Source organism: Haematobia irritans, chromosome 5, assembly GCF_050003625.1.
Source record: "Haematobia irritans isolate KBUSLIRL chromosome 5, ASM5000362v1, whole genome shotgun sequence".
NCBI classification, from domain to species: Eukaryota; Metazoa; Arthropoda; class Insecta; order Diptera; family Muscidae; genus Haematobia; species Haematobia irritans.
In genome coordinates, this window is record NC_134401.1 from 79,320,169 (window position 1) to 80,413,682 (window position 1,093,514).

The following is a 1,093,514-nucleotide window of genomic DNA, read 5'->3' on the forward strand; positions in this document are numbered from 1 at the left end:
GGTATATAGACGGCGCTTCTTTTATCCGGTTCTCATGAAATTGGAGACCTAGAGGTATTTTAGGTCCATAAACAGCTGTTTCAAATTTGGTAAATAGCGATTCATGTTTTGCTATAGCCTCCATATAGACCCAATGTTTAATGTCGTTTCCTGCAAATCTAAAATCTGATGTTATAAATTCCAAATTTGACTTCGGAAATCGTACCGTTTTAACAGATTGTCTCGACTGACAAGTATGGTCCGTCAAATGCACTAAAATTTCTAATATTAAATTTATGGCTACAGGCCCGATATCAACCGAGTTTGCACCAATATCCGCAGCAAAATTCGTGATGTTCTACATGTACTATATACACTGAAAAAATATTGAAATAATATGAACGATTATGCAACCTAAAGTTTAGGATGTACAATTTACACAATATTGAGGACAAATTTCTTTAAATTAATTTTAATCTATGCTTCATTTGTTTTCATTGAATTTAGGACATTAATTTACGACTCTCCGTTGGAGTCATATGTCTTTGATGCAAGGCAAAAATTCCTCAAAATAAAGTACTAAAGTAAATTGCCTTTGTTTAAAGAAATCGTCTTTAAATTAACTGATGTATTGAATCTTTAGATTTAAGAAAAAATCTTCAATTATATGCTATGATTTTGTATCTTTGGTTTAAAGTTTTTGTTTTTGGAATTAAGAAAACATGTTTTTTTTTTAAGTATTTGTTATAATGAGGATTTTTAAACTGACATTTGTTTGTACGTGAACGACTTATATGTGTATGGGAATATTAACCTTCATGTAAAGCACCTAACAAATTTGAAGGATTTGGGATGATAGATTATCAAAGTGGTGCACGGTCGACCTCGCCCGACTTTAGACGACTTTCCTTACTTGTTTCCTTGATTTTAATGAATATTTCGTCACTCAAAAATTTCGTTCCCCAGAAAAGAAAACTCTTCGTTCAGTTTATCAATTATAGAGCTTCCTTAAGAAGTAGTCTTCAAAGACGTCTTCCAATTGTTTATGCTTTTAAGCTATAGGGATAAAAGTCATAAACATTAAGGACGATTTCTGTATTTTTTAAGAATTAGTCTTCTTTCGACCCGCACTAATAAACCCACATGCACACAATACTATCCGATGGCAGGCAAACAATACATTGGCACTTTGCCATGCCATACCAGCCATCGGCAATGGACAACGGCATAGAGCAAGAAAATAAGCGCAGCTTAGGGCCTTTCTGTTGCTGGCAACAGAATTGGTCTTTATTATGATTTTGGTTGCCGGCGAAGCAAGAAGCAGTAGCGGTTGTAGTGCATAGAACAACGAATGAAGTGCGAACGTGCGTGTGAGGAACGAGAACGAAACGCAAGAACTACAACAACAAGAACAAAAAGATAAATATATAAAAATAAGAACGCACACACATATACTCACTCCCTCGCGCACAAAAAAAAAAGAAAAACATCCAAAAGATACGGCATCCATCCACCCAATAAGATAGGAGTGAATATTAACGCAATGAATCCAAACAGTAGTAGTGCTGTGTCCCACTGCGTGTGAACGACAACAATTACAGTGAGCACAAACAACAACCCAACATCTGAAGAGTGAAAATAAAATACCCCACAATAACAATAACAACAAAGAACTGGAGAGAGAAGAAGAAGACAAAAAAGAATAATAATCCACATCCGATTCGAGTTTAAGAAAGCGCGATGAAAAAAATTTAAATCCATATCTCATACGACAAATACGCGATATATCGAACGAAACAAAACGATCTGCACCGTGAACGGGCGCGCGCACACATTCACATTGAAGTGTACTACACAACATTATATCCCCCCCAACAACAAGAAAAATAAGAAATGTGCTGTAAGTGATGAAGTGCAACATGGAATTGGGGAGCAACAAAATATCATTGCATTTACAACTACAACAAAAGCAAATAATCCAGTAGCCTAGCTGTAGTCAGAGTAGTTAGTGGATAGTGAATGTGATAAATACGAAAAATTTGAAAGAAACAAGCAAACATATGACAAAAAAGGCTAAACGAGGAGTGCGTGTGTCTCTCTAAATTGAAGAGTTCTAAAGTCCAATACAAAGTGCATAAATCACAAAGGCAGAGTCAGTCGTACATCGATCGATCGATCAGTGTTAGTATAGAGTGGCAATAGAAAGTGAAAAAGAAGAAGAAAAAACAAAAAATCATAAATGGAATACAAATATCTAAATCAATAAAAACGTTGTTCACCCCTCCCCCCATTTTGGGGACTATTTGCATTCCTTATCGTAGAGTAAACCTGAAAGAAAAAATCGAAAAAAAAAAATAATTTTTAGTGGTTATCAGTCAATAACATCCAAAATGTCTTCCAAAATGTTACCAATACAGTGTCTAGTACTAAGTGCCCTCTGTGGAAGTTTTTTAACCCTAGTGGCTGGATTCAACTTTGCACCCAAACCTCAGGTTGTTATTGGAGAGCCACAATTGAAGTTCTTCAAATCAAAAGTGAGAAGTTCATACTTTGGATATACAATGGTCATAAGACCCACTAGGTAAGTTTTGTCATTGCTAAGTTAACAGCGCCTATGTTATAACTCTTGCAGTTCAATTAACGCTGAGTGATAACTGCTGCAGTAGTTTGCATTCAAACAAAGTACTTAACATGTCGTAAAATTCCAATAAATCCATTAACGAGACGTTTGTACGTGAAGCGGCAAAAGGAATATTTAAGCAACTCATTATCACCTCAATGTGTGTTGGAGACAGTCTGAAACCTAACCACAGAAACTCAACTTTACAATGAAAGCATTGTAAAGTTTCGACAAACTTTATTCAAATGAGTTGGAGAACCATTTGTTATAACCTCACGGTACACGGAGCCATAAGTTGTGCTTGAGACAAGTTTACTTTTCGAAATTCAAAGTCCATTTGTTTGTCAGTCTAGCTGGCTTGAGAAGAAGCTTATATCGAATACATTTAAACTAGCAATTGTAATGAGAATCGAAAAGTCGTCTTTATGACTTCTTCAAAATTTAAACAAGTCAATTTTCATTTAATCGTCTTTTTTACATTTTGAGAAATTAGACTTTTACAAAGTCGAATGACGTTCGTTTTTTTTACACCGAAAAAATTCCATAGTTAAACTAAAGTGTAATGTATTCTTATTGCAAAAAACTATTCGATTGTGTGTTTCGAAAATTTCTATAGCCCAATGAAATTTTCCTTTTTTAAGTATGTCTCAAACATTTTATGAACCAAACGTGTGTATAAAGTTCAATGGCCGTTTAATATGAACTAAAGCAAAAGAAAATTTTCGTAAGATTCCCAAAAATAGTAAGAATGGGAATGATCATGATTTGGTACCAATGATTTTTTCTTTACTTTTAGTTCATCTTTTCTTCTATGAGAGGGTGTAATTTTGTGAATTGTAGTTAAAAAGTATACCAGGGCATTACATTTTTCTGGTTTTAACAACGTTTTATGGAAATATCAAAATGTGGAGTATACTTCAGTTCAATTTTCGCAAGATGTAGTTCATAAAGCAGTTTCTGTGTATAGATTACTTAACCTAACCATGGTTACACAAAGTATCCAGATTTGATCTATGGAGCTAGCTTTACCAAACTATAAGATCATTGTATTCCAACTAAAAAATCAATCGTCGCCAAAACAAAGACAGCAATGAAAATTTCCTTTTCGAATTCCGAAGTGTTGCGACAACGGCTCAGACGCAATGAATTTTACATGACCTTTCCATAGACCGTCATTTATCTCCCCCTGGTAAGAAATGGTTCGCTCTGTCCCCATATGAGGACACCTGTTTAAAGTCAAACAACTAAGAGCTACTCCTTATTTTTATAATTTTTAATACACGTATGACAGCTTTATACTGCATCTGATCTATTAACATAGACACTTGGTCGCATTTGGTAAACAAGTGTCATATTCAGTGCGTTATGTTCTTGTTATTATTCGGATAAAATACTTTCAATAGTTTAAAATACTTTCAATAGTTTTAAGTGATCTAAAATCTATAATTCTTCGCTTATAATATCTCTATTGAGTGTAGATAAAACTGTTAAGTTTATTATAATAAAACTGTTCAAAATTGTACTATCAGGTGGTGAATTTTGAAATATTTCATACTTAATCTGCCCAATGTCCCCACATGAGTTAATGAAAACCCATAAAATCAATTTTTGTCCGGCAGTTTCATTTTGGTCGTTAATGGGTTTATATCTATAAATAATTTATTAATATCTATATTCTACGGATATTAAAATATTATTAGATTTACAATTTACTTAAATACAATCATTAGGATATTACATTGTTTAACATATTTCAAAAGTTGGTCCTGTCTGGTGAGATTAGGATTCTCAAACTGAAACAGGTTCTGAAGAACTTGTCCAAAATTAGTAGAACGAGTTGTGATGAGTCCAAGTTGTGTCCTAATTGGAAATTTACCCTGTCAATGGCAAACCCATTTTAAAGTGACCGAACTGATCTGATACGTTTTGACAAGAACTGGGACTGGACCATAAACACCAGGGATTACCTAGTTCTGTGCCGTGCCTGGGTTTCATTCATTTCCCTAGATACCCAGCAAAAAAATTTGGAAGTTCTTCTTAAGACACAACTTTAAAAGCACTTCCAAAAATGTCCTCCCAAAGATGTTCTGTATTTTAACTGCACAGGAAGTTCATTTGAGTCTTTTTTTTATAACTCGCTTTTTTTCATATTTTTAATGGGAAATTTGAAGTTGTGTTGTTTCAAATGAGTTAAAAACCGATTAAAAATTAATAAAATAGTGAAAATTATTTAAATTTTGCCGAAAAAATTCCAAATTCTTTCTAGAAAAATTGCGAATTTTTGAAAATAGTTCATGTTAAACGTTCCAGACAAGCGTTATAATACATTAAAAATCATAAAAAAAAATTTAAAAGTTATTTATTCATCAAAATATCACAAAATTTCTTTATTCACATCCATATCACTGGATTCGCATCACACCTTAAGAAGTGATGCAAATTCACTGCAACGGCTGTTGAAGTGGTGGACATCCGTCCTATGACAAGCCCATGTTAAAATCATCCCTTCTGCGCCAATTTTGCACCACTTCCGGATCCAAAAAGAACATTTTCACTACTTTTTTGGCGACGCTTTTTTTGCTGGGTACCTATTCATGTACTACCCCAAGGAACTTCTTTTGCAGAGAAAATTAAGTATAAATACATTTCCAGGTGTACCTTAAAAGTTCTTCTTCATTAGAAAAAAGAGCAAATTTTCTATGGTATTAATAGTAGAAATATTTTTGCATCTATTTGGAGCCAAAATCCGTACACAAAACAATTGTTCCAGCCTTTCTTTTACGATATGAACCATGATACAACTACTAATTGTAGTTTCGGAACATTTTTGCAACAAACTATTTTTTTCTATGATATTTAATTTTCTCTTCCATTTGTTTGTTCAATAGGCGTATCATTATATATGATAGACCTTGCAAAAGTTGCAAGCTTCGTAGACATACCATTACAATTTTTGAAATGAGTAAGCTTATTATTCCCTTCAACTCTTTGATTTTTTAGCTATTCCCGTATTTAATTTGAAATTTAACGACAATAAATACAATTATTTACGATTTGGGTAATAACAATAAAAGTTAAAAGGCTATTGATTGGTTTTAATAGTGTCATTCTTCAGTTATGACTCTACGCTATTACTTGCACGATAGACATCGTTAAAATCTATAATATTTTAGATACCAGTACCATGAACTGAGTAATAATGGTTGCAATTTGAATATGGCTTCTTGGAGCCATATAAATATCTTTCTTTGAAGTGTTTCAAAGTGCAGCATATTAATGATTACATAAATATCGTATAATTGAATTAAGTGTTTATTACTACGAAGTTTTTCTTTTTGCCTGGGTGAGTATACATAAACGAAAATGGATTTTCCAAAATGAATCACTCAATATGATGTTATATCTTTAGGATACAATTCAATCTAATATTTAATTTAGAATATTAACCCTCTAACGCCCAAGCCCACCTTTAGGCGCGCTTCATTTAATAAGGAAGCATTTAGTAAACACACACTTTAAGACAACAAAAATGGGCAAAATAAAAAGAAAACTTATTTGAAACTATTCAAGAGGCTTTGCAGCATATGCTGAATTTGACGGTATAAAATTTTCTTGCTTAGTTCTCTTGCTTTTGTGTCGTTAACATTGAAATTGATTTAATCAGCTGGCAAAAAATTTGGGGCATTAGAGGGTTAATATGTAATTAAAAATGGTATATATTTGATATACGAATTATTACATATTTCCATAATGGAATTGGTTACAACAGTTATGCGCACATGGACGAAAAAACTGTTTTTCATATGCTGCATTGAAAAAAAGCACGCCCGGTGCTAAAAATTTTGTCTTTACTTTAAAAATTTTGATATTGATTCCGAGCCCAAGAAGTGGAGAATACCTTACTTGTATACTTTTAAGACACAAATCTCTTTTATATTTGGGTTTTGTGTACTTGCTTCTAGGCAGCACATTTTAATTTTTCGTTTTTTTCAAGTTTTTTCTTCATATGCTATCCAGGTCCTTTAAAACCTAGTTAACGACAACTTTATTTTCCAAATTCAGACTCGACTTCCAGTAGAAATTATGCTATGCTTCAAGTAAAAACGTCTTTAAAATAAAGTGTTGAAAAACATGTCCTATATTTGAACGATTTTTTGCTTTGTAGTCAAGATGCAAAACGACAACAAATTTAAAGACAATTTCATTAATTTTAAAGATTTTTTTTCTGAATTATTAAAGCCAAGTTGGCCTTAGCCCAAAATTTTTTTCTTTCATGTTATAATACCCATTTTTAAGTCAAACACTTAATTATAAGGACAATACGACTTCATTGAAAAGTTTTTTTTTGGACAAGGAAAAAAACTTTATGTTTTAGAAATGCGGCTTCTACGCTAAGCAAAATTTGAATTCGTATTTTAAAGACATGAAATCTTTGACCTCACAACAATATTTTTTCCAGTGTTCGGTGTAAAAATTATATATTTGGAACTCAAATAATGTTCATAAACTAGCATTAATACGTTAGAACATATTATGTTTGGGACATAACATTTTCTTAAATAATATATATGTGGATGCAATCATGTATTAATTTAGAATTTTCTATAAACATACATGTTTTTAGAAGGAGAGACCGAGTGTGTATAAAGAAAAAGTAAAAGATGACGAATGGGAGATATAACGAAAGACATCAACACAACACAGTGAGGCTAAAAGTCCAACATGAAGGTATATGTGAATCGTAAATATTCGTGATTGCTTGTTGACTTTTATATTTTGTTTATAAATAAATATTTAATTTTAATTTAATTTATTTATTTTCATATGTAACTAAGCCTTACAAAGGCCTTATACAGTTACTTAAAACAACATTTTAAATACTACTCAAAACAATTCTCTTATTTCTAACATTAATATACTAACAATAATACAACAATAGGATACTACTCTATATTAAATATTTGGGGTATAACATTCAAATAAATTATAAAGTATTTATTTTTATTATTCCACACAAGTTATATTTATTTATCCCACACAAGTACTGCATTTTGCTACAGGTAAAAAAAAAATGAAAGTAACCAATTGGCACCGTAAATTATATATGCCTAAAGTGAAACATACCCTGTTTGAACAATACAAACAATATATTGTTTGGTCATATCCTGAAAATATGTATGATTGAAGCAGATTGTGTTTGGGAGTATATGTTATAGACTCGATTTTTTCTGAGGATGCATTGGGGAGCAATTGCATCTGTGATATCAGAAGTGACTCCACTGGAGTCTTTAGTCATACGATATACCATCATGCTGGCATGCTTTTTCTATTCCTGGAAAAATTTTTTATAATTTTCTGGTATTCCGCTCAAATATCAAATTATTTTGATAGTATGTTATATTATAAATTATAGTCATTTGAGACATAAGGTCAAACTTTTAAGGCGCTATGTGGAACGTAAAAAAGGTGTCTTATTTAAGCCGTGAAATCAGAAAAGAACAGTGCTTGATATATATGATGTTGTGTGCGATTTTAGAATAAAAACGTATTTTTTATTGCAAAAATAAAAATTTGGTAACAAGAATTTAAGAGAGGAAGAGTTCTCCCAAAATTCAAGGCTTCTGTTGATTCTGCAAATATATTGACACAATGAATCTACTTAATTCTATTGGGAGGCTATATATATATCAGAATCTATTATTTTTGTTGTACAGGATTTTAATAAATGGAGAAACAATGCATGTCACTCCCACCCCTAATAGTCCACTGTCCATTTAATCGCAAAACAAAAATGTTGGATTACTGTACATGGAACAATCAGTGCTGACGAAAGGAAACAATTTGCAAATATGTATTACAAATACCTTTTTCGATATAAAATTCATTCCTTTCTTACCCACATTCAATTTAGGATTATACTCAACAAGGACAGGGTCAGTATGTATGATTTAACCCTCAGAGTGAGAGAGAGCCTGGCATATCCGGTGTGCATTTGTTATGGGCTAGGGCTATAGGACAGTGAAATTGGTTCATATACAGACACATACACGTACTCCCACCCTAAAGGTGGTGCAGACAGGGTATGCCATGAAATTAAAACATCCCTCTATTTTTGGCACAAACTGCGATGGGAGACGTTGTACTACACATTGTCATGCCATGTGTTTCTGTGGATACCGAAAACTAGGAATTTTGTTTTTTGAGTGCTCCCTTTCGAGTAAACAATGAATGCAACCGGGAACCGCCACCACTGCCAAACTCGTCTTCGTTGATTGCCATAGAAATGAATTGCGTTTAAATAGTCAGGCGTTTTATCATCCTACACTTCATGTTGGCTTCCCATAAAGACAATCCACAATCCATTAACAAAAAGAATTTTAAAATAAATATTCGTTGGACTCGTTGAAATTTTTGAATATACCGGCTGTTGGATTGCTGCCTACTCTCTCACAGGCTGTAACTGTAAGGGAACCGATCGATGGTTGTGGTGGATCCGCCGTTTGGCCACAAATGTGCTGCTCCTCGCTCCAATAGTAATAACAACAATAACAATGCAATTAATTGTTTTTAAATTTGATTACATTTTATTGCGACGTGCGTCCGTGGTGGCTCCGTAAGTCTGTCCGTCTGCCCTTTTATCGCCTTTGATGTTCGCCAGTGGTGTTTGATTCTGGTCTTTCTTACATTTTATTTTTCATTCAATTAATTTAAAATGCGCGTGTTGCAAACAGTGTCCGAGGGGGTTGGGTATCAGGGGTTCCCACACACATACATAATGGTGTTCTTTTGTTGAATTAACATTAATAAATAAAATTAACCACTCGTTCATACGTACGCCGGTAGATCTGTGCTTTCATGAAACCTCCAATTAATTATAATAAAAATTCCATGTATAAAAAAAGTTATTGCAAAAAATCTTTCACTTTTTGTGAATGAATTTATGGTGCGAGATGGTCAAGCGAAAAACAGATCCAAATTGAAGAAGTTGTTGAACACGTAAAAAAATTGTACTATGTATGGCCATGAGTAAAAACTCAGCTATCTGTCCACATTTATTTTCACTACAACAGAATAACATGTGGTTGATATGAACATGTTAAGAAACATTTTTTTTGCTTATTAATTTTCACTCTGTAATTGAAGAAAAAATCAAAGCGAAAACGGTGATAACAAACTACTGGGCATGGAATTTTCTTTGTTAGAGTCTTGTTTGATACCATGAATGTATTTTTTTACGTTAAATGAAACTGAAAGAAAAACAATTAAACACATATCAAAGGGGTAGACTGATTTAATAATAAATTTACTTTTGTTTTCAAATTGAATTGAATTTATTTTAATTGAAATACAACTAATATAGTGTTCTTTAATATATATATTTTTTAAATTAATTAACTAAAAAATATAATATAAAGTTAAAATTGTTATTTTTGATTTAAATAACGAAAGTGCATGAAAACCGGTTAAAATACTAAAAATCTATGAAAATGACTTTTAAAGATTTATTTTATTGTAAAAAAATCAACATATTAAAAATTCATCATGAAGAATGAACATATATTTCAGAACCCATGCGCTTTTGCTCGATATGACCACATTTTGCCTTCACAATTGTTGAGTCAGTCCAAAACCTGAGTTTCAAATAGCGTGTCCAAATAACCGGGGGCTTGTTTTGTAACGGGTCTCGGTTTATCCGAGAACCCAAATTTTTATTTTCCCCAAATTTACTAGTCGATTAAAAGCGAAAAAGAAAAGTCAGTGAAAATGAGTTTTAACGTAATAATAACAAGTATGTACGGCCGTAAGTTCGGCCAGGCCGAAGCTTATGTACCCTCCACCATGGATTGCGTAGAAACTTCTTCTAAACACTGCCATCCACAATCGAATTACTTAAGTTGCGGTAACGCTTTCCGATGGCAAGGTATCTTAAAACCTCCTAACACCGTCTTCTAAATTGTATGTAAGTCCATACGTGGTTATATTAAATCAAAAAAGATCGATCAAATACGTATATAATTCAGTTTGACAAAATTTTCTATAGAAATAAAATTTTGACAAAATTTTCTATAGAAATAAAATTTTAACAAAATTTTCTATAGAAATAAACTTTTCACAAAATTTTCTATAGAAAGAAAATTTTGACAAAATTTTCTACAGAAATAAAATATTAACAAACTTTTCTATAGAAACAAAATTTTAACAAAATTTTCTATAGAAATTAAAATTTTGACTAGATTTTCTATAGAAATAAAATTTTGACAAAATTTTCTATAGAAATAAAATTTTAACAAAATTTTCTATAGAAATAAAATTTTGACAAAATTTTCTATAGAAATAAAATTTTGACAAAATTTTCTATAGAAATAAAATTTTAACAAAATTTTCTATAGAAATAAAATTTTGACAAAATTTTCTATAGAAATAAAAATTTGGTAGATTATTTTTGGCTCGAGTGGCAATCATGATTATGACCGATATGTATGGATATATAACTATAGACCGATATGGACCAATTTTGGTATGGTTGTTAGCGGCCATATACTAACACCAAGTTCCAAATTTGAACCGGATCGGATGAATTTTGCTCCTACAAGAGGCTCCGGAGGTCAAATCTGGAGAACGTTTTATATGGGGGCTATATATAATTATGGACCGATGTGGACTAATTTTTGCATGGTTGTTAGAGACCATATACCAACATTATGTACCAAATTTCAGCCGGATAGGATGAAATTTGCTTCTCTTAGAGGCTCCGCAAGCCAAATCTGGGGATTGGTTTATATGGGGACTATATATAATTATGGACCGATATGGACCAATTTCTGCAGGGTTGTTGAAGACCATATACTAACAAAATGTACCAAATTTCAGCCGGATCGGATGAAATTTGCTTCTCTCAGAGGCTCCGAAAGCCAAATCGGGGGATCGGTTTATATGGGGGCTATATATAATTATGGACCGATGTGGACCAATTTTTGCGTGGTTGTTAGAGACCATATACCAAGACCATGTACCAAATTTCAGCCGGATGGGATGAAATATGCTTCTGTTAGAGGCTCCGCAAGCCAAATCTGGGGATCGGTTTATATGGGGGCTATATATAATTATGGACCAATGTAGACCAATTTTTGCATGGTTGTTAGAGACCATATACCAACACCATGTACCAAATTTCAGCCGGATCGGATGAAATATGCTTCTGTTAGAGGCTCCACAAGCCAAATCTGAGGGTCCCTTTATATGGGGGCTATACGTAAAAGTGGACCGATATGGCCCATTTTCAATACCATCCGACCTACATCAATAACAACTACTTGTGCGAAGTTTGAAGTCGATAGCTTGTTTTGTTCGGAAGTTAGCGTGATTTCAACAGACGGACGGACGGACGGACATGCTTAGATCGACTCAGAATTTCACCACGACCCAGAATATATATACTTTATGGCAATAGAGCAATATTTCGATGTGTTACAAACGGAATGACAAAGTTAATATATCCCTATCCTATGGTGGTGGGTATAAAAATATGGGAAATATGAAGCGAGAGAAATTTTGAGGCAATTGTACAAAAGAGCATTTGCGATTTATCAGGCGATACTTATGTATTCGAGATATAGGACAATTTGAGTAACATTTACAATTTTTACTACTCAGCAGTGACGATTTTACAAGGATATTGGTTAGATCTTGCCAAGATATGTGGTCAAGTGTGGGTTGTGATATATTATTTGGTAAAGTCGGGCGACTTGGGGCCTTATTTAAAACTCAACCATTCTGTGGAAAGTCTGGCATTACGGTGTGTAGGATATGACTAAGATATGGGGAAATTATCACAGACTTTTGTGTAAAGTGTGGGAATTTTGGCCATATTTGTATAAACCGGAAAAACGAATATGTGGAGGCTTTGTCTAATTCTGAACCAAATTAGATCAAACTTGACACACTTAAATATCATATTAAATATATTCTCCGTGGAAACTATGCAGTCAATTGGAGGAAAATCCCATTGAAAATGGGTCTAAAATATGAAATAGTCTACCATATTTTCCCAACTCTAGTGTACATATAACGGGAGCTATATATAATCTGAACCGATTTCGACTAAATTTGACATGCATAGTTAGAATAATAATTCTGTTATCTCTGCAAATTTCACGTAAATGGGAGTTTAACTTTGGCCCCGTAGTCATTTGAGTATAAATCGGGCGAAAGATATATATGGGAGCTATATCTAAATCTGAACCGATTTCAATCAAATTTACCAAGCATTGGTAGAATGTCAATTCTACTCTTTATGCAAAATTTCTCGAAAATCGGTAGTAACCTTTGGCCTCTGTGGTCATATGAGTCCAAATCGGACGCAATATATATATGGGAGCTATATCTAAATCTGAACCGATTTAGTTGATATTTTGCAAGTTTTTTGAGACTCATAAAATATTCGGATGTACTGAATTTGAAGAACATCGGTTGATAAACAGCCAATTATGATCAGATCGGGGATAAATATATATGGCAGCTATATCTAAATCTGAACTGATTTTTTCCAAAATCAATAGCGATTGTCTTTGTCCCAAAAAACGACCCTACGCTAAATTTGAGGACGATCGGACTTAAATTGCGACCTGTACTTTGCACACAAAAATACATGAACAGACATACAGACAGACGGACGGACAGACCGACAGACATCCAGACATCCAGGCGGACATCGCTAAATTGACTCAGAATTTAATTCTAAGACGATCGGTATACTAAACGATGGGTCTCAGACTTTTCCTTCTTGGCGTTACATACAAATGCACAAACTTATTATACCCTGTACCACAGTAGTGGTGAAGGGTATAATAAAATTAACATTTGAAAATAAACTAAGGAGTAATTCGTGATGTATAGTGTGATAGTCTGAAGTGAGATGTCGGGCTATAAGTCATCGGTACAGTGTTCGCATTTTTTTCGGTTTTATCAAACAAATATTAAGTTCACATTAGAGCTCTCCGTCATTAGCGGATTCTGAATTTCCTGCCAGATATAAAGGAATCACGCTATTAAGCTTGAATTATATTTTGAATAACTTTCTTTTTCAATGTACTAATAATTTTCAAAAATCGAATAAATAAATCTATAAAGCAAAGATTCGGTTCGACTGATATATTGTTTGGCAGATATCCTAGTAATACCGTTCTGTTCTTGAACAGAATATTGAACTGAAACCTCTTAGTGGCAAACCTCAGAGATAAAGAGACTTAGAATACTATTCATCGATCGGAGCAATTTTGACCATTCTTTAACATTATTATTTTATTTTGTATTTTTGTTTCTTGCATTTGCTTTATGGTTCCAATGCCTCTTTGAAGAGTTCAATGTTCGTTAAACATTTAAGTTCAGAAATGATTTATTTAGAACAATTTTTTTATTTTCCAACTTCACTTGTCTGGTGTCATGTTATCGATGTTTTCAGTTTCAGCCTTCCGAATATAACGACATGCATGTTCGATATGGGGTAGGGAAGAAAGGCCTACATTTTTCATTTTAAATGAAAATCTATCAATATTTCTTGTACAAATTCTAGTCCTATTATAAATTCCGTTTATTTTGTTTACAATCGAATATTTGGCCAATCCACACTTCATCCATTTAACGAATGGGAAATTTCATCCCCTTTGTTGTAAAAGAATATCTGTCACTATTCTTGATGGGATCGAAACCATAAATAAGGCGTCCTAAAGATTTTTTATTGTCTCCGTTGAAATGCATTTTCCATGAAATAGAAATATATGTATGGGTGGTTCCATATTAAATTAATTTAAAACAATAATCTGCTCAATATTACTAAAATGTGAGAATAATCACTAAAAATGTGAGTTTAATCCAAATTATTAATCTTCCAAAAAATCGAGTTAAATATATATCGCCTTATTTTCTAATAAAATATTAAATATCCCTAATTTATTAACTGATCTCCTTAAATTTTGCAAAAGGTACTCCTCAAAACTGCACAACACAAGGGTGTCCAACAAAACTACAACAAACAAAATATTTCGAAAATCATAGATTTCCTCGAGGTAAGGCATGAAAACGTCATATTGAAGTATTTTAGAATTTTTTTATAAAATAATATTTTAACATTTTTACTCAAAAGCAATTTGCATGCATATGAAAAACTTTTGAATGCAAAGCGTTTTCAAATTGTTGAAACTGTGAAAATTGCTATGGCAAAAATCGGATGAACCTACATCGTATGAGCATCAGGGTTGGCCTGTCGAAAACTGTGACTTTTGCGATATACATTTACGACCAGGGATCCGGAGCGGTCCATTTTTTTCGCTCCGCTCCGCTCCCGCTCCGGAGAAAAAAAAAAACCGCTCCGCTCCGAGAAAAAAAAATCGCTCCGCTCCTCTTCGAGAAAATTATAGTACAAAAATTGTATTATTTGTTCAATTGAGTTTAATTTTATTTAGAAAAATCGGGCGGTACATATATGGGAGCTATAGCTAAATTTGAACCGATTTCGATGATTTTTTGCACATATAGTTAGTGCTATAGAAGATTACATTTCGCCAACTTTGAGTAAGATCAGTTGATAAATAAGGGTTTTATGACCTAATTTTACAAAATCGGGCTATACATATATATGGGACCTATATCTAAATCTGAACCGATTTCGATGAAATTTTCAGACATAAAGGGTGATACAGAAGATTATTTTGTGCTAAATTTGACGACGATCGGTTAGTAAAAAAAGTGCAACGTGACCCCATTTGTCGAAATCGGGCAATACATATATATGGGAGCTATATCTAAATTTGATCCGATTTCTTCCAAATTCAATAACGTTCGTCCTTGTGCCCAAAAAACTCCCTGTACCAAATTTCATCAAGCTCGGTTAATAATTGCGACCGAAATCCTGTGAACAACAAATACATGGACAGACGGACGGATGGACGGACGGACACCAAGCGCTAGATCGACTCAGGAGGTGATTCTGAGTCGATCGGTATATATTTTATGGGGTCTAAAATCAATATTTCTTGTAGGCACATTTTTTGGCAGATCAAACTTATTATACCCTAACCACTATGTGGTTTAGGGTATAATGACTTTAAAACAATGTGTTGAAATATTTTATTAATTTTGAAGATTTTTTCAGAAATATTAAATCCATTTTGACTTCATTAAAACGAAATTTGCATTCATGTTAGGATACACATTTTTATGTCGAATCACTTAGCTATAAGGACAAACAGACTTCATTAAAAAGTTTAGAGACTTTTAGACAAGGAAAAACTTTTTTTCAGAGAAATACGTCTTCTATTCTAAGCAAAATTCGTATTCGTATTTTAAGCATGTGAAATATTTGGCCTCCCGACAATATTCTTTGCGGTGCACCATCTACTATTTAATATGTGATAGAAACCAAATTTATGAAAATGGACAAAAATGGACCAAATTCTGTTTGGTCTGACCATCGGACCAAATTTAAAAATTAGAAATCTTTTGGACCAATTTTGGTCCGATCGGACCAAAACGGCAACGCTGATTGGAATTGAAAGTCTATACACAGAGTAGAAGTAACTACTCTCCGAAAGTTTTTTTTTTGTTTTGCAACAGACGTAGAGAAGAGGCTTTGTTATATTTGTAATGTGTGTGTGTATGTTTATGTTTGCAACAACCTCCATCGACATCAGTCCGTGGTATACCTACGAATATTCTTACTCAGATCTAGTGTTACCTAATTTCGCTTTTTTTCCCCTTTATTGTATAATAAATGTATATGCGCACATTTTTCAACCAAAATTGAAACTATCCATAATTTTAATTAAATTTTCGAGAACTAATATCAGAAATAAGAGAATGCTAGGATATAGTACAATAGTAAAGCAAATATGAATGTCCTTACACTGAAAAAAAGCATGCCCAGTTCCGAAGATTTTGTCTTTACTTTAACAGTTTGGGTATTAATTCCGAGCCAAAGAAGCGGAGAATACAAGTAAGGATACTTTAAAGACGTAATTCTCTTTTAAATTTGGGGGTTATGTACTTGCTTCTAGGAAGCAAATGTTAATTTTTCATTTTTTTAGATTTTTTTCGTCAGTTGTTATCAAAATCCTTTAAAAACGAGTTAACGAGTTATTTTTTTCCATATTAAGACTCGACTTCCAGTAGAAATTATGCTCTGTTTCAAGTAAAAAGCGTCTTTAAAATAAAGTGTTGAAAAACATGTCTTATTTTTTAACGATTTTTTGCTTTGTAGGCAAGATGCAAAAAGGATACAAATTTAAAGACAATTTTATTAATTTTAAAGAATTTTTCTTAATTATTAAAGTCACGTTGACCTTACCTCAAAAATTTTATCTTTCATGTTATGATACACATTTTTAAGTAAAATCACTTAATTATAAGGACATTACAACTTCATTCAAAAGTTTATTACCTTTTGGACAAGAAAAAAAAACTTTATTTTAGAGAAATGCGTCTTCCATGTTAAGCAAATTTGCATTCTTATTCTAAGGACATGGAATCTTTGACTTCACGACAATATTTTTTTCAGTGTAGAAAACTAAAAAATTAAATATAAATAAGATCGCTTAATATTTTGACATTTGCCGTTTTTGAAAACAATTACTAAAAAAACACGTTGTGTTTTCCCCAATGTACGTACGTACAAAAATACATATCGTACATTTTAAACGTTTACTCACACTACGCTAAGTACTAGCTAAATTTGAAATTACCTACACAGTGTAATTTCAAAGTTACACATTTCATTCAAGTAATTTATTCGGAGCGGAGCGGTTTTTCATTTGGAAACCGCTCCGCTCGCGCTCCGCTCCGGATTTTAGAAATGCCGCTCCCGCTCCGGCAAAAAAGGGCTTGCTCCGCTCCGCTCCACGCTCCGCTCCGGATCCCTGTTTACGACGATATAATATATATGTCGCAAACGTCGTAAACCTAAAGTAGAGAACCTAATTTTGAACAAAAGAAATTTTTAATTTAATTTAGTTTGGCTCTCCGAAAGAAAGGTATGTAAAAATATGCTTCTACATCATATTTATTGAAAACCTAACTAATTTTATGTCTCGCATTCGCAACTTCAAACTACTCGGATTTTGCGTTGTCCATAATTTACATCCAAGCTGCACCAGCGAATGACTAGCTACAGTTTTGACAATGTTTAATTAGTATGGAAATTGGCTCTAATAAGTGAAATAGTGAATTTATAAAATTCACTCTTACGAGGGCGGTTCGGAAACTTCTTAGCCTATCAATGAAAGAGAATAGCTAGTTTTTCAAAAATATTTTTATTTTTCAATATAATCTCCTGAAACTTCAATACACTTAGTCCAACGCTTTCTAAAAATTCTATCCCTTGATTAAAACAGTTTTCCTCAAGGTTTTCAAAATAGTGGTTTAACATTGCCTCTTCATTTGAGGTAAAACGCTTGCCAGCAAGGATTTTTTTTAGATTTGAGAACAAGTAAAAGTCACTGGGAGCTAAATCAGGAGAATAAGGTGGGCGCTCAAGCAACTCGTACTTTAATTCTTTGTCTTGATGAAAAATTATTTTTTTGTGTTGAAAGCCAGGACGTTTTTCTCGAATTTGTACACTTAATTGATTCCAAAAGTTGCAATAGTACTCTGAATTTATTGTTTTACCCTTTTGCAGATAGTCAATCAGTAAAATACCTTTGAAGTCCCAAAAACCCGCTGCCATAACCTTACCAGCCGATTGAATTGTTTTTGCCTTCTTTGGGGCACTTCCTCCAGCTTCAGTCCATTGTTTTTATTGTTCCTTTGTCTCTGGAGTATAGTGGTGGATCCATGTCTCATCAACAGTTATGTCATTATATCGTTATGAATTTCTTGTCCCGATAAACCTTTTTTATGTAAATATTTGATGACAGCACGCATTTCTAATTTTTCCATTGTAAAAAAATTGCGGATGCGTCTTTCTTGGACACCTGTTTCTATATGAAGGAGCCACCGTGGTGCAATGGTTAGCATGTCCGCCTACACATACACAAGGTCGTGGGTTCGATTCCTGCTTCGACCGAACACCAAAAAGTTTTTCAGCGGTGGATTATCCCACCTCAGTAATGCTGGTGACATTTCTGAGGGTTTCAAAGCTTCTCTAAGTGGTTTCACTGCAATGTGGAATGCCGTTCGGACTCGGCTATAAAAAGGAGGTCCCTTGTGATTGAGCTTAACATGGAATCGGGCAGCACTCAGTGATAAGAGAGAAGTTCACCAATGTGGTATCACAATGGACTGAATAGTCTAAGTGAGCCTGATACATCGGGCTGCCACCTAACCTAACCTAATATGAAGGAGTTGCCAGATCGAAACAAAATGTAACATGTGTTCATAACAGAGATGGAAGTTTCCAAAACACTTAACTTTTTTCTGTTTATACCGCGCTTTTTGTGCTAGGCTAAGAAGTTTCCGAACTGCCCTCCTTAGTAGTGGTTTTTCTTCGCTGTCAGTGTCTTCAGAAGTTTGTGGAAGGCTAATGTGAACGTGTACATTCATAAGAACTGAAACTTGAACATGCCATTATCATGGATATCATCGAATTCGCCGCCCAGCCGACGCAACTGAAGTATTTTGAATTTGCGACGTTTGTTATTTTTTCTACATTTACGACACGAATGTGACGTTTACAACTTTCCGATAGTCGCAAACCTAAAAAAGTTTGATACAGACCATCTCTGATGCTCGCATGCAAAATACCAACCACTCCGATTTAAATTTGTAAATAGCCCTGATTTTAATATGCTTATGTGAAATCAAACTGGCAATAGTACGTACGCCTATAAAATTTTACACAACGTTTGCCTTTGTATGATTCAATACTCTGTTCTGGCCGATACAAGCATTTTCTTTTTATGTTTTTTTTTATAAGGAAATAAAAAAATTGTACAAATTATTATATTTTCTAAAACTAAGTAGTTAACGACTTTTGATGTCGCAACTTTCGACGTTTTGATGAATTTTTCGCATAATAAGATCCCATTCGACTAACATCAAATTTCAATTAGTCGATTTGACTCGATTTGATTAGTGGAATTTGAAAATTTAAAATAGTCGACTCCCGATAAAAAGTCAATTAGTTGAAAGGTCGATATTCTGCACAACTCATACTATACAGAAAAAATCCATCGTTAAACTAATGCTAAGTTTCATTTATTTTTATTAGATAAATTTTGTTATTTTTTCGAAATTTGTCGCAAATTTTTTCTTAAACTAAAAGTGGGTATAAAGCCCAATCACCGTACACATAAGCACAATGTGAATTAAAGCAAAAGAAAATATGTATGCAGTTCCCAAGAATAGTAAGAATGAACTACTGTACAGAGAATGAAGCCGCCGAGTCGCGCCGCCGATTTTAGCCGTCGCCGACCTGTTTTTAGCAGTCGACGCCGCCGCCGAATATGTCGACTCATCTCGACTCAAATTTAGCCGCCAATTAATCTAAAATATTGATTTATATCAGAAAAATTTAATAATATTTGTTATAGTTTTTGCCTAAATTTTGAACTTTCCACTTTCAATCAATTAGTATCAAGTTGCTATAATAGTTTTACAAAATTTTAGCTCAAAAAATTTGAATGAAATGTAAATTTGATTGTAAGATTGGTTGTACAACTAATCTCATTACAATTCGGAAAACTTCAAATTGATTTTTTAAAAGATAATTTTGCGCCGCCGAAGAGACAATTTTTTTTCGGCTTAGCCGTCAAGCCGCCGCCGCCGGAGGCAAAAATGTAGTGTTAGCCGCCGCCGACAAAAATGGGTCGGCTTCATTCTCTGCTACTGTATGGTTAAAATGACCATCATTTGCCACCACATGATATTTTTCTTTACTTTCAGTTCATTTTACTTCTATGAAGGGTGTAATTTTGTAAATTGTAGCTAATAAGGTTACCAGATCATTACTTTTTTCTTGTTGTGGAAATATCAAAAAGTGTAAAAGTGAAACAGTTTACTTTAAAATTTTTATTTTAATGATAAAATTGAAATAACGTTTAGTTATCCTTCTAGTCTTTTCTTAAAATATCATTGTATATTTGTCAAAAAAGATTTCTCCGAAGTGAGAAATGGAAAAAAAATTCACTTGAATAGAGCTGGAATGACTCATATGGTGCGTTGGATACTTAACAACCAGTACATTTATTTATACACATTTTTATGTTTTCCTGGGTTATTAAATTTCCAACATCTCGTGATGTCTAGTCATTGTAGCTTGTCACATTTGGGACAAATGCTTTTGGGTGATATGGAAAGATTTGCCCTCAAATTGATGAAGTTCAAACCGAAATTCGGTTTGACATTCTTAATGTTGAAGTTTCATTTGGAAATACATTTTAACGAATTAACAGACCATTCAGCAGATGGTATTTCATAAATTAGGAAAATCATGAAGAATGCATGTGTGAAAATAAATACATGGACTATTTTTTTGTTTAGATGCTAGTAAATGTTTTAGTATTCCCCAATGTTATATATATACACACACGTACCTAATATTTGATTTTTAATCAATTTGTATTTGATGATGGACTATTTTTTTTTTATTTTATAAAATAGGACAAATCGTAAACATTTGTTATAAATCAAAAGTGTTGACATCGTCTTACAATTAACGATTTGCTAAGAATAAATTATTGATATATTAACTATAGGGAATGGAATCCACCGTGGTGCAATGGTTCGCATCTCAGCCTGCCATGCAAATACTAAATTTAGGTTTTGCCTAATTCATACTAAGCAGCGTTGCCTAAATCATTTCACCAAAAACCGTTAGACTTGCCCAAAAAAAGCTAGAAAAAAGCTAAACCTTTTTGTATCAAAAGTCACAGTTTTCATTGAAATTGAACAAACTTGAAAACGTTATTTCACTTAAAAGGCTGGTCCAACGTGCAAATCATTTAAACTAAAAATTATTACAATATTTATTCGAGCTTATTGGACAGGAAGATTAAGGGAATTGACATTATTAAGTTACTGAAAAGAAAATGCCAGATACCCATCTCGCAAGCCTGACTATACATATATGTTTCAGTGTTGGCCACTACACATTTCCATAGTCTTAAGCGAGATCTGGCAGGGTGAGATGATTTAATTTGGTTCTTTTGTGTCAATTTCTTATGAAATTCTAATTCTGTGAGACTACAACAATATCTAATTCATATCATTAGAAAATATCAGCTTTTTCTTCGAGTTTCGTTTTAATTGGCTTAAATTCGCTGAAATTATGATAAATTCGTGAACGTGTACATTTTTTCTAATTTTACCTAAGAGAGTAAAACCCATTAACCCATACTGAATAACTTTTATTGGAAAATTACCCAAACAAATCTATTGTCGTCCAATTTTTGTAAATGTAATTCTATTCCATTAATAAATAGCAGATTTCATTTTATCGCACATTTAATAATGTTTTGATCGGATCAAGACGATATTTTTTATTGTATTTTTTTGATGTTAAAAATATAATACCACATTCAAAACTTGCATACACTGAGGAAAAGCATGCCCGGTTTCAAAGAGTTTGTACACTAACGATTTTAGTATTGATTCCGCGTCAAATTTTAATGTATTCGTTTTTTCAGCTTTTTCTTCATGAGCTATCAAAGTACTTTAAAAACGTACTAACGACAATTTAAATTTCCAAATTCGACTCGACTTCAATTAGAAATCATTCTATGTATCAAGTAAAATACGTCTTTAAAATAAAGTGTTGAAAAATATCTTCTATTTTTTAACGCCTTTTTGGATTGTGGTCAAGATACAAAAACTCCACAAATTTAAAGACATTTCATTTCCATTTAAATTTTTTCAGAATTGTCTAAGGAAATTTTCTTTCATGTGAAGACACACATTTTTAAGTTGAATCACTTAACTATAGGACACTGACAAAAATACTTTGTCGACTTTTGGACAAGGAAAACAGTTTATATAAGAGAAATTCACAAATGCCATTATAAGCAAAATTCGCGTTCGTATTTTAAGGATATGAAATCGTTGGCTTCACGACAATATTTCTTTCAGTGTACAAAGCAATTCGGATCTACTATTTTAACATAGTAATAACATAATAACTTGAGAATATTATACTCGTAATAACATAAAAAAGGACACCATAAACGAGTCAAATGCTAATATTCCTAATAATTTACTGACAGTTTTTCTAAGGAATTTGTATGGTAATAATAGATTTAAAGTTTACGTTAAGCAAGGCTTAGATAAAAACTCCGTTTTATCTCTATTTCAGTAGAAACATAAAAAAAGCTAAAAATAGCTAAGAATTCATAAAATGGTACAAATCACTTAAATTTTGTCGAAAAAAATGCAAAATCCAATCTGAAAAAATTGTGCATTTTTGAAAATATTTGAGGTCAAACGTTTCCGACAAGCGTTACAATCCATTAAAAATTATAAAAAATTATAAAAAATATTTATTTGACAAAATATCACAGAATTTTTTAATTTACATCCAAAACATTGAATTCGGATCACACCTAAAGAAGTGATGCAAATTCAGTGCAACGGCTATTGAAATGGAGAACTTCCGTCCTATGACAAGCCCATGTTAAATTCATCGCTTCTGTGTCAATTTTGTACCACTTCCGGATCCAAAAAGAACATTTTCATTACTTTTTTGGCGACGCTTTTTTGCCGGGTAATTATAAATCAATCAATTTATGTAGTTTAAATAGTTTAACATTAACGCTGCTTCGAAATCTTTATGGGCCATATATATTTTTTTACATTTGTTTTTTGAATTTTTAGAACACAACCCAATGTATTGCGGATATTGATCTGTGATTACTATTAAATATAATATAAACAAAAATATATTTTTTGTTCTCAAAGATCCAAGCATTTCGCACTGTCGTCATAATTCCGACGATTAAGTGAAAGACATATGCCATCAGAGTTTGATGACCCCGCAAGAAATTGTTTAAAAATATAAATGGCAGGTAGTGATAGATGATCTCTACCATAATTTATCTGCACAAAATGTGTTAATTTTCGTAAACAGTTTCTTTGCTGGTGTTAATTTTTATTTATTTAAATCTTTGAGAGAAATGAATGACAAAAAAATGGAAATGTGTGTGTCACGGACAAAACCAACTTGTCAGTCATTTCAGATAGAACTTCCGTCAAAACATTATAATGTGACTGTCAATGCAACGATTTATCTATCCACTCGATACGGTAGTGAAAAGTTCTTTCTGACATAATATCCCACATTGCATGGATTCTGGTAGTAGTGATTCATACTTTGGATATGACGACGACAATCCGCGTTCAAAGTTGTTCCAATTCAATTTTGGCACATGTTTCGATAACATACATATGTAAGTGTGCAATATTTCCAAATGCATATCACTCGTCCGACCATCCATCCGTCCGTCCATTCTTTTCCAAAGGAACGAAATACTTCAGATATGCTTGTAAAAAGTATGATATGGGATTCCAGAAAATCTAAAAATTTATGATTTACAGCAGTCAAACAAAGAATTCCTTCCAAAATTCTGCAGCGATGAGTCAAAGATTATTTTGGGCCAAATATAAGACAAGCCGGTAAGGTTTCCTCATTATTACATTACTTAACCTCTTTATTCTGAGTGGTTCTTCTTTGAGGAGAGGTTTTTGCATTGTTTTGCTCATAAAACAAAAGGCAAGAAAACAAAGCGTTCGTTTGTTGTGGTCTGTCCGTTTAGTTGTGGTCAAAAAATTAAGGGAAATCAATGCAACTTAAATGCGGTTAGTGTTAGGGATGTCATTCGCGATATTCAGAAATCCCTTGATTGACATTATTTGGGAATCCAAAACAAAAGATATCGCATTTTTAAAATTTAAACAAAAGACAAGAGTCCGATGGTCATGCATTAACTACACAAGAGAATAAAATTGAACTTTTTGTGTTGATTTCAAATTAATAGCACATTTGTACTAATTTGAGTTTGCTGAATTCAAGTATGCACTTGGTTTTTTTTATCATCTCGACTTTTTCTATTGAATTCATTATGTAAAGGGTGGTTAAAATTTCAAGGGCCGATGTTGATTTTGAATAAAACACAAACTATTTAGGAAATTATTGTAATTTTATTTTATAATGATATATTGGTATTACTCAATTATGTATGGAACAAAATATCGGCCAAATGGGCGCCGCGACCTCGGTGACACACCTTCATCCGATGGTCCAAATTTTCGATGACGCTGAGGCATAATGCCGTTAATGTGACGAATTATCTCATCCTTTAGCTCTTGAGTTGTTGCTGGCTTATCGACGTACACCTTTTCTTTCAAATAACCCCAAAGAAAAAAGTCCAACGGTGTCAAATCACATGATCTTGGCGGCCAATTGACATCGCCATTACGTGAGATAACACGGCCATTGAATTTGTTGCGCAAAAGAGCCATTGTTTCGTTAGCTGTGTGGCAAGTGGCACCGTCCTGCTGAAACCACATATCGTCCACATCCATATCTTCCAATTCGGGCCATAAAAAGTTCGTTATCATCTCACGATAGCGAACACCATTCACAGTAACTGTCTGACCGGCCTCATTTTGGAAAAAGTAAGGCCGGATGATGCCGCCAGCCCATAAACCGCACCAAACAGTCACTCTTTGTGGGTGCATTGGTTTTTCGACAATCACTCTTGGATTCTCATTCGCCCAAATGCGGCAATTCTGTTTATTGACGAATCCACTGAGGTGAAAATATGCCTCATCACTAAAGATGATTTTCTTCGAAAATTGATCATCCACTGTTGCCATTTCTTCGAACCATTTAACACGTTGTTGGATTGTGCATCTCACCATGGTTCATATTGAGTAAGTCTGAAATAGAGAAATGTCAAATAAAATTAGGAAAAAAACTTGGCGTTTAGGTGTGGTTCACATTCAACATCGGCCCTTACAATTTAACCACCCTTTACAAAAATAAATGTGCCCCAGCGGCCTCAAGGCGTTTTTGAGACAATCTATCTTTTCGAGATATATCGTTATGTTCGAAAGTAACGAATTTCCGCTATATATATTGGAATGACTTGAAAACGGTTCACCATATTAAATTAAAAAAAACAACCGAAACTCCCAAACAATATTCTCTTTAAGCCGTACTTATATTGTTTTGAAATTTTCCAAGTAGTTTTCGAGATATCGTTCAAGTTTTGAAAAAAAAAAATTAAAAAAAAATTTTTGTTTTTTAAAAATTTCTAAAAACATGGGACAAAATCACAGTTTTTTTCCTAGAAACACTTAGGGCGTTTTCGTTTTGCAAAAAAATGTTGCCTTTGTGTTATACTACTTTTTCCTTCATTATATTTTCGCCCTAAATGATAGCGTCGTTCCAATGTTATTGTTAATTCATAATATTGTGATGGATACGGGACCCAAAAGCTATGACAGCGTCCTTCATATTTTGCAATCAATTTCGAGTATGTTGCACCTCTTTCCTAATCGAAATGGCTATTAGTTAAATATATTTCGAATAAAATGAGACAATCGGTGCACAACTTTTGATCATGGTGTAAAGATTAGCATGCCCCACTCGCATACAAAGAGTCATGGGTTAAACCCTATTTTCGACCAAACACCGAACAAATGTTTGAGCGATGGATTATGAGTGTTTCAAAGGTTCCCTAATAGCTTTTACCGTAATGGCGTTCGGACCAGTCTACAAAAAGGAGATCTCTTATAAATGAGGAAAAACATAGAATCGGACAGCATAAGAGAGAAGATCACCGCCTGTGTAATCACAATGGGCTAAGTGAGCCTAAAATAACGAGCTGTCATTCGCGATGTGACAAATCGGAACATAGATAACACTAGTTTACAAAATAAATTTTTTTCATGTACATTTGATGAAATGTGAGTTTTCTTATGTATTTTAATCTCCTGAATTTGAAAAATTTTGTTTTTATGGAACAGGTTTTGAGATATCCCGTTTAGTTTTTCGCTCTTTTTTCACTAAACAAATTTTATCTCGAGTTAGTAATGTCCGATTATATCTTAGTTGATACTTAAATGGAAGGTATTGAGATGACGAATAAAAATGTATATTTGGATCTGTGATAAGTTAAGTGGTTCAAAAAATATCGATGCAAAAATTGTTAAAAAAAACAATCATGTTTTACAGTGGCCCTTTTCCGCCAGAAAAGTACAAATAAAAGAATAAAAAGGACTACATCATAATCCCAAACATTATTATTATTACCTTTTTATTCCAAACCTACATTTAATTCTGTTTACGACAAGTGCTGTTCTGGAAAACGAAGGACTTAATACTAGGAATAGAATACTTATTATTAAAAATGAAATCGCACAAGTGTTTTTATTGGTGCAAAAATTATTTTGCGAGAAATATTTTCTTTGCGTATAAAGTAGTTCGATAAAAGACGTCGACTATTCCATGTAAATGACATGATAAATTTTCTTCTTAGATAAATACTTTACACCACAAAGAAAATAACAAACATATGTAAATTAATTTCTCGAAAACTTCATTTACAAAAAAAAAAAAAAAATATATAAATTGGTTTTTATTAGACTTTCATCCAATATCCAATATTTTCACCTTTCCTATAATTGTAAAAGGCACCTCGTATATAATCACTTTTGTTATGTGCATTCATTTCAAGTGAATTTTAAACGTTTATACATGAATCTCGGAGCAGTCGTCTCAATAGCATGACTCACTTAAGACGACGCGTCATTTTTGTCTTTGTTGTAAGTTTTTATGGAGTTTCCCCCTCTTCCGGCATTGGCATATAATGCTTTTGACAAAGAAATAGACAACAGCTCACTGCCAATGTCAGGGGGCTACGAATGTATCTGGGATGAGATAGTCTACGATAGCAATTCGACTGCATCTCTTTGTTGTCGCAGTAATAAAAACTTCAATCTTAAAGTCAACACCAACGGTCGCAAACAGTCACCATATCAACACTACAGATTAATAAGCTTTAAATATATGCTCGTATCCAGATGGGAGGAGTGACATATTGACAAACCGGATAGACGGACATTGCATTCAAGAACGTCAAATTGTGTGTGTTTATCGACATTTCTTATCCAGACCCAGTCTTTATCTCAAGCATCTAAGTATGTGTGGCTCCTAGAAGTCAGTAAATCTCGAGTTAAGATGCTAAAGATATTGGACCTTGAAATGGCTGAGGTTATTGTTCATGACAGCAGATAGTTTTTTGTAATTAATTAAAATTTTTCATAAGCTATGTTTGCTAGACATACAAAATAGAATGCATTGTGGATATTGCAAGTAAGTAAAAACTGAATAATAGACATCAACCCTGAAAAGTTGCTTTTAGTTTGTCGACACGAGACCAAAAGCTAAATTGAGCATCTGTTATAAGCCCATAATGTTTTTTTTTTATGAAGTATTCAATCGTTAAGAGAAATAAGCTAATCGATTATAATCCATTTAGAATGGGAAGTCTACCATGTATTTTTCATTTGTACAATAAAATTATTTTTATGTTTTAAAGTCATCCAAATGCGTACACTCAAAAAAAAGTGAACTCTCTATTTCACTAAAGCCAATTTAACTTTATTTTAGTTCATGGAATTATAATGTTTGGAGAAAGTTTCCTTTACTCTAATAATTTTTTGCGTACGTTAGTTAAATTAATTAAAACCGAGGAAAAAAATATACACAAATGAAGCATAAAGATTAACTAAATTCGTGTCTTCCACAAAATAGTTCAGTGTTTCTTTAAATTTGCAAATTTTACTACAAATGCGTTATCATGAACTTCGTATGTCACTAAAGACATTCTTGCAATTTTGAACTCCAAATCTTTCCTTGAAACTACAAATTTTTCTTTAACAAGTGAAAAAACTTATGTCAAATAAATTTTCTTGAATTTGTCGAAAAATATTTACTTATTTTAATGACATCAGTGTGATGCCAGCGTTTGTAATACTGTTTAATTAAAATTTTCTAAAAATATTCAAATTTTTCTAAATTTTTCTTCCTGGTGGGTTCGCTGTTTTTTCAGTGTAGTAATATTCTGCATTAACGAGATCATCCCGCTATTTGTCGAAAAAATTATACTTTTCTTCTCATGATTCAATTTTTGAAACAAATTATGAATCTTTCGGGGTGTGGTGTTTTTTGTTTATTTTTTATTTTTTATAATTCTCCGAAAACTATAATAAACACGTTTTTATTATTTTTGAATAATAGTGAACTAAAATCTAGTTACCCCAAACAGGAACCAAAATTCCGTGACCGCTTTAGCATTACTTCGAGGTGGGGTTAATTTTCTGCATCCGTTAATATCTTTTTTTCTATTCCCTCCCCCTATATATTCTCTCAATATATTAGAGACTAGCCGTTCGTAATTTTTTGATAATTTCTCTATGGCAATGTCGCAGATATTCCTTCGCTTCTGTTGCTCATGAAAACTCATCTCGAGAGTGTGTGTTCCATGTTATCTTCCTTAAAGTGGTCACATATATTTGTCTCTTGTATCTTGTATTTGCGGAGATAGTTACCGAAATTCCGATGGCCAGTCCATCTCCTTTGCCATTTATTCAGTAATCTTTTATATAATTGACTAATATTCACAAAAATAGCTTATATGTTGTAGAAAGGTTTTGGCTATAAAACATATACAATATGATGATATATTTGTTACTATTTCTTTTATGAAGTATGTGTAGATATACTAAATTTGTCATTTCATAAGTAACGTATCAAAAAATATTCTTGATTGTCGAAAAGTTCAATCCCATATTCTTGATTGTCATGTTCCGTCATGCTGGCTTCGGAAGATCGGCTTACAACTTTATTATATTACATTTTATTGCTGTATGTTTTGCGGGTTAACATAAAGGCCCATATGAAAGTATGCCAACTCTCATAGATATATTCCTGAACGGTGTTCATGAAAGTGAATCAATAAACATATGGTGTCAAATCGAAAACAGACGGTGTCAATTTGACAACGATAAAATGACACCATACCTTGTCAAAACATTGTCTGAAGACGTAATGGTTACGAATTTATAATCAGGGACGCACGATTTAATTTTTAATGGCAAACAAGATGACACAGTTTCGGATCCCATATGGGACAATTTTCTTATTATAGTATTTTTATACCCTCCACCATAGGATGGGGGGTATATTAACTTTGTCATTCCGTTTGTAACACATCGAAATATTGCTCTAATACCCCATAAAGTATATATATATTCTGGGTCGTGGTGAAATTCTGAGTCGATCTGAGCATGTCCGTCCGTCCGCCCGTCCGTCTGTTGAAATCACGCTAACTTCCGAACGAAACAAGCTATCGACTTGAAACTTGGCACAAGTAGTTGTTATTGATGTAGGTCGGATGGTATTGCAAATGGGCCATATCGGTCCACTTTTACGTATAGCCCCCATATAAACGGACCCCCAAATTTGGCTTGCGAGGCCTCTAAGAGAAGCAAATTTCATCCGATTCGGCTGAAATTTGGTACATGGTGTTAGTATATGGTCTCTAACATGCAACAATTGGTCCACATCGGTCCATAATTATATATAGCCCCCATATAAACCGATCCCCCGATTTGGCTTGCAGAGCCTCTAAGAGGAACAATTTTCATCCGATCCGGCTGAAATTTGGTACATGGTGTTAGTATATGGTCTCTAACATCCATGCAAAAATTGGTCCATATCGGTCCATAATTATATATAGCCCCCATATAAACCGATCCCCCGATTTGGCTTGGGGAGCCTCTAAGAGAAGCAAATTTCATCCGATCCGGCTGAAATTTGGTACATGGTGTTAGTATGTGGTCTCTAACATCCATGCAAAAATTGGTCCATATCGGTCCATAATTATATATAGCCCCCATATAAACCGATCCCCCGATTTGGCTTGGGGAGCCTCTAAGAGAAGCAAATTTCATCCGATCCGGCTGAAATTTGGTACATGGTGATAGTATATGGCCTCAAACACCCATGTAAAAATTGGTCGATATCGGTCCATAATTATATATAGGCCCCATATAAACCGATCCCCAGATTTGACTTCCGGAGCCCCTTGGAAGAGCAAAATTCATCCGATTCGGTTGAAATTTGGTACCTGATGTTAGTATATGGTATCCAACAACCATATAGGAATTGGTTCATATCAGCCCATAATTATATATAGCCCCCATATAAACCGATCCCCAGATTTGACCTCCAGTGCCTTTTGGAGAAGCAAAATTCATCCGATCTGGTTGAAATTTGGTACGTGGTGGTAGTATATGATATTTAACAACCATGTGAGTTGAAATTTGTGGATGACAGTCTTTCGTAGAAGTTTCACCGCAATCCATGGTGGAGGGTACATAAGATTCGGCCTGGCCGAACTTACGGCCGTATACACTTGTTTTATTTAAAATTGTATCCGCTGACTTAGCTCTTTAAATACAACAAATAATTTGGTAAAACTATTTTATAACACACGTTTTTTTGTTTTTTTTTTTTTTAAATAAGATCTCATTAAAATTGGACGTTAAAAGAAATTCTATTTATTAATCTTCTAATTAAATATCAATTAAAAATTTACCTTATCCCACTAATTTTTGAATTAAAACCAAAATCACAAAATTCTAAAGTATTATCTTTAAGAGTACGTAAACCCGAATTCATTCGAATAAGCGATGGGACTATTGTATGTATGTGTTTTAAAGAAAATAATTTAGCGTCAAAAGAAAACTACGTTTGTCTAAAATTTAGTTCTCCAAAAAGAAAATCTTCTTTCATCGTCGACAATAAATTTCACATATTCTCAATTTTTATTGCGTATTTCCGATATGGCATAATTTGGCCTTCAAACTCTAAAGTTAACATTAATTATGAAAAAAAAACAAAACAAAACAAAATTAAGAATCTTAAATTTATTTTTTATTATTAGGAATATACATCCAGACTGAAAAATGGCCTTCAAAGTGTATGTAGCATAATGTCTCGTCCTTTTGGTACGGAAGACCTATCAAAGCCCAAATCTTTGGATTCGTGCTTTCATTGTCGGCGATCAAATTTAATATAAATTTGTTGTTATACCCAACTTAGTTGGCTTTTCGCGTCAAATGAAATGGTGGTTTTCAAAATTTGCGAAATATTCAAAAATGTTATTGAGGGAATTACATTGAAGACCATAGAGAGACACTAATTAATATTTAAAGTTAATAATGACTTCACATCATTTTATTTGGATTTATTGTTTTCTTAGAAGCCGCCTCAATAATCAGCATCAGTCTCATTCATACAAAATTGGCTGCGGTCTCCATGATTGAGTGATTTTTTTAAGGAATTCTTTTGTCTCCATACTACTATGATCGTGGGTCAAAGATCACATTTGCATATCTTCAGATCACTTGGGAAACTAAGTACATTCATATGTCCCATTTCGTATATTAGGGTGGTATACGCATTAGGAAAACGGAAACTACGTTTAGTTCTTTGTTACAGGTCTTTTTGGATTGCTTCAATAACTTCAAATTTTTTTTCTTCCATAACTATTCTCAAAGAAGGACTATTATCCGAGGGAATGAAATTTTAGACAAAGTAATTTCCTTTTTTTTAATTTATGAAGCGGTGCATCGTTTTTTTTTTTGTTTTAAAGAAAAAACTATTTTATTTTATTGTCTAAAATTTCGTGTAGTTTTGTATTTTACAAAACACCTTCATGATTGAAAATGTATTAATTTATTTTATCAGTTATATACGATATAAATGGCTGCATTCCAGTCTTAAAATAAATAAAATTAAATAAATTAATAATTACTATTAAATTATTTCTGCTTCCAGTCTATACACAAATTGTGTTTGGTACATCGTTTGTAAAAAACGGCGCACAAGATATTTACATCATTGTTTTCTTCCACTGAAAACATTTTAAATCTGCTTGTGGCACATAGCTACATGGCCCAGTGGATAGTGTGTTTACAAAGCATATAGTCCATGGTGCGTTTCTCCGTCACAGCAAAATGTAAAAATTAAAAAAAATTATACAATCGAGTATTTGTGTTTACATTCTTTGTACTGTAGGGAAATTTGTCACTTTACATACAAGATTTTTTACAAAAAGTCTGCATTCTTCTTCCAAACGAAAATTGCATATTATGTTCGTAACTCAAGAATTTCAATCAATCGTGTTAGTCGTGAGACTCAATACTAGTAAGTCCGAATTTTTCGTTTCAAACCATAACGTTCCAAATCGTCGTTTGTATTTCGCTCCACCCTAACATTTATATGTTTGTACTCATAGAATGGTGTTGATTGAATATTCCTTCGTCATTCTTCTCCGGCGAGATGTTTTTTTTTTTTTTTTTCAATATAGTACCATATGTGATCCATTAAGAATGCAGTCCCATCCATTCCATGAAAAATGTGTTATACATAAATTCTATGATAATTGATGACAATATTGCATGTAGTATATGTTATATGGCCATGGTAATTATTTCCCTTTGTAAAGGTACTTATGTAGATCTAATAAGGAAATTAAATATCTCTACATACGGAAAAATTTATGTATTTGGTGTCATGCTTGCACTATTTTGTATTCCAATCAGAGATGACGTAACTTTGCGACAGTCGCAAACTTTTTTAGGTATGCGACTGTCGCAAAGTTGTAAACGTCACATACACGTCGTAAATGTAGAAAACATAACAAACGTCGCAAACTCAAAAAAACTGAAGCGACTCAGCTGGATAGGGAATTCGATGATATCAAAAATGTTGATATCTGTGAAGGAGTTTAAATTCTCAGGAATTTTCATAAAATTATTAATGAGTTAAAAAAACTTGAAAATAGACTTATTTCAACCGCAAACTCCAAGCCAAAATTACTATGAACTACTCGATGGTGCAGTAAACGTGATGGTCGGTGCTCACACATAATTAACCTTTCACAAATTTCTGCAAAAACTGGAAGGAAGAAAAAATACTTAAGTCATAAATGAACTGCTATTTAGAGAGAATTTTATACAATCACTTATTGGCTTATTAGAGCCAATTTGCATACTAATTAAAAATTTTCAAAATTGTTGATACCCCCTAAAAATCGCTTCTGTAACATCCCAACACAAAATATTTCAGCAGTAAAATTTAGGTGCGCTTTGTGGTATACAATAAAGTAGACAGTGCATTTACACTGCATGTATCGGTGGTAATAACGTAAACGAGTAATCAAATAAGTTTATGATCATTCGTTTACGTTATTGCAACCAATTCATGCAGTATAGATGCACGAAAAGTAGTGCTGTTTTTCTTCATACCAATAACAATATTGCTCACTTCTGAGCAATATTTTTATTGAAATGAGCAATTATATCAGCGCTATGTAGAAGCTGCTCTAAATCGGGACATCGCGCACAAAAATCAGCGATGATTCGGTTGTTTTGTAAGCAGTTGGTACTGCCTCTCTCCCTTACAATCCTGCTGAAAAAGTGCTCCATTTTTTGCTGGGTATATACCCCAAACACATTTTGCATCAAGCATACATATTTTCTGGATTGGTGCAAACAAAATATTGTTTGTATTGTTCAAACATATTATGTTTCACCTTAGAGCATACACTGGTAGTAAAAAATTTTAATGAAATTTCCTTGTGTGGATATATTTTTAAGGCGCCAATTGGTTACTTCCATTATTTTACTTGCAGCATTCTCTCTAGGCCTCTCTTTCTAAACACATATATTTTTATAGGATATTTCCAAATTAATATATTTTTGCACCTAAGCATATTATATTTACAAACATTTTATGTCCCAAGCATAATATGTTCTAACATATTAACATATATTTCCCAAACAGGTTATGCTGGCTTATGAACATTATATGCTTGCACTTAAAAATATTGTGTTAAAAAATTTGAGTTCCACACATATAATTTTTACACCCAAACATATGAAAAACAGTCGTTTTCGTTCGTGTAGCCATTCGATGGTGCAAATCCAGAATAGGTCGAAATTGCGAATGAGAGATTGAAAACTTGTAAAGTAAATAATAAATAATGTAAATAGTAAATACAATATAAAAGCATTTTTGCATCCCCTTTATCGGGGAGCCAAACTAAATTAAATTAAAAAATATTCACAATTTCGTTTATCCAAAATTTTTTATACATTGTGTTTACGACTTTTGCAACATACGAGTTATACCGTCGTAAACGTATGTCGCAAATTTCACAGTTTGCGACAGGCTAACCCTGATTCCACATCGAGATTTGTGGTTAAAGCCAATACAACTTTGACGATTCTGTTATACTTTAAATGATAAAAACATTAACCTCATTCGATCTGTTTTAATCCTGGTAGTACGAATTGGGAAACCTCTTGGAAGTGGGAAATATTAGCTTTGATTTTGCTATACTCCTATAATAAATAAATAATTTTTTTATTTAAATGTGTTTTAATAGTAAAAATTATAATAAATCTATAAAACAAAAGAACTAGCAAAATACAAAGAAATATGAAATATCAAATTGACACATGGTGGTAAATTGGAAGGATTTCTCTTCGTATGAAATATTTTATATTTATGTTCTACACTGACATATTTTTTCTAGGTGTGCCATATACCATTGACTTTAACATTTAGATCATTAACAATAATATCGTAATAACTGTCACTTATCCGACAGTTGAAGAAAAAAATTGCAAGAAATTGTGGTGAAGATGATTTATTTTATTTGTTTTTGTGGTCGATCTTTTTGGGTTGTTCACCACGAATATGATTGCTATGACATCACCACATCTGAAATAAAAAAAAACAATTATTTAACAAACTCTTCAAGCAAACTTTTTCTTGTACCTCCAGTACAAGTACTAATTTTTGAATCACACATTCAGAATGAGGATGCCGTGTCTAAGTGTCTGGCGAGCTAATTTAGAAGAAAGATCAAAATGTGTGTCATATTGTTCAGTTCGAAAGCATAGCTGATGTTGATGTGTGGAGCACGTAAAATTCCAAATGAAGACGAAATAATTGAAGTGTTGAGCTTGAAACGAAGTAAATTAAACTATGCATGAAATCGTGCTAAAAGTAATTATGGACATCGAGAAAAGAATCACTCTGTACAATATGAGAACAATAATCTAATCCAATATTAAGTAAATGTAGCAGTTAAACACAAAAAAAATATTGTTTTCCTCGAAACAAAATTTTAGACCAACATGTTCTCTATTGTTGCCAAAAGTTTCTTTAAAGGCGAATAAATCATTATCTATGGCAACTGTTGCTACTTTTATCCACAACAAACTTCAGTTGACAAAGAAAAAATTCGTTACCAAGAAAATAAATTTATTTCTTGTGGATAGAATTTTGGTTTAGCTTATCAAAACTATTAATTTCAAATCCAAACTATGTTTATAGTAAATCATATTTGTAAAATGTGTGGAATATAATATACAGTGAAACCTCTGAAAGGTGGACACCCCCGGTCCACATTCGGGAGGTGTGAGAGGTTAATTTTAATGTGTTAATATATCAAACGACAACTGTCCACATTTGGAAGGTGTCCACTTTTCAGAGTGTCCAAGTTAGAGAGGTTTCACTGCAATTTATTAATCAAATTAAAAATAATGGCAGTTATGAAAATTATAGAAAATGTTTATACTTTCAATTAAAATATTAATTATCCGTTGTTATTTTCTATAACAACGTTTTTTGACAATTTTCTGTAAAAAAAAACTGGATGATATAAACTAATTTGCGTTTATATTAATTTTTGCAAACATAACTACAATGCATTTGAATTACGAAATTGCTCCTTAATAATCGAAACATTAATTCAATATCTTCAAAAATCTTAACATTGGTTTTTGGTCAGTTTCTCTATGTTTCAAAAAAAAAAAAAAAAAAACTGTCCATTGTTGGCCCAAATTACGATGCATTTGCAATTCAAGGAATGTTTATATATAATATATAATCTTAAAATTTAAGGTAACCTTGAAAAGTGATGCAAATTCAGTCCATAGGCTGTTGAAATGGTGGATATCCGTCCTATGACAAGTCCATGTTAAATTCATCCCTTCTGTGCCAATTTTGCACCACTTCCGGATCCAAGAAGAACATTTTCACTATTTTATTTGTTAACGCTTTTTTGCTGGGACAGTACTATTAATTTTTAAAATGCTTGATTTCATAATAAAATATTTCTTTGAAGGAAAACTATTTTCCATATCAACAACAAAAATACTCTTCACAAATGAAATAAAATATGAGAAAATATGGGAATCTTGGTAAATAATTCTAATGTTGACGTGAAATAAATGCCAAAGACCTAAAAATAGAATCTATAGATGTGAGTAAGTATGTTTGTGTGAATACATAATGTGATTTATCTACTCGCAAAAAAACGAAATTTTAGACAAACAAAGTTCGTTTCTAATTTGCTTTTCGCTGTAAGGAAGTTTATTTAGAAGAAAAGTATATACTGTTTGTGATAAACGTTTACTCTTTTCCAGGATGTAAAAACAATTTCATAAAGACTAACTCAACAAAACAATCTTTTCTGGCTAATTGCATTTTCCCTCATATCTTTCTCACTTCCACAAACAATGTAGAAGAAATTATACGATTTTATAAATTTTTAAAATTTTACCTTTCGCCTGGACGGAGAATCGAACCGCGGACCATGCAGTTTGTAAGCCAGCACACTATCCACTGAGCTACGTAGCTGTTTTTGGCATCAATACACTGTTAGAAAAATATGTTTTTCATATGTTCCGATATAAACAAAATGTGTTTCGGGCACGATTTTAAACCACAATATATTTAAGTGCGAACATGTAATTTTCCTAAACTAACACTAAATGTTTGGGACATCTATGTTAATATGTTAGAATATATTATGTTTGGGGCATGAATGTTTCATAAAAATCATATGTGTGAATACAAACATATATAAATTTACAAATTTCAACTAAACATACATATGTTGTGATATTTTATTCAAAGCGACAGAGAGAGTATAGAGAGAAATAGAGATGGAAACCGGGAGAGTTGACGAAAGATATCAATATAACACAGCAAAAGAGTCAAAAGAGAACAATTTCTGTGAAACCGCTTGTATGTTGTTTCGGAAAACTGTTTTATGATAAGGCCAAAAATTTGATATGTTTAAGTCTAAATATTATTTAATTTGAATAAAGAGAATATACATTCTGAACCAAGAGAATAGACATTTGAAAAACAAACAGCATATGTTTTCGCCTTGAGAGCAGCATTTTATGTATGTGTGGACATGTGTTTTGTTTATCATTTTGGCATTATTTTTTTCTTGGTTCGTTAAAAGAAATCAGGGGTCTTCATAAAAATAACGAAAGGGCACTATACTCTTTTTAGAGTTGGGACGGTAAAATGAAATAAGGAGGAAATAGTGAAAAATTACACAGTAAAATGTAAAAAAACAAAGTTTAGTTTCTCTTTATTAAAAAGTAGTCCACGAGGAGTTGACGGACACCATCAAATATAAAAGCGGGCATTAAGTTCGACTTTTACAGCTAAAACAATTTAAAAAGTTTATTTTCTTTAAAATGAATTATTAAAGAAAAATAAAAGGAATTTTAGAGCGATGGTGTTAAATGCTAGTAAAAAACTGTTCACTCCTAAATAAATTTATGTTTATATTATAAAATTATGTATGTATGTTTATACTCGACTCCACGTTCTTCTTTTGTTAGTTTTTGAATTCCTTCCAAATTTTAAAGTTATGTACAAAAACAGTTTTTTATTACAAGATTGTTATTTTTGCAATAAAAAATAATATTTTATCCAAAAATCATTCAATTTCGTTTATATCAAGCACTGTTACTGACTATAAATCTTTAATAACGCACATTTCGATGTTTCATTTAAAAAAATTAATATAGTATAAATATAAATGTGTAAATTAAAAAAAAAAAAAAAACAAAAAAAATGTTCGGTCGGAGCAGGGATTGAACCCACGACCCTTTGCATGCAAGGCAGACATGCTAACCACTGCTCCACGTGGCAAACAAATGTATGTTTCTGTTAAATAATGTTATGTTTGCATGGGCTCGTGGGCGCTGCAAACTATGCTATATAAATGTAACTTAAAACGATAATTATCTACTGGTGACTATAACAGCTACGTAGCCCAGTGGATAGTGTGTTGGCTTACAAACTGTATGGTCCTCGGTTCGATTCTCCGTGCAGGCGAAAGGTAAAATTTAAAAAATTTATAAAAGTGAATAATTTCTTCAACATTATTTGTATTACAGAGAAAGGTGCCAATAACTAAAAAATTTCGTGGAAGTGAAAATTACGAGTATGTTAGGGAATGAGCACAATCGTGTTTGGGAAAAATTCTTCCAAGCATATAATATTTTTGGCTCAAAATGCTTCCAAACATATAATATGTTCACATAAAACAAACATATTAATGTTTCGGCAGTATGCAATAATATATGTGCTTCCTGCAAAATATGTTTGGAACATATGTTAAAGAAGCGATTTTTTTTGAGGGTGTAGCTAACTATCCATATAAGTTATATTAATATAGCATAGCTTGCGACGCCCACGAGCCGATTAAACAAACTTTATTTAACAGAAACAAACATTTAGTTGGGCACCGTGAAGCAGCGGTTGCTACGTCCGCAGTGCATGCCAAGGGTCGTGGGTTCGAGCCCTGCTTCGACCGAACTCCAAAAAGTTTTTTTGTTTTTTTTTTTACATATATTCCAGATATGTTCGAAAGATTCCGAAAAGATGTTCAACATTTCATACTACTATATTAAATTTTTACTATAACTGTAAGAAAAGAACAGTGCTTGATATAAACGAAATGGACTGTGTTGTTGGTTCAAAAATATTTTTTATTGAAAAAAATAAAAATTTTGTAACAAACGAATTTTTTGGGTGATAAAAGTTTAAAATTTTCGAAGAAATTCAAAAAACTCTAACAAAAGAAAAACATTTTCGATACACGTTTTCCAAACGTTTTTTTTTCTTTGTGTGTATTTATAGTTCATGTATACGCAATTGAGTGACCATAAAATTGATTGAAATACACCATAGAGATAATAAGAACTTTTTTTGCAATTGAAACGTTGTAAATCTTCAACGAATATTAAAAACTGGTTTCAGGAAGAAGTTTCTTAATTGTTTTTAGCCTCATTTCTAAGCTATTGTTTGCTGTCTAGATAACATTTTATTTTATTGTTATTTTTTGTTCATGCTCTCACGTTATAGGTGACTCATTTGCCACTCAATGAAGTAAATTTTATTGCTATTTTACTGCGGTTGAGATTCAATCTGGTGACCCCATCCAAATATTTTCCCATCTCACCGCAGTCATTAAAAGCAGAAGCAATGATTCGAGATGTCTCAAATAAGCAGACTCATTTCTAAACTTTCATTTGAATCGCCATTTCAAATCAAATCATCGAAATGGTTATCATTTGTCATCGGCACATATTTGAATTTTCAGTTGCTTTATTAGCCATTTGGCGCTGATATCAAATTTGGGGACCTAGAAGCGAGCTACTTGACTACTTCTTTAATTGTGTTTTCACAATGGTCTGCAATAGTAGCGTGGAATTACCGAGTCATATTGATTGAAACCACAAATCACTACTTTCACCCAAAATTTTGCCTTGTTTTTTGAGAGTTATTTTTTTGTTCGCGTTTGTGAAATTTTATTATAATTTTTAATTGAAACTGCGAATGACTTGCGCTGTTTTGACAATCTCACGACTATATCTGTTGGTATGTTTTTGGAAAGGGAAGTTAAAAGATAAGAGCTATAATTTATGTCAATTTTATGAAGTAACCCAAATGAGAACATTTCACAGTAGCTAGTGGTGTTTAAAAATCCATTAGAAATATTCAAATAGAAGATTTATGGTTGTCGAGTCGAGTTTGTTTTTGTCAAATTTAGGTCTGTTAAGCCAGGTCTAATGTTAGGTTAGGGATTGCACAAACACACCGTCAACATATGTTGTAGGTGAGACAATTATAATACTTAACATAGAAACAAACATACTAATGATTGCCATAAGATTTACTTCCAATCGAGGGAACAACCTTCATTGTCTTAAATTACTGTACGAAAGAAAAATTTTTTCTGGGTGGAATCAAAAACTCTACTTTTTTAAGTTACTTCCAATATGAATAAAGAAGCGCGACTGTTATAATTATAATATCAAACTCATTATAATAATAAGTTTTCCTTCTCAAGTGAAATTTTATACAAACGAACATCGTTTACAATTCCCTTTTTGTTCAGTAAAAACACTCAAACAATTTTTATTGAATTTTCTCGTTAATTGCATTCTTCCCTAATTTAGTTCCCTCCACTTTCTCTTGTGTAAAAGAAACAATGATGAATTCTATATAATATTTGGAAAACAAATCACATTTGTCCGGCCAGAAAATTGAACCACGAGTCATCCGTTTTCAAGACCGACATGTACTTTTTATAGTTATCAATACATAAAAGTGCACACACGAACACATGTTTCTGTACCTGCCGTGAGTAGCAAATGTCATGATAATATCTCTCTCGAACTTAAGGATCATTTCCATAATATTGAAAAGTTCCTTCAGCTTTGTTGCTTCACTTTAACAACGAAAGTTTATATTATCTTGTCATATTAATTATACCCTAAACCACATAGTGGTTTGGGTATAATAAGTTTGATCGGCCAAAAAATGTGCCTACCAGAAATATTGATTTTAGACCCCATAAAATATATACCGATCGACTCAGAATCACCTTCTGAGTCGATCTGGCGCTTGGTGTCCGTCCGTCCGTCTGTCCATGTATTTGTTGTTCACAGGATTCCGGTCGCAATTATTAACCGATTTTGATGAAATTTGGTACAGGCAGTTTTTTGGGCACAAGGACGAACGCTACTGAATTTGGAAGACATTGGATCAAATTTTGATATAGCTCCCATATATATGTATCGCCCGATTTCGACAAATGGGGTCACGTTGCGTTTGCAAACGCATCGTCACCAAATATGGCAAAAGGTAATCTTTTCCATCACCCTTCAAGTCTGCAAAATTTCATCCAAATCGGTTCAGATTTAGCTATAGCTCCCATATATATATACTGCCCGCTTTTTCTAAATTTGGCCATAAAACCCTTATTTATCAACCGATCTGGCTAGATATAGTCTTCTATAGCACTTACTATATATGCAAAAAATCATCGAAATCGGTTCAGATTTAGATATAGCCCCCATATATATGTATAGCCCGATTTTCCCAAATTTGGCCATAGAACCCTTATTTATTAACCGATCTTACTAAAAGTTTGCTAGATTCAGTCCTCTATAGTACTAACTATATGTGCAAAATTTCATCGAAATCGGTTCAGATGTAGATATAGCTCCCATATATGTATCACCCGATTTTGAAAAATTCGCCTCTAATAACCTTATGTTTGACCATACAGGCCTCATTTCTTAACTGATCTTACTCAAATCTTGCACAAGGTAAACTTTTGTGGTATTAATCAAACCCGCAAAATATTATGCAATTTGGTTCAGATTTAGATATAGCTTCCATATATATGCATCGCTCTATTTTCCCAAATTTGGCCATAATACTCTTATTTATTAACCAATGTTACTCAAATTTCAAATTTTGATGTACTAGCCGATCGTATTTATACGTACCCAGCAAAAAAAGCGTCGCCAAAAAAGTAATGGAAATGTTCCTTTTGGATCCGGAAGTGGTGCAAAATTGACGCAGAAGCGATGAATTAACATGGGCTTGTCATAGGACGGAAGTCCTCCATTTCAACATCCGTTGCACTGAGTTTGCATCACTTCTTTAGGTGTGATCCGAATTCAATGTTTTGGATGTAAATTAAACAATTCTGTGAAAATTTGTCAAATAAATAATTTTTATAATTTTTAATGGATTCTAACGCTTGTCGGAAACGTTTGAACTCAAATATTTTCAAAATTCACAATTTTTTGAAATTGGATTTATCATTTTTTTCGACAAAATTTTAATGATTGGTAAGATTTTATGAATTCATACTCTTTTTTTAACTTATTTGAAACAAAAAAAGTTAAAATTACCCATTAAAAGTATGAAAAATCCAAGTTATAAAAAATTGAATTAAAAGAACTTCCTGGGTAGTTAAAATAAAGAACATCATTGGGAGTGCATCTTCTGGAGGTGCTTTTAAAGTTATGCCTTTGGAAGTACTTCCAAATTTTTTTGCTGGGTACTTGTAGCTTTTACATAAGAATATTGCTCGATTTTTACAAATTTTGATTTATTACCCACACTAATTTAACGATTTTCTCTTTTTTAATAATTGGCTCAATATTAGTTGCATACTAACTCCGTAGGTGCAATATCAACACAGCTAGTGTTGCTAGAAGTAGGGGAAATTCCCTATATGTAGGGTTTTTCTAATATTTAGCGTCTTGTAGGGACGTAGGGCCACGATGTAGGACATTTTCACTCAACATAATTTGTAATAATTTTTACATTTTGGTGGCTCTAGAGGAGGAAATTAGAAGCCGGCAAGGCTTGATCTTTAATAATGTGTGGTAAACTTTATTCCTGTAGAAAATTTTGTCAACATTTTATTTCTATAGAACATTTTGTCAAAATTGTATTTCTATAGAAATTTTTTTCAAAATATTATTTCTATAAAAAATTTTCTCAAAATTTTATTTCTATAGAAAAATTTCTCACAAAAATTTGTTTATAGAAACTTTTTTCAAACTTTTATTTTTATAGAGATTTAACAAAAAAGGTTACTAATTTGGATAGAATTCTACCAACTGTGGCAACCGTGGTGGTAATACAAATTTATATTCTAAGTTATATACGTTGCATATTCATAATAAAGTACTTAGAACCATTTTTGTTTTGTAAAATTTTTTAAATTTAACGAAAAATATAGTGGGGAAAATTGTTTGGGAATGTATGGGAAAGTAGGGAACTTTTTTTGTCCTTGTAGGGTAATCCGAACATTTTCCCTGGCAACATTGACTATGAGCTACAGTCAGATTGACACAAAGCACCCATAGACATGTACCCCTTAATTTTCTTAAATTTGTAACTGCGGTTTATCTCCCAGACCTATATGTTACCCCACAAATGCTTATGATTACTAATTCTGTAATGGCGGTTTAGGGTATGATATAGTCGGCCCCGCCCGACTTTCTACTTTACTTACTTGTTTTTTTTTTTTTAATTTGTCAACATTTAATTTTTAGTTTTTCAAATATCACTTAAACGATATTATCAATGGATTATTTGTAAAAACTGTGTTTCGTTCGTAACGAAAAAGTCATTTGGCATCAATGATAATCAGAAGGTACTGCGTCTTGAAAATGTAGATTTGTTGATCTTTTAAATATCCATTATGAAATATCGTAAAATTGGCATACAAAGAAGATGGATAAACAAAGTAAGATAATCACATACATCTTTAGTGGCTTAAACCATTTTTTCAGTCATTATAAGAGGCTGCTGTATCTCTTATGTATATGGGATACACTCAAGACAAAGTTATCAGGGTCAACAACAGACACCATCCCCTCATGGTTTTACATAATTTCTTCTGTTGTTCCATTTGTTTATGGTAATCAAAAAGTTCATAAATTAATCGACTTTAACTAATATCAATGAAATTGTACGAAGACCATTACAAATACAGTTAAATACCATAATCCACTGAGAAAAAAACTTACAAAGAATCAAGTAATTTTAAGTAATATTGACCCGCCTACAGAAAGGTATATAACGCCCAAAACGAGGCGTCTGATAGGTTCAGTATACTAAAGAGTTAATGAAATTAAATTAAACATAAATGATTGCAATTAAAATTATAAAATTTGTTTCAATACTATAGTCCAATACTTTTTGTACAGCCGGATTTCTGCACCCTCAAAAAAAATCTGTAACATATACTTCCAAACAAATGTTCAAATAAAACATTGTTTGGACTGTGCAAACATATTATGTTTCATCCTTAGCATATTTTTCAAGGCCCCCATATTTCTAAATATATATATATATATATATATATATGTTTATACGAAATTTCTAAATAAATATATGTTTATATCCAGAGACATTATTTTTAGGAAAAACGTTTTATACACAAAATATTTCAGAATATCTTAAAATTTGTAAAATTCACCATAAATGCCCACTCATGAACTTCGTAAGTCGCTAAAGACATTTTTGAATTCCAATTTTTCGGCGCTATGGACAAACCTAAATGAATTAGGACCCCAAAAAATTATATGAAAAAGAACAACACCAATTTTAACGTTTTTTGGGAGTAAATTAATTTTATTCTTTGGGCCGGTTTGCATTATGAAAATCAACACCATTATTTCAAATGAAAATGAACCCCAAGTTCCAATTTTTCGGCGTTATGAACAAATCTAAATGAAGTAGGACCCAAAAAAATTATATGGAAAATAAAAACACGAATTTTTACTTAAATTTATTGTTGGGCCCGTTCTCATTATGAAAATTAACCCCAATATTTACAATGAAAATGAATCCCAATTTCCTTTTTGGGATTGATAATGCCAACTAAATACCGGCCTTAAAGTTAAAAATGAGATTAAGTACAAAATCATTCGTTAATAAAAATTCATATTTATTTGTATTTAGCGTCTAAATGTATGTGTACATTGTACAATTATTTATGTTTATACTCGACTCCACGTTCTTCTTTTGTTAGAGTTTTTGAATTCCTTCCAAAATTTCAAACATTTATATCAGTTACAAAATTGTTATTTTTGCAATAAAAAAAAATAATATTTTGTCCAAAAGCTCAGAGCATTTCGTTTATGTGAAGCACTATTTTTTCTTGACTGTAAATCTTTAATACCCACATTTCGAAGTTTCATTATAAAAATTTAATATAGTATAAATATAAATGTGTAAATTAAAAAAAAAAAACTTTTTTTTGGTGTTCGGTCGGAGCCGGGATTGAACCCACGACTCTTTGCATGCAAGGTGGACATGCTAACCATTGCTCCACGTTGCAAACAAATGTATGTTTCTGTTAAACAATGTTTTGTTTGCATCGGCTCGTGGCCGCCGCAGACTATGCTATATAAATATAACTTATAACGATTATTGTCTATTGATGACCATAACAGCTACGTAGTCCAGTGGATAGGATAAACTGTATGGTCCTCGGTTCAATTCTCCATGCAGTCGAAAGGTAAAATTTCTAAAATTGAATAATTTCTTCAACATTATTTGTATTGCAGAAAAAGGTGCCATGAACTAAAAAAATTGGTGGAAATGACAATTAAGTGAGGGAATCCGCACAATCTTCTTTGGGAGAGTATTCTTCCAATCATATAATATTTATGGGCTCAAAATGCTTTAAAACATATAATATGTTCACATAAAACAAATATAATAATGTTTCGGCAGTATCCAATAATATATGTGCTTCCTGCAAAACATGTTTGGAACATATGTTAGAGAAGCGTTTTTGTTTTTGAGGGTGTACTAAAAAGATGTCCTTAATTTGTCGAAATACATTTACTTATTTTTGTGATATCGGCAATTGTAATACAATTTAGTTAAAATTTTCTAAAATCAACCCACATTTTTCTGCCCGGTGGGTTCACTGTTTTTTAGTGCAAGATTTTTTAATTTAACCTATAGGTATTAAGTTCGAGTTTAGCCGCTAAAATCGTCATGTTTTCACGATTACTTTTCTTTAATAATCCATTTTAAGGAATACAAACTTTGTGAAAATGTGCTTTGGGCTATCCCCCATCAAATTATAATGCAATCTGCAACAAATATGTATAATTTTTGTCTTTATACCCTGCTCCACACTGTGGAACAGGGTATTATAAGTTGGTGCATATGTTTGCAACACCCAGAAGGAGACGAGATAGACACATGGTGTCTTTGGCAAAAATGCTAAGGGTGGGCTCCTGAGTCGATATAGCGATGTCCGTCTGTCCGTGAACACATTTTTGTAATCAAAGTCTAGGTCGCAGTTTTAGTCCAATCGACTTCAAATTTGGCACAAGTATGTGTTTTGGCTCAGAATAGATCCCTATTGATTTTATTGAAATCGGTTCAGATTTAGATATAGCTCCCATATATATCTTTCGCCCGATATGGACTTATACGGTCCTAGAAGCCAGAGTTTTATCCCAATTTGGTTGAAATTTTGCACAGGGAGTAGAATTAGCATTGTAGCTACACCCTCAAAAAAAATCGCTTCTTTAACATATGTTCCAAACATATTTTGCAGGAAGCACATATATTATTGCATACTGCCGAAACATTAATATGTTTGTTTTATGTGAACATATTATATGTTTGGAAGCATTTTGAGCCAAAAATATTATATGCTTGGAAGAATTTTTCCCAAACACGATTGTGCTCATTCCCTAACATACTCGAAATTTTCACTTCCACGAATTTTTTTAGTTATTGGCACCTTTCTCTGTAATACAAATAATGTTGAAGAAATTATTCACTTTTATAAATTTTTTAAATTTTACCTTTCGCCTGCACGGAGAATCGAACCGAGGACCATACAGTTTGTAAGCCAACACACTATCCACTGGGCTACGTAGCTGTTATAGTCACCAGTAGATAATTATCGTTTTAAGTTACATTTATATAGCATAGTTTGCAGCGCCCACGAGCCAATGCAAACATAACATTATTTAACAGAAACATACATTTGTTTGCCACGTGGAGCAGTGGTTAGCATGTCTGCCTTGCATGCAAAGGGTCGTGGGTTCAATCCCTGCTCCGACCGAAAATTTTTTTTGTTTTTTTTTTTTTAATTTACACATTTATATTTATACTATATTAATTTTTTTAAATGAAACATCGAAATGTGCGTTATTAAAGATTTATAGTCAGTAACAGTGCTTGATATAAACGAAATTGAATGATTTTTGGATAAAATATTATTTTTTATTGCAAAAATAACAATCTTGTAATAAAAACTGTTTTTGTACAAAACTTTAAAATTTGGAAGGAATTCAAAAACTAACAAAAGAAGAACGTGGAGTCGAGTATAAACATACATACATAATTTTATAATATAAACATAAATTTATTTAGGAGTGAACAGTTTTTTACTAGCATTTAACACCATCGCTCTAAAATTCCTTTTATTTTTCTTTAATAATTCATTTTAAAAAAAATAAACTTTTTAAATTGTTTTAGCTGTAAAAGTCGAACTTAATGCCCGCTTTTATATTTGATGGTGTCCGTCAACTCCTCGTGGACTACTTTTTAATAAAGAGAAACTAAACTTTGTTTTTTTACATTTTACTGTGTAATTTTTCACTATTTCCTCCTTATTTCATTTTACCGTCCCAACTCTAAAAAGAGTATAGTGCCCTTTCGTTATTTTTATGAAGACCCCTGATTTCTTTTAACGAACCAAGAAAAAAATAATGCCAAAATGATAAACAAAACACATGTCCACACATACATAAAATGCTGCTCTCAAGGCGAAAACATAAGCTGTTTGTTTTTCAAGTGTCTATTCTCTTGGTTCCGAATGTCCATTCTCTTTATTCAAATTAAATAATATTTAGACTTAAGCATATCAAATTTTTGGCCTTATCATAAAACAGTTTTCCGAAACAACATACCAGCGGTTTCACAGAAATTATTCTCTTTTGATTCTTCCGCTGTGTTATGTTGATATCTTTCGTCAACTCTCCCGGTTTCCATCTCTATTTCTTTCTCTATACTCTCTCTGTCGCTTTGGATAAAATATCACAACATATGTATGTTTAGTTGAAATTTGTAAATTTATATATGTTTGTATTCACACATATGATTTTTATGAAACATTCATGCCCCAAACATAATATATTCTAACATATTAACATAGATGTCCCAAACATTTAGTGTTAGTTTAGGAAAATTACATGTTCGCACTTAAATATATTGTGGTTTAAAATCGTGCCCGAAACACATTTTGTTTATATCGGAACATATGAAAAACATATTTTTCTAACAGTGTATGCGTGCCAAATTTTGTTGAAATCGGTTAAGATTTAGATATAGCTCCCATATATAGCTTTCGCCCGATTTAAACTCATATGACCACAGAGGTTAATTTTTTGCTCCGATTTAGTTGAAATTTTGCACAGGGAGTAGAATTAGCATTGTAGCTATGCGTGCAAAATTTGGTTGAAATCGGTTCAGATTTAGATATAGCTCCAATATATAGCTTTCGGCCGATTTACACTCATATGACCACAGAGACCAATTTTTTGCTCAGATTTAGTTGAAATTTAGCACAGGAAGTAGAATTAGCGTTGTAGCTATGCCTGCCAAATTTTGTTGAAATCGGTTCAGATTTAGATATAGCTCCCATAAATAGCTTTCGCCCGATTTAAACTCATATGACCACAGAGGCAAATTTTTAGCTCCGATTTGGTTGAAATTTTGCACAGGAAGTAGAATTAGCATTGTTGCTAAGCGTGCCAAATTTGTTTGAAATCGGTTCAGATTTAGATATAGCTCCCATATATATGTTTTTCTGATTTCGACAAAAATGGTCAAAATACCAACATTTTCCTTGTAAAATCGCCACTGCTTAGTCGTAAAGTTGTAAAAATGACTCTAATTTTATTAAACTTCTAATACATATAAAGGGTGATTTGTTAAGAGCTTGATAACTTTAAAAAAAAAAAAAACGCATAAAATTTGCAAAATCTCATCGGTTCTTTATTTGAAACGTTAGATTGGTCCATGACATTTACTTTTTGAAGATAATTTCATTTAAATGTTGACCGCGGCTGCGTCTTAGGTGGTCCATTCGGAAAGTCCAATTTTGGGCAACTTTTTCGAGCATTTCGGCCGGAATAGCCCGAATTTCTTCGGAAATGTTGTCTTCCAAAGCTGGAATAGTTGCTGGCTTATTTCTGTAGACTTTAGACTTGACGTAGCCCCACAAAAAATAGTCTAAAGGCGTCAAATCGCATGATCTTGGTGGCCAACTTACCGGTCCATTTCTTGAGATGAATTGTTCTCCGAAGTTTTCCCTCAAAATGGCCATAGAATCGCGAGCTGTGTGGCATGTAGCGCCATCTTGTTGAAACCACATGTCAACCAAGTTCAGTTCTTCCATTTTTGGCAACAAAAAGTTTGTTAGCATCGAACGATAGCGATCGCCATTCACCGTAACGTTGCGTCCAACAGCATCTTTGAAAAAATACGGTCCAATGATTCCACCAGCGTACAAACCACACCAAACAGTGCATTTTTCGGGATGCATGGGCAGTTCTTGAACGGCTTCTGGTTGCTCTTCACTCCAAATGCGGCAATTTTGCTTATTTACGTAGCCATTCAACCAGAAATGAGCCTCATCGCTGAACAAAATTTGTCGATAAAAAAGCGGATTTTCTGCCAACTTTTCTAGGGCCCATTCACTGAAAATTCGACGTTGTGGCAGATCGTTCGGCTTCAGTTCTTGCACGAGCTGTATTTTATACGGTTTTACACCAAGATCTTTGCGTAAAATCTTCCATGTGGTCGAATAACACAAACCCAATTGCTGCGAACGGCGACGAATCGACATTTCACGGTCTTCAGCAACACTCTCAGAAACAGACGCAATATTCTCTTCTGTACGCACTGTACGCATTCGTGTGGTTGGTTTAATGTCCAATAAAGTAAACTGAGTGCGAAACTTGGTCACAATCGCATTAATTGTTTGCTCACTTGGTCGATTATGTAGACCATAAATCGGACGTAAAGCGCGAAACACATTTCGAACCGAACACTGATTTTGGTAATAAAATTCAATGATTTGCAAGCGTTGCTCGTTAGTAAGTCTATTCATGATGAAATGTCAAAGCATACTGAGCATCTTTCTCTTTGACACCATGTCTGAAATCCCACGTGATCTGTCAAATACTAATGCATGAAAATCCTAACCTCAAAAGAATCACCCTTTATATCGAGCGATAAATCATAAATAAACTTTTTCGAAGTTTCCTTAAAATTGCTTCAGATTTAAACGTTTCCCGTATTTATCCCCTTCACCACTACTGTGGCACAGGGTATAATATGTTCGTGCATTTGTATGTAACGCCAAGAAGGAGTAATCATAGACCCATCTTTTAGTATACCGATCGGCTTAGAATTAAATTCTGAGTCGATTTAGCGATGTCCGTCTGTCTGTCTGTCTGTCCGTCTGTCTGTCTGTTGATGTATTTTTGTGTGCAAAGTACAGCTCGCAGTTTTAGTCCGATTGTCCTAAAATTTGGTATAGGGTCCTGTTTCGGCTCAAAGACGATCCCTATTGATTTTGGAAAAAATCGGTTCAGATTTAGATATAGCTGCCATATATATTTTTCACCGATCTGGTCATAATTGGCGTGTATATCAACCGATCTTCCTCAAATTCCGTACATCCGAATATTTGATGAGTCTCGAAAAACATGCAAAATATCAGCCAAATCGGTTCAGATTTAGATATAGCTCCCATATATAGCTTTCGCCCGATTTACACTCAATTGCCCACAGAGGCCAAGTTTTTGCTCCGATTTAGTTGAAATTTCGCATAGGGAGTAGAATTAGCATTGTAGCTATGCGTGCCAAATTTGGTTGATATCGGTTCAGATTTGGATATATCTCCCATTATAGCTTTCGCCCGATTTACACTCATATGACCACAGAGGCCAATTTTTAACTCCTATTTAGTTGAAATTTTGCACAGGGAGTAGAATTAGCATTGTAGCTATGCGTGTCAAATTTGGTTGACATCGGTTCAGATTTAGATATAGCTCCCATATATATGTTTTTCTGATTTCGACAAAAATGGTCAAAATACCAACATTTTCCTTGTTAAATCGCCACTGCTTAGTCGCAAAGTTGTAAAAATGACTCTAATTTTCCTAAACTTCTAATACATATATATCGAGCGATAAATCATAAATAAACTTTTGCGAAGTTTCCTTAAAATTGCTTCAGATTTAAATGTTTCCCATATTTTTTTACTAACCTTGTGTTCCACCCTAGTGCATTAGCCGACATAAATTTTGAGTCTATAGATTTTGTAGAAGTCTATCAAATTCTGTCCAGATCGATTGATATTTAAATGTATGTATTTGGGACAAACCTTTATATATAGCCCCCAACACGTTTGACGAATGTGATATGGTATCGAAAATTTAGATCTACTAAGTGGTGCAGGGTATAATATAGTCGGCCTCGCCCGACTTTAGACTTTCCTTACTTGTTTTTTACTAACATTGTGTTCCACCCTAGTGCATTAGCCGACTTAAATTTTGAGTCTATAGATTTTGTAGAAGTCTATCAAATTCTTCCAGATCGAGTGATATTTAAATGTATGCATTTGGGAGAAACCTTTATATATAGCCCCCAACACAGATGTGATATTGTATCGAAAATTTAGATCTACAAAGTGGTGCAGGGTATAATATAGTCGGCCCCGCCCGACTCTAGACTTTTCTTACTTGTTTTTCACTAATTTAGTTTTCACTAGTGAAAAAATGACGATTTTAGCGGCTAAACTCGGACTTAATACTCACCTTATCATGATAAAACTTCGTTGAGTTGGAAAACTAGTTTCCAAACTGGAATAAGTTAGTCTGTGAATATATATTTGATTAAAATTACAAAATGCATTTTTGTATTTATTCTACTCCAGGATCAAGTTAGAAAAATTCTTCAAATCTTAGAACTACTTCAGTAACATTTACGAATAGTTTCCCTCGTATAATTGAATTTCCATTGAATTTTGATTAATTTGATTAGAACTAAGAAATTACTGACAAAAAAATAATTTGAGGCAATACTTTCTTCAGTGTACGGAGGTCACAATCCACTCTTTACAAGTTGCTCGTTGTTCTTTGACATTGAATCCATCCAACTTTTTAGCAGAAGATATTTAATTTTTTCAATTCGTAATACCCATATTGACAATATATAAATTTTATTTTTTTTTTTTTGTGTATGCAGGTAAATTTAATTTTAAAATTGAATCAAAACATTTCGAATGTAACATTAAACGAACAAAAGATGAAGACAGTGATGATTCATGCCAAATTCCCAGTACGCGTGCATGAGAAATCTTTGAAATGCTTCCATCGCATTGACCAAAAACCAAAACAAATGCAAACAACAAACAAAGCAAAACCGAAAATGGGAATGAGGGGTGTCCGGCACTTGTAAACAAAAAACAAACACAAAAACCCATAACACCCAAACACCAGTGAAATATCTGTCTTCAGTTATGAATAGCTGCTACACGAACTGGGTTTCTTGTTTATATTGTGTGGGAGGAAGGGGGTGGATTGATGATCAGCTTAGAGAGAGAGAGTGAGTGTTTTAAGCCTCATTTGGCCTACTACTAACTTAAGTAAGAGCTTTAATTGATGACTCTCTAAGCATCGCAACAGAAAATGAGTAAGAGTAGTGTTGCCAGACGAACAGAATGGGTAGAGCCTGAATGCTATATAATATGCAAAATCAGCGATGGGAAAAATTATCATTTAATAATTATGCTATATAGCAATATAAGCACAATATAATTTTTTTTATTCTCATTAAATTTATTAGTCTCTAAAATTCTTCAAATAGAATTGGAAAGAATTATCGCATGGTGGTTGTGGTCAAAGACAATAAACTCTAGAAAGATAGGAAATTGGCTACTGAGGAGATCAAACCATTTACCGTGTTAGTTTCATACTCGAACCAAGCGCGTATATGACAAGTATTGACATAGCATTTAAATGCAAATAAAAAGAAATTAAGTACACGAAATAAATTTCCATAAAGGGGAAAATAATTTTTTTTGTTGTTGCCTAAAATTGCACATTGTTTCATTAAGGAAATTAAGTTTTTCATTTAAAAAATAAAAAAAATACAAACATGTATGGAACTAACATGGTAAATTCAACATTTGGTATGACGCAAGCCTATTTCCTATCTTCCTCAAGTTTATTGTATTTGGTTGTGGTTATATCCACAGTATATCACATAATTGTTTGCGTGTGTTTCCCGCCACTATTGATGAAAACGATTGTAGAGCGGTCACACACTGAAACAAATATTGTCGTAAGCACAAAGATTTCATGTCCATTACCTGACAGACAAAATAACTAATTAAGTATGATTTGTCTCCAAACCCTTAATTTAAAATTGAATTGTGTCTTAACAGCCGTATTCATAAAAAGTTAATTGACGTATATAAACGATTGATAAACTATTTCGTGAAAAATAGCATTCATAAACGATTAATAGCTTACCAAACCTTTAACAAGTCTTTGGTAAATTGTAAAAATTGATTGTAGGATGTACCCTTCTTTAACTCTTTGATAAAATTGCAAAATGCTTTTTTTTTGGCAATACCTATTAATTTATAGCTGTTTTATGCTGTTTTGTATATCATTATATGCCAATGCGTATAAAATGGGCGATCTTTTCTTATAAAAACCTATTTTGATGCCATTTTTCAAAATACTAATCCAAATAAGAGAACTGCAGAAATAGACATACAAAATTCATACCTACCAATATATGTAAATTTAACGTCATCTTAAACTTCCTTTTGTTACTTTAATGAAAAATGCGTCGAACATTAGCTCGAAAAATTAAATAGATGGATTCCATTAGATTAGTGATGTGTTTTTAATAACAATAGACTTTATATTCGACTACAATCCGGTTCGATTAATACTAATATTGATACTAACATATTGACTAATTATAAAATGATTGTATATTGTGAGTAATGCATTCTGTATAAATTAATTTAGCCTGGAAAATTATGTTTCGCCACAAAATCATTAAAATGTTGAGACTTTATTTTTATTAAGATCAACCGGTTATAATTCGATCTTCATCACTACGATGAATATGACAAGATGTAACGACATGTGTTGCCACCTGATCACTAAAAACGCATGATAACTATAATAGTGTTATTAATGATTAATGAATACCTATTTTTATATAAGGCTTATAGAATAAAAAGAGCGTGATAGCTATCACTGGTTTAGAGTGCACGTTAATGATATTTTATGAATAAGGCCGTAAATCTTTAGTGTGATTACTGGCTTCTTTGGCTCGGAATCAATGCCCCCTCAGTGTAAGCTTGCACACTATCAGCTTATAAAACCATTATAAAGGGTGATATCAAAAGTATGGTCCATCTTTGAACTAGATTCAGTATTAGTAAATTGTTAGGTGGCAACATTGTTTACTATTGTGTCACAAAGATCTGAGATAACTGAGAGTACCGTAATCACAGCCGGTGTTACCGGTTTTTGTTGAGCTTTTACTACAACCAACCCAATATCCCATGTGAGACGTTAGTCACTCATGTGTTATTGTTACTTATACGACCATTGGCACTTTTTCCGTTGAGAGCCAGAGAGCGTTGGCTAGGTAATAATACAAGTCAATGAATCGAATGAGTACCATGTTTGCCGCATTCAAATTGACAATGGGCTGGACAGCAAATACAAAGCCCAGCATCTTTAGTATGTTTTACGCTATTCATGGGTTGGGTTGGTGAAGAACGCTTGCCGGATTAAGATCACGTCTAGTTGGCGCTATAAATCGAACAACGTTATTGGAACACTTAACAGCGCGTGTAATTGTACTTGTTTTTTTGGCTCTCAGCTTATGTTCGATTGTGAGTGTCGCGTTAGCCAGTGTTTCAATTGTGTAACTAAAACGTTAAGTTGTCAGAAAAAAAAAATATACAAAATAAAGTTAACTAAAGAGAAGTTTAAAATGGTGCCGCTGAAAACCAGCTCACCGCTGGCAATTGGTATCGTGAGTGTGTTCCTAGCACTATTGTGCAATGTCAGTGTGGAGTGTTATAATTTGTCCCCAAAACCAAATGCCATCATCAATGATCCCCAATTACCAACGGTTATGCCGAAACATGAAGCTTCTTATTTTGGATTTACTTTGAATCTTCGTAAACTGGGGTAAGTTCCAGCCACATCTTAATGACGCCAGTGATCAGTGACAAATATACAGCTACAATTAGTCACGATAGTAAATGCTAATGCCCCAACTTGGGCTTAGTCAGCAGAATGAGCAGCTTTGCCAAGAAAAGTAGACAAACAGGGCAATCAAAAAAGTGACACAAACTTTAATAGCACACACCCAATTCATGACTGTTACTGCTGGGATTTTGTAATTTCGGATCAATGAAATCATAAGAGTGCAAATCGGGTAAAAGATTAATGTGGTAGCTATATCTAAATCTGAACCGATTTGGCTGGTATTTTACAAGATTTACGGGACTCACGAAATTTGAAGAAGATCTGATCGGTATACTAAACGATGGACCTCAGACTGATCCTACTTATCACAGTAATAGTGAAGAGCATACAAAGAACCCACTCTATGAGTTGACGCTTGCTTGTATTTGTTAAATCACCCATCTGTATTCATGCATTATATTCCGATTTTCCACAAAGTGACGTGACAGCTTAATACTTTTAAGCACACTTAGTCACCGTCTTTACAGAAACCTTTTTGGCAATTCCAAATATTCCGATATAAATTTATTGCTTACTTTTAAAAGATTAATTAACGTATTCTGAATACTAATCAATCACTTCCATAAATTTAAAGATTCAACAATATGACAGTAAAATACTACTTGAGAACAAAGACACACTTTTGTCAGCAAATGGCTTAGTCAGAAAATCTAAGAGATAACTAAAAATTGCAAATCAATCTTTATGTGGAATTCTGATTTATCACATATCAAATTAGACACAAACAAAACGGGTTCCAGTGCAAAGAAATGTTGTTTTATATACCCCTGTAGGCTTAGAAATTTCTATAGGAGGAATAATCATGATTCAAATATTACACATATGTCTTGTATTTTATCACTTCAGTTGTTAATATAAGCACCACAATGTCCGATTATATTATATACTTAAAATATTGTGATTTACTTGATATAAATTTGGATAGAGGATCGGTAAATACATGGTAATTCATTTTTCGAAATGCGAATCGATTCAAATAATAATGAATATTTTTAGTGCTATTATTTTTTATTCGATTTCATCTAACTTGTTAAACATAGAATCGGGCAGCACTCAGTGATAAGAGAGAAGTTGTGGTATTACAATGGGCTGCCACTATACCTAAACTAACCTATCTTATTTGACAAATAAATCTCAATAAATTGCTATTGTGAGTCGATGAAACGTCACTCAATCAAAATTCAATCTAACAGTACTGGTGAGGTTTGTACTGATGAGTGGCTCTGAACAGAAAAACGCAGTCCTACCAATTAGTATATAGAAAAAACATGCTCGGTTTTTACACTAATGATTTTGGTATTGATTCTGATCCAAAGAAGCGAAGAATTGAAGAAGGGATAACTTTAAGACACAGTTCTCTTTTAAATTTGAGTTTACGTACTTGATATTAGGAAACAAATTCGAATTTATACATTTTTTCTAATTTTTTTCAAGTATAAATTATGCTACGTTTCAAGTAAACAGCGTCTTTAAAATAAAGTTTCAAACAGCATCTCCTACTTTGAATGATATTTTGCTTTGTAGTTGAGATACAAAAAGTCAACAAATTCAAAGACGATTTCATTAATATTGAATAATTTTTCAGAATTATTAAAGTCAAGTTGACCCCAGTCAAACCAAATTTTCTTTCATGTAAAGGTACCCATTTTTAAGTCAAATCACTTAATAACATATAAAGTCAAAACGACTTCATTGAAAAGTTTATCGACTTTTGGACAAGCAAAAAATTTACAGTAGAAAAATGAAATCTATGCTAAACAAAATTCGCATTCGTATTTTAAGAATATGAAATCTTTGGCCTCACGGCAATATTTTTTTCAGTGTGTGCGTAAGCCGTAAAAGTAAAATTTTCGCTGTGAAAAAGTGTCACGGAAAAAATATGCGATCTTCCCAAACTATGTAATAAATTAAAAATCTATCATTCATGTATATACTATAATATACGGCCATTGTATTGTCACCATATTTGCTTATTTGCCAGAAAAAATTCTACATGGACAACCAATGCTCCAAATAAGCATAAAGTTGCTTCGTTTAATATGACCATGTTTTTTTGCTAATTGCAATTTTACCATGTATTATACTTTTGGAGTTTGAAATATGGGTTATATAATTGCTGTCTTAAATACTTAAAAAACAAAAATACAACTCCTACCAGTATAACTGTACTCGTACTAAAACATTTACATAATGTTGTACTAATCGCCCACTATTCCGTAAATAGGTCATACAAATTAATTAAAATTTGAGCTCAGTTGATATGCCAAGTACCTTACTTGTATTTGTCGTTGTTCATCAAGGTCGAGATTGTGCTGTGATGAAACACTAAATCTGTGTTGGTGTTGAGCTTCGAAGCCAATTTAAACTTTCCTTGAAATAAGGCAATGTTATCTATGAAGAAAAGGAAAAAGTCGCATTTATCTAAAGTTAAAAGTTTGAATTTTCATAAAATCGATGCAATATTTCCATAATAAAAGTCGACCTATCGTTTCTTAAGTATGTTGTCTTATATCCAAAGCTCAAAACTGTAAATAATTTAAATATTATTTATTTAAATTTTGGTTTTGCCTTACATTAGTGATCAGAAGTAGTCAAATTTCAATGATGAATATGCAAAGTTTACTGAAAACTCCTTTAGAATATTTATTTTAATTAAACTAGCATTGCGTTAAAAATATTTGTTCTTCATTATATTAAAAAATGTAAATTGGTACATTTGTATTGAAAACAAGTAAGGAAAGTCTAAAGTCGGGCGGGGCCGACTATATTATACCCCGCACCACTTTGTAGATCTAAATTTTCGATACCATATCACATCCGTCAAATGTGTTGGGTGCTATATATAAAGGTTTGTCCCAAATACATACATATAAATCACTCGATTTGGACAGAATTTGATAGACTTTTACAAAATCTATAGACTCAAAATTTAAGTTGGCTAATGCACTAGGGTGGAACACAATTTTAGTAAAAAAATATGGGAAACATTTAAATCTGAAGCAATTTTAAGGAAACTTCGCAAAAGTTTATTTATGATTTATCGCTCGATATATATGTATTAGAAGTTTAGGAAAATTAGAGGCATTTTTACAACTTTTCGATTAAGCAGTGGCGATTTAACAAGGAAAATGTTGGTATTTTGAAAAACTCTGGCTTTTTGCACACTTAACTATACTACCAATTGTACTCCTTGTGCAAAATTTCAAGCTAATCGGAATAAAACTCAGGCTTCTGGGTCCATATAAGTGCATATCGGGCGAAAGATATATATGGGAGCTATATCTAAATCTGAATCGATTTCAACCAAATTTGGCACTCATAGTTACAATGCTAAATCTACTCCCTGTGCAAAATTTCAACCAAATTGGGCCAAAACTCTGGCTTTTAGGACCATATTAGTCCATATCGGGCGAAAGATATATATGGGAGCTATATCTAAATCTGAACTGATTTCAATCAAATTTTGCACACTTGACTGTACTACTAATTGTACTCCTAGTGCAAAATTTCAACCAAATTCGGCCAAAAATCTGGCTTCTGGGGCCATATAAGTCCATATCGGGCGAAAGATATATATGGGAGCTATATCTAAATCTGAACCGATTTCAATCAAATTTTGAACACTTGACTATACGACTAAGTGTTATATTTGTACAAAATTGCTGGGACTATATTAGTGCATATCGGGCGAAAGATATATATGGGAGCTATATCTAAATCTGAACCGATTTCTTCCAAAATCAATAGGGTTCTATTCTGACCCAAATTAGGAACATGTGCCAAATTTAAAGGTGATTGGACTTAAATTGCGACCTAGACTTTGATCACAAAAATGTGTTCACAGACAGGCGGACGGACAGACGGACATGGTTATATCGACTCAGGGATCCACCCTGAGCATTATTGCCAAAGACACCATGTGTCTATCTCGTCTCCTTCTGGGTGTTACAAACATATGCACTAACTTATAATACCCTGTTCCACAGTGTGGCGCAGGGTATAAAAATATTGTGACGAGCGCAAAGATTTAACGTTTAATAATTCTCAAAAATTCTATAATAAAAAATTAAATTTAAATTTTTTGATCTTTTATATCATAACTACAAACCAAATGTGCGTTCAAAAATATGGTTTATATTGACTTGGCTATATTGACTTTTGGCTGCTTGGACTTACATCGGACGAAGCATGGAGTTTCATCTTGAATAAATGTCATATTTGGATAATTACTGGGCTACCAATAATACTATATATAATCATTGATAGCTTAGAATTCATCAGCATCTGAGGTTAAATACCAGAGTATCTGTCTGTAAATGAATATTTTCTTGTTGTGGTTTATAGAGTACTTAAATAAAGCAAATGTCAATATGTTATATTCGATAAAATATACCACTATTATAATGAGAATACGGATTATGAGATTACAAATGGCGTTATCTAAAACATGAGTAGGCGCTTAGATGGAAGACAATTCTACTCACAAAGAACGAAATACAGAACGAAATTGTGCATGATCTATATTTTTCTTCTTGGTTAATAATGTTTTTCTTTGAGAGCAAATAAGCCCGAATTGATGACAAGCGATCTTTCTCATATATCTGAGGAGCAGCAATTTAAGTTTTATTGTTACTCGTAATTTGTTATTAATTTATTTTAACGATAGGTTAGGTTAAGTAAGGTTAGGTATAGTGGCATCCCGATATTTCAGGTTCACTTAGATTATTCAGTCCATTCTTATACCGCAGTGGAGAACTTCTCTGAGTGCTGCCCGATTCTATTCTAAGCTCAATGACAGACGATAGCCGAGTCCGAACGGCGTTCTACATTGCGGTGAAACCACTTAGACAAGCCATAAACACTCAGAAATATCACCAGCATTACTGAGGTGGAATAATCCCAAACAATAATATTGCGCATTTTATGGATAGATTTGCATTGTTTTCAACACTCTTGGACCTGCATTTATTTCGTAAATCGAACGTCGCATATATTATTCTCCTTCCAGTAGTCTTAACTTCTGCCGATAGAAGACAATAATAAAAAAGATCGGTTTGAGCTTAATGTTACCAACATTTGGAATATGCCTATGGCAATTGTTAAAGCCTAGCTACCTATTGTAACATATAGTTGGATGTCGTACCTTTATAATTTTGATTAATATTTGTTCGTATTCATTATCTTCCATAACATATGTTTACTTATTTTTTCTTTTCTCTGTTTCTGTATTTCAGTATTATTATTGGAGCGCCACGAGCCCAATCTACTTTGGAATCTCAACGTCATATCAATGAAACCGGTGCCATATACCGTTGTTCTTTCAGGGGTACACCAGAGTGTCGCCCGTATATATTCGAAAATCGTGGCAACATTAACATTGAACACAGTGAATATTCTTATGATTCGGAAAAAAGAGATTTCCAGTGGCTGGGAGGTGCCATGGATGGTGGTACCCGGGATACCGATAAATTGATTGTATGTGCTCCTAGATTCTTAACACCATCGATTTCGGATTATCTGATGCATGGCAAATGCTACTGGATCAATGATACGTTGACAGATGTGCCCATGAATGTTATACCGATATCACCTCTGCGTGGTGTGCACGATCAAATCAGAGATTATGAAGATGGCGAAAGGGTCTACTATTACATGTTGGCCGAACAGGGTCTAAGTGTACATGTTACTCCAGACAATGAGCAATTCCTAATCGGCGCCCCTGGTATTCATACATGGAAGGGTTCTGTAATTCGCTACCGTAGGAAAGAAATAAATGATGAACCAAGTCTAAGTCGGCGTGACACAAGTAGCGTTTCCCGGGTTACTCGACAAACTCGAGCCATCTATGAAACAGATATTCCAAATCCCAGAAATTTCAAACAGGCCAGTGATTCTTACTTTGGCTACTCGGTTAGTTCTGGCTACTTCGATTCGGAGAATCTCAATAGACTGATGTATGTTGCCTCAGCTCCTCAGGCTGATGAACAATCTGGTGAGGTAGGTACACCATAGGGATCATATACAGGACCAGAAGTTACTAATCTTTCTATAACTTTCGTCGTAGGCTTACATTTTCGATTATGTCACCAAATACAAAATAGCAAAACACTTCGTCTGCCGTGGTCTTCAGTTTGGAGAATATTTCGGTTATGCTGTCTTAGCCGAAGATATTAATGGGGATAATCTCACCGATGTTATTGTATCGGCACCCCAGTACACGATAAGTGGATCCTACGATGATGGGGCAATCTATGTTTTCATCAATCAAGGAAGAGTAAGTTGGGGATTACTTTTTAGTGGAATATTTTCATGGACTAATTGGTGCTTTTCATATTCTAGTTTAACTTTGAGCGCAAGTTGATGCCTTCCCCAATACATGGAAAGGCCAGGTTTGGAACCACTCTCACCAAACTGGGTGACATCAACTATGATGGCTTCAATGATATTGCGGTGGGAGCTCCTTTTGCTGGTGATGGCGCCGTTTTCGTTTATATGGGCAGTGAACATGGCTTGCGGGAACAACCTAGCCAACGCTTGGATTATCCAAAAACAGTAAAATCTCCCTATGGTACAGCAATGTTTGGTCATGGCCTCTCTAAGGGTTCGGATATCGATGACAATGGCTTCAATGATTTGGCCATTGGTGCGCCAAATGCCGAATCTGTGTTTGTATATCATGCCTATCCAGTGGTAACCATTAAGGCCACCATTTCCTCTCAGACTCGTGAAATTAAGCCCGGACAAACATCATTCCCAGTCACCGTTTGCTACAGCATTGCCACTAATTCACGTAAGGTACAGAGCCAGGATCTAGCCATGCATGTGATTATCGATCCACAAGTGAAACGTGTGCGCATAGCTTCCACACACAGCAATGAATTGCAGTTCAATGCTACCGCCACAACACAAACCCAATGCCGGGTGTTAGATTGCAATGTGGAATTTAGAGAAGCTGACATTTTCAAGCCTGTTGAATTGGAACTGCACTACCATCTTGTCCATGCCATACCGGATTCAGAAGGTAAGAAGCGAAGCAAAGAGAAAATCCACTTTTTAGCTGATAAGCATTCTCTCTTTATAGTATTCTGTGATACCTGTGCTGCCGTGGATCCTGCCGAACCCAAAGTATATACTGAGAAAATTATCTTCAGCACAGGATGTGCAACAGAGATTTGTGTAGCTGATTTGCAAGTGACAAGTAAATTGGAGTAAGTCCATCTGTAGCTGCTTTCCATAGTTCTATGAGGTTTATTTTGTTTTGTTTCCCATTTTATTGCAGCCGCACTTTTGTCTTGGGTAGCAGTCGAACCTTCAAGGTATCTTACGAGGTTATAAACCGAGGGGAGACCGCCTATTTGCCACAAATCAATATCACTTCATCGAACCGTATGCCTTTCGCCAAGATTCCTTCGAATTGTAAACACAATAATCAGGATTCAATGTTGCTCTGTGATCTCAATCATGGTCAACCAATGACGGAAGGTACCTCGGATACTATTACCGTCATCTACGATACCAGCAGCATATCCGGCGAGAATATGCAGGTGATGGCAAAAGTATTTAGTACAGGAAAAGAATCTACTGCCAGTGATAATATTGCCTCGGATATTATTACCTTGACTGTATTTACAGAAATAGCTGTTGTTGGGTAAGCTAATAGAGGGAAACCTACTTAAAATTGAGTATGCTCACTGCATTATTTTCATTTTATAGAGAACCGAGGACACCCCACATCAATTTGGAGGAAATTTCCAATACTGCTGAAATTATTAATTTCTATGAGGTGAGTGTACAATATTTCTTCATTATTCCGGACACGTGTCTTTAAACGCTGAGCAAGTGGCTAGGGAAAATATAATTTGTCCTCAACCTCGAAATTTATTGATTCAATTAACATAAATTTGCTTCAATTTAGAAATGACACTTTAGCCGACACTGCCAATTAAAAAATTAATTGCTCCGATTAAACATTTAATTGCCTTTCCGTTTTAGTTTATGGTCAGTGTAGATAAGACGATTTTATATCTTTCCTCTCCTTTCTTCGAGGATCATATATTTTGTCGACTCATTACCACCATAAAAAGGATATTGACGGAAAGCTGCTCCTACGCTTTAGGAGGAGACTGCAACCACTATACACCAGGGTCTTCATGCATATCACCGACCATGAAAAAGTACCCTTTGAATTTTCGCAGTTCATTATCTGCACGACTGCGCAAGTCGTAGTTGACTTGCGCTTCTTCCTGGATCTTGTGCCGATCTTGCCGCTTTCTATACACGCAGAGAAGGAATATGATCACCTCAAACATGTTTCAAGAGCAAAATGTTATTTTTGTATGGTGACCATGTAACATGTTTGTCACTAAAATGTTATTTTCTCGTCAAATATAACCTGCTTGCCGAAATCAGATACATGATTTCCGAGAAAATAACATGGTTGCGAAAACCATGTTACATGGTCACCACCCAAAAATAACATTTTGCTCTTAAAACATGTTTGAGGTGATCATATTCCTTTTCTGGGTGTAGGTTAGGTTAGGTTAGGTTATGTGGCAGCCCGATGTATCAGGCTCACTTAGACTATTCAGTCCATTGTGATACCACTGTGGTGAACTTCTCTCTTATCACTGAGTGCTGCCCGATTCCATGTTAAGCTCAATGACAAGGGACCTCCTTTTTATAGCCGAGTCCGAACGGCGTTCCAGATTCCAGTGAAACCACTTAGAGAAGCTTTGAAACCCTCAGAAATGTCACCAGCATTACTGAGGTGGGATAATCCACCGCTGAAAAACTTTTTGGTGTTCGGTCGTAGCAGGAATCGAACCCACGACCTTGTGTATGCAAGGCGGGCATGCTAACCATTGCACCACGGTGGCTCTGGGTGTAGGATTCTAGATAGTTGAGATTTTCTAAATAAGTCCAATAAATGGATCATTGTCCCAAATATATCTTCTATTCCACGATGTTATCGCTGACCTCATAGGACACCTTATTGAACCAGATCTTTCATTTGTGTTAACCTAAAAGTTTGTCAATTTGTGGTGATTACGACAAATGGTTTTCCATGAATATTGATATTATTTATAAATCGGCAGCTGCAATTTAGTCGGTGCGATCCGGCGACTTCATTCTCTGACTGGAATAAACAAGAACATTTTTCTTGATGCTTTGAAATTCTTTGGGTTAATTTTTAAAGTAAAAAAATCTTCATTTTTAAAGCAGGCTGTGACATGGAGACAACTATGTGATTTACAGAATTTGTTCTTCAAACACCCAAAAATCTTTTTCTGGGAAACGAGATTTTAGACTAACGCAATTTTCATTCGTTGTTAAAAATGTTTAATTTAAAGTTCCTTGCGAATCAAGGTGTCACAAACAAAAATTTATTTGCCTTTAGAGAAACAACTTTACTAATAAAAAAGTAAGGAAAGTCTAAAGTCGGACGGTGCCGACTGTATTATACCCTGCACCACTTTGTGGATCCACATTTTCGATACCATATCAAATCCATCAAATGTGTTGGATTCTATATATAAAAATTTATGTTCCCATATACATATATTTAAATCTGACCCGATCTGGACAAAATTTGTTATACTCCTACAAAATCTATAGACTTAAAATTTTAGTCGGCTAATGCCCTGGGGTGGAACACAATGTTAGTAAAAAGGCGAAAATATATGGGAGCTATATCTAAATCTGAACCGATTTCAATGAAATTTAGCAAAAGTTCAAGTAAATCAGGATAAAACTCTGGGTTTTGGGACCATATAAGTGCATATCGGGCGAAAGATATATATGGGAGCTGTATCTAAATCTGAACCGATTTCTTCGAAAATTAATAGGGTCCTATTCTGAACCAAAACAGAGACTTGTGACAAATTTGAAGTTGATTGGACGAAAACTGCGACTTGGACTTTGATTACAAAAAATGTGTTCACAGACAGACGGATGGACAGATGGAGATGGCTATATCGACTCAGGGAACGATCCTGAGCAGAAGATGCCAAAAACACCATGTATCGTCTCCTTCTGGGTGTTGCAAACATATGTACTAACTTATATACCCTGTTCTACAGTATGGCGCAGGGTATAAAAAGTTCATTGATTCATAACATTTCGTTTCGAAAGACAGAACAAATTTTTTGTGTGAATGAAAAGTAAAAATTATGAATTAGTGTGAAAAAGGACTCGTTTAAATGGAATATGCTTCACATTATCCCGAATATGACGACAAAGTAAAAGTAGGGCATATCCTTACCGTGGGCAAAACGATATTCTTCTTAAGACCATGCTGAGGTTTTCTTTCGAATTTGCCAGCCATTTATTCTTATATTAACATTTAATTGGTTTACTAATTCCAGATCAAAAGCAATGGACCCAGTACTATCGGAGCTATGCAACTGGTCTTTGACATTCCTGTGGCATATACAATTCCCGGAACCACAAAATCTATACCCATTGTGGATATGAGCAATATAACGATGCATGCCAAGTACGATTCACAAATCAAGGATGTTAGCTTCTATCAGAACAACACCCAGATACTCATGAATGCCATTGAAAAAATGTCCAGTTTCTCTAGCCAATTCACTACCAAAGTAATGACAGAGAGTAGCAGTTCACACTTTAAGACAATGGAAGTTCAGCATGGTAGTGAATTCACGGTCAAAGAGGAATCTTTTGGGGGTAAGTTCAAAAATATGGCATACTTGGAGCTTTTGTGTAATCGAAGTAATGTAATTTCAGAATCTGTAATGGCCTCCACCATGTCCCATAGACGGAGAAGGAGAGAAGCTGCCGCCCTAACCGCTAATAAGGATCAATATGCCCTAATTGCTAATACCAAATCTTATGATTTGCTGGGCGAAGACTTGAAGGGTACCCTACCTGTCAATCGGACTATAGTGTTTAACTGCAACGACCCCGCATTGACTGTGTGCGTACGTGCAGTTATTCCTCTTTATGACTTCAAGCCAAATAAACCTGTGACTGTTACAATGAAATACCATGTCGATCTGCAGGAAGTCAATGAAGTCCTTATCGAACCTTGGGAATTCTTTGTGCTTTTGGTGGGAGTGAGTGTTCAAAAACCCGTGGATCCTTTGGGAACATCATTGGCCATCATCAAGAAAATCGAATACAATATCATATCGAAACATCAGCTGTATGGAACTCCGATATGGGTCATAATTCTAGCCATTATAGGAGGCTTGCTGGCCTTGGCTCTAATAACCTATGGCATGTATAAAGCTGGTTTCTTTAAACGTGCCACCAAAGAGGAAATGGACAAATTGGTACATCAGGCACAACTTTCGAACGATGGTGTCACCGAGGCATCGAATCTAAACTCCGAACACAATTGATGGCACTCCATATGCCAAGGAAGAGAAAAAGTCAGCCATCATTATTGTGATCTTGTTTCGAGTCCAAAAAGCTGTGAATACACCTCCCGCTGTTTTTGTTTTACAAAAATGACAGCATTTGTTTTAGTCGTTTTTTATTAACTTTTTTTTTAAATGATTTTTGTTTTTGAAACAAACTCAATTTGTGTGTACAAACACCAGAACATACATTAGCCAGAATACGAGACATCACCGATTATAACCCAGTGGCAAAGACGGCGCAAGTTTATCATCTAATATCCGATCGAAAATGGGTCTCATTATTGTGCAGGAAAAAGACTTTTAACATCGGCAATGCATACATACATTTGGCTTAATCAATGAATATGAGAACCTAGGTATATATTGGGATCAGTACTATCATTTTATGTTATTTTAGTACCGATTTCAATCAAGTAATGGTACATTTTGCCCCTAAATTGTTATACATATTATTTTTTTTTTTATAGTAAAATTTTCCCAACAACGTCCTCTGGAGTAGGAGTATAATCCATTATTAATTTTTGTTTCCAGTAGTAAAAATGTTTTTATTATAATGTATATGCCAGTGTCCGCCTGAAAGTATGCAATCATCTCGAATATAAAGCAAACAAATTTTCTATTATGAACTAGGACAAAGTGGAGAGAAATTGATAAATAATTAAGCCATTTGTATGTGAAAGACTTTCCGCGTCAAATTCATATGACTTACATTCTTAATGGATCCAAGACTCAAAATATGGCCTCATATTTATTCTGGCATAATTTTTATGGGATCCAATTCCATTGGGCAACCACCAACCGTCTTTGCCTTTAGGGGGGTAATGAGTTTTAGGACGATTTCGATACCAAATGTTACTATTTTTTTGTGTGCATATATAATTAAGTTAATTTATTTGTTTTAGGTTTTCCCTCTCCCTGTGTAGTTTGTTCAAAGTTATTTGTGTATTTTTTAGTATTTTTTTTTTGTTTGAATTTTATATTAAGTATACACTAGAATTGTGTTCAGACATAAGCTAGATTTTTAGTTGCCATCTGTAAATAAGTTAACAAAAACACAACAACAAAGACAAAATTCTTTGTGAATTTTGTTTTATTGAGTATAGTTTTAATTGTAAATTCTATTGAAAGAAAAGTCTGCTGCAAGTCGTATTTTTTCAAGACAAAAAACAAAAAACTATACGTAGCGTTTAGTTCTAAGGTTTTATAAGTATTATACATTTTATATGAGATATAAACAAATACAAACTCGAAACGAAACTCAAGCAAACCAATTATTTTTACTTTGAAAATCGAGCAAACACATCATTTAAAATTTGCATTCTTTCTTTTGATATTTCACCAAAAGCCTCGCCATCTGTTAATTTATCTTAAATATTTTAGTTAAATTAACCTTCTAATGCCCAAATCCACCTTTTATTCCACAGTGCAACACAAAAAATCCAAACAAAAAGCCACTTATCCCAGCCGAAAGTACTCGAAGAGAGAAAAAAGTAATTTCTGGATTTTGCCAGATTGGTTGCCGTTTGTCTTTTATGAGCCTCTAAAGTTTTGTCGCCAAATTCGATTTTGAGCTCTTTTTGCAATTTTCGTAAGACCATAGCTCGAAAAATGCAGTGAATTCATTTTAGAGGTATTCAGTAAAGTTGAAGCTCTTTACTCGGTCAACAAAAATGCTGAATATATTAAATTTTAATATTCATGCTCAAAACTGCAAAAATCTCGATAAAATTACTACTTTTATCACCGATTTTTTTTCAGTTTTTCGACTACAGCTCCTGAACTGTAGTACATGCCAAATTCATATGGCCACTCCTTGATACGGATCTTGCCATACAAATGTGATTAATTTTCATTTTTAACAAAAACAATAAAAATAACGATTTTACAACTACGCATTTGTTTTGTTGTTTCGTGTACAAAACACGAAAAATAAAAAATAAAATGGCAAAAGGAGTATCAAGGAGTTGTCATATGAATTTTGCATGTACTATAAAATTTTCAAAATTTTATATGCTACATTTCTTCCACCAACTGTTTGGTAAAATTTTCAGTTCAGGAGCTGTAATCGAAAAACTGAAAAAATCGGTGATAAAAGTGGTAATTTTATCGACATTTTTGCGATTTTGAACATGAAGATGAATATTTAATATATTCAGCATTTTTGTTGTTGGCCGAGTCAAGAGCTACAACTTTGATACCTCAAAAATAAATTCAGAGCATATTTTTTGAGCTATGGCCATACGAAAATTACAAAAAAGTGCTCAAATTCGAATTTGGCGACAAAACTTTAGAGGCTCATAAAAGACAAACGGCAACCAATCTGGCAAAATCAAGAAATTACTTTTCTACTTTCATCGAGTACTTTCGGCTGGGATAAGTGATTTTTTGTTTGGAGACAAAAAGTTGAATTTTGAGTCACAGTCACATTTCTATCCATTCAAAAGTAGCAGAATTCTGCTACTTTTGAATGGATAGAGACGTTGACACCATGCGTGTGCGAACATTTCTAATAGTTCCCGAGATATGGGCCGTACAATTTGTTTTCTGTGTGTGGGGTTAGTATTTTGGGCTTAGAAGGACCGGTTTTGGGTACAATTTGTAATATAGTCAAGAGTGCGAAATTTGGTTGGAATCGGTTCACATTTAGGTATAGCCCTCATATAAGCGTATATTAACAGAAATGCACTATTTCACCAGAGTTAGTGATATTGGCGTATTTTACAAAGCAAGGGGTTAATATAATATGTATATCGTTGGAAAGGTATTTGATAGTATTTTCTTTTTATGTGAACGAAAAAGTGGACATATAAGCATTAGCGTATCTAGACAATTTTCCTAGGCGGGGCTTTAGCCCCCCCCCCCCCCTAGCTAAAAGATTATAGACTGAAGTTATGGGGTCAATTAATATTTCATTTTATAAAAAATTAACAAAAAATCAGACTTCAACATATCTAGACAATTAATTTATAATAAAGCAACTAAAATTAGTTATACACTTTTTCATATATTCCCAGCAAACCAAAATTCACCCAGAGAAAGAGTAGTTTGAAATTCGATCACGACAATAAAAAAGTAGTTGAGACGCATTAGTTTTAGTTGTGTGAATCATATGTAATTTATTTATTTATTTTATTTAATGATTACTATAACAAATAAAATATCAATACAATCAAATGCTAGTACATCAAATGTTATAAACTTATTCATTTATTTTTTGTTATAAATTAAGAGATTTATTTTTTCAAAGCGTCTCCAAAACCATCAGAAAGTTTGTATAACAAATAAATTGGTTGTGGTAACAAATTTGGTAGTTATTAATAGGACATGTTGCTGCAACATGTATTTGGAAAAAGTGACATTTCTAAAAATATTTTTAAGGCAAGAGGAATTTGTTTGAAAAAGTTTGGCAATTATGGAGAAGCCATGAGTTTGCGCACAGCCAGAAAGCACATAAGCCATCGCTATGACCAAATATTCCAAAATGCTCCAAGGACAATCCATTAGATAGTATCTTCTGTACCAAAAGTAATGTCCTTGAAAACGTTACAGTTTAATCCAAACTGCCTAAATCTGTCATTGTGATTCCAACTTATAAACAACAGCAATAAGATGACCGCTTTCCTACGTCAATGTTGCTATCTCGGTGTCCGTTTCAAAGGGAACTTATTAATATTTATAAAAAATGTAGGAAAAATAATTGTTCAAAACATCTGTGATATAATCTAATTATTGCATTCCAGTTCACCCATCATCGTATGACCTGCAAAAATCCATATATGATAAAAGGAACAGTCGACAACGCCACTTCCTTTAGTTGAAGCTTATTATTCTAGAAAATACAGGTAAATGTTCGGCAGGAGAACACTTACCAACTCAGGATGTGAATCAAACCAGATCAGAGAATTCAACATGGAACCAAGAAGTAGGCACGCAAATTTAAATTATTATAGCCTGTCGAAATAGTAGTTGGTAAACCAACTAATTTCAACACAAGTAGTTGCAAATAAACACTAAATATATTAACGAAAAATGAATGCGTTTAATTTTTGGTGTAAAGTGAATTTTAAAATATTGGTTGTTGTAATAATCCGACAGACTGACCTAACTAACTAAAAAATGGAATAGTTGTGATACCCAATTTCAGTTGGTTGTAATAATAAATAATGTAGGTTAAATTCTGGTAGTAGATGGAACCAAATAATATGCACGAATGAAAAAGACTGTTTTTCATATGTTTGGCTATAAACATTATATGTTTGGAACACAAATTTTTAAACACAATATTTTTGAGTGCAAGCATATAATGTTCATAAACTAGCATAACATGTTTGGGACATATATGTTAATATGTTAGAACATATTATGTTTGGGACATAAAATGTTTGTAAATATAATATGCTTGGATGCAAACATATATTAATTTAGAAATAGCCTATAAACATATATGTGTTTAGTAGCTTGGAGCGCTATTTAACAGGGAGCGATATTGAATTAAGTTGGTGGTTGTTGCTTGTTATTACAAAATTAACATTTTATTTTTCCTTGGGCAATTGATCAGCTACTTCTTTGATCCTTACAAACTGTGTGGTCTGCTGTTCAAATCCCCGTCCGGCAAAAGGTAAAATTAAAATAAAAAAATCATAAAATTGAATAATTTCTTCTACAATGTTTGTATTACAGAAAAAGGTGCTAAGAACTAAAAAATCTCGTGGAAGTGAGAAAGATGTGAGGGAATATACAATTAGGCAGAAACAAAATTTTGAGCATTCAGGTCGAAAACCTATGTTGTTACCACCTATATTACCTGTTTATTTTCATAATTCATTATGATTGTAAATATATAAATAAATAAATAAAATTTTGAGCACAATATTGTTTGGGAGAATTTTTTTTAAGCATATAATATTTTTGGGTGCAAAATGCTTCCAAACATATTATATGTTCACATAATAACATATAGTTTTTTGGAAGACAACATTATTGAATTTGGATGCAAAAATACAAAATGTTTGGAACTTAGACTACCCAAACATATTATATTGTTTAGACCAATATGCTTTCAAACATATTATATATTGGAAGAGATCAAACATATAAATGTTTGGGCAATACCCAAAAATGTATATGCTTGAAGCAAAATATGTTTGGGAGTATATGTTACAGAAGCGATTTTTTGTGAGGGTGTGGTTGGCAAAAAAATTGGTTGAAACTACAGATTTGTTTTCTGTGTGTTTGGAAGTTGTTCCAAAGGCAAAACTTAAAAACCACTTCCAAAAATGCCCTCAGAAAGAAGTTCATTATTTCAACTACACAGGAAGTTCTTTAATTCAATTCTTTATAACATGTTTTGTTCATATTTTTAATGGGTTTAAAAACAGAGTGGAAATTAATAAAATGGTACAAATTATTCAAATTTTGCCGCACAAGTGATAAATATATTTTAGAAAAGTCGAACATTTTTGAAAATATACGAGGTCAACAGTTTCAGAAAAGCGCTAGAATGCATAAAAATCTTACAAAAATTTTAAAAAGTATCTGTTTGGCGAATTATCAAACATTTTTTAATTCACATCTAAAAACTGAATTCGAATCTTGAATAGGTTTTTTCAAATCCTGGGGGTGGGGTGGCTAAAATTTTTCTGGGGGTCTAAGCCCCCCATAGGGGAATGTCAGATTAACAATTGGATCTTTGCCATACTACTTGACCAAAATGACCGATATAAATGTTAAAACGTATCATTAATTATATTAAGAAACAAGCAAACAATATTGGTAGAAGTCTATAGAAAAATTTTACCTTCGTACCTTTGTCAAAACAATTGGTCTAAATTCGGTATTTTGTTGAGTTCTTCTGAAATGCGAACAATTTCTTAAAGGATGTATAAGAAAAGAAAACAAAACTTCGCTTTCTGAATCCAACAATTTCTATCCAGTAAAACTTATGGATATTTGTTCATAATTGCGGATTTGGCAGCTAAAACAAAATTTCATACACCCGAGGTGATGAACTTCCCACATCAGCTTTCACACAAAGATGTTTTTGAAATATGTTGATATCTTTATCCATTCAAAAGATTCAGAATGATTTCCTAATAAAAAGCGATTTGAAACCACTAAGCGGCGTTCCACCTCTTACGAAATTTAAAGGTAGCTAAAATCTATAGATTAGCGGAATCTTATATGCCTTCTCATTTACGCTGCAATTATTAGTGCTTCTAGAAGATCCGATAGTCATGCACATTTCGCTTCTACAAGCAGGCAATTTTACATGCCTCAAAGAGAGCATTTTTACAAATACGCAAAATGTTGCTGCGCATGCTATTAATAATATCAAAACATATTAAAATGCGTAAAATGTATACCCCATGATTGCATTAGAAAAAGCTTACTTTTTTATTAATTTATTAAAAATGTGTATGAAAAGTTTGGCCCATATGTTCTTAGCATGTAAAACATTAAAATGTCCCTATGTTTCTTGCCTATAAAATTAGGAAGAAATATAGATAGCCACCTCAGTATGCTGTGACATTTCTGAGGGTTTCAAAACTTCTCTAAGTGGTTTCACTGCAAAGTGGAACGCCGTTCGGACTCGGCTATAAAAAGGAGGTCCCTTGTCATTGAGCTTAACATGGAATCGGGCAGCACTCAGTGATAAGAGAGAAGTTCACCACTGTGGTATCACAATGGACTGAATAGTCTAAGTGAGCCTGATACATCGGGCTGCCACATAACCTAACCTAACCATAGATAGACACAGAAAACATCAGCAAAATCTTTTATTTTTTTCCTTCTCACAATTATATTTGATTAGTCGACTTTTCGATCGTTCAGCTTTCATCAAAATTGGGAAAACTTTACTTTTCGAGTTTTCGACTTTTTCAAAATATAAGAATGGAGATTCAGAGTATGTATGTATATACATATCTATGTCGAATTTTCGACGCTTTTCTTTAAAATTCGATTTTGCAAATTTCCAAAATGATCAAAAGTCGACTTCGACATTTCGATTAATCGAAAAGATCGCATACTATGTGGTTTTTCCCTTATCTGTATATAAGAAAATTAAGGGTTGCATGTTTACGGGAGCTTTATATAAATCTGAACCGATTTCAGTCAAATTTTGCATCAATAGCTAGAATGTATCCCCTGTTCAAAATTTCACGTATATTGGTGTAAAACTTTGGTCTCTGTAGTCATATGAGGGTATATGAAAAATAAATATCTGAACCGATTTCTTCCAACATAAATAGGGTCTCACTCTGACCGAAAATACATATTTGTACCGAATAGGACTAAAACTGCGACTTAGAATTTGATTACAAAAATGTGTTCACAGGCAGACGGACATGGACCGTACGAAAGAGATACACTGCAAAAATATTGTTTTGAGACCAATGATTTCTCTGATATAAAGTTTTTTTCCTTACCCTAAAGTCGATAAACTTGTCAATGTTATAATTAAGTGATTCAACTTTAAAATGGGTATCTTTGCATTAAAGAAACTTTTGTTTGAACAAGGCCAAGTGACTAAAGAAATGAGCCACAGTGGTGCAATGATTAGCATGCCCTCCTTGCATACACAAAATCGTGGGTTTGATTCCTGCTTCGACCGAACACCAAAAGTTTTCAGCGGTGGATTATACCACCTCAGTAATGCTGGTGACATTTCTGAGTGGTTCAAAGCTTCTCTAAGTGGTTTCACTGCAATATGGAACGCCGTTCGGACTCGGCTATAAAAAGGAGGTTCCTTGTCATTGAGCTTAACATGGAATCGGGCAGCACTTAGTGATAAGAGAGAAGTTCAGCACTGTGGTATCACAATTGACTGAATAGTCTATGTGAGCCTGATACATCAGGCTGCCGTAATTTCTACTTGAATTCGAGTCTGCACTTAGAAAGAAGACAACTCTTCTTTCTAAGTTAACACGTTTCTAAAGGACTACGATAGCACACGAAGAGAAAACAGAAAAACGAATACATTCAAATTTGTTTTTTAGTGTCAATTACGCAAAATTCAAATTTTAAAGAGAATTATGGTTTAAACGTATCCTTACTTGAATTGTCCGCTTCCCTGGGTCGGAACCAATACCAAAATTATTAGTGTAAAGATAAAATCTTTGGAACCGAACAAGCATTTTCTCTGTGTAGAATGTAGATCCTCTCAATACGACAATAATTCATAATTTGAGTAGAAACAAACCCCATTAAAAATGTTGAGTTCTTAAAAATACTTTGAGTAAGAGTCCATCACATGTAAACTTGCATGCTAAGAGTAGTCATCATATCATAACTAATCGTAGAATGCAAATGTGCTGTTGTTTGTTCTATAAATAGACATTAGCTTATGTGGAGGTTTTAGCATCAACATATTATACCAGGCGATGGATGAGTGAGTAGAACACAGGACTAGCAAGAATGAGACCCAGGCTCGAAACCGGCGGCGGTAAAAATCAAGTAAGTAAAAACAAGTATATACGGCCGCAAGTTCGGGCAGGCCGAATCTTATGTACCCTCCACCATGGATTACGTAGAAACTTCTACGAAAGACTGTCATCCACAATCGAATTACTTGGGTTGTGGTATCTTAAAACTTCTTAACATCGTTTTCTAAATTGTGAGTTAGCCCATACGTGGAATATATATATTAGACAAAAAAGGTATGTATAGGTACGTCCACAAATAATTACGGATCGATATGGACTTTTGCACGGTTCGTAGAGAGCCAGAATTGAAATATGGGGTCGCTTATATCGGGCTATATACAATTATGAACTTGATATGGACCAATTTTTGTATGATTGGGGATCGATTTATCTGAGGGCTATATATAACTATAGACCGATATGGACCTAGTTAGGCATTGTTGTTAACGACCATATACTAGCACGGACTCGGATGAAATTTGCTCCTCCAAGAGGCTCCAAAACCAAACCTCGGGATCGGTTTATATGGGGGCCTTCTACATCACACTGAAAGCTGCATGCCCTAGAGGGAAGCCAAGGGGGAAAATCGACCACCATGGTGGTCTACGGAATTAAATAATATGAGAAAATCTTGCAGGAAACTCTTTAACAAGGCAAAGTCCACTAGAGCCCCTGAGGATTGGGACGCTTACAAGAAGAATCTGAGAGGATACAAGCGAGAACTGAGAAATGCTCAGCATAACACTTGGAATGATTACTGCAGTAGTATTGAGAATACGTCCGAGGCTTCCAGACTACGGAAGGTTCTAGCATCCACCACCAACTCCGCTCCAGGTTTCATTAAAACATCGGAGGGCAATTGTACAACGTCCAGTGAGGAGACGCTGGAGGTACTAGAGGAACCAGGTTCTGGCGGTGCCACAGTGGCTCAGCGGTCGTTCCCTATCGAGGAAATTGTATCGGAATCTAGAATAAGATGGGCGTTAAATAGCTTTGGACCATTCAAATCCCCCGGACCTGATGGAATTAGGTTAGGTTAGGTGGCAGCCCGATGTATCAGGCTCACTTAAACTATTCAGTCCATTGTGATACCACATTGATGAACTTCCCTCTTATCACTGAGTGCTGCCCGATTCCATGTTAAGCTCAATGACAAGGGACCTCCTTTTTATAGCAGAGTCCGAACGGCGTTCCACATTGCAGTGAAACCACTTAGAGAAGTTTTTGAGACTCTCAGAAATGTCACCAGCATTACTGAGGTGGGATAATCCACCGCTGAAAAATTTTTGGTGTTCGGTCGAAGCAGGAATCGAACCCACGACCTTGTGTGTGCAGGGCGGGCATGCTAACCATTGCACCACGGTGGCTCCCAACCTGATGGAATTACTCCGGCGGAGTTACAAGCAGTGACTGACAAAATTATCCCCTGGTTGTCGGAGATATATAAAGGATGTATCAACTTATCGATATTAAATGGACTGACAACTCTGAATGTTGATCCAGGTATACTTAGGCTGTTAGACGAACTTCTAATAAAGAGACGTATTTCAGCCACACTAGGACAAGCAAACAGACAAAGGTATGTGAACAGAGGCACTCCCCAAGGAGGAGTTCTATCACCTCTTCTTTGGAATGTTGCTATAAATAACCATCTGATTACGCTAGAAAAAGAAAGGATAAAAGTGGTGGCATACGCAGACGATGTGGCTCTAGCAGTCAGGGGAAAATTCCCATCCACAATCAGAGATATTATTCAGAGGGCCCTCCGGATGACTGAGAAATGGGCGAAACACAATGGTCTTGGGGTAAATCCTGCAAAGACAGAACTAATCATGTACTGCAAAGATCGCAAAACTCCCACGGTTAGGCCCGTTTCCTTAGGTGGTATTGAAATTCCCTTTGGTGAGTGTGCAAAATACCTGGGCGTTATTTTCGACAGGAAGCTGAACTTTAAGCTTAATATTGAAGAAAGGGCGAGAAAAGCAACGGTAGCTTTGTATTCGTGCAAAAAGGCAATAGGAAAAAAGTGGGGACTAAAACCAAAAATTGTGCATTGGCTATACACGGCAGTGGTTACTAGAATCTGTTGGTATGCCCCTGGCTACATGCAAGCTCTTACTGCGTGAGAAGGCTGTTATGATGGCAAATGTTCGATGGGAGAATTGCAAGGGCTGTAACGACACCAAGCAAATATGACCCCATTTAAACTTCAACCGCACACTAGATATGCTAGTGTTCTCGAGACGTCAGATATTACTCCTGATATCTGCAACAATTGGAACAATCTGGTTGGTTCAACAAAGAAAAATAATCAAGAAGGTTCAGCGGTTAAAACTAGAAGTGCCCATATGTAATAGGTACTTTTAACATAGTTAATGTGGTATCACAATGGACTGAATAGTCTAAGTGAGCCTGAATCTTAATCGGGCTGCCACTTTAACCTAACCTATGGGGGCTATATATGATCATGGACTGATATGGACCGCTTTTGGCATGGTTGTTAAATATCAAATACTACCACCACGTACCAAATTTCAACCAGATCAGATGAATTTTGCTTCTCCAAAAGGCACCGGAGGTCAAATCTGGGGATCGGCTGATATGAACCAATTCCTGCATGGTTGTTCGATACCATATACTAACATCACGTACCAAATTTCAATCGAATCGGATGAATTTTGCTCTTCCAAGTGGCTCCGGAGGTCAAACCTGGGGATCTATATATAATTATGGACCGATTTCGACCAATTTTGGCATGGGTGTTTGAGGCCATATATTAACATCACGTGCCAAATTTCAACTGAATCAGATGAATTTTGGTCTTCCTAGTGCCTCCGTAGGTCAAATCTGGTGATCGGTTTATATTGGGGCTATATATAATTATGGACCGATGTGGTGCATGGTCATTAGAGACCATATACTTACACCATATACCAAATTTCAGCCGGATCGGATGAAATTTGCTTCTCTTAGAGGCTCTGCAAGCCAAATCGGGGGATCGGTTTATACGGGGGCTATATATAATTATTGACCGATGTGGAGCAATTTCCGCATGGTTGTTAGAGACCATAAACTAACACCATGTACCAAATTTCAGTCGGATCGGATTAAATTTGCTTCTCTTAGAGGATCCGCATGCTAAATTCAATAACAACTACTTGTGCCAAGTTTGAAGTCGATAGCTTGTTTCGTTCGGAAGTTAGCATGATTTCAACAGACGGACGGGCGGACATGCTCAGATCGACACAGAATTTCACCACGACCCAGAATATATATACTTTATGGTGTCTTAGAGCAATGTTTCGATGTGTTACAAACGGAATGACAAAGTTAATATACCCCCATCCTATGGTGGAGGGTATAAAAAATAAAATATAATGGTAGGAATGTTTAATTAATGTCAGATACGTACGAAAAATTATATGAAATGTAAAAAATAAAGAAGTTTTTTTTTACTTTTTTTGTCTGAGCACATTCCAAAATAACACTTTTGTATGTCTTATTAAATGCTTGCATTTGCAGGGAATTTTCCATGCCTGTCAAATGAGGCATTATAATAGCGCTTTGCATGCCTACTGCATGTGTTGGGAATCACGTGAGTCGTGAACAAAATCTAAAGCAACTCTCGTGAATGTGCGTGAATGGGACTAAAATAAATATGTCGTGCGTGAGCGTGCGTGAGAAATAAAATAGGTTCGTGAATGTGCGTGAATAAATTTTCTGCAAAATCACGCTCACGAAAATAATCAAGATTTAATTCACGCTCGTATGTTAACTGAAATTAATTTAACTCTCAAACTGTATTCTATTTTTGAATTTTGTTACCTTGGTTGATTTCCGTTTGGAAAATATCTTGAGTCTCGTGAATTTGTCGTGAATCGTGCGTGAACGTGAGTCTTTAAAAGTAGTTCGTTCGTGAGTGTGCGTCAGTACTGGTTTTCATTTCGTGAATGTGCGTGAATGGGATTGGCTACCACACGTATTGTGCGTGAGCGTGCGTGAATAAATATTTTGCTTCGTGAATGTGCGTGAGTGTGAGATAAATTTCAGTCACGCGCACACTTCTAGTAGAGATACATAATGTACCCAAATTGTAAACCAGCTAATCGCTATTTAAAATGTTTAATATTTGTTCCGATTATTCCTCCAATAATTTGTTAATTTTTTACAAACCTCTGTAAAAGTTTTACACGCACAACAATCTGAACATATGCTTTTGGCAACTCTGTAATGGCAAAAAATTTCATTAAATGCGAAAAAAAAACATAACTACTAAATGGGGAAACCAAAAAGACTGCGTTCAGTCAAACAAAATTGTAGAAAAACATTAAAAATATATAAACAAATTCTATATAAACGAAAGTTTAGATTTGATGGGACAACATCGTTGTTTTAGAACTTCACTTAGTCTGTTTGGCATAGTATTTACCAATTTTTCTGTTTCCCCCGCTGTTATTTTGGCCCACTCATATTCTTTTCTCCAGTACACGCAAAAAATAACTCTTTCCTCTCAAACGAAATTTTAGACAAACAAAGTTCGTTTCTCATTTGCTTTTCGTTGAAAGGAAGTGTATTTGGAAGAAAAGTATATACTTTTTGTGATAAACGTTTACTCTTTTCCAGGATGTAAAAACAATTTCATAAAGACTAACTAAAAAAAAAAAATTTTCTGGCTAATTGCATTTTCCCTCACATCTTTCTCACTTCCACGAAGTTTTTTAATTCTTAGCACCATTTTCTGTAATACAAACAATGTAGAAGAAATTATACGATTTTATAAATTTTTAAATTTTTTTTTACCTTTCGCCTGGACGGAGAATCGAACCGCGAACCATTCAATTTGTACGCCAACACACTATCCACTGAGCTATGTAGCCGTTATTGTCATCAATAGACATTTACCCATATAAGTTATATTTATATAGCATAGCTTGCGGCGCCCACGAGCCGATTAAACAAAGTTTATTTAACAGAAAAATACATTTAGTTGGGCACCGGGAACAGTGGTTGCTACGTCCGACTTGCATGCCAAGGGTCGTGGGTTCGATCCCTGCTTCGACCAAAGTTTTTTTTACTTTAAAATGTTCAACATTACATTCTACTATATTAAATTTTTACTATGAACTGTAAAATGTGTCTTATTAAAGACCTAAAGTCAGAAAAGAACAGTGTTTCATATAAACGAAATGGACTGTGTTGTTGGTTCAAAAATAACTCTTTTTATTGAAAAAATAAAAATTTTGTAACAAACGATTTTTTTTTGTGATAAAAGTGTATACTTTTCGAAGCAATTCAAAAAACTCTAACAAAAGAAAAACGTTTTCGGTACACGTTTTCCACGATATGTGTGGTTTTCGACGGGCTTACCTACAGGGGTACCCAGCGTTTTGCAATACTTTTCTGGATGTTTCTGCAGAAATATTTTTTTAATGACACTTTGCATTTTCCACAATTTTGGAAGAGGTTATCCAGTGATTAGCCTTCGCCATATTAATAATTTTACGCTCTTCCTGTATTGATAATACTTTTGGGCGACCAGATCTGGACTTTGGTGTTCCAATTCAGGTTTCTTTAAAGTTGTTTATAACCATTTGTACAGATGAATATGATCTACCTATGTTACAGTTTTACAAATATTTCGAAAATTTTTGCTTTTTTCCATAATTTAATTATTATTTTTCTTTCGTCAACGCTAAATTCTTTACCCATAAATTCCATTTTTTAATTTTTCTACTTTTGTGATCGATTCTACGATTCTACGATCTCGCAAAACGATCAAATGTAATAACAAAGATAAATAATAAGAGAAAACTTAAAGAAAAAAACTCAAAAATGTAAGGGTAAAATTTGAATAGATATAGTGAACGCAGACTTTTTGGTAGCAGTTAGCACTTGTTGATTCGATTACATGGCGCTGTTATTAATTTAAAAAGAAGAATCTGCATTTTGTCGTATATTTATGAACTAACGGATGCAAATAATAAATTCACCATAAACATTTTTTGGTTTGTTATAACAATGTTGTGTGTTTTTAGATAAATATTAAACGCAATTGAAGTGAACGCAGACTTTGTGGGTTATGTGTATATCTTGTGATATATGTCCTTCATGCTAAACAAATTATTATGCTATCCATCTGTCCGCAGAATAGTCCCCAAGAAATATTTTGCTGTTTTCTAGTAAAACCCAACATTCTATCTTCGTTTTACTACAAAAGGAGACGAATCACCCCGTCAACATAGGTATGTCTTGGGGAGATTACTTGAGAGAATAAACTAGGTTAGGTTTTTTTAATTCATCGTGATGGAAATCAAGCGCAATAGAGTGCTTGCTCTAGTTTCGACTTTCGTTAGAGCGCTCCAGCATTTAAATATTGTATCATTGCTCGTTACCGTGATATGTTACTGTAAGAGTTGCGTTCAAAAAGTCAGCAAAAAACACTAGAAATTATCCGAAAAGTGTAGCACCAATTTGATCGGAACCCACGCCGCGGTGGTAGAAGGCTTGCTTGTAAGCTCAATATTGCAACACATGTACACCCTCATAAAAAATCGCTTCTGTAACATATACTCCCAAACACATTTTGCTTCAAGCATACACATTTTTGGGTATTGCCCAGGCATTCATATATTTGATTTCTCCCAATATATAATATGTTTGAAAGCATATTGGTCTAAACAATATAATATGTTTGGGTAGTCTAAGTTCCAAACATTATGTATATTTCCATCCAAATTCAATAATGTTGTCTTCCAAAAAACTATATGTTATTATGTGAACATATAATATGTTTGGAAACATTTTGAACCCAAAAATATTATATGCTTAGAAGAATTTTCTCCCAAAGAAGATTGTGCTCAAAAATTTTTTTCTGCTTAATTGCATTTTCCCTGACATTTTTCTCACTTCCACGATTTTTTTTTATTTCTTAGCACCTTTGTCTGTAGTACAAACATTGTAGAAGAAATTATTCAATTTTATAATTTTTTTAAATTTTACCTTTTGCCGGACGGGGATTCGAACAGCGGACCACACAGTTTGTAAGCCAGCACACTATCCACTGGGCTACGTAGCTGTTATGGTCATCAAGAGATAATTATCGTTATAAGTTACATTTATATAGCATAGCTTTCGGCGCCCACGAGCCGATGCAAACATAACATTGTTTAACAACATAACATTGTTAAACATACATTTGTTGGCGACGTGGAGCAGTGGTTGGTACGTCCGCCTTGCATGCCTGGGTTCGATCCCTGGTTCGACCGACACCAATTTTTTTTATTTGTTACATATATTCCAGATACGTTCGGAACATCCCGAAAAGGTGTTCAACATAACATTACATAAACTGTAAAGTGTGTTTTATAAAAGACTTAAAGTCAGAAAGAACAGTGCTTGATATAAACGAAATGGACTGAGTTCAAATCATATATTATTTTTTTTATTGCAAAAATAAAAATTTTGTAACAAAAAAAGGTTTTTGTATACAAGTTTGAAATTTTGGAAGAATTTCAAAAACTCTTACAAAAGAAGAACTTGAAGTCGAGTATATATAAAGGGTGGTTAAATTGTAAGGGCCGATGTTGAGTGTGAACCACACCTAAACGCCAAGTTTTTTTCCGAATTTTATTTGACATTTCTCTATTTCAGACTTACTCAATTTGAACCATGGAGAGATACACAATCCAACAACGTGTTAAAGTTATCCAGACTTATTATGAAAATGGACGTTCAAATCAAAATGCATATCGTGCACTTCGTGATTTTTTTGGTCAATTTGATCGTCCAAATGTGCGTACAATGACAAAAATTGTGGAAAATTTCGAGCAAACCGGGTCTGTAGAAGATGTAAGAACACCAGTGCATGCTCGTACAGCTCGTACTGCAGAAAATATTGTGCTGTTCGCGATAGTGTGGCTGAAGAGCCGTCCACCTCAACTCGTCGTCGTGCCCAACAATTGCACCTCTCACGCTGAACATTATGCATAAAGACTTGCATTTACACGCTTACAAGGTGCAATTGGCTCAAGAACTAAAGCCGCTTGACCATTCCAAACGTCGTGAATGGGCAGAATGGTTCCAAGAAATGGCAACAGTGGATGATCAATTTTCGAAGAAAATCATCTTCAGTGATGAGGAACATTTTCACCTCAGTGGATTCGTCAATAAACAGAATTGCCGCATTTGGGCGAATGAGAATCCAAGAGTGATTGTCGAAAAACCAATGCACCCACAAAGAGTGACTGTTTGGTGCGGTTTATGGACTGGCGGCATCATCAGGCCGTATTTTTTCCAAAATGAGGCCGGTCAGGCTGTTACTGTGAACGGTGTTCGCTATCGTGAGATGATAACGAACTTTTTATGGCCCGAATTGGAAGATATGGATGTGGACGATATGTGGTTTCAGCAGGACGGTGCCACTTGCCACACAGCTAACGAAACAATGGCTCTTTTGCGCAACAAATTCAATGGCCGTGTTATCTCACGTAATGGCGATGTCAATTGGCCGCCAAGATCATGTGATTTGACACCGTTGGACTTTTTTCTTTGGGGTTATTTCAAAGAAAAGGTGTACGTCGATAAGCCAGCAACAATTCAAGAGCTAAAGGATGAGATAATTCGGCACATTAACGGCATAGAACCTCCATTATGCCTCAGCGTCATCGAAAATTTGGACCATCGGATGAAGGTGTGCCACCGAGGTCGCGGCGCCCACTTGGCCGATATTTTGTTCCATACATAATTGAGTAATACCAATATATAATAATAAAATAAAATTACAATAATTTCCTAAATAGTTTGTTTTATAAATTATAAAGGGTGATTCTTTTGAGGTTAGGATTTTCATGCATTAGTATTTGACAGATCACGTGGGATTTCAGACATGGTGTCAAAGAGAAAGATGCTCAGTATGCTTTGACATTTCATCATGAATAGACTTACGATCTGCCACAACGTCGAATTTTCAGTGAATGGGCCCTAGAAAAGTTGGCAGAAAATCCGCTTTTTTATCGACAAATTTTGTTCAGCGATGAGGCTCATTTCTGGTTGAATGGCTACGTAAATAAGCAAAATTGCCGCATTTGGAGTGAAGAGCAACCAGAAGCCGTTCAAGAACTGCCCATGCATCCCGAAAAATGCACTGTTTGGTGTGGTTTGTACGCTGGTGGAATCATTGGACCGTATTTTTTCAAAGATGCTGTTGGACGCAACGTTACGGTGAATGGCGATCGCTATCGTTCGATGCTAACAAACTTTTTGTTGCCAAAAATGGAAGAACTGAACTTGGTTGACATGTGGTTTCAACAAGATGGCGCTACATGCCACACAGCTCGCGATTCTATGGCCATTTTGAGGGAAAACTTCGGAGAACAATTCATCTCAAGAAATGGACCGGTAAGTTGGCCACCAAGATCATGCGATTTGACGCCTTTAGACTATTTTTTGTGGGGCTACGTCAAGTCTAAAGTCTACAGAAATAATCCAGCAACTATTCCAGCTTTGGAAGACAACATTTCCGAAGAAATTCGGGCTATTCCGGCCGAAATGCTCGAAAAAGTTGCCCAAAATTGGACTTTCCGAATGGACCACCTAAGACGCAGCCGCGGTCAACATTTAAATGAAATTATCTTCAAAAAGTAAATGTCATGGACCAATCTAACGTTTCAAATAAAGAACCGATGAGATTTTGCAAATTTTATGTTTTTTTTTTAAAAAAAGTTATCAAGCTCTTAACAAATCACCCTTTAAATATTTTTCCATCGAATCCTAAAGTTAACGATAACCATTCAAAAGCACATTATATTTAAATTCGAAACAATAATTTTACAACCAACACACAAATTTATTTAGGTGTGAACAATTATTTGCTTTCTTTAATAATTTATTTTAAAGAAACTAAAGTTATTCAATTGTTGCTTTGGACCATTCTCCACCAAGTTATAGTACAATTTGCCGAAAAAAAGTTATAATGTTATTCTGGTTTTACCGATTCGAGTTTTGCCGCTAAAATGATAAATAATTTTAGTGTCCAAACTCGAAATCAATGTCCGCTTTTATTTTCGAAAGTATCCATCAACTCCTCTTGGACTACTTATTAATTAATAAAGAGGAACTAAACTTTGTTTTTATAGATCGTACTGTTTAATTTTTCACTGTTTCCCAATGTTTTCATTTTACTGTCACAACTCTAAAAAGAGTACACTGAAAAAAAAAATATTAACGTGAGGCCAAAGATTTCATGTCCTTAAAATAAGAATACAAATTTTGCTTAGCTTAGAAGACGCATTTCTCTAACATAAAGTTTTTTTCCATGTTCAAAAGTCGATAAACTGTTCAATGAAGTCGTGTTGTCTTTATAATTAAGTGATTTGACTTGAAAATGGGTATCATAACATGAAAGAACAAATTTTTGGACTAAGGTCAACTTGACTTTAATAATTAAGAAAAATTCTTTAAAATTAAAGAAATTGTCTATACATTTGTTGCATTTTTGCATCTTGACTACAAAGCAAAAATCGTTAAAAAATAGGACATGTTTTTCAACTCTTTTTTTAAAGGCGTTTTTCTTTTGAAATATAGCATAATTTCTACTGGAAGTCTTGTTTTTAACGGACTTTTTAGAGCATATGAAAAAAGCAGAAAGCGCAAAATTAAAATTTGCTTCATAGAGTCAAATACCCAAAACCCACATTTAGAATTGTGTCTTAAAAGTATCCTTACTTGAATTCTCCGCTTCATTGGCTCGGAATCAATACCAAAATTGTTGAAGTAGAGACACAATTTTTGGAACCGGGAATGCTTTTTTTCAGTGTATAGTGCCCTTTCGTTAGTTTTTATGAAGATCCCTTTAATTACCTTTGTTTGAATATTTTGACTTACTCGTCCTACGTTCCGATTTGTTTTGACGAAACAAAAAAATTGTGCCCGTAATGCGAAAATGATAAACAAAACTCATGCTCTTTTTATACCCTTCACCGCTACTGTGGTACAGGGTATAATAAGTTTGTGCATTTGTATGTAACGCCCAGAAGGAGTAATCATAGACCAACCCGTTTAATATACGGATCGGCTTAGAATTAAATTCTGAGTCGATTTAGCGATGTCCGTCTGTCTGTCTGTCTGTTGATGTATTTTTGTGTGCAAAGTACAGCTCGCAGTTTTAGTCCGATTGTCCTAAAATTTGGTATAGGGTCGTGTTTCGGCTCAAAGACGATCCCTATTGATTTTGGAAAAAATCGGTTCAGATTTAGATATAGCTGCCATATATATTTTTCACCGATCTGGTTATAATTGGCGTGTATATGAACCGATCTTCCACAAATTCCGTACATCCGAATATTCTATGAGTCTCGAAAAACTTGCAAAATATCAGCCAAGTCGGTTCAGATTTAGATATAGCTCCGATATATAGCTTTCGGCCGAGTTACACTCATTTGCCTACAGAGGCCAATTTTTTGCTCCGATTTAGTTGAAATTTTGCATAGGGAGTAAAATTAGCATTGTAACTATGCGTGCCAAATTTGGTTGAAATCGGTTCAGATTTGGATATATCTCCCATATATAGCTTTCGCCCGGTTTACACTCATATGACCACAGAGGCCAATTTTTAACTCCGATTTAGTTGAAATTTTGCACAGGGAGTAGAATTAGCATTGCTCGGTTCGGATTTAGATATAGCTCCCAAATATATGTGTTTCTGATTTCGACAAAAAAGGTAAAATACCAACATTTTCCTTGTTAAATCGCCACTGCTTAGTCTTTGTAAAAATTACTCTAATTTTCCTAAACTTCTCATACATATATATCGAGCGATAAATCATAAATAAACTTTTGCGAAGTTTCCTTAAAATTGCTTCAGATTTAAATGTTTCCCATATTTTTTTACTAACATTGTGTTCCAACATTAGCCAACTTAGATTTTGAGTCTATAGATTTTGTAAAAGTCTATCAAATTCTGTCCAAATAGAGTGATATTTAAATGTATGTATTTGGGACAAACCTTTTATGTGATATGGTATCGAAAATTTAGATCTACAAAGTGGTGCAAGGTATAATATAGTCGGCCACGCCCGACTTTAGATTTTCCTTACTTGAAAGTACTTTCTCTTGGTTCCGAATGAATTTTCTCTCCGAATACTCATTTTAATATTTTTACTTAAGTATATACAATTTTTGGCGAAGTCTTATATCACAATATATATATGTTTACTCCAAATTTGTAAATTTATACTTGTTTATATTCACACGTAGTATTTTTGCAATCTTTAATGAAATTTTCTTTGTGTATATATATTTCTAAGGCGCCAATTGGTTACTTTCATTATTTTACTTCCAGCATACACTTTATGTCTCTCTTTCTAAACACATATATGTTTATAATCTATTTCTAAATTAATATATGTTTGCATCCAAGCATATTTTATGTCCCAAACATAATATGTTCTAACATATTAACATATATGTCCCAAACATGTTATGCTAGTTTATGAACATTATATGCTTGCACTTAAAAATATTGTATTTAAAAATTTGTGTTCCAAACATATAATTTTTTACACCCAAACATATGAAAAACTGTCTTTTTCGTCCGTGTAGAAAAATTAGCTGCGACTAATGCCATTGCATTTCAAGAAAGACCTTTCGCTTCATTTATTTGGCACAATGGCCACCAAATCTACGGATTTCAATCCGTTGGTTGAATCTCAATGTCAAAAAATACCAAAGCGGCGAGAATGGGCCAACGTACCGCCAACGAGCCACTTTAGTGCAGCGTTATTAACATCTTAACATCCTAGGTGTCACTAAAATTGTAAAATGAACTCAACTTTCGTGAGTCACGACAATTTCGTGTTACGTGCACACCCCTGAGTCGATCTAGCCATGTTCGTTTGTCTGTGAACATATTTTTGTGAGTTTTGTTAAGTCTAGGTCGCAGTCTTAGTCCAATTCAAATTTGACACAAGTATTCATTTTTGTGTCAGAATGGAAACCTGTCGATTTTTAAACAAATCGGTTCAGATTTAATATAGCTCCCATATACATATTTCACCCGATTTACACACATATCATCATAACATAGAGGCTCAGATTTAGACTCAAATTTAGACAAAGCTCCCATCTATATATTTTTCCGATTTGATAAATGATAAATCATAAATTCACTTTTGCGAAGTTGCCTTTAGATTTGAATATATTCCATTTTTAGCTAATTTGGTAATACGGCCAGGGCATTCGGCGATTTAAATTTTAAGAAATTTTGTGAAGACCAAAATAATTTGTCTATATCGAAAAATATCATTAAATATTTCCAATTTTATTGATACAATTAACAGTTTAATCAAACTCAAAAGATTAAGTCAGTTAAAATAAGTGATAGATTTTTTTCGATATTAATTAAAAATTTATTTCAAACAATCAATCTTTTAATTCAACTAAAAACACAAAGTCAGTTAAGAAATTATTTGAAAATAGTTACGTTTTAAATTAAAAAATTTATTGAGTTTTGCAATCAACATCAATTAAATTTTTAATTGAATAAATAAGAACTTAATTAAAATTTGCTCAATTAATTTTTTAATCAAGTATTTTTAGCCTTTCGTAACATGTTGATTATAAGTTGATATAATGAATTATAATCTCAATCTGATTAAACTGTTCTTAACTATATACTATATATATAAAAATTCAGTTGTAGAGGTTAACAATCTCTCCTTACGAGACATTGGCTTTGGGACTTTTTATTTATCCTACGTGGAGAATAGTTAAGAGTTGTAATTCTCCTGCTGGAATAAAACTGTAGCACTATTAATAGTATGACCATTATTTATAGTGATTTTGTTGCAGTTGTATAAGTCTCATTAATATTACAGTCACACTTTCGGTTTGTGGTCATTACTCACATTACCGATGGAGGATAGACTTTTTGTATGCGATTATATTCATTCGACTGTTTTTTATCTAAATTATATTAAATCTCAAGAAATATTCCACATCAAAAGTAGTAGTCAGTTGGCCATAGAAGGCGAATGAAGTCCGAATATCAGTTATCATCTAAAATGCTTAAGGCTACATTTTGTGCTATTCTAATACTTGTGGTGCATCCTAATATCGAGGCTTACAACTTGTCTCCGAAACCTAATGTCATTATCAATGATCCTCAACTGCCTACAGTTATGCCAAAATATGAATCATCGTATTTTGGATTTACTTTGAATTTGAGAAAGCAATGGTAAGTAATTTGTATTTTTATGTGAACCCAGGTCTGCGTAGTCGGAGTCTGAAAATGTTAAATACAATTAATATTTTTGTTACCAAACAAATATTTACTGAAATTAGATTCCAGAAAACAAAGTCGTGGAATAAAGCATTTGTTACTGCTCATATAAAAAAGGGTGAAATTACAAAAATCATGGGTTCATCCTAACTTCCTATCAGTGTTGGCATAAATCGGGCAATTCACTAACCCAAGGTGAATTACACTCGAACCTCCCGAAAAAATGTTTCGATAGTCGGCTTTGCCTAAATAAATTTTGTAGAAATATTTCACTTTTCCTTTGCCAAAGTCAAATCATCGATCTGAGTGCAGTTGGCTGGGTTTATTTTGAGCGTGCTTCCTCTACCTTCATTTGTTTTGTTTTTTATTGTTGATTTGTTCTTCAATAATTTTTGTTGTTTTGATTTTAGCTTAAAACCATACGTTGCCACAACAGTAGCCTACCCAACAGAGGGATAGATTATTTGTCAATTGTGAATTACACTCGAACGCCCGAGTGTAATTCAATTTGGGGTTTGTGAATTACCCGAATTTATTCTGACAATTGGTTGATAGTTTCGCTGCAATTAGTTGATGCTGATGAGGAATGTGGTAGTTCCGAAACGGCCGTCCATCCAACCATCTTGTAGTCTATACGGCTTTGCCAAAATAAATTTGACAAATATAATTTTCCTCTGTTGGTAAAGCTACTCTTGTGGCATTGTCAACGTATGGTTTTAAGCTGAAATCAAAAAACTAAAATGATTGAAGAACAAACCAACAATAAAAAAAAAAAAAAAAAAACAATTTTTTTTTTACATTTTTGCGACAGTTTACTTAGTATTAAGTCTATTTTGAATATGAATCCGCAAGAAAAACTTACTTTTATCGAGCGGTTAATCCTTCGTTGTCAAAGGGTTAAATGTATGGCCTTTGATGTTAATAGCACCAGTTTACAAAATAAAATGTTTTATGTATATTCGATGAGAGCTGAATTTTTTTTTTCAAAAAAAAAAATCATGTTTTACAGTGATTCTCTGCCGGCAGAGAAGTACAAACTGTTAAATAAACGTCTGATTATTCTTCATGCTCGTAAAGAGGATACTTTAGCGTAAGACTTAAGAAAAACTACACCCTCAAAAAAAAAATGCTTCTGTAACATATACCCCAACACACATTTTGCTTCAAGCATATATATTTTCAGGATTGGTCCAAACAAAATATTGTTTGTATTGTTCAAGCATATAATGTTTCACCTTAGAGCATACACTGGTAGAAAAAAATGTTAATGAAATTTTCTGTGTGTGGGTATATTTTTACGGCGTCAATTGGTTACTTCCATTATTTTATTTGCAGCATACTCTCTAGGTCTCTCTTTCTAATCACATATATGTATATAGGCTATTTCTAAATTAATATATGTTTGCATTTCAGCATATTATATTTACAAACATAATATGTCCTAAAATATTAACATATATGTCCCAAACATGTTATGCTAGTTTATGAACATTATATGCTTGTACTTAAAAATATTGTTTTAAAAATGTGAGTTACAAACATATAATTTTTACATCCATACATATGAAAAACAGTCTTTTTCGTCCGTACAAAAGAAAAATATTTGTTTGTAGTTCAATTTTATTTTTTTTTTTTTTGGAATTTTCCACAGCCCAATGATATTTTCCTTTCTTTAAGTATGTCTCAAACTTTTTATGAACTAAACTTGGCTATAAAGTTCAATGACCGCACACATAAGTTTAATATGAACTAAAGCAAAATTCCCAAAAATGAACAACAGCATGGTTAAAATGGTCATGATTTGGCGCCAATGATTTTTTTCTTTACTTTTCATTAATTTTTTCTTCTATGAAAGAGTGCAATTTTGTGATTTTTAGTTAAAAAAACACACCAGTAGTGGGATTATGTATTCAATTTTAACGATAAATCGCATCGTTAAGAACGGATAACAAGAAAAATAACATCCAAGCTATCCGGTAGTCGTTTTAAACTACATTTCCAATCGTTTAAAATCAACTGTGTTGTTTTCTTTGCAGATAACAGTTAATACATCGTTGAGTAAACAACGAATAATTTTTGGTTGTTTATTTTTTGAAATGCATTAATGATGTAGGTTACTTTTAATAGGAAAAACTGGATCCCTTTTCTATTACAAAAGAGTTTTCTGCAATATTTTAAAAATCGAAAGGTTCTAAGGCTTTCTAAGGATTTCGTCGGGCGGAACTGCTTTAAATGGCCTCAAATTAAAAGAAACTTCCCAGCAAAAAAATTTGGAAGTTCTTCCAAAGGCACAACTTTAAAAGCACTTCCAGAAGATGCACTCCCAATGATGTTCTTTATTTTAAGTTCTTTTAATTCAATTTTTATAACTTGTTTTTTCATACTTTTAATGTGTAATTTTAACTTTTTTGTTTCAAATAGGTTAAAAAGTAAGAATTCATAAAGTGGTACAAATCATTTAAATTTTGTCGAAAAAAATGTTAACCCCAATCTGACCAAATTGTGAATTTTTTGAAAATATTGGAGCTCAGACGTTTCCGACAAGGTTTGAATCCATGAAAAATTATAAAAAAAAAAATATAAAAATTATTTATTTGACAAAATATCACATAATTTGTTAATTTACATCCAAAACATTGAATTCGGATCACACCTAAAGAAGTGATGCAAATTCAGTGCAACGGCTTTTGAAATGGAGGACTTCCGTCCTATGACAAGCCCATGTTAAATTCATCGCTTCTGCGTCAATTTTGCACCACTTCCGGATCCAAAAAGAACATTTTCATTACTTTTTTGGCGACGCTTTTTTTGCTGGGTTTATATAGATTGTAAATATCGCCCATTTTTTTCTTCCAATTTCCCATTTGGCAAACTGTTTTTGGGCAGGGTTGCCAAGCGAAAAGCAGCTTAAACAAAAATTCTCAATGATTACTTGCAGAATGACCCAATCGTTAGTGCAAGCAATTTTTTCGTAGACAACATTAACAATGCGATTATCGTAAAGAAATACAGAATCCCATTACAGGACATTAAATTTTCCTGGTTTTAACAACGCTTTGTGGAATTCCCGAAATGTTAGTTCAATTTTCACATGACGTAGTTTATTCGTGCTATAAAATAGTTTACTTTTTTTTCTGTGAACATACAATTTACTTGATTCAGTAAAAATTTCCTAAATAGTTAGAAAAATAGTATGAAGTTTTACTAATACTCATTTCTCCTCGGGGAATAAAAATTTACCACAAATAAAGATCTTTTCTTTCACTTAAAATAACGTATTCATAAAAATAAACCGTATGTTACGTAAATGAATGTAAATGTTTTTCGAAAAATTCAAGAAAATGTATTAGACATAATAATTGTTTCCCCTCGTTAAAGAAAATTTCGTACTTTGAAGAAAAAATTGTAGTTCAAAAATTCAATAATGCCTTTAGTGCAACGAATTTAGTAAATCTGCATGTTTCTTTTGTGTATAATTTTCCCCCACTTTTTTAGATAATTTAACTAACGTATGCAAAATATTATTAATAGTCATAGAAATCATAATAATCTCAAGTGCTTAAGTAGAACTAAATTGGCTTTAGTGTCTTTATTTTTTTAAGTATTCCTCGAGTTTTGTTGTTGTTGTTGTTTTTTAATTAATAATCAAATACTATAAACCTATCAATATGCGTGATGATATAAAAGGAAGCCATATATTGATAAATGCCGAATATTGTCGGGACAATGTTCCAAAGACAGCATTGTGAGCCCTGGGTAGACAAACATTGGACTGCAAGACCATGAAACTGACTCAGCACGCATCAACCAAGAATGTCTTAAAAAGGAGGTTCCTACTGCGCAATGGCAATCAATATCCCGTATCTCAACCCGTTAGGCTTTTTATTTTATTAAGTCTGTAGATACAAAAATACTTACAGATTAAAATCTGTATTAGGAACATTACAATTTCTCGTTTTTTTTATACCCTCCACCATAGGAGGTATAGTTAATATACCCCCAATATTAACTTTGTCATTCCGTTTGTAACACATGGAAATATTGCTCTAAGACCCCATAAAGTATATATATTCTGGGTCGTGGTGAAATTCCGAGTCGGTCTGTTGAAATCACGCTAACTTCCGAACGAAACAAGCTATCGACTTCAAACTTGGCACAAGCAGGGCTGTGGAGTCGAGCCAATTTTGCTCGACTACGACTCCGACTCCATCATTTTTCATCAGCTCGACTCCGACTCCGGAGTCGACCCCGGGTAATAAAACTAAATCTCATTTTAATACCAATAATTTGTAGTTCTATTGTGGGGGTACCGTAAGTGGATCGATATAAAGTATCGTGTTTATTTATGTGTGCAAAAAAAGGTCTTAATTTCACATTAGATGCCAATTGAACTCTATATTTCAAATTTAGGGCAATAAATAAAATAATGATATGAGAAGATACCAACAGTATATGTATTTGTGGACCAAAATTATTGACACTATCTCAAATCCTTTAAATTTGTTGAGAGCTATATAATGGTTTATATTCCCATATGCATAAATTTGAATCTGAATCGATTTAGACAAAATTGTATGTACTTCTACAAAATCTATGTACTTTAAATTTAAATCTAACGTTATGAGACGTACACAATTTTAACAAAAAATAAAAATGTAAGGAAAGTTTAAAGTCGGGCGGGTCGATTATAATATACTCTGCACAACTTTGTATTTAGATCTACATTTTGATAAAATCTCAAATCAGACTTCTACAAAATCTCGGGCAATATTTGGGAAATATTTTTAATTGTTTAGTCAATTTCGCAAAAATGCATTTACGATTCATTCATTGAAACATTTGAAAATTTGAGTCATTTCTACAAGTTTTCGACTCAGCAGTGAGTATCAGTGAGCATACAATTTTGGAAAAATTTTTGTTTAGTAAATAAAATTTTGCAATATTTTCTACAGAAACAAAATTTTGACCAAATTTTCTATAGAAATAAAATTTGGCCAAATTTTTTGTAGAAATAAAAGTTTGAAAAAATTATCAATAGAAATACAATTAAAAAAAAAAAATAGTGTAGCAAACAAAATTTTGCAAAATTTTCTATAGAAATAAAATTTTGCAAAATAACATATTCTATAGAAACAACATTTTGACTAAATTTTCTATAGAAATAAAATTTTTACTAAATTTTATATAGAAAAAAATATTTCTATAGTAATCAAATTTTGAATAAATTTTTTATAGCAGTGAGTACCAGTGAGCATCAGTAAGAAAAAAAAATTTGAGAAAATTTGCTATAGAAATGAAATTTTTACTAAATTTTATATAGAAAAAAATATTTCTATAGTAATAAAATTTTGAATAAATTTTTTATAGCAGTGAGTACCAGTGAGCATCAGTAAGAAAAAAAATTTGAGAAAATTTGCTATAGAAATAAAATTTGACAATTTTTTCCTATAGAAATAAAATTTTGAAAAAGTTATCAATAAAAATACAATTTTAGAAAAATTTTTGTGTACACGGATGAAAAAGACTGTTTTTCATATGTTTGGCTATAAACATTATATGTTTGGAACACAAATTTTTAAACACAATATTTTTGAGTGCAAGCATATAATGTTCATAAACTAGCATAACATGTTTGGGACATATATGTTAATATGTTAGACCATATTATGTTTGGGACATAAAATGTTTGTAAATATAATATGCTTGGATGCAAACATATATTAATTTAGAAATAGCCTATAAACATATATGTGCTTAGTAGCTTGGAGCGCTATTTAACAGGGAGCGATATTGAATTAAGTTGGTGGTTGTTGCTTGTTATTACAAAATTAACATTTTATTTTTCCTTGGGCAATTGATCAGCTACTTCTTTGATCCTTACAAATTGTGTGGTCCGCTGTTGAATCCCCGTCCGGCAAAAGGTAAAATTAAAATAACAAAAAATCATACAATTGAATAATTTCTTCTACAATGTTTGTATTACAGAAAAAGGTGCTAAGAACTAAAAAATCTCGTGGAAGTGAGAAAGATGTGGGGGAATATACAATTGGGCAGAAACAAAATTTTGAACATTCAGGTGGAAAACCTATGTTGTTAGCACCTATATTACCTGTTTATTTTCATAATTCGTTATGATTGTAAATATATAAATAAATAAAATTTTGAGCACAATATTGTTTGGGAGAATTTTTTTAAGCATATAATATTTTTGGGTGCAAAATGCTTCCAAACATATTATATGTTCACATAATAACATATTGTTTTTTGGAAGACAACATTATTGAATTTGGATGCAAAAATACAAAATGTTTGGAACTTAGACTACCCAAACATATATTGTTTAGACTAATATGCTTTCAAACATATTATATATTGGAAGAGATCAAACATATAAATGTTTGGGCAATACCCAAAAATGTATATTCTTGAAGCAAAATATGTTTGGGAGTATATGTTACAGAAGCGATTTTTTATGAGCGTGTAGTAAATAAAATTCTGCAAAATATTCTACAGAAACAAAATTTTGACTAAATTTTCTACAGAAATAAAATTTTGACAAAATTTTCTAATAAAAAAAATCTATTACTATAAAATCTTGGCAAAATTTTCTATAGAAATAAAATGTTGACCAAATTTTCTAATGAAAAATCTATTACTATAAAATTTTGGCAAAAATTTCTATAGAAATAACATTTTGCAAAATCTTCTATAAAAACAAAATTTTGACTCAATTTTCTATAGAAATAAAATTTTTGCTAAATTTTCTATAAAATATTTCTATAGTAATAAAATTTTGAATAAATTTTTTATAGAAATAAAATTTTGACAAAATTTGCTATGGAAATAAAATGTTGACAAAACTTTTTATAGAAATAACATTTTGACAAAATTTTCTATAAAAAACAACTTTGAAAAAATTTTCTATCAATATTCCACATATGTATTTGGCCTTAAAATAAAATTAAAAATAAATAATAATTTCGGCCATTAAAATGAATCGATCCAGCCCATCTGCTAGTCTAACATTCTAGGAAACATCAAAAGATAGCCGTAATTGGAAGTTGATTTTCATTTACAATCATGCTGTACATTGATCGAATGAATAACGCAATGGAAACTAATTTGCGTAAAAACTTGCTTAGTTACAAAAATGTGAAGTGTTTTAAAAAATTTGGTTTAGCCGGAGTCGGAGTCGAACAAAATTTTTGCGACTCCGACTCCAGCAAAATCCTCAGACTCCGACTCCGGCTCCACAGCCCTGGGCACAAGTAGTTGTTATTGGTGTAGGTCGGATTGTATTGCATATGGGTCATATCGGTCCACTTTTACGTATAGCCCCCATGTAAACGGACCCCAAAATTTAACTTACGAATCCTCTAAGAGAAGCAAATTTCATCCGATCCTGCTGAAATTTGGTACATGGTGTTAGTATATGGTCTCTAATGACCATGCAAAAATTGGTCCACATCGGTCCATAATTATATATAGCCCCAATATAAACCGATCACCAGATTTGAACTACGGAGCCATTTGGAAGAGCAAAATTCATCCGATTCGGTTGAAATTTGGTACGTGATGTTAGTATTTGGTATCCAAAAACCATGCAGGAATTGGTTCATATCAGTCCATAATTATATAGAACACCCATATAAACCGATCTCCAGATTTGACCTCCGGTGCCTTTTGGAGAAGCAAAATTCATCCGATCTGGTTGAAATTTGGTACGTGGTGGTAGTATTTGATATTTAACAACCGTGCCAAAAGGTGTCCATATCAGTCCATAATCATATATAGCGCCCATATAAACCGATCCCGAGGTTTGGTTTTGGAGCCTCTTGGAGGAGCAAATTTCATCCGAGTTTGTTGAAATTTGGTACATTGTGCTAGTATATGGCCGTTAACAACCATGCCTAACTAGGTCCATATCGGTCTATAGTTATATATAGCCCTCAAATAAATCGATCCCCAATCATACAAAAATTGGTCCATAGCAAGTTCGTAATTGTATATAGCCCCCATATACGCGACCCCCATATTTCAATTCTGGCTCTCTACGAACCTTGCAAAAGTCCATATCGATTCGTAATTATTTGTGGACGTACCTATACATACCTTTTTGTCTAATATAAACCACGTATGGGCTAACTAACAATTTAGAAAACGATGTTAAGAAGTTTTAAGATACCACAACCCAAGTAATTCGATTGTGGATAACAGTCTTTCGTAGAAGTTTCTACGTAATCCATGGTGGAGGGTACATAAGATTCGGCCTGGCCGAACTTGAGGCCCTATATACTTGTTTTTCTTTATTTTCTAATAGATCAATGACGTGACGAAGCGGGTCGTTGTTTGTGTAATTTAATTGAAAATAGTCGATATTTAATATTTCCGGTAGGTCGAATAAGACCATTAGATTTTACTTGTCCTTGTAATACAAGGAATTTCTGCACAGATTCAATCATGTTTAAATAAATATTATAAGATGGGTCCCATACCAGGGTTGGCCTGTCACAAACTGCGACTTTTGCGACATACATTTGCGACGGTATAATACGTATGTCGCAAAAGTCGTAAACCTACTGTAGAAAACCAAATTTTGAATAGAAGAAATCCTGAACATTTTTTAATTTAGTTTGACAGCATTGGCTGTGAGTTTCTGCAGAAATTTGTGAAAGTTTTCCCATGGTCAAGCCTATTTTCTTAGCTGGTATCGAAATTCTCGTTGGTGAGTGTGCAAAATACCTTGGGGTTATATTAGACAGGAGACTGAACTTAAAGCTAAGAAAGGACGAGAAAATCCACGGTTACCCTGTACTCGTACAAAAGGCAATAGGGAAAATGTGGGGACTAAAGCCGAAAATTGTGGACATTCCTAAGAATTGAAACTTCTTCGCACATACCATCGTCTTGGATATCATCGAATTCGCTGCCTAGCTGACGCGACTAAAGTATTTTTTAGTTTGCGACTTTTGTTACTTTTTCTACATTTACGACGCGTATGTGACGTTTACGACGTTTACAACTTTGCGACAATCGCAAACCTAAAAACGTTTGATACAGACCATCTCTGTCCCATACAATAGATCCGTATTCTAAGATACCTCGTAGTAACGATATGTAAAGTTGTTTAATAATATAAGTATCTTGGAAATCGTTTCATGAAATCAAGTACCCCATAATATTTATGGTTTTTATTTATTTATTTATTTATGCGAATTTCCTATACAACAATATATAAATCTTATAATTATAGCATAGGAATTGAATATTGATTAAGTTACATGGTTCAGCAAAATTAGGTATATAATTTGTAAAACTAAAGCAATTTATATAATATCAAAGCAAATTAAACGTAGCAGTAAAATTCTGCGTATTCAAAAAGTAGTTATATATTTTGGTTTGAATTGATAGGTGTTACTGATGGTTTGTAGTGTTGATGGTAGAGCATTCCAGAGCAGAGAATGAAGCCGACCCATTTTTGTCGGCGGCGGCTAACACTAAATTTTTTCCTACGGCGGCGGCGGCTTGACGGCTAAGCCGATAAAAAATTGTTTGTTCGGCGGCGCAAAATTATCTATTATAAAATCAATTTGAAATTTTCCGAATTGTAATGAGATTAGTTGTACAACCAATCCTACAATCAAATTTACATTTCATTCAAATTTTTTGAGCTAAATTTTTGTAAAACTATTGTAGCAACTTGATACTAATTGATTGAAGGTGGAAAGTTCAAAATTTTGGCAAAAACTATAACAAATATTATTAAATTTTTCTGATATAAATCAATATTTTAGATTAATTGGCGGCTAAATTTGAGTCGAGATGAGTCGACATATTCGGCGGCGGCGTCGACTGCGAAAAACGGGTCGGCGACGGCTAAAATCGGCGGCGCGACTCGGCGGCTTCATTCTCTGTTCCAGAGACGCACAGCGTGAATAAAGAACTGCCACTCTGATGTTAAACTTTGGTGTCGAAATGGTATCTGTTTGACCTACAGAAAATCAATCTTTCGTATAGGTAATCTGGTTCATTGAGATATATAATCTTGTGCAAGCAACACAAGGCTTTACTTTTTAAAAGTGTTTCAAAGGATACACCATAAAGGGTGATACGGTCAAAATTAGGTCAAGGGAAAACGCGTGTAAATCGGTGAAATCGTTTATTTAAAAAATCAAATTAAATTTCTTTTTCAAGTTCAATTAGTATAAAATTGAGGGAAAATATTCAGTTAGGCTTTGCTTTTCCAAATCCGAATTGCCGGGCCTCACGCTTGACACCTGCCATCAGATTTTGTACAGCCACCTTGTCCACCTTCTTCGCCGCAGAAAGCCAGTTTGCCTTGAACTGCTGCTCGTTCTTAGCAGTTTTTTAGTCTTCTTTAGGTTCCGCTTGACAATAGCCCAGTATTTCTCAATTGGGCGGAGCTCTGGCGTGTTGGGAGGGTTCTTGTCCTTGGGAACCACCTGCACGTTGTTGGCGGCGTACCACTCCATGGCCTTTTTACCGTAATGGCAAGATGCCAAATACGGCCAAAACAGTACGGAACAACCGTGTTTCTTCAGGAAAGGCAGCAGACGTTTATTCAAACATTCTTTCACGTAAATTTCTTGGTTGACAGTCCCGGAAGCTATGAAAATGCTGCTTGCCAAACCAGATATTTCTTTGCGAACTTTGACAGTTTTATGTGCTTGAAAATATCTGCTACCTTTCCCCTTCCTTTTGCCGTATAAAACTCCTGTCCCGGAAGCTGCTTGTAGTCGGCTTTGACGTAGGTTTCGTCGTCCATTACCACGCAGTCAAACTTCGTCAGCATCGTCGTGTACAGCCTCCGGGATCGCGCTTTGGCCGTCGTATTTTGTTTATCATCGCGATTTGGAGTCACTACCTTCTTGTAAGTCGATAGTCCGACTCGTTTTTTGGCTCGATGCACGGTTGTAGACGATACACACAGCTTATTTGCGGCATCTCGGAGAGAGAGGTTAGGGTTTCGCTTGAAACTACCGGCAACTCTCTTTGTCGTCTCAGCGGCTTCCGGTTTTCGATTTCCCCCCGATCCAGACTTCCTGGCTGTCGACAAACGTTCCCCAAACACTTTAATTACATTTGTAACTGTTGATTTGGCAACTTTTAGCGATTTTGCCAGCTTTGCGTTCGAGTAGCTCGGATTTTCGCGATGCGCGAGCAAAATTTTGATACGCTGCTGTTCTTGCTTGGACGGCATTTTGACAACTGAAGAGTGAATTCCAAAATCAAAATAGGAGCAACATTCTACACACACACACCTTCAAAATGAGGGGTGTTCAGGTTTTTTAAATGCAAAATTGAAAGAAATACGTCAAGTTTATATTGACCAAATTTTGACCGTATCACCCTTTATATTTTAGTTTTGAAATTAGATATGTGACTGGGCATTTTGGATAGTAAGGTTGGCACTAAAAGATACGAAGGTTAGGCTGGTTAGGTATAGTGGCCGCCTGTTATTTGTGCTCACTTAAGCTATTCAGTCCAGGTGGTGAGCTTCACCCTTATCAATATGTGCCGCCTGATTCCAAGCCAAGTCCGAACGTTGCCTCACATTACAGTGAAACCACTTAGTCTATGTTAGATATAAAAAGGCAGAATAAATACCAATATACCAGGTATACCGGTATAAAATGAGAGTTTTTTGGAAAATAAAACAAAAAAATCTTTCCCATAGCTCTTAAACGGTCAGAAATTGTTTGTTGTGCAACATTTAACATTCCATACGCTTTTGACTCAAAGTGTCATCTGCAATTCGGCGTCTTCAATTTTTTTGGTGGTCTTGTACGTTCTTCATTTCTCACATCAAAATCATTATTTCTGAACTGTTGAAACCATCTTTTGCATAGAGCATGATTCTTCTTCATGATCTTTTGATAGAGCATGATCACCATATGCTTCGAGAATTATTCGATGCGACTCTGCACCACTTTTCTTCAAATGATAACAAAAAATTAATGCATTCCGCAAATCATCACTATCTGGTACAAAATTCGACATTTTTAACACGATGAAAAAATTTGATGTTGTCTGTTCAATGACTTGATGTATACTAAATATTTTTCACAGCAAGGGCTCGTTCCCTATCATGGTACAATTATTTATGAGAACAAAAATAGCAACAAAAACATAAAAGCAAACTAATTTTCAATAAAAAGTAAATAAACAAATACAAATATGTTTGTTGTGATTTTGTGTTACACATGAGAAATGTTTCTTATTTATATGGAGAGGCAATCCAATATATTCCAAACCACCTTCCACTACACGCAAAAAAATAATTCTTTCCTCCCAAACGAAATTTTAGACAAACAAAGTTCGTTTCTCATTTGCTTTTCGCTGTCAGGAAGTGTATTTGGAAGAAAAGTATATCCTTTTTGTGATAAACGTTTATTCTTTTCCAGGATGTAAAAACAATTTCATAAAGACTAGCTCAAAAAAAAACATTATTTTCTTGCTAATTGCATTGTCCCTCACATCTTTCTCACATCCACGAGGATTTTTAGTTCTTAACACCTTTTCGTGTAATACCAACAATGTAGAAGAAATTATACGATTTTATAAATTTTTAAATTTTTTTTACCTTTCGCCTGGACGGAGAATCGAACCGCGGACCATGCACTTTGTAAGCCAACACACTAACCACTGAGCTATGTACCTGTTATGGTCATCAATAGATAATTATCCATATAAGTTATATTTATATAGCATATCTTGCGGCGCCCACGAACCGAATAAACAAAGTTTATTTAACAGAAACAAACATTTAGTTTGGCACCGTGGAGCAGTGGTAGCTACGTCCGACTCTCATGCCAAGGGTCGTGGGTTCGATCCCTGCTTCGACCAAAGTTTTTTTTTGCTTTTGTTTTTTTTACATATATTCCAGATATATTCGGAAGATTCCGAAAAAATGTTCAACATTACATTGTACTATATTAAATTTTGAACTGTAAAATGTGTCTTATTAAAGACCTAAAGTCAGAAAAGAACAGTGTTTGATATAAACGAAATGGACTGTGTTGTTGTTTCAAAAATAATTTTTTTTGTTGAAAAAATAAAAATTTTGTAACAAACGAATTTTTTTGGTGATAAAAGTTTAAAATTTTCGAAGCAATTCAAAAAACTCTAACAAAAGAAAAACGTTTTCGGTACACGTTTTCCAAACGTTTTTTTTTCTTTGCGTGTAGCTCTCCACAGTCTTCACTCATATATGTAGGGTCAAATTCCTTCGCGTTAGAGTCCTGCTCGTCAAATGGATGTTCGTTCTCAACAGGGTCCAAGGCTATAACAGCGTCTGATTGCATTGGCTGTTGTATTTGAAAAAAGTTGAGAGGCTAATTTAACTGTTTGTCTCCCTATAGATTAATAAAAACGATAATTTTCGTGATTAAGTAATATTTTAAAGTTATACCGGTACCAGTGAGCGTGATATGATCACTTTAAATGATATTGAAATATCATTGTTGGATGTCAATTGCAATACATCAGTTATTGTTCGTGTTGTGAGTAGCTTATTGTTATATTCAATGACTCATTTTAAGTTTTACTAAATAGGGCTCATCCGCAAACACAAAACCTTTTGAATTTTCGTCTACAGGATTTGGAAACCAGGTTTATCTATTGCAAATGTTATTACGGTGCATAAATATTTATGGAATTGTACATATTACCTCTTGGTATGCCTAAACTTGAATGTAATTTCTAATTTTTTGGGTCAAGGCCGATTACCATACCCATTAAAGCGTATCCGCCGCCGGATAGAATAGTTATTGTAGTAATTAAAACATCAATATTGGTATCAAAGACGAAGAAAATTGACTGCTTCCAGGACTATTATAATCCCCGTACCATAACAACATGAGCCGGTTTTCGTACCAAATCTTCCGATGCATCATGTTCAAATGTCTCAGCTACTGTCATTTCATACATTAATAAAACGCAGACTTTTTCTTCTCCGTTGAGTTCCGTGTTATAATTCGTAAAGTCAATGACCGGGTTTATTATGCCTTCTTTAATATCAAGTTTATTACTCCATCGTTGTAGTGATTTAATCAAGGGAAGGGGAAAACTTTTTCAATAAATTATTGTAACATCGTGGGCCTGCCGCTTGCACACAAGTGGCATTAGATATAACGCTCCAATTCCACTTTAGGTTCCCTGGCGACATCATTTTACCGATTTGCTCTTAGGTAAAAGTGATTTTTAGATATTAACAGCCCTATTGTCTCGAGACAGTTTGGTCGTGATTGCATTTCGATTCCATCACTCTAAATGAAGTTGAAAACAAAATCATTGCGAAACATGTAAGGAACGTCTAAAGTCAACAAAGCCAACTATTTTACACCATACGTCACTCTTGGTGCTATTATTACTTTTAACATTTTATTGAATCGCATTTTTTTTTTTTTTTTTTTTTTTTTTTTATTTTCATCTATGGATTAAACCCTTACAGACTAACAGTAATATATTACATTATATACATATTGTTTGTTAATATATCAAGTATTTAATAATAATGTTATCTTTTTCTTTACATTGTATTTCTCTTCTGACAAATCAAGATAATAATAAAATTTATTGAATTCTTTACAAAGACGGCGAAGTGGATCGTTGTTTTCAAAGTTCGTTCGAAAGTATTCAATGTGGAGCAGTTCAAAGTTGCGGGTAGGTCTAAAGGGTACATTGAATGATATGCTGTTAATAAGGAAGTCAGATTTAAATCTTCCGTTAATTAAATCAACCATAAAACAGATATTCAGCATGGTACGTCTACTTTTCAGTGTAGGTAATTTGATGAGCGATAGTCTTTCTTTGTAAGACGGCAAGGTTTGAGGTGTCCAGTTATTCCGACGTAAACAAAACAGTAAAAATTGTTTCTGAACAGATTCAATACGATTGCAATGAATTTGGTACTGTGGGTCCCAAATTACAGATCCATATTCCAGGATAGGACGCACAAGTGAAGTATATAAGTTTCTTGTAACAAATGGGTCAGAAAATTCCTTACTCCAGCGCTTGACAAATCCAAATGATCCATAGGCCTTATTTACAGTCATAGAAATGTGAGATCTAAAATTTAGCATGCGATCCAAAAGTATTCCAAGATCTTTAAAGGATTCAACAGTTTCAAGCATTGTGCCATTCAAGTTATAATTCGTGTCGATATAATTTAATCTATAAAAAGAGATATGCTTGCATTTCCTTATGTTCAGTTCCATCATATTTGATGAGCACCATCTGTACATGCTATTCAGATCAGATTGGAGTAAGGATTGGTCATCACTATTCCGAATAACCTTTATAATTTTAACATCGTCAGCATACATGAGAGTGTAACCATATTTAATGGCTGATGGAAGGTCATTTATAAATAGGCAGAACAATAGAGGGCCAAGATGACTGCCTTGTGGAACACCAGAAGGCACATGTATTGATTTTGAAATAATGTTATCAAATACCACAAATTGTGTACGATTCTTTAGATAACTTTCAAACCAGGATACCATTAATTCACTGAAGCCCATGCGATGCAGTTTGTACAGTAAAAGTGAATGGTTTACTTTGTCAAACGCCTTACTAAAATCAGTATAAATGACATCAGTCTGTAAACGATCTCTAAAGCCTTCATTAACCATTGTAGTCAATTCCAAGATATTTGTTATGGTCGAACAAGATTTACGGAAGCCGTGTTGTTTAGGCGATAGAAGAGAGGAGACTTGATGATTCAAACTATCAGAAATAATTTTCTCCAACAGTTTTGGAATAGCACTTAATTTAGCAATGCCTCTATAATTCGTAATATCTGACTTGCTTCCATTTTTAAATAGCGGAATGATAAATGAATTCTTCCACAATGAATTCTACGACATGGCTTACGCAAAATGGAATCTTAAATGAATTCCAGGCAGGATTTAGAAGGAATTATTCAACAGTAGATAACGTCTTCAACCTCGTGAATACTGTTCATCTTAACTGGCTAAACAAGAAGTCCACATATGCATTTTTTGTTGACTTTTCAACTGCGTTCGATACATTTCCTAGGAATATTTTTTAAATTATCTCGTGCTGGCCTATCATCAAAGATTGTTAGAATTCTCCAGGGGTTGTATGAAGGAACCGAGGGTAACATCTGAGATGGAGGAAATATGTCTGAGGGATTTGAAATGGAGACGGATGTAAAACAGGGATGTATACTTAGTCCGCTACTCTTCTCCCTTTACCTGAATGATTTACCAGAACTTTTACCTGGTGGAGTAACCGTTGCGGAAACGAACATTAGGGTTTTGTTATATGCTGACGAAATAGTCCTGTTGGCCGATAGCCCTCATGAACTACAACATATGATTAATACTCTGCAAGACTATTGTTATACATGGGGACTAACGGCCAACTTGACAACTTGTGTTCCGTAAGGGACCAAGAATTTCAGTACGCTTGAACTGGGCATTTAACGGACAACATATAGAAGTGGTTAACAGTTACTCATACCTAGGAGTTGAGATTACATACAATCTGTCTTTCAGAAAACACTTAAGGAATAAACTCGCCTCTTCTAAAATGGCAGTCGCCTCGACTTGGTCCCGATACATCAATAATTGGAAAATATTGAAAGCCAATAAACCTAAAATTTTTGACTCTTGCTGTAGATCTGTAATGTTTTATGCAGCACAAGTGTGGGGATATGCCAAGTACGATGATGTAGAAAAAATTGCTACGATTCTTTGTTAAGAAAATGTTGTGCCTACCGGAGAATACACCCAACTACATGTTACACCTTGAGAGCTCGATGTTTGTAGCAACGCTGAGACTGCATTTTGGTTACATCCAGAAGGTGCTAAAACTTACCCCTGATAGACCGCCGCGTAGACTAGCCGAAGAAGTAATAACACTGGGAACGTACTGGGCAGGAGAATGGAATAATTTGTGCGACTCTATTCAATATAACCCTCCAACTGACAATCAACCGGTATGCATGTTCTCGAAAGAGGTTATTGAGAGGCTTACAATAAAAGAGAATCATGATTTTACGGAAAATGCTCTAAGCTCTCAGTTCCGCGATATGTACCCAACATTAAATTATGAACAGACCCCATTACTGACAACAAATCTTTCCGCTCATGCTATTGTTTTAATTATAAGAGCTAGAGGCGGTCTGCTAGATCTATACGCGAGGAGTTTTAGGAATAACAGTGATGGTATTTGTACGTTTTGTAATCTAGATGAACCGGAAAACACATTACACTTTATTGGTGTCTGTCCTATGTATCGAGATTTAAGAATAATACACTTTGCAAAAAGCATATTAAATGTATTTGAAGTACGGCAAATATTAAACGGCACGAATTACATAAGTCTATATTGGTATTTAAAATCATCTACTAAATATAGAAGGATAATCGTAAATGAATTTAGTTAAATAGCTAGCCACTTTTACAATTGTATTAAATAAATATATGAACTATAAAAATGTATGTAATAATAAACATTCAAAGAAATTGGTCACAGCATTTTTCTGCTACACCAACTATAGATTACAAATAGTGTATATTGAATAATTTTGTTACAACACTTGAAAAATCGATTACTAAATAATAATATAATTATTACTTTGTGTAGCTAAAAAATTTTAAAAATTGGAAGCTATATCTAAAACGTAAAACAATTTGGATGAAACCTTTAATATTCATTGAGAATGCCATAAAAATCGGAACGAAATTGGCCATTCTACCCCATATAAGAGAAGACTGTAAAAAAAGTAGTACATAGTCATAGTCTTACTCTATTTGCACTTGTTCATGTATCTCTTCGAATTCTCTAAAAAATAGGTATACAATAATAATATAATGTTTGCATACCCCATCACCGCATCAGTCTCTTTCAAGTAAGTTCCACGCACATATTTGGATTCATCAACCATTGGTACACAAACATTATTATTGTTTTCATCGATAGAACTCCGAATTACTTACACTTTCGCTGAAATACTTTCCACAATGAATGGCTCTGCCATTGGCAGAAGTAAACAATTATTGGTGCGTTTTATAAAGTGGTCAGATAAAATATTTTCTTTTTAATCTTCCTTTGATCGTCTCTGGGAATAGAAGAAAATGGACAATTTTCACCATTTATCCGCTTGTTACACAGACAACATTTTGGCACTTTTCCGTTTTATTTATGTTTTTTCTGAATTTCAAATACAATTTAAATTTTAAACGTTAAGCACCAAATTAATCATAAGAGCACGTTTGGACATGGAGGGAATTGTTATCCTTTACCAAATGTGCACCTGAGGCGAATTAGAGACGACTGCGTGTCTGTCTTAAAATATAGTTTGCAATCAGTATCTAAGTCGCAGTTATAAACCCAAAGAAAAAAATTCTTTCCTCTGTAACAAAAACTTACACAAACGATATAGCACTTTATCGATCGAATAAACCCGAATTAACGAGAAGCAATGTAAGGTTTTTTTTTTAGAATCAATAGAAAATTTTGTTTTGTCTAAAATCTCGTTCCTCAGAAAAGAATACTGTTCTTTCATTGTAGTACAGTCGACTTGAACTTTTGAATAAACAGTTACCTTGGAGATTTTATCTTTTTATGCCGAATAGAACTCGATTTATTTTCTTTGCTCGTAATTCTGCAGAAACGAAATTTCACTGCCGAACAGAGAGTGAAATTGATATTCTATTGATAAAAATCTGCTAAGATTTTGATATAGCCCCCAGAATTTTTAATGACTCTGGATTGATACCCCTTTATGATACCCGTTGCCACGTTTGTCTTCAACGAACTTTGTTTAGCCTGAAAGAAAAAATTTTAAAAACAAAAACACCAAAATTTTGTTTCTCATAAAAGAAATTTATTTTTTTTGCGTGTAGATTTGGTCCATTGGTGAAGTTTATAATAAAGTCAGTCTTATAAGAATTTAGGCTTTCCTTACCTTTTTATTTACCTCTCTGATTACAGCATTATAGTGGGTGCCCCTCGTGCTCAGTCCACATTGAAGTCACAAAGTCATATCAATGAAACCGGTGCTATATATCGCTGCTCCTTCCAATCTCCAACCAATTGTTTTCCATATGTATTTGAGCCTAGTAGCAACATAGTGAAGGACAATGCCGTTATCTCGGAACAGCGAGACTTCCAATGGCTTGGCGCATCGATGGACGGCGGCAATAAGGACACCGATAAACTTGTTGTATGTGCTCCAAGGCTTATGTCCCATACAATAGATTACCAGTACATTCGGGGAATATGCTATTGGATCAATGACACGATGACTGAGATCCCATACAATGTAACTCGTATTTCACCAATGACTAACATAAACTATCAGATCCTCAGGAATAAGAATGGACATAGGGTCTTCTACTTCATGTTAGCCCAACAAGGTATAAGTGTTCAAGTGAGTCCGAATAGAGAGGAATTCGTGATTGGGGCACCCGGTATTAACTCATGGAGTGGATCAGTGATACGATATCATACTGCAACCCATAAAAGTGACATTCCAAATCCGAAAACATTCGAACAGGGTCAAGGCTCCTACTTGGGATACTCAGTTGATTCTGGATACTTTGACTCAAATAATCGCAGTAGATTGATGTATCTAGCTTCAGCTCCACGAGCCAACAAACAGTCTGGCGAGGTAATCGCAGTCGATGCCACAATGCATTTCACTTGAACTGTGTTTTTTTTTTTTCAACTATAGACTTATATTTACGATTATAACATCAAACATGGGATATCAAAGTACTTTGTGTGTCGTGGTCTGCAATTCGGAGAGTATTTCGGTTATGCTGTTTTAGCAGAGGACATCAATGGCGATGGTCTCACTGATGTTATAGTATCTGCACCACACCATGCCCTAACGGAGTCATACGAAGATGGAGCTATCTATGTTTTCATCAATCTTGGCAGAGTGAGTACAATGTTGTACGGTATCCACATTTCATCTTATATGGCAACAAATCCATATGCTTGCAGTTTAGATTTGAACGTAAATTGATTGTCTCACCACGAGCGGATAAGGGTAGATTTGGAACCACCCTCTCAAAGCTGGGTGATATTGATCTCGATGGATTTAATGATATCGCTGTAGGTGCACCTTTCGCCCAAGATGGCTGCGTATTTGTTTATATGGGCAGCAGACAAGGATTACGCATGCAACCCAGTCAACGTTTAGATTATCCCAAGAGTCGGGAAACGAAATATGGGCAGACCATCTTTGGCCACGGTCTATCTCGAGGTTCAGATATTGACGGTAATGGCTACAATGATTTAGCTGTGGGTGCTCCAAATGCTGAGGAGGTTTTTGTCTATAAAAGTTATCCCGTGGTATCCATTGTGGCTACTATAGCTCCAGATACGAGGGAAATCATTCAAGAACAAACATCCTTCCAGGTGTTATTGTGTTACCAAATTGCCACAAATTCTCCCTTGGTAAGAGAACAAAAAGTGGCCCTACATCTGGTTATTGATCCACAAGTGAAGCGTGTGTATCGCATCGAGTCTATCAAATCCAATCAAGTAAAAATGAATGTCACTGCTTCGCAACAAAAGCAATGTCGTAATCTGAATTGCTACGTCCGCTTTAGTCCGGCAAATATCTTTAAGCCAATACAGTTGGAGTTAACCTACGAACTTGTCCACCAGATAACCGATTCTGAAAGTATGAGTACTGTTAGAAAATCTTCTTTCTTTGAATGCCTTTCAATTTCTTTTTCAGTCTTTTGTGAACATTGTGCTGTTGTCGATCCCTATCAACCCAAGAAACAAGTCGAGAGAGTTATTTTCAATACCGGCTGTAAATCTGAGGTTTGTGTAGCCGATATACGGGTGACAAGCAAGTTGAAGTATGCTTCAATTTTCCACCATTCTATTGGGAGTAACTCATTCGGCATTACCAATTCCACTTTTAGCCACACCTATATCTTGGGAAGCAGTCGGTTTTTGAGTATTACCTATGATGTATTCAACAATGGAGAAACTGCTTACTTACCCCAAATCAATATAACCTCCTCAAATCGAATGCCTTTTGCCAAGGTACCTTCACATTGCAAGCATAATAAAGACGAGTCCATTCTATTGTGTGATCTAAATCAAGGTCAGTCTATGAAACGACGAGGAAATGATAGTATAACAGTTACCTATGATACCAGTGGCTTATCTAGAGAGAGTATTCATGTAATGGCCAATGTGTTTAGTACTGGAAAGGAATCAAATTCGGCTGATAATTCGGTCACCGACACCATAGCACTTCAAGAGTTGGCAGAAGTTAATGTTGTGGGGTATGTAGCAAAGAAATGATTTGATAAAGAATTGATTAAAAAGTGTTTCCTTTTTTCAGAGAGGTAATGACATCGAACATTAATCTGGACGATCGAAATACTTCGGAGATTATAAATATGTACAAGGTAAGCAACCAGCATTGGTATCATCTGAGCAAGTATCACACCCTCAAAAAAAAATCGCTTCTGTAACATATACCCCAAACTCATTTTGCTTCAAGCAAATATATTTTCCCGATTGGTCCAAACAAAATATTGTTCAAACATATTATGTTTCACTTTAGAGCATATACTGGTAGAAAAAAAAATTAATGAAATTTTCTTTGTGTGGCGCCAATTGGTTACTTCCATTATTTTACTTGCAGCATACTCTCTAGGTCTCTCTTTCTAAACACATATCAGAGAATGAAGCCGACCCACTTTTGTCGGCCGCGGCTAATACTAATTTTTGCTTCCGGCGGCGGCGGCTTGACGGCTAAGCCGATATAAATTTGTCTTATCGACGGCGGACAATTATCCATAATAAAAATAATTTGATGTTATCCGAATGGTAATGAGATTAGTTGTACAACTTATCTTACAATCACATTTACACATAATTCAAATGTTCTGAGTCAAATTTTTGCAAAATTATTATAGCAACTCGATACTGAGGGATTTTGGGTGGAAAGTTAAACATTTTGACAAAAAATGCAACCACCCGGCAAAAACTCTCATTACCCGGTAATCTTGTAGGTAAGCCTATTTAAAAATTAATAACCACTTATTAATTGGTATCGCTTCGGATTACATTTACATACGCATGTCCTAGGAGGAAAGTACTTCTCCCCAGGCATACTTTCGGCCATAAACTAAGTAGTGCATTTAAAGCATATAATCATCTAATATGTAATGACTTATTCGTAGATACACCAAAGCTTGCAAAATAGCCACTTGTTGTCTCAGACAACCAAATCTCGAAAATATTGATTTCTATCGCCGATTACAATGGATCAAAATATGGCGAGTGGTGCTGTAATAGGAGAACTACTTGAATAGAAATAGAATATTGTATAAATAAACAAAAAATCGAACAAATAATCTAAATAAGATTACACTCAAATTAATGTCAACACTTAAAATTGAAATAAATGTAGGTTGTTTAAGGGAGTTGGATTCGTGAATTACGTTATAATATATCCAATAGCCAATTCACATAAGGTTCGAAATCTACTAAAAGTGGATTTTAAGTCTCTTTTTTATAAGGCAAATGGCATTTGAAATTTAGTTTAAGCGCATTTTGGAAGTGTAATGTCAATGAGGTATAAGAAAGCATTTATTTAAAACATAATATGATAATGTCAATCTGGTTGGTTCAGCGAAGAAAAATAATCGAGAAGGTTCAGCGGTTAAAACTAGAAGTGCCCATATATAATAGGTACTTTTAGTTAATGTGGTATCACAATGGACTGAATAGTCTAAGTGATCCTGAATCTTAATCGGGCTGCCACTTTAACCTAACCTAATGTCATTAAACACAATTATTATGAAATATTTGTGATAAAAATTCTTAACGGAAAAATCTTCAGAATTACCGTTACATTACATATTCTTTTTGATTTTTTATGTAAGTGCTCGATTATTTGAATAATTATATTAAATACAACTGCCTACAAATTTGAGAATGACAATTCGAAAATTACCGAGAAGTATATATTTTTGTCATTACAAGTTAGTCATTATAACTCGCCGAAATGTAATGCAACGTGTAATGACAGCGTTACTCCTGGTAATGTCAATTGTAATGAGATGTCCATTCATTTTTGACTATTACTTTGCCTTATTTGGATTAGCTTTTCATTTCACTTGTCTTTTCCAGAAAATTATTTACTTTTGAGTTAAATAATGTATGTCATTAATATGAATTATAGACTTTATTTTGCTTTTCAATAAATATATTTCTTAAATTTACCATGGAACATAAAAAAACTCGAATGTATTTATTAATTTGACCACATGTGTATATGTCCCAAACATGTTATGCTAGTTTATGAACATTATATGCTTGCACTTAAAAATATTGTGTTAAAAATGTGAGTTCCAAACATATAATTTTTTTTATCCGTCAACGTTTTTGGCACAGATTTTAGATTTCAAATCTAGGCGTTATTTCATCATGTTTTGTAATGTACACGAACAAAATTGAAATTGAAATTTTCGATATGATTAAAGCATCATTGAACTCGAACGGAATGAGGACCACGGGAGCCATTATTGAAACTAGCAACAGTCTTGGGTGGGGTTCTTGTCCCTTTCCCTACGAGCCGGGTTCACAAAACAGTTATTATTATAGACTCCCTAGTTCGAAGTACCCACAATTTTAAATGATGGAAAAAAAAAATAAATTTAAAAAAAATGGACCGGAAGATGGTAAATTTTTAATTTCATAAAAACGAGAGACTAGTGAACATGCGATATAAAACTAACTTTCGAAAACTTACAAATTGGAAAAGATTTCTCCGATGTTTTTGAGAAATCAAACTCACAACCCTCACCATCCGTAATCCTAAGTGGTAATATTTTTTAGGATCCCTAACTAATTTCACTCCAAATTTATTTGAACATCCCTATAGTAGAAAACGTAAATCAATATTTACCAATTCATTATCATTAATTATGTTTTATTCACATTATAGAAAATTCATACATAGCTCAAAAATATATTTAGAAATTAATTATATACGAATATTTAAGTTATTTTAAACATTATTTAAGAATTATATATTAAGAAATTTTTTTTGAAAGGTTTCCTATATAGCAAAATTCAAATCAATTCTAAATAGCATAGCCCTTAATGGGTTATTGATTTCATTACAATAAAAAAAAAGACATAGCAAAAACAAGGGAAATAATCAAAACAACAGAAATCTATCCAAATTTCAGATACTATGAGGCAGAGTGAAGAAGAACTTAGGTGAGGGCTATAGTAAACAAAGAGTGACTTACATTATGCGCGAATAAATGAGAGTCTTAAATCATCAATGAAAAATATTTATGTAAATAAGTATGTACGAGTGATGTACTCTCCTCACTATAGGCTCTCTTGACTCAGCTCGTTTTGTTTTCTTTTCTTTATAGTATAAATAGTAAAAATATCACCATGTGTTTCACTTACCAGCGGCGTCCAGTCATGATGAAGGCCTTCTGCATGCTCTGCGTAGTTGCTGGCTTTATGGAACAATGTATGTTAGCTTATGGTTTTTGTTTAGGAAGTAGAATTTCTGTTTTTATAGCATGAGAGATTTTTTTGTTTTTGAATTTTGCTTCGGATAGGATATACACTTGTGATTAAATATTTAGTAGATAGGCAAACATTATAAAAATTATTTTAAAATTTAGGATTTAGATAAATTATTTTTGTTACATAATTAAATTGTAGATTTAAGGAAATGGAAGTGAAATTGTGATCAAATATTTAGAATCTGGTAAACATTAGAAAAATTATTTAAAAATTTACGATTTAGGTAAATTATTGTTTAAATTTTTATTTTAAAGAAATGAAATTAAATTTGTGATGACATATTCAGTAGTTATGCCAACATTAGGAAAATTATTTTAAAAATTAGTATTTAGCTAAATTATCTTAAGTATATAATTGAATTGCTATTTTAAAGAAATGAAGGTTTCATTTTTCAATAGCGATACAACCAAAAATTGTTAATTCTGTTTCAAACTTTTGCTTTTGATTTAATTGAACTAAAGTACGGCAAACAAAATAACATTACGTTTCATTAAATTTAGTTCATATCCGAAGAAAAAAATGGTATTATTAAAGATTAAAAAAGCCCTTAACGATCACGTTTGGGTGATTTTGAGATTATCGGGACTCATGAAATCAGCACGAAACCAGCTAACTCATTAATATTAAATAATGTGCACCATATGATTCAAGGTGGAGTTCACGATGGAAGTCTTGAAAGAAAATTGCAAATACGATGAGATTTGATTGATGTTGTCTGTGCCCTTTTTTACGCAACTTCTCGAACAATGCTGGAGGGATATTTTCACTCTGGATTAGTGGCAGATAGATTGTCTTGAAGCTCCTTACCCTGTGGGTAAGAAGATCTCAAATTGTCTCTGGTGTAGTAAGGATATTTTCAGTCTGGCGCGTGTTGTGGGACCCTTTTGGGAATTTTCCTTGTGCTCTTCGACTACAGCACCACAGACTCAACGTTTGGGAAGTCTTATCGAAAAAGGGTATAATCACGTTGGATCTAAAATCACAAGGTCTCGTCAAAATCTCATAATTACCGAAATAATTTAGAAATTTACCTTATAAAATGTTATTGCCAAGTTTTTACATATGCTTTTCAGATTCTTTTAAATATTCAATTTAAAATGTATGACGCAGGATTGGGATTTTTAAATCGGATCACTATTTCGATTATTTTTATAGGCTGACTGGAATAAACTATTTGATCTCGTTTGCCGGAAGTTTGAAGAAAGAAGAATTTTCGCTATTCTTGGTTCAGCTTGAAGCATGAAATTTTTTGACAATCGCGTGTAAAGACAAAACGTCAAATATGCTTGAATATTTTTTAAGTTGGCTAATTCACTCTGGCAACATATAATCCACTTGGTACTAAAAATACCATAAAATCCCACTTTTATATTAAAAATTATCAACTTCAATTTGTTACACGATGACCGATTTATTTATTATTTTAATTATATTTTTCCACAAAATATTTGAATAAATCTATTAAGAGTTTGCCACGTAACTTCTCACTAGAGCAATTGATGTAAGAGACGATCAAAAATTAACTAAAGTCAGCTGCACGGACGGACGACGAAACGGTGTCATTCATGAATGGAAAGAAAGAAAAAAAATGCAAATGCATCGTAACAAAAACAAAATTAATGGATGAATGAAATGAATCAATAAGAAAACATAGTCTCCAAAAATTCTCACGCATAGCACAATTCTAGTTTCTTTTTCTCATTGACAAATTTACGATTAGCCCATGTCTGTCGCTGTGTAAAAATACAACTAATATTGAAAATCAATGAATTGAGTATAAGGCCTATCCAGGAATTAACACAAAGTAAAGCTCAGGTGCAAAGTTTACACAGTAATATTTTTGATGAGCTTATGGCATTATAGAAAATAAATGAAAAATAATAATTTTAAATTAACTGATAAATAAAATTTATATTGAGTATAAAACGTTCCACTACAAACCGGATAATTAAGAAAGATATTCGCATCTTAATTAGATGGAAAAATGAACGCTAACTCCGAATATCTTTTGCGTGGTATGTTCCAGTGTTCTTGCCATTTTCGTCTTCAAGAATATAATAATGCCGTCCTAGTCTCTCTTTAACCTTCGCCTTTATAAAAACGGGAGCTAATTTTGCATTGAATGACTTTTCAAAATTGCTCTGTGCAAAATTTCTACGATATACCATTTGACCAACTTGAAATGCTTGAGGTCTAGTGCGAAGGTCGTAGTTATTTCGATTCGTGTCAAATGCTTTTTTGATATATCCTTTTATATCGTTTCGAAGAAGTTGAAGACGGTCGCCATGATCGATAGCTACTTTAGGTTCATCTAATATTTTCAAATCCTTTAAAAGTCGATATGATGACGCATGGGTCACCATATTGAACCCAAATAAAGCATGATAGGGCGAGCATTGAATCGATTGATGCACCGAATTTCGTAGCGCACAACTGATGTGACTTAACTTCTCATCCCATTCTTTGTGGCTGTCTCTCAAATACGCCCTTATACCTGCAATCAACGAACGGTTTACCCGCTCGGACGCATTGGCTTGTGGCGAGTATAGGGCCGTATAAATATGTTTCACCCCATAGGTCGTAAGAAAAGCGTTCAGGTCGTTCGATCGAAACTGACTCCCGTTGTCACTAACTAATGTTTCGGGAACACCATACACATGAAATATGTGTTTCAAAAGGAAATCCTGGATGGGCGAGGAAGTAAATCTTCGCAATGGACAGAGCCAATGGAATTTTGAAAAATGGTCCAGGACAATAAGGATTCCTATATATCCCCCTTTACTCCTTGGATATGGACCAAGGATGTCCACATATAGCCTCTGGAATGGGCGGACGGTTTCCGGCAAGTTACTTAATGGTGGTTTCAATACCATGTTGGGTGCTTTTGTGGTCTTACACACTTCGCAATTGCGGACATAATTCCTCACGTCTCGCACCATTCCTGGCCAATAGAAGGTCCGTCGTAATAATTCAAGGGTTTTCCCCATACCCCCATGGGCTGTTTCCGGCAAGTCGTGAGCCCTCGCTATAGTCTCGTTTTGTAATTTCGTAGGAATCCACAATTTCCAACTATTCTCCTCTTGGGATTCATCCCCAGAATAATGTTCCGTTCGACAATAAACAAATTTGTCAACCACTTTTATGTCCGGATATTTATTCTGGTTCATACTAATTTTATTTCTCAAATCTTGGTAGTCAATATCATTGAAGTGTGGCGAATCCAAATCTATGCCAGGATTTATGTGTTCCAAGGCCGATATTTCATCAACGGGTATTCGGGAGAGTGCATCTGGAACTATGTGGTCTTTCCCCCTTCTGTGACTGATGGTAAACTTGTATGGTTGTAGCTTAAAGACCCACCGTGCAAGTCGACCACTTAAATCTGTTTGCCGCATCAGCCACAGAAGGCTGGAATGATCAGTCACCACCTCAAATTCTTGTAATTCCAGATAACACCTGAAACGCTTTATAGCCTCCAGAGCCGCCAAACATTCCCGCTCAGTAACACTATAGTTACGTTGGGCGGTGTTCAGTTTTTTGCTCATGAAGGCTATAGGGCGTTCATTGCCCTCATCGTCATGTTGCACTAGGACCGCGCCAATGCCAAAGTCACTTGCATCACAGTGTAAGTAAAATTTCTTTGTGAAATCCGGATTACATAACACTGGTGCAGAGGTGAGCAGTGACTTGACATGATCAAAAGCTCTTTGAGCCTCATCAGTCCACTTAAATTTCCGCTTTGTAGACACCACCTCGGTTATAGGGAATGTTTCGGACGAAAAGTTCCGAATAAACCGCCTATACCAACCAGCTAGGCCCAGGAATCCACGAACTTGTTTCAAGTTTTTGGGCACTGGCCAGTTGGTTATAGCTGTGAATTTTTCGGGATCGGTTGTTATGCCCCCTCCGCCTATAACGTAGCCCAAATAGTTAACGCGGGTAACGCAAAATTTACTTTTCGACACATTTAGGGTCAAATTTGCTTTGCGGAATTGGCTAGACAATCTCATTAGTATTTCAATATGGGTACCAAAATTTTCAGATACAATAATAAGATCGTCTAAGTAGCCGAAGACGGAATGTCTGAGGTCTGGTGGAATCAAAGCGTCCATGAGACGGCACATTGTCTGCGGGGCATTACACGGCCCGAACGGCATTACTGTAAACTGGTACAGTGGCCTGCCTGGGACTGTGAATGCCGTGAGACTCTTTGACCGCTCATCTAGGCCAATTTGCCAGAAGGCATCTTTAAGGTCAAGCTTAGTGATGATGTTGGCCTTAGGCAACCTGGAAAATATCCCCTCTATGTTTGGAAGCGGATAAGCGTCTTTCTTTGTTACCGCATTTAACCGTCGCGCATCCAAACATAGCCGGACTTTGTTAGGTTTCACCACTAAGCGCATCGGCGAACTCCAAGGTGAAGTTGAAGGTTCGATGACACCCAAATCTAACATTCTATCAATTTCTTTAAACATTAGTTTCTCCACTGCCGGTGAAACAGGGTAAAATCTCTGTTTCACTGGTGTGGAGTCCCCAACATCAATAGAATGTTTGATTAAGTCTGTCCGTCCCAAACCTTGAACTTCAAAATTGGGGAAAAGAGCGATTACAGAATCCAATTGCCTACGCTCTAAATGGGTTAATTTATAAAAACTGTCTTCAATCTCTGCCATCTCTTTTCCAACATTAGGTGAAATTTCTGGTGTACAAATGCCTTCACTATTCATAGCAAGAATGTCTGCAGATTTAAAAACGTCCTGAATTAGGTCGAATGTTTTCCAAAAATCAATGCCAAGGATTAGGCGTTGAGAAATGGTGGGGACTACATAAAGTCTTACACTTTTGACTTTATCTCTAAATGATATATTGGCATCAATCCAACCAAGGACTTTTTGTCCCTTGCCATCGGCAGTATTAACATAGGATTTTATCATAAAATAATTAGGGAATTTAGTAAAATCTTGTTTGGCTAAATCGCCACCTATGCAACTTACATTTGCCCCACTATCTAAAAGTCCAAATTCACGAAAATCTAAAAAAGAAACTTGGGCATAATATCTCATGTCCTTTGGGTTCGATATTATTGTAGAAACACGAATTTTCCTAGAAATTTTTTTCATTCTATAAAAATTTCTAAATCGAATCGTAGACCTCTTCGGCTTTTTCCGATTGGTGATCGAAGATACGTTGAATATTTCGTTTCGTTTTTTCATATACAATTCCCATCGTTTATGATAAGGTAATTTAGGAAATATTAAAGGACTGGTGTCATCGTGTGAAAAATTCTGTAATTTGTCGGTCCGTTTTAAAATTGAAATACTCTTCAATTTGGAATCTGTCGCGATTGGGTTACAGTCAACGTTTTCTTTATCCTCAATATGGCTGCCATTGCAATCTAGAGGTGGTCCGTTTTCGGACCAATCAATTACAAGTTTTTTGGAAGTTGGCTACGAGAATTGCATTTAGCACATTTCGGTTTGTACACATTTTTTGTGCCACAACCATAACAAAAGATGGTCCTTGTCTCAAGACAATCTTGCCAGTGATGGCCAACGCTGTCACAATTCCAGCAATTACCATTAAATTCTTTTTTAACAAGGGCATCAACTGAATATTTAAGTTCCTCGGCAGGAGGAGATTCATGGTCTAATTCTGAAATATGACGACGTGTAGGAAAAGTTTGATTAAGATTACGTGGGGTCAAGGTTTTCCGTACGTGCTCATCGCTCCACAAATTTTCTCGCATTTGCACTAATTTTCGTAAATGTGAAAGGGAATGAATGGGCACGTATAGCAAATCTTGCCTAATTTCCGGTCTCAAATTTCTGGCAATTATTTCAATAAATTCTTCCTCTGCCATTTGTCTCGGCAATCTATCGGCTATCATGCAAATAGCATCGAAAAAACTATCGTAAGACTCTCCCGGTCTTTGTCTACGGTTACGAACTTCTTCGATAATATCGAAAGAGGATTTCATATCTTTATATTGTTCCTTAATGGCAACACAAAAATTATCCCACGTAATAGCTGGTACCTGCTTGTGGTAGCGCCAATACCAGTCGCGCGCTTTACCAGTTAAAAGGGTGTTCAAATTTCTACAAATGACTGAAAAGTCATCGTTAAAAGTCTCTTTCGTGAGGGTTTTGATCCTGTATAAAAACTCGTCTATATTAAGGCCGGTTGACGAACCATCGAACTTAAGGTTCCAATTTTGTATAATTGATGTCACCTTGTCGGCCTGTACATTTGAGCTATATATGCTAGAAAAACCATTGGGTGAACCATTAGCATTCTGAAAGCCAGAGGAACGTGGTACCTCATTTGGGCCTATGTTGAATTGTAAATTCGAAAAATTTGCCTCAGGTGGTCGGTTGCGGTTTACGTTAACATTTGGAAAATTATTGGGTGGATTGTGTATAGGTAAATTATTATTGTTTCCAAGGACGTTGTTTTCACGCCCTTGAGTAGGAACATTTAAATTAGAATCTGGTATATCTGAATTATTTGTGCCATGTGCAGGCTGTTGTGGCGAAAGTTGCATATTTTGTAGTATACGAGTTACACTCGTTTCAATCAACCTACTTATTTCTGTATAGTCAATGCCTGGTGGATTCGCGGCTCGAACGTGGTGCTGAAAAGGGGAAATTGAAAAATTCTGATTTCTTGTACCGGTATTTCTGTTAGGCGTTTGGATAGCGTCCGCTGCCTCATTAGTGCTTATATCTAAAGGAGGATTTTCTGGCGCTTGAAATAAATTTCTAATAGCACTACGAGTGTTATAACTCTTAGACATTGCCCCTCTACCTTTACCTCGCTTTGCATGAACCTTTGGAGGCGGTTTCGATGAAACCGTAAAGGTTCTAAGTTCATTAAGTTGGCATGCCCGTTTGCACATGGGACATTCCGCTGTTGAAGCTAAATGAGTTTCGATGCATGGCCTATGAAAGGGATGCGAACATTGGCTCAGCACTAAGCAGTCCTGACCCTCAATTAAAGGCTCATTGCATATCCGACAAATAGAAAAAGTCATGTTAGTGTCTTCCGGCGAAGGAACAGGAAGATCACCAACGCCTTGTGATTGCTCCTGAGAAGCCATTTCAAAGCATTTAATTATAGTCAAAATGTCAACTCAAATAAAGTACCGCTCACACAATCGTGTTATTCAACAAAAAGTGTGTCAATGTCAAAACAAACAGAAAAAAATCTTCGAAAAAAAAAACAATATATATTCGAGACTTTGTGTTTCTAAATCATAAAAAATTCAACGTCTTCTACCAGGTGATGATCATAAATAGGTGTGAAATGTATGATTTTCGAAAAATAAAATATGCAAATGAATCAATTATTAGTCTATAGGTACGGATATCCTAAAATTAATTCTAATAGACAAACCAGCTTGGAAATTGTTTCGGACATAGATCTCCCGTCTACACAACAATAGTCATTAAAATGCATCTGCTAAATTAATGAGATCCGGTCGCTGAGCAGGTGCTGATATCTAAGCCTTGTTACAACAAGATTTTAGAATACCAAGTTCTAGGAAAATTTATGATTCTCATTAAACTAGGACATTATGTAATGAAAAATCTCACATTAACACCGACGGTCAGATAAGTTGAAGTAAACTTCGAGCTCCTGAAATATCCAGAAGGGTTCCTGTAAGTATTTACCACATAAAGTCTCTAGGATAAAGAGTCAAAATTTCCCTTTTTTATATGAAATAAAAAGATGGAAAAATAATGAAAATTTATGTAATAAAACTCTTCCGGCCCCACGTTGGGCGCCAAATACTGTAATGTACACGAACAAAATTGAAATTGAAATTTTCGATATGATTAAAGCATCATTGAACTCGAACGGAATGAGGACCACGGGAGCCATTATTGAAACTAGCAACAGTCTTGGGTGGGGTTCTTGTCCCTTTCCCTACGAGCCGGGTTCACAAAACAGTTATTATTATAGACTCCCTAGTTCGAAGTACCCACAATTTTAAATGATGGAAAAAAAAAATAAATTTAAAAAAAAATGGACCGGAAGATGGTAAATTTTTAATTTCATAAAAACGAGAGACTAATGAACATGCGATATAAAACTAACTTTCGAAAACTTACAAATTGGAAAAGATTTCTCCGATGTTTTTGAGAAATCAAACTCACAACCCTCACCATCCGTAATCCTAAGTGGTAATATTTTTTAGGATCCCTAACTAATTTCACTCCAAATTTATTTGAACATCCCTATAGTAGAAAACGTAAATCAATATTTACCAATTCATTATCATTAATTATGTTTTATTCACATTATAGAAAATTCATACATAGCTCAAAAATATATTTAGAAATTAATTATATACGAATATTTAAGTTATTTTAAACATTATTTAAGAATTATATATTAAGAAATTTTTTTTTGAAAGGTTTCCTATATAGCAAAATTCAAATCAATTCTAAATAGCATAGCCCTTAATGGGTTATTGATTTCATTACAATAAAAAAAAAGACATAGCAAAAACAAGGGAAATAATCAAAACAACAGAAATCTATCCAAATTTCAGATACTATGAGGCAGAGTGAAGAAGAACTTAGGTGAGGGCTATAGTAAACAAAGAGTGACTTACATTATGCGCGAATAAATGAGAGTCTTAAATCATCAATGAAAAATATTTATGTAAATAAGTATGTACGAGTGATGTACTCTCCTCACTATAGGCTCTCTTGACTCAGCTCGTTTTGTTTTCTTTTCTTTATAGTATAAATAGTAAAAATATCACCATGTGTTTCACTTACCAGCGGCGTCCAGTCATGATGAAGGCCTTCTGCATGCTCTGCGTAGTTGCTGGCTTTATGGAACAATGTATGTTAGCTTATGGTTTTTGTTTAGGAAGTAGAATTTCTGTTTTTATAGCATGAGAGATTTTTTTGTTTTTGAATTTTGCTTCGGATAGGATATACACTTGTGATTAAATATTTAGTAGATAGGCAAACATTATAAAAATTATTTTAAAATTTAGGATTTAGATAAATTATTTTTGTTACATAATTAAATTGTAGATTTAAGGAAATGGAAGTGAAATTGTGATCAAATATTTAGAATCTGGTAAACATTAGAAAAATTATTTAAAAATTTACGATTTAGGTAAATTATTGTTTAAATTTTTATTTTAAAGAAATGAAATTAAATTTGTGATGACATATTCAGTAGTTATGCCAACATTAGGAAAATTATTTTAAAAATTAGTATTTAGCTAAATTATCTTAAGTATATAATTGAATTGCTATTTTAAAGAAATGAAGGTTTCATTTTTCAATAGCGATACAACCAAAAATTGTTAATTCTGTTTCAAACTTTTGCTTTTGATTTAATTGAACTAAAGTACGGCAAACAAAATAACATTACGTTTCATTAAATTTAGTTCATATCCGAAGAAAAAAATGGTATTATTAAAGATTAAAAAAGCCCTTAACGATCACGTTTGGGTGATTTTGAGATTATCGGGACTCATGAAATCAGCACGAAACCAGCTAACTCATTAATATTAAATAATGTGCACCATATGATTCAAGGTGGAGTTCACGATGGAAGTCTTGAAAGAAAATTGCAAATACGATGAGATTTGATTGATGTTGTCTGTGCCCTTTTTTACGCAACTTCTCGAACAATGCTGGAGGGATATTTTCACTCTGGATTAGTGGCAGATAGATTGTCTTGAAGCTCCTTACCCTGTGGGTAAGAAGATCTCAAATTGTCTCTGGTGTAGTAAGGATATTTTCAGTCTGGCGCGTGTTGTGGGACCCTTTTGGGAATTTTCCTTGTGCTCTTCGACTACAGCACCACAGACTCAACGTTTGGGAAGTCTTATCGAAAAAGGGTATAATCACGTTGGATCTAAAATCACAAGGTCTCGTCAAAATCTCATAATTACCGAAATAATTTAGAAATTTACCTTATAAAATGTTATTGCCAAGTTTTTACATATGCTTTTCAGATTCTTTTAAATATTCAATTTAAAATGTATGACGCAGGATTGGGATTTTTAAATCGGATCACTATTTCGATTATTTTTATAGGCTGACTGGAATAAACTATTTGATCTCGTTTGCCGGAAGTTTGAAGAAAGAAGAATTTTCGCTATTCTTGGTTCAGCTTGAAGCATGAAATTTTTTGACAATCGCGTGTAAAGACAAAACGTCAAATATGCTTGAATATTTTTTAAGTTGGCTAATTCACTCTGGCAACATATAATCCACTTGGTACTAAAAATACCATAAAATCCCACTTTTATATTAAAAATTATCAACTTCAATTTGTTACACGATGACCGATTTATTTATTATTTTAATTATATTTTTCCACAAAATATTTGAATAAATCTATTAAGAGTTTGCCACGTAACTTCTCACTAGAGCAATTGTTGTAAGAGACGATCAAAAATTAACTAAAGTCAGCTGCACGGACGGACGACGAAACGGTGTCATTCATGAATGGAAAGAAAGAAAAAAAATGCAAATGCATCGTAACAAAAACAAAATTAATGGATGAATGAAATGAATCAATAAGAAAACATAGTCTCCAAAAATTCTCACGCATAGCACAATTCTAGTTTCTTTTTCTCATTGACAAATTTACGATTAGCCCATGTCTGTCGCTGTGTAAAAATACAACTAATATTGAAAATCAATGAACTGAGTATAAGGCCTATCCAGGAATTAACACAAAGTAAAGCTCAGGTGCAAAGTTTACACAGTAATATTTTTGATGAGCTTATGGCATTATAGAAAATAAATGAAAAATAATAATTTTAAATTAACTGATAAATAAAATTTATATTGAGTATAAAACGTTCCACTACAGTTTATGATTCCGTTAAAACTCAAACAAAACAAGTATATACAGCAGTAAGTTCGGCCGGGCCGAATCTTAAATACCCACCACCATGAATAAATATTAGGGTTTCCTTTGAAATTTCAGGGGGGTTTGATGACAGATATTCTCCCAAGCAGAGCAGATCAACTAGTGCACTTCCCCAAGATAATTTTCAAGATTTTACCTATGAAGACTATATCAGATCCTGGATTTATGGAGGCATTACCAAACCGATAAAAAACTAATCCGATACACGTTTTTGTGAGCCTAAAATACCAGAATATTTACCATTTCCGGCAAATCGGATAAAAACTACGGTTCTAGAAACCCAAGAAGTTAAATCGGGAGATCGTTCTTATGGGGGGCTATACTAAAGTATGGACCGATACTCACCATTTTAGGCACACATTTTTATGGTTCTAAAGTACCTCTCGATTTCCAATTTCAGGACAATTCAATAAAAACTGCGGATTCTAGAAGCCCAAGAAATAAAATCGGGAGATCGGTCTATATGAGGGTTATACAAAAACATGGGCCGTTACTCACAATTTTCGGCACACCTCTTTATGGTCCGAAAATATCTCTAGATTTCCAATTTCAGGCAAATTGAATGAAAACTACGGTTTCTATAAGCCCAAGAAGTAAAATCGGCAGATCGGTCTATATGGGGCCTATACCAAAACATTGACCGATACTCACCATTTTTGGCACACCTCTTTATGGTCATACAATACCTCTAGATTTCAAAAACTACTATTTCTATAAGCCCAAGACCCCAAATCGGGAGGTCAGTTTATATGGGGACTATATCAATTCCTGGACCGATATAGCCCATCTTCGAACTTGATCAGCCTGCAGACAAAAGACGAGTTTGTGCAAAATTTCAGCACGATTGCTCCATCATTGAAGACTGTAGCGTGATTACAACATATCGTCATATATCATATATCGTCTTAGAATTTCTCCCTGATCAAGAATATATATATACTTTATATAGTCGGAAATCGATATTTCGATGTGTTACAAACGGAATGATAAACCTCCGTCACCATTCTATGGTAGTGGTTATAAAAAGGTTCTTATAAATCGAGAAAGGTTCTTATAATCGAGAAAAACGTACAGCTTCGTTTGTCAGGATATAAAGTATAAATGAAATATAGTTTCTAGCAATTAGACTCAATAGACGTCTTTCATTAAGCAAATAAATCATACTCCTAAGTTGTAAACACACTGTTAGAAAAATATGTTTTTCATATGTTCCGATATAATCAAAATGTGTTTCGGGCACAATTTTTAAACACAATATATTTAAGTGCAAACATGTAATGTTCCTAAACTAACACTAAATGTTTAGGACACATATGTTAATATGTTAGAATATATTATGTTTGGGACATGAATGTTTTATAAAAATAATGTGTGTGAATGTAAACATATAAATTTACAAATTTCGAGTAAACATATATATGTTGTGATATTTTATTCAGAGAGCGACAGGGAGAGAGAGTATAGAGAAAGAAATGGAGATGGAAACCGGGAGGGTTGACGAAAGATATCAACATAACACAGTGAGAGAATGGAAAGAGAGCAAATTCTGTGAAACCGCTTGTATGTTGTATCGAAAAACTGTTTTATGATAAGTCCAAAAATTTTATATGCTTAAGTCTAAAAATTATTTAATTTAAATATTAGAATGAGTATTCGGAGTAAAGAGTAATTCGGAACCAAGAGAATAGACATTTGAAAAAAAAAAAACAGCATGTGTTTTCGCCTTGAGAGCAGCATTTTATGTACACTGAAAAAAAAGCATACCCGGTTCCAAAGATTTTGTCTTTACTTTAAAAAATTTGGTATTGATTCCGAGCAAAAGAAGCGGAGAATACAAGTAAGGATACTTTTAAGACACAATTCTCTTTTAAAATCGGGTTTTGTGTACTTGCTTCTAGGAAGCAAATTTTAATTTTTCGCTTTTTAGCTTTTTTTCTTCATATGCTATCAAAGTCCTTTAAAAACTAGTTAACGACGACTTTATTTTCCAAATTAAGACTCGACTTCTTGTAGAAATTATACAGTGTTTCAAGTAAAAAACGTCTTTAAAATAAAGTGTTGGAAACATGTCCTATATTTGAACGATTTTTTTCTTTGTAGTCAAGATGCAAAAAGACAACAAATTTAAAGACAATTTCATTAAATTTAAAGATTTTTTCTAAATTATTAAAGTAAAGTTGACCTTAGCCCAAAAATTTTTTCTTTCATGTTATGATATCCATTTTTAAATCAAATCACTTAATTATAAGGACAATACGCCTTCATTGAAAAGTTTATCGACCTTTGGTCAAGGCAAAAAACTTTATACTAGAGAAATGCGTCTTCTATGCTAAGCAAAATTTGCATTCGTATTTTAAAGACATGAAATCTTTGACCTCACGACAATATTTTTTTCAGTGTATGTGTGGACATGTGTTTTGTTTATCATTTTGGCATTATGGGCAAAATTGTTTTCTTGGTTCGTTAAAAGAAATCGGAACGTATGCTAACCACTACTCCACGTGGCCAACAAATGTATGTATCTGTTAAATAATGTTATGTTTGCATGGGCTCGTGGGCGTTGCAAGCTATGCTATATAAATGTAACTTATAACGATAATTGTCTATTGGTGACTATAACAGCTACGTAGCCCAGTGGTAGTGTGTTGGCTTACAAATTGCATGGTTCCCGGTTCAATTCTCTGTCCAAGCGAAAGGTAAAATTTAAAAAAATTATAAAATTGAATAATTTCTTCAACATTATTTGTATTACAGAAAAAGGTGCCGAGAACTAAAAATTTCGTGGAAGTGAAAATTATGTGAGGGAATGAGCACAATCTTCTTGGGGAGAAAATTTTTCTAAGCATATAATATTTTTGGGCTCAAAATGCTTCCAAACATATAATATGTTCACATAAAACAAATATAATAATGTTTCGGCAATATCCAATAATATATGTGCTTCCTGCAAAATATGTTTGGAACATATGTTAGAGAAGCGATTTTTGTTGAAGAAGAAGTTGTTGACATACCAGACGCTCATATATAAATACTGAGATGGGCAACCTATATTTTGGAAAACTTTTATTTAAAAAAAAAAACCAAAATGTTTATTTCCAGATAAAAAGTGGAGGACCAAGCACCATTAGCTCTATATATATTGTATTCGATATTCCAGTAAATTACACATATCCCGATTCCGAAGAAGTTCTTCCAATTGTGAACACTTCAAGCATTTCTATGCTGTCAACTTACGATTCTCAAATAATACCTTTATCCGATCCCCATTTTGAAGAGTCCCATGCACAAGAAGAATTATTCGGTAATACATACGATGAACTGTCATAAAAATTTTATAACATTTTAAATTCTAGATATTGACATAAGATCATCAACATCTCGTCGAAGAAAACGCAGAGACGCAATTTCCTACGAGAATCATCAGAACGCTTCCAAATTGCTGCAAAATTTCGATGGAACTTTTCTGCCAAATCGAACCATTGTCTTAAACTGTAATAACACGGCCAGAGTTCAATGTGTACGGACCCGCATTAACATCCTCGATTTTAAGCCAGATATTCCCCTAGAGGTTGAGATGAAATATCAAGTCTACATGTCAGCAATCGAAAATCTTCTGAAAATTCCCGAGAGTTTCTTGTGATACAAGTCGATGTTGATATTCAAACACCCAAAGACCGTTTGGACTCGACTGTATTAAAAATAAAGAAGTTACCATACAACTTAATAACGAAGCATCAAAAACATCGAAATACTCCGTTTTGGGTTTATGCTCTTGCTGCTACTGGCGGTCTGCTGATTTTGACTCTTGTAACCTATGTTCTTTACATAGCTGGCTTCTTCAAGCGCACGAAGAAGGAAGAAATGGAAAAGTTGATACAAGCTTCAAAGAATTCCAAAAATGTTAATCCTGAAGATGGTGAAACATGTGCGCAACAACAATGATGTACTCAAAAAACTGAACCTTCTACCAAAGCCAATTTAACTCAATTTTAGTGTCATGTTTATTTAGATCATTTTTTGAGAAAGTTTCCTTGACTTTAATAATTTTTTGCGTACGTTAGTTAAATGAACTAAAAACGCTAAAAAAAATTATACACAAATCAAGCGTATAGATTTACTAAATTTGTATTTCCTTCAAACAAGATGAGGACATTTTTGGAATTCCAATTTTTTTCCTTCAAACTTCGAAATTTCCTTTAACAAGTTAAAAATTTAATTATGTCTAATAAAATTTCTTGAATTTATCGGAAAATGTTTACTTTTTACGTCTGGTACACTCTTAGAAAAATATGTTTTTCATATGTTCCGATATAAACAAAATGTGTTTCGGGTACAATTTTAAAACACAATATATTTAAGTGCAAACATGTAATGTTCTTAAACTAACACTAAATGTTTGGGACATCTATGTTAATATGTTAGAATATATTATGTTTGGGGCATGAATGTTTCATAAAAATCATATGTGTGAATGCAAACATATATAAATTTACAAATTTCGACTAAACATACATATGTTGTGATATTTTATTCAAAGCGACAGAGAGAGTAGAGAAAGAAATAGAGATGGGAACCGGGAGAGTTGACAAAAGATATCAACATAACACAGCGAAAGAATGTTGTATGTTGTTTTGGAAAACTGTTTTATGATAAGGCCAAAAATTTGATATGCTTAAGTCTAAATATTATGTAATTTGAATAAAGAGAATGGACATTCGGAACCAAGAGAATAGACATTTGAAAAACAAACAGCATATGTTTTCGCCTTGAGAGCAGCATTTTATGTATGTGTGGACATGTGTTTTGTTTATCATTTTGGCAGTATGGGCACAATTTTTTTCTTGGTTCGTTAAAAGAAATCAGGGGTCTTCATAAAAATAACGAAAGGGCACTATACTCTTTTTAGAGTTGGGAGAGTAAAATAAAATAAGGAGGAAATAGTGAAAAATTACACAGTAAAATATATAAAAACAAAGTTTAGTTCCTCTTTATTAATAAGTAGTCCACGAGGAGTTGACGGACACCTTCAAATATAAAAGCGGGCATTAAGTTCGAGTTTTGCAGCTAAAACAATTTAAAAAGTTTATTTTCTTTAAAATGAATTATTAACGAAAAATAAAAGGCATTTTAGAGCGATGGTGTTAAATGCTAGTAAAAAACTGTTCACGCCTAAATAAATTTATGTTTATATTATAAAATTACTTACACCCAGAAAAAAGTGACCCCTTCTTTAAGTTAAAATGAACTCATTGTTAAGAAAGTTGAACTTCGTATAGCGCCAAAGACATTTTTATTTGTTTGAACGATGTGATTTTCGTAGAAATTAGGTATGATGCATTCCATATATTAGTTAACATTTTCCTATATTTATGTACCACTATACTACAGAATGAAAAAATTTAACTGATTTGAATTCATATATGGAATGATTTTATTGAAATATTTCATTCATTTGGACAAATCTTACACATTTGTGGTAAAACTTTTACTTCATAATTAGAACTGCTTACCTTCGTTTTTAAATACAATTTTATTTATTTATATAAGCAATTTTATCTTCAATAAAAGACATGTTTTATTAATATATTGAATATATTTATTAAGAATCAACCATGTGATATTATCAACTGTAAAACGCACTTTTTCTTCTTCTTGTACTTTTCACTTTTAGTAAGTTGCTGCCCAACGATTTTGTCCTCCTTTTACAATTTCAATACCTACAAATATAAAAAATCATAAACCATTTTTGTTACAAAAGGTTTGCGTCACTGAATATTACCTGATAATTGAATTCCAAATTATTCCAAATAATTGAAGATTCCAAAATGAATACAAATGAAAGGGTTGTTATTCTGCTGGTGTTTTCTTTCTTTATACACCATCACGAACATTGATAGATTTATTTTCAAAAAACGAAAATTTTCCTCACTAATTTAAAATAACAAATATTTAATTATACAATTATTATTCGAGCTTTATGGACAGATATAGATTAAGGAACATGGTTAATAGAGCCATTGAAAAGAAAACGCCAGATACCAATCTATACACGCCTGGACTGTACATGTTTCGGTTCGGGCGAATGAACCTTTCCACAGCCTTTAGTATAGATCTGGCTGGGAGAGATAACTCAATTTTGGGCCCTTTATGCTAACTCCTTATGGAGAAAACATTTGGGAAATTTCCTCTTACAAATTGAATCATCTTTTCTCCCACTGTACATCATCTTTTCATATAACTTACAAGTCCCTTAATCTTATTTTTATTTCGTTTTGTTACATAGTAATGCAACAACACGAAATTTATTTTTAGAAAGCTTATTTGTTAGAATTCACCTAAGTGGTGAACAGTCGAACAATGCTTATTGTTTCTACAGTCAACTACAACATATGACAATTAACAGAAACTGGTTTCCAGGAAACAACAACAATTCTAACACGTACATTAGTCGTGTTTTTCCTAGTTTTACGACGGGCTCATCGTTGCTTATTATATTACATGTTAGCCTGATACCGAAACAGGCAATTGACGTCCAAATGCATTATATCTAATTATACAATTATTATTCGAGCTTTATGGACAGATATAGATTAAGGAACATGGTTAATAGAGCCATTGAAAAGAAAACGCCAGATACCAATCTATACACGCCTGGACTGTACATGTTTCGGTTCGGGCGAATGAACCTTTCCACAGCCTTTAGTATAGATCTGGCTGGGAGAGATAACTCAATTTTGGGCCCTTTATGCTAACTCCTTATGGAGAAAACATTTGGGAAATTTCCTCTTACAAATTGAATCATCTTTTCTCCCACTGTACATCATCTTTTCATATAACTTACAAGTCCCTTAATCTTATTTTTATTTCGTTTTGTTACATAGTAATGCAACAACACGAAATTTATTTTTAGAAAGCTTATTTGTTAGAATTCACCTAAGTGGTGAACAGTCGAACAATGCTTATTGTTTCTACAGTCAACTACAACATATGACAATTAACAGAAACTGGTTTCCAGGAAACAACAACAATTCTAACACGTACATTAGTCGTGTTTTTCCTAGTTTTACGACGGGCTCATCGTTGCTTATTATATTACATGTTAGCCTGATACCGAAACAGGCAATTGACGTCCAAATGCATTATATCTAAATAAATTTCGTGTTGTTGCATTACTATGTAACAAAACGAAATAAAAATAAGATTAAGGGACTTGTAAGTTATATGAAAAGATGATGTACAGTGGGAGAAAAGATGATTCAATTTGTAAGAGGAAATTTCCCAAATGTTTTCTCCATAAGGAGTTAGCATAAAGGGCCCAAAATTGAGTTATCTCTCCCAGCCAGATCTATACTAAAGGCTGTGGAAAGGTTCATTCGCCCGAACCGAAACATGTACAGTCCAGGCGTGTATAGATTGGTATCTGGCGTTTTCTTTTCAATGGCTCTATTAACCATGTTCCTTAATCTATATCTGTCCATAAAGCTCGAATAATAATTGTATAATTAGATATAATGCATTTGGACGTCAATTGCCTGTTTCGGTATCAGGCTAACATGTAATATAATAAGCAACGATGAGCCCGTCGTAAAACTAGGAAAAACACGACTAATGTACGTGTTAGAATTGTTGTTGTTTCCTGGAAACCAGTTTCTGTTAATTGTCATATGTTGTAGTTGACTGTAGAAACAATAAGCATTGTTCGACTGTTCACCACTTAGGTGAATTCTAACAAATAAGCTTTCTAAAAATAAATTTCGTGTTGTTGCATTACTATGTAACAAAACGAAATAAAAATAAGATTAAGGGACTTGTAAGTTATATGAAAAGATGATGTACAGTGGGAGAAAAGATGATTCAATTTGTAAGAGGAAATTTCCCAAATGTTTTCTCCATAAGGAGTTAGCATAAAGGGCCCAAAATTGAGTTATCTCTCCCAGCCAGATCTATACTAAAGGCTGTGGAAAGGTTCATTCGCCCGAACCGAAACATGTACAGTCCAGGCGTGTATAGATTGGTATCTGGCGTTTTCTTTTCAATGGCTCTATTAACCATGTTCCTTAATCTATATCTGTCCATAAAGCTCGAATAATAATTGTATAATTAGATATAATGCATTTGGACGTCAATTGCCTGTTTCGGTATCAGGCTAACATGTAATATAATAAGCAACGATGAGCCCGTCGTAAAACTAGGAAAAACACGACTAATGTACGTGTTAGAATTGTTGTTGTTTCCTGGAAACCAGTTTCTGTTAATTGTCATATGTTGTAGTTGACTGTAGAAACAATAAGCATTGTTCGACTGTTCACCACTTAGGTGAATTCTAACAAATAAGCTTTCTAAAAATAAATTTCGTGTTGTTGCATTACTATGTAACAAAACGAAATAAAAATAAGATTAAGGGACTTGTAAGTTATATGAAAAGATGATGTACAGTGGGAGAAAAGATGATTCAATTTGTAAGAGGAAATTTCCCAAATGTTTTCTCCATAAGGAGTTAGCATAAAGGGCCCAAAATTGAGTTATCTCTCCCAGCCAGATCTATACTAAAGGCTGTGGAAAGGTTCATTCGCCCGAACCGAAACATGTACAGTCCAGGCGTGTATAGATTGGTATCTGGCGTTTTCTTTTCAATGGCTCTATTAACCATGTTCCTTAATCTATATCTGTCCATAAAGCTCGAATAATAATTGTATAATTAGATATAATGCATTTGGACGTCAATTGCCTGTTTCGGTATCAGGCTAACATGTAATATAATAACAAATATTTTATATATTTTATTTGTTATTTATTATATTATTTTTTAACAATCTCTCCGTATACCACAACAACGCGATTCCAACTAAAAAAACAACCCACGCGCAAACATATCGATTACACCCACGCGCAAACACATCGATTACGATGACAGGTATCGATTACAGGTAGACAAGTGTTGTTCGTATGTATGAAAAACTTTTTATTATAAAGGAAGTCGCAATTATCATTTTATAAGAAATTTTACTAATTTTGAGGAAACTTGGGTTTAGTTCGGGTTTTGTTTATTTTTACGAATGCTTTGTTATCGGTGAATAAAATTTTCTGGTTCAGTAGTAAATTCTTATACCCAGCGAAGAAAACAGTATGAGTAAAATTCCATGCCTTATTCTAGTTAATGAACTATTCCTAACTGCTTACAGTTTAGGATTTTTTTACTGAAACCAGTAAATTTTATTATTTCTCACAAAATTTTACCTTAATGGAAATAAAATGGATAAACTATATTGATGAAAAAATTTTCCTTTAGTTTCGAAGGCACTTTTTTCTGGGTGTATGTATGTTTATACTCGACTCCACGTTCTTCTTTTGTTAGAGTTTTTGAATACCAAATTTTAAAGTTTTGTACCAAAAACAGTTTTTTGTTACAAATTTGTTATTTTTGCTTTAAAAAAATAATATTTTATCCAAAAATCAGTCAATTTCGTTTATATCAAGCACTGTTACTGACTATAAATCTTTAAAAACCCACATTTCAAAGTTTTAAAGTTAAATTAAAAAAAGTGTTCGGTCGGAGCAGGGATTGAACCCACGACCCTTTGCATGCAAGGCAGACATGCTAACCACTGCTCCACGTGGCCAACAAATGTATGTTTCTGTTAAATAATGTTATGTTTGCATGGGCTCGTGGGCGCTGCAAACTATGCTATATAAATGTAACTTATAACGATAATTATTTGCTGGTGACTATAACAGCTACGTAGCCCAGTGGATAGTGTGTTGGCTTACAAACTGTATGGTCCTCGGTTCGATTCTCCGTGCAGACGGGAGGTAAAATTTAAAAAATGTATAAAAGTGAATAATTTCTTCAACATTATTTGTATTACAGAAAAAGGTGCCAAGAATTAAAATATTTCGTGGAAGTGAAAATAACGAGTATGTTAGGGAATGAGCACAATCGTCTTTGGGAAAAATTCTTCCAAGCATACAATATTTTTGGGCTCAAAATGCTTCCAAACATATAGTATGTTCACATAAAACAAACATATTAATGTTTCGGCAGTATCCAATAATATATATGCTTCCTGCAAAATATGTTTGGAACATATGTTAAAGAAGCGATTTTTTTTGAGGGTGTATTTGTCGAAATATATTTACTTTTTTTGTGATATCGGCGTGTAATCAACGTTTGTTATTTATCATGTTAAGTTAAAATTAGAGGATAAGTGTAAAATAGCCACTTCTATGTACCAAAATTATGTAAATGTCTAAAATTTAGTACATATGTATTGACAAATAAATCATAAATGCACTTTTGCGAAATTGGATAACAATGAATTAGCTTTAAATATATCCCATATCTATTTACTAACATTGTGATTCATCGTGAAGTCTACACGCAAAAAACAATTCTTTCCTCCCAAACGAAATTTTGGACAAACAAAGTAGCTTTAAGGAAGTTTATTTGGAAGAAAAGTATATACTTGATAAACGTTTATTCTTTTCCAGGATGTAAAAACAATTTCATAAAAACTAACTGAAAAAAAAAAACAAAAAGCAATCTTTTCTGGCTAATTGCATTAACCTAATTTGATGAAATTTGGTAAGTGGCGTTTGTTTGGTACAGTGACGAACGCTATTCAATTTGGAAAAAATCTGATCAAATTTAGATATAGCTCCAATGTACACGCAAAAAAATAATTCTTTCCTCCCAAACGAAATTTTAGACAAACAAAGTTCGTTTCTCATTTTCTTTTCGCTGTAAGGAAGTGTATTTGGAAGAAAAGTATATACTTTTTGTGATAAACGTTTATTCTTTTCCAGGATGTAAAAACAATTTCATAAAGACTAGCTCAAAAAAAAAAAACATTATTTTCTTGCTAATTGCATTGTCCCTCACATCTTTCTCACATCCACGAGGATTTTTAGTTCTTAACACCTTTTCCTGTAATACCAACAATGTAGAAGAAATTGTACGATTTTATAAATTTTTAAATTTGTTTTACCTTTCGCCTGGACGGAGAATCGAACCGCGGACCATGCACTTTGTAAGCCAACACACTAACCACTGAGCTATGTACCTGTTATGGTCATCAATAGATAATTATCCATATAAGTTATATTTATATAGCATAGCTTGCGGCGCCCACGAACCGAATAAACAAAGTTTATTTAACAGAAACAAACATTTAGTTTGGCACCGTGGAGCAGTGGTAGCTACGTCCGACTCTCATGTCAAGGATCGTGGGTTCGATCCCTGCTTCGACCAAAGTTTTTTTTTGCTTTTGTTTTTTTTTACATATATTCCAGATATATTCGGAAGATTCCGAAAAAATGTTCAACATTACATTGTAGTATATTAAATTTTGAACTGTAAAATGTGTCTTATTAAAGACCTAAAGTCAGAAAAGAACAGTGTTTGATATAAACGAAATGGACTGTGTTGTTGTTTCAAAAATAACTTTTTTTATTGAAAAAATAAAAATTTTGTAACAAACGAATTTTTTTGGTGATAAAAGTTTAAAATTTTCGAAGCAATTCAAAAAACTCTAACAAAAGAAAAACGTTTTCGGTACACGTTTTCCAAACGTTTTTTTCTTTGCGTGTATATGCATCGCCCGATTTGGATAAATGGGGTCGGATTGCGTTCATTTACTAACCGATCGGCGTCAAATTTGCCACAAAGGAATCCTATTGACCACCCTTTAAGTGTGCCATATTTCATCGAAATCGGTTCAGATTTAGCTACAGCTCCCATATATATGTATTGCCCGATTTTCACAAATTTGGCCATAAAACCCTTATTTATCAACCGATCTTACTCAAATTTTGCTTACTCTAATCCTATACAGCACTGACTATATGTGCTAAATATCATCCAAATCAGTTCAGATTTAGATATAGCTCCCATATATCTATAGCGCCCGTTTTTCAAAAATGTCCCCTTATAACCTTATTTTTTACTAAGTGGCCTCATTTATTAACCGATCTTACTCAAACTCAGCGCAAGGTAATCTCCTGTAATATGAACTAAACCTCCAAAATATAATCCAAATCGGTTAAGATTTAGATATAGCTCCCTTATATATTTATCACCCGCTTTTGAAAAACTTACCCCTTATAACTTTATTTCTGACCATAATAGCCTTATTTAGTAACCGATCAAACTTAAATTTAGCACAAGGTAACCTGTGGTACCAATGTAACCAAAAAAGCGTCGCCCAAAAAGTAATGAAAATGTTATTTTTAGATCCGGAAGTGGTGCAAAATTGAGGCAGAAGCGATGAATTTAACATGGGCTTGTCATAGGACGGAAGTCCTCCTTTTCAACAGCTGTTGCACTGAATTTGCACTACCTTTTTAGGTGTGATCCGAATTCAATGTTTTGGATGTAAATTAAAAAATTCTGTGATATTTTGTCAAATAACTAATTTTTATATTTTTTTATAATTTTTAATGGATTCTAACGCTTGTTGGAAACGCTTTACCTCAAATATTTTTAAAAATTCACAATTTTTTCAGATTGGATTTAGCATTTTTTTCTACAAAATTTAAATGATTTGTACCACTTTATGAATTCTTACTCTGTTTTTAACCTATTTGAAACAAAAAAACTTAAAATTAACCATTAAATTTATATTTTACATATTATGAGTAAACGTATATATGTTGTGATATAAGACTTCGCCAAAAATTGTATATGCTTAAGTAAAATATTAAACTGAGTATTCGGAGAGAAAATTCATTCGGAACCAAGATAAAATATATTTGAAAATAAGTAAAGTATAAAGTCGGGCGGGGCCGACTATATCATACCCTAAACCACCATTACAGAATTAGTAATCATAAGCATTTGTGGGGTAACATATAAGTCTGGGAGATAAACCGCAGTGGCATATTTAAGAAAATTAAGGGGTACATGTCTATGGGTGCTTTGTGTCAATCTGACTATAGCTCATAGTCAATGTTGCCAGGGAAAATGTTCGGTTTACCCTACAAGGACAAAAAAGTTCCCTACTTTCCCATACATTCCCAAACAATTTTCCCTACTATATTTTTCGTTAAATTTAAAAAATTTTACAAAACAAAAATGGTTCTATGTACTTTATTATCTTAAAACATGAATATGCAACGTATATAACTTAGAATATAAATTTGTATTACCACCACGGTTGCCACAGTTGGTAGAATTCTACCCAAATTAGTAATCTTTTTTGTTAGATCTCTATAAAAATCAAATTGTGGAAAAGGTTTCTATAAACAAATTATTGTGAGAAATTTTTCTATAGAAATAAAATTTTGACAATAAATTCTATAGAAATAAAATTTTGAGAAAAAATTCCACAGAATAAAATTTTGAGAAAAATTTTTATAGAAATAATATTTTGAAAAAAATTTCTATAGAAATACATTTTTGACAAAATGTTCTATAGAAATAAAATGTTGACAAAATTTTCTACGGGAATAAAGTTTACCACACTTTGTTAAAGATCAAGCCTTGCCGGCTTCTAATTTCCTCCTCTAGAGCCACCAAAATGTAAAAATTATTACAAATTGTGTTGAGTGAAAATATCCTACATTGTGGCCCTATGTCCCTACAAGACGCTAAATATTAGAAAACCCCTACATTTAGGGAATTTCCCCTACTTCTAGCAACACTGGCTGTGTTGATATTGTGCCTACGGAGTTAGTATGCCACTAATATTGAGCCCATTATTAAAAAAGAGAAAATCGTTAAATTAGTGTGGGTAATAAATACAAATTTGTAAAAATCAAGATTATATTTAGCCAACTTTGAGTAAAATCGGTTGATAAATAAAGGTTTTGTGGCCAAATTTGGGAAAATCGGGTGATACATATATATGAGAGCTATATCTAAATCTGAACCGATTTGGATGAAATTTTGCAGACTTGAAGGGCGATAGAAAAGATTACCTTTTGCCAAATTTGGTGACGATCCGTTGGATAAAACGCGCAACGTGACCCCATTTGTCGAAATCGGGCGATACATATATATGGGAGCTATATCTAAATTTGATCCGATTTCTTCCAAATTCAATAGCGTTCGTCCTTGTGCTCAAAAAAACTCCCTGTACCAAATTTCATCAAAATCGGTTAATAATTGCGACCGGAATCCTGTGAACAACAAATACATGGACAGACGGACGGACGGACACCAAGCGCTAGATCGACTCAGGAGGTGATTCTGAGTCGATCGGTATATATTTTATGGGGTCTAAAATGGGAGCCACCGTGGTGCAATGGTTAGCATGCCCGCCTTGCATACACAAGGTCGTGGGTTCGATTCCTGCTACGACCGAACACCAAAAAGTTTTTCAGCGGTGGATTATCCCACCTCAGTAATGCTGGTGACATTTCTGAGGGTTTCAAAGCTTCTCTAAGTGGTTTCACTGGAATGTGGAACGCCGTTCGGACTCGGCTATAAAAAGGAGGTCCCTTGTCATTGAGCTTAACATGGAATCGGGCAGCACTCAGTGATAAGAGAGAAGTTCACCACTGTGGTATCACAATGGACTGAATAGTCTAAGTGAGCCTGATACATCGGGCTGCCACATAACCTAACCTAACCATGGGGTCTAAAATCAATATTTCTGGTAGGCACATTTTTTGGCCGATCAAACTTATTATACCCTGACCACTATGTGGTTTAGGGTATAAAAATATGAAAAAACCAAGTTATACAAAATTGAATTAAAAGAACCTCCTGGGTAGTTAAATGAAAGACCATCATTGGGAGTGCATTTTCTGAAAGTGCTTTTAAAGTTGTGCCTTTGGAAGAACTTCCAATTTTTTTTGCTGGACTGGCAAATATCATCCACATCGGTTCAGATTTAGATATAGATAGATTATGCAAATAAAAATTTAGCACATGTACTTTACACAATATTAAAGACAATTTTTTTCAAACAAAAAAAAATTAATGAAAGATAGGATCATAATCTTTGCACTAAAATTTTATTTCATTAAATTTAGCACACGTCATATTAAAGTCATATTTCTTTGAAGTAGGGCATATTTTCGTTAGAGCCATGAAATGCTTTTTTGATTTAACGAAATAATGCACAAGAACACCGATTCCTCCAAAAACATATATAATATGAAAAATGGTAAAAACAAACATCTGCATACCACTTTAAAAAATGTGTTATTTTGAAAAAAAAATAGTGATTGTGTCTTCAAAAATACAGTGCGCATTAAACTAAGTTTTTATTAACAACTAAACAATTTGATTTTTGTAGAGAATAGATTTTTTACACTACACGGTTTTCTTAGCAACTTTACATTCATCTCTTGTAAATATTATTTAATATCCAATTTGAAGTTTTTTGAATTGTTGGCCAAAATTTGTGTTTTAATTTTGACTGCAGATTACTTAGAAGTACTACAACTTTTTAGAAAAACATATTTTTAAAAATAGCGTTATGATGTTTTAAATGCAACAAACATTATTTTATATAATTTGATCAACATTTTAAGACATACGAATTTTTTTCTGGGTGTATCTTAAAAGATACAGTGCGCATTTAAGTGTTAAAGTTAACTAACATGTGGAATCTTTGGATTAAGTTTCTAATATAGCCCAGCAAAAAAAAAAAGCTTAGCCAAAAAAGTAGTGAAAATGTTTTTTTTTTTTTTTTTTTGGATCTGGAAGTGGTGCAAAATAGGCTTATCATAGGGCGGATGTCCACCATTACAACAGCCGGTCCACTGAATTCGCATCACTTCTTAAGGTGTGGTGCGAATTCAATGGCGTGGATGTGAATTAAGAAATTTTCTGATATTTTGACAAATTAATTAATTTTTTTTTTTAATTTTATGATCTTAATGCAGTCTAACGCTTGTCTGGAACGTTTGACATCAAATATTTTCAGAATGGATTTTTCTAGAATGGATTTAGCCTGTTTTTCGGCAAAATTATAATAATTTGTACCATTTTCTTAATTATTAATCTATTTTTAACCTATTTGAAACATAAATAAAATTAAATTTGCCATTAAAAACATTAAAAAAGCCACTTATAAAAAATTGACTCAAATGAACTTCCTTTGCAGTTAAAACAAAGAACATCTTTAGGAGGACATTATTGGAAGTGCTATTAAAATTGTGGCTTTAGAAGAACTTCCAAATTTTTTGCTGGGAGGTTAATCTATTTTGAAGATTTTGCAACTTTGGTTTAGAGATTTTTTTGAAACTAAGAAAACGTTTTTATACCCTCCACCATAGGTTAGATTAAAGTGGCAGCCATCACTTTACACATAACCTCCACCATACTTACATATAACTTTGTCATTTTTCGGTCGTTTTTTCTACTTGGTCTTATTACTTACGTTAAAGTGTCATCTATACGGCCACGAAGAGAACAAAATTTTATATTGTAAACTAGTGTTACTTAGGGTTTTTTGTAGAAATTTCGTATTATTCAACATAATATTTAACTTTGAATATAAGTTACTTAGCCTTGTTAATTTTTTTCCTTATTGGCTGAGTCGGGGTAAATTTACCAGACTGCAAAATGTAATGGGTTTTGTATACCAATCCGTAGTTTGTTTGTCTTTCTCTCTATAAATTTAATTGTATCAAGTAATACATTAATTGATTACGCTTTAAAATTCATTGGAAACATTTTGGTGATAATATTCCAATTCCGGAATATCTTACGCCCTCTAAGTGTGTTGATGTTTTGTGGCTGACAGTATTCTTGTTGGCATTTTGATGATATTTCATCATCGTTCTCCATTTTTTACACCCGTTTGCCGCATATAAGTTTTAAAATGAGTAGAATTGTGGTAGGTTGGAAAGCATGATTTCTTAAGGCAATAATAATAATAACCCAACAATAAATATATTTGAAAGTTGTTTCAACATCATAACCGATAACCACTCATATGAGCCAAATTTAGACTATACAAACTATCAAGTACAGATTGGGCGGTATGAAAGATTTGTCATTCTGTTTGTAACGGAATAAAATATTAGCTTGGAGCCCCATAACGTAAAGGATGATACGGTCAAAATTTGGTCAAGGGAAAACGCGTGTAAATCGGTGAAATCGTTTATTTAAAAAATCAAATTAGGTCTTCTTTAGGTTCCGCTTGACAATAGCCCAGTATTTCTCAATTGGGCGGAGCTCTGGCGTGTTGGGAGGGTTCTTGTCCTTGGGAACCACCTGCACGTTGTTGGCGGCGTACCACTCCATGGCCTTTTACCCGTAATGGCAAGATGCCAAATCCGGCCAAAACAGTACGGAACAACCGTGTTTCTTCAGGAAAGGCAGCAGACGTTTATTCAAACACTCTTTCACGTAAATTTCTTGGTTGACAGTCCCGGAAGCTATGAAAATGCTACTTTTCAAGCCACAGGTACAGATGGCTTGCCAAACCAGATATTTCTTTGCGAACTTTGACAGTTTTATGTGCTTGAAAATATCTGCTACCTTTCCCCTTCCTTTTGCCGTATAAAACTCCTGTCCCGGAAGCTGCTTGTAGTCGGCTTTGACGTAGGTTTCGTCGTCCAATACCACGCAGTCAAACTTCGTCAGCATCGTCGTGTACAGCCTCCGGGATCGCGGTTTGGTCGTCGTATTTTGTTTATCATCGCGATTTGGAGTCACTACCTTCTTGTAAGTCGATAGTCCGGCTCGTTTTTTGGCTCGATGCACGGTTGTAGACGATACACCCAGCTTATTTGCGGCATCTCGGAGAGAGAGGTTAGGGTTTCGCTTGAAACTACCGGCAAATCTCTTTGTCGTCTCAGCGGCTTCCGGTTTTCGATTTCCCCCCGATCCAGACTTCCTGGCTGTCGACAAACGTTCCCCAAACACTTTAATTACATTTGTAACGGTTGTTTTGGCAACTTTTAGCGATTTTGCCAGTTTTGCGTGCGAGTAGCTCGGATTTTCGTGATGCGCGAGCAAAATTTTGAAAGAAATACGTCAAGTTTATATTGACCAAATTATGACCGTATCACCCTTTAGATATGCTTGTTATTATAGGGTACATATGAGAGGTCCATACAACAGTGAGTTGAATTAGATTTCTGCACCCAACTTCTTGGTATTTTAGTCACATTTGTGGTTTGTGGTCATTTCCAATGCGTCATATCGAAGTTATGTTCATTATGCTGATGTTCATTTTACGGTATAATATAATTCTTCCGTTAGTTTAACGCGGTCTATGGACCAGGGCTGATTTAATGCTATTTCGGAATTCAAGTACACTATAATAAACATATACATTTTTATATATGCGCGGAAAATTTCTTCGAAACATATAAAAATGATAAAATTCTCCCTTAAATTTCGTACAATTAATTTTGTGAGTGTGTTTTTAGCAATTTGTTCGTATGTTGAAGGCTACAACTTGTCCCCAACACCAGACGCCATTATCAAAGACCCACAATTGATTACTGAACTACCAAAATATCGATCATCATATTTTGGTTTAACTCTGAACTTAAGAAAGCAAGGGTAAGCCATTGTGTAATGCGGTAAAAGCTGTAAGCGTGTACACATAAAAACAAGTAAGGAAAGTCTAAAGTCGGGCGGGGCCGACTATATTATACCCTGCACCACTTTGTAGATCTAAATTTTCGATACCATATCACACCCGTCAAATGTGTTGGGTGCTATATATAAAGGTTTGTCCCAAATAAATACATTTAAATATCACTCGATTTGGACAGAATTTGATAGACTTTTACAAAATCTATAGACTCAAAATTTAAGTTGGCTAGTGCACTAGGGTGGAACACAATTTTAGTAAAAAAAATATGGGAAACATTTAAATCTGAAGCAATTTTAAGGAAACTTCGCAAAAGTTTATTTATGATTTATCGCTCGATATATATGTATTAAAAGTTTAGGAAAATTAGAGTCATTTATACAACTTTTCGACTAAGCAGTGGTGATTTAACAAGGAAAATGTTGGTATTTTGACCATTCCTGTGCAAAATTTCAACTAAATCGGAGTTAAAAATTGGCCTCCGTGGTCATATGAGTGTAGATCGGGCGAAAGCTATATATGGGAGATATATCCAAATCTGAACCGATTTCAACCAAATTTGGCACGCATAGTTACAATGCTAATTCTACTCCCTATGCAAAATTTCAACTAAATCGGAGCAAAAAATTGGCCTCTGTGGGCAAATGAGTGTAAATCGGGCGAAAGCTATATATGGGAGCTATATCTAAATCTGAACCGATTTGGCTGATATTTTGCAAGTTTTCCGAGACTCATAAAATATTCGGATGTACAGAATTTGAGGAAGATCGGTTGATATACACGCCAATTATGACCAGATCGGTGAAAAATATATATGGCAGCTATACTTAAATCTGAACCGATTTTTTCCAAAATCAATAGGGATCGTGTTTGAGCCGAAACAGGACCCTATACCAAATTTTAGGACAATCGGACTAAAACTGCGAGCTGTACTTTACACACAAAAATACACCAACAGACAGACAGACGGACATCGCTAAATCGACTCAGAATTTAATTATAAGACGATCGGTATACTAAACGATGGGTCTCAGACTTTTCCTTCTTGGCGTTACATACAAATGCACAAACTTATTATACCCTGTACCACAGTAGTGGTGAAGGGTATAAATAGATTTTTCTTCTCAACCAAAATTTGAGACAAACGACCATTGAGATTTTCTATTCATGATTGAAAATTTTGTCGAGAATTTTTTACATTAAAAGGAGACGTTTTTCTAGAGGACGTGAATATAGTTTGCCTATAAATGTACTTTCGGATTCCAGTGTGTGTGTGTGTCCGTTATACTACTTGCGTAAGTGAACAATTCTGCTACACAATTTCTTAAGAAATCATATCTCTCTTTCAAGTGATAAATGTAAAGTATCTTTCTAATGAACTTTTACGTTTTTAAGGGGTAATTTTATAAAAACTCAAAAATTTTGTTTTCGCACTAAACCAGCATCCCGGTTCCAACGATTTTGGCTTTATACTAATGATTTGGATATTGATTCCAAAGAAGCGGAGAATATTAGTAAAACTTCCTTTAAGGAAAAATTCTCTTAAATTTGAGTTTTGCGTACCTAGGAAACAAATTTGTGCTATAAAAGCCCATATTAACGACAATTAAAATTTCCAAATTCAGACCCAACTTTCAAGTTTTGATATGCTTCAAGTAAAAAGGTCTCTAAAAAGTCTTGAAAGATATCTTCTATTATTGAACCCTTTCTAAGCTTTGTAGATAAGATAGAAGAAGTCAACAAATTTAAAGACAATATCACTAAAAAAGAACTTTTCCGAACTATTAAAGCCAAGGTGACCTTTTCTGCTTAGTTGCCTGTATTTTTATGGCTCTTTCTTGCACGCAGAGAAAAAACATGATTGTCACAATCATATTCGGAGAGCAAAATAATATGATAGGAGCTATTTCTGCGGCGACTACGTAACATTTTAACCTGCAACCATGTTGGCTCGGTGAACATGGTTCTAAGAAAAATATAATTGTCCTCATCTAAAATGTTATTATATTGATAAAAAGAATTTTGTTTGAATGGAAAGACAATGGTCACGATTTAAAATGTTATGGTATTCATTAAAAATGTTTTTCTCCTAGTTAAAAGAACATGCTCAACCTAAAATGGTTTGAACTTTATGAAAAAGCTTTTTTCATCGTCGAAAAAAGGACGCCACTTGAGAAAAGACAAACACAAAATTAACTTTATTTATTTGTTTTTATTTATTTATAAATTAATTCATTGCTTATTTGTATGTATAATGTCGTGCAAGCAAACTTCACATATTTTTACACACTCCATTTTGGTTCAATTTCAACAATAAGTAATCATTCAATATTTACTTTGTACCCATCAAATGTACCAACGCAGACATGTTGTAACCAGGGTTCCGGAGCGGTCCATTTTTTTCGCTCCGCTCCGCTCCCGCTCCGGAGAAAAAAAAACCGCTCCGCTCCTCGCTCCGCTCCGAGAAAAAAAATCGCTCCGCTCCGCTCCTCTTCGAGAAAATTATAGTACAAACATTGTATTATTTGTTCAATTGAGTTTTATTTTATTTAGAAAAATCGGGCGGTACATATATGGGAGCTATAGCTAAATCTGAACCGATTTCGATGATTTTTTGCACATATAGTTAGTGCTATAGAAGATAACATTTCGCCAACTTTGAGTAAGATCGGTTGATAAATAAGGGTTTTATAACCTAATTTGACAAAATCGGGCGATACATATATATGGGACCTATATCTAAATCTGAACCGATTTCGATGAAATTTTCAGACTTAAAGGGTGATACAGAAGATTATTTTGTGCTAAATTTGACGACGATCGGTTAGTAAAAAAAGTGCAACGTGACCCCATTTGTCGAAATCGGGCAATACATATATATGGAAGCTATATCTAAATTTGATCCGATTTCTTCCAAATTCAATAACTTTCGTCCTTGTGCCCAAAAAAACTCCCCGTACCAAATTTCATCAAAATCGGTTAATAATTGCGACCGAAATCCTGTGAACAACAAATACATGGACAGACGGACGGATGGGCGGACGGATGCCAAGCGCTAGATCGACTCAGGAGGTGATTCTGAGTCGATCGGTATATATTTTATGGGGTCTAAAATCAATATTTCTTGTAGGCACATTTTTTGGCAGATCAAACTTATTATACCCTAACCATTATGTGGTTTAGGGTATAATGACTTTACAACAATGTGTTGAAATATTTTATTAATTTTAAAGATTTTTTCAGAAATATTAAATCCATTTTGACTTCATTAAAACGAAATTTGCATTCATGTTAGGATACACATTTTTATGTCGAATCACTTAGCTATGAGGACAAACAGACTTCATTGAAAAGTTTAGAGACTTTTAGACAAGGAAAAACTTTTTTCAGAGAAATACGTCTTCTATTCTAAGAAAATTCGTATTCGTATTTTAAGCATGTGAAATATTTGGCCTCCCGACAATATTCTTTGCGGTGCACCTTCTACTATTTAATATGTGATAGAAACCAAATTTATGAAAATGGACCAAATTTAAAAATTAGAAATCTTTTGGACCAATTTTGGTCCGATCGGACCAAAACGGCAACGCTGATTGGAATTGAAAGTCTATACACAGAGTAGAAGTACTACTCTCCGAAAGTTTTTTTTTTGTTTTGCAACAGACGTAGAGAAGAGGTTTTGTTATATTTGTAATGTGTGTGTGTATGTTTATGTTTGCAACAACCTCCATCGACATCAGTCCGTGGTATACCTACGAATATTCTTACTCAGATCTACACTGAAAAAACAGTGAACCCACCAGGAAGAAAACTTTTGGTTAATTTTAGAAAATTTTGTATATTTTTAGAAAATTTTAACTAAACAGTATTACAAACGCTGACATCACGCCGATATCACAAAAATAAGTAAATATTTTTCGACAAATTCAAGAAAATTTATTACACATAAATAATTTTTTTCACTTGATAAAGAAAATTTTGTAGTTTGAAGGAAAAAATTGTAGTTCAAAATTGCAAGAATGTCTTTAGTGACATACGAAGTTCATGATGGACGCTTTTGTAGTAAAATTTACAAATTTGAAGAAATAATGAACTATTTTATGAGAAATACGAATTTAGTAAATCTCTATGCTTAATTTCTGTATATTTTTCCCCGTCTTTTAGTTCATTTAACTAACGTTCGCAAAAAGTTATTAGAGTAAATGAAACTTTCTCCAAATATAATAATTTCATGAACTAAAATATAGTTAAATTGGCTTTAGTGAAATAGTGAGTTCACTTTTTTTTGAGTGTAGTGTTACCTAATTTCGCTTTTTTCCCCTTTATTGTATAATAAATGTATATGCGCACATTTTTCAACCAAAATTGAAACTATCCATAATTTTAATTAAATTTTCGAGAACTAATATCAGAAATAAGAGAATGCTAGGATATAGTACAATAGTAAAGCAAATGTGAATGAAAAAAAGCATGCCCGGTTCCAAAGATTTTGTCTTTACTTTAACAGTTTGGGTATTGATTCCGAGCCAAAGAAGCGGAGAATACAAGTAAGGATACTTTAAAGACGTAATTCTCTTTTAAATTTGGGGGTTATGTACTTGCTTCTAGGAAGCAAATGTTAATTTTTAATTTTTTTAGATTTTTTTTCGTCAGTTGTTATCAAAATCCTTTAAAAACGAGTTAACGAGTTATTTTTTTTTTCCATATTAGGTTAGGTTAGGTTAGGTTATGTGGCTGCCCGATGTATCAGGCTCACTTAGACCATTCAGTCCATTGTGATACCACAGCGGTGAACTTCTCTCTTATCACTGAGTGCTGCCCGATTCCATGTTAAGCTCAATGACAAGGGACCTCCTTTTTATAGCCGAGTCCGAACGGCGTTCCACATTCCAGTGAAACCACTTAGAGAAGCTTTGAAACCCTCAGAAATGTCACCAGCATTACTGAGGTGGGATAATCCACCGCTGAAAAACATTTTGGTGTTCGGTCGTAGCAGGAATCGAACCCACGACCTTGTGTATGCAAGGCGGGCATGCTAACCATTGCACCACGGTGGCTCCCTTTTTCCATATTAAGACTCGACTTCCAGTAGAAATTATGATATGTTTCAAGTAAAAAGCGTCTTTAAAATAAAGTGTTGAAAAACATGTCTTATTTTTTAACGATTTTTTGCTTTGTAGGCAAGATGCAAAAAGGAAACAAATTTAAAGACAATTTTATTAATTTTAAAGAATTTTTCTTAATTATTAAAGTCACGTTGACCTTACCTCAAAAATGTTATCTTTCATGTTATGATACACATTTTTAAGTAAAACCTCTTAATTATAAGGACATTACAACTTCATTCAAAAGTTTATTGCCTTTTGGACAAGAAAAAAAAAACTTTATTTTAGAGAAATGCGTCTTCCATGTTAAGCAAAATTTGCATTCTTATTCTAAGGACATGGAATCTTTGACTTCACGACAATATTTTTTTCAGTGTAGAAAACTAAAAAATTAAATATAAATAAGATCGTTTAATTGCATTTATTTGACGTTCATTACAAACATCTTTGTAGTAATACGGGATGAAATTGATCGAAAGTACTGTTGTTACTTTTACAACACATACTAGATATATATTTTGACATTTGCCGTTTTTGAAAACAATTACTAAAAAACACGTTGTGTTTTCCCCAATGTACGTACGTACAAAAATACATATCGTACATTTTAAACGTTTACTCACACTACGCTAAGTACTAGCTATATTTGAAATTACCTACACAGTGTAATTTCAAAGTTACACATTTCATTCAAGTAATATTTTATTCGGAGCGGAGCGGTTTTTCATTTGGAAACCGCTCCGCTCCGGATTTTAGAAATGCCGCTCCCGCTCCGGCAAAAAAAGGGCTTGCTCCGCTCCGCTCCACGCTCCGCTCCACGCTCCGCTCCACGCTCCGCTCCGGATCCCTGGTTGTAACTGCAAATAAAAATAAATGATACCATATAGCAAAATGCAGAACAAAAATCAGGTACATTTTTTTCAATTACACTTTCCATTTTTGTGTTCACATAAAACCACGTGCCACTTCTGAATAAATAAATTAACACAAAACACAATAATTCCGTATTCTCCGTCCATTCCAAGAAACAATCAACACACGACTGACGCGCAAAATGAAAATCGTGTGTACCTGCTCAATGTTTTTATAAAATTCTTTTCGCTGCAAACAAGTTAAAAAACTAAATGGTCTTTATGGCCATGTAATGGTTCTAGACATGTCTATACTTAACCTATAAAAATACTTTTTTCCCTGTAAAAAAAGTAAAAAAAAATTGAATGGTCAGGTACATGATTTTCTCGACCATTTAATGGTCTCAAATTCTATTATTTAAATGATAGAACATGTTTGCGGTATTTGAGAACCATTCAAATGCTTATTGCCACCATACATTTTTCTCCGCTCGAAAACTATTTTTACAAAGACAAAATACATGGTTTTCGCGACAATTACATGCTCTAGATAAGTATTAAATGGATGCGGCAACCATGTCCAAACATGGTTTTTGTGTGCGTGTGGGACGTTTAAAAATCCCCAATTTAAATTGAAATTCCCTACAAAAGTCCCCTATATATTATTGAAGAGTTTTTTGAAAAAAGTCAAGGAATAGGCTCTGCTGTAGAAAATCCGTTATAATTTTAAATATGCAGCTTTTGTTATGCCTGTTTACGAGTTATAATAAGGTGAAGATTTCAAAACACAAACAAGAGGACGCGAGTTCAAAATATCATTCGATACAAACCCCATCAAAATTAATTATGGGTATAGTCATCGAATTATTGTCTTATGAAAGTCATCTTCTAAATGTTCGAGAAAGAAAACTGGGAGTTCGATCACACTGAAACAAATATCGTCGTGAGACCAAAGATTTCATGTCCTTAAAATACGAATTCGTTTTTGTTTAGCATAACAGACGCATTTCTTTCATATAAAGTTGTATTCGTTGTCCAAAAGAGGTTAAACTTTTCTATAAAGTCGTTATTTCCTTATAATTAAGTGATACAACTTAAAAATGAGAATCTTTTGCATGTTGACAAACAAAGCAAAACAGCGTTTAAAAATAGCTAATGTTTTTCAACACTTTAGTTTTAAGACGATTTTTACATGAAACATTGCAGAATTTCTACTTGGAGTTGAGCCTCAATTTGAAAATTTAAGTTGTCGTATACCTGTATAATACCCTGTTCCACAGTGTGGCGCAGGGTATAATTATGTCCAAATTTTATTTCTGTGAAAAATGTTGGCAAACTTTTATTTCTATAGAAAATTTTATTTCTTTAGCAATATTTTGTCAAAAATTCTATTTCTATACAATGTTTTGTCAAAATTTCATTTCTATAGAAAATTTTGTCAAAATTTTATTTCTGTAGAACATTTTGTCAAAATTGTATATCTATAAAAAAATTTTGTCAAAATTTTCTTTCTATAGAAAATTTTGTCAAAATTTTCTTTCTATAGAAAATTTTCTCAAAATTTTATTTCTATAGAAAATTTAGTCAATGTTTTATTTCTATAGAAAATTTTGTCAAAATTTTATTTCTGTAGAAATTTTCTTAAAATTTTATTTCTATCGAAAGTATTGTTAAAATTTTATTTCTATTTGTCAAAATTTTATTTCTGTAGAAAACTTTGTCAAAATTTTATTTCTATAGAAAATGTTGTCAACATTTTATTTCTATTGAAAATTTTGACAAAATTTTACTTCTATAGAAAATGTTGTCAAAATTTTATTTATACAGAAAATTATTTCTATAGAAAATTTTTGCAAAATTTTATTTCTATAGACAATTTTTGCTAAGTTTCATTTCTATAGACAATTTTGCAAAATTTTATTTTTTTATAGAAAAATTTGTCAAAATTTTAATTCTATAGCAAATTTTGTTTACATTTTATTTCTATAGACAATTTTGTCAAAATTTTATTTCTATAGAAAATTTTGTCATAATTTTATTTCTGTAGAAAATTTTGTTGAAATTTTATTTCTATAGACAATTTTGTCAAAATTTTATTGCTATAGAATGTTCACAAAAATTTCTATAGAAATAAAATTATGAAAAAATTTTTTATAGAAATAAAATTTTTAGAAGAAATACAATTTTGCCAACATTGTCTATAGAAATAAAATTTGGTTGAAATTTTTTATAGAAATAAAATTTGTTGAAATTTTCTAAAGAAATAAGATTTTTTTTTTAATTTGCTATGGAAATAAAATTTTGAGAAAATTTTCTTTAGAAATTTAATTTTGACAAATTTTTCTATAGAAATAAAATTTTAACAACATTTTTCATAGAAATAAAATTTTGAGAAAAGTGCCAATAGAAATAAAATTTTTGAGAAAAGTGTCTATAAAAATAAAATTTTTGAGAAAATTTTCTATAGATATAAAAATTTTGACAAAATTTTTTTATGGAAATAAAATTGTGAAAAAATTTTCTATAGAAATAAAATTTTGACAAAATTTCCTATAGAAATAAAATTTTGTTGAAGTTTTCTATAGAAAAAACAAATTTGACAAAATAGTCTATAGAAATAAGATTTGTACAAAATTTTGCTATAGAAATTTTCGACAATAATTTTGCTATAGAAATTAAATTTTCGATAGATATAAAATTTAAAACAATTTTGTTGAAATTTTTAATAGAAATAAAATTTTGTTGAAATTTTCTATAGAAATAAATTTTTGACAAAATTTTGATATAGAAATAAATTTTTCGATAGAAATAAAATTTAAACAATTTAAACAGCAAAAAAAGCGTCGCCAAAAAAGTAGTAAAAATGTTCTTTTTGGATCCGGAAGTGGTGCAAAATTGGAGCAGAAGCGCTGAATTTAAGATGGGCTTATCATAGGACGGATGTCCACTATTTCAATAGCCGTTGCACTGAATTTGCATCACTTCTTAAGGTGTGATTCGAATTCAGTGTTTTGGATGTGAATTAAAAAATTTTGCAATATTTTGCCAAATAAATGATTTTTATATATATTTTTTACGATTTTAATGCTTTCTATTGCTTGTCTGCAACGTTTGACGTTAAATTTTTTCAAAAATTTGCAAATTTTCTAGACTAGGATTTAGCATTTGTTTCGACAAAATTTTAATATTTTTGTACCATTTTATTAATTCGTAATCTGTTTTTACCCTATTTGAGAAAAAAAGTCAAAATTACTCATTAAAAATATGAAAAAAGCGAGCTAAAAAAATTGAATTAAAAGAATTTCCTGTGTATTTAAAATAAAGAACGTCTTTGGGAGGACATTTTTGGAAGTGTTTTTAAAGTTGTGCCTTTGGAAAAACTTCCATATTTTTTTGCTGGGACGTTTTTAAATTACTCTAATTGCGCATGAAGAAAAAAAAAACAGACAAAACTAATAGGTTAACATTTTCTACCTAAAATCAAGTACGCAAAACTTACATTTAAAAGGCAAGTTTGTCTTACAAGTATCCTTACTTCAATTCTCCGCTTCTTTGGCTCGGAATCAAAACCAAAATCATTAGTGTAAAGACAAAATCTTTGGAACCGGGCATGATTTTTTTCAGCATAATTTCACAGTAGTAGAACAATTCCTTAGGAAGCAGAGTAAATTCTAAATTAGCTCTTGGGCCCCAAAGAAATGTCGTGGAATAAATAGAAGGAACGTTTGTATTTTTATTTTGAAGATTCCCTGTACTTTTCTAAGCAAGTAGAAGAATTTCATATAAAATAACTCTAAACCTGATTTAATATACTGAACAGACTTTGAAATTTTCCCATTAAAACCACCCATTCATGGGAAACTATCCCCGATTTGGGGGAAAATAGCCAATACTGGCAATACTGCATATAAGGAGAAAACTAATTGATTGAAAAGTTCGATTTTTGGACAAGAAAAAACTTGTCTTTTTTACACAAGCAAACATTAATTTCTTTTTTCGGAAACGAAATTTTTGAAAAATGAAGTTTACTTTTATTGTTGGGGTAATAGCCAGCTTTCAGTGGTTTGGTTGCCTGTTCGTTGGTGCAGATCGTGAGAATGCGTCAATAAAAATTTTCCACTAGTGAGTGTGATTCTTTAAAAGGTTTTCGTAATTGATTGTGTTCATCTCGTGAGTTTGCGTAAATGCGGATTTTTCATTTCGTAGATGTGCGTGAACGTCAGTCCTGCCAAAAATACGGGCCGTGAGTCAAATATTGCTTACGTGCACACCTCTATTTGGAATTTGTTACGTTTTCTTGTTTTTTATATATACAAAATTCAATTACACTGAAAAAAATATTGTCGTGAGGCCAAAGATTTCATGTGCTTAAAATTCGAATGCAAATTTTGCTTAGCATAGAAGACGCATTTCTCTAATATAAAGTTTTTTCCCTTGTCTAAAAGTCGATAAACTTTTCAATGAAGTCGTATTGTCCTTATAATTAAGTGATTTGATTTAAAAATGGGTATCATAACACGAAAGTAATTTTTTTGGGGTAAGGTCAACTTGACTTTAATAATTCAGAAAAAATCTTTGTCTTTAAGTCTGTTGTATTTTTGCATCTTGACTACAAAGCTAAAAATCGTTCAAAACTAGAACATATTTTCTACACTGTATTTTAAAGACTTTTTTATTTGAGACATAGCATAATTTCTACTGGAAGTCGAGTCTTAATTTGGAAAATAAAGTTGTCGTTTACTCCTTTTTAACGGACTTTGATAGCATATGAAGAAACAAAGCTGAAAAAACGAAAAATTAAAATTTTCTTCCTAGAAGCAAGTACACAAAACCCAAATTTAAAAGAGAATTGTGTCTTAAAAGTATCCTTACTTGTATTCTCCGCTTCTTTGGCTCGGAATCAATACCGAAATTGTTAAAGTAAAGACAAAATCTTTGGGACCGGGCATCGTTTTTTTAGTGTAACCATTAAATATTGGTGAAGATTTACAATTACTATTAAAAAAATGGACAATTTGTTCATTTCCATGTAGGAAGCAATTTCAATTAAAAATTATTTGGAACAATTAATTTTGTGATTGAAGCTAAAAACTTATTACCAAATTTAGTCCATTACAATTACTCTTAAACTTGATTACTTTTGCAAAAGCATGTCCGATGAAGCATTAAAAGGAAGTAAATTGTAAGCGTGGGCGAGATATGAATAAACAATATCCAAATTGTTCACTTTCCTCTTGAATTCTTTTAATGGGTCATTTTAATAAAAAATATTGGCAACACTGTAGATAGCTATAACGATAGTTGTATGTTGTTGACAATAAGAGCTACATGGACCAGTCGGTAGTTTGTTTGCTTACAAGCTGTATGGTCTACGATTCGATTCACCATCTGGACAAAAGGTAAAATTTGAGGAATTATAAAATCAACATTGTTTGTATTACAGAAAAATGCTGAGAACTGAATACAACCAAAAGAGTTAAAAAAAGGTTGTTTTTTTGAGTTAGTTTTTATTAAACTGCTTTCAATTTCTGTAAAAGAGTCAACTTCGTACAGCGAAAAGGAAATTGTGAACATTCCGTTTGTGAGTAACGATTTTGGAATTAAGATTCAGTCCGGCCGAACTTACAGCCGTATATACAGACAGAGAATAAATATTTTCCTCTGCAATGAATTTCTTCTTTTGTATTTTCTTACAGCAATAACCCCGAATTTATGATAAACGGATCGTCGATTGTATCTAGAATATTGTTCTTTCAGTGTACTTTTAGTCCATAATTGTTGTCTTCGTGAGAAGAGTATTGTTACGAATTTGATAATTATAGATTTAAGTTTATTTAAATTAGTTTCCGTTCACACAAAGAATTTTTTTTCTGATTCAATAACGAAATTAATTGATTCAATTAATTTTTTTAATTGAAATGTCTTCAATCACAGAAATTATAGTATCAATTAAAAAATTAATTGACAGTCAATTAAAAATTAATTTTAATTTAAATAAATTTTTAATTAATTTGTGTGATTGATTTTTATTTCAATTAAAAAAATTGTTAAATCAATTAAATTTTTAATTGAATATTTTTTAAAACTCAATTAAGATTTTAATTGGAAAAATTTTCGTGAAAATTTTTTCTGTGTTAATTTAAAATTTCAAATTATAACGATAAAATTTCGTTATCACTTGTTGGAATCATCTATTCATTTTCTGGTACTTTCCTAAATTTCTTTTGTTTGCTTATCTTCATATCGAAATGTTAGTTCTTACTCTCTCATAGTATAACAATCCCTTTGCTTTGTTATTTTGCATTCTCATTTCATCTCATTGCCTATTGTCATTGTTATTGTTGTTGTAGTAATGCGAGCATATATCTATGTGAGTGTATATGTGTTCGGCAGCCACCAGGTCAGTGTTGCCAGGTAATTTTTGATTCTTCCCCCAAATCTTAAGAAAAAAACCCTAAATTGGTCTAGACTTTTTACAAAACCCCCAAAAATGTTTAAGTATGTAAATAATACAAAAAGAGGCCCAAAATTTCGTTAAAAATTCTGTAGATTTAACACAAATATATAAACTGAAAGACGATTTTTCTGAGGAACAAAATTTTAGACAAAATAAGTTTTTTTATGCTAAAAATTTTCTTTTGAAGTAAATAAAAATCATTAGATAAAATCATTACACCACTTGTCACAAATTCCGGTGCGATTCCTGCTTCGACCGAACACCAAAAAGTTTTTCAGCGGTGGATTACCCCACCTCAGTAATGCTGATGACATTTCTGAGGGTTTCAAAGCTTCTCTAGGTGGTTGCACTGCAATGTGGAACGCCGTTCGGACTCGTCTATAAAAAGGAGATCCCTTTACATTGAGCTTAACATGGAATCGGGCAGTGAAACGAGAGAAGTTCGCCAGTGTGGTATCACAATGGACTGAATAGTCTAAGTGAGCTTGATACATCGGGCTGCCACCTAACCTAACCTAACCTAACCTAACCTTGTTTTTAATTGTATCAAATATTAAAAATGCCCCTTCAACAGATGCGTTTGAAAAAGAATGTCACTGCATACTTGCTTGTAAAGGGTGATTTGTTAAGAGCTTGATAACTTTTTAAAAAAAAAAAAAACGCATAAAATTTGCAAAATCTCATCGGTTCTTTATTTGAAACGTTAGATTGGTCCATGACATTTACTTTTTGAAGATAATTTCATTTAAATGTTGACCGCGGCTGCGTCTTAGGTGGTCCATTCGGAAAGTCCAATTTTGGGCAACTTTTTCGAGCATTTCGGCCGGAATAGCCCGAATTTCTTCGGAAATGTTGTCTTCCAAAGCTGGAATAGTTGCTGGCTTATTTCTGTAGACTTTAGACTTGACGTAGCCCCACAAAAAATAGTCTAAAGGCGTCAAATCGCATGATCTTGGTGGCCAACTTACCGGTCCATTTCTTGAGATGAATTGTTCTCCGAAGTTTTCCCTCAAAATGGCCATAGAATCGCGAGCTGTGTGGCATGTAGCGCCATCTTGTTGAAACCACATGTCAACCAAGTTCAGTTCTTCCATTTTTGGCAACAAAAAGTTTGTTAGCATCGAACGATAGCGATCGCCATTCACCGTAACGTTGCGTCCAACAGCATCTTTGAAAAAATACGGTCCAATGATTCCACCAGCGTACAAACCACACCAAACAGTGCATTTTTCGGGATGCATGGGCAGTTCTTGAACGGCTTCTGGTTGCTCTTCACTCCAAATGCGGCAATTTTGCTTATTTACGTAGCCATTCAACCAGAAATGAGCCTCATCGCTGAACAAAATTTGTCGATAAAAAAGCGGATTTTCTGCCAACTTTTCTAGGGCCCATTCACTGAAAATTCGACGTTGTGGCAGATCGTTCGGCTATTCATGATGAAATGTCAAAGCATACTGAGCATCTTTCTCTTTGACACCATGTCTGAAATCCCACATGATCTGTCAAATACTAATGCATGAAAATCCTAACCTCAAAAGAATCACCCTTTATATAGGAACATGGGTTGACTTCCTTTATTTTTTCTCAAAATTCATGCCAGAATTGTTCCAAATTTTGTTGAGAATTGCTCCACTTTATAAGATCTAAAATATTTTTTTACCCCCAAAAATCCCCCCAAATAAATGTTACACCTAAAAATCCCCCTAAACGTGTAAAAAATCCCTAAATTTGGGGGAAACCCCCAACCTGGCAACACTGCACCAGGTGAATAACTTAATGCTCGTAGATTCTTCTAGCGTTGTCAAAGAATGTTCTGGCGTTGCCAGAATATTGTAGTGCTGCCAGAATATTCTCGCATTGCCAAACCGTCATATATAAAAGCGCTCACATGCTGCTAACGAGTCAGTCTTGATCAAAGCGTCAAACGAATAACATCAGTGTGAACGAATTGTAAAGTGAATTAGTGTAAAGTCATAGTAAATAAATTGTAGATAAACGTTATTGAAAGGAATAGTATTTTAATTGAGGGGTAATTAAAAACGTCTAAATATAAAAACGTAACAATATTATACCCGTGATGGTCTTAATAAGCATTAAATGAGTGCTCTGGTCATATCCAAATATATAATTCTTTTTCAGGGTGCAAATATTCCTTAGAGTTTTTAAGAAAAAGTCTATTCCAAAGTGATAGAGTGATTCAACGTAGACTGTTGCTTGAAAATCAATATGAAGTTATTGTTGATTTTTAATTTTGTTATTTTTTCGTTTGCAGCATAATCGTTGGGGCACCACGTGCTCAGTCCAATTTAATTTTACAAAATGGAATTAATGAAACTGGTGCTATATACCGGTGTCCTATTCGAAGTGCAAGCAATTGTATTCCCTATGTATTCGAGCAACGAGACGATATAAATACACATAGGAATGCCCTATACTACCTTTCTGAAAAGCGGGAATACCAATGGCTGGGAGCATCTATGGATGGAGGTAACAAAGATACCGATAAATTAATTGTCTGTGCCCCAAGACTTTTGTCCTCAACGGGGAATGCTTACCATATGCGTGGCATATGCTATTGGATACCTAATACCTTGGCTGAGTTACCTACCAATGTTGAGCCAATTTCCCCACTGAGAGTAGTGAATGATCAGATTAGAACGTACGATGATGGTGAAGGTACCTATCATTACATGTTTGCTGAATTAGGGTTTAGTGCTCATATCGCAGCCGACGGGGAACAATTCGTCATTGGCGCCCCGGGAATCAGCAACTGGAGAGGCTCTGTGATACGCTATCATACCGATAAAAAAATTCTACGACAAATTCTCACACCAAATCCGAAATTCTTTATAAAGGCGGCCGACTCTTATTTCGGTTACGCTGTGGGCTCTGGATATTTTGATTTTAAAAATCGTGACAGATTGATGTATGTGGCGTCTGCCCCTCGAGGCAATGAACAATCTGGAGAGGTATCGCCAATCTATAGCAATTTTTGAAGGGTTTTTATAATTATTTTTTTTTCACCTAAAAGGCTTATATTTATGATTATCACTTTCCAAGTAAAATTGATAAGCACTATGTGTGTCGTGGTCTTCAGTTTGGAGAGTATTTTGGATATGCTGTACTTGCGGAGGACATTAATGGAGATGGAGTGACCGATGTTATAATTTCGGCTCCACAATATGCTACAGACGAATCACACGATGATGGAGCTATCTATGTGTTTATCAATCTGGGAAATGTGAGTAACATCTGTCGAAAATACCATAATAACGATAATTGAACTATCCCCAATATTTGCAGTTTAATTTCGATCGAAAACTCATTGTCTCTCCAATCTTGGGTGGCGGAAGGTTCGGCACCACTCTCACCAGTTTGGGTGACATTGATCTGGATGGTTTCAATGACATCGCTGTGGGAGCGCCCTTTGCAGATGGTGGTTCGGTATTCATTTATATGGGCAGCAAAAGGGGTCTACGAGACAAGCCGAGTCAACGTTTGGATTATCCCAAGTCTATGGAATCGGAATACCGCAGCGCGCCAATGTTTGGTCATGGTCTATCCAAAGGTTCCGATATAGATGATAATGGCTACAATGATTTTGCCATTGGAGCACCAAATGCGGAGACTGTGTTTGTATATCGAACCTATCCAGTCGTTTCCATTGAAGCTACTATCGCTGTAGAGTCTAGAGAAATACCCCCAACTCAATCCTCGTTCCAGGTTACAGTCTGTTACCAAATTTCAACAAATTCCCCAAAAATTAAAACTCAAGATTTGTTCTTGAGGGTGATTATGGATCCACAATTCAAACGTATTGCAATAGACTCTACCAGTTCACATTATATCCAATTGAATGTCACTGCCTCCACTGAGAAGCAATGCCGAAATTTGAACTGTGAAGTTAGCTTTCGTCATGCCGATGTGTATAAGCCAATGCCATTGGAGCTTAATTATCATCTCATTAATGGCATCCCCCAATCAGGAGGTAGGATTGATTGAAAACCTTCAGAAAAGGGAAAAAGTATCACCAATAATTGTTATAATTGCAAACTTAATTGAAGAAGAAAAAATATTCAATTAAATAGTTAATTGAGATCAATCAATAATCAACTTTCAATTGGGCCAATTAATTTTTCAACAGGCTAGGATGATTGATCATATACAGTGCTGTTCAAAACATTGACAACTACTCTACCATAGTCCTAGTCTAAGTAATTACTCACATAATGAGAATTTTATAGTTTAAATCCAATTGCCAAATAGTCATAATGGAGTGAAGTCAGTGGAGTGGAGTCATATTTTGAACTAACTTTGTAAATTATCAAAAATTTTTTGTTGTTAGCAGTGTTAACGTTTTGCAAAATGTAGTGGCAAATTGGCCACTTTTTTCAAGCGGAGATACTTTTGTGTCACTTTTTTGTTGTGCCACTTTTAAATAGGGTTTATTTTATACATTTTCATCTCAAAAGCCATTAAAATTAAGCATATGATCCGTGTTTTTACAAATAATCGAGATTTCCAGTCGAATACAAAATTTGGAGTACAATTTCCACTTAGCGTCATAATGTTCTCAGTGGATGATTGTTTCACCTAAAAGTATGCAAAGAAAATTTTCTAGTGCAGAAAAAAATGAGATAATCTTCTTTATATTAAATTTCAAGGAATGGCTTTAAGCAAAATTGAGATAAAGTAATTCATAGTTTTATGAGGATCTAAAATAAAAATTTACTTCAAATTTCTATATAAAAAAGTGGCATAAATGCGTTTAATTGTCACTTCTTTTCATATAAAAAGTGTGCCACTTGTTTGAAATGAGTTTGTCACTTTTTATTGCGAATGCCACTTTTTGTGCCACTTTTCAGAAATTCTCAACGATAACGCTGGTTGGTAGTTTCCTTATTCTCTAAGATCCTTAAAACTGATGCAGTAAGCAGGGCTGTGTAGTCGAGCCAATTTTGCTCGACTCCGACTCCAGCATTTTACATCAGCCTCGACTAGAGGTGTGCACGTGACACGAAATTCTCGTGACTCACGAAAATTTTCGTGACTCACGTGTGAGTCGTGAAAGTGTGATTGAGTGAGTAACGAATATCGGAAAACACGTTCACGAAAATAATTCCGCGGACAAACATGAAACACCCAAAAAAAAGTGAACTCACCGTGGAAGAAAATGTGGGTTTATTTTAGAAAATTTTAACTAAAATAGTTTTCTAATTGCAACATGTTACAAATAAGTTGATACTTTTTGTCAAATTGAAGAAAATTTATTAAAAATATTTAATTTTTTTCTCTTGTTTAAGAAAATTTCATATGTTGAAAGAAAAAATTGGATTTAAAAATTGGTAAAATGTCTTTAGCGCTACACTGTTAGAAAAATATGTTTTTCATATGCTCCGATATAAACAAAAAGTGTTTCGGACACGATTTTAAACCACAATATATTTAAGTGCGAACATGTAATGTTCCTAAACTAACACTAAATGTTTGGGACATCTATGTTAATATGTTAGAATATATTATGTTTGGGGCATGAATGTTTCATAAAAATAATATGTGTGAATGTAAACATATATAAATTAACAAATTTCGAGTAAACATATATATGTTGTGATATTTTATTCAGAGAGCGACAAAAAGAGAGTATAGAGAAAGAAATAGAGATGGAAACCGGGAGGGTTGACGAAAGATATCAACAGAACAAAGCGAGAGAATGAAAAAAGAACAATTTCTGTGAAACCGCTTGTATGTTGTTTCGGAAAACTGTTTTATGATAAGGCTAAATATTTGATATGCTTAAGTCTAAATATTATTTAATTTGAATAAAGAGAATAGACATTCGGAACCAAGAGAATAGACATTTGAAAAACAAACTGCATATGTTTTCGCCTTGAGAGCAGCATTTTATGCATGTGTGAACATGTGTTTTGTTTATCATTTTGGCATTATGGGCACAATTTTTCGTTAAAATAAATCAGGGGTCTTCATAAAAATAACGAAAGGGCACTATACTCTTTTTAGAGTTGGGACAGTAAAATGAAATAAGGAGGAAATAGTGAAAAATTACACAGTAAAATGTAAAAAAACAAACTTTAGTTCCTCTTTATTAAAAAGTAGTCCACGAGGAGTTGACGGACACCATCAAATATAAAAGCGGGCATTAAGTTCGAGTTTTACAGCTAAAACAATTTAAAAAGTTTATTTTCTTTAAAATGAATTATTAAAGAAAAATAAAAGGAATTTTAGAGCAATGGTGTTAAATGCTAGTAAAAAACTGTTCACTCCTAAATAAATTTATGTTTATATTATAAAATTATGTATAAATGTTTATACTCGACTCCACATTCTTCTTTTGTTAGTTTTTGAATTCCTTCCAAATTTTAAAGTTTTGTACAAAAACAGGTTTTTATTAAAAAATTTTTATTTTTGCAATAAAAAATAATATTTTATCCAAAAATCAGTCAATTTCGTTTATATCAAGCACTGTTACTGACTATAAATCTTTAATAACACACATTTCGAAGTTTCATTTAAAAAAATTTAATATAGTATAAATATAAATGTGTAAATTACAAAAAAAAAACAAAAAAAATGTTCTGTCGGAGCAGGGATTGAACCCACGACCCTTTGTATGCAAGACAGACATGCTAACCACTGCTCCACGTGCCAAACAAATGTATGTTTCTGTTAAATAATGTTATGTTTGCATGGGCTCGTGGGCGCTGCAAACTATGCTATATAAATGTAAGTTATAACGATATTTATCTGCTGGTTACTATAACAGCTACGTAGCCCAGTGGATAGTGTGTTGGCTTACAAACTGTATGGTCCTCGGTTCGATTCTCCGTGCAGGCGAAAGGTAAAATTTAAAAAATTTATAAAAGTGAATAATTTCTTCAACATTATTTGTATTACAGAAAAAGGTGCCAATAACTAAAAAATTTCGTGGAAGTGAAAATTACGAGTATGTTTGGGAAAAATTCTTCCAAGCATATAATATTTTTGGCTCAAAATGCTTCCAAACATATAATATGTTTACATAAAACAAACATATTAATGTTTCGGCAGTATGCAATAATATATGTGCTTCCTGCAAAATATGTTTGGAACATATGTTAAAGAAGAGATTTTTTTTGAGGGTGTATACGCTATATGACATTCACAAGTTTAGTAAAATTTACTCATTTGAGAGACTTATGAACTCAATTCCAGCAAACTTCTGCCATTTTAGGAAAATATGAACTATTTTATTTTTTAGTAAAATTGTGCATTATATTTTTATACAACTTTTTTTCTTATTTTTAGTTCACGCCATTAAAGTTAGCAAAAAAATTATTCAAATAAGGAACATTTACTCATATTGTACAAAATTAAACTAAAATCAAATAATCTTCATGAACTAAAATAAAGTTCAGTTGGCATTAGAGCCCCTTTTTTCTGGGTGAAATTCTTTTCCAGGATGTAAAAACAATTTCATAAGGACAAACTCAAAAAAAAAACATTGTTTTCTTGCTAATTGCATTTTCCCTCACACCTTTCTCACTTCCACGAGGTTTTTTAGGTCTTAGCGCCATTTTCTGTAATACAAACAATGTAGAAAAAATTATTTGATTTTATAACTTTTTTTTTTAATTTTACCTTCGCCAGGGCGGAGAATCATACCGCGGACCATGCACTTTGTAAGCCAACACACTAACCACTGAGCTATGTACCTGTTATGGTCATCAATAGATAAATATCCATATACGTTACATTTATATAGCATAGCTTGCGGCGCCCACGAACCGAATAAAGTTTATTTAACAGAAACAAATAAAGTTTATTTAACAGAAAAAAATATTTAGTTTGGCACCGTGGTGCAGTGGTTGCTACGTCCGACTTGCATGCCAAGGGTCGTGGGTTCGATCCCTGCTTCGACTAAAGTTTTTTTTATTTTAAACATATATTCCAGATATGTTCGGAAGATTCCGAAAAAATGTTCAACATTACATTGTAGTATATTAAATTTTGAACTGTAAAATGTGTCTTATTAAAGACCTAAAGTCAGAAAATAACAGCGTTTGATATAAACGAAATGGACTGTGTTGTTGTTTCAAACATAACTATTTTTTGTTGAAAAAATAAAAATTTTGTAACAAACGAATTTTTTTGTTGATAAAAGTTTAAAATTTTCGAAGCAATTCAAAAAACTCTAACAAAAGAAAAACGTTTTCGGTACACGTTTTCCAAACGTTTTTTTTTCTTTGCGTGTACCGACAAATCTTCGAATTTTAGAGGTCTAAAAGAAATTTAGGCCAATTGGCTTCTATTATTAATAAATAAAAATTATGACATAAACCTACATTGACGCCCCGTTATAAAAACACAAAATTTTGAACAAATAATTCGGCTTCAAGAAGTAAAAAACAAAAACAAATAAGGAAAGTCTAATGGGAGCTATATCTATATCTGAATATATGGGAGCTATATCTATATCTGAATTGATTTCTTCCAAACTCAATAGGGTTCTATTCTGACCAAAACACATTCTTGTGGATTAGACTAAAATAAAACTGCGACCTAGACTTTGATCACAAAAATGCGTTGACAGACAGACAGACATGGCTACATCGATTCAGAAGCACGGTTGCATAACATTTTGACAAAATTTTCTATAGAAATAAATTTTTAACAAAATTTCCCATAGAAATAATTTGTTGACAAAATTTTCTATAGAAATAAAAATTTGACAGTGGGAGAAAAGATGATTCAATTTGTAAGAAGAAATCTCCCAAATGTTTTCTCCATAAGGAGTTAGCATAAAGGGCCCAAAATTGAGTTATCTCTCCCAGCCAGATCTATACTAAAGGCTGTGGAAAGGTTCATTCGCCCGAACCGAAACATGTACAGTCCAGGCGTGTATAGATTTGTATCTGGCGTTTTCTTTTCAATGGCTCTATTAACCATGTTCCTTAATCTATATCTGTCCATAAAGCTCGAAAAATAATTGTATAATTAGATATAATGCATTTGGACGTCAATTGCCTGTTTCGGTATCAGGCTAAAATGAAATATAACAAAATTTTCTTTAAGAATAAAATTTTGCCAAAATTTTCTATAGAAATTAAAGTTTGAAAAAATTTTCTATAGAACTAAAATTTTGACAAAATTTTCTATAGAACTAAAATTTTGACAAAATTTTCTATAGAAATAAAATTTGGAAAAAATTTTCTATAGAACTAAAATTTTGGCAACATTTTCTATAGAACTAAAATTTTGACAAAATTTTCTATAGAAATAAAATTTTGAAAAAAAAAATTCTATACATATTCAATATCTTTAAAAACTTTAATTTTCGTGTTGGTCCATTTCGCCAAAGTCCATTGTAATTAAGTTCTCCCTTTTTAGGGAAGTAGTAACTTAACAAAAAAATTCTTTCAAAGAAAACAATCTTTATCTAACAACCAAGGTGATAAAAAGTTTTCAGATTAAGATTTGTTTTTAAATTTGAAAGATTTTTGGTAAAATTTTCTCCAAATGGTAGTAGATTTTTTTTGCGACGGTGGCAACCGTGATCAAAAGCTCTGAGCATTATTGACAAGGAGGCCATGTAACGATCTCGTCTCCTTTTGGGTGTTGAAAACATATGCACTAACTTATAATACCCTGTTCCACACTGAAAAAATATTGTCATGAGGTCAAAAATTCCATGTCTTTAAAATACGAATGCAAATTTTGCTTAGCGTAGAAGACGCATTTCTCTAATATAAAGTTTTTTCCCTTGTTCTAAAATCGATAAACTTTTCAATGATCATTATTGTTATTATTATCATGATATTGAAACGTGAAAACGTTAACTTAAGCAGTCTGCTAATGTTTTTTGGAACAATCTGGTTGGTTCAACAAAGAAAAATAATCAAGAAGGTTCAGCGGTTAAAACTAGAAGTGCCCATATGTAATAGGTACTTTTAGTTAATGTGGTATCACAATGGACTGAATAGTCTAAGTGACCCTGAATCTTAATCTGCCACTTTAACCTAACCTAACCTAACCATCATGATATTATTATTATTATCATTATAATTCAGTGATTTCACTTAAAAATGGGTATCATAACTTGAAAGAAAAAATGTTTGGGCTAAGGTCAACTTGACTTTAATAATTCAGAAAAATTCTTTAAATTTAAAGAAATTCTCGTTAAATTGGTTGTCTTTTGGCATCTTGATTACAAAGCAAAAAATTGTTCAAATATAGGACATATTTTTCAAAACTTTATTTTAAAGACGTTTTTTTACTTGAAACATAGCATAATTTCTACTGGAAGTCGAGTATTAATTGTAAAATAAAGTTGTCGTTAACTAGTTTTTAAAGGACTTTGATAGCATATGAAGAAAAAAAGCTGAAAAAGTGAAAGGTTAAATTTGCTTCCTAGAAGCAAGTACACAAAACCCAAATTTGAAAGAGAATTGTGTCTTAAAAGTATCTTTACTTGTATTCTCCGCTTCTTTGCCTCGGAATCAATACCAACATTTTTAAAGTAAAGACAAAATCTTTGGAACCGGACATGCTTTTTTCCAGTGCACATTGGGGCGCAGTGTAGGTTTATTTTGTGGCACCAAAATAAATCTACGTGTGTTTGAAGTCTACAAATAAAATCAATAACACATAAAAATTAAGATCGATATTTAGAAATGTTACAAATAGAACACAAATGTTACAATTGATTCAACCCATCTTCCAGTCTAACCTTTTATAAAACATAGAATAATCTCTATTACTGGAAGTTTCACCGCAATTACAGTTATTGATCGATTGAAGAACTCAATGGTATCAAATTTTCGTATATGTTAGTTATAGTTAAATTTATGTTTTTAAAATTTAGGTTTGGCCGGAGTCGGAGTCGAACAAAATCTTCAGACTCCGACTCCACAGCCTTGGTAGTAAGCAACAATATTTTATTAAAGCCTCGGTCTTGATATTTTTATTTTCATTGCGATTACGGTTTATTTTCAACAGGCGATGTGATTTTAGATGTTTTGGACAGCACTGTACGCGATTTAAGCAATTTCAATTGGATCAATTAATTTAGTGACCAAAGATAAAACAAATATTTTTTGTGTGTATTTTAGGCTTCTGTGAACATTGTGCTGCCCTCGATCCTGCCCAACCCACAAAACATACGGAGAAAATTATCTTCAATACTGGTTGTAAATCGGAAATGTGTGTTGCTGATTTAAAAGTAACAAGCTATTTAAAGTAGGTATTTTGCATGCCCCAGATTTTAGTAGATGTGATTCGTTTTATGTGTTTTCCCTTAGCCACACCTATGTTTTGGGCAGCAGCCAAGTGATAAGTGTTACCTATGAAATATCTAACCGGGGCGAAACCGCCTATTTACCGCAATTAAGTGTCAGCTCCTCGAATCACATGACATTCGCCAAAATACCTCCGAATTGCAAATTTAATATAAAGGACTCAAGTATGTTGTGTGATCTGAATAGAGGTCAACAAATGGACGACGGAATGACTGACAGTCTTGAAATTGCCTATGATGCAAGTAGCATATCGGGTGAGATCATACATCTATTCGCTAAAGTTTTCAGTACAGGCAAGGAATTGAACCTAGGAGATAATGAGGTTTCCGATACTATCACCTTGAAAGAATTTGCTGAGATTTATGCCGTTGGGTGTGTAGAATCTCTACAGGAGATATTCGATTTAGTATAACTAATTGATATCCTCATTGCAGCGAGTCGAAAACATCGAATGTGAATTTGGAAGACCCTAACGAAGCTGAAATCGTCAATGTCTACAATGTAAGTTTATGAATTTTTGGTTAGTGATGTCTGAGAAAATGAGGCAATTCTAATTGGTGGACCGATTATATTGTATTATAACTAGCTCCACTAGCTCCAGTGGGGAATGTTATCAATCAGTGCTGCCTGATTCTGTGTTAAATACACAAATAAAGAACCTCCTTTTTATAGCCGAGCCCGAACGGCGTTTCACATTGCGATGAGAAAAGTAGAAGCCACCGCGATGTAATGGTTAGCGTGCCCGCCTTGCATACAAAGGGCATGGGTTCAACCCTGTTTCGTCTAAACAGTAGAGACTGAATTTGGAAACTTGAGTTGTCGTTAACATGGTTTTAAAGAGACTTTGATAGCACATGAAGAAACTAGCAGGAATAATGCATACATTAAAATTTTTTTCCTAGTATCAATATCGCAAAACTCAAACTGAAAAAAAAAGATTTATGTGTTAAAGATATCCTCCAAACATCCGCTTCTTTGTCTAGGAATAAATATCAAAATCATTAGTGTAAGGACTAAATCTTTTAAACCGTGCTAGCTTTTCCTCTGTGAGGAAAGTGGAAAGAGACAAAAGTCGATTTCATCCCTAAAGCGGGAGAATCTTTGCACTCAGATGCGAATGATTTCCGATCTATTAGCATATCCTCCTTCCTTCATAAGACTCCGGAAAGGCTGGTAGAAATTTATCTTAAAACTAGCATCGATTCAATATAGCTCTCAAAATGGTATTGCATGAACTTGTCAGCTGAGATATTGCGAAACTTTGATTCACAATTGCGAGAATGTTTTTCAAGACCTGGATATTTTTTGTCTAATATTCCTGTGTTAGAATTAGCACAACAAATTATGAAACATAGTTGAAATTTATGCAATTTGGTGAGGTTTATTTAAATATTATTTCCTTCAATCAACACTGTGTTTCTTTACTTTATTGGAAGGGAGCCACCGTGGTGCAATGGTTAACATACCCGCCTTGCATACACAAGGTCGTGGGTTCGATTCCTTCTTCGACCGAACACCAAAAAGTTTTGCAGCGGTGGATTATCCTACCTCAGTAATGCTGGTGACATTTCTGGGGGTTTCAAAACTTCTCTAAGTGATGTGGAACGCCGTTCGGACTCGGCTATAAAAAGGAGGTCCCTTGTCATTGAGCTTAACATGGAATCAGGCAGCACTCAGTGATAAGAGAGAAGTTCACCAATGTGGTATCACAATCAGCGTTGCCAGAATTGTTTCACCAAAAACCGCTAGATTTGCCCAAAAAAATATCTAAAAAAATCTAAAAAATGCTAAAAAATAGCTAGAAAAAAAGCTAATTTTTTTTGTATCAAAAGTCACATTTTTGATTGAAATTTAACAAACTTAAAGGCTTTATTTCACTTACAATGCATATTATTTTCATTTTAATTTCACTTCTGTGAGACTGTAACAATATCTAAGGCATTTAGCTCTGTTTGCGTATTCGATACATTTTGATTACTATCACAAATTTTTTACTGCACGGATGAAAAAGACTGTTTTTCATATGTTTGGCTATAAACATTATATGTTTGGAACACAAATTTTTAAACACAATATTTTTGAGTGCAAGCATATAATGTTCATAAACTAGCATAACATGTTTGGGACATATATGTTAGAACATATTTTGTTTGGGACATAAAATGTTTGTAAATATAATATGCTTGGATGCAAACATATATTAATTTAGAAATAGCCTATAAACATATATGTGTTTAGTAGCTTGGAGCGCTATTTAACAGGGAGCGATATTGAATTAAGTTGGTGGTTGTGGCTTGTTATTACAAAATTAACATTTTATTTTTCCTTGGGCAATTGATCGGCTACTTCTTTGATCCTTACAAACTGTGTGGTTCGCTGTTCGAATTCCCTTCCGGCAAAAGGTAAAATTAAAATAAAATAAAAATCATAAAATTGAATAATTTCTTCTAAAATGTTTGTATTACAGAAAAAGGTGCTAAGAACTAAAAAATCTCGTGGAAGTGAGAAAGATGTGGGGGAATATACAATTAGGCAGAAACAAAATTTTGAGCATTCAGGTCGAAAACCTATGTTGTTAGCACCTATATTACCTGTTTATTTTCATAATTCATTATGATTGTAAATATATAAATAAATAAATAAAATTTTGAGCACAATATTGTTTGGGAGATTTTTTTAAGCATATAATATTTTTGGGTGCAAAATGCTTCCAAACATATTATATGTTCACATAATAACATATTGTTTTTTGGAAGACAACATTATTGAATTTGGATGCAAAAATACAAAATGTTTGGAACTTAGACTACCCAAACATATATTGTTTAGACCAATATGCTTTCAAACATATTATATATTGGAAGAGATCAAACATATAAATGTTTGGGCAATACCCAAAAATGTATATGCTTGAAGCAAAATATGTTTGGGAGTATATGTTACAGAAGCGATTTTTTGTGAGGGTGTGGAAGTCCTTCGTTTTGTGGGAGCTACCTTCCCAACACCTCTATTTTATTTACTTGTTATTTTAAAATATTAAATGATCTAAGCATGCTTTGGATTTGGTAAAAAAATGATTTGTCATTTTTTTAAATAAAATTTTAGTTTGGTTTTGAAATTGTGAAAAATTCGAAATACATTACTTTTATTTAAATTGTAGAAAATACCTATAGTTTACATTTCCCAGTAAAAACATTTTCCTTTTCTTCATGAGCTATCAAAGTGCTTTAAAAACGTGCTAACGCCAACTTAAATTTCCAAATTCACCCTCGACTTCAAGTAGAAATTATTGTATATATACGTTTTTAAAATAAAGTGTTGAAAAACATATTCTCTTTTTGAACGCTATTTTGGTTTGTGGTTAAGATGCAAAAACTCCTCACATTTAAAGACTATTTCATTAATTCTTCCTTCTTTCATGAAAACATACCCATTTTTAAGTTGAATCACTTAATTATAAGGACAAAAAGACATTATCGTCTTTTGGACAAGGAAAACAGTTTATATAAAAGAAATTCACAAATGCTATTATAACCAAAATTCGCGTTCGTATTTTTTCAGTGCACAAAGCTATTCACATCTACTATTTTAATTTAGTAATATCGTAATAACTTTAGAATATTATAATAACATAAAAAGGATAAACGAGTCAAATGATAATATTCCCAATAATTTACTGACAGTTTATCTAACAAATTTGTATGGTAATAGTAGATTTAAAGTTTACGATAACTTTTATGTATATAATGAAAAAACTTTACAAGGTGTATTTGCTATAAGAATGCCCGCATAATGGCTGGACTCATTATTGTTTCAACTGAGCTTTGAAATATGTGGAAACCCTTATACTTGCAGCAAGGCTTAGATAAAAAAGCCGATTTATCCATATTTCAATAGAAACATGTCGAAAATAAAAAAAGCCAAAAATAGCTAAAAGGGTCATGAAAAAAAGCCAGAAAAAAAGGTAAAAGCTAAATGCATTTTTTTCCCGCTAAACGTCTTCAAAAAAAGCCAAATCTAGCGGGAAAAAAGCTAAATTGGCAACGCTGATCACAATGGACTGAATAGTCTAAGGGAGCCTGATACATCGGACTGCCACCTAACCTAACCTTCTTTATTGGAAATCTATACGAAAATTGTCGTGAATCGGGCATGAGCGTGACCCTTCAAAAGTTGTACGTGCGTGAGTATGACTATCCATTTCGTGGATCGGCGTGTAGTGCGCGAGTAAAATATTTCTTCGTGAAAGTGCATGAGCGTGAGTGAAATGTCTAGAAACTGGTATTAACTATTTTGGACTTTAAAAAATATATGCTTGGGATAAAACCAGGGATCCGGAGCGGTCCATTTTTTTCGCTCCGCTCCGCTCCCGCTCCGGAGAAAAAAAAACCGCTCCGCTCCGAGAAAAAAAAAATCGCTCCGCTCCGCTCCTCTTCGAGAAAATTATAGTACAAACATTGTATTCAATTGAGTTTTATTTTATTTAGAAAAATCGGGCGGTACATATATGGGAGCTATAGCTAAATCTGAACCGATTTCGATGATTTTTTGCACATATAGTTAGTGCTATAGAAGATTACATTTCGCCAACTTTGAGTAAGATCGCTTGATAAATAAGGGTTTTATGACCTAATTTGACAAAATCGGGCGATACATATATATGGGACCTATATCTAAATCTGAACCGATTTCGATGAAATTTTCAGACTTAAAGGGTGATACAGAAGATTATTTTGTGCTAAATTTGACGACGATCGGTTAGTAAAAAAAGTGCAACGTGACCCCATTTGTCGAAATCGGGAAATACATATATATGGGAGCTATATCTAAATTTGATCCGATTTCTTCCAAATTCAATAACGTTCGTCCTTGTGCCCAAAAAAAACTCCCTGTACCAAATTTCATCAAAATCGGTTAATAATTGCGACCGAAATCCTGTGAACAACAAATACATGGACAGACGGACGGATGGACGGACGGACGCCAAGCGCTAGATCGACTCAGGAGGTGATTCTGAGTCGATCGGTATATATTTTATGGGGTCTAAAATCAAAATTTCTTGTAGGCACATTTTTTGGCAGATCAAACTTGTTATACCCTAACCACTATGTGGTTTAGGGTACAATGACTTTAAAACAATGTGTTGAAATATTTTATTAATTTTGAAGATTTTTTCAGAAATATTAAATCCATTTTGACTTCACTAAAGGAAGCATTCTAGGAAGCATATGTTAATTTTATATTTTTTTATATTTTTTTCGTCAGTTGTTAACAAAATCCTTTAAAAACGAGTTAACGAGTTATTTTTTTCCATATTAAGACTTGACTTCCAGTAGAAATTATGCTATGTTTCAAGTAAAAAGCGTCTTTAAAATAAAGTGTTGAAAAACATGTCTTATTTTTTAACGATTTTTTGCTTTGTAGGCAAGATGCAAAAAGGAAACAAATTTAAAGACAATTTTATTAATTTTAAAGAATTTTTCTTAATTATTAAAGTCACGTTGACCTTACCTCAAAAATTTTATCTTTCATGTTATGATACACATTTTTAAGTAAAATCACTTAATTATAAGGACATTACAACTTCATTCAAAAGTTTATTGCCTTTTGGACAAGAAAACAAGTATATACAGAACTAAGTTCGGCCGGGCCGAACCTTAAATACCCACCACCATGAACCAAATATTAGGGTTTCCTTTGAAATTTTAGGAGGGCTTGAGGACACTTCCCGAAGATAAATTTAAAGATTTCACCTATGAGGACTATATCAGATTCTGGATTTATAAGAACCATTTTTGTTTGAGTTTTAGAGGAATCATTAACATCTCTTGTAAGTGTGCAAGAAAATTATAAAATAACGTCTTGATTTGAAATCTTAAATATGTAGAAGTCAAATCTGGAAATTTTACATTGAGTTTCAAGCAATTCAAGTGAAGTCGGTCTATATGGAGGCATAACCAAATGGACCGAGCCTAAAATACCAGAATATTTACAATTTCAGGCAAATCAGATAAAAATTACGGTTTCTAGAAACCCAAGGAGTTAAATCGGGAGATCGTTCTTATGGGGGCTATACTAAAACATGGACCGCAACTCACCGTTTTCGGCACACCTCTTTATGACCCGAAAATATCTCTAGATTTCCAATTTCAGGCAAATAGGATAAAAACTTCGGATTCTAGAAGCCCAAGAAGTAAAATCGGGAAATCGGTCTATATGGGGACTATACCAAAATATGGACCGATACTCACCATTTTCAGCACACCTCTTTATGGTCCGAAAATATCCCTAGATTTCCAATTTCAGACAAATTGGATAAAAAATACGCTTTCTATAAGCCCAAGACCCCAAATCGGGAGGTCGTTTTATATGGGGACCATACCAAAACATGGACCGATACTCACAATTTTTGGCACACGTATTTGTGGTCCTACAATACCTCTAGATTTCCAATTTCAGGTAAATTGAATAAAAACTGCGGTTTCTATAAGAAGTAAAATCGGGAGATCGGTCTATATGGGGGCTATACCAAAACATGGACCGATACTCACCATTTTTGGCACACCTCTTTATGGTCATAAAATACCTCCAGATTTCAAATTTCAAGCAAATTGGATAAAAAATATGATTTCTATAAGCCCAAGACCCCAAATCGGGAGGTCGGTTTATATGGGGACTATATCAAAACCTGGACCGATATAACCCATCTTCGAACTTGACCTGCCTGCAGACAAAAGACGAGGTTGTGCAAAATTTCAGCACGATTGCTTCATTATTGAATACTGTAGCGTGATTACAACAGACAGACAGACGGACATCGTTATATCGTCTTAGAATTTCTCCCTGATCAAGAATATATATACTTTATATAGTCGGAAATCGATATTTCGATGTGTTACAAACGGAATGACAAACTTATTATACCCCCGTCACCATTCTATGGTGATGGGTATAAAAAACTTTATTTTAGAGAAATGCGTCTTCCATGTTAAGCAAAATTTGCATTCTTATTCTAAGGACATGGAATCTTTGACTTCACGACAATATTTTTTTCAGTGTAGAAAACTAAAAAATTAAATATAAATAAGATCGTTTAATTACATTTATTTGACGTTCATTACAAACATCTTTGTAGTAATACGGGATGAAATTGATCGAAAGTACTGTTGTTACTTTTACATCACATACTAGATATATATTTTGACATTTGCCGTTTTTGAAAACAATTACTAAACAAGTAAGGAAAGTCTAAAGTCGGGCTGGGCCGACTATATTATACCCTGCACCACTTTGTAGATCTAAATTTTCGATACCATATCACATTCGTCAAATGTGTTGGGTGCTATATATAAAGGTTTGTCCCAAATACATACATTTAAATATCACTCGATCTGGAAGAATTTGATAGACTTCTACAAAATCTATAGACTCAAAAAAAATTAAGTTGCCCAATGCACTAGGGTGGAACACAATTTTAGTAAAAAAATATGGGAAACATTTAAATCTGAAGCAATTTTAAGGAAACTTCGCAAAAGTTTGTTTATGATTTATCGCTCGATATATTTGTATTAGAAGTTTAGGAAAATTAGAGTCATTTTTACAACTTTTCGACTAAGCAGTGGCGATTTTACAAGGAAAATGTTGGTATTTTGACCATTTTTGTCGAAATCAGAAAAACATATATATGGGAGCTATATCTAAATCTGAACCGATTTCAATCAAATTTGGCACACATGACTATATTACGAATTGTACTCCTAGTGCAAAATTTCAACCAAATTGGGCCAAAACTCTGGCTTCTGGGGCCATATAAGTCCATATCGGGCGAAAAATATATATGGAAGCTATATCTAAATCTGAACCGATTTCAACCAAATTTGACACGCATAGCAACAATGCTAATTCTACTCCCTGTGCAAAATTTCAACTAAATGTGAGTTAAAAATTGGCCTCTGTGCTCATATGAGTGTAAATCGGCCGAAAGCCTCTGTGGTCATATGAGTGTAAATCGGCCGAAAGCTATATATTGGAGCTATATCTAAATCTGAACCGATTTCAACCAAATTTGGCACGCATAGCAAAACTGTGCTAATTCTACTCCCTGTGCAAAATTTCAACTAAATCGGAGCAAAAAATTGGTCTCTGTGGTCATATGAGTGTAAATCGGGCGAAAGCTATATATGGGAGCTATATCTAAATCTGAACCGATTTCTACCAAATTTGGCACGCTTAGCTACAAAGATAATTCTACTCCCTGTGCAAAATTTCAACCAAATTGGGGTAAAACTCTGGCTTCTGGGACCGTATTAGTCCATATCGGGCGAAAGATATATATGGGAGCTATATCTAAATCTGAACCGATTTCAATAAAATTTGGCACACTTGACTATAGTACTAATTGTTCTTCTTGTGCAAAATGTTAAGCAAATTAGGTTAAAACTCTGGCTTCTGGGGCCATATAAGTCCATATCGGGCGAAATATATATATGGGAGCTATATCTAAATCTGAACCGATTTCTTCCAAAATCAATAGGGATCTATTCTGAGCCAAAACACATACTTGTGCCAAGTTTGAAGTCGACTGGACTAAAACTGCGACCTAGACTTTGATTACAAAAATGTATTCACGGACAGACGGACATCGCTATATCAGGAGCCCACCCTGAGCATTTTTGCCAAAGACACCATGTGCCTCCTTCTGGGTGTTGCAAACATATGCACTAACTTATAATACCCTGTTCCACAGTGTGGAGCAGGGTATAAAAACACGTTGTGTTTTCCCCAATGTACGTACGTACAAAAATACATATCGTACATTTTAAACGTTTACTCACACTACGCTAAGTACTAGCTAAATTTGAAATTACCTACACAGTGTAATTTCAAAGTTACACACTTTGAAATTACAAGTAATATTTTATTCGGAGCGGAGCGGTTTTTCATTTGGAAACCGCTCCGCTCCCGCTCCGCTCCGGATTTTAGAAATGCCGCTCCCGCTCCGGCAAAAAAAGGGCTTGCTCCGCTCCGCTCCGGATCCCTGGATAAAACATAATATTTTTGCAGTACAAACAATTTTTTGTTTGAACAAATTCTGAAATATATAGGCTTGAAGCAGAATATATTACAGAGGCAATTTTTGTGAAAGTGTACTTATTTTTATTTGTATTTTCGTTTCTACTACCACTTTCTTAATGAGTACAGTGGGTCACTATTTAACTAATTCTAAACCCTCCAATTCTTAGATAAAAAGCAGCGGACCTAGTACTATCAGTGCTGTGCAGATCGTATTCGACATACCTGTAAATTACACAATTGCTGGTACCACACAATCCCTTTCCATTGTGGATGACAAGAGTATTTCTATGCGTGCAATTTATGATTCTCAAATGAAGGATGTTCTATTCTTTCAAAATAACACTCAGATATTTCTGTCCGATGATGAAGGTGATGAATATGTCAATGAGGAGGGAATATCAGAAGGTACGAAAATTCGCTGTAACACATTTCATATATCATGAAAATTAAAATAAATATATTTCCAGGATCCAATGACACTTCTTCAACATTCGAGTCGAGAAGTCGAAGAGATGCTGTTCTTTCAAAACTCGCAGAAGCTGAAAGTAATTCTATGACTAATTCTCAAAACGATGACTCATTAAGTGACGACTTGAAGGGAACATTACCCCTGAATCGTACAATTGTTGTAAGCTGCAACAATACGGCAGCAGTGCAATGTGTTCGAGCTGTCATCACGTTATACGATTTCAAACCAGAGATGCCTCTAGATGTAGCCATGAAATATGAAGTTAATATGAAGGCCATAGCCAATGTCCTAAACAAACATTGGGAATTCCTTGTCCTTCAAGTTGCTGCAGATGTAAGATCGCTAAACAATGCGTCAAGTTCTACTTTGGTCGTGACAAGGAAAATTCAAAATAATATTGTCTCAAAGCATCAACTCTACGGCACACCCACTTGGATATATATTCTAGGTGCACTTGGAGGTCTCTTGGTTTTAGTTATAATAACCTACATCCTCTACAAGATTGGCTTTTTCAAACGCACCAAAAGAGAGGAAATGGAGAGATTGATACTACATGCAAAACTAACAAAACATGTGGATAATGAAGAGTGTGCTTTGTACGAGGAGTAGGAGTATTAATCAAATCATAAAATTATAGTAATTAATCTAATGAATAATATACACAAATATTTTCAAATGTGGGCTCACCAATGGGTGAACACCATGGTCAAAATATATTATAGTAATAACATCCAGAATGTTATTACTATAATACCAAAATAGTGATAGAAGGCATCAATAAATTTGAATTAAAAAAAAAAAATAAATCTAAAGCCTTTTTTGCAATTTTGCAAAAGCGCATTTATGATTTATCGGGGCATAGATATGAATTAGAGGTAAAGATAAGTCTGAGGCATTTTTACAAATTTTCCGACTTAGTAGTGGTGATTTTATAAGGAAATAAGCTAGATCTCGTCAAGATAGGTGGTAGATTGTGGGCTGTTGGACAATATTTGGCATATTTGTGGAATTCGGAGGCTTAACTTAATCTTAACCGATTCTTGGAAAGTAATAGTGATCGAAATCGGTGCATTTATCCAGAATGTTAAATATACTCCCTATGTCAAATATCAAGTCAATGGGATTAAATCTCGGGGGCAAAGTTTGGGTATCCGATTTTGAACAAATTTGACACACAGTGCAAAATTTCAGAATATTAGGCCTCCGCTTTCAAGGCCTTCAACATTTCACTGAAAGCTGCATGCCCTAGAGGGAAGCCAAGGGGGGAAAATCGACCACCATGAAATATGAGGAAATCGTGCAGGAAGCTCTTTAACAAAGCAAAGTCCACCAGAGCTCCTGTGGATTGGGACGCTTACCAGAAGAATCTGAGAGGATACAAGCGAGAACTGAGAAAGGCTCAGCATAACTCTTGGAATGATTACTGCAGCAGCATTGAGTATACGTCCGAAGCTTCCAGACTACGAAAGGTGCTAGCATCCAAGAACTCCGCTCCAGGTTTCATTAAAACATCGGAGGGCAATTGCACAACGTCCAGTGAGGAGACGCTGGAGGTACTATTGGACACACATTTTCCCGGAAATCAGACGGTTGTACCATGTACTGGTGGTGCCACAGTGGCTCAGCGGTCGTTTCCTATCGAGGATATTGTATCGGAATCTAGAATAAAATGGGCGTTAAATAGCATTGGACCATTCAAATCCCCCGGACCTGATGGAATTACTCCGGCGGAGTTACAAGCTGTAACTGACAAAATTATCCCCTGGTTGTCGGTGATATATAAAGGATGTATCAACTTAACATATATCCCAGGAAAGTGGAGGGAAACAAAAGTCGTTTTCATACCTAAAGCGGGAAAAGCCTCCCACTCGAATGCGAAGGATTTCCGACCAATCAGCTTATCATCATTCCTACTTAAGACTCTGGAGAGGATGATAGATATTTATCTTAGAACTAGCGTCGATTCAAGTTTGTTCTCGAAACGACAGCATGCATACTCGAAGGGCAGGTCTACTGAGACCGCATTACATGAACTAGTCAACTTTATTGAAAGCTCACTATCTGTCAAAGAATACACAATCGTGACGTTTCTAGACATCGAAGGGGCGTTCAATAATGTCCATCCGAGCTCGATATTAAATGGACTGACAACTCTGAATGTTGATCCCCGTATACTTAGGCTGTTAGACGAACTTCTAAGGAAGAGACGCATTTCGGCCACACTAGGACAAGCAAACATACTAAGGTATTTGAACAGAGGCACTCCCCAAAGAGGAGTTCTATCACCTCTTCTTTGGAATGTTGCTATAAATAACCTTCTGGTTACCTTAGAAAAAGAAAGGATAAAATTGGTGGCATACGCAGATGATGTGGCTCTGGTAGTCAGGGAAAAATTCCCATCCACAATCAGAGATATTATTCAGAGGGCCCTCCGGATGACTGAGAAATGGGAGACAATGGTCTTGGGGTAAATCCTGCAAAGACAGAATTAGTCATGTACTGCAATGATCGCAAAACTCCCACGGTTAGGCCCATTTCCTTAGGGGGTATTGAAATTCCCTTTGGCGAGTGTGCAAAATACCTTGGCGTTATTTTGGACAGGAAGCTGAACTTTAAGCTTAATATTGAAGAAAGGGCGAGAAAAGCAACGGTAGCTTTATACTCGTCCAAAAAGGCAATAGGGAAAAAGTGGGGACTAAAACCAAAAATTGGCATGCTTGTGTAGCTCAGGTGCATTCAGCAAGACAGGAACAAATTCCCTTAATGTCATACTGCATCTATTGCCTTTAGACGTTTTGGCCAAACGGTCAGCTGCAACAACGGCTGTGCGGTTGCGCGAGCTATCGCTGTGGTCGGAAAAAAGTTACGGTCACAGTTCGGTACTCAAAATAATGGCAGATGTGCCTAACGTGGTGGATTACACTTTGGCGAGACCACTTTTTGACAAAAAGTTTGAGACTCTAATTCTCAACAGTGAGGCGTGGTGTACACGGACCCCGGGAAATAAAAGATATATAGATTTCTAAACTGATGACTCCAAATTGGATGGACAAGTGGGTTTCGGAGTATATTCTAAAGATCTGGAACTTCGAATAGCGAAAAGATTACCTGATCACTGTAGTGTTTTCAGACTGAAATATTAGCAATAACACGCACAGAAAAAACATTTTTGGAGATGGTTGCCGCATCCATTTAATGCTTATCTAGAGCATGTAATTGCCGCGACAACCATGTATTTTGTCTTTGTAAAAATAGTTTTCGAGCGGAGAAAAATGTATGGTGGCAATAAGCATTTGAATGGTTCTCAAATACCGCAAACATGTTCTATCATTTAAATGATAGAATTTGAGACCATTAAATGGTCGGGAAAATCATGTACCTGACCATTCAATTTTTTTACTTTTTTACAGGGAAAAAAGTATTTTTATAGGTTAAGTATAGACATATCTAGTACCACTACATGACCATAAAGACCATTTACATTTTTTGCGTGACCATTTAATTTTTTAACTTTTTTGCAGCGAAAAGAAATTTATCAAAACATTGAACAGGTACACACGATTTTCATTTTGAGCGTCAGTCGTGTGTTGATTGTTTCTTGGAATGGACGGAGAATACGGATTTACTGTGTTTTGTGTTAATTTATTTATTCAGAAGTGGCACGTGGTTTTACGGTAAAGGAAGTGTAATTGAAAAAATGTATCTGTTTTGTTCTGCATTTTGCTATGTGATATCATTTATTTTTATTTGCAGTTACATGATGTCTGCGTTTGTACATTTGATGGGCACGATGTAAATATGGAATAATTACTTATTGTTGAAATTGAAAAATGAGTGTGTAAAAATATGTGATGTTTGCTTGAACGGCATTATAAATACAAATAAGCAATGAATTAGTTTATAAATAAATAAAAACAAATAAAGTTAATTTTGTGTTTTTTCTCAAGTGGCGTCCTTTTTTCGACGATGAAAAAAGTTTTTTTATAAAGATCAAAACATTTTAGGTTAACATTTTAAATCGTGACCATTGTATTTTCATTCAAACAAAATTCTTTTTATCAATATAATAACATTTTAGATGAGGACAATTATATTTTTCTTAGAACCATGTGCACTGAGCCAACATGGTTGCAGGTGAACATGTTACAGGGTGGCCGCAAAAATAGCTCCTATCATATTATTTTGCTCTTCAAATATGATTGTGACAATCATGTTTCTTCTCTACGTGAAGAGAAGTGATGAATTGGCTGAGAAGTAATGCTCCAAGCAATATTGGCATTAATATATACTCAGACAGTCAACCTGCAATAAAATCCTTGGACTCTGTGTTCCTCAACTCGAAAACGGCCATCGACTGCCGCAAATATCTCAATGAGATGGCTGAGCAGCACAATATTCACCTAATATGGGTGCCTGGCCATACGAACATACCGGGGAACTGCGAAACAGATGAGCTAGCAAGGCTAGTAACTACCATACATATTCCAGGGGAACTAGAATCTGTTGGTATGCCTCTGACTACCTGCAAGCTCTTACTGCGTGCGAAGGCTGTCATGATGGAAAATGTTCGATGGGAGAATTGCAAGGGTTGTAACGACACCAAGCAAATATGGCCCCATTTAAACTTAAACCGCACACTATATATGCTAATGTTCTCGAGACGCCAGATATCACTCCTGATATCTGCTATAACGGGCCGAAGTATAATGACTATTGTATGAGCTGTCATGATGCGGAGGAAAAGGAATCAATAAAGCACCTCTTGTGTGAGTGTCCTGCATTTTGTGTAAAGCGTAAGCAAATTTTAAGGGCATATAGCTTCAGATTACTGGCAGACCTGGAAATCGTTAACTTAAGCAGTCTGCTAATGTTTTTGGAACAATCTGGTTGGTTCAATAGTAGAAAATAATCGAGAAGATTCTGCGGTTAAAACTAGAAGTGCCCATATGTAATAGGTACTTTTAACATAGTTAATGTGGTATCACAATGGACTGAATAGTCTAGGTGAGCCTGAATCTTAATCGGGCTGCCACTTTAACCTAACCTAACCTTGGCCTCCGTGGTCATATAAAACTATATATATACTATACAACACTATAAATGATGGCCTCTGTGGTCATATGAGTGCACTCATTTAAATGTAAATTTGTGGGAAGATATGTTTTGGAGCTATATCTAAATTTGAACAAATTCCAAACAAATTTGGCCACATTACCACATTATCAATTGTACTCCTTGTGCAAAATGTATAGCAGAGCAAACGAAATAAAAAGAAAATATCATCGCATTTCATTAAAACTAGTATTTGTTTTTCAGAGCGGAGTGGTTTTTCATTTGGAAAACGCTCCGCTCCCGTTCCGAATCCCTGTTTAGAAGTAAGGTTCATAAATTCATAAATAAATATATTCACCGAAAAAACTATCACCAAAATATTTCCAGTTAAAAAAGTAATTGAACCTGAAAATTTTTTCAATTAATAAATTAATCGATACAATTAACTTTTTAATCAAGATAGAAACAATAAGTCAATGATTGAAAATTTTAAAAGTTTTAATTAAAAAGTTAATTGATACAATTAATTTTTAATGGAATTCGGAAGACTAAATTGATGAATATTTTTTAAATTTTTATTTAAAAATTTATTTCAAACAATCAATTGTTAATCAAACTAAAACCACTAATCCAATTCAGAAAGTAATTGTAAATTGTTACCTAAAAAATTAATTGAGTTTTATAATCAACTTCAATTAAATTTTTAATTGAATCAATAAAAAATTAATTTAAATTTGCTAATGAAAACAATTTTTTTATCTTGTATATTTTTATGCCCAATTAAAACTATGATTGATACTATCATTTTCGTGATTGAAAACATTTCAATTACTAAATTAATTGGATCCATTAAATTGTGATTGTGATGTTTTTTTGTGATGGAACCGAACTTCCAGTTTCATCTCTCGAGCATTTAAGGGACGATCACCGGGATCCTCGTTTTGTGTTTCGAAATCTTGATCTTATTGCTCGACTTAAAAATGGGTACGATAACATGAAACAAAATGTTGCTTGACTAAGGTCAACTTGGCTTTTATAATTCTTTAAAATGTTTTGTCTTTTTGCAACTTCACTACAAAGCAAAACAGTGTTCAAAAATAAATCATGCCCTTGAACACTTTTCTTTAAAGATAATTTTACTTGAATCTTAGAGGAGAAAATAGCAGAAAAGACAATTAAATTAAATTTTTTTCTTTGTATCAATTACGCAAAACTCAAATTTAAAAGAGAAATTTGTCTTAAAGGTATCCTTAATTTAATTTTCCGCTTCTTTGGCTCGGAATCAATACCAAAATCATAAGTGTAAAGTGCAATTAAAAAATTATTACACAGAAAGGCAACGGTGTACCTCGCCTATTCATGGTAGGCATATTTTCATGCAGTACCATCAAAATTACCCAGAGACAAAAATACTCTGAAACAACAGTATTCGCAATCGACTTTTTTGAAGCATGACAAATTTTTGATATTTTCGTATGAATTTAACTTTGGCCCAGTGTTGCCAGGAATTTTTTCACGTTTGGGGGGTGTTTTAGGGGTAACATTTATATACACCCTCAAAAAAAATCGCTTCTTTAACATATGTTCCAAACATATTTTGCAGGAAGCACATATATTATTGGATACTGCCGAAATATTAATATGTTTGTTTTATGTGAACATATTATATGTTTGGAAGCATTTTGAGCCCAAAAATTTTATATACTTGGAAGAATTTTTCCCAAAGACGATTGTGCTCATTCCCTAACATACTCGTAATTTCCACGAAATATTTTAGTTCTTGGCACCTTTTTCTGTAATACAAATAATGTTGAAGAAATTATTCACTAATGTTATGTTTGCACGAGCCCATGCAAACATAACATTAGTTAACAGAAACATACATTTCTTTGCCACGTGGAGCAGTGGTTAGCATGTCTGCCTTGCATGCAAAGGGTCGTGGGTTCAATCCCTGCTCCTACCGAACACTTTTTTTTTAATTTACACATTTATATTTATACTATATTAAATTTTTATAATGAAACTTCGAAATGTGGGTTATTAAAGATTTATAGTCAGTAACAGTGCTCGACATAAACGAAATTGACTGATTTTTGGATAAAATATTATTTTTTATTGCAAAAATAACAATTTTGTAACAAAAAACTTTTTTTGGTACAAAACTTTAAAATTTGGAAGGAATTCAAAAACTAACAAAAGAAGAACGTGGAGTCGAGTATAAACATACATAAATAATTTTATAATATAAACATAAATTTATTTAGGCGTGAACAGTTTTTTACTAGCATTTAACACCATCGGTCTAAAATGCCTTTTATTTTTCTTTAATAATTAATTCATTTTAAAGAAAATAAACTTTTTAAATTGTTTTAGCTGCAAAACTCGAACTTAATGCCCGCTTTTATATTTCATGGTGTCCGTCAACTCCTCGTGGACTACTTATTAATAAAGATGAACTAAACTTTGTTTTTATAAATTTTACTGTGTAATTTTTCACTATTTCCTCCTTATTTCATTTTACTGTCCCAACTCTAAAAAGAGTATAGTGCCCTTTCGTTATTTTTATGAAGACCCCTGATTTCTTTTAACGAACCAAGAAAAAAATTGTGCCCATAATGCCAAAATGATAAACAAAACACATGTCCACACATACATAAAATGCTGCTCTCAAGGCGAAAACATATGCTGTTTGTTTTTCAAATGTCTATTCTCTTGGTTCCGAATGTCCATTCTCTTTATTCAAATTAAATAATATTTAGACTTAAGCATATCAAATTTTTGGCCTTATCATAAAACAGTTTTCCGAAACAACATACAAGCGGTTTCACAGAAATTGTTCTCTTTTGATTCTTTCGCTCTGTTATGTTGATATCTTTTGTCAACTCTCCCGGTTTCCATCTCTATTTCTTTCTCTATACTCTCTCTGTCGCTTTGAATAAAATATCACAACATATATATGTTTAGTCGAAATTTGTAAATTTATATATGTTTGCATTCACACATATGATTTTTATGAAACATTCATGTCCCAAACATAATATATTCTAACATATTAACATAGATGTCCCAAACATTTAGTGTTAGTTTAGGAACATTACATGTTTGCACTTAAATATATTGTGTTTTAAAATTGTGCCCGAAACACATTTTGTTTATATCGGAACATATGAAAAACATATTTTTCTAAGAGTGTAGGGTTAAAAAATGTCGTACATTTCTCCACCAAATTCTGAACAATTCTGCAATGAATTGGGTGAAAAACAGACGGGGAATGTCAATCCGAGATTCTAAATATAAGCAATATTGCATTAGCATTTTAAGAGTTAATTATTATTTTAAGCATGGGTGTCAAATTTTTATACCTACAAGGGAAAGGATTACATTATTTACATTCCAGAATTTGAACACTGGAACTGCAGAATATGTAGCAATTTGTTATATATTTACTGAATTTTATTTTTGTTTATTTTTCTACTTTATTTTGAATAGTGTTGTTTTAACTACGTTTTAAATTAAATTTTTTGAAGTTTATCACTACAGGAGTTTTTCTTAATATTTGTATGGAAGGCTCAAACAACTCCTGGCAACACTGCTTTGGCTTATCATAGCTGGGAATTCTAAATTCTTTACTCTAGTTTAGTTAAGAGGTTTTTTATTCTTTCTGGAAAGGGATTTTTCTCGGACCGTTTGTACCACAGCACTACGGGCGGAAATTGAAAATTTGCGGCAAAAATTATTTACAATCAATCTAGTATCTCCAAACATGGTATATGTGTATTTCTTATCAAAATAAAATGTTACCAACACACCTTATCCCAGGTGTGTCACTACACTGAAAAAACAGTGAACCAACCAGGAAAGATAACTTTCGATTAATTTTAGAAAATTTGGAACTTTTTTAGAAAATTTTAACTAAACGGTATTACTAGCGCTGACATCACTCCGATATGGCAAAAATAAGTAAATATTTTTCGACAAATTCAAAAAATTTATTAGACATAACTAAATTTTTTCAGTAGTTAAAGAAAATTTGGTAGTTTTAAGAGAAATCTTGGAGTTCAAAATTGCAAGAATGTCTTTAGTGACATACGAAGTTCACGATGGACACATTTTTGGTAAAATTTACAAATTTAAAGAAATAGTGAACTATTTTGTAAGAAATACGAAATTAGGAAATCTTTATGCTTTATTTGTGTATAACTTTTTCCCGTATTTTAGTTAATTTAACTAACATACGCAAAAAATTATTTGACTAAAATAAACTTTTTCCAAACATAATGATTCTATGAACTAATATAAAGTTAATATGGCTTTAGTGAAATAGAGAGTTCACTTTTTTTTTGAGTGTATAGAGGGGTCGAAATTTTAATTCCACTTCTAATACTATAGAATATACTAATATAGGGGGTTTAATTTATACTTGATAAGGTTCTTTCTTAATAAGGAAAATATCTTTATTAAGAAAGCGCCTTATCCCCAGAACTAGATGTTAATAGTATAAACCAGTTGTCATTTTATTAAATTCATTTTATTAATTAAGATTAAACAAACATTAACCATCAAAATCTCTTTCTCGGCATCTAATTCCGTCCTTCTGTGTTGGTTGTTCGCAGGATTCCGGTCGCAATTATTAGTCGATAAAATTTGGTATAACGTGGTTTCTTGGTAAAAGGACAAATACTGTTGAATTTGGAAAACATTTGATCAAAGTTAGATATAGCCCCCATATGAATGTATCGCCCGATTTCGACAAATGAGATCATACTGCGCTTTTTATACCCTTCACCACTACTGTGGTACAGGGTATAATAAGTTTGTGCATTTGTATGTAACGCCAAGAAGGAGTAATCATAGACCAACCTTTTAGTATACGGATCGGCTTAGAATTAAATTCTGAGTCGATTTAGCGATGTCCGTCTGTCTGTCTGTCCGTCTGTCTGTCCGTCTGTCTGTCTGTCTGTCTGTTGATGTATTTTTGTGTGCAAAGTACAGCTCGCAGTTTTAGTCCGATTGTCCTAAAATTTGGTATAGGGTCCTGTTTCGGCTCAAAGACGATCCCTATTGATTTTGGAAAAAATCGGTTCAGATTTAGATATAGCTGCCATATATATTTTTCACCGATCTGGTCATAATTGGCGTGTATATCAACCGATCTTCCTCAAATTCCGTACATCCGAATATTTTATGAGTCTCGAAAAACTTGCAAAATATCAGCAAAATCGGTTCAGATTTAGATATAGCTCCCATATATAGCTTTCGCCCGATTTACACTCATTTGCCCACAGAGGCCAATTTTTTGCTCCGATTTAGTTGAAATTTTGCATAGGGAGTAGAATTAGCATTGTAACTATGCGTGCCAAATTTGCTTGAAATCGGTTCAGATTTGGATATATCTCCCATATAAAGCTTTCGCCCGATTTACACTCATATGACCACAGAGGCCAATTTTTAACTCCGATTTAGTTGAAATTTTGCACAGGGAGTAGAATTAGCATTGTAGCTATGCGTGCCAAATTTGGTTGAAATCGGTTCAGATTTAGATATAGCTCCCATATATATGTTTTTCTGATTTCGACAAAAATGGTCAAAATACCAACATTTTCTTTGTAAAATCGCCACTGCTTAGTCGAAAAGTTGTAAAAATGACTATAATTTTCCTAAACTTCTAATACATATATATCGAGCGATAAATCATAAATAAACTTTTTCGAAGTTTCCTTAAAATTGCTTCAGATTTAAACGTTTCCCATATTTTTTTACTAACATTGTGTTCCACCCTACACCCTCAAAAAAATCGCTTCTTTAACATATGTTCCAAACATATTTTGCAGGAAGCACATATATTATTGGATACTGCCGAAACATTAATATGTTTGTTTTATGTGAACATATTATATGTTTGGAAGCATTTTGAGCCCAAAAATATTATATGCTTGGAAGAATTTTTCCCAAAGACGATTGTGCTCATTCCCTAACATACTCGTTATTTTCACTTCCACGAAATATTTTAATTCTTGGCACCTTTTTCTGTAATACAAATAATGTTGAAGAAATTATTCACTTTTATAATTTTTTTAAATTTTACCTTTCGCCTGCACGGAGAATCGAACCGAGTACCATACAGTTTGTAAGCCAACACACTATCCACTGGGCTACGTAGCTGTCATGGTCACCAGCAGATAATTATCGTTATAAGTTACATTTATATAGCATAGTTTGCAGCGCCCACGAGCCCATGCAAACATAACATTATTTAACAGAAACATACATTTGTTTGCCACGTGGAGCAGTGGTTAGCATGTCTGCCTTGCATGCAAAGGGTCGTGGGTTCAATCCCTGCTCCGACCGAACACTTTTTTTTTTTTTTTTTAATTTACACATTTATATTTATACAATTAAATGTTTATAATGAAACTTCGAAATGTGGGTTATTAAAGATTTATAGTCATTAACAGTGCTTGATATAAACGAAATTGACTGATTTTTGGATAAAATATTATTTTTTTATTGCAAAAATAACAATTTTGTAACAAAAAACTGTTTTTGGTACAAAACTTTAAAATTTGGAAGGGATTCAAAAACTAACAAAAGAAGAACGTGGAGTCGAGTATAAACATACATAAATAATTTTATAATATAAACATAAATTTATTTAGGCGTGAACAGTTTTTTACTAGCATTTAACACCATCGGTCTAAAATGCCTTTTATTTTTCTTTAATAATTAATTCATTTTAAAGAAAATAAACTTTTTAAATTGTTTTAGCTGCAAAACTCGAACTTAATGCCCGCTTTTATATTTGAAGGTGTCCGTCAACTCCTCTTGGACTACTTATTAATAAAGAGGAACTAAACTTTGTTTTTATACATTTTACTGTGTACTTTTTCACTATTTCCTCCTTATTTCATTTTACTGTCCCAACTCTAAAAAGAGTATAGTGCCCTTTCGTTATTTTTATGAAGACCCCTGATTTCTTTTAACGAACCAAGAAAAAAATTGTGCCCATAATGCCAAAATGATAAACAAAACACATGTCCACATACATAAAATGCTGCTCTCAAGGCGAAAACACAGGCTTTTTTTTCAAATGTCTATTCTCTTGGTTCCGAATGTCCATTCTCTTTATTCAAATTAAATAATATTTAGACTTAGCATATCAAATTTTTGGCCTTATCATAAAACAGTTTTCCGAAACAACATACCAGCGGTTTCACAGAAATTATTCTCTTTTGATTCTTCCGCTGTGTTATGTTGATATCTTTCGTCAACTCTCCCGGTTTCCATCTCTATTTCTTTCTCTATACTCTCTCTGTCGCTTTGGATAAAATATCACAACATATGTATGTTTAGTCGAAATTTGTAAATTTATATATGTTTGCATTCACACATATGATTTTTATGAAACATTTATGCTCCAAACATAATATATTCTAACATATTAACATAGATGTCCCAAACATTTAGTGTTAGTTTAGGAACATTACATGTTTGCACTTAAATATATTGTGTTTTAAAATTGTGCCCGAAACACACTTTGTTTATATCGGAACATATGAAAAACATATTTTTCTAAGAGTGTAGTGCATTAGCCGACTTAAATTTTGAGTCTATAGATTTTGTAGAAGTCTATCAAATTCTTCCAGATCGAGTGATATTTAAATGTATGTATTTGGGACAAACCTTTATATATAGCCCCCAACCCATTTGACGGATGTGATATGGTATCGAAAATTTAGATCTACATAGTGGTGCAGGGTATAATATAGTCGGCCCCGCCCGACTTTAGACTTTCCTTACTGGTTTTACTTCCCGATTGTCTTCAAATTTAACACAAAGTAATAATTTTGTATGGTACCCTTAAAGTATGCAAACTTTCATCAAATTCGGTTCAGATTTAGATATAGCTCCCATATATATGTATCGCCGATTTTCCCAAATTTAACCTTATTTATTAATCGATGTTACTCAAATTTGGCAGAATATAATCTTCTATAGTTCTAACTATACCTGCCAAAAATCATCGAAATCGGATTTAGATATAACTCCCATTATATGTATCGCCTAATTTTCTCAATTTTGGCCATAAGACCCTTTTTTGGTCCTCTTTTGGCTTTCACACATCCTTTTAATATAATTATTTGTGTTTTAATTAATTTGCTTAATTCTTCGTCAGTTTTATGTGGTATTTTACTTTTCCAGAAGTCAAGATAGCCACCGTGGTGCAATGGTTATTAGCATGCCCGCCTTGCATAAACAAGGTCGTACGTTCGATTCCTGTTATTTCAACCGTCGAACGGAACGGACGTATTTTTTAATAGCGGATAAAATCATCGTAATAAGTACCTACTACGAATTTCAAGTGTGGTGGGATATTAGGCCACCATGCAGAGAAATTCAAAGACATCCACTGGATTGCTAACTTCTGGGCCCAGTGGACGAGTATCGACTGGAGTTATAGATTTGGGCAATGACCAAGAGTTAGGCCCAATTAGTCGACCTGTAGACGGGTCGACAGGTGGCGACAATTTCACAAGTCGGACCTTTTCCAAGGTAACGGCATCAAAAGGAGGTAATCCCTCACGAAAGAGATTCAAAGAACGCAGAAATGCTTTGTTTATCCTAAAGAAATTAGGATCAGTCGACCCAAGCACGTTGTCGGCTAAACAAAGCGATTCCTTAAAATGGGCTCAAGGAATTCTTGAGGCTGGAAAAAGGGAACGATCACCGGATGAGCTGCCATCCTCCAAAAGGGATCAACGATCGTTTGCCTCAGTTGCTAAAGACAGCCTTGTGATGGCTATCATTAATAAAGGAGCATTGGACGGTATGGTTCCAAAGCAAAAATGGGGGGAAATTGAGAATGCTTTGTCTGGCGTCTACTCACAGGTGCTGGAAAAGTTTCCCGGCCCAGATCCTCGACACCAAGAGGCTGGTTGGTATCAAGGACGATTTAAGCTAGTCGCATTTGAGGACCAGAGGTCTATAGAATGTTTTAAAGCTGCTCTGATACTAATTGGTGAAGTTTGGGAAGGAGCTGCTCTAGAGTTAGTCGAGAAGAAAGACATACCGGCTAGACCAAGAGCACATGCGTGGATACCTGCAAACCCTCCAGACCCTGAATCTATTTTAAATAGACTGAAACAATGCAATCCAGATCTTCCAACAGCTGATTGGAAGGTTGGCCGTTTGGATGAAGTGGATGGGCCAAGACGGCATGCAGTGTTTATATTGAACACTCAGTCTTTTGCCACATCTAGCAAAGTCCCAGGGCCGTGTATGTATGGCTTTCATTATATCCAAATGAAGGTGTATAAAAACGATCAGCTAAAGGATTCAGAAATGGACAAGCCTCTGTCTGAATCAGAAGTAAGCGGATCCTCTTGCGAAGTCGAGGGGGATACCAAGACATTTGAAGACATGGATAGATACCGTATGCGTGAGGAGGCTTCTACTGCCTCCAGAACTCACCAAAGTTGAACCTATGGTTATTGCGAGAGTCACCGATATCTCTGAAGAGGACATTCTTGATGACTCGATTGAAGCGGCTGATGTGACGGTTGTTGAAAATCTCGATGGTCCTACGGATCCTCCAGATAAATCTTCATCATTGTAAGGCTGCATGTGCTGCCTTAAAAGTTCTCCTGATGAAAGGGGACATAGATATAGTTCTTATTCAAGAACCATATGTTTATAAAAACAAAATATGTGAATTAAGTACTCCGGGGTTCAAACTATTGCAGTATAGTGGTAATGATGTAAATCGAGCCTGTATAATTGCTAAAAACGAGCTCAACTTGTTTCTGCTTCCTTCAATGTGCAATACAGACACTGTCGTTGCCAGTTTAGAAATAGCCAAATGCAAATATTGGGTATCTTCGGTCTACATGAGACATGACAGGGAGATGCCTCCATATGCCGTTAAGACCTTAGTGGAGGAGTCACGGAAAACAAAGACGAAACTCATTATGGGATGCGATGCGAATGCACATCATAGTATATGGGGAAGTAGTGATACTAATGCAAGGGGAGAGTCGCTAATAGAGTTTATTTTGCGTACTAATCTGGTAGTTTGCAACAAGGGAGATGTCCCAACCTTTGTCACTAAAAACAGGCAAGAGGTTTTGGACATCACCTTGGCCTCGCAAGAACTGAATGAAATGATATCTGAGTGGCAGGTTTTAAGTGAACACAGCTTCTCAGATCATCGCTACATCAGTTTCAAATTTGATGTTCATATCACCAAGATCATATTTCCGCCAAATGTTAGGAAAGCTGACTGGAATAGGTATAGGGAATCGTTCAATATGATGATACCGGAAATAACAGAGACAAATATGAGAAATGTGCAAGATATCGAATACGCAGTGGGGCGGATTACTAAGGCCTTCAACATCTCACTGAAAGCTGCATGCCCTAGAGGAAAGCCAAGGGGGAAACATCGACCACCATGGTGGTCTACGGAATTAAGTAATATGAGAAATCCTGCAGGAAGCTCTTTAACAAGGCAAAGTCCACCAGAGCTTCTGAGGACTGGGACGCTTACAAGAAGATTCTGAGAGGATACAAGCGAGAACTGAGAAAGGCTCAGCATAACTCTTGGAATGATTACTGCAGCAGTATTGAGAATACGTCCGAGGCTTCCAGATTACGGAAGGTTCTAGCATCCACCAACTCCGCTCCAGGTTTCATTAAAACATCGGAGGGCAATTGGACAACGTCCAGTGAGGAGACGCTGGAGGTACTATTGGACACACATTTTCCTGGAAATCAGACGGTTGAACCATGTACTGGCGGTGCCACAGTTGCTCAGCGGTCGTTTCCTGTCGAGGAAATTGTATCGGAAACTAGAATAAGATGGGCGCTAAATAGCTTTGGACCATTCAAATCCCCTGGACCTGATGGAATTACTCCGGCGGAGTTACAAGCTGTAACTGACAAAATTATCCCCTGGTTGTCGGTGATATATAAAGGATGTATCAACTTATCATATATCCCAGGAAAGTGGAGGGAAACAAAAGTCGTCTTCATACCTAAAGCGGGAAAAGCCTCTCACTCGAGGGCGAAGGATTTCCGACCAATCAGCTTATCCTCATTCCTACTTAAGACTCTGGAGAGGATGATAGATATTTATCTTAGAACTAGCATCGATTCAAGTTTGTTCTCGAAACGACAGCATGCATACTCGAAGGGCAGGTCTACTGAGACCGCACTACATGAACTAGTCAGCTTTATTGAAAGCTCACTATCTGTCAAAGAATACACAATCGTGGCGTTTCTAGACATCGAAGGGGCGTTCAATAATGTCCATCCGAGCTCGATATTAAATGGACTGACAACTCTGAATGTTGATCCATGTATACTCAGGCTGTTAGACGAACTGCTAATGAAGAGACGTATTTCAGCCACACTAGGACAAGCAAACATACAAAAGTATGTGAACAGAGGCACTCCCCAAGGAGGAGTTCTATCACCTCTTCTTTGGAATGTTGCTATAAATAGCCTTCTGGTTACTCTAGAAAAAGAAAGGATAAAAGTGGTGGCATACGCAGATGATGTAGCTCTGGCAGTCAGGGGAAAATTCCCATCCACAATCAGAGATATTATTCAGAGGGCCCTCCGGATGACTGAAAAATGGGCGAAAGACAATGGTCTTGGGGTAAATCCCGCAAAGACAGAATTAGTCATGTACTGCAAAGATCGCAAAACTCCCACGGTTAGGCCTATTTCCTTAGGGGGTATTGAAATTCCCTTTGGTGATTGTGCAAAATACCTTGGCGTTATTTTGGACAGGAAGCTGAACTTTAAGCTTAATATTGAAGAAAGGGCGAGGAAGGCAACTGTAGCTTTGTACTCGTGCAAAAAGGCAATAGGAAAAAAGTGGGGACTAAAACCAAAAATTGTGCATTGGCTATACACGGCAGTGGTTAGACCTATAATGCTATATGGTGTTGTAGTCTGGTGGCCGGCACTTCAGAAACCGACTGGTTTAGATAAAGTTCAGCGTATGGCGTGTTTGTGTATTTCAGGCGCATTCAGCAAGACAGGAACAAATTCCCTTAATGTCATGCTGCATCTATTGCCTTTAGACATTTTGGCCAAACAGTCAGCTGCAACAACGGCTGTGCGGTTGCGCGAACTATCGCTGTGGTCGGAAAAAGGTTACGGTCACAGTTCTGTCCTCAAAACAATGTCAGATGTGCCTAACGTAGTGGATTACACTTTGGCGAGTCCACTTTTCGACAAAAAGTTTGAGATTCTAATCCCCAACAGTGAGGCGTGGTGCACACTAGATAGGGTCGCGAAAAAAAGTTCATGCAGTCACCCCCCAGTTTTGTAGCATATTTGAAGACAATTTCAGAACACTAAAACTTTTTTTTTTCCGTGCACCCTACGACCCCCCGAAATGCAATTTACTGTACTGTGTCGTCATTTGAAGTCCGATCGAAAAGAAACGCATATCGTTGTTCATGGTTGATCAGGGGCTATATTTCGTGCATTGGTCATTTTTGACTCCGACGTCAAATTTGATTTTTAATTTTTTTATTTCGCTTCGTATACCCCTATGATGCCCATTTCTTATAACCATTATAAAGATCTTATCAAAATATGAAACTTTTGCTTTGGAAGTATTTAATTATATTCATAAACAAAAATGTTACAGAGATTTTAAAAAGTCAATAGGTCACCCTACACCATCAAATAGCTTTTGCTGTGTTGTCATGATATCCGATCGAAACCACATGCACATCGTTATTCACATCTACGAAATTAATTTGAAAGGTATTTAATATACACAAACTGTTTATCTGTAAATTTCTAACCGTATCATTGTATACATACTCGTTGTGTGCACTACGACATTTTCTGCGTTATGCAAAGTTCTTGTGTTTTTGCTTGAACAACTTGAGAGCCTACTGTTTTAAAATCTAACAATCAATCTAACAATAAAAGTAAGTGGTAACGGAATTGTGGAAAATTACGAAGATCGTTATGCTGCTTACACATTGGTTAAATTTCTGCCTTTCAACATCTGACTACGCCGTATTTTTTTTTGCGTTTTCTTGTCATCTTCACAATGGTGAGCAATGTTGTCACATGAGTAAATACTTTAAACAAGAAAATATTAGATTAGATTTGTATTTGATTTGAGTACATTTCATGTTTATTAATTGTACAATTTTATTATGCGGCTAACAACTTTTTAGAATTAATTTATAACAAATCCTGTCTAGAATCAAGTTTACTATGTTGTTGGCGACTTTTAATTTTGGATATTATATAACGCAATCGTTTATCGTCTGTAACATGACTAGTAGATTCATTTTTAACCTGCTTTCTTTAAATATAAAAGGAATTCAATAACTTGATGATTTGTTGGTAATTTAGTTTTGTCGATAACCCGAGCTTCGAATTTCATTTTGTTTTCACTTTTTTCAAATACTATCAACAGCCTTCTCTCACAAAAATATGGACAGACTTAAGAAATCATGTAGCGAAAGTGTTTGTTAGATTTTTTGCTAGAACAATTTGAGAGCCTACTGTTCTCAAATTGTTCTAGCAAAAACACATGCACTTTGCATAACGCTGAAAATGCCATAGTGCACACAACGAGTATGTATACAATGATACGGTTAGAAATTTACAGATAAACAGTTTGTGTGTATTAAATACCTTTCAAATTAATTTCGTAGATATGAATAACGATGTGCATGTGCTTTCGATCGGATATCATGACAACACAGCAAAAGCTATTTGATGGTGTAGGGTGACCTATTGACTTTTTAAAATCTCTGTAACTTTTTTGTTTATGAATATAATTAAATACTTCCAAAGCAAAAGTTTCATATTTTGATAAGATCTTTATAATGGTTATAAGAAATGGGCATAATAGGGGTATACGAAGCGAAATAAAAAAATTAAAAATCAAATTTGACGTCGGAGTCAAAAATGACCAATGCACGAAATATAGCCCCTGATCAACCATGAACAACGATATGCGTTTCTTTTCGATCGGACTTCAAATGACGACACAGCACAGTAAATTGTATTTCGGGGGGTCGTAGGGTGCACGGAAAAACAAAAGTTTTCGTGTTCTGAAATTGTCTTCAAATATGGTACAAAACTGGGGGGTGACTGCATCAACTTTTTTTTTGCCTTAGGCCGTGACCCTACCTAGTGCACACAGACCCCGGGGAATAAAGAATATATAGATTTCTACACTGATGGCTCCAAATTGGATGGACAAGTGGGTTTCGGAGTATATTCTAATGATTTGGAACTTCAAATAGCGAAAAGATTACCTAATCACTGTAGTGTTTTTCAGGCTGAAATATTAGCAATAAGAGAGGTGGCGAATTGGCTGAGAAGTAATGTTCCAAAAAATGTGGGCATTAATATATACTCAGACAGTCAACCTGCAATAAAATCCTTGGACTCTGTGTTCCTCAACTCGAAAACGGCCATCGATTGCCGCAAATCTCTCAATGAGATGGCTGAGCAGTACAATATTCACCTAATATGGGTGCCTGGCCATAGGAACATACCGGGGAACTGCGAAGCCGATGAGTTGGCAAGGCTAGGGACTACCTTACATATTCCAGGGGAACTAGAATTTGTTGGTATGCCCCTAGCTACCTGCAAGCTCATGCTGCGTGAGAAGGCTGTTATGATGGCAAATGTTCGATGGGAGAATTGCAAGGGTTGTAACGACACCAAGCAAATATGGCCCCATTTCAACTTAAACCGCACACTAGATATGCTAATGTTCTCGAGACGTCAGATATCACTCCTGATATCTGCTATAACGGGTCGCTGCCTGATAGGAGATTTTGCAAAAACTATTGGCGCGAAGTATAATGACTATTGTATGAGCTGTCATGATGCGGAGGAAAAAGAATCAATTAAACACCTCTTGTGTGAGTGTCCTGCATTTTGTGTAAAGCGCAAGCAACTTTTAGGAGCATATAGCTTCAGATTACTGGCGGATCTGGAAAACGTTAACTTAAGCAGTCTGCTAATGTTTTTGGAACAATCTGGTTGGTTCAACAAAGAAAAATAATCAAGAAGGTTCAGCGGTTAAAACTAGAAGTGCCCATATGTAATAGGTACTTTTAGTTAATGTGGTATCACAATGGACTGAATAGTCTAAGTGAGCCTGAATCTTAATCGGGCTGCCACTTTAACCTAACCTTCGATTCCTGCTTCGACCGAACACCAAAAAGTTTTTTAGCGGTAGATCATCCCACCTCAGTAATGCTGGTGACATTTCTGACGGTTTCAAAGCTTCTCCGCCGTTCGGACTCGGTTATAAAAAGGAGGTCCCTTGTCATTGAGCTTAACATGGAATCGGGCAGCACTCAGTGATAAGAGAAGTTCACCGCTGTGGTATCACAATGGACTGAATAGTCTAAGTGAGCCTGATACATCGGGCTGCCACCTAACAGAACCTAACCTAGCCTAACCATAGCATTTTTAAATTTTTTGTTTTCCAGTCCAAATGAGAATAATTCGCTATTTCTCTCTTCACTGTTTCTAGAAATATTACATTTATTTTATATGGGCAAGTTTGGGCAGACAAACTTTATATAACATAAAAGTATACTTCCTCACGAACAATAACAAGTAAGGAAAGTCTAAAGTCGGGCGGGGCCGACTATATTATACCCTGCACCCCTTTGTAGATCTAAATTTTCGATACCATATCACATCCGTCAAATGTGTTGGGGGCTATATATAAAGGTTTGTCCCAAATACATACATTTAAATATCACTCGATTTGGACAGAATTTGATAGATTTTTACAAAATCTATAGACTCAAAATTTAAGTTGGCTAATGCACTAGGGTGGAACACAATTTTAGTAAAAAAAATATGGGAAAAATTTAATCTGAAGCAATTTTAAGGAAACTTCGCAAAAGTTTATTTATGCACTGAAAAAACAGTGAACCCTTTTCCATTGCAAAATGAACTAAACTGTAGTAATATTGACCATGATTTAGACCTTAAGATTTTTTTCAACTTGTCTAGTTTATAATTCTCTTAAATTTTAGTTCATCTATAACATTGTAGTTTAGTTCATTTTTACAACACCATAAGATTTATATACCCCTACCAAGTTAAGAAGTCAGTATTATTTTGTTTTACTTGCTTATTTTGTGGGAAACCCGATAATAAAAATTGGTTAACAGTCTCTTTAAAATGTCGACGATTAAACTATTTTTAAATCAATCATTCCACAGTACAGAGAAATTAAATAATTAAAGGAACAACAAACCGTTTTACTATTATGAAAATTTTCATACATTAAAATTAAACTTTCTTTAAGCAAAAGTACTTTATTATAAAAACTTATGATGAAAGTTCTTAATACAATGTTTTTTGTGAATAAAAATTATGACCACGTGGAACAGAGAGTAGTTCATTTGAACCCGCTGTTTGGACATTTTGACTTATCCTTTTTTTATTCATCGCAGGTAATTTTTTCACATATCTTGCTGGAAAAAAATGGAAACAATAATGAAAATTGTTAAAAATTAACACCATGTAATGAAATATAATTTTAATTCTTCATTTTAGCTTGTAACTTACCATATTTGGGGGCATTTTATCGAATGGTGTAAGGAATTCAACTTTTCTTTGGAAAACGTATCTCATAAAATTGGTACCTGAAACAATTAGAGAAATAATGAAGTATTCTATATAAACTCATAAAACTGTGTTGTTATCGATGTGAAGGATATAATAAAATAAATATTCTAGTTGAAAGAAAGCCAGAGTTTTAATATAAAACTTACCAATTCTCTATTAAATTGTACGCTGAGGGGAAATATAAAAAGTTGTCCAAATTTATTTGGGCTATTCTGAAATTAAATATTTATTTTTTACATTAAATAAAATTATTAAATAGGTTTCCAAAAAATCTAATGAAAAAAATAATATTATGCATAAAAAAACAAATATTCTGGTTAAAAGAAAGTTAAAGAATCCTTACCAATTCACTATTAAATTACAAGCAAAGGAGTACTAACATTTTTTTCAAATTTTTAAGGGGTTATTCTGAAATTAAATATTTGTTTTTTTACATTAAAATATTACATTGGTTTCCAAAAAAATTAATTAAAGAAATACTAAAATAAGGTATTGAAAACCTATAATTTTGATGATAAAAAGGTCATAAAAACGTAAATATTCTACACGGTTGAAAAAGACTGTTTTTCATATGTTTGGCTATAAACATTATATGTTTGGAACACAAATTTTTAAACACAATATTTTTGAGTGCAAGCATATAATGTTCATAAACTAGCATAACATGTTTGGGACATATATGTTAATATGTTAGAACATATTATGTTTGGGACATAAAATGTTTGTAAATATAATATGCTTGGATGCAAACATATATTAATTTAGAAATAGCCTATAAACATATATGTGTTTAGTAGCTTGGAGCGCTATTTAACAGGGAGCGATATTGAATTAAGTTGGTGGTTGTGGCTTGTTATTACAAAATTAACATTTTATTTTTCCTTGGGCAATTTATCAGCTACTTCTTTGATCCTTACAAACTGTGTGGTCCGCTGTTCGAATCCCCGTCCGGCAAAAAGTAAAATTAAAAAAAATTATAAAATATAACAATTTCTTCTACAATGTTTGCATTACAGAAAAAGGTGCTAAGAACTAAAAAATCTCGTGGAAGTGAGAAAGATGTGGAGGAATATACAATTAGGCAGAAACAACATTTTGAGCATTCAGATCGAAAACCTATGTTGTTAGCACCTATATTACCTGTTTATTTTCATAAGACTTGCATGGTCTGTTATGATCTTGAACTCCTGTCCTTCCACGTATGGCCTAAATTTCTTAATTGCCATTAATACCGAAAAACACTCCAGCTCTGTTATCGAGTAGTTTCGTTGGCTCTTATTTAATTTGTGCGACATGTAGGCTATGGGCCTTTCATTACCTTCTTCGTCCTCCTGTGCCAATACCGCTCCTAAGCCAATTGTGCTTGCATCGCATTGTATAATAAAAGGCTTGTTGTAGTTTGGGTGAATTAAGACGGGAGCTGAAGTCAGCCGTTCTTTCAGAGCATCAAAAGCTTTTTGGGCATCCGGGTTCCATTGAAACCGTGTCTTTTTTGACAACAGCTCGGTCAATGGACATGCAATAGCAGAAAAATCGTGTATGAAACGCCGATACCAGCTTGTCATTCCAATGAACCGTCTGACTTGTTTAATAGTTTTAGGGACGGGAAAATCTCGAATTGCTTTTATCTTATCTTCATCCACACTTAACGTACCATTTCCGACTACGTACCCTAAATATTTCACTTTGTTCAACCCGAAACTGCTTTTCTTAATATTTATCGTGAGACCCGCCTTTCTCAATTGCATCGACACTTCCATTAAATGTGACAAGTGTTGCTCAAAATTCTGAGAGACTACCAACAAGTCATCTAAATACACGAAGACGTGTGTCTTCAATTGGTAAGGAATTACCATGTCCATCAGTCTACACAGCGTCTGAGGAGCGTTGCATAGACCGAATGGCATCCGCGTGAATTGATACAACGGCCTGTTGGGAACCGTAAATGCAGTTTTCTGTTTCGACGACTCCTCCAGTCTAATTTGCCAAAAGGCGTCTTTTAAATCTATTTTTGATATGCAATAGACTGGAGGCAACCTTGAAATTATACCATCTATATTAGGGATTGGATACGCATCTTTTTCCGTAACTGAATTCAATTTCCGGCTATCCAGGCACATCCTCACTTTTCCGTGCTTGACCACCACCACCGTTGGTGATGACCATGGTGAATTCGGCGATACCTCTATTACACCCAATGATATCATTCCATCCAATTCCCCACCCAGTTGCTTCTCAATTGCAGGTGATATGGGATAGTACCTTTGTTTAATTGGTTTCGCTGTCCCAGTATCTATTCGATGTTCAATAAGAGAGGTACATCCTAACCCTTCGGTTTCTGAATCGGGAAATGTGGCTACAACACTTTCTAATTTTCGTTTCTGGTCTTGGGTAAGTTCAAGCTTATCAGGATCTATTATCTCCGTATCCAAGACATTAATGCAATTTGGTATAGTAATCGCTAATCCAAACTTCTCCCAAAAATCAATACCACATATAACCTCTTGTTGTATGCTCGGAACGATTAAAAATGTAAAAGGCTTCGTACAATCTTGAAATGTCACATCTATTGTGATTGAACCTAGTACACTCTGCCTCTGTCCATCTGCCGTCTTTACGTTGCCTGTACACTTTCGGAATTCCTGTTTCTTAATAACAGTCTGACTTAGAGTTCCCCCCAAAACACTCTTGTTGGCCCCGCTATCTAACAGAGCGAAGACGGAATTTCCATCAATGCTTATCCTTATGTAGGGTCTGCCGTCACCTCCTCTGTTTTCTATAGACGACAACCGATAAGAATTATAAATTCTTAATTTTCTATAGTATTCTTTTATACGCCTTGCAGACCTTTGTTTCTTCCTGCTATTTTCTCCTATATTGTAATTATATCTTTGCGTATTTTGGGACATTTTCAAATGATATGGTCTAATCAGGGTTTCACTACTTGGTATTTGGTCTATATCTTCTGTGCTAATCAGGGTTTTACTAGTTTTTAATTGGGGACTATCTATTGGAGTATTATCAGTTATTGTGCTGCCGGATGTCCGGCTTGCTTCGAGCGGACATCCGCCTTTCCGTTACATTTTGGACATAATGGCTTGTACATATCTCGCATCCCGCAACCATAACAGAAAACCTTCCTTGGTCCGGTGCAGTCTATGTAGGTATGTCCAATCTCATTACAATTCCAACACTTTATAGTATTTATTCCGCATATATCGAATTCTTCTTCACTATCTTTTGGGCCATCATCTAAATCTTCTACTTCAGCAATGCGAACCTTAGATATCTTAGTCTCTTTTTGGTGAATTTCTCGCATAAATTGTTCATGCTTTCTCACCTCTCTCCTAAGTTGCGCGACACCACTTATATCCAAATTATGTAACGACCCACTCTCCGACCGATCATACCCTTCTTCTGGACTTTGCTACCTATTATACCAGCCGTGCTCAGTTCAAAATGGGGGGTGTTCTTGCCTAAAAAGGTATATCCGGGTCCGGTTACAAAACATAAAAGATTTTAGGTAGCTTAAAAAAATTTGAAGGACACGAACTGCTTAAACTAAAAAAAAATAAAAGAACTAAGGTGTCGTCGCGTAACTGAATTTATTTTATTTAGTTGAGGAAAATTATGGTGTTACTCAACGTTCCTCTAGTAGTCTTACCACCCTTCCTGCCATAGCTGACCACCGTACACTTTTGGCAGCCCACAAAACTATCCTTCCACATATTCACTTTCGAGAAAACTAAACAAAAGGAATTTAGAACTTCATGATAAAATCGATTGTATTACAATTTTAAATCCATTCAAAATAAATGTTGGTCAAGATAATTATGTCTCTAGGTTTTATAAATGAGTAGTTAAACTAAGTATAATATTATAATGATATGTGAATTAATAAAATATTTAATGATGTGTACAAAACTCTCTTCTAATGATAATAAATTAAATTAATACTTACATAATAATCCAACGATGACAAGCGCTTGATATCGTGGTTCAAATAAAAAAAAAATTAGAATATTAAAGACTAATGGAGTAAGAAATTTCTATAAATTAAGCTAGATAAAACCCAGCATCCAAATTTCCAATTATATTATATTTAGAGGTCCAATTTTAGACAATGCATTATGATTGTAAATGTATTTATATATAAATAAATAAAATTTTGAGCACAATATTGTTTGGGAGAAATTTTTTTAAGCATATAATATTTTTGGGTGCAAAATGCTACCAAACATATTATATGTTCACATAATAACATATTGTTTTTTTGGAAGACAACATTATTGAATTTGGATGCAAAAATACAAAATGTTTGGAACTTAGACTACCCAAACATATATTGTTTAGACCAATATGCTTTCAAACATATTATATATTGGAAGTGATCAAACAAATAAATGTTTGGGCAATACCCAAAAATGTATATGCTTGAAGCAAAATATGTTTGGGAGTATATGTTACAGAAGCGATTTTTTGTGAGGGTGTAGTTGAAAGAAAGCCAAATTTTAAAAAAAAGCTTACCAATTCTCTATTTTCGAACCCATCTGGAGTTGCTCTGAAATTAAATATTGCTTTTACAACAAAGAAAAACATTAAACTGGTTTCCAAAAAAAAAAAAAAAATAATTAACAAATAATAATATACATAAAAAATATTATTTTTAAAAGAAAGCCATATTGAAAAAATACTTACCAATTTATGACTAAACTATACGCTGAGATATAACAAAAATTTTCCAAATTCATCTGGAATTAAATATTAATTTTTTACATTGAATAATAAAAATTTCAATACACTTTCAATTTCAACATATTTTCCTAAATATTCGTAATAACTTTTTTCTAAACTACCGATAAAATATTAATAACTTTCATTTGAAGGTTTAATAAACAAACACCAATATATGTCTCAAAAATCCAAAATATTCCATGCCTTTATACTCCCTTGTTGCATACCTACTTAAAAGATGCAACAGCCCACGCCAACGCCAACTATACAACTGAAGCATGCCAAACAAAACCAAGCAAAGCCAAAACATTCCTACAACAACAAAAACACATGCGCCTTTATTGAAAACAACACCTCATGCAGCCAATAAACCATCCAAGAATAACAAACACTCACACAAACCACTAAATGAACCAAAATAAAAACAACCCCACGCTCATGTATACACAACAAAACTCAAGTAACATCATCTTTACATTAATCACATTCCACTATGCCGATAAAGATCTCTGTACTATGCATTAGTTCATCGCATCTGCTGACAATTTACTCTGAGAATAATATTCGTAAAGGCACACCAGTTTATGAACGATGAAACGTTTAACTTAAAATTTTCATGAAATGTTATCTACCATTTTTGACGAAAATGTCTATAAATTTAATTACATGTGAACTAAAAATATTTCATTGGGTAATTTTTTACCAACAATTATTAACTATAGGAATTGTCAGTAAGAAATTGCTATCCACTTTCAAGTTCATTTTTCGTAAAAAAATATTTTCTCATACAAAAAAATCTTATAGTAAATTGCACTTATTATTTAGAAAATACTTTACATTTCACAAGTAGTTTTATAGCATAACAAACGAATTTTTAACTACCAGTTAAGAAATTTTTTAAGGAAATTTCCATCGTATTTTGTAGGCCATGAACTAAACGATTGCTACTTAGAATTTGTAAAATTTCCTTTCGAGTAGTTAATTTTCGTTGAAGATACGAAAAATGAACTAAAATTCTGGAAAATTCTTGTAATAAATTATTGTAAAAATCTTCTTAAATTTACGAGACACTTTTTTTCTGTGTGATTTATCGCTCGACATATATGTATTAGAAGTTTAGGAAAATTAGAGTTATTTTTACAACTTTTCGACTAAACAGTGGCGATTTGACAAGGAAAATGTTGGTATTTTGACCATTTTTGTGGTCAAAAGCTAAATCTGAACCGATTTCAATAAAATTTGGCACACTTGACTATAGTACTAATTGTTCTTCTTGTGCAAATTTTAAGCAAATTAGGGTAAAACTCTGGCTTCTGGAGCCATATAAGTGCATATCGGGCGAAATATATATATATATATATATATATATATATATATATATATATATATATATATATATATATATATATATATATATATATATATATATATATATATATATATATATATATATATATATATATATATATATATATATATATATATATATATATATATATATATATATATATATATATATATATATATATATATATATATATATATATATATATATATATATATATATATATATATATATATATATATATATGGGAGCAATATCTAAATCTGAACCGATTTCTTCCAAAATCAATAGGTATCTATTCTGAGCCAAAACACATACTTGTGCCAAATTTGAAGTCGATTGGACTAAAACTGCGACCTCGACTTTGATTACAAAAATGTGTTCACGGACAGACGGCTATATCGACTCAGGAGCCCACCCTGAGCATTTTTGCCAAAGACACCATGTGTCTATCTCGTCTCCTTCTGGGTGTTCCAAACATATGAACTAACTTATAATACCCTGCTCCACAGTGTGGCGCAGGTATAACAAGCAAAGATGTTCATTAATAATCGTTAACAACTCTAGTTCTATTCCTCGCAAATATTTTTAAAATTTACACAAATAAACAGAAATGCTGAACCCACAAATTCATGTTCATAAATATCATAAATAAATACATAAATATTTTTTAAAGTGCTTACATCATTTTGAACTACTAATCCTCCTCGTAGAATCCACATGTAAAAGTTTTCTTTATTCACTTTTATCGTGAAAAAATTAAGCAAGACATTTTTCAAATTTTGCTCTCCTTGATTACACGCAACTTGCTAAGTTTTAAATTAACTTTTGATTTGTACTTTCCATGATGTTCTAAAGTAATTTCAATTGGAACATCCAATAATTTTTCATTTTGAAAATTTGACATTTTTCCGCCCATATTGCACAGGTAAAGCCATACATCACGAAACAGCAAGCGCCATATAATATGATCCATTTGAAAGATGAAAAGGCAATTAGTCAATTTAGAATGTCGTACTAATAGACCTGATCGACTTCAATAGTGGACCGAAATAGTCCAAATTATCGTCGTAAAAATCCGCTGAATTTTTTTTTTCAATTATTGTAAATCCACTATACTTAGGTTGCTATTGATATACTCAAAGAATCTGGCAACTACATTATAACGGTTATAGCTATGACTACTTACTCTCTGTTTACAACTGCAGTACGTAGTTCGTAGCATTACTCATACGTCACAACGAATAGGAGCACACAGAAACCTCTCAAAAGGCATTCTCTATTGTCAACCCAAACACACTGCCCTATACAGTTAGTTTTAAGCGAACCACCGTAAGAATAGAACGTTCAGTGCGATCTACACGCCTCACAAGTGGGGTGGTACGAAATACTTTAGCAAACAACAACAAACGAAACTGTTACCGGGTGTCGTAAATATCGCGAGTGTTTTGTGTTAGAATAGAAAAAAAACAAAGAAAGGAAATTGGCAAATTTATTTTCAAAAATGTCATTAATTGGCACCTTCATTGTGTTGTGGTGTTACAGTGTCAGTGTTGAGTGTTTCAATCTATCACCGAAACCAAATGTGATCATTAAAGATCCTGGATTTGTCACCGATATGAAAAAATATGAATCTTCGTATTTTGGATTTGCCTTAAATTTGAGGCCCATGGGGTGAGTAGGTGGCATTTCCCATGCGAGATTATCCCCATAAAAGATATTGCCGAAGAAGGAATATGAATCATAGTACTTGAATTATTGAAAAATAATTTGTCATCGATATCGGGTTGGATTGTTTTTCTTTCATTATATATTTTTTAAGAAATAATAACTCAATATTGTTATACAAACAGAATGAAGTCATACCGAGGAAGGTTGAAATACGGACAGGCATGCATATCTTGATTTCTTTATCTTTGCATGAGTCTATGATAATGTGAGGACTTGTATGTGTGTGTGTGCGTATATGTTTCGTGATAATGCTGGCGCGCAAATACCAACAACATGTCAACATTTATTCAGCAAATACAAAAGCATTTACTGTATAAAAAATATCGTTCTTTTCAAAACTTTGCCAATTGTATTAGCCACTAATTTTGACTTAGGAGATATATGTACTCAATTTGTATTTTGTCTAAAGAACACAATCAGCACCTGTATTGATCCCTCCACCCCTTCCTTCCGATACGATGTTTAATTATTCTTGGCTGAATTGACATAATGAGCTGTCTACCAAGGTGTGACAGATGTGGTATAACCCAAATCATTTGTTTTCATTGAATCCAACATTTGAGAAATACCTTAATATATTAATAAACGATAATTGGATATTGTCCATTCCCCGCACTGAAAAAAATATTGTCGTGAGGTCAAAGATTTCACGTCTTTAAAATGCAAATGCGAATTTTGCTTAGCATAGAAGACGCATTTCTCTAATATAAAGATTTTTTCCTTGACCACACTGAAAAAACAGTGAACCCACCAGGAAAGATAACTTTCGATTAATTTTAGAAAATTTTGAACTTTTTTAGAAAATTTTAACTAAACGGTATTACAAGCGCTGGCATCACTCCGATATGGCAAAAATAAGTAAATATTTTTCTACAAACTCAAGAAAATTTATTAGACACTAGCGTAACCCGGCCCGCTTCGCTGCGCCTTCCGAAGCATATTTGGAGGAATATTTTGCGTTAACTTAATCAACTATATCCTTTGTGCTGAAAACAAATTCGAAAAGATTTGAATTCTTTTAAACAAATCGGACTACTTGATTTTTCGTTTATAGGTACAAATAAGGCGGGAGAGGGTGTACCTTCTTCTATATTTCTTGTGAATTTTAAGTGTGGTTTGTCAAGGAAAGGTATCCTTCTCCTCAATATATCTGAAAATTAAGCACTATATTATAATAATATAATAATATAATAAATCGGAAAAAGCAAAAATAGTAAAAAATTTTACCACATTAACATTTGCTAAAATTTTGGAAAATGATGCACCCTCTACGTTGGCTGCCAATTTCATGTAAATTTAAGTTCTTTATTAAACAGAAGTCTGGCAGAAGCCTGTGCAAAAATCATAAAATTATGTACCGAGTTCCCATTTACGGACAACCCTCTACTTTAAATTTAAGAAAAAACAAACGGACAAAAGGGAACCCTCCCCCAACCTTCACACCACTCCGACCTGATATCAGACTATCACGTACCCTATATTAATTTCGCAACTACTCAATGGGCCCTATAAATTCTATCGAAGTAAATCGACAAAGTTTATTTCAATTTTCCCCTTCCCCAACCAGATATCGAAAAATCATATACTAATTTAAAAATCATGTATAAATTTAATCACCTCCTCCCACGTTCCCTGTAAATTTCAAGTAGATCGGCGATGTTTAAATTTTGCTCTATTGTTTTAAAGGGACGTCACTTTCCCCGATACAATATTGACAAACACCGTAGTGAATATCACCCCTAACCTTCCCTGAAAATTCTTGAAACTTTCCTTCAAGTGTGGGGCAAGGAAGGTTACCTCTTCGTTAATAACATTCCCCCACTGCCTTTGTAAATTTCAAGAAAACTTAAGAATTTTTGTTTTTCTTCCAGTTTTAGAGGAGGACCTCCTCCCCGACCAAATGTCGAAAAGTGATGTAGCGTATCTTTTGTAAACGTCCCAGAAAATGTCAAGCAAATTATAAGCCTAAAGGGTCGACCTCTCTTCCATTCAAATATCACAAAATCAGGTATCAACTATTACGGTTGACGGAGGTTACGATCTCTCCCCAGTCCTCTGTAAATTTCAAGTAACTCGGTAAAGTTTAAAATTTCAAGCAAATCGCATAATTTTGTTCCAAGTTTCAAAAAGTAGGGCAAGGGGGAGGTCCCCCTCCCCATCCACATATGAAATCATCGGGTACCCCATATTAATTCCATAACCTCACATGTTCTCTGTAAATCTCAGATAATTTAGAGAATTTTAGTTTTTTCACTGTACTTTAAAAAAAGTCGAACAAAGGAGAGGCCCCCCTCCGCCACCAAATATCGAAATAAAAAGTAGCGGATCTTTGTCTAGATGCCAACCCCAATCTTCAACGAAAATTTCAACCAAATCGGTCAACTTTGGTCCAATTTTCAAAAAGTCCGACAAAGGGGAGGTCCCCCTCCCCGACCAGGTATCAAAAAATGAGGTACCCTATTTTCACCACATGAACGCCCCCTACGATCTCTGAAAGTTTCAAGTAAATCGGTTGATCCGTTTCGGAGCCAACTCGGTACATACAAACAAACAAACAAACAAATAAACAAACATAGATTGAATTTTATATATATAGATAACTAAATTTTTTCAGTAGTTAAAGAAAATTTTGTAGTTTTAAGAGAAATCTTGGAGTTCAAAATTGCAAGAATGTCTTTAGTGACGTACGAAGTTCATGATGGACACATTTTTGGTAAAATTTACAAATTTAAAGAAATAATGAACTATTTTGTAAGAAATACGAAATTAGGAAATCTTTATGATTTATTTGTGTATAACATTTTCCTGTTTTTTAGTTCATTTAACTAACATACGCAAAAAATTATTTGAATAAAATAAACTTTTTCCAAACATAATGATTCTATGAACTAATATAAAGTTAATATGGCTTTAGTGAAATAGAGAGTTCACTTTTTTTTGAGTGCAAAAGTCGGTAAACTTTTCAATGAAGTCGTATTGTCCTTATAATTAAGTGATTTGAATTAAAAATGGGTATCATAACATGAAAGAAAAAATGTTTGGTCTAAGGTCAACTTGACTTTAATAATTCAGAAAAATTCTTTAAATTTAATGAAATTGCCTTTAAATTTGCTGGCTTTTTGCATCTTGACCACAAAGCAAAAAATCGTTCAAATATAGGACATGTTTTTAAACACTTTATTTTAAAGACGTTTTTTACTTGAAACATAGCATAATTTCTACTGGAAATCGAGTCTTAATTTAAAAAATAAAGTTGTCGTTAACTCGTTTTTAAAGCACTTTGATAGCATATGATGAAAAGAAGCTTAAAAAGCGAAAAATTAAAATTTGCTTCCTAGAAGCAAGTACACAAAACCCAAATTTAAAAGAGAATTGTGTCTTAAAAGTATCCTTACTTGTATTCTCCGCTTCTTTGGCTCGGAATCAATACCAAAATTTTTAAAGTAAAGACAAAATCTTTGAAAATCGGGCATGCTTTTTTTCAGTACGGACAAATTTAAGCCAATCTACTCCTGAATTTTCAGCAAAATTTTTAAATTTTAATAAATCCATATGACCAAATTCAAACTCGACCACAGTGTTGAGAGACATCTTCTATTTTTGAACATATTTTAGTTTTGTTGTCAATATACAAAAAGTCAACAAATTTAATGACAAAATTCAATTATTTTGAATTCTTCAGAATTTTTAAAGTTGAGCTTAATAAATAAAATTTTCTTTCATGTAAAGAAACCCTTTTAAAGTTGAATAACTTAACTATAAAACCAAAACCACTTCATTAAGAAGTTGTCGAATTTTGATAAGAAAGAATCGCATTTGTTTTTAAGGACAATCTTTGCCCCCACGGCGATAAAACAGAATGATGCTCTTAAAACTCCATACCATTGTCTTCTATATTCAGCATGCCCGGTTTCAAAGATTTTGTTTTTACACTTTGTCTTCCGAGCCAAAAAGCGGAGAATAGATGTAAGGAAACAAATTTTAATTTATTAGTTTTTAAATTTTTTTCTTCATGTACTATCAAAGTCCTTTAAAAACGTGTTAGCGACAACTTAAATTTCCAATGGCGGTTGTAGGAGCAACACAACTCTAACATTTACACTTTGATTAAAACTAATTTGTGTTTTTATTAGATTAGACTTTTCTTCACTTTGCTTAAAAATAATTTTTCAAATTGAGGTACCTTTGGCATTTTATTCTGAGATATAGAAAATGAAAAATGTGAATTGTCATTCGAAAAACATTTACTTGAAAAAGCCTTTGTGAAATAAAATATTAAATACTCTCCTTTTTTATACCTAAGTTTTCAAGTAAAACATGTCTTTAAAATAAAGTGTTGAGAAACATCTTTTTTGGAAGCTCTTTTTTTGCTGGGTAATTATGAAGCGATATGTACGATTTATGTATGGTAGTTAGAGCCTATATTCGGATATGGTACATCAAATGTCAACCGACTCGAACGAAATTTTTATTGGATGTACATATATGTATAGAATATGAAAACTAATTTTTAAGATACGCAATAGAAACTAAATAAAAGTGCGTGAACTTGCTAATATCATGGACATCTCAAATGATCGAATCCATTTAATTTTGCATGAAGAACTATAAATGAAAAAGCTTTCTGCAAGATGGATGCCGCATTTGTTAACAGTCGATCAAAAACGCATAAGAATGAACATTTCTCAAGCCTGTTTGGATCGTTTTAAGCGAAATAAAATTGATTTTAAGCGTCGTTTGTTGATGAGACATGGATCCACCAATATACTCCAGAGACGAAAGAACAATCCAAACAATGGACTGAAGCTGGAGGAAGTGACCCAAAGAAGGCAAAAGCAATTCAATCGGTTGGTAAGGGTATGGCAACGGTTTTTTGGGACTTCAAAGGTATTTTATTGATTGACTATCTGCAAAGGGATAAAACAATAAATTCAGAGTACTATTGCAAGCTTTTGGATCAATTAAATGTACAAATTCGAGAAAAACGTCTTGGCTTACAACACAAAAAAATAATTTTTCATCAAGACAACGCACCAGCGCACAAGAGTGTTTTAACAATTGCTAAAATCAATGAATTAAAGTACGAGTTGCTTGACCACCCACCTTATTCTCCTGATTTAGCTCCCAGTGACTTTTACTTGTTCCCAAATCTAAAAAAATTCCGTGCTGGCAAGCGTTTTACCTCAAATGAAGATGCAATTACAGTTGCAAACCACTATTTTGAAGACCTTGAGGAAAACTATTTTAATCAAGGGATAGAATTGCTAGAAAAGCGTTGGACTAAGTGTATTGAAGTTTCAGGCGATTATATTGAAAAATAAAAATATTTTTGAAAAACTAACTATTCTCTTTCATTGATAGGCTAAGAAGTTTCCGAACCGTCCTCGTATATCCGACATTTTTGCTTTTGAACAACCTTTGTTGCACTATATATCAGCCACCCTGCAGACAAAAAATGCAAATAAAAAATAGTGAAGTCAGATGTGGAAGTCTTTAATATCACTGTCTAAAATTTCTATACATGCAAAGAAAAAAAAAAAACGTTTGGAAAACGTGTACCGAAAACGTTTTTCTTTTGTTAGAGTTTTTTGAATTTATTCAAAAATTTTAAATTTTTGTCACTAAAAAAATTCGTTTGCTACGCAATTTTTATTTTATCAATCAAAAAAATATTTCTGAACCAACAACACAGTCAATTTCGTTTACATCAAGCACTGTTCTTTTCTGACTTTAAGTCTTTAATAAGGCACATTTTACAGTTTCATAGAAAAATTTAATATAGTAGTATGAAAGTTGAACACCTTTTCAGAATCTTCCGAACATATCTGGAATATATGTAAAAAAAAAAAAACACAACAAAAAAACTTTTTGGTGTTCGGTCGAAGCAGCGATCGGACCCAGGATACTTGGTATGCAAGGCGGACCTACCAACCACTGCACCACTGTGCCCAACTAAATGTATGTTTCTGTTAAATAAAGTTTGTTTAATCGGCGTGGGCGCCGAAAGCTGTGCTATATAAATACAACTTATATGGATAATTTTCTATTGATGACAATAACAGCTATTTACATAGCCCAGTGGATAGTATGTTGACTTACAAATAGCATGGTCCGCGGTATGATTCTCCGTCCTGGCGAATGTAAAATTTAAAAAAAATTATAAAATCAAATAATTTCTTCTACATTGTTTGTATTACAGAAAAAGGTGCTAAGAACTAAGGAACTGTGTTTGTCTAAAATATCGTTTGGGAGGAAAGAATTATTTTCTTTGCGTGTACAAGTTAACCATGTAGTAATACTACCCACACAGTATACAATATTCATAGTTAAATCATTATTTCCAAATGATGGTAATCGAATAATTATGACCCTTAACCAAATTTTTGATCAACGCCAGCACAACAGTGTTAAATTAATTGGCCATCAAAGTTTCTATGGAATTCATAGAGAGTTCACAAGTCCAAAAGAAACTGAGTACTTAGGATAAATAGGTGATATTTCTTATAATTCAACGAATTAAAATTAGTCATTTGACCATTCACTGATAAACAATTGCTCCTATGATTAAGGCAATTGAATTGAAGACTTTAGTTCTTGGCACATTCAATAAGCACACCCAATAAACTGATAAGCGTCAGCTGTAACTTTTATGTTCAGGGACGAGTTCTTTTCGTATATCGGCAACTAAAACTCAATTCATTGTGTTTGGCAGAAAACTAAAATAAAATCCTTATGTTATATTAAACGCTATTCATGCCACAGTTGTTAAAGTGCCTACATTGGTATTTAACATAGTTGTAGAATTTTGCCCTTATTTGTAAATTAGGTAGATTCAAATTAGTTATAACCGTTTCAGAAAATATGTTTTTTATGCATTCTGGGTCAATGTGTTATACCGCAATGCTTTTGACGATTATAGTTACAATCTCAGATTTTTATTAGGTTTTATATCGGATGAATATCAACACCTACACGCAAAAAAAAATAATTCTTTCCTCCCAAACGAAATTTTAAACAAACAAATGTCGTTTCCCATTTGCTTATTGCTGCAAGGAAGGTTTGTTTTGGAAGAATAGAATATATATTTTGTGATAAACGTTGATTCTATTACACACTGAAAAAAAAGCATGCCCGGTTCCAAAGATTTTGTCTTTACTTTAAAAAATTTGGTATTGATTGCGAGCCAAAGAAGCGGAGAATACAAGTAAAGATACTTTTAAGACACAATTCTCTTTTAAATTTGGGTTTTATGTACTTGCTTCTAGGAAGCAAATTTTAATTTTTCGCTTTCTCATCTTTTTTTCTTCATATGCTATCAAAGTCCTTTAAAAACGAGTTAACGACAACTTTATTTTCTAAATTAGGACTCGACTTCCAGTAGAAATTATGCTATGTTTCAAGTAAAAAACTTCTTTAAAATAAGGTTTTGAAAAACATGTCCTATATTTGAACGATTTTTTGCTTTGTAGTCAAGATACATAAAGACAACTAATGTAAAGACAATTTCATTAAATTTAAAGAATATTTCTGAATTATTAAAGTCAAGTTGACCTTAGCCCAAACATTTTTTCTTTCATGTTATGATACCCATTTTTAATTCAAATCACTTAATTATAAGGACAATACGACTTCATTGAAAAGTTTTTCGACTTTTGGACAAGAAAAAAAAATTTATATTAGAGAAATGCGTCTTCTATGCTAAGCAAAATTTGCATTCGAATTTTAAAGACACGAAATCTTTGACCTCGCGACAATATTTTTTTTCAGTGCAGTATACAAACACAATTTCATAAAGACTAACTCCAAAAAATTGTCTTCTCTGGCTAATGCATCTTTCCTCTTACATGTATTCCAAAAATGTTCGGAACATTCCGAAAATATGTTCGACATTTTTGCTATGAAACTTCAAAATGTGCATTAATGTAAAATTATATTATGACATCGAAAAACTTTTTTAAGAACTGCAAAACTTCTTAAATGGATATATTAATAAAGTTATGAATGAATATTCGATAAATGTGATCTGTATCCTAATTTTAATTCTATTGATCTTACATTAGAGCATGGAATCAATTTTTACCAAGAAATTTCTTTCAAATCAATACCTTACACATTTGAGGTGTGCACGTGAGTAATATTTTACTCATGCTCACGCAACTAACGCATGATATCTTTTTGTAGGACTCACGCTCACGCACACTCACGAAAAGAAAATTTTTACTCATGCATGAAAATCTTTTAAATCTTTCGTAAGCGGATTATTTTCGTGTGCGTATTTTCCGAAATTCGTCAGTCACTCATACTCACGAAGATATTTTTTTGTCACTCACGCTCACGCACGACATTTGGTTGGTTAATCACGCTTACGTACGCTCACGCCGTTGCCATCAGCGTGTCTCACGCGTGAGTCACAACAATTTCGTGTCACGTGCACACCTCCACCTTACATAAAAGAAAATTGCGTTGAACGTGGAACTTGGCTTTAATAAATCTGAAATAATTCATTATTAGTAATGAAGACGTCTTCTTCGCTTTATAGTCATAATATAACTATGACCATAAAGCGATAAAGCATTTAAAAATATGGGACGCGTTTCCAGGTATAAGACTGATTTTACTTGAATGGCAAAATTTATTTTAATTTTAAGCTGCGGTTAAAAAAGCTCCTTCAAGCGTCTTATGTTAAATATTTTCTTAGTGTAATTATTCGCTTCTTTCGCTCAAAATCAATACCAAAATAGCTCCAATAAACATCAAATCCAAATTGTTTACCTTTCCTTAAGGATGTTGGTACCAATTCTGAGCCAAAGATACGGTTTCTTCAAAATGAAGGCATATTTTGGAGCAATATCTGGCTTTAAATATATGATCGGTAAAACTAAAATTGGGATACAGATCTCATTTATCCACCCAGAAAAAAGTGACCCCATAGAATATATACCGATCGACTCAGAATCACCTCCTAAGTCGATCTAGGTGTCCGTCCGTCCGTCTGTCCATGTTGTTGTTCACATGATTCCAGTCGCAATTTTTAAAAATTTTGATAATATTTGGAAGAAATAGGATCAAATTTAGATACAGCTCCCATATATATGTATCACCCGATTTCGACCAATGGGGTCACGTTGCGCTTTTTTACAAACGGATCGTCGCCAAAATCGACCCTTCAAGTCTGCAAAATTTTACCCAAATCGGTTCAGATTTAGATATAACTCCCATATATACTCGTATGTATAGCCCGATTTTCCCAAATTTGACCATAGAACCCTTATTTATTAACTGATCTTACTCAAAGTTCGGTAGATCCAGTCCTCAATAGTACCAACTGTATGTGCAAAATTTCATTGAAATTGGTTCTGCACTCAAAAAAAGTGAACTCTCTATTTCACTAAAGCCAATTTAACTTTATTTTAGTTCATGGAATTATTATGTTTGGAGAAAGTTTCCTTTACTCTAATAATTTTTTGTGTACGTTAGTTAAATTAACTAAAACCGAGGAAAAAAATATACTCAAATGAAGCATAAAGATTAACTAAATTCGTGTCATCCACAAAATAGTTCAGAATTTCTTTAAATTTTAAATTTTACCAAATATGCCTCCATCATGAACTTCGTATGTCACTAAAGACATTCTTGCAATTTTGAACTCCAAGTTTTTCCTTCAAACTACAAAATTTTCTTTAACAAGCGAAAAAACTTAGTTATGTCTAATAAATTTTCTTGAATTTGTCGAAAAATATTAACTTATTTTTATGACATCGGCGTGATACCAACGTTTGTAATACTGTTTAGTTAAAATTTTCTACAAATATTCAAAATTTTCTAAAATTAACCGAAAGTTTCCTTCCTGGTCGGTTCACTGTTTTTTAGTGTGATGCAGGATTTTGAAAAATTTGCCCCTAATAATCTTATGTTTGACCATAGAGGCCTCATTTCTTAACTGATTCTTAACAAGGTCACCTTCTGTGGTTTCAATTAAACCTGGAAAATATCATCTAAATAGGTTCAGATTTAGATATAGCTCCCATATATATACGTCGCTCGATTTTCCCAAATTTGGTCATAATACTCTTATTTATTAACCAATGCTATTCAAGTTTTTATGTATTATTTAATAATGGACTCAATATTAGTTACGAGGGCGGTTCGGAAACTTCTTAGCCTCTCAATGAAAGAGAACAGTTAGTTTTTCAAAAATATTTTTATTTTTCAATATAATCTCCTGATACTTCAATACACTTAGTCCAACGCTTTTCTAGGAATTCTATCCCTTGATTAAAATAGTTTTCCTCAAGGTTTTCAAAATAACGGTTTCCAACTGTAATTACATCTTCATTTGAGGTAAAACGCCAGCAAGGAATTTATTTAGATTTGGGAACAAGAACAAGGTGGTTGAATATGTTGAATATCTTTTCAGAATCTTCCGAACATATCTGGAATATATGTAAAAAAAAACAAAATAAAACAAAAATTAACTTGTTGGTGTTCGGTCGAAGCAGAGATCGAACCCACGACACTTAGGTTAAGTTAAGTATAGTGGCAGCCCGATATTTCAGGCTCACTTAGACTATTCAGTCCATTGTGATACCACAGTAGTGAACTTCTCTCTTAGCACTGAGTACTGCCCGATTCTATGTTAAGCTCAATGGCAAGGGACCTCCATTTTATATCTGAGTCCGAACGGCATTCCACATTGCAGTGAAACCACTTAGAGAAGCTTTGAAACCCTCAGAAATGTCACCAGTATTACTGAGGTGGGATAATCCACCGCTGAAAAACTTTTTGGTGTTCGGTGGAAGTAGGAATCGAACCCACGACCTTGTGTATGCAAGGCGGGCATGCTAACCATTGCACCACGGTAGAATCAACTAAATTAGAAGATAGTTGAACTTCGTATAGCGCCAAAGACATTTTTATTTCTTTTAACGATGTGCTTTTTGTAGAAATTAGGAATATTGCATTCTATATATTAGTTAACATTTTCCTATATTTATGTACCACTTTACTACAGAATAAAAAAATTAACTGAATTGTATGGAATGGTTTCATTGACTTTTTTTTCATTCATGTGGACAAATCTTACATATTTGTAGTAACATTTTTACTTCGAAATTAGAAATGCTTCTTAGATTTTAAATACAGCTTTATTTATTTAAATAGGCGCATATTTTCTTCAAAAAAGTTGTGTTATATTAATAATATATTAAATATATTTAGTACGAATCAAATATTAGTTTATTATAAATACACTTGAAATCTTAGTTTATTAATACACTATTTTCAATTTCCATGCAACTGTAAAAAGTAATTTTTGGAATTTCCAGTCTTACTAAGTTGCTGTTATTCTCCTAGTGTTTTCTTCCTATACCAACACGCACATTGTATATTCGTGTATTATTGGTTTTCACAAATTTCAAAAAAAAAAAAGTTGATTAACATTTTTCCTTTAGTTTGGAAGGCTCTGTTGAATTATTATTCTCCGTTGCTATATACATGTCAGTCTCAAAATCGAAGCAAAATATGTTTTTTTTTTTATTAAAAAAAAAAAAAAAAACTTGAACAAAAACTGAAAGATACTAAAAATAAGTTTTAGTCCATTACTATGTATTCTGCTAATTTAAAGATAAAAAATGTCAAAGATTCATGTCCTAAATTTCATTTTTAAAAATTAAGGTTGAAAAAATGTCTTGTAAATTTAAGGACCATTTTAACTTCCACATAGTTCAACAAATTTACTGTAATATAGTTCATTTTTCGTAACCATAACGAAAATTAACTTAGCTAAAGGGAAACTTATAAAAGGTCAGTAAATGTTTTTTAGTTCACTAACTAGGAAATGGGAAGGATTTTTCCTTAAATAAATTTCCAACACAGTAGTTAATGCATCGTTGATTCTATTATAAAATACATGGGCAATATAAAAATCTTACTACGAAATGTGGACAATTTACTAAGAAAAAATTTTGTATGGAAAAAAATTTTTGTAGTAAAAATTAACTTAACGACATTACCGATTCGTATGATGGCTACCTACAGATTATTTCCCTTTTTATTATAAGTTGGAGTTTTTTTCCTCACATTGAAAATTGTAGATAAAGTAGAATAAAAAGTAGTTAATATAATCCTTGACGGGTGTATATCATTTTTTATAGATTCCTCATAAATTTGGTATATATTTTACCTTAACTTATAGATATAATTCCAACTAATTAATAAACGTGCTACTGGAAAATGTAGTGAGAAGAGAGTAATGAAATCATTGCATCATGTGAGGGAGTTTTTAGAGACATTTTGTATATAACATATCTCGTATGATTGTTTGTGTTTGTTATTGCGTCATTTATGATGTTGTTGGTTGTTTTGATTCTAGAGACAATGGAATGTTCCTTGGTATCTTTTGTGGTGAGAGTTGTTTTCTTGCAATAGCGTGACCAGAAGGGGATCGTGTGTGTGTGGAGTTGTTTTTCTTTACGGCAGGTGTGTATCCTTTATGACTATTTGTGTCTTTGAGTTTTATTGCTTCATTCAGTTCTGTTGATGCATTTATGAAGTGCACACGTGGATTTAATTTTGCAAAATTGTACGTGCGGTATTGGTGTTTATTAATGAAAATACATTTATTTAGAAACTGAGAAGTGAATGATGTGGTGTTAGAGAAATCAAAAACGCTTTTTATTGATTAAAAAAAAAAAACAAATAACAATAACAAATTAAATAGTTTAAAATTAGTGCGGATTTTTAATTGATTTACATAAAAATATACAACATGAGTGGTAATAGGATAATCTATATTTATTCTACATCCGGATCACAGGTTGGAGATGCAACCATTTCTTTGAATCAATATTTTTGATGTTACAGCAATTCCTACAGGTGAGTACTAAGTTCGAGTTTAGCCGCTAAAATTAAAAATAAATCACTAAGAAAAGTATAAAATTATACGTCTTGGATACAAATTTAAATATAACTTGATGGAGAATAGCCCAAACCAATTTTTTTATAAAGATTATTTTTTTATAATGGATTGTTAAAGAAAACTTATCATGAAAATTCCAATTTAACCGCTAAACTCGAACTTAATATCCACCTTAAATACTAAATGCTGTACTGACAAGTGGAAATTATGTCTAATTTTATAATATCTTTTATTTCAAATATATTCTGAGAATAATTGCAATAACGTCCCATTAGTCCATGGATATGATTCCAATAATGCACCTACTGGATGGATTTTTCAATGTGATAAGTTTTTCTATAAACGGTATTTTGTCCGTTTTTAATAAAACCAAAATTTTAATTTATTAAAAATAATTATCTTTACTTGCAGGTATACAGGCCTTGTAATGGTATTTTTTTGGAATATTCTTACTGTTTAATGCTAACTAAGCTGATATCCTTATTGGCTCTAGGAAATAATCTTGAAAACCGTAAGTTAAAAATCAAAATATACGATAGAATTTGATAATATTTTGTATAACTTTGCAATTTCAGATGCTTATAAGACAAATCCGCCCAACAAAAGTTAGCCAAAATCGATGAAATTGGACAACAATTCAATGAATATAGCAACTTATGCCACATATATCTTTGATATGGATGGAAAACATGGAAATTTAAATTAGTTAGTTTAGTCCTAATAACATAGAATATTACTCTTTTGAAGAAGCAATTACTAACTCCCGACAAGTAACTGCATCCAACGTATGAATAAAAATATTTATTGTATATCATAAGCCATAGTTTTGTGTAATATAATAATAATTTTTTGAAATAAAATACTGGTGGTTATAGAAAATTGACTTGTTTTGTACGAAAAATTTCTTAGTTGTATACAGGGTTGTTGTACCTTTGATTCCTCAATTTCTCTACTTTTTTGAAAATTATACTGACAAACAGTTTATTTGATACCAATTTCTTAATACAGGTTTCCCAAAAAAATTTTCATTTTTCCGGATAGCAGGAATATTTTGAATGAGTTTATGTATATTCTTCCCACAGCATAGTAATAATGAACTAAAATACGATGCAAAACATGAACTAATTTATAAGAAAATCATGAACTTATCTAGATGAAAAAAATCTTTGGCGCCAAATCATGGCCATTCTTACTATGGGTTAGTTCATTTTTAATAAAAAATAGTAAACTTTTTTTTTGGTGTAGTATACCTTAATGATTCAGTTATATTTGGGTTAATTGAAAAATATGCCTCAAACAACTCAAGGATCGATTTCAATGAAATGCTCACGGAGTCTCCTTTTAGTCAAATATTAAAATTTGTGAATTATCTAAAAACGCCGATTTAATTCTAAAATGTGGAGAAATTGTTCAGCAATACTTAGGTGGGTAACAGTATACAGCCACTATACCAAACCTAACAAGATATCAATGAAATTGATGCTTAAATAGGTATAGCTACCTGACTGTGTTCGCAAATCTAGCATTAATTAACTTAATAATTAAGTCGGCTTACTGACTGAGACTTTAAGGATGTCATCATGATTGACATAAAACACTCAGCGATTAATACGAAAGTGAATCGTAAGATTAACCTGCTTTGGAGGTGGAGGCTTTGTTACATCCATACCATAAAATTTGACTAACAATCAAAGACATAAAAATACAGCCAAATGTCAGTACTTGTCTTAATGGAGGCAATAAAAGCGACACTCTCTCCATACTATAAATAAATAATTTTGCATTTTCAATATTCAATGTACAAATGCAATTATTCATAGAATTTGTTCTTATTATTAACTACAAAAGCACAATGTAAAATTCCCTGCGCGAGGGTACAACACAAATGTTGAGTTGTTCTTTCAGAAGCTACTCCCATTACGTATGAATGAACGTGACTGACCATCAATAAAGACAGCACAAGTTATAGTATTTCACTATAATTAACCCTATTTGGGTAAACACCTTAAATGACAAATTAAACATTGATATTTAATCCACACCCAAATATACACTGAAACATTCTCAATGCAATTTACAATAGAAGATACTGAGTGATATCGATTTCATGATAACTGACAATGAATATCTTTTTCAAGGTGACGACAACAAAAGTGTATGGAGTATTTACATACATTTTTGTCTTCTTCTACCCAAAAAAAAAAGCAGTGAAATATGTAATCTTATCAATATTCATAATCATAATCTTATAAATACTAGGGAACAGTGGTTCAAGCAGTTGAAAATTGTTCATAACTTTAAATACAAAATATGTCGTATTTCGAAAAAGAATGTTTCGGTGTAAAAATTATATGTTTAGAACTCAAATTTTTAGCACATTATTTTTAAGTGCAGGCAAATATATGTAAATGAGCTTGCATCATAAAATGCAAAATTAAGTCAATTGTGTATTCGAAGCCTTAAAACGATATGCTTATGGTGAAACATAATATGTGTGCATAGTACAAACAATTAAATATTTGTTAGCACAAATTCAGGAAATATATATGCTTGAAGCGATGTTTTAAGGGTGTAGTTGTTACATTGAGAGAATTCACACACAAAAGTGAACCCTTCAGGGCTCTGAACCTAATTTAAATCTATTTTAATTCATAGACATTATTACATTTTAGTTAAAAATTCTCAAATATATGAAAGTTTGCTGTACTTTAATAATTTTTTTGTACTTTAGTTAAATGAACCAAAAAATAGGGGAAAAATTATGCACAAATATGTTAAACAACACAGTTTACAACATTCGTATTTCCCAGAAAATAAAGAACTGTTCACCGAACTTTCCTCAAAATAACTCCATTATTACGCGTGTTCTGTGGCATGTTGCACCTCATGTCATGCAAGTCAAGCTATTGCATTTTTGGAAAACAAAAAATTGGATACCATCTCACGGTAGCAGTCACCAATCATAGTTACGTTGCGATTCGCATCATCTTTGAAGGACCATAAGCCATAAACTTCACCAAACTTTGACTTTTTTGCATGCATTGGTAGCTTTTGCAATGCTCCTGTCTGGTCTTCACTCCAAAATCGAATATTCCGTTTGTTGACGTATCGATTGAGCCAAAAATGAGCTTTGTCCTTAAAAACAAATTTTCGATAAAAAAAGTGAAGCACGCATTTCATTAATAAAATGCAATAATTTGCAAAAGTTGCACAGTGGATCCAAATCGTTTTTTTTTGTAACTTTTGAACGGATAAAGATGTCAACATAATTTTTTCTGTGTGTGAAAGCTGAAATGTTTTCCTCTAACTGCTGGCTTCTGGGTCCATAATACAGTAACATCGGATTTTGTATGGCACAGGTAGCCTAATTAACATTCTAGCTACGCATGCCGAGTTTGGTTGAAATCGGTTCAGATTTAGATATAGCCCCCATATATACATATATCTTACGCCCGATATACATACGTAAGAGCAATATTTACATATATATGTAAGAGCAATATTTAAGTATAAATGAGATCGGCTAATACATCAAAATTTGAAATATGAGTAATATTGGTAAAGAATTAAGAGTATTATGGCCAAATATGGGATGCATACACGCAAAAAAATAATTCTTTCCTCCCAAACGAAATTTTAGACAAACAAAGTTCTTTTCTCATTTGCTTTTCCCTGTAAGGAAGTGTATTTGGAAGAAAAGTATATACTTTTTGTGATAGACGTTTATTCTTTTCCAGGATGTAAAAACAATTTCATAAAGACAAACTAAAAAAAAAAAAACATTGTTTTCTTGCTAATTGCATTTTCCCTCATATCTTTCTCACATCCACGAGGTTTTTTAGTTCTTAACACCTTTTCCTGTAATACCAACAATGTAGAAGAAATTATACGATTTTATAAATTTTTAAATTTTTTTTTTACCTTTCGCCTGGACGGAGAATCGAACCGCGGACCATGCACTTTGTAAGCCAACACACTAACCACTGAGCTATGTACCTGTTATGGTCATCAATAGATAAATATCCATATAAGTTATATTTATATAGCATAGCTTGCGGCGCCCACGAACCGAATCAACAAAGTTTATTTAACAGAAACAAACATTTAGTTTGGCACCGTGGAGCAGTGGTTGCTACGTCCGACTTGCATGCCAAGGGTCGTGGGTTCGATCCCTGCTTCGACCAAAGTTTTTTTTGTTTTTGTTTTTTTTTTTTTTAACATATATTCCAGATATGTTCGGCAGATTTCGAATAAATGTTCAATATTACATTGTAGTATATTAAATTTTGAACTGTAAAATGTGTCTTATTAAAGACCTAAATTCAGAAAAGAACAGTGTTTGATATAAACGAAATGGACTGTGTTGTTGTTTCAAAAATAACTTTTTTTATTGAAAAAATAAGAATTTTGTAACAAACGAATTTTTTTGATGATAAAAGTTTAAATTTTTCGAAGCAATTCAAAAAACTCTAACAAAAGAAAAACGTTTTCGGTACACGTTTTCCAAACGTTTTTTTTCTTTGCGTGTACATATGGGAGCTATATCTAAATAGGAACTGATTCGATAAAATTTTGCAGGGTTGGTTTATCTTTTCATTATTCAAAGTAGATCGTTAACGTATCTCAGTAAGAGGGTACTTACTAAGTTGTGTTCATTCTATGTTTACAGTATTATTGTTGGAGCCCCTCGAGCCCAATCGACGCTAGAAGCCCAACGCAAAATCAATGAGACTGGCGCCATTTACCGTTGTTCTGTAAGCGGTACTGTCAAGTGTAATACGTACGTATTTGAAGATCGCGGTAATTTGGACCTGCCATCAAGTGATTACTCCTATGATTCAGAGAAACGTGACTTTCAGTGGCTGGGAGGTGCCATAGATGGAGGTCCCCAAGATTCCGATAAGCTCATAGTATGTGCACCTCGCTTCATAACTCCCCTGACAAATGAATACCTAATGCATGGTGTTTGTTATTGGATCAAAGACACTCTTGCCGAGAATCCAGTAAATGTGACAAAAATTTCACCTCTACGTGGAAAAAAAGATCAAATTATTGATGAAGATGGTGAACGCATCTACAATTACATGTTGGGTGAACAGGGCCTTAGTGTCCATGTTACTCCGGACAATGAGGAGTTTTTAATAGGTGCTCCTGGCATACACACCTGGAAGGGATCGGTGATACGTTACCGCAAAAGTCAGGAAACCGATGAACCCGGTTTAAGTCGCCGTGATACCAGCAGTCTATCCCGTATCCCTAGGCAGGCAGATGTTGAACCAGGAATTATGAGCAAATATGAGACAGATATTCCGAATCCTGGCAAATTTGGGCAAACCGATGATTCCTATTTTGGTTATTCGGTTAGTTCTGGTTACTTCGATTCGAACGATCTCCATAAACTGTCCTATTTAGCTTCGGCGCCCCAGGCTAATCATCAATCTGGAGAAGTATGAATACCTCTAAGAAAGCAAAATGGAATTTTATTCAAATTTGTCTATTCCCCTATCTAGGCTTACATATTCGATTTTACCAGAGATACAATAACGAAACTCTTCGTTTTCCGGGGTCTTCAATTTGGAGAATATTTCGGATATGCTGCTATTGCCGAGGACATAAACAACGATGGTCTAACGGATGTGATAGTATCGGCTCCACAGCATTCAATATCGGGTTCATTTGATGATGGTGCCATCTATGTATTCCTCAATCAAGGAAATGTAAGTTCCACTTCAATAATTAGCCAAGATTTCAGTTAATCACCAATCGCCATTTTCTTGTAGCTTAACTTCGATCGCAAGCTAATCGTATCTCCAGTGAAAGGAAAGGCCAGATTTGGTAGCACGCTAGCTTCTTTGGGTGACATCAACCACGATGGTTTCAATGACATTGCAGTGGGTGCTCCTTTTGCCAATGATGGTTCGGTGTTTGTGTTCATGGGTGGTGAACGTGGATTGCGAGATCATTACAGTCAACGTTTTGATTTCACTGGAAGTGCTATACACTCCTATGGATCTGCAATGTTTGGACATGGCATTTCAAAGGGTTCCGATATTGATGGCAATGGCTTCAACGATTTCGCCATTGGTGCACCCAATGCTGAAACAGTTTTCCTTTATCGCTCATACCCGGTAGTGTCCATCAAGGCAACCATTTCCTCGCAAACGCGTGAGATTAAACCAGAGCAGACCTCGTTTCCGGTAACCGTGTGTTACAGCATTGACACAACATCGACGAAAATAACATCGCAAGACTTGGTCATGCATGTCGTGCTGGATCCCCAGGTCAAGCGAGTTACAATTGCCTCAACAAATAGCAATGAAATGAAATTCACTGTTTCGGCAACGACTCGTACCCAATGTAGGGTTTTGGACTGTAATGTACGCTTCAGTGTTAGCGATATCTTCAAGCCAATCGAAATGGAACTGCATTATCAGCTCGCCCAGGGAATACCTAATTCAGAAGGTAATAGCGTGTCAGTACGATGGTAAAAAATATAAAATTTCGGTATTCTCTTTTATAGTATTCTGTGAAACCTGTGCTGCCGTCGATCCCACTGATCCCAAATCACACACTGAAAAAATAATATTTAGTACAGGATGTGCCACAGAGATTTGTGTAGCCGATTTGCAGGTCAAGAGTAATTTGGAGTAAGTAATCGGAAACAATCAGTAATGTATCTATCTCTAGTCCCGAAATATTGTGCATTTTTTAGGCAATCATTTATCCTGGGCAGCAGCCGAACTTTCAGTGTTTCCTATGATGTTGCGAATAACGGTGAAACAGCGTATTTACCACAAATCAATATCACTTCCTCCAATCACATGCCTTTTGCTAAGATTCCTTCAAATTGTAAAATGAACAATCAGGATTCCTCACTCTTGTGTGATCTAAATCATGGTCAACCCATGTCAAAGGGCTCCAAGGATACCATCGCTGTCATATACGACACCAGCTCGATTACTGGTAATAGTATGACTTTAGTTGCCAAGGTTTTCAGTACGGGTAAGGAATTGAATGCATCGGATAACGTAGCCTCCGATATAGTTGCTCTAAAGGAATTCACAGAGATCGTGGCCGTTGGGTATGTGTTACATTGTTCAGAGCTTATGGATTTTTTTCTCATAGATTTTTTGTTATGAATTTCAGAAAACCATCAACAGATCCTATTAATCTTGAGAAAATGTCCGGCTTTGCGGAAATTATTAATGTTTATGATGTAAGTTCAAGTATTATTAAAATTCTTCTAATTTAAATGTGTACATATCGGAAAATAATTCAGGGTTTGGTAGGTCTTAAACTCATATAACCTGCGCAATTGATTTGGACCACTGCACAGGAAAACAGACTCATGTAAATTTAATATCCCAGAAAAAAAGAGCTTCCAAAAAAGTAGTTCGGATCACCAACTTGTGTTCCAGAAGTAGTGTAAAGTTTTGCAATGAATTTTACATGGACTTGTCATAGGACGGAAGTATTTCGTTTTCCGAACCTTTGCATTGCTTTAGAAGTTGTGCTTGGAAGTTCATTTGAATGGAGAGATTTAAAAACCTAAAAAACTAATTTTATCACTTTTTTATGAACATTTTTATATTCTAATTATCTAATATTTAGAATTTGGAAAAATTCCTCCGAGCGAGGATTGACCTGGTTTTAATTGCCCCATAACATAAAGAAATGTAAAAAATTTAAATTTTGACTTTAAACCGCCATATAGCGTATCTTCTAAGATTGATCCAAAAGAACTTCACCAGAAGTGGAAAAATTATGGGATGCTGTTAAAAAGAAATGTTTGTGGAAGGTTCGTGGCCGACTACGAATCACAATCTATTTTTGGGTCCGGGTTCGAATCCAAATATGCGTGTATATTGAGGACGGAGTCGATAAACTTTTGAATGGAATCGTTTTGTCTTTATAATTAAGCGATTTAACTTACAAATGGGTATTTTGTTTGACAAAGGTCAATTTGGTTTTAATAATTGTAAAAAATTCTTCTAAATGAAATTGTCATTAGGTTTGTTGTTGTTGTTGTTTTTTTATCTTGACTATAAAGTAAAAAAGCGTTCAAAAATAGGAGACGTTTTCCAATACTTTATTTTAAAGTTTTCTTTTAACATAATTTCTATTGAAGTAGAGTTTGAATTTGAAAATGTAAGTTGTCATTAACACATTTTTAAAGAACTTGAAGAAAAACTAATAAACTAAATTTTTTCATAGAATCAACTACGAAAAACTCAAAATTAAGAGAGAATTGTGTCTTAAATGTATCCTTACCTCAATTCTCAGGTTTTTTGGCGGGCATGCTTTTTTCAATGTGAGCAAAGTTATATTGAGAACTACCAGTTGGTGGTCCATAGTAAAACATCCATCCATTCATATATATCCATTTCATATAGTAAAAAATATTAGAATTTACTATCAGTTAAATCTAATAAAACGTTGGGCTGATATTTTTTCAAGTAACAAGATTGATCTATATAGGAAAAAACAGATAACGAGCACTTTCACATATACTTTCTAAAGTGACTTCTATTCGCAACTTCAAGCAAATAAGATAAAAATTACATTACATTTTCAATTTGAATAAAAAGTCTTTAAAAAGAAATGAAACCTTTTCCTTTTTTTATTTTCATTCGATTTATTTTTTTTTAATATCCGATATTTTTAAAAATATTATCAAAAAATATTATTATTATTAAAATGCCTTATGCCTTTCGTTTGTCTCAAATTTTGTTTCACACAAAAAAACAAAAATAATACATTTATGTTATTTTATGAAAAGTGTGCACAAAAATTTTCCAAACACGGAATTCACAAATTGTATGAAAACAAATAAAATCATAGATTAAAAATACTGGTTTTCATTGGCTACGAATTTATACATAATGTTGATGAAATTTTTAATATTATAAATGAAATATACATATTTTTCGACATTGAAAAATATGTACCTTTACATAACATATACTAAAAACGACATGCATTAAGCGTAGCCTTTCATTTGGATTTTTTCCAAAATTCTTAATGCCTGCATAAATGTATGATCCCATTTATAAAAAGTCCAGCAAGTAAAGAATATAATTTTATAATTTTTTATATTACTTAAAAACAGCTCCAACGCTAACAGTTAATATTGTTTTTTCGTCAACCTTATCCAGCAATAAAATATCTTCGAATCACGACAGAGACTCAAGCTATACTGAAGAGCAGTGTTGCCAGGTTGGGTTGGGTTTCCCCTTCCCATCCAAATTTAGCGGTTTTTATCACGTTTAGGGGGATTTTTATTGGATACAATGATTATAACGACCTTCCAATTTATTGATACCATTTTGGTAGTACTCCTTCGGTTTTGCCTCAAAATAGGCCTCAGTTTCGGCGATCACCTCTTCATTGCAGCCAAGTTTTTTCCCTGCGAGCATCCTTTTGAGGTCTGAGAACAAGAAAAAGTCGCTGGGGGCCAGATCTGGAGAATACAGTGAGTGGGGAAGTAATTTGAAGCCCAATTCATGAATTTTTGCCATCGTTCTCAATGACTTGTGGCACGGTTGGCTTGGTGGAAAAACACTTTTTTCTTCTTCATATGGGGCCGTTTTGCCGCAATTTCGACCTTCAAGCGCTCCAATAACGCCATATAATAGTCACTGTTGATGGTTTTTCCCTTCTCAAGATAATCGATAAAAATTATTCCATGCGCATCCCAAAAACACAGTCCATTACTTTGCCAGCGGATTTTTGAGTCTTTCCACGCTTCGAAAATTGTTCACCGGTCACTGTCCACTCAGCCGACTGTCGATTGGACTCAGGAGTGTAGTGATGGAGCCATGTTTCATCCATTGTCTCATCCATTGGAAAAACTCGGGTGTATTACGAGTTAACAGCTGCAAACTCCGCTCAGAATCATCAACACGTTGTTGTTTTTGGTCAAATGTGAGCTCGCGCGGCACCCATTTTGCACAGAGCTTCCGCATATCCAAGTTCCTTTGATATCTTTAAGGCCTCTGCTATCTCGATCAACTTCATTTTACGGTCATTCAAAATCATTTTGTGGATTGTTTTTGATGTTTTCGTCGGAAACCACCTCTTTCGGGCGTCCACTGCGTTCACAGTCCTCCGTGCTCATTTCACCACGCTTGAATTTTTCATACCAATCAATTATTGTTGATTTCCCTGGGGCACAGTCCGGAAACTCATTATCAAGCCAAGTATTTGCTTCCACCGTATTTTTCCCCTTCAGAAAACAGTATTTTTTGTCAAAACATGAAATTCCTTTTTGTCCATTTTTTCACAATAACAAAAGTTGCTTCACAAAAGACGCTCTATCTCACAAACTAATTGACTAACAGACGTAAAATTTGACACGAATCATTTGAAGGGTGGTACACTATAAAAATAATATGCATTTAATACTATCGACGCCATCTATGTGTCAGACCGGGGACCAACCTGTTATCTTTGTTATATTTTTCAAACGCTTCTGTCGAAAGGGCATTTTTAATATTATATATATATATATATATATATATATATATATATATATATATATATATATATATATATATATATATATATATATATATATATATATATATATATATATATATATATATATATATATATATATATATATATATATATATATATATATATATATATATATATATATATATATATATATATATATATATATATATATATATATATATATATATATATATATATATATATATATATATATATATATATATATATATATATATATATATATATACTTTAATTTTTGTTTCCTTGTTTATTTTTATTATTTATACATTATAAACCTTTTTTAATTAATTTGATTTAAAAGATTTATACGAAATTTTGAAGAAACAGTAAAGGGCAAATTTTATTTTTTCTTTACTTCAAAAGAAAACTTTGTCTGTCAAAAATTTCGTTTCTCTATCTAAATTTAATTTCTAAAGTGAACCACTACAGGATTTTTCCACGAAATTTGGGACCTCTTTTTGTACTGTTTACCTTCTTAATTTTTTTGGGAGTTTTTGAAAAAATCTAGACCATTTTTGGGGTTTTCTTCTTAAGATTTGGGAGGGAATCAAAAATCGCCTGCCAACACTGTTGAAGAGTAACTTTATATTGTGGCTCTCTCACGCTAAGGGAAAACCAGTATTTTCGGATATGTTATATAAAGTTTCATTGACTTTATTTTAACCAGTATTTTAGAATATGTTATATAAAGTTTCATTAACTTTATGAAAATGTCCATGCACATTATTAAAATTATCATAATTTAATAACATGTATTTTCGAAAGAATATATTACGTAAACGTACATCTATTTTATGGAAGAGTCCATATGTTTTTAAAAATGTACACATTTATGTACAAATTCATATTTTATTTTTTGTGTGTTCGATGCATGAAATTGTTTTTGCTTTACAATGTATATCGTCATTGTATATAATTATCAAAAATATTTTATCTACTATATTTACATAGGTGAAAAGTATTGGGCCCAGCAATATTGGATCAATGCGTATTATCTTCGATATACCAGTTGCCTATACAATACCTGGAAGCACGAAAAATGTTCAAATCGTTGACATGAACAATATTACCATGCAGGCTGTTCATGACTCTCAAATCAAGGATGTCCAATTCTATCAGAACTCAACACAAATTCTCATGAATGCTGTTACGAAAACCTCTAGTTTTTCAACTCAGTTCACAACAAAAACTGCAAAAGATGCTGGCAACAATGGCATGAAATACGATGCCATTAATATGGGCCATGTGAATGAATTCCATGTCAAGGAGGAGTCTTTTGGAGGTACGTTTACTTTTTTTGTAATGTAACCTACATTATTGAACAATTTGTTTTGGTTTCATTTGTATTTCTCCAATTGATAGTTTGTAATTGAACCACTTCCTTCGTTGTATCTATAAAATTACAATTCCAAATCCAAAAAGGGAAACATAATCATTATGTTCACACCGAAAAGGCAAACTGGGTATTATAAGATAGTGCATATATTGCAACACTCAGAAGGAGACGAGATAGACACATGGTATATTTGGTAATATTGCTCAGGGCCGGCCCCAGATTCGATCTAGCCATGGGGGAAATACGGCTAGAATTCCAACGTTTTACGACCGAGATTCAACGAGATTTTGTACATCGTACATACATTGCAAATAATATTTACGTGTATTAAAAACTACGCAACCTAAATTGTAAGGTGCGGAATTTACACTAAATTAAGGGCAAATTTTTTTAAAATAATCAAATTTTCATTTTGTTTGTTATTGTTAGTTTCTCTTCAATCAATATTGTTGTTTTTGATCTCAGCTTAAAACCATGCATTGACTAAACTACAAGTGTAGTAACCAACAGAGGAAAAGTATGCTTGTCAAATTGGGCAAAGCCCTATAGACTGCAAGATGGTTGGATGTACAGCTGTTTCGGAATTACCACATTCCTCATCAGCATCCTCTACTTGCAGCAAAACTATCAACCAATTATCAGAATAAATTCGTGTAATTCACTCAACCCAAAGTGAACTACACTTGAACCTTCCGACAAAAGGTTTGATAGTCGGCTACTGCCTAAACAATTTTGGTTAAGCTACACTTGTATGTTAGTTTAGTCAATGCATGGTTTTAAGCTGAGATCAAAAATAACCATAATCAAATTTTAATTAAAAGAAAGTTTATAATCATTATTTAAAAAATTGTTTTATTAAATGTAATACGCTAAATTTGGAAATTTGTGTTCCCCCGTTGAAGTCGTATGTCTTTAAACTAACACCAATTTTCCTTAAAGTAAAGAAGTACATTTTTGTGTTAAAGAAATGGCACTTAAATTAACTAAAATAAATCTTTTGATTTAAGATAAAAACGCTTCAAATATAGGCTAAAATTTATTTTGAGTATTCTGCATCTTAGGTTTGAAGTTTTTTTTTTTTTTTTGAATTAAGAAAATCTTTTTTTACTTTGAAGGATCCGTTATAATTTTGATTTTGAAACTGAGATCTTTTTTTTCAATGCACTGAAATTTTGAAAATGAACAGGCACGCTTTTCAAATATGTTTTGGAAATTTTTAACTTGACTAAAATTTTTAATTTGAATTTTATATGTTACCTCTTCTTAAATCCTATCTCTAGATAAGAATTTGTGAATATATACATATGTATTAAAAGTAATTGGGAAGAACTTGAATATAATAATAAAAAATACTTCCTCCTTCCATTTCAGATTCCATAATGTCGAGTATGACATCATATAGCCGCAGACGCCGCGATGCATCTGCCTTCACGGCAAATAAAGAGAATTACGCTCGAATTGCCAATTCCAAATCATACGAATTGCTTGGGGAAGATTTGAAAGGTACGCTTCCGGTTAATCGTACAATTGTCTTCAACTGTAATGATCCTGAGACAACATTGTGTGTTCGCGCCGTCATTTCCTTGTACGATTTCAAACCCAATAAACCAGTGACGGTAACAATGAAATTTCATGTGGATTTGAAGGAAGTGAATCAGATTCTCATCGAACCTTGGGAATTCTTTGTTATTGTTGTGGGCCTGGATGTAGAGAAGAGTGGAGATCCCTTGGGTACTACTTTGTCCGTTGCCAAAAAGATTGAATACAATATCATCTCAAAGCATCAACTGTATGGTACTCCTATATGGGTTATAATTCTAGCAGTGCTAGGAGGTTTACTAGCCTTGGCATTGATAACCTATGGCATGTACAAGGCCGGATTTTTCAAACGTGCCACCAAGGAGGAAATGGACAAATTGATGCACCAAGCTCAATTGAACAGTGATGGCATTACTGAAGCATCGAATTTAAATACCGAAGCCGCGCAAGGTTCATAAATTTGTCAATGAGCATCCCTATGACACTGCTGTGATTCCTTTTAACGCCATTGTTGTCAAAGGCAATAAAAATATTTGTTTTTTGTTTTATAATTTATTGTTAATTTGATATATTTAAGCTCTTCTATTTCTTTTTTAATTTTGTATACATCACTGCTAGAGAATATGTATTTGAAATTATCGAGTATTTAAAAAGAAACAACACCTAATATCTTTCGTATTCCACATAGGCAAAATTAAGTCTTAAGTAAATATTAAGAATTTTATACTGAAAATTAATAGAACTTCATTGATTGATTATATAAAGAGAGTTACTACTACCGAGTATGAAGTAAATTTTAATGCCATACATTAGTGAAATATTAAACAAGAGACAAAATACCTTTTGGTATTGTACTTAATATTTGTAAGCGCTGGTCCCAAGTAATACGAGTAAAGTGATTTTAAATTAAAACAAAAATTGATCTTAAGAGTGAGCAGCTAAATTTGTTAATGCAAGATATGCTGGTACGCATTATAATATTTAAAGTATTTTAAATTTTGTAAAAATTATATACAAAATATCATAAAGTATTTGACATAAAAAAAAACTTTAAAAACACGTAACTTAATTGTTTTATTGTGTTGCAAGAACTGAAAAAAGGCTCCGAAATTTTAACATTCGAATTAATTGCAAGAAAGATTTATTCAAAGAAAACCAAAAACTTTATTTGAAAAAGTAAGTTTTCATTTTAAGCCATGTATCATACTACGTGAAAAACAAGTCGAATAAACACGAAGAAAATGATTTTTGAACCTTCCCCCCAAAACACTTGTGCCGGGACCTACTGGAGCGTAAAGGCAAATGAGCTGGCGATAAAAGCTAGGACACATAGTGATGTGAACTTAGAGAACGCAACGCAATGCCGGCCGAGTTGGATGAATGAGCACGGGATCACATGGATGTGATGTGAAAAAAAAACTGTAAAACTACTCAAGGAGAGTAGGACGACTGTCAGGAGGACATCTTGAATTCAGAGCACATCTGCACCGATTAGCAGCAGCAGAGAAAGGTGTATGTAGGGCGTGTTCTGAGGATGATGAGGTCTTGGAACACTACCTTTGTCACCACCCAAAGAATTAACCATATTGGGAGCCACCGTGGTGCAATGGTTAGCATGCCCGCCTTGCATACACAAGGTCGTGAGTTCGATTCCTGCTTCGACCGAACACCAAAAAGTTTTTTCCGCGGTGGATTATCCCACCTCAGTAATGCTGGTGACATTTCTGAGGGTTTCAAAACTTCTCTAAGTGGGTTCGCTGCAATATGGAACGCCGTTCGGATTCGGCTATAAAAAGGAGGTCCCTTGTCATTGAGCTTAACATGGAATCGGGCAGCACTCAGTGATAAGAGAGAAGTTCACCAATGTGGTATCACAATGGACTGAATAGTCTAAGTGAGCCTGATACATCGGGCTTTAATTTTAAGTAAAGATATTGTTGATAGTCGAATCAGCTATCTCCTTAATTACAAAACTCCTTAAATTAAAATAATTATAAAGAGGCGTTTTCTACAATAGCTAGATAAAAATCGTATTCGTACATTCAAAAAAAAGTTTACTTGGATCCAAAGATTTTGACCTTCCTTTAAGTATTTTGGTATTGATTCCGAGCCAAAGATGCGGCTTCTTCAAAATAAAGACATTTTTTAGGGACCTCCCTGTCTTTAAATCTAGGATCGATAAAATTAAAATTGGATACAGATCTCATTCATCGAATTTTTATTCTCTGTTTGCGATATATTAATAAAGGTATTCCTGTACAAACAAATTCCAGTTTCAAAATCCAAATTATGCCATGTACTTCAAAGTAAAAACTGTTTTCTTAATGCTAAAAAAAACTTTAAACCAAAGATGCAAATCCTTAAAAAAATCTTAGCCAATATGTCAGTTGAGTTAAAGACGATTTCTTTAAATTAAAAATGTGTTTCTTTATTTTAAGGAACATTTGCCTTACTTCAAAGATCTATAACTTCAATATAGGGACGCAAAACTTCAAGATTTGTGTCCAAAATTTAATGAAAAACAATTTTGAAGCAAGGATTATAAACTTTCTTTTAATTAAAATGTCATTATTTTAAAGAAATTTGTCCTTAGAACTGCGTAAATTTCGGGTCCTAAAATTTAAGTTGCATAATCTTCCATGTTAGGTCAATATTTTTTTCAGTGTATTTTAAAGAGAGTAAATATTTTTTTGATTAAATCATTACTACAGCAATCCCTCGATTTACATTGTTTCGATTAACGTCGTCAAATTTTTGGTTCCATCCAACTTCGATTTACGTCGTCGATTTTGTTTTTTTGCCAACTTTATCAGAAACGTCTTCCATAAGTGAAATAGTAAGTACCAACGATGATGACATCGAAACATTTATTTCTGAAATTCTTACCGAAATTTCGTCAAATTCTTATTGATATTGTAGGGAGTATAACCAGCATTGTAGCTATGCGTGCCAAATTTGGTTGAAATCGATTCAGATTTAGATATATCTCCCATATATATGTTTTTCTGATTTCGCAAAAAATGGTCAAAATACCAACATTTTCCTCGTAAAATCGCCACTGCTTAGTCGAAAAGTTGTAAAAATTACTCTCATTTTCCTAAACTTCTAATGCATATATATCGAGCGATAAATCATAAATAAACTTTTTCGAAGTTTCCTTAAAATTGCTTCAGATTTAAACGTTTCCCATATTTATACCCTTCACCACTACTGTGGTACAGGGTATAATAAGTTTGTGCATTTGTATGTAACGCCAAGAAGGAGTAATCATAGACCAACCTTTTAGTATACGGATCGGCTTAGAATTAAATTCTGAGTCGATTTAGCGATGTCCGTCTGTCTGTATGTCTGTCTGTCTGTCTGTCTGTCCGTCTGTCTGTTGATGTATTTTTGTGTGCAAAGTACAGCTCGCAGTTTTAGTCCGATTGTCTTAAAATTTGGTATAGGGTCCTGTTTCGGCTCAAAGACGATCCCTATTGATTTTGGAAAAAATCGGTTCAGATTTAGATATAGCTGCCATATATATTTTTCACCGATCTGGTCATAATTGGCGTGTATATCAACCGATCTTCCTCAAATTCCGTACATCCGAATATTTTATGGGTCTCGAAAAATTTGCAAAATATCAGCCAAATCGGTTTAGATTTAGATATAGCTCCCATATATAGCTTTCGCCCGATTTACACTCATTTGACCACAGAGGCCAATTTTTAACTCCGATTTAGTTGAAATTTTGCACAGGGAGTAAAATTAGCATTGTAACTATGCGCGCCAAATTTGGGTGAAATCGGTTCAGATTTGGATATATTTCCCATTTCGCCCGATTTACACTCATATGACCACAGAGGCCAATTTTTTGCTCCGATTTAGTTGAAATTTTGCACAGGGAGTAGAATTAGCATTGTAGCTATGCGTGCCAAATTTGGTTGAAATCGGTTCAGATTTAGATATAGCTCCCATATATATGTTTTTCTGATTTCGACAAAAATGGTCAAAATACCAACATTTTCCTCGTAAAATCGCCACTGCTTAGTCGAAAAGTTGTAAAAATTACTCTCATTTTCCTAAACTTCTAATGCATATATATCGAGCGATAAATCATAAATAAACTTTTGCGAAGTTTCCTTAAAATTGCTTCAGATTTAAATGTTTCCCATATGTATACCCTTCACCACTACTGTGGTACAGGGTATAATAAGTTTGTGCATTTGTATGTAACGCCAAGAAGGAAAAGTCTGAGACCCATCGTTTAGTATACCGATCGTCTAAGAATTAAATTCTGAGTCGATTTAGCGATGTCCGTCTGTCTGTCTGTCTGTCTGTCTGTCTGTCTGTCTGTCTGTCTGTTGATGTATTTTTGTGTGCAAAGTACAGCTCGCAGTTTTAGTCCGATTGTCCTAAAATTTGGTATAGGGTCCTCTTTCGGCTCAAAGATGATCCCTATTGATTTTGGAAAAAATCGGTTCAGATTTAGATATAGCTGCCATATATATTTTTCACCGATCTGGTCATAATTGGCGTGTATATCAACCGATCTTCCTCAAATTCCGTACATCCGAATATTTTATGAGTCTCGAAAAACTTGCAAAATATCAGCCAAATCGGTTCAGATTTAGATATAGCTCCCATATATAGCTTTCGCCCGATTTACACTCATTTGCCCACAGAGGCCAATTTTTTGCTCTGATTTAGTTGAAATTTTGCACAGGGAGTAGAATTAGCATTATAGCTATGCGTGTCAAATTTGGTTGAAATCGGTTCAGATTTAGATATAGCTCCCATATATTGCTTTCGCCCGATTTACACTCATATGACCACAGAGGCCAATTTTTTGCTCCGATTTAGTTGAAATTTTACACAGGGAGTAGAATTAGTATTGTAGCTATGCGTGCCAAATTTGGTTGAAATCGGTTCAGATTTAGATATATCTCCCATATATAGCTTTCGCCCAATTTACACTCATATGACCGTAGAGGCCAATTTTTAACTCCGATTTAGTTGAAATTTTACACAGGGAGTAGAATTAGCATTGTAGCTATGCGTGCCAAATTTGGTTGAAATCGGTTCAGATTTAGATATAGCTCCCATATATATGTTTTTCTGATTTCGACAAAAATGGTCAAAATACCAACATTTTCCTTGTAAAATCGCCACTGCTTAGTCGAAAAGTTGTAAAAATGACTCTAATTTTCCTAAACTTCTAATGCATATATATCGAGCGATAAATCATTAATAAACTTTTGCGAAGTTTTCTTAAAATTGCTCCAGATTTAAATGTTTCCCATATTTTTATACCCACCACCATAGAATGGTGACGGGGGTATAATAAGTTTGTCATTCCGTTTGTAACACATCGAAATATCGATTTCCGACTATATAAAGAATATATATTCTTGATCAGGGAGAAATTCTAAGACTATATAACGATGTCCGTCTGTCTGCCTGTCTCACGCTACAGTCTTCAATAATGAAGCGATCGTGCTGAAATTTTGCATATAATCGTCTTTTGTCTGCAGGCAGGTCAAGTTCGAAGATGGGCTATATCGGTCCAGGTTTTGATATAGTCCCCATATAAACCGACCTCCCGATTTGGGGTCTTGGGCTTATAGAAATCGTAGTTTTTATCCAATTTGCCTGAAATTGGAAATCTATGGAAATCTATGTTTTATGACCATAAAGAGGTGTGCCAAAAATGGTGAGTATCGGTCCATGTTTTGGTATAGCCCCCATATATACCGATCTCCCGATTTTACTTCTTGGGCTTATAGAAACCGCAGTTTTTATTAAATTTACCTGAAATTGGAAATCTAGAGGTATTGTAGGACCACAAATACGTGTGCCAAAAATTGTGAGTATCGGTCAATATTTTGGTATAGCCCCCATATATACCGATCTCCCGATTTTATTTCTTGGGCTTATAGAAACCGCAGTTTTTATTCAATTTACCTGAAATTGGAAATCTAGAGGTATTGTAGGACCACAAATACGGGAGCCAAAAATTGTGAGTATCGGTCCATGTTTTGGTATGGTCCCCATATAAAACGACCTCCCGATTTGGGGTCTTGGGCTTATAGAAACCGTAGTTTTTATCCAATTTGTCTGAAATTGGAAATCTAGAGGTATTTTAGGACCATAAAGATGTGTGCCGAATATGGTGAGTATCGGTCCATATTTTGGTATAGCCCCTATATAGACCGATCTCCTGATTTTACTTCTTGGGCTTATAGCAACCGCAGTTTTTATTCAATTTACCTGAAATTGGAAATCTAGAGGTATTGTAGGAACACAAATTCGTGTGCCAAAAATTGTGAGTATCGGTCCATATTTTTGTATAGCCCCCATATAGACCGATTTCCCGATTTTAATTCTTGGGCTTATAGAAACCGCAGTTTTTATTCAATTTACCTGAAATTGGAAATCTAGAGGTATTGTAGGACCACAAATGCGTGTGCCAAAAATTGTGAGTATCGGTCCATGTTTTGGTATGGTCCCCATATAAAACGATCTCCCGATTTGGGGTCTTGGGCTTATAGAAACCGTAGTTTTTATCCAATTTGTCTCAAATTAGAAATCTAGAGGTTTTTTAGGATCATAAAGAGGTGTGCCGAAAATGGTGAGTATCGGTCCATATTTTGGTAGTTTTTATCTGATTTGCCTGAAATTGTAAATATTCTGATAGTTTAGGCTCACAAAAACGTGTATCGGATTAAGCTGTTATCGGTCCATTTGGTAATGCCTCCATATAGACCGACTTCACTTCTTGAGGGTGAAGAAGGCGCTCTGATCATGAAAATTGCTTGAAACTCAATGTAAAATTTCCAGATTTTACTTCTACAGATTTAAGATTTCAAATCAAGACGTTATTTTATAATTTTCTTGCACACTTACAAGAGATGTTAATGATTCCTCTAAAACTCAAACAAAAATGGCTCTTATAAATCCAGAATCTGATATAGTCCTCATAGGTGAAATCTTTAAATTTATCTTCGGGAAGTGTCCTCAAGTCCTCTAGCCCTCCTGAAATTTCAAAGGAAACCCTAACATTCAAAACACTGATTTGGATCTCACCTTAAGAAGTGATGCAAATTCTTTGCAACGGCTGTTGAAACGGTGGACATTTGTCCTATGACAAGCTCATTCTACATTCATTGCTTCTCCGCCAATTTTGCACCACTTCTAGACCCAAAAAGAACATTTTCACTACTTTTTTGGCGACGCTTTTTCGCAGCATTATTAAGATATTAATTTATGATATTTATTAATTATCTGACTTTAATTTATTATATCTGACTTCAAGCATTGCCATCGGCAACTGCTACCACAACCCAAATAATTCGATTGTTCATGAAAGTTTTTAGCGGAACTTTGTGCGATTGTATATACTTGTTTAATTATTATAAAAATTAAAAAACTATTGACATTTATTGAAAAATGGAAAATCATAAAGAGTTTCAAATTCTGGGGGGGGGGCTAAATTTTTTCTAGGGGGGTCTAAGCCCCCTCCCCAGAGGCCTTCCTACGCTTATGCCTCTGAACCGATTTCAATAATGTCGAACAGATAATGTTAAAAAACAACAATATTTTTTTCTGTAGCGAATATCAGAATACAAAACAAACATAAACAAGTATATACAGCAGTAAGTTCGGCCGGGCCGAATCCTAAATACCCACCACCATGAACAAAATATTGAAATTTCAGGATGGCTTGAGGATTTGAGGACACTTCCCGAAGATAAATTTAAGATTTCACCTATGAATACTATATCAGATTCTGGATTTATAAGAACCATTTTTGTTTGAGTTTTAGAGGAATCATTAACATATTTTGTAAGTGTGAAAGAAAATTATAAAATAACGTCTTGATTTGAAATCTTAAATCTGTAGATTTTCACCCGAGAAGTAAAATCTGGAAATTTTACATTGAGTTTCAAGCAATTTTCTACACCCTCAAGAAGTGAAGTCGATCTATATGGAGGCAATACCAAATGGACCGATAAAAACTTAATCCGATACACGTTTTTGTGAGCCTAAAATACCAGAATATTTACAATTTCAGGCAAATCAGATAAAAACTACGGCTTCTAGAAACCTAAGGATTTAAATCGGGAGATCTGTCTAATGGGGGCTATACTAAAGCATGGACCGATACTCACCATTTTCGGCACACCTCTTTATGGCCCGAAAATACCTCTAGGTTTCCAATTTCAGGCAAATTGGATAAAAACTTCGGATTCCAGAAGCCCAAGAAGTAAAATCGGGAAATCGGACTATATGGGGGCTATACTAAAATATGGACCGATACTCACCATTTTCGGCACACCTCTTTAGGTCCTAAAATACCTCTAGATTTCCATTTTCAGGCAAATTGGATAAAAACTACGATTTCTATAAGCACAAGAACCCAAATCGGGAGGTCGGTTTATATGGGGACTATATTAAAACCTGGACCGATATAGCCCATCTTCGAACTTGACCTGCCTGCAGACAAAAGACGAGTTTGTGCAAAATTTCAGCACGATTGCTTCATTATTGAAGACTGTAGCGTGAGACAGGCAGACAGACGGACATCGTTATATAGTCTTAGAATTTCTCCCTGATCAAGAATATATATTCTTTATATAGTCGGAAATCGATATTTCGATGTGTTACAAACGGAATGACAAACTTATTATACCCGCTTCACCATTCTTTGGTGGTGGGTATAAACACGGTTACGAAGTTAAAAATAACAAAGGAAAACAAGTATATACGGCCGTAAGTTCGGCCAGGCCGAAGCTTATCATGAATTGCGTAGAAACTTCATCTAAACACTGCCATCCACAATCGAATTACTTAAGTTGCGGTAACGCTTGCCGATGGCAAGGTATCTTCAAACCTCCTAACACCATCTTCTAAATTATGGTATATATTAAATCAAAAAAGATCGATCCAATACGTATATAATTCAGTTTGACAAAGTAGACATAAAATTTTGTCAAAATTTTCTACAGAAATAAAATTTTAACAAAATGTTCTATAGAAATAAAATTTTCACAAAATTGTCTATAGAAATAAAAGTTTTGACAAAATTTTCTATAGAAAGAAAATTTTGACAAAAATTTCTACAGAAATAACATTTTAACAAAATTTTCTATAGAAATAAACTTTTGACAAAATTTTCTATAGAAATAAAATCTTGGTAGATTATTTTTGGCTCGAGTGGCAACCATGATTATGAACCGAATAAAATTTGAACAAAATTTACTATAGAAATAAAATTTTGACAAAATTTTCTATAGAAATACAATTTTGACAATGATGAAAATTTTATTATGAACCGAATAACATTTTAACAACATTTTCTCTAGAAATAAAATTTTGACAAAATTTTCTATAGAAATAAAATTTTGGTAGATTATTTTTGGCTATAGTGACAACCATGATTATGAACCGATATGGACCAATTTTTGTGTGATTGGACCACTTTTGGTATGGTTGTTAGCGACCATATACTAACACCACGTGCCTAATTTGAACCGGATCGGATGAATTTTGCTCCTCCAAGAGGTTCCGGAGGTCAAATCTGGTGATCGGTTTATATGGGGGCTATATATAATTATGGACCGATATGGACCAATTCTGGCACGGTTGTTAAATATCATATACTAACACCATGTTCCAAATTACAACCGGATTGGATGAAATTTGCTTCTCTTGGAGACTTCGCAAGCCAAATCTGGGGATCGGTTTATATGGGGGCTATATATAATTATGAACCGATGTGGACCAATTTTTGCATGATTGTTAGAGACCATATACCAATACCATGTACCAAATTTCAGCCGGATCGGATGCAATTTGCTCCTCTTTGAGGCTTCGCAAGCCTAATCTGGAGATCGGTTTATATGGGGTCTATATATAATTATGGACCGATGTGGACCACTTTTTGCATGGTTGTTAGAGACCATATACCAACATCATGTACCAAATTTCAGCCGGATCGGATGAAATTTGCTTCTATTTGAGGCTCCGCAAGCCAAATCTGGGGATCGGTTTATATGGGGTCTATATATAATTATGGACCGATGTGGACCAATTTTTGCATGGTTGTTAGAGACCATATACCAACACCATATACCAAATTTCAGCCGGATCGGATGAAATATGCTTCTTTTAGAGGCTCCACAAGCCAAATCTGAGGGTCCCTTTATATGGGGGCTATACGTAAAAGTGGACCGATATGGCCCAATTTCAATACCTTCCGACCTACATCGATAACAACTACTTGTGCCAAGTTTCAAGTCGATAGTTTGTTTCGTTCGGAAGTTAGCGTGATTTCAGCAGACGGACGGACGGACGGACGGACGGACATGCTTAGATCGACTCAGAATTTCACCACGACTCAGAATATATATACTTTATGGGGTCTTAGAGCAATATTTCGATGTGTTACAAACGGAATGACAAAGTTAATATACCCCCATCCTATGATGGAGGGTATAAAAATATTTACATATGTAAATAGTGGCAGATAATATAGAAAAACATTGGGGCCTAAGTTAGGGTTAAAAAAATTATTTCTAAATAAAAATAATAAGTTTTAACGTTAGCCCGATATCAATGCAAGTTGGTTCAATGTCCAAATTATTTAAACTACATATATTACAATATTTATTCGGGCAATATTGGACAATAAGAATAAGGGAATTGATACTATTAAATTACTGAAAAGAAAATACCAAATATCAACCTCACAAGCCTGACTATACACGAAAAAAAAATCTTTCCTCCCAAACGAAATTTTAGACATATAAAGTTCGTTTCTCACTTGCTTTAAGGAAGTTTATTTGGAAGAAAAGTATATATTTTTTGTGATAAACGTTTATGATTTTCTAGGATGTAAAAACAATTCCATGACGACTAACTCAAAAAACAATCTATTCTGGCTAATTGCATTTTCCCTCACATCTTTCTCACTTCCACGAGGTTTTTTAGTTCTTAGCACCTTTTTCTGTAATACAAACAATGTAGAAGAAATTATTTGATTTTGTAAATTTTTAAATTTTACATTTCGCGTGGACGGAGAATCGAACTGCGGACCATGCAATTTGTAAGTCAACACACTATCCACTGAGCTATGTAGCTGTTACTGTCATCAATAGACAATTATCCATATAAGTTATATTTATATAGCACAGCTTGCGGCGCCAACGAGCCGATTAAACAAACTTTATTTAACGGAAACAGTACGTCCGCCTTGCATACCAAGGGTCCTGGGTTGGATCCCTGCTTCTACCGAACACCAAAAAGTTTTTTTTGTCTTTGCATATATTCCAGCTATGTTCGGAAGATTCCGAAGAGGTGTTCAACAGTACATACTACTATATTAAATTTTTACTATGAAACTGTAAAATTTGTCTTATTAAAGACTTAAAGTCAGAAAAGAACAGTGCTTGATATAAACGAAATGGAAATTTTTATTGAAACAAGTAAGGAAAGTCTAAAGTCGGGCGGGGCCGACTATATTATACCCTGAACCACTTTGTAGATCTAAATTTTCGATACCATATCACATCCGTCAAATGTATAAAGGTTTGTACCAAATACATACATTTAAATATCACTCGATCTGGACAGAATTTGATAGACTTCTACAAAATCTATAGACTCAAAATTTAAGTCGGCTAATGCACTAGGGTGGAACACAATGTTAGTAAAAAAAAATATGGGAAACATTTAAATCTGGAGCAATTTTAAGAAAACTTCGCAAAAGTTTGTTTATGATTTATCGCTCGATATATATGCATTAGAAGTTTAGGAAAATTAGAGTCAGTTTTACAACTTTTCGACTAAGCAGTGGCGATTTTACAAGGAAAATGTTGGTATTTTGACCATTTTTGTCGAAATCAGAAAAACATATATATATGGGAGCTATATCTAAATCTGAACCGATTTCAACCAAATTTGGCACGCATAGCTACAATGCTAATTCTACTCCCTGTGTAAAATTTCAACTAAATCGGAGTTAAAAATTGGCCTCTACGGTCATATGAGTGTAAATCGGGCGAAAGCTATATATGGGAGATATATCTAAATCTGAACCGATTTCAACCAAATTTGACACGCATAGCTATAATGCTAATTCTACTCCCTGTGCAAAATTTCAACTAAATCAGAGCAAAAAATTGGCCTCTGTGGGCAAATGAGTGTAAATCGGGCGAAAGCTATATATGGGAGCTATATCTAAATCTGAACCGATTTTGCTGATATTTTGCAAGCTTTTCGAGACTCATAAAATATTCGAATGTACGGAATTTGAAGAAGATCGGTTGATATACACGCCAATTATAACCAGATCGGTGAAAAATATATCTGGCAGCTATATCTAAATCTGAACCGATTTTTTCCAAAATCAATAGGGATCGTCTTTGAGCCGAAATATACCAAATTTTAGGACAATCGGACTAAAACTGCGAGCTCTACTTTGCACACAAAAATACATCAACAGACGGACAGACAGACAGACAGACGGACAGACAGACAGACGGACTGACAGACAGACGGACATCGCTAAATCGACTCAGAATTTAATTCTAAGCCGATCCGTATACTAAAAGGTTGGTCTATGATTACTCCTTCTTGGCGTTACATACAAATGCACAAACTTATTATACCCTGTACCACAGTAGTGGTGAAGGGTATAAATATGGGAAACATTTAAATCTGGAGCAATTTTAAGAAAACTTCGCAAAAGTTTGTTTATGATTTATCGCTCGATATATATGCATTAGAAGTTTAGGAAAATTAGAGTCAGTTTTACAACTTTTCGACTAAGCAGTGGCGATTTTACAAGGAAAATGTTGGTATTTTGACCATTTTTGTCGAAATCAGAAAAACATATATATATGGGAGCTATATCTAAATCTGAACCGATTTCAACCAAATTTGGCACGCATAGCTACAATGCAAATTCTACTCCCTGCGCAAAATTTCAATTAAATCGGAGTAAAAAATTGGCCTCTGTGGTCATATGAGTGTAAATCGGACCAAAGTTATATATGAGTGATATATCTAAATCTGAACCGATTTCAACCAAATTTGGCATGCATAACTACAATGCTAATTTCAACTAAATCGGAGCAAAAAATTGGCCTCTGTGGTCATATGAGTGTAAATCGGGCGAAAGCTATATATGGGATCTATATCTAAATCTGAACCGATTTCAACAAAATTTGGCACGCTTAGCCACAATGCTAATTCTATTCCCTGTGCAAAATTTCAATTAAATCGGAGTAAAAGATTGGGCACTGTGGTCATATGAGGGTAAATCGGGCGAACGATATATATGGGAGCTATATCTAAATCTAAACCGATTTCAATAAAATTTGGCACACTTGACTACACTACTAATTGTATCCCTAGTGCAAAATTTCAACCAAATTGGGGTAAAATTCTGGCTTCTGGGAGCTGTGTCTACATCTGAACCGATTTCTTCCAAAATCAATAGGGTTCTATTCTGAGCCAAAACACATACTTGTGCCAATTTGAAGTCGATTGGACTAAAACTTCGACCTAGACTTTGATTACAAAAATGTGTTCACGGACAGATGGACATGGCTATATCGACTCTGGAGCACACCCTGAGCATTTTTGCCAAAGACACCATATGCACTAACTTATAATACCCTGTTCTACAGTGTGGCGCAGGGTATAAAAATAAAAATTTTGTAGCAAACGAATTCTTTTGGTGATAAAAGTTTAAAATTTTCAAAGATATTCAAAAAACTCTAACAAAAGAAAAACGTTTTTGGTACACGTTTTCCAAACGGTTTTTTTTTCTTTGCGTGTACATATGTTTTTAGGGTTGGCTAATACACATATTAGAATATTTCTCTGCATTTCCAAAAACTAATAGTTCCTAAATGTTTGTCAAGTTAATGTTTACTCTGTAGCTTCGCCCAGTTTGTAAACGAAGAAGAAATAAAATAATTTTTTCTGGTTTCTCTCTGGATGCCACAAGTTAATGCGCAGGTGTACGAGTATGTATGTATGGATAAGTGCATTATTTGAAGCATAACTACTGAACCACATACGGCATTTTTTCAATTGGTGGTTTTTTAGCGACCAACAATTTGATAAAAGCATAACAATATCTTCATCAAAACTTATTAATTAAATTCTAGTATATTTGGTTGTTCATATTCCAACTTTGTTTTATCAGAAAGTATTTTCAAATACTATTGACGAAATACTTGTATATTTTGTGTTTGATTTTGTTGACTTTGTTATCAACTACAAAATCGATAAAGAAATACAAACTATCAACGTAAAACTTTATCAAATTTTGAATAATTTTCTTGTTAAATATTTTTATAAAAAATTTAACAAGGCATTGTTTTTCTGTGTACTTAGATGAAACGCATATGTTAATGACGTGGTGGAATGAAACACCATGGTGCCTTTTTAAAATTTCTTTATTAAAATCTCGATTAAAATCTTAACGAAAATAAAGTAAAATATGTTCGGTATGACGAGATAAGATTTGGTTTGTGATACAATTCAATGCATTTAACATTCAATATAGTTTATCCTAAAATACAAATTCACAATGTAATCTGCATATACTCTTTTATAATTACTATTATTATTTTGTTATAAGGTTATATCTATAAGATATTACAAAACATTTTTATGCATTAGAATCACGGATGCAAATAGGTATGGCGTTTTCTTCTGCTCAAATTTTAATGGACTATTCAAATTTTCTTAAAACTAAATAGCTGGTTTTCTATAACAATATATGCATAAATATTTTGATTTTAATTTAAAATATATTTTTTTAATTTTTTTTGTATGTGTTTGTTTTTGTTTTTCTGTAACAACTATCTAAAAAATGCTAAAAAATACAGATAGATTTCATATTTATTTTTTTTATTTTAATTTAAAGATAGGGCGACAGAGTGACGGAGTGAGGTATGATATAGTTTGTGATGTTGAAGTTTTGATTCAGATATGTGGTACAATTTCTGTTTTAATATCTTGGTCTATTAACACTGTGTCTATAACAATTGAATTGTATTGCAAATATTTGAGACTTGCTAGGTACATATGTATCAACTATAATGCTAAAATATCATTTTAATGCTAATTTCAAGTCGAGCAAACTAAAGAAAAAGTTTTAAGAAAATGGAGAAAAAATTTTAATCGGAAAATTTGGTCAGTATTATTAAAATGTGTTTTATTAACGTAATCAATGAGCTTACTCACCGAAACCAATTTGTTTTTAACTACATATTCTAAAAATTATTTTTACAATAAATTTTTTGTATATTAACTTGTATAAACTCATTATTTATTTATTGGCGTCAATTTGGGTATTGTCGAAAATTGTATTTTCTCTATATAATTCGCATAGTTGTTGGTATAGTCCAATGGCCAAAGCCAAATAAATTATTAATTGTCTCTATTGAGATGTAAGTATGATGAGTATATGTTTAGAATCAATTAATACAATGTATTATATTTTTTATATATTTTTTTAAAAAACATAAAAATAAACAAAATACCATAAAAGACGAGTATAAAAAATAAAAAAGATAGCATAAAGAAATACTTGATGCGAACATTTTGAAAACTAGGTGTAACAGAAACACACACCCAGAGAGGAATATGATCGCCTCAAATATGTTTCGAGAGCAAAATATTGTTTTTGGACAGCAAAAATGAACATGTGTGTCTTCACTATGTTATTTTTTGGAAAATATGTACCATAATTTAGCAACCATGTACGTTTGGCGAGAAATCAAAATTTTTGTGACAAGCATGTTCCAAGTTTGCCGACCAAAAATACCATTTTGCTTTTGAAACATGTTTGAGGTGATCATAACATATTCCTCTCTGCGTGCAGTTGTTACAAATTGGTCGATCCATAAATTATTAAGTATTCCTATCTTAAGAGGTGTCGAAAACTGAGTGGATCCTAAATAAATCCAGTTAGTGGAAACATGTCCAACAATAAAACATGATCACATCATATCAGTTTACCACTAAAGATAATACCAAAATTCTTCGTTGAGTTGAGAAATTCAAAAATTCTAATTTTGGAAATTTTTAATTCTTAGGTTTTCGAACTTTTTTTTTTTAATATTTCGGTGATTTGCACCGAATCTGCTTGTGATAGAAACTTGACGTTAACGGCTCAAATTAGAACTAACCTAGCACAAATTCGAAATTCGAACTGCGAACTCTAATCATACTAGAATATATTTTGCTTGGAAACGGCTTGTTGTAGAAACTCAACGCACTAATGAGTAGTAACATAGCCCAAATTGGTACAACATTCAAATTTCTGAAACGGCTTGATAGCAAATGGCAAATCGAACTTCCAGGTCTTGCGACATTTACATTTTCGAATGTCTTAAGACTTTACTAGGTAGGCGCAAGCCTAGCAGAATTAACTTAAAAAATTTGAAAAAAAAACAGAACCATAATTAATAAAGAATTGACGTCAACGCACAAATGAGCAAAAACCTAGCACGATTCAATACAAAATTAAAATTTTTGAAATTCGAAAATGGCAATTTTGGAAAACTATATTTAAACGGCACAAGTTATTCGGCGCATAGCTCTAAAATTTTCAAATATCCAAAATGGTGATTGTAGAAAAAAGTATATTTTTCCAAAATATCTCGATCAGTTGATACAATTAAAAACAAGTATATACGGCCGTAAGTTCGGCCAGGCCGAATCTTATGTACCCTCCACCATGGATTGCGTAGGAACTTCTACTAAAGGCTGTCATCCACAATCGAATTACTTGGGTTGCGATAACACTTGCCGATGGCAAGGTATCGTAAAACTTTTTAACACTGTCTTCTAAATTGTAAGTTAGTCCATAAGGGGTATATATTAAACAAAAAAAAGGCCGATTAAATACGTATATAATTCAGTTTAAAAAATTTTTCTATAGAAATAAAATTTTGACAAAATTTTCTATAGAAATAAAAACTTGACAAAATTTTCTATAGAAATAAAATGTTGACAAAATTTTCTATGGAAGTAAAATGTTAAAAAAATTTTCTATAGCAATAAAATTTTGACAAAATTGTCTATAGAAATAAAATGTTGACAAAATTTTCTACAGAAATAATTTTTTTACAAAATTTTCTATAGAAATAAAATTTTGACAAAATTTTCTATGGAAATAAAATGTTGACAAACATTGCTATAGAAATAAACTTTTTACAAAACTTTCTATAGAAATGAAATTTTGACAAAACTTTCTATAGTAGTAAAATTTGACAATTTTTACATGGCTGTTAGAGGCCATATACTAACGAAATGTACCAAATTTCAACCGCATCGGATGACTTTTGCTCCTCCAAGAGGCTCCGGAGGTCAAATCTGGGGATCGGTTTATATGGGAGCTATATATAATTATGGACCGATATGGACCAATTTTTGCATGGTTGTTAGAGACCATATACTAACACCACGTACTAAATTTCAATTGGATCGGATGAATTTTGCTCATCCAAGAGGCTCCAGAGTTCAAATCTGGGGATCGGTTTATATGGGAGCTATATATAATTATGGACCGATATGGACCAATTTTTGCATGCTTGTTAGAGACCGTATACTAACATCAGGTACCCAATTTCAAACGGATCGGATGAATTTTGCCCCTCCAAGAGGATCCGGAGGTCAAATCTGGGGATCGGTTTATATGGGAGCTATATATAATTATGGACCGATATGGACCAGTTTATGCATGGTTGTTAAAGACCATATACTAACACCACGTACCAAATTTCAATCGGGTAGGATGAAGTTTGCTCCTCCAAGAGGCTCCGGAGGTCAAATCTGGGGATCGGTTTATATGGGAGCTATATATATTTATGGACCGATATGGACCAATTTTTGCATGGTTGTTAGAGACCGTATACTAACATCAGGTACCAAATTTCAACCGGATCGGATGAATTTTGCCCCTCCAAGAGGATCCGGAGGTCAAATCTGGGGATCGGTTTATATGGGAGCTATATATAATTATGGACCGATATGGACCAGTTTATGCATGGTTGTTAGAGACCATATACTAACACCACGTACCAAATTTCAATCGGGTAGGATGAAGTTTGCTCCTCCAAGAGGCTCCGGAGGTCAAATCTGGGGATCGGTTTATATGGGGGCTATATATAATTATGGACCGATATGGACCAATTTTTGCATGGTTGTTAGAGACCGTATACTTAGACCACGTACCAAATTTCAACCGGATCGGATGAATTTTGCTGCTCCGGAAGGCTCCGCAGGCCAAATTTGGGGATCGGTTTATATGGGGGCTATACGGAAACGTGGGCCGATATGGCCCATTTTCAATACCATCCGACCTACATCAATAACAACTACTTGTGCCAAGTTTCAAGTCGATAGCTTTAGTTTCGTTCGGAAATTAGCGTGATTTCCACAGACGGACGGACAGACGGACGGACGGACATGCTTAGATCGACTCAGAATTTCACCACGACCCAGAATATATATACTTTATGGGGTCTTAGAGCAATATTTCGATGTGTTACAAACGGAATGACAAAGTTAATATACCCCCATCCTATGGTGGAGGGTATAAAAATATATAAAGGGTGATTCTTTTGAGGTTAGGATTTTCATGCATTAGTATTTGACAGATCACGTGGGATTTCAGACATGGTGTCAAAGAGAAAGATGCTCAGTATGCTTTGACATTTCATCATGAATAGACTTACTAACGAGCAACGCTTGCAAATCATTGAATTTTATTACCAAAATCAGTGGCAGAAAATCCGCTTTTTTATCGACAAATTTTGTTCAGCGATGAGGCTCATTTCTGGTTGAATGGCTACGTAAATAAGCAAAATTGCCGCATTTGGAGTGAAGAGCAACCAGAAGCCGTTCAAGAACTGCCCATGCATCCCGAAAAATGCACTGTTTGGTGTGGTTTGTACGCTGGTGGATTAATGGGCCGTATTTTTCAAAGATGCTGTTGGACGCAACGTTACGGTGAATGGCGATCGCTATCGTTCGATGCTAACAAACTTTTTGTTGCCAAAAATGGAAGAACTGAACTTGGTTGACATGTGGTTTCAACAAGATGGCGCTACATGCCGCACAGCTCGCGATTCTATGGCCATTTTGAGGGAAAACTTCGGAGAACAATTCATCTCAAGAAATGGACCGGTAAGTTGGCCACCAAGATCATGCGATTTGACGCCTTTAGACTATTTTTTGTGGGGCTACGTCAAGTCTAAAGTCTACAGAAATAAGCCAGCAACTATTCCAGCTTTGGAAGACAACATTTCCGAAGAAATTCGGGCTATTCCGGCCGAAATGCTCGAAAAAGTTGCCCAAAATTGGACTTTCCGAATGGACCACCTAAGACGCAGCCGCGGTCAACATTTAAATGAAATTATCTTCAAAAAGTAAATGTCATGGACCAATCTAACGTTTCAAATAAAGAACCGATGAGATTTTGCAAATTTTATGCGTTTTTTTTAAAAAAAAAGTTATCAAGCTCTTAACAAATCACCCTTTATATATATTGCGCCACAAACCTATCACAATTGAGCACAACTTTCGTGGACATACAAATGAGAACAAATTTTTTAAAATGAAATTTTCGAAAATTGAGAATTTATGGACAACTATAAGAGATTGTATTTTTATTTAAAAGGCACAATAACGTACTCGGCTACCACGATTTAGCCAGCGATTCTGACAAAAACTTGTTCGAAAAAGTTTTTTTCAAATATCTCGGTCATTTCATAAAATTTTTCAACAAAAATCGACACAAACCTAGAGCATTCAGGATAACTTAAATTTTCGATAAATTTTCGAGTTTCGATAACGCCAATCCTAACTATTTCCCAGGGATGGGAAATGCAGTACTATAGTACTTTTTCACCCTGGTCAGTACCGAGGTACCCCCGCGAAAGATTTAGTACCTTTTGTGCAAACATTTTTGAGCCGATATAAGATTTATGATACAATAGGTGTGTTCCTTTACTTTACTCGTAGTAAAAATTAGTAAAAGAGAGAAATATTGAAAATCCTCTCAGATTTCTATATTTGTTAAATGTACAGGAACGAAAATATAGTAAAAATTGTAAAAATGTCAAATAAAAAACAAAAGAAGCATTGTGATTTGAATAAATATTTTCAAAACATGTAGGTAAATTAAATATTTTATATCGAATTTTTTTGACAAATGGCAGATTTTTTGCAGGAAACTTTGAAATCCTTATTACGATAGAAAGAAGCTATGGTTTTTACTTTGTTATAAAAAGTACTCCTTTTGCAAAATTTTGAATCAAAGTAAAACTCTGGCTTCTGGGCCATAAAGTAGAGTAATAGCGCATATTATCAGTATCTTATAAGCTGGGGTTTTTCATTCCGTTTGTAACACATACAAATAACGAATTCTGACTCTTGATCAGGGAGAAATTATAAGACGATGTCTCTCTGTCTGGCTATCTGTTGTAATCAGGCTACTTCCTTCAATAATGAACCTATAGTGCTGAAATTTTAACAGACATGTTTTTCTTCTACATGCAGGTCAATTTTGAAGATGGGACTACTTCGGCCTAAGTTTCGATTTTGCTTCCATATGAACCGACCCCCGAATTGGGGTCTTCATGACATAGACATTAAAACTTTTATCCGATTTGCATGAAATTCACAACGTAGAGGTACTTTTGGTCCATTAAAGGGTGTGCCGAATTTGGTGTGAGTCGGTCTATGTTTTGGTACTTTTTTCGAAACAAGTGGTATTGGTTCGGCATTGTTTTGAAATTCCAAATTGTGGAGTCTACACGTTAAATCTAAAGCACAAAGGTGCACAAAATTTTCCCCCAGAATACGTAGAATTTTATAAGGAATGTAGTCCTTCTAGACTCAAAATACAGACCCCACTTTGTTCAAATTTTGCAAAAAAATAAATTGTAAGGCCCTATCTCGCAAATATTAGATATATTCGCACACATACACAATCTATTTATGGTAGTTTATAAGTTCTATCCAGCAAAGCAAAAATCATGAAAATCGGTGCATAATTGCGCGTTTGCCAAGTAACACTAAATTGCATACATCCGAGGTGTCCAACTTCCAACGTCTATAGACCAGCCCGTGAATCCACTAGGGACCTACAAACCTCTAAATATAGAGAAAAACATTTCAGCTTTGGCACAAAGAAAAAATTATGATGATATCTTAATCCATTAAAAAGTTACAGATTTATTTCCAAAAAAAGCGATTTGGAACTACTTTAGTTTGGAAAATTTGAAAACAAATAATTATTTTTGTCATGACATATCTACAACTTTTACTCGAAAGAATTTGTCGAGTAACTTGTAGTAAAAAAATTTTAAAAGAGACATGCATTTTGACATTGTTCTCTTAAAATTGTTTACTACTTTTACTATTTTTTGGGGTTGAGGAACGGTTTCTAGTAAAAACTAGTAAAAGTAGTAACTAGTAGTACGTAAAGGAACACAACTAATATTTTTGATAACATATTTTAATATTTTGAGAAAGTCTGTGGGAAGGAAATCTCGATTTTGTAAAAACCATAATCAAAAACACGATTTTCTTGAATTTCAAGAATGATTTAGTCGAAAAAAGCAAGTGTTTCATTATTACGCTTCCACACGAACACTTACTAGACGAAAAGCTATCGATCACGTACTAAAATAATGCGTAACATTACAGTCACAGCCGAAACTTGAGACAAACTACCAACATTTGGAGAAAATCTTACCAAAAACTACCAAAAAATATTATTTTACAAAATTTTGTCAACATTTTATTTCTATAGAAAATTTTGTCAAAATTTTATTTCTTGTAGTTGTTGTATGGTTGACCTTTTTAGTATAATTATTTGTAGAGTTTGTAAGGTTTGAGGTCATGTTGTAATAAAACAAAATAAAATATTATGCCCTGTTCCTGTATATCGAACGAAAACCAGTTCGAAAGAAAGGCAGTCACTCGAATTCGAATGAATTTGGGTTTTTCTATTTTTGAAAGTTCGATTCGTTTGTATGACAATACATTGATTATTAAAAATGAGTATTTTTAAATTTTTGGCCTGAGAATTCATTCAAATGTTAACAATGCTTTTACTTTCTTCGTTTATTACTCGACAACAAAATATGAAGTGACTTGCCTTTCGAAATAAAAGAACAAAAATCAATTTTCTTTCGTTTGGAATACGAAAGAAAGTTTTCGTTCGATATACAGGAACAAGCCATTACTTTTTTATAGTGTTTTATTTTTAATTCTTTCCAATATTTCGAACACCATCGTTGTCCGTCCTCAGGGAAATTAAATTTTTTAATAAGACACAGTGACTTACTCGACCCTGCGTTTGAGTTTTGAGTGTAAACTCAAACGAGGACGGACAACGATGGTGTTCGAAATATTGGAAAGAATTAAAACACTATAAAAAACTAAGATTTTATTTTGTTTTATTACAACATGACCTCAAGCCTTACAAACTCTACAAAAAAATTCTATAGAAAAATTTGTCAAAATTTAATTTCTGTAGGAAATGTTGTCAAAATTTTATTTCTATAGAAAATTTTGTCAAAATTTTATTTCTATCGAAAATGTTGACAAAAAATTATTTTTATTTATAAGCGCATATAAAACCAAAAAAAATATTTAAAATTGAGGGAGTTGACAAACAAAATTTTATTTTCTTTAAAATTCAGTCTAAATAAGCCCTTGACAATATAATCTCCCATTGGAATTTTTGTTGAAATTTTGCGAAAAATACTTTTTCGCTCACAAAAAATTCCTTTTTTGTACTTTCTTAAAAATTGTATTTTCCATCCCTGCTATTTCCTAGTTTAATTCGCTGGTTTTGATTGGTCCATGCGGTTTGTACATCCCTAAGGTATGCTGTAGAATGATCCATAATAACCATATTTTTGTATAGATTAATAGTTAGCATACTTTTAGGCTGTATTGTCCAATTAGCACGGCTAAAACCTGTAGTGGGATTCTGTATTTCTTCACGATAATCGCATCGTTTACGTTGTCTACGAAAAAACGTGTTTGCACTAACGATCGTGTCATTCTGTAACTAATATGTAGCAACTGTTGTTTAAGCTGCGCTGCGCTTGGCAACCCTGCTACGAAAAACGGTGGAATGACAAAAAAAGTTTGCAAAATTGGAAATTGTATGGAAATTTAAAAGAAATACACAAATCCGGAAGAGAAAAATGGGTGATATTCTCAACTTATATTAAATTCCCTTTAATTTAAGACCATTTAAGGCAGTTCCGCCCGATAAAATTCTTAGAACGGCTTAGAACCTTCAGATTTTTAAAATATTGCAGAAAACTCTTTTTGTAATAGAGAAGGGATCAATATTTTTCCTATTAAAAGTAGCGTACATAATTAAAGACCCTATTTTGCATGAATGACATTTTCTGCTGATAACGTGAATTCATTAGAGAAAATAAACAACCAAGAAATCTTCGTTGTTTACTTAATGAAGTATTTATTGTTATCTGCACAGAAAACAACACAGCTGATTTTAAACGATTGTAAATGTAGTTTAAAACGTCTACCGAATACCTTGGATGTTATTTTTCTTGTTATCCCATCTTAACGATGCGATTCATCATTAAAATTGAATACAGAATCCCACTACTGATTAGAAAAAATGTTTTTGACTGGCGTGCATTTTAATGATACTTAACATTTTCACCACAGTCGTGTTCGAATAGGTACGATGGTGGCCAAACAACATAATAAACAAACAAGTAAAGAAAGTCTAAAGTCGGGTGGGGCCGACTATATTATACCCTGCACCACTTTGTAGATCTAAATTTTCGATACCATATCACATCCGTCAAATGTGTTGGGGGCTATATATAAAAGTTTGTCTCAAATACATACATTTAAATATTACTTGATCTGGACAGAATTTGATAGACTTCTACAAAATCTGAAAATTTAAGTCGGCTAATGCACTAGGGTGGAACACAATTTTAGTAAAAAAAATATGGTAAACATTTAAATCTGAAGCAATTTTAAGGAAACTTCGCAAAAGTTTATTTATGATTTATCGCTCGATATATATGTATTCGAATTTTAGGAAAATTAGAGTCATTTTTACAACTTTTGGACTAAGCAGTGGCGATTTAACAAGGAAAATGTTGGTATTTTGACCATTTTTGTCGAAATCAGAAAAACATATATATGGGAGCTATATCTAAATCTGAAACGATTTCAATCAAATTTGGCACACATGACTATATTACTAATTGTACTCCTAGTGCAAAATTTCAAACAAATTGGGCCAAAACTCTGGCTTCTGGGGCCATATAAGTCCATATCGGGCGAAAAATATATATCGAAGCTATATCTAAATCTGAACCGATTTCAATCCAATTCGGCACACATGAATACACTACCAATTGTACTCTTTGTGCAAAATTTCAAGCTAATCGGGATAAAACTCTGGCTTCTGGGTCCATATAAGTGCATATCGGGCGAAAGATATATATGGGAGGTATATCTAAATCTGAATCGATTTCAACCAAATTTGGCACACATAGCTACAATGCTAAATCTACTCCCTGTGCAAAATTTCAACCAAATTGGGCCAAAACTCTGGCTTTTAGGACCATATTAGTTCATATCGGGCGAAAGATATATATGGGCGCTATATCTAAATCTGAACCGATTTCAATCAAATTTTGCACACTTGACTATACTACAAATTGTACTCCTAGTGCAAAATTTCAACCAAATTCGGCCAAAAATCTGGCTTCTGGGGCCATATAAGTCTATATCGGGCGAAAGATATATATGGGAGCTATATCTAAATCTGATCCGATTTCAATCAAATTTTACATGCATAGCTATAATGCTAATTCTACTCCCTGTGCAAAATTTCAACTAAATCGGAGCAAAAAATTGGCCTCTGTGGGCAAATGAGTGTAAATCGGGCGAAAGCTATATATGGGAGCTATGTCTAAATCTGAACCGATTTGGCTGATATTTTGCAAGTTTTTCGAGACTCATAAAATATTCGGATGTACGGAATTTTAGGAAGATCGGTTGATATACACGCCAATTATGACCAGATCGGTGAAAAATATATATGGCAGCTATATCTAAATCTGAACCGATTTTTTCCAAAATCAATAGGGATCGTCTTTGAGCCGAAACAGGACCCTATACCAAATTTTAGGACAATCGGACTAAAACTGCGAGCTGTACTTTGCACACAAAAATACATCAACAGACAGACAGACAGACGGACATCGCTAAATCGACTCAGAATTTAATTCTAAGACGATCGGTATACTAAACGATGGGTCTCAGACTTTTCCTTCTTGGCGTTACATACAAATGCACAAACTTATTATACCTTGTACCACAGTAGTGGTGAAGGGTATAAAAATTTGCACTTCATAAAGAAAATAATATGAAAATATACACACAGAGAAGAGATTGGGTGTATATCGGTTGTAGTTATGAAAATTCTACTTTAGTAATTATTCATCAGTTGTGTCAACCTTATTGCTATATTCAAAATCATTTTGCAATCTTCCCTACCATTTGGCGAACATATCAATAGATTATCTATTCTCATAATAATCAAATAGTTGTAGCAACCAAATGTCTCACCTATAAAAAATTTTAGTTTAAATCGGTTGATACGACCAACCATAAATAAATTCCACAACAGTCATTCAGTAGTCATCAGGTACATACGGTCTTCATTACCGAATGACATGTGAAATATTTTTCAAATGTCATTTTGTTATTTCCAATTTATAGTAGTTGAAGAAGACGTGTAGACATTACACATTTTAATTTAAATAAAAAAATACGGCCAGAGGTACAGACAGGAAGAACATAATGCGCAGAAGAAATCAAATCCTCAAATCGTGGTATGGTATATATCACCCGTGCCCACTTAAATAAGGAATTAAATTAGCTTGGCTGTTATCCCGTTTGTTTATTGCTCAATGGACAACATTCAATAGGAGTGTTGAACAAATCGCTCGGAATTTATAAGCTGCACTTTCCTTATTTGATAAATAATATGTATGTGTATATTAATATATTTAAACATATTTAAATAAAATATATATTCTGAGGAAAAAAAATTATTTTAATACGGTTTCCAGTATTAATAAGGTTGGATAACACAACTGAAGTATGAAGGTAGCAGCAGCCTATGCCATCGGTTTACACAACCAATAGCTTATGTTGTATTAGTTGTATTGCCCGAATAGTTGGGAGACACGACTGCCTTTTGGTAGTTGCTGTAACTGCCAAAAGGAGGTTGGCTATAAATTCGGTTGCTACAACCAATCTGTACTCTCTGTGTAATTAAGGTTGAATTACATACCATGCGTTGGTGGAAGAGTTGATTTTTTAGCTTGAATCACTTTAATCAAGCTGTTGCTTTCAATTCTCAATTATCGCATTATATTAAAAAATCGAAGAAAAATGTTTACATCCTCTCCATGGTATACTAACTTTCTGAATCTGTATGTAACGCATAGAAATATTGGCCCAATAAAGTATCATATTTGCGTAATTATTTCTTTATTTACAAATATATGAAGCGGTTTAAAAATTTGATTTTGCCAGAGTCAGAGTAGAGCACAATTCTGGCTCCGACTCCAGCAAAATCTTCAGACTCCGACTCCACAGCCCTGGGGGTTACTAAGTAATTCGTTTCGATAATTAATTTCATTCGAGTATTGTTTTCGATACGAATTTTCTTTGATACTACAGATCGTCGAAGGAAGCATTCAACTAAGTAATGGACAAAATATAAAATGTGCTAGCTTCGACAATGCGTCATACAGCGGTAGGGCCCGAAAAAAAGTTAGCTGCCACATTAAAATGGATATTAACATCAAATTGGCCAAGATCGTTTTGCTGGATTGGCGCAACAAAATACACGTACAGGTCGATCCATCATATTAAGATCGCCTTCCAATATTTTCCACAGATTATGGGAATTTGCATCGGGCGACTTCAAAAAACCTTTTGCCAAATCAGGATGCTTTGACATAAAATCCACCATTACCTCAAAGTGGAACTGTTTAGTGTATAGGTGTTTGCAGTTGATGATCTTAAAAAAATAAATTTTACACAATTTTGGATAAGAAATAACAAAAATTACATACATTTTTCGCCTTTTTGCTAACTCAAATAGAATCGAATGATATTTTTACGAAACGAACACTTTTGACATTTACAACCGTGATTCATAGTTGCCACATTTTCGAAAATCGAACAGAATTTCCGATTATAGAAGATTTACATCTCGAATTCGAAATACATAGTGGCACCAACTCGTTTTCGATTGATGTTGTTATCGAAACGATTTACAGAGTAACCCACCTTGTTTGAAGAAGAGAATTGTAGGAACTGTGAATAAATTATTGTGTTTGTAATTCCTGAAAATCTTAAATCTACTCATGGAATAACAGTGGCCGTACAAATTTATTCTGCCGGATAAAGTGATAGCATTTTTAGGTTGCTGGTAGCATTTTAAAAATGTACACTCTATATAGCCTTAATGAAGGCAAGCAAAATAAATATATAACATAAATATTTATCAACTTGTTAAATAACGAAGGTACCATTTGTAAAGGTTTTGTGCTCAAAGGAAGCCGGAAGAAATCAAAACACAGTCGTAGGATTACCCTTAGTACTACTTACTACCAATATTTTTGAAAATTTAAGTTTGAGAACTTCACAATCAGGATACCTCATATTGGCTGGCACCTCGCTAAGATTTGGCTAACTTGGCTTGAAATAACGAGTCAAACTTCTATTTGTTGTCAAAACCTTATTTTTTCGTATGGAAATATTCAGTCAGACACGCAAAATTGGAGATTTGAACACGAGCGATTCTTGAAATATCAATACATGCAATTTGGGCGCAAAAAGGCATTCAATATTGTGCATTAATTGAGTGAAACAATTTTTCACACAATATTTGTCCTTGATCTAGCAGAAATTTCAACATGACCTCAGTATCAAGGCTAAAGTTCCATGGAAATACTTCATTGAATCCCAAACATATTTTATTTTAATCCATTTCAGGATATAGAAAAAATGGTCCATGTTGATGTCTTAAATAGTTTGTATATGCATTTTGCATTTAATCTTCCGAAATGTTGTATTTTGTTATCTGATAGGGGATATTACAGTCTTCTTGGCGCCCTACACGTTAACTCCAAATTTTAGATGGACAATTTTATCCCATTTGACTGTTATTTGGTCAGTACCTAATAGATGTGAACAAGATAATTTATATTGGACAAAATTCTTATTATTAAAAATAGTCGCTTGGATTTCTAGAACATTTTGAAGATGGGCTAAATAATCCAAATTGTACCAAATAGGTTATTGTAGTACAATTGTACAAAATTAGAAGAATTGTACCAACTTTAATATCCATGCTTTAGAATATACCAAAAAGCTTCTGAACAGTGGCAAATTTCAATTAATATTCAATAGATTTTATAGATTATCTGTAAGTGTCCACCGGACAACATAAAATTGTATGTAAAAGCCTTCGATAATATTATCTGAAATGGATGTGATCAGCCTAATTTATTGAATCAAATGTACGAAATCTAATAATTTCGATCGTTTTGTATTGTGCTCAAGACCTGTTAGGATTATTGGAATGGAAGTAAAATTTGCTATAATGCGATAACTAAAGCTTATTGCATCAAAATAAAATAAAGTAAAGTGAAATTGGTTTTATTCATAATCGTAATTTATCGTAATCTTAAAATAATTAAATGGCAATAAAAAGCTTTTGAGACAATTTCTAGAATAAGTACAGCGGGCATTATAACATATATGCTAAAAATTTCTTTGTTTTTCTTACTTACAATTGTAGAAATTATATATAATATTTTTGTATATATAAATAGCACAAGTACGAGGTTACATTCATACGAACAGACATACATAGATAATTTGTGGACACACACATATATCTACATTCATACCATACATTATAGATAATACAATTTACGATTATTAACTAAATTTAAATGGTCTTTTGAACAATAATTTCATATTCTAATACATAATTAATGTTTTTTACATTGAACGCTAATTCACACGCATGGGCGAATTTAAAACAATGGCAGATAATGGCTATCGATGTAATTTCACACCATGCGGCGGTAGTGGATGGGTTAATTTTCAATGTGTGTTGCTCCCATATAAACTAATCAACGCATGCCCCACCTCTGATGCGAATGCGTTTTTCTTTTATAACAACCGAAATATTCTTAGTTTTGTGTTGTATTGTTTATGCACATCATTGGGATTTTGTACAAAATTGAAAAACAAAATTTGAATACTTATAAGTATTTGAGAAACAATTACGGGATTTTTTTTTTTTTGAAATTGAAAGTAACAGAGAATTAGCCTAGAATTTATTTACAATCGATAAAAATTGGTTAGTTGTTTGTGGTGCACTCGCCGCTGAAGCGGTGGAAGAAAAGGAATTGCTTGTGATTGCGCTACTGGTCGAGGAGGGATTTGGAGAGGCTGCAAGACCCAATACGCTAGTAAGTTTCATCAAAAATCAGCACATTGTCTCATTGTAGGGAGGATCCTTCTCAGATTCGGTACTGCTCTTGATATTCGATGACAACTTGGCGATCTCGTCTTGCACCAGTTCCGTACTAATTTGGGGGATTTGAGGAATTGGGGTGGTGGAGCCAGCGGCAGAGTCTCCATCTTTGGACTCTTCAGTGCTCGAGCTACTCTCCTTGAGTATGTTCATGCCGAGTTTACTGGTAAGCGGTGGTTTAAGTGAGGAAAGCAATTTGGCGGGAACCGTGGGAGGCAATGCAACACCACCACTGCCACTTGGTGTTACCACTTTGGGCGGCACCTGAATGGACGAAGTGGATGTGGGTGGTTCTGTGGTGGGCTTTTCGACTTGTGATATGCGTGTTGTAGGTGGTATCGGTGGAGGCTGTGGCTGTTTGCCCTGGTCCAAGCTAAACTGTTTCTTCAGCTGCATAGCTCGTGGAGGCGGTTGCACCTGCCCAGATATCGTCGTTGTTCCAAAATCAACGGAAGTGGAAACATCCTCGGTAGGCCGTTTCATATCTGAAGCTCCTACCGAGGATGTTCGCAACGGTTGATAACGTGCAGTGGTGCTCAATCCGCCACCTCCACTTTGGCTCGCACCGCTCTCGAGCACTGTTCCCGAACCAGGTGTTTGAGTAGTGTCTACAACATCAAGCGATGGTTCAGCCGTCAGTGAAGGAGTATCAATATTGTAGGAACCAGTCATTGAGGTGGTGGTTTCGTTTGAGCTTTGCTTGATGAATCGATACGGATGAGCCGAGTAGTCTGTGTCAGTACTGGAGTTTTTCTGTAAACTTTCACTGGATTTCTTGAAGAGACGGCCAGAACTTTCGTATGGTGGATTCAAGAATTCGCTTGTGGCTCGTTGGGGAACAACGGGAGAGTGATAGGTTTGTTGTTGGTCCATTGATGAATTGCGTTGCCAGGGTCGTTCATTTTTGACCAGAAATCCTGAACCGGCGGCTGGGCCGCTAGTGTCGCTACTGTCACCACCAATCACTCCGCCTCCCGTCGGAGGTTTGGACGGTGAAAGTTCGACAGCTGTTTCCCGCCTTAGAGGATAACGATGGCTGTAGTCAATAGAAACGGCAGCCTGCAAAAGGAAATCAATTTAAATATTCCACTATAACATAGTCATGATTCAAGTCACATACCTCATAGGAATCATCAGTGTCATCTATGGATGCACGGGCCTGGAATAGGCCTTCTAGAATTCTATAATCACTTTCTTCGCACTCCTTCAAATGTTGTTTTTCAAGCAAAGCGGCTGCTTCGGCCTTAGACATTTCTGTTTTGGGACGATCCAATGACGCTACAAGAGATATTAGAAAAATTTCAGTACATCTTTGTGAATTACTCTCATGTTCGTTGTTTATATGTATATCCTACAATTGGTGAGAGTACAACAAATACACCATATTTATTATATACAGAATTGAAAATACAATATTTACATTAAATTATAATTTTATTTAAATTTTTAATTACTTTAAAGCGTGTTAGACTTCGCGTAAATATTCCCTTTCAATTAATATAACTTAATTGTTTTCCCTTGACTCAAAAAAACCAGAATACGCATTTTGGTACATTTTCTGTATTAAAAATAAGTAGAATAGGCCGAAATCTTAAATATCTCCATATATACGCAAAACCTTGTTCTTTGTTTATCATCACAATATTTTGCTTGTTTTGTCTAAATAAAAAACCCTGATTTACACTAAAGTCCATGGAAATACGACTTAGCCAGCGATGAAACATGTGTACAGTTAGGCTTTTGGATATTTGTATCTGGTAGTTTCTCTTCAAAAACCTAATAATACCAATTCCGTAATTTGTATGCCCAATGATCTCGTATTAAAATTATAATAATATGTAAAGTAATTAATTTGGACGAAGAATCAGTGTACATTGGTACCAGTCTCTCATAAAAATATTGAATAAAAGACTTTATTCTAAATAGTCGATTTGGTTAATATCATGCGTTGTTCTTTTCTGAATGGCTTTACGGCGCAAATATGATTCGTCTTTATATTTCGTGTTAAAAATGTTATACCACCCAATACCACATATCCTAATTTGTAACAAGTATATACGGCCGTAAGTTCGGCCAGGCCGAAGCTTATGTACCCTCCACCATGGATTGCGTAGAAACTTCTACTGAAGACTGTCATCCACAATCGAATTACTTGGGATGCGCTAACACTTGCCGATGGCAAGGTATCCTAAAACTTCCTAACACCGTAATATATACCACATAGTCATACGTGGTACAATTAAGTTTAAAGTTTCTATAGAAATAAAAATTGGAAAACATTTTCTATAGAAATAAAATTTTGACAAAATTTTCTATAGAAATAAAATTTTAACAAAATTTTCTATAGAAATAAAATTTTGACAAAATTTTCTATAGAAATAAAATTTTGACAAAAATTTCTATAGAAATAACATTTTGACAATGTTTTCTATAAAAATAAAATTTTGGTAGATTATTTTTGGCTCGAGTGGCAACCATGATTATGAACCGATATGGACCAATTTTTGTGTGATTGGGGATCGGCCATATATAACTATAGACCGATATGAACCAATTTTGGCATGGTTATTAGCGGCCTTATACTAACACCACGTTGCAAATTTCAACCGGATCGGATGAATTTTGCTCCTCCAAGAGGCTCCGGAGATCAAATCTGGGGAACGGATCGGATGTAATTTGCCAAATCGGGGGGTCGGTTTATATGGAGGCTATATATAATTATGGACCGATGTGGACCAATTTTTGCATGGTTGTTAGAGACCATATACTAACACCATGTATCAAATTTCAGCCGGATCGGATGAAATTTGGTTTTCTTAGAAGCTCCGCAAACCAAATCGGGGATCGGTTTATATGGGGGCTATATGTAATTATGGACCGATATGGACCAATTTCTGCATGGTTGTTGGAGACCATATACTAACACCATGTACCAAATTTCAGCCGGATCGGATGAAATTTGCTTCTCTTAGAGCAATCGCAAGCCAAATTTGGGGGTCCGTTTGTATGGGGGCTATACGTAAAAGTGGACCGCAAATGGGCCATTTGCAATACCATCCGACCTACATCAATAACAACTATTTGTGCCAAGTTTCAAGTCGATAGCTTGTTTCGTTCGGAAGTTAGCGTGATTTCAACAGACGGACGGACGGACGGACATGCTCAGATCAACTCAGAATTTCACCACGACCTAGAATATATATACTTTATGGGGTCTTAGAGGAATATTTCGATGTGTTACAAACGGAATGACAAAGTTAATATACCCCCATCCTATGGTGGAGGGTATAAAACCAGAGCACCAGATGTTTTCAACCAAAAATGGATTGTTTCCTTTAAACGAAGTTTCTTTAAATGCGCTTGTGTGTGGATTATACACATGTCTAAAAATATATGTATATGCTTGGCTATATGCATTATTTGTTTATGTTATTTATGTGTTGATGAGTATAATTGCAACATGGCCAGTGGAAAATCTGTTGCCTTTTGCATTTTAGTAATTTAGAATATTTCTAGATTTAGGTTTTCAGTTAATCATATAAAATTTGCGGTTTTATGTCATGGAGAAGTCAAATCGGGGGGTCGGTTTAAACCATGAATAAAGAATTTTCTTTACTGAGAAACGCAATATTAGACAAGCGAAGTTGTTTTTGACGCTAAAAAATGTTTTTGAATTGAATTGAATGAAATTATGAACATTTATTGATTTAATTTAGTTTGGCTTCCAGGTACAAGGGTCGTACAAAATATACCGTTATATTACATTTATTTAAAAGATCTGCTGATTTTATATCTCTCATTCATAACTTCAAACTATTCTGGGTTTGCGTGGTCCACAATGTCCGCCCAAGCTTTTGTTGCATCTGCGAATGACTAGCTAGAGTTTTGACAATTTTTAATTAGTGTGGAAATTGGCTCTAATAAGTCAAAAAGTATTTTTATACCCACCACCATAAAATGGTGACGGGGGTATAATAAGTTTGTCATTCCGTTGGTAACACATCGAAATATCGATTTCCGACTATACAAAGTATATATATTCTTGATCAGGTAGAAATTCTAAGACGATATATGCATGTCCGTCTGTCCATTGTAATCACGCTAAAGCCTTCAATAATGCGCTATCATCCTGAAATTTGGCACAGATTCGTTTTCTGTTTACAGGCAGGTCAAGTTCGAAGATGGGCTATATCGGTCCAAGTTTTCATATAGTCCCCATATAAACCGACCTCCCGATTTGGGGTCGTGGGCTTATAAAAACAGTAGTTTTTATCCAATTTGCCTGAAATTGGAAATCTAGAGGTATTCTAGGACCACAAATAGGTGTGGCGGATCGGTCCATATTTTGGTATAGCCCCCATATAGAGCGATCTCACGATTTTACTTCTTGGGCTTCTAGAAACTGTAAAATTGAAAATCTAGAGGTATTTTAGAACCACAAAAAGGTGGTGTCTTTCGGCCCATGTTTGGGTATAGCCCTAATATAGACCGATCTCCCGAAACCATAGTTTTTATCCGATTTGTCTGAAATTGGAAATTTAGAGGTATGTTAAGACCACAAATAGGTGTGTCGAAAATGGGGCGTATCCGCCAATCTTTTGGTATAGCCCCCATATACACCGATTACTATCCAATTTGCCTGAAATCTACCCAATTTGTCTGAAATTTTAATTCTAGAGGTATTTGAGGACCATTAAGAGGTGTGTCGAAAATGGTGAGTATTGGTCCATGTTTTGGTATAGCCTCCATATAGACCTACCTTTAAATTTATTTATTTCTAGCACTTCTAGAATCCGGCTGACCTCAAAAAGGTCAGCTAAATATGGTGTGTGTCGACCCATGTTTTGGTATAGCCCCCACGTAGACCGATCCCCCGATTTAACTCCTTGGGCTGCTAGAAACCGTAGGTTTATCCGATTTGCTCGAAATGTAAATATACTGGTATTGTAGACTCTCAAAAATCGGTATCGCATTTATTTTTATCGGACATTTCGGTAAGGTATCGATATAGACCGATTTCTCTTCTTGATGCTACACCCATAGAAAAAATATTTTCCTCCGGAATGAAATTTTAGACAAACGAAATTCCCCATTCGTATAAAGTATTTTCGTTTAGAGCAAACTAATCTGAATGTTTGATAAACGATTCAACGATTGTCTCTAAAACTTGTATCAAAAGGAAACTTTGCTTATCTAAAAATCCGCTCCTCATAAAAAAAAACTCATGAAAATTGCTTGAAATTGAAAGTACAATTTTCAGATTTTACTACTCGTAACCATTTAAATAATGGCGGTAAACATCTACAGATTTAAGATTCCAAATCAATGCGTCATTTCATCATTTCATCATACTACTCAAACAATATTGCTTCTTATAAATCCAGAATCTGATGTAGTCTTCATAGGTAGAATCTTTAAATTTATCTTCGGGAAGCGTACTGGATGAACTGATTTGCTTGGGAGACTATTTGTCATCAAACTCCCTGAAATTCTCTATATAGTATCAACTAACCCGCTACGACGAAGAGTTTTCAAAGTAAACTATTATATTTGATTCATGGTGGTGAGTATTTAAGATTCGGCCCGGCCGAACTTACTGCTGTATATACTTGTTTTTAATTCTGTTCACTTATGCAAGATATGTAGTGGTTTTTCTACGCTGTCAGATTCTGCAGAAATTTGTTAATTTGAGAAAGGTTAATTAGGAGTGGTTTGGAGTCTTCCATTGGAATATGTTTTTCTCCAATTTACTTTTTTAAATTCGCTAACAATCTTATGAACATTCCTGAGAATTGCAACTTCTTCACACATATTATGACTGTGGATATCATCGAAATCTCCTGCCTGAAGTATTTTGAGTTTGCGACGTTTGTTACTTTTTTCTACATTTACGACAGACGCAAACCTACACTGGAAAAAATATTTATGTGATATTAAAGATCTAATGCTGTTGCTACTGATAATATAGACCCTAGATTCATGCGCTTGTTGTTACCATTTTTGGTACCATTCATCACGTTCATATATAATAAGATAATTACAGAGAGCTCATATCCTGAATCTTGGAAACATTCAAAGGTTATACCCATTGCTAAGTCTCATGGTGAATATCGCCCTATTACGATTCTTGGATTTATTCCAAAAGTTCTTGAAAAGATTTTGCATAGGCAGATTACCAACCACTTGCAGGACAATGCTCTATTGACCGATGTGCAGTCAGGATTTCGTCTAAATCACAGTTGCACAACCGCATTAGTAAATGTAACGGAGGCTATAAGAGATAATTTGGACAATAATAAGGATACACTTCTATTGGATCACTCGAAAACCTTCGATACAGTTAATCATTCTGTGCTCTGTTCAAAGTTACGTCATTTTTTTAAGCTTTCGTCCTCTGTTTCACGACTTATTCGCAGCTATGTTTCGTACAGGGCACAAAATGTCTACTCTGAGGTTTCTTCTCCTCGGCATATTTCACAAGGGGTGCCACAAGGGTCAATATTAGGTTCGCTGCTCTTCACTGTGTATACAAACGATCTCCCACGGATTATACGACACTATCAGTTACACATGTATGCGGATGATGTCCAGCTCTATATTGGCTACGATGTGGGCAATATTGAGGGGACTGTTGACATGGTTAATGATGATTTGGCTAACGTTTGGACTTGGGCCATGGCCAATGGTCTCTGTTTGAATCCAAACAAGACAAGTTCCTGAGAATTAGGAAGAGGACTTATAGGGATACAACAGATGTGGTCATTCATATAAATAACCAGCCTACACGGATGAAAAAGACTGTTTTTCATATGTTTGGCTATAAACATTATATGTTTGGAACACAAACTTTTAAACACAATATTTTTGAGTGCAAGCATATAATGTTCATAAACTAGCATAACATGTTTGGGACATATATGTTAATATGTTAGAACATATTATGTTTGGGACATAAAATGTTTGTAAATATAATATGCTTGGATGCAAACATATATTAATTTAGAAATAGCCTATAAACATATATCCCAATAAACACAAACGTTTGAAAAATGCTAAATTTCAACAATTTTTCAAACATTTTTTCAAAGGATTAGGGTAATATTCAAGTTGAGAAATTGTTGAGAAAATCGCGTTCTCAACAAAAAACAGACATTACCCTCAACAGTGAAATTCAACACATTAGCAATAATATCTCAAGTGTTATCCTCAAATTGAAATGCATCGCTACTCAATAATTTGTCAAACAATTTTCGATGCGAGTCAAATTCAAAATTAACATCGTTGCAAATACTTTTCAATCTAAATTTGTATGAATGATATCCCCACTTCAAATTGAAAGTCAAAGCCAAAATTCTATGAATTTTGTATAATTTATTCATTTTCATCAAAATAAAATATATAATAATACACTACACTACATAATACACTACAATACCAATTGATAAATAATAATCTTATTAAACATACCAACAAATAAGAACAAAAAAAAAAAAAAAAACAAACAACAAAACTTTAAATATCTTAAACATTATTAGTAAACACTTTTGCATTGATAATTCGTTTTCCTTCCTTTTGGTGTCATAAAACAGCATTAAAATTTATTAACATGCGGGCAATTTGAAATTAGGAACGTACTGGACCGCGTGTTAGAATTGATTTCCAGCAGAAGGAATTCACAAAATATCCATTTTAAACTGATAATAGCATATGAATTAAACTGACGATGTGATCCCCTTTTTCATCCAGAAGTTGTTGATTTCAACAATTTGTTGTTTTTAACAATTTTAATTGGTTGCACTTGTAATGTTTCTGGAAAATTTTTCTTGTCGATAAGCCACTCATTTTTCATTGGTCAGCTTCTTAATGTTTGCAAGAATGTAGCATCCAAAGATTTTGGTTTTCTGCAAAGAGATTTAAATTTAGTGACTTCTCTAAAGTGTTGATTTAATTTTTCATATTGACGTACCAATTATTATAAACTATTTGAAGCAGTTCCAGTTAATTGTCCACCATTTTTTCATCGGTCAGCTTTTTAATGTTTTCAAGAACGTAGAATCCATAATTTTAGTTTTCTGCAAAGAGATATACATTTAGTGACTTCCTTAAAGTTTTATTTCATTTTTTATTTTCACTTACCTATTTTTATAAACTATTTGGTTATTTGTCTAAAATTTTCCATTTTTTTATTTCTTGCAATTGACCACGAACTTCGTTGCACAAATAAGTATTGAAAACCACATGGTTTTTTCGTTGCATTTTAGGGTAGTGTTTTGTCAAAGTTTTCTCATATTATCTTCAACAACTTTTCAAAGATTTCGTCAACATTTTGGCAAATTGAAAGTAATTCGCAAACAATTTGAAGATGAGCTATTTCAAGTCAAGTTGAATTTATGTTGAAAATTATATTTACCCTCAAACTGAAAAGTTGTTGCATTTGAAAAACGCTCATCCTGTGTTTATTGGGATGTGTTTAGTAGCTTGGAGCGCTATTTAACAGGGAGCGATATTGAATTAAGTTGGTGGTTGTTGCTTGTTATTACAAAATTAACATTTTATTTTTCCTTGGACAAAGAAGTAGCTGATCACTTCTTTGATCCTTACAAACTGTGTGGTCCGCTGTTCGAATCCCCGTCCGGCAAAAGGTAAAATTAAAATAAATAAAAATAAAATCATACAATTGAATAATTTCTTCTACAATGTTTGTATTACAGAAAAAGGCGCTAAGAACTAAAAAATCTCGTGGAAGTGAGAAAGATGTGGAGGAATATACAATTGGGCAGAAACAAAATTTTGAGCATTCAGGTCGAAAACCTATGTTGTTAGCACCTATATTACCTGTTTATTTTCATAATTCATTATGATTGTAAATATATAAACAAGTATATACGGCCGTAAGTTCGGCCAGGCCGAAGCTTATGTACCCTCCATCATGGATTGCGTAGAAACTTCTTCTAAACACTGCCACCCACAATCGAATTACTTAAGTTGCGGTAACGCTTGCCGATGGCAAGGTATCTTAAAACCTCCTAACACCATCTTCTAAATTGTATGTAAGTCCATACGTGGTATATATTAAATCAAAACAGATCGATCCAATACGTATATAATTCAGTTTGACAAAGTAGACATAAAATTTTGACAAAATTTTCTACAGAGATAAAATTTTAACAAAATTTTCTATAGAAATAAAATTTTCACAAACTTTTCTATAGAAATAAAAATTTTCACAAAATTTTCTATAGAAAGAAAATTTTGACAAAAATGTCTACAGAAATAAAATTTTAACAAAATTTTCTATAGAAATAAACTTTTGACAAAATTTTCTATAGAAATAAAATCTTGGTAGATTATTTTTGGCTCGATTTTCTATACAAAGAAAATTTTGACAAAAATGGCTACAGAAATAAAATTTTAACAACATTTTCTATATAAATAAACTTTTGAACAAAATTTTCTATAGAAATAAAATTTTGACAATGATGAAAATTTTATTATGAACCAAATAAAATTTTAACAAAATTTTCTCTAGAAATAAAATTTTGACAAAATTTTCTATAGAAATAAAATTTTGGTAGATTATTTTTGGCTCTAGTGGCAACCATGATTATGAACCGATATGGACCAATTTTTGTGTGATTGGACCAATTTTGATATGTTTGTTAGCGACCATATACTAACACCACGTTCCTAATTCGAACCGGATCGGATGAATTTTGCTCCTCCAAGAGGCTCCGGAGGTCAAATCTGGAGAACGTTTTATATGGGGGCTATATATAATTATGGACCGATATGGACCAATTTTTGAACGGTTGCTAGAGACCATATACCAATACCATGTACCAAATTTGAGCCAGATCGGATGAAATTTGCTTCTCTTAGAGGCTCCGCAACCCAAATCAGGGGATCGGTTTATATGTGCGCTATATATAATTATGGACCGATGTGGACCAATTTTTGCACGGTTGCTAGAGACCATATACCAATACCATGTACCAAATTTCAGCCGGATCGGATGCAATTTGCTTCTCTTTGAAGCTTCGCAAGCCAAATCTGGAGATCGGTTTATATGGGGGCTATATATAATTATGGACCGATGTGGACCAATTTTTGCATGATTGTTAGAGACCATATACCAACACCATGTACCAAATTTCAGCCGGATCGGATGAAATATGCTTCTCTTAGAGGCTCCACAAGCCAAATCTGGGGATCGGTTTATATGGGGGCAATATATAATTAAGGACCGATATGGACCAATTTCTGCATGGTTGTTAGAGACCATATACCAACACCATGTACCAAATTTCAGCCGAATCGGATGAAATATGCTTCTCTTAGAGGCTCCACAAACCAAATCTGGGGATCGGTTTATATGGGGGCTATATATAATTATGAACCGATGTGGACCAATTTTTGCATGGTTGTTAGAGACCATATACCAACATCATGTACCAAATTTCAGCCGGATCGGATGAAATTTGCTTCTCTTTGAGGCTCCGCAAGCCAAATCTGGGGATCGGTTTATATGGGGGCTATATATAATTATGGACCGATGTCGACCTATTTTTGCATGATTGTTAGAGACCATATACTAACACCATGTACCAAATTTCAGCCGGATCGGATCAAATATGCTTCTCTTAGAGGCTCCACAAGCCAAATCTGGGGATCGGTTTATATGGGGGCTATATATAATTATGGACCGATATGGACCAATTTTTGCATGGTTGTTAGAGACCATATACCAACACCATGTACCAAATTTCAGCCGGATCGGATGAAATATGCTTCTGTTAGAGGCTCCACAAGCCAAATCTGAGGGTCCCTTTATATGGGGGCTATACGTAAAAGTGGACCGATATGGCCCATTTTCAATACCATCCAACCTACATCGATAACAACTACTTGTGCCAAGTTTCAAGTCGATAGCTTGTTTCGTTCGGAAGTTAGCGTGATTTCAACAGACGGACGGACGGACGGACGGACGGACGGACGGACGGACGGACGGACATGCTTAGATCGACTCAGAATTTCACCACGACCCAGAATATATATACTTTATGGGGTCTTAGAGCAATATTTCGATGTGTTACAAACGGAATGACAAAGTTAATATACCCCCATCCTATGATGGAGGGTATAATAAATAAATAAAATTTTGAGCACAATATTGTTTGGGAGAAGTTTTTTAAGCATATAATATTTTTGGGTGCAAAATGCTTCCAAACATATTATATGTTCACATAATAACATATTGTTTTTTGGAAGACAACATTATTGAATTTGGATGCAAAAATACAAAATGTTTGGAAATTGACTACCCAAACATATATTGTTTAGACTAATATGCTTTCAAACATATTATATATTGGAAGAGATCAAACATATAAATGTTTGGGCAATACCCAAAAATGTATATGCTTGAAGCAAAATATGTTTGGGAGTATATGTTACAGAAGCGATTTTTTGTGGCTCAAGCTAAGAATCTCGGTGCGATTTTCAATGACAGGCTTACATGGTCAAATCATATAAACGCTGTTATTGACCAATCTTATCAGAAACTGCGTACGTCAGGTTATTCGGTCGCTTCTGGTCAAGTCATATATTATGCCGGGACTGCTTTATGGATGTGAACTGTTCTCGAATTGTGATGCTAACAGTAAGTCTAAATTGAATAGGCTTTATAATAACATCATACGATATGTTTATGGTTTGCGACGCTATGACTCGGTTTCAGAATACAGGGATGCATTGTTTGGGGTATCGCTTGAGGAATTAATATCTATTAGAACTCTGATGTTTTTACACAAGAACATATATACGGGACGTCCCTCATACTTGTATCAAAGGTTGGTTTTTGCTAGGTCGAACAGGGGAAGGAGAATTATACCTTTTAGACGTACGAGCTTAGTCTCGGAATGGCAATTATTTATAAATAGTGTCCGTCTCTGGAATTCACTACCAAACAGTTTACAACTAACCAGCAGCGTAGTAAATTTCAAGTTTTCGTTATTCAACATTTTTAGTGCTTCTCGATAGTGAATAGTAGAGGTCTGCACAATTCCATTTGTAAATGCAGAGTACACGTGTACTTGCTAAATGAGTACATCTATTTGGGAGAGTCGCAAAACAATTGGTACACATTTTAATGAACACCAAAAGCCACGAGTAACTTCTTGTTGCTACTCTGATGTCTTCATTACCAACAAACACATATTCCTCTTTCTCTCTTATTGAAGTGTACTCAGAGTGATCACGTCGAGTATGTTGCGAGAACAAAACTTCATAGAGTACTCCATGTACCACGTGCAGTTTCAGAAATACAAAAAACAGTTACTCTCCACAATATATGTTTTCGGTTAATATAAAGAACGGCAAACGTTAAGATACGTGTGTGACATACATAAATATATGAAATATGTGACATACATACATATCTATGATTAATAATAATGGAAAGTTTTGCTTCGCACATAACTGAGAAATACTTGTAGTACCACGTGAAGTGAAGAGAATCCATGATGTACTTTTTCTCAAGTACTTACATTTTTATTGTTCCTTTTTTTCGGAACACATATTGTTTCAGATAAGTACTTGGTGGTATTTGACAAGCAAGTCTTCTCTTCACTTCACTACATGCGTTCTGAGAGAAAGACAGTGTATATACTATATTCGACAGCGAATTGCATACATGTAACGAAAAGTTATTCGATGCAGACCTCTAGTGAATAGCCAAAGATATTTATTGATTTATTTTTTTTTTCGGAGAAAATTACGATCAATTTGTTTTTATATTTTTATTTTCCCAATTGTCTTTATTGTTTTTCATGTTATGTTACATTGTTTTGCATTCAATTTTCCTATCACATTGTTAGTTCTAATTTAGTACTTTTTTGTAATTTGAATGTTTTTATGTTAAACCCCATATAATATGTTTTACGTTTTCTTACTTTAAAATACCTTACTTATTTTAAAATACCTCATCATGGAAACGTTTCCTGCACTTTTAATTATAAGATATTGTTCTTGTTGTGCAGGGCATAATAAATAAATAAATAATAAAGATTACGCTACCTAAATTTTAGGATGCGAAATTTACAAAATATTAAGGACAAATTTCTTTAAAATAATGAATTTTTAATTAAAATAAAGTTTATAATTATTAAAAACACATTTTTTTCTTTTAATTTAGGATACAAATTTTGTAAATTTGCGTCCCTCCGTTAAAGTCCAATGTCTTCGAACTAATTTTAATTTCATTGGTTCTAGATTTAAAGCCAGATAGGTCGCTAAAAATTTCTTTATTTTATAGAATCCGCATCTTTGGCTTTAAATCAATACCAAAATCCTTAAGGGAAGGTCAAAATCTCTGATCCGTATAGGGTCCATAGTATATTTGATTTTTAATGGACCATCTCGTTTATGGAACTTAGCGACCATAAATTTTATGTATAGAACGGATTTGATTAAGCACATTCCTTTAAGAGGATTGCCTCAAATGTTACAATTCCAGAAGCTAAAATTGAAATTTAATTTTTTTCATTAAATTCTGGCCTTAATTTTTAACCTATGAATATAAAAACGTTGGTTCTTTGGACAGAAGGATCACTCACACAAATAAGAAATACTTTCCTCGGGAATGAAATTTTAGACAAACGAAGTTCCTTTTAATAAGTATTTCTGACCGTGCGTTTCAATTTTGATTCTAGTTGTTTAAACTGCGCCTTTTGTTCCAAAAACCCAATTTGAAAACAACTATAATAGAATCAAAATTCGCGTTTGTTAAAAAGTATTTTCTTAAAGAGCAAATAAACCCGAATTTGTGAGACGTGTTGCTACGGGTTTGTCTAATGATTTATATTTACTTCAATAGAATTTTTTCTTAGCATCAAAAGAAAACTTAGTTTGTCTAAAATTTCGTTCCTCAGAAAAGAAACCCCTCTTTCAGTGTATCCATAATCACCTCAATTGATCCGCCCAAATGTTTTGCTGTTCATATCACAATGACGAACACTATTGGAATTGGGCAAAATGGAACCAACATATATATGCACCGATTTACACACACTCAAAATGAGTTTATTTCGATCCAAAGATTATTTTTGTATTGACTCAGAGACAAATATTCGGCTTCAAATGCAAAGTCCCTAATATAAATGTTATTATCTTTAATCCAATGATTCCTTTAAATCAAAAATGTTTTTTACTTTAAGAAAATTTTGTCTTACTTCAAAGACATGCGATTTTGACAGAGGAACGCGAATTTCAAAGATTCGTGTCCTAAACTTAAAGAAGGAAATATTTAAATCTAAATAAACTGTCTTTTAATTAAAACTTCTTTATTTTAAAGAAAATTTTCCTTAATATTGTATAAAATGCGTGACCTTACATTTAGGTTGCATAATCATTTTTATTAGGTCAATCTTTTTTTCAATACAAGAGCCATTCGTATGAGAACGGATATATGCCTAACTTAGCGTAGCAAATCATGAGAAGTAAAAGTTTCGGCGTCTATATATGCTATGAAATAAAATCGGGAGATCGGTTATATCAAAACATGAACCGATTTAGCCTATTTTTTAACTTTACCTACTTACAAATAAAAACGAATAAGCACCTTATATTCATTAGTGAAGGCTGTAGAATCCTTCCATGAATGCGATTGACAAATTTTGTCTTAGTCCTGCGAAATGGATACCGTATTTTCAGTTCAGATGTATAGAACCTTTCCATCTGGGCTATCAAATCAATAATACATGATACATTGAAATCAATATTGAATACTTACTCTTGTGACTCGGTAAGGACACCGTGGGTGAGGCAATCATATGGCAAACACTCTCTAATTCATCCGTAATTGAAGTATATTCGCTATGCAATTTCAGGAGAATATTTCTCGAAGGTTTTGCATGCAGTAAAGATTTTCCTAAATTGCATTGGATTTTGAATTTACGAAAGTGGTGAAATTTCAATTTGAAAAAATAAAATGTAAATTTCAGAAACAAAAAAATATTTTACATAATTACAAGAAAATTTTGATCGAAATTAATGTAGAGGAGCATGAGGAAATGAATGAAACAGTAAGGACAACAGAGGAAATACAACACGACACAAAACATCGATTTAGGAAGAGGAATCGTATCCAGTTGTGTAGAATTCCCTCGGAACTATAGTGGTTTACAAATGGGAATTCACATACAATTGGATTTATGTAGAAAGGAGTGTGAGAGGGGAAACTAATACAGATGGAAGGATTTTCAATATACGCATACCTGCGGCATTTGGCGTGTCTTTGTCACTTTCTGGCTCTGAAGCGGTTAAACTCATTTGACGTCTCGATAGATGCAATTGGTTCAGACTTATATGAGATCGACTTATGTCGCCTATTATTGAGCATGTCTCAGAATTTCTGCGACATAAAGAAACCGTGCGTTGGCGCATAGCTCGATGTCTGGCAGCTGTAATGTGAGAAATAGATGAAGCTATTAGAAGTGATTTCAATAGTTGGAGAGCAAACGTACCTTCAAAGTTGATATCTGGTCCCGTTTCATCGGAAGTTTCTCCAACCAGTGTCTGGTCATCGTCTTGTCCCAGTGGTGTCAATGTGTCCTTACTCTCAGTGCTTGCTCCCGTATCTTGTCTCACCGTTACATAGGGTGTGCGTTTAACCGTCTCGCATGTTGAGGGACGTTGCGAGAGTGGCACGTATATATCCGAATCCGATTCGGACTGGACTGATACCTTACGCACAACCTGTTCATTCAGAGCTTCTCTGGATTTTACAACTTCATCAGGTTCTTCTGGTACAGGTACAACTTCAAAATGTGTACCATCGTCAAAGATGTATGCATCGGGTCGGACTTCAGTGAGGGAACGGTTAAAACGTCTCTTGGTAGTTACCTAAAATTAAAATAAAACGCCTTGTAGATAAATAAGCCATCAAAGTCATAGTGCATACTTGAAGATTTTGTGTAGTCGGTGGCAAACCTCCAGCAGAACTGAGACCACCGCCACCACCGCCGCCACCGCTACCCGCACCACCACTTCCACCTTCATTGTCGGATATTGAAACTGTACGTATACGTTGCAAATCACCAGGTCCAATATTCAAATTCGATGCATGCAATTCATCTGTGCCCATGGTATGCATTGCCATAAAACGGTGGATGACGGCTAGGTGACTCAATATTTGTTCAGATGATTCTTCCATTTTGCGCAGCCGAAATTCGATATTCTGTAATGTGAATAAAAATGTTGCTCCAGCATAAATATTCTAGTATAATTATTAGGTTTCAAAATAATCCTCAAATCCGTTAGTATATTTGCAATTTGTAAGAAAATTTAAAGTTACAAAGATAATTAATGCTATGTCGAGTAAAGTAGATCACTATGGTGTGTTACTACACTCAAAAAAAGTGTTATTGAAGCGCATACATTTAATCAGTCCATAAGGGGGCCATATCAAAATATTAGTGGTATTTAGTGTTCTTTATGTGGCCAAAATTAATTTAGAAAATGTCAGATACAAATTAGTTTTCCTATTGGTCCACGAAGTCGAATCGGAAGATTGGGCTATGAAGAAGTTATAAATTGTATTTGGCATAGCTTCTTTTGGATCGAAAATATCTCCAGAAGTAAAATCTGGAATATTATGTCCTGTTCCTGTATATTGAACGAAACCCCATTTGAAAGAATGGCAGTCACTCGTATTGGAAAGAATTTGGGTTTTTCTATTTTTGAAAGTTCGTTTCGTTTGTATGATAATACCTTGATTTTCTAAAATGAGAATTTTCAAATTTTTGACCTGAGAATTCATTCAAATGTCAAAATGTCTTGCCACCTATTGTATGTGTTCGTTTATCAATCAGCAACAAAATATGAAGTGGCTTGCCTTTGGAAATAGAGGAACCAAAATCAATTTTCTTCCATTTGGAATACGAAAGAAAGCTTTCGTTCGATATACAGGAACAGGACATTAGATTTCAAATTTCAAGCAATCCAGATGAAAATTGAGGCTTCCATGCAACCAAGAAGTTAATTGGGAGATTGGTCTGATGGGCGTTAAATCAAAACATGGACCAATTTTGGCACAGTTCTTGACGAACATCATTCCTCTAGGTTTAAAATTTCAAGCAAATCGGATAAGAGTTGCGTCTTCTATGCCCTCAGAAAATCAAATCGGAGATCGGTCTATATTGGGGCTATGGACCAATGTATACCAAATTTGTTCACAGCTTTTTACCAACCCAAAATACATCTAAAGTTTAAATTTCAAGCAAATCGAATAAAAATTGCGGCTTCCATGCCCCCAAGAAATCAGGAGACCGGTCTCTACATAAAAATATGCACCGATATTTTCGAAATTTTACACAGCTCTTTTCGACATACAATAATCTATATTTTCCAATTTCATGCAAATCGGATAAAAGTTGCGGTTTATATATGCTCAAGAAGTCCAATCCAAGGATCAGTTTATATGAGGGGCTATATCGAACCGTAGACTAATACAGCCCATCTTCGAATTTGACTTGTCTGCAGACAGAACTATACGTGGGTAGTAGTAGGTTATGTGGCAGCCCGATGTATCAGGCTCACTTAGACTATTCAGTCCATTGTGATACCACATTGGTGAACTTCTCTCTTATCACTGAGTGCTGCTCGATTCCATGTTAAGCTCAATGACAAGGGACCTCCCTTTTATAGCCGGGTCCGAACGGCGTTCCACATTGCAGTGAAACCACTTAGAGAAGCTTTGAAACCCTCAGAAATGTCACCAGCAACATTACTGAGGTGAAAAACTGAAAAACTTTTTGGTGTTCGGTCGAAGCAGGAATCGAACCCACGACCTTGTGCATGCAAGGCGGGCATGCTAACCATTGCACCACGGTGGCTCCCAGAACTATAACTTCATGTGTTCATATCAATAGTTCAAAACCACATTTACCACAATTGGCAAATACACAGCAAACAAAGTCCATCGTTAAATTGATTCAAAATTTATCTTATATTTTTTATGAGAGGATGTGAACTAGCTCCTTCTACGCTGAAAATTCATCAAAATATCGAAAGTTTCGACATAAAAAGTCGACTTTTCAATAACCGGAAAAATTAGGACAATTCTAAAGGATAATCGTTTCAGTAATACTTAAGAATAATCAGTAATACTGAGTGATTTAATCCAAAGGCACTTGGGGTTGGGTCCATTTTATTTCATCATTGGTACTGCATATTTCGCACAAACTTATAATGCCCTGACTAATGGGCCAGGGTACAGTACAATAGAAAAAAAATTATAAAAACAAAGTTTTCTTTTGATGTTAAAAAATAATCTTTAAAAACACATAAAATAAATGAGGGACGGTCGTTACCAGGGCTATGGATTCGGAGCCGGAGTCGGAGTCTGAAGATTTTGCTGGCGTCGGAGCCGGAGTCGTAGAAATTTTACTCGACTCCGACTCCGGCGAAACAAAATTTGAAAAACACTTCATATCTTTGTAATTAAGGAAATAAATATTTCGACAATGCAGATTCCATTAGGGGTTTTAATCGAAAAACGAAGTCCTGGGTTTCAGGCCATTCAAAGTGTATTTATATGGGTAAAATTTCACGGTGTTATAAAAAGTAAGGTTTTACTAGAATATGGGCTGAATTGTATTGTCCATTTTTAACACATAAAAATATCGATTTTTGACCCAATATACTCTTGATAATGGTACAATTTTAAGACAATACAGCAGTAGAACCTAGCGTTCTGATTTTTGCCAAGCATGTCGAGTTCGAAGATGGGTCATATCGGAAAATTTTGTGATATAGCACCTACATATAAACCCAACTTCCGATTTGTTTTAAGAAATTTTTCCAGTCTAAATTTTCATAAGATTTGTCAGAAATTTTGAATTTAGAGTTATTTGAGATCCATAAATAAATGCGGAAATTTCCCGTCGGCCCAAATTTTGAGATAGCCCTACATATACACCCGATGTCCTTGGAAGGTGTAATAACCTCTGCCAACGTGCCATCTGAGCCGGTCTTTTCGGAGAAAGTTTGTTTCATCAAAGCCACTCGAAATTCTTTACATTAAATTAACGGCTTCTAATGTCCATAACTGATAGACTATTTATAAATCGATGTTTCACCATTTTACTTTTATAGAAACAACATTCGTAACTGTCCAGCTATTCTTGTCATCTGTTGTATGGTAGTAGTTATTAAAAATTCCGTCTGTCCTAATTTTTGGCAGTTTATGTTTGTTTTATATATCCGACGCATTACATTTTTTAGCATTTAAACTTTCAATCTGATTAGCCCGGCATTTTGTTTTTGTGTATTTTTCTTTTTTATATAGATTTATTTTTTTTAATGCCTATATAGACCAATGCCAGGATTTTACTTCTCAAGCTTCTGGAATTTATTTTTGTAATTTTGTGTTTTTATAAATATGTACATATTCTGGAGATGGTTATTATCTGCCCTTACTTTGATGTGGTCTCTATATAGTCTTGTGTCGTATTTAAAATGTAGGGCTTTTACATCCCTAGAGTCGTATCAAAATTTAAAATTAGAGTTCTTTTGGACAAATAGAATACTAAAATCGGTCTTTCTTTGAAACCTTAAAGATACCATAGGAATACTGTTAAAATGAGATTTAGGTACACCACCTGGAGTCGACTCCGGAGTCGGAGTCGAGGCTTATAAGAAATGCTGGAGTCGGAGCCGGAGTCGAGCAAAATTAACTCGACTCAACAGCCCCGGTCGTTACATCTTTGTCATAAATTCGAGTTTGTTTGCTCTGAATTTCTTAAGCCTGTTCTGAAAATCTTATCGATGTTTAGTGTTAGGAGATAATTCGATTTGTTTGAAATTTGGATTTTGATGTTGCTAATATCGCTCCATTTTAGTAAATTTATTGCTCATGAATTTAGGCCAAAGAGTAAATTTCTCCTGTACCTACGATTTTATATGCTAATAAAGTCAGAATACGCCCTTAGTGGATCTACGCCTGGCTGGCCGCCAGTCTTTCCACATAGTTATTTGAATATGTTAATTGGACAAAGGTACTGTGTATTTTCTTTTGATTTCGAAACCCATTTCAAAGATGTTGACACTTTACAACTGACTCATGGCATTATAACATAATACAACGAATTAACCTAGCATACGAACTGTGTTCAAATGCAAAAATATTTTGCTTATGGTTACAAGTTTTAACACTCATATTTAGGGTTTTTTTCCCGGGAACGGGATCCCGGGAATTCTTGGGAAATTGCTATTTTTCGCTCCCACTTTCCCGGGAATGAAGTGCGGGAATTCCCGGGAAATTTTCTTTACAATATTTTATGTATAATAGAGGGTTTTATTTGGCAAATGACAGTCGAAATCTAGTTAATGTGGATTTTTCGAAGAGTAATGTGAATGCCGTATTACATGGTAGTGTTTCCCTTTTGGGAATATTGACTGAACATGTGCATTTAGTGATCCCGTTTAACGATGTTGAAATCGAAATAAATTTCCAAACAGTTTTTTAGTGCTACAAAAAATCCCACTATACCGAAAGAGACTGCCTAAACCATTGTCAAAATTTTTTCTATTACAAAATATTTCGTATTTTAGTATGATTTATGGCTGATGTAAGAGAACAACATAATATATATTGTTAGTTGTCCAGAGACCGCTTTATAACAGTAGCTTTAGGCGATTTCTAATTTATTCAAATGTCTAAATGTATTCCACATCAAAGAAGGTTTCCCTTTGGCCGGGATCCCGGGAAATCCGAAAAAAATTCCCGCTTTCCCGGGAATGCAAAAAGTCTGGGAAAAAGAAAACCCTACTCATATTAGAACTCACCTGAACTGTGGCAGTTTGTAGATTTTCCTTTTGATTGATGTCTTCAATTTTCTGCACCATTGTCTCTACACGTTCTGTGGTATTTTTAACACGTTCTTCAGTCGATTGATTCAGAATGATTTCCTGCTCATGGAAGAAGCCCTCAACGCATTCCTCCTCGAAATCATACAAACGTTCCAGATCATCCTTTTCAAGGAACAATTTTAGACCGTTGTCACGTTGTACTTCCAATCCTGTGTTTTATTTTCGTAATGTGATGACAATCGAGGTACACGAGCCCAAGCACACACACATACAAACACACACACACGAATATGGTCCAGGAAATGGCACAAAATTGATGATGGGAGAAAAGGTATCAGAAGACAACATTGAATGAGTGGGCATTGATTTGGCAAAGGACATGGGCCATACACAACATCAAGACGCAAAAAATGACCACACATTCATACACAATAAAAAGAAAGAAAATAATTTGTTTAAACATTTATGAAAAATATCAAAGGGCATTTTTGTTTGTATGGTATACGATTTAGTAGACATTGGTCGCATTGATCGAAACCATCATTGGAATTTTCATTCGAATTCAGGTGTCATGAGATCGTTAATGAGATCGCCAGTGTTAGTTAATTTTGAAGAGTTACGTTAATGGTTAGTGAAGTACGTATGAGTTGCGCATGAACGCATCACATCACACGACGCAATGCAACGTATCGCAAGGTAACACATTCGAATATCAAAACGAACGAACGACAACCACACAACAAGTGCAACAAAATGCAGACATAAAAAGTAAAAGTGGAAAAAGGAAACATTATTGGTTAAATATATTTAGGAGCTGATATTGAAAACTCACAGGGAATAAAACTTAATTTTCTCATCCCTCTCTCACCTTTGGCTTTGCGTATACAGTACTTGAGCAGCGAATAGAAATGGCAGAAGGCAATAAAGGGCGGAGGTAGCACCGGTTTTTGCTGATACTCCATAACGACAGTGAAACGTTGAAACATCCATACCTGTAAGAGAAAACGAATTAACATTTGCAAGATTTTACTTGAAAAAAATCGCAACTTACTTGATGTGAAACGGAATTGACTTCGTTGAATATATTATTGAAGACAGCAATCAAGAGATTGATAAGCAAAATATTTGCTATCAAAAGATACATTGACATTGTAATTGGAGTCACCCAATGTCCTATAAATAAAAAAATATAGTTAAATTATTTTACCATCCATTCCCTCTTAAGTTTACGACATTAAGTACCTGTCACACATTCATTTTGACCTGGATTTTCACCACATGGAGGATCAATGTCATCTGCAAACACTTCACCATATAACATGAAATATGGTTGATATGTGACCTGTAATAATACAAATAGAAAAATAATTGAATAAAATCCTAAAACAAATGTCAGCTAGAAGTTACACCCACAAATACAGTCATACGCACATCTATACATACACACATTGATTGAAATTTTAAAACACCTATATATTAGGATTCTGTTCACAAGCATAATTTATTTCATTATTATAAAAAATATATCGTAATAAATTAATTATTTTAATATTAGTATAGTTTACTAAAAGCTATGGTAGAGTAGGTAGGAGCTAAGCAGTTATAGTAGTTTTGTTTTGCAGACCTAAAGGCTCAGTCATTGCAAAACTTCTATATTGACCTCTCTATTCATCTCTGATGTTGGATAAGGACATTCTTTAAATACAAAAAAAAAAAAAATACAAGTACACCATACAGCATATATATAAGGACATTTATTTACATATCAATATATACATATTTCTCACATACATTTTAGACGTTAGATCATGCATATACATCTAATCGTTCTCGATGTAACTCTTACTTAATTCTCATATATTTGGATTAATTATTTGCAACAAGTGTTTGTCTTTAAACTGTATATCCTCCACCATTGTTTTCACATCTCTAGCTTGTTATTAAAATATCTGCATATATCCTAGACCATTATGTGGTCACTATCAAAAATAGCATATGTCTAAAGAATTACTATTCTTCAGTTTTTCACAAAATAACGAAGGAAATTTATGTCCGATCTCAGGGAAATTAGACACTGCACACAGAAAAGAAATTGGTTGGAAATCGGTTATAATAATGAACATTCTAATTATGGAACGAATTATCAAGTGTATCAACAAATATTCTGCATTTACAACATGGGTTCTATTCCTGAGGCCATCTGGGAGCGGTATCAAGAAAATGTCAATCTAAAATAAATATATTTATAAATAAAGTAGAATATTTTTCGGAAAAACATTAATTTTCAATTCGGTTACGACCAATTCCATAGGTTAATACAATCAATACCATATGGAGTATTAGTTGCATCTCCCATAATTCGATTGAGTCGACCGAATTAGTCAGGTGACACAACTGCCAACATATAGTTGCTATAACTGCCAAAATGAGGTTGGTAATAAATTCGGTTATCACAACCAATCTGTATTCTCTGTGTGCGAAAGCTTTTAAGTTTTTGGGGAATCGGAAAAAAATCAAATGTAGGTTCCATTTGTATACATTATGACATATATGATGAAGTGGCCTCGTTTCTCAACCGGTCATCTTAAAAATTTCGCACATGATATTCTCATATGAGGTCAGTTTAAATGTTAGTAGAGCTTAGATGTCCATTAAACATCACCATTCTGACAAAGTAGGATAAAATCATCGGTGAAGTTAGCCCAAACTTTCAGATTACGCGAGTATAAATTTGACAGCTGTCTAGTTAATTAATGATAATAAGTACTAGCCGAACCCGGTTCGCTTTTTGAACTGGGAGACCATTTGTTAAAAAAAATCGCATTTCTAAGGAACAAGTCAACATTCACAAAATATTTCGCTGGGTAAGAGCTTTCATCTGTGGTTTCTTTCATATCTTTATTAGTTTCACGTATTGTGTTTTTTAAATTTCTTTGACCGACATTTTATAAAATTTTGATAAAAAAATGCAATAAAATTTGATGAAATGTGAAGTAACATTTTTTATCTCTGTATCATATTCAATGTATATTTAAATTTCTTGACCCAATATTAAAAGATACGCAGTATTATTAACACGGACTGCTCGTGATGTTATCAAACCAAAAAATAAACCGGCGTAGGACATCCCAGCAAAAAAATTTGGAAGTTCTTCCAAAGGCATAACATTAAAAGCACTTCCAGAAGGTGCACTCCCAATGATGTTCTTTATTTCAACTACCCAGGAAGTTCGTTTAATTCAATTTTTTATGACTTGGTATTTTCATAAATTTAATGGGTAATTTCAACTTTTTTTGTTTAAAATAGGTTAAAAACAGAGTAAGAATTCATAAAATGGTACAAATCATTTAAATTTTGTCGAAAAAAATGCTAAATCCAATCTGAAAAAATTGTGAATTTTTGAAAATATTTGAAGTTAAACGCTTCCGACAAGCGTTAGAATCTATTAAAAATTATAAAATTTATTTATTTGACCAAATATAACAGAATTTTTTTAATTTACATCAAAAACATTGAATTCGGATCACACCTAAAGAATTGATGCAAATTCAGTGCAACGGCTGTTGAAATGAAGGACTTCCGTCCTATGACAAGCCCATGTTAAATTCGCCGCGTCTGCGTCAATTTTGCACTACTTCCGGATCCAAAAAGAACATTTTCATTACTTTTTTGTCGACACTTTTTTTGCTGGGCCCCTTACTGGCACAAAAAATTAAGTATTTATTTTTCTCCTCATGACTTAAACACAGATATTCTTTATATTTCAAAGAAATCCGAAAACTTTGAAGTCAATCGGAGAAGTTTACATGTTTTCTACTGTTTTAAAAAACATCAAATATCGATAACAAATTAAGCATTTTTTGTCCAGTGGCAACCCTAAACCTCACTGAAATTTCAAGAAAATCGGGGAGCTCTTCTACAAGTTTCAAGGCTGGCAAGGAAGATCCCTCTCCCCGACCAAATATTGAAAAATAAAATAGCTGATCTTTGTCTAGACGCCACCCCCAAACTTTCCTAAAGATTGTAAGCAAATCGGAGAAGATTAGATTTTCACTGCACTTTACAAAAATTAAGGCAAGGAAGAAGTCTCCCTCCAATTTTCAAAAAGCCGGACAAAGGATCCCGTCAAAAAATTAAAAACTCAGGTACCCCATATTAACTTCATAAACTCCCTTAATGTACTTTAAATATTCTGGCGAAGGGGAGGTTCTCCTCTCCGACCAAATATCGAAAAATAAAATAGCGGATCTTTGTCTAAACACCACCCAATCCCTCCCTTAAAATTACGAACTAAGGAGTCCAATTTCAAAAATTCGGGACTCCTCCCCGAACGGACATCACAAAATTGGGTACCCTATTTTCACCATATGATCACCCTCCGTTCAGACGTTTCCAAGCGTACTCGGAACATGCAAACAATCATAACTCGGATTTGGAGTAAGTGAACTCTTGTTATCTGGAAGGGATAAAATACAGTTGAAGCAAAAACTTGGCGGGACACTGCCACAAGGAAGCCTCGATATTTGATTACGGATGAAACAAGGTACCATCATTGAAATTCGACATCCAATGGACCTCCCTAAATCGCAAAAAAATTCAATACTCGACTGGAAAAGTTATATAGCTTCTGTACTTAGTGATGCGCTGTTGTTTACAACTGTTGGGATATAATCACCGCAAATATTTCACTTATTTACCCTTGTTACTACAATTCCCCCTTCTTTTGAGGTACCACATATCTATTGATATAAAAATGCATTATTGACAAATATCAGAATATAATTTTTAGGTTAGTTATAGGCAGCCCGTAATTCCAGGCTCACTTATAGTGATTTCGATTGATAAAATATGTGTTGTCTATTTTAAACCTTATCCACATTGGAAAATCCAGTGCAGTCTACCCAAAATGTGCACGTTCGATTGACCGGGTGTTACCCACCGCAAGACCCATTCTGCACTGTAGCTAGTCTACAGCTGATTAATTTAACAAGAAGAAACATTTCAATTGTTTAGTGCCGCGACAACAAATTTGATATTAAATATTTTTTTTTAAAGCATAAAATAAATATTTTTGCAAATTTTCGTTTGTTTGCAAACCGTTGTTTTTGGGGATTTTGCATCAGTGTTGCACATTTTTGTTCGTTTTCAAACGCAAGCGGTATGGTTTTTGCAGGGGGTTTCGGCGACATTGGGGTAACACAATAAAATGATGTATCATTTCCATGCAACACATTTTTCCCAAACGAAACCACCATTAGACTATACAGTTCACTGCGATACCACCGTGTTAAACTTCTCTCTTATCAAGTGCTGCCCGATTCCATGTTTAGCTCAATGACAAAGGACCTCTTTTTTATATCCGGGTGCTAACGGCATATCACAATACGGCGAAACCACAGACAGAAACTTTGGAGCACGCAGAAATGTAACTAGCTATACTGAGGGGTGATCCGCTGAAAACTTATTTGTGTTCTGTCGAAATTGGGATTGAACATAATAACATTTGTGTGTTTTTATCAAGTTTTTTACAATTGTAGGCGCCAGTAAGTCGAGTTTTAGCCGGAATTAGTTAATTTCGAATTAGATTTCTATTAGACTCGTTAGACATGTATCGGCAGCTTTCATATTTTAATTCTTTTTTAGTATGCTATTTCAATAGCTGGATATATTGGTCCTTAAATCGACTTGGACGAAATTGTCCACACATATTTATTTGTTTATCTTCTTAACTTTTTTAAAATGTCTAAATTTTATTCAAACCTAAAATCCAAAGAGCTTAACAATTTCTAATAATGGTGGAGAGTACACAAGCATTTCTGTTTATTTATAGGCAATTTATAGTAAATAAAATAGACAAAATAAAATGAAAGTTACAAATTTGTTAAACAGAGAGATAGGGACGAAGGCAAACATATGAGAACATTCGAAAGCGTCAAAGGAAATTAACTTAGAAAGTCAAGAGAAAATAAATCGGTGTCAAAACAAAAATGGGGTAAACAACTGCTATTGGGAAGAAGGTCGCAGCACAGCCACACAGGGCGAAAATGGAAAGGAAAACAATTTAAAAAATAATTAAGGATAACGGAAGTTGACAACGAGAGGATTTCAAGATGCGATCACAACATTTAATTGTCTGCTGGTTTGCATTCCAAAAACAAACTTTCGACCGTTAAGACTTTACATTCGATATTGGTTGGCCGGTCAGGTTATTAAAAAGTTCAGATCTCTGAAGTATCTGGCCAGATGTGGTGGCATGGTGTGTGGATGATGGTGTGGAATGGGAGTTTGTTGTTGTTGTTGTGGATGTTGTCAGCGTAGGTGTAGGAATACTATGGCTCCGATGGTAATTAGCCATATATCCACTAATTCCGCCTGATGGATCCCGGGCATTGTGAGATCGACTTCCATGTCCTATAGCTCCCAGAAACCCAGGCGCCACTATGGAACCTGCTATAACCTATAGGCATACGTTACGTTTACATACATACATTCATATATACATAAGTTGGCCGTATAAGTGTGTGTGCGTTTGAGGAAATACATTTCGCAGACCCGATATGGACCGGTTCGCCCGGTTTCACATTGAAGAGCACATTCATTCAACAGTCACACAGGGGTTATGTTTTTGTTTTGTACGTTTGAGCAAAGAAATGGGTTAATGAAGGCGAGCATTTGTGATAATGGACATGAGGATGATTAAATACCACAAGACAGAAAAAAGAGATATAAAAGACAAAAATATTATAGATTAATTAACGTCAATCAATGTGAGAATATATGTATGTACTAATATGTCTAACACATTAACCATCCGGTTTAGGTAGCTACGTTAAGTTTTAATTGCCAGTTTGCAGTTAATTTCCTAACTGACATATGGTCACATCAAATATTTAATTGTTAGAAAGTAAATGTTACTCCAACAGAGCTACCTGAAAACTGAAATTATGAAACTATGGTTCAGTTTCTCATCCCACAAATTTATTATTTTCGATGAAGCCGGTGATCCCATAAAGCATTTTACAAACCAGTAGTAGATAAAGGCTCATCAAGGTTGAGAAACCGTCCTTAACCCTTTCGACCCTAAAGTTGCCTGTGTGCAACTTTTTGTGTTTTGAGACTCACTGTCAGCGTTGTTTTTGTTTTTGTTCATAAAGCTGTAATGGTATCGAAAGCTACAAGTGTTTTCTTCAAGTTGAATTCTAATTCAAAAATCAGCTAATTTGATTGTCAATTAGCAAAAAAAAATTCATTAATACTCATATACCTCAAAAAAAAAAAATATTTGCGAATTTAAAAAGAGGTTTTTATACATGTGACTTTTTCAAAAATTACAACTTAAATGTTGAAAGTTTTTATTAAATCTGTTGTAGTTAGTGTTTTCTTTTTCCCGGACTTTTTTCATTCCCGGGAAAGCGGGAATTTTTTTTCGAATTTCCCGGGATCCCGGTCAAAGAAAAAAAATCCTTGTAATAATTATGAAATTGTGCAATTGCAAACGTGTGTCACATAAGTTAAAATGTCCTTTTGTTTATAAGGGTTTACTCAGTCTACCCGAATGTCGGTTTACAGAAATATGACAATCATAAATTGGGAAGCGCAATCTTCTTTTTAACAATTGGGAGCCCGTTAGAATCTGGGCTAGAACCCACGAGTATGTGTATGTCCCACAAGGCAAGTACTACTGCTTGGTACCGTAGTTATTCACATTACACTTCCAAAAACCACTTTAACTAGATTTCAACTGTCATGTGCCATATAAAACCCTCTATTATAGATAAAATATTGTAATGAAAATTTCGCGGGAATTCCTGCACTTCATTCCCGGGAAAGCGGGAGCGATAAACTAGCAAATTGCCGGGAATTCCCGGGATCCCTTTCTCGGGAAAAAATCCCTAGTTGTAGTACATGTCAAATAAAATATTTCTGGAAGTCAAATCTTAGAATAGCAAAAAAACAACAGATGAGAAATTTTTAAAATTGAAAAGTTGCCTGTGGGCAACTTTGGGCAATTGTGGTAGTAAAATTACATATTTTTGGACATAAGACCTGGAGAAAAAAAGGTTTGAAAAACAATGATTTTGAAAAAATTTTGAACTTCAATTGGGATGTCCCAGTGACGAGAAATGCGCCGATGATGTGGAAAACATATCTGCAGTGCGGTGGGGAATTTGGAAGAAATCGTAAAAAGGGAGGAAGCCACTTCTTGGCAACATACTAGTGGATTAGCACGAATATTGGCGCTTTATAAATTATATATCGAAAGGGTTAAAAGGTATAGTTTGGTCATACGGAACTCAACTCTGGGGTACAGCAAGTGCAATATTGTAAGAGCGCCATGGTGCATAAAAAATTGCAATGTTGATAAAGATCTTAACACTACCATCGAAGAGGAAATAAAAAAGCTCTGCCTATCATACGAAAGCAAATTATCCCTGCATCCTAACATATTAGCCCGACAGTTATTCAACTTCGGAGGTCATAACCGCCTCCAAAGACGCGATACATTAAACCTTGCTTGGAACATTGTTATAATTTATCTGTAAAAGCTTACTGAGATCGAAGCTGGGGATAATTGCAATGGCAAATCTCCAAAATAACTTAAACCATATTAAGATTTGACAACTTATTGTTATTTTCATTATTTTGAAAGAGTCAAAAAATAAATATACATTAAAAAAATGTATAAACAAGGAATTGATGGAATTCATATGGTAAAATTTGGTGTAAAGTTTGAAATTTAATATTTTAGCTGAGTGGAGTAAGTGCAGTAAATGTGGTACAGGCTGGTAATGTGGTATAATAACTTTTTCCTCTATCTAACACCTTACGAGATGCCTTCATGTGCCGTTAAGACATTGGTTGAGGAGTCACTGAAAACAAAGACAAAACTCAGTATGGGATGTGATACAAATGCACATGATAAAGGGTGATACGGTCAAAATTTGGTCAAGGGAAAACGCGTGTAAATCGGTGAAATCGTTTATTTAAAAAATCAAATTAAATTTCTTTTTCAAGTTCAATTAGTATAAAATTCAGAAAAAATATTCAGTTAGGCTTTCGCTTTTCCAAATCCGAATTGCCGGGCCTCACGCTTGATACCTGCCATCAGATTTTGTACAGGCACCTTTTCCACCTTCTTCGTCGCAGAAAGCCAGTTTGCCTTGAACTGCTGCTCGTCCTTAGCAGTTTTTTTGATCTTCTTCAGGTTCCGCTCTGGCGTGTTGGGAGGGTTCTTGTCCTTGAGAACCACCTACACGTTGTTGGCGGCGTACCACTCCATGGCCTTTTTACCGTAATGGCAAGATGCCAAATCCGTCCAAAACAGTACGGAACAACCGTGTTTCTTCAGGAAAGGCAGCAGACGTTTATTCAAACACTCTTTCACGTAAATTTCTTGGCTGACAGTCCCGGAAGCTATGAAAATGCTGCTTTTCAAGCCACATGTACAGATGGCTTGCCAAACCAGATATTTCTTTGCGAACTTTGACAGTTTTATGTGCTTGAAAATATCTGCTACCTTTCCCCTTCCTTTTTCCGTATAAAACTCCTGTCCCGGAAGCTGCTTGTAGTCGGCGTTGACGTAGGTTTCGTCGTCCATTACCACGCAGTCAAACTTCGTCAGCATCGTCGTGTACAGCCTCCAGGATCGCGCTTTGGCCGTCACTACCTTCTTGTAAGTCGATAGTCCGGCTCGTTGTTTGGTTCGATGCGCGGTTGTAGACGATACACCCAGCTTATTTGCGGCATCTCGGAGAGAGAGGTTAGGGTTTCGCTTGAAACTACCGGCAACTCTCTTTGTCGTCTCAGCGGCTTCTGGTTTTCGATTTCCCCCCGATCCAGACTTCCTGGCTGTCAACAAACGTTCCCCAAACACTTTAATTACATTTGTAACGGTTGATCTGGCAACTTTTAGCGATTTTGCCAGCTTTGCGTGCGAGTAGCTCGGATTTTCGCGATGCGCGAGCAAAATTTTGATACGCTGCTCTTTGTGCTTGGACGGCATTTTGACAACTGAAGAGTAAATTCCAAAATCAAATGAAGGGTATAAAAATAGGAGTAACATTCTACACACACACCTTCAAAATGAGGGGTGTTCAGGTTTTTTAAATGCAAAATTGAAAGAAATACGTCAAGTTTATATTAACCAAATTTTGATCGTATCACCCTTTAGTATATGGGGAAGTAGTGATATTAATACAAGGGGAGAGTCGCTAACAGAATTTATTTTGAGTACTAAACTGGTATTTTGCAATCAGGGAGATGCACCAACCTTCGTCACCAAAAATAGGCAATAGGTTTTGGACGTCACATTGGCCCTCCGGAATTGAATGATAAGATATCTGAGTGGCAAGTTTGGAGGGAACATAGCTTCTCAGATCATCGTTACATCAGTTTCAAATTGGCTGTTCGTACTTGAAAGACAATATTTCCACCAAATGTGAGGAAAACTGATAGGAATAGGTATGGGGATACGTTCAATATGATGATACCAGAAATATCAGATATAAATATAAGCACTGTGCAGGATATCGAACAAACCGTGGAGCGGGTTTCAAAGGCCTTCACCATCTCACTAAAAGCTGCATGCCCTAGGGGAAAAATCGACCGCCATGGTGGTCTACGGAGTTAAGTAATATGAGGAAATCCTGCAGGAAGCTCTTTAAAAAAGCAAGGTCCACAAGAGCTCCGGAGGATTGGGACACTTACAAGATGAATCTGAGAGGATATAAATGAGAACTACGGGGGGTATTAGCATCCGCTACAGGTTTCATTAAAACGTCGGAGGGCAATTGGACAACGTCCTGTGAGGAGATGTTGGAGGTACTTTTAGACACACATTTTCTCGGAAATCAGACGGTGGAACCATGTTCTGGCGGTGCAACAGAGGCTCAGCGGTCATTTCCTATCGAGGGAATTGTATAATAAAATGGGCTTTATATAGTTTTGGACCATTCAAATCGCCCGGACCTGATGGAATTACTCCGGCGGAGTTACAAGCAGTGACTGATAGAATTATCCCTTGGTTAACGGTGATATATAAAGGATGTATAAACTAGCGTTGATTCAAGTTTGCTCTCGAAACGACCGCATGCATACTCGAAGGGCAGGTCTACTGAGACCGCATTGCATGAACTAGTCGGTTTGATTGTAAGCTCAATATCTGTCAATGGATACACAATTGTGGCGTTTCTAGAAATTGAAGGGGCATTCAATAACGTCCATCCGAGCTCGATATTAAACTGACAACTCTGCCGAGTCAAGAGCTACAACTTTGCTAAATACATCAAACAGAAATTCACAGCAGTTTTCGAGCTATGGCCATACGAAAATTACAAAAAACAAGTGCTCAAAATTGAATTTGGCGACAAAATTTTAGAGGCTCATAAAAGACGAACGGTAACCAATTTCTCAAAATCCAGAAATTACATTTCTCCCCTCTTTCTCTCTCTCTTTCGGCTGGGATAAGTGATTTTTTGTTTGGAGTCAAAAAGTTGAATTTTGCGTCACAGTGTAATCAAAAATCGAACTTTTAAGTGAAAATCTCAGAAAGCCAAAAGAGATTATTGATTACCACCATGAAAGAAAATTTAGTTTATTTTAGAAAAATTTACCTAAAATATTTCACTAAATGCAACATGAGACCAATAAGTTAATAATTTTTGTCAAATTGGAGAACATTTATTAAAAATAATCATTTTTTCTGTTGGTTAAGAAAATTTAATATTTTGAAGGAAAAAACGTTTAAGAAAAACATACTCATTTGAGAAACTTGTGAATGCATTTTAAGTAAACTTTTAGTAATTTGTAAACTATTTTCCAATTTAGTAAACTTGTGTACATCATATGTAATTATAAAACTTTTTTCTCACTTTTAGTTTACATCATTAAAGTACGTAAAAATAATCATTAAAGTACGTAAGAATGTTCACGCATTTGGCAAAATTTCACTAAAATCACGTAATTTTCCTAAACTAAAATAAAGTTAAATCAACTATAAAAAATTTCGTTGAATTTTTCTGGGTGTAAAAATAATCGTAAAATCGATTTTGGATTTTTAACTTTTTTTGATGTAGACCAACAAATATCGATTTTTAGGTCTTCCGTTTTTATTTTGAATTGTACTTTTAATAAAGGAACTATATATTTACTAATTTGTACACTAAAACAAGTAAGTAAAGTAAAAAGTCGGGCGGGGTCGACTATATGATACCCTAAACCATCAATGGTGTAGGTTTGGGAGATAAACCACATTTCCATATTTAAGAACATTAAAGTGTACATTTTTATGGGAGTTTTATTACACTATGAACGAGAATGTCTGATATTAGGAGCTATAGTTGATTCTGCACCTACAGAGATAATATGCCACTAATATTGATTCCATCATTAAAGGACCACTATGTGGTTTGAGATGAAATCGCTCAATTAGTGTGGGTAATAAATCAAAATTTGTGAAAATAGGGCAATATATTTATGTAAGAGCTACATGTATGTCTAAATACGATCAGCTAATACATCTACATTTGAAGTTTGAGTAACATTGGCTAATAAACAAGAGTTTTATAGCCAAATTTGAGACAATCGAGCGATGCATATATATGGGCGATATATTTAAATTTGAACCAATTTCAATAACCATAGAAGGTTACCTTGTTTGAATAAGATCGGTTGATAATAAATGGCTATTATGGTCAAAAATAGGGTTATTAGGGAGATATATCTAAATCTGAACCGAATCGGATTATATTTTGCAGGCTTGGTTGATATTACAGAAGATTATCTTGTGCTAAATTTGAGTAGGTTAGGTTAGGTTATGTGGCAGCCCGATGTATCAGGCTCACTAAGACTATTCAGTCCATTGTGATACCACAGTGGTGAACTTCTCTCTTATCACTGAGTGCTGCCCGATTCCATGTTAAGCTCAATGACAAGGGACCTCCTTTTTATAGCCGAGTCCGAACGGCGTTCCACATTCCAGTGAAACCACATAGAGAAGCTTTGAAACCCTCAGAAATGTCACCAGCATTACTGAGGTGGTATAATCCACCGCTGAAAAACTTTTTGGTGTTCGGTCGTAGCAGGAATCGAACCCACGACCTTGTGTATGCAAGGCGGGCATGCTAACCATTGCACCACGGTGGCTCCCTAAAATTTGAGTAAGATCGATTAGAAAATGAGTGCAATATGTCCAAAACTAAGGTTAATATTGGAAATTTTTGAAAATCGGCCAATTCATATATATTTGGAGCTATATCTAAATCTGAACCGATTTCCTTGATTTTTCGCACACATAGTTAGTAGTGAAGAAAATAAGGGTAAGCGAACTATGAGTAAGTATGAGAGCTATATCTAAATTTGAACCGATTTGCAGACTTGAACAGTGATGAAACAGATTACTTGGTGCCAAATTTTATGACGATCGGTTTGTAAAAAAGCGCAACATGACCCCATTTGTCGAAATCGTGCGATACATATATATGGGGGCTATATCTAAATTTGATCCGATTTCTTCCAAATCCAAGAGCGTATCGTCCTTGTGCCCAAACAATACCCTGTACCAAATTTCATCAAAATCGGTTAATAATTGCGATCGGAATCCAGCGAACAACAAATACATGGGCAGACGGACGGACATCAACCGCTAGATCGACTCAGGAGGTGATTTTGAGTCGATCGATGTATATTCCATGGGGTCTAAAATCAATATTTCTGGTAGGCACATTTTTTGGCAGATCAAAGTTATTATACCCTGACCACTATGTGGTTTAGAATAGAAAAAGAGGAAATCGCTCAATTAGTGTGGGTAATAAATCCAAGTTTCTAAAAATAGGGCAATAGATTTATGTAAAAGCTACATGTAAGTCTAAATACGATCGGGTAATACATGTACATTTGAAATTTGAGCAACATTGGTTAATAAAGCAGAATATTATCGCCAAATTTGGGAAAATCGAGCGTTGCATTTATATGGGGGCTGTATCTAAATCTGAACCGATTTGTATGATATTTTGCACATATAGTCAGTACTACACGCTCACAAAAAATCGCTTCTGTAACATATACTCCCAAACATATTTTGCTTCAAGCATATACATTTTTGGGTATTGCCCAAACATTTATATGTTTGATCTCTTCCAATATATAATATGTTTGAAAGCATATTGGTCTAAACAATATATGTTTGGGTAGTCTAAGTTCCAAACATTTTGTATTTTTGCATCCAAATTCAATAATGTTGTCTTCCAAAAAACAATATGTTATTATGTGGACATATAATATGTTTGGAAGCATTTTGCACCCAAAAATATTATATGCTTAAAAAAATTCTCCAAAACAATATTGTGCTCCAAATTTTATTTATTTATTTATATATTTACAATCATAATGAATTATGAAAATAAACAGGTAATATAGGTGCTAACAACATAGGTTTTCGACCTGAATGCTCAAAATTTTGTTTCTGCCTAATTGTATATTCTCCCACATCTTTCTCACTTCCACGAGATTTTTTAGTTCTTAGCACCTTTTTCTGTAATACAAACATTGTAGAAGAAATTATTCAATTGTATGATTTTTTTATTTTAATTTTACCTTTTGCCGGCCGGGGATTCGAACAGCGGACCACTCAGTTTGTAAGGATCAAAGAAGTAGCTGATCAATTGCCCAAGGACAAATAAAATGTTAATTTTTTAATAACAAGCAACAACCACCAACTTAATTCAATATCGCTCCCTGTTAAATAGCGCTCCAAGCTACTAAACACATATATGTTTATAGGCTATTTCTAAATTAATATATGTTTGCATCCAAGCATATTATATTTACAAACATTTTATGTCCCAAACATAATATGTTCTAACATATTAACATATATGTCCCAAACATGTTATGCTGGTTTATGAACATTATATGCTTGCACTCAAAAATATTGTGTTTAAAAATTTGTGTTCCAAACATATAATGTTTATAGCCAAACATATGAAGAACAGTCTTTTTCAACCGTGTATAGAAGATTAGAGTAAGCCAAATTTGAGTAAGATCGGTTGATAAAAAAAGGGTTTTATGGCCAAATTTGTAAAAATCGGGCGGTACATATATATGGGAGTTATAGCTAAATTTGAACCGATTTCGATAATTTTGCAGATATTGTAAGTGCTCTAGAAAATTAGATTTGGCCAAATTTGAGTCAGATCGGTTGATATATAAGGGACTTATGGCCAAATTTTGGAAAATCGGGCGATACATATATTTATATGGGAGCTATATCTAAATTTGATTCGATTTTTTCCATCAAAAATCAATATTTCTGGTAGGCACATTTTTTGGCAAAGTTATTATACCCTGACCACTATGTGGTTTAGGGTATAAAAACAGTGAACCCACCAGGAACGAAAATTTTAGTTGTAGAAAAATTTGATTAATATTAGAACATTTTAACTAAACTGTATTAGAAACGCAGATGTCACGCCGATTTCACAAAAATAAGTAAATAATTTTCGACAAATTCAAGAAAATTTGCTAGACAAAATTATTATTTTTCACTTTGTTACAGTTGCAAGTTTTTTTCCTACCAAAGCTATTTCCACCAAAAAATTGTGCCCAAAAACCAAGTTCTTTTTATTTAAAAAGACAAAGTTAAATTCTTTTTCTTAAGAAGGCAAGTGTTGCTAGGCTTGAACGGTGATGTATTACTAACGTTTATTCGATTTCAATTTCTTCTTACAGCTAAGTGTATATATATACAAAAGGTATATACACTTGCTCCAAAATTGTTCTTCAATATAGCTATGCAGGTTAAGGCAAAAAAAATAAAGGGACTGTTACAGCAAAACCAGTATTTTACATAACAACTCTTCAATACGAGAGAATGCAAAACGAACTCAAAGGCAATTTTGTAATTCATATTTGATATGCAAATGAGAACAGCGCTGGTTGAAAGTATGACTCTTATTTAACTATATTTATTCTAAGTGACTGTAACACACTTATGAAAGAAAATTTCGTAGTTTGAAGGAAAAAATTGGAACTCAAAATCGCAATAATGTCTTTAGTGACATATGAAGTTCAAGATGGGAGCATTACTGGTGAAATGTATAAATTTTAAGAAATTCTGAACTATTTTGTAGGAGTTACCAATTTAGTTAATCTTTCATTTGCGTAAAATGTTTTCCTCTGTTTTAGGTAATTTAACTAATATACGCAAAAAATATTAAAGTCATGGAAACTTTCTTAAGGCGTAATAGTTCCAGATACAAGGCGAATATACATGTGTAAAATTATCCGGTATAACTCTAAAAAAAAACTTTAAAAAGTTGGTAATTCGATTTTTCCAGATTGTAAAAAAGTCGACTTTTACAAAAAGGCTAAATTCTTGCAACAAGTAATGGTGGATTTACGACTGAACCGATTCAATAAGAATTTTTTTATATGTACACCGACTAAAACTTAATAAATAAGGCTAAATTGAATTAAGATTTGGGAAAAGTAAACAAAAATTATCAAAACCTGTTTGCTATTCAAATTAGATCATTTTATGATTTTGTGATAAACTTAATATTTTCTTCAATTTGCTAATTAATTGAAATGATTTGTTTGGTCTATTATATTTTTTTAAGTTAACTCAATTTAATTTCTTGTATTCAATTTAATATAATTTTATTCCGCACCAATTGTTGCAAAACAAATTAACAAACACTTTCTAATTTGGTGATAAAGTTAACATTCTCTTCAATTTGAAAATCATTTAACAATATTTTGTTTTGTTAAATATTTGTTTGTTAATTTAATAAATAAATTTTCAATAGAAAATAATTATTGAAGCTTGAATATAAGAAGGATCGAATTAAATCAAAATTTCTAAATTAATTTTTGTATTGTTTATTTGGATTTTTTTATTATAATTTAGCCAAGAGAAGAGATTTTGTAGTAAAGTTAAAATTGTCTTATATCCAAATCGTTTTTGCCAAATTATTTGGTAAAATAAAAAATTTTAATTAAATTTATTTTTTTGTACGCAAAACTAATGTTTATTTTTATTTACTTAGTTGTATGCAATTTCGTTGATTTAATTTATTTTTAATAACAAAAACGCTCATTTGACCTAAGAAAATATTAGTGGATTTAATATATTTTTAATAAAAATAACGCTCATTTGACCTAAATGAATATTAGGGGTTTTAATATGGGACAATTTGATATTTTGATATACCAACAGATAAAAAAACATTTGTGCATAACATGGAGAATACTCGTGCATTAAAAAACGTTCCACGTTCCTTATGCATATTTGTCATTTGCATATGGGAGAAGATAGATGAGGTTCCATTCCATCACATCTAACTTTTCGCGATGATATCTGACTATCTGATATTTACACACACGTACGCACACACACATACACACAGATATAACGTTCAAGTTCAACGCTAGTGCTGACTGGTGTTAATTGAGTTGGTGGTTTGAATTTTCGTTTTTTTGGGATGCATGGAGTACTCACCTCTCTTATAAGACGCCATGTTGGTTCCATGTTTGGGAAAAGTATGGCCTGTCGGCTAACACCGAAGCTCATTAGGACCACAGCCAAAAGGACAACAAAATAAATCATATTCTTCACCATTTTACCCATCATTGTCACCAGAGGACCTAAATGCATTGCAAAGTAAACGAAAAGGTTTCGCATTTATTTAGTCAGAAAGAATGCAAAGAAGACGGACCATTCGGTGTCCTAAATAAACTTTAAAGTAAAATAACAAAAATCGTTAACTTACCCAAATATTTGTTGACTCCCAAAATGTTGAGGATTCTCAGGTACCAGTATATGCTGTCAACACAATAAAACACTCTTCCAATGTCCATGGTATTTGGTCGAAAACGCAGCGAGAGTCCTATAAAGAATAGAATAATTGCTGCACCATCGCATGGATTCCACATGTTCCAAGCCCATACAGAAAATTTGTGTCTATAAAAGGAAGTATTTAGATCGGTAATTTCTTCAGCATTATCCTAGACTTTGATAATGGCTTACGTTATTGCAACAGGTTCAGATGATACAATTTCACGAATTTTTTCAAATCCCAGAGTTGTTATGTAGGCAATCGAGTAAATTTCTTGCCACCGTGGTACAGGCTCCATCTTAACTAATACTGTGAACGTGAACATTACCAGGAAAAACATGTACGCAATCTGAAAAACAAACAAATATCGCAGATAGTTAGATGTCGATCGACTAATATTCCTTAATAACTAAAGCATTGTAAAGGACCCCATTAAGCAGGATTAAATGGGGCAAAGTTTCCGATTTCATCGATGTGTCTAGATATGAAGTACTTCATATTCTAATTCATGCTGATTTCATCAGTGTATCCTACACTACAATACGGACACAATGGAAATAATTCAAGGACGCTTCTTGGAAACACTTCTGGAACTTTTGAGTAGATAAACACGAACACGTTTTTGTGTGAAAGCTGGGGACTGGGGTGTTCAAAGATGATCTTATTTTCAATTCTTTTTCGCATTTTTTTCTCACACTTTGACAGATAATATAAGCCAAATATGTTTCACCCTATGCATATCTTTGTTAAGGCCCGAAATAGTTAATTCCCCTCTGAGTGTTTCAAAACTTCTCTAAGTGGTTTCACTGCAATGTGGAACGCCGTTGTCATTGAGCTTAACATGGAATCGGGCAGCACTCAGTGATAAGAGAGAAGTTCACCAATGTGGTATCACAATGGACTGAATAGTCTAAGTGACCCTGATATATCGGGCTGCCACCTAACCTAACCTAACCTAATTCCTTTCTTTATTTATATATAAAGTAGTCTTGTGTCGTTCCGGAACGAACTAGTTCCAATGAACGGTTCACTAAAAGGAACGACTGTCACTAGTTCCATCTCTTTCGTTCTAATCGTTCCTTTTGTCAATTAGTTTTATTTTCAATTTACGCTCCATCGTTCCTCGGATCGCAGTTTGATTTTTTTACTTCTGTTTGAGCTATTTGCCAATTCATTCATTTTGGCGCGTATGTATTTAAATCATTGATTGATATGCTGCTATTTAAAAGAATCATTAATTCCATCTCAGGCTCTTCACAAACGACAAAAAAATCGTAATTTCTTGCAATGAATAATTTTGCACAGAGTATAGTATTATTCAATCCAAAAATCCATCCAAAGAGTTTGGCTTCCGGAATTTAGTTACTTTCTTAAATTTTCCATTCCTTTAATTTTTTTTTTACTATATTACTATAAACTATTTCAATTTTCCATATTTTTGTATCTTTCAATTGACCATGAACTTCGTTACACAAAGTAAACCAACAATGTAATGTCTGTCTTTAGTAGATGACAGTGATGACAAATATACAGATCCGGAACGAAAAGGAACGATGGAACTATTTGAAGGAACTAGTTCCTTTGTACAAAACGAACGATGAGTCCGAATCCCTACGGTGAACGATTTTGCCCAAGACTAATATTAAGCAAATGTCTTATCAAATTCACATGTTTTTTGTAATTCCGCAACAAGCTTAAGACCCTAGCAGTCAAAGCTTACAATTATATTTAAAATTTTATTGCAAATGTAATTAATTAAGAAATAAATAAAAATAAATAAATAATTTAAACAAATGTAATGAACCAAACACAATATGCTCTAACATATTAACATACATGTCCCAAACATATTATACTAGTTTATGAACATTATATGCTTGCACTTAAAAGAAATGTGCTAAATAAGAGTTTTTGCTATTTGTTTGCAAATGCAAGTGTTTTGCAAACATTGTTTACAGTTTGCTTGTAAATGCAATTGTTTTATAAAATTAAACAAAACTTGTCATTCTTGCCATTGAAAATTGTGCCAAAAAGTTGTGTAAATAAATTGTGTCAAATTAATTATTTAAAGGTGAGTTTCTATTAATTTAATGCCTACAAAAAAAAAATAATTTTCAAACTTATTTCCATATCCAGATCTGAATCTGATAACGAATTTGTAATTCAAGGACTAAGCATACAAGACTTGCATAAGTTATTCTATAAGCCGCTTCAATCATCCCTTTTTATACCCTCCACCGTAGGGTGGGGGGTATATTAACTTTGTCATTCCGGTTGTAACACATCGAAATATTGATCTAAGACCCCATAAAGTATATATATTCTGGGTCGTGGTGAAATTCTGAGTCGATCTGAGCTTATCCGTCCGTCCGTCCGTCCGTCTGTTGAAATCACGCTATCTTCCGAACGAAATAAGCTATCGACTTGAAACTTGGCACAAGTAGTTGTTATTGATGTAGGTCGGATGGTATTAAAAATGGGCCATATCGGTCCCTTTTTACGTATGGCCCCCATATAAACGGACCCCCAAATTTGGCTTGCGAGGCCTCTAAGAGAAGCAAATTTCATCCGTTACCGGGCTGAAATTTGGTACATGGTCTCTAACAACCATGCAAAAATTTGTCCATATCGGTCCATAATTATATATAGCCCCCATATAAACCGATCCCCCGATTTGGCTTGCGGAGCCTCTAAGAGAAGCAAATTTCATCCGATCCGGCTGAAATTTGGTACATGATGTTAGTATATGGTCTCTACACGCACAGAAAAAACATGTTTGGACATGGTTGCCGCATCCATTTAATGCTTATTTAGAGTATGTAATTGTCGCGAAAACCATGTATTTTGTCTTTGTAAAAATAATTTTCGAGCGGAGAAAAATATATGTTGGCAATAAGCATTTAAATGGTTCTCAAATGCCGCAAACATGTTCTATTATTTAAATGATAGAATTTGAGACCATTATATGGTCAGGAAAATCATGTATCTGACCATTCAATTTTTTTACTTTTTTGCAGAGAAAAAAATATTTTTATAGTTTACGTATAGACATGTCTACAACAATTACATGGCCATAAAGACCATGTACATTGTTTTCGTGACCATTTAATTTTTTAATTTTTTTGCAGCGACAAGAATTTTATAAAAACATTGAGCAGGTACACACGATTTTCATTTTGCGCGTCAGTCGTGTGTTGATTGTTTCTTGGAATGGACGGAGAATACGGAATTATTGTGTTTTGTGTTAATTTATTTATTCAGAAATGGCACGTGGTTTTATGTGAATACAAAAAAGGAAAGTGTAATTGAAAAAAATATACCTGATTTTTGTTCTGCATTTTGATATATGGTATAATTTATTTTTATTTGCAGTTACATGATGTCTGCGTTTGTACATTTGATGGGCGAGAAGTAAATATGGAATGATTACTTATTGTTGAAATTGAACCAAACTAGGGTGTGTAAAAATATGTGAAGTTTGCTTGCACGACATTATAAATACAAATAAACAATGAATTAGTTTATAAATAAATAAAAACAAATAAATAAAGTTGATTTTGTGTTTTCTTTTCTCAAGTGGCGTCCTTTTTTCGACGACGAAAAAAGTTTTTTCATAAAAATCAAAACATTTTAGGTTGTGACCATGTTCTTTTAACTAGAAGAAAAACATTTTTGACGAATAACATAACATTTTAGATCGTGACCATTGTCTTTTAATGGAAACAAAATTCTTTTTATCAATATAATAACATTTTAGATGAGGACAATTGTATTTTTCTTAGAACTATGTTCACTGAGCCAACATGGTTGCAGGTTAAAATGATACATGGTCGCCGCAAAAATAGCTGCTATCATATTATTTTGCTCTTCGAATATGATTGTGGAAATCATGTTTCTTCTCTGCGTGTAATGACCATGCCAAAAGTGGTCCATATCAGTCCATAATCATTTATAGCCACCATATAAACCGATCCCGAGATTTGGTTTTGGAGCCTCTTGGAGGAGCAAATTTCATTCGAGTGAGTTGAAATTTGTGGATGACAGTCTTTCGTAGAAGTTTCTACGCAATCCATGGTGGAGGGTACATAAGATTCGGCCTGGCCGAACCTACGGCCGTATATACTTGTTAATATTTACCAAGCCGAAAATCTTAGTTTAAACGAATCACCAGATCACCATGCGCTTGACGATATAACATAAAAAGTTCTACACCAGATCGTCTTACATATTTGTGCCACTCATACCACACCATCTCGCAGAACAATTTCAATTACATCGTCGACCCCATTAATGATGCTGTCGCATTCCCATAAACTGTTTATGTGATGCATCAAGTCCAGCCACAACAACTACTTCTTTGGATAGTGCGTATTGGTAATGTATTTATTTAACTTATATTTTATTTATTTTTATTTATTTATTTTTTTTCTTATTTCTTTAATATTTATTCGGCAGCAATTTAATTATCAATAAGCGCCACATGTCAAAATGCTGTTGAAAAGGTGGAGGAAAAAAAAACTAATATTGCTGCGAATAACAGAAAATTTTGAGGGGATGCGTAGTTCGTTTTTTATATTTTAATTTTATATTTTTATAGTAATAAAATAATTTTAATTTTATATTTTTATAGTAAAAAAATATAAAATAAAGTATAAATATTTTTTTAGTTAATCAATAAAAAACTGATTTGAAACAATAAAAATGTTTTAAACGCTTACTAATTTCATTAAAAAAATCGTGTTTTTAAGCATTTGCAAAACGTGTATTTTAGCATTTAGAAAACGTTTAATTACGATACTTACAAAACATGTTTTGCAATCGTCGTTTAGACGCTTATAAATAAGGGTCCTTTTCGATTATAAAACACTTACTTTGATGTCTTTTGTAAGTGTCACAGCAAACGTTTCATAAGTGTTTCTTTTACATTTGAACGCTTATAATCATATGTAAATGCTTGCTGGGAACAAGCCTTTTAGTCTATGTAGTAGGTATAGGAACACAACTAAACGAAATTTGAATTTCTCACAAATAGTTGATATTTTGGTAACTGTCTAAAGTTTGCACTTTGAATGGCGCTAGATAAAATTTACTAAAATAAAACTACATTTCCCTAATGGTGGATTCAGACGTTGTTATTTTCTTTGAATGTGCTTGTGAGTGCATTTATATCTGTTATATAAATAGTGTTATTTTCCGTTTCTCGTTTTAGTGCTAATATCGAACCGCAGATATACAGGCATTCAAAAAGCCTGAAAATTTTCTTAAAATTATCGCATGGTATTTTCGCATTTTTGTCATCTTCGTTATTTATATTGGATTATGTTATAGATATATATTTTTGTTTACTTTACTTACAGAATCTGCCCAAAATTTCGTTATTGGCGCTGTATAAAACTCGTACACCTTCTTCTTGAGTCGCAGTGGCTGATGCTGTTTTACTTCATATTCCGTATGATGAAGGAAATCCCGAAATTGTGATGGATCGGAGTCCGTAAGAGATACCTAAAAGTCAGCATCATTGCAATAATAATGTAGAACATAAATAAAAAGAAAATAAAATAAATTATTATCCGTATTTATTTAAATATTCTTGTATAGATCTATTGCTAAATCATAGGCGACTTTATAAAATTAGATCAGTATTATTTACAATAGAGTTGAAATAAAAAAAAAAAAACTCAATAGCCCATAGACCAAAAACATTTAGGATAATGCTGATGGAATAAAACACAGATCACAGTTAAATAATTTTGTTGTTAAATTCTTTTTTTTATGTCCCTTAGATGCGATTATTTCGTTATTTATTTATTATAATATTTTATTGCATATTATTTATTTACCGTATAACATGCTTGATACTAAGAGCTGTAACTTTATAAAATCTACTTTATTTCAGGAGATGAGAAAAAGCTCAAAAATCTAAGTGAGAATAGATGATGGGAGAATTATGAATGTGTGTTGGTGTGTGTATGTTTTGATATAGAAAATCGAGTGTGGTGAACGAGTAAATATTTTATCCTTACAAATGTATAAGATGTGGTAGCAGTTGATATTTATTTTTATTAACATAATTTATCTATAATATCTCTATGAAAACGACCATAAAAGCTAACATATGGCCATTCATCAATGTAATTCATTTATACGGGTGTACCGAATTTTGCTATGAGAGAAATTGATTACAGAATGGATTGATGACTCCACCAATAAGAGAACAATCCATACCCAGCAAAAACTCTCTTTACCCGGTAATCTTGTAGGTAAGCTTATTTAAAAATTAATAACCACTTATTAATTGGCATCGCTCCGAATTACATTTATATACGCATGTCCTAGGAGGAAAGTACTTCTCCCCAGGCATACTTTCGGCCATGAAATAAGTAGTGTTTTTAAAGCATATAATCACCTAATATGTAATCACTTATTCGTAGATACACCAAAGCTTGCAAAATAGCCACTTATTCAGGCAACCAAATCTCGAAAATATTGATTTCCATCGCCGATTACAATGGATCAAAATGTGGCGAGTAATGCTGTAATAGGAGCACTACTTGAATAGAAACGAATATTGTATAAATAAACAAAAAATCTAATAAATCATCTAAATAAGATTACACGCAAATTAATTTCACACTTAAAATAGAAATAAATGTAGGTTGTTTAAGAGAGTTGGATTCGTGAATTACGTTATGATATATCCAATAGCCAATTCACATTAGTTTCGAAATCTACTAAAAGTGGATTTTAAGCCCCCTTTTTTATAAGGCAAATGACATTTGAAATCTAGTTTAAGTGCATTTTGGAAGTGTAATGTGAATGAGGTATAAGAAAGCATTTATTTAAAACAATACGATAATGTCGTATATTTAAAACACAATTATTATGAATTATTTGTGATAAAAATTTCTTAACGGAAAAATCATCAGCATTAACGTTACATTACACATTCTTTTTGATTTTTTAAGTAAATGCTCAATTATGTGAATAATTATACCTAATGGTACCATCATTTATTCTATCTTATTAAGTCATTAACAGCCAACTGCCTAAAAATTTGAAAATAACAATTGAAAAATTACCGAGAAGTATTTATTTTTGTCATTACAAGTTAGTCATTATAACTCACCGCAATGTAATGCAACGTGTAATGACAGCTTTACTCCTGGTAATGCCAATTGTAATGAGATGTGGTTACCTATTTTTTGCTGGGTAGTGAAATGACTGAAAGAACTTACTGATAGTAACGGTTATGTATAGTGGCAGTCCGACATTTCAAGCTCACTTAGACTATTCAGTACATAGTGATACCACAGCGATGAACTTCTCTCTTATCACTGAGTGTTGCCCGATTCTAGGTTAAGCTCAATGACAAGGGAAGTCCTTTTTATAGCCGAGTCCGAACGGCGCTCCACATTGCAGTGAAAGCACTTTGAAACACTCAGAAATGTCACCAGCATTACAGCGGTGGGATAATCTACCGCTGAAAAACTTTTTGGAGTTTGGTCGAAACTGGGATTGAACCCACGACCCTGTGTATGCAAGAAATGAACCACGATGGCTCCCACTAATAGTTTGTTTGTCATTTTTGAATGAATTTTAAAACTAGGAAAATGCTTAGTAGATGATATAAAAAAATCACCCACATATTGGAATCTCTTAGAAGCTCAATTATAGGCTCGTGGTATTTAGAAAATTCAAATTTGTTCTACTCTTGGAGATCCCAGCAAAAAAAGCGTTGCCAAAAAAATAAAGAACCTCTTTGGGAGGGTATTTTTGGAAGTGCTTTTAAACTTGTGCCTTTAGAAGAACTTCCATTTTTGTACCCTCCACCATAGGATGGGGGTATATTAACTCTGTCATTCAGAGAAGCAAATTTCATCCGATCCGGCTGAAATTTGGTACATGGTGTTAGTATATGGTCTCTAACAACCATGCAAGAATTGATCCATATCGGTACATAATTATATATAGCCCCCATATAAACCGATACCCCGATTTTCGGTCTATAGTTATATATAGGCGATCCCCAATCACACAAAAATTGGTCCTTATCGGTTCATAATCATGGTTGCCACTCGAGCCAAAAATAATCTACCAAAATTTTATTTTTATAGAAAACATTGTCAAAATGTTATTTCTATAGAAACTTTTGTCAAAATTTTATTTCTATAGAACATTTTCTCAAAATTTTATTTCTATAGAAAATTTTGTCAAAATTTTATTTCTATAGAAAATTTTGTCAGAATTTTATTTCTATAGAAACTTTAAACTTAATTATATACGTATTTAATCGGCCTTTTTTAGTTTAATATATACCACGTATGGACTCTGTGGTATATATTACGGTGTTAGGAAGTTTTAGGATACCTTGCCATCGGCAAGTGTTACCGCAACCCAAGTAATTCGATTGTGGATGACAGTCTTCAGTAGAAGTTTCTACGCAATCCATGGTGGAGGGTACATAAGCTTCGGCCTGGCCGAACTTACGGTCGTATATACTTGTTTTTGCTGGGATACTAAGAAAAAAAATTGAATATAGACATACAAAGAAAAAGAGGTAGACTAAAAAGTTTTGGCAAATCTTCACAATGTGTCCAGACAGGATGTCCAGGATGTCATCGCTTCCATGGGCTCCTATTTTCCTGACCTCTTTAGAAAGTGTTTAAGACCATTTAAAATCATTGGAGCGTTGCTGTGGATCGAATTAAGAGAAGACTATGTTGTAAACCAAATACTTTTCGAACAAAGTATTTGTCGGGCGACCCTGTTTTATCGAAAAACTTGCGACCTCATGTATGCTCTCACACAACAAAAACTTGACGGACGGTTAGCTAGGACCAGATCGACTTAAGATGTGATTTGTGATCGATCAGTACATATAATGTGAAGTCAAGAACCAACGGGTGGTTGATATGTATTGTAACCAATTTCAGGTTGCAATTATTTTTAAGACGCTTCTCTGACAGATGACAGATTTATTCCCGCATCGCATCTAAAAAGTGTACGAAAAAAACTTTAATAACGCCGGAAATGATTTATGGAAATCCACGCCACTAGTAGAAAACTTGCTCGTGAGCTGAATATATATCGCGAGAACGGATGAAAGATATATTGTAAAATGAGCTTGATCGAAAGCCATTGAAGTTCCGGAATGTGCAAGAGCTCAGTGATGCACAAAAAATTTAAACGGGAAAGACCCAAGGAGTTGCTTCGCTTGAACAAGAGTGGCCAGTTACCGAATTCGGTTTTCTTCATTCCAAGTTGAGCAGTTTGTGAACAAACAAAATTATGGGATTTTCCATCAGCTGAAAATATACATATTCGAATATTTTCGGGAAAATGTCCTAAAGGCAGTATTAACGCCGTGGGCAGACATACATTTCAGCCGCATTCAACCATGACTCAGCCACGTCAACCGAGAATACCATAGGTCAGTTTAGGTTGTGGTAGCCCGTTTTTATTCGACTCATTTAAAGCATTCATGTCAATATTATTGGGACAATCAGGTTGATTCAACAGAATGAAATAATCGGATGGGTTCAATTGTAAAAACTAGAAGTGTCTCTATGTACTTTTAGTTAATGTGGTACCACAATGAATAGTCTAAGTGAGCCTAAAGAGAGATTTATTGTTTTATTTCTACCGCACAGTTGCCACTAAAACATTGAATAAATATAGCGCTTTGATTTGTTGTATGTAAGTTGTAAGCCACCCTGTATGCTCTAAGCCGATTTTATAGGAAAATTTTCGATCTCATTCATGCAACAAAAAACAAAAGACGAACAGACAATTATCCCAGATCGACTCTGGACGTGATATAGTGTGAGGCCCTAGAACCTACACTGTATCAAAAAGGTTTACATATAATATAAGTGGAGAAAGAAAACTAAAACTTCGCATGCCATTCAGGTGCTTAATATACTCTTCTCTTCTGTACAAAAAAAAAAAAACAACATCATCGAAATTATTAATTTGTTAAAATATTCAATAGAACAATTAATTTATTCAATTAACTTTTTAATCAAAAGTAAAATATTTAGTTGAAACATTTATTGAATTAAAAGATGTCTTAATTGACAATTAAGTTTGTGATTGAAGCCAAAAAATATTTGATGACTCTAGAATAAATAAATATTTAACTTAAAACTAAATTGGTTCTCATAATTTTTTGCCAGAAGTAAAATATTCAGTTGAATGATAAAATCAAATTATATGTTGAGAAGTATGTAATTAAAAATCTGACCAATTTATTTTAATCAATTATTTTTTTAATTGGATCATTTAATTTACTCATTTAATGCAGTTTCAATTTAAATTAATTGTATCAATTAATTTTGTGGAAAACGCCAAAAAAAAAAATGTTTGTGGGTGTGTAGAAAATTGATCTTTATTTGAGTAAATCCCCAGAAAGTGAAGATTTGTTTGTTGTTGCATGGTATTCTAAACAAAAATTTGTCGAGTATGAATGAATCTACGATACTAGAATAGCATGAATGTGTATAGGACAGCATGAAATGTGGAAGGACAAACTTTAGCCAATTAATATTGTTCTCATCATTTTTTGTGTTCTTAAATTTTTTCATGTTTGTCATTCCTAAAATATGGTGCTGCATAATAATGTGCATTTACTTGATTACTTCTACGAAAAAGCGACAAATATAGCCATAGACAAATTAAAGAACGAAAACAATTTTTACGTAGACTAACTTTGGAGGGTGGTTCATCCGCTCCGGCAGTGAGATTAACCTGTGATACAAAGTCAAACCAAGTAAACATTCATAAGAAATTATTCATTACGTTGTAGTAAAATTATATTTTTGTACTGAAATAAAAGTTTAGTGTGGTGTTTGGGTGTGTGTGTGTGTATGTGTATATGTTTGACTACATCTCCGTGGAGAGTTAATTAAAAAAATTATTAAAATGCAAAAAGGATTATAGTCAGTACTTGTTACTAAGGTATTTTTACATTTCTCATTGTGTGTTGGGTGGGTGTGCTCTTATAAAATTCACTAAGTCTTTGAGACACTTTCGTGATATCGGTGTCTTTTATTATTGCCTATCCAGTCAACAGCACTACATTTCCACATTTTCATAAAAAAAAATTACTACACTACGAGTCTTAAAAATTTTTGTACAGTAAAAAACAATAAAGCTTAAATTCTCAATGTCAACTCCCTACGGGAAATTGGTGCAAATTGCCACTAACGGACCTAAAACAGGACTGGTACGTACCAGAACTTCAGTTTGTCTCAATTTTTTTAAATTTTAGCAACATTTATAAATTTCTATACTCTCTTTAGAATAAAAGCTTATTGGATGTACACATTTGCTGAAACACAATTATCAGAATAATCTCCTGCTCAACATAATCCAAAAGTTTTTTTACTTTCTGGTGCTATTCGAATGTCCAAAATAAAACGGATTCTTAAGAGTTTGTCACACACTGCTTCATGGGGTAGTGAAATTTACACCGTCAATGACAAACCCATGTTAAAGTGACCGGTCCATTCCCTACATTTTCACCAGAACTGGGACTGGTCTATACACGCAAAACCACGTTTGGAAAACGTCGAAAACTTTGCTCTTTTGTTAGTTTTTTTTTTTTTTGAATGGCTTCGAAAATTTCAAACTTTTATCACCAAAAACATTTTTATTGAAAAATTTTTATTTTTGCAATAAAAAACTAATTTTTGCTCTAAAATCACAAGCCATTTCGTTTACACGCAAAGAAAAAAAAAACGTTTGGAAAACGTGTACCGAAAACGTTTTTCTTTTGTTAGAGTTTTTTGAATTGCTTCGAAAAGTATACACTTTTATCACCAAAAAAATTCGTTTGTTACAAAATTTTTATTTTTTCAATAAAAAAAGTTATTTTTGAACCAACAACACAGTCCATTTCGTTTATATCAAACACTGTTCTTTTCTGACTTTAGGTCTTTAATAAGACACATTTTACAGTTCATAGTAAAAATTTAATATAGTAGAATGTAATGTTGAACATTTTTTCGGAATCTGCCGACCATATCTGGAATATATGTAAAAAAAAAACAAAAAAAAAAAAACTTTGGTCGAAGCAGGGATCGAACCCACGACCCTTGGCATGCAAGTCGGATGTACAACCACTGCTCCACGGTGCCCAACTAAATGTATTTTTCTGTTAAATAAACTTTGTTTAATCGGTTCGTGGGCGCCGCAAGCTATGCTATATAAATATAACTTATATGGGTAATTGTCTATTGATGACAATAACGGCTACATAGCTCAGTGGATAGTGTGTTGGCTTACAAATTGCATGGTCCGGGGTTCGATTCTCCGTCCAGGTGAAAGGTAAAAAAAAAATTAAAAATGTTTAAAATCGAATAATTTCTTCTACATTGTTTGTATTACAGATAAAGGTGCTAAGAACTAAAAAAACTTTGTGGAAGTGAGAAAGATGTGAGGGAAAATGCAATTAGCCAGGAAAATTTTTTTTAGTTAGTCTTTATGAAATTGTTATTACATCCTGGAAAAGAATGAACGTTTATCACAAAAAGTATATACTTTTCTTCCAAATACACTTCCTTTCAACGAAAAACAAATGAGAAACGAACTTTGTTTGTCTAAAATTTCGTTTGGGAGGAAAGAATTTTTTTTTTGCGTGTATATGAATCACTTTCTGACTACCATATAAATCTATAATAAGACACATATTGAATGTCACGTCGAACATCATTTCGAAATCTTATTTTTGGACACAATATGGGTCTAATTTAAAGGGAAACTATGCAAAAACTGTACTTACACGCAAAAAAATAATTCTTTCCTCCCAAACGAAATTTTAGACAAACAAAGTTCGTTTCTCATTTGCTTTTCGTTGAAAGGAAGTGTATTTGGAAGAAAAGTATATATTTTTTTGTGATAAACGTTTATTCTTTTCCAGGATGTAAAAACAATTTCATAAAGACTAACTCAAAAAAAAATTTTTCTGGCTAATTGCATTTTCCCTCACATCTTTCCCACTTCCACGAAGTTTTTTAGTTCTTAGCACCTTTTTCTCTAACACAAACAATGTAGAAGGAATTATACGATTTTATAAATTTTAAAATTTTTTTTACCTTTCGCCTGGACGGAGAATCGAACCGCGGGCCATGCAATTTGTAAGCCAACACACTATCCACTGAGCCATGTAGCCGTTATTGTCATCAATAGATAATTACCCATATAACTAAGTTATATTTATATAGCATAGCTTGCGGCGCCCACGAGCCGATTAAACAAAGTTTATTTAACAGAAAAATACATTTAGTTGGGCACCGTGGAACAGTGGTTGCTACGTCTGACTTGCATGCCAAGGGTCGTGGGTTCGATCCCTGCTTAGACCAAAGTTTTTTTTTTTTTTAACATATATTCCAGATATGATCGGAAGATTCCGAAAAAATTTTCAACATTACATTCTACTATATTAAATTTTTACTATGAACTGTAAAATGTGTCTTATTAAAGACCTAAATTTAGAAAAGAACAGTGTTTGATATAAACGAAATGGACTGTGTTGTTGGTTCAAAAAAAAAAACTTTTTTTACTGAAAAAATAAAAATTTTGTAACAAACGAATTTTTTTGGTGATAAAAATGTATACTTTTCGAAGCAATTCAAAAAACTCTAACAAAAGAAAAACGTTTTCGGTACACATTTTCCAAACGTTTTTTTTTTCTTTGCGTGTAGATAAGCAAAGGGAAGATTAATTTTGGAAGTTGAACCCGCGATCGAATCACAGTAGTCCCTAAAGGTTAGTACTACTAAGTTCAAGCTTTTATCAAAACTGAACCAGTAAAAGCAGAATATTATATATTTTGGCAAATCTTATTATATCTTGAAAGGGAAATAACCAATAGCACCAGTTAAAAAAGTTTATTTTCTTCAAATTATTTATAAAGATAAAGTAACTATTGAAAAATTCCATTTCACAAATTTCATATTTTCACGACATAAGTCGAACTTAATAAGTTACGAGTAAAACATGTACATATCAATTCCACCGCTTATGGACTTTTTTAACAGATGTTTCATTATTTCTTTTGTTGCTGGAAATTGAAATTAGCTGAAGTTTCTTCTTTAAATAGCTATTATCAACCGATTGTTATAAATTTTTAAAGTCAGGAAGATGAATGTCTATAGAGTATATCAGTTCGTTTTTGTATGGTACTAATGAAGATATCCTACCAGTTTTATCTTTTGGTCTTCTCGATTTCCCTGCAATTGGTCTCATGTCCTGTAACTACATAAAAAGATATTTTGACGGTTCTCGTTAGAAAATAATTGGTTGTTGATTTTAAAGTTGTCTCTCCGTCCTTTAAAAAGCGTATATAAAGTTAAATGATTACCGATAAATATTCTGGGAGGCCAGGACCCTCCAGATACGCTAATGATTGTTGGAGAAGCCAAATACCACAAATACCATAAATCACTATAATGATACAAGTAGCGGTATCAAATGCTATCACTGAAAAAAAGCATGCCTGTTTCCAAAGATTTTGTCTTTACTTTAACAATTTTGGTATTGATTCCGAGCCAAAGAAGCGGAGAATACAAGTAAGGATACTTTTTAGACACAATTCCCTTTTCAATTTTGGTTTTGTGTACTTAGGTTAGGTTAGGTGGCAGCCCGATGTATCAGGCTCACTTAGACTATTCAGTCCATTGTGATACCACATTGGTGAACTTCTCTCTTATCACTGAGTGCTGCCCGATTCCATGTTAAGCTCAGTGACAAGGGACCTCCTTTTTATAGCCGAGTCCGAACGGCGTTCCACATTGCAGTGAAACCACTTAGAGAAGTTTTGAAACCCTCAGAAATGTCACCAGCATTACTGAGGTGGGATAATCCACCGCTGAAAAACTTTTTGGTGTTCGGTCGAAGCAGGAATCGAACCCACGACCTTGTGTATGCAAGGCGGGCATGCTAACCATTGCACCACGGTGGCTCCCACTTGCTTCTTGCTTCTAGGAAACAATTTTTAACAAACAAATTTAAAGACAATTTAATAAATTTTAAAGAATTTTTCTAAATTAGCTTAGCATTAAAATGGATATCATGTTATGATATCCATTTTAAGTCAAGTCACTTAATTATAAGGACAATACGACTTCATTGAAAAGTTTATCGACTTTTGCGTCTTCTGTGCTAAGCCAAAATAGCTTTCGTATTTTAAGGACATGAAATTTTTGGTCCACGACAATATTTTTTTTCAGTGTATAATTGCGGTTTAAAAAAAAGCAACTCTTAAATTCTTTCGGAAAATGAAAGTTTGAATTCAATGAAATCTAGTCAAGGGGCCTTTGAAATGTTATTACTTCCACACATGATTGTCATTTGAATCAGTAACAAATATTTTCAAAAAATATTTGGTGAACCTTTTATTTATAGACTCAGAATAGTCAACGCAAAACATTTTTTAAGGAGCAAAGACTTTGAAAGTACTTCCGCATTATTGGCATGTTCATCAATAAAACATATGTTCGCATATGATATTTCGAATTTGAATAATTTGTGTCAGCAAGCTTCTGGACAAAATACAGACATCAATTATTCGACTGATAAAGTCTGTCTCTGCAAGTATACGCAATGCCGAAGAGAATCACTTTGATTACAAATAATAATAGTAAAATAAGTTTTTGATTGGTAAACTTACTATTGATACTACACTGAAAAAAAAAATGGTGAGGTCAAAGATTTCATGTCTTTAAAATACGAATGCAAATTTTGCTTGGCATAGAAGACGCATTTCTCTAATATAAAGTTTTTTTCCTTGTCCAAAAGTCGATAAACTTTTCAATGAAGTCGTATTGTCCTTATAATTAAGTGATTTGACTTAAAAATGGTATCGTAACATGAAGGAAAAAATTTTTGGGCTAAGGTCAACTTGACTTTAATAATTCAGAAAAATTCTTTAAAATTAATGAAATTGTCTTTAAATTTGTTGCCATTTTGCATCTTGTCTACAAAGCAAAAAATCGTTCAAATATAGGAAATGTTTTTCAACACTTACACTTCAAAAAAGCTGAAAAAAACGAAAAATTAAAATTTGCTTTCTAGAAGCAACTACATAAAAACCCAAATTTAAAAGAGAATTGTGTCTTAAAAGTATCCTTACTTGTATTATCTCCGCTTCTTTGACTCGGAATCAATACCAAAATTTTTAACACCCAAAGAAAAGTAGATTTCTAAAATCAAGTTTCAAATTCTTATTTTTAGCCTGAATTCGTACTTAAAATTGTAAGTACGCAAATACTAAGTTATACTCATATTAAGTACATAATATGCTTATTTGTGCAATTCAAGTACCTAATGATTTAATCTTGTTTTTAGTTAAAACAAGAAAATTGTTACTTAATTCGTCTGTGAGAGTTAGGCGCTGAGAGCACAAAATAGATTTTTTTTCTCCTCGATGCTCTCATCGAACCCCCGAGCATAGTGCATGTGTGCTTAGTGTTTGGCTTGCATTCAATTTGCTATCTAAAGCCGACTTTGGCTTAAAATAAGAAAATTGTTACTTGATATTCATTTATGAGCCAGTTGGAATGCAAAATAAAATTTTGCTCTCCTTGTTACTCTCACAGATGTTTAACCTCCAAAAACTGGGTTTTCGATTGCATTTTGTTTGTCAAATTCATTTAGTATTATTGTGTACTTAGAACCTAAGTGACAGTGAAGTATTTTTGTCCCCTCACATGAAAGTGATAAGTAAATAAAGTTTATTATTTTAAAATAATTAAATAAATATATATTTCTGTTCAAATCCGTTCCCTCAGCTTTAAAGGAGTGCTTGAATTGAGCGTCATTGGATTTGGCCGCCATAGTTGAATTTTATGTATTTTTCTTGTCATTACAAATGTATATATTGATATAAAAAAGAATAATAAAAATATTTTAAAAATATATGAACCTTTTTTTATTTTATGCGAATTAAGCGCACATTGAGATTAAAACAAAATACACTAAAATCAAGCGCATATGAAATAATTAAATCAAGAACAGATCGTTCTTGAAACAAGCACATTATATGCAAAAAAAAATATATATTAATATATGGATTCCGCTTAAAAAAAGTCTCAAGTTAAGTTTAAATGCGGATTGAATCAAGTACAGGTTATGATTAAATAGAGCTTCAATAGAGCTGAAGCTAATAGAGCTGAATCAAGCACTTCCCGTACTCAAAGGAAGCACAAACACGATTGAAAAATTCTAAAATTCAGAAATCTGTACTTAATATTTTCGGGATTGAATTAAGAATTTTCTTCTTGGATTTAGAAAATCCGCACTTACCGTACTTTTGACACCGCTACGGCTCGAATCAAGTACACTTTTCTCTATTATTTTTTTGGGTGAATATAAGACAAACTCTTTGGAACCGGGGGTGCTTTTTTTTCAGTGTAAGATTACTTCGTATACAAAATCAGGTTTGAGCCTTTTGAATCTGGTGTTTTTAAAGATTCCAGCGAAACCTTTTATTAACAAATAATCTTGGAGTAACTTAGTTAGTTACTGATATAAAATTACTATTTAATGGAAATGTTGTTTACAAGTACAAAGTACTTGTCTGCATACAATACAGTTTGCCAAAATGAAAAATAAAACAAATGCATGGGTTACGTGAAAATACTCTTTATGGTAAACGAACCTTACTAATAATGGTAAGCCAACTACTTACCCAGGTTTTGCTGGGTGACCATCGTTTTGATAGAGGCTTGTTTGTGATATAAGGGAAGACAAAACTTGAAGAGACCCGGTTGCGTTTGCTTTCTTCGTGATCTTCCCAGCGTAAATTCTCATTACTGGTTTACGAGAATTAAATAAAAAATGGTATTCACAATCGTCCTGTCATTGTTATTCATTATAGTCAGACATACAATTTTGCTTGGGGTATGGTACAAATGCTCTGGGCGAGCAGTTTTTTCACTTCAACTACTTAACCAATGTTTGATGGGTTACTATCTAAATTGACTAAACTTGGATTTTTTTATTTGTTCCCATGGATGCTGTTGACTGGCCAATAAGAGATACGAGTATAGAATAATTATTGATCAAAACTATTCACGGTAATACCAAACTACTCCTAGTTACATTTATGACTCGGCTACAAGGGATTTCTATAGGGTTTGTGATATACTGGAGACTAGAATGATATAAAACCTGTAGTAAAGTGATAAGTAAAAATACATTACAATACTTAAGATATAGGTGAATAGATCGAAGTACAGTGGTATTCAAGGTGTTTCTTTAAAGTGTATAAGTGTGCCAAATTTCATAGAGAAGCGTATATAGGATAAGCGATTCCTCTGCCACCAGTAAATAAAAAAAAAGAACCATGAACCCATGGCCAAAACGAAGAGCAAAAATAGAAATAAAAAAATATTGCCAATACCAATATAGGAAATGAAATGGTGGATTTATCCTTTTGTGATTGTATGTATAGGAAATGAAAAACGAAAGAAAAACAAATGAAGTTGGTTAGAAATGCTTTTTACTCACTTTTCCGTTTTCATGAACTTTGGTATCACGCAGTGAATATGTGTCCGCCAAAAGTGCCTGCAAAGGTTTCAATGCGGAGTTTCACGATATCAATTAATTTTTTTTTTATTTTCATATAATATTCGATTTTCTCAACTAATTATCATTCAAGATTTCTATAATATACTGATCTATGTAGCAAACACACAAAACACACATGTGTCTACATTTCAACAATTTTTTTAAATATACAAAATCATTTGCGTAGTTATTTTGTTTCGGCTAAGAACAACCAATTTTGCAGGATGTTTTTTCAATTTTAGAATTTCCAATTTTTCAAAGCGCTAATACCAAAAACTAAAAAAAATTGACGGACACAACTACTTTTTGTAAACATGAAAAACTAAAGCAAAAATATGTTTTTTTTTTTATTAATACAATGTTGGCAAATAATAGTTTTTGATAATTGAGGACGAGGACCTTGTTTGTTGTATTGTTGTAATGTAAATATAAATTAAAAAAATATCGTCAACTAGAAAATAAAATTTTTGGGGCTAGAAAATCTATTGCAAGAGCAGTGTCCAAGTTCGCATTTCCACTACGAGGTGAATGTGAATCACTTCCGCGATCTTTATGATATTCTTTACATATACACAGTTATTTTCGTGACAGTAATGTATGACCTTGAACGATGTATTCTCGGTTAATTTTATTTGTTTATTACTTAATTTGTTGTAATTACAAATTATCATAAACTTACTTATACGGGCACTAGCATCTATCACTCAGAAAATTTAACGTCGTAACTACAAGTAAATTCCATAATATTGAGTAGTTCAAAATTTTACTCACAGTTAGTAAAATTAAACTATTGATGAACTAAATTAACTCAGTGAAAGTAATTTGAACTTACGGCCATTACCAGCAAAATGGTTAAGAACTCCCAATGAGTTCGTAAATGGACTGAAGTAAATAAAGGGTGATTCTTTTGAGGTTAGGATTTTCATGCATTAGTATTTGACAGATCACGTGGGATTTCAGACATGGTGTCAAAGAGAAAGATGCTCAGTATGCTTTGACATTTCATCATGAATAGACTTACTAACGAGCCACAACGTCGAATTTTCAGTGAATGGGCCCTAGAAAAGTTGACAGAAAATCCGCTTTTTTATCGACAAATTTTGTTCAGCGATGAGGCTCATTTCTGGTTGAATGGCTACGTAAATAAGCAAAATTGCCGCATTTGGAGTGAAGAGCAACCAGAAGCCGTTCAAGAACTGCCCATGCATCCCGAAAAATGCACTGTTTGGTGTGGTTTGTACGCTGGTGGAATCATTGGACCGTATTTTTAAAGATGCTGTTGGACGCAACGTTACGGTGAATGGCGATCGCTATCGTTCGATGCTAACAAACTTTTTGTTGCCAAAAATGGAAGAACTGAACTTGGTTGACATGTGGTTTCAACAAGATGGCGCTACATGCCACACAGCTCGCGATTCTATGGCCATTTTGAGGGAAAACTTCGGAGAACAATTCATCTCAAGAAATGGACCGGTAAGTTGGCCACCAAGATCATGCGATTTGACGCCTTTAGACTATTTTTTGTGGGGCTACGTCAAGTCTAAAGTCTACAGAAATAAGCCAGCAACTATTCCAGCTTTGGAAGACAACATTTCCGAAGAAATTCGGGCTATTCCGGCCGAAATGCTCGAAAAAGTTGCCCAAAATTGGACTTTCCGAATGGACCACCTAAGACGCAGCCGCGGTCAACATTTAAATGAAATTATCTTCAAAAAGTAAATGTCATGGACCAATCTAACGTTTCAAATAAAGAACCGATGAGATTTTGCAAATTTTATGCGTTTTTTTTTAAAAAAAAGTTATCAAGCTCTTAACAAATCACCCTTTATAATAATAGGGAATACGTATTTTCTCGAACGTACGAAGAAGTTTATCAGCGTTACTGAACTTTTACTGTGCAATATTACGAAGTCTAGTTGGGCACGAAATTTCCATTTTTAGTATAAATAAACTAACGATGAATGTCAATTCTAACTACCGTTGAGTGAATCTATTTCTAGACAATAGTTCGTCTCCGAAACATGTGCTCGTATGGTGTTTCTAAAAATAGACACCCTTGACTGTGTGTGTTAATGAATAGATGCAACCAAGCAAGAAAATAATAAACAAAGTCACATTTGGTTGTTGATGAGTATAAGAGCTAAGTGGCCCAGTGGATAGTGTGTTTAATTAGAAAACTGATGGTACGCGGTTCGATCCTCCGTCCGGACAAAAGGTAAAATTTTATAAAATGATAAAAAAAATCTAATAAATGATTCTAAAGGATTTGTACTAAAGAAGAGTAAGTGGTTTGTACTAAATATAATATGACATGTAGAAATGGGGATCCTGCCCCTTGATGTATCCTTGCTCCAAGTCACCAGGTGGTCTAGGAAATCCGGAACATTATTTTTTTTTTTCGTTTTTAATAATTTATTATTTAGTTAATTTTTTACTTCTGAACAGTTAAATTACTAACGTATAGGAAAATGTTGAACTTACTATGGGTACATGCTTCTTTAGCGACATACGAAGTTCAATATTAACACTGGTTAGTTAAAAATAACTCGCTAATGGGTTTACTCTTCTCTGAGTGTAGAGCCTATGGTCTACTTCTAATTAAAAGGATATTGAATTACAATACAATACATTGACTATACTATACTTTGAAGAGATTAAATCTCGTTAAATAAATTGGTTTTCATTAGAAACGCAAGAACATAGCAAGAATATTATCTACAGAAGGGGAATTTAATGAGCCAAATACATCTTTGGAGCCGAACATTTTATGGCGAATGTTTTGGATTGCAGAGCATGGGGAAAATATATGTCTGGCTGATAAAGTTGTTTTTGGAGTGCGGAGAGAGTAGATATTCCTGAGTATGTTTAGTGAGGCCAAGGCGGAGTCATATGAAGCATCTGTTCTGGAAAAGAGAAGTAGTAGATGGGAGAACTACAGTTTTTTTCCGGTTTAACAAACTTGTAAGAATGATCGTAAAGTTCCCAGGATCTTTCTATTTTAATGTTGATGTCCGATGTATCGTTTACAAAAAGACAAGAAAACGTATGTAGGGGTTGATTTGGTTAGGTGCACTCTTGGCTACCAGATCGGCATATTCGTTTCCAGTTATACCAGTTATATTTTTCTATGAAAGTATACTTTTTTGAATACATGTTCCTCATATTTCTGAACGCTTTAAAGACAGTGCAAATAATAGTTTTATTACTACTGGATTTGGCACATTCTAATGTTTTTCGTATATTCATTGCTTCTGATTCGAACAACTGCCATGTTTCAGGAAGAAGATCAACAGCCTCTATTTTGCCATGTTCGGAAACCATTGACAATTTTATATTTATGTCATCTTTTGAACCATCAGTGAATTTCATCCTTCGGGGAGAGAATATATTTGCGGAGAGAGCTTGGAAAATACGATGATTACTAAAGTTCTTCTCGAAGGATCATCAATAAATATATTTAGAATTAGGTAGCAAGGAAGAAGGTTCGGTTTAGCCTCTTACTGGTACGGTATACTAAGTTTTTTTTTGCAAATAATGTAAATATTGCAAAGAGTTGATGGAAATTTAAATTCGTCTTACGCTTTTTGAGAATGTTTATTTCAGTAGTCAAGGGAGTGTTACCTTGTAATAAAAGTTTGTACCTTAATTAGCATTTCAATTTGAGACTATTATGTAGAGGGACAAATCCACCTTCAGCCAACAGATTCTGTGTTGGTTTTGTTATGTATGCTCTCAGACTGTTTCAAACTGTGTTAATGGGGATTCCTAAAAGTACTGACTTAAAAGATGGGGAAGTTTTTATTTATAAGCTTATTTAATGTTATTTATTTCTAGTTCCAATCTCGTGAATACATAATATATTAAAAAAAAAAATGGTGGAATTTAGAAGAGGAAATAATGTGAATAGTGGAAATGGAATTATAGGGGATATCCGAACATGGCTGCAAGCCAACGATGGGTTAGGTTAGGTGAGGTGTAGTGGCAGCCCGTCATTTTAAGCTCACAACAGGCGGCGAACTTTTCTCTTGTAACTGAGTAATGCCGGAGAACAGACATCCATTTTAAAGCCGAATCCAAAAGACGTGTCAAATAATGTATGAAACCACTGAAGGAAGCTTTGAAATACTCAAAGATGGCACCGACATTTCAGAGAGGAGATTAACCGCCGATTAATTTTTTTTGTGGTGCTCGAGTAAAACTGACGGACATGCTAACCACTGCGCTATGTTGGATCTCAAAACATATAAGACAAATCTGATCTTTTTTATTAAATGAATATTTAGTTGTTCTTCTTTAACATCAATGTTACCCATACGCTAGATTAGAAACAACATACTTGCAATTTAAAGGTCAACTTACTGAGGAGTTCCTTAAATATTAATTAATTAATTTACTTATAAATAAATAAATATATGTATATAACATTAGTTACTAAGGCCTTCAGCTAAAATAATTTATCTAGAATTAGACTAGAGTAGGTGATGTTCGTAATTCATACTTTGCAATATAAAAACTTTTGTAACATAGAATACATAATAGATTGACTTTGAAGTTTGTTGAAAACAAACCTAGTTTGTTCTCCCTTTAGTTTATTGTAATTTCAATAATTATTGATTGTTAATGTTTATTGAATCAATTCAGTTCATTTTATGTTCAATCTTCACCTATCTCAAAAAAGTATGAAGGTCGAAAAGTGCATTAAGATTTGGTTTTTCATAAAAGGAAGAGCAATTCATCTCTGAGTACGGCTAGTAAGAGATTAATGCGTTTGCAAGCGTCATAAAATGGTCCTAAGGCTGCCTGGGGGTTTTCCATTGATAGACAATACCATATTGCTGACACCAACATCCACTCCCTGCTCAGTTCAGGTTAAATTTATACTAGCAATGTCTAATTAATCATTTATTGGATTATAAAAGGTTTTCGTCAGGATGATAAAAGAAGGATGATAACTCTTTCTGTTAATAACTTCCCAGCAAAAAAAGCGTCGCCAAAAAAGTAATGAAAATGTTCTTTTTGGATCCGGAAGTGGTGCAAGCTTGACGCAGAAGCGATGAATTTAACATAGGCTTGTCATAGGACGGAAGTCCTCCATTTCAACAGTCGTTCCACTGAATTTGCATCACTTTTTTAGGTGTGATCCGAATTCAATGTTTTGGATGTAAATTAAAAAATTCTGTGATATTTTGTCAAATAAATAATTTTTATAATTTTTTATAATTTTTAATAGATTCTAACGCTTGTTGGAAACGCTTGACCTCAAATATTTTTAAAAATTCCATATTTTTAAAAGTACCATTTTATGAATTCTTACTCTGTTTGCAACCTATTTGAAACAAAAAAAGTTAAAATTGCCCACTAAAAGTATAAAAAAACATGTTATAAAAAATTGAATTAAAAGAACTTCCCGGGAAGTTAAAATAAAGAACATAATTGGGAGTGCATCTTCTGGTAGTGCTTTTAAAGTTGTGCTTTTGGAAGAACTTCCAATTTTTTTTTTTGCTGGGTTATGAATAGAAATTCTTATTACAATTAGAAATTCTTCTTGTAATCAATGAAGTATTTATTTATCTTTGCTTATACATTTAACAAAATTTAAGAAAGTATAGGCATATTACCGAATTAATACTAAAAGTATAAAATTTGTTCACAATACCTTGTCGAATTTAGACATTGTATAAAAGCTTTGAATCTTTATTGAGAATTCTACATTTTCCGTCACTTAAAATTGCCACGGAATTAATAGATTTTTTTTTCAGATTCGGTGCGTAGATAAATCAAAGGGAATATAATTCACAAATTGCTGGCAAACAATCGCCTGTTAGCGATGCCAACATCGGCAAGGGACATGTAGGAAAGACGAATGAAATTTTTTGGAACATACAACCAGAGAAGGAATATGATCACTCCAAACATATTTCAAGAGCAAAATTTTACTTTTTCAATACTGGAAATACTGAAGTCGCAGTCATGCAAACTTACAAGCTTAGAGGCGGTTTGGACAATTGATAAAGTGTTGAATGAACACATTAAAACAAAATCTAAATGTGAAGTCCTGAAAAGCTTACGATTCCAGACAATTATTACATCCAGCATAATTATGATCCTAAGGACAACGCTGATGGCGCCAAAGTATAGATCACATTCACTTCACTCGTCTTCGAAATTCCGATTGAATTTAGCATTTAGATTTTTTTCTGGTTTTTTGTCATGACCCTTTTAGCTTTTTTGGTTTTTTTTATTTTCGACATGTTTCTATTGAAATATGAATAAAACGGCGTTTTTATCTAAGCATTGCTGCAAGAATAAGGGTTTCCACATATTTCAAAGCTCAGTTGTAACATTAATAATGATTCCAGCCATTATGCGGGCATTTTTGCAGCAAATACACCTTGTTGTAAAGTTTTTTCCTCATATTCATAAAAGTTATCGTAAACTTTAAAACTACTATTACCATACAAATATTATTGGGAATATTAGAATTTGACTCGATTATCCTTTTTATTTTATTATAATATTCTAAAGTTATTACTAAATTAAAATAGTAGATGTGAATTGCTTTGTGCACTGAAAAAATATTGTCGTGAGGCCAAAGATTTCATCTCCTTAAAATACGAACGCGAATTTTGGTTATAATAGCATTTGTGAATTTCTCTTGCATAAACTGTTTTCCTTGTCCAAAAGCCGATAAAGTCGTTTTGTCTTTATAGTTAAGTGTTTCAACTTAAAATGGGTATCTTTTCATGAAAGAATGCTAGGGTCAATTCTAAAAAAATCTAAAATTAATGAAATAGTCTTTAAATGTGAGGAGTTTTTCTATCTTGATCACAAACCAAAATAGCGTTCAAAAATAGAAGATGTTTTTCAACACTTTATTTTAAAAACGTATACATACAATAATTTCTACTTGAAGTCGAGTCTGAATTTAAGTTGGCGTTAGTACGTTTTTAAAGCACTTTGATAGCTCATGAAGAAAAGGAAAATGTTTTTACTGGGAAATGTAAACTGTAGGTATTATCTACAATTTATATAAAAGTAATGTATTTCAAATTTCTCACAATTTCAAAACCAAACTAAAATTTTATTTAAAAAAATGACAAATCATTTTTTTACCAAATCCAAAGCATGCTCAGATTCAGTTTGCCTGCAGCCTTCGTTGAGAAAGGACGTGTTGTTATCAATAGCGCACAAACTAAACGTCGATTACAACAATTTTAACTGTGTTAAACTTTTTCTGTAATATTTTTTTATTCATATTTTCGCGAAAATGGCAAGTCCATCAGGAACTGTTCCATTATGTGCCCAATGCGGACTAACTATAAAGGAAAAACATATGATATGTGGAGAATGTGGCCAACACTTTCACTTTTCCCCTTGTTGTTCTTTACAACAATCATCATATGCTGGAATGAATGCAGTAAAAAAGGCTGCCTGGAAATGCCATAAATGTAGAGAACGCAAACCTTCGAACACTGCCTACCAAATAGTTATATCTTCAAGTGAAAATAGTGCACAAAAACAAAAGAGATGCGAAGAAGATGACAATGATGATGATGTCTTTGACGAATCAAACAAACGTCAGAAAAATAACTCCACTAATCCTATAAAAAACAATCCGATTTTTCAAATACAATCGCCCATAACACAAAAACAAACAACCTCAGAAGAACATGGTGGAATGCAAATGATGATGCAAAACATTGCTGCTCAACTTTCTTCCATCAACGCTCAACTGCAAAACCAACAAACCACACTTACACATATTAACGAAAACCTTGTAAATTTGAACACTCAGGTTACTGAATTACAACTACAAAACAAAGAAAAAGACAAGAAACTGCTCGAAATGGAAATGACAATCAATAAGTTAGAACAGAAGCTAATAAGAAAGAACATTGAAATAAGTAATATAAAAAATGAGACTTTAAGTGCGGGAGAAATAATAGAAAAAATTGCAACAAAGATTAATATAGTTATAAATGAGAATGATATAGAGAACATGTACAAAATAAAAAGCAAAAACAAAGTAATTGTAGAGTTTACCTCTCTCAAGAAAAAAAGAGAAATAATGGAGAAAATAAAGAGACACCGAGTGGATGCGAACGGGATAAACGATAACATAGATGAGAACAAATATTTGTTTATAAATGATCAGCTGACCACATACAAACGTCGTTTGTTGTGGCTCATAAAGAAAAAAGCAAAAGATGTTAAGTGGAAATATGTATGGGTTCGTGAAGGTGAAATTTATGTACGAAAACATGAAAACGAAAGCAGCTTAAAAATTAATTGTGAAACAGATATCGAATTAATCTCTTAACTATACAAATATTCACACAAATAAACTAAACAGATTATAATATATATATATATAAATTCAATCCAAAATTCCATATGAGACAGAGACTCTTACTACATATATAGTAATATCAAAACATGAGTGATAATAACTGTAAAGTGATAACTAGCTTCAACTTATTGAATACTGAATTACTAAACTATCCGATTTCCTTAATATACATGAACATCCGATCTTTAAGAAAAAATTTTAATCTTTTTATTGCTAATATTCAAAAAATAATAAATGAGATAAAACTCATAATATTGGTAGAGACAAATATTACGGACGATGAGAATAGTTTTTACCATATACCAAATTTTAACAGTACATTTTTGAACAGAGAAGGTAATGGTGGTGGTATAGCTATTTACGTTAAAGAATCCATTACATGTAATATAATTCGCGAAAATACAATAACCTTTGAATCCCTTCGTATTAATGTATTCATTAATAAAATCCAATTAAGTCTATTGGCAATTTATCGCCCGCCACGAACAAGCCGAAATCAATTCATAGAAGAACTTGAACAATGCATTTGTAAAGTAAAGAGGAATGATGCATTGTTTATTGTTGGCGATGTGAATATTAACATTTTAAGCGATAGAGATAAAACAACATCAACATATCTCGATATAATGTCTTCATACGGACTTCAGTGCTTGGTAAATGAGATTACTCGCGAAGATTTCAATACAAACAGAGGCTCATGCATTGATCACATGTTTGTGAGAAGCACGAGAGCAATATCCAGTGGACAAGCGGTTGTTGTTATGAGTTCGATCTCTGACCATTTCTCATTATTTTGTTGCATGAGTGTAAATGATACACAAAATCAAAAGAGAAAAAACAATTACAATGGCATAAACCAGGGTTCGGCAACAAACCAACATAATGACTTGATGATTAATACAAGAAAAGTTAATAATTTATGCAGAAACGTAAATTGGAATGAGATAAATACAAATGATAGTTGTGATGAGACTTTTAAAAAAATTTTAGATAAATTTAATAAGATTTATGCTAAATCTATGCAAACAAAACCAACATTAAAGAAAAGAAATGAATTTCCGTGGTTAAATAATCAAATTCTATATTACTGTAAATTAAAAGACAAATTATACCAAAGATATAGAAAAAATAGAAATAATACAGAAAAAGAAAGGGAGTACAAATTGTTTAACAATAAACTAAACAAAATAATACAATGTGCCAAAAACGAATACTACAGAAACGAATTCATTAAAAATAGAAACAACATTCGTGGTACCTGGAAAACATTAAATGTAATTCTTGGTAAGAAAGTTTTAAGTCTGGATCAAGAAATAAAGAGAAATTTCAAAAACGATAATTTAAGAGTTGTAACAGAAAACTTTGCAATAAAATTTGATGAAAACGTAAAAACCATTCTACACGATTGTAACATTAAAACATTTACCTATCAAGAAACTCGCATTCATAACTCGATATACTTTGAGGAAACCAATGAACTGGAAATATTAAATATATTGAAGACTCTGAACCTCAAAAAAGGACCCGGTGTAGATGGAATTCGCCCAAAGGATGTACGAAACAACGCTGAGCAATTAGTTTCAATCATTACAACGTTTGTAAATTCTAGTCTAAACGAGTGTAAAATACCGCAACTTCTGAAAACATCTCTTGTGAGACCTATTTACAAAAAGGGACAAAAAGACGACTACAACAACTACAGACCGATATCCATATTGCCAGTGCTAGAAAAAGTTTTGGAAGAAATCATAGTACGGAGATTGAATAATTTCCTATCCAAGTACAACATCATTAACGATAATCAATACGGCTTCCAAAAAGGCAAAAACATTAACAAACTTCTAGGTCATTTTTCCAACTTTGTCAATCAAAAACTTGATCAAAGAGCTCACTGTATTGCCTTATTTATTGATTTTAGTAAGGCATTTGACAGTCTTTCTCATGGAATGTTGTTGTCTACCTTAGAGAGAAATGGAATCCGTGGACAATGTTTACAATGGTTTAAAAACTACCTAGAATGTAGATCATTTAGAGTACAAATTGACGATAACGTCAGTAAACAGATACCAATAAAATATGGAGTTCCCCAAGGATCTAAATTAGGACCTGTACTGTACTTAATATATGCTAATGAACTGCTTAATATCCTAAAGAATAGTAAAGCCTTTGCCTACGCAGACGATACTGCAGTTATTGTATCACACCCAAATCTGGAAGATGCACAAATAATTATGCAAACAGAGTTAAATAATATCGCGAGATGGTGCCATGATAACGGACTTATTATAAATGCCGATAAGACCAAACTGCTACACATAAGACTGCCGAGTTTAAGTAATACGAGCATTAAGTTAAAATTTCATAGTACTCAATGTCTTCACTCATATCGAAATTCGGCTGATAATGATTCTTGCGAAACATTTATTGAAGTAGTGGATGAAATAAAATATCTTGGTGTGGTAGTTGACAAATATTTTAACTGGAAGTCCCATATACAGGAACTGAACAAGAAACTGCGTAAAGCTTTATATATACTTTATCACCTCAACAACTCTGCACCTTTGGCAGTAACTAAACAGGCTTACTTTGCACTTGTGGAATCACAACTACGGCATGGAATAACATCATTCGGATCATCATCACATTGCAAAATACTACAATTAACACAGAACAGGCTTTTAAAGATGTTGATGAAAAACAGAACCAATGATCATAATATAATAACCAATAACAACGATGATATATCACAGCAAATTACAAATCCTCGACAAAATGTAACAATCTTTGCACAGCAACACAGTATTTTAAGCGTCTCGAACTTATACAAAAACACAATACTAAATGAATTTCATGGAGATTCAATCTTAAAACCAATTAGTCACATACATAACACAAGAAGACGTGTTGAAGGACGATTTTATGTACCGCAACACAACAACAAATACGGAAAAAGGTCATTAAACGTACAGCTACCTATGATATTCAACTCGATGCCACTAGAAGCTCTAAATAGTGGAAACAGGCATAAGCGAAAAAAATTAATAAAGCGGCAGTTATTACTCTCACAATGAAGGCATATTATTAAAGATTGCTTATTATATATACCATAATCAAAAGTTTTTGTAATATTCTACTATTTAATAGTTAATATTGATTGGAATCCAATATTCTTCAGAATAATCATTTGTAATTATTTGTATATATAACAATATTTATTTTTCTTTTCCCTTGCATACAAGTTTATAAACTTCGCGGGGGACATTTAATTCTTGAATTGTATATGAATTTATTATGAATTATTATTAATAATAAAAAAATAAAATAATAATAATAATATAGAAAAAAAAAATTTAATATTTTAAAATAACAAGTAAATAAAATAGAGGTGTTGTGAAGTAGTTCCCACAAAACGAAGGACTTCCAGTAAAAATTTGTGATAGTAATCAAAATGTATCGAAGACGCAAACAAAGCTAATATAACTCAGATATTGTTAGTCTCACAGAAGTGGAATTAAAATGAAAATAATATGCATTTTAAGTGAAATATAGCCTTTTTGAGTTTGTTCAATTTCAATCAAAAATGTGACTTTTGATACAAAAAATTAGTTTTTTCAACCTTTTTTTAGCATTTTTTAGCTTATTTAGCTATTTTTTGGGGAAATCTAGCGGTTTTTGGTGAAACAATTCTGGCAACGCTGATTAAGGGATATTCTATTCTTGTTCCTAGTATACCAACACTAATGCTGGACATAAAAATTGACTTCATAATTAATTGTTCCTTTGTAATTATATTGCCCCCAACTCCAATTAAATATTACATATTTATTGTAGTTTATATTGTATGTAATTTACTAAAATAAATACAAAAATATCTTATTATACAATTATTTTTCGAGCTTTATGGACAGATATAGATTAAGGAACATGGTTAATAGAGCCATTGAAAAGAAAACGCCAGATACAAATCTATACACGCCTGGACTGTACATGTTTCGGTTCGGGCGAATGAACCTTTCCACAGCCTTTAGTATAGATCTGGCTGGGAGAGATAACTCAAATTTGGGCCCTTTATGCTAACTCCTTATGGAGAAAACATTTTGGGAAATTTCCTCTTACAAATTGAATCATCTTTTCTCCCACTGTACATTATCTTTTCATATAACTTACAAGTCCCTTAATCTTATTTTTATTTCGTTTTTGTTACAGAAAGTTAATTTGTTAGAATTCAGTCGGTGAACAGTCGAACAATGCTTATTGTTTCTACAGTCAACTACAACAACATGTGACAACTTACAGAAACTTGTTTCCAGGATACAACAACAATTCTAACGCGTACATTAGTCATGTTTTTCCTAGTTTTACGACGGGCTCATCGTTGCTTATTATATTTCATGTTAGCCTGATACCGAAACAGGCAATTGACGTCCAAATGCATTATATCTAATTATACAATTATTTTTTTAAGTTAAGGCATCGTAGGGGTATACAAAGCGAAATAAAAAAATTAAAAATCAAATTTGACGTCGGAGTCAAAAATTACCAATGCACGAAATATAGCCCCTGATCAATCACGAACAACGATATGCGTTTCTTTTCGATCGGACTTCAAATGACGACACAGCACAATAAATTGTATTTCGGGGGGTCGTAGGGTGCACGAAAAAAAAAGTTTTGATGTTCTGAAATTGTCTTCGAATATTCTACAAAACTGGGGGGTGACCGCATCAACTTTTTTTTCCTTTAGGCCGTGACCCTATCTAATGTACCCAATATAATCAACATAAGTATTCCGTGTTGCACATATAAATATTTTATTGTCTAACATTGATCATCTAACATGTTCAGGATATAGATTATAATATGTTTGTGTACTCTTTGTGATATGCAAAAAAAAAAACATGAAGCAACACTTAACACACACACACTCTAATAATTTCTAGTACATCCAAATATTTTTAACAATAACTTACATTGGTCGAATTTGATAAACTATAATTTGGGGAAGGTGATGTCAATTCAATTTGTAACAATTTGTACTTTAATGGACAAAAGAGAAAAACACATAGATACTCAATCAAATATACAAACGAATATGTCAGAATTTTCAACATTAACAAATATAGTTTATACGAGTAAGAACTAAACTAACTAAAAATTTCTCAACACTGAAAATAAAACTATTCTTGTAAACATAAAGATTTAATTTTTATGTTAGCCTGATATCAATGCAGGCTGGTTCAATGTCCAAATCATTTAAACTAGAAATTATTACCATATTATTTATTCGAGCTTATTGGACAGGAATATTAAGGGAATTGACATCATTAAGTTACATATTCTTAAAATACGAAAGCCATTTTTGCGTAGCATAAAATAGCATTTTTCAGATACAAGGACTCTTTATTTGACTGAATACACTTTTTACATTGAAATCGTCCTCAGATATTATGATAACCCATGTTTTAAGAGCATAATGTTACTTTGTCGAGGGAAACATGGAACATTTTTCTCGAAAATATTGTTGTATAACATGCTGCCGAAATGATATGCATAATTTCAAGAAATATAACATGGTTGCGATAAACATGTTACATATTCCCCATGAAAAAGTAACATTGTGCTCTTGAAAAATGTTTGAGTTGATTATTCAAAAGTAGAAGACATCTTTCGAAACAACATATTAGCGACGCGTTTTGCATGGCGTAATTTAAAATTGAATTCGAGTATCTTCGCTGCTTTGGCTTGAAATCCATAAAAAGATCATTAGAATAAAGACAAACAATTCGAAACAGAGTATGCTGTTTTTTTTTAACCCTCCACCATAGGAGGGTGGGAATGTATATTAACTTTTTCATTCCGTTTGTAACACATCGAAATATTGCTATAAAACCCCATAAAGTATATATACTTTGGGTCGTGGTGAAATTCTGAGTCGATCTAAGCATGTCTGTCCGTCCGTCTGTTGAAATCACGCTAACTTCCGAACGAAACAAGCTATCGACTTGAAACTTGGCATAAGTAGTTATTATTGCTGTAGGTCAGATGGTATTGCAAATGGGCCATATTGGACCACTTTTACGTATAGCCCCCATATAAACCGATCCCCAGATTTGACCTCCGGAGCCTTATGGAGGAGCAAAATTCATCAGATGCGGTTGAAGTTTGGTACGCACTGTTAATATATGGTCTCTAACGACTATGCAAGAATTGGTCCACGTCGGTCCATAATTATATATAGCCCGCATATAAACCGGTCCCCAAATTTGACCTCCGGAGCCTTTTGGAGAAGCAAAATTCATCCGATCCGGCTGAAATTTGGTACGTGGTGTTAGTATATGGCCTTTAACAAACTTGCTAAAATTTGTCCATACCGGTCCATAATCATATATAGAACCCATGGTTTTGAAGCCTCTTGGAGGAGCAACTTTCATCCGATTCAGTTGAAATTTTGTATTATATAAACCGATCTCCAGATTTGACCTCCGGATTCTCTTGGGGAAGCAAAATTTATCCAATTAGGTTGAAATTTGGTACATTGTGCTAGTGAATGGCCGCTAACAACCATGCCAAACCAGGTCCATATCGGTATATAGTTATATATAGCCCTCAGATAAACCGATCCCCAATCACACAAAAATTGGTTCATATCCGTTCATAATTGTATATAACCCCATATTTCAATTCTGGCTCTCTAATTACCGCGCAACAGTCCATATCGGTTCGTAATTATTTTTATATATACTACGTATGGACTAACTTCCAATTTTGAAGACGATGTTAAGAATTTCTTGCCATCGGTAAGTATTACCACAACACAAGTAATTCGATTGTGGTTGACAGTCTTTCGTAGAAGTTTCTACGCAATCCATGGTGGAGGGTACATAAGATTCGGCCTGGCCGAACTTACGGCCGTATATACACTGAAAAAAAGCATACTCGGTTCCAAAGATTTTGTCTTTACTTTAAAAAATTTGGTATTGATTCCGAGCCAAAGAAGCGGAGAATACAAGTAAGGATACTTTTAAGACACAATTCTCTTTTAAATTTAGGTTTTGTGTACTTGCTTCTAGGAAGCAAATTTTAATTTTTCGCTTTCTCAGCTCTTTTTCTTCATATGCTATCAAAGTCCTTTAAAAACGAGTTAACGGCAACTTTATTTTCCAAATTAGGACTCGACTTCCAGTAGAAATTATGCTATGTTTCAAGTAAAAAACTTCTTTAAAATTAAGTTTTGAAAAACATGTCCTATATTTGAACGATTTTTTGCTTTGTAGTCAAGATGCCAAATGACAACAAATTTAAAGACAATTTCATTAAATTTAAAGAATTTTTCTGAATTATTAAAGTCAAGTTGACCTTAGCCTATACATTTTTTTCTTTCATGTTAAGATACCCATTTTTAAGTCAAATCACTAAATTATAAGGACAATACGACTTCATTGAAAAGTTTATCGACTTTTGGACAAGGAAAATAACTTTATTTTAGAGAAATGCGTCTTCTATGCTAAGCCAAATTTGTATTCGTATTTTAAAGACATGAAATCTTTGACCTCACGACAATATTTTTTTCAGTGTACTTTTTCAGTTTAGAAAACACTCATGGCGAATTATTTTATTAAAACTGTCACCCAAACGGTTTTGAAAATTTTTATTCATAAATTTGTATTTTTGGGAACTGAAAAATGAAAAATTTCATTCAACCATTGAATCAATGAATTAATGCAATCGGAGGTTATAAAATACTGGACAATCTACCGTATAATTTTGGCAGCCTGTCATTCGACAAACCCCTATGAAAGATGCTGCGTTTTTTCTTGTTTAACCATTCCATTAATCGATGTACAATTTTACAATTCCTTGGATAGTTATAGACGACTGACAAATTTTTGTTTTCTTTAAAATGAATTAATAAAGAAATGTAACCGTGAAAGTAGAGAGATAATGTGGAATAAATACTGGCCTTAGCCTTAAATATTTGGTGATTACTTCCCCATAAAAGGAATTTTCATTTTAAATGCTTTTGCGTTGCCTTTATTGCGATCGAAATTATATACTTATGTACTACTATGTAGAACATATGTACTAAAAATAGTTGAAATAGATCCATTATCCTATTTGATCGAAGCAAAAGTTCGTAGTTTTACGTTATAGTTTGCATATTCATGGGACAGTTTTGTAAGAACCGTGCTTTTTTATTTGTTAATCATTTTAATGCTAAGAAATGGAATATCCAGGAGGAAAAGTCAGCACTTTCTACATCTGGTTTTTTTTGAAGCGCTTCCTATTCACAAAACCATAAAAATAATTATAAGCACAAAAGTGTAAATTTATACAATGGTTACAAGTATAAAATATAGCAATATCAATAAGTAAAGTTTTCTTTTATATATGACGCTTTTCATAAATATTATGTCGAAAGGAATGTATATTTCTTTTAGGATATGAAATATTTCATAAATATTGTGCATGCATTCGTAGCCACACAATCCAGTACTATAGTTTATATAATTTGTTCATACAATTTACGAATTCCATCATTGAAAACTTTTTATAATCACTATTCATAAAATAAATTAATTATTTTATTGCGTGTTTGCAGTGTGTACGGCGAAGCTGTCTTATATGTAGAGAAGGAATATGACCACCACAAACATGTTTCAAGAACATAACGTGTTTTTCTACAAGGAATATGGAACATCTTTGTTGCAAAAATATTGTGTTCTCGTCCAACATAAACGTGCCGTCGAAAACGATATATTATTGCAGAGAAAATAGCATGGTTAGGACAGACATGTTGCATGTTCCCAGGCCAAAATTACACCATGTTCTTGAAACATATTTGAGATGATCATATAACTTTTCTGGCTGAAGTTATCACACACACACAGAAGGAAAATGATCACCTCAAACATATTTCAAGAGCAAATTGTCATTTTTGGATGGGGAATATGAAAAATGTTAGTTGCAAAAATGTAGTTTTGTCGCCACAGATAGATGCTTGGCGAAATCATATAGAAAATTACCGAGAAATTAACGTGGTTGCGATAAACATATTGTACATGTATCTCATCCAAAAACATTTTTCTCTTGAAACATGATTGAGGTTATTATATTCCTTCTCTGGGGGCAAAAGGTGACTTTTCCCTTGACGGCACGATGCGTAGCGGACTTCCTACAGAATTCGACGAAAACCATTTGAAAGCACGTTTAAAGAAATGCAATGCCAATATCTCACCAAGAGAGTGAACGGTGAACATGGAACAGTTTTGTCGCAAGAATGTTATTGTCTCGGCAAACATATATATGGTTGCCAAAATCAGATACATAATTTTTGAGAAAATGACATGTTTACGACAAACTGATCCATGTTCAACGTCCAAACAAAACAATTTGCTCTGGAAACATGTTCGGGTTGATCATATTTCTTCTCTGGGTGCAACTTCAATCAATTGGGTTTACTACAAAACTATGAACTTGTGATACGTCCCAATATATGCATATCTGTCTTTGAGGGTTTACCAGGTATACTGGTATGAAGTGAGAGTCAAGATACAAATGTCTCGATAGGATACATTTGTTGTGAACGAGTCCTTATTTTTTTGTTTGCTATGACATCTGCGAAAGATATTTAGTATACATCAAGACATTGAACGGACAACATCATACTTTTTCATCATGTTAAAAATGTCGAATTTTGTACCAGAAAGTGATGATTTTCGGAAAGCATTAATTTTTTGGTTTCATTTAAAGAAAAGTGCTGTAGAGTGGCATCGAATGCTTCAATCATAAGCCACATGCAGAATATTGTTTCAACGGTTCAGATATAATGATTTTGATGTGAGAAATGAAGAACGTGGAAGACCACCAAAAAAAAGTTTGAAGACACCGAATTGGATGGAGATAACAATTTGAGTCAGAAGCAAATGACAGCAATGTTAAATGTTGCACGAAAAAACAATTTATGACCGTTTAAAAGCTATGGGAAAGATCCAAAAGTGTGGAAAGTGGTTGCCACATAAAACAAAACTCATTTCATACCGGTATACCTGATAGAAGACTTAATTTTTACCCGGCCTCCGAGAAATGCGATATATGAAGTTAACCAGACTGTTCTGATATTTTGCATCGCAACTCGCAATATTTTATTTTTATCATATCCAAAAAAGAGAGTTGGGCTCGGACTTCAAGCTAATGTTGGTGTGAATTTCTCATTAACGAGAACAAGATTGCCAAATTTAATTTTATACTATATATTATGATGTGGGACTTTCAACATAATTAAATGGTAACATTTCATTATTTTAACATGAACATCATAAATTGATTTTTATATAAAAATTTCACACTATATGAATTATCTTAAAAAAATCATAATAATAAATATTATATAAAGACATCCCATTAGTTTACAATTAGAATACAATTACAAGTGATGATAGCATTTCATTATCACCTCAAAAATATTCAACATTAACATGACCAAATAAAAATTAAAATAAGAAATGAAAATTAACAAAACACATTATTGAGTTATTGAATTAATGTTAATCGCCATCGAAATTATGTATGTACATTTATGGAGTAAGTAAGTGTATGTATGTATATATCTTTTTCGTTACAAGTACACCATACATATGTCTTAGGAACACAATTGGGGGACAAAAATTTATACACAAGGCTAGATTTTATGAATAGTACACGGTTTGATTTACTACCTTTTCTGCATTATTGTTATTACTGCCCATCCTATATTTCAAGGAAATCGATCTTTTCGCTTTTGTGAGTGGATTCTAAAAGATAAGTAGTACGACAATAATAGTAATAGCAGCTGATTTAGTAGTAGTAAATAGTAATTTTACAATATGTAATAGAGATAAATATCTTGGGATAGAGGATCACATTAAAAAAAAAAACAAACAATAGATATATAACATAAAACAATAATTGTTTATTGCGATAGGAAGTTGGTTGAATCATAATCTTCCACAAAATTTAAAAAAGGATTTCCTTGTACATCTACTTGTACTACATCACTATTAAGAGAAAATATTTACATACAAAAGAGGGGAATTTTAAAAATAGGGGTATTTACATTGGCAAAAACAAAGACAACTCAAAAGGGAAATCAAATTACAACAATAGAGAAAAAATAGAGGGCTCCCTTCGGAGGAGAAAATAACTAAAATCCTTTCGATGCATAATAAATAAAACCCCACTGTTGTTTTGAGAGTAGGAGTCACTCGAACTCGAGCTAATCACCATTTCAACTACAATGACTTACCTCGGCGTCGGGATGGGAACGATCTGAATCGTCATTATCTAAATTTTGATTTTCCAAATGTTCCTCTTCGGTTTGAGGCATTTGCTGCAATTCCTCCTTCGACTTGAAGTCCAGATGTTTTATATAGAATGGTAGAATTAATCCTAACATCACCTAGAAATAGATAAATCAAATAAATAAATAAATTAAATAAAAAAAAAAATATTTATTATTGAGCTAAACATTGATTCGGACAACACTCATTGGCATGACAGAAGGTCACCAACATTGGCATCACAATGGACTGAATACTTTGAGTGAGCCTATCCTAATGTAACCAAAACCCATTGCACTAAAAGAGCTTCATCGTGCTCAAAATTAGACGACCATTTGAAAAATATTCTTATACGATCAATCCCATGATGGGAAATAAATAATCAATAAATTAAATAAATATTTTACCTTAAAATTTGTATTTTTTCTAGTCCTTAATCCTCCCATCCATAAATCAGCCAATATAACTTGACTACAGGGATGTGCAAGGAGTGCCCTATGATTTGCTGCTACTGCAAGTGAGAGACAGCTTTGATTTGACCATGAATGCAATTCACATGTTAATAAACGTTGTGCCTTCTCGCCATCAGTCCGATAGCTAAAGTCAAGCAGTTTAATACCTAAGGGGAGAAATATGAGCCAAATTGGGTCACAAAAATCATTCATGATTATGCCTCTTGTACTTACCTTTACTTTCAAATTCTTTGGCATAAGATCGTAGTTCTTCATAAATTTCCGTATCCAAGTCATCCTCTGCAGCTTCATGGGCCATCGCTTTGTACAGTTTACAGGCCACTAAGGATTTTGCCAAAGCCTCCTCACCATGTGTCCACATTAGCAAAGCCATTTGCTGGCGTTTTGTCAGAACAGCCCAAATCTAAAGGAATGCATTTTTGTTATTCATTTGGAGGAGGCATCTAGCTCATTTTGTTGTTGCGGTGAGCTTATTAGAAAGTTGAACTTACCAAAAGTTCATTGAACGGAAATTCAAAGAGGGCCATTTCGGATGTAAATGGCAAGAGGCCAGTAACCAGACTCAATGAATTGGCACCAGCATATCGTTGATATGTTGAGGATTTTCGGTGTGCATTGGCATAACTATTCATAACTTTGGCATAAATAGGACGAAATTTTCGGCGTGTGTAATATGATCTGAAAAAAATAGGAAAAATGGCATTGTTACAAATTCTTTAGAGTCATTATTGTTGCAACAGTGATTTTATTGATTCTATATCAGTTAGACATCAGTCGAGTTTAATATCCTTTTTTACGCGAGGTATTTAAGTAATTCAATTTTTCACGCCCCTTATACTAAGAATATAGTCACACTAGGCAAATAAAGGGTGGTTAAATTGTAAGGGCCGATGTTGAATGTGAACCACACCTAAACTCCAAGTTTTTTTCCGAATTTTATTTGACATTTCTCTATTTCAGACTTACTCAATTTGAACCATGGACGTCGTGAATGGGCAGAATGGTTCCAAGAAATGGCAACAGTGGATGATCAATTTTCCAAGAAAATTATCTTCAGTGATGAGGCACATTTTCACCTCAGTGGATTCGTCAATAAACAGAATTGCCGCATTTGGCCGAATGAGAATCCAAGAGTGATTGTCGAAAAACCAATGCACCCACAAAGAGTGACTGTTTGGTGCGGTTTATGGGCTGGCGGCATCATCGGGCCGTATTTTTTCTAAAATGAGGCTGGTCAGGCAGTTACTGTGAATGGTGTTCGCTATCGTGAGATGATAACGAACTTTTTATGGCCCGAATTGGAAGATATGGATGTGGACGATATGTGGTTTCAGCAGGACGGTGCCACTTGTCACACAGCTAACGAAACAATGGCTCTTTTGCGCAACAAATTCAATGGCCGTGTTATCTCACGTAATGGCGATGTCAATTGGCCGCCAAGATCATGTGATGTGACACCGTTGGACTTTTTTCTTTGGGGTTATTTGAAAGAAAAGGTGTACGTCGATAAGCCAGCAACAATTCAAGAGCTAAAGGATGAGATCATTCGGCACATTAACGGCATAGAACCTCCATTATGCCTCAGCGTCATCGAACATTTGGACCATCGGATGAAGGTGTGTCACCGGAGTCGCGGCGCCCATTTGGCCAATATTTTGTAATACCAATATATCATGATAAAATAAAATTACAATAATTTCCTAAATAGTTTGTGTTTTATTCAAAATCAACATCTGCCCTTGAAATTTTAACCACCCTTGTTGTGAGGCCAAAGACTTTATGGCCTTAACCCTTTCGACCCCGTTTAGGCGGTAGAGAATGTTGCCTGTGGGCAACTTTGGGCAATTGTGGTCATCAAATAGTTTGTTTTGTTATGATAGACGTATTACGTTTTATTCAATGATGGGAAATTGTCGGCTGAAAACATCAAACCATTGACGGCGGTAGGTCACTACTTGTCGTTTACGAGTTTGGTTCGACACATTAAAATGCAAATAAAAGAAATTAAGAGTTGTAAATATTTTGGAAGAAACGGGAAAATATAATTTTTACTTTATTGCTCAATATGCCTTTGTTGTTCAATTTAAAAAATTAAGTTTTTCATTTAAAAAAATGCAAATAAAAGAAATTACAAACATGTATGGACCTAGCAACATTTGCTATGACGCAAGCCAATTTCCTATCTTTTAAAGTGTATTTATTGTCTTTGGTTTTATTGCATTTTTTAAAGTTTGTTGTTATTTTTACAGTAAATATACACTCACGAAATTTCACTCATACTCACATTCACGATGAAATATTTGAATTCACGCTCACGCAAATTCACGAAATGAAAATTTATACTCGCGGACGCTCACGCACTAACAACGTTTATGATTTACGCTCCCGCACGATTCACGACAATTTTCGTAATTCACGACAAATTTCGTGATTCACGAATATTTTCGGAACACGACAATTTTCGTGGCTCAATTAAGTTCTCGTAATTCACCAAAATTCTCGTGACAATATTCTGGATTCACGAAAATGTTCGTGACACAACAATTACCATTCACGAAAATTATTGTGATTCGCGACAAATCTCATGACTCGCTGCAATAACTGACGAGTAATTAACATTAAAATATTCTGCACAATCAAACAATGGACGCTATTAAAATTTTAAGCATGATAAAATACGTGAAGGTGCTTCAAATCGGTGAGCTTGAATTTAATCGTGAACGTGAATTTGTTCGTGAGTGTGATTTTTTGCGTTTCTGTTTTACCGTGAGTGTGAATTCGATCGCACGACGCAGTTTTGTTTAGACCCGTTAACGCAAATTGACGAGATTTGGTTGAAATTTCATTCACGGCTTCGCTTGAATCACGCGTGATTCGCGACAATGTTTTTTTTTGTGAACCCATGCGATTTTAACTTGCAGTCTAAAAAAAAGAAACAAAATATAATAAAAAACACCAATATTTGTGCTAATCCACCAGTATGTTAAGAGAGAAGTTCACCACTGTGGTATCACAATGGACTGAACAGTCCAAGTGAGCCTGATACATCGGGCTGCCACATAACCTAACCAGTATGTTGCCAAGAAGGCCAATATCTATGGCTTCCTCCCTTTTTACGATTCCTTCCAAATTCCTCCCCAGCGCTGCAGATATGTCTTCCACATAATCGCCGCATTCATCGTCACTGGGACATCCCAATCGAAATTCAAAATTTGTTCAATATCATTGTTTGACAGACCGTTTTCTTTAGGTCTCATGTCTAATGCCCACAGGCAACTTTACAACTTGAAAAATTTCTCACCTGATACAAAAGTTTTAATAAAAATTTTCAACATTTTTGTTGTAATTATTGGAAAAAGTCACATGTATGAAAACCTTTTTCCAAATTCGTAAATATTTTTTTTTTCTTGAGGCACGTGCGTACTAATGAAACAAATTTTGCTAATTGACAATCAAATTAGCTGTTTTTTTATTGAACTGGAAGAAAACATTTGTAGCTTTCGATACCATTACACTTTTATGAACAGAAACAAAAACAACGCTGACAGTTAGTCTCAAACACACAAAAAGTTGCCCACAGGCAACATTAGGGTCGAAAGGGTTAAAATACGTCCTTAACATAATCCTGAACTATAAAAGGCAACCCTCGTTTCGATTGATATAGCTCCTAGATGAACCAATGAGCGGCCTGTTGTGGATCCTACCTAGAATCACAAACGGACATATTAAAGTTTGCTGATTCATATGATTCAAACACATTATGAAGGTCTTCGACTAGGACGACCTTATTTCTTAAATAAAATACATTTTTTGTATGTTTTGCATCATATTTCCTAAAGAATGTCATTTGTCTACATCCTAGGCGCTGTGCCACGCTCTCTCATCTTAATGATGGGTTTCAATTTTAATTGGAAATACCTTTATTTAGGAAAGTCAGAGCATTCAGTGAATAATCTAATATGCCCTGTGATACTGGATACCAGCTCATCATCCCAATCACTAATTAAATTCCACACACCAGTTTGTCAAGATTTTATTAACTTTTGCTGACATTGGAGAATGATTTTAAAGGCGACAAAAGCGATAATTGTCTCTCCAATGGCAATTTATTCATGGGCAACAGACTATCCAAGAGGAATTCATGAAATCGATAATGTACACTCACTTACCTACTCAGTGTTGTCTTATATTTGGAATCTTAATGTGTCTAATGATCCCTAGTAGTAAATGGATAATAGAAGGCATACAATGATTATCGGGTCTAGACAGTTCCCATACAGAAGACCTCCCGTACAGGAGGCTCCATGCGAACAACAGTTACAATCACCTCTGACGGTTGGTTGTTCCATTTTGTTTTCGTACAAAAATCTTATCCCAGCACGAGTGCAAAGTTCACTTGGTAAGATGTTCTGTTAATTGATTTTCTTTGACTTTTTTATCAGAAATGCCCAAAAGTTTCTGTAACATCCCTTTAGTGTCATCATTTACCCTTCCAATCATCATTGATTTGATTACAACTTTAAGGTCTACCAAAAAAATAACACAAATCCTAAATAATGTCAGTTTGGAAAAGAAAATTGAAGGGGCAGATTTTGGTGTCGCCCAACCTACCAAACCAAACAAGCTGATTCAACATTTGCTTAAGGCAAACTTTGGAAACTAATGTTGTTTTTTTGGGGGGATAATGGAAAAATGCACCCAATCAAAAGACCAAATGGCGAAAGTTGAATCAGATAAAAAAGAGGCAACTAATAAAGGGAGTTTACAGATGTTTGCTAACTGATAATGACAATAGATTGGGATTTCAATATAATCTGCGATCTGCTCCGTGAGATAGTCAAAGGTTATAGTCTCATCGGTAATACAATCGTAGTATGGTTGGTTGTACTCGAAATGGCAAATTTACAAAAAAAAAAACTTAATTTTTGTGCTACTTCTTCATTAGCTACCTTTTTTCAGGCAGGTTAATGATCTGTAGAGAAGTAAAATTGAACTTTAGTCTAAAGCAAAAGCTCACAATTTCTCAAGTACAATTTTGAGACATATAGAAATTCTAAATGTCAGATTCACCTATACTTAAAGAAAATTTTTCTTTTCTGTGGAACGATATTTTAGACAACTTGACACAAATAGGTTCTATGCATATAGGTCAGATAACAAATATGCTACATGGGTCCTTTAGGTATACACCCCATTCTGGAGGCTCTCTGGAGAAACAAATTTCATTCCATTCTATTTTGACTTATGGAGTCTCCTTGTGGGCCCAACTGATTTAAATTTTGTGTAAAATGTCAGTATTTAATATATATAAAGTTTGTTTCATTGTCCAATAGGACAATAAAGTCGTTTTTTCCACATATTTAACAGATCCGATTTAAAAATGAGTATCTTAACATGAAAGGCAATTTCGTTTGACTAATGTCAGCTTGCCTTTAATAAGTCTGAAAATTCTTCAAAATTCATGAAAGTGTCCTTAAATTTGTTGTCTTTTGCATCTTTACAACAAAGCAAAAAGGCGTTCAAAAATAGGAGATGTCCTTCAATACTTTAATTTAAATAGGATTTTTATTTGACACATAGCATAATTTCTAATTGAAGTCGAGTCTGCATTCGGAAATTTATTGTGTCTAAAATGTATCCATATTTCAATTCTCCGCTTCTTTGGACCGGAATCAATACCAAAATCATTAGTGCAAAGACAAAATCTCTGGAACCGGGCATGTTTTTTTCAGTATGCTTTATATTTGGTGAACGGATGCAATACATAGAACGGAATGCAATACCCCGATGCACAAAAAAAATTAGATGGGAAGAAACCAAGGAGCAGGGCTGACATTAATCTTTTAAAGGCCCTGGGCATATTAGTATAATGGGACCCCTATGATTTTGACAGAACACTACTTTGTAATAATAAACAAAACAAAAAATAGATAAACAAGATTTTTATTGCTACTCGCATTAAGCAAATAGATAAATGTAATATTTGCCACAAACGTAACTCCCCTAGCATTCACAGATTAGTGATTAAAAATCTATGTAAGAATTCAATTATATTAGAATTCAAGAAATTTCAGATTATTAATTCTTTTGTAAAAAATACGAAAAATTAGGAGAAAAGGTAGAATTAAAAATTGTAAATAATAATCGATCGAACGATACAACGAAATCGATTAGAATACGCGACAGAGCAGAGCAACTTTAAACGACTTACTCCTTTGACAACTTTTTAAGACTCAATCATCTTTTATCATGGACAACAGAAGTTGGCGTTAGGGAGACTGACATAAGGGTTGCCGCGTAATTTATGTCGTTTGAAGAGGAACCCTTCCAGATTTGAGATAGGCAAAACCGTTAATTGGCTGCCCAATAAGTTTTCAGGCTTACTTAGACTATTCAGTCCATTGTGATAAGGCAAAATCGTTAATCACTTCTTCAAATTCTATGCTTTTTAGCGCATCACATTCCCAGCAAAAAAAAAATGGATATACTTCTAAGGGCACAACTTTAAAAGTACATCCAAAAAATGTACTCCAAAGCTGTTCTTTATTTTAACTAAATTTTTTATAACTCGCTTTTTTCATATTTTTAAAGGACAATTTTAACTTTTTTGTATCGAATAGTTTAAAAGCAGAATAAGTATTAATAAAATGGTACAAATTATTCAAATTTTGTCACAAAAAATGTTAAATCCCCTTTAGAAAAACTGCGAATTTTTGGAAATATTTGAGGTCAATAGTTTCAAACAAAGGTGAGAATGCATTAAAAATCATAAAAAATTATTTATTTGGCAAAATATCACAATTCGGTTCACACCTTAAGAACTGAAGCAAATTGAGTACAACGGCTGTGAAAATGGTGGACATCCGTCCTATGACAAGCCCATGTTAATTAAATTCGTCGCTTCTGCGCCGATTTTGCACAACTTTCGGATCCAAAAATCACAGTTTCACTAATTTTTTACTGGGATTCTATTGACATCAGCGATCTCCCTAATCTTAATCTCTCTTGAAGCATTGTAACATACTTCTCAATTCATTTTTAATTCTTTTTAGTTTGGAGAAGGAACGTTCCCCACTCATTTGAAAATATGTCGTCAATGTTGTTTTCTTTCAAAAGTTGATATATTTTTTTAACATAGAATTGGTTCCCTCATTTTCACTGTCCACATTTTTCAAGTATTCTGTTAGGGAGCCACCGTGGTACAATGGTTAGCATGCCCGTCTTGCATACACAAGGTCGTGGGTTCGATTCCTGCTTCGACATAACACCAGCGGTGGATTATACCACCTCAAAAATGCTGGTGGCATTTCTAAGTGTTTCAAAGCTTCTCTAAGTTGTTTCTCTGCAATGTGGAACGCCGTTCGGACTCGGCTATAAAAAGTAGGTCCCTTGTCATTGAACTTAACACGGAATCGGGCAGCACTCAGTGATAAGAGAGAAGTTCACCAATGTGGTATCACAATGGACTGAATAATCGAAGTGAGCCTGATACTTCGGGCTGCCACCTAAACTAACCTATCTCTTTCTCATTAACATCTTCATAATAAAATTCAGCAATTTGGCAGGAACTAGGGGCCCTTATCTATCGCGGTGCCCTGGGCACGTGCCCAGTGGGAAAGAGGGGTCTACCAAGCAGTGTTACCGTTGGAAATTTTGAAAAAGTCGCAAACAAAAGTCGCATAATGATAAAAAGGTCGCTTATATTTGTGATGACTTTTTATTACAAAAATCGTTCTTAAAATAACACGAAAACAATAAAGCAACAGTCCCTTTAACACAAAAATATATTTTACCAACTTATTGTAAGATAAAATCCAGTAAAACGAAAACTTGCAAGAGAGTAAATTTTTTCCCTGCTAAAATTAGCAGAAATGTACGCGAATGCCATCCAGTACCAATTTACCATCAGCCAATTTAAAGCTTCTAATTCAATTAAAATAATAATAAACACTTCTAATTGAAATATGTTGCACGTATACGTCATAATCATATGTGATTTGTTTATGACAAACTCTTGTAAGTTTTTACTGGCAAAAACTTGCAACTTCACTATTTCTCAAATTTCACATTTCGTCGTTTTTTTATTGCATACCATTTCACCCACTATATCCGTTATAGTACCAAGTAATTTTTAATCATTTTCACAAATTTTTACTGCGAATCGTTCGTTTACTCCAAAAGAGAGCCAGAGAGATCTCTTTTGGAGTAAACGAACGATTCGCAGTAAAAATTTGTGAAAATGATTAAAAATTACTTGGTACTATAACGGATATAGTGGGTGAAATGGTATGCAATAAAAAAACGACTGAACAAACCAGAACACCGTATAGGTTAGGTATCGTAGATTAGGTGCCCATTGTGATACTATACGTGATTTACTTCTCTCTTATTAATGAGTGCTTCTATGGGTAACTCAATGACAAGTGAACTCCTTTTTATAGCCGAGTCCGAACGGCATTTCAGACTGCGGTGAAGTACTTAGAGAAGCTTTAAAACACTCAGCATCCACCGCTGAAACACATTTTTCTGTTTGGTCGAAACTGGGGTTCAATCCATGACCTAGGAGGCCCATTGCACAAAGGTGGCTCCCACGTAAGGCGCACGTCGATGAATTCCCATTTATAAAAATTGCTTCAAATTGAAGCACCTTGTTTTAAAAAAGTCGCATGACATCAGAAAGGTTGCAAAATGCGACTAAAGTCGCACAACGGTAACACTGCTGCCAAGGAGCTGCTCCGCACGCAAAAAAATAATTCTTTCCTCCCAAACGAAATTTTAGACAAACAAAGTTCGTTTCTTATTTGCTTTTCGCTGTAAGGAAGTGTATTTGGAAGAAAAGTATATACTTTGTGTGATAAACATTTATTCTTTTCCAGGATGTAACAACAATTTCATATAGACTAACTAAAAAAAATTTTTTCTTGCTAATTGCATTTTCCTTCACATCTTTCTCACATCCACGAGTTTTTTTAGTTCTTAACACCTTTTCCTGTAATACCAACAATGTAGAAGAAATTATACGAATTTATAAATTTTTAAAATTTTTTTACCTTTCGCCTGGACGGAGAATCGAACCGTGGACCATGCACGTTGTAAGCCAACACACTAACCACTGAGCTATGTACCTGTTATCGTCATCAATAGATAAATATCCATATATGTTATATTTATATAGCATAGCTTGCGGCGCCCACGAACCGAATAAACAAAGTTTATTTAACAGAAACAAACATTTAGTTTGTTTGGGTTCGATCCCTGCTTCGGCCAAAGTTTTTTTTTGCTTTTGTTTTTTTTTTTTAAATATATTCCAGATATATGCGGAAGATTCCGCAAAAAAATGTTCAACATTACATTGTACTATATTAAATTTTGAACTGTAAAATGTGTTTTATTAAAGACCAAAAGTCAGAAAAGAACAGTGTTTGATATAAACGAAATGGACTCTGTTGTTGTTTCAAAAATAACTTTTTTTATTGAAAAAATAAAAACTTTGTAACAAACGATTTTTTTTGGTGATAAAAGTTTAAAATTTTCGAAGCAATTCAAAAAACTCTAACAAAAGAAAAACGTTTTCGGTACACGTTTTCCAAACGTTTTTTTTCTTTGCGTGCGTTTGCATGAAAGTGGCCAGTTACTGTTGGACTTTTACAGAATAAGGTTGGCACTAAAAAATGCCAAAGTGTTGATCATCTCAATAACGGGAATGACCCAAAATATCACAGAGCAGATTTGTCGGGCGTTTAATGGCTGTTATTCTACCAAAGGTAGCCCATTGGAACAAATCTATTACTTTAAAGATTATGGTATTGATTCCAAACAAAAGATGCGGCATCTTTAAAATAAACACATTTGCTTTAAATCTAGGACGAACAAAATTAAAATTAGGATACAGATCTCATTTATCGAATATCCTTTTACGATACATATAGTAACAAAACTATTTACACGCAAAGAAAAAAAAAATACACGTTTGGAAAACGGGTACCGAAAACATTTTTCTTTTGTTGGAGTTTTTTGAATTTCTTCGAAAATTTTAAACTTTATCACAAAAAAAAAATAGTTTGTTACAAAATTTTTTATTTTTTCAATAAAACAAATATTTTTGAACAAACACCACACTCCATTTCGTTTATGTCAAGCAATGTTCTTTTCTGGCCTCAAGTCTTTAATAAGACACACTTTATAGTTTCATAGTAAAAATTCAATATATAAGTATGTAAAGTTGAACACCTTTTCGGAATCTTCCGAACATATCTGGAATATTTGTAAGAAAAAATTAAAAAAAAAATAACTTTTTGGTGTTCGGTCGAAGCAGGAATCGAACCCAGAACCCTTGGTATGCAAGGCAACCACTGCTCCACGGTGCCCAAATAAATGTATGTTTATGTTAATTTCAAGACGACTTTTTTCTACCAAAATTCGTTTTCTTTACTTTAAGAAAATTTTGTCAGTTCAAAGACATACGACTACTCGTATAACGGGAGATGCAAATTTCTAAGATTTATACCCAAAGTTTAATGATTTTTTTTAATTTCTTTTAATTAAAATTTCATATTAGGTCAATATTTTATTCAGTGTACGTAAAATTATTAGTTACAAAATGGCTCAAATTAAATAACAAAATAATTCACCCAGAAAAAAGTGCCTTCGAAACTAAAGGAAAAAATTTTCATCAATATAGTTTATCCATTTTATTTCCATTAAGGTACATTTTTGTGAAAAATAATAAAATTTACTCGTTTCAGTAAAAAAATCCTAAACTGTAAGCAGTTAGGATTAGTTCATTAACTAGAATAAGGCATGGAATTTTACTCATACTATTTTCTTCGCTGGGTATAAGAATTTACTACTGAAAAAGAAAATTTTATTCACCGATAACAAAGCATTCGTAAAAATAAACAAAAACCGAACTAAAACCAAGTTTCTTCAAAATTAGTAAAATTTCTTATAAAATGATAATTGCGACTTCCTTTATAATAGAAAGTTTTTCATACATACGAACAACACTTGGCATAGAAAAATATTTTAGTTCATTCGTACTAAGAAGTATGCAATCCTTTCAAAACATAAGGAAACACACTTGTTAGAATATAGGAAATTTTCCTAAATTTCTATTGTCTACCTGTAATCGATACCTGTCATCGTAATCGATGTGTTTGCGCGTGGGTGTAATCGATATATTTGCGCGTCGGTTGTTTTTTAGTTGGAATCGCGTTGTTTCGGAGAGATTGTTAAAAAATAATATGGTAAAATAATATAATAAATAACAAATAAAATATATAAAATATCTGTTATTTTAAATTAGTGAGAAAAAATTTCGTTTTTTAAATAAATCTATCAATGTTCGTGATAGTGTATAAAGAAAGAAAACACCAGCAGAATAACAACCCTTTCATTTGTCTTCATTTTGGAATCTTCAATTATCAGGTAATATTCAGTGACGCTAACCTTTTGCAACAAAAATGTTTTATGATTTTTTATATTTGTAGGTATTGAAATTGTAAAAGGAGGACAAAATCGTTAGGCAGCAACTTATTAAAAGTGAAAAATACAAGAAGAAGAAAAAGTGCTTTTACAGTTGATAATATCACACGGAAATTGGAAATAGTGGAATAATAAATTAATATTTCAAAGAGATTCGATGCTGTTGATTCTTAATAAATATATTCAATATATTAATAAAACATGTCTTTTATTGAAGATAAAATTGCTTATAGAAATAAATAAAATTGTATTGAAAAACGAAGGTAAGCAGTTCTAATTATGAAGTGGAAGTTTTACCACAAATGTGTAAGATTTGTCGAAATGAATGAAAAAATTTCAATAAAATCATTCCATATATGAATTCAAATTAGTTAAATTTTTTCATTCTGTAGTATAGTGGTATATAAATATAGGAAAATGTTAACTAATATATGGAATGCATTATTCCTAATTTCTACGAAAATCACATCGTTCAAACAAATAAAAATGTCTTTGGCGCTATACGAAGTTCAACTTTCTTCACAATGAGTTCATTTTAACTTAAAGAAGGGGTCACTTTTTTCTGGGTGTTGAAACAAAGTGAACTCTTTGGATTTGGTTGGGTTATTTTTCAGTGTACAAAAGAAAATAAATTTTTCCTTTTGGAACATAGACCCCATACCCTTTAAAAAGAAATATAAGAGTAGATTGATGAACTCTTAAGATTTTTTTTTGTCATTTTGTGTACATACCTATAGGCACCACCCATTAATTTATTAATAACTAAGCCAATATCGTGTAACGTATACACGTATCCTTTGGGTATATGAGGACGAACATCGCGTAAAATATAGCTGAAATGATATGAGAACAAACAGAGAAAAATAATTTTAGATCCAAGCAACGAGCGTAGCTATTTTCTCAATTAATAGTAAATGGAATGGTGATTGAATTTCTTGGGATGCTTACCCTAAAGTATTTGCTGGACCATGTTTGGTATTGTAAAGTTCCTCAAGGCGTGGTATTGTCAGAAATTTTTTCATTGATACTCCATTTTCTAAAAGTAATTTAACAAAATCGATTCTATCATGTTCGAGTGCCTGCATCATAGCCTCATCCAGAGCTCCTTTGATGGTAAAGAAAACGAAATAATGCCACAAGCAAAAACGTACGCATTGAAATGTTTATCCGGAAAAATGATGGGAAATAGATGGAAAGAAAATTATTGAAATTTTATTCAAATCCTCATCTCAGTGGAATCAATTGCATGGCCAAATAGCTATTTAAGTGTCATTGCTATTGTCCTATTAACTATGTCTTCATTTTTGCCTCCAGGGTTGATGGGAAGACGGTTGCTACTCCGCCCATCGAAAAACTTACCATTTGGCCATTCCTGACCGTAGACAAAAATTTCACTACGCGCTATATCCACTCGATTCCAGGTCAATGCCAAGCTCAATTGTTCTGGCGGACTTAAGTGTTGTGATTTGAAGAGGGCCGTTAAGATGGTTTGATCCAATTCCTGTGCTTCGCCTTCGGGTTTCTCTTGAATGCGGAATATTGTTATCTATTACAGGATGTATGCAAAAAATAAAGAAAAACGTACAGTAAATACTTTAATCTATCAATAAATATGTAATAACATTAAAAGAATAACAAAAACAATTATACACGGTCAAAAGTTCGGCCAGACCGAATATTATGTTCCCTCCACCATGGATAGCGTTCACAGTGTCATCCACAGTCGAAGTACTTGCGATATGGTAATAGTTATCGATTGTAAAGTATAGTTTTATAAACATCGTCTAAAGCAAACCCATACCATTCCAACGAATGCAAAACCGTGGAAATCGGTTCATACGTTCTGGAGTTATAGCGCCAGGAAGGAAAACCCGTCTTATTTTTATATAGTAGATTATAGACCGATGTGTACAAATTTGTACATGGTGATTAAAGGGATATACTAACAGCGCGTCCAAATTTCAACCTTATGTAGTAGAAAGTTGTTCATAATTTTATAGACTACATTTCAATAGTTCAAGAGCTATAGTCTAAAAACGGAAAAATCGGATTTTTGGGATTTTGAGCATGAAGATGAAAATGTTTCGACTTAATATACTCAGTATTTTTGTTGGCCAATTCAAGAGCTACAACTTTGCTCAATACTGCAAAAAAAATCACAGGATTTTTCGAGCTATGACCATGGACAATTGCAAAAAGTGACAAAAATCGAATTTGGCGAAAAAACTTTAGAGTATCATAAAAAAAGAACTGCAACCAATCTAGAAAAGTCCTGAAATTACTTTTCATCTCTCATCAAGTACTTTCGGCTGGGATAAGTAATTTTTTGTTTGGAGTCAAAATGTTGAAGTTTGCGTCACAGTGTAATTAAGAATCGATATGGACCAATCTTTGCATGGGCATATTCTTACATCATGAATCAAATTACAACCGTATCGGATTAAATTTGCTATAGCAAACGGCTCTGTAAGTCAAATCTGGGCGTCGATTTGTATGAGGGCTGTATCAAAACGTGATCCGATACAAAGACAATAAACTAAGGAAGATAGGAAATTAGCTTGCGTCATACCAAATGTTGCATTTACCATGTTAGTTCCATACATGTTTTGTCATTTTTTATAGTACAAAGTATCAAGTCGATAGCTTGTTTCGTTCGGAAGTTAGCGTGATCAAAGATTAAAATTGTAGGAAGATAGGAAATTATCTACTGAGGAGATCGAACCATTTACCAGATTAGTTTAATACTCGAACCCAACGCGTATACGAAAAGTATTGACATAGCATTAAAATGCAAATAAAGAGAAATTAAGTGCACGAAATAAATTTCTATAAAGGGGAAATTGTTATTTTTTTTCTTGTTGCCTATAATTTAACATTGCTTCATTAAGAAAATTAAATTTTTATTTAAAAAATAAAAACGAAAAAAAATTAAAAGATTACAAACATGTATTAAACTAATCTGGCAAATGCAACATTTGGTATGACGCAAGCCAATTTCCTATCTTCCTCAAATCTATAATCATTGAGCGTGATTTCAACAGACGGACGGACATCGCTAAATCGACTCAGTTCCACAATGACCAATGTGTTATACCCAGTAAAAATAGAGATTTTAATTTGTTACTAAAATAACCAGAAAAAGTGAGATTTGTTCCACAAACAGATTTTTTCAACTTGCGATGAAGGCCTTTTGAACAAGTAATATAAAATGTACTGTTTGGCCATTTTAAGAGAAAAATTAAAACTTACACAACTAAGAGTTAAAAAAATAAATCTGTACTGAACGAAAAGGACCACTCGCCTGGTCTGAAACATCTATAGTTAGGAGCATTGGCGTTGCAATTGGAGAAATTTTAAAATAGTTGCGAAGTTAATGGAAAGTTAACTTTTGCAAAAGTCGACAAACTTTGAAAGCATCCAAGGGCCGAAATATGGACTTTTCGATTCTCATTACAATCCCTATTAGCCGGTACAATTCTGCAGGATTACATGACGTTTGTGGCCTTCCTCGTCCCTTCTTCAATATTGAGCCTAAAATTCTGCTCACTGTCCGATGTAACTGCGAACTATTTTCAATACTCATCGACAGAAAATTTAAAATTTTCCTCTTACTACTAGTTCCACATATCTACACTCGAAACAAAGTTTACTTGGATCCAATGATTTTGACCTTCCCTTGAGGATTTTGGTATTGATTAAGTTAGTGGTAGATAGAGACTTATCTACTTTTAACTTAAGAATCGATAAAATTCAAATTAGGATATAGATCTCATTAATAATAGTAATAATAAAGCAATTCACGTACAAACAAATTTTGAATATCCAAATTACAACAGAACAGAAGTAAACATTGAAGCATACTTAAAAAAAAAAAAAAAAAATTTAAGCCAAGATTATAAACTTTCTTTTAATTAAAATTTCACTATTTTAAAGAAACTTGTTCATAATATTATCTAAATTCAACATACTAAAATAAATGTTTTGTAATCTTTAATAACATGTAAATATCGTCGAAAAAATTTTGTTCGACTCTGACTCCGGCCAAACCTAGATTTTGAAAAAATTTTTGTATTTTTGTAACTAAACATATATTTACTAAAATGTTATTCCATTGAGTTCTTCAATCGATCAATGTCTGTAATTGGGGTGCAACTTCCAAAAATGGAGATTGTTCTATGTTTTCTAGAAAATTATCCACAACCAAAAAATAATTCTTTCCTCCCAAACGAAATTTTAGACAAACAAAGATCGTTTCTCATTTGATTTTCGCTGTAAGGAAGTTTATTTGCAAGAAAAGTATATACTTTTTGTGATAAACGTTTATTGTTTTCCAGAATGTAAAAACAATTTCATAAAGACTAACTAAAAAAAAAAACAATCTTTTCTTGCTAATTGCATTTTCCCTCACTTCTTTCTCACTTCAACGAGGGTTTTTAGTTCTTAGCACCTTTTTCTGTAATACAAACAATGGAGAAAAAATTATTCGATTTTATAAATTTTTACCTTTCGCCTGGAAAAAGAATCGAAGCGCGGACCATGCAATTTGTAAGCCAAAGCACTATCCACCGGGCTACGTAGCTATTATTGTCATCAATTGGCAATTATCATTATAAGTTGTATTTATATAGTATAGTTTGCGGCGCCCACGAGCCGATTAAACAAATTTTATTTGACAAAAACATACATTTAGTTGGGCACCGTGGAGCAGTGGTTGGTACGTCCGCCTTACATACCAAAGTTCCTGGTTATATTCCAGATATGTTCGGAAGATTCCGAAAAGATGTTCAACATTACATACTACTATATTAAATTTTAACCCTTTCACTACCGAATAAAACCTAATGTTAAAAACTTTCATTTTTCCTCTGTTTCTATTTGTACCAACAGCATGTAGAAAAAATATTGCAATTTGGAAGGCCTACCTCAATTATTTATAAAGCTATATGTATTTGTTCTGAAAACTTAATTCTTGAATTGTGACCAAATGGTCATACGAAACTAAAGTCTATTTGGCCTGTAATATCTGCTGAAGTGTTGGAAAAAAATCAAAAAAGAACCTGAAATAATATAGGCTATAGTTTTAACATGAATATCCATTTACTAGAGACGTACAGTAAAGACTTTGTCTCAAAATTGTGTATTTTTCGTTTATTGTCCAGAAATATAATGAAAATACATTTTAGTGCCCAGCAATTTGGAAAATATTTATAGCTTATTTAGATAAGAGCCTCTACTTTAAAATATCATCGAGAAATAAATTTAAACTATGTGGGGAGTTAGAGTTTGGAGTCGTTTTCGAATGTCCTCTGTAGTGGACATCGGTAGTGAAAGGGTTAACTAGTCAAGAAAGAACAGTGCTTGGTATAAACGAAATGGACTGTGTTGTTGGTTTACAAAATATTTTTTTTTATTGAAAAAATAAAAATTTTGTAACAAACGAATTATTTTGGTGATAAAAGTTTAAAATTGTCGAAGAAATTCAAAAAAAACTCTAACAGAAGAAAAACGTTTTCCAAATGTTTTCTTTTTTCTTTGCGTGCACCACCATTAAACTCTATTTGTAACATTTTTAAATATTGATCTCAATTTTTAATTGTTATTTATTTTAGTTGTAGACTTCACGCCCATATAAACCGATCTTCCGATGTGGTTTCTTGAGCATTCAGGTTAGGTTAGTCTGCACCCAAAGAAAAAATATTTTCCTAAGGAACGAAATTTCCTCTTGACATAAAGTATTTTCGTTGAGAGTAAATAAACCCGAATTCATGACAAACGTTGTAACAATGGTCTCTAATAAGTTTTATTTGCTTCAAAAGAAAATTATTGAGCGTTAAAACAAATCTCCGTTCCTCAGAAAAGAAAACTCTTCTTTCAGTGTGGTGGTACCAGAAGGTCTAAAATTTTTCACCAGCCTGAAATTTTCATATCGTTTTCCAGTATTTGCGGGCCTTAATAAAATATTTTAAATACTAGTCCTGTCGGTTCAGATTTTGATATAGCCTTACGTAGACATATTCTTTTGAGCATAGAAGCCTCCACATTCATTAGTGTGTTTTTATAGATATCGACTATTTATACCATGCGCCACATTGTAGACAAGGGTATTATATTTGAGTCCCATCGACTCCAAATTTGCCACAAGAAGGTGTTTCGGGTCAGAATAAAACCCAATTGAGTTTGGAAAAAATCAGTTCAGATTTAGATATAGCTCCCATATATCTCTCGCTTATATGGCCCAGAAGCCAGAGTTTTACCTCGATTTACTTAAAATTTTGCACAAGGACCCATAAATCATAAATACACTTTGTGAAAATGCATAAAAATGGCTTTAGATTTGTTTTTTTTTTTTTGCCTTATTTTGCAGTGTTTGATAAAAATTTTGTTGTTATTATAAAAAAATGTTTCTTCAAACGAAATGTTTTATTATTTTATTTCACAAGTATGATTTATTATTTTTTGACATTCCCAATAGCGACACTTTATTTGAGTGTATAAATACCCCTAGAATTGTAAATGTGTCGAAGTTTTAAATATTTTTATTTTGCACCAACAAGAGAAAGTTATTACTTCTACAAAAAGGGACACTTTGATAGTATGGCCTAAAAAATTTAATTTCTTAAAGATATTGGCTTAGTCAAAAATTGTTTTTAATGAAAGATTTTCATTAACTTTCCTTTCCGACTTTCGACTTTCCTTATTTGTTATACTATAATACCAATATAGCCCGATACCAGGGTTTTACTTCTTACCCCCATTTTCTGGAAGCTCGGTTAGTGCTACGTTAGCTAACGAACTTTTAAACCGTACTATGGATATGTTTGTCATCTTGCCTATATATTCCCTACGCCAGTTAGGAATTTAACTGCTAAAAATTTTTCTGTTAGAGTTAACCGGAGAGAAGATATTTCGATTTTACTTTCTGTTAACTGGGAGTTAAAGTCTAACCGAGATACATGAAAATGGCCGTTAAACTTCTTAGAGCTAAATTACCACTTTACTACTTTTTTATTTTATTATTTCGCTAAAAAAAAAAACAATATTTATATTATTTGGTGTCTGTTCATATTAGACGGGGCCTACATAATCTATATAGAGATTTATGTCATAATTGAATTTATTGACAATATGAGCCAATTAGCCTAAATTTGTTTTAGACCTCTAAAATGCTAAGGTTTATCGGTATACAATAGGCGTCAAATGTCAAATTTAGAGCTCTTTTAAACACATAGATAAATAAAATAATTTATATCGATTCATTTTTGATAGAGGGTACACCTTGGTATTAGAAATGAGTGTTATTAAAATGCGATTTAGTTATATTACCAGAAGGCGAAGTTTAGACTGATGAAAAATGCTGCAGTCGGATTCGAGCAAAAATGGCTCGACTCCACAGCCCCGGTAGTAGTAAGAACTGTTTGTGGCTAAGATAATAGAATATATAGACCCATGTATTCTTTTATTAATAGGCATCTCCAGTGAAACTATGAAGATACGCTCTGGATCCGAATTAGAGCGATTTTCCGATTTGCATATGAAGGTTAGTTTAGGTGAGGTATGGTGGCAGCTCGTTATTTTGGACTCACTTAGACAGGTCTGATTCCCATGAATATTTATGTTTAAGGACGATCTGAACTTTGTACAGTGGTCCCCAAGGGGATCATAATTTACAGAATGGTCTACGAGATTCTGAGAAAACTCGGTGTGACAGAGTAGCCTACACAAACAATTTTCTGAATTTTCACGGATTAATTGATCCAATTAATTTTTTGGTTAAAATTTCTTCAATCACGAAAATGATAGTTTCAGTAAGAGAATTTGTTAGAAATTAAAAATATACTCGTTTAAAAAAATAATTGATTTCTTATTGATTCAATTAATTATTGATTCAATTAAAAATGTCATTGTTTTTTTTTTCTATTGGGACGCCCAATTTTTGATTGAACATCATATTCGTTTTCTATAAAAGTTTTATTTATTCAATTAAGAAATTAATTATTTGATTGTTTTGTAAGGTTTTAAGAGTGCATATTTAGAACTTTCATATGCACTAAAAAAAAAAAATAAACTCTCTATTTCACTAAAGCCAATTTAATAATCTTTTGCGTACGTTAGTTAAATGAACTAAAAAAACGGGGAAAATTTATACAAAAATTTAGTATAAAGATTTACTAAATTCGTATTTCTCACAAAATAGTTCAATATTTCTTTAAATTTTTAAATTTTACTGCAAATGAGTCCATCATCGTATGTCACAAACGACATTCTTGCAATTTTGAACTCTAATTTTTTGCTTCAAACTACACATTTTTCTTTAACAAGTGAAAAAAATTATTTATGTGTAATTCTTGAATTTGTCGAAAAATATTTACTTATTTTTGTGATAAATATCGGCATGATGCCAGCGTTTGTAATACTGTTTAGTTAAAATTTTCTACAAATATTCAAAATTTTCTAAAATTAACCAAAAGTTTTCTTCCTGGTGGGTTCACTGGTTTTTCAGTGTGTGTTTTCCGATTCTGGTTATGTTTGGATTTTCTTTCTTTGATTATACAGTGCACTCGCGGTAACGTGAACTAATTAAAACCAAGAGAGTTCACGTTAGCGAACTGCAGCGAATTTCAGAACAAAACATATCCGTGAGTTTTACACATTCTAGCGTGATAGTCTTTTATTATTGTTATTAGTAATATTAAAACCTTAATTTAATGTTATGAAAAAAATTAAAAAAAGAGATTGGAAAAATATCAGTGCGTATGGAATTATAAAGCAATATAAATTAATAATTCAAATTCACGAAAAAAAGCTAAACTAGATCACTAAAAAATTCCGCGAGTGTATATGAAATTTTATTTGGCATTGTTAATCTGCCTTTAACGTCTAATTTCATGTTTTTCAGCGTTACAGAGTAGTTAGTGTAAGAAAAAGTGTGTTCACGTTAGGCGGTGTTCCGTTACCGCGAGTGCACTGTATTTGGATTGGGGCGCCCAATTTTTGATTGGACATCACTTTCGTTTTCGATAAAAGTTTTATTTATACAATTAACAAATTAATTATATGATTGTTTTGTAATTTTTTTGAGAGTGCACATTTAGAACTTTCTTATGTGTTTTCCGATACTGATTATATTTGGATTTTTCTTTGGATTTAAGCCAAATTTTAAAAGTTTCGTTTCATTTACAATTTTTAAATTTATAATTTTATATACTTCATCTTATTGTAAGAATGTGTTGTATTGTTTTAGCGATCAATTTCTCCCTTGCTTTTATTCTAGGAATATTTTAATAGTTTTTCTTCTCCTTTTGCGTGTAAGTATCATTCTATTCATAATATGGTGAGAGCTACTAAATTTGAATTCTGTTTACAGTTTGCAACTAATTTCGAAAATATTGTTAATTTGCAAACTATGTACAAATTTAGCAGCAATTCCATCAATTGATTCTCATAATGTTCGTTCACTTTCGTATCCAATCTTTAAAAGGTATAACACTATTGCTCTTCCTTGCATATGAAAATTATGTAGTAAAACAAACAAAAATAATCCAAACAATAATGATATAAATTTGACTTCGCATCATTCGCTAACAAAATCTACTTAAAATTTCATACAACGAAAACCATTCTTACCAAATTTTTATTTCGCGTGCATTGCAGCAATTCCTGATAAAGTTTTTCTGCTTGATCTGAGCCCACTTCAAATGTCTTCTGTATCGTGCCAATGAGATAGTCTCGCATAGACTCCAATACGGGTTGTTCCTCACCATCGGAAGCATATCTGCAAAATATAAAAATCAATGAGGTTAAATTTAAGCGCCAAATAAATTTCACGATGTAAATGAAAATCACATTTTCAGCATTTTTAAATAACAAATGCAAGTGAATTGAAATAATAATAATAATAAATGAAATTTTTTAAAGAGGTTTTAACCAGCACAATTTATAAATATAATTTTATGGACGAAGGTCAAATAGAATACAACACAAAAGGCAAATCTTGTGGAATTGGTCAACTTAATTAATTAACCGAAAAAAATGCCGCCTCATTGACATAATCATTCACAAATAAGCAACCCTCTGTCCGACAAGAGGATTATTAAGAATTTTTAAGTTTGATCTGCAATCAACGTTTGCAAGTAAAATTGAAAGATGTTGAAACGAAATCTTTATTTTACAAACAGCCTTTATACTGAAATTGCCACTTGAATGTGAAAATATTTCTTTTCTACAACCCACAAAAACATAGCATTCATGAAGGACAACGAAATTGGAGTAGAAGGAGAAAAATCCGTGATAATCGTCAAGCATTATTTGTACCCCTACAGAACTATCGTCAACATTAAAGATTTGTACGCTCACGCAGGAAAATTTGATTCACTCACGAGTACAAATAACGGTCGGTTTTCGGATTTAGCTTCGTTTCCAGAAACAGTTAGTTAAATATATTTCGAATAAAATGAGCTTTAGTTCATTACAATCGGTGCACAACTTTTGGTTTTGTTCACGATTTACTGAATTGATATAAATCGCGATTTCCGTATAAAAATAAAATTTTTTAATGGGTAAGTGTTTGAATGTAATAAGTTAGTTTTTTATGGTTCTGTTGATGAAGAACGGAATATTGTTTTTAAAGTTATTTGGGATGCTGAATCCAAATCTGCACTTGGTTTTTTTCTATCAGCTAGAATTTTCGAGATATACTGTTATGTTAAAAACTAAGGCACTTCCGCTACATATATTGGAATAACTTGAACAACCGTTTTCACCATATTAAATTTAAAAAATCCCAAACAATATTCTCTTTATGCCGTGCTTACATTGTTTTTCAATTTTCCAAGTAGTTTTGGAGATATCGTTCAAGTTTTGAACAAAAAATTAAAATGTTTAACTAAAACAAAATATTTGTTCTTTAAAAATTCCTAAAAATAAAATAGGACAAAAATTAGAGTTTTGGTCTAGAAACAGTTAGTTAAATATATTTCGAATAAAATGATCTTTATTTCACTATAATCGGTGCACAACTTTTGATTTTGTTTTAATGAATCGATATAAATCGTGATTTCCATACATGTTCCATGTCCGTCTGTTCAATTCAAATCACGTTAACTTCCGAACGAAATAAGCTATCGACAACTTGGCACAAGTAGTTGTTATTGATGTAGGTCGGATGGTATTGCAAATGGGCCATATCGGACCACTTTTACGTATAGCCACCATATAAACCGACTCTCATATTTGTCATTCGGAGCCTCTTGGAAGAGCAAATTTCATCCGATCCGGTCGAAATTTGCAACGCCCTGTAAGAACTAGAGGTCTGCAAAATTCCATTTGTATATGCAGAATACACGTGTACTTGCTATATGAGTACAGCTATTTGAGAGAGTCGCAAAACAATTGGCAAACTTTTTGATGAACACCAAAAACTACAAGTAACTTCTTGTTGGTACTCTGATGTCTTCACTACTAACGAGTATATATTCCTCTTTCGCTCTTATTGAAGTGAACACATAGTGATCACGTCGAGTATGTTGCGAGAACAAAACTGCATAGAGTACTCCATATAAAGGGTGATTCTTTTGAGGTTAGGATTTTCATGCATTAGTATTTGACAGATCACGTGGGATTTCAGACATGGTGTCAAAGAGAAAGATGCTCAGTATGCTTTGACATTTCATCATGAATAGACTTACGATCTGCCACAACGTCGAATTTTCAGTGAATGGGCCCTAGAAAAGTTGGCAGAAAATCCGCTTTTTTATCGACAAATTTTGTTCAGCGATGAGGCTCATTTCTGGTTGAATGGCTACGTAAATAAGCAAAATTGCCGCATTTGGAGTGAAGAGCAACCAGAAGCCGTTCAAGAACTGCCCATGCATCCCGAAAAATGCACTGTTTGGTGTGGTTTGTACGCTGGTGGAATCATTGGACCGTATTTTTTCAAAGATGCTGTTGGACGCAACGTTACGGTGAATGGCGATCGCTATCGTTCGATGCTAACAAACTTTTTGTTGCCAAAAATGGAAGAACTGAACTTGGTTGACATGTGGTTTCAACAAGATGGCGCTACATGCCACACAGCTCGCGATTCTATGGCCATTTTGAGGGAAAACTTCGGAGAACAATTCATCTCAAGAAATGGACCGGTAAGTTGGCCACCAAGATCATGCGATTTGACGCCTTTAGACTATTTTTTGTGGGGCTACGTCAAGTCTAAAGTCTACAGAAATAAGCCAGCAACTATTCCAGCTTTGGAAGACAACATTTCCGAAGAAATTCGGGCTATTCCGGCCGAAATGCTCGAAAAAGTTGCCCAAAATTGGACTTTCCGAATGGACCACCTAAGACGCAGCCGCGGTCAACATTTAAATGAAATTATCTTCAAAAAGTAAATGTCATGGACCAATCTAACGTTTCAAATAAAGAACCGATGAGATTTTGCAAATTTTATGCGTTTTTTTTTTTTTAAAAAGTTATCAAGCTCTTAACAAATCACCCTTTACAACGTGCAGTTTGAGATATACAAAAAACAGTTACTCTTCATGATATATGTTTTCGGTTTGTTATACAGAACGGCTAACGTTGAGGTAAGTGTGTGACATGCGAGGGCGGTTCGGAAACTTCTTAGCCTAACAAAAAAAGAGAATAGTTAGTTTTTAAAAAAATATTTTTATTTTCAAATATAATCTCCTGAAACTTCAATACACTTAGTCCAACGCTTTTCTAGCAATTCTATTCCTTGATTAAAATGGTTTTCCTCAAGGTCTTCAAAATAGTGGTTTACAACTGTATATGCATCTTCATTTGAGGTAAAACGCTTGCCAGCAAGGATTTTTTTTAGATTTGGGAACAAGTAAATGTCACTGGGAGCTAAATCAGGAGAATAAGGTGGGTGGTCAAGCAACTCGTACTTTAATTCGATGATTTTAGCCATTGTTAAAACACTCTTGTGCGCTGGTGCGTTGCCTTGATGAAAAATTATTTTTTTGTGCTGTAAGCCAGGACGTTTTTCTCGAATTTGTACATTTAATTGATCCAAAAGGTTGCAATAGTACTCTGAATTTATTGTTTTGCCTTTTTGCAGATAGTCAATCAATAAAATACCTTTGAACGACTCTTAAAATCCAAACCAAAAATGCGGATGCGTCTTTTTTTAACACCTGTTTCTATATGAAGGAGTTGCCAGATCGAAACAAAATTTAAAATGTGTTCATAACAGAGATGGAAGTTTCCAAAAAAACTTAACTTTTTTCTGTTTATACTGCGCTTTTGTGCTAGGCTAAGAACTTTCCGAACTGCCCTCGTACATACACATATGAAATACGTGACATACATACCTGTGATTAATAGCAATGGAAAGTTTTGCTTCGCACATAACTGAGAAATTCTTGTGGTACCACATGAAGTGAACAGAATGCATGTTGTACTCTTTCTAAAGTACTTACATTTGTATTGTTCCTTGTTTTCGGAACACATATTGTTTCGGATAAGTACTTAAGCAAGTGTTCTCTTGACTTCACTGCTTGCGCTCTGAGAGAGAGTGTATGTACTGTACTAGACAGCGAATTAAATACATGCACTGAAAAGTTATTCGATGCAGACCTCTAGTAACAACCATGCAGAATTTGGTCCATATCAATCGATAATTATATATAGCCCGCATATAAACCGATACCCAGATTTGACTTTCGGATCCTCTAGGAGGAGAAAATTTCATCAGTTTCGGTTGAAATTTTGTAAGCGATGTTGGTATATACCCTCTAACCACCACACAAAATTTGATTTATATCGATTCATTATTATAAATAGTCCCAAGATTTTACTTTTGGAAAACCCTGGAAGAGCAAATTGTATCCGGTCCGCTTGTAGTTTGGTACGTGTAGTTATGTCCTCACACAAACGTGCAAAAATTGATCGTTTTCGGTTGTAATTATATATATATAGCCTTCATATAAACCGCCCACAAGATTCGACTTCAGAAGCCTCATGGAGGAACAAGTTTCATCCGATCCGGTTGATATTTGGTCATCTAACCACGATACGAATATTGGTCCATATGGGATCATAATTATTTATAGACTCCTCTATATAAACCGATCAAAATCCTTTTTAAAATTGTACTCATCATTAATAATTCATGTAATGAAATAATGGTTTATTTCGTTCCTCAGAAAAGGAAACTCTGGTGAATCAGATGTATTCACGACAATGTTGTGCAAAGTACATGCTATAATGCACCTTAGTACTTAAAAAGTTTACTCTTATTTATTTGCCTATCTTTCCTAATCTTCTACAAACATATGCAAAACTACGTGCTTTATGGGTTACTCTTTCCTACACACCAGTCAATATTCGACTTCTCCTGGCGAAAAGTCTTTTGTTACCGGGTTTAATTTACGAATCTGAACTCTTCGCGAATCGTAACTCCGTGAGCAAAAATAGACTTAACGTGGCATTCAATAGTATAGTTCGTTATGTGTATGGGTTACGCAGGACCGATCATGTTTCGCATGTTACAAACTACCTCTTTGGCTTTAGTTTTAATACCCTGCTTAATGTCAAGTCGTTAGTATTTCTACATAAATTTATTTACAAACGGAAACCCGGCTATCTTCTATGATAAAATTCGGTTTACCAGATCTGATAGAACTTTAGGTTAGGTATGGTGACAGCCCGCTACTTCAGGCTCACTTACACTATTCAGGTCATTGTGATACCACAGTTAACGAACGGCATTTCATATTGTGGTGAAACCACTTAGGCAAGCTTTAAAACGCTTAGAAATGTCACCAGCATTACTGAGAGGGATAATCCCTCTGAAAAAAAAAAAAAACTTTTTTGGAGTCTGGTCGAAACTGGAATTGAACCCACGATTCTTTGTGTGTAAGGCGGGCATGATAACCACTGCACCATGGTTGTTTCCATCATTACTAATCTAAATTAACATTATAAACTTAGAGACGAATTAAGCTTCCTTTAACATGAGTTTTATTACTGTCACACCTAGGGCATATAACGAGCGCTGCAGAATTGCATTATATACCACTCACTGTGACATGATCAAAAACCATCACCACCACCAATAAAACTTCACTATTCCCCTTCTCTTTAGCACCACAGATCCAATAAAGCGTTATTTTCACAATGTGTGCATAGCTGAAATGCGTCTACAAAGGCAACGTAAATAGACTCATAGTTGCACCCACACATTCATCTGGCAATAAACTTTACGGAGTGGATGAAAGGTTAGGTAAATGTGTTGATGTCTTCACAGTGAAGGGTGTGGAAGGTATAACGAGCTCTATATATTTACTTACTTGTGAACAAACGCTATCAAGTCAGCAGCACGCCCAGATCCATCGCATACCACCACAGGTACGGGTGGCGTATCCGTCACGTATTCGAGAACAGCACGTATGGTATTTGTACCTCCTTCGATAACTAGGCAAACAACTGGAGTACTGGAATGTGTAACTGCAGGAGAGAAACCAAACAAAAAATGAATAGAAGTAGAAACAGATACAATGGCAACTATCACCATTTCAGAATGGGTGGATAAAATGCAAAAACAAAGTATCTAGAGCAAAAAAGGCGCTTCAAACACAGAGTATCTATGTCGCATCACAATGGTTACGAGTATGAGGTTTACTCCTCTTTTATCTCTTGGCTCATGCTGATGATGTTTTAGAACAAGAGTGACAAGTAATCGTTTAAGGAGACAAATTACGGGACAATTTGTATAAGCACTCCTTTGTTTTCCGTTACATTGTCCAACAATGTCATTGGAATATAGAATGCTCTATTGCAAATGACAACACAATGTCAAATGTCATTGTTGTCATGAAAATGTAAGTTTTGCAACAGAGAGGTAATGTGAATTAATTGGTGATGGTTGATATTAGCATAATTGTACAGCAGATGGAGAGATGCTACATTTGACTTTGATATCTGGGTTGTCAATTTATATGTTTTATGATGTTCTCTAGGCAATTTCGACTGATTTCCTAAACGATTTAAAATAATGCAAATAACATAACATACATATTTTCCATTAAAAAGATTAATGAAATTTAAAATATGTTCAGGTAATGTATTGATATATTTACATTTACATTTATTTATTGAGTAATAGCCGCACAACGAGAATACAAAATTCTTATAATTATAGTAAGGGGAGAATGCTCCCCTGATAACAATCGCCATCACAAGACTGTTTTTTTGCCACTGAGGCAAACGATCGTTGATCCAGTTTGGAAGATGGCAGTTCATCCGGCGATCTTTCCCTCTTTCAAGATTCAAGATTTCCTTGCAACCATTTTAAGGAATTGCTTTGCTTAGTCGACAACGTGCTTTGGTCGACTGATCCTAATTTCATTAGGATAAACAAGGCATTCCTTAAATCTCTTTCTGAATGGATATCCTCCTTTTGATGTCGTTACCTTAGGAAAGGTTCGACTTGTCAAATTATCGCAACCTGTCGACCCGTCTACAGGTCAACTAATTGGTCCTAACTCTTGGTCATTGCCCAAATTTATAACTTCAGTCGATACCCGACCACTGGGCCCTGAAGTTAGCAACCCAGTGGCTGACTTTCAATTTCGCTGCATGGTTTTTTCACTTTAGCGGCTAAACTCGCACTTAGTACCCACCTTAAGCTGTTATATATTAAAACCTGTTCTTTTTTGTTTCTCTTTGGCGTATTTTACAAATCCTGAGCTGGGCTAAATTACAGAAGCCAGAAAGGAAAATTTCATTGGGCTGCGTACTCATCTAAAGATACTGTTTCTTTAAAATAAAGATATTTTTAGCGACCTATCTGGCTTTAAATCTATGATCGATCTCATTTATCGAATTTTTATTCTCTTTTTGCGGTAACCCAGCAAAAAAAGCGTCCCCAAAAAAGTAATGAAAATGTCCTTTTTGGATCCGGAAGAGGTGCAAAATTGACGCAGAAGCGATGAATTTAACATGGGCTTGTCATAGGACGGAAGTTCTCCATTTCAACAGCCGTTGCACTGAATTTGCATCACTTCTTTAGGTGCGATCCGAATTCAATGTTATGGATGTAAATTAAAAAATTTTGTGATATTTTGTAAAATAAATAATTTTTATAATTTTTAATGGATTCTAACGCTTGTCTAAAACGTATGACCTCAAATATTTTCAAAAATTCACACTTTTTTCAGATTGGATTTAGGATTTTTGTCGACAAAATTTAAATGATTTGTACCATTTTATGAATTCTTGCTCTGTTTAACCTATATGAAACAAAAAAAGTTAAAATCACCCATTAAAAGTTTAAAAAATGCAAGTTATAAAATATTGAATTAAAAGAACTTCCTGGGTAGTTAAATAAAGAACATCATTGGGAGTGCATCTTCTGGAAGTGCTTTTAAAGTTGTGCCTTTGGAAGAACTTCCAAATTTTTTTGCTGGGAAATTAATAAAACTATTCACCTACAAATAAATGCCTTTTAAAAATCCAAATTATAACGGATACTTAAAAGTAAAAAACGTTTTCTTAATTCCAAAAAGCTTTAAACCAAAGATGCTAAATCCTCACAATAAGTCTTAGCCTATATTCGAAGCGTTTTTATCTTAAATCTAAAGATTCAATATTTCAAAGGTAAACATGGTCTATAGCATGCTTCTGCTATTTGTGCTTTGTGACATTTTACTCTGAAAAAGCTTGCCCGGTTCCAACGATTTTGTCTGTACATTAATGATTGATTGATGGTATTGATTCGGAGCCAAAGAAGCAGAGAATTGAAGTAATAAAATTTGTAGGACACAATTCTCTTTTAGGAAATAAATTTGAAATTCTTCTTTTTTCTTGGTGTGCTAAAACTTACATTTCCAAATCCGGGATAAATTATAAATTATAGAAATTATGCTTCGAGTTAAAAACGTCTGAAAATATCTCCTATTTTGTCAATATACAAAAAGACAACAAATTTCACTAATTTTGAAGAATTTTTCAAAATTTTAACTTGGCTAAGTTGACCTTAGGTTAGGTTAGGTGTCAGCCCGATGTATCGGGCTCACTTAGACTATTCAGTCCATTGTGATACCACATTGGTGAAGTTGACCTTAATCAAACATATATTTTTTTTTTTCAAAAATACCCATCTTTAAATCGAATCACTTAACTGTAAAAACAAAACGACTTCATTGAAACGTTGATCGACTTTTGAAAAAGGAAAAACTTTATATCAGAGATATGTGTCTTCTATGCAAAATTTGCATTTGTATTTTTGAAGGATAAAAATTCTTGCCCTCACGGCATTATTTTCTTTTTGTGTAGAAACCCCATTTTTGGAGGACCATATACTTACAGGGATGCAGTTTTAAATTTGATATGAATTTTTCCAGTTTTCGTCTTAATATCAATTCGGCTCCGTACTTCGCTTGAGTGCCATTATCAACCAATAGAAAATAGGCATGTCGATTATTCAGGACGGCCAACTTGGATCTGAAAGCAGAGAAAGAAAAAGACAAGTGTTTGCTAGAAATTTAACATCTTCAAAAAAATAAACAAACTGATGGAGAAAACTTTCGAAGACGAACTTCCACAGCACATACCCAAATGTCTGGTATTAAAAACTGCAACATCCAGCAGAAATAACAAGACAAACATCCAAAGTAAGAAGTTTGTATATCCTGCTGACGCTATTGTTTATTTTCTAATTTGTTATTCAATTTCCCTGAAACCTACTGGCGTATGAAGAACTCTGGTTCTCTGGTAAATATCTAGAAGACGCCATGTAAACTGTTTCAATCTGGACAAAGTTTTTCATACCAATGAATTTGTATCCTTTTTTCTTCTAATTGATTTTTATTTACGGTGGGGTGGGATGGGAAACGTGGGGTGGGGTGGGGGCTCTAGAATTTTTAATTTCTAATTAGGTGGACGATAGCTGCAGCCAGTGTGGTCTATCGCAAGAGAAAACTTAAAATTCTTCAATTGAAGTTAATTTCATGGAATATATTGAGCTTGAAATGTTGATACTTTATGAATTTTGTATTTCAGCCATTAAACCTACTCTCTACTTGAGCAAAACGTTTCGTTGCTTCTGTTCCATCATTTGTATATGAGAAATTTTTTCAAGATTTCAAGAACTGATATGCACAGAAATTTTGTTTTTTTTATTTCTTTAAATAGGACCATTAAATATTTCTTGCACATAAATAGCAACAGTAAATGTTCCTTGCACTCGATACCGAGCCAAAGAGAAAAATTGATGTATGGATACATAAAAGTGCAAATACACTTTTAAATTTAACTTGTTCGTACTTGATTCTAGGAAACAAATTTGAATTTATTATTTTTTTTTGCTTTTTTCTTCTTGAGCTATCAAACTCTTTTAAAGATGTGTTAACGACAACTTAAATTTCCACATTTTAACTCGACTTCAACTAGAAATTATTCTACATATCAAGTAAAAAAATATATACGGCCTTAAGTTCAGCCAGGCCGAATTTTATGTACCCTCTACCATGGATTGAGTACACTAAAAAAAGTTTACTTGGATCCAAAGATTTTGACCTTCCCTTTGGTATTGATTCCGAGCTAAAGATGCGGTTTCTTTAACATAAAGACATTATTTAGCGACCTATCAATATTTCAATTAATTTAAGGACAATTACTTTAATTCAAAATGTGTTTCTTTACTTAAAAGAAAATTAGCCAAAGAATTAGAAATTAGTTCAAAGAATGCGACTTTAACGGAGGGACGCAAATTTACAAAATGTGTGTCCTAAATTTTATGAAAAAAAAATTAAAGTAAAGATTATATACTTTAATTAAAATTTCATTATTTTAAAGAAATTTGTCCTTAATATTTTATAAATTTCGCTTATTAATATTTAGGTTGCGTAATCTTTAATATCACGTACATGTTTTTTTCCAGTGTAGAAACATCAGTGGAATTACATGGGCTGTTGTAATACTTGTCGATGGCAAGGTATCGTAAAATTGTTTAACACTGTCTTCCATGGGGTATATCTTAGACAAAAAAAAAATGGTTTAACTACATACATAATTCAGTTCTTGGCCGGTAAATATAGGGGAATCTACACCGAAAAAAAGTAAACTGTTTTATAGGAAGAATAAACTAACTCGTACGAAAATTTAACTAAATTTTGCTACACATTTTGAGATTTCCCCAAAGCGTTGTTAAAACCAGGAAAATTTAATGCGCTGTTGTACTTTTTAACTATAGTTCACGAAATCACACCCTCTAATAGAAGAAAATATTAACTAAAAGTTAAGAAGAAAATCATTGGAGCCAAATCATGACCATTTTAACCATACAGTAGTTCATTCTTACTATTTTTGGCAATCGTACAAAAATTTTCATTTGCCTTAGTTCATATTCAACTTATGTGCACGGTCATAGAACTTTATACTCACGTTTAGTTCATAAAATATTTGAGACATACTTAAAAAAACGAAAATGTCATTGGACTGTGGAAAATTTCGCAAAAAATAATAAAATTTAAGTACTAACAAATACTTTTTCTACAATAAGTTACATTTTGCGTTAGGTTAACTACGGAATTTTTTTCTGTGTATAAATAATAATAGATCGATATGGACCAATTTTGCATGGTCGTTAGAGGTCACATACTAATACAAAGTAGAAAATTTCAACCGAATATGATAGAATTTGCTCCTCCAAGAGGCTGCGGAGATCAAATTTGGGGATCAAAAAGCCAAATCTGGGGATCGGTTTTTAGGGGGGCTATATTTATGAACCAATATGGGCCAACTTTCGCATGGCTATTAAAGGGTGATATGGTCAAAATTTGGTCAAGGGAAAACGCGTGTAAATCGGTGAAATCGTTTATTTAAAAAATCAAATTAAATTTCTTTTTCAAGTTCAATTAGTATAAAATTCAGGAAAAATATTCAGTTAGGCTTTCGCTTTTCCAAATCCGAATTGCCGGGCCTCACGCTTGACACCTGCCATCAGATTTTGTACAGCCACCTTCTTCGCCGCAGAAAGCCAGTTTGCCTTGAACTGCTGCTCGTCCTTAGCAGTTTTTTGGTCTTCTTTAGGTTCCGCTTGACAATAGCCCAGTATTTCTCAATTGGGCGGAGCTCTGGCGTGTTGGGAGGGTTCTTGTCCTTTGGAACCACCTGCACGTTGTTGGCGACGTACCACTCCATGGCCTTTTTACCGTAATGACAAGATGCCAAATCCGGCCAAAACAGTACGGAACAACCGTGTTTCTTCAGGAAAGGCAGCAGACGTTTATTCAAACACTCTTTCACGTAAATTTCTTGATTGACAGTCCCGGAAGCTATGAAAATGCTGCTTTTCAAGCCACAGGTACAAATGGCTTGCCAAACCAGATATTTCTTTGCGAACTTTGACAGTTTTATGTGCTTGAAAATATCTGCTATCCCCTTCCTTTTGCCGTATAAAACTCCTCTCCCGAAAGCTGCTTGTAGTCGGATTTGACGTAGATTTCGTCGTCCATTACCACCCAGTCAAACTTCGTCAGCATTGTCGTGTACAGCCTCCGGGATCGCGCTTTGGCCGTCGTATTTTGTTTATCATCGCGATTTGGAGTCACTACCTTCTTGTAAGTGGATAGTCCGGCTCGTTTTTTTGGCTCGATGCACGGTTGTAGGCGATACACCCAGCTTATTTGCGGCATCTCGGAGAGAGAGGTTAGGGTTTCGCTTGAAACTACCGGCAACTCTCTTTGTCGTCTCAGCGGCTTCCGGTTTTCGATTTCCCCCCGATGTCGACAAACGTTCCCCAAACACTTTAATTACATTTGTAACGGTTGATTTGGCCACTTTTTAGCGATTTTGCCAGCTTTGCGTGCGAGTAGCTCGGATTTTCGCGATGCGCGAGCAAAATTTTGATACGCTGCTCTTCTTGCTTGGACGGCATTTTGACAACTGAAGAGTGAATTCCAAAATCAAAATAGGAGCAACATTCTACACACACACCTTCAAAATGAGGGGTGTTTTTTAAATGCACAATTGAAAGAAATACGTCAAGTTTATATTGACCAAATTTTGACCGTATCACCCTTTAGAGGACATATACTAGCACCACGTACCAAATTTCAACCGGATCGGATGAAATTTGCTTTTCTAAGAGGTTCCGCAAGCCAAATCTGGGGGGTCTGTTTATATGGAGGCTATACGTAAAAGTGGTCCGATATGGCAATACCATCCTACGTGCGTCAATAGCAACTACTTGTGCCAATTTATAGTTTTTTTCGCTCGGTAGTTAACGTGATTTCAATAGACGGACGGACACCGCTAAAAATATATATACTTAGACCAATAATTCGATATGTTACAAACGGAATGGTGGAGTGTATAATAAAGCTGTAGTGCAAAATGGAGGGAAAAGACATACATTTTATAAATTTTTTCTGTACTGCAGAAGTTAAATTTGAGTTTTGTACGGTGTACACACATGATGCAGTTATCCTTAATATTCTCTATAAGTTTCTTTACTATACGCAAAAAAATAACTATTTTTTTAATGATGTCTTCTTGTCTTTATGTATTGATATTGCAATTCCATATTGCAAAGACACTTGTTCTTTGTGAAGTAGAAAAATGCTTACTTATTTGTATGCATTGAAATTCAATGCGAACTAAAGAAAATCTCCAATACATTTCACTTACGTGGAAGTTTTATACTTTTTGTTGATCTTTGGAAAACTAACTCAAGGGTATTTCTTTGTATTTAATTTCAAAACTAAGTTTTTCCTTTTGCAATGAAATACCAAGATCTACAAAGGAAACAAGAAATTGAACTCTCATCGAACTTACCTGGGGGAACTGATGCTGTGACATGGTACTTCTCGATTGTGACCCAGTAATTCATGGTTCCGTTCGACAATACCCCAAGGAGCTATGCCAATACTAACCACTCGTCCGGTGCGTTGTTGGCCTTCTAGCAGCAAGGCATCGCCAACTTGTTTCGTTACACCTGGAAGAACGGAGGAACAAACATTGGTGATATGAAGACGGAAATTCCGGCGTGCTAACAAGGACAAATTGAATGCATTGGTAACCATAAAAGACGCTCTCACACATTGTCCATCTCAAGCCACCATACAAACACGAACTTTTTTAATTCCACTGTAAAGTGGACGTTGCTCCATTGATGCTTAACATAATCATCAACGAAACGAGTCTATGTCCTTTGCAAGAGAATTTTGTTTCCAAAGCATGAAAAATTGGGATACAAGAACATAGTCTGAATGTGGATTCAAAAAATGAAATGCGGAATACACGTTCCCCGATTTAATGGATAAAATATGCAAATAAAAATTTCCATTTGCTCTATCGTATTTTTCATGTTGCGAAGTAAACATTGGCGCTTGATAGGCAATATGTTTGCGATGGTGTTAGCCTTACCTGTATTGGTGCCACCGGTGAAAATCCATGCTCCCGTGGTCTTGGCAGCCTTCAGCAACCCTTTCCGAATTTCCTGAAATAAATGTAAAGACATAATTTATTAGCAAATATTTGTATGTACCATTTTAATTTAGCACCGTATACTACTACGATGTAAAGCCCGGCACGCATCTCCAATGAAATTTGCTCTACCCATGAAATATGCACTGACAAAAATATTGTCGTGAGGTCAACGATTTCATGACTTTAAAATACGAATGCACATTTTGCTTAGCATCGAAGACGCATTTCTCTAATATAAAGTTTTTTTCCTTGTTCAAAAGTCGATAAACTTTTCAATGAAGTCGTATTGTCCTTATAATAAAGATATTTGACTTAAAAATGGGTATCATAACAAAACATTTTTGGGCTAAGGTCAACTTGACTACAAAGCAAAAAATCGTTCAAATATAGGTCACGTTTTTCAACACTTTATATTAACCCTCTAATGCCCCAATTTTTTGCCAGCTGATTAAATTTTCAATGTTAACGACACAAAAGCAAGAAAACTAAACAAGAAAAATGTATACGGTAAAATTCAGTATATGCTGCAAAGCCTATTGAACAGTTTAAACTAAGTTTTCTTTTCATTTTACCCAGTTTTTATACCCTTCACCACTACTGTGGTACAGGGTATAATAAGTTTGTGCATTTGTATGTAACGCCAAGAAGGAGTAATCATAGACCAACCTTTTAGTATACAGATCGGCTTAGAATTAAATTCTGAGTCGATTTAGCGATGTCCGTCTGTCTGTCTGTCTGTCCGTCTGTCTGTCTGTCCGTCTGTCTGTTGATGTATTTTTGTGTGCAAAGTACAGCTCGCAGTTTTAGTCCGATTGTCCTAAAATTTGGTATAGGGTCCTGTTTCGGCTCAAAGACGATCCCTATTGATTTTGGAAAAAATCGGTTCAGATTTAGATATAGCTGCCATATATATTTTTCACCGATCTGGTCATAATTGGCGTGTATATCAACCGATCTTCCTCAAATTCCGAATATTTTATGAGTCTCGAAAAACTTGCAAAATATCAGCAAAATCGGTTCAGATTTAGATATAGCTCCCATATATAGCTTTCGCCCGATTAACACTCATTTGCCCACAGAGGCCAATTTTTTGCTCCGATTTAGTTGAAATTTTGCATAGGGAGTAGAATTAGCGTTGTAACTATGCGTGCCAAATATGCTTGATATCGGTTCAGATTTGGATATATCTCCCATATAAAGCTTTCGCCCGATTTACACTCATATGACCACAGAGGCCAATTTTTAACTCCGATTTAGATGAAATTTTACACAGGGAGTAGAATTAGCATTGTAGCTATGCGTGCCAAATCATAAAATATTCGGATCCGAATATTTTATGAGTCTCGAAAAACTTGCAAAATATCAGCAAAATCGGTTCAGATTTAGATATAGCTCCCATATATAGCTTTCGCCCGATTTACCCTCATTTGCCCACAGAGTCCAATTTTTTGCTCCGATTTAGTTGAAATTTTGCATAGGGAGTAGAATTAGCGTTGTAACTATGCGTGCCAAATATGCTTGATATCGGTTCAGATTTGGATATATCTCCCATATAAAGCTTTCGCCCGATTTACACTCATATGACCACAGAGGCAAATTTTTAACTCCGATTTAGTTGAAATTTTACACAGGGAGTAGAATTAGCATTGTAGCTATGCGTGCCAAATCATAAAATATTCGGATCCGAATATTTTATGAGTCTCGAAAAACTTGCAAAATATCAGCAAAATCGGTTCAGATTTAGATATAGCTCCCATATATAGCTTTCGCCCGATTTACACTCATTTGCCCACAGAGGCCAATTTTTTGCTCCGATTTAGTTGAAATTTTGCATAGGGAGTAGAATTAGCATTGTAGCTATGCGTGCCAAATTTGGTTGAAATCGGTTCAGATTTAGATATAGCTCCCATATATATGTTTTTCTGATTTCGACAAAAATGGTCAAAATACCAACATTTTCCTTGTAAAAACGCCACTGCTTAGTCGAAAAGTTGTAAAAATGACTCTAATTGTCCTAAACTTCTAATACATATATATCGAGCGATAAATTATAAATATACTTTTTCGAAGTTTCCTTAAAATCGCTTCAGATTTAAACGTTTCCCATATTTTTTTACTAACATTGTGTTCCACCTAGTGCATTACATTTTAAGTCTATAGATTTTGTAGAAGTCTATCAAATTCTTCCAGATCGAGTGATATTTAAATGTATGTATTTGGGACAAACCTTTATATATAGCCCCCAACACATTTGACGGATGTGATATGGTATCGAAAATTTAGATCTACAAAGTGGTGCAGGGTATAATATAGTCGGCCCCGCCCGACTTTAGACTTTCCTTACTGGTTTTGTATTAAGATGTGTTTTACTAAAAGCTTCCTTATTAAATGAAGCCAGCCTAATTGGGCATTAGAGGGTTAAAGACGTTTTTTGCTTGAAATATAGCATAATTTCTACTGGAAGTCGAGTCTGAATTTGGAAAATAAAGATGTCGTTAACTCGTTTTTAAAGGACTTTGATAGCATATGAAGAAAACAAGCCGAAAAAATAAAATTTGCTTCCTAGAGGCAAGTACACAAAACCCAAATTTAAAAGAGAATTGTGTCTTAAAAGTATCCTTATTTGTATTCTCCACTTCTTTGGCTCGGAATCAATGCCAAAATTTTCAAAGTAAAGACAAAATCTCTGGAACCGAACATGTTTTTTTTCAGTGTGGATTTGAATTTTGCTACTGAAAATTCCTAAAGGCTTTGTTATCGATTGGTTAAGGTCAGTTTTTGAGCCGGAAACCAGCTTGTTTTTATACCCACCACCATAGAATGGTGACGGGGGTATAATAAGTTTGTCATTCCGTATGTAACATATCGAAATATCGATTTCCGACTACATAAAGTATATATATTCTTGATCAGGGAGAAATTCTAAGACGACATGACCATGTCCGTCTGTTGTAATCACGCTACAGTCTTCAATAATGAAGCAATCATGCTGAAATTTAGCACAAACTCGTCTTTTGTCTGCAGGCAGGTCAAGTCGAAGATGGGCTATATCGGTCAAGGTTTTGATTTAGTCCCCATATAAACCGACCTCCCGATTTGGGGTCTTGGGCTTATAGATAACGTAGTTTTTATCCAATTTGCCTGAAATTTTAAATCTAGAGGTATTTTATGACCATAAAGAGGTGTGCCAAAAATGGTGAGTATCGGTTCATGTTTTGGTATAGCCCCCATATAGACCGATCTCCCGATTTTACTTTTTGGGCTTATGGAAACCGTAGTTTTTATCCAATTTGCCTGGAATTGGAAATCTAGAGGTATTTTCGGGCCATAAAGAGGTGTGCCGAAAACGGTGAGTATCGGTTCGTATTTTTTTAGTATAGCCCCCATAAGAACGATTTCCCGATTTAACTCCTTAGGTTTCTAGAAACCGTAGTTTTTATCCGATTTGCCTGCAATTGTAAATAGTCTGGTATTTAAGGCTCACAAAAACGTGTATCGGATTAAGTTTTTATCGGTACATTTGGTAATGCCCCCATATAGACCTATTTCACTTCTTGAGAGTATAGAAGGCGCACTGATCGTGAAAATTGCTTGAAACTCAATGTAAAATTTCCAGATTTTATTTCTCGGGTGAAAATCTACAGATTTAAGATTTCAAATCAAGGCGTTATTTTATAATTTTCTTGCACACTTACAAGAGATGTTAATAATTCCTCTAAAACTCAAACATGGTTCTTATTAATCCAGAATCTGATATAGTCTTCATTGGTAAAATCTTTAAATTTATCTTCGTGATGTGTACTGGTTGAACTGCTCTGCATGATCTGTCCTCAACCCCACTGAAATTTCGAAGGAAACCCTAATATTTGATTCATGGTGGTGGGTGTTTAAGATTCGGCCCGGCCGAACTTACTGCTGTATATACTTGTTACTTTCTGAATAAGGTAATTTATAGTGATTTCGATTGGTAAAAAATATGTTGCATATTTTACACTTTACGCACATAAATCAAAAATGTTTGTTCGATTGGAAAATCCAGTGCAGCTTATCCAAAATGTGCACGTTCGATTGACGTTGTGTTACCCATTGCAAGACTAAAAATGTAACCCATTTTGCACTGTAACTAGTCTACAGCTGTTGAAGACGGTTTTATTCTTCGACCTAAATAATAGCGTTGTTGAAAATACACAAACAAGTGTACGACGCATGTATTGTGGTTGCAAGTTCTTCACCACAGCTGCCTAATTTACCGAAAAGAAGCATTTCAATTGTTTAGTGCCGGCACAACAAATTCTAAATTAAATATTTTTAAAATAAAAGCAACTGTATTTGCTTGATAATAGTTGCTAATAGAGGTGTGCGCGTGACTGAAATTTCACTCACACTCACGCACATTCACGAAGCAAAATATTTGTTCACGCACCATACGTGTGGTAGCCAATCCCACTCACGCAGTTTCATGAAATGAAAACCAGTACTCACGCACGAATTACTTTTAAAGACTCACGTTCACGCACGATTCATGACAATTTACGTGATTCACGACAAATTCACGAGGCTCGCGATATTTTCCAAGCAAAGATAACAAAATTCAAAAATAGAATATAGTTCGAGAGCCAAATTAATTTCAGTTAACATACGAGAAATTTTATTCACGCACATTCACGAACCGATTTTATTACTCACGCACGAAATATTTATTTTAGTCCCATTCACGCACATCCAAGAGAGTTGCTTTGGATTTTGTTCACGACTCACGTGATTCACGCGTGAATCACCCGTGCCACGAGAATTTCGTGTCACGCGCACACCTCTAGTTGCTAACAAATATCCAAATATTTCCGCCAATTTTCTTTTGTTTACAAACAACTGGTTATACCCTCCACTATAGGATGGGGGGGTATATTAACTTTGTCATCCGTTTGTAACACATCGAAATATTGCTCTAAGACCCCATAATGTATATATATTCTGGGTCGTGGTGAAATTCTGAGTAGATCTGAGCATGTCCGTCCGTCCGTCTGTTGAAATCACGCTAATTTCCGAACGAAACAAGCTATCGACTTGAAACTTGGCACAAGTAGTTGTTATTGATGTAGGTCGGATGGTATTGCAAATGGGCCATATCGGTCCACTTTTACGCATAGCCCCCATATAAACGGACCCCCAAATTTGGCTTGCAGACCCTCTAAGGGAAGCAAATTTCATCCGATCCGGCTGAAATTTGGTACATGGTGTTAGTATATGGTCTCTAACAACCATGCAAAAATTGGTTGACATCGGTCCATAATTATATATAGCCCCTATATTGATTTGATTTACACCTATTACACACTGTGGAAATTGTTGAAATCGTCGTTAAATTCGATGACTTTTTGTAGCTTTACCATAAATCCAAAACGTATTAAAAAACAAGTATATACAGCACTAAGTTCGGCCGGGCCGAATCTTAAATACCCTCCAACAAGATTTCACCTATGAGGACTATATCAGATTCTGGATTTATAAGAACCATTTTTGTTTGAGTTTTAGAGGAATCATTAACATCTCTTGTAAGTGTGCAAGAAATTATAAAATAACGTCTTGATTTGAAATCTTAAGTCTGTAGAAGTAAAATCTGGAAATTTTACATTGAGTTTCAAGCAATTTTCATGATCAGTGCGCCTTCTACACCCTCAAGAAGTGAAGTCAGTCTATATGGAGGCATTACCAAATGGACCGATAAAAACTTAATCCGATACACGTTTTTGTGAGCCTAAAATACCAGAATATTTACAATTTCAGGCAAATCAGATAAAAACTACGGTTTCTAGAAACCCAAGAAGTAAAATCGGGAGATCGGTCTATATGGGGGCTATACCAAAACATGGACCGATAATCAACATTTTTGGCACACCTCTTTATGGTCATAAAATACCTCTAGATTTCAAATTTCAGGCAAATTGGATAAAAACTTCGATTTCTATAAGCCCAAGACCCCAAATCGGGAGGTCGGTTTATATGGGGGCTATACCAAAATATGGACCAATACTCACAATTTTTGGCACACGTATTTGTGGTCCTACAATACCTCTAGATTTCCAATTTCAGGTAAATTGAATAAAAACTGCGGTTTCTACAAGGCCAAGAAATAAAATCGGGAGATCGGTCTATATGGGGGCTATACCAAAACATGGACCGATACTCACCATTTTTGGCACACCTCTTTATAGTCATAAAATACCTCTAGATTTCAAATTTCAGGCAAATTGGATAAAAACTTCGATTTCTATAAGCCCAAGACCCCAAATCGGGAGGTTGGTTTATATGGGGACTATATAAAAACCTGGACCGATATAGCCCATCTTCGAACTTGACCTGCCTGCAGACAAAAGACGAGTTTGTGCATAATTTCAGCACGATTGCTTCATTATTGAAGACTGTAGCGTGATTAAAACAGACAGACAGACAGACAGACGGACAGATGGACAGACGGACATTGTTATATCGTCTTAGAATTTCTCCCTGATCAAGAATATATATACTTTATATAGTCGGAAATCGATATTTCGATGTGTTACAAACTTATTATACCCCCGTCACCATTCTATGGTGGTGGGTATAATAAGGCCTCTTTCAAGACGAGCCTGAATTTGCAATTTTAAATAGTGTTTAACCCGGAAAAACCCAGTAAAAACTAATAAATTGCAATCTGGTTCGTAGTGTCAAGGACGCAACACTTGAATACGTCATTAGCGCAATCCTCCGTTTCTTTTGCTCGAGACTAATATCATTAGTTTACAGGCAAATCGTTGAAGCCGGGTAAGCGTCCTTTGAGTGCCGTTTTTGAGAACCGTTTTTGTTTGAGTTTTAGTGGAATTTTAAACGTCCTTTATGGAGCACATAAAACTTAAAAATCTCAGGAAATAAAACTGGAAATTCTTGCTAAGTCTTTGCTTTTAATGAACATGCAAATATGCTTTTCTAAATATGGACATAATTTTCACTTAACAAGAAGCGCTTTTGAATTTGAATAAATTCAAATTATCTGAATTTTACCAGCTGATAACAAAAATAAATAAGGACATTATTGGAAGAGATAAAATAATGAATTCCGAAATACAGAGATTGCATGACATCCCAAGAACTAATACCAAATAAATGAAGCGCATGCTTAAAACGATGACTACCGCTTTATGACAACCCCATGTAAAACTATTGCTTCTGAGCCAATTTTGGCACCTCTTCCGAATCCCTAAACAACATTTTCATTGCTTTTACCGTTTTTTATATCCACCATCACCCAGTAAAAAAAGAGCTTCCAAAAAAGTAGTTTGGATCCCCAATCTGTGATCCGGAAGTAGTGCCAACTTGGATCATCTCCAATGAATTTTACATGGGCTTGTCATAGGACAGAAGTACTCCCATTTTGGATCCTTTGCATTGCTTTAGAAGTTGTGCCCTGGAAGTTAATTTGAATGAAAAAATTTAAAAAGCCAAAAAAAAAGTTCTACCAATTTCACTTTTTTTATCCATATGTTTATTACACAATTATTTTCCTATTATTTATCTAATTTTTACAGTTTGAAAAACTTTTTCGCTCCGACCAGGGGTTGAACCTGGGTTTGCTGGTACCATAACAGAACGCCTTAGCACACTCAGCCACAAACGTCATTGGACATAAAGCGTCGAAAGGTCAATTCAAATGTTTATGATATGATCGTAATACGAACCCAAGGAATAACATTGCTTCTCGAGATGTTCTTTATTAGTGTGAACGAAAAAATAAGAAACGCAGGTTCAAATCTCACCAGCGGCAATTTTTTTTTATCAAATATTTTTCTAAAAAATTATTTTTTTTATGTCATGCATCGTTTTTAATTTTTATATTCGGCATATATTTTCGTATAAATATATTTTTTCCATTAAAAAACAACAAAAAAATTAAAAATTCTCGTAATTTGCAAAACCTTCTCAAAAGAACTTCCATGAAAGCGAAAAAGTCAAACGGCACAGGTTCAAATCCCAGCGGGGATGAAATTTATTTTGTTTATTATTTTTTTTTATTCATTTCTATTTTTTTTTTAGTTTTTTATTAGTTTTCTATTTTTTTTTTTTTTGTAAAATTTAATTGTACAAAATTTGCGCTTAAAATAGCCTGATTGCTATTGGGGGACCCCAAGATGCGCTCTAGAAGAAATGTTTGTGCAGTTGTCCAAAAGGACTGCATCGGAAGTTCAAAAAACTCGATGGGGGATTCTGAGATGGGCTTTAAAAGAAATGTTTGTGGAGCAACTTCCAATTTTTTTTGCTGGGTTGTGATATGATCGTAATAAAAGAAATGTTTGTGGACTTGTCCAAAAGGACTGCATCGGAAGTGGAAAAAATCATTGGGGGATCCCACGATGTGCTTTTGAAGAAATGATTGTGGACTTGTCCAAAAGGACTGCATCGGAAGTTGATGGAGATTCTGGGATGGGTTTTAAAAGAAATGTTTGTTGAACAACTTCCAACATTTTTTTGCTGGGCATAGAATGGTGATGGGGTTACAGCAATGTTGTCATTCCGTTTGTAACACATTGAAATATCGATTTTCGACTATATAAAGTATATATTCTTGATCAGGGAGAAATTCTACGACGATATAGGTATGTTTTTTGGCTCCAATCAGGTCAAGTTCGAAGATGGGCTATATCGGCCCAGGTTTTGATATTGTCCCCATATAAACCGACCTCCCGATTTGGGGTCTTAGGCTTATAGAAACCGCAGACTTTCTCCAATTTGCCTGAAATTTAAAATGTAAAGGTATTTTAGGACCCTCTTTCTGGTCCTAAAATACTTGTACCTCTTTTTTAACATATTTGAAAGAAATTAATTTAAATTCCTGTGTAGATAAAATAAACAACATCTCTGGGAGGAAATTTTTGGGTGTACCAAATTGGTTTGCTGGGTAATAATGCACAATTTGAAGAATTTAAACAATAGTGCTGCTGGCACAAAAATCTTGTTGCTTACATTTAAAATTGTTCCTAATTGGCTTTACTTCCGAAATAACTTCCTTGTACAACATCGATTCTAATCCATGGACATGAATAATTAATAAATCTCCATTACTCATTGAAAAGTGTATAATTATGTTAATAGAATATTCACACTGCAACGTACTTACCTTCTTTAATTTGGGTTGCAATTCAAAATTTGCTTTGCCACCTTGTACTGTAATCAGGAGTTTTGGTAGTTCTAGATTCCATTCCTTTGTGAAGAGCTGAACCAACAATTCTGGACGGGTATCGAATGAGAGACGAACATACTGTGAAATTAAACAGACATTAGAGGAGAGAAGTTAAGTTATGGGATTAAATTTAAATTGGCCGTTGTGAGAGAAAATTGAATTTAAATGTGTAAATTCAAAAGTAAATGCCAAGAAGTTTTCCGGCAACTTGCAAAAGAAAACAACAGCCAGACAAAAAAGCCAAGGGAAAAGTTTTTTTCTTTTTGCAAATTTCTAGAAAATATTTAGCGCTAACGCTGCATATGGCATTGCTGGGGTTTTTATCTGGTTTGTGAGAACAATGACGATAAAGAGGGATGCACTGATGGTCTTCCTTTGGATTTGCTAAAAATAAACAAAAGCGAAGGGCAAGAGACGGACTAACCTGAGCTTTTGTTGGATGAGCACCGCCTTGGAATTCAATTGTGCCATAAGCATCGGTTGGCTGTGGCCTAGTGTGCTTATGGGGCATCCATAAGTCACCGGGTGATCCACTTTCGATGCCGGCAATAGTCTGATGTGTTTGACGGGCTTGGCCACAGCAACATCTGAAAATGGAAAGATAGCTTTTGTGAATAATCCTTAAAATTTATATATGTGGTAGAAACTGCATTTAAATTAGTAAAAATTACTAAAATGATTTCATGGATACACAACAAAACTGAATGATAGTCAATCTACATGGAATTTTTTTTTATTATTTTTATAATTTCAACCGTTAAAAACTCAGAAATAAAAAGAAACTCAATATTTAACCTTATTGATTGATTTTGGGATTTTATACGATTTTATTAGTCAACTTAAAATTATGTAGTTGAGTTTTTATACGCTGAACAACTCTGCGATGAAAAAACTATTGAGTGAGGCCACGAATTTCATGTTTTTAAAATACATTTAAAAAAATGTTTACGTAATATTAAAGATTACGCAGCCTCAATTTTAGGATGCGCAATTTACACACTATTAAGGACAATTTCTTTAAAACAAGTTTTTTCATTAAATTTAGGATACACATTTTGAAAATTTGCGTCCCTTCGTTAAAGTTTCATGTCTTTAAACTTAGGCAAATTTTCCTTAACCCTTATACTACGTTGGGTATTAGGTCGTATTTTTCATCACCGAATTTTTTACTGTTGGATTATAATTAAAAGTTCTTACTACTCAGCATGAATTCAGCATATGTCACCAATTCATGCACTGAGTGATAGACATTTTTAATTATATTTGAACAGTAAGAAATGCGGTGATGAAAAATACGACATGGGTCATCAAATGACCCCAACGTAGTATAAGGGTTAAAGTAAAGAAACACATTTGTCCTTAACCCTAGCTTTGGCACTATATACAAATGTAAATATTTAATTTTTGACACTCTTGCCATTGCAACAATATTTGTCCAATTTTTATGAAATTTGGATTCAGTGGCTAATTTTTCGTGCTCTTTCATAATATGTACAAATTTAACAATATTTTTTACAATATAGCAATTTTTCAATACATTTTTTATTTTTCTTCAAAATCTGCCACTATTTACATATGTAAATATTGTGATTTAACATTCTCTTAGTTGATTTGTTTTGAATTATTTCATATGAAAATAATACAAATAAAATAAGAAGAAATAAAAACTTAAAATGTATATATTTTGGGCAACTGTAGCATTTGGTTTGCACCCAGCTGCGCTCCACACAGACTGGTTTTTTATACTGCCCACATTTTTGCCTAGTAGGACGCTTCCTTTTTTCTCACCATGGTAGTACATATAGCAAGCGGTTTTTAATTTTCTTCATCAGGCATAAAATAAATAGCCAACGATTTATAGGTTCACCGATAATGTGTCTACAATGCTCAATTTGTTTTTTGTAAAACTAAATTTCACGAAAATCGGAGTAAAATTTAAGCTTCTGTGGCCATACCTGTATACACACAAAAAAATAAAATATGAATTTGTACATAAATTTGTACATTTTTATAAATTTATGGACTTTTCCATAAAAAATATGTACACTTACATAATATATTGTTTTCGTAAATACTTGTTGTGAAATTATGAATTTTTTAATAATATATATGGACGGTTTCATAAAATCAATGAAACTTTACTTAATATATCAAAAAATACTGGTTTTCCCTTAGCGTGAGAGAACCACAACATAGAGTTACTCTCATATGTAACAATACAAGCATATAATACGAGGCAAACAAAAAAACGAAACATTACGTTTTGAAGGCAACACGTGTGTTTGAGTTTTTCAGTACAGTTTGAGTCGCCGTTGCGATTCGAAGAATTTTTATTGCTGTAAAAAAATTGACAAAAAAAAACAACAATATTAAATGGAAGCGTTGGTGCTTATAAGTAATATAAAATATTATAACCTTATGTTCTTTACTGGTTGGACTATAATGCGGTTTTTAGTAAATGGGTTTATACATTTTGACCAATTATGCAGGCATTAAGAATCATGGGAAATCTAAAGGAAAAGTTACATGTATTGCATGACGCTTTTAATATATATTATGGAAAAGTACACATTTTTCAATGACGAAAAATATGTATACTTCATTTATAATATTAAAAACTCCATTCATATTATGTATACATTCGTAGCCAATGAAAACCTGTATTTTTTATTTTATGAATTTTTTTTCATATAATTTATGAATCCCGTGTTTGGAAAATTTTTGTGAACACTATTCATAAAATAAATGTATTATTTTTTTGTGTGCCTGAGACGCAACATGATTTTAGACCAATTGACTTGATATCTCACATAAAGAGTAGATTTAACATTGTCTTTATCTGTGCTGAATTTGATCCAAATTGGCTCAGATTTAGGTAAAGCCGTCATACACTGAAAAAAATATTAACGTGATATTAAAGATTACGCAACCTCAATTTTAGGAGGCGCAATTTACACACTACTCATATTAAGGACAAATTTCTTTAAAATAATGAAAATTTATAATCTTTGTTTCAAAACATTATTTTAATTAAATTTAGGACACACATTTTGAAAATTTGCGTCCCTTCGTTAGAGTCACATGTCTTTAAACTAAAGCAAATTTTCCTTAAAGTAAAGAAACAAATTTTTGATTTAAAAAACCCGTCCTTAATTTAGTGATAACCTACACATCGTAATTGCATACTTTCCTCGGAATCGGTTAAGATAATGTTAAGCCTCCGATTTCTATAGATATTGCCCGCTTTGTTCAAAACCTACAATTCACCACCTATCTTATCGAGGAAATGGATTAATTTTCTTGAACAAATGCCCCAAAATGTATCTATACCTTTTATTCATATGTATCTCCCGATAAATCATAAATGTGCTTTTGCAAAATTTCACAAAAATTGCTTTTGATTCAAATATCCAAGGCATTATCGGGTTTATATTTTAAGTCAAAATATTTTGTAGAAGTGTGAAAAATTTTCTCCATACCAGTTCTAATTTCAGGATTTGAGATGGCATTGCACTGAAAAAAATATTGTCGTGAGGTCAAAGATTTCATGTCTTTAAAATACGAATACAAATTTTGCTTAGCATAGAAGACGCATTTCTCTAAAATAAAGTTATTTTCCTTGTCCACAAGTCGATAAACTTTTCAATGAAGTCGTATTGTCCTTATAATTAAGTGATTTGACTTAAAAATGGGTATCTTAACATGAAAGAAAAAATTTATAGGCTAAGGTCAACTTGACTTTAATAATTCAGAAAAATTCTTTAAATTTAATGAAATTGTCTTTAAATTTGTTGTCTTTTTGCATCTTGACTACAAAGCAAAAAATTGTTCAAATATAGGACATGTTTTTCAAAACTTTATTTTAAAGAAGTTTTTTACTTCAAACATAGCATAATTTCTACTGGAAGTCGAGTCCTAATTTGGAAAATAAAGTTGCCGTTAACTCGTTTTTAAAGGACTTTGATAGCATATGAAGAAAAAAAGCTGAGAAAGCGAAAAATTAAAATTTGCTTCCTAGAAGCAAGTACATAAAACCTAAATTTAAAAGAGAATTGTGTCTTAAAAGTATCCTTACTTGTATTCTCCGCTTCTTTGGCTCGGAATCAATACCAAATTTTTTAAAGTAAAGACAAAATCTTTGGAACCGAGTATGCTTTTTTTTCAGTGTGAACATTTATTTTTAGTCATTAATCAAAAAAGTGAACCCATCAGAAGAGATAATGTAGGTTAATTTCAGAAATTTTTCACTTAAAAATTAAAAATTGTGTTTTTTTTCACTTATTACATTCACTTATTGTAGCTCCTTACAATGTTTATCATAGGCGCATTTCTGGTAAAATATACTATTGTAAGAAGTTCTGAACTATTTTGTGGGAAATAAATATCAGTGTTTTTTCTTCTATTTTTTAGTTCATTTAACTAACGTACTTAAAAAAATTAAGTGAGGGAAACTTTCTAATGTTGGGGAAATTTTAACTAAGACTGGCGCGCTGGAGATTTCCCTGCGTTTCAAGTGAATAGAAAACCTTAAAGATTAGTAAACATTCAAAAAGGAGTTATATGTTTGAGGTATTTAAAAGCTTTCATACATTTCACCTTATTCCCTTACTGATAAGCCAGCTATTGACAAGTATCCGCAGGCGAAATAATTGAATTTCATTATTCAGCCGGAAAACAACAGATGACAGCAGTAAAAGCCACCTTCACAATAAGAACAGAACGCACGCATCAACATCTCAGTTTTTTCAACCAGCGACAACATTGGCATCTTCCTGGACGACATGTGTGGTGATGGAGGTATATGAGCGTTAATATGAACTGGTGTCATATCCAGATGTTATGATATAAATCCATGGTGTCCTTATTATGGGTGTGGCTAGGAGTTCGTATCTACCTACTTTAAAATTCATATACATATTATATTTATGGTACACTTTCTTACAGGAACATTTTTGTCCGGAAAACGTCACATGTTGGCATTTTAATTTCTTGATCTTTTAGGTATACCAAGCTTCATGAAAATGTCAATATTGCTTCACATCATGTCATCAACATTTTTATTCATGATACTGAAGCTGCTTAAGTCACGTCTTGGTTATAAACTCCCATAAAGTGGCCTCTAAATGTTTATATCCTTGGTAAATTGATGGAATATATTAAAAAGAAAATAAGCCAATTCAATTAAAATTAAAAAATGCTTTAATATTTACCAAGTGAAATTACTTTTAACATTGTATATTGGTTGCTCTATGCTACGATACCATGGCGCCTTAAAACAGAACTATATTTATGAATTAGTGGTAGTTGATACGATATAGGAATCGTGGCAATCCGATGGTTTAGATTGTAAATTCCATTGCGATACCACACGTAGTGAACTTTTCTCTTTTCTATAAGTATTGCCCGATTGTACTAATAAGTACCAAGCACTGAATAAATTAAAAATATAAAATTATATTTTCATTGCAAATCTCAATTGATTTTGTAATCGATACACTTACATGCAATCGAAAAAGTTTACTTGGTTTAAAGATTTTGACCTTCCCTTAAAGATTTGTATTGATTCCGAGCTAAAGATGTGGCTTCTTTAAAATAGAGACATTTTTTAAATCTAGGATCAATAAAATTAAGATCTCATTTATCAAATTTTAATTCTCTTTTCGCGGTATATAAATGAAGGTATTCACGTACAAACAAATGCGAGTTTAAAAATCCAAATTTTAACGGATACTTCAAAGTAAAACATGTTTTCTTAGTTAAAACAAGTATAAAGGGTGATACGGTCAAAATTTGGTCAATATAAACTTGACGTATTTCTTTCAATTTTGCATTTAAAAAAAACCTGAACACCCCTCATTTTGAAGGTGTGTGTGTGTAGAATGTTGCTCCTATTTTGATTTTGGAATTCACTCTTCAGTTGTCAAAATGCCGTCCAAGCAAGAAGAGCAGCGTATCAAAATTTTGCTCGCGCATCGCGAAAATCCGAGCTACTCGCACGCAAAGCTGGCAAAATCGCTAAAAGTTGCCAAATCAACCGTTACAAATGTAATTAAAGTGTTTGGGGAACGTTTGTCGACAGCCAGGAAGTCTGGATCGGGGGGAAATCGAAAACCGGAAGCCGCTGAGACGACAAAGAGAGTTGCCGGTAGTTTCAAGCGAAACCCTAACCTCTCTCTCCGAGATGCCGCAAATAAGCTGGGTGTATCGTCTACAACCGTGCATCGAGCCAAAAAACGAGCCGGACTATCGACTTACAAGAAGGTAGTGGCTCCAAATCGCGATGATAAACAAAATACGACGGCCAAAGCGCGATCCCGGAGGCTGTACACGACGATGCTGACGAAGTTTGACTGCGTGGTAATGGACGACGAAACCTACGTCAAAGCCGACTACAAGCGGGACAGGAGCTTTATAGCAGATATTTTCAAGCACATAAACTGACAAAGTTCGCAAAGAAATATCTGGTTTGGCAAGCCATCTGTACCTGTGGCTTGAAAAGCAGCATTTTCATAGCTTCCGGGACTGTCAACCAAGAAATTTACGTGAAAGAGTGTTTGAATAAACGTCTGCTGCCTTTCCTGAAGAAACACGGTTGTTCCGTACTGTTTTGGCCGGATATGGCATCTTGCCATTACGGAAAAAGGCCATGGAGTGGTACGCCGCCAACAACGTGCAGGTGGTTCCCAAGGACAAGAACCCTCCCAACACGCCAGTTCAAGGCAAACTGGCTTTCTGCGGCGAAAAAGGTGGACAAGGTGACTGTACAAAATCTGATGGCAGGTGTCAAGCGTGAGGCCTGGCAATTCGGATTTGGAAATGCGAAAGCCTAACTGAATATTTTTCCTGAATTTTATACTAATTGAACTTGAAAAAGAAATTTAATTTGATTTTTTAAATAAACGATTTCACCGATTTACACGCGTTTTCCCTTGACCAAATTTTGACCGTATCACCCTTTATACGGCCGTAAGTTTGGCCAGGCCGAATCTTATGTACCCTCCACCAGGGCTGTGGAGTCGAGTCAATTTTGCCCGACTCCGGCTCCGACTCCAGCATTTCTTATTAGCCTCGACTCCGACTCCGGAGTCGACTCCAGGTGGTGTACCTAAATCTCATTTTAACAGTATTCCAATTATAATTTGAAGGTGTAGTGTTCCAAAAATAGACCGATATAAGTATTCTATTTTACCATATGTGTTTATAAGTCCTAAAGAACCCTAATTTTAAATTTTGATACGACTCGACGACAAATCTCAGCATTTTAGGGATGTAAAGAACTCCACATTTTAATGTCAGGTCAATAAATTAAAATACGACACAAGACTATATAGAGACCACATCAAAATATGTGTAGATAACAAGAATCTCCAGAATATGTATTTATAAAAACAAAAAATAATTAGTCTTCCAGATGTTTAAGAAGTAAAATCCTGGTATTAATCTATATAGGCATTTTATAAAAAATAAAAACAGATGACAGGAATAGCTGGACAGTTACGAATATTGTTTCTATAGAAATAAAATGGTGAAATACCGATTTATAAGTGGTATATCAGTTATGAACATTAGAGGTTATTAATTTAATGTAAAGAATTTCGAGTGGCTTTAATGAAGCAAACATTCTCCCAATAGACAGGCTCAGATGGCACGTTGGCAGAAGTTTAATTTAAAATTACAGCTTCTAAGGGCATATATAATGAAGCAATCGTGCTGAAAATTACAGCTTCTAAGGCCATATGGAGATTTCTCAAGAAATTATCTCCATATACAAAATGGGAAATTTCCGCATTTATTTATGGATCTCAAATAACTCTAAATTCAAAATTTCTTAGAAATATTAGACTGGGGAAAATTTCTTCAAACAAATCGGAAGATGGGTTTATATGTAGGTGCTATATCACAAAATTGCCTGCCAAAAAAATTTAGAACGTTAGGTTCTACTGCTATATTACCTTAAAATTGTACCTTTATCAAGAGTAGAGTCAAAAACCGATATTTTAATATGTTAAAAATGGACAATACAATTTATTAATTCATCCCATATTCTAGTAAAACCTACTTTTTATATCACCGTGAAATTTCACCATATAAATACACTTTGAATGGCCTGAAATCCGTTAATTCGTTTTTCGTTGTTCGATTAAAAACCCTAAGGGAATCTAATTTGTCGAAATATTTCTTTAGTTACAAAGATAGGAAGTGTTTTTCAATGTTTGTTTCGCCGGAGTCGGAGTCGATCAAAATTTCTACGACTTCGGCTCCGACTCCGACTTCAGCAAAATCTTCAGACTCCGACTCCAAGACTCCGACTCCAAGACTCCGACTCCAAGACTCCGACTCCACAGCCCTGCCCTCCACCTTGGATTGCGTAGAAACTTCTACGAAGGCTGTCATCCACAATCGAATTACTTGGGTTGTGGTATATTAAAACTTCTTAACATCGTTTTATAAATTGTGAGTTAGTCCATACGTGGTAGAGGGCCAGAATAGAAATATGGGGGTCGCTTATATGGGGGCTATATACAATTATGAACTTGATATGGATCAATTTTTGTGTGATTGGGGATCGATTTATCTGAGGGCTATATATAACTATAGACCGATATGGACCTAGTTAGGCATGGTTGTTATTGGGAGCCACCGTGGTGCAATGGTTAGCATGCCCGCCTTGCATACACAAGGTCGTGGGTTCGATTCCTGCTACGACCGAACACCAAAAAGTTTTTCATCTGTGGATTATCCCACCTCAGTAATACTGGTGACATTTCTGAGGGTTTCAAAGCTTCTCTAAGTGGTTTCACTGGAATGTGGAACGCCGTTCGGACTCGGCTATAAAAAGGAGGTCCCTTGTCATTGAGCTTAACATGGAATCGGGCAGCACTCAGTGATAAGAGAGAAGTTCACCACTGTGGTATCACAATGGACTGAATAGTCTAAGTGAGCCTGATACATCGGGCTGCCACATAACCTAACCTAACCTATGGTTGTTAACGGCCATATACTAGCACAATGTACCAAATTTCAACTGACTCGGATGAAATTTGCTCCTCCAAGAGGCTCCAAAACCACATCTCGGGATCGGTTTATATGGGGGCTATATATGATTATGGACTTATATGGACCACTTTTGGCATGGCTGTTAAATATCATATACTACCACCACGTACCAAATTTCAACCAGATCGGATGAATTTTGCTTCTCCAAAAGGCACCGAAAGTCAAATCTGGGGATCGGTTTATATGGGGGCTATATATAATTATGGACTGATATGAACCAATTCCTGCATGGTTGTTGGATAATGAATTTTGAATTTTGCTCTTCCAAGGGCTCCAGAGGTCAAATCTGGGGATCGGTTTATATGGGGGCTATATATAATTATTTCGACCAATTTTTGCATGGGTGTTAGAGGCCATATATTAACACCATGTACCAAATTTCGAGCGGATCGGATGAAATTTGCTTCTCTTAGAGGCTCCGCAAGCCAAATCGGGAGATCGGTTTATATGGGGGCTATATATAATTATGGACCGATGTCAACCAATTTTTGCACAGTTGTTAGAGACCATATACTTACACCATGTACCAAATTTCGAGCGGATCGGATGAAATTTGCTTCTCTTAGAGGCTCCGCAAGCCAATTCGGGGGATCGGTTTATATGGGTGCTATATAATTATGGACCGATGTGGACCAATTTTCGCATGGTTGTTAGAGATCATGTGCTGACACCATGTACCAAATTTCAGCTGGATCGGATGAAATTTGCTTCTCTTAGAGTCCCCGCAAGCCAAATTTGGGGTCCGTTTATATGGGGGCTATACGTAAAAGTGGACCGATATGGCCCATTTGCAAAACCATCCGACGTACATCAATAACAACTACTTGTGCCAAGTTTCAAGCCGATAGCTTGTTTCGTTCGGAAGTTAACGTGATTTCAACAGACTGACGGACATGCTCAGATCGACTCAGAATTTCACCACGACCCAAAATATATATACTTTATGGGGTCTTAGAGCAATATTTCGATGTGTTACAAACGGAATGACAAAGTTAATATACCCCCATCCTATGGTGGAGTGGAGGGTATAAAAACTTTAAACTAAAGATGGGAGATGCTCACAATAAGTCTTAGCCTACATTTGAAGCGTTTTTATCTTAAATTTAAAGATTCAATATTTCAGTTAATTTAAGGACGTATTCTTTAAATCAAAAATGTCTCTAACTATATTCAATTAATGCACACTGTAGGTTAGGTTAGGTGGCAGCCCGATATTTCAGGCTCACTTAGACTATTCAGTCCATTGTGATACCACATTGGTGAACTCACACTGTAAAAAAGATTTCATGTCCTTAAAGTACGAATGCATTTTTGCGTAGCAAGGAAGACGCATCTCTCTGATACAAAGAATTTTTAGTTGACCAAAAGTCGATAAGCTTTCCATCAAAGTCGTTTTGTCGTTAGAGTAAGGTGATTTATTTTACGTATCTTTACATTAAAGAAATCTTGGTTGAGTAGACGTCAACTTGGCTTTAATAATTCTGAAAAATCGTCAAAATTAATGAAATCGTCCTTAAATTCGTTGAATTTTTGTATTTTGACTACAAAGCTGAAAAGCTTCCAAAAAATAGGAGACTTTGTCAAAACATTATTTTAAACTCACATTGTATTTGAAACATGACATAGTTGAATGCGATATGACATTTTAACATGTTTATGAAGGACTTTATGACGAAAAACTAATAAATTAAGATTGTGTACTAGTATCAAGTACAGATTTTAAATTGAATTGCATATTAACATAAATGCGCCGTTAGTGTAATTCCTCGTTTTTTTGGATCGGAATCAATACAAAATAATTCAAGTAAAAACAAAATCTTTGGAATTGGGTAAGCAGGACATATTTATAAATAGTGTTGCAATCTCTCCACTTCATCAATTTTACTAATTTTGCATTTTCTAACGGACTCAGCCGAAACAAATTCAATTTACCCAAGCGAAATCATTCCATGCATACAATTTTCCCCAAAGATGATTTTTCATTCACATGAGCCCTGTTTGGATCTAGGTATTTACATAAGAGCATACTAATAACTTTTCTACTCTATTTTCCTTCATACATCCGCCGGTTTATGTTATTTAGTAGCTCTTTGGCAAACACATTGTAGCTAATTAGAGAGGATACTTGGCAATTGGAAATGTTTTCATCTCTTTTGTCCAGAAAAATATTTTGGTCGAATGCAATTCCAGCGAGCTGATGTGGGAGCCTGTATTGTGTATAATAAAATATAATATATCCCAAATATTTGAAATTTAACTCCTACATATTGTCTAAAAGTTTTAATTTTGTTTGAAAAAAGAATCAAACGCAAATTCTAAAAGAGATGAAAATGCAATGAATTTGGATTAAGCAAACCATATATTGACTTGGATATATCTCATAGCACCATTTCTGGAAGATGTAAGCGCCTGTTAAGATACTTAAAAGAATTGTTAATTCTCTGTTCATGCTCCTTTAATTGCAGTCGTTTGTTTGTTTTTGGGAAATCAAAGTGAATACGTACAGCTGTTGGTTTTCCAATAAATTGCCTACATCTATAAACATTCATGTGCTTCATAGAAGATTATATCAAAATATCTCACGAATCACAAATTATGGTTTCGTCCTTTAACTGAGGATACTGGTAATAAATATATTTTTTATTTTAGCAAAGATTTACTGCAACATTCTGCACCAATATGTATTTGTAAAGGGTGATTCTTTTGAGGTTAGGATTTTCATGCATTAGTATTTGACAGATCACGTGGGATTTCAGACATGGTGTCAAAGAGAAAGATGCTCAGTATGCTTTGACATTTCATCATGAATAGACTTACTAACGAGCCACAACGTCGAATTTTCAGTGAATGGGCCCTAGAAAAGTTGGCAGAAAATCCGCTTTTTTATCGACAAATTTTGTTCAGCGATGAGGCTCATTTCTGGTTGAATGGCTACGTAAATAAGCAAAATTGCCGCATTTGGAGTGAAGAGCAACCAGAAGCCGTTCAAGAACTGCCCATGCATCCCGAAAAATGCACTGTTTGGTGTGGTTTGTACGCTGGTGGAATCATTGGACCGTATTTTTTCAAAGATGCTGTTGGACGCAACGTTACGGTGAATGGCGATCGCTATCGTTCGATGCTAACAAACTTTTTGTTGCCAAAAATGGAAGAACTGAACTTGGTTGACATGTGGTTTCAACAAGATGGCGCTACATGCCACACAGCTCGCGATTCTATGGCCATTTTGAGGGAAAACTTCGGAGAACAATTTGACGCCTTTAGACTATTTTTTGTGGGGCTACGTCAAGTCTAAAGTCTACAGAAATAAGCCAGCAACTATTCCAGCTTTGGAAGACAACATTTCCGAAGAAATTCGGGCTATTCCGGCCGAAATGCTCGAAAAAGTTGCCCAAAATTGGACTTTCCGAATGGACCACCTAAGACGCAGCCGCGGTCAACATTTAAATGAAATTATCTTCAAAAAGTAAATGTCATGGACCAATCTAACGTTTCAAATAAAGAACCGATCAGATTTTGCAAATTTTATGCGTTTTTTTTTTTTAAAAATTATCAAGCTCTTAACAAATCACCCTTTATTTAAATTTAGTTACCATTGCAAGTAAAGCAGCACAGAATAAAATACCCAAATTATTGATGCAAATGTGATTTATTGCTTAAATGTTAGAAGTGTTTTTATGATATATTGCCATATTTTATTCCAATAGAAATTTCACCTTTTTCCCAAATAAATAAATTTTCTATTATCCATTAAATTATGGTAAATTCATTATTATAACAAAAGAAAATGCGCAATACTGTACACGCAAAAAAAATAAATATGTGCTCCCAAACGAAAATTTACATAAACAAACATCGTTTCCCATTTGCTTTTCACACTAAGCAAATTTGTTTGGAAGAAAATCATATACAGTCGAAGCTCGGTTTACGAACGATATATTGTCAGGCCCTTTCGTTATTTAGAAAAATTCGTTAAATCGAACGGAAATTTTTAAAGTTAAGTTTCATGGAAAATCTTACTTTTCGTTATGTGAGAAAAAAATTCATGAGTATTTAGGAAAATTATAAGACCTGGGCCAGGTCCCTGCTTATTTCTTCGCCCATATAGTGTGGTATATATATTTTTATAAAGAGAAGGTAGTGTCTACAGCGTTAGGATCACTCGAGCTAAAAATAATCTTCCAAAATATGGAGAATTTTTTTCCAAAAAAATCTTATTTGCAAAATTTTATTTCTATAGACAAAATTGTCAAAATTTTTTTTTCTATTGAAAGTTTTGCCAATTTTTTTTTCTATAGAAAAAATTTTCAAAATTTTTTTCTATAGGAAAAATTGTCAAAATTGTATTTCTATAGAAAATTTTGTCTTACTTACTTACTTATTTTGTCTTTTACTTTTATTTCTACAGAACTTTTTCTCCAAATTTTATTACTATAACAATATTTTAACTTTTATTTCTATAGAAAATTTTCTCCAAAGTTTATTTCTACAGAAAATTTTCTCCAAAATTTATTTCTATAGAACTTTTTCTCACGTAGCTAAGTACAGAATAGGGAAGCATTTATAATAGAACACTTCAGCACCTGTGGCATCACACTAGACTGAATTGCTACTTAGACCAAAATATATGGCTGCCTCTATACCTAACCTACCCAGCAAAAAAATTTGGAAGTTCTTCCAAATGCACAACTTTAAAAGCACCAGAAGATGCACTCCCAATGATTAACTATTAACTACCCAGGAAGTTCTTTTAATTCAATTTTTTATATCTTGGTTTTTTCATACTTTTAATAGGTAATTTAAAGTTTTTTTGTTTCAAATAGGTTAAAACCAGAGTAAGAATTCATAAAATGGTACAAATCATTTAAATTTTGTCGAAAAAAAATGCTAAATCCAATCTGAAAAAATTGTGAATTTTTGAAAATATTTGAGGTCAAATGTTTCCGACAAGCGTTACAATCCATTAAAAATTATAAAAAAATATAAAAATTATTTATTTCACAAAATATCACAGAATTTTTTAATATACATCCAAAACATTGAATTTGGATCACACCTAAAGAAGTGATGCAAATTTAGTGCAACGGCTGTTGAAATGGAGGACTTCTGTCCTATGACAAGCCCATGTTAAATTCATCGCTTCTGAGTCAATTTTGCACCACTTCCGGATCCAAAAAGAACATTTTCATTACTTTTTTGGCGACGCTTTTTTTGCTGGGTAATCTATCCTACGAAAACGGTATTCAATGACAGGGCATTTTATACCATTTTCCAGACATTTGATGGAATCTCTCATCTCTTGTTTTCCGAAAGGTTTACACTATTTTTCTAAAAATACTAACGTAACCCGACCCGCTTCGCTACGCCTTCCGAAACGTATTTGTAGGCACATTTTGCGTTAACATAGTCAACCATATCCTTGTTGCTGAAAAGAAATTCGAAAAGATTTGAATTCTTTCAAACAAATCGGACTACCTTTTTTCGTTTATAGGTACAAATACGGCTGATATGCATATGTAAAATGGTTCGTCTTAAAAAATGTCGGGGAGAGGTTGTACCCTTTCCACCAAATTTTTTAAATAATGTTCTATATTCAAGTAGTTGGACAATCTTCTATATTTCTTGTGAATTTTAAGTGTGGTTTGTCAAGGAAAGGTATCCTTTACCACATTAACATTTGTTAAAATGTTGGACATGGCGAACATCCCTTTCCCGAACATATAACATACCGGAAAATGATGCACCCTCTACGTTGGCTGCCAATTTCATGTAAATTTAAGTTCTTTGCTAAAAAGAAGTCTGGCAGAAGCCTATGCAAAAATCATAAAATTATGTAACGAGTTCCCATTTATGGACAACCCTCTATTTTCAATTTAAGAAAAAAACCGACAAAAGGGAACGCTCTCCCCACCTTCACTCCACTCCGACCTGATATCGGACTATCACGTATCCTATATTAATTTCACAAACTACTCAATGGTCCCTATAAATTCTATCGAAGTAAATCGACAAAGTTTATTTCAATTTTCCTCTTCCCCAACCAGATATCGAAAAATCATATACTAATTTAAAAATTACGTATTAATTTAATCACCTCCTCCCACGTTCCCTGTAAATTTCAAGTAGATCGGAGAAGTTTAAATTTTGCTCTATTGTTTTAAAGGGACCTTCTCCCACTGCCTTTGTAAGTTTCAAGAAAACTTAAGAATTTTTGTTTTTTTTTAGTTTTAGAGGAGGTCCTCCCCGACCAAATATCGAAAAGTAATGTAGAGTATCTTTAGTAAACGTCCCAGAAAATGTCAAGCAAATTATAAGCCCAAATTTCAAAAAGCGGGGCAAGGGGCGGCCCCTCTTCCGTCCAAATATCAAAAAATCAGGTATCAAATATTAATATCGTAACCTCTCCCCAGTCCTCTGTAAATTTCAAGTAACTTGGTAAAGTTTAATTGTTTCTCTGTATGTACTTAAGAGTAGCGGATGTCTCCCCTAGGCCCTTTTTGCCCCCCGACCAAATATTAAAAAATCAGGAACCTGATATAAATTACATAACCTCACCCATTTTTTTCGTAAAATTTCAGTCGGGGGAGTTTAGTTTTGATTTCACTGTACTTTAAAACAAGTCGAGCGAAGTGGAGGTCCCCCTCCGCGACCAAATATCGAAAATTAATGCAGCGGGTCTTTGTCTAGATGCCAACCCCAACCTTCAATGAAAATTTCAAGCAAATTGCATAATTTTGTTACAATTTTCAAAAAGTAGGGCAAGGGGGACGTCCCCGTCCACAAATGAACCCATCAGGTATCCCATATTAATTTCATAACCACACCGCATGTTCTTTGTAAATTTCAGATAATTTTGAGAATTTTAGTTATTTTCACAGTACTTTAAAAAAAGTCGAACAAAGGGGAGGTCCCCCTCCGCCATCAATTATCGAAATATAAAGTAGCGGATCTTTGTCTATATGCCAACCCCTGCAATGAAAATTTCAAGCAAATCGGTCAACTTTGGTCCAATTATCAAAAAATCGGACAAAGGGGAGGTCCCTCTCCACCAGGTTTCAAAAAATGAGCGCCACCTACGATCTCTGAAAGTTTCAAGTAAATTGGTTCAGCAGTTTCCGAGCCTACCCGGAACATACAAACAAACAAATATACTTTGAATTTTATATATATTGATTGATTTTTGTCTAAAGAATGTTTATTTCGACTCATTCGTTTTAATACAAAGACCATAGTGTAATTACAACTAAACTCTGTGAAGTCGGATTTTTTTTTTTCGTAAAATCGAACATAAATTTTGTTATTCTTTCGCTATTTAGAATACTTAATGTTAAGAACTTGGAAGTTCCTTAAACTGGATTTTCGCTAAATAAGTTATTCGAGCTTAGACTGTTTTTTTTTTTTTTAATAATTGTTGATTCTTTTACAGGATGTAAGACCAACTCACAAACATTTTTTTATCGTGCATTAAATCCTTGCTTCGACAGAAAACCAAACGTTTTTTACATATTTGTACTAGAGATGTGCACGTGACACGAAATTGTCGTGACTCTCGCGTGAGTCACGCTCATGGCAACAGCGTGAGTGTGCGTGAGCGTGATTAACAAACCAAAATGTCGTGCGTGAGCGTGAGTCACGAAAATATTACCTTCGTGAGTGTGCGTGAGTAAAGATTTACGCTCACCAACATAAAACGCTTAAGAGTTAAATTCATTTACAATTTTAGTGACGCCTTGGATGTGAAGAGTGTAATAACGCTCTCGATTTTAATAATGCTCATGTTTTCAGACACGTTGCTAAGGTAAATTACTCAAAAAATTGTTCGTGAGTCACGACATTTTCGTGCGTGAGTGTGCGTGAGTACAATTTTTCTTTTCGTGAGTATGCGTGAGTGTGAGTCCTACCAATCAATATCGTGCGTGAGTAAGATTTTTCTTTCGTGAGTGTGCGTGAGCGTGAGTAAACTATTACTCACATGCACACCTCTAATTTGTACATACACTCAAAAAAAATTACTTGGATCCAAAGATTTTGACCTTCCTTTAAGGATTTTGGTATTAATTTCGAGCCAAAGATGCGGGTTCTTTAAAATAAGGAAATTTTTTTTTGCGACCTATCTGGCTTTAAATCTAGGATCTATAAAACTAAATTTAGGATACAGATCTCATTTATCGAATTTTCATTCTTTTTTTCCGGTATATTAATAAAAACTATTCCCATACAAACAAATGCCAGTTTAAAAATCCAAATTATGATGGCTACTTCGAAGTAAAAAATATTTTCTTAATTCAAAAAAAAAAACCTTTAAACCAAAGATGCTAAATCCGCAAAATAAGTATTAGCCTATATTTGAAGCGTTTTTATCTTAAATCTAAAAATTCAATATTTCAGTTAATTTAAGGATGATTTCCTTAAATCAAAAAAGTGTTTCTTTACTTTAAGGAAAATTTGCCTTAGTTTAAAAACATGCAACTTTAACGAAGGGATGCAAATTTTCAAAATGTGTGTCCTAAATTTAATAAAAACATTTTTTGAAGCAAAGATTATAAACTTTCTTTTAATTAAAATTTCATTATTTTAAAGAAATTTGTCCTTAATAGCGTGTAAATTGCGCATACTAAAATTGAGTTTGCGTAATCTTTAATATCACGTAAATAATTTTTTCAGTGTACATATATTCCAAAAATGTTCGGAAGATTTCGAAAAGATGTTCGACATTACAAACTACTATATTCAATTTTTATAATGAAACCTCAAAAGAAAAGAACAGAGCTTGATATAAATGGCATGGACTGTGTTTTTGGATCAAAATTTTTTTGTTTTTGTTGGAAAAAATAATTATGAAATTTTGCAATTGTTTAAGAAATTCAAACAACTCAAACAAAAGAAAAACGTTTTCGGTACACGTTTTTCAAACCTTTTTTTTTGTTTTGCGTGAAGTTAAGTGATTCGACTTAAAACTGGGTATCTGTGCATGAAAACAAATTTTGTTTGACTAAGGTCAACTTGGCTTTAATAATCCTCACAAATACTTTAAAGTAATGAAATCGCCTTTTAGGCTTTTTGTACTAGTCTGTGTAGACTAGTTTATTTCAAAGTCGTTTTATACGCGGAACATAGCATAATTTCTACTTGGAGTCGAATCTCAATTTGGAAATTTAAGTTTGGCGTGGACTTTGATAAAATTGAAAAAAAAACGACAAAAATAAAATTTGTTTTCTAGAATCTAGTACGTAAAACTCAAACCTAAAAGGGAAACCAAAGTAAATTGTCTCATATGTGTATTTTATCTGTCTTTTTTATCTAACATACACTGAAAAAACAGCATGCCCGATTCCAAAGATTTTGTCTTTACACTAATTTGATGAGAGGTGATTTTCTTATATATTTTGATCTGCTGAATTCGAACAAATATGTTAACTCACTATCACTCATGAACTCCGATTTGTATGATTTTTTGTATTGGAGATGATAACAAAAAAATAAAATACACGTAGAGAAACTTCCACAAATTGGGTGTGTTGCCAAACATTATTTGCCACCACTACCAAAAAAAAAAAACCCCCTACAAATTGTTCAAAAAGAACATTCTACAATAAAGCTCAAACACTTACCTCTCCAATTTATCAAGATTACACACAAAACACAAGCACAACAATTTTTTATTATTTTTTGAAGTCACAGCAATTCGGCACTTTTTCGTAAATACCAATAGTCAATAAATAAATATCAATTTCCAGCAAAGTAGTGCCACCTACACGCAAAAAAATAATTCTTTCCTCCCAAACGAAATTTTAGACAAACAAAGTTCGTTTCTCATTTGCTTATCGCTGCAAGGAAGTGTATTTCGAAGAAAAGTATATACTTTTTGTGATAAACGTTTATTCTTTTCCAGGATGCAAAAACAATTTCATAAAGACAAACTCAAAAAACAAAAAAATATTGTTTTTTTTTCCTAATTGCATTGTCCCTCACATCTTTCTCACATCCACGAGGATTGTTAGTTCTTAACACCTTTTCCTGTAATACCAACAATGTAGAAGAAATTATACGATTTTATAAATTTTAAATTTTGGACGGAGAATCGAACCGCGGACCATGCACTTTGTAAGCACTGAGCTATGTACCTGTTATGGTCATCAATAGATAATTATCCATATAAGTTATATTTATATAGCATAGCTTACGGCGCCCACGAACCGAATAAACAAAGTTTATTTAACAGAAACAAACATTTAGTTTGGCACCGTGGAGCAGTGGTTGCTACGTCCGACTTACATGCCAAGGGTCGTGGGTTCGATCCCTGCTTCGACCAAAGTTTTTTTTGTTTGTTTTTTTTTTTGCATATATTCCAGATATGTTCGGAAGATTCCGAAAAAATGTTCAACATTACATTATACTATATTAAATGTTGAACTGTAAAATGTGTCTTATTAAAGACCTAAAGCCAGAAAAGAACAGTGTTTGACATAAACGAAATGGACTGTGTTGTTGTTTCAAAAATAACTTTTTTTATTGAAAAAATAAAAATTTTGTAACAAACGAATTTTTTTGGTGATAAAAGTTTAACATTTTCGAAGCAATTCAAAAAATCTAACAAAAGAAAAACGTTTTCGGTACACGTTTTCCAAACGTTTTTTTCTTTGCGTGTAATTGTTCTATTTTTACAAGTTTATTAGCTCAGTATGTAAACCACGGGATACAGTGCGTGATTGAGCTAAAGAACTTATTTCTATTAATTTTGAGGCATTCCAACGGTATGTTGCCTACAGTCTACACTATGATACAGAGCGTTAAAAATTCATGAAAATATGAGCAACTCACCCACACAAAAATGTCACTCGGCCACATAGTCTGCTAATGTTTTTGGAATAATCTGGTTGGTTCAACAGAAGAAAATAATCGAGAAGGTAAAACTAGGAGTGCCCATATGCAATAGGTACTTATAGTTAATGTGGTATCACAGTGTACTGAATAGTCTAAGTGAGCCTGAAACTTAATCGGGCTGCCCCTTTAACCTAACCGAACCTTGAAAAGATTATCGACTTTTGGACAAGGAAAAAAACTTTATATAAGAGAAATGTGTCTTTTATTCTGGGCAAATATTTGCCTAAAATGAGTGTCAGACTGTTTACCTGGAGCACTTTCGAAAATCTGGATACCATTTTTGAGAAATACTCCTATTGTGAGTAATATATCCAATATGAGCTAATAATGTTTGCTGGTTTGACTGTAGCGACGAATTATTGTGTGAGTTCTGTAAAATGTTTACCCAGTGTGACCGTAAGCAAAATTCGTATTTTAAGGCAATGAAATCTTTGGGCTCACGTTAATATTTTTTTCAGCGTAGTCTTCAATTGGACTAACTTAAAATTTAGGAGACAATGTTAAGAAGTTTTAAGATACATAGGACAAGTGTTAAAACCAAGTAGTTTTTAGTCGAACTTTGTATGCAATCCATGGGTACATAAGATTCGGCCTGGCCGAAATTACGGCCGTATATACTTGTTATTGTTACTTTTAAACATTGTTCGACAACATCTTAGTTTATGATGTTTAAAATACATCTTTTGCTTAATTTCATTGCTTTGGTTTATTTGAGTTCGCAGCATATATAGGTCATCAGGCTAAATAAACAACCTATATAATAGTACGGAACATTTTGACACCTTGATAAGGTCGATAACAGCTTATCCGTTCCAAATAAGCAATGAAATGTGTGATAAGACAAATTCTCCAGACTGTAGATAATTTAAATGCATGTCACATAGATAAAAACCATGTGCAGGGCGCATTATTCCGGAATTTGCATCCAAACCGTTTTCTTATCTAATCAGAAAGAGTAACATAACTGGAAGAACTAAAACATAAGACGACCAATTGCGCCCGATTTCAGTTTGTGAAAAAATAAAAGGCACAACAGATTATCATCTAATCTATGCCATAATCTGATACTTTTCATTTTCCATTTTCTTTTGATATCTGCAATCTATGTTTTAAATTTTCTAATAGCCGATGAGTTAGGCATCATTTCAAATATGTGTACATATTAGCATTGCGTCTTAAAAACACTTTAAAACAAAATTTCGAAAACAAATAGACAACATACGAGGGCGGTTCGGAAACTTCTTAGCCTATCAATGAAAGAGAATAGTTGGTTTTTCAAAAATATTTTTATTTTTCAATATACAAGTGCAAATCGCGTTCAGTGAGTAAAAAGGATGGTGGGTAATGATGATTGATCTGAAACCATAGCAATAATAAGTGACCTACTTCTTATAGACGAGCCTTAGCAAAGTATTGTCGAGAGGAGATACCCCCATTGCAAAAAGAAACTTGGGATTCAGACGGAAGTGGGATAGACCTCCTGGGCGGACATGCTTCCTTTTGAATGGCATAAATCAGATTGGGATAGATAGGGGATATTACCTATATATTTTCTCCATAGGAAGTTAGAAAATAAGGCCCATATTTCATCTAACCTAGACAGATATATTCAATCGCCCGAACGGAAATGTGTATAGTCAAGTTTTTGTAAATTTGTAACTGGGGGTTTCTTTCCTTGACCCCATTGATTAAGTTCCCTAATAATCTTTGTCCATACACTAATGATTTTAGTATTGTTTCCGAGCCAAAAAAGCGGAGAATGGAAGTAAAGATTGAAGACACAATTTTCCTTTAAATATGATGTTTGCGTTTTTTTATTCTAGGAAAATAATTTTAGTTTATTTTTAGTTTTTTTTTTTCTTCATGTGCAATCAAAGTCCTTTAAAAGTGTATTAGCGACAACTTAAATTTCCAACTACAGAATCGACTTCAAATGGAAATTATTCTATCTTTCAAGTAAGGAACGTCTATAAAATAAGGTATTGACAAAAAAACTCATATTTTCTAAGTGAGTTTGATTTGCAGTGAAGGTACAAAAAGTCAACAAATTTAAAGACGATTTCATTAATTTTGAAGAATTTTTCAGACTTGTTAAAGCCAAGTTGACCTACCCAGCAAAAAAATTGGAAGTTGTTCCACGAACTTTTCTTTTAAAGCCCATCCCAGAATCCCCCATCGAGTTTTTTCAACTTCCGATGCAGTCCTTTTGGACAAGTCCACAAACATTTCTTCTAAAGCGCATCGTGGGATCCCCCAATAATTTTTTCCACTTCCGATGCAGTCATTTTGGACAAGTATACAAACATTTCTTCTAAAGCGCATCTTGGGATCCCCCAATGATTTTTTTTTCTACTTCCGACGCAGTCCTTGTGGACAAGTATTAGAAAGAACGCAATCAGGGTATTTTAAGTGCAAATTTTGTATAATTAAATTTTACAAAAAAATAGAAAACTAATAAAAAACTAAAAAATAGAAATTAATAAAAAAGTAAACAAAAATTGAACCTGTGCCGTTTGACTTTTTCGCCTCCATGGAAGTTCTTTTGAGAAGGTTTTGCAAATTACGAGAATTTTTAATTTTTTTTTGTTGGTTTTTAATGGAAAAAATATATTTATACGAAAATATATGCCGAAAATAAAAAATAAAAACGATGTATGACATAAAAAAAATATTTTTTTAGCAAAATATATAACAAAAAAATTTCCGCTGGTGAGATTTGAACCTGCGTTTCGTATTTTTTCGTTCATACTAATAAAGAACATCTGTAGAAGCAATTAGAATGTTATTCCTTGGTGTCGTATTACGATCATATCACAAACATTTCAATTGACCTTTCTACGCTTTATGTTCAATAGCGTTTGTGGCTGAGTGTGCGAAGGCGTTCTGTTATGGTGCCAGCAAACCCAGGTTCAACCCCTGGTCGAAGCGAAAAAGTTTTTCAAATTGTAAAAATTAGATAATAGGAAAATAATTGTGTAATAAAACATATTGATGAAAAAAAAGTGAAATTGGTAAAAAAAAAAAAAAATTTTCGCTTTTTAAATTTCTTTCTTCAAATTAACTTCCAGGGCACAACTTCTAAAGCAATGCAAAGGATCCAAAAATGGAGTACTTCCGTCCTATGACAAACCCTTGTAAAATTCATTGGAGATGATCCAAGTTTGCACTACTTCCGGGTCACAGATTGGGGATCCAAACTACTTTTTTGGAAGCTCTTTTTTTGCTGGGTAAGTCAAAGTAAATTTTCTTTCATGTGAAGATACACATTTTTCAGTTAAATCACTTAACTTTAAAGACAAGATGACTTTATTGAAATGTTAATTGACTTTTGGACAAGGAAAGCAACTTTATATCAAAGTGACTTCTGTGATAAATTTCGCATTCTATAATATTTTTTTTTTCAATAATAATTAATTGTAAATAAATCATGTAGTTGGATGTTAATCGCTTATTTCGATGTCAGGATAACATGAAAAGTAATACTTTGATAATAATTATTAAAATATAGTAAATTGTAAATATGTACTTACTTTGTATCGTCTTTGGGACATGGCACAAATTTAATGCATTCACGCTTCTGGAAATTTGATTCAATCCAACTTCGAGGTTGATGCTGTTTTCGTGTATAATGGCATTTGGGATCACAATATGGGAAGATAATAATAGAAAAGAAATAAAACCAAATTCATATAAGTATCACGAAATACATTCAATTATTTGTTTAAATATTAAGATAATATTTATTTATTTTTTTAATTTTTTTTACAAGTTTGGTTTTGGCACAAACAAACATACGCTTAAATTAAAACACATCAAAATAAATATTCCAAATAAATATCGAAATCACAATAACATACGGACTTAAATCAAATCATGGTATATTTTAAATTACAATAGTGTGGGATGATGGATGGATGTATGCACGTTTCTCAAATAAATATTGAAAATCATAAAATAAATGGGATATTTAAATTATGCTAAGCAAACAATATAGCACAGTTACATACACAAATAAACCAATTAATAAAATAATAAAGATTTTTTTATACATGAATGAACCTCTATTTAGAATGGCCTTTTGTTAGCAATGACCCTATCGGCATTGTTGCAATAATTGGCCAATAGATTTTTCGCAAATACTGGCGACAATTTACCAGTAGTGCAGGTGTCAGGGTTTGGCTTCATCAATATCTGCATTAGCGTACTTTATTGAAATGTATAGACACAATATCTCACGCAAGAAGCAAGTAAACTTACACAAACAGAAATATAGCTAAAAAATTTAGTAAAAAGAAATAGCTTTTTGGTGTAAACTCAAACGCACACGCAGAGAATAAACATGATTGTCACAATCATATTCGAAGAGCAAAACAATATGATGGGAGCTATTTTTGCGGCGACCATTTAACATTTTCACCTGCAACCATGTTTGCTCGGTGAACATGGTTCTAAGAAAAATAAAAATTTTTCTTTTCGTGTTTTTTTCTGTGTGTGTAGAACCATTACATGGTCATACAGACAATGTACATTGTTTTTGTGATCATTTAATTTTTTAACTTTTTCGCAGCGAAAAGAATTTTATAAAAACATTGAGCAGATACACACGATTTTCATATTGCGCGTCAGTCGTGTGTTGATTGTTGCTTGGAATGGACGGAGAATATGGAATTATTGTGTGTTGTGTTCATTTATTTATTCAGAAGTGGCACGTGGTTTTATGTGAATACAAAAAAGGAAAGTTTTTTGTTCTGCATTTTGCTATATGGTATAATTAATTTTTATTTGCAGTTACATGATGTCTGTGTTTGTACATTTGATGGGCACGAAGTAAATATGGAATGATCACTTATTGTTGAAATTGAACCAAAATAGAGTGTGTAAAAATGTGTGATGTTTGGTGGCACGACATTATAAATACAAATAAACAGTTAATTAGTTTATAAATAAATAAAAACAAATAAATAAAGTTAATTTTGTGTTTCCTTTTCTCAAGTGGCGTCCTTTTTTCGACAACGAAAAATTTTTTTTTCATAAAGATCAAAACATTTTAGGTTGTGACCATGTTCTTTTAACTGTAAAAAAACATTTTGGACGAATACCATAACATTTTAGATCGTGCCCATTGTCTTTTGATTCAAACAAAATACTTTTTATCAATATAATAACATTTTAGTCGAGGACAATTTTATTTTTCTTAGAGCCATGTTCACTGAGCCAACATGTTTGCAGGTGAAAATGTTACATGGTCGCCGCGAAAATAGCTCCTATCATATTATTTTGCTCTTCGAATATGGTTGTGACAATCATGTTTCTTCTCTGCGTGTAGACATGTCGGTACGTAACTTATAAAAATACTTTTTTCCCTGGTCAGGTACATGATATTCCCGACCATGTTATGGTCTCAAATTCTATCATTTAAATAATAGAACATGTTTGCGGCATTTGAGAACCATTTAAATGCTTATTGCCAGCATACATTTTTCTCTGCTCGAAAATTATTTTTACAAAGACAAATACATGGTTTTCGCGACAATTACATGCTCTAGATAAGCATTAAATGGATGCGGCAACCATGTCCAAACAAGTTTGTGTGTGTGTGTAGTGGGGAGGCAGTCACCGTTAAAAATGAAAATATCCTAGTAATTTTTATACATTTGTCGTTGTTTTTTGGTTAATTGTGTTACATTTCTTGTGCTAAAGTTAATTTCCCTGGGGACCATCGTTGCCAGAATTGTTAAAAAACCGCTAGATTTGTCCAAAAAAAATTGCTAGAAAAAAACAATTTTTTATCAAAAATCACATTTTTCATTGAAATTTAACAAAACCAGTAAAAACTTGCAATTTTCAGCTGGTTAATCACCAACAAATCCAATGAGCGACATATTGCATAATGTATAGAAATAGAATAGAAATAGAAATTCATTAGAAAATATCAATATGTTTCGTTATAATTGGTTTAAAACCGCTGAATTAATGATAAATTCGTGAACGTGTACATTTTTGCTAATTTTACCCAAGAGAGTAAAACATATTCTTACTGTCTTGCAAGTTTCTACTGAATAACTTTTATTGGAAAATTACCCAAACAAACCTATTGTCCAATTTCCAAAAGAAGCATGTCCGGTTCCAAAGATTTTGACACTAATGATTTTGGTATTGATTCGTTTATTTATTTGTTTTTTTTTTTTTCAGCTTTTTCTTCATGAGCTCTCAAAGTGCTTTAAAAACGTGTTAACGACAACTTAAATTTCCAAATTTAGACTCGACTTCAAGTAGAAATTATTATTGCATCACGTAAAATACGTCTTTAAAATAAAGTGTTGTAAAACATCTTCTGTTTTTTAACGCTATTTTGGTTTCTGATCAAGACACAAAAACTCCACAAACTTAAAGACTTTTTCATTAATTTTAAGAATTTTTCAGTATTGATCCTAGCCTAACAAAATTTTCTTTCGTGTAAAGATATTCATTTTTAACATAAGAGAAATTCATAAATGCTATTATACGCATAAAATTCGCATTCGAATTTTAAGGATATGAAATTTTTCGCTTCACAACATTTTTTTCAGTGTACAAAAAAATTCACATCTATTATTTTAACTTAGTAATAACATAATAACTTGAGAATATTATAATAACATAAATAGAACACCATAAGCGAGTCAAATGCTAATATTTCTAATCAACAATTATCAATTGGAAAAAAAGGATATTTCTAATAATTTACTGACAGTTTATCTAAGGAATTTGTACACTGAAAAAAAATATTGTCGTGAGGTCAAAGATTTCATGTCTTTAAAATACGAATATAAATTTTGCTTAGCATAGAAGACGCATTTCTCTAATATTAAGTTCTTTTCCTTGTCCAAATTTCGATAAACTTTTCACTGAAGTCGTATTGTCCTTATAATTAAGTGATTTCACTTAAAAGTGGGTATCATAACATGAAAGAAAAAATGTTTGGGCTAAGGTCAATTTGACTTTAATAATTCAGAAAAATTCTTTAAATTTAATGAAATTGTCTTTAAATTTGTTGTCTTTTTGCATCTTGACTACAAAGCAAAAAATCGTTCAAATATAGGACATGTTTTTCAACACTTTATTTTAAAGACGTTTTTTACTTGAAACATAGCATAATTTCTACTGAAAGTCGAGTCTTAATTAGGGAAATAAAGTTGTCATTAACTCGTTTTTAAAGGACTTTAATAGCATACGACGAAAAAAGCTGAAAAAGCTAAAAATTAAAATTTGCTTCCTGAAAACAAGTACACAAAAACCAAATTTAAAAGAGAATTGTGTCTTAAAATTATCCTTACTTGTATTCTCCGCGTCTTTGGCTCGGATTCAATACCAACATTTTTAAAGTAAAGAACCGGGCATGCTTTTTTTCAGTGTATGGTAATAGTAGATTTAAAGTTTACGTTAACTTTTGTGAATATGAGGAAAAAAACAACAAGATGTACAACAAGATGTATTTGCTGCAAAAATCTCCCTCATAATGGCGGCAATCATTATTAACCCTCTAATGCCCAATCCCGCCTTTAGGCGGGCTTCATTTAATAATGAAACTTTTAGTAAAACACTCCTTAAGACAACAAAATGGGTAAAATAAAAAGAAAACTTTGTTGAAACTGTTCAAGAGGCTTTGCAGCACATACTGAAGAATTTTACCGTATATTTTTTTCTTGTTTAGTTTTCTTGCTTTTGTGTCGTTAACATTGAAAATTTAATAAGCTGGCAAAAAAATTGGGGCATTGGAGGGTTAATGTTTCAAGGCTTAGTAAAAACGCCGTTTTATCAATAGAAACACGTCGAAAATAAAAACAGCTAAAACTAGCTAAAAGAGTCATGAAAAAAGCCAGAAAAAAGTAAAAGCTAAACGCATTTTTCCGTTAAACGACTTCAAAAAAAGCCAAATCAAGCGGCAAAATAGCTAAATTGGCAACGCTGCTTGGGACATAAAACAATCGTCTTCGAAATATTAGAAGTATATTTCACATCAAAACACTATAAAAACCAAGCGTTACAAACTCTGAAAATAATTAAATAAATGAAACGAAAATTCCGATTCAGGGGGCTAATCACGGCATTCGATATCGAGAAAGAAATCTAAATTTCTTCGGATTAGGTTAGGTTAGGTTATGTGGCAGCCCGATGTATCAGGCTCACTTAGACTATTCAGTCCATTGTGATACCACAGTGGTGAACTTCTCTCTTATCACTGAGTGCTGCCCGATTCCATGTTAAGCTCAATGACAAGGGACCTCCTTTTTATAGCCGAGTCCGAACGGCGTTCCACATTCCAGTGAAACCACTTAGAGAAGTTTTGAAACCCTCAGAAATGTCACCAGCATTACTGAGGTGGGATAATCCACCGCTGAAAAACTTTTTGGTGTTCGGTCGTAGCAGGAATCGAACCCACGACCTTGTGTATGCAAGGCGGGCATGCTAACCATTGCACCACGGTGGCTCCCATTTCTTCGGATTACGGGAGTCGATATTGAGTTTTTTTGATCGACAATATTTTCGATTGGTAAATTGCAATCGTAAAATATTTTTCAACAGTTTTTACATTGTTTTCGCCATATAGGAATAGTAAATATATTAGTTTTGGTTCGAATTGTTGCTAATTTGTAGTAAATTTACATATAATGAACATATTTTGAATATATAGGACTAATGCAACTCCAATAAAAGTTAAACAAAAATTGGTCATAGTCTTGTTCGGGAGCGAGTATCCACGCTTGGGAAAGAACCATATATAAAGTGCACATGCTAGATCGAAAACCCAGAGTTTGTGATCAACCAATTACCGTACCATTCCGTGACAACATAACGCTTCTGGACCACCTTGTAAGAATAGTGAATGATGAAGGCTTCCACTGGCAAAAAGTTTTAAGACGGCAGACAATTGTGAAGCGGTTAGGTTAGGTTAGGTGGCAGCCCGATGTATCAGGCTCACTTAGACTATTCAGTCCATTGTGATACCACATTGGTGAACTTCTCTCTTATCACTGAGTGCTGCCCGATTCCATGTTAAGCTCAATGACAAGGGACCTCCTTTTTATAGCCGAGTCCGAACGGCGTTCCACATTGCAGTGAAACCATTTAGAGAAGCTTTGAAACCCTCAGAAATGTCACCAGCATTACTGAGGTGGGATAATCCACCGCTGAAAAATTTTTGGTGTTCGGTCGAAGCAGGAATCGAACCCACGACCTTGTGTATGCAAGGCGGGCATGCTAACCATTGCACCACGATGGAATGGTAGAATTGACGTTGACATGCCACCAAAAATATTTTCCATTTGAACGCCTCCTTCGTCAACCGAAATCGTCCACTGAGCCTGCAAAGTGGTGACTTTCTAACAGTGCACACCATTTCAAACCCATTAACAATGTGCACTTTTATTCCTTATTTGTCGCCGAAGTATTTTATATTAATCTCATCCTCCAATTAGGAGAGAATTCGGAGGAATGTAAAAAGAGATATGGGTCCATAAGATATAATGCAATATAATTTACTTTTTACTTTGAAATCTTCAAAAACATATGTGTTTTTCTACATTCTATTTTGTGCCGCTAACTTAATTTTGTCATTTCATTTTATTCTGCTGTTGGCAATGCTAGAGAAATTGCATCAAATTCCGATTGAATGGCGTGATCCAAACTTTTAATCGTATCGACAATTTTTTCGATACGATTATGAATTCGATATCGAATGCCGTAGTGGCGTTTAAGTGCCCAACTATCATAAAACATCCCATGAAAAAATAGTATCAATCAACAAAGTCAATTAAAAAATTATTTGTTCCAATTAAAAAATTAATTGATTCAATTAATTTTTGTTTAAATAAATATTTTTTAAAATGCAATTAATATTTTAATTGGAAAAATGTTTGTGATATTTTTTCTGTGATATGTAAAAAAGTTTACTTGGATCCAAAATTTTGAATTTCCCATATAGCTTTTTAAGTAATTAAAAATTACAATTTGTATTCCACATGCTATTAGTACAAGTAAAACCAGAAGAAAATTTTAAGTTTTTAACACTAAGTTTATTTCGGTAGTGAAAGGGTAAAGAGGAACAATTAGTAACACACACAAAGGATGTTATTAAATATAAAGTCCATTGCAATAATGAAAAAATTCATTGTGATAAATATCTTTAACATTACGAAACTTTTTCTACCAGTGTATATAGCTTAATTTGGATTAAAATGTTTTCTTCCATATTATTTACAGCTCTATGGGTTGGCAGCTTTTTGTTATCTATCCATAGTTAATTTAATTCAATTTGAGGAAAGGCAAGCGCGTATCCTAATAACGAACAAATTTCAAATAATACCATCAACCAATTTTCCTAGAGCCAATGGATTGAAAGTAATGCTGCAAGAAACTTTAGCATTTTCGGTTAGTTGTTGAATAGGATGGAAGAAACCTTTATAACGAATCTACACTGAGAATCCACTGACACACATTCCTTCGGATATCGGTAAAAATTTTGATATTGGCTCCGGCCAAAAATCCTTAGAACACTTTTTCCAGTCTTTCTACAAAATCTTATACTTGTGAATGTTTTTCGGCTTTAAGGTAAAATTTCAAATATTATTAAGTTAACAAATGATTTCACCAATACTGAAAACAATTTTTTTGATTTATTTAAGACAAAGTGATTTTGATCGAATACTATTTCTTTGATGCCGAGGTATCCATTCCAACGTTGAATTGACCAACTCTATGGAAAAGTTTTTTTTTCAATTCACTAAAAATCTTCACCTCAGAAAAATCTCATCAGTAATTTAAGAACAAGCATTTTTCTGTTTAGTGTATAGTGGGTGCAACTGTTCTATCAGAAGAAAACTTGCTACTTAACTTCAGTTAAACTTTGTCTTAAATATTTTCCAAACTTTATTTGCGTTTTCAAACAAGTTAACAGCCATCCATGGTCAGGAGAAAAATCATGAAGTGCGAGACTCACTTACCGAACACGGTAAGGCGCTTGGGCTTTATTGATAAAAAATGTTTCATACTAGAGTATAAATTTAACATAGAACTATAATGAAGACAATGCAAAGTTTGAACTGTGGTGGCAAACATATAAGGGTGAAACGATGTGATTTATGCGATTCAAAGAAATTTTATCCTAAAAGAGAATCGATGAACACATTTTCTCAAACCAATAGCAAAAGTGACAAAATGGAAAACGTTAAAATGTGAACTTAAATTTAACTTGTGTTTATAGCAAAGAAATTTTGGTTTTAGTTTAATTTTATGATTTTTATTAGCGACTCACGACGCAGGAATTTTACTCACGAACACGCACCAAGGGAGGAAATTACTCTCACACTAGAATCATCAAAAAGTGATAGAAATTGCCAGTTTGATGGAAATTGAGAACTTTATTGATGTCGTCAGCGTCAGTAAAATCGTGTGGGTGTGATTGATATCGTGAACGTTATGAATCTCACGAGTATGAATGATTGTGTTCGTGAGTTTGATTTTGCAAAAATCTTGTACGAGGAGATTTTTTCGTGACTCGCGTACAAGTTTTTAGACTATTCACGCACTCAACCTTGTGAGTGTGCATGCACTGAAAAAAAGCTTGCCCGATTCCAAAGATTTTGTCTTTTCACTAATGATAATGGTATTGATTCCGAGCCAATGAAGCGGAGAATTGAGGCAAGGACAAATTTAATATATAATTATCTTTTAACATAATTTTTGGGTAATTGATGCTAGGAAACCAAATTTTTTCTGCTGTTTCTCTTATTTTCGAACGCATTTTTACATTGTAGTCAAGTTACGAAAAGTAAACAAATTTAAAGACGATTTCTTTAATTTTGAAAAAAAATCTGAATTAGAAGTCAAGTCGACCTTAGATTAGGTTAGCTTAGGAGGTAGCCTGATGTATCAGTCTCACTTAGACTATTCAGTCCATTGTGATACCATATTGGTGAACTTCTCTCTCTTGACCTTAATCCAACCAAATGCCGCTAACGCCAACGATATTGGGAAACTTCACTAATAATATATATATTTTTATTTATGTGTATTTGCTTATTGTTTTTGAGGGGCGATTTTTAAGTTATTATCTTTTTTCCAACGCTGGTTTAAATAGCTGACGCCCGTTTCGAGTTCAGTTTCTCTGTCAAACATCTGTATGTTAAGTTAACCATAAATAGTCTTACAAATGAACAACGTTTGCCAATTATTGAATTTTATTATCAAAATGCGTGCTCTGTTAAGAAAGATCATCGTGCGTTTTTTATCGTAAAATTGTGTTCAGCGACGAGGCCTATTTTTGCCTCAATGGGTACGTAAGTAAGCAGAATTGTCGATTTTGGAGTAAAAATCCTATAATCTTCACAGATGATGGGAATCACAACGTAAATGTGAATGGTGAGCGTTACCATGAGATGATATCCAACTTGTTTTTTGAACAAAATGCAAGAGCTTGACATGTGGTTTCAACAAGACGGGTCCACATGCCATACAGCATTTGTAACAATGGAGTTATTGAGAGGTGAATTCGGTGAACATTTTATTTTACGTTCGGGACTGGTAATTGGCCGCCTAGATCTCGCGATTTAACGCCTTTAGACTATTTTTGTGGGCCTATGTTAAAGCTCATGTCTGCCAAAATAGGACTAAGCTGATAGACCATTTGAGGCGCTATCGCGGTCAACATTTCCATGAAATAGTCTTCACACATTAAATTATATCGACTGTATTATCGATTCAAATAAGGATTTCGTGCGTTTTTCTGTTTTATATTTTTATTTATTTTGAATAATTTTTTCTATACACAGAAAAACATGTCTGTGGTTAAACTAACGCTAAATTAAAAAAAAAAATATTTGTTTATAGTTACGTTAAGTTAGGTTAGGTTAGGTGGCAGCCCGATGTATCAGGCTCACTTAGACTATTCAGTCCATTGTGATACCACTTTGGTGAACTTCTCTCTTATCACTGAGTGCTGCCCGATTCCATGTTAATCTCAATGACAAGGGACCTCCGAACGACCACTTAGAGAAGCTTTGAAACCCTCAGAAATGTCACCAGCATTACTGAGGTGGGATAATCCACCGCTGAAAAACTTTTTGGTGTTCGGTCGAAGCAGGAATCGAACCCACGACCTTGTGTATGCAAGGCGGGCATGCTAACCATTGCACCACGGTGTTTAAAGTTAAACTTTATTATTTTTTTGCGAAATTTTCCAAAGCTCAATTAAATTTTACTAACAGTGGGTATAAAGTTCAATGACCGCACAGATAAGTTCAATCTGAATTGAAGCAAATGAAAATGTTCATACGATTCCCAAAAATAGTAAGAATGAACTACAGTATGGTTAAAATGGTCATGTTATGGCGCCAATAATGGTCTTCTTTACATTCAATTAATTTGTTCTGCTATGAGAGGGTGTAATTTCGTCAACTGCAGTTAAAAAGTACAACAATGCACTGATCTTTCCTGATTCTAACAACGGTTTGTGGAAATCTCAGTACGATTTAAAATTATTCTTCCTATAAAACAGTTTACTTTGTTCGGTGTAGAACTTAAAAAATCACATTTTATTAAAACTTTAATAATCACTTTGCCAAGCACTTTTTTTTTATTTATAGAATAAAAAAGATTTTGACCTATGTAGAATTCCTCCTCAAATTCGATTAAAGAATAGTTCTGTACGATAGGTCTAAAATTCGGCACAGCCTGATTTTCTTAACATTTTTCACAAGATTATCTGATGATAATTGAATTTATATCTTTTCATTGCTTTCGCTCTCTCACCACACAAAGACCGAACCCATCATTTTATTGAAGAGCCTTGTTGAAATTCCCATTCCTAAGAATAAATGCAGAATATTTCGGCCCATCCTAAACCGGGTATTTGTGACAAAACCCTGAAGTGAATTTGCAATAGAGATGTAGACAATAACTACCATACCTCACCATTATCCTGGGGATCGGGAGCTCGCAATAAATCGCGGACATTTAATATCAGCACTTTGCTAAGTGTCGACGAAATGGAAGAACGTTTGCGGGCATGACGACGGCGAGTTCGAATGCCCTGTGGCGTTGGGAGTTCGGTGGCATCTAAGGGAGTTGTGCTGAACCGACGTACTGTAGAAAAGTCTTTGGACACACGCCTCAAATATTTCTGTGCTAATTGCGGTGAATCCACAGGCATTGTGGGGACCGCAGTAATGGCAACGCTTAAAACCGAAGAGCACGAAGGTTAATTAGACAATGTGGTTTTAATTAAAGTTCTCTGCAAGAATATTAAAGCTCCTTTTATGCACTGTCCCCACAACATGAATCAGGCAACAAGCGTTAGACTAAAACATGTTTGCTTTCCCGAGCGCAGTGAAAGCAACGACGGAGACAAAATTATCTCAGGAATCACAGCTGTTCTTGGTAGTTGAGGGTCACGATTTAACTTCAACTTCCGTGTTTCTCCGAATGTTTACTAACGCGTGCTATAACGGCTAAGATTTGAATGCAACTACGACGCTGGCTGGCTTCGTTGCCTTGCTATTCTGACTGAAGCAGATTTGAATGCTGTCGAGATTATTTTTATTATGATTTTCAGTTTGTGCTTTAAATTTCCACATGAGAGCCTCCTCACCTTAGTCCGGGAATTTAGTTATCAGAGTGAAAGAGAAAACCATTAAAGAAAAGCTGCACACACACACTCAAATGCGGATGGAGAAGACATTGTGGAAATAGCCCAGTATGGCAAAGTGCGAAACTTAACACTACGAGACATTATCAAGAAGCCTTTTCAAGTATCAACAATTAGCATATAGAGTACGTAACGACTATAAGAACATTTCATATAAGAAAAATGACATATAAGAATGTTTAGCAAAGCACCATGTCTTTAGGTGTTGTTTTGTAGGAAAATGGTTTCGTATAATATGTTAAAAAGAATTAACATATATGCCACACGACAATCTCAAGAAAATTTGGTTATGTGAAGGCATCTATTTAGAGGCCAGAGGTCAACGGCAACACTGTAATGTATTGCTATTAGTTTCCGGAAATAAAGGAAATACCAAAACAGATAATGGAAGAAAATGTATTAGAGATATCGGACATTATAAATAAGTCATATAGAGTAGAGGTGAGCACGTGACACGAAATTGTTGTGACTCACGCGTGAATCGTGAGTCACAGTGATGGCAACGGCGTGAGTGTGCGTGAGTCACGAAAATAATTTCTTCGCGTGAGTAACCAATTTCGGAAAATACGCTCACGAAAATAATCCCGCACACGGACATAAAACGCTTACGAGTTGAATTCATTTACAACTTTAGTTGTGGCACCTGGGATGTTAAGAGTTTAATAATGCTATCGATTTTAATCATGCTCATGTTTTCAGACACGTCTCTAAGGTAAATTACTCATAAAATTATTCGTGAGACACGATATTTTCGTGAGTCACGGTATTTTCGTGCGTGAGTACAAATTTTCTTTTCGTGCTCCCCAAGGCCGTAGCCAGGATTTTAATTCGGGGGGGGGGGGTTCAACTTTAAAAAAAAATATTCATATAATCTCATGTGTAGAAAATTTTATTTATACATAGGTATGTATACAATATTTTTATACCCTAAACTACATAGGGGTTATTATACCCTAAACCACGTAGTGGTTACGGTATAATAAGTTTGATCTGCCAAAAAATGTGCCTACCAGAAATATTTATTTTAGACCCCATAAAATATATACCGATCGACTCAGAATCACCTCCTGAGTCGATCTAGCGCTTGGTGTCCGTCCGTCTGTCCATGTATTTGTTGTTCACAGGATTCCGGTCGCAATTATTGACCGATTTTGATGAAATTTGGTACAGGGAGTTTTTTGGCACAAGGACGAACGATATTGAATTTGGAAGAAATCGGATCAAATTTAGATATAGCTCCCATATATGTATCGCCTGATTTCGACAAATTCGGTCACGTTGTGCTTTTTTTCAAACGGATCGTCACCAAATTTTGCAAAAGGTCATCTTCTTTACCGCCCTTCAAGTCTGCAAAATTTCATCCAAATCGGTTCAGATTTAGATATAGCTCTCATAAATATGTATCGCCCGATTTTCCCAAATTTGGCCACAAAACCCTAATTTATCAACCGATCTTACTCAAAGTTAGCTAAATGTAATCTTCCATAGCATTAACTATATGTGCAAAAAATCATCGAAATCGGTTCAGATTTAGCTATAGCTCCCATATATATGTACCGCCCGATTTTTCTAAATTCGGCCATAAAACCCTTATTTATCAACCGATCTTACTCAAAGTTGGCTAAATGTAATCTTCTATAGCACTACCTATATGTGCGAAATATCATCGAAATCGGTTCAGATTTAGATATAGCTCGCATATATATGTATAGCCCGATTTTCCCAAATTTGGCCATAGAACCCTTATTTACTAACCGATCTTACTCAAAGTTGGCTAGATCCAGTCCACTACTAACGGTACTAACGGTATGTGCAAAATTTCATCAAAATCGGTTCAGATGTAGATATAGCTCCCATATATGTATCGCCCGGTTTTGAAAAATTCGCCCCTAATAACCTTATTTTTGACCGTAGAGGCCTCATTTCTTAACTGATCTTTCTCAAATTTTGCACAAGATAACCTTTTGTGATAATAATCAAACCCGCAAAATATTATGCAAATTGGTTCAGATTTAAATATAGCTTTCATATATATGCATCGCTCTATTTTCCCTAATTTGGCCATAGTACTCTTATTTATTAACCAATGTTACTCAAATTTTAAATTTTGATGTACTAGCCGATCGTACTCATACGTACTTGTAGCTCTTACATAAGAATATTGCTCGATTTTTACAAATTTGGAGTTATTACCCACACTAATTGAACGATTTTCTCTTTTTTAATAATGGGCTCAATATTAGTGGCATACTAACTCTTTTGGTGCAAAATAAACTATAGCTCCTAATATTAGACATTTCTGCTCAGATTGTGACACGACACCCATAAACATGTACCCCCCTTTATGTTCTCCAAAACCTATACCAATGATACCCCACAAATGCTTATGTTTACTAATTCAGTAGGGGTGGTTTAGGGTATGATATAGTCGGCCCCGTCCGACTTTCTACTTTACTCACTGGTTATAATATTAAATTGAGCCGACGGGCTTTTTGGGCAGCAAATAAATCAATGACTTCTTCAGTCGGCACATTTATTCGGCGATGAACCGACATTAATGCCAATCCTTTGAGTCTACTCTCGCTAGTCGAATTTCTTAGATACGTCTTTAATCTCTTCATTGTTGAAAATGAACGTTCGGATGAGCACGTAGTAACTGCAGGGATGGAAAATGCAGTACTATAGTACTTTTTTCAAACCTTTTTCACCCCGGTCAGTACCTTAGTACCCCCGCGAATGATTTAGTACCGTTTGTGTAGACATTTTTGAGTCGATATCAGATCTATGGTACAATAGCTTTGACAAAATATTTTAATATTTTGAGAAAGTCTTTATCAACCTTATTAGTCTTTTACAAATATGGAAAAAAAGACATGTTCATGTGGGAAGAAAATCTCGATTTTGTAAGACATAGTCAAAAACAGGATTTTATTGAACTTCAAGAAAGTTTTAGTCGAAAAAAGTATGCGATTCTATATTATCGATTTTTTATTTCGGTAGAAAATGTTATCAAAATGTTATTTCTATATAGAATTTTTGCAAAAGTTTATTTTTATAGAAAATTATGTCAAAATTTTATTTCAATTGAAAATTTTGTAAAAATTTTATTTCTATAGGAAATTTTTGCAAAATTTTATTTCTATAGAAAATTTTGTAAAAATTTTTTAATATCTCTTTATTGCTTCCATCGCTGAATTAGGCAGGTTTTTTCGCAGATTTTGCGCCATTTCATTTACACTTGTGTGTTTGGCTGTTTCGTTGTTGTTGCTATGGCCAAACAAAGCGAGTCATGTTCACAAAAAGAACAATAAACACATATAAAAAGCAGAAATACATTTTCCAAAAACCAAATTTGTTGTGCGAGAACAAAAACAATTTGTTTTTTTTTACCGTCGTTTGACGGGCTTTTCAACTAGTATTCTATGATTTGTGCAAGTTTTATAGGTAAGCATTTTTCAAAATAAAACCTCCAGCTTTTCTTCAACATCTTCGATAAGATTTTTCTATGCAGCTAAAAATATATATTTATTTATATAAAAATATTCATTCATTTCGGGGGGGTTTGATCCCCCTCATCCCCCCCCTGAATACGGCCTTGGTGCTCCCAGAGAAAGAATATGATCACCTCAAACATGTTTTAAGAGCAAAATGTTATTTTTGGGTGGTGACCATGTAACATGGTTTTCGCAACCATGTTATTTTCGCGGAAATCATGTATCTGATTTCGGCAAGCAGGTTATATTTGACGAGAAAATAACACTTTAGTGACAAACATGTTACATGGTCACCATACAAAAATAACATTTTGCTCTTGAAACATGTTTGAGGTGATCATATTTCTTCTCTGCGTGTGAGTGTGAGTGTACGTGAGCGTGAGTCCTACAAAACAATATCGTGCGTAAGTGTGAGTGAGATTTTTCCGTCGTGAGTGTGCGTGAGTAAAACACTACTCACGTGCACACTTTTAATACAGAGAACAAGCTAAAGTCCTATTCGTTTTAAAAGATTCAATGGTCCGGTGACTATAAAATAAACACTAAAATCGCTTACAATAATCAGAGAGTTAAATCATTCCTTCTAAAGGAAACTAAAACAATATTTTTAATCTTGGTAAGCAGTTGCCCAGGAAAAATTCTCATTAATAATTAATCTTGGAGTTCAGATCACTGCTGTGGTATCACAAAAGACTGGTCTGAAATAAATTAGTACTAAATAGATAAGCCATGATGCATTTTGCTTTAATTCTCTTACTTAAATGCTCTTTGTAAGCACCTTTTCAACTAAACTACTTTCAAGTTTTTGCTGGGTAGTTAATAAGTAGCATGGAAAAAGAAATCAAATACCTTTTAAGAGTATACCCTCCACCATAGGATGGGGTACAATAGTATAACGATGTAATGCATGATCGCTTATATCCGAACAACGGTTAGGCAAATAAACGAAGACGAAGGTCAACTTGACTAATTTTTCTCAAAAATTCTTCAAAATTAATGAAATCGTCTTTAACTAAGTAGATTATGAAGGAGAAATTTTCCAATCTGAACCGATTTGCATATAATTTTTTAAACTTGTACAAAATCTCTACACTCAATAAAAAAGTTTACTTGGATCCAAAGATTTTGACCCCCTCTTAAATTTTAGGATGCGAAATTTACAAAATATTAAGGACAAACTTCTTTAAAATAATGACATTTTAATTAAAATAAAGTTTACAATCTTTGATTCAAAATTTTTTTTCATTAAATATAGGAGACAAATTTTATAAATTTGCGTCCCTTCGTTAAAGTCGCATGTCTTTGAACTAAGGCTAATTTTTCTTAAAGAAAAGAAACACATTTTTGATTTAATGAAATTGAAACTGAAATATTGAAACTTTAGATTTAAGATAAAAACGCTTCAAATATAGGCTAAGACTTATTTTGAGGATTTAGCGTCTTTGGTTTAAAGATTTTTTGGAATTAAGAAACATTTTTTACTTTGAAGTATCCGTTAAAATTTGGATTTTTAAACTGGCATTTGTTTGTACGTGAGTACCTTTATTAATAAACCGCGAAAAGAGAATGAAAATTTGATAAATGAGATCTGTATCCTAATATTAATTTTTTTGGTCGTAGATTTAAAGCCAGTTAGGTCGCTAATCAATACACACAAAAAAATTTTTTTCTGATTCAATCACGAAATTAATTGATCCAATTAATTTTTTAATTGAAATGTCTTCAATCACGAAAATGATAGTATCAATCAGAGTTTTAATTGGGCATAGAAAAAATTCTTGATTAAAAAATTAATTGATTTCATTACCAAATTTCAATTAATTTTTTAATTGATTCAATTAAAAATTTAATTGTTGTTGATTGCAAAACTCAATTAATTTATTAATTTAAAAAGGTAACTATTTTCAATTACATTTTGAATTGGCTTAGAATTTTTATATGGATTAACAATTGATTGTTTGAAAAAAAAAAATTTTAATTAAAAATTTAAAAAAATGTTCATCACTTTTTTAACTGACTTAATCTTCCGAATTTGATTAAAAAGATAATTGTATCAATTAATTTTTTAATTAAAAATTTAAAAATTTTCAATCATTGACTTAATTAACTTAATGTTTCTATCATGATTAAGAAGTTAATTGTATCAATTAATTTATTAATTGAAAAAATTTTCAACTTCAATTAACATTTTAATTGGAAATATTTTGGTGATATTTTTTTCTGTGTACTAGAATCCTTAAGGGAAGGTCAAAATCTTTGAATCCAAGTAAACTTTTTTTTGAGTGTAGGGTGCTCATACGAATTATATCCAAATGTGAACCGATTTTGACCAAATTTGGCAATGCATAGCTAGAATCGTAATTCTGTTCTCTGTCCAAATCGGTAAAAACTATGACCTCTGTTGTCATATGAGTACACATCAGCTGAAAGATATATGTGGGACCTATATCTAAATCTGTACCGATTTTGGCCAAATTTGGCATACTTAGTTAGAATATTAATTTTACTCCCTGTGCAAAATTTTCGCAAATTGAAGTAAAATATTGCCTCTGTGGTCATATGAGTGTAAATCGGGCGAAAGAAATACAGTCAAACCTCTGAAAGGTGGACACCCACGGCCGCCTAAATGTTGTGCACTTTTAAGTGTTGTCCAGATTTAAGAGGTTAATTTTAATGTATTATTATATAGCAAACGTCCCCAGACAACTGTCCATGTTTGGGAGGTGTACGGTTTTCAGAGTGTCCAAGATTGAGAGGTTTCACTGTATATGTTGAACCTTTATCTAAATATTAACCGAATTTGGCATGCACAATTAGAATATTAATTCTACTCTCGGTGCAAAATTTCACATAATTGGAACTTAAACTCTCACTTCTGCAGCCCTATAAGTGCATATCGGGCAAAAGATATATATGGGATCTATACCTAAATCTGAATCGGTTTTTTCTGACCCAAAATGCACACGCACAGAAAAAACATGGTATGACATGGTTGCCGCATTCATTTAATGCTTTTCTAGAGCATGTATCGTAATTGTCGCGAAAATCATGTGTTTTGTATTTGTGAAAAAAAAAATATAGCCGAGAAAAATGTATGCTGGCAATAAGCATTTAAATGGTTCTCAAATGCCGCAAACATACTCGTATTTAAATGATAGAATAAGACCATTACAGTGTCAATTAATTTAAAATTAATTTTTAACATTTTTGCAGCGAAAAGAATTTTATAAAAACTTTGCTTGGACTGGACGGAGAATAAGGAATTACTGTGTTAATTTATTTATTCATAAGTGGCATGTGGTTTTATGTGAGCATAAAAGAAGGGGAGCAATGAATTAGTTAGTAAATAATTAAAAGTAAATAAATAAAATTAATTTTGTATTTCCTTTTCTCAAGTGGCGTCCTTTTTCCGACGACGAAAAGAGTTTTTTCATAAAGATCATGCCATATTAGGTTAGGTTAGGTTATGTGGCAGCCCGATATATCAGGCTCACTTAGACTATTCAGTCCATTGTGATACCACAGTGGTGAACTTCTCTCTTATCACTGAGTGCTGCCCGATTCCATGTTAACCTCAATGACAAGGGACCTCCTTTTTATAGCCGAGTCCGAACGGCGTTCCACATTCCAGTGAAACCATCATAGAGAAGCTTTGAAACCCTCAGAAATGTCACCAGCATAACTGAGATGGGATAATCCACCGCTGAAAAACTTTGTGGTGCACCCAGAAAAAAGGGGCTCTAATGCCAACTGAACTTTATTTTAGTTCATGAAGATTAGTTGATTTTAGTTAGATTTTGCACAATATGAGCAAATATTCCTTATTTGAATAATATTTTGCTAACTTTAATGATGTGAACTAAAAATAAGAAAAAAAGTTGTATACAAATATAGTGCACAATTTTACTAAAAAATAAATTAGTTCATATTTTCCTAAAATGGCAGAAGTTTGCTTAAATTGAGTTCATAAGTCTCTCAAATGAGTAAATTTTACTAAAATTGTACCTGTCTTGAACTTCGTACAGCGCTAAAGACATTTTAACAATTTTTAAATCCAATTTTTTCCTTCAACATATGAAATTTTCTTACATACCAGAAAAAAATTAATTATTTTTAATAAATTTTCTTCAATTTGACAAAAATTATAAACTTATTTGTAACATGTTGCAATTAGAAAACTATTTTAGTTAAAATTTTCTAAAATAAACCTACATTTTCTTCCATGGTGGGTTCACTTTTTTTTTGGTGTGTTCGGTCGTAGCACACCCTCAAAAAAAATCGCTTCTCTAACATATGTTCCAAACATATTTTGCAGGAAGCACATATATTATTGGATACCGCCGAAACATTAATATGTTTGTTTTATGTGACCATATTATATGTTTGGAAGCATTTTGAGTCCAAGAATAGTATATGCTTGGAAGAATTCCCCAAAGAAGATTATGTTCATTCCCTCACATAATTTTCACTTCCACGAAATTTTTGAGTTCTTCGCATCTTTTTCTGTAATACAAATATGCTGTTTTTTTATCAAATGTCTATTCTCTTGGTTCCGAATATCTATTCTCTTTATTCCGAATACTCATTCTACTATTCAAATTAAATAATATTTAGACATAAGCATACCAAATTTTTGGACTTATTATAAAACAGTTTTCCGAAACAACATACATTCACAGAAATTGCTCTCATTTCACTCTCTCGCTGTGTTATGTTGATATTTTTTATTCAACCCTCCCGGTTTCCATATATATTTCTTTCTCTATACTAACTCTCTCTCTCTGTCGCTCTCTGAATAAAGTATCACAACATATATATGTTTACTCGAAATTTGTAAATTTATATATGTTTACATTCACACATATTATTTTTATGAAACATTCATGCCCCAAACATAATATATTCTAACATATTAACATATGTGTCCCAAACATTTTGTGTTAGTTTAGGAACATTACATGTTTGCACTTAAATATATTGTGTTTAAAAATTGTGCCCGAAACACATTTTGTTTATATCGGAACATATGAAAAACATATTTTTCTAACAGTGCAGGAATCGAACCCACGACTTTGTGTATGCAAGGCGGGCATGCTAACCATTGCTCCACGGTGACATATTAGGTTCTGACAATGTGTCCATAACTGGGAGAAAAACATTTTTGACGCATACCATAACATTTTAGATCGTGACCATTGTATTTTAATTCAAACAACATGTTTGTAGGTTACATAGTCGCCGCAAAAATAGCCTCTTCTCTGCGTGCATACTTCTGCCAAATTAGAAGTCGATTGGACGAAAACTGGGACATAGACTTTAATAAAAAAAAATGTGTTGATACACACAAAAAAATTCTTTACTCCCAAACGAAATTTTAGACAAACAAAGTTCATTTCTCATTTGCTTTTCGTTGGAAGGAAATGTATTTGGAAGAAAAGTATATACTTTTTGTGATAAACGTTTATTCTTTTCTAGGATGTAAAAACAATTTCATAAAGACTTCTTCTAAAGGCACAACTTTAAAAGCACTTCCAAGAATGTCCTTCCAAAGAAGTTCTTTATTTTAACTACAGAGGAAGTTCTTTTAGTTAATTTTTTTATAACTTGCTTTTTCTTATTTTTGATGGGTAATTTTAACTTCTTTTGTTTCAAATAGGTTAAAAACAGAGTAAGAATAAAATGGAACAAATTATTACAATTTTGTCGAAAAAAATATAATATCCATTCTAGAAAAATTGCAAATTTATGACATTTTTTGAAGTCAAACGTTTAACACAAACGTTAGATTGCATAAAAAATTATATAAATTATTTATTTAGCAAAATATCTCAAAATTTTTTAATTCACATCCAAAACACTAAATTCGGATCACACCTTAAGAATTGATGCAAATTCAGTTCAACGGCTATTGAAATGGTGTACATCCGTCCTATGACAAGACCATGTTAAATTCATCGCTTCTGCGACAATTTTGCACTACTTCCGGATCCAGAAAGAACATTTACACTGCTTTTTGGCGACGCTTTTTTGCTGAGTTAAAATGCCCTATTCCACAGTGTGGCGCAGGTTATAAAGAGAATTATGCTTCTAAGGTATCCTTACTTCAAATCTTCGCTTTATTGGCTCAATACCAAAATCATTACTGTAAAGACAAAATCTTTGCAACCGGGCATGCTATTTTCCAGTCTATGGTCTGCATTTTGATAAAAGACCTTACGCACAGATGTGGCATTCTGATGAAACAAAAAATTTGAGTGAATCTATATAAGACATCGATACATTCAAAAAGGCTTCATCTAAAACACTAAACACCAGATCAAATTTCAGCAGTAAATTCACTTTTTCGCGTTTGTAAAGGGTGATTCTTTTGAGGTTAGGATTTTCATGCATTAGTATTTGACAGATCACGTGGGATTTCAGACATGGTGTCAAAGAGAAAGATGCTCAGTATGCTTTGACATTTCATCATGAATAGACTTACTAACGAGCCACAACGTCGAATTTTCAGTGAATGGGCCCTAGAAAAGTTGGCAGAAAATCCGCTTTTTTATCGACAAATTTTGTTCAGCGATGAGGCTCATTTCTGGTTGAATGGCTACGTAAATAAGCAAAATTGCCGCATTTGGAGTGAAGAGCAACCAGAAGCCGTTCAAGAACTGCCCATGCATCCCGAAAAATGCACTGTTTGGTGTGGTTTGTACGCTGGTGGAATCATTGGACCGTATTTTTTCAAAGATGCTGTTGGACGCAACGTTACGGTGAATGGCGATCGCTATCGTTCGATGCTAACAAACTTTTTGTTGCCAAAAATGGAAGAACTGAACTTGGTTGACATGTGGTTTCAACAAGATGGCGCTACATGCCACACAGCTCGCGATTCTATGGCCATTTTGAGGGAAAACTTCGGAGAACAATTCATCTCAAGAAATGGACCGGTAAGTTGGCCACCAAGATCATGCGATTTGACGCCTTTAGACTATTTTTTGTGGGGCTACGTCAAGTCTAAAGTCTACAGAAATAAGCCAGCAACTATTCCAGCTTTGGAAGACAACATTTCCGAAGAAATTCGGGCTATTCCGGCCGAAATGCTCGAAAAAGTTGCCCAAAATTGGACTTTCCGAATGGACCACCTAAGACGCAGCCGCGGTCAACATTTAAATGAAATTATCTTCAAAAAGTAAATGTCATGGACCAATCTAACGTTTCAAATAAAGAACCGATGAGATTTTGCAAATTTTATGCGTTTTTTTTAAAAAAAAAAGTTATCAAGCTCTTAACAAATCACCCTTTATTTGTAAAACTATAAAAAAGCCTTAGGTTAGGTTAGGTTAGGTGGCAGCCCGATGTATCAGGCTCACTTAGACTATTCAGTCCATTGTGATACCACATTGGTGAACTTCTCTCTTATCACTGAGTGCTGCTCGATTCCATGTTAAGCTCAATGACAAGGAACCTCCTTTTTATAGCCGAGTCCGAACGGCGTTCCACATTGCAGTGAAACCACTTTGAGAAGTTTTGAAACCCTCAGAAATGTCACCAGCATTACTGAGGTGGGATAATCCACCGCTGAAAAAAGGCCTTAGACAGCTAAGAATAAATTCTGGTTGTCACAACTGGGATACAAACCATACAAACACGAATACAAATAATTCTAAAAAGATAAAACCAATCAACACTTCCCGTGAAAGTCTCTATCCCAAAATAACAAAGAAAAGATTATGTTTTGTTTTGTTTCAGCTTCGCGATGACTTTCTTTCTCGGCCCCTTTATTATCAAACTTTGGCCAATATAGGAGACTAGATTTAGGTATCTAAATTGGAATGAATATATGTATTTAAGCTATAACAAATATAGAATTATAGGAGGAAACATGCATCGTATACGTATATACGGAATAATCACCATTATAGAATATATCGTCCACCAATTACCAATAAATAATAAATAAGGGACAGCGTAAATTTGTTATTATCTGTTAAGTTGTTGTCAATTAAACTGAACTAAATAAAATTAAGTTTATTAGAATTTCGTTTAATATTAATCCATTGAGCTTTCGTTGAATAACTTAAGTGTTTTAGTTTAATTTACAGGACAGATTACACAAAGTGCTAGCAATTTTACACTGGTAAATATGTCAAACAAGACAAATGATTTATTATTGAACACTGAAAAAAAAGCATGCCCGGTTCCAAAGATTTTCTCATTACTTTAAAAATGTTGGTATTGATTCCGAACCAAAGAAGCGGAGTATACAAGTAAGGATACTTTTAAGACACAATTCTCTTTTACATTTGGGTTTTGTGTACTTGCTTCTAGGCCGCAAATTTTAATTTTTCGCTTTTTCAGCTTTTTCTCTTCATATGCTATAAAAGTCCTTTAAAAACGAGTTAACGACAACTTTATTTTCCAAATTAAGACTCGACTTCGAGTAGAAAGTATGCTATGTTTCAAGTAAAAAACGTCTTTAAACTAAAATATTGAAAAACATGTCCTATATTTGAAAGATTTTTTTGATTTGTAGTCAAGATGCAAAAAGACAACAAATTTAAAGACAATTTCATTAAATTTAAAGAATTTTTCTGAATTATTAAAGTCAAGTTGCCGTTAGCCCAAACATTTTTTCTTCCATTTTACGATACCCATTTTTAAGTGAAATCACTTAATTAAAAGGACAATGCGACTTCATTGAAAAGTTTATCGACTTTTGGACAAGGAAAAAAACTTTATACTAGAGAAATGCGTCTTCTATGCTAAGCAAAATTTGCATTCTTATTTTAAATACATGAAATCTTTGACCTCATGGTAATATTTTTTTCAGTGCAGGCTCATTTCATTGGTTACGAATATGAATACGGTCCAAGCAATAAAGCCTTACAAGTTCCAAGAGGTGCACGACAACGAGCGTGGTATATTTCGAAATATCTCTGATGAAAATTTTCCAATTAAGTAATTTTCTCCTACACTGAAATAAATACATTGTCGTTATGCCAAAAATTTTGTGTCCTTAATATATGAATGCGAATTTTGCTTAGCATAGAAGAACATTTCTCTGATATAATTTTTTTCCTTATCCAAAAGTCTAAAAACTTGTCAATGAAGTCGTTTTATTCTTATACACTGAAAAAAAGCATGCCCGGTTCCAAAGATTTTGTCTTTACTTTAAAAAATTTGGTATTGATTCCGAGCCAAAGAAGCGGAGAATACAAGTAAGGATACATTTAAGACACAATTCTCTTTTAAATTTGGGTTTTGTGTACTTGCTTCTAGGAAGCAAATTTTAATTGTTCGCTTTCTCAGCTTTTTATACCCACCACCATAGAATGGTGACGGGGGTATAATAAGTTTGTCATTCCGTTTGTAACACATCGAAATATCGATTTCCGACTATATAAAGTATATATATTCTTGATCAGGGAGAAATTCTAAGACGATATAAGCATGTCCGTCTGTCCGTCTGTCTGTCTGTCTGTCTGTCTGTCTGTCTGTCTGTCTGTCTGTTGTAATCACGCTACAGTCTTCAATAATGAAGCAATCGTGCTGAAATTTTGCACAAGATCGTCTTTTGTCTGCAGGCAGGTCAAGTTCGAAGATGGGCTATATCGGTCCAGGTTTTGATATAGTCCCCATATAAACCGACCTCCCGATTTGGGGTCTTGGGCTTATAGAAATCATAGTTTTTATCCAATTTGCCTGAAATTTGAAATCTGGAGGTATTTTATGACCATAAAGAGGTGTGCCAAAAATGGTGAGTATCGGTCCACGTTTTGGTATAGCCCACATATAGACCGATCTCCCGATTTTACTTCTTGGGCTTATAGAAACCGCAGTTTTTATTCAATTTACCTGAAATTGGAAATCTAGAGGTATTGTAGGACCACAAATACGTGCGCCAAAAATTGTGAGTATCGGTCCATATTTTGGTATAGCCCCCATATAGACCGATCTCCCGATTTTACTTCTTGGGCTTATAGAAACCGCAGTTTTTATTCAATTTATCTGAAATTGGAAATCTAGAGGTATTGTAGGACCACAAATATGTGTGCCAAAAATTGTGAGTATCGGTCCATATTTTGGTATAGTCCCCATATAGACCGATCTCCCGATTTTACTTCTTGGGCTTATAGAAATCGCAGTTTTTATTAAATTTACCTGAAATTGGAAATATAGAGGTATTGTAGGACCACAAATACGTGTGCCCAAAATTGTGAGTATCGGTCCATATTTTGGTATAGCCCCCATATAGACCGATCTCCCGATTTGGGGTCTTGGGCTTATAGAAACCGTAGTTTTTATCCAATTTGTCTGAAATTGGAAATCTAGAGGTATTTTAGGACCATAAAGAGGTGTGCCGAAAATGGTGAGTATCGGTCCATATTTTGGTATAGCCCCCATATAGATCGATTTCCCAATTTTACTTTTTGGGCTTCTAGAATCCGAAGTTTTTATCCTATTTGCCTGAAATTGGAAATCTAGAGGTATTTTCGGGTCACAAAGAGGTGTGCCGAAAATGGTGAGTATCGGTCCATATTTTAGTATAGCCCCCATAAGAACGATCTCCCGATTTAACTCCTTGGGTTTCTAGAAACCGTAGTTTTTATCTGATATGCCTGAAATTGTAAATATTCTGGTATTTTAGGCTCACAAAAACGTGTATCGGATTAAGTTTTTATTGGCCCATTTGGTAATGCCTCCATATAGACCGACTTCACTTCTTGAGGGTGTAGAAGGCGCACTGATCATGAAAATTGCTTGAAACTCAATGTAAAATTTGCAGATTTTACTTCTACAGATTTAAGATTTCAAATCAAGACGTTATTTTATAATTTTCTTGCACACTTACAAGAGATGTTAATGATTCCTCTAAAACTCAAACAAAAATGGTTCTTATAAATCCAGAATCTGATATAGTCTTCATAGGTGAAATCTATAAATTTATCTTCGGGAAGTGTCCTCAAGTCCTCAAGCCCTCATGAAATTTCAAAGGAAACCCTAATATTTGGTTCATGGTGGTGGGTATTTAAGATTCGGCCCGGCCGAACTTACTGCTGTATATACTTGTTTTCTTCATATGCTATCAAAGTCCTTTAAAAACGAGTTAACGACAACTTTATTTTCCAAATTAAGACTCGACTTCCAGTAGATATTATGTTATGTTTCAAGTAAAATACGTCTTTAAAATAAAGCGTTGAAAAACATGTCCTATATTTGAACGATTTTTTGCTTTGTAGTAAAGACACACAATGACAACAAATTTAAATACAATTTCATTAAATTTAAAGAATTTTTCTGAATTATTAAAGTCAAGTTGACCTTAGCCCAAACATTTTTTCTTTCATGTTATGATACCCATTTTGAAGTTAAATCACTTAGTTATAAGGACAATACAACTTCATTGAAAAGTTTATCGACATTTGGACAAGGAAAAACACTTTATATTAGAGAAATTCGTCTTCTATGCTAAGCAAAATTTGCATTCGTATTTTAAAGACATGAAATCTTTGACCACACGACAATATTTTTTTCAGTGTAGATAAGTGATTCGATCTACAAATGGGATTCCTATCGCGAAAGAAAATGTTGTTTTTTTTTTTGGAAATTTAAGTTATTGCTAACACATTTTTAAAGGACTTTGATAGCACATCAAGAAAAAAGCTGAAAACAAAAATCATAAATTAAATTAGTTTCCTAGAATCAACTACGCAAACCTCAAATTTTAAGGTGAATTGTGTCTTAAATGTATCCTTGATTAAACTTTCCGTGCTTTTGACTCGTAATCAATAGTGTAAAGACAAAATCTTTGGATCCGGGCATGATTTTTTCGCGTAAGAATAACTATGCGAATTAATTCTCCGACATATTTTCGGTAAAAAGCTGATCTACGGTGCAGATGTGTGCCCATTGGAACAGTTGTTGAAGACGCTTTTATTCTTCGACCTAAATAATAGAGTGGATAAAAATGCAATTGTGGTTGCTTTTTCATTTCTTCAAAACAGCTGATTACACGCAAAGAAAAAAAAACGTTTGGAAAACGTGTACCGAAAACGTTTTTCTTTTGTTAGAGTTTTTTGAATTGCTTCGAAAATTTTAAACTTTTATCACCAAAAAAATTCATTTGTTACAAAATTTTTATTTTTTCAATAAAAAAAGTTATTTTTGAAACAACAACACAGTCCATTTCGTTTATATCAAACACTGTTCTTTTCTGACTTTAGGTCTTTAATAAGACACATTTACAGTTCAAAATTTAATATACTACAATGTAATGTTGAACATTTTTTCGGAATCTTTCGAACATATCTGGAATATATATAAAAAAAAACTTTGGCCGAAGCAGGGATCGAACCCACGACCCTTGGCATGCAGTCAGACGTAGCAACCACTGCTTCACGGTGCCAAACTAAATGTTTGTTTCTGTTAAATAAACTTTGTTTATTCGGTTCGTGGGCGCCGCAAGCTATGCTATATAAATATAACTTATATGGATATTTATCTATTGATGACCATAACAGGTACATACCTCAGTGGTTAGTGTGTTGGCTTACAAAGTGCATGGTCCGCGGTTCGATTCCCCGTCCAGGTGAAAGGTAAAAAAAAATTAAAAATTTTTAAAATTGTATAATTTCTTCTACATTGTTGGTATTACAGGAAATGGTGTTAAGAACTAAAAAACCTCCTGGATGTGAGAAAGATGTGAGGGAAAATGCAATTAGCAAGAAAACAATGTTTTATTTTTAGTTTGTCTTTATGAAATTGTTTTTACATCCCGGAAAAGAATAAACGTTTATCACAAAAAGTATATAATTTTCTTCCAAATACACTTCCTTACAGCGAAAAGCAAATGAGAAACGAACTTTGTTTGTCTAAATTTCGTTTGGGAGGAAAGAATTATTTTTTTGCGTGTAATTTACTAAAAAGTAGCATTTCAATTATTGAGTAACGCAAAAAGCAAATGTCTTTGTTAAAAATAGCTGAAGTTAAGTTTTTTGCAAACCGCTTGTTATTGTTTTGGATTTTGTATAAGTGTTGCAAATTTTTGTTCTTTTCCAAACGCAAACAGTGTGGTCTTTACAGGGGTTTTCGGCAATATTGTGGTGACACAATAAAATTTTATACCATACAACACTTTTTCCCCAAACGAAATCACCAGTCAGTCAACGAAATCATGAGTCAGTCTGCTATCTAACCTAAATTAACCTAATTTGGTCTTTTATTTCCGCGGCCCGAAAAACTCAATAATAATACATAATTTGTAGTAGAAGTAGATTAAATTTCAAATAAACTCAGTATAATTCAAATACGATCGTCTCAATTGACATCATGTTCCACATTATAACCGGGTCGGATGAAAGTTGCTCTTCCAAAAGGTTAGGAAGTTAATGTGTTTTCAATATACGGACGGACAGGCTAATACCGCAAAATCAACTCTGATTTTCATTGTGAAAACCCGGAAGTGAAGCATACAACTTGTTCACACTATAAACAAACAAAATAGTCTAAGTGCGCCTTAATCAAATCGGGTTGACACTATACCTGACCTGTCCTTGAACCAATGACTTTTATACCCTGTGCCACACTATGGAGCATTAAACGAAAAAGTTGTACTACACAAATTAAATAAACAATTTGTTAATTAAAGTAATCACGTTTATTTTATTTAATCATAAGTTTCACCAAGAAAACTGGGTTGCGAAAACTTATTTGGTCAACTCTTCAGAGAATATAAAGTGGCTGCTAAAATTAGTCCATCCTCATGTTGTGCTCAATTCTGCCAACTGCACAAGTTTTTGTTGCTGTTACTTAGTTGAAAACGCCAACACCAGAACAATTGGTTCTTTAAAATTAGTATTTTTATTAATTATAAAAATGCAACATTTATTGTTTCACAAGAGTAACTTCAAATTGAAAGATGTATAATGTTAGATGTTGAACATATAAACGCAATATTTCATTTATCGATATTTTCTGTTCGTTCCCCGTAAATGTTCTTAAGTGTAAAGAGGCTATAAAGGTAACATTGTAGATGGAAATCATGTTCTTTCAATTCTAAAATTTTTCTAGTATGTGATTATTTCAATTTATAATTCTTTATGATCTCGGTAATCATATAACCAATCCATTGTTACTCCTCGCATTAGATCACGATAATTATGCCTATTCTCCGCAAACACAGAAAAAATTTCAAGAAAATTTTTCCAATTAAAATCTTAAATGCGTTTTAAAAAATATTCAATTGAAAATTTAATTAGTTCAACAAATTTTTTAATTGAAACAAAAATCAATCACAAAAATTAATAGTATCAATTAATTTTTTAATTGGATTAATTAATTTTTTAGTTGATACTATCCTTTCCGGGATTGAAGATATTTCAATTAAAAAAAATAATTGGATCAATTAATTTCGTGATTGAACAGAACAAAATTTTTGTATGAATACTCATACTTTTATGGAGATTAAAGTTAGCTGCATTGAAATAAGCGGATTTCAATCGCCTTTGCTGAAGAAAAATATTTTTCGACTTAGCCTATTTTGCTTTACTTAAAACTATTTGGTCTTAGAATTCAATTGTCATAGCACCTGTCGTGATAACAAGTTCTCAGACTTGAAGACATCCTGACGTAAAGGGTGATTTGTTAAGAGCTTGATAACTTTAAAAAAAAAAAAAACGCCTAAAATTTGCAAAATCTCATCGGTTCTTTATTTGAAACGTTAGATTGGTCTATGACATTTACTTTTTGAAGATAATTTCATTTAAATGTTGACCGCGGCTGCGTCTTAGGTGGTCCATTCGGAAAGTCCAATTTTGGGCAACTTTTTCGAGCATTTCGGCCGGAATAGCCCGAATTTCTTCGGAAATGTTGTCTTCCAAAGCTGGAATAGTTGCTGGCTTATTTCTGTAGACTTTAGACTTGACGTAGCCCCACAAAAAATAGTCTAAAGGCGTCAAATCGCATGATCTTGGTGGCCAACTTACCGGTCCATTTCTTGAGATGAATTGTTCTCCGAAGTTTTCCCTCAAAATGGCCATAGAATCGCGAGCTGTGTGGCATGTAGCGCCATCTTGTTGAAACCACATGTCAACCAAGTTCAGTTCTTCCATTTTTGGCAACAAAAAGTTTGTTAGCATCGAACGATAGCGATCGCCATTCACCGTAACGTTGCGTCCAACAGCATCTTTGAAAAAATACGGTCCAATGATTCCAACAGCGTACAAACCACACCAAACAGTGCATTTTTCGGGATGCATGGGCAGTTCTTGAACGGCTTCTGGTTGCTCTTCACTCCAAATGCGGCAATTTTGTTTATTTACGTAGCCATTCAACCAGAAATGAGCCTCATCGCTGAACAAAATTTGTCGATAAAAAAGCGGATTTTCTGCCAACTTTTCTAGGGCCCATTCACTGAAAATTCGACGTTGTGGCAGATCGTTCGGCTATTCATGATGAAATGTCAAAGCATACTGAGCATCTTTCTCTTTGACACCATGTCTGAAATCCCACGTGATCTGTCAAATACTAATGCATGAAAATCCTAACCTCAAAGATATAAAATTCACAACAACACTCTGCACACATGTGTCAATATTATTTTTATTAGCAGCTAATAAAGGACCAATTAACTCACCTATAAACTAGAGCAAGTAACGAAATCATTATAGCACATTTTACACTGCCAATCTAAGTCGCATAGACTACACTTCTTCAACTCATTTTATGTTATCGTTTTGAAAATTAACCACAAAATCCAATAATGTTATAATATCACAACTAATTTAATCCAATATGTGTTACAGTCATTGATACAGTTTATAAAGGGTGATTCTTTTGAGGTTAGGATTTTCATGCATTAGTATTTGACAGATCACGTGGGATTTCAGACATGGTGTCAAAGAGAAAGATGCTCAGTATGCTTTGACATTTCATCATGAATAGACTTACTAACGAGCCACAACGTCGAATTTTCAGTGAATGGGCCCTAGAAAAGTTGGCAGAAAATCCGCTTTTTTATCGACAAATTTTGTTCAGCGATGAGGCTCATTTCTGGTTGAATGGCTACGTAAATAAGCAAAATTGCCGCATTTGGAGTGAAGAGCAACCAGAAGCCGTTCAAGAACTGCCCATGCATCCCGAAAAATGCACTGTTTGGTGTGGTTTGTACGCTGGTGGAATCATTGGACCGTATTTTTTCAAAGATGCTGTTGGACGCAACGTTACGGTGAATGGCGATCGCTATCGTTCGATGCTAACAAACTTTTTGTTGCCAAAAATGGAAGAACTGAACTTTGTTGACATGTGGTTTCAACAAGATGGCGCTACATGCCACACAGCTCGCGATTCTATGGCCATTTTGAGGGAAAACTTCGGAGAACAATTCATCTCAAGAAATGGACCGGTAAGTTGGCCACCAAGATCATGCGATTTGACGCCTTTAGACTATTTTTGTGGGGCTACGTCAAGTCTAAAGTCTACAGAAATAAGCCAGCAACTATTCCAGCTTTGGAAGACAACATTTCCGAAGAAATTCGGGCTATTCCGGCCGAAATGCTCGAAAAAGTTGCCCAAAATTGGACTTTCCGAATGGACCACCTAAGACGCAGCCGCGGTCAACATTTAAATGAAATTATCTTCAAAAAGTAAATGTCATGGACCAATCTAACGTTTCAAATAAAGAACCGATGAGATTTTGCAAATTTTATGCGTTTTTTTTTTTTTAAAGTTATCAAGCTCTTAACAAATCACCCTTTATTTGTGGATGTACTCGTACATGAATAATAGAGTGGTGGTAACGTAAACGCTGATATGGTTTAGTTATTTGCTTAACTGGTGGTATTGCAAGTACAGAGAAAAAGTATCGGTAATCTAAATTGAATTAGATTAATTAAAAAAATGTTCAATAAAAATTTAATTGATTCTACAATCTTTTAAATCAAGACAAAAATCAACCACAAAACATAATTGTATCAATTAATTTTGTAATTGATCCATTGGTGATTGATACTATCATTGAAGTCAATTCAATTCACAACCTAATTAGATCAATTACTTTCGTGATTGAAAACAAAAGCTATTTTCTTCTGTGTACCATAAATATGAAATCGCAATAGACGACTCCACTGTGGTATTACACTGAAATGAATTGTCTACGTGGACCTAAAATACCGGGCTGTAACTATACTGAACTGAGGCACTCCCCATGGAGGAGTTCTATCACCTCTTCTCCAGGGGAACTATTTAGAATCTGTTGGTATGCCCCTGGCTACCTGCAAGCTCATACTGCGTGAGAAGGCTGTTATGATGGCAAACGTTCGATGGGAGAACTGCAAGGGTTGTAACCACACCAAGCAAATATGGCCCCATTTAAACTTAAACCGTACACTAGATATGCTAGAGTTCTCGAGACGTCAGATATCACTCCTGATATCTGCTATAACGGAACGCTGCCTGATAAAGGATCGCTGCCTGATGGTACACATTAACTAAATGTGGTATCACAATGGACTGAATAGTCTAAGTGAGCCTGAATCTTAATCGGGCCGCCACTTTAACCTAACCTAACCTACTATACTTAATCTAACTTAAGCTAACAGACGACCCGTCAACATTGTCTGTAAAAAAGATAGCAAAGGGGAAATGTGACTAGATATCAACAAAGGGTTGGTTTCAACAAAGGTTGGTTTCAACAAAGGGAATTGAAACCACCTTTTTATACCCTCCACAATAGAATAGGGGCATACTACCTTTGTCATTCCGTTTTTTTAAACATACACACAACATTTTTTTCTGGTTCAATCACGAAATTAATTGATCCAATTAATTTTTTAATTGAAATGTCTTCAATCACAGAAATGATGGTATCAATTAAAAAATTAATTGAAGGTCAATTAAAAATTTAATTGATCCAATAAAAAAATTTATTGATACTACTAATTTTTGTGATTGATTTTAGTTTCAATTAAAAAATTTGTTGAATCAATAAAATTTTTAATTGAATATTTTTTAAAACTCAATTAAAATTTTAATTGGAAAATTTTCCGTGAAATTTTTTTCTGTGTATAAATAGTGATCTCAGAATTCATTAAGTATATATTTAGCGTTGCCAATTTAGCTATTTTCCCGCTAGATTTGGTTTTTTTGAAGTCGTTCAGCGGGAAAAAAAATTCATTTAGCTTTTAGTTTTTTCTGTTTTTTTTTTTTCATGACCATTTTAGCTATTTTTAGCTTTTTATACCCTTCACCACTACTGTGGTACAGGGTATAATAAGTTTGTGCATTTGTATGTGAGGAAAAGAAAAGAAGGAAAAGTCTGAGACCCATCGTTTAGTATACCGATCGTATTAGAATTAAATTCTGAGTCGATTTAGCGATGTTCGTCTGTCTGTCCGTCCGTCTGTCTGTTTGTTCATGTATTTTTGTGCGCACAGTACAGGTCGCAGTTTAAGTCCGATGGGGTCGTTCTTTGGGACAAAGACAGCTGCCATATATATTTATCCCCGATCTGGTCATAATTGGCGTGTTTATCAACCGATGTTCTTCAAATTCAGTACATCCGAATATTTTATGAGTCTTGCAAAATATCAGCCAAATCGGTTCAGATTTAGATATAGCTCCCATATATATCTTTCGTCCGATTTAGACTCATATGACCACAGAGGCCAAAGTTTACTACCGATTTACGTGAAATTTTGCATAAAGAGTAGAATTGATATTCTATCAATGCTTGGTAAATTTGATTGAAATCAGTTCAGATTTAGATATAGCTCCCATATATATCTTTCGCCCGATTTAGACTCATATGGCCTCAAAAGCCAGAGGTTTGCCCTGATTTGCTTCAAATTTTGCACAAGGAGTACGTTTAATGGTATCGTTAAGCGTGCCAAATTTGGTTCAAATCGGTTCAGACTTTGACATAGTTCCCACATATACCTTTCGTCCGATTTGCACTTATATGGCTCCAAAAGCCAGAGTTTTGCCCAGAGGTACTTCAACTTTTTCATAAGGAGTTCGTTTAATAGTATCGATAAATGTGCCAAATTTAGAAATCGGTTCAGATTTAAATATAGCTCCCATATATATCTTTCGCCCGATTTACACCCATATGACCACGGAGGCTAAAATTATTCTCCCATTTACGTTTTTTGCTGAGATAGCAGTATTATTCTAACCATGAATGTCAAATTTGGTTAAAATCGGTTCATATTTAGATATAGCTCCCATATATATGTACGGCAGAGTAGGGGAAATATGGTATGTTTCATATTTTAGACCCATTTTCAATGGGAGTTTCCTCCAATTGACTCGATAGTTTCCACAGAGAATACATTTAATATGCCATTTAAGTGTGTCATCTTGATCTAATATGGCCAAACTACCCACATTTTACACAAAATTCTGTGATGATTTCCCCATATCTTAGTCATATCCTACACACTGTAATGCCAGACTTTCCACAGAACGGTTGAGTTTTAAATAAGGCTCCAAGTCGCCCGACTTGACCAAATAATATATCACAACCCACACTTGACCACATATCTTTGCAAGATCTAACCAATATTCTTGTCAAATCGTCATTCCTCATCAGCATCCTCTACTTGCAGCAAACTATCAACCAATTATCAGAATAAATTCGGGTAGTTCACTAAACCCAAAGTGAACCACACTCGAACCCCCCGAAAAAAGATTTATGATAGTTGGCCTTTGCCTAAATAAATCTTTGTACAAACATTTCTCTTTTCCTTTGCCACCGTCACATCATCGATGTGAGTGCATTTGGCTGGGTTTATTTTGAGCATGCTTCCTCTTACTTCATTCGTTTTTGTTTTTTGTTGTTGGTTTGTACTTCAATCATATTTGTTGTTTTGATCTAAGCTTTAAAACCATTGCGTTGACTAAGCTACAAGAGTAGCTTAACCAACCTTTTCACTCCCATCTGGGATAGAACATGTGTCAATTTCATGATTGAATAAATTTCAATTAAAAAATTAATTAAATTAATTAATTATAAATAAATTCTGTGTTAGAACCACTGTACATACAAATTTACTTACTCGTAGATAGAAGTGTTTAGTGGTCATACTTTTGATTACGAGCATAGGTATTATGTAGTCAATTCTATTCAATTTTTATACGATTTTAAAAAAAGCACCAGATTCCTGTAAATATTTTCATATGAGGCTATAACAAAGGTCTGTCCGTCCAAACATTTTTACTTTGATAAATTTAGCGATACATGGTTTTTAACACATTTTGTTTTGTAAATTACATGAATAATTTTCGACCCACTCGTATATTGTCTTCTTAAAGTAAGCATAGATCTGATTGCCTTTTTGTTATTCCTAAGCGAACACATGTACACATCTCTTTACATGGCAGATTAATAAAGTTTGACCCTTACAGGCATCATACTCTCAATGCTTGACTGTTATGCCAGGAATCAAAACATGACGTCTTCAGAGGATTGTCACGAAACGAAAGATGTGGCTTTGCCAATATAAAATTTTAATGAAATCAATTTCAATAATCCTAATTCCACAATAAAAACAAAGTACTTAGCTAATGCTGGCACGTATAGTCCATGTCGATGGGAATACAATGAAGTTGTGGTTATTTAATTCTGTATAAGGCAATGCCCATGCGAAATAGGCATGACGAAAAAACCTTATATCAATTAAATGCCTTCCAGACGTACTTTACCGCCTACTCGGAAAACCTATGCAGCTAGCATAAGTACACTCAGAAGAAAGTTTATTTGACTGCAAAGATTTTTACCTATATTTGCCATCTTTGGTATTACAGCGTTGCCAATTTAGCTATTTTCCCGCTAGATTTCGATTTTTTGAAGTCGTTTAGCGGGAAAAAAATTAATTTAGCTTTTAGCTGTTTTTCTGGCTTTTTTTCATGACCGGCTTTTTTTATTTTTGACTTATTTCTATTGAAATAAGGATAAAACGGTGTTTTCTAAGCCTTGCTGCAAGAATAAGGTTTTCCACATAACAGGCTGGTTGATAAGTCCCCGGTCTGACACATAGATGGCGTCGCCAGTATTAAATGCATTTTATTTTTACACCCTAAAAACAATCGCTTCTCTAACATATGTTCCAAACATATTTTGCAGGAAGCACATATATTATTGGATACTGCCGAAACATTAATATGTTTGATTTATGTGAACATATTATATGTTTGGAAGCATTTTGAGCCCAAAAATATTATATGCTTGGAAGAATTTTCCCCAAAGAAGATTGTGCTCATTCCCTAACATAATTTTCACTTCCACGAAATTTTTAGTTCTTGGTACCTTTTTCTGTAATACAAATAATGTTGAAGAAATTATTCAATTTTATAAATTTTTTAAAATTTACCTTTCGTCTGGACGGAGAATCGAACCGAGGACCATACAGTTTGTAAGCCAACACACTATCCACTGGGCTACGTAGCAGTTATAGTCACCAGTAGACAATTATCGTTATAAGTTACATTTATATAGCATAGTTTGCAGCGCCCACGAACCCATGCAAACATAACATTATTTAAAAGAAACATACATTTGTTGGCCACGTGGAGCAGTGGTTAGCATGTCTGCCTTGCATGCAAAGGGTCGTGGGTTCAATTCCTGCTCCGACCGAACCAATTTTTTTTTTTGTAATTTAGACATTTATACTATATTAAATTTTTACAATGAAACTTCGAAATGTGGGTTATTAAAAATTTACATTCAGAAACAGTGCTTGATATAAACGAAATGGCTTTTGAATAAAATATTAAAATTTTTTTTTTTTGCAAAAATAACAATTTTATAACAAAAAACTGTTTTTGGTATAAAATGTTGAAATTTTGGAAGAAAATCAAAAACTCTAACAAAAGAAGAGTATAAACATACATAAATAATTTTATAATGTACACATAAATTTATTTAGGCGTGAACCGTTTTTACTAACATTTAACAACATTTTAAATGCCTTTAAAACTTATCGTGTTTTGTACTTAATTTCATTTTTACCTTTAAGGCCGTTAAAAAATGTGTGTCCATAATGTCAAAATGATAAACAAAACACTTGTCCACACATACAATGTTTCTCAAGGCGAAAACACATGCTGTTTTTTTTCAAATCTCTATGCTCTTTACTCCGAATACTCAAATTAAATTCAAATTAAATAATATTTAGACTTAAGCATATCACATTTTTGGCCTTATCATAAAGCAGTTTTCCGAAACAACATACAACCGTTTCACAGAAATTTTAAACATATATATGTTTACTCGAAATTTGTAAATTTGTATATGTTTACATTCACACATATTATTTTTATGAAACATTCATGCCCCAAACATAATATATTTTAACATATTAACATATGTGTCCCAAACATTTAGTGTTAGTTTAGGAACATTACATGTTGGCACTTAAATATATTGTGTTTAAAAATTGTGCCCGAAACACATTTTGTTTATATCGGAACATATGAAAAACATATTTTTCTAACAGTGTATATAGTACCAACCTTCAAATGATTCGTGTCAAAATTTGACGTCTGTAAGTCAATTAGTTTGTGAGATAGAGCGTCTTTTGTGAAGCAACTTTTGTTATTGTGAAAAAAATGGAAAAAAAGGAATTTCGTGTTTTGATAAAATACTGTTTTCTGAAGGGAAAAAATACGGTGGAAGCGAAAACTTGGCTTGATAATGAGTTTCCGGACTCTGTCCCAGGGAAATCAACAATAATTGATTGGTCTGCAAAATTCAAGCGTGGTGAAATGAGCACGGAGGACGGCGAACGCAGTGGACGCCCGAAAGAGGTGGTTACCGACGACAACATCAAAAAAATCCACAAAATGATTTTGAATGGCAGTAAAATGAAGTTGATCGGATAACAGAGGCCTTAAAGATATCAAAGGAACGTGTTGGTCATATCATTCATCAATATTTGGATATGCGGAAGCTCTGTGCAAAATGGCTCGAGCTCACATTTGACCAAAAACAACAACGTTTTGATGATTCTGAGCGGTGTTTGCAGCTGTTAACTCGTAATACACCCGAGTTTTTCCGTCGATAAATATGTGACAATGGATAAAACATGGCTCCATCACTACACTCCTGAGTCCAATCGACAGTCGGCTGAGTGGACAGCGACCGGTGAACCGTCTCCGAAGCGTGGAAAGACTCAAAAGCCCGCTGGCAAAGTAATGGCCTCTGTTTTTTGGGATTCGCATGGAAAAATTTTTATCGATTATCTTGAGAAGGGAAAATCCATCAACAGTGACTATTATATAGGGTTATTGGGGCATTAGAGGGTTAATGGAATGGATTTACTTTTACGAAAATTGGACAACAATAGGTTTGTATAGGTCATTTTCCAATAAAAGTTTTTCAGTATAAACTTGCAAAATAGTAAGAATGGGTTTTATTCTCTTGGGTAAAATTAGTAGAAGTGTACACGTTCACGAATTTATCATTAATTCAGCGGTTTTAAACCAATTAAAGCGAAAGATATTTATATTTTCTAATTCTAGTGCAATTGGATTTGTTGATGATTAACCAGCAGATAATTGCAAGTTTTTACTGGGAAAAATGTTTTTACTGTGAAATGTAAACGAAGGACTAACAGTAAAAATTTGTAACAGTAATCAAAATGTATCGAGTACGCAAACAGAGCTAATATGATTTAAATATTGTTATAGAATTAATTAAATAATATGAATTAAAATAATATGCATTTTATGTGAAATAAAGCCTTTAAGTTTGCTAAATTTCAACCAAAAAATGTAACTTTTACTACAAAACAAAATTTAGCTTTTTTTCTAGCTATTTGTTTTTAGAATTTTTTACTTTTTTTGGGCAAATCTAGCGAGCTATTGGAAATAGATAAATATCAGTTTAAAAATCCAAATTATAACAAAATTAATTATGAATTCTGGAATTCGGAAAGGCTTTAAACTAAAATCTCAATATTGTCAAAGTAAATCTGAACCTATAGTCGAAGGTATTTTATCTTCAGTTCAAATATTTATTTCCTTAAACCGATACGGTTTTTTATGTTAGCCTGTTGAAATTTTTTCAATTAATCAATTTTTTTTAATTAATAAAGTAATTGATACAATTAATTAAGTCAATGGTTTAACATTCTTAAATTTTTTGTTAAAAAATTAATTGATACAATTTGTTTTAATACAATTTGGATGACTAAGTCAGTTAAAAGAAAGCAATGGAAATTTTTTTAAATTTGTAATTAAAAATTTATTTCAAGCAACCAAATTTTTTAATCAAACTAAAAACACCAAGTTAGTTAACAAAGCAATTGAAAATGCAGTGCACGTGAACTAATTAAAACCAATACCCATAGCACCGGAGGAAAGAGACCTCGTACGGCAGACCACTGTGGTTTTAACACAATTAAGATCAGGCAAATGCAGCCGCCGCAATTCCTACTTATCAGTGATTGATAGCAGCGTAGCTGACGTGTGTTCCATCTGTGACCAAGGACACAGATTATAAAGAAATTTAAATTAATAATTCAAAATCACGATAAAAGCAAAAACTAGTGTTATTACAATAGTTAAATTATAAATTATCCAAATATTTCAAAGAAGAGTTTCGAATTTAATGGTTATTGGACATTTTCTCAAATTGATGTATTCTTTTCATTGTCTATTGCCTTACTTCAAAGATTAATTGATTAAATATGAGTAGTTGCAATGATCTTGTAGCTAAAATCTCATAGTCAAAGAATATTTTTAAGATAATGTGAATTTTTGTGTTACAAAATTAAGGTTACACAATGTTTCACATTAGGTAAATATTTTTTTTCAGTGTAGGTTGCATGGATATGACTGTAGTTTACGAACACTATTATCCTTTGGTGATGACATTCAGTTGTCTTTCACTATTGTCCTATGAAGAGAAAAACTCATATGCTAGCTGAGGAGGTATTTCCCTCCAACGACATTGCAATGTCAGAGTTTTGTTTACTTAAACTTTTCTAATCGTGATTTCCAGACTTTCATCTCAAGTGCCATCTTTAACCATGGACCATTGTTTGGACTGGATCATTGTGTACATTGAATTTTTAAATATCAACAGCAGTAAACACGGATACAAGAATCACATAGTGTTAGTTAAAAGGAATCGACAAAAACCACAAATTGAAAGGCTAATTTATCACTTGGGGAAATGAGAACAGACAATCCTCATCAACAGTGATTAGATGCATATCGCATGCATGAGATGAATTGCAGTTAATTTTCTTCACTTCACACATTGTGGGTGTAAACTGAATTGGAAACATTTGAGGTGCATTGGGTAATTTCCTCGAAATCATGCATACTCCTCATTGTCATGTCTATCGTCCTGTTTTGATTTCTCAAGTCTTTACTGAAAAGAATATTGACCTCATATAACATCCGGTTGAAATTTGGTACGCGATGCTAGTATATGCTCTCTAACAACCATTCAAAAAATTGCTTGCAATTTTCGGAGAAGGTTAATTTGACGTCTTGACAAAAATCCGCAACTTTACTTTTCGATATTTGGCCGGGGACATTGTGGAACATGGCGAAAAGTTTCTCAATTTTCTTCAAATAAACAAAAGAGAAATTTTACTTGAAATTTGCAGGGAACTTGGGAGAAGATGAGTAAATGAATATAATATACATGATTTTTCGATATCTGGTCGAGGAGTTTCAACTCTTCCTTGCCCGATTGTTTGGAAATTGGAAGTATTCAGATTGTGTTGAAATTTTTCTGAGTTACTTGAAATTTACTGAGAACGATACACTCAAAAAAAGTGAACCCTCTATTTCAATGAAGGCAATTTAACTTTATTTTACTTCATGGAATAATTATTTTTGGAGAAAGTTTCCTTTACTATAGTGTTTTTGGCGTGCGTTAGTTCAATGGCCTAAAACACGGAAAAAAGTATACACAAATGAAGCTTACAATATAGGGAGCCACCGTGGTTCAATGGTTAGCATGCCTGCCTTGCATACACAAGGTCGTGGGTTCGATTCCTGCTACGACCGAACACCAAAAAGTTTTTCAGCGGTGGATTATCCCACATTTCTGAGGGTTTCAAAGCTTCTCTAAGAGGTTTCACTGGAATATGGAACGCCGTTCGGACTCGGCTATAAAAAGGAGGTCGCTTGTCATTGAGCTTAACATGGAATCGGGCAGCACTCAGTGATAAGAGAGAAGTTCATCACTGTGGTATCACAATGGACTGAATAGTCTAAGTGAGCCTGATACATCGGGCTGCCACATAACCTAACCTAAGCTTACAATATAGGTCGTTATTTCTTTCAATTTGTACATTTTACTACAACTTGGTATTGCAATAAAGACATTTTTGCAATTTTGAACTCCAATATTTTCTACACTACAAAATTTTCTTTAACAAGTGAAAAAAATTAATTATGTCTAATAAATTTTCTTGGATTTTCCGAAAAACATTTACTAATTTTTGTGAAATCGACGTGATGCCAGCGTTTGTAATACTGTTTAGTTAAAATTTTCTAAAACTAATTTTTCTAAAATTAACCAAAATTTTTTTTTCCTGGTGGGTTTACAGTTTTTCAGTGTAGTGAGAGACATCCCCTGGATTCCACACAGGAGGAAGAAAAAGGTGTAATTCAGGAAGCCACCGTGGTGCATGTCCGCCTTACATACACAGGGCTGTGGGTTCACACCAAGTTTTGACCAAACACCAAAAAAGCTTCTCTAAGTGGTTTCACCGCAATGTGGAACGTTGTTCGGACTCGGCTATAAACAGTAGGTTCTTTGAACTTCCCAGCAAAAAAAGCGTCGCCAAAAATGTAGTCAAAATGTTCTTTTTGGATCCGGAAGTGGTGCAAAATTGGCGCAGAAGCGATGAATTTAACATGGGCTTGTCATAGGACGGATGTCCACCACTTCAACAGCCGTTGCACTGAGATGTGATCCGAATTCAGTGTTTTGGATGTGAATAAAAAAAAATTTGTGGTATTTTGACAAATAATTAATTATTATAATTTTTTATGATTTTTAATGCAATCTAACGCTTGTCTGAAACCTTGACCTCAAATATTTTCAAAATTTCGCAATTTTTCTATAATGAATTTAGACATTTTTTCCGAAAAATTTAAATAATTTATACCATTTTATTAATCCTTACTCTATTTTTAACATATTTGAAACAAAAAATTTTAAAATTGCCCTTTAAAATTATGAAAAAAGCCAGTTATAAAAAATTGAATTAAAAGAACTTCCTGAGTAGTTAAAATAAAGAAAATCTCTGGAAGAACATTTTTGGAAGTGCTTTTAAAGTTGTGCCTTTAGAAGTACTTCCAAATTTTTTTGCTGGGTTAGCATAAAATCGGGCAGCTCTCAGTGATAAGAGAGAAGTTCACCACTGTGGTATCACTGAATTTTATGGAAAATATCCCAATGTCGGTATATCATTTATTTGCGGAAGTTAAATGTGGAATTTGTAACATCTCATGTACAAATTGCTGTTTCTATTGTTCCAAGAAATCGATCGAGACATTGATAGATATAAACTGTATTTGGTATAGCTCCCTTTGAATCTAAAAAACTGCAAATCGGATGAAAGTTGCGCCCTCCATGCTCCTAAATAGGGAGATCGGTCTATATGACCTAAAATTATATTAGATTTCTAATTTCAGGCAATTCGGATGAAATTTACGTCTCAAATCGGGTTGTGGAACTATATCGAAACATGAACCGATAAATAAAAAATTTTGAAAAGCTCTTTATGGACTATAGACTTCCAATTTCAAGCAACTCGAGTAAAAATTGGTAAATTCGATGACCTCAAGAAGTGAAATCGGTGAATCGAAACATTTCCTCGAAATTGACCTGTGTCTACAGACAAAAAACGAGTTGGTGCAAATTTCAGCAATATAGCTTAAGTATTAAAGGCTGTATCGTTATTACAACAGACACACAGACAGACGTACATCGTTATCGTCTTAGAATTTCTCCGTGATTTCATGAACTGCTTTCGGTTTTCTTTGGTCATGAAAAGTCTTAAAATATTCGTTAGACGTTCTTATGACAACTCAGCCGGTGGTGCAATGCGCTAAGGCGACTGTTAACACATATGGAGCAGACAGTCCAGGTTCGAGTCACGGTAGTTGATGTTTTTCTTTATAAACATCAGCTACTTGTTGTTTTGACAACGCATGGTGTCATTTTACCGTTGTCAGATTGATACCGTGTGTTCTCCGTTTGACACCACATGTGCGTTGCTTCTCTTTTATGAACGGATCGTTTTGAAACGTGCACGCCGTTCATGAATTTTGTAAATTTATTACACAAATAATTTTATCACGAAACATGAGTCCTCTCTGTATTAGAGAATTCCCGTAGTGCTTTAACAATGGCTATATCAAAAGTATTAGAAACATCCAGACAGAGCTTTGCCAACCCTGATTGAATAAGAAGTTGATGCCACAAATACGAGTAATCTACTAAAGTGTTCACTTCACAGCTACCTAGAAGACATGAGTACGGCATGAAAAGCTAAGGACTATCATTGTTCATGAGACTATAAAGAACAATATAAACCATTTTTCTAATTAAAGATTAAAATGTTATTGTACATATACTACACTAGTTTACACTGAAAATGTACACTTGATGAGAGGTGACTTTTGTATTTTGATTGCTGAATTCGAAAAACAAAAATTAAAAAAACAAGTATATACGGCCGTAAGTTCGGCCAGGCCGAATCTTATGTACCCTCCACCATGGATTGAGTAGAAACTTCTACGAAAGACTGTCATCGACAATCGAATTACTTGGGCTGTGGTATCTTAAAACTTCTTAACATCGTTTTCTAAATTGTGAGTTAGTCCATACGTGGTATGTATTAGACAATACGTAGAGAGCCAGAATCGAAATATGGGGCTATATACAATTATGAACTTGATATGGACCAATTTTTGTGTGATTGGGGATCGATTTATCTGATGGCTATATATAACTATAGACCGATATGGACCTAGTTAGGCATTGTTGTTAACGGCCATATAACAGCACAATGTACCAAATTTCAACTGACTCGTATGAAATTTGCTCCTCCAAGAGGCTCCAAAACCAAATCTCGGGATCGGTTTATATTTGGGTTATATATGATTATGGACTGATATGGACCACTTTTGGCATAGTTGTTAAATGTCATATACTACCACCACGTACCAAATTTCAACCAGATCGGATGACTTTTGCTTCTCCAAAAGGCACCGGAGGTCAAATCTGGGGATCGGTATATATGGGGGCTATATATAATTATGGACTGATATGAACCAATACCTGCATTGTTGTTGGATACCATATACTAACTTCAGGTACCAAATTTCAACGGAATCAGATGAATTTTGCTCTTCCAAGAGGCTCCGGAGGTCAAATCTGGTGATCGGTTTATATGGAGGCTATATATAATTATGAACCGATGTGGACCAATTTTTGCATGGTCATTATATATATTAACACCATGTACCATATATTAACACCATGTACCAAATTTCAGCCGGATCGGATAAAATTTGCTTCTCTTAGAAGCAAATCGATCGGGGGATCGGTTTATATGGGGGCTATATATAATTATGGACCAATGTGGACCAATTTTTGCATGGTTGTAGAGACCATATAATAACACCATGTACCAAATTTCAGCCGGATCGGATGAAATTTGTTTCTCTTAGAGGATTCGCAAGCCAAATTTGGGGGTCCGTTTATATAGGGGCTATACGTAAAAGTAGACCGATATGGCCCATTTCAATACCATGCGACCTACATTAATAACAACTACTTGTGCAAAGTGTCAAGTCGATAGCTTGTTTCATTCGGAAGTTAGCGTGATTTCAACAGACGGACAGACGACTCAGAATTTCACCACGAACCGGAATGACAAAGTTAATTAAAGTTTTATAACTTGGTCTTTCATACTTTTAACGGGTAATTTTAATTTTTTTTATTTCAAAAAGGTTAAAAACAGAGTAAGAATTCATAAAGTGGTAAAAATCATTTAAATTTTGTCGAAAAAAATGCTAAATCCAATCTGAAAAAATTGTGAATTTTTGAAAATATTTGAGGTCAAACGTTTCCGACAAGCGTTAGAATCCATTAAAAGTAATAAAAAATTATAAAAAATATTTATTTGACAAAATATCACAGAATTTTTTAATCTACATCCACAACATTGAATTCGGATCACACCCAAAAAAAGTGATGCAAATTCAGTGCAACGGCTGTTGAAATGGAGAACTTCCGTCCTATGACAAGCCCATGTTAAATTCATCGCTTCTGCGTCAATTTTGCACCACTTCCGGATCCAAAAAGAACATTTCAATAACTTTTTTGGCGACACTTTTTTTTGCTGGGTACATAAATTAAAGGTATTGAGATGACGAATAATCGCGTGTGATTCGATCTCTGAAATCTTATCTACTGTACATGAAAAAAAAATTATTTTGTAAACTAGTGCTATCTTTGCTCAACATAGTTCAGACAAAAGATACAAGAAAGTTTAAACGAATGAGTAGATAATAAAACTTGAGTCTTTATATATAAAGAAATAAGATTTTGGTGCAACATTAGTTATAAAAAGCTAAAAAAAAATAAAAATATACAAACGAAAGTTCGGCTGCGTAGAATATTAGTTACGGTAAGGTTCAATATTGGGATGAAATAATTTTCATTATAATTTCACTTTATATCACTTCGATTTTTTAAAAGAGAACTCTGAAAGAATTCTTTTCGTTAATTTTAGGAAGAATTCTTCATCAACTATTCTTCGTGAATTCTTCATTAAAACAACGAAATTTTCATTCATTTTCGTAAATTGTACGAAGAACATTTTACGAATATACGAAACGTCTACGAAATATTCTACATTAACTTTTCTTCGTATAAAGTTCGTACTTTTAACGAAACTTTCTTCAAATTTCATGACTTTTGTGTTATAATTTCTTCATAAAAAATACGAAACATTTTCTTTGAAATAACGAAGAAGTCTCATTGAAGTTGTAAAATTTCCCTTCGCGACATTAAATTGTCACAAAAAGTACGAAAGTTTTTCATAAAAAGTACGAATTTGTTTCATTAAAAGTACGTAACAATTTTCGTAAAAAGTACGAAACAATTTCATAAAAGGAACGAAATTGTTTCATAAAAAGTACGAAGCTGTTTCTTACAAACTACGAAAAATTTGAAAGAACTTTTCTTCGTAAAAAAAAAACAAAATATTTCGTACTTTTAATGAAAAGTTTCTTTGGTTGTAAAACAATGACAAATTTCGTACTTTTAACGAAATTTTTCGTTCTTTTTACGAAGAAAATTATTTCGGTGTATTCTGTTAGAGGAAATCTGTAGAATAGAAAAAGTCTGATGTTTTGAATTCAAAAAGACGGAAATAAATTTGTCTGAAAGAAAGGATTGGGAAAAATTGTTGAAATTGGGAAGACGCTAAATAACAAAATAATTTCCCCATAAAATAAATTCTTGGAAAAAATCAAAGGAATCTATATGCATGTCAAAATTGAATATTTGAATTGCGGATAAGGATTCATGTTCTTTCGCTAGAAGGGACCCAACATATTAGATAGATTATATTGATGTTGCAACTTAGCATTTATCGGACCACTATTTACCAATCAATTTAAGAGAAGCAAATCCGAAATATTTACAATCCGTTTGAGAGAAGCAAAGCTAAAATATTTTCCTACAAGAAGACACAAGATGCCAAAGGAAATTTTAACTTGGTGTATTAATTCAAAAGCCAATTTAAGTTATATTACAATATTTACTCATTTATATACAACAAGAATAACTGGTCAGATAAGTCATCTGGAGGGATAAAAAGGTGAGTACATTATTTCTAAGTAGTTGTATGTTTTGTATAAGCTCGATATTCGTTGCACCACTTTACACTTGACTACATTATAAATATAATACAGCGCACTCGCGTTAACGTGAGCACCCTTTTTCTTACACCAACTACTCCGTAACTCTGAAAAACATGAAACGTTTAAGGGCTGATGCACAATGCCAAATACAACTTCAAATACACCTACGGAATTTTTTAGTGATCTAGTTTGGCTTTTCTTCGTGAATTTATTAATTTAAATTGCTTTATAATTCCATACCCACTGATATTTTTCCGACCTATTTTTGGAATTTTTTCATGAAATTAAATTAAGCTTCTACTATTAATAATAACAAAAATAAAGGACTATCACGCTAGAACGTGTAAAACTCCCGAATATGGCTATGTTTTATTCTGCAATTCGCTGAAGTTCGCTAAAGTTAACATTTTCGTTAAGTTTTGCATACATTTTCATCAATCTACGATCTAAGATACATTAAATACCGCTATTTTATCTTAATTTTTTTTAATGATTGATTTTTAGATTATTAGACTTGTACGTTTTTAAAATGAATTGTTAAATTTGAGTTTTCGTTTCGCGAAAGATAACGGATATAATAGTAATGGACTTATAATAGAAATGGATTTCTTGGGTTGGCTTTATGCCATTCTATCTCTCTTATTTCTTCGTTTTAATTTATTACATTAGCTAGCTTAAAATTTTATTTGTGCAAACGAAGCCGAACTATTTTTCGGGGAAAGAACTCCCCATGACTGAGCACGTCCGGGGACTGATGGTAGCACTCCCGTGAGAAATAGATCTGGTGAAGCAGTTTCGTTACTGTACCCACCACCATAGATGGGTACAACTATTTATTACAGGTTGCCGTTGATGGTTAGGTTAGGTTAAAGTGGCAGCCCGATTAAGTTTCAGGCTCACTTAAACTATTCAGTCCATTGTGATACCACATTTAACTCAAAGTACCTATTACATATGGGCACCAACCAGATTGTTCCAAAAACATTAGCAGACTGCTTAAGTTAACGTTTTCCAGGTCCGCTAGTAATCTAAAGGAATATGTCCCTAAAATTCGCTTACGCCTTACACAAAATGCAGGACACTCACACAAGAGGTGTTTAATTGATTCCTTTTCCTCCGCATCGTGACAGCTCATACATACATCATTATACTTCGCACCAATAGTTTTTGCAAATTCGCCTATCAGACAGCGACCCGTTATAGCAGATATCAGGAGTGATATCTGACATCTTGAGAACACTAGCATATCTAGTGTGCGGTTCAAGTTTAAATGAGGCTATAATTACTTGGTGTCGTTACAACCCTTGCAATTCTCCCATCGAATAGTGGTTTCGCCAAAGTGTAATCCACTACGTTAGGCACATCTGGCTTTATTTTGAGGACCGAACTGTGACCGTAACTTTTTTCCGATCACAGCGATAGCTCGCGCAACCGCACAGCCGTTGTTGCAGCTGACTGTTTGGCCAAAATGTCTAAAGACAATAGATGCAGCATGAAATTAAGGAAATCTGTTCTTGTCTTACTGAATGCGCCATGCACATGCACGCCATACGCTGAACTTTATCTAAACCTGTCGGTTGCTGAAGTGCCGGCCACCAGACTACAAGACCATATAGCATTATAGATCTAACCACTTCCGTGTAGAGCCAATGCACAATTTTCTGTTTTAGACTCCACTTTTTTCCTATTGCCTTTTTGCACGAGTACAAAGCTACCGTGGCATTTCTCGCTCTTTCTTCAATATTAAGCCTAAAGTTCAGCTTCCTGTGCAGAATAACGCCAAGGTATTTTGCACACTCACCAAAGGGAATTTCAATCCCCCTAAGGATATGGGCTTAACCGTGGGAGTTTTGTGATATTTGCAGTACATGACTAATTCTGTCTTTGCAGGATTTACTCCAAGACTATTCTCTTTCGCCCATTTCTCAGTCATCCGGAGGGCTCTCTGTATAACATCTCTGATTGTGGATGGGAATTTTCCCCTGACTGCTAGAGCCACCTCGTCTGCGTATGCCACCACTTTTATCCTTTCTTTTTCTAGGGAAACCAGAAGGTTGTTTATGGCAACATTCCAAAGAAGAGGTGATAGAACTCCTCCTTGGGGAGTGCCTCTATTCACATACCTTTGTATGTTTGCTTGTCCTAGTATGGCCGAAATACGTCTCCCCATTAGCAGTTCGTCTAGCAGCCTAAGTATACCTGTATCAACATTCAGAGTTGTCAGTCCATTTAATATAGAGCTCGGACGGACGTTATTGAATGACCCCTCGATGTCTAGAAACGCCACGATTGTGTATTCATTGACAGATAGTGAACTTTCAATAAAGTTGACTAGTTCATGCAAAGCGGTCTCAGTAGACCTGCCCTTCGAGTATGCATGCTGTCGTTTCGAGAGCAAACTTGAGTCGACGCTAGTTCTAAGATAAATGTCTATCATCCTCTCCAGAGTCTTAAGTAGGAATGAGGATGAGCTGATTGGTCGGAAATCCTTCGCACTCGATTGAGAAGCTTTTCCCGCTTTAGGTATGAAATGGCGTTTGTTTCCCTCCACTTTTCTGGAATATATGCTAACTTTATACATCATTTATATATATCCGTCAACCAGGAGATAATTCTGTCAGTCACTGCTTGTAACTCCGCTGGAGTAATTCCATCAGGTCCGGGGGATTTGAATGGTCCAAAGGTATTTAATGCCCAATTTATTCTAGATTCCGATACAATTTCCTCGATAGAAAACGACCGCTGAGCCACTGTGGCACCGCCAGAACATGGTTCAACCGCCTGACTTCCAGGAAAATGTGTATCCAATAGTACCTCACTGGACGTTGTCCAATTGCCCTCCAATGTTTTAATGAAACCTGGAGCGGAGTTAGTGGATGCTACTACCTTCCGTAGTCTGGAAGCCTCGGACGTATTCTCAATACTGCTGCAGTAAACATTCCAAGAGTTGTGCTGAGCCTTTCTCAGTTCTCGCTTGTATCCTCTCAGATTCTTCTTGTAAGCATCCCAATCCTCAGGAGCTCTGGTGGACTTTGCTTTGTTAAAGAGCTTCCTGCAGGATTTTCTCATATTACTTAACGCCGTAGACCACCATGGTGGTCGATTTTCCCCCTTAGGAGAGTCGTAGATAGATCTCACTCCTACTCTGAAGGTTCGGTCATACGGCGTTCTCGTCAGGCATGTTTTGGGGTTCGAAATGTTTTCCCTTTATAAGCATTTCAAAACGAGTTGTTTTCCCCATACAAAAAATAAGTTTGAAAACATATGTTTTCTTCCAAAACACGTCAATTTTATAATGTAAATTGAATATGCTCTGATTGAACAAAATATATGTCAAATTATTAAAATAACTTTCATAGAAAAACGAACAAACAAAGGCTTGAAGAACATAGGGATGTGAAAATAAATTAAAATTTTTTTCCCTTTGCGCAGTATTTATTTGAACAAACGGTGCGTATATTTGAATTTAGAGTAAATGGGAATTTCGAGTTTCCATGGCAACCATCAAACTAAAACATCTCAACGGCGAAATGCTTTGGTAAAACGAATAAAGAACTCGAGTCAGTGGGAACATAGCATTATGTTAGGTATAGTGGCAGCCTGATATCTCAGGCTCACTTAGACTATTCAGTGCATTGTGATACCACAGTGGTAACAAGGGACCTCCTTTTATAGCCCAGTCCGAACGCCGTTCCATATTTCAGTGAAACCACTTAAAAAACACTATGGAAGTTATGGACACGGTAACAATATTTGTGGATTTTTCTTCTAATATTTGTACTTACTCAGATTCTTTATACAAATTCTTATCATTTAAATACTTTTGGGGATAGATTTTTATTTATTGTGTAACAAAAACACCACATTTTCAGTGAAGGGGAGCGAAAAATTAAAAACCGCATACGTCTCTCAGACGTGGATTAATTGTCTAGGGTTAATGGGACCTTTTTTCTAAACACCTTCAAAAAAAGTGTGCTTAAAATTTTACTTCCAAACATATAATTTTTACATCTACACATATGAAAAACAGTCTTTTTCGTCCATTTATGAAACCATATATTATTATAATCAGTACCAAATTCTACAAATTGAACACCATTTGATCCACGATGGAAACCGGAACTAAATAATTTAATAAGCTGTTAACTATTTGGGCTGCTGGACATTAAATCTATTACTTTGTTAATTTTTAAAGATTGTTGTAAAATACCTTTTTTAGCATAGAACATAATTATAAACTTTCTTATTCATAAAATTCGACAATTCTAACTCAGTATTTCTCGATGATAATGCATTATTTATTTTTAAAATTATTTTAATGCCAAATATTGTCCCAATAAACTCACCTCTTAATTGGTCTGTAGAAAATGGGGGACATGCTGTTTTGTGGAAGGATAGTTTATGTAGAAAATATTTCTTATATAACAAACTTCTACGAAACATCAAGGGGGTTAATAGCTATAGCCAATTTCTTTATGAAGTTTTTAGAAGTTTGGGTAATAGCAATATACATTTTCGTTGAAGGAATAAACTTATCTACAGGAAATTGCCGATTATTTTTATTGCATTGGATGCAGGGTCATGTATTAATCGAATAAATAGAAGAAATGCATAAAAGAGACAAAATTGAAATAAAGTTTACAAGCAAACTAAATTTAAAAAATGTTTAAGCTTGGTGTTGATAAGAACTGCATTTAAAGTAATTGCAAACGATTATATATAAAAAAATAAATAGCAAATAACTGCTAAACAAAGACAATATTACCGATTAAGTACGTAGAGTCAGACGACACATATATATCGACACTCCATCCCATCCCAAAGGCCATTTCGGGCAGTTGTGATACTAAGAACATTGTAAATTGAAATGAAAAATACATACGAAAAAATACTCGATTCCAAGTTTCTATTATAATTGGTGCCATTAGTTCAGTCCAAAATCAAATCTGGTGACCGTTATACCCCAAAAAGTTTTTCAGCGGTGAATGAATGAACATGGAATCGGGCAGCACTCAGTGATAAGAGAGAAGTTCACCACTGTGGTATCACAATGGACTGAATAGTATAAATGAGCCTGATACATCGGGCTGCCACATAACCTAACCTAAACCATGGATCGGTATAAACCAGCTCTTGGTGCATCTAAACTACCTTTAGATTTTAAATTTCAGGCGAGTCAAATAAAAATTCTTGAGGATCAAGAATCGGGCTATATCGGGGGAGGTTATACTAGAATATGAACAGACACAAGCCCTATTAGGTATACATATTTGTGGGCGAGAAATTCAATGACTTAAATCACCGAGACCCCAAATATTCTTTGTCCAAAAAGCTCATATAAAAAATAAACTATAAATAAAATCATGCATTTCTTTAATTTTTAGGCAAATCGAGTCAAACATATGCTTTTTTCCATTTCTAGCAAACGATGAACCAAGTACAACTGTTTATGTAGAGGTGTGTACGTGGTACAAAATTGTCGTGATTCACGTGTGAGTTGGGCGTCACGCTGACGTCAACTGCACGAGTCTAACCAAAAGCCGTGCATGAGTCAAGAAAATAATATTTTCGTGAGTGTGCGGGGGTAACGAATTATTGTCGTTTACGACAATAATCCTGCTCGCGAACATAATAACGCTGAATTCGCTTACAATTTTAGTGACACCTATGATGTTAAGAGTTTAATAACGCATTCGGTCAGATCACTCCTCTCCCAAATCTACAACAATGTGGCACAAAAATAGAAATATATTCCGAAATTCTCAAGATTTGAAAATGGTGTGAAAGAAAATAACACTTTTGTAAAACAAGTATATTTTTATACTGTTCTTTTCTGAAAAACATGAGTGACATTTTTTCTCAATGCACCACACCACAATGCTGCCGGGTTTTTGTCATTTTTTGTTAATCGAGTATCATCACAGTATTTTATAGTAAATATTACCATAAATATTACAAAAAATCATTTTCAGCACTATTGGGTTAATTTAAACTGAGTATAGATGAATATATAAAATGAATTGACTGTTTTACGTATAATTCTACAAAACTAGTTTTCCTGCCTTAACTATATTCGTTTTACTATGATGTAACCGAAATATTTTTGTTACCCAAACGATTTTTCCATGTTAACATAGTGACGTTTTTAAATGCAAGAAAACTCTACATAGGATGAGACTTTTCTCACCATTGTAAATTTTTGGTTTTTTACCAAATTATCGGTTTGGATAATTTATTGATATTGCAGCTAATATTTGTTGTTTTCTTTAAATTGAGGTCCTTTGAATCAGCTTTTATGTGGTATACAATCTGGTATGCGTTGCCTGGGTGTTAAGCAATACTTTTATGTTGATGACTAATCGCCAAGTGGATAGTGTATTATGCTAACCTCCAAGGGGGTTTACATAGAGGATGATATAAAATCTAGGCTTGTTTTCTTTAGGATATGTCCAAAAATGTGCAACACTGGTATCAGCTTTTTACCAACAATCACAGAAAACAAGTAAAATCGTACATTTTTAATGTATGAAGTGCTGTGATTATTTATGCCACTTTACCATATTTAAATTCATGTTATTCGGTAAATTAGTCACAATTAAAAGCTATTGTAAATGACACTGAAAAAATGTCCAAGATAGAACACCAGTGCAACGATGTTCTGGATAGCTCATAAAAGTTTTGCATTGAGTACTAAAAGAAAACAGGCCTTATAATAGAAGCAAATACAATTTCGTTTAAATTGGACATTTTCCTTACGGTAAAGAAATATATTCTTCAATACTATTAACATTTTCGTTAAAAGTACAAAAATTTCTTTACAATAATGAAATTGAATGCTGTTTTGGTTGGATCAAGGTTAATACAAATTTCATTAGTATTGTCAGTTCAATAATTTTTGAAATGTCATATGGCTTTTAGGCTATGTGAGACAACCAGTCTAAGGTTGGTTATCTTATCACTTCTTCACGTGAAGCACAAAAGCTGTATATAATGCATATGTTGTCGTCAAGTTCTTCCGTCGTCTCGTTCTTCCTGACCATTGAATCGCTTTTATAGCATTTTAACTTTTTAACATTTTCTTGACTTTCGTTTACTGCTTAGACAATTTTTGATCTTTCGTAGTTCATTCCAATGTAAAGGGAAAAGGAAGCTGATGGTATTAAATCATATATGCTACAGAGTCAGCAGAGGGTTTACTCTGAATGTATCATGAATAAGCCTCTCGATGCTCTCGTGCTGGTTAAAAATACATTACGAGCATACAAAACAAACAACAACAAAACAAGTAAAAACAAACAAACAATAGTTAACAAAATGAAACTGAAATAAAAATTCAAATAGGAAACAATAACAATGAAACAATCAACACAAACAATAATAGGTACATTAAATAAGAAAAACGAATACAGAGACAGACAGTCAGACAGAGAGTGAGTGAGTAGAAGAGAAAGAAAGAGTGGAGAAGAGAAGAGATGAATTTCATTTGAATAGCTTACCCTGGGCACAGTTATATTTATCAGTCCCCAACAGATTTTTTTCAATCCCCATGGAATCTAATCGTGTAATGTTGTTGTACACACAGACAGGACAACAGTAGAATATGGTGGTATTGAAAATTGGTTCATATGATGGTAGTGGTGGTGGTTGTGGTGTTGATGGTAGTACAATAGATTGGTGATGGTGTCGTTATTGGTGGCAAAAACGAAAATTCATTGGATTTACAAGTTTTGTCAAAACATTTTTGGGGCAAGGTGGGGTTCGAAAGGCAATTGTGTGGGTATGGGTATTCGTGTATATGCATTTGAGGACAGTTAATAAATCCGTTTGTTTGTTACATTTTAAAGGATTTGCCATAGGCACAATTGCCCATAGGTTTTCATGGATGTTGGATGGTGCAATATGGTCAAGGGTTTACAGGGATAATGCGCCATTAGTTTTTATTGTGTTATGTTTTTACATATTGCACGTGGCGTTGTTGGCAAAATAAATATTTCACCCGGATGAAAGACACAAATATAAAAACACATCCGCACAAATGCATCCCCAATGTATTTATTGGACATTTATGTTTGTTTTATTTTTTTTTTTAATTTAATACATTAGTTAATTGAAGGTCAGACATTGTGTTTTTTATTTGTTCATAATGTTTGCCGACGTGTTGTATACATTTTATGTTTTATTGTGAAATGAAAGAAAAACAAAATGGGAAAAAATACAGGATAATCATTTGAGAGAATAACATTTTACATAACATTTTAGTATAGAATTTAAATAAAGGAAACGAAAACAAACAGAATATCCAATCAAATCAATTAAATGAACTTAATCGAAATGACATTGTGAGAGGTGAGAAATGTTGTAAAATAAACATTTGTAGTATTTAAAGAGTAAAGAGAAATTGTAGTATAGTAGTAGTAGTGGTAGAAGAAGAAGAAAAAAGGAAGAGAATAAGACGTTTATTTTAAAATAAAATAAACAAATCGTAAAAATAGTATACTATTCGGAGTCATAGCTTCCTTTTGATAAATAGATTATGGGAGAGATAATATCGAGTGTAGGGACATCATAGATCCATAGAGGGGAATAGAAATGGGAAAAAATCAAAAATCAAGAAGAACGAAATTAAGAAAATTAAGAAAGACGGGGCGTGGCGTTGCCACCATTGAATAATAGAAAAGGGGGGTCGACTGACTTCATACCTTTAATGCATTGACTATTAAACCACTTCACCTTTATTTCATTACAATTTACAAAGACGAATAGTCACATATGTACGTACAATGTGATAATATGTGATTCACAAACGTATTTACAATCAGATAATGAATACTTACAGTACTAATTTTTTTATACACATAACTTACTTAATTTATTTTGTTCTTAGATAGTTGTTAGTATTACAGATGCACAGATTAATTATTATAATTTATTGTTATTTTTGAAATGTCTTTTTATATAATTACACACAACGAAACACTATATTTTCCTCCGGATTGAAATTTTAGACAAAAGAAATTCCCCATTTTCTTTCTAAGCAAATTTACCAGACTTTATTACAAATGATTTAACGAGTGTCTGTAATATTTTTTGTTTGCTTTTAAATAATTTATTTTCAAGACAAACGAAAACTTTGTCTATCTAAAATTTCGTTTCTTAGAAAAGATATCTTCCAGTGTAGATTTTAATGATAACTCTTTTAGAGAGGACACACTTCAAAAGTCTTTAAAACGCTATATATAAATTGTAGTTCTTCAAATATTAAACACAGTATCTTAAAACTTATCTCACAATATTATTTCCTTAGCATTGCCAATACAGATAGTACTAACAAAGAAAAAAAAAAAAAACGTTTGGAAAACGTGTACCGAAAACATTTTTCTTTTGTTAGAGTTTTTTTTTTTAATTTCTTCGAAAATTTTAAACTTTTATCACCAAACAAATTCGTTTGTTATAAAATTTTTATTTTTTTCAATAAAAAAATATTTTTGAACCAACAACCATTTCGTTTATATCAAGCACTGTTCTTTTCTAACTTTAAAACTTTAATAAGACACATTTTACAGTTCATAGTAAAAATTTAATACAGTAGTATGTAATGTTGAACATATTTTCGGAGTCTTCCGAACATATCGGGAATATAGGTAAAAAGTTGGTCGAAGCAGGGCTTGAATCCACGGCCCTTGGCATGCAAGGCGGACGTAGCAACCAGTGCTCCACGTTGCCCAACTGAATGTATTTTTCTGTTAAATAAAGTTTGTTTAATCGGCTCGTGGGCGCCGCAAGCTATGCTATATTAATATAACTTATATAGATAATTATCTATTGATGACAATAACAGCTACATAGCTCAGTGGATAGTGTGCTGGCTTACAAATTGCATGGTCCGCGGTTCGATTCTCCGTCCAGGCGAAAGGTAAAATTTAAAAAAATTATAAAATCGAATAATTTCTTCTACATTGTTTGCATTCCAGAAAAAGGTGCTAAGAACTAAAAAACCTCGTGGAAGTGAGAAACATGTGAGGGAATATGCAATTAACCAGAAAAGATTGTTTTTTGAGTTATGAAATTGTTTTTACAACCTGGAAAAGAATAAACTTTAATCACAAAAAGTATATACTCCTCCCAAAGAAAATTCCTTACAGCGAAAAGCAAATGAGAAACGAAATTTGTTTGTCTAAAATAACGTTTGGGAGGAAAGCATTATTTTTTTGCGTGTAGGTTTGGTATACGCAAATTGGGACTATACCCAGTATATCGGATCTTCCAATTTTCGATTGATTAGTGTGTTGACATTTTTTCGAAATAAATTATCAAACATTTGAAAAAATTCTGCTCATAACCAATTATTGGTTGTTATAAATCTATTCATTAAGACCTTAGGCAATGGAGCGATAAAAACTAAATCCGTTACAATTTCGGATAAAAACTACGGTATATATAAGCCCAAGGAGTTAAATCAGGAAATCGTATATATGGGTGCTATCCCTAAAATATGCACCGATTCACAAAATTCACATATTTTGAGGCAATACCGAAGGAGTACTACCAAAATGGTATCAAAAAATTGGAAGGTCGTTATAATCGTTGTATCGCTCTTGAAGGGAACTATGTTGAATAATAAAAACGAATTTTGACAAAAAAAATGTGTTTTTCTTTGTTAGACCGGGGACTTATCTGAAAATCCTACAGAATTTAGACCCCAAATGGGAGGGCGGGTTTATAAGGGGGATATTTCAAAATCTATACGGATACACAATTTATTCGGAACACAAATTTATGGTCCTAAAAAACCTCTAGATTTCAAATTTCATGCAAATTGAATAAAAACTACGGTTTCTAGAAGCTTAAGAAGTAAAATCGGGAGATCGGACTATATGGGGGCTATACCAAAACATGAACCGATACATCCCATTTTCGACACACCTATTTTGTAGATTTCGAATTTCACGCAAATCAGATAGAAAATAAGGTTTCTAGAAGCCCAATATCCTAAATCGGGGGGTCGGTTTATATTGGGCTATAACAACACATGGACCGATATTGCCCATCTTCGAACTTGACCAGCTGTAGCGTGATTACAACAGACAGACGGACATCGTTATATAGTCTTAGAATTTCTCCCTGATCTAGAATATTTATACTTTATATAGTCGGAAATTGATATTTCGATGTGTTACAAATGGAATGACAAACTTATTATACCCCCGTCACCATTCTATGGTGGTGGGTATAATTAATTATATTCCCTTATGCTGATTTGTTCCTCAAAACCGATAGAGTGTTAACTGATTTTAAAATTATTAATGTTACTTGTTGCTGCAACAAATATTCGGTTCCATCATTTTATAATCAGAAATTCTAAATAGGTTCATTGAGCAGAACTTTATGAAAATTGGATGAGATATTCGCTTCTGACGTACGAGCAATCAGTAAACTCCTTATGTAACTTAACATATTGATAACAGGAGGAGTTTTACGAGGCAATAGACAATTAGACACGAATTTTTTGCCTGAAAAGATACTGATACTGAAATAACATAGTTCCCTATCGAAGTATGCAAGATTTTTGTTGTTGCGATGTAATTGATTGATTTTAAGAAGAAACAAACGAACGTTTGATATGGGAGGCTCCCATACCATACAATGGTTAGTATGCCCGCCTTGCATACACATGGTCGTGGGTTCAAACCCAGTTTCGAACAAACACCAAAAAGTTTTTCAGCTGTGGATTATCTCACCTTAGAAATGCTGGTGACTATTCGGAGTGTTTCTAAGTGGTTTCACTGCAATGTGGACCGCGTTCGGGCTCGGTTATACACCCAGAGAAGGAATATGATCACTATGTTTTAAGGGCAAATGTTATTTTTGGGTGGTGACCATTTAACATGGTTGTCGCAACCATGTTATTTTCTCGGAAATTATGTATCTGATTTCGGCAAGCAGTTTATATTTGACGAGAAAGCAACATTTTTGTGACCAACGTGTTACATGGTCACCATAAAAAATAACATTTTCCTCTTGAAACATGTTTGATGTGGTCATATTCCTTCTCCCGTGTAAAAAGGAGGTCCCTTGTCTTTTAGCTTAACTTAGAAAAGGGAAGCACTCAGTGATAAGAGAGAAGTTCACCACTCTGTTATCACAATAGACTGAATAGTTTAAGTGAGCCTGAAATATCGGGCTGCCACATAAGCTAACCTAACCTAACCTACAGCGAAAAGCAAATTATAAACGAACTTTGTTTGTCTAAAATTTCGTTTGTGAGGAAAGAATTACAACGTTCTATATTTGACAGAGATCGGTTAATAAATGTTAGTCATGTGGCCATATTTAAAATAATCAGACGAACTGTTGTGGAACTGTAAGGAAGTTTCTTTGGGAGAAAAGTATATACTTTTTGTGATTAACGTTTATTCTTTTCCAGGATGTAAAAACAATTTCATAAAGACTAACTCAAAAAACAATCTTTTCTGGCAAATTGCATTTTCCCTCACATCTTTCTCACTTCCACGAGGATTTTAGTTCTTGGCACCTTTTTCTGTAATACACACAATATAGAAGAAATTATTCGATTTTATAATTTTTTTAAATTTTACCTTTCGCCTGGACGGAGAATCGAACCGCGGATCATACAATTTGTAAGCCAATACACTATCCACTGAGCTATGTAGCTGCTATTGTCATCAATAGATAATTATCCATATAAGTTATATTTATATAGCATAGCTTGCGGCGCCCACGAGCCGATTAAACAAACTTAATTTAACAGAAACATACATATAGTTGGGCATTTAGTTTGGTTCAAACGCATTTTTTTTATTGAAAAAAATAAAAATTTTGTAACAAACTAATTTTTTTGGTGATAAAAGTTTAAACTTTTCGAAGCAATTCAAAAAACGCTAACAAAAGAAACACGTTTGCGGTACATGTTTTCCAAACGTTTGTTTTTCTTTGAGTGTAGTACTTAAACTTTTCAATGTCATATTTTTGGCGTATATTTCGATATAAATACCAATTTAGAGGGGCCAAATACTAACTTAGGTGTATGTGAGCCGACATGAGACAGAGCAACCTGAATCCTCTGAGCCTAACCTAACTTACCGCATATATGTATCACCCAAGCTTCATTAATATGACCAGAATTAGAATGATTATAATAAAGCAATTACTTCAAAGCTACTGTAATAGATTATCTTCCATAATAAAAAATAACGGTGTGCCATTTTAACCTAACCTAACGGCGAGAAATGAGTGTGGTGAACGATACAATATAGTGGGTGCCCTTGGGATTTCGGCCTAATTTACTTGTTTTAGTATAGGTAATATATTGTATCATCAATGTTGAAATCCATACCATTATTTTTTTGTTTTTCGAAGACAACATTTACCAATGGATTTTGGATTAGTTCACGATATGCTTTCAAATAAAATACAATTTGTCTTACAATTCACTTCGACAAACAATTTCTAGAGAAAAACATACAAATTCCACAATGAGTTACTGCCATGTGTCTCTCAATGAAACAATGGCACGTTTTTGGCCCATCACCTTATGGAACAGGGGGCGGGGTGGGGGGGGGTTACATGATTGTATGTGCCAACCATTTTCCAACAACTTAAGCCACCTCAATTGTTGATTCCTTTTTCCCATTTGAGTACTGCTACTGTTGCTGAAGCTGTAAATTCCATTTATGGGAATTGCATGTATATGCGTTAGGGTGTCCAAAACCGACACCGGTTAACCGATTAACCGGATTCAGTTACACAAACCAACCGAATAATGAAAAAATTGGCATTTTCAGTTAACTGTGAAAACCGGGTTCTGACCATCGGTTCACCGGTTTTCTGTATTTCAACTAAATTTATTTTTATTTTTCATATATTTCTTCCAAAAGTGGAACGTTTTGCAGAGATATACTGAAGGTGAGAAACAAATGACTAGTCTACGAGAAATTAGTGCAAATTGCCACTAATGCTCCCATTATAGGACTGGTACCGCTCAAGTTTATCAACATCTTTAATTGTCATACAATTTATTGGTTTTTATACTCACTTGATATTAAAATCTTTTTGAATCCACACTTTTACTACAACACAACTATCAGAATTATTTATTGTTCAACATATTCCTTTCTGGTGCGATACGGATGGAAATAGGGTCCTAAAAGTTTGTCCCGACATGACAAGATGTCTATGGGGTAGTCCTAGTTGTCTATGGCGTAGTCCTACAAAGTTGTTCCAAGACGTGTCCTTAGGAATGAGTCCAAGTCGTATCCTAAAGTGTAAATTTTCCCAGCCAATGACAAACCCATGTTAAAGTGACTGGTCCATTCCATACGCTTGGACCAGAACTGTGACTGGTTCCTGGGGTTGATCCATTTCCCGTAGGGTACTTACAACACAGTTTCACTAAGTAAATGAAGAGATTTTTGTCAAATGACATTCCACTTAGTTGTAAAGTCCTTTCATTGACAATGTTGTCTGTGTAAAATGTCGGTCCTCAGAAAAGAAAAAAATTATTTTAGAAAACTTATATTCGGATATCTACACTCAGTCAAGGAGTATTTTCAGCGCAAAGGGGGCACCTTAACGGGTTTCAATTTTCTTGTCAATGTTCTATAAATTGTTAATTTTATTAACACGCTATTTTATTTATTTATTTTTTTTTTAATAAAACCGGTTTCAACCGGTTAACCGGTTTTGAGCAAAATAGAAACCCGAAAACCAGTTAAAAAATTGGGATTTTCGGATAAACCGTAAATCGTTTTTTCAATAAAACCGGTTATTTGGACACCCTAATATGCGTGCAAGGACAGAGTATTGCTCATACCCAGCCAAGATCCACATGTGGGGAATCTTAACGTTCCTTTTGCACATTTTCAAGATGCTTTCAGAAATATCCTTCATGAGTTCAGCACACACACACACACACTGACAAACACATGCCCGTAAATTCATATGAATGGTGTTGTGGCCATACAAATGAGTGGGTGTGAGTGTTCGGGTGTATTGTTGTCGGTTGAAAGTGAGAATGGATTTCTAGAGCAAGTGTTAAAACACAATTGTACCTCAATTGCTTTTGTGTTTATTTTCATTACTTCTGAAGTGGATGAATGTTGGTGTAACAGCCAACTGTTGCAATTTGTTAAGTGTTCAACATATTCTCACAATTACATAAGCTACTTTATTTATTCTCTTAACCTAAGGCTGTTTCGAAAAGCGAAATTTAAAAAAGTTGCTGCAAACTTGCAAGTAAAAATCATAGTATTTAAAAAAATCTCTACAAGTGGCTAGAAAAAGAGCAAGCAGAGAGTAACAAAGTTAAACATTTTTTTTTGGTATTTCTACTGCCAAAAGGTTGTAAACGTAAAAATGTCTTATACCTGTATATAAAGTGTAATACCATAAATGTAGCAAGTGACTCATGCAGGATGTGAGCGGCATCCCTATATTCTATCATCTGTACTCTTATAGAAGGGCCAATAAGAAAGCTGTAATGGTGGACAGGACAGATCTGAATAATATAAGGTTTGACACATCAAGTGACTCATGCAGGATGTGAGCGGCATCCCTATATTCTATCATCTGTACTCGTATAGAAGGGCCAATAAGAAAGCTGTAATGGTGGACAGGACAGATCTGAATAATATAAGGTTTGACACATCAATCCCTGGAATAGAATTATTGCCATGAGAGCAAGTAATAACAATATCAATTATTGGTGGCTCATGCAACAGTAAATTATTGTTTGTCCCCCACTTGTCCCTCCTTTTATTTATTTATTTATTAATATATTTACAATCATAATGAATTATGAAAATAAACAGGAAATATAGGTGCTAACAACATAGGGTTTCGACGTTCCATAAGGGAACTTTTGAAGTCTTGCTATTTATACTAATAATGCCTCTAACATTTTCCTACATATACGTGGGCATACTCCCTGTGGGTAGTACCAATTTACCACCGGAAGTGGTGGTAATTCGATTGTGGATGGCAGTGTTTACAAGAAGTTTCTATACTCTTAGAAAAATATGTTTTTCATATCTTTCGATATAAACAAAATGTGTTTCGAGCACAATTTTAAAACACAATATATTTAAGTGCAAACATGTAATGTTCCTAAACTAACACTAAATGTTTGGGACATCTATGTTAATATGGTAGAATATATTATGTCTGGGGCATGAATGTTTCATAAAAATCATATGTGTGAGTGCAAACATATATAAATTTACAAATTTCGACTAAACACACATATGTTGTGATATTTTATTCAAAGCGACAGAGAGAGAGTATAGAGAAAGAAATAGAGATGGAAACCGGGAGAGTTGACAAAAGATATCAACATAACACAGTGAAAGAATCAAAAGAGAACAATTTCTGTGAAACCGCTTGTATGTTGTTTCGGAAAACTTTTTTATGATAAGGCCAAAAATTTGATATGCTTAAGTCTAAATATTATTTAATTTGAATAAAGAGAATGGACATTCGGAACCAAGAGAATAGACATTTGAAAAACAAACAGCATATGTTTTCGCCTTGAGAGTAGCATTTTATGTATGTGTGGACATGTGTTTTGTTTATCATTTTGGCATTATGGGCAAAATTTTTTTCTTGGTTCGTTAAAAGAAATCAGGGGTCTTCATAAAAATAACGAAAGGGCACTATACTCTTTTTAGAGTTGGGACATTAGAATGAAATAAGGAGGAAATAGTGAAAAATTACACAGTAAAATGCATAAAAACAAAGTTTAGTTCCTCTTTATTAATAAGTAGTCCACGAGGAGTTGACGGACACCTTCAAATATAAAAGAGGGCATTAAGTTCGAGTTTTGCAGCTAAAACAATTTAAAAAAGCTTATTTTTTAAATGAATTATTAAAGAAAAAAAAGGTATTTTAGAGCGATGGTGATAAATGCTGGTAAAAAACTGTTCACGCCTAAATAAATTTATGTTTATATTATAAAATTATTTATGTATGTTTATACTCGACTCCACGTTCTTCTTTTGTTAGAGTTTTTGAATTCCTTCCAAATTTTAAAGTTTTGTACCAGTTTTTTGTAACAAAATTGTTATTTTTGCAATAAAAAAATAATATTTTATCAAAAAATCAGTCAATTTCGTTTATATTAAGCACTGTTACTGACTATAAATCTTTAATAACCCACATTTCGAAGTTTCATTATAAAAATTTAATATAGTATAAATATAAATGTGTAAATTAAAAAAAAAGAACAAAGTGTTCGGTCGGAGCAGGGATTGAACCCACGACCCTTTGCATGCAAGGCAGACATGCTAACCACTGCTCCATGTGGCAAACAAATGTATGTTTCTGTTAAATAATGTTATGTTTGCATGGGCTCGTGGGCGCTGCAAACTATGCTATATAAATGTAACTTATAACGATAATTATCTACTGGTGACTATAACAGCTACGTAGTCCAGTGGATAGTGTGTTGGTTTAAAAACTGTATGGTCCTCGGTTCGATTCTCCGTCCAGGCGAAAGGTAAAATTTAAAAAATTTATAAAAGTGAATAATTTCTTCAACATTATTTGTATTACAGAAAAAGGTGCCAAGAACTAAAATATTTCGTGGAAGTGAAAATTACGAGTATGTTAGGGAATGAGCACAATCGTCTTTGGGAAAAATTCTACCAAGCATATAATATTTTTGGGCTCAAAATGCTTCCAAACATAATATGTTCACATAAAACAAACATATTAATGTTTCGGCATTATCCAATAATATATGTGCTTCCTTCAAGAGCAAAATGTTATTTTTGAACGGTGAACATGGAACATTTTTGTTTTCTCGGCAAACATATACATGATTGCCGAAATCAGCTACATACTTTTTGAGAAAATAACATGGTTGCGACCAGAGCTGTGGAGTCGAGTCAATTTTGCTCGACTCCGGCTCCGACTCCAGCATTTCCTATTAACCTCGACTCCGTAGTCGACTCCAGGTGGTGTACCTAAGTATCATTTTAAAAGTATTCCAATTAGAATTTTAAGGTATAGCGTTACAAAAATAGACCGATATAAGTATTCTATTTTGCCATAGGTGTTTATATGTCCAAAAGAACTCTAATTTTAAATTTTGATACGACTCGACGACAAATCTCAGCATTTTAGGGATGTAAAGAACTCTACATTTTAATGTTAGGCCAATAAATTCAAATACGACACAAGACTATATAGAGACCACATAAAATATGGGTAGATAACAACAAACTCCAGAATATGAATTTATAAAAACACAAAATTTCAAAAAATAATTAGGCTTCCAGAAGTTTAAGAAGTAAAATCCTGGTATTAATCTATATAGGCATTTTATAAATAATAAATCTTCCTGCAAAATATGTTTGGAACATATGTTAAAGAAGCGATTTTTTTGAGGGTGTACGCAATCCATGGTGGAGGGTAGATAAACTTCGGTCTGGCCCAACTTACGGCCGTATATACTTGTTAACTTTATTTTTATCGTTTTTTATTTTTTTATTGATGTTCTATTCTTTTTTGTGACATTTAATTGTCCAGAATTAAAATGATGACTTTAAACCATCAAAAAACATATCTAAGACTTCATAAGTACTTAATCGGATGTTAAAAAAAAACTTTATGAAGGATCCCGGGATGCTCTTAAAAAGAAATACAATTTTTTGCTGGGTTCATCATGCCGGAAAAATCCTTATGGACAAATCTAGAACTTCAGAAGATGTAACTCTTCTTACACAGATTGACCAAGATTTGGAGCGCGGACGGGTTTGGAAGTGTGGTAGATCCAGACAACGAGACTCTTTTCCGTCTGTCGGACTATATACAGAAAACAATATCACTAAAAAATTTTTAAATATCAAATTTTATTTGCAATTAAAAAATATTTAGTTAAGAAACTAATTGATTTAATTATTTTGTTTTATCGAACCACTAATCAAACACGAAAATTAATTGGTTCAATTAATTTCGCAATTGAAATCAAAAAATATTTCTTGGGGTGTAGGTCCGTTAACTAATTAAATGACTCAAATGGCTGAACATCTACATGAGGTTGACAAGGGTGTTTCACAAGAAACAGTGTGGCGTTCGGAAGAAAAAAATATTTCAGCTTGATTTCTGAAGCATTAGCAACGATATCTTTCACTGGAACTTGTAACATACAACTCATGGAATTTGTTCTTATTTCCAGAATTTGAGATAAAGAGTATTCCAACCTCACCTTTAATAGAAAATTCTCTTAATATCTGCGAATGATTCCCATATTTCAAATTCCATTGCTCACAATCGACAATATCTTTGAGTTCCAAGGTTTCCTTGCCTATTTGTTCCATATTTCAATCGCCATTTGCATCCACGATACCTTATTATAAATAATGGATCCCATTTAGCTTAACTCTGCATTCCACTATCGCATCATCTGTCCTCGTGAACGGTTAGCGGTTACGGTTCTTCACCTACCCTAGAATGCAATTGGGGCGAATTTGTTCATATTCCTGAGTTTGTTTTAGCAGCTGTGTTGTGTGGTGTATTGCATTTAAATGACTGCAGGACGTTTCCTTCAATGACAGCAAGCAACGAAGAAAACTCAATAAATGCACCAGCATGAAAGTGCAGCAAAGTTGTGTTAATCATTGCGATGTTATTGTGGGCAATGCAAGCATGTTAAAGCAATAACCACAAACAATGAACTTTTGTTGAAATTGCAAAAGTTCGAATGGCATTATTCCGAACTTTTAATGTTTCCAAGAGAAATTTGTTTCTTCTTATTTCAAAACTCGTTATCATGCAGACCAATGGGGAACCAATCAACAGAGAGAATTGTAGAACCGAAATAATTGCATTTCCTTTTGTGGATGTCAAGCAGTTATGGATGTAATAAAAATAAAATTTAATATTGACGAAAATAATCGATAATTAAGCCTGGGAGAAAAGTGCAGTGAGTCTAGGAACAAAATCTCGTTGAATATAACGACTCTGTAAAACAAATAAGTACTCAAAATACAAGTAAACCTACTCAAATACATCCTCATCAAGCATTCTTATGTTAGTTTGAATATTCTTTTATTTCGAGATCTATTCTTAAACTTTATTTAATTATATTAAAAAACAAAAAACGTTTCTATCATATTGAAACACATTTCACTAACATTAAATTTAACCATTTTAAGCAAGCTATCTTTTTTTTAAAAATCTAGGCTCGATATAATTAATATTGCGGTACAGATCTCATTTATAGAATTTCCATTATCATTTTTGCGATATATTAACAAATCTATTGACGTACAAATAAATGCCAGTTATCCAAAATAAAATTTTGTGTGTATTTCATAAAACTTTAAAATGCACAACGTCAGCTTTTTAAAGCTTTTTATGTTTAAATGGTTAGCATGACCGCCTTGCGTACACAAGGTCGTGGGTTGGATTCCTGCTTCGACCGAACACCAAAAAGTTTTTCAGTAATGCTGGTGACATTTCTGAGGGTTTCAAAGCTTCTCTAAGTGGTTTCACTGCAATGTGGAACGCCGTTCGGACTCGGCTATAAGAAGGAGGTCCCTTGTCATTGAGGTTAATATGTAGCACTCAGTGATAAGAGAGAAGTCCACCAATGTGGTATTACAATGAACTGAATAGTCTAAGTGAGCCTGATACGTCGGGATACGCCTAACCTAAATCTAAGTTCAATATCGCAGTTAGTTTTTCGACTATTTTCTTAAACTAAAAATTATCTTCTTCCCTAGTTGTCGGTTTAAATCTGGCTGGAGGAGATGACTCAATTTGGGTTTTGTATGCTATGCATCATCTCTTTATGTTATATAACTACAGATCCCATAATCTTATATTTATTTCGTTTTGGTAGCGCACTAACTCAACAACACGAAATATATTTTTAGAGGCCTTATTTACTTACTGTAAAGAAAATTAGCATAACTCCACATAACATATGACTTGTTTATTAAATGTTAACTAATTTTTATACCCTGCGCCACACTGTGGAACAGGGTATTATAAGTTAGTGCATATGTTTGTAACACCCAGAAGGAGACGAGATAGACACATGGTGTCTTTGGCAATAATGCTCAGGGTGGGTCCCTGAGTCGATATAACCATGTCCGTCTGTCCGTCCGTCCGTCTGTCTGTGAACACATTTTTGTGATCAAGGTCTAGGTCGCAATTTAAGTCCAATCGTCTTGAAATTTGGCACATGTTCCTAATTTGGGTCAGAATAGAACCCTATTGATTTTGGAAGAAATCGGTTCAGATTTAGATATAGCTACCATATATATCTTTCGCCCGATATGGACTTATATGGCCCCAGAAGCCAGATTTGTTGCCGAATTTGGTTGAAATTTTGCACTAGGAGTACAATTAGTAGTATAGTCAAGTGTGCAAAATTTTATTGAAATCGGTTCAGATTTAGAATAGCTCTCATATATATCTTTCGCCCGATATGGACTAATATGGTCCTAAAAGCCAGAGTTTTGGCCCAATTCGGTTGAAATTTTGCACAGGGACTAGGTTTAGCATTATAGCTATGCGTGCCAAATTTGGTTGAAATCGATTCAGATTTATATATAGCTCCCATATATATCTTTCCCCCGATATGCACTTATATGGACCCAGAAGCCAGAGTTTTATCCCGATTAGCTTGAAATTTTGCACAAGGAGTACAATTGGTAGTATAGTCATGTGTGATGAATTTGATTGAAATCGGTTCAGATTTAGATATAGCTTCCATATATATTTTTCGCGCGATATGGACTTATATGGCCCCAGAAGCCAGAGCTTTGGCCCAATTTGGTTGAAATTTTGCACTAGGAGTACAATTAGTAATATAGTCATGTGTGCCAAATTTGATTGAAATCGGTTCAGATTTAGATATAGCTCCCATATATATGTTTTTCTGATTTCGACAAAAATGGTCAAAATAATACATTTTCCTTGTTTTTTTATTAACATTGTGTTCCACCCTAGTGCATTAGCCGACTTAAATTTTGAGTCTATAGATTTTGTAGAAGTCTATCAAATTCTGTCCAGATCGAGTGATATTTAAATGTAAGTATTTGGGACAAACCTTTATATATATGGCCCCCAACACATTTGGCGGATGTGATATGGTATCGAAAATTTAGATCTACAAAGTGGTGCAGGGTATAATATAGTCGGCCTCGCCCGACTTTAGACTTTACTTACTTGTTTTTAGATGAATTTGTGTTTGATATTGCGTGCCCAAAACTTGAGGTTACATAACCTTTCATATTAGGTCAATATTTTTTTCAGTGTAGCTCATAGCAAGAGCGAAACTGTAACACTGTGCACAGATTGTTGCACATGGAAACATCTGTCTTAGACCCCTGTAATACTTGACCTAACTAAAAGTGTGACAGAGAAACAATGGACGAAATGTAGCACGAGGTCGCTTTTCCATTTCTACACCACAGCTGACTAATTTACCAAGAAGATTTACTTGCCGTACAATACTTTCTTGGACTTTGCCATTAACTTGTCTGAACACAAAGGACTTGTACGAAAAGGATTAGTATTTGCTGCTGTAGTTATTATAATGTTCATTGTTAATTGAAAAGTTTGCGCTTTCCTTGTACATGGTAGAATAGACATTTTCATACCCTACATCATAGGATGGGGGTATACTAAATATGTCATTCCACATAGAAATATTGGTCTAAGACCCCATAAAGTGTATTTATTCTGGGTATAGCGATGACCGTCCGTCTGTTAAAATCACACGAACTTCCAAACGAAAACTTGGTCGGATGGTATTGCCAATGGGTCATATCGGACCACTTTTAGGTATAGCCCTCGTATAAATCAACTCTCAGAGTTGGCTTGCGGAGCCACTTGGATGAGCAAAATGTATCCGATCCTATTGAAATTTAGAAGGCGTTGTTAGTATGTGCTCCCTAAAAATCATGCAAAAATTTGTCCATTTCGTTCCATAATCATATATATAGCCTCCATAAAATCAGATTTTCAGATTTGATGTCCGGAGCTTTCTCGAGGTGCACATTTCATCCGATCCAGTTGTAATTTGGTACGGGGTCTTAATATTTGGCCTCTAACCACAATGCTAAAATTGGTCCATGTCGGTCCGTAATTTTATATAGCCCTTACATAAACCGATCCCAAGATTTTACCTCTACGATCCAATTGAAATTTTGTATTTGCTGTCAGTATATTTTCTACTAGTCATGCAAAAATTGATGCATAACGGTTCACACACAGAAAAAAAATTACCGTAGTTAAACTAACGACAAATTAAACTTATTTTTATTGCAAACAAATTATTTGTTTGTAGTTCAATTTTATTATTTTTTGCGAAATTTTCCACAGTCCAATGAAATTTTCGTTTTTTTAAGTATGTCTCAAACATTTTATGAACTAAACGCGAGTATAAAGTTCAAGGACCGTACACATAAGTTCATTTTTAGCTAAAACAAATGAAAATTTTCGTACGATTCCCAAAAATAGTAAGAATGAACTACTGTATGGTTAAAATGGTCATGATTTGGCGCAAATGATTTTCTTATTTATTTTAGTTAATTTTTTCTTCAATGAGAGGGAGTAATTTCGAGAACAAGAGTTAAAGAGTGCAACATGGTACTAAATTTTCCTGGTTTTAACAACACTTCCTGGAAATCTCAAAACATGGAGTACAAAATAGTTCAATTTTCACGCGAGGTAGTTTATTCTTCCTATAAAACAGTTTACTTTTTTCGGGGCAGTTATATATAGACCCCATAAAAACTGACTCCTAAAATTTTACTTCTGGAGTCTCATGAAGGAGCAAATTTCATTCGATCCGTTTGAAATTTGGTCTCTAATTACCGTACAAAATTTGATAGGGGATGACAGTCTTCAATAGAACTTTCTACGCATCCATGGTGGTACGTAAGATTCGCCCTAGCTAAACTTGCGGTCCTATACACTAGTTTTATAAATATAATATAAAACAAAAAATTAATACTATTGAAAAAGTGGGATCCTTTCATAATTTTTTGAAAGCACATAGTCTACTGATATCTGATTGCGATAAACAACCCGCTTTTGAGATTGCACTACTTCGTTTATGTTCTTGTGTCATTAAAATTTGTAACAAAGTCACAATGATGTAATCTAATTTTCTGCTTCTGAAAAGGACGAACCGATTCCAACTTGGATAAGTTCTATTAGACTTTAACTTCCTTTACAAAGCTGCTAAAAATTCAACAAGATCTATTTTTATTGAACATTTTATTCACCATAACCAACTGCCATTCGGGCAGTTTCCTACAGGAAAAATTCAGTTTATAATCTTTTCTACAAAAGTTAAATAAAAGCTTTATGAAAAAAATTGGGAAATTTTTCAACATATATGTAGTTTTTAACAGAGATGGTATCCCTTCACCCAATATACAAGAGAAAATGATCGTAGACCAAGAGAAACCGATACTGAGCAAACTACAATGCAGTGTTGCCAGTATTCGGGGTTTCCCCTCGAAATGGGTATATTATCGTGAATAGAAACAAAATTTTTAAATTCGCGATTTGATGGAGAATTTCGAAAACAATTATATTACGGGCTTGTTTTAGGGAGAAAGTCATCTTTTTAATCATCTGCTGCATTGATTTCGCATTAGTTTATCAGTTGTGACACTATTAAGTACTACGGATTTTATTTAAAACCGTAAGAAAAAACTATAATGAATTAAATTTATTTTCGGTTTTATCTATAAGTATCAAGGTTTTAATAAATCTATTGTGTAAACTTCCAAAAATTTTAATTCAGAAGCTGCCTACTTTCAAAAAACGTTTACTTGGATCAAAAGATTTTGACCTTCCTTAACGATTTCGTCCAAAGATGCGGCTTCTGCACTCAGAGAAGCAATATGATCACTCCAAACATGTTTAAGAGCAAAATGTTATTTTTGGACGGTGAAGGAACAGAGAAGGAACCCAGCAAAACAATTTGAAGTTCTTCTAAAGGCACAACTTTAAAAGCACTTCCAAAAATGCCCTCCGAAAGATGTTCTTTATTTTAACTACAGAGGAAGTTCAATTGAATAAATTTTTTTATAACTCGCTTTTTTCATATTTTTAATTGGAATGGGTTAAAAACAGATTAAGAAATAATAAAATGGTACCGAATTGTTAAAATTTAGTCGAAAAGAATGCTAAATACTTTCTAGAAAAATTGCGAATTTTTGAAAATATTTCAAGTTAAACAATCCAGACGCAGTTTATAATGCATTAAAAATCATAATATTAAAACAAATAAATTAAACCCTTATAAAATATAATAAAAATGTGAATAAGAAAAAAAATTATGGTAAAATATATAAAAGAATTGGAGCTAGACAGATAAGAATCTAACATTGCATATATACAATGCCATGCAACGAAGGGTTAAAAGAGAATTATGTCTTAAAAGTATCCTTATTTGTATTCTCAGCTTCTTTGGCTAGGAATCAATACCAAAATTGTTAAAGTAAAGACAAAATCTTTGGAACCGGGCATGCTTTATTCAGTGTATGACAAGCATATCCCAGCAAAAAAAAATTGGAAGTTCTTCCAAAGGCACAACTTTAAAAGCACTTCCAGCGGATGCACCTCCAATGATGTTCTTTATTTTAACTACCCAAGAAGTTCTTTCAGTCAATTTTTATAACATGCTTTTTTCATACTTGTAATGGGTAATTTTAACTTTATTTGTTTCAAATAGGTTAAAAACAGAGTAAGAATTCATAAAATGGTACAAATCATTTAAATTTTGTTGAAAAAATTCGAAATCCAATCTGAAAAAAATTGTGAATTTTTGAAAATATTTGAGATCAAAGGTTTCAGACAAATATTAGAATCCATTAAAAATTATAAAAAATTATAAAAATTATTTATTTGACAAAATGTCACAGAATTTTTTAATGTACATCCAAAACATTGAATTCGGATCACACCTAAAGAAGTGATGCAAATTCACTGCAACGGCTGATGAAATGGAGAACTTCCGTCCTATGACAAGCCCATGTTAAACTCATCGCTCCTGCGTCAATTTTATAAAACTTCTGGATCCAAAAAGAACATTTTCATTACATTTTTGGCGACGCTTTTTTTTGCTGGGATGTTAAATTCGTCGCTTCTGCGCCAAGTTTGCATCACCTCCGGATCCAAAAAGAACATTTTCACTACTTTTTTGGCGACGTTTTTTTTGCTGGGAATATTATCATGTAATATGTAAAAGGAGCAAAATGTTGTTTGTGGATGTGGAACATTTAACATTTGTTTGTTGCAAAAATTTTATTTTCTCGAAAATTAGAAACACATTTTTAGCGACTTATTTCGCTTTACATCTATAATCAATATAATTAAAATTAGGATACAGAAAAATAGTACAGATCATTGGCGCCAAATCATCATCACCCCAGCAAAAAAAAGCATCGCCAAAAAAGTAATGAAGATGTTCTTTTTGGATCCGGAAGCGGTGCAAAATTGGCGCAGAAGCGATTAATTTAATAAGGACTTGTCATAGGACCGCTGTCCACCAATTCAAAGTCCGTTCCACCGAATTTGTATCCCTTCTCAAGGTGTTATCCGAATTCAAAGTTTTGGATGTTAATTAATAACTTTGGTGATATTTTGCCAAATAAATAATTTGTAAAATTTTTTAAGATTGTAACGCATTCTAATTCTTGAATGAAACGTTTGACTTAAAATATTTTCAAAAATTCTCAATTTTTCTGGAATGGATAACTTTTTTTCGACAAAATTTCAATAATTTGTACCATTTTATTAATTCTTAATCCTTTTAAGCTATTTGAAACAAAAAAATAAAATTACCCATTAAAAATATAAAAAAAATCGAGTTATAAAAAATTGAATTAAAATAACTTCCTGCGTACACTGAAAAAACAGTGAACCCACCAGGAAAGATAACTTTCGATTAATTTTAGAAAATTTGGAACTTTTTTAGAAAATTTTAACTAAACGGTATTACAAGCGCTGGCATTACTCCGATATGGCAAAAATAAGTAAATATTTTTCGACAAATTCAAGAAAATTTATTAGACATAACTAAATTTTTTCAGTAGTTAAAGAAAATTTTGTAGTTTTAAGAGAAATCTTGGAGTTCAAAATTGCAAGAATGTCTTTAGTGACATACGAAGTTCATGATGGACACATTTTTGGTAAAATTTACAAATTTTAAGAAATAATGAACTATTTTGTAAGAAATACGAAATTAGGAAATCCTTATGCTTTATTTGTGTATAACTTTTTCCCGTTTTTTAGTTCATTTAACTAACATACGCAAAAAATTATTTGACTAAAATAAACTTTTTCCAAACATAATGATTCTATGAACTAATATAAAGTTAATATGGCTTTAGTGAAATAGAGAGTTCACTTTTTTTTGAGTGTAGTTAAAATAAAGAACATCTTTGGGAGGACATTGTAGGAAGTGATTTTAAATTACAAAATTTTTCGCTGGGATATTAACCATGCCGTATCTCAGTCTTACTTTGAAAATCTTCTTCTGCCTTAGTTAGCATTGAACTTATTTGTGGTGTCATCGATATGCATCTCCACGTTTAGTTCATAAAATTTTTCACTCGTACTTGGAATAAAGAAAATTTCATAAGGCTGTAGACAATTTCTTTCTTTAACAATAAACTAAAACTTAATAAATTGTTTGCAATAAACCTAAAGTTTAGCCACCGTGGTGCAATGGTTAGCATGCCCGCCTTGCATACACAAGGTCGTGGGTTCGATTCCTGCTACGACCGAACACCAAAAAGTTTTTCAGCGGTGGATTATCCCACTTCAGTAATGCTGGTGACATTTCTGAGGGTTTCAATGCTTCTCTAAGTGGTTTCACTGGAATGTGGAACGCCGTTCGGACTCGGCCATAAAAAGGAGGTCCCTTGTCATTGAGCTTAACATGGAATCGGGCAGCACTCAGTGATAAGAGAGAAGTTCACCACTGTGGTATCACAATGGACTGAATAGTCTAAGTGAGCTTGATACATCGGGCTGCCACATAACCTAACCTAACCTAAAGTTTAGTTAATCTTCAGTTTAACAACCCACTTTTTTCTGTGTATTGCACTAGTTCGTTCGGTATTGTAAGAGGCCATATATCTTTGGTTGAACACATATTTTTATTGATTCAAATGACAAACTTGATTCGACCCGGCCGAATTTACAACTCTCTTTACATGTTTGTGTACTCTATTTATGTGATAACAAACAACTTCTAGTCGAAGAAATTGTATGTAACATAATTATTTATTTGTTCATAAAAAGTTGTAAATAAGTGTATTGTGAAATTCTCTTTTGAATTGGGGATTTTTGGGGAGGTAGAAAAATGCTGACAACACTGGTACACTGATTGTATTCAGAGGAGTGAAAAAAGAGAATGAGATCACACACTAAGAGAAACAAACACTGAGCATATTAAAATGTATCTACAAGTGAGGCGTTTTTTTCTTTCAAATATATGGGAGCCTAATCTCCCCTTTTGCTTATATCCATATATACTTGTGTGAGTGTGCTCAGTGCTCTTCTCTTGTTCACTTTTTTATTCCGATGTGGTTGATGTTTTTTGTGATTTCGAGTCAGCTCTACCGAAGCAATTCTAAAAACATTTTCAATATTCTTTAGGTCAACCGCCTTCAAATGGGAACGTTAAGCACTAAACGCATTGTGTTAAGGCACGGCACCCTCTTCTCCTTCCAAATACAAAATAATTATATTTAGATATAGAATTTCGTGAATAATTATTGTTTTTATTATTAAGTGTAATTGGTCGGTGCTTTTGATATTGTCTCATAAAATCTAAACACCGCTCTAAGATCGTTAGCACTTGACGGGAAAAAGCCAATGTTTTATTGCAGTGTTCAATGTTTTATGTGTGTCAACTTACAAAAACCCATTTGGTATGGAAGAACATTGCTCTACTTCAACTCCCGGCGGATTGCTTTTGATGACGATTAAAGGGCGATTATTGTTAAGTGATTGAACGATTAATTAACCGATGATAAACATTTGGTTTATGACAATTTTCCAATGCATTGGGGAATTACTCAATGCGAAAACATAAAACAAGTGTATCTACGAAATCCAAATAAGACACCGACAGAAATCATCTGTTTGTAAATAACGCCGCGACTTCAACTGAACTCAAGAAATACTATGGCCTGGTGGCCGATACACCACCACACATTCGGCTAAACGTCAGTCATTCTCTTTCATTGATTTGTCTCGATTGTTCTCTGCGATGAAACGTCAAAACAAACATATTGGAGTGTAAAAATCGGTCAGATGTTTAGTAGCTGGTGGCTGGTGGCGGAGATAACGTTGTCCGATTAGTAAATAAAGTAAATGCGTGACTCTCCCGCTCAATTTATTGTATTGTATCGTGTAAGTGTTGCCAAAGCACGAACAAAAATAAAATGATGTGGTATATAGACAGTAACGGTGGGTAATTAGTTCTGGTTTACGAATTCGTAAAACGAAATTTCTAGAATTGTCAATGCCTCGAGAGGAACATTTTGGAATTCGTAAACTAGAACGGTGCGGATATTAGCCTCTACACTGCAAATAAAATGTCTATGTTATCAAAATAATGTAACCTTCAAGACCAACATGTTTACCATATTAACATAAGGAACCTTAAACAATTAAGGCCACTAGGTAGAGAATGGGATTTTTTCAGAAATGTTCAATTTAAAGACATGTTACAAAAAATCTAAGTGAATTTTAATTCAACCCGCTATTCCCAATTTCATGACTAGCGACAATTCTCGTTAATAGTGATTAAGGCATATAACATTAAAAATAGCGCCGGTTGAAAACCGATTGAAATTAGTAAATGTGAATTTCAACTTGAAAATGTGTTTTACCGTTTGCGTGAAGTTTATCGTAAGCATGAATTGTATTGTGATCGTAAATTTTATTGTGAGTGTGGATGTGTTCATGGGAGTGAGTTTTTTTCGTATGCATCAGTTTTTTCATGAATTTGGACGTGTATCTAAACCATCAAAAAAAATCTCTTCTGTAACATATACCCCAACACACATTTTGCTTCAAGCATATATATTTTCAGGATTGGTCCAAACAAAATATTGTTTGTATTGTTCAAACATATTATGTTTCACCTTAGAGCATACACTGGTAGAAAAAAAAACTTTTAATGAAATTTTCTTTGTGTGGATATATTTTTAAGGCGCCAATTGGTTACTTCCATTATTTTACTTGCAGCATACTCTCTGGGTCTCTCTTTCTAAACACATATATGTTTATAGGCTATTTCCAAATTCATATATATTTGCATCTAATCATATTATATTTACAAACATTTTATGTCCCAAACATAATATGTTCGAACATGTTAACATATATGTCCCAAACATGTTGTGCTAGTTTATGAACATTATATGCTTGCACTTAAAAATATTGTGTTAAAAAATTTGAGTTCCAAACATATAATTTTTATACCCAACCATATGAAAATCAGTCGTTTTCGTCCGTGTAGTCAAAACCGTGACTATGAAGACATTTTACGCACGCCTATTCACGAATAAACTCAATTCCATCCACGCACATTCACGTGTATTCCTTTGAATTTTGTTCACAACTCACGTGATTCGAAATTGTTCGTATCAAGCTCATAACTCTAGAGTAAACGGTATACATTATCTACCTTACGGCTGCGGTTTTCCTGAAAAAATAGCAAATCTTGTCGTTGCAATGCTTCCCCACCATCAGCGTTGCCAATTTAGCTATTTTCCGGCTAGATTTGGCTTTCTTTGAAGTCGTGTAGAGGGAAAAAATGCATTTAGCTTTTTTTCTGGCTTTTTTTAATGGCCCTTGTAGCTATTTTTAGTGTTTTTTTATTTTCTATTTATTTATTTATTTTTTTTTTTTGCTGCCAGAAATAAGTTTTCCACATATTTCAAAGCTCAATTGAAACATTAATAATAATTCCCGCCATTATGCGGGGCATTTTTGCAGCAAATACATCTTTTTGTAAAGTTAACGTAAACTTTAAATCTACACTGAAAAAAATATTGTCGTTAGGCCAAAGATTTCATGTCCTTAAATTACGAATGCAAATTTTGCTTAGCGTATAAGACGCATTTCTATAATATAAAGTTTATTTCCTTGTCCAAAAGTCGATAAACTTTTCAATGAAGTAGTGTTGTCCTTATAATTAAGTGATTGGACTTAAAAATTGGTATCATAACATGAAAGCAAATTTTTTTGGGCTAAGGTCAACTTGACTTTAATAATTCAGAAAAATTCTTTAAAATTAATTAAATTGTCTTTATATGTGTTGTCTTTTTGCATCTTGACTACAAAGCAAAAAATCGTTCAAAAATACACTGAAAAAACTGTGAACCCACCAGGAAGAAAACTTTTGATTATTTTTAGAAAATTTTGAATTTTTTGAGAAATTTTTAACTAAACAGTATTAAAAGCGCTGGCACCACACCGATATCACAAAAATAAGTAAATATTTTTCGACAAATTCAAGAAAATTTATTAGACATAAATAATTGTTTTAATTTTTTAAAGAAAATTTTGTAGTTTGAAGGAAAAAATTGGAGTTCAAAATTGCAAGAATGTCTTTAGTGACATACGAAGTTCATGATGGACGCTTTTGTAGTAAAATTTAAAAATTTGAAGAAATAGTGAACTATTTTTTTTAGAAATACGAATTTAGTAAATCTATTTCCTTAATTTGTGTATAATTTTTTCCCGTCTTTTAGTTCATTTAACTAACGTACGCAAAAAAAAAACAAGTAAGTAATGTCTAAAGTCGGGCGGGGCCGACTATATTATACCCTGCACCACTTTGTAGATTTAAATTTTCGATACCATATCAAATCTGTCAAACGTGTTGGGGGCTATATATAAAGGTTTGTCCCAAATACATACATTTAAATATAACTCGATCTGGACAGAATTTGATAGACTTCTACAAGATCTATAGACTCAAAATTTAAGTCGGCTAATGCACTAGGGTGGAACACAATGTTAGTAAAAAATAAATATGGGAAACATTTAAATCTGAAGCAATTTTAAGGAAACTTGGCAAAAGTTTATTTATGATTTATCGCTCGATATATATGTATTAGAAGTTTGGAAAAATTAGAGTCATTTTTACAACTTTTCGACTAAGCAGTGGCGACTTTACAAGGAAAATGTTGGTATTTTGACCATTTTTGTCGAAATCAGAAAAACATATATATGGGAGCTATGTCTATATCTGAACCGATTACAACCAAATTTGGCACGTATAGCAACAATGCTAATTCTACTCCCTGTGCAAAATTTCAACTAAATCGGAGTTAAAAATTGGCCTCTGTGGTCATATGAGTGTAAATCGGGCGAAAGCTATATATGGGAGATATATCCAAATCTTAACCGATTTCAACCAAATTTGGCACGCATAGTTACAATGCTAATTTTACTCCCTATGCAGAATTTCAACTAAATTGGAGCAAAAAATTGGCCTCTGTGGGCAAATGAGTGTAAATCGGGCGAAAGCTATATATCGGAGCTATATCTAAGTCTGAACCGATTTGGCTGGTATTTTGCAAGTTTTTCGAGAATCATAAAATATTCGGATGTATGGAATTCGAGGAAGATCGGTTGATATACACGCCAATTATGACCAGATCGGTGAAAAATATATATGGCAGCTATATCTAAATCTGAACCGATAAATCAAAAATCAATAGGGATCGTCTTTGAGCCGAAACAGGACCCTATACCAAATTTTAGGACAATCGGACTAAAACTGCGAGCTGTACTTTGCACACAAAAATACATCAACAGACAGACAGACAGACAGACGGACATCGCTAAATCGACTCAGAATTTAATTCTAAGACGATCGGTATACTAAACGATAGGTCTCAGACTTTTCCTTCTTGGCGTTACATACAAATGCACAAACTTATTATACCCTGTACCACAGTAGTGGTGAAGGGTATAATTATTAGAGTAAATGAAACTTTCCCCAAATATAATAAGTTCATGAACTAAAATATAGTTAAATTGGCTTTAGTGAAATAGTGAGATCACTTTTTTTTGAGTGTAGGACATGTTTTTCAACACTTCATATTAAAGACGTTTTTTACTTGAAACATATCAAAATTTCCACTGGAAATCGTGTCAGAATTTGGAAAATAAAGTTGTCGTTAACTTATTTTTAAAGGATTTTGATAGTATATGAAGAAAAAATGCTGAAAAACGAAAAATTAAAATTTGCTTCCTAGAGTCAAGTACCCCAAACCCAAATTTAAAAGAGAATTGTGTCTTAAAATTATCCTTACTTGAATTCTCCGCTTCTTTGGCTCGGAATCAATACCAAAATTGTTAAAGGAAAGACAAAATCTTTGGAACTGGGCATGCTCTTTTTTCAGTGTACCATTACCATACAAATTCCTTAGATAAACTGTCAGTAAATTATTAGGAATATTAGCATTTGACTCGTTTATGGTGTTCTTTTTATGTTATTATTTTACTACTAAGTTAAAATAGTAGATGTGAATTGCTTTGTACACTGAAAAAAACTATTGTCGTTAGGCCAAAGATTTCATGTCCTTAAAATACGAACGCGAATTTTATGCTTATAAAGCATTTGTGAATTTCTCTTATATACAGTTTTCCTTGTTCAAAAGTCGACAAAGTCGTTTTGTTAGTGAAGTCGTTTTGTCCTTATAGTTAAGTGATTCAACTTAAAAATCGGTATCTTTACACAAAAGAAAATTTTGTTGGGCTAGGATCAATTGTGAGAAATACTTAAAATTAACGAAATAGTCTTCAAATTTGTGGAGTTTTTGTCCAATACCAATATCAATACCAAAATCATTAGTGTACCAAATCTTTAGAACCGGGCATAATTTTTTTTTTTTTTTTGGAAATTGGACAATAGGTTTGTTTGGGTAATTTTTCAATAAAAGTTATTCAGTAAAAACTTTCAAGACAGTATGAATGGGTTTTACTGTCTTGGGTAAAAATTCACGAATTTATCATTAATTTAGCGGTTTTAAACCAATTATAACGAAACATATTGATATTTTCTAATGCACTTCTATGTGACATTATGCAATATATCGCATATTGGATTTGTTGATGATTAACCAACTGATAATTGCAAGTTTTACTGGGTAAACGAAGGACTTCCAAAATTTGTGATAGTAATCAAATGTATAGAGTACGCAAACAGAGCTAATATGACTTATATATTGTTACTGTCTCACAGAAATAGAATTAAAATGAATACAATTCAATTAATATGCATTTTAAGTTAAATAAAGCTTTTAAGTTTATTAAATTTCAATCAAAAATGTGACTTTTGATACAAAACAAATTAGCTTTTTTTCTAGCTATTTTTTTTTAGCTTTTTGGGCAAATCTAGAGGGTTTTGATGAAAAAATTCTGGCAACGCTGCCCACCATATAGCATATGAATAACGCATAATAGGATTAATTAAAAAAAATAGGAAACTCTTTTGATGAAACTCTCTCTTAATATTCAGTGCTTAGTGACCAATGTCCACTGTACCGCAAAAAAATGTTGTTAACGTCAATAATCCCATATTAAGCGAAAGTTCTTATTAAAAAAAAAGAATATATTTAACATTTTGTAACATCGCATTAAAACATATCGTGTATAGATACTGCTTATCATTCACAATACCTCTTAAATGGAGTTTTCCCATTTGGACGCCTTGTTTTATTAATATACTCTTGTATTTTTATTAATATACTCTTGTATTCCATTAACCTGGTATCTCTATCAACTGTCAACTGATACCAGAAAAATGATAGAACTGTTCCAATTGCTTGGTTAAAATCGAAATCAACTGCAATTTAGCTGCGACACTAAATAAACATGTGTTGGATTCAATAATAGATAAATACTAAATTTTCAGCGTTTCTTTAATGGTGATCCCAAAAACTAAATTTATCCACCGACCTCTAGAAGTTCCTCAATAGCTAAATACGAATAAAAAGTATTGCTTTTTTATATCATCACCAAAGGCACATATACAGACAAAAATAAGTTTAAGAACCAATAACTTTTCTTGGAAAACCAACGACAAAACATTTTAATTTTCCTGCAACAAATTAATTTGTACTTTTAATAAGCATTATAACAAATAAGTTGTTAGCACGCCTTACCATCAGAAGACAGCAAATAATTTGTGTTCTCAGCAATCTAGTTTGTAAGTAATTTGTTGTGCAGCGAACATTTTAATATATATTTTGTTGAACGTTACGTTTAACTCCCAACAAAAATTAAGAATTTGAAAGAAAAAATTTTATATGATTTGTCAAGAAAAGAATTAAATTTTTACGTGTAGAGAGTAGGCTTCATTCGATTCGAAATAAAAGCGTAACATCAGTGAGGAGTATTTGGGGGCAAATAAATTAATTTCGTGAATTTTTGAGTCGAACTAGCTTGTCTGCTCATCAGTCCGTCTGACTGAGTGGTTTGAAGTATAATTATCGAAACGTTTTTCTTTGTTATAGTTTTTTGAATTTGTTCGAAAAGTTAAAAAAAAAAACAAGTAAAGTCTAAAGTCTGGCGGGGCCGACTATATTATACCCTGCACCACTTTGTAGATCTAAATTTTCGATACCATATCACATCCGTCAATTGTGTTGGGTGCTATATATAAAAGGTTTGACCCAAATACATACATTTTAATATCTCTCGATCTGGACAGAATTTGATAGACTTCTACAAATTCTATAGACTCAAAATTCGGCTAATGTAATGGGTGAAACGCAATGTTAGTAAAAAAAATATGGGAAAGATTTAAATCTGAAGCAATTTTATGGAAACTCCACAAAAGTTTATTTATGATTTATCGCTCGATATATATATATATATATATATATATATATATATATATATATATATATATATATATATATATATATATATATATATATATATATATATATATATATATATATATATATATATATATATATATATATATATATATATATATATATATATATATATATATATATGTATTTGAAGTTAAAGAAAATTACAGTCAGTTTTACAACTTTTCTACTAAGCAGAGGCGATTTTACAAGGAAAATGTTGGTATTTTGACCATTTTTGTCGAAATCAGAAAAACATTTATACTCCCTGTGCAAAATTTCAACTAAATCGGAGTAAAAAAATGGCCACTGTGGTCGTATGAGTGTAACTCGTGCGAAAGCTATATATGGAGGCTATATCTAAATCTGAACCGGTTTCAATCAAATTTGGCAAACTGAACTATACTGCTAATTGTAATCCTAGTGCAAAATTTCAACCAAATTGAGCCAAAACTCTAGCTTCTAGGAACATATTAGTCCATATCGGGCGAAAGATACATATGGGAGCTATATCTAAATCTAAACCGATTTCAATCAAATTTGGCACACATGACTATACTACGAATTGTACTTCGTGTGCAAAATTTCAACCAAATTGGGCCAAAACTCTGCCTTCTGGGGCCATATAAGTCCATATCGGGCGAAAGATATATATGGAAGCATATCTAAATCTGAACCGATTTCAATCATATTTGGCACACATTAATCAATCAATCATATTTGGCATACATTACTATACTACTAATTGCACTCCTTGTGCAAAATTTCAAGCTAATCGGGATAAAACTCTGGCTTCTGGGTCCATAAATAATTTCAACCAAATCGGATCAAAAAATTGGCCTCTGTGGTCATATGAGTGTAAATCGGGCGAAAGCTATATATGGGAGATATATCTAAATCTGAACTGATTTCAATCAAATTTGGCACACTTGACTACACTACTAATTGTACTTCTAGTGCAAAAGTTCAACCAAATTGGGCCAAAACTCTGGCTTCTGGGGCCATATAAGTGCATATCGGGCGAAAGATATATATGGGAGCTATATCTTAATCTGAACCGATTTCTTCCAAAATCAATAGGGTTCTATTCTGACCCGAAAAAGGAGCACGTGCCAAATTTGAAGGCGATTGGACTTATATTGCGACCTAGACTTTGATCACAAAAATGTGTTCACAGACAGACGGACGGACGGACAGACGGACATGGTTATATCGACTCAGGGAACCACCCTGAGCATTATTGCCAAAGACACCATATGTCTACCTCGTCTCCTTCTGGGTGTTACAAACATATGCACTAACTTATAATACCCTGTTCCACAGTGTGGCGCAGGGTATAAAAATGTAAAGAAGTAAATAAACAAAGTGTTAGTGTGACAGAAAATGCAATTGGCTAGATTTCAAGTTAGATTGTGAGTTAGCCTTTATTAAATTGTTTTCATATTTTGTAAAAGAGTCAACAAAAAATCTATACTTTTTTGGGAAGATATCTAGCTTAAATCTACACTCAAAGAAGAGTTTTTTATTTTGACGAAAGAAATTTTAGATAAGCGAAGTTTTTTTTTTTTTTTTTTTTTGACGCACACAAACATTCTTTAAAAGAAAACAAAAATAAACATTTGTTGCATTGCTCTTAAATAAAGTATTTTCGACGAAATAGGAATTTCCTTTGTCTAAAATTCTGTTCAAATTAACAGTAGGATACATATCTCACACTCAAAAAAAAAGTTTACTTGGATCCAAAGATTTTGACCCTCCCTTAAGGATTTTGGTATTGATTCCGAGCCAAAGATGCGGTTTCGTTAAAATAAGGACATTTCTAGAGACTTATCTAGCTTTAAATCTAGGTCCAATAGAATTAAGCATACAGATCTCATTTATCGAATTTTCATGCTCTTTTTTTAATAAAGTTATTCACGTTCTAACAAATGGCAGTTTAAAATCCAAATGATAGCAGATACTTAAAGGAAAAATACTTTCTTAATTCCAAAAAAAAAAAAAAAAAAAACTTTAAACCAAAGATACAAAATCCTCAAAATAAGTCTTGGCCTATATTTAAAGCGTTTTACCTTAAATCTAAAGATTAAATTTTTCAGTTAATTGAAGGACATTTTCTTTAAATCAAGAATGGGTTTCTTTGATTTAAGGAACATTTGCAAAGATATACGACGGAAATTTCCAAATTTTGTGTCCTAAATTTAATGAAAAATAAAACTATTTTTGTACCATCACCTGTCTTCATCAGTGAGTTTGACAACATATCCCATAAGTATAGAAATGATGAAGATGGTTCACCTTTACATCTACCACTCAATGTTATTACTGGAGTATTTAGAAGTAAATTTTCGTTTATAAATAAATAGTGACCGAACTCTGATTTTCATTTCTATAGAAATTGAATGACGAGAACCGGTCTCCAGGTTTTGTGTTTTGAAATTTTGATCTTATTGGAGCTCACAAGCTAGTATGACAAACAGAGCCTATTACATTATTTTTTATTTTTCATAAAAAATTGTCAAACGTTGTCTATCCCACCCAGATCTATACTAAAGGCTGTGGAAAAGTTCATTCGCCGGAACTGAAACAAGTACAGTCTAGGCGTGTATAGATTTGTATTAATTTGAGAACAAGGGGCAGAAAAATACTGGCCACGCGAAGAAACTGAAATACCGGTATTGCTTATTAATTTGATAGTCAAGCGAGAATAAGGACATTAGGCTTCACTCCATAGCCATACACCTTCAGTGAAAGTTGTATAATTTCGCAGCATAAAAACTATGAGCTGTTTAGGCCAGGAAATAGCAATTTGAAATTTACATGGGTTTGTCGTAGGGGAACTTCCTTTGAGACCGCCGGATTTCATTTGAAAAAATAAAAAAAAAACAACTTTCTTTGTTTGTTTTATACCCGGTAACAATTTGAAATCTATTACGAGCACCGCGTTAATCAAAAGATTTTTATATACTAACTCAGAAAAAATTCTTGTGAATAGAAAATTAGTCCTATCCTTAGAAGAACATTTTGCTATAACTATACAAGTAATGACTTTAGACGAACTTCCAATTTGCGTTGATAAACAGGATATCAAAATCTCTCCAGAACCCTTGGGAAAGCATAATAATGCAGATCTATTGTTATTATTATTTCTATTAATATCCATAATTTTTGTTGGCTAACTTATAGCGATTTCGATTGGGAAAAAAGGTGCAACATTCTCGAAATTGATTGCCAAATATGAAGGACACTGTCATATATTTTGGATCCTGTATCCCTCACAATATTATGAATAAGCAATAACTTTGAAATGACACTATCATTTGAGTGAACATGTATTGAGGGAAAAAGTAGTGTAAAACCAGGGCAACGAAACGAAAATGCCCTTAATTAACATAAAATTTTTGCAAATGATGACAAGTCATTCATCGCATGAAAACTAGCCTGGTTTTCAATTTGACGACTACGACAATTGTCACTCTTTCATGTCTTCTTTTTTCACAAATAATATTTGCCTAATCAAAAGCTCTTATTTAAAACCATTGCATTCATATTTAAATTCCACTTGATAGAAATGCGTAAGTAATCTGCACGATCAAAGTCTAATTGGAATGTTCATTTGGTCTCGACTCGGTATAATGTGTTAACCAATTGTTACGTTGATTTCAATGTACAATCGAACGAAATATGTTCCTTCTAAATATATTAATTAGGTTTAGAGCTTGTATTGTGAAAGCATTTTAAATAATTTCTTTAGTTTCAAACAATTAGGATATAGAAACTATCAACAGATTTCATTATCGACACATATCTCCATGTAACATATGTACAAATCTACAGCAACAGAAATCAAAAATTAAATTAAAGCATACCTTTAGGCATTTCTACTGTATGTGGATGAATTTGATTGGATGGCAAACATTAACCACATATATACAACACACATTCACGTATATTTGCATATACTACAATAATAAAATATACAATTACTTTATGAAAAACAATAGAATATACCATATATCAATACATGTGTATAAATACATATTGTAGAATTGTTCAGACAATCTGATGACATGATAAATCTACTCGCGTGTATAAATATATCAGCAATCGCCCCAAAATAGACAACGATATACTTGTCCATTTCTAATTACCGTAGTCAAAGTGTCCAACCTGTGCCTCGGCGAATTTTTTTATATGGAACTGTTTACATTGCCGTTTAGTTCGTAATCCATGAGAAATCCTTTCCCATTTCTAAAACTGGGCAAGGTTTCTTTGTCCGAGCAGAAAAATTGTTTTTGATGACCAATATTTAGATCATAAAATATATGGTTAGGTTAGGTTAAAGTGGCTGCCCGATTAAGTTTCAGGCTCACTTAGACTATTCAGTCCATTTTATGTTTACTTGTCCTAGTGCGGCTGAAATAGTACGTTCGGCTTCGGTAAATCGGCCGATTCGTGGCCGATTATCGATTTTTGGCCGAATACCGAAGCCGAAACCGATTCTTCGGTCGAGCTCTCAAGGACACACATCTATGAAGTTTACATCCTTTTGTTATAGTCGTATGTTCAGGAACATTTTTCTTATTATTTTTTTATTTAGGTTAGGTGGTAGCCTGATGTATCAGGATCACTTAGACTATACAGTCCATTGTGATACCACATTGGTGAACTTCTCTCTTATCACTGAGTGCTGCCCGATTCCATGTTAAGCTCAATGACAAGGGACCTCCTTTTTATGGCCGAGTCCGAATGGCGTTCCACATTGCAGTGAAACCACTTAGAGAAGCTTTGAAACCCTCAGAAATGTCACCAGGATTACTGAGGTGGGATAATCCACCGCTGAAAAACTTTTTGGTGTTCGCTCGAAATAATCTTTAAATTAACTGAAATTTTGAAACTTTGACAAGTTTTAGATAAAATGTCCTTAATATGAGAAACTGTTCTTCACTTCACTTAAATAATTTTTTTTAACTTCGTTAAATGAACAAAAGAGGGAAAATATGTACAGAAACCAAGCATACAATTTTACTCAATTTGAATTTCACAAAATTTCTTAATTTTATCAAAATTCATCCACCTTGAACCTTGTATGTGGTTAATGTACAAAGATCTGAAATTTTTTATTCCATTGTTTTTTTTTTCACCTTCATCGCAGGAAACTGCTTGAATTTAATTTACCGCACATTTCTAGCTTTAACTATCTGGTAACAAACAATAAATTGAAGACATTGCGGGTTTATTTTAACTGACAATTTTCAATCAGTACACTCAAAAAAAGTGAACTCTCTATTCCACTAAAGCCAATTTAACTTTATGTTAGTTCATGGAATTATTATGTTTGGAGAAAGTTTCTTCTACTCTAATAATTTTTTGTGTACGTTAGGTTAGGTTAGGTTAAAGTGGCAGCCCGATTAAGATTCAGGCTCACTTAGACTATTCAGTCCATTGTGATACCACATTAACTAAAAGTACCTATTACATATGGGCACTTCTAGTTTTAACCGCTGAACCTTCTTGATTATTTTTCTTTGTTGAACCAACCAGATTGTTCCAAAAACAGTAGCAGACTGCTTAAGTTAACGTTTTCCAGATCCGCCAGTAATCTGAAGCTATATGCTCCTAAAAGTTGCTTGCGCTTTACACAAAATGCAGGACACTCACACAAGAGGTGTTTAATTGATTCTTTTTCCTCCGCATCATGACAGCTCATACAATAGTCATTATACTTCGCGCCAATAGTTTTTGCAAAATCGCCTATCAGGCAGCGACCCGTTATAGCAGATATCAGGAGTGATATCTGACGTCTCGAGAACATTAGCATATCTAGTGTGCGGTTTAAGTTGAAATGGGGCCATATTTGCTTGGTGTCGTTACAACCCTTGCAATTCTCCCATCGAACATTTGCCATCATAACAGCCTTCTCACGCAGCATGAGCTTGCAGGTAGCTAGGGGCATACCAACAAATTCTAGTTCCCCTGGAATATGTAAGGTAGTCCCTAGCCTTGCCAACTCATCCGCTTCGCAGTTCCCCGGTATGTTCCTATGGCCAGGCACCCATATTAGGTGAATATTGTACTGCTCAGCCATCTCATTGAGAGATTTGCGGCAGTCGATGGCCGTTTTCGAGTTGAGGAACACAGAGTCCAAGGATTTTATTGCAGGTTGACTGTCTGAGTATATATTAATGCCCACATTTTTTGGAACATTACTTCTCAGCCAATTCGCCACCTCTTTTATTGCTAATATTTCAGCCTGAAAAACACTACAGTGATTAGGTAATCTTTTCGCTATTCGAAGTTCCAGATCATTAGAATATACTCCGAACCCCACTTGTCCATCCAATTTGGAGCCATCAGTGTAGAAATCTATATATTCTTTATTCCCCGGGGTCTGTGTGCACCACGCCTCACTGTTGGGGATTAGAGTCTCAAACTTTTTGTCGAAAAGTGGACTCGCCAAAGTGTAATCCACTACGTTAGGCACATCTGGCATTGTTTTGAGGACAGAACTGTGACCGTAACCTTTTTCCGACCACAGCGATAGTTCGCGCAACCGCACAGCCGTTGTTGCAGCTGACTGTTTGGCCAAAATGTCTAAAGGCAATAGATGCAGCACGACATTAAGGGAACTTGTTCCTGTCTTGCTGAATGCGCCTGAAATACACAAACACGCCATACGCTGAACTTTATCTAAACAAGTCGGTTTCTGAAGTGCCGGCCACCAGACTACAACACCATATAGCATTATAGGTCTAACCACTGCCGTGTATAGCCAATGCACAATTTTTGGTTTCAGTCCCCACTTTTTTCCTATTGCCTTTTTGCACGAGTACAAAGCTACAGTTGCCTTTCTCGCCCTTTCTTCAATATTAAGCTTAAAGTTCAGCTTCCTGTCCAAAATAACGCCAAGGTATTTTGCACATTCACCAAAGGGAATTTCAATACCCCCTAAGGAAATAGGCCTAACCGTGGGAGTTTTGCGATCGTTGCAGTACATGACTAATTCTGTCTTTGCAGGATTTACCCCAAGACCATTGTCTTTCGCCCATTTCTCAGTCATCCGGAGGGCCCTCTGAATAATATCTCTGATTGTGGATGGGAATTTTCCCCTGACTGCCAGAGCCACATCATCTGCGTATGCCACCACTTTTATCCTTTCTTTTTCTAGAGTAACCAGAAGGCTATTTATAGCAACATTCCAAAGAAGAGGTGATAGGACTCCTCCTTGGGGAGTGCCTCTGTTCACATACCTTTGTATGTTTGCTTGTCCTAGTGTGGCTGAAATACGTCTCTTCATTAGCAGTTCGTCTAACAGCCTGAGTATACATGGATCAACATTCAGAGTTGTCAGTCCATTTAATATCGAGCTCGGATGGACATTATTGAACGCCCCTTCGATGTCTAGAAACGCCACGATTGTGTATTCTTTGACAGATAGTGAGCTTTCAATAAAGCTGACTAGTTCATGTAGTGCGGTCTCAGTAGACCTGCCCTTCGAGTATGCATGCTGTCGTTTCGAGAACAAACTTGAATCGATGCTAGTTCTAAGATAAATATCTATCATCCTCTCCAGAGTCTTAAGTAGGAATGAGGATAAGCTGATTGGTCGGAAATCCTTCGCCCTCGAGTGAGAGGCTTTTCCCGCTTTAGGTATGAAAACGACTTTTGTTTCCCTCCACTTTCCTGGGATATATGATAAGTTGATACATCCTTTATATATCACCGACAACCAGGGGATAATTTTGTCAGTTACAGCTTGTAACTCCGCCGGAGTAATTCCATCAGGTCCAGGGGATTTGAATGGTCCAAAGCTATTTAGCGCCCATCTTATTCTAGTTTCCGATACAATTTCCTCGACAGGAAACGACCGCTGAGCAACTGTGGCACCGCCAGTACATGGTTCAACCGTCTGATTTCCAGGAAAATGTGTGTCCAATAGTACCTCCAGCGTCTCCTTACTGGACGTTGTCCAATTGCCCTCCGATGTTTTAATGAAACCTGGAGCGGAGTTGGTGGATGCTAGAACCTTCCGTAGTCTGGAAGCCTCGGACGTATTCTCAATACTGCTGCAGTAAGCATTCCAAGAGTTATGCTGAGCCTTTCTCAGTTCTCGCTTGTATCCTCTCAGATTCTTCTTGTAAGCGTCCCAGTCCTCAGGGGCTCTGGTGGACTTTGCCTTGTTAAAGAGCTTCCTGCAGGATTTCCTCATATTACTTAATTCCGTAGACCACCATGGTGGTCGATGTTTCCCCCTTGGCTTTCCTCTAGGGCATGCAGCTTTCAGTGAGATGTTGAAGGCCTTAGTAATCCGCTCCACTGCGTGTTCGATATCTTGCACATTTCTCATATTTGTCTCTGTTATTTCCGGTATCATCATATTGAACGATTCCCTATACCTATTCCAGTCAGCTTTCCTAACATTTGGCGGAAATATGATCTTGGTGATATGAACATCAAATTTGAAACTGATGTAGCGATGATCTGAGAAGCTGTGTTCACTTAAAACCTGCCACTCAGATATCATTTCATTTAGTTCTTGCGAGGCCAAGGTGATGTCCAAAACCTCTTGCCTGTTTTTAGTGACAAAGGTTGGGACATCTCCCTTGTTGCAAACTACCAGATTAGTACGCAAAATAAACTCTATTAGCGACTCTCCCCTTGCATTAGTATCACTACTTCCCCATATACTATGATGTGCATTCGCATCGCATCCCATAATGAGTTTCGCCTTTGTTTTCAGTGACTCCTCCACTAAGGTCTTAACGGCATATGGAGGCATCTCCCTGTCATGTCCCATGTAGACCGAAGATACCCAATATTTGCATTTGGCTATTTCTAAACTTGCAACGACAGTGTCTGTATTGCACATTGAAGGAAGCAGAAACAAATTGAGCTCGTTTTTAGCAATTATACAGGCTCGATTTACATCATTACCAGTATACTGCAATAGTTTGAACCCCGGAGTACTTAATTCACATATTTTGTTTTTGTAAACATATGGTTCTTGAATAAGAACTATATCTATGTCCCCTTTCATCAGGAGAACTTTTAAGGCAGCACATGCAGCCTTACAATGATGAAGATTTATCTGGAGGATCCGTAGGACCATCGAGATTTTCAACAACCGTCACATCAGCCGCTTCGATCGAGTCATCAAGAATGTCCTCTTCAGAGATATCGGTGACTCTCGCAATAACCATAGGTTCGACTTTGGTGAGTTCTGAGGCAATAGAAGCCTCCTCACGCATACGGTATCTATCCATGTCTTCAACTTTGGTATCTCCCTCGACTTCGCAAGAGGATCCGCTTACTTCTGATTCAGACTGAGGCTTGTCCATTTCTGAATCCTTTAGCTGATCGTTTTTATACACCTTCATTTGGATATAATGAAAGCCATAACATACACGGCCCTGGGACTTTGCCAGATGTGGCAAAGACTGAGTGTTCAATATAAACACTGCATGCCGTCTTGGTCCATCCACTTCATCCAAACGGCCAACCTTCCAATCAGCTGTTGGAAGATCTGGATTGCATCGTTTCAGTCTATTTAAAATAGATTCAGGGTCAGAAGGGTTTGCAGGTATCCAGGCATGTGCTCTAGGTCTAGCCGGTATGTCTTTCTTCTCGACTAACTCTAGAGCAGCTCCTTCCCAAACTTCACCAATTAGTATCAGAGCAGCTTTAAAACATTCTATAGACCTCTGGTCCTCAAATGCGACTAGCTTAAATCGTCCTTGATACCAACCAGCCTCTTGGTGTCGAGGATCTGGGCCGGGAAACTTTTCCAGTACCTGTGAGTAGACGACAGATAGAGCATTCTCAATTTCCCCCCATTTTTGCTTTGGAACCATACCGTCCAATGCTCCTTTATTAATGATAGCCATCACAAGGCTATCTTTAGCAACTGAGGCAAACGATCTTTGATCCCTTTTGGAGGATGGCAGCTCATCCGGCGATCGTTCCCTTTTTCCAGTCTCAAGAATTCCTTGAGCCCATTTTAAGGAATCGCTTTGTTTAGCCGAAAACGTGCTTGGGTCGACTGATCCTAACTTCTTTAGGATAAACAAAGCATTTCTGCGTTCCTTGAATCTCTTTCGTGAGGGATTACCTCCTTTTGATGTCGTTACCTTAGAAAAAGTTCGACTTGTCAGTGTGTCGCCACCTGTCGACCCGTCTACAGGTCGACTAATTGGGCCTAACTCTTGGTCATTGCCCAGATTTATAACTCCAGTCGATACCCGTCCACTGGGCCCTGAAGTTAGCAACCCAGTGGATGACTTGGAATTTCGCTGCATGGTGGCTTAATATCCCACCACACTTGAAATTCGTAGTAGGTACCTATTACTATGAGTTTATCCGCTATTGAAAAAACACGTCCGTTCCGTTCGACGGTTGAATACGTTAGTTAAATTAACTAAAACAGAGGCAAAAAATTTACACAAATGAAGGATAAAGATTAACTAAATTCGTGTCTTCCACAACATAGTTCAATATTTCTTTAAATTTGTAAATTTTACTACAAATGCGTTCATCATGAACTTCGTATGTCTCTAAAGACATTCTTGCAATTTTGAATTCCAATTTTTTCCTTCAAACTACAAAATTTTCTTTAACAAGTGAAAAAAAATAATTAAGTCTAATAAATTTTATTGAATTTGTCGAAAAATATTTACTTATTTTTATGACATCAGCGTGATGTCAGCGTTTGTTATACTGTTTAGTTAAAATTTTCTAAAAATATTCAAAATTTTCTAAAATTAACCGAAATTTTTCTTTCTCACTTACAGAAGATGTACTCCCAATGATGTTCTTTATTTTAACTACACAGGAAGTTCTTTTCATTCACTTTATTATAACATGCTTTTTTCATATTTTTAATGGGTAATTTTAACTTTTTTTGTTTCAATTTGGTTAAAAATAGTTTAAGAATTCATAAAATTGTACAAATTATTAAAATTTTGTCGAAAAAAATGCTAAATCGGATCTGAAAAAATTGTGAATTGCGTTAGAATCCATTAAAAATTATAAAAAATTATAAAAATTATTTATTTGACAAAATATCACCGATTTTTTTAATTTACATACAACATTGAATTCGGAGCACACCTAAAGAAGTGATGCAAATTCAGTGTACCGACTGTTGAAATGGAGGACTTCCGTCCTATGACAAGTCCATGTTAAATTCATCGCTTCTGCGTCAATTTTGCACCACTTCCGGATCCAAGGAGAACATTTTCATTACTTTTTTGGCGACGCTTTTTTTGCTGGGTAGTAAAAGACAAAAATTCATAAATTGGTTGTATTGGTATAACTTAAATTTATCATTTCCCAATCGACCAAAATGCAATTTAAATCGAACATGAAATGACACGTCGTCATTTTGACGAAGGATGACTGTCCAGGGTTAATAAAACCAAATGCGATGCGATGCATCCAAAATATGTTGTGAAATATCTACATGATCAGGTTCTAATTTCTTTCTTTATTTATTTAAAATCTACAGAAATATTCTCTGCTTATATATTGCGAGCTACTGTCATGTACGTATTTTAATAAATTGTTTGGCTTTTTTCAAATTATAATATACAAATTATGCATACATTTATTGGTCGTCACACACATGCACAAAATGAATAAACACTTTTTTGAAATCAATAAAAACTAAGGCATACCTTTAGGCTTGCCAAATATTTACATGGATTCCATTGGATTCTAAATGAAAATAGCAAAATATACAAGAAACATTACTGATGTGAGTGCTAAGTGTTTTTTTAAACTTTCCCTTAAATATTAAAAAAAGCAAACATCCACAAACATTTTTCTTCACTTCAAATAATTTTTTAATTGATTCAATTAAAAAATTAATTGATATCGATAGAAAAACTTCAAATCAGATTAAAAAAATTATTTAGTTAAAAATCAATCCAATTTCCAAGTGAATTTTTGTTTACCGGCCATTTTCATGGAGCTCCGGTAAGCTTTACCTGCCAGTTAAGAGAAAGTAAATTGAAAATACCTTCCCGCCAGTTAACTTTAACTGAAACATTTTCAGCTATCATGTTCCTAACCGACATATGGAATATATAGACAAGACGAGAGATATGTCCCTAGTATGGTATAAAAGTTGGTTAGCTAACGTAGAACAAACGGAGCTTCATAAAAATGGGGGTAAATCAGTTAAACAATTAATTACGTTTTGCCATCGACATCGATAAAATGTTTTAATTAAATTATTAATTGGAAAAATTAACCGGTTTTTTAGTTTGATTAAAAAATGATGTAAAAGTTAAAAAAATTCAATAATTTTAATTTTAACTGACTTAGTCTTTCGATTTTGATTAAAAAATTAATTAAATCTCTTATTTTTTAGTTGCTTCAATTAACATTTTAATTGGAAAAAAAACCTGCATATCTTTTATGCAAAGCAAAATTCGCATTTGTATTTCAAGGATATGACCTCACGACAATAATTTTTTTAAATACACAAATTAGCAAAATTTTGAATGGATATTCGGTATACATACTACTTTATGAAATTTTAAATACGAAACTTCAAAATTTGTCTTAATTAAGACATAAAGATAGAAAAAATCAGAACTTGATATAAACGAAGCGGACTGCGATTTTAGAATAAAAAGTAATCATTTTATTGCAAAAATAAAAGTTTTTCCAAACAAAAAATCCCTTATCCCAGCCGAAAGTACTCGATGAAAGGAGAAGAGTATTTACTGAATTTTGCTAGATTTATTGCCGTTCGTTTTTTATGCGCCTCTAAAATGTTTTCGCGAAATTCGGTTTTTAACACTTCTTTGCAATTTTCGCATGGCCATAGCTCAAAAAATGCTGTGATTTTTTTGCAGTCTTCAAAAAAGTTGTAGCTCTTGACTCGGCCAACAGTGGCCAAAGAGGTGAATATATTCAGCATTTTTCGAGCTATGGCCAGGCAAAAATTGCCAAGAAGGGTTAAACACGGAATTTGGCGAAAAAAAACCTTTAGAGGCTCATAAAAAACAAACGGCAACCAATCCAGAAATTACTTTTCTCCTTTTTTGTTTGGTGTCAAAAAGTTGAATTTTGCGTCACAGTGTAATTGAGTGTCGAATTCTGTGGATCCAATTGAACTTGCGTCTTGAGTGTTTGTTTTTACAGAGTATTCGCGGATTTTTAGTTTTTTTCTTAGTAGGCTAAGAATTTATCGGATCACCCACTTATATAAGGCGTGCATCAGGTTGGACATCAATTCTATTACAATTAAAAATCAAACAAATTACTCTTTCAAAGACTTTATACTATGGCATACAAATACAAAAGAATATAACTACATTCACATACATATACAAGAATAAACACATACATACATATAGGCTAAGACTACAATTGACATGGAATTCCATTGGTTTCGATAGAAACGAATCGAACTGAGTACAATTGAATTGTTCCCTGTGAAGTGTGTCCTTTTCCATTCGAATGGATTTAAAACTAAGTACGCAGATACTGCGTTATTTACGTAACTTAAAATAAAAGCGAATTGGCAGTTAGTCAAGTTGCACATCGAAGAAGTCACAGGATAATCTCTATATATATGTGCCTGCCACTCCACTACAAGCGTACAGAGGCATACACGATAGACAAGACTCCAAAGACATTTACGAATATAAAAATTTATTTAAAGGCATTAAGTCTACTTGGAAAAGAAAAATCTAAATACAGTAGGATAGATAGACAGTTAGACAGACAGACAGACAGAAATAGATACAGATGGATGTTGAATAGATCCAATAGGTAGAAAATAGAATTTTGACGGGGAGTTTAAAATAAAAAATAAATATATAAAATAAAAAAAATAAGCTTTAGGAGGAGGAGGACTATTAGAAGGGGGATACCCCAAATGATTTCTCATTATAGTCCCATCTTTTCAAACTGCCAAGGACTTTTAGGGGGAAAAACAGGAAATAGGAATAAAATGAAAATAGCAAAACTAAAATTAAACGCATTTACGAAACTTGATTGGGAATTTGGAAAAGGGAGGGGGTCAGGGAATGTTGGCTTTTAGTGTGGTTACAAGCTTACCGGTTTTGCTTTAGGTTTCTGTTTCGCTTGACGTTTAGGTTTCAACATATTCCGGAATTGCGGAATATTTGGAATTTTCTTTTTACAAAACGCCACCACTCCCACTCGTTCACGTTGCCTGTCGTTCTTCACCCTGAAGACTGCCGTCTTGGTCCCCACGTATCTCGCCCAATGAAATAGAGACTATTTCCGTTTTGTGTGTTTGTCTCTGATTCTTCACGAGATATTCGCGAGCTCTGCAAGGACGGAGGGATGGCCAGAATGTTGTTTCTCGCCACAAAAGGCAAATTGGATTTCCGGTTTGTTCATGAAACCACTATCACCCGCAGCTATAGAAATAAATGTAATACTCGACAGTTTTCTTCCAGGCTCATATAGACTGGGAGGTCTTGGCTTTAGTGCGTAGCGCCGCGGCACGGGGAAGGGAATACCAAATAAATGACACGAGTGGTTGGCTTTATTTATGTTGCACTCGATAGCACTTGTCCTTTATGTGTCTGGAGCTAGAGAAGATATGTGCAGCACAAAAAAAACAAAACGAGAGTAGAAAAAGAGATGAAAGAAAAAACAATGTAATCGGTTTAAATTGCAAATTATTAAAATTTGCATATTTATTGAAGTGCATGCATTGCTACTGATTTTATCATAAGCTACTTTGGATTTTATCCTTCTTGTGTTGTCCTTGCTCCTTACCAAAAATATATGAAAGAAAAAAAAATTGAACATCAAAACAAAGATAATAACCACCCACACTAAATGTACGTAGTGAAATCAAAGCAAAGAGGCTGATTTTGGAAAATGGAATTCACTGTAATTCACAAATCCACCGTTTATCTTTGCTCGTATTGTTTTGTCAGGTGTTGCCAAAAAACGAATCAATTTTATATCACTGCTTGACTGGAGAAAGGTAATCAAATCCAGACGATTGAACATTTGGTTTTCAATTTATATTTTCGCACAATGTGTTGCATTTTATTTCAGGCATCTTTATAACGTCGAATGATCAAAAAACAAAAACAGTTTCAATGAATTGGCTGTAAATTGTAAAGAAGAAAATAAACACTGTTGAAACGATTCCTTCAACAATGCTAAAATTTAAAATAAAGCCAAAAACCAATTTGTGACCATAGAAATACGATGGAATATTGACCTCTATTAATAAAGGAGGATTTCGCTTAATCACCATTGAATATAAAATTCGGCCGGTTAAATCTTCAAAGAGGATTTAGTCCTGTACGACATTTTGAGTAATAATTCTTACAGAAAAATGATTCAAATGTCCAATTTGAATTATCGCAATTTTTAAACTTTCATATATATTATATATCTATGTATACCCTCTTCATATTAAAATCTTATTGGATCTATACACATACTGAAGAATTATCATTTGTTTTATATATATAGTAAAACGTTTTCTGACTACATATCTGGTTCACATTCGAAATGAAACAGGTTCTTAAGAGTTTGTCGAAGACTGGTTCTTAGGGCTGTTCCGATACGTGTACTTTGGAATGAGTCCAAGTCATGCCATATACACTGAGGGAAGAGTTTTTTTTTTCTGAGGAACGAAATTTTTGACAAAAGAAATGTTCTTTCGGCGCTACAAAACATTATTTAAATGCAAATAAAAAAGATAACTGAGAATCGTTGCAAAAGTTTGTCATAAATTCGAGTTTATTTGCTTGTAAAGAAAATACTTTGTAATAAAATGGAATTTAGTTTGTCTGAAAATTTCGTTCTGGCGGAAAGTAATTTTTCTATGAGTTTTGCCCCGTCAATGACAAACCCATGGTAGAGTAGCCGTTTTTACCAGATCTGGGATAGGTCCATACAAATAAATGCCCACTCCCACCCAGAGAAGGAATATGATCAACTGAAACCTGTTTTAAGAGCAAAATGTTATTTTTGGGTGGTGACCATGTAACATGGTTTTCGCAACCATGTTATTTCCTCGGAAATCATGTATCTGATTTCGGCAAGCAGGTTATATTTGACGAGAAAATAACATTTTAGTGACAAACATGTTACATGGTCACCATACAAAAAAAAACATTTTGCTCTTGAAACATGTTTGAGGTGATCATATTCCTTCTCTGCGTGCTTGTACCGGTCCTGGGGTTTATATATTTTCAGTTGAGAAAATCTTTAGGATATGCTGTATATTTTACCATCCGAAGTCCGGATTAAAAAAATTTAAATCTTTGTCGCAGTTTTCACTTTGCCGATATTAACCCTCTTATATGTCGTAATTAATTTTTTTTATTACATAACTCCATATTTTACCGGGTCTCAAACATGATGTATTAAAACTTCCTGTGCTCATTAGTACAGGATGTCACAAACTACCATTATTGAGATGATATAAAAGTCCCTTCGAACAAATAAAATTGGTATTAATTTGTTTTAACTGAAATAAACTCAACTATAAGTAAAATAATTTATATCAGATTTAAATCTACTTAATTTTTAATTGACCATTTTATTTTGATTTATAACTTTTTACAATTTTTAGTTTAATAAAATTCAGGTCATTACATAAAAATTGTTTTTAATTAAGTGTATTGTAATCTAATGTGTATTAATTAATCGAGTTTAGTATAATTGGATTTAGAATAATTTAATCAATTGAAATAACAAATAATACATATAACTTATTTTGACTTGAATTTAACTACTTTAACTCAATTTTGGTTAACTATATTTTATCTAATTTGACTTAAATAGATTCTAAATTTCGCTTAAACTAAACTTTTCATTTAAGTTATTTTAATCGAATTTTACTTTAGTCTAACTTAAATTTAGTTTTTCTAAATTTAGTTTAATAAAGCAGAAAGTAATTTAATTAAATCTAAATTATTCTCTTATAATTTATTCCAAAGTAATTTAATTTAAGCTATTGAATTGAATTCAATTTGATTAAAATTAATTGAATTTATTCAACGCAATTTAATTTCCTTTATCTAAATAAAATTAAGTTAAATCGAATTCATATTAATTTAATTTTGCTTATATGTTATGCTAATTTATATTAATTCAACTTCAATAAAATCATTCGATTTTAGTTACTGTTTTTTAATGTTTCTTAATTTTATTTTAATGAATTTCATTAAATTACACTTTTCTCATGTAGTGTTCATTAACTAGATGCATATTTCAGTTATTACAATTTTTCTTAACTATAAATGGAAATTTCTTATTTTCTGTTCAAGAAAGCTTCACTCAGGGATAGACAGGACTCATTCGTAATAACATAAATGTGTAATTTGATTAAATTTAATAATTAATAATGTTATTTTTTTTAATTTTATTTAAATTATACTTTTTTGTTTGAACTTGGTTTTATTGTCACAATATTTTTTAATATATTTTTTTTTACCTTAATATTATTCATAATTAAATTATTTCAATCTCAATTTAGTTGTTTATTTTTCTTTTTAATTCATTAATTTTTTTTAAATACATTTTTAACATAGCACTTGTTTTATTTTACTCAAAGTGCAAATAAATATTAGTTTCATTTTGTATAATATTTTAAATTTGTACAAATTACTCAGGTAATATACCAATAAAATATTTTTTATACCCTCCACCATAGGATGGGGGTATATTAACTTTGTCATTCCGTTTGTAACACATCGAAATATTGCTCTAAGACCCCATAAAGTATATATATTCTGGGTCGTGGTGAAATTCTGAGTCGATCTGAGCATGTCCGTCCGTCCGTCCGTCTGTTGAAATCACGCTAACTTCCGAACGAAACAAGCTATCGACTTGAAACTTGGCACAAGTGGTTGTTATTGATGTAGGTCGAATGGTATTGCAAATGGGCCATATCGGTCCACTTTTACGTATAGCCCCAATATAAACGGACCCCCAAATTTGGCTTGCGAGGCCTGTAAGAGAAGCAAATTTCATCCGATCTGCCTGAAATTTGGTACAGAATGTAAGCATATGGTCTCTAACAACCGTACAAAAATTGGTCCACATCGGTCAATAATTATATATAGCCCCCATATAAACCGATCCCCCGATTTGGCTTGCGAGGCCTCTAAGAGAAGCAAATTTCATCCGATCCGGCTGAAATTTGGTACATGGTGTTAGTATATGGTCTCCAACAACCATGCAAAAATTGGTCCATATCGGTCCATAATTATATATAGCCCCCATATAAACCGATCCCCCGATTTGGCTTGCGAGGCCTCTAAGAGAAGCAAATTTCATCCGATCCGGCTGAAATTTGTTACATGGTGTTAGTATATGGCAGCCATGCAAAAATTGGTCCATATCGGTCCATAATTACATATAGCCCCCATATAAACCGATTCCCCGATTTGGCTTGCGGAGCCTCTAAGAGAAGCAAATTTCATCCGATCCGGCTGAAATTTGGTACATGGTGTTAGTATATGGTCTCTAAAAACCCATGCAAAAATTGGTCCACATCGGTCCATAATTATATATAGCCCCCCATATAAACCGATCCCCCGATTTGGCTTGCGGAGCCTTTAAGAGAAGCAACTTTCATCCGATCCAGCTGAAATTTGGTACATGGTGTTGGTATATTCTCTAATGACCATGCAAAAATTGGTCCATATCGGTCCATAATTATATATAGCCCCCATATAAATCGATTCCCAGATATGTCCTCCGGAGCCTCTTGGAGGAGCAAAATTCATCCGATCCGGTTGAAATTTGGAACATGGTGTTAGAATGTGGTCTCTAACAAACACGCAAGAATTGGTCCATATCGGTCCATAATTATATATAGCCCCATATAAACCGTCCCCCAGATTTGATCTCCGGAGCCTCTTGGAGGAGCAAAATTCATCCGATCCGGTTGAAATTTGCAACGTGGTGTTAGTATGAGGCCGCTAATATCCATGTCAAAATTGGTCCATATCGGTCTATAGTTATATATAGCCGATCCCCAATGACACAAAAATTGGTCCATATCGGTTCATATTCATGGTTGCCACTCGAGCCAAAAATAATCTTTCAAAATTTTATTTTTATGGAAAACATTGTCAAAATGTTATTTCTATAGGAAATTTTGTCAAAATTTTATTTCTATAGAAAATTTTGTCAAAATTTTATTTCTATACAAAATTTTGTAAAAATTTTATTTCTATAGAAAATTTTGTCAACATTTTATTTCTATAGAAAATTTTATCAAAATTTTATTTCTATAGAACATTTTTTCCAAATTTTATTTCTATAGAAAATATTTTCCAAATTTACTTCTATAGAAAATGTTGTAAAATTTTATTTTGTCAAAATTTTATTTCTATAGAAACTTTAAACTTAATTATATACGTAGTTAATCGGCCTTTTTTAGTTTAATATATACTACGTATGGACTAAATACCAAATAAAATAAAATTTAGAAGACGGTGGTAGGAAGTTATAAGATACTTTGCCATCGGCAAGTGTTACCGCAACCCAAATAATTCGATTGTGGATGACAGTTTTCAGTAGAAGTTTCTACGCAATCCATGGTGGAGGGTACATAAGCTTCGGCCTGGCCGAACTTACGGCCGTATATACTTGTTGTTAACTATAAATGGAAATTTCTTATTTTCTGTTCGAGAAAGCTTCACTGAGGGATAGATAGGACTCATTCGTAATAACATAAACGTATAATTTGATTAAATTTAATAATTAATAATATTATTTTTCTTATAATTTTATTTAAATTATACTTTTTTGTTTGAACTTGGTTTTATTGTCACAATATTTTTTAATATATTTTTTTACCTTAATATAATTCATAATTAAATTATTTCAATCTCAATAAAATAAATTTGTAACATAGCACTTGTTTTACTTTACTCAAAGTGCAAATAAATATTAGTTTCATTTTGTATAATATCTTAAATTTGTACAAATTACTCAAGTAATATACTAATAAAATATTTTTTTTTATTATTCAATTCAATTTAATTTATTTTATTTTAATTGCATCTCGTTTATTTTTTTTCTAAAATTTAATATATTTAAATTTAATTTATTTTAGGGCAGTTTATTATGTTTTTTTTTTTTTTTATAATTTACAAATAATATCATACACTCAAATAATGTGAACTCTCTGGCCACTGAAGCAATTTAACTCTATTTTAGTTCATGGAAGTTTCCTTGTCTTGAATAATTTTTTCTACGTCAGTTAAATTAACTAAAATGGGTCAAAAATTATACACAAATGAAGCTTAAAGATTTATTCGTATTCGTAATTATTTATTGACAGTTTATCGAAGGAATTTGTATGGTAATAGTAGGTTAAAAGTTTCCTTTTTATGAATATGGGTTAGTAAATTCGTACTTCCCACAAAATATAATTTCTTAAAGTTGGTAAATTTTACCACAAATGTTCCCATCTTGAACTTCGTATGGCACTAAAGTGGTACTTGTAATGTTGCTCTACAATTTGTTCCTTCAAAGTACAAAATTTTCTTTATAAAGTGAAAAAAATAAATAATTATGTCTATTGGATTTTCCTAAATTTGTGGAAACATATTTACGTATTTTTGTGAAATTGGCTTGATATCGGAGTTTGTTATATAGTTTGGTTAAAATTTTCTAAAATTAACCAAACTTTTATAAAATGAACCAAAACATTCATTCATGGTGGGCTAACTGTTGAGTGTATGTATGTTTTGGATACAAATACAAAAATGTGTGTTTATCGTTCTTTTATCTTGTCATCTTGATTATTCGACGCTTGTATATGGTTACAAAAATTCGACAACACTTAAATGTTTGCAAATATTGCAAAATCGAGCCGTGAAAGCTGTATTTAATTTGCCTATTACGTTTTCAGCTAAACTTTTATATTCGATCGTAGCAAGTGGCATTATTTACCGATAAAAACGTTATTTAAATATAAACTATTGCTATACATGTTCAAGGTACTCCATTCAATAGGATTTCACACGATTCAGTTTTATCGAAATCAGACAGCTTTTCAGACCAGGAATCAATCTGACCTCAGCGTCGTGAGGTGCAGATTGGAGTTAACTAAGCAACGAATTGAATTTATTGGAGCTTTTGAATATAATCCTTTGCCGAGTTATTTAAAGCTTGAAAGTTTTATATCGAATTTCAAAATAAGATTGAAGAATTATTTTCAAGAAAATTGATGGATACTTCTAATGTTAATTGTTGAATATTTATATATTGTAAATCTACATTTGTTTTGATTTCTACATTAAAATTTTCTTTTTCTTAAAAACATGTTATGGAAAATTTCCAGATTGCCTCATTTAAGCCTAGAGTGGCGCTGAGGCCAAATTTTATTGTATGTTGAAAATTTTTGAAATAAAGAATAATAAAAAATGTTTTCGTTAAATAATATAATATTTTTTTAGTTTGTTTTATTTTTCCCCCGAAAATGGACAATATTCTTGTTAAGAAATAACCACACATTTTGGCTAGTCCACACGTACCAGTTGGGAACTTAATAGCTCAAAAATGTTCTGTCAAAATAAAATTCACCGACCTATATGGAAACGTCCCTTAAAAGGAACCATGAAGAACAAACAATATATACTGCAATATTTTTAGAAAAATTTAAAACAAAAACAAATTGACTACGTGTCTTTAGGCCCCGGCGAGATTCGAACTCACGATCTCCTGTTTACTAGACAGGCGCTTTAACCAACTAAGCCACGGCGCCTTGTGGTGTTGAATCTATAAATTTCCAAAATGTATTGAAACATAAAGAAGAAAAAAAGTTTACCCAATGGCCATTTTATTATCATATCACTAGAAAAGAACTGATGATAGATAACAAAGAAAAAAAAGAACATGCCTTCCGTAACTCTCGTTATCACTGCCAAAGAAACATTGAACTGATGACATGTGGAATGGGGAAATCAACTGTTTGGCAAAAAGTCGAAATCGGTTTTGCTAAACATCAAATTCAACTAATCGACTATTAACAAAAAAGTCGACATTTTGAATATGATGCAAATATTTCTATATCCTCATTCTTAGAAAGATTTTTTTTATAACAAATAAACACGAATTTATGATAAGAGATTTCACGATTGTCTCATTTTTTTAAATTTCGTTCTCTTTTTTCAAAAAAAAAAAAAAACTAATGATGACTACATTGAAAGGAAAGTTTTCTTTTTTCACAAACATGATTTAGACAAACGAAGTTTTGTCTTTTTGAGCAAAGGGCTTCGTATGTAACAAATTCTGTCTCATTTGTTCCAAAAGAAAATTTCGTTCGAGAGAAGAGTATTGTTTCTTTGTTTGCACATTAGGATACAACTTTTTTTAATGGTAAAATAATAGAAGAATCTTAAATAACCGCGTAAGGCGCTGTGACTTAGTTGGTTAAAGCGCTTGTCAAGTAAACAAGAGATCGTGAGTTCGATTCTCGACTAATTTGTATATGTTACCATACAAGCAAACATTTTTACTTTACATCGAAACGACAAAGATCAACATATCAATTTCCGGTGTTAGGTTAGGTTAGGTGGCAGCCCGATGTATCAGGCTCACTTAGACTATTCAGTCCATTTTGATACCACATTGGTGAACTTCTCTCTTATCACTGAGTGCTGCCCGATTCCATGTTAAGCTCAATGACAAGGGACCTCATTTTTATAGCCGAGTCCGAACGGCGTTCCACATTGCAGTGAAGCCACTTAGAGAAGCTTTGAAACCCTCAGAAATGTCGCCACCATTGCTGAGGTGGGATAATCCACCGCTGAAAAACTTTTTGGTGTTCGGTCGAAGCAGGAACCCACGACCTTGTGTATGCAAGGCGGGCATGCTAACCATTGCACCTCGGTGGCTCCCAATTTTCTCTTAGATCATAACATTTTAGATTTTGACCATTTTTTTTAAAACAAACAAAATTATTTTCATCAATATCATAACATTTTAACATAGATGAGGACCATGATATGATTTTTCGCACCATGTTCACTGGGTCAACATCCTTCGCATCCTTCGTCTAGAGTGAAACTAAAATAACGTTAGATATATTTTGCAATGAAGTCATCCTTAAGGATTTACTATCGAACACCGAATTAATTGTGATTCGACAGACTCTACTTTTCAACGAGTGATCTTTGTCGCTTGGTTCGTCTCGAGGCGAATGAAAATTCCACGAACAGGTAGTTGGACTGTATAAAATTAAAAAAATAATAATAATAAAATTTACCTATAAACAACTATTTTGAATTATAAGCTGAATTTAGAACTACGGACTTTTTTCCGTGTTTTTCCAGAGTTAGAGTTGAGATTTTTTTTCGACTCTGTCTTCAGCTACATTCACACATTCTGACTTCACAGTTTTCGATAAATAATACACGAAATTGATACCATTTCGTATCTATTATACACACACAAAATTTTTTTTCTGATTCAATCACGAAATTAATTGATCCAATTAATTTTTTGATTGAAATATCTTCAATCACAGAAATGATAGTATCAATTAAAAAATTAATTGACAGTCAATTAAAAAATTAATTGATCCAATTAAAAAATTAATTGATACTATTAATTTGTGTGATTGATTTTTGTTTCAATTAAAAATTTGTTGAATCAATTAAATTTTTAATTGAATATTTTTTAAAACTCAATTAAGATTTTAATTGGAAAAATTTGCGTGAATTTTTTTTCTGTGTATCATTTACGTTTCGTTCTCATATTATATCGCCACCATATTTTAGTAATAGAGGTCACACAAATATTGCTTACGATTATACCAACATTCTTGTTAAGGAAATAATTGTGGACTGCGATATGTGTAAATCATTAAATAATTTACATACTTACATATGTTCACTTCCATTGTATTTGAATTTAATTGCGTGTGCCACCCTTCCTTATCCCTGTATCAGTATCTATATCTGATTTGAATAACTCATTTGTAAATTCAACCATTTAACGACATCCATTTACTGACACCTTGTTATGTGATAGGAGTAAACATGATTTTTTTTCTTTTGTTTTTTGCTGTGATTAATGACTGTGATATCGACACCGACACCAGAACCACAGGAGTGTGGTTACTTCCAGATAAGTAATTGGTTGATGAAATAATTTTGTTTTCTCCCCATTTGATGGTCGATGGCAGGGGAGGAGACGAAGGACTAGCAACAGCGACTGACAAAACAATGCGTCAAAGGATAATGGCTAATGGAATTCCCAAGAATAGGGACACACATTGAAAACACATAATAAATATTTATGTAATTATGAATACAAAATTAACTACACAAATATCAGTAGAAAGGAGTAAGCACAAAGCCATGGAGGTTTAGGACTTTTTTGATTATTTACACATTTTCACAGAACAGAGGTAAAATACAAATAAATAAAAAGGATAATGACATTTCTGTTAGCCCTTTTTGATGACGAAAAAACAACGTTTATACCTCATTTATTTCTTTTGCGAAGGACAATACAAAGTAGCAATGGACAATGTAACAAAAAAAAAAGACAGCACATTGTTAAAGGCAAACCAATTTCAATAGAAGTGATTGGGAGGTCTTACCTTTTTCGGTTTCTTCAGTGATACAGTACGGGAATACTGATGATAAACCTGAACATGATTCGATGTAAATTTACCCAACATGGAGAAGGCCGATTTTGTTTATTTACTCCAGCTCTCGAATTATTGCACTTGAACACAAATCTAAAATTAAAATTAATAATAAACATTGCCATATTAGTACGAATTGAAATAAATAAATAAATTGATATTTGATAGAGATGATACATTTGTTCAAAGGACAGTCCAATATTTCAAATTGGATTCTATTAAAGTGGGTTTTAATTACTTGAAATGGGTTGTCGAAAAAGTCCTTATGTGTTTCTAATTAATTTTGTACTTGGAAAATGACATGTTGGATTTTTTAAAGCATGTCTTCGGCATTAGAAGAAGACATTACTACACGCAAAAAAATAATTCTTTCCTCCCAAACGAAATTTTAGACAAACAAAGTTCGTTTCTCATTTGCTTTTCGCTGTAAGGAAGTGTATTTGAGAGAAAAGTATATACTTTTTGTGATAAACGTTTATTCTTTTCCATGATGTAAAAACAATTTCATAAGGACAAACTCAAAAAAAAAAAAACATTGTTTTCTTGCTAATTGCATTTTCCCTCACATCTTTCTCACATCCACGATGCTTTTTAGTTCTTAACACCTTTTCCTGTGATACTAACAATGTAGAAGAAATTATACGATTTTATAAATTTTTAAAATTAGTTTTTACCTTTCGCCTGGACGGAGAATCGAACCGCGGACCATGCACTTTGTAAGCCAACACACTAACCACTGAGCTATGTACCTACTATGGTCATCAATAGATAAATATCCATATAAGTTATATTTATATAGCATAGCTTGCGGCGCCCACGAACCGAATAAACAAAGTTTATTTAACAGAAACAAACATTTAGTTTGGCACCGTGGTGCAGTGGTTGCTACGTCCGACTTGCATGCCAAGCGTCGTGGGTTCGATCCCTGCTTCGACCAAATTTTTTTTTTGTTGTTTTTTTTTTTTTAAATATATTCCAGATATGTTCGGAAGATTCCCAAAAAATGTTCAACATTATATTGTAGTATATTAAATTTTGAACTGTAAGATATGTCTTATTAAAGACCTAAAGTCAGAAAAGAACAGTGTTTGATATAAACGAATTGGACTGTGTTGTTGTTTCAAAAATAACTTTTTTTATTGAAAAAATAAAAATTTTGTAACAAACGAATTTTTTTGGCGATAAAAGTTTAACATTTTAGAAGCAATTCAAAAAACTCTAACAAAAGAAAAACGTTTTCGGTACACGTTTTCCAAACGTTTTTTTTTCTTTGCGTGTATGTTTTGGGCAACATTTTTTTCCTTTCCATAACAACAAAATGATTGGCTAATAGATAAGCCATCACACATTCTTGAAAAGACATCAAAGTATATCACAAGCACGGTTACCAAAAATAATCTAGAAAAATTTGGTGAAAATTTTACCAAAAAACTACCAAACAAAAACAATCTTTTTTCCAAAGTTTTATTTCTATAGAAAATTTTGTCAACATTTTATTTCTATAGAAATTTTTTTTCAAAATTTTATTTTTTATATAACTCTTAGTAAAGGGTGATTCTTTTGAGGTTAGGATTTTCATGCATTAGTATTTGACAGATCACGTGGGATTTCAGACATGGTGTCAAAGAGAAAGATGCTCAGTATGCTTTGACATTTCATCATGAATAGACGAACGATCTGCCACAACGTCGAATTTTCAGTGAATGGGCCCTAGAAAAGTTGGCAGAAAATCCGCTTTTTTATCGACAAATTTTGTTCAGCGATGAGGCTCATTTCTGGTTGAATGGCTACGTAAATAAGCAAAATTGCCGCATTTGGAGTGAAGAGCAACCAGAAGCCGTTCAAGAACTGCCCATGCATCCCGAAAAATGCACTGTTTGGTGTGGTTTGTACGCTGGTGGAATCATTGGACCGTATTTTTTCAAAGATGCTGTTGGACGCAACGTTACGGTGAATGGCGATCGCTATCGTTCGATGCTAACAAACTTTTTGTTGCCAAAAATGGAAGAACTGAACTTGGTTGACATGTGGTTTCAACAAGATGGCGCTACATGCCACACAGCTCGCGATTCTATGGCCATTTTGAGGGAAAACTTCGGAGAACAATTCATCTCAAGAAATGGACCGGTAAGTTGGCCACCAAGATCATGCGATTTGACGCCTTTAGACTATTTTTTGTGGGGCTACGTCAAGTCTAAAGTCTACAGAAATAAGCCAGCAACTATTCCAGCTTTGGAAGACAACATTTCCGAAGAAATTCGGGCTATTCCGGCCGAAATGCTCGAAAAAGTTGCCCAAAATTGGACTTTCCGAATGGACCACCTAAGACGCAGCCGCGGTCAACATTTAAATGAAATTATCTTCAAAAAGTAAATGTCATGGACCAATCTAACGTTTCAAATAAAGAACCGATGAGATTTTGCAAATTTTATGCGTTTTTTTTTTTTTTTAAAAGTTATCAAGCTCTTAACAAATCACCCTTTAGATGAGGAATATTTGCCAAATCTACCAAAATGTAAAGAATTCTACCAATCTGTCAAACAGTAAAAAAACTACCAAGTTTGGTAGAATTCTACCAAGTGTACTGAAAACACAGTGAACCCATCAGGAAGAAAACTTTCGGTTAATTTTAGAAAATTTTGAATATTTGTTGAAAATTTTAACTAAAGAGTATTACAAACGTTGGCATTTCCGCCGATTTCATAAAAATAAGTAAATATTTTTCGACAAATTCAAGAAAATTTATTAGACATAACTAAGTTTTTTCACTTGTTAAAGAAAATTTTGTAGTTTGAAGGAAAAACTTGGAGTTCAAAATTGCAAGAATGTCTTTAGTGACATACGAAGTTCATGATGGACGCTGTTGTAGTAAAATTTACAAATTTTAAGAAATAATGAACTATTTTGTGAGAAGTACGAATTTAGTAAAACTTCGTTTGTGTATAATTTTTTCCCGGCTTTTAGTTAATTTAACTAACGTAAACAAAAAATTATTGGAGTAAAGGAAACTTTCTCCAAACATAATAATTCCATGAACTAAAATAAAGTTAAATTGGCTTTAGTGAAATAGAGAGTTCACTTTTTTTTTGAGTGTGTGGCAACTGTGATCACAAGACTTTCTAAAATAAACGTTAACTTTCATACGATTCGAAAAAAGTTAACAAAGACTAACTCCAAAAAATAAAAATAATTCTCTGGTTTCTTGCATTCGCAAAATTTTTGCGAATCCGTTTGTCAGAACAGCCCTGTATAATTTTTTCAAATTTTACCTTTCGTTCAGACGAAGAATCAATCCGCGAACCATAAAGTTTGTTACACCTGAAAACAGGGGCTTCTAAACTAAAGGAAAAATCCTAAAGAGAAAGCAGTTAGAAATAGTTTTTTAGCTAGAATTAGGTACGGAATTTTACTAATACTGATTTCTTCTCGGGGTATAAGAATTTACAACTGAACATAAAAAAAAAAAAAAAAAATTGCAGCCATTTGCTTTTGACTCAAAGTGGCATCTCCATCCAATTCGGCGTCTTCAAACTTTTTTCGTGGTCTTCCACGTTCTTCATTTCTCACATCAAAATCATTATTTCTGAACCGTTGAAACCATCTTTTACATGTTGCTTCCGATAGAGCATGATCACCGTATGCCTCGACAAGCATTCGATGCGACTCTGCAGCACTTTTCTTCAAATGAAAACAAAAAATCAATGCTTTCCGCAAATCATCACTTTCTGGTACAAAATTCGACATTTTTAACACGATGAAAAATACACGCACAGAAAAAACATGTTTGGACATGGTTGCCGCATCCATTTAATGCTTATTTAGAGTATGTAATTGTCGCGAAAACCATGTATTTTGTCTTTGTAAAAATAATTTTCGAGCGGAGAAAAATATATGTTGGCAATAAGCATTTAAATGGTTCTCAAATGCCGCAAACATGTTCTATTATTTAAATGATAGAATTTGAGACCATTATATGGTCAGGAAAATCATGTATCTGACCATTCAATTTTTATACCCTCCACCATAGGATGGGGGTATATTAACTTTGTCATTCCGTTTGTAACACATCGAAATATTGCTCAAAGACCCCATAAAGTATATATATTCTGGGTCGTGGTGAAATTCTGAGTCGATCTAAGCATGTCCGTCCGTCCGTCCGTCTGTCCGTCTGTCCGTCCGTCCGTCCGTCCGTCTGTCCGTCTGTCCGGCTGTCCGTCCGTCTGTGGAAATCACGCTAACTTCCGAACGAAACAAGCTATCGACTTGAAACTTGGCACAAGTAGTTGTTATTGATTTAGGTCGGATGGTATTGAAAATGGGCCATATCGGACCACGTTTACGTATAGCCCCCATATAAACCGATCCCCAAATTTGGCTTGGGGAGCCTCCCGGAGCAGCAAAATTCATCCGATTCGGTTGAAATTTGGTATGTGGTCTTAGTATACGGTCTCTAACAACCATGCAAAAATTGGTCCATATCGGTCCATAATTATATATAGCCCCCATATAAACCGATCCCCAGATTTGACCTCCGGAGACTCTTGGAGGGGCAAAATTCATCCGATCCGATTGAAATTTGGTACCTGATGTTAGTATATGGTCTCTAACAACCATGCAAAAATTGGTCCATATCGGTCCATAATTATATATAGCCCCCATATAAATCGATCCCCAGATTTGACCTCCGGAGACTTTTAGAGGGGCAAAATTCATCCGATCCGGTTGAAATTTGGTACCTGATGTTAGTATACGGCCTCTAACAACCATGCAAAAATTGGTCCATATCGGTCCATAATTATATATAGCTCCCATATAAACCGATCCCAAGATTTGACCACCGGAGCCTCTTGGAGGAGCAAAATTCATCCGATCCGGTTGAAATTTAGTACGTGGTCTTAGTATACGGTTTTTAACAACCATGCAAAAATTGGTCCATATCGGTCCATAATTATATATAGCCCCCATATAAACCGATCCCCAGATTTGACCTCCGGAGTCTCTTGGAGGGGCAAAATTCATCCGATACGGTTGAAATTTGGTACCTGATGTTAGTTTACGGCCTCTAATAACTATGCAAAAATTGGTCCATATCGGTCCATAATTATATATAGCCCCCATATAAACCGATCCCCAGATTTGACCTCCGGACCCTCTTGGAAGAGCAAAATTCATCCGATCCAGTTGAAATTTGGGACATGGTGTTAGTATATGGTCTCTAACAACCATGCAAAAATTGGTCCATATCGGTCCATAATTATATATAGCTCCCATATAAACCGATCCCCAGATTTGACCACCGGAGCCTCTTGGAGGAGCAAAATTCATCCGATCCGGTTGAAATTTGGTACACTTTGTCAATATATGGCCTCTAACAGCCATGTAAAAATTGGTCCATATCGGTCTTTAGTTATATATAGCCGATGACTTATTACACAAAAATTGGTCCATATCGCCAAAAACAATCTACCAAAACTTTATTTCCATAGAAAATTTTGTCAAATTTTATTACTATAGAAAGTTTTGTCAAAATTTCATTTCTATAGAAAGTTTTGTCAAAAGTTTATTTCTATACAAATGTTTGTCAAAATTTTATTTCCATAGAAAATTTTGTCAAAATTTTATTTCTATAGAAAATTTTGCAATTTACCAAAACTTTATTTCCATAGAAAATTTTGTCAAATTTTATTAGTATAGAAAGTTTTGTTAAAATTTCATTTCTATAGAAAGTTTTGTCAAAAGTTTATTTCTATAGAAATGTTTGTCAAAATTTTATTTCTATAGAAAATTTTGTAAAAAATTTATTTCTGTAGAAAATTTTGTCAACATTTTATTTCTATACAAAATTTTGTCAAAATTTCATTTCTATACAAAATTTTTGTCAACATTTTATTTCTATAGAAATTTTTGTCAAAATTGTATTGCTATAGAAAATTTTGTCAACATTTTACTTCCATAGAAAATTTTGTCAACATTTTATTTCTATAGCAAATTTTGTCAAGTTTTTATTTCTATAGAAAATTTTGTCAAATTTTTATTTCTATAGAAAATTTTGTCAAAATTTTATTTCAATAGAAAATTTTGTCAAGGTTTCATTTCTATAGAAAATTTTGTCAAAATTTTATTTCTATAGAAAATTTTGTCAAACTAGATTATATACGTATTTAATCGGCCTTTTTTTGTTTAATATATACCCCGTATGGGCTAACTTACAATTTAGAAGACAGTGTTAAAAAGTTTTACGATACCTTGCCATCGGCAAGTGTTATCGCAACCCAAGTAATTCGATTGTGGATGACAGCCTTTAGTACAAGTTCCTACGCAATCCACGGTGGAGGGTACATAAGATTCGGCCTGGCCGAACTTACGGCCGTATATACTTGTTTTACTTTTTTGCAGAGAAAAAAATATTTTTATAGTTTACGTATAGACATGTCTACAACCATTACATGGCCATAAAGACCATGTACATTATTTTCGTGACCATTTAATTTTTTTGCAGCGACAAGAATTTTATAAAAACATTGAGCAGGTACACACGATTTTCATTTTGCGCGTCAGTCGTGTGTTGATTGTTTCTTGGAATGGACGGAGAATACGGAATTATTGTGTTTTGTGTTAATTTATTTATTCAGAAATGGCACGTGGTTTTATGTGAATACCAAAAAGGAAAGTGTAATTGAAAAAAATATACCTGGTTTTTGTTCTGCATTTTGATATATGGTATAATTTATTTTTATTTGCAGTTACATGATGTCTGCGTTTGTACATTTGATGGGCACGAAGTAAATATGGAATGATTACTTATTGTTGAAATTGAACCAAACTAGAGTGTGTAAAAATATGTGAAGTTTGCTTGCACGACATTATAAATACAAATAAACAATGAATTAGTTTATAAATAAATAAAAACAAATAAATAAAGTTGATTTTGTGTTTTCATTTCTCAAGTGGCGTCCTTTTTTCGACGACGAAAAAATTTTTTTCATAAAAATCAAAACATTTTAGGTTGTGACCATGTTCTTTTAACTAGAAGAAAAACATTTTTGACGAATAACATAACATTTTAGATCGTGACCGTTGTCTTTTAATGGAAACAAAATTCTTTTTATCAATATAATAACATTTTAGATGAGGACAATTGCATTTTTCTTAGAACCATGTTCACTGAGCCAACATGGTTGCAGGTTAAAATGTTACATGGTCGCCGCAAAAATAGCTGCTATCATATTATTTTGCTCTTCGAATATGATTGTGGCAATCATGTTTCTTCTCTGCGTGTATGATGTTGTCTGTTCAATGACTTGATGTATACTAAATATTTTTCACAGATGTCATAGCAAACTAACAAAAACAAGTATATATGGCCGTAAGTTCGGCCAGGCCGAATCTTATGTGCCCTCCACCATGGATTGCGCAGAAACTTCTACTAAAGACTGTCATCCACAATCGAATTACTTGGGTTGTGATCAGAGAATGAAGCCGACCCATTTTTGTCGGCGGCGGCTAACACTAAATTTTTGCCTCCGGCGGCGGCGGCTTGACGGCTAAGCCGATAAAAAATTGTCTGTTCGGCGGCGCAAAATTATCTATTATAAAATCAATTTGAAGTTTTCCCAATTGTAATGTGATTAGTTGTACAACCAATCTTACAATCAAATTTACATTTCATTCAAATTTTTTGAGCTAAATTTTTGTAAAACTATTATAGCAACTTGATACTAATTGATTAAAAGTGGAAAGTTCAAAATTTTGGCAAAAACTATAACAAATATTATTAAATTTTTCTGATATAAATCAATATTTTAGATTAATTGGCGGCTAAATTTGAGTCGAGATGAGTCGACATATTCGGCGGCGGCGTCGACTGCTAAAAACGGGTCGGCGACGGCTAAAATCGGCGGCGCGACTCGGCGGCTTCATTCTCTGGTTGTGATAATACTTGCAGATGGCAAGGAATCTTACAACTCCTTAACATCGTCTTCTAAATTGGAAGTTAGTCCGTACGTGGTATATACTCGTATTAGGCAAAACAGCCAGATTAAAAATTGTTAGCGAGAACATATGAAATTTGCTTATGCAGGAAGAAGTAAAATCTGGAGATCTGTTTATCTGTGGGCTAGATATAACTATGAACCCATATGGACAACATATGGCATAACCATATACTAACACAACGTACCAAATTTCTACTGAATCGGATGAAATTTGCGCCTCCAAGAAATTTGATCTTCCCAGAGCCTCCCGAGGACAAATCTGCACCCAGAGAAGGAATATGATCACCTCAAACATGTTTTAAGAGCAAAATGTTATTTTTGGGTGGTGACCATGTAACATGGTTTTCGCAACCATGTTATTTTCTCGGAAATCATGTATCTGATCTCGGCAAGCAGGTTATATTTGACGAGAAAATAACATTTTAGTGACAAACATGTTACATGGTCACCATACAAAAATAACATTTTGCTCTTGAAACATGTTTGAGGTGATCATATTCCTTCTCTGCGTGTGGGGATCGGTTTATAGTTATTGATCCGATATGGATCAATTTTTTTCATGGCTGTTAGAGACCATATACTAATATAACGTACCAAATTTCAACCGGATCCGATGAATTTTGTTCCTCCAAGAGGCTCCGGAGGTCAAATCTGGTGATCGGTTTATATGGGGGCTATATATAGTTATGGACCGATATGGACCAATTTTTGAATGGTTGTTAGATACCATATACTAAAACCATTTAGCAAATTTCAACCGGATCGGATGAAATTTTCTGCACCTAGAGGCTCCGGGAGGTAAAATCTGGGGATTGGTTTATATGGGGGCTATATATAATTATGGACCGATATGGACCAATTTGACATCGAAACATTTATTTCTGAAATTCTTACCGAAAATTCGTCAAATTCTGATTGATATTGCATACTCGTATATAACGCAATTGTCGAAGTGCCGATGTTTTTTTTATATTCACTTGTTTATGAATTTAAATTTTAAACCCTGATACTTTTGAATAATGAATTGTTATTTTTTGTTTATATGTTTGCTTTATCTACTATATAAAAATAAGTCGGGGTTTCCTTCCTGACGCAATAACTCTAGAACGCACGAACCGATTTCCACGGTTTTGCATTCGTTGGAAAGGTATCGGGCTTTGTGAGGTTTATAGCAAAGGAAATTTGGGTGAAATTTCCAAGGAGGGTTAGGGCGATGTCTAGACAAAGACCCGCTACTTTATTTTTCGATATTGCCCGACTTTTTCAAAATTGGGCCAAAGATCTCTGATTTTGGTGAAATTTCCAAGGAAGGTTAGGGGCGATGTTTAGACAAAGACCCGCTACTTTATTTTTCGATATTTAAAGTAAACACAAAAACATTCTCTGATTTACTTGAGATTTACAGAGATTTATTTTGGGGTACCTGATTTTTTAATATTTGGACGGGAAGGGGGACCTCTCCCTTGCCCGACTTTTTGAAAATTAGAACAAAATTATCCGATTTGTTTTAAATTTTCAGAGAAGGTTGAAGGGTCGTCTAGGCAAAGAACAGCTACTTTACTGTTCGGTATTTGGTCGAGAGGGGGACCTAACTTTGTGCGACTTTTTTAAAGTACAGTGAAAAAAACTAAGCTTTGTCGACTTCCAGAAATTTTACGGAAAACTTGGGGGAAGATTATGAAATTAATATTTGGTCGAGGAAAAACAAAAGGGCACAGGGAGACCTCATAACCACGAAACAATTAAACTTTTCCAATTTACATGAAAATTGCAGAGGATGTGGGATAGGTTATATTATTGTAATGGATATTTGATTTTGAGATATTCGGAAAGGAAGAGGGACCTTCCCTTGAGTAGTATCCTCTTTATTTACAAAAAAATATTGGATTTTACAATTATTTTTTGAGTTTTTGGATAAAAGGATGTTCATTTAGTTCTGACATTGTTCATTTGAACGTCTGTCTATACAAATATTTTACATAAATTTTTGTGTTTATATAATTTTTGTTTTAATACTTCTGTTAAATATTTAGTAATTGTATTCATTTATTAAAAATTTTCTATAATTTAGGGCAGTTTTTAGAAATTTGATTAATCCGCCTCCCCTTGATCTGCTGTTTATAAATTGGGCTTATAATTTTCTTGAGATTTTTCTACACAATATACGCTATATCATTCTTCAATATTGGGAGGGTGAGGGAGACCTCCTCTAAAACTAAAATAAAAATAGAATTCTCAAGTTTACTTCAAATTTACAAAAGCCGTAGGGGAAGGTTATGAAATCAATATGGTGTACTTCATTTTTGGCTATTTGGACGGCAACCTTCTCCTTGCCCCACACTATGAAACTTGAGGGAAAGTTTACAGATTTACAGGCATTTTCAGAGAACGTAACGTCCTTTTACAAAAAATAGAGCAACAAAAAAATAGATCTTCATTTTCCGGTATATGTTTGGGAAAGCCATGTTCTCCGTGTCCAACACTTTAACAAATGTTAATATGATCCATTTTTAAGTACGTTTAGGACCATTTAGAATACCTCCCCTTGACAAACCACGCTAGAAATTTGCGGGAAATGTAGCAGATTATCCAACGATTTGAATTCAGAACAATTAAAAAATAAAAATTGGTTGAAAGGGAACATCCTCCACCCGAGGTTTGTTAAGCCGGTCCGTTTTACATCTGCTTAACCGCCCCATTTTCTGTATATAAACGAAAAATCAAGAAGTCCGATTTTTTTGAAATGTGTGTGGAAACCATGGAGTGATTAATCAGTACTTCAGTTTTTGTGCCAGACTTCTCCTAACCCTACTCTTTAAAAGAGTTCAAATCTTTTCGAATTTGTTTTCAGATCGAAGGGCATGGTTGACTAAGTTAACGAAAATATGCTTCGGGAGGCGCAGCAAAGCGGGCCGGGTTACGCTAGTGAATATATATTTATTTAGTTTTTTCTTTGTATAAAGATGTACACTAGATAGGGTCACGGCATAAAGGAAAAAAAGTTGATGCGGTCACCCCCCAGTTTTGTAGCATATTCGAAGACAATTTCAGAACACCAAAACTTTTTTTCCGTGCACCCTACGACCCCCCGAAATACAATTTATTGTGCTGTGTCGTCATTTGAAGTCCGATCGAAAAGAAACTCATATCGTTGTTCGTGGTTGATCAGGGGCTATATTTCGTGCATTGGTCATTTTTGACTCCGACGTCAAATTTGACTTTTAATTTTTTTATTTCGCTTCGTATACCCCTATGATTCCCATTTCTGATAACCATTATAAAGATCTTAATAAAATATGAAACTTTTGCTTTTGAAGTATTTACTTATATTCATAAACAAAAAAGTTACAGAGATTTTAAAAATCAATAGGTCACTCTACACACCACCAAATAGTTTTTGCTGTGTTGTCATGATGTCCGATCGAAACCACATGCACATCGTTATTCACATCTACGAAATTAATTTATAAGGCATTTAGAACACAAAACCTGTTTATCTGTAAATTTCTAACGGTACCTTTGTATACATACTCGTTGTTTGCACTACGGCATTTTCTGCGTTATGCAAAGTGCATGTGTTTTTGCTAGAACAATTTGAGAGCCTACTGTTTTAAAATTCTTACAATCACTTTCGCTACATGATTTTGTAGGCCTGTCTATATTTTTGTGAGAGAAGGCTGTTAATAGTATTTGAAAAAAGTGAAAACAACAGCCTTCTCTCACAAAAATATGGACAGACTTAAAAGTCAAATTTGACGTCGGAGTCAAAAATGACCAATGCACGAAATATAGCCCCTGATCAACCACGAACAACGATATGCGTTTCTTTTCGATCGGACTTCAAATGACGACACAGCACAATAAATCGTATTTCGGGGGTTGTAGGGTGCACGGTGTTCTGAAATTGTCTTCGAATATGCTACAAAACTGGGGGGTGACCGCATCAACTTTTTTTCGCGACCCTATCTAATGTACAGGCACATACATACATATTTAAATGGACTTGAGAGTAAGTATGATCAATTTTTAATTCGGTTTACGTCGTTTCGATTAACGTCATCAAATTCCGGAACCCATCACGACGTAAATCGAGGGATTACTGCAATTTGTTTTTAAATTCCTATGCTTTTTTTAAATTCCAATTAAGGATATGCCTAAATGAAAATTATTTTAGTCTTGGGGCACAAATCTTGTAATTTAAGATGTTTTATACATTTAATTTCTGTGAAGTGCCTTGCGGATCTATGTCTAATACAAATATTTGGATACTATATTGAATTCGTCCATTATATTTTCATTGGATATGAAAATATATCGAATATCACAAAATTCGAAGAAAGTCTTACATATGCAGATGACTCCCATATAGAAACAGTAGAACAGCCATAAATGTCAAAAAAGTCTTATAAAAGTATTTTGTTTGTATATTTGTGTGAGTGTGTGTGTGTATCTATAACATAGATGGAGCCAAGACTTGTAATGGACTTTCAGTCATTGTTGGTTCAAAATGAAATCGTAAACAACTTTTACAACAACACTGAAATGCAACAAGCTGTTACAACACAGTTGTGTAGAGTTGAAAGTCTACCTTTGCTTGGCAAAATACTTGCATCTCAGCTACACCCAAAGAAAAAAATTCTTTCCTCCGTAACGAAGTTTTAACGAAACGAAATTTTATTTAATCGCAAATTAACCCAAATTTATGAAAAGCGTTACAACAAGTGCTTCTAATATTTTTTTCTGTTACACTGAAAAAACAGTGAACCCACCATGAAGAAAACTTGTGGTTAATTTTAGAAAATTTTAATATTTTTGGAAAATTTTAACTAAACAGTATTACAAAGGCTGGCATCACGGCGATATCACAAAAATAAGTAAATATTTTTGACAAATTCAAGAAAATTTATTAGACATTGTTTTGTTTTCCAATTAACAAAACGATTTGTTAAAAAAGTTCAAGTTTTTGGTTTTGGTTTTTTTTTTTATTGATTTAGGTTTTATTCAGTTTAACAAAGGTAAGTGTATGGTTTCCAATTGGTAAGTTTTAGGTATAAAAAGTTAAGTATAATTTGGTAAGTATAAGTTTCTATTTAACAGGTAAGTTTTAGGTTTTAACAATTTGTTTTGCTTTCTTTTGTAGGTAAGTATATTCTTGAGTTCAAAAAGGTAAGTTTTGTCTTTTCTTCTTCTTTTTTTACAGGGTAGTTTGGTTTTACAGTTATTTATTTCATTTATTACAACTTAGTTATTTCAAGTTTTCTTTAATTTCAACAAATATTCAATTAAAATTAAATAACAATTTATTTCACTTTTTTCCTTTAGTTTGTCTCACTTTGGTTCTTTAATTTAGTTCACTTTATTTTTTGATTGTCACTTGCCACGGGGAGCGATCTTATTGTGTCGGCGCAAAAAAACATATTAATTATATTTGACATATATCAATGTCACTCAAGTCAAGCCGGCAAAACTTTCGGCAACATTCAGCCAATAATTACAACAACAATGAAAGAGAGTATTTGTCACTAGCGATTGCAACTATGTATGATGTGACGTATGTGTAAAAGGGCAATCCGCTAGTCACAGTGCCGATCACATGTTTAGGACCACACTGTTGAGTATTAATTTAGGGTAATGCTCAACATTCTGGCCCCCCATGACAAGTGTTACCTTTTCTTACTGTCTAGGCATATTTCGAATAGGACCCAAAATTATGTAGCCAAGTGTTGTTTGGTATGCATAGACATCTCCAAGGCCGGTATGGACATGACCGTCCCTTCGAAGCGCGGGGAACACGTCTGCCCCTAGTTCCAAGTCGATTGGTGAGTTAGACCGCGGGTCCATGTCGGCTAACGTATCCTGTGGCAAGTCACGGGTCGGGTCATCGATCATAGGGTCCGAATAGGGTCTGGTTGGTAGAGTGTCCGTAATTAGCGCATTAACTCTTAAAGCCCAAGTACTGTTAGTTTTGCGAGGCATCAATTTAAAACTGGTGAACCTTTGTCCCTGATAAGTAAAGGACCGCAGTCCAATGCGGCGAAACGTAGAGTAGGCTATCTTGGACATGGTAGACGATTGACAGATGAGCGCTCGAATTGTGGTATAACGATCTACCTCATCTTCTGACACCCGAACTATAGCTGTGGGGACAAAAACCAGATCCCACCTAAAAGAACTTGATTCTGCCCGCTGCGCTGGCGCTTCAGGTAACCCCCCAAAAAGATGAGCAGGTCGCAAAGGATCTTCGTGTTGAGGGGCTCCATGCAAGAGAGTGTGATGGCGTTGATCACATTGGCGGCACCCTGTAATGGACGGACAGTCAGGGGTCAGGTGGCTTCGTGCGAGACAGTTTCGACAATATCCCCTCCGCTCTACCGTCTCATATCGCTGTGATGGTGTCTTCTCCCGAAATCTAGGACATGAACTGAGGGCATGGTCTTCTTGACAAATACCGCAAGAGTACTGCCAAAATGTGGGTCTGCCTCGCCGGTCAACATGGCCATTCCGGACGTTGTTTGAGCGCTGCCGCTGAGGTTGTAGCCGTTGATTTGACCGGCCTAACCGATCTAGTCCGCGGCGACCTTCGCTTGCATTCTCCGCACGGGGTAAATAAGCTGCCATATCTGAAATGAAAAAATGCTGCGAGTACCTTTTTTTGTTGATAGTTGCGCAACAGCCTAGTCACGCGGAAAAAAGTTTGACGAGTTTAGTAATTGGTCTGCTTATTACTCCATTCACGGTCCGAATGTCTACTACGCGGTTTTTTTTGTCAGAACCAGGATATGTTTTCTCAATACGACCCATAACCCAATCCGTTGGAGGAAACCTATCATCTCGTACGACTACAAGATCATTTTCCTCAAGGTTATCCTGAGGATATTTCCACTTAGTACGACGATGCAGTTCTCGGAGATATTCAGATTTCCAACGCATACAGAAATATTGGGAAACTATCTTAAGGCGTTTCCATCGATTTGCTAAGGTTATATCTTCGTCTGAGACATTAGGCTCCGGAGGAGCAAGCATGGAAGTGCCAATCAAAAAATGCCCAGGAGTCAATGGAGAAAAATCATTCGGATCTTCACTAGACTTACTTAAAGGTCTGGAATTCAGACAAGCTTCTATACGGGCCAGTATTGTAGAAAGTTCTTCAAAGGTAAAACTCATTGTTGGAATGTACTTGCGTAAGTGGGTCTTTAAAGATTTTACTCCTGCCTCCCATAAGCCACCCATATGTGGTGCACCTGGAGGTATAAATTTCCATGTAAGATTATGATGTGAATTTTGTTGAACAGTTTGGATTTGCAAATTTTTTATAAATACAAGACGATCCTTTTTAAGCAGTTCAGCTGCTCCTACAAAGTTTTTTCCGTTGTCTGAATATATACACGACGGACATCCGCGGCGAGCGATAAAGCGAGCAAACGCTGCAAGAAAAGCTTCCGATGATAGGTCACTAGTGACTTCCAAATGAATGGCTTTAGTAGCGAAACATACAAATATGCAAATATAACCCTTTGTTATTAAACATACGCGGGTTTTATAATTTTTTATATGGAAGGGTCCTGCAAAATCGACCCCAGTATTTGTGAACGGTCTTGAGAGTAACGTACGTTCAGGAGGCAGAGATGCCATAATTTGAGATTGTGTGTGTCGTTTATACAGAATACATATCTTACAGTTGTGTATAACTTTCTTTATTAATGGTTTTAACCTGAAAATCCAAAATTCGGATCTCAATACTCGGGTCATAAGTTGATTTCCACCATGAAGAGTAACCTTATGTGTAAACTCAACCAAAAGTTGTGTAAAGCGAGCATCGTACGGCAAAAGAATGGGATGTCTTTCGTTATAACTTAGAACAGGAGATTGAACAAGTCGCCCATTTGACCGCATAATTCCACTTGAGTCAATAAATGGGTTCATTGTCAATAAACTACTAGTAGACGCAATTTTTATTTTCTTCACTAAGTTAGTGTATTCGTGTGCAAAATATTGACTTTGAGTCATAATGAGCAACCGTCGTTTGGCTTCTTGAATTTCTTCTGGAGTTATCTCCTGGGTCGAAATTCTAAGATGTGATCTATTTTGCCCGGTGTTTCTCCAAAACCGTAAAACATAACTCATTACCCGGTAAGCTCGTGGTAGTGAAGAGAATCGCATCAAAGGGTCTTCAAAAGTGGAAGCAGTTAAAACCTTCACAGTCTTTGTTTCTAAATTTGTGTCTCCCAACATTTCAAATTTCGGCCATCTATCTCTAGGCAGTTTCAACCATTGTGGTCCATGCCACCATAAATGATGAGTTTTTAATTCAGAAGGTGTACAACCTCTGCTAGCTACATCAGCTGGGTTATCTTCGGAGTCAACATGTTGCCATTTATCGTTGCCAACATTTTCCAGAATTTCAGAAACACGATTTCCCACAAATGTACTCCACGCACATGGAGGCTTTTTCAACCACGCTAACACTATTGTAGAATCTGTCCAAAACTGGGTTGAGAAATTTGAAATTTGAAGATTTGTAATGGTTGCTGATGCTAATTTAGAAAGTAAAACTGCTCCGCACAACTCGAGTCGGGGCAATGAAATATTTTTAATTGGGGCAACTCGGGTCTTAGCAGCAATCAGATGAGTTTCTACTTGGTTATCTTGGAGTTCAACACGAATGTATAAAGCTGCCCCATATGCACTCTCGGATGCATCGCAAAAACCGTGAATCTCTATTTTTGAGCTTGGGATATAATTAATCCATCTAGGAATTTTGACAGAATCAATAGCGCCACTGTTTTTTACGAAATTTTGCCAATTCATGAGCGTAATAGTTTTCAATGAGTCATCCCAGTCGATTTTGTCCAGCCATATCTGCTGCATAACCAATTTGGCCACTACAACGACTGGAGCTAACCATCCACAAGGGTCAAATAATTTTGCAATAAAGGATAAAACTTCTCTTTTGGTATAATTTGGCCTAACTTCTATAGTTGGCTGATTAAAAGTGAAATAATCCCCCGATATGTTCCACCTAACTCCTAGAGTCTTGGTTGATGAGTCCTCAGATAACTCCAACCAGTTTAGTGGAAGCAATTGTTCCGAAGGCAAATCTTGAATGACGTTATGATTATTAGATGACCACTTCATTAGTTTAAAACCCGCAGAGTCCAAAGCTAGAATTAACTCTTGACGAGATTTAATAGCTTCCTCTATAGTGTGTGCGCCAGCTAAAACATCATCTACGTATAAATTTTCTCGTATAATTTTTGATGCAATGGGATATTTGTCCGCCACATCTTCTGCAAGTTGAAGAAGTGTCCGGATTGCCAGGAATGGCGCGCAGTTAACTCCAAAAGTGACTGTTAAGAGCTCAAAGTCTTCTAAGGGGTCTGTGGGAGATTTTCTAAAAAGTATACGCTGATATTGAGTCTGATTTTTGTCGAGCAGAATTTGTCTGTACATCTTTGTGACATCCGCACTATAAACGTACTTAAAGAATCTCCATTTCAAAATTTGTAATACAAGATCTTGCTGGAGAATGGGTCCAGTAAACAAATTATCATTAAGACTTCGCTTGTTTGACGAAGGGCTTGAAGCGTTGAAAACCACTCGAAGTTTTGTTGTCAACCGATCAGGCTTAATTACCGCATGATGCGGCAAATAATAATTCGGAGTCTTCGTGATTTCTCGAGGCGAAATTTTTCTCATGTGCCCAAGTTCCAAATATTCTAAGATTGTTTGATCATATTGTGCCTTTATATCGGGAGTCTTCATTAACTTCCTCTCCATTCGGAAAAATTGTGCCATTGCGATATTTCGAGAATTTCCTAATTCTTCACAATTTTTAAATGGGAGGGTCACAATATATCTGCCCTGTTCATTACGCTTTGTAGTGTTTTTGAAGTTTAATTCGCAAAATGAATCATCTTCTGATCTCAAAATCTTTTTTGGGATTTCCTCCACCTCCCAAAAACGAGTGAGAATATTTTCAATGGAAACAGTGTTGTGTAAAGAAATTCGGTGTTTGTTCACCTTTTCTTGAATTATTGGACCACCAACAATCCACCCAAAAACGGTATGTTGAGCCAACAAAGAGCCGATTGATTTCATAGGAGTTTCAATATCAAAAATTAAGGGTCCTATATCCATTCCAATTAGAAGATCAACGGGTTGACTGATGTAGAATTTTGGATCTGCCAAATCAAGGTTGACAACATCCCTAAGTTGTGCTAGATCTAGGTTTTGTGCTGGTAAATTTGACGGAAGGGTCCGCAAAACAGGAGCCCAAACTTCTAAATGGAAACTAGGGTCTAGACGAGAATGTAAATTGAAAAGACAAGCTTTCGTAGAAGTTTCTACCAACATCTCACTAACTCCCGTGATATGAACTAAATTTCGTCTAGTTGGCAAACACAATTTATTTTTAAGTTTTTCAGATATAAAAGTTGATTGAGATCCAGAGTCTATTATCGCTCTGGCATTAAACAATTGTCCGCGAGATTCGATTTGGACCAAAGCTGTGAAAAGTAATGTACCCCTGGGATGATACGCACAAGTTTGATCATCTTGAAGGGTCAAAGTTGTAATGTTGTTTTCCATGTTTGGAGTGGACTGTATTTGTGTTGTTAGAGCCGAAGCACTAGTGCTAGGTCGTGCTACGTCTCTTATTGGGTCATGACTACTAGATTGGGTTTCGGTTCCCTTGTGTAACATTGTGTGATGCCGCATCTTACATTCTCGACAAGCGTAGTTGCTTTTGCAGTCTTTAATTCCATGACTGGACGAAAGACAATTATAACAAAGATGAGAGATTTTAACCACATGAATTCTGTCGTTCACAGTTTTCTCAATAAATTTCGGACAATCCCGAATGAAGTGCCTTTCTTTACAAAGTGGGCAATTTTGTTTGTTTGGACTCTTATTTTTGGACGATAATTTAGAATCGAACTTATTTTTACCCCCGTTGTATTGGGCTTTTTGTGAGATGTTCGTTTGAAAACTATTGACAAATTTCCCTTTATCTGGTTTATAACGATGGCTTTCGAACTTATCCTGATATTGCCTACTGAAAATTGGCTTTATATTTCCCACTGACTCGAGAGTTTTGAATTTATGAGTCAAAAAAAGATCGAATCGATGCCAAGTTGGAAGAGTCTTGCAATCCTCTAAAGAACTTTCGAATTCTTCAAGAAAGGGTCTTGGTAACTTTGCAGAACAAAGATAAATTAAGATCGGGTCCCATTGCTTGACTTCTATACCCAATGATTCTAAAGTTTGAATACAAGTATTTACTGTCCGTTGCAGCTTTTGAACCGATTGACTTGAATCGATGGAAACATTTGGTAAATTAAAAATTATTTTCAATTGTTCATTAACCTGCATTCTTTTGTTCTCGTAACGATCTTTCAAATTTTTCCACGCCAATGTAAACCCGTCATTGGTGAGTGGAACATTACTAATTATTTCCCTTGCTTCACCTGATGTTTTTTGGGTCAAGTGGAAAAGTTTTTCGACATTGCTGAGTCGAGAGTTGTTAATATAAATGGCGGAAAATAAATCCCTAAAAGATGGCCACGCTGAATATCCCCCTCTGAAAATGTCTGTGTCACAGGGAGGCAGTCTTAATGCTGTTGAAAAATCACTATTAGTAGGAGGGGTCCCACACGATTGCCTTTCTTCCTGTTCTTTGGAAACCTGATCTTTTAAGGCGATTATATCCGCATTAATTGCACTCAGAACACGTTTATATGACGACATTGCCTCACTATAGTGGGTACGAATTTTTGATTTGTCAATAGCCTGTTCATCCCCTTGTGGAATATGATCGCGACAATCCAAATATGATTTTTTAACGTTTGTCCATAGGGTCTCAACTTCTGCTCTTAGGGCTTCAAGTTCCCGAATGTTTTCAGTAGTTTTTGCCACGGCATAAATGCTCTCGAAATCATTTAAATCATTGATGCTGTTGGCAAATTTCTCTCTAATAATTTTCTCCATTTTACTCAGTTTGGGGTCTTAAGCCAAAATTTCGATACGGCAAAACTTTGCAAAGATGAACAAACTGATATATGTTTTGCGAAATTTAACTGCTTACCAAAAATTTTCGAAAAATTTTGAAGAGTTCTTCGCAAAAAAAAACAGTAACGATTTATTTGTATATATAGGAAGAAAATTACGTTAAATAACCAATTACTTGCTCACTTTGGCAAGACTGTCGGAGCCAGAAGAAATAGCATCGATATCGGGTCAGTTCCAGAATAAAGCCACGATAATGACAGAAACATTTGAAATTCACAATAGCCGCCAATAATGAGCTTCAAAATATCAATTAAATTATCTCAGGAAAAACGAGTTAATTTTCAAAAAAAAAATGACTTGGGTTATTTTGTATATGACCGCCGTAAAGTCAGACAACAAATTTCGACCTTTGACATACGGCTTTTACACAATGAAATTTCCCTCAAGAACAAACATGATATTTGTATCACACTGTAAATTAATGGGTCGAGTTATCGGCATACGAAAAAATTTACAGATACGGTTACCAACGGATATCACCAGAAAATCAATTTAAAATTTACGAAAATTTTGCCAAATCTTAAAATCCAATAAGTAAAATCCAAAAAGTAAAAGAAAATTGAATATTGCCAACCGGTTCCAAATTTAGATAAGAGTCTTCAACCAAAACAATTTTTTTTTTTTTTTTTTTTTTTTTTTTAAATTTCAAATATTAAAAAAATTTAGCTAAATTTTGAATTTGCATGTATGGGGAACGTTGTGAAAAATTTATTCGAAACGTTCAATAATATGGTTGTAGATATTAATCCCAAAATCTGACTTTATAAAATTTTTGACTTAGGTCATTTAAACAAATCAATGGTAGAATTTATCTCAATTGGACTTGAGTCATTTTGTCAAATACCGGAGGGAAATATGTATACGAGGGAGTATTATCGTAGTTTGTATACGTAGCCGCTTTGAAAGTTTCAGTTATCTCTCCCCCAAAAAATTATATAAAATATACATATTTTTAACAAATCAAAAACCGCTCATGTAATTGGGTCAAAGTAAACAATTTTCACACTTCGAGTCGTTATCAACCATAAAAATTTTCCATTATGAAACATAGAATACTTTAATGTGAAATCAAATTATTTTTTCAACAGCAAATAAATGTGTGTACAAAGCAAATTCACCACAATCCAAAAAGCAAATATGTTATTAAATTTCCAGCATTTAACACAATTCAAACTTTAACCGAAAATTTTCTTTCTACGCCCGACTTTCAACAACAATTTAGACGTTTCCGAAAACATAGATGCATGAGAATTGTAAAGGGTCACGAATAACTAAGAAAGGTTTTCAAAAAACCCTTTTTTGTTTCTTTCAAAATACTTTGCAAAACATCGGTTTAATTTTTCTTCACTTGACTTAAGGCACTTTGTACATTAACGAAGGAAAATTGTACGAGAGACGACGCTAAATCAAATATACGTGGGTCAAGGCAAAAGTTCAAAAAACCATCTGAACAAACTTTTCCTTGTGATGTTCAAAATAAATATTCTGGGTCATATCCCAATTGAAATATATCCAAGATGTTTATTTTCACTGATTTTTAAAAATATCAAAGGTTTTCCATGATTCAAAAGTTGTGTTAAAACGGACTTAAACCACTTTGCAAAAGACTTGGCTAATTTATTTTTAATTGACTTAAGTCAGTTTGCTAATTACCCACAGAAAAGTATACGAGGGGTGTTGTCAGAGTGAGTATACGAGGGTAAGTACAGAAGTTTCGGATTTTTAAAAGAACTTCAAACAAAACAATTTCAATTTATTTTTCTTTTTTTTTTAACCAAGGGTAATTAAAATATTTTTGGCCTCATTTACTGTGAAAGTGAAAATAAGCACAAATTATATACATATTTTTTTTGAAATTTTGATCACACATTCAAACAAAAAATTAAAAAATTTCCAAAAGTGAACTTAGATTCATAACAAATGAGCTATGTTATGCATCAGAGATTACTAAACAATCAATATTTCGGTTCAGAGTTCGGTTTAGATCAGATCTTTCCTTCCGAGATTCAAGTTCTTATTTTGAATTCTTATTTTGTTCTTATTCTTATTTTGAATATTTTCTTCAATCATTTTGAGTCACATAGAAACCATTTTGAATTCGAGGACTTAAGTTAATTTGCTCATAAACAAACAGAAAATGAGTTGGGTAATTTTTCACTCAGACAACATGCAAAATGGCTACCAATATAAGTCGTTGGAAATTATGAGGTCGTTTTGAGATTCACTAAATTCTTTTCGGTCTCAGTTAGAATTGAGTCTACGGTTCATTAATTGTTATTGGGTCACGTTTTCTCAAAGCAAGATTCAGACAAAAGGGGTCAAACTATTTTCCACGGAATTAAAGCTTGCACGGGTCAAACATCCAAAATATACAGGGTCAAAGCATATAAGAAAAAACCAACAACTCCTTGGATGAAATCATGCGGAGAGAGTTGAAGTCGCAGCGCCCAGTATATTTCGTTGGCTTGTCGCGCCAAAGAACAAAAAACAACGCTTGTACTCACTTTGACTTTTGTGTTTTTGTATGTGTGTGTGTGATGTGCGTTCTACCGTTAAAACGGGAACACCTTTGGCTCACTTTGGTTTTGCAGAAAATTCTGGATTTGTATTTTATTGTTTTTGTAAACCGTACCGTCCCGATTGATTTATTGTGTGTTATGTAATTATTTCAATTTATTTGGTTCACAATTTTATTTTTCGTTCAACACAAATATTTGTCTTTTCAATTGATTTTGGCAAGCCTCACAACGTTTATGCACTGATCACAATGATTTGATCATTATTTTATTTGTACAAAGTTTTGAAAACACTGTAATTCTTAAACACTTCACTATTCGGTTCGAATGGACCAAAAATGTTTTGTTTTCCAATTAACAAAACGATTTGTTAAAAAAGTTCAAGTTTTTGGTTTTGGTTTTTTTTTTTATTGATTTAGGTTTTATTCAGTTTAACAAAGGTAAGTGTATGGTTTCCAATTGGTAAGTTTTAGGTATAAAAAGTTAAGTATAATTTGGTAAGTATAAGTTTCTATTTAACAGGTAAGTTTTAGGTTTTAACAATTTGTTTTGCTTTCTTTTGTAGGTAAGTATATTCTTGAGTTCAAAAAGGTAAGTTTTGTCTTTTCTTCTTCTTTTTTTTTTACAGGGTAGTTTGGTTTTACAGTTATTTATTTCATTTATTACAACTTAGTTATTTCAAGTTTTCTTTAATTTCAACAAATATTCAATTAAAATTAAATAACAATTTATTTCACTTTTTTCCTTTAGTTTGTCTCACTTTGGTTCTTTAATTTAGTTCACTTTATTTTTTGATTGTCACTTGCCACGGGGAGCGATCTTATTGTGTCGGCGCAAAAAAACATATTAATTATATTTGACATATATCAATGTCACTCAAGTCAAGCCGGCAAAACTTTCGGCAACATTCAGCCAATAATTACAACAACAATGAAAGAGAGTATTTGTCACTAGCGATTGCAACTATGTATGATGTGACGTATGTGTAAAAGGGCAATCCGCTAGTCACAGTGCCGATCACATGTTTAGGACCACACTGTTGAGTATTAATTTAGGGTAATGCTCAACAGACATAATTAAGTTTTTTCACATGTTAAAGAAAATTTTGTAGTTTGAAGGATAATATTGGAGTTCAAAATTGCATGAATGTCTTTAGTGCCATACGAAGTTAATGATGAACGCATTTCTAGTAAAATTTACAAATTTAAAGAAATAATGAACTATGTGTGAGAAATACGAATTTAGTAAATCTTTATACTAAATTTGTGTATATATATTTTCCCGTTTTTTAGTTAATTTAACTAACGTACGCAAAAAATTATTAGAGTAAAGGAAACTTTCTCCAAACATAATAATTCCATGAACTAAAATAAAGTTAAATTGAGAGAGTTCACATTTTTTTGAGTGTATATATTAGTTTTTTCTTCAGTGTAGCGATTCTATGTGTATTTGTGTTCATATCAGTTCATCCATAAAGGACACTCTTGACATTTATAACCACACATATATGTGTGTGCGTGTGTGTTGAACAAATACCAAACATAAGCTAGTGCTACTGGTTAGGGGACTATTGGACACCACTTGAAGGGAATATGGAAATCACTGAATGTCAAGTAGGATATGAGTTTTGTGTAAGTAACCAAAAAACGGATGTTATTGCACAAATATTTATGAAATGCAATTACACAAAGTCAATGGTATTGAAAGCGGAAACAGGATATTCGTTACTACCCTAGTCAAAGACAACAATAACATGGATTTCTCTTCGTTACGTTTGATATTCCACACATTATTAGAATATGAAGCATTGTTAAAAATCCAATGAAATATCTTGGTTTAAATCTTTTGTTTGGCTTATTCCATTTAGAGCTATTTGAAATACAAATGTCTAATGCCCTGTTTCCATAAATTGTACGAAATCCCATTTGAAAGAAATCGAATTTTTGTTTGAAATAATTTGTTTTTTAATTAACGATGCAAATATTTGAATACAAATAAACAATATGACCATAGTTTGTCGATCTATCATGATATTTGGAAGTTTTAAATATTTTGATTTATAATTTGAATTAAGTTACTAATTTTTCCATTTATTTATAAATCTTTAATTAGAATTGATGTCAAGAAATATCTTTTGAAAAAGCACTTCTCCGAATTCCTTTAGGACTGGATTACGTTTAGAAAATCCTAGCCTAAAGGATCCACGTTATTATGAATCATGTTTTCATTAAAGTACTAAGCAAATAAGCTTCGCCAAAAAAGCAGTGAACATGTTCTTTTCGGATCCGGAAGTGGTGCAAAATTGGCGTAGAAGCGATGAATTCGACATGGGCTTGTCACAGGATGGATGTCCACCATTTCAACAGCCGTTGTACTGAATTTGCGTCACTTCTTAAAGTGTGATCCGATTTCAGTGTTTTGGATGTGAATTAGAAGATTGTGTGATATTTTGCCAAATAAATATTTTTTTATATTTTTTATGATTTTTAATGCAACTCTTTTCAGAAAAGTTTAACCTCAAATATTTTCAAAAAGTCTAAATTTTTTTAGAATGGATTTAGCATTTTTTTCGACAAAATTTGAATATTTTGTAGCATTTTATTAATTCTTTTAACCTATTTGAAACAAAACAAATTAAATTACCCAATAAAAATATGAAAACAACGGGTTATAAAAAAAATGAATTAAAAGAACTTCCTCTGTAGTTAAAATAAAGAGCATCTTTGGGAAGACATTTTTGGAAGTGCTTTTGAAGTCGTGCCTGTATAATAACCATTTTTTTTTTGCTGAGTACATATGACAACTCGGGCATGTTGATTAAATTCAAATCGTGTGAGTTCTTTTAAGAATTTATGAAATTTTTACGAGACTTTTGTTTAGTCTCTAAAAAATTTACGAAATTTTCCACAACGAAAATACGAATCTGTTGCATGAAAGAATACATAAAAAATTCGAAAGTATTTCATAAATACTATAAGAACAAATCTTTTAATGAAAAATGTCTTTGGTTGTTATTTAATGATTTTTTTTTTTTGGTTCGTTTTGGAGAATTCTTTCAGTACGGAAATTGTGTGTGTATAAAAATATGTAACTGACTACTCACACTTTGGGATTTTGCAGGAATATCAATCAGAATTTAAATATAGTAGAAGGAGTTCGGGATATTTCCTGTATTTTTATGACTAACATTTTAGACCTAATGCAAACAATTACTACATTTGTAGTTTCACCAACATAGCAAAATTATGTTTGTCAAATTGATTCGGGCACCTCTAGACTGCAAGATAGTTTGATCGTTTCGGAATTACCTCATTCCTTCAACTAAACTGTAAACTGCAAATACCAATTTTACAAAAATAAGCAAATATTTTTCGACAAAGTCAGCACAATTTTTTAGACGTAATTATTTTTTTCACTTGTTATGGAAAATTTCGTAGTATGAAGGACAAAAATTGGAGTTAAAAATTACAAATATGTCTTTAGCGCCATGCGAAGTTCAAGATTGGCGCATTTGTGGTAAAATTAACAAAGTCTAAACTATTTTGTGGGATATACGAATTTAGTAAATCTTTATGCTTCAATTGTGTATAATTTTCCCCCTTTTTTAGTTAACGTATTTAACGTACGCAAAAAATTACACTAGTTTACACTGAAAATGTACATTTGATGAGAGGTGACTTTTCTTATGAAGTTTGATCTGCTGAATTCGAAAAAAAAATATGGAACAGTTTTTCACTAAACAAATTATATATCGAGTTAGAAATGTCCGATTATAACGCTTAATGAAAGGTATCGAGACGACGAATAATGGTGCGTAATTGGATCTGTAATAAGTTAAGTGGTTCAAGACCTACCAATGCAAAAAGGCAAATTTTCCAAAAAATCATGTTTTACAGTGACACTTTTCCGCCCGAAAAGTACAAACCATTGAAAAAACGTCCGGTTTGACATCGGATTTGTTCACTCAATTGCTTATAACTTTGTAATTTTTCGGTCGTTTTTCTTCTAGTTGGTCTTATTACTTACGATAGAGTATCATCTATACGACCATGCAGAGAAAAAATTGTTTTCAATAGTTTGTACTTTTCCGGCGGAAAAAGGTCATTGTAAAACATGATTTGCCTTTTTGCATCGATATTTTTTGAACCACTTAACTTATCACAGATCCAATTACATATATAGTTATTAGTAATTTCAATACCTTTCATTTAAGTATCAACAACGATATAATCGGACATTTTTAACTCGAGATATAATTTGTTTAGTGAAAAAGAGTGAAAACCCAAAAATAACGGGATGTCTCACAAACTGTTCGAAAAAAAAAATCAGCAGATCAAAATACATAAAAAAGTCGCATCTCATCAAATGTACATGAAAAAAAAAATATTTTGTAAACTAGTGTTATTAAAGTCAAAGAAACTTTCTCACAACCTAATCATTCCATGAACTGAAATAGAGTTAAATTGACAGAGAGGAAATTTAATGCTCTGTTGTACTTTTTAACTAAAGTTCACGAAATTACTCATAGAAGAAAAAATTAACTAAACGTAAAGCAGAAAATCATTGGCGCCAAATCATGGTCATTTTAACCATACAGTAGTTCATTTTTACTATTTTTGAGAAATTTTCTTTTACGTTAGTTCATATTGAACGGTCATAGGTTAGGTTGGATTAGGTGGCAGTCCGATGTATCAGGCTCACTTAGACTATTCAGTCCATTGTGATACCACATTGGTGAACTTCTCTCTTATCACTGAGTGCCGATTCCATGTTAATGACAAGGGACCTCCTTTTTATAGCCGAGTCCGAACGGTGTTCCACATTACAGTGAAATCACTTAGAGAAGCTTTGAAACCCTCAGAAATGTCACCAGCATTACTGAGGGGGGATAATCCACCGCTGAAAAACCTTTTGGTGTTCGGTCGAAGCAGGAATCGAACCCACGACCTTGTGTATGAAAGGCGGGCATGCTAACCATTGCACCACGGTGGTTCCCTTGTGTACGGTCATTGAACATTATACCCACGTTTAGTTCATAAAATATTTGAGACATACTTAAAAAGAGGAAATATTCATTGAGCTGTGGAAAATTTCGAAAGAAATAATAAAATTTAACTACCAACAAATAATTATTTTCCTAGGATCTGTTCTTGGCCCCCTGCTTTTTTCCGTTTATATCAACGACCTTCCATTGCGTTTGAACCATTGTAGGATACACATGTATGCCGATGACGTTCAGGTCTACATAACAGAGGATTCTGGGACAATTTACGATAAGGCTACTTTGTTAAATGACGATCTGACCACAGTTCAGAGATGGGCGACAGCAAACGGTCTCTACCTTAACCCCAGGAAGACCAAATGTCTTGTGTTGGGTAAACGCGGTTTTCAACTTCCAAGTGATATCGATATCGTTCTCAACGGCCAGAGGATAGAGATTGTGAACTCAGTGAAGAACTTGGGCATTACGTTAAATAGCACTCTTACTTGGACGAACCATATGAATAATGTTATAGGACAGGCATATTCAAAACTAAGGTCTTTGTGGCATATCCAGCACCTAACTCCACTAAATATTCGAATTCTTTTGGCGAAATGTGTGATTATTCCGAGTTTATTATATGGATGTGAGCTATTTGCGAGATGTGATGCTGCAAGTAAAAGGAAAATGAATGTTTTATATAACAACATAATTAGATATGTGTATCGACTTAATCGTTTCGAACATATCTCCCGGTACAGTAGCTTGCTCTACGGTATGACTTTGGAAAATCTGCTTAAATATAGGACTATTTTGTTTCTTCATAAAATTATATATACTCGGAAACCTCCTTATCTCTACGAGAGGCTTCAGTTTGCGAGATTCAATCGTGGCAAGACATTGACTCCATTTCGGTATCGATCCATGTTTTCGGAATGGCACTTCTTTATAAATGCAGTGCGACTCTGGAATGTTCTTCCACATAGTCTACAGCTTAACAGCAACGCAAATGTTTTTAAGGAAAAACTTATTACTTATCTTAACCAGATCTAATATAATATACAGGTCTAGGCTAACTTTTACTTCATTTTTTTCTGTTTTACTTATTGTTTTATACAAAATAATTATCAAGATGTTATATATCTATTCAAAATTTTATTTTAATTAAACTTTGTTTATTTAATTATTTATTTATTTTTATTATTTTTTTTTTATTTTTCCATTAATTTAATTTAATTGTATTAATTGCCTTTTTATATTATTTGGAAACTTTTTAATACTTATACATTTTTATTTATATTAAGATGTGGAGAATATCGTATTTGTATCATATAATTCATGTACTTTAATCTATAAGATCTAAATCTTGTTGTGCATGATAAAATAAAAAAACAAAAAAAAAGTTAAAATTAGCGTTAGTTAAACTCCGGGTTTTTTTTTTCGGTGTACAGAGACGATTTTTGTTTGAGGGTGCAACTGTCACTGGCAATAAATTCGGTTATCGCAACCAATTCTCTGTATTGTTTTCCACACCTAGAAAAAACGGAAAGTAACGTTTCAAAAATTATGGAAAAGAAGACGACTTGCTTCTTAATTCCGATTACATTTCCTACAATAATAATATTCTGTACCATTATCTACAAAATATATACCCTCAAGGATTAGTTTGTAACTTAATCTTAACCTTGTGTACTTTTAACTTTACTTTGAGTTGCTTGTAAAATTTATTGAATTTTAAATATCTACATGCGAAAGGGAAAATCAATGGGGGCGGGATTTTATTAAGAAATGCATTTGACACAAACGCACCCCCACAATAGAGAATATTAGCAATTCTTGGAAAATCTTCAAACCAATACCCTAAGGTCAATATGTCAATGTCACACAGAACAGCAACTTACAAAGGGCGATCGTGAGTTCAATAGAATATGTTAGAATACAAATGGGTAACGCCCAATATGAACTATAATCTTAACTGGCTTTCTTTGGCTTTTCAGTTGAAATTACAAATAGATTTCAAACCACTTGGAGAAGTAAATAAAATTGAGAAATATTTTCGTGTGGCTACACAGTTTTACGCCAACACATGAAAGGGTGAACTTTTTTGTATTTGTTGTTAGTGCATTACAGCGATCAATTTGCTAACTTTTGAAAATTCGTATGACAATTGGGTGAATCGACATTCAAATACACCGATAAAAAATTCCGTAGTTAAACTAACGCAAAATTTAACTTATTTTTATTGCAACAAAAAAAAATATTTGTATGTAGTTCATTTTTTAAAACACACAGCTCAATGATTGCTTTTTTTTCGTTTTTTAAGTATGTCTCCAACATTTTATGAACAAAACAAGGGTATACAGTTCAATGATGGTATGATTTAATATGAACTAATGGAAAAAAATTCTTGCGATTCCCAAAAATAGTAGGAATGAACTACAGTGTGGTTAAAATGGTCATGATGTGACGCCAAAGATTTTTTTTTACTTTTAGTTCATTTTTTTCTTCTAAGAGAGGGTGTAATTTCGTGAGTTGTAGTTAAATAGAACTTCAGTCAATTAATTTTGCTAGTTTTAACAACGTTTTGTGGAAACTTCAAAATGACGAGTAAAATTTATTTCACTTTTCGCAAGATGTAGTTCATTCTTGCTATAAAATAGTGCACTTTTTATACCCTGTGGAGCAGGGTATTATAAGTTAGTGAATATCTTTGCAACACCCAGAAGGAGACGAGATAGACACATGGTGTATTTGGCAAAAATGCTCAGGGTGGGTTCTTGAGTCGATATAGCGATGTCCGTCTGTCCGTGAATACATTTTTGTAATCAAAGTCTAGGTCGCAGTTTTAGTCCAATCGACTTCAAATTTGGCACAAGTATGTATTTTGGCTCAGAATAGAACCCTATTGATTTTGGAAGAAATCGGTTCAGATTTAGATATGGCACCCATATATATATATTTCGCCCGATATGGACTTATATGGCCCCAGAAGTCAGAGTTTTACCCTAATTTGCTTAAAATTTTGCACAAGGAGAATAATTAGTACTATAGTCAAGTATGCCAAATTTTATTGAAATCGGTTCAGATTTAACCCGATATGGACTAATACGGTCCCAGAAGCCAGAGTTTTACTCCAATTTGGATGAAATTTTGCACTAGGAGTACAATTAGTAGTGTAGTCAAGTGTGCAAAATTTTATTGAAATCGGTTCAGATTTAGATATAGCTCCTATATATATATATATATATATATATATATATATATATATATATATATATATATATATATATATATATATATATATATATATATATATATATATATATATATATATATATATATCGTTCGCCCGATTTGCACTCCTATGACCACAGTGGCAGTCTTTTACTCCGATTTAATTGAAATTTTGCACAGGTAGTAGAATTAGCATTGTAGCTATGCGTGCCAAATTTTGTTTAAATCGGTTCAGATATAGATATAGCTCCCATATATAGCTTTCGGCCGCTTTACACTCATATGACCACAGAGGCCAATTTTTTGCTCCGATTTAGTTGAAATGTTGCACAGGGAGTAGAATTAACATTGTAGCTATGCGTGCCAAATTTTGTTTAAATCGGTTCAGATATAGATATAGCTCCCATATATAGCTTTCGGCCGCTTTACACTCATATGACCACAGAGGCCAATTTTTTGCTCCAATTTAGTTGAAATTTTGCACAGGGAGTAGAATTAACATTGTAGCTATGCGTGCCAAATTTGGTTGAAATCGGTTCAGATTAAGATATAGCTCCCATATATATGTTTTTCTGATTTCGACAAAATTGGTCAAAATACCAACATTTTCCTTGTAAAATCGTCGAAAAGTTGTGAAAATGACTCTAATTTTCCTAAACTTCTAATACATATATATCACAATGAACTGAATAGTCTAAGTGAGCCTGAATCTTAACCGGGCTGCCACTTTAACCTAATACATATATATCGAGCAAAATCATAAATAAACATTTGCGAAGTTTCCTTAAAATTGCTTCTGATTTAAAGTTTCCCATATGTTTTTACTAAAATTGTGTTCCACCCTAGCGCATTAGCCGACATAAATTTTGAGTCTACACGCAAAGAAAAAAAAAACGTTTGGAAAACGTGTACCGAAAACGTTTTTCTTTTGTTAGAGTTTTTTGAATTGCTTCGAAAATTTTAAACTTTTATCACCAAAAAAATTCGTTTGTTACAAAATTTTTATTTTTTCAATAAAAAAAGTTATTTTTGAACAACAACACAGTCCATTTTGTTTATATCAAACACTGTTCTTTTCTGACTTTAGGTCTTTAATAAGACACATTTTACAGTTCAAAATGTAATATAGTACAATGTATTGTTGAACATTTTTTCGGAATCTTCCGAACATATCTAGAATATATGTAAAAAAAAACTTTGGTCGAAGCAGGGATCGAACCCACGACCCTTGGCATGCAAGTCGGACGTAGCCACCACTGCTCCACGGTGCCAAACTAAATGTTTGTTTCTGTTAAATAAACTTTGTTTATTCGGTTCGTGGGCGCCGCAAGCTATGCTATATAAATATAACTTATATGGATAATTATCTATTGATGACCATAACAGCTACATAGCCCAGTGGTTAGTGTGTTGGCTTACAAAGTGCATGGTCCGCGGTTCGATTCTCCGTCCAGGCGAAAGGTAAAAACAATTTTAAAAATTTATAAAATCGTATAATGTCTTCTACATTGTTGGTATTACAGGAAAAGGTGTTAAGAACTAAAAAACCTCGTGGATGTGAGAAAAATGTGAGGGAAAATACAATTAGCAAGAAAACCATGTTTTTTTTTGAGTTAGTCTTTATGAAATTGTTTTTACATCCTGGAAAAGAATAAACGTTTATCACAAAAAGTATACACTTTTCTTCCAAATACACTTCCTTACAGCGAAAAGCAAATGAGAAACGAACTTTGTTCACCGAAAAAAAAGTTTACTATTGTTTACGAAAAATGAACTAACCCATAGTAAGAATGACCATGATTTGGCGCCAAAGATTTTTTTCATCTAGATAAGTTCATGATTTTCTTATAAATAAGTTTATGTATTGCATCGTATTTTAGTTCATTCTTACTACGCTGAGGGAAGAATGTACTTACACTCATTCAAAATATTCCTGCTATCCGGAAAAATGAACAAGTTTTTGGGAATCCTATATTTAGAAATTGGTTTCAAATAAACTATTTATCAGTATAATTTTCAAAGAAGTAAATAAATTTAGGAATTAAAGGTACAACAAGCCTGTATACAACTAAGAAATTTTTCGTACAATATAAGACAATTTTTCATAACTACCAGTATTTTATTTCAAAAAATTATTATTATATTACATAAAACTATGGCTTATGATATACAATAAAAGAAATGTTTTTATTTGTACGCTGTATGTTGTTACTTTTCCGTAGTTAGTAATTGCTTCTTCAAAAGAGTAATATTCTATGTTAGTAGAATGAAACTAATTAATATCAATTTCCATTTTCTATCCATATGAAAGATATATGCCATAAGTTGCTATTTTCATTTCATTTTTGTCCAATTTAACCGATTTCGCTAGTTTTTGTTGTGTGGATTTGCGTCATAAGCCTCTGAAGTTAAAAAGGTATATGAAATATAAAAATATTATCAAATTCTATGGTATTTTGATCTTTAACTTACAAGAGAATTTTCTTAGAGCCAATAGGGATATCAGCTTAGATAGCATTAAACAGTAAGAAGATTCCAAAAAATACCATTAGATTTGCTGTCATCCTGCAAATGAAAATTATTTTTAATAAATAGAAATTTTGGCTTTATTACAAATGGACGAAAAACTTACCACATTGAAAAAAATCATCCAATTACTACATTAGTGGAATCATATCCATGCACAAATGGGACATTTTTGAAATCCTTCTCAGAATATAAATGAAATAAAAATATTATAAAATTAGATATAATTTCCACTTGTCAATATAGCATTTAGTATTTATGGTGGATATTAAGTTTGAGTTTAGTGGCTAAAATCCCAATTTTTCATGATTAGTTTTCTTTAGAAATACATGGGAACAAAATTGAACCGTTTTTGTGTTCATTTAAAATTTATATCAAATTTTTAGTAATTTGAGGTTGCTGAATCCAAATTTACACTTGTTTTTTTAAGAGCTCGACTTTTTGAGATATACGGTTATGTTCAAAATTAAGGCACTTCCGCTATATATGTTGGAATAACTTGAAAACGATTCATCATATTAAATTAAAAAAACAGCGTTCTACATAAGCTTAAAAACGATTTTCTGTTCTTAATCGTGTAATCCATTTAAAAAATATAAACTTAATAAAAAACTTGTTTCGAGCTATTCTCCATCAAGTTATATTTAAATTTGCATCGAAGGCGTATAATTTTATACTTTTCTTACTGATTTATGTCTGATTTTAGCACCTAAACTCGAACTTAGTACACACCTTAAGGACTCGCTATAACATAAAAATATAGACTCAAAAAATTGTACTGTGATCCAGATGTAGAGTAAATATAGATCATTTTATTACCACTCATTATGAATATTTTTATGTAAACCAATTTAAAACCGCAACAAAACAACTATCACCACAAAAGATACCAACAACACACATTCCATAACATCATCGCAATAACAAACACAAACAAAAAAAAAAAGATGATGCAATAATTTCATAATTTCTTCTCACTTCAATTTCCAGTATCACGTTTATTGATTAGTTGGTATTCTATCTATAGGATAAGGTAAAATATATTCAAAATTTACGAGGAATCCATAAAAAATTATATACACCCGTCAAGGATTAAATTAACTACTTTTTATTCTACTTTATCTAAAATTTTCAATGTGAGGAAATATACTCCAACTTATAGTAAAAACCGAAATAAGCTGTAGGAAGCCGCCATACGAATCGGTACTGTGGTTAAGTTAATTTTTACTATAAAAATTTTTTTCCATACAAAAATTTTTCTTAGTAAATTGTCCACATTTCGTAGTAAGATTTTTATATTGCCTATGTCTTTTTATAATACAATCAACGATGCATTAACTATTGTATTGGAAATTTATTTAAGGAAAAATCCGTCCCATTTCGTAGTTAGTGAACTAAAAAACATTTACTGAATTTTTATAAGTTTTCCTTTAGCTAAGTTAATTTTCGCAGTGGTTACGAAAAATGAACTATATTACAGTAAATTGTTTGAACTATGTGGAAGTTAAACTGGTCCTAAAATTAACAAGACACCTTTTTTTCTGTGTTTGTCTAAAATTTCGTTTGGGAGGAAAGAATTATTTTTTTGCGTGTATAGATTTTGTAGAAGTCTATCAAAGTCTGTCCAGATCGAGTGATATTTAAATGTATTTATTTGGGACAAACCTTTATATATAGCCCCCAACTCATTTGACGGATGTGATATGGTATCGAAAATTTAGAACTACAAAGTGGTGCAGGGTATAATATAGTCGGCCCGCCCGAATTTAAACTTTCCTTACTTGTTTCTATGTAGCAAAATTGAAAAAAAAAACAAGTATATACGGCCGTAAGTTCGGCCAGGCCGAATCTTATGTACCCTCCACCGTGGATTGCGTAGGAACTTCTACTAAAGGCTGTCATCCACAATCGAATTACTTGGGTTGCGATAACACTTGCCGATGGCAAGGTATCGTAAAACTTTTTAACACTGTCTTCTAAATTGTAAGTTAGCCCATACGGGTATATATTAAACAAAAAAGGCCGATTAAATACGTATATAATCTAGTTTGACAAAATTTTCTATAGAAATAAAATTTTGACAAAATTTTCTATAGAAATGAAACCTTGACAAAATTTTCTATAGAAATAAAATTTTGACAAAATTTTCTATAGAAATAAAAATTTGACAAAATTTTCTATAGAAATAAAAACTTGACAAAATTTTCTATAGAAATAAAATGTTGACAAAATTTTCTATGGAAGTAAAATGTTGACAAAATTTTCTATAGCAATACAATTTTGACAAAAATTTCTATAGAAATAAAATGTTGACAAAAATTTTGTATAGAAATGAAATTTTGACAAAATTTTGTATAGAAATAAAATGTTGACAAAATTTTCTACAGAAATAAATTTTTTACAAAATTTTCTATAGAAATAAAATTTTGACAAACATTTCTATAGAAATAAACTTTTGACAAAACTTTCTATAGAAATGAAATTTTAACAAAACTTTCTATAGTAATAAAATTTGACAAAATTTTCTATGGAAATAAAGTTTTGGTAAATTGCAAAATTTTCTATAGAAATAAAATTTTGACAAAATTTTCTATGGAAATAAAATTTTGACAAACATTTGTATAGAAATAAACTTTTGACAAAACTTTCTATAGAAATGAAATTTTGACAAAACTTTCTATAGTAATAAAATTTGACAAAATTTTCTATGGAAATAAAGTTTTGGTAGATTGTTTTTGGCGATATGGACCAATTTTTGTGTAATAAGTCATCGGCTATATATAACTAAAGACCGATATGGACCAATTTTTACATGGCTGTTAGAGGCCATATATTGACAAAATGTACCAAATTTCAACCGTATCGGATGACTTTTGCTCCTCCAAGAGGTTCCGGACGTCAAATCTGGGGACGGTTTATATGGGAACTATATATAATTATGGACCGATATGGACCAATTTTTGCATGGTTGTTAGAGACCATATACTAACACCAGGTACCAAATTTCAATCGGATCGGATGAATTTTGCCCCTCCAAGAGTCTCCGGAGGTCAAATCTGGGGATCGGTTTATATGGGGGCTATATATAATTATGGACCGATATGGACCAATTTTTGCATGGTTGTTAGAGACCGTATACTAAGACCACATACCAAATTTCAACCGAATCGGATGAATTTTGCTGCTCCGGGAGGCTCCCCAAGCCAAATTTGGGGATCAGTTTATATGGGGGCTATACGTAAACGTGGTCCGATATGGCCCATTTTCAATACCATCCGACCTACATCAATAGCAACTACTTGTGCCAAGTTTCAAGTCGATAGCTTGTTTCGTTCGGAAGTTAGCGTGATTTCCACAGACGGACGGACAGCCGGACAGACGGACAGACGGACGGACGGACAGACGGACAGACGGACAGACGGACAGACGGACGGACGGACGGACATGCTTAGATCGACTCAGAATTTCACCACGACCCAGAATATATATACTTTATGGGGTCTTTGAGCAATATTTCGATGTGTTACAAACGGAATGACAAAGTTAATATACCCCCATCCTATGGTGGAGGGTATAATAACCATGGTACAATTATTTATAAGGTAGATTTATGTGATCAGGTGACTTTAAAGGGCTCACGTCTAACATAAACTCCTACAAATACCAATCCAGCCATCGTTTGAGTCCACCACTGTGGTATCACAATGGACTGAATAGTCCAAGTGAGCCTGATAAATCGAGCTGCCACCTAACCTAACCTTGAGTCCCTATTAGTTTTGGCGGAATTCACCGGAATAACTTACTGTGATATTGTCTTGAAACTGGTTTCAAGGACCTCACATCCTTAGATTTTTCTGTTTCGAGGGCTCAACTCTTGGTTATTTAAGGCACTATTATATGAGAAATTCTTAAAAAAAAACCTATTACGATGTCAGTCAAAACAAATATTCCGAGCTGTTCCGACGAATTCTTGCAATTTTATCCTAGAAAAGTAAAAGTTATAGTTGCCGATGGCATCAAGAAACCTTCAATGTTTCACATTCTGAAAACAGTTTCCGTTTTGCATCTTTTTGCTAGAAATAATGAGTATATCAAAGGTGGTATTGAGACGAAGAATCTTTCTGTAGATGAATTCCACTTGAAATCACATCAAAGATGCGAACCAACACTTTGACCAAAAAAGTGGTTTGAAGTTTTATTCCAAGTTAACAAACATCCACAACAAGCATTCATCTCCTCCCCTTCTCCTAACATAGTGTGCTTAGACAAACGGATTTTTAGTGGCAAAACATTTGAAAGGAGGAGTTTTATGATGGAAATGAATGTTTTGGACGATGCCTTTTATGAGTGTGCTTGCAATAAATTCCTTAAATTGTTTCATTTAAAACTTGAAGAGGAATATTTTGATATTTAAGTACTGCGACTAGGTCAGGACATTGCTGCTTTTGGTGCGGTACTTGCTAGTATTTTAATATCGTTAGGATAAGAGACCCAACAATTTGCGGGTTTCTGCACAGGACATACCTCACATCCGGCCAACAATCCTATTATATCTTTAAACACAAACACACAGGAAGTGTAACATAATGCCATAAAATATCCTAGTACAACCCACGAAGGACAACTGAATGCCTAGGACAGCGAAAAGAGCAATGAAATTTGAGTCTTTGCAGCACTATGATGTTAGGATTAAATTTATTCTTTTTTCTCATAGATAGTAAAGTTTTTCTCAGTTGAGAATTATCTCAATAAACCAACTGGAAAACCAAACCAAAAAGACAAAGTGGCTAATTTATAACAAAATTTCAAAAAGGCAATTTCAACGAAACCAACATAATTATTTTTAGATGAAATTACCCCTCTAAGAAGAACATAGGTTTGAAAATGCTCAACATGAATAAAATTGAATAGAAAGTTTAAGATTTGGATATGGAGCAAAAAGAGGTTTTTGTCTATTTGTCCCTTATATGCAGTAGCGTGCAAAACCAAGCAGGCGAATCCTTGTTTTCTTGTATTAACTGCATTCCCTACAAAATTCTACGCATTTAAGAAAAAAATTGTGACCTGTAGGCTTTACATCGAAAATTGTATACTCCACGATTTGGAATTAAAAAAAAAAAAGAATTTTGACCAAATTTTTTTCGGAAAAGGCAAGTTTTTCCAAGCTTTTTTTTTGCTTGTTTCTTATAGAACACCAAATATGGATGTTTTTTACGTTTTTTCGTCCATTTCGTTTTTCCCATCCTAAAATCGGCAATTATTAAAAAGGAAAAAAAATTGTTTTAAAAAATTCTCGTTTGACAAAGCCTCATGTGTCCACTAACCAACTGTAAAAAGTTTCAACATCATACCAGTAAACAGCTGAGAAATATGCAAATTACAAAAAATAACGTTTTTTTACATATGTCACCACTTTGGGGACTTTATTAAAACAATTTTCCCTGCAGAACTCAATAAAGGTTTTAATTTATATTTCTAATTCCCAAAAAAATTAATTTTACAAAATAATTGTTCCTTGCCCCAAAATCTTTAAATTTTCGTAATATTCGTTTATTCGATTACATACACACAAAGAAAATATCATCAAAATTGAGCCAACGAAAATTGTTCATAGATAATAATGAAAATTATCGTTGTATCGATTTGGTTTTATTGGCTCACTTTTAATGACACATTTCGTTAATATAACGAAACTTTTTCTATTAGTGTAAGAAGAAAGTTCTCTCAAATATCTTTCCAACGATATATTGTATTGATCCTTGCTTGGAAAAATGCGCCAAAAATTTGCACATTTTCAACGAAGTACGTATTTTTTTTCTACCAGAGTAGCTAAGAATATTAATTCTACCACCTGTGTAAGAAAATCGGAGAGAAACTTTGGTCTCCGGTGGCCATATGAGTCTAACTCGGGCGGAAGACTTATAAAGGAGCTATATCTAAATCTGAACCGATGTCCACCAAATTTAGCATACTTATCTATCTATCTTCGTCGCCATCTTTATCTTTTTTCTCTATTCTCTCTCCCTCGATCTGACGTTCCTAAGCATAAATATATTTATCAGAAATTTTTGTATTAATATATGTTTGCATCCAGAAACATTATAATTATGAAAATGAGATCTCCCAAACATAATATGTTCTAACGTATTAACATATATGTCACAAACGTTTTATCTGGTGCTAAAATGTTTTGGTATAGCCCCCATACACTCAAAAAAAGTGAACTCTCTATTTCACTAAAGCCATATTAACTTTAAATTAGTTCATAGAATCATTATGTTTGGAAAAAGTTTATTTTAGTCAAATAATTTTTTGCGTATGTTAGTTAAATGAACTAAAAAACGGGAAAAAGTTATACACAAATAAAGCATAAAGATTTCCTAATTTCGTATTTCTTACAAAATAGTTCATTATTTCTTTAAATTTGTAAATTTTACCACAAATGTGTCCATCATGAACTTCGTATGTCACTAAAGACATTCATGCAATTTTGAACTCCAAGATTTCTCTTAAAACTACAAAATTTTCTTCAACTACTGAAAAAATTTAGTTATGTCTAATAAATTTTCTTGAATTTGTCGAAAAATATTTACTTATTTTTGCCATATCGGAGTGATGCCAGCGCTTGTAATACCGTTTAGTTAAAATTTTCTAAAAAAGTTCCAATTAATCGAAAGTTATCTTTCCTGGTGGGTTCACTGTTTTTTCAGTGTATGGACCGATCTCCCGATTTTACTTCTTTGGCTTCTAGAATCCGTAATTTTCATCCAATTTGCCTGAAATTGGAAATCTTGAGGTATTTTGGGACCACAAATAGGTGTTCCACAAATGGTGAGTATCGGTCCATGTTGTGGTATAGCCCCCATATAAACCGACCCTCCGATTTGGGTCCTTGAGCTTCTAGAAACCGTATTTTATATCCGATCCGAAATTGGAAACCTAGAGGTATTTTAGAACCATAACGAGGTGTGTCAAAAATGGTGAATATCGGTCCATGTTTTGATATAGCTCCCATGTAGACCGATCTCCCGATTTTATTTCTTGTGCTCATAGAAACCGTGGTTTTTATCCATTTTGCACGAAATTTTAAATCTGGAGGTTTTTTAGGACTATAAATAGGTGTGCAAGAAATGATTTTGTTCTTTGGGATTCTAGAAACAGGTAGTTTTTATCAAATTTGCCTGAAATTGGGGTAAACATCTAAAGATTTTTGATTTCAAATCAAGGCGTTATTTCATCATTTTCTTGCACACTTGCAAGAGATATTAATGATTCCTCTAAAACTCAAACAAAAATGGTTCTTATAAATCCAGAATCTAATGTAGTCTTCATACGTAAAATCTTTAAATTTTTTCGGGAAGTGTACAAGTTGAACTGCTCTGCTTGGGAGAATATCTGTCATCAAAACGCCCTGAAAATTCAAAGGAAACTATAATATTTGATTCATGGTGGTGGGTATTTAAGATTCGGCGCGGCCGAGCTTACCCAGCAAAAACTAGGTAACCACATCTCATTACAATTTACATTACCAGGAGTAAAGCTGTCATTACACATTGCATTACATTGCGGTGAGTTATAATGACTAACTTGTAATGACAATAATAAATACTTTTCGCTAATTTTCGAATTGTTATTCTCAAATTTTTAGGCATTTGGCTGTTAATGACTTAATAAAATAGAATAAAAGATGGTACCATTAGGTATAATTATTCACATAATTGAGCATTTAAAAAAAAAAACTCAAAAAGAATATGTTATGTAACGGTAATTCTGAAGATTTTCCGTTAAGGAATATTCTTCACGAATATTTCATAATAATTGTGTTTTAAATTAATGACATTACCATACCATGTTTTAAATAAATGCTTTGTTATAAAAACGAGCCGGACTATCGACTTACAAGAAGGTAGTGACTCCACATCGCGATGATAAACAAAATACGACGGCCAAAGCGCGATCCCGGAGGCTGTACACGACGATGCTGACGAAGTTTGACTGCGTGGTAATGGACGACGAAACCTACGTCAAAGCCGACTACAAGCAGCTTCCGGGACAGGAGTTTTATATGGCAAAAGGAAGGGGAAAGGTAGCAGATATTTTCAAGCACATAAAACTGTCAAAGTTCGCAAAGAAATATCTGGTTTGGCAAGCCATCTGTACCTGTGGCTTGAAAAGCAGCATTTTCATAGCTTCCGGGACTGTCAACCAAGATATTTACATGAAAGAGTGTTTGAATAAACGTCTGCTGCCTTTCCTGAAGAAACACGATTGTTCCGTACTGTTTTGGCCGGATTTGGCGCATCTTGCCATTACGGTAAAAAGGCCATGGAGTGGTACGCCGCCAACAACATGCAGGTGGTTCCCAAGGACCAGAACCCTCCCAACACGCCAGAGCTCCGCCCAATTGAGAAATACTGGGCTATTGTCAAGCGAAACCTAAAGAAGACCAAAAAAACTGCTAAGGACGAGCAGCAGTTCAAGGCAAACTGACTTTCTGCGGCGAAGAAGGTGGACAAGGTGGCTGTACAAAATCTGATGGCAGGAGTCAAGCGTGAAGCCCGGCAATTCGGATTTGGAAAAGCGAAAGCCTAACTGAATATTTTTCCTGAATTTTATACTAATTGAACTTGAAAAAGAAATTTAATTTGATTTTTTAAATAAACGATTTCGCCGATTTACACGCGTTTTCCCTTGACCAAATTTTGACCGTATCACCCTTTAGATGATTTGTTACATTTTTGTTTATTTCTACAATATTCGTTTCTATTCAAGTAATGTTCATATTACAGCATTATTCATCATATTTTAATCCATTGTAATCGGCTAGAGAACACTGAAAAAAAAGCATACTCGGTTCCAAAGATTTTGTCTTTACTTTAAAAAATTTGGTATTGATTCCGAGCCAAAGAAGCGGAGAATACAAGTAAGGATACTTTTAAGACACAATTCTCTTTTAAATTTAGGTTTTGTGTACTTACTTCTAGGAAGCAAATTTTAATTTTTCGCTTTCTCAGCTTTCTTTCTTCATATGCTATCAAAGACCTTTAAAAACGAGTTAACGGCAACTTTATTTTCCAAATTAAGACTCGACTTCCAGTAGAAATTATGCTATGTTTGAAGTAAAAAACTTCTTTAAAATAAAGTTTTGAAAAACATGTCCTATATTTGAACGATTTTTTGCTTTGTAGTCAAGATGCAAAAAGACAACAAATTTAAAGACAATTTCATTAAATTTAAAGAATTTTTCTGAATTATTAAAGTCAAGTTGACCTTAGCCTATACATTTTTGCTTTCATGTTAAGATACCCATTTTTAAGTCAATTCACTTAATTATAAGGACAATACGACTTCATTGAAAAGTTTATCGACTTTTGGACAAGGAAAATAACTTTATTTTAGAGAAATTCGTCTTCTATGCTAAGCAAAATTTGTATTCGTATTTTAAGGACATGAAATCTTTGACCTCACGACAATATTTTTTTCAGTGAAGTCAATATATTCGAGATTTGGTTGCCTGAGACAATAAGTGCCTATTTTGCAATCTTTGGTATATATACGAATAAGTGATTACATATTAGGTGATTATATGCTTTAAAAGCACTAATTATTTCATGGCCAAAGGTATGCCTGGGGAGAAGTACTTGCCTCCTAGAACATGCGTATGTAAATGTAATCCGGAGCGAGGCCAATTAATAAGTCGTTATTCATTTTTAAACAGGCTTACCTACAAGATTACCGGGTAATGAGAGTTTTTTCTGGGTACTGCTGTATATACTTGTTTAATAGTACTCCCAAATACTTACTTTTACAAATTCTGGTTTAGGGTATGATATAGTCGGCCCCGCCCGACTATCTACTTTACTCACTGGTTTTCAATTGAAAACTTTACTTTAAAAACAATATTTAATGGCTTTATCGTAACGGTATTGGAAATCCATTTGCTCCAAATCGAAACTCGATGCGAATAAAGATCGATCTATTGAACAAACATGACCTTTGGACCCTCTTCATTACCCCCTTTGGCTCACGCAAAAACGCAAATTTAAAATCCTTCTTGGATTTATCCTTGTCCTTCCTAGGACGAATGTCTGAGAAAGCATTGAATGTAATGATTCAAGTTTCATATTAAATACTCACGAAAAGAGTTGCACGTGCCATTTGTTAATCATCTCACTTTTATTTCTCTTGAATAAAAAACAGTAAACTAACACACACACACACAATGTGGTTGAGTTCTATAAACAACTTAATTTTATTTCATGTTTATAAAAACATGTTTAGTGTAGGTAGATATGGCTTAAGATTCCTGAAGAAAATATTTTGCAATTACAAATGTAATAGGGCCTTAAAAAAAGTCCTAATGAAAGCACTTACACCACCAACATACATAAGTGAGTGGATACATAAGCAAATGATTTTTGGAATACATTTACACAGCACACACACACACACTCCTCAAATTTGCAGTAAACATAGGTGCCTATGTGGTGGATAATGGCAAGAAAACACGCACTCAAGGATTGTTGACACATTTGACACGTTTTCACCACCCATGTTCATGGTTATTACACTGAAATCAACACCACTATAGTGAGGGTAATTTCCCAGGTGGCTCATGGAGGTGTCTCTCATGGCTTCCATAGCCAAGTAAATATAAGAAAAATATTTGTGCTACAATTCATTCCGAGTTGGTGGATTCTTGATGTGTAGCCAAAGGAAACGAAATTTTGCTATTTAAACACCGCTGATGTTTGATAATGACTTTGTAATGTAGAAGGATAACATGATACTTTCCTTCACCTCAACTCAATCTAGAGGAATGATTCTGTCGAAATGTTCTACATTTTCCTTTATCTTGGACATTAATTTAAATTTATATTTTTGTGAACTTCAAAAAATGGAAATAAATATTATACACACGCAGAGAAGAAACATGATTGTCACGATCATATTCGAAGAGCAAAATAATATGTTGGGAGCTATTTTTTTTTATTAACAGTCTATAGATTAACAAGTATCCTTACAGACTATATAAAAATGCTATCATACATATATACATACAATTTTTGAGCTTAACCTAAGTATTTAGAAATAGTATTAGTTTGCGTTTTAAGGAATCTTTATTTTCAGATAAATCAATTATGTGAAAGTGTTTATTAAATTGCAAACATAGGCGTCGTAGTGGATCATTATATGCATAGTTGGTACGGAAGTATGTTACTGATAAAAGTTCAAAATGTCGTGTTGGCCTTGTAGGAACATTTATTTTGAGCCTGTTTAACAGGAAATCAGAAGAAATGTTGCCTTGTATGATGTTCACAAGAAAATTTATGCCTAGCGACCATGTAACATTTTCACCTGCAACCATGTTGCCTCAGTGAACATAGTTCTAAGAAAAATAAAATTGTCCTCAACTAAAATGTTATTATATTGATAAAAAGAATTTTGTTTGAATCAAAAGACAATGGTCGCGATCTAAAAAGTTATGGTATTCGTCAAAAATGTTTTTTTTTCAGTTAAAAGAACATGGTCACAACCTAAAATGTTTTGATCTTTGCGAAAAAACATTTTTCGTCGTCGAAAAAAGGACGCCACTTGAGAGAAGAAAACACTAAATTAACTTTATATATTTGTTTTTATTTATTTTATTTACTAACTTATTGTTTAGTTGTATTTATAATGTCGTGCAAGCAAACATAACATATGTTTACACACTCTATTTTAATTCAATTTCAACAATAAGTAATTATTCCATATTTACTTCGTGCCCATCTAATGTGCAAACGGATACATCATGTAACTGCAAATAAAAATAAATTATACCATATAGCAAAATGCTGAACAAAAAACAGGTACATTTTTTTCAATTACATTTTCCTTTTTGTGTTCACATAAAACCACGTGCCACTTCAGAATAAATAAATTAACACAAAACACAGTAATTCCGCATTTAGCGTCTATTCCAAGCAACAATTAACACACGACTGGCGCGCAAAATGAAAATCGTGTGGACCTGCTCAATTTATTTATTGTTTTCGCTGCAAAAAAGTAAAAAAATTAAATGGTTACGAAAAAATGTATATGGTCTTTATGGCCATGTAATGGTTCTAGACATTTTTATGCGTAACCTATAAAAATACTTCTTTCCGAAAATGTAAAAAAAAAATAATTTAATTTTCTCGACCATGTAATGGTTTCAACTTCTATCATTTAAGCCTAGTATTAAGATGCACGAAAAACTGTTATACTCCATGTAAAAAACGTTAGCGCGGAATAAATGCGAAATCTTTGTTTTGAGCATTTTCAAACATATATTTTTACAAACAAGGATTTGTCGCACGAAAAAATAGGCAGGTTATTATTTCGCATAAATAACTTAACATCCCTGGGTTTGAGACACTAATTACGGAGATAGATGAAAATATTCATTTTTCGCAGAAACGAACTTAGTACTAAGCATTAAATAAAAGAACATGTTTGTGGTATTTGAGAACCATTTAAATGCTTATTGCCAGCAAACATTTTTCTCTGCTCGAAAATATATTTTTACAAAGACAAAATACATGGTATTCGCGACAATTACATGCTCTAGATAAGCATTAAATGTATGCGGCAACCATACATGTTTTTTTCTGTGCGTGCAGTTTAATCAAATTTATTTTTTTAACAACAAATTTTTGGCACAGGCTTATTATTTAGAAATGCATTTACTGCAATTTTATTAATATTAGTTTTATAATATTTTTCTGATAATTGGGTGATAGTACGGGAAGTAAAGTATACAATTAAAACACCCAATTGCCGCCGACAAAATTTGAGATGCTTTTATTCTCTGATTGGTACACGACCCACTGGACGTGACATACAAATGACCACGCTTATACTACTTCGCTTGTGATAAAGGATATGCAAACCCTATTTTACTTTGCTTAAACCTAACCTAACTTTGCTTACTTACCTTTGTAGAGGTTTAGATCTGAAAAGATAAAGTATTTTATTGGTAAGAAATTATTCGAGTCAAATATAATATTTGTTTTTTTTTTCAAAACGTAATGGAAATTTCGACAAGACTTATCAAGAGTACACTGAAAAAAAAGCATGCCCGGTTCCAAAGATTTTGTCTTTACTTTAAAAATGTTGGTATTGATTCCGAGCCAAAGAAGCGGAGAATCAAGCAAGGATACTTTTAGACACAATTCTCTTTTACATTTAGGTTTTGTGTACTTGCTTCTAGGAAGCAAATTTTAATTTGTCATTTTTCGGCTTTTTTTTTCTTCGTATGCTATCAAAGTCCTTTAAAAACGAGTTAACGACAACTTTATTTTCCAAATTAAGACTCGACTTCCAGTAGAAACTATGCTATGTTTCAAGTAAAAAACGTCTTTAAAATAAAGTGTTGAAAAACATGTCCTATATTTGAACGATTTTTTTCTTTGTAGTCAAGATGCAAAAATACAACAAAATTAAAGACAATTTCATGAAATTTAAAGAATTTTTTCTGAATTATTAAAGTCAAGTTGACCTTAGTCCAAACAGTTTTTTCTTTCATGTTATGATATCCATTTTTAAGTCAAATCACTTAATTATAAGGATAATACGACTTCATTGAAAAGTTTATCGACTTTTGGACAAGGAAAAAAACTTTATATTAGAGAAATGCGTCTTCTATGCTAAACAAAATTTGCATTCGTATTTTAAAGACATGAAATCTTTGACCTCACGACAATATTTTTTTCAGTGTAGTTTGCATTAATCACGAATAAATTAGATATAGAAAATATACAGCAACCCCTCGATTTACGTTTGACGACGATATACGTCGTCAAATTTTTTGTTCCATCCAACTTCGATGTACGTTGTCGATTTTTTGCCAACTTTATCAGAAACGCCTTCTATAAGTGAAATAGGTTAGGTTAGGTTAGGTGTTAGCCCGATGTATCAGGCTCACTTAGACATTCAGTCCATTGTGATACCACATTGGTGAACTTCTCTCTTATCACTGAGTGCTGCCCGATTCCATGTTAAGCTCAATGACAAGGGACCTCCTTTTTATAGCCGAGTTCGAACGGCGTTCCACATTGCAGTGAAACCACTTAGAGAAGCTTTGAAACCCTCAGAAATGTCACCAGCATTACTGAGATGGGATAATCCACCGCTGAAAAACTTTTTGGTGTTCGGTCGAAGCAGGAATCGAACCCACGACCTTGTGTATGCAAGGCGGGCATGCTAACCATTGCACCACGGTGGCTCCCATAAGTGAAATAAGTACCAACGATAATGACATCGAAACATTTATTTCTGAAATTCGTTTTACGTCGTTTCGATTAACGTTATCAAATTCCGGAACCAATCACGACGTAAGTTGAGGGATTACTGTACTTGATTAAAAAAATTATTTAATTTTTTCGGCACTTTTAATTAATTTTCAATTAATTAAGCCGATCAGTTGTTTGGTGTACACAGAAAATAATCTATAGTTAAACCAACGCTAAAATCAACTTATTTTTATTGCAAAAAAAAAATATATTTGTATTTCAATTTTATTACTTTTTCAGAAAATTTCCACAGCTTAATAAAATTTTCCTTTTTTTAGGTATGTTTCAAACATTTGATGAACTAAACGTGGGTATAAAAATTCAATGACCGCACACATAAATTCAGTATGAACTATCGCAAAAGAACATTTTCGTACGATTCCCAAAAATAGTAAGAATGAACTATTGTATGGTTAAAATGGTCATGATTTGGCGCCAATGATTTTCTGCTTTATTTTTAGTTCATTTTTTCTTCTATGAGTGGATTTTTTGCACTGCAGTTAGAAAGTACAACAAGGCATTAAATTTTCCCAGTTTTAACAACGGTTTATGAAAATCGCAAAATATGAAGTAGAATTTTCTTCTTATGTTATTTATTTATTTATTACAATTTAAAAACTATAATAAAAATTAATTCACAAGCTACCAAGGCTACCGATTGCAACATTATTTGGACTTTTCTTAGATTTGAGGCAAAATTTTATGAATAAATTAATATAGTACTAAGTGCATACACAATATAAAGAATAAATAAAATAACTAAAATATATCATCTTTAGATTTAAGATTAAAACGCTTCAAGTATAGTCTAAAATTTATTTTGAGAATTTTGTATCTTTGGTTTTGGGTTTTTGTTTTTTTATACCCTTCACCACTACTGTGGTACAGGGTATAATAAGTTTGTGCATTTGTATGTAACGCCAAGAAGGAGTAATCATAGACCAACCTTTTAGTATACGGATCGGCTTAGAATTAAATTCTGAGTCGATTTAGCGATGTCCGTCTGTCTGTCTGTCCGTCTGTCTGTCCGTCTGTCTGTCTGTCTGTCTGTCTGTCTGTTGATGTATTTTTGTGTGCAAAGTACAGCTCGCAGTTTTAGTCCGATTGTCCTAAAATTTGGTATAGGGTCCTGTTTCGGCTCAAAGACGATCCCTATTGATTTTGGAAAAAATCGGTTCAGATTTAGATATAGCTGCCATATATATTTTTCACCGATCTGGTCATAATTGGCGTGTATATCAACCGATCTTCCTCAAATTCCGTACATCCGAATATTTTATGAGTCTCGAAAAACTTGCAAAATATCAGCAAAATCGGTTCAGATTTAGATATAGCTCCCATATATAGCTTTCGCCCGATTTACACTCATTTGCCCACAGAGGCCAATTTTTTGCTCCGATTTAGTTGAAATTTTGCATAGGGAGTAGAATTAGCATTGTAACTATGCGTGCCAAATTTGCTTGAAATCGGTTCAGATTTGGATATATCTCCCATATAAAGCTTTCGCCCGATTTACACTCATATGACCACAGAGGCCAATTTTTAGCTCCGATTTAGTTGAAATTTTGCACAGGGAGTAGAATTAGCATTGTAGCTATGCGTGCCAAATTTGGTTGAAATCGGTTCAGATTTAGATATAGCTCCCATATATATGTTTTTCTGATTTCGACAAAAATGGTCAAAATACCAACATTTTCTTTGTAAAATCGCCACTGCTTAGTCGAAAAGTTGTAAAAATGACTATAATTTTCCTAAACTTCTAATACATATATATCGAGCGATAAATCATAAATAAACTTTTTCGAAGTTTCCTTAAAATTGCTTCAGATTTAAACGTTTCCCATATTTTTTTACTAACATTGTGTTCCACCCTACACCCTCAAAAAAATCGCTTCTTTAACATATGTTCCAAACATATTTTGCAGGAAGCACATATATTATTGGATACTGCCGAAACATTAATATGTTTGTTTTATGTGAACATATTATATGTTTGGAAGCATTTTGAGCCCAAAAATATTATATGCTTGGAAGAATTTTTCCCAAAGACGATTGTGCTCATTCCCTAACATACTCGTTATTTTCACTTCCACGAAATATTTTAATTCTTGGCACCTTTTTCTGTAATACAAATAATGTTGAAGAAATTATTCACTTTTATAATTTTTTTAAATTTTACCTTTCGCCTGCACGGAGAATCGAACCGAGTACCATACAGTTTGTAAGCCAACACACTATCCACTGGGCTACGTAGCTGTCATGGTCACCAGCAGATAATTATCGTTATAAGTTACATTTATATAGCATAGTTTGCAGCGCCCACGAGCCCATGCAAACATAACATTATTTAACAGAAACATACATTTGTTTGCCACGTGGAGCAGTGGTTAGCATGTCTGCCTTGCATGCAAAGGGTCGTGGGTTCAATCCCTGCTCCGACCGAACACTTTTTTTTTTTTTTTAATTTACACATTTATATTTATACAATTAAATTTTTATAATGAAACTTCGAAATGTGGGTTATTAAAGATTTATAGTCATTAACAGTGCTTGATATAAACGAAATTGACTGATTTTTGGATAAAATATTATTTTTTTATTGCAAAAATAACAATTTTGTAACAAAAAACTGTTTTTGGTACAAAACTTTAAAATTTGGAAGGGATTCAAAAACTAACAAAAGAAGAACGTGGAGTCGAGTATAAACATACATAAATAATTTTATAATATAAACATAAATTTATTTAGGCGTGAACAGTTTTTTACTAGCATTTAACACCATCGGTCTAAAATGCCTTTTATTTTTCTTTAATAATTAATTCATTTTAAAGAAAATAAACTTTTTAAATTGTTTTAGCTGCAAAACTCGAACTTAATGCCCGCTTTTATATTTGAAGGTGTCCGTCAACTCCTCTTGGACTACTTATTAATAAAGAGGAACTAAACTTTGTTTTTATACATTTTACTGTGTACTTTTTCACTATTTCCTCCTTATTTCATTTTACTGTCCCAACTCTAAAAAGAGTATAGTGCCCTTTCGTTATTTTTATGAAGACCCCTGATTTCTTTTAACGAACCAAGAAAAAAATTGTGCCCATAATGCCAAAATGATAAACAAAACACATGTCCACATACATAAAATGCTGCTCTCAAGGCGAAAACACAGGCTTTTTTTTCAAATGTCTATTCTCTTGGTTCCGAATGTCCATTCTCTTTATTCAAATTAAATAATATTTAGACTTAGCATATCAAATTTTTGGCCTTATCATAAAACAGTTTTCCGAAACAACATACCAGCGGTTTCACAGAAATTATTCTCTTTTGATTCTTCCGCTGTGTTATGTTGATATCTTTCGTCAACTCTCCCGGTTTCCATCTCTATTTCTTTCTCTATACTCTCTCTGTCGCTTTGGATAAAATATCACAACATATGTATGTTTAGTCGAAATTTGTAAATTTATATATGTTTGCATTCACACATATGATTTTTATGAAACATTTATGCTCCAAACATAATATATTCTAACATATTAACATAGATGTCCCAAACATTTAGTGTTAGTTTAGGAACATTACATGTTTGCACTTAAATATATTGTGTTTTAAAATTGTGCCCGAAACACACTTTGTTTATATCGGAACATATGAAAAACATATTTTTCTAAGAGTGTAGTGCATTAGCCGACTTAAATTTTGAGTCTATAGATTTTGTAGAAGTCTATCAAATTCTTCCAGATCGAGTGATATTTAAATGTATGTATTTGGGACAAACCTTTATATATAGCCCCCAACCCATTTGACGGATGTGATATGGTATCGAAAATTTAGATCTACATAGTGGTGCAGGGTATAATATAGTCGGCCCCGCCCGACTTTAGACTTTCCTTACTGGTTTTTTTTTTTAATTAAGAAAACATTTTTTACTTGGAAGTATCTGTTATAATTAAAATTTTTAAACTGTTATTTATTCCTACAGGAATTGCTTTATTAACACATCGCAAAAAGAGAATGAAAAATCAACAAATGAGATCTGAGATCCTAGATTTAAAGCTAAAAAGGTCCCTAAAAAATTTCGTTATTTTATAGAAGCCGCATTATTAGCTCGTAATAAATACCAAAAAGTGTAGGTCAAAATCTTTGGATCCAAGTAAACCTTTTTGAAGTGAATGTGGAGAAAAGCAATATGATCAGCTCCTAGACAAAAACATTATTTGTGGCTGCTTACCGTCCAAAAGTAAAACATTGGAGATATGTTGATGATACTTTTGCTTACGGTAGTATTCCTGCCTTTTCGTCACATACAAATCGAAAAAAATAATTGATCACTACACTCAAAAAACAGTGAACCCACCAGAAAGGGAAATTTTTGCTCATATTAGAAAAGTCTGGTTATTTTTTGAAAATATTAACAAAACTGTATTACATTTTTTTTTGGTCTATAAATTTGTTCTGAAGGAAAAAAATTTTCCTTTGTGTGTGGTCTACTCAGCCATTTAATTGTCTAATTTGATCGTGTTTGATAACCCTTCAAATGTTTATGGCACCTGTGGTTTTTTTCTTAGCCACTAACTCTTTTCCCAATGACAAAATACACGGTTTAAGGGACAATTAATCTATATGAACATGATGAAAAGGCGTTTTTCTCTGCATGAATTTATTTCTTTTTATGTTTGTATGGTTCATTAAAGAACCACTTAAATTACATACATACTTTGATTTGAATTTATTCACTTTTTTATTCCTGTTCCTCTGAGTAACCATCATGACACAGAATTTCATTTCACAAAGTGCACAAATTTGCAAGTAAATGACAATAAAATACAGTATGTATAGAATTTGCCAAAGAATATAACGAATTTCGTTTTCAGTCTCCTTTGTTATTATGTCATTACCATGAACTGATGCCATTGTTAGCTGTTTACTCTTTGAAAACTTTACTTTGGTACGAGTATAGAAGAGGAGCTTTTCTTTTCAATTGCTGAGCCATGGTATGCAGAGTTTGTATATTTTTTATCCAGCCGACATGAGAATATTAAAGAGTGGCAAACAATCGGTTCATATTTGAACCAGCACTTAGGCCATAAACTATAAAATAAATATAGTTGACTTTTACTTTTACTTACAACAATGACATTTATAGTCGATTACGTCGCTCCGCTGCGCTATCTTGACCTATTTTGAAACTAAGAGACTATTTGTTAAAAAATATCGAAGTAAAATTTTAAATAGCATTTTGCATTAACTAAACAATAACAAAGTCAATAATATCCCTTACAGAACACTTCGAAGGAAAAGATAATCCTTCAGAAAAATTCCAACGGATTTTAAGTTATTTTCCAAATTCACATGAAAGCGGATTTCAATTTTTAATGGATATGTAGATCAAGGGCTTTTCTCTCAGATAAAGGAAAAAGAGAAACCTCTCTTAACATACAGTGGTTCCGGGCAACATATTTCTTTCAGCTGTGGGTTATTTCTCTTCAAAATTTCTCCAACTAATATTCGATAACATTTTAATAAAAACTTGATAAAATCTCAATTCGAAGTAAATTGATTCCGACAATCACTTTCAGCTGTGGGTTATTTCTCTTCAAAATTTCTCCAACTAATATTCGATAACATTTTAATAAAAACTTGATAAAATCTCAATTCGAAGTAAATTGATTCCGACAATCACTTTCAATAAATATTTAAGACTTCTTGAATCTAACAGTAAAAGATATGCAGAATTCCATTTTAATAATTCCTGATATTATCAAATCAAAAAATAAACCGGAGAACCAGGCCAGGGGAAGTGCCCTTACTGGCACAAAAAAAATGAAGTCCTCCTTTTCCACCTCATAGTTTCCACATATTTATACCCTTCACCACTACTGTGGTACAGGGTATAATAAGTTTGTGCATTTGTATGTAACGCCAAGAAATAGTGGTCATAGACCCATCTTTTAGTATACCGATAGGCTTAGAATTAAATTCTGAGTCGATTTAGCGATGTCCGTCTGCCTGTCTGTCTGTCTGTCCGTCCGTCCGTCTGTCTGTATATGTAATTTTGTTCACAAAGTACAGCTCGCAATTTAAGTCCGATCGTCCTAAAATTTGGCATAGGGCCGTTTCTTGGGACAGAGACAATCGCTATTGGGTTTTGGAAAAAATCGGTTCAGATTTAGATATAGCTGCTATATATATTTATCCCCGATGTGGTCATAGTTAGCGTGTTTATCAACCGATTTTCTTGAAATACCGTACATCCAAATATCTTATGAATCTCGAAAATCTTGCAAAATATCAGCCAAATCGGTTCAGATTTAGATATAGCTCCCATATATATCTTTCGTCCGATTTAGACTCATATGACCACAGAGGCCAAAGTTTACTACCGATCTTCGTGAAATTTTGCACAGAGGGTAGAATTGACATTCTACCAATGCTTGGTAAATTTGATTGAAATCGGTTCAAATTTAGATATAGCTCCCATATATATCTTTCGCCCGATATGCACTTATATGGACCCAGAAGCCAAAGTTTTGGCCCAATTTGGTTGAAATTTTGCACTAGGAGTACAATTAGTAATATAGTCATGTGTGCTAAATTTGATTGAAATCGGTTCAGATTTAGATATAGCTCCCATATATATGTTTTTCTGATTTCGACAAAAATGGTAAAAATACCAACATTTTCCTTGTAAAATCGCCACTGCTTAGTCGAAAAGTTGTAAAAATGACTCTAATTTTCTAAAACTTCTAATACATATATATCGAGCGATAAATCATAAATAAACTTTTGCGAAGTTTCCTTAAAATTGCTGCAGATTTAAATGTTTCCCATATTTTTTTACTAACATTGTGTTCCACCCTAGTGCATTAGCCGACTTAAATTTTGAGTCATGACACAGAATTTCATTTCACAAAGTGCACAAATTTGCAAGTAAATGACAATAAAATACAGTATGTATAGATTTTTCCATATAACGAATTTCGTTTTCAGTCTCCTTTGTTATGTCATTACCATGAACTGATGCCATTGCTAGCTGTTTATTCTGTGAAAACTTTATTTTGGTACGAGTATAGAAGAGGAGCTTTTCTTTTCAATTGCTGAGCCATGGTATGCAGAGTTTGTATATTTTTTATCCAGTTTCCAGTTCCTTAAAATTGCTTCAGATTCCAGTTCCTTAAAATTGCTCCCTTAAAATTGCTTCAGATTTAAATGTTTCCCATATTTTTTTACTAACATTGTGTTCCACCCTAGAGCATTAGCTGACTTGAATTTTGAGTCTATAGATTTTTTAGAAGTCTATCAAACTCTGTCCAGATCGAGTGATATTTACATGTATGTATTTGGGACAAACCTTTATATATAGCCCCCAACACATTTGACGGATGTGATATGGTTTCGAAAATTTAGATCTACAAAGTGGTGCAGCGTATAATATAGTCGGCCCCGCCCGACTTTAGACTTTCCTTACTTGTTTTTAATAATTCCCATTAGGACCTAAACACTTTTGCATGCGTTTGAACCTATTTTTGAGTGGTTCCACTCTGATTGAGGTTGACGCATCAACCGTTTTTTCAGGTGTCGAACAATCGACTGCTATATCGACCACAATTCATCGCCTGACGCGATTTCATAGACGTGATTGGAAGCAGTGCGATCGTATTTTTGGAGCAATTCTTCCGTCCAATCGACGCGATCCTTTTTTCGAGCGATTGACAATTTGTGTGCCTTCCAATGCTCACAAAATTATTTGGCGGTCAAATGTTCATGCAATATTTAATGTATGCTAGTCCCACTAATGCCTAAGGTTGTCCCAATCACACTATAGGTAATTGACGATCATGCAATATCAGTTGGCGCACAGCATCAATGGTTTCCGGAAAAACAGCTGATTTTGGACGACCTTCACGAAAATCAAACAAACATATTATGTTTCATCTTGCGCATATATATTTTTGAGGCGCCTATTGGGTACTTCTATTTTGTTACATGCAGCAAAATGCCATAAACTTACTTGTGTTGGATTACAAATAAAAAAATATGTGTGTAATTTATTAGAATGTTATACTTCAAATATTTATTTATAAACAAAATATAAAAGTCTACAAGCAATCACAAACATTTACGTTTTACATATTCCCTCATGTTGGACTCTTAGCCAGTTTTTCCAAGTTAGGGACCCCCAAAATGATCGTAAACCTTATAAAGTGGAGCAATTCTCAACCAAATTTGGAACAATTCCGGCATGAATTTGAAGAAAAAAATATGCAGGAAATAAACCTCAGTTTCTGAATATAAGCAAGAATGCATTAGCATTCTTTTCATTATCCTTTTGAATTGCTTCTGTTGAAAGGGCAGTTTTAATATTTGACACGAATAAAAATAAATTAATAAAACTTAGCAGCCGAAAAAGAGTTAAATTCTCATTAAATTTTGGAGCTCATAATTTGATTTAAAAGACTTATACATTAAATTATTTAGTTTCACCTGTTTTTTATTGATAAACATACTGTATTATTATATATTTTTATTAAATTTAATATTTAATATGTATTAACATACTACAGGATTTTTGACGAAATTTGGAAATCCATTTTGTTTTTTTACATTTTTTATTTTTTGGGGTTTTTGAAAAAAGTCAAGACCAATTTAGGGGTTTTTTCTTAAGATTTGGTGGGAAGACTAAAAAATCACCTGGCAACACTGCTCTTAGCCTTTAGTGAAATAGTGAAATAGAGAGTGGCTTTAGTGAAATAGAGAGTTCACTTTTTTTTGTGTAACTATAAGCACAAAACGACTTCATTGAAAAGTTGATCAACTTTTGGACAAGGAAACACACATTATATCAGAGAAATGAGTCTTCTTTATTTATTTATTTATTTATTTAACTCATTTTACAACCAAGCCGAAATGGCCATATACGGTTACAGGGATACTCAAAATAAAGAATTACATTAAATTTACCTGAAAAAAAATTATAAAAATAATTAGAACTACAATCAAGGACTGCAAAAACTTGCATTTTAAGGTCAAGAAATCTTTGACCTCACAACAATATTTTTTCAGTGTAATGTGATTATTTATGATATTTCTTAAGTATCAGTTCCTTGTTTTAAATATTGATCTGGGGTTTTCTGGCGTTGCTAATAGGTTTTGGTTTTTTTGGACATAGAATGTAATTCACGTTTGTGGACAAATTACATTGAATGAATTGGAGAATTATTCAAATAAGTTTTGAGCATTTCAAAAAAAAAAATATTTTCTAGTACACTTCTCCCCCACTAGTTTACAAAGTAATTTGAGTCTCTTTGAGGGTATCAAAGTCCATTACAGCCGTGACGATAATCCCCAATTCTGACCTTTTGATAAGGCCAACACCATGGATACAACTCTAACCTTAGGATCCTTCTAATGGAAAGCATGAGTGCCCTCCTTTTCATGAATTGTGGAAGACTTAGGTGACAAAAATATTGTTGTTGCTTCAGGCACCTAACATATAAGTGAATTGGGTGCTGTTCTGACACTACTACCACTACTTCTAGTGTCGACATGGTTACCCTGGGATTGTGCATGGGAGGGCAGGGGACCATTTAGAAGACTTCTGTTAGTGACACAAGGTGTTTACAAAGCATTTTCGTGTGTTTATCTCTTTAAATAAAATATATGCTGCACAAAGAATATGCGAAAAGGAAACACAGAAAAAAAAACGAAAGAACGACCAAACAAATTTGAAATTGTTATTATTCATTTCATTCATTATTCATGCATTCAGTCGTCATTTACACGCTCGCGCTCTGCATGGGAGTAGCTACTGAATACACGTCCCTTTAAATCAACCAAAATATCTTTGGATGATTTGCGACGGTGGTTAGTCCTTCTACTCTGTCCTTTTAGTTTTGAACATTAATAACATTCATGGGTAGAACGAGAGAGAGAGGAAGCACTTCTCTGCAGAGCAAAAAGGATAACTAATACAATTGATGTGTGCAAGACAGCTTGACAAAATTAATCTTTATTTAAATAAATGTTATTAAAAGCCTTAGAGAAGACGACCGAAATAGGCGTCCCATAGAGTTTTTACTAATGCGTGGAAATGCTCTTCTATAAATTAACCAAAAATAAAAATATTGCAATAGTTTCGCACATTAAGGTAAGATATTTGGTTTTAATGAAAGACGTGTACCCTGAACAATCTGGATTTTTTATTTTTTATTTTTAGATTAAAATTTTAACTTAGAACTAACGATCAGTATTAGGTTAAACATTCTAGCCAAAAAGTAGTGAAAATGTTCTTTTTGGATATGGAAGTGGTACAAAATTGGCGCGGAAGTGATTAACTTAACATGGCAAGGCCGTAGCCAGGATTTTAATTCGGGGGGGGGGGGGGGGGGGGTAGGTTCAAAAAATATTCATATAATCTCATGTGTAGAAAATTTTATTTATGCAAAGGTATGTATACAATATTTTTATAATATTAAATTGAGCCGACGGGCTTTTTGGGCAGCAAATAAATCAATGACTTCTTCAGTCGGCACATTTATTCGGCGATGAATCGACATTAATGCCAATCCATTGAGTCTACTCTCGCTAGTCGAATTTCTAAGATACGTCTTTAATCTCTTCATTTTTGAAAATGAACGTTCGGATGAGCACGTAGTAACTGCAGGGATGGAAAATGCAGTACTAAAGTACTTTTTTCAATACCTTTTCACCTCGGTCAGTACCGTAGTACCCCCGCGAATGATTTAGTACCTTTTGTGTAGACATTTTTGAGTCGATATCAGATTTATGGTACAATAGCTTTGACAAAATATTTTAATATTTTGAAAAAGTCTTTATCAACCTTATTTGCTAGTGGCAAAACAGACATGTTCATGTGGGAAGAAAATCTCGATTTTGTAAAAGATATAGTCAAAAACAGGATTTTATTGAATTTCAAGAATGTTTTAGTCGAAAAAAGAATGCGATTCTATATTATCAATTTTTTATTTCGGTAGAAAATGTTGTCTAAATTTTATTTCTATATAGAATTTTTGCAAAATTTTATTTTTATAGATAATTTTGTCAAAATTTTATTTCAATTGAAAATTTTGTAAAAATGTTATTTCTATAAGAAATTTTTGCAAAACTTTATTTCTATAGAAAAAATTTTGCAAAATTTTTTTTCTATAGAATTTTTTTGCAAAATTTTATTTCCCTTCGTTTTGTTTTGTTATTGTTGGTTTTGTTCTTTAAGCATTGTTGTTGTTTTTTATTGCAGCTTAAAACCATACATTGACTAAACTACAAGTGTAGCTTAACCAACAGAGGAAAAGAATGTTTGTCAAATTTATTTGGGCAAAGCCCTATAGACTGCAAGATGGTTGGATGGACGCACGTTTCGGAATTACCACATTCCTCATCAGCATCCCCTACTTGCAGCAAAACTATCAACCAATTATAAGAATAAATTCAGGCAGTTCATTAAACCCAACAATAAACCACACTTGAACCTTCCGAAAAAAAGGTTTTTGTATGATAGCCGGCTATAGAAAAATTTTGCAAAATTTTATTTATATAGAAAATTTTTTCAAAATTTTATTTTCTTTAAAATTCAGTCTCTTGACAATAATCTTCCAGTGATATTTTTGTTGCAATTTACTAAAAAGTACCTTTCCGCTCAAAAAATACCTTTTTTGTACTTTCTTAAAAGTTGTATTTTCCATCCCTGAGTTACTGGCAAAGTGACCAAAATTTTTAAAAGAATATGCACGTTTGGAAATATCTCTTTATTGCACTCTCCAAGTGCTTCCATCGCTGAATTAGGCAGGTTTTGCGCCATTTCATTTACACATGTGTGTTTGGCTGTTTCGTTGTTGTTGCTATGGCCAAACAAAGCGACAAAGACACACCTAAAAAGCAGAAATACATTTTCCAAAAATGAAATTTGTGGTGCGAGAACAAAAACATTTTGTTTTTTTCGGCCGTCGTTTGACGGGCTTTTCAACTAGTATTCTAGGATTTGTGCAAGTTTTATAGGTAAGCGTTTTCAAAATAAAACCTTCAGCTTTCCTTCAACATCTTCGATAAGATTTTTTTATGCAGCTAAAAATATATATTTATTTATATAAAAATATTCATTCATTTCGGGGGGGGGGGGGGGGGTTGATCCCCCTCATCCCCCCCCTGGATACGGCCTCGTAACATGGGCTTGTCATAGGACGTATGTCCACCACTTACACAGCCGTTGCACTGCATTTGCATCTCTTCGTTACACCCAGAAAAAAGTGCCTTTGAAACTAAAGGAAAAAATGTTCATCAATATAGTTTATCCATTTTATTTCCATTAAGGTAAATTTTTGTGAAAAATAATAAAATTTACTCGTTTCAGTAAAAAAATCCTAAACTGTAAGCAGTTAGGAATAGTTCATTAACTAGAATAAGGCATGGAATTTTACTCATACTATTTTCTTCGCTGGGTATAAGAATTTACTACTGAAAAAGAAAATTTTATTCACCGATAACAAAGCATTCGTAAAAATAAACAAAAACCGAACTAAAACCAAGTTTCCTCAAAATTAGTAAAATTTCTTATAAAATGATAATTGCGACTTCCTTTATAATAGAAAGTTTTTCATACATACGAACAACACTTGGCATAGAAAAATATTTTAGTTCATTCGTACTAAGAAGTATGCAATCCTTTCAAAACTTAAGGAAACACACTTGTTAGAATATAGGAAATTTTCCTAAATTTCTATTGTCTACCTGTAGTCGATACCTGGCATCGTAATCGATGTGTTTGCGCGTGGGTGTAATCGATATATTTGCGCGTCGGTTGTTTTTTTAGTTGGAATCGCGTTGTTTCGGAGAGATTGTTAAAAAATAATATGGTAAAATAATATAATAAATAACAAATAAAATATATAAAATATTTGTTATTTTAAATTAGTGAGAAAAATTTTCGTTTTTTTAAATAAATCTATCAATGTTCGTGATAGTGTATAAAGAAAGAAAACACCAGCAGAATAACAACCCTTTCATTTGTCTTCATTTTGGAATCTTCAATTATCAGGTAATATTCAGTGACGCTAACCTTTTGCAACAAAAATGTTTTATGATTTTTTATATTTGTAGGTATTGAAATTGTAAAAGGAGGACAAAATCGTTAGGCAGCAACTTATTAAAAGTGAAAAGTACAAGAAGAAGAAGAAAAAGTGCGTTTTACAGTTGATAATATCACACGGAAATTGGAAATAGTGGAATAATAAACTAATATTTCAAAGAGATTCGATGCTGTTGATTCTTAATAAATATATTCAATATATTAATAAAACATGTCTTTTATTGAAGATAAAATTGCTTATAGAAATAAATAAAATTGTATTTAAAAACGAAGGTAAGCAGTTCTAATTATGAAGTAAAAGTTTTACCACAAATGTGTAAGATTTGTCGAAATGAATGACAAAATTTCAATAAAATCATTCCATATATGAATTCAAATTAGTTAAATTTTTTCATTCTGTAGTATAGTGGTATATAAATATAGGAAAATGTTAACAAATATATGGAATGCATTATTCCTAATTTCTACGAAAATTACATCGTTCAAACAAATAAAAATGTCTTTGGCGCTATACGAAGTTCAACTTTCTTCACAATGAGTTCATTTTAACTTAAAGAAGGGGTCACTTTTTTCTGGGTGTAGTTGTGATCCGAATTAAGTATTTTTATTTATTTTATAAACAATATATTACAATATCCAAATATATAATGCAATTGAGTGAGTTTGGGTCCATGTCAGATTATAACTTAGCCACACACCCAAATAACATACAGACTTGCACCCAGAAAAAAGTGACCCCTTCTTTAAGTTAAAATGAACTCATTGTGAAGAAAGTTGAACTTCGTATAGCGCCAAAGACATTTTTATTTGTTTGAACGATGTAATTTTCGTAGAAATTAGGAATAATGCATTCCATATATTAGTTAACATTTTCCTATATTTATATACCACTATACTACAGAATGAAAAAATTTAACTAATTTGAATTCATATATAGAATGATTTTATTGAAATTTTTTCATTCATTTCGACAAATCTTACACATTTGTGGTAAAACTTTTACTTCATAATTAGAACTGCTTACCTTCTTTTTTAAATACAATTTTATTTATTTCTATAAGCAACTTTATCTTCAATAAAAGACATGTTTTATTAATATATTGAATATATTTATTAAGAATCAACAGCATCGAATCTCTTTGAAATATTAGTTTATTATTCCACTATTTCCAATTTCCGTGTGATATTATCAACTGTAAAACGCACTTTTTCTTCTTCTTGTACTTTTCACTTTTAATAAGTTGCTGCCTAACGATTTTGTCCTCCTTTTACAATTTCAATACCTACAAATATAAAAAATCATAAAACATTTTGTTCCAAAAGGTTAGCGTCACTGAATATTACCTGATAATTGAAGATTCCAAAATGAAGACAAATGAAAGGGTTGTTATTCTGCTGGTGTTTTCTTCCTTTATACACTATCACGAACATTGATAGATTTATTTTTAAAAACGAAAATTTTTCTCACTAATTTAAAATAACAAATATTTTATATATTTTATTTGTTATTTATTATATTATTTTACCATATTATTTTTTAACAATCTCTCCGTATACCAAAACAACGCGATTCCAACTAGATTCCAAACATATCGATTACACCCACGCGCAAACACATCGATTACGATGACAGGTATCGATTACAGGTAGACAATAGAAATTTAGGAAAATTTCTTAGTATATTCTAACAAGTGTGTTTCCTTAAGTTTTGAAAGGATTGCATACTTCTTAGTACGAATGAACTAAAATATTTTTCTATGCCAAGTGTTGTTCGTATGCATGAAAAACTTTCTATTATAAAGGAAGTCGCAATTATCATTTTATAAGAAATTTTACTAATTTTGAGGAAACTTGGTTTTAGTTCGGTTTTTGTTTATTTTTACGAATGCTTTGTTATCGGTGAATAAAATTTTCTTCTTCAGTAGTAAATTCTTATACCCAGCGAAGAAAATAGTATGAGTAAAATTCCATGCCTTATTCTAGTTAATGAACTAATCCTAACTGCTTACAGTTTAGGATTTTTTTACTGAAACGAGTAAATTTTATTATTTTTCACAAAAATTTACCTTAATGGAAATAAAATGGATAAACTATATTGATGAAAATTTTTTCCTTTAGTTTCGAAGGCACTTTTTTCTGGGTGTGGATTCCTTTATTACATGTGAATTAAAAAATTGTAAGATATTTTGCCAAATAAATAATTTTTATAGTTTTTTTTTTATAATTATTAAAGCATTCTGAAGTTATGGCCACACCAGGCAAATATTTTCCCAAAATGATTGTCAAATTTTTTTCAGGAGCACTTTCAAAATATCTATATACCGTTTTTGGAAAAGGCTTTTATCGTGATGTAATATTTTCAATATGAGCTAAAACCGTTTGCTGATTTGACTGTGGAGACTATATCTTTTTCGACAACTTAATCTGTTTCTTAAACCTATTTGAAACAAGAAAAAAATAAAATTATTCATTAAAAATATGAAAAAAAAACTCGTTTTAAAAAATTTAATTAAAGGACCTGCCTGCGTAGTTAAAATAAAGAACATATGTGGGAGTACATTTTTGGGAGTGCTTTAAAAGTTGTGCCTTTAGAACAGCTTCCAAATTTTTTTTATGGGATGTTCCAAGGGCGTGGTAAATCTACATCATAAAAACGCTTAGGTTACATATTCTGCTTATCACAATGGACTGAATAGTCTAAGTGAGCCTGAATCCTAATCGGGCTGCCACTTTAACCTAACTTTTACATATTCTGCTTCAAGGCTATATATACATATTTAGAATTTTTTCAAACCAAACAAAAAAATGTACTGTGCAAACATGTTATATTTCGCCCTAGGCATATTTTTATTAAAGGCACCAAATACATTTCCATTGGCGCAACACAAAAAAAATATATTTTTTGTCTTCAATCACAGAAATGATAGTATCAATCACCAAAGTCAATTAAAAATTTAATTGATCCAATTAAAAAATTAATTGATTTAACTAATTTTTCTGATTGATTTTTGTTTCAATTAAAAAAAAAAAAAAAAAAAAAAAAACTTTGAATCAATTAATTTTTTAATCGAATATTTTTTAAAACTGAATTAAAATTTTAATTGAAAAAATGTTAGTGATATTTTTTCTGTGTAGTAATATTAATTAGAGCATTGCATGAGAACATTCATTCATAGCGCACACAACTGCACTCATGAAACGGTTCGAGAAGACTGAATAATCTTCGTTGATCGAATGAATAGAATCGAATGGGATAATCGAGAATACTCGAACATTTAGCGGGAGTTTCGGGAATTTGCAAAGTTCTCGAGTATGTTATGACAAAAAATGGAATCATGCTTAATGAGAAAAGAAGTCATACAGTTTGTGTTTCTTCAGATATAAGTGTGTAATTAATAGTTAAGCTTATTGACGATAAAATGAGTAATTCTAACAAGGTAAATGTTTAAATTTGTTATGTTTTTATATGTAAATAGCAAAAGTAAATTTATTTTTGCATTTTTTGTCTGTTTTCTATACCAACCACCATAGTATATTAAGTTTGTCATTCCGTTTGTTATACATCGAAATATTGCTCTAAGACCCCCCCATAAAGTATATATTCTGGGTCGCGGTGAAATTCTGAGTCGATCTACGCATGTCCGCCCGACCGTCTGTTGAAATCACGCTAACTTCCGAACGAAACAAGCTATCGACTTGAAACTTGGCATAAGTAGTTGTCATTGATGTAGGTCGGATGGTATTGAAAATGGGCCATATTTTATCAAAATTTTATTTGCATAGAAAATTTTATAAACATTGTATTTCTATAAAAATTTTTATCAAAATTTTATTTCTATAGAAAATTTTAGCAGAATTTTATTTCTATAAAAAATGTTGTCATAATTTTATTTCTATAGAAAATTTTGTCAAAATTTTATTTCTATAGAAAATATTGTTAACATCTATAAAAAAAAGTTATCAAAATTCTATTTCTATAGAAAATTCTATCAAAATTGTATTTCTATAGAAAATTTTGTCAAAATTTTATTTCTATATTTTTTTGTCAACATCGTATTTCTATAAAAAATTTTGTCAACATCGTATTTCTATATAAAATTGTATCAAAAATTTTATTTCTATAGAAAATTTGGTCAAAATTTTATTTCTCTAGAAAATTTTATCAACATTTTATTTCTATAAAAAATTTTGTGAAAATTTTATTTCAATAGAAAATTTTGTCGACATTTTATTTCTATGGAAAATTTTGTCAAAATTTTATTTCTATAGAAAAAGGAAAAATGTTTTATTTCCTTTAAATACGAATGCCCCTTATTTTTTATACGGAAAAGTGAATTGCATTTTTGACGATTACTTACTATAGAAAATTCTATCAAAATTGTATTTCTATAGAAAATTTTGTCAAAATTTTGTTTCTATATTTTTTTGTCAACATCGTCTTTCTATAAAAAATTTTGTCAACATCGTATTTCTATAAAAAATTTTATCAAAAAATTTATTTCTATAGAAAATTTGGTCAAAATTTTATTTCTGTAGCTTGTAACTTTATTTATTTATTTTGTAAGTCTGTAATGTTAAACGAAATCTTGTGTCATTATTACATATTTGTTTTTAATACAATATAGATTCCCGTTGATGATTTCCGAAGGAGATCGAAATATCGAATTATGAAAAAATAAAACAAAAAAATAAAAATAAAACTTTGACCTCGAGCTTGAATTTACAAAAAGATAACATAAGGTAATAAACAAAAAGGTCGAAAAACAAAAACAACAAACGTAGAAAATTTTATCAACATTTTATTTCTATAAAAAATTTTGTGAAAATTTTATTTCAATAGAAAATTTTGTCGACATTTTATTTCTATGGAAAATTTTGTCAAAATTTTATTTCTATAGAAAAAGGAAAAATGTTTTATTTCCTTTAAATACGAATGCCCCTTATTTTTTATACGAAAAAGTGAATTGCATTTTTAACGATTACTTACTATAATGCCCAAAAATATCATCCCAAACGTTTCTCCTAAAAACTAGAGCAATATTTTGTTTTGCTGTTAATACCTTTTTACATAGAAATGCAGAAGGTTTTGTCCAAAGACAATAAACTTGAGGAAGATAGGAAATTGGCTTGCGTCATACCAAATGTTGCATTTACCATGTTAGTTCCATACATGCTTGTAATTTTTTGTTTGTTTCTCGTTTCTAGTTTTTAAATGAAAAACTTAATTTTCTTAATGAAACAATGTTAAATTTTAGGCAACAACAAAAAAATTACATTTTCCCGTTTAAGGAAATTTATTTCGTGCACTTAATTTCTTTTTATTTGCCTTTTAATGCTATGTCAATACTTGTCGTATACGCCTTTGGTTCGAGTATGAAACTAACACGGTAAATGGTTTGATCTCCTCAGTAGCCAATTTCCTATCTTCCTCAAGTTTATTGTCTTTGGTTTTGTCCACTTTATGTTATTTTTTTTTTTACTTCATACACAAGCGCCTTTCCATCAACTTACAACTAAACAAACATACAATACATATAAAAGTTGTTGTTATTGTTACTACGTGAGGGCAAAGAAAGATTCGAAATCCTCGATTCCTTCACTTTGTTTTCGAAAACAATTTGACTCGTTGTGTTTGATTTATTATTTTGGTCCGTTTTTTAGTTTTAGAATTTTACCATATGTTTAAGCTATCAGACCTAAGGTTATTTTCCGCAAATAAAAAGACTTTATTGCATTTTTCCCAACGTTTCGACAATTGTTTGTTGTCTTCTTCAGGGGAATTCGTCTATTAAATAAAAACACGTTATAATTTTGTACATTTACAAACACCATAAACATATCCACTTACAATATTGTTTTAACTTAAGTTACATTGAATTACAGTATACACGAAACATATAAAACAACATAAAACATAAATTAAAACTAATATCACAGCCGGGGTTTCAGGATTGCAACACTGTAAGCAGCACTTATGTTGTCAGTATCTTCTTTTAAGTTCATTGTTCGTCTTATATTTTGTTGTATTCTTAAGCTTTCAATTGTCATTCGTTTTTTCTCTCTTTTCTCTTTGTGTTTGATCCCGAAGACTGAAGTTGTTTGATTGACCGTTTCATACAACACAAACGAGAACGAGTTATGGTTGTATTCGAACTTACAAACATCGGTCCAAACGGGAACGACTACAAATCTCTACCTTATTTGTTGGGCTTCGAGATGTTCTCGAACACAAAAATATATGACCGATGCAATGCTCTAATACTAATCTTAGAATGTACATTATAATCAATTGTCGGATCGTAATTAAATGTAAGGAGCTCGCAGCACGTTGTTCTTTGATCTGAGTTACGGGATTTTTTGGCAAAATCTTTGGCATAAATGACTGACTTTATCATAGTTTTTTCGATCCCTGGCTTCTTCATAGCTTTCTACGCACTCCTCTTGTAACAGCTCACTCATATGACTTTGGTCAATTTTCTTTCATGTATAGATGCCCATTTTTAAGTGAATTCACTTAATTCTACGGACAAAACATCTTCATTGACTTTAGAACAAGGAAAAAACTTTATATCAAAGAAACGAGTCTACTGCTAAGCAAAACTCGCATTCGTATTTTAAAGACATGAATTCGTTGGCCTCACGACAATATTTTTTTCAGTGCACCACCATAGGGTAATTGATGGACTATATCGCTCCGTGCTGCGATAGATAGACAGATTTCCCGATTGGATTTCTTGATGGCATGGAAACCGCGTGCGTAGAAGTCAACAAACGAAACGGTCAAACAAACGACTACATCATAAACTATTAACACTTTTCGTTCGCCGGTCGGACGAACTTCAAGCTACACATAAATAGTCATCACGTCCCATAGAATGACTGTTGGACGAAATTCAAGCTACACAGAAACGCTCTTTACGACATTCATGTCAGTTTCATTTATATAGAGTTTTAATTTAAATTAAAAATTCAACTCCAATTTTTTCCATTTGATTCGCACTCATTTTTAAAAGAAAATTCATTATAAAGGGTGATACGGTCAAACTTTGGTCAATATAAACTTGACGTATTTCTTTCAATTTTGCATTTAAAAAACCTGAACACCCCTCATTTTGAAGGTGTGTGTGAAGAATGTTGCTCCTATTTTGATTTTGGAATTCACTCTTCAGTTGTCAAAATGCCGTCCAAGCAAGAAGAGCAGCGTATCAAAATTTTGCTCGCGCATCGCGAAAATCCGAGCTACTCGCACGCAAAGCTGGCAAAATCGCTAAAAGTTGCCAAATCAACCATTACAAAAGTAATTAAAGTATTTGGGGAACGTTTGTCGACAGCCAGGAAGTCTGGATCGGGGGGAAATCGAAAACCGGAAGCCGCTGAGACGACAAAGAGAGTTGCCGGTAGTTTCAAGCGAAACCCTAACCTCTATCTCCGAGATGCCGCAAATAAGCTGGGTGTATCGTCTACAACCGTGCATCGAGCCAAAAAACGAGCCGGACTATCGACTTACAAGAAGGTAGTGACTCCAAATCGCGATGATAACAAAATACGACGGCCAAAGCGCGATCCCGGAGGCTGTACACGACGATGCTGACGAAGTTTGACTGCGTGGTAATGGACGACGAAACCTACGTCAAAGCCGACTACAAGCAGCTTCCGGGCCAGGAGTTTTATACGGCAAAAGGAAGGGGAAAGGTAGCAGATATTTTCAAGCACATAAAACTGTCAAAGTTCGCAAAGAAATATCTGGTTTGGCAAGCCATCTGTACCTGTGGCTTGAAAAGCAGCATTTTCATAGCTTCCGGGACTGTCAACCAAGAAATTTACGTGCAGGTGGTTCCCAAGGACAAGAACCCTCCCAACACGCCAGAGCTCCGCCCAATTGAGAAATACTGGGCTATTGTCAAGCGGAACTTAAAGAAGACCAAAAAAACTGCTAAGGACGAGCAGCAGTTCAAGGCAAACTGGATTTCTGCGGCGAAGAAGGTGGACAAGGTGGCTGTACAAAATCTGATGGCAGGTGTCAAGCGTGAGGCCCGGCAATTCGGATTTGGAAAAGCGAAAGCCTAACTGAATATTTTTCCTGAATTTTATACTAATTGAACTTGAAAAAGAAATTTAATTTGATTTTTTAAATAAACGATTTCGCCGATTTACACGCGTTTTCCCTTGACCAAATTTTGACCGTATCACCCTTTAGTTAAAAAAAAAAGTGAGAGTTATTTATGTTATTTATTTACGAAAAGATGTTAGACCGGGAACATAAACGCCACAGCATGCTGATTAAGAACCAACACATTCAGCGAAACACGGTAAAGACTTATCGCTAAAATATAGATATGTATCTACTTTTTTAACTTTTTTTTAATTTATTGTTATCGTGAAAAGTTTTTTAAGTATAATTCGGAATTGGGTAAATTAACGCTTCTACACACCAATTAAGCACCCAACGCTTTCAGTGAAATAGAGCAGAAAAACACCAAAAACTACATGTTGCATTACGGTTCAAAAACTTACGTACGAATTTCAAACTACACATAAAAAGTTTTCACGGCCCCATACTCAAACATAGACTCAATTTTTATTTATATACACCGAAACCCATATTGACTTAATATGAAAGATTTTGCAATCTAAATTTTAGGAAACGAAATTTAAACATGAAGTAATTTTAACTAAAAGAAAGTTCATAATTTTTATACCCACCACCATAGAATGGTGATGGGGGTATAATAAGTTTGTCATTCCTTTAGTAACACATCGAAATATCGATTTCCGACTATATAAAGTATATATATTCTTGATCAGGGAGAAATTATAAGACGATATAACGATATCCGTCTGTCCGTCTGTCTGTCTTTGTAATCACGCTACAGTCTTCAATGATGAAGCAATCGTGCTAAAATTTTGCACAAACTCTTTTGTCTGCAGGCAGGTCAAGTTCGAAGATGGGCTATATCGGTCCAGGTTTTGATATAGTCCCCATATAAACCGACCTCCCGATTTGGGGTATTGGGCTTATAGAAATCGTAGTTTTCATCCAATTTGCCTGAAATTGAAAACTAGAGGTACTTGAGGACCATCAAAAGGTACGCCGAAAATGGTCCGTATCGTTCCATGTTTTGGTATAGCCCCCATATAGACCGATACCCGATTTTACTTCTTGGGCTTCTAGAATCCGAAGTTTTTATCCAATTTGCCTGAAATTGGAAATCTAGAGGTATTTTCAGTGAATTTTATTTATATATGTTTAGCTTTGTTAAGAACTCGCCAAAAAAAAGAAAGAAAATTCGAAAAATGAAATTTGTATCCTAGTTTTAATTTTATAGAGCCTAGATTTAAAGTAACATATCTGGGAATCATTACCAACAGAGCAGATCAAAATCGAAAATTTTTATGGAACAATAAGCATATTCCCAAAGAAATGTTCGTCTTTTATTAAATCGAACTATTACTCCCTCTCAAAGGTTTCACTTTCCAAAATTTTAAAGCTATATTTCTTTAGATTTCATTTTCATCATTAGTGTTTAATGATTCTCCGCACATTAACATTCAAACGAAGAGTTAATGTTCTCGAAAAATTTCATATGAATGCCGCAATACAAAACCACAATGTCCGTCAAATATTAAATAATGACAAAAAGCACTTCGCCATTAGTTGAATGCCATAAAACGATTGCTCACCCCTGCGACATCCCTCACCATTAATTAGCGATTCTGTTCATTTTCTTTTTTTTTTTCAATTCCATTGTTACAGAACTGAATAAAAAGCAACAAGGGTGTTTATTGCCTCACTCAACATGCAAATGCTGGCCATAATGGGTTATTTAGCAATGACTTGTTGGACGAAAGCTTTTTTTTATAATTGGTCAGGTCAACCTTCATAGTTGCTCTTGGTTCGTTGTTGTTTGTTTGTTTGCCCAGTCCCTACGAGGCATGGGTGGCGTATGAGTTTTTTTGCTGTTCCGAATAATGCGCATACGCCATAGTGGACCTATATTTTAAAGATTTTTTAAACAAACCATTGCACTATGGGCAAAACGACAGGTTTTTGATGCACTAAATCAACGGAAGCACCTAGAGCTCTGAAATTTACATGTATATTGCCTCTGAGGATGAGAATAAAGTATGATCAAACATTTTGGACAAATCCGCCCACTGCCACGCCCACTTTCAAAAGAAGGGTGTATTTCAACCCAACGGAAGAGCCCAGAGCTCTGAAATCTTGTACATGTATAACTGCGGATGAGAATAAAGATGATCAAAATTTTGGACAGATCCGCCCACTGCCACGCCCACTTTCTAATCGAGGATGTATCTTAACCATACACCAAATTAACTATAACATATCAATATGTAGTAACATTGGAAACTGAAAATCTAGATTAGAACTGACACCCACTATTATTCCATCTTCATCACTACCTTATAGTGTAGGATTGCAGCAAATTTATTTCAATTCAATCTCTTAGGCTGACGACAGAGTGGGAGCGAGAAGCGTTGCTATGATATGGCGCTATACGGCGCTATAAACCTCTGTGTGTGTTTTCTAAAGGTGTAGCGCAAAAGATGTCAGAGTAAATGCGTAGCTACAAGCGAGACGATGCTAGTTTGAGCGAGAAAGCGTGTTGTGCAATGGTTTATAGCAAGAACTCGCTTTGGCTCTGTTTGATTTTCTTTTTGTATTTTTTGATTTTTCCGGTATTAGGCTGTATTGGGTTCATTCTTTTGACATCTTGTTTTGCATTTTCATGAAATTAATCATTTTGAGACCAATATTTGTGAGTTGTGAATAAAAAATATAATAATAAATATTAATAAAATTTAATCTTACCTCAATGTTATTATTATTTTTTCGGCGGGGAGTATTGTGGTTTTTATAAAATTTGACCACTTTTTCTCTAGTTTATGTTCCATTTTTTTTTTTTTTAAATGTAGTCAAATGTCTTAATTAACATCCTGGTATAATTGAAAGATTTCTCGGGGTGGCTTCTAAGTTCGTAGTACAAATTATGGAATTCCTCATTATTTTTTCTACTTTTGTTTATTTCGTGAATTCCGTTATTTCTTGCAAAAAATGCTTTGAAAGTATTTCGCGACAAGAAAAATTCTTCATCGGAATACATTTTACGTAAATAAACACCACATTACACCTGAAAAAAACTGATGTAAAAAAACAACACGCTTTGCTCCATATCGCGCTCACTCTGCCATAGTATACACTGAAAAAAATATTGTCGTGAGGTCAAAGTTTTCATGTCTTTAAAATACGAATGCAATTCTCTACCTTAAAGTTTTTTCCTTGTCCAAAAGTCGATAAACTTTCCAATGAAGTCGTATTATCCTTATAATTAATTGATTTCACTTAAAAATGGGTATCATAACGTGAAAGAAAAAAATTTTGGGCTAAGGTACACTTGACTTTAATAACTCAGAAAAATTCTTTACATTTAATGAAATTGTCTTTAAATTTGTTGCCTTTTTGCATCTTGACTACAAAGCAAAAATTCGTTCAAATATAGAACATGTTTTTCAACACTTTATTTTAAAGACGCTTTTTACTTGAAACATAGCATAATTTCTACTGGAAGTCGAGTCAGAATTTGGAAAAAAAGTTGTCGTTAACTCGTTTTTAAAGAACTTTGATAGCATATTAAAACAAAAAGCTAAAAAAATCAAAAATTAAAATTTGCTTCCTAAAAGCAAGTACATATCACCCAAATTTAAACGAGAATTGTGTCTTAAAAGTATCATTACTTGTATTCTCCGCTTCTTTGGTTCGGAATCAATACCAAAATTGTTAAAATAAAGACAAAATCTTTGGAACCGGGCATGCTTTTTTTCAGTGTATGTAGAAATGGGAACATATTCGTTAATAAATGTTCAGATTTTGCCAACCCTGTATGTGTTTGTAAAAAAAAACAACATTTTTGCGTTCCCAGTCCAAAAATAACATTTTATTCTTGAAACATGTTTGAAGTGGGCATATTACTTCAGTACATGTCACTACCTTGACTCTGCCATATGTAGGTTAAAAAGTTACAGCACGATTAACTTTCAGGCTTACACAATTAGACTATTCTGCTATATGTAAACCTATATTTAAATATTATGATTTAGCAAATTTTGTACCGGAATCTGTGCCGACTAATCAGTTACAGTAGGGTGTCTTACAGTAACGGACGACATTTTATTTTATATACCTATTATTAATGCTGTGGTAGATATTGCAGATTTACCCAAATTTCTCATTCCTTACCCTTGTATTGTCAAGATGTTTCAATTAAACAAAGTAACGCTACTTTTTCCATTTTTTTTTTTTAATTTGCAAAATTATTTTACTTTTTTCTTTAAGTTGTTAAGTTGTCATGGAAGACTTCGCTCCTTTAAATGTTTTTGAATTATTATTACAGCATTGGGAGTAATTTCCGTTTTTTCGATTGTAACACCGTAATCATTAGCACTTATAGGCAGACAAATTTATGTTTGCAAGAAAGACAACATCTCAGCGGATGATACTAACCTTGTCATTGCGTATGTTATGTAGCTGAGACCCCACTCAGAAACTACCTATGTCGTTAAATCAATACTTTCAGGAGTAAAAAAAAATTGCAAGTATACTGCTGCAGATTTTTTTAAATACTGGATTTCTCATAGATGCATATGAAGTAAAATACGTCCACTTTACCCTACAGCGCAATAAGGTGTTATCCTAATTTAATGAAACTTTGTGAATACGCCGTGGTAACATGCATTTATAGATCGACGTTTTACATATTTTTTTTAACTGACTGGAAATGAAACCTATTTTTATACCAACCACCATAGGATGAAAGTATAATAAGTTTATAAAACATAGAGCTACCGTGTTGAAATGGGTTCAATCCCAGTCTTGGCCAAACATCAATAACTTTGTCAGCGGTGGATTATCCCTTCTCATGTGACATTTCTGAGTGTTGAATATCTAAGTGAGCCATAAAAACCGGGCTCACTTTCTCCGACCATATAATGTATATAAATAATCTTTATCAGGATGAAATTGTAAAACGACCTAACGACTTTCTGTGACCGATTTGTCTGAAATTGGAAATCCAGCGGGATTAAATTTGGTTAGGTTAGGTTAAAGTGGCAGCCTAATTAAGTTTCAGGCTCACTTAGACTATTCAGTCCTTTGTGATACCACATTAACTAAAAGTACCTATTACATATGGGCACTTCTAGTTTTAACCGCTGAACCTTCTCGATTATTTTCGTCTATTGAATCAACCAGATTGTTCCAAAAACATTAACAGACTGCTTAAGTTAACATCTTTCAGATCCGCCAGTAATCTAAAGCTATATGCCCCTAAAATTCGCTTACGCCTTACACAAAATGGAGGACACTCACACAAGAGGTGTTTAATTAATGCCTCTTTCTCCACATTATGACAGTCATTATACTTTTCTGAATATAATTAATTGTATTGCAAGTGTGTAAATTTTACAAATTTATCAACAGACGTTTGATTAATATTGTCGAGTAAAAACGATATTTATTTTTCTTTATATACTTACATACATTAAACCTGAATTGTTACTTAGCAGATATCAGGAGTGATATCTGACGTCTTGAAACATATCTAGTGTGCGGTTTAAGTTTAGATGGGACCATATTTGCTTAGTGTCGTTGCAACCCTTACAGTCCTGCCATCGGTCATTCGCCATCATAACAGACCTCTCAAGCAGTATGAGCTTGCATGTAGATATCGGTTTATGGTTTTCGGGAGCCACCGTGGTGCAATGGTTAGCATGCCCGCCTTGCATACACAAGTTCGTGGGTTCGATTCCTGCTGCGACCGAACACCAAAAAGTTTTTCAGCGGTGGATTATCCCACCTCAGTAATGCTGGTGACATTTCTGAGGGTTTCAAAGCTTCTCTAAGTGGTTTCGCTGCAATGTGGAACGCCGTTCGGACTCGGCTATAAAAAGGAGGTCCCTTGTCATTGAGCTTAACATGGAATCGGGTAGCACTCAGTGATAAGAGAGAAGTTCACCAATGTGGTACCACAATGGACTGAATAGTCTAAGTGAGCCTTATACATCGGGCACTATACCTAACCTAACCATAGCCCCCATAAAAATCTACTTCTCTATTTGACTTCTTGAAGATGTTGGCGACCATATAATTATACGATTTGTCATAAATTTGCAATGCAGTTTTTTATATTCTACACATATATATACGAAGTATAGTATGATAAGTCCATATTCTAATATGGCGCTGCTGCAGCCTATTCTCTCAATTTCATTTCTTAAGGGAATACATACCCAGCAAAAAAGAGCTTCCAAAAAAGTAGTTTGGATCCCCAATCTGTGATCCGGAAGTAGTACAAACTTGGATCGTCTCCAATGAATTTTACATGGGCTTGTCATAGGATGGAAGTACTCCCTTTTTGGATCCTTTGCATTGCTTTAGAAGTTGTGCCCTGGAAGTTAATTTGAATGAAGAAATTTAAAAAGCGAAAAAATTTTTTTTTTCAACCAATTTCACTTTTTTTTCATCCATATGTTTTATTACACTATTATTTTCCTATTATCTAATTTTTACAATTTGAAAAACTTTTTCGCTCCGACCAGGGATTGAACCTGGCTTTACTGGCACCATAACAGAACGCCTTATCACACTCAGCCACAAACGCCATTGAACATAAAGCGTCGAAAGGTCAATTCAAATGTTTGTGATATGATCGTAATACGACACCAAGGAATAACATTCTAATTGCTTCTCGAGATGTTCTTTATTAGTATGAACGAAAAAATAAGAAACGTAGGTTCAAATCTCACCAGCAGCAATTTGTTTATCAAATATTTTTCTAAAAAAATATTTTTTTATGTCATGTATCGTATTTTTATTTTCGGCATATTTTTTTGTATAAATATATTTTTTTCTATTAAAATCATTAAAAAAATTAAAACTTCTCGTAATTTGCAAACCCTTCTCAAAAGAACTTCCATGGAAGCGAAAAAGTCAAACGGCACAGGTTCAAATCCCAGCGGAGATGATTTTTTTAATTATTATTTTTTTTTACTTTTTTAGGGATTTTCTATTTTTTTTTTTATTTTTTTATCAGTTTTCTATTATTTTATAAAATTTAATTGTCCAAAATTTGCACTTAAAATAGCCTGATTGCGTTCTTTCTAATACTTGTCCACAAGGACTGCACCGGAAGTAGAAAAAAATCATTGGGGGATCCCAGGATGCGCTTTAGAAGAAATGTTTGTAGACTTGTCCAAAAGGACTGCATCGGAAGTTGGAAAAACTCGATGGGGGATTCTGGGATGGGCTTTAAAATAAATGTTTGTGGAACAACTTCCATTTTTTTTGCTGGGTAGTTTTGCCAAATATTGATATCAATCTATATGGTATGCTATATTCTGGTATTGGCCCTATACATCCCGATCTTCCGATTTGAATTAGCTTATAAAACTCGAAATTTCTGTACGAATTGACTCAAGTATGAAATCTAGAGTTATTGCAAATCCGTGCAGGGTAATGCCCCCATATACCCGATCTCCGGATTTGTATACATAGTACCGCATCAGACATTTATAACTAAATTTATAGCGTACTATTGTTTTGGTCCATCAAATAGATATGCCAAAAGTGGCATATCTATTTGATATGCCACATGTGTGGTCTGAATTTTTGTATACCGATCTCCCGAATTGACTTCCGATTTGTCTGAAATTTGAAATATTTATAAAAGTATTTTTTAATCAATAAAGACCTGTGTTATAAATACTAAATCATATTCCATATTATCAACTGCTGCCCGTATAAACCGGTTTCCAAGTTTTCTTCTTGAAGGCACAAATTTCGCCTTTCGTCTCTAACTGGAAGTAAAATTTCCCGATTTTATTTCTCAATCGTGAAATTCGCGATATGATTAAATGCCGAAACTGGGCTACTACATATGTGGTATCGTTTCAGAACTTCAAATTTACGTAATGAATATCGGTCTTGCAGGAGTTACTTGAAAGCGAATTACTATCATAGACGTTTCTCTTCTGCTGTTTTCTTAAAAGAGACCCTGTACCAAAAAATTCGAAGAGATTCCTCAGGGATTCATCCTTGGACCCCATTTTGTTCTCCCTGTATAGGCTTACAACTGCAGTTTTTGGAATGTAAAAAAAAAAAACATATATATGTATACGAGGATTGCCTATTATATTTCGCAACACTAGTGTTGCAATCTGAATTCAAGTGACAACTATATCGTAAAGCTTGACATTTTGGAGTTTATACGTACTCGGAACGTTTTGGCATACGAACGCTATTTGTGTTGATTGGAGCAACTTAAAAAATGGAATTATATAATATAATGGAATAATAGAGCATCAATGAACTTAATTCAATTTTTGGCGATCAAGCTACGCCAAAGATCAGTGTTTATCCATGATACTGTTAATTCAACCAAGGTCGTGTCGATAGGAAGAAAGAAATGCTCCAAAAATACTATGGCGGTGCTTCGAAACCCGTCTATGACATCGTGACTGGTAATGTACTCGTATGAGCCCGAAAGTTAACAGTGTTCGGAAGGCATTTTTTGAGCATTCGAAATGCATATGATTTGACATTAAAGAGATTTTCAATGATTAATATTTGTGTTTGTTATCTAAAGGTGGGTATTAAGTTCAAGTTTAGCCGCTAAAATCTTCATTTTTTACGATTACTTTTCTTTAATAATTTATTTTAAAGAATAAAAACTTTACAGAAAGTTAATAGGTTGGCTGATAAGCCCCCGGTCTGACACATAGTCGTCGCTAGTATTAAACGCATATTATTTTTATATAGTACCAACCTTCAAATGATTCGTGTCAATTAGTTTGTGAGATAGAGCGTCTTGAAGCAACTTTTGTTATTGTGAAAAAAATGGGAAAAAGGAATTTCGTGTTTTGATAAAATACTGTTTTCTGAAAGGAAAAAATACGGGTGAAGCAAAAACTTGGCTTGATAATGAGTTTCCGGACTCTGCCCCAGGGAAATCAACAATAATTGATTGGTATGCAAGATTCAAGCGTGGTGAAATGAGCACGGATTACGGTGAACGCAGTGGACGCCCGAAAGAGGTGGTTACCGACGACCACATCAAAAAAATCCACAAAATGATTTTGAATGACCGTAAAATGAAGTTGATCGAGATAGCAGATGCCTTAAAGATATCAAAGGAACGTGTTGGTCATATCATTCATCAATATTTGGATATGCGGAAGCTCTGTGCAAAATGGGTGCCGCGCGAGCTCACATTTGACCAAAAACAACAACGTGTTGATGATTCTGAGCGGTGTTTGCAGCTGTTAATTCGTAATACACCCGAGTTTTTCCGTCGATACGTGAAAATGGATGAAACATGGCTCCATCACTACACTCCTGAGTCCAATCGACAGTCGGCTGAGTGGACAGCGACCGGTGAACCGTCTCCGAAGCGTGGAAAGACTCAAAAGTCCGCTGGCAAAGTAATGGCCTCTGTTTTTTGGGATGCGCATGGAATAATTTTTATCGATTATCTTGAGAAGGGAAAATCCATCAACAGTGACTATAATATGGCGTTATCGGAGCGTTTGAAGGTCGAAATCGCGGCAAAATGGCCCCATATGAAGAAGATAAAAGTGTTGTTCCACCAAGACAACGCCCCGTGCCACAAGTCATTGAGAACGATGCCAAAAATTCATGAATTGGGCTTCGAATTGCTTCCCCACCCACCGTATTCTCCAGATCTGGCCCCCAGCGACTTTTTCTTGTTCTCAGACCTCAAAAGGATGCTCGCAGGGAAAATAATAATAAAGAGGTGATCGCCGAAACTGAGGCCTATTTTGAGGCAAAACCGAAGGAGTACTACCAAAATGGTATCAAAAAACTTGGAAGGTCGTTATAATCGTTGTATCGCTCTCGAAGGGAACTAGTTGAATAATAAAAACGAATTTTGACAAAAAAAATGTGTTTTTCTTTGTTAGACCGGGGACTTATCAGACAACCTGTTACTTTGGGCTATTAAAATTTGCATCAAAGACATTAATTTTATACTTTTTTTACTGATTTATTTTTGATTTTAGCGGCTAAACTCGAACTTAGTACTCACCTTAATCCCGAAATATAAAAGGATATCCTAGTAATCGGCTAGATTCCCATTTGCAGGTGACAGTTTTCATAAAGTGAGAAGGTACGCATTTTAAGCCAGGTTAAAAATAATAATTGTCGATCTTAACATGATCTGCCAATATAGTTTTCAAATACAAAACTAATAACTTAATTTAATACAGGGTCTGTAGTTTCGGAATCTGAGCTGGAGTCGGAATTGTAAAAATATTGCTCGCCTCTAGAGAGAAATTTCAATTTATCTTAACGGAGTAAATTTTGAAGAGCCTAAAATTGTGCGATATTTGGAAGTGCATTTATCTAATAATCTGTTATAGGACGAACATATTAGGCGCCTAAAATCGAAAGTATCATCAGCTACTGGCACGTTGTATAAATCCCGCAAAATTTTGAACACAGAGACGTAGTTGACGATCCATTCGTGGATTGTACAAACAGCAACTATTAATGTGTGTATTTAAGTCCATAAGATGTATAAATTCCAAAGGTATACCGTTTGTTTCCAATTTCTCCAGAACAGAGAGAAATACGAGACAAGCTAATAATTTAAGCTTATCTAAACCTCTTATTGATTTGACAAAACAACGAATAACTTTTGCTGGACCAAGAAAATACAATAACACACCCGATAGTCCAAAAGAGATATCTGTTATTTCATCTTACAAGAATGAAATGAAACGTTATTTATTATCTAACCTAGATTTGTAAGGATGTATTTAGACGTTGTCATAATAAGGTCAATATAAAGCCTTGAAGGCGTTGAGACCAAAAAATTATATATGTACTCGTATAGTATATTATTGCATTAACTAAATAAATAAAATAAAACAAGTATATACGGCCGTAAGTTCGGCCAGATCGAAGCTTATGTACCAACCACCATGGATTGCGTAGAAACTTCTACTGTTGCCGATGGCAAGGTATCTTAAAACTTCCTAACACCGTAATATATACCACATAGTCCATACGTGGTATATATTAAACTTAAAAAGGCTGTATATAAATAAGTTTAAAGTTTCTATAGAAATAAAATTTTGACAACATTTTCTATAGAAGTAAAATTTTGACAAAATTTTCTATAGAAATAAAATTTGGAAAAAATTTCTATAGAAATAAAATTTGGAAAAAATTTTCTATAGAAATAAAATTTTGACAAAAATTTTCTATAGAAATAAAATTTTGTCAAAATTTTCTATAGAAATAAAATTTTGTCAAAATTTTCTATAGAAATAAAATTTTGTGAAAATTTTCTATAGAAATAAAATTTTGACAAAATTCTCTATAGAAATAACATTTTGACAATGTTTTCTATAGAAATAACATTTTGACAATGTTTTCTATAAAAATAAAATTTTAGTGGATTATTTTTGGCTCGAGTGGCAACCATGATTATGAACCGATATGGACAAATTTTTGTGTGATTGGGGATCGGCTATATATAACTATAGACCGATATGGACCAATTTGGCATGGTTGTTAGCGGCCTTATACTAACACCATGTTGCAAATTTCAACCGGATCGGATGAATTTTGCACCTCCAAGAGGCTCCGGAGGACAAATCTGGGGATCGATTTATATGGGGGATATATATAATTATGGACCGATATGGGCCAATTCTTGCATGGTTGTTAGAGACCATATACCAACACCATGTACCAAATTTCAGCCGGATCGGATGAAATTTGCTTCTCTTAGAGGCTCCGCAAGCCAAATCGGGGGATCGGTTTATATAGGGGCTATATATAATTATGGACCGATGTGGACCAATTTTTGCACGGTTGTTAGAGACCATTTACTAACACCATGTTCCAAATTTCAGCCTGATCGGATGAAATTTGCTTCTTTTAGAGCAATCGCAAGCCAAATTTCGGTGTCCGTTTATATGGGGACTATACGTAAAAGTGGACCGATATGGCCCATTTGCCATACCATCCGACCTACATCAATAACAACTACTTGTGCCAAGTTTCAAGTCGATAGCTTGTTTCGTTCGGAAGTTAGCGTGATTTCAACAGACGGACGGACGGACGGACATGCTCAGATCGACTCAGAATTTCTCCACGACCCAGAATATATATACTTTATGGGGTCTTAGAGCAATATTTCGATGTGTTACAAACGGAATGACAAAGTTAATATACCCCCATCCTATGATGGAGGGTATAAAAAGATTCATATAAACTATCATCTTTCATACAGTTTGTCTGAAGTTTGAAATTTAGCATTATGTGTGATCCATCAAGAGATATGCTAAATATGCTTTCAGTTGCTTCTGATTTTCTTATAGCACATTTTATTTTTTTGAATCTACGGTTGCTTTTGTTTTCGCGCCAAAGATTTATAATTTTCAACAGATATGTAATCTGTTGTTATTTTAGATTCTTGACGGGATGTGCTGATTTTACTTCCTAAAAATATAAACTGTCTCTGAACTGCATCATGGAAATCACTTGCAAATTTATTTCATTGGGAAACCTTAAATGTGAATTTCGACCACGACGGTTAGAGTTTTATATGTGGCCGTATTACGTCCAACATTCAATAAAGATTCACGTATCATTTCTCTGTAAATTGAATATTGATTATTAGATGTTTATTGTAAGCATCGAAACAAATAAATTAATCTTTAATGCGTATCTACGTCAGATTTGATCAAACTCAACCAAGATAACGCATATCTATTCTACGTGATTTCGATAATAAACCATTTGTAAAAACACTTAACTCCAGGCATAAATGCCTAAAAATACTGGCTACAACTCTGACGAAATGTATCTTTATACGATGCCATATAATTTAATTGGTGTTCTCAAAATACGACAAACACCAAATTGTCAAGCACAATTAATTGTGGTCTGATAACATTCACTTCTACCACACCACAATTCTCGTTTAAATATTTGTACTCATTGCGTTTCTATTGACTTTTCTTTTGGGAGGCCAATGAGTGTGGTTATTTGACTTCAGGTTGCCCGATTCAAATTCGGTATCAAAACCTGAATTTTATCTGGGCAAATAGTCCGCAGACACAACAACAGCATCAACGTTATTTACAGAAGAATCATATGAATCCAAGAAATTTCAATGTCACAATACCACACAGCTTCTTGGCTTTGGCTTTTGCCCAGATAAGATAGTAAATAGATGTTGCCAATGCGATAAGATTCATATGGATGGATAATGTGAATGGGTTTAGGTATAGTGGCCGCCCGATATTTCAGGCTCACTTAGACAATTCAGTCCATTGTGATTTGGAAAATGTGAATGTGAATGCACGGACCAAAAAGACTGCTTTTCATATGTTTGAGTGTAAAAATTTTATGTTTGGAACTAAATTTTTTTAACAAAATATTTTTAAGTGCAAGCATATAATGTTCATAAACTAGCATAACATGTTTGGGACATATATGTTAATATGTTAGAACATAGTATGTTTGGGACATAAAATGTTTGTAAATATAATATGCTTAGATACAAACATATATTAATTTGGAAATAGTCTACAAACATATATATATTTAGAAAGAGAGACCTAGAGAGAATGCTGCAAGTAAAATAATGGAAGTAACCAATTGGCGCCCTAAAAATATATCCACACAAAGAAAATTTTTCTCTACCAGTGTATGCCCTAAGGTGAAAAATAATATGTTTGAACAATACAAACAATATCTTGTTTGCATCAATCCTGAAAATATATATGCTTGAAGCAAAATGTGTTTGGGGTATACGTTACAGAAGCGATTTTTTTAGGGTGTGGGTTTAGTTATGATTATAGTAGATTGGGAGTAGGAATTGTAATGGGAGTCGACATTTTTATACCCTCCACCATAGGATGGGGGGGGGGGGGGGGGTACACTGAAAAAAAAGCATACTCGGTTCCAAAGATTTTGTCTTTACTTTACAAATTTTGGTATTGATTCCGAGCCAAAGAAGCGGAGAATACAAGTAAGGATACTTTTAAGACACAATTCTCTATTATATTCGGGTTTTGTGTACTTGCTTCTAGGAAGCAAATTTTAATTTTTCGCTTTTTCAGCTTTTTTTCTTCATATGCTATCAAAGTCCTTTAAAAACGAAATAACGACAACTTTATTTTCCAAATTAAGACTCGACTTCCAGTGGAAATTATGCTGTGTTTCAAGTAAAAAACGTCTTTAAATAAAGTGTTGAAAAATATGTCCTATATTTGAACGATTTTTTGCTTTGTAGTCAAGATGCAAAAAGACAACAAATTTAAAGACAATTTCATTAAATTTAAAGATTTTTTCTGAATTATTAAAGTCAAGTTGACCTTAGCCCAAACATTTTTTCTTTCATGTTATGATATCCATTTTTAAATCAAATCACTTAATTATAAGGACAATACGACTTCATTGAAAAGTTTATCGACTTTTGGTCAAGGAAAAAAACTTTATACTAAAGAAATGCGTCTTTTATGGTAAGCAAAATTTGCATTCGTATTTTAAAGACATGAAATCTTTGACCTCACGACAATATTTTTTTCAGTGTATATGAAGTTTAACATTCCGTTTGTAACACATCGAAATATTGCTCTAAGACCCCATAAAGTATATATATTCTGGGTCGTGGTGAAATTCTGAGTCGATCTAAGCATGTCCGTCCGTCCGTCTGTTGAAATCATGCAAACTTCCGAACGAAACAAGCTAGCGACTTCAAACTTGGCACAAGTAGTTGTTATTGATGTAGGTCGGATGGTATTGCAAATGGGCCATATCGGTCCACTTTTACGTATAGCCCCCATATAAACGTACCCCCAGATTTGGCTTGTGGAGCCTCTAAGAGTAGCATATTTCACCCGATCTGGCTGAAATTTGGTACATGATGTAAGTATATGGTCTCTCGCAACCATGCAAAAATTGATCCATTTCGGTCCATTATTATATATAGCCCCCATATAAACCGTTCCCCAGATTTGATCTCCGGAGCCTCTTCAAAATTCATCCGATCCGGTTGAAATTTGGAACGTGGTGTTAGTATATGGCCGCTAATAACCATGCCAAAATTGGTCTATAGTTACATATAGCAGATCCCCAATCACACAATATTGGTCCATATCGGTTCATAAATAAAAATAATCCACCAAAATTTTATTTCTATAGACAATTTTGTCTATTTTTTATTTCTATAGAAAATTTTGTCAAAATTTTATTCCTATAGAAAATTTTGGCAAAATTTTAGTTCTATAGAAAATTTTGGCAAAATTTTAGTTCTATAGAAAATGTTGTCAAAATTTTAATTCTATAGAGAATGTTGTCAAAATTTTAATTCTATTGAACATTTTGTCAAAATTTTATTTCTATAGAAACTTTTGTCAACATTTTATTTCTATAGAAAATGTTGTCAAACTTAATTATATACGTATTTAATCTGCCTTGTTTAGTTTAATATATACCACGTATGGACTACCTTGCAATTTAGAAGACGGTGTTAGGAAGTTTGTCATCGGCAAGTTTTACTGCAATCCAAGTAAATCGATTGTGAAATCGATTGTCTTCAGTAGAAGTTTCTACGCAATCCATGGTGGAGGGTACATAAGCTTCGGCCTGGCCGAACTTACGGCCGTATATACTTGTTAAAATATACCTTAGGTGGTCGAAAATGGATTCTTGAGCTATTCTACAAATAAAATGGCAAACTCATGATACACTCCACTACCATGGTGAAGTGTTAACTATTTTAAATTTAAATGAACTCTTCACAAAAAAATAGGGGTTTTGTGTAAAAAAAAAAAAAACTAGATTACGTCTGAAGCTTGCACCTTTATACAAAGATTCAATATATAGGATATATAGGATAGGATAGCTTCCCAGTCAGAAATTCCTGATGGTTATAAATATTGAGCTATGTAACAACGTTGGAAACTAACGTTGAAACAACGCTTGCTAAACAAATTAATTGACGGTTAAGTATATTTTCCATAAAATTATCGTTGAAAATGCATTTTCCTTCAATGCTTATGCTTTTTTTATGAATAATGGAGGTATTGCTGTTGATATGAATTGATTTAGAATAGGATAATATTCATTTTTCGTATAAATTGAAGGTGTACACTAAAAAAACAGTGAACCTACCAGGAAGAACAATTTTGGTAAATTTTACAAATTTAGTCAACTGTACAAAGTTTTAACTAAACTAAACGCTGATTTCACAAATATAAGAGCGTATCTGTGGATTTATGATAAAACCCCATAAGTCTAAAAACTCAATTTTACAGGGAATCGAAAATACACCTATATGGGGTCTCAAAAACTTCTGTAGAAAAGATCTGGAAAATGTTTAATATTTATGTGATAGATCTTTTCGATAGCTTATTTTTAGAGAAAGTTAGGAATTACCGACTTATTTGGTCATATGCAATGTTATTAAAAAAAAAAAAAACAAACAAACAAAAAAAGAAACACATCTATGTGTTTTGTCGCATTGAATCCTGATCATAATCTGACTAAAAAACGACACAACTGAAGTTAAATAAGCATTTATTTTTATACCCACCACCATAGAATGGTGACGGGGTATAATAAGTTTGTCATTCCGTTTGTAACGCATCGAAATATCGATTTCCGACTATATAAAGTATATATATTCTTGATCAGGGAGAAATTCTAAGACGATATAAGCATGTCCGTCTGTCTGTCTGTCTGGCTGTCTGTTGTAATCACGCTACAGCATTCAATAATGAAGCTATCGTCCTGAAATTTGGCACAGAATCGTCTTTTGTCTGCGCGCAGGTCAAGTTCGAAGATGGGCTATATCGGCCCATGTTTTGGTATAGCCCCCATATAAACCGACCTCCCGATTTGGGGTCTTTCGCTTATAGAAACCGTAGTTTTCATCCAATTTGCGCGAAATTGAAAATCTAGAGATATTTTGGGACCATAAAGAGGTGTGCCAAAAATGGTGAGTGTCGGTCCATGTTTTGGTATAGCCCCCATATAAACCGACCTCCCGATTTTACTTCTTGGGCTTATAGAAACCGTAGTTTTTATCCAATTTGCCTGAAATTGGAAATCTAGAGGTATTTTTGGGCCATAAAGAGGTGTGCCGAAAACGGTTAGTATCGGTCGGTATTTTAGTATAGCCCCCATAAGAACGATTTCCCGATTTAACTCCTTAGGTTTCTAGAAACCGTAGTTTTTATCCGATTTGCCTGAAATTGTAAATATTCTCGTATTTAAGGCTCACAAAAACGTGTATCGGATTAAGTTTTTATCGGTCCATTTGATAATGCCTCCATATAGACCAATTTCACTTCTTGTGAGTATAGAAGGCGCACTGATCATGAAAATTGCTTGAAACTCAATGTAAAATTTCCATATTTTATTTTTCGGGTGAAAATCTACAGATTTAAAATTTCAAATCAAGACGTTATTTTATAATTTTCTTGCACACTTACAAGAAATGTTAATGATTCCTCTAAAACTCAAACAAAAATGGTTCTTATAAATCCAGAATCTGATATAGTCCTCATAGGTGAAATCTTTAAATGTATCTTCGGGAAGTGTCCTCAAGCCCTCCTGAAATTTCAAAGGAAATCCTAATATTTGGTTCATGGTGGTGGGTATTTAAGATTCGGCCCGGCCGAACTTACTGCTGTATATACTTGTTATTTGTTTTTTTGTTCTATCTCGTCTTATGAGGTTTTGTCATAAGTCCACAGATATTTTTCGACTAATTCAAGAAATTTTTTAGACAAAATTTTTTTCACATTTTAAAGATAATTTCGTTGTTTGAAGGAAAAAATTGGAGTTCAAAATTGCAAGAATGTTCTTTTGGCGCATTTGGGGTAAAATGTACAAATGTTAAGAAATTCTTAAGTATTTTGTTTGTAATAGGGACATTTGTGAATAACTTTTCCCCTTTTTTAGTCCATTTAACCAACCTACGCAAAAAAAAATTATTAATGTAATTCCCTTACTTTCACAAAACACAATAGGTTCATGAGATAAAGTAGAGTTAAAGTGACTTTAGTGTCCTCGAGGGTTCACTTTTTTAGTGTACCTTTGGTTTTTTGAATGGAAAATATATAGTCAAATTAAAAACTTCAATTTAAATTTTCAGTGCTTTTTATTGGTTGTAAAAACCATCGATACACCGTATAACTATGTTATCATTTTGGGGTTGTCAAAGCGTTCGTTAAACGATCGAAAAAGCGTATAAAATATTGTTTTCATGACGCTTTGAAAACGTTGTTAAATACGATCGATACACCGTAGAATGATGTTATCATTTTGGGGTTGTAACAACGTTTTTTTCCACCGTGTATCAACCGTCTACAATGCTTTTACAACGCTTTTCCGATGGTTTTTTTCTGACTGGGTTAAAATGTATTTCAAAAAAATATATTTCTTCTACTAAGGATCTCAATTAGAGACAGGAGTGTCTTAAAAATCGCATCTCTAGCATATATTCCCAAACATAATCTGCTTCAAACATATATATTTTCAGAATTTTTTCCGAAAAGCCTCCGCTAAACAACTCTGGCAGTCGGTTTATATGGGGGCTATAGCTATAAGCGTAGGAAGGCCTCAGGGGAGGGGGCTTAGACCCCCCAGAAAAAATTTAGCCCCCCCCCAGAATTTGAAAACCTATTTACGATTTTACATTTTTAAAAAAATTAAACAAGTATATACAACCGCACAAAGTTCCGCTAAAGACTTTCATGCACAATCGAATTACTTGGGTTGTGGTAGCAGTTGCGATAGCAATGGTTGAAGTCTGATATTTATGAAATAGAGCTGTGATTGAACTTATGGTTTACTTGAATAACTAACAGCCTGTTTCTGTATGTCGAACGAGTTCAATCGATCGACTGAAATGCATAGAAACAGCTGTTTTTATACCCTTCACCACTACTGTGGTGCAGGGTATAATAAGTTTGTGCATTTGTATGTAACGCCAAGAAGGAAAAGTCTGAGACCCATCGTTTAGTATACCGATCGTCTTAGAATTAAATTCTGAGTCGATTTAGCGATGTCCGTCTGTCTGTCTGTCTGTCTGTCTGTCTGTCCGTCTGTTGATGTATTTTTGTGTGCAAAGTACAGCTCGCAGTTTTAGCCCGATTGTCCTAAAATTTGGTATGGGGTCCTGTTTCGGCTCAAAGACGATCCCTATTGATTTTGGAAAAAATCGGTTCAGATTTAGATATAGCTGCCATATATATTTTTCACCGATCTGGTCATAATTGGCGTGTATATCAACCGATCTTCCTCCAATTCCGAACATCCCAATATTTTATGAGTCTCGAACAACTTGCAAAATATCATCCAAATCGGTTCAGATTTAGATATAGCTCCCATATATAGCTTTCGCCCGATTTACACTCCTTTGTCACAGAGGCCAATTTTTTGCTCCGATTTAGTTGAAATTTTGCACAGGGAGTAGAATTAGCATTATAGCTATGCGTGTCAAATTTGGTGGAAATCGGTTCAGATTTAGATATAGCTCCCATATATAGCTTTCGCCCGATTTACACTCATATGACCACAGAGGCTAATTTTTTGCTCCGATTTAGTTGAAATTTTGCACAGGGAGTAGAATTAGCATTTTTGCTATGCGTGCCAAATTTGGTTGAAATCGGTTCAGATTTATATATAGCTCCCATATTTATGTTTTTCTGATTTCGACAAAAATGGTCAAAATACCAACATTTTCCTTGTTAAATCGCCACTGCTTAGTCCAAAAGTTGTAAAAATGACTCTAATTTTCCTAAAATTCGAATACATATATATCGAGCGATAAATCATAAATAAACTTTTGCGAAGTTTCCTTAAAATTGCTTCAGATTTAAATGTTTACCATATTTTTTTACTAAAATTGTGTTCCACCCTAGTGCATTAGCCGACTTAAATTTTCAGATTTTGTAGAAGTCTATCAAATTCTGTCCAGATCAAGTAATATTTAAATGTATGTATTTGAGACAAACTTTTATATATAGCCCCCAACACATTTGACGGATGTGATATGGTATCGAAAATTTAGATCTACAAAGTGGTGCAGGGTATAATATAGTCGGCCCCGCCCGACTTTAGACTTTCTTTACTTGTTTTTACTAACATTGTGTTCCACCCTAGTCCATTAGCCGACTTAAATTTTGAGTCTATTGATTTTGTAAAAGTCTATCAAATTATGTTCAAATCGAGTGATATTTAAATGTATGTATTTGGGACAAACCTTTATATATAGCACCCAACACATTTGACAGATGTGATATGGTATCGAAAATTTAGATCTATAAAGTGGTGCAGGGTATAATATAGTCGGCCCCGCCCGACTTTAGACTTTCCTTACTTGTTTGGTTATAAATTCAGCTGTTTGTTTCCATTTTAGTCGATCGACAGAGCTCATTCGACATACAGAAACAGGCTGTAAAGCTCCTTTATTATATTGTTTAGTCTGGTTTAGCCATCTTAATTAAAAACCAGTAAGGAAAGTCTAAAGTCGGGCGGGGCCGACTATATTATACCCTGCACCACTATGTAGATCTAAATTTTCGATACCATATCACATCCGTCAAATGGGTTGGGGGCTATATATAAAGGTTTGTCCCAAATACATACATTTAAATATCACTCGATCTGGAAGAATTTGATAGACTTCTACAAAATCTATAGACTCAAAATTTAAGTCGGCTAATGCACTACACTCTTAGAAAAATATGTTTTTCATATGTTCCGATATAAACAAAGTGTGTTTCGGGCACAATTTTAAAACACAATATATTTAAGTGCAAACATGTAATGTTCCTAAACTAACACTAAATGTTTGGGACATCTATGTTAATATGTTAGAATATATTATGTTTGGAGCATAAATGTTTCATAAAAATCATATGTGTGAATGCAAACATATATAAATTTACAAATTTCGACTAAACATACATATGTTGTGATATTTTATCCAAAGCGACAGAGAGAGTATAGAGAAAGAAATAGAGATGGAAACCGGGAGAGTTGACGAAAGATATCAACATAACACAGCGGAAGAATCAAAAGAGAATAATTTCTGTGAAACCGCTGGTATGTTGTTTCGGAAAACTGTTTTATGATAAGGCCAAAAATTTGATATGCTAAGTCTAAATATTATTTAATTTGAATAAAGAGAATGGACATTCGGAACCAAGAGAATAGACATTTGAAAAAAAAGCCTGTGTTTTCGCCTTGAGAGCAGCATTTTATGTATGTGGACATGTGTTTTGTTTATCATTTTGGCATTATGGGCACAATTTTTTTCTTGGTTCGTTAAAAGAAATCAGGGGTCTTCATAAAAATAACGAAAGGGCACTATACTCTTTTTAGAGTTGGGACAGTAAAATGAAATAAGGAGGAAATAGTGAAAAAGTACACAGTAAAATGTATAAAAACAAAGTTTAGTTCCTCTTTATTAATAAGTAGTCCAAGAGGAGTTGACGGACACCTTCAAATATAAAAGCGGGCATTAAGTTCGAGTTTTGCAGCTAAAACAATTTAAAAAGTTTATTTTCTTTAAAATGAATTAATTATTAAAGAAAAATAAAAGGCATTTTAGACCGATGGTGTTAAATGCTAGTAAAAAACTGTTCACGCCTAAATGAATTTATGTTTATATTATAAAATTATTTATGTATGTTTATACTCGACTCCACGTTCTTCTTTTGTTAGTTTTTGAATCCCTTCCAAATTTTAAAGTTTTGTACCAAAAACAGTTTTTTGTTACAAAATTGTTATTTTTGCAATAAAAAAATAATATTTTATCCAAAAATCAGTCAATTTCGTTTATATCAAGCACTGTTAATGACTATAAATCTTTAATAACCCACATTTCGAAGTTTCATTATAAAAATTTAATTGTATAAATATAAATGTGTAAATTAAAAAAAAAAAAAAAAGTGTTCGGTCGGAGCAGGGATTGAACCCACGACCCTTTGCATGCAAGGCAGACATGCTAACCACTGCTCCACGTGGCAAACAAATGTATGTTTCTGTTAAATAATGTTATGTTTGCATGGGCTCGTGGGCGCTGCAAACTATGCTATATAAATGTAACTTATAACGATAATTATCTGCTGGTGACCATGACAGCTACGTAGCCCAGTGGATAGTGTGTTGGCTTACAAACTGTATGGTACTCGGTTCGATTCTCCGTGCAGGCGAAAGGTAAAATTTAAAAAAATTATAAAAGTGAATAATTTCTTCAACATTATTTGTATTACAGAAAAAGGTGCCAAGAATTAAAATATTTCGTGGAAGTGAAAATAACGAGTATGTTAGGGAATGAGCACAATCGTCTTTGGGAAAAATTCTTCCAAGCATATAATATTTTTGGGCTCAAAATGCTTCCAAACATATAATATGTTCACATAAAACAAACATATTAATGTTTCGGCAGTATCCAATAATATATGTGCTTCCTGCAAAATATGTTTGGAACATATGTTAAAGAAGCGATTTTTTTGAGGGTGTAGGGTGGAACACAATGTTAGTAAAAAAATATGGGAAACGTTTAAATCTGAAGCAATTTTAAGGAAACTTCGAAAAAGTTTATTTATGATTTATCGCTCGATATATATGTATTAGAAGTTTAGGAAAATTATAGTCATTTTTACAACTTTTCGACTAAGCAGTGGCGATTTTACAAAGAAAATGTTGGTATTTTGACCATTTTTGTCGAAATCAGAAAAACATATATATGGGAGCTATATCTAAATCTGAACCGATTTCAACCAAATTTGGCACGCATAGCTACAATGCTAATTCTACTCCCTGTGCAAAATTTCAACTAAATCGGAGCTAAAAATTGGCCTCTGTGGTCATATGAGTGTAAATCGGGCGAAAGCTTTATATGGGAGATATATCCAAATCTGAACCGATTTCAAGCAAATTTGGCACGCATAGTTACAATGCTAATTCTACTCCCTATGCAAAATTTCAACTAAATCGGAGCAAAAAATTGGCCTCTGTGGGCAAATGAGTGTAAATCGGGCGAAAGCTATATATGGGAGCTATATCTAAATCTGAACCGATTTTGCTGATATTTTGCAAGTTTTTCGAGACTCATAAAATATTCGGATGTACGGAATTTGAGGAAGATCGGTTGATATACACGCCAATTATGACCAGATCGGTGAAAAATATATATGGCAGCTATATCTAAATCTGAACCGATTTTTTCCAAAATCAATAGGGATCGTCTTTGAGCCGAAACAGGACCCTATACCAAATTTTAGGACAATCGGACTAAAACTGCGAGCTGTACTTTGCACACAAAAATACATCAACAGACAGACAGACAGACAGACAGACAGACGGACAGACAGACGGACAGACAGACAGACGGACATCGCTAAATCGACTCAGAATTTAATTCTAAGCCGATCCGTATACTAAAAGGTTGGTCTATGATTACTCCTTCTTGGCGTTACATACAAATGCACAAACTTATTATACCCTGTACCACAGTAGTGGTGAAGGGTATAAATAGTAATTGGTATTAAAACTATTCTTTCATAAATTATTATCTTAATAATGCTGCAAAAAAGCGTCACCAAAAAGAAGTGAAAATGTTCTTTTTGGGTCCGGATGTGGTGCAAAATTGGCGGAGAAGCGATGAATGCAATAGGAACTCGTCATAGAACGAATGTCCACCGTTTCAACAGCCGTTGCAATAAATTTGCATCACTTCTTACGGTGTGATCCATATCGTTGTGTGATATTTTCCCAAACAAATAATTTTTATTTATTCGTTTTTTATTTGATTTTTGGTCGAAGTTTTGTTAGAATTATATAAATATTTATAAAGACCTCGAGCTTCAAGAAACATTAATTTATAATAATGCATTATAACGCTTGTTTGAATATTTTCAAAAATTATCGATTTTTCTATAATGGATTTAGCATTTTTGTGGCAAAATTTGAATAATTTTTACCATTTTATTTATTCTTACTCTTTTTTTAAACTATTTGAAAAAAGAAAACAAAAATTACGCATTAAAATATGAAAAAACTGAAGTAAAAAACTTCCTGTGTAGTTAATATAATTAACTTCTTTGTGAGGACATTTTTGGAAGTGCTTTTAAAGTTGTGCCTTTAAAACAAATCCCAATTTTTTTGCTGGGAAAAGTGTGGAACTACTTTTAGTTGCTTTATTATATATTATTTTGATGTCTATTTTTGTATTCTTTTTTATGAAATAAAACAATAATTGAACCTATAAGTTCAGTCTATAAATTTTTAGCTAGGGGGGCTATAGCCCCCCTAGGAAAATTGTCTAGCTACGCTAAGAGCTATAGCTAACTGTGCTCGGATATTTCCCATTTGCAATACCATCTGACCTACAAAGAACAACTACTTATAAGTTTGAATTCCATTCCATTACATATCAGTAGGTAAGTGTTATGGGGGAAATATTAATATGGGAGCTATATGAGATTATTTAAAAAGAAGTCAGAACATTTAATTGACAACACAATGTTTTAATAAATAAATATTAATAAATAAACTGATTCTAAAATTGCGTTTTTTTTTTTGTTTGAACAATTAAATTAAACAAATAAGGCGCGTTACATTACATATCAGTCACCCTGATTAATATCAAGTCGGCTATGAAGCATTGAGATGAAATTCCTTCTATTTGGGAAATTTTGTATCATGACTAGCAATATTGGATGTTGAATATTTAAGTCATAAACTTGAGAATTACGCAATATTCAATGTTTTGACTCTAAACAAAAAATCACTTATCCCAGCCGAATCTACTCGATGAGAGGAGAAAAGTAATTTCTGGTCTTTGCTAGTTTGGTTGCCGTTCGTTTTTTCTGAGCCTCGGTTTTTTGCAAATATGGTTGTCATGTATTTATAGGCTACATTTCTTCGATTCTTTGGTAAAATGTTCAATAGTTCGAGAGTCAAAAACCGGACAAAATCTGTGAAAAATGTGTTCACATTTTCGACATTTTTGGTAGGAAAAAGATGAATTTTTCCGACTTAATGTATTCATAATTTTTGTTCAGCCAAGAGCTACAACTTTGCTGAGGACTGCATAAATAACAGCAGTTTTCGAGCTAGAAAAAGACTTGCAAAAAGTGAACAAAAACGAATTTGGTGAAAAACTATAGGGGTTCATAAAAAAACGAACGGCAACCAATTTGTGCGAAATCCACAAAATTGCTTTTCTTTCTACTAATGTAGATAAACTATAATAATAGATTTTAAAATTTCCTTGATTATGATAATAACCCAAATGTCATTATCCATAATTTCCCATCAATACATATTTACATTGTACATATTTACAATAGGTATCTCAAAGGACATTCAAGTCGATTAGGACATCTGTAATAACACACATCCACCATACCGAAGCCATTGTAAGCTAGCCTTTAATGCAATGAACTGTACTTTTACGTGGGAGATTACAGGTGCTCAATTTGCAGTTCTAACATATAATTTCTTTCTTATTGAGTTCGCGGTTTTGGGTGGCGGTTTTGCACTCCTGTCACATACGAGTATTCCAATGTTTATTGCAGTAACAGCAACTTAACACAATATGTGCCTTATGGTAATCCTGTTTCAAATTCAAGAACAAGCTGTCCTCTTCCTCTACTAGCTCTCTAGCTGCTCTGCCTTTTGCATCTGAAGCTCACATTTTCATTTACTTTTTTCATACACAACAGGTGGCACAGAAAACATAAGTCTGCGTAGGAAATTATATTCTCAATAAGAATTGAGAAGAAAACAAATAAGTAAAGTCTAATGTCGGGCGGGGCCGACTATATTATACCCTGCACCACTTTGTAGATCTAAATTTTCGATACCATATCACATCCGTCAAATGTGTTGGGGGCTATATATAAAGGTTTGTCCCAAATACATACATTTAAATATCACTCGATCTGGACAGAATTTAATAGACTTCTACAAAATCTATAGACTCAAAATTTAAGTCGGCTAATGCACTAGGGTGGAACACAATGTTATTAAAAAACAAGTAAGTAAAGTCTAAAGTCGGGCGGGGCCGACTATATTATACCCTGCACCACTTTGTAGATCTAAATTTTCGATACCATATCACATCCGTCAAATGTGTTGGGGGCTATATATAAAGGTTTGTCCCAAATACATACATTTAAATATCACTCGATCTGGACAGAATTTGATAGACTTCTACAAAATATATAGACTCAAAATTTAAGTCGGCTAATGCACTAGGGTGGAACACAATGGTAGTAAAAAAATATGGGAAACATTTAAATCAGAAGCAATTTTAAGGAAACTTCGCAAAAGTTTATTATGATTTATCGCTCGATATATATGTATTAGAAGTTTAGAAAAATTAGAGTCATTTTTACAACTTTTCGACTAAGCAGTGGCGATTTTATAAGGAAAATGATGGTATTTTGACCATTTTTGTCGAAATCAGAAAAACATATATATGGGAGCTATATCTAAATCTGAACCGATTTCAACCAAATTTGGCACGCATAGCTACAATGATAATTCTACTCCTTGTGCAAAATTTCAACTAAATCGGATTTAAAAATTGGCCTCTGTGGTCATATATCTAAATCTGAACCGATTTCATTAAAATTTGGCACACTTGCCAACACTACTAATTGTACTCCTAGTGCAAAATTTCAACCAAATTGGGGTAAAAATCTGGCGTCTGGGACCGTATTAGTCCATATCGGGCGAAAGATATATATGGGAGATATATTTAAATCTGATCCGATTTCTTCCAAAATCAATAGTGTTCTGTTCTGAGTCAAAACACATACTTGTGCCAAATTTTAGGTCGATTGGACTAAAACTGCGACCTAGACTTTGATTACAAAAATGTGTTCACAGATAGACGGATAGACGGACATGGCTATATCGACTCAGGAGCCCACCCTGAGCATTTTTGCCAAAGACACCATGTGTCTATCTCGTCTCCTTCTGGGTGTTGCAAACATATGCACTGACTTATAATACCCTGTTCCACAGTGTGGCGCAGGGTAGAATTACGGATTAGGCTCTATATGAGAGCACAAATAAAAAACGAAATACTACACCACAGAATTCTTCTTTTATTGTTGAGGGAGCTCCTTTAAAGGCCAATAAATCTTCACTCATGTCGAACGTTTCCTCGTTTGCTCCAACGAGCTTATGTTACGTTAAATAATCAATGTCCAAAAATCGAAACTGTCATCAAATAGCGCTTTCTTATTGCGGGTTTAAATCACGCACCGAAACCACTTTGCTCAGCTTTTAAAAACCCAGAAATGTCACCAACATTTATTTTTACATGAATAGCTTTGTTTGTACATGAATAGCTTTGATACTATATCACAAAAGAGGATGGAAAACTGCGAGCGAGATATCTTCCTATAAATGTATTTATATTAAAGAATTCGCGTCTTTGGCTGGCAATCAATACAATATCGCACTCACCTTAAGGGTGAGTGCACTCTGATAAGGAATATGATCACCTCCTACAGCATAATATTATTTTTGGATAGGGAGAAAAAAACATTTTTGCCACAAAAATTCTGTTTTCTCGCCAAACCAAAACTTGTTATTGAAATCAGATACAAAATGTCCGAGAAAATGGTTGCGACAAACATGTAATACACTCACCGTCCGAAATTAATATTTTCCTGTAGGAAGTTATGATATTCCTTCTCTGGGTGTCTCAAGTAGAGGTGTGCACGTAAGTAATATTTTACGCACACTCACGACGGCAAAATCTCACTCACGCACTATACTGTTTGGTGGGTCTCACGCTCACGCATACTCACGCTCGAAAATGTCGAGATACACACATTTTTTACACAGACATTTAAAATCGATTAGAATACATACCTGATTATTTAATCATTAAAATCAATTTCTGAAAATATACAAAAAATAATTCGTGAGAAATAATTGTGACATTATATCTTAAAATAACCTTATTTGACACAATGTAAGCATCAATGGGGTAGACCAATTTATTATACCCATAACGGGGAGTTGTGAATATTTTAAATACCTTCATTTTATTAACATACCCTAAAATTCTCGTACTCAATTTAATTCAATATATTTTAATATCATATAATTTAAAATGAGCTAAATTACTTTATCCTAATTTAGTTGCACAGTTTTAGTTTAATTAAGTCCTTTTAATTTATTTCAAATATAATCATAAAAAATTTATTAATGTAAGAAGTTATTATATTTAAATTTAAGAAATTTTGATTCAATTTAATTAAGTTTGATCTAATGTTATTTATTTTCAAAATAATATATTTTAGCTCGATTGATTTAATTTCAATTGAATTTAATTTGGTCAATATCGAGGCTACGTAGAATTGTTTACCTAAGTAAAATAAGTTTTTACACTAAAACATATTGACCTAATGTGAAAGATAATGCAGCCAAAATTTTAGGACATGCAATTTACACAAGGACAAATTTCTCTAAGATAAAGAATTTAAACAAAAGAAAGTTCATAATCTTCGCTTGAAAATTTCTCTTGTTTTTTTTTTTTTTTTTAATTTAGGACCAGGGATCCGTAGCGGTCCAATTTTTTCGCTCCGCTCCTTTTTAGAGAAAATTATAGTACACGCACAGCTTTGTATTGATACTTCAGTTTTATTTTGCGAAAACAAAAACATACAACTAGAGGTCTATTATAAAAAAAAAACATAATAAAAACAACAAAACAAAGTATTTCATGCTATACGTCAAATAAAAGCAAAAATGCATTATTTAGCTTTTGGGGTTTATATAAATTAGAAGTATGTTCGAGTGATTTGTAGCGTAAATAAATGGGACCTCTAGACGTACACCTGCTAGACTGAAACAAATATTGTCGGGAGGCCCGTGAGATTTCATGTCCTTAAAATACGAATGCGAATTTTGCTTAGCATAGAAGACTCATTTCTCTGATATAAAGCTTTTCAATAAAGTCGTTTGGTCTTTATTGTTAAGTGATTCGACTTAAAATTGCTCTTCACATGAAAGAAAATTGCGTTCGAATTGGTTTTAATAGTTCAGAAAAATTCTTTAAATCTAATGAAATCGTCTTTAAATTTGTTTACTTTTTGTACCTGAACTCCAAACAAACTCCAAACACGTTTAAAAAAGGAGATGTTTTTCAAAACTTTATTTTAAAGTCCTTTTCACTTGAAACAAAGCAAAAGTATATACAGCACTAAGTTCGGCCGGATCGAATCTTAAATACCCACCTCCATGAACCAAATATTAGGGTTTCCTTTGAAATTTCAGGAGGGCTTGAGGACTTGAGGACACTTCCCGAAGATAAATGTAAAGATTTCACCTATGAGGGCTATATAAGATTCTGGATGTATAAGAACCACTTTTGTTTGAGTTTTAGAGGAATCATTAACATCTCTTGTAAGTGTGCAAGAAAATTATAAAATAACGTCTTGATTTGAAATCTTAAATCTGTAGAAGTAAAATCTGGAAATTTTACATTGAGTTTCAAGGAATTTTCATGATCAGTGCGCCTTCTACACCCTCAAGAAGTGAAGTCGGTCTATATGGAGGCATTACCAAATGGACCGATAAAAACTTAATCCGATACACGTTTTTGTGAGCCTAAAATACCAGAATATTTACAATTTCAGGTAAATCAGATAAAAACTACGGTTTCTAGAAACCCAAGGAGTTAAATCGGGAAATCGTTCTTATGGGGGCTATACTAAAATGTGGACCGATACTCACCGTTTTCGGCACACCTCGTTATGACCCGAAAATACCTCTAGATTCCCAATTTCAGGCAAATAGGATAAAAACTTCGGATTCTAGAAGCCCAAGAAGTAAAATCGGGAAATCGGTCTATATGGGGGCTATACCAAAATATGGACCGATACTCACTATTTTCGGCACACCTCATTATGGTCCTAAAATACCTCTAGATTTCCAATTTCAGACAAATTGGATAAAAACTACGGTTTCTATAAGCCCAAGACCCCAAATCGGGAGGTCGTTTTATATGGGGACCATACCAAAACATGGATCGATATTCACAATTTTTGGCACACGTATTTGCGGTCCTACAATACCTCTAGATTTCCAATTTCATGTAAATTGAATAAAAACTGCGGTTTCTATAAGCCCAAGAAGTAAAATCGGGAGATCGGTCTATATGGGGGCTATACCAAAATATGGGCCCATACTCACAATTTTTGGCACACGTATTTGTAGTCCTACAATACCTGTAGATTTCCAATTTCAGGTAAATTGAATAAAAACTGCGGGTTCTATAAGCCCAAGAAGTAAAATCGGGAGATCGGTCTATATGGGGGCTATACCAAAACATGGAACGATACGGACCATTTTCGGCGTACCTTTTGATGGTCCTCAAGTGCCTCTAGTTTTCAATTTCAGGCAAATTGGATGAAAACTACGATTTCTATAAGCCCAAGACCCCAAATCTTGAGGTCGGTTTATATGGGGACTATATAAAAACCTGGACCGATACAGCCCATCTTCGAACTTGACCTGCCTGCAGACAAAAGACGAGTTTGTGCAAAATTTCAGCACGAGTGCTTCATTATTGAATCCTGTAGCGTGATTACAACAGACAGACAGACAGACGGACCGATGGACATCGTTATATCGTCTTAGAATTTCTCCCTGATCAAGAATATATATACTTTATATAGTCGGAAATCGATATTTCGATGTGTTACAAACGGAATGACAAACTTTTTATACCCCCGTCACCATTCTATGGTGGTGGGTATAATAACTTCACATGAAGAAAATTTCTTAGAATAAACTCAAATGTAAATGAGAATTTTGTCCTTACTTCCATTCTCCGCTTCTTTGGCTCGGAATCAATACCAAAATCATTAGCGTAAAGACAAAATCTTTGAAAACGGGCATGCTTTTTTTCAATGTCATAGTGTAAGAGTTTTAATTAAATCCTCTAAAATATGAGTATCTATAACGTTCAAGAAATGAAAACTGGTAACATTTTTTTATTTTTAAATATATAGAAAATAAAGAGATTTTAATCAAAATAAAAAAAAATAGGTTACACAGTTTTAAAATATGCATTCCACTCTTAAAGTCGAATGTCATTCAAAAAAGGCATTTATTTCTTAATGTAAAAAACATCAATCCTTGGTTTAAAGAAATAATCTGAATATTAATTTCAAATATTGTTATCCTAGCTTAATTGTTAGACTAAATCGATTTTGTCTTACCATTTACCAGACCCATGTAAATTTTTCATTTTTTGAGTATATTTTCATTCACATGAAGGCTACATATAGTGGCAGAAAAAACCCGATTTCCCAAAATGGTAATCCGACCAAAGTGTTTGGGGAAATTAATAATTTATCCGAACATTCAAACGACTATCGTCATAAAGAAGGAACATTCAACAAATTGCTGTCACTTGTATTTCTCTAGATGTTCTACGCTCCATTCTGCCAGTAGTCCCAGCTTCCTTGACTGCGACCCACCCACCATATGTAGGTTGGCCCCACCAACAGGAAACGAATGAAGAAATATATCATCAAAGAGATAGGAGATAGAAGTCGAATATATATTCACAAAGTGTCAATTTCCATAAACATAAATATTAATGGGCATTCGTTGGGGACGGCTATGTATGGGAAATGTTTTCAATGCTGATAAAAAAGGATGACGACGTCGAAGACGACGACATGATGATGATGATGACGCTAGATATTACGAGGTCACAAAAATTACTGGAAATCTTTCAAGGGCAGGAAGAAATAGCAGACTAGCAGGAAATCCTTGGTATGCAAGCACCCTAGAAAAAAGGGAAATGACAATATGCAATCCCCATACGAATATGCTTGATAAATAAACAAATGAAGAGCTCCACATCGTAGGTTCTCTCCCATATTTTAGCTTTGAAGCAAATCTCGAAACTGTCAATTACTTGCAAGTAATGTAATATGTACACCCTCAAAAAAAATCGCTTCTTTAACATATGTTCCAAACATATTTTGCAGGAAGCACATATATTATGGGATACTGCCGAAACATTAATATGTTTGTTTTATGTGAACATATTATATGTTTGGAAGCATTTTAAGCCCAAAAAATAACATTTGTATTTATACTTAAATTTTTATAATGAAACTTCGAAATGTGGGTTATTAAAGATTTATAGTCAATAACAGTGCTTGATATAAACGAAATTGACTGATTTTTGGATAAAATATTATTTTTTTTTTTTTTGCAAAAATAATAATTTTGTAACAAAAAACTGGCGTGAACAGTTTTTTACTAGCATTTAACACCATCGCTCTAAAATGCCTTTTATTTTCCTTTAATAATTGATTTTAAAGAAAATAAACTTTTTAAATTGTTTTAGCTGCAAAACTCGAACTTAATGCCCGCTTTTATATTTGATGGTGTCCGTCAACTCCTCGTGGACTACTTATTAATAAAGAGGAACTAAACTTTGTTTTTATACATTTTACTGTGTAATTTTTCACTATTTCCTCCTTATTTCATTTTACTGTCCCAACTCTAAAAAGAGTATAGTGCCCTTACGTTATTTTTATGAAGACCCCTGATTTATTTTAACGAACCAAGAAACAAATTGTGTCTATAATGCCAAAATGATAAACAAAACACATGTCCACACATACATAAAATGCTGCTCTCAAGGCGAAAACATATGCTGTTTGTTTTTCAAATGTCTATTCTCTTGGTTCCGAATGTCTATTCTCTTTATTCAAATTAAATAATATTTAGACTTAAGCATATCAAATTTTTGGCCTTATCATAAAACTGTTTTCCAAAACAACATACAAGCGGTTTCACAGAAATTGTTCTCTTTTTATTCTTTCGCTGTGTTATGTTGATATCTTTCGTCAACTCTCCCGGTTTCCATCTCTATTTCTTTCTCTATACTTTCTCTCTGTCGCTTGGAATAAAATATCACAACATATGTATGTTTAGTCGAAATTTGTAAATTTATATATGTTTGCATTCACACATATGATTTTTATGATACATTCATGCCCCAAACATAATATATTCTAACATATTAATATAGATGTCCCAAACATTTTATGTTAGTTTAGGAACATTACATGTTTGCACTTAAATATATTGTGTTTTAAAATTGTGCCCGAAACACAGTTTGTTTATATCGGAACATATGAAAAACATATTTTTCTAACAGTGTATGACTCAAACAATGGGAATGACTCATATGTTTCTATTGATGTCGACGACATCTCATAGTAGATTCTCCACTAGCTCTATAGATGTCTCCATCAGCATATAAGTGGATCATTAGGATATGTTAGTATTTTATTCGTTTTTAACTTTGTTTTGCCGCCCAGTATAACTACAGTGTGAACATGCAATGTACTATTAAACTAAAATCACTGCAGTATGGTCAGTGAATTGCTATGCGAAGCAGTGATTTGTGATTAAAAATATAATCACTTAAAATTTAATTTAATTGCACGCACAGAAAAAACATGTTTGGACATGGTTGCCGCATCCATTTAATGCTTATCTAGAATAGATAATTGTCGCGTAAACCATGTATTTTGTCTCTGTAAAAATAATTTTCGAGCGGAGAAAAATATATGTTGGCAATAAGCATTTAAATGGTTCTCAAATGCCGCAAACATATTCTATTATTTAAATGATAGAATTTGAGACCATTACATGGTCGGGAAAATCATGTACCTGACTATTCATTTTTTTTTTGCAGAGCGAAAAGTATTTTTATAGGTTACGTATATACATGTCTACAACTATTAAATGGCCATAAAGACCATGTACATTGTTTTCGTGACCATTTACTTTTTTAATTTTTTGATGGAATGGACGGAGAATACGGAATTACTGTTACAAATAAACTTATTTTTTATCAATATAATAACATTTTAGATGAGGACAATTTTATTTTTCGTATAACCATGTTCACTGAGCCAACATGGTTGCAGGTGAAAATGTTACATGGTCGCCGCAAAAATAGCTCCTATCATATAATTTTCCTCTTCGAATATGATTGTGACAATCATGTTTCTTCTCTGCGTGTGATTAAAATTATAATCTCTATTATAAAACGAACGACTTCGGTTAATTGAGAGCGTATTAGTACAGGATATAAACCTTCAAACAAAAGTAAAAAAAAAATTCCAAAGCAAATTTACTTCATCCCACACTAAAAAACAATATTTGGCCCAATATGAAAGATTATGCAACCTAAATTTAACAACACGCAATTTGCACTATTCTAAAGACAAAAAATAAAGAACTTTTAGTTAAAAGAAAGTTCATAACATTTGCTTTCTTTAGAACATGCATCTTGGGGCCCCTCCACTACAGTCTTAATACTTAGAAGTAATCTAAAAATAAACTTTAAATTAACTTAGACATTGAATCTTTCGTATAAAGATAAAAAGGCTCCAAAACTAGACTACAACTTATAATTATGATTTTGCATCCTTGATATTTTTGAAATTAAGAAAATATATTTAAGTAATTTTTTTTTTAACCGGCAGCTACTTTTACGCACCCAGAGAAAGGGTTGGTTGAAATTCGATCACGACAATAAAAATAATGTTGAGACCCACTACTTTTAATTGTATGTCAGTTATTTCCTTTATTTAGTAGTTGGTACACTGAAAAAAAGCATACTCGGTTCCAAAGATTTTGTCTTTATATCTAATTATACAATTATTATTCGAGCTTTATGAACAGATATAGATTAAGGAACATGGTTAATAGAGCCATTGAAAAGAAAATGCCAGATACAAATCTATACACGCCTAGACTGTACATGTTTCGGTTCGGGCGAATGAACCTTTCCACAGCCTTTAGTATAGATCTGGCTGGGAGAGATAACTCAATTTTGGGCCCTTTATGCTAACTCCTTATGGAGAAAACATTTGGGAAATTTCCTCTTACAAATTGAATCATCTTTTTCTCCCACTGTACATCATCTTTTCATATAACTTACAAGTCCCTTAATCTTATTTTTATTTCGTTTTGTTACATAGTAATGCAACAACACGAAATTTATTTTTAAAAAGCTAATTTGTTAGAATTCACCTAAGTGGTGAATTCTCCCTTTATGCTAACTCCATAAGGAGTTAACATAAAGGGCCCAAAATTGAGTTATCTCTCCCAGCCAGATCTATACTAAAGGCTGTGGAAAGGTTCATTCGCCCGAACCGAAACATGTACAGTCTAGGCGTGTATAGATTTGTATCTGGCATTTTCTTTTCAATGGCTCTATTAACCATGTTCCTTAATCTATATCTGTCCATAAAGCTCGAATAACAATTGTATAATTAGATATAATGCATTTGGACGTCAATTGCCTGTTTCGGTATCAGGCTAACATGAAATATGATTTTGTCTTTACTTTAAAAAATTTGGTATTGATTCCGAGCCAAAGAAGCGGAGAATACAAATAAGGATACTTTTAAGACACAATTCTCTTTTAAATTTGGGTTTTGTGCACTTGCTTCTAGGAAGCAAATTTTAATTTTTCGCTTTCTCAGCTTGTTTTCTACATATGCTATCAAAGTCCTTTAAAAACGAGTTAACGGCAACTTTTTTTTCCAAATTAGGACTCGACTTCCAGTAGAAATTATGCTATGTTTGAAGTAAAAAACTTCTTTAAAATAAAGTTTTGAAAAACATGTCCTATATTTGAACGATTTTTTGCTTTGTAGTCAAGATGCAAAAAGACAACAAATTTAAAGACAATTTCATTATACATTTTTTCTTTCATGTTAAGATACCCATTTTTAAGTCACTTAATTATAAGGACAATACGACTTCATTGAAAAGTTTATCGACTTTTGGACAAGGAAAATAACTTTATTTTAGAGAAATGCGTCTTCTATGCTAAGCAAAATTTGTATTCATATTTTAAAGACATGAAATCTTTAACCTCACGACAATATTTTTTCAGTGTATAACCAATAAACTATCAATACAGTCAAATGCTAGTACTCACGAGCAAATATTGGTTGTTATAAATCTATTAATAAAAATCAACTTTCATTTTGTTCCGCACTGTTGTGTTACCAGATTTATTTTTTCAAAGTGTCTCGTAAACCAACAGAAAGTTTGTACAACAATTAAATTGGTTGTGGTAACAAATTTGGTAGTTATTAATGGGACATGTTGCGGCAACATATATTTGGAAAAAGTGAAATGTCTAGAAAATTTATTGAAGACAAGGAAAAGTCTAAATAGTTTATTGCTTGAGAAAGTTAGGCAATCATGGAAAATGCAGGAGCTTGCGCACAGCCAGAAAGCACGTCAGCCATCGTGATGACAAACTTTTACCAACATGCTTGAGGAACAATCCTTTAGATGGTCCTTCCTATACCAAAGGTAATGCCCATCAAAAAGTTAGTGTCGAAGACAAACAGCCCAATTATGACTTTGTGAGAGAGAGTCCAACTTTTAAACAACGGCAAGATAATTACCACTTTCGTACGTCAAGGTTGGAAGGAAGGAACAGTCAACTAGACCACTTTCTTTAGTTGGAGCATATTATTCTAGAAAACTTGAATATTTGCAAATGAAATACAGGTAAGTGTTCGACGGGATAAAATTTTATACACATTTCATGGGTCTTAGTTATAGGAACACCCCAAATTGGATCCTTGTTCCGAACGCCATTAGAATGGATAGAGAAATGCGACTTCTGCCTTAAGAAAAACAAATATACGGGCAGCTAAAGCTAGTCAACCCAGGATATGAATCAAAACCGATCAGTGAATTCAACATAGAACCAAGAAATAATAATTCAAAGAGGCACGCAAATAGAAATTATTATAGCCTGATAAAATAGTGGTTCCGGGTACAAACCGTGGGTAAACCAATTTATTTCAAGAATTATATAACTAGTTGCAAATAAACAACAAATATATAAACGAAAAATGTATCGCATTTAATTTTTGTGTAGTAAATTTTAAAATATTGGTTGTTCCAATAATCCAACAGACTGCAATGCCAGACACTTGTTGGTTGTCCTAACTAACAACAAAATCGAATGGTTGTAATACCCAATTTCAATTGGTTGCAGTAAAAAAATAACGTAGGTTAAATTTAAAAAAAATTGGTTGGCACAACAAATTTGTTTTCTGTGTGCGTGTATATCTATGTTAATATATCGCAAAAAGGGAATGAAAATGCGATAAATGAGATTTGTATGTTAATTTTAAGTGTATAGAGGCTAGAACCAACTCCTTAAATACACCCAGAGAAGGAATATGATCACCTCAACCATGTTTCAAGAGCAAAATGTTATTTTTGAATGGTGACTATGTAACATGTTTGTCGCAACCATGTTATTTTCTCGGAGATTATGTGTCTGATTTCGGCAAGCATATTATTTTTGGCGAGAAAAGAACATTTTTGCCATAAACATGTTACATGGTCACCATCCAAAAATAACATTTTGCTCTTGAAACATGGTTGAGGTGATCATATTCCTTCTCTGCGTGTACTGTCTTCATTTTAAAGAAGCCGCATCTTTGGCTCGGAATCAATACTAAAATCTTTAAGATCTATAAACTTTTGCATGCGTTTGAACCAATTCTCGAAACACGTTTGCCACTCTGATTGATGTATCTCCAAAACATGCATTCTGAATGCATCAACTGCCTCTTCGGGTGTCGAAAAACCTTGACCTCTAATTTTATTTTTTACGTACAGTAATAAAAAGAGGTAATTCGGTGCCAAGACAGGACAATACGGCGGAGTTTTTTATGATTTAAGCATGTTTACAATAAGAATACTTAGTTAATACTACAACTAGTCACCTGGACTAACTAGTAGTTTGTTTAAAGCTACCAACGTTGGTATGGGGAAACTTCAATTACTAAGTTTGCGTGAAAACCGATCTACTAGATCATGTGGCTTAAACCTGCTCAAAGTTCTGAATATTCCTTCTGCGTTCAGAATCGTTTGAATTAACAGGATTGGATGACATTCAAGCCTCTTTTTGCGTATTCTTTCTTAGTACATTATTTCTTCTTTAACTGTGTTAATTCCCAAGTCTCTTTGCAGATCGCCGTTTCTAATGTAGCATGGAGCTTTGACAATATTTCGCAATACTTTGATTTGAAACAATTGTATTGTGTTGATGACATTATTTGTAGTGCACCGACAATTTTGGATACTGCAAAGCCATATGGTTATAAATCAAAAATACGACGGATGATCCATTAAATCGATGGTTTGAGTGCTAAAAAAATTATTTTTTTTATTTTATGTGTGAGAGCTCGCATTGTGGTGGAGCAGAGTGATCCGTCTTCGGCACTTAGTTTTCCAGATTTCGTGGAAGAAACTGGTAATCAAATTGTTCTAGTGGTATAATTGCGAAATGTCATTATAAATATGCGATTTTTTGTTTGGTAGTGCTTCGTGCGAGTTATGTAACTATGATTTAATTTCATAAATAAAACAATTATAGATTCTGTTCATAAACTTTATTTGTAAATTCAACAACCGAACAATCCTATGTATGACAATTAACTGACTGACATACTTAGCATTGATTACATTTATATACATTATTCTGATGAAATCAATATTTACCGTTATTTCGAATATTTAAATTTAAAGAGATAAAGAGTGTAACTAAGTAGAGAGAATTAGTTCGAAAGAGAGTAGTGGTCAAATTGAATTTACAAAGATTAAAACTAAAGGAGAGAGGAATGAATAAAATAAAAGTAGAAGGAGAGAATGTTATGTTTTTAAATGCATCTTAACGCTTGTCCGAACCTTCTTCCGAAGTCGAGGGAGATACCAAAGATGCAGATATGAATAGACACCGTATGCGAGAGGTTTATACTGCTTCAAAACTCACGAAAGATGAACCTATGGTTATTACGAGAGTCACCGAGATACTGTTTTCTGAAGGGGAAAAATACGGTGGAAGCAAAAACTTGGCTTGATAATGAGTTTCCGGACTCTGCCCCAGGGAAATCAACAATAATTGATTGGTATGCAAAATTCAAGCGTGGTGAAATGAGCATGACATTCTTGATGACTCGATTGAAACGGCTGATGTGACGGTTGTTGAAAACCTCGATGGTAAATCTTCGCCATTGTAAGACTGCATGTGCTGCCTTAAAAGTTCTCCTGCTGAAAGGGGACATAGATATAGTTCTTATTCAACCATACGTTTATAGAAACAAAATATGTGAATTAAGTACTCCGGGGTTCAAACTATTGCAGTAATGAGGAATTAATAAAATAAAAGTAGAAGGAGCGAATGTTAATACAAAATAATTTAATTAACAGTGATGTTAAGATAATATGTTATATTATCGTTACTTGCGCGAACAACTTTTGCGTGATTTGGCTCATTTTGAAACATCAGTACAGTCCATTGCTGTTTACTCATCGAGTATTTCCCCGAATGATAACCTGTCACGTTTTCGCCGCGAGCATTCCTTTCGACCTATCAACTCGAGAGATTGACAAATTGTTTGAAATCCAACGAGAATTTTTTTGACGGTCAAATGTTCATGCAATATTGAATGCATACTAGTGGTACACTAATCTCGTGATAGATCATATAACAATCTGGCAATATCAGTTGGCGCACAACATCAATGGTTTTCGGAAAACCAACTGATTTTAGACGAAAAATTCACGAAATTCGTATTAGAGTAAACTACTGCCTTAAGAACATAGAAACTGTTTGAATAAAAGTAACGAAAAATTGTGCCATTTATCTTCAATGAAGCCATTCTTTTGGAGTTTAGCTGATATAAACATGATAAGTTGAGATTCCAAAATTGATATTGTAAGCAAATAGTTTTTACAATTTAGATACTAATTTCCTTTTATCGCATGTCCTCAAAACGATAAATATTTGAATTGTTTGTACTGGGAAATATCACTAGCATATACCAAAACGAATGCATACCATCCACAGCACTCTCTGTAGTGTCTAAGTTAATAAAAACTCTTGTGCTAAAATGTTTGGAACTACCTCAAGCTGACGAACATTTAATGTGAGTTTATCTTCTAGAGGATGTACAGAATGACCCACTCACCAACAAACGAGTTGACATTGTGAATGCTCACAAATTACTCTCTAACTATTAAAGTGCACTAAATTGTACTTAAATTTTAAACGACAACGCTAAGGATTGTGACCCAAAAGCGGTTGAAAACAAATGTCGCACGCCAAAAGTAGGCGAAGAATGTCTGGTGATGTGGACAAACTAGCACTCCTATGTCTTTGTTATTGCCGGACGGAATTTTAGCAGAGAATACATTGGTATAAGTGTATACTATGTGCAATGATATGTAGAAAATTGTAATTTTTTTTATCGCAGAACATTATCCAGACAAGGTTGAAGAGAATTTCTAAATTCCCACAAAAATTAGGCCGAGTCGAATACCTAAGTTTAGTTAGTTAACTTATAAACATCTAAATAGATCTGAAAATATTTTGCACGAATAAAAATGACATTGATTCGATAGTCGTTTGTATTTCTTTCGGGGAATGGTTCAGTAATTTGTATGCGATGTTAGATTCCAGTTATTGTTGAAAAAATCCTACTTTCTTTTCACATTTTGATCTCTATGCAGAGATCCATGTTTTTCCATAAGTCTATAAGTTTTTGTTTTTGTCACAGTCGTATATAAAAACGTTTTTATTCCAAAATGTAGGATCGGTAGAAGTAAACAAACAGGTAGAAAAAAATAGGAGTTCCTATCAGAAAACAAGTAAAGAAAGTCTAAAGTCGGGCGGGGACTGCACCACTTTGTAGATCTAAATTTTCGATACCATATCACATCCGTCAAATGTGTTGGGGGCTATATATAAAAGTTTGTCTCAAATACATACATTTAAATATTACTTGATCTGGACAGAATTTGATAGACTTCTACACAATCAATAGACTCAAAATTTAAGTCGGCTAATGCACTAGGGTGGAACACAATTTTAGTAAAAAAATATGGTAAACATTTAAATCTGAAGCAATTTTAAGGAAACTTCGCAAAAGTTTATTTATGATTTATCGCTCGATATATATGTATTCGAATTTTAGGAAAATTAGAGTCATTTTTACAACTTTTGGACTAAGCGACTTTTGGACTGGCGATTTAACAAGGAAAATGTTGGTATTTTGACCATTTTTGTCGAAATCAGAAAAACATATATATGGGAGCTATATCTAAATCTGAAACGATTTCAATCAAATTTGGCACACATGACTATATTACTAATTGTACTCCTAGTGCAAAATTTCAACCAAATTGGGCCAAAACTCTGGCTTCTGGGGCCATATAAGTCCATATCGGGCGAAAAATATATATGGAAGCTATATCTAAATCTGAACCGATTTCAATCACATTCGGCACACATGACTACACTACCAATTGTGCAAAATTTCAAGCTAATCGGGATAAAACTCTGGCTTCTGGGTCCATATAAGTGCATATCGGGCGAAAGATATATATGGGAGGTATATCTAAATCTGAATCGATTTCAACCAAATTTGGCACACATAGCTACAATGCTAAATCTACTCCCTGTGCAAAATTTCAACAAAATTGGGCCAAAACTCTGGCTTTTAGGACCATATTAGTTCATATCGGGCGAAAGATATATATGGGCGCTATATCTAAATCTGAACCGATTTCAATCAAATTTGGCACACTTGACTATACTACTAATTGTACTCCTTGTGCAAAATTTCAACCAAATTCGGCCAAAAATCTGGCTTCTGGGGCCATGTAAGTCCATATCGGGCGAAAGATATATATGGGAGCTATATCTAAATCTGAACCGATTTCAATCAAATTTTGCACACTTAACTATTCGACTAAGTATTATGTTTGTACAAAATTTCAAGCAAATCGGTATAAAACTCTGGCTGCTGGGTCCATATTAGTGTATATCGGGCGAAAGATATATATGGGAGCTTATCTAAATCTGAACCGATTTCAACCAAATTTGACATGCATAGCTACAATGCTAATTCTACTCCCTGTGCAAAATTTCAACTAAATCGGAGCAAAAAATTGGCCTCTGTGGGCAAATGAGTGTAAATCGGGCGAAAGCTATATATGGGAGCTATGTCTAAATCTGAACCGATTTGGCTGATATTTTGCAAGTTTTTCGGATGTACGGAATTTTAGGAAGATCGGTTGATATACACGCCAATTATGACCAGATCGGTGAAAAATATATATGGCAGCTATATCTAAATCTGAACCGATTTTTTCCAAAATCAATAGGGATCGTCTTTGAGCCGAAACAGGACGCTATACCAAATTTTAGGACAATCGGACTAAAACTGCGAGCTGTACTTTGCACACAAAAATACATCAACAGACAGACAGACGGACAGACAGACAGACAGACGGACATCGCTAAATCGACTCAGAATTTAATTCTAAGACGATCGGTATACTAATACAAATGCACAAACTTATTATACCCTGTACCACAGTAGTGGTGAAGGGTATAATGAAGTTCTCAATCGCCTCCAATTTTAGAAGCTGCCGATTTTTAGCCAGTCAACGCTGTCATCGCTGATAATATCTGTTCATCTCGATTGAAATACAGTGACAAACATTAGTATCAAATAATTTTGATAATAAGCATAAATTAAAGTGATATGAAGCTATTTTAAATTAAAAAATATTTTAATTAGGATTGTAACAACACAGCAAAAAACGCGTCGCCAAAAAAGTAGTGAAAATGTTCTTTTTGGATCCGGAAGTGGTGCAAAATTGGCGCAGAAGCGATGAATTTGACATGGACTTAACCCAACCTAGGACGGATGTCAAACATTTCAACAGCTGTTGCACTGAATTTGCATCACTTCTTAAGGTGTGATACGAGTTCAGTGTTTTGGATGTGAATTGAAAAATTTTGTCATATTTTTCCAAATAAATAAGTTTTACATTTTGTTATGTTTTCAAATGCATCTTAACGCTTGTCCGAATCTTCTTGCGAAGTCGAGGGAGTTACCAAAGATGCAGATACGGATAGACACCGTATGCGAGAGGTTTATACTGGTTCAAAACTCACCCAAGTTGAACCTATGGTTATTACGAGAGTCACTGAGATCTGTGAAGAGGACATTCTTGATGACTCGATTGAAACGACTGATGTGACGGTTGTTGAAAATCTCGATGATCCTACGGATCCTCCAGATAAATTTTCATCATTGTAAGATATAGTTCTTATTCAAGAACCATATGTTTATAGAAACAAAATTTGTGAATTAAGTACTCCGGGATTCAAACTATTTCAGTATACTGGTAAAGATGTAAATCGAGCCTGTATAATTGCTAAAAACGAGCTCAACTTATTTCTGCTTCCTTCAATGTGCAATACAGACACTGTCGTTGCCAGTTTAGAAATAGCCAAATGCAAATATTGGGTATCTTCGGTCTACATGGGACATGATAGGGAAATCCCTCCATGTGCCGTTAACACCTTAGTTGAGGAGTCATTGAAAACAAAGACAAAACTCATTATGGGATGCGATGCAAATTCACATCATAGTATATGGGGAAGTGGTGACATTAATACAAGAGGAGAGCCACTCCTAGAGTTTATTTTGCGTACTAATTTGGTAGTTTGCAATAAGGGAGATGACCCAACCTTCGTCACTAAAAACAGGCAAGAGGTTTTGGACGTCACATTGGTCTCTCCGGAACTGAATGAAATGATATCTGAGTGGCAGGTTTTAAGTGACATAGCTTCTCGGATCATCACTACATCAGTTTCGAATTTGATGTTCATACCACCAAGACCATATTTCCGCCAAATGTTAGGAAAGCTGATTGGAATAGGTATAGGGAATCGTTCAATATGATGATACCGGAAATACCAGAGACAATTATGAGCACTGAAAAATATCGAACACGCAATGGAGCGGCCTTCAACATCTAACTGACAGCTTCCTGCCCTAGAGGGAAGCCAAGGGGGAAAAACGACCACCATTGTGGTCTACGGAGTTAAGTAATATGAGGAAATCCTGCAGGAAGCTCTTTAACAAAGTCCTCCGGAGCTCCTGAGGATTGGGACGCTTACAAGAAGAATCTGGGAGGATACAAGCGAGAACTGAGAAAGGCTCAGCATAACTCTTGGAATGATTACTCCAGCAGTATTGAGAATACGTCCGAGGCTTCCAGACTACGGAAGATACTAGCACCCACTAACTCCACTCCAGGTTTCATTAAAACATCGGAGGACAACGTCCAGTGGGGAGACGCTCGAGGTACTATTGGACACACATTTTCTGGAAATCAGACGGTTGAACCATGTTCTGGCGGTGCCACAGTGGTTCAGCGGTCGTTTCCTATCGAGGAAATGGTATCGGAATCTGGAATAAAATGGGCGTTAAATAGCTTTGGGCCATTCACATCACCCGGACCTGATGGAATTACTCCGGCGGAGTTACAACCAGTGACTGACAGAATTATCCCCTGGTTGTCAGCGATATATATATATAGGATGTGTCAACTTAGCATATTTTCCAGGAAAGTGAAGGGAAACAAAAGTCGTTTTCATACCTAAAGTGGGAAAAGCCTCTCACTCGAGAGCGAACGATTTCCGACCAATCAGCTTATCCTCATTCCTACTTAAGACTCTGATAGATAATTATCTTAGAACTAGCGTCGATTCAGGTTTGCTCTCGAAAAGACAGCATGCATACTCGAAGGGAAGGTCTACTGAGACCGCATTGCATGAACTAGTCAGCTTTGTTGAAAGCTCACTCTCTGTCAATGAGTACACAATCGTTCCGTTTCTAGAAGGGGTATTCAATAACGTCTATCCGAGCTCGATATTAACTGGACTGACAACTCTGAATGTTGATCCAGGTATACTTAGGCTGTTAAACGAACTTCTAATGAAGAGGAGTATTTCAGCCACACTAGGACAAGCAACCATGCAAAGGTATGTTAACAGAGGAGTTCTATCATCTCTTCTTTGGAATGTTGCTATAAACAACCTTCTGGTTTTCCTAGAAAAAGAAAGGATAAAAGTGGTGGCATACGCAGATGATGTGGCTCTAGCAGTCAGGGGAAAGTTCCCATCCACAATCAGAGATATTATACAGAGAGCCTTCCGGATGACTGAGAAATGGACGAAAGAGAATGGTCTTGGGGTAAATCCTCCAGATACAGAACTAGTCATGTACTGCAAAGATCGCAAAACTCCCACGGTTAGGCCCATATCCTTAGGGGATATTGGAATTCCCTTTGGTGAGTGTGCAAATACCTTGACGTTATTTTGGACAGGAAGCTGAACTTTAAGCTTAATATTGAAGAAAGGGCGAGAAAAACCACCGTAGCTTTGTACTCGTGCAAAAAGGCAATAGGAAAAAAGTGGGGACTAAAACCGAAAATTGTGCATTGGCTATACACGGCAGTGGTAAGACCTATAATGCTATATGGTGTTGTAGTCTGGTGGCCGGCTCTTCAGCAGCCGACAAGTTTAGACAACGTTCAGCGTATGGCGTGCTTATGTATCTCAGTAAACAGGAACAAATTCCCTTAATGTCGTGCTGCATCTATTGCCTTTAGACATTTTGCCAAACAGTCAGCTGCAACAAAGGCTGTGCGATTGCGCGAGCTATAGCTGTGGTCGGAAAAAAGGTACGGCCACAGTTCGGTCCTCAAAACAATGCCACATATGCCTACCGTAGTAAATTACACTTTGGCGAGACCACTTTTCGACAAAAAGTTTGAAAGTCTAATTTCCAACAGACGTGGTGCACACAGGCCCCAGGGAATAAACGATATATAGATTTCTACACTGATGGTTCCAAATTGTTTAGAATATACTTCGAAAAGTGGGTTCCGGATTATATTCCAAATATCTGGAACTTGGAATAGCGAAATGATTACCTAATCACTGTAGTGTTTTTCAGGCTTAAATATTAGCAATAAGAGAGGTGGCGAATTGGCTGAGAAGTAATGTTCCAAAAAAGGTTGGCATTAATATATACACAGACAGTCAACCTGCAATAAAATCCTTGGACTCTGTGTTTCTTAATTCGAAAACTGCCATCGACTGCCGCAAATCTCTCAATGAGATGACTGAGCAGCACAATATGCACCTAATATGGGTGCCTGGCCATAGGAACATACCGGGGAACTGCGAAGCAGATGAGCTAGCAAGGCTAGGAACTACCTTACGTATTCCAGGGGAACTAGAATCTGTTGGTATGCCTGTGGCTACCTGCAAGCTCTTACTACGTGAGAAGGATGTTATGATGGCAAATGTTCGATGGGAGAATTGCAAGGGTTGTATCGGCACCAAGCAAATATTGCGTCATTTAAACTTAAACCACACACTAGATATGCTAGTGTTCTCAAGACGTCAGATATCACTCCTGATATCTGCTATAACGGATCGCTGTCTGATAGGCGAATTTGCAAAAACTATTGGTGCGAAGTATAATGACTATTGTATGAGCTGTCATGATGCGGAGGAAAAGGAATCCATTAAACACCTCTTGTGTGAGTGTCCTGCATTTCGTGTAAGGCGTAAGCAAATTTTAAGGACATATAACTTTAGATTACTGGCGGACCTGGAAAACGTTAACTTAAGCAGTCTGCTAATGTTTTTGGAACAATCTGGTTGGTTCAGCGAAGAAAAATAATCGAGAAGGTTCAGCAGTTAAAACTAGAAGTGCCCATATGTAATAGGTACTTTTAGTTAATGTGGTATCACAATGGACTGAATAGTCTAAGTGAGCCTGAAACTTAATCGGTCTGCCACTTTAACCTAACCTAACCCTTGTCCGAAACGTTTAATCTCAAATATTTTCAGAAATTCCCATTTTTTTTTTTTTGAAAAAAATTGAATAACAAAAAAAATCTTTTACGTTTTTACCCTATTTGAAACAAAAAAAGTTAAAATTACCCATTAAAAATATGAAAAAATGGAGTTTTAAACAATTGAATTGAAAGAACTTCCTGCATAGTTAAAATGAAAAAAATCCTTGGGAGCATCTAGATCACTTTTTTATTTTAGCAAATTTTTTTTGTTCTTTAAATTTTTAGATTATAAAAAATTAAAAAGGCAAATTTTTTATGAACAAAATTATTAGCACAGGTAGTTCTAAATTTAATTTTTGTTTGTTAACAGCGTCAAGCCGTCTTGACATTGAATGGACTAATTTATTATGTTATTTGTCAAAATGGGGGAATACCATTTTTCCATCAACATTGTACCAAATTTCTTCAAAATCAGTTAATAATAGTGACCAGAATACTGCGAGCAACAAATACATGGACAGACGGACGCACACCAAGGGCTAGATCGACTCAGATGTGATTCGGTACATATGTTATGGGGCCTAAAATAAAAAATATTTCTGTTAGGCACATTTTTGCAGATACTATGTGATCTAGGCTATAATAAAATGCTGTACCAATACTTATATGTGGCACTGTATATCTAAAAAAAAAAAATATATAATGATTTTGGTGTTGATTCCCTGGAGTTTAATAAAATAATTGTGAACGATTTGCATACAAACCGTTCCACCCTATTGAACAATGATTTAACCATAATAAAATAAATCAATGAGTTTTATATTTCTATTCCATACAACAAATAGCCCCATAATGCATGCGTAAGCATAAGGTTCCAAATTGAAATTTCCGTCCAAGTTTATGGGAAAGCCAGTTGCAGGAGTTTAACAAACACACTTCCACATTGAATAAACTCTCAACGCACTGATAACTCGATAATCGGATTCATACTCATTTTGGCTATGAATCACTAGCAATAACTTACAGACAGGATGTTCCGCGTCACTCCAGTTAGCACGTTTTCTCCGTCTAAGCTACCTCCTAACACCACTGTTGTATAGATGGCTTATTATTTTGCTGTAACATCCAACAATGGGGATACGATAAAGTCGCAAAGCCAATAAAACAGTCGACATGTTTGTTAGAGGATAGTGCTTTTGGTCCAAAGCCAAATGGAAGAGACCAAATGTGACTGAATCGAAAGATTATTGACAACAAAACTTCAGTTCAAATGATACTTCGGTTTTATGCTAGGGCAACACAAAATGGAGGAAATAACAAACATAAATTTAGTCGGCCTAAACTATTAGTAGGTGTACCAAATACGAAAGCATTTGCGAGGAAAACTACAAAAATCGCCATTAGTAGTGAGCATCGTTTTGGCCACTTGGCCTTTGATGGCTCACCGCCAAATTGATAAAGCATTAGACAATTTATTAAAAGCATAAAAGTAGTACAATCAACTGTTGGCAATAAAATTGAATGGTGTACATTCAGTAAAAAGTTCCTTCGAAAATATAGGAAAACATTTTCGTGAATTTATTTTTGCCATTTTATTTCCATTGAGTTAAATTGTTGTTTGAAATAATAAACAAATTACTTAATTCAGTAAAAGTTTCCTGAAGTGAGAGCAGTTATAGGGAACCACCGCGGTGCAATGGTTAGCATGCCCGCCTTGCATACACAAGGTCGTGGGTTCGATTCCTGCTTCGACCGAACACCAAAAAGTTTTTCAGCGGTGGATTATCCCACCTCAGTAATGCTGGTGACATTTCTGACGGTTTCAAAGCTTCTCTAAGTGGTTTCACTGCAATGTGGAACGCCGTTCGGACTCGTCTATAAAAAGGAGTTTCGTTGTCATTGAACTTAACATGGAATCGGGCAGCACTCAGTGATAAGAGAGAAGTTCACGCACATTTACGAAATGAAAAGCAGTACGAACTACTTTTACAGACTCACGCACGACAAATTTACGAGGCTCACGACATTTTCGAACCGAGAATGAGTAAAGGTAACAAAATTCATAAATAAACAAGTAAAGAAAGTCTAAAGTCGGGCGGGGCCGACTATATTATACCCTGCACCACTTTGTAGATCTAAATTTTCGATACCATATCACATCCGTCAAATGTGTTGGGGGCTATATATAAAAGTTTGTCTCAAATACATACATTTAAATATTACTTGATCTGGACAGAATTTCATAGACTTCTACAAAATCTGAAAATTTAAGTCGGCTAATGCACTAGGATGGAACACAATTTTAGTAAAAAAATATGGTAAACATTTAAATCTGAAGCAATTTTAAGGAAACTTCGCAAAAGTTTATTTATGATTTATCGCTCGATATATATGTATTCGAATTTTAGGAAAATTAGAGTCATTTTTACAACTTTTGGACTAAGCAGTGGTGATTTAACAAGGAAAATGTTGGTATTTTGACCATTTTTGTCGAAATCAGAAAAACATATATATGGGAGCTATATCTAAATCTGCAACGATTTCAATCAAATTTGGCACACATGACTATATTACTAATTGTACTCCTAGTGCAAAATTTCAACCAAATTGGGCCAAAACTCTGGCTTCTGGGGCCATATAAGTCCATATCGGGCGAAAAATATATATGGAAGCTATATCTAAATCTGAACTGATTTCAATCAAATTCGGCACACATGACTACACTACCAATTGTACTCTTTGTGCAAAATTTCAAGCTAATCGGGATAAAACTCTGGCTTCTGGGTCCATATAAGTGCATATCGGGCGAAAGATATATATGGGAGGTATATCTAAATCTGAATCGATTTCAACCAAATTTGGCACACATAGCTACAATGCTAATTGTACTCCCTGTGCAAAATTTCAACTAAATCGGAGCAAAAAATTGGCCTCTGTGGGCAAATGAGTGTAAATCGGGCGAAAGCTATATATGGGAGCTATGTCTAAATCTGAACCGATTTGGCTGATATTTTGCAAGTTTTTCGAGACTCATAAAATATTCGGATGTACGGAATTTTAGGAAGATCGGTTGATATACACGCCAATTATGACCAGATCGGTGAAAAATATATATGACAGCTATATCTAAATCTGAACCGATTTTTTCCAAAATCAATAGGGATCGTCTTTGAGCCGAAACAGGACGCTATACCAAATTTTAGGACAATCGGACTAAAACTGCGAGCTGTACTTTGCACACAAAAATACATCAACAGACAGACAGACAGACAGACAGACGGACATCGCTAAATCGACTCAGAATTTAATTCTAAGACGATCGGTATACTAAACGATGGGTCTCAGACTTTTCCTTCTTGGCGTTACATACAAATGCACAAACTTATTATACCCTGTACCACAGTAGTGGTGAAGGGTATAAATATAGTTCGACAACTAAATCAATTTCAGTTAACATACGAGTAAAACTTTTATTCACACACAATCACGAGCCGATTTTATTACTCAAGTACACTCGCGCCGACATATTTGTTTTAACAAAGTGCCATTCACGCACATTCTCGAGAGTTGCTTCAGATTTTATTCACGACTCACGTGATCCACGCGTGTCACGACATTTTCATGTCACGTGCGCAACTCTAGTTTATTGTACTGTACACTTAAAAATAAATACAATCAATTTTTCGTTAGTATATTTTTATACCCTTAACCACATAGTGGTCAGGGTATAATAACTTTCATCTGCCAAAAAATGTGCCTAACAGATATATTGATTTTAGACCCCATAAAATATATACTGATCGACTGAGAATCACCTCCTGAGTCGATCTAGCCCTTGTAGTCCGTCCGTCCGTCTGTCCATGTATTTGTTGTTCGCAGGAATTCGTTGGAAAATATTAACCGATTTTGATGAAATTTGGTACATCACTCAATTCTGCAAAATTTCATCGAAATCGGTTCAAATTTAGATATAGCTCTCATATATATGTATCGCCCGATTTTACCAAATTTGGCGAAAAAACGCTTATTTACTTTAATCTTCTATAGTACTGTAATCTTCTATAGTACTAACAATGTGTGCAGAAAATAATCGAAATCGGTTCAGGTTTAGATATAGTTCCCACATATATGTATCGCCCGATTTTCTACAATTTTGCCATAAAACCCTTATTTATCAACCGATCGTACTCAAAGTTGGCTTTCTCTAATTTTCTACACAACTAACTATGTGTGCGAGAAATCATGGCAATCGGTTCAGATTTAGCTATAGCTCCCATATATATGCATTGTCCGATTTTCTATAATTTGGTCATATTAGCCTTATTTAATAACCAATCTTACTCAAATTTAGCACGAGGTAACCTTCTATTGTTTGAAACAAACTTGCAAAATATAATCTGAATCGGTTCAGGTTTAGATATATCTCCCATATATATGTATCACTCAATTTTCATAAATTTTCCCTAATAACCCTATTTTTGACCAAATAGCCTTATTTATTAACCGATCTTACTCAAATTTAGTACAAAGTAACCTTCTCTGGTATCGATCGAAACCTGCAAAATATTATCGAAATTGGTTCAGATTTAGATATAGTTCCCATATATATGCATCGCTCTATAATCTCAAATTTGGCCATAATACTCGTATTTATTGGCCAATGTTATTCAAATTTCAAATTTAGATGTATTAGATCGTATTTAGACTTACATGTAGCTCTTACATAAATATATTGTCCTATTTTCACTAAATTGCATCCCGCATCCCGGAATCCCCCAACAATTTTTTTTTTTCACTTTCGATGCAGTCCTTTTGGAAAAGTATTAGAAAGTACGCAACATATAAATTTCACAAAAAAGATTGAAAATCAATAAACTTATCTATAAACTTTTTTCCTGCTTTGCACATATGAAGGAACAAGCTATTTTATAACAATTTTAATATCTGCTTCGGGTCCCGAATTTAGTTACATATATGATGCAACAATCCTCCTTTCGCCAACGTTATTATAATAAAAACAAGTATATACGGCCGTAAGTTCGGCCAGGCCGAATCTTATGTACCCTCCACCATGGATTGGGTAGAAACTTCTGCGAAAGACTGTCACCCACAATCGAATTATGTACTTGCGTTGTGGTAATACTTACCGATGGCAAGGTATCTTAACACTACTTAACATCGTTTTCTAAATTGTGAGTTAGTCCATACGTGGTATATGTTAGACAAAAAAGTTATGTATTGGTAAGTGTACAAATAATTACGAATCGATATGGACTTTTGCGCGGTACGTGGAGAGCAAGATTTGAAATATGGGGGTCGCTTATATGGGGGCTACAATTATGAACTTGATATGCACCAATTTATGTGTGACTATATAACTATAGACCGATATGGACCTAGTTAGGCATGTTTGTTAACGGCCATATACTAGCACAATGAACCAAATTTCAACTGACTCGGATGAAATTTGCTCCTCCAAGAGGGTTCAAAACCAAATCTCGGGATCGGTTGTATGGGGGCTATATATAATTATGGACTGATATGAACCAATACCTGCATGGTTGTTAGAGACCACATACTAACACCACGTACTAAATTTCAATCAGATCGGATGAATTTTGCTTATCCACCGGAGGTCAAATGTGGGGATGGGTTTATAGGGGGGGGGGGGGCTATATATGATTATGGGCTTATATGAACCAATTCCTGCATGGTTGTTGGATACCATATACCAACATCACGCACCAAATTTAAACCGAATCGGATGAATTTTGCTCTTCCAAGAGGCTCCGGAGGTCAAATCTAGGGATCGGTTTATATGGGGGATATATATAATTATGGACCGATTTCGACCAATTTTTGCATATATTAACACCACGTACCAAATTTCAACTGAATCAGATGAATTTTCGTCTTCCAAGAGGCTCTGGAGGTCAAATCTGGGGATCGGTTTATATGGGGGCTATATATAATTATGGACCGATGTGGATCAATTTTTGCATAGTTATTAGAGACCATATACTAACACCATGTACCAAATTTCAGGCTGATCGGATGACATTTGCTTCTCTTAAAGGCTCCACAAGCCAAATATGGGGATCGGTTTATATGGGGGCTATATATAATTATGGACCGATGTGGACCAATTTTTGTATGGTTGTTAAAGACCATATACTAACACCATGTACCAAATTTCAGCCGGATCGGATGAAACTTGCTTCTCTTAGAAGTTCCGAAAGCCATATCGGGGGATCGGTTTATATGGGGGCTATATATAATTATGGACCGATGTGGACTAATTTTTGCATGGTTGTTAGAAACCATATACAAACACCATGTACCAAATTTCAGCCGGATCGGATGAAATTTGCTTCTCTTAGAGGGTCTGCAAGCCAAATTTGGGGGTCTGTTTATATGGGGGCTATACGTAAAAGTGGATCGATATGGCCCATTTGCAATACCATCCGACCTACATCAATAACAACTACTTGTGCCAAGTTTCAAGTCGATAGCTTGTTTCGTTCGGAAGTTAGCGTGATTTCAACAGACGGACGGACGGACGGACATGCTCAGATCGACTCAGAATTTCACCACGACCCAGAATATATATACTTTATGGGGTCTTAGAGCAATATTTCGATGTGTTACAAACGGAATGACAAAGTTAATATTCCCCCTATCCTATGGTGGAGGGTATAATAAATTGATTACTATCTGAAAATTGGGAGGTGCTACGCCCAATCATAACCAAGTATAGCCAAGGACTATTACCAGATTAACAGTACAACATTGGGAAAGTCTCATGACAATTGGTCCATCACTATGGCCGCTAGAGCTATTTTTAATAGTGGGAGTGGCACCGCCCACTTTTCAAAAAATTGTGTAGCCTATGTCACTCAGTGGTAAAGTAGCATTATAATAGTGAAAGAATTTTTAAAATCGGATAAGTAGTTTAATTAATCTCAATTTTTGCCTCACTGTGCGTCCCCAGACAACTGTTCACTTTTGGTAGGTGTCCGGATTTCAGAGAGTCCAAGTTTGAGAGATTTTACTGTATACACTTTGCCAAACAACAAAATAGATCGTTGTAAAATAATAACTCTAGCACAAATATCCACACGCTCACAAAAAATCGCTTCTGTAACATATACTCCCAAACATATTTTGCTTCAAGCATATACATTTTTGGGTATTGCCCAAACATTTATATGTTTGATCTCTTCCAATATATAATATGTTTGAAAGCATATTGGTCTAAACAATATATGTTTGGGTAGTCTAAGTTCCAAACATTTTGTATTTTTGCATCCAAATTCAATAATGTTGTCTTCCAAAAAACAATATGTTATTTTGTGAACATATAATATGTTTGGAAGCATTTTGCACCCAAAAATATTATATGCTTAAAAAAATTCTCCCAAACAATATTGTGCTCAAAATTTTATTTATTTATTTATATATTTACAATCATAATGAATTATGAAAATAAACAGGTAATATAGGTGCTAACAACATAGGTTTTCGACCTGAATGCTCAAAATTTTGTTTCTGCCCAATTGTATATTCCCCCACATCTTTCTCACTTCCACGAGATTTTTTAGTTCTTAGCACCTTTTTCTGTAATACAAACATTGTAGAAGCAATTATTCAATTGTATGATTTTTTTTTATTTTAATTTTACCTTTTGCCGGACGGGGATTCGAACAGCAGACCACACAGTTTGTAAGGATCAAAGAAGTAGCTGATCAATTGCCCAAGGAAAAATAAAATGTTAATTTTGTAATAACAAGCAACAACCACCAACTTAATTCAATATCGCTCCCTGTTAAATAGCGCTCCAAGCTACTAAATATATATATATATATATATATATATATATATATATATATATATATATATATATATATATATATATATATATATATATATATATATATATATATATATATATATATATATATATATATATATATATATATATATATATATATATATATATATATATATATATATATATATATATATATATATATATATATATATATATAGTTTATAGGCTATTTCTAAATTAATATATGTTTGCATCCAAGCATAGTATATTTACAAACATTTTATGTCCCAAACATAATATGTTCTACCATATTAACATATATGTCCCAAACATGTTATGCTAGTTTATGAACATTATATGCTTGCACTCAAAAATATTGTGTTTAAAAATTTGTGTTCCAAACATATAATGTTTATAGCCAAACATATGAAAAACAGTCTTTTTCATCCGTGCACGAACTTATGTTACCACAAAATATCCATGACAAGGGACAGCATCCTTAAAGTCTTGTGTAAAAAAGCTTAATTTCCCAAAAATGTCGGAAACATTTCGGGGAGGTTTTGTGCGGGATTAAAGTCATCCCCATTTGCATGGAAAGCCAACCATTGCAAATGCTTTTCAAACGCAACGCAAATGCTGTACTGTAATAATAATAGCCCCCAAATTGTAAAATTCTTCTTCAAATTCTTTCGTCCATCCATTTCACTAACTCCGATTGGTCATACAGAAAAACGCGACGAAAAATCATAACAATGGAATGAGAAATTGTAGATACAAAATTTCTCGTGATATAAATAATATCCATTTGAATAAGCTTTTCATTTCTGTCACTTCCATTTGTAAGGATACATTCACACTAATGAAAAAATGTTGTTTGTTTTTCGTTTTGATTTTAGAATTTCGCTATGATTCTTTTCAGTTTTCCCAGCAGACTTCAAAGAAATTCTACACCGATATGTTGTAAAACAAAAACTTACCAACGTAAAAACTAGCGACATTCAGAAACATACAATTCTGTATGAGAAATATGTCAACCCATGTCCAATGTGCATTGCTACAAAACCTAGTCGTGTTAACAAGGATATTTGAATCAAAGGCTACTATTGCTGACATACCTTCTGAGAATGTCCCATTATTTTTATCCATTTGCGACTAACATCCCTAACATTTGCCTCATTGAAATGTAGATGAAGTACGAAGCAAACAAAACGAAAACGCACCAAGGTAACCAAATGCAATGTCTGTACCTAATGAAACCATTAGCAAACAAGCCAAGAATAGATTATGTTTCCAGAAATTTCCCAAGGCACAAATCTTGATGTCCTTTTGCTTTGGATTATGATTCATTAGTGTCAACATTCAACACTGCTTTCACTTGAAATGGAGACTGGATGACAAGGAAGTCCCTGCTTATGGATATTGGAGTCAATGAGAGCAAAATTAGAGTGAGGAAATATGTCCTCTGAGAAATTACGATTCCATTTGTTAGATAGAAACTTCTCACACTTTAAAAAGTGCAGTTGGTTAAAGGCCGCCTTTATAAGTCGAAATAGTTCAAGGCTTTAAAATGAAAGACATAATTGCTTAGGTGTACAAGGTATACATGTATATGTTTATAGCTTGCTAAAAAGGAGCTAGGTGATTCAGAAGTAGGACGATTCAAAGGACGCTTTCCAATCGTATGCATTGCTTTAGAAGTTATGCCTTCATTTTAATGAAGAAATTTACAATTTTTTTAAAATTTGTGTTCAACAATTTCACTTCATATCGGACCGGGGCTTCAACCGCCTCAGAACTCTCAGTCACAAACGCCATTGAACACACTGAAAAAGACTGACTCACTTCCAACGATATTTTCATTACGTACATTACTACCCAGCAAAAAAATTTGGAAGTTCTTCCAAAGGCACAACTTTAAAAGCACTTCCAGAAGATGCACTCCCAATGATGTTCTTTATTTTAACTACCCAGGAAGTTATTTTAATTAAATTTTTATAACTTAGTTTTTCATACTTTTAATGGGTAATTTTAACTTGTTTCAAATAGTTTAAAAACAGAGTAAGAATTCATAAAATGGTACAAATTATTAAAATTTTTTCGAAAAAAATACTAAATCCAATCTGAAAAAATGGTGAATTTTTGAAAATATTTGAGATCAAACATTTCCGCCAAGCGTTAGAATCCATTAAAAATTATAAAAATTTAAAAAATTATTTTTTTGACAATATATCACAGATTTTTTTAATTTACATCCAAAACATTGAATTCAGATCACACCTAAATAGGTGATGCAAATTCAGAGCAACGGCTGTTGAAATGGAGGACTTCTGTTCTATGACAAGCCCATGTTGAATTCATCGCTTCTGCGTCAATTTTGCACCACTTCCGTATGCAAAAAGAACATTTTCATTACTTTTTTGGCGACGCTTTTTTTACCGGGTATTGATTCCAAGCCGAAAAACAAGGAAATACACTAACATACATTTAAGACGGAGTTCATGTTTAAAGTTAAGTTAGGCATACTTGACATTAGAGCTGTGGAATTCTAGTCTTGGAGTTGGAATCTGAAGATTTTTCTGGAGTGGGAGAAGGTTTATAGCAAGCCAGTTATTTTGAGGAAATGCCTTTCATCAAAGCTACCCCACAAGAACTGGCTAAGAACTAGTGATTCTTCCAGTAATACCGGTAATCAAAAACTTACTACACTGAAAAAACAGTGAACCCACCGGGAAGAAAACATTTTGTTAATTTTAAAAAATGTTGAATATTTTTAGAAAATTTTAACTACACAGTATCAAATACGCGAACATCACGCCGATATCACAAAAATAAGTAAATATTTTTCGACAAATTCAAGAAAATTTATTCGAAATAATTAATTTTTTTCACTTGTTAAAGAAAATGTTGTAGTTCGAAAAAAAAAATTGGAGTTCAAAATAGCAAGAATGTCTTTAGTGACATACGAAGTTCATGATGGACGCATTTGTAGAAAATATTGCAAATTTAAAGAAATAATGAACTATTTATTTTGTGAGAAATACGAATTTAGTAAATCTTTATGCTTAATTTGTGTACAATTTTTTCCAGATTTTTAGTTCATTTAACTAATGTACGTAAAAAATTATTAGAGTAACGGAAAATGTTCTCCAAACATAATAATTCCATGAACTAAAAAAAAGTTAATTTGGCTTTAGTGAAATAGAGAGTTCATTTTTTTTTTTTGAGTGTACTTGTAGTATCACCTGGGATTTAAAAATAATAACTTACCTGTGAAGACCAAAAGTGATTTCGTTTTATGAATATCAGTAATTAAAATCATATCTTGAGGTCCGGATTCGAATCCTGCTGAGACTCTATTTTTAAATCTATTTATTTTTTATTCGTATTAAATAATATCCCACAATTTAGTTATTTTATACCCTACACCATAGGGTGGGTTTGTCATTGGTCCTGGTGAAATTCTGAGTCGATTTAGCGATGTTCGAAATCACACTAACTTCCGAACGAAGTAATCTATCGACTTAGTATAAGTAGTTGCTATTGATGTAGGTCGTATGGTATTGCAAATGGGCTATATCGGACCACTGTTAGGAATAGCCCCATTTACAAACCGACCCTCAGAATTGTTTTGCGGACAAATTTTATACGATCCCAAAATTCATGAAATTTAGTACGCGATGTTAGGTTAGGTTAGGCAATGTGGCAGCCCGATATTTCAGACTCACTTAGGCTATTCTGTCCATTGTGATACCAAAATTCATGAAATTTAGTACGCGATGTTAGGTTAGGTTAGGCAATGTGGCAGCCCGATATTTCAGGCTCACTTAGACTATTCTGTCCATTGTGATACCAAAGTGGTAAACTTCTCTCTTATCACTGAATATTACCCGATTCTATGTTAAGCTCAATGATCTCAAGGGACCTCCTTTTTATAGCCGAGTCCGAACGGCGTTCCACATTGCAGTGAAACCACTTAGAGAAGCTTTGAAACAGAAAAGTCTCAGGTGGGATAATCCACCGCTGAAAAAGTTTTTGATTTTTGGTCGAAACTGGGTTTCAACCCACGACGTTGTGTATGCATGGCGGGTATGCTAACCATTGCACCACAGTGGCTCCAGTACGTGATGTTAGTATATGCCCTCTAACAATCATGTTAAAAGTGGTTCATATCGGTTCATAATTATTTGAAGACTTTTTTATACGAAGCAGTTTATAACTAAAGACGCTTATATAGTCATTTATTCTGCCTTTTTTATCTAACATAGACTCCATATGTTTTGATATGGACTTTTTGTATATAACACCCATATGAATCAGGATTTGACTTCGTAAACTTCGGAAAACCAAAATAATATATTACCCGAAATCGACTCTAAAGTTGGAGTCGAGATTAATGAGATATGCTGGAATCGAAATCGGAACCGAGTACAACTGGCTCGACTCCACAGCCCTGCTTGATAGTAGAAGAAGAATTTTTCAGAATTATTAAATCCAAGTTGACCTATGTAAAATAAAATTTTGTCCAATCAACTAGGTTAGGTATAGAAGCAGGTATAGGCTCACTTAGAATATTCAGTCCATTGTGATACCACAGGTGGTGAACTTCTCTCTTACCTATGAGTGCTGCTCGATTCTATGTTCAAGTAAAAAAAAATTATCAGAAACATGAGTCTTCAGTGCTACGCAAAAATGGCTTCGTATTTGAAGGATATGAAATCTTTGAGCTTACGGCAATATTTCTTAATCTTTAATCTTTGAGCTTACGGCAATCTTTGAGCTTACGGCAATATGCATCACAGCATCAGTTCAAAGGTTTGTGAAATGATCGTAATATGACACCAAGGCATAACATTCTAACGAATTCTCGAAATATCCTATGTTATAATGAATAAAAAACAATAAACGCAGGTTTCAATGTACGCATCGGAGAATTTTTTTATTAAATATATATTTTTTAAAACCAGCAAAACCTGGGTAACCACTAATGATTCCTACAGCAAAAAAAAACTTAATACTTGCAGCATTACCAGGGATTTAATAATAATAACCCACCAGAAATGTTTGTGGAACAATTCCCTAACTTTTTAATGGTCTGTCATTCTTTTCAACGTTCTACTGTCATTTTTGACTCTGATGGTAGGAAAAATTTGAAGCTGTGGTTCTCGGTAGAGATGGCATATAAAATTAAAATCGACTCGTCTTATGGACAATGCTTGCTTGCTTAAAAATTTAGAAAACTGTTCCTTCATACTAACCTACCGAGTTTATTTATTGACGCTGTTTAAGCGTAATCCGAAGAAGTTTTGGCGTCGGTTTGTGCCAGTCGATGAAACCTGGATGATCAGGTATACACAGGAGACATATGAACTGTCGAAATAGTGGTGCTATGGGAAATTTCCGCTGGATGGAATTTGGGGATTCGGTGCTTACGAACCGGGCAAGTTGGGTTACGAATTACTAACGTATTCACCCATGACTTTTTCTTTTTGTTTTGAAACTTTTTTTCAAAATATCTAAATATATTTCGAACTATGCTACCTCAGTGCTTTTTATTAACAACATTTTAGACGAAACTGTACTAAAATGTTTTTATACTTTGTCAGTATTAATGGAAGGACATTTTTTATGTTGTCATGCAAGTTTCGTGTTTACAAGTATTTGTTGCCAATTAAAACTTTCAACAATGCATTTCACATCCATCTAAGGTCATTCCATAGATGAGGTGTACGAGATGTGTGCAAGTCGTTAATAGAGCAGTTAAATGCGCTACCTCCCACGAACATCCCATAAAAACAACCACGGTGGGTTCCCTCTCTAAACACTTAACCCATTGACTGCCGATGCCGATGGAACATCCACAGTGGACTTTGAACGCAAAAAAAAATGCCGAAGTAGACTTTATGCTCTTCAACTTCGACAAATAAACTTTGAAGAGTTTTAAAAATCTACATAAACCGATGTTTGGTGTTAAATAAATTGATTTATCGATTTTTGACGAAAAAGTGGAATAGGTGACATTGGAGCAAAATAGGAGCATCGTGGAAAAAAATTTCTATCGAATATATTTAGACAATATAATTTATTTTCAAATTTATTTTAGAAGAGCTACATATATATTTGTATTGTGCGAATATACTTTGATGAGGAATGTGGTAATTCCGAAACGGTTGTCCACTAGATAGGGTCACGAAAAAAAGTTGATGCGGTGGTGTGTAGGGTGACCTATTGACTTTTTAAAATCTCTGTAACTTTTTTGTTTATGAATATAAGTAAATACTTCAAAAGCAAAAGTTTCATATTTTGTTAAGATCTTTATAATGGTTATCAGAAATGGGCGTCATAGGGGTATACGAAGCGAAATAAAAAAAATTAAAAATCAAATTTGACGTTGGAGTCAAAAATGACCAATGCACGAAATATAGCCCCTGATCAACCACGAACAACGATATGCGTTTCTTTTCGATCGGACTTCAAATGACGACACAGCACAATAAATTGTATTTCGGGGGGTCGTAGGGTGCACGAAAAAAAAGTTTTGGTGTTCTGAAATTGTCTTCGAATATGCTACAAAGCTGGGGGTGACCGCATCAACTTTTTTTCCTTTAGGCCGTGACCCTATCCATTTTCCACCCCACCAAAATATACCTCTAAATGTCAGTTCAGACTTCTATTTGTTTTATATTTATTGTTAATTATTAACTAAGAATATAAATGTGTGTTAATTTTGTAAAAATTAAGTTATTAAAAAAATTGTAAGAAATGTAAATTTGTAAATTTTAATTTTGCCATCAATTCCTCAAAGATAGAAGGACTGACGATGACATAGGACAGTCAAATTGCCATTTGGTTATGCAAAATTTCCTCATTATTTCCCCATGTCATTATTTTTACTCAATATCTAAAAATTCTGTTCTAGAGATGGACTTAATTTTAATTTCCCAAGAGTTTTGTTAGAGGTGATATATAACAATAATTTATGTTAATCAGTTTTCGCAATAGATTTGATTTTTACTGTGCATTCAACACTTTAAGGATAATTAAAATAAAGACAATTCCAAAAAAAGAAAATATTTGAAAAATGTACTGACCCATTTCTCGACAGACGTAGAATTTACCACAATATATTTGTTAGTAGTATTCAAAACACCTTTGTAGAAATAGAAGTCGAAAAGGTTTAGAAAAATGTTTTTTTTTTTTACAATGAAATCCGATGGAGTGTAATAGCATCACATCTGAAGAACTAATGCGAAATCAATGCTTAAAAAGATGACTTCCTCCCTATGATAAGCCCATGTTAACTTCATTGCTTCCGAGTCTTTTTTGCGCCACTTTCGGATCCGAAAAAAATATTTGCATTCCTTTTTTGGCTATGCTTTTTTGCTGGGTTCATTTGGCAGATATTTCTTTTTATCACTAAAAAAAGTCCCTCTTAACCCTCTAATGCCCAATCCCGCCTTTAGGCGGGCTTCATTAAATAAGGAAGCTTTTAATAAAACACACCTTAAGACAAAAAAAAAAAAAAAACAAGTATAAACGGCCGTAAGTTCGGCCAGGCCGAATCTTATGTACCCTCCACCATAGATTGCGTAGAAACTTCTACGAAAGACTGTTATACACAATCGAATTACTTGGGTTGTGGTATCTTAAATTGTGAGTTAGCCCACACGTGGTGTATATTAGACAAAAAGGTATGTAAGTCTACAAATACTTACGAATCGATATGGACTTTTGCACGGTACGTAGGGAGCCAGAATTGAAATATGAGGGTCGCTTATATGGGGGCTATATACAATTATGAACTTGATATGGACCAATTTTTGTCTGATTGGGGATCGATTTATCTGAGGGCTATATATAACTTTAGACCAATATGGACCTAGTTAGGCATGGTTGTTAACGGCCATATACTAGCACAATGTACCAAATTTCAACTGACTCGGAGGAAATTTACTCCTCCAAAAGGCTCCAAAACCAAATCTCGGGATCGGTTTATATGGGGGCTATATATGATTATGGACTGATGTGGACCACTTTTGGCATGGTTGTTAAATATCATATAAATTCATGCATGGTTGTTGGATACCATATACTAACATCACGTACCAAATTTCAACCGAATCCGATGAATTTTGCTTTTCCAAGGGGCTCCGGAGGTCAAATCTGGGGATCGGTTTATATGGGGGCTATACATAATTATGGACCGATTTGGACCAATTTTTGCATGGGTGTTTGAGGCCATATATTAACACCACGTACCAAATATCAACTGAATCAGATGAATTTTGGTCTTCCATGGAAGAGTTATATATATGGAGTTATATATAATTATGCACCGATGTGGACCAATTTTTGCATGGTCATTGGAGACCATATACTAACACCATGTACCAAATTTCAGCCGGATAGGATGAAATTTGCTTCTCTAACAGGCTCCGCAAACCCAATCTGGGGATCGGTTTATAAGGGGGCTATATATAATTATGCACTGATATGGACCAATTTTTGCATGGTTGTTAGAGACGATATACTAACACCATGTACCAAATTTTAGCCGGATCGGATGAAATTTGCTTCTCTTAGAGGGTCTGCAAGCCAAATTTGGGGGTCCGTTTATATGGGGGCTATACGTAAAAGTGGACCGATATGGCCCATTTGCAATACCATCCGACTTACATCAATAACAACTACTTGTGCAAGTTTCAAGTCGATAGCTTGTTTCGCTCGGAAGTTAGCATGATTTCAACAGACGGACAGACGGACATACGCAGATCGACTCAGAATTTCACCACGACCCAGAATATATATACTTTATGGGGTCTTAGAGCAATATTTCGATGTGTTACAAACGGAATGACAAAGTTAATATACCCCCATCCTATGGTGGAGGGTATAATAATAAAATAAAGAGAAAACTTAGTTGAACCTGTTCAAGAGCCTTTGCAGCATATACTGAATTTTACCGTATACATTTTTCTTGATTAGCTTTCTTGCTTTTGTGTCGTTAACATGGAATATTTAATCAGCTGACAAAAAAATTGGAGCATTAGAGGGTTAAATGTGAAACAAATATTCGATTATTTACATAAACCAATTATACTTTTCTTTGAATACCAAAATAACACCTCTTATTGGTAAAATCGCTGAAACAGCGATTTTTCGACTTTAGGTAGTCTTTATATTCGGCTTAGCTTCTTGGCTGAAATTAACTTTTGATAGTGACCAAAGAGACTAAACAAGTCGACTTATTCGAGAAAATCGTATCACCGACTTTGCCAAATTTGGAAAAAGTCGGCTTCTTGATTCTCAATACAATCCATATTACAACTTATCGGACAAAATATTTCCAATTAAAAAGTTGATTGAAGTTGATTTTTTTTAATCAACAAATTAATTGATACAATCAACTTTTTAAAAATACATAAGTCAATGATTGAAATTTTTAAAAATTAAATTAAAAAATTAGTTGATACAATTAACTTTTTAGTCAAACTCAAAAGACTAAGTAAATCAAAAAAGTGAACAACTTGTGAAAAAAATTGCTGCACTTGCTCAAAAACATCATAGAAAATGTGATTTTCTTTAGAAAACCCATACTTAAGGGTATCATAAAGAATTCCAGCCTTAAATTCAATGGATTCCATCAAAAATTCATTACACAAAACGCATTGAAGCATAACCAGAGACCTAATGTGGGAGATTTCATGAAATTAGCACCCATTGATGGATTTTCTATTTTTGCTGTCACAATGGCTATTTGCAACATTTGACGCATTGCCACATTTGTCCCTGGACGCTTATACGGTCCAATACCAAAAAGGAAATCACATTGAATCAAGTTTGTGGGCATTCACACCCTATTTGCCAATAAATTTATAAGCACACACTCTCAGTCTTTCCTCGCCATATACACATACACACATCATAATGAATTTATCAGGGCCCTTTGGCGAACAAAAAGAAATATAAAATTGCTATTTAGAAAACAATTTCGCCGAACAAAAGTCAACAAATTTCCTTTGTTTGAATCTAACATAGGGAAAAGTAGGGTTCGGTTAATGGGAAAATCAAAATGTTTCAAAAACCGGGTTTCGGTTTTATACACCCAGAAAAAAGGGGCTCTAATGCCAGCTGAACTTTATTTTAGTTCATGAAGATTAGATGATTTTAATTAAATTTTGCACAATATGAGTAAATTTTCCTTATTTGAATAATTTTTTGCTAACTTTAATGACGTGAACTAAAAATAAGAAAAAAAGTTGTATACAAATATACACGCACAGAAAAACCGTGTTTGGACATGGTTGCCGCATCCATTTAATGCTTATCTAGAGTATGTAATTGCCGGGAAAACAATGTATTTTGTTTTTGTAAAAATAATAATTTTTGTAAAAAATGGCAATAAGCATTTGAATGGTTCTCAAATACCGCAAACATGTTCTATCATTTAAATGATAGAATTTGAGACCACTAAATGGTCGGGAAAATCATGTATCTGACCATTCAATTTTTTTACTTTTTTACAGGGAAAAAAGTATTTTTATAGGTTAAGTATAGACATGTCTAGAACCATTACATGGCCATAAAGACCATATACATTTTTTCGTGACTTTTTTACAGCGAAAATAATTTTATAAAAACATTGAGCAGGTGCGCACGATTTTCATTTTTCGCGTCAGTCGTGTGTTGATTGTTTCTTGGAATGGACGGAGAATACGGATTTATTGTGTTTTGTGTTAATTTATTTATTCAGAAGTGGCACGTGGTTTTATATGAACACAAAAAAGGAAAGAGTAATTGAAACAAGTATATACAGTAGTAAGTTCGGCCGAGCCGAATCTTAAATACCCACCACCATGAATCATATATAATGGTTTCCTTTGAAAATTTCAGGGGGGTTTGATGACAGATATTTTCGCAAGCAGATCAGTCCAACCAACTTCCCATAGATAAATGTACAGATTTTACCTATGAAAACTGGATCAGATTCCGATTTTATAAGAACCATTTCTTGTTTGAGTTTTAGAGGAATCATAAACATCTCTTGTAAACGCCAGAAAATGATGAAATAACGCCTTGATTTTAAATCTAAAATCTGTAGATTTTCATCCCAATTATGTAAAATAATTACGTGAAGTAAAATCTGGAAATTTTGCATTCAGTTTAAAGCAATTTTCATGATCAGTGCGCCTTCTATACCCTCAATAAGTGAAATCGGTCTATATGGAGGCCTTACTAAATGGACCGATAAAACTAAATCATATACACTTAGTTATGGGTCGAAAATGCCTGTATATTTTCAATTTTTGGCAAATCGGATAAAAACTAAAATTTCTAGAAACCCTAGGAGTTAAATCAGGAGTTCGGTGTAATGGGGGCTATACCAAAACATGGAAAGATACACACAGTATTCAGCACATTTAATTGTATTTCTAGAACTTAGACCCCCAAATCGGAGGGCCGGTTTATAAGGGAGCTATATCAAAAACTGTACCGATACTCAATATATTCGGCATACCCCTTTATGGTCCTAGAATAACTCTAGATTTCCAATTTCAGGTATATTGGATAAAAACTGCGGATTCTAGAAGCCCAAGAAGTAAAATCGGGAGATCGGTTTATATGGGGGCTATATCAAAATATGGTCCAATTTTCGGCGCATCTCTTTATTTTCCTAGAATACCTCTAGATTTCAAATTTCAGGCAAATTGGATAATAACTACGGATTCTAGAAGACCAAGAAGTAAAATCGGGAGATCGGTCTATATGGGGGCTATATCAAAATACGAACCGATACTCGCCATTTTCGACGCATGTCTTTATGGTCCTACAATACCTCTAGATTTATAATTTCAGGTAAATTGGATAAAAACTACGGATTCTAGAAGCCCAAGAAGTAAAATCGGGAGATCGGTCTATATGGGGGCTATATCAAAACACGAACCAATACTCGCCATTTTCGACGCATGTCTTTATGGTCCTAGAATACCCCTAGATTTCCGATTTGAGGCAAATTGCATTAAAACTACGGATTCTAGAAGACCAAGAAGTAAAATCGGGAGATCGGTCTATATGGGGCTATATCAAAACATGGACCGATACACACCATTTTCGGCACACCTTTTTATGGTCCTAGAATACTTCTAGATTTATAATTTCAGGTAAATTGGATTAAAACTACGGATTCTAGAAGCCCAAGAAGTAAAATCGGAAGATCGGTCTATATGGGGGCTATAACAAAACATGGACCGATACACACCATTTTCGGCACATCTTTTTATGGTCCTAGAATACCTCTAGATTTCCGCTTTGAGGCAAATTGGATAAAAACTACGGATTCTAGAAGCCAAAGAAGTAAAATCGGAAGATCGGTCTATATGGGGGCTATATCAAAACATGGACCGATACTCACCATTTTCGACACACGTCTTTATGACCCGAAATACCTCTAGATTTCCAATTTCAGGTAAATTGAATAAAAACTGCGGTTTCTATAAGCCCAAGAAGTAAAATCGGGAGATCGCTCTATATGGGGGCTATACCAAAACATGGACCGATACTCACCATTTTTGGCACACCTCTTTATGGTCATAAGATACCCCTAGATTTCAAATTTCAGACAAATTGGATAAAAACTTCGATTTCTATAAGCCCAAGACCCCAAATCGGGAGGTCGGTTTATATGGGGGCTATATCAAAACCTGGACCGATATAGCCCATCTTCGAACTTGACCTGCCAGCAGACAAAAGACGAGTTTGTGCAAAATTTCAGCACGATTGCTTCATTATTGAAGACTGTAGCGTGATTAAAACAGACAGCCTGACAGACAGACGGACGGACATCGTTATGTCGTCTTAGAATTTCTCCCTGATCAAGAATATATATATAATTTATATGGTCGGAAATCGATATTTCGATGTGTTACAAACGGAATGACAAACTTATTATACTCCCGACACCATTCTATGGTGGTGGGTATAAAAATATATATCTTCAAAATATCACAAAATTTTTTAATTCACATCTGAAACAATGAATTCGTATCACAGCTAAAGAAGTGATGCAAATTCAGAGCAACGGCTGTTGAAATGTTGGACATCGGTCCTATGAAAAGTCCATGTTAAATTCATCGCTTCTGCACCAATTCGGATCCAAAAAGAACATGTCATTCGGGATCGATTTTAAAAAATTCCGGGATTCCAATATATAGAATCCCCGGGATTTTTTCGGGATCCCGAAATTTTCGGCATTTATTAAATATTTTAAGTAATAACAATCTTCAGCGCCCAATTTAGTTTAATTCAATTTTATTAACAAAAAACAACAAAAGAACATAAGAGTAATTTAAAAGCAATTTTAAATTGATATCAAACTTAACGAACATTTAGTCCAACTTGACATTGTGAAGAAAAGAAAAACAAAAATAAATAAAGAAAAGGCCATTTCATATCGCTATCTTACTCAGCAAAACATTTTAAGGATTAGGTTAGATTAGGCGGAGTTTCGTATACATCATCGATTTATGTAAAAATTTCAAGGCATCCAAATTTTTATCAGATAAACGCGATCTAGTCATATTTTCGACGGACCTTTTGTCATTGCTTTTTATTTTTTGTGGCACAACTTCCATTTGACATGAACTCATTATTCAAAGTTCCTTATCGTTTACTTCGATTTTTGATAAAATTGTGCTGTTTAGTATACCTCATGTATAATAAATTATTACTTAAGGTATACCATTAATGTTTATTAACTCAATTTGTCCGGTACGAAATCTAAGGGCCGTTTACACTGAATGAAGACTCCACTTTATTAATTAACAATCATAAAAAGCCACAATTTTAACAAATTGGAATTATTTTTTCGGGATCCCGAAAAATCTCGGGATTCAAAATAAAAAATCCCGGTATTCGTAATAAATCCCGTCCGAAAAATACCGGGATTTCTGAACGGAATTTATCCCTCGTGACAGCCCTAGTATATTACTCATAAAATTATTCGTGACTCACGACATTTTTCGCGAATCACGATATTTTTCGTTAGTCATGGTATTTTTCGTGAGTCACGACATTTTCGTGCGTGAGTGTGCGTGAGTCCTACCAAACAATATCGTGCGTGAATAAGATTTTTCCGTCGTGAGTGTGAGTAAAATATTACTCACGTGCACACCTCTAATCGGAAGTGGAAAGGTAGTCATCTTGGACCTGTCCTTTTTACAATCTTTATAAATGACTTACCCTTTGTGATTAAAAATGCACATGTATTAATGTATGCTGATGATGTCAAAATCTTCTATTCATTTAATGACCCTATTGACCAAACTCTATTACAGTCTGATCTTGACAATTTCTTAGTGTGGTGTGATATAAATTTGATGAAATTAAATATCTCAAAGTGTAAGCATATGTCATTTTATAGAGTTAAACGCATTGATACTAGTTACTTTCTTTACAGTCGTGAACTTGATAGGGTTGAGACTTTTCTTGATCTTGGTATTCTTTTAGATAATAGATTAAATTTTAAACAACATTTAACTATGATGATTAATAAAGCATACAGCTCGCTTGGTTTCATGAAGAGATGGTGTAAAGAATTTGATGATCACTGTGTCACCAAAAGTCTGTACATTTCTCTTGTTCGTACTACCCTAGAATATGGCTCAGTTATATGGGACCCTGTTTATAAAATATATTCGGATAAAATTGAATCAGTTCAAAAACAATTCCTTATTTTTTGCCTGAGAAAACGAGGATGGACATATACCTTCATACAAATATAGACTTGAACAAATTAAACTTCCGTCATTAATTAGTCGAAGAAAAATGTTAAATATTATGTTTATTATGAATATTATACATGGGAAAATTATTTTGAGTTTTATATTGAGTCGTATTAGTCTAACTGTACCTCTTAGACCAACAAGGAACTTCCGTTTATTAAGTATAACTTACTTCCAAAGAGAGTTTGCAAATAATGATTCTCTTCGCCACCTATGTGATGATTTTAATAAGTATTATCATATTATTAATCTTTCTGAGAATAGAAATATGCTAAAACGTAAAATGATTCTTTATTTGAATGAATGAATGATAATTTATAATATATTTCCCTTTTTTTTATTGTTGTATATATGTTATGTAGTATTATTATTAGTCTGTAAGGATATTGTATCTATAGACTTAAATAAAAAAAAAAAAAAAAAAAAAAAAAAAAAACATCGATGGGCGATACCGGGATGCGCTTTAAAAGAAATGTGAAACATCTTCCAATTTTTTTGCAGAGTAACGAACCGATATGAACCAATCCAAAAGTAATATATGCGAGTCAGTTTATATAGTGAACCAATATAGACCAATTTTTGTGTGCTTAGTATCAAATTAGATGAAATTTCCTTATCCAGGAGGACCTACACAGTCTCACACAAGTTTACATACCCCTGAGTTTTTACCTCTTAACTAAACCTGTTTCTTGTTGTTGTTTATAACCCACACCAAAAATATTTCTTGAAAATTAACAAATACTTTGTTTTTCAAATTAATTTACTAAAACTAAAGGATATATATGTATATTTTTTTAAATTTTATTATTTAAAGAAAATATAAATTTTTTAACCGTATGTAAACTTGTGTGAGACTGTGTACATCAATAACAGCTACTTGTGCGAAGTTTCAAGTCCAAGCTATCGACTCGTTCGTTATCGTTTGAAATTTTGCGTGATTTCAACAGGTATAAAAATGTATTGCAACGGTTCGAAATATATTTCGCCCGTACATAATATTTCCCACTACCACATGATACTCAATTATACGTATTTTACCTTCGTACCCTTACTTAGTGCGATTAGTGTAATAATCGCTTTACACCTCTACGTACACCCAGAGAAGGAATATGATCACCTCAAACATGTTTCAAGAGCAAAATGTTATTTTTGGATGGTGACCATGTAACATTTTTATCGCAACCATGTAATTTTCTCGGAAAGTATGTATCTGTTTTCGGAAAACATGTTATGTTTGTCGAGAAAACAATATTTTTGCGATAAACATGTTACATGGTCACCATCCAAAAATAACATTTTACTCTTGAAACATGTTTAAGGTGATCATATTCCTTCTCTGTGTGTATACTTACCGTGATTCACTGTGCTTACCACTATAGTCCTTTATCACTCAACGCCGACTATGTTTTCACTACTGGGTGGTGCCAATTACATGGCAAAGTGATTTTTAACTACAATATTTTTTATTAAAGGGTGATTCTTTTGAGGTTAGGATTTTCATGCATTAGTATTTGACAGATCACGTGGGATTTCAGACATGGTGTCAAAGAGAAAGATGCTCAGTATGCTTTGACATTTCATCATGAATAGCCGAACGATCTGCTACAACGTCGAATTTTCAGTGAATGGGCCCTAGAAAAGTTGGCAGAAAATCCGCTTTTTTATCGACAAATTTTGTTCAGCGATGAGGCTCATTTCTGGTTGAATGGCTACGTAAATAAGCAAAATTGCCGCATTTGGAGTGAAGAGCAACCAGAAGCCGTTCAAGAACTGCCCATGCATCCCGAAAAATGCTCTGTTTGGTGTGGTTTGTACGCTGGTGGAATCATTGGACCGTATTTTTTCAAAGATGCTGTTGGACGCAACGTTACGGTGAATGGCGATCGCTATCGTTCGATGCTAACAAACTTTTTGTTGCCAAAAATGGAAGAACTGAACTTGGTTGACATGTGGTTTCAACAAGATGGCGATACATGCCACACAGCTCGCGATTCTATGGCCATTTTGAGGGAAAACTTCGGAGAACAATTCATCTCAAGAAATGGACCGGTAAGTTGGCCACCAAGATCATGCGATTTGACGCCTTTAGACTATTTTTTGTGGGGCTACGTCAAGTCTAAAGTCTACAGAAATAAGCCAGCAACTATTCCAGCTTTGGAAGACAACATTTCCGAAGAAATTCGGGCTATTCCGGCCGAAATGCTCGAAAAAGTTGCCCAAAATTGGACTTTCCGAATGGACCACCTAAGACGCAGCCGCGGTCAACATTTAAATGAAATTATCTTCAAAAAGTAAATGTCATGGACCAATCTAACGTTTCAAATAAAGAACCGATGAGATTTTGCAAATTTTATGCGTTTTTTTTTAAAAAAAAGTTATCAAGCTCTTAACAAATCACCCTTTATTTCTTTATCTCTATAGAGATAATTCCCATTCACTTCATTGTTACCCCTACTTATAAGGGCTGCCTTTTTAGTGAGTAGGCAGAATTCCAATAAACGGACAAGTCATTTGGCATAAATCCGTCTAATCAAAAGGAGTTCAACCTCATAGGTATTCGCTTGCTTCCGCACTAATTGTCTTGGCTTTTAGCTTGCTTGCGCACTAATTGTTTAGGCAATTAGTTTGCTTCCGCATTCGCTTGCTTCCGCACTAATTGCTTCGGCTTTTAGCTTGCTTCGGCTTTAGCTTGAACAACGAAGCTTCAACGAATCACCTAGCAGTCAACGAGCACCGAATCGAGCAATCAACGAATCACCGAAACATCATCAACGAGCAAGCAACGATCATGAAATCAACGCAACAATGAACAATCACCCTATCAAGACATCGTCAACGACAATCCTGAATTACCGAAACTGAATCAACAATCAAAACCGAATCATCAACCGAATTGTCAACGACAATCCCGAACCACCAAATTTCATTGAAATGCATTAATTGTTTGGTGAAGTAAAACCCCGCTGTTAACCGAAAATGCCAATCTTTGTATTATCCGGTTTCTGCAGATAAATCCGCTTAACCGGTGTCGGTTTTAGACATCCTATTTGAACAACATTGGCAAACGAAATGCAGACTAAACTTTTCGAATGGATTTGTGTTACAATTCCAACATTTTTTGTTTCAGCGACTTTATTCAAGCAAATGTTTATGGTCATGTGAAAGTTTTTCAATGTAAAAAAAAATGAAAAGGAAAGCCTTTTCAATATTTTGTTGAATACAAAAGTTGAACGTAGTCGAATATTGCCATGTGAATGTGCCATAAATGTTAACTGACAACTATCGTAGAAATTAAAAAGCAAAAAACTTAATATGCTAGATATGCCTACTTTTTAGCACTAGAAATCAGTGCCATGACAACGAAAATTATAATCGCTTATCACGAGATATTTAAATTCGAACTTGAAATTAGGTACAATATATGGATTCAAGAGAAATGGAATCAAGGTTCTCTAGTTAAGACTGAATTTAGGGTAATACAAAATTATTTGAATAGAAAATGTATAACAAGACATAATCATGCCCTAGCCGACGAGTCTCCTAAATGTAGTAAACTTTAATTTAGATGAAATTAGTATATTATTCTGGACATTTAACCCGTGCTTTATCGATATATGGGCAATGAGAAACATAAGCGTTTGCTAGTGATGGTATGGAAACAAGCTGCAATAACCAACAACTGGTAATTTTCTACACCCTCAAAAAAAATCGCTTCTCTAACATATGTTCCAAACATATTTTGCAGGAAGTATATATATTATTGAATACTGCCGAAGCATTAATATGTTTGTTTTATGTGAACATATTATATGTTTGGAAGCATTTTGAGCCCAAAAATATTATATGCTTGGAAGAATTTTCCCCAAAGAAGATTGTGCTCATTCCCTAACATAATTTTCTTGGTACCTTTTTCTGTAATTCAATTCAAAATGTATGTCCATAATGCAATAATGATAAAAAAAAACACTTGTCCACACATACATAAAATTCTTCTCTCAAGGCGAAAACACATGCTGTTTTTTTAATCTCTATGCTCTTGGTTGCGAATGTCTATTCTCTTTACTCCGAATACTCATTCTAATATTCAAATTATATAATATTTAGACTTAAGCATATCAAATTTTTGGCCTTATCATAAAGCAGTTTTCGGATACAACATACAACTGTTTCACAAAAATTGTAAACATATATATGTTTACTCGAAATTTGTTAATTTATATATTTTACATTCACACATATTATTTTTATGAAACATTCATGCCCCAAACATAATATATTTTAACATATTAACATATGTGTCCCAAACATTTAGTGTTAGTTTAGGAACATTACATGTTGGCACTTAAATATATTGTGTTTAAAAATTGTGCCCGAAACACATTTTGTTTATATCGGAACATATGAAAAACATATTTTTCTAATAGTGTATAATAAAACCAAAACAACCAATTGTGTGTCAAACATCGAAGAATATCCTTATTATCAGTATACGAACCAAAAGAAACGTGTTACACTTGTCAATTAAATACAACAATATACAACAATTTTCTTTCTCCTTCAAACATAATTTATTTTTAATGATGTCTCTTCACATAAAATATTCTTGTGTTCAACGACGAAGCCCATTTTTGGCTTAATTTGAGTGAAGATCAGCCAGAAGCATTGCAAGAGCTACCAATGCATCAAACAAAAGTCACAGTTTTGTGCAGTTTTGGGCTGGTGGCATCATTAGACCGTACACACAGAGAAAATTTCATTAAAATTGAGCCAACGAAAATTTTTCATTGATACAACGAAACATTTTCATTAAGACAATGAAAATGTTCGTTAATACTACGAAACGTTTCGTTGACTAACAGAAAATTCGTTATAATAACGAAAAATTTCGTTATATTAATGAATTTGTTTCATTGGCTCAATTTTAATGACACATTTCATTAATATAACGAAACTTTTTCTACCAGTGTACTTCTTCAAAGATGATAAGAATCGTAACGTAATTGTGAATGGTGCACTCGAAAAAAGTTTACTTGGATTAAAAGATTTTGACCTTCCCTTAAGGATTTTGGTATTGATTCCGTGCAAAAGAAGACCTGCCTGGCTTTAAATCTACTATCAATAAAATTAAAATTAGGATACAGATATTTATCGAATATTCATTCTCTTTTCGCGGTGTATTAATAAAGCTATTCACGTACAAAGGTACAAATCCAAATTATAACGGATACTTCAAAGTAAAACATGTTTTCTTAATTCCAAAACAAAAACTTTAAACCAAAGATGCTAAATCCCCAAAATAAGTCTTAGCCTATATTTGAAGCGTTTTTATCTTACATTTAAAGATTAGTTATATCAGTTAAATGATTAATTTAAGGACGATTTCTTTGAATCAAAAATGTGTTTCTTTACTTTAAGGAAAATTTGCCTTAAGTCAAAGATATGCGACTTTAAAGAAGGGACGCAAATTTACAAAATTTGTGTCCTAAGTTTAATGAACAAAATTTTGAAGCAAAAATTATAAACTTTATTTTAATTAAAAGTTCATTATGTTAAAGCAATTTGTCCTTTTGTCCTTATTTTGTAAATTGTGCATCCTAAAATGTAGTTTGCGTAATCTTTAATATCACGTAAATATTTTTTTAGTGTGAGCGCTACCGTGAAATGATATCCAACTTTTTTACCCAAAATACTTAACAAACAAAATGTGTCATTAAAATTGATCCAATGAATCCAAATTCGTTGTTATAACGAAAATATTCATTATTATAAAGAATTTTCTATTAATCAACGAAATGTTTCGTATTATTAACGAATGTTTTCATTGTCTTAATGAAAATATTTCTTCATATCAATAAAAAAATTTCGTTGGCTCAATTTTAATGAATTTTTCTTTGTGTGCGGTGTCACATGGTACACAGCACGCGTAACAATGGACTTATTGATTATGATTGTTGATTATTTTTCTTTAATATAACGAAATTTTTCGTTACAAAAACGAAAGTGATCGTTATATTAATGAAATGCGTTTCGTTAATAGTACAGTAGTAGTAGTAGCATTTTATTAAAAATTTAACAAAATACATTACAAATAATCAACAATTCTTAACGAAAGTGTAGACATTGCTTATAATATATTTATTAATCATAGCTTATTAAAAATTAATATTTCACCATATTTCATCAATTATCATCTTTCTATATTTAAATGAATTCATTACATAGTAATATAGATTGAGCCAACCATTAGTTATGTGACCATTTAATATTTCTATTAGTTCAAATTCATCTATATATTCTTTTCTTTTCCTGAATTCTCGAAGAATGGGACATCTTGCCATAAAGTGTTGAAGGTTCTCATTTTCATTGGTATTGCATAGCGTACATTTTTTACTTTGTCTTTCATCAAAGTTGTTCGCATTTAGGGATAAAATATCGCATCTAGTTCGGCATATGATTGACATTTGTTGCGCATTATATTTACTGTTGATATAGCTTATTCCCATTTGAAAATCGAGGTTTTTATAAAATCGTGTGCTGCTTTCTACGGCTTTTTTAAAGTTGTTTGAAATCTCTTTTTGCTTTAGGCATTGCAAGAGCATCTGTCCATTTTTTATCCAATCCTGAGCAGTACTTACTGAGAAGTTTAGTCCAAAATCGGCACCCAGTGCATTAACTTCTTTTGCCCAAAAAACGTTTCTTTGTAAAATAAGCCTTGATAATGTATGTGATAGTCTATTGCTTTTATATTGAGATATAGTTTTGTATATGTAGTTCAGATGAAGTTCTAGTGAATAAAATGTGCTATTTTCTATGCTCGTTTCCAACTATGAAGCTTAATTGGGAGTGAAGTCTGGGAGTTCTCTTTATAAAATATCGTTGGAGCTTATCTATTTCATCATAAATCACACATCCCCAAACTTGAGCAGCATATGTTTGTATGGATCTGCAGACTGCTTGAAACAACTTCCATTTGCTAGATAGAGATATACTTGGCTGACTCAAAAAGTTTTTCCAGGTTGCGTTAATACTGTTTTTAGCGGCTATATTTCGTTTATTTATCTGTTTTGTGAAGCTTAATTTCCATTAACGATACGGACTTCCTGGTTTTTGTATCGAATAGCGTCCCTTATAGAAATTCTTCCACCCTTTCTAAAAACCATCATTTCAGATTTCATCATATTCACTTCCATATTCCAAAGGTCACAGTAACTTTCCAATCATCTTACCACGTTTCGTTAATATTACGAATCTTAACTTTGCAATTTTTTCGAGAAATAGAATAAACAATTTTACAAGGATGGAATTATTATAATCATTTGTCCTTTTATATGTATACTCCGAAACTAGAATTGAAAATTGCATTTATAAAACGAAAGCGATCGTTAATATAACAATATGGATCGTTAAAAAAATAAATTTAAAATTGGTATATTTCGTCATATTAATGAAAATGTTCGTTAATAAAACAAATGGGACTTTAAGTATTTCTGTCTCTCAATACTCTCTCTATTACGTCACTACACATTAACCCCCATATTCATAAAAGTTAATGTAAACTTTAAAACTACTATTACCATACAAATTCCTTCGATAAACTGTGACTAAATTATTATGAATATGGGCATAAATCTATACACACAGAGAAAATTTCATTAAAATTGAGCCAACGAAAATTTTTCATTGATACAACGAAACATTTTCATTAAGACAATGAAAATGTTCGTTAATACTACGAAACGTTTCGTTGACTAACAGAAAATTCGTTATAATAACGAAAAATTTCGTTATATTAATGAATTTGTTTCATTGGCTCAATTTTAATGACACATTTCATTAATATAACGAAACTTTTTCTACCAGTGTAGCATCTATGTAATGTGTACATACACACGTATACATGACAATAAGCACATGTTTTCGCGAGCATCTTGAAAAACAACGGATGAATTTTGCTCTTCCAATGGGCTCCGGAGGTCAAATCTGGGGATCGGTTTATATGGGGGCTATATATAATTATGGACCGATTTCGACAAATTTTTGCATGGGTGTTTGAGGCCATATATTAACACCACGTACCAAATATCAACTGAATCAGATGAATTTTGGTCTTCCAAGAGGCTCCGCAGGTCAAATCTAGTGTTCGGCTTATATGGGTTCTATATATAATTATGCACCGATGTGGACCAATTTTTGCATGGTTGTTAGAAACCTATACTAACACCATGTACCAATTTGAAATTTGCTTCTCTTAGAGGGTCTGCAAGCCAAATTTGGGGGTCCGTTTATATGGGGGACCGATATGACCCATCTGCAATACCATCCGACCTACACTGGTAGAAAAAGTTTCGTTAATACGATGAATTTCTACGTTGTATTAACGAAATTCTTCATTAAAAGTCAGCCAACGTAGCATTTCGTTATAACAACGTAATTTTACGTTATATTTACGAAACCTTTTATGGAATACATTTCGTAGTATTAACGAATAATTACGTTGTTATTACGTAGCCTTTTCGTTGTATTAACGAATATTATTCGTTGTATGAATGAAATTTATTCATTGTATGGATGCAGCTTATACGTTGTATGAATGAAAATCATTCATTGTATGAATGAAAGGCGAACGTTGTATAAATGAACACAAACGTTATATTAATGAAACCCAACCAAGTATTGCATTTGAGTGTAGTTATTGGTAGTGTATTATTTTTGTTAATATATTTGAAATATGATTTATATATAGTAGGAAATAATATTTATTGATAAATTAAGTAATTTAATAATCATATATTGTGACTTTCACTTAAGAAAAAAAACCTCTTATTTCTAAGACCAAAAAATGATAATCGTATCGCCGTGTCCATTTATCCAACCAAGGTTCATTGCGGTAATTGTTCCGCCTTCTTCATCTGAAAGTTCACTTCCCCGGGCCATTTTCACTAAAGATTAGAAATTTATACTAAATTTCTTGCGAATATACAAAAAAACACCAATTTAACTCACCCACAATCTAGGTTTTTTATTCACAACGAAACTGTAATGAGCCTGTGCACTCTTCAGCGAAAAGAACGTAAATGTTGTTAAGGTTTGCCCATCAGACAAGTTTTCTGTTGAACTTTTTACCGTTTGTTTTCCAAGACGCACACGCAAACATGTGCTTATTGCCATGCTTACATGTGTATGTACAAATTACATAGACGCTACAGACGTATTAGAGAGAGTATGGAGAGACGTTTTAGAGAGAGAGATAGAGAGAGTAAGGAGAGGCAGAAATACTCAAACTCCCATTCGTATTATTAATGAACATATTTCATTAATATAACGAAATATAACAATTTAAAATTTATTTTTTAACGATCCATATCGTTATATTAACGATCGCTTTCGTTTTATAAATGAAATTTTCAATTCCAGTTTCGGAGTATATAAAACGACTATTTTAAGGGCTAAAAGTTTCCAAAATTTACTCTCTATGTGCAAATGATTATAATAATTCCATCTTAGAGAATTTGTTTATTGAAATTCTTGATAAAATTACAAAGTTAATATTCGTAATATTAACGAAACGTGTTTCATTAATATAACGAAAAGCCAAAACACAAAATTGTCTTTTAACGATTGATTTCGTTGTATTAACGATCACTTTCGTTCTTATAACGAAAAATTGCGTAATATTAACGAAAAATTATCAACGAAGCCCGTTCGTTAATAGTACGAAACATTTTTCTACCAGTGTACATCAATAACAACTACTTGTGCCAAGTTTCAAGTCTATAGCTTGTTTCGTTCGGAAGTTAGCGTGATTTCAACAGAAGGACGGACGGACGGACGGACATGCTCAGATCGACTCAGACTCACCACGACCCAGAATATACTTTATGGGGTCTTAGAGCAATATTTCGATGTGTTACAAACGGAATGACAAAGTTAATATACCCCCATCCTATGGTGGAGGGTATAAAAAATAATACACTACCAATGACTCAAACTCAAATGCTATAATTGGTTAGTTTTCATTAATATAACGTTTGTGTTCGTTGACACAACGTTCGTCTTTCATTATGACAACGAAAAAAAAGGTTTCATACAATGAATAAGTTTCAATCATACAACGAATAATTTTCGTTAATACAACGAAGAGGCTACTTTAGAGCAACTTAATTATTCGTTAATACTACGAAATGTATTCCATAAAGGGGTTTGTAAATATAACGTAAAATTACGTTGTTATAACGAAATGCAACGTTGTCAGACTTTTAATGAAGAATTTCGTTAATACAACGTAAGAGTTCAACCTATTAACGAAATTTTTTCTACCAAGGTATTAGCAATATAATCTTCGTAATTAGTAAAATAGTTGGACACAATTTTGGGAACCGAACAATTGTTTCTTTTCAGTGTGTGCATGTTCAAAATTAAAGATTCCATATAAAGGGTGATTCTTTTGAGGATAGGATTTTCATGCATTAGTATTTGACAGATCACGTGGGATTTCAGACATGGTGTCAAAGAGAAAGATGCTCAGTATGCTTTGACATTTCATCATGAATAGACTTACTAACGAGCCACAACGTCGAATTTTCAGTGAATGGGCCCTAGAAAAGTTGGCAGAAAATCCGCTTTTTTATCGACAAATTTTGTTCAGCGATGAGGCTCATTTCTGGTTGAATGGCTACGTAAATAAGCAAAATTGCCGCATTTGGAGTGAAGAGCAACCAGAAGCCGTTCAAGAACTGCCCATGCATCCCGAAAAATGCACTGTTTGGTGTGGTTTGTACGCTGGTGGAATCATTGGACCGTATTTTTTCAAAGATGCTGTTGGACGCAACGTTACGGTGAATGGCGATCGCTATCGTTCGATGCTAACAAACTTTTTGTTGCCAAAAATGGAAGAACTGAACTTGGTTGACATGTGGTTTCAACAAGATGGCGCTACATGCCACACAGCTCGCGATTCTATGGCCATTTTGAGGGAAAACTTCGGAGAACAATTCATCTCAAGAAATGGACCGGTAAGTTGGCCACCAAGATCATGCGATTTGACGCCTTTAGACTATTTTTTGTGGGGCTACGTCAAGTCTAAAGTCTACAGAAATAAGCCAGCAACTATTCCAGCTTTGGAAGACAACATTTCCGAAGAAATTCGGGCTATTCCGGCCGAAATGCTCGAAAAAGTTGCCCAAAATTGGACTTTCCGAATGGACCACCTAAGACGCAGCCGCGGTCAACATTTAAATGAAATTATCTTCAAAAAGTAAATGTCATGGACCAATCTAACGTTTCAAATAAAGAACCGATGAGATTTTGCAAATTTTATGCGTTTTTTTTTTAAAAAAAGTTATCAAGCTCTTAACAAATCACCCTTTACAATACCTTCAATTTATCCTATGAACTATTTCTGGGTATTCTATGGTAAAATTATTCCCATTCTTTAACGAACATCGAAATTTACTTAAGACACTTGGGGAAATTTCAACAGTTCTTGCAATAAGCCGACTACAATTCCTTGCCTTAGTTAAGTCATTCAATGTTCCGCCCATAGAAAACATATGTCCGTTCGTGTAGATTTCTTTCTTCAAACAACAATTGACCAATTAAGAATGGTTGGAAGTTAGCAGATTATGCCACAACTTAATTGCATGATCATGGTGGATATGAATAACTAAGTCGACATAATTGACCAGACAAAATGGTTTTGCTCCCATAACGAATTCTTTGGTTTACCAAATTCTCATTTATACCAAAGGATAAACCACCCCAATACACCCAGAAAAATCGACAAGGTCATATAAGAATAAAATGTATTTCACATGGACCAAATTGTTTCGAAATTACATCTTCTCATAAAAGAATCAATTACATAAGGAAAAAGAATTACTGGCGGCAAATCATGACCATACTAACCATCGCTCTTACTAGTTTTGGATACGAGTATTATGAGAAGATTCTTTTCTACTGTACAAATTATTTGTACGGCCATTGAAATTTATTCCTAGGTTCAGTTTAGAAAAATATTGAGACGTGTTTAGGAAATGTAAATTTAATTAGGTTGTGAAGAATTAAAAGAAAAATTAAATTAATCCCAATTTTTTTTTTTTTGTTGTAATGAAAATAAGTTAAATTTAGCGTCTGTTAAAAAAAATTTAAGATTTATTGTGGAGTACAGTCGTTTCAAAACTACACAGAAGAAGGGCACTATTATATGAGGAAAATTAAATATTTTATGCAAGCATTTACGCCACTTTTTGAGATTTTTTCAATGCATAGTTTAATGACCTTGTGTGCCTTTTATGAAATTTCACCTTTTCATAAATGAAAGCATGAACTAAATTAAAGAAAATATCATTGGTACCGCACTAACTGTGGTATATTTCACAATTAATCATTTTTGGTAGTCGTGTGAAAATTTCGAATTTTATACCCACGTTTAGTTCATACACATTTTGAGATATACTTAGGTTAGGTTAGGTTAAAGTGGCAGCCCGATTAAGATTCAGGCTCACTTAGACTATTGAGATATACTTGGTAAAAGGAAAAATGCATTGGACTATGAAAAATGTTCAGTCTGTCTCACTCTTGGGTGTGTTACGAATTGGTTAATCAAATATTTTATGGCCTACACTCAGTGTAATTGTTAGAAAAGAGTTTTATTGTAGTAAATGGAGTAGAGTTAACTCATAATCCTTGTGAGCTCATAATCCAAGTTGACCCTACTATAAACACGTCCCATAAATACTGCCAGAAATAAAACTATGGAAGTCGTAAAAAACGAAAAACTTAAATCCTGTCTAATTCGTATTTGTGTATGTATGTGTGTGGCTCCATAAAGTCCAGTCCCCTGCCTTGCTCCCATGATATGTGAGTTAAAGTTAAGCACTACTTTGAACAATCATGATAAAAATGAAAAAGGATAATAACAGGAAAGCACGGGCTGTCCAAGAAAATACCCAAGACCTGAGAAAGGCTATTCACACTAATTCCTCCCACACACACATTTTCGCATCGAGAACATCAATGTCACAATAATTGTGGCCCGAAGGCTTCAATCTTTTGAAAAGTAGACTGGACAAAAGAGTGTTTATAGTTCTAATAATGATACGACAAAAAAAAAGCATTGTCAAGTTTGCGAACATAAAAAAACGTATACACATGTATACATTAAGGTGGATCGTTTGTGTAGAGATACAATGTTAGCTCGCAGCCACGGCAGTCACTGCACTGGAAAAAATATTGACGTAATATACACTCAAAAAAAAGGTTTATTTGAATTCAAAGATTTTGACCTTCCCTTAAGAATTCTTGTACTGATTCCGAGCCAAAGATACTGCTTCTTTAACATAAAGACATTTTTTGGTAGCTATCTATCTTTAAATCTAGACTATATAAAGAATACAGATCTCATTCATGGAATTTCTCATGCGTGCTCTGTCATCGCGCGCTTCTTTTCGAAAAAATTTGTTCATTTTTGGCTCGATAGGTACGTAAATAAGCAAAAGTGTCGATTTTGGAGTGACGATCAGACATAAGCATTGCAAAAGCTACCAAGCCATCCAGAAAAAGGTCAAAGTTTGGTGATTTTTATGGGCTGGTGGCATCGTTGTGAAGCGCTACCGTGAGATGGTATTTAACTTCTTTTTTGTCCTAAATGCGAGAGCTTCACTTGTATGACATGTGGTTTCAACAAGACGGTGCCACATGCCACACAGCACGCGTAACAATGGAGTTAGTGAGCGGCGAGTTCAGTGAACAGTTAGCCTCCTAGATCGTGCGATTTAACGCCATTCGACTATTTTTTGTGAGATTCGCTTCAATTCAATTGACGCATTAGAAGAAAACATTTGGATGTGAATTAAAAAAATTTGTGATATTTTTCCACAAAAAAAATAACTTTTATATTTTTATATGATTTTTTAATGCATTCTAGCGCTTGGATGGATTTTGCATTATTTTCGACAAAATGTAAATAATTTTTACCATTTTATTAATTGTACACTGAAAAAATTATTTACGCGATATTAAAGATTATGCAACCTAAATTTTAGGATGCGCAATTTACAAAATATTAAGGACAACTTTCCTTAACATAATGACATTTTAATTAAAACAAAGTTTATAATCTTTACTTCAAAATTTTTTTCATAAAATTTAGGACATACATTTTGTAAATATGCATACCTCCGTTAAAGTCGCATGTCTTTGAACTAAGGAAAATTTTCCTTCAAATAAAGAAACACATTTTTGATTTAAAGAAATCGTCCTTAATTTAACTGAAATATTGAAACTTTAGATTCAGATAAAAAAGCTTCAAATATAGGCTAAGATTTATTTTGAGGATTTATCAGCTTTGCTTTAAAGTTTTTATACCCTCCACCATAGGATGGGGGGTATATTAACTTTGTCATTCCGTTTGTAACACATAGAAATATTGCTCTAAGACCCCATAAAGTATATATATTCTGGGTCGTGGTGAAATTCTGAGTCGATCTGAGCATGTCCGTCCGTCCGTCCGTCTGTTGAAATCACGCTAACTTCCGAACGAAACAAGCTATCGACTTGAAACTTGGCACAAGTAGTTGTTATTGATGTAGGTCGGATGGTATTGCAAATGGGCCATATCGGTCCACTTTTACGTATAGCCCCCATATAAACGGACCCCCAAATTTGGCTTGCGAGGCCTCTAAGAGAAGCAAATTTCATCCGATCCGGCTGAAATTTGGTACATGGTGTTAGTATATGGTCTCCAACAACCATGCAAAAATTGGTCCACATCGGTCCATAATTATATATAGCTCCCATATAAACCGATCCCCCGATTTGACTTGCAAGGCCTCTAAGATAAGCAAATTTCATCCGATCCGGCTGAAATTTGGTACATGGTGTTAGTATATGGTCTCCAACAACCATGCAAAAATTGGTCCACATCGGTCCATAATTATGTATAGCCCCCATATAAACCGATTCCCCGATTTGGCGTTCGAGGCCTCTAAGAGAAGCAAATTTCATCCGATCTGGCTGAAATTTGGTACATGGTGTTAATATATGGTATCTAACAACCATGCAAAAATTGGTCCACATCGGTGCATAATTATATATAGCCCCCATATAAACCGATCACCAGATTTGAACTCCGGAGCCTCTTGGAAGACCAAAATTCATCTGATTCAGTTGAAATTTGGTACGTGGTGTTAATATATGGCCTCAAACTCCCATGAAAAAATAGGTCGGTATCGGTCCATAATTATATATAGGCCCCATATAAACCGATCCCCAGATTTGACATCCAGAGCCCCTTGGAAGAGCAAAATTCTTCCCATTAGATTGAAATTTGGTACGTGATGTTAGTATATGGTATCCAACAACCATGCAGGAATTGGTTCCTATCAGTCCATAATTATATATAGCCCCCAATATAAACCGATCCCCAGATTTGTCCTCCGGTGCCTTTTGGAGAAGCAAAATTCATCCGATCTGCTTGAAATTTGGTACGTGGTGATCGTATATGATATTTAACAATCGCCAAAAGTGGTCCATATCAGTCCATAATCATATATAGCCCCCATATAAACCGATCCCGAGATTTGGTTTTGGAGCCTGTTGGATGAGCAAATTTGATCCGAGTGAGTTGAAATTTGGTACATTGTGCTAGTATATGGTCGTTAACAACCATGTGTAACTAGGTCCATATCGGTCTATAGTTATATATATCCCTCAGATAAATCGATTTCCAATCACACAAAAATTGGCCCATATCAAGTTCATAATTGTATATAGCCCCCATATAAGCGACCCCCATATTTCAATTCTAGTTCTCTACGTACCGTGCAAAAAGTCCATATCGATTCGTAATTATTTGTAGACTTAACTATACATAACTTTTTTGTCTAATTATACCACGTATGGACTAACTCACAATTTAGAAAACGATAATAAGAAGTTTTAAGATACCACAACTCAAGTAATTCGATTGTGGATGACAGTCTTTCGTAGAAGTTTCTACGCAATCCATGGTGGAGGGTACATAAGATTCGGCCTGGCCGAACTTACGGCCGTATATACTTGTTTTGGAATTAAGAAAATATTTTTACTTTGAGGTATCCGCTAGGTTAGGTGGCAGCCCGATGTATCAGGCTCACTTAGACTATTCGGTCCATTGTGATACCACATTGGTGGTATCCGCTATAATTTGGATTTTTAAACTGGCATTTGTTTGTACGTGAATAGCTTTATTAATATACCGTGAAAAGAAAATGAGAATTCGATAAGTGAGATCTGAATCCTATTTTTAATTTGTTGATCCTAGATTTAAGGCCAGATAGGTCACTAAAAATGTCTTTATTTTAAAGAAGCCGCATCTTTGGCTCGAAATCAATACCAAAATCCTTAAGAGAAGGTCAACATCTTTGGATCCAAGTAAACTTTTTTTTGAGGTTACCATTTTATTAATTTGTACCCAAGGCCGCATTCAGGGGGGGGGGAATAGGGGGATCAAACCCCCCCGAAATGAATGAATGTTTTTAGATAAATAAATATATATTTTTAGCTGCATAGAAAAATCTTATCGAAGATGTTGAAGAAAAGCTGAAGGTTTTATTTTGAAAAACGCTTACCTATAAAACTTGCACAAATCCTAGAATACTAGTTGAAAAGCCCGTCAAACGACGGTCGAAAAAAACAAATTGTTTTTGTTCTCGTACCACAAATTTCATTTTTGGAAAATGTCTTTCTGCTTTTTATGTGCGTTTGTTGTTCTTTTTGTGAACATGACTCGCTTTGTTTGGCCATAGCAACAACAATGAAACAGCCAAACACACATGTGCAAATGAAATGGCGCAAAACTGCGAAAAGAACCTGCCTAATTCAGCGTGCATATTCTTTTAAAAACTTTGGTCACTTTGCCAGTTACTCAGGGATGGAAAATACAAATTTTAAGGAAGTACAAAAAGGTATTTTTTTGAGCGGAAAGGTACTTTTTACTAAATTTCAACAAAAATTTCATTGGAAGATTATTGTCAAGAGACTGAATTTTAAAGAAAATAAAATTTTGACAAAATTTTCTATATAAATAAAATTTTGCAAAAATTTTCTATAGAAATAAAATTTTGCAAAAATTTTCTATAGAAATAAAATTTTGCAAAAAAAATCTACAGAAAAAAAATTTGCAAAATTTTTTCTATAGAAATAAAATTTTGCAAAAATTTCCTATGGAAATAAAATGTTTACAAAATGTTCAATTGAAATAAAATGTTGACAAAATTTTTTATAAAATTCAATCTATGTTTGTTTATTTGTTTGCTTGTTTGTATGTTCCGAGTTGGCTCCGAAACGGCTGAACCAATTTACTTGAAACTTTCAGAGATCGTAGGGGGCGTTCATGTGGTGAAAATAGGGTACCTCGTTTTTTGACACCTGGTCGCGGAGGGGGACCTCCCCTTTGTCGGCATTTTTGAAAATTGGACCAAAGTTGACCTATTTGCTTTAAATTTTCATTGAAGGTTGGGGTTGGCATTTAAGGTTGGGGTTGGTGGCGGAGGGAGACCTCCCCTTTGTTCGACTTTTTTTAAAGTACAGTGAAAAAACTAAAATTCTCTAAATGATCTGAGATTTACAGAGAACAAGCGGTGAGGTTATGGAATAATATGGGCTACCTGATGATTTCATATGTGGACGGGGAGGGGGACCTCCCCCTTGCCCTACTTTTTGAAACTTGGAACAAAATTATGCGATTTGCTTGAAATTTTCATAGAATGTTGGTGTTGGCATCTAGACAAAAATCCGCTACATTATTTTTCGATATTTGGTCGGGGAGGGGGACCACCCCTTTGCCCGACTTTTTTTTAAGTACAATGAAAACAAAACTAAACTCCCCGACTGAAATTTTACGGAAAAAATGGGTGAGGTTATGAAATTTATATCAGGTTCCTGATTTTTTAATAAAAATAAAAGGGCATATGGAGACATCCGCTTCTCTTAAGTACATACAGAGAAACAATTAAACTTTACCGAGTTACTTGAAATTTACAGAGGACTGGGGAGAGGTTACGATATTAATAGTTGATACCTGATTTTGTGATATTTGGAGGAAGAGAATCCGCCTCTTTAGGCTTATAATTTGCTTGACATTTTCTGGGACGTTTACAAAAGATACGCTACATCACTTTTCGATATTTGGTCGGGGTTCCTCCTCTAAAACTGAAAAAAAAACCAAAATTCTTAAGTTTTCTTGAAATTTGCAAAAGCAGTGGGGGAAGGTTATGAACGAAGAGGCAACCTTCCTTGCCCCACACTTGAATTTCAAGAATTTCCAGGGAAGGTTAGGGGTTCTATTCACTACGGTGTTTGTCGATATTGTCTCGAGGAAAGTGACGTTCCTTTAAAACAATAGAGCAAAATTTAAACATCTCCGATCTACTTGAAATTTACAGGGAACGTGGGAGGAGGTGATTAAATTTAAACATGATTTTTAAATTAGTATATGATTTTTCGATATCTGGTTGGGGAAGGGGAAAATTGAAATAAACTTTGTTGATTTACTTCGATAGAATTTATACGGACCATTGAGTAGTTGTGAAATTAATATACTTTCAATTCTTAAATTGAAAGTAGATGGTTGTCCGTAAATGGGAACTCGGTACATAATTTTATGATTTTTGCACAGGCTTCTGACAGACTTCTTTTTAGTAAAGAACTTAAATTTACATGAAATTGGTAGCCAACGTAGAGGGTGCATCATTTTCCAACATTTTAGCAAATGTTAATGTGGTAAAATTTTTTACTACTTTTGCTTTTTCCGATTTATTGGATGGGAAACAGTAATTCTTTGTATTTCATTATAATGTAGTGCTTAATTTTCAGATATGTTGAAGAAATATAGAAGATTGCCCAACTACTTGAATACAGAACATTATTTAAAAAAATTTGGAGGAAAGGGTACACCCTCTCCCCGACATTTTTTAAGACGAACCGTTTTACATATGCATATCCGCCGTATTTGTACCTATAAACGAAAAGGCAAATCGGACTACTTGTTTGAAAGAATTCAAATCTTTTCGAATTTGTTTTCAGCACGAAGGATATGGTTGACTAAGTTAACGAAAAATGTTTGTACAAATACGCTTCGGAAGGCGCAGCGAAGCGGGCCGGGTTACGCTAGTTCTATATAGAAATAAAATTTTGACAACATTTTCTACCAAAATAAAAAATCGATAATATAGAATCGCATTCTTTTTTCGACTAAAACATTCTTGAAGTTCAATAAAATCCTGTTTTTGACTATGTCTTTTACAAAATCGAGATTTTCTTCCCACATGAACATGTCTGTTTTGCCATATTTGTAAAAGACTATTAGCAAATAAGGTTGATAAAGACTTTCTCAAAATATTAAAATATTTTGTCAAAGCTATTGTACCATAAATTTCAAAAATGTCTACACAAAAGGTACTAAATCATTCGCGGGGGTACTACGGTACTGACCGGGGTGAAAAAGTATTGAAAAAAGTACTATAGTACTGCATTTTCTATCCCTGCATTTACTACGTGCTCATCCGAACGTTCATTTTCAACAATGAAGAGATTAAAGACGTATCTTAGAAATTCGACTAGCGAGAGTAGACTCAATGGATTGGCATTAATGTCGGTTCATCGCCGAATAAATGTGCCGACTGAAGAAGTCATTGATTTATTTGCTGCCCAAAAAGCCCGTCGGCTCAATTTAATATTATAAAAATATTGTATACATACTTATGCATAAATAAGATTTTCTACACATGAGGTTATATGAATATATTTTTTTTTAAAGTTGAACCCCCCCCGAATTAAAATCCTGGCTACGGCCTTGTTTGTACCATTTTATTAATTGTCATAAAGTGTGCCAAAGTTGGTTGCAATCGGTTCAGATTTAGATATAGCTCCCATATATATCTTTTTTGCCCTATTTACACTAATATTGCCACAGAGACCAAATTTGTACTCCGATTTAAGTGACACTTTGTACAGGGAGTATAATTAACATTCTTACTATGCATGCTAAATTTGGTTGAAAGCAATAAAGATTTAGATATAGCTCGCATATCAATATTTTTTTTAAGATTTGCGCAAAAATGATCAAAATACCCACATTTGCCTTTTAAAAACGACTGCTAAGGTGAAAACTTGTAAAAATGGCTCAAATTTTCCTATACGCAGAAAGAGTAAACTATGTTATGGGAAAATTTTCGGATATTTTTGGTTTTTTAACCACCATTTACGGAATGCATCCTTCCACGGAATGCATCCTTCCACTAATTTTCGAGCTGAGCAAAACATATGTTGGCAATAAACATTTAAATGGTTCTCAATTGCCGCAAACATGTTCTATTATTTAAATGATAGAATTTGAGACCATTACATGGTCGGGAAAATCATGTACCTGACCATTCAATTTTTTTTTACATTTTTGCAGAGAAAAAAGTATTTTTATAGGTTACGTATAGACATGTCTAGAACCATTACATGGCCATAAAGACGATATACATTGTTTTGGTGACCATTTACTTTTTTAACTTTTTTGCAGCGAAAATAATTTTATAAAAACATTGAGCAGGTATACACGATTTTCATTTTGCGCGTCAGTCGTGTGTTGATTGTTTCTTGGAATGGATGGAGAATACGGAATTACTGTGTTTTGTGTTAATTTATTTATTCAGAAGTAGCACGTGGTCTTATGTGAACACAAAAAAGGAAAGTGTAATTGATAAAAAATGTACCTGTTTTTTGTTCTGCTTTTTGATATATGGTATAATTTATTTTTATTTGCAGTTACATGATGTCTGCGTTGGTACTTTGGTGGGCACGAAGTAAATATGGAATGATTACTTATTATTGAAATTGAACCAAAATAGAGTGTGTAAAAATATGTGATGTTTGCTTGCACGACATTGTAAACACAAATAAACAATGAATTAGTTTATAAATAAATAAAGTTAATTTTGTGTTTTCTTTTCTCAAGTGGCGTCCTTTTTTCGACGACGAAAAAAGTTTTTTCATAAAGATCAAAACATTTTAGGTTGTGACCATTTCCTTTTAACTGGAAGAAAAACATTTTTGGCGAATACCATAGCATGTTAGATCGCGACCATTGTCTTTTAATGGAAAAAAAATTCTTTTTATCAATATAATAACTTTTTAGATGAGGACAATTTCATGTTTCTTAGAACCATGTTCACTGAGCCAACATGGTTGCAGGTGAAAATGTTACATGGTCGCCGCAAAAATAGCAACTATCATATTATTTTGCTCTCCGAATATGATTGTAACAATCATGTTTCTTCTCTGCGTGTACTGTTATGATATCCTGTTCTACAGTACTAGAGCAAAATATAAAAATCAAAAAAAATGTATTCAACATTTACTAGAAATTTCAATTCTTTCTTATGTCTTATCGTCTATTTGACGTTATACTCGTCTAACGTCCACTTTCATCGGGTTGACATAAAACATCCACTTCCACCTTTACTGGATCAACATAAACAACAATAGCTCATAAAACTTTCCCAAAATCAATCGAGTGGAAATTAATGAGTTGTTTTAAGAACGCTTTGTATTATGGTCGACATCCATATTTCTGCCCCAAGGAACTTTCCCCTTCCCTGGTCGGAAGCAAACAATGTCTTTGTTCGTGGGGTTTCTTTTCCTCAATTCATAAAAATTCAGCAGCAACATGCATTCGAGCATGAACTCCATTCCACCGTTTTCGTATACTAAAGATAACAACAAAAACGATTCTGGGCACTCGACCAAAGTGGCTGCCTTGGATTTCGTCTCGTAATCACAAAAGGCGATTAGAATTTTAGCCAAGGGTGACATTTTGTCTGAGCCATGCGATATGAGAAATGACTGGCGAAAAAAATTTTGTTGGTAATTATTTGGAGATTATCAGAAAACATTAGAACCCAAACATAAAGTTGGTAATGACATGCTATTTTGGTATAACTTTTGGCGCGATTAAACCAAAATCGAATACACTTGTGATTTTTTCCAAAGAAACTACCTATATATACACTGAATAAAAAAATCATTTCTCTGACACAAAGAATTTTTACTTGAACAAAAATTTACTATAAAGCTAAAACGCGTTCAACATTAGGAGACGTATTTAAAACCAGTGTTCGGAGCTCCGGCTCAGCACTTTTTAAAAAAAGGGCTGTTCAGTTTTTTAGCTCTTGCTCTCGGAGCCCTATGAATAAAGTGTCAAAACGAATGAGCGGCACTGAAAAATAGGCTCTTTGCGAGCTAATTTAAACGAAAAACTCTTGCTCACACAGCTCTTTCATATGTGACACAAAAAATATGTAGTAGTATGTGAGACACAAATTGAAATTGGTGATGCCATATACGTATATTTTTTTAAGTTGATATACAAATGAAATGAATGGAGACAGGCAAACACGTTGTGAATTCTGATTTGATTTTTGATTGTGTTCGTATACAATTTGTATGTAACCCTCTAAATATTGGACCACGATAGTAAGCCACTTTGTATGTTTTCAATTCATTTGCTTTTATTGCAAAATATAAATAAAATAAACAAGTATACATGGCCGTAAGTTCGGCCAGGCCGAATCTTATGTACCCTCCACCATGGATTGCGTAGAAACTTCTACGAAAGACTGTAATCCACAATCGGATTACTTGGGTTGTGGTATCTTAAATCGTTTTCTAAATTGTGAGATAGTCCATACGTGGTATATATTAGACAAAAAAGGTATGTGTAGGTAAGTCTACAAATATTTACGAATCGATATGGACTTTTGCACGGTACGTAGGGAGCCAGAATTGAAATATGGGGGTCGCTTATATGGGGGCTATATACAATTATGAACTTTTTGTGTGATTGGGGATCGATTTATCTGAGGGCTATATATAACTATAGACCGATATGGCATGGTTGTTAACGGCCATATACTAGCACAATGTACCAAATTTAAACTGACCCGGATGAAATTTGCTGCTCCAAGTGGTTCCAAAACCAAATCTCGGGATCGGTTTATACACTCAAAAAAAAGTTTACTTGGATCCAAAGATTTTGACCTTTCTTTAAGGATTTTGGTATTGATTCCGAGCCAAAGATGCGGATTCTTTAAAATAAAGACATTTTTACGGACCTCCCTGGCTTTAAATCTAGGATCGATAAAATTAAAATTGGATACAGATCTCATTCATCGAATTTTTATTCTTTGTTTGCGGTATATTAATAAAAGTATTCATGTACAAACAAATTCCAGTTTCAAAATCCAAATTATGCCAAGTACTTCAAAGTGAAAACTGTTCTTAATGCTAAAAAAAACTTTAAACCAAAGACGCAAATCCTTAAAATAAGTCTTAGCCTATATTTGAAGCGTTTTTATCTTAAATTTAAAAATTCAATATTTCAGTTGAGTTAAAGACGATTTCCTTAAATTAAAACTGTTTTTCTTTATTTTAAGGGACATTTGCCTTACTTCAAAGATCTACAACTTCAACAGAGGGACGAAAAATTTAAGATTTGTGACCTAAATTTAATGAAAAAATTTTTGAAGCAAGAACAATAAACTTTTTTTCAATTAAAATGTCATTATTTTAAAGAATTTTGTCCTTAGCATTGCGTAAATTTCGAGTCCTAAAATTTAAGTTGCATAATCTTCCATATTAGGTCAATATTTTTTTCAGTGTATGGGGGCTATATATGATTATGGACTGATGACCACTTTTGGCATGGTTATTAAATATCATATACTACCACCACGTACCAAATTTGAACCAGATCGGATGAATTTTGTTTCTCCAAAAGGCACTGGAGGTCAAATCTGGGGATCGGTTTATATGGGAGCTATATATAATTATGGACTGATATGAACCAATGGTTGTTTGATACCATATACTAACATCACGTACCAAATTTCAACCGAATCGGATGAATTTTGCTCTTCCAAGGGGCTCCGGAGTTCAAATCTGGGGATCGGTTTATATGGGGGCTATATATAGTAATTTTGGACCGATTTCGACCAATTTTTGCATTTCAATACTGCAGTATTGAGAATACGTCCGAGGCTTCCAGACTACGGAAGGTTCTAGCATCCACCAACTCCGCTCCAGGTTTCATTAAAACATCGGAGGGCAATTGGACAACGTCCAGTGAGGAGACGCTGGAGGTACTATTGGACACACATTTTCCTGGAAATCAGACGGTTGAACCATGTACTGGCGGTGCCACAGTTGCTCAGCGGTCGTTTCCTGTCGAGGAAATTGTATCGGAAACTAGAATAAGATGGGCGCTAAATAGCTTTGGACCATTCAAATCCCCTGGACCTGATGGAATTACTCCGGCGGAGTTACAAGCTGTAACTGACAAAATTATCCCCTGGTTGTCGGCGATATATAAAGGATGTATCAACTTATCATATATCCCAGGAAAGTTGAGGGAAACAAAAGTCGTCTTCATACCTAAAGCGGGAAAAGCCTCTCACTCGAGGGCGAAGGATTTCCGACCAATCAGCTTATCCTCATTCCTACTTAAGACTCTGGAGAGGATGATAGATATTTATCTTAGAACTAGCATCGATTCAAGTTTGTTCTCGAAACGACAGCATGCATACTCGAAGGGCAGGTCTACTGAGACCGCACTACATGAACTAGTCAGCTTTATTGAAAGCTCACTATCTGTCAAAGAATACACAATCGTGGCGTTTCTAGACATCGAAGGGGCGTTCAATAATATCCATCCGAGCTCGATATTAAATGGACTGACAACTCTGAATGTTGATCCATGTATACTCAGGCTGTTAGACGAACTGCTAATGAAGAGACGTATTTCAGCCACACTAGGACAAGCAAACATACAAAAGTATGTGAACAGAGGCACTCCCCAAGGAGGAGTTCTATCACCTCTTCTTTGGAATGTTGCTATAAATAGCCTTCTGGTTACTCTAGAAAAAGAAAGGATAAAAGTGGTGGCATACGCAGATGATGTAGCTCTGGCAGTCAGGGGAAAATTCCCATCCACAATCAGAGATATTATTCAGAGGGCCCTCCGGATGACTGAAAAATGGGCGAAAGACAACGGTCTTGGGGTAAATCCCGCAAAGACAGAATTAGTCATGTACTGCAAAGATCGCAAAACTCCCACGGTTAGGCCTATTTCCTTAGGGGGTATTGAAATTCCCTTTGGTGATTGTGCAAAATACCTTGGCGTTATTTTGGACAGGAAGCTGAACTTTAAGCTTAATATTGAAGAAAGGGCGAGGAAGGCAACTGTAGCCTTGTACTCGTGCAAAAAGGCAATAGGAAAAAAGTGGGGACTAAAACCAAAAATTGTGCATTGGCTATACACGGCAGTGGTTAGACCTATAATGCTATATGGTGTTGTAGTCTGGTGGCCGGCACTTCAGAAACCGACTGGTTTAGATAAAGTTCAGCGTATGGCGTGTTTGTGTATTTCAGGCGCATTCAGCAAGACAGGAACAAATTCCCTTAATGTCATGCTGCATCTATTGCCTTTAGACATTTTGGCCAAACAGTCAGCTGCAACAACGGCTGTGCGGTTGCGCGAACTATGGCTGTGGTCGGAAAAAGGTTACGGTCACAGTTCTGTCCTCAAAACAATGTCAGATGTGCCTAACGTAGTGGATTACACTTTGGCGAGTCCACTTTTCGACAAAAAGTTTGAGACTCTAATCCCCAACAGTGAGGCGTGGTGCACACAGACCCCGGGGAATAAAGAATATATAGATTTCTACACTGATGGCTCCAAATTGGATGGACAAGTGGGTTTCGGAGTATATTCTAATGATTTGGAACTTCAAATAGCGAAAAGATTACCTAATCACTGTAGTGTTTTTCAGGCTGAAATATTAGCAATAAGAGAGGTGGCGAATTGGCTGAGAAGTAATGTTCCAAAAAATGTGGGCATTAATATATACTCAGAGAGTCAACCTGCAATAAAATCCTTGGACTCTGTGTTCCTCAACTCGAAAACGGCCATCGATTGCCGCAAATCTCTCAATGAGATGGCTGAGCAGTACAATATTCACCTAATATGGGTGCCTGGCCATAGGAGCATACCGGGGAACTGCGAAGCCGATGAGTTGGCAAGGCTAGGGACTACCTTACATATTCCAGGGGAACTAGAAGCTCATGCTGCAAGCTCATGCTGCGTGAGAAGGCTGTTATGATGGCAAATGTTCGATGGGAGAATTGCAAGGGTTGTAACGACACCAAGCAAATATGGCCCCATTTCAACTTAAACCGCACACTAGATATGCTAATGTTCTCGAGACGTCAGATATCACTCCTGATATCTGCTATAACGGGTCGCTGCCTGATAGGCGATTTTGCAAAAACTATTGGCGCGAAGTATAATGACTATTGTATGAGCTGTCATGATGCGGAGGAAAAAGAATCAATTAAACACCTCTTGTGTGAGTGTCCTGCATTTTGTGTAAAGCGCAAGCAACTTTTAGGAGCATATAGCTTCAGATTACTGGCGGATCTGGAAAACGTTAACTTAAGCAGTCTGCTAATGTTTTTGGAACAATCTGGTTGGTTCAACAAAGAAAAATAATCAAGAAGGTTCAGCGGTTAAAACTAGAAGTGCCCATATGTAATAGGTACTTTTAGTTAATGTGGTATCACAATGGACTGAATAGTCTAAGTGAGCCTGAATCTTAATCGGGCTGCCACTTTAACCTAACCTAACCTAACCTAACCTAGAGGGTCTGCAAGCCAAATTTGGGGGTCCGTTTATATGGGGGCTATACGTAAAAGTGGACCGATATGGCCCATTTGCAATACCATTTGACCTACATCAATAACAACTACTTGTGCCAAGTTTCAAGTCGATAGCTTGTTTCGTTCGGAAGTTTGTGTGATTTCAACAGACGGATGCTCAGATCGACTCAGAATTTCACCACGACTCAGAATATATATATATATACTTTATGGGGTCTTAGAGCAATATTTCGATGTGTTACAAACGGAATGACAAAGTTAATATACCCCCATCCTATGGTGGAGGGTATAAAAAGTGAAAGTTTTCAATACTGACTTTATATTTTAAATTGATAAAGTCCAATGAACTTTTTAATTGGAAATATTTTGGTCATATTTTTTCTTTATACTTGCAAACACGGAAATCAATAGTTTAAACCTTAAATGCAAATGAATTATTTGATTTCAGTAGAGAATAGAGATATTTTTACACTACACAGCTTTTTGCCATCTCTGGTAAATATTATTTAACTTCCAATTTGGAGTTTATTGATTTTTTATCAAAATTTTTAGTTTTATGAATTTTTTTATCAAAATGTTTAATTTTGACTGCTGATTACTCAGAAGTACAGCAAAAGCATATTTTTATTTTTTATTTAAAAAATAAGTGTGATGTATTAAACGCAACAAACTTGACTTTATAGAATTCGATCAAAAGTTTAAGACGTAAGAATTTTTTTCTGGTTGTATCTTAAAAGATGCGCACTGTCATTTAAGGGTTAATGTGTTATAAACGGAATGGTAAATTTGTCTACCCTATCACTATCCTTTTGGTTATAAAAAAGAAGAAGAAAATCAATAATAATTAAATTAAAATTAAAACTTTCATCAGGTATTTGAACTTGTAATGTATGGTTTTCCCATTCCATATGGGCGTTGCAAATAAGTCATTATTTTAATCAAATATTTTTTGCTTATTTTCTTATGTTTTAAAAAGCTTTCATAAAATCGGACGTAAATTCTTTTACCCGTTCGTTATAATAGTCAATGTACTTAATTTGACCGTTAAATTGAATTTTCGGTAAATTGGGTATTCGTTAAACAGACATTCGCCTGTATCACTACGGGTTAAACATTGCATCCCTATTGTTATTATTATTACTAAATTAAAGCCATATTCAAATATTTATGCAAATAAACAATTACTTATCAAAAACTGAATACGTCTTTTGTTTGAACAACCCAACAATATGTTTGGACAAATGGCAAACAAATCAATTTATAACAACGGATAAAATTGTATCAAACAAATGTGGTTTGATGGATGTTTAGCTACCAAGGATCCCAGTAAATGCAACCACAATGACTTTGTGGTTTTAAATCAAATTATGAAAATGTTCAACTTATAAATTTATTTACATTTACATCAAAGTATAATCCTACTCCATAGTGGTTCAACTAATATGGTAATTGTATTGAAGCATTGTAAATAACAGACTGGCAATGCCATTGGGGATGAAATGTGTTGGTCAACTTGGATTACATATTGAATTTAGTGTAAACACCAAGAATTTAGCCCTTAAAAAGTAGGTTTTCTAATCGAGGAGTTATTGCAAAATGTTCGTTTGGTTATCAATCATACAGCAGTAAAATTATAAAATGGTTCAATTTATTCGGGTACGAAAAGCTTAATCGATCAAACGCTTGATTAGATCTTCGACCCGTTTTCAGATGTGAACTCTGCATTCTACCACACGCACAGAAAAAAACATGTTTGGACAGGGTTGCCGCATCCATTTAGTGCTTATCTAGAGATTGTAATTGTCGCGAAAATCATGTATTTTGTCTTTGTAAAAATAATTTTCGAGCAGAGAAAAATGTATGCTGGCAATAAGCATTTAAATGGTTCTGAAATACTGCAAACATGTTCTATTATTTATATGATAGAATTTGAGACCATTACCTGGTCGGGAAAATCATTTACCTGACCTTACCCTGTTTCCACTTTTTTACAGGGAAAAAGTATTTTTATAGGTTACGTATAGACATGTCTAGAACCATTACATTTTTTTCGTGACCATTTAATTTTTTAACTTTTTGGCAGTGAAAAGAAATTTATTTTGCGCGTCAGTCGTGTGTTGATTGTTGCTTGGAATGGACGCTGAATACGGAATTACTGTGTTTTGTGTTAATTTATTTATTCAGAAGTGGCACGTGGTTTTATGTGAACACAAAAAAGGGAAGTGTAATTTAAAAAATTTACCCGTTTTTTGTTCTGCAGTGTGCTAACAGGTTGGCTGATAAGTCCCCGGTCTGACACATAGATGGCGTCGCTAGTATTAAATGCATATTATTTGTATATATTACCATCCTTCAAATGATTCGTGTCAAAATTTGACGTCTGTATGTCAATTAGTTTGTGAGATAGAGCGTCTTTTCTGAAGCAACTTTTGTTATTGCGAAAAAATGGAAAAAAGGAATTTCGTGATCTGATAAAATACTGTTTTCTGAAGGAAAAAAAATACGGTGGAAGCAACAACTTGGCTTGATAATGAGTTTCCGGACTCTGCCCCAGGGAAATCAACAATAATTGATTAGTATGCAAAATTCAAGCATGGTGAAATGAGCACGGAGGACGGTGAACGCAGTGGACGCCCAAAAGAGATGGTTACCGACGAAAACATAAAAAAATCCACAAAATGATTTTGAATGACCGTAAAATGAAGATGATCGAGATAGCAGAGGCCTTAAAGATATCAAAGGAACGTGTTGGTCATATCATTCATCAATATTTGGATATGCGGAAGCTCTGTGCAAAATGGGTGCCGCGCGAGCTCACATTTGACCAAAAACAACAGCGTGTTGCTGATTCTGAGCGGTGTTTGTAGCTGTTAACTCGTAATACACCCGAGTTTTTCCGTCGATATGTGACAATGGATGAAACATGGCTCCATCACTACACTCCTGAGTCCAATCGACAGTCGGCTGAGTGGACAGCGACCGGTGAACCGTCTCCGAAGCGTGGAAAGGCTCAAAAGTCCGCTGGCAAAGTAATGTCCTCTGTGTTTTGGGATGCGCATGGAATAATTTTTATCGATTATCTTGAGAAGGGAAAAACCATCAACAGTGACTATTATATAGCGTTATTGGAGCGTTTGAAGGCAAAACGACCCGATATGAAGAAGAAAAAAGTGTTGTTCCACCAAGACAACGCAGTGTGCCACAAGTCATTGAAAACGATGGCAAAAATTCATGAATTGGGCTTCGAATTGCTTCCCCAACCACCGTATTCTCCAGATCTGGCCCTCAGCGACTTTTCTTGTTCTCAGACCTCAAAAGGATGCTCGCAGGGAAAAAATTTGGCTGCAATGAAGAGGTGATCGCCGAAACTGAGGCCTATTTTGAGGCAAAACCGAAGGAGTACAACCAAAATGGTATCAAAAAATTGGAAGGTCGTTATAATCGTTGTATCGCTCTTGAAGGGAACTATGTTGAATAATAAAAACGAATTTTGACAAAAAAATGTGTTTTTATTTGTTAGACCGAGGACTTATCAGCCAACCTGTTATATGGCATCATTTAGTTTTATTTGCAGTTACATGATGTCTGCGTTTGTACATTTGATGGAAACGACGTAAATATGGAATGATTACTTATTGTTGAAATTGAACCAAAATATAGTATGTAAAATTATGTAATGTTTGCTTGCACGACATTATAAATACAAATAAACAATGAATTAGTTTATAAATAAACAAAAACAAACAAATAAAGTTAATTTTGTGTGTTTCTTTTCTCACGTGGCGTCCTTTTTTCGACGACGAAAACGTTTTTTCATAAAGATCAAAACATTTTAGGTTGTGACCAGGGCTGTGGAGTCGAGTCAATTTTGCTCGACTCCGGCTCCGACTCCAACATTTCTTATTAGCCTCGACTCCGACTCCGGAGTCGGGTACCTAAATCTCATTTTAACAGTATTCCAATTGTAATTTTAAGGTGTAGTGTTCCAAAAATAGACCGATATAAGTATTCTATTTTGTCATATGAGTTTAATTTTTGATACGACTCGACGACAAATCTCAGCATTTTAGGAATGTAAAGAAATCTAGATTTTAATCCAGACCAATAAATTAAAAAAAACACAAGACTATATAGAGACCACAGACCAGTTTATTTTAATTTAATTTATAAAAACACAAAATTTCAAAAAATAATTAGGCTTCCAGAATATTGTTTCTCTTAGTGGTGACACGAAATTGTCGTGACTCACGCGTGAGTCGTGAGTCACGCTCATAGCAACGGCGTGAGTGTGCGTGAGCGTGATCAACACACCAAAATGTCGTGCGTGAGCGTGAGTCACGAAAATATTATCTTCGTGAGTGTGCATGAGTAAAGATTTACGCTCACGAAAATAATCGTGCTCACCAACATAAAACGCTTAAGAGTTAAATTCATTTACAATTTTAACGACACCTAGATGTTAAGAGTGTAATAACGCTCTCGATTTTAATAATGCTCATGTTTTCTGACGCGTCGCTAAGGTAAATTACTCAAAAAATTGTTCGTGAGTCACGACATTTTCGTGCGTGAGTGTGCGTGAATACAAATTTTCTTTTCGTGAGTGTGCGTGAGTCCTACCAAACAATATCGTGCGTGAGTGTGCGTGAGTAAGGTTTTTCCGTCGTGAGTGTGCGTGAGCGTGAGTAAAATATTACTCACGTGCACACCTCTAGTTTCTATAGAAGTAAAATGGCGAAACATTGATTTATCAATGGTCTATCAGTTATGGACATTAGAGAATTTAATGAAAAGAATTTCGAGTGGCTTTGATGAAACAAACTTTCTCCCAAAAGACCGCCTCAGATGGTACGTTGGCAGAGGTTTAATTTAAAATTACAGCTTCCAAAGACATCGGATGTATATGGAGATTTCCCAAGTAATTATCTCCATATAAAAAATCTGGGCCGACGGGAAATTTCCGCATTTATTTATGGATTTCAAATAACTCAACATTTCTGACAAATCTTATGAAAATTTTAGACTGGGAAAAATTTCTTAAAACAAATCGGAGATGGGTTTATATGTAGGTGCTATATCACAAAATTGTCCTATATGACCCATCTTCGAACTCGACATGCCTGCCAAAAATTAAGAACGTTAGGTTCTACTGCAATATTGCCTTAAAATTTTACCTTTATCAAGAGCATATATAGGGTTAAAAATCGATAGTTTAATATGTTACAAATGGACTATACAATTGATCAATTCAGCCAATTTTCTAGTAAAACATACTTTTTATATCACCGTGAAATTTCATCCATATAAATACACTTTGAATAGCCTGAAATCCGGTACTTCGTTTTTCGTTGTTTGATTAAAAATTCCAATCGAATCTAATTTGTCGAAATATTTCTTTAGTTACAAAGGATTAACTTTGTCATTCCTTTTGTAACACGACCCCATATGACCATACGACCCCATATTGTTTATACATATATTGTGGGTTGCGGTGAAATTCTCGATCTAAGCATGTTCGTCCGTCTGTTGAAATCACGCTTACTTCCGAAGGAAACAAGCTATGGAAACTTGGCATAAGTAATTGTTATTGATGTAGGTCGGATGGACCACTTTTACGTCTAGCCCCCCTTTAAACCGACCCCCAGATTTGGCTTGCGAAGCCTCTTAGCGAAGCAAATTTCCATATAACCATGCAAGAATTTGTCCAAATCGGTCTATAATTACATATAGCCCCCATATAAACCGATCCACAGATTTGACCTCCAGAGACTCTTGAAGGAACAAATTTCATCCTATCCGGTTAAAATTTGATACGTGGTGTAAGTATATCGTCTCTAATAACCATGGAAAAATTGGTCTATATCGGTTCATAATTGACCCCGTATAAACCAGTCAGGTTTATACGGGGTTTTGGAGCCTCTTGGAGGAGCAAACTTCATCCGATGCAGTTGAATTTTGTGTAAGTATATGGACACTAACAACCTTGCAAAAATTAGTCCATATTGGTTCATAATTATGTATAGCCCCCATATAAACCGATCCCCAGACTTGACTTCCGTAGTCTCTTGCAGGAGCAAAATTCATCCAATTCGGTTGAAATTTTATACATTGTGCTAGTTAGTATATGGCCGCTAACAACCATGCCAAACTAGGTCCATATCGCTCTATATTTATATGTAGCCCGCAGATAAAGCAAACCGCAATCACACAAAAATTGGTCCATATCGGTTCATAATTATTTGTAGACTTACCTATATATAACTTTTTTGGTCTAATATATACTACGTATGGACTAACTTACAATTTAGAATTTGCTTCAAGTGCAAGACAAAAACTCTAACGCCAAAACATTTAATAACTCATTTACCAATTTTACTTTATTTCGAATACACATGGTAATACCCTGTAGGAAATGTCAATAGTGAAACTGTAGTGAATCACCATTTCAATGTCATAGATTTCATCGCTTCCATCTTTCTTATTTTGCGACTTGCTAATACACGCAAAGAAAAAAACGTTTGGAAAACGTGTACCGAAAACGTTTTTCTTTTGTTAGAGTTTTTTGAATTGCTTCGAAAATTTTAAACTTTTATCACCAAAAAACTTCGTTTGTTACAAAATTTTTATTTTTTCAATAAAAAAAGCTATTTTTGAAACAACAACACAGTCCATTTCGTTTAACAAACACTGTTCTTTTCTGAATTTAGGTCTTTAATAAGACACATTTTACAGTTCAAAATTGAATATACTACAATGTAATGTTGAACATTTTTTCGGAATCTTCCGAACATATCTGGTATATATGTAAAAAAAAACAAACAAAAACAAACTTTGGTCGAAGCAGGGATCGAAGCCACGACCCTTGGCATGCAAGTCGGACGTAGCAACCACTGCTCCACGGTGCCAAACTAAATGTTTATTTCTGTTAAATAAACTTTGTTTATTCTATTCGTGGGCGCCGCAAGCTATGCTATATAAATATAACTTATATGGATATTTATCTATTGATGACCATAACAGGTACATAGCTCAGTGGTTAGTGTGTTGGCTTACAAAGTGCATGGTCCGCGGTTCGATTCTCCGTCCAGGCGAAAGGTAAAAAAATTTTAAAAATTTATAAAATCGTATAATTTCTTCTACATTGTTGGCATTACAGGAAAAGGTGTTAAGAACTAAAAAATCTCGGGGATGCGAGAAAGACGTGAGAGAAAATGCAATTAGCAAGAAAAGAATGTATTTTTTTTTTGAGTTTGTCTTTATGAAATTGTCTTTACATCCTGGAAAAGAATAAACGTTTATCACAAAAAGTATATACTTTTCTTCCAAATACACTTCCTTACAGCGAAAAGCAAATGAGAAACGAACTTTGTTTGTCTAAAATTTCGTTTGGGAGGAAAGAATTATTTTTTTGCGTGTAGTGGTTTACTTGACATGCAGCTCTTAAATATTTATCTGACAATTCTGTAGAACTGAAAATAACGTCAGAAAATAGAAAAATTAATAATATAATAAATTCCTTAAACAGATTTTACCTATCAAATATCTAGGCCTTCCTCCTTTAAATTAACCAGTAGTCCTTCTAGGCAATTTCTGGTTGGTGCTGTTTCTGATGAACCTTTGTTTTATTGTTCGCAAATTCTAATTTCTGTTGGTCCTATCCCCTAATGTCCACCGAACTCTCCACAGGATTCATAGGCATACTTAAATTCGTGCAATCTAAGACACTCACTAAAATATGTGCTCTCTTAGAAGTATTTTCTATTTTTATAAAAATTCGATTAATTTTCACTATTTTTTAAAATTTCTTTTGCTCATATTAATTTTTTTACAACTGTCAAAATGTCTACCCGTCAAACGCAAGTAAGTGTAGACCATTTGTCGACTATGCCACAATAATAGTTGACAAAAGTGGTGACTTTGAGACACTAGACCCCAGTCTTCCTACAGGGTAGCAACACAAATATACATATATAAATACAAAAGGAATCATCAACTTTCAATAAATTCCCCCATGCATTTGTATCCTACCAATAATGAGAAAGCATATGCCAGACCCAAACATGTATACTAGCCTTTTTGTGTTTCATTGACTACTTCCCTGCAGGAATTTCTTGAACTCACTCAAAATTTAACCAACTATTTACTAACAAATTTATAGGTGACTTCTATCTAGCTCAATTCTTATGCGGCCTTGAATTACTTGTATTTTGTTCTAGCTCACTTTTTATACCCTTCACCACTACTGTGGTAGAGGGTATAATAAGTTTGTGCATTTGTATGTAACGCCAAGAAGGAAAAGTCTGAAACCCATCGTTTAGTATACCGATCGTCTTAGAATTAAATTCTGAGTCGATTTTGCGATGTCCGTCTGTCTGTCTGTCTGTCCGTCTGTCTGTCTGTCTGTTGGTGTATTTTTGTGTGCAAAGTATAACTCGCAGTTTTAGTCCGATTGTCCTAAAATTTGGTATAGGGTCCTGTTTCGGCTCAAAGACGATCCCTATTGATTTTGGAAAAAATCGGTTCTGATTTAGATATAGCTGCCATATATATATTTCACCGATCTGGTCATAATTGGCGTGTATATCAACTGATTTTCCTCAAATTCCGTACATCCGAATATTTTATGAGCCTCGAAAAACTTGCAAAATATCAGCCAAATCGGTTCAGATTTAGATATAGCTTTCGCCCGATTTACACTTATTTGCCCACAGAGGCCAATTTTTTGCTCCGATTTAGTTGAAATTTTGCATAGGGAGTAGAATTAGCATCGTAACTATGCGTGCCAAATTTGGTTGAAATCGGTTCAGATTTGGATATATCTCCCATATGTAGCTTTCGCCCGATTTACACTCATATGACCACAGAGGCCAATTTTTAACTCCGATTTAGTTGAAATTTTGCACAGGGAGTAGAATTAGCATTGTTGCTATGCGTGCCAAATTTGATTGAAATCGGTTCAGATTTAGATATAGCTCCCATATATATGTTTTTCTGATTTCGACAAAAATGGCCAAAATACCAACATTTTCCTTGTTAAATCGCCACTGCTTAGTCGAAAAGTTCTAAAAATGACTCTAATTTTCCTAAACTTCTAATACATATATATCGAGCGATAAATCATAAATAAACTTTTGCGAAGTTTCCTTAAAATTGCTTCAGATTTAAATGTTTCCCATATTTTTTTCTAAAATTGTGTTCCACCCTAGTGCATTAGCCAACTTTTTTTTTTTTTTTTTTTTAATTTATTTTATTCCATTAAATATGTTTACAATATAATAGAAGTCTCTGCGCCGAGTAGGCTTATATAGAGACTAGTTGGCAAAAACATATATCTATCGTATTATCAATTACTTCTCATAATTAATTCAAAAATAAATTCATATTAAAATTATATTAAAATTCAACTTGACAATAAAAAATGTGTAATGATTGATATTAAATTAGTGTTTCAATTTTTCCTAGTATATATTTTTTCAATGAAGATTTGAATACCGAAATTCTAGCAATTATTTTTAGAGTTTGTGGTAGTGCATTATATTCTTGAGGTCCCGCGTATTCAATCCTTTGTTTTGTTAGCTCTGTTCTGCATCTAACAGATATTAAATTATCCTCTTGTCTTGTGTTGATGTTGTGTTGATTTCTGTTTCTTTTAAATTGTACAAGCGAAAATCCATTATTTGTCACAGCTTTAAACATATAAATCAATATGTGATTTTGATATATACCTTTTATAGGAAGTATATTGGTTGCGTAGTTTTTGAATATGTTTAATGTAGAAAAATCATTTGGTAAGTTAAAAACAATTTTCAAGGCTTTATTCTGCGCTGATTGTAACGATTTTAAAGCATTACTCTTCTTGTGACCATAGATTGTTGGTGCATAAAGAAAATGACTGTGGATTAGGGCTTGGTATAATCGCAACTTAGTATCTGCTGATAATTTGTGTTTGAATTTCCTTAATACTCCTGTTGCTCTACATACTTTTTCTTTCAGTTTTTCTATGTGTGTGTCCCAATTAAGATTATACTGCAGACATGCACCAAGATACTTTACAATTTTTTGTTCAAAAATAGGGTTGCCATCAACATAAATAAACATATCCTCATCTTTTTTTAATGCATGCGGTCTAAACCGTATGAACTGTGTTTTAGCTGCGTTGAGAGTTACATTTTGAGTCTATAGATTTTGTAAAAGTCTATCAAACTCTGTCCAAATCGAGTGATATTTAAATGTATGTATTTGGAACAAACCTTTATATATAGCACCTAACACATTTGACGGATGTGGTATGGTATCGAAAATTTAGATCTACAAAGTGGTGCAGGGTATACTATAGTCGGCCCCGCCCGACTTCAGACTTTCCTTACTTGTTCTCGATAAATAATGGGTTACCTGTTAGCTCACTCAAAGCTGATGCAGATGTGAGTGAAGAAAATTAAATATTTTAAATTTGTCATTTATGTTTGTAGTTGCCATGGATATTTTGTGTTTATTTATTTTACATAATTTTTGAATTGGGCTTTAGAAAAATCTGTAATGTAAATTAAAGATCGATGATTTAACAATGACGAGCAACATCATTAGCAACGCTAACGGTTAATGTCATGTAAGTATACTGTTACCCTATTGCTTTATTTAAGTAAAAAAAAATGATTTTTATAAAAATAAAATATTTGTACCGTCTTCGCTGTTTAAGCGAAAAGCATCGAAAATATTAACGGAATACGTGGAAAACTTGCAATAAAACAGCGCAAAGTGTCTACACTTTAATGTTTTAACAGGTAGAGTAGAATATCAATTTATATGTTAATTTTCATTTTCATATACTATGAGCGTCAAAAGTGTGTCAACACCCAAAAACATTTTGCTTTTCGTAAGATTATTGAAAAACCATAAAACATATATATGTTTTATTCAACCAAATATAAAGTTTTATTCAACCTTATGCAAATAAAAGTAAAAAAACAACAATAACTTTTCAAAATTATTTCTTAACAACATTTGTATAAAAAAAACTCAACATTTTATGAGTTATTGACTCACTTGGCGTATTTATTATTGACTCACTTGGCGTACCGTTATATTCACCGGTACCTTTACACGAAGTAATACTAGAAAATGATTATTTATATTACCTTTAGTCATTCCTAATTGTTATTTGAAGTGAAAAGATCGATTTAATAGAGAAATCGTAGTCAGAACCATGAGTACTGAAATCTCCTTAGAAACCAAAAAAATCTTCATCGATTGAAGGGAAAATGGCAAATGGTTCCGCGAAATTTCCAATATTGTTGGAAGACACCACACAACTATAAAGAAAATTGTAGATAAATTGGAGAACTACCATCAATTGGACAATTTCAAGCAGTCAGGCCGACCAAAACGATTAAGTCAGAGGGATGCAAGACGAATTGTTTTCACAGTCAACAAAAAGAATCGGGCACAAGTGCCGTGTAGATTGCAAAAAGATCGCAATAGAGATAGAGAAGAACGTAAACGGAACTACCGTATGAAGAATTTAGCATAAAAGAGGGTTACATGGCCGTCATGAGAATTTGTTTATTATTACCCATGGGCTTGTCATAGGACGGAAGTCCTCCAGTTCAATAGACTTTGCACTGAATTTGCATCACTTCTTTAGGTGTGATCCGAATTCAATGTTTTGAATGTACATTAAAAAATTCTGTGATATTTTGTCAAATAAATAAGGTAGCCGACTATCAAACCTTTTTTCGGAAGGTTCAAATGTAGTTCACTTTGTGTTGAGTGAATTACCCGAATTTATTCTGATAATTGGTTGATAGTTTTGCTGTAAGTAGAGGATGCTGATGAGGAATGTTGTAATTCCGAAACAGATGTACATCCAACTATCTTGCAGTCTATAGGGCTTTGCCCACATATATTTGATCAGCATACTTTTCCTCTCTTGGTTAAACTACACTTGTAGTTTAGTCATTGCATGGTTTTGAGGTGAGATCAAAAACAACAATAATAAAACTTTTGTTGTAAAAAATAATGTGATCTAAATTAAACATTCTTTGAATGCGTTCTATTTATTGGGTTTGGATACGGGATTAAATCATTCTTAAAATATCATTGTTTCCGACTTATATCGAATATATACAAAACTTAAATTAAATATTATTCATCCTTAATTTAAGTCATTTCTCGGATTTAATTACACTTATAAAAACATAAATATAATTTTTTTCTATCTTGAGTTAAGTGCTCAGTATTCCTAAATAAATTACATAAATGATTGCATTAAAACAATTTCGTTCTTAAAATCAACAATGTGTATACATATCTTAAGTACCTTTGATGCACTGAAAAAAAGCATACTCGGTTCCAAAGATTTTGTCTTTACTTTAAAAAATTTGGTATTGATTCCGAGCCAAAGAAGCGGAGAATACAAGTAAGGATACTTTTAAGACACAATTCTCTTTTAAATTTAAGTTTTGTGTACTTGCTTCTAGGAGGCAAATTTTAATTTTTCTCTCTCTCAGCTTTTTTTCTTCATATGCTATCAAAGTCCTTTAAAAACGAGTTAACGGCAACTTTATTTTCCAAATTAGGACTCGACTTCCAGTAGAAATTATGCTATGTTTGAAGTAAAAAACTTCTTTAAAATAAAGTTTTGAAAAACATGTCCTATATTTGCACGATTTTTTGCTTTGTAGTCAAGATGCAAAAAGACAACCAATTTAAAGACAATTTCATTAAATTTAAAGAATTTTTCTGAATTATCAAAGTCAAGTTGACCTTAGCCTATAAATTTTTTCTTTCATGTTAAGATACCCATTTTTAAGTCAAATCACTTAATTATAATGACAACACGACTTCATTGAAAAGTTTATCGACTTTTGGACAAGGAAAATAACTTTATTTTAGAGAAATGCGTCTTCTATGCTAAGCAAAATTTGTATTCGTATTTCAAAGACATGAAATCTTTGACCGCACGACAATATTTTTTTCAGTGTGCTTAAATTAAGAACTGATCACGACAAATTGTGAGACATTTCAGGATTGAATCGAGTACTAAATAGATTGAATTGATAAGTGGTTAACTGTTAATCAGGAAATGAGCGGGCATAATACAAGAATTAAGAAAACTTAGAAGTATTTTCCGGATTATAATGAAAAGTGCTTCGAGACAAATACAAGCATTAAATGTCTTCATTCAAGATATCTCAAACATTGAATTAAGTACGGTTCGTTGCTTGAATTCAGTATTCTGTTTCTTAAAAAATACTACATATAAGCCACACGTACTTAAAAATCCTATTCTTGAATTGAGAAATCTTAGCTTGGTGTTAGCTATACTTCTGACACCGCTAAGGCTTGAATTAATAAATCTTTACCTATTATTTCTTTGTGTGTACTCGCATACCGCTAATACATTTCTACCGATCAATAGATATAAATTGCACTTTTGCGAAGTTGTCTAAAAATGGCTTTAGATTAAAATTTAACATTGTGTTTCGCCCCAAAGCATTAGCCGATTTAAATTTTACGTCTAGGGATTTTGTAGAAGTCTAATAAAACTTTGCCTAAATCGGTACAGATTTAAATATATGTATATGGGAACATAAAACTTTATATATAAAACCCAACAAATTTGAAGGATTAGATGTGATAAGAAAAGGTAGAACTACAACGTGGTGTGAGGTATATAAGGCCCCGCCCCACTTTAGACTTTCTAACTTGTTTTTTACTGACATTATGCTCTGACCCAGGGCATTGGGCGATTTACGATTTGAGTCTAGAGATTTTGTAGAAGTCTAAAAACATGTTGTCCAATCGGTTCAGATTTAAATATACACTCAAAAAAAAGTTTACTTGGATCCAAAGATTTTGACCTTCCTTTAAGGATTTTGGTATTGATTCCGAGCCAAAGATGCGGTTCTTTAAAATAAAGATATTTTTAGCGACGTATCTGGCTTTAAATCTAGGACCAATAAAATTGAAATTAGGATACAGATCTCATTTATTACATTTTCATTCTCTTTTCGCGGTTTATTAATAAAGGTACTCACGTACAAACAAATGTCAGTTTAAAAATCTAAATTATAACGGATACTTCAAAGTAAAAAACGTTTTCTTAATTCCAAAAAAAACTTTAAACCAAAGACGCTAAATCGTCAAAATAAGTCTTAGCCTCTAGTTGAAGCTTTTTTATTTTAAATCTAAAGTTTCAATATTGCAGTTAATTTAAGGACAATTTCTTTAAATCAAATATGTGTGTTTTTACTTTAAGGAAAATTAGCCTTAGTACAAAGACATGCAACTTTAACGGAGCGACGCAAATTTACAAAATTTGTGTCTTAAATTTAATGAAAAAAATTTTTGATGCAAAAATTATAAACTTTATTTTAATTAAAATTTTATTATTTCAAAGAAATTTGTCCTAATTATTTTTTAAATTTCGCATCCATTTAGGTTGCGAAATCTTTAATATCACATAAATATATTTTTCAGTGTATGGGGGGGAACATAAACCTTTACATATAGCACCCAAGACATTTGAAGGATTTGAAAATGGTAACAAAAGTGTGGATCTTCAAAGTGGTGCAGAGTATAATATAGTCGCCCCCGCCCAACATTAGACTTTCCTTACTTATTTCATTTACATAAAACAAGCATGCCCAATTTATAAACGTTTAATATAAATTATTGAAAAATTGCTCCTAATTTGATAGCCTTTTTTCCCTGTAATCACAAAGTCAAAAATTTTAAATATAATCTCATTTAGTTTGATACATTTTTCAGAATTATAAACGCCAAGTAGACCTTAGTCCAACAAAATTTTCTTTCATGTAAAAATAACCACTTTGAAGTCAAATCACTTAACTATAAGGACAAAATGACTTCATTTAAAAATGTATCGACTTTTTGACAAGGAATCAACTTTATATCAGAGAAATGTGTCTTCTATTCTAAACTAAAGGGTGATACGGTCAAAATTTGGTCAAGGGAAAACGCGTGTAAATCGGTGAAATCGTTTATTTAAAAAATCAAATTAAATTTCTTTTCAAGTTCAATTAGTATAAAATTCAGGGAAAATATTCAGTTAGGCTTTCGCTTTTCCAAATCCAAATTGCCGGGCCTCGCGCTTGACACCTGCCATCAGATTTTGTACAGCCACCTTGTCCACCTTCTTCGCCGCAGAAAGCTAGTTTGCCTTGAACTGCTGCTCGTCCTTAGCAGTTTTTTTGGTCTTCTTTAGGTTCCGCTTGACAATAGCCCAGTATTTCTCAATTGGGCGGAGCTCTGGCGTGTTGGGAGGGTTCTTGTCCTTGGGAACCACCTGTACGTTGTTGGCGGCGTACCGCTCCATGGCCTTTTTCCCGTAACGGCAAGATGCCAAATCCGGCCAAAACAGTACGGAACAACCGTGTTTCTTCAAAAAAGGCAGCAAACGTTTATTCAAACACTCTTTCATGTAAATTTCTTGGTTGAAAGTCCCGGAAGCTATAAAAATGCTGCTTTTCAAGCCACAGGTACAGATGGCTTGCCAAACCAGATATTTCTTTGCGAACTTTGACAGTTTTATGTGCTTGAAAATATCTGCTACCTTTTCCCTTCCTTTTGCCGTATAAAACCCCTGTCCCGGAAGCTGCTTGTAGTCGGCTTTGACGTAGGTTTCGTCGTCCATTACCACGCAGTCAAACTTCGTCAGCATCGTCGTGTACAGCTTCCGGGATCGCGCTTTGGTCGTCGTATTTTGTTTATCATCGCGATTTGGAGTCACTACCTTCTTGTAAGTCGATAGTCCGGCTCGATTTTTGGCTCGATGCACGGTTGTAGACGATACACCCAGCTTATTTGCGGCATCTCGGAGAGAGAGGTTAGGGTTTCGCTTGAAACTACCGGCAACTCTCTTTGTCGTCTCAGCGGCTTCCGGTTGACAAACTTTCCCCAAACACTTTAGTTACATTTGTAACGATTGATTTGGCAACTTTTAGCGATTTTGCCAGCTTTGCGTGCGAGTGGCTCGGATTTTCGCGATGCGCGAGCAAAATTTTGATACGCTGCTCTTCTTGCTTGGACGGCATTTTGACAACTGAAGAGTGAATTCCAAAATCAAAATAGGAGCAACATTCTACACACACATCTTCAAAATGAGGGGTGTTCAGGTTCAGGCAAAATTGAAAGAAATACGTCAAGTTTATATTGACCAAATTTTGACCGTATCACCCTTTAAATTCGAAATCTGCAAACTTTTTTTTTCAGTAAATGTTTCATAAAATCCTTCTGAAATTCCTTATATTATTTGTGTTGCCTGAGCTATAAATGTTTACAATTTAAATGATACAAATAATAATTATATGGATACATTATGGTTGTAGGTATTTAAGATGCGGCCAGACCTATCACATGTACTAAGATTCGTAAAATGTACTTTGTACAACAGAGCCTTGATTAACGTACTTTTCCATTCATAGTTGGTGAATCCAATCTGTATCCAATTTCTACTTATAATCTCAGCTAATAGGATGAACAAAATTGCGCATCATTGCAAAATGCTTGTCATGAGATATGTCATCCAATTCATGGACACTTTGCTTGAAACCACTTAATCTGCATACAATCTAGCATTCTACTGGAATTTGTACAACGCGTAACGTATTTTGTTGCTTCGTCTTTAATCCCCAATTCATTAAATGTCATGTCACCATTATGCTTGTCCCCATATATCACAAAACCATCAGACGAGTTTTTTTCACAGGTCATATCAGCATGCAAGAACATTGCTAAAATGATGGATCTCCAAAAAAAAATCTGCACAGATATTCAAATATTCAAATTAAAGCCAAAAACAAGCCTCCAACATAACACACTTGTTGACAACCCCTCAACATTTTCAATATCGTTTTAGTCCTCTGGCATTATTCTTCAAAATTCTGTCAGAAGAAAATTCATTCATTCATGCTAATAGATGGCGCTATGCCATTTCTCCTTAATTTGCATTAATTAATGTTTGATGTATGCAAATATCAGTCTGACTGGCAATCATTCGACTTGACATGGTTAGCATTGCTTTGGGAATATTGCACAGTGGTCCCATTGGATTTTATAATGTGACATGATAAAGTTTAAAGAAGAATTCCTGTTTGGCCTGTATAGTGTGGCACTGTAGCCGATATGTATTGTAGCCAATTTCAGGTTGCCATCATTTTTAAGCACTCTGTCTGACAGTTGACAAATTTATTCCAATGACAATCCATTTTATTATTTACAAATGTATTTTGATCTATTGCATTCAGAAATAAAGTTATTCTAGATCGAATTCATGCTTGGTAATATGATTGCTATATATATGGTTGGAAACCCATATGGAAAGTGACTATCGTTAGAGCCCTCCAGCAGTTAGATATGAATAAATCTTTTATTTCTCGCACCATTGATTGTTACCATGATACCGACAGTGTTGCATCGCTTCCAAAAAGTGGACAATAAAAAAACGGCAATAACACAGGAAATGATCCGAAAAGTGAAGGCCAGATTTGGTCAATATCGACGTTATTTTGATAGAAATTTGCTCGTGAGCTAAGCATTTCGCGAGAACGAATACAATACATATTGAAAAATTAGCTTGGACTAAAGCCTAAACGGCTAAACGACAACCCGAATATTATTGGAAGCCCTGGACAGACAAACATTTCGGCCGCAGACCAGACGTAGGGTAGGAATATGATCCCCTACAGAAGCAAAATGTTATTTTTCGATGAGGAAAATGAAACATTTTAACCAAAAAAAATTCTTTTCCCGCCAAACATAAAATGGTTGTCGAAGTCATATACATTATGTTCGAGAAAAGAACATAGTTGCGACAAAAATGTTACATGTAGACCGCCCAAAAGTACACTGAAAAAAATATTGACCTAATATGGAGGATTATGCAACTTAAATTTTAGGAATCGAAATTTACCCAAAGTTAAGGAAAAAATTCTTTAAAATAATGACATTTTAATTAAATGAAAGTTTATAATCCTTGCTTCAAAAATTTTTTTTCATTATATTTAGGACACAAATCTTGAAATTTTCTGTCTCTCTGCTGAAGTTGTAGATCTTTGAAGTAAGGAAAAATTTCCTTAAAATAAAGAAAAACATTTTTAATTTAAAGAAATCGTCTTTAACTCAACTGACATATTGCATTTTTAAATTAAAGATAAAATCGCTTCAAATATAGGCTAAGACTTATTGTAAGGATTAGCATCTTTGGTTTAAAGTTTTTTGTAACATTAAGAAACCTGTTTTCAATTTGATGTACCTGCCATAATTTGGATTTTAAATTGGAATTTGTTTGTACATAAATACCTTTATTAATATATCACAAAAAGAGGATAAAAATTCCATGAGTGATATCTGTATCTAATTTTAATTTTATTTATCCTAGATTTAAAGCCAGGGAGGTCCGTCAAAGATGTATTTATTTTAAAGAAGCCGCATCTTTGGCTCGGAATCAATACCAAAATCCTTAAGGGAAGGTCAAAATCTTTGGATCCAAGTAAACTTTTTTTTGAGTGTAACATTTAGCACTAGTAGGAGATCATATTCTTTTTCTGGATGCATGGACATCGAACAGGACCATCGAACACAACATAGACGTTTCTCGCTTCATTTTTATAGCACAATAGATCTTAATCCGTTGCGCCTGGGACATTTTGGCGAGTAAGGTTGGCACGAAAAAATACCGAAGCGACGGTGATCTCATAAAGGCTCTTCGTCGGTAACGATTTGATATTATTTCCGTAGTTTTTTTTATACCCTTCACCACTACTGTGGTACAGGGTATAATAAGTTTGTGCATTTGTATGTAACGCCAAGAAATAGTGGTCATAGACCCATCTTTTAGTATACCGATCGGCTTAGAATTAAATTCTGAGTCGATTTAGCGATGTCCGTCTGTCTGTCTGTCCGTCTGTCTGTATATGTAATTTTGTGCACAAAGTACAGCTCGCAATTTAAGTCCGATCGTCCTCAAATTTGGCACAGGGCCGTTTCTTGGGACAAAGACAATCGCTATTGGTTTTGGAAAAAATCGGTTCAGATTTAGATATAGCTGTCATATATATTTATCCCCGATTTGGTCATAGTTAGCGTGTTTATCAACCGATTTTCTTGAAATACCGTACATCCAAATATTTTATGAATCTCGAAAATCTTGCAAAATATCAGCCAAATCGGTTCAGATTTAGATATAGCTCCCATATATATCTTCCGTCCGATTTAGACTCATATGACCACAGAGGCCAAAGTTTACTACCGATCTTCGTGAAATTTTGCACAGAGGGTAGAATTGACATTCTACCAATGCTTGGTAAATTTGATTGAAATCGGTTCAAATTTAGATATAGCTCCCATATATATCTTTCGTCCGATTTGAACTTATATGGCCACAAAAGCCAGAGTTTTGCCGTGATTTGCTTCAAATTTTGCACAAGGGGTACGTTCAATAGTATCGTTAAGTATGTCAAATTTTGTTAAAATCGGTTCAGATTTAGATATAGCTCACATATATATCTTTCGCCCGATTTGGACTTATATATACTCCCATTTACGTGAAATTTCGCATAGATATTCTAACTATACATGTCAAATTTAGTCAAAATCGGTTCATATTATATATAGCTCCCATATATACGTACACCAGAGTTGGGGAAGTATGGTAGACTGTTACACATTTTATACCCATTTTCAGTGGAAGTTTCCTCCAATTAACTGGATAGCGTTAGCCGATTTGAATTTTAATTCTAGAGATTTTGTAGAAGTAAAAAAATTGTCTCCTTTATATAGCTTCCAGCAAATGTGAAGTAGTTGAGATGGTAACACAAATTTTGGCCTACATAGGGGTGAAGGGTATAATATAGTCGGCCCCGCCCGACTTTAGACTTTTCTTACTTGTTTTTAATAATAAAATCTAAAACTATATAGCCCTTTACTTTGTTGCATTACATATTAGCCAACCTGTAGATATCATTAATATTTCATTGAAAACTTACCAAGAAAAGGTTGTCGGTTTTGTTAGATTAGGTATGCTGTAAAAAACGAAAAAAAAATTATTAAAAGGCGATGTAATAACAAAAAGTAGGATAAATGATTTCAGTGTCAACTGACAGGGTTCCAAGAACAAATTGACTAAAATTCAGAACGTGGTGAACATTAACCGGTCTCGTGTTGAATGTCAATAATATATTAGAGAAATGCTTTCTTCTCATTTGAAATAAATTTGCATTTGTTCCATTTTATTTCTCCGTACAAAAGTCTACAAATTTTCTTCATTAAAAAGTTTGTCGACTTTTGGACAAGGAAAAAAAATTGTATCAGCAAAGTGCGTCTTCTGTGCTAAGCAAAACTCGCATTTTAAGGACAAGAAATCTTTGGTCTCACCACAATATTTTTTTTCAGTGTTTTCTGACTTGATTTCGAATCAAAGCATCGCACTGTGTGAAAGCCAAATTCTCCCAGAATGAGTGCATATTCCAGTTAAAATTCATTTCATCATACTTTACCATTCAAATTAAATTTTAATTATCGTAATTTGTCTCTAACAGAGGTAATGGTATTGAATGAAATAATTTGCATGGCATGTGAATTTAAATTAAATGGCAAATTATAATATGACAAAATTAAATTTTACAAACTTCAAATATGTCATTCGTATTTGGCTTAGAATTTACATTATAACTAATTTATTCTGATGCCTTTACTTTAAAAATGTTGGTATTGATTCCGAGCTAAAGAAGCGGAGAATTCAAGTAAGCATACTTTAAGACACAATTCTCTTTTAAAGTTGGGTTTTGTGTATTTGCTTCTAGGAAGCAAATGTTCATTTTTCACTTTTTTTTCTTCATATTGCTATCAAAGTCCTTTAAAAACGAGTTAACGACAACTTTATTTTATTTATTTATGCTATGTTTCAAGTAAAAAACGTCTTTAAAATAAAGTGTTGAAAAAACATGTCCTATATTTGAACGATTTTTTGCTTTGTAGTCAAGATCCAAAAAGACAACAAATTTAATGACAATTTCATTCATTTTAAAGAATTTTTCTGAATTATTAAAGTCAAGTTGACCTTAGTCCAAAATTTTTTTCTTTCATGTTATGATACACATTTTTAAGTGAAATCACTTAATTATAAGGACAATACGACTTCATTGAAAAGTTTATAGACTCTTGGATAAGGAAAAAAGCTTTATATTAGAGAAATGTGTCTTCTATGCTAAGCAAAATTTGCATTCGTATTTTAAAGAAATGAAATCTTTGACCTCACGACAATTTTTTTTTTCAGTGTAGTAATGTTCTAAAATTCCATAAAATGTAATAAATTTAATTAAACTCCCTATGTGCACGGACAAAAAAGAGTGTTTTTCATATGTTTCGGTGTTCACTGGAAAAATATTATCATAAGGCCAAAGATTTAATGTCCTTATATGAAGTTTTTTTTTCCTTCTTCAAAAGTAGATGCACTTTTCAATGATGTCATTTTGTCTTTATAGTTAAGTGATTCGCGTTAAAACTGGGTATCTTTACATGAAAGAAAATGTTGTTTGACTAACGTCAACTTATTCTGAAAAAATCATTAAAATGAATGAAAACGCCGTTAATAAGAATTCAAAAATAGGATATGTTTTTTAATACTTTATTTTAAAGACCTTTTTACTTGAAACATATCATAATTTCTACTCGAAGTCAAGTCTAAAATTGGAAATTTAAGTTATCGTTAACTCGTCTTTATAGGGTGTCGATAACACACAAAGGACAAAAATGAAAAAACCAATTAATTAAAATTTATTTCCACGAATCAAGTACGCAAAATTAAAATGTAAAAGAGAATTGTGTCTTATATTTGTCCTTACTTCAATTCTCCGATTGTTTTTTTTTTTTGGGGTGTGGAAGTGCTTCGTTCGCGAGCACCTTTTATTGGATTTGGTTCATCTAGAAACAAAAATACAGTCGGCTGGTATCTACTTTCGGGCTCATTCGCATAAAACCACGAATAATATAGACGTGTTTCGAAGCACCGCGATCATACACTCAAAGTATGAAAAGTTTACTCGGATCCAAAGTTTTTGACCTTAAGGATTTTGGTATTGATTCCGAGCCAAACATGCGGCATCTTTAAAATAAAGATATTTTTTTAGCGACCCATCAGGTTTTAAATCTAGGATCGATAAAATTAAAATTAATTACAGATCTTATTTGTCGAATTTTCATTCTCTTTTCGCGGAATATTAGTAAAGCTATTCACGTACGAAAAAATTTTAGTTTAAAGATCCAAATTATAACGGTTACTTCAAAGTGAAAAAGGTTTTCTTAATTCAAAAAAAAAAAAAACTTTCAATCTAAAAAAAGGTCAACTCTAAAGATTAAATATTTCAGTTAATTTAATGACGTTTTTTTAATCAAAAATGTGTTTTTTAATTTAAGGAAAATTTGCCTTAGTTCAAAGACATGCGACTTTAATGAAGGAACGCAAATTTCAAAAATTTGTGTCCTAATTTTTTTTGTAAATTGTGCACCCTAAAATTTAGATTTCCTAATTTTTAATGTCACGTAAATATTTTTTGCACCGTATTTTTGGAGTATTTCCTTCGACCAAACGACACGAGCCTTTTTTGTTTTGAGCGATTGATAAATTGCAAACAATTTTTTCGACATCAAAGCGTTATGCAATATTGAAAGTTTTCAAATATAATCGCACAAAAATATTTACGATATAATTCCATTTTTTTGGGCGAGATGAACCTTTTAAATCGCTACAAACAATACAAATAACGCTCGTATGTCAAGGCATTCTGAGTACATATAACCTCCAAAATGTCATACTTTGCGATAGAGCTGTCAGTTGGTAGATTAAAACACTAGGGTTGCCCAATCCCAAAATATAAAAGGCAGCCCTCGAACTTTATGTTATTCATTGGAACCTCAAAAAATCTATATTTCAATTTTTCCAATTAAAGTCTTAATTGAGGTTTAAAAATATTCAATTAAAATTTTAATTGATTCAAGAATTTTTTAATTGAAGCAAAAATCAATAACTAAAATTAATAGTAGCAATTATTTGTTTAATTGATCATCAACTATCATTTCTGTGATTGAAGACATTTCAATTACAACAAATTAATTGGATCAATTAATTTCGTAAATGAATCAGAAAAAAAATTTGTGTGCATTACTCTCCTTTTGTGTTCAGATGCACCGCATGCAAACCATACATAAATAAATAATCAGAAATATCCGAATCCTCCGTCAATTCTTTTGCAAACTAGTGACTTCAAAAAAAAACTCAAAATATTGAAAAAATTACATTATTTCAAATTCTACCATTTAAACACAAGAACACTTTTTTCCTATTTGGGAACCATTTATGTGCTTATCGCCATAGCTTTTACTCGACCAGAAAATAAACTTGGCAATAGTATAGTATTATAAAAATGATTTATTTGAATTTAAAGGGACAACTTTACCAACAAAAGAGAATAAATTTTATGTGTGTTTAATAAATTCAACTATTCAAATTTTAATGCTGAGCAAAATCACCTTTGGATGTTTGCCAAAACTGTCTATTTGGCCTTCAACTTAAAATTTGTAAATTCGTCCATGGGTCACAATAGTAGATAATAACAAGACTGTCAAAGCTAGGTTTTACCAGTCGTACATTGTCAGACAAAAATCGTTAAATCGAACAAAAAAGTATATGTTAATATTCATATGACAATATGAGAAGAACTTGGATAAAATTAAAGTATTTAAATGGGAACTTCAAAATAATTTTACTTAAAATACTATGTTACAGAAACAACCTAATGACCAAAAGGAGAATTTAGTAGTTTTTTCGTAATAGGAATTTATGATTTTTATACCCTGCGCTACACTGTGGAACAGGATATTATAAGTTAGTGCATATGTTTGTAACACCCAGAAGGAGACGAGATGGACACATGGTGTCTTTGGCAATAATGCTCAGGGTGGGTCCCTGAGTCGATATAACCATGTCTGTCCGTCCGTCCGTCTGTTTGTGAACACATTTTTGTGATCAAAGTCTAGGTCGCAATTTAAGTCCAATCGCCTTCAAATTTGGCACATGTTCCTAATTTGGGCCAGAATAGAACCCTATTTTGGAAGAAATCGGTTCAGATTTAGATATAGCTCCCATATATATCTTTCGCCCGATATGCACTAATATGGACCCAGCAGCTAGTGTTTTATACCGATTTGCTTGAAATTTTGTACAAACATAACACTTAGTCGTATAGTCAAGTGTGCAAAATTTGATTGAAATCGCTTCAGATTTAGATATAGCTACCATATATATCTTTCGACCGATATGGACTTATATGGCCCCAGAAGCCAGATTTTTGCCGAACTTGGTTGAAATGTTGCACTACGAGTACAATTAGTAGTATAGTCAAGTGTGCAAAATTTGATTGAAATCGGTTCAGATTTAGATATAGCTCCCATATATATGTTTTTCTGATTTCGACAAAAATGGTCAAAATACCAACATTTTCCTTGTTAAATCGCCACTGGTTAGTCGAAATGTTGTAAAAATGACTCTAATTGTCCTAAACTTCTAATACATATATATAGAGCGATAAATCATAAATAAACTTTTGCGAAGTTTCCTTAAAATTGCTTTAGATTTAAATGTTTCCCATATTTTTTTACTAACATTGTGTTCCGCCCTAGTACATTAGCTGACTTAAATTTTGAGTCTATAGATTTTGTAGAAGTCTATAAAATTCTGTCCACATCGAGTGATATTTAAAGGTATGTATTTGAGACAAACCTTTATATGTAGCCCCCAACACATTTGACGGATGTGATATGGTATCGAAAATTTAGATCTACAAAGTGGTGCAGGGTATAATATAGTCGGCCCCGCCCGACTTTAGACTTTCCTTACTTGTTTTTTAATAATTTTGAAAAAACCAAAAAGTACAAAACCCAAGTGGTTTATATTAGAATTATAATAAAATCAGTTTTTGACTCAATCATATACGTAAATCAAATCCAAGTTTCATTTCTAGCAAATTTGGTTTTGTTAAGGATATTACCAAAAAACCTTTCAAAATTTAACAGTAAAAATAAAGTTTATTTACAGTTATATAACCAATTTAGAAAATGTTTGAGGAATTTTACATTTTTCCAGGTGCAAATTTTATTGCTACGTTGGTTAGTGGTTTTTAATTGGCTGTCCAGACTCCAAAGTTTTAATCGCATTTGTGATTGTTAAATAAGGAAGGAAATAATTTGAAAATCAACTCATCAAAATCTCCATAGTTAAAAATCTCACACAAAATAAAGATATCATCATGATTATTAAATTCTCAGATTATTAGCCATAATTAAATTCAGCCATGGAAGAAAGTTCTTTGATAGCAAATTTTAATGTAAAAGGGAAAATCAAGAGTTGCTATGTTCATGAAACTTTCTCAAAGCTCTTTATTAACTAAAAGGAATTATAAGCGAGTGGTAGTTGAACCACAGATAGTTGAAAAGAAACATTCACGGAGCAAAATAAACACTACACTACAAAAAAAATACAAATTTCGTAATCTTAAAGAAACATTAATCTGAAAACCAGTGCAGAAAAATTTCAACCACGATATCGTTTTCATGATAGGCACAAAAAATAAAATTAGAAGATCAATTTACATGCAATTTGACTTCACGTCACTTTTTATCCAAATAAAGTGATGGGCATTAGCAACACATCTTATAATAAATCACGATCGTCCATGTAAACAAGTCATGATCATCGATTTAACCCTTTTACTACTGATGTCCACTTAGGAGGACATTCGAAACCAACACCAAACTCTATTTTCACACTTGGTTTCAATTTATTTCTCCATGTTATTTTAAAGTAGAGGCCTTAATCTAACATAAGCTTTAAATATTTTCTATATTGGTGAGCACTATAATGCATACACTTCCTTAACAATAAAAGAAAAATACGTAATTATGAGACAATTTTTGTACTGTACGTCAATAGTACATTCATGCATAAACAATACCTGATATTATTTATTTTTCTGAATTTTTTGTCACACTTCGAAAGATGTCATAGCCCTGAAAAAAAAAGCGTCGCCAAAAAAGTAGTGAAAGTGTTCTTTTTGGATCCGGAAGTGGTGAAAAATTGGTGCAGAAGCGATGAATTTAACATGGGCTTGTCATAGGTCGGATGTACAACATTTAAATAGCCGTTGCACTGAATTTGCATCTCTACTTCAGTGTTTTGGATGTGAATTAAAACAATTTTGTGATATTTTGCCAAATAAAAAATTGTTGTTTTTGATTTCAGCCTAAAACCATGCATTAACTAAACTACAAGTGTAGCTTAACCAACAGAGTAAAAGTATGCTTGTCAAATTTATTTGGGCAAAGCCCTATAGACTGCAAGATGGTTGGATGTACAGCTGTTTCGGAATTACCACATTCTTCATCAGCATCCTCTACTTGCAGCAAAACTATCAACCAATTATCAGAATAAATTCGGGTAATTCTGCCTAATTATTATTACTGCCTAAACAAGTAGAGGATGCTGATGAGGAATGTGGTAATTCCTAAACAGCTGTACATCCAACCATCTTGCAGTCTATAGGGCTTTGCCCAAATAAATTTGACAAGCATACTTTTCCTCTATTGGTTAAGCTACACTTGTAGTTTAGTCAATGCATGGTTTTAAGCTGAAATCAAAAACAACAATAATGACTGAAGAGTAACCAACAATAACAAATAAAAAATTTCTATATTTTTTATGATTTTTTATGAATTCTAAGGCTTGTCTGAAAAGTTAGACTTCAAAAATATTACAAAATTCACCACTATTTTAGAATGGATTTGCATTTTATTGACAAAATTTGAATATTTTGTACCATTTTATTAATTCTTACTCTGTTTTTAACCTATGAAAAAGGCGAATTATAAACAAGTACACCCTCAAAAAAAAATCGCTTCTCTAACATATGTTCCAAACATATTTTGCAGGAAGCACATATATTATTGGATACTGACGAAACATTAATATGTTTGTTATATGAGAAAATATTATATGTTAGGAAGCATTTTGAGTTCAAAAATAGTATATGCTTGAAAGAATTCCCCAAAGAAGATTGTGCTCATTCCCTCACATAATTTTCACTTCCATGAAATTTTTGAGTTCTTCGCATCTTTTTCTGTAATACAAATATGCTGTTTTTTTTTCAAATGTCTATTCTCTTGGTTAATTTTTGGCCTTATCATGAAACAGTTTTCCGAAACAACACACAAGCGGTTTCACAGAAATTGCTCTCATTTCATTCTCTCGCTGTGTTATGTTGATATCTTTTTATTCAACCCTCCCGGTTTCCATCTCTATTTCTTTCTCTATACTAACTCTCTCTCTCTGTCGCTCTCTGAATAAAGTATCACAACATATATATGTTTACTCGAAATTTGTAAATTTATATATGTTTACATTCACACATATTATTTTCATGAAACATTTGTGCCCCAAACATAATATATTCTAACATATTAACATATGTGTACCAAACATTTTGTGTTAGTTTAGGAACATTACATGTTTGCACTTAAATATATTGTGTTTAAAAATTGTGCCCGAAACACATTTTGTTTATATCGGAACATATGAAAAATATAGTTTTCTAACAGTGTATATACGGCCGTAAGTTCGGCCAGGCCGAATCTTATGTACCCTCCACCATGGATTGCGTAGAAACTTCTACGAAAGACTGTCATCCACAAATTTCAACCCACATGGTTGTTAAATATCATATGCTACCACCACGTACCAAATTTCAACCAGATCGGATGAATTTTGCTTCTCCAAAAGGCACCGGAGGTCAAATCTGGGGATCGGTATATGGGAGCTATATATTATTATGGACTGATAGGAACCAATTCCTGCATGGTTGTTGGATACCCTATACTAACATCACGTACCAAATTTCAACCGAATGGGAAGAATTTTGCTCTTCCAAGGTGCTTCGGAGGTCAAATCTGGGGATCGGTTTATATGGGGCCTATATATAATTATGGACCGATATCGACCAATTTTTGCATGGGTGCTTGAGGCCATATATTAACATCACGTACCAAATTTCAACTGAAACAGATGAATTTTGGTCTTCTAAGAGGCTCCGGAGGTCAAATCTGGTGTTCGGTTTATATGGGGGCTACACATAATTATGGACCGATTTGAACCAATTTTTGCATGGTTGTTAGAGACCATATACTAACACCATGTACCAAATTTCAGCCGGATCGAATGAAATTTACTTCTCTTAGAGGCTCCGCAAGCCAAATCGGGGGATCGGTTTATATGGGGGCTATATATAATTATGGACCGATATGGACCAATTTTTGCATGGTTGTTAGAGACCATATACTTACACCATGTACCAAATTTCAGCCGGATCGGATGAAATTTGCTTCTCTTAGAGACCTCGCAAGCCAAATTTGGGGGTCCGTTTATATGGGGGCTATACGTAAAAGTGGACCGATATGGCCCATTTGCAATACCATCCGACCTACATCAATAACAACTACTTGTGCCAAGTTTCAAGTCGATAGCTTGTTTCGTTCGGAAGTTAGCGTGATTTCAACAGACGGACGGACGGACATGCTCAGATCGACTCAGAATTTCACCACGACCCAGAATATATATATACTTTATGGGGTCTTAGAGTAATATTTCGATGTGTTACAAACGGAATGACAAAGTTAATATACCCCTATGGTGGAGGGTATAAAAATTTAATTAAAAGAACTTCCTGTGCAGTTAAAATAAAAAATATCTTTAGGAGAATATTTTTGGAAGTGTTTTAAATGGTTCAAGTAACAGTGGAAGTGTCGTCTATTTTCCGATTAATGAAAGTTTAACTTGCGTGATTCGGATGGCAGGTGCTTAGTACGAAGGCCCACAGGTGAAAGTTGGGGGGGGGCTATTATGGTCTGGGGGTATTTTTCTTGACAAGGTATTAGCCCCGTGTGATATTGTCAAAAGCATTCTGGGAAATATCGCCTGCTTCGATATTTCAGCTCTATAATGAACCGAAGCACACACCTAAGGTAAAGTAAAGCAATGGATATCCGATGAAAAATAGCGTGTGATTCTCAGACCTTCCGAAAATCTCATAGAGAACATTTCGGAAGTTGTTAAACAAAAAATGGGAAATATAGTTTTTAAAATGCCTGATGATATCTACACCCTTCTACACGCTTCTGTAACACATACCCCACACACATTTTGCTTCAAGTATATATATTTTCAGGATTGGTTCAAACAAAATATTGTTTGTATTTTTCAAATATATTATGTTTCACCTTAGGGCATACACTGGTAGTAAAAAATTTTAATGAAATTTTCTTTGGGTGGATATATTTTTAAGGCGCCAATTATTTACTTCCATTCTTTTACTTGCATCTTACTCTCTAGGTCTCTCTTTCTAAACATATATATGTTTATAGGCTATTTCTACACCGTGGTGCAATGGTTAGCATGCCCGCCTTGCATACACAAGGTCGTGGGTTCGATTCCTGCTTCGACCGAACTCCAAAAAGTTTTTCAGCGGTGGATTATCCCACCTCAGTAATGCTGGTGACATTTCTGACGGTTTCAAAGCTTCTCTAAGTGGTTTCACTGCAATGTGGAACCCCGTTCGGACTCGGCTATAAAAAGGAGGTCCCTTGTCATTGAGCTTAACATGGAATCGGGCAGCACTCAATGATACGAGAGAAGTACACCAATGTGATATCACAATGGACTGAATAGTCTAAGTGAGCGCGATACATCGGGCTGCCACCTAACCTAACCTACATTAATATATGTTCGCATCTAAGCTTATTATATTTACAAACATGTTGTGTCCCAAACATAATATGTTCTAACATATTAACATATATGTCCCAAACATGTTATGCTAGTTTATGAACATTATATGCTTACACTTAAAAATATTGTGTTAAAAATTTGAATAATTTTTAAACCCAAACATATGAACAGTCTTTTTCGTCCGTGTACATGAACCTGAAAAGCAAAGGATGTAATTGCCCATTTAATCCTATCAATGCCAGAGGTAAAGTCCGGACTATTGTCATTTAACGTCAAAAGTAGCAAAACTTATTTTTTTACTTACATGGAACACGTAGTATTATGTAGTTGCAAATGTTTTGAACAGATCAAAACTTTTATTTTTAACTAATTTCATAAATTATGGAAGATTCTTTGTCGTTAGTTTCCCTATTCTCTAAAATGTTCAAATCTGACGTAACAAGCAGTAACATTGCATTTAAGTCTTGGTTTTTATATTTTTATTTTCAATATAATTAAATCGAATTGGTTGCAAATGTTTTGAATAGCACTGTATAATAATTATTATCATTATTTGGCATTTTGAAAAACTGTCTCCAGCCTAAATCGGTACATCTCGATTAAGTATTAACGTCAAATAATTTCCCTTTTAGAAAGCCATTGGGAATCTTAGGATAGGTTAAATTTATGTCGAACTGCCATACATAATCACCACGAAGTAGAAATTTAAGACCAAACGCATAAAATTTCCTGTAGCATAATGTAATTGTGTCAACGTTAATAATACAACATACACAGAAAAAAGTGAATGCTTGAATCAAATACAAAAATTGTGATTTCAATCATTTTTGTATTTGATTTTCAGCTTATTACGAAAATCATAAATACAATTACCCAAATTGTAAGGTTGTCGTAAAATTATTTTCAAATGAAGGGGTATTTGTGTTGAGTATAAAGGTAATTGGAATTTGTCAAAATTTCCAAATGATTCAGTACTCAATCCAAATACATTGGTATTTAAAATATATAAAGTTTTTCAATTACAGTCGTAATTGAACTGAGTACAATGTTTATAAAATTTTGTAACCTATACAATTACTGTCGTAATTGTGTTTATTACGATGGTAATCAATATAATCTTTGTACTATATGTTATAATCTATATTGGTTTAAGAAAATTATGAAAATACACTCTGAAAAGAGGTTTTATGCTTTTTATTGTAAAAAATGTTAAAAATATATATAACTGAAAATATGGCAGAGTACATGTTTGGAAAAAATACAGAATATTCCTTATAAACGACATATTTAACAGGCTCACTTACAAAGAATAAACAGTTTTTGAATTATCTGTACCACCTGTTGGAATTGGGCTTCCCAAATCTCATTTCTATGTGATTCGTCGTCTTGCTCTTCTGTAATGCGATCAATGTAGAAGCCTCTATTCATTTCAAAATTTTAAAAAGATTTAAAAAAAATTTATATAATTTTACCTTCTGTTGAAGAATTCTGAGAAGAATTGAAGCACGAACTTCCCGTTTTCAAACTAAACACATTTTCCTCTAGGCCACATTTTTGGCAGTCGTCTTTTATCCATTCATAGACCAGTTTGACGCGTACACATCCTAAATGTAAAAACAAAATATAAAGAGTGAATATATCAAAGCATTTTCGCAAGTTTTTGAGTGGCCCAATTCAGGATGTGTGTAAGTTTATACAACGAAAGAATTCATTTACAAATTTTATTAAAGTTTTCAACGAATTTTGAAAATTTTACGAACAACTTTTTACGAATATACGAAATATATACTAAATATATTATATTAACTTTCCATTCTAAAAAGTTCGTGCTGTGAAACATTCGTGATTCGTCGTGATCCCGACTAATAGTCGAAGTCACGAACAATTATTGTGAATCTTTAATCGTATTTGCGAAAACATACATGAGTATTTCGTGAATGTGCTTGAGAGAAAGAGAGAGAGTTCTTCACACACGATACACTCACAACGAAACTGTTAATTTTTAGGAAGAGAATTCTTTCAGAGTAGTTTCCACAAAAGTTCGCTTGTCAAAAAAAAAACTCGGATTTAGATAAAAGTATATAACATACTTACCTACGATAAAAATAAAATATGATGCGTTATTAATATTTAAACATTTGGAATCGCGATACCGATAGCAATTTTTATTTGCGCGACCATGTACTTAGAAAGTTTCCTAATAATAATAATAATAAATGATATTTTATTGTTTGTATTTATTTATTTTTCGTTACTTAGCAACGTCATAATCAGTTTTGTCTGGCAATTACGCATTATAATTAAATCAATAACTTTTACACTTGGTCCAATTGAACATAGTAATTGATGTGTTGTAAATTCAATAATCGGGGAATTTGGATATTTTTTCCAGTTTTCCATTCAACCAATTATTTTTCTATTTGACTTAATAAAAATCGTACTTGATATAATTTTTTCATTCAATTATGCCAGTAATTGATTTTTATTCTGCTTCATTTTTTTCTGTGTAGCAAAAACTTGCATGGAACTTTTTGTCCCTTCTCACTCTCTAACTTACATTTGGCTTTTTACGAAGCTTCCATCTACGACCAGCAACGCAATAAATTACGCAATACATTGTCAAAAGAAACCAGATACTCCGTAGATGATTCACTTCGATGTCAATGGATCTCTCAATTGGGGAAAATCGGTTATCATTATTCATAATTTTTAAACAATTCATAGATAGAGCTCTCCTCTTTTCAACCCATTTATCCTTTTCAATGACTTGCAAGTGATGATTTATTATTCCAAAATGGATGAACATGAGAAGATAATATGTCCTATAACCCCGGGAGTCAATCAACTGAAATAATAAACTCAGAAACATAATCAAAGTAAGATAATACCAAATTGAGATATTCCGTGAAATAGTTAAGTAGTTAATGAGGTCCAGGTATACTGAAAAACAAGTAAGTAAAGTCTAAAGTCGGGCGGGTATATTATACGCTTCACCACTAGTATGTAAACCAACATTTGTGTTACCATCAGGGCTGTGGAGTCGGAGCCGGAGTCGGAGTCTGAAGATTTTGCTGGAGTCGGAGCCGGAGTCGTATAAATTTTGCTCGACTCCGGCGAAACAAAATTTGAAAAACACTTCATATCTTTGTAACGAAAGTAATATTTCGACAAGTTAGATTCGATTGGGGTTTTTAATCAAACAACGAAAAACTACGTACTGGATTTCAGGCTAGTCAAAGTGAATTTATATGGGTGAAATTTCACGGTGATATAAAAAGTAGGTTTTACTAGAAAATGGGCTGAATTGGTCAATTGTATAGTCCATTTGTAACATTTTAAACTATCGATTTTTAACCCTATATATGCTCTTGATAAAGGTAACATTTTAAGGCAATATAGCAGTAGAACCTAACGTTCTTAATTTTTGGCAGGCATGTCGAGTTCGAAGATGGATCATATCCAGGGCTGCCAATTTTGCCGCTTTATCGCCATTTTGTCGATTTTTTACTCAAAAAATAGCAAATGCCGATTTTCCGTTTTTTGCCCCAAACATGACGAATATCGTCTCCAAACATGACGAATATAGCTCCGTTCAAAAAAGTTGACTAGAAGCAGTTTGTTTACACGATTAGAGGCAGCAAAAGAGCGAATGCATTCGACAGTTGTCAGATGGAGAAATTGCAAGATTTTGCTAGAGATTTCATACATGTAGGAGCTATACTTCATTTTACATCTACAGTATTAGTATCATGGTTACCACTCGTGCCAAAAATAATCCACCAAAAATTGATTGATATTGGATTTATAGAAAATTTTTTTATAATTTTATTTTTACAGAAAAAGTTATTAAAATTTTATTTCTATAAAAAATTTTGTCAAAAATTTATTTCTATAGAATATTTTATTAAAATTTTATTTCTATAAAAAAATTGTATCTCTTAAATGGAGAGTTTTATGGTCAAATTTTGGATCTTTAATATTGACATACGAAAATAGAGACCTGTTTTATTTTTAAATAAAAATCTTACTGAATTAGTAACATTAAACATTAAAAATTAATTTTTATATAATTTTTTGAATTGCATAGCATAGCATTGCATAAAAATGTTTTTTTATTTTTATACAAAACTAAATTCATTGTGCTTTTGTTGTTGAAATGCAAAGTTACATGTGTTAATTTTCTGTTCTTTATATGAAATAAATACTTACAACCAAAATAATAGTTTGGTTTTAATATTATTTACATTGCAGATTTTTTGACGAATTTTAAAATGGAAGTGACGATTATGACGATTTCTTTGGAAAAAAGTGACGATTTTTCTTGAAAATTTATTGGCAGCCTTGGTCATACCGGACAATTTTGTGATATAGCACCCACATATAAATCCATCTCCGATATGTTTTAAGAAATTTTTCCCACTCTAAAATTTTTATAAGATTTGTCCGAAAAGTTGAGTTATTTGAGATTCATAAATAAATGCGGAAATTTTTCGTCGGCCCAGATTTTGTATATGGAGATAATTAGTTGAGAAATCCCATATACACCCGATGTCCTTGGAAGCTGTAATTTTAAATTAAACCTCTGCCAACGTACCATCTGAGGCGGTCTTTTGGGAGAAAGTTTGTTTCATCAAAGCCACTCGAAATTCTTAACATTAAATTAATGGCCTCCAATGTCCATAACTGATAGACCATTTAGAAATCAATGTTTCATCATTTTACTTTTATAGAAACAATATTCTGGAAGCCTAATTATTTTTTGAAATTTTGTGTTTTTATAAATTCATAAACTGGAGAATGTTGTTATCTACCCATATATTTATGTGGACTCTATATAGTCTTGTGTCATATTTTAATTTATTGGCCTGAAATTAAAATGTAGATTTATTTACATTCCTAAAATGCTGAAATTTGTCGTCGAGTTCTATCAAAAATTAAAATTAGAGTTCTTTTTGACATATAAACACATATGGCAAAATAGAATACTTATATCGGTCAATTTTTGGAACACTACACCTTAAATTACAACTGGAATACTGTTAGGTACACCACCTGGAGTCGACTCCGGAGTCGGAGTTGAGGCTAATAAGAAATGCTATAGTCGGAGCCGGAGTCGAGCAAAATTGACTCGACTCCACAGCCCTGTTTACCATCTCAACTCTTTCCAATTTGTTGGGAGTTACTATCAAGATTTTTATTCCCACCCAGCAAAAACTCTCATTACCCGGTAATCTTGCATGTAAGCCTATTTAAAAAATAATAACCACTTATTAATTGGCATCGCTCCGGATTACATTTACATACGCATGTCCTAGGAGGAAAGTACTTCTCCCCAGGCATACTTTCGGCCATGAAATAAGTAGTGCTTTTAGAGCATATAATCACCTAATATGTAATCACTTATTCGTAGATACACCAAAATTTGCAAAATAGCCACTTATTGTCTCAGACAACCAAATCTCGAAAATATTGGTGTCTATCGCCAATTACAATGGATCAAAATATGGCGAGCAAGGCTTTAATAGGAGCACTACTTGAATAGAAACGAATATTGTATAAAACAAAAAATTTAATAAATCATCTAAATAAGATTACACGCAAATTAATTTCACACTTAAAATATAAATAAATGTAGGTTGTTTAAAGGATTTGGATTCGTGAATTACGTTATAATATATCCAATAGTCAATTCACACTAGGTTCGAAATCTACTAAAAATGGATTTTAAGTCCCTTTTTTATAAGGCAAATGGCATTTGAAATCTAGTTTAAGTGCATTTTGGAAGTGTAATGTGAATGAAGCATTTATTTAAAACATAATATGTTAAAGCATTAATTTAAAGCACAATTATTATGACATATTCTTTTTGATTTTTTAAGTAAAAACTCAATTAAGTGAATAATTATACCTAATGGTACCAACATTTATTCTATTTTATTAAGTCAATAACAGCCAACTGCATAAAATTTTGAGAATAACAATTCGCAAATTACCGAGAAGTATTTATTTTTGTCATTACAAGTTAGTCATTATAACTCTCCGCAATGTAAAGCAACGGGTAATGACTGCTGTACTTCTGGTAATGCCAATTGTAATGAGATGTGGTTACCTAGTTTTTGCTGGGCATATACAAATATTTATATCTTAACCGATTTGGAGACAATTTTTTATACTTCTACAAAATCTCTAGAATTAAAATTTAAAACGGTTAACGTCCTTGGATGAAACACAATGATAGTAAAAAATATGAGAAACATAAAGCTAGAGCAATTTGAATGCAATTGTACAAAATAGCATTTATAGGCCCATATTTTGCATATTTTACGAGAGCCCCAAAATATTTGGCTATGCGAAAATTTAAGAACATACGTTGCTAAATACGCCTACTATGACCAGATCGGTGTTAAATTATATGGCAGCTATATCTAAATCTGAAACGATTTTTATACCCTCAACCATAGGATGGGGGTATATTAACTTTGTCATTCCGTTTGTCACACATCGAAATATTGCTCTAAGACCCCATAAAGTATATATATTCTGGGTCGTGGTGAAATTCTGAGTCAATCTGAGCATGTCCGTCCGTCCGTCTGTTGAAACCACGCTAACTTCTGAACGAAACAAGCTATCGACTTGAAACTTGGCACAAGTAGTTGTTATTGATGTAGGTCGGATGGTATTGCAAATGGGCCATATCGGTCCACTTTTACGTATAGCCCCCATATAAACGGACCCCCAAATTTGGCTTGGGGATCCTCTACGAGAAGCAAATTTCATCCGATCCGGCTGAAATTTGGTACATGGTGTTAGTATATGGTCTCTAACAACCGAGCAAAAATTGGTCCACATCGGTCCATAATTATATAAAGCCCCCATATAAACCGATCCCCATATTTGGCTTGCGCAGCCTCTAAGAGAAGCAAATTTCATCCGATCCGGCTGAAATTTGGTACATGGTCTTAGTATATGGTCTCTAACAACCGTGCAAAAATTGGTCCACATCGGTCCATAATTATATATAGCCGCCATATAAACCGATCACCAGATTTGGCTTGCGCTGCCTCTAAGAGAAGCAAATTTCATCCGATCCGGCTGAAATTTGGTACATGGTGTAAGTATATGGTCTCTAATGATCCTGCAAAAATTGGTCAACATCGGTCCATAATTATATATAGCCGCCATATAAACCGATCACCAGATTTGACCTCCGGAGCCTCTTGGAAGATCAAAATTCATCTGATTCAGTTCAAATTTGGTAGGTGGTGTTACTATATGGCCTCAAAAACCCATGGAAAAATTGGCCGAAATCGGTCCATAATTATATAGAGGCCCCATAAAAACCGATCCCCAGATTTGACCTCCGGAGCCCCTTGGAAGAGCAAAATTCATCCGATTCGGTTGAAATTTGGTACGTGATGTTAGTATATTGCATCCAACAACCATGCAGGAATTGATTCATATCAGTCCATAATTATATATAGTTCCCATATAAACCGATCCCCAGATTTGACCTCCGGTGCCCTATGGAGAAGCAAAATTTATCCGATCTGGTTGAAATTTGGTACGTGGTGGTAGAATACGATATTGAACAACCATGCCAAAAGTGGTCCATATCGGTCCATAATCATATATAGCCCCCATATAAACCGATCCCGAGATTTGGTTTTGGAGCCTCTTGGAAGAGCAAATTTCATCCGAGTCAGTTGAAATTTGGTACATTGTGCTAGTATATGGCCGTTAAGAACCATGCCTAACTAGGTCCATATCGGTCTATAGTTATATATAGCCCTCAGATAAATCGATCCCCAATCACATAAAAATTGGTCCATATCAAGTTCATAATTGTTGTAGCCCCCACATAAGCGACCCCCATATTTCAATTCTGGCTCTCTATGTATCGTACAAAAAGTCCATATCGATTCGTAATTATTTGTAGACTTACCTATACATAACTTTTTTGTCTAATATATACCACGTATGGACTAAGTCACAATTTAGAAAACGATGTTAAGAAGTTTTAAGATACCACAACCCAAGTAATTCGATTGTGGATGACATTCTTTCGTAGAAGTTTCTACGCAATCCATGGTGGAGGGTACATAAGATTCGGCCAGGCCGAGCTTACGGCCGTATATATTTGTTTTAAATCAATAGCGATTGTCTTTGAGCCAAATTGAAACTCTGTGACAAATTTGAAGACGATCGAACTTAAACTGCGAGCTGTACTTTGCACACAAAATTACATATACAGACAAGCAGACAGACGGACATCGCTAAATCGACTCAGAATTTGATTCTAAGCCGATCGGAATACTAAAAGATGGGTCTTCGCGTGACATACAAATGCACAATCTTATTATACCCTGTATCACAGTAGTGGTGAAGGCTATAAATAGTGAACTAAACATTTTGATCTTTGTTTCTTAAATTGATAATCCTATTTTTTATTCCAACTTAAAAAAATATTTTTTTTTCGACTTTCACTGAAATTCTTAGAAAATGCGCTATATGTCATATTTAAGTAAAAAGTTGCGAATGATAAAATTACACCAAAAAGAATAGGAAAACAATCAAAAATTACACATTTTACTCCAGCTGGGATATGTGTTGTTTACAATTTTTCACTTCCATAGAAATTATAAATTGTGAGTAATAAAAAAAATACGTACGCAAAATAAAAATTAAAAACTGTGAGCAATACGAAACGGCTAAAAACATGTGAATATTATAAAATCCATGTAAACTTCATATGACATATCAATTGGGTTACTTCCCCCCTTATTCACAATCCACACTCCAAAAAGATGCGACTTCTTTGAAATAAATACATTTTTAAAGGCTCTATCTAGTTTTAACACCATGGTAAATAACATTAAAATTACGATCCAAATCTCATTTTTTGCATTTTCAATCTCAGTTTGCGATATATTAATAAAGCTATTCACGTACAAACAAATGCTGGTTTAGAAATTCAAATTATAACAGTCACTTTAATTTAAAAACTGTTTTCTTAATTCCAAAAAAAAAACTTTGAACCAAAGATGCAAAATCCTCAAAATATGTCTTAGCCTATATTTGAAGCCTTTTCATCTTAAATCTAAACATTCAATGAATCAATTAATTTAAAGACGACTTCTTCAAATCAAAAATGTTTTCCCTTTATTTAAGGAAAGACTTCCTTTCTACGCAAATTTCGAAAATTTGTGTCCTAAATATAATGAAACACATTTTTAAAACAATTATTATAAACTTTCTTTTAATTAAAATATCATTATTTAAAAAAAAAAATGCCCTTAATATTGTGCAAATTGCTGAACCTAAAATTTAGGTTGCATTATTTTTCATATTAGGCCAATATTTTTTTTTCAGTGAAAGCAATTAAATGACAGCATTCATACTAATTTCATGGTATATTCCATAATGTTTATTTTTTTTTTATTTTTATACCCTTCACCACTACTGTGGTACAGGGTATAATAAGTTTGTGCATTTGTATGTAACGCCAAGAAGGAAAAGTCTGAGACCCATCGTTTAGTATACCGATCGTCTTAGAATTAAATTCTGAGTCGATTTAGCGATGTCCGTCCGTCTGTCTGTCTGTCCGTCTGTCTGTCTGTTGATGTATTTTTGTGTGCAAAGTACAGCTCGCAGTTTTAGTCCGATTGTCCTAAAATTTGGTATGGGGTCCTGTTTCGGCTCAAAGACGATCCCTATTGATTTTGGAAAAAATCGGTTCTGATTTAGATATAGCTGCCATATATATTTTTCACCGATCTGGTCATAATTGGCGTGTATATCAACCGATCTTCCTCAAATTCCGTACATCCGAATATTTTATGAGTCTCGAAAAACTTGCAAAATATCAGCCAAATCGGTTCAGATTTAGATATAGCTCCCATATATAACTTTCGCCCGATTTACACTCATATGACCACAGAGGCCAATTTTTAACTCCGATTTAGTTGAAATTTTGCACAGGGAGTAGAATTAGCATTGTAGCTATACGTGCCAAATTTGGTTGAAATCGGTTCAGATTTAGATATATCTCCCATATATAGCTCTCGCCCGATTTACACTCATATGACCACATAGGCCAATTTTTAACTCCGATTTAGTTGAAATTTTGCACAGGGAGTAGAATTAGCATTGTAGCTATGCGTGCCAAATTTGGTTGAAATCGGTTCAGATTTAGATTTAGCTCCCATATATATGTTTTTCTGATTTCGACCAACATTTCCCTTGTAAAATCGCCACTGCTTAGTCGAAAAGTTGTAAAAATGACTCTAATTTTCCTAAACTTCTAATACATATATATCGAGCGATAAATCATATATAAACTTTTGCGAAGATTCCTTAAAATTGCTTCATATTTAAATGTTTCCCATATTTTTTTACTAAAATTGTGTTCCACCCTAGTGCATTAGCCAACTTAAATTTTGAGTCTGTCCAAATCGAGTGATATTTAAATGTATGTATTTGGGACAAACAAAGTGGTGCAGGGTATAATATAGTCGGCCCCGCCCGACATTAGACTTTCCTCACTTGTTATTAATAATATAGTTAACCCTCTAACGCCTAATCCTGCCTTTAGGCGGGCTTTTTTAAACCAAGAAACTTTTAGTAAAACACACCATAAGATAATAAAAAAAGGGTAAAATAAAAAGAAATCGTAATTAAAACTGCTCAAGATGCTTTGCAGCATTTACTGAATTTTACCGTACAAAATTTACTTGTTTCGTTTTCTTGATTTTGTATCGTTAACATTGAATATTTAATCAGCTGGCAAAAAAATTGGGGCATTAGAGGCTTAAGTATACACAGTTCACACAAGTTTACATACGATTAAAGAATTAGTATTTTATTGATATAATAAAATATTATAAACTATGCATATAGATGCTTTAATTTTTGTAAAATAATTTGAAAACATAGTATTTGTTAATTTTTAACAATATTTTTTAGTGTGGTTTATAAAAAACAACAAGAAAGATGTTTGGTTAGTAGGTTAATAACTCAGGGGTATGTAAACTTGTGTAAGACTGTGTATATTGTTCGCTGTTTGACTGCACAATCAAGTCATTGGGTACACAGAGCGTATACGTTACGGCATGTCTGTGAATATTTCGTATACGCCATGACGGCCACTGGGATGTTCGCACATTAATCCATTTTACCCATCAAAAGCATAGCAATCTTGGTAATCTGAAATGAAAACGTTTATAACTTTTACATTTGTATGTGACGCCCAGAAGTAGCCGTCATAGACCCATCTTTTAGTATGCCAATCTTCTTAGAATTAAATTGTGAGTCTCTCTGTCGCTGTAGTTTTTGTGTGAAAAGTCCTCACAGCTCGCAGTTTTAGTCGGATCGTCTTCAATTTTGGCACAAGGTATTTTTTTGGCTCAAAGACGATCCCTATTGATTTTGAAAAAAAAAATCGGTTCAGATTTAGATATAGCTGTCATATATATTTATAACCGATCTGGTCATAAATGTATTATAAACCGATCTTCTTCAAATTTCGTATATTGAAATATTTTGTGAGTCTTGAAAATTTTGCAGAATATCAGTCAAATCGGTTCAGATTTAGATATTGCTTCCATATAGCTTTCACCCGATTTACACTCATATAGCCCCAGAGGGCAAAATTTCACTCCTATTTACTTGAAATTGTGCACAGGGAATGGAATTAACATTTTTACTATGCATGCCAAACTTGGTCAAAATCGCCCCTTCGTATATGTTCTTCCGATTCGGGCCTATATGGCCAAAATACTCACAATTTCCTTGTATAATCTCCAAGTTGAAAAATCGTAAAAATGATTCAAATTTACCTATACTGTAATTCGTATGCATCGACCGATGAAACATAAATGCAGATTTACGAAATTATATGCAATGGCTTCAGATCGTTAACCAATCAGGTGAATTCAACAATGCAACTAAAAATAGATTTTGATTTGTTGTTGCATTATTGTAGTAACAAACCGAAATAGAACAAGTATATACGGCCGTAAGTTCGGACAGGCCGAATCTTATGTACCCTCCACCATGGATTGCATAGAAACTTTTACTAAAGATTGTCATCCACAATCGAATTACTTGGGTTGCGGTAACACTTGCCGATGGCAAGGTATCCTAAAACTTCTTAACACCGTCTTCTCAATTGTAAGTTAGTCTATACGGGGTATATATTAACCAAAAATAAAAAAAGGCGTATATAATTCAGTTTGACAAAATTTTCTATAGAAATAAAATTTTGACAAAATTTTCTATAGAAATAAAATCCACTGAAGGACTGGGGAATTCTTCCCACTTAAATATGAGCTAAATTATTAGTTTTTGACCAAAAATAATAGCAACAACCGAATTCCAATTAAACCCAACAACAATGCAACAATTTTAATTATTATATTTTAATAGTTGAGCCAAACCAAGTTTCAACAACCCACAAAGGGGCGAAGAAAGCAACTACAGGGATGATGGCAACAACAACAACAATGATGTGAAGTCTGAGTAAGATTTTCCACTTCCACAAAAGTTGAAGGTACCACCAGTAATTATAAGTTTTGTTTGCTATAGTAATAAAATTTTGACAAAATTTTCTATAGTAAAAAATTTTGACAAAATTTTCTATAGAAATAAAATTTTGGTAGATTATTTTTGGGGATCGGCTATATATAACTATAGACCGATATTGACCAATTTTGGCATGGTTGTTAGCGACCATATACTAGCGCAATGTACCAAATTTCACCACGTACCAAATTTCAACCGGGTCAAATGAATTTTGCTCCTCCAATAGCTCCGGAGGTCAAATCTGGGGATCGGTTTAAATGAGGTTTATATATAATTAAGACCCGTGTGGACCAATTTTTGCTTGGTTGTAAGAGACCATATGCTAACTCCACGTACAAATTTCAACCGGATCAGGTGAATTTTGCTCTTCCAAGGGGCTCCGGAGCTCAAATCTGGGGATCGGTTTATATGGGGTCTATAAATAATTATGGACCGATGTGAACCAATTTTTGCATGGTTTTTATAGACCATATACTAACACCATGTACCAAATTCCAGCCGGATCGGATGAAATTTGCTTCTCTTAGAGGCACCGCAAGCCAAATCGGGGGATCGGTTTATATGGGGGCTATATATAATTATGGACCGATTTGGACCAACTTTTGCATAGTTGTGAAAGGCCATACACAAACACCATGTACCAAATTTCAACCGGATCGGATGAATTTTGCTCCTCCAAGAGGCTCCGCAAGCCAAATCTGAGCGTCGGTTTATATGGGGGCTATAGGTAAAAGTGGTCCGATATGGCCCATTTTCAATACCATCCGACCTACATCAATAGTAACTACTTGTGCCAAGTTTCAAGTCGATAGCTTGTTTCGTTCGGAAGTTAGCGTGATTTCAACAGACGGACGGACAGACATGCTTAGATCGACTCAGAATTTCACCACGACCCAGAATATATACTTTATGGGTCTTAGAGCAATATTTCGATGTGTTATGGTGGAGGGTATAAAAAATAAGATTAAGGAATTGTAGCTATGTGGGAAAATGATGCACAGTGGTGGTGAAAAATGATTCAATTTGGATGGAATAATTCTCGTATGTAATTTCCTTAGGAAATTAGCATATAAGACCAAATTGAATCATCTCTCACCCCGCCAGATCTACACTAAAGACTATGGAAACTTGCATTAGCCAACAAAGAAACATATGTCTAGTCAGGCTTGTGAATTGGTATCTGGAGTTTTCGTCCATGTCCAATAAGCTCGTATTAAAATTGTATTAATAATACTTAAAGTAATAAATTTAGACGAAGTTGCATTGTTATCAGGCTAACATAAATAATAATCCATCAATAATAAATTTAGTTTCGATTTGTACTTTCCGAGATGTTCTAAAGTAATTTAAATTGGAACATCTAATAATTTTTCATTTTGGCGCTGTATGAGCGGAAACATAATACAGCGGCAAATGTTTTTATTAAATTTAATTTCAAACGATTGCTGTTTTATGTTGTACATCATTTTTATTTTGTTGTTTTCGGCGTACATTTTTGCAGAAATATGTCTTTTCCAGTTCAACTCAATGGAAAATTTAAAATTGTAGTAATTTGCAAAACCTTCTCAAATTATCTTCCATGAAAGTGAAAAAGTCAAAAGATACAGGTTCAAATCCTCGTATTTCCCAAGACTGGTGGGATTGTCTTTATAGACATGATCTATAACATATCCCCTCAAAAATAGTCTAGGCAGACAATTGACTGATTCCGAACGTGAAGTAAAATGGTCGCCTAACTCGCCTCTCAATAACTCCATTGCTACACGTGCTGTGTGGCATGTGGCTCCGCCACATGTATTTTTATTAACAAAATAGTTTGATATAATCTCACAGCAGCGCTCACCATTCACAGTTACGTTATGACTCGTATCATATTTGAAGAAGTACCACCAGCCCATAAACCGCATCAAACTGCGATAAAAAGTATTTTGTTGTTCGATTGTAGGTCGATTCTTGGTTAAGTTATAGACCAAACTGGCTTTTGCGTCAAAAGAAAACTTCGTTCGTTTAAGACTTCATTCCTCGGTGTATATACGCTATCGTTTGACCCCTCTATTCGATGTATGTGCCCGTCAGAATTCTCGTGGCTTTATCTATCTCTTCCATAGTATCCTGGATTTCATTCGCCGCTCCATACTGCAATTTCTTTAGCTCAGCCCACGTAGCACATTGGGGTTTTTGATACCAAAAATGGGAATTAATTGAAAAATGAAATTTAGGAGAGCCGAAAAAAATTTTATAGTCGGTAAAAATACACAAAATTCCACATCACTAGCGCAAAAATTGTGTCTTTGACAAGTACCGTTGTGTCACTATATATGTTTGAAGTTGGAGTTATTTTACGTTTTCCTTGCGTGCGATATAAATGTAAATTATTGGTGTCTTAAAAATTAGTTTTGAGTGTTTTCTAAAGCGATAATTAAAAAAATAATAATGGAACCTTCATCCTCAGGTTAATAAGATTATTTTTGTGTTTTTTATTTTTGACTTGTGTTATTATTTGAAATTTAGTTTCGCTCGTAAGTCTTTAAATTAGAGGATTTCGATAAATATGTCGACAAATAGTTGTGAATAAAGCCAAATTAAGTAAAAAAGTTTATTTTTTCTAAAACAATAAACTCTTTTGAAAACATAGATGAAAAAGTTGTCTGCACTTTTTTGCACATTTTGAAATTAAATGGAAATACATTTTTCAACCCCTGGTACTATATGTCCCCAACTGTGCACAAATATTTATTACTTGGAGTAGAAATAATTAACCACGCTTTACTTCCAATTGGACAGTTGTCGGAAGAAGCGCAAGAAGCTAGAAACAAAGATTTTAAAAATTTTAGAGAGCATTTTTTGCGAAAATGTTCTATGGAAAAGTCAAATGAAGAGATATTTAAAAGACTGTTAATTAACATACTTCGGATCCAGTTATATCAGAAATGAGAAATTAAAAGAGAAGAAACCCCACAATTTGCCTATGGAAGCAATTCAAATGTTGATATTTGAGTCAAATCTTGATGGTGATCAAAATGGCAGTGTTTATGATAATGATACATATAGTAATTTTACTGACGATGATGATAATAATTGTTAAGAATCAGATCAAAAAGCAGATATTCATTCTCTTTTTTTTTTTGTTGCAAATTAACTAATGGAAAACAAATAAAATGTGGACTAAAAAATATTTAAAATTTGATTGGTTTTATGTCTTTTAGTGAATTTGGCCGAAAAAAGTTAAAACTATAAACAGGGAAAGCTACTTCGAATTAATTCCCACTTTTGACATCAAAAACCCCACTGTGCGTAGTCCCAACACTGGCAAAAATAATGTTAGGCCATATGAAAGAATGTGCAACCTAAATTTTAGGAAATTCTTCTAAATAATTAAAATAGTATCCTGGATTTCATTCGCCGCTCCATACTGCAATTTCTTTAGCTTAGCCAACGTAGTCCCAACACTGAAAAAAATATTGGCCTAATATGAAAGAATATGCAACCTAAATTTTAGGAAATTCTTCTAAATAATTAAAATTTTCTTTAAAAAAGTTTATAATCTTTGCTAAAAAAAACAAATTTTCATTGAATTTAGGACACGAATCTTGGAAATTTGCATCTCTTCGTTAAAGTCATATGCCTTTTCACTGAGGAACATTTTCCTTGATGTAAAGAGAAACATTTTTGTACGTATATGCTGAATTTAAGATAAAACCCACTCAAATTTAAGATAAAACCCACTCAAATAGAGGCTAAGACTTATTTTGAGGATCCTAAATCTTTGGTTTTGGACATTAGGAAAATATTTGTTACTTTAAAACAATGTTTCTTAAACTAGGGGTCGTGTAAAAATTATGAGGGGTCGCAAGATTTATTGATTTTATAAACGCAAAAAGCTAAAAAAGCCGTACACTATTGGTGAAAAGCTAGCTTTTCCAATTGCGATAAAAATTAGAGAAACGGTATATGGAGGAACATATGCTGATGTGTTAAAAAGATTCCTATTTCAAATGATACTGTTATCAAAATAATTGCAGCCTTACTAATGGCCTGTTTCAACAACTTATTGATAGAATTATAGGAAACTTATTTTCGATTCAGTGCGACTGAGACGACTGATATTACAAACAATTCTCAATTACTAAAATACGTAAGATCCCAGAAAAAAAGCGTCGCCAAAAAATTAATGAATATGTTCTTTTTGGATGCGGAAGTGGTGCAAAATTGACGCAGAAGAGATGAATTTAACATGGGCTTGTCATAGGACGGAAGTCCTCCATTTCAACAGTCGTTGCACTGAATTTGCATCACTTCTTTAGGTGTGCTCCGAATTCAATGTTTTGGATTTAAATTAAGAAATTCTGTGATATTTTGTCAAATAAATAATTCTTATATTTTTTTATAATTTTTAATGGATTCTAACGCTTGTCGGAAACGTTTAACCTCAAACTCAAAAAATTCACAATTTTTTCAGATTGGATTTAGCATTTTTTTCGACAAAATTTAAATACTTTGTACCATTTTATAAATTCTTACACTGTTTTTAACCTATTTGAAACAAAAAAAGTTAAAATTATCCATTAAAAATATGAAAAAAAACAAGTTATAAAAAATTGAATTAAAAGAACGTCCTGGATAGTTAAAATAAAGAACATCATTGCGAGTGCATCTTTTGGAAATGCTTTTAAAGTTGTGCCTTTGGAAGAATTTCCAATTTTTTTTGCTGGAATATGGCGACAATATACATGAAAACTTTCTATTTTGTCGGCCACTACACTGAAAAAAACCCATGCCCATTTCCAAAGATTTTGTCTTTACTTTAACAATTTTGGTATTGATTCCGAGCCAAAGAAGGGGAGAATACAAGTAAGGATACTTTTAAGACAAAATTCTCTTTTAAATTTGATTTTTTGTGTACTTGCTTCTAGGAAGCAAATTTTAATTTTGCGCTTTTTCAGCTTTTTTTTCTTCATATGTTATCAAAGTCCTTTAAAAACGAGTTAACGACAACTTTATTTTCAAAATTAAGACTCGACTTCTAGTAGAAATTATGCTATGTTTCAAGTAACAAACGTCTTTAAAATAAAGTGTTGAAAAACATGTCCTATATTTGAACGATTTTTTGCTTTTAAAGTCAAGTTGACCATAGCCCAAAAATTTTTTCTTTCATGTTATGATACCCATTTTTAAGTGAAATCACTTAATTATAAGGACAATACGACGTCACTGAAAAGTTTATCGACTTTTAGACAAGGAAAAAAAAAACTTTATATTAGAGAAATGCGTCTTCTATGCTAAGCAAAATTTGCATTCGTATTTTAAATACATGAAATCTTTGACCTCACGACAATATATATTTTTTTTTTTTTTCAGTGTAGATGGACATACAACCGGTGAAGATCTATTTTTAAAAATGGATAATTTTTTTTAAAGAGAATAATCTAAAATGGAGTAAATGCGTTGACGTATGCAGAGATGGAGCAGCAGCGATGATGGGAAGGCATGTCGGATTTATATCTAAAGTTAAATCGGTCGCTAATGCACATATTACTTTTACACATTGCATGACTCATCGGGAAGCATTGGTGGCCAAGAAGGTATCTTTGGATCTACAAGATGCAGTTAGGATCATCATCTTTATTAAAAGCCGTGCACTTAATACGCGCCTGTTTGCGAATTTCTGCAAAGATATGGGTTCGGAGTATGTTGCTTTTGTTGCATTCGGAACTTAGATGGCTGTCAAGAGGAAGAACATTGAGACGCTTGATGGAATTGAAACATGATTGCAATTTTGTTAAGACGATTATAATTGTTCAGTTGGAATCTTTGGAAGAACAATTGAAGAAATATTTTCAGCCAAATATTAACAGTCATATTGCTTGGGTGCTAAAACCATTCAATAACTCAATTCAAAACATCACATATATAAAGAATTCGCGGAACTTTCGAGCGATACAAATTTAAAACTACACGCTCACAAAAAATCGCTTCTGTAACATATACTCCCAAACATATTTTGCTTCAAGCATATACATTTTTGGCTATTGCCCAAACATTTATATGTTTGATCTCTTCCAATATATAATATGTTTGAAAGCATATTGGTCTAAACAATATATGTTTGGGTAGTCAATTTCCAAACATTTTGTATTTTTGCATCCAAATTCAATAATGTTGTCTTCCAAAAAACAATATGTTATTATGTGAACATCTAATATTTTTGGAAGCATTTTGCACCCAAAAATATTATATGCTTAAAAAAATTCTCCCAAACAATATTGTGCTCAAAATTTTATTTGTTTATTTATATATTTACAATCATAATGAATTATGAAAATAAACAGGTAATATAGGTGCTAACAACATAGGTTTTCGACCTGAATGCTCAAAATTTTGTTTCTGCCAAATTGTATATTCCCCCACATCTTTCTCACTTCCACGAGATTTTTTAGTTCTTAGCACCTTTTTCTGTAATACAAACATTGTAGAAGAAATTATTCAATTGTATGATTTTTTATTTTATTTTAATTTTACCTTTTGCCGGACGGGGATTCGAACAGCGGACCACACAGTTTGTAAGGATCAAAGAAGTAGCTGATCAATTGCCCAAGGAAAAATAAAATGTTAATTTTGTAATAACAAGCAACAACCACCAACTTAATTCAATATCGCTCCCTGTTAAATAGCGCTCCAAGCTACTAAACACATATATGTTTATAGGCTATTTCTAAATTAATATATGTTTGCATCCAAGCATATTATATTTAAAAACATTTTATGTCCCAAACATAATATGTTCTAACATATTAACATATATGTCCCAAACATGTTATGCTAGTTTATGAACATTATATGCTTGCACTCAAAAATATTGTGTTTAAAAATTTGTGTTCCAAACATATAATATTTATAGCCAAACATATGAAAAACAGTCTTTTTCATCCGTGTAGAATTTGCACAAACAAACTTAAATTCTTTTTGAATCGAGGTTAAAGGCGAATTTTCAATACTCTCCGACATAGCGATCAAAATGCTGCTGCCATTTGCTACCACATACTTGTGCAAATCAGCGTTTTCAACGCTTGTTGCAATTAAATCAAAAAATCGCTCTTGCCTTACTAATGTTGAAACAGCCCTGAGACCGGCGCTAGCTGAAATAATCCCGAGATTGGATATACTCTGTAAATAAATGCAAGCACACCCATCTCATTAATTATATACTTTTTGTTTTTGCTTCTGAATTTTGAATTACTTTTAATTTTTACATGGACATACATACGCATTTTTCGATTGGTTTATGAATTTTAATATTCATTTTAATTTTTTGTAATAAAAATTTCATAGTAAATATGTTAATCTATATATATTCTTATTATTTTAAATACATTCTATATAAAATCATTAGAAGCTGTATTTTGAAAATTAAATTATTCTTTGTTGGGGGTCACAAAAATTGCGTATTACGAAAATGGGTCACGTAACAAAAAAGTTTAAGAAGCCCTGCTTTAAAGTATCCATTACAATTTAGATTTTTAAACTGACACTTATTTCTACATGAATAGTTTTGTTAATAAATAGCAAAACTGGAATGAATGAAATTTCGTCAAATGAAATCTGCACGCACAGAAAAACCATGTTTGGACATGGTTGCCGCATCCATTTAATGCTTATCTAGAGCATATAATTGCCGCGAAAACCATGTATTTTGTCTTTGTAAAAATAGTTTTCGAGCGGAGAAAAATGTATGGTGGCAATAAGCATTTGAATGGTTCTCAAATACCGCAAACATGTTCTATCATTTAAATGATAGAATTTGAGACCATTAAATGGTCGGGAAAATCATGTATCTGACCATTCAATTTTTTTACTTTTTTACAGGGAAAAAAGTATTTTTATAGGCTAAGTATAGACATGTCTAGAACTATTACATGGCCATAAAGACCATTTACATTTTTTTCGTGACCATTTAATTTTTTAACTTGTTTGCAGCGAACAGAATTTTATAAAAACATTGAGCAGGTACACACGATTTTCATTTTGCGCGTCAGTCGTGTGTTGATTGTTTCTTGGAATGGACGGAGAATACGGATTTACTGTGTTTTGTGTTAATTTATTTATTCAGTAGTGGCACGTGGTTTTATGTGAACCCAAAAAAGGAAAGTGTAATTGAAAAAATGTACCTGTTTTTTGTTCTGCATTTTGCTATATGGTATCATTTATTTTTATTTGCAGTTACATGATGTCTGCGTTTGTACATTTGATGGACACGATGTAAATATGGAATAATTACTTATTGTTGAAATTGAAAAAAAGAGTGTGTAAAAATATATGATGTTTGCTTGAACCATTAAATACACATAAACAATGAATTAGTTTATAAATAAATAAAAGCAAACAAATAAATGTAATTTTGTGTTTTCTTTTCTCAAGTGGCGTCCTTTTTTCGACGATGAAAAAAGTTTTTTCATAAAGATTAAAACATTTTAGGTTTTGACCATGTTCTTTTAACTAGAAGAAAAACATTTTGAATGAATACCATAACATTTTAAATCGTGACCATTGTCTTTTCATTCAAACAAAATTCTTTTTATCAATATAATAACATTTTAGATGAGGACAATTATATTTTTCTTAGAACCATGTTCACTGATCCAACATGGTTGCAGGTTAAAATGTTACATGGTCGCCGCAAAAATAGCTCCTATCATATTATTTTGCTCTTCGAGTATGATTGTGACAATCATGTTTCTTCTCTGCGTATGTGTCCTAATTTTAATTTTATAGAGCCTAGATTTAATGCTAGATAACTCCATAAAAACGTCTTTGTTTTAAAGAAGCGGCACCTTTTGGCTTGGATTCAATGCCAAAAACCTTAAAGGAAGGTCGAAATCTTTGGATCTATGAAAACTTTTTTGAGTATATATACCCTCTTATATATTATATAGTACTCTTAGTTACTAGTTGATCTTCTTATGGGGTTAAAGATAATACTTCCTGATTAAAAAAAGTTTTTGCTTTCAAAGCACATATTTTTCTAGTCGTTTGTAGTTCTTGGCCTCTCGTTTTTTGTTTTTTTTTTACAAAAATGAAATTCAATAAAATTTAGATATTCAAGGAATCCATCAGAAGCAAACCCCCATTCAGGGTCTTTTTCAATTGGATTTTGTTTACCTGCTGCCTTAATACACTGACAAACATTGACCACCAGTTTATTTTGGACAAGTGCCATATGAAATTACATGGCATTTACAAAAAGTTTGCCTTTCCTACACAAGTTTTTGCAATGCATTTCCATGGAATTTCACCAACCAAGAAGATTTACAATTTGGCAACTTAAATAACAGCAAACGTTGTGATGCAAGAAAATCCAATAAAAACACCATAAATTGGCGGAAAATTCAAGGGCATTATAACAGAATGTTCGTTGTTTGTTTTTTTTTTTCAGACAATGGAGCCTTTCATGTGTCAAGTTTTTTTCGGGAATCCCATTCAAATGTCAGAGCCCAACAAAATTAGTTTTTGTTTTGTTCCATTTACTCCAGAGTATTTTAACAGAAGACAAATGCCTCCAAATTGAACCGGGTAATTAGGGTGAGCCTTTTGTTAGATTAGAGTTACTCTCAACCAAGACAAGTGGTTGAGTTTGGTATTATGTTACATTGTCACTTCTTGATTGTGGTCATTCATCTTCGTGTTGATTTATGTGGAGAACATGTCCATTGGGAATGACGATGCCGCCCACCCATTTAGTGTACATGGTGATCGGTGGCACTTAATTACTTGTCACAAGTTTCCCTAATAACCTTTGCACATGTTTTGCAAAACTTTTCACATAGTTTAGTGGTCATATGTTGAGGATTTGTTGGTTCCGTACGTGGAGGCGGTGTCCTATGACCTGGACACCAATTATAGCTTGGCGTACAACACCCCTGTACAGAAGGAATCGTGTCAAGGCGATTGCAGTCAATGGATTATTAATTAAGACTGACCCTTATGTTCGACAAGTTTCCTAATAGGCGTCAATTAAAACGAGCCACTTAGACAAATTATTTGCTAGACAACTATATATGGGCGAGAAGGATTCCACGGGAATCCAATATTTTATTAACTTTGATAGGTCTTTTAAACGCATAGAAAATCGATATCCATGTAAAATATGAAGAATGTTTTTGTTAATAAATAAATCGGCAATACTTGTATAAGATACATATATTAACAGTTAAGCTTGCAAATGGGATTCCTAAGAAAAATGTATGTATGTATATTTCTTTCAGAAGCAAATCTAATCAAAACTTTGGCTTCTGCACCGAAAGAATTTTCTTCGTAAAAAGAACGAATCATTGTTTTACAACCAAAGAATGTTTTCATTAAAAGTACGAAATATTTCGTACTTTTTACGAAGAAAAGTTCTTCCAAAATTTTCGTAGTTTGTACGAAAAAATTCGTACTTTTTATGAAGAATCTTCGTAATTTTTATGAAAAATCTTCGTACTTTTTATGAAACAATTTCGTTCTTTTTATGAAAATGTTTCGTACTTTTTATGAACAATTTTCGTAGTTTTAATGAAAAATTTTCGTACTTTTTATTTTCAAAAATGTTTGAACTTTTAGAAAAAAATTATAGTCGAAAGTGCATTTGGTTATAGTTACAAGTGTGAAAAATGACATCACTACTTTACATCTTAAGTTTTTGAGTAATTTTTAGTTTTATTGCTTCACTTTTATTCATAGCGCGCTATCACTCAAATGAGAAGTAGCATAGACTTGCATAAAAAAATAGAATAAAGGAATACACTCAAGCACATTATAAAAGACAATTTAATGCCGCGAACGGAAATTTTACAACTTCAATGAAACTTCTTCGTCATTTCTAAGAAATTGTTTCGTACTTTTTATGAAGACATTTTAACGCAGAATATTTCGTAAATTATTCGTAAAAACTTCTTCACAAAATTCATGAAATTTGAAGAAAGTTTCGCTAAAAGTACGAACTTTTTACGAAGAAAAGTTAATGTAGAATATTTCGTAGAAGTTTCGTATATTCGTAAAATGTTCTTCGTAAAATTTACGAAAATGAATGAAAATTTCGTTATTTTAATGAAGAATTCACGAAGAATAGTTAATGAAGAATTCTTCTTAAAATTAACGAAGTGAATTCTTTCGGTGTGGGGCCATATAAAATACTGGCAAAATCCGGTGTTGCTGCAGAAGCCAGAGTTTTGTATAAATTTGCTCTAAATTTTGCACAAGGAGTCTAATTAGTAGTACAGTCAAGTGGGAAAAATTTGGTGGAAATCGGTTCAGATTTAGATTAGCCCCCATATATATTTTACGCCCGATATGCACTTATATATGGCTCTAGAAGCCAGATTTTTATACCCTTCACCACTACTGTGGTACAGGGTATAATAAGTTTGTGCATTTGTATGTAACACCAAAGAGGAAAAGGCTGATACCCATCGTTTAGTAAAGGGTGATTCTTTTGAGGTTAGGATTTTCATGCATTAGTATTTGACAGATCACGTGGGATTTCAGACATGGTGTCAAAGAGAAAGATGCTCAGTATGCTTTGACATTTCATCATGAATAGACTTACGATCTGCCACAACGTCGAATTTTCAGTGAATGGGCCCTAGAAAAGTTGGCAGAAAATCCGCTTTTTTATCGACAAATTTTGTTCAGCGATGAGGCTCATTTCTGGTTGAATGGCTACGTAAATAAGCAAAATTGCCGCATTTGGAGTGAAGAGCAACCAGAAGCCGTTCAAGAACTGCCCATGCATCCCGAAAAATGCACTGTTTGGTGTGGTTTGTACGCTGGTGGAATCATTGGACCGTATTTTTTCAAAGATGCTGTTGGACGCAACGTTACGGTGAATGGCGATCGCTATCGTTCGATGCTAACAAACTTTTTGTTGCCAAAAATGGAAGAACTGAACTTGGTTGACATGTGGTTTCAACAAGATGGCGCTACATGCCACACAGCTCGCGATTCTATGGCCATTTTGAGGGAAAACTTCGGAGAACAATTCATCTCAAGAAATGGACCGGTAAGTTGGCCACCAAGATCATGCGATTTGACGCCTTTAGACTATTTTTTGTGGGGCTACGTCAAGTCTAAAGTCTACAGAAATAAGCCAGCAACTATTCCAGCTTTGGAAGACAACATTTCCGAAGAAATTCGGGCTATTCCGGCCGAAATGCTCGAAAAAGTTGCCCAAAATTGGACTTTCCGAATGGACCACCTAAGACGCAGCCGCGGTCAACATTTAAATGAAATTATCTTCAAAAAGTAAATGTCATGGACCAATCTAACGTTTCAAATAAAGAACCGATGAGATTTTGCAAATTTTATGCGTTTTTTTTAAAAAAAAAAAAGTTATCAAGCTCTTAACAAATCACCCTTTATATCTTTCGTCCGATTTAGACTCATATGACCACAAAGGCCATAGTTTAATACCGGTTTTCGTGAAATTTTGCACAGAGAGTAGAATTGACATTCTACCAATGCTTGGTAAATTTGATTGAAATCGGTTCAGATTTAGTTATAGCTCCCATATATACCTTTCGTCCGATTTGCACTTATATGGCCTCAAAAGCCAGAGTTTTGCCTTGACTTACTTCAACTTTTGCACAAGGAGTACGTTTAATAGTATAGGTAAGTGTACCTAATTTGGTTGAAATCGGTTCAGATTTAGATATAGCTCTTATATATATGTTTCGCCTGATTTAGACTCTTACGACCACGGGGGCCAAAGTTACGTGAAATTTTGCAGAGATAGCAGAATTATTATTCTAACTATGCATGTCAAACTTAGTCAAAATCGGTTCAGATTATACATATATAGCTCCCATATATACGTACACCAGAGTTGGGGAAATATGACAGACTGTTTCACATTTTAGACCCATCTTCAATGGAATTTTCCTCCAATTGACTGGATAGTTTCCACAGATAATATATTTAATATGATATTTAAGTGTGTCAAGTTTGATCAAATTTGGTTCCGATTTAGCCTCCATGTATTCGTTTTTACGGTTTATACAAATATGCCCAAAATTCCCACACCTTACACAAAATTCTGTGATGATTTCCCCATATCTTAGTCATATCCTACACACTATAATGCCAGAATTTCTACAGAACGGTTGAGTTTTAAATAAAGGCTCCAAGTCGCCCGACTTTACCAAATAATATATTACAACCCACACTTGTAAAATCACCACTGATGAGTAGCAAAAATTGTAAATATTACTAGAGTTTTTGTAGAAGTACAAAAATTTTATCCATTAAAAGTATTTGTATCTAGAAATGCAAACCTTTATATAGCTCCCAGCAAATTTTAAGTACCCAGCAAAAAAAGCGTCGCCAAAAAAGTAAATATAATGTTCTTTTTCGATCCGGAAATGGTGCAAAATTGACGCAGAAGCGATGAATTTAACACGGGCTTGTCATAGGACGGAAGTCCTCCATTTCAACAGCCGTTGCATTGAATTTGCATTACTTCTTTAGGTGTGATCCGAATTCAATATTTTGGATGTAAATAAAAAAATTTTGGGATATTTTGTCAAATAAATTTTTTTTTATAATTTTTAATGGATTCTAAAGCTTGTCGGAAACATTTGAACTCAAATATTTTCAAAAATTCACAATTTTTTCAGATTGGATTTAGCATTTTTTTCGACAAAATTTAAATAATTTGTACCATTTTATGAATTCTCACTCTTTTTTAACCTAAGTTATAAAAAAAAACCAAGTTATAAAAAATTGAATTAAAAGAACTTCTTGGGCAGTTAAAATAAAGAACGTCTTGGGAGTGCATCTTCTGGAAGTGGTTTTAAAGTTGTGGCTTTGGAAGAACCTCCAAATTTTTTTGCTGGGTAGTTGAGATGGTAACACAAATGTTTGTCTAGATAGTGGTGAAGGGTATAATAGAGTCGGCTGCGCCCGACTTTAGACTTTACTTACTTGTATTCTCTGATTTGGCGCATTTGGCTAAGCACGGGTATAAATATAATACATCGTTGGAAAGGTATTTGAGAGAGCTTTATTTCTATGAGAGAACAACAAATACGAAACTTTGAAGTTTTTGGTGCACGGAACAATTTTTTTAAAAACTTCCGATTTTTTGGAATGAATGAATTGAAACCTTAATAAGTTTTGAACTAACTGTGATATCATTATGATTTTTATTGATTTTTGCAGGAAAAATTGTTTTAAGAAATATTGTTGAATATACCATTCCCAAAATTGGTATCAAAAATCCCCACAGTGGGGAAATATAAAAAAAAATTGTAATTTGTATATTTCTCAGCTGTTTACAGTTAGTTAGTGGACACATATGGCTTTTCAGAGAACAGATCAGCTTGGCAATCGGTGCTTTGCCGAATGAGAATTTTTGAAAACAAAATTTTTTCTGTTTGAAAAATTGTCGATTTTTGGAGGAGAAGAACTCATATACTACTTGACCAAAATTGCCGATAAAAGCTTAAAACGTATCCTTATTAGGTGGTCTATAAGAAACAAGTCAAAAAAGATTGGGAGAAATCTATAAAAAATGTTAGGACTGAAAGAATGTATGTGCATTTTTCGATATTTCGATATTTTTTTGAAATTCTAATTTGTGGACTTTACAACATTCATACCCTGTTTCTGTATGTCGAACAAGAGTATTTAAAATGAAAAAAAAAATATTTGGGTTTCTCTATGTCGACAGGCAAGTCACTTCATATTTTGTTGTCGAGTAACAAACGAACATATACAATAATGGCCCGTTCCTGTATATCGAACGAAAGCTTTCTTTCGTATTCTAAACGAAAGAAAATTGATGGCCTGTTCCTGTATATCGAACGAAAGCTTTTATAATTTTATGAGTAATTTACCCCATGAAAACATGAGCACCATTAAAACCGAGAGCGTTATTAAACTCTTAATATCCTAGGTGTAAGTAAAATTTTTTTATCTTGGCGCACTGAAAAAAATAATGTCGTAAGGGCAAAGATGTCATGGCATTAAAATGCGAATTCAATCGTATTGTCCTTATAATTAAGTTATTTGACTTCTAAATGGGTATCATAACATGAAAGAAAATTTTGTTTTGGGCTAAGGTCAACTTGGCTTTAATAAGCCAAATGAATGCAAGACGACATTTGTGTATAAATAAACCCATGTATCCTTAGGACATTTATCTATAAAAAAAATACCCTGAAAATATAACCAATATTAAGCGCTTATTTGATGTAGCATGTACTATTGGTAGGAGCATTGCTGAATTTACCAAAGACCCATATATATTTTACGTTACATAAAGAAAATGTTACATTATTATAATTCAATTACATTAAAAAGTGACTTTTTCAATCGATTGGCGGCTATAAAATTTTGAATGTCATAAATAAAGAATTTATTCTTGTTCGGTTTATAGCCAATAAAAAAATTTTAACGCTCACCATAATGCAGTGTATGATGAAATAGCAAATGTTTTTTGTAAAGTCATCTATTAGAAGTATGTGTAAATAGTACGAGGGTGGATAAGAATATATGAAATAATATCTCACAACAGAATATATCACAAAACGTTCCGATTCGTTGAAATGTTCATTTTAATAATTTCGATAGCTCACGGACAAAAAAGATTGTCTTTCATATGTTTGGGTTTAAAAATTATATGTTTGGAACTCAAATTTGTTAACACAATATTTTTAAGTGCAATCATATAATGTTCATAAACTAGCATAAGATGTGTGGGGCATATATGTTAATATGTTAGAACATATTATGTTTGGGACATAAAATGTTTGTAAATATAATATGCTTAGATGCAAACATATATTAATTTGGAAATATCCTATAAACATATATATGTGTTTAGAAAGAGAGACCTAAAGAGTATGCTCTAAAAGTAAAATAATGGAAGTAACCAATCGGCGTCTTAAAAATATATCCACGCAAAGAAAATTTCATTAAAATTTTTTACTACCAGTATATGCTGTTTGTATGTTTGAACAATACAAACATTATTTTGTTTGGACCAATCATGAAAATATATATGCTTGAAGCAAAATGTGTTTGGCGTATATGCTACAGAAGCGATTTTTTGACGGTGTAGGAAATCAACACCTACCACATCACAAATAATTACAGAAATCATGAAAGTATTCAGTAATAATTATTAAGATAGTCTAGTATAGGTTAAATTTTACTCCGAATCCATTCTTATGTTCCAAATTCCACATCAAAGTAATCATTGGTGGTTAACATAGACCTTCTTGCGTGCACAATTTGTTAATATTTACGAAAATATTAACAAATTGTACACGCAAGAAGGATATGATCGTAAACCCTCAAAAAAATCGCTTCTGTAACATATACTTCCAAACACATTCTGCTTCAAGAATATATATTTTCAGGATTGGTCCAAACAAAATTATGTTTCAGGTTTGGCATACACTGGTAGAAAAAAAATAATTAAAATTTCTTTGCGTGTATATATTTTTAAGGCGCCAATTGGTTACTTCCATTTTTTTACTTGCAGCACACTCTCTCGGTTTCTCTTTCTACACTGCCCGGTTCCAAAAGATTTTGTCTTTACTTAAAAATATTGGTATTGATTCCGAGCCAAAGAAGCGGAGAATACAAGCAAGGATACTTTTAAGACACAATTCTGGTTTAAAGTTGGGTTTTGCGTACTTGCTTCTAGGAAGCAAATTTTAATTTTTCGCTTGTTTTCTTCATATGCTATCAAAGTCCTTTAAAAGCGAGTTAACGACAACTTTATTTTCCAAATTAAGACTCGACTTCCAGTAGAAATTTTGCTATGTTTCAAGTAAAAAACGTCTTTAAAATGAGGTGTTGGAAAACATGTCCTATATTTGAACGAGTTTTTTGCTTTGTAGTCAAGATGCAAATAGACAACAAATTTAAAGACAATTTCATTAAATTTAAAGAATTTTTCTGAATTATTAAAGTCAAGTTGACCTTAGCCCAAACATTTTTTCTTTCGTGTTATGATACCCATTTTTAAGTGAAATCACTTAATTATAAGGACAATATGACTTCATTGAAAAGTTTATCGGCTTTTGGACAAGGAAAAAAACTTTTTGTTGGCGAAGTGCGTCTTCTATGCTAAGCAAAATTTGCATTCGTATTTTAAAGACATAAAATCTTTGACCTCACGACAATATTTTTTTCAGTGTAAACACATATATGTTTATAGGCAATTTCTAAATTAATATATGTTTGCATCCACACATATTATATTCAAAGCATATCCCACACGTAATATGTTCTAACATATTAACATATATGTCACAAACATGTTATGCTAATTTATGAGCATTATATGCTCCCACTTAAAAATAATGTGCTAAAAATTTTAGTTCCAGATATATAATTTATACACCGAAACATATGAAAAACAGTATTTTTCGTCCGTGCATTTAGTGTGCGTACTGCTATTTCAATCCCAGCGGCGGAATAAAATAACACTTAGGAGGCGTGATTTGATACTAATTTGAGTAGTCGTGGGGCCCGTTCGCCCCATACCAACATCATATGACGTAGCGATGTTAGTACCAGAGAACTGCAACCGGTGGCTTTTTTTCGTATTGCAATCTTAACATACCCACAAAATTTCGGTGGCAGTGAGTAAGACTCCAATTACCATGCGATCTTTTACATTGATACAAATGCGAGAATAAAAACACCAATAGTATATAACAATGTTCGTATGCAGAGTCTTGCAATCCTAAACCAATCGACATCGTAACAACGCTCGGTAAAACAAAAAAAAACGAGGTTGGCACTTAAGTGTGATTGGACTCAACAACAACAATTACTAGCAGTTGACATTAGCTCAAGAGAATTGAGAGAGTACCAAATAAGAGAATACCAAACTTCTGAGATATGCACTGAAAAAAAAGCATACCCGGTTCCAAAGATTTTGTCTTTACTTTAAGAATTTTGGTATTGATTCCGAGCCAAAGAAGCGGAGAATACAAGTAAGGATACTTTTAAGACACAATTCCCTTTTAAATTTAGGTTTTGTGTACTTGCTTCTAGGAAGCAAATTTTAATTTTTCGCTTTCTCAGCTTTTTTTCTTCATATACTATCAAAGTCCTTTAAAAACGATATAACGGCAACTTTATTTTCCAAATTAGGACTCGACTTCCAGTAGAAATTATGCTATGTTTGAAGTAAAAAACTTCTTTAAAATAAAGTTTTGAAAAACATGTCCTATATATCAACGATTTTTTGCTTTGTAGTCAAGATGCAAAAAGACAACAAATTTAAAGACAATTTCATTAAATTTAAAGAATTTTTCTGAATTATTAAAGTCAAGTTGACCTTAGCCCAAACATTTTTTCTTTCATGTTAAGTTACCCATTTTTAAGTCAAATTACTTAATTATAAGGACAATACGACTTCATTGAAAAGTTTATCGACTTTTGGACAAGGAAAGTAACTTTATTTTAGAGAAATGCGTCTTCTATGCTAAGCAAAATTTGTATTCGTATTTTAAAGACATGAAATCTTTGACCTCACGACAATATTTTTTTCAGTGTGGGTAACCAACTTGTGTGATTGCTTTGCTACGGTGTTTTCGAGAGACCAACACTCATACTAACAAACACCGACAGTCGTCGGTTGCATTTGATATTGGTGGTTGAAATTTTTTTTTACCAATTGGTGTTTTAAGATTGCAAATGTTGGAGTTTACTAAATACACTGGTCGGTTGCGGTAGATCGCAGCCGTTCTCTGGTTAGTACTACCCATTCGCGTTAAAAAATCAGGCAGAGTATCTAAGTTATCATAGCTCTAAAATGAACATAAAGTAGAAGGAAATACAAATCTCAATTCCAATTGAATGAATGGTATAACTTTTAGACCACAATAATAAGTAAACATAAAATATTTATTTTTTAGAAAAGACAAGTTTTTTTATGTTACAAAATTTTAAAATATAAAATGTGTGTAATTACAGTACACTACCAAGAGAGTAATGTTAATACAGTCAATTCCTCGCAGCGGATATTTCAGACTCTGAAATATCAGACTCTGAATTTCTCTTTTATCACTTACCACTGCCGGATTCTATAACTCAATGACAAGGGACCTCCTTTTTATAGCCGAGTCCGAACGGCGTTCCACATTGCAGTGAACCACTTAGAGAAGCTTTAAAATACTCTGAAATGGCACCGCCATTACTGAGAGGGGATCCACCGCTGAAAAACTTTTTGGCGTTCGGGCGAGCTTGAACCAGTGTTGCCATAAATAGGGGAAATTCCCTACATGTACACACAAAAAAAAACGTTTGGAAAACGTGTACCGAAAACGTTTTTCTTTTGTTAGAGTTTTTTGAATTGCTTCGAAAAACCATACCATAAATGTATTTCGGACAAAAAAAAAAAAAAAACTTTGGTCGAAGCAGGGATCGAACCTACGACCCTTGGCATGCAAGTCGGACGTAGCAACCACTGCTCCACGGTGCCCAACTAAATGTATTTTTCTGTTAAATAAACTTTGTTTAATCGGCTCGTGGGCGCCGCAAGCTAGGCTATATAAATATAACTTGTATGGGTAATTGTCTATTGATGACAATAACGGCTACATAGCTCAGTGGATAGTGTGTTGGCTTACAAATTGCATGGTCCGCGGTTCGATTCTCCGTCCAGGCGAAAGGTAAAAAACAAATTTTTAAATTTATGAAATCGTATAATTTCTTCTACATTGTTTGTGTTACAGAAAAAGGTGCTAATAACTAAAAAAAACTTCGTGGAAGTGAGAAAGATGTGAGGGAAGATGCAATTAGATAGAAAAATTTTTTTTTGAGGTAGTCTTTATTAAATTGTTTTTACATCCTGGAAAAGAATAAATGTTTATCACAAAAAGTATATACTTTTCTTCCATGTATATACTTTTTGAACTTTGTTTGTCTAAAATTTCGTTTGGGAGGAAAGAATTATTTTTTTTTGCGTGTAGGTTTTCTTCTAATATTTAACGTCTTGTAGGGAAGTAGGGCCACAATGTAGGGACTTTTCACTCAACACAATTTGTAATAATTTTTACATTTTGGTGGCTCTAGAGTAGGAAACTAGATGTAGGCAAGGCTTGACGGTTACCACTCGTGCCAAAAGAAGAAAATCTTACCACAGACCTATCAAACAAATATTTCTATAGAAATTTTTTTCAAAATTTTATGTCTATAGAAAATTTTGTAAAAAATGTATTTCTATAGAATTTTTTTTTAAATATTATTTCTAAAGCAAATTTTCTCAAAATTTTATTTCTATAGAATTTTTTCTCAAAATGTTATTTCTATAGAATTTTTTTCCAAAATTTTATTTCTATAGAATTTTTTATCAAAATTTTATTTCTAAGAATTTTTTATCAAAATGTTATTTCTATAGAAAAATTTAACAAAATAATTAGTTTATAAAAGTTTTTTTATATAAACTTTTTCCAAAATTTTATTTCTATAGAGATTTAACTTACCAAAACATCAAGAATTCTACCAATCTACCAAATAGAAAAAATTTTACTATTTTTGGTAGAACTCTACCAACTGTGGCGTGGTGGTAATAAAAATTTATTTTCTACGTTATATACGTTGCATTTAAGATAATAAAGCACATAGAACCATTTTTGTTTTGTAAATTTTGTTTAAATTTAACGAAAACCATTGTAGGGGAAATTGTAGAGAAAATATTTTGGGAATATATGGGAAAGTAAGGAACTTTTTGTGTCCTTGTGGGGTAAACCGAAAATTTTCCTTGGCTACACTGGGTTGAACCCAAGACCATATGTATACAAGTCAGTGCACCACGGTGGCTTCCCTTACAAAGCTGTTGAAAATTCAGCTGGGGGCTTGTTGGGTAAAAGCGTTACGACCTTAGAGTTAGGTGATTCGACTTTAAAATGGGTAAAAGAGAGAAAATGTTGTTGTTGTGAAATCGTCTTTAAACTCATTGACTTTTTGCATCTTGACTATAAAGCTAAGCACTATGTTCAATTTTCAAGTTGAAAACTAGCTTCTTTTCACGTTTACTTTTTTGAATCAATTGATTTAGAAACATTAAATGTTTCGCAATCAATGCCTTCGATCTTTTCCATCCATAATTTGACAAAACTTGATAAAAATATAATCATCTTCATGTATATGAAAACAGACAGAAAATCTAAGAAAATTTTTGTCTTGGTATCAAGTACGCAAACTTTAAGTTTTTAAATATATTTATATATTTAATTTAAGTAAAGGCAAACTCTTAGGAACTAGGTAAGCATTTTTTCTCCATGTAGTTTAAGCTACTCTTGTAGTTTAGTCTACACAGGGTTTTAAGCTAAAATTAAAACAAGAATGTGGAGATTAACCTTTTTTTAAGATCCGAAAGTTTTATAGTAACAAACTTTATGGACTTTCGCTTATATTTAAAGTCTGTGCAAATTATATTTTATGGAAGGTGCTAAAAAGCACTTTAAACAATTAACATATATTTTTTAAGAGAATGCATTTCTGATTTGTCTTTGAGAAAACTTTAAGAAAAACCTCCATCGAACAATTTAAAAATTTAAAATCACACTTATCACTAATACCCGTTTCTAACAACCACCCAGCAAAAACTAGGTAACCACATCTCATTACAATTGACATTACCAGGAGTAAAGCTGTCATTACACGTTGCATTACATTGCGGCGAGTTATAATGACTAACTTGTAATGACAAAAATAAATACTTCTCGGTAATTTTCGAATTGTTATTCTCAAATTTTTAGGCAGTTGTAGTTAATATAATTATTCACATAATCGAGCACTTACATAAAAAATCAAAAAGAATATGTAATGTAACGGTAATTCTGAAAATTTTTTCCGTTAAGAATTTTTTATCACAAATATTTCATAATAATTGTGTTTAATGACATTATCATATTATGTTTTAAATAAATGCTTTCTTATACCTCATTGACATTACACTTTCAAAATGCGCTTAAACTAAATTTCAAATGCCATTTGCCTTATAAAAAAGAGACTTAAAATCCACTTTTAGTAGATTTCGAACCTTATGTGAATTGGCTATTGGATATATGCGATAGAAATCAATATTTTCGAGATTTGGTTGCCTGAGACAATAAGTGGCTATTTTGCAAGCTTTGGTGTATCTACGAATAAGTCATTACATATTAGGTGATTATATGCTTTAAAAGCACTACTTATTTTATGGCCGAAAGTATGCCTGGGGAGAAGTACTTTCCTCCTAGGACATGCGTATGTAAATGTAATCCGAAGCGATGCCAATTAATAAGTGGTTATTAATTTTTAAATAGGCTTACCTACAAGATTACCGGGTAATGAGAGTTTTTGCTGGGCAATTCACTTTTATGGGGTTAGAAAATTCTTCACATGATTTTTCTTGGTTATACACACGATTGCACTCACATCGACCCTCGCTATAGACCAATTACTCGTCATGGGTGACGGGTCGTAAATATAGCAAAAGAGATTTATCGACAAGACCGTATTTTAAGACATGACAACTTCATCACCTCATACATGCGAGTTTTCAAGAGATATCAAAAATTCCAACGAACAACGGAATCATTGCGGATAGAAGTACAAGGCTCATGTGCATATTCAATTCTTGGTAAATCCAATAAAACAGCGATTACGGTTGAAATCAATCGCTTTGTGTGTTAGTAAGCCGCGCCAAAGGAATTCTTAAACTTTTGCACATTTCCCCCATCCGAAGATGGCAAAAACCAAAAGTGATGAAAAGCAAAAGCACAGCATTTAGTGCTCTCAGGCGTAACTTCAAACATTTTGAAAGGAATTTCTCTTCATCCTTAGGTCTCTTCATCGCCTGCAATTACACAGTGTTTTGTCTTCATAAATCAAGGAAAACAGCAAAATGAAATGTACTCGTGTTCAGTAAATGCCAAGTTTTCTATCAATTCACCGACTAAGGTAATTAACTATTATTATAAATATTATAACAGATTCCACGTGAATTATAAATAATGAATGTATACGATTATTTATAATTCACGTGGAAGCTGATATAGTAACATATTTGTAAAACTGTATACGAGGGTTGCCTTAAATATTTCGGGAAAAGCGAATAAAACCAAATCTAAAATCGCTTTATTGTTTTCCAAAATATTTCCCATCAACCGCTTCCTCAAGCGTCATACAGTCGACTGCTGTTGCGGGCTAAATCCACGACTCATCACTTGTAACGATGTCACAGATGTCTTGCGACCAATCGACACGAGCCTTTTTTTGAGCGATTGACAAATTGCGTGAGATCCAACGCAAACAAATTTTTTAAGGTCAAATGTTCATGCAATATTGAACGAATGCTGGTCCCAATTATGCCTAAGGTTGTCTCAATCTCTCGATAGATAGCATCACGATCTGGCAATATAAGTTGGAGCATAGCATCCATGGTTTCCGGAACAACAACTGATTTTGGACGTCTTGGACCTCGGTATTTGCCGGAGCTTCATTGCAAACAAATTTAATTATGTTCATCGATGCACTGTTGTTGAGTTAATCCACTGCGATAGTTGTAAAAAATAATCGCACAAAAATGTTCACGATTTAATTCCATTCCATTGACAAAACAAAAACCTTAATGCCGTTATATTTATATTTACTTTTGTATGCTTTCTAAGAAGTAAAGAAACAAACACGCGCAACTATGACCCCTCTACTAGACAGATCTAACATTTTTTTGGACCTAAATCAACATTAAAATAATGGAAAAATATATAAAAATGGCAAAAAAATAATGCTAAATTTAAAAAAGTTTTCCAGTAGTGAAATGATCGCTACAAAATGTGTAGTTTTTTAACATTTTGTGCTCAATGTTGCCATCGAAATATATTTCATTAGAATTAACGATTGTCATATAATATTGAGCTATAGCAAACGAAACAAACTGTTTATCAAATAAATAAGTAAAGAAAGTCTGCGGCTGACTACATTATACCACACTGCAAAAATATGTATCTCCTTTTTATACCCACCACCATAAAATGGTGACGGGGTATAATAAGTTTGTCATTCCGTTTGTAAAATATCGAAATATATAAAAAATTTTTATTCTTGATCAGGGAGAAATTCTAAGACGATATAAGCATGTCCGTCTGTCTGTCTGTTGCAGTCACGCTACAGCCTTCAATAATGGCGCTATCGTCCTGAAATTTGTCACAGATTCGTCTTTTGTTTGCAGGCAGGTCAAGTTCGAAGATGGGCTATATCGGTCCAAGTTTTGATATATTCCCCATATAAACCGACCTCCCGATTTGGGGTCTTGGGCTTAGTTTTTATCCAATTTGCCTGAAATTGGAAATCTAGAGGTATTTGGTATAGCCCCCATATGGACCGGTTTCCCGATTTTGCTTCTTGGGCGTCTATAAAGTGTATTTTCTATCCGATTTGCCTGAAATTGAAAATCTAGAGGTATTTGAAGACCACAAATTGATGTTGATGTTGATGTTGATGTTGATTATCGGTCCATGTTTTGATATAGCCCCCATACAAACCGATCTCTCGATTTTACTTCTTGGTCTTCTTGAATCCTTAGTTTTTATCCAATTTGCCTGAAATTGGAAATGTAGAGGTATTCTAGGAAAATAAAGAGATGTGCCGAAAATGGTGATTATCGGTCCATGTTTTGATATAGCTCCCATATAGACCGATCTCCCGATTTTACTCCTTGGGCTTCTAGAATCCGTAGTTTTTACCCAATTTGCCTGAAATTGGAAATCTAAAGGTATTCCAGGACCATAAAAAGTGTGCCGAATATATTGTGTATCGGTACAGTTTTTAATATAGCCCCCTTATAAACCGGCCCTCCGATTTGGTTTCTAGATTCTAGAACTACAATTAGATGTGCTGAATACTGTGTGTATCCTTCCATGTTTTGATATAGCCCCCATTACACCGAACTCCCGATTTAACTACTAAGGTTTCTAGAAATTGTAGTTTTTATCCGATTTGCCACAAATTGCAAATATACTGGCATCTTAGACCCATAACAAAGTGTATATGATTTAGTTTTATCGGTCAATTTGGTAAGGCATCCATATAAACTGATTTCACTTATTGAGGGTATAGAAGGCGCACTGATCATGAAAATTTCTTGACACTGAATGCAAAATTTCCAGATTTTACTTCTCGTAACCATTTAAATAATTGGGATGCAAATCAATATATAAGCTATATACATAAAACTGGAACGATTAGGTAGGTATTGAAAGCCTTCACAGTGGATAATCATTCACAAAAATATAATTATAAATGACAATATCGCCTTTTTTGGAAGGATATGGGGACACATATATGAGACCTAAATCCGAAAAAAAATCTTGCTGAGTTTTTGAAGTTGCAGTAGGTTTGCGCCAAGGCTCAGTACAAATATATGGGAGTTATAACATATCTAAATCTGTACTGATTTGACTAATTATTTCCAAGAAATAAATGCATAAAATATTATTTTCAAAATTGATTGAAGGGCGGTTAATAAATACGCTACATTGAAGTACGAAACTTGGAGAGGATGATTGGACTTCAATTACGACCCATACTTTTAATACAAGAACACTTGGGAATACAAGCGGACATCACTAAATTCGCCACCGTGGGGAGCCACCGTGGTGCAATGGTTAGCATGCCCGCCTTGCATACACAAGGTCGTGGGTTCGATTCCTGCTACGACCGAACACCAAAAAGTTTTTCAGCGGTGGATTATCCCACCTCAGTAATGCTGGTGACATTTCTGAGGGTTTCAAAGCTTCTCTAAGTGGTTTCACTGGAATGTGGAACGCCGTTCGGACTCGGCTATAAAAAGGAGGTCCCTTGTCATTGAGCTTAACATGGAATCGGGCAGCACTCAGTGATAAGAGAGAAGTTCACCAATGTGGTATCACAATGGACTGAATAGTCTAAGTGAGCCTGATACATCGGGCTGCCACCTAACCTAACCTAAATTCGCTTCTGAGATGATTGATATACAAAAATTTCAAGCCGCTGCATTCTAAATGTTACATAAAATGAATGAACTTTACTCTAACAATTAAGGTAACTATCATAAAAAAAGTTGCCATTTTTATATTTCATAACACATCCTTGCAATAATTATAAAAATATTTTGAAATGATGCAATTGCAAAAGTGGTTATATAAGCTAAAATGGTTAGGTTAGGTTAAAGTGGCAGCCCGATTTAGTTTCAGGCTCACTTAGACTATTCAGTCCATTGTGATACCACATTTAACTAAAAGCACCTATAATATATGGGCACTTCTAGTTTTAACCACTGAACCAACCAGTTTGTTCCAAAAACATTAACAGACTGCTTAAGTTAACGTTTTCCAGGTCCGCCAGTAACCTAAAGCTATATGCCCCTAAAATTTGCTTACGCCTTACACAAAATGCAGGACACTCACACAAGAGGTGTTTAATTGATTCCTTTTCCTCCGCATACTTCGCACCAATAGTTCTTGCAAATTTGCCTATCAGGCAGCGACCCGTTCCCCGGTATGTTCCAATGGCCAGGCACCCATATTAGGTGAATATTGTACTGCGCAGCCATCTCGTTGAGAGATTTGCGGCAGTCGATGGACGTTTTCGAGTAAAGAAACACAGAGTCCAAGGATTTTATTGCAGGTTGACTGTCTGAGTATATATTAATGCCAACAATTTTTGGAACATTACTAAATTACTAACATGAACCATTGTTTATAAATATATACTAAGAAGAGCGAACTTCTTTTACCAATTGGTAGGTCGTTAGAACCTGGGTTAGAAACAACGACTATATATGATGGACAAGGTACCTATTACTACTTGGTACCATATTCAAATAGGAGAATGCAATTTCCAAAGTAATTGAAAATTTTTACTTAAATTATGTCATTTAATAGTTTATTTTATCTAAACAAAAATACCAAAAACAAATAAATTATATTATATATTCTTCTCTACTTACCAAATTCAGACTTCCAGCAGAAATTACGCTATGTTTCAAGTAAACAACGTCTTGAAATTAAACTGTTGAAAAATATGTCCTATTTTTGAACGATTTGTGGTTTTGTAGTCAAGATGCAAAAATACAACAAATCTAAAGACAATTTCATTAATTTTAAAGAATTTTTCTGAATTATTAAAGTCAAGTTGACCTTAGCCCAACATTTTTTTCTTTCATGTTATGATGCCCATTTTTAAGTCAAATTACTTAATTAAAAGGACAATACGACTTCATTGAAAAGTTTATCGACTTTTGGACAAGGAAAAAAATGTGTCTTCTATGCTAAGCTAAGTTTGCATTTGTATTTGAAGGACATGAAATCTTTGGCCTCACGACAATAATTTTTTCAGTGTACTTATCGCATGTGGGAATTTGGTGTGTATCGATCCATCTTTTGGTATATATTAGAGGTGTGCACGTGAGTAATAGTTTACTCACGCTCACGCACACTCACGACTGAAAAATCATACTCACGCACACTCACGCACGATATTTTGTGGTAGGACTCACGCTCACGCACACTCACGAAAAGAAAATTTGTACTCACGCACGAAAACGTCATGACTCACGGAAAATACCGTGGCTCACGAAAAATATCGTGACTCTCGAAAAATATCGTGACTCACGAATAATTTTATGATTATGTTACCTTACCGAAGTGTCTGAAAACATGAGCATTAATAACATCGAGAGTGTTATTAAACTCGTAACATCTCAGCTGTCACTGAAATTGTAATTGAATTTAACTCTTAACCGTTTTATGTTGGAGATCTGGAATATTTTCGTGAGTGTAGTTCGTTGCTCACGCACACTCACTAACATATTATTTTCGTGACTCACGCTCACTTACGACATTTTAGTTTGCTAATCACGCCCACGCACACTCACGTTGTTGTCATGAGCGTGACTCACGCACGAATCACGAAAATGTTCGTGAGTCACGACAATTTCGTGTCACGTGCACACCTCTAGTATATATGTAGAGCGTCTCTTATTAAATCCACCCTAAATTCTATATACTTTCGAGTGATCCGCAACACTGAAAAAATATTTACGTGATATTAAAGATTACGCAACCTAAATTTTAGGATGCGAAATTTACAAAATATTAAGGACAAATTTCTTTAAAATAATGAAATTTTTATTAAAATAAAGTTTATTATCTTTGATTCAAAAATTGTTTTCATTAAATTTAGGACACAAATTTTGTAAATTTGCGTCCTTCTGTTAAAGTCGCGTCTCTTTGAACTAAGACTAATTTTCCTTAAAGTAAAGAAACACATTTTTGATTTAAAGAAATTACCATTAAATTAACTGAAATATTGAAACTTTAGATTTAAGATAAACACGCTTCAAATATAAGACTTATTTTGAGGATTTAGCGTCTTTGGTTTAAAGTTTTTTTAAAATTAAGAAAACATTTTTTACTTTGAAGTATCCATTATAATTTGTATTTTTAAACTGGCATTTGTATGTATGTGAATTGCTTTATTATTAAACCGCGAAAAGAGAATGAAAATTTGATAAATGAGATCTGTATCCTAATTTTAATTTAATTGGTCCTAGATTTAAAGCCAGATGGGTAGCTAAAAAATTTCTTTATTTTAAAGAAGCCGCATCTTTGGCTCGGAATCAATACCAAAATCCTTAAGGGAAGGTCAAAATCTTTGAATCCAAGTAAACTTTGTTTTGAGTGTACGACTAAGAGTTTTCAAAGGAAACTTTTGTATTTGATTCAAGGTGGTGAGTATTTAAGATGCGTTGATATGGCCGTATGCTCATAAGAAACTTATTTCTTACAAACAATAATTGTCCGTACAAAAAAAATCATTCATTTATTTCTGTCTTTATTATATCCGTTATCTATTGTACAGCGAAACACTGTGCGACGAGAAATCCAGCAATTCGCCAATTGGTTTAAAAGCTCTCTAAAATGGTGGCGGCATTTATTTAAATTAAATTCATGAAGTTTTACCATAAATTACAGACAACACTATGATGCTTTAGTATTGAACCAAGGTTAACCTTCACAATATTTGCTCGTGAGCGTTTTAGTGATTCTCCATGCTACTGCCACGTCTCGTCCCACGTTCCAATGCCACTTAGTCCTTAGAGAACGTATCAGAGGTTCCTGCTTTGTGTTTTTGCCTACCAGTGAGTATGTGTGCTTATGTAAACATCAACATTTCTTGTCTGTTTCTTTAGTGCCGACGTGTGTGTGTGAGTGCGTACGAAAATTAGGGAATTTCAGCGAATATTTATACCTAAATGAATACAATTAAAATAGTATTTGTGTACATGGGTATGTGTGTGTGTATGCGACAGTGTAAAAGTTCCCGGGTTTTTAACTTTTTGCCCTAAAATGGTCTATTGTGAGTATATTTGGACAAAGTTTTTGAAATGAATGTTTTGACCTTTTTGTGGGTGTCTTAAGGTGAATTTCAAAGGGAAACATTATTGAAATTTTAAATTTCGAAGTCTCTAATCTAATCAGCGTTTTAATTTCGCATCATCGCCACCGTTTAGGTAGGCGTATGGTTGAATGAATAGGACGAACCTAATTTTGACCATAAATTACAAATTTATTTGACTTATTCATCATAAATTTAATTTGTAGCCTTATTGATGTGTTATTATTTTAGCCGAGTAAATTTATTCCGCCTACACAATCATGTATAATTTTGATATACTGCTGCTGAGTCTAACATTATGGAAAAGCTCTTAAGTTGTCAGAGGTTGAAGGTGTTTTTCTTTTAATTGATGTTTTCATTATCTGTTGCAAATTTTATTCACTAAGTAATATTTATGGATTTATTTAAAACTTGTGTTGTGATTTAAAGTCATAAGAAAGGGCAAGTAAAATTCTTGCGTGCAAATATACCATTATGTTCTTCAAACATGTAGTCGTGTTTGTATTATCATGGTTGGTACTAGGTTCGATTTTCCAAGTGACATTGTAAGGAAGGATATTGAAAAAAATTGGACCGAGGTAATCCACCACAATTTTGTCTAGCTATTTAAAAAGTAGGTTTATACCTTCACTCATAGGATTTGTAACACATCAATATACTGGTCTCATATCCCATAAAGTATATTATGGGTCGTCATGAAATTCAGAGTTGCTCTAACGATGTCTGTCCGATTGTTCCTCCGTCTGTCTGTTGAAATCACGCTAACTTCCGAAATAATCTATCGACTTAAAACTTAGGTCCATTTCGGACCAAATTTGAATATCATAGTTTCCTGGAGGTGTAAATTTCATCCGATCCGGTTGAAATTTGGAACGTCATGTCAATATATGAACTCTAACCACCATGCAAAAATTAACCCTAGGTGCAAAGTTCCACAAAAGACTGATATCCACAATCTAATTACTTGGGTAGTGGCAACTCTGGCCGATGTCAAGGTATCTTAATACTTCTTAACATAGTCTTCTAAGTTGTAAGTTAGTCCATATGTAGTCTATGAACCGATGTGAACCTATTTTCGCATAGTAATTAGAGGGCTCCCAGAATAGGATCTTGATGTCAAATCTGGTTAGTATGAGATCTATATATAATTTGCGCCTATTAGGACCAATTTTGGCATTGTTCTTAGAGAGCATATACAAACATCACCAACTTAATTTCCGGTTTATAGGGGGGCTAAACCCAAAAGTGGGCTATTTACTTTACCATCCGATCTATATCAATAATAACTACTTGTGCCAAGATTCAGGTTTCGTTCAGGAGCTTGAGTGATTTCAATAGACGGACGGACATCGCAAGATCAACTCAATCTGGGACCAATTTTGAAGGAGAAGGGTGTAAAAAGAAACCATAATAAATTTTAATCTATTTATGTTATTTGAGTTTCCCATTAAAAGCTTTTTTAAAAATATCGCTAAATGAACCATTCCCAAAATTTGTGTCGAAATCTCCTAACTCGCGAATAATGCCAGATGTGCCTAACGTAGTGGATTACACTTTGGCGAGTCCACTTTTCGACAAAAAGTTTGAGACTCTAATCCCCAACAGTGAGGCGTGGTGCACACAGACCCCGGGGAATAAAGAATATATAGATTTCTACACTGATGGCTCCAAATTGGATGGACAAGTGGGGTTCGGAGTATATTCTAATGATCTGGAACTTCGAATAGCGAAAAGATTACCTAATCACTGTAGTGTTTTTCAGGCTGAAATATTAGCAATAAGAGAGGTGGCGAATTGGCTGAGAAGTAATGTTCCAAAAAAAATGTGGGCATTAATATATACTCAGACAGTCAACCTGCAATAAAATCCTTGGACTCTGTGTTCCTCAACTCGAAAACGGCCATCGACTGCCGCAAATCTCTCAATGAGATGGCTGAGCAGTACAATATTCACCTAATATGGGTGCCTGGCCATAGGAACATACCGGGGAACTGCGAACTAGAATTTGTTGGTATGCCCCTAGCTACCTGCAAGCTCATGCTGCGTGAGAAGGCTGTTATGATGGCATATGTTCGATGGGAGAATTGCAAGGGTTGTAACGACACCAAGCAAATATGGCTCCATTTCATCTTAAACCGCACACTAGATATGCTAATGTTCTCGAGACGTCAGATATCACTCCTGATATCTGCTATAACGGGTCGCTGCCTGATAGGCGATTTTGCAAAAACTATTGGCGTGAAGTATAATGACTATTGTATGAGCTGGCATGATGCGGAGGAAAAAGAATCAATTAAACACCTCTTGTATGAGTGTCCTGCATTTTGTGTAAAGCGCAAGCAACTTTTAGGAGCATATAACTTCAGATTACTGGCGGATCTGGAAAACGTTAACTTAAGCAGTCTGCTAATGTTTTTGGAACAATCTGGTTGGTTCAACGAAGAAATATAATCGAGAAGGTTCAACGGTTAAAACTAGAAGTGCCCATATGTAATAGGTACTTTTAGTTAATGTGGTATCACAATGGACTGAAGAGTCTAAGTGAGCCTGAATTTTAATCGGGCTGCCACTTTAACCTAACCTAACCTAACTCGCGAATAATGGGGAAATAAATAATGTTTTGAGTAATTTTACATATTTCTCAACTATTTATAGTTGGGATGTTGGAACCTTCTGCAGTTAGTTGGGGCACACTTATTGGAGAATATATCAGATCTTACTACACCCAGAAAAAGGTGACCCCTTCTTTAAGTTAAAATGAACTCATTGTGAAGAAAGTTTAACTTCGTATAGCGCCAAAGACATTTTTATTTGTTTAAACGATGTGATTTTCGTAGAAATTGGGTAGAATACATTCCATATATTAGTTAACATTTTCCTATATTTATGTACCACTATACTACAGAATGAAAAAAATTTAACTGAATTGAATTCATATATGGAATGATTTTATTGAACGTTTTTCATTCATTTGAACTTATATATTTGTGGTAAACCTTTTACTTCAAATTTAGAACTGCTTACCTTCGCTTTTCAATACAATTTTATGTATTTATATAAGCAATTTTTTCTTCAATAAAAGACATGTTTCATAAATATATTAAATATATTTATTTAGAATCAACCGCATCGACTGGCCTTGAAATATTAAAACACATTTTTTTCTTCTTCTAGTACCTTTCACTTTGTAAAAGTTGCTGCCTAGCAATTTTGTCCACCTTTAACAATTTCAATACCTACTGAATATTACCTGATAATTGAAGATTCCAAAATGTCGAATGAAGGGGTTGTTATAATGCTGGTGTTTTCTTTTTTTATAAACCAATTTTCAAAAACCGAACATTTTTCTCACTAATTTAAAATAACAAATATTTTATATATTTTATTTGTTTTTTTTTATTATATTAATTTACTATATTATTTTTAACAATCTCTCAGTATACCATAACAACGCGATTCCAAATAAAAAAACAAACCACGCGCAAACACATCGATTACATCGATGACAGGTATCGTTTACAGGTAGATAAAAGAAATGTAGGAAATTTTCCTATATTCTAACAAGTGTGTTTCCTTAAGTTTTGAAAGGATTTAATACTTCTTAGTACGAATGAACTAAAATATTTTTCTATGCCAAGTGTTATTCGTATGTATGATAAGCTTTCTATAATAAAGGAAGTCAGAATTATCATTTTATAAGAAATCTTACTAAATTTGAGGAAACTTGGTTTTAGTTCGGATTTTGTTTATTTTTACGAATGCTTTGTTATCAGTGAATAAAATTTTCTTCTTCAGTAGTAAATTCTTATACCCAGCGAAGAAAACAGTATTAGTAAAATTCCATGCCTTATTCTAGTTAATGAACTATTCCTAACTGCTTTCAATTTAGGATTTTTTTACTGAAACAAGTAAATTTTATTATTTCACACAAAAATTTAACTGAATGGAAATAAAATGGCTAAACTAAATTGATGAACATTTTTTCCTTTAGTTTCGAAGACACTTTTTTCTGGGTGTAGAGGCTATGGAAATGTATATTAACCAACACTGAAACATATGTATAGTAATATGTAAAAATAGTGAAAACATGGGCTTGTCATAGGACCGTTGTCCACCATTTCAAAGGCCGTTGCACTGAACTTGAATCACTTTTTAAGGAGTGATCCGAATTCAGTGTTTTGGTTGTGAATTAATAAATGTTGTGATATTTTGCCAAATAAATAATTTTTATAATATTTTATGATTATAAAAAAATTGAATTAAAAAAACTTCCTGTGTAGTTACAATAAAGACCATCTTTGGGAGGACATTTTTGGAAGTGTTTTTGAAGTCGTGCTATTAGAAGAAGTTCCAAATTTTTTTGCTGGGAAGCTTTAGTTGTTCAATATCAAACAATCACTCTTAAAAAGAAACCAACTCCCAATTTAGAAGACAGTGTTAAGAAATAAAACTATATCTTGCCATTGGCAACTGCTACCACAACCCAAGTAATTTTATTGTGCAGGGTGTTATTTTTTCAAATTCTGGGGGGAGATTGCTAAAATTTTTCTGGGGGGTCTAAGCCCCCTGCTCAAAGGCCTTCCTACGCCTATGCATATTTGCCTCTTTATTTCGAAATCTATCGATCATTTATCTCAAAAAATTACAGATTTCTTTGAATGTCATTAACTCTTATTGGGGTACCCTGTACCTCGGCGTACAACAAAAATAAAATAAATTTGTTATAATTTAAATAAAGAAACAAATATAGCATTAAAAGCAAACTTTGTTTGTCCAACACTTCGTTCATCTGAAAAGAAAACTGTATCTTTCCGTATACTCGTACTTGGTAATAGAAGTGTTTGCTGGGATATGTTTATGGTCAGATTTATTTGAAATATGGCCTTATCATCCTCATTTACTAAACATATTTATTCAAATTTGGCATCAGGCAATTCTTTTGCATGTTCAATATATCCCAGTTCAATTTTTATAGGTATGTCTGGAACTGGATAGTGTGCTACCAAATTCTCAAGACAAATGCTTACTGCTACAACACAAGCAACAGTGACCAATAAAATATGAAAATAAAATCTAATTGCATCTAACGAAAAGAGCTTGCTACTTACCACACAAGACAATTGATGGACGCGTTTAGTACAAATTTCAACGTTAACAATGGCCGAACAGGTAATAACAATAACAATAAAGATAATTATAACAGCAACAATTATGACCAAGTTTTTGGAATTTCGATTTTGGTTAATTTATACAGTCGATATATTTGGGCAGGCACAACACGTGTCTCCTTTTCTCAATCTCTATGTGGATGTACAGCGATAGCAGCACTACAACATCGATTGTATAGTGTTGGCCAATAGGTTTTCCAAATGGCCAGCCGGTCGGTCGGTCGGTCGGTCTTTCGATGATGATACACCAGCGATGATGGAAATTAATTTGATGGCCAACCGACACTGGGTGGCTGATTGGTGGCTATTGTTTTATCGCGTCACGATATAGCAAGAGTCCTGGAGTGGGAGTAAACAAAACACAGTAGCCCCATACAAGCTAATGGATGATATCGAAGACACCACCAAGACCAGTGATGGCAATACAAATAAACACTGACACTTTGGCCTTAATGGGGCACCATTAAAAGGAAACAATCTCACCCACCGGTAGCAAAGGAATTTAATTTGTTTTTATCCCAGCACAGCAATGTTTAATTTCGAATTAATTTCCATGGACTTTTACGTTTTTTATTCGATTTCGATGGGTATTTTTCCCACAAGATCACAAAATCACTACCACTAGTTTTGTGGGTCTTTGAGTATCGATGTCTGACCGTACGATATTTGCCTCTTTGGGCTTTAGTTGTTGTTGGTATTTTTATTATTTGTTATTTTTGTAATTTGTGTAGTCCGGGTGTGTTATTGATTACGTTGCATGACCTGTACGGGACTGGCCTGGCCTGGCATGAGATCCTATGAAATTATATTGGATTTCTGATTTTGATTTCGATTTAATTTGAATCTGTAAAGAAAACAAAAGAAAATGAGAAAATAAATAGGCATGCATTTGAATTGTAAATTATCTCTCTGCATAAAGAGGGGGAGGCAATGAGAGGGGAACACTCTTCCGCCAGCAATGTGATGGAGAGCCCGATGTGTGTTGCCTTGATTTGGAATGTTGCGATTTGTTATTCCTTGCATTTTACATTAGATCTGTCTACCATCGAGTACTCCTGTCGCACTGCCTCACTTTTGCTTTATGGGAAACAATAAAAAAAAATATTCAATGCGTTTGGAATAAATAAAACCCATTTCGATTGTTATATGAAATGTACGACGGTGATCGAATTTGGTGGTAAAAAGAGGTGGCATATTGTGTGTAAAAAATTGTGCTCAAGATGTTGACTCATTGGTGTCGTGTCCTATGTTGAAGGAAGTGTTTTACACATCTAGACATCAAGTTAGATACCCAACTATTACACACAAAGACAAACGAATATACAATTTTGTAAAAGGTATTTTCGTTTACAACAAACTTACCCGATGATACCCCAAGTGATTTAATAATTAAAAATTGCTTTATTTTTATAGTTTATTTAAAGACAAACAAGCTTCATAAAAAAAACTTTAATCGACATGCTTTGCTACATAATTACAGATATTAAGAAATTCTTATTATTACAGATCTCGGATCCTCAGATCAAAAAAAAAATAGTCGCCAAAAAAGTAGGGAAAATGTTCTTTTTTGATCCGGAAGTAGTGCTAAATTGGCAAAAGGCGATGTATTTTACATGGGCTTGACATGCCCACCATTTCAACAGTCTTTGCACTACATTTACATCACTTCTTAAGGTGTGATCCGAATTCAGTAACAATTTTTATAATTTTTTTTTTTTATGATTTTTTAATGCATTCTACCGCTTGTCTGAAACGTTTGACCTCAAATATTTTCAAAAATTCGCAATTTTTCCAGAATTTGTAAACTCAAACAAAAATTGACCCCTCTATTTCACTAAAGCCAATTTAACTTTATTTAAGTTCATGGAAATATTAAGTTTAGAGAAAGTTAGTTAAATGCACTAAAAAACGGGGAAAAATTATACACAAATGAAGCATCAAGATTTACTAAATTCGTACTTCTCACAAAGTAGTTCTTAATTCTTTAAATTTGTAAATTTTACTATAAATGTGCCCATCATTCTTGCAATTTTTAACTCCGATTTTTTCCTTTATATACTAGTGCTATGTACCAAATTTCAATCGGATCAGATGAATTTTGCTCCTCCCAGAGGCTCCGGAGGTCAAATCTGGGGATCGGTTTATAGAGGGCTATATATAATTAAGACCGATATGGACCAATTTTTGCATGGTTGTTAGAAACCATATAGTAACACCACGTACCAAATTTCAACCGGATCGGATGAATTTTGCTCCTCCAAGAGGCTCCGGAGGTCAAATCTGGGGATCGCTTTATATGGGGCTATATATTATCATGAACCGATATGGACCAGTTTTTGCATGGTTGTTATAGACCATATACTAACACCACGTATCAAATTTCAACCGGATCGGATGAATTTTGCTCCTCTAAGAGGCTCCGGAGGTCAAATCTGGGGATCGGTTTATATGGGGGCTATATAATTATGGACCGATATGGACCAATGGTTGTTATAGACCATATAATAACACCACGTACCAAATTTCAACCGGATCGGATGAATTTTGCTCCTCCAAGAGACTCCGGAAATAAACAATGAATTAGTTTATAAATAAATAACAATTAAATAAAGTTAATTTTGTGTTTCTTTTCTCAAGTGGCGTCCTTTTTTCGACGACGAAAATTTTTTTTTCATAAAGACCATAACATTTTAAGTTGTGACTATGTTCTTTTAACTGGAGGAAAAACATTTTTGACGAATATCATAACATTTAAGATAGTGACCATTTTCTTTTAATGGAAACAAAATTCTTTTTATCAATATAATAACATTTTAGATGAGGACAATTTTGTTTTTCTGAGAACCATGTTCACTGAGCCAACATGGTTGCAGGTGAAAATGTTACATGGTCGCCGCAAAAATAGCTCCTATCATATTATTTTGCTCTTCGGATATGATTATGGCAATCATGTTTCTTCTCTGCGTGTGCGAAAAACGAATATCTTCATTTATCTCCGTAAATAGGTTCTCAAACCCAGGGATGTTAACTTATTTATGCGAAATAATATGCCTGCCCATTTTTTCGTGCGAAAACCCAGGGTTGTGTAAATATGTGCTAAAATGCTCAAAACAAACTTTTCGCGTTTATTCCGCGCTAACGTTTTTTATATGGAGTATAACAGGTTTTCGTGCGAAAAAGTGATTTAACAAGTGAAAAAAATTAAAAATTTCTAATAAATTTTCTTGAATTTGTCGAATTTATTTTTGTGATGTCAGCGCTTGTGGTACTGTTTAGTTAAATTTTTCTAAAAAAATCTAAGTTTTCCAAAATAAACCAAAATTTTCTTCCTGTTGAGTTCACTGTTTTTTTTCAGTGTACCATCTAATTAATTATCAAACTGTTTTTAACCTATTTGAAACAAAAAAGTTAAAATTACCCATTATAAATATGAAAAAAAAAACGAATTGTAAAAAATTTAATTGAAAGAACTTCCCGTGTAGTTAAAATAAAGAAAAACGTTGACATTTTTTGAAGTGCTTTTAAAGTTGTGCCTTTAGAACAACTTCATTTTTGCTGGGAAATTTTGAAATTATAAATATAAATAACGTACAATTTTTATGCACAATTTTACAATTAAAAAAAATTGAAGACGCGGTTAAACATTGTAATTTTAAACATTCATGTTCATCACATTCAAATACACTGAAAAATTATGAAAAATGATGGTGGCCATTGTGCGATAGAAATTAAACGAGGAAGTTCCTTTTTAAGCTATTCAAGGTTGACACATGCTGAGTGCAAGATGCTTTGCACTGAAAAAAACGCTTCCCCGATTCCAAATATTTCGACTGTAAACTAATGATTTTGGTTTTGAAGCGCAGAATTCAAGTAAGGATAAAGTTAAGGCAAAATTCTCTTTTAAATTTAAGTTTCGGGTACTTAACCCTTTCGACGCCGAATTTTTGTAGGTATCGCTAATTTTTTTTATCTTTAATCATGTTGAAGTTATATAAGAAGCGTCTAGCCAAAATTTCGGGTCGCCACCCCTATTCGTTTAGGCGGTAGAGAATGTTGCCTGTGGGCAACATCGGGCAATTGTGGCTATAAAATAGTTTGATAGACGTATTACGTTTTATTGCAAATTTTAAAATTTTGTTGTCATTTTTACAGTAAATATATACTTGGATTCGGACGTGAGTGAAATTTCACTCAGGCTCAGGCACATTCACGAAGAAATATTTGTACTCACGAACGCCATGTGCGTAGGAATTCACGCCCACGCAAATTCACGAAATGAAAAGTAATAATCGCGCAAGCTCACGCACGAACAACGTTCATGCCTCATGCTCCCGCACGATTCACGACAATTTTCGTCATGTCAAATATGTAATTTTACTAACATAATTGCCCAAAGTTGCCCGCAGGCAACTGTTGTTTTTTTGCAATTCTAAGATTTGACTTCCACAAATATTTTATTTGATATGTACTACAACAGATTTGATGAAAACTTTCAACATTTTTGTTGTAATTTTTTTAAAAAAGTGACATGTATAAACACCTTTTTCCAAAGTTGCAAATATTCTGTTGTTGAGGGGCACTAATGAAAAAAATTTTGCTAATTGTCAACCAAATTATTTGTTGTTTTATTCAACTTGAAGAAAACACAAGTAGCTTTCGATACCGTTACAGTTTTGTGAACAAACACAAAAACAACGCTGACCGTTAGTCACAAAACTCAAAAAGTTGCCCATACACTGAAAAAAAGCATACCCGGTTCCAAAGATTTTGTCTTGGCGCCTTAAAAATATATCCACACAAAGAAAATTTCATTAAAACCTTTTTCTACCAGTTAATGCCCTAAGGTGAAACATAATATGTTTGAACAATACAAACAATGTTTTGTTTGGACCAATCCTGAAAATATATATGCTTGAAGCAAAATGAGTTTGGGGTATATGTTACAGAAGCGATTTTTTGAGGGTGTATAAAGTTCAATAGACCATACACATAAGTTCAATATGAACTAAATCAAAAAAAAATCGTATGAATTTGGCGCCAATGATTTTTATACCCTCCACCATAGGATGGAGGGTATATTAACTTTGTCATTCCGTTTGTAACACACGAAATATTGATCCCAGACCATATAAAGTATATATATTCTGGGTCGTGGTGAAATTCTGAGTCGATCTGAGCATGTCCGTCCGTCCGTCTGTTGAAATCACGCTAACTTCCGAACGAAACAAGCTATCGACTTGAAACTTGGCACAAGTAGTTGTTATTGATGTAGGTCGGACGGTATTGCAAATGGGCCATATCGGTCCACTTTTACGTATAGCCCCGATATAAACGGACCCCCAAATTTGGCTTGTAGACCCTCTAAGAGAAGCAAATTTCATCCGATCCGGCTGAAATTTGGTACATGGTGTTAGTATATGGTCTCTAACAACCATGCAAAAATTGGTCTACATCGGTCAATAATTATATATAGCCCCTATATAAACCGATCCCCCGATTTGGCTTGCGGAGCCTTTAAGAGAAGCAAATTTCATCCGATCCGGCTGAAATTTGGTACATGGTGTTAGTATATGGTCTTTAACAACCATGCAAAAATTGGTCCACATCGGTCCATAATTATATATAGCCCCCATATAAACCGATCCCCAGATTTGGCTTGCGGAGCCTCTAAGAGAAGAAAATTTCATCCGATCCGGCTGAAATTTGGTACATGATGTTAATATATGGTCTCTAACAACTATGCAAAAATTGGTCTACATCGGTCAATAATTATATATAGCCCCTATATAAACCGATCCCCCGATTTGGCTTGCGGAGCCTTTAAGAGAAGCAAATTTCATCCGATCCGGCTGAAATTTGGTACATGGTGTTAGTATATGGTCTCTAACAACCATGAAAAAATTGGTCCACATCGGTCCATAATTATATATAGCCCCCATATAAACCGATCCCCCGATTTGGCTTTCGGAGCCTCTAAGAGAAGCAAATTTCCTCCGATCCGGCTGAAATTTGGTATATTGTGTTAGTATATGGTCTTTAACAACCATACAAAAATTGTTCCATATCGGTCCATAATTATATATAGCCCCCATATAAATAGATCCCCAGATTTGGCTTGTGGAGCCTCTAAGAGAAGCAAATTTCATCCTATCCGGTTGAAACTTGGTACATGGTGTTAGCATATGGTCTCTAATGACCATGCAAAAATTGGTCCACATCGGTGCATAATTATATATAGCTCCATATAAACCGATTGCCAGATTTGACCTCCGGAGCTTCTTGGAAGACCAAACTTCATCTGATTCAGTTGATATTTGGTACGTGGTGTTAATATATGTCCTGAAACACCCATGCAAACATTGGTCGAAATCGGTCCATAATTATGTATAGCCCCCATATAAACCGATCCTCAGATTTGACCTCCGGAGCCCCTTGGAAGAGCAAAATTAATCGGATTCGGTTTAAATTTGGTACGTGATGTTAGTATATGCACGCTCACAAAAACTCGCTTCTGTAACATATACCCCCAAACATATTTTGCTTCAAGCATATACATTCTTGGGTATTGCCCAAACATTTATACGTTTGATCTCTACCAATATATAATATGTTTGAAAGCATATTTGTCTAAACAATTTATGTTTGGGTAGTCTAAGTTCCAAACATTTTGTATTTTTGCATCCAAATTCAATAATGTTGTCTTCCAAAAAACAATATGTTATTTTGTGAACATATAATATGTTTGGAAGCATTTTGCACCCAAAAATATTATATGCTTAAAAAAATTCTCCCAAACAATATTGTGCTCACAATTTTATTTATTTATTTATATATTTACAATCATAGTGAATTATGAAAATAAACAGGTAATATAGGTGCTAACAACATAGGTTTTCAACCTGAATGCTCAAAATTTTGTTTATGCCTAATTGTATATTCCCCCACATCTTTCTCACTTCCAAGACATTTTTTAGTTCTTAGCACCTTTTTCTGTAATACAAACATTGTAGAAGAAATTATTCAATTTTTTTTTATTTTAATTTTACCTTTTGCCGGACGGGGATTCGAACAGCGGACCACACAGTTTGTAAGGATCAAAGAAGTAGCTGATCAATTGCCCAAGGAAAAATAAAATGTTAATTTTGTAATAACAAGCAACAACCACCAACTTAATTCAATATCGCTCCCTGTTAAATAGCGCTCAAAGCTACTAAACACATATATGTTTATAGGCTATTTCTAAATTAATATATGTTTGCATCCAAGCATATTATATTTACAAACATTTTATGTCCCAAACATAATATGTTCTAACATATTAACATATATGTCCCAAACATGTTATGCTAGTTTATGAAAATTATATGCTTGCACTCAAAAATATTGTGTTTAAAAATTTGTGTTCCAAACATATAATGTTTATAGCCAAACATATGAAAAACAGTCTTTTTCATCCGTGTGGTATCCAACAACCATGCATGAATTGGTTCATATCAGTCCATAATTATATATAGCCCCCATATAAACCGATCCCCAGATTTGACCTCCGGTGCCTTATGGAGAAGCAATATTCATCCGCCCCCATATAAACCCCCATATAACCGATCCCCCATATAAACCGATCCTCAGATTTGACCTCCGGAGCCCCTTGGAAGAGCAAAATTAATCGGATTCGGTTGAAATTTGGTATCTGGTGGTAGTATATGATATTTAACAACCATGCCAAAAGTTGTCCATATCAGTCCATAATCATATATAGCCCCCATATAAACCGGTCCCGAGATTTGGTTTTGGAGCCCCTTGGAGGAGTAAATTTCCTCCGAGTCAGTTGAAATTTGGTACATTGTGCTAGTATATGGTCGTTAACAACCATGCCTAACTAGGTCTATATCGGTCTATAGTTATATATAGCCCTCAGATAAATCGATCCCCAATCACACAAAAATTTGTCCATATCAAGTTCATAATTGTATATATCCCCCATATAAGCGACCCCCATATTTCAATTCTGGCTCCCTACGTACCGTGCAAAAGTCCATATCGATTCGTTATTATTTGTAGACTTACATACCTTTTTGTCTAATATATACCACGTGTGGACTAACTCACAATTAGAAAACGATTTAAGATACCACAACCCAAGTAATTCGATTGTGTATTACAGTCTTTTGTAGACGTTTCTACGCAATTCATGGTGGAGGGTACATAAGATTCGGCCTGGCCGAACTTACGGCCGTTTATACTTGTTTTTGTTTTTGCTTTAATTTTAGTTAATATTATCTTCCATGAGAGGGTATAATTTTGTGAGTTGTAGTTAAATAGTACACCAGAGCATTTAATTTTCCTGGTTTTAACACGCTTTTTCGAAATCTCAAAATGTGGAGAATAATTTAGTTCAATTTTCCCACGACGTAGTTCATTCTTGCTATAAAACAGTTTACTTTTTTCTGTGTGTGAACTTCTCTCTTATCACTGAGTGCTGACCGATTCCATGTTTAGCTGCTCCTATTTATAACCGAGTCCGAAAGGCATTTCATTTGGAAGTGGAACCACTTAGAGAAGTGGCTCGCTTCACTTAATTATAAGGACAAAACGACTTCATTAAAAAGTTTCTCGACTTTTGGACAAATAAAGAAACCTTTTGTCAGAAAAATATATCCTCTATGCTCAGCAAAAACGCGTTTGTATTTTAAGAACATGAAATCTTTAACGTCACGACAATATTTTTTCAGTGTGGTATTATTCATATTTTTAAGGTTGATGTTTTCTTAAAAAATATTAGGGGACTTTATGCATAGTCCCAAAATTGGTGAATATCAGTATACTCACCAAAAATAATTTCTTTATGTGTGCCTTTTGTACGTAAATTATATCCGATATTGTTTGTGTTTATTAAGTGCGAGGCAACTTTTATTGTATTCGAAAATTTGCCATACGTGACATTGAGTACCGTTTTGCTACCAAGTAGTTCACTATGTTGTTTATTTATTTAGATATATTTATTGGCTAAGGATGCACAGTGGGTGTCCCCAATTTCAAAACATTTTTTTCACATGTATTTGAATTTAAATAATTAGAAACCTTTCTATTAACACAACCTATGAGGATGACTGTATTCAGCTTATCAGAATCTGAACATGGACAAGTCAAGTCAATGAACATCAACAACATCGCACTACACTGTAAAATTTTTAAATTCATAGGAAAGATTATGTAACCTAAATTTTAGGACACCCAAATTTCTAATTATACAATTATTTTTCGAGCTTCATGGACAGATATAGATTAAGGAACATGGTCAATAGAGCCATTGAAAAGAAAACGCCAGATACAAATCTATACACGCCTGGACTGTACATGTTTCGGTTCGGGCGAATGAACCTTTCCACAGCCTTTAGTATAGATCTGGCTGGGAGAGATGACTCAATTTTGGGCCCTTTATGCTAACTCCTTATGGAGAAAACATTTGGGAAATTTCCTCTTACAAATTGAACCATCTTTTCTCCCACTGTACATCATCTTTTCATATAACTTACAAGCCCCTTAATCTAATTTTTATTTCGTTTTGTTACATAGTAATGCAACAACACGAAATTTATTTTTTAGAAAGCTAATTTGTTAGAATTTACCTAAGTGGTGAACAGTCCGGCGTTTTCTTTTCAATGGCTCTATTGACCCTGTTCCTTAATCTAAAACTCGAAAAATAATTGTATAATTAGATATAATGCATTTGGACGTCCATTGCCTGTTTCGGTATCAGGCTAACATGAAATATAACACCCAAATTTCTTTAAAATAAGGAAATTTTAATTCAAAGAAAGATCATTATCTTTGCTTCAAAAATAGTTTTCTCTAAATTTAGGACACGTATCTTTGAAATTTGCATCCCTCCGATTAATTCGTAAGTCTTTAATGTAAGGCTAATTTTCCGTAAAATAGAGCTAGTAAAGCCAAAACCCAACAGACATTAACAACAGTTCCCTATGTGGCGCAGTTTTGTAGCAAATATACCTTAAACTACACTGAAAAAAACATGCCCGTTTCCAAAGATTTTGTCTTTACTTTAACGATTTTGGTATTGATTCCGAGCCAAAGAGGCGGAGAATACAAGTAAGGAAACTTTTAAGACACAATTCTCTTTTAAATTTGGGTTTTGTGTACTTGCTTCTAGAACGCAAATTTTAATTTTTCGCTTTCTCAGCTTTTTTTCTTCATATGCTATCAAAGTCCTTTAAAAACGAGTTAACGGCAACTTTATTTTCCAAATTAGGACTCGACTTCCAGTAGAAATTATGCTATGTTTTTAAAATAAAGTTTTGAAAAACATGTCCTATATTTGAACGATTTTTTGCTTTGTAGTCAAGATGCAAAAAAATATTTAGCTTTTTCTGGCTTTCTTTTAATTTCTTTAGCTATTTGGGGGAAATCTAGTGGTATTTGTTGAAATAATTCTGGCAACGCTGTTGCGGATCCTCTTGGAAGAGTAGCCCCCATATTAACCGATCTCCAGAGTTGGAACCTCTTGGAGGAGTACATTTCATCCGATCCGGTAGACGTTTTTTTTTCAAAACAACAACGTTTGCGATCCCCTCTTTCCAAACGTTTTATATTTTGCCCATTGTTTCACACAAATGTTGAAAAATACAAAGAACCAGATGTTTGTTACTAATAGTGTTTACATTCTGAAAATAAAGCATTTTTATACACCGAAAAAAATTAAACTGTAGGTATAAGAAACTACCTCGCGAGAAAATTGAACTAAATTGTATTCCTCATTTTGAGATTTACACAAAGCGTTGTTAAATCTAGGAATCATGACCATTTTAATTTTTTCTGTGTAAACAATTACTCGTTATGCACAACTACGCAAATTTACGCTTAAGTTTAGTTGTTTTAGACTCACACTGAAATACAGTGAAGCCACCAGGAAGAAAAATTTTGTTTAATTTTAGATTATTTTTAGCACATTTTAACTAAACTGTATTACAAACGCTGACATTACGCCGATATCACAAAAACAAGTAAATATTTTTCGACAAATTCAAGAAAATTTATTAGACATGATTAATTTTTTTTTTCACTTGTTAACTAAAATTTTGTAGTTTGAAGGAAAAAATGGAGTTCAAAATTGCAAGAATGTTTTTAGTGTAGTATAATAATTCTATGAACTATAATAAAGTTAAATTGACTTTAGTGAAATAGAGGATTCACTTTTTTTAGCGTAGACTATAAATTCCATTGTAGTTGTTTATCTTCTATTATAATTGAGTGCAGTCTGTTTTTATGTTTAGCCCAATGACGACCAGGGTTGCCAGAATTGTTTCACCAAAAACCGCTAGATTTGCCCCAAAAAATAGCTAAAAAAGCTAAAAAATAGAAATTTAACAAACTTAAAAGCATATTAATTTAATTGTATTCATTTTAATTCATTACACTCAAAAAAAAGTGAACTCTCCATTTCACTAAAGCCAATTTAACTTTATCTTAGTTCATGGAACTATTATGTTTGGAGAAAATTTCCTTTACTCTAATAATTTTTTGCGTACGTTAGTTAAATTAACTAAAACCGAGAAAAAAATATACACAAATGAAGCATAAAGATTAACGAAATTCGTGTCTTCCACAAAATAGTTCAGTATTTCTTAAAATTTGTAAATTTTACTGCAAATGCGTTCATCATGAACTTCGTATGTCACTAAAGACATTCTTGCAATTTTGAACTCCATTTTTTTCCTTCAAACTACAAAATTTTATTTAACAAGTGAAAAAACTTAATTATGTCCAATAAATTTTCTTGAATTTGTCGAAAAATATTTACTTATTATTATGACATCGGCATGATGCCAGCGTTTATAATACTGTGTAGTTCAAATTTTCTAAAAGTATTCAAAATTTTCTAAAATTAACCGAAAGTTTTCTTCCTGGTAGGTTTACTGTTTTTTCAAGTGTACAAAATATCAATATGTTTCGTTTTAATTGGCTTAAATCCGCTGAATTAATGATAAATTCGTGAACGTGTACACTTTTGCTAATTTTACCCATGAGAGTAAAACCCATTCTTATGGGAGCCACCGTGGTGCAATGGTTAGCATGTCCGCCTTGCATACACAAGGTCGTGGGTTCGATTCCTGCTTCGACCGAACACTAAAAAGTTTTTCAGCGGTGGATTATCCCACCTCAGTAATGCTGGTGACATTTCCGAGGGTTTCAAAGCTTCTTTAAGTAGTTTCACTGTAATGTGGAACGCCGTTCGGACTCGGCTATAAAAAAGGAGGTCCCTTGTCATTGAGCTCAACATGGAATCGGGCAGCACTCAGTGATAAGAGAGAAGTTCACCAATGTGGTATTACAATGGACTGAATAGTCTAAGTGAGCCTGATACGTCGGGTTGCCACCTAACCTAACCTAACCTTACTGTCTTGCAAGTTTATACTGAATAACTTTTATTGGAAAATTACCCAAACAAACCTTTTGTTGTCCAATTTTCGTAAATGTAATTCGATTCCATTAAGAAATAGCAGATTTCTTTTTATCGCGCGTTTAATAACGTTTTGATTGTTTTTTATGTTAAACAAATAATACCATATTCAAAACTTTATTTCCTTAATTTTTTTTGTTTTTGCATACACTGAAGAAAAGCATGCACGGTCCCAAAGATTTTGTACACTAATGATTTTGGTATTGATTCCGCGTTAAATTTGAATTTATTCGTTTTTTTCACCTTTTTCTTCATGAGCTATCAAAGTGCTAAAAACGTGCTAACGACAATTTAAATTTCCAAATTCAGATTCGATTTCAAGTAGAAATTATTCTATGTAGCAATTATTATATGCGTTCAAAAAAACATCTTCTATTTTTGAACGCGTTTTTGGTTTGTGGTCAAGATACAAAAACTCCACATATTTAAAGACTATTTCATTAAGTTTAAGAATTTTTCAGAATTGACCCTTGCCTAACAAAATTTTCATTCGTGTAAAGAAACCCATTTTTAAATTGAATCACTTAACTATAATACAGTGACAAAAAGACTTTGTCGACTTTTGGACAAGGAAAACAGTTTATACACCCTCAAAAAAATCGCTTCTCTAACAAATGTTCAAAACATGTTTTGTAGGAAGCACATATATTATTGGATACTGCCGAAACATTAATATGTTTGTTTTATGTGAACATATTATATGTTTGGAAGCATTTTGAGCCCAAAATATTGTATGCTTGGAAGAATTTTCCCCAAAGAAGATTGTGCTCATTCCCTCACATAATTTTCACTTCCACAAAATTATTTAGTTTTTTTTCACCTTTTTCTGTACAAATAATGTTGAAGAAATTATTCAATTTTATAAATTTTTTAAATTTTACCTTTCGCTTGGACGGAGAATCGAACCGAGGACCATACCGTTTGTAAGCCAACACACTATCCACTGGGTTACGTAGCTGTTATTGTCACCAGTAGACAATTATCGTTATAAGTTACATTTATATAGCATAGTTTGCAGCGCCCACGAGCCCATGCAAACATAACATTATTAACAGAAACATACATTTGTTGGCCACGTGTAGCAGTGGTTAGCATGTCTGCCTTGCATGCAAAAGGTCGTTCAATCCCTGCTCCGACCTAACACTTTTTTTAATTTACACACTTATATTTATACTATATTAAAATTTTTCTAATGAAACTTCGCAATGTGGGTTATTAAAGATTTACAGTCAGAAATAGTGAGTGCTTGATATAAACGAAATGAACTGAGCTTTTGAATAAAATATTATTTTTTTGGTATAAAAGTTTGAAATTTTGGAAGGAATTCAAAAACTCTAACAAAAGAAGAACGTGGAGTCGAGTATAAACATACATAAATAATTTTATAATATACACATACATTTATTTAGGCGTGAACAGTTTTTTACTAGCATTTAACACCATTTTAAATGCATTTAAAACTTATCATGTTTTGTACTTAATTTAATTTTTAACTTTAAGGCCGGTATTATGTTGGCATTATCGCTCTAAAATGACCCTGTTTTGCCTATTACTTTTCTTTAATAATTCATACTAAAGAAAATAAACTTTCAACTTCAAATGTTTTAGCTGCAAAACTCGAACTTAATGCCCACTTTTATATTTGAAGGTGTCCGTCAACTCCTCTTGGACTACTTATTAATAAAGAGGAACTAAACTTTGTTCTTATACATTTTACTGTTTATTTTTTCACCATTTCCTCCTTTTTTAATTTTACTGTCCCAACTCTAAAAAAAGTATAATGTACTTTCGTTATTTTTACCGTTCACCGTTTTTTTAATTTCCTTTGCCTAAATATTTTGACTTACTCCTCGTACGTTCCGGTTTCTTTTAACGAACCAAGAAAAATGGTGTACCCATAACGCCAAAATGATAAACAAAACACATGTACACACATACGTAAAATGCTACTCTGAAGGCGAAAACACATGCTGTTTTTTTTTTCAAATGTCTATTCCCTCGGTTCCGAATCTCTATTCTCTTTATTCTGAATACTCATTCTAATATTCAAATTAAATAATATTTAGACTTAACCATATAGAATGTTTGGCCTTATCATAAAGCAGTTTCCGAAACAACATATAAGCGATTTCACAGAAATTGCTCTCTTTTGATTGTCATTCTGTGTTAATTTGATATCTTTCGTCAACCCTCCCGGTTTCTATCTCTATTTCTTTCTCTATACTCTCTCTCTCTGTCGCTCTCTGAATAAAATATCACAACATATATATGTTTACTCGAAATTTGTAAATTTCTAACATTCTAACATATTAACATATGTGTTCCAAACATTTAGTGTTAGTATGGGAACATTACATGTTTGAACTTAAATATATTGTTTCATGTTAGCCTGATAATGAAACAGGCAATTGACGTCCAATGGCTCTATTAACCATGTTCCTTAATCTATATCTGTCCATAAAGCTCGAAAAATAATTGTATAATTAGTTAAATATATTGTGTTAAATATATTGTACCCGAAACACATTTTGTTTATATCGAAACATATGAAAAACATATTTTTCAAACAGGTATATTTACATGAAAGAAAATTGTTTTTAAGCACATCTTGGTTTTAATAATTCTGAAAAATTCTTCAAAATTATATATGATGCCTTTTTGTATATTGATTACAAAACAAAAAAAAAAACGTTACAAACTGGATTTTTTTAAATACTTTATTTCAAAAACATTTTTTATTTAAATATAGATCTTAGCCTATATTTGCAGCGTTTTTATCTTAAATCTAAAGATTCAATATTTCACTTATTTCGTTAAATCAAAAATAGAAAGCAAGGAAAATTTGTTTTAGTTCATAATTGTCTTAGTGCTTTTATGATATTGTCGTCTGGAGTAATTGTCAAATTGTTCTTTTATCCAAACAGCTGAACTTTTATAAATGCTTTTTTTCTTATATGAGATGTAATTATATCTATTATATCTATTACTATAATATTACCTAAAATTTAGATGGTATCATCGTTCATATCACGACAATAGTTTTCAGTGTGGAAGATGGCAGAAATACACCTGTTCACTAGGAAGACTAAGATGGAAATCAAGGAAAATTTGTCTTAGTTCATAGACATGCAACTGTAACGGAGGGACGCAAATTTCCAAAATGTGTGTCCTAAATTTAATGAAAAAAAATTGAATCCAAGATCATTAACTTTATTTTAATTAAAATTTCTATATTTTAAAAAGAATTGTCCTTAATATTTTGTAAATTGAGCATCCTAAAATGTAAGTGTAATGTTTAATATAACGTAAATAGTTTTTTTTAGTATAGAAAACCATGCAAATACCTTGTAATCGTTAAAATCTTTTCAAGTTATGAAATTTATAAATGTCACAACCGTAGCCTATCTAATCTCGTGATATCGAAAGATTTGATTTTCTTTGTCAACGCTATTAAACACCCCTGTCTCTAAACCAATTCAATAGTACATATATCTAACGACATAATATAATAACTCTTTGTTAGCCATTTCATTGATATCGTTATGATGAAATCGATTCCATTGCAATGTTTGGAACTAAAATTCGTTTGTTATTCAATAAAACCTACATTCATTATAAATCCTAACATTTTCACAGAAAATTAAAATCCAAATATTCACACAGTAGATGATTGAATTGTAATAAATAACAGTCGCAAATATTGTAATTAATTATTTGCTTCTTCCCGATTTAATTTCTTGAGTGCATAGAAGCCGCAAATTTTATGATATCTAGCGATATTTTAAGTCAGTTAGCTGAGCTACATTTTGTATATATCGCTTTAAGTTTGGATATAGTCCCAATATAGATCGATACCCCCATTTGACTTTTGAGTGCTTCGAAACTTTTGATTTGCTTAAAATTGGAAATTTAGAGTTTCTTTATATGCTTAAATAGGGTGTCCAAAACCGACACCGGTCAATTTACATTCTTGTTTAATCACGAAAACCTGATTGTGACCATCGGTTGCTTGTCTAAAATTTCGCTCCTCATAAAAGAAATTTTTTGCTTTCAGTATATACAATGCTCTGAAGTCGTATTAGGACTTCAGAGCATTGTATATACTGAAAGCAAAAAATACGGACGAAAAAGACTGTTTTTCATATGTTTGGGTGTAAAAATTATATGTTTGGAACTCAAATTTATTAACACAATAATTTTAAGTGCAAGCATACAATGTTCATAAACTAGCAGAACATATTTGGGACATATATGTTAATATATTAGAACACATTATGTTTTGGACATAAAATGTTTGTAAATATAATATGCATGGATGCAAACATATATTAATTTAGAAATAGCCTATAAACATATATGTATTTAGAAAGAGAGACCTAGAGAGTAAGCTGCAAGTAAAAGAATGGAAGTAACCAATTGGCTCCTTAAAAATATAGAAAATGTCCTTAAAATTTTATTCTACCAGTTTATGCCTAAGGTGAAACATAATATGTTTAAACAATACAAACAATATTTTTTTGGACAAATCCTGAAAATATATATGCTTGAAGCAAAATGTGTTTGGGGTATATGTTACAGAAGCGATTTTTTTGAGGGTATAGAATGTTTTACGAATGTTTTTATGGTATTGTCGTCTGGGGTAAATATTGTTGGTATTGCTTAAACATATTATGTTTGTACAAATCCGGAAAATATATATGCTTGAAGAAATATGTGTTTGGGTTATATGTTACAAAAGCGATTTTTTGAGGATGTTTTACGAATGTTTTTATGATATTGTCGTCTGGAGTAATTGTAAAATTTAGGTGGTATCATCGTTCATATCACGACAATAGTTTTCAGTGTAGAAGATGACAGAAATACACCTGTTCACTAGGAAGACTAAGATAGGTCAAAATGTCACACTTTGCTTTCAAGTCAAGTTTTGTTGACGTGTAAAATATATTCTGTTGCGCCCGTCTAAAGGTACAAAAGTCAATCATCTACGACTTGGCAAAACTGTTCCGAAAATTCGCAATCGATCTTTTGTAAATTGTAGTAAATGTTTGAAAAATGTTCATTTTTGCAAATTAAGAAAAGTCGGCCGACTTTACGACTTTTCAAAAATTGTGAAAATGTCCTCTTTGAGAATCTAAGCTTTCTCTTTCCAACTTGCGTACACGTTATATATTCTTCCATCGCATCACTTGATTTCGACTGGATTCGTATGTAAAATCACATGGCTTTTGAAATTATTCGCCAGTTTAAAACGATATTGATTATTTTCAATTGAAACAGACCAATTTAATTTTCTCTGTCATTGTAATGCAATGATTGAATAAATACAATGGAGCAAACATGAAAAAGTGTAAAGTTTGCAATATTTATTTACTTTGTTTTCTCACAGAATGGTGTAAAACAACATTACACCTTCCATGGAGCTTTATTTAATGTGAAATAAAACAGAATATTTTTCCCGAAATATTTTAAACGTAGGCAACAAAGGGGGTATAAAGATTGATGAGAAGGTATATACAGTGTTCAATATATTATAGTACCCAAAAATTTTATTGGATAATTTTGTAGTTGTTGCTTTTGTGAGATAAACAATATCCAGCCTCCAATGCACGGAAATAGATTCATGCCGCAAACATTTTCGGTTTTTTCCTGTTATTATTGACGTTGCACAGTGGCCTATTTCGATACTTTCTTACCATTAACATAAAAGATAAAAACAGGTAAAAAATATGCATTTAAGATTAAAGGGAACAACGGCTTAAAATCAGCTTCGAGGACGCTCAAAAAGTAAAATCTGGGAATCGGATAGGTTAGGTTAGGTTATGTGGCAGCCCGATGTATCAGGCTCACTTAGACTATTCAGTCCATTGTGATACCACATTGGTGAACTTCTCTATTATCACTGAGTGCTGCCCTATTTTATGTTACACACAATAAATAATACATTTATTTTATAAATAGTGTTCACAAAAATTTTCCAAACACGGGATTCATAAATTATATGAAAACAATTCATAAAATAAAAATACAGGTTTTCATTGACTACGAATGTATACATAATATGAATGGAATTTTTAATATTATAAATGAAGTATACATATTTTTGTCATTGAAAAATATGAACTTTTACATAATATATAATAAAAACGTCATGCATTACATGTTACTTTGCACTTAGATTTCTTACTCTTAATGCTTACATAATTCGTCAAAATGTATGAACCCATTTATTAAAACCCGCATTAAAGTCCAGCCAGCAAAGAACATAATTATATAATTAATGATTATAATATTTTATATTATTTATAAACATAAGCACCAACGCTTCCAGTTAATATTGTTTTTTCGTCAATGTTTTTTACAGCAACAAATAATCTTCGAATCGCGACGGCGACTCAAACTGTACTGAAAAACACACGTGTTGCCTTCAAAACGTTATGTTTCGTTTTTTTTGTCTCGTATTATATGCTTGTATTGTATACACATGAGAGTAACTCTATGTTGTGGCTCTCTCACGCTAAGAGAAAACCAGTATTTTTGATATATTAAGTAAAGTTTCATTAATTTTATGAAACCGTCCCTATATATTATTAAAAAATTCATAATTTCATAAAAAGTATTTACGAAAACAATATATTATGTAGGTGTACACATTTTTTATGAAAAAGTCCATAAATTTATAAAAATCTACAAATTTATGTACAAATTCATATTTTATTTTTTGTGTGTAAGCTCAATGACAAGGGACCTCCTTTTTATAGCCGAGTCCGAACGGCGTTTCACATTGCAGTGAAACCACTTAGAGAAGCTTTGAAACCCTCAGAAATGTCACCAGCATTACTGAGGTGGGATAATCCACCGCTGAAAAACTTTTTGGTGTTCGGTCGTAGTAGGAATCGAACCCACCACCTTGTGTATGCAAGGCGGGCATGCTAACCATTGCACCACGGTGGCTCCCAATGTCACTATTTGATCCCTCAGATCTGCTCAGAATCCCCAGGTGTTTCGTGTTGAATATTTTATAGTTAAACCTTAATAGCTCATCAAAATAACGAATCATTAAATCCATCCACGTAATTTCAATATGATACCAATAAGTTAATACCTTTTGACAAATGTTTGTTGTTCTCTAAGTAAATGTCATATTTGGAAAGAAAAAGCTGGAGTTAAATTTTTTTAAAATGTGTTTAGCAAACGAAATTCAAGAGCACAGTTTAAGTAATCATTTGAAATCCTTATGAATACAATTAAAGCAAAAAGAACTATTTTCAAGTATAAAACTTTTTTCCCCATTTTTAATTCACGCCATTAAAATAAGCAAAACATAATTAAAATTAGAAAAATTATCTCACGTTTGGAAAAATTTGACTACAATCAAGTAATTTTTTTGAACTAAAATAAAAAATGTTATTGACTTTTTTTCTGAGGATGTGTTTTACAAAACTGAAATTGAAAGAAAAACTGTCTTATTTATTAATCTGCCATTATTATTCTTTTATGGTATTGTGGTCGGATTTTCACATCCTTATCAGCTATTATTACTGAAGTTTAAACTTCAGTTTTTTTATGAAAGTCAAATATATTACACACAAAAAATTAATTTTTCGTTTGTTGTTAAAGTTGTTTCTTTCAGGCCAAACAAACTTCGTTGGTGACAAACTTACCAATGGTTACCATAAATACAGACTATTTTGCCTTAAAGGATACAACTTTAATAAGAAAAGATTTCATTTCAGAGGTAAGAATTATTTTTCTGTCTGTAAGTTTTTTATTTTGTAGAATAGACCGAATCAAATAGTCGATTTGTTGCAATATTATGTTACTCGAGGGGCTAAATTAACCCCAATTGGATTATGAATACATCATTACCATCATTTCAGAAATTTCCCAAGTGGCATCCCTGAAATAAACAATAGTGAAAAGTCCATGTAATTTTAAGCCTTAAGGCGGGTACTAAGATCCTATTTCACTAAATAACAATAAAATCACGACTTTTCTTTGCAAAACATATCTTGGTGGGAATAGTTCAGATTATCAATTCAAAAATGTTCCCTAAATTACATAGTGAAACACAAACTTAGTACTATGTCCCAAACATGTTATACTAGTTTATGAAAATTATATGCTTGTACATTCATTTGAGAACCGCACTGTTACCGTATTTTTTGCGGTCTTTGAAATTTTCATACACTTACAAACACATAAAAGCTTTCTGAGAAAACTTTATAGTTACAAAAAAGGATTAACACCATTGGAAATCCTAGCCACATTAGTGGATTAGCGAGTAAGTAAAAAAGAAAAAACACATTTTATTGTATCTCACCCCACAGTGGTCTGCTGGTTACGTTATGAAAATTCATGTACAGCGTAATTGAAAATTAAATCATTTTGGATGGAATCTGCCACAACAAGTCTTATGAATATATGCCACACATACCATACACCGGTCTCGGACTTTTTGTTTTCCCTTCATTATTCTCATATACGAAAGATCAATATATTGATCTTGGAGATGATAAATTCAATTGATGAATTAGAGGTAGAAGAATTTTATTTAGCCTAGAACTTTATTAAGAGAACATAATATAATACCCTCTAGTGGGGTTTGAATCGAATCGAATTGGAATTCTTCATACGTACACGCAAAAAAATAATTCTTTCATCTCAAATAATTCTTTCCTTTCCTAAAAAAATTTCATAAAGACAAACTCCAAAAAAAAAAACATTGTTTTCTTGCTAATTGCATTTTCTCTCACATCTTTCTCACATCCACGAGGTTTTTAGGTTTAACACCTTTTCCTGTAATACCAACAATGTAGAAGAAATTATACGATTTTTTAATTTTTTAAATTTTTTTACCTTTCGCCTAGACGGAGAATCGAACCGCGGACCATGCACTTTGTAAGCCAACACACTAACCACTGAACTATGTACCTGTTATGGTCATCAATAGATAAATATCCATATAAGTTATACACGCAAAAAAATAATCCTTTCCTCCCAAACGAAATTTTAGACAAACAAAGTTCGTTTCTCATTTGCTTTTCGTTGAAAGGAAGTGCATTTGGAAGAAAAGTATATACTTTTTGTGATAAACGTTTACTCTTTTCCAGGATGTAAAAACAATTTCATAAAGACTACCTCAAAAAAATTTTTCTAGCTAATTGCATTTTCCCTCACATCTTGCTCACTTCCACGAAGTTTTTTAGTTCTTAGCACCATTTTCTGTAACACAAACAATGTAGAAGAACAATTTTTTTTTTACCTTTCGCCTGGATGGAGAATCGAACCGCGGACCATGCAATTTGTAAGCCAACACACTATCCAATGTAGCCGTTATTGTCATCAATAGACAATTACCCATATAAGTTATATTTATATGTATAGCATAGCTTGCGGCGCCCACGAGCCGATTAAACAAAGTTTAATTAACAAAAAAATACATTTAGTTGGGCACCTTGGAGCAGTGGTTGCTACGTCCGACGTGCATGCCAAGGGTCGTGGGTTCGATCCCTGCTTCGACCAAAGTTTTTTTTTACATATATTACAGATATGGTCGGAAGATTCCGAAAAAATTTTCAACATTACATTCTACTGTATTAAATTTCTACATTCACTATATTAAATTTTTATGGACTGTAAAATGTGTCTTATAAACGAAATAAACTGTGTTGTTGGTTCAAAAATAACTTTTTTATTGAAAAAATAAAAATTTTGTAACAAACGATTTTTTTGGTGATAAAAGTATATACTTTTCGAAGTAATTCAAAAAACTCTAACAAAAGAAAAACGTTTTCGATAAACGTTTTCCAAACGTTTTGTTTCTTTGCGTGTATTTATATAGCATAGCTTGCGGGAGTATATGTTACAAAATGCCTCTGTAACATATACTCCCAAACATATTCTGCTTCAAGCATATATATTTTCAGAATTTGTGCAAACAAATATATTTGCAAACATATTTTATGTTTCGCCCAAAACATATTTTTTAAGACTTGGAATGTACAATTTTATGTGTAAATTACATAATGTTTAGATTTAAATGATGTTGATGAATGCAAGCTGATTTATCAACATAAACAAGTATATACGGCCGTAAGTTCGGCCAGGCCGAATCTTATGTACCCTCCACAATGGATTGCGTAAAAACTTCTACGAAAGACTGTCATCCATAATCGAATTACTTGGGTTGTGGTATCTTAAAACTTCTTAACATCGTTTTCTAAATTGTGAGTTAGTCCATACGTGGTATAATTAGACAAAAAATTATGTATAGTTAAGTCTACAAATAATTACGAATCGATATGGACTTTTTGCACGGTACGTAGAGAGCCAGAATTGAAATATGAGGGTCGCTTATATGGGGGCTATATACAATTATGAACTTGATATGGACCGGTTTATATGGGGCTATATATGATTATGGACTGATATGGACCACTTTTGGCATGGTTGTTAAATATCATATACTATCACCACGTACCAAATTTCAAGCAGATCGGATGAATTTTGCTTCTCCAAAAGGCACCGGAGGTCAAATCTGGGAATCGGTTTATATGGGAGTTATATATAATTATGGACTGATAAGAACCAATTCCTGCATGGTTGTCGGATACCATATACTAACATCACGTACCAAATTTCAACCGAATGGGAAGAATTTTGCTCTTCCAAGGGGCTCTGAAGGTCAAATCTGAGGATCGGTTTATATGGGACCTATATATAATTATGGACCGATACCGACCAATTTTTGCATGGGAGTTTGAAACCATATATTAATACCACGTACCAAATTTCAACTGAATCAGATGAATTTTGGTCTTCCAAGAGGCTCCGGAGGTCAAATCTGGTGATCGGTTTATATGGGGCTATATATAATTATGGACCGATGTGGACCAATTTTTGCATGGTTATTAGAGACCATATACTAACACCATGTACCAAATGTCAGCCGGATCGGATGAAATTTGCTTCTCTTAGAGGCCTCGCAAGCCAAATCGGGGGATCGGTTTATATGGGGGCTATATATAATTATGGACCGATGTGGACCAATTTTTGCATGGTTGTTAGAGACCATATACTAACACCATGTACCAAATTTCAGCCGGATCGGATGAAATTATATATTAATATGTTTTATGTTTGGGACATAAAATTTTTGTAAATATAATATGCTTGGATGCAAACATATATTAATATAGAAATAGCCTATAAACATATATGAGTTTAGAAAGAGAGACCTACACACAAAAGAATAATACATTTATTTTATGAATAGGGTTCTTAAAAATTTTCCAAACACTGAATTCATAAATTGTATGAAAACGATTCATAATTTTAAAAAATACTGGTTTTGAATGAGTACGGATGAATACATAATTTTAATGAAATTTTTTATATTATAAATGAAGTATACATACTTTTCGATACTGAAAGAATATGTAGTTTTACATAATAGTCATTAAAACGTCATACATTAAATGTAACTTTTCCTTTTGCATTTTATTTGCCCTAATTACATACATAATAGGCCCATTTATTACAAAAATCAGTTAAAGCCCAGCAAACAAGAAAACATAATGTTATATTATTTTAATTTAGTTATAAACATGAGCAATTGAAGCGTGGTTAAAGTAGCTTTATTTCATCGACCTCTCCAGTAATAAATAATCTTCCGATCACGACGGCGAATCAAACTGGACTGAACAAACCAAACACAGTAAACACATATGTGTTAACTTAAACAAGTAAGGAAAGTCTAAAGTCGGGCGGGGCCGACTATATTATACCCTTCACCACTCTGTAGATCTAAATTTTCGATACCATATCACATCCGCCAAATGTGTTGGGGGCTATATATAAAGGTTTGTCCCAAATACATACATTTACGTATCACTCGATCTGGACAGAATTTGATAGACTTCTACAAAATTTATAGACTCAAAATTTAAGTAAAAAAATATGGGAAACATTTAAATCTGAAGCAATTTTAAGGAAACTTCGCAAAAATTTATTTATGATTTATCACTCAATATATATGTATTAGAAGTTTAGGAAAATTAGAGTCATTTTTACAACTTTTCGACTAAGAAGTGGCGATTTTACAAGGAAAATATTGGTATTTTGACCATTTTTGTCGAAATCAGAAAAACATATATATGGGAGCTATATCTAAATCAGAACCGATTCCAACCAAATTTGGCACGCATAGCAACAATGCTAATTCTACTCTCTGTGCAAAATTTCAACAAAATCGGAGTTAAAAATTGGCCTCTGTGGTCATATGAGTGTAAATCGGGCGAAAGCTATATATGGGAGCTATATCTAAATCTGAACCGATTTCAACCAAATTTGGCACGCATAGCAACAATGCTAATTCTACTCCCTGTGCAAAATTTCAACTAAATCGGAGTTAAAAATTGGCCTCTGTGGTCATATGAGTGTAAATCGGGCGAAAACTATATATGGGAGCTATATCTAAATCTGAACCGATTTCAACCAAATTTGGCACGCATAACTACAATGCTAATTCTACTCCCTGTGCAAAATTTCAACCAAATTGGAGTAAAACTCTTGCTTCTGGGACCGTATTAGTCCATATCGGGCGAAAGCTATATATGGGAGCTATATCTAAATCTGAACCGATTTCAACTAAATTTGGTACGCATAGCTACAATACTAATTCTACTCCCTGTGCAAAATTTCAACCAAATTGGAGTAAAACTCTGGCTTCTGGGACCGTATTAGTCCATATCGGGCGAATGATATATATGGGAGCTATATCTAAATCTGAACCGATTTCGATAAAATTTTGCACATTTGACTATACTACCAATTGTACTCCTAGTGCAAAATTTCAACCAAATTGGGGTAATACTCAGGCTTCTAGGGCCGTATAAGTGCATATCGGGCGAAAGATATATATGGGAGCTATATCTAAATCTGAACCGATTTCTTCCAAAATCAATAGGGTTCTATTTTGACCCAAAACACATACTTGTGCCAAATTCGAAGTCGAGTGGGCTTAAATTACTACCTAATCCCTTGTTTACAAAAATGTGTTCACGGACAGACGGACATGGCTATATCGACTCAGGAGCCCACCCTAAGCATTTTTGTCAAAGACACCATGTGTCTATCTCGTCTCCTTCTGGGTGTTGCAAACATATGCACTAACTTATAATACCCTGTTCCACAGTGTGGCGCAGGGTATAAAAAATCATAATTTCATAACAAGTATTTACGAAAACAATGTAGGTGTACACTTTTTTTATGAAAAAGTCCATACATTTTTAAAAATGTACAAATTTATGTACAAATTCATATTTTATTTTTTGTGTGCGTTTTTCTAATTTTTTGACGAAAAACTATTTTTTTTTTAATTTTGATCAATAAGTATTAAATTAAATTTTCCCTCTTGTTCCAAATTATTTCTTGCTCCTAATTTCTTTTTATTTTAATTTTAATGTGTCGAATGAAACACGTAAACGACAAGTTGGGACCGAGACCCGCCAATGCCATAAAGGTCTCAGCTGTTAATTTCAAATCGTCTTCGTATACGAATATTGTATACTATTGTCGTTGATATCAACACATTTAATATTTTGTTTACATTTTTTGAAAAATACCTGGCAACGCCATGATATTGACATTAAAACAATGAGAGGCAGAGTCGAAAATATCTAACAAGATCACCACATGCCGAATTATCAAACCATAAGAAAATGAGAAAGATCAGCCACCGCGAGGCAGCAGCCATAAGTAGCCGAAGGCAGACTCACTCACTCCCCCACCACAGCACTATAAGGTTCACTTGAAACTAAAACACAACAAAATTCTCATTATTTCACTTCAATTCGCTTTTTATTTTATTTGATTCTTTTTAGTTGTTTTTTATTCACACCACACAACAATCGTACAAATATTTTTAAAATCATTCATTTTTCTGATCTACTTGAAAATATTTCGTTGCGTTTGTTAAAACAATTCGTGTTGTTACCTAGGGTTTTGTTTATTTTCTTAATTTTTAAGGTCGACCAAGTAAGGCAAGTAAGTTTTTCTGTGTTTTTTAGTTGTTTAATTGACGCTTCTTGAAACCTACAAAATAGGCCAACATCACACATGCATTTCAAATATTAAGCATTATTATTATTATTTTTGAAACCTTTCACATACTTTTTATCGATGTTTTATTTTTGCATCTACAGCAAATTTATTTTCAATTCACCGCCGACTTTGTTTCTACACAAAAATTAAACGCACACTACCGAGCCGTCGCGAAATGAACTTTTTTGTTTTGTTATTTCATATGGTGTTTTGAAAAATTCTCAAATATTTTCTATACGGACGCCACACAGCCAAAAGGAAATTGCAAACCAACCGAACGCAGCGAACTCCAATTTGCTAATGAAAAACCATACACTCACCATGAGAGCCCCAACCATCTGAGTTGGGCTGTTGAGTTGCTGAGAATGTTCTCACAATTCACTGGAGATTTGTTTTGGTTTTTATTTCGTGCATGCCCATCTTGCTGTTATTGTTGGTGCGTTTTATTATTTTGTTTATATGATGTGGTGGTGGCAGGGGGTTTATTATTCTCCACATTTCACTTTGCAATGACATTCCAACACAACCACAAATGTCCACAAGCTCCATATGACCAGCTGTTATTTGCTTTATCCCATGATCTGGCAAAAGAGCGCCACTACGCGAAGCAACAAATGTTCGTAAAGGACTGTTGGAAAACAACGTTACCATATTTATTTAAACCTTCTAGACGTTAAAAAACAAATCATCTCGTAGAGAAGACGCTATTAAAGTTATTTAGTTAATTAAAAAACAAAAAACTTCAACTGCTACGAAACTATGCTAACATTGGAGCTGTTTGCTATGATTTTTTTAATTTACAACATAAAGGAATGAATTTAGAAATTTTGTCGACAAAATTTAAATAATTTATACCATTTTATTAATCCTTACCCTGTTTTTAACATATTTGAAACAAAAAATTTTGAAATTACCCTTTAAAAGTATGAAAAAAGCCAGTTATAAAACATTGAATTAAAATAACTTCCTAAGTAGTTCAAATAAAGAACATCTCTGGAAGGGCATTTTTGGAAGTGCTTTTAAAGTTGTGCTTTTAGAAGTACTTCCAATTTTTTTTGCTGGGTAATTTTGTGAGCGGGTCGAAATACCCAGCAAACATTTTGCAATATGGGGATGCAGAAAGGAATTTAAGAAATTTTGTCCCAGTACTTATCCTTCAGCTTCTCTACCCGAATATTTTAATATTATTTTAAAAGAGCGATGAAACTTCCTTTAACCCCAATCCAGTCTCCAAAGAATCACAATCCACTAGCACATTTTACTTGTGTCAAAGAAGCGAAGTTATAGAAAATTTAATACAGATAATTTTTGAAGTAGGAATGTATATAAAAATAAATATTTGATTAATTTTTTAACTCCTTTGAACTCTATTTAAGTATATGATCCAGTTAACAATAATTTCATCGATGCTTGCAAAATAGACCTTCGATGACTTCTTTATTCTAATATTATTAGTGATCTGGGAGTGACATTTCTGAATTCGTAGACAAAAAAAAGTTCCATGGGACTAAATGAAGAGAAAAGGGCAGATAGGAAGGAGGAGTGAGTCTTGTCATTATGAAAGAGCAGTTTTTTTCTTCGCAAATTTTATCACTACATAAATCTGTAATATATTGTTATTTGGAGAATAATAAATGAAATGAAATTGGAGCAGTTGTTTTTTCCGTGCAGAATAAAATCGGCGAAAATCGAATTAATATAGCTGGAATAGTTTTGCTCTTCCTCAGTTCATCTCCTCCCCAGCATTGGGATTGTAATTAGTTCATTTTCTTTAAATTTGAAAAAAATATCGACTTCTAATTCCCGAGTTTTTAAAATTTTTTAAACCAGTACTTAATATAGTCAAGACAAGCTCCTTGTCATTGAGCTTAACATGGAATCGGCCAGCACTCAGTGATAAGAGAGAAGTTCATCACTGTGGTATCACAATGGACTGAATAGTCTAAGTGAGCCTGATACATCGGGCTGCCACCTAACCGAACCTAATATAGTCTTCACTAATTATTGTGGTGACATTTTAAAATAATCGCATATACACTGAAAAAATATTGTCGTGAGGTCAAAGATTTCTTGTCCTTAAAATACCAGCATTTCATTTTCAATGAAGTCGTTTGTCCTACATATAATTGGGTATCCTAACATGAAATAAAATTTCGCTTTACTAGGGACATCTTGGCTTTAGTACTTCTGAACAAATGTTCAAAATTAATGAAATCGTCGTTAAAACACTGTTTTGACTAGAAACATAGCATACACGCCCGGTTCCAAAGATTTTGTCGTAACTTTAATCATTTTGGTTTAAATTTGGGTTTTGTGTAACATACTTGACTCTACACGGATGAAAAAGACTGTTTTTCATATGTTTGGCTATAAACATTATATGTTTGGAACACAAATTTTTAAACACAATATTTTTGAGTGCAAGCATATAATGTTCATAAACTAGCATAACATGTTTGGGACATATATGTTAATATGTTAGAACATATTATGTTTGGGACATAAAGTGTTTGTAAATATAATATGCTTGGATACAAACATATATTAATTTAGAAATAGCCTATAAACATATATGTGTCTAGTAGCTTGGAGCGCTATTTAACAGGGAGCGATATTGAATTAAGTTGGTGGTTGTTGCTTGTTATTACAAAATTAACATTTTATTTTTCCTTGGGCAATTGATCAGCTACTTCTTTGATCCTTACAAACTGTGTGGTCCGCTGTTCGAATCCCCGTCCGGCAAAAGGTAAAATTAAAATAAAAAAATCATACAATTGAATAATTTCTTCTACAATGTTTGTATTACAGAAAAAGGTGCTAAGAACTAAAAAATCTCGTGGAAGTGAGAAAGATGTGGGGGAATATACAATTGGGCAGAAACAAAACTTTGAGCATTCAGGTCGAAAACCTATATTGTTAGCACCTATATTACCTGTTTATTTTCATAATTCATTATGATTGTAAATATATAAATAAATAAATAAAATTTTGAACACAATATTGTTTGGGAAAATTTTTTTTAAGCATATAATATTTTTGGGTGCAAAATGCTTCCAAACATATTATATGTTCACATAATAACATATTGTTTTTTGGAAGACAACATTATTGAATTTGGATGCAAAAATACAAAATGTTTTGAACTTAGACTACCCAAACATATTTTGTTTAGACCAATATGCTTTCAAACATATTATATATTGGAAGAGATCAAACATATGTTTGGGAGCATATGTGACAGAAGCGATTTTTTGTGAGCGTGTAGGAAGGAAATTTTAATTTTTCGCTTTTTTTCTTCATATGCTATCAAAGTCCTTTAAAAACAAGTTAACGACAACTTTATTTTCCAAACTCAGACACGACTTCCCGTAGAAAGTATGCTATGTTTCAAGTAAAAAGTCTTTAAAATAGAGTGTTGAAAAACATTTCCAATATTTGAAAGATTTTTTGCTTTGTAGTCAAGATGCAAACAGACAACAAATTTAAAGACAATTTCATTATTTTTAAAGAATTTTTCTGAATTATTAAAGTCAAGTTGACGTTAGACCAAACATTTTTTCTGTCATGTTATAATACCAATTTTTAAGTGAAATCACTTAATTATAAGTACAACCTGACTTCATTGAAAAGCTTTTGGACAAGGAAAAAACTTTATATTAGAGAAATGTGTCTTCTACGCTAAGCAAAATTTGCCTTCGTATTTTAAGGACATGAAATCTTTGGCCTCACGACAATATTTTTTTCAGTGTAGGTTAAAGTGGCAGCCCGATTAAGTATCAGGCTCACTTAGACTATTCAGTCCACTGTGATAATTTCTACTTGTAGACGACTCTGAATTCGGAAATTTAAGTTGTCGTTAGCACGTATTTAATGGACTAGCAATGCTACACGCAAAGAAAAAAAACGTTTGGAAAATGTGTACCGAAAACGTTTTTCTTTTGTTAGAGTTTTTTGAATTGCTTCGAAAAGTATACACATTTGTCACCAAAAAAATTCGTTTGTTACAAAATGTTTATTGTGGAACAGGGTATTATAAGTTAGTGCATATGTTTGTAACACCCAGAAGGAGACGAGGTAGACATATGGTGTCTTTGGCAATAATGCCCAGGGTGGTTCCCTGAGTCGATATAACCATGTCCGTCTGTCCGTCTGTCTGTGAACACATTTTTGTGATCAAAGTCTAGGTCGCAATATAAGTCCAATCGCCTTCAAATTTGGCAAGTGTTCCTTTTTTGGGTCAGAACAGAACCCTATTGATTTTGGAAGAAATCGGTTCAGATTTAGATATAGCTCCCATATATATCTTTCGCCTGATATGCACATATATGGATCCAGAAGCCAGAGTTTTATCCCGATTTGCTTGAAATTTTGCACAAGGAGTACAATTGGTAGTATAGTCATGTGTGCCAAATTTAATTGAAATCGGTTCAGATTCAGATTTGGACTTATATGGCCCCAGAAGCCAAAGTTTTGGCCCAATTTGGTTGAAATTTTGCACTAGGAGTACAATTAGTAATATAGTCATGTGTGCCAAATTTGATTGAAATCGGTTAGGATTTAGATAAAGCTCCCATATATAACTTTCGCCCGATATGGACTTATATGGCCCCAGAAGCCAGAATTTTGGGCCAATTTGGTTCAAATTTTGCACAAAGAGTACAATTCGTAGTATAGGCATGTGTGCCAAATTTGATTTAGTTCAGATTTAGATATAGCTCCCATATATAACTTTCGCCCGATATGGACTTATACGGCCCCAGAAGCCAGAATTTTGGACCAATTTGGTTGAAATTTTGCACTAAGAGTACAACTAGTAGTGTAGTCAAGTGTACCAAGTTTGATTGAAATCAGTTGAGATTTAGATATAGCTCCCATATATATCGTTCGTCCGATTTACACTCAAATGACAAAAGTGACCAATCTTTTAAACCGATTTACTTGAAATTTTGCACAGGAAGTAGAATTAACATTCCAACTGTCTGTACCAAATTTGGTTGCAAATACCAACGTTTTCCTTGTAAAATCGCCTAAAAAAATTTTTACAGATTTATTGGTATAATTAAAAACCCTACACCCCAAATTATTTTTTAACGCATTTGGCTATATTACCACACTAATTGAACGATCTCCTATTCTATTTCTTCTAATGTAAATCTTAACTTTGTGCTATTCCACGGAAGTATCATAGAATATGAAATTTGCATCATTCAAGCCACAAACAACTATTTTTAAAATCCATGTGATATTTTATATATGTATAAACGGGCGGTGTTAAGCCTACGTTTCACAATAGAAAACCAAAAATAAAAGTACAGATTAAAATGTTTCCCATATTTATACCCTGCGCCACACTGTGGAACAGGGTATTATAAGTTAGTGCATATGTTTGTAACACCCAGAAGGAGACAAGATGGATACATGGTGCCTTTGGCAATAATGCTCAGAGTGGGCCCCTGAGTCGATATAACCATGTCCGTCTGTCCGTCCGTCTGTCTGTGAACACATTTTTGTGATCAAAGTCTAGGTCACAATTTAAGCCCAATCGCCTTCAAATTTGGCACATGTTCCTAATTTGGGTCAGAATAGGACCCTAATGATTTTGGAAGAAATCGGTTCAGATTTAGATATAGCTCAAATATATATCTTTCGCCCTATATAAACTAATATGGACCCAGCAGCCAGAGTTTTATACCGATTTGCTTGAAATTTTGTACAAACATAACACTTAGTCGTATAGTCAAAGGTGCAAAATTTGATTGAAATCGGTTCAAATTTAGATATAGCTCCCATATATATCTTTCGCCCGATATGGACTAATATGGTCCTAAAAGCCAGAGTTTTGGCCCAATTTGGTTGAAATTTTGCACAGGGAGTAGATTTAGCATTGTAGCTATGCGTGCCAAATTTGGTTGAAATCAATTCTGATTTAGATATATCTCTCATATATATCTTTCGCCCGATATGGACTTATATGGACCCAGAAGCCAGAGTTTTATCCCGATTAGCTTGAAATTTTGCACAAGGAGTACAATTGGTAGTATAGTCATGTGTGCCAAATTTGATTGAAATCGGTTCAGATTTAGATATAGCTTCCATATATATTTTTCGACCGATATGGACTTATAGGCCCCGGAAGCCAGAGTTTTGGCCCAATTTGGTTGAAATTTTGCACTACGAGTACAATTAGTAATATAGTCATGTGTGCCAAATTTGATTGAATTCGGTTCAGATTTAGATATAGCTCCCATATATATGTTTTTCTGATTTCGACAAAAATGGTCAAAATACCAACATTTTCATTGTTAAATCGCCACTGCTTAGTCGAAAAGTTGTAAAAATTACTCTAATTTTCCTAAACTTCTAATACATATATATATATCGAGCGATAAATCATAAATAAATTTTTGCGAAGTTTCCTTAAAATTGCTTCAGATTTAAATGTTTCCCATATTTTTTTATTAAAATTGTGTTCCACCCTAGTGCATTAGCCGACTTAAATTTTGAGTCTAAAGATTTTGTAAAAGTCTATCAAATTATGTCCAAATCGAGTGATATTTAAATGTATGTAGTTGGGACAAACCTTTATATATAGCACCCAACACATTTGACGGATGTGATATGGTATCGAAGATTTAGATCTACAAAGTGGTGCAGGGTATAATATAGTCGGCCCCGCCCGACTTTAGACTTTCCTTACTTGTTTTTACTAAAATAGTGTACCATCCCAGGACATTAGCCGACTTAAATTTTATGTCTATAGATTATAAATTTTGTTCAGATGGAGTCAGATTTAAATGTATGTATTTCGGACAAAAACCTTTATGTTATTTAAAGCACCCAACACATTTGACGGATTTGATATAGTATCGCAAATATGGATTTACAAAGTGGTGCATATACACGGTTGAAAAAGACTGTTTTTCATATGTTTGGCTATAAACATTATATGTTTGGAACACAAATTTTTAAACACAATATTTTTGAGTGCAAGCATATAATGTTCATAAACTAGCATAACATGTTTGGGACATATATGTTAATATGTTAGAACATGTTATGTTTGGGACATAAAATGTTTGTAAATATAATATGCTTGAATGCAAACATATATTAATTTGGAAATAGCCTATAAACATATATGTGTTTATTAGCTTGGAGCGCTATTTAACAGGGAGCGATATTGAATAAAGTTGGTGGTTGTTGCTTGTTATTAAAAAATTAACATTTTATTTTTCCTTGGGCAATTGATCAGCTACTTCTTTGATCCTTACAAACTGTGCGGTCCGCTGTTCGAATCCCCGTCCGGCAAAAGGTAAAATTAAAATAAAAAAAAAAATCATAAAATTGAATAATTTCTTCTACAATGTTTGTATTACAGAAAAAGGTGCTAAGAATTAAAAAATCTCGTGGAAGTGAGAAAGATGTCGGGGAATATACAATTGGGCAGAAACAAAATTTTGAGCATTCAGGTCGAAAACCTATGTTGTTAGCACCTATATTACCTGTTTATTTTCATAATTCATTATGATTGTAAATATATAAATAAATAAATAAAATTTTGAGCACAATATTGTTTGGGAGAATTTTTTTAAGCATATAATATTTTTGGGTGCAAAATGCTTCCAAACATATTATATGGTCACATAATAACATATTGTTTTTTGGAAGACAACATTATTGAATTTGGATGCAAACATACAAAATGTTTGGAACTTAGACTACCCAAACATATATTGTTTAGACCAATATGCTTTCAAACATATTATATATTGGTAGAGATCAAACATATAAATGTTTGGGCAATACCCAAAAATGTATATGCTTGAAGCAAAATATGTTTGGGAGTATATGTTACAGAAGCGATTTTTTGTGAGGGTGTAGTCGGCCCCGCTCGACTTTAGACTTTCCTTACTTGTTTTTTACTAAAATTGTGTTCTTATTTTGTAAAAGTCTATCAAATTCTGTCCAAATCGAGGGATATTTAAATGTATGTATTTGCACGGATGAAAAAGACTGTTTTTCATATGTTTGGCTATAAACATTATATGTTTGGAACACAAATTTTTAAACACAATATTTTTCAGTGCAAGCATATAATGTTCATAAACTAGCATAACATGTTTGGGACATATATGTTAATATTTTAGAACATATTATGTTTGGGACATAAAATGTTTGCAAATATAATATGCTTGAATGCAAACATATATTAATTTAGAAATAGCCTATAAACATATATGTGTTTAGTAGCTTGGAGCGCTATTTAACAGGGAGCGATATTGAATTAAGTTGGTGGTTGTTGCTTGTTATTACAAAATTAACATTTTATTTTTCCTTGGGCAATTGATCAGCTACTTCTTTGATCCTTACAAACTGTGTGGTCCGCTGTTCGAATCCCCGTCCGGCAAAAGGTAAAATTAAAATAAAAAAAATCATACAATTGAATAATTTCCTCTACAATGTTTGTATTACAGAAAAAGGTGCTAAGAACTAAAAAATCTCGTGGAAGTGAGAAAGATGTCGGGGAATATACAATTGGGCAGAAACAAAATTTTGAGCATTCAGGTCGAAACCCTATGTTGTTAGCACCTATATTACCTGTTTATTTTCATAATTCTTTATGATTGTAAATATATAAATAAATAAATAAAATTTTGAGCACAATATTGTTTGGGAGAATTTTTTTTAAGCATATAATATTTTTGGGTGCAAAATGCTTCCAAACATATTATATGTTCACATAATAACATATTGCTTTTTGGAAGACAACATTATTGAATTTGGATGCAAAATTACAAAATGTTTGGAACTTAGACTACCCAAACATATATTGTTTAGACCAATATGCTTTCAAACATATTATATATTGGAAGAGATCAAACATATAAATGTTTGGGCAATACCCAAAAATATATATGCTTGAAGCAAAATATGTTTGGGAGTATATGTTACAGAAGCGATTTTTTGTGAGCGTGTGGGACAAACCTTTATATATAGCACCCAACACATTTGACGGATGTGATATGGTATCGAAAATTTAGATCTACAAAGTGGTGCAGGGTATAATATAGTCGGCCCGTCCGACTTTAGGCTTTCCTTACTTGTTTTTTTAATAAAAAATGTTATTTTTGAACCAACAACACAGTCCATTTCGTTTATATCAAACACTGTTCTTTTCTGACTTTAGGTTTTTAATAAGACACATTTTACAATTCATAGTAAAAATTTGATATAGTAGAATGTAATGTTGAAAATTTTTTTGGAATCTTCCGACCATATCTGGAATATATGTAAAAAAAAAACTTTGGTCGAAGCAGGGATCGAACCCACGACCCTTGGCATGCAAGTCGGAAGTAGCAACCACTGATCCACGATGCCCAACTAAATGTATTTTTCTGTTAAATAAACTTTGTTTAATCGGCTCGTGGGCGCCGCAAGCAATATAAATGCTATATAAATATAACTTATGTGGGTAATTGTCTATTGATGACAATAACGGCTACATAGCTTAGTGGGTAGAGCGTTGGCTTACAAATTGCATGGTCCGCGGTTCGATTCTCCGTCCAGGCGAAAGGTAAAAAAAATTTTAAATTTATAAAATCGTATAATTTATTCTACATTGTTTGTATTACAGAAAAAGGTGCTAAGAACTAAAAAACTTTGCGGAAGTGAGAAAGATGTGAGAGAAATGCAATTAACCAGAAACAATTTTTTTGATAGTCTTTATGAAATTGTTTTTACATCCTGGAAAAGAATAAACGTTTATCACAAAAAGTATATACTTTTCTTCTAAATACACTTCCTTTCAACGAAAAGCAAATGAGAAACGAACTTTGTTTGTCTAAAATTTCTTTTGGGAGGAAAGAATTATTTTTTTGCGTGTAGTACGTGAAGAAAAAAGCTGAAAAGACGAATAAATTTAGCTTTGTTTCCTAGAATCAAGTACGCAAAACTCAAATTTAAAAGAGAATTGTGTCTTAAAATTGTCCTTACTTCAATTCTCCGCTGCATTCGTTCGGAATCAATACCAAAATCTTTGGAACCGGACATGCTCTTTTTCAGTGTAGATACTCTCAGAGATATCATCGAAATATTTGCGGCATACCTTTAGAAAAAAAGTCAACGAAAAATTCAATTACTTTATTTAAATTCATCACAATTGATTTTAGTTCAATTTTGTCAAATATGAGAAAATGTTGCTTATTTTATTTGTTTTTTTTTTACAAGTGAAGTACACAATTTTACAAAATTTAAAATTCGCACAAAATAATGCATGTTTTTCTAAAATGAATGAATTATACATTAATTATGTTCCTAAGTCTCTAAATTTTTTACTCCAATTATTTCCTTCAAAATATGAAATTTTCTTAACCAACAAAAAAAATGACGAAAAGTATTAATTACAACTTGATACAAATGTGTTGCAAATAGTAAAATATTTTAGTAATTTTTTATACCCTCACCATAGGATGGGGGGTATATTATTATTTGTCATTCCGTTTGTAACACATCGAAATATTGCTCTAAGACCCCAAAAAGTATATATATATATATATATATATATATATATATATATATATATATATATATATATATATATATATATATATATATATATATATATATATATATATATATATATATATATATATATATATATATATATATTCTGGGTCGTGGTGAAATTCTGAGTCGATCTGAGCATGTCCGTCTGTTAAAATCACGCTAACTTCCGAACGAAACAAGCTATCGACTTGAAACTTGGCACAAGTAGTTGTTATTGATGTAGGTCGGATGGTATTGCAAATGGGCCATATCTGTCCACTTTTTCGTATAGCCCCCATATAAACGGACCCCCAAATTTGGCTTGCGAGGCCTCTAAGAGAAGCAAATTTCATCCGATCCGGCTGAAAATTGGTACTTGGTGTTAGTATATGGTCTCTAACAACCATGCAGAAATTGGTTCACATCGGTCCATAATTATATATAGCCCCCATATAAACCGATCCCCCGATTTGGCTTGCGGAGCCTCTAAGAGAAGCAAATTTCATCCGATCCGTCTGAAATTTGGTACATGGTGTTAATATATGGTCTCTGACAACCATGCAAAAATTGATCCATATCGGTCCATAATTATATATAGCCCCCATATAAACCGATCACCAGATTTGACCTCCGGAGCCTCTTAGAAGACCAAAATTCATATGATTCAGTTGAAATTTGGTACGTGATGTTAATATATGGCCTCAAACACCCATGCAAAATTCGGTCGATATCGGTCCATAATTATATATAGGCCCCATATAAACCGATCCCCAGATTTGACCTCCGGAGCCCCTTGGAAGAGCAAAATTCTTCCCATTCGGTTGAAATTTGGTACATGATGTTAGTATAAGGTATCCAACAACCATGCAGGAATTGGTTCCTATCAGTCCATAATAATATATAGCTCCCATATAAACCGATCCCCCAGATTTGGCTTCCGGTGCCTTTTGGAGAAGCAAAATTCATCCGATCTGGTTGAAATTAGGTACGTGGTGGTAGCATATGATATTTAATAACCATGTGAGTTGACATTTGTGGATGACAGTCTTTCGTAGAAGTTTCTACGCAATCCATGGTGGAGGGTACATAAGATTCGGCCTGGCCGAACTTACGGCCGTATATACTTGTTTTTATATTTCCTTTCATTATAATTTCACTTTATTTTGGTGTATTCACTTGTTTAATTCAAAGTCAACTTTTTTTGTTAAGAGTTTTTTAATAGAAAGTCCTTTAATCGAAAAGTCGATTTTCGACTCCGATATTACCTCCTGCCGACGGAGAAATCACCGACCGTCATAGCTCTTTCTCTAGAATCCGCGGACATTCCCACTCCAGTACAAGGAAAAAAACATAACTCGATAGAAAATTATTCTACCCATATTCTAGTATCAGGCAATTTGCATACTCACTACATCCTTATGTACATTAATTAAAACTTAATATCAGACAAATTGGATGGACATTTATTTCTACACTCAAAAAACAAAGTGAATCATTCATACACTGAAAAAACAGTGAACCCACCAGGAAGAAAACTTTTGGTTAATTTTAGAAAATTTTGGATATTTTTAGAAAATTTTAACTAAACAGTATTACAAACGCTGGCATCATGCCGATATCACAAAAATAAGTAAATATTTTTCGACAAATTCAAGAAAATTTATTAGACATAATTAATTTTTTTCACATGTTAAAGAAAATTTTGTAGTTTGAAGGAAAAAATTGGAAATTGCAAGAATGTCTTTAGTGACATACGGAGTTCATGATGGACGCATTTGTAGTAAAAGTTACAAATTTAAAGAAATAATGAACTATTTTGTAAGAAATACGAATTTAGTAAATCTTTATGCTTTATCCCGTTTTTTAGTTAATTTAACTAATGTACGCAAAAAATTATTAGAGTAAAGGAAACTTTCTCCAAACATAATAAATCCATGAACTAAAATAAAGTTAAATTGGCTTTAGTGAAATAGAGAGTTCACTTTTTTTGTGTGTACCATAGAACTTTAAAAACGGATTAACAACAATTTAAATTTCTACTTCAAGTAGAAATTATTTTATGATTCAAATATAAAGCGACGGTAAAAATTCCTAAGAGTGTTGAATACATTTTCGATTTATACTCAAGCTAAATCAGTTCAACAGAATGATCTTTTATATAGAATACACTTTCTTAAGTGTAATCACCTAACTATAAGAACAAAACGACAAGGATTTTTTATTATATTGGACAAGTTTCTCTTCTATGCTAGTAAAACTCGCACTCGATTTTAAGAACAAAAACAAAATAATGACCTAATATGAAAGATAATGCGATTACACAATGTTATACAAATAAAGACATTTTAATAAAAAGAAAGATTATAATCTTTGCTTTAAAAACTGTTTTCTTTTGTTTGTTTCGTTGAAGTCGTATGTCTTTGAAGTAAGGCGAAATTTTCTTGTAGTAAAGAAACGCATTTTTTATTTACATAAATATTCTTTCAAATAACTGGGATAATTTATTGATACAAAGTTTAGAATATAGGCTATGATTTATATTCGGTGTTTTAAACTGATATTTATCTGTACATGAATAGCTTTCTAAGCATATTGCAAAAGGAGTACGAAAATTCGATAACTTTACCCTAATTTTAATTTTATGGAGCTTATCTCCCTAAAAAATTTCTTTATTTTAAAGAAGGAGCATCTTTTACTTTTCAACTTCCTTACACTTAAAAGTTAAAAAAGCATACTCGATTCCATTGATTTTCCCCCATATTCATAAAAGTTAACATAAACTTTATACCTAATATTACCATACAAATTCATTCGATAAACTGTCAATATATTATTATGAATATGGGCATTTGTTTTTACACTACTGATTTTGGTAATGATTCCGAGCCAAAGAAGCGGAGAATTAATTTTCGTGCATTTCAAATAATATTTAATCAAAGTTAATTCTGAAAAATTGATACACCCATAGAAATAATCCTGGTTCGAATCTCGCAATGGACAATTTTTTATCATTGTTATACCTTTTTAAAAAGTTTTATTACACCTTTTCAGCTCTTTGAATAAAAAAATGGGAATTTCATCTTCAACACAATTATTTTGTTTTTAAATCGTACTCCGTATCATTGTTAAGAATATTAAATTACACTTTCTCAATTTTACACTTAATTTACGTTATAAATTACTCTATTTATACGTCTAACAATATTTCTGCTATTGTGACTCGTTTCAATACCGCTTGTCTACTCCAAATTTCATGAACGAACACAGTTCATGAAATTGTGAACGTCAGTTACTGAAACCATGAACATTCTGTTTTGATTTTTCGCGAACGTCATGTCATGAACAATTAAATTCGTGAAAAATCAAAACAATTTTTTTAAGTAATAATAAAAAAAAAATAATTTTTACACATTTTACAGTACATACATAATTGCGCTCATTTTTTTAATGTCGCAGAATAATTAACCATGAATGACTAAACTATCGTGTTTAGTTTAAATCGATGACCAATTTGGACATGAATTAAATCAAGGTGTAACACAGGGGCAACACAATTTTACAGAAACGAAATCACCCTTAAAGAAATCTGAAGTAGTTCTTATCTTAAAATGGAAAAGATTTAAAAAATAGGAAACATATTGAAAATTAATTTTAAAGATTCTTTTTAGTTAGAGAATGTCATTATTTATATATAATTAAATTAAAATGGGAACATAAATTTAGTATTATATGGCTTTGTTGTTTGAGTATTATTGACATCAAATTTCAACTAAAAATAATATTTACGGTAATTTTCATATAGCTCCTTTAAGCTTTAACTGCCAATTAACGGAAAGTAATTTGCAAATATTTTCTCTCCGGTTAACTTTAACTGAAAAAATTGAGTAGTTTAGTTCCTACACTGAAAAAAACATGCCCGGTTCCAAAGATTTTGCCTTTACTTTAAACATTTTGGTATTGATTCCGAGCCAAAGGAGCGGAGAATTCAAGTAAGGATTTTGTGTACTTGACTCTAGGAAGCAAAATTTAATTTTTCGCTTGTTCAACCTTTTTTCTTCATAAGCTATAAAAGTCATTTAAAAACAAGTTAACGACAACTTTATTTTCCAAATTCAGACACTACTTCCAGTAGAAATTATGCTATGTTTCAAGTAAATAACCTCTTTAAAAGAAAGTGTTAAAAAACATATCCTATATTTGAACGATTTTGTGCTTTGTAGTCCAGATGCAAAAAGACAACAAATTTAAAGACAATTTCATTAATTTTAAAGAATTAGAAATTAGCCCAAAATGTTTTTCTTTCATGTTATGATACCCAATTTTAAAGTCAAATCACTTAATTATAAGGACAATACGACTTCATTGAAAACTTTATCGACTTTTGGACAAGGAAAAAAGCTTCATATTAGTGAAATGCGTCTCCTATGCTAAGCAAAATTTGCATTCGTAGTTTAAAGACATGAAATCTTTCAGTGTAAGTGGTATGTGGAATACATAGGCAAAAAGACAGATATGTTATGTTCGTAGTACGGTTTAAAAGTTCGTTTGCTAGCGAGGCACTAACGGAGCATCATCGAAATGGGGGTTAAAGTGTATTTTCCGTAATACTTTCCATTATTAGTAATATCGATAAAATAAAGACAAACATTTGAATTTTACACTCAAAAAATGCAAACCCTCTAAAATCAATAAAGCCAAATTAATTTTATTTTAGTTCATGGAATTATTATGTTTGGAGAAAGTTTCCTTTATTATACACAAATGAAGCATAAATATTTATTAAATTCGTACTTCTCACAACATAGTTCATTATTTCTTTAAATTTGTAATTTTTACTACAAATGCGCCTTCTTGCAATTTTGAACTCCAATTTTTTCTTCAAACTATAAAATTTTATTTAAAAAGTGAAAAAAATAAATTTATTTAATAAATTATCTTGAATTTGTCGAAAACAAATTGACTGAAAAATTGAAAAAAATGAATTGGCGTGATGTCAGCTTTTGTAATACTGTTTAGTTAAAATTTTCCAAAAATAATCTAAAATTACTAAAATAAACCAAAAATGTTCTTCCTGTTCGATTCACTGTTTTTTCAGTGTAGGGAAGTTATTGTGAGAGTACTAAAGTAGCATGAATGCGATAGCATTTTTTTAACTGGAATATATTATCCAATTTTTAGTGCAATCAATAAATTCTTTTTTTTTTGAGATTTTACAATGGCCCATATAATATCCTTCCAGCTATTTTCGAACACATTAGAAATCCTTACGTTTTTCAAGATAAACAGATTCGTTCATAAATTATGTTGTCTTTTTGCTACTAGTGAAGCATTGTAATTTACAACCATCATTTGCAAAACTTCCGCATTCCTTACCAACTATAGAAGCATGTTCAACCTTTACGTCCGGAACGCTAACGCAAACATTTGCATATAAAAATCTCACTTTTTTGCATATCCTACTTTCCACATAATTTAGGTCACTTCAGAAAATTTATATTATAACATTGTCCCATTCACTTTTTATTGAACTTGAAATGCATTTTTGTGGCATAGAGCACAGGATTCCGACGCAAACACATTAACGCGAATATTCCCCTAAGCCGTTTTTGCATTAATACGATTGGAATGACTCATTAATACGCAAAAATAGGAAAATGAAAATAAGTTTTTCCTAATTTTTAATTAAAAAACACATTCATGGTTTTTAAGAGTACTTGTCGAAGACAGACACATACCCTTTGAGAATTGCATTACCACAAAGTTCACCTTAAGCACTTTTAATTAATTTGATTTGATTTGATGAGAGCACTGGATTTTTGTTTTTCAAAATTTCATTCATCGGGGGATAAGCACTTTCACTTATCGCGTTATATATTGCCAACTTTTTATCGCCGATATTTACAATGATAAGAACGCTCACGTTTGCTATTCGGTTTATTTGGCTATTTAACTTCTATGATAAATGGTTTAAATGGTTAAAATATGCCCTCAACTCTTGTCAAAGGTTTAGCTTTTCAACTTGAATCCGTATATTCGCTTCGACTGAACACCAGAAATATCCGCAATGAACTAACTTCAGTTTGAGTGAAGAATCTTCAATGCAGTACTTTCACTATCAGTGAGCAATGAAGTTATGAGCCATGGCTCTCTTCTAAATAAGGCAGGACATGCGCTTGATGCTATAACTGACATATGCTCTCCTCAGCGGGAGATATAAACAAAAGCAACAATGTGCTTTTTTCCTACATGTTGGCATTTTCTTAAAATGTGCCAATGTGAACTGACTTTTTTGTTGTTATTATTTGTCCATTGTAATGGCGTCACCCCTTTTTGGTGCTTTTTAGTGGAGCAATTTCGCACAGTGGGGTATTGGCCATTGCACCCTATACCTACACTATGTGGTCGGTGGAAAAATAATTTTGATATGTTAGAATTATTGGTCGTGGACCCCAATCGATCTCACTTCCACCCAATTTAGTCCTCAGCGTTTTATTCTGTTATACAAACAATTTAGAAGCAAATATTCAATTTCAATTTTTTTTTTTTAATTTTAGCTTTCGTCCAGACGGAGAATCGATACAAGGACCGTAGAGTTTATAAGCAACACACTATCCACTGGGCCATGTAACTCTTATAGTCATCAACACACATAGATCGCTATAGCTATTAAAACACATGCAACCAATACAGTCAAAAAGTTTTATTTATAGACCATATAGTTGAGCACACACAAGCAGATTTAAGCAAAATTTATTTAATGAAAACAAACCACTTTTGTTTCCCCCTTTCTTGCAAACGGTGTACAAAGTACAACCTTTTGATACGAAAATAATGTAATTTTACATATATTCCAAAAATTTTCGAAAGGATATCCTGCATTTAATAGTACTATATTAAATTTTTAGTACGAATCTCCAAATGTGTCCAGTAGCCACAAAAGTATATTGCTTCATATAAACAAAACGGACATATTTCCCCCTTATTTCTCCAGAGTTTTCAAGTAATGTTGTTCAGAGAGTAAAATCGCCATTCTATACACTGAAAAAAACTATTGTCGTGAGGTCAAAGATGTCATGTCTTTAAAATACGAATGCAAATTTTGCTTAGCACGGAAGACGCAATTCTCTACCATAAACTTTTTTTCCTTGTCCAAAAGTCGATAAACTTTTCAAAGAAGTCGTATTATCCTTATAATTAAGTGATTTCACTTAAAAAGGGGCATCATAATATGAAAGAAAAAATTTTTGGGATAAGGTCAACTTGACTTTAAAAACTCAGAAAAAATCTTTACATTTAATGAAATTGTCTTTAAATTTGTTGCCTTTTTGCATCTTGACTACAAATTAAAAAATCGTTCAAATATAGGACATATTTTTCAACACTTCATTTTAAAGACGTTTATTACTTGAAACATATCATAATTTCTACTCCCTTTTTTGTAGGGATTATTTCCTAAAATTACATCTGTAGGGAAAAAAGGACAGATTTTCCCTTTTTTCTACAAATGTAGGGAATTTTTCCAATTTCCAGAGTTTACTACATTTTGCAATATTTGAAGATCCAAAATATATGGTAGTCTATGCTTGTACTAATGGAATACGCAATTCGCCGTTAACGATGTTATTGTAATGATTTTATTTAGAAAAGTTAAGCGGTGACGTTAAAAGATTATTTTGCATTGGTATTTAATTACAAATGCGTAAATATAGTAAATGTAGGATTTTTATTCAGGAATATCTTCAAAAACTGCTTTACAACTGTTATATTGACAACAGTTTTTAATGTTTTAGAAAAATGTCGTCTAGTGAAGAAAATAAAACCATTCCAACAAAATTTAGAAAATAGCCTTTTTGACCAAAGTGCCTCACTATTGAATTAAAGGGTTGGCTAGAGGCGGTCGAAAATGACGATTTTAAATAACAATGCATTGCTTGTGGAAAGTTCGTAAATTGTAGAAATCTGACCTGAAGAAACACGCGGCCATTAAAGTCCACAAGAAAAATGTTAATAGTGTTAAAAATGAGCAATCATGTTGCAATGTTCGAAATCCGAATAAAAATGTCAATAATCATATTATTGAACATTTGGTCCCTTTACACGCAGAGAAGAAACATGATTGTCACAATCATATTCGAAGAGCAAAATAATATGATCGGAGCTATTTTGCGGCGACCATGTAACATTTTCACCTGCAACCATGTTGGCTCAGTGAACATGGTTCTAAGAAAAACAAAATAGTCCTCATCTAAAATGTTTTTATATTGATAAAAAAAATTTTGTTTCCATTAAAAGACAATGGTCCCTGACCTAAAATGTTATGGTATTCGTCAAAAAAGATTTTCTTCCAGTTAAAAGAACATGGTCACAACCTAAAATGTTTTGATCTTTATGAAAAAACTTTTTGGTCGTCGAGAAAAAGACGCCACTTGAGAAAAGAAAACACAAAATTAACTTTATTTATTTATAAACTAATTCATTGTTTATTTGTATTTATAATGTCGTGCAAGCAAGCATCACATATTTTTAAACACTCTATTTTGGTTCAATTTCAACAATAAGTAATCATTCCATATTTACTTCGTGCCCATCAAATGTACCAACGCAGACATCATGTAACTGCAAATAAAAACTAGTAAGGAAAGTCTAAAGTCGGGCGGGGCCGACTATATTATACCCTGCACCACTTTGTAGATCTAAATTTTCGATACCATATCACATCCGTCAAATATGTTGGGGGCTATATATAAATGTTTGTCCCAAATACATACATTTAAATATCACTCGTTCTGGACAGAATTTGATAGACTTCTACAAAATCTATAGACTCAAAATTTAAGTCGGCTAATGCACTAAGGTGGAAGTGCTTTTAAAGTTGTGCCTTTAAAACAAATCCCAATTTTTTGCTGGGAAAAGTGTGGAACTACTTTTAGTTGCTTTATTATATATTATTTTGATGTCTATTTTTGTATTCTTGTTTATGAAGTAAAACAATAATTGAACCTATAAGTTCAGTCTATAAATTTTTAGATAGGGGGCTATAGCCCCCCTAGGAAAATTGTCTAGCTACGCTAATGGGGAGCTATATCTAAATCTGAACCGATTTCAACCAAATTTGGCACGCATAGCTACAATGCTAGCTCTATATATTAGTTAACAAAAATTCAATTGCTTAAAATAAAGCGGGATCCCGGGAAATTTGAAAAAAAAATCGCACTTTCCCGGAATCCTACTTATAATACATAAAACGTTGTCGAATTTAGCTTAGCATAGAAAACGTTAAGTAGATATAATGTTACAGTTAAATGATTTGACCTAAAACTACGTATCTTTAAATGAAAGAAATGAATTTGTTGACTATTCACTTCTTTAAATGAAAAAAATGAATTTGTTGACTATCTGTTTCTTGATTACAAAGAACAAACCCCTTCCATAATAGGAGATGGTTTCAACACTTTATTTTAAAAACGTTTTTTTACTTGAAACATGCATAATTTCATCTTGAAGTCGAGTAGGAATATTGACAGCCTGTTTCTGTATGTCGAACGAGTTCAATCGATCGACTGAAATGCATAGAAACAGCTGTTTTTATACCCTAAACCACATAGTGGTCAGGGTATAATAAGTTTGATCGGCCAAAAAATGTGCCTACCAGAAATATTGATTTTAGACCCCATAAAATATATACCGATCGACTCAGAATCACCTCCTGAGTCGATCTAGCGCTTGGTGTCCGTCCGTCTGTCCATGTATTTGTTGTTCACAGGATTCCGGTCGCAATTATTAACCGATTTTGATGAAATTTGGTACAGGGAGTTTTTTGGGCACAAGGACGAACCCTATTGAATTTGGAAGAAATCGGATCAAATTTAGATATAGCTCCCATATATATGTATCGCCCGATTTCGACAAATAGGGTCACGTTGCGCGTTTTTTCAAACGGATCGTCACCAAATTTGGCAAAAGGTAATCTTTTCCATCGCCCTTCAAGTCTGCAAAATTTCATTCAAATCGGTTCAGATTTAGATATAGCTCTCATATATATGTATCGCCCGATTTTACCAAATTTGGCCACAAAACCTTTATTTATCAACCGATCTTACTCAAAGTTGGCTAAATATAATCTTCTATAGCACTAACTATATGTGCAAAAAATCATCGAAATCGGTTGAGATTTAGCTATAGCTCCCATATATATCTACCGCCCGATTTTTCTAAATTTGGCCATAAAACCCTTATTTATCAACCGATCTTACCCAAATTTGGCTAAATGTAGTCTTCTATAGCACTAACTATGTGTGCAAAAAATCATCGAAATCGGTTCAGATTTAGATATAGCTCCCATATATATGTATAGCCCGATTTTCCCAAATTTGGCCATAGAACCCTTATTTATTAACCGATCTGACTCAAAGTTGGCTAGATCCAGTCCTCTATGGTACTTACTAGATGTGCAAAATTTCATCGAAATCGGTTCAGATGTAGATATAGCTCCCATATATATGTACCGTCCGATTTTTCTAAATTTGGCCATAGAACCCTTATTTATTAACCGATCTTACTAAAAGTGGGCTAGATTCAGTCCTCTATAGTACTAACTATATGTGCAAAATTTCATCGAAATCGGTTCAGATTTAGCTATAGCTCCCATATATATGTACCACCCGATTTTTCTAAATTTGGCCATAGAACCCTTATTTATTAACCGATCTTACTAAAAGTTGGCTAGATTCAGTCCTCTATAGTACTAACTATATGTGTAAAATTTCATCGAAATCGGTTCAGATGTAGATATAGCTCCCATATATGTATCGCCCGATTTTGAAAAATTCGCCCCTAATAACCTTATGTTTGACCATACAGGCCTCATTTCTTAACTGATCTTACTCAAATCTTGCACAAGGTAACCTTTTGTGGTATTAATCAAACCCGCAAAATATTATGCAAATTGGTTCAGATTTAGATATAGCTTCCATATATATGTATCGCTCGATTTTCCCAAATTTGGCCATAGTACTCTTATTTATTAACCAATGTTACTCAAATTTCAAATTTTGATGTACTAGCCGATCGTACTCATACGTACTTGTAGCTCTTACATAAGAATATTGCTCGATTTTTACAAATTTGTTTTTATTACCCACACTAATTTAACGATTTTCTCTTTTTTAATAATGGGCTCAATATTAGTGGCATACTAACTCCGTAGGTGCAATATCAACACAGCCAGTGTTGCTGGAAGCAGGGCTGTGGAGTCGAGCCAATTTTGCTCGACTCCGACTCCAGCATTTTTCATCAGCTCGACTCCGACTCCGGAGTCGACTCCGGGTAATATAACTAAATCTCATTTTAGTACCACTTATTTGTAGTTCTATTGAGGGGGTATATATGGGGTATATATATGGATCGATATAAAGTATCGTATTTATTTTTGTGTGCAAGAAAGGTCTTAATTTCGCATTTATACCAAATAAACTCTTTATTTCAATTCTAGGCCAATGTTTAATAAATAAAATAATGATATAAATACCCATCATAATATGAGAAGACACCGACAGTATATGTATTTGTGGACGAAAATTATTATAAAGGGTTATATTCCCATATGCATGAATTTGAATCTGAATCGATTTAGACAAAATTGTATATACTTCTAGAAAATCTCTGTACCTAAAATTTAAATCTAACGTTATGGGACGTAACACAATTATAGCAAAAAATAAAAATGCAAAGAAAGTCTAAAGTCGGGCGGGCCGATTGTAACATACTCTGCACAACTTTGTATTTAGATCTACATGTTGATAAAATCTGAAATCAGACTTCTACAAAATCTCGTGCAATATTTGGGAAACATTCATAATTTTTTATATAGCAAAATTTGAGTCACTTTTACCAGTTTTCGACTTAGCAGTGAGTATCAGTAAGAAAAAAATTTGAGAAAATTTGCTATATAAATAAAATTTTGACAAATTGATTTATAGAAATAAAATTTTGAAAAAAATATAAATAGAAATTTTGGAAAAATTTTTGTGTAGTAAATAAAAGTTTGCAAAATTTTCTATAGAAACAACATTTGAACTAAATTCTCTATATAAATAAATGTTTGAGAAAATTGTCAATATAAATAAATTTTTACCAAATTTTCTATAAAAAAAAAATATAGTAAACAAATTTTGACAAAATTTTCTATAGAAATAAAATTTTGAAAAAAATATCAATAGAAATTTTTGGAAAATTTTTTGTGTAGTAAATAAAATTTTGCAAAATTTTCTAAAGAAATAAAATGCTGCAAAATTTTCTATAGAAAGAAAATTTAGACTAAATTTTCTATAAAAATAAAATGTTGACTAAATTTTCTATCGACATAAAATGTTGTATAAATTTTGTATAAAAAAGTCTATAGTAACAAAATTTTGGCACAATTTTCTATAGAAAAAAATTTGAAAAAATTATTAATAGAAATTTTGGAACATTTTTTGTGTAAATAAAATTTTGCACAATTTTCTATAGAAGCAAAATTTTGGCTAAATTTTCTATAGAAATAAATTTTTGACAAAATTTTCTACATAAAAATATTTTTATACCCACAACCATGGAATAGTGACAGGGGTATAATAAGTTTGTCATGTCGAAGATGAGCTAGATCGGTCCAGGTTTTGATATAGCTCCCATATCAACCGATCGCCCGATTTGGGGTCTTGGGCTTATAAAAACCGTAGTTTTTATCCAATTTGCCAGAAATTGGAAACCTAGAGGTATTCTAGGGCTATAAGGAGGAGTGCTGAAAATGGTGATTATCGGACCATGTTTTAATATAGCTCCCATATAGACAGAACTCCCGATTTTATTTCTTGAGCTTCTAGAATCCGTAGTTTTTATCCAATTTGTCTGAAATTGGAAATCTAGAGGTATTATAGGACCATTACAAGGCGTGCGAAGATGGTCATTATCGGACGAAGTTTTGATATAGCCCCCCTTTTAGACCGATGTTACGAGTTTACTTCTTGGACTTCTACAATCCGTAGTTTTTATCCAATTTGCCTGAAATTGGAAATCTGGAGGTATTCTAGGACCATTAAGAGGTGTGCCGAATATATTGTGTATCGGTCCAGTTTTTGATATAGTCCCCTTATAAACCGGCCCTCCGTTTTGGGGTCTATATACTAGAACTACAATAGATGTGCTGAATACTGTACGTATCCTTCCATGTTTTTGGCGTAGCCCCATTAGTCCGATTGGACCAAAATAGACCCAAAAAATTATTGAAGTTGGTCCGATGGTCAGACCAAATGGAATTTTTCTGCAGAAATAACATTTGGATAAAAATTTCAATAGAAATAAAATTTTAACAAAATTTTCATAGAAATAAAATTTTAACAAATTTTTCATAGAAATAAAATTTTAACAAAATTTTGTATAGAAATAAGCTTCTTAAAAAATTTTGGGATACAATATTATGCAAAAATTTTGTACAAATTTTAAGAAAAAATAAAATTTTGCGATAACTTTCTATAGAAAAAGATTTCTTCTAAATATGTAATAGAAATAAAATTTTGGCTAAATTTTTTACAGAAATTAAATTTTGGCTAAATTTTCAATAGAATTAAACTTTGGCTACATTTTCTATAGAAACTAAATTTTGGCTAAATTGAAATTTTGGCTAAAATGAAATCTATTGAAATAAAATTTGGACCAAATTTTCTATAGAAATAAAATATGGACAAAATTTTCGATAGAAATAGAATGAGGTCAAAATTTTATATAGAAATAAAATTTTGAAAAAATTTTCTTTCGAAGAAAAATTTTAGAAAAATTGTAACTTTTAAATTATATTAATTTAAATTAGAAAACTGGTCCCCTGGTACGAATTTTGATAAAATTTGGTCCAAAATAAAAATTCGTTGTTGCAACGCTGGTAAGGCCTCCATATAGACAGATTTCAGATATTGAGGGTACAGAAGGTGCATTTACCATAAATGTAAATTTGCCAGATATTACTTCTCGTAATCATAAAACAGTTGGTGTACTATAGATTTTAGATTTCAAATCAAGGTATTTTTTCTTAATTTTCTTGCACACTTACAGGATATGTTTATGATTCCTTTAAAACTCAAACAAAAATAGTTCTTATAAATCCGGAATCTGATAGGTAAAATCTTTGCATTTATTTTCGGGATGCGAACTGGTTAAACTGATCTGTCATCAAACCCCCATGAAATTTTCTAAGGAAATTAGTATATTTGATTCATGGTGGTGGATATTTATGATTCGGCCCGGACGAACTTACTGCTGTATATACTTGTTTTATTTTTTATTTTCTATAGAAATAAATGTTGACTTAATTTTCTATAGAAAAAAATATTTCTATAGTAATAATCGAATAATTTTTTTATAGAAATTAAATTTTGACAAAACATTCCATACAAATACAATAGTGACAAAATTTTCTATAAAAAACAGCTTTGACAATTTTTTCTGTCATATGTGTGTAGGTATATAGCCTTAAAATAAAATTAAAAACAATAAATTCGAATTATTTCAAATAAATTTATATGGGGATTAAAATGGATCGATCCAGCCCATTTGCTAGTCTAACATTCTAGGAAGTTGATTTTCATTTCCAATCATGATGTACATTGATCGAATGCATAACGCATTGGAAACTAATTTGCGTAAAAACTTTTTTAGTTACAAAAATGTGAAGTGTTTTAAAAAATTTGGTTTAGCCGGAGTCGGAGTCGAGCAAAATTTTTACGACTCCGACTCCGACTCCAGCCAAATCTTCAGACTCCGACTCCAAGACTCCGACTCCACAGCCCTGGCTGGAAGTAGGGGAAATTCCCTATATCTAGGGTTTTTCTAATATTTAGCGTCTTGTAGGGACGTAGGGCCACAATGTAGGACATTTTCACTCAACACAATTTGTAATAATTTTTACATTTTGGTGGCTCTAGAGGAGGAAATTAGAAGCCGACAAGGCTTGATCTTTAACAATGTGTGGTAAACTTTATTCCTGTAGAAAATTTTGTCAACATTTTATTTCTATAGAACATTTTGTCAAAATTGTATTTCTATAGATATTTTTTTCAAAATATTATTTCTATAAAAAAATTTCTCAAAATTTTATTTCTGTGGAATTTTTTCTCAAAATTTTATTTCTATAGAATTTATTGTCAAAATTTTATTTCTATAGAAAAATTTCTCACAAAAATTTGTTTATAGAAACTTTTTCCAAAATTTTATTTTTATAGAGATTTAACAAAAAAGATTACTAATTTGGGTAGAATTCTACCAACTGTGGCAACCGTGGTGGTAATACAAATTTATATTCTAAGTTATATACGTTGCATATTCATGTTTTAAGATAATAAAGTACTTAGAACCATTTTTGTTTTGTAAAATTTTTTAAATTTAACGAAAAATATAGTAGGGAAAATTGTTTGGGAATGTATGGGAAAGTAGGGAACTTTTTTTGTCCTTGTAGGGTAAACCGAACATTTTCCCTGGCAACATTGACTATGAGCTATAGTCAGATTGACACAAAGCACCCATAGACATGTGCCCCTTAATTTTCTTAAATATGCAACTGCGGTTTATCTCCCAGACCTATATGTTACCCCACAAATGCTTATGATTACTAATTCTGTAATGGTGGTTTAGGGTATGATATAGTCGGCCCTGCCCGACTTTAGACTTTTCTTACTTGTTTGGTTATAAATTCAGCTGTTTGTTTCCATTTTAGTCGATCGACAGAGCTCATTCGACATACAGAAACAGGCTGTGAAATCTAAATTGTGGTTGAAACGTTTTTGAAGGATTATCAACCTTAACCTTACCGGGCAGAACATGCCCGGTTCCAAATAGCCAAATTTTTCGAATTTTTTTAAATATTGCAGAAAACTCTTTTTGTAATAGAAAAGGGATCCATTTTTTTCTATTAAAAGTAATCTACATAAATAAGACCCTATGACCCTAAATTAATAAAATGTGCTGCTGATAACGTCAATTCATTAAAGAAAATAAACAACCAATATATCTTTGTTGTTTACTTAACGATATATTGATTGTTATCTGCAAAGAAAACAACACAGCTGATTTTAAACGATTGGCAATTTAGTTTAAAACGACTACCGAATAGCTTTATTGTCATTCTTCTTGTTATCCCTTCTTAACGATGCGATTAATCGTTAAAATTGAATACAGAATCCCTCTACTGAAGTAATTTTCTATTTCAAGTGATGATATGGGCAGCATTGAGCTCGTTCTTATCGACCCCTGCGTTTGAGTCTCGCCTGACAACCGCCGAATTTGATGGATGAAAATCCCTCAAAACTATTTACTAAAAAAACTAAATAAAGTTCAGATGGCATTTGTATCCACTGTGCTTAAAGAGAATACCTCATCGAAGGGACAAATGAAAATTTGCATTTTCAAACAGGTATCCTTGAGACATGAACGTCGTGTTCGGTAACAGTATGTGTGCTACAATTAGTATAGACGGAAGTCCTCATATCCGTTTGCATCCATTTTCGCGTGCGGAAGAAGCCAAAGTGAAAAGTAATCTATGGTAATACTTGGCCATATCAGCGATGTCCTTAATTCCAATAAATGTTAGCGCGTACGTTTGTCTATGGGAGAGCGAATAATGCTTTATCAACCCTCGCCTCCCCACCATTTGATGAAAACCACCACATGATTTGCCAAAAACACGTGCAATTGTTTTTTCTCTCTCACTCTCGCTGTCTCTTTCCACACCATCATAGTGTTTGTGCTGTTTGCGTCTGTGTATATTTTTATACGAGAATACGGAAATTGTTGATATTTCACTTTCGTTTTTCTTTCGGAGGCCAAGAACAAAAACATCAAAAAAAAGCTAAACAAATAATCCATGACCTATCACAACCGGAACTTTTTTTGTGGTTGTCCTTTGTTTGTAATTTAAGCAAAATATCCTTTATAGATGGAAAATAAAAACGTTAAATATATCCCACATTATTGTGATTTATAGGTTAATGAGGGCTTTGATTGTTGCCTTCTGGGCCTGGTAAAACAAATTTAAGTAAAATCTGAAAGTGGTAAATGTATCACTACGAAATCGTGCGCTGGAGCATAAAAAACAGCTGTATCACTACCAAGCAAACATGTCCTTGTCGGTCTTTTGCATTGATGACGTCATTGTTAAGGCCCCCATGAGCAATCCACACTGAGCTTCGTCTATGTTAACAAACAAGACAGGTCTTTAAAGCAACAAGGCCAACCAACAGCAGCACAGCGGGATTGAGACTAGCTGTCGTTAAGGATATGAAAAGGCTGCTTCCCATAACTTCCAATTAGATTTCCTCTCACACTTATAACCCCCGACACATACACTTGCCGGGTTTGTAATTAAGAAAAATAGCGACAAAATAAACGCTCGTCTGTGCTGTGCTCATCAGAGGATACGAACATTTAAACGTGTGACGAACATAATCATGCAGTGCAAGGACACCTTAATGGAGCCATATCATCCCGTTGACGCTCTCGCATTTCCTTGTTAATCTTCACTTTGATGAAAGATTAAAAACTGTGGATTAAAAATACAGTAGAATCCATTTATAGCGACCTCGGTTATAACGACCATCCGTTTATAACGACGGATTTTCAAAGCAAGTTTGGTTCTTTATAGAACCATTAGAACGACTCTGGTTTTAGCGACCATCTGCTTTTAACGACCAATTTGCACGTCTGCTTTGGATTGGACATTCGGTTATAACGACGATGTAAGTTCTGTGTACTAATTATACCCTCCACCATAGGATGGGGGTATATTAACTTTGTCATTCCGTTTGTAACACATCGAAATATTGCTCTAAGACCCCATAAAGTATATATATTCTGGGTCGTGGTGAAATTCTGAGTCGATCTGAGCATGTCCGTCTGTTGAAATCACGCTAACTTCCGAACGAAACAAGCTATCGACTTGAAACTTGGCATAAGTAGTTGTTATGGATGGTGGTTAGCATGCCCGCCTTGCATACACAAGGTCGTGGGTTCGATTCCTGCTACGACCGTACACCAAAAAGTTTTTCAGCGGTGGATTATCCCACCTCAGTAATGCTGGTGACATTTCTGAGGGTTTCAAAGCTTCTCTAAGTGGTTTCACTGGAATGTGGAACGCCGTTCGGACTCGGCTATAAAAAGGAGGTCCCTTGTCATTGAGCATAATTATATATTGCCCCCATATAAACCGATCCCCCGATTTGACTTGCGAAGCCTCTAAGAGAAGCAAATTTCATCGGATCCGGCTGAAATTTGGTACATGGTGTTGGTATATGTTCTCTAATGACCATGCAAAAATTGGTCCACATCGGCCCATAATTATATATAGCCCCCATCACTAGCGTAGCTAGACAATTTTCCTAGGGGGGCTATAGCCCTCCTAGCTAAAAATTTATATTTCATTTATTTATATTTCAATTAATGTTTTATTTCATAAAAATGAATAAAAAAATAGACATCAAAATAACTCGAAAATTAATTTATAATAAAGCAAGTAAAAGTAGTTTCCCAGCAAAAAAATTTGGAAGTTCTTCTTCTAAAGGCACAACTTTAAAAGCACTTCCAGAAGATGTACTCCCAATGATGTTCTTTATTTTAACTACTCAGGAAGTTCTTTAAATTCAATTTTTTATAACTTGGTTTTTTCATACTTTTAATGGGAAATTTTAACTTTTTTGTTTCAAATACCTTAAAAACGAAGTAAGAATTCATAAAATGGTACAAATATTTTAAATTTTATCGAAAAAAATTCTAAATCCAATCTGAAAAATTTGTGAATTTTTGAAAATATTTGATGTCAAACGTTTCCGACAAGCATTAGAATCCATTAAAAATTATAAACATTATTTATTTGACAAAATATGACAGAATTTTTTAATTTACATTCAAAACATTGAATTCGGATCACACCTAAAGAAGTGATGCAAATTCAGTGCAACGGCTGTTGAAATGGAGGACTTCCGTCCTATGACAAGCCCATGTTAAATTCATCGCTTCTTCGCCACTTCCGGATCCAAGAAGATCATTTTCATTACTTTTTTTGGCGACGCTTTTTTGGCTGGGTTTGTTTATTTTTTATAAAAATGGAAAATCGTAAATAGGTTTTCAAATTCTGGGGGGCTAACATTTTTCTGGGGGGGCTAACATTTTTCTGGGGGGTCTAAGCCCCTCCCCAGTGGCCTTCCTACGTTTATGGCCCCCATATAAACCGATCCCCAGATTTGACCTCCGGAGCCTCTTAGAGGAGCAAAAGTCATCCGATCCGATTGAAATTTGGTCCGTGGTGTTAGTATATTGGCTCTAACAACCATGCCAAAATTGGTCCATATCGGTCCATATGCTCACGGAGTCACAATTCGCGAAGAGTTCAGATCCGTAATCGGCCTTGTTTAGTTTAATATATACCACGTATGGACTATGTGGTATATATTACGGTGTTAGGAAATTTTAAGATACCTTGCCATCGGCAAGTGTTACCGCAACCCAAGTAATTCGATTGTGGATGACAGTCTTCAGTAGAAGTTTCTACGCAATCCATGGTGGAGGGTACATAAGCTTCGGCCTGGCCGAACTTACGGCCGTATATACTTGTTTTTATTTTTTTCATTACTTTTTTTGTCGTCAGGCAATACTAAATAAAGAAACATATACTGCGGGGAATCACAGAATTTGTTTTCGACTATCCCAAACAGAGGTGCAAATGACAAAGAAGAAATATTCAAACCAGTTTGGGATGAGTTCGAGTTCAAACCAGGACTGGGATGAGTTCGTAAATGTCGATGACACCGTCGTGACATCAGAAGAGCCTTCATTGAGAGAAATAGTGGAGAACATAAAAGAAAATGATGAAACTCACAGCGATAATTAACCAGATGACGAAGATGAGCCAATCAAAATTCCAACTAGGACAGAAACCTTGAGTGCACACATTAAAACAGTATTTACGATTTGGGGGTTCTGATATATCAGAGAGTTTATATAGTTCCGCTGAAATTATTGAAAGTAAATTATTAAAAGAAATTCTTGTAAATAGAAAACAAACCACAATTCTAAACTATTTCTAATCTCAATAAATAGTAATATACATGATAAAAAAAAAACTTAAAAATATTGTGTACACTTATTTGGTAAATCGTGTCGTATAAGTACGATCGGATTTCGCTAAATGGAATTATAAAGATGAAATTGGTCATATCTCTTTACAGACATAAAATACCTATAAATTTCAGGCGAATAGGATAAAAATTGCGGCGTGTAGATGCCCAAGTTGGGTCAGTAGTTTCGACTTAGAAGGACTGTTTTTGAGATTCTTGTTTTTTTTTTCTTAACTGCAATCCTTTTACTTGATTTAAAAGTTGTGAAATTGTTCATAGCCAATTGGAACATTAGCAAAGACAGTAAACCCATCTTTACTGTCTTGTAATATAAAAAGTTTTTTTTTTTGTTAAAATAATATACACGCAAAAAAATAATTCTTTCCTCCCAAACGAAATTTTAGACAAAGTTCGTTTCTCATTTGCTTTTCGCTGTAAGGAAGTGTATTTGGGAGAAAAGTATATACTTTTTGTGATAAACGTTTATTCTTTTCCAGGATGTAAAAACAATTTCATAAGGACAAACTCAAAAAAAAATGCATTTCCCTCTAATTGCATTTTCCCTCACATCTTTCTCACATCCACGATGTTTTTTAGTTCTTAACACCTTTTCCTGTAATACCAACAATGTAGAAGAAATTATACGATTTTATAAATTTTAAAATTTGTTTTTACCTTTCGCCTGGACGGAGAATCGAACCGCGGACCATGCACTTTGTAAGCCAACACACTAACCACTGAGCTATGTACCTGTTATGGTCATCAATAGATAAATATCCATATAAGTTATATTTATATAGCATAGCTTGCGGCGCCCACGAACCGAATAAACAAAGTTTATTTAACAGAAACAAACATTTAGTTTGGCACCGTGGTGCAGTGGTTGCTACGTCCGACTTGCATGCCAAGGGTCGTGGGTTCGATCCCTGCTACGACCAGAGTTTTTTTTTTTGTTTTTATTTTTACATATATTCCAGATATGTTCGGAAGATTCCGAAAAAATGTTCAACATTACATTGTAGTATATTAAATTTTGAACTGTAAAATGTGTCTTATTAAAACCCTAAAGTCAGAAAAGAACAGTGTTTGATATAAACGAAATTGACTGTGTTGTTGTTTCAAAAATAACTTTTTTATTGAAAAAATAAAAATTTTGTAACAAACGAATTTTTTTGATGATAAAAGTTTAAAATTTTCGAAGCAATTCAAAAAACTCTAACAAAAGAAAAACGTTTTCGGTACACGTTTTCCAAACGTTTTTTTCTTTGCGTGTAGTAAAGAAATGAAACACGGCCGTCGTACGACTCGTAGCTCTCGAACTATATTCTATTTTTGAATTTTGTTACCTTTGGTGATTTCCGTTTGGAAAATGTCGTGAGTCTCGTGAATTTGTCGTGAATCACGTGAATTGTCGTGAATCGTGCGTAAGTGTGAGTATTTAAAAGTAGTTCGTGCGTGAGTACTGGTTTTTATTTCGTGAATGTGTGTGAATGGGATTGGCTACCATCGTATCGTGCGTGAATAAACATTTTGCTTCGTGAATGTGCGTGAGTGTGAGTGAAATTTCAGTCACGCGTTATTGAGGTGAAAAACTTGTTGGTGTTCGGTCGAATCAGGAATCGAACCAACGACCATGCTAACCATTGCACCACGGTGGCTCCTAATTCAATTACTATAAAAATGATAAATTTTGATTAAAACATACATTTAAGTAAAAAAATCATCCACAGTTCTATCTCATGAGAACAAAAATAAAATAGACTTCGTAAATTTACTTATAATAAAGAAACTAAATGTAATATCACTATTAAAACTTAAGAAACGTACGAGTACGTAAATCTTATTAATTAGATTTCAAGTTTATAACATTACAATACAAAAGCACCAACGCAGAGTGGCTCGAACTCGCTTTTTTGAAAATAAGCCTAGAATGGACTAGCCTACGATCATTCAAAGTAGATCACCTCGGGGTGTTAAAACTATTTTTGCTTGCTTTGCTTTTTCATCAGATTCTAGTTCCCCTGGAATATGTAAGCTAGTTCATAGCCTCGCGAACTCATCCGCTATTCCCTGGTATGTTCCTGTGACGAGGCTCCCATATTTGGTGAATATTGTACTGCTCAGCAATATCGTTGAGATATTTGTTCAGTTTTCAAGCTGAAAACCATCTTGTTGTGACGATTACTTCTTTGAATCAATTAACTTAGAAATAAAAAATGTTTCGCAATCAATGGCTTTGATCTTTTCCATCCATAATTTGATAAAAATATAGTTGCCTTCATATATGTATATTTTTGTACTTTTAATTGTGTTTTGGTGGAAAACTCAAATATAGTACTCACCTTTAAGGAACACAGAGTCCAAGGATTTTATTGCAGGTTAACTGTCTGAGTATATATTAATGCCAACATTTGTTGGAACATTACTTATCAGTCAATTGGCCACCTCTTTTATCACTTGTATCAGCCTGAAAACACTACAGCGATTAAATAATCTTTCCGCTATTTTAGGACAGTCTGAAACCCACGTTTCCGTCCAATTCTGAGCCTTCTGTGTAGAAATCTTTATAGCGTTTATTCCCCGGGTTCTGTGTGTAACACGCCTCGTTGTTGGGAATTAGAGTGTCAAACTTTTTGTCGAAAAGCGGTTTCACCAGAGAGTAATCCAGTATGTACCACAGCGACAACAGTTGTTACTGCTAACTATTTAGCCAATATGTCTAAAGGCATAGATGCAGTATGACATTAAGGGAATCTGTTCCTGCCTTACTGATTGCGCCTGAGATACACAAGTACAGCATTCGCTAAACTTTATTATGCCGGCTGCTGAATTGCAGGCCAACAGACCATGGCAATGGATGGGAATTTACCCCTGAATGCTAGAGCCACATCATCTGCGAATGTCACCACTTTTATCCCTTCATTTTCTAGGGAAGCCAGAAGGTTTTTTATAGCAACATTCCAAAGAAGAAGTGATAGGGATGTGCCTCTGTTCACCTATCTTTGAATGTTTTCTTGTCCTAGTGTGGCTGAAATCGTCTCCTCGTTGCAAGTTCGTTTAACAGCCTAACCCCCATTTTCATTAAGCTCCGTTAGTGCTACGTTAGCTAACTAATTTTTAAACCGATCTATGGACATATCTGTCATCTTGTCTTTACATTTTATATACCAGTTAGTAGTTTAACTGCTATAAATTTTTCAGTTAAAGTTAACTGGAGAAAAGATATTTGCAATTTACTTTCTGCTAACTGACAGTCTCCTCACTAGACGTTATCGAATGGCCCTCCGATTTATTAATGAAACACGGAGCGACGTTAGTAGGTGCCAGTAATTTCCGTAGTATGGATTAGAGGTGTGCGTGTGTATGAAATTTCACTCACACTCACACACATTCATGAAGCAAAATGTTTATTAACGCACGCTCACGCTTGATACGTGAAGTAGCCACTCACGCAAATCCACGAAATGAGAACCAGTACTCACACATGCTCACGAGCGACCTACTTTTAAAGACTCACGCACGATTCACGACATTTTCTAACCGGGAGTGAGCAAAGGTAAAAAATTCATGAATAGAATATAGTTCGACAGCCAAATTAATTTCAGTTAAAGCTGAGTACTATTCACTTTTCAAGCTGAAAACCAGCTTGTTTTCACGGTTACTTTTTTATTTAATTAATTAGTTTAGAAATATAAAATTATTTGCAGACAATTCCTTGGACCTTTCCATCCATTATTTGGCAAGACTCGATCAAAATAGAATAGACTTTATAAATATATTTGTACTTTTAATTTAGTGTTAGGCGGTGTTCACATTACTGCGAGTCCACTGTATGTCGTGCGTAAGCGTGCGTGAGAAATAAAATCGATTCGTGAATTTGCGTGAATAAAATTCCTTTAAAGTCACGCTCACGAAAAAATCCAGATTTAATTCTTACTCGTTTGTTAAGGTGAGTACTATGTTCGGCTTCTTCACCAAAACACTAAATTAAAAGTACAAATATATTTATGAAAACGATTATATTTTGATCAAGTCTTACCAAATAATGGATGGGAAAGATCCAAGGAATTGATTGCAACTAATTTTATATTTCTAAATTAATTAATTAAAAAAAGTAACCGTGAAAACAAGCTGGTTTTCAGCTTGAAAACTGAACATAGTACTCAGCTTAAGGAATTGTTTTAAGGTTATTTTCCCTTAATAATGTATTTAAAAAAATAAACTTTTTGGTACTTTGGACCATTTCCTTTTCAAGTGAAGATTGTTTATATCTATCCATGTTCTGTCGAGGTCTCTATATAAACCCCCCACATGAACGACCCCCAAATTTGAATTCCGTAGCCTCTGGGAACAGCAAATTTTATCCAATTTTATCCAATTTTTATTTATCCAAATTTTATCCAACCATGCCAAAATTGGTCCATAATTTACATAGCACCCATATAAACCGATCCTCAGAGGAAATTTCAACCGATCATGTTGAAATTTGGTACGCGATGTTAGTATATGCCCTCTAATAACTGTGCAAAGTTGGTCTATGGTCATATATAACCCCCATATACAAGGCCGTATTCAGGGGGGGGGGGGGGTGAGGGGGATCAAACCCCCCGAAATGAATGAATGTTTTTATATAAATATATATAAATATTTTTAGCTGCATAGAAAAATCTTATCGAAGATGTTGAAGAGAAGCTGGAGGTTTTAATTTGAAAAATTCTTACCTATAAAACTTGCACAATTCATAGAATACTAGTTGAAAAGTCCGTCAAACGACGGTCGAAAAAACAAATTGTTTTTGTTCTCGCACCACAAATTTCATTTTTGGAAAATGTCTTTCTGCTTTTTATGTGTGTTTGTTGTTCTTTTTGTGAACATGACTCGCTTTGTTTGGCCATAGCAACAACAACGAAACAGCCAAACATACATTTGTAAATTAAATGGCACAAAACCTGCGAAAAGAACCTGCTTAATTCAGCGATGGAAGCACTTGGAGAGTGCAATAAAGAGATATTTCCAAACGTGCATATTCTTTTAAAAATTTTGGTCACTTTTCCAGTTACTCAGGGATGGAAAATACAATTATTAAGAAAGTACAAAAAAGGTATTTTTTGAGCGGAAAGGTACTTTTTACTAAATTTCAACAAAAATTTCACTGTAAGATTATTGTCAAGAGACTGAATTTTAAATAAAATAAAATTTTGACAAAATTTTCTATATAAATAAAATTTTATTGTTGTTTTTTTTTATCTCAGCTTAAAGCCATGCATTGACTAAACTACAAGTGTAGCTTAACCAACAGAGGAAAAGTGTGCTTGTCACATTTATTTGGGCAAAGCCCTATAGACTGCAAGATGGTTGGATGTACAGCTGTTTCGGAATTACCACATTCCTCATCAGCATCCTCTACTTGCAGCAAAACTATCAACCAATTATCAGAATAAATTCGGGTAATTCACTCAACCCAAAGTGAACTACACTTGAACCTCCCGAAAAAGGGTTTGATAATCGGCTACTGCCTAAACAAATTTGCCAGCATATCTCTTTTCCTTTGCCAAACTCAAATCATCGATTTGAATGTATTTGGCTGGGTTTATTTTTGAGCGTACTTCCTCTATCTTCATTCGTTTTGTTTGTTATTGTTGGCTTCTCTTCAATCGTTATTGTTGTTTTTTTGATCTCAGCTTAAAGCCATGCATTGACTAAACAAGTGTAGCTTAACCAACAGAGGAAAAGTATGCTTGTCAAAATGATTTGGGCAAAGCCCTATAGAATGCATAAAATTTTGCAAACATTTTCTATAGAAATAAAATTTTGCAAAAAAATTCTACAGAAAAAAAATTTTCTATAGAAATAAAATTTTGCAAAAATTTCCTATAAAAATAAAATTTTTACAAAATTTTCAATTGAAATAAAATTTTGACAAAATTTTGTATAAAAATAAAATTTTGCAAAAATTCTATATAGAAAATAAATTTTGAATAAATAAAATTAAAAAATCGATAATATAGAATCGCATTCCTTTTTTCGACTAAAACATTCTTGAAGTTCAATAAAATCCTGTTTTTGACTATGTCTTTTACAAAATCGAGATTTTCTTCCCACATGAACATGTCTGTTTTGCCATATTTGTAAAAGACTATTAGCAAATAAGGTTGATAAAGACTTTCTCAAAATATTAAAATATTTTGTCAAAGCTATTGTACCATAAATCTGATATCTACTCAAAAATGTCTACACAAAAGGTACTAAATCCTTCGCGGGGGTACTACGGTACTGACCGGTATTGAAAAAAGTACTATAGTACTGCATTTTCCTTCCCTGCAGTTACTACGTGCTAATCCGAACGTTCATTTTCAACAATGAAGAGTTTAAAGACGTATCTTAGAAATTCGACTAGCGAGAGTAGACTCAATGGATTGGCATTAATGTCGGTTCATCGCCGAATAAATGTGCCGACTGAAGAAGTCATTGATTTATTTGCTGCCCAAAAAGCCCGTCGGCTCAATTTAATATTATAAAACAAGTAAGGAAAGTCTAAAGTCGGGCGGGGCCGGCTATATTATACCCTGCACCACTTTGTAGATCTAAATTTTCGATACCATATCACATCCGTCAAAAAATCCCGAAAAAATCCCGGGATACTATATTTTGAAATCCCGAATACCGGGATTTATAAAAATCGATCCCGTGTTAACGTATAAAAATAATAATTTGAAAATTGGTACTTTCTGAAGCAAAGCAGGCAGGTACAATCTGATTTGCATCTCTATCTCAAAGTTGATTAAAGTTAACCTTAAAAAGACGTCGAACAAACGATAGGCTCTGTAACCTTCCTACAGAATTGTGCGTATTTTGGGGTAACGATGGAACGCTTTTGAAATAGAAATAATGTTTATTATTTGATTTGATACTGTGATGTCAACTCCCGAAATTCAAAAAGCGCCACAAAAAGTGTTCCAGCTGTTTAAACTCCAGTCCACAGACCAATGAAGGTATAGACAACGAAAGTGAATTCACGGCGCTGTAGTTTGTCTGCACACCGTAGATGGCTCTTTTTCGTCTGCAATTGAGTGATTTTTTAATTCAGCTTTAATTTTTTTCTTTCCTTTGTTTTCTTGATGAAACACCAAATATTTTAAAAGCATATAAAATTCTATACATCCACACCTTTTTTGTAATGCAAATGGACTGATTTGTACGGTAATTCTCGTTTTCCAAAAAGAAATTGAGTCACTTGACTGCGTAATTGAGTGGAATGATTGCGGACTGCAAATAAACAAAACCATGGTGAATTATTAAGGTATGTCCCTATTTTAATTGGTCTATGTTCAGTATACACAAATGTTATTGAGAATTTTCATTACATTTCAACAAATTTTATTTCAATCCATATTTGATATGAATTCGAATGTGGATAAAAGCTCTATTAAAAAGCCAGGACATTTAAAGCATTTTTAAAATAACCAAAATGTATCTGTTCGACAAATAACTCTTTCGATATTAAATATATGGAAGTATTCTCGAGTATTTTAATATATATATTTTTTTCCTTGTCCAGTTACTCCTGAGGAATATTTATTTGGCTAGTGGATTAATTGTGTTTTTGTGCGTTTAATACAAACGTTTTTGTCAATCAAACTAAACACTGCTCAAAAAGCACTAAATGGAAACCCCGAAATGCACCAAGTTGTTGCTTGTTTTTAAAAGGCACTAAACACAATTTGGTGCTTTTTGTAAATCAAAAAGCACTGAATTGGCACCACTGTTTTGATATATGGAGGAATAATCTAAGTTGAAACAGCTATTTTGTTTATTAACGATTTGTGCAGAACATTGGCGTCTAATTGGTTGAATTCATGAATTTCGCAATCTAAATAAACCATTGACATAAATCGCAAAGAATTATCCTGTCGTATAAAGCTGTATCGCCGGAAGCAAGTCAAATAGAATAAAATCGATAAAGTTCAGATTCAACTTAAAAAAGAAAAAGGGAAGGACACATGCAAATGTGAAACGAGGAATGCCAAAATAAACAACAACAAAAGCCTGGCGCAAAGAAAATCAAAATGTCGGACGAGGAGGAGTCTATTTCTGATGGATTTTCTGCGAGTGAGGATGAATGGAAGCCTAGCAAAGAAGTACGAGGAGGGGAATCGTCTGATGATGATGATAGCGATTTTGAGGAATCCTCGCCAATAGCCAGTGCTACGACGGCTGCAAAGAAGAGGTATGTATGTTGTGGACATGTTCCAGTGCTTTATAAAATACCAAATTTTTTGTCAAAACAGAGTGGAGCCCAAAACACGTCCCTCTGCGAAACAAGCGACTTCGAGGAAACGTCCTGGGCTGTCGTTACGTGCCAAACTCTACAACAAATACAGACCACTGCCCAAAACACTATCTCCACCAAGCAGTGATGGCAAAAACTCTCCATCGGCATCGACATCCCGTACGAGTTCAAAAAACGCAAAAGTACCCAATGAAAGTAGCGCGAGAAATCGCAATGAGGATGAGGGTTCTAGTAGCGATGGCAGTATCGATAATTATTTAGTCGATCCTGAGGAACTCGACATACAATCCAGCTTCTTCAATGTAACAACGAAAAAAGCCACTGATAAGCCAAGTGTTTCACCAGTTCCTGACTTTGATTGTAATGCCGGTATGGGCAATCTCTCGGAGTCGGCATCCGAAGATGACGAGAACAATCATTCAAATATCTCACACAAGAAAGAAAATACCAGTTCGTTTGATTTTCGCAACATACTTGAAAATGTCAATAGCTTAGAGCGTGTGAAAGAGTCATTGGCTAAACAGGCATCTGAAGAGGCAAAGGCAAAAAAGTCTGGTGTTGCTTCGAGCAAAATTGACACCATGGATGTATACTCATTACTTGCATTGGGCGAAAAACAACATCGCTCTCATAACGATGGTGAAGATGAGGATGATGAAGAAGAAGAGGACGATGCCATGGCGAGAGCGGAAAAAGAGCGTCGAGGCAAAGGTCCATCAAAATTGAACAAAACCAAGTCGACTCGTGTAAAACGTCATACCAAGACTCGACCTGCATCAGCGCTTATGGCTGGAGGCGGCGATACCGACGATTCAGAATTTGAGGAAGTAGCAGGTAGGAAACACAAGTAGTGACACCTTGTATGTTGGTTGGTGATGGTTAATTGATTTTAGTCCTGCTATTGCTATCATCATTGTTATGATTGTAGTTGATTTTTTATATGTCTATGCGAGCTCTGCCTCCATTTTATAATTAAAATGATAAATTCTTTAAAAGCCAGACCGCTGTCAAAATAAGAAAACCACATGTCTCATGTACGCGCTTCCACAAGTAAATAAACGAACGAGACTGCAAAGATATTACCAGCTATTACAAACAAAAACAAATCAGAATTCATGTTTTGGTGCAAATATTGAAATTATAGCACCGAGTTATGAAAAGCAAATACAATTATCATCAATGCCAAGCATTCATTTCATTTGTAAGAATTGGCAGCAATAGTTAGGTGGCTAAAAATCTCAAATCATACAAATCTCAAGTTCACTGATATTATGTGGAATTTGTACTTTTTCCCAGCCTGTTGCAGCCAATTTCAGAAAATCCCCATATATGTTACTTAAAAGCATTTACGGTTGTGATTTTTACATTGCATTTATTTCGCTCCATATTCTCATTACTATATCTTATTTTAATCATTGTTATTATTTTTTTATAATGTACTACCATTGAACCTTAGATAAAAATGCCTTATTGTAATTTAGAGCAATTTTATTGAGTGGTGCAGCTGTGTATATTTTTTTTTAATTAGAATTATTTATAAAGTATATTCTAATATTGTTTTTTTTTTTTCAAATTTAATATTTCGTTGTTCCCACGTTTTGCGAAGGTCGCTTATCTCTTATATAGAGGAAAGATATAAAAATCATTTTCGAAAATCTTGTGTAAATTTTTTTACTAGCATGTTTAAATGCAACTCATCGCCCAAGTGATATTTGTTCAGTTTCATGATGTTTTCAGACCGTTGTATCCGTTAGAAGTGTTGAATTTGTTTCAGTGAAACCTCAAAATTAAGAATTCGTAGGTAGACACATCCCAATTTTGGACAAAGTTTTGGCGACCGTGAGTGTCCACTTCTAAGATATTTCACTTTATTTAATGTATTTGGGAATTTAGAAGTCGTTCATAGCTAATCGGCCTTAAAAAGTTGAAAGTAATGTAAACTTCATCATTCTGTACAAATAAACCGCCGTCTGTACCGTTCCGTTTGTGTGAAATGTAACGTGTTTCGATGTACTTCCGGAAATGCTACTGCCTAATATCCTTGGGGTTTCAAATGACTTCATGCCAGGGTGCTTTACCAAATCACTTTGGGTACATCGTACCTTAGTCGGAGATTTCACTGATCTGGATAAATGTAACTACTTCATAGGGCAAAAAAAAAACACTACAAAATATTGCAAGAACGAAAGCTATCTAGGGTATCGCAATGAAAAAAGTCGAATAAAATTGATTCTTTGTGGACCGGCAATATCTATATATACAAAACAAACTCGCCCTCTTTAGAGGGAAATTGTGCAGGCTGGAAAGGATTTTTAGGCGAACAATGTATAATAACCCAAGGGGCTAATTAATATTGTTGACACTAATGTTGTGAGGAGCCGAATTATTATATTCAATCCTTGTACACAATTAAACTTTTCGATTTCTCCAACATCACGCTTACACAATTTTTTAGGAAGTTAATGTAATATTGATTAGTTGATTTTGGAAGAAATCGGTTCAGATTTAGATATAGCTCCCATATATATCTTTCGCGCGACATGTGCTTATATAACCCCAGAATGCATGCCAAACTTGTTAAAGATAGGCTCAGATTTAGATATAGCTCCCACATATATCTTTCGCCCGATATTCACTTATATGACCACAGAGTCCAACGTTTTTCTACAGGGAGTAGAATTAACGTTCTTACTATGCGTGCCAAATTTGGTTGAATCGATTCAGTTTTAGTTATAGCTCCCACATATATCTTTCGCCCGATTTACACTCAAATGACGACAGAGTTCAACAACCAAATTTGGCAATTATGAAAACAAAACAAAAAATAATGAAACAAATGTTGAACGAAGAAAAACTTATTCCTGTTTTCTACATGAACTTTATAAGTTTTTTTTTACCTGTTTAGCATTCTATAAAGGCTAACAAAGAATTACACATAACGCCTCTAGCAGAATAAAAATTTTATAATTTATTGGAAAGAATAAAAATAAACAATAAGTAAATTTAAATATAGTGTCAAATGGTTTCCCTTATATTTTGTTTAACAAATTTGATGCAAATACTTTTCTTCGCGCTGTAATTTTGGTTTAATTTACTGAGCCCAATTCTACGTCATATATAACTTTGTTTTAAAACATTTATTTTAAGAATTAAATAAAATTCCCATTTCCTAATGATTTATCCAGTATATTAAAATACAGCAATCACTACTTTCTAAACGTAATGAAAGTATTAATGACGAATTTTTCGAACATTAAAGGCTATCACAGTGTTATTTCTGTTCGTTACTTTCTGCGTTTCTAGCAAACCTCCCGCAATTATGCTAATATTTTTTTTAGTAATCTATCTTTTTTATCACCACCATATAACATATCATGCCATTACATTTTATCAATTTTTTCAGTTCGATTGTACATTTGATGGCTAATAATATTTATCTGTATGTTAAATATAATGCGTTTTGCTGTAGCAGCTATTCGCAATAGTTAGGACAGATGGATCGTTAAAAATTCTAAAACTAAAAAATCTAAGATAATAAATTTAGAATAACATTAAATGTGAAATTTGATATATGTTATACTGTGAAATCCCCAATTAATTTTGTAATACAGAATTCAAATTCCATTTATAAGCAAAACTAACCACTAAACGGTTGACAAGTAGTTAGGACAGATGGATCGTTAAAAATTCTAAAAATAAAAAAATGTAAGATAATAAATTTAGTATAACATTAAATGCGAAATTTAGTATCTGTTATACTGTGAAATCCCCTATTAATTTTGTAATACAGAATTCACATTCCATGTACAAGCAGAACTAAGCATTAAACTAAACAGAAAATAGGTCGTTTTCCTATTTTTCGGCGAAAATATCTCTCGTTTCATATGCGACCATCATTAGAACATATAGTGTGATAATATTAGAATATTATTTAATAGTCTTTTCGGCCTACAAACTTCGTCCACGTTGAGAACATGCAGACCCTCGGACGGACCTATCGCTCTTTCCCGCCTATATACCGACCGCGAGGGTGGGAATATCGTTGTGATAGCGCACGAAACATGATCCGGATCATCGCATGGGACAGATCAGCCGGATAATACAAAACTAAATACTACTAACATGAGCGACTAAAAAATTTAGATATTCAAAGAAGTATATTTCTAGACTCTTATGAAGTTAGTAGTTTCTCTGGAAAGGCTCTACTGATGCATAATTGAAACGTTGAAAATCAATGAAATCATTTCATTGAAATGGAATTTATCGTAAAACTGGATATTAAACATCACCATTTGTTAGTCCATACGTGATCATCCTTCGTCGGCACTTTAGAATATTCAAGTGGATTATTGTCCAAAATCGTTGAAGTTGTATGAAAAGAGCGTCATACTTGTAGAGTGACCAACTAAAAATTATATTAGATGTATTAGAAATAATTTCATTATTTTCTATTTGGACCTGTTTTGAAAAACAAGTATTGGAAAAAAAGTTTGTTGTTGAACGTTATTTATACTCAAGGGGATATTTTGCTCCGAACGTGAAATAACTATAAAAAATATAAAAAGGTATCTGCAGGTATTCTAATTTGCTTATATTTCTTATAGTAAAATTTTTGGAATTTGAATTCTTCTGATTCTGGGGATATCATCGAAAAAATAGACACAAATCTATGCAGAGTCAGTTATTATTCTACTAAAATATCAAAAATGATATATACAAATATAAAATCAAAATGAGAAAAAGAAAACAACCTAAACATAGTAAATGTAGTTAATTTAAATATTTAGAACTGATTAAAAACGAATTTACTTTAAAAATGTATTCATATGTTACAATGCAAAAAAAAAATATGACAAAACAATGACAAACAAAAACGTTAATAAAGAATTTGTTAAAATGTTATTCTTAATTTAGTATGGCTAGAAAACACAACAAAAAACAATAATACACAAAAATACACATATTTACGACATAAGTAAATCAAAATCAATTAGTTGTTCAATGTAAGAACAAGCAAAGCAAACAAATGCATATAAACTTTAGTTTTGCCGATTATTTTTGAAAACCAAAAATCAAATCATAAAAGAAACGAAATGAAAATCTAAATAAATGCAAAATAGATTTCTATCTTCAATAAACCAAAATATCAATATGAAGATCATATTGTGTTATAGAGAGTATGTGAGAGTGTGTTTTCCCCCACAATATTTGATATTCGCTCCTGACCTTAGACCATTCCGACTCTATGTTGAACAACAAAGATAATTTAGATGTAAATCGTATACAAATGTTTGAATATGAAATAATTTAGAGCACTTACTCGATATTTGCTGAATACACACAAATAAATGTTACAAAAATATGCAAATTAATAACTGTTTTGGCTTTTTACTCTTTCTTGATCCTTGGTCATACTAAATATATGTCTTTAAAGTAGTAATCTTCTCGGAAAGATTTATAAATTAACGCTACATTTTTATTTACTACAAAGGTCAGTATATCCTTTGCAATACACAAATGCATGTTTAATTTTTCTTCTTCTTCTTCTTCGTTTAGAAAAAACAAATTTGTATTTTATTTTTGGGAAAAATTAATTTTTGTATTCAAAATTAGATTATTTCACATATTGGGTATAGTTTATAATATTCTCTTTTCATTTACGGAAAACTCAACTTTGCCCTTCGCCTGATTTAATTTTGGGTTATTGGATTATTTGTCGTAGAATGCATAGCGATCAGTATAAAAAACACATTTTTCAAAAAGGGGAAACATCCAGTCATAAAGAATAACATTAGTTACCCTAATTTATATTAGGTTTTCTTATGCAAGTAGGTATAGTGGCAGCCCGTTTTTGTTTTTTTTTTTTTGGCTCGCTTGTTTCCACTATTCAGTGTGATATCAGTGTTTGCTGACCGATTCTAATTGCAGTCACAAACAAAAGTACTTTGATTAACAAAATTTCTTACAGTTTCAATATGAGCTCTATGTACATTTATATCTCGAAACCCGCCAGAATTATTCTATAGTTAATCTAAACAGAAGTATATTTCAAAATGCAATTGTTTTTAACCGATTTTACCAATATTTCAATGAAATTAGTGGATATGCCCTTCTGAAGGACATTACGCAATAGTACCCAGCAAAAAAATGTATATCAAAAGAAGCGAGGACAATTTTCTTTTTTTCGGTCATTTTATGCTGGGGATTTTTATATATCACCTCTCTGCCTTGAGCTTCTTATCTCAAGCTTGGCAAAAATGTAGAACATTATTTATCGCCTCTTTAGATGAACGACTCGAGTCCTTGGCAATTATATGGTTCCTGTTCTCTTCACATATCCCCTTTATATATTGATTGCGATACAAATTAAATGACCGCGTTATCTCACATGATCATGTGATTGGACATTGAGGTTAGATTATTCGTCGATATTTTGTCGATATTTTCCCCATACATGCAGTCTTAGGTGTTTTAAAATACTACTGTGGACGAAAAGTCAAGTGAATTTATTTGTAAAATAAAAAAAAATCTTCTGAATTAGCTTCATTTTTTCCACCTGCCTTTCTGTTAAGAGTCACGCGGAACCAAATTAGGCGAATACGGCTACCTGTTAAGTTGTCCCAAAGCGTGTCCTTTGGAATGACGCCAAGTCGTCTCTTACAGTGTTAATTTATTCCGTCAATGACAAATCCATGTTAAAGTGATCGGGCCCTTTCATGTGTTTTGACCTGAACTGGAGCTGGTCCATACACTCAAGGAACAAGTCCTGTACCGGTTCTGGGGTTAATCCATATCCCGTAGGGTAGATTCTGTTAATGAAGCAATAAAAAATATAAATATTGACAAGTTCGTAGAATATACATTCCAAACTTGCCGTAGAGTTCTTTATATTCCAGAAGTATAACACGTTGTGCCTTAAAGCTAAATTAAGCACTGGTGAGGTTAGTATTGATGAAAATAATGTCCTTTGAAAAGATGGTCCCACTTATTTCTTGCTTGCTGAAATTGTTTTTTAGCCGATTGCAAAATATCCTCGAAAGCTCGAGTGGGTGACACTTTTCATCAATTTTTTGCAACATATACGGAATTGTTTGCAAAATATAAACGACTGATTTGGAGCTTTTGTATTTGGGATCACTCACAGCATTATAAATTAGTTAGGAGATAGCGAAGTAGTGCAATCTACGGTCACACTTTTTTAACGAAACGAAATCGTCTTTTATGTACAATTTACTATAAAAGTGTTTGTCATTTACTAGCCATCTTCTCTTCATTTCTTTAATCAGTTTGACCAAGAAACAGAACGATTTTCACCATAATATCGTACCGGCTGAATACTCGCCACGCTCAAATTGTGGTACTACTGTCATTCTGTCTCCTTTTGATCCTAAGTATTTCTTACTTCATTTCTGGGAAACTTCTCAAAAAATTTTGATATTATTAGATTCTACTTTAATAAGACAAATTCAGGTAAAGCCATATGTTCTCCTTAAACATTATGACCAAACAGTTCTCAGTTCTTTTCGTCTTTCATTATAATCCCTAGACGAAATTGTCATTATACACGCGTACCAGTTAATCTTATTACCAATTAAGCGATGATCATGCTTCAACCGTTTGGTTGTATTTTAATGTAATTCATATAGATTTTGAAAACGACTTTATACCTTCTTTTAGATACATCCGAGAATGTCGACACAACAGCTACTGCCGCAAGTGACATCTCTTATAATGGCAATCTGGAAATTCACATTGAGCTGCCATCGAAACATCGAGACAAGAAGACACGAACACAGCAAGAATTAGAAATGGCTCTCAAGAGAAAATTTAACAGAGACATGAAAGAACGTCAGTTGCTTATGCACAAGGCAAGCCTATTATGCCATTTTGGACGTACTTATGTTTACAATCGCCTGCTTAATGATACAGTCTTAATGCATAAAGCCTTAAAACTCTTGCCCAGTAATAATGCTTATCCCCCTGATCGAGGTACCGAAATAAAGTATTATCAATCGTTAGTAACATGGTTCAAAGGTGCAATTACTTTGACCTCACAAAATTTATATCCTGACAAGAAACCAATGAAAAGTAAAGCAAAAGCTCATAGTCTATTATTGCAACAAATCGAGAAGAAACAGGCTGGCTGTAAACAAGATATGATATTTATTTTTATTATTCTTTTACGTGGTATGGGACTGCAATGTCGCTTGGTAAATAATATCCAACCATTGGCATTGCGACCGTCGCAGTCCGATCTTATATCGATGAAAATGAAACAGGACGACAAAGATCGGGATAAGAAAGGCGCCTCTGCAAAGACAAATTTGAACAAATCCGAGGGAGAATCAGATGGCACACATGGTAAGGAGTCCAAAATTAAACCTACAATTAAGCAAGAAGATAAAGAGAAAAACCCCAAAGAAAAAAATTCCACAAAGTCTAGACAAACAATTTCCCAGGAAGCAGGCAAAAGCAGTGGATGTAAACCGAAACTTACAAATGATGATGAAAAGCCATCGTCATCTAAAATTCCCAGTAAATGCAAATTATCAAAGAAAGAATCTGCATCTAAGGTAAAGGACACTGCCCTCTCTGATAAAGACGCAAAAAGCTCTCATTTCAAAGAACAGTTTAAGGCGGGACCAGAAACTGTCGCTACTAAGAAAAAAACGAAAGCATTGGGCACAAAACTAATAAAAGAAGGAAATTCAAACAAAGAAGTTATGGGGAACATAAAAGAATTAAGTGAAATAAAAGGTGATGTCAATTCTAAATCGCACAAAGTGAATATGAAGGTAGAAAAGCAAACAAAATCAGCTCTCGCCAAAGACGAGAAAACGGCCAGAGGAGAAACTCGAAAAAATAAAGAAGGAATTGCTCAGATCTCCGCGGCTTCCAAAGTTGAAGTATCAGTACAGGGAGAACAAAAGCAAATTAATCCCACCAATGGTGAAGATGGCAATTCTTTAAAAAATGAAGAATTAGAAAGTTCTCAAAAAGAGAATTCATCGAAGCCTGGTAAGAGAACAAATCTCAATCGCCTGAAGAGAGCCAAACATGAAGAAGAAAGTGACCGTCCTCTTAAAAAGAAACCAGTCATTGAAGCTGGGGCTCCACTAATACCTACCGTAATCGTAAAAGGTGGCCAACAAGTTACAAAAACCACTACTGATGATATACCCAGTACCTCAACAAATACTCGTGTCACACGGTCACGTAGCAAATCTCCACAAATTCACATATCTACGGCATTCTTGCAAACAAAGCAATACAAAGAGAAGTTTCCCCGTATCATGCAGCAGAATTCCAATATAAAGAAAGCGACAGTGCGTGGTAAAAGTCCAGTTGATAAAGTAAAAATATTTCCAAACTTTTTACCCAGTGAGAAGAAAGCTAGCAAACGAATTTTAAGATCGAGCCAAACAAATAATGACGCTGAAACGAATTCAGCTGACAATGGCTCGAATCCCTCTCTTTTACAAATACCCCAAATGGATGGGGCTGATGATGAGCCCATGCATGATACTTCAAAAAAAAGTAAAACTAAGAAAACTACAAAAAAGAAACAAATTATTCAGAACAAAAACTCTCAGGATTCGGATGACGATTTTGAACCGTCTCCAGTCAAAAGACCTAAAATGGCGCCTTCAACATCACGAAAAGACCGTCGTGTCCTATCCACCGATGAAGAAGACAAAACGGAAAAGCAAAAGAATCCCACTACTGCAGATATGTGGGTGGAAGTATGGTGTGATGTCGAAGAACATTGGGTCTGTATCGACTTATTTAAAGGGAAGATACATTGCGTTGACAGTATTAGGGTAAGCTTCTTTGAAAAATACACCACTTACATAATTGGGAGTAGAAACCTAAGTTGTTTTCGGTTCACAACTGCATAGAGTAAACCAAAAAGTCAGAAGTTTCTTAGGCAGAGAATCCATTAGCGGACGAAAATGTATACCAAGTCAATTTTTCTGACATATAACATTTTTGACCTCAGATTTTACTTAATTTCTTGTTTATATAGGGTAGCCCATCAGGCTCACTTAGACTATTTAGTCCATTGTTATACCTAACATATGGGTGAAGTTCTCTCTTATCAATGAGAGTTGTCCCATGATTTCATCACATGAAAAAAGTAACAAAGTTGTCACTAAAGTACCACAATGGTAGCACATATGGGTGGAGTCTCTTATGTCCGGTTAGGGGAACCACAAAAATGGTTTTAATTATAGAAATCAGAGAAAAGAGAAATTCATTTATATTGAAATTGCGCCTTCTATTAAAAAGTGAGTTTATTTTCAACTAAATAATCAATTAGATCATTAAATTTTTAAAAGATTTTTTTTAATGTTTAAATAATTTTCTTATTCTGTCGATTTCGCGATTGAAACAATTTCAAGACACAATTATTTTCGTTATTGAATCTGTTTTTTTGAGATGTTTCAAACATGCGTTTTTCACACTATAAAAATCTATTCACCTTAGCATTGATCTAAAAAAAGAATGGACAAGCACTCACTGCACATAGAGAACTTCATCGTCTGTGGTATCACAATCGTCAATAAACACGATCACTTGATTTTACTTCATATGAACTAATCTCCCGTTACGAATAATTTAAGTAAAGTGAATTTGTGGTCCAACTAAATACAGATTCTTTTGGATTATTTTTAGACGCGTAAACTTTTGGTTTTCTATTTTATTACTATGGATTTTTATTTTTGGATTTTATGATTTATAAAATATACAGCGAGGTATAAAAATTCTATAATCAAGAAAGAACTCGATCGAGCTTTGTGTCGTTCTTGATGTTCTCTCTTGATTTTTATACCCTTCACCACTACTGTGGTACATGATATAATAAGTTTGTGCATTTGTATGTATCGCCAAGAAGGAAAAGTCTGAGACCCATCGTTTAGTATACCGATCGTCTTAGAATTAAATTCTGAGTCGATTTAGCGATGTCCGTCTGTTTGTCTGTCCGTCTGTCTGTCTGTCTGTTGATGTATTTTTGTGTGCAAAGTACAGCTCGCAGTTTTAGTCCGATTGTCCTAAAATTTGGTATAGGGTCCTGTTTCGGCTCAAGGACGATCCCTATTGAAAAAAATCGGTTCAGATTTAGATATAGCTGCCATATATATTTTTCACCGATCTGGTCATAATTGGCGTGTATATCAACCGATCTTCCTCAAATTCCGTACATCCGAATATTTTACGAGTCTCGAAAAACTTGCAAAATATCAGCAAAATCGGTTCAGATTTAGATATAGCTCCCATATATAGCTTTCGCCCGATTTACACTCATTTGCCCACAGAGGCCAATTTTTTGCTCCGATTCAGTTGAAATTTTGCATAGGGAGTAGAATTAGCGTTGTAACTATGCGTGCCAAATTTGGTTGAAATCGGTTCAGATTTAGATACAGCTCCCATATATGTTTTTCTGATTTCGACAAAAATGGTCAAAATACCAACATTTTCCTTGTAAAATCGCCACTGCTTAGTCGAAAAGTTGTAAAAATGACTCTAATTTTCCTAAACTTCTAATACATATATATCGAGCGATAAATCATAAATAAACTTTTTCGAAGTTTCCTTAAAATTGCTTCAGATTTAAATGTTTCCCATATTGTGTTCCACCTTAGTGCATTAGCCGACTTAAATTTTGAGTCTATAGATTTTGTAGAAGTCTATCAAATTCTGCCCAGAACGAGTGATATTTAAATGTATGTATTTGGGACAAACCTTTATATATAGACCCCAACACATTTGACGGATGTAATATGGTATCGAAAATTTAGATCTACAAAGTGGTGCAGGGTATAATATAGTCGGCCCCGCCCGACTTTAGACTTTCCTTACTGGTTTTTTACTAAAATTGTGTTCCACCCTAGTGCATTAGCCGACTTAAATTTTGAGTCTATAGATTTTGTAGAAGTCTATCAAATTCTGTCCAGATCGAGTGATATTTAAATGTATGTATGTGGGACAAACCTTTATATATAGCCAACACATTTGACGGATGTGATATGGTATCGAAAATTTAGATCTACAAAGTGGTGCAGGGTATAATATAGTCGGCCCCGCCCGACTTTAGACTTTCCTTACTTGTTTTTTTATAGCTTTTCAATATTCATATAAACCATATGGGATATTCATCACTGGGTTATGGGATACTACACACATTCATATTGATTGATTTTCATTAACAGAAAACTGCTTCCTCCAATATGGCTTATGTGTTCGCTTTTCAAAATGACCTCAGTGTAAAAGACGTTACTGCCAGATATAGCACACATTGGACAACTGTAGTCCGTAAGGCAAGAGTAGACAAGGCTTGGCTGGATACCGCTATATACAAATATCAGGGGCACCGCACCAAAAGGGATATTGAAGAAGATCAAGAGCTGCGTCGTATCCATGAGCAAAAACCAATGCCAACGTCCATTGGAGATTTCAAAAATCATCCTTTCTATGCATTGGAACGTCATTTGCTTAAATTTGAAGCCATATATCCTCCAATGGCGCCCACTTTGGGTTACATTCGTGGTGAGGCTGTTTATTCGCGAGATTGTGTTCATACTTTACACTCCAGAGAAATATGGTTGAAACAAGCGCGAGTTGTAAAATTGGGAGAAAAGCCTTACAAAATTGTCAAAGCAAGGCCTAAATGGGATAGGGTAAGTCAACAACCAATTATTATTTTGGGAAAATAATAAATTGATTATCCGCATTTGAACAGATTACCCAAACAGTTATTAAAGATCAACCGTTGGAAATATTTGGTTATTGGCAAACAGAAGACTATGATCCTCCGACCGCCGAAAATGGTATTGTGCCCCGTAATGCATACGGCAACGTAGAGTTATTTAAACCCACCATGTTGCCCAAGAAATGTGTTCACATGCGATGTAAGTGTTAACTACATTAGTGCGTATATCATTATTAAATAATTCGATGATTTTAGTGCCTGGCCTGAATCGTATATGCAAGAAACTTGGCATTGACTGTGCCAATGCTGTTGTAGGATTTGATTTTCATCAAGGCGCTTGTCACCCTACATATGATGGATTTGTCATTTGTGAAGAATTTCAGGATCAAGTAACAGCAGCCTGGTATCAAGACCAAGAAGAACAAGGACGAAAAGAACAAGAGAAGTACGAAGCTCGAGTTTATGGCAACTGGAAGAAATTGATACGTGGTCTTTTGATACGGGAAAGGCTAAAATTAAAATACGATTTTTAGAGCGTGTAAATGTACTACAACTTTTTTGTGATTTTGTTCTATAGATAATCTGCATTTTAAAGCAGCTGGAATTTATTTTATATTCATGTATTTGTATTTTTGTTTTTTTGTTCATCCTCGAAATTGATTAATATATACATGTTTCTGTTATGCATAGTTTTATACCCAACTCCGAATTAGTATTAAGCGCTTTCCCCAAATACACAGTCTTTTCTTTTTTCGTAAAAGCAAACATCTCTTAAATAAACCATTCAACAATATTGCAACAATCGTTTTACTTGTTCCAGGGGCGGTTAATGAGAATAAAGTACATGAAAACTATTTGCTGCGGTACCAGTCTTCTCTATAGGAATTGCAGAAGGTTTTTCTATGAGTGTACATAGGTAGCACTATTAGACTGGACTTTGTCATTTCAAATTTATAAAAGAATAAGAAATTCGTCATATGGAGCTCTGTTCTTTTTTTTTTTTTTTTTTGATTAATTTGTACAGCAAATTTCCGTCCTATGGTGTGTAACGTATATTAACAATGGACTAATAAATATATAGAAGTCTCAAGCTGTCATTTGTCTACACTGATTGAAAAAATTTGCTACAAACGAAGCGAAGGAGTTTTCGGACCCTTATGTTACAAAGAGGCTTTTTACTGCCCTTGTTAGACCCATTCTAGAGTATGGTTCTATCGTGTGGGATCCTCAGTATGAAGTTTACATTGATAGGATAGAATCGGTTCAGAAGCAGTTCTTGTTGTTCGCTTTGAGACATCTTCATTGGAACAGTGACTTTGTTCTTCCTTCATACACTTCTAGATTGAGGCTGATTAATTTGCCTACTCTTACGAGCCGACGGACGATGCTGAGCCCAATGATGATGTATAGGTTAGTTAGTGGGGATATTCAATGCTCGGAATTGATATCTAGGATTAGGATAAATGTTCCATTTAGGGCACCTAGGAATTACCAGTTTCTTTACATTGATTTTCAACGTTCGAATTATGCTTCTGTGGAGCCTATTCGTAGGATGTGCATTATTTTTAATTCAATCTATCATCTAGTTGACACTAACCTTAGTATTGATACGATGAAGTCTAGAATTTTAGCATATTTGAATAACTAATACATTAGTTTTATTGAATAACCTAATATTTGATCTTGTAAAAGCGACATCTATACGAATTTTCTTGTTCTTTGTCTTTTCGCCAGTTAAAATAAACCCCATTATTTGGATTGTTAATAAATTTATTTCATTTTTTAAAAGCGAAATTGAAATATTTTACAATATTTTTGTTGGTTACAAGTATTTTAATGAAAGGTTCATTTTATCTCAATATACATACATACCCGTACATACATATATAGTATAACTTAAATGAGTGTACCTGTGTAGCCTGTAAAAAGTGTTCTCATGTTTCCTTTTTCTGGTTGTCTGATCCACTTGAACGAAAACATCTTGAATGAAAATCTTGGTTATTGTTGTAGCCCATGGGAGATGTTTTTATAAAAAAAAGAGGTTTGGAGACCTTCGTCCAATAAATTGCCTTTCTAGTTTATGGGACCAAAACAGTAGTAAGACTCATTTGGAGTTATTTCATCCAAGTGGAAAGATTCATAAAATTCACGACAGAGGCTAATATCATGCATAATGTATTCTGTGTATATACAATATTGAAATTAATATTGTGGATATTAAGAGTTCTAATTTTAGGTTATTCCCGTCTGCATTATTTAAGACGTAGATAAGGAGCTTACTTACTAAAAATGGAATGATTCAGTATTTCGATTAAATTAGAAACTTAAAAGAAACAAAAGGGATGATGATTAAAAAAACTAAGCAGACTTTAATTACATACATAATAAATAAGTACAAAATAAATTCGGGATAACAAAAGAAATGTCACAAATAAAGGAAAACCAAAACAGTAGCCTTTTTGGTATAGACCATGGTACAAGCAATTTATAAGGTAGCCTTAATTCATCAGGCCACTTCCAATGGCTCAGTAAAGTGTCGAAATATATTAGTTGCGTTCGTTTACTTTTGTCGTAGTAAAAACAGTAGTTGGTAAACGAAAACTACTGACATTCTGAACTATTGTTATTTTTGGGCTAGTGAGACTAACTTAGAATTTCTTATACCATGATAATAGACCAGGCAAGCGAATTCAACAAAATATAATTTCCAGTCAATGGTAACAATCTTTGGTGTTTCTATTGGGGTTATATCTGTATAGTGTTTCTTGTTCATTTTATCCATGGAGTGTAGTTCTTACGACTTCGTATGAAACGATGATGAAGTGGAAGAATGACTGTTGGAATGTGGTTGGTAGATTCGCTGAGCTGGGATATTATTTTGGAGCTGAGATGACGTTGTATTTGTTGCATTCCTATTGACATCACTCACATATTGCCTATTATTGGTTTGCATCTTATATTGCTGCTGTTGCCTTTCCTGATTATAGGTTGCATGCGTTTTTAAGTAGTCTATGTACATTCGACGCGCTTGATTCAATACCCTTGTTACATCGTGTTTCCTTACCATCTTATCAAAGTGCATGGCTATTTCGTTGTAGTCCATATTACTTTTCATGATTACATTGCGATGTTGCAATAGCAGAGTCAAGCACAGAAACATTAGAAATGGATTACCGCCACCAAACTCTGAAGGCGGTGGTAGTTTTGGAATTGGTGTTAAGATGTTCCGCTGGTTTTGAGTTGGTGGAGTTTTTGAGAAAGACACTTCTTCGGATGCTGTTGTTGCCATTTCATCAACAACACCCATGTCGGGTATTGTTGTGGAGATCGGTATTAAGACTTCAGGCAGTGAACTGGTATTTTGACCAGTTTTAATGCAATTAAGGGAACTGCCTTGAGCATTCTCTGTAATGTTGCTGGATGTTGTAGGTGCGCTAGTGTTTGTTCCCTCCGAAAACGGATTGTAGTTCTGGCTATTTGAGTTTAGTCTCTTAGTGGTCCTATTATGGTTGGCTTTTCCATTAAGTTTGTTTCGTTTTTCTTGAGCCTTCTCATCGTCAGTATCTATAATACTCTCACAATCTTTAAGGTCCTCAATCATTTCTAGGGAATCTTTTCCCAGTTTCTCGTATTCAATTTCGGAACTTGTTGAATCTTTTGCTGTGAGTGTATCGCCAAATAAATGGCGATCGAAATTATCTGATTCTAAATGTAAATCTCTAACAATCTCCGTTGATATCGGACAATAGTCTATTTCCTGGCTTTCATCAGGTGTGGCACTTGAATCGTCCTGCTTGACTTGGTTGTATGTATCGTTAGTAGTCGTTGGTGTTTTTTGACGCTTTTGTATAAATTCAAAAGTGGGAGTACGTTCCGGGGTGTGCGTTAAGGAGGAAAGTGAATTGAGCTCTAAATGTAAACTATTGCTACTTAAATTATTTGCTTGTTGTATTGCTGTGGCCGCTGTTGAACAGCTCCAGGTGTTGTTCGTCGTATCAGGCAAAGAAGATGAGTCGGATTCTTCTAAAGATGAGGCAAATACTGTCCCTCTCGTAAGTTGTACCAAAGGATTGGGAGTGGGTGATAATTTTTGGGGAGACGGTGTTTTGGACTTCGTTTGTGCAATGTTTTCATCACTGTCCATAACGGTGGCACTAGATTTGCCAATGTTTCCAACGCGACTTTTATTAATTGCTGCGAAATTTAGAAATTCATTGAAATTCTTAACGAGTCGCTGCTGCTGCGATTTTTCATTACATTCGTCAAGCGATAGTCCTAAGAAAGAAACATGGTAACACGAGCTTACTTGAATTTGCATGAGTACTCACCCTTCCTACTTGTAGCTGCAATCTTTTCCTTCAGATCTTTGAAATGGCCACCACCTGTACAACTTGCATTCGCAAGCTGTTTTGCAATTATTGTGCTTACAGCATTATAGTTTGAAAGGATCTTTTTGTTCTGCAATCTAGCCATTGCATTGGGAGGTGTTGGTAAATGTTTCTTCTCGCTCACTTCTCTAGAGCTTTCGATATCGGACACTTTAGAATTTGGTCCAATACTGTTGGTATTATCCTCAACAATCGACGATGACGAGCTGCTAAGAAAGGCTTTGTGAATTTGAGTCTTTGGGATGGTATCATTCGTCAGTGGACTATCATCATCCTTAAAGGGATTTGTTTCGTGAAATTTGAAATGACCGCTGTGATCCGCAAATACGTCGTCATCTTCTGATTGATCAATTTCTTGCTGGTGATCTAGAGCTGGACTAGTCAAATCATCCACGTCCTCACGTCTAGAATCAAGCAAGTGTAGAATTTTTGCTTCATCTAATGATTGTCGGTTTGAAGGTTCCCGTCGCCTATGTTTAGCAGATTGATGTGAGATATTATCATCTAGACTAAGATTAAGGCGTCTTGTTATGTCTAGTTTTGCCGAGATAGGTCCGGAGCCATTGCTAGCTCCTGTTGTCAGTGATGAGCTTAGAGAACTTAGGGAAGCCGAAGAGCTTTGTCTTCTCAGATTACACACTTTGGTATAAGCATTCTCACGCGGTTTAGCCATAAAATATGAAGGACTAATGGGAGGCACTCCACCACCGAGGCTAGTTGGTGTTGGTGGTCCCGTTGTTTCCGTTATTGGGACAAATTCTTTTTCATACAACTTTAGTTCTTTATCAGCGCTAGTCTCATACTTTAATGAACTCCATTGTACCTCCAACATACGCAAAGCATCTTCAAATGGAAATTCCCGCTTCAATTCCAACAATAGCCACCGATAGCAGAATAAGAGATCATCAGCTTGTTGCGCTTTTAGATATTCCCAAAAATCGGAATCGTAATAACTTAAGGCTTCTGTTAGATGTGCGAATTTTTGTGTCATTGCAATGCCATCCAGCATAAAATTTCCTCTTACTCTTTCCATAACAGCGCAAAAACAAATGTAAGCTTGTGCCTCATCATTCATTGTAACCAAAAGGGGTGAGGCGATATCCGACATACCCTGACAATAACTTACAGATGGGTGGTTTAGAGCATACGTTGTCAGTATATTGAAAAGAGAGGCTATGTTCTGATTGTCATCATTGCCGGCATAAAACGGATGCAGCCGATCTGTACGCAAAACGTCTTTCTTTACCATACTCGTCACATAAGCCAATTCTCCAATAACGAGACCTGAAAGAAAATATTTGCTTAGCCCTCAAAGTATTCAATATTAGAAGCTACTTGATATGTGGATGTGTTACAAGCTCGTCCATGGAGAGTGTATATATAATACGTAAATATTTCCATATAAAAGTGGATTGAAGCGTAATCAGATAAAAAAATTAATAAAATTATACTTTTAAAAACAAATTAAAGAAACAAATAAATAAAAATATCTCCAATAAGAAACATAATTGAAATTTTTTCCGATATAATTATTTTTCATGGATCTACTTCAATGACTTTGTGCAAGTAGTCGAAAGGTTTTGTGATCCGTCAAGAAGGTCTACTATCAATGATAACTACTTTCATTTTGATTATAGTCTTAAGGTGAGTATTAAGTTCGAGTTTAGCCGCTAATTTTCACTAAAGTGAAAACTAAATCAGTAAAAAAGTAATAAAATTATACATATTTGTTGCAGACTTCATTATAACTTGACGGGGAATATCCCAAAGCAAATTTTCACAAAGTTTGTATTTATTAAAATGGATTATTAAAGAAAAGTAATCGTGAAAAAATGACGATTTTAGCGGCTAAATTCGAACTTAATACCCACCTTTAAAGCATAAAATATTTACGGATGGGACTTCTGGAAGACGTTATTATTGTACAAAAAATAATAGTTCTCAGTAATTTGTGGTGTTTAGTCATTTTGAAAGAGATGCATGGCATTCTATCCTACTTAATGATCAGAAAGGCATAGAATTGGAGGAGCAAATCGATAACTGTACATGAATGAAGAGGCTCCCCTAAGTATTATGGGTTATTGCAGCAGTTTGCCAGACACTAACGTCGCCTAATCTGATAACTAACGTGTCCTGGTAACCGTTATTTCTCTGGGATCAGACACTTCCCCAAATAACACAAGACTCTTTTACAACAACAATTAATGAAGACACTTTCTACCTTGTTTTATAGCCGTTTTCCATGTGTCTCGCAACTTATAGTAGTGTTCAGATTTGCGACGCATGTAATCCATCCGTTGATGACCATTCATTCCGCTGGGATATACATTCAAAATATGCTTCCAAACAACTCTCCGTAGGCTTGGATCAATACCTCCCAGAAAAATTACTTTTCGCAATTCATCGGTCCTTTGAATTTGCCCTAAAGCATCAAGATACGTACGAAATTCGTTGTCGGCTAATGATGGACGTGGTGGCAAGGCTGCCATGGTCTCTTCGTTAAGATTAAAAGCCTTTTGGACCATGGAAAATGTCTTTTCCATTTGATTCATTATAATACCGGGCAATTTCGTTTGCATTTGTTGAACATATTTCTGGGAGACACCCAACGATTGTTGCAGCGGCGATATTAACTCTCGGGCTGATGAACCAGTGGGTGTTGCGCCAGTACTACTGCTCGTGCTACATCCCACCAATGCAGAGGCAGCAGTTGCTGTCGTCTCAGGATCCCATTCTTTGACTTCGGTACAAGGTTTTATGTCTATCTGAAGCATTAAACATGGTTCGGTCGAAGTCTGTATCGAAATGTTGTGTATTCTCAGAAAAGCTGCATCCAGATCCCAGTCTGATAGAAGGGCCAAGTAGATTTCATTTCCCGCTGGATCGTATGCCTTATACTTTATTGAAAAGTCAGACTTAATGTCGAATGCTTTGGCCAACAACGAATACAATACTTCCAAAGAAGTTATCTGAGGGTCTACGCTAAACTTTCGCCATTCCGGCGGTAGATTTGGTTCACATTTCTGCGCAAAAAAAAAAAACAATTAGCCACACATTTTTACACTAAAATTAACTTTTCCAAAGCTACCTTGACTTTACACCTTATTGCTTCTCTGTGGGTTGCAAATATGCTTGACATTAGAGCCAGATGGAAATGTTTTTTGAATGGAATTCACCTTTGGAAAATTTACTGACTCATTGATAATAGATTCATGTGAAATGTATAGTTCCAATTAGTTAGAAGTCCATAACATCTTGATAGGCGAACCTTTGTCCAAATTTTGCAAAATAAGAAATAATATGAAATGTAAATTTTCCATATAGGAGATGCCAGATCAATAAAAAACATGCCCACAGCTGAGCGAGACATGTTGCCACAGAACAAGATTCGTATTGAGTTATCCCATTACCCAATAAACACAGGATGAGCGTTTTTCAAATGCAACACCTTTTCAGTTTGAGGGTAAATATCATTTTCAACATAAATTCAACTTGACTTGAAACAGCTCATCTTCAATACATCTTCGAATTTTTTGCGAATTACTACCAATTTGGCAAAATGTTGACGAAAACTTTGAAAATGTGTTGAAGATAATTGGAGAAAACTTTGACAAACCACTACCCTGAAATGCAACGAAAAAACCACATGGTTTTCAATACTACTTTGGACAACAAAGTTCGTGGAAGAAATACAAAAATGTGGAAATTTTTTAATAATCAATTGAAATTGCTTATAATAATTGGTAAGTAAAACTAAAACACGAATTGAAAACTTTAAGGAAGTCACTAAAATCAAATCTCTTTGCAGACAACTAAAATATTTGGATGCTGATTCTTGGACACATTAAGAGGCTGGCCGATGAAAAATGGCTTATCGAGAAGAGAAAGTTTCCATAAATCAAAGTGCAACCAAAAAAACTTGGTATTTATGCTTTTCCATATCAACAACTACTGGATGATAATTCGCATCACATCGATAGTTTAATTTACATCGCATCATCAGTTTAATTTGTTATTTTGTGAATTGAAATTGCTGGAAATTTATTCCAATTATCTGGTCATCAAGTTCCTGAAAATTGCCAGTATTTTAATAACAACAATTTTGTAACACCAACGTTCTTGAGGAAATCACGAAGTATGTGGTCAGTTGGAAGAAATACAAATTGGTAAGTCAAAATAAAAAGTGAAATGAAAACATAATGGAAATCACAAAACTCGATTGTTTTGCAGAAAACTAAAATCATTGGATGGTATATTCTTGGAAGATGTTGGCCGATGAAAAACCGATGAAGGGAACAACAAAGAAAAGTTTTCAGAAAACTTACAAAGTGCAACCAATTAAAACAAAGTGCAGCAATTCCTATATCAAGAACTTCTGGATGGAAATGTGCATTACATCAATTTACATCCCGTCATCAGTTTGATATTTTGTGATTTCCTCTTGCTGGAATCTATTCTAACACACAAGCCAGCAAGTTCCTCGATAGTAATTATTTCAAATTGCCAGCATATTAATTAATAGTTATTTGACACCAACATTATGGAGGAAATGGAATTATACATGTAAAAATGTTTAAGGTATTTAAAGTTGTATTCATAGTTTTATTTATTAATACGTTTAATAAGATAATTACATTTTGATTGGTATTATATTATTATTTTTATATATTATTAATGTTATTTTTAAGATTATTATATTTGTTAACGAAAAAAATAATAAAATTTACAAAATCTCTAGAAATTTAGTATTGACTTTCAGTTAGAACTAGGATTGACTTTCATACAAATTGTGGTTTGAAAGTATTCGCAACAATGCTAATTTTTTATTTTTATCACATTGAAAACTGTTTGAGAAATTATTGAGTAGCGATGCATTTCAATTTGAGGATTACAATTGAGAAATTATTGCTATTGTGTTGAATTTTACTGTTGAGGGTAATGTCTGTTTTTTGTTGAGAACGCGATTTTCTCAACAATTTCTCAACTTGATTATTACCCTAAACCTTTGAAAAATGTTTGAAAAATTATTGAATTTTAGTATTTTTCAAACGTTTGTGTTTATTGGGTAGTTATTATTATATATTTTGTTTTAACGAAAATGAATTATAAAAAATTCATAGAATTTTGGCTTTGACTTTCAATAAGAATACAAATTTTGGTTGAAAAGTACTTGCATTTCTCAAACAGTTTTCAATGTGATAAAAATAAAAAATTAGCATTGTTGCGAATACTTTCAAACCACAATTTGTATGAAAGTCAATCCTAGTTCTAACTGAAAGTCAATACTAAATTTCTAGAGATTTTGTAAATTTTATTATTTTTTTCGTTAACAAATATAATAATCTTAAAAATAACATTAATAATATATAAAAATAATAATATAATACCAATCAAAATGTAATTATCTTATTAAACGTATTAATAAATAAAACTATGAATACAACTTTAAATACCTTAAACATTTTTACATGTATAATTCCATTTCCTCCATAATGTTGGTGTCAAATAACTATTAATTAATATGCTGGCAATTTGAAATAATTACTATCGAGGAACTTGCTGGCTTGTGTGTTAGAATAGATTCCAGCAAGAGGAAATCACAAAATATCAAACTGATGACGGGATGTAAATTGATGTAATGCACATTTCCATCCAGAAGTTCTTGATATAGGAATTGCTGCACTTTGTTTTAATTGGTTGCACTTTGTAAGTTTTCTGAAAACTTTTCTTTGTTGTTCCCTTCATCGGTTTTTCATCGGCCAACATCTTCCAAGAATATACCATCCAATGATTTTAGTTTTCTGCAAAACAATCGAGTTTTGTGATTTCCATTATGTTTTCATTTCACTTTTTATTTTGACTTACCAATTTGTATTTCTTCCAACTGACCACATACTTCGTGATTTCCTCAAGAACGTTGGTGTTACAAAATTGTTGTTATTAAAATACTGGCAATTTTCAGGAACTTGATGACCAGATAATTGGAATAAATTTCCAGCAATTTCAATTCACAAAATAACAAATTAAACCGATGATGCGATGTAAATTAAACTATCGATGTGATGCGAATTATCATCCAGTAGTTGTTGATATGGAAAAGCATAAATACCAAGTTTTTTTGGTTGCACTTTGATTTATGGAAACTTTCTCTTCTCGATAAGCCATTTTTCATCGGCCAGCCTCTTAATGTGTCCAAGAATCAGCATCCAAATATTTTAGTTGTCTGCAAAGAGATTTGATTTTAGTGACTTCCTTAAAGTTTTCAATTCGTGTTTTAGTTTTACTTACCAATTATTATAAGCAATTTCAATTGATTATTAAAAAATTTCCACATTTTTGTATTTCTTCCACGAACTTTGTTGTCCAAAGTAGTATTGAAAACCATGTGGTTTTTTCGTTGCATTTCAGGGTAGTGGTTTGTCAAAGTTTTCTCCAATTATCTTCAACACATTTTCAAAGTTTTCGTCAACATTTTGCCAAATTGGTAGTAATTCGCAAAAAATTCGAAGATGTATTGAAGATGAGCTGTTTCAAGTCAAGTTGAATTTATGTTGAAAATGATATTTACCCTCAAACTGAAAAGGTGTTGCATTTGAAAAACGCTCATCCTGTGTTTATTGGGTACATACATTATACACTACAATATCAATTGAAAAATAATAATCTTATCAAATATTTCAACAAAACTTAAAATATCTAAAACTTTAAATATCTTAAACATTAGTTGTAAACACTTTTGCATAAATAATTCGAATTCCTTCCTGTTGGTGTCATACAACTGCATTAAAATTAATATGCGGGCAATTTGAAATTAGGAACGTGCTGGACTACGTGTTAGAATAGATTTTCAGCAGAAGGAATTTACAAAATATCCATTTTAAACTGATAATAGGATGTAAACTAAACTAAACTGACGATGTGATGCACGTTTTCATCCAAAAGTTGTTGATATGTAATAATACTAAGTTTTTATTTTTATTGGTTGCACTTTGAAGTTTTCTGGAAACTTTTTCTTGTCGATAAGCCGAGAGCCACCGTGGTGCAATGGTTAGTATGCCCGCCTTGTATACACAAGGTCGTGGGTTCGATTCCTGCTTCGACCGAACACCAAAAAGTTTTTCAGCGGTGGATTATCCCACCTCAGTAATGCTGGTGACATTTCTGAGGGTTTCAAAGCTTCTCCAAGTGGTTTCACTGCAATGTGGAACGCCGTTCGGACTCGGCTATAAAAAGGAGGTCCATTGTCATTGAGCTTAACATGGAATCGGGCAGCATTCAGTGATAAGAGAGAAGTTCACCAATGTGGTATCACAATGGAGTGAATAGTCTAAGTGAGCCTGAAATATCGGGCTGCCACCTAACCTAACCTTGTCGATAAGCCACTCATTTTTCATCGGTGAGCTTCTTAATGTTTGCAAGAATGTAGCATCCAAAGATTTTAGTTTTCTACAAAGAGATTTAAGTTTAGTGATTTCTCTAAAGTGTTGGTTAATTTTTTCTTATTGACTTACCAATTATTATAAACTATTTAAAGCACTTCCAGTTATTAGTCCAAAAAAACCAATTTCATTATTTATTTGTTTTTCTAAATCCTGAAGGCAGTTGAAAACAAAAAACTCAAAATAGGAAAAACAACTAAATTTGGAATTTAATTTGAAATTTTATTTTATGCAAATTATTTGAAAATAATTAGACATAAATTTTGCTTAAATATCAATAACGATATTTAATTATAAATAATGTCACGTTTTTACAAAATAAATTAACATTTTATTCTAAGAAATTGTCTATGAACTAAAATTATTATTAACACTTCATATATGGAAAATTAAACGAAATCTTATAGCTACGTATACAAATAAAATGTCAAAAACAATATTAAATAAAAATAAAATTTTGTGGTGCGGATTCCCCACAACGCCGAAAACAGTCGTATACCATATTCAAAACTTCTTGGAAAACCACCGTAACTATTGAGAAGTTGTACCATGCCACGTTACTATATTAAAGCATCGCTTGAGTGCAATTAGGGCCTTTTTAAGGCCGGTACTATGTTCGATTTCCGCTGCGAAATCCCATAAAAAAAAAACCAACCAACCAAATACATAGACGCACACATACATATGTATATTTGAATGTATATTATGTATGTGAAATAAAATAAAATATGTGAAATAAAATATGCATTGACTAATGGCCAGTTTCTCATCCTTGGATTATTGCTTAATCGGAGGATAAACTACCGGTTAGTAAAAATCCTACACGAGATCAGCTGTTTTATCGGGAGGATAAATAATAACAAGACATTGAGAAACTTCCCCTAAATGTAATATTGGTTTGATATAGTGTAGCTTATTTGTTAGATTTATTTTGTATTTTTTTAATAACAAAATTGTTTTCTAAAATAAATAAATGCACATTTTTCTTTTTCAAATAAAGGGCTGGGTTTATGTGTGTTTGGCTGTAATAACTTCTTTCAATATCGATCCCAGTTACTTAAATAAACACCGCTTTCTATGTGCGATCCCTGTTACGTAAATAAACACCGCTTTCTATGTGCGAAATAATTACTTGTATAATAGTATTCAGTATCCATACCTTCCCCACCTTGTGTTGGTTCATCATTTTTCTTACCCTAGACGATGAATGGGACATATATGTCCCATTAGTGTCGGTACATTTTTAGAAAAACTATGTAGCCGAATTAGTCCATTTTTATCGATAGAGGATGAGTTGATACACATTATACCAGCCACCTCAGACAACCAATACATGAAATATAAAGAAAAATATTTAATGAAAAAAATTCAGATTTTTCATGTTTTAACTTTCAAACACACAAAGTACGCACAAATATCCCAATTTAAATTTACAACTTCATAGCTACATGTGTTCTGCGTCGATTTTTTTTTGCATATTGGTTAATAAATGTAGATTTTACAACGGAAATACGAAATGGGACATATATGTCCCATTCGTCGCCAAAGGGTTAAGCAGTGTTTAGAGCAATCTGGTTGGTTCTACAGAAGGAAATAATCGAGTAGGTTCAGCGGTTAAAACTAGACGTGCCTATATTTAATAGATAATTTCAGTGAATGTGGTATCACAATGGACTGAATAGTCTAAGTGCACCTGAAAGTAAATCGGGCTGCCACTTGAGTGTGAATTTAATAGTGAAAGTGAATTTTTTTGTGAGCGTGATTTCGAAGGAATTTTACTAACGCACATTCACGAACAGAATTTGATTTTCACTCACACACGACATATTTTTGTTTTTTGACGCACATTCGCGAGATTTTGTTTAAATTTCATTCACGACTATAGTGATCCACGCGTGAATCACGAATGTTACTAAAATTTCGTGATACACCTCTACTGTTAATCAACCTGCCAGTGTTTTAAAGTAGAGATGTGCACGTGAGTAATAGTTTACTCACGCTCACGCACACTCACGACGGAAAAATCTTACTCTCGCACGATATTGTTTGGTAGGACTCACGCTCACACACACTCACGAAGCGAAAATTTGTACTCACGCACGAAAAAGTCGTGACTCACGAACAATTTTTGGAGTAATTTGCCTTAGCGACGTGTCTGAAAACATGAGCATTATTAACCCTTGTGTATGTGATAACACCGAAATCGATACCAGTGTGATAAGGTCCCGTGGGACCTATAATAAAAAAACGGATGGTAGAGAGGTTATCCCTACGATATTTTTCGATTATTTACTATAGGCGGAGTCTTCTATGACTCACAAATTGCATGTTTGTAAATATAGAGTTTTCTTCAATTTTTAATAGAATACAGATAATGTTTAAATTTTCGATTAGTATTCTAGAGGCCCTGATGTTTGTCACAGGCGAGGTACCTATAAGCATCCTTATACGTACCAAGCAACAATATATTGTTTTGTAGTTGAATGTTCTGAACAAACTGGATTTTTGAAGGAAAAACAATACTATTTTTTTTAGTGACGCTCGTTTTGTTCGCAGCATTATGTGGGGAAGAAGACCTTGTTGAGCTTGTGGTTGCTTCAAACTTGGTCTATTGAAGAACATCTTGCCAAATTCCAGGAGCTGATGGGTCTGGAATATGTATAGAAATATAAAATCTTAGATCGACCATGATTTCTATGAAGTTCAAATAACTTTTTCCTCTTGCAGTTTCGCTACAGTGGATATATCCTCGAAAGACATAAATATATGTACTACGAAGCAACGAAACCAATGGAAACTTCAAAAATTACAAATTCTTCTAAATAACGGTATTTTCTGAAAGGATGTTATTGTTATTAATTGTTCCAAATACAAAAATCGCACTGTCTTTACGCTGTTTTTCAAACTGCGCTGAAACCACTAATGCAATTAGTGGTAGGTCCCATTGGACCTCATCACGCAGAATCGTGATAAAAACCGATTTAATGATTCAATCACATAAAAATTTCCAGTTTGTAACTTAAAACACTTTAATACAAGAAGTCATAAACCATCACGGTGCAAATCAAGCAAAATATAAAGTTATGTAGGAATAAAAATCACAAATGTCCAGCGGGACCACATCACGCACAGAAGGGTTAAAATCGAGAGCGTTATTACACTCTCCACATCCAAGGTGTCACTAAAATTGTAAATGAGTTTAACTCTTAAGCGTTTTCTTGGTGAGCGGATTTGTTTTTTGTGAGCGTAAATCTTTACTCACGCACACTCACGAAGATAATATTTTTGTGACTCACGCGCGACATTTGAGTTTGTAAATCACGCTCACGCACACTCACGCCGTTGCCATGAGCGTGACTCAAGACTCACACGTGAGTCACGACAATTACGTGTCCCGTGCACACTAGATAGGGTCACGAAAAAAAGTTGATGCGGTCACCCCCCAGTTTTGTAGCATATTCGAAGACAATTTCAGAACACCAAAACTTTTTTTCGTGCACCCTACGACCCCCCGAAATACATTTTATCGTGCTGTGTCGTCATTTGAAGTCCCCTTCAGAAAACAGTATTTTATCAAAACACGAAATTCCTTTTTTCCATTTTTTTTCGCAATAACAAAAGTTGCTTCACAAAAGACGCTCTATCTCACAAACTAATTGACTTACAGACGTCAAATTTTGGCACGGCATTTAATACTAGCGACGCCATATATGTGTCAGACCGGGGACTTATCAGCCAACCTGTTAGACTATTCAGTCCACTGTGATACCACATTAACTAAAAGTACCTGTTACATATGGGCACTTCTCGTTTAACCTCTAAACCTACTCGATTATTTTCTTCTGTTGAACCAACCAGAAACATTAGCATACTGCTTACGTTAACATTTTCCAGGTTTCCAGTAATCTAAATAAAGTTGTATTCTCCTAAAATTCGCTTACGCCTTACACAAACTGCACTCACTAACACAAGAGGTGTTTAATTGATTCATGCTGTAGTCATTATACTTCGCGTCAATAGTGTTTGCAAACTCCCCAATAAGGCAGCGACCCATTATAGCAGATATCATGATTGATATCTGACGTTTTGAAAATACTAACATATCTAGTGGCGGTTTAAGTTTAGATGGGGACATAAATTCTTAGTGTCGTTGCAAGCCTTGCAATTCTCCCGCCGGTCATTCGCCATAATAACAGTTTTCTCACACAGTATGAACTTGCTGGTAGTGCCCGTCTCCTTAGTCTCCCTCTTAACAAAGAGGAAATAAACCTTGTTTTTATACCCTAAACCACATAGTGGTCAGGGTATAATAAGTTTGATCGGCCAAAAAATGTGCCTACCAGAAATATTGATTTAGACCCCATAAAATATATACCGATCGACTCAGAATCACCTCCTGAGTCGATCTAGCGCTTGGTGTCCGTCCGTCCGTCTGTCCATGTATTTGTTGTTCACAGGATTCCGGTCGCAATTATTAACCGATTTTGATGAAATTTGGTACAAGGAGTTTTTTGGGCACAAGGACGAACGCTATTGAATTTGGAAGAAATCGGATCAAATTTAGATATAGCTCCCATATATATGTATCGCCCGATTTCAACAAATGGGGTCACGTTGCGCTTTTTTTCAAACGGATCGTCACCAAATATGGCAAAAGGTAATCTTTTCCATCGCCCTTCAAGTCTGCAAAATTTCATCCAAATCGGTTCAGATTTAGATATAGCTCTCATATATATGTATCGCCCGATTTTTCTAAATTTGACCATAAAACCCTTATTTATCAACCGATCTTACTCAAATTTGGCTAAATGTAGTCTTCTACAGCACTAACTATATGTGCAAAAAATCATCGAAATCGGTTCAGATTTAGCTATAGCTCCCATATATATGTACAGCCCGATTTTTCTAAATTTGGCCATAAAACCCTTATTTATTAACCGATCTTACTCAAATTTGGCTAAAGGTAGTCTTCTATAGCACTAACTATATGTGTAAATTTGGCCAAATGTAGTCTTCTACAGCACTAACTATATGTGCAAAAAATCATCGAAATCGGTTCAGATTTAGATATAGCTCCAATATATATGTATCGCCCGATTTTCCAAAATTTGGTCATAGACCCCTTATTTATTAATCGATCTTACTAAAAGTTGGCTAGATCCAGTCCTCTATAGTGCTAACTATATGTGCAAAATTTCATCGAAATCAGTTCAGATGTAGATATAGCTCCCATATATGTATCACCCGATTTTGAAAAATTAGCCCCTAATAACCTTATGTTTGACCATACAGGCCTCATTTCTTAACTGATCTTACTCAAATCTTGCACGAGGTAACCTTTTGTGGTATTAATCAAACCAGCAAAATATTATGCAAATTGGTTCAGATTTAGATATAGCTTCCATATATATGCATCGCTCGATTTTCCCAAATTTGGTACTCTTATTTATTAACCAATGTTACTCAAATTTCAAATTTTGATGTACTAGCCGATCGTACTTATACGTACTTGTAGCTCTTACATAAGAATATTGCTCGATTTTTACAAATTTGTATTTATTACCCACACTAATTTAACGATTTTCTCTTTTTTAATAATGGGCTCATTATTAGTGGCATACCAAGCTCACCAATGTGGTATCACAATGGACTGAATAGTCTAAGTGAGCCTGATACATCGGGCTGCCGCCTAACCTAACCTAACCTAACCTAGTGTCATACTAACTCCGTAGGTGCAATATCAACACAGCCGGTGTTGCTAGAAGTAGGGGAAATTCCCTATATGTAGGGTTTTTCTAATATTTAGCGTCTTGCAAGGCAACGCTTGATCTTTAACAATGTGTGGTAAACTTTATTCCTGTAGAAAATTTTGTCAACATTTTATTTCTATAGAACATTTTGTCAAAATTGTATTTCTATAATTTTTTTTTTTTTTTTCAAAATATTATTTCTATAAAAAATTTTCTCAAAATTTTATTTCTGTGGAATTTTGTCTCAAAATTATATTTCTATAGAATTTATTGTCAAAATTTTATTTCTATAGAAAAATTTCTCACAAAAATTTGTTTATAGAAACTTTTTCCAAAATTTTATTTTTATAAAGATTTAACATAAAAGATTACTAATTTTGGTAGAATTCTACCAAATTGTGTCGGAAATTATGTCGGAATCTAGAATAAAATGGGCTTTAAATAGCTTTGGACCATTCAAATCCCCCGGACCTGATGGAATTACTCCGGCGGAGTTACAGGCAGTGGCTGAAAGAATTATCCCCTGGTTGACGGTGATATATAAACAATGTGTAAACTTAGCATATATTCCAGAAAAGTGGAGGGAAACAAAAGTCGTCTTCATACCTAAAGCAGGAAAAGCCTCTCACTCGAGTGCGAAGGATTTCCGACCAATCAGCTTATCCTCATTCCTACTTAAGACCCTGGAGAGGATGATAGACATGTATCTTAGAACTAGCGTGGATTCAAGTTTGCTCTCGAAACGACAGCATGCATACTCGAAGGGCAGGTCTACTGAGACCGCATTGCATGAACTGGTCAGCTTTATTGAAAGCTCACTATCTGTCAAAGAATACACAATCGTGGCGTTTCTAGACATCGAAGGGGCGTTCAATAATGTCCATCCGAGCTCGATATTAAATGGACTGACAACTCTGAATGTTGATCCAGGTATACTTAGGCTGTTAGACGAACTTCTAATAAAGAGACGTATTTCAGCCACACTAGGGCAAGCAAACATACAAAGGTATGTGAACAGAGGCACTCCCCAAGGAGGAGTTCTATCACCTCTTCTTTGGAATGTTGCTATAAACAACCTTCTGGTTTCTCTAGAAAAAGAAAGGATAAAAGTGGTGGCATACGCAGATGATGTGGCGCTAGCAGTCAGGGGAAAATTCCCATCCACAATCAGAGATATTATACAGAGAGCTCTCCGGATGACTGAGAAATGGGCGAAAGATAATGGTCTTGGTGTAAATCCAGCAAAGACAGAAATAGTCATGTACTGCAAAGATCGCAAAACTCCCACGGTTAGGCCCATTTCCTTAGGGGGTACTGAAATTCCCTTTGGTGAGTGTGCAAAATACCTTGGCGTTATTTTGGACAGGAAGCTGAATTTTAGGCTTAATATTGAAGAGAGGGCGAGAAAAGCCACGGTAGCTTTGTACTCGTGCAAAAAGGCAATAGGGAAAAAGTGGGGACTAAGACCAAAAATTGTGCATTGGCTATACACGGCAGTGGTTGGACCTATAATGCTATATGGTGTTGTAGTCTGGTGGCCGGCACTTCAGAAACCGACTTGTTTAGATAAAGTTCAGCGTATGGCGAGCTTATGTATCTCAGGCGCATTTAGTAAGACAGGAACAGACTCCCTTAATGTCATGCTACATCTATTGCCTTTAGACATTTTGGCCAAACAGTCAGCTGCAACAACGGCTGTGCGGTTGCGCGAGCTATCGCTGTGGTCGGAAAAAATGTACGGTCATAGTTCGGTCCTCAAAGTAATGCCAGATGTGCCCAACGTAGTGGATTACACCCTGGCAAAACCACTTTTCGACAAAAAGTTTGAAACTCTAATTCCCAACAGTGAGGCGTGGTGTACACAGACCCCGGGGAATAAAAGATATATAGATTTCTATACTGATGGCTCCAAATTGAATGGACAAGTGGGGTTCGGAGTATATTCTAAAGATCTGGAAATTCGAATAGCGAAAAGATTACCTAATCACTGTAGTGTTTTTCAGGCTGAAATATTGGCAATAAGAGAGGTGGTGAATTGGCTGAGAAGTAATGTTCCAACAAATATTGGCATTAATATATACTCAGACAGTCAACCTGCAATAAAATCCTTGGACTCTGTGTTCCTTAACTCAAAAACGGCCATAGACTGCCGCAAATCTCTCAACGAGATGGCTGAGCAGTACAATATTCACCTAATATGGGTGCCTGGTCATAGGAACATACCGGGGAACTGTGAAGCAGATGTGTTAGCAAGGCTAGGAACTACCTTACATATTCCAGGGGAACTAGAATCTGTTGGTATGCCTCTGGCCACCTGCAAGCTCTTACTGCGTGAGAAGGCTGTTATGATGGCCAATATTCGATGGGAAAATTGCAAGGGTTGTAACGACACCAAGCAAATATGGCCCCATTTAAACTTAAACCGCACACTAGATATGCTAGTGTTCTCAAGGCGTCAGATAGCACTCCTAATATCTGCTATAACGGGTCGCTGCCTGATAGGCGAATTTGCAAAAACTATAGGTGCGAAGTATAATGACTATTGTATAAGCTGTCATGACGTGGAGGAAAAGGAATCAATTAAACACCTCTTGTGTGAGTGTCCTGCTTTTTGTGTAAGGCGTAAGCGAATTTTAGGAGCATATAGCTTTAGATTACTGGCTGACCTGGAAAACGTTAACTTAAGCAGTTTGTTAATGTTTTTGGAGCAATCTGGTTGGTTCCACAAAAGTAAATAATAGAGAAGGTTCAGTGGTTAAGACTAGAAGTGCCCATATGAAATAGGTACTTTTAGTTAAATGTGGTATCACAATGGACTGAATAGTCTAAGTGAGCCTGAAATTTAATCGGGCTGCCACTTTAACCTAACCTAACCTACCAAATGTGGCAACTGTGGTCGTAATACAAATTTATATTCTAAGTTATATACGTTGCATATTCATGTTTTAAGATAATAAAGTACTTAGAACCATTTTTGTTTTGTAAAATTTTTTAAATTTAACGACAAATATAGTAGGGAAAATTGTTTGGGAATGTATAGGAAAGTAGGGAACTTTTTTTGTCCTTGTAGGGTAAACCGAACATTTTCCCTGGCAACATTGACTATGAGCTATAGTCAGATTGACACAAAGCACCCATAGACATGTACCCCTTAATTTTCTTAAATATGCAACTGCGGTTTATCTCCCAGACCTATATGTTACCCCACAAATGCTTATGATTACTAATTCTGTAATGGTGGTTTAGGGTATGATATAGTCGGCCCCGCCCGACTTTCTACTTTACTTACTTGTTTAAACATCTCACTGTTTAATTTTTCACTGTTTCCACTTATAAAAAACACTCCCGAATGAACAATAAAATTAATTATTATTCAATGTAATCACTAGAATGTGTAGAGTGCTCTTTTGTTAGATTTTATGAAAATCCTTTTGAAAATTTTAAGTATTTTTCACTGTTTCATTTCATTTGTGTGAACTTTCGGACTTACTCCTCTGACGTCCCATTTCTTTTGACGCCACAAGAAGAAAGCATTATGCCGTATAGGTAAACAAAACACATACCCACACCAGCGTTGCCGTTTTGGTCCGATCGGACCAAAATTGGTCCAAAAGATTTCTAATTTTTAAATTTGATCCGATGGACCAAACAGAATTTGGTCCTTGGTCCATTTTCATAAATTTGGTTTCTATCACATATTAAATAGTAGATGGTGCACCGCAAAGAATATTGTCGGGAGGCCAAATATTTCACATGCACTGAAAACAATATTGTCGTGAGGTCAAAGATTTCATGTCTTTAAAATACGAATGCAAATTTTGTTTAGTATAGAAGACGCATTTCTCTAAAATAAAGTTTTTTTCCTTGTCCAAAAGTCGATAAACTTTTCAATGAAGTCGTATTATCCTTATAATTAAGTGATTTCACTTAAAAATGGGTATCATAACATGAAAGAAAAAATGTTTGGGCTAAGGTCAACTTGACTTTAATAATTCAGAAAAATTCTTTAAATTTAATGAAAATGTCTTTAAATTTGTTGTCTTTTTGCTTCTTGACTACAAAGCAAAAAATCGTTCAATTATAAGACATGTTTTTCAACACTTTATTTTAAAGACGTTTTTTACTTGAAACATAGCATAATTTCTACTAGAAGTCGAGCCTCAATTTGGAAAATAAAGCTGTCGTTAACTCGTTTTTAAAGGACTTTGATAGCATATGAAGATAAAAAAGCTGAAAAAACGAAAACTTAAAATTTGCTTCCTAGAAGCAAGTACACAAAACCTAAATTTAAAAGAGAATTGTGTCTTAAAAGTATCCTAACTTGTATTCTCCGCTTCTTTGGCTCGGAACCAATACCAAAATTTTTAAAGTAAAGTCAAAATCTTTGGAACCGGGCATGCTTTTTTTTCAGTGTGCTTAAAATATGAATACGAATTTTGCTTAGAATATAAGACGTATTTCTCTGAAATAAAGTTTTTTCCTCGTCTAAAAGTCTCTAAACTTTTCAATGAAGTCTGTTTGTCCTTATAGCTAAGTGATTCGACATAAAAATGTGTATCCAAACATGAATGAAAATTTCGTTTTAATGAAGTCAAAATGGATTTAATATTTCTGATAAAATCTTCAAAATTAATAAAATGTTTCAACACATTGTTTTAAAGTCATTATACCCTAAACCACATAGTGGTTAGGGTATAATAAGTTTGATCTGCCAAAAAATGTGCCTACCAGAAATATTGATTTTAGACCCCATAAAATATATACCGATCGACTCAGAATCACCTCCTGAGTCGATCTAGCGCTTGGTGTACGTCCGTCCGTGCATTTGTTGTTCACAGGATTTCGGTCGCAATTATTAACCGATTTTGATGAGATTTGGTACAGGGAGCTTTTTGGGCACAAGGACGAACGCTATTGAATTTGGAAGAAATCGGATCAAATTTAGATATAGCTCCCATATATATGTATCGCCCGATTTCGACAAATGGGGTCACGCAAAATTTGGCAAAAGGTAATCTTTTTCATCGCCCTTCAAGTCTGCAAAATTTCATCCAAATCGGTTCAGATTTAGATATAACTCTCATATATATGTATCGCCCGATTTTCCCAGATTTAGCTATAGCTCCCATATATATGTACCGCTCAATTTTTCTAAATTTGGTCATAAAACCCTTATTTATGATTTACTTTACATTTTTAATAAAAACACCATGTACAACAAAATATTAGTTAAGGAATTTTTCTTCGAAATTGCAAATTTGGTCCGCTGGCGGGAATTTTGGAAAAATTTTAGTCCAAAATAAAATTTCGTAGTGCAACGCTGACCCTCGCTCTGTCGCTCTCTCATCTCCGAATTCACATTGTAAAATTTGTAGTAAATTGTAGTAATATTTAGACTTAAACATATCACATTTTTAGGAAGCCTCATTAACATGCCAAGCGCATAACGGATGCACTCATACAAGCACAATTTTACGAAACAACAACAACAGCAGTTTCACAACAACCACCAATTGTTCTCATTTAATTCTCTTGCAGTGATGTTTTAATATGTTAACTTTCGTCAACAATCTCGGTTTTCATTCTTTCTCTACCCTCTCTCTCTCGCTCTCTGAATAAGATATCGCAACATATAAATTAATAAATGGAACAAAGTTGTTGTGTCACTTTTTCTTCTCTATCGGTGTCATGCACCTAATTATCAAATGAAACAAAGTTGTTGAGTTCTTTTTATACCCTCCACCATAGGATGGGGGGTATATTAACTTTGTCATTCCGTTTGTAACACATCGAAATATTGCTCTAAGACCCCATAAAGCATATATATTCTGGGTCGTGGTGAAATTCTGAGTCGATCTGAGCATGTCCGACCGTCCGTCTGTTGAAATCACGCTAACTTCCGAACGAAACAAGCTATCGACTTGAAACTTGGTACAAGTAGTTGTTATTGATGTAGGTCGGATGGTATTGCAAATGGGCCATATCGGTCCACTTTTACGTATAGCCCCCATATAAACGGACCCCCAAATTTGGCTTGCGAGGCTTCTAAGAGAAGCAAATTTCATCCGATCCGGCTGAAATTTGGTACAGGGTGTTAGTATATGGTCTCTAATAACCATGCAAAAATTGGTCCACATCGGTCCATAATTATATTTAGCCCCCATATAAACCGATCCCCCGATTTGGCTTGCGAGGCCTCTAAGAGAAGCAAATTTCATCCGATCCGGCTGAAATTTGGTACATGGTGTAAGTATATGGTCTCTAATAACCATGTAAAAATTCGTCTACATCGGTCCATAATTATATATAGCCCCCATATAAACCGATCCCCCGATTTGGCTTGCAAGGCCTCTAAGAGAAGCAAATTTCATCCGATCCGGCCGAAATTTGGTACATGGTGTTAGTATATGGTATCCAACAACCGTGCAAAAATTGGTCCATATGGGTCTATAATTATATATAGACCCCATATAAACCGATCCCCAGATTTGGCTTGCGGAGCCTCAAAGAGAAGAAAATTTCACATGATCCGACTGACATTTGGTACATGGTGTCAGTATATGGTCTCTAACCACTATGCAAAAATTGGTCGAAATCGGTCCAATTAAATATAGCCCCCATATAAAATGATCCCCAGATTTGACCTCTGGAGCCCCTTGGAAGAGCAAAATTCATCGGATTCGGTTGAAATTTGGTACGTGATGTTAGTATATGGAATCCAACAACCATGCATGAATTGGTTCATATCAGTCCATAATTATATATAGCCCCCATATAAACCGATCCCCAGATTTGACCTCCGGAGCCCCTTGGAAGAGCAAAATTCATCCAATCCGGTTGAAATTTGGTACGTGGTGTTAGTATATGGTCTCTAACAACCATGCAAAAATTGGTCCATGCCGCTCTTAGAGGACCAAAATTCATCGGATCCGGTTAAGATTTGGTACGTGGTGAAATTTTGTACATTGTGCAGTATATGGCCGCTAACAACCATGCCAAAATTGGTCCATATCCGTCTATAGTTATATATAGCCGATCCCCAAAAGTAATCTAGCAAAATTTTATTTCTATAGAAAATTTTGTCAAAATTTTATTACTATAGAAAATTTTGTCAACATTTTATTTCGATAGAAAATTTTGTTAAAATTTTATTTCTATAGAAATTTTTGTCAAAATTTTATTACTATGGAAATTTTTGTCAAAATTTTATTTCTATAGAAAATTTTGTCAAAATTTTATTTCTATAGAAAATTTTGTCAACATTTTATTTCTATAGAAAATTTTGTCAAACTGAATTAAATAGTATTTAATCGACCTTTTTTTGTTTATCTATACTCCGTATGGACTAACTTACAATTGAGTAGACGGTGTTAAGAAGTTTTAAGAAACCTTGCCATCGGCAAGTGTTACCGCAACCCAAGTAATTCGATTGTGGATGGCAGTCTTTAGTACAAGTTTCAATGCAATCCATGGTGGAGGGTACATAAGATTCGGCCTGGCCGAACTTACCACCGTTTATACTTGTTTATTCTCTATCGGTGCCATGCACCTAACTTTATTGAGACTTCAAATAGAACTGCCAAAATTTGGTTTTTATAGCTATGCTCCCTTGTTGAAGAGCCACGCCGATGCTGATGTTGATTGCTGATGGTGCAGACGGCAGTGACGGTAATATGATCCACTGCTTGATGGTCATCGCATGTGGGGTCTTTGCCTCTGTATGGCTGTTGTTCTATGGATAAGTCAGCGGAATGTTGTATGCTGACTTGCTGCTCGTGGAGTGTAGCACAGTGGGTTCGATTGTGTTAACTTATATATGTTTACTCAAAATTTTTAAATAAATATGTGTTTACATTCACATAGATTATTTTTATGAAACATTGAGGTCCCAAATATGAAATATTCTAACATATTAACATATGTATAGCAAACAGTTTATGCTAATTTAGGAACATTATATGTTTGCACTTAAATATATTGTGTGTAAAAAATCCAGCACGAAACATATTTTGTTGACATCGGAACATATGAAAAAAAATTTTCTCTCCGTGAATTGGGAATATATAGAAAAAAAGCGTCGCAAACAAGTAATGAAAATGCTCTTGTTGGATCTTGGAGTGCTGAAAAATTGGCGCAGAAGCGATAAATTTAACATAGGACGAATGTTCACCATTGCAACAGCCAATGCACAGAATTTGCATCATTTCTTAAATTGTGTTCGGTGTTTTGGATTTAAATTAAAAAAAATTGTAATATTTTGCTAAATAATTTTTTAATGCATTCTAACGCTTATCTGAAACGTTTGACCTCAAATATTTTCAAAAACTCGTAAGTTTTCTAGAAAAGATTTAGCATTTTTTTTTCAACAAAATTTGAATGATTAGTACCATTTTATTATTTCTTACTCGGTTTTTACCATATTTGAAACAAAAAAATTAAATTACTTATTAACAAGTAAGGAAAGTCTAAAGTCGGGCGGGGCCGACTATATTATACCCTGCACCACTTTGTAGATCTAAATTTTCGATACAATATCACATCCGTCAAATGTGTTGGGGCTATATATAAAGGTTTGTCCCAAATACATACATTTAAAATTTAAGTTGGCTAATGCACTAGGGTGGAACACAAATTTAGTAAAAAAAAGGATGGGAAACATTTAAATCTGAAGCAATTTTAAGGAAACTTCGCAAAAGTTTATTTATGATTTATCGCTCGATATATATGTATTAGAAGTTTAGGAAAATTAGAGTACTTTTTACAACTTTTCGACTAAGCAGTGGCGATTTAACACGGAAAATGTTGGTATTTTGACCATTTTTGTCGAAATCAGAAAAACATATATATGGCAGCTATATCCAAATCTGAACCGATTCAATCAAATTTGGCACACATGACTATATTACTAATTGTACTCCTAGTGCAAAATTTCAACCAAATTGGGCCAAAACTCTGGCTTCTGGGGCCATATAAGTCCATATCGGGCGAAAAATATATATGGAAGCTGTATCTAAATCTGAACCGATTTCAATCAAATTTGACACACATGACTATACTACCAATTGTACTCCTTGTGCAAAATTTCGAGCTAATCGGGATAAAACTCTGGCTTCTGGGTCCATATAAGTGCATATCGGGCGAAAGATATATATGGGAGCTATATCTAAATCTGAATCGATTTCAACCAAATTTGGCACGCATAGCTACAATGCTAAATCTACTCCCTGTGCAAAATTTCAATCAAATTGGGCCAAAACTCTGGCTTGTAGGACCATATTAGTCCATATCGGGCGAAAGATATATATGGGAGCTATATCTAAATCTGAACCGATTTCAATCAAATTTTGCACACTTGACTATACTACTAATTGTACTCCTAGTGCAAAATTTCAACCAAATTCGGCCAAAAATCTGGCTTCTGGTGCCATATCAGTCCATATCGGGCGAAAGATATATATGGGAGCTATATCTAAATCTGAATCGATTTCAACCAAATTTGGCACGTATAGCTACAATGCTAAATATACTCCTTGTGCAAAATTTCAATCAAATTGGGCCAAAAATCTGGCTTCTGGGGCCATATAAGTCCATATCGGGCGAAAGATATATATGGGAGCTATATCTAAATCTGAACCGATTTCAATAAAATTTTGCACACTTGACTATACGACTAAGTGTTATGTTTGTACAAAATTTCAAGCAAATCGGTATAAAACTCTGACTGCTGGGTCCATATTAGTGCATATCGGGCGAAAGATATATATGGGAGCTATATCTAAATCTGAACCGATTTCTTCCAAAATCAATAGGGTTCTATTCTGACCCAAATTAGGAACATATGCCAAATTTGAAGGCGATTGAACTTAAATTTCGACCTAGACTTTGATCACAAAAATGTGTTCACAGATAGACGGACGGACGGACGGACGGACGGACGGACGGACGGACGGACGGACGGAGGGACGGACAGACGGACATGGTTATATCGACTCAGGGACCCACCCTGAGCATTATTGACACCATGTGTCTATCTCGTCTCCTTCTGTGTGTTACAAACATATGCACTAACTTATAATACCCTGTTCCACAGTTTGGCGCAGGGTATAAAAATATGAAAAAATTAATTAAAGAACATATTAGGGGGGCATTTTGCCTTTGGAAGAACTTCTAAATTTTTTGCTGGGTTCTGACTACCAGTATCATTACCAGGGCTGTGGAGCCGGAGTCGGAGTCTGAAGATTTTGCTGGAGTCGGAGTCGTAAAAATTTTGCTCGACTCCGTCTCCGGCTAAACCAAAATTTTTAAAACACTTCACATTTTTGTAACTAAGCAAGTTTTTACGCAAATTAGTTTCCATTGCGTTATTCATTCGATGAATGTAAATGAAAATCAACTTCCAATTACGGCTATCTTTTTATATTTCCTAGAATGTTAGACTAGCAGATGGGCTGGATCGATCTATTTTAATGCCCACATCAATTTATTTGAAATATTTCGAACAATCGATATTATTTTTATTTTAATTTTATTTTAAGGCCATATACATATGTGGAATATTGACAGAAAATTTTTTGTTTTTTGTTGTTGTTTTTATAGAAAATTTTGTCAAAATGTTATTTCTATAAAAAGTTTTGTCAAAATTTTATTTCTATAGCAAATTTTATCAAAAAATTTATTTCTATAAAAAATTTATTCAAAATTTTATTACTATAGAAATATTTTTTTCTATAGAAAATTTAGTCAAAATTTTATTTCTATAGAAAATTGAGTCAAAATTTTGTTTCTATAGAATATTTTGCAAAATTTTATTTCTATAGAAAATTTTTCAAAATTTTGTTACACGAAAATTTTTTCAAAATTTTATTTCTATTGATAATTTTATTTCTATAAAAATTTGAGTCAAAATTTTATTTCTATAGAAAATTTTGCCAAAATTTTATAGTAATAGATTTTTTATTAGAAAATTTGGTCAAAATTTTATTTCTATAGAAAATTTTGTCAAAATTTTGTTTTTATAGAAAATTTAGTCAAAATTTTGTTTCTGTAGAATATTTTGCAGAATTTTATTTACTACACAAAAATTTTTCTAAAATTGTATTTTTATTGATAATTTTTTCAAAATTTTATTTCTATAAGAAAAAATTGTCAAATTTTATTTCTATAGCAAATTTTCTCAATTTTTCTTACTGATGCTCACTGATACTCACTGCTATAAAAAATTTATTCAAAATTTTATTACTGTAGAAATATTTTTTTCTATATAAAATTTAGTCAAAATTTTATTTCTATAGAAAATTTAGTCAAAATTTTGTTTCTATAGAATATTTTGCAAAATTTTATTTCTATAGAAAATTTTGCAAAATTTTGTTTGCTACACATTTTTATACCCACCACCATAGAATGGTGAAAGGGGTATAATAAGTTTGTCATTCCGTTAGTAACATCGAAATATCAATTTCCGACTATATAAAGTATATATATTCTTCATCAGGGAGAAATTCTAAGACGATATAACGATGTCTGTCTGTCTGTCTGTTGTAATCACGCTACAGTCTTCAATAATGAAGCAATCGTGCTGAAATTTTGCACAAACTCGTCTTTTGTCTGCAGGAAGGTCAAGCTCGAAGATGGGCTATATCGGTCCAGGTTTTGATATAGTCCCCATATAAACCGACCTCCCGATTTGGGGTCTTGGGCTTATAGAAATGTAGTTTTTACCCAATTTGCCTGAAATTTGAAATCTAGAGGTATTTTATGACTATAAAGAGGTGTGCCAAAAATGGTGAGTATCGATCCATGTTTTGGTATAGCCCCCATATAGACCGATCTCGCGATTTTACTTCTTGGGCTTATAGAAACCGCAGTTTTTATTCAATTTACCTGAAATTGGAAATCTAGAGGTATTGTAGGACCACAAATACGTGTGCCAAAAATTGTGAGTATCGGTCCATGTTTTGGTATGGTCCCCATATAAAACGACCTCCCGATTTGGGGTCTTAGGCTTATAGAAACCGTAGTTTTTATCCAATTTGTCTGAAATTGGAAATCTAGAGGTATTTTAGGACCATAAAGAGGTGTGCCGAAAATGGTGAGTATCGGTCCATATTTTGGTATAGCCCCCATATAGACCGATTTCCCGATTTTACTTCTTGGGCTTCTAGAATCCGAAGTTTTTATCCTATTTGCCTGAAATTGGAAATCTAGAGGTATTTTCGGGTCATAATGAGGTGTGCCGAAAACGGCGAGTACCGGTCCATATTTTAGTATAGCCCCCATAAGAACGATCTCCCGATTTAACTCCTTGGGTTTCTAGAAACCGTAGTTTTTATCTGATTTGCCTGAAATTGTAAATATTCTGGTATTTTAGGCTCACAAAAAGTTTTTATCGGTCCATTTGGTAATGCCTCCATATAGACCGACTTCACTTCTTGAGGGTGTAGAAGGCGCACTGATCATGAAAATTCCTTGAAACTCAATGTAAAATTTCCAGATTTTACTTCTACAGATTTAAGATTTCAAATCAAGACGTTATTTTATAATTTTCTTGCACACTTACAAGAGATGTTAATGATTCCTCTAAAACTCAAACAAAAATGGTTCTTATAAATCCAGAATCTGACATAGTCCTCATAGGTGAAATCTTTAAATTTATCTACGGGAAGTGTCCTCAAGTCCTCAAGCCCTCCTGAAATTTCAAAGGAAACCCTAATATTTGGTTCATGATGATGGGTATTTAAGATTCGGCCCGGCCGAACTTAGTGCTGTATATACTTGTTTTTGTTTAAATTGTATTTCTATTGATAATTTGTTCAAACTTTTATTTCTATAAAAAATTTTGCCAAATTTTATTTCTATAAAAATTTTATTCAAAATTTTATTTCTATATATTTGGTCAAAATTTGATTTCTATAGAAAATTTTGCCATAATTTTATTTCTATAGAAAATTTAGTCAAAATTTTGTTTCTGTAGAAAATTTTCCAAAATTTTATTTCTACACCCTCAAAAAAAAATCGCTTTTTTAACATATGTTCCCAACATATTTTGCAGGAAGCACATATATTATTGCATACTGCCGAAACATTAATATGTTTGTTTTATGTGAACATATTATATGTTTGGAAGCATTTTGAGCCAAAAATATTATATGCTTGGAAGAATTTTTCCCAAACACGATTGTGCTCATTCCCTAACATACTCGTAATTTTCACTTCCACGAAATTTTTTAGTTATTGGCACCTTTTTCTGTAATACAAATAATGTTGAAGAAATTATTCACTTTTATAAATTTTACCTTTCGCCTGCACGGAGGATCGAACCGAGGACCATACAGTTTTTAAGCCAACACACTATCCACTGGGCTACGTAGCTGTTATAGTCACCAGTAGATAATTATCGTTATAAGTTACATTTATATAGCATAGTTTGCAGCGCCCACGAGCCCATGCAAACATAACATTATTTAACAGAAACATACATTTGTTTGCCACGTGGAGCAGTGGTTAGCATGTCTGCCTTGCATACAAAGGGTCGTGGGTTCAATCCCTGCTCCGACCGAACATTTTTTTTTTTAATTTACACATTTATATTTATACTATATTAATTTTTTTTAAATGAAACTTCGAAATGTGTGTTATTAAAGATTTATAGTCAGTAACAGTGCTTGATATAAACGAAATTGACTGATTTTTGGATAAAATATTATTTTTTATTGCAAAAATAACAATTTTTTAATAAAAAACTGTTTTTGTACAAAACTTTAAAATTTGGAGGGAATTCAAAAACTAACAAAAGAGGAACGTGGAGTCGAGTATAAACATACATACATAAGTTTATAATATAAACATAAATTCATTTAGGAGTGAACAGTTTTTTACTACCATTTAACACCATCGCTCTAAAATTCCTTTTATTTTTCTTTAATAATTCATTTTAAAGAAAATAAACTTTTTAAATTGTTTTAGCTGTAAAACTCGAACTTAATGCCCGCTTTTATATTTGATGGTGTCCGTCAACTCCTCGTGGACTACTTTTTAATAAAGAGGAACTAAAGATAGTTTTTTTACATTTTACTGTGTAATTTTTCACTATTTCCTCCTTATTTCATTTTGCTGTCCCAACTCTAAAAAGAGTATAGTGCCCTTTCGTTATTTTTATGAAGACCCCTGATTTATTTTAACGAAAAATTGTGCCCATAATGCCAAAATGATAAACAAAACACATGTTCACACATGCATAAAATGCTGCTCTCAAGGCGAAAATATAAGCAGTTTGTTTTTCAAATGTCTATTCTCTTGGTTCCGAATGTCTATTCTCTTTATTCAAATTAAATAATATTTAGACTTAAGCATATGAAATTTTTGGCCTTATCATAAAACAGTTTTCCGAAACAACATACAAGCGGTTTCACAGAAATTGTTCTTTTTTCATTCTCTCACTTTGTTATGATTGTTATGATATCTTTCGTCAACCCTCCCGGTTTCCATCTCTATTTCTTTCTCTATACTCTCTTTTTGTCGCTCTCTGAATAAAATATCACAACATATATATGTTTACTCGAAATTTGTTAATTTATATATGTTTACATTCACACATATTATTTTTATGAAACATTCATGCCCCAAACATAATATATTCTAACATATTAACATAGATGTCCCAAACATTTAGTGTTAGTTTAGGAACATTACATGCTCGCACTTAAATATATTGTGGTTTAAAATCGTGCCCGAAACACATTTTGTTTATATCGGAACATATGAAAAACATATTTTTTCTAACAGTGTATATAAAATTTTGCAAAATTTTATTTATTACACAAAATGTTTTCCAAAATTGTATTCAGTGAGCATACAATTTTGGAAAAATTGCTGCTAAGTCGAAAACTTGTAAAAATGACTCAAATTTTCAATTTTTTCAATGAATGAATCATAAATGCATTTTTGCGAAATTGTCTAAACAATTATAAATATTTCCCAAATATTGCCCGAGTTTTGTAGAAGTCTGATTTGAGATTTTATCAAAATGTAGATCTAAATACAAAGTTGTGCAGAGTTTATAATCGGTCCGTTAGACTTTCCTTGCAGTTTTATTTTTCGTTAAAATTGTGTTACGTCCCATAACGTTAGATTTAAATTTTAAGTGCATAGATTTTGTAGAAGTATATACAATTTTGTCTAAATCGATTCAGATTCAAATTCATGCATATGGAAATATAAACCGTTATATAGCTCGTAACAAATTTAAAGGATTTGAGATAGTATCAATAATTTTGGTCCACAAATACATATACTGTTGATATCTTCTCATATTATGATGGGTATTTATATCATTATTTTATTTATTAAACATTGCCCTAAATTTGAAATATAGAGTTCAATTGGCATCTAATGAGAAATTAAGACCTTTTTTTGCACACATAAATAAATACGATACTTTATATCGATCCACTTACGGTACCCCACAATAGAACTACAAATTAATGTTATTAAAATGAGATTTAGTTATATTACCCGGAGTCAACTCCGGAGTCGGAGTCGAGCTGATGAAAAATGCTGGACTCGGAGGCGGAGTCGAGCAAAATTGGCTCGACTCCACAGCCCTGATCATTACAATGATATATAGTGCCATACACATACATACATTTGTAGTCAGCTCTGATTTACGTTCGCTTGTTTTGAACTACGAGACAAATTTATTGGTTGTTGTTTAATGTATTTATTTAATAAACATAGTGATGTTACATTAGACTATTAATATTAATATTGTGTGTAAAACAAAATACATAGAACAAAACAATCGGAAGTTCAAAAAAACCCTATTAGTAATCATTTACAATAGAGGGATGTAATATTAGAAAGGTATTTTACAATTAAACACAAATTTTTTAAACCTATTTAAAAAATGTTTGAAATAAATGGGCTTTCAAGTTCTATGAATTGAAAGAGATTTTAATACAAGTACTTTTCAATCGTTTGTGTTTATTGGAATGTATTACACGCAGAGAAGGAATATGATCATCTAAAACATGTTTCATGAGCATAATGTAATTTTCGGTCGGGGACCATGGACAAATTTTGATTTTTCGTTAAACATAAACATAATTGCCGCAACCAGATGCATAATTTCCGATAATCATGTTATATGTTTCCCGTCCAAAACTTAACATTTTGCTTTTGAAACATGTTTTGGATCATCATATTCCTTCTCTGTGTGAATAGAGTTAATAAATCTAAATTTAAAATATTTATATAAATGTATATACTATATAACTATATTTCTATATGTATTGATCTTTGCTTATGCATACAATTAAGGATAAATATACAAACGTACATACATAGTTAAACTAACGAATAATGTGTAAACATTACGAAAACAAATAATAATAATAATAATTGAAAATACAATCAGTGACTATTGCATGGATTCATATCGGAATTATTGTCCACAAATATGTAAAGTTATTAACATTGATTTTTTTTCGAAATTGTATATAATTAATTATAATTAATGCTAAAAATTAAAAACAATTATTTACATGACAGTTGAAAATTTCTTTTATACAAATTGTATAAAATGTTAACTATATATTGTGTTTATATGATAACATATATATATTATTTGAAATCCTCACATACACATGTTCAACAATGACTAAATTTCATTTGAGGTGAAAAAGTTTTGTGAAAATATTAGCCAAGTTCTTTGATATATCGTAATTTAAAAAAAAATATATTATTAAATGACATATTCTTATATATTGCCAAATAATTCTTAAATATCGCCAAATTTGTAACAAATATGAAAAAATTAGTGCATATCTGCTACACACAATGTTGACCAGCATTTTTATTTAAGGTGTTTGAATATCACAGTGTCCATTGCTTAATAAGTTTTGGCCGGGCTTTGAAGTGAAAGTTCAGAATAAGAGGACACATATTTGTATTAAAACTTATCCATAAATGATAGGAAAGCATCTAATATATAACTTCGGTAAGTACCGTGCGACATTGAACATAGTTCCTTTCAGTTAGGTTATATTAAAGAAATTCGTATGTAGTTCCATTAGGTTTTATCTACCAGTTAAATGAAGTTAAATTGCAGATATCTTTTCTCCGGGAAACAGAAGGTGGTTAGCTAACTAACGGAGCTCCATGAAAATTGGGGTAAATGATTCCAGTCAAGGCATATTTACAGAGGTACATTCAAGGATTCAGCTGCTTTCAATATTTTTGGTGGCAGAATTTTGATATACACTTTTTGTTTATATTCAAATATATTTTATTGATGATATTGGCATATCTGGGGATATTGAGGTTTTCCATCTCTCCCTGCCAGACTATGATTATATATCCTTGTATTAGATTAATAAAGCGCGCACTTCGTATTTCTCATCCCTTAGGAAGGAGGTGCTAGCTACGCCAATGTTTAACTGACAATTGGGACAAAAAAAATATTTTATACAACCAATATAAAAATTTTGAATATTTTAACTTGCTCTAAAATGATGACAGAAAAGTGTCGAAAGAAATGGACTTCATAATTACAAAAAAGCAAATTTGACTTGACTGACAATTCGAAAACCGAATATAGTGCCGACCTTTAGCCCGTCAATAGTGGAGAGATATGTACTGATGATTTGGTTTTTTTTTCAGTATCAAAAGAAAATATGCCTATTATACATTGGAAACGTATCTGTATGGGTAAACTTTCAAACACCTTTTGTACTGCATTAAAAACAAAGTTTGAAGAAATTGGAATTTGTCTTGGAAGATATTTCATGAAGGGCAAAACAACCCGATTGGCAACGATTATGCGGAAGTTGCCATAAATTCGATTGTATTTTATGAGAAAAGGATATTTTGTTTGGGAAAAAGTTTATTTCGCAGAAAATTTATCGTTCGACTTATTTAAGTGAAACAAAATTGGCGATATTGAATTGTGACCCTTGTTTTCTCGTAGAGAAATGGTTTCGATTTAAAACCTAAACCCTTTGGCGCACCACATCATTTATTAGACTATGACCAATTATTTGAATTAACTTACAATGGAAATTTTGCAGTTTGAGGGAAATGAGTATTTATTTAAGATGACTGTTTGGTTGAAATTTCAAATTTCCCCCAGAAATAAAATTGAATTAAGTATTAACTAAAGGGCACCATTGTTTTTAATTTTTTGGATCCTTGTTATAGTCGACGTAGACACGCACCACTTCACCGGAATACTTACGTTGTGATGGCATAAAATAGAAATCGGGAGTATCTGCACCACCATTTGAGACCAAACGGGGATCTTCACGTGATCTGTCTCGTTGGTGACGATCGCCTCCACCATTACGTTGGGCACTGCGATCACGTCTGTCCTGTGTATAATAGCCTGATGGCTGCATGCTGGACTGCTGTTGTTGGTATAGGTGCTGTTGTCGGGGCAGGGAATAGGCACGTTCTCCATACGAACTACCTCGAGCATACGATGACGAAGGGGTCTGATGATCATTATTTCTCTCATAACGATCGTAGTGGCTGCTACTGTTGTTCATACTATTGGTATTATTTTGGGACGGAGCTTGACCATTGGCTTCACGGCCCGATTTATGGGAACGACCGTTGCTGCGATACTCTTGCGTATTTCCATTACCATGATTACTATTTCCATTGTTACGTGAATTAGTGCCATCGTAGTATGTTTGTGTTTTATTCGTCGGCGAGTGGGACATCTGTAACGTGGTTTGCTGTGATTGAGATGAACGATTGCGTGATGATTTTTCCTTGTTGCCAGGCATATTTTTCTCTTCAGTTTCACCATAGGGATCGAAAGCATAGTTTGTATTCGATGAATACTCCTTCCAAGGTGAGTTCTGTATAAGGGTTTCCTGCAAGAGCAAATCATTCACTAAGTTTCATAATGGAAATATTTGTGAAATTAATATACGAATATCCTCAACCAGTCAGCATTTTTCTTTTCATATTACAAGTAACACAAAATTTTAATTGATCTTTGCATTGCAGTGCTCGATTAGGGCAGATATATTTGTACATCGGATATCAACACTTTTTCTCCAAAAGAAATACAATTTACAATATCATCACTATACAGTCTTTTTTTTTGCTATTTTATGCTATTTTTTAGAAATCTTTAGTGATTTTGGGATTGGTAAGTAGTTGACGTGTTAGTAACTCCAGTAATAGATATTAGTGGAAATTGTTGATAAAAACCCATAAATGATTAGCGGGAAATGGTTAGAATAGGATAGTGTGCAATGATTTGTTGTTTCATAATTCTTCAGGCTATACAAAAATAATTTAGTGTTTCAATTGCCAAAATTTCAGCATTTTGTGAATTAATTCGTTTTTTTTTACAATTATTTTTTGCCGCTATATTTTATATAGTCCGCACACAAATGTATCCCATTTTTTAAGATGTTCGCCGTTCTATCCGAAAATTTGTACGCGATGTACTCAAAAATTTACAAAAAATGGACTAATGAAGATTTCTTTGCTTCCATAGAGCTCCATAAGAGCAAATGAAATTTAACGTATTTTGTTTGGCTTGAATGAAACAGCTTTAACAACAAAGGAAATTTTGGTTGTCTAAATTCCGAGAAAATGCATTAATCTTTAGCATGTACTACCCCAAAAAAAAATCGCTTCTGCACTCAAAAAAAAGTGAACTCTCTATTTCATTAAAGCCAATTTAACTGTCGCTTAGTTCATGGAATTATTATGTTTAGAGAAAGTTTTCTCTACTCTAATAATTTTTTGTGTACGTTAGTTAAATTAACTAAAACCGAGGAAAAAAATATACACAAATGAAGGATAAATATTAACTAAATTCGTGTCTTCCACAAAATAGTTCAATATTTCTTTAAATTTGTAAATTTTACTACAAATGCGTTAATCATGAACTTCGTATGTCACTAAAGACATTCTTGCAATTTTGAACTCCAATTTTTTCTTTCAAACTACAAAATTTTCTTTAACAAGTGAAAAAACTTAATTATGTCTAATAAATTTTCTTGAATTTGTCGAAAAATATTTACTTATTTTTATGACATCGGCGTGATGCCAGCGTTTTTTATACTTAGTTAAAATTTTCTAAAAATATTCAAAATTTTCTAAAATTAACCGAAATTTTTCTTCCTGGTGGGTTCACTGTTTTTTCAGTGTGTAACATATATTCCCAAACACATTCTGCTTGAAGCATATATATTTTCAGGATTGGTCCAAACAAAATATACATACACTGGTAGAAAATCTTTTAATGGAATTTGCTTTGTGTATATATTTTTAAGGCGCCAATTGGTTACTTCCATTTTTTTACTTGCAGCATACTCTCTTGGTCTCTCTTTCTAAACAATTTCTAAATTAATATATGTTTGCATCCGCACAAATTATATTTAAACAAATGTTATGTCCCAAAACATAATATGTTCTAAAATATTAATATATACGTCGCAAACATGTTCTGCTTGCACTTGCAATAATGTGCTAAAAATTTAATTTTTACACCGAAACATATGGAAAGCAGTATTTGAAATATCGGATAAAAGTCAATAAAATATTGATATATTTAATAGAATCAAACAATTATATGAAATTAGTTAAATAAAATTACATTAACATATATTCAATTAAACTGAGTTAAAATGAATTAAGTTAAATTATATTACGTTATTAAATAAAAATGGATTTAAATAAAAGATATTTAACTATCCTAAGATAAATTAAGTTCAATCAAAATATTCAGCTTGAGGTGAAGAATTGTACGAATGAGTATAAAGTAAAAATGTAGGTTATATTTGCTTCCAAACGTTGTTTTTGCAAAACGTGGTCTCAAAATTAGCAGTACGAAACAGTGCGAAAAAAATAATAATAATACACAAAAAAAATATCACTCAATTTTTTCCAATTAAATTTTTTTATTGAATTCTAAAAAAATCAATTAAAAATTTAATTGGATCAACAAATTTTTTAATTGAAATAAATATCAATCACAGAAATTAATAGTATCAATTAAATTTTTAATTGGATCAACTAATTGTTTAATTGACGTTGATGATTGATACTATCATTTCTGTTATTGAAGAAGTTTCAATTAAAAATTAATTGGATCAATTAATTTCGTGATTGAAGACAAAAAATATCTTTTTCTGTGTACATATTCGGTATTATATAACTAAAATAAATGTCGAATATCCTCAACACCAGAAGCGATATCGTAAACTCCAGACTAATTTTAAACGACGAATTCTCAGACCCTTATATCAATGAACTATTGTAAATAAGTCACTTGATAATTTGTTTTTTTTTTTTTTATTAAATTTGGAATTCATTGTCAATCGTATCAAATCAAATAAAGAAACCTAGGGCTAAGTAGACACAATAGTCTCTAGGGAAATACATAGACGTTAAGGTTTTAGTAAATAGAATTTTATATTAATAACCTAGAAAATAGCATAAAACAAATGCTGACTGTTTCGGAAAATATTGTAAATAAAAAGGTGGTCAGGAATCGGTTTTAAATGTAAAAGTGATAGTTAATAGTGATAAACGTTGAGAGCAAAAGAGGTTAAACCAATATTAACATTAATAGAACCCCAATTGAAATCTCGCATCTGGACAATTCAAGCAATGCTAAATACTATCCCTTATCCAGATGGGCGATTTAGATTGGGCGGGTTAGTAACAGTGGATGCGGATCTTTGACAGAAAAGAGAAATGGTGCAATAATGTGTGTTAGCTAAAGAGATGTCAAAGGCATACAATTTAAAACGAATACTAAATGGGTTGAGGGAGTTATATAGCGGGTGGAGTAGTCACAATTAGAAAGGGGAGTAATAAATTTTAACATTCAACTTAATTACCAATGAGAGGACAATTTTTGAACACACACACACACACCTACGTACACTGAGAGAGCGTATTGGAAGACACACAGTATTTTTGGGCATTCATGACTTTGGTAAGGATCATAGAAAAGGACTCTTTTGGGATGTAGCAACATTAGAATTGGATATGATTTAGTGCTATAGTCACGATTGCTATTGGCAGTGAAGATATTGTTGATTTTGTATTCTTATATTGGCATTTTTTGTTTTCGTAGTGATTGGAAGACGTAGCATTGGTGGTGATTGTGGTTGAAGTCATGTGATATCGCATTATAGATTTTTTTTTATTGAGGACATTTTTTGAAACTTATAAGTCGCTAGAAGGTTGGTAGTAGCGTTGATGTTGCCTCTGTTGATATATCCGCCATTCATCGGGTATTACATAGATCAGCTTTAAGAAAGCATTTGAATTTTTCTTATCATTATTAATCGAATACAATAGAAAATTTTATATACAGAAATAAATATGTCTATATGGTATAAATGGATCCATTAGTAATAAAATAGTATTGTATATATATGTACATAGTAATATAAGCAAATTGAGTTGGACACTTATGTTAGTAATGCACACAGAGAAGAGATTGGTTGGAAATCGGTTGAAGTAAAGAAAATTCTACATTTATAATTAAATATCAGTTGCCCCAATCTATGTACCATATTTGCAATCATACGTGGGTCTCTACTACGATGTTTCGATTATTTCAATGGATTTACGTTTGTGATAGAAGACAGACAGTCGTAGGAGCTAAATGTACCTACTTCAAAAAATTTTGCCCGAATTCGGATGACACAACCTGCCGTAATTAATTGTCGTAACTGTCACTTTGTTATCACAACTTACGGATGGCTTTCACAACCGAATGCTATTTGAATTATTTTACAAATGTCATTTCTATTAAAATATTAATTTCATGTTTAAAGAAGACGTATTTTTATTGATTTAATTTTAAATCTTCTAAGCATAATTTGTTACCTGGAGAACTCGGAATTTAATAGATCGGATGACGAATGCACTTCCTCAATGGTCAAGGAGTCAAAGATTGGTCACATTTTTAAATGCTTTAGCATGGGAAATTTCCTGCGTTGATCCATTTTTATACCATACAATCGTTGTGCTCGGAGACACCACTTTAATGTACCAATTAATCAAAACTTGTGTCTTTTAGTTTAGTAAAATAACTTTGTCATTCTTTTGTAATACATCGAAAAATTGCTCTGAGACCCCATAAAGTATATATATTCTGGGTCGTGGTGAAATTCTGAGTCGATCTAACCATGTCCGTCCGTCTGTTGAAATCACGCTAACTTCAAAACGAACAAGCTCTCGACTTCAAACTTGGCACAAGTAGTTGTTATTGATGTAGGTCGGATGGTATTGCAAATGCGTATTGCCCCCATATAAACCGACCCCCAGAATTTGGCTTGCTGATCCTCTTAGAGAAGCAAATTACATCCGATCCGGTTGAATTTTGGTACGTGGTGATAGCTTACGGTCTCTCATAACCATGCAAAAATTGGTCCATATCGGTCCATAACTATATTTAGCCACCATATAAACCGTTCCCCAGATTTTAGTTCGGGAGCCTTTTGGCTCCGGTTGAACTTGGTACGTGGTGTTAGTATATGGTCTTTAACAACCATGCAAAAATTGGTCCATAGCGGTCTATAATTATATATAGCCCCCATATAAACCGATCCAACAAAAATTGGTCCATATCGGTTCGTATATAGCCCCCATATAAAGCCCCCATATTTCAATTCTAGCTCTCCAATTACCGCGCAAAAGTTCATATCGGTTCGATCTTTCTGCGTATTTAGTTGTTTTAGATACGAACATATATGAATTATTTTATTAATCAATTTTCATTTTGTTTGTAGTAAAGATTTTTTGTCACATACGATGATGCACAAATTCAAGGCGAAGGATATACGAGCTGATTTACAACCAACTTAATCGCTAAAAATTATAAAGTGTAATTTTCATAATTTAATATGAAATACATTGAATTAAGTTTTATTTTCATTTCATATTTTTAAAGGAGTATTATTAAGGTTAGGCAACACAACCGAATGATGAAGGTAGCTACAACCGATGTCGTCGGCAGACCCAACCAATACCACATTAGCCATTAGTTGTGTCGACCGAATCAGTCGGGTGACACAACTGCCAACTTATAGTTGCTACAACTGCCAATTGATTCAATCTCGAAAATGATAGAATCAATCAAATATTTCTCACGAACCCAAGTCTAAAGGTTGAGTTACATATCATGCGTTAATCCGTGCGTTGATTGAGGAGTTGAATTTTCTCTTTGAAAGCAACAGTTTTGTTCGAGTGCTTCATACTGAAAAAAATTCCACCGACGCACGGATTAACGTATGATATGTAACTCAACCTTAAAGAAGTTATTGACTTCAATAAGCTTCCTAAGTTTTTGAAGTTTTATTATAAAAGATTTGGAAAAAATTAAATAAAGAGATATGGATATTTTTGTTCGTTCATAAAAACATCCGATAGTGTCTTCGACGAATTACAAAAGCCTGGGAATTGAAGTCAACTAATTGACACTGAAAAAAAAACGCATATCCTTTTTCAAAGATTTTGTCTTTACACTAATGATTTTGGCATAGATTCCGAGCTAAAGAAGCGGAGAATTGAAGTAATAACATATGTAAGACACAATTCTCTTTTAAATTTGAGTTTTGCGTATACCCTCAGAAAAAATCGCTTCTCTAACATATGTTCCAAACATATTTTGCAGGAAGCACATATATTAGTGGATACTGCCGAAACATTAATATGTCTGTTTTATGTGAACATATATGTTGTGAAGCATTTTGAGCCCAAATATATTATATGCTTGGAAGAATTTTCCCCAAAGAAGATTGTGCTCATTCCCTCACTTAATTTTTACTTCCACGAATTTTTTTAGTTCTTGGCACCTTTTTCTGTAATACAAATAATGTTGAAGAAATTATTCAATTTTATAATTTTACCTTTCGCCTGGACTGAGAATCGAACCGGGAACCATGCAATTTGTAAGCCAACACACTACCACTGGGCTACGTAGCTGTTATAGTTACCAATAGACAATTATCGTTATAAGTTACATTTATATAGCATAGTTTGCAGCGCCCACGAGCCGATGCAAACAAAACATTATTCAACAGAAACATATATTTGTTGGCCACGTGGAGCAGTGGTTAGCATGTCCGCCTTGCATGCAAAAGGTCCTGGGTTCAATCCCTACTCCGGCCGAACATCAATTCTTTTTTTTAATTTTTGTATTTATATTTTTATATTATTAAATGAAATTTTTACAATGAAACTTCGAAATGTGTGTTATTAAAGATTTACAGTCAGAAAAGAACAGTGCTTGATATAAACGAAATGGACTGAGCTTTTGGATAATTTTTTTTTATTGCAAAAATAACAATTTTGTAGCAAAAAACTGTTTTTGGTATAAAAGCTGGAAATGTTGGAAGGAATTCAAAAACTCCAACAAAAGAAGAACGTGGAGTCGAGTATAAACATACATAAATAATTTTATAATATACACATAAATTTAGTTAGCCGTGAACAGTTTTTTACTAGCATTTAACACCATTTTAAATGCATTTAAAACTTATCGTGTTTTGTACTTAATTTCATTTTTACCCTTAAGGCCGGTATTAAGTTGGCAAATGAAACTGTTTTGCCTTTTACTTTTCTTTAATAATTCATTTTAAAGAAAATAACCTTTTTCATTTTTTTAGCAAAACTCGAACTTAATGCCCGCTTCCGAATGTCTATTCTCTTTACACGAGTATTCAAATTAAATAATATTTAGACTTTCCGAAACAACATACAAGCAGTTTCACAGAAATTGCTCTCTTTTGATTCTCTCGCTGTGTTATATTGATATCTTTCGTCAACCCTCCCGGTTTCCATCTCTATTTCTTTCTCTATACTCTGTCGCTCTCTGAATAAAATATCACAACATATATATGTTTACTCGAAATTTGTAAATTTATATATGTTTACATTCACACATATTATTTTTATGAAACATTCATGCCCCAAACATAATATATAACATATTAACATATGTGTCCTAAACATTTAGTGTTTGTTTAGGAACATTACATGTTTGCACTTAAATATATTGTGTTTAAAAATTGTGCCCGAAACACATTTTGTTTATATCGGAACATATGAAAAACATATTTTTCTAACAGTGTATGTGATTCTAGGAAACAAAATTTAATTTATTCGTTTTTTTCAGCTTTTTTCTTCATGTACTATTAAAGTTCACTAAAAACGTGTTAAAGAAAATTTAGACTAGACTACAAATAGAAATTATGCTATGTTTCAAATAAAGTGATGAAAAACATCTCCTAATTTTAATCGCTTTTTTGCTTTGAAGTCAATATAAAAAAGTCAACAAGAAGATTTTTTCACAATTGTTAAAACCAATTTGAGCTTAGTCAAACAAAATTTTCTTTCATCTTAACATACTCAATTTTATGTTGAATCACTTAACTACAAAGACAAAACGACTTCAAGGAAACATGTATCGACATTTGGACAAGGAAAAAAACTTTATTTCAGAGAAATGCGTTTTCTATGCTAAGCAAAATTCGCATTCGTATCTTAAGGACATTAAATCTTTGGCCTCACGACAACGGGTTTTTGTGATTTCGGCAGCAATGTTCGTCAAAAATTTTAAGCAAACAGTTTTGCTAATTCAGCAATATTTGCTGCTTGAATAATAAAAATTTTCGTGTGATGTCTATACAACTTCTAATTTGGATATTATGAATAAAAATGACAAACAAAACTGAAAATTATTCAAAAACTATAGTTTTTTCCAATGTCGTTACTATAACAAATTGCATTTTGGCCACTAAAATTAAAAAGTGGAAACATTTCTCATTTCTAATAAAAAGTACGAATAGCTTTCATAAAAAACGAAACTTTTTCGTAAAAAGCATAGCATAGTAGAAAGTACACAAACTCTTCGAAAGTTGTTCACAAAAATACGAAAATTAAAATTCGTTAAAGAACCTAAGATTTCGTTATTTGATTGTTACAATGACATTTTTCGTTCTTTATAAAAAGATAATTCTTTGGGTGTTCGACAAATATATAGGATTTGCTACTGTGGCCAAAATGAGTATCAAATATTTTTCCAGGATCATTTTTGAAATAAATGGATCTGGTTTTCGGTAAATACTCGTTCTATGATCATATATATCCTAAATGAGCTTGAAATATTTATTGGTTTTACTGTGGCATCCAATTCTTTTTTGATTTGTTTCAAATATTCGCCTACCGTAAGAAATCTATTTCGTCGCTATAGTTTTTTTTTTCAATACACGTAACAGTTGTTGAAGTAAATTTCCTAATTAGCCTTCAATGCTGGTAGCGATTCACGATTAATAGACTCAAAACAATTTCGAAAACCACTCAATAAAGTTGAGTCAATTCACAATGATTTTGGTTGTATGTGGTCCAAACACATAACACGCAATGGGGGATACGATTCCCTCAATTTGTTTTTGCCGTACAAAACAGTCAATAGGTCTGTATCTGCAAAATTTCATATCAAAAAGACAGAAAATAATTTAAATGTTTTTATTCTTCGGAAGAGAAAGGTGTCATCTACAGTGAAAAGGAAAACAATAGGGGGTATGAATTGAGTTGAGACATATATACCTACAGTGGTATATGCTAGTAGTGATTTCAGTTTTCACAGACCCAAATAATCTTTTAAAATTAACGATATCAATAACGCTCTGGCATGTTGATCATGATGAATCTTTAATAAAAATTCTTACTATTTTTGCCCTCACTAGTATATCATTGTGATAGTCTCTCCTTTCTTGGAAATGCTTTCGTTTGTTACAATGATGGATCCTCTATTCCCCAAACGAATTAAGGATACAAAAGTCGAAAATCGACTTTTTGTCAAATTCGAAGACATCTTTAGAGTTATTGCGTAAAATAAACTTTGGGATGGTGTGGAGGAATTCTCGCCATAATATAAACAAAAAAGATTTTTAATCTTCCCATGTTTCGTAAATATTCGGCAAGTTGATACAAAAAAAAAATGACTGTTATATCCATCATTAATTGCTCGTATTTCCACAGCAGTGTATTTTTTAGTTGATTCCTACATCTATCGTTGCAGTTTGACTAGCATTGGATATATTACGCCGCTATGGAGAACTATAACGCTAATAGATTTCCATAAAGTTTAAAAAACATTAAAATGGGAGACGTCTTTCAAGGCTTTATATTAAAAAAGCTTTGTATTAGAGTTTGAAACTCTAAGTTGCGATTAACGTGTTTAGGAAGGAAGTTGATAAGTTCGAAGAACCGAATCCATTTGCTTCCTATTATTAAGTACGTTAAACAAGATTCTGTTCCCGAGCGGGAGCCTCAACTGTTTCACTGTATTTCAACGATTTACAATGGTGAGCAAGATTTTTCCATTGATCGCCTATCTAATTGCATTTTGCTAAAGCCCTTCTTATAACCATAATCTCTTTAAGCAATTATAACTAAGTGTCCAACATATATCCATAATTTGCGTATAAAATATCTTATAGTGAAAAATTCCTCTGGACCACCATTATTCCTACCTTATTCGATTTATTCTTCTTCGATGTCTTGTATATGGTACATGATGCTTGGATCAAAGCAATAAAAACTAAAGCCGCTATCAGACCCAAGACAATATACAGACGAACTTCGGATAATTCAAAGAATGATAATTTTGTGTCATCGGAATTGGACACCGATTTATCTGAAAATTATAAAAAAAACAAATCTCAATAAAAATTCAAAAATTTTATAAATATCGAACTTACATTCCAAAGCTTGGAAATCCAAAAATTGTGGATCGACTGTTAGTGATCCAACTTTGCCGGAAGCAATTGTATCCATTATGGCCATTTTTATAAGTTCTCCATTTTTCATGTCATCTTCCGTCTGGACATTGTTGGTTGCAATAGCATAGCCCTTTTCATAGTCATCCTTATCGAACATGGCCTGCAATTTGGCTATCATTGATGTGGCTCCATCCCTGCAAAATATTGAGAGTTATAATCTAAATTCATCCCAACTTTCATTTTGCACTCACTTTTCAAAACCTAAAATGTCCGTTTTATAATAGCCAGGAATATTATTGAGTACTCCATTGAACGAATCTGATATCGTGGCTGCCAGATTGTTGAATTCTACGGAGCCCGGTGCGGGAGCTTCAAACGATTCGGCCAAATTCATGAGTTTAACACCAACCGCATAAACCAAACGATTGGGTTCAGGTGTTGTGGGAGCATTGTTTGTGGCCAATAGTTCTGTAAGGGGCAAAAAGAAAAGATCAATAACCCTTCTTAAACGATCGAGGTGGTCACTTACCTCTTCCGCATGATTTGATGCAAACTCGTGTTGGTGAAACTGGTGGAATACTTTCATGTTTGCGTATTTTCTTATTGACTGCATTGAAAGCACCACCCAAGACCGGGAAAAACAGGTACAAACAGTGATCATCGCTGAAAGAAAGATCCTGGAAGACAACAAGGATATAACGTTAGTTAAAGCTAGGGATTCTAATGACAAGCAAAATTTAATTTTTTAAATATTCTCTAAAGTCGACTTTTTGATTTTTAAAAATTTAAAAAGTTGACTTTTCCTATTTTGCAAAAGTCAACTTTTTGTAAAAGTTCTAGTTTTCGCTTTGGTTTAGTCGAAATCGATTGTTTCGACTTTTTTGTAATAAAAAGTCGATTAGTCGAAAGAACAATTTACGACTCCATTATCGATAACAACAAAACATTTATCCGATGAGAGGAGAAAAGTAATTTCTGCACAGATAAAAATAAGATTGAGAACCAATAACTTTTGTTGGAAAACCAATAACAGAATTTGTTAATTTTCCTGCAACAAACTAATTTGTACTTTTAATAACAATTATTACAAAAAAGTTGTTAGTAATCGTTACCATCAGAAGGCAACAAATAATTTGTGTTCGCAATAACATAATTTGTAAGTAATTTGTTGAGCTTCCAACAGTACAAAATATTTGTTGTTGAACGTTACGTTTAATCCTCAACAAATATTTTTGAGTTTGAACGAAAAAATCTGTATGTGGTTTGTTGGAGTCTATCAATGACAAATCTATTGGTGTATTGACAAAAAATTAAATTGAAATTGACAGAATTATTGCACCAAAATTGCAAAATTGCCGGAACAATTTTGGAGATATTTTGTTAAGTACACACAGACCAAAATGGTATTTTTGGACGGGGAACATGTAACATTTTTGTGTCGAAAATCCTATACTCAGTTTTGTAAATGTATGACGATTTTAAATTTGAGTAGTCCAGGGTCTAGCAAGCATTTTGATATATATTCTAGTTAATTAGAATTGTAATAACTCTAATCCCGATATTAATATGGTTTTATTAATTATCTCATATGTCACAACAAACACATTTAAGAAACTACCAAATTGAAAAATATAAATTTTTCACAGACATTTATAAATGCTTTTCTGTATTCTCTGATGAATGAGCTCTTTGCTTGCTATCATACACGTGCATGTGCTCATACTCATTTTGTTCTAACGGTATTCTTCGCATACTTCTTTTACAGTGCTGCCGCTACTACTTCAATCGAAGTATTTTGCTTCATTTTCACAAAATTTACTTCGTCACTCCTTCTTCCAAAAATCTGCTTCACTTTTTGTTCTGCTTCAAATTTTAAAATGTTTCCCCATATTACCTAATTGTTTTTCCTATTCCTTTAATTACGATGAACATAGCGGTTTTAATCATTGAATTATTAACCGATGTGGACCAATTTTTGCATAGTTTTTAGAGACCATATACTTACACCATGTACCAAATTTCAGCCGGATCGGATGAAATTTGGTTCTCTTAGAGGCTCCGCAAGCCAAATTTGTTCCGTTTATATGGGGGCTATCCGACCTACATCAATAACAAATACTTGTGCCAAGTTTCAAGTCGATAGCTTCTTTCGTTCGGAAGTTAGCGTGATTTCAACAGACGGACGGACGGACATGCTCAGATCGACTCAGAATTTCACCACGACCCAGAATATACTTTATGGGGTCTTACAGCAATATTTCGACAAAGTTAATATACCCCCATCCTATGGTGGAGGGTATAATAAAATGAATTCTATTGTTTTGTTTTCAAAAATGTATGCTACTTCAATTTTATTCAATCTACTCCACTTTTTTCCAAAATCTACTTCACTCAATTTTTCACTAGCGGCAGCACTGTTCTTTTAGCTTTCGTACATGCTCTCAGCGATGTGCGCGTAACCAGTCTTGTATTTTTGTTTTTGTTTTCATATCGATAGCAATCAACTATTTTCGCAATAAAAGAATTTGTTGAAAATTCAGAATATTTCTATTATTTCCTCTGTCAAGCATCTACAAACACATTTCAACAACAAATGCCTCATATTCAATAGACAAATTTGTTGAGCATCAGCAGATTTTACATACAAATAAAGTTGTTAATATTTATTTGCAGTTATTTTTTTGTGTGTGGATTTTGCTAGATTGGTAGCCGTTCGTTTTTTGTGAGCCTCTATAGTTTTGTCGCCAAAGATCAGTTTGATTTTTGCAACTCTTTATTTGTGCCAGTTGAAAAAAATCACATTTACCTGTGCTCGAATGGTTTTTTGGGTGGTTCTTAATCTTTTCGTTGTGGTGAAGGTATATTTTCAATTTATTAACACATTTTATGAATTCGTGCTTAATGAGTTTTTTTTTTAATAAATTCGCAAATATATCTGAAATTATGGGTTTCTTATTTTTCGCTCATACTTGCGTAAATGAATGTGGTAAAATCTTAGCCTCGTCGGACAAAAACAAAAAATTGGCTATCGAAAAACAAATGGGTATACCACATTTGCTGCACATTTGGAAAATTTTCATCTTCATGCTCAAAAGACCAATAATATCGAAAAAATTACCACTTTTTCACCGATTTTTTTCGTTTTTGACTACAGCTATTGAACTATTATCCCCGATTTGTTTGGTAAAATGTTCAATAGTTCAAGAGCTATAATCGAAAATAATCGGTGGAAAAAGTAGTATTTTGAAATTTTTCCGACTTAATATATTCAGCATTTTTGTTGGCCGAGTAGAGAGCTATAATTTTGCTGTAGACTGCAAATAAAAGCATTTGGCGAGCTATGACAATGCGAAAATTGCAAACAAGTGCTCAAAATCGAATTTGACGACAAAACTAAGAAATTAACGGCAAACAATCTTGCAAAATCCAGAAATTACTCTTCTCCTTTCATCGAGTACCTTAGGTTGGGATAAATGATTTATTGTTTGGAATTTTTGTGTTGCAATGTGTAACTTTTGACTTGCCTGTGGATCATTGCTGACACGTTTCCGAGTAAATTCCAAAATAGTAACACCCTTCTCAATGCGACCTTCAGCACTGTAGAGGTCTTGACGATCATCTAACTTTGGCGATGAGTAACCATTAATCCACGTGTCCATTAAGAAGGGGCGACCATTGCGGTCCACCCAACCAATAATAGCATCTGTCTGAGACATTTTCTCATCATTGCTGAATCCAATACCAGTCCAAGTCTCTGTGTTAGAAGTCTCAATGTGCCAGCGCATTTCATCCCCACGTCCAATAGTTTCCCAAGAGGCGTAGTATTCACAGGTATGATTTTGTGGTGAACAATTTGATGGATACTTCCAGTGGCCCATGCAGTCGTTATCCAATACATTTGTCGAAGCATCGCCTCCTTTGCCAGCTTTGGACTTTTCTTTTTCTGAAATAAAAATCAAACGTTTTAACATTACGCAGTTGCCATGAGGAAACCTTCTTACCATAGAAATTGATTTGAGCAACTCCACGTTGCATTTGATAACCATGGTATTTAAGTTCATCCGGACGATAGAAATCTGTTATTTGACCCTTGGCCCAAATGACTTCGGTGAGATCATCGGTTAGAGAGTGATCGGTGGGCTCAGTGGCCGTAAGTTTCTTGCGGAAAATGATGGTAGTGACTCCATCCTTTTCGTAACCTGTACCAAGAGTTAAATCTTGTTTTCCTCCGAAGATTTCGTCCAGCCGTGGGGTAGATCTATCTCTGCTATAATAGTCACCCACACGACTAGCCATGCCGCGTGCTGAACCTACCACAATATCTGTGCAATCCATGGGATTGAAATCGTGGCGTGGTGTATAAGGATTCAGTTTCGCATCTGTGGAAGGTATTAAAGGAAATTGCTTAGAATTAAAAAGCGCTATAAACTTGCGAAATATGAAGATTATGAAAAGATACGTTGCTGAGTGATTTTATATGGGTGTAATGAGATAATGTTAGTGGAAATCTTTTCGTGGGTCAAGATACTTGTAATGTCTTCTGTTAGTGGTGTGGGTGTTAAGAATACCTGGATTTTTAGCTTTTGGTGCAACAACTTTTTTAGTGGGTGTAGGCTCTGGTTCAGATTTGGGTTCGGGTTCAGATTTGGGCTCAGGCTCAGATTTTGGTTCAGGCTCAGATGTAGGCTCCGGTTCCGCAGAGGGTTCTGGTTCGGGCTTAGAAAATGGCTTGGGTTTTGGTCTATTTTCCGATGTAAATTCAGTGTTTGCTTTGGGCTCGGGTTCAGACGAAGGCTCCGGTTCAGATTTTGGCTCGGGCTCTGAGGTGGGTTCAGGTTCTGATTTTGGCTCAGGTTCTGATGTGGGCTCGGGCTCAGATTTTGGCTCAGGTTCAGATGTTGGTTCGGGCTCTGATTTGGGTTCGGGTTCAGAACTGGGTTCCGGTTCTGATTTAGGTTCAGGTTCAGATGTGGGTTCGGGTTGTGACTGTGGCTCTTGTTGTGTATCTGTTTAATATTTGTTTAGAATTATTGAAAGCATTTGCCTATGTGAGTTCAGTGCAGTTTGAAGAATACAGTGCAGTGCAAGAGAACAGTATAACCCAGACTTTATATTTACCATAACCTTAAAATTGTTGTTACTTACCTGAAACTTCACGACGTCGTCGACTACCTACGGAGGAACTAACACGATATGTGAATCCTGTTTCCAGGGGAACGGCTTCATCAATATCGGCAAGACGTTTAGTTTTGCTGGCAGATGTTGGCTCGGACTTGGGCTCAGGCTCTGATTGTGGTTCAGGTTCTGATTTGGGTTCGGGCTCCGATTTAGGCTCGGGTTCCGCTGAAGGCTCTGGCTCAGACTTGGGTTCGGGTTCAGATTTAGGCTCGGGCTCTGAAGATGGCTCAGGCTCAGAAGATGGCTCAGGCTCTGATTTAGGTTCAGGCTCCGATGAAGGTTCAGGTTCCGATTTCGGCTCAGGTTCGGAAGATGGCTCTGGTTCAGATTTCGGTTCAGGTTCGCTGTTAGGTACTGTGTATTGTAAATTTGTGGTTAAATCTCCTATGTCCTTTAGCAAAGGGAAATTCTTGCAGTCTTTGGTCATTCCACGGGGCCTCCAGCCAAAGCCTATCCATGTTGTACTGTTCACTTTTAATACCACTTCAATTTCCTTTTGCTCCGCCAAAATTCGCCAGTATGCTTTGTAGTCGGGAGACATTTCTTTCATGGAGTAAGCTGACAAATCCAATTCAGTAGTCTTGTATGGCGACCTTTTATTACAGCCTGAACCAAACCAACCGAAATTACAGAAGCACTGCTTACGGGGCAATACAGAACCTTCCAAATCGATACATTTTCCTTGGATACCGCAGTCTGTATTGCTCGAACATTCATCCTTGTACTGACACTGGGGACCATAGTAATTCTTCTCACATTTACAACGTGAAGGGAAGTATTTGCCATTGCCCGAACAGGTTTCCTTGAACTCCTTGCGTGTGGTAATATCAACATCGGCACATGACCAAAACAAATAATCCGTCGACCATTCGTCCGCTTGACGAAGTAAACGAATTGTACAATTGCTGCATTCCTCATCGGCAGGCAAAGTCACCGGGTAGCTTTGAGCCCTACAATTGATAAACAACACTAGTAAAATATCTCCCAATTATTCAATAAAGCTACTTACGTAACACTACTCTTCACATAGTCGAAACCATCAATTTGTGGTGTCAAGTCTAGCATGGGCCTTCCCAATTCATCCAGCAATTGCAGGCGGAAGCCACCCTGTAAATATGGAGAAGAGAAACTGGCATTAGATTTCCACTGCATACAAGTGATGGGAATAAAATGGAAGGAAGCCCATTACATGTTCCTGTCTAATTAGATATTGGTTGCAAATTCACCAACGTCTAACTGATAGAAGACATGATGCTCCTAAAGCTACATGCAAAAGTTATTTGCCAAATGGAAACATTTTCGCATATTAAAATGCGACCTGTATTTGTGGCAGTGAGTGTCAAGAAACTCATTTTCAATGGGTATTCGAGTGGCATGCACTTCGCTTCCCATTAAGAAATAATGAAAAAATCTTAGTTAAATGCATGGAGTTAAGAATTAAACCCTGGTACCGTTCTTGATGGAAATAAATTTGTGTGACTAGCATTTGCCATCATTCGAAGGGAGCAGATATTAACTGGATCGTTTGGCATAGGAGAACAACCGTAAATTTAATAATGCATGTGAAAGGGGCTGAGCTTCGAAGATAATCAGAGGCACGAAAATAATGGCAGGTTAAACTATTTTGCATGTCATCGTGCTGTTTTCTTCACTCAACAAATACTGGATGCAACCCCATTTCTATAATTTATGGTCGGATGCAAATGGGGCAAAATTTTATGGAGATCTAGTGATCTGTTGAACTCAATGGAACTATCATCCTGAAATTAAAGTTTCGCCTGCAAACTGATATATCTCCTAACCGCAAAACAAAATAAAACGTTTGGAAAACAGATATCGGAGATTTTGTTCTTCTGTTACGGTTTTTTGTATATCTACGAAGAGTGCCAGCAAAACATTTGGTTTGTTATAAAATTTCTACAAAAAATGTTGTATGTTACAAAAATTTTATAATTGCTGTAGGTTAGGCTAGGTGGCAGCCCGATGTATCAGGCTCACTTAGACTATTCAGTCCATTGTAACACCACAGTGGTGACTCTTAAGCTCAATGACAAGGAACCTCCTTTTAATAGCCGAGTCCAAACCACTTAGAGAAGCTTTGAAACACTCAGAAATGTCACCAGCATTACTGAGGTTGGATAATCCACCGCTGAAAAATTTTTTGGTCGAAGCAGGAATCTAACCCACGACCTTGTGTATGCAAGGCGGGCATGCTAACCATTGCACCACGGTAATTGCTGTAAATAAAATCTTTTTGTTTCAAGACAGCCACACAGGAAAAAATGTTTATGAGTTAGCTATTATTAAATTGTTTTCGTATGATTTTAACGTTTATCGTAAAAAGTATATAAAAAACTTTCTTACAGCGAAAAGGAAGTGGGAAACGATTTCGTTTACTGAAGTCGTTTTGGTCTAATAGTTAAGTGACTTAAAAATAGGTATCTTTCATTGAAAAGAAATTTTGTTTGACTAAGGTCAAATTGGATTTAATAATCAAAAAAAATCTTCAAAATTAATGAAATCGTCTTTAAATTTGTTGACTTTTGTATCTTGACTACAAAGCAAAACAGCGTTTAAAAATAGGAGACGTTTTTCAAAACTTTGTTTGGAAGTCGTTTTTACTTTAAGCTCAGCATAATTTCATCTTGAAGTCGAGAAGTTTTTGGAGAACTTTGATAGCAAATGATGATGAAAAAATCCGAAAAAAAAGAATGAATTAAATTTTGTTTCCTAGTATCAAGTCGCAAAACTCAAATTTAAAAGAGAATTGTGGAATCAATACCAAAATCATTAGAGTAAAGATATACATTATTGCAACTGGACATGCGTTTTTCAATGTGGTAAACAGATCTTTTGTCAGGGGTTATTATATCATATCATATACATTGATCGCACAATTTTTCTTCTTCAGTATCTAGATCCGCAAATAAATTCACATCATTTATGTGGTTTATATTGGATCATTGTTTGTGGACCCATCTTTTTGGGCATCTAGAAATCACAATTGTTATCCGATTTGTCTAGAATTCAGAATTAAGTGTCTTTTACCTACACGGATGAAAAAGACTGTTTTTCATATGTTTGACACAATATTTTTGAGTGCAAGCATATAATGTTCATAAACTAGCATAACATGTTTGGGACATATATGTTAATATGTTAGAACATATTATGTTTGGGACATAAAATGATCACCTCAGCTACTTCTTTGATCCTTACAAACTGTGTGGTCCGCTGTTCGAATCCCCGTCCGGCAAAAGGTAAAATTAAAATAAAATAAAAATCATAAAATTGAATAATTTCTTCTACAATGTTTGTATTACAGAAAAAGGTGCTAAGAACTAAAAATCTCGTGGAAGTGAGAAAGATGTGGGGGAATATACAATTAGGCAGAAACAAAATTTTGAGCATTCAGGTCGAAAACCTATGTTGTTAGCACCTATATTACCTGTTTATTTTCATAATTCATTATGATTGTAAATATATAAATAAATAAATAAAATTTTGAGCACAATATTGTTTGGGAGAATTTTTTTTAAGCATATAATATTTTTGGGTGCAAAATGCTTCCAAACATATTATATGTTCACATAATAACATATTGTTTTTTGGAAGACAACATTATTGAATTTGGATGCAAAAATACAAAATGTTTGGAACTTAGACTACCCAAACATATATTGTTTAGACCAATATGCTTTCAAACATATTATATATTGGAAGAGATCAAACATATAAATGTTTGGGCAATACCCAAAAATGTATATGCTTGAAGCAAAATATGTTTGGGAGTATATGTTACAGAAGCGATTTTTTGTGAGCGTGTAGGTCTATTATTTGATTATCCCCCATACAGACCTTTTTTGGGATCTGATCCCAGCAAACAAGTTCTTTTAATTGATTTTTTATAACTCGCTTTTTCATATTTTTAATGGGAATTTTTAACTTTTTTTGTTTCAAATAGGTACTTTTTATTAAAATTTTGTCGAAAAAAATGTCAAATCCTTTCTGGAAAATTTGCAAATATTTGAAGTCAAACGTTTTAGACAAGCGTTAGAATGCACTAAAATTAAAAGTTATTAAAAATATTCATTTGGAAAAATATCATATTTTTTTAATTCACATCCAAAACACTAGGATCACACCTTAAGAAATGAAGCAAATACAGTGCAACGGCTGTTGAAATGGTGAAACTCCGTCCTATGATAAGCCCATGTTAAATTCATCGTTTCTGTGCCAATTTCGGACCCCTTCCGGATCCAAAATGAACATTTTCACTACTTTTTTTTTGGCGTAATAGTATAAATTAACTACCTCGCGCGAAAATTGAACTAAATTGTACTCCATATTTTGAAATTTCCACAATACGTTGTTAAAACCAGGAAAATTTAAACATGAAAGAAAAAATGTTTGGGCAAAGGTCAACTTGACTTTAATAATTCAGAAAAATTCTTTAAATTTAATGAAATTGTCTTTCAATTTGTTGTCTTTTTGCATCTTGACTACACCCTCAAAAAAATCGCTTCTGTAACATATACTCCCAAACATATTTTGCTTCAAGCATATAAATTTTTGGGTATTGCCCAAACATTTATATGTTTGATTTCTTCCAATATATAATATGTTTGAAAGCATATTGGCCTAAACAATATAATATGTTTGGGTAGTCTAAGTTCCAAACATTTTGTATTTTTCCATCCAAATTCAATAATGTTGTCTTCCAAAAAACTATATGTTATTATGTGAACATATAATATGTTTGGAGGCATTTTGGTCCCAAAAATATTATATGCTGAGAAGAATTTTCTCCCAAAGAATATTGTGCTCAAATTTTTTTTTCTGCCTAATTGTATATTGCCTCACATTTTTTTCACTTCCATGCTTTTTTTGTTCTTGTTTTTTTAGTTCTTAGCACCTTTTTCTGTAATACAAACATTGTAGAAGAAATTATTAAATTTTATAATTTTTTTTTTTTCAATTTTACCTTTTGCCGGACGGGGATTCGAACAGCGGACCACACAGTTTGTAAGCCAGTACACTAACCACTGGGCTACGTAGCTGTTAAGGTCATCAAGAGATAATTATCGTTATAAGTTATATTTATATAGCATAGCTTGCGGCGCCCACGAGCCGAAGCAAACATAACATTGTTTAACAACATAACATTGTTAAACATACATTTGTTGGCAGCGTGGAGCAGTGGTTGGTCGTCCGCCTTGCGTGACAGGGGTCCTGGGTTCGATCCCTGCTACGACCAACACCATTTTTTTAAATATATTTTTTAACATATATTCCAGATTCGTTCGGAAGTTCCCGAAAAGGTGTTCAGCATTACATACACTCTTAGAAAAATATGTTTTTCATATGTTCCGATATAAACAAAGTGTGTTTCGGGCACAATTTTAAAACACAATATATTTAAGTGCAAACATATAATGTTCCTAAACTAACACTAAATGTTTGGGACATCTATGTTAATATGTTAGAATATATTATGTTTGGGGCATAAATGTTTCATAAAAATCATATGTGTGAATGCAGACATATATAAATTTACAAATTTCGACTAAACATACATATGTTGTGATATTTTATCCAAAGCGACAGAGAGAGTAAGAGAAAGAAATGGAAACCGGGAGAGTTGACGAAAGATATCAATATAACACAGCGAAGGAATCAAAAGAGAACAATTTCTGTGAAGCCGCTGGTATGTTGTTTCGGAAAACTGTTTTATGATAAGGCCAAAAATTTGATATGCTTAAATATTATTTAATTTGAATAAAGAGAATGGACATTCGGAACCAAGAGAATATGTATGTGTGGACATGTGTTTTGTTTATCATTTTGGCATTATGGGCACAATTGTTTTCTTGGTTCTTTAAAAGAAATCAGGGGTCTTCATAAAAATAACGAAAGGGCACTATTCTCTTTTTAGAGTTGCGACAGTAAAATGAAATAAGGAGGAAATAGTGAAAAATTACACAGTAAAATGTATAAAAACAAAGTTTAGATCCTCTTTATTAATAAGTAGTCCAAGAGGAGTTGACGGACACCTTCAAATATAAAAGCGGGTATTAAGTTCTAGTTTTGCAGCTAAAACAATTTAAAAAGTTTATTTTCTTTAAAATGAATTATTAAAGAAAAATAAAATGCATTTTAGAGCGATGGTGTTAAATGCTAGTAAAAAACTGGTCACGCCTAAATAAATTTATGTTTATATTATAAAATTATTTATGTATGTTTATACCCGACTCCACGTTCTTCTTTTGTTAGTTTTTTAATTCCTTTCAAATTTTAAAGTTTTGTACCAAAAACAGTTTTTTGTTACAAAATTGTTATTTTTGCAACAAAAAAATAATATTTTATCCAAAAATCAGTCAATTTCGTTTATATCAAACACTGTTAATGACTATAAATCTTTAATAACCCACATTTCGAAGTTTCATTATAAAAATTTAATATAGTATAAATATAAATGTGTAAATTAAAAAAAGTGTTCGGTCGGAGCAGGGATTGAACCCACGACCCTTTGCATGCAAGGCAGACATGCTAACCACTGCTCCACGTGGCAAACAAATGTATGTTTCTGTTAAATAATGTTATGTTTGCATGGGCTCGTGGGCGCTGCAAACTATGCTATATAAATGTAACTTATAACGATAATTATCTGCTGGTGACCATGACAGCTACGTAGCCCAGTGGATAGTGTGTTGGCTTACAAACTGTATGGTACTCGGTTCGATTCTCCGTGCAGGCGAAAGGTAAAATTAAAAAAAAAAATAAAAAAGTGAATAATTTCTTCAACATTATTTGTATTACAGAAAAAGGTGCCAAGAATTAAAATAACGAGTATGTTAGGGAATGAGCACAATCGTCTTCGGGAAAAATTCTTCCAAGCATATAATATTTTTGGGCTCAAAATGCTTCCAAACATATAATATGTTCACATAAAACAAACATATTAATGTTTCGGCATATTTCAAATAATATATGTGCTTCCTGCAAAATATGTTTGGAACATATGTTAAAGAAGCGATTTTTTTGAGGGTGTACTATTATATTAAATTTTTACTAGGAATTTGTAAAGTGTGTTTTATAAAAGACTTAAAGCCACAAAAGAAAAATGCTTGATATAAACGAAATGGACTGAGTTCAAATCAAATATTATTTTTTTATTGCAACAATAAAAATTGTGTAACAAATAAAGGTTTTTGTATACAAGTTTAAAATTTTCGAAGAAATTCAAAAACTCTTACAAAAGAAGAACGTGAATTCGAGTATATAAATATATTTTTCCATCGAATCATAAGGTTAACGATCGATTCAAAAGCACATTAAATTTAAATTATAAACAGTAATTTTACAACAGCACATAAATTTATTTTGGTGTGAACAATTGTTTGCTAGCATGTAACACCATTAATTTAGATATACAAATAAATATGAATTTTTATTAACGAATAATTTTGTACTTAATTTAATTCTTAAGGCCGGTATAAATTGGTATTATCGCGTTAAAATGGCCATGTTTACCCTTTTACTTTTCTTTAATAATTTCATTTAAAGAAAATAAACGTATTCAATTGTTGCTTTGGATCTTTCCCCACCATGTTATAATACAATTTACCGGAAAAAGTTGTAATGTTATTCTGGTTTTGCCGCTAAAATGAGAAATAATTTTAGCGGCAAAACTCGAACTCAATGCCCGCTTGTATTTTCGAAAAAATCCGTCAACTCCTCTTGGACTACTCATTAATAAAGAGGAACTAATCTTTGTTTTTATAGATCTTACTGTTTAATTTTTCACTGTTTCGCCCTGTTTTCATTTTACTTTCACAACTCTAAAAAGAGTGCACTGAAAAAATATTGTCGTGAGGCCAAAGAGTTCATGTCCTTTAAATAAGAATACAACTTTTGCTTAGCTTAGAAGACGCATTTCTCTAATATAAAGTTTTTTCCATGTTCAAAGGTCGATACTTTCAATGAAGTCGTGTTGTCGTTATAATTAAGTGATTTGACTTAAAAATGGGTATCATAACATGAAAGAACAAATTTTTGGACTAAGGTCAACTTGACTTTAATAATTCAGAAAACTTCTTTAAAATTAATGAAACTGTCTTTAAATTTGTTGCATTTTTGCATCTTGACTACAAGACAAAAATCATTAAAAAAATAGGATATGTTTTTCAATACTTTATTTTAAAGACATTTTTACTTGAAACATAGCATAATTTTTACTGGAAGTCTTGTTTTTAACGGACATTTTATAGCATATGAAAAATAGCTGAAAATCGAAAAATTGAAATGTGCTTCGTAGAGTCAAGTACACAAAACCCCATTTAAAAGAGAATTGTGTCTTAAAAGCATCCTTACTTGTATTCTCCGCTTCTTTGGTTCGGAATCAATACCAAAATTGTTAAAGTGGAGACACAATCTTTGGAACCGGACATGCTTTTTGTTCAGTGTATAGTGCCCTTTCGTTAGTTTTTATGAAGATCCCTTTAATTACCTTCGTTTAAATATTTTGACTTTCTCGTCCTACGTTCCGATAATGCGAAAATGATAAACAAAACTCATGCTCTTTTTTTCAAATATATTTTATCTTGGTTCCGAATGAATTTTCTCTCCGAATACTCATTTTAATATTTTACTTAAGCATATACAATTTTTGGCGAAGTCTTATATCACAACATATATATGTTTACTCATAATATGTAAATTTATACTTGTTTATATTCACACGTAGTATTTTTCCTATATTTAATGAAATTTTCTTTGTGTTTAAAAATTTGAGTTCCAAACATATAATGTTTATACCCAAACATATGAAAAACAGCCAATTGGTTACTTTCATTATTTTACTTCCAGCATACACTTTGTCTCTCTTTGTGAACACATATATGTTTATGGGCTATTTCTAAATTAATATATGTTTGAATCCAAGCATATCCCACATATATGTCCCAAACATATTATGCTAGTTTATGAACATTATATGTTTGCACTCAAAAATATTGTGTTTAAAAATTTGAGTTCCAAACATATAATGTTTATACCCAAACATATGAAAAACAGTCTTTTTCTTCCGTGTACAAAGCAAAAATCGTTCAAATGTACGACATGTTTTTAACACTTTATTTTAAAGACGTTTTTAACTTGAAACATAGCATAATTTCTACTGAAAGCCGAGTCTTAATTGGGAAAATAAAGTTGTCGTTAACTCGTTTTTAAAGGACTTTGATAGTATATGAAGTATATGAAAAAAAGCTGAAAAAGCGAAAAATTAAAATTTGCTTCCTAGAAACAAGTATACAAACCCCAAATTTAAAAGAGAATTGTGTCTTAAAAGTATCCTTACTTGTATTCTCCGCTTCTTTGGCTCGGAATCAATACCAAAATTAGTAGAAAGTAAAGACAAAATCTTTGGTACCGCGCATGCTTATTTCAGTGTACACACAAAAAAATAATACATTTATTTTATAAATAGTGTTCACAAAAGTGTACATAATATTAACGAAGTTTTTAATATTCTAAATGAAGTATACATTTAGAATTAGACATTGAAGAATATAACTTTTACGTTAAAAACGTTATGCATTAAATGTAACTTTTCTGTTTTTCTTTTGGATTTTTTCCTTAATTCTCAATAATTGCATAATTGGTCCAACAAGTAAAGAACATAATTTTATAATATTTTATAATACTTATAAACATAAGCACCAACGCTTCTACGCAATTAAAAAAAATATTTTGTTTCGTCAACCTTTTCCAGCAGTAAATAATTTTCGAATAATGACGGCGACGCAAACTGAACTGAAAAAAAACCAAACACAAAGACACATGTTGCCTTCAAAAACGTTATGTTTGTTTTTGTTGTCTCGTATTATATCCTTGTATTGGATACACCCTTAAAAAATCGCTTCTGTAACATATGTCCCAAACACATTTTGCTTCAGGATTGGATTGGTTTTCAGGATTGGCCCAAACAAAATATTGTTTGTACTGTTAAAACATATAAAGATTCACCTCAGACATACACTGGTAGAAAAAAAATTAATAGAATTTTTTTGTGTATATATATTTTTAAGGCGCCAATTGGTTACTTCCATTATTTTACTTGCAGCATACTCTCTAGGTCTCTCTTTTTAAACACATATATGTTTATAGGCTATTTCTAAATTAATATATGTTTGCATCCAAGCATAATATATTTACAAACATTTTATGTCCCAAACATAATATGTTCTAACATATTAACATATATGTCCAAAACATGTTATGCTAGCTTATGAACATTATATGCTTGCACTTAAAAATATTGAGTTAAAAAATTTTAGTTCCAAACATATAATTTTTAAACCCAAACATATGAAAAACAGTCTTTTTCGTCCGTGTACATATGAGAATAACTCTATGCTGTGACTCTCTCACGCTAAGAGAAAACCAGTATTTTTATTAGTAAAGTTTCATTAATTTTATAAAAAAGTTCATGCACATTTTTAAAAAAATTCATAATTTAATAACAACACCAAAAAAATCGCTTTTGTAACATATACTCCCAAATACATTATGCTTCAGGCATATACATTTTTGGGTATTGCCCAAACATTTATATATTTGATTTCTTCCAATATATAATATGTTTGAAAGCATATTGGTCTAAACAATATAATATGTTTGGGTAGTCTAAGTTCCAAACATTTTGTATTTTTCCTTCCAAACTCAATAATGTTGTCTTCCCAAAAACTATATATTTTTGGATATTGGCGAAAAATTATTATTTTTGTTTTATGTGAACATATAATATGTTTGGAAGCATTTTGAGCCTAAAAATATTATATGCTTAGAAGAATTTTCTCCCTAAGAAGATTGTGCTTAAAATTGTTCTCACTTCCACGAGGTTTTTTAGTTCTTAGCACCTTTTTTGTAATACAAACATTGTAGAATAAGAATTATTCAATTTTATATATTTTTTTTTAATTTTACCTTTTGCCGGACGGGGATTCGAACCGCGGACCACACACACTATCCACTGGGCTACGTAGCAGTTATTTTCATCAATAGACAATTATAATTATAAGTTATATTTATATAGCATAGTTTGCGGCGCCCACGAGCCGATGCAAACATAACATTGTTTAACAGAAACATACATTTGTTGGCCACGTGGAGCAATGGTTAGCATTTCCGCCTTCAAGAGGGTCGTGGGTTCAATCCCTGCTCCGACCGAACACCAAGAAATTGTTTTTACTTATATTTTTATATATATACCAAAAATTCCGAAAATGTGTTCGACATTACACATTACTATATTAAATTTTTATAATGAAGCTTCGAAATTTGGGTTATTAAAGATTTACAGTCAGAAAAGAACAGAAACATACATTTGTTGGCCACGTGGAGCAATGGTTAGCATTTCCGCCTTCAAGAGGGTCGTGGGTTCAATCCCTGCTCGGACCGAACACCAAGAAATTGTTTTTACTTATATTTTTATATATATACCAAAAATTCCGAAAATGTGTTCGACATTACACATTACTATATTAAATTTTTATAATGAAGCTTCGAAATTTGGGTTATTAAAGATTTACAGTCAGAAAAGAACAGTACTTGATATAAACGAAATGGACTGAGTTTTTGGATCAAATATTATTTTTTATTGTACAAATAAAAATTTTGTAACAAAAAAACGTTTTTGGTATAAAAGTTTGAAATGTTCGAAGAAATTCAAAAACTCTTACAAAAGAAGAACGTGAAGTCGAGTATATATATATATAAGTATTTTTCCATCGAATCCTAAAGTTAACGATAACCATTCAAAAGCACATTATATTTAAATTCTAAACAATAGTTTTACAACCAACACATAAATTTATTATTTAGAAATACAAATAAATATGAATTTTTATAATTTTGTACTTAATTTAATTTTTAATAAAGTTGTCATTATCGCGCTAAAATGTTTTCACGGTTACTTTTCTTTAATAATTTATTTTAAAGAAAATCAACTTATTCCACCAAATTATAATACAATTTGCCCAAAAAAGTTATAATGTTATTCTGGTTTTACCGCTAAAATGAAAAATAATTTTAGCGCTTTTATTTTTGAAAGTATCCGTCAACTCCTCTTGGACTACTAATTAATAAAGAATAACTAAACTTTGTTTTTATAAATTTTACTGTTTAATTTTTCACTGTTTCCTCCTTTTTTTCATTTCACTGTCCCAACTCTAAAAAGAGTATAGAGTTGTTTTTTATGAAGATCCCTTTGAAATTTTCCACTGTTTTTATACCCTCCACCATAATTTAATATACCCCCCATATATTAACTTTGTCATTCCGTTTGTAACACATCGAAATATTGTTCTAAGACCCCATAAAGTATATATATTCTGGGTCGTGGTGAAATTCTGAGTCGATCTGAGCATGTCCGTCCGTCCGTCCGTCTGTTGAAATCACGCTAACTTCCGAACGAAACAAGCTATCGACTTGAAACTTGGCACAAGTAGTTGTTATTGATGTAGGTCGGATGGTATTGCAAATGGGACATATCGGTTCACTTTTACGTATAGCCTCCATATAAACGGACCCCCAAATTTGATTTGCGAGGCCTCTAAGAGAAGCAAATTTCATCCGATCCGGCTGAAATTTGGTACATGGTGCTAGTATATGGTCTCTAACAACCATGCAAAAATTGGTTCACATCGGTCCATAATTATATGTAGCCCCCATATAAACCGATCCCCCGATTTGGCTTGCGGGGCCTCTAAGAGAAGCAAATTTCATCCGATCCGGCTGAAATTCGGTGGTGTTGGTATATGGTCTCTAACAACCATGCAAAAATTGGTCCACATCGGTCCATAATTATATATAGCCCCCATATAAACCGATCCCCCGATTTGGCTTGCAGAGCCTCTAAGAGAAACAAATTTCATCCGATCCGGCTGAAATTTGGTACATGATGTTAGTATATGGTCTCTAACAACCATGCAAAAATTGGTCCATATCGGTCCATAATTATATATAGCCCCCATATAAACCGATCACCAGATTTGACCTCCGGAGCGTCTTGGAAGACCAAAATTCATCTTATTCAGTTGAAATTTGGTACGTGATGTTAATATATGGCCTCAAACACCCATGCAAAAATTGGTCGATATCGGTCCATAATTATATATAGGCCCCATATAAACCGATCCCCAGATTTGACCTCCGGAAGAGCAAAATTCTTCCCATTCGGTTGAAATTTGGTACGTGATGTTAGTATATGGTATCCAACAACCATGCAGGAATTGGTTCCTATCAGTCCATAATTATATATAGCTCCCATCTAAACCGATCGCCAGATTTGACCTCCGGTGCCTTTTGGAGAAGCAAAATTCATCCGATCTGGTGGAAATTTGGTACGTGGTGGTAGTATATGATATTTAACAACCATGCCAAAAGTGGTCCATATCAGTCCATAATCATTTATAGGCCTTATAGAAACCGATCCGGCGATTTGGTTTTGGAGCCTCTTGGAGGAGCAAATTTCATCCGAGTGAGTTGAAATTTGTGGATGACAGTCTTTCGTAGAAGTTTCTACGCAATCCATGGTGGAGGGTATATAAGATTCGGCCTGGCCGAACTTACTGCCGTATATACTTGTTTAAAATATAGAGTCAGAAAAGGACATTGTTTGGTATAAACGAAATGGACTGCTATTTTAGAATAAACAAGTATATACAGCACTAAGTTCGGCCGGGCCGAATCTTAAATACCCACCACCATGAACCAAATATTAGGGTTTCCTTTGAAATTTCAGGAGGGTTTGAGGACTTGAGGACACTTCCCGAAGATAAATTTAAAGATTTCACCTATGAGGACTATATCAGATACTGGATTTATAAGAACAATTTTTGTTTGAGTTTTAGAGGAATCATTAACATCTCTTGTAAGTGTGCAAGAAAATTATAAAATAACGTCTTGATTTGAAATCTTAAATCTGTAGAAGTAAAATCTGGAAATTTTACATTGAGTTTCAAGGAATTTTAATGATCAGTGCGCCTTCTACACCCTCTAGAAGTGAAGTCGGTCTATATGGAGGCATTACCAAATGGACCGATAAAAACTTAATCCGATACACGTTTTTGTGAGCCTAAAATACCAGAATATTTACAATTTCAGGCAAATCAGATAAAAACTACGGTTTCTAGAAACCAAAGGAGTTAAATCGGGAGATCGTTCTTATTGACCCGAAAATACCTCTAGATTTCCAATTTCAGGCAAATAGGATAAAAACTTCGGATTCTAGAAGCCCAAAAAGTAAAATCGGGAAATCGGTTTATATGGGGGCTATACCAAAATATGGGCCGATACTCACCATTTTCGGCACACCTCTTTATGGTCCTAAAATACCTCTAGATTTCCAATTTCAGAAAAATTGGATAAAAACTACGGTTTCTATAAGCCTAAGACCCCAAATCGGGAGGTCGTTTTATATGGGGACCATACCAAAACATGGACCGATACTCACAATTTTTGGCACACGTATTTGTGGTCCTACAATACCTCTAGATTTCAAAATTTCATGTAAATTGAATAAAAACTGCGGTTTCTATAAGCCCAAGAAGTAAAATCGGGAGATCGGTATATATGGGGGCTATACCAAAACATGGATCGATACTCACCATTTTTGGCACACCTCTTTATAGTCATAAAATACCTCTAGATTTCAAATTTCAGGCAAATTGGGTAAAAACTACATTTCTATAAGCCCAAGACCACAAATCGGGAGGTCGGTTTATATGGGGACTATATCAAAACCTGGACCGATATAGCCCATCTTCGAACTTGACCTGCCTGCAGACAAAGGACGAGTTTGTGCAAAATTTCAGCACGATTGCTTCATTATTGAAGACTGTAGCGTGATTACAACAGACAGACAGACGGACATCGTTATATCGTCTTAGAATTTCTCCCTGATCAAGAATATATATACTTTATATAGTCGGAAATTGATATTTCGATGTGTTACAAAAGGAATGACAAACTTATAATACCCCCGTCACCATTCTATGGTGGTGGGTATAAAAACAATTTTCTGTTGTAAAAATTGCATCAAAAGAAATACGTTTGCGATACCCGGTTTCCAAACGTGTTTTCTTTGCGTGCAAGGAGGCATGTGACTGGGGAAGATATAGAGGCCTGCATGTGAACCCGGTGAAGACAAGACAGGCTAATATAACGAATCATTTGTTTTAGGCAAGATTATACCAATATCTGAAAAGGTTAGGGACTTAGCAGATTGATACAGACAATGAAAAAAATCGTTTGGAAAATCTGTGTCGAAAATGTTGTTCTTTTGTTACAGTTTTTTTTTATTTCTTGGAAATTTCAAACTTTTATCACAAATATTTTTTTCCTATACAATTTTTATTTGTGCAATAAAATAAATAATTTTTGTTCCAGTATATTTCGTTTGTATCAAGCACCAAATTCAAGTCTTCAATAAGACACATTTTGAAACTTCATCATCTGAATAACTACAAAATATGTTCACATAAGAAATGTAGTCCTTTGGATTGGTAACACCTTGTGCCAACTATCATGTACTACAATAATATTACACCCCTTTGGTTAATATTTTAAGTAATTATTTTTTAACAACAAATTGATTTATTCGACGTAAAGATAAATTGCTATATTAATATACTTAACCTAAATTGATTGTCTTTCCCTTCCATAGGTTCCTACCATCTTCATCACTCAGGTAAAGACTAACTAAAGTCATTGCCGTAAAACCCACGGCCACGGTTAGGCATTGACCAAGACCAGCCATTTTGTAGCTTGGGTTTTCATGCCACGATACCTTTTCTCGGGGTATTACCTCACATATGGTAACGTAGAGCAATGTACCTCCCGCCAAACCTTGTACTACGGCTAATGTTGTGACTGATAATGCCAAACATGGAATATCCACGAGAAGCATTCCCAAAGCAATACCACAAACGCCTCCAAAGGCAAACACACTTATTCCAATTAAGTGACCTTTTAAGCTACCCGGTCCTCTGGAAGACAGTTCAAGGCCCAAACAAAACGCCATAACGAATTTATGACATGAAATAGCCCCCAGTAGAAATAAAACTTTCGAAGGCGTATCCTGAACACCGATGGCTATTCCTTCTATAGCAGAATGTACTGATAAGGCGACAAGTAAGCCTATCGAAGAAATTGATTGAGTTGTTGCTTGATTATTTTGCTGTATGATCTCTTCTCTAATCTGACCTCCATTTGATGCATTTCGTGCTGTAATACTTATGTTTTCATTATTATGTGGGTCGCTTGGTAAATCCTCTGACTCATTATTCAAAACTTCGTAATTCCTATTACCAGACTCTCTAGAATCGTGCTGAGTATGCTGGTGTACACTGCCAACGAAATAATGGACCAGTTCCTCGATAAAATAGATTAGGAGAAGACCACCACATAAAGAAATTTCGGCCCAATTGGAATCCATTTGTTCACGAACTTCGGGCAATATATGGATTAAGGAAGTTGCCAACAGAACTCCTGCTCCAAAACACAGCATCAGCGTTGTGACCAAGGGGAATCTCAATCGCATTCCGTGAGTCATTAAAGCCGGCAACATGCCAAACAAATAGCTTCCTACACAGAGAACCACCATAGTTATTGATTTTTCCGCAACGCCATCTCTTGTACCATACGTGGACATCCCATCGTTAAATGTTCGCAATTTGGGCCAAATCAAATCGAAACTCTGAGATAAGTTCATTTTAATGAAATCAATGTATGCGTATGAGATCTGGTCGATCTGAGTGATCTAAAACCTTTCAATTAACTGATTCATTTATTTCGCATATGCATTCATCTGAATAAGAACAAAAGATCACATTACTATCAATTGATTTCAGATGATTTGCTTGCATTGAATACCGAAATGGAAATCACATCTGTTCTTATCGCTAATCTGTGTTGTTATGAATTTATTATTGTGGATTGCCATAGTTATTAGAATTATAATATTTCTACCATGCATCTGAAGAAATCAGAGCAGAAAAATTCTAAAATTAAAAAAATTGTATACTATGCCATAAGAAGAAAACAATGATCCCAATGTAGATTAAAACAAGTAAGGAAAGTCTAAAGTCGGACGGGCTCGACTATATTATACCCTGCACCACTTTGTAGATCCACATTTTTGATACCATATCAAATCCGTCAAATTTGTGCTATATATAAAGGTTTTTGTTCCGTTATACATACATTTAAATCTGACCTGATCTGGACAAAATTTGTTAGACTTCTACAAAATCTATAGACGTAAAATTTAAGTTGGCTAATGCCCTGGGGTGGAACACAATGTTAGTAAAAACATATGGGAAGCATTAATGTCTGAACAAATTTTGAAGCAAACTGTATTTATGATTTATCGGTCGACAGATATGTATTAGAAGTATAGGAAAATTGGAGTGTTTTTACAAGTTTTCGACTAAGCAGTGGTGATTTACAAGGAAAATATTGGTATTTTGGTAATTTTTTCACGAATCGGAAAAACATATACATAGAAGCTATATCTAAATCTGAGCCGATTTCAACCTAAATTGACATACTTAGTTACTATGTTAATTCTACTCCCCGTGCAAAATTTCGTGTACATCAGATTACAACTTTGACCTCTGTGGTTATATGTGGCAAAATCGGGTGAAAGAAATATATGGGAGCTATATCTAAATCTTAACCGATTTCAACTAAAATTGGCAGGCATATCCAGAAAGTTAATTCTACTCCCTGTGCAAAATTTCAAGTAAAACGGAGTAAAATTTTGGCCTCTGTGGCTATATGAGTGTGAATCGGTCGAAAGATATATATGGGAGCTATATCTAAATCTGAGCCGATTTCCACCAATATTAATTCTACACGCAAAGAAAAAAACGTTTGGAAAACGTGTACCGAAAACGTTTTTCTTTTGTTAGAGTTTTCTGAATTGCTTCGAAAAGTATACATTATCACCAAAAAAATCGTTTGTTGCAAAATTTTTATTTTTTTCAATAAAAAAAGTTATTTTTGAACCAACAACACAGTCCATTTCGTTTATATCAAACACTGTTCTTTTCTGACTTTAGGTTTTTAATAAGACACATTTTACAGTTCATAGTAAAAATTTAATATAGTAGAATGTAATGTAGAACATTTTTTCGGAATCTTCCGACCATATCTGGAATATATGTAAAAAAAAACTTTGGTCCAAGCAGGGATCGAACCCACGACCCTTGGCATGCAAGTCGGACGTAGCAACCACTGCTCCACGGTGCCCAACTAAATGTACTTTTCTATTAAATAAACTTTGTTTAATCGGCTCGTGGGCGCCGCAAGCAATTGTCTATTGATGACAATAACGGCTACATAGATCAGTGGATAGTGTGTTGGCTTACAAATTGATTGGTCCGCGTTTCGATTCACCGTCCAGGCGAAAGGTAAAAAAAAATTTAAAAAATCGTATTAATTTCTTCTACATTGTTTGTATTACAGAAAAAGGTGCTAAGAACTAAAAAACTTCGTGGAAGTGAGAAAGATGTGAGGGAAAATGCAATTAGCCAGAAAAAAATTTTTGAGTTAGTCTTTATGAAATTGTTTTTACATCCTGGAAAAGAATAAACGTTTATCACAAACAGTATATACTTTTCTTCCAAATACACTTCCTTTCAATGAAAAGCAAATGAGAAACGAGCTTTGTTTGTCTAAAATTTCGTTTGGGAGGATAGAATTATTTTTTGCGTGTACTTTCTATGCAAAATTTCACGTAAATCGGATTACGACTTTGGTCTCTGTGGTCATATGAGGGAAAACATATGGGAGCTATATCTAAATCTGAACCGATTTCAATAAAATTTAGCATACTTGACTATGCCCTTAATTGTATTCCTTGTGCAAAAAGATAATCAGGGTAAAAATCTGGCTTCTGGGGCCATCCATATACAGTGCTGTCCAAACATTTGGACCTATAAGAAGATGGATTGTATAAATGTATAAAAAGATCATTGCAGGAATATCGTTAAGTTCATTGCCTAATTTGGTCATAAGTTGGTCGTCATAGGCCTTTATGCCCTACCGGCAATAAGCATAATCAACATAATAAAAAGCAAATTATCGATGATGTTGGGTATCACAAAAACGAAATTCGGAAGTGTACAATATGCAAAAACCAACTGCGTCTCGAGTTATAAACAGTGGATGCACCAAAACTGTACACTGGGTAGACTATGCCAAAAGAAGATCATATAATCAAAAGAACTATGCAACAATTCAATCCAATATCATCCAAAGAGGTCAAAAATTAAATTCAAATTGGGTATATTAACCATAACGATCAGATGTAGAGCATTAGAAGTCGGAGTGCAATTATACAAAAATGTCAAAAATCACTTATTTCAAAGAAAACTAGCTTAGCTCGCCTTCAATTTTCACAAAAATACTTTAAATGGTCTCAGGAGCAGTGGATATGTGCTATTTAACTTGCATGGATCGGATGGTAGAAATTTAGTACGAAGGCTGCAAGGAAAGCCTTAATCCAAGAAATGCAAAAAGTTACGTCAATCATGGTGGGCCAATATTATGCTCTGGGAGTATTTTTCTGGACAAGTTATTGGCCCGATTTATAGAGTCGAGGGTATTATGCTGTCGGAAGTCTACAATGTGATATTGTCGTAAGCATTCCGGGAAATGCCATCTGCATGGATTATTCAGCGCGATCATGACCTCTAGGACACGTGTAACGTGGTAAAACAGTGGATTTCCGATGAAAAATTGCGGGTGCTTGACTAGCCTGTTCAGTCGCCTAAAGTACAAGTCATAAACCAAGCTTTGGAAAGCTGTAAAATGAAAAAATTGGTACGAAATTTTTGCAAAAGGCTTACGAAATCTATTTGAACCTGAGCCATAGGATATCATTGACCGTTTAATCCTAACCAATGGCAAAAAGTTGCGCAGAAGTAATCAAAAGGCATGGCTATAGTATTAACTATTAACATTTATCGTTCAAAGTTACAAATACTTTAATTATTTTTAAATATATGTGACACTTAATATTAGTTGCAAATGTTTTGAACAGGTAAAAACTCTAATTTTTTTAAAAAATTATAAATTATCACAAAACCTTTATCGTTAGTTCCGTTATTTCCTTGAATCTTTAAAATTGACATAATAAGCAACAACATTGCATTAAAATTTGTGTTTTAATATTTTTATTTTCATTATAATTACGGTTTGTTTTCAACAGGGAATGTGGTTGCAAATGTTTTGAACAGCACTGTAAGTGCATGTGGGACGAAAGATATATATGGGAGCTATGTCTAAATCTGAACCGATTTCTTCCAAAATCTATAGGGTTCTATGTGTGTTCACAGACTGACGGATATGGCTATATCGACTAAGGGATCCACCCTGAGCAATATTACCAAAGACACCATATGTCTATCTCGTCTCCTTCTGGGTGTTGCAAACATATGCACTAACTTATAATACCCTGAGGCGCAGGGTATAAAAAAAACATACTCATACAAATGCAGCTACCAACACAAACACAAATTTTCATTTTCATGTATATTTGTCGCTCTCTGTTTATTTCTCCGAATACACAATTGAATTATGTTTAGACTTAATCATTTCAAATTTTTGGGGTACCCGTTCATGTGCCACACAGAGAGTATTAAGAAAACAAGAGAACGAAACTGTCAAGCGAAACTGCGACAGTAGGTGGCAGTCATGAGGAAATTTCTCTAATATCATGCAGTTTTTGTCGGCGCTTCTCTCAAATATAATACAGTTTGCGTCGGCGTCACCCAGTTCAGTTCTCTGCCGACTTTACGAAACGTAAAGAAAATAGGATTTAGAACCTACTTTGTAGTAAAAAATGTTCTTTTATATAAATCTTTTCATTCTATTAATTTTTTTGGCAGACAATTTGAAATTATGCCGATGCCTCAATAAAGACTTTATCAAAACAGCGCTTCGACCGCAACGTCGGTTATACCAAAGCTGCAGGCATTGTGCGTCATCTATACGGTTGACATTTGTTGTTTTTGTACACTGAAAAAAATATTGTCGTGAGATCAAAGATTTCGTGTCTTTAAAAAAAAGAATGCAAATTTTGCTTAGCATGGAAGACGCATTTCTCTAATATAAAGTTTTTTTCCTTGTCCAAAAGTCGATAAACTTTTCAATGAAGTCGTATTGTCCTTATAATTAAGTGATTTGGCTTAAAAATGGGTATCATAACATGAAAGAAAAAATGTTTGGGCTAAGGTCAACTTGACTTTAATAATTCAGAAAAATTCTTTAAATTTAATGAAATTGTTTTTAAATTTTTTGTCGTTTTGCATCTTGACTACAAAGCAAAAAATAGTTCAAATATAGGACATGTGTTTCAACACTTTATTTTAAAGAAGCTTTTTACTTGAAAAATAGCATAATTTCTACTGGAAGTCGAGTCTTAATTTGGAAAATAAAGTTGTCGTTAACTCGTTTTTAAAGGACTTTGATAGCATATGAAGAAAAAAGCTGAGAAAGCGAAAAAATTAAATTTGCTTCCTAGTAGCAAGTACACAAAACCCAAATTTAAAAGAGAATTGTGTCTTAAAAGTGTCTTTACTTGTATTCTCCGCTTCTTTGGCTCGGAATCAATACCAAATTTTTTAAAGTAAAGACAAAATCTTTGGAACCGGGCATGCTTTGTTTTTTCAGTGTAGCTCCATTTTTCCAGCATTCATTTTTTATTTAAATATATAAATATAGAAATTAGTATTCTCTCTACATGCTATAAGCTTTAGATCCTGCTGCAAAATTTACTGTATTACAAGCACGGATATCACCAGCAAGACAGAGCAAGCAATTAGCATTGGCAAAGCAAGTTTCTTGTTCGACAACAGTAGTGGAACATCCACGTTTTGTAACTTCTCCATCGTACTGGACATAGCAATAAGAGTTTGGAGCGGTGGGAGATGCACACCGTTCAGCTTCCAAATCATGGGGAGCAGAGGCACATTTTGAGTTCTAACAAGAGACCAAAACAAATCTATATTAAATTTGTACTTGAATATTTTATATGCACTATCACAGTCACCTTACTGGAATCACATTGAACACACAAATATTCTTCTTGTCCCAAATTATTGCAACGATTTGTAATGCATTTGTGACACTCCGGTGAGTGGGTGTCACAACGTCGGCGCAAATGCTCAGGAATCTCATATGAACATCCTTTTTGGATGACCTTGACTACAAAAAGGTTAGGAGAATTAATTCAATTTTGACCTCTTGAACTACTCTTACACTTGTCAAAGATGGTGACACAATAATCCAAAGGATCCGAACATTGTATGGTCGTTGATCTAGAGGTGCGTATGCAATTGATGCCTTTGCATGAGTAACATGTCCTAGGTTTATTAGCCGATACTGTAGTTAAGAATAGCCCAATAATTATGGCTGATAAAAATATAAATTTTGATTGCATTTTTTAACTTAGTTCATTTAAAGACCACAATAATTGTATAATTGGATGGGCACTGCATACTCTTTTATAGACTCTGTGTGTGTGTGATATCAGATATCAACTACTTCTGAGTGATACGATTCGAAATACTTGAAATTATCGCTCAAGGGCTTGTCCATGGAACTTTATTTTGCTACAAACATAATAGTGAATAATAAGATAACATTTTGCATGAAAAATACTAGGATGCATATTTCAACAAGAAAGTCTATTAGAATTATTTTGCACTTATATAAATAAATGCCAATTTAAATTAAAGTTCCACAAACACCGCCAATAAAGTTTGAGAACTTCTTACAAATAAATAAAAAACTCTTCAGGTGAGTACTATGTTCGGTTTTTTCACCAAAACACTAAATTAAAAATGCATAAATATATATGAAGCCGATTACATTTTTATCAAGTCTTGTCAAATTATGGACGGAAAAGATACAAAGTATTGATTCTGAAACATTTAATATTACTAAATAAATTGATTAAAAAAAAGTAACCCTGAAAATATGCTGGTTTTCAGCATGAAAATTGAACATAGTACCCACCTTTCAGTTGGTGTTTGCTACTTTAGTACACGCACAGAAAAACATGTTTGGACATGGTTGCCGCATCCATTTAATGCTTATCTAGAGTATGTAATTGTCGCGGACACCATGGATTTTGCCTTTTTAAAAATAATTTTTGAGCGGAAAAATATATGTTGGCAAAAAGCATTTAAATGGTTCTCAAATGCCGCAAACCATTCAATTTTTTACGTTTTTGCAGAGAAAAAAGTATTTTTATGTCTTAGTATAGACATGTCTATACTAACCATTACATGGCCATAAACACACGCGTCAGTCGTGTGTTGATTGTTGCTTGGAATAGACGGAGGATACGGAATTACTATGTTTTGTGTTAATTTATTTATTCAGAAGTGACACGTGGTTTGTGAACACAAAAAAAGGGAAGTGTAATTGAAAAAAATGTACCTGTTTTTGTTCAACATTTTGCTATATGCAATAATTTGTTTTTATTTGCAGTTACATGATGTCTGTGTTTGTACATTTAATGGGCACCATGTAAATATGAAATGATTACTTATTGTTGAAATTGAACCAAAATAGAGTGTGTAAAAATATGTGATGTTTGCTTGCACGACATTATAAATACAAATAAACAATGAATTAGTTTATAAATAAACAAGTATATACGGCCGTAAGTTCGGCCAGGCCAATACGGCGTAGAAACTTCTTCTAAACACTGCCATCCCCAATCGAATTGCTTAAGTTGCGGTAACGCTTGCCGAATGCAAGGTATCTTAAAACCTCCTAACACCATCTTCTAAATTGTAAGTAAGTCCATACGTGGTATATATTAAATCAAAAAAGATCGATCAAATACGTATGTAATTCAGTTTGACAAACTAGACAGAAAATTTTGACAAAATTTTCTACAGAAATAACATTTTAAAAAAATTTTCTATAGAAATAAAATTTTCTATAGAAATAAAAATTTTGAAAAATTTCTACAGAAATAAAATGTTAACAAACTTTTCTATAGAAATAAAATTTTGACAAAATTTTTATAGAAATAAAATCTTGGTAGATTATTTTTGTCTCGAGTGGCAACCATGATTATGAACCGAATAAAATTTGAACAAAATTTTCTATAGAAATAAAATTTTGACAAAATTTTCTATAGAAATAAAATTTTGACAATGATGAAAATTTTATTATGAACCGAATAAAATTTTAACAAAATTTTCTATAGAGATAAAATTTTAACAAAATTTTCTATAGAGATAAAATTTTGACAAAATTTTCTATAAATGAAATTTTGGTAGATTATTTTTGGCTCGAGGGGCAACCATGATTATGAACCGATATGGACCAATTTTTGTGTGATTGGAGATCGGCTATATATAACTATAGACCGATATGGACCAATTTTGGTATGGTTGTTAGCGGCCATATACTAATACCACGTTCCAAATTTGAACCGGATCGGATGAATTTTGCTCCTCCAAGAGGCTCCGGAGGTCAAATCTGGAGACCGTTTTATATGGGGGCTGTATATAATTATGGACCGATATGGACCAATTCTGGCACGGTTGTTAAAGATCATATACTAACACCATGTTCCAAATTACAGGCGGAGGGGATGAAATTTGTTTCTCTTTGAGGCTCCGCAACCCAAATCTGGGGATCGATTTATATGGGGGCTATATATAATTATGGACCGATGTGGACCAATTTTTGCATGGTTGTTAGGGGCCATATACACTGAAAAAACTATTGTCGTGAAGTCAAAGATTTCATGTCTTTAAAATACGAATACAATTTTTTCTTAGCATAGAAGACGCATTTCTCTAAAATAAAGTTATTTTCCTTGCCCAAAAGTCAATCCATTTTTCAATGAAGTCGTATTGTCTTTATAATTAAGTGATTTGACTTAAAAATGGGTATCTTAACATGAAAGAAAAAATTTATAGGCAAAGGTCAACTTGACTTTAATAATTCATAAAAATTCTTTAAATTCAATGAAATTCTCTTTAACTTTGTTGTCTTTTTGCATCTTGACTACAAAGCAAAAAATCGTTCAAATATAGGACATGTTTTTCAAAACTTTATTTTGAAGAAGTTTTTTACTTCAAACATAGCATAATTTCTACTGGAAGTCGAGTATGAATTTGGAAAATAAAGTTGCCGTTAACTTGTTTTTAAAGGACTTTGATAGCATATGAAGAAAAAAAGCTGAGAAAGTGAAAAATTAAAATTTGTATCCTAGAAGCAGATACACAAAACCTAAATTTAAAAGAGAATTGTGTCTTAAAAGTATCCTTACTTGTATTCTCCGCTTCTTTGGCTCGGAATCAATACCAAATTTTTTAAAGTAAAGACAAAATCTTTGGAACCGAGTATGCTTTTTTTTCAGTGTACCAATACCATGTACAAAATTTCAGCCAGATCGGATGAAATATGCTTCTGTTAGAGGCTTCACAAGCCAAATCTGGGGATCGGTTTATAATGGGGGCTATATATAATTATGGACCGATGTGGACCAATTTTGGCATGGTTGTTAGAGACCATATACCAACATCATGTACCAAATTTCAGCCGGATCGGATGAAATTTGCTTCTCTTTGAGGCTCCGCAAGCCAAATCTGGGTATCGGTTTATATGGGGGCTATACGTAAAAGTGGACCGATATGGCCCATTTTCAACACCATCCGACCTACATCAATAACAACTTCTTGTGCCAAGTTTCAAGTCGATAGCGTGTTTCGTTCGGAAGTTAGCGTGATTTCAACAGACGGACGGACGGACATGCTTAGATCGACTCAGAATTTCACCACGACCCAGAATATATATACTTTATGGGATCTTAGAGCAATATTTCGATGTGTTACAAACGGAATGACAAAGTTAATATACCCCCATCCTATGGTGGAGGGTATAATAAAAACAAATAAATAAAGTTAATTTTGTGTTTTCTTTTCTCAAGTGGCGTCCTTTTTTCGACGACGAAAAAAGTTTTTTCATAAAGATCATGACATTTTAGGCTGTGACCGTGTTCTTTTAAGTAGGAAAAACATTTTTGACGAATATCATAACATTTTAGATCGGGACCATTGACTTTTGATTCAAACAAAAAATTTTTTATCAATATAATAACATTTTAGATGATGACAATTTTATTTTTTCTTGCAGGGAAAAATGTTACATGGTCGCCGCAAAAAAAAAGGCAAGTCACATTATATTTTGTTGTCGATAATAGAGGAACATATGCAACATGTGTCAATAAAAAAGTAAAATCATCATCAAATTTTTTAGCAAATACAACATACATACACTGAAAAAAGCATGTCCTGTTTCAAAGATTTTGTCTTTACTTTAAAAAATTTGGTATTGATTCCGAGCCAAAGAAGCGGAGAATACAAGTAAGGAAAATTTTAAGACACAATTCTCTTTTACATATGGGTTTTGTGTACTTGCTTCTAGGAATCAAATTTTAAATTTTCGCTTTCTCAGCTTTTTTTCTTCATATGCTATCAAAGTCCTTTAAAACCGAGTTAACGACAACTTTATTTTCCAAATTAAGATTCGAGTTCCAGTAGAAATTATGCTATGTTTCAAGTAAAAGACTTCTTTAAAATAAAGTTTTGAAAAACATGTCCTATATTTGGACGATTTTTTGCTTTGTAGTCAAGATGCAAAAAGACAACAAATTTAAAGACAATTTCATTAAATTTAAAGAATTTTTCTGAATTATTAAAGTCAAGTTGACCTAAGCCCAAGTATTTTTTATGATATCAATTTTTAAGTCAAATCACTTAATTATAAGGACAATACGACTTCACTGAAAAGTTTATCGACTTTTGGACAAGGAAAAAACTTTATTTTAGAGAAATGCGTCTTCTATGCTAAGCAAAATTTGCATTCGTATTTTAAAGACATGAAATCTTTGACCTCACGACAATATTTTTTCAGTGTATATTCTTAATGTATTGTCTTTATTTATTGTGTTACAAAAGCTCCTAGTTTAATTTTTTTGTTTGTTTCAGCCAAACTAATACATGTTTAAGGGTAATAATTTAAAAAAAATACACAGAAAAGTCATGTATAATACATTACATTTTCATTTCATTGACATACTTGAAATAAAGAAAAATTCGTTGAGCTGGGGAAAATTTCTTACAAAATTTTAAAACTGAACCAAAACAAAACAAATTGTTGGAAATAAATATAAGTTTACAAGTGACTTTTTTCTGTGTAGCAGATAATGTTTGCTACATCAGCAAACAGTGACTGTTTTACCTTTTTCAGTAGACTAATGTCTGCTGTGTTCGATAATAAATTTCTTTGGGTGTAGCCATTGGCCTTTAAATTTATAGTGCAGCGGAATATTTCAATTTAGAGAAACTCCAGCTTCTAATTTAAAAATTTGACAAAAAGTAGATAGTCCTTGTCATGCCAGTTTGCGTCTTCTCAATGCATCATAAATGAAAATGTGCAATGGGTTTATTTGCGAAACAGAATTTTCGATTGAATGTTCAAGAAATAAAATTAGGCGATCGCATAGAGGCGTTATATGAACCGTCAACATGATGTCTACATCTATGGCTATTTCATTTTGCTATCATTTCTAAACCGCTCGTCTGAAAGCTGACGGATTTATTCCAGTGACAGTTCATTTTATTGTTTTCAAGCTTACAAAAACATATTGATCTATTACAGAAATAAAGTTATTCTTGATGGAATTCAAGCTTGATTGTGTGACCTCCAGCATCTGGCAGTATTGTATCGTGTCCAAAGAGTGGACGAAAAAAAAAACGTCAACAACACCGATGAGAAGCCATTCCAAGTTGAACAGTTAGTGAACAAACAAAATCTTCGGAATTACTTGCCACAGAGGTAAGCTGAAAATGTACACTTTCGATTGGACATCAGAATTCAAGCGCCACCGTAACGGCCGATAGTTCCTTTCCGCTCGTACTCATGGACCGTGGAATCAAAATAAATACCGAATATTATTGATAATATCGACTGCTATATTCCTTATCCGTGGGTTCAAGCGGAAGTGTTTGCGGGCCAATCTAGTAAAAACATGTATATAAACTTTTAAAACAATTCAGAGCATAGTGTTTGTTCTTGTCACCTTAAAAATTTATTCTCAATTTCAAAAAATTGTTTCATAGTGTAATGCAACAATTTTGTAATAGAAAACGCAAAAATATATTTTAAAATATTTATTATGGAAAAATTTCTAACATGAAAACTTTGAGGTAGATAATGTAAGCAACAACGTTTATTACGTTGTAACTGCGAAAATTAGTCATTGACATATTCATAGGCACATTCACAATTGCATTTGGAAAGAGTGGAGCCTAAGATAAGTGTGAACATTGATAAGCGATCTAATCTCTAAAAGTGTCATTTGATATGCACTGTGGAAAATTCTAATCAATTCCGCCAATTTCGTATTGTCGGTATATTATCAACAACATGATAACAAATGTAATTAATCTTCAATTGAAAGTCATAAAATGCAGTTCGTACATCGATTGGCCCTAGACCCCATCTGGGTGGTGAAAAATCTCTTCCTGTGGATCCTGCTTTCGAGCATCCAAAGGCAAGTGATTGCGGTACAACGGACCTGTTACAAATGTGAGGGTATAAACTGCCAAAGAACCACCTATAAAGAGGTGGAGACATGTCACAGTGATATTAGCGTTTGTGTTACGGTATATGAAGGAGGTAAATTTCTTATGGTCACCCCTACCAAGAGGTTGATTAATATTTACTTCTTTTGAATACTTTTCAGAGACTATTCGAGCTCAAGGTTGCTTGGAAAATATTCCGGAAAAGTTGCGAAACAAATGCGAAGGAAATACCATCGATAGTCTCAAGGAGTGCCATAAATGCTCTGAAAATCTTTGCAATGTATGGGCTCCAAGTAGCTATGAATGCGTACAGTGTGACTCCAAACAGGTATGAATCTAACAAAGATGTTGAAATGAAATTTTGTTACCTAATTCATCATGTACCCTTTGCATTCTTCAGAATCCTAATTGTGCAACTCACGGTGCTGCTCTAAAAATCAAACCTACACGTTGCCACATAAGTCGTACCCCCAATATTTATTGTTACACTGTACAGGAAGGTGAACGAATCATGAGAGGCTGTACTCCCACCATAGAGGATCAAACGACATGTGCGCATTCAGACGAATGTCTAATTTGCAATCCTAGTATATTGCCAGGTTGTAATAGATTTTCACCAAATGATGGTGATTCACCCGAACCAACACCAACCGAAAATCCAAATCCACAACCGAGCGGAGCTTCAGCTACCGGTATTGGAGAAGTCTGTTATGCCATTATGGCAATGATATATGTCGTTAAATATTTATAAGTAAAACAATCTATTAAATATTGTAAGAAAAATACATACATCATTCAATTGGACCGACATATTGAAAAAATGTATGAGCGCTTGAATCAATCTTGCAAAAATTAAAATTTACTGAAATTGCTCAATTACTTTTGCATGTTTTAAAGAAGACCGACACAAATTGTTTAGGAGTCAAACATATAATGTGAGAGAGAGGAAACCAAAGCCAAAGTTCGTAAATAATATTGTGCTTTCATATTATTTCGAACTAATATTTGAGCGTTGCATCCTGACCAGTGTTGCTTTCTCGTCCATGTATGAGGATTTGCAAATCGGAAACAACTCTCCTATACATTGCGCATAGAAAATATCAGACTTTTGTGAATATTTATCATTAAAGAAGTATATACAGCAGTAGGTTCGGCCGGGACGAATGTTAAATACCCACCACCATGAATCAAATATAAACTATAATAAACCCAAGCTGATCTATATAAAAAACTGTACCGATACACCATATATTCGGGACACCTATCTATGGTTCTAAAAGACCTCTAGACTGGCAATTTGAGGCAAATTGTATAAAACCTATGATTTCAAGAATCCCAAAAACTAAAATCCGATTTTGCACATCTATTTATAGTCCTAAAACACCTCCAGATTATCAATTTCAGGCAAATTGGACAAACACTACGGTATCTAGAAACCCAAAAAGTGAAATCGGGAGATCGCTCTATATGGGGTCTATCTAAAACATGGCCCGATACTCACTATTTTCGGCGCACATCTTTATGGTCCTAAAATACCTCTAGATTTCTCATTTCAGGCAAATTTGATAAAAACTACGGTTTCTATAAGCCCAAGAACTTGACCTGGCTGCAGACAAAAGACGAGATTGTGCGAAATTTCAATAAGATTTCTTCATTATTGTTGTGTGTATTTACAACAGACAGACATGGTTATATCGTCTTGGAATTTCTCACTGATCAAGAATATATATACTTTATATAGTCGAAAATCGATATTTCTATTTGTTACAAACGGAATGACAAACTTATTATGCCTCATCACCATTCTGTGGGTATAAAAATAATGTTCTTTTAACGAAATTTTTTTCGTGTACATATGATAAAGTTTTACAAATATGGGTCAGGAAGTCCGTTTACCTTGTGAGGATATGCTAGGTGCCACGTAACATTAAATGTAGAGCCGGCCAATAAAGAAGTTCTTATTGAACCTGTAAATTAGAAAAATAAGGGTAGTGTTAATAAAGCGTGTTTGTAAAAAGTCACTTAATAATATAAAAAAATAGATGTAAGAAAAAAAAACAAGTATATACAGCAGTATGTTCGGCCGGGCCGAATCTTAAATACCCACCACCATGAATCAAATATAATAGTTTACTTTGAAAACTCTTCGTCGTAGCGGGTTATTTGATTTTAGAATTTCAGGGGGTTTGATGACAAATATTCTCTCAAGCAAATCAGTTCAACCAGTACGCTTCCCGAAGATAAATTTAAAGATTCCACCTATGAAGACTAGATCAGATTCTGGATTTATAAGAACCAATTTTGTTTGAGTTTTAGAGACATCATAAACATATCGTGTAAATAATGAAATAACGCCTTGATTTGAAATCTTTAATTTGTAGATTTTTTTTACTTTCAGTTTCAAACATTATAAGTGCGCCTGCTATACTGAAAGAAGAGATTTCTTTTCTGGGGAACGAAGTTTTATACAAGCAAAGTTTTTTTGACACACATTTTAGAGACAATCGTTGAATCGCTTATAAAAAATTCGGATTAATTTGCTCTAACCGAATAGACTTTATACGAAAGGGGAATTTCGTTTGTCTAAAATTTCATTCCGGAGGAAAATATTTTTTCTTTGGGTGTACCCTCAAGCAGTTAAATCGGTCTATATCGATGCCTTATCAAATCGACCGGCAAACATAATTGCGATACAGATTTTTCAGGGTCTAAAATACCAGTATATTTACATTTTCGAGAAAATCGGATAAAAACTACGGTTTCTAGAAGCCCAAGGAGTTAAATCGGGAGATCGGTCTATGTGGGGGCTATACCAAAACATGAGTCGACACACACCATATTCGCCTGAACTATTTGTGGTCAGCCGGATTCTAAAATTCTGGATGTAGGTCTATATGGGGGCTATACCAAAACATGGGCCAATACTGACCACCCCTTAATTGTCCTCAAATAGCTCTAGACTAATTGGGTAAAAACCCCGAATCCTAGAAGCCCAAGAAGTAAAATCGGGATATCAGTCTATATAGGGGTTACACCAAAACATGGACCGATGCGGACCATTTGCGACACACTTCTTTATGGTCCTAAGATGCCTTTGATTACTCATTTCAGGCACATTGGATAAAAACTACGGATTCTAGACGCCATATAGACCGATCGGGAGATCGGTATTTTGAAATACCTCTAGATTTCTAATTTCAGGCCAATTGAATAAAAACTACGGTTTCTATTGGGAGCCACTGTGGTGCAATGGTTTGTATGCCCGCCTTGCATACACAAGGTCGTTGGTTCGATTCCTACTTCGACCGAACACCAAAAAGTTTTTCAGCGATGGATTATCCCACCTCAGTAATGCTGGTGACATTTCTGAGGGTCTCAAAACTTCTCCAAATGGTTTCACTGCAATGTGGAACGCCGTTCGGACTCGGCTATAAAAAGGAGGTCCCTTGTCATTGAGCTTAATATGGAATCGGGCAGCACTCAGTGATAAGAGAGAAGTTCATCAATGTGGTACCACAATGGACTGAATAGTCTAAGTGAACCTGATACATCGGGCTACCACCTAACCTAACCTAACCTACGGTTTCTATTAGCCCAAGACCTCAAATCGGGAGGTCGGTTTATATGGGGACTATATCAAAACTTGGACCGATATAGTCCATCTTCGAACTTGACCTGCCTGCCCAAAAATTGCTTGATTATTGCAATATGTTATGTTTAAGACCGATAAATTGCATTTTATAGTATGCACAAAATCTACACTGAAGAAAATAGGTTTTGGTTTCAATCACGAATTCAATTGATCCAATTACTTTTTAATTAAAATTGCTTCAATCTCAGAATTATTACAAATTCACCCTAGCAAATTAAAAAATTAATTGTTTAAAATTTAATACAAAAATAAAAAAAACTGCTATAATTATTTTTTCAAATTCGATAAAATTTTATTTGAAAAAATATTGTAGATAGCTATGCCTTCTTCTGCATCCAGCTATAATACACTTAAAATTTAATTAAAAATTTGGTGATGTTTTTGATATTTGTTGTGCGCCATTAGCTTAAATTTATAAGCACAAATACTGCACTTGCAAATTTTCGTGTGCTATTTTCTTATGGCGATTTCGATTGGGAAAAAAGGTGCAACATTCTCGAAATTGGTTGCCACATATGAAGGACACTGTCATAGATTTTGGATCCTGTATCCCTCAAAATGTTATGAATTAATAATAACTTTGGAATGACACTATCATTTGGGCGAAAATACAATGAGGGAAAAAGTAGTGTAACACCAAGGCAACATATTTTTTGCGAAACGAAAACGCCCTTATTAGATTACACTGGGGAACAAAATTTAACTTTTTTTGTGTTGATTTGAAATTGATGGCAAATTCTTAGTAATTCGAGGTCGCTGAATCGAAATCTGCACTTGTTTTTTTTTGTAGCAGCTCGACTTTTCGAGATATACCGTTATGTTCAAAATTAAATATATTGGAATAACTTGAAATTTTTTTTAACTTGAACGATATCTCTAAAACTACTTGGAAAGTTGAAAAACAAAAACCAAGTGCAGATTTGGATTCAGCGTCTCAAATAACCTTAAAAACTGCATAAAATTTGCACTTTAATATATATTTTTTGTAAACATAACAATATCGATAATTAAGTTTACAAGTTTATACTGTCTATTGAATATGTGTTGAACATGTAATAACAAAACTAATTGAAAATAGAAGCTAGGGGTTCAATAAATGGGTCACAAAAACTTCTTTAGAAAACATCTGGAAATATGCACCTTCAAAAACTACACACAACATAAAATTTTTGAGAAATTTTCCTATGTCCACTTATGGGGATTTGTCATAAATCCACAGATTTTTTTCTATGTGTTAAATTCGTTATCAAAGGGAGAATTCTACAAGCGACGATCTATTGTTATCATTAGCGTAGCTAGACAATTTTCCTAGCTAAAACTTTATAGACTGAACTTATAGGTTCAACTAATGTTTTATTTCATAAAATTGAATAAAAAATAGACATCAAAATAACTCGACAATCAATTTATAATAAAGCAACTAAAAGTACCCTACGGGAAATTGGGGCAAATTGCCACTGACGGACCTATCACAGAACTGGTACATGTGCTCCAGTTGGTTGCAATTTTCACATTTAGTGAAATAAAATTATCAGAATAACCTTTTGTTCGACATATTTCAAAAGTTTTTTTTTTCATTTCGGGTTCGATTAGGAGCCCAAATTGAAAGAGATTTCTAAGAGTTTGTCCGAGACTGGTTCCTGAGGACCTGCTAAATTGTCCCAGGACGTGTCCTTTGGGATGAGTCCAAGACGCGTCCTAAAATGTAAGTTTACTCCGTCAACGACAAACCCATGTTAAAGTGGACTGTCCCTTCCATACGTTTTGATCAGAACTGGGACTGGTCCATACACACCAGGGACTAGTCCTGTACCAGTTCTGTGGTTGATCCATTTCCCGTAGGGTAGTTCCACACTTTTCCCAGCAAAAAATTGGGAGTTGTTCTAAAGGCACAACTTTAAAAGCACTTCCAAAAATGTCCTCACAACGAAGTTAATTATCAATTACTATTACTTTATTCAACTAAACTACTAATTACTTTATTCAACTAAATCATAAGTTCAACCACAGCTTTATTTCATAAATATCAGGCTTCTACCACAACCCAAGTAATTCGATTGTGCATGAAAGTCTTTAGTGAAACTTTGTGCGTTGTACGAGTATATACTTGTTTAATTTTTATAAAAATGTAAAATCGTAAATAGGTTTTCAAATTCTGGGGGGGGGGCTAAAATTTTTCTAGGGGGGGTCTAAGCCCCCTCCCCAGAGGCCTTCCTACGCTTATGATTGTTATTCCATAATACTAATTTTTTAGCATGGTCATTGGGTGCTTAACATAATAATCGAAGATAATGTCATTGGTCGCTGCTGTGATTATAATTTTGCCAGTGAATATGACGGTCTCCAAAGGTTTTCTTTATTGGTTTCAATCCGTAGGCAGTTTTATATACCTATATGTCATATATAACTCATTAGAAAATCACGTGTATTAACAGTCGAGTTGTTAACAAACACAAAATTTGAATACTTTCCCAATTATAAGAAAGATGAAAACTCTATCTTTACAATAGTTGTTTTTTTTTTTCAATAATTGAAAAGTTTTACACATTTCCCCATGTTCCGATATTCGCAGTCGCAAATTGTAAAATCGCTGTATTTTCTTAACCCTAAAACATATAAAAATAAAATTTGAAAACTTTACTGAAATGTTCAAAATGAAAAGGGACTAAAGTCCGTGAGTAACACATTTTTATCTTTATAAGAAAAATTAATTCTTGCTATGTTGCAATAATTTAATCAATTTAACTTCAACTTCATTAGTATCTTGTGACCATTGGATTTAAAAGGATTCGTTTAACAACACAGGATACGTGTACATACTGCCAAATACATCCTATATATCAATGCCAATGAAAGATACGTTAGTCAATTGCATAAAATGTAGACAGTTCGATGGTTTTTGATTACACCAGTGTTCTAAATACCAAATCTACCATACTCGTATAAACATATTCTGCACATATGTACATCCATTCGTACAAATCAATGCTATTTGTGTCCATTTTTCAAAGTGGTAGGAATTCAAGAGTAATTTTGGTAAGAAGTATAATTAGAAGCTATCTTACACCTGGCTGGGTATGCATGTATAATAGGTGAGAACGAATTGAAAACATGTTTAGGCAACACAAAGAAACTGTATAAGTTTCTCAAATATAGCCCGGTGCTATGTTTGCTTTTCGCGTTGAAATTTCCGCGGTTCCTTTATTAAAATAGTGCGATTGAAAGCACATAATTTAACTCAATATATGTTATAGATTTGATTAAGATTCAACAGGAATATATTTATTTTCATTATGGATTGGTCATGATGACAGTAATATTACAAAACAAGTCCAGCGTTCAGTCAAGAAGGAAGAATAGTTGCAAGACCTAGAAAACTTGGAGACATTCAACCAAAGCGGAACTGGGGTCTATCGGATTAACCTGTGATCGACTAAGATACATAGCTCCACGAGTGAGGTGGAAAACGGCTATTGTTAGCACCGAGAATTATTTCAAAGTAATTTAGAAGCAGTTTTATGGCCACAACGAATGGACGCTTCGTAAATCTATCGGGTTCACCAAATGATATGTACATTATTTTGTTCCCATAAATCGATCCACCCTTAGTTTTCAAATATTGGCATATTCGCACTAATTGTAATAATGCTTGAATGTATAACTGATCTTTTGCAAACTCGTGCTAGTGTGGTTTTCGACAACTTCGTCTTAGTGTTTTCGATTTTCGAACTTTCAAGCATTCACCTACCAGTTCGCCTTGCCATAGAGAAGCTCCATATGGAGTGCATTCGTAATAAGCAACAATTTCATTTACATTCTAAAATAGATACTTGCATGCGCAATAAACGAATAAAATGGATAAGTTTGTGTGGTTAATTTGCGTTGATCGTTTACTAATTGCGGTTTCACGTCTGACAAGGTCAATGAAAACTTGCCGCGGATATTTTCCATTTTTTTGACTCTTCGCACTTTGACATTGTAATTGCTTAACCAGTCATAGTAGTGACATCGATTAGTCGAAGTTAATATTCTTGGCTCGACTCAATGATCCGATTAAGAACTAGATGGTAATTTTACACTCGTATATACATTAATAGAAATATTGACCAAAATGTGAAAGATTTTGTAAACATAATAATGCATAATAATAAGGGCAAACTTTCTTATAATCTTTGTTCTATTTTATTTTTAATATAGCATTCTTACATGTCCTGAAGTAAGGAAATTGTTCTTTAAGAGAAAATAAAAATTATTGCTTAAAAGAAATAATTGGTAAATTAACGAAGATGTTGAGTTCTTAAATTTTTGGTATTTTAAAAACTTGGAAAAGTTTACTCTTCGAATTTGTAAAAATTTTCAAATATACAAAATAATCGGATTCCGTTATAAAATCTGAGCCCGGATATCGAAAAAATTGACATTTTTGTTTAAATCGGGAAATCAAAAATCCCGTTTTGAGCATCGGTTAACCGTGTTTCGGTATTTCAATTTTTATCTATTTTGCAATAAGTTTCCTTCGATAGTCAAACGTGTTGAAGAAGAGAAAATGTTGACTAATTAGAAAACGTTTTCTCTTAGTACCAAAACTTTTATTTCACTATTCTTTATACAATGATGATAAATCTGAAAAGAAGACAGATAAATTGTATGCAATGTACTGACGACTTACTCCGGCATCCACCTTCAGTAAACGAGTATTTTCAGTGTGGAATCTATTAAAAAGTATACGAAATCTTATTTGCAAATGGAGCACCTCAACGAATTGAAATTTTTACGTTATTATTTGAAAACAAGTAAGGAAAGTCTAAAGTCGGGAGGGGCCGACTATATTATAATCTGCACCACTTTGTAGATCTAAATTTTCGATACCATAACACATCCGTCAAATGTGTTGGGCGCTATATAAAGGGTGATTTGTTAAGAGCTTGATAACTTTTTTAAAAAAAAAAACGCATAAAATTTGCAAAATCTCATCGGTTCTTTATTTGAAACGTTAGATTGGTCCATGACATTTACTTTTTGAAGATAATTTCATTTAAATGTTGACCGCGGCTGCGTCTTAGGTGGTCCATTCGGAAAGTCCAATTTTGGGTAACTTTTTCGAGCATTTCGGCCGGAATAGCCCGAATTTCTTCGGAAATGTTGTCTTCCAAAGCTGGAATAGTTGCTGGCTTATTTCTGTAGACTTTAGACTTGACGTAGCCCCACAAAAAATAGTCTAAAGGCGTCAAATCGCATGATCTTGGTGGCCAACTTACCGGTCCATTTCTTGAGATGAATTGTTCTCCGAAGTTTTCCCTCAAAATGGCCATAGAATCGCGAGCTGTGTGGCATGTAGCGCCATCTTGTTGAAACCACATGTCAACCAAGTTCAGTTCTTCCATTTTTGGCAACAAAAAGTTTGTTAGCATCGAACGATAGCGATCGCCATTCACCGTAACGTTGCGTCCAACAGCATCTTTGAAAAAATACGGTCCAATGATTCCACCAGCGTACAAACCACACCAAACAGTGCATTTTTCGGGATGCATGGGCAGTTCTTGAACGGCTTCTGGTTGCTCTTCACTCCAAATGCGGCAATTTTGCTTATTTACGTAGCCATTCAACCAGAAATGAGCCTCATCGCTGAACAAAATTTGTCGATAAAAAAGCGGATTTTCTGCCAACTTTTCTAGGGCCCATTCACTGAAAATTCGACGTTGTGGCTCGTTAGTAAGTCTATTCATGATGAAATGTCAAAGCATACTGAGCATCTTTCTCTTTGACACCATGTCTGAAATCCCACGTGATCTGTCAAATACTAATGCATGAAAATCCTAACCTCAAAAGAATCACCCTTTATAAAGGTTTGTCCCAAGTACATACATTTAAATATCACTCGATCTGGACAGAATTTGATAGACTTCTACAAAATCTATAGACTCAAATTAAGTCGGCTAATGCACTAGGGTGGAACACAATGTTAATAAAAAATATGGGAGACATTTCAATCTGAAGCAATTTTAAGGAAACTTCGCAAAAGTTTATTTATAATTTATCGTTCGATATATATGTATTAGAAGTTTAGGAAAATTAGAGTAATTTTTACAACTTTTCGACTAAGCAGTGGCGATTTTACAAGGAAAATGTTGGTATTTTGACCATTTTTGTCGAAATCAGAAAAACATATATATGGGAGCTATATCTAAATCTGAACCGATATCAAACAAATTTGGCACGAATATCTACAATGCTAATTCTACTCCATGTGCAAAATTTCAACTAAATCGGAGTAAAAAATTGTCCTCTGTGGTCATATGAGTGTAAATCGGGAGACAACTATATATGGGAGCTATATCTAAATCTGAACCGATTTCAACCAAATTTCGTACAGACAGTTGAAATGTTCACTCTACTTCCTGTGTGAAATTTCACGTAAATCGGAGTAAAAGATTGGCCACTGTGGTCATATGAGTGAAAATCGGGCGAACGATATATATGGAGCTATATCTATATCTGAACCGATTTCAATAAAATTTAGCACACTTGACAACACTACTAATTGTACTCCTAGTGCAAAATTTCAACCAAACTGAGATAAAACTGTGGCTTCTGGGACCATATTAGTCCATATCGGGCGAAAGATATATATGGGAGCTATATCAAAATCAACAGGCCAAAGCACATACTTGTGCCAAATTTGAAGTCGATTGGACTAAAACTGCGACCTAGACTGTGATTACAAAAATGTGTTCACAGATAGACGGATAGACGGACATGGCTATATCGACTCAGGAGCCCACCCTGAGCATTTTTGCCAAAGACACCATGTGTCTATCTCGTCTCCTTCTGGGTGTTGCAAACATATGTACTAACTTATAATACCCTGTTCCACAGTGTGGCGCAGGGTATAAATATAAAACATGAAATATACTATCACAGGTCAAGTTTGAAGCCATATAGTCTCCATATACGAGGGCATTTCGGAAACTTCTTAGCCTAGCACAAAAAGCGCGGTATAAACAGAAAAAAGTTAAGTGTTTTGGAAACTTCCATTTCGGCTATGAACACATGTTAAATTTTGTTTCGATCTGGCAACTCCTTCATATAGAAACGGTGTTCAAAAAAGACGCATCCGCATTTTTTTACAATGGAAAAATTAGAAATGCGTGCTGTCATGAAATATTTACATAAAAAAGGTTTATCGGGACAAGAAATGTATTAGGTGAAAGTGCTCCTTCATATGCAACAGTAAAAAATTGGGTTGCTGAATTTAAACGTGGTCGTACAAGCATTGAAGATGAACCACGTGGTGGACGTCCAAAAACAGTCGATCAAAAACGCATAAGAATGAACATTTCTCAAGCTTGTTTGGATCGTTTTAAGCAAAATAAAATGGATTTTAAGCGTCGTTTCGTAACTGTTGATGAGACATGGATCCACCACTATACTCCAGAGACGAAAGAACAATCCAAACAATGGACTGAAGCTGGAGGAAGTGCCTCAAAGAAGGCAAAAATAATTCAATCGGTAAGGTTATAGCAACGGTTTTTTGGGACTTCAAAGGCATTTTATTGATTGACTATCTGCAAAAGGGTAAAACAATAAATTCAGAGTACTATTGCAACCTTTTGGATCAATTAAATGTACAAATTCAAAAAAACGTCCTCGCTTATTCTCCTGATTTAGCTCCCAGTGACTTTTACTTGTTCCCAAATCTAAAAAAAAATCTTTGTTGGCAAGCGTTTTACCTCAATTGAAGATGCAAATACAGTTGTAAACCACTATTTTGAAGACCTTGAGGAAAACTATTTTAATCAAGGGATAGAATTGCTAGAAAAGCGTTGGTGCGTAAGTGTATTGAAGTTTCAGGAGATTATATTGAAAAATAAAAATATTTTTGAAAAACGAACTATTCTCTTTCATTGATAGGCTAAGAAGTTTCCGAACCGCCCTCGTAAACTGGTCCCCCGATTTGACTTATAGTCGAAGCAATTTTCATCCGATTTGTCTGTAATTAAAATTAAGCCCCTACAGAGATGTGATACAGCCCCCATATAGCCCGCTCTCCCATGTTGTTTTGAACCCACAAACACATGCGCCAAATTTAGTATGTATTGCCCTATATTGCGATATAGTCCCCATATAGGCAGACTCTCGATTTTCTTCTTGAATACATAGGTCCGTAATTTTTTATACATTAATTCATAAAGGCATGTGTGGTTCATGTTTTGATATGGCCCCACATATAGCGATATTTAGCTCCTTACACAGACATACACAGAAATTTTTTTCTGATTCAATCATTAATTTTTTAATTAAAAAATCTTAAATCGCGAAAACGATAATATCAATCACAGGTTTAATTGGGCATAAAAAATGCTTAATTAAAAAAATTAATTGATTTCATTAGAGAATTTCAATTAACTTCTTAACTATAACTATTTGTAATCACTTTCTTAACTGACTTATCCCCATTTTCATGAATCTCCATGAACAACTTAAGCTAACGAACTTTTAAACCATCCTATAAACACGTCTGTCATTTTACCTACTTATTCCATATATCAGTTAGGAACTTAACTGCTGACATTTTTCAGTTAAACTTAACCGGAGAGAAGATATTTGTAATTTACTTTCTTTTGAATGGTATTTAAAGTCTAATGGAGCTACATGAAAATTGCTGTTAGTATTTTAGTTTGATTAAAAAATTGATTATTTCAATTAATTTTTTAATAAAGAAATTCAATAATTTTTTAACTAATTTAATCTTCCTAGTTTGATTAAAAAGTTATTTGTATCAATTAACTTGTTAATTGAAAAGATTTTCACCTTCAATCGACTTTTTAATTGGAAATATTTTGGTAATATTTTTGTGAGTTGTCAAAATGCCGTCCAAGCAAGAAGAGCAGCGTATCAAAATTTTGCTCGCGCATCGCGAAAATCCGAGCTACTCGCACGCAAAGCTGCCAAAATCGCTAAAAGTTGCCAAATCAACCGTTACAAATGTAATTAAAGTGTTTGGGGAACGTTTGTCGACAGCCAGGAAGTCTGGATCGGGGGGAAATCGAAAACCGGAAGCCGCTGAGACGACAAAGAGAGTTGCCGGTAGTTTCAAGCGAAACCCTAACCTCTCTCTCCGAGATGCCGCAAATAAGCTGGGTGTATCGTCTACAACCGTGCATCGAGCCAAAAAACGAGCCGGACTATCGACTTACAAGAAGGTAGTGACTCCAAATCGCGATGATAAACAAAATACGACGGCCAAAGCGCGATCCCGGAGACTGTACACGACGATGCTGACGAAGTTTGACTGCGTGGTAATGGACGACGAAACCCACGTCAAAGCCGACTACAAGCAGCTTCCGGGACAGGAGTTTTATACGGCAAAAGGAAGGGGAAAGGTAGCAGATATTTTCAAGCACATAAAACTGTCAAAGTTCGCAATGAAATATCTGGTTTGGCAAGCCATCTGTACATGTGGCTTGAAAAGCAGCATTTTCATAGCTTCCGGGACTGTCAACCAAGAAATTTACGTGAAAGTGTGTTTGAATAAACGTCTGCTGCCTTTCCTGAAGAAACACGGTTGTTCCGTACTGTTTTGGCCGGATTTGGCATCTTGTCATTACGGTAAAAAGGCCATGGAGTGGTACGCCGCCAACAACGTGCAGGTGGTTCCCAAGGACAAGAACCCTCCCAACACGCCAGAGCTCCGCCCAATTGTCAAGCGGAACCTAAAGAAGACCAAAAAAACTGCTAAGGACGAGCAGCAGTTCAAGGCAAACTGGCTTTCTGCGGCGAAGAAGGTGGACAAGGTGGCTGTAAAAAATCTGATGGCAGGTGTCAAGCGTGAGGCCCGGCAATTTGGATTTGGAAAAGCGAAAGCCTAACTGAATATTTTTCCTGAATTTTATACTAATTGAACTTGAAAAAGAAATTTAATTTTTAATTTTAATTTTTTAAATAAACGGTTTCACCGTTTTACACGCGTTTTCCCTTGACCAAATGTTGACCGCATCACCCTTTAGCTTCGCCTACACTGGTAAAAAACCTAAAATATTAGGTTCAGAACTTTGTTTGTTACAAAAAAAGTATAATAGATTACCATTAGATCGAATCAGAGAACAACTGCATTGTCAAATATCCAAAATAATGTTTAATATTTGGTTACATATTGGTATTTTCGTTTTTTTTTTTGTAATATTAAATAAATAATTATACACGTAAATAAAATAATACGTAATATAGATAAGGCCATATTTACGTAAGTTAAACCGATCTTGTAATTTTTTACAATTTGTGATGAACTGTAAAGATTCCCATGTGTGCAGTATGCCGCATTGTTCCAACAATTTCTCCTCCATGGACTATAAGTTATCGAATGTTAACTGGAATGCTGTCGAGTCGCATTTTTCTTTAGCTTTTGTGTCCATGCTTTGTTTTGCTGTTGCTATTATTCCTCTTTGGGTTACTTTGCTACTTTGATCAGATTTTTTCTCCCAGATAACCTCATGACCAAGTAATAATGATGATGTTGCTCGCAGTATTGATGCAACCTGTAATGTTATGTATTCCGACTTGGGGCTGTGGTGACTTTTTACCTTTCCTTATGTGAATTTTGCTTTCTGGGTTTTCACATTTCGTCGGGGAATGCAACGGAAAGTGACTGTTGAACGTGGTCGAATGGTTGCACATTAACCACTTTTATTGGATACTCATGGATATGGCGTAGACATCTCAGTTGAGCTGGGCATGCACTTGCAATTGTAATGAGCTTTTTTAGAGGAAAGTGACACTCATTTCGTTTATTGCGCGATGTTCTTCCATTGGGTCTTATTATGGATACGCAGTCATTTGTCTGCCATCATCATCATCATATCAATGTTATCAGGGTTTTATAGCTTTTATTATTTTACCGACAAAGAGTCTTTATTAAAAGTCTTCATTATTGGTGTACTAAGAAATTTTTCTGGGAATGATGTCGACGACGAATGTAGTATTTTCCCCCAATATAATGGAAATTAAAAACAAACTTCAGAATCAAATTTAGCTAAGACATGGATCGTTTTTCATCCCTACACTCAAAGAAAAGTTTACTTTGACCATCCCTTAATGATTTTGGTATTGATTCCGAGCCAAAGATAAGGCTTCTTTAAAATAACGATATTTTTTTAGCAACCTATCTGGCTTTAACAGCTTATTTCTGATATCCGAACGGAAGCAATTGCGAACGAACGGTAGTCCCTCACTTTCGTCTAGATTTGGGTTTCTCTAACTTCCTTTCATTCGTTCGCATGGCTGACGTTACTGTCAAATGCTAACATTATCAGATCAAAATTATTTCAATTACTTGAGAAATGCCCATACATTTTAAAAATTATTTTCCATAAAATTCAATCTGGCAAACTTTTCCCACTGCTGATATTTGGATTAGCTCAATATTTTTTTAACAAAAATGTATTTCTATATTTCTACAATAATTAGAGTGTGTCATACGAAATGTATGCGTTTGTTCGTTTTAGACTTTCCCTTAAACGGTCTATATGGCGGTTATAAAAAAAATATAGATCTATATAAATCAATTGCTCTAAAAGCATTATTTAATTGATAAATTATTAAGTTTTTCCTTATTTATGAATTCCCTTTTCCACAAAACGAAAGGTTTGTGCACAGTGAGTGGATTTGCATTTCTGTTCGACAAAATGCGAAAGAATCGAGTTAGAGAAACCTAATTTTAGTTGTAACGTTACGTTTTCGTTCGCATTGATATTCATCTAAAAGCTTAGAGAAATCCAAATTAGCTGATTTTCGTTTTGTATGCGAACGAGGAGTAGAATTCGGATATCAGAAATAGGCTGTAAATCAATCAAATTAAATGGATACAGATCTCATTTATAATTTTTTTATTCCATTTCCGCGGTATATTAATAAAGCTATTCACATACACTAAAAAAAAGAGTTTAATTGGATCCAAATATTTTGACCTTCCCTTAAGGTATTTATTCCGAACCAAAGATGCGGTTTCTTTAAAATAAAGAAATTTTTAGCGACTTTAAATCTAACAAATAAAATTACAATTATGAAATTTTCATTCTCTTTTCATGGTACTCATGTACAAACAAATTCAAAAAAAAAAACTTTAAACCAAAGACGCTAAATCCTCAAAATAAGTCTTAGCCTATATTTGAAGCGTTTTTAAGCTTATTTAAGTTAATTTAAGGACGATTTCTTTAAATCAAAAAAGTGTTTCTTTATTTGAAGGAAAATTTGCCTTAATTCAAAGACATCCTACTTTAACGTATTTCCAAGCTTTGTGTCCTAAATTTAATAAAAAAACTCAAAGAAAACATTATAAACTTTATTTTAATGAAATTTCGTTATTTTAATGAAAGTTGTCCTTAAAATTGTTTAAATTGCTCATTCTGACATTTAGGTCGCATAATCTTTAATATCACGTAAATATTTTTTTCAGAGTATAGTGTGAAATCTTTTCATTCGGTTTCAAAATATTTACATGCAATAAGATGGAAAGGTTGATACATATTTATCTTAGATCTAGCATTGAATCAAAGATGATCGATAATCGACAACACATTTACTCGAAGAGTCGGTCTACTGGAGACTAAATTGCATGACCTAGTCGGTTTTATTCGAAGTCAATCGTACGTCCATTATCAATTTTAAATGTTGATCATATGCGTACTCCTAGCGAGAACACATTGAATCAAGCTTGTGGTATGGATCAAATAGCGCTTATTCTCAATATAAGCGCAAAACTGATGTATCTTCTACATACTTTTCAGCTGGTGAGATAGTGCAGAGATAAAAATGTGAGTTTTATTATTAGTTGGGATGAAAACGCAGCCCACCAACTACGGGAAAAATATACGGCCATAAGTTTGGCCGGGCCGAATCTTAAATACCCACCACCACGAATCTAATATAATAATTTGCTTTCTAGAGCCCTCCTCATAGCAGTTACCTTCAGGTGGATTTGATGAATTTTAGAGGAATTTTAAATAAAACCCTTTTGACATAACTCCTTTCATATGATATGAAATATAAATTCTCTCGATTTTTACCCTCATTACTCGAATGGGCTCGAGAAGTAAACTCTCGAACACTGACCGATATAAACAATCTTTTTATAAATCTAAAGTACCTCCGGACTTCCTACACTGAAAAAAAAGCATACCCGGTTCCAAAGATTTTGTCTTTACTTTAAACAATTTGGTATTGATTCCGAGCCAAAGAAGCGGAGAATACAAGTAAGGATACTTTTAAGACACAATTCTCTTTTAAAATCGGGTTTTGTGTACTTGCTTCTAGGAAGCAAATTTTAATTTTTCGCTTTTTCAGCTTTTTTTCTTCATATGCTATCAAAGTCCTTTAAAAACAAGTTAACGACGACTTTATTTTCCAAATTAAGACTCGACTTCTAGTAGAAATTATGCTGTGTTTCAAGTAAAAAACGTCTTTAAAATAAAGTGTTGAAAAACATGTCCTATATTTGAACGATTTTTTGCTTTGTAGTTAAGATGCAAAAAGACAACAAATTTAAAGACAATTTCATTAAATTTAAAGATTTTTTCTAAATTATTAAAGTCAAGTTGACCTTAGCCCAAACATTTTTTCTTTCATGTTATGATATCCATTTTTAAACCAAATCACTTAATTATAAGGACAATACGACTTCATTGAAAAGTTTATCGACCTTTGGTCAAGGAAAAAACTTTATAGTAGAGAAATGCGTCTTCTATGCTAAGCAAAATTTGCATTCGTATTTTAAAGACATGAAATCTTTGACCTCACGACAATATTTTTTTTCAGTGTATTTCAGGATAATTGGATAAAACTTATGATGTCTACTAATCAAAAACTCAAAACCGGTCTATATACGTCAACATTTCATTTACATCGGATAAAAATTGATAGATGCCCAAGATGTAGAAACGCGAAATTTGGTCTATATGGGGGGCTATACCAAAACATGACCGATATACACCATATTAGGTTCATCTATTTGTTGCCCTAAAATACCCCAGATTTTTAATTTCAAGCAAATCTGATAGAAAATTGTGGTGTCTAACAGCCAAAGAAATCAAATCAGAAGATTGGCTTATATGGGGACTATACCAAAACATTCACCGATACAGCCCATCTTCTAACTTGACCTGAGTGCATTTCAATGTTACATGAATATATAAACATCTGACGTCTCTTTTCCCAAATTCAAGTATACTATCCGGTCGCATTATGCATGATTTCTATAGTCGTAATGATTCATTCGCCCAGTAGTAAAATACACTGGCCAACTATTAAGGACTTAAGATGGAAAAAATAAATATCTACCGGTCTACTAGTTTGGTTAGTTTTTGTGCGAGAAAACGAGAAAAACATTTTCACAAATGAAGTATGATTTCAATGGCGGAAGAACGGCCAACACTATTGTCCTAAATGTATTACACGCACAATACCACCAAACCCATGGGCACATTTATATATTAAGAAAGTATTACATAAAATGTACACTTTGTATGGTACCAACCCACCAATCTTCCAAAGAAGCGACTTTTTTATGGTTGGAAATATGCCACCAGGATGGCGGGGACATTTATCATTTTGGATGAAACGGTCAATCTAGCGATGCTGTAACATTCCATACTAGTTTTCATTGGTAAAATTTTGTGCTTGTTTTTTTAGGTTTAACACTGTTACCGCTATGACTATGGTCATCAGTGAAAGTTTTCACTTGTTTTATGGTATGTATCCCGGGGACATTACAACTCCATCAACTAAATTGAAAAGGTGGTTGTGTCCTCTTCACTTCACTGTTGCTCTTAACAACAGCCAATGTACTGGTTGTACTGGATGCTGGAGATATTACCTTGTAAATGAAGAAATTTCGCAAGTAATGCAACATGTTGCGCATGCTCACGCGCCATCGCCGCTTGTTACAGCAACACAATGCGGTTTAACCACACATGTCGATTACCAATGTAAGTGCGTATGGCAATCATCATTTCTGACCAATATGTTTATATGGACTTTAGGCACGCCTTTAGCCACATTTCTTCTAAAATGTTTGGATATTCGAATCAAATTCAAGTTATCTTGCATTATCTGCAATTATTGGAGAAGCTATTGGATATATATTTTTTATTTTTGCAAAATTGCTACGGATGTGCTATACCGTGTTATTTACACTGAGACAAAAGGTATCTAAGACGAATGAAGATGAAAAATGCTGACAATGAGCATATAAATGGTTATGGGTTCAAAATTAGTTGTGGCACTCATCGTTTCTTCATGCCCCAAATTTCGTTCAGGATATGACTCTATTTGTTTTAAGTACGTAGCACCTTCAATTAGAAGTCGCTCAATACGATATCAAGTGATTTACCATTTTGCAGAGTGACATGCGTTTTTTAATTGAATAGCATAGGGTTTAAGGATTGATTGAAGAATCCTTAAACCCTATCCTATTCAATAAAAACAAGTATAAACGGCCGTAAGTTCGGCCAGGCCGAATCTTATGTACCCTCCACCATGGATTGCATTGAAACTTGTACTAAAGACTGCCATCCACAATCGAATTACTTGGGTTGCGGTAACACTTGCCGATGGCAAGGTTTTTTTAAAACTTCTTAACACCGTCTACTCAATTGTAAGTTAGTCCATACGGAGTATAGATAAACAAAAAAAGGTCGATTAAATACTATTTAATTCAGTTTGACAAAATTTTCTATAGAAATAAAATGTTGACAAAATTTTCTATAGAAATAAAATTTTGACAAAATTTTCTATAGAAATAAAATTTTTACATAATTTTCTATAGAAATAAAATTTTGACAAAAATTTCCATAGTAATAAAATTTTGACAAAATTTTCTATAGAAATAAAATTTTAACAAAATTTTCTTTCGAAATAAAATGTTGACAAAATTTTCTACACACAAAAAAATAATTCATTTATTGTATGAATAGTGTTCCCAAAAATTTTCCAAACACGGAATTCATAAATTATATGAAAAAAGTCCATAAATTAAAAAATACAGGTTTTCATTGACTACGAATGTATACATAATATTAATGAAATTTATAATTTTATAAATGTAGTATACATAATTTTCGACATTGAGAAATATGTATTTTTACATAATATATATTAAAAATATCATGCATTAAATATATCTCTTCTTTTCTTTTCGATTTCCCCTAATTCTTAATTGGTCAAAATGTATGAACTCATTTATTAAAAACCGCATTAAAGTCCTGCAAGTAAAACACATTTTATAATATTCTTTTTTTGGCTATAAATATGAGCACCAATGCTTCCAGTTAATTAATAAAATTATTTTATTTCGTCAACCTTTTTCAGCAATAAATAATCTTTGAATCGCGACGGCGACTCAAACTGAACTGAAAAAACCAAACACAGCAAAGCCACGTGTTGCCTTCAAAAACGTTATGTTTGGTTTTTGTCTTGTTTTGTATGCTTGTATTGTATACATATGAGAGTAACTCTATGTTGTGACTCTCTCATGCTAAGAGAAAACCGGTATTTTTGGATATATTATGTAAAGTTTCATTAATTTTATGGAAGAATCCGTGCACATTATTAAAAATTGCTTAATTTAATAACAAGTATTTACGAATAAAAAAAATACATCTATTTCATGAAAGAGTCCATAAATTTTCAAAAATGTACACATTTATGTACAAATTCATATTTTATTTTTTTGTGTGTATAGTAATAAAATTTTGACAAAATTTTCTATAGAAATAAAATTTTGCTAGATTACTTTTGGGGATCGGCTATATATAACTATAGACGGATATGAACCAATTTTGGCATGGTTGTTAGCGGCTATATACTGCACAATGTACAAAATTTCACCACGTATCAAATCTTAACCGGATCCGATGAATTTTGGTCCTCTAAGAGCGGCATCGACCAATTTTTGCATGGTTGTTGGATTCCATATACTAACATCACGTACCAAATTTCAACCGAATCCGATGAATTTAGCTCTTCCAAGGGGCTCCAGAGGTCAAATCTGGGGATCATTTTATATGGGGGCTATATATAATTGGACCGATTTCGACCAATTTTTGCATAGTGGTTAGAGACCATATACTGACACCATGTACCAAATGTCAGTCGGATCATGTGAATTTTTCTTCTCTTTGAGGCTCTGCAAGCCAAATCTGGGGATCGGTTTATATGGGGTCTATATATAATTATGGACCGATATGGACCAATTTTTGCACGGTTGTTGGAGACCATATACTAACACCATGTACCAAATTTCGGCCGGATCGGATGAAATTTGCTTCTCTTAGAGGCCTCGCAAGCCAAATCGGGGGATCGGTTTATATGGGGGCTATATATAATTATGGACCGATGTAGACGAATTTTTGCATGGTTGTTAGAGACGGGGGATCGGTTTATATGGGGGCTATATATAATTATTTACCGATATGGACCAATTTTTGCATGGTTGTTGGAGACCATATACTAACACCATGTACCAAATTTCAGCCGGATCGGATGAAATTTGCTTCTCTTAGAGGCCTCGCAAGCCAAATCGGGGGATCGGTTTATATGGGGGCTATATATAATTATGGACCGATGTGGACGAATTTTTGTATGGTTGTTAGAGACCATATACTAACACCATGTACCAAATTTCAGCCGGATCGGATGAAATTTGCTTCTCTTAGAGGCCTCGCAAGCCAAATTTGGGGGTCCGTTTATATGGGGGCTATACGTAAAAGTGGACCGATATGGCCCATTTGCAATAGCATCCGACCTACATCAATAACAACTACTTGTACCAAGTTTCAAGTCGATAGCTTGTTTCGTTCGGAAGTTAGCGTGATTTGAACAGACGGACGGACGGACGGACGGACATGCTCAGATCGACTCAGAATTTCACCACGACCCAGAATATATATGCTTTATGGGGTCTTAGAGCAATATTTCGATGTGTTACAAACGGAATGACAAAGTTAATATACCCCCCATCCTATGGTGGAGGGTATAAAAATGATCAATTAACACATAAGGATTTGAGCAAAAAAAGGTAAAGGTGACCTATAATTTTTAGGCTAACTTCGACTATACAGTACTAACCATAGGTTATGAATTAGTGTTTGTTTGGCTGCTTGTTTGCCTCTTTGACAAGCGACTTACTTTTATAGCCGGTTCCGAGTGGCGTTTCACTTTACGGTGATATTACTTAGAGATGCTTTAAAACACTCCGAAATGGGACCAGCATTACTGACGGGGTATAAACCGCTGTTGACAGGTACGTTCCATAAATTAATTGAAATTAAATTATTTTTACATCATATAAATAACGTCAAAGTTAATATAAAACAAATATAAACAGCAGTAAGTTCAGCCGGGCCGAATCTTAAATACCAACCATGAATCAAATGTACTAGTTTCCTTTGAAAATTTCAGGGGGGTTTGGCAGATATTTCGCCAAGCAGATCAGTTCAATCAGTACGCTTCTCGAAGATAAATGAAAATATTTTACCTATGAAGACTAGATTAAGTGTGGAAGAAAATAATGAAATAATGCCTTGATTTGAAATCTGAAATCTGTAGATTTTTACCCCAATTATTTAAATGATTACTGGAAGTAAAATCTGGAAATTTTACATTCAGTTTCAAGATCTCAAGATCTGAAGTCGGTCTATATGGAGGCCTTATCAAATGGACCGATAAAAACTAAATCATATACACTTTTTTGTGGGTCTAAAATGCCAGTATATTTTCATTTTGTGGCAAATCGGATAAAAACTACAATTTCTAGAAACCGTAGTAGTTAAATCGGGTGATCGGTCTAATGGGGGCTATGCCAAAAACATGGAGGGTTACACACAATATTCAGCACATCTAATTGTAGTTCTAAAATCTAGACCCCAAATCGGAGGGCCGGTTTATAAGGGAGCTGTATCAAATACTGTACCGATACACAATATATTCGGCACATTTCCTTATGGTCCTCTAGACTTCCAATTTCTGGCAAATTGGATAAAAACTACCGATTCTAGATGTCCAAGAAGTAAAATCGGTAGATCGTTCTATATCAAAACATGGACCTATACTCTCCATTTTGGCACACCTCTTTATGGCCCTTGAATACCTCTAGATATTCACTTTCAGGCAAATTGGATAAAACCTACGGATTCTAGAAGCACAAGAAGTAAAATCGGGGGATCGTCCTATATGAGGGCTATATCAAAACATGGTCCGATGGGACCCACCGTGGTGCACTGGTTAGCATGCCCGCCTTGCATACACAAGGTCGTGGGTTCGATTTCTGCTTCGACCGAACACCAAAAAGTTTTTCAGCGATGGATTTTCCCACCTCAGTAATGCTGATGACATTTCTGAGGGTTACAAAGCTTCTCTAAGTGGCTTCACTGCAATGTGGAACGCCGTTCGGACTCGGCTATAAAAAGGAGATCCCTTCTCATTGAGCTTAACATGGAATCGGGCAGCACTCAGTGATAAGAGAGAAGTTCACCAATGTGGTATCACAATGGACTGAATAGTCTAAGTGAGCCTGATACATCGGGCTGCCACCTAACCTAACCTTACATGGTCCGATAACCCTTAATCTTGGCACACCTCTTTATGGTCCTAGAATACCTCTAGATTTCCAATTTCAGGCAAATTGGAAATAAACTACGGATTCCAGAAGCTCAAGAAGTAAAATCGGGAGATCGGTCTATATGGGGGCTATACCAAAACATGGACTGATATAGCCCAACTTGACCTGCTTGGAGGCAAAAAAACGAGTCTGTGCAAAAAATAAGCAAGAAAGCTTTGTTATTGAAGACTGTATCGTGATTACAACAGACAGACGGACATTGATATATCGTCTTAGAATTTCTCCCTGGTCAATATATATACTTTATATAGTCGCAAATCGATATTTCGATGTGTTACAAATGGAATGAGAAACTTAAAAAGGATGTTTGTTGGTCTAAAATTTCGTTTGGGACGAAAGATTTTTTTTGCGTGTACATTTGAGTTTGTATACAAACTTTTAAGGCTATAAGTGCTTGTTAAAAATTGGAGAAGTACTAGTAGTTAAATATACATTTGAAAACGGCACAGTCCAGCATATCTATTACGTATACCAAAACTGATATGTTTATTTTAAATGGTAACTGGATTAATGCTTACACATGTTTCTCCTGCTTGAAAAATATTAAAACGGGGTTCGAAAAAATGCAAACTTAAATCACAAAAAACAAATGATGTTTCAAATTTTTCGCAATAAAAAGATACAAAACAAGTATATACAGCAGTAAATTCGGCCGGACCGAATCTTAAATACCCACCACCATGAACCAAATATTAGGGTTTCCTTTGAAATTTCAGGAGGGCTTGAGGACTTGAGGACACTTCCCGAAGATAAATTTAAAGATTTCACCTATGAGGACTATATCAGATTCTGGATTTATAAGAACCATTTTTGTTTGAGTTTTAGAGGAATCATTAACATCTCTTGTAAGTGTGCAAGAAAATTATAAAATAACGTCTTGATTTGAAATCTTAAATCTGTAGATTTTTCACCCGAGAAGTAAAATCTGGAAATTTTACATTGAGTTTCAAGCAATCTTCATGATCAGTGCGCCTTCTACACCCTCAAGAAGTGAAGTCGATCTATATGGAGGCATTACCGAATGGGCCGATAAAAACTTAATCCGATACAATTTTTTGTGAGCCTAAAATACTAGAATATTTACAATTTCAGGCAAATCAGATAAAAACTACGGTTTCTAGAAACCCAAGGAGTTAAATCGGGAGATCGATCTTATGGGGGCTATACTAAAACATGGACCGATACTCACCGTTTTCGGCACGCCTCTTTATGGTCCTAAAATACCTCTAGATTTCAAATTTCTAAAATACCAGAATATTTACAATTTCAGGCATATCGGATAAAAACTACGGTTTCTAAATCAGGAGATCGTTCTTATGGGGGCTATACTAAAATATGGGCCGATACTCACCGGTTTCGGCACACCTCTTTATGGCCCGAAAATACCTCTAGATTTCCAATTTCAGGCAAATTGGATAAAAACTTCGGATTGTAGAAGCCTTAGCATATAAGACGCATTTCTCTAATATAAAGTTTTTTTCCTTGTCCAAAAGTCGATAAACTTTTCAATAAAGTCGTATTGTCCTTATAATTAAGTGATTTGACTCAAAAATGTGTATCATAACATGAAAGAAAAACTGTTTGGGCTAAGGTAAACTTGACTTTAATAATTCAGAAAAATTCTTTAAATTTAATGAAATTGTCTTTAAATTTGTTGTCTTTTTGCATCTTGACTACAAAGCAAAAAATCGTTCAAATATAGGACATGTTTTTCAAAACTTTATTTTAAAGAAGTTTTTACTTGAAAGATAGCATAATTTCTACTGGAAGTCGAGACTTAATTTGGAAAATAAAGTTGTCGTTAACTCGTTTTTAAAGGACTTTGATAGCATATGAAGAAAAAACGGTAAAAAAGTGAAAACTTAAAATTTGATTCCTAGAAGTCAAATTTAAAAGAGAATTGTGTCTTAAAAGTATCCTTACTTGTATTCTCCTCATCTTTGGCTCGGAATCAATACCAAATTTTTTAAAGTTTTTGCATAAATGCCCATTTACTAGAAACATACAGTACAAAAATTGTCTCAAATTTTCGTATTTTTCGTTTATTGTTAAAGAAGTTTATAAAAATTTATTTTAGACCTCACCAATATGGATAATATTTATAGCTTATTTAGATTAAAGCCTCTACTTTAAAATAAAATTGAGAAATAAATCGAAACTAAGTGGGAAAATAGAATTTGGTGTCTTTTTCGAATGTCCTTCTAGATGGACATCGGTAGTGAAAGGGTTAATAAATCGGACTTCATGGGGGCTATGCCAAAAAATTGACAATTGTAAATGTGCGTAAGTAATATGTTATTATATTATATTTAAATATAAATCAATACTAATAATATGGATTCTAGCCCATATATTGCCTCAAGGTGCTGCTTTAGTCGAATTTTGTTTCTTTCTCATTATTTCAAAAAATAAACAACACAGTAAATCCAAAGTTTTCTTTTCAATCTTTATATTTTTGATGATTTACTATCATATGCATGGAGAAATTATCCAAATTTTATATTTGTCTCTTTAAATGCATTCAACACAAATATATCTCTTCTCTAAGCTTGACTTTGCAAACATAAATTAAAATTTCTTTAAATTTGACAGTGGAAGAAAGTAGACATGATTAATTTTGGAATATATATATATATATATATATATATATATATATATATATATATATATATATATATATATATATATATATATATATATATATATATATATATATATATATATATATATATATATATATATATATATATATATATATATATATATATATATATATATATATATATATATATATATATATATATATATATATATATATATATATATATATATATATATATATATATATATATATATATATATATATATATATATATATATATATATATATATATATATATGAATCATATCTTCAAACCCCAAACAAACTACTACATTATGATAGCCATAACAGTAGATATCGTATTTCCTATTTACATTTAGTTTATTTTTGAACATGATTTTTTGAGTCTGTTTTACGTTGTGCAATATTTGTTTTAACGCTTGATTATCATTCCATGCCATCGTTGTCAGTGGTATTCAAAATAAACTCAAGACAAATTATACAATATTTATGAGCTGCTATGAGCTCTGAAATTGTTTATGGCAGCCACATTTTTGCACTATTTTCTTATTCTTTGTTTCCTCAAGCAGAGCAGCGCAACGTAGATTGCCTAAATAATTAACAAATAGACAGAGTTCACTTGAGGTTTTCACTGGACAATGGTAATTATTTCAGTCAATATTTTGATGAGTTGCATTTCCCGAAATGTCAATAATTGATGATGGCATCCAGACAGTTGCTACTTTTACCATAAGATTGCGAAAAATATTTGGAGTAAATGCTAAACATTATGTAAATATTAAACATTAATTAAATTACTTCACGTTTTTTTATTATTATTCCGTTTGTAATAACGTTTGAAATTTATTATATAATGTATTAGACAAATGAACCAGCTGGGCAAATTAAACAGCATACACTGCAAAAAATATTCAACCAATATGGATGATTCTTTCACCTTAAAACCAAATTTACTTCCTTGCATTTTAATTAAAGTTAATTCTTACACAAACGTTTACTTTGAAATCACTAAAGAGTGTGGAGATAACTAATCAGTTCACCGAATACGGTTGCCTGGCTGCAGGTTCATATCATATAGTTTCGGCATTGGGCAACCGTAGTTTTGCAAAATGTCAACGGACAACTCCATCCTAAAGCATGACATTTTTTAGCGCTATTTGCGTTCTTTACAAACTTAAAAGGCTAATCTCGCTCGTTATGGTCAGTACAGTGCAATATAAAGCAGATAAATTAATTCAATTGGTGCGCAGTTTTTCGTTTCTCTAGATTTCGGCAAGACTTTACAGCAATATGGTTGTTTGCATTTATAATTTTTTTATTATTTAAGAAAATTAATCACAAAAGTAAAGTGGTTAATAGTTTTATGCGATTATTTCTTACAACTTTCGACGTGTATTAACTCAACAACAGTGGATCGATTAACTTAATTTTTGGCGATGAAGCTCCGTCAAGGACTAATGTTTATCGATGGTATGGTGAATTCAACCGAGGTCGTAGTTCCGGAAACCATTGGTGCTGTGCTCAAACCGCTATTGAAAGATCGTCATGTGACCTATCGTGAGATTGAGACAACTTTAGGCATTAGTGGCACATTCAATATTGCAAGAAAGTTTGACCATAAAAAAAATTTGCTCATACATCGGCTCAAACAACTGCATTTTTGAGAACGCAAATATCGATTTGATTGGACATCCGCCGCATATTCCTGACTTGGCACCGAATGACTTCTTTTTATTCCCGTACGTAAACAAATAAAATGAGACAACAAATAAAATCAGATGGCAAATGTGCTTCGACAATTGGTTCAAACGCATGCAAAAGTGTAAAGGTCCCAATGTGGAACAGATTGAAAAGCAATAAGGCGTTTTTCGGTAATTAATATTTATTTTTCTTCCCTAATCCCGAAATATAAAAGGCTAGAAATTATTTTCTTTTAGAAATTTTTAGAAATATTTTTTAGTGCAAGAAGAAAAACATGAATATTTAAATATGTCGAATAAAATGTATTTTCAACTCTACAACTAGCCACTAATTGCCATCGTTTCACAATGGCATATCCATTCCAAACTAGTAATCACCAATTTAGTCTATTGTTCGAACCAAAATACATTTCTGGATGTAGATTTGCCAGCTGTAACGGTCTACGATGAAAAGATTTCTTTCGAAATTGATTTGGAATAATTGAAGGTCATTTGACCCACTTACGAACTTTTGTTGTCTAAGCAGAAAATAAACCAATGATTATTTACTCCCAAGTTACTTGGTCAAAAATCCAACTCAACTCCAATAAGCCAAGCCAAAACCACCACAATCTATGGGAACATTTAAATATTTTATGGCGAATTGCTGACAATGCCACAATCAAGCCGACCAGTTATTGTTGTTACAATTTTGGTTGGCTATCTGAACCACAACGAAACCCCCTTAAATTTCCCACGACTTTTTAATGTTAAAATAAATCAAATGGCACAGAAAGAACTAGACAATATTTTTCCTACTGTAAAATGCATTACAAATGTAAACTCAGTTGAAATCTGTACTAATACCTAGATGCTGATATGATCTATGTATGTACACTGAAAGAGTAATTATTTAAATATTAGATCAAAACGAATTAATTGAGTTCAAATGAATATACACGCAAAAAATAATTCTTTCCTCCCAAACGAAGTTTTAGACAAACAAAGATCGTTTCTCATTTGCTTTTCGCTGTAAGGAAGTTTATTTGGAGAAAAGTATATACTTTTTGTGATAAACGCTTATTCTTCTCCAGGATGTAGAAACAATTTCATAAAGACTAACTCAAAAAAAAACAATCTCTTCTGGCTAATTGTTTTTTAGTTTAGCACCTTTTTCTGTAATACAAACAATGTAGAAGAAATTATTCGATTTTACAAATTTTTTAAATTTTAGCTTTCGCCTGGGCAGAGAATCGAACCGCGAACCATGCAATTTGTACGCCAACACACTATCCACTGGGTTACGTAGCTGTTATTGTCATCAATAGACAATTATCGTTATAAGTTATGTTTACACCCAGAAAAAAGTGCCTTCGAAACTAAAGGAAAAAATTTTCATCAATATAGTTTATCCATTTTATTTCCATTAAGGTAAATTTTTGTGAAAAATAATAAAATTTACTCGTTTCAGTAAAAAAATCCTAAACTGTAAGCAGTTAGGAGTAGTTCATTAACTAGAATAAGGCATGGAATTTTACTCATACTATTTTCTTCGCTGGGTATAAGAATTTACTACTGAAAAAGAAAATTTTATTCACCGATAACAAAGCATTCGTAAAAATAAACAAAAACCGAACTAAAACCAAGTTTCCTCAAAATTAGTAAAATTTCTTATAAAATGATAATTGCGACTTCCTTTATAATAGAAAGTTTTTCATACATACGAACAACACTTGGCATAGAAAAATATTTTAGTTCATTCGTACTAAGAAGTATGCAATCCTTTCAAAACTTAAGGAAACACACTTGTTAGAATATAGGAAATTTTCCTAAACCTACCTGTAATCGATACCTGTCATCGTAATCGATGTGTTTGCGCGTGGGTGTAATCTATATATTTGCGCGTCGGTTGTTTTTTTAGTTGGAATCGCGTTGTTTTGGTATACGGAGAGATTGTTAAAAAATAATATGGTAAAATAATATAATAAATAACAAATAAAATATATAAAATATTTGTTATTTTAAATTAGTGAGAAAAATTTTCGTTTTGTTAAATAAATCTATCAATGTTCGTGATAGTGTATAAAGAAAGAAAACGCCAGCAGAATAACAACCTTTCATTTGTCTTCATTTTGGAATCTTCAATTATCAGGTAATATTCAGTGACGCTAACCTTTTGCAACAAAAATGTTTTATGATTTTTTATATTTGTAGGTATTGAAATTGTAAAAGGATGACAAAATCGTTAGGCAGCAACTTATTAAAAGTGAAAAGTACAAGAAGAAGAAAAAGTGCGTTTTACAGTTGATAATATCACACGGAAATTGGAAATAGTGGAATAATAAACTAATATTTCAAACAGATTCGATGCTGTTGATTCTTAATAAATATATTCAATATATTAATAAAACATGTCTTTTATTGAAGATAAAATTGCTTATAGAAATAAATAAAATTGTATTTAAAAACGAAGGTAAGCAGTTCTAATTATGAAGTAAAAGTTTTACCACAAATGTGTAAGATTTGTCGAAATGAATGAAAAAATTTCTATAAAATCATTCCATATATGAATTCAAATTAGTTAAATTTTTTCATTCTGTAGTATAGTGGTATATAAATATAGGAAAATGTTAACTAATATATGGAATGCATTATTCCTAATTTCTACGAAAATCACATCGTTCAAACAAATAAAAATGTCTTTGGCGCTATACGAAGTTCAACTTTCTTCACAATGAGTTCATTTTAACTTAAAGAAGTGGTCACTTTTTTCTGGGTGTATATAGCATAGTTTGCGGCGCCCACTAGCCGATTAAACAAATTTTATTTAACAGAAACATACATTTAGTTGGGCACCGTGGAGCAGTCGTTGGTACGTCCGACTTGCATATCAAGTGTACTGGGTTCGATCCCTGCTTCGACCGAACACCAAAAAATTTTTTTTTGTTTTTTTTTTACATATATTCCAGATATGTTCGGAAGATTCCGAGAAGGAGTTCAACATTACATACTACTATATTAAATTTTTACTATTAAACTGTAAAATGTGTCTTCTTAAAGGCTTAAAGTCAGAAAAGAACAGTGCTTGATATAAACGAAATGGACTGTGTTGTTAGTTCAAAAATAGTTTTTTTATTGAAAAATTAAAATTTTGTAACAAACGATTGATTTTGGTGATAATAGTTTAAAATTTACGAAGAAATTCAAAAAACTCTAACAAAAGAAAAACGTTTTCGGTACACGTTTTCCAAACGTTTTTTTCTTTGCGTCTAGAAATATCTTACATGCTCACTGTACATATAAATATAACTTAATAATAACTTAATTGTAAGTTTGTATCTATCTTCATTTCAACAAATCAGTTGCACTATCTTCAAACTAATTTTTATAAATTAAAGATAATCTAAATCTGCAATATCTCAGTGTATTAAGAGATTATTTCTTTAAGGGCTGTAAAGGGTGACACGGTCAAAATTTGGTCAATATAAATTTGACGTATTTCTTTCAATTTTGTATTTAAAAAACCTGAACACCCCTCATTTTGAAGGTGTGTGTGTGTAGAATGTTGCTCCTATTTTGATTTTGGAATTCACTCTTCAGTTGTCAAAATGCCGTCCAAGCAAGAAGAGCAGCGTATCAAAATTTTGCTCGCGCATCGCGAAAATCCGAGCTACTCGCACGTAACGCTGGCAAAATCGCTAAAAGTTGCCAAATCAACCGTTACAAATGTAATTAAAGTGTTTGGGGAACGTTTGTCGACAGCCAGGAAGTTTGAATCGGGGGGAAATCGAAAACCGGAAGCCGCTGAGACGACAAAGAGAGTTGTGGGTAGTTTCAAGCGAAACCCTAACCTCTCTCCGAGATGCCGCAAATAAGCTGGGTGTATCGTCTACAACCGTGCATCGAGCCAAAAAACGAGCCGGACTATCGACTTACAAGAAGGTAGTGACTCCAAATCGCGATGATAAACAAAATACGTCGGCCAAAGCGCGATCCCGGAGGCTGTACACGACGATGCTGACGAAGTTTGACTGCGTGGTAATGGACGACGAAACCCACGCAAAAGCCGACTACAAGCAGCTTCCGGGACAGGAGTTTTATACGGCAAAAGGAAAGGGAAAGGTAGCAGATATTTTCAAGCACATAAAACTGTCAAAGTTCGCAAAGAAATATCTGGTTTGGCAAGCCATCTGTACCTGTGGCTTGAAAAGCAGCATTTTCATAGCTTCCGGGACTGTCAACCAAGAAATTTACGTGAAAGAGTGTTTGAATAAACGTCTGCTGCCTTTCCTGTTCCGTACTGTTTTGGCCGGATTTGGCATCTTGCCATTACGGTAAAAAGGCCATGGAGTGGTACGCCGCCAACAACGTGCAGGTGGTTCCCAAGGACAAGAACCCTCCCAACACGCCAGAGCTCCGCCCAATTGTCAAGCGGAACCTAAAGAAGACCAAAAAAACTGGTAAGGACGAGCAGCAGTTCAAGGCAAACTGGCTTTCTGCGGCGAAGAAGGTGGACAAGGTGGCTGTACAAAATCTGATGGCAGGTGTCAAGCGTGAGGCCCGGCAATTCGGATTTGGAAAAGCGAAAGCCTAACTGAATATTTTTCCTGAATTTTATACTAATTGAACTTGAAAAAGAAATTTAATTTGATTTTTTAAATAAACGATTTCACCGATTTACACGCGTTTTCCCTTGACCAAATTTTGACCGTATCACCCTTTACATGGATTTAGTATATGATCCCTAACAACCATCCATAATGTCTCCATATCGGTCTACAATTATATAGTCCCCATAAACAGCGATCCACAGATTTGATCTCTGGAGCCTCTTGGAGGAGTAAAGTTCATCCAATCCGGTTGAAATTTGGTACGTGGTTAAAGTAAAATATGTCCATATCGGTCTAGAGTTATATATAGTCTCCAGATAAATCTATCCCCAATCACCCAAAAAACTGTTCATAACCGACCCCCATATTTCAATTCTGCTCTCTACTTCCGCGGAAAACTGCATATCCGTTGGTAATTATTTTTACACTTTCCTATATTCCATATACCGGGTCAAGAACCGAATTATATCGTGGATGACAGTCTTAAATAGAAGTTTCTACGCAATCCATGGTGGAGGGTACATACGATTCGTCCTGGCCCGTATATACTTGTTTTGTTTTCATTTTGTTAAGAATTATTACAAAGTACAAACGACATTAAAGATGAGTGTTCTTTCAATGAGTGTTCTAAATTTAGCGAAAACAAATTTTGAAAAAAAAAAAATACAAAATATATTTTAATTAAGAATTCTTCGTTCTTAATATTGTCTAAAATTGTTGCTCGAATAATAAGACAATCTTTCATATTAAATTAAAATTTTTTTCAGTATAGGGAAACAAAACTCGAAGAGTATCTTTGGAATAATAACGTTTTCGTCAAAATATATTAATCTTACGGTGGCTATGAAAAAGTTGGCTTTGGCTTTTTCGATTTTTGCAAAGTCAACTTTTAACGTTGGGACTTTCGGCCAAGTCAGTATAAAAGTGTCGACTTTCTTCGTTGAAGTTCGACTAGTCAGTGATGCCAAATTGGTGCTTTTAGCTTCAAATTTTTGATTTCCAAAAAGCTCCAAATTGCCTATTTAGTCCCCATTCAAAAAAATCACTAACTTGCTGTTTTCAGTTAGTGCTTTTGGTGCTTTTTTCTACGTGAACAGTATTGAGTTTAATTGACGACGTATTTTCATACAAAAATTCTGTTTAGACTATCGAAAGCTTAAGAAGCCCTATATTGCTAAATATAGAATTTGATTGTTATGAATCAATATTGTTATTTAAGGTATGCTTTTTAAAAGTCTAGCGACGAGAGCATTATTAAATTCACAAAAGCCCTCATAATTGAAATAAGAAATAGACTCCCTCCAAATATTAATATTTCCATAGTTAATGTTGAAATATTTATTTTCTCCTCTGAAAAAACTTATTTTTAAATTTGCAACTCATTACTGATCAAAATGAATTGAATGTAAAATAAGCATAAACAATTATGAAGCTGTACACTTTGGTAGAGATTCATAATTTCATAATAATTAAAAATATTTCAAATCAATAACCAAAAGTTCTATAACACATCTTTGGAAGTTTTTTGTGTACATTGAATTTTAGTTGGTTGGAGTGGTTTTTGTGGTGGGAACTGGTATGTTAGAATTATATATTTTTGGTGTTTTTTGCCCTTCGGGAGTTGGCATCACTGCGACTAGTCGATTTTGGTAAAAAGTCCATTAGTAAATTTTGATCAAAATGAAAAGGCGACTTGGTGATAGAGAACAAGTTCCACTTTTTATATAATTAAATATAGATCTTGTAAACCAGGAATATGCGATCTTCTATGTGGTCTATTTTAACACCGTATAAATTAATATTAGTTGTCGACCCAGAAAATAATGAACTCTTTGTAAAATAAACTAGAATTCGACTTACATCTAAAATTAATTAATTTAATTTAATTAAAAATCATTTAAAATTATTTTTTTTTATAATAAAGTCCAAAGCTGATTTTTTACAATCGCAAGGTTAGAATGATTGATATTTAATTGATTGGGATTAAAATTCAAACACTCAAAATTTCCAGTTTTTAATAAATGCAAGTTCAAAGTTCATAACGCGTTTGTAAAAATCATGTGAATCATGGCACCAATGGCTATACAGTTTTGTCGGTTCACTACTCTTTTATAGATGATAGAATTGGGGTTTCTCTTCGATAAACCTATTCATTTAACTGAAATAGTAAACTTACCTCTTGGCATTCCACATGGACCCTTGGTTCGGGCATTATCCAAAAAATCTAAATCGTATTGACGTGCAGGTGGATACGTTAGCGCCACATGAGCTGAGGTAATATGCATTAGGCCACAGCAAATGGCCAAAATTGTTAGCCAAGTATTTTGTGGCCATATTTGTTTGCGTTGGCTCTGGTGTTGGGGCTGGTGTCGAAGGCGTCTTTGCAAATGGTGTGGCCACAATTGGGGATCTATGTGCTGGCCATTATTTACAGCCATGTTGCTCAATTTTTTGATTTTTTTTTCCTATTTTATTATTTAAATTTTATTCGTCGTCGCACCAATCGGAATTTTTACTTTGTGTAACACCGCTTTTAAAGCTTAAATATTCCTTTTTTATTGGAAAAATTTTGTAATGACTTTTTGCTTATTTACTATTTTCTATTTTGTACTTTATTCATAAATGTGTGAATTTTGTTGCAAAGAAATTTGCTTTATCTTTAGAAAAAAATATTTATTTTTTCAATTTTTAATGTGATCATTATTACTTCAATTCACTGTTTGAAACAATTTTTTCTTTAAATGACCTTCATAAAAATAGCTATGTGGTTGATTGGAGCGATTTTTGGTAAATGATCTGTAATGAGAAAGGGGAAAATACCATGAGAATTCAATTTATATATTGCAAAAAAATTGAAAATGATATTTAAAATAGAAATTACTATACTAAGCTGTGTTAGTTGCACAATCAAACATCTTCAACGTTGCTAAAATCAATTTATATACGGATAAGTTTAACTACGGATTTTTTTCTGGACATAATTTTTCCGGTATCCCGTGCTCGGGAATTCCCCAAAATGTTACCATATTTTCGCTCTCGCTCGAGCGAAAATATATTTTATATAAAAAGTTCTAGAATACTACAAAAGTGCGTCTTTAATACTATTGGGAGGATTTAGTCCTACACCCAGAAAAAAGTGCCTTTGAAAATATAATAAAAAAATTCATCGATTTAGTTTAACCATTTGTTTGCATTGAGTTAAGTTTTTGATTAAAATAATAAAATTTACTTAATTCAGTAAGAATTTCTTAAACTGAAAGTTGTTGGAAATAGTTCATTAACTAGAATAAAGTATGGCATTTTGCTAATGCTGATTTCTTCTCGAGAAGTAAGTATTTATAACTGATATAACCCATATCACACCGTTATTACAACAATAAGTAAAAAAATTTCGACATATTCAATTGTCATAATTTTTTTTAGACATATGTTATAGAAAATTTCGTACTTTGAAAGAAAAAATTGTAGTTACGAAAATGTCCTTATGATGTATTGGAATGTATTTCTTTTTTTTCTATTTTAAGTGGAGGAAACTTTCTCATATTTGAGAAATATTAGCTAATTTCCATAATAATGTCCATGAACTAAAATAGAGTTAAATTGGCTTTACTTTTTAGGGTTCACTGTTGTTTGAATCTCAAATCAAAATATCTTTGGAGCCATACGAAGTTCTTCAAAGTTAGTTCATTTCAAAGAGGTCAATTTATTTTAAGTTCACATAAAAAAGTAGACAATGTTATGCAAAAATTTAACTAAATTGTATTTCAAATTTTGAGATTAATTAGATTAACGAAATTTTTATGACATTTTTGGATTTTTAACTACCATTTACGAAACTCACCCTTATCGAAAAGCAAAAATGAACTAAAACTAAAAAAAAATCTTATGTGCCAGATCAATACGATTTTAACCATGCTGTAGTTCGTTCTTACTATTTTTGAGAAGCGTACGAACAACTTCTTCTGATTTAAAATTTTAGTTCATACAAATTTTGAGACATACTTGGAATAAAGAACAATTCTAAAAAAAATTCTTATAAATTTTTAAACATGAACTAAAACAAGATAATTTTTTGCAATAAATATTTTCTGTGTGTAGTAGACCTTTTCTGTGTATAGTAGATCGGAATATATAAACAAATTCTTGTATTCTGGATTGGTTACAAATTGTAACCAATGCAATTTGGATGTACATATACGCTAGAATTGCATCATTAAACACAAATTAATTCCATGATTAAACTAGTAAACTCACCAACAACCAGTGAGTTAAATTCTTAAATTACTTTATATTATTTAATCACTTATCTAATGTATAATATGGTTAGCTCATTATTTTGAAATACTTGGAAAAATCTTCAGTATCGCCCTTAGATTACATATTGGTTTTAATTTTTTTAGTATATGCTCAATTATGTTTAATATGTATATTTAATTAAGCCATAATTTATTCCATTTTAATAAGTTATTATAGGTCAGCTGCATTAATGTAATGCAGCTGACCTATAATAGACCTATAATTGAGAATAAAGGGTGATACGGTCAACATTTGGTCAAGGGAAAACGCGTGTAAATCGGTGAAATTGTTTATTTAAAAAATCAAATTAAATTTCTTTTTCAAGTTCAATTAGTATAAAATTCAGGAAAAGTATTCAGTTAGGCTTTCGCTTTTCCAAATCCGAATTGCCGGGCCCCATGCTTGACACCTGCCATCAGATTTTGTACAGCCACGTTGTCCACCTTCTTCGCCGCAGAAAGCCAGTTTGCCTTGAAATGCTGCTCGTCCTTAGCAATTTTTTTGGTCTTCTTTAGGTTCCGATTGACAATAGCTCAGTATTTCTCAATTGGGCGGAGCTCTGGCGTGTTGGGAGGGTTCTTGTCCTTGGGAACCACCTGCACGTTGTTGGCGGCGTACCATTCCATGGCCTTTTTACCGTAATGGCAAGATGCCAAATCCGCCCAAAACAGTACGGAACAACCGTGTTTCTTCAGGAAAGGCAGCAGACGTTTATTCAAACACTCTTTCACGTAAATTTCTTGGTTGACAGTCCCGGAAGCTATGAAAATGCTGCTTTTCAAGCCACAGGTACAGATGGCTTGCAAACCAGATATTTCTTTGCGAACTTTGACAGTTTTATGTGCGTGAAAATATCTGTTACCTTTCCCCTTCCTTTTGCTGTATAAAACTCCTGTCCCGGAAGCTGCTTGTAGTCGGCTTTGACGTAGGTTTCGTCGTCCATTACCACGCAGTCAAACTTTGACAGCATCGTCGTGTACAGCCTCCGGGATCGCGCTTTGGCCGTCGTATTTTGTTTATCATCGTGATTTGGAGTCACTACCTTCTTGTAAGTCGATAGTCCGGCTCGTTTTTTGGCTCGATGCACGGTTGTAGACGATACACCCAGCTTATTTGCGGCATCTCGGAGAGAGAGGTTAGGGTTTCGCTTGAAACTACCGGCAACTCTCTTTGTCGTCTCAGCGGCTTCCGGTTTTCGATTTCCCCCCGATCCAGACTTCCTGGCTGTCGACAAACGTTCCCCAAACACTTTAATTACATTTGTAACGGTTGATTTGGCAACTTTTAGCGATTTTTCCAGCTTTGCGTGCGAGTAGCTCGGATTTTCGCGATGCGCGAGCAAAATTTTGATACGCTGCTCTTCTTGCTTGGGCGGCATTTTGACAACTGAAGAGTGAATTCCAAAATCAAAATAGGAGCAACATTCTACACACACACACACCTTCAAAATGAGGGCTGTTCAGGTTTTTTAAATGCAAAATTGAAAGAAATACGTCAAGTTTATATTGACCAAATTTTGACCGTATCACCCTTTAATTATCACAAATTACTGAGAAGTATTTACTATTGTCAATATAGTCATTATATCTCATCGAGATGTAATGCAACCTAACCTAACCTAATGCAACGTGTAAAGAGAGCTCTACTTCTGGTAAAGCAAATTGTAATGAGTTGTGGTTACCAAGTTTTTGATGGGATGCTTTAGTGTACTATAAGGTTCACTGATTTTTAAGTATAGGGATTGAAATCGTAAAAACAGAAAAAAAAAAACGTTGAGACAGCAAAATATTAAAACTGGAAAGTAGAATTTTCAAAACTACTTCATATATGTAGTTGAGAAAAGACAATATTACATGGAAATGTATTTAATTTTGTGATATATTTTATTACACATAGTGTAATAATAAAATAATATTTCAAGGCCAATGGATGCTGGTATGATTCTTAATAAATATAACTAATATATTAATAAAACATAAACTTTATTGATGAAAATGTTAGTCAATATAAGTATATAAAGATGTATTTAAAAACTTCAATGAGTTTTTGTGAACTTGTTGTAATAGGTTTACCACAAATGTGTAAGATTTGTCCACATGAATTGGAAAATTTTAATAAAATGATCCCTTATATCAGTCCAATTCAGACAATTTTTTTAATTGTGTGGTGTAATGGTAAATAAATTTAGGCAAATGTTAACTAATTTCAACGAAAATCAACTCGCTCAAACAAATCCAAATCTTAGGCGCTATACGAAGTTCAACTTTCTTCAAAATTAGTTCATTTTACTTATAAAATAATTTAAGTTCTGTGTGAGCACATCTTGTGTCCTGTATTGGTTACAATCAATGTACCAGGATTAGCTACTTAAATTTTTGGAAAAGATCCTAAACTTGTTACGGCATAGCATAACATATAACATTCCACTTAGAAATCTTGAACAACAGCACCTTCAAAGTTTTAAGCTAATGCGTGTGGTTATTTTGAGCAAGTACTCGACGTTCATGATGTTTTTCTTTGTCCGAAAAAGATGATTAGCAACTCGCCAAAGGAAAGAAATGCAAGATACCATCACCAGCAATACTACTGAGCTTGTTCGAAATGGTGACCACCATTATTGAATAAAATGACAAACACAAACAAACAAAAAAAAAATCATAAAAATATTTTACCCGGGCGAACGAGTTTATTGACCACAGCATTATTCATATTTGGTTTCAGTCGAGTGTCAGTGTTGGCTCTATCATGAATAGTGACAAAATTAAATGGAGGCTTTTAAATTGTTGGTGCTTTTATGAATCTTTTCTTTGAAGATTTCCATTAAGCTTCGTGTGAAGACAAATTTCGGTGATTCCGTAAATAATTTGTCATTATCACCAACCATCGTCACTGGTATTATCATTCGAGTGGGTTTTGCGGTATTTTTATGTAATCATAAGACCTATAATGTAAATTCAAACATTGATTCATATCAAAAATAAATTGTCTAACAATAAAAATGATGGTTAGAATAGGCGAAAATATTATTTCTTTGATCCGGAAGCGAAAAATATTAAGCAATTCGCCACCTTTAATTTAATTTTGGCTTAGACTCAAGTTTATTTAATACACTTTAATTTGATTTCCCTTAAAAAGTATTAAAATTTTTATCTGTCTGCCATGAGTATAAGATATAGGGTGAGTGCAGCAAATATGGTACAGGCTGGTAATGTGGTATAGTAGTTTTTTTTTCTCTGTCTACACAGAAAAAAATTTCACGAAAATTTTTCCAATTAAAATCTTAATTGAGTTTTAAAAAATATTCAATTAAAAATTTAATTGAATAAACAATTTTTTTAATTGAAATAAAAATCAATCACACAAAATAGTATCAATTAATTTAATTATTAATTAATTTTTTAATTGACTGTCAATTAATTTTTTAATTGATACTATCATTTCTGTGATTGAAGACATTTCAATTAAAAAATTAATTGGATCAATTAATTTCGTGATTGAATCAGAAAAATATTTTTTTGTGTGTAACAACATACGAATAACAAAATCAAGCTGAATAGATTGTGGCTGTCAAAGAATGAAGCAATCAAAGATCAGTTTGATTTTGCAACTCTTTCTTTGTGCCAGTTGAAAAAAATCGCATTTACCTGTGCTCGAATGTTTTTTGTGGTTCTTAATAATTTCGTTTGTGTGAAGGTATATTTTCAATTTATTAAGTTTCGAATGGAAATAACTAACGAGTACTAAATAAGTATAAAATGTATACAATTGCGATACATATATTGCATTTATTTTTTGTTATAAAAAATCTACATTATGGTGTACCACATTACCTGCACATTTTTTGAATTCGTGCTTAATATGTTTTTTTAATAAATTCGCAAAAATATCCGAAATTATGGGTTTTTTATTTTTCGCTCCTAGTTGCGTCGCAAAATCTTAGCCACGTCGGAGAAAAACAAAAAAATCGTCTATTGAAAAACAAATGGGTATACAACATTTTCTGCACTCATCCTACTGATCGACTATTCACCATTTATTTGCTGTTCATATCGTATATTCTTTAAAATTATGCTAAATAAAAATACATTATATTTCATTTGTATATAATTTTCCCCCTTTAGTTTATTGGAGGGATTTTAACTAAACCAAAATAATTTTCATGAATTAAAATAAAGTTAACATAGCTTTAATGCCCTCTAGTTTTCACAGTGTAGTTCATTTAAAATTTTCTATAATTAACTTACATTTTCTTTCATGGTGGGTTCATATTGTAGACAATAAAAAAATTAGAAGTGTCAAGATACTTGATGTAAAGAAAAATATAAGAAACGTTTTTATTTTGGCTCTCTTTTATGCTTCCCAATGCACCGAATAAAATAAAATCCATATCGATAAGGAAATACAATTTACTTATTTTTTCTTCATTTAAAAAAAGCAATGGCTCAGTTTAATACCACAATGACTCAATTTCCGATATCCAATGCACCGTGTGGCTATAGTTGTACGTGTCTATAGACAATTCGAACTTCCTTTGGAAATGTGTTGGCAAGAAAGAGGCCAGTGCCTGATGCATATTCATGATAATACTCATTCGTTGACATTGAACCAAATCAAGTTGGAGTTACAAAATATCAAGAGGATTGTACTCGTTCACGTACTTAAATTTTGTGGATGAAGAGCATTATTACTCCACACTGATTTGTAGTTAGGGAATGATAACTTTGATTGGCATGATAATATCGGTACTAGAAGCGTGTCTTATATTCCAATTGATCTACAGCACCATGTGAGTAAAACCTGATTTTGGAAAATATGGAAATTATTTGCTAATATGAAGTAAATTTTCTTAACATTTGTACAAAATATTCTTTCAAAAATGTCACTTCAATATTGGTCCAGATAATTTGTTTGGCTATATCTATCCTGTATATAGTTCGAGATCTAATGCTAGATCTCGTCTTATATGAAATTATATATAATTCTATCTCATCATATACGGGTATATCGTCTTAGATCTAAAATAGCCAATTTTGAGATATAATCATCCGATTTATGATTAATGGACGTACTATAGCCATGCTTTCCAGCCCGATGTTAGATATGGTCATTGGTTTTTACAACTTTAAAATAATAGTCATATTTGTGAAATTTGAAAAAAGGGGAAAAATGTGGAAAAAACGAAATATTACACTTACTGTTAGCCACGTAGGTGGGAATGTGACGGTATTCTAATGGAGATTGAAACCTCATATTTATTTAAGGAAATATAAACAAAGTAGGTCATTTAAATATTTGTCCAAGATAATGACCATATATGGGCAAATGTGACCATATATGTGGGCATATATGAAAACAAAGCTGAAGAACTTTAAAACTCTCAAAGAAACTCTCAAAATCGTCCTTGTGGAGATATTGAGCTCATCATATTTTTCTTATCGTTTCACAATTTATTTGAAATTTATTGGTGTACAACTTTTTTTCTGACTGTATAAAATATAACAGGAAATCAAATCTGAGTAGATAGCACCTACTTGTGGATGTTTATGATATTTACTACTTTAATACAGGTAAATCAAGTATTCGAATTTTACAACTTTTTGACTGTCGGAAAACGGAAAACATTGTGATTCGAACAACCTCTGCAGTCGATGGTGTGTCTGTGCAACACAGTGTAAGGTTCCACTTAGAGCAAAATGCTTAAAAGTCTCGAATTTTACTGGAGATTTTTTGCGTTTGATTCTTGCTAACTAAACGCATCAAACATGGTTTGATCATTTAATTTAAGGAAAAAATCAACACACATATGTAAGTCACATTTTTAACGCTGTCCAATTTATAATTTCTGCAATGAGAGCAATCATTTTCATAAATTCGCGTAGCTTTTGTGTGTGATTACATAAATTTCCACAATATAACAAAATATAATGGTAATGTTTATATCACAGTGCCATCATTAATGTAATACAGTGTCGCATTAATTCACACCCTGTCTGAACATGGGAAAACACTTGAAATGTCATAGCTCAAGTGTTTTCTCCGAGTGTGAATTTTATTATGATACCTTTGATCTCTTTGCAAATGAGACTAACAAAATTATTGGAGCTAAAACTCACATTATACACAGAAAAAAAATATTTGTTTTCTTCAAACACTTTATTAATTGATCCGAGTATCAACCACCAACATCAGTTAAACAATTAATTGATTCAATTAAAAATAAATTTGAGTTTAATAAAGTAAATTTTTAATTTACATTTTATTTTAAATTCAACTAAAATTTTAATTGGAAAAATGTTGGTGCATTCGGGATAGTTGACACGAAGTGTTACCACGTTTACATTGGTACACATGACAAAGTATAAATATTTGTGTTATTTTTAACTTAATAAATTGCTTAAAATCAACCGATAGCATTTGCGTCTGAATTATTAAAAAACAAGTAAGGAAAGTCTAAAGTCGGGCGGGGCCGACTATATTATACCCTGCACCACTTAGTAGATCTAAATTTTCGATACTATATCACATTCGTCAAACGTGTTGGGGGCTATATAAAGGTTTGTCCCAAATACATTTAAATATCACTCGATCTGGACAGAATTTGATAGACTTCTACAAAATCTATAGACTCAAAATTTATGTCGGCTAATGCACTAGGGTGGAACACAATGTTAATAAAAAATATGGGAAACATTTAAATCTTAAGCAATTTTAAGGAAACTTCGCAAAAGTTTATTTATGATTTATCGCTCGATATATATGTATTAGAAGTTTAGGAAAATTAGAGTAATTTTTACAACTTTTCGACTAAGCAGTGGCGACTTTACAAGGAAAATGTTGGTATTTTGACCATTTTTGTCGAAATCAGAAAAACATATATATGGGAGCTATATCTAAATCTGAACCGATTTCAACCAAATTTGGCACGCATAGCTACAATGCTAATTCTACTCCCTGTGCAAAATTTAAACTAAATCGGAGTTAAAAATTGGCCTCTGTGGTCATATGAGTGTAAATCGGACGAAAGCTATATATGGGAGATATATCCAAATCTGAACCGATTTCAACCAAATTTGGCACGCATAGTTACAATGCTAATTCTACTCCCTATGCGAAATTTCAATTAAATCGGAGCAAAAAATTGGCCTCTATGGGCAAATGAGTGTAAATCGGGCCAAAGCTATATATGGGAGCTATATCTAAATCTGAACCGATTTGGCTGATATTTTGCAAGTTTTTCGAGACTCATAAAATATTCGGATGTACGGAATTTGAGGAAGATCGGTAGATATACACGCCAATTATGACCAGATCGGTGAAAAATATATATGGCAGCTATATCTAAATCTGAACCGTTTTTTCCAAAATCAATAGGGATCGTCTTTGAGCCGAAACAGGACCCTGTACCAAATTTTAGGACAATCGGACTAAAACTGCGAGCTGTACTTCGCACACAAAAATACATCAACAGACAGACAGACGGACAGACAGACAGACAGACGGACATCGCTAAATCGACTCAGAATTTAATTCTAAGACGATCGGTATACTAAACGATGGGTCTCAGACTTTTCCTTCTTGGCGTTACATACAAATGCACAAACTTATTATACCCTGTACCACAGTAGTGGTGAAGGGTATAAAAAGAATTATTCCAGATGAAGTTCAAGGGTAAAAGTGTGAGTGCGGCGGATAATACTTGACAATATAACATAAACGCTATTACAAATGGTGCGCACGCACAGAAGAAACATGTTTGGACATGGTTGCCGCATCCATATAATGCTTATCTACAGTAGGTAATTGTTGCGAAAACCATGTATTTTATCTTTGTAAAAATAATTTTCGAGCGGAGAAAAATATATATTGGTAATAAGCATTTAAATGGTTCTCAGATGCCGCAAACATGTTTTATTATTTAAATGATTGAATTTGAGACCATTACATGGTCGGGAAAATCATGACCATTCCATTTTTAACTTTTTTGCGGAGAAAAAAGTATTTTTATAGGTTACGTATAGACATGTCTAGAACCATTACATGGCCATAAAGCCCATGTATATTGTTTTCGTGACCATTTAATTTTTTTAATTTTTTGCAGCAAAAAAATTTTATAAAAACATTGTTTCTTGGAATGGACGGAGAATACGGAATTACTGTGTTTTGTGCTAATTTATTTATTCAGAAGTGGCACGTGGTTTTATGTGAACACAAAAAAGGAAAGTGTAATTGATAAAAATGTACCTGTTTTTTTGTTCTGCGTTTTGATATACGAGTATGGTATAATTTATTTTTATTTGCAGGTACGTGATGTCTGCGTTGGTACATTTGATGGGCACGAAGTAAATATGGAATTATTACTTATTGTTGAAATTGAACCAAAATAATGTGTGTGTAAAAATATGTGATGTTTGATTGCAAGACATTGTAAATACAAATAAACAATGAATTAGTTTATAAATAAAAAAAAAACGAATAAATAAAGTTTAATTTTCTCAAGTGGCGTCCTTTTTTGGTAAAGATCAAAACATTTTAGGTTGTTACCATGTTCTTTTAACTGGAAGAAAAACATTTTTGACGAATACCATAACATTTTAGATCGCGACCATTGACATTTGATTCAAGCAATTTTTTTTATCAATATAATAACATTTTAGATGAGGACAATTTTATTTTTCTTAGAACCATGTTCACTGAGCCAACATGGTTGCAGGTGAAAATGTGACAATCATGTTCCTTCTCTGCATGCGGTGAGTGAAGGCTCCAAATCCATACCAATCAAATAAATAGCTAAAGTGCTGAAAATATCTCGTGAATGGATGTAACATACACCAACAAATATTGACCTAATATGAAAAATAAAAGAAATTTTAAGACACGCAATTTACTCCATATTGGGCATAAGTTTCTTTAAAATAAAGCAATTTTAATTAAAATAAAATTTATAGTCTTTGCTTTAAACTTTTCCATGTGTATTCATTAGACAAATTTTCCTTAATGTTTTTGTTTTGCAGATTTAATAATTTAATTAACAGAAATATGTAATCTGTGAATTAAAAATAAACAAATATTCGAATTTCATAATTTCTAACACTCTGAAAAACAGTGAACCAACCAGGAAGAAAAAAATTGGGTAATTTTAGAAAATTTAAATTATTTTTAGAAAATTTTAACTAAAAAGTATTACAAACGCTGATATCACGCCGATATCACAAGAATAAGGACGTGTTTTTCGACAAATTTAAGAAAATTTTTTAGACGTAATTCATTTTTTCATATGTTAAAGAAAATTTTATAGTTTGAAGGAAAAAATTGGAGTTCAAAATTGCAAGAATGTCTTCAGTGAAATACGAAGTTCAAGATGGGCGCATTTGTGGTCATTTGTGTATAATTTTTTCACAGTTTTTTAGTTAATTTAAATAACGTAAGCAAAAAATTATTAAAGTTAAGGGAACGTTTACCGAGCCAAAGAAGCGGAGAATACAAGTAAGATACTTTTAAGACACAAATCAGGGTTGGCCTGTCGCAAACTGTGACTTTTGCGACATACGTTTACGACGGTATAATACGTATGTCGCAAAAGTCGTAAACCTAGTATAGAAAACCTAATTTGGAATTAATTAAAAAATAATAAATTGTGAATATTTTTTAATTTAATTTAGTTAAGATCACCGATAAAAGGTATGCAAAAACTGTTTTATATTGTATTTATTCAAAACTCTACTAGATTTACATCTCTCATTCTCAACTTGAAACTATTCTTGGTTTTCGTGGTCCAAGCTTTAGCTGCATCAACGAATGACTAGCTACAATTTTGAAAATTTTTAATTAGTATGGAAATTGGCTCTAATAAGCCAAAAAGTGATTTTATAAAATTTTCTCTAAACAGAAATTCAATTATATAAGACGTAAGTAGTTTTCCTTCCTTCCAGTTTCTGCAGTAATTTGTGAAAGGTTAACTATGAGCGAGTACCGACCGTCACGTTTACTGCCCCATCGAGTAGTTTATAGTAATTTTGGTTTCGAGTTTCCAATTGAAATAACTATATTCTCATGTTTTTTAAACTCGTTAATAATTTTATGAACATTCCTGAGAATTGAAACTTCTTCGCATATATCATCTTGGATATCATGCTGCCTATCTGAAGGGTCTGAAGTATTTGGAGTTTGCGACGTTTGCTACTTTTTCTACATTTACGACTTGTATGTGACGTTTACAACTTTGCGACAGTCGCAAACCTTAAAATGTTTGATACAGACCATCTCTGACACAAATCTCTTTTAAATTTGGGTTTTGTGTAATTGGTTCTAGGAAGCAAATTTTAATTTTTCGCCTTTTCAGCTTATTTTCTTCATATGATATCAAAGTCCTTTAAAAACGAGTTAACGACAACTTTATTTTCCAAATTAAGACTCGACTTCCAGTAGAAATTATGGTATGTTTCAAGTAAAAAAGTCTTTAAAAAAGTGTTGAAAACATGTCCTATATTTGAACTATTTTTAGCTTTGTAGTCAAGATGCAAAAAAACAACAAATTTAAAGACAGTTTCATTAAATTTAAAGAATTTTTCTGAATTAATAAAGTCAAGTTGACCTTAGCCCAAATATTTTTTCTTTCATGTTATGATATCCATTTTTAAGTGAATTCACTTACTTATAAGGACAATACGACTTCATTGAAAAGTTTATCGGCTTTTGGACATGGAAAAAAATTTATATTAGAGAAATGCATCTTCTATGTTAAGCAAAATTTGCATTCGTATTTTAAAGACATGAAATCTTTGACCTCACGACAATATTTTTTTCAGTGCAGATACACGACTCGAACGACATCTACTGACAAAATACAAAATGATTTTTTCGACTACCCAATATCTACTCATATTTTTTATACCCATATGACGCGGGTATAATAAGTTTGTCATTCCGTGTGTAACACATCGAAATATCGATATCCGACTATATAAAGTATATATATATATATTCTTGATCAGGGAGAAATTCTAAGACGATACAAGCATGTCCGTCTGTCTGTTGTAATCACGCTACAGCCTTCAAAATTGGCGCTATCGTCCTGGAATTCGGCACAGATTCGTTTTTTGTTTGCCGGCAGGTCAAGTTCGAAGATGGGCTATATCGGTCCAAGTTTTGATATAGCCCCATATTCGATTTCCCAATTTGGGGTCTTTAGCTTATAAAAACTGTAGTGTATCCAATTTGCCTGAAATTGAAAATCTAGAGGTACTTGAGGACCATAAAAAGGTGTGCCGAAAATGGTGCCCATCGGCCCATGTTTAGTATAGACCGATCTCCCGATTTTGCTTCTTGGACGTCTAGAAACTGTATTTTCTATCCGATTTGCCTGACATTGAAAATCTAGAGGTATTTTAGGACCATAAAGAGGTGCGTACAAAATGGTACGTATCAGTCCATGTTTTGGTATAGCCCCCATATAGACCGATCTCCCGATTTTGCCTTGGGCTTCTAGAAATTGTATTTACTATTCCATTTGTCTGAAATTGGAAATCTAGGGGTAGTTTGGGACCATAAAGAGGTGTGTCTAAAATGGTCCGTATCGGTCCATTTTTTGGTATAACCCCATATAGACCGATCTCTCGATTTTACTTCTTGGGCGTCTAGAGACTATATTTTCTAGCCAATTTGCTTAAAATCTAGAGGTATTTTAAGATCACAAATAAGTGTGTCGCAAATAGTGCCTATTGGTCCATATTTTGGTATAGCCCCCATATAGACAGATCTCCCGACTTTATTTCTTGGGCTTCTAGAATCCGTAGTTTTTATCCAATTTGCCGGAAATTAGAAATATAGACGTATCTTAGGACCATAAAGAGGTGTGTCGAAAATGGTCCGTATCGGTCCATGTTGCGGTATAGCCCCTATATAGACTGATCTCGCGATTTTACTTCTTGGGCTTCTAGAATTCGTAGTTTTCACCCAATTCGTCTGAAAGTGGAATTCTAGAGGTATTTGAGGAACATTAAGAGGTGGTGAGTATTGGTCCATGTTTTGGTATAGTCCCCATATAGCCCCCATATTTATTTCTAGGACTTATGGAATCCGGCTGACCACAATAGGTCAGCAGAATGTATGTCGACCCATGTTTAAGTATAGCCTTCTCATAGACCGATCTCCAAATTTAACTCCTTGGGCTTCTAGAAACCGTAGTTTTTATCCGATTTGTAAATATACCGCAATTTTAGACCATCAAAAATCTATACCACATTTATTTTTACCGGTCCATTTAGCAAGGCATCGATATTGACCGAGGGTACACCCAAAGAAACAATATTTTCCTCCGGAATGAAATTTTAGACCAACGAAATTCCCCTTTCGTATAAAGCCTATTCGTTTAGAGCAAACTAATCCGAATTTTTGATAAGCGATTCAACGATTGTCTCTAAAATTTGTGTCAAAAGAAAACTTTGCTTGTCTAAAATTTCGTTCCTCAGAAAAGAAAACACTTCTTTCAGGGTATAACAGGCGCACTGATCATGAAAATTGCTTGAAACTGAAAGTAAAATTTCCAGATTTTACTCATCGTATTCATTTAAATCAAGTCGTTTTTTCATCATATAAACGATGTGTTTATAATTTCTCTAAAATTCAAACAAAATTGGTTCTCATAAATCCAGAATCTGATCTGGTCTTCATAGGTAGAATCTTTAAATTTTTTCTTCGGGCAGCGTACTGGTTGAGCTGATTTGCTTCGGAGAAGATTTGTCATCAAACCCCCTAAAATACTATATATTATCAAGTAACCCGCTACGACGAAGAGTTTTCAAAGTAAACTATTATATTTGATTCATGGTGGAGGGTATTTAAGATTCGGTCCGGCCGAATTTACTGCTGTATATACTTGTTTATTTGTAATATTTATTTTCCGTTCGAATTTTGGTTCTTACAATTTTTGACGATTGATTACCCAAGATTTGCGATAATCTCGCAATAACCATCTTGGTCTACTGTAAGACTACAGCGAAAGCAAGCAAAAAATTTCCATTTGCGAATTTGGGTTTGAATTACTAAAGCAACGTAAGGAAAACAATGCTAGTCCATAACAATAGAAGCTACATCCACTACATACTTGAATACGTTAATCCACCATGAATGAGCTTTGAGCAACTTTGAGGTAAAAAAAATGTTGCCAGTTTAAAATCCAAACAAAAATCCAAAAACCAGTTGGACAACATTCTTTTGGAAGTGTGCGCCAGTATTAAAAAGATGCAGTGGAGTTATGTTTTCAAAACAAACCCGTACGATTATGGTCATGACGGCTTCGATGAAAACCATCATGGTGTTGACTTTTCTCATTTCGCGGCTTAATATTTGAAGGTGTTTTTCTATACTCCGAAGTATCCAGGGGAACAAGTGTCCCAAAGTAAGACTAATCAACAGCTCCATAACTCACCGTCCGACAGGCATAGAGCATTTGAAATCGATATTATGTTGCAGCTGAGAAAGTACAAAAATGTTCTAAAACCACTTTATTAATCCGCTAGTGGCCATAACAAGCGACAAGTATTTTAATTGGTGATAGGTCAGTTTATTCGACAAAAATTGCACAGTGGGTTCAAATGTTCCAATTGTTGAATAATTGGAAAATCTTTACATAAGAGAAATTTGTGAAGCGTTCGAAAACATTCTTTAATTTTTTTCTTCCAATGAAGTCCTCCACTGAAAAAAGAGTTTTTTTTTCTGAAAAACGACAATTTAGACAAGCATAGTTTTTTGAAGTCTAAAGTTTTTCTTTAAAAAATAATAAAAAAGTTAAGAGACAATCATTGAATCGCTTATAAAAAATTCGTGTTTATTTGTTATAAAAGAAAATTGTAGTTTATAAGAATAAATTCCCAATTCTAAATTGTTTGTCTAAAATTTCGCTCTGGAGAAAAGTATTTTTTCTTTGGGTGTTGGTAGTTAGATTAGGTTGAAATGGAAGCACATTTCATCAGACCCTTGTCGTATCACAAGCATTTGAAGATAAAAATTTCTCATACCAATAGGTGGATTCCGATTATACTTAAACCTGGATGATAAATTCCTCCGCCTCCTCCATAACGATTATTTCAAGAATTTTCATGGCCAAAGAAAAACGAACGCCGTTCATGAAATAGTAAACGTTCGTTTTGACAAATTTGTGAACAGTCCGTTTTGATTTTTCGTGAACGTTTCCGTTTCATTATATTACTGTCAGTTCACGATTTTGGAAAGTAATTTTTTCTATTAGTGTACTTTCAACATTTTGTTATTAACTGTCCACCTGTGTCGCAAATACAGATGTGATAAAGCATACAAACAGATTTGCATTCCCCAAAAATATGAACGAGTATCCGTCACTTAATTGGTTAGATAGATCTATCTCTCACTTAATTGTCACTATCCGTCACTTAATTGGTTTATACTATAACTGATCTTTGCCGCAGATAAATACCATGAAACTATAAAATTTATAGTGCGTCTATTTTTTGTTTATTATTATCATGGTACTTATCTGTGGCAAGTATCAAAGATCGAATCACATTTACGTTTTCGAGTATACTAGAAACTAACTCATTACCTGGTTTTATCGTCGGACCAGGCATCTGTATAAGGTGAATCATTAAATTGTTTACGAGTATATCGTAAAATTATCTTATTGAACTATATAATCCTTCCAATGTCCTAAACGTTAAGAGAACTGATTATGTTTGTAATGCATCGATATATTGGTCTCAGACCTCATAAAGAGTTCGTCTGTTAAAACCAACCTAGGTTAGGTTAGGTTAAGTTAGGTGGCAGCCCGATGTATCAGGCTCACTTAGATTATTCAGTCCATTGTGATACCACATTGGTGAACTTCTCTCTTAAAACCAACCTAACTTTTACGAGGAAATTTTCATTAGATTTCCTTGAAGATCAGTCGAGCAAATGTAGGACACATACACATAAGCTTCATTTAAAGAAACCAGATCATTGCATTTCATACAAACGATACAAATTTTCGATTATACAAAAACAGAAGTATAAATATATACTTCAAACCCGAAACATAAAGATACTAGTTTTTCAAAACAGAAGTGTGATTTACACGAAATATATATTTTTCGAAGTAATTCAAAAAACTCTAACAATAGAACACCATCGATTTTCCAAACTTCTTATTTCTTTGCTTCACACCACTTTGCGAAGAAAAACGTGCTCTTTCATCGCAATGAAGTGAACTAAGTTTTCATATCTCCATCCATCCTGTTCCCCGGATTTAATTCCGTGCGTCTTATTTTTGTTGCCAACACTCAAAAAAAATGTGAACCTCTATTTACTAAAGCCAATTTAACTTTATATTAGTTCATGGAATTATTATGTTTGTAGAAAGTTTCTCTTATTCTAATAATTTTTGTGCGTTAGTTAAATGAACTAAAAAATGGGAAAAATTACTACACAAATGAAGCATAAAAACGTACCAAATTCTTACTACTCACAAAATAGTTCATTATTTATTTAAATTTGTAATTTTTACTATATTGAACTTCGTATGATACTAAAGACATTCTTGTAATTTTGAACTCCAATTTTTCCTACAAACTACAAGTGAAAAAAAATTAATTATGTCTAATAAATTTTCTTGAATCTGTCGAAAATTATTTACTTATTTTATATAATAATAACGGCATGATGTCAGCGTTTGTAATATTGTTTAGTTAAAATTTTCTAAAAATAATCTAAATTTTCTAAAAGTAACCAAAATTTTTCTTCCTGATGGGTTCACTGTTTTTCAGTGAAACTTGCAGAACGCTAACGGCACTGAGAAATATATTTATTTTCTCAGGAACGATATTTTAGACAAAAAAAAAAAAAAACACTTTTGGTATATAATACGTTAAATCGTCAAATATAAATTCGGGTAAATTTTCTCATAATGATTACTACCGCGGTCTAGGTCTATTTTCAAGGACTCGATAATATTTATTTCATATAAAATTAAAAAGAAAAAATATTTAAAAAGTTATACATTGTGTTTAATTTTTTATAAATCTTCCTTTCGCAAAACAGGTAAGTTGAAGATGAAGGACATGTGTTACAAATATTTCTCTTGCTGTGCCACTGTGAACTAAGGAATGCTTACTTCCACTCTTGCATTTTTATGTTGTGTTGCTTTTATGATAGCATTTCATTAACTTACGTTAGCTCTTTTCCTCCATCCATATATGCGAAAGTTGTTCTAACTATTTGCTAGCTAATTGCGGGTTTAGGCCAAAAACTTGGCGCACTCTTCATTTACTACCTGTACTTGCCATTAGTTTGTATTAGGAAATCGAACATGGTTGCATTTGTGGTAACAATTTGTTAATCTACGACTAATTAATCGTCCGTTTCAATATGCAGTGGTGCGATAGATAGAGCTTAATAATGTGGATGAAATAAATATATAAAATGTATCACGATGATACATGATTTATATTCATCATTTCTCACAGTGATATTTTAAAATTTTAATATTTTGACAGTTGATTGAATAAAGTTGAAAAACTTTTGATATTAGAAGTTGGGATATACACAAAGAAAGTCGAAAAACTCTTTTTTTAATTTTTCTTCTATTTTTCGGAGAAAAAGCAGCAAGCTAAAACACAGTCTTATTCTTCTGTAAAAGAACAATTTATTAGTTATTGATATATTAGATTTCTTTTTAATTTTTAAAAGCAAACGCACTATCCAATGAACCACTTTAGTCATCCACATACAAATATCGCTTTGCATACAGTAGATCTTGTCTATTTATAGATCAGTTTAAAATTTACACACGAGCCATTTTTACATGTTTCTTAATTGTTCATAACAAAACTCCAGTTAAAGGTAAAGACACTGTATTTGCACCAAACGGCTTGTCCTGTATCAAGGATTATTATGGCTCCTTAATTAATTATTTGCTGTTAAATTTTTGGTAAGATAATGAACATAAGACAATATCATACAAATTCCAAAATGCTTCATAAAATGAATTTGAAAAATTGAAATATGTTAAATAGAACTTTGGTTTTACCCTGAACGAAATATTAATATTTTTATTTCCTAAAGCATGTAAATGAATTCTTCGGCAGATTTTGAAAAATGACACCTAATAACCTTATTTTTGACCATAGTGGCCTAATTTATTAACCGATCTTACTCAAATTTTGCACAAAGTACCTTCTGTGGTATCAAACCTGGAAAATATCATCCAAATCGGTTCAAATCCCATATATATGCTTATACGGTGTTCTCACCAAGCATGTTTTGGGGTTTGAAATGTTTTCCCTTTATAAGCACTTCAAAACGAGTCCTTTTTGGCCATACTAAAAAACAAGTTCAAAACACAAGTTTTCCTCCAAAACACGTCAATTTTAGAATGTGAACCCACCTAATTTGGAATATACCCAGAATAACATACCCTATTAAAAATATATGTCAAAATATTGAAATAAGTTTCATAGAAAAACAAGTTTATACGGCCGTAAGTTCAGCCAGGCCGAATCTTATGTACCCTCCACCATGGATTGCGTAGAAACTTCTACGAAAGACTGTCATTCACAATCGAATTACTTTGGTTGTGGTATCTTAAAACTTCTTAACATCGTTTTCTAAATTGTGTGTTAGTCCATACGTGGTATATATTAGACAAAAAAGTTATGTATAGTTAAGTCCACAAATAATTACTAATCGATATGGACTTTTTGCACGGTACGTGGAGATCCAGAATTGAAATATGGGGGTCGCTTATACGTGGGCTATATACAATATGAACTTGATATGGACCAATTTTTGGTTGATTGGAAATCGATTTATCTGAGGGATATATAACTATAGACCGATATGGATCTAGTTACGCATAGTTGTTAACGACCATATACCAGCACAATGTACCAAATTTCAACTCACTCGGATGAAATTTGCTCCTCCTTCAAGCAGATCGGATGAATTTTGCTTCTCCAAAAGGCACCGGAGGTCAAATCTGGGGATCGGTTTATATGGGAGCTATATATAATTATGGGCTGATAGGAACCAATTCTTGCATGGTTGTTGGATACCATATACTAACATCACGTACCATATTTCAACCGAATGGGAAGAATTTTGCTCTTCCAAGGGGCTCTGGAGGTCAAATCTGGGGATCGGTTTATATGGGGCCTATATATAATTATGGACCAATACCGACCAATTTTTGCATGGGAGTTTGAGGCCATATATTAACACCTCGTACCAAATTTCAACTGAATCAGATGAATTTTGGTCTTCCAAGAGGCTCCGGAGGTCAAATCTGGTGATCGGTTTATATGGGGGCTATATATAATTATGGACCGATGTGGACCAATTTTTGCATGGTTGTTAGAGACCATATACTAACACCATGTACCAAATTTCAGCCGGATCGGATGAAATTTGCTTCTCTTAGAGGCCACGCAAGCCAAATTTGGGGGCCCGTTTATATGGGGGCTATACGTAAAAGTGGACCGATATGGCCCATTTGCAATACCATTCGACCTACATCAATAACAACTACTTGTGCCAAGTTTCAAGTCGATAGCTTGTTTCGTTCGGAAGTTAGCGTGATTTCAACAGACGGACGGACGGACATGCTCAGATCGACTCAGAATTTCACCACGACCCAGAATATATATACTTTATGGGGTCTTAAAGCAATATTTCGATGTGTTACAAACGGAATGACAAAGTTAATATACCCCCCATCCTATGGTGGAGGGTATAAAAAGAATAAACAAAGGCTTTTAAGAACATGGACATGTGGAAATAACATAAAAAATTTTTTCCCTATGCGCTCGCGGTAATTATTTGGACATATGTTGCATATATGTGAATTTCGAGTAAATGTGAATTTCTAGTTTCCATGGTAACTGTCAAACTAAAACATCTCAACCCGGTGTGAACGGTGAAATGTTTTGGAAAAACGAATGAGGAAAACGAGTCGGGGGGAACATAGCATTAGCTCGATTTTCCCAAAGTTGATCATAATACTCTTATATATTAACAAATGTTACTCAAATTTCAATTTTTAAAGTATTAGTCGATCGTAGTTACACTTACATGTAGCTCTTACATAAATATATTTCGCAAGTTTCACAAATTTGGATTTTTTACCCACACTAATTGATTTCATTTTTGTTAATAATGGACTCAAAATTAGTGGCATACACGCAAAGAAAAACAAGTAAGGAAAGTCTAAAGTCGGGCGGGGCCGACTTTAGACTTTGTACACGCTCACAAAAAATCGCTTCTGTAACATATACTCCCAAAAATATTTTGCATCAAGCATATACATTTTTGGCTATTGCCCAAACATTTATATGTTTGATCTCTTCCAATATATAATATGTTTGAAAGCATATTGGTCTAAACAATATATGTTTGGGTAGTCAATTTCCAAACATTTTGTATTTTTGCATCCAAATTCAATAATGTTGTCTTCCAAAAAACAATATGTTATTATGTGAACATATAATATGTTTGGAAGCATTTTGCACCCAAAAATATTATATGCTTAAAAAAAATTCTCCCAAACAATATTGTGCTCAAAATTTTATTTATTTATTTATATATTTACAATCATAATAAGTTACGAAAATAAACAGGTGCTATATATATAACAACATAGGTTTTCGACCTGAATGCTCAAAATTTTGTTTCTGCCTAATTGTATATTCCCCCACATCTTTCTCACTTCCATGAGATTTTTTAGTTCTTAGCACCTTTTTCTGTAATACAAACATTGTAGAAAAAATTATTCAATTTTATGATTTTTTTTATTTTAATTTTACCTTTTGCCGGACGGGGATTCGAACAGCGGACCACACAGTTTGTAAGGATCAAAGAAGTAGCTGATCAATTGCCCAAGGAAAAATAAAATGTTAATTTTGTAATAACAAGCAACAACCACCAACTTAATTCAATATCGCTCCCTGTTAAATAGCGCTCCAAGCTACTAAACACATATATGTTTATAGGCTATTTCTAAATTAATATATGTTTGCATCCAAGCATATTATATTTACAAACATTTTATGTCCCAAACATAATATGTTCTAACATATTAACATATATGTCCCAAACATGTTATGCTAGTTTATGAACATTATATGCTTGCACTCAAAAATATTGTGTTTAAAAATGTGTGTTCCACACATATAATGTTTATAGCCAAACATATGAAAAACAGTCTTTTTGATCCGTGTAGATCTGAATTTTCGATACCATATCACATCCGTCAAATGTGTTGGGTCCTATATATAAAGGTTCGTCCCAAATACATACATTTAAATATTACTCGATTTGGACTGAATTTGACAGACTTTTACAAGATCTATAGAATCAAAATTTAAGTAGGCTAATGCACTAGGGTGGAACACAATTTTCGTAAAAAAAATGGGAAACATTTAAATCTGAAGCAATTTTAATGAAACTTCGCAAAAGTTTATTTATGATTTATCGCTCGCACGCTCACAAAAAATCGCTTCTGTAACATATACTCCCAAACATATTTTGCTTCAAGCATATACATTTTTGGGTATTGCCCAAACATTTATATGTTTGATCTCTTCCAATATATAATATGTTTGAAAGCATATTGGTATAAACAATACATGTTTGGGTAGTCTAAGTTCCAAACATTTCGTATTTTTGCATCCAAATTCAATAATGTTGTCTTCCAAAAAACAATATGTTATTATGTGAATATATAATATGTTTGGAAGCATTTTGCACCCAAAAATATTATATGCTTAAAAAATTTTCCCAAACAATATTGTGCTCAAAATTTTATTTATTTATTTATATATTTACAATCATAATGAATTATGAAACTAAACAGGATATATAGGTGCTAACAACATAGGTTTTCGACCTGAATGCTCAAAATTTTGTTTCTGCCCAATTGTATATTCCCCCACATCTTTCTCACTTCCACGAGATTTTTTAGTTCTTAGCACCTTTTTCTGTAATACAAACATTGTAGAAGAAATTATTCAATTGTATGATTTTTTTTATTTTAATTTTACGTTTTGCCGGACGGGGATTCGAACAGCGGACCACACAGTTTGTAAGGATCAAAGAAGTAGCTGATCAATTGCCCAAGGAAAAATAAAATGTTAATTTTGTAATAACAAGCAACAACCACCAACTTAATTCAATATCGCTCCCTGTTAAATAGCGCTCCAAGCTACTAAACACATATATGTTTATAGGCTATTTCTAAATTAATATATGTTTGCATCCAAGCATATTATATTTACAAACATTTTATGTCCCAAACATAATATGTTCTAACATATTAACATATATGTCCCAAACATGTTATGCTATTTTTTGAACATTATATGCTTGCACTCAAAAATATTGTGTTCCAAACATATAATGTTTATAGCCAAACATATGAAAAACAGTCTTTTTCATCCGTGCGATATATATGTATTAGAAGTTTAGGAAAATGAGAGTCATTTTTAAAACTTTTCGACTAAGCAGTGGCGATTTTACAAGGAAAATGTTGGTATTTTGACCATTTTTGTCGAAATCAGAAAAACATATATATGGGAGCTATATCTAAATCTGAACCGATTTCAAACAAATTTGGCACGCATAGCTACAATGCTAATTCTACTCCCTGTGCAAAATTTCAACTAAATCGGAGTTAAAAATTGGCCTCTGTAGTCATATGAGTGTAAATCGGCCGAAAGCTATATATTGGAGCTATATCTAAATCTGAACCGATTTCAACCAAATTTGGCACGCATAGCTACAATGCTAATTCTACTCCCTGTGCAAAATTTCAACTAAATCGGAGCAAAAAATTGGTCTCTGTGGTCATATGAGTGCACTGGTAGAAAAAGTTTCGTTATATTAATGAAATGTGTCATTAAAATTGAGCCAATGAAACAAATTCATTGATATAACGAAATTTTTCGTTATTATAACGAATTTTCTGTTAGTCAACGAAATCTTTCGTACTATTAACGAACATTTTCATTCTCTTAATGAAAATGTGTCGTTGTATCCATGAAAAATTTTCGTTGGCTCAATTTTAATGAAATTTTCTTTGTGTGTGTAAATCGGGCGAAAGCTATATATGGGAGCTATATCTAAATCTGAACCGATTTCAACCAAATTTGGCACGCATAGCAACAATGCTAATTCTACTCCCTGTGCAAAATTTCAACCAAATTGGGGTAAAACTCTGGCTTCTGCGACCGTATTAGTCCATATCGGGCGAAAGATATATATGGGAGCTATATCTAAATCTGAACCGATTTCAATAAAATTTGGCACACTTGACTATAGTACTAATTGTTCTTCTTGTGCAAAATTTTAAGCAAATTAGGGTAAAACTCTGGCTTCTGGGGCCATCTAAGTCCATATCGGGCGAAATATATATGGGAGCTATATCTAAATCTGAACCGATTTCTTCCAAAATCAATAGGTATCTATTCTGAGCCAAAACACATACTTATGCCAAATTTGAAGTCGATTGGACTAAAACTGCGACCTAGCCTTTGATTACAAAAATGTGTTCACGGACAGACAGACATCGCTATATCGACTCAGGAGCCCACCCTGAGCATTTTTGCCAAAGACACCATGTGTCTATCTCGTCTCCAAAGACACCATGTGTCTATCTCGTGTTGCAAACATATGTACTAACTTATAATACCCTGTTCCACAGTGTGGAGCAGGGTATAAAAACGTTTGGAAAACGTGTACCGAAAACGTTTTTCTTTTGTTAGAGTTTTTTGAATTGCTTCGAAATTTTTAAACTTTTATCACAAAAAAAAATCGTTTGTTACAAAATGTTTATATATTCAATAAAAAAAGTTATTTTTGAAACAACAACACAGTCCATTTCGTTTATATCAAACACTGTTCTTTTCTCACTTTAGGTCTTTAATAAGACACATTTTACAGTTCAAAATTTAATATACTACAATGTAATGTTGAACATTTTTTCGGAATCTTCCGAACATATCTGGAATAAATGTAAAAAAAAACAAAAAAACTTTGGCCGAAGCAGCGATCGAACCCACGACCCTTGGCATGCAAGTCGGACGTTGCAACCACTGCTCCACGGTGCCAAACTAAATGTTTGTTTCTGTTAAATAAACTTTGTTTATTCGGTTCGTGTGCGCCGCAAGCTATACTATATAAAGATAACTTATATGGATATTTATCTATTGATGACCATAACAGGTACATAGCTCAGTGGTTAGTGTGTTGGCTTACAAAGTGCATGGTCCGCGGTTCGATTCTCCGTCCAGGCGAAAGGTAAAAAAAAATTTATAAAATCGTATAATTTCTTCTACATTGTTGGTATTACAGGAAAAGGTGTTAAGAACTAAAAAACCTTGTAGATGTGAAAAAAATGTGAGGGAAAATGCAATTAGCAAGAAAACAATGTTTTGAAATTGTTGTGAAATTGTTTTTACATCCTGGAAAAGAATAAATGTTTATCACAAAAAGTATATACTTTTCTTCCAAATACACTTCCTTACAGCGAAAAGCAAATGAGAAACGAACTTTGTTTGTCTAAAATTTCGTTTGGGAGGAAATAATTTTTTTGCGTGTACTAACTCTGTAGGTGCAGAATCAACTATGGCTCCATATATCATACATTTCTGTTCATATTGTGATAAAATTTCCGCAAACATGTACCCCTTAATTGTCTTAAGTATGGAGATACGCTTTGTCTCGCAACCCTATTTCAATCCTTATATTTACTAATTCAGTAGGTGTGGTTTAGGGTATGATATAGTCGGGCCCGCCCGACTTTCTACTTTACTCACTTGTTTTTTTAATTAAAATTGCTTCAATTGCTAGCAATCACATAATTAAATAGAAATAAAAAATATACTTAATTAAAAAATTGTTTTTTCGTCATTGAATTGAAATATTTTTTAATAGGCTCAATTAAAAATTTATTTAAATTTTTAATAGAGGCAATTAATTATTTATTGATCCTCTATCGGGACTGTTGTTGTACAAAGTACAATAGTATACCCTAGTACATGTAATGATATAATGGCTTATTTGTTAGCCTACAATTATTGATTATTTTATTTTGTTTAAGGGAAAGGCAAAAATTTTGTCCATAAAGTTCATATTGTGAGTGTTTTTGGATTAAAAAAGTATTTTTATTATAAAAATAAACATTTTGTAATACATACAATATTTGTGATAAAAATTTGTACTTTTCGAAGCAATTCAAAAAGCTGTAATAAAAGAAGAATATTTGCGATACCCAGATCTCAGACCTTTATGTTCACTTACAAACAAAGAAGGAATATAATCATCACAAACTTATTTCAAGAGCAAAATGTTGTTTTTGGACGATGAACATGTTTGTCGCAACCATGTTATTTACTCGAAAATTAAATATCTGATTTCGGCAACCATGTAACATATACAACATTTTTGCTACAAAAATGTTCCATGTTCACCGTCCAAAAATAACATTTTGCTCTTGAAAGATGTTTGGGTGATCATTTTCCTTTTCTGAGTGTATACACTGAAAAAAAGCATGTCCGGTCCCAAAGATTTTGTCTTTACTTTAAAAAATTTGGTATTGATTCTGAGCCAAAGAAGCGGAGAATACAAGTAAGGATACTTTTAAGACACAATTCTCTTTTAAATTTAGGCTTTGTGTTCTTGCTTCTAGGAAGCAAATTTTAATTTTTCGTTTTTTCAGTTATTTTTCTTCATATGCTATCAAAGTCCTTTAAAAACGAGTTAACGACAACTTTATTTTCCAAATTCAGACTCGGCATCCAGTAGAAATTATGCTATGTTTCAAGTAAAAAACGTCTCTAAAATAAGGGGTTGAAAAACATGTCCTATTTGTGAACGATTTTTTGCTTTGTAGTCAAGATGCAAAAAGACAACAAATTTAAAGACAATTTCATTAATTTTAATGAATTTTTCTGAATTTTTAATGCCAAGTTAACCTTACCCAAAAAATTTGTCTTTCATGTTATGATACCCATTTTTAAGTCAAATTACCTAATTATAAGGACAATACGACTTCATTGAAAAGTTTATCGACTTTTGGACAAGGAAAAAAACTTTATATTAGAGAAATACGTCTTCTATTCTAAGCAAAATTTGCATTCGTATTTTAAAGACATGAAATCTTTGACCTCACGACAATATTTTTTTCAGTGTATGTCACCACTTCTATTCTTTGATAAGGTTTCCTTTTTCAGACGCTTGAACTGACATGTAATGGCTATCCAATTTATTTATTCGATCTTTAAATTATTAAAACTTGTTGGCCACCAATCCTAATGAACCTGTTTAAGTCAGTTCAAGCCTATACTCGTATAGCATATATCTGCTTGAATGTTCCATCGCTTAATCAAATGTACATCTTCTATGCGAAGCGACTTATTCACTGTTTTTCTACCATCTGTATGAAATGGCGTTAGCGACATAGTTCGACCATTCAATATTATCAACTTTCTTTTGATAACCGTGAAAAATCAACAAAAGGGCGATTAGAAAGTTTAACAATTCACATTAGACTTGGTTTGGCTCTTGAGGCGGTAGGTCGATGATATCAATGGAGTAAAGTTGTGATCACTTGTAGTCAATGAAATTCGTAGATATCAAATATCTCAAGATGACGCACCAACCATTGGAAATGAAAACCAATCAAAATGACATTCACGAAAATGTTCATAAGGCAAATATTAAAAAAATACAAAATTATAATTCGAAACAGAAATTCGATTACATTTTTAGTAATGGTGTTGTCCTGAATGGTATTAACCTCCATTTAATAATCTTCAATTTTTTTGCAATTACTTGAACTATAATAATTCCTCATACCCCTGCTTAATTATACTACCTTTCAAAAATGGATATATAAGGATATCTTAGTATGCTTAGTATGTAATGGATATATAAGGATATCTTAGTATGCCATATTAAAACGTGATTTACCTAAAATAAAAGAAAAAAAATACTTATTAATGTTAATTGTTTCAGTTAACTTTCTTCACTTAAAGAGAAAATTCGTAATATTTCCAGATTTGGCTCAAAATCAATACAAATATAATTAAATTAGTGAAATTACAATAAATACAATATCTGTGAATCTAAATGAATTTCTTTGCAAATACATTTGGATCCCAAAAATTGGCATTTAACCAAGATATTGCTTTTTTTGTAATAATAAATGCAATATAAACTTCACAAAAATAAATTATGGATTCAAAATGTCAATCAAATAAAATTTATAGACAACTTACAATTTTCGTGATTGATTTCTGTTATTTATTTTTTATTGTTGAATTAAATTAAATTTTTCGTTTGACTATCTCATCTATCAATTTTTTAACATTTTGGCTTAGACTCTGCAGTAGTTTCTGTAAAACCCTTCCAGAAAATGCTATATTATTTATATTTAGATATATGAATTTCCATAACAATTTTGTAGCAAATAATGGTCAACTATATGAAATACTCTTCATAACATTTAATTCTTCCGTATTTTTCATCAAAGAAAAATGATAATAAAAACAAAATTTATTGAATTTAGCAATAACTTCGGTTGAGAATATAGCTCCGAAGAGACCATGAAAGTTGTCATATATTAAAATCAAAAGCACATTCAACATGGTGTACGTAAAAACACTGAAAAAAATTTAAAGTTTAATTGTATCTTAATTGTATCCTAAGTATCATTTCTCGCTTCTTTGGCTTAGAATCAATTCCAAAATAATGTAAGTAAAGTAAGTACAGACACAATCGTTGAATTCATTAAAATATTCTTTATAAATACAAAATATTCTTTATAAATACAAAAAAGGCCGAACAAAAACTAACAACAACAGTATATATTAAAAACTGTTCCATAACCTTCATTTTCGGATTCAGTAGATCAAAATATATATAAAAGATACCTCTCATCATATGTACATAAAAAAATTTTATTTTGTAGACTATTGTAATTTTCTATTTTTGGGATATTATGAACACAAAATAGTTTTGGCTTCAATCGAAGACCCAAACTGCTTCTTTTCAACCCAAAAAGCATTTGAAATCGCTGGAAGATTGGTTTATCTAATGGAAGATTTGAAGATAATGAAGATAAAGATGAAAAATAATTAATTGCAATGGATTATTGGCCCATAATCACCTCAAACCCTAGATTATAAACTTCCCAGCAAAAAAATTGGAAGTTCTTCCAAACGCACAACTTTAAAAGCACTTCCAGAAGATGCATTCCCCATGATGTTCTTTATTTTAACTACCCAGGAAGTTCTTTTAAATCAATTTTTTATAAGAATTCATAAAATGGTAAAAATCATTTCAATTTTGTCGAAAAAATGCTAAATCCTATCTGAAAAAATTGGAATTTTTGAAAATATTTGAGGTCAAAAGTTTCCGACAAGCATTAGAATCCATTAAAAATTATAAAAATTATTTATTTGACAAAATATCACAGAATTTTTTTATTTACATCCACAACATTGAATTCGGATCACACCTACAGAAGTGATGCAAATTCAGTGCACCGGCTGTTGAAATGGAGGACTTCCGTCCTATGGCAAGCCCATGTTAAATTCATCGCTTCTGGGTCAATTTTGCACCACTTTCGGATCCAAAAAGAACATTTTCATTACTTTTTTGGCGACGCTTTTTTGCTGGGAATTCTTTTGTACAAATCTATTATAAAGGCAATTTGGTCATATGGAATTCAAGCGCTTCTAACATTAGCAGGAACACAAACGAAAATTCTTAGCAATATTGGCGGAGCCCAACAACTATTCAACGTTAAGTAGGTAACATTTTTATTTTTGCACATTTTGCACACCGAAAATACTTTTTAAATTTTGCAAAAATTTTAGAAGTACATTCTTTCCGTTTCCAAAAGTTGTGTTAGGTACGTCGTTGGTAAGAAAGGCAACAACTAAAGTGGTTTGTTTTGTACAAATAAAGTTTCTTTAAACCGGCTGTGAGTGTGTAGAACTTGCTGATTTAAAATGAACTTATATTTATTAAATTGTTTTCACATCCGAAGTGTTTCAACGTTCATGACAAACAGTCTTTTCTTTTTTTCTACAGCAAAAAGCAAACGATGTTTGCTTGTCTAAAATGTCGTTTGTGAAAAAATAATTATTTATTTGCGTGTAAAAACGTAAGTATTTTATTTAATTTCTTCAAATGATTTTAGTTCTTGAAAGTAATTAATTAAATAACAAACAAATTTATTTGCAAAAGTTTAGTTAAATGTTTTTGCTGTGTAAAATAATAAAAAATCTCTCAGCAAAAAAATTTGGACGTTCTTCTAAAGGCACAACTTTAAAAGCACTTCCAAAAATGTCCTCCCAAAGAAGTTCTTTATTTTAGCTGCACAGGAAGTTCTTTTAATTAAATTTTTTATAAATTGCTTTTTCATATTTTTAATGGAAAATTCAAAATTTTTTGTTTCAAATAGGTTAAAAATAGATTAAGAATTAAAAAAATGCCAAATCCATTCTAGAGAAATTGCGAATTTTTGAAAATATTTGATGCCAAACGTTCCACACAAGTGTAAGAATGCATTAAAACTCATAAAAAAAATTAAAAAAAATTTATTTGTCAAAATATCACAAAATTTCTCAATTCACATCCAAAACACTGAATTCGCATCACACCATAAAAAGTTATGCAAATCCAGTGCAACGACTTTTAAAATGGTGGACATCCGTCCTATGACAAGCCCATGTTAAATTCATCGCTTCTGCCCCAAATTTGCACCACTTCTGGATCCAAAAAGAACATTTTCACTATTTTTTGGCGACGCTTTTTTTGCTGAGCTTTTATGCGATACAGGTGTTTTAATGCAAATTCGCTCAATCACGAAATCCAATTTCAATTAAACTTCTTTAAATCGTAACGACAAAGTACCACAACTGAAGAAAAAATTCCATTAGATATAACCTTGTATCAAAATTTATAATTTACAGAAAATAGCCACAAATTTATTATAAAAAATACAACAAAATACATATTTAAAAATTAATTTGCCAAACACATACACCATAAATATTTCACAGCTCTACTCAAAACAAAAAAAATGGACGCTTTCGTAACATACGAGAAAATAAAAAATAAAAATAAAAAACAATTAAAAAATATGTTTTGTATGAATATTTTGGCATGTGGTCTTTGTATTGGCACGGAATAGTAAGAAACGCGATAACTTTAAACGAAAACACCACTTTGACCATTAGCGATAATAGGACCAGCAAACATCACTGATCTATTCACACACCTCGCACCCAGCCCGTTGTGAAAACGTCAAACAGCCATTTATGGAGTTACAAAAATGTGATTATATTCCATGGCCCACTGATTACTTTTATAGGGGTTGTGGTAGATATTTTCACACTTGCAATCACTGGCGTCACAATACAAAAGTGGAAATACTCTGAGGGGAAACTTTCCTCTATAGTGGCATTATGACAGAAATTTGTTAATTATATTAACTAAAGTAAGAGGCTTAATATTGAAACAACCACAATCACACAGCAGAAGGGGACAGATATACGAAGAAGACACTATTTTAAAGATGTTTTGAGTTTTTTTTTTGGAAAATTGTAGTATACATCAAGAGAGCGACAATGGTGCAATGGTTAGCATTGCATGGTTATCCCCTCTCAGTAATGCTGCACTGAAAAAAAATTTTGATCTATTATGAAAGATTACCTTTGAAATAATTATAAGATTAAAATCTTATAACTACGGTGCATGATTATAAATTTTAAAACATCTCCGACTTATAATGAATACATATAACAATTAAATTTTGAAAATAAGAAGAAAATAAATAAAAATTTAAAATTAATAGAAAAAATTATAAGAAAACTAATTTAAATACATTGCATTCTTGATGATTGAAGTTCACTAATAGACGTCACGGACGGTGACAAAATGAAACGGAACCGTACACAAAAAAATCAAAACGGAATGTTCAGGATTTCGTCCACGGGCGTTCACGATTTCATGAACGGCATTCGTTTTTCTTTGGCCATGAAAAGTCTTAAAATAATCGTTAGACGTTGTTATGGCAGCCCTGCCGGTGGTGCAATGTGCTAAGGCGACTGTTAATGCGTGTGGTGCAGATAACACAGGTTCGAATCAAATCGTAACCATTACATTTTCAGATCATGAACGCTGGTTGTTGTTTTTGACAATCGTTGTCAGATTGACACCATCCGTTCTCCGTTTGACACCACATGTGTGTTGATTCACTTTCATGAACAGATCGTTTTGAAATGAGCACGCCGTTCATGATTTTTTCTATGAGTTAATATTATATCTCCCAGCAAAGTTTTAATATTAGATACTCTAATTTTGAAATAAATGTTGAATATTCTTTTTAAAGATGATGCGTTGCTGATCTATTGTGTATCGGGTGGTAGAGTGTTCCAGAGACATATTGTGCCAATAAAGAACTGTCATACGGATACAAGACTCGTCCTTCTAAAGAGTATTATATTCCTACCTCTATTAGATCTGTTCAACCGAATTCTATCATAGAGATGTCTTGATTGATCTAAGATGATAAGAAAAACCTTTGAGTGATCTAAGATGACAAGAAAACTAACATGGTTCTCATCAACATTTCTACTAATTGATTCTGATACTTCAATCGGTGTGCTCACATAAGTGTGATCTCTGCGGAATCCGGACTGCCTTTCAGATAACAAGTTACTACGAAGAAGATAATCATATATCAGCTAATATAAAATATTTTCGAACACATTGGAAACGTAACTCAAAATAGCAATGGGTCGTGACTCAGAATTAGATATTGATCGTTATTGGAATAATCTTTGCATGCTTCCATATGGTGGGATAAGTGCTGGAATTCAGAATTGTGTTAAATAAGTAGGTGAAAAGAGGTACAAGTTGAGATTACACAACCAAATTTTTAGGACACACAATTTCAGAATACAAACGACATGTTTTTTTTAATAAAAACAAAAACTTTATTAAAAGTAAGTTCATAAACTTGCTTTAACATATTTTTTTTTGTGACTCCGTTAAAACTGTATGTCTTTTTACCCCCTTTTCATGAAGCTCCGTTAGCTAACGAACTTTTAAGCCGTGCTATGTACATACCTGTCATATTGCGTATATATTTCATATGCCAGTTAGAATCTTAACTGCTGAAAAATTTTCAGTTAAACTTAACCGGTGAAAAGATATTATCATTTATTTTGAGGATTTTGTGTCTATGGTTTAAAGATTATGAAAACAGTTTTTACTTTGAAGTATCGTTTATAATTTGGATTTTTCAACTGACATTTATTTGTATGTCAATATCTTTGTTAATATATCGTAAAACGAGCATAAAAACTCGATAAATGAAATCTGTATTCTAATTTATATAGCCTATCAATTTTGATAGCTCCCTCAAAAATGTATTTGTCTTAAAGAAACCGCATCTTTGACTAGGAATCAATACAAAAATCTTTAAGGGAAGTTCAAAGTCTTTGAATCCAAAAAATCCATTTTGAGGGCGATGACATTTTTGATCATTTCTAAGATTTTCTAAAGATCGAATTACATACCATGCGGTCATGGGTGCGTACATTACACCACAAAAGTAACTTTTCAATGCGTCACCAACACTAAACAACATGTAACCAAATCAAGAAACGAAAAACAATCTAAAATATGGACGAGGAATTATTGATTGAAGTTAGAAAACATAAAGTCACACACACAGAGAAGGAATATGATCACCTCTAACATGTTGCAAGAGCAAAATGTTATTTTTGCATGGTGACCATGTAACATGTTTGTCACTAAAATGTTATTTTCTCGTCAAATATAACCTGCTTGCCGAAATCAGATACATGATTTCCGAGAAAATAACATGGTTGCGAAAACCATGTTACATGGTCACCACCCAACATAACATTTTGCTCTTAAAACATGTTTGAGGTGATCGTATTCCTTCTCTGCGTGTATACTTTAAAAAGTGATTGGACTATAAAAATTTAATAAAGAGCGCAGAGGCAAGGAATGTAATCAGCAAATTCATTGGTGTTCCGACGCTTGCTGTCAATTGAAGAATCATATTCGTCAACGCATTCGAATACAACGTACGCATGCATGACCGCGTGGTATGTAATTCCACCTTAAGTGATTTCACCATACCGTTTGGACTTGGTAATAAAAAAAGAGGTCGTTCCTTGTTTGTTATTAACATAGAATCGAGCACCACTCGTTGATAAAAAGTCCACTACCTGTCGTACCATTGGCCCAAATAAAAAATAGTTGCTGCAGTTTCCATTCGCCGTTAACAAAAGGAAAGTTCACAGATGGGTTCTAGGTTTAAACCTAAATTCTTTTAAGATATGTCCTCAGAAAAAGCCAACGAAAATTTAATAAAAAAGAATTGATTTTAGTTAATTTTTGCAAATATGAGAAAATTGTTCCTTATTTCAACTAATTTTTGCTTACTTTAATGGTATGAAATAAACATGAGAAAAAAAGTTTTATACAAACGAAGTACACGTAACGTTTGCAAAACGTGTTCTTTTAAAGAGTTTTTTGATTTTTTCCCCAAAAATTCCAAATGTTTATCACCAAAAAAAATTTTTGCTACAATTTTTTTATTTTTGAAATAAAAAGAAATTTTGTTCCAATATCACAGTCCACTTCATTTGAATCAAGCTGAGATCTGAGATCGTTTTGAGTTACGATTATCACAAAAAGTATATACTTTTCTAAATTTTAGTTTGGGAGGATAGAATTATTCATTTTTGCGTGTACACACTTTTACCAAATTCGAAATTTGCACAAAATAACTAATACTTTTCTAAAGTGAGTAATCTTACATATTTTTTTTTTCTAACAGGCTTAAATTATGCATAAATTAAATTAAGGACTTTTAACATTTATAATATAACTCCAAATTTTTCTTTCAAAATATGAAATTTTCTTAAACAACAGAAAAGGCTACTCCTGTGTCATTTTTTATATTTTTTAATTCAAGATACAGTAGCTTCGAGTGCATATTTCAACAAATGATTTAATAAAATGCGAATGTTGATTTTTGTTACAGAAGTCTAAACAAACAGAAGTCTAACAACAAAAAACATATTTTATTGATCCCAATTGCTAAAGACTTTTGCTCGGGATTGTTCAACGAACAAATTATTATTGTTGTATCATCAATGCTAATCATAAATTATATTTCGAAACTCCAAAACTCAACAAATTTATCAACTAACAGAAATTGTTATCTTTTTCTTCTTGTTTTGTCACATTAACATATGATTTAGTCATATCAACGAAAATATTTATTGAATTTAACAATCTAGTTTAACTAAATTTATTGGAACCTATAAAATAATAATATGTATGTATGTTTAATAAATTTTCTTTAATTTGACAAAAAGTGTTAACAAATTAAGTAAAACCTTTTTAGCTTAAATTTTCTAAAATAATTCTTAAACGGTGGGTTTACTTTTCTGGGTGTGCGTCGTCTTTAGAACATTTGCTTGATACCCGAAAAAGGATATTGAATTTTTCCCTAATAGGCCTAAAAAACTCATTCTAGGTCCACATTAAGTCAAATCGGGAGATAGCTTTATATCGTGGATATATCAGGGACAAAAGGGATTACCTTCATAATTACCATTAACATGTTTTTTTTTTCGATGTGTATGTTCGATTGTTGCTGCTATTTGAAATCTATTTGTTCAATTCACTCACAATAGCAATGTCACAGAACCATCTTCATCCCCACCCCAACCTATAAAATTCATGACAAATCTACGTCATCATCACTAACATTATCTATCGCCAAAGACCCATAATTAGTAATTTAATAAATAAATATTTTTATCAATCACATTCTCTCAGTCACTTGCTAGCCTCGTCTTGCAACCATATTCGCGCCTTACTGGCTCCTAAACTGGTCACTTCTAAATGGAGAAATAGATAGACGATCATAGCCAGCTAACTATCTAAGCAGACAGCCATGATGGTCTAACATTGGGTATCAAGTGAAAGTTATTGCCTTTACTTGGCATAGATTTTTGTTCATTCGATTTCGATTAAATTACCCGGCTACTTATGATTCCATTGGGTTTGGAATGAGTTTTACTTTTTTCCTTGCCTAAAACATCGTGCGTGAATTTATTCAAAATTTTAATTATTTTTTTTTTTTTTTTTTGGTTTCTATAAGCACATGTGTATTTATATTAAATTTAGGACGGTGTCAGGTTTTAATTAAACGTTTTTCTATTGCGTACCATTTTGTATTTTTTGGCAATGGTTAACAAACTCACTTGCACATTGTATGCCAATAGATTGTTTGATTAGGTTCAAATTCAAAATTTCAATATTTCTTAAAGTTATTGATGGTCGTGTAATCAGGAAATACACGTTTAATACAAATCAGGCTTATCAAATCAGATTAAGTAATTGAATCAGTTCCAGACGATTTAAAAGCTGCAAAGGTACATGAAACGCATGTGTTTGCTGGTTAGTATGTACACTGAAAGAAGAGATTTCTTTTCTGAGGAACGAAGTTTTCGACAAATGAAATTTCCCTTTGACATAAAGTTTCTTTGGGTGTAGCGATAAATCATCTTCATGGGCCTAAAATATCAAACATTTTCTTGAAGTCAAATTAAAATTGCAGTTTCCTGTTGGTTATGCTGTAAATAAGATCAAGCAGTACCAGCTTATCGTTTTGATATTTTTTTTTATACACAGAAAAAATTTCAGTAGTTAAACTAACGCTAAATTTAACTTATTTTTATTAGAAAAAAATTATTTGCTTGTAGTTAAATTTTATTATTTTTATCGAAATTTTCCACAGCTTAATGAAATCTTACTTTTTTTAAGTATGTCTAAACGCAAGTATAAAGTTCAATGACCGTACACATAAGTTCAATATGAACTAAAACAAATGAAAATTTTCGTACGATTCCCAAAAATAGAAAGAATGAACTACTGTATGGTTAATATGGTCATGATTTGGCGCCAATGATTTTTTTCTTTACTTTTAGTTAATTTTTTCTTCTATGAGATGATGTAATTTCGTGAACTGCAGTTAAAAAGTACAACAGGGCATTAAAATGTCCTGGTTTTAACAACGCTTTGTGGAAATCTCAAAATGTGGAGTAAAATTTAGTTCAATTTTCGTGCGTGGTAGTTCATTCTTCCTATAAAACAGTTCACTTTTTTTCGGTCTATGGGTATTGCAAACGTTGTTCTATTTTTAATTTTTTTCGTGTTTTTGAGATAAAAATTCAAATTTTAATCTCAATAAATATTTAACTACAACAATATTTATTATTGCCCTTAATAAGTATCTTTTTACTCCCAAAATCACAGTGTATTTCGCGCTTATAGGAAAACTTTTGAATAACGAACGACTTAATGACCCATATAGGACACATTTTGAGGCTGTGTTGTAAAATGTTAATTTAGTATTCTGGAAATCTACATATCCTGAATTGAGCTTATCGAAGTCTTACCAAAAGTTATCGAATAAATATAAATTACAATAGTTTGTTTAAACCAAAAGTTTTGAATGGTACATTGTTTAAAAGAGAGACACTGTCGAACATTTGCAACTAAATTATATTATTTTCTGTGAATAAAATTTACTTATAGATAATTCAGGTACAGTATTGCGCTAAAATATACTGTCTCTCTACGAAAAACTTGTTCACTTCATCTAAACAATGGCATTCTTTTATCACAAAAATTTTACATGTTTCTGTCAAACAAATTTCCCTAACATTTCGTTTGGGAGGAAAAAAAGAATTACACCGTTTTTTTGTTAGAAATATGCCGAGAAAAACGATGTAAATTTGACAGGCATTTACCAATCAGACAAACAGAACCGAATTTTATCCAAAGATAGTCTTGACCCGTATACCCGCATACATGGGTAGAATATCTCATATATCTGTTTAAGACAAGGCAAATTACAAATAGTAACATATATTCAAAATTTGTACCATTATGTATTCAAAACAATAATTTATAATACAGTTAAGTTTGTAAATCATTGAAATTCGTGAATTTATAATTTGTGTCTTAAGTCTTTTGTTTGTAACTGCCGGTCACTAACATGCTATGGCTCCACTTCCAACTAACCGCTCACACTAACGACAAAATATCTTGCATTCGATTATCACGAAGATTAACTAAAATATGAATCAACATAACTAAAAATCATAGATAGCTAAATTTTAATAATAGTGTTCATTTTCTTTGAACCTCTCATCTCCAGAAAACCCACTGAGGTTTACATGCATATTAGTATTATAAGCTAACATATATCCACCATTTTGAATACATTAAGAAAACAATTTTATTTACAGAAATGAAGGCGATAAGCTTTGGACTACATATATTTAGAATACTGAGCTTCTTTAAGTGCTACAAATAAAGCCCTTGAATCCGGATCCATACAGGGAGTTACATTTTTGGGTGTTACTGTAAAACGTCCCTAACTAAGGAGATTTGTAAGTTTCCATTAAAAAATTTAGACTTTAACCTAGTACCACGGTGAATATTGTTTATGATAAAATAAATTTCCCTTTCCCTTATTACCTACTAATTTATTTTGATTTTTTTTTGAAATATGGATTCAATTAAAGCATTTTAATTATCTCCATTATTTCTCAATCATAAGTCTTCGATTGCCAAATACCATTAGCTTCGACAATTACTTTATCATATGATTCAATGTCGTTCAATTGACCTTCACACGAACTTTACGATCTGGGCCAAGACGGGCGTATTTATGATTTAACAAACTTGTTTCTTGTTGCCAAAGAACTTGTTAAGTTTCCATATATTTGTTCTGAATAGACATTTTCCAATAACTGCCCATTAATCTTATTTACAAATTTAATAAATGTATTCACGAATAGGCACACTGAAAAAAAAATTTACGTGATATTAAAGCTTTCGCAACCTAAATTTTAGGATACGCTATTTACAAAATATTAAGCACAAATTTCTTTAAAATAATGAAATTTTAATTAAAATAAAGTTTAGAATCTTTACTTCAAATTTTTTTCATTATATCTAGGACACAATTTTTGTAAATTTGCGTCCCTCCTCTAAGGTCGCATGTCTTTCAACTAAGGGAAATTTTCCTTAAAGTAAAGAAACACATTTTTGATTTAAAGCAATTATCCTTAAATTAGCTGAAATATTGAATCTTTGGATTTAATATAAAACCTCTTCAAATATACGCTAAGACTTATTTTGAGGATTTAGCATCTTTGGTTTAATGTTTCTTTTTTTTTGAATCAAGAAAACATTCTTTACTTTGAGGTATCCGTTATAATTTGAATTTTTAAACAGGTATTTGTTTGTACGTGAATAGCTTTATTAATATACCGCGAAAATAGCAACAAAATTCGATAAGTGAGATCTGTATCATAATTTTAATTTTTTTGATCCTAGATTTAAGGCCAGATAGGTCGCTAAAAAATGTCTTTATATTAAAGAAGCCGCATCTTTGGCTCGGAATCAATACCAAAATCCTTCTGAGAAGGTCACAATCTTTGGATTCAAGTAAACTTTTTTTGAGTGCAGAGAGTGACCATTTCATGAAATACCATACTTCCATTCGAGATCATGTGAAATTTTTTGGAATTAATGTAAAATTGCATATATCCATTTCCAAAAATTTTACATAGTTTTGGTTTCTTTAAATTAATTTTCTTTTAATCTGCTTCCGTGTAGTCCACAATCTGCTCTATAAATACGCGCGCTTTTCATGTGTTGATAGCTATAGCGAAATTTGTGTGTTGATAAGTACAAATGCTATATGATTGTCACAAACGAATAATACTAGGTTCGATTCTTCGTCCGGACAAAAAGTAAAATTTAATTTCCAGGCAAATATAATGCAACTCAACTATACATGAAATCTATAAAGAATATTTTTCTTTTAAATAAACTTAATCGCAAATGCTTTTGGTAACTTGTAAACAATGAAGAAAAAAAAATAATTCTTTCCTCCCAAACGAAATTTTAGACAAATAAAGTTCGTTTGTAATTTGCTTTTCGCTGTAAGGAAGTTTATTTGGAAGAAAAGTATATACTGATTGTGATAAACTTTTACTCTTTTCCAGGATGTAAAAACAATTTCATGCCTTGCATGCCAAGGGTCGTGAACTCTAAAATGTGTCTTATTAAAGACTTAAAGTCAGAAAAGAACAGTGCTTGATATAAACGAAATGGACTGTGTTGTTGGTTCAAAAATATTTTTTTTTTATTGAAAAAATAAAAATTTTGTAACAAACGAATTTTTTTGTTGATAAAAGTTTAAAATTTTCGAAGAAATTCAAAAAACTCTAACAAAAGAAAAACGTTTTCGGTACACGTTTTCCAAACGTTTTTTTTTCTTTGCGTGTAGTTAAGAAAGTAATGGAAAATAGTTACGATTTTAAATAAAAATTGATAGAGTTTTGCACTCAAAACCCATTTTTATTTGAATCAATTAAAAAAAACTAATTGAAATTTGCCAATGAAATTATGTATTTCTTATGCCAAATTAAAACGGTGATTGATATTATCATTTTTGTGATTGAAGACATTTCTATTAATTTTCTGATCAATTAATTTCATGATTGAAGCAGAAAAAAATTGTGTACTAAAATCTAGCACTACGAGTATATTTTGTAGTTTAGTTCTGGAATGGTTCTTAATAATAATTGAGGTAGTAAAAGTCGACTCCTCAACTAATTACTTGTGGCAACCAACATCTTCAATTCTTAGAGGGAATATAGTTTTTGATATATATATATATATTTTTTGTATTTTCTTTTGTTGTTATATTTTCATATTATGATCGAAGTCATTCAAAAGTTTGGTTTAGATCATTACTTGACTGACTACCAAGTAAATCAAATTCACAAACCGTAACCATCTATATTCAGTTGAGAGCTTTGTTGTAAAACAGCCAAGATAATAAATAAGACAGAGATACTTGCGGTAGGGGAGAGAGGCGAACAAATCGACATACGCATGAATGATGCCAAAGTATTTTGAAATTTTATATTTACAGATTAATTTAAATATGGATGTATGCATGTGCATTGCACACACATTTCTATATCGAAAATATCATTGAGTGGGCAATTTATTAGACCTGAAGGCCTTTTCCAAGGCGCTATTAAAATTTAAAAAAAATATAACTACAATATCGCTTGGTTGAATTGTAACTTTACTCTTTAATCGTTTAATGCTGGACAACCAAGCCATGAGGGACTAAACGAAACACAGTACACATTTATCCATAACATGTACGGATATACGAAAATTCAATCTTCACTGAACAAAATATTTACGTGATATTAAAGGTTGGTTTAAAGTTTTTTTAGAATTAAGAAAACATTTTGTACTTTGAAGTATCCATTATAATTTGGATTTTTAAACTGGCATTCCTTTGTACATGAATAGTTTTATTAATACACCGCGAAAAGATAATGAATATTCGATAAATGAGATCTGTATCCTAATTTTAATCTTATTCATCCTAGATTTAAAGCCATATAGGTCGCTAAAAAAATTCGTTATTTTAAAGAAGCCGCATCATTGGCTCGGAATCAATACCAAAATCCTTAAGGGAAGGTCAAAATCTTTGGATCCAAGTAATAATTTGGTATTAATTCCGAACCCTTTTTATGTAAATTTAAATCTAGGCCCTAAAAGTTAAAATTAGGATATAGATCTTTTTATGTAAAAATAAATGCCAATTTGATAATGGAAATTATAATACATACTTTAAAGTAGAAAATATTTTTTTGATTTCAAAAAACTTTAAACCAAAAATGCAACATCTTCAAATAAGTCCTAGGTTATATTTGGTGATGTAACAAGATCACCTACTAACTAATTATTTTCTAGAAATAGATCCATTATTTCATTTATATCTCTTATTAAATTTCTATTTATTAAGTTGTTAGAATTAATCATTCAGTTTTTATGTGCACCTAGATAATTGATCATTAGTGTCGTCTTATAGGTTCATCACTAACAGTCTCTCTCGCTCTCTTTTAATTATAACTCAATTTTTCGAAATACTCAATTTGAAGATCACATTTATTTTGCAACAACAACATCACTCTTATTTGTATCACTACCGTTAGGCTAAGCATAAACTCTTTTAAATAATAAAACATTTGAGAAATATTGTCATTCTGTTTTTGGCGTTTGGACAATAAACATCGTTTAAGAAAAACCCTTCTTTGTCATCACTGGGGAATGCCGGCGGGGGGCACTATACTCTTTTTAGAGTTGGGACGGTAAAATGAAATAAGGAGGAAATAGTGAAAAATTACACAGTAAAATGTAAAAAAACAAAGTTTAGTTTCTCTTTATTAAAAAGTAGTCCACGAGGAGTTGACGGACACCATCAAATATAAAAGCGGGCATTAAGTTCGACTTTTACAGCTAAAACAATTTAAAAAGTTTATTTTCTTTAAAATGAATTATTAAAGAAAAATAAAAGGAATTTTAGAGCGATGGTGTTAAATGCTAGTAAAAAACTGTTCACTCCTAAATAAATTTATGTTTATATTATAAAATTATGTATGTATGTTTATACTCGACTCCACGTTCTTCTTTTGTTAGTTTTTGAATTCCTTCCAAATTTTAAAGTTTTGTACAAAAACAGTTTTTTGTTACAAAATTGTTATTTTTGCAATAAAAAAATAATATTTTATCCAAAAATCAGTCAATTTCGTTTATATCAAGCACTGTTACTGACTATAAATCTTTAATGACGCACATTTCGATGTTTCATTTAAAAAAATTAATATAGTATAAATATAAATGTGTAAATTAAAAAAAAAAAAAACAAAAAAAAAAATGTTCGGTCGGAGCAGGGATTGAACCCACGACCCTTTGCATGCAAGGCAGACATGCTAACCACTGCTCCACGTGGCAAACAAATGTATGTTTCTGTTAAATAATGTTATGTTTGCATGGGCTCGTGGGCGCTGCAAACTATGCTATATAAATGTAACTTAAAACGATAATTATCTACTGGTGACTATAACAGCTACGTAGCCCAGTGGATAGTGTGTTGGGTTACAAACTGTATGGTCCTCGGTTCGATTCTCCGTGCAGGCGAAAGGTAAAATTTAAAAAATTTATAAAAGTGAATAATTTCTTCAACATTATTTGTATTACAGAGAAAGGTGCCAATAACTAAAAAATTTCGTGGAAGTGAAAATTACGAGTATGTTAGGGAATGAGCACAATCGTGTTTGGGAAAAATTCTTCCAAGCATATAATATTTTTGGCTCAAAATGCTTCCAAACATATAATATGTTCACATAAAACAAACATATTAATGTTTCGGCAGTATGCAATAATATATGTGCTTCCTGCAAAATATGTTTGGAACATATGTTAAATAAGCGATTTTTTTTGAGGGTGTATAGAAAATTTTTGTGAAATTTTATTTCTGTAGAAAATTTTTGCAAAATTTTATTTATATTCATTTTTATAGAAAAAGTCTTATTTCTACGGTTTTTTTTGCAAAATTTTATTGTAATTTTTTGCAATAACGTGAAACGCCATTCGGACTTAGCTTTAAAAGAGAGGTCCCTTCTTATTGATCTAAATATGGAATCGAGCAGAAAGAAGTTCACCACCTATGGTATCACAATAAACTGAATTATCTAAGTGATCGTATTTCCCACAAACTAGTTCCAAATTTTTAAAAAATTTACCACAAAAGCACCCATCTCGAACTTCGTATGGTTCTAACGATATGTTTGCAATGTTCAACTGAAACTTTACGAATATTCGACTAAATTTCAACACAAGTAAATCGCACAGAATTATTTTAAATGACGTTTGTGTCTTAAGTCTTTTGTTTTATTTTTTTTTTGTTCTTCTCAATACAAAATAAAAAAAACATTGGCGGACTTAAAGCGAAAATTCCAACATCACCACAGACTCTTAATTATTTCCAAATTGAAAGTATACAATTTATTGCAAAATTTATTCAATGGCGATGGTGGGTAATGCATGTCAATTTCAGTCAGCAATTAAACTACAAATAACTCTGGCATGTTACTTGTCTACAAAGGAGGTATTGGACTGGCATCCAAGTTTCCGTTTGTTATTACTGATATTTTCTTTAGCCCAATGTCTTTGGTTCGTATAACCTTGAGCATATTGAGATCTTAGCACTGTTTGATAGCATTTATATTTATTAGTCATATTTGTATATATATCTATAAATATCACACACATATACCCTGGTCGATTTGTATGTGTGTTTGCGTTGTTTTTATACGGTCGGAAATATTTGAAATATGCAGCTGTTTCGTTGTGGTTGCTATAAAACCAGTCGTTTGAATTTAATCGATTTCTAAACATTCTGCAAAGCTCTTCAGCCACTTGCCAAGACTGTAAATATATATTTTTTTTTATCATAACAAAAATAAGACTATAATTATACGATGAGAATAAAACGAGTATAGAAACAAATACATCGATATGATAACATGGTTGTCCATGTATAAGTATATGTGTATCCATTTTGATAATTATGAATCGAAAATATTGGTGTATTGTTTACATGTTTGTTTTTATTTGCTTATTCTTTATTTCTCTTTTCCATTGATTTGATTTTCAATCAACAGAAATCTTTTGGCCATCGTGACTTGTCGATGAAAACTTGAATGTATGTTTGTATAAACGGAGTGTACATGTGTTTCCAGTTGTTCACAATTTTGGAATTGACGAAAAACACACCTCCAGTCGGATAGAAGTCCCATTACAGATCCACATGCTAAATTGTAGTATGTTGAGATAGATCAAAGGTCACATCAAACAATTCAATTCTTCTAAAGAGTGGATACATACATATAAATGTATTTTCCTGCAGACTAACTAATCATTGTCGTAAATATTTCAGATTAAACAAAGTTTTTGTATCTATTAAGGAAAATCGATCTATGGATTTTATATTTCATAAAGAATAATTTAATTGAAAGAATTTTTCTAAGCTTATGCCAATATTTAAAACAATTTATTGATGGTTTATCGAGGGTATTCACATCAAGGCCGTATTCAGGGGGGGATGAGGGGGATCAAACGGAAGGTTCAAGTGTGGTTTATTGTTGGGTTTAATGAACTGCCTAAATTTATTCTTATAATTGGTTGATAGTTTTGCTGCAAGTAGGGGATGCTGATGAGGAATGTGGTAATTCCGAAACGTGCGTCCATCCAACCATCTTGCAGTCTATAGGGCTTTGCCCAAATAAATTTGACAAACATTATTTTCCTCTGTTGATTAAGCTACACTTGTAGTTTAGTCAATGTATGGTTGTAAGCTGCAATAAAAAAACAACAACAATGCTTAAAGAACAAAACCAACAATAACAAAACAAAACGAAGGGAAATAAAATTTTGCAAAAAAATTCTATAGAAAAAAAATTTTGCAAAATTTTTTCTATAGAAATAAAGTTTTGCAAAAATTTCCTATAGAAATAACATTTTTACAAAATTTTCAATTGAAATAAAATTTTGACAAAATTATTTTTAAAAATAAAATTTTGCAAAAATTCTATATAGAAATAAAATGTAGACAACATTTTCTACCGAAATAAAAAATTGATAATATAGAATCGCATTCTTTTTTCGACTAAAACATTCTTTAAGTTCAATAAAATCCTGTTTTTGACTATATCTTTTACAAAATCGAGATTTTCTTCCCACATGAACATGTCTGTTTTGCCATATTTGTAAAAGACTATTAGGAAATAAGGTTGATAAAGACTTTCTCAAAATATTAAAATATTTTGTCAAAGCTATTGTACCATAAATCTGATATCGACTCAAAAATGTCTACACAAAAGGTACTAAATCATTCGCGGGGGTACTACGGTACTGACCGGGGTGAAAAAGTATTGGAAAAAGTACTTTAGTACTGCATTTTCCATCCCTGCAGTTACTACGTGCTCATCCGAACGTTCATTTTCAAAAATGAAGAGATTAAAGACGTATCTTAGAAATTCGACTGGCGAGAGTAGACTCAATGGATTGGCATTAATGTCGGTTTATCGCCGAATAAATGTGCCGACTGAAGAAGTCATTGATTTATTTGCTGCCCAAAAAGCCCGTCGGCTCAATTTAATATTATAAAAATATTGTATACATACCTTTGCATAAATAAAATTTTCTACACATGAGATTATATGAATATTTTTTTTTTAAGTTGAACCCCCCCAAATTAAAATCCTGGCTACGGCCTTGATTCACATGGTAGAAGTGGGTAATTTTCTATGACTTTTTTGTATATGGGGGTTAAACTTTAAAACAATTTCTTTAATTAGCTTTGAATACTTTAAGTAATCCGATAGATCCAGTCGAAATAAAAACAGTTCATGATGGTTTTCGGAGGAGACAAACGATGTTTTCATTCCATTTCATTCTCGCTCGTGGCCCAAAATGTAAGCTTATTTTCATTCGTATTTTCTAAAGACTATGGATGAGAGCCAAAAGACAACATGTTTACGCGATGGGCGTGCCTACACACAAAAAATTATCACAAAATTATTTTCAATTAAACACTTAATTGAAATTGGAAACGGATTCAATTAACATGTTAATTGATTCAATTAATTATTTAATTAAATCCGAATTAAAAAAATGATTGATATTTGTTACGTTTCCTGTGTTTGTGTTTTGTGGTATTGTAAAAAAGGGAAAACAATCTACGTTTATTGAAGGTAAGCAATTATGAAATGTGAATACCGTTTTCCATTGAAGCGGACTAAAATAATATATTTTATATTCATTTCTTTTAGTGAGCAATTTTATTTCGTGAAATAGACCAATCAATCCCATCAACTCCATCATTTTATCAAATATATAGGAATATAAGAATATATTTGCAATCAAAAGGTGGGTACCGTATTGATCTTTTCAAATTGTAAAATTGTTTCTCTCCTAGTTTTCTTAAAACCAAGAGCGGTATGGGTTTGTTGGAAGATTCACCTTGAAGTTTCGAAGTAGCGTTGGCATTAAATTGCATTTTTGTTTTACCTGCCTTTTTCAGTTTGAACCCAACTAGAGAGCAGTATATCTGATATATAAACTAATGAGCTGAATTATGTAATGGTAAAAAAAATTCTTTCTTTTGGATTTTAAAATATGAAAAATATCCGAAAATAATAAAAATATGTATTTTCTATTTCCAGAATTTGCAAAGTATCATCAATATAATACCAAATATTACATTGCTTTCCCAATAATTTTGTCTTTGATTGGTTCAAATTTTATTAGACGATTTCATTGTGTGGATATTTTGGAAAGGAATTGTTACCAAAATTAAATTACCGAGCTCCTTAATACACTATTTTCTGCTAAAAGGCTACAACTGCAAAAGAAGATTATAAATCTGCAACCTGGAACTAAGAATTGAACTTGATATTCTATGCAGGTAATGTTTAACAAAATTAACTTTTAATTGAACAAAACTAAGTTCTAAGTATACTGTTTACTTTCAGAAAAACTAATTTAGCTTACAGGCTGCTGATTTATTGGAAATCTAGGCGCATCTACATATTAGAAGAACCATGCTGACATGCACACAAAAAATATTTTTCGGATTCAATCACGAAATTAATTGATCCAATTAATTTTTTAATTGAAATGTCTTCAATCACAGAAATGATAGTATCAATTAAAAAATTAATTGATCCAATTAAAAAATTAATTGATACTATTAATTTGTGTGATTGATTTTTATTTCAATTAAAAATTTGTTGATTCAATTAAATTTTTAATTGAATATTTTTTAAAACTCAATTAAGATTTTAATTGGAAAAATTTTCGTGAAATTTTTTTCTGTGTGGTTATTATGATCATCGCTACATCAGTTTCAAATTTGATGTTCATATCACCAAGACCATATTTCCGCCAAATGTTAGGAAAGCTGACTGGAATAGGTATAGGGAATCGTTCAATATGATGATACCGGAAATAACAGAGACAAATATGAGAAATGTGCAAGATATCGAACACGCAGTAGAGCGGATTACTAAGGCCTTCAACATCTCACTGAAAGCTGCATGCCCTAGAGGAAAGCCAAGGGGGAAACATCGACCACCATGGTGGTCTACGGAATTAAGTAATATGAGGAAATCCTGCAGGAAGCTCTTTAACAAGGCAAAGTCCACCAGAGCCCCTGAGGACTGGGACGCTTACAAGAAGAATCTGAGAGGATACAAGCGAGAACTAAGTAAGGCTCAGCATAACTCTTGGAATAATTACTGCAGCAGTATTGAGAATACGTCCGAGGCTTCCAGACTACGGAAGGTTCTAGCATCCACCAACTCCGCTCCAGGTTTCATTAAAACATCGGAGGGCAATTGGACAACGTCCAGTGAGGAGACGCTGGAGGTACTATTGGACAAACATTTTCCTGGAAATCAGACGGTTGAACCATGTACTGGCGGTGCCACAGTTGCTCAGCGGTCGTTTCCTGTCGAGGAAATTGTATCGGAAACTAGAATAAGATGGGCGCTAAATAGCTTTGGACCATTCAAATCCCTCGGACCTGATGGAATTACTCCGGCGGAGTTACAAGCTGTAACTGACAAAATTATCCCCTGGTTGTCGGTGATATATAAAGGATGTATCAACTTATCATATATCCCAGGAAAGTGGAGGGAAACAAAAGTCGTTTTCATACCTAAAGCGGGAAAAGCCTCTCACTCGAGGGCGAAGGATCTCCGACCAATCAGCTTATCCTCATTCCTACTTAAGACTCTGGAGAGGATGATAGATATTTGTCTTAGAACTAGCATCGATTCAAGTTTGTTCTCGAAACGACAGCATGCATACTCGAAGGGCAGGTCTACTGAGACCGCACTACATGAACTAGTCAGCTTTATTAAAAGCTCACTATCTATCAAAGAATACACAATCGTGGCGTTTCTAGACATCGAAGGGGCGTTCAATAATGTCCATCCGAGCTCGATATTAAATGGACTGACAACTCTGAATGTTGATCCATGTATACTCAGGCTGTTAGACGAACTGCTAATGAAGAGACGTATTTCAGCCACACAAGGACAAGCAAACATACAAAGGTATGTGAACAGAGGCACTCCCCAAGGAGGAGTTCTATCACCTCTTCTTTGGAATGTTGCTATAAATAGCCTTCTGGTTACTCTAGAAAAAGAAAGGATAAAAGTGGTGGCATACGCAGATGATGTGGCTCTGGCAGTCAGGGGAAAATTCCCATCCACAATCAGAGATATTATTCAGAGGGCCCTCCGGATGACTGAGAAATGGGCGAAAGACAATGGTCTTGGGGTAAATCCTGCAAAGACAGAATTAGTCATGTACTGCAAAGATCGCAAAACTCCCACGGTTATGCCTATTTCCTTAGGGGGTATTGAAATTCCCTTTGGTGATTGTGCAATATACCTTGGCGTTATTTTGGACAGGAAGCTGAACTTTAAGCTTAATATTGAAGAAAGGGCGAGAAAGGCAACGGTAGCTTTGTACTCGTGCAAAAAGGCAATAGGAAAAAAGTGGGGACTAAAACCAAAAATTGTGCATTGGCTATACACGGCAGTGGTTAGACCTATAATGCTATATGGTGTTGTAGTCTGGTGGCCGGCACTTATGAAACCGACTTGTTTAGATAAAGTTCAGCGTATGGCATGTTTGTGTATTTCAGGCGCATTCAGCAAGACAGGAACAAATTCCCTTAATGTCATGCTGCATCTATTGCCTTTAGACAATTTGGACAAACAGTCAGCTGCAACAACGGCTGTGCGGTTGCGCGAACTATCGCTGTGGTCGGAAAAAGGTTACGGTCACAGTTCTGTCCTCAAAATAATGCCAGATGTGCCTAACGTAGTGGATTACACTTTGGCGAGTCCACTTTTCGACAAAAAGTTTGAGACTCTAACCCCAACAGTGAGGCGTGGTGCACACAGACCCCGGGGAATAAAGAATATATAGATTTCTACACTGATGGCTCCAAATTGGATGGACAAGTGGCGTTCGGAGTTTATTCTAAAGATCTGGAACTTCGAATAGCGAAAAGATTACCTAATCACTGTAGTGTTTTTCAGGCTGAAATATTAGCAATAAGAGAGGTGGCGAATTGGCTGAGAAGTAATGTTCCAAAAAATGTGGGCATTAATATATACTCAGACAGTCAACCTGCAATAAAATCCTTGGACTCTGTGTTCCTCAACTCGAAAACGGCCATCGACTGCCGCAAATCTCTCAATGAGATGGCTGAGCAGTACAATATTCACCTAATATGGGTGCCTGGCCATAGGAACATACCGGGGAACTGCGAAGCGGATGAGTTGGCAAGGCTAGGGACTACCTTACATATTCCAGGGGAACTAGAATTTGTTGGTATGCCCCTAAAGGGTGATACGGTCAAAATTTGGTCAATATAAACTTGATGTATTTCTTTCAATTTTGCATTTAAAAAACCTAAACACCCCTCATTTTGAAGGTGTGTGTGTGTAGAATGTTGCTCCTATTTTGATTTTGGAATTCACTCTTCAGTTGTCAAAATGCCGTCCAAGCAAGAAGAGCAGCGTATCAAAATTTTGCTCGCGCATCGCGAAAATCCGAGCTACTCGCACGCAAAGCTGGCAAAATCGCTAAAAGTTGCCAAACACTTTAATTACAAATGTAATTAAAGTGTTTGGGGAACGTTTGTCGACAGCCAGGAAGTCTGGATCGGGGGGAAATCGAAAACCGGAAGCCGCTGAGACGACAAAGAGAGTTGCCGGTAGTTTCAAGCGAAACCCTAACCTCTCTCTCCGAGATGACGCAAATAAGCTGAGTGTATCGTCTACAACCGTGCATCGAGCCGGACTATCGACTTACAAGAAGGTAGTGACTCCAAATCGCGATGATAAACAAAATACGACGGCCAAAGCGCGATCCCGAAGCCTGTACACGACGATGCTGATGAAGTTTGACTGCGTGGTAATGGACGACGAAACCTACGTCAAAGCCGACTACAAGCAGCTTCCGGGACAGGAGTTTTATACGGCAAAAGGAAGGGGAAAGGTAGCAGATATTTTCAAGCACATAAAACTGTCAAAGTTCGCAAAGAAATATCTGGTTTGGCAAGCCATCTGTACCTGTGGCTTGAAAAGCAGCATTTTCATAGCTTCCGGGACTGTCAACCAAGAAATTTACGTGAAAGAGTGTTTGAATAAACGTCTGCTGCTTTTCCTGAAGAAACACGGTTGTTCCGTACTGTTTTGGCCGGATTTGGCATCTTGCCATTACGGTAAAAAGGCCATGGAGTGGTACGCCGCCAACAACGTGCAGGTGGTTCCCAAGGACAAGAACCCTCCCAACACGCCAGAGCCCCGCCCAATTGAGAAATACTGGGCTATTGTCAACCGGAACCTAAAGAAGACCAAAAAACTGCTAAGGACGAGTAGCAGTTCAAGGCAAACTGGCTTTCTGCGGCGAAGAAGGTGGACAAGGAGGCTGTACAAAATCTGATGGCAGGTGTCAAGCGTGAGGCTCGGCAATTCGGATTTGGAAAAGCGAAAGCCTAACTGAATATTTTTCCTGAATTTTACACTAATTGAACTTGAAAAAGAAATTTAATTTGATTTTTTAAATAAACGATTTCACCGATTTACACGCGTTTTCCCTTGACCAAATTTTGACCGTATCACCCTTTAGCTACCTGCAAGCTCATGCTGCGTGAGAAGGCTGTTATGATGGCAAATGTTCGATGGGAGAATTGCAAGGGTTGTAACGACACCAAGCAAATATGGCCCCATTTCAACTTAAACCGCACACTAGATATGCTAATGTTCTCGAGACGTCAGATATCACTCCTGATATCTGCTATAACTGGTCGCTGCCTGATAGGCGATTTTGCAAAAACTATTGGCGCGAAGTATATTGACTATTGTATGAGCTGTCATGATGCGGAGGAAAAAGAATCAATTAAACACCTCTTGTGTGAGTGTCCTGCATTTTGTGTAAAGCGCAAGCAACTTTTAGGAGCATATAGCTTCAGATTACTGGCGGATTTGGAAAACGTTAACTTAAGCAGTCTGCTAATGTTTTTGGAACAATCTGGTTGGTTCAGCAAAGAAAAATAATCAAGAAGGTTCAGCGGTTATAACTAGAAGGGCCCATATGTAATAGGTACTTTTAGTTAATGTGGTATCACAATGGACTGAATAGTCTAAGTGAGCCTGAATCTTAATCGGGCTGCCACTTTAACCTAACCTAACCTATTATGATAAGGAATGGGAAAGGGATAATGATTTATATAGTTTTTTTTTAACCCTTTAGTTATTATTGATCATAATTGTATGTCTAAGTTATTTTAGAACAAAACACACAAATAACATAAACCAAAATCTTTAGTCTATAGCATAATTCAGAAAGATAAAATATTGAAGATGTTTTATAAGAAACCCATATTTTCTTTTATTTCAAATAAAACTAAATAAGATTTTGGGGGCGCAATATATACATTTTTGATTGAAATTTATTGGCAATATCAATTATTAATTAAATTGAATCAATTAAATAGTTGATTGATTTTTGTCCCGAAATTAATTAAGATTTTAATTGATTCAATTAAAACTGGGATTGAATTTTATGTAAAAAACCAATCACTTTTTTAATTGATTCAATCACACAATTAATTGAATCCGTGACAAAATTCAATTAAATTTTTAATTGAAAATCGTGTTGGTTTTCAATCAAAATGGGTGATTGATACTATCATTTTCGTGATTGAAGACATTTCAATTAAAAAAATGATTGAATCCGCGATTTTCGTGATTGAAATAAAAAAAAAAATTTTGTGTGTCCTTAGACTACATTGTATAAACTAAGCAGTTTATTCTAATCAAAGAAAGGACAAAAGTAGTGGCATACGCAAATGTTATGCAATGGCAGTGTAGCGAGCCCTTGGAATAACGAAAATTGGACGAAAGAGTATGTTCTGGGACGTTCTAGAAAACACTGTGTATTGCAGCAAAAAAGGAAAACATTTACAAATTTCTTTAATGCCATATTGCATATATTGCCTTTCAATTAGTTGGCCACACCGCTGTTTAAATTTCTATAGGACTAAAAGATTTTTGATGAGGTTCAAACAATAATCTAATGTTAGAAAAAAACGGAAGGTCTACCATAAATGGCTGACATCTTATAAAAACGTCAAAAGTCGAGGTGTCACAAAAATGACTCTTCCACATTTGAAAAAGTCTGAAGCCAAAATTTTTAAAGTTGACAAAAAATGAAAAGTCGTTATTTGTATTGGGTGTTATTCCCGCAGTACTACTTATTTTAGCACGTGCAAAAAATTCCGTCATTGACACCTGCTTACATACAAATCTCGTAGCTAATAAACTCCGAATGCCAAACAAGAACCAAAATCTGAGCTTAATTTGGAACGTAAAATAAACAGCAACAATAGAAACATCAACCGATATGTCATAAGTGTCAATTTTTTCTTAAATCCCATTCAGTTATATACTTCAAACACAAAACAAACTCTTATCCCACACATTATGTTTTCTTACTGGCGAGGGCAGCCAAGAGCTGTTCTGTTTTTTTTTTTACCCAATACAAACGGCCTCAACGTACTATCTGACGACCGAACAAAAACCAATGACCGAAAACCTTGAGGCGCATCTTGTCGAAGTTATTATTGAAAAGTCTATTTCTTGTTGTATCTCAAATTTATTACTTCTCGTTTGAAATAATAATAATAATCCAAAATGCACAGTGGTATAAACAAAAAAATATGAGAAAACAGATACATTCAATTAACCCTACGGGAAATGGAACAACCGGTACATGTGTAAAGACCAATCCCAGTTCTGGTCAAAATGTATGGAAGGGACAGGTCACTTTAACATGGGTTTTTCATTGACGGGGTAAATTTACACTTTAGGACACGTCTTGGACTCATTCCAAAGGAAACGTCCTGCGACAATTTAGCAGGAGTACCTCATAGACAGGTACTCAGGAACCACTCTCGGACACACTCTTAGAAATCTGTTTCATTTTGGGCATCCGAATTGCATTCGAACTTTTGAAATATGTCGAACAATGGGTTATTCTGATAATTTTATTTCCCAATTTTTTGCCAGCTGATAAAATTTTCAATGTTAACGACACAAAAGCAAGAGAACTAAGCAAGAAAAAATTATACGGTAAAATTCAGCATATGCTGCAAAGCCTCTTGAATAATTACAAATAAGTTTTCTTTTTATTTTGCCCATTTTTGTTGTCTTAAGGTGTGTTTTACTAAAAGCTTTCTTATTAAATTAAGACCACCTAAAGGCGGACTTGGGCATTAAAGGGTTAATATCAAACTAGTACGGAAATCAATAAATTACGACTATTTAAAAATTGAAACTAACTGGAGTACCGGTACCAGTTCTGTGATAGATCCGTCAGTGGCAATTTGCTCCAATTTTGCGTAGGGAATTTTAATCAACATATATAAATGAGGAGATTTCTAAGAAGATTTTATCTAAATGGTGCTTTTTTTTGAAACGTGATATTATATCTACTTGAAGTGGAGTTTGAATTTGGAATTGTATTATGAAGGACTTTGATTTTACACAATGACAAAAGACCACAAAAAAATCAAAAACAAAATAATTAAAGTAAGAATAAAATCTATGGAACTGTATAAGTTTTTTGCAGTGTATATCTAGGTAGCTATGGCACAAAATACACGTAAAGAAAAAAAACGTTTGGAAAACGTGTACCGAAAACGTTTTTCTTTTGTTAGAGTTTTTTGAATTGCTTCGAACATTTAAAACTTTTATCACCAAAAAAATTCGTTTGTTACAAAATTTTTATTTTTTCAATAAAAAATGTTCCTTAATCTATATCTGTCCATAAAGCTCGAAAAATAATTGTATAATTTGATATAATGCATTTGGACGTCAATTGCCTGTTTCGGTATCAGGCTAACATAAAAAATATAATAAAAAAAGTTATATTTGAAACAACAACACAGTCCATTTCGTTTATATCAAACACTGTTCTTTTCTGACTTTAAGTCTTTAATAAGACACATTTTACAGTTCAAAATTTAATATACTATGTTACAATGTAATGTTGAACATTTTTTCGGAATCTTCCGAACATATCTGGAATAAAAAAAGTAAAAAAAAAAAACAAAAAAAACTTTGGTCGAAGCAGGGATCGAACCCACGACCCATGGCATGCAAGTCGGACGTAGCAACCTCTGATCCACGGTGCCATACTAAATGTTTGTTTCTGTTAAATAAACTTTGTTTATTCGGTTCGTGGGCGCCGCAAGCTATGCTATATAAATATAACTTATATGGATATTTATCTATTGATGACCATAACAGGTACTTAGGTTAGGTTAGGTTATGTGGCAGCCCGATATATCAGGCTCACTTAGACTATTCAGTCCATTGTGATACCACAGTGGTGAACTTCTCTCTTATCACTGAGTGCTGCCCGATTCCATGTTAAGCTCAATGACAAGGGACCTCCTTTTTATAGCCGAGTCCGAACGGCGTTCCACATTCTAGTGAAACCACTTAGAGAAGCTTTGAAACCCTCAGAAATGTCACCAGCATTACTGAGGTGGGATAATCCACCGCTGAAAAACTTTTTGGTGTTCGGTCGTAGTAGGAATCGAACCCACGACCTTGTGTATGCAAGGCGGGCATGCTAACCATTGCACCACGGTGGCTTAGCTCAGTGGTTAGTGTGTTGGCTTACAAAGTGCATGGTCCGCGGTTCGATTCTCCGTCCAGGCGAAAGGTAAAAAATTTTAAAAATTTATAAAATCGTATAAGTTCTTCTACATTGTTGGTATTACAGGAAAAGGTGTTAATAACTAAAAAACCTCGTGGATGTGAGAAAGATGTGAGGGAAAATGCAATTAACAAGAAAACTATATTTTATTTTTTTGTCTTTATAAAATTGTTTTTACATGCTGGAAAAGAATAAACGTTTATCACAAAAAGTATATACTTTTCTTCCAAATACACTTCCTTACAGCGAAAAGCAAATGAGAAACGAACTTTGTTTGTTTAAAATTTCGTTTGGGAGGAAAGAATTTTTTTTTGCGTGTAGGAAGGCAGTGGGCATCGTCAAACTTTCTACATAAATAATTCTGAATAGTGATTAAAATAGAGAGACGGGTAAGAATACCGATATTACAAAAAATTTGTCTGTACACTAATGATTTTGGTATTGATTCCGATGCAAAGATGCGAAAAATTAAACTAAGGGCGTTTTCACTCAAATGATAGTGTCATTCCAAAATTATTGTTAATTCATAATATTGTGAGGGATACAGGACCCCAAAGCTATAACAGTGCCCTTCATATTTTGCAAACAATTTCGAGAATGTTGCACCTTTCTTACCAATCGAAATAGCCATAAGAAACTATGCTATACTTCGAGTAAAAATGTTCTTTGAAATAAAGTATTAAAAAACTTGTTTGCTTTGTAGTCAAGATACAAAATGTCAACAAATTTAAAAACGATTTAATTAATTTTGAAGAATTTTTCAGAATTATTAAAGTAAAGTTGACCGTAGTCAAACAAAATTTTCTTTCATTTTTAAGTCGAATCGCCCAACTAAAAGGACGAAACGTCTTCATTGAACAGTTTATCGACTTTCGGACAAGGAAAAAAACTTTATATCGGAGAAATGAGTCTTCAATGTTAAGCAAAATTAGCATCCATATTTTAAGGACATAAAAACTTTGGCCTCACGAAAATTATTTTGTTTTTCAGTGTTGTCAGTTTTGAGGATTTTCCCCAAATTGGGGATATGTTTTCGTGACTGGAGACGACAGTAATTTGTGGAACTTTATACCTCTTTTAGAAAAACGACCTACATGAAATTCCCTTTTTCTTCATTCTGAAAATTGGGCTTAAATAATTAAAGCGAATCTATATTTCATGTTAGCCTGATACCGAAACAGGTAATTAACGTCCAAATGCATTATATTTAAATTTTTTAAAGCGAATTTTTAAAATATTAAAAAACCTGTGCTCCTCTTTATTTCATGGCATACATACGGTAGAAACGGAGCATTTGGAACAGAAATGGACGCGGGATTGTATTTGGGGAATCCAAGAGCTAATTTATTTATTTTTTTTTCATAAAAACGTGGAGATTTTTGTGGAGAATTTAAATTTAAATTGGGAATTTTGGGGACGAATGTGTCCCAATTTGGGGAAAATACTCGCAACACTGCTAATCAGAACAGACACCCGATATTTTTAGATTGTAAATGGAATGACACTTGCATTACATTCATCATCCTGTCGAGGAGTTTCTTTAAAACAACCCAGCAAAAAAATGGAAGTTGTTCCAAAGGCACAACTTTAATTTCAATTTTTTATACCTCGCTGTTCATATTTGTAATGGGTAATTTTAACGTTTTTTGATTCAAATAGATTAAAAACAGAGCAAGAATTAATATAATGGTAAAAATTATTTAAATTTTGCCGAAAAATTTTCAACATCCATTCTTGAAAAAATGCGAAAATTTGAGGCCAAACTTTTCAGACAAGCGTTAGAATGCGCTAAAAATCGTTAAAAATTATAAAAAAAATTTGTTTGGAAAAACATCACAACGTTTTTTAATTCACTTTCAAAGGACTGAATTCGGATCATTTCAACAGTGCAACGGTTGTTGAAATGGTGGACATCCGTCCTATGACAAGCCCATGTTAAATCCATCGCATCTGCGCTAATTTTGCACCACTTCCGGATACAAAAGAACAATTTCAATACTTTTTGGCGATGCTTTTTTTGCTGGAAAATTTCTAGCTTAGTAGGTATGGACTTGTAGCATTTCACCCCAAATATTGACAAGTCAATTTAGTACACTACCGAAATATGTCTTCAACTTCAAATGTAAGAGATTGTGCAAAAACCTCTCTGTACCAATGTCCCCCTTTATTAAATGCAACATTTCCTAGAGGCATATTTGCACAAAATGGAAAAAACTCGTTGTAGTATAGCCACATTCTGTGCAATGTGTTGGCGTGGACAAATACCAGAATTTTTATTTTAGTTTTATTTGTGCGCAATTATTTTCAAATGAAATTATTTTTTTCTTCTCTTTCAGCATTTATTGAATTGATGGAATTTATAATATTTATTGTGAACATATGTATGCGTGTATGTGTCTGTATGTGTGCATTTAGCCTAAGGTGACTACAGGTGATGATGATGATTATGACCAACTAACTGGTTGTAAAGTGGTATTTCAATTATACATTATTCACACTAGAAAAAGAGTTTTGTGTTTGTTTTTTTTTTCCACACAAACCCATTCTTGTGAGTAATATTTCGTATAAAATAGAAATGTATAAATAATTACCTTGTTATTTGTTTGTGTTCACACAGTAGTTTCTTTCTTTTTTCCAGAAACAAAACAGCATCGCTTAAAATAATTATAATCCACAAAAAATGCCAGCTAAGATGAGTTTCTGAAATTAAATGCAAATGGAAAACGTAAACGTTATTACTCGGTTAATTGTTTGTTTTTATTTTAAAACACATTAATAATACAAAGCACATTCCCTTTTTGAAATTTTGCTATTTTAATTTTACTATTCATCTCTCCAAATGATGAACTCATCTATTCAATACTCTAACCGTTTGGGATGTGTTTATTTTTTTGTCGATAGATTTTATTCTTAGTTAGAAATCAATATTAAGCATATAGAAATAATAGGCCCAAAGGCTCGTAATTAACTCGTAGCCCTCTTGAAGATACTGAATATAGTGCATAGCCATATAAATTTTTAAGAATCAGACCCAAATGACATTCCGGTACTCCGGATGCTTGGCCTCAAACTTATCGTTGAGTGTACTATAACATACTTTACATTACTTTACAATGGAATCGTGCGGAGGGTTGATAGATTTATACACCCTCAAAAAAAATCGCTTCTTTAACATATGTTCCAAACATATTTTGCAGGAAGCACATATATTATTGGATACTGCCGAAATACTAATATGTTTGTTTTTTGTGGACATATTATATGTTTGGAAGCATTTTGAGCCCAAAAATATTATATGCTTGGAAGAATTTTCCCCAAAGAAGATTGTGATCATTCCCTCACATAATTTTCACTTCCACGAAATTTTTAGTTCTTGGCACCTTTTTCTGTAATACAAATAATGTTGAAGAAATTATTCAATTTTATAATTTTTTTTTTTTAATTTTACCTTTCGCCTGGGCGGAGAATCGAACCGAGGCCCATACAGTTTGTAAGCCAACACACTATCCACTGGGCTACGTAGTAGTTATAGTCACCAGTAGACAATTATCGTTACAAGTTACATTTATATAGCATACTTTGCAGCGTCCACGAGCCCATGCAAACATAACATTATTTAAAAGAAACATACATTTGTTGGCCACGTGGAGCAGTGGTTAGCATGTCTGCCTTGCATGCAAAGGGTCGTGGGTTCAATTCCTGCTCCGACCGAACCAATTTTTTTTGCAATTTAGACATTTATACTATATTAAATTTTTATAATGAAACTTCGAAATGTGGGTTATTAAAAATTTACAGTCCCCACATACATAAAATTCTCCTCTCAAGGCGAAAACACATGCTGTTTTTTTTTTCAAATCTCTATGCTCTTGGTTCCGAATGTCTATTCTCTTTACTCCGAATACTCATTCTAATATTCAAATTAAATAATATTTAGACTTAAGCATATAAAATATTTGGCCTTATCATAAAGCAGTTTTCCGAAACAACATACAACCGTTTCACAGAAATTGTAAACATATATATGTTTGCTCGAAATTTGTAAATTTATATATGTTTACATTCACACATATTATTTTTATGAAACATTCATAGCCCAAACATAATATATTTTAACATATTGACATATGTGTCCCAAACATTTAGTGTTAGTTTAGGAACATTACATGTTGGCACTTAAATATATTGTGTTTAAAAATTGTGCCCGAAACACATTTTGTTTATATCGGAACATATGAAAAACATATTTTTCTAACAGTGTAAGTTGTTATCCCCATCGATTAAGTGCAGAACGATAACAGTGTGTTACTAAATTGAGTTATCGATCTCAAGTTAAGCTGAATTGATGAATCTAGGGCCTCATTCAAACAACGCACAATCTAGCTCCATTCGCCACGTCAAGGTCAAGTTCGGGTTCGAGGTCAATGTTTTTCTGACTGCGGACACATAATGAGTCTCTGGAACGCATTGGATATCCTCCCTAGAGACCGATAGACCAATGTCGACCAATTTTTGTGTGGTTGTTCACAGACAGATACTCACGCCAGTTTCCGAATTTCAAGGCGATCGTGTGAAAAAAGGAAATCCAATCTGGGGATAGGTTCATACGAGTATAGGTGCTATATCTATTTATAATCCGATATGGACCAATGTTTGAATGTGGGTGAATACCAACTTCATGTATTCAAATTCAAGCGGATCGGATGAAACAAATCTTCAGTCACTCAAGATGTCTGAAACCTGGGGATCTGTGTCTCTTGTGAACCTATACGAAACAAATTTTGTATGATTGCTTGAGGGTGAAAACCTTCATCATGTACCGAATTTCAGCGGGATGGGATGAAAAATAAACCTTTAGGACCTATGTGCACCTGTTGACCGATGGGCACCAATTTTTGTATGGAATACTTACTATTGGGGACAATACAAAGAATACTATTTGAGTGTTATTCGTCGTTTAGGCGAAGCCATTCATTACAAGTGAGAAAAAGTCGGACTGGGCCGACTATATCATACCCTAAACCACCCCTACTGAACTAGTAGGTTAAGGTTAAAGTGGCAGCCCGATTAAGATTCAGGCTCACTTAGACTATTCAGTCCATTGTGATAAGCATTTGTGGGGTACCATTGGTATAGGTTTTGGAGATTTCCATATTTAAGAACATAATGGGGGGTACATGTTTATGAGAGTCTTGTCACAATCTGATCAGAAATGTCTAATATTAGGAGCTATAGTTTATTTTGCACCTAAAGAGTTAGTATGCCACTAATATTGAGTCCATTATTAAAAAAGAGGAAATCGGTCAATTAGTTGTGGGTAATAAATCCAAATTTGTAAAAATCGGGCAATATTATTATGTAAGAGCTACATGTAAGTCTGAATACGATGAGCTAGTGCATCAAAATTTGAAATTCGAATAACATAGGTTAATAAATAAGAGTATTATGGCCAAATATGACAAAATCAAGCGAAGCTTATATATGGGACCTATATCTAAATCTGAACCAATTTGTATAATATTTTGCAGGTATGAATGATACCACAGACGGTTACCTTGTGTAAAATTTGAGTAGGATCAGTTAAAAAATGAGGCCCCTATGGTCAAAAATAAGGTTATTAGGGGCAAAATTTTCAAAATCGGGCGATACATATATATGGGAGGTATATCTAAATTTGAACCGATTTCGATGAAATTTTGTACATACAGTTAGTGCTATAGAAGATTACATTTAGCCAACCTTGGTTACGATCGGTTGATAAATAAGGGTTTTACGGTCAAATTTAGCAAAATCGGGCGATACCTATATATGGGAGCTATATCTAAATTTGAACCGATTTCGATGAAATTTCGAACATACAGTTAGAGCTATAGAATATTACATTTAGCCAACTTTGACTACGATCGGTTGATAAATAAGGGTTTTACGGCCAAATTTGGCAAAATCGGGCGATACATATATATGGGAGCTATATCTAAATCTGAACCGATTTCGATGAAATTTTGCAGACTTAAAGGGTGATGAAAAAGTTTACTATGTGCAAAATTTGATGACGATCGGTTTGGAAAAAACGCAACGTTACTCCATTTGTGGTAATCGGGCGATACATATATATGGGAGCTATATCTAAATTTGATCCGATTTCTTCCGTTCGTCCTTGTGCCCAAAAAAACACCCTGTACCAAATTTCATCCAAATCGGTTAATAATTGCGACCGGAATCCTGTGAACAACAAATACATGGACAGACGGACGGACACCAAGCGCTAGATCGACTCAGGAGGTGATTCTGAGTCGATCGGTATATATTTTATGGGGTCTAAAATCAATATTTATGGTAGGCCCATTTTTTGCACATCTGTCGCATAACGTATTATTTATTCGTGAGTTTGTTCCCCAAAACTTCGTTCAATAATCACACCCAGAAAAAAGTGCCTTCGAAACTAAAGGAAAAAATTTTCATCAATATAGTTTATCCATTTTATTTCCATTAAGGTAAATTTTTGTGAAAAATAATAAAATTTACTCGTTTCAGTAAAAAAATCCTAAACTGTAAGCAGTTAGGAATATTTCATTAACTAGAATAAGGCATGGAATTTTACTCATACTATTTTCTTCGCTGGGTATAAGAATTTACTACTGAAAAAGAAAATTTTATTCACCGATAACAAAGCATTCGTAAAAATAAACAAAAACCGAACTAAAACCAAGTTTCCTCAAAATTAGTAAAATTTCTTATAAAATGATAATTGCGACTTCCTTTATAATAGAAAGTTTTTCATACATACGAACAACACTTGGCATAGAAAAATATTTTAGTTCATTCGTACTAAGAAGTATGCAATCCTTTCAAAACTTAAGGAAACACACTTGTTAGAATATAGGAAATTTTCCTAAATTTCTATTGTTTACTTGTAATCGATACCTGTCATCGTAATCGATGTGTTTGCGCGTGGGTGTAATCGATATATTTGCGCGTCGGTTGTTTTTTTAGTTGGAATCGCGTTATTTTGGTATACGGAGAGATTGTCAAAAAATAATATGGTAAAATAATATAATAAATAACAAATAAAATATATAAAATACTTGTTATTTTAAATTAGTGAGAAAAATTTTCGTTTTTCTAAATAATTCTATCATAGTGTATAAAGAAAGAAAACACCAGCAGAATAACAACCCTTTCATTTGTCTTCATTTTGGAATCTTCAATTAACAGGTAATATTCAGTGACGCTAACCTTTTGCAACAAAAATGTTTTATGATTTTTATACCCTCCATCATAGGATGGGAGTATATTAACTTTGTCATTCCGTTTGTAACACATCGAAATATTGCTCTAAGACCCCATAAAGTATATATATTCTGGGTCGTGGTGAAATTCTGAGTCGATCTAAGCATGTCCGTCCGTCCGTCCGTCCGTCCGTCCGTCCGTCCGTCCGTCTGTTGAAATCACGCTAACTTCCGAACGAAACAAGCTATCGACTTGAAACTTGGCACAAGTAGTTGTTATCGATGTAGGTCGGATGGTATTGAAAATGGGCCATATCGGTCCACTTTTACGTATAGCCCCCATATAAAGGGACCCTCAGATTTGGCTTGTGGAGCCTCTAACAGAAGCATATTTCATCCGATCCGGCTGAAATTTGGTATATGGTGTTGGTATATGGTCTCTAACAACCACGCAAAATTTGGTCCACATCGGTCCATAATTATATATAGCCCCCATATAAACCGATCTCCAGATTTGGCTTGCGGAGCCTAAAAGAGAAGCAAATTTCATCCGATCCGGCTGAAATTTGGTATATGGTGTTGGTATATGGTCTCTAACAAGCATGCAAAAATTGGTCCACATCGGTCCTTAATTATATATAGCCCCCATATAAACCGATCCCCAGATTTGACTTGTGGAGCCTCTAAGAGAAGCATATTTCATCCGATCCGGCTGAAATTTGGTACATGGTGTTGGTATATGGTCTCTAACAATCATGCAAAAATTGGTCCACATCGGTCCATAATTATATATAGCCCCCATATAAACCGATCCCCAGATTTGGCTTGAGGAGCCTCAAAGAGAAGCAAATTTCATCCGATCCGGCTGAAATTTGGTACATGATGTTGGTATATGGTCTCTAACAACCATGCAAAAATTGGTCCACATCGGTCCATAATTATATATAGACCCCATATAAACCGATCTCCAGATTTGGCTTCGAAGCCTCAAAGAGGAACAAATTGCATCCGATCCGGCTGAAATTTGGTACATGGTATTGGTATATGGTCTCTAACAACCGTGCAAAAATTGATCCACATCGGTCCATAATTATATATAGCGCCCATATAAACCGATCCCCAGATTTTGGTTGCGGAGCCTCAAAGAGAAGCAAATTTCATCCGATCCGCCTGAAATTTGGTACATGATATTTGTATATGGTCTCTAACAACCATGCAAAAATTGGTCCACATCGGTTCATAATTATATATAGCCCCATATAAACCGATCCCCAGATTTGGCTTGCGAAGTCTCCAAGAGAAGCAAATTTCATCCAATCCGGTTGTAATTTGCAACATGGTGTTAGTATATGATCTTTAACAACCGTGCCAGAATTGGTCCATATCGGTCCATAATTATATATAGCCCCCATATAAAACATTCTCCAGATTTGACCTCCGGAGCCTCTTGGAGGAGCAAAATTCATCCCATCCGGTTCAAATTAGGAACGTGGTGTTAGTATGTGGTCGCTAACAACCATACCAAAATTGGTCCAATCACACAAAAATTGGTCCATATCGGTTCATAATCATGGTTGCCACTAGAGCCAAAAATAATCTACCAACATTTTATTTCTATAGAAATTTTATTTCTATAGAAAATTTTGTCAAAATTTTATTTCTATAGAAAATTTTGTCAAAATTTTATTTCTATAGAAAATTTTGTTCAAATTTTATTCGGTTAATAATAAAATTTTCATCATTGTCAAAATTTTATTTCTATAGAAAATTTTGTTCAAATTTTATTCGGTTCATAATCATGGTTGCCACTCGAGCCAAAAATAATCTACCAAGATTTTATTTCTATAGAAAATTTTGTCAAAAGTTTATTTCTATAGAAAATTTTGTTAAAATTTTATTTCTGTAGAAATTTTTGTCAAAATTGTCTTTCTATAGAAAATTTTGTCAACATTTTTATTTCTACAGAAAATTGTGTGAAAATTTTATTTCTATAAATTTTTATTCTATACAATTTAAAAGATGGTGTTAGGAGGTTTTAAGATACCTTGCCATCGGCAAGCGTTACCGCAACTTAAGTAATTCGATTGTGGATGGCAGTGTTTAGATGAAGTTTCTACGCAATTTGTAGGTATTGAAATTGTAAAAGGAGGCAGCAACTTATTAAAAGTGAAAAGTACAAGAAGAAGAAAAAGTGTGTTTTACAGTTGATAATATCACACGGAAATTGGAAATAGTGGAATAATAAACTAATATTTCGATGCTGTTGATTCTTAATAAATATATTCAATATATTAATAAAACATGTCTTTTATTGAAGATAAAATTGCTTATAGAAATAAATAAAATTGTATTTAAAAACGAAGGTAAGCAGTTCTAATTATGAAGTAAAAGTTTTACCACAAATGTGTAAGATTTGTCGAAATGAATGAAAAATTTCAATAAAATCATTCCATATATGAATTCAAATTAGTTAAATTTTTTCATTCTGTAGTATAGTGGTATATAAATATAGGAAAATGTTAACTAATATATGGAATGCATTATTCCTAATTTCTACGAAAATCACATCGTTCAAACAAATAAAAATGTTTTTGGCGCTATACGAAGTTCAACTTTCTTCACAATGAGTTCATTTTAACTTAAAGAAGGGGTCATTTTTTCTGGGTGCACCTTATTCGCTTGATTTAGCTCTGGTTATTCAAAAAACTCAAGTGACCCATTTAAGAAATTAAAATTTAATCCCTACACTGAAAAAAAACATTTACGTGATATTAAAGATTACGCAACTTAAAATTAGGATATTAGGAATTTATAAAATATTAAGGACAAATTTCTTTAAAATAATAAAAATTTAATGAAATTCAAATTTATAATCTTTGCTTTAAATTTTTTTTTATTAAATTTAGAACACAAATTTTGTAAATTTGCGTCCCTCCGTTAAAGTCCCATGTCTTTGAACTAAGGCTAATTTTCCTTAAAGTAAAGAAACACATTTTCGATTTAAAGAAATTGTCCTTAAATTAACTGAAATATTGAAACTTTACATTTAAGATGAGATCGCTTCAATATAGGCTAAGATTTATTTTGAGGATTTAGCATCTTTAGTTTAAAGTTTCTTTGGAATTAAGAAAACATTTTTTACTTTGAAGTATCCGTTATAATTTGGATTTTTAAACTGCCATTTGTTTGTACGTGAATACCTTTATTAATAAACCGCGAAAAGAGAATGAAAATTTGATAAATGAGATCTGTATCTTAATTTTAATTTTATTGGTCCTTGATTTAAAGCCAGATAAGTCGCTAAAAATGTCTTTATTTTAAAGAAGCCGCATCTTTGGCTCGGAATCAATACCAAAATCTTTAAGGGAAGGTTAAAATCTTTGGATCCAAGTAATTTTTTTTTGAGTGTACTCTCATTGACTGCTTTCCTGGAAATTGGCATTAACAAATATTTCGAGAATTGGATAAAGCTTTGGCATAAGTACATCTAATTTAACTTATTTTTGTTGCAAAAAAAATTATTTGTTTGTAGTTAAATTTTATTATTTGGTCCGAACTTTTCCACAGCCTAATGAAAATTTCGTTTTTTTAAGTATGTCTATGAACTAAACGTGGGTATAAAGTTCATTGAGCGTACAAATAAGTTCAGGATGAACTAACGCAGAAAAAAATGTTCGTATGATACCTAATAATAGTAAGAATGAACTACTGTATAGTTAAAATGGTCATGATTTGGCGCCAAATTTTTTTATGTTTAGTTAATTTTTTCTTCTATGAGAAGGTGTAATTTCGTGAAGTGCAGTTAAAAAGTACACCAGGACATTAAGTATTCCTGGTTTTAACAACTCATTGTGAAAAACTTAAAATGTGGAGTACAATTTTTTTCAATTTTCCCACGAGGTAGGTAATGTTAGGTTAGGTGACAGCCCAATGTCACAGGCTCACTTAGACTATTCAGTCCATTGTGATACCACATTGATGAACTTCTCTCTTATCCCTGAGTGCTGCCCGATTCCATGTTAAGCTCAATGACAAGGGACCTTCTTTTTATAGCCGAGTCCGAACGGCGTTCCACATTAATCTAATGAGAACTTTTTCATTGGTTGCTTAAGACAAAATAGCGACAGTACCTACCAATTTCTGGCTGACGCTCAAGAAACCAGGACTTCAGATCGGACTATTTGAGAGCTATACATTGGCTAGGTCGACCTATATTTCACCTACACGCAAAAAATAATTCTTTCCTCCCAAACGAAATTTTAGACAAACAAAGTTCGTTTCTCATTTGCTTTTCGCTGTAAGGAAGTGTATTTGGAAGAAAAGTATATACTTTTTGTGATAAACGTTTATTCTTTTCCAGGATGTAAAAACAATTTCATAAAGACTAACTCAAAAAACAAACATTGTTTTCTTGCTAATTGCATTTTCCCTCACATCTTTCTCATATCCACGAGGTTTTTTAGTTCTTAACACCTTTTCCTGTTATACCGACAATGTAGAAGAAATTATACGATTTTATAAATTTTTAAAATTTTTTTACCTTTCGCCTGGACGGAGAGTCGAACCGCGGACCATGCACCTTGTAAGCCAACACACTAACCACTGAGCTATGTAGCTGTTATGGTCATAAGTAATATTTATATAGCATAGCTTGCGGCGCCCACGAACCGAATAAACAAAGTTTATTTAACAGAAACAAACATTTAGTTTGGCACCGTGGAGCAGTGGTTGCTACGTCCGACTTGCATGCCAAGGGTCGTGGGTTCGATCTCTGCTTCGACCAAAGTTTTTTGTTGTTTTTTTTTACATACAAAAAACGTTTGGAAAACGTGTACCGAAAACGTTTTTCTTTTGTTAGAGTTTTTTGAATTGCTTCGAAAATTTTAAAATTTTTTCACCAAAAAAATTCGTTTGTTACAAAATTTTTATTTTTTCAATAAAAATGTTATTTTTGAAACAACAACACAGTCCATTTCGTTTATATCAAACACTGTTCTTTTCTCACTTTAGGTCTTTAATAAGACACATTTTACAGTTCAAAATTTAATATAGTACAATGTATTGTTGAACATTTTTTCAGAATCTTCCGAACATATCTGGAATATATGTAAAAAAAAAAACAAAAAAAAAACTGTGGTCGAAGCAGGGATCAAACCCACGACCCTTGGCATGCAAGTCGGACGTAGCAACCACTGCTCCACGGTGCCCAACTAAATGTTTGTTTCTGTTAAATAAACTTTGTTTATTCGGTTCGTGGGCGTCGCAAGCTATGCTACATAAATATAATTTATATGGATAATTATCTATTGATGACCATAACAGCTACATAGCTCAGTGGTTAGTGTGTTGGCTTACAAGGTGCATGGTCCGCGGTTCGATTCTCCGTCCAGGCGAAAGGTAAAAAAATTTAAAAATTTATAAAATCGTATAATTTCTTCTACATTGTCGGTATAACAGGAAAAGGTGTTAAGAACTAAAAAACCTCGTAGATGTGAGAAAGATGTGAGGGAAAATGCAATTAGCAAGAAAACAATGTTTTTTTTTTGAGTTAGTCTTTATGAAATTGTTTTTACATCCTGGAAAAGAATAAACGTTTATCACAAAAAGTATATACTTTTCTTCCAAATACACTTCCTTACAGCGAAAAGCAAATGAGAAACGAACTTTGTTTGTCTAAAATTTCGTTTGGGAGGAAATAATTATTTTTTTGCGTGTATATTCCACATATGTTCGGAAGATTCCGAAAAATGTTCAACATTACATTGTACTATATTAAATTTTGAACTGTAAAATGTGTCTTATTAAAGACCTAAAGTCAGAAAAGAACAGTGTTTGATATAAACGAAATGGACTGTGTTGTTGTTTCAAAAATAACTTTTTTTATTGAAAAAATAAAAATTTTGTAACAAACGAATTTTTTTGGTGATACAAGTTTAAAATTTTCGAAGCAGTTCAAAAAACTCTAACAAAAGAAAAACGTTTTCGGTACACGTTTTCCAAACGTTTTTTTCTTTGCGTGTATACTTCAACCCGACCTAGAGTACAGATTTTTATACCAATCATTATGTAGTAAATAAATAAAATAAAAATTAATCACCACGATTCCTAAAAGATTGTTTTGACAGTGTCCACTAGGAAGTGTACCCAAGATTCGTAACACTCAAATACTAAGCTATATTTTTTTGCATTATTTAACGGCATTTAGACGGTTGTAAACGATATTTATTGGAACTCACGTCGTCAAAACTATTCGAATGCCAATAAAAATGCAAAAGAGTACGAAGAAAAAAAAAACAAATTTCAAAAATTCCGCAATATTAATATTGGCAAATTGTATCGCCCTCTTTGTTGTTTGGTAATGAATGAAGACATTTTCAATAAATCAAAAGTTTTAAATATCAAAGATAGTGTAAAATTATGACATAGTCTACGCCGAAACAAAGTTGAAGTAAATATAACATATTCCGGACATGAACTCGTCAATAGTTTCCCTCAATTGTAGGCACTTCAGTTCACAATCAAAAATCTGAACAAGCCACATTGAAAGCTCAGCCAAATAATTTAATTGTTGGCTTATGCTAGCCAATGTCAAATGCATAAAAATTTTTCTAGGCTAATACGAAAATTTACATGCAGTTCAAGCCGAAGCTGTTACATAAAACCAAAAGTCAAATAATGTAAATGTTCGATTCCATAACAACGTAAGATGGTATTCTATTGTAATTCAATGCCGAGTTATAATTACCGACCACACTCGAAGTTTTATTTGTTATAACGTGAGAGCTGTTTATTTTCTTTTTGTTTTGGGGTAGGTAACGAAAATGCTCCGTCGTTTTAACGGACTTTAACATATATTCCTACTTGTATCGCACATAATACACTGAAAATCATATTGGCCTAATATTGAAGATTGTGTACCCACAAGTCTAAGAAACACAATTTACTTTGCATTAAGAACAAATATCTTTACAATAAAGAAGTTTTATAAAAGAAATATCAGAGTTTTTTTTTTTTGTAAAAATGGGGATACTTATCATTGAAATTGGTTTCCCTTTAAATTTTCCTAATTGTAAAGAAAGTTAGTTTTAGTTAATCGTAACCAAATTATTGAATTATGAAGAAGAGAAGTTGAATCCTAGTGTTAAGTTTTTTTTTCAATTTTTTTTTAATAATTCTGTTTATTTGCAATCTATTTTTCTACAAAACATTAAGCAAATTTCAATGAAAAATCATTAATGAAAAAATTAATTTAAATATAGAATTAAAAAATGGGAGGCAATTGGACGATGCAGTTGGGTACTTTACAGATTTGATAAAAGAAGCGGCTGATATATCCACTCCAGAGACAAACAGTAGGCTATCTATTTCATAACTTCTGAAATACGGAAATTATTAAGAAATAAAAGAAGGCTTCGTAGAGTTTGGCATAGAACAAGAAATCCAAGAGATAAAACGAATTTTAATCGTTCCTCAAACTTTCTAAAGAAACGGCTTAAAGAAATGAAAAATCAAAATATAAAGAACTTTCTAAGCAGCTTGAACGTAAATAGCAATAACAATGAACACAGGCTATGGAGTGCAACAAAATATCTCAAGAGGCCGAAGAAGCGAAATGTTCCTATAAGAAACAAGGATGGTGTTTGGTGTAGATCGAGCGAAAGCAAGGCGAATGCTTTTAAATTACATTTAGAAGAAACGTTTAAACCCTTTTCCTTCTGCAATAGTCTTCAAGCAAAAGAAGTCTCAGATTTTCTTGATTCAACCTGTCAGATGGACCTACCCATTAAACCCTTTAGCATTCGAGAAGTTAAAACGGAGATTAGAAAGCTCAAAAATAAATCACCTGGATATGACCTGATAGATGGACGAGTTGTTAAATCACTTCCAAAGAAAGGAGTGGTGCTACTCACAGTAATATTTAACTCAATTGTAAGATTAAGTTATTTCCCTGATAAGTGGAAATGTGCCAAGATTATTATGGTACCAAAACCTGGTAAACCCGAAAACATAATAACTTCGTATAGACCTATTAGCCTGCTGCCCATACTTTCGAAATTGTTTGAAAAACTCTTCCGGAAGCGATTATCTCCAGTTCTTGAATCATTCAATATATTACCTGATCATCAATTTGGATTTCGACAGGGACATGGAACTCCCGAGCAGTGCCATAGAGTGGTTAATGTAATTAGAAATGCCCTAGAGAAAAAACTATAATGTTCATCAGTCTTCTTAGATGTTCAGCAAGCGTTTGATCGAGTTTGGCATCAAGGATTGCTGTACAAACTTAAGCATTTGTTACCCTCACCATTTTATCTGCTTTTAAAGTCATATTTACATGAGAGAACATTCTTTGTTAGCATCAATGAAAAAAAATGAAATGAAAAGTTCTGCTCTATAAAACAATTTTATAACCAATATGGACCTACGGAATTCAATTATGGGGTACTGCCAGCAATTCCAACGTAGAAATTCTTCAAAGATACCAATCAAAAACTTTGAGGCTTATTACTGGCTCTCCCTGGTTTTTTTTTCAAATTAAGACAAATTTTTACTTTGAAGCCTTTTTTTGTTCGCAAATAGCTTTGTTAATGTATCGCAAAAGGAATATGAAAAATTCCTGAAATGAAGTATCTCAGCAAAAAATGGAGCAATATTTCAGCAGGATTGTAATGGAGATAGGCTTACAAAACTACCGAATCAGCGCTGATTTTTGTGGGCGATGTCCCGATTTAGAGCAACTTCTACATAGCGCTGATATATAATCTTGAGTTTCCTATTTTATAGCATTGTTGGTATGAAGGAAAACAGCACTACCTGAATTGGTTGCAATAACTTAAACGAATGATCATAAACTAGTTTGATTACTCCTTTACGTTATTGCCACCGATACATGCAGTGTGGATCCACCGCCTACTTTATTGTATACCAAAAAGCGCAACTAAACTCTTACTGCTGAAGTATTTTTTTCTGGGATGCATCCTAATTTTAATTTAATAGACCTAGATTTGAAGCTGGGATGCTCTCTAAAACAGTCTTTATTTTAAATCAAAACTAAACTACTTCAATGGAGGTCGACATCTCGTCAACTTTCGGGATACTCAAATCAAACCGCAATCATTTGGACTAATACTGTGCACTGAAAAAAACACTGTCGTGATACCAAAGATTTTTTGCCCTTATAATACGAATGCCGAATTTGGCCACCATAGAAGGTGCAATACATTGATATGATTTTTTTTTCCTTAACCAAAAGTCGATAACTTTTCAATGAAGTCATTTTGTTCTTATGGTCAAGAAATCCGATTTATAAAAGGGTATCTTTAACTTGAATAATTCAGAAAAAATTCTTCAAAACTAATGAAATTGTTTTTAAATTGATATGATTTTTTTTTCCTTAACCAAAAGTCGATAACTTTTCAATGAAGTCATTTTGTTCTTATGGTTAAGAAATCCGATTTATAAATGGGTATCTTTAACTTGAATAATTCAGAAAAAATTCTTCAAAACTAATGAAATTGTTTTTAAATTTGTTGACTTTTTGTATCGGCTTAAAAGCCTAAATTCATTCAAAAATAGGAAATGTCTTTCAACACTTTATTGTAAAGACATATTTTGCTTGAAACATAGCCTAATTGCTACTTGAAGTCTGAATATCGAAATTAATGTTAACACGTTTTTAAAGGACATAGCATGTGAAGACAATATCAAAATTATCAGTGTATGTTAAAGACAAAATATTTGGGACTGGGTAACCTTTTCTTCAGTGTAGCAACTCTGTTATTTCTAATTTTGGTTTCAGATTCCAAATGGAATAATCATCGAATTTGTATATAAAAGTAGTCACGTTCTCAAATCACCTGTCCTGTCGCCCTGTCTAGTTGCTCATTTCTATGTGGTTACATATGGAACTAAATATTTTTCAGATTTTTTTTTGTCATCGCATATTCTTGTCATAAATTACTTAAGATGATGCTTTGTTTAATTTTTGTTGTTGTTTTCCAAGCCAAATATAGTGGTATGACATCATTGATTCTTTCATCGCCATTTGGAAAAGAATGGAGAAGAGCTGCAGAGTAGATGAATGAGAATTGAATTCCATTATTTGTTTAGCCACATTGGAACTTGACGAATGATCAGAATCTTGACTCTTTATACTGGTGGAGCTGGTGTAACCAATCAGAGAACAAATACAACCACATCTGCTCGATCATTAATCAAGCAATTCGTATGTCAATGCGGTCTGTACAGATTGTGGTTTTTTATGTGTGGCTCAGTGATTCCACTTTCATAGTTTACGGGCATAAAAAACTTCAACTCGGGATGGATGGTGAGGAGTCGGTGTTAATTATTAGTTTGTTCAAAAATCACAAAATTCTTGTCGCCCATATTATTGTCATTTATTTGGCAAACATCGACTAGAATTTCATGGTTTTATTCTTGGAGAAAATAAAATGACTCACTGTTATTTACATTCCCACCTTATTACCTGAGTGGTATTTTTAAACCACATTGAAATAAATATTGTATTGGGCACAAAGATTTCTCCGACACAAGGATTTTTCCATTACCAAAATTCGCTAAACTTTTAGGCGAATGCGTCTTGTCCTTAGAGTTGGGAGACTTTAAAATGGGTATCTTAACATAAAAGAAACTTTAATTTGAACTTTAGTCGGTTCGTCCCAAAAAATGTTTAACAAATCTTCGATATTGTTGAAATAGTCCTAAAATTTGATATGTTTTGTAACCTGGCCATTATGCTAAAACGTACACTCAAAAAACTGCGAACCCACCAGAGAGGAAATTTTTGGTTAGTTTTAGAAAATTTGGCTTATTTTAGAAATATCTAACTAAACTTTATTACAAACGGCGATGTCGCGCCGATACCACAAAAACAAGTAAATATTTTTCAACAAATTGAAGAAAGCCAATTAAACATAAAAATGTTTTCCACTTGTTACAGAAGTTTTCGTAGAATAATGGAACAAAGTGGAGTTACAAATTGCCAAAATGTCTTTAACGCAATACGAAGTTCAACACAGAAAAATATCACCAAAATAGTTCCAATTAAAAAGTTGATTGAAGTTGAAAATTTTTTCAATTAATAAATTAATTGATACAATTAACTTTTTAATCAAGATAGAAACATTAAGTTAATGTAGTCAATGGTTGAACATTTTAAAGTTTTTAATTAAAAAATTATACAATTAACTAAGAAGACTAAGTCAGTTAAAAAAAGTGATGGACAGTTTTTTTTTTTTAATTTTGATTAAACATTTATTTCAAACAATCAAGTGTTAATCAAACTAAAAACACCAAGTCAATTCAGGAAGCAATTGTAAATAGTTACCTTTTATAATTAAAAAAATTATTGAAAGATGCTAAGCAAATCAATTAATTTTTTAATCAAGTTTTTTTATAAACAGTGCTTGATACTATCATTTTTGTAATTGAAGACACGAAAAATTAATTGGATCAATTAATTTCGTGATTAAATGTGAAAATTTTATTTTATGAACTACTTTGTGGGAATAACAATTTAGTAAATATTTATGCTTCACTTGTGTATAATTTTGCAGCTCATTTACAAAAATATTAAAGTCAAGGAAACAAAACATAATAATTCCACGAACTAAAATAGATATAAATTGGCTTCAGTGCCATTGAGGGTTCACTTTTTTTAGTGTATTCCAATTTTAAATTTTATTTTAAGGAAGCTTTTTATGTGAAGCCGATTCTGAATTAAGTACTTTATTTTCTAAAATCTAGTACACAAATCTCAAATTTAAAAGAGAATTTAATTTTAGAAAAAAAACTAAATTGTATTAAAAGCGCCAATAAAAAATAAGTAAATATTTTTCCACAAATTCAAGAAATTTTTGAAGACATCATTATTTTTTCACTTGTTAAAAAATCGAGAAAATTGGAGTGAAAATTTCAAAAATGTCTTTAGCGCCATACGAAGTTAGCCATTAATTTTTTGGTACAATTTACAAATTTGAGGAAATTCTAAACTGTTTTGTGGGAAATACGAATATAGTATATAATTTTCTTTTTTTCACTACATTAAACTAACATAGACAAGAAAATATTTTTTTTATTTATTTATTTATATTTGTAAACCAACACAACAAGAAGAACTCTTATATGTGAAAGTGTTGGACGCATTGGAGTAAAATACAATATTAGGATATTTAACTTAACTTAATATAGATATGAATATGGATACACAAATTTAATTAAATAATTTATTTAAGTGTAGTAAACTTTCTCATATTGGAGATATTTTAAGTAAAACATAATAATTTCCATAAACTCAATTAAAGTTTCACTCTTTTCTGAGTGTAAAGACAAACTTTTTTCAAAAATTAAATTTTACTTTAAAGAATGAGTTTCGAAGTTTTTTAAAATTACGAACATAACAAAGATTGAAGATTATTGTTTATTGACGACCTACATATCAACAAAACAAAAATCTGAGAATTGTAAACAATATACGACAACGAACATAAACACAAATTTTCGCAATGAATTTCGTTTGATTGTCTCATTTCGCCGTAGTTTGTTACGGAGAAATGAGGACTATATTATTGATTCAAAAGTGACTATTTTGTGGAATTTGTCTTTCGATCGAATTGAAACTTGCAACTAAGCTATTCCTATAAGATAGTCGTTTAACACAAAATATAAGTGAGATTGATCAAGGACTCAATGAGTTAGAGGTCGATCTTTGTATCTATTATTATTTGCCAACGAGAGACTACGAGCGATTTCGATTAATAATATTGTGAGAAATCTTAAATCCAAAAGCCTTGATAAAATAGTGTATATTTAGTAACAAATTTCGAACATGTTTCAATTATTAAAGAATGTTCAGGATACTTAATTTAATAACTTTATGGTTAGTGATTGCTTTTTGTCTATCAACAAATCGTTTTTTACAGCGAAATAGAACTTTATATGCTGATTTTAATATGAACAAAAAACACTGTTTGCTGTTGGCTGAAATATTTTCCTCCCCAAATTTAAATTTAAAAAATTACGATTGTTTGTTTAGATTTTTTAGAATATGCAAATAGTTCCCAAACGATCTTAGTCTTCGATTTTTTAAAGCAAATCCACAATATGTGGGCATAAACTTCATGATTCAAAACTCGCTATTACATTCACTATTGTAAACTTGTTTAAAACAATCAATCACTACGAACATAAAAAATAATTATTCACAAAATTTAAAAACAATATATGGGTTGAAATTTAAAAAAAAAAATAAGTTCAGCCATTTATAGAAATATAAACAAATATTTGATAATATCCCTTCAAACATTTGCAATAACATTTGACTCACAAATGATTCTTCCAACTGATTAAATCAATCATATAGGTATGATATAATTTTGGAGTCAAATATGAGTATTCTGTATAAAGAAAGTGTGCCCTCAAAATGATTTGTATCTATGATTGATTTTGCATTACCCAGAAATATTCGTTTATGAGTCCTTACGTGTAATGTTTTCTTTTTTAATTTTTTATATTATCTAATATTTTGTATAATTACATATAAAATAGGAAAAAAAAACTTGAAGAAATATGGTAATTATTGTTTTGTTTCATGTCCGTAAAATGCATCAAAAATTATAAAGGGTGATTTGTTAAGAGCTTGATAACTTTAAAAAAAAAAAAAAACGCATAAAATTTGCAAAATCTCATCGGTTCTTTATTTGAAACGTTAGATTGGTCCATGACATTTACTTTTTGAAGATAATTTCATTTAAATGTTGACCGCGGCTGCGTCTTAGGTGGTCCATTCGGAAAGTCCAATTTTGGGCAACTTTTTCGAGCATTTCGGCCGGAATAGCCCGAATTTCTTCGGAAATGTTGTCGTCCAAAGCTGGAATAGTTGCTGGCTTATTTCTGTAGACTTTAGACTTGACGTAGCCCCACAAAAAATAGTCTAAAGGCGTCAAATCGCATGATCTTGGTGGCCAACTTACCGGTCCATTTCTTGAGATGAATTGTTCTCCGAAGTTTTCCCTCAAAATGGCCATAGAATCGCGAGCTGTGTGGCATGTAGCGCCATCTTGTTGAAACCACATGTCAACCAAGTTCAGTTCTTCCATTTTTGGCAACAAAAAGTTTGTTAGCATCGAACGATAGCGATCGCCATTCACCGTAACGTTGCGTCCAACAGCATCTTTGAAAAAATACGGTCCAATGATTCCACCAGCGTACAAACCACACCAAACAGTGCATTTTTCGGGATGCATGGGCAGTTCTTGAACGGCTTCTGGTTGCTCTTCACTCCAAATGCGGCAATTTTGCTTATTTACGTAGCCATTCAACCAGAAATGAGCCTCATCGCTGAACAAAATTTGTCGATAAAAAAGCGGTTTTTCTGCCAACTTTTCTAGGGCCCATTCACTGAAAATTCGACGTTGTGGCTCGTTAGTAAGTCTATTCATGATGAAATGTCAAAGCATACTGAGCATCTTTCTCTTTGACACCATGTCTGAAATCCCACGTGATCTGTCAAATACTAATGCATGAAAATCCTAACCTCAAAAGAATCACCCTTTATAGTCTTATTGTGTTAGCATATTTTATTCAACCGAAAAAATATGTATTCTATTTCTCAGACATACAAATTGTCAAACCAAAGCAAACAACAAACGATGATTTATCAATCATAAGTATGACTTTTTAATAATTCTTTTAGGCTTCTCGCATATGGAAATCAGCATATTGAAACAAAAATGATTAAGAATTTACGTCTTAATGAGTTTCATCACACAATCTTGAGTGATTAAGAAAATATTCTACAAAATGAGTTATAAAAGTGAGAACGTCACATTTTTGAATAACTAAAGAGTAAAAAATTACTCATGATTATAATTAATCCATAATTGAACATCAGTCGGAGTCTTAAAATAGTCATTCCAATGATCAATCATCCTAAGACTCTCAGAATGTTTGGAGGGATTATATTACAAACAAATGCATAGACATTTAAAAATCAACGTTTTTGACTTATAAAACAAACAAGTCATAAAATTTTAAAAGAAAAATCGTTAGTATTAATTATGAAAAAATCAAATTTTACAACATTTTAAAAATTCTGTCTTAGAATTTCGGGTCAATTTTTTGCTTTTAATTTTGGTAATTAAATTGAATTTAAAAATCTGCCTTAGCATTTCATTAGATAAAACTCTTTTTTATCTAAATTAAAAAAAGGAGTCTGTGACTGATCTCCTTCAAATATTATGTGCGAACACATTGGTGCCTGTTTCGTCTTGAATACATCGCACAGTCCATCAAATAGCACCAAGATGGCCACTAAATTTGAAAATAAAACTTAATGAAAATAGTATAAAAACCAATATATGACCAAAACTCCTTCATCCTATTTTCCTGTTATAAATGAACATATTTAAGAATATTCCCGAGCGAATATAGAAGAATTTAGGGCAAGTCTAAATAGTAACATGAAAATAAAATTGAGAGATATAACATGTTACACTGAAAAAAAAAGCATGCCAGTTTCCAAAGATTTTGTCTTTACTTTAAAAAATTTGGTATTGATTCCGAGCCAAAGAAGCGGAGAATACAAGTAAGGAAACTTTGAAGACACAATTCTCTTTTAAACTTTGGTTTGGTGTACTTGCTTCTAGGAAGCAAATTTTAATATTTCGCTTTTTCAGCTTTTTTTCTTCATAAGCTATCAAAGTCCTTTAAAACGAGTAAACGACAACTTTATTTTCTAAATTAAGACTCCAGTAGAAATTATGCTATTTTGCAAGTAAAAAACGTCTTTAAAATAAAGTATTGAAAAACATGTCCTATATTTGAACAATTTTTTGCTTTGTAGTCAAGATGCAAAAAGACAACAAATTTAAAGACAATTTCATTAAATTTAAAGAATTTTTCTGAATTATTAAAGTCAAGATGGTCTTAGTCCAAACGTTTTTCTTTCATGTTATGATATCCATTTTTAAATTTTGGACAAGGAAAAAAACTTTATATTAGGGAAATGCGTCTTCTATGCTAAGAAAAATTTGCATTCGTATTTTAAAGACATGAAATCTTTGACCTCAAGACAATTTTTTTTTTTTCAGTGTAGACATACTTTGTAAAATTGCTCTTTTTGGGTAGAAAAATTCCCAAACAATAATTGTCAAAATTTTAATTCGCTGAAATTTATTTTTGACTAAAATCATAGCACTCATTATTCCAAACCATCCATGTAATTATATCCCATTTTCGACCAAAAGGTTAAAATTGAAATATATTTTTTTAAATAAAACTAGACTATTAAAACCAAAGCTTAGAATAAAAATCGAATCACATCATTTTTTGAGGTTTTCGAAGCATTATAACTGTTTAAACCATTAAACATTCCAATAAGGTTTATAAATCCATCTTTTTCACCATCCTTTTCATATTCATCGAGCTACAAATGCGAAGTAAATTATTGAGCAGTTTTCTAATGAAATTCAGTAAATTACACTTATTTAATAACAAGGGTTTCACTTTTCAATCAAAGATACAAATACGATTCATGACGACAAAAAAACAAACAACAACTCTTACCAAAATTCCTGGATTTTTTTCCAAAATCAAAAGCTAACAAAAATCGAATTGAAATTCCAAACACATGGGAGACGTAGGCACATTCTTTTACGATTACCTTGGTGTTGTTTGATTGAAATACAAAATACAGTCAAACGCGTTTATAACTCACACCGCTTAAAATGAACAGTTTACCAACCAGTACCAGTACCAACGATTTTTCTTAGATTTCCATAGAAATTACTACGCTTATAACGAACACGATTATAACGAATTTTTGGTTATATTCTTGTTCCTCAACACATTTTTAATAAAAAAAATAAAATAAAATGAAAATTTTTAATTTTAAGATACCAAACACTCAAAAAAGTGAACCCCCCTTTTTAGAGAATTTTTACTAAAATAGTTTTCTAATTGCAACATGTTACAAATACGTTAAAACTTTTTGTCACATTGAAGAAAATTTATTAAAAATAATAATTTTTTCTGTTGTTTAAGTAAATTTTATATTTTGGAAGAAAATCAATTTAAGGAGACTTTCTCCATTTCAGGAAAATATGAACTATTTTATAAAATAGAACTATTTAGTAAAATTGTGTACTATATTTGTATACAATTTTTTTTTTTCTAATTATTAGTTCACGTCATCAAAGTAAGCAAAAAATTATTCAAATAAGAAACATTTTCTCACATTGGGCAAAATTTAACTAAAATCAATTAATTTTCACGAACTAAAACAATGTTAAGAACAGAACAGAACTTCGTAAGCCAATTTAGTTCTATTGTAGTTCATGGAATTACCATGTCTTGAAAAAGTTTCCATGACTTTAATAATTTTTGAGTACGTTAGTTAAATGAACTAAAAAAGGGGGAAATTATACACAAATGAAGAATATGGATTTACTAAATTCGTATCGACCATGAACAACCCAGCAAAAAAAATTGGAAGTTCTTCCAAAGGTAATTTTAACTTTTTTGTTTGAAATAGGTTACAAACAGAGTAAGAATTCATAAAATGGTACAAATCATTTAAATTTTGTTGAAAAAAATTCTAAATCCAATTTAAAAAAATTGTGAATTTTTGAAAATATTTGAGGTCAAACGTTTCAGACAAGCGTTAGAATCCAGTAAAAATTATAAAAATTATTTATTTGACAAAATGCTACAGATATTTTTAATTTACATCCAAAAAAATTGAATTCGGATCACACCTAAAGAAGTGATGCAAATTCAGTGCAACGGCTTTTGAAATGGAGGACTTTCGTCCTATGACAAGTCCATGTTAAATTCATCGCTTCTGCGTCAATTTTGCACCACTTCCGGATCCAAAAAGAACATTTTCATTACATTTTTGGCGACGCTTTTTTTGCTGGGAAGTTTATAATTTCTTCACATTTGAAAATTTCACCTTTGTATGGAACCAAAGACATTTTTGCGATTTTGAACTCTATTTTTTTTTTTCTTTCAAACTAGGAAATTTTCCTGCGTCTTTAATACAGTTTAACTAAAATATCCTAAAACTACCTACCATTTTCTAAAATTAAGGAAAACTTTTCTTCCTGTTTTTTGAGTGTAAGTATATCATCATTATTCTTTGCTGCGGTTATAACAAATTACTGATATAAGGAACTAAAAATTCGACTGCACTATCAAAATTAAAAAAAAAAAAATACAAGTCTGCAACGGATCCAGTCATAGGAGTGTGTGCCAAAATGATCGTTTGTATGTATCTGTGTACTTTGCATACCAAAAAGGCAATTTATACATAAGTATGTATTAGTGTCTAACAAAGAGTTTAGTACACCAGAATTCCTGAATACCAGAAAGATAATTCCACAGCTTATAACCAAACCCTTATTTGCGTTTTGTGGAGAAAAACATTTTTTGTTCGTCTCCACAGATGTGCGTGGGAGGCTGTAATAATGAGCTGATTTATATGCATTTCTATAAGATTGTGTACATGAATAATTACTTCAATACAATTTATTAAATGGATGAAAACTTATAAAGGATGTATATACAAAACTTACACCCATACCTATTTACAAAAATATTCATACAAAATTGAATAGTGAGAGAAAGAATCTGAAATTGCAAAATACATATATCCAAATATTAACCATTTTGATGTATATGAATTTATGAGTCTTAAAGAATATAAAATTTCGATTTCGGGTGCATGGATATAAATATAAATAAATAAATTCTCAAGTTAAATAGGGAAACATCCTATAAAGAGTTTATATCGGATAAATATCTATGTGTCAAAAAATTAGTCCGATGAAAATCATATGCTTCAAATCTCTAGATCTAAAATAAACCAAATCTATTAAATCAGTATTCATAGCACTACATTTGAGGCATATGTGCATCTGGACTCAGGCGGTAGTTAGGTTAGGGTGTTGTTAAACTATGCACTTCTTTCTTATCAAAAGGTGTTGGTCGATTTTATATTTAGCTCCATAATAAATCGCGCTTAATTCCTGAACTACAGCTCCAACCTTGAATCAGATGTTATGCAAATATATATAAAAATAAAATGTACAAAAACATAGTAAGTAGCTAAGTAAATGTCAACAATCAATGTTTTTGTGTATGAAGACTTCGCCCCTACAGTGTTCTCGCTTTGCAAATGAATGTGCCGGTACTTCAAAATCGATGTATAACTGGCAGAGAGAATGGATGGATGACACAACATACGACAAGACATAACCGAAGAATAAGCCAACATTCTTAGTATGTCTGTCTCAAGAGATATAATAATAGATGTGGTGAAGTTGGTTCTGATCGTTGATATATGCTAACGTAATGGACGTATTTTTTTTTAAGCAGCAACATTAGCTCTTGAAAGCTGTTTGAAATTTCAAACACGCAAACGGATGCATTCACATCAAGGTGTTTGCTTCGCTTCATATGAAACGTACGAAACAAACATATTTTGGTCTACGAGTATATGCCCTGTATGTGAGCATTGACGGTTCTAAGTTTGAATGCAATTTGCTTCACAAATTTGTAATATAGTAAGTGTTGTCATGTTGTAGGATTTTTTCTCAAAACTATGTTTATTTGCATGGAAAGTTACTTACAAGAAATTAAAAAAAATAAGATTTTATTATGTATATGTTAGTTAATTATAATTTTATTTATTTGAATCTAAATTAATTTAATTAAAATAAGCTTAATGGTACACTGAAAAAACAGTGAACCCACCAGGAAGATAACTTTCGGTTAATTTTAGAAAATTTTGAATATTTGTAGAAAATTTTAACTAAACAGTATTACAAACGTTGGCATCACGCCGATGTCATAAAAATAAGTAAATATTTTTCGACAAATTCAAGAAAATTTATTAGACATAACTAAGTTTTTTCACTTGTTAAAGAAAATTTTGTAGTTTGAAGGAAAAACTTGGAGTTCAAAATTGCAAGAATATCTTTAGTGACATACGAAGTTCATGATGGACACCTTTTTGGTAAAATTTACAAATTTAAAGAAATTCTGAACTATTTTGTGGAATACACGAATTTAGTTAATCTTTATGCTTCATTTGAGTATATTTTTTTCCTCGGTTTTAGTTAATTTAACTAACGTAAACAAAAAATTATTAAAGTAAAGGCAACTTTCTCCAAACATAATAATTCCATGAACTAAGGTAAAGTTAAATTGGCTTTAGTGAAATAGAGAGTTCACTTTTTTTTGAGTGTATCTACCTTAATAAAATCTAAAAATTAAATCTGGATTTCCAATTTCGTGCCAATCGGAGATTCCCAATATTATGGTATCTATATGTTCTAAAACCAGGGCTATAGCAAAACCTGGACCGATACATTCCATCTTCGAAATTGTATTATTAAAAATAATACATATTTTTGTTGTTTAAGAAAATTTGAACTTTTGAAGGAACATTTTATTTAAATTTATATAAAAATTATAAATGATTTAAAAATTGTTAATATACCTTTATATACAATATACAAAGTTCAAAACAGACACAGTGAAACGTGAAAAAAGTTAATTAATTTTGACGAATATTTCAAAAATATTAAAGCAAAGTTGACCTTGATCAAACAAAATGTTCTTTCATTAAAAGATAACTATTTTTAAGTCGAATCACTTTATAAAACAGTTTATCGACTTTTGGACAAGGAAAAAACTTTATATCACTGAAATTTGTTTTATACACTGAAAAAAAAAAACACCGAACCCGTTTGGAAGAATAATATTGGCCAATTTTAGAAAATTTTGAAAACAGTTTATCGACTTTTGGACAAGGAAAAAACTTTATATCACTGAAATTTGTCTTATACACTGAAAAAAAACTGAACACGCTTGGAAAAATAATATTGGTCAATTTTAGAAAATTTAGATTATTTTTAGAAAATTTAAACTAAATAATAGTGTTGAACGAATATTCCTATCAGTTACATTCACTTTTGTTGACACTGGACATTGTAACAGTTATCGATCGATTATCAATAAATGATAATCGATAAATTAAATTGTTTGACAGATACAAAAGGAAGTCTGGCTATTCCTTTCCTTTGGATATCAGGCAATTGATAGGACGTATAAAAATGTAATCCTTTATTATTTAAATAAATAAAATTTGTTCAAACACAAGTGTAAGTTGATATGAAATAAAATAAAATTAATTGTGTTTTGATATAAATATTTTTTAGATTTTAGCATACATATATCTACGAATTAAAAAAAAAAATTAAATTCCAGCTTAAAATACGTGTTTTTATATTTCATCGCCTGCCGCTCCAACAAGTATTACATCACGCCGATATTACAAAAATAAGTAAATATTTTTGACAAATTCAAGAAAATTTATTAGACATAATTAATTTTTTCACTTGTTAAAGAAAATTTTGTAGTTTGGAGGAAAAACTTCGAGTGTAAAATTGCAAGAATGTCTTTAGTGACATTGACATACGTTGTTGGTACTTAACTGAAAGGTATTAAGATGACGAATAATCGTGTATAATTGGATCTGTGATAAGTTAAGTGGTTTAAAAAATATCAATGAGAAAAAGCCAAATTTTCAAAAAAAAATCTTATTTTACAATGGACCTTTTCCGCCAGAAAAGTATAAACCATTGAACAAATGTCGGGTTTCTCTTCATGGTCTTATAGATGATACTCTAAAAAAAATTGTTTGTAAACTAGTGTTATTCGAGTAAAGGAAATTTTATTTATTCATTCAATAATTTGTAAAACTGGTAGAACAAAATGATACATCTTATAAATGACAGTACTAGATTCATGTTTGATCAGAAACAATGTGTAGATGAACACATATTAATATAAATATAAAAACTTATTTAATCTAACAAAAAACAAAATTTATAATAATAGAAAATTTCGATAAATTAGTTTAGTTCATTTAACTAACGTACGTAAAAATTATTAGAGTAAAGAAAACTTTCTTTCCTGAGGGTTCATTTTGAAATATGTGATTTTATTACATCTGACATTATCAGCACTAATTTTGTAGGTTTAGTGTAAGATATTGAATAGTGGAATCTCTCCTTGGAAATATTGTATATTCGTGCAAACAAAAAACTATTCTCAAATATGGTCATTCAGATTGTGGGATTAATCAGAAGTTTTTTTTTTCTATCCATATGATTTATAAGCAAACCTGGCAACTATATTTGAAATTCTTACAGTGCGCAATGAATACGCTCCGCTGAAATGTATTTTGCCTGCTAGAGTGGGTGGATATTGTGGGGATGACAAGGCGGCGGATTGCATACACATATAAACCAAAAGACTTGATAGAATTACCCTGTACAGATACTAATACGCACATAAACACAACGTTAGAAGAAAAATGAATTCAAAATGAATGGCGCACGAAGAAGCACTTACATTACAATTCACTTTTTGTTGTGATTGTTGCAAAATATTCTCGATTTGATGTGTTGTCTTTTTGATTTCAGTTGTTGGACGGATGATTGAAATGCTGTGACGATCTTATTCAATATTCCAAAAGTATTTGAGAGTAGTATTTATTTTATTTGTGCAATCCCTTCAAAACAGATTTCAGTTACGTTCACAAATACTTGCGATATTTTATTTCGACATTTTTCACACACATCCATAAAATAGCCTTGTTTATTGTTTTTGCCTTTTTAATCAAGAATTACAAAGAATTTTTTGTTGCAAAATTAATCGAAATTGAAAATTTGTTTGGTAGAAAGGGGCTAAGGCACAATAAACACCAAAACATGCACTTCTTTACCACGAAGCCCGGAATCAATCTAGACTGAGACTGTTGTCGTATTTTTTGCTTCTCTTGTGTTTTTATTATTATTGTTATTTTTTTTGTTAATTTTATTATTAAGCTGGATAGTATCGTCAAAAGTTATCAAAATATCCACCTGAACACACAGACTTAGTAGATATGAGACGGAAATACGCACACACACATACACTTAACACAACTTTGGCTTACAACAAATCAACTGAATGAACGAATATCGAATTATTAGACGAAGTGACAGCCAAAAAAAAATCTCGTTTACACAAGTTTGTTAATTCTTGGTTTCTTCCTCCCTCTCTCCGTTCATTTACCACTTTTGTATTGACGTTTCGGATAGCGTCTATTGGTTGTTCGCTAAACGGAAAACACAACTTAACAGTCGAACGTCTCAAACCCGACTAAAAAGTTGGCTCTCACCTGTGTCTTAACAGTTGCTTACCACGATTTGTTTATACTCCCCATTAAGCTTTACTCTATTCAAGACGAACCATGTACACACACATGTATACTCGTACACATTTACTTGATTTTAAATGAAATTGTGTGCCAAACCTATAGCGGAGACTTGACCAAGTCACCAATGACTCGATCTGAGAGCTTTTAGATTTCAGACTATTTCATTAGTTCGGAGAGCTACAAACAGGTGTTAGTTGAATAGTTTGATATCGAACAATACCTGCTATTCTCTCTCTTATTCAATATTTTGGAGATATTTGTTTGAGTATTAGATGAAGTGAGTTCGCAAATGGCCAAAAAAACATCCTCTCACAATATTAGCTGTAATAAATAATTAGACCAGTTTGATAACTTTGTCCAGTATGAACATTTGCATCCAAGTAATATGGGTTCTAGACCCCACCTTCTGATTCCATTCATCTAAAGGGTGATACGGTCAAAATTTGGTCAAGGGAAAACGCGTGTAAATCGGTGAAATCGTTTATTTAAAAAATCAAATTAAATTTCTTTTTCAAGTTCAATTAGTATAAAATTCAGGAAAAATATTCAGTTAGGCTTTCGCTTTTCCAAATCCGAATTGCCGGGCCTCACGCTTGACACCTGCCATCAGATTTTGTACAGCCACCTTGTCCACCTTCTTCGCCGCAGAAAGCCAGTTTACCTTGAACTGCTGCTCGTCCTTAGCAGTTTTTTTGGTCTTCTTTAGGTTCCGCTTGACAATAGCCCAGTATTTCTCAATTGGGCGGAGCTCTGGCGTGTTGGGAGGGTTCTTGTCCTTGGGAACCACCTGCACGTTGTTGGCGGCGTACCACTCCATAGGCTTTTTACCGTAATGGCAAGATGACAAATCCGGCCAAAACAGTACGGAACAACCGTGTTTCTTTAGGAAAGGCAGCAGACGTTTATTCAAACACTCTTTCACGTAAATTTCTTGGTTGACAGTCCCGGAAGCTATGAAAATGCTGCTTTTCAAGCCACAGGTACAAATAGCTTGCCAAACCAGATATTTTTTTGCGAACTTTGACAGTTTTATGTGCTTGAAAATATCTGCTACATTTCCCCTTCCTTTTGCCGTATAAAACTACTGTCCCGGAAGCTGCTCGTAGTCGGCTTTGACGTAGGTTTCATCGTCCATTAACACGCAGTCAAACTTCGTCAGCATCGTCGTGTACCACCGTGGTCCAATGGTTAGCATGCCCGCCTTGCATACACAAGGTCGTGGGTTCGATTCCTGCTTCGACCGAACACCAAAAAGTTTTTCAGCGGTGGATTATCCCACCTCAGTAATGCTGGTGACATTTCTGAGGGTTTCAAAGCTTCTCTAAGTGGTTTCACTGCAATGTGGAACGCCGTTCGGACTCGGCTATAAAAAGGAGGTCCCTTGTCATTGAGCTTAACATGGAATCGGGCAGCACTCAGTGATAAGAGAGAAGTTCACCAATGTGGTATCACAATGGACTGAATAGTCTAAGTGAGCCTGATACATCGGGCTGCCACCTAACCTAACCTAACCTAACCAACGTCGTGTACAGCCTCCGGGATCGCGCTTTGGCTGTCGTATTTTGTTTATCATTGCGATTTGGAGTTACTACCTTCTTGTAAGTCGATAGTCCGACTCATTTTTTGGCTCGATGCACGGTTGTAGACGATACACCCAGCATATTTGCGGCATCTCGGAGAGAGAGGTTAGAGTTTCGCTTGAAACTACCGGCAACTCTATTTGTCGTCTCTGCGGCTTCCGGTTTTCGATTTCCCCCCGATCCAGACTTCCTGGCTGTCGACAAACGTTCCCCAAACACTTTAATTACATTTGTAACGGTTGATTTGGCAACTTTTAGCGATTTTGCCAGCTTTGCGTGCGAGTTGCTCGGATTTTCGCGATGCGCGAGCAAAATTTTGATACGCTGCTCTTCTTGCTTGGACGGCATTTTGACAACTGAAGAGTGAATTCCAAAATCAAAATAGGAGCAACATTCTACACACACACCTTCAAAATGGGGGTGTTCAGGTTTTTTAAATGCAAAATTGAAAGAAATACGTCAAGTTTATATTGACCAAATTTTGACCGTATCACCCTTTAGACCTTTATGCCCTACCGGCAATAAGCATAATCAACATAATAAAAAGCAAATTATCGATGAAGTTGGGTATCACAAAAACGAAATTCGGAAGAGTACAATATGCAAAAACCAACTGCGTCTCGAGTTATAAACAGTGGATGCACCAAAACTGTACACTGGGTAGAAGAAAACCTAAGACTATGCCAAAAGAAGATCATATAATCAAAAGAACTATGCAACAATTCAATCAAATATCATCCAAAGAAGTCAAAAATTAAATTCAAATTGGGTATATTAACCATAACGATATTAGCCGTAATAAATAATTAGACCAGTTTGATAACTTTGTCCAGTATGAACATTTGCATCCAAGTAACATGGGTTCTAGACCCCACCTTCTGATTCCATTCATCTATTTATTGTTCGCAATGGAGACGTCGTAATTCTTATTACTCTTATGGTCATAATATCCCCTAATGGAAATGGTCTGGCTTAATGTCTTAAAGAAGACACATTTTAAGATTTCGTGGAAAAAATTATAGTTCCCGCATACTCAAAATAGCAATGACAATTTTCTTTTAAGATCCGGAACTGGTTCAAAGTTGTCACAGAACAATGAATTTTTATCTTTTTAAGCTTTCGTTGTATTGATTTGGCATTAGTTCTTCAGATGGGATGATATGTCAGTATTTCAGATTTAATTTTAAAATAAATAAGAAAGAATACAATTAAAAAACATATTTTTGTTTTTACTTTTTTTAAATAATAATATTGTAACGAAAATTATCGATTCACTTTTCAAATGATCACAGCTTTTTTATTAGTCGTTCAGCAGAATTGGGAAACACTTATTTTTAAAAGAGTTTTCACCCATGGAAGAGTTTCATGTATTATGTATTTAAATTTCTCCGACCAACACTTGATAAAAATTTAATAAATAAATACAATTTTAATTCGGAAATGGGAAGTAACATTGTAAATAAAATCGGAAAACCTCAAGTAACTCTGAGGCCGTCACGGAACTACCAGCTGCTGAAAATACTTCGTCTGTTCTTCCAATTCAATAAGTATTTCTTTGTACTGGACCTATCTGAAAATCATACTACACTTAAGCGTAAAATAATACTATTTTTAAATGCATAATATTATTTGTAAATATGTATTCATATAATTAGCCTGTAAGGATTATTTAATTTATAGAGTATATTCTCAAGATCTGGAACTTCGAATAGCGAAAATATTAATTAATCACTGTAGTGTTTTCAGGCTGAAATATTAGCTATAAGAGAGGTGGCGAATTGGCTGAGAAATAATGTTCCAAAAAATGTTGGCATTAATATATACTCACCTAATATGTGTGCCTGGCCATAGGAACATATCGGGGAACTGCGAAGCGGATGAGTTGGCGAGGCTAGGAACTACCTTACATATTCCAGGGGAACTAGTATGCCCCTGATTACCTGCAAGTTCATACTGCGTGAGAAGGCTGTTATGATGGCAAACGTTCGATTGGAGAATTGCAAGGGTTGTAACGACACCAAGCAAATATGGCCCCATTTAAACTTAAACCGCTCACTAGATATGCTAGAGTTCTCGAGGCGTCAGATATCACTCCTGATATCTGCTATAACGGGTCGCTGCCTGATAGGCGATTTTGCAAAAACTATTGGCGCGAAGTATAATGACTATTGTATGAGCTGTCATGATGCGGAGGGAAAGGAATCAATTAAACACCTCTGGTGTGAGTGCCCTGCATTTTGTGTAAGGCGTAAGCAAATTTTAGGGGCATATAGCTTTAGATTACTGGCGGACCTGGAAAACGTAAACTTAAGCAGTCTGCTAATGTTTTTGGAACAATCTGGTTGGTTCAACAGAAGAAAATAATGGATAAGGTTCAGCGGTTAAAACTAGAAGTGCCCATATGTAATATGTACTTTTAGTTAATGTGGTATCACAATGGACTGAATAGTCTAAGTGAGCCTGAATTTCAATCAGGCCGCCACTTTAACCTAACCTAACCTAATAATAATTAAACAAGTAAGGAAAGTCTAAAGTCGGGCGGGGCCGACTATATTAGTTATACCCTGCACCACTTTGTAGATCTAAATTTTCAATACCATATCACATCCGTCAAATGTGTTGGGGGCTATATATAAAGGTTTGTCCCAAATACATACATTTAAATATCACTCAATCTGGACAGAATTTGATAGACTTCTACAAAATCTATAGACTCAAAATTTAAGTCGACAATGTTAATAAAAAAATATGGGAAACATTTAAATCTGAAGCAATTTTAAGGAAACTTCGCAAAAGTTTATTTATGATTTATCGCACGATATATATGTATTAGATGTTTAGGAAAATTTGAGTCATTTTTACAACTTTTCAACTAAGCAGTGGCGATTTTACAAGGAAAATGTTGGTATTTGGACCATTTTTGTCGAAATAAGAAATACCTATATATGGGAGCTATATCTAAATCTGAACCGATTTCAACCATAGCTACAATGCTAATTCTACTTCCTGTGCAAAATTTCAACTAAATCGGAGCAAACAATTGGCCTCTGTGGTCATATGAGTGTAAATCGAGCGAAAGCTATATTTAAATTTTAACCGATGTCAACCAAATTTGGCACGCATAGCTACAATGCTAATTGGCCTCTGTGGTCATATGAGTGTAAATCGGGCGAAAGCTATATATGGGAGCTATATCTTAATCTGAACCGATTTCAACCAAATTTGGCACGCATAGCTACAATGCTAATTCTACTCCCTGTGCAAAATTTCAACTAAATCGGAGCAAAAAAAATTGGCCTCTGTGGTCATATGAGTATAAATCGGTCGAAAGCTATATATGGGAGCTATATCTTAATCTGAACCGATTTCAACCAAATTTGGCACGCATAGCTACAATGCTAATTCTACTCCTTGTGCAAAATTTCAACTAAATCGGAGCAAAAAATTGGCCCCTGTGGTCATATGACTGCAAATCGGGCGAAAGCTATATATGGGAGCTATATCTAAATCTGAACCGATTTCAACCAAATTTGGCACGCATATCTACAATGCTAATTCTACTCCCTGTGCAAAATCTAAATCATAGCAAAAATTGGCCTCTGTGGTCATATGAGTGTAAATCGGGCGAACGATATATATGGGAGCTCTATCTAAATCTGAACCGATTTCAATAAAATTTGGCACACTTGACTACACTACTAATTGTACTCCTAGTGCAAAATTTCAACCAAATTGGGGTAAAACTCTGGCTTCTGGGACCGTATTAGTCCATATCGGGCGAAAGATATATATGGGAGCTATATCTAAATCTGAACCGATTTCAATAAAATTTGGCACACTTGACTATAATACTAATTGTTCTTCTTGTGCAAAATTTTAAGCACTTTAACTTGACTATAGTACTAATTCTTCTTCTTGCTTCTGGGGCCATATAAGTCCATATCGGGCGAAATATATATATGGGAGCTATATCTAAATCTGGACCGCTTTCTTCCAAAATCAATATTCTGAGCCAAACACATACTTGTGCCAAATTTGAAGTCTATTGAACTAAAACTGCGACCTAGACTTTGATTACAAAAATGTGTTCACGGACAGACGGACATCGCTATATCGACCCTGAGCATTTTTGCCAAAGACACCATGTGTCTATCTCGTCTCCTTCTTGGTGTTGCAAACATATGCACTAGCTTATAATACCCTAAAAAAAATCGGGCAACTGGGAGGTGTTACTCCAGATCAGGGTTGGCCTGTCGCAAACAGTGACTTTTGCGACATACATTTACGACAGTATAATACGTATGTCGCAAAAGTCTTAAGCCTTATGCAGAAAACCTAATTTTGAATAAAAGAAATTAAGAACATTTTTTAATTTAATTTAGTTTGGCTCCCCGATACAAGGGATGCAAAACGTATGTTTGTTGAAAAGTCTGATATTTTTACATGTCTCCTTCGCAACTTCAAATTATTCGGTGTTTGTGTGGTCCATACATTGTAAGAAAAATATGTTTTTCATATATTCCGATATAAACAAAATGTGTTTCGGGCACAATTTTTAAGTACAATATATTTAAGTGCAAACATGTAATGTTCCTAAACTAACACTAAATATTTGGGACACATATGTTAATATGTTAGAATATATTATGTTTGGGGCATGAATGTTTCATAAAAAACTTGACGTATTTCTTTCAATTTTGCATTTAAAAAACCTGAACACCCCTCATTTTGAAGGTGTGTGTGTGTAGAATGTTGCTCCTATTTTGATTTTGGAATTTACTCTTCAGTTGTCAAAATGCCGTCCAAGCAAGAAGAGCAGCGTATCAAAATTTTGCTCGCGCATCGCGAAAATCCGAGTTACTCGCTAAAAGTTGCCAAATCAACAGTTACAAATGTAATTAAAGTGTTTGGGGAACGTTTGTCGACAGCCAGGAAGTCTGGATCGGGGGAAAACCGGAAGCCGCTGAGACGACAAAGAGAGTTGCCGGTAGTTTCAAGCGAAACCCTAACCTCTCTCTCCGAGATGCCGCAAATAAGCTGGGTGTATCGTCTACAACCGTGCATCGAGCCAAAAAACGAGCCGGACTATCGACTTACAAGAAGGTAGTAACTCCAAATCGCGATGATAAACAAAATACGACGGCCAAAGCGCGATCCCGGAGGCTGTACACAACGATGCTGACGAAGTTTGACTGCGTGGTAATGGACGACAAAACCTACGTCAACGCCGACTACAAACAACTTCCGGGACAGGAGTTTTATACGGCAAAAGGAAGGGGAAAGGTAGCAGATATTTTCAAGCACATAAAACTGTCAAAGTTCGCAAAGAAATATCTGGTTTGGCAAGCCATCTGCACCTGTGGCTTGAAAAGCTGCATTTTCATAGCTTCCGGGACTGTCAACCAAGAAATTTACGTGAAAGAGTGTTTGAATAAACGTCTGCTGCCTTTCCTGAAGAAACACGATTGTTCCGTACTGTTTTGGCCGGATTTGGCATCTTGCCATTACGGTAAAAAGGCCATGGAGTGGTACGCCGCCAACAACGTGCAGGTGGTTCCCAAGGACAAGAACCCTCCCAACACGCCAGAGCTCCGCCCAATTGAGAAATACTAGGCTATTGTCAAGCGGAACCTAAAGAAGACCAAAAAAAAACTGCTAAGGACGAGCAGCAGTTCAAGGCAAACTGGCTTTCTGCGGCGAAGAAGGTGGACAAGGTGGCTGTACAAAATCTGATGGCAGGTGTCAAGCGTGAGGCCCGGCAATTCGGATTTGGAAAAGCGAAAGCCTAACTGAATATTTTTCCTGAATTTTATACTAATTGAACTTGAAAAAGAAATTTAATTTGATTTTTTAAATAAACGATTTCACCGATTTACACGCGTTTTCCCTTGACCAAATTTTGACCGTATCACCCTTTAGTATAAAATAAATGTGTAAATTAAAAAAAAACAAAATAAATAAAACAAAATTGGTTCGGTCGGAGCAGGGATTGAACCCACGACCCTTTGCATGCAAGGCAGACACGCTAACCACTGGTCAACAAATGTATGTTTGAGTTAAATAATGTTATGTTTGCATGGGCTCGTGGGCGCTGCAAAATATGCTATATAAATGTAACGTATAACGATAATTGACTACCGGTGACTATAACAGCTACGTAGCCGAGTGGATAGTGTGTTGTCTTATAAACTGTATGGCCCTCGGTTCGATTCTCCGCCCAGGCGAAAGGTAAAATTTAAAAAATTTATAAAATTGAATAATGTCTTCAACATTATTTGTATTACAGAAAAATGTGCCAAGAACTAAAAAATTTCGTGGAAGTGAAAATTATGTGAGGGAATGAGCACAATCTTCTTTGGGGAAAATTCTTCGAAGCATATAATATTTTTGGGCTCAAAATGGTTTCAAACATATATGTTCACATAAAACAAACATATTAATGTTTCGGCAGTATCCAATAATATATGTGCTTCTTGCAAAATATGTTTGGACCATATGTTGGAGAAGCGATTTTTTTTTTGAGGGTGTAATGTTCATTCAAGCTTCTGTTGCATCAGCGAACGAAAAGCTAGAGTTTTGACAATTTTTAATTAGTATGGCTCTAAAAAGTCATTTTATAAATTTCCCTCTAAACATCAGTTCACTTTTGCAAGACTAAGGTAGTGGCCCTTTGCTGTCAGTTCCTACAGATTTTTTTTTAATATATGAAAGGTTAACTATGAGCAAGTTTACACCGTCACGAGTAGTACATAGTTATTTTGGCTTGGAGTCTCCCATTGGAATAAGTTTAGTTTTAAATTCGTTAACAATTTTATGAACAATCCTGAGAATTCAAACTTTTTCGCTGTATTGCTGATATGATTGAAGTATTTTAAGTTTGCGACGTTTGTTACTTTTTCTACATTTAGAACGCGTATGTGACCTTTATGACAGTCGCAAACCTAAAAAAAGTTTGATACAGGCCATCTCTGCTCCAGATATCCCCTACATCCATTTACTCACCTTCTTCTACTTTCCCTGTTAATTTCAACAAAATCGCAGAAGTTTAGATTTTGCTCTATTCTAAAAAAGTGACGTCCCCTTACCCGATCAAATATCGAAAACAAATGAAATTGAAATGAAAGAAATAAAAAAGAGTCGGGAAAATTTTCTTCAACTTTCAAAATACCGGGTAAAGGGCAGGTCCCCTTCCCGACCAAATATCGTAAAATAAAGTAGCGAAAACAGCAAAATGGGGTTAAATCAAGTTAAATATTTTGTGTAGGTATTAGTGGTGGTTTTTGAACTAATAGCCCATTCACATTAGGCTCGAAATCTATTAAAAGTGAATTTGAGCAAATTAAATTGTTGACTATTAACCCTCTAATGCCCAATCCCGCTTTTAGGCGGGCTTCATTAACTCAGGAAGCTTTTAGTAAAACACACCTTAAGACAACAAAAATGGGTAAAATAAAAAGAAAACTTAGTTAAAACTGCTCATAAAGCTTTGCAGCTTATACAGAATTTTACCATATAAATTTTTCTTGTTTAGCTTTCTTGCTTTTGTATCGTTAACATTGAATATTTAATCAGATGGCAAAAAATTTGGGCATTAGAGGGTTAACTATTGGATCTCTTATCCAAGGCTCTCGCGCTTAGATCACACTAGAAAAACATCCAGGGATCACACAAACAGAGATTTGATGACACATTTAAATGTAGTTTTGGATCAGTCTCTTGTCATGCTATAGAAATACTCGACAAGTGCGAAACGAAAAAGATTATACAGAAATAAAAAATACGATATATACACAGAAAAAAAAGTGTCTTGTAAATTTAAGGACCATTTTAACTTCCAAATAGTTCAACAAATTTACTGTAATATAGTTCATTTTTCGTAACCACAACGAAAATTAACTTAGCTAAAGGAAAACTTATAATAATTCAGTAAATGTTTTTTAGTTCACTTACTACGAAATGGGAAGGATTTTTCCTTAAATAAATTTCCAACACAGTAGTTAATGCATCGTTGATTCTATTATAAAAATACATGGGCAATATAAAAATCTTACTACGAAATGTGGACAATTTACTAAGAAAAAATTTTGTATGGAAAAAAATGTTTGTAGTAAAATTTAACTTAACGACATTACCGATTCGTACGATGGCTACCTACAGATTATTTCCCTTTTTATTATATGTTGGAGTGTTTTTACTCACATTGAAAATTTTAGAAAAAGTAGAATAAAAAGTAGTTAATATAATCCTTGACGGGTGTATATAATTTTTTAGAGATTCCTCATAGATTTGGTATATATTTTACCTTAACTTATAGATAGAATTCCAACTAATCAATAAATGTGCTACTACAAAATGTGAGTGCATCATGTGAGGGAGTTTTTAGAGACATTTTGCGTATATCTCGTATGATTGTTTGTGTTTGTTATTGCGTCATTTATGCTGTTGTTGGTTGTTTTGATTCTAGAGACAATGGAATGTTCCTTGTGTGTTGTTGGTTTTTTTTGTGATGAGAGTTGTTTTCTTGCAATAGCGAGATCAGAAAGTGATCGTGTGTGTGGAGTTGTTTTTCTTTAGGGCAGGTATGTATCCTTCATGACTATTTGTGTCTGTGAGTTTTATTATTGCATTCAGTTATGTTGATGCTTTTATGAAGTGCACACGTGGATTTAATTTTGCAAAATTGTACGTGCGGTATTGGTGTTTGTTAATGAAAATACATTTATTCGGAACATTTTAGAAACTGAGAAGTGAATGATGTGATGTTAGAGTAATAAAACAGTAAATTTTTTAATTGATTTACATAAAAAATATACAACATGAGTGGTAATAGGATGATCTATATTTGTTATACATCTGGATCACAGGTTGGAGATGCAACCATTTTTTTTTTTTAATCTATATTTTTTATGTTACAGCAATTCCTACAGGTGAGCACTAAATTCGAGTTTAGCCACTAAAATTAAAAATAAATCACTAAGAAAAGTATAAAATTATACGTCTTCGATACAAATTTAAATATAACTTGATGGAAAATAGCCCAAACCAAGTTTTTTTATAAAGATTATTTTTTTTATTATGGATTATTAAAGAAAACTTATCATGAAAATTGCGATTTTAGCCTCTAAACTCGAACTTAATATACACCTTAAATACTAAATGCTATACTGACAAGTGGAAATTATGTCTAATTTTATAATATTTTTTATTTCAAATATATTCTGAGAATAATTTCAAAAACGTCGCATTAGTCCATGGATATGATTCCAATAATGTACCTACTGGATGGATTTTTCAATGTGGTAAGTTTTTCTATAAACGGTATTTTTTCCGTTTTTAATAAAACCAAAATTTCAATTTTTTAAAAATAATTATTTTCACTTGCAGGTAGATAGGTCTTGTAATGGTAATTTTTTTGAATATTCTTACTGTTTAATGCTAATTAAGCTGATATCCTTATTGGAGTTAGGAAATACTCTTGAAAACCGTAAGTTAAAAATCAATATGAACGATAGAATTTGATAATATTTTTCTTATATTTTAACTTTGCAATTTCAGATGCTTATAAGACAAATCCGCCCAACAAAAGATAGCCAAAATCGATGAAATTGGACAATTCAATTGAATATAGCAACTTATGCCACATATATCTTTCATATGGATAGAAAACATGGAAATTTAAATTAATTAGTTTTGTCCTAATAACATAGAATATTACTCTTTTGAAGAAGCAATTACTAACTACCGACAAGTAATTGCATCCAACGTTCTAATAAAAATATTTCCTTTATTGTATATCATAACCCATAGTTTTGTGTAATATAATAATAATTTTTTGAAATAAAATACTGGTGGTAATAGAAAATTGACTTGTTTTGTACGAAAAATTTCTTAGTTGAATACAGGCTTGTTGTACCTTTGATTCCTCAATTTCTCTACTTTTTTGAAAATTATACCGACAAACAGTTTATTTGAAACCAATTTCTTAATACAGGTTTCCCAAAAAATTGTTAATTTTTCCGGATAGCAGGAATATTTTGAATTTGTTTAACTATATTCTTCCCACAGCATGGTAATAATGAACTAAAATACGATGCAATACATGAACTAATTTATAAGAAAATCATGAACTTATCTAGATGAAAAAAATCTTTGGCGCCAAATCATGGTCATTCTTACTATGGGTTAGTTCATTTTTCATAAAAAATAGTAAACTTTTTTTTCGGTGTACGATTTCCGGGTGGTTTTCAACTCTGTCCAAGGTCGCCCAATTGGAGTATATTTATTTCCCGAAAAGTTGAAAAATACAAACACCTCCCAAGGGTTACAATACCTAAAGCAGTAGGAAGATGACAGTTCCATACTTACGTCAGGTAGAAACGTCACCCCCAGAGAAAAGGGGCTCCAATGCCAACTGAACTTTATTTTAGTTCATGAAAATTAGTCGATTTTAGTTAAATTTTGCACACTATGAGTAAATGTTCCTTATTTGAATAATTTTTTGCTAACTTTAATGACGTGAACAAAAATTAAGAAAAAAAGTTGTATATAAATATAGTGCACAATTTTACTACAAAATAAAATAGTTTATATTTTCCTAAAATAGCAGAAGTTTGCTTAAATTGAGTTCATAAGTCTCTAAAATTAGTAAATTTTAAAATTGTACCTGCCTTGAACTTCGTACAGCGCTAAAGACAGTTTAACAATTTTTAAATCCAATTTTTTCTTTCAACATATGAAATTTTCTTAAACAACAGAAAAAAAAAATAATTATTTTAAAAAAAAATTCTTCAGTTTGACAAAAAGTATATGACCATTTCGACTTGGTTGTAAAATGAGTTAAAATAAAAAAAAAGTATTAACTTATTTATAACATGTTGCAATTAGAAAACTATTTTAGTTAAAAATTTCTAAAATAAACGTACATTTTCTTCCACGGTGGGTTCACTATTTTTTGGTTGCAAGGAGCTTGAGATGACGTCTTCCTCTCCTCACTTTGTCGACAAGAATCAGAAACATTCTACCCCCAAATCGACAACAACTCTTTTCACGTCATGGACTAAAGAGGGCAATCAGCAACTCGACATCCACATTCGGCCAGAGGATATAAGAAACCCTATGTTTTTGGCGTGACGTTTAATAAATAACCTTTTATTCTTTCTTAAACACTCGAAAATGGTTACCAAGGACGTTTGGAGTAGAAGCAAAATACTGAAGGCATTGACTGATAGCATTTGGGGAAAGGATAAGGAGACGATTCGAAAGACTTACGAGTCGATTTGTCCATTGTACGGCCCTGGTTATACTGCCAGCATAGCGGGACCCAATTGCCGAACTAATAGCATGAATAACAGTATAACAAACTAAGTACTTTTTGAAACGCACCGTTTGATTTTATAAATTATTTTATATTTATTTGGCAAAATGCAGTTATCAAATTTTCATTGTTATTTTTAATAAAAATATATTCCTTTTGTTTTGTTATTGTTGGTTTTGTTCTTTAATCATTGTTGTTGTGTTTTTGATTTCAGCATAAAACCAACAGAGGAAAAGAATGTTTGTCAAATTTATTTGGGCGAAGCCCTATAGACTGCCAAATGGTTGGATGGACGCACGTTTCGGAATTACCACATTTCTCATCAGCATCCTCTACTTGCAGCAAAACTACACCCTCAAAAAAAATCGCTTCTCTAACATATGTTCCAAACATATTTTGCAGGAAGCATATATATTATTGGATACTGCCGAAACATTAATATGTGTGTTTTATGTGAACATATTGTATGTTTGGAAGCATTTTGAGCCCAAAAATATTATATGCTTGGAAGAATTCTCCCCAAAGAAGATTGTGCTCATTCCCTCACATAATTTTCATTTTCACGAAATTTTTTAGTTCTTGGCACCTTTTTCTGTAATACAAATAATGTTGAAGAAATTATTCAATTTTATAATTTTTTTTAAATTTTACCATTCGCCTGCACGGAGAATCGAACCGAGGACCATACAGTTTGTAAGCCATCACACTATCCACTGGGCTACGTAGCTGTTATGGCCATCAATAGACAATTATCGTTATAAGTTATATTTATGTAGCATAGTCTGCAGCGCCCACGAGCCGATGCAAACAAAACATTATTTAACAGAAACATACATTTCTTTGCCACGTGGAGCAATGGTTAGCATGTCCGCCTTTCATGCAAAGGGTCGTGGGTTCAATCCCTGCTCCGACCGTACACCATTTTTTTTAATTTACACATTTATATTTATACTATATTCAATTTTTATAATGAAACTTCGAAATGTGGGTTTTTAAAGATTTACAGTCAGAAACAGTGCTTGATATAAACGAAATGGACTGAGCTTTTGGATAAAATATTATTTTTTTTATTGGAAAAATAACAATTTTGTAATAAAACACTGTTTTTGGTATAAAAGTTTGAAATTTTGGAAGGAATCCAAAAACTCTAACAAAACAAGAACGTGGAGTCGAGTATAAACATACATAAATAATTTTATAATATACACATAAATTTATTTAGGCGTGTACAGTTTTTTACTAGCATTTAACACCTTTTTAAATGCATTTAAAACTTATCGTGTTTTGTACTTAATTTCATTTTTACCTTTAAGGCCGGTATAAAGTTGGCATTATTGCTCTAAAATGACCCTGTTTTGCCTTTTACTTTTCTTTAATAATTTATTTTAAAGAAAATAAACTTTTTGAATTGTTGTAGCTGCAAAACTCGAACTTAATGTCCGCTTTTATATTTGAAGGTGTCCGTCAAGTCCTCTTGGACTACTTATTAATAAAGGGGAACTAAACTTTGTTTTTATACATTTTACTGTATAATTTTTCACTGTTTCCTCCGTTTTTCATTTTACTGTCCCAACTCTGAAAAGAGTATAGTGCCCTTTCGTTATTTTTATGAAGATCCCTTTGTAATTTTTGTATATTTTTCACCGTTTCTTTTTAATTTCCTTTGTCTGAATATTTTGACTTACTCCTCGTACGTTCCGATTTCTTTTAACGAACCAAGAAAAAAATTGTGCCCATAATGCCAAAATGATAAACAAAACACATGTCCACACATACATAAAATGCTGCTCTCAAGGCGAAAGCACATGTTGTTTTTTTTTTTTTCAAATGTCTATTCTCTTTACTCCGAATACTCATTCTAATATTCAAACTAAATAATATTTAGACTTAAGCATATCAAATTTTTGGCCTTGTTATAAAACAGTTTTCCGAAACAACATACAAGCGGTTTCACACAAGTTGCTCTCTTTTGATTCTCTCGCTGTGTTATGTTGATATCTTTCGTCAACCCTCCCGGTTTCCATCTCTATTTCTTTCTCTATACTATCTCTCTCTCTCTCTCTGTCGCTCTCTGAATAAAATATCACAACATATATATGTTTACTCGAAATTTGTAAATGCATATATGTTTACATTCACACATATTATTTTTATGAAACATTCATGCCCCAACCATAATATATTCTAACATATGTGTCCCAAACATTTAGAGTTAGTTTAGGAACATTGCATGTTTGCACTTAAATATATTGTGTTTTAAAATTGTGCCCGAAACACATTTTGTTTATATCGGAACATATGAAAAACATATTTTTCTAACAGTGTATCAACCAATTATCAGAATAAATTTAGGCAGTTCATTAAACCCAACAATGAACCACACTTGAACCTTCCGAAAAAAAGGTTTTACATGATAGCTGGCTTATGCCGAAATAAATTCGTACAAACATATCTCTTTTCCGTTGCCACCGTCAAATAATTGATTTGAGTGCAGTTGGCTGGGTTTATTTTGAGCGTGCTTCCTCTTCTTTCATTCGTTTTGTTATTGTTGGTTTTGTTCTTTAATCATTGTTGTTGTTTTTTCAGCTTAAAACCATGCATTGACTAAACTACAAGTGTAGCTTAACCAACCAATATATTCCTATAGAAAAGAATTTTCTAATGTACTTATATGTACTTAAAAGAAACTCTTTCTTATAAACAAAAATTCCCTATAAGAAAAAAACGCATATATGAAACAAATTTGTGTTTTTTACTTTCTTATATCCGTTATATACTGTACCTACAATACACTTAAGCAAGTATTTGACTTTTTGTTCGCTCTAACTCGCACTTTCTAAAGTACCTTCGAATTAATTCCCCAATTTGTTTCCACGCTGAACCAGGTCCCGAATCACCTCTTCTCAGATATGGTGGACTTCATATCTTATGAAAGCAAGCTATTGACATAGGTAGTACTTCAAGGTCTCCTCTTTCTCACAACAAGACGTACTACAAGGAATGCAGTACAGCACTCACTACAGTCGTGTCTACGGCCGGGCTCAAAAAACTGAAACAATTTTAACAATTTGTTGTGTACGTTGGTTAAATGAACTAAAAAAGGGTAACAATATATACACATAATTCGTAGATGAACTATTTAGATAGTTCAAAATTTTTTCAAATTTGTAAATTATAACACAAATGCGCTTATCGTGGACTTCGTATGGTATCCACTTTTAAAAATTTTGATACAATATTCGTCAACGTAATTATGCAAAAAGCTTTTCGACACTCTAAGACATAAAAGGTTGGCTGATAAGTCCCCGGTCTGACACATAGATGGCTAGTCGCTAGTATTAAATGCATATTATTTTTATATAGTACCAACCTTCCAATGATTCGTGTCAAAATTTGACGTATGTAAGTTAATTAGTTTGTGAGATAGAGCGTCTTTTGTGAAGCAACTTTTGTTATTGTTAAAAAAAATAAAAAAAGGAAATTCAACAGTGACTATTATATGGCGTTATGGGAGCATTTGAAGGTCGAAATTGCGGCAAAACGGCCCCATATGAAGAAGAAAAAAGTGTTGTTCCACCAAGACAACGCACCGTGCCACAAGTCATTGAGAACGATGGTAAAAATTCATGAATTGGGCTTCGAATTGCTTTCCCACGCACCGTATTCTCAAGATCTGGCCCCCATCGACTTTTTCTTGTTCTCAGACCTCAAAAGGATGCTCGCAGGGAATATTTTTGGCTGCAATGAAGATGTGATCGCCGAAACTGAGGCCTTTTTTGGAGCAAAACCGAAGGAGTACTACCAAAATGGTATCAAAAAATTGGAAGGTCGTATAATCGTTGTATCGCTCTTGAAGGGAACTATGTTGAATAATAAAAACGAATTTTGACAAAAAATGTGTTTTTCTTTGTTAGACCGGGGTCTTATCAGCCAACCTGTTAATATATCGATATTGCATTCATGTTGAAACAAATGTGGGATGCACTTTTTGACCAAATATTAAAAAAAAAACTAGCTAGTGAACAGTAAACTTGGCAAAATTTCGCACAAATTGATAAACTCTTTCATATTAATAATTATAAAAATTCTTAACGAACGAAATTAATAAAGTTTTTAGGGGCGCAAAGCAAATTGGGTTGAGAAGCTCTGGTCTAAGTGAACATGAAATAACGGACTGCCACTATATCTAACCTAACATGGTCGCTTTTAGTTATCTGTAAGTTAAAACGAGATTTACAATGGTGAACTGAACATCCTCGGACAAGTAAAAGAAAAAATTTCGGAAAATACTGAACATTCCTAAGGGGAGTTATTCCAAAAAGTGCAGAGAGTTTGTAAACGGATTTAATTTTTAAGCACTTGTTTTTCTATGTATTTTTTCAAATGTCATGTTTGACCGTGAGTCACGAAAATAATCTGTTCAAAATACGCAGGCTTACAAACATAATCACACTACTGTTATTAGTTGTATTTATTGATTAGATTCAGGTAATTCAGACTATTCTGGGATTGTCAATGTATTTAGTAACGAATACCAAATTATTCACGTCGGGGAACGATTTTGATGTCTAAATCGAATCTACGCACTCTGATTAAGTACATTTCAAACGTAACATACGACTCAAAAATGTATGTGAGTCTCCAGAGTTTTCGTGGGTTACGACATTTATTTGCGTCAATGCCTTCTTCTCCCTGTGAGAATGAGCGAATAAACGGTTTCCATTTGTGAACGTGAGTACTATCAAAAAAGTCTTGCGTGAGTAAATAGTTTTCGTCGTCAATACAATTCACAACGATTTTTTATTTGCACCAATCACACCCAATTGCGTAGTCAATTTTTCTTTGAAAGACAAGAATTGTGGTACAAATCAGCAAATTTTCATTAAAAAGGTGATACAGTAATCCCTCGATTTACGTTGTGATTGGTTCCGGAATTTGACGACGTTAATCGAAACGACGTAAACCGAATTAAAAAAAAATTGTCATATGTACTTACTCCATTTAAGTCAATTTAATTATGTATGTATGTGCGTGTACTTCAAAAATAAAGGTAATTCAGTTTTTTATTCATAAAAAATAATTAAATAAATATATATATATATATATATATATATATATATATATATATATATATATATATATATATATATATATATATATATATATATATATATATATATATATATATATATATATATATATATATATATATATATATATATATATATATATATATATATATATATATATATATATATATATATATATATATATATATATATATATATATATATATATATATATATAAATAAAGCAAACATATAAACAAAAAAAGAAACAATTCATTACTAAAATATCAAAAAATTAAATTCATAAACAAATGAAAACCCGTTACCTTGTATACATATAAAAAAAAACATCGCCACTTCGACAATTGCGCTAAATATGTAATATCAATCAGAATTTGATGAATTTCAAAAATAAATGTTTCGATGTCATCAGCGTTGCTACTTATTTCACTTAAGCGGACCTTAGACGGTCGGATAAACACTCCAACAGAGGTTCGTCTATTTGTTGTGTGTTCGTTCAAGTTTTGCCCTCACACTGCACGAACAATTATGATAACAACATGAAGAAATAAGAAGAAGCATAAACACAAACAATGAAGATGGACGAAAAGTTAGGTGTAAAGCCATTTTTAATAAAAAATTGAAGAAACAATACAAATTCAAATTTGTTTTTGCTAATGTTTGGCGAACATCCCCTTACACGTAAAGATTTGTGCCTCACAACCGGAAAAAATCAAAGTTGTTTTGATTTTATGCCAACAAGTCCCCGTAACACCCGAACATGGCCTTATACTAGCGGATTTGTCGCCGCAACGTGTTGTGTCGCAGGGTTTATCCGACCGTATAAGGTGCCCTTTATGGAAGGCGTTTCTGATAAAGTTGACAAAAACTCGACGACGTAAATCGAAACAAACCGTAAACCGAGGCGACGTAAATCGAAGGATTGCTGTATATTCTTTCTTTACAAAATTGATCAAAAGTGTCATCTATGGTGCGCAGATAAACTAAATCGCTGTGAATTTACTTGTTATCCAATTCCCACACCTCAAACATTTTCCCCTCGTTCAGCGACATCTATTAACAATATTTTCGCCTTTATCTACTTTGGAAGTAGTTTACAGATGGCACTAATGATACGGTCACATTGGGCAGGTATTTGGCAGAAATCGAATAAGAATTCGTCGCCGCAGCCAAACTAGCAATCGATTAGAGTATTTTCTAATCACGGTATACAGATATTTCAAAATAAATTAAAGGTTCGACAGTCATTTGGGCAAATATTTGCCTAATGTGACCAATACCATAACAATAACATTTACCCAAAAGTTGCCACGGCATCAGCTATTGCCAAAATATAGATGGCGTTTCTTCTATTGAAAACCGGTAGACCGGTTTATCTTCTTACACCGATTGTCGGATTTTGTGTAAATCTTGGTAGACCTGTAGAACCTGTGTTTTCAAGGCTACAACAACCGGCTTTCGGTTTTAATATTTTCATTATAAATTAATTTTAATAAATTATCGAAAAATTTTTTCGTTGATTTTTATCACAATTAAACTATAATTTGCTTTGAAAATTACGTGTTTTATGAAAACTTATTACTTATTAACCAATTGTTAGATATATTAACCAATTTCCAAAATTAAATGAAAAGCGCAGATTATATTGAGATTTTATATATTTATTACAAGTTGTACAATCATAATAAATTATGAAAATAAATATAAAAAAGATTAGGTGCTAGGTGTTTTTGACCTATAAGGTGGGTATTAAGTTCGAGTTTAGCCGCTAATTTTCACTAAAGGTAAGTACTATATTCGCTTTTCGAGTTGAAATTTTCGCGGTTACTTTATTAAAACAGTTCAATATAAAGCAGATAAATTAACGCAATTGATGCGCAGTTTCTTGTTCCTCTAAGCTTCGGCAAGACATTATGGGAATATGTTTGTTTTCATTTATAATTTTGATTATTTCCGGAAAATTAATCGCGAAAATAAATTGATTTTCATCTCGAAAACCGAACATAGTACTTACCTTAAAGTGAAAACTAAATGAGTAAAATACGTCATAAAATTATACATATTTGTCGCAGATTTCATTATAACTTGATGGGGAATATCCCAAAGCAAATTTGCACAAAGTTTATATTCCTTAAAATGGATTATTAAAGAAAAGTAATCGTGAAAAATTACGATTTTAGCGGCTAATGCGCTTTACAGACTATCAGTTATTCCGAACGGAATGTCGGTGTTTGTAAAGAATCTTACAGTGTGTCGGATCGATACGACTTGTCGGCGATGACTAAATATTCGGTAAATGTGTTATCGATCCCATAAACATGTAGCAGTATCGATTATGCCTTCGGACTTAGCTTATAATGTGCACAATATATGGGATATGTTCGACACGAGCACTGTCGTCCGGAATAAGTGATAGTCTGTAAAACGCATAATTGATATGTGGGATCAATAATGCTTGTCTATTTTATTTTTGTACACCAATGGCAGATAGTTATTATGTGGTCAAACTACAAAACCTAATTCAATATATACGTACCAGAGATTTCCTCCCTAAGCCTCTAGATATAGATACAGATCGACTTAGAACCGCCGTTTACTCGTTCTAGAATTTAATGTGCTTAATACACTAAAAAAGCTCGCTTGCCATAAAAAGTATTTGTGTTTGTTGGTGTATGAAGCCTGCAAATTTTATGGAAACTTTTAAAATTCTGTTTTTACTAAATCGGTACGATACTTACCATAACCCAAATTCAAGTCTACACCAAGGCATATTAAAGAGGTAAAGTCAAGCAATCAGGTGACTAATATCGACATTCATCTTGTCAAAAGCTTTGTTTACGTTTAGTAGGTTTGTTTACTTTCTTTGTGTACATAAATATTACAATACAACAACACTACACATACACAAAATGTCAACTTAAGTGACCTGCAGGGCTGCCAATTTTGCCGATTTATCGGCATTTTGACGATTTTTTACTCACAAAATGAACAATTCCGATTTTTTCCGATTTTAACGATATTAACTTCGTTCATAAGACACAGCTTAGGGAGTTACAGTTTTTACATTTCGAAGAAATTTTTGAAAATATTAAAATAAATTTGAAAAATTTTGGGAAAAAATTCGGAAACAAAACATGGGGTACTTTGGCTTTTCGAGTTTTGTCAAAATTCGTACAAATAATCATGATTCTTCCGCACTCCACAGCAAACGTAGAAATTTTTTACTAATTATGACAAAATTCTAGTACAGCATAAACAAATAACCACATATAGACATATCTATAGGAAACACCATAAAAAATCACATGTTTTTGAAAACACGGGACTTTTTCTTGAGTTTCAAAATATTTAATTTTTAAATAAAAATGCTACTCAATTAATAACAATATTTTAGAAAAATAGATTTTTATACAAAAATTAAGAAAATATTTTTGTTTAACTAGAAAATGATTTTTATGTTAATGTTATTTGCATGCAAACCTGATTTCTTTGTTTATTTTTGTTTATTCTTTGTTTATTATTTTATTGAAATGCATAATTGTGTACATTAATTTTCTGTCATGTATGTGAAATAAATACTTTTGTTTTGTGTTTACTCAAAAAAATATGTTTCATTTTAATATTATTTATATTGCCGATTTTTTGACGATTTTAAAAATGTAAGTGCCGATTATGACGACTTTTATCGAAAAAAGTGACGATTTTTAATGAAATTTTATTGGCAGCCCTGGTGACCTGCCATTTTAGTTTGACTTTCTAAATATCATGGGGTGTACACACGTTTGCTCGTGACTTTTCCTTTAATTAATATGCCTTCGTGTGTAAATATAACCATAGCGATAGGCGGTAGGCGAACACTTATTTACGTGTATTTCTTATGGGAAGCCCAAAATCCGCGACGGAATACCGTGACGGCTAGCGGCGTGTCGCTAAATTAAAACTTATTCTAACTCCTTGGCGAAAACTGGTATAGTGTTGCCATCGCTTATCAAGTTTTTCAACTCACCACTAGGAATTGCTGTTGCCTGGACACGTGTAGATTATTTTTTCTTGAAATAACTCAACAAATAACAAGCCATTATATGTTTTTATTCAACTTCATTGTTTAATATTGTCAAAGCATGCTGTATTGACAACAAAAACGCTAGGAAACGTGAAAAAGGGAACTATTCGCCGTCAAGCTTATTGTATTTGCCGTTGCGGCAAAAATGTTTCGCCTATCGCCTATCGCTATGGTTATATTTACACACTTCAGTCTACACTTGTTAATGCGAGAAATTTTATTCAATTTATTGCGGACTATTAATAAGTAAATTTAGTGACGCTGTTCCCCGTTTTGCAAATTTTGTAGCTATATTACCATACTATTTATTTGTTGCAACAAATACCTTACGTGCGTCACATGATTGAACTAAAATTCTTTTATATAATGGGCAAAGACAATTAAAGAGGAAGATGTGAATTGGGCTTTGATAGTGTTAGTATCAGAAACCAGAGATTAGCCCCATACTTGTAGGAAAGGCGTTTCGAATTTACTGGTTTGATGCAGACAATTTTTATTTAGCTATTTTCTCAAAAGTTCCGCAAATTTCTGTGTCGATTGCACTAAATTATTAATTAAATGTTTCATGAAGTGTTTTTGTTCTTTTAAAAGATAAAAAAATTGCTACAATAAGTGAATTAGGTTTTGTTACGAATGCAAAATGAATAGAGAAACCGAAAAAAAAGTTGCAACTTCTCATCGAACATGTATGGGGCTAATCTGTGGTTCTCGAGAAAAAAGTATAACAACATGCCCAATTCACATCTTCCTCTCTAATTGTCGTTGATAATGGGGGAAATAATCAAAACATTGTTCTTGTAACAAAAAGTAAGTTACAGTCATTATCTCCTTATTGTAATGATCGAAATGCAACCAACCATTTCTCTGGGTGTATTTATTACACACAAAATATACATACAGCCTCTAAACAAGTAAATTGAATCGCAATGAATTCAAATTGTCCTGAAAAAAATCCAGCAACAGCAATCTTGTAGTGTGGTATGAACTTAATACCCACCTTTAGATGGGTACTAAGTTCGAATATAGTTACTAAAAAAATCAAAAACAATCTCTAGAAGCACAAACAGCATATAACTTTTTTAAAGGGAGTGATCCACATCGACAATTGGAAATGCGATCTTAGTACCGACTTTATAGAATGATATTATGTTGAAAATTGATTAATTTAGCTTTTAAGGTGAGTACTATGTTCGATTTTTTCACCAAAACACTAAATTAAAAGTACAAATATATTTATGAAGACGATTATATTTTGATCAAGTCTTACCAAATAATGGATGGAAAAGATCCAAGGAATTGATTGCAACTAATTTTATATTTCTAAATTATTTAATTAAAGAAAGTAACCGTGAAAACAAGCTGGTTTTCAGCTTGAAAACTGAACATAGTACTCAGCTTTACGAAGAAAATAATAGAAATGCAAATTCCTGTATGACTTCACACAATTATTTCAATTTCTTTTTTCTTCTACCTCGTTTTTGTTTCATCTGTTTAAAATACGTGGGTTGCCGTATACAATTTAACGATTGTCTATTGACGTTGAGCCATTCAAACATATGCCATATCAATAAAATATCAGGTTATCATATTCTTGTATTTGTTTCCTATTTCATTGTAGGGAAAAACAATAAAATTTGTAAAATTACCTAAGTATTGAAATATGAAAATTTTATTAGAATAATATTATGAAATATAAAGAACTTAGCATTAACCAAGTTTACTTTGTAATATGTTCGATTTTGCCTTTCAACAAAAGTCAACAAACTTTCATGACTTTGAATTTCATGATAATCGATAAATTTGTCACAATAAACTGCTATTGTGAATCTAAAATGTGTCACTTTATCAAAATGCAATCTGGTAACACCGACTCGACTTGCACTGATGAGATGTTCTGGAAAGCCCATACAAATGCTGCATCCAGTGTTAAAAGAAAACAGCCCTAATGTTATATATAAATTTTTTTTATTTTATTTATTTTTTTTTTGCGTTTGTTAATGTTCTTGGATCCCATTGAAATTAAAATATATTTTATTTCGCGAGTCATGAGACTACTCATTAAACAATGTTTGCATTATGTTTCAGTCAATTTATCTTTAATCACCAAGCTGATGTAAAATATTGAAGAAGGTTCTTTCGGTAGGTGTTGTAGGATAGATCAAAATGCATTGCATTCGGCAGACTATTATACAGTCTACCAATTCTCACATGAAATGATTTATTCATGTATCGACTGGCAAACAAGTTGACAAGAAAAAGTGTAGCTTGTGTCTTATACGGCGTTTCAAAACGAGTGGTTTTCCCCATATAAAAAATCAAGTCCAAAACTTAAGTTTTCCTCAAAAACACGTCAATTTTAGAACCCACCTAAAGGCCGGTACTATGTTCATTCTTGTGAAAAAATTTTATAGAAACCATTATTTCGCACATAGAAAGCGGTGTTTATTTAGGTAACTTGGAGCGCTATTTTACAGGGAGCGATATTGAATTAAGTTGGTGGTTGCTGCTTATTATTACAAAATTAACATTTTAGTTTCCTTGGGCAATTGATCTGCTACTCCTTTGATCCTTTGTATAGTTTCGGAACAAAAATATAATCCGTGTTTGTGTTATAAACCCACACAAATAGTTTTAATAAATAAATTATTTCTTAATTCACATTGCAAATGGCGTCATGCTATAAACGTCAGTTTTTCAACTCGAAAAAAAAACAAAGTATCACAAATGGAAAAATTTCGCTAGTTTTTCGCATTTTTTTAATTTTGTATGGAGTTTCAACGCGAAAACCGAACAGAGTACCGGCCTTAATTTGGAATATACCCTTTTCAAAATATTGATTTCATTGAAAAAGAGGAATAAACAAAGGCTTTGGAGAACATGGACATGTGAAAATACCTTAAATGTTTCTCTTTGCGCTCGCGGTATTTACTTGAACATACGTTGCATATATGTGAATTTCTAGTTTCCATGGTAACTGTCAAACTAAAATATCTCAACTCGGTGTGAACGGTGAAATGTTTTGGAAAAACGAATGAGGAAAACAAGTCAGTGGGGACATAGCATTAAAAATCTTGTAAAATAACAACAGAGATCTTAAATCAACAAATTCCGAGAAGGAACATCCTAAGAAGCGTCGAACATAGTCCGAAACATGATCGAACTATCCAAGCGAATATAGGATTAAACTTTGTTCTGAAAAACTAATTTTATTATGCTGCATTTTATTTTCATAGCACTGTATTCTTGTGATTCGACTGCCAAATAAGGGTCGGAGGCAGAGAATGAAGCCGACCTATTTTTGTCGGCAGCGGCTGACACTAAATATTTGCCTCCGGCGGCGGCGGCTTGACGGCTAAAGGTGGGTATTAAGTTCGAGTTTAGCCGCTAAAATCGCCATTTTTTCACGATTACTTTTCTTTAATAATCCATTTTAAGGAATATAAACTTTGTGAAAATTTGGTTTGGGATATTCCCCATCAAGTTATAATGAAATCTGCGACAAATATGTATAATTTTATGACGTTTTTTACTCATTTAGTTTTCACTTCAGTGAAAATTAGCGGCTAAACTCGAACTTAATACCCACCTTAAGCCGATAAAAAAATTATCTATTCGGCGGCACAAAATTATCTAAAGGGTGATTCTTTTGAGGTTAGGATTTTCATGCATTAGTATTTGACAGATCACGTGGGATTTCAGACATGGTGTCAAAGAGAAAGATGCTCAGTATGCTTTGACATTTCATCATGAATAGACTTACTAACGAGCAACGCTTGCAAATCATTGAATTTTATTACCAAAATCAGTGGCAGAAAATCCGCTTTTTTATCGACAAATTTTGTTCAGCGATGAGGCTCATTTCTGGTTGAATGGCTACGTAAATAAGCAAAATTGCCGCATTTGGAGTGAAGAGCAACCAGAAGCCGTTCAAGAACTGCCCATGCATCCCGAAAAATGCACTGTTTGGTGTGGTTTGTACGCTGGTGGAATCATTGGACCGTATTTTTTCAAAGATGCTGTTGGACGCAACGTTACGGTGAATGGCGATCGCTATCGTTCGATGCTAACAAACTTTATGTTGACAAAAATGGAAGAACTGAACTTGGTTGACATGTGGTTTCAACAAGATGGCGCTACATGCCACACAGCTCGCGATTCTATGGCCATTTTGAGGGAAAACTTCGGAGAACAATTCTTCTCAAGAAATGGACCGGTAAGTTGGCCACCAAGATCATGTGATTTGACGCCTTTAGACTATTTTTTGTGGGGCTACGTCAAGTCTAAAGTCTACAGAAATAAGTCAGCAACTATTCCAGCTTTGGAAGACAACATTTCCGAAGAAATTCGGGCTATTCCGGCCGAAATGCTCGAAAAAGTTGCCCAAAATTGGACTTTCCGAATGGACCACCTAAGACGCAGCCGCGGTCAACATTTAAATGAAATTATCTTCAAAAAGTAAATGTCATGGACCAATCTAACGTTTCAAATAAAGAACCGATGAGATTTTGCAAATTTTATGCGTTTTTTTTTAAAAAAAAGTTATCAAGCTCTTAACAAATCACCCTTTATTATAAAATTAATTTGAAGTTATCGGAATTGTAATGAGATTAGTTGTACGACCAATCCTACAAACAAATTTACATTTCATTCAAATTTTTTTAGCTAAATTTTTGTAAAACTACTCGGTGGCTTCATTCTCTGGTCGGCGGGGGGCTAAAATCAGGGGCGCGCTTAGAAATCGGACATAAATAAAATTGAACAACTTATCTACACTTGTGAACCACCACCATTAACGATTTATATCGGTAATCGTATTATCAAATCAGTTTGGGGGTAATCGATTACTTGAGTCGAGATATCGATTGCGAACAAAGTTACTATGAAAATTTCCGTCAAGTCCTGAAGAGAATTATTTAAAAAAATACCGTTGAACGTTAAGGTTGTTGTTGTCGGGCGACAAACGCCGTGAAAAATTTCAGTGATATTTTAAAGTTAGCAACCTATAAGTTATTCGGGACCGTAAACGGCTTCCTCGGTGACGCATAAATATATAAACCCACTAAAATTTCAAAGTGGAATAAAATTGTAAAATTTCTAACCCTCCCGCATCCGATTTGGCATATATTAAATCTTGCATGCGAAAATTGTATGTTATGCAAAATCCAACCATACATACACATATGTGTAGAGGAAAGATATACGAAGAAAGCTAAAACAAACATTAAAAAGTGAAGAAGCATTCGCAAAATAGAAATAAGAAGTGGTGGTGAAGAAATTTACGTCATCACTTGCTATTGCTCTCTAAGTGCATACATTTTGTTGTGTGCATATTTGCAACAACAACAAACATCTTCGTTTACCAAAGTTGACAAGTGGCGAAACGAAGACTAGCAAAGAAGAAAAAGTGAAAACAAAAAAACTAAAGGAAAGGAACTGGGAAATTGTTGCATTCGGGAGATATTGGCGGTAATTTGCTTTTTCCACGTGAATGTCTAGTAAATCACATTATCCATCGTATCAACCGATACCAACAACTACAGTCACCATGGACAATCCGGCCATGACCCGTAGCACTAATAGCACCGATGATATTGATAATACAGGAGCCGGTGCGCTTCCATCGACATACTCATCCCAACAGCTGATGCCTCCGTCTGACAGTGATAGTGTCGATGACACCGAAAGACAAAGACCAAGTAGTGGAACCATCAATTGTGTCCCCGGTGCTCGGCGTTGTGTTACTCGTAGTCAGTGGTTTACAGTGGCTGTGCTGTGTTTTGTAAATTTAATCAACTACATGGATCGTTTTACAATAGCAGGTATGCTAAAATGTTCTGAAAGTCTGAATTAAACACTTTTTAGATATATATTAAGTGCATTGATTTATCGGAGCTCAAGGGTATAACATATAAAGGCCTGTTTTCTTTTAGAACTGGTTGCAACAGTGTGAACCATCCAGGACATCGTTTTTTCTTCTATTCACAATAGTAGTTTATTGTGAATAAAATGAAATTCAAAATCATAAATAATCGCAGCTGTAAATAAAGGGTGATTCTTTTGAGGTTAGGATTTTCATGCATTAGTATTTGACAGATCACGTGGGATTTCAGACATGGTGTCAAAGAGAAAGATGCTCAGTATGCTTTGACATTTCATCATGAATAGACTTACTAACGAGCAACGCTTGCAAATCATTGAATTTTATTACCAAAATCAGTGTTCGGTTCGAAATGTGTTTATCGACAAATTTTGTTCAGCGATGAGGCTCATTTCTGGTTGAATGGCTACGTAAATAAGCAAAATTGCCGCATTTGGAGTGAAGAGCAACCAGAAGCCGTTCAAGAACTGCCCATGCATCCCGAAAAATGCACTGTTTGGTGTGGTTTGTACGCTGGTGGAATCATTGGACCGTATTTTTTCAAAGATGCTGTTGGACGCAACGTTACGGTGAATGGCGATCGCTATCGTTCGATGCTAACAAACTTTTTGTTGCCAAAAATGGAAGAACTGAACTTGGTTGACATGTGGTTTCAACAAGATGGCGCTACATGCCACACAGCTCGCGATTCTATGGCCATTTTGAGGGAAAACCTCGGAGAACAATTCATCTCAAGAAATGGACCGGTAAGTTGGCCACCAAGATCATGCGATTTGACGCCTTTAGACTATTTTTTGTGGGGCTACGTCAAGTCTAAAGTCTACAGAAATAAGCCAGCAACTATTCCAGCTTTGGAAGACAACATTTCCGAAGAAATTCGGGCTATTCCGGCCGAAATGCTCGAAAAAGTTGCCCAAAATTGGACTTTCCGAATGGACCACCTAAGACGCAGCCGCGGTCAACATTTAAATGAAATTATCTTCAAAAAGTAAATGTCATGGACCAATCTAACGTTTCAAATAAAGAACCGATGAGATTTTGCAAATTTTATGCGTTTTTTTTAAAAAAAAAGTTATCAAGCTCTTAACAAATCACCCTTTATTTGTTACTATATTAACACTTCATATAATAAAAATGAATTGCACATTTTTGGAGATGTCCTGGATATACGAAACTATGTTTCCTTTTAGTCCGTCACTGCTTGTGTATCCAGTACTAAAAGAGAGCAGCCCTATAATTAAAACTCGATATTCTATGACAAAGGTGTTATTACTCATGGTATCATGTTTTTAGCGGAAACAAATTGTCATCTTATCTAATAGTAAGATATTTTATTAAGAAACTTGTATAAATATTTAACGAAAAGATTTTGATAATTGTCTTTGTAGGAGCTCGTGACTAAGTATTTAGAAATTTGTTTTGTTTAGAAATTTGTTTTGACGCAAGAATTCCAATATAGTAAGGCAACAATTAATGATATATTGCAATGTATTTAAATCAAGTCAGATTTTTTAAATTCAAGTTATTTCGCGTGAAATATCTTTATAAAAATACATGGAAAGCAAAATTAATACGATTAAACCACCTACTATGTTGAAATTTACCTTAACATAAAATATTTAAAAGATTTGTAACTAGGGCTAAAAAAGTTCGGAATGAAAGATAAATATTTTCCAATCAGATTTTGATTGGTATAGAAAAATGGCCAATTGAACAATCAAAATTATAAATGGAAACAAATATATTCCTCTTAAATCTTAAAGCACCGCGGTGCAATAGTTAGGATGCCCGCCTTGCATACACAAGGTCGTGGATTCGATTCCTGCTTCGACCGAACACCAAAAAAATTTTCAGCGGTGGATAATCCCACCTCAGTTGTGCTGGTGACATTTCACTGCAATGTTGAACGTCGTTCGGAGGTCTCTTGTTATTGAGCTTAACATGGAATCGGGCACCACTCAGTGCTAAGAGAGAAGTTGCCCACTATGGTATCACAATGGACTGAATAGACTAAGTGAACCTGATACATCGGGCAGCCACCTAACCTAACCTAATCGTACTATTTTAATAAAGTAACCTCGGAAATTTCAACTCGAAAAGCGAACATAGTACCGCCCTTAAAACGTACATTTTTAATTAGGTATTTAACAGGCTAAAATGTTTCAGCAAAAGTTAACCTGGGGAGAAGATATCTGTAATATTGCAATATTTTAGGAGCATATCCTTCCAGATAGGAAAATTTTAGTCCGATGTACGTTGCCAAACTCAAGTTAAGCCTTAATACTGCAAAGAAACCTATATCTGTTCCAGCATTTATCCGTTATAATTTATTTTATTTATATTTGCAACGATAAACATAGTCTGCGACGTAGAAATAAATTAATCCTTGACTTAAGTATTGCGTCAATTCTTCTAAAATATTTTTCTAGACCAATGCATGAAGTTTTCTTCCACGTATTTCATAATTTATTACAAGATAATTGAATGTAAATTATATTAATAGCGCCCATCAATATCAGAGATACTCGCGCAAATCTGCTGCGTTGTTTTTCATTTAGTATAATTAGTGCTATAAAATTTCCTGTTGTGCAAATAATCCAACAATACTGCATAGGCTTAACGGAAATAAGTTAAATTGAAATTGTAACATTATAAAAGTTTGGGCTTATAAGCTTTCTGGGACTAATCTACTATTTGAATTACACCCTAAATGAATCTTTTTCTAAAGGCTTCCAATTAACGTCATTAATGAAATTCCTGGAGATATTGATTAATAATATTTTAATTTCTTATTGTGGTTAGTATTCTAAAAGCAAATGGTGAGACTAAAAAATTAGTAAGGAAACATTCATTTAACAACAACGCTGTTTTAAACTAAGTTTCCCCATTTGTAGTTTCCAATATTACAGACATCAACGCTACGTAACTTAATTGCAAGTCATTGGATGTGGGAAGAAAATATTTCTCAAAAATACGACAAATAGGGGCTCTAATGAGACTTAATTTACAATTCATAAATTTCGTCTTAATGCTTCATAAATAAATGGTGTATATTTTCCAACCAAATTAATGTGTGCTCTCGCCAGTTTTCTTTCGGTTGTTTATACACGCGCTTAATTTTGAATAAACAAAACTGTCACTTGAGTCTTACTCGTGGTTCTTTCTACTTAATTTGATATTTAAATGAAATACTACTATGTACTTGACAAAAGCCTCCATCAAAGTATGTGACCCGCATTAATTTATTTTGGGGCTTCACTTTGTTTTTTATATTTCTTCTTTTAGTTTTTGAAGCCAAGATGCACAAATTTTGTTTTTATGTTTTATTATTAAGTATCTTCTAGATGACTTAATGCATTTTTAAATTATCTTTTTGTACGATTGTTTTATTTCCTAAATCATTCTAACTTCCGTCTACTGCCTTATAATCGAAAGTGAACTTTCGTGTGGTTATTTTGTTAGTCATTTCAGTTTAGGCAGAGAAAAAGCGTCATTCTTATATCGTAACAAAATATTGTCACGTTTAAATCAATGAGAATTTTTATTTATTATTCTATATTTGTCGTTCTTCTTGATGGGTCACTTTAAAGCTCTTGGCCTACACCCAAAGAAGTTTGTTAGTAGGGACAGCAGAAAAGTCTGCTAAAACAGCAGAAAGTCTGCTGAAAAAGGGACAGCAGTCACTGTTTGCTGAAATAGCAAACATTTCCTGCTATTTTTGAAGCTAGATTACACTAAAACATGTTTTATTTCGGCTAAAATAAATAAAAATGTCAACTTAGGAGCTATCCTAACATAATTAAAACAATATTTTATGAATATCTATAGTATTTGACCAAAAATCTGAATATTTATAAAATTGAGGCATAACAGCAAACAAAATGTTTGCTGATCGTATTTAGGAGCTTGTAAGTATATTACAGTGCAAAAATACACCAAAAACTACTTTTGGTTCTTAAATATGCTTTGGGGAAAAATTTATAACCTAAAAATGTTATAAATTGTTGTTCATTAGGCCCTGTAATACAAAAATATAACAGCAGACATCGACTGCTGTTTTTAGCAGACTTTTTTCTATGAGTGTATATACAATGTTGCCTTGGTAAGATTGAGTAATTGTGTATTAAATGGAAGTATGCTCAACGATTGGTTGTTTATGGTATTACAAAATATTAAATTTTTTATTTAGATGATGTTATTTCTCAGAAAAAGGAAGAAAAGAAAAATTCGATCTGAGTTGAATAAGAGCTGTTCGATCTAGTCCTCTCTTATTTCCTTAATAAATGTTATCGTATGTGCTAACCTACATTTTATGAGCCCATCGTATATTTGCTGTTTGAATGGACGATGAATGATATACGATCTTATTTTACATCACCTGCAATTAATGCTTCTATTCCAAAAAACAAAAAACAAAACTTAATTTTCGAAATATTAACCAAACTTTAGATGATTGTAAAAGAAATATTACCACGCCCTTGTCTGATCATTCGTATGTCCCAATATTTAAATACCGATTTAAAAATTATTTTTATATTAACTGCGTTTTGAGTATTTGTTTGCTTTTCTCTATGGTCACATATTTAAATGTTTTGCTTCTACCTTCGAATTTGCAAACTACAGACATACATTAATGCTCAAGACGAACCATTATTAAAACAACCAACCTTGAAAATGGTCATAAGTTCGTTGCGCTTATCGCTTTGCCATTCATCGTTTCTGTGCCAAGCTTTGATTAAAAAAATAATTTTAAATAATACTCTACCTGGCATTGTAAAGTACCTTTGAACAATGTCAGATCATACTTTGATTTCATTCGGCGAAATCGAAATTCCACGGTTAGGAATTCGTCAAAATTCAATTAGAAGTAATCGATCAATAGAGCCAGTCAGTCGACAAGTCATATGCTGCACAAATTTTGGCCGAATTACAAAATAAACAAATCACTCATTAGTAGAAGTCACAATTAAATAACAATTTTTTTGTGATTGTGTTGATCCCTTCAGTTGAGTGGTAAACTAATCGATCATGAAAATATCACGCCACCATATAGGCGTAATTTTTTGAACTGGTAGCCAAACAACGAATGAATTACGAACGAATTAACAATGTTACGTCAACCAGCACAAATGTACTTTTTTTATTTCGTTTCTTCTTATCAGACTCTAGCCAAGAATAGGGTAAGAGAGATAATTGTCATGTAGCTGCACCAAATATTTGGTCTCGTGACACAAATTTCCCTTAAATCCCCCATTCATTTATGTATTCACATTAAAGTGTCCACTTACTCAGCACAAAACCACCTTCTACATACAAGACTATGTTTGAGAATTATGATTTCATGACTGCCTAATCACCAGACTAATCTGAGAACCACGATTATAGTACGACGTCATAGTTGGTACACTCCTAGTTTGTCACTACTGATATAAAGGCGTTTGTTTTGCTTAGTTCAGATTCTGTGTTCATCAAAACAAAAAAAATATTAAAAATAAAAAATTAAGCTTTCTCCCCTCACTGAAAATACCATGTAGTTGTATATGCGCATATGTGACAAAGACAAAATGCCTGATATTGTCTACTAATATTGACGAAATTGAATTTATCAATTTGGGAAACCGCTAGCCACTATATTTTCTTTTTTTTTTGTTCTAAAAGAAAACAACTTGTCTCAAACAATAATGACTCATTAAGATATTAAAACAATTTGTTTATTTGTAATGGAATTTCTACATTAACATTAAACATTTATCATTTTTATATAAATCGTATTGGTGTGCATGTACATATGTATGTTTGTATATAAATATGCATACGATAAAAGTGGCGTGATGTTTTTCGACTGTTGCTTCATTCGTTGTTCGCTGTTGTTTGGCTGGTTTGTTTAATTGTTCGGTTTTTATCTTGCGGCGAAAAAATAAAAGTCTCGTGAATAAAACTGGGCAAATGTCTAATGTACTTGTTGTCTTTTGTTGTTTTTTATATATACATTTATGTATAAGCATAAATAAAATTGTTGGCTCGGAATTTGCACTCTGTATAATTTTACATTTTACATTTATTTTGAATTTAGTACAATACGCCAAAATTCTGTTCTAGAATCTTTTTTCCAGCATTCTTCAGTGAAAATTCACAATTGAATAATACATGTTGTTTGATTCCCAACTTTAGGATTTTGGCGATGGCAAAGTATTTATTTCCATAAGATGGGTACTATGGGATGGGATGTTTCAATGTTATTTTGTTTTATTAACTTGTCTTATATATTTTTCCATTATAATTTAATGCATGGAATTATATGCCTGATGACGAAGTTGAAGGGGAGGATAAATGAATCATAATCCCTGTCAACATTGAATCTAAATATTTCATTATTAATTTAGGTGTCAGGGAATTTCAAATATAAATGTATCTAACATTAGGTTATTAAGCATCCTTAATAAGTTTGACATTGAATACACTAAGAAATCCAAATTTTATGTGAAACTATGTGCGGTTTTTATATCATTTTTGTTGAAGAGAAGAACAACGATTTGGTGCCTTCCCCACAAATCCTTGGAGTTTGAATCCTAACCATCATATATTTACTTTGAAACCTGTGTTCCTAAACACCTCATATTAAATTTCTAGTACTGGGGTCAAAATTTCCCAGGCAACATTTTTTCTCGTTCAGTTTGAGATATGTCTGGCTCAAACTTTAAATTTGCAAAATCTATAAAAGCTTTTATAATATACGCGCATATCACGGTGTATGAATAAAGGTCGACGGTTAATATTACAAATATTGTTTTAAGTGATGGACCTGGACAACTGATTATTGTGCTAAAATAATGATAGAGCTGAAACAAGACGAAAATAACAATTATCTATAAATACATTTTTGCTTACATTCGTGTTTAGGTGACTCCCCTTCCATTTTAACATGTCGGTGGCAAAGTTTACGTTAGCATAATTAAACATGCATAATTAAAATCGTACGATAATATACTTTTTATCAAAAACACCATACCACGCCATATTATATACTTTGCTAATTTATGGGGGTAAATGCTCTTACTTACATATGTGCTACACATTCAGATTTAATCTACATCGAGCAAAATTAGTTGTTGCGAAATGAATAATGTGGAAAACTGTTGATAAAAGTATGACAAAGCATTAAATTATAGCAATGAAATCTTGAATTTGTGACTCTCATTTACACATTTGATCCTTCTTTTCCGAACAAAAAAACATTTTTTTGTAATTAATTCAAATTTTAAGTATTCCAGACGCTCATTTGAACAATATTTCGAGTTACTACAAACATATTTGAACAATAATATAATGAACTTGTGAAAGCAAAGTCCATTCTAAGATAAAAATAAAATTTTGGCAACAGTCAGTTAGGCATTCAAATACGTCAACAATGTGAAACAAGTATAGAAAAAATATATGAAAGAAATGATGTAGAATTCTGAATGGTTTGAAATAAATGCATCATGACAAATCAGAATCCAATTGAATTTTGAAGGATATAAAAATCGATGTAAAGTGTAGGGTTTGTTTATTTCAGAACTACTTATACTAGTAAGTCCATTGTCCAAGGCGAAATTATCTGCTATCAATGAATGCTGCCCGATTATCTCAATGACCTCCTTTTTATACCCGAATAACACAAGGTTCACGAGTTAGAGTGGGAAAGACTCTCATTTTTGATTTGCCTTGTGCGTCATAAACTTATAAAAAAAGATTGATGTGAATTACAGTCTGGGATTGAATCGATAACGGGGTCGACCTAACTAAATTTGTTTTAACCATGGACTATGAACTATAAATGCGTAACTCAATCGTATGGACTGGATTTGATATAACCGAAATTTAACTTAATATACCAACAAGCATATATTAAAAACAAAAATTAATAAATTAATGAAATATGTATAGAATGTAAAATACATTTAAGAATAAAAAGGTTCTTTTTCACATTTTCCTCAAAAATAGAAAAAATATTTATAAATATAAAAAATTAATATATTTGTATTCCTATAAAAAACGAGTTACCAACAGATAAATTTATCCTCAAAAATCTAAATTATACCAGACACTTCGAAGAAAAATAACTAATTTTGAGCCCGATTTAAAAACTGTAATCAATGAGTTTTTTTTTTTGGATAATTTGTTTTCCATAGAAATTTCTTATATAATTTGGATTTTTGGAATAAATTTATTTATTTATTTATTTTTTTTAAATATAAAATTTATCGAATTAATAAAATAAATGAAAATAAATGTAAGGCCTCTTTACTCTCTTTTTTATACGAAGATAAATATATATTTTTGTATATACCGCTATAAAAGTAACATTTCTTTTGGATTGAGAATTTTCAAGATAAAAAGAAAAGAAAGGTACTCATTGAAGTATCAAAACATCGATTTTTTCACATTTCGATAAAAAATTATAAAAACCAATTTTCTTAGTTGTTAATTTTTTGGCTTTTACTTTTTATGCAATTTCCCATTAATGTCCGTGAAGTTAAAGTTAACTTTATCTTAGCGGAGACAAAAACCGAGCTATGTTCACTTTGTACAAAAGTTCAGCTAAATAATGAACATAGCTCAATTACGTAGGAAGGAAAAATGAATATTAAATAAAATTATTAATTTTTAATGCGAAACATCCTGTAGGTAAACGAAGCTAAAGCAATTTAATAGAAATATGTATAAAGTGCTGGAAAAAATACAAAGATTTATTGAAAATCCCACATAGTCAGCGAAAATTGGACTATAAAACTGAAAGCTAAAATTTAGAATTTAGGTCACTGTGCCAAAAATCGGCATGGGGGGGATATACCAAGTAGTGGTGGAGACAGCTCTCCCCGAGTAGAATACGAATCTGAAATCAGATTATTCAATTGGTTAACAGTTTTTGAGAAATTTCGGTCTTAAGTTGAAATTCAGATTTTGGGCCGATTTTAGTATTTGGGCCACTGTGCCAAAAATCGGCATGGGGGGATATACCAAGTAGCGGTGGAGACACCTCGCCCCGAGTAGAATGCGAATCTGAAATCAGATTATTCAATTGGTTAACAGTTTTTGAGAAATTTCGGTCTTAAGTTGAAATTCAGATTTTGGGACGATTTTAGTATTTTTTTTAATGTTCTAGTTTGGCAATTTTTCGTGAATTTAAATTTTTACTTAAATTGCTTTATAATTCCATACCTACTTGAATTTTTCGGATCTTTTTTTAATTGTTTCATAAAATTAAATGGCTATTTAAATGTTGTTAAATTCCCGAAATTCAATCACAAGCGATAGCCATATCTTAAAGGCGCGCACATCTCCACAACAATTTTATAGCTGAACAAAATTTTACTTTTGTATATAGACCTAACTAGTATTAAAAGAAAATAATCATAGAGATATTCAAATAAAGATAACAATTGCTCTATTTTTTCTTAAATGGACATAAAAGTTTTATAAGGAAAACATATATAAATCAAAACTTACTGCGTCTTTAAATCGAGAGTATGCTCGTTTCATTTGGCGTTTGTTTAAAACGATTGATTGATTGGTGGAATTGCCACCAAATATTAATTTACACTCATTTTGTTTTTCAAAAAACTCCACCATAAATTTGTTTTCCTTATTCCAATTAGAAAAATCAGATAGTGAAATTTTCCTTGATTCCTTCAAATTTAAATAAAAAATCTTTGCAAAAAACCCGTAATAGGAAGGCAGTACCATTTTCGCACGTATAATTTTTCACAACTTGATTTCAAAAGTCACAGTTTTAGAATGACCATGATTGGAGTTTTGAAGTCAAAGGAGCAAACAATTTTACGGCTTTTGGCAGAGCAATAGTCATAGACGTTATTTACATAAAAACGTTCAGTTGCGAAAATTCGCAGAACGCTCTACCAAGTACATAAGCAGTCTCAGCGAACAGCTCTCAACCTCGGTAACCTGTAACGTGATTGGTTAGAATTGCTCTCTATTGTTTCTCAAAGCAAAGTATAGAGCTTTCTCTAATATTTAAAATTGGATTACGATCAAATGCATTGTAAATCTCTCCACTTACAGCAGCCTGTTGAGTCCTGCATTTAAAATAACGAATGAGAAAATTAGCATTGCTCTCTTTAGTTCAGTATAAAGCAGTCGCAGACCTGCTGTGTGATTGGTTGAGTAGATTTTTTATTTCTAACTAACGGGACCATGCTCTCATTCTAACTCATGGATTTTTGGCACAGTGGCCTAAATACTAAAATCGTCCCAAAATCTGAATTTCAACTTAAGACCGAAATTTCTCAAAAACTGTTAACCAATTGAATAATCTGATTTCAGATTCGTATTCTACTCGGGGAGAGCTGTCTCCACCACTACTTTGTATATCCCCCCATGCCGATTTTTGGCACAGTGGCCCAAATACTAAAATCGGCCCAAAATCTGAATTTCAACTTAAGACCGAAATTTCTCAAAAACTGTTAACCAATTGAATAATCTGATTTCAGATTCGTATTCTACTCGGGGAGAGCTGTCACCACCACTACTTGGTATATCCCCCCCATGCCGATTTTTGGCACAGTGACCTAAATTCTAAATTTTAGCTTTCAGTTTTATAGTCAACTTTTCGCTGACTATGTGGGATTTTCAATAAATCTTTGTATTTTTTCCAGCACTTTATACATATTTATATTAAATTGCTTTAGCTTCGTTTACCTACAGGATGTTTCGCATTAAAAATAATAATTTTATTTAATATTCATTTTTCCTTCCTACGTAATTGAGCTATGTTCATTATTTAGCTGAACTTTTGTACAAAGTGAACATAGCTCGGTTTTTGTCTCCGCTAAGATAAAGTTAACTTTAACTTCACGGACATTTCCCATTATGAATAAGAGGAATTTGTTTTTTTTTTCGTTACATACCCATAACCACTTAAAATTTTCTTTCGTCATTTAAGAAAAATACAAAAATGAAGTTAAAATGCATTTAAAATCAGCCATATCCATCGTATGTCGTAAACTTTTATACCAGCAATGTATTGCCATTGCATTTCCAGCTATATTTTGCATAGTAAAGTTTGCTTTTTAATTTCTTCTATGTTTGGGGCACATGGGAAGTTTTCAAATGGTGCAGACACTTTCTCTGCGAGTATGTATGTTGAACATGTTAACAGTAAACAAACTCGAGGTAGTTTCTTGAACTCTCTATTTGATAGTAAGTATATTTATAAGACATAGTGAAAACTATCACCATTGAATAGTTATCTACTACCTCCCGTTTATTGTTAGACGAGTTCGCAAAGATTTGTTATCAGATAAATATGTCATTTGTCGAGGTCAGTGATTTCGTAAGTATGATTTAGAACTACACTCAGGCAAATCTTTTAGCTGGCAGTTTTATTTATTTATATATATATATTTTTTTCACCATTGTGCAATATGGTTTTCTACTTCGCTTACATATGATCCATTTATGGTGATTTGTCCTCCTTTTTAAGTTGATTAATGACACGCCAATTTAGTTTTATAAAACGTGGGCGATTACATTGAACTGCTACTTTTTGGCAGTTTAGGTTAAGGCTATTTTGGATCAAAATACATTTAGTTTTATCAAATATAGCTGATATGTGATATTTTTCAATAATAATGGCTTAAAAATCACTAGCAGTTTAATTTCGTCGAAAGTATTTTAGACAAATTGATTTGCTTATATTATTTTATTTCAGTTGCATGTTATATGCCAATGACCGCGTTTGTATCGATTTTAGGATATTTTTTACTTGCACCCTATTCATTCGTTCCGATTTAACATGTCTGAGTAGCGCATTTTGGTCGCTCTTTTCTGTTGTGTATGCCGGCATACACATTGCCACTACTCATTATACCACTTACTGCAAGAATGCAAAATATCCTAATCGTATTTTGTAAAATGATGTAGGGAAAATAACACAAATTTGTATGTGGTTAATCTAATGGTTCATTCCGGGTTAGTTATCGTTGTTCAACGAAATTAATTTATTACGGGATCTATCTGAGTTTCAACCGAAGACCAAAATGCTTTTCGGTAGTGGTTAATCTCCTCTGAGTAATTATGATGATTTTCTGAGTCGATCAAAGCTTCTATAAGTGGTTTCAAAGAGAGTCACACCGTTCGGTCTCACATATGAAAATATATTTTCATAAGGAGTACAAAGAGGAGCTGGTTATTGCTAAGAAAATCTTCAACTAAAACTTGTAGAAAAGGGATACTCATTTGAATATTTCGATTGCAGAATGCTAAATCAAACGTTAACATTACTGTGAAGAGCTTATTAAAGACTGCTTTATTTTATATTTTATTTGAAACTCGTTTACAATTCCAGTTATTTCCCAATTATCCCAAGCATATCATTCTAGGACTAAAATTTAGTACTACGGACTTATGGTATGGATTTAGTAAATATGAGTTATTATTCGCTTTCTCGTGATATGCATATAAGTAAAGTTGCACTTTTGGTTTATAATTTCCTAATGTTTTCATATTCTCATTTATTGAGGTCAATTTCTTGAATTGAATTCTTTTAATAATGTCAAAAGATTTTTAGAGAAAAAATTTTAACCACAATCAGCCCGTTGCCGTTGAGTGTTGCTAAAAAGGTTATTGGCAACAAAATTGTTTTCTCTAGGCTTAAGCTCGCATATGAATATATAGGCAGGATGACAGACATATCCTTAGAACAGTCTAACTAACCGACGTTCATGAAAACCGGGGTCAATTCATTTTTATCAATTCACACATACATGAGAAGTCTGCCCATCTACATTCAATAAAAAATATTCCTTGATATTGATAGTTCAGGGGAACAGCCCAATTTACCTACTATAGAAATTTTCTTTTAATATATTTGTATATTTTCAGGCGGCACACGTGTCCGCTTCAAAGCATTATGATACGAGACAAATCTAGAAATTGAAACATAAACTCGATTATTTTTTGAAGCACCGATCACATCACGAGATCAAATTTTCCAAAAATATCATTGATTAAGAGGTGAAGAAAAAGGTTTTTTTTATTTCAACTGAGTAAAACCCATCTAGTAATTTTAAAATATTATTATATACAGCTTATCACTAAAATTTAACATTAGCAAGCAAGTGAAGAAAAAGGTGACATAATATTCCAACGAGTACGAGTATGTTATGATAATGTAAACCAACTGTTTACAAACAATTGCATCTGTATTTTTATTTGTCTACAACTTATCTATTGCGCTTCAATATTACGTTTTCATCAACAAATAGGTGTTTATTTTGTTATACAAAACAAAAAATTAACAAACACTTGATGACATATAATAATAAAACAGTTACTTAATTCAATTAAAATATTTTAATTAAATAAACTTTACGTCATTTAATTATTCCACAAATAAGTCGAATGTTGGAATAGTTTAAATGTGTAAATCTATGTAAATAGGAAGCTATAGTGGACGTTTAACAATGTATATGGATTAGTGTTTTGTTTTTATTAACGCTTTCTCTAAATATTTATAGAATCCACTACAGCATATTTGCGGTATATTTGGAATTAAAACAAAAAAGTCAAAACCATTGAAATTTCTAGAAAATGTAGTATAACTCTCAAACAAGTAAACCCATGTCAATTTTTTGGTTGTAGTTTGTGCCAAATATTTGAACCTGCTTTCCGAAGCCATTGTTGTTGCAATTATATATGCACATAAATAGTATCTTTGTGTCTGTCACCATGTCTGGTAGAGACCATGGTAAGATATTGCTAGGCCATCAACTGGTTTATAAAGCTAAAAGTTGATTATATTTCATGCCGGCATTTAAAAAAACCGTCACCACTGCTGAGCGCCTGCAAGAGCCTAGCTGATGTTTCATTGTGTTCTTTAAATAGCTTTTGACGTGTAAATATGATCACTGCTCTCACTTCTCTTTCTTGGAGACAAGGTCTTCACAGAAAATTCCCAAAAGTGTAGGTTTTGCAACGTTGGCAATATATTTTCAAAGTAAAAAAGACGTACATTGATACAATCATCCATACGAATATATTTTGGCGTTAACTTCGCATACATTCAATAGCCAAGCCTTCATTCAGTGTCATAGCCACGTTTGTTTATAATACTCGTTCTTCTCTTACTGTTTTGTATTTTATCCACTCTTTCTCGTTTCTCTCAATCGTTTCCTATTCACACTTCCCAGCAACGGCTCTTTATCGCCTTTGGGACGAAAGCATAAGCTGTAAGACGAAGGCCTGAATGCGGGTAACTGAAGTGCTGACTGAGCAAGTTTTGTGCACACACGATTCCATAGTTTATTTTACTATGTTGGCTTTCTACTGACATTCGGTTAATAAGACTCTGACTACGTACACATCGTACGTCGGTCGTTTGTCGTTACGTCATTTTTGGCGAACGCATCGAGCTCTGATTGGTGGAAAAATATCGTATGATAAAATGTTTTCATTGAAAATCAAACGAAGCAGCACCCCACAGCAGTGGTAGCTGTAGGAAATACAACGACACACAACTGGTACATTGGACCAGAAGTGCTCATCGCAATAAAAATAATGCCAAACAACATCATCATTCGATATTCAATGAATCAACCATCCATTGTGAGCAAATAACCAACATCTCGTTTGGTTGCTGTCACTGATCCCCTTCTCTAATCCATTTGTTGTTTGAAAGTACGTCATCGTCACTTAGCCATTTACGGAATCTAAAATATTTGCTTATGGTTTGATGCATTCCGAAGTTTCCTAATTCTTTATGAAGCGTCGAAATGATTTATCTGTCAACGTAGTTGCCAGATTTTTTATTATTCTTAACAGATTCTTACAGGACTGTTTTGGCAAACAGGTTCGGAAAAATTTTGCAAAATTTTGTCGAATTGAAATCACTTCTATTTGAGCCCACGAATTTCATGTTGTATTGCTTATTGTTTTATACCACTACGACAAAATATGTCCAAAACACAAAATGGTAGCAAATTATCAGAGTTGATTTTTCATTTTTAATTAATTGGTGATTGAAGCAATTTCAATTAAAAAATTAATTGGATCAATTAATTTAGTAATAAAATCAGGAATCGACAGTTTCACACACAGCAAGATATTGTAATTTTTTAATTAATGTATGTGAGTTGATGAGGTATTACTACAATTGTAAATAATTTATCAACATTGTGGTTTGCGGTTGATTTTGCCGAAGCTTAATTTGTCAAAAAGACGAGCGACTTTCAAAGCTGATACTATAGACAAGGCACAATTCCATTGTAAACAAACTCTAGGAGGGCTCTGCTTCTAAAGTCGCCATTGCAAAAATGTGGCTTTTTTATGGCTTATGGATCGAGTTGAAAAAAAATGTTGACCTCATAACCTATTGTTACTGTACATCAATATTGCAATCATTAGTTTTCATACAAATAAAATATGTAATAGTATCTAATAGTTGTCAAGAAGTTTATGGCGATTTTTCGAGTATGGCCTGAAAATTGACGATAAAGCTAGACACTCAGTACATGTACCACTTAAGTCTTTTTTAAATAATTCATCATTTCGCAGAGCCACACATCTGGTAACATTGCCGTACTAAACAACGGCAAAATGGCATATATGTTACTTGCTGCTATCTTTTGGTTTTGACCATATCAAAACAACGTGCCTTTTGCAAAATAATATGAAAAGCTTTTTATGCACTACAAATGCTTCGTTATTATACGTTTTCATTTTCTGTTCTGTGCCTAACCACCACCAGCTGATTAGGCAATTTCATATGCAATACTCGAAACAATGTCTGTCCACGACGAACTAAGCGAAGCGATTGAATTTTTGATTTTTCTGTTTTTGGCTAAATATGTTAGCTGTTTGCAATAATTTGTGGTGGTGTGATGGTTTCTTTTTCTTTAGTTCCAATTACGTGTCTTCTGTTTTTGTTCGTTCTGTTTATATTTCAGTAAAATACAACCACACATTTGCAGCGCATTTTCGCTTGTAGTTTTGCGTTAAAGTTTGTTGCAAATTGAGGTTTTATTACACGAGCCAAGAACTTCAATTAAAATTTCAAAACTTTAACATTCACCTTCTATAAAACAATGCATTTAGCTGATAGCCTAAGTAGCTAATTATTCTCTCTTATTCTCTATTATTCTTATATTTACTATAAGTTTAATAAATAAATAAATAAATAAAAACAATGTAAAAATAATTAGAATATCAATTAGAATACCAATATACCTAAAAAAAGATTTGGACACAACGCATATATTTAATTCTATATCACTAATTTGCTCTGTTCAAAGTAGCTAGATGTAGTCAGATATGACCTCTTATTAGATCCAAGCATTTTTAGATAGTTTTTACATACACAGGAAGAAATATCACTATGTTATCGATAAAAAAAAATTTATTCAATTATTTTTAAATTCAATATTTAGTATTTAGTAACTCAATATTTTTTAAAACACGTTGATAATTGAAATTATCATTGAAGCAATTTCACTTAGAAAATAATTTTCTATGGTACATATTGTTTTGAAAATCTATCATTGATGGTCAATAGTGCAACTAAATCTTAAATCTTATTTCCATGAACAATTTTTAGCCCTGTTGTTTTAAATTTAAATCTCAAAAACGTTTTACTAATATTTATCAGCGAAAGGTGCCCCGCCGTACTGAAACTGTTAAATTTACGAACTTGAGTTATTATATTAACCAGTTGTGCGAGTATCTGCAGTATCTAGTATCACTTGTATTCTATACTTAGATAACACTAAAACACAAAGATAACAGAAACAAATAATTTGTTTCCTAACTTGCAAATCCTTGATTTTTAATTTTAATTAAGAATATAAACCGAACAGACAATTTCATTGTCCCTACGTATTTCATATACCATTCTTATTCTTCAATCGCGTTGCTAAAAAAAAGCTTCCATATATTCCATTCAATTCATAATATTTGTTAAATTCCAGCAAAAGACCTTGCGTTAGCATATACACAAATTAGCAGAAATGAATATTTTGCGTCTGTTCATATAAAAATTCGCACTCCATGTAATTATCAAAACAAAACAAAATTGCATTGACGTCTTTGATCTTGAATAGGTTAATGGTAAATAGTACATGCTAATATTTGTTGCAAATTAAAATTCCAATATCCTGAACATTGATTAAATATTGAATTTGTTGTATATTAGCATTATTATTTGTTGTAAAATACTGCAATTTTGTTGGCGAACAATGTTTGGGATCATGGTAACTGTGGCCAGTGTATGTTTAAGTAACAGATACACTGAACAGATATTTCCTTTACACCTCCTCAAGCTAATCATGGAAAACTAAAAGTCAAAGAAATTTCAATAAGCTATAAAATAAAATGTTTTATATATACAATTTAATAATGAAAAATATAGGACAAAGAAATTGATTAAAAGAAATACAGGGGTCCAACATTTTGACCAAAAAGTCGTCCGGACACTTGGTTCTACATAAGTATCACAGCTTAAAAATTAAATTAAAAAAATGAAGCTATATTCGTATAAATAACTTTTTTTATTTAAAGGGCATATAATTGAAAGATTACATTTATTTCCACTATCACAAATACTATAAATAATTCTGTAATCCGCATTTGCCGAATACATACTTAATTTCTGAGGGACAATGCTTCAATGGATGTCAATGTTACTTGCATATTTAAAGTGAAAATTCGGTGTTTTCATGCTTGTATTGCATACTTTTCTATAGTTTGTTTTACCAAGGAATGGAATATTTCATATTGTTTTGGTTGTTGTTGTTGTTGTAGCCCTTTGGAGTTGGTATTTTCGAGTTTTTCGGGAAATAAGCATACTCCAAATGGGGGTTTGCAGTCCTTGGACAGGGTTGAAAACCCTGTGTCCGCCCCGGGCCGTAGACCCGACTGCAACGAGGGCGGTATTGTTTTGGTAATCAGCTTTTGATATAAATATAAACAATAGGAATAAAGAAAACAGAATTTATTATAAATATATATATATGTATGTATGTTACACAAATGAATAATATTTATTTGCTTAGATTTAATTTCAATATGGGTTCTATAATCACAAAATTCAAAATCAATGTTAATAATTGTTTGGTCTTCATTTATATTTCAGGTGTTCTGGATGCTATACAAACAGATTTCCAAATGCCGGACGATCACGCGGGCCTATTGCAAACCGTTTTTGTCATATCTTATATGGTGTGTGCGCCAATTTTTGGGTACATGGGTGATCGATATTCAAGGCGTTGGATTATGGCCATTGGTGTATTATTGTGGTCCACAACAACACTGCTGGGTTCATTTATGAAAGATGCTGGCTGGTTTATGACATTCCGTGCTTTAGTGGGAGTGGGAGAGGCCTCTTATAGTACCATTGCCCCTACAATTATATCGGATTTGTTTGTGCATGACCTTCGTTCTAAAATGTTGGCAGTATTTTATTTCGCCATACCAGTTGGTTCTGGTTTCGGGTGAGTGCGATGCCATTTGTATATGCATGTATTTATATATTTACTTGAATCTGTGTATATTGTGTGGTTCGATTTAATGAAATAATGTTAATTTGCCAAATGCTCATCAAGTTCAAGATCACCACGTGTGAACAAAAAAAATGAAATGTTTTTTAATCATTTGATAACTTTAATTAAATCGAAGAAGAAAACTGTTGTATCTGTTGTATATGTAAACATGATGAGAAAATATGTTCAGATATCGTATGTTCGCATTCAATTGGATGTCATTCAATTTTCTTAAAACTTCACAATGGCAAAGTAATTTAACCAACCAACCATTTGACCCCCATTGTACCTATGTGTATACGTATGATGATCAACGTATTCTTCTAAACATCCATCAATTCTATTTAATTTTGTTGGTTGATAATTTCTAGAGTCATAATTGAATCACGAAGAGATAAATCAATTGACATTTTCAGCCCATCAACCTGAATAAATGTACTCAGTTATGATATTTTTGTTTTTAAATTGATATTGAACTTTTAACCTGAATTAAAATTTAATTGCATTTGTCCGTATGTATATATAATTTTAGGCATAGCATAAAAATATCAATGTAACTAAGTGGACATTGGAACGTGGGGTAATGTTTTATGGTAAATGGTTCGATATATTAAGAGGAAATGTAGCTTACTTATCACAGCAAATTTAAAATGCAATAACCTTAATTGTTATTTATTGGCAAATATTCAAATAAATAAATAAATGTGATACTAAGTCAGACAGTTTGTAAATGTACTTTCGAACAGGATTTGAATTGTTGAATGAAATACAGACGAACATCTCCATAATGAATCTTCACAGGAACAGATAATTGCTTCTAATATACAAACTTCACATATTCTATCTTTTAAATACTTTCTCCAATATTTCCGAAAACAGTTTCAACTGCTTGTTATTGGCAATTCCAACAATTTAGTAATTCAAAATAAGTTATTTTATATTTTTAATTATTTAGTAATTCAAAAGAATGTTTCCTTATTTTTATTTGTTTTATATTTGCAAATTAGCAGCATTAATTTTTTTTTAATTTTATTTACAGTTACATTGTTGGTTCTGAAACAGCCAACTTTGCTGGAGATTGGCGTTGGGCATTACGTGTTACACCTATTTTGGGTATAGCGGCTGTGGCATTAATTATGCTAACTAAGGATCCCGAACGTGGTGAAAGTGAAGGCTCCCATAATCTCGCCAACACTACATACACAGAAGACGTCAAATATTTGGTTAAGAACCGCTCTTTTATGCTTTCTACTGCTGGTTTCACTTGTGTTGCCTTTGTAGCTGGAGCTCTAGCATGGTGGGGACCAAAATTCATCTATTTGGGATTGAAGATGCAACCTGGCAATGAAAATATCACCCAAAATGAGTAAGTATTCGCACACAACGAGCAACTATCAGAAACAGTCTTTATTGTCAAAAATTGTGTGACAATCACACAATATAACAACATTTTGTGTAATTAGCGTATCGTACAAGTTTGGAGTGATTACCATGATTGCTGGCCTGATTGGTGTGCCTCTGGGTTCAATCATGGCGACCCGTCTGAGACCCAATTACGAGAACTGTGATCCACATATATGTGCTGCTGGCTTACTGAGTTCCGCCCCCATGGTTTTTGTGGCACTGGTACTCTCGCAAACAAGTGGGGCATGGTGTTTCTTTTTCATATTTGGCGCCCAACTGGCTTTGAACCTATGCTGGTCGATTGTTGCAGATATTTTATTGGTAAGACTTTGAATAGAATACGGAATATGTTTAGATTTCTAAGAAGTTTTTAGCCACTGCTTCTTGCCACCAACAAATGCCATCATCGGAGTTTTCGAAAACTACTTGTACGAACGCTAAAAGAGTTTTGTTTTTTAACTGAGAATACGTTTCTATTTTCAAAATTATATTAAACATTTTGTATCTTTATTTTTCTTTCCTCTTCCACTACTATTCCATGGCGTTCGTTAAATTGTTGTTCTTGAAAACAGTGTGTCTCTGAAATTTGGCGCCATTACTATGATTGCTGGCATAATTGGTGTGCCTATGGGTTCCATTTTATCTACCAAATTGGTTAAAAAATTTCCAACTGCGGATCCATTGATCTGCGCCTTTGGATTAATAATCAGTGTACCTCTAATGACGTTAGCTATGATTATTGTGTCCCAAAATACCATATCCACATATATTTTAATATTTTTGGGTCAATTGTCATTGAATATGAATTGGGCAATTGTTGCTGATATGTTACTGGTAAGATATCTGAATATTTGTAATATTTTTCAACCTTGTCTACTAGATCATTTTGTAAATTTTGATGTAAATGTTGTTTATGATTTGCGATTAATATTTACTGTTATAATAATTAACCCTCATAGATAAATGTAGTAAATTGGATGTATGTATGTTATAGTAATGAACACCTCATGGATAATTGTTTCACTTTCTCTACAAACACAATCACATTTTAAATTTTATTTACATACATGATAATTCTATTGTATGGGTTTATTTAGACAGTTAAAATTTCCCTGTAATTTGAGATTTAATCATATTTGCATATTGACATCATACTATCTCTCAAAGATAATCATTGATTTTATAGATCAATGCTTCTTAAGTGTTCTATTGTTTTTTTTTCTTTTCTCTGGTGTTGGTAATTTTTGATTAATATTTCTTTCCACATTCTATTGCACATGCTAACATACGGTTATATATTTACCTTCCTCCCACACAATAAATAGCAAATTCTCAATTTATAAATAAGTATTCTTTGCACAATTACACTCAAAAACACACAAATCATTTCCACAAAAAAGGTGAAAGCTTATTGCACAAAATTGTTTGTATAACAGGCGGCACACACCCTCCTTGTAATTGTGAAAATTATGCATTATATGCGACGTCACCAGTATATACCAGGTTAAACGTATTATAATATTTTAAATTCTTTTATCCTCCCCACCCAAAGACTGTAATGTTTCCGAATACTCATTTCATCAAGGGAACACACCCCCAAGTGTTATATTGCGATTTATTAAAATATTTACTCTGGTATAAAAGTGGCTACTCCCCAAGGACAAAACACCACAAACAGGTTTTTACACATTTTTATAGGATGGAGTGTCTGAACAGCAGGGGGGGATAAAAAGGAAATGTGAGGAAGTGGGGTCCAAATCATCCCTCAAAAATTGCACTTGAATAAATGAATATTATCATTTATTAAAGGATGATGAAATGTGTAGCAAATATAAAAGACCAATTCATTTTAGCCCTCCAACGGCAGCTCAATTAATTCCATGCATGTGTGCAAACTTGTTTGGATATTGAATCGTAATAAATGTTCTATCTTCTACCCGGAAGCCATAATTGCTAAATCAAGGATTACAAATTCCATAGTTTCGATGATTACTTAATTTCTTTTCGAACGGGTCTAAATAAATTCTTGAACGTTTTTATTACTTTGTTAAAATATACGTGAAGGGGTAGACATGACTATCCGCCTAAGGACGCGGTCGGTAGGAAACTAACAACTCCTCCACCCAAGAGATAGTTCCGAGGAACATGAGCCAGAGACATATAAAGGGTGATTTGTTAAGAGCTTGATAACTTTTTTTTAAAAAAAAAACGCATAAAATTTGCAAAATCTCATCGGTTCTTTATTTGAAACGTTAGATTGGTCCATGACATTTACTTTTTGAAGATAATTTCATTTAAATGTTGACCGCGGCTGCGTCTTAGGTGGTCCATTCGGAAAGTCCAATTTTGGGCAACTTTTTCGAGCATTTCGGCCGGAATAGCCCGAATTTCTTCGGAAATGTTGTCTTCCAAAGCTGGAATAGTTGCTGGCTTATTTCTGTAGACTTTAGACTTGACGTAGCCCCACAAAAAATAGTCTAAAGGCGTCAAATCGCATGATCTTGGTGGCCAACTTACCGGTCCATTTCTTGAGATGAATTGTTCTCCGAAGTTTTCCCTCAAAATGGCCATAGAATCGCGAGCTGTGTGGCATGTAGCGCCATCTTGTTGAAACCACATGTCAACCAAGTTCAGTTCTTCCATTTTTGGCAACAAAAAGTTTGTTAGCATCGAACGATAGCGATCGCCATTCACCGTAACGTTGCGTCCAACAGCATCTTTGAAAAAATACGGTCCAATGATTCCACCAGCGTACAAACCACACCAAACAGTGCATTTTTCGGGATGCATGGACAGTTCTTGAACGGCTTCTGGTTGCTCTTCACTCCAAATGCGGCAATTTTGCTTATTTACGTAGCCATTCAACCAGAAATGAGCCTCATCGCTGAACAAAATTTGTCGATAAAAAAGCGGATTTTCTGCCAACTTTTCTAGGGCCCATTCTCTGAAAATTCGACGTTGTGGCTCGTTAGTAAGTCTATTCATGATGAAATGTCAAAGCATACTGAGCATCTTTCTCTTTGACACCATGTCTGAAATCCCACGTGATCTGTCAAATACTAATGCATGAAAATCCTAACCTCAAAAGAATCACCCTTTATATCATTCAGTACCTTGTTTCCTTTACTGCAATTTGGAAATTCCTTATGTCACCTTACCAACATACGGTGATGAATTTAATTTAAATTTAGCATGACATTTATTTTTTATGTAAACATATTCAAATTAAACTTCAATATACATTATTTTTGATATTTTTAACATTGGTATTGGTCAGGTGTGAGGATCAAAAAAAAAAAACTTATTCATATTTGATTCAAATAATTAGTTTTTTTTGGCGCATTTCCTGATTTATTTTCATATTTTTTTTTCGCAAAATTGAACCAACACCAGAACTAGTATTCTATTTTCTATTGTTCTCTGTGCCGTTTTGTTTGTTTATGTACTTTGTAGATTTTGTTGTTATTATAACAGTAAACAAAAATCTGTAGTAAACAACACATTATATTATTTTACAAAATGAACACTTGCATTGTATGTATAAATGAGATGGAGAGCAACAACAGCAATTGGTAACAATTCATATTCTTTGAAGCCAAATGTATATGTGGTGGTTCATAAAGATAACAAATCAAATCATTTATATTGGCTATTGCTTTTAAAGACTGCAACCTTACGAAAATTTTTATGATAAATACTTCTCTCATATGGAATTTTATTGGCTACACCAAAACGCCTAAAAGTATGCTAAATGCTCGACTATTTATATTCGATTAGTGTGTACAGTACATATTTAGCAAGTACTGTACGCTAATACAGTTCATGTGAGAGAAGGAATATAACGGTTTCAAGAATGTGGCGACATCTATTCTCTTCTCGATGAAATTGCGAAATTCGTGGGGGAGAATGGTTTTTCTAGTATTATTTAAGTGGCTCCATCTCTTAGGCACTTTATACACTATAATTATTTGTTCTTAATTGTTTGCGTTGGTTTTGGGTGCATGTCGTGGCTAATGTTCTAAATCTTATTTTTAGTTTGGGACCGTGTTTATGTGTTAAATTGCTTGATGTAAATGATATTAATTATTATTCTAATCAATTTCAGTATGTGGTAGTACCTACACGTAGATCAACAGCCGAAGCGTTCCAGATTTTGATATCACATGCGTTAGGAGACGCTGGAAGCCCCTACTTAGTGGGAGTGGTAAGTAATCTCAATAAGCACAAACATTTGAATGCGCAACACTTCTCAAGTGTATTTGTGGTCGACAAATTTGGTTTATTTTCTAATAAAATGTTAATTTCAGCTATCAGAAGCAATAAAAAAACATCTGCGATCAACTGCCCATCGAGTTACGGAATTTGTTAGCAGCGGCGCTCTCCAAAGCTTATCTCTGACCGTTGTAGAAGCTGCAAATTCCGCAATTGTCAATGCGACAACAGTAATGCCTATTGAATCAAATTCAACAGGAATTGTAACAAGTACACCAATGACAATGCAAGCGTTTAGTCCGCATGAGGTACAGATATAAACAATATTTCCACACACAATTTTATTAAATATAATTTTAATTTCACAGGATACTGACTTAACAAAGTTTGAAGCTTTACAATATGCTCTATTCTCAACCAGCTTTGTTGAGGTTTTGGGTGGTATATTCTTTTTGATAACTGCTGCCTTTATCATTAGTGATAAAAATAAAGCTAGTCAAGCCATTCGTGGTAAGTTCTACTATTTATTCTTTGCCTATATACAAATTCATAAGGTCTTTGATTATTGGCCATTTTACAGTTAAATGTGTTGAAATTTGACAATTTTATATTGGTCCCAAATTACTTATGAATTTGTAATACTTTTAGATTGGATTTTTTGTTTTATATAAATTACAAAATTTTTTCTCTAGTTTTCGAACTCACAGACATCATATCCGACTGTAATAAAATTGATGAAGCGAATGATTCGTCTAGTTTTTGAATAACATTGAAATTACAAAAGTATATCCAAAAAAATGTTTGGTACAATTAGAAATAAAAGCACAAACTTTTTATTAGGTGGGTTCCGATTGAAATGATGAGATTGCGTTTATACCTATTTTGTTTCGACCATTGACTAACGATTATTCCCACGGGATTTTTGAAGAGTGTACTAACAAAAACATAATTTAAAGTATTTTAAAGCCAAAATCCGAAAAAGCATGCTTTAATTACAAATTTAAAAACGATATAAATCGAGCCTTTGCAATTGTTAACCCCCCCTAATTTCCAACCGTACTTGCTTAAAATACTCTGCACAAGTGAAGTCGGCAATTTTAATCCATATGTTATATTCCCTATTAGGAATTCCAGTATTTTTACTGTCTGTTCGCGAAACCCAAAATCGACATTAGACGTTTCGTTCGTGTGGAATAAAACTGAAATAAATAGTTGTGATTCTAGAGACTCTTGTCGTCGAGATATCAATAACGATTTGTCTCTAGGTGAACGAAAATTACACGAAGAGGCATCACTTCAGTCGGGCTGAAAATATCGTGTTGGCTTCAAAAATCTGCTGATATTGTATAGGGAGGAATACGTCGAAAGTCAACTGAGACTTTTTTTAAAGTCGATGTCAATTTTTGGCAAAATTGACTTTTGCATTTTTTGAATATGAAGTCAAATTGACTAATAGACTTTGGATGTTGGTCAAAACGACCGTTTATATGTCCATTTTCCCACATTCTCTACAAAGTGAATATAAATTAATTCCATAATCTTGGTGTTTTACTTTCCATATTCACCGAATTTCATAGTGAAAATTGAATCAAAGTATTTCCGGTTATTCGAAATAGAATTTCAAAACAGTTTAAAAGAGAAAATTCGGATATAAAATTTGGGTATTTATTGGAAAACAATATTTTCAGTTTTTTTTTTTTTTTTAACACAAGGCAGCAGGGAGCTACAAAGCAGATGGATTCTACACAGTCGAGACCTAACACCAAAAATTTCTTTGTCAATGGTTTATTCACTCTTACTTATGTTGGTGAAATTGTGGTGTGCTTCAAAGCTTATGTGGTATTTGGGTCTTGTCTGAAAGCTTTGGCCCACTTTGGATGGGGCCATATAATAGTATTAGAGAAATGGGCGAATGTTAAATGAAGCCAAATTGCTAGTTTGATTCAACAATTATATGTAATCGGTGCTTTTATTGTCCTATGGATTGCCTATTATTGTGTACGATTTCTTATGGTAGTCACTTATCTTTCTAATGTGTATTTTACGCGATGTTTTGAGTTCATGCATGTCTTAATTATTTTATTTGTCAATATAAAATTCATAAATATTTTTCTAATTTTATATTTTGTTCTATTCCAGAAGGCCATCAAGCCGTGCCAAATCATGCCCCCGTTTATATTGATGAAATTTCATAAATTTCATAGCAAATGCTACAGCAACCAAATTAGTAATAAAACTCCATTTTTGCGAGAACATCAATTTCATTTATACATGTCTCCACATAGGAAATGTGTGAATGTTTCGATGCAACAGACTGATGAACATACAAAACAAAATCATTTTTCATGCTAAGTTAAGTTTATCCATAAACAACGGCTAGAATGTTTTTCAAAGAGAATTATGGAAACACTGACATACATCATTGCTTCGTGCCTGCCCCTCAGGAGGTACTAGTTCCTAACAAAGAGAATGTTGAACATTATTAGGAAATATCTCTGCATCAGATAATATCCTCTGATTTATCTCAACTTTTAGATATACACATACATAAATATTATAGTATTTTTCGTTGTTATATTGTAACATTTCTTGCTATTTGTTTTTTTTTTTATTTATATAGAGCGGTAAAAAAGGAAAGAACCTTAGTATTAATTTCTTTTTTTTTATAGATATTTACAATCTCTTGTAATGTAATTTTAAGATAATTTTGGGAATGATTTGTTTTTTATCTTTTAACTGCAATCCATGATAGTTTTTTCATGCTCACCAAAAAATCTTTGAAAAATGTATAAATATTCTACTAGCACCTCTCATCTATTAGTTATATATTACAATTAATTTATAGCATATATTGTCACTCATTAGGGAATCTTCATTAAACATCTGTAAATATTAGTTTCATAGCTCAGAAATCATTTGTAATCATTAACTATAAAATCTAGAAATTTTATAGAGTAATGTTAGTTAGTGGTTTTTTACTTTCAAAAACAAAGAGTGGAAAATGAAAGCAATTTAGAAAACAAAAACAACAGCACATGCTCATTTAAACCAACATTAAGTTAATTAACCTTTATGCTTTATTTCCAACATCAAATATCGACCAATTGTCACTCCAAAAGTCATTAGTCGCTAAGATTGTTTTTTTATACCACTCAACTCAATGTATTATTATACAGAAATTAGAATGAAAGAAGTAATGAAATTCATTTTATTTATTTAGTCCTTGAAAAATCTGAGAATTATGAAAACCCCAAAATTTAAGATTATTTACAAATTTGGAGCATAGGAATATTGAGAAAAGCAAAAGACTGTAGTAATGTTTTGAAATTTGTAAAGAAAGAAGAACTATAAATACAATATGTAAATTGAAAGAGATAACAAATAAATCAAAACCTAACAGCCTCTAGATTTAATTTTAATTATTGAAATAAAAAGAAATATGAAATTGAAAATAATGTTTTGTGATTAATGGAGATATGGGGTTACGTGGGTATTAAAGGTGAAGAAGAAGTACCCATACCTAAAGTTTTTCAATCAACGCGTAAATTGAATGGCATAGTACGATGTTAAGAATGTTCTAGAATAGAATAAGAAGAGGGGAAATTGTCCAACATTATAGCATATGCTTCTAATTTGCAACGGACACCAGTAATCGGTTAATTGGATTCCAACATAACAACCGTGAGTGGATAGTGAAACAAAATATGGGATACATATTCGGTTAATCCGAAAACTGGTTTCGAACAGCGGTCGCCGACAATGAAAGTTCTTATCAATGAAGTTAAATTGTCTGCTTTAAATTAAGCTATTTTAATAAAGTAATCGGGAAAATTTCAACGAGAAAAGGGAACATAGTACCGGCCTTAAACTCGAACTTAATACCCACGTATAAATGGTGCAAAAGAAGAATAAAATTATAACTTTATGGTAAGATATATAATAACTTGAAAAGGAATGCTCTAAGCAACAATACAATAATTTTATTTCCTTTAGCGTGAAAAATCACTATTTTAGCGCTATGATACGTACTTAAAGGGTGATACGGCAAAAATTTGGTCAGTATAAACTTGACGTATTTCTTTCAATTTTGTATTTGAAAAACCTGAACACCCCTCATTTTGAAGGTGTGTGTGTAGAATGTTGCTCCTATTTTGATTTTGGAATTCACTCTTCAGTTGTCAAAATGCCGTCCAAGCAAGAAGAGCAGCGTATCAACATTTTGCTCGCGCATGACGAAAATCCGAGCTACTCGCACGCAAAGCTGGCAAAATCGCTAAAAGTTGCCAAATCAACCGTTACAAATGTAATTAAAGTGTTTGGGGAACGTTTGTCGACAGCCAGGAAGTCTGGAACGGGGGGAAATCGAAAACCGGAAGCCGCTGAGACGATAAAGAGAGTTGCCGGTAGTTTCAAGCGAAACCCTAACCTCTCTCTCCGAGATGCCGCAAATAAGCTGGGTGTATCGTCTACAACCATGCATCGAGCCAAAAAACGAGCCGGACTATCGACTTACAAGAAGGCAGTGACTCCAAATCGCGATGATAAACAAAATACGACGGCCAAAGCGCGATCCCGGAGGCTGTACACGACGATGCTGACGAAGTTTGACTGCGTGGTAATGGACGACGAAACCTACGTCAAAGCCGACTACAAGCAGCTTCCGGGACAGGAGTTTTATACGGCAAAAGGAAGGGGAAAGGTAGCAGATATTTTCAAGCACATAAAACTATCAAAGTTCGCAAAGAAATATCTGGTTTGGCAAGCCATCTGTACCTGTGGCTTGAAAAGCAGAATTTTCATAGCTTCCGGGACCGTCAACCAAGAAATTTACGTGAAAGAGTGTTTGAATAAACGTCTGCCGCCTTTCCTGAAGAAACACGGTTGTTCCGTACTGTTTTGGCCGGATTTGGCATCTTGCCATTACGGTAAAAAGGCCATGGAGTTGTACGCCGCCAACAACGTGCAGGTGCTTCCCAAGGACAAGAACCCTCCCAACACGCCAGAGCTCCGCCCAATTGAGAAATACTGGGCTATTGTCAAGCGGAACCTAAAGAAGACCAAAAAAACTGCTAAGGACGAGCAGCAGTTCCAGGCAAACTGGCTTTCTGCGGCGAAGAAGGTGGACAAGGTGGCTGTACAAAATCTGATGGCAGGTGTCAAGCGTGAGGCCCGGCAATTCGGATTTGGAAAAGCGAAAGCCTAACTGAATATTTTTCCTGAATTTTATACTAATTGAACTTGAAAAAGAAATTTAATTTGATTTTTTAAATAAACGATTTCACCGATTTACACGCGTTTTCCCTTGACCAAATTTTAACCGTATCACCCTTTAATACAAGCCTTAAAGTCGAAAAAATTCGATAGTAATTTTCTCTTCGCTTCCGAAATCAAGCAAAGTATAATGCCTATTTTAAGCCACACACATTAACTAGCACTAATGAGATTTCAACTTATATGATAATTCCTATTTTTTATTTTCGGTTCAAAATTAAATATGAGATTTAAATACAAAAAATGAAAAATTCATTGTAATAAAATTAACATTTAAAACAAACTAAGTATTAA

At 33.4% G+C, this 1,093,514-nt stretch overlaps 14 protein-coding genes, 6 long non-coding RNA genes and 1 other non-coding gene across 39 annotated transcripts; 9 read left to right on the forward strand and 12 right to left on the reverse strand.

Annotated features, from left to right (window-relative positions):
* The first annotated feature begins 1,291 nt into the window (after positions 1-1,291).
* LOC142240586 (integrin alpha-PS3-like) lies at positions 1,292-68,305 on the forward strand. 2 transcript variants are annotated; one of them, XM_075312278.1, is made up of 9 exons: positions 1,292-2,560; positions 60,886-61,648; positions 61,716-61,925; positions 61,991-62,672; positions 62,733-62,859; positions 62,931-63,299; positions 63,365-63,434; positions 66,016-66,340; positions 66,401-68,305. In XM_075312278.1, exons 1-9 carry the CDS (start codon positions 2,370-2,372, stop codon positions 67,015-67,017), a joined length of 3,354 nt encoding a protein of 1,117 aa, XP_075168393.1. In that variant the 5' UTR covers positions 1,292-2,369; the 3' UTR covers positions 67,018-68,305. The 2 variants fall into 2 exon arrangements, with proteins under 2 accessions (XP_075168393.1, XP_075168392.1); XM_075312277.1 differs by lacking the exon at positions 1,292-2,560 and adding an exon at positions 55,102-55,570.
* Positions 68,306-89,489: 21,184 nt separating this feature from the next.
* LOC142240587 (integrin alpha-PS3-like) lies at positions 89,490-129,479 on the forward strand. Its single transcript, XM_075312279.1, is given in 10 exon segments — positions 89,490-89,691; positions 108,724-109,402; positions 109,466-109,675; positions 109,741-110,425; positions 110,483-110,609; positions 110,676-111,044; positions 111,104-111,170; positions 128,335-128,536; positions 128,589-128,823; positions 128,826-129,479. Coding segments are annotated over 10 exon segments (3,099 nt in total). The 5' UTR covers positions 89,490-89,518; the 3' UTR covers positions 129,178-129,479.
* Positions 129,480-143,414: 13,935 nt separating this feature from the next.
* LOC142240514 (integrin alpha-PS3-like) lies at positions 143,415-177,792 on the forward strand. Its single transcript, XM_075312210.1, has 9 exons — positions 143,415-143,701; positions 158,421-159,117; positions 159,180-159,389; positions 159,452-160,136; positions 167,257-167,383; positions 167,446-167,814; positions 167,877-167,943; positions 176,685-176,922; positions 176,985-177,792. Exons 1-9 carry the CDS (start codon positions 143,511-143,513, stop codon positions 177,593-177,595), a joined length of 3,195 nt encoding a protein of 1,064 aa, XP_075168325.1. The 5' UTR covers positions 143,415-143,510; the 3' UTR covers positions 177,596-177,792.
* A 16,859-nt stretch (positions 177,793-194,651) lies between these two features.
* Positions 194,652-196,168, reverse strand: LOC142240189 (uncharacterized). Its single transcript, XR_012723186.1, has 2 exons — positions 194,879-196,168; positions 194,652-194,798 (listed from the first exon to the last, which is right to left on the reverse strand). It is a non-coding gene; the product is annotated as an uncharacterized LOC142240189 (long non-coding RNA).
* A 9,907-nt stretch (positions 196,169-206,075) lies between these two features.
* LOC142240588 (integrin alpha-PS3-like) lies at positions 206,076-233,889 on the forward strand. Its single transcript, XM_075312280.1, has 9 exons — positions 206,076-206,438; positions 224,081-224,858; positions 224,922-225,128; positions 225,192-225,873; positions 225,932-226,058; positions 226,124-226,492; positions 226,558-226,627; positions 230,902-231,232; positions 232,658-233,889. Exons 1-9 carry the CDS (start codon positions 206,269-206,271, stop codon positions 233,281-233,283), a joined length of 3,360 nt encoding a protein of 1,119 aa, XP_075168395.1. The 5' UTR covers positions 206,076-206,268; the 3' UTR covers positions 233,284-233,889.
* Positions 219,821-220,294, forward strand: LOC142238624 (uncharacterized). Its single transcript, XR_012722776.1, has 2 exons — positions 219,821-219,922; positions 219,987-220,294. It is a non-coding gene; the product is annotated as an uncharacterized LOC142238624 (long non-coding RNA).
* Positions 233,890-261,579: 27,690 nt separating the features above from the next.
* Positions 261,580-783,401, reverse strand: Trpm (transient receptor potential cation channel, subfamily M). 9 transcript variants are annotated; one of them, XM_075313648.1, is made up of 39 exons: positions 783,189-783,401; positions 756,479-757,382; positions 699,529-699,564; positions 611,282-611,309; positions 560,861-560,878; positions 514,538-514,678; positions 504,025-504,527; positions 461,548-461,604; positions 407,512-407,594; positions 384,465-384,627; positions 383,978-384,118; positions 374,767-374,839; positions 374,176-374,335; positions 369,704-369,840; positions 366,687-366,843; positions 361,003-361,150; positions 352,738-352,924; positions 352,327-352,483; positions 352,110-352,211; positions 340,386-340,572; positions 340,108-340,297; positions 339,829-340,040; positions 339,388-339,540; positions 338,822-338,896; positions 319,697-319,753; positions 306,542-306,688; positions 301,378-301,535; positions 301,121-301,311; positions 300,850-300,995; positions 284,595-284,694; positions 284,404-284,525; positions 284,221-284,344; positions 283,329-283,561; positions 278,443-278,718; positions 278,006-278,384; positions 277,757-277,942; positions 277,273-277,410; positions 263,605-263,762; positions 261,580-263,543 (listed from the first exon to the last, which is right to left on the reverse strand). In XM_075313648.1, exons 7-39 carry the CDS (start codon positions 504,070-504,072, stop codon positions 262,437-262,439), a joined length of 5,952 nt encoding a protein of 1,983 aa, XP_075169763.1. In that variant the 5' UTR covers positions 504,073-504,527; positions 514,538-514,678; positions 560,861-560,878; positions 611,282-611,309; positions 699,529-699,564; positions 756,479-757,382; positions 783,189-783,401; the 3' UTR covers positions 261,580-262,436. The 9 variants fall into 9 exon arrangements, with proteins under 9 accessions (XP_075169763.1, XP_075169765.1, XP_075169764.1 ...); XM_075313650.1 differs by lacking the exon at positions 461,548-461,604; XM_075313649.1 differs by lacking the exons at positions 461,548-461,604; positions 504,025-504,527.
* Positions 269,993-270,921, reverse strand: LOC142241817 (uncharacterized). The gene is made up of 3 exons (XR_012723823.1): positions 270,621-270,921; positions 270,451-270,556; positions 269,993-270,385 (listed from the first exon to the last, which is right to left on the reverse strand). It is a non-coding gene; the product is annotated as an uncharacterized LOC142241817 (long non-coding RNA).
* On the reverse strand, positions 511,620-511,693 carry TRNAT-AGU (transfer RNA threonine (anticodon AGU)). Its single transcript has one exon. It is a non-coding gene; the product is annotated as a tRNA-Thr (tRNA).
* Positions 527,883-538,235, reverse strand: LOC142240161 (uncharacterized). Its single transcript, XM_075311865.1, has 2 exons — positions 537,150-538,235; positions 527,883-529,199 (listed from the first exon to the last, which is right to left on the reverse strand). Exon 2 carries the CDS (start codon positions 529,195-529,197, stop codon positions 528,253-528,255), a length of 945 nt encoding a protein of 314 aa, XP_075167980.1. The 5' UTR covers positions 529,198-529,199; positions 537,150-538,235; the 3' UTR covers positions 527,883-528,252.
* LOC142239883 (uncharacterized) lies at positions 529,258-534,564 on the reverse strand. The gene is made up of 2 exons (XM_075311629.1): positions 532,642-534,564; positions 529,258-532,350 (listed from the first exon to the last, which is right to left on the reverse strand). The coding sequence occupies exons 1-2, from the start codon at positions 534,562-534,564 to the stop codon at positions 529,258-529,260; spliced, it is 5,016 nt and encodes a 1,671-aa protein (XP_075167744.1).
* Positions 547,475-548,104, reverse strand: LOC142240355 (uncharacterized). Its single transcript, XR_012723243.1, has 3 exons — positions 548,009-548,104; positions 547,849-547,941; positions 547,475-547,778 (listed from the first exon to the last, which is right to left on the reverse strand). It is a non-coding gene; the product is annotated as an uncharacterized LOC142240355 (long non-coding RNA).
* Positions 783,402-821,542: 38,141 nt separating the features above from the next.
* Xpc (DNA repair protein complementing XP-C cells homolog) lies at positions 821,543-835,588 on the forward strand. 4 transcript variants are annotated; one of them, XM_075313707.1, is made up of 6 exons: positions 821,554-822,020; positions 822,082-822,917; positions 829,761-831,904; positions 834,296-834,763; positions 834,826-834,994; positions 835,051-835,588. In XM_075313707.1, the coding sequence occupies exons 1-6, from the start codon at positions 821,860-821,862 to the stop codon at positions 835,326-835,328; spliced, it is 4,056 nt and encodes a 1,351-aa protein (XP_075169822.1). In that variant the 5' UTR covers positions 821,554-821,859; the 3' UTR covers positions 835,329-835,588. The 4 variants fall into 4 exon arrangements, with proteins under 4 accessions (XP_075169824.1, XP_075169823.1, XP_075169822.1 ...); XM_075313710.1 differs by lacking the exons at positions 821,554-822,020; positions 829,761-831,904 and having other exon boundaries at positions 822,783-822,917; XM_075313708.1 differs by lacking the exons at positions 829,761-831,904; positions 834,826-834,994; positions 835,051-835,588 and having other exon boundaries at positions 821,544-822,020; positions 834,296-834,484.
* A 1,550-nt stretch (positions 835,589-837,138) lies between these two features.
* On the reverse strand, positions 837,139-842,509 carry LOC142237879 (uncharacterized). The gene is made up of 4 exons (XM_075309336.1): positions 842,272-842,509; positions 841,405-842,206; positions 839,124-840,467; positions 837,139-839,070 (listed from the first exon to the last, which is right to left on the reverse strand). The coding sequence occupies exons 1-4, from the start codon at positions 842,320-842,322 to the stop codon at positions 837,590-837,592; spliced, it is 3,678 nt and encodes a 1,225-aa protein (XP_075165451.1). The 5' UTR covers positions 842,323-842,509; the 3' UTR covers positions 837,139-837,589.
* Positions 842,510-842,605: 96 nt separating this feature from the next.
* On the forward strand, positions 842,606-843,924 carry LOC142237880 (uncharacterized). The gene is made up of 3 exons (XR_012722587.1): positions 842,606-842,926; positions 842,992-843,349; positions 843,414-843,924. It is a non-coding gene; the product is annotated as an uncharacterized LOC142237880 (long non-coding RNA).
* A 549-nt stretch (positions 843,925-844,473) lies between these two features.
* LOC142239134 (uncharacterized) lies at positions 844,474-845,727 on the reverse strand. Its single transcript, XR_012722924.1, has 3 exons — positions 845,472-845,727; positions 845,049-845,406; positions 844,474-844,984 (listed from the first exon to the last, which is right to left on the reverse strand). It is a non-coding gene; the product is annotated as an uncharacterized LOC142239134 (long non-coding RNA).
* Positions 845,728-868,063: 22,336 nt separating this feature from the next.
* On the reverse strand, positions 868,064-1,035,810 carry nahoda (DOMON-like domain-containing protein nahoda). 3 transcript variants are annotated; one of them, XM_075309393.1, is made up of 14 exons: positions 1,035,615-1,035,810; positions 1,007,951-1,008,059; positions 949,414-950,033; positions 916,901-916,971; positions 887,326-887,423; positions 886,284-887,266; positions 885,707-886,144; positions 885,140-885,517; positions 884,663-885,081; positions 881,668-881,815; positions 881,390-881,606; positions 881,118-881,332; positions 880,890-881,053; positions 868,064-871,244 (listed from the first exon to the last, which is right to left on the reverse strand). In XM_075309393.1, the coding sequence occupies exons 3-14, from the start codon at positions 949,673-949,675 to the stop codon at positions 870,540-870,542; spliced, it is 4,098 nt and encodes a 1,365-aa protein (XP_075165508.1). In that variant the 5' UTR covers positions 949,676-950,033; positions 1,007,951-1,008,059; positions 1,035,615-1,035,810; the 3' UTR covers positions 868,064-870,539. The 3 variants fall into 3 exon arrangements, with proteins under 3 accessions (XP_075165508.1, XP_075165507.1, XP_075165509.1); XM_075309392.1 differs by having other exon boundaries at positions 1,035,029-1,035,810; XM_075309394.1 differs by lacking the exon at positions 868,064-871,244 and adding an exon at positions 874,320-874,650 and having other exon boundaries at positions 1,035,029-1,035,810.
* On the reverse strand, positions 901,951-903,204 carry LOC142240426 (zinc transporter ZIP1-like). The gene has a single exon (XM_075312135.1). The coding sequence runs from the start codon at positions 903,088-903,090 to the stop codon at positions 902,011-902,013; it is 1,080 nt and encodes a 359-aa protein (XP_075168250.1). The 5' UTR covers positions 903,091-903,204; the 3' UTR covers positions 901,951-902,010.
* Positions 908,028-908,868, reverse strand: LOC142240505 (uncharacterized). Its single transcript, XM_075312201.1, has 3 exons — positions 908,646-908,868; positions 908,437-908,591; positions 908,028-908,366 (listed from the first exon to the last, which is right to left on the reverse strand). Exons 1-3 carry the CDS (start codon positions 908,824-908,826, stop codon positions 908,124-908,126), a joined length of 579 nt encoding a protein of 192 aa, XP_075168316.1. The 5' UTR covers positions 908,827-908,868; the 3' UTR covers positions 908,028-908,123.
* LOC142237929 (uncharacterized) lies at positions 914,854-915,883 on the forward strand. The gene is made up of 3 exons (XM_075309397.1): positions 914,854-915,098; positions 915,166-915,332; positions 915,405-915,883. The coding sequence occupies exons 1-3, from the start codon at positions 914,888-914,890 to the stop codon at positions 915,753-915,755; spliced, it is 729 nt and encodes a 242-aa protein (XP_075165512.1). The 5' UTR covers positions 914,854-914,887; the 3' UTR covers positions 915,756-915,883.
* Positions 1,035,811-1,062,828: 27,018 nt separating the features above from the next.
* Positions 1,062,829-1,091,404, forward strand: spin (lysolipid transporter protein spinster). Of its 5 annotated transcripts, none has more exons than XR_012723716.1 (9): positions 1,062,829-1,063,744; positions 1,081,928-1,082,285; positions 1,083,373-1,083,699; positions 1,083,797-1,084,058; positions 1,087,843-1,087,941; positions 1,088,045-1,088,257; positions 1,088,318-1,088,459; positions 1,088,642-1,088,789; positions 1,090,089-1,091,404. XR_012723716.1 is itself a non-coding variant. In XM_075313384.1 (8 exons), the coding sequence occupies exons 1-8, from the start codon at positions 1,063,414-1,063,416 to the stop codon at positions 1,090,142-1,090,144; spliced, it is 1,785 nt and encodes a 594-aa protein (XP_075169499.1). In that variant the 5' UTR covers positions 1,062,830-1,063,413; the 3' UTR covers positions 1,090,145-1,091,404. The 5 variants fall into 5 exon arrangements, 2 of the variants coding, with proteins under 2 accessions (XP_075169499.1, XP_075169498.1); XR_012723714.1 differs by lacking the exon at positions 1,083,797-1,084,058 and adding an exon at positions 1,084,310-1,084,571; XR_012723715.1 differs by lacking the exon at positions 1,083,797-1,084,058 and adding an exon at positions 1,084,310-1,084,571 and having other exon boundaries at positions 1,090,092-1,091,404.
* Positions 1,091,405-1,093,514: the final 2,110 nt, after the last annotated feature.

Coding starts and splice junctions, on each gene's coding strand:
- LOC142240514 (XM_075312210.1), top strand. CDS start 143,511: ATGATAAAATTCTCCCTTAAATTTCGTACAATTAATTTTGTGAGTGTG. Junction 143,702..158,420: donor CTGAACTTAAGAAAGCAAGG/GTAAGCCATTGT, acceptor TTTCGTTTGCAG/CATAATCGTTGGGGCACCAC. Junction 160,137..167,256: donor TGGCATCCCCCAATCAGGAG/GTAGGATTGATT, acceptor TGTGTATTTTAG/GCTTCTGTGAACATTGTGCT.
- Xpc (XM_075313707.1), top strand. CDS start 821,860: ATGTCGGACGAGGAGGAGTCTATTTCTGATGGATTTTCTGCGAGTGAG. Junction 834,764..834,825: donor CAAGGCCTAAATGGGATAGG/GTAAGTCAACAA, acceptor GCATTTGAACAG/ATTACCCAAACAGTTATTAA. Junction 834,995..835,050: donor GAAATGTGTTCACATGCGAT/GTAAGTGTTAAC, acceptor CGATGATTTTAG/TGCCTGGCCTGAATCGTATA.
- Trpm (XM_075313644.1), bottom strand. CDS start 418,169: ATGCCTGTGGATTCACCGCAATTAGCACAGAAATATTTGAGGCGTGTG. Junction 340,298..340,385: donor TTCCGTTCAATGAACTTTTG/GTAAGTTCAACT, acceptor GCATTCCTTTAG/ATTTGGGCTGTTCTGACAAA. Junction 263,544..263,604: donor ACACTGATGATTCCTATGAG/GTATGTGACTTG, acceptor TTCCTTTTGCAG/GCTGCCGTTTCTATTGACTA.
- LOC142240505 (XM_075312201.1), bottom strand. CDS start 908,826: ATGCAATCAAAATTTATATTTTTATCAGCCATAATTATTGGGCTATTC. Junction 908,592..908,645: donor TGTCACCATCTTTGACAAGT/GTAAGAGTAGTT, acceptor ACCTTTTTGTAG/TCAAGGTCATCCAAAAAGGA. Junction 908,367..908,436: donor TTCAATGTGATTCCAGTAAG/GTGACTGTGATA, acceptor GTCTCTTGTTAG/AACTCAAAATGTGCCTCTGC.
- LOC142237929 (XM_075309397.1), top strand. CDS start 914,888: ATGCAGTTCGTACATCGATTGGCCCTAGACCCCATCTGGGTGGTGAAA. Junction 915,099..915,165: donor TGTTACGGTATATGAAGGAG/GTAAATTTCTTA, acceptor AATACTTTTCAG/AGACTATTCGAGCTCAAGGT. Junction 915,333..915,404: donor TACAGTGTGACTCCAAACAG/GTATGAATCTAA, acceptor TGCATTCTTCAG/AATCCTAATTGTGCAACTCA.
- LOC142240426 (XM_075312135.1), bottom strand. CDS start 903,090: ATGAACTTATCTCAGAGTTTCGATTTGATTTGGCCCAAATTGCGAACA.
- LOC142240586 (XM_075312277.1), top strand. CDS start 55,260: ATGTTCGATTGTGAGTGTCGCGTTAGCCAGTGTTTCAATTGTGTAACT. Junction 61,926..61,990: donor TTTTCATCAATCAAGGAAGA/GTAAGTTGGGGA, acceptor TTCATATTCTAG/TTTAACTTTGAGCGCAAGTT. Junction 62,860..62,930: donor CAAGTGACAAGTAAATTGGA/GTAAGTCCATCT, acceptor ATTTTATTGCAG/CCGCACTTTTGTCTTGGGTA.
- LOC142237879 (XM_075309336.1), bottom strand. CDS start 842,322: ATGTCAAGCATATTTGCAACCCACAGAGAAGCAATAAGGTGTAAAGTC. Junction 842,207..842,271: donor CAATAAGGTGTAAAGTCAAG/GTAGCTTTGGAA, acceptor TTTTTTGCGCAG/AAATGTGAACCAAATCTACC. Junction 839,071..839,123: donor TGCAGCTACAAGTAGGAAGG/GTGAGTACTCAT, acceptor TTTCTTTCTTAG/GACTATCGCTTGACGAATGT.
- spin (XM_075313383.1), top strand. CDS start 1,063,414: ATGTCTAGTAAATCACATTATCCATCGTATCAACCGATACCAACAACT. Junction 1,087,942..1,088,044: donor GCCCCTACTTAGTGGGAGTG/GTAAGTAATCTC, acceptor TGTTAATTTCAG/CTATCAGAAGCAATAAAAAA. Junction 1,088,258..1,088,317: donor AAGCGTTTAGTCCGCATGAG/GTACAGATATAA, acceptor TTAATTTCACAG/GATACTGACTTAACAAAGTT.
- LOC142239883 (XM_075311629.1), bottom strand. CDS start 534,564: ATGGAGAAAATTATTAGAGAGAAATTTGCCAACAGCATCAATGATTTA. Junction 532,351..532,641: donor CTTTGTTGGCTCAACATACC/GTTTTTGGGTGG, acceptor TTCCGAATGGAG/AGGAAGTTAATGAAGACTCC.
- LOC142240588 (XM_075312280.1), top strand. CDS start 206,269: ATGTCATTAATTGGCACCTTCATTGTGTTGTGGTGTTACAGTGTCAGT. Junction 225,129..225,191: donor TATTCCTCAATCAAGGAAAT/GTAAGTTCCACT, acceptor ATTTTCTTGTAG/CTTAACTTCGATCGCAAGCT. Junction 226,493..226,557: donor ACAGAGATCGTGGCCGTTGG/GTATGTGTTACA, acceptor TATGAATTTCAG/AAAACCATCAACAGATCCTA.
- nahoda (XM_075309393.1), bottom strand. CDS start 949,675: ATGGCTGTAAATAATGGCCAGCACATAGATCCCCAATTGTGGCCACAC. Junction 886,145..886,283: donor ACGACGTCGTGAAGTTTCAG/GTAAGTAACAAC, acceptor AATATTAAACAG/ATACACAACAAGAGCCACAG. Junction 885,082..885,139: donor TGCTCAAATCAATTTCTATG/GTAAGAAGGTTT, acceptor TTTTTATTTCAG/AAAAAGAAAAGTCCAAAGCT.
- LOC142240161 (XM_075311865.1), bottom strand. CDS start 529,197: ATGGCAGCTTATTTACCCCGTGCGGAGAATGCAAGCGAAGGTCGCCGC.